The sequence below is a fragment of the Colletotrichum tamarilloi genome (genome assembly GCF_030869305.1).
Source record: "Colletotrichum tamarilloi strain Tom-12 chromosome Unknown Scaffold_1.1, whole genome shotgun sequence".
Taxonomy (NCBI): domain Eukaryota; kingdom Fungi; phylum Ascomycota; class Sordariomycetes; order Glomerellales; family Glomerellaceae; genus Colletotrichum; species Colletotrichum tamarilloi.
The window spans coordinates 67,996-1,090,330 of NW_026849384.1; the positions used below are offsets into that span (position 1 = coordinate 67,996).

The 1,022,335-nt window shown below is 53.8% G+C and overlaps 341 protein-coding genes across 341 annotated transcripts, besides 1 other annotated feature; 177 read left to right on the top strand and 164 right to left on the bottom strand.

The window, feature by feature from the left end:
• Positions 1-1,965: 1,965 nt before the first annotated feature.
• CTAM01_00023 (Arp2/3 complex) lies at positions 1,966-3,272 on the bottom strand (the record flags this gene model as incomplete). Its single annotated transcript, XM_060516077.1, has 5 exons — positions 1,966-2,048; positions 2,099-2,248; positions 2,304-2,726; positions 2,781-3,022; positions 3,082-3,272. The coding sequence occupies 5 exons, from the start codon at positions 3,270-3,272 to the stop codon at positions 1,966-1,968; spliced, it is 1,089 nt and encodes a 362-aa protein (XP_060388703.1).
• A 195-nt stretch (positions 3,273-3,467) lies between these two features.
• Positions 3,468-6,409, top strand: CTAM01_00024 (WD domain-containing protein; the record flags this gene model as incomplete). Its single annotated transcript, XM_060516078.1, has 2 exons — positions 3,468-3,484; positions 3,544-6,409. 2 exons carry the CDS (start codon positions 3,468-3,470, stop codon positions 6,407-6,409), a joined length of 2,883 nt encoding a protein of 960 aa, XP_060388704.1.
• Positions 6,410-6,746: 337 nt separating this feature from the next.
• On the bottom strand, positions 6,747-8,607 carry CTAM01_00025 (ALG8 glycosyltransferase family ALG6; the record flags this gene model as incomplete). Its single annotated transcript, XM_060516079.1, has 2 exons — positions 6,747-8,287; positions 8,352-8,607. The coding sequence occupies 2 exons, from the start codon at positions 8,605-8,607 to the stop codon at positions 6,747-6,749; spliced, it is 1,797 nt and encodes a 598-aa protein (XP_060388705.1).
• An 899-nt stretch (positions 8,608-9,506) lies between these two features.
• Positions 9,507-10,995, top strand: CTAM01_00026 (pH-response regulator protein palC; the record flags this gene model as incomplete). Its single annotated transcript, XM_060516080.1, has 2 exons — positions 9,507-10,679; positions 10,735-10,995. The coding sequence occupies 2 exons, from the start codon at positions 9,507-9,509 to the stop codon at positions 10,993-10,995; spliced, it is 1,434 nt and encodes a 477-aa protein (XP_060388706.1).
• Positions 10,996-11,936: 941 nt separating this feature from the next.
• On the top strand, positions 11,937-13,738 carry CTAM01_00027 (aldehyde dehydrogenase; the record flags this gene model as incomplete). The annotated part of the gene is made up of 2 exons (XM_060516081.1): positions 11,937-13,523; positions 13,610-13,738. The coding sequence occupies 2 exons, from the start codon at positions 11,937-11,939 to the stop codon at positions 13,736-13,738; spliced, it is 1,716 nt and encodes a 571-aa protein (XP_060388707.1).
• Positions 13,739-16,129: 2,391 nt separating this feature from the next.
• On the bottom strand, positions 16,130-17,621 carry CTAM01_00028 (uncharacterized protein; the record flags this gene model as incomplete). Its single annotated transcript, XM_060516082.1, has 4 exons — positions 16,130-16,303; positions 16,360-17,122; positions 17,181-17,361; positions 17,429-17,621. 4 exons carry the CDS (start codon positions 17,619-17,621, stop codon positions 16,130-16,132), a joined length of 1,311 nt encoding a protein of 436 aa, XP_060388708.1.
• Positions 17,622-18,407: 786 nt separating this feature from the next.
• Positions 18,408-19,509, top strand: CTAM01_00029 (RNA recognition domain-containing protein; the record flags this gene model as incomplete). Its single annotated transcript, XM_060516083.1, has 4 exons — positions 18,408-18,456; positions 18,507-18,632; positions 18,694-18,809; positions 18,856-19,509. 4 exons carry the CDS (start codon positions 18,408-18,410, stop codon positions 19,507-19,509), a joined length of 945 nt encoding a protein of 314 aa, XP_060388709.1.
• A 1,051-nt stretch (positions 19,510-20,560) lies between these two features.
• On the top strand, positions 20,561-20,992 carry CTAM01_00030 (uncharacterized protein; the record flags this gene model as incomplete). The annotated part of the gene is made up of 3 exons (XM_060516084.1): positions 20,561-20,580; positions 20,673-20,744; positions 20,854-20,992. 3 exons carry the CDS (start codon positions 20,561-20,563, stop codon positions 20,990-20,992), a joined length of 231 nt encoding a protein of 76 aa, XP_060388710.1.
• Positions 20,993-25,238: 4,246 nt separating this feature from the next.
• Positions 25,239-25,406, top strand: CTAM01_00031 (uncharacterized protein; the record flags this gene model as incomplete). Its single annotated transcript, XM_060516085.1, has 1 exon — positions 25,239-25,406. The coding sequence occupies one exon, from the start codon at positions 25,239-25,241 to the stop codon at positions 25,404-25,406; it is 168 nt and encodes a 55-aa protein (XP_060388711.1).
• Positions 25,407-26,797: 1,391 nt separating this feature from the next.
• On the top strand, positions 26,798-29,106 carry CTAM01_00032 (uncharacterized protein; the record flags this gene model as incomplete). Its single annotated transcript, XM_060516086.1, has 3 exons — positions 26,798-28,754; positions 28,809-28,947; positions 29,010-29,106. 3 exons carry the CDS (start codon positions 26,798-26,800, stop codon positions 29,104-29,106), a joined length of 2,193 nt encoding a protein of 730 aa, XP_060388712.1.
• An 858-nt stretch (positions 29,107-29,964) lies between these two features.
• CTAM01_00033 (proteasome subunit beta type-7) lies at positions 29,965-30,925 on the bottom strand (the record flags this gene model as incomplete). The annotated part of the gene is made up of 2 exons (XM_060516087.1): positions 29,965-30,651; positions 30,800-30,925. The coding sequence occupies 2 exons, from the start codon at positions 30,923-30,925 to the stop codon at positions 29,965-29,967; spliced, it is 813 nt and encodes a 270-aa protein (XP_060388713.1).
• Positions 30,926-31,817: 892 nt separating this feature from the next.
• CTAM01_00034 (uncharacterized protein) lies at positions 31,818-36,778 on the top strand (the record flags this gene model as incomplete). Its single annotated transcript, XM_060516088.1, has 3 exons — positions 31,818-31,910; positions 31,986-32,640; positions 32,694-36,778. 3 exons carry the CDS (start codon positions 31,818-31,820, stop codon positions 36,776-36,778), a joined length of 4,833 nt encoding a protein of 1,610 aa, XP_060388714.1.
• A 1,640-nt stretch (positions 36,779-38,418) lies between these two features.
• CTAM01_00035 (60S ribosomal protein L33-A) lies at positions 38,419-39,218 on the bottom strand (the record flags this gene model as incomplete). Its single annotated transcript, XM_060516089.1, has 5 exons — positions 38,419-38,516; positions 38,587-38,687; positions 38,757-38,852; positions 39,018-39,027; positions 39,194-39,218. 5 exons carry the CDS (start codon positions 39,216-39,218, stop codon positions 38,419-38,421), a joined length of 330 nt encoding a protein of 109 aa, XP_060388715.1.
• A 3,983-nt stretch (positions 39,219-43,201) lies between these two features.
• Positions 43,202-45,249, top strand: CTAM01_00036 (glucose-6-phosphate dehydrogenase; the record flags this gene model as incomplete). The annotated part of the gene is made up of 6 exons (XM_060516090.1): positions 43,202-43,326; positions 43,510-43,582; positions 43,636-43,656; positions 43,725-44,069; positions 44,137-45,076; positions 45,131-45,249. Coding segments are annotated over 6 exons (1,623 nt in total), but the record flags the coding sequence as incomplete, so codon positions are not given.
• Positions 45,250-46,853: 1,604 nt separating this feature from the next.
• On the top strand, positions 46,854-50,312 carry CTAM01_00037 (mediator complex subunit MED14; the record flags this gene model as incomplete). Its single annotated transcript, XM_060516091.1, has 3 exons — positions 46,854-47,567; positions 47,619-48,808; positions 48,860-50,312. 3 exons carry the CDS (start codon positions 46,854-46,856, stop codon positions 50,310-50,312), a joined length of 3,357 nt encoding a protein of 1,118 aa, XP_060388717.1.
• An 865-nt stretch (positions 50,313-51,177) lies between these two features.
• CTAM01_00038 (protoporphyrinogen oxidase) lies at positions 51,178-53,155 on the bottom strand (the record flags this gene model as incomplete). Its single annotated transcript, XM_060516092.1, has 3 exons — positions 51,178-51,939; positions 52,024-52,626; positions 52,703-53,155. The coding sequence occupies 3 exons, from the start codon at positions 53,153-53,155 to the stop codon at positions 51,178-51,180; spliced, it is 1,818 nt and encodes a 605-aa protein (XP_060388718.1).
• A 902-nt stretch (positions 53,156-54,057) lies between these two features.
• On the bottom strand, positions 54,058-55,612 carry CTAM01_00039 (uncharacterized protein; the record flags this gene model as incomplete). Its single annotated transcript, XM_060516093.1, has 2 exons — positions 54,058-55,183; positions 55,236-55,612. The coding sequence occupies 2 exons, from the start codon at positions 55,610-55,612 to the stop codon at positions 54,058-54,060; spliced, it is 1,503 nt and encodes a 500-aa protein (XP_060388719.1).
• A 2,954-nt stretch (positions 55,613-58,566) lies between these two features.
• On the top strand, positions 58,567-60,455 carry CTAM01_00040 (glycosyl hydrolase family 20; the record flags this gene model as incomplete). Its single annotated transcript, XM_060516094.1, has 3 exons — positions 58,567-58,713; positions 58,795-59,973; positions 60,027-60,455. 3 exons carry the CDS (start codon positions 58,567-58,569, stop codon positions 60,453-60,455), a joined length of 1,755 nt encoding a protein of 584 aa, XP_060388720.1.
• A 3,157-nt stretch (positions 60,456-63,612) lies between these two features.
• CTAM01_00041 (cytochrome P450) lies at positions 63,613-65,389 on the top strand (the record flags this gene model as incomplete). The annotated part of the gene is made up of 3 exons (XM_060516095.1): positions 63,613-63,784; positions 63,894-64,404; positions 64,465-65,389. 3 exons carry the CDS (start codon positions 63,613-63,615, stop codon positions 65,387-65,389), a joined length of 1,608 nt encoding a protein of 535 aa, XP_060388721.1.
• A 1,065-nt stretch (positions 65,390-66,454) lies between these two features.
• CTAM01_00042 (aromatic amino acid aminotransferase) lies at positions 66,455-68,733 on the bottom strand (the record flags this gene model as incomplete). Its single annotated transcript, XM_060516096.1, has 4 exons — positions 66,455-66,715; positions 66,815-67,986; positions 68,044-68,077; positions 68,140-68,733. Coding segments are annotated over 4 exons (2,061 nt in total), but the record flags the coding sequence as incomplete, so codon positions are not given.
• Positions 68,734-70,495: 1,762 nt separating this feature from the next.
• On the top strand, positions 70,496-71,677 carry CTAM01_00043 (glycosyl hydrolase family 16; the record flags this gene model as incomplete). Its single annotated transcript, XM_060516097.1, has 2 exons — positions 70,496-70,589; positions 70,662-71,677. 2 exons carry the CDS (start codon positions 70,496-70,498, stop codon positions 71,675-71,677), a joined length of 1,110 nt encoding a protein of 369 aa, XP_060388723.1.
• Positions 71,678-73,036: 1,359 nt separating this feature from the next.
• CTAM01_00044 (eukaryotic DNA topoisomerase I) lies at positions 73,037-76,089 on the bottom strand (the record flags this gene model as incomplete). Its single annotated transcript, XM_060516098.1, has 4 exons — positions 73,037-73,174; positions 73,223-75,553; positions 75,615-75,841; positions 76,041-76,089. The coding sequence occupies 4 exons, from the start codon at positions 76,087-76,089 to the stop codon at positions 73,037-73,039; spliced, it is 2,745 nt and encodes a 914-aa protein (XP_060388724.1).
• Positions 76,090-76,778: 689 nt separating this feature from the next.
• Positions 76,779-78,023, top strand: CTAM01_00045 (ATP synthase F1; the record flags this gene model as incomplete). The annotated part of the gene is made up of 4 exons (XM_060516099.1): positions 76,779-76,834; positions 77,035-77,627; positions 77,692-77,825; positions 77,895-78,023. The coding sequence occupies 4 exons, from the start codon at positions 76,779-76,781 to the stop codon at positions 78,021-78,023; spliced, it is 912 nt and encodes a 303-aa protein (XP_060388725.1).
• Positions 78,024-78,582: 559 nt separating this feature from the next.
• On the bottom strand, positions 78,583-82,034 carry CTAM01_00046 (flavin containing amine oxidoreductase; the record flags this gene model as incomplete). The annotated part of the gene is made up of 2 exons (XM_060516100.1): positions 78,583-81,625; positions 81,724-82,034. 2 exons carry the CDS (start codon positions 82,032-82,034, stop codon positions 78,583-78,585), a joined length of 3,354 nt encoding a protein of 1,117 aa, XP_060388726.1.
• Positions 82,035-82,489: 455 nt separating this feature from the next.
• CTAM01_00047 (uncharacterized protein) lies at positions 82,490-82,786 on the bottom strand (the record flags this gene model as incomplete). The annotated part of the gene is made up of 1 exon (XM_060516101.1): positions 82,490-82,786. The coding sequence occupies one exon, from the start codon at positions 82,784-82,786 to the stop codon at positions 82,490-82,492; it is 297 nt and encodes a 98-aa protein (XP_060388727.1).
• Positions 82,787-82,878: 92 nt separating this feature from the next.
• Positions 82,879-85,174, bottom strand: CTAM01_00048 (Sec1 family protein; the record flags this gene model as incomplete). Its single annotated transcript, XM_060516102.1, has 4 exons — positions 82,879-83,000; positions 83,063-84,649; positions 84,841-85,036; positions 85,097-85,174. The coding sequence occupies 4 exons, from the start codon at positions 85,172-85,174 to the stop codon at positions 82,879-82,881; spliced, it is 1,983 nt and encodes a 660-aa protein (XP_060388728.1).
• Positions 85,175-85,959: 785 nt separating this feature from the next.
• On the bottom strand, positions 85,960-86,603 carry CTAM01_00049 (ubiquitin-conjugating enzyme; the record flags this gene model as incomplete). Its single annotated transcript, XM_060516103.1, has 2 exons — positions 85,960-86,442; positions 86,556-86,603. The coding sequence occupies 2 exons, from the start codon at positions 86,601-86,603 to the stop codon at positions 85,960-85,962; spliced, it is 531 nt and encodes a 176-aa protein (XP_060388729.1).
• A 2,440-nt stretch (positions 86,604-89,043) lies between these two features.
• On the top strand, positions 89,044-90,620 carry CTAM01_00050 (uncharacterized protein; the record flags this gene model as incomplete). Its single annotated transcript, XM_060516104.1, has 5 exons — positions 89,044-89,050; positions 89,200-89,251; positions 89,308-89,515; positions 89,577-90,173; positions 90,228-90,620. The coding sequence occupies 5 exons, from the start codon at positions 89,044-89,046 to the stop codon at positions 90,618-90,620; spliced, it is 1,257 nt and encodes a 418-aa protein (XP_060388730.1).
• A 1,435-nt stretch (positions 90,621-92,055) lies between these two features.
• Positions 92,056-93,313, bottom strand: CTAM01_00051 (uncharacterized protein; the record flags this gene model as incomplete). The annotated part of the gene is made up of 2 exons (XM_060516105.1): positions 92,056-92,925; positions 92,978-93,313. The coding sequence occupies 2 exons, from the start codon at positions 93,311-93,313 to the stop codon at positions 92,056-92,058; spliced, it is 1,206 nt and encodes a 401-aa protein (XP_060388731.1).
• Positions 93,314-96,801: 3,488 nt separating this feature from the next.
• CTAM01_00052 (uncharacterized protein) lies at positions 96,802-97,332 on the top strand (the record flags this gene model as incomplete). Its single annotated transcript, XM_060516106.1, has 2 exons — positions 96,802-97,225; positions 97,271-97,332. Coding segments are annotated over 2 exons (486 nt in total), but the record flags the coding sequence as incomplete, so codon positions are not given.
• A 726-nt stretch (positions 97,333-98,058) lies between these two features.
• CTAM01_00053 (uncharacterized protein) lies at positions 98,059-98,752 on the bottom strand (the record flags this gene model as incomplete). Its single annotated transcript, XM_060516107.1, has 2 exons — positions 98,059-98,395; positions 98,706-98,752. The coding sequence occupies 2 exons, from the start codon at positions 98,750-98,752 to the stop codon at positions 98,059-98,061; spliced, it is 384 nt and encodes a 127-aa protein (XP_060388733.1).
• On the top strand, positions 98,126-98,332 carry CTAM01_00054 (uncharacterized protein; the record flags this gene model as incomplete). Its single annotated transcript, XM_060516108.1, has 1 exon — positions 98,126-98,332. The coding sequence occupies one exon, from the start codon at positions 98,126-98,128 to the stop codon at positions 98,330-98,332; it is 207 nt and encodes a 68-aa protein (XP_060388734.1).
• Positions 98,753-99,350: 598 nt separating the features above from the next.
• CTAM01_00055 (histidyl-tRNA synthetase) lies at positions 99,351-101,738 on the bottom strand (the record flags this gene model as incomplete). The annotated part of the gene is made up of 7 exons (XM_060516109.1): positions 99,351-99,821; positions 99,893-100,063; positions 100,135-100,189; positions 100,255-100,941; positions 101,005-101,162; positions 101,278-101,402; positions 101,486-101,738. The coding sequence occupies 7 exons, from the start codon at positions 101,736-101,738 to the stop codon at positions 99,351-99,353; spliced, it is 1,920 nt and encodes a 639-aa protein (XP_060388735.1).
• A 2,459-nt stretch (positions 101,739-104,197) lies between these two features.
• Positions 104,198-108,473, top strand: CTAM01_00056 (ABC transporter transmembrane region; the record flags this gene model as incomplete). The annotated part of the gene is made up of 6 exons (XM_060516110.1): positions 104,198-104,465; positions 104,520-105,178; positions 105,236-105,330; positions 105,386-106,112; positions 106,169-108,385; positions 108,447-108,473. 6 exons carry the CDS (start codon positions 104,198-104,200, stop codon positions 108,471-108,473), a joined length of 3,993 nt encoding a protein of 1,330 aa, XP_060388736.1.
• A 598-nt stretch (positions 108,474-109,071) lies between these two features.
• CTAM01_00057 (cupin) lies at positions 109,072-109,641 on the bottom strand (the record flags this gene model as incomplete). The annotated part of the gene is made up of 1 exon (XM_060516111.1): positions 109,072-109,641. One exon carries the CDS (start codon positions 109,639-109,641, stop codon positions 109,072-109,074), a length of 570 nt encoding a protein of 189 aa, XP_060388737.1.
• A 1,057-nt stretch (positions 109,642-110,698) lies between these two features.
• Positions 110,699-113,215, bottom strand: CTAM01_00058 (uncharacterized protein; the record flags this gene model as incomplete). Its single annotated transcript, XM_060516112.1, has 6 exons — positions 110,699-111,639; positions 111,739-111,939; positions 111,993-112,187; positions 112,240-112,495; positions 112,556-112,957; positions 113,060-113,215. 6 exons carry the CDS (start codon positions 113,213-113,215, stop codon positions 110,699-110,701), a joined length of 2,151 nt encoding a protein of 716 aa, XP_060388738.1.
• A 1,744-nt stretch (positions 113,216-114,959) lies between these two features.
• Positions 114,960-116,060, top strand: CTAM01_00059 (short-chain dehydrogenase; the record flags this gene model as incomplete). The annotated part of the gene is made up of 3 exons (XM_060516113.1): positions 114,960-115,550; positions 115,610-115,717; positions 115,893-116,060. The coding sequence occupies 3 exons, from the start codon at positions 114,960-114,962 to the stop codon at positions 116,058-116,060; spliced, it is 867 nt and encodes a 288-aa protein (XP_060388739.1).
• Positions 116,061-116,978: 918 nt separating this feature from the next.
• On the bottom strand, positions 116,979-119,047 carry CTAM01_00060 (uncharacterized protein; the record flags this gene model as incomplete). The annotated part of the gene is made up of 7 exons (XM_060516114.1): positions 116,979-117,193; positions 117,273-117,377; positions 117,478-118,166; positions 118,232-118,285; positions 118,344-118,704; positions 118,770-118,843; positions 118,908-119,047. 7 exons carry the CDS (start codon positions 119,045-119,047, stop codon positions 116,979-116,981), a joined length of 1,638 nt encoding a protein of 545 aa, XP_060388740.1.
• A 1,102-nt stretch (positions 119,048-120,149) lies between these two features.
• CTAM01_00061 (uncharacterized protein) lies at positions 120,150-120,362 on the top strand (the record flags this gene model as incomplete). Its single annotated transcript, XM_060516115.1, has 1 exon — positions 120,150-120,362. The coding sequence occupies one exon, from the start codon at positions 120,150-120,152 to the stop codon at positions 120,360-120,362; it is 213 nt and encodes a 70-aa protein (XP_060388741.1).
• A 3,221-nt stretch (positions 120,363-123,583) lies between these two features.
• Positions 123,584-124,096, top strand: CTAM01_00062 (uncharacterized protein; the record flags this gene model as incomplete). The annotated part of the gene is made up of 1 exon (XM_060516116.1): positions 123,584-124,096. One exon carries the CDS (start codon positions 123,584-123,586, stop codon positions 124,094-124,096), a length of 513 nt encoding a protein of 170 aa, XP_060388742.1.
• Positions 124,097-125,866: 1,770 nt separating this feature from the next.
• Positions 125,867-128,901, top strand: CTAM01_00063 (uncharacterized protein; the record flags this gene model as incomplete). The annotated part of the gene is made up of 3 exons (XM_060516117.1): positions 125,867-127,618; positions 127,678-127,802; positions 127,854-128,901. 3 exons carry the CDS (start codon positions 125,867-125,869, stop codon positions 128,899-128,901), a joined length of 2,925 nt encoding a protein of 974 aa, XP_060388743.1.
• Positions 128,902-132,698: 3,797 nt separating this feature from the next.
• Positions 132,699-133,959, top strand: CTAM01_00064 (uncharacterized protein; the record flags this gene model as incomplete). The annotated part of the gene is made up of 2 exons (XM_060516118.1): positions 132,699-132,932; positions 133,027-133,959. The coding sequence occupies 2 exons, from the start codon at positions 132,699-132,701 to the stop codon at positions 133,957-133,959; spliced, it is 1,167 nt and encodes a 388-aa protein (XP_060388744.1).
• A 2,357-nt stretch (positions 133,960-136,316) lies between these two features.
• Positions 136,317-138,299, top strand: CTAM01_00065 (FYVE zinc finger protein; the record flags this gene model as incomplete). Its single annotated transcript, XM_060516119.1, has 3 exons — positions 136,317-137,212; positions 137,262-137,652; positions 137,706-138,299. The coding sequence occupies 3 exons, from the start codon at positions 136,317-136,319 to the stop codon at positions 138,297-138,299; spliced, it is 1,881 nt and encodes a 626-aa protein (XP_060388745.1).
• Positions 138,300-141,850: 3,551 nt separating this feature from the next.
• Positions 141,851-142,813, top strand: CTAM01_00066 (rare lipoprotein A; the record flags this gene model as incomplete). The annotated part of the gene is made up of 1 exon (XM_060516120.1): positions 141,851-142,813. The coding sequence occupies one exon, from the start codon at positions 141,851-141,853 to the stop codon at positions 142,811-142,813; it is 963 nt and encodes a 320-aa protein (XP_060388746.1).
• Positions 142,814-146,270: 3,457 nt separating this feature from the next.
• On the top strand, positions 146,271-150,879 carry CTAM01_00067 (C2 domain-containing protein; the record flags this gene model as incomplete). The annotated part of the gene is made up of 3 exons (XM_060516121.1): positions 146,271-146,462; positions 146,534-149,500; positions 149,551-150,879. 3 exons carry the CDS (start codon positions 146,271-146,273, stop codon positions 150,877-150,879), a joined length of 4,488 nt encoding a protein of 1,495 aa, XP_060388747.1.
• Positions 150,880-151,669: 790 nt separating this feature from the next.
• On the top strand, positions 151,670-153,235 carry CTAM01_00068 (WD domain-containing protein; the record flags this gene model as incomplete). The annotated part of the gene is made up of 1 exon (XM_060516122.1): positions 151,670-153,235. The coding sequence occupies one exon, from the start codon at positions 151,670-151,672 to the stop codon at positions 153,233-153,235; it is 1,566 nt and encodes a 521-aa protein (XP_060388748.1).
• Positions 153,236-153,376: 141 nt separating this feature from the next.
• CTAM01_00069 (beta-eliminating lyase) lies at positions 153,377-154,674 on the bottom strand (the record flags this gene model as incomplete). The annotated part of the gene is made up of 2 exons (XM_060516123.1): positions 153,377-154,440; positions 154,599-154,674. The coding sequence occupies 2 exons, from the start codon at positions 154,672-154,674 to the stop codon at positions 153,377-153,379; spliced, it is 1,140 nt and encodes a 379-aa protein (XP_060388749.1).
• Positions 154,675-155,983: 1,309 nt separating this feature from the next.
• CTAM01_00070 (major facilitator superfamily transporter) lies at positions 155,984-158,003 on the top strand (the record flags this gene model as incomplete). The annotated part of the gene is made up of 5 exons (XM_060516124.1): positions 155,984-156,255; positions 156,317-156,338; positions 156,561-156,634; positions 156,705-157,487; positions 157,556-158,003. 5 exons carry the CDS (start codon positions 155,984-155,986, stop codon positions 158,001-158,003), a joined length of 1,599 nt encoding a protein of 532 aa, XP_060388750.1.
• Positions 158,004-160,510: 2,507 nt separating this feature from the next.
• On the top strand, positions 160,511-162,079 carry CTAM01_00071 (uncharacterized protein; the record flags this gene model as incomplete). Its single annotated transcript, XM_060516125.1, has 1 exon — positions 160,511-162,079. One exon carries the CDS (start codon positions 160,511-160,513, stop codon positions 162,077-162,079), a length of 1,569 nt encoding a protein of 522 aa, XP_060388751.1.
• Positions 162,080-168,132: 6,053 nt separating this feature from the next.
• Positions 168,133-169,958, top strand: CTAM01_00072 (uncharacterized protein; the record flags this gene model as incomplete). The annotated part of the gene is made up of 4 exons (XM_060516126.1): positions 168,133-168,386; positions 168,492-168,568; positions 168,620-169,467; positions 169,581-169,958. Coding segments are annotated over 4 exons (1,557 nt in total), but the record flags the coding sequence as incomplete, so codon positions are not given.
• Positions 169,959-171,233: 1,275 nt separating this feature from the next.
• CTAM01_00073 (ATP synthase complex subunit H) lies at positions 171,234-172,139 on the top strand (the record flags this gene model as incomplete). The annotated part of the gene is made up of 3 exons (XM_060516127.1): positions 171,234-171,260; positions 171,405-171,489; positions 171,868-172,139. The coding sequence occupies 3 exons, from the start codon at positions 171,234-171,236 to the stop codon at positions 172,137-172,139; spliced, it is 384 nt and encodes a 127-aa protein (XP_060388753.1).
• Positions 172,140-174,486: 2,347 nt separating this feature from the next.
• Positions 174,487-177,227, bottom strand: CTAM01_00074 (uncharacterized protein; the record flags this gene model as incomplete). Its single annotated transcript, XM_060516128.1, has 2 exons — positions 174,487-175,930; positions 175,984-177,227. The coding sequence occupies 2 exons, from the start codon at positions 177,225-177,227 to the stop codon at positions 174,487-174,489; spliced, it is 2,688 nt and encodes an 895-aa protein (XP_060388754.1).
• Positions 177,228-182,453: 5,226 nt separating this feature from the next.
• CTAM01_00075 (uncharacterized protein) lies at positions 182,454-182,867 on the top strand (the record flags this gene model as incomplete). The annotated part of the gene is made up of 1 exon (XM_060516129.1): positions 182,454-182,867. A coding segment is annotated over one exon (414 nt), but the record flags the coding sequence as incomplete, so codon positions are not given.
• A 3,340-nt stretch (positions 182,868-186,207) lies between these two features.
• CTAM01_00076 (uncharacterized protein) lies at positions 186,208-186,897 on the bottom strand (the record flags this gene model as incomplete). Its single annotated transcript, XM_060516130.1, has 1 exon — positions 186,208-186,897. The coding sequence occupies one exon, from the start codon at positions 186,895-186,897 to the stop codon at positions 186,208-186,210; it is 690 nt and encodes a 229-aa protein (XP_060388756.1).
• A 1,145-nt stretch (positions 186,898-188,042) lies between these two features.
• CTAM01_00077 (uncharacterized protein) lies at positions 188,043-188,499 on the bottom strand (the record flags this gene model as incomplete). Its single annotated transcript, XM_060516131.1, has 2 exons — positions 188,043-188,164; positions 188,322-188,499. 2 exons carry the CDS (start codon positions 188,497-188,499, stop codon positions 188,043-188,045), a joined length of 300 nt encoding a protein of 99 aa, XP_060388757.1.
• Positions 188,500-189,488: 989 nt separating this feature from the next.
• CTAM01_00078 (uncharacterized protein) lies at positions 189,489-190,565 on the top strand (the record flags this gene model as incomplete). Its single annotated transcript, XM_060516132.1, has 2 exons — positions 189,489-189,670; positions 189,815-190,565. The coding sequence occupies 2 exons, from the start codon at positions 189,489-189,491 to the stop codon at positions 190,563-190,565; spliced, it is 933 nt and encodes a 310-aa protein (XP_060388758.1).
• Positions 190,566-190,638: 73 nt separating this feature from the next.
• On the bottom strand, positions 190,639-192,495 carry CTAM01_00079 (iron only hydrogenase large subunit domain-containing protein; the record flags this gene model as incomplete). Its single annotated transcript, XM_060516133.1, has 1 exon — positions 190,639-192,495. One exon carries the CDS (start codon positions 192,493-192,495, stop codon positions 190,639-190,641), a length of 1,857 nt encoding a protein of 618 aa, XP_060388759.1.
• An 803-nt stretch (positions 192,496-193,298) lies between these two features.
• On the top strand, positions 193,299-194,069 carry CTAM01_00080 (uncharacterized protein; the record flags this gene model as incomplete). The annotated part of the gene is made up of 4 exons (XM_060516134.1): positions 193,299-193,304; positions 193,380-193,503; positions 193,584-193,688; positions 193,792-194,069. The coding sequence occupies 4 exons, from the start codon at positions 193,299-193,301 to the stop codon at positions 194,067-194,069; spliced, it is 513 nt and encodes a 170-aa protein (XP_060388760.1).
• An 817-nt stretch (positions 194,070-194,886) lies between these two features.
• On the bottom strand, positions 194,887-196,086 carry CTAM01_00081 (uncharacterized protein; the record flags this gene model as incomplete). Its single annotated transcript, XM_060516135.1, has 2 exons — positions 194,887-195,512; positions 195,567-196,086. The coding sequence occupies 2 exons, from the start codon at positions 196,084-196,086 to the stop codon at positions 194,887-194,889; spliced, it is 1,146 nt and encodes a 381-aa protein (XP_060388761.1).
• A 657-nt stretch (positions 196,087-196,743) lies between these two features.
• CTAM01_00082 (ran GTPase activating protein 1) lies at positions 196,744-198,064 on the top strand (the record flags this gene model as incomplete). Its single annotated transcript, XM_060516136.1, has 2 exons — positions 196,744-196,935; positions 196,994-198,064. 2 exons carry the CDS (start codon positions 196,744-196,746, stop codon positions 198,062-198,064), a joined length of 1,263 nt encoding a protein of 420 aa, XP_060388762.1.
• Positions 198,065-198,567: 503 nt separating this feature from the next.
• Positions 198,568-199,179, top strand: CTAM01_00083 (uncharacterized protein; the record flags this gene model as incomplete). The annotated part of the gene is made up of 1 exon (XM_060516137.1): positions 198,568-199,179. The coding sequence occupies one exon, from the start codon at positions 198,568-198,570 to the stop codon at positions 199,177-199,179; it is 612 nt and encodes a 203-aa protein (XP_060388763.1).
• A 1,877-nt stretch (positions 199,180-201,056) lies between these two features.
• Positions 201,057-202,830, top strand: CTAM01_00084 (chitinase 1; the record flags this gene model as incomplete). Its single annotated transcript, XM_060516138.1, has 4 exons — positions 201,057-201,493; positions 201,551-201,649; positions 201,723-201,971; positions 202,050-202,830. 4 exons carry the CDS (start codon positions 201,057-201,059, stop codon positions 202,828-202,830), a joined length of 1,566 nt encoding a protein of 521 aa, XP_060388764.1.
• A 2,745-nt stretch (positions 202,831-205,575) lies between these two features.
• Positions 205,576-206,450, top strand: CTAM01_00085 (uncharacterized protein; the record flags this gene model as incomplete). The annotated part of the gene is made up of 2 exons (XM_060516139.1): positions 205,576-205,993; positions 206,098-206,450. The coding sequence occupies 2 exons, from the start codon at positions 205,576-205,578 to the stop codon at positions 206,448-206,450; spliced, it is 771 nt and encodes a 256-aa protein (XP_060388765.1).
• Positions 206,451-206,968: 518 nt separating this feature from the next.
• Positions 206,969-209,694, top strand: CTAM01_00086 (fungal specific transcription factor domain-containing protein; the record flags this gene model as incomplete). Its single annotated transcript, XM_060516140.1, has 4 exons — positions 206,969-207,040; positions 207,300-208,265; positions 208,327-209,499; positions 209,554-209,694. The coding sequence occupies 4 exons, from the start codon at positions 206,969-206,971 to the stop codon at positions 209,692-209,694; spliced, it is 2,352 nt and encodes a 783-aa protein (XP_060388766.1).
• Positions 209,695-212,223: 2,529 nt separating this feature from the next.
• CTAM01_00087 (alpha amylase) lies at positions 212,224-214,172 on the top strand (the record flags this gene model as incomplete). Its single annotated transcript, XM_060516141.1, has 2 exons — positions 212,224-212,618; positions 212,759-214,172. Coding segments are annotated over 2 exons (1,809 nt in total), but the record flags the coding sequence as incomplete, so codon positions are not given.
• A 627-nt stretch (positions 214,173-214,799) lies between these two features.
• Positions 214,800-215,480, bottom strand: CTAM01_00088 (uncharacterized protein; the record flags this gene model as incomplete). Its single annotated transcript, XM_060516142.1, has 1 exon — positions 214,800-215,480. One exon carries the CDS (start codon positions 215,478-215,480, stop codon positions 214,800-214,802), a length of 681 nt encoding a protein of 226 aa, XP_060388768.1.
• A 2,001-nt stretch (positions 215,481-217,481) lies between these two features.
• On the top strand, positions 217,482-218,076 carry CTAM01_00089 (histone acetyltransferase subunit NuA4; the record flags this gene model as incomplete). The annotated part of the gene is made up of 2 exons (XM_060516143.1): positions 217,482-217,799; positions 217,861-218,076. The coding sequence occupies 2 exons, from the start codon at positions 217,482-217,484 to the stop codon at positions 218,074-218,076; spliced, it is 534 nt and encodes a 177-aa protein (XP_060388769.1).
• A 1,839-nt stretch (positions 218,077-219,915) lies between these two features.
• Positions 219,916-222,283, top strand: CTAM01_00090 (prolyl oligopeptidase; the record flags this gene model as incomplete). The annotated part of the gene is made up of 5 exons (XM_060516144.1): positions 219,916-220,017; positions 220,119-220,321; positions 220,379-221,742; positions 221,795-222,114; positions 222,176-222,283. 5 exons carry the CDS (start codon positions 219,916-219,918, stop codon positions 222,281-222,283), a joined length of 2,097 nt encoding a protein of 698 aa, XP_060388770.1.
• Positions 222,284-223,065: 782 nt separating this feature from the next.
• CTAM01_00091 (bromodomain associated domain-containing protein) lies at positions 223,066-224,294 on the top strand (the record flags this gene model as incomplete). Its single annotated transcript, XM_060516145.1, has 3 exons — positions 223,066-223,627; positions 223,708-223,931; positions 223,980-224,294. 3 exons carry the CDS (start codon positions 223,066-223,068, stop codon positions 224,292-224,294), a joined length of 1,101 nt encoding a protein of 366 aa, XP_060388771.1.
• Positions 224,295-225,235: 941 nt separating this feature from the next.
• CTAM01_00092 (triose-phosphate transporter) lies at positions 225,236-227,404 on the bottom strand (the record flags this gene model as incomplete). The annotated part of the gene is made up of 3 exons (XM_060516146.1): positions 225,236-226,083; positions 226,137-226,440; positions 226,517-227,404. 3 exons carry the CDS (start codon positions 227,402-227,404, stop codon positions 225,236-225,238), a joined length of 2,040 nt encoding a protein of 679 aa, XP_060388772.1.
• A 320-nt stretch (positions 227,405-227,724) lies between these two features.
• CTAM01_00093 (uncharacterized protein) lies at positions 227,725-228,304 on the bottom strand (the record flags this gene model as incomplete). Its single annotated transcript, XM_060516147.1, has 2 exons — positions 227,725-228,160; positions 228,234-228,304. 2 exons carry the CDS (start codon positions 228,302-228,304, stop codon positions 227,725-227,727), a joined length of 507 nt encoding a protein of 168 aa, XP_060388773.1.
• Positions 228,305-228,636: 332 nt separating this feature from the next.
• On the bottom strand, positions 228,637-228,885 carry CTAM01_00094 (uncharacterized protein; the record flags this gene model as incomplete). The annotated part of the gene is made up of 2 exons (XM_060516148.1): positions 228,637-228,773; positions 228,828-228,885. The coding sequence occupies 2 exons, from the start codon at positions 228,883-228,885 to the stop codon at positions 228,637-228,639; spliced, it is 195 nt and encodes a 64-aa protein (XP_060388774.1).
• Positions 228,886-231,463: 2,578 nt separating this feature from the next.
• On the top strand, positions 231,464-234,434 carry CTAM01_00095 (glycosyl hydrolase family 15; the record flags this gene model as incomplete). The annotated part of the gene is made up of 9 exons (XM_060516149.1): positions 231,464-231,533; positions 231,967-232,027; positions 232,085-232,302; positions 232,363-232,903; positions 233,012-233,379; positions 233,455-233,478; positions 233,535-233,717; positions 233,885-234,097; positions 234,166-234,434. 9 exons carry the CDS (start codon positions 231,464-231,466, stop codon positions 234,432-234,434), a joined length of 1,947 nt encoding a protein of 648 aa, XP_060388775.1.
• A 444-nt stretch (positions 234,435-234,878) lies between these two features.
• On the bottom strand, positions 234,879-236,063 carry CTAM01_00096 (RNP domain-containing protein; the record flags this gene model as incomplete). Its single annotated transcript, XM_060516150.1, has 1 exon — positions 234,879-236,063. The coding sequence occupies one exon, from the start codon at positions 236,061-236,063 to the stop codon at positions 234,879-234,881; it is 1,185 nt and encodes a 394-aa protein (XP_060388776.1).
• Positions 236,064-237,676: 1,613 nt separating this feature from the next.
• CTAM01_00097 (uncharacterized protein) lies at positions 237,677-238,199 on the top strand (the record flags this gene model as incomplete). The annotated part of the gene is made up of 2 exons (XM_060516151.1): positions 237,677-237,826; positions 237,987-238,199. 2 exons carry the CDS (start codon positions 237,677-237,679, stop codon positions 238,197-238,199), a joined length of 363 nt encoding a protein of 120 aa, XP_060388777.1.
• A 1,032-nt stretch (positions 238,200-239,231) lies between these two features.
• Positions 239,232-241,321, top strand: CTAM01_00098 (6-phosphogluconate dehydrogenase; the record flags this gene model as incomplete). The annotated part of the gene is made up of 6 exons (XM_060516152.1): positions 239,232-239,245; positions 239,628-239,669; positions 239,724-239,743; positions 239,801-240,327; positions 240,387-241,140; positions 241,200-241,321. The coding sequence occupies 6 exons, from the start codon at positions 239,232-239,234 to the stop codon at positions 241,319-241,321; spliced, it is 1,479 nt and encodes a 492-aa protein (XP_060388778.1).
• Positions 241,322-242,116: 795 nt separating this feature from the next.
• On the top strand, positions 242,117-244,424 carry CTAM01_00099 (uncharacterized protein; the record flags this gene model as incomplete). Its single annotated transcript, XM_060516153.1, has 3 exons — positions 242,117-242,155; positions 242,228-242,491; positions 242,541-244,424. 3 exons carry the CDS (start codon positions 242,117-242,119, stop codon positions 244,422-244,424), a joined length of 2,187 nt encoding a protein of 728 aa, XP_060388779.1.
• A 1,338-nt stretch (positions 244,425-245,762) lies between these two features.
• On the bottom strand, positions 245,763-246,229 carry CTAM01_00100 (uncharacterized protein; the record flags this gene model as incomplete). The annotated part of the gene is made up of 2 exons (XM_060516154.1): positions 245,763-245,799; positions 245,892-246,229. Coding segments are annotated over 2 exons (375 nt in total), but the record flags the coding sequence as incomplete, so codon positions are not given.
• Positions 246,230-246,690: 461 nt separating this feature from the next.
• CTAM01_00101 (uncharacterized protein) lies at positions 246,691-248,827 on the top strand (the record flags this gene model as incomplete). The annotated part of the gene is made up of 3 exons (XM_060516155.1): positions 246,691-246,904; positions 246,973-247,748; positions 247,805-248,827. The coding sequence occupies 3 exons, from the start codon at positions 246,691-246,693 to the stop codon at positions 248,825-248,827; spliced, it is 2,013 nt and encodes a 670-aa protein (XP_060388781.1).
• A 1,879-nt stretch (positions 248,828-250,706) lies between these two features.
• On the bottom strand, positions 250,707-251,545 carry CTAM01_00102 (glutaredoxin; the record flags this gene model as incomplete). The annotated part of the gene is made up of 2 exons (XM_060516156.1): positions 250,707-250,784; positions 250,847-251,545. The coding sequence occupies 2 exons, from the start codon at positions 251,543-251,545 to the stop codon at positions 250,707-250,709; spliced, it is 777 nt and encodes a 258-aa protein (XP_060388782.1).
• Positions 251,546-252,529: 984 nt separating this feature from the next.
• On the top strand, positions 252,530-254,971 carry CTAM01_00103 (SH3 domain-containing protein; the record flags this gene model as incomplete). The annotated part of the gene is made up of 3 exons (XM_060516157.1): positions 252,530-252,725; positions 252,809-254,788; positions 254,847-254,971. The coding sequence occupies 3 exons, from the start codon at positions 252,530-252,532 to the stop codon at positions 254,969-254,971; spliced, it is 2,301 nt and encodes a 766-aa protein (XP_060388783.1).
• Positions 254,972-255,259: 288 nt separating this feature from the next.
• CTAM01_00104 (uncharacterized protein) lies at positions 255,260-255,490 on the bottom strand (the record flags this gene model as incomplete). The annotated part of the gene is made up of 1 exon (XM_060516158.1): positions 255,260-255,490. One exon carries the CDS (start codon positions 255,488-255,490, stop codon positions 255,260-255,262), a length of 231 nt encoding a protein of 76 aa, XP_060388784.1.
• A 464-nt stretch (positions 255,491-255,954) lies between these two features.
• On the bottom strand, positions 255,955-256,512 carry CTAM01_00105 (uncharacterized protein; the record flags this gene model as incomplete). Its single annotated transcript, XM_060516159.1, has 3 exons — positions 255,955-255,982; positions 256,046-256,254; positions 256,420-256,512. The coding sequence occupies 3 exons, from the start codon at positions 256,510-256,512 to the stop codon at positions 255,955-255,957; spliced, it is 330 nt and encodes a 109-aa protein (XP_060388785.1).
• A 4,153-nt stretch (positions 256,513-260,665) lies between these two features.
• CTAM01_00106 (arrestin) lies at positions 260,666-263,053 on the bottom strand (the record flags this gene model as incomplete). Its single annotated transcript, XM_060516160.1, has 2 exons — positions 260,666-262,540; positions 262,601-263,053. 2 exons carry the CDS (start codon positions 263,051-263,053, stop codon positions 260,666-260,668), a joined length of 2,328 nt encoding a protein of 775 aa, XP_060388786.1.
• A 3,662-nt stretch (positions 263,054-266,715) lies between these two features.
• Positions 266,716-268,585, bottom strand: CTAM01_00107 (cell division control protein; the record flags this gene model as incomplete). The annotated part of the gene is made up of 2 exons (XM_060516161.1): positions 266,716-268,484; positions 268,537-268,585. 2 exons carry the CDS (start codon positions 268,583-268,585, stop codon positions 266,716-266,718), a joined length of 1,818 nt encoding a protein of 605 aa, XP_060388787.1.
• Positions 268,586-269,424: 839 nt separating this feature from the next.
• Positions 269,425-271,935, top strand: CTAM01_00108 (MOSC N-terminal beta barrel domain-containing protein; the record flags this gene model as incomplete). The annotated part of the gene is made up of 1 exon (XM_060516162.1): positions 269,425-271,935. The coding sequence occupies one exon, from the start codon at positions 269,425-269,427 to the stop codon at positions 271,933-271,935; it is 2,511 nt and encodes an 836-aa protein (XP_060388788.1).
• A 1,669-nt stretch (positions 271,936-273,604) lies between these two features.
• On the top strand, positions 273,605-274,247 carry CTAM01_00109 (uncharacterized protein; the record flags this gene model as incomplete). The annotated part of the gene is made up of 2 exons (XM_060516163.1): positions 273,605-273,658; positions 273,726-274,247. 2 exons carry the CDS (start codon positions 273,605-273,607, stop codon positions 274,245-274,247), a joined length of 576 nt encoding a protein of 191 aa, XP_060388789.1.
• Positions 274,248-274,312: 65 nt separating this feature from the next.
• On the top strand, positions 274,313-274,801 carry CTAM01_00110 (uncharacterized protein; the record flags this gene model as incomplete). Its single annotated transcript, XM_060516164.1, has 1 exon — positions 274,313-274,801. The coding sequence occupies one exon, from the start codon at positions 274,313-274,315 to the stop codon at positions 274,799-274,801; it is 489 nt and encodes a 162-aa protein (XP_060388790.1).
• A 658-nt stretch (positions 274,802-275,459) lies between these two features.
• Positions 275,460-275,781, bottom strand: CTAM01_00111 (uncharacterized protein; the record flags this gene model as incomplete). Its single annotated transcript, XM_060516165.1, has 3 exons — positions 275,460-275,493; positions 275,548-275,669; positions 275,728-275,781. The coding sequence occupies 3 exons, from the start codon at positions 275,779-275,781 to the stop codon at positions 275,460-275,462; spliced, it is 210 nt and encodes a 69-aa protein (XP_060388791.1).
• Positions 275,782-278,897: 3,116 nt separating this feature from the next.
• Positions 278,898-279,719, bottom strand: CTAM01_00112 (uncharacterized protein; the record flags this gene model as incomplete). Its single annotated transcript, XM_060516166.1, has 3 exons — positions 278,898-279,052; positions 279,107-279,388; positions 279,443-279,719. 3 exons carry the CDS (start codon positions 279,717-279,719, stop codon positions 278,898-278,900), a joined length of 714 nt encoding a protein of 237 aa, XP_060388792.1.
• Positions 279,720-282,072: 2,353 nt separating this feature from the next.
• CTAM01_00113 (uncharacterized protein) lies at positions 282,073-283,740 on the bottom strand (the record flags this gene model as incomplete). Its single annotated transcript, XM_060516167.1, has 1 exon — positions 282,073-283,740. One exon carries the CDS (start codon positions 283,738-283,740, stop codon positions 282,073-282,075), a length of 1,668 nt encoding a protein of 555 aa, XP_060388793.1.
• A 1,352-nt stretch (positions 283,741-285,092) lies between these two features.
• On the top strand, positions 285,093-286,271 carry CTAM01_00114 (uncharacterized protein; the record flags this gene model as incomplete). The annotated part of the gene is made up of 1 exon (XM_060516168.1): positions 285,093-286,271. One exon carries the CDS (start codon positions 285,093-285,095, stop codon positions 286,269-286,271), a length of 1,179 nt encoding a protein of 392 aa, XP_060388794.1.
• Positions 286,272-286,958: 687 nt separating this feature from the next.
• On the bottom strand, positions 286,959-287,668 carry CTAM01_00115 (uncharacterized protein; the record flags this gene model as incomplete). Its single annotated transcript, XM_060516169.1, has 3 exons — positions 286,959-287,429; positions 287,491-287,574; positions 287,636-287,668. The coding sequence occupies 3 exons, from the start codon at positions 287,666-287,668 to the stop codon at positions 286,959-286,961; spliced, it is 588 nt and encodes a 195-aa protein (XP_060388795.1).
• A 1,641-nt stretch (positions 287,669-289,309) lies between these two features.
• On the top strand, positions 289,310-290,012 carry CTAM01_00116 (DNA-directed RNA polymerase II subunit RPB7; the record flags this gene model as incomplete). The annotated part of the gene is made up of 4 exons (XM_060516170.1): positions 289,310-289,558; positions 289,617-289,697; positions 289,771-289,940; positions 289,997-290,012. The coding sequence occupies 4 exons, from the start codon at positions 289,310-289,312 to the stop codon at positions 290,010-290,012; spliced, it is 516 nt and encodes a 171-aa protein (XP_060388796.1).
• Positions 290,013-291,226: 1,214 nt separating this feature from the next.
• CTAM01_00117 (HpcH/HpaI aldolase/citrate lyase family protein) lies at positions 291,227-292,373 on the top strand (the record flags this gene model as incomplete). The annotated part of the gene is made up of 5 exons (XM_060516171.1): positions 291,227-291,395; positions 291,491-291,583; positions 291,641-291,666; positions 291,758-292,025; positions 292,111-292,373. The coding sequence occupies 5 exons, from the start codon at positions 291,227-291,229 to the stop codon at positions 292,371-292,373; spliced, it is 819 nt and encodes a 272-aa protein (XP_060388797.1).
• Positions 292,374-292,553: 180 nt separating this feature from the next.
• Positions 292,554-293,027, bottom strand: CTAM01_00118 (glutaredoxin-like domain-containing protein; the record flags this gene model as incomplete). Its single annotated transcript, XM_060516172.1, has 2 exons — positions 292,554-292,682; positions 292,821-293,027. The coding sequence occupies 2 exons, from the start codon at positions 293,025-293,027 to the stop codon at positions 292,554-292,556; spliced, it is 336 nt and encodes a 111-aa protein (XP_060388798.1).
• Positions 293,028-294,143: 1,116 nt separating this feature from the next.
• Positions 294,144-295,347, top strand: CTAM01_00119 (CORD and CS domain-containing protein; the record flags this gene model as incomplete). Its single annotated transcript, XM_060516173.1, has 2 exons — positions 294,144-294,249; positions 294,488-295,347. 2 exons carry the CDS (start codon positions 294,144-294,146, stop codon positions 295,345-295,347), a joined length of 966 nt encoding a protein of 321 aa, XP_060388799.1.
• A 2,928-nt stretch (positions 295,348-298,275) lies between these two features.
• Positions 298,276-299,341, bottom strand: CTAM01_00120 (uncharacterized protein; the record flags this gene model as incomplete). The annotated part of the gene is made up of 4 exons (XM_060516174.1): positions 298,276-298,537; positions 298,626-298,772; positions 298,832-299,104; positions 299,178-299,341. 4 exons carry the CDS (start codon positions 299,339-299,341, stop codon positions 298,276-298,278), a joined length of 846 nt encoding a protein of 281 aa, XP_060388800.1.
• Positions 299,342-299,829: 488 nt separating this feature from the next.
• On the bottom strand, positions 299,830-300,120 carry CTAM01_00121 (uncharacterized protein; the record flags this gene model as incomplete). The annotated part of the gene is made up of 1 exon (XM_060516175.1): positions 299,830-300,120. One exon carries the CDS (start codon positions 300,118-300,120, stop codon positions 299,830-299,832), a length of 291 nt encoding a protein of 96 aa, XP_060388801.1.
• A 258-nt stretch (positions 300,121-300,378) lies between these two features.
• CTAM01_00122 (uncharacterized protein) lies at positions 300,379-301,689 on the bottom strand (the record flags this gene model as incomplete). Its single annotated transcript, XM_060516176.1, has 1 exon — positions 300,379-301,689. The coding sequence occupies one exon, from the start codon at positions 301,687-301,689 to the stop codon at positions 300,379-300,381; it is 1,311 nt and encodes a 436-aa protein (XP_060388802.1).
• A 1,534-nt stretch (positions 301,690-303,223) lies between these two features.
• On the top strand, positions 303,224-304,665 carry CTAM01_00123 (proline-rich; the record flags this gene model as incomplete). The annotated part of the gene is made up of 2 exons (XM_060516177.1): positions 303,224-303,349; positions 303,418-304,665. 2 exons carry the CDS (start codon positions 303,224-303,226, stop codon positions 304,663-304,665), a joined length of 1,374 nt encoding a protein of 457 aa, XP_060388803.1.
• Positions 304,666-306,958: 2,293 nt separating this feature from the next.
• Positions 306,959-308,311, bottom strand: CTAM01_00124 (uncharacterized protein; the record flags this gene model as incomplete). Its single annotated transcript, XM_060516178.1, has 2 exons — positions 306,959-308,139; positions 308,206-308,311. The coding sequence occupies 2 exons, from the start codon at positions 308,309-308,311 to the stop codon at positions 306,959-306,961; spliced, it is 1,287 nt and encodes a 428-aa protein (XP_060388804.1).
• An 801-nt stretch (positions 308,312-309,112) lies between these two features.
• Positions 309,113-309,475, top strand: CTAM01_00125 (uncharacterized protein; the record flags this gene model as incomplete). Its single annotated transcript, XM_060516179.1, has 1 exon — positions 309,113-309,475. The coding sequence occupies one exon, from the start codon at positions 309,113-309,115 to the stop codon at positions 309,473-309,475; it is 363 nt and encodes a 120-aa protein (XP_060388805.1).
• A 1,150-nt stretch (positions 309,476-310,625) lies between these two features.
• Positions 310,626-312,146, bottom strand: CTAM01_00126 (RNA recognition domain-containing protein; the record flags this gene model as incomplete). The annotated part of the gene is made up of 3 exons (XM_060516180.1): positions 310,626-310,959; positions 311,013-311,617; positions 311,673-312,146. 3 exons carry the CDS (start codon positions 312,144-312,146, stop codon positions 310,626-310,628), a joined length of 1,413 nt encoding a protein of 470 aa, XP_060388806.1.
• Positions 312,147-312,717: 571 nt separating this feature from the next.
• On the top strand, positions 312,718-313,125 carry CTAM01_00127 (NADH-ubiquinone oxidoreductase 12 kDa subunit; the record flags this gene model as incomplete). The annotated part of the gene is made up of 2 exons (XM_060516181.1): positions 312,718-312,943; positions 313,046-313,125. 2 exons carry the CDS (start codon positions 312,718-312,720, stop codon positions 313,123-313,125), a joined length of 306 nt encoding a protein of 101 aa, XP_060388807.1.
• Positions 313,126-313,691: 566 nt separating this feature from the next.
• Positions 313,692-314,436, top strand: CTAM01_00128 (uncharacterized protein; the record flags this gene model as incomplete). The annotated part of the gene is made up of 2 exons (XM_060516182.1): positions 313,692-314,094; positions 314,180-314,436. The coding sequence occupies 2 exons, from the start codon at positions 313,692-313,694 to the stop codon at positions 314,434-314,436; spliced, it is 660 nt and encodes a 219-aa protein (XP_060388808.1).
• A 342-nt stretch (positions 314,437-314,778) lies between these two features.
• CTAM01_00129 (uncharacterized protein) lies at positions 314,779-316,263 on the bottom strand (the record flags this gene model as incomplete). Its single annotated transcript, XM_060516183.1, has 1 exon — positions 314,779-316,263. One exon carries the CDS (start codon positions 316,261-316,263, stop codon positions 314,779-314,781), a length of 1,485 nt encoding a protein of 494 aa, XP_060388809.1.
• Positions 316,264-317,100: 837 nt separating this feature from the next.
• Positions 317,101-318,148, bottom strand: CTAM01_00130 (uncharacterized protein; the record flags this gene model as incomplete). Its single annotated transcript, XM_060516184.1, has 3 exons — positions 317,101-317,567; positions 317,618-318,008; positions 318,071-318,148. The coding sequence occupies 3 exons, from the start codon at positions 318,146-318,148 to the stop codon at positions 317,101-317,103; spliced, it is 936 nt and encodes a 311-aa protein (XP_060388810.1).
• Positions 318,149-318,641: 493 nt separating this feature from the next.
• On the bottom strand, positions 318,642-319,751 carry CTAM01_00131 (uncharacterized protein; the record flags this gene model as incomplete). The annotated part of the gene is made up of 1 exon (XM_060516185.1): positions 318,642-319,751. One exon carries the CDS (start codon positions 319,749-319,751, stop codon positions 318,642-318,644), a length of 1,110 nt encoding a protein of 369 aa, XP_060388811.1.
• Positions 319,752-320,583: 832 nt separating this feature from the next.
• Positions 320,584-322,303, bottom strand: CTAM01_00132 (eburicol 14-alpha-demethylase; the record flags this gene model as incomplete). The annotated part of the gene is made up of 3 exons (XM_060516186.1): positions 320,584-321,720; positions 321,786-321,983; positions 322,058-322,303. The coding sequence occupies 3 exons, from the start codon at positions 322,301-322,303 to the stop codon at positions 320,584-320,586; spliced, it is 1,581 nt and encodes a 526-aa protein (XP_060388812.1).
• A 4,076-nt stretch (positions 322,304-326,379) lies between these two features.
• On the bottom strand, positions 326,380-328,233 carry CTAM01_00133 (uncharacterized protein; the record flags this gene model as incomplete). Its single annotated transcript, XM_060516187.1, has 1 exon — positions 326,380-328,233. The coding sequence occupies one exon, from the start codon at positions 328,231-328,233 to the stop codon at positions 326,380-326,382; it is 1,854 nt and encodes a 617-aa protein (XP_060388813.1).
• Positions 328,234-329,177: 944 nt separating this feature from the next.
• On the bottom strand, positions 329,178-329,633 carry CTAM01_00134 (uncharacterized protein; the record flags this gene model as incomplete). Its single annotated transcript, XM_060516188.1, has 1 exon — positions 329,178-329,633. A coding segment is annotated over one exon (456 nt), but the record flags the coding sequence as incomplete, so codon positions are not given.
• A 1,377-nt stretch (positions 329,634-331,010) lies between these two features.
• Positions 331,011-331,394, top strand: CTAM01_00135 (uncharacterized protein; the record flags this gene model as incomplete). Its single annotated transcript, XM_060516189.1, has 1 exon — positions 331,011-331,394. One exon carries the CDS (start codon positions 331,011-331,013, stop codon positions 331,392-331,394), a length of 384 nt encoding a protein of 127 aa, XP_060388815.1.
• Positions 331,395-334,641: 3,247 nt separating this feature from the next.
• CTAM01_00136 (kinesin motor domain-containing protein) lies at positions 334,642-337,542 on the bottom strand (the record flags this gene model as incomplete). The annotated part of the gene is made up of 2 exons (XM_060516190.1): positions 334,642-336,749; positions 336,804-337,542. 2 exons carry the CDS (start codon positions 337,540-337,542, stop codon positions 334,642-334,644), a joined length of 2,847 nt encoding a protein of 948 aa, XP_060388816.1.
• Positions 337,543-341,728: 4,186 nt separating this feature from the next.
• On the top strand, positions 341,729-342,040 carry CTAM01_00137 (uncharacterized protein; the record flags this gene model as incomplete). Its single annotated transcript, XM_060516191.1, has 1 exon — positions 341,729-342,040. The coding sequence occupies one exon, from the start codon at positions 341,729-341,731 to the stop codon at positions 342,038-342,040; it is 312 nt and encodes a 103-aa protein (XP_060388817.1).
• A 1,716-nt stretch (positions 342,041-343,756) lies between these two features.
• CTAM01_00138 (uncharacterized protein) lies at positions 343,757-345,004 on the bottom strand (the record flags this gene model as incomplete). The annotated part of the gene is made up of 1 exon (XM_060516192.1): positions 343,757-345,004. One exon carries the CDS (start codon positions 345,002-345,004, stop codon positions 343,757-343,759), a length of 1,248 nt encoding a protein of 415 aa, XP_060388818.1.
• Positions 345,005-349,481: 4,477 nt separating this feature from the next.
• On the bottom strand, positions 349,482-353,092 carry CTAM01_00139 (cyclic nucleotide-binding domain-containing protein; the record flags this gene model as incomplete). Its single annotated transcript, XM_060516193.1, has 5 exons — positions 349,482-350,687; positions 350,737-351,170; positions 351,222-351,768; positions 351,818-351,960; positions 352,033-353,092. 5 exons carry the CDS (start codon positions 353,090-353,092, stop codon positions 349,482-349,484), a joined length of 3,390 nt encoding a protein of 1,129 aa, XP_060388819.1.
• Positions 353,093-356,056: 2,964 nt separating this feature from the next.
• On the bottom strand, positions 356,057-358,428 carry CTAM01_00140 (uncharacterized protein; the record flags this gene model as incomplete). The annotated part of the gene is made up of 8 exons (XM_060516194.1): positions 356,057-356,150; positions 356,208-356,740; positions 356,804-356,929; positions 356,991-357,048; positions 357,407-357,632; positions 357,688-358,067; positions 358,294-358,333; positions 358,389-358,428. The coding sequence occupies 8 exons, from the start codon at positions 358,426-358,428 to the stop codon at positions 356,057-356,059; spliced, it is 1,497 nt and encodes a 498-aa protein (XP_060388820.1).
• Positions 358,429-358,912: 484 nt separating this feature from the next.
• CTAM01_00141 (uncharacterized protein) lies at positions 358,913-360,428 on the top strand (the record flags this gene model as incomplete). The annotated part of the gene is made up of 4 exons (XM_060516195.1): positions 358,913-358,969; positions 359,028-359,097; positions 359,148-359,646; positions 359,870-360,428. The coding sequence occupies 4 exons, from the start codon at positions 358,913-358,915 to the stop codon at positions 360,426-360,428; spliced, it is 1,185 nt and encodes a 394-aa protein (XP_060388821.1).
• Positions 360,429-361,112: 684 nt separating this feature from the next.
• Positions 361,113-362,351, top strand: CTAM01_00142 (splicing factor u2af-associated protein 2; the record flags this gene model as incomplete). The annotated part of the gene is made up of 1 exon (XM_060516196.1): positions 361,113-362,351. One exon carries the CDS (start codon positions 361,113-361,115, stop codon positions 362,349-362,351), a length of 1,239 nt encoding a protein of 412 aa, XP_060388822.1.
• A 669-nt stretch (positions 362,352-363,020) lies between these two features.
• On the bottom strand, positions 363,021-364,195 carry CTAM01_00143 (uncharacterized protein; the record flags this gene model as incomplete). Its single annotated transcript, XM_060516197.1, has 2 exons — positions 363,021-363,118; positions 363,364-364,195. The coding sequence occupies 2 exons, from the start codon at positions 364,193-364,195 to the stop codon at positions 363,021-363,023; spliced, it is 930 nt and encodes a 309-aa protein (XP_060388823.1).
• Positions 364,196-364,873: 678 nt separating this feature from the next.
• Positions 364,874-365,251, bottom strand: CTAM01_00144 (uncharacterized protein; the record flags this gene model as incomplete). Its single annotated transcript, XM_060516198.1, has 1 exon — positions 364,874-365,251. One exon carries the CDS (start codon positions 365,249-365,251, stop codon positions 364,874-364,876), a length of 378 nt encoding a protein of 125 aa, XP_060388824.1.
• Positions 365,252-368,239: 2,988 nt separating this feature from the next.
• CTAM01_00145 (uncharacterized protein) lies at positions 368,240-370,837 on the top strand (the record flags this gene model as incomplete). The annotated part of the gene is made up of 1 exon (XM_060516199.1): positions 368,240-370,837. The coding sequence occupies one exon, from the start codon at positions 368,240-368,242 to the stop codon at positions 370,835-370,837; it is 2,598 nt and encodes an 865-aa protein (XP_060388825.1).
• Positions 370,838-371,972: 1,135 nt separating this feature from the next.
• Positions 371,973-372,772, bottom strand: CTAM01_00146 (emp24/gp25L/p24 family/GOLD; the record flags this gene model as incomplete). Its single annotated transcript, XM_060516200.1, has 3 exons — positions 371,973-372,178; positions 372,251-372,458; positions 372,575-372,772. The coding sequence occupies 3 exons, from the start codon at positions 372,770-372,772 to the stop codon at positions 371,973-371,975; spliced, it is 612 nt and encodes a 203-aa protein (XP_060388826.1).
• Positions 372,773-374,267: 1,495 nt separating this feature from the next.
• CTAM01_00147 (ADP-ribosylation factor) lies at positions 374,268-375,085 on the top strand (the record flags this gene model as incomplete). The annotated part of the gene is made up of 4 exons (XM_060516201.1): positions 374,268-374,415; positions 374,536-374,780; positions 374,871-374,936; positions 374,993-375,085. 4 exons carry the CDS (start codon positions 374,268-374,270, stop codon positions 375,083-375,085), a joined length of 552 nt encoding a protein of 183 aa, XP_060388827.1.
• A 1,191-nt stretch (positions 375,086-376,276) lies between these two features.
• On the bottom strand, positions 376,277-378,634 carry CTAM01_00148 (ATPase; the record flags this gene model as incomplete). Its single annotated transcript, XM_060516202.1, has 1 exon — positions 376,277-378,634. The coding sequence occupies one exon, from the start codon at positions 378,632-378,634 to the stop codon at positions 376,277-376,279; it is 2,358 nt and encodes a 785-aa protein (XP_060388828.1).
• An 830-nt stretch (positions 378,635-379,464) lies between these two features.
• CTAM01_00149 (ribosomal protein L6e) lies at positions 379,465-380,563 on the top strand (the record flags this gene model as incomplete). The annotated part of the gene is made up of 3 exons (XM_060516203.1): positions 379,465-379,584; positions 379,993-380,328; positions 380,411-380,563. The coding sequence occupies 3 exons, from the start codon at positions 379,465-379,467 to the stop codon at positions 380,561-380,563; spliced, it is 609 nt and encodes a 202-aa protein (XP_060388829.1).
• A 690-nt stretch (positions 380,564-381,253) lies between these two features.
• On the bottom strand, positions 381,254-383,814 carry CTAM01_00150 (peptidase family M49; the record flags this gene model as incomplete). The annotated part of the gene is made up of 5 exons (XM_060516204.1): positions 381,254-381,522; positions 381,588-381,699; positions 381,759-381,951; positions 382,004-383,428; positions 383,516-383,814. 5 exons carry the CDS (start codon positions 383,812-383,814, stop codon positions 381,254-381,256), a joined length of 2,298 nt encoding a protein of 765 aa, XP_060388830.1.
• Positions 383,815-385,958: 2,144 nt separating this feature from the next.
• CTAM01_00151 (uncharacterized protein) lies at positions 385,959-386,159 on the bottom strand (the record flags this gene model as incomplete). The annotated part of the gene is made up of 1 exon (XM_060516205.1): positions 385,959-386,159. One exon carries the CDS (start codon positions 386,157-386,159, stop codon positions 385,959-385,961), a length of 201 nt encoding a protein of 66 aa, XP_060388831.1.
• Positions 386,160-390,289: 4,130 nt separating this feature from the next.
• On the top strand, positions 390,290-391,067 carry CTAM01_00152 (thermoresistant glucokinase family carbohydrate kinase; the record flags this gene model as incomplete). Its single annotated transcript, XM_060516206.1, has 2 exons — positions 390,290-390,565; positions 390,624-391,067. 2 exons carry the CDS (start codon positions 390,290-390,292, stop codon positions 391,065-391,067), a joined length of 720 nt encoding a protein of 239 aa, XP_060388832.1.
• Positions 391,068-392,520: 1,453 nt separating this feature from the next.
• CTAM01_00153 (2-oxoacid dehydrogenase acyltransferase) lies at positions 392,521-394,121 on the bottom strand (the record flags this gene model as incomplete). Its single annotated transcript, XM_060516207.1, has 2 exons — positions 392,521-393,887; positions 393,953-394,121. 2 exons carry the CDS (start codon positions 394,119-394,121, stop codon positions 392,521-392,523), a joined length of 1,536 nt encoding a protein of 511 aa, XP_060388833.1.
• Positions 394,122-394,681: 560 nt separating this feature from the next.
• On the top strand, positions 394,682-395,783 carry CTAM01_00154 (ATP10 protein; the record flags this gene model as incomplete). Its single annotated transcript, XM_060516208.1, has 2 exons — positions 394,682-395,034; positions 395,111-395,783. 2 exons carry the CDS (start codon positions 394,682-394,684, stop codon positions 395,781-395,783), a joined length of 1,026 nt encoding a protein of 341 aa, XP_060388834.1.
• A 280-nt stretch (positions 395,784-396,063) lies between these two features.
• On the bottom strand, positions 396,064-396,898 carry CTAM01_00155 (vesicle transport V-SNARE protein; the record flags this gene model as incomplete). The annotated part of the gene is made up of 3 exons (XM_060516209.1): positions 396,064-396,567; positions 396,657-396,770; positions 396,830-396,898. 3 exons carry the CDS (start codon positions 396,896-396,898, stop codon positions 396,064-396,066), a joined length of 687 nt encoding a protein of 228 aa, XP_060388835.1.
• Positions 396,899-397,912: 1,014 nt separating this feature from the next.
• Positions 397,913-398,440, top strand: CTAM01_00156 (ribosomal L29 protein; the record flags this gene model as incomplete). The annotated part of the gene is made up of 2 exons (XM_060516210.1): positions 397,913-398,061; positions 398,164-398,440. The coding sequence occupies 2 exons, from the start codon at positions 397,913-397,915 to the stop codon at positions 398,438-398,440; spliced, it is 426 nt and encodes a 141-aa protein (XP_060388836.1).
• A 3,281-nt stretch (positions 398,441-401,721) lies between these two features.
• Positions 401,722-401,937, top strand: CTAM01_00157 (uncharacterized protein; the record flags this gene model as incomplete). The annotated part of the gene is made up of 1 exon (XM_060516211.1): positions 401,722-401,937. One exon carries the CDS (start codon positions 401,722-401,724, stop codon positions 401,935-401,937), a length of 216 nt encoding a protein of 71 aa, XP_060388837.1.
• Positions 401,938-402,096: 159 nt separating this feature from the next.
• CTAM01_00158 (zinc-responsiveness transcriptional activator) lies at positions 402,097-404,238 on the bottom strand (the record flags this gene model as incomplete). Its single annotated transcript, XM_060516212.1, has 3 exons — positions 402,097-402,389; positions 402,441-402,587; positions 402,642-404,238. 3 exons carry the CDS (start codon positions 404,236-404,238, stop codon positions 402,097-402,099), a joined length of 2,037 nt encoding a protein of 678 aa, XP_060388838.1.
• A 2,232-nt stretch (positions 404,239-406,470) lies between these two features.
• Positions 406,471-408,374, bottom strand: CTAM01_00159 (phosphoribosylaminoimidazolecarboxamide formyltransferase/IMP cyclohydrolase; the record flags this gene model as incomplete). Its single annotated transcript, XM_060516213.1, has 3 exons — positions 406,471-406,626; positions 406,678-408,160; positions 408,229-408,374. The coding sequence occupies 3 exons, from the start codon at positions 408,372-408,374 to the stop codon at positions 406,471-406,473; spliced, it is 1,785 nt and encodes a 594-aa protein (XP_060388839.1).
• A 1,353-nt stretch (positions 408,375-409,727) lies between these two features.
• On the top strand, positions 409,728-410,185 carry CTAM01_00160 (uncharacterized protein; the record flags this gene model as incomplete). The annotated part of the gene is made up of 2 exons (XM_060516214.1): positions 409,728-409,946; positions 410,027-410,185. The coding sequence occupies 2 exons, from the start codon at positions 409,728-409,730 to the stop codon at positions 410,183-410,185; spliced, it is 378 nt and encodes a 125-aa protein (XP_060388840.1).
• Positions 410,186-410,569: 384 nt separating this feature from the next.
• CTAM01_00161 (DEAD/DEAH box helicase) lies at positions 410,570-414,322 on the bottom strand (the record flags this gene model as incomplete). The annotated part of the gene is made up of 4 exons (XM_060516215.1): positions 410,570-413,214; positions 413,290-413,725; positions 413,788-414,063; positions 414,179-414,322. The coding sequence occupies 4 exons, from the start codon at positions 414,320-414,322 to the stop codon at positions 410,570-410,572; spliced, it is 3,501 nt and encodes a 1,166-aa protein (XP_060388841.1).
• Positions 414,323-415,000: 678 nt separating this feature from the next.
• On the top strand, positions 415,001-415,948 carry CTAM01_00162 (HCNGP-like protein; the record flags this gene model as incomplete). The annotated part of the gene is made up of 3 exons (XM_060516216.1): positions 415,001-415,060; positions 415,122-415,170; positions 415,230-415,948. The coding sequence occupies 3 exons, from the start codon at positions 415,001-415,003 to the stop codon at positions 415,946-415,948; spliced, it is 828 nt and encodes a 275-aa protein (XP_060388842.1).
• Positions 415,949-417,559: 1,611 nt separating this feature from the next.
• On the bottom strand, positions 417,560-418,776 carry CTAM01_00163 (uncharacterized protein; the record flags this gene model as incomplete). Its single annotated transcript, XM_060516217.1, has 4 exons — positions 417,560-417,883; positions 417,938-418,062; positions 418,131-418,558; positions 418,619-418,776. 4 exons carry the CDS (start codon positions 418,774-418,776, stop codon positions 417,560-417,562), a joined length of 1,035 nt encoding a protein of 344 aa, XP_060388843.1.
• Positions 418,777-422,459: 3,683 nt separating this feature from the next.
• CTAM01_00164 (FMN-dependent dehydrogenase) lies at positions 422,460-424,138 on the bottom strand (the record flags this gene model as incomplete). Its single annotated transcript, XM_060516218.1, has 4 exons — positions 422,460-422,549; positions 422,621-422,694; positions 422,752-424,047; positions 424,111-424,138. 4 exons carry the CDS (start codon positions 424,136-424,138, stop codon positions 422,460-422,462), a joined length of 1,488 nt encoding a protein of 495 aa, XP_060388844.1.
• Positions 424,139-424,713: 575 nt separating this feature from the next.
• Positions 424,714-425,529, top strand: CTAM01_00165 (Fe-S protein assembly co-chaperone HscB; the record flags this gene model as incomplete). Its single annotated transcript, XM_060516219.1, has 1 exon — positions 424,714-425,529. One exon carries the CDS (start codon positions 424,714-424,716, stop codon positions 425,527-425,529), a length of 816 nt encoding a protein of 271 aa, XP_060388845.1.
• A 1,296-nt stretch (positions 425,530-426,825) lies between these two features.
• CTAM01_00166 (PCI domain-containing protein) lies at positions 426,826-428,151 on the top strand (the record flags this gene model as incomplete). Its single annotated transcript, XM_060516220.1, has 2 exons — positions 426,826-428,055; positions 428,122-428,151. The coding sequence occupies 2 exons, from the start codon at positions 426,826-426,828 to the stop codon at positions 428,149-428,151; spliced, it is 1,260 nt and encodes a 419-aa protein (XP_060388846.1).
• Positions 428,152-428,419: 268 nt separating this feature from the next.
• On the bottom strand, positions 428,420-429,472 carry CTAM01_00167 (GDSL-like Lipase/Acylhydrolase; the record flags this gene model as incomplete). The annotated part of the gene is made up of 4 exons (XM_060516221.1): positions 428,420-428,711; positions 428,821-429,009; positions 429,071-429,116; positions 429,259-429,472. The coding sequence occupies 4 exons, from the start codon at positions 429,470-429,472 to the stop codon at positions 428,420-428,422; spliced, it is 741 nt and encodes a 246-aa protein (XP_060388847.1).
• A 1,444-nt stretch (positions 429,473-430,916) lies between these two features.
• CTAM01_00168 (uncharacterized protein) lies at positions 430,917-435,649 on the bottom strand (the record flags this gene model as incomplete). The annotated part of the gene is made up of 5 exons (XM_060516222.1): positions 430,917-432,513; positions 432,568-433,305; positions 434,018-434,248; positions 434,555-434,674; positions 435,342-435,649. The coding sequence occupies 5 exons, from the start codon at positions 435,647-435,649 to the stop codon at positions 430,917-430,919; spliced, it is 2,994 nt and encodes a 997-aa protein (XP_060388848.1).
• Positions 435,650-438,104: 2,455 nt separating this feature from the next.
• On the bottom strand, positions 438,105-438,392 carry CTAM01_00169 (uncharacterized protein; the record flags this gene model as incomplete). The annotated part of the gene is made up of 1 exon (XM_060516223.1): positions 438,105-438,392. One exon carries the CDS (start codon positions 438,390-438,392, stop codon positions 438,105-438,107), a length of 288 nt encoding a protein of 95 aa, XP_060388849.1.
• Positions 438,393-438,395: 3 nt separating this feature from the next.
• CTAM01_00170 (uncharacterized protein) lies at positions 438,396-438,818 on the top strand (the record flags this gene model as incomplete). Its single annotated transcript, XM_060516224.1, has 1 exon — positions 438,396-438,818. One exon carries the CDS (start codon positions 438,396-438,398, stop codon positions 438,816-438,818), a length of 423 nt encoding a protein of 140 aa, XP_060388850.1.
• A 151-nt stretch (positions 438,819-438,969) lies between these two features.
• CTAM01_00171 (uncharacterized protein) lies at positions 438,970-439,233 on the top strand (the record flags this gene model as incomplete). Its single annotated transcript, XM_060516225.1, has 1 exon — positions 438,970-439,233. The coding sequence occupies one exon, from the start codon at positions 438,970-438,972 to the stop codon at positions 439,231-439,233; it is 264 nt and encodes an 87-aa protein (XP_060388851.1).
• A 541-nt stretch (positions 439,234-439,774) lies between these two features.
• Positions 439,775-443,323, bottom strand: CTAM01_00172 (uncharacterized protein; the record flags this gene model as incomplete). Its single annotated transcript, XM_060516226.1, has 3 exons — positions 439,775-440,396; positions 440,449-440,540; positions 440,594-443,323. The coding sequence occupies 3 exons, from the start codon at positions 443,321-443,323 to the stop codon at positions 439,775-439,777; spliced, it is 3,444 nt and encodes a 1,147-aa protein (XP_060388852.1).
• Positions 443,324-443,893: 570 nt separating this feature from the next.
• Positions 443,894-444,496, bottom strand: CTAM01_00173 (uncharacterized protein; the record flags this gene model as incomplete). The annotated part of the gene is made up of 2 exons (XM_060516227.1): positions 443,894-444,262; positions 444,320-444,496. The coding sequence occupies 2 exons, from the start codon at positions 444,494-444,496 to the stop codon at positions 443,894-443,896; spliced, it is 546 nt and encodes a 181-aa protein (XP_060388853.1).
• A 2,265-nt stretch (positions 444,497-446,761) lies between these two features.
• CTAM01_00174 (tat pathway signal sequence) lies at positions 446,762-447,941 on the bottom strand (the record flags this gene model as incomplete). The annotated part of the gene is made up of 2 exons (XM_060516228.1): positions 446,762-447,452; positions 447,538-447,941. The coding sequence occupies 2 exons, from the start codon at positions 447,939-447,941 to the stop codon at positions 446,762-446,764; spliced, it is 1,095 nt and encodes a 364-aa protein (XP_060388854.1).
• A 5,715-nt stretch (positions 447,942-453,656) lies between these two features.
• Positions 453,657-455,133, bottom strand: CTAM01_00175 (galactosyl transferase GMA12/MNN10 family protein; the record flags this gene model as incomplete). Its single annotated transcript, XM_060516229.1, has 3 exons — positions 453,657-454,320; positions 454,372-454,654; positions 454,707-455,133. The coding sequence occupies 3 exons, from the start codon at positions 455,131-455,133 to the stop codon at positions 453,657-453,659; spliced, it is 1,374 nt and encodes a 457-aa protein (XP_060388855.1).
• Positions 455,134-459,245: 4,112 nt separating this feature from the next.
• On the top strand, positions 459,246-462,332 carry CTAM01_00176 (uncharacterized protein; the record flags this gene model as incomplete). The annotated part of the gene is made up of 1 exon (XM_060516230.1): positions 459,246-462,332. The coding sequence occupies one exon, from the start codon at positions 459,246-459,248 to the stop codon at positions 462,330-462,332; it is 3,087 nt and encodes a 1,028-aa protein (XP_060388856.1).
• Positions 462,333-462,979: 647 nt separating this feature from the next.
• Positions 462,980-464,596, top strand: CTAM01_00177 (glycoprotease; the record flags this gene model as incomplete). Its single annotated transcript, XM_060516231.1, has 1 exon — positions 462,980-464,596. One exon carries the CDS (start codon positions 462,980-462,982, stop codon positions 464,594-464,596), a length of 1,617 nt encoding a protein of 538 aa, XP_060388857.1.
• A 418-nt stretch (positions 464,597-465,014) lies between these two features.
• CTAM01_00178 (proteasome component PRE2) lies at positions 465,015-465,955 on the bottom strand (the record flags this gene model as incomplete). Its single annotated transcript, XM_060516232.1, has 2 exons — positions 465,015-465,734; positions 465,815-465,955. The coding sequence occupies 2 exons, from the start codon at positions 465,953-465,955 to the stop codon at positions 465,015-465,017; spliced, it is 861 nt and encodes a 286-aa protein (XP_060388858.1).
• Positions 465,956-466,764: 809 nt separating this feature from the next.
• CTAM01_00179 (cyclin-K) lies at positions 466,765-468,215 on the top strand (the record flags this gene model as incomplete). The annotated part of the gene is made up of 2 exons (XM_060516233.1): positions 466,765-467,229; positions 467,376-468,215. 2 exons carry the CDS (start codon positions 466,765-466,767, stop codon positions 468,213-468,215), a joined length of 1,305 nt encoding a protein of 434 aa, XP_060388859.1.
• Positions 468,216-468,559: 344 nt separating this feature from the next.
• On the bottom strand, positions 468,560-469,996 carry CTAM01_00180 (dihydrouridine synthase; the record flags this gene model as incomplete). The annotated part of the gene is made up of 5 exons (XM_060516234.1): positions 468,560-469,199; positions 469,263-469,587; positions 469,649-469,751; positions 469,821-469,884; positions 469,953-469,996. 5 exons carry the CDS (start codon positions 469,994-469,996, stop codon positions 468,560-468,562), a joined length of 1,176 nt encoding a protein of 391 aa, XP_060388860.1.
• A 445-nt stretch (positions 469,997-470,441) lies between these two features.
• Positions 470,442-472,360, top strand: CTAM01_00181 (phosphoribosylaminoimidazole carboxylase; the record flags this gene model as incomplete). Its single annotated transcript, XM_060516235.1, has 3 exons — positions 470,442-471,279; positions 471,330-471,983; positions 472,038-472,360. 3 exons carry the CDS (start codon positions 470,442-470,444, stop codon positions 472,358-472,360), a joined length of 1,815 nt encoding a protein of 604 aa, XP_060388861.1.
• A 2,709-nt stretch (positions 472,361-475,069) lies between these two features.
• CTAM01_00182 (uncharacterized protein) lies at positions 475,070-475,656 on the top strand (the record flags this gene model as incomplete). Its single annotated transcript, XM_060516236.1, has 2 exons — positions 475,070-475,473; positions 475,554-475,656. The coding sequence occupies 2 exons, from the start codon at positions 475,070-475,072 to the stop codon at positions 475,654-475,656; spliced, it is 507 nt and encodes a 168-aa protein (XP_060388862.1).
• A 594-nt stretch (positions 475,657-476,250) lies between these two features.
• On the bottom strand, positions 476,251-478,386 carry CTAM01_00183 (succinate dehydrogenase; the record flags this gene model as incomplete). The annotated part of the gene is made up of 4 exons (XM_060516237.1): positions 476,251-476,470; positions 476,526-477,749; positions 477,820-478,262; positions 478,342-478,386. 4 exons carry the CDS (start codon positions 478,384-478,386, stop codon positions 476,251-476,253), a joined length of 1,932 nt encoding a protein of 643 aa, XP_060388863.1.
• A 1,468-nt stretch (positions 478,387-479,854) lies between these two features.
• On the bottom strand, positions 479,855-480,834 carry CTAM01_00184 (succinate dehydrogenase iron-sulfur subunit; the record flags this gene model as incomplete). The annotated part of the gene is made up of 3 exons (XM_060516238.1): positions 479,855-480,175; positions 480,231-480,382; positions 480,474-480,834. The coding sequence occupies 3 exons, from the start codon at positions 480,832-480,834 to the stop codon at positions 479,855-479,857; spliced, it is 834 nt and encodes a 277-aa protein (XP_060388864.1).
• An 878-nt stretch (positions 480,835-481,712) lies between these two features.
• On the top strand, positions 481,713-483,011 carry CTAM01_00185 (5-azacytidine resistance protein azr1; the record flags this gene model as incomplete). The annotated part of the gene is made up of 2 exons (XM_060516239.1): positions 481,713-481,782; positions 481,837-483,011. 2 exons carry the CDS (start codon positions 481,713-481,715, stop codon positions 483,009-483,011), a joined length of 1,245 nt encoding a protein of 414 aa, XP_060388865.1.
• Positions 483,012-484,393: 1,382 nt separating this feature from the next.
• CTAM01_00186 (uncharacterized protein) lies at positions 484,394-485,148 on the bottom strand (the record flags this gene model as incomplete). The annotated part of the gene is made up of 3 exons (XM_060516240.1): positions 484,394-484,518; positions 484,571-484,900; positions 484,956-485,148. 3 exons carry the CDS (start codon positions 485,146-485,148, stop codon positions 484,394-484,396), a joined length of 648 nt encoding a protein of 215 aa, XP_060388866.1.
• Positions 485,149-486,669: 1,521 nt separating this feature from the next.
• Positions 486,670-487,011, bottom strand: CTAM01_00187 (uncharacterized protein; the record flags this gene model as incomplete). Its single annotated transcript, XM_060516241.1, has 1 exon — positions 486,670-487,011. A coding segment is annotated over one exon (342 nt), but the record flags the coding sequence as incomplete, so codon positions are not given.
• An 891-nt stretch (positions 487,012-487,902) lies between these two features.
• CTAM01_00188 (uncharacterized protein) lies at positions 487,903-488,551 on the bottom strand (the record flags this gene model as incomplete). The annotated part of the gene is made up of 2 exons (XM_060516242.1): positions 487,903-488,184; positions 488,522-488,551. The coding sequence occupies 2 exons, from the start codon at positions 488,549-488,551 to the stop codon at positions 487,903-487,905; spliced, it is 312 nt and encodes a 103-aa protein (XP_060388868.1).
• A 1,888-nt stretch (positions 488,552-490,439) lies between these two features.
• CTAM01_00189 (uncharacterized protein) lies at positions 490,440-491,667 on the bottom strand (the record flags this gene model as incomplete). The annotated part of the gene is made up of 2 exons (XM_060516243.1): positions 490,440-491,084; positions 491,188-491,667. The coding sequence occupies 2 exons, from the start codon at positions 491,665-491,667 to the stop codon at positions 490,440-490,442; spliced, it is 1,125 nt and encodes a 374-aa protein (XP_060388869.1).
• Positions 491,668-494,260: 2,593 nt separating this feature from the next.
• CTAM01_00190 (phenylacetone monooxygenase) lies at positions 494,261-496,163 on the top strand (the record flags this gene model as incomplete). The annotated part of the gene is made up of 4 exons (XM_060516244.1): positions 494,261-494,811; positions 494,865-495,022; positions 495,075-495,704; positions 495,763-496,163. 4 exons carry the CDS (start codon positions 494,261-494,263, stop codon positions 496,161-496,163), a joined length of 1,740 nt encoding a protein of 579 aa, XP_060388870.1.
• A 2,649-nt stretch (positions 496,164-498,812) lies between these two features.
• CTAM01_00191 (uncharacterized protein) lies at positions 498,813-503,651 on the top strand (the record flags this gene model as incomplete). The annotated part of the gene is made up of 8 exons (XM_060516245.1): positions 498,813-498,891; positions 498,984-499,427; positions 499,533-499,853; positions 499,902-500,121; positions 500,193-502,354; positions 503,067-503,323; positions 503,412-503,511; positions 503,569-503,651. 8 exons carry the CDS (start codon positions 498,813-498,815, stop codon positions 503,649-503,651), a joined length of 3,666 nt encoding a protein of 1,221 aa, XP_060388871.1.
• A 221-nt stretch (positions 503,652-503,872) lies between these two features.
• Positions 503,873-506,260, bottom strand: CTAM01_00192 (helicase associated domain-containing protein; the record flags this gene model as incomplete). The annotated part of the gene is made up of 1 exon (XM_060516246.1): positions 503,873-506,260. The coding sequence occupies one exon, from the start codon at positions 506,258-506,260 to the stop codon at positions 503,873-503,875; it is 2,388 nt and encodes a 795-aa protein (XP_060388872.1).
• Positions 506,261-506,815: 555 nt separating this feature from the next.
• Positions 506,816-507,276, top strand: CTAM01_00193 (uncharacterized protein; the record flags this gene model as incomplete). Its single annotated transcript, XM_060516247.1, has 3 exons — positions 506,816-506,852; positions 506,919-507,162; positions 507,222-507,276. 3 exons carry the CDS (start codon positions 506,816-506,818, stop codon positions 507,274-507,276), a joined length of 336 nt encoding a protein of 111 aa, XP_060388873.1.
• Positions 507,277-507,355: 79 nt separating this feature from the next.
• On the bottom strand, positions 507,356-508,709 carry CTAM01_00194 (uncharacterized protein; the record flags this gene model as incomplete). Its single annotated transcript, XM_060516248.1, has 2 exons — positions 507,356-507,415; positions 507,477-508,709. 2 exons carry the CDS (start codon positions 508,707-508,709, stop codon positions 507,356-507,358), a joined length of 1,293 nt encoding a protein of 430 aa, XP_060388874.1.
• A 2,415-nt stretch (positions 508,710-511,124) lies between these two features.
• CTAM01_00195 (GTP-binding protein) lies at positions 511,125-513,740 on the top strand (the record flags this gene model as incomplete). Its single annotated transcript, XM_060516249.1, has 1 exon — positions 511,125-513,740. The coding sequence occupies one exon, from the start codon at positions 511,125-511,127 to the stop codon at positions 513,738-513,740; it is 2,616 nt and encodes an 871-aa protein (XP_060388875.1).
• A 231-nt stretch (positions 513,741-513,971) lies between these two features.
• Positions 513,972-514,402, bottom strand: CTAM01_00196 (uncharacterized protein; the record flags this gene model as incomplete). Its single annotated transcript, XM_060516250.1, has 2 exons — positions 513,972-514,262; positions 514,337-514,402. The coding sequence occupies 2 exons, from the start codon at positions 514,400-514,402 to the stop codon at positions 513,972-513,974; spliced, it is 357 nt and encodes a 118-aa protein (XP_060388876.1).
• Positions 514,403-515,375: 973 nt separating this feature from the next.
• CTAM01_00197 (uncharacterized protein) lies at positions 515,376-517,467 on the top strand (the record flags this gene model as incomplete). Its single annotated transcript, XM_060516251.1, has 5 exons — positions 515,376-515,424; positions 515,503-515,690; positions 515,755-516,227; positions 516,297-516,748; positions 516,800-517,467. 5 exons carry the CDS (start codon positions 515,376-515,378, stop codon positions 517,465-517,467), a joined length of 1,830 nt encoding a protein of 609 aa, XP_060388877.1.
• A 1,081-nt stretch (positions 517,468-518,548) lies between these two features.
• On the top strand, positions 518,549-519,520 carry CTAM01_00198 (proliferating cell nuclear antigen; the record flags this gene model as incomplete). Its single annotated transcript, XM_060516252.1, has 4 exons — positions 518,549-518,590; positions 518,653-519,082; positions 519,150-519,439; positions 519,503-519,520. 4 exons carry the CDS (start codon positions 518,549-518,551, stop codon positions 519,518-519,520), a joined length of 780 nt encoding a protein of 259 aa, XP_060388878.1.
• Positions 519,521-520,472: 952 nt separating this feature from the next.
• On the top strand, positions 520,473-522,042 carry CTAM01_00199 (pyridoxal kinase; the record flags this gene model as incomplete). The annotated part of the gene is made up of 5 exons (XM_060516253.1): positions 520,473-520,526; positions 520,591-520,601; positions 520,697-520,776; positions 520,893-521,229; positions 521,439-522,042. 5 exons carry the CDS (start codon positions 520,473-520,475, stop codon positions 522,040-522,042), a joined length of 1,086 nt encoding a protein of 361 aa, XP_060388879.1.
• A 2,129-nt stretch (positions 522,043-524,171) lies between these two features.
• On the bottom strand, positions 524,172-525,207 carry CTAM01_00200 (uncharacterized protein; the record flags this gene model as incomplete). Its single annotated transcript, XM_060516254.1, has 2 exons — positions 524,172-525,047; positions 525,100-525,207. 2 exons carry the CDS (start codon positions 525,205-525,207, stop codon positions 524,172-524,174), a joined length of 984 nt encoding a protein of 327 aa, XP_060388880.1.
• Positions 525,208-527,329: 2,122 nt separating this feature from the next.
• CTAM01_00201 (KH domain-containing protein) lies at positions 527,330-528,902 on the top strand (the record flags this gene model as incomplete). Its single annotated transcript, XM_060516255.1, has 2 exons — positions 527,330-527,845; positions 527,901-528,902. The coding sequence occupies 2 exons, from the start codon at positions 527,330-527,332 to the stop codon at positions 528,900-528,902; spliced, it is 1,518 nt and encodes a 505-aa protein (XP_060388881.1).
• A 951-nt stretch (positions 528,903-529,853) lies between these two features.
• Positions 529,854-530,687, bottom strand: CTAM01_00202 (uncharacterized protein; the record flags this gene model as incomplete). Its single annotated transcript, XM_060516256.1, has 3 exons — positions 529,854-529,880; positions 529,946-529,998; positions 530,084-530,687. The coding sequence occupies 3 exons, from the start codon at positions 530,685-530,687 to the stop codon at positions 529,854-529,856; spliced, it is 684 nt and encodes a 227-aa protein (XP_060388882.1).
• A 5,097-nt stretch (positions 530,688-535,784) lies between these two features.
• CTAM01_00203 (uncharacterized protein) lies at positions 535,785-536,638 on the top strand (the record flags this gene model as incomplete). The annotated part of the gene is made up of 2 exons (XM_060516257.1): positions 535,785-536,016; positions 536,124-536,638. 2 exons carry the CDS (start codon positions 535,785-535,787, stop codon positions 536,636-536,638), a joined length of 747 nt encoding a protein of 248 aa, XP_060388883.1.
• A 9,275-nt stretch (positions 536,639-545,913) lies between these two features.
• Positions 545,914-547,509, top strand: CTAM01_00204 (nitrite transporter; the record flags this gene model as incomplete). Its single annotated transcript, XM_060516258.1, has 2 exons — positions 545,914-546,048; positions 546,103-547,509. 2 exons carry the CDS (start codon positions 545,914-545,916, stop codon positions 547,507-547,509), a joined length of 1,542 nt encoding a protein of 513 aa, XP_060388884.1.
• A 1,619-nt stretch (positions 547,510-549,128) lies between these two features.
• Positions 549,129-554,045, top strand: CTAM01_00205 (RecQ family ATP-dependent DNA helicase; the record flags this gene model as incomplete). Its single annotated transcript, XM_060516259.1, has 3 exons — positions 549,129-549,276; positions 549,325-552,800; positions 552,858-554,045. 3 exons carry the CDS (start codon positions 549,129-549,131, stop codon positions 554,043-554,045), a joined length of 4,812 nt encoding a protein of 1,603 aa, XP_060388885.1.
• A 1,527-nt stretch (positions 554,046-555,572) lies between these two features.
• On the bottom strand, positions 555,573-558,403 carry CTAM01_00206 (uncharacterized protein; the record flags this gene model as incomplete). Its single annotated transcript, XM_060516260.1, has 2 exons — positions 555,573-555,752; positions 555,800-558,403. 2 exons carry the CDS (start codon positions 558,401-558,403, stop codon positions 555,573-555,575), a joined length of 2,784 nt encoding a protein of 927 aa, XP_060388886.1.
• A 3,504-nt stretch (positions 558,404-561,907) lies between these two features.
• CTAM01_00207 (uncharacterized protein) lies at positions 561,908-562,132 on the bottom strand (the record flags this gene model as incomplete). The annotated part of the gene is made up of 1 exon (XM_060516261.1): positions 561,908-562,132. The coding sequence occupies one exon, from the start codon at positions 562,130-562,132 to the stop codon at positions 561,908-561,910; it is 225 nt and encodes a 74-aa protein (XP_060388887.1).
• A 1,635-nt stretch (positions 562,133-563,767) lies between these two features.
• On the top strand, positions 563,768-565,360 carry CTAM01_00208 (uncharacterized protein; the record flags this gene model as incomplete). The annotated part of the gene is made up of 1 exon (XM_060516262.1): positions 563,768-565,360. One exon carries the CDS (start codon positions 563,768-563,770, stop codon positions 565,358-565,360), a length of 1,593 nt encoding a protein of 530 aa, XP_060388888.1.
• Positions 565,361-566,416: 1,056 nt separating this feature from the next.
• On the top strand, positions 566,417-567,865 carry CTAM01_00209 (26S protease subunit rpt4; the record flags this gene model as incomplete). The annotated part of the gene is made up of 4 exons (XM_060516263.1): positions 566,417-566,627; positions 566,776-567,162; positions 567,228-567,684; positions 567,745-567,865. The coding sequence occupies 4 exons, from the start codon at positions 566,417-566,419 to the stop codon at positions 567,863-567,865; spliced, it is 1,176 nt and encodes a 391-aa protein (XP_060388889.1).
• A 1,148-nt stretch (positions 567,866-569,013) lies between these two features.
• On the bottom strand, positions 569,014-569,325 carry CTAM01_00210 (uncharacterized protein; the record flags this gene model as incomplete). The annotated part of the gene is made up of 1 exon (XM_060516264.1): positions 569,014-569,325. One exon carries the CDS (start codon positions 569,323-569,325, stop codon positions 569,014-569,016), a length of 312 nt encoding a protein of 103 aa, XP_060388890.1.
• Positions 569,326-569,569: 244 nt separating this feature from the next.
• On the top strand, positions 569,570-569,941 carry CTAM01_00211 (uncharacterized protein; the record flags this gene model as incomplete). The annotated part of the gene is made up of 1 exon (XM_060516265.1): positions 569,570-569,941. One exon carries the CDS (start codon positions 569,570-569,572, stop codon positions 569,939-569,941), a length of 372 nt encoding a protein of 123 aa, XP_060388891.1.
• A 106-nt stretch (positions 569,942-570,047) lies between these two features.
• CTAM01_00212 (uncharacterized protein) lies at positions 570,048-570,452 on the bottom strand (the record flags this gene model as incomplete). Its single annotated transcript, XM_060516266.1, has 1 exon — positions 570,048-570,452. The coding sequence occupies one exon, from the start codon at positions 570,450-570,452 to the stop codon at positions 570,048-570,050; it is 405 nt and encodes a 134-aa protein (XP_060388892.1).
• A 1,010-nt stretch (positions 570,453-571,462) lies between these two features.
• Positions 571,463-571,900, bottom strand: CTAM01_00213 (uncharacterized protein; the record flags this gene model as incomplete). The annotated part of the gene is made up of 2 exons (XM_060516267.1): positions 571,463-571,747; positions 571,841-571,900. The coding sequence occupies 2 exons, from the start codon at positions 571,898-571,900 to the stop codon at positions 571,463-571,465; spliced, it is 345 nt and encodes a 114-aa protein (XP_060388893.1).
• Positions 571,901-572,777: 877 nt separating this feature from the next.
• On the top strand, positions 572,778-575,308 carry CTAM01_00214 (glucosamine-fructose-6-phosphate aminotransferase; the record flags this gene model as incomplete). Its single annotated transcript, XM_060516268.1, has 5 exons — positions 572,778-572,782; positions 572,956-573,026; positions 573,125-573,356; positions 573,457-575,030; positions 575,088-575,308. 5 exons carry the CDS (start codon positions 572,778-572,780, stop codon positions 575,306-575,308), a joined length of 2,103 nt encoding a protein of 700 aa, XP_060388894.1.
• Positions 575,309-575,828: 520 nt separating this feature from the next.
• On the bottom strand, positions 575,829-576,802 carry CTAM01_00215 (proteasome A-type and B-type; the record flags this gene model as incomplete). The annotated part of the gene is made up of 3 exons (XM_060516269.1): positions 575,829-576,442; positions 576,536-576,683; positions 576,773-576,802. 3 exons carry the CDS (start codon positions 576,800-576,802, stop codon positions 575,829-575,831), a joined length of 792 nt encoding a protein of 263 aa, XP_060388895.1.
• Positions 576,803-577,506: 704 nt separating this feature from the next.
• CTAM01_00216 (HMG box protein) lies at positions 577,507-578,527 on the top strand (the record flags this gene model as incomplete). The annotated part of the gene is made up of 2 exons (XM_060516270.1): positions 577,507-578,016; positions 578,117-578,527. 2 exons carry the CDS (start codon positions 577,507-577,509, stop codon positions 578,525-578,527), a joined length of 921 nt encoding a protein of 306 aa, XP_060388896.1.
• Positions 578,528-579,040: 513 nt separating this feature from the next.
• CTAM01_00217 (uncharacterized protein) lies at positions 579,041-580,588 on the bottom strand (the record flags this gene model as incomplete). The annotated part of the gene is made up of 2 exons (XM_060516271.1): positions 579,041-579,282; positions 579,382-580,588. 2 exons carry the CDS (start codon positions 580,586-580,588, stop codon positions 579,041-579,043), a joined length of 1,449 nt encoding a protein of 482 aa, XP_060388897.1.
• Positions 580,589-581,312: 724 nt separating this feature from the next.
• CTAM01_00218 (3-beta hydroxysteroid dehydrogenase/isomerase) lies at positions 581,313-582,564 on the top strand (the record flags this gene model as incomplete). Its single annotated transcript, XM_060516272.1, has 2 exons — positions 581,313-581,801; positions 581,923-582,564. The coding sequence occupies 2 exons, from the start codon at positions 581,313-581,315 to the stop codon at positions 582,562-582,564; spliced, it is 1,131 nt and encodes a 376-aa protein (XP_060388898.1).
• Positions 582,565-583,686: 1,122 nt separating this feature from the next.
• Positions 583,687-587,390, bottom strand: CTAM01_00219 (RhoGAP domain-containing protein; the record flags this gene model as incomplete). Its single annotated transcript, XM_060516273.1, has 4 exons — positions 583,687-584,148; positions 584,200-586,223; positions 586,282-586,978; positions 587,040-587,390. 4 exons carry the CDS (start codon positions 587,388-587,390, stop codon positions 583,687-583,689), a joined length of 3,534 nt encoding a protein of 1,177 aa, XP_060388899.1.
• A 2,017-nt stretch (positions 587,391-589,407) lies between these two features.
• CTAM01_00220 (uncharacterized protein) lies at positions 589,408-589,803 on the top strand (the record flags this gene model as incomplete). The annotated part of the gene is made up of 1 exon (XM_060516274.1): positions 589,408-589,803. One exon carries the CDS (start codon positions 589,408-589,410, stop codon positions 589,801-589,803), a length of 396 nt encoding a protein of 131 aa, XP_060388900.1.
• Positions 589,804-592,307: 2,504 nt separating this feature from the next.
• Positions 592,308-593,045, top strand: CTAM01_00221 (cytidine and deoxycytidylate deaminase zinc-binding region; the record flags this gene model as incomplete). The annotated part of the gene is made up of 5 exons (XM_060516275.1): positions 592,308-592,379; positions 592,437-592,523; positions 592,607-592,700; positions 592,765-592,936; positions 593,021-593,045. The coding sequence occupies 5 exons, from the start codon at positions 592,308-592,310 to the stop codon at positions 593,043-593,045; spliced, it is 450 nt and encodes a 149-aa protein (XP_060388901.1).
• A 385-nt stretch (positions 593,046-593,430) lies between these two features.
• Positions 593,431-598,671, bottom strand: CTAM01_00222 (BAH domain-containing protein; the record flags this gene model as incomplete). Its single annotated transcript, XM_060516276.1, has 5 exons — positions 593,431-594,851; positions 594,903-595,299; positions 595,355-597,212; positions 597,270-597,753; positions 597,876-598,671. 5 exons carry the CDS (start codon positions 598,669-598,671, stop codon positions 593,431-593,433), a joined length of 4,956 nt encoding a protein of 1,651 aa, XP_060388902.1.
• Positions 598,672-598,814: 143 nt separating this feature from the next.
• Positions 598,815-599,672, top strand: CTAM01_00223 (uncharacterized protein; the record flags this gene model as incomplete). Its single annotated transcript, XM_060516277.1, has 3 exons — positions 598,815-598,893; positions 599,245-599,398; positions 599,513-599,672. The coding sequence occupies 3 exons, from the start codon at positions 598,815-598,817 to the stop codon at positions 599,670-599,672; spliced, it is 393 nt and encodes a 130-aa protein (XP_060388903.1).
• Positions 599,021-599,524, bottom strand: CTAM01_00224 (uncharacterized protein; the record flags this gene model as incomplete). The annotated part of the gene is made up of 1 exon (XM_060516278.1): positions 599,021-599,524. The coding sequence occupies one exon, from the start codon at positions 599,522-599,524 to the stop codon at positions 599,021-599,023; it is 504 nt and encodes a 167-aa protein (XP_060388904.1).
• Positions 599,673-599,922: 250 nt separating the features above from the next.
• CTAM01_00225 (uncharacterized protein) lies at positions 599,923-600,521 on the top strand (the record flags this gene model as incomplete). Its single annotated transcript, XM_060516279.1, has 2 exons — positions 599,923-599,978; positions 600,179-600,521. 2 exons carry the CDS (start codon positions 599,923-599,925, stop codon positions 600,519-600,521), a joined length of 399 nt encoding a protein of 132 aa, XP_060388905.1.
• A 5,945-nt stretch (positions 600,522-606,466) lies between these two features.
• CTAM01_00226 (DEAD/DEAH box helicase) lies at positions 606,467-609,894 on the top strand (the record flags this gene model as incomplete). The annotated part of the gene is made up of 12 exons (XM_060516280.1): positions 606,467-606,722; positions 607,020-607,285; positions 607,337-607,519; positions 607,578-608,027; positions 608,161-608,264; positions 608,317-608,544; positions 608,599-609,042; positions 609,089-609,316; positions 609,374-609,478; positions 609,533-609,617; positions 609,668-609,773; positions 609,857-609,894. The coding sequence occupies 12 exons, from the start codon at positions 606,467-606,469 to the stop codon at positions 609,892-609,894; spliced, it is 2,493 nt and encodes an 830-aa protein (XP_060388906.1).
• A 1,181-nt stretch (positions 609,895-611,075) lies between these two features.
• CTAM01_00227 (uncharacterized protein) lies at positions 611,076-612,467 on the top strand (the record flags this gene model as incomplete). Its single annotated transcript, XM_060516281.1, has 1 exon — positions 611,076-612,467. One exon carries the CDS (start codon positions 611,076-611,078, stop codon positions 612,465-612,467), a length of 1,392 nt encoding a protein of 463 aa, XP_060388907.1.
• Positions 612,468-613,928: 1,461 nt separating this feature from the next.
• On the top strand, positions 613,929-615,767 carry CTAM01_00228 (carboxylesterase; the record flags this gene model as incomplete). The annotated part of the gene is made up of 4 exons (XM_060516282.1): positions 613,929-614,225; positions 614,313-615,389; positions 615,450-615,507; positions 615,571-615,767. The coding sequence occupies 4 exons, from the start codon at positions 613,929-613,931 to the stop codon at positions 615,765-615,767; spliced, it is 1,629 nt and encodes a 542-aa protein (XP_060388908.1).
• A 48-nt stretch (positions 615,768-615,815) lies between these two features.
• CTAM01_00229 (uncharacterized protein) lies at positions 615,816-617,275 on the bottom strand (the record flags this gene model as incomplete). Its single annotated transcript, XM_060516283.1, has 2 exons — positions 615,816-617,164; positions 617,215-617,275. The coding sequence occupies 2 exons, from the start codon at positions 617,273-617,275 to the stop codon at positions 615,816-615,818; spliced, it is 1,410 nt and encodes a 469-aa protein (XP_060388909.1).
• Positions 617,276-618,161: 886 nt separating this feature from the next.
• CTAM01_00230 (uncharacterized protein) lies at positions 618,162-620,136 on the top strand (the record flags this gene model as incomplete). The annotated part of the gene is made up of 2 exons (XM_060516284.1): positions 618,162-618,395; positions 618,631-620,136. The coding sequence occupies 2 exons, from the start codon at positions 618,162-618,164 to the stop codon at positions 620,134-620,136; spliced, it is 1,740 nt and encodes a 579-aa protein (XP_060388910.1).
• Positions 620,137-620,634: 498 nt separating this feature from the next.
• On the bottom strand, positions 620,635-621,972 carry CTAM01_00231 (uncharacterized protein; the record flags this gene model as incomplete). The annotated part of the gene is made up of 2 exons (XM_060516285.1): positions 620,635-621,100; positions 621,182-621,972. 2 exons carry the CDS (start codon positions 621,970-621,972, stop codon positions 620,635-620,637), a joined length of 1,257 nt encoding a protein of 418 aa, XP_060388911.1.
• A 1,092-nt stretch (positions 621,973-623,064) lies between these two features.
• On the bottom strand, positions 623,065-625,358 carry CTAM01_00232 (smr domain-containing protein; the record flags this gene model as incomplete). The annotated part of the gene is made up of 3 exons (XM_060516286.1): positions 623,065-623,623; positions 623,676-624,362; positions 624,418-625,358. The coding sequence occupies 3 exons, from the start codon at positions 625,356-625,358 to the stop codon at positions 623,065-623,067; spliced, it is 2,187 nt and encodes a 728-aa protein (XP_060388912.1).
• Positions 625,359-625,681: 323 nt separating this feature from the next.
• Positions 625,682-626,375, bottom strand: CTAM01_00233 (uncharacterized protein; the record flags this gene model as incomplete). The annotated part of the gene is made up of 2 exons (XM_060516287.1): positions 625,682-626,268; positions 626,312-626,375. Coding segments are annotated over 2 exons (651 nt in total), but the record flags the coding sequence as incomplete, so codon positions are not given.
• Positions 626,376-627,205: 830 nt separating this feature from the next.
• Positions 627,206-628,968, bottom strand: CTAM01_00234 (F-box domain-containing protein; the record flags this gene model as incomplete). The annotated part of the gene is made up of 2 exons (XM_060516288.1): positions 627,206-628,373; positions 628,610-628,968. 2 exons carry the CDS (start codon positions 628,966-628,968, stop codon positions 627,206-627,208), a joined length of 1,527 nt encoding a protein of 508 aa, XP_060388914.1.
• Positions 628,969-629,936: 968 nt separating this feature from the next.
• On the top strand, positions 629,937-631,485 carry CTAM01_00235 (ATP-dependent RNA helicase eIF4A; the record flags this gene model as incomplete). Its single annotated transcript, XM_060516289.1, has 5 exons — positions 629,937-629,970; positions 630,142-630,216; positions 630,294-630,362; positions 630,416-630,774; positions 630,832-631,485. The coding sequence occupies 5 exons, from the start codon at positions 629,937-629,939 to the stop codon at positions 631,483-631,485; spliced, it is 1,191 nt and encodes a 396-aa protein (XP_060388915.1).
• Positions 631,486-634,863: 3,378 nt separating this feature from the next.
• Positions 634,864-635,532, bottom strand: CTAM01_00236 (cytidine deaminase; the record flags this gene model as incomplete). Its single annotated transcript, XM_060516290.1, has 3 exons — positions 634,864-634,941; positions 635,000-635,081; positions 635,177-635,532. The coding sequence occupies 3 exons, from the start codon at positions 635,530-635,532 to the stop codon at positions 634,864-634,866; spliced, it is 516 nt and encodes a 171-aa protein (XP_060388916.1).
• A 548-nt stretch (positions 635,533-636,080) lies between these two features.
• CTAM01_00237 (uncharacterized protein) lies at positions 636,081-637,373 on the bottom strand (the record flags this gene model as incomplete). Its single annotated transcript, XM_060516291.1, has 7 exons — positions 636,081-636,120; positions 636,195-636,325; positions 636,411-636,467; positions 636,527-637,065; positions 637,127-637,150; positions 637,200-637,269; positions 637,326-637,373. The coding sequence occupies 7 exons, from the start codon at positions 637,371-637,373 to the stop codon at positions 636,081-636,083; spliced, it is 909 nt and encodes a 302-aa protein (XP_060388917.1).
• A 2,729-nt stretch (positions 637,374-640,102) lies between these two features.
• CTAM01_00238 (DnaJ domain-containing protein) lies at positions 640,103-641,533 on the top strand (the record flags this gene model as incomplete). The annotated part of the gene is made up of 4 exons (XM_060516292.1): positions 640,103-640,138; positions 640,198-640,267; positions 640,324-641,160; positions 641,214-641,533. The coding sequence occupies 4 exons, from the start codon at positions 640,103-640,105 to the stop codon at positions 641,531-641,533; spliced, it is 1,263 nt and encodes a 420-aa protein (XP_060388918.1).
• Positions 641,534-642,032: 499 nt separating this feature from the next.
• Positions 642,033-643,816, bottom strand: CTAM01_00239 (WD repeat domain-containing protein; the record flags this gene model as incomplete). Its single annotated transcript, XM_060516293.1, has 2 exons — positions 642,033-643,182; positions 643,239-643,816. 2 exons carry the CDS (start codon positions 643,814-643,816, stop codon positions 642,033-642,035), a joined length of 1,728 nt encoding a protein of 575 aa, XP_060388919.1.
• A 441-nt stretch (positions 643,817-644,257) lies between these two features.
• Positions 644,258-645,357, top strand: CTAM01_00240 (ribosomal protein L10; the record flags this gene model as incomplete). The annotated part of the gene is made up of 3 exons (XM_060516294.1): positions 644,258-644,431; positions 644,514-645,281; positions 645,331-645,357. 3 exons carry the CDS (start codon positions 644,258-644,260, stop codon positions 645,355-645,357), a joined length of 969 nt encoding a protein of 322 aa, XP_060388920.1.
• Positions 645,358-645,820: 463 nt separating this feature from the next.
• On the bottom strand, positions 645,821-648,967 carry CTAM01_00241 (MutS domain V; the record flags this gene model as incomplete). Its single annotated transcript, XM_060516295.1, has 2 exons — positions 645,821-648,412; positions 648,497-648,967. The coding sequence occupies 2 exons, from the start codon at positions 648,965-648,967 to the stop codon at positions 645,821-645,823; spliced, it is 3,063 nt and encodes a 1,020-aa protein (XP_060388921.1).
• A 3,365-nt stretch (positions 648,968-652,332) lies between these two features.
• On the top strand, positions 652,333-653,274 carry CTAM01_00242 (uncharacterized protein; the record flags this gene model as incomplete). Its single annotated transcript, XM_060516296.1, has 1 exon — positions 652,333-653,274. One exon carries the CDS (start codon positions 652,333-652,335, stop codon positions 653,272-653,274), a length of 942 nt encoding a protein of 313 aa, XP_060388922.1.
• A 1,632-nt stretch (positions 653,275-654,906) lies between these two features.
• CTAM01_00243 (glycosyl hydrolase family 38) lies at positions 654,907-658,868 on the top strand (the record flags this gene model as incomplete). The annotated part of the gene is made up of 5 exons (XM_060516297.1): positions 654,907-654,911; positions 655,234-655,614; positions 655,678-657,421; positions 657,476-658,206; positions 658,259-658,868. The coding sequence occupies 5 exons, from the start codon at positions 654,907-654,909 to the stop codon at positions 658,866-658,868; spliced, it is 3,471 nt and encodes a 1,156-aa protein (XP_060388923.1).
• Positions 658,869-659,273: 405 nt separating this feature from the next.
• On the bottom strand, positions 659,274-660,728 carry CTAM01_00244 (uncharacterized protein; the record flags this gene model as incomplete). The annotated part of the gene is made up of 3 exons (XM_060516298.1): positions 659,274-659,821; positions 659,907-660,531; positions 660,609-660,728. 3 exons carry the CDS (start codon positions 660,726-660,728, stop codon positions 659,274-659,276), a joined length of 1,293 nt encoding a protein of 430 aa, XP_060388924.1.
• A 402-nt stretch (positions 660,729-661,130) lies between these two features.
• Positions 661,131-661,763, bottom strand: CTAM01_00245 (uncharacterized protein; the record flags this gene model as incomplete). Its single annotated transcript, XM_060516299.1, has 2 exons — positions 661,131-661,326; positions 661,531-661,763. 2 exons carry the CDS (start codon positions 661,761-661,763, stop codon positions 661,131-661,133), a joined length of 429 nt encoding a protein of 142 aa, XP_060388925.1.
• Positions 661,764-662,200: 437 nt separating this feature from the next.
• On the bottom strand, positions 662,201-664,747 carry CTAM01_00246 (CAP-Gly domain-containing protein; the record flags this gene model as incomplete). The annotated part of the gene is made up of 2 exons (XM_060516300.1): positions 662,201-664,202; positions 664,257-664,747. The coding sequence occupies 2 exons, from the start codon at positions 664,745-664,747 to the stop codon at positions 662,201-662,203; spliced, it is 2,493 nt and encodes an 830-aa protein (XP_060388926.1).
• Positions 664,748-668,449: 3,702 nt separating this feature from the next.
• CTAM01_00247 (uncharacterized protein) lies at positions 668,450-669,516 on the bottom strand (the record flags this gene model as incomplete). The annotated part of the gene is made up of 2 exons (XM_060516301.1): positions 668,450-669,093; positions 669,144-669,516. The coding sequence occupies 2 exons, from the start codon at positions 669,514-669,516 to the stop codon at positions 668,450-668,452; spliced, it is 1,017 nt and encodes a 338-aa protein (XP_060388927.1).
• A 321-nt stretch (positions 669,517-669,837) lies between these two features.
• On the top strand, positions 669,838-672,635 carry CTAM01_00248 (Nop14-like family protein; the record flags this gene model as incomplete). The annotated part of the gene is made up of 2 exons (XM_060516302.1): positions 669,838-670,137; positions 670,194-672,635. 2 exons carry the CDS (start codon positions 669,838-669,840, stop codon positions 672,633-672,635), a joined length of 2,742 nt encoding a protein of 913 aa, XP_060388928.1.
• Positions 672,636-673,372: 737 nt separating this feature from the next.
• On the top strand, positions 673,373-674,455 carry CTAM01_00249 (G-patch domain-containing protein; the record flags this gene model as incomplete). The annotated part of the gene is made up of 1 exon (XM_060516303.1): positions 673,373-674,455. The coding sequence occupies one exon, from the start codon at positions 673,373-673,375 to the stop codon at positions 674,453-674,455; it is 1,083 nt and encodes a 360-aa protein (XP_060388929.1).
• A 97-nt stretch (positions 674,456-674,552) lies between these two features.
• On the bottom strand, positions 674,553-677,108 carry CTAM01_00250 (pentatricopeptide repeat domain-containing protein; the record flags this gene model as incomplete). The annotated part of the gene is made up of 1 exon (XM_060516304.1): positions 674,553-677,108. One exon carries the CDS (start codon positions 677,106-677,108, stop codon positions 674,553-674,555), a length of 2,556 nt encoding a protein of 851 aa, XP_060388930.1.
• A 328-nt stretch (positions 677,109-677,436) lies between these two features.
• Positions 677,437-678,645, top strand: CTAM01_00251 (18S rRNA biogenesis protein RCL1; the record flags this gene model as incomplete). Its single annotated transcript, XM_060516305.1, has 1 exon — positions 677,437-678,645. The coding sequence occupies one exon, from the start codon at positions 677,437-677,439 to the stop codon at positions 678,643-678,645; it is 1,209 nt and encodes a 402-aa protein (XP_060388931.1).
• A 32-nt stretch (positions 678,646-678,677) lies between these two features.
• Positions 678,678-679,768, bottom strand: CTAM01_00252 (uncharacterized protein; the record flags this gene model as incomplete). The annotated part of the gene is made up of 2 exons (XM_060516306.1): positions 678,678-679,455; positions 679,512-679,768. 2 exons carry the CDS (start codon positions 679,766-679,768, stop codon positions 678,678-678,680), a joined length of 1,035 nt encoding a protein of 344 aa, XP_060388932.1.
• Positions 679,769-680,292: 524 nt separating this feature from the next.
• CTAM01_00253 (tRNA synthetase class II core domain-containing protein) lies at positions 680,293-681,890 on the top strand (the record flags this gene model as incomplete). Its single annotated transcript, XM_060516307.1, has 2 exons — positions 680,293-680,688; positions 680,742-681,890. 2 exons carry the CDS (start codon positions 680,293-680,295, stop codon positions 681,888-681,890), a joined length of 1,545 nt encoding a protein of 514 aa, XP_060388933.1.
• Positions 681,891-683,536: 1,646 nt separating this feature from the next.
• Positions 683,537-687,257, top strand: CTAM01_00254 (carbamoyl-phosphate synthase; the record flags this gene model as incomplete). The annotated part of the gene is made up of 4 exons (XM_060516308.1): positions 683,537-683,876; positions 683,969-685,649; positions 685,701-687,078; positions 687,150-687,257. 4 exons carry the CDS (start codon positions 683,537-683,539, stop codon positions 687,255-687,257), a joined length of 3,507 nt encoding a protein of 1,168 aa, XP_060388934.1.
• Positions 687,258-688,073: 816 nt separating this feature from the next.
• CTAM01_00255 (nuclear protein localization protein 4) lies at positions 688,074-690,186 on the bottom strand (the record flags this gene model as incomplete). The annotated part of the gene is made up of 4 exons (XM_060516309.1): positions 688,074-688,340; positions 688,388-689,873; positions 689,925-690,049; positions 690,103-690,186. 4 exons carry the CDS (start codon positions 690,184-690,186, stop codon positions 688,074-688,076), a joined length of 1,962 nt encoding a protein of 653 aa, XP_060388935.1.
• Positions 690,187-691,144: 958 nt separating this feature from the next.
• Positions 691,145-692,023, top strand: CTAM01_00256 (preprotein translocase subunit Sec66; the record flags this gene model as incomplete). The annotated part of the gene is made up of 3 exons (XM_060516310.1): positions 691,145-691,250; positions 691,349-691,653; positions 691,724-692,023. 3 exons carry the CDS (start codon positions 691,145-691,147, stop codon positions 692,021-692,023), a joined length of 711 nt encoding a protein of 236 aa, XP_060388936.1.
• Positions 692,024-692,432: 409 nt separating this feature from the next.
• Positions 692,433-692,947, bottom strand: CTAM01_00257 (uncharacterized protein; the record flags this gene model as incomplete). The annotated part of the gene is made up of 2 exons (XM_060516311.1): positions 692,433-692,556; positions 692,619-692,947. The coding sequence occupies 2 exons, from the start codon at positions 692,945-692,947 to the stop codon at positions 692,433-692,435; spliced, it is 453 nt and encodes a 150-aa protein (XP_060388937.1).
• A 1,995-nt stretch (positions 692,948-694,942) lies between these two features.
• Positions 694,943-697,394, bottom strand: CTAM01_00258 (origin recognition complex subunit; the record flags this gene model as incomplete). The annotated part of the gene is made up of 7 exons (XM_060516312.1): positions 694,943-696,082; positions 696,130-696,403; positions 696,456-696,595; positions 696,651-696,879; positions 696,929-697,002; positions 697,061-697,276; positions 697,329-697,394. The coding sequence occupies 7 exons, from the start codon at positions 697,392-697,394 to the stop codon at positions 694,943-694,945; spliced, it is 2,139 nt and encodes a 712-aa protein (XP_060388938.1).
• An 807-nt stretch (positions 697,395-698,201) lies between these two features.
• Positions 698,202-700,351, bottom strand: CTAM01_00259 (PWWP domain-containing protein; the record flags this gene model as incomplete). The annotated part of the gene is made up of 6 exons (XM_060516313.1): positions 698,202-698,243; positions 698,296-698,820; positions 698,925-699,098; positions 699,150-699,501; positions 699,572-700,061; positions 700,147-700,351. 6 exons carry the CDS (start codon positions 700,349-700,351, stop codon positions 698,202-698,204), a joined length of 1,788 nt encoding a protein of 595 aa, XP_060388939.1.
• Positions 700,352-701,205: 854 nt separating this feature from the next.
• CTAM01_00260 (Sec63 Brl domain-containing protein) lies at positions 701,206-707,880 on the bottom strand (the record flags this gene model as incomplete). The annotated part of the gene is made up of 2 exons (XM_060516314.1): positions 701,206-701,737; positions 701,795-707,880. 2 exons carry the CDS (start codon positions 707,878-707,880, stop codon positions 701,206-701,208), a joined length of 6,618 nt encoding a protein of 2,205 aa, XP_060388940.1.
• Positions 707,881-708,475: 595 nt separating this feature from the next.
• Positions 708,476-710,023, top strand: CTAM01_00261 (uncharacterized protein; the record flags this gene model as incomplete). Its single annotated transcript, XM_060516315.1, has 1 exon — positions 708,476-710,023. The coding sequence occupies one exon, from the start codon at positions 708,476-708,478 to the stop codon at positions 710,021-710,023; it is 1,548 nt and encodes a 515-aa protein (XP_060388941.1).
• Positions 710,024-710,147: 124 nt separating this feature from the next.
• CTAM01_00262 (replication factor C) lies at positions 710,148-711,468 on the bottom strand (the record flags this gene model as incomplete). The annotated part of the gene is made up of 4 exons (XM_060516316.1): positions 710,148-710,318; positions 710,372-711,154; positions 711,204-711,282; positions 711,353-711,468. The coding sequence occupies 4 exons, from the start codon at positions 711,466-711,468 to the stop codon at positions 710,148-710,150; spliced, it is 1,149 nt and encodes a 382-aa protein (XP_060388942.1).
• Positions 711,469-712,988: 1,520 nt separating this feature from the next.
• CTAM01_00263 (ubiquitin-conjugating enzyme) lies at positions 712,989-714,802 on the top strand (the record flags this gene model as incomplete). The annotated part of the gene is made up of 9 exons (XM_060516317.1): positions 712,989-713,021; positions 713,102-713,135; positions 713,189-713,283; positions 713,339-713,360; positions 713,417-713,513; positions 713,573-713,584; positions 713,638-713,806; positions 713,868-714,742; positions 714,793-714,802. The coding sequence occupies 9 exons, from the start codon at positions 712,989-712,991 to the stop codon at positions 714,800-714,802; spliced, it is 1,347 nt and encodes a 448-aa protein (XP_060388943.1).
• Positions 714,803-715,339: 537 nt separating this feature from the next.
• CTAM01_00264 (uncharacterized protein) lies at positions 715,340-716,221 on the bottom strand (the record flags this gene model as incomplete). The annotated part of the gene is made up of 1 exon (XM_060516318.1): positions 715,340-716,221. The coding sequence occupies one exon, from the start codon at positions 716,219-716,221 to the stop codon at positions 715,340-715,342; it is 882 nt and encodes a 293-aa protein (XP_060388944.1).
• A 3,567-nt stretch (positions 716,222-719,788) lies between these two features.
• CTAM01_00265 (uncharacterized protein) lies at positions 719,789-721,072 on the top strand (the record flags this gene model as incomplete). The annotated part of the gene is made up of 2 exons (XM_060516319.1): positions 719,789-720,136; positions 720,224-721,072. The coding sequence occupies 2 exons, from the start codon at positions 719,789-719,791 to the stop codon at positions 721,070-721,072; spliced, it is 1,197 nt and encodes a 398-aa protein (XP_060388945.1).
• Positions 721,073-721,797: 725 nt separating this feature from the next.
• On the top strand, positions 721,798-724,215 carry CTAM01_00266 (uncharacterized protein; the record flags this gene model as incomplete). Its single annotated transcript, XM_060516320.1, has 3 exons — positions 721,798-722,209; positions 722,553-723,077; positions 723,137-724,215. The coding sequence occupies 3 exons, from the start codon at positions 721,798-721,800 to the stop codon at positions 724,213-724,215; spliced, it is 2,016 nt and encodes a 671-aa protein (XP_060388946.1).
• Positions 724,216-725,797: 1,582 nt separating this feature from the next.
• On the top strand, positions 725,798-726,340 carry CTAM01_00267 (uncharacterized protein; the record flags this gene model as incomplete). Its single annotated transcript, XM_060516321.1, has 1 exon — positions 725,798-726,340. One exon carries the CDS (start codon positions 725,798-725,800, stop codon positions 726,338-726,340), a length of 543 nt encoding a protein of 180 aa, XP_060388947.1.
• A 1,679-nt stretch (positions 726,341-728,019) lies between these two features.
• On the top strand, positions 728,020-731,410 carry CTAM01_00268 (uncharacterized protein; the record flags this gene model as incomplete). The annotated part of the gene is made up of 2 exons (XM_060516322.1): positions 728,020-731,284; positions 731,343-731,410. 2 exons carry the CDS (start codon positions 728,020-728,022, stop codon positions 731,408-731,410), a joined length of 3,333 nt encoding a protein of 1,110 aa, XP_060388948.1.
• A 2,699-nt stretch (positions 731,411-734,109) lies between these two features.
• On the top strand, positions 734,110-736,426 carry CTAM01_00269 (oxysterol-binding protein; the record flags this gene model as incomplete). The annotated part of the gene is made up of 8 exons (XM_060516323.1): positions 734,110-734,158; positions 734,480-734,563; positions 734,651-734,756; positions 734,824-734,934; positions 734,990-735,268; positions 735,321-735,570; positions 735,620-735,933; positions 735,985-736,426. 8 exons carry the CDS (start codon positions 734,110-734,112, stop codon positions 736,424-736,426), a joined length of 1,635 nt encoding a protein of 544 aa, XP_060388949.1.
• An 849-nt stretch (positions 736,427-737,275) lies between these two features.
• Positions 737,276-737,992, bottom strand: CTAM01_00270 (uncharacterized protein; the record flags this gene model as incomplete). Its single annotated transcript, XM_060516324.1, has 2 exons — positions 737,276-737,604; positions 737,692-737,992. The coding sequence occupies 2 exons, from the start codon at positions 737,990-737,992 to the stop codon at positions 737,276-737,278; spliced, it is 630 nt and encodes a 209-aa protein (XP_060388950.1).
• Positions 737,993-739,788: 1,796 nt separating this feature from the next.
• CTAM01_00271 (ELMO/CED-12 family protein) lies at positions 739,789-741,936 on the top strand (the record flags this gene model as incomplete). Its single annotated transcript, XM_060516325.1, has 1 exon — positions 739,789-741,936. The coding sequence occupies one exon, from the start codon at positions 739,789-739,791 to the stop codon at positions 741,934-741,936; it is 2,148 nt and encodes a 715-aa protein (XP_060388951.1).
• An 874-nt stretch (positions 741,937-742,810) lies between these two features.
• On the bottom strand, positions 742,811-743,728 carry CTAM01_00272 (pirin; the record flags this gene model as incomplete). Its single annotated transcript, XM_060516326.1, has 1 exon — positions 742,811-743,728. One exon carries the CDS (start codon positions 743,726-743,728, stop codon positions 742,811-742,813), a length of 918 nt encoding a protein of 305 aa, XP_060388952.1.
• Positions 743,729-744,968: 1,240 nt separating this feature from the next.
• CTAM01_00273 (uncharacterized protein) lies at positions 744,969-746,546 on the top strand (the record flags this gene model as incomplete). Its single annotated transcript, XM_060516327.1, has 1 exon — positions 744,969-746,546. The coding sequence occupies one exon, from the start codon at positions 744,969-744,971 to the stop codon at positions 746,544-746,546; it is 1,578 nt and encodes a 525-aa protein (XP_060388953.1).
• An 807-nt stretch (positions 746,547-747,353) lies between these two features.
• Positions 747,354-750,563, bottom strand: CTAM01_00274 (PX domain-containing protein; the record flags this gene model as incomplete). The annotated part of the gene is made up of 7 exons (XM_060516328.1): positions 747,354-747,998; positions 748,049-748,892; positions 748,946-749,306; positions 749,356-749,644; positions 749,709-750,017; positions 750,118-750,347; positions 750,416-750,563. The coding sequence occupies 7 exons, from the start codon at positions 750,561-750,563 to the stop codon at positions 747,354-747,356; spliced, it is 2,826 nt and encodes a 941-aa protein (XP_060388954.1).
• A 6,215-nt stretch (positions 750,564-756,778) lies between these two features.
• Positions 756,779-758,187, bottom strand: CTAM01_00275 (uncharacterized protein; the record flags this gene model as incomplete). Its single annotated transcript, XM_060516329.1, has 2 exons — positions 756,779-757,412; positions 757,484-758,187. 2 exons carry the CDS (start codon positions 758,185-758,187, stop codon positions 756,779-756,781), a joined length of 1,338 nt encoding a protein of 445 aa, XP_060388955.1.
• A 1,108-nt stretch (positions 758,188-759,295) lies between these two features.
• CTAM01_00276 (Cgr1 family protein) lies at positions 759,296-759,778 on the bottom strand (the record flags this gene model as incomplete). The annotated part of the gene is made up of 3 exons (XM_060516330.1): positions 759,296-759,436; positions 759,501-759,646; positions 759,712-759,778. 3 exons carry the CDS (start codon positions 759,776-759,778, stop codon positions 759,296-759,298), a joined length of 354 nt encoding a protein of 117 aa, XP_060388956.1.
• A 4,752-nt stretch (positions 759,779-764,530) lies between these two features.
• CTAM01_00277 (uncharacterized protein) lies at positions 764,531-764,734 on the top strand (the record flags this gene model as incomplete). Its single annotated transcript, XM_060516331.1, has 1 exon — positions 764,531-764,734. The coding sequence occupies one exon, from the start codon at positions 764,531-764,533 to the stop codon at positions 764,732-764,734; it is 204 nt and encodes a 67-aa protein (XP_060388957.1).
• Positions 764,735-767,239: 2,505 nt separating this feature from the next.
• On the top strand, positions 767,240-770,020 carry CTAM01_00278 (cell wall proline rich protein; the record flags this gene model as incomplete). Its single annotated transcript, XM_060516332.1, has 1 exon — positions 767,240-770,020. The coding sequence occupies one exon, from the start codon at positions 767,240-767,242 to the stop codon at positions 770,018-770,020; it is 2,781 nt and encodes a 926-aa protein (XP_060388958.1).
• A 1,063-nt stretch (positions 770,021-771,083) lies between these two features.
• On the top strand, positions 771,084-771,958 carry CTAM01_00279 (ubiquitin-conjugating enzyme; the record flags this gene model as incomplete). Its single annotated transcript, XM_060516333.1, has 2 exons — positions 771,084-771,537; positions 771,633-771,958. 2 exons carry the CDS (start codon positions 771,084-771,086, stop codon positions 771,956-771,958), a joined length of 780 nt encoding a protein of 259 aa, XP_060388959.1.
• Positions 771,959-772,922: 964 nt separating this feature from the next.
• Positions 772,923-774,082, bottom strand: CTAM01_00280 (uncharacterized protein; the record flags this gene model as incomplete). The annotated part of the gene is made up of 2 exons (XM_060516334.1): positions 772,923-772,943; positions 773,000-774,082. The coding sequence occupies 2 exons, from the start codon at positions 774,080-774,082 to the stop codon at positions 772,923-772,925; spliced, it is 1,104 nt and encodes a 367-aa protein (XP_060388960.1).
• Positions 774,083-775,121: 1,039 nt separating this feature from the next.
• On the top strand, positions 775,122-776,659 carry CTAM01_00281 (RNA binding protein; the record flags this gene model as incomplete). The annotated part of the gene is made up of 7 exons (XM_060516335.1): positions 775,122-775,169; positions 775,230-775,328; positions 775,533-775,564; positions 775,620-775,651; positions 775,704-775,873; positions 775,927-776,074; positions 776,133-776,659. The coding sequence occupies 7 exons, from the start codon at positions 775,122-775,124 to the stop codon at positions 776,657-776,659; spliced, it is 1,056 nt and encodes a 351-aa protein (XP_060388961.1).
• Positions 776,660-778,163: 1,504 nt separating this feature from the next.
• CTAM01_00282 (uncharacterized protein) lies at positions 778,164-778,934 on the top strand (the record flags this gene model as incomplete). Its single annotated transcript, XM_060516336.1, has 1 exon — positions 778,164-778,934. One exon carries the CDS (start codon positions 778,164-778,166, stop codon positions 778,932-778,934), a length of 771 nt encoding a protein of 256 aa, XP_060388962.1.
• A 319-nt stretch (positions 778,935-779,253) lies between these two features.
• Positions 779,254-780,391, bottom strand: CTAM01_00283 (uncharacterized protein; the record flags this gene model as incomplete). The annotated part of the gene is made up of 2 exons (XM_060516337.1): positions 779,254-780,196; positions 780,267-780,391. 2 exons carry the CDS (start codon positions 780,389-780,391, stop codon positions 779,254-779,256), a joined length of 1,068 nt encoding a protein of 355 aa, XP_060388963.1.
• Positions 780,392-780,709: 318 nt separating this feature from the next.
• CTAM01_00284 (uncharacterized protein) lies at positions 780,710-782,408 on the bottom strand (the record flags this gene model as incomplete). Its single annotated transcript, XM_060516338.1, has 3 exons — positions 780,710-781,233; positions 781,280-782,216; positions 782,295-782,408. The coding sequence occupies 3 exons, from the start codon at positions 782,406-782,408 to the stop codon at positions 780,710-780,712; spliced, it is 1,575 nt and encodes a 524-aa protein (XP_060388964.1).
• Positions 782,409-783,159: 751 nt separating this feature from the next.
• Positions 783,160-786,726, top strand: CTAM01_00285 (valyl-tRNA synthetase; the record flags this gene model as incomplete). The annotated part of the gene is made up of 5 exons (XM_060516339.1): positions 783,160-783,190; positions 783,305-783,739; positions 783,806-784,742; positions 784,794-786,262; positions 786,320-786,726. The coding sequence occupies 5 exons, from the start codon at positions 783,160-783,162 to the stop codon at positions 786,724-786,726; spliced, it is 3,279 nt and encodes a 1,092-aa protein (XP_060388965.1).
• A 431-nt stretch (positions 786,727-787,157) lies between these two features.
• CTAM01_00286 (ER membrane protein SH3) lies at positions 787,158-787,918 on the bottom strand (the record flags this gene model as incomplete). The annotated part of the gene is made up of 2 exons (XM_060516340.1): positions 787,158-787,723; positions 787,831-787,918. 2 exons carry the CDS (start codon positions 787,916-787,918, stop codon positions 787,158-787,160), a joined length of 654 nt encoding a protein of 217 aa, XP_060388966.1.
• Positions 787,919-789,575: 1,657 nt separating this feature from the next.
• On the bottom strand, positions 789,576-791,770 carry CTAM01_00287 (uncharacterized protein; the record flags this gene model as incomplete). Its single annotated transcript, XM_060516341.1, has 2 exons — positions 789,576-791,096; positions 791,171-791,770. 2 exons carry the CDS (start codon positions 791,768-791,770, stop codon positions 789,576-789,578), a joined length of 2,121 nt encoding a protein of 706 aa, XP_060388967.1.
• Positions 791,771-792,890: 1,120 nt separating this feature from the next.
• Positions 792,891-793,073, bottom strand: CTAM01_00288 (uncharacterized protein; the record flags this gene model as incomplete). The annotated part of the gene is made up of 1 exon (XM_060516342.1): positions 792,891-793,073. One exon carries the CDS (start codon positions 793,071-793,073, stop codon positions 792,891-792,893), a length of 183 nt encoding a protein of 60 aa, XP_060388968.1.
• A 2,973-nt stretch (positions 793,074-796,046) lies between these two features.
• On the top strand, positions 796,047-796,642 carry CTAM01_00289 (uncharacterized protein; the record flags this gene model as incomplete). Its single annotated transcript, XM_060516343.1, has 2 exons — positions 796,047-796,222; positions 796,306-796,642. 2 exons carry the CDS (start codon positions 796,047-796,049, stop codon positions 796,640-796,642), a joined length of 513 nt encoding a protein of 170 aa, XP_060388969.1.
• A 969-nt stretch (positions 796,643-797,611) lies between these two features.
• CTAM01_00290 (uncharacterized protein) lies at positions 797,612-797,965 on the bottom strand (the record flags this gene model as incomplete). The annotated part of the gene is made up of 1 exon (XM_060516344.1): positions 797,612-797,965. A coding segment is annotated over one exon (354 nt), but the record flags the coding sequence as incomplete, so codon positions are not given.
• Positions 797,966-798,351: 386 nt separating this feature from the next.
• CTAM01_00291 (uncharacterized protein) lies at positions 798,352-801,192 on the bottom strand (the record flags this gene model as incomplete). The annotated part of the gene is made up of 6 exons (XM_060516345.1): positions 798,352-798,442; positions 798,674-798,734; positions 798,835-798,994; positions 799,122-800,159; positions 800,270-800,501; positions 800,711-801,192. The coding sequence occupies 6 exons, from the start codon at positions 801,190-801,192 to the stop codon at positions 798,352-798,354; spliced, it is 2,064 nt and encodes a 687-aa protein (XP_060388971.1).
• Positions 801,193-802,132: 940 nt separating this feature from the next.
• On the bottom strand, positions 802,133-803,896 carry CTAM01_00292 (uncharacterized protein; the record flags this gene model as incomplete). Its single annotated transcript, XM_060516346.1, has 3 exons — positions 802,133-802,485; positions 802,890-803,322; positions 803,648-803,896. The coding sequence occupies 3 exons, from the start codon at positions 803,894-803,896 to the stop codon at positions 802,133-802,135; spliced, it is 1,035 nt and encodes a 344-aa protein (XP_060388972.1).
• A 4,593-nt stretch (positions 803,897-808,489) lies between these two features.
• Positions 808,490-808,591, top strand: CTAM01_00293 (uncharacterized protein; the record flags this gene model as incomplete). Its single annotated transcript, XM_060516347.1, has 1 exon — positions 808,490-808,591. The coding sequence occupies one exon, from the start codon at positions 808,490-808,492 to the stop codon at positions 808,589-808,591; it is 102 nt and encodes a 33-aa protein (XP_060388973.1).
• A 6,154-nt stretch (positions 808,592-814,745) lies between these two features.
• Positions 814,746-814,829: a sequence feature (Short protein (CTAM01_00294, KAK1512899.1) was converted to a misc_feature.).
• A 732-nt stretch (positions 814,830-815,561) lies between these two features.
• On the bottom strand, positions 815,562-815,759 carry CTAM01_00295 (uncharacterized protein; the record flags this gene model as incomplete). Its single annotated transcript, XM_060516348.1, has 1 exon — positions 815,562-815,759. One exon carries the CDS (start codon positions 815,757-815,759, stop codon positions 815,562-815,564), a length of 198 nt encoding a protein of 65 aa, XP_060388974.1.
• Positions 815,760-822,885: 7,126 nt separating this feature from the next.
• Positions 822,886-823,281, bottom strand: CTAM01_00296 (uncharacterized protein; the record flags this gene model as incomplete). The annotated part of the gene is made up of 1 exon (XM_060516349.1): positions 822,886-823,281. One exon carries the CDS (start codon positions 823,279-823,281, stop codon positions 822,886-822,888), a length of 396 nt encoding a protein of 131 aa, XP_060388975.1.
• A 1,215-nt stretch (positions 823,282-824,496) lies between these two features.
• Positions 824,497-826,398, top strand: CTAM01_00297 (uncharacterized protein; the record flags this gene model as incomplete). The annotated part of the gene is made up of 2 exons (XM_060516350.1): positions 824,497-825,028; positions 825,254-826,398. The coding sequence occupies 2 exons, from the start codon at positions 824,497-824,499 to the stop codon at positions 826,396-826,398; spliced, it is 1,677 nt and encodes a 558-aa protein (XP_060388976.1).
• Positions 826,399-832,388: 5,990 nt separating this feature from the next.
• CTAM01_00298 (uncharacterized protein) lies at positions 832,389-834,938 on the top strand (the record flags this gene model as incomplete). Its single annotated transcript, XM_060516351.1, has 1 exon — positions 832,389-834,938. The coding sequence occupies one exon, from the start codon at positions 832,389-832,391 to the stop codon at positions 834,936-834,938; it is 2,550 nt and encodes an 849-aa protein (XP_060388977.1).
• Positions 834,939-836,538: 1,600 nt separating this feature from the next.
• Positions 836,539-838,244, top strand: CTAM01_00299 (acyltransferase; the record flags this gene model as incomplete). The annotated part of the gene is made up of 2 exons (XM_060516352.1): positions 836,539-836,866; positions 836,938-838,244. 2 exons carry the CDS (start codon positions 836,539-836,541, stop codon positions 838,242-838,244), a joined length of 1,635 nt encoding a protein of 544 aa, XP_060388978.1.
• A 1,151-nt stretch (positions 838,245-839,395) lies between these two features.
• Positions 839,396-841,105, top strand: CTAM01_00300 (WSC domain-containing protein; the record flags this gene model as incomplete). The annotated part of the gene is made up of 2 exons (XM_060516353.1): positions 839,396-839,549; positions 839,652-841,105. 2 exons carry the CDS (start codon positions 839,396-839,398, stop codon positions 841,103-841,105), a joined length of 1,608 nt encoding a protein of 535 aa, XP_060388979.1.
• Positions 841,106-844,644: 3,539 nt separating this feature from the next.
• On the top strand, positions 844,645-846,837 carry CTAM01_00301 (FAD binding domain-containing protein; the record flags this gene model as incomplete). The annotated part of the gene is made up of 4 exons (XM_060516354.1): positions 844,645-844,928; positions 844,986-845,365; positions 845,424-846,458; positions 846,509-846,837. 4 exons carry the CDS (start codon positions 844,645-844,647, stop codon positions 846,835-846,837), a joined length of 2,028 nt encoding a protein of 675 aa, XP_060388980.1.
• A 2,535-nt stretch (positions 846,838-849,372) lies between these two features.
• CTAM01_00302 (uncharacterized protein) lies at positions 849,373-849,717 on the top strand (the record flags this gene model as incomplete). Its single annotated transcript, XM_060516355.1, has 2 exons — positions 849,373-849,591; positions 849,673-849,717. The coding sequence occupies 2 exons, from the start codon at positions 849,373-849,375 to the stop codon at positions 849,715-849,717; spliced, it is 264 nt and encodes an 87-aa protein (XP_060388981.1).
• A 635-nt stretch (positions 849,718-850,352) lies between these two features.
• Positions 850,353-852,722, bottom strand: CTAM01_00303 (peptidase family M3; the record flags this gene model as incomplete). The annotated part of the gene is made up of 1 exon (XM_060516356.1): positions 850,353-852,722. The coding sequence occupies one exon, from the start codon at positions 852,720-852,722 to the stop codon at positions 850,353-850,355; it is 2,370 nt and encodes a 789-aa protein (XP_060388982.1).
• A 409-nt stretch (positions 852,723-853,131) lies between these two features.
• Positions 853,132-853,994, top strand: CTAM01_00304 (uncharacterized protein; the record flags this gene model as incomplete). The annotated part of the gene is made up of 3 exons (XM_060516357.1): positions 853,132-853,158; positions 853,218-853,307; positions 853,365-853,994. The coding sequence occupies 3 exons, from the start codon at positions 853,132-853,134 to the stop codon at positions 853,992-853,994; spliced, it is 747 nt and encodes a 248-aa protein (XP_060388983.1).
• Positions 853,995-854,287: 293 nt separating this feature from the next.
• CTAM01_00305 (dihydrouridine synthase) lies at positions 854,288-855,615 on the bottom strand (the record flags this gene model as incomplete). The annotated part of the gene is made up of 2 exons (XM_060516358.1): positions 854,288-855,393; positions 855,447-855,615. The coding sequence occupies 2 exons, from the start codon at positions 855,613-855,615 to the stop codon at positions 854,288-854,290; spliced, it is 1,275 nt and encodes a 424-aa protein (XP_060388984.1).
• A 1,429-nt stretch (positions 855,616-857,044) lies between these two features.
• Positions 857,045-858,707, top strand: CTAM01_00306 (inorganic pyrophosphatase; the record flags this gene model as incomplete). The annotated part of the gene is made up of 5 exons (XM_060516359.1): positions 857,045-857,680; positions 857,803-857,922; positions 857,998-858,341; positions 858,401-858,484; positions 858,566-858,707. The coding sequence occupies 5 exons, from the start codon at positions 857,045-857,047 to the stop codon at positions 858,705-858,707; spliced, it is 1,326 nt and encodes a 441-aa protein (XP_060388985.1).
• A 483-nt stretch (positions 858,708-859,190) lies between these two features.
• Positions 859,191-859,580, bottom strand: CTAM01_00307 (39S ribosomal protein L53/MRP-L53; the record flags this gene model as incomplete). Its single annotated transcript, XM_060516360.1, has 2 exons — positions 859,191-859,303; positions 859,400-859,580. 2 exons carry the CDS (start codon positions 859,578-859,580, stop codon positions 859,191-859,193), a joined length of 294 nt encoding a protein of 97 aa, XP_060388986.1.
• Positions 859,581-860,119: 539 nt separating this feature from the next.
• CTAM01_00308 (uncharacterized protein) lies at positions 860,120-861,453 on the top strand (the record flags this gene model as incomplete). Its single annotated transcript, XM_060516361.1, has 2 exons — positions 860,120-860,445; positions 860,541-861,453. 2 exons carry the CDS (start codon positions 860,120-860,122, stop codon positions 861,451-861,453), a joined length of 1,239 nt encoding a protein of 412 aa, XP_060388987.1.
• A 2,588-nt stretch (positions 861,454-864,041) lies between these two features.
• Positions 864,042-864,498, top strand: CTAM01_00309 (uncharacterized protein; the record flags this gene model as incomplete). Its single annotated transcript, XM_060516362.1, has 2 exons — positions 864,042-864,265; positions 864,339-864,498. The coding sequence occupies 2 exons, from the start codon at positions 864,042-864,044 to the stop codon at positions 864,496-864,498; spliced, it is 384 nt and encodes a 127-aa protein (XP_060388988.1).
• A 358-nt stretch (positions 864,499-864,856) lies between these two features.
• Positions 864,857-865,496, top strand: CTAM01_00310 (uncharacterized protein; the record flags this gene model as incomplete). The annotated part of the gene is made up of 2 exons (XM_060516363.1): positions 864,857-865,024; positions 865,098-865,496. The coding sequence occupies 2 exons, from the start codon at positions 864,857-864,859 to the stop codon at positions 865,494-865,496; spliced, it is 567 nt and encodes a 188-aa protein (XP_060388989.1).
• Positions 865,497-865,985: 489 nt separating this feature from the next.
• On the bottom strand, positions 865,986-867,165 carry CTAM01_00311 (methylthioribulose-1-phosphate dehydratase; the record flags this gene model as incomplete). Its single annotated transcript, XM_060516364.1, has 3 exons — positions 865,986-866,079; positions 866,282-866,803; positions 867,014-867,165. 3 exons carry the CDS (start codon positions 867,163-867,165, stop codon positions 865,986-865,988), a joined length of 768 nt encoding a protein of 255 aa, XP_060388990.1.
• Positions 867,166-869,181: 2,016 nt separating this feature from the next.
• CTAM01_00312 (calreticulin family protein) lies at positions 869,182-871,234 on the top strand (the record flags this gene model as incomplete). The annotated part of the gene is made up of 4 exons (XM_060516365.1): positions 869,182-869,328; positions 869,542-869,821; positions 869,890-870,674; positions 870,734-871,234. The coding sequence occupies 4 exons, from the start codon at positions 869,182-869,184 to the stop codon at positions 871,232-871,234; spliced, it is 1,713 nt and encodes a 570-aa protein (XP_060388991.1).
• A 937-nt stretch (positions 871,235-872,171) lies between these two features.
• CTAM01_00313 (methylmalonate-semialdehyde dehydrogenase) lies at positions 872,172-873,970 on the top strand (the record flags this gene model as incomplete). The annotated part of the gene is made up of 2 exons (XM_060516366.1): positions 872,172-872,844; positions 872,916-873,970. 2 exons carry the CDS (start codon positions 872,172-872,174, stop codon positions 873,968-873,970), a joined length of 1,728 nt encoding a protein of 575 aa, XP_060388992.1.
• A 2,433-nt stretch (positions 873,971-876,403) lies between these two features.
• Positions 876,404-877,732, bottom strand: CTAM01_00314 (uncharacterized protein; the record flags this gene model as incomplete). Its single annotated transcript, XM_060516367.1, has 1 exon — positions 876,404-877,732. One exon carries the CDS (start codon positions 877,730-877,732, stop codon positions 876,404-876,406), a length of 1,329 nt encoding a protein of 442 aa, XP_060388993.1.
• A 1,994-nt stretch (positions 877,733-879,726) lies between these two features.
• Positions 879,727-880,044, top strand: CTAM01_00315 (uncharacterized protein; the record flags this gene model as incomplete). Its single annotated transcript, XM_060516368.1, has 1 exon — positions 879,727-880,044. The coding sequence occupies one exon, from the start codon at positions 879,727-879,729 to the stop codon at positions 880,042-880,044; it is 318 nt and encodes a 105-aa protein (XP_060388994.1).
• Positions 880,045-883,354: 3,310 nt separating this feature from the next.
• Positions 883,355-885,635, bottom strand: CTAM01_00316 (uncharacterized protein; the record flags this gene model as incomplete). Its single annotated transcript, XM_060516369.1, has 2 exons — positions 883,355-885,267; positions 885,461-885,635. 2 exons carry the CDS (start codon positions 885,633-885,635, stop codon positions 883,355-883,357), a joined length of 2,088 nt encoding a protein of 695 aa, XP_060388995.1.
• Positions 885,636-886,879: 1,244 nt separating this feature from the next.
• Positions 886,880-887,119, bottom strand: CTAM01_00317 (uncharacterized protein; the record flags this gene model as incomplete). The annotated part of the gene is made up of 1 exon (XM_060516370.1): positions 886,880-887,119. One exon carries the CDS (start codon positions 887,117-887,119, stop codon positions 886,880-886,882), a length of 240 nt encoding a protein of 79 aa, XP_060388996.1.
• A 773-nt stretch (positions 887,120-887,892) lies between these two features.
• On the bottom strand, positions 887,893-888,282 carry CTAM01_00318 (uncharacterized protein; the record flags this gene model as incomplete). The annotated part of the gene is made up of 1 exon (XM_060516371.1): positions 887,893-888,282. One exon carries the CDS (start codon positions 888,280-888,282, stop codon positions 887,893-887,895), a length of 390 nt encoding a protein of 129 aa, XP_060388997.1.
• A 5,776-nt stretch (positions 888,283-894,058) lies between these two features.
• CTAM01_00319 (uncharacterized protein) lies at positions 894,059-894,466 on the top strand (the record flags this gene model as incomplete). Its single annotated transcript, XM_060516372.1, has 1 exon — positions 894,059-894,466. One exon carries the CDS (start codon positions 894,059-894,061, stop codon positions 894,464-894,466), a length of 408 nt encoding a protein of 135 aa, XP_060388998.1.
• Positions 894,467-898,277: 3,811 nt separating this feature from the next.
• On the top strand, positions 898,278-901,004 carry CTAM01_00320 (PH domain-containing protein; the record flags this gene model as incomplete). Its single annotated transcript, XM_060516373.1, has 3 exons — positions 898,278-898,280; positions 898,359-898,562; positions 898,638-901,004. 3 exons carry the CDS (start codon positions 898,278-898,280, stop codon positions 901,002-901,004), a joined length of 2,574 nt encoding a protein of 857 aa, XP_060388999.1.
• Positions 901,005-901,524: 520 nt separating this feature from the next.
• CTAM01_00321 (uncharacterized protein) lies at positions 901,525-901,629 on the top strand (the record flags this gene model as incomplete). The annotated part of the gene is made up of 1 exon (XM_060516374.1): positions 901,525-901,629. One exon carries the CDS (start codon positions 901,525-901,527, stop codon positions 901,627-901,629), a length of 105 nt encoding a protein of 34 aa, XP_060389000.1.
• A 1,352-nt stretch (positions 901,630-902,981) lies between these two features.
• Positions 902,982-903,960, bottom strand: CTAM01_00322 (superoxide dismutase; the record flags this gene model as incomplete). Its single annotated transcript, XM_060516375.1, has 2 exons — positions 902,982-903,604; positions 903,738-903,960. The coding sequence occupies 2 exons, from the start codon at positions 903,958-903,960 to the stop codon at positions 902,982-902,984; spliced, it is 846 nt and encodes a 281-aa protein (XP_060389001.1).
• A 1,784-nt stretch (positions 903,961-905,744) lies between these two features.
• On the bottom strand, positions 905,745-906,947 carry CTAM01_00323 (uncharacterized protein; the record flags this gene model as incomplete). Its single annotated transcript, XM_060516376.1, has 1 exon — positions 905,745-906,947. The coding sequence occupies one exon, from the start codon at positions 906,945-906,947 to the stop codon at positions 905,745-905,747; it is 1,203 nt and encodes a 400-aa protein (XP_060389002.1).
• Positions 906,948-909,508: 2,561 nt separating this feature from the next.
• CTAM01_00324 (uncharacterized protein) lies at positions 909,509-910,644 on the top strand (the record flags this gene model as incomplete). Its single annotated transcript, XM_060516377.1, has 3 exons — positions 909,509-909,541; positions 909,644-909,696; positions 909,765-910,644. 3 exons carry the CDS (start codon positions 909,509-909,511, stop codon positions 910,642-910,644), a joined length of 966 nt encoding a protein of 321 aa, XP_060389003.1.
• A 1,463-nt stretch (positions 910,645-912,107) lies between these two features.
• On the bottom strand, positions 912,108-913,616 carry CTAM01_00325 (inosine-uridine preferring nucleoside hydrolase; the record flags this gene model as incomplete). Its single annotated transcript, XM_060516378.1, has 4 exons — positions 912,108-912,480; positions 912,578-913,234; positions 913,314-913,399; positions 913,551-913,616. The coding sequence occupies 4 exons, from the start codon at positions 913,614-913,616 to the stop codon at positions 912,108-912,110; spliced, it is 1,182 nt and encodes a 393-aa protein (XP_060389004.1).
• Positions 913,617-914,796: 1,180 nt separating this feature from the next.
• Positions 914,797-916,430, bottom strand: CTAM01_00326 (uncharacterized protein; the record flags this gene model as incomplete). Its single annotated transcript, XM_060516379.1, has 2 exons — positions 914,797-916,237; positions 916,288-916,430. The coding sequence occupies 2 exons, from the start codon at positions 916,428-916,430 to the stop codon at positions 914,797-914,799; spliced, it is 1,584 nt and encodes a 527-aa protein (XP_060389005.1).
• A 452-nt stretch (positions 916,431-916,882) lies between these two features.
• Positions 916,883-920,418, top strand: CTAM01_00327 (impB/mucB/samB family protein; the record flags this gene model as incomplete). Its single annotated transcript, XM_060516380.1, has 2 exons — positions 916,883-917,130; positions 917,187-920,418. The coding sequence occupies 2 exons, from the start codon at positions 916,883-916,885 to the stop codon at positions 920,416-920,418; spliced, it is 3,480 nt and encodes a 1,159-aa protein (XP_060389006.1).
• Positions 920,419-920,754: 336 nt separating this feature from the next.
• On the bottom strand, positions 920,755-921,382 carry CTAM01_00328 (WSC domain-containing protein; the record flags this gene model as incomplete). The annotated part of the gene is made up of 2 exons (XM_060516381.1): positions 920,755-920,968; positions 921,093-921,382. 2 exons carry the CDS (start codon positions 921,380-921,382, stop codon positions 920,755-920,757), a joined length of 504 nt encoding a protein of 167 aa, XP_060389007.1.
• Positions 921,383-922,646: 1,264 nt separating this feature from the next.
• CTAM01_00329 (uncharacterized protein) lies at positions 922,647-923,380 on the bottom strand (the record flags this gene model as incomplete). The annotated part of the gene is made up of 2 exons (XM_060516382.1): positions 922,647-922,869; positions 923,022-923,380. 2 exons carry the CDS (start codon positions 923,378-923,380, stop codon positions 922,647-922,649), a joined length of 582 nt encoding a protein of 193 aa, XP_060389008.1.
• Positions 923,381-926,001: 2,621 nt separating this feature from the next.
• On the bottom strand, positions 926,002-929,786 carry CTAM01_00330 (F-box domain-containing protein; the record flags this gene model as incomplete). Its single annotated transcript, XM_060516383.1, has 2 exons — positions 926,002-929,596; positions 929,665-929,786. 2 exons carry the CDS (start codon positions 929,784-929,786, stop codon positions 926,002-926,004), a joined length of 3,717 nt encoding a protein of 1,238 aa, XP_060389009.1.
• Positions 929,787-932,123: 2,337 nt separating this feature from the next.
• Positions 932,124-935,365, top strand: CTAM01_00331 (carboxylesterase; the record flags this gene model as incomplete). Its single annotated transcript, XM_060516384.1, has 9 exons — positions 932,124-932,180; positions 932,424-932,644; positions 932,998-933,091; positions 933,239-933,469; positions 933,547-933,723; positions 933,780-933,921; positions 934,034-934,239; positions 934,291-934,708; positions 934,764-935,365. The coding sequence occupies 9 exons, from the start codon at positions 932,124-932,126 to the stop codon at positions 935,363-935,365; spliced, it is 2,148 nt and encodes a 715-aa protein (XP_060389010.1).
• A 736-nt stretch (positions 935,366-936,101) lies between these two features.
• CTAM01_00332 (uncharacterized protein) lies at positions 936,102-936,569 on the top strand (the record flags this gene model as incomplete). The annotated part of the gene is made up of 3 exons (XM_060516385.1): positions 936,102-936,225; positions 936,311-936,447; positions 936,531-936,569. 3 exons carry the CDS (start codon positions 936,102-936,104, stop codon positions 936,567-936,569), a joined length of 300 nt encoding a protein of 99 aa, XP_060389011.1.
• Positions 936,570-936,986: 417 nt separating this feature from the next.
• On the bottom strand, positions 936,987-938,590 carry CTAM01_00333 (methyltransferase domain-containing protein; the record flags this gene model as incomplete). The annotated part of the gene is made up of 7 exons (XM_060516386.1): positions 936,987-937,431; positions 937,527-937,664; positions 937,764-937,801; positions 937,901-938,061; positions 938,182-938,223; positions 938,300-938,387; positions 938,513-938,590. The coding sequence occupies 7 exons, from the start codon at positions 938,588-938,590 to the stop codon at positions 936,987-936,989; spliced, it is 990 nt and encodes a 329-aa protein (XP_060389012.1).
• Positions 938,591-939,944: 1,354 nt separating this feature from the next.
• CTAM01_00334 (short-chain dehydrogenase) lies at positions 939,945-941,255 on the bottom strand (the record flags this gene model as incomplete). The annotated part of the gene is made up of 3 exons (XM_060516387.1): positions 939,945-940,418; positions 940,483-940,778; positions 940,862-941,255. 3 exons carry the CDS (start codon positions 941,253-941,255, stop codon positions 939,945-939,947), a joined length of 1,164 nt encoding a protein of 387 aa, XP_060389013.1.
• Positions 941,256-942,637: 1,382 nt separating this feature from the next.
• On the bottom strand, positions 942,638-943,736 carry CTAM01_00335 (uncharacterized protein; the record flags this gene model as incomplete). The annotated part of the gene is made up of 3 exons (XM_060516388.1): positions 942,638-943,003; positions 943,075-943,367; positions 943,484-943,736. Coding segments are annotated over 3 exons (912 nt in total), but the record flags the coding sequence as incomplete, so codon positions are not given.
• Positions 943,737-945,238: 1,502 nt separating this feature from the next.
• Positions 945,239-947,597, bottom strand: CTAM01_00336 (BOP1NT domain-containing protein; the record flags this gene model as incomplete). The annotated part of the gene is made up of 2 exons (XM_060516389.1): positions 945,239-946,864; positions 946,917-947,597. The coding sequence occupies 2 exons, from the start codon at positions 947,595-947,597 to the stop codon at positions 945,239-945,241; spliced, it is 2,307 nt and encodes a 768-aa protein (XP_060389015.1).
• A 2,065-nt stretch (positions 947,598-949,662) lies between these two features.
• On the top strand, positions 949,663-951,148 carry CTAM01_00337 (uncharacterized protein; the record flags this gene model as incomplete). The annotated part of the gene is made up of 2 exons (XM_060516390.1): positions 949,663-949,732; positions 949,785-951,148. The coding sequence occupies 2 exons, from the start codon at positions 949,663-949,665 to the stop codon at positions 951,146-951,148; spliced, it is 1,434 nt and encodes a 477-aa protein (XP_060389016.1).
• Positions 951,149-951,262: 114 nt separating this feature from the next.
• CTAM01_00338 (uncharacterized protein) lies at positions 951,263-951,622 on the bottom strand (the record flags this gene model as incomplete). Its single annotated transcript, XM_060516391.1, has 1 exon — positions 951,263-951,622. A coding segment is annotated over one exon (360 nt), but the record flags the coding sequence as incomplete, so codon positions are not given.
• A 486-nt stretch (positions 951,623-952,108) lies between these two features.
• Positions 952,109-955,110, top strand: CTAM01_00339 (uncharacterized protein; the record flags this gene model as incomplete). Its single annotated transcript, XM_060516392.1, has 4 exons — positions 952,109-952,129; positions 953,030-953,060; positions 953,697-954,418; positions 954,478-955,110. The coding sequence occupies 4 exons, from the start codon at positions 952,109-952,111 to the stop codon at positions 955,108-955,110; spliced, it is 1,407 nt and encodes a 468-aa protein (XP_060389018.1).
• Positions 955,111-956,168: 1,058 nt separating this feature from the next.
• Positions 956,169-958,572, top strand: CTAM01_00340 (uncharacterized protein; the record flags this gene model as incomplete). The annotated part of the gene is made up of 9 exons (XM_060516393.1): positions 956,169-956,265; positions 956,323-956,373; positions 957,050-957,198; positions 957,254-957,374; positions 957,431-957,472; positions 957,539-957,782; positions 957,838-957,975; positions 958,033-958,452; positions 958,518-958,572. Coding segments are annotated over 9 exons (1,317 nt in total), but the record flags the coding sequence as incomplete, so codon positions are not given.
• Positions 958,573-959,148: 576 nt separating this feature from the next.
• CTAM01_00341 (UMTA) lies at positions 959,149-960,717 on the top strand (the record flags this gene model as incomplete). The annotated part of the gene is made up of 9 exons (XM_060516394.1): positions 959,149-959,196; positions 959,253-959,285; positions 959,356-959,446; positions 959,500-959,541; positions 959,595-959,749; positions 959,830-959,867; positions 959,943-960,080; positions 960,144-960,563; positions 960,624-960,717. 9 exons carry the CDS (start codon positions 959,149-959,151, stop codon positions 960,715-960,717), a joined length of 1,059 nt encoding a protein of 352 aa, XP_060389020.1.
• A 789-nt stretch (positions 960,718-961,506) lies between these two features.
• On the top strand, positions 961,507-963,003 carry CTAM01_00342 (UMTA; the record flags this gene model as incomplete). The annotated part of the gene is made up of 8 exons (XM_060516395.1): positions 961,507-961,560; positions 961,620-961,737; positions 961,797-961,838; positions 961,894-962,048; positions 962,082-962,143; positions 962,215-962,352; positions 962,452-962,859; positions 962,943-963,003. The coding sequence occupies 8 exons, from the start codon at positions 961,507-961,509 to the stop codon at positions 963,001-963,003; spliced, it is 1,038 nt and encodes a 345-aa protein (XP_060389021.1).
• A 686-nt stretch (positions 963,004-963,689) lies between these two features.
• On the top strand, positions 963,690-965,393 carry CTAM01_00343 (uncharacterized protein; the record flags this gene model as incomplete). Its single annotated transcript, XM_060516396.1, has 8 exons — positions 963,690-963,740; positions 963,792-963,821; positions 963,886-963,976; positions 964,123-964,277; positions 964,350-964,387; positions 964,476-964,613; positions 964,687-965,106; positions 965,159-965,393. 8 exons carry the CDS (start codon positions 963,690-963,692, stop codon positions 965,391-965,393), a joined length of 1,158 nt encoding a protein of 385 aa, XP_060389022.1.
• Positions 965,394-966,128: 735 nt separating this feature from the next.
• On the top strand, positions 966,129-966,376 carry CTAM01_00344 (methyltransferase domain-containing protein; the record flags this gene model as incomplete). The annotated part of the gene is made up of 2 exons (XM_060516397.1): positions 966,129-966,238; positions 966,304-966,376. The coding sequence occupies 2 exons, from the start codon at positions 966,129-966,131 to the stop codon at positions 966,374-966,376; spliced, it is 183 nt and encodes a 60-aa protein (XP_060389023.1).
• A 926-nt stretch (positions 966,377-967,302) lies between these two features.
• CTAM01_00345 (uncharacterized protein) lies at positions 967,303-968,876 on the top strand (the record flags this gene model as incomplete). Its single annotated transcript, XM_060516398.1, has 9 exons — positions 967,303-967,344; positions 967,421-967,441; positions 967,526-967,616; positions 967,673-967,714; positions 967,774-967,928; positions 968,049-968,086; positions 968,152-968,289; positions 968,368-968,787; positions 968,849-968,876. 9 exons carry the CDS (start codon positions 967,303-967,305, stop codon positions 968,874-968,876), a joined length of 975 nt encoding a protein of 324 aa, XP_060389024.1.
• Positions 968,877-969,878: 1,002 nt separating this feature from the next.
• Positions 969,879-971,480, top strand: CTAM01_00346 (uncharacterized protein; the record flags this gene model as incomplete). The annotated part of the gene is made up of 9 exons (XM_060516399.1): positions 969,879-969,923; positions 969,986-970,012; positions 970,078-970,168; positions 970,225-970,266; positions 970,322-970,476; positions 970,572-970,609; positions 970,687-970,824; positions 970,901-971,320; positions 971,390-971,480. 9 exons carry the CDS (start codon positions 969,879-969,881, stop codon positions 971,478-971,480), a joined length of 1,047 nt encoding a protein of 348 aa, XP_060389025.1.
• An 822-nt stretch (positions 971,481-972,302) lies between these two features.
• On the top strand, positions 972,303-973,574 carry CTAM01_00347 (EXS family protein; the record flags this gene model as incomplete). The annotated part of the gene is made up of 2 exons (XM_060516400.1): positions 972,303-972,393; positions 972,445-973,574. 2 exons carry the CDS (start codon positions 972,303-972,305, stop codon positions 973,572-973,574), a joined length of 1,221 nt encoding a protein of 406 aa, XP_060389026.1.
• A 221-nt stretch (positions 973,575-973,795) lies between these two features.
• On the bottom strand, positions 973,796-975,415 carry CTAM01_00348 (glycolipid 2-alpha-mannosyltransferase; the record flags this gene model as incomplete). Its single annotated transcript, XM_060516401.1, has 3 exons — positions 973,796-974,104; positions 974,385-974,823; positions 974,892-975,415. 3 exons carry the CDS (start codon positions 975,413-975,415, stop codon positions 973,796-973,798), a joined length of 1,272 nt encoding a protein of 423 aa, XP_060389027.1.
• Positions 975,416-978,519: 3,104 nt separating this feature from the next.
• Positions 978,520-980,103, top strand: CTAM01_00349 (uncharacterized protein; the record flags this gene model as incomplete). The annotated part of the gene is made up of 1 exon (XM_060516402.1): positions 978,520-980,103. The coding sequence occupies one exon, from the start codon at positions 978,520-978,522 to the stop codon at positions 980,101-980,103; it is 1,584 nt and encodes a 527-aa protein (XP_060389028.1).
• Positions 980,104-981,611: 1,508 nt separating this feature from the next.
• CTAM01_00350 (NUDIX domain-containing protein) lies at positions 981,612-983,549 on the top strand (the record flags this gene model as incomplete). The annotated part of the gene is made up of 3 exons (XM_060516403.1): positions 981,612-982,043; positions 982,509-982,725; positions 982,804-983,549. 3 exons carry the CDS (start codon positions 981,612-981,614, stop codon positions 983,547-983,549), a joined length of 1,395 nt encoding a protein of 464 aa, XP_060389029.1.
• A 463-nt stretch (positions 983,550-984,012) lies between these two features.
• On the bottom strand, positions 984,013-985,233 carry CTAM01_00351 (ctr copper transporter; the record flags this gene model as incomplete). The annotated part of the gene is made up of 4 exons (XM_060516404.1): positions 984,013-984,217; positions 984,305-984,392; positions 984,730-984,913; positions 985,123-985,233. 4 exons carry the CDS (start codon positions 985,231-985,233, stop codon positions 984,013-984,015), a joined length of 588 nt encoding a protein of 195 aa, XP_060389030.1.
• A 1,848-nt stretch (positions 985,234-987,081) lies between these two features.
• CTAM01_00352 (3-hydroxyanthranilate 3,4-dioxygenase) lies at positions 987,082-987,819 on the top strand (the record flags this gene model as incomplete). Its single annotated transcript, XM_060516405.1, has 3 exons — positions 987,082-987,113; positions 987,219-987,294; positions 987,385-987,819. 3 exons carry the CDS (start codon positions 987,082-987,084, stop codon positions 987,817-987,819), a joined length of 543 nt encoding a protein of 180 aa, XP_060389031.1.
• A 310-nt stretch (positions 987,820-988,129) lies between these two features.
• Positions 988,130-989,012, bottom strand: CTAM01_00353 (fumarylacetoacetate hydrolase; the record flags this gene model as incomplete). Its single annotated transcript, XM_060516406.1, has 3 exons — positions 988,130-988,557; positions 988,626-988,837; positions 988,927-989,012. 3 exons carry the CDS (start codon positions 989,010-989,012, stop codon positions 988,130-988,132), a joined length of 726 nt encoding a protein of 241 aa, XP_060389032.1.
• A 1,488-nt stretch (positions 989,013-990,500) lies between these two features.
• Positions 990,501-991,345, top strand: CTAM01_00354 (uncharacterized protein; the record flags this gene model as incomplete). Its single annotated transcript, XM_060516407.1, has 2 exons — positions 990,501-990,557; positions 990,773-991,345. The coding sequence occupies 2 exons, from the start codon at positions 990,501-990,503 to the stop codon at positions 991,343-991,345; spliced, it is 630 nt and encodes a 209-aa protein (XP_060389033.1).
• A 3,666-nt stretch (positions 991,346-995,011) lies between these two features.
• On the top strand, positions 995,012-995,761 carry CTAM01_00355 (uncharacterized protein; the record flags this gene model as incomplete). Its single annotated transcript, XM_060516408.1, has 3 exons — positions 995,012-995,073; positions 995,191-995,325; positions 995,413-995,761. 3 exons carry the CDS (start codon positions 995,012-995,014, stop codon positions 995,759-995,761), a joined length of 546 nt encoding a protein of 181 aa, XP_060389034.1.
• Positions 995,762-999,065: 3,304 nt separating this feature from the next.
• On the top strand, positions 999,066-1,000,724 carry CTAM01_00356 (uncharacterized protein; the record flags this gene model as incomplete). The annotated part of the gene is made up of 2 exons (XM_060516409.1): positions 999,066-999,256; positions 999,308-1,000,724. The coding sequence occupies 2 exons, from the start codon at positions 999,066-999,068 to the stop codon at positions 1,000,722-1,000,724; spliced, it is 1,608 nt and encodes a 535-aa protein (XP_060389035.1).
• A 384-nt stretch (positions 1,000,725-1,001,108) lies between these two features.
• CTAM01_00357 (uncharacterized protein) lies at positions 1,001,109-1,001,258 on the top strand (the record flags this gene model as incomplete). The annotated part of the gene is made up of 1 exon (XM_060516410.1): positions 1,001,109-1,001,258. The coding sequence occupies one exon, from the start codon at positions 1,001,109-1,001,111 to the stop codon at positions 1,001,256-1,001,258; it is 150 nt and encodes a 49-aa protein (XP_060389036.1).
• Positions 1,001,259-1,003,204: 1,946 nt separating this feature from the next.
• On the top strand, positions 1,003,205-1,005,074 carry CTAM01_00358 (uncharacterized protein; the record flags this gene model as incomplete). Its single annotated transcript, XM_060516411.1, has 8 exons — positions 1,003,205-1,003,429; positions 1,003,579-1,003,669; positions 1,003,746-1,003,787; positions 1,003,951-1,004,108; positions 1,004,190-1,004,227; positions 1,004,296-1,004,433; positions 1,004,504-1,004,947; positions 1,005,041-1,005,074. 8 exons carry the CDS (start codon positions 1,003,205-1,003,207, stop codon positions 1,005,072-1,005,074), a joined length of 1,170 nt encoding a protein of 389 aa, XP_060389037.1.
• Positions 1,005,075-1,005,805: 731 nt separating this feature from the next.
• CTAM01_00359 (uncharacterized protein) lies at positions 1,005,806-1,006,444 on the bottom strand (the record flags this gene model as incomplete). Its single annotated transcript, XM_060516412.1, has 3 exons — positions 1,005,806-1,006,060; positions 1,006,124-1,006,375; positions 1,006,439-1,006,444. The coding sequence occupies 3 exons, from the start codon at positions 1,006,442-1,006,444 to the stop codon at positions 1,005,806-1,005,808; spliced, it is 513 nt and encodes a 170-aa protein (XP_060389038.1).
• A 2,743-nt stretch (positions 1,006,445-1,009,187) lies between these two features.
• CTAM01_00360 (uncharacterized protein) lies at positions 1,009,188-1,011,182 on the bottom strand (the record flags this gene model as incomplete). Its single annotated transcript, XM_060516413.1, has 2 exons — positions 1,009,188-1,010,864; positions 1,010,919-1,011,182. 2 exons carry the CDS (start codon positions 1,011,180-1,011,182, stop codon positions 1,009,188-1,009,190), a joined length of 1,941 nt encoding a protein of 646 aa, XP_060389039.1.
• Positions 1,011,183-1,011,990: 808 nt separating this feature from the next.
• CTAM01_00361 (uncharacterized protein) lies at positions 1,011,991-1,012,155 on the bottom strand (the record flags this gene model as incomplete). The annotated part of the gene is made up of 2 exons (XM_060516414.1): positions 1,011,991-1,011,993; positions 1,012,039-1,012,155. The coding sequence occupies 2 exons, from the start codon at positions 1,012,153-1,012,155 to the stop codon at positions 1,011,991-1,011,993; spliced, it is 120 nt and encodes a 39-aa protein (XP_060389040.1).
• A 794-nt stretch (positions 1,012,156-1,012,949) lies between these two features.
• On the top strand, positions 1,012,950-1,016,293 carry CTAM01_00362 (calcium-transporting P-type ATPase; the record flags this gene model as incomplete). The annotated part of the gene is made up of 4 exons (XM_060516415.1): positions 1,012,950-1,013,114; positions 1,013,173-1,014,346; positions 1,014,404-1,015,702; positions 1,015,755-1,016,293. 4 exons carry the CDS (start codon positions 1,012,950-1,012,952, stop codon positions 1,016,291-1,016,293), a joined length of 3,177 nt encoding a protein of 1,058 aa, XP_060389041.1.
• Positions 1,016,294-1,016,669: 376 nt separating this feature from the next.
• On the top strand, positions 1,016,670-1,019,185 carry CTAM01_00363 (COG4 transporter; the record flags this gene model as incomplete). Its single annotated transcript, XM_060516416.1, has 2 exons — positions 1,016,670-1,017,914; positions 1,017,968-1,019,185. 2 exons carry the CDS (start codon positions 1,016,670-1,016,672, stop codon positions 1,019,183-1,019,185), a joined length of 2,463 nt encoding a protein of 820 aa, XP_060389042.1.
• A 2,103-nt stretch (positions 1,019,186-1,021,288) lies between these two features.
• Positions 1,021,289-1,021,862, bottom strand: CTAM01_00365 (uncharacterized protein; the record flags this gene model as incomplete). Its single annotated transcript, XM_060516417.1, has 2 exons — positions 1,021,289-1,021,518; positions 1,021,688-1,021,862. The coding sequence occupies 2 exons, from the start codon at positions 1,021,860-1,021,862 to the stop codon at positions 1,021,289-1,021,291; spliced, it is 405 nt and encodes a 134-aa protein (XP_060389043.1).
• Between the last annotated feature and the right edge of the window lie 473 nt (positions 1,021,863-1,022,335).

Genomic DNA, 1,022,335 nt, shown 5'->3' on the forward strand with positions numbered 1-1,022,335 from the left:
TCGGGTATCCTCTCAGGCTCTCGCATTTGGCCGTCCACGGTATGCATGGGATACCTTGTGAGAGTTTTAAGGGGTCGGGTCCTTCCTCCTTGGGGACGCGACTCGGGGGGGGAGGCAGAGCATCTATGTACGGATACACAGCAGGTGTACAAACTCACACCAAATAAATCATCCCCTGGAGCCGCGGGAAGAGAGAAAGACTGCTGCTCTGCTCCCTCCGTAGCGTACGGATAGAGAATGACGAAAGGGGGGGATCCGGCGTCGCGGCATGGATTATCAAGCCGTCCCCTCCCTCGTCGCTTCCAGTTTGCAGTGTCGTCCGAGGTGACCGTGACGACTGGACGAGGGGGCCCGCGGCGCCCCATCTTCAAACCCAGTTGGTCTCACAGCGCATTCCTCGGTGGGGGATATCCCGGCCTGCGGCGTCCGCTCTCCAATTGATTGAACTGTCATCGCAACCTCTGCTGCATAAAGTGCATACTCATCGTTCACGATGCATCGATTGGCTCATCGGTCTTCCGTTCACTGGTACTTCGATTTTCGATTCTGAGCAAGATTTGGTAAAGGACATTTCAAAATTGGCCACGTCCATTCCTTCGAGGGAAATAATTGCCACGGCCCGATTCTGGACGGCGCAAAGCAGGGAAACGTAGGAAACCAAACTACCTAGCATAAGGAACGCAGCGGGCAGTGCTCAAAGTGGAGGACAAGTTCCAACGAACGCGAATCGCGAAAAACCAAGGCAGAAAAGGAGAGTTGAAAGCTCTCTGTCCCGGCGCGTCTGCCCGCCCACCCACTTATCGGATCCCTCTGTTGGAAAAAAAAAAACCACTTTAATTCACCATTATGCGCGGTTGTCGAAAGCCGACTACCCTGTGAATTACACAATCCAAAAAAACCTCGCCACACAAACGAAACAATCCCATTCCTTCCTTCCACGAGGAAACAGCTTTATGCGACCTGGATTACGTGCTTGAGAGGAACGATCAACGATTACTAAGAGCGATATATAGACCTATCTTATGCAGAGAGCCACACCATATACCTACCTTATGGTCCATGGATGCAAATAGGGGTACCACATGTTACATCCCCCCCTTCGTTCATCCAAACACTAGGTTCTCTATACGGATAAGCTACGCATACCTAGTTCGAATATTTCGACTTTCTCGCTGTGGCAGCATTTACACATCGGACGGCCAGCAATAAAGCCTCGAACAAACTCCAGGCATATTAAGGGCACGGCCGGCTTGCTTCATGATTGTTCACATGAACAATCCCGGTTTGGCCGTCAACAATGCATTCATGTATGACATACTGCGTACACGGATCAGCCCTGGTCTCCATTCGTATGCAAACTGCACTACACGTAGGCACTTGGAAGAGTGAGGTGGGAACCCTTCCCATCGGACACCGGTGTTAGCGTTAGAGTGGAGACGTCGATCCGGCACATCAAGCAACCGCCGCCATTAATGTTCCATGGATGCACCGCCGTCAAAACGCCGTCACCATCTCCCTTTTCCCCCTCCCCGGTGCCCCCGTCCCGGCTGCAGTTTGCGCATCATCTGCAAAAGGTTTCTCCATCTCCGTCTCATCACCCTACCACGAAAAGGCCGGTCCACGCCTTAGGGCCTCTGATTGGCCCATCAGCTTAGAATTGCTCCCGATTTCATTACTGCCAAGCTGCTTCCGGTTTTCATCAGGAGGATTCCGAGGATGAGGTATAGTCTGCAGGGCTAGTGGTCATAAAAGTCTTTTTTTCTTCTTCTACAAAGCTAACAGAAAACCCCTCGGCTTGCTATCGCTATCAGCTGTGGGCGGGAACGCGTGGTGTCGCATTTGCTTATACAGCTTCGATACGTCTCAGCTCCGGACATATCTTCAAAGGCACAGTCCAGCGAGTCCTTGTCATCGATTTGTGTGCTGCCTATTCCGGGGATGCGGTGAGAATGCATCCTTACTGGCCTACGCTCCCTGGACCTTGAAAGTGCGGCCGCTCGCCGTCTTCCGTTCTTTCTCCTCGCTATCGGGTCTTGCGCGGCGAAGAACTGCGTGGTATTAGTCAAAAAGTTCACCCCGAAATCGAACTGTATCATACCTTGGAGGAAGTCGGCGGTTCTCTTGCGCATTCTTGAGTGAATGTACGCCTTCGATGCCTTGATGTGGTAGTGGAAGTAGTCGCGGAAAGTCTGGATGTGGGAGATGCAGTCGGGCATTCTCTGTGGTGTAAGGTGTCGAGGGAAAAGAACTATCATAAGACGTCAATGGCAAAGTAATCAAGCTATGTAAGGATAAACACTCACCAAAGGTAACGTATCCGATCTCGCCGGTTCCGGTATCTCTGACACCAGGGACTCCCTGGAGCTCCAACGGAGGGTCGTTCCTGAAGAGCACCTGGGGAGCGTTCTGGATAGCTCGCCGGCGGGCGTCGACGAATTCTTGGATGAAGATCTTGCCAAAGACACGATCGGTTTCCTCGCGGAAGATGGTGCTAAAGATAACCGTAACACGGTCGTGACTGGCCTTGACGTAGATAGCTTCCTCCTCGCGGTAGTGGATAGCCATGACCTCGCCGCCCTCGCGAACACCCTGCGGGGCTTCCTCAGACGTGTACTTGGATGCCTCCTCCTTCAGCTTGTAGTGCTCCTCGTAAGCGGCCTCGAAAGGCGCGGCCATGGCGTTGCGCTTCAGCAGCGCCATCTTCATGATCAGCGCATCCTTCTCTTCTGCATTTTTCGTCAGTCCCAAGTATCACCCGGTATAATTGCAGTGTAACTGACCCTTCTCCTCCGGGAGGCTCTCCAAATCGATCAATACCGAGAAGTCGTACCCGGGTTCCGGCGGCACCACATACTGGCCATATTCCCTCTGCAGCACTTGCTCTGCCCCATACTTGACCAAGTCCTTGTAGCACCTTATTTGAATCGAAAGCTGAATCTTGGTCTTCGTCTCGGGGGTCGAGATGTGGTAGATGACGCCGTCGAAATCGGAGACGGTCTGGTCGATGTGTGCAGGAGGGGCACTGCCTTGGAAGTTAGGAAGCTAGCCGAACATGGGCTACAATGGTTCTCATCAACGTACCCAGAGAATCTCTCGGTGAGGACCGACTGAATCAGAACATTCTGATAGTCGAGGAGAAGCATCTTGTCTGCGACCAATTGTCCGTACGTCTCCTGTGATGTTGTTGCGTCGTTGGATGCTGATGATGCCTCGTGGTGGGGCCCGCCTGACGTGGAGGTCGCTGTCGGAGCTTCTGTGGCTGTGATGCTCATGCGGGACCATTGATTGCGGATATACTTCGGCACTCCCGGTCCTCTCCACTTATCTTCTGATCTTATCGATAAGGTGAGGGAAACTTTTTGAAAGATTGGAAGGTGGGAGGTTCGAGATTTTGACGATTGGTTTACTCGTCGCATTCTAAGGAGCCATTGACAAAGGGCTTTTGGGGCGCCAGGAAATCAGCAAAAATGGTCAAATCATACTTGTAAGGTTTTACAGATGTCGCGGACTTTAACAGTGTGTCTAACATTGGTTTTTCTTCAGGAAGTACGAGCATAGCAAGTCTTTCGGCGTTGTCGCATCCAACACAGCAAACCTCGCCTGGGCTCCCCAAGGCAGAGCTGGCAACGGCGCCGGCCAAGCAATCGTAGCCGCGAACGAGGATGTTTTGTGTTGGGATATAAAGAAGGGCGAACTACTTAGCAGGTGGCGAGACGAACGAAACACGGTACCCGTCACTGCGATCGTGCAGAGTAAAGTCGACACAGATATTTTCGCTGTCGGATACGAAGATGGAAGCATTCGATTATGGGATAGCAAGATCGCCACGGTGATTGTCAACTTCAACGGACACAAGTCAGCGATTACGACACTGGCATTCGACAAGTCGGGCGTGCGATTGGCCAGTGGCTCCCGCGACACGGATGTCATTATCTGGGATCTCGTGGCTGAGGTCGGCCAGTTCAAGCTGAGAGGACACAAGGATCAGATCACAGGACTGCAATTCGTCGAGCCGGAGGGACAGGTCGAAGATGAGGAGAACACGGCAATGCTGGACAGCGACCCGTCAGCGGAGGGGTACCTTCTTACCACCGGCAAGGACTCCCTGATCAAGCTCTGGGACCTGTCATCGAGGCATTGCATCGAGACACACATCGCACAGACGAACGGCGAATGCTGGGCCTTGGGACTTTCCCCCGACTACAGCGGTTGCATCACGGCCGGAAACGACGGAGAGCTGAAGGTGTGGTTCCTGGATACGACAGGACTCGCCGCTTTGAAGGGTCAGGTCGACGCTCCGCAAAATACGAAATTTCTCCATGACAGAGGGACGTTGTTCCGTCAGCATAAGGACAAGGCTATCGAGGTGATCTTTCACCCCCGCCGAGACTACTTCGCAGTCCACGGCGTAGAAAAGGCCGTGGAGGTGTGGCGCATAAGGTCGGAGGCAGAGGTCAAGAAGTCCCTGGCCCGGAAGAGGAGAAGAAGACGTGAAAAGGCCAGCAAGGAAGGAAAAGAGGAGGCCGATGCTGCGACTGAGGGTGAGGATCAGGCAGAGGATATTTCCGCCGCAGAGGCTAGCGACTTTTTCGTTCAGTACGTGATTGTCCGAACGGGCGGCAAGGTGCGATCTGTCGACTGGGCGGTCAATGGTGGAAGCAAGGAAATACACTTGTTGGCGGGGACGACAAACAACCAACTCGAGTACTACAACATACCCACAAAAGAGGGCTCCAAGTCGAAGAAGGAGGATGTGCCCGACTACACGCGGTCGCTGGCCGTGGAACTCCCCGGACACAGGACAGATATCCGCGCCGTATCGCTCAGCTCTGACGACAAGATGTTGGCGACGGCTGCCAACGGAAGTCTGAAGGTCTGGAACATCAAGACGCAGGCCTGCATCCGCACCTTTGAGTGCGGTTACGCTCTTTGCTGCGCGTTCCTGCCCGGAGACAAGGTCGTCGTCGTCGGAACAAAGACGGGAGAGCTTGAGCTCTTTGATGTCGCGTCCGCGAGCCTGCTGGACAGCGTCTCTGCGCACGAGGGTGCCATCTGGTCATTACAAGTTCACCCCGATGGCAAATCGGTGGCATCAGGGAGTGCCGACAAGTCAGCCAAGTTTTGGGACTTTAAGATTGTCCAAGAGCCGGTTCTCGGCACCACGCGCACGACACCTAAGCTGAAGCTCGTCCAGTCAAAAACACTCAAGGTGTCCGACGACATCCTCTGCGTGAGATACTCTCCCGATGCCAAGTACATCGCCGTCTCCCTCCTCGACAACACCGTCAAGGTCTTCTTCACCGACAGCCTGAAGCTCTACCTCAACCTCTACGGCCACAAGCTCCCGGTGCTGAGCATGGACATCTCGTACGACAGCAAGCTTATCGTCACCAGCTCCGCCGACAAGAACATCAGGATATGGGGCCTCGACTTTGGCGACTGCCACAAGGCCCTCTTTGGCCACCAGGACTCCATCCTGCAGGTTGCCTTCGTCCCCCACAACTCGGACGGCAACGGCCACCATTTCTTCAGCAGCTCAAAGGACCGTGTCATCAAATACTGGGACGGCGACAAGTTTGAGCAGATCCAGCGCCTCGACGGCCACCACGGCGAGGTCTGGGCCATGGCCGTCGGCCACACGGGCAACTTCCTCGTCACAGCGGGCCACGACAAGTCCATCCGCGTCTGGGACGAGACGGACGAGCAAATCTTCCTCGAAGAAGAGCGCGAAAGGGAAATCGAGGAGCTCTACGAAAAGACCCTCACCACCTCGCTCGAGCGCGACCCGGACGCCGAGGACCAGGAAGGCGAAGTCGGCGCCGCCTCCAAGCAGACCGTCGAGACCCTCATGGCCGGAGAACGCATCGCCGAGGCCCTCGAGATCGCCATCGCCGACCTCAACCTCCTCCAGGAGTGGGAGGACGCCAAGAAGACCAACCCGTCCGCGCCAGCGCCCCAGCGCAACCCCATCTTCGTCGCCCTCGGCAACATCACGGCCGAGGCCTACGTCATGAGCGTGCTGGGCCGCATCAAGGCCTCGGCCCTCCACGACGCCCTCCTCGTGCTGCCCTTCGCCTCCGTGCCCATGCTCTTCACCTTCCTCAACGTCTTTGCCCAGCGCTCCATGAACATCCCGCTGACCTGCCGCATCCTCTTCTTCATGCTCAAGACGCACCACCGCCAGATCGTCGCCAGCCGCACCATGCGCGGCATGCTCGACGGCATCCGCGCCAACCTGCGCGCCGCGCTGAAGCGCCAAAAGGACGAGATGGGCTTCAACATTGCCGCGCTCAAGGTCGTCGGCATGCAGCTCCAGGAGAAGAGCGTCAAGGACTACGTCGACGAGAACTGGGAGGATGGCGATGAGAGCCGGGCTGTCAAGAAGCGGGCGTTTGTGCAGGTTTCGTGATTCTCCAACCTCGGACGAGCATCACCATACCTGTAGCCTCAGAGAAAGATACAAAGTCAAGTCAGGACTAGGCGATTGTCGATAATCATGAGATTCCCTGTTTTCCTTCTGTTCTTCCTAGATATCGAGGTGCATCGCCAGGTGGTAGAATAGCATCGTTTTCGGCCTCTAAAAGTGTTTTTATGTACTATTCACCCCAATTTACCAAAACAAAAACCTTGCTTTTCCGATGCTCATTTGTCTTTTCTGGAATCCGTGCTTTTATTACATGAGCTCTCTTCCTCAAGAGACTCGTCCGCCTGGCATGTACAAGACCATTGCTAGTCGACCCTTCTATCTACTGGCTCTTTGCTTTGTTCTTCGCGCCTCCTCTCGTCGGCAGAATGTCACTCTGCACAATCAACTGCACCAGACACCAGAGGTAGCAAATGCTGAATCCCACCGCACCGACACCCACGTTTGCAACGACCCAGAGATCGGGCTTGTCAATGGGCGGCACCACTACTCTCTCGACCACATGCCATGCAATCATGGCAACGTAGAACGCGCCGTGGAGAAGGAATGTTGCCCACTGGCGCAGTTTGCCGTGATCCTCCTGGAAGTAGGCACTCAGAGACGTTGGCGGGAGACCAAGAAGGTATGCCCACAGCAATGTCAGGACGGCGTACGGGACGCTGAGATCTACCCGCTTAAGGAGGGGGAACATTGTCCACACGCCCAAGACGTTGGCAAATCCAACCCAAGCCCGAATGTCTCGCGACAGTCCGTGCTTACCGGCTAGAAGCATTGTCATGGGCATGAGAGGGAGTAGCGCACTCTTCTCATGTACTTGATAGCTAAAGAGAAAGAACCCCCATCCCGTAGTTGCGAAGGCCAGAGGAAGAAGTGACTTGCGCGGACGGAAGAACAGAATCAGGTTGGGCGGAATGATCGAGGCCAATGTAGCCACAAGTGCGCCTCTCTGGAGAAGCTCGGGAGGGTAGTTGCGAAGCTTGATGACGACGTTGGCGGCACACCAGAAGTTGGCGACTTTGTCTTCGAACAGACCGCGCGCAAAGGGGAAAATGCGATGAACCATCTGCACCAATTGCTCGACTACCGGGTAGTAAATAGCGTTGGTATCGAGGACGTCGGTCAGCCACGGGAATAGGGGCAAGGCAGGCGGCGGCCCCTCATAGTCAGGCCGCGCGTCGATGCCTCGATGAGCGTCGTAGAGAGTGCCCAACACAAGGGGCAGAAGCAGAAGCGCAAAAGCCGCGACGGTCACCAGGGCGATGCCGATGAAGCGGCCCGGCTTCAAGGGGAAAACGCAGCTGCCCAGGAGGAACGCGAAGACGGAGAAGGCATAGTAGAGGGCCATCTGCTTGAAGCCAAGGGCGGCGACGAAGAAGACTGCAGACCAGAGATAGCGGCCAGCCAGCATACTCGACATGCTCGCCAGGACGAGTCCAAGCATGACAGTGTTGTACTGAAAGTGAACGTGGTCGATAAGAATCGTAGCGGGCTGCATCAAGATTGCGACGAGCGCCATCCAGGCGGTCCATGTCGGCACATTGCTGTGCCTAGAAAAGCGTCGTACGAAGATGACGGCAGCGGGGATATATACGAGGTACTCGGAGACAATGACTGTGGCGCGCATGAATATCTTCAGAGTCGGGTCGTCGGATCCTCTCGAGGTGTACAGCTCGAACCAAGTAGGGTCGATGAAGGCTCCAACCTTGCCGCAGAGCCAACTATGGTATGCCGTCAGGGGCGGGTAGTCGAGACCCCACCACTGCAGGTCGTGGAAGTACCACTGCGAGACAGGAATTTGTGTTGTGATCTCCATCCAGTGTCTTTGCGCCTCGTAGTCTCCGAACATGGGTGGTCGTTGGAAACCTAAGATGAGTGGCATGGTTAGCAAGAGCTGTCAATTCTCATTGGTGTTCCAGAGCGCCTTTACCAGAGTACCCCCAGAGCCCGGCTGCCCATCTAAACAGGCCAACCACCATGAGAATCAGGGGAAGGACCTCCCATTGCGATACAGAGCCTCGAGCTGGCCAGAGAAACGAAGCCAAAGGGAAGATTGGGGCCTTGACCAGAGCCTCCTTCTTGGTGAGGTGGCTTTCCACAGTGGGTGTACTGCTGCCAGTGCCATTTCCACCGTTGGTCTTCTTGCCGCCTCTGCGCCGGGGTTTGTGGGGAGATGGACTGATCATGATGGCAGCTCAGTCGGTATCCAGTCGATTGGCAATGTGCGGCATGAGGTGCCAGAAGGGGGTGAAGAATTGCCTGGAGACGGCGAATTGGCTTTGTCAAGGTCGTGGTGGCAGTGGGAGGTTCGCTGAGGTGATGCTGAAATCCAAGGGTCCACGTCGCGTTAACGAACCCGACAGCTGGTGCTTCATTCAACCTGTAGGTCCTGTACCTAAGGTCCCCACATCCCGGCCGCTAAAGGCAGGCTCGGATCGCCAGGTACCTTCCTGCCGCTAGCCGTTCCCTTGTCCCAAACATTCCATGAAATCTTCAATGAAAGAAGTAGGGACAATCTGGGGCTAATTTGATTGATAAGGCGAAAATGTGGTTTTTCCATGCTTGCCATTGTATCTCTTTAAGAAGATTGCAACAGTGAATATATTCCAAGCATATTCTGTGCTGTTAGGTATGACATCTAGATTAGTGGCGTTTTGCCTAGGTACGCGGTACTTTACTTTTGTGATCTGGTGAAATACGACCCTGACCTTGTATGACTGAGCGCTTGAATCTCAACCTCGGGAGCCAATGACTTCCTATGTTGGATATAAAGTGACATGGCTTCAAGTTTTGCCATTTCGAAATCGAGCCTCAGCAATGGCCTGTAACAACTCAGCTTTCGGTCCTCTCCATCGCAACCGGGGAATGCTGGTCTTAAACACGTGACCGAGTCTGTGTCGACAAGTTAAGATGCGTTAGCCTCAATTGGCTGGCTACTTTAGGTAATCCGGGACATCTAACGTCACAGCGAGGTACCTGCTCTCTGGCAGCTTTCCATGTTAGTGAGTGGACGATCCTTGACTCTCATACACATTTCTCATCATACACCATCTTGACTTCGGCTGGTACCCAGCTCCTCCTGAATATGCCTTTCCCTTTTGTTCTTCCGACAACTTCGGCCTTCTCATTCTCCTCCAGTTTTAGCAGCGACACTCACCCCTCATTGCCCCTCAGTTCCAGCACATATCGCGGGGTTGTGAGAGATGCTCTCAAAAAACACAAGAGACTACCCCCATCATCGCAATCATCTCACGTTTCGACAGTCATTGGAGCTCTTAACGGCTACATCCCCTATATTATCGCCATTGATGCTGGACTAAATCCAACATCTCAGTCAGGCGACTGGATCAACCTCAACACAAAGGTACCGCCGTCCATCGAATGGCGACCAACACTTTCGGAGAATGCAGTGCCCGGCAGAGAGCGAGCGAGGGTAAAAGTGCAGTCCATAGACCACGAGATTGCCTTCACTCTCTCATCTCTGGCAAACTCATACACCTTGGTTGCTCGGGCAGCCCTTCACCCGCTGTACGTCACAACACAGGCCACATTGGATAATCAACAGCGCACAGCTTCCATTCAAACAGCGACCAAATACCTTCTGGATGCTGCATCGATATACGACTATATAGCTTCCCGGGCTGAGAGAACTCAGATCCCGCCACCCTGCAGCGATGTATCACCCTCGACTCTTCGAGCCATGTCGTCCCTGGCTCTCGCCGAGGCGACACTGTTGGCGGTTCTCAAGGACGATCCCTACCCAGCCATTGTCGCGCAAGACCGCAATAAGAACGACCGCGAGTGGATGTTCAAAGCCCCCGAGATTCCGAAAGTTCGTGCCCATTTGTTTGCACGACTCTGTCTTGCTGCTGCGGAGCACGCCGCCCAGGCCTCCTCTCTTTGCCAAGCTGCGGGGCGGGGTTCCAGCGGGATCAACGAGGGACTGCTTCGCTATCTCGAGGATCTGCGAAGAACATGTCGCGCAAAGGCTTGCCGTTTCTTTGGCATAGACTCAGAGATTAGTGGCCAAGTTGGCACGGCTATCGCGTGGCTACAAGCCGGACTCCAAGAATTAGGCGTTGAGTCTAAACATTCAGCCAAAGGTAGTGGCTTCAGCCGGTTCAAAAAGGAGTGGAGCGAGAAACGCGAGGATCGCAAGGTCGAAAAGGAGACCACGTGGGGTGCGGACGGCGGAAAGGGCGAGGAGACGAGGGTGATCGAGCTGCTTGAAGGCAAGTGGCACAAGCTCAATGACACGGTAAGCCATGTTACGTCCAAGGTCGATGACTGCGAGGCTCACAATTCATGCATAGATGAATGTCCAGATCGTGCCTCCGATTGGGCCCTTGCTGGCTCAGATGCCATCTGGCCGTGAGATACACACCCTCAAGCCGTATCAGCCGCCAGTGTTGGATCGCAGCATCTTGGAAGCCATGCGCGCGCCGCCTGAGAGGAATGACGACTACGGAGATGCCCTGAGCTCCGATGACGAAGGCAAAGGCGTATCTGGGCCACCTGGAGGATATCCTGAATCGAGACCGGATTACAGGAGCGCAAGCACGTCCTATTACTAGACGTCGTAGCAACCATCTGTTCTCTTGTTTGAGAAAGTGTTAGAAAAGAGCACCGCCGGTGGGAGACACACTCTTCAAAGTTTTCACTAAATACTACGCTTCTCTGGCTCATGCGGCTCATTTCCGTCAACCCCGGATTGTTAACTCCCGCTAGTACTCAGTTCGTGAGCGCACAGTTCTTGTCCTATCATCCGAATCCTGTCAGTTTTTCCTGAACGGTTTTCCCCTCAAGTTCTTCAGAACCGCATTACTTGTCAACCGCGTCTCTACCCGAGCTCAGATGAACTCCGTCCTTCTCTTCATCATCAGTCCGAGCCAACGTAACCAGAAACGTTCTGTGACCTGCCACTTGCCATAGATGGATTGAAAGCTGGAAATCCGGGGCGGCCCGCTTGTCTCGGTCTCAGACAAGAAAAGCAGAAGGGGGAGGGGGGGAAGGAAAGCCGCAAGCACGGAGCTTGGGCCGCTTACTCGAAGCCAGGGGTAGGTTATTATGGGAGACTTTGCAACAACACCGACATCAAGCTTCAGATGACGCCTAGGGGCAGAGCTTAAAACATGTGTATTCCCGACCTCGCAGATCTCATTCGACCTCGGATCCCTTCCCCCGAAGTCTACCACTATGCAACAGTCGGGCACCGGTGCCACGCCGTGAGGAGAGGGGAGAAATTCTCCGCCGCCTCCCGAATCACCCAGGACCTGGACGGGCGCCTGATCAGCATTGCTAATATTACCAGCAGCCCGGTAGGTGTTTGCGTCCCCTTTCCTTAGGTCCCAACTCAAATCGGTTTCTCAACACCATATTGTGTGTATATGTGTATGTGTTACCAAATCCACTCATTCCTCACCTCATAGGGCGTCCGATGCGGAGACATTCCGTTGCCCAGCCCGGTCGGGAAGACTACTCCTCCCATCGACGAAGGGTCTCATTCTCACCAACAATGATCAGCGCGGTAACATCCCCCGTCGCGAGCACCATCACGACAGCCAGCACCTCATCCTCCGGCACCTCAACGGCCAAGAGCCACAAGAACAGCCTCGTGATCCACAGCCTCACTCCCATCTCGCCGTCGTTCCCGCTCCCGTTCAGACTGACAGACGTGGACCTACTCCGCCGCGATTGCCACATCCACGGCGAATGGGTCTCCTCCCTCAGTAACAAACGATTCGCGGTCCTTGACCCGGGCACCGGTCGCGTATGGGCGACATGTCCGGATAGCACCAGAGACGACGTCAACCCCGCTGTCAAATCCGCCTACGTCGCCTTCCAGGGCTTCTCGAAGCATACCCCGGCTCATGAGCGCGCTCGCCTCCTGACCTCATGGCATCATCTTATCCTCGCTAGCCGCCTCGACCTGGCCACGATTCTGGTTCACGAAACAGGGAAGCCGTTGACCGAGGCCCTCGCCGAAGTAGACTACGGCGCTGGTCTCGTCCGCTGGTTCGCCGGCGAAGCAGACCGATTGGAGCCGCCGCCACCGCCGCCTCCACCACCGACAACAACTCCACAATTACCGTCGCCGGCCGCATCCCGCGTCTCCTCCCCCACATCCGACGATGACGGCGCCGTCCCCGCTTCGACACCCGCAACCAGCGCGTTCCCAAGAAAGCGCGGCGCGCTCCTCAAGCAGCCCATCGGCGTCGTGCTCGCCCTGGTGCCATGGAGCTTCCCTCTCGCCCTCACCCTCCGCAAAGCCGCAGCAGCTTTAGCGGCTGGCTGCACCGTCATCGTCAAACCATCCTCCGAATCCCCGCTCACGGCCCTCGCCCTCGCCTGCCTCGCCGACCGCGCGGGCTTCCCCGCCGGCGCCATCAACGTCCTGACGACGAGCCTGGGGAACACGCCCGTGGTGTCCGAGGCGTTGTGCATGCACCCGCTTGTCAAGGCGGTGAGCTTCACGGGCAGCGCGCGCGTCGGGAAGCGGGTCGCCGCCTCGTGCACGCGGAACCTGAAGCGCCTGTCGCTCGACCTGGGCGGCAACTGCCCGGCCGTCGTGTTCGACGACGCGGACCTCGGGCAGGTGGCCAAGGACCTGGTGGCGCTGAAGTGGCGGCACGCGGGGCAGGCGTGCGTCGCGCCGAACCGGTGTTACGTGCAGCGGCGGGTGTATGATGTGTTTTCCACGCTGCTGGTGGCGGAGGCGTCGAAGCTCAAGGTCGGGCACGGGATGGCCAAGGATACGACGCTGGGCCCCCTGACGACGATTCGCGGGCTGTACAAGGCGGAGGCGCTATGCAAGGACGCGACGGAAAAGGGGGCTGTCAAGCTTCTCGGCACGGGAAGGCGAGAGCCTGGTGACGGGTACTTCATGGCGCCGACTGTGCTGGGGAGTATGACGGACTCGATGCTGATGTGCCGGGAGGAAGTGTTCGCCCCCGTGCTGGGCCTGTATGTGTTCGACACGGAAGACGAGGTTGTGATGAGGGCGAACGACACCCCTGTCGGCTTGGCTGGCTACGTCTTTACGAAGAATAACGATCGTTTGTGGAGGATGTTTGATCGGCTGGATGCCGCAGTTCTAGGAATGGTAAGTTGACGCACGCTCTGTTGCTTTCCCGGCAAGATATGATCCATCACCTTCCAAGTGGGCAAGTGGCTAATTGTACTTCATAGAATACGGTCTGCTTGGTGACAGAAACTCCCGTACCTGCTTCAAATAATGGGAACGGATACACACCGGCACAAGCTACGGCCTTGGATGAGTTTCTCGTCACAAAAGGTGCTGCGATGTCTCCTTCGTAGCCTCTTATTATTTTTGAAACCAGTGTAGGATAGTGCGATCGCCTTCTCTGTTTCCTTGTTTTGACACACAAATTAGAGCTACCGGATCAAGTCGTGGAGTTGAGGTGTTGGACACGTGTGGTTTTGTTAATGAGGACATGTTCGTCAAAGCTTCTTGTGTGGTATAAACAAGTACGTGGCTCGGGTATTAAAAGAATGATTCATGACGCTGCAGCTATCTTTGCGCACTCGTGTCCATTAAGCATCTCAAACGTAGCAATTCGTTGTGTCTTTCGTGCGGTGGACTCAATCGCGAAATAGTGTGTGATGACTTTCGTGTTGCAATGAAGCTGAACGAACTTGAGGCGATAAAGAAATTATGAGGGACTTGGGGAGTAGCGTAATATGAGCTGCAAGAGCCGTACATGGCATATTGAGGCCTGTATTACAAGCCTACTCGACAGCGGTCACTTGTGTGTAGGCTCGTGTAGTACTTGTTTTACCAACTTGCATACATCATGAAATACGAAATACCACTCCAAAAGCGCGCCACGGAGTCACTATGCCTAAATCAAGATGATAATTCGAGAAAGGATTATAGCCCTAAGACGACTGTCGATTGACTAGCCATGGAGGCGGTATCTGGGTGAAGGAGAACCTGAAAGACGGCGTGTCATGGTCTAACCTACCGATTGTCTTGCGCTATGAGAACATAGCCTCGTTCATCCCCCTTTCTGCTACAACTGTCTTTACTGCTTTAACTGTCCGTAAAATGATCTGTATCTTTGATTATCTGGAGCATACGATTGGAGTTTTATACGGAGAATGAAGAAGTTCAAGAACGTCATGATGTTGGCGGTGACAAAAGCAGCATAAATTTACACCTTGTACTTCTAAAGCGAAAGATTGTACGTTCCGTGCCTAGCCCGTTTGATAGAAAGCATACAGTATTCTGGAAATGTATCGTAGCATAATCTTGATGGCCAACGTTACCATGATGGGCGGTAGGCTTTTAAGCTATTCCACGTTCAAAACCATAGGGTCTGCTTCCCGTTTTCATATCTAGATAGGAACAATGCGTAGTGGATGAACCATCATACTCAAAAGGTATCCTCCTCTCGACTTAACGGGCGGCAGTAGACCTGTAGCAAACAATTTCGGTATATCACGTGGGTGCCTACTGCCTCCTGCCGTCAACTCCACGGAACCATGAACACACGAGAACGAATCACTACATCGGGAAGCCCATATAGGTCCCGTCGATTCTAATTCCGTCACCAACGGCAGCAGGCGCCTCACAGGCCTGTGAGGTCAGGTCAAACTGCCGTTTGGCGGGATGGTTACGGGCGAGCCTCGTCGACTGGCTTAGCCTACACTAGGTTCCAGGTTCGAGTCCCAGCATGAGCACCAGAGATGTAGCCCCCGTTCGCCACCGGGGGGGTGAACTCTTTTGACTTCTCTAGCCTTTTTTTTCTTCTTCTTCTTCTTCTTCTTCTTCTTCTCTCCCCCTCTCTTCTAATACGCGGGAATACAAGAGTGTGGGGTGCGCTATATGCTGATTCACCTCGGAAAATCTCAATAACAGCAAGAAAGGGAAAGTTGCCCAGAAGACGAAGAAATTCGTAACCCAATGCTGAGAGCAGATTTACCGGGCTGTAGCTTGTGGGTTCGAATTCCACAGGCGCCTTCTTTTATCTTTCTTCCTGGTACTGTTTGATGCTCTTTTAAGCCCCCTTTTCTACTTAGTCATTCTTGCAAGCTGCCATATCTCTCTCTCAGCGTTTCTTGTGAAGCGCCTTCTTGTCCTTGCCTTTGGCGCAAAACTGGGTATGGGCCCTAGAAGTCACGATGATATGCGGCCTATATAATTTCGGAGATCGGGAACGCATGGATGGCTTATCACACAGCCCATGGTCTGAACCAGGAGAAAGCAGAACGGGGGTGCATACGTATTTGGAAGATACTCGAATCTCACAGAACATGCAACATTCCCATATCGCAAGACTCATTTTGCCAGTTGAGGTCATGTTTGATGGGCAAATGATGAATTTCAATTCTCCATGGAGTAGTCTTGCAAAGGCCCAAAGTCACGTACACACATCGTTTTGAACATACAAATCTTAGTACAAGCTGACATCGTTGCTCGAAATGGCTCAGAATTGTCCGAGAACATATTCGTATATCAAAAAGGCTACAGTGATCGGTACAAGATATATTTACAGATAGGCATGGCGAGTGAAGGAAGACTGGTGGACGCATAAACTCCAATGGCACATTTGATATTTATGTATTGATTGAAACGATGAAGCCTTCTTTACCAAGCCACCCAAACTCCACTTTTGATGCACAGCGTACGGAAATATTCCACCACATATTGACTACTTACAATACCAGGTCTTCCATCTCTTTAATCTACATATCCTTGGAGCGCATCTTCTTGAGACGCAGTCCACCCTCAAAGACACCGCGGTCAACAGCAGCGGCGACGGTGAGAGTGCCGCCAATGATGGCACAAAGGCCGGTCAAGAAACCAGTGAATGTTTTGGCGCGCTCTTCGCGGTTGATGACCTTCATAGGAGAAATATCCTGGACACGTTCGTGTGAGTGAAGGAAGTCGAGGACGCGGGTATGGAGGAACTTACGTAGGAAAAGAAGACTCCCGGGATGCCGCCACGAGAGTGGAGGCGTTCCTGGTGTCCTTCGGCAGAGTCATCGCCGCCAGCCAAGCTGCGCTTGTGGCTCGTGACGGAGTATTGGTGAGTCTCGACGCTGCCGTCACTTCCCTGGCCAAGAAGACCGAGGCCAGAGTTCTCCTCCTCGGGGTTGGATCCCTTCTGCCAGTTGAGAGCGAGGTAGGAGGTAGGCACGATCTTGACAAAGTACATGAAATTGTAGTTGGGGTCGTTGGTCTCCTGGTGGGTGTTGTCGAGAGGGTTACCGTGGTGGTTCGTCCACGCAGCGGCGCGCTTGCCCATCTTCTTGGTAACGGTGTCAGGCAGCTGGGGGCCGAAGCGCAGGGAGTGAACAGTGTGAGTGAAGTCGTGCTGGGCATCGGAGGGGGTGTCCCAGTAGTTCTTGAGGTCGTGGACGTGCATGTTTCCGTTGCTGAAACTGCGGCCAGGGGCAAGGTGGAAGTTTCCGACGACCTTGTTGACGCGCAGGTTACCCTCGATACGGCAGCCCTCCTGGCGCTGCTCCTCCAATCGCTCGGCGTAGTGCTCGCGCGTGCACTGCTCGACGTTCTCGCCCTTACCGAAAGCCCACGAAGCCTGCGCGTACGCCTCTCTGACTTCCTCGCATGTGTTGCAGCATCCGGCCTTTTGCGCGTTCGCCGGTGACGGGGCGCCATAACAGGGGCCGCAGTAGTTGGGGTCCAGGTGCTCAGCAGCCTCATCACGAGAGTGACTGGCGGAAGGTGTTAGAAAAAGCTCCTCGGCAGGAGGCGACATTTGCAGTAACTTACAGATCCAGGGCCTTGATGTCAATGACACCACCGCCCTCCTTCTGGGGACGAAGGCGAACCTTGTTAATACCGTGCTGAACGCCGTGCTGTTGCTCGCCAGAAACATCCATGACGTCCAGGGTGAGGAGCTCGCAGGGCATCTTGGGGAAAGTCATGTTGAGATGGATCTCCATGCGCTCGCCTGTTACCGGGTACACATTAGCTCCTACTGCCCGTACAGATTAGGAGAGACTGCCAGGGCTTCATACCTCTTCCCTTGTCCACGATCAACTCGGGGTGGATCTCTATCCTCCGGTAGTCAACCCATTCTCCCCAGGCCAGCCAGAAGACCACGATCAGCGACACGATAGTGACAATTCCACCAGACGTCGTGCGGATGCGTGCTTCGTCGACTGTCTTTGTGAAGGCGTCGAGCCTTGTGAATCTCGATTTTGCCGGCATGGTGAGTTCGGAGGGAGGAGTGTGTTATCAAGAGCTGTCGATCTCTATCGCGAGTTTGGGGTAGCCTCGTAAGCGTTGTGAGAAGAATCAACGGGAGTAGGCCAAAAGTCGTACTTTCGCAACAATGCGCCAAGCAGAATAACGCTAAAAGGAGTGGCGGAGAGGTAAAAGGTGATATCAGGAAGTGAGAGACCCCGCCTGAACCATGAGAAGAGAAGGTCGACGCGAGAAAGTCGAGTTGCAAGCAAGGTAGGAGGATTGGATCTCACAAAGCCTTGAGAGTTGCGCAAATCCAAAGTAAAGTAGAGGCCACCTTCACTCGTTTTCTGGCCACGCAGCCCGTCCACGGTCCAGCTCTCAATTGCGCTAAAGGTGCATCTTGTCAGGGGTCTCGCACGGGGCGGGCGGGTCCGGGTCCCTGGGTAATTGTCGGCCGTTGGCCAATGGAAGATGCCGTTAGACCACTAGAAGCAATCCAGAATCAGATGGCTCGTGCTTAAGCTGCGCGGTTCCCGTCCCCACTGTAAAATCCCAGCCTGGTAGTCAAGGCTGGAGAATGCAGTGCTTTCTGATCCAAAAGGCAACCTCCAAGAAATCATCACCGTTGCGCCGCCCTTCGACTGAATCAAATTGATACCCACGACACTTTAAATCGAGGATTCGATACCGAAAGAAGAGAACGCTGCGAATTTTTCAACGAACGCGATACCCAACGTCCCTTTGACCGCCTTGGCGAGCGCGTACTGAGCGAGTCTTGTGTGCCGACCATCGAACCTTCATACCGTGATGTCGAAGCCGCCTTCCAGAGTTGTCTTCGTGGGCAATATCCCCTATGGTAGGAACGAATTTCCCACAAGACTCTATGTATCTAACCAATTGTCCTAGGCCTTTCCGAGGAGCAGATCAGCGACATCTTCAGCAGCGCCGGCAAGGTCCTCAACTTCCGCCTAGTCTACGACCGCGAGACCGGACGGCCCAAGGGTTTCGGCTTTGCAGAATATCCAGACAATGGTATTTCTCAGGAGAACCCTACTGCTCTTAGAATCTAGACTTGACTGACTATGCGGCGCAGACTCCGCAGCATCGGCTGTCCGCAACCTGAACGACTATGAGATTATGGGAAGGAAACTTAGGGTCGACTTTTCCAACGAGGGCGGCAGTGACGACAACAATGATAGCCACGGACACGTACGTATAGAGGTACAGCCCGGCATTTGAAGTTGGAATCTGACAGTGGAAACAGGGCCGAGATGGCGTCAACCCCTCCCACGCCTCGAACGGATACAACCCTGTCGCGCCGCCGATGCAGTCGAGTACGCTGCCTCCTCTCCCAGCCGGCAAGGAGCTGCCCCCGAACGTCACAGCAACCGACGCCATCTCACGGACTCTCAACACCCTTCCCCCGTCTCAACTCCTCGATATCCTCACACAGATGAAGGCGCTGGCCTCTACCGACCCCGCCAGGGCGACGGAACTTCTCCAGCAGGCACCGCAACTGGCATACGCCGTCTTCCAGGCTCTCCTGCTCATGGGTCTGGTGTCTCCCGAGGCGATCCACTCCGTCATCGAGCCTGGCGGCGCGCCCCCGGCGCCCCCACCGCAGGCCGCGCCGATCGGTTACCCGCCACAGCCCACCCCCGGCTTCCCGCCGGTCCCCGTGATGGGAGCTAACAACACCCCGCCTGTCGCCGGCACGCCGTACGCGCCTCCCCCGCAGCAAGCTCCCTATGGCGCACCCCCGCCGGTTGCTGCACCTCTGGGTCAAGACCCCGACGCTCTCATGCGGCAGGTTATGGAACTGCCGATGGAGACGATCAACATGCTCCCCGAGGCAGAAAGACAACAGATCCTGGCGCTCCGCGCAAGCTTTGGTGGACAAAGGCGATGAGCATGGTATACTTGCCCTGGTGCATGTGCGAGCTGTGGTGTTCAGCTTACGAGCTTGACATCGCTTGGAGCAACCCAGGACTACTATTTTTGGGCAGACACGTCACTCTGATCGATGGTAAAGACTTGAGATTGAGAAGATGTGGGGTCCCCCCACGTCCACAGCTTCTATACTAACTCCGAACATCCGACCTGGCTCATGGTAACGAAACGGAACCTTGCGGATGGTTGCTTCGTGAGCAAAGAGGCTCATACGAAGCTATTCTGGGAGGAAAGCTACCCTTGGAGGGACCAGATGAGGGGCTCAATGGGGTCTTTGCCAGATAATTGCCCCTCCAACAACCACCTTAACCACTCTACTTTACTCACCCAAATCATCACAAAACGACTTTCTACCGATTATTTAGCATCTGAGCCTCGGTAGGGCCTGAAAAAACACGGGCGTGTGGGGAGGCCGGAAGGTGGCGTTGAATGATGGGTGGCGTATTTTTTGAGAGCTGCGCCTCGATTCGCAGCAGTGGCGGGGCCGAAAGGTCTTTTTTGTGTTTTCTAGCAACCAAGTTTTTCTTCTCCTAGAGTGCGGACGAGGCAGATCACGAGGAACAAAAAAAAACCAACGCGGCCAAGTCTAAATATACCACACTCTACACTCGAAAACGAGCTGAGCATCTTGTTCAGCTGAGAGGGAAACTTTGTTTACTTTCCGGTGTGCCGTTGACGCAAGCTGGTGGGGGGAAGGCGAAAGTTGACGAGACCGGCCACCTGGCCAACAATGGTTTGCTGCGGCTCATGGAAAATGCGACGTGAAGGATAGGTAGGACAATTATAGCACATCTTTGCCACGACCTTTAGCTGTAGAACAAACAAGATCACTTTTGCAAACGGTTTCAATTCATTGCTGTCCATCCGTCTTAAACGGCGTGTGGCTTTGATAATCTTTGCAAGATGAGATAAGAGATATATACCAAAAGAAATAAAAAAAATAGATACCGGGACAATGTTTTTTCTTAGGGGGGGGGGGTGGTGTATCCGATACCGACAAGCAACTCTAAATGGCAAAGAAAGATGCCCTGTAAGGCGACTGGAGAAGCTGGGTTTCAAAATGCCTACAGAAACAGGTTTCTACTGATAGGACAAGTTGACTGCACATTCGTACGGGTGTAGAATGCTGGGTGGAGCAGCACTCCGCGGCGGACAGGATTTGGCCGTGATGGGACTGAGTTTTGTCTGCAGAGAGTAAGTACTTTACTCAAGATATCTCATGCATCGCACCCGGTCTTCCTGGCCCTGGCAGAGGTATATGCCGGGGCCTAGCGAGGAGGGTTTTACATCAGACATTGGATAGCGAGTATCTTCGACTTCCCAAGTTCTCATTCGCCGCCGCCCGCCGCCACGTACATGGCTGCACTCAAGGTGAAGGGAGAAGGGGGGGGGGGGGTGATATCATGTTTCTGTGGCAGTTATCACTATGCGCGCCACAGTGAGTCGTGACCAGACGAGAGAACTTCATGCCGCCAAGGAAGAGAGACTTGCTTTGTGTACTGTGATATGGGGTGCGATTCGGTGGGATGAATCGGCAGCTGTAACCGGGGGCCCATCCTTTCAAAATCATGTGGCTTGGTAACCTTGGCCGGAATGGTGGGAGTTGGCAAGCGAAAAAAAAAAGATGGGACGAGATACGGAGTACGCTGAGACGAGATACGCTGAAGTCTGAACAATGTTGGACGGAATTGCAGTGAAGTTCTAGACCTCCCCTAAGGATTAACGACGTCCATCGCTAGAACTTTAGTTCGCCACTCCAACACCACCCGCCGCATCGCGGCCGTGTTCGATGCGGTACACGAGCCACGCGAGCAGTCAACCCTCGTATTGGAAAAAAAGAGTGTCCAATAAATGTGGTGCTCTGTGGGTGGCCCCATTCGTGCTTCTGAGTCGGGAGCGAAACAAGCCACTTGTCTCACAGAAGCTAGAAGCCCATCGGGAGAGTAACGTCGTTCCTGAATCTTTTGCACTTTGCATGCAGGGGATTGTGGAGGAGGACGGAGAAGAAGGAAAAAAAAAATGGGGGAGGAGGAAGAGGAGGAGTTCTTTTTGTCAGAGAATGTCAATGGGCAGAACATCCGAGTCCGTAGCGAATGCGCCGTAGGAGCTGTGTCTCCCTATGCATTCGTGCCACACTCTTGTGTAGGAAAAGGAGGAGAAAATTGACCTTTCAGAAAAGGAATGATTTTTTTTACTCACATGGCGGAAGCTGCAAGTTGGGGGAGTCTTCACGTTCTATCATTGGTCGCGTCCACATAAACCGTTAAAATGGGTTCATCTGAGGGCACCCCAAGTGCAACGAATGAACGAACGACAGAGGCACCGACAGAAGGGATGATGGCCGCAGGCTGAAACGACCTGACAGGTTGTTATACATACACGGTATAGTACCGTAAGTCTGATGGTTGTTGAAAGTTGTCAGTGACATTGACTTGTGAATGACGAGCATGGATACAGCCGAAACCCCGATTACTCAGGTAGAGACCGCGGCTGGCAATGATGGGACCGCGCATCTGCGTATTCTTCGCATCTTTTGCAGAGGTCGCCGTCAACTGAAGTGTGCTCGGTAATTGGTGCATCGTCACGGCTGCTTTTGGGTGTTTGTTGACGCGGCCTCCAGGATCGACGTGGGAGTGAGCCGCCGTGTAATTTCCCCAGCCGAAAGAAGGTTGAGTTTTGTAAATTTTCCGTCCTTGAATTGGCAGTCCATGTAGGTCATATGTTGGCAGAGAAATTTTCGAGGTGTAATCCTCCGTGACTCCGTACCGTCTTGGGCAGTCTTCCTTCTTGATTCTTGCCGGGGAAACAAAAAAGAAGGGTCCCGGACCATGCCCCATAGACCATAGGAAGGCTATTGGCAATTGCAGCGGCACTGCATGTTGCAACGTCGCACTAATAAGGTTGTATGTATCCATAGGAAGAAGGTCGTAATGAGCGCGGTCCCCAAATGGCACATGTCTTACCTGCTGGGAGGTACTCCGTACGGATAGGTACCAATATCGAGTACCAAAGTAGACGAGAAAGCAATTCAAAAGTTCAAAAGAAGGTTTTCCGACGATGCTTCGTACTCTGTTGGGTCATGGGATGAGCCAATGAAACGCGGGGATGACTTCCCAATCCAGGGGCATCACGCTGCAGAGAGCGGGAAGCGAAATAATTAGAGCCCCCTCGGAGTGGAGGAAAAAGGAGGGCAGGCGGCAGGCGGGACATGTGCCATGTGGGATTCGAGAGAAAATTGGGAGGGAAATAAATGATGCTGACAGGCTTGGAGCGGATATGAGAGGGGATGCTGTCGTCCGTGAGGCCATCGTCGATTCGTCATGTGCGACCTATTGGTTTCTGCTTTGATTGTTTATGTTGTTCTGGACCGTCGCTCCGTGGCATGTGGCTCCGTTTCTTGGGGGGGGGGGGGATTGCCAATTGGTTTATTTTGGCGTCCGTTCCTTTGTTGTTGATGGGGCTGCTTGCTGGGAAGTTGCTGCTCAAGCCCTTCCAGCATCCAGGTCGAACCGTCAAAGACCCAAGGGTGCGTTCCATTGGGGGTTCTCCCGTTGACGAGTGATTCGCGAGTGGACGGGACCGACGATCAAGACGACACATCGCCATGTCTAGTTGATGGAGGATGCTCCGTAGCAGCTCCGTAAATCTAGAGCTGGCGTCCGTTAGTGTAAACGGTTAGGCAGGGTAGGTGGAAAGGTACTGGACGGTGGGCCTTTAGCAGTAAGATAATCTCCATCGTGGACATGGACAGTCGTCGCACAACAACATTTTGCACAGCAACGATGCGGATAGCTGTTTGTGCATAACAGCGCCCGGCCGTCTTGGTAAGGTAGGCCGAGAAACAGCAGGGAAGAGATGTTGGAGAGGAAGAGAAGAACAGAGTTGTGTGGTGTTGCGCCAGGCGTTGATCTCTCGATGAATGGTCCAGATTTCTGGCGCAGCGTGTTCTGGCCTGGGTCTTCGCCCGTGTTAGTGCAGCGACAATGTTACTAAAGTTAGGTCTCCTGGCCATCCGCTAATGAGGAAATGGAATGGAATGACGAGAAACGCACTTCAGTCCGGGGCAGCGTGCGGATACCTCGTATGCACTATTCCCTCCCCTCTAGCTACCTAGCATAGTGCTCAGTGCGTGGGTGCCTTAGTAAAGCCCGGGCATGGGAAGAGCTCCGTCAGGTTCAGGACAGCTCAGAAGAAAGCTGAGTCGAGGATGCCGCTAGAACGGCTCTTGCTTAGATGGGCAGTGATGAGCGACACCTGAAGCCTGGAGCCTGAGGGAAGAGGCTGTTGCGCTTCCTGCGTGCCTATCTGTTAAAGTTCCTCCCATCCCGCCCGGGAATGCCTTAGGTGCTTAAAGTAGGTTGATGGCTGGGCTATTCTGGGCGATTCTTATTGCTGCAGGAACTGTACTCCGTACTCTAAACCGGGAAGAACGAGAAGGAAGCGGCAGTGGAAGCGGGAATGACCGGTGGCAGGGCTGTTACTTCCAGGCTGAAAAGCTGTTGCTTCCCATTCCAACTTCTGGCCAACAGACTCGGGAAGGTACGAACCGAATACCTTACCTGCCAACTCACACCATAGATGATACAAAAAAACCGCGATTCCATGATTATTAGGTAAGGCACCTCAGGTAACCTCTATGTTGAAGAAGGAAAGGCATTCCCTTTGGTCTTTCTTTCTCCGTTCAGTGTGGCAACTGGCGACACGAGATCATCACCTCATACCAAGGTGCGAAAAGGAAGCGCAGCTTCCGTACCGAAGATGGTTGTGTCCTTTGCCGTTATGCATGTCAAAGCAAGCCCACCTGACGTGCTCTACGATCTACACTCACCGCATCTTTCATCATGGCAACGAAGGACGTACATAAACTCATGAATTAAGGTACAGGCAGGTACAGAGACGAGAGGTACGGACAAGGCATACACTCCTGCTATGCACCTAGGCGCGGCTCCCACGTTGACCTGAAGATGACTATGCCCTAGACTCTCACGTATGTTGACGACCAAACCGAGCGCGTACCTGACTGAGCATCGAATATCAGCCATACCTAAGGTAGACTCACGTACAGTATACAGTCCCGGACTGCTGATTGCCACCGAACCTCGGGTCACAATGTCCAAGCCACCTACACAATCGGCGTGAACGTGGTCATCGACGGTCTTGCTACGGACGACGACGCATTGGCATTAATGAACAAGGTGACAGCGACAGAGAAGAACTGGAGACATCCCCGTTTCCAGTTGAAGCGCAGGGTCGCAAGAGGTCGCAGGGCCAGCCGCCACAGGGCTTGAAAGGTTGAAGGAGGGGCGTCACGGGCGGAAGTAGAGACCTTGCACCTTGCAGGGCCAGCAAGCAGGGATTAGACAGAGACGAGCGACAAGACAAGAAAAAAGGGGAAATTTGGGTCTTGCTGTTAGTGCATCGTGTTGCTATGCGATGCCATCCAATGACTGTTGTGTACCTGCACCCCAGACAACGCCATCGGCAGACGGCCAGCCATGATTTACAACTGCAGACACTAAGGGGTTTCAATAAGTGATGCTGCTGCTGCTGTACCTTACATAGGTACGAATACCTACATACCTTGATGTACCTAAGCACTGGGCTGCGTAGAAATGCATATTCTGGCTGCTTATGCGCGTGCAACTTTCACCGGTTGTTCCTGCTGTGTTTCGTGGGCGTCCGCCTGTGATGCCATCCCCTGTTGTTGCCCCTGCTTCCGTGCGGCGTGCCTCGCATGGGGGGGCCTGGCGCCGTCGTGGCTTGCGGATACATGTGGTCGTGCTAACTCATCCCTTGAACGTACCGCGGTACGTATCCCTACCCTCTACCGGTCTCGATGCCCGTGCTCCCAAGTGAGAGGCACCCACCTCAGGATTCCCATTCAGGAGCGTTCCTACCGTCTTGAGTATGGGAACGTGAGGTGTCGAATGGAAGGTGCTTTCCATCTTTACGGTACCTTACGGAGCACTGATGTCCCTGTATTAGCGTCGCGTTAGGTGCTAGACTCAACTCAGTCTGTTCCTTGCGTCCCCACGATTGGCCCAATAACACCCTGTCCCAGTTGACAAGTGGAAAGTCACCTCTGAGTCCTCTCCCCTCCCTAGGGCCCCAAAGTGCCCAAGTGCCCCCCTCTGGGAATTCAATCCAATCCAATTCAATCCAGCTGCACCATTGCACTATTGCACCACAACCAGTTCCAGCCCGGGGCGACTCAAGTGCATTGCTTCTTTCCCTCTTTCGTCTCCTCGTTCATCCTCTTTCGCTTGCCTCCCCCGGCCGTTTTGGCACCTGCTCATCACCTCCCCCTCGTATCCGATTCTGGGGGGAAACAGAGATCGCTTCCATTCTTTCTTTCCCGCTTCTCGTCTCGCTTCCTCTCGGCCTTTTCTCTTTTTCCCCCCCTTCCCTCCTAGGCTTCCCCCTCCCCTCCTCGTGTCCGTGTTCCATCATCTGTTCCTCGCGACAGATCGGGACCAATCCTTAGCACAGGCGTCGAAAGGAACCGTTTCCAGCTGCTCTCGGCCTGAGACCTCTTGCTACTTACCTTACTGAGCACCAAGCATCGGCCGGCCAGTTTGAATAAACCTCAGGTTACCTCAGGTTGTCTCTCGATACCCTCGAATCCTCTTCTTTTTCTTCCAACACTCTTTTCGTCTTTCGACCTTCCCACTTGGCTGCTGCGCCTTCTTTGTTATCCGCCAGACCGCAGTGCCTAAAACGGACGCCCGCCTCCCGCTACCTTAGTGCGTACTGCTTGGATTCTAAGAAAGAATACTCTACCGATCCTCGAACCTGTTTATCCATCTGCAACACCAACTGAAAGGAAAGGCCCCCACGACGACATCCGTTTCCAAAATATTCGACCTCAGATTCCATTTCTGCTTCTTCTTTCGCCCATCTTCGACCCGCATCGAAACTTTGTCCCGTTTTCGAGCGTCTAACCAATCCTGACCTCATTGTTCTCATGCGCGGTTGGTAGCATTCTCGGCAGCCACACCATCAGCCGGCCATCGACCTGTTATTCGACCTCTATGTGGCATCCTCCATTCTAGACTGACGCCATAACCGATCCTTCGGCTAAGACACGACCTGCACCGCCAGGATTCCAACCACCGACCACTTCTTAGGCTCGCCCGACCGTTCATTCTGTCTGTCGTCGATTTCCCCAACGCATACGAGACCTGCAAAACAGCTGCATCGCATTGCATGGGAACTTAAAGTAACACGCGATTCGAAATCGACCGACCATGTCGCCGCAACGCCCAAACTTCATCGACCTTCGGGCGCCCTCGAGCATGTCCAACGTTTCGAGACCTTTGCGATCCCCTAGACTCCACGTCGCAGGCGAGGCACCCCCGGAATTGTCACCTCTCGATGCCTTCGCTCTTCAGAGTCGCCTGTTGGCGAGACAGCTCCAAGCTGCCGCGAGCGGCGAAGGAAGGCGCATGAGCAGACTACCACCTTTGACGACTGAAAGTCCTTTGGTCGTACAGGGCCGATCAGACTACTTTCGCTCTATGTCTAATGATTCAGGATCCGACGAGATGCCACTTCCTGAGCTTCAAAACCCAGGATTGGGACTTAGAACCGAGGTAGAGGACGCCTTCCCGTCTGAGAAAGATCGACCGGTCTCGGTGCACCCTCGAATGAGCCGCATTCCGCCTACTCCCGACGAGAACGAGCCTCTCCCAACGCCCCTGCCCGACATGATGCGTGGACGAGTATTGGATTCGATGGAGGAACACCAGGATGAGACGTACTTTGGCGCAAGAAGAGAGCAGTCCCCTACGCCAATGGAACACCCCACGAACGACTCTCACTTGCAAACCTCGCCTCCACGAAAAGATCATTCACTACCTCTGCTCTCGCCAGCACGGTCACGCGAAAATTCATTAAATGGATCGCCCGGCAAGTCAAAAGGACACTCGTTTGATGGACCTGGCTTGGCTCCTCCGCGACCGAGCTTCACAGCACGATCGGCGACCTCAATGTCTTCTCCCCTCGAAAATACTAGCGACGACATGAGCAACTCTGTTCAATCGTTGCCCCCGCGCAAACTTTCAAGTTGCAGCGCTTATGCGGCGTCAAATGCGTCACCCAACCTGAACCCAGGTCCTTTCCAACGCTCACCTTCCGTGTGCTCCGACGCCTCCATGCCATTACCGCGACCATCCTTCAACTTTTCGAGGCCCATGAGCCGAGCCGGCACACCTGGTTTGGAGACCCCAACGCGTCAGGCCTCATCCGACAGCCAACCGTCATTCATGTTTGCGAATGACGACTCTGCCAATACTCCTGTTAGCATGAACAGCGAGGGCTTCCCCGACCATGTGCATGACGATGGCAAGGCCGCTCCTTCGTACATTTATTCCAAGTACTCACTTCCCCGAGGCAAGATCGTGCAGCGATCTGTTCCTCTCGACCCTCACCCGCAAGCTTCCTTTCAATGGGAGCAGCCCGTGACTGCTCCAAGCAACGTGCAAGCTATCCAACGCGGAGCACCCCCATCTCCGCCAACTCGGCCATCTAGCTCAGCAGAGCCCGATAACCTCAGCTTGGGCAAGCCTTCTTTCGAGCAAGGAAAGCGCAGTCTCGATCGCGGTGGCCCGGCCCCGCAGCCATCCCCTAATCCCAGCCGTCCATCGACCGAGAGCCGGGCTTCAGAGGAGGATTCTCGGGGTCGTGCCCTTGTTTCTCAGGCCCACGATACTGCTGCTCGTGGTCAGACTGCCATGTCAACTACCACCAGTGATTCTAACAGCACTGTCAAGGCGGCTCGCTCATTGGCATCAGGTGCCCCGACAGCTTCAGACATGTCTCCGGAGGATCACCTAGCCAAGGGTATTGAATGCCATGAGAATGGCTCAGTGAAGGAATCCACCTACCATCTTCGCCATGCAGCGAAGGGAGGCAATCCGACAGGTATGCTTCTGTATGCGCTGGCATGCAGACACGGCTGGGGTATGCGGCCCAACCAGCGGGAGGGTGTTGAGTGGCTGCGTAAAGCAGCTGAATGTGCCAGCCTTGAAATTGCTGATGACGAGGACCATGTCAAGGAAGGAAAGTTTGTGGATGCCATGGAGAGAAGAACTCGTAAGGCACAGTTCGCACTCAGCATCTATGAGTTGGGTGTGAGCCATATGAATGGATGGGGCATCGAGCAGGACAAGGCTCTTGCCCTGAGATGCTTTGAGATCGCTGGATGTAAGTTGAGATTGCGTGTTCTTGACGGATTCATGAAGCTAATGGTGTGAACAGCTTGGGGCGATGTAGATGCACTGGCCGAAGCAGGCTTTTGCTACGCTCAAGGAGTTGGCTGCAAGAAGAACCTTAAGAAGGCCGCTGGCTTTTATAGACAAGCTGAGGCCAAAGGGATGAACATGGTCGGCAACAGCTGGTATGTTTTACATATATTCCTCCAAGGGAACGGAATATTGGTATTGACAAGCGCCATCACAGGATTCACAAGTCAAAGTACAATGACGAAGACAAGCCTGCCAAGAATGCCCGCAGCAAGTCGAGGACGCGCACCATGTTCGGCATTAAGACTGGCTAGCGATGAGTCTTTTTGAAGTTCTTTTTGCGCGGAGCGTCTAGCGGCATTTCATGGATCATGACCACTTGCATCAACACATCACCTTCATACCCCGCATCTTCGGAGTTTCGGAAGACTGGCTCTGCGGAGTGCAGCTGTTTTTACTGGGCATTTAAAAACTCAGAGGCTAGGAATTGTGCCATTTTCTGTATTCAACGAGGTCTCAAAAAGTGTGACCTAAGGGAGGGGGGGGGGGAAATAAGGACGCCTCTCCCTACTTTGTTCTAACAATGTGTGCGAGGGATTTGGGTCCTGGAGAGGCTCTGGGTTTGTGACATAGGGACAAAAAAGTGATGGGTCCTTTCTGCGTGTCCAGACCTTGATCGAACATACCCTTGATTCCTATGTATATACCACTTTTGTCTTTTTTATTCTGGGAGGGAAGCAATGGCTCTCTTCATAGGGTACTTCATGGGGATTCCTTTTGTCGTACAAAATGCGTCTGCCTACTCAGTTGCGGTAGTGTAGCCAATGGATCAAATTTTTCGAAATCAAACTGTTGAGCAACCACTTTGAGTTGGCACGAACTGCTAGCAAGGGGTCGATTGGCCGTACTATGTCAAGAGGAATGGATGTTGACCAAAGTCTTGTGGAAGCATCCACAGTCAGCGGCTATCGAAGCCCCTGTTAAGTAAATTATCGATGCTGTTCCATGTCAAAATAGTGATGGGAAGTTGGCACTTTGGGGGGAAACGGTTTGCGTCAGTCTCGTCTATTGCCATCATTGTATTGGTACAGAATCTTCCCGATATGGGAGTACTTCATTTAGCACGTCTTAAGAACCCCTCCACCTCCAGTTGCCTCGTAAACATCATGCATCTAGGTATCAACCTCCATCGCTTCACCGGCCGGCACCTCCGTTACGCTCACGTAGCGGCCAATCTCGTTCTTCTTGATAATCTTCTCGTTGAGCACGGCCGTGGTGCCCTTTTGGAAGGCGTAGCTCTTGAGCTTAGCGCTACGCTCGTTGGGCTTGACGAAGCCGCGCTTAAGGGTGGTCTTGTCCTTTGTAATGATGGCGACGTCGACGTTGCTTCCGGAGCCGAGATCGTTAAAGATACCGGCCTGGATGGCGTCGCTGGCGAGCTTGACGGCCTCGTCCTGGGTCAGGGACGGCTTCCACTGGGTCTCGAAGACGGACATGGCGGCCAGGGAGCCGGAGCCCATGGTGACGTAGGGGAGCTTGTCGGTGGAACCGTGGGCGTGGACGGTGAAGAGGTGGGTTCCCGTGGGGTCGACGCCGGCGACGACGAGGTAGGCACCAATGTGGCCCTGGTACTGGAAGAGGTTCTGCTTGAGCATGGTCATGCAGGTGACGACGCGGGGCTTGCGGCCCGTGGAGAGGGCGTGGAGCTCGAGGTTGGAGGATATGATTGCCGTGGTGAACTCGGTGTCGGCGGCGGTACCGGCTCCTGCACACCAAATCTGGGGAGCGATGTAGTGCAGCTTTTCGCAGTTCTTGTCGGCGACGATGGGACCGGAAGTTGCTCTTGTATCGGCGGCAATCTAGAGTGCACCTCGCTCTGTTAGCTGCTGCGGTTGAAGGCGAGGGATGCTATCGGGGTGGGAGAAGGGGGGGGGGGGGGCAGAACCAGGCGAATCCCAAAGGTTGCCATCGTTGCTCAAAGACGTGAATCGAATGGAGGGTACTGACCACAACACCGCCGTCGAATATGCATCCTACGATGGTGGTACCTGTGCTCGTCGCCTTGGGGAGGGGGACACCTCGGGCGTGGAGGGCCGCATTGCGGTTGTAGTTTGAGAAGTCGAAGCCGGGCATCGTTGCTGCTGCCTTATCTAGAAACCCCGGTCGCTATCCTATGTATGTAAGAAACCGTCGAATTCGTTCAAGTAGTTTGTGGTCGTCAGTCGTGGCAGTCGAAGTTGGGTTCGAGGAGAAGTCGTCGAGAGATGAGGTGGGGATCGAGTGAGGTTGAAGGTGGACGCGGTAAACGGTAAGGTAGAGCTGGATGACGAGGCTAAAAGCTGCCTTCGATGGTCGTTGCCGCTGTTTGGGGGGGCCTGGGAGCTCCTGCACGCCTGCAAGGCACCCTGACATTCGACGGAGCTTGCCAGAGGCAGCAGTGATTGGATAGAGAGAGCCCCAGATCTGAGCTAAACCGAAGCTCACCGCACGTGACTCGAACATTTGGAGGGACTGGCAGGCGACCGGCCGGGGAACGGGGGGATGGGCCAAGCAAAGAACTGGGAATTTTTAGGTAGCCATTCCTCAAAAAAAGTCCCAGGCCAAAAGACGAGCAAAAGGTGCAAGATTCTTTTACGCATCTCGACTGGCGCCTGTCTCTCTGCTTTGCACCCAATTGCATCGCGTTTCCACGTGTGGGACGTCATAATACTTATTTCCTTCCAGATTTGAGGCGATTAGCCAGGCCTCATCCAGCTATTTTCCTTCTCTTTATCCCATAGCTGCCGGTTGCGACAGCAGCAAGATAGCCAAACCTCGTGGCTCAAGCAACAACACCTCCCAAGCTGAGTGCAGCGCGAAGCACCCTAACAACAGCAAGATATAGAAGAGGGGCAACAAGAAGACGAAAAAGAAAAGAAACACAAGTGGAAAACTCTTATCAACAAACGCGACCCCTCCAGCGAATGCGAAGGACCACCCTGACTTACACGTCCTCCCTCCACAAGCCGGTCACGTCGCAACAGTCATGGCTTTCAGCTTCGCGAACCAAGGAAATGCCACGGCCGGAGGAGGAGGAGGACTGACTCAAGGCCCCGAGCTGGAGGTGATCCAGACCGAGGTGAGATCTGGTCACCGACACCGTCGATGCCGCTGTCTTTTGAAAGTTCGAGGCTCACCATGTAAATCTATTCAGGCGCTTGGTTTCAAGTCGATTGCAGGCGACGCGAAGCTCCGACTCACATCCGCCTGGTCCCCGCCACCCGCCGATACCGCCTCGCTCATCAGCATCGCCTCCCGCCGAGGCCTCGTCGCCGCCGCCGGACCCGACGGTATCACCATCACCTCGACCGACTCCGTGCGCAAGGGCTTTGAGGGTGAAAAGGAAGGCGATTCCGATGTCCGCGCGTTCCAGCCGCAGGGCAAGCTGCCCATGCCTATGAGGGTGTCGCAGCTCGCCTTCAGCGCCGACGAGAACTACCTGATCCTCTCCGCCGAGAGCGGAGGCGGTCTCGCGGTATACGAAGTGGAAAGCCTGCTCCAGGGTGCCACGAAAGCTGCGTTCGAGCTTGCGACGAACGGCGAAACTTTGAGGGCGCTCTTCCCGAACCCCACGATCGAGAAGGCGGAACTGTGCGCCATTGTGACGAATAACGGCAACCTGCACATGGCGAACCTGAAGGAGAGGTCAGTCAGCAATGCTCTGAAAGCACAGGTTAGCTGCATAAGCTGGAGCACAAAAGGAAAGCAGCTGGTGGCGGGCTTGGCGGACGGGACCATTTTCCAAATGACCCCTGAGGGTGAGGCCAAGGGCGAGATCCCGCGGCCATCAAACGTGTCGAATGCTCACGGTAGGTTCTCGAGCTGACGGAACGCGCAACCATGCTGAACTAATTGACTACAGTATCGTCTCTGACTTGGCTGGAAAATCATCTTTTCCTCGCCATCCACACATCAACTTCGGAGTCCCCGCCAAATTCAGTATACCATCTCATTACAAGGAAGCTGCCATCAGATTTCACTTTCCAGAAGCTGAACGACCCCGTCGACCCGTTTGGCGCCGAAAAGCCGCCTCATCACTCAATATTGAGGCTCAAGGAATTCCCTCCCAACCTTTCAGATCTCCTCATCGTGGCATCGACCGTCTCCCCAGACATCGGCCTCCTCAGTAGGGCGAAGTCACCCCTGACTTCTGATCATCCAGTCGACACCGCCGGCGTCTTTACCACAACAGAACTGGCCGATGACTCGAAACGTGCCTCTCTGCCCATGAATGACAGCTATGAAAACACCATCCCCATCGGTGTTGCCCTTGATCTCTCAGCCAAGGACAAGGTATACAAGCCCTTGCCCGCCGATGAAGAGATTGAAGATTCTCCCGGCCCAGTGCCGGGTTTGTGGGTGCTGAACAATGAGGGTGTACTGAGTTCATGGTGGATTATCTACGAAGACTCCATCAGGCAGGGCACGACATACCCTGGCATGGCCGCGGTTGATACTTCCGCGCCCCCTGCGGGCGCATCCAGCTCGACACCAGCAGCAGCACCGGTGACGGCCCCAGCTTCGAACACATCAGCATTTGGCGCTCCTTCGAGCACCCCGGCCTTCGGTTCGGCATCCGCCTTGGGCTCAGGCCAAAAGGCCTCACCGTTCGGTTCCAGTGGATCCAAGATCCCTACATTTGGTGGCTCGTCAGCCCTGGGATCTAAGGCTTCACCATGGGGCGCTGCGACGACGTCTTCCGCCGCTCCCGCCGCTCCCGCAGCCTCTGGATCTACGTTTGGCAGCGGTAGCCCCTTTGGGGGCAGCTCAGCTACATCTGGCTCTCCTTTTGCTCAGGCCTCCGCAACAAAATCAGCGTTCGGCACTGGCGGCTCTTTCGGAAGCCCTTCCGCCACAACTCCAGCTGCAAACAAATCAGCGTTTGGCAGTGGTAGTACCTTTGGGGCCCCTTCCGCTGCTTCATCGGATGCACCCAAGTCGACGTTTGGTAGCGGAAGCGCCTTCGGGACCCCCTCTGCTACGCCATCGGCTGCACCCAAGTCAGCGTTCGGCAGTGGCAGCGCCTTTGGGACACCAGCTGCTTCCTCATCAGGTCCGGCGTTTGGCCAGCCTTCATCAGTCGGTTTTGGTCAGTCGTCGTCGCTTGGACAGAAGTCCTCTCCATGGGCGTCAGGCGGAGCATCTGGTGCGAACACGTCTGCGTCACCGGCGTTCGGCCAGCCTAGTAGCTTCGGAACATCCGAGAATAAGAGTGTGTTCGGCGGTGCATCAGCAGCCAAACCTGCACCTGCGTCTGGGGGATTCTCTAGCTTTGCTAGCTCTGGTGGCTTTGGTTCCCTTGCAAATAAGGGCAACGAGGGTGGTAGTGTTTTCTCCAGCAAGACTTCGTCAAGTCCATTCGGCTCTGGGGGTCAACTGGGCACGGCTTCTAAGGATACCGCGTTCCCTCCCCCGAGCTCGACTGGCCCAGCGACTAGCAATCCCTTCAGCCAGCCTTTCAAGTTGGGAACCACCTTCGAGGCAGATCCCTCTGCCAAGGATGATGATGAGAAGCCTTCTACCCCTGGCGGATCCTCTCTGTTTGGCAGCAACTTCGGCTCTGCACTGGGAAGCGCCGTGACGAAGACTCCTCCTAAGGAAACGACCACAGAATCGAACGAAGAAACACCGAAGCCCAAATCGGTCTTCAGCCTTGGCCAATCCACAACGCCGAAAGAGACTCCAGCGCCTTCCAAATTTGGTTTCCCACCGACTTCAACATCAGCCCCCAAAAGCGGCTTGTTTGGATTCCCTTCTCAGCCAGCGACTGGAGGTTTGTTTGGTTCTGCGAAGCCGGCAGAGAAGACACCAGAGGTCAAGACCGAGTCCAGCACTCCTCTTCCCCCTGATACGACTAGCAAAAACTCATATCCTCTTGGTGATTCCTCGTCTTCTTCGGGCACCGGAAATGTTCCTTCAGACAGTGGAAGTAAGGCTTCACCTCAAGTGGACAATGCGCCTCTGCCTCCCGATTTCCTTACTACGCCAAAGGCAACGTCAACGAAGGCAGCCAGCGCTGCTCCGCTACCGCCTGATTTCCTCAAGCCTTCAAAGCCACAGGGAAGCACTACTCCGGCCGACGAAGCTCCTCTCCCACCCGACTTCCTCACGCCCAAGCCTGGCAAGACCGCAGTGTCTGCCACGCCTTCGGCGGCGCTTCATTTGCCAGCAGACGACCAGTCCTCGCCCGAGGAGCTTGAACGGCCGAAATCTACTGCACCTGCTGCGGCTCCGGACTTCCTCAAGATGCCCAAGCAATCTTTGTCGTCGGCAACGTGGTCGTCTACCCCTCAGAACACGACACCTGCAGTAGACGATGCTCCGTTGCCGCCAGACTTCCTCACTAAGCCCAAGGAGCCTGTCTTCCCCTCCATTCCGACTGTGCCTGATAGTGAGCATGACACCGATCTTGAGGATGAGGACGACGATGACGAGTCTGAGGGCAGCGGCGTCATTGTCTCCAAGGATCAAAGCCCATCCATGACGGCGATGACCCCTACGGCGGGCATGACCCCGCAAAGCTCGTTCGGTGGTGTTAGTAGCAGCACCTACTCCGTTCCACGGACGGAGGAAGAGAGACCGCGGGCATCGTTGTTTGGTGACCTGAGCCGCAATGCTCCCATGTTCCCCCGACCGTCCCAAACCAGCCCTCGCTCTCCCAGCCCAGTCCGTGGTGCTGTGCCAGGCCGCATCATGCGCCAGGAGTCTGCTCGTTCGGTTAGTGCCCCGGGCATGGCATCTCAGATTCTTGCAGCCCAGAAAAAGCAGCCTTCGCAGATGGGGTCATCCATTGTCGGGAACAAATCCAACGATGATCACTTCATTGCTCAACAAAGACTTGCGCGCCAAAGGCGGCAGGCCGAAGAGACCAGGGCGCTGGAGGACGAAGAGGATGATGAGATTCAGAAGATTCTTGCTTCCAAGATCGAGCCCACACTAAAGCTTGATGACTTCATCGCCCACTCAAACGTTGTGCCGTCAGCCAAGGAGACCATCCCGGCCCAGGTGGAGGCAGTGTATCGCGACATTAACTCGATGATCGACACCCTTGGTCTGAATGCTCGCTCTCTTGCCAGCTTTCTCATGGGGCACGACATCGGATTCAAGGCCGGGGGTCGACGCAAGCAAGATCTCGAGAACCCAGACAGTTGGGTTCTCTGCGAGATTGATGAGCTCGGAGAAGTCATTGACAGATCTTTGGCTCAGGACCTCGAGGATGGTCGTGTTCACGACGTTGAAGAGAAGCTTGAGGCGTGCAACGAGCTCGCCCGCGAAATGTCTCGCCTCCGATCAAAGCAAGATGATCTTAAGAAGATCATTATGGTGAAGACGGACCCCGACCAAGCCGACATCAGCCGCTCTCTGCCTCTGAGTACCGAGCAGGCAAGTCAGCAGAACGAGCTGCGTCGCGAATACACAAACTTCACCAAGCTCCTCGCCGAAGCCGAGGAGGCCTTGACGATCCTGAAGACCAGAATCGCCGCCGCAAACAGCGCATCTGGAAAGGGCACCTCCAACATGCCTACCGTCGAGGCCGTCATGCGGACCATTGGCAAGATGACCAGCATGGTGGAGAAGCGATCCGGCGATATCGACGTCCTCGAGAACCAGATGCGCAAGCTCCGCTTCTCGTCGGTCAACAGCCGCGAGGGCTCTCCAATGGTCACGCCCCAGAGGAACAGCCGTTCCATCCTCTTCTCGCCCGAGCGATCTGCAATGATGGCGTCGCCCGGAACCCTGCGTAACTCCATGGTGTCCTCCGTGGCCTCGTACGGCGGCCGCGGCGGCACGGGCACGCCTCCGCGCAAGAAGCTGAGCGGGTTCAGCGGGGAGGAGAAGTCGGAGTTGATGGCGAAGCGGGCCAAGCGCCAGGCTGTGCTGAACAAGCTCAAGGCCAATGTCGAGAGGGCGGGCGTGAGCGCGTGGGCGATGGAGGATATTGAATGATGGATTCTGTGGTAAAGGGTGCTGAGGCTGGTGAGTCTTTGTTGGCCCCCATTCCACGGGGTTTAGGAGTTTCGGAATGCAACACGGGGCATATGGAATAGTGAAGCGGAGATAGTGTATGGCATAATGTACAAAAATCAAACATTCATACTAGAGCTGTGTTGAAGATTGTGACTTGCATGAGTTGGTTTTTGGGCTGGAAGGCATCACCTTTATATGACGTGACCCGTCGGTTCATGCCCACTGTCACCTTGGGCCAGTTTCTTAAACGAACCTTCTTTTCTCTCTCGTCTTTCTAAGGTCGATGTCGAGTTCTTTTTGGAAAGTCCCATCGTTATGATGTCGTGTCGTACCTAAGGTAGACATGAATGGTGGATAAGCCGCTTGCGCATGCGTGTCGACTTGTCTCATGATGTTCAGCTTCCACGTTCTCGTGTATCCACCTAGGTCTTTTCCGTTTTACGTTTCTCCCCTGCAATCCAATGTCAATCTAAATATGTGCAACGCACGGGCGAGTCTCCGTTGCGTTGAATCGGAGTGAGTTTGAACCAATCTGGCGACAAAGTGCAAGCCAGGCGGAGATCTTCGGAAGATCACCTCCCCTCGGTCGGAGGCCCCCGGTTCGTGGTACCGAAGCGGTAAATCTGCCGAAGATGGACGGAAGATATCCCGGCTGCGGGATATCGGGACGGGGTGGGAGCGGCCCCCATGGATCCGCTTCGTGTCAGTGAAATGCCCTTGACGTCACTTCTTAAAAGTGTCCTTTGAGAACTTTGGGACCATAGGGTTGCTGGCGCAAGTGGAAACCTCCTTGACACTTTGCGATATTGTCCTCATAAAGTGAAAGGTTCCTGGGATGCTCGATGGAAACCTGAGATGCTTTGAATACCTAACCTGGATGATGGACGGGATATCAAAGTCAGGGAACATGGCAGTAGATTAGGGCAGCCTTTCTTTCCCCGGATTTCCACGAATCGCACAGTCCACATGAATAGATTGAGCAGGGTAGATTGGGCGTATTAGCATCGTTCCAAATATGTATTGTGAGTATGTCACTGATTCTCATTGAGGTACATCACCCAAGGACACATTGGCAAAGTTTGGACATGGAGGCTTTGGGACTGCTTTCGCAGCAAGACATTTGGACTAGGACTGGGGACAAGCCGCGGGCAGCTTATGAAGAGGGAGTCGAATGGAAGTTGTGCAAAAACCATTGAATACCGTCGCTGAGCCATGTCTTTTGAAAACACCTGACATTAATGCCGCCCGATCTACCGTTCGTCGTTATCGCGTTTGTGTAGCCGGCCAGCAACATCAAGTTGTTGATTTTTTTTTCATTTCCCCGTCCTCGAGCCCCCGACAATAATGGCTACTCTTCGCGACCCGTACACAAACGTCTCTTCCATTCTTTTGTCGAATCACGCAGAATCATATTCCCATGTCTCGATGAAAAAAATAGGGTGGGGGAGGGTTCTCGGCGGGTTGTGCGTTTCGCCCTTCATGCGTGGTTGTTTGACGAGTTTGATTTGATGCCTTTTTTTAGCAAGCAAGGCACTATGCTCTTGCCCTTGCCTGGACCGATGCAACCAATTCAGAATCCATCCTCAAATACCAACTCCGTCCGATGATGAGTCCGTTTTTTAAATCGACGAGGGGTAGAGCATCACGCGAACGGATGCGCCGAAAGAGCGGGTGGGGAGGGGGTTGGAGAACTTGGCGCGGACGACGCCAGAGTTGCCTGTTTCCTAGTATTAGCTGAGGGCTCGGTTTCGCGGGGGAAGTGTTCGATCGGAGGAGGCTGTATTTACCGTGAGGGCGGGTGACCTTGCCCCAGATGACGCGGATCTTGGAACCGCGGATCTCCTTCTGGGCCTTGTAGACGTAGGCGATCTTCTTGCCGAGGTAGAAGCTGCTCTCATATTAGCCACCGCTCGTGTCGGGCGTTGTGAGGGGGGAAGGCGTGGATTGGGTGACATACTTGGCGGCGTTGGTGTCGTCAACTCCCTCGATCTTGATCAGACTCGTCTTGGAGTGGGTGACGTGACGGCTACGCTGGTAGCTGAGGTGACGTCCCCTGAAACGCATGTTAGTTTCGATTCTTTCGGTTTGAAGTACATTTCGTCGCGCAAAGTTTCGGGTCGCTGAGGCATCGTTTGTCCAGGTGATGGGCGCAGTCGTATAGATCCACGAGTTGCGTCGTCGGTTCCGATGGGTAGAAAATCGATTGGGTGCAACTTACTTGACGTATACTGCAGAGAATCATGTCAGTTGAAGTTCCATAATATGTAAACACCATAATGTGATATCTTCAGAGTGCTCGATGATTGACCATATTCACAGGGTTCAAGGCAATGCGCGGCTCTGTTCGACATTGCAAACTTTTGCAGCAGGGGGATTGGACATCGAATTACTCACATCTGTGACCGGCTTCCGAAGGCATTTTGGCGGTGGTTAGTATGTCGACGCTCCAACCAAAGGGACTCGAGAAAGGAAGGCAGAGGATTGTCGATGGACTAATACTCCGGGCGCTCGTCGTGGGTTGGCGATTTCGGTATGTTCGCTACGGGGGCCGATAGCCAATTTCGAATTTCGTCGGCGCACAATTAGGGCTGCGGAGGCACGTGAGATGACTAAGGTGAGGTGCAGACTCCACCCCACCTCAATTCAATCCATGATTCGAGATAAGATAAGGTAAGCCATTTATTGTGGCTGGGATCAACAGGTGAGGCGCAGTCAGCCTTCCATCCTTCCACGTTCCGTCCGGGCGTTTCCAAATTTACCATTTCATGGATTTGTGTTTCTCGGCCAACTCGGTGTCAATCCCGCCCAGCTGCCGACCCGGGACCAAGTCTGGCCTGGACGCGTCTTTGCCGCTATTCAGCCCACACCGACTTGCCTCGCACCTTCATTCGCCCGAAGCCTTGCAGCCGCGGCGGATAAGATTTTGTCGTTGCGGGAGAAAATCCGTCAATGACAAATGCAATGATGCACCGCAACGTCCATTTATGTGTGAGCCTCACCGGAGCTCCTCAGCCCAGCACTGGTTACATACAGCAGGCAGTTGCCGGGGGTGGGGGTTGCCGAAGTGAAGGTCGGCCGTAATTGGTGACCTATACCAACTTTCAACTTTCGATAGAGAATGGCAAACTCGGAAACAGATGTGCGGCTCGACCGGAGTTCCAGAATACTTCAGGCCATCCGTTGGAGCTTGGACGGCCGAAACCGCGGAGTTGTGAGACAGTTGCAGGGCGGCCTTTCCTAGCAGTCCGACGTCCCAAGTATAAACCACACCCAGGTCCCAAAATCTCGCGGGATTCCCTGAACTGGATCGGCGTCTCTTTGGTATACACAAGAAGAAGAGGAAGGGGGGGGAAAGGGGAGAGACAAAGTCTGATGGTCATGCAGGAAATGTCTCAAACATCTTCCACTATTGAGGTGTCAACCGAACCACGGATAATCCCACGCAACCTACCAGGAATTTCGGACCTTTGGAGTTAGAACCGACGAAGACCGAATCGTGGGGGCCCAACCCAAGAGCGACTCCGGAGATGCTTCCAAATGCCCTGGCGGCGGCCGTGGTAATAAATGTCCGGCACAGGTTGAGCCGCCAGCTTCAACGATTGGAACGCCTCAAAGGGTGGGCTTGCGGCAATTTCTGGCCGCCAAACTCTGCCGATTGCCCAGCAGGTCTGCAGTAGAGCTTCATGCCACAGTTGCATTGGCCGGACCGGCAGCGGAATGGAGTTGTGGCAGCTGGCATGGAGACTTCTTGGAAGACCCCGCGGTGACAACATCGGAGCGATGAGAAGGGAAGGGAAGAGAAGGAAACGCACCATAGGCATATCCGCCTGCCCTGCAGCAGCGACAGATATGACTCTCCAATGCAACTGGGCCCGACACGGCGACGATACAGGCCAGAGTGTGACAGGTCTGTCGTTACCTGACGGAGCACCGTTTCACACAGGCTGGCGGCCCACGCTTTCCACAGCTTTCCTGAATTCCGCCCTCGCTTCTCAGCTACCCAGACCGACCTCATAAGCAGCAAAGTCCGATCGGGAGCCTCGGCGGTGTCCGGCGTTTGGAAGAGAGGGACTGGGAGTACCGCCGCATCAGCTGGGGCCGGAGATGGAGCCCAAGCCAAAATCCAAATGTTCAGCCATCAATGCTGGGCAGTCTTGCTGATGTTGGACCCTTTTTTGGGGGCCCTAGTTATCTGAGGTCATACCTATGTGTGGATGCTATGTTGACATGGTGACTGAGTTGGGGTGGTTTATTGTACGTATACCAGGTACCCGAGCAAGTGGGTGACAAAATCGATTTCCTGCTATTCATCTTGATGAATACCCCTTTCACTACTCATATCATTACTACTATCCTTTTGTATTAAAGTTCTTCTTATATACGTAGAGGAATATACTTTGTTCTAAAGATATTGATCTCAGTGATAATAGCGGTGGAACTGCTTGTCGTATGTGTCGAGCGGAAATCGATATTGTCACCTACTTGCCAAGGGCCGCGAATCCTGCACGTCTGCGCGGTGCATTGAAGCAAAGTGTGCGCTGGTGGGCTGAAGTTGCAGCGGCAGGGCTCTGAATCTTTTTTTAATGTTTTCCCATTTTCCTCTGATGTTTTATGTTTCTGGAGCTCCGGTGCGCTCTGACAGGCGTTGGTCCAGCATTTCTGCTGCAGCTTGCATACGGAGGCACCTTAGCTCCTCTTCAGTCGAGGTACCCGATCTGCTCGAGAATCTTTTCATTTCTTTTCTTCGGGCAGGGGTCTGGCATGTACAGTACCTGCTGTTCTCACTCGCCCCTGGGTCTTTAGGATTCAAAGAATGGTGTCCCGAACCGGCGGAATAGAATAGCGACGCTTGCATGGATGTTGCACGATGATTGCTCTACAGAACCTATGTAACCAAGACAGGGCAGTCGCTTACTCTGAAATCAGATGCGGCAGAGAGAAAGACACTCGCCAGTCCACTTCCAAGTTAGTGGGAGGGATTGGCTTTGTGCTGGGAACCCAATTGCCCACCGTCTAGTCTTTGATGCCGTCAGCGCGCCGGACCAAACCAAGGTGGTATGGGCGTGAATGACTCTGTGCACACTGGAGCTATGCCAGGAAGCTATGACTAGGTATTCGTACATACCGCAAGGTTGAGCCGAGTCGAGTCGAGGGATCTACGGATGCTTGGGATGGTCGCTGCTCAGTCACCACTCATCAGTGATCAGTGATCAGTGCTGATGGGCCGGGGAGCTTAAGACCGATAAATACGTATGAATCTCCGGGAGCGCTCAACATTTTGTCGACAAGACCGAGGAGGTGCCCCTCCTTTCTTCCCCTCCATTGACATCAACCCTGTTCAAGTCCCGCGCCCAAAGTCGACGAGGAGCAGACAGAATAACCCGGTGACATTGAACGAGGGGGGCCGGAGGAGCCCTTGCCTCTCGCAAAAAAGCACCGAAAACCTGTAGAATAATCCACGAGAGCCCGCTCGCTCACTAATCCTCGCTCTCCGTCTCCGTGCGTTCTCAGCTCCTTGCCGTGTCTCTGTCTCTCTCTCTCCACACAGCTTGTTCCTCCGTCCAAGTTCAACTCCACGTCCTTGACGGTCCGGCGAGAGCGGGCGGGCGCTTTTCAGGCTTGGGCTGTCTAAAATCACAAAGACAACCTGTGCCAACCTCTGTCTCACCAGTGTGCTTCCATTGTATAGGTATCCATATGCCTACCTTACCGGGTAGGTACCGCTCAGTAATGCCGCCGAAATCGACTTGATCTATCAATTATCCACTTGCCCATCGAGGGAAGCCTACCCACCTTCACCAGAGTGATTCGCTCTCAAGCGCAAAAGGGCGAGCCGCGGTGCGGTTGCGGGACTCGACTTCAACAAGTATCAAAGTACAGTACATGGCACGCTACGGCGGCACCAAGAAGTGGGCTGCAACTGTGAGTAAGCTCCCCCTGGCTCCCGTACTGCTTTGACAAACCCCGTCGGGATGCACTAAACGCGGTATGTTGACCTGATCTCAGGCTAAGTATCTTTTTGGCTTTTTGCCGTCTTGTCTGGCCCGGTCTTTGTACGGTACTCGCTCCCCTGAGACTCTAAACTCCCCCCCCAAAGTCCCCCTCTTTTTCCTCCAGCGCCTTCGCGCCGCACCACGCTGCCATGCCCTGCCTGGCGTACCACCACGGTACGGATACCGCATAGGTACCCATACCTTATCCCAATTCACCCCATCCACACATGCGTCGGGTCCGTTCTGTCGTACCCATTCACCCCTCTACACCCCTACCTCAGAGGTGAGGTACATCTGTGCTTCGTCATTACTAAATACCCCAATCCATCCGTCCCGGATTCCGCCCAGCATCTCTTTCCAAAACCTTCCCAGCTCGCTCTTCTGCCCTTCTGCTTGCTAACTTTGGTTTCCTGCTGTAGAGGCTTTTCTTTCCCCCTTCTTCTCTACATCTCTCATCCAAAGAAACATTCATAGTCGAGCCAGCTTCATCACTGACATCACACACACCATGGCCGATCACACCTCCGCCGCAGCGTATGTCACCCCGCCTTCCTACCCCACCAACATTCCCTTCCGCTGTGCTTTGCGATTCCGGAGGTTCACTCACCATCGCTGTCCGACCTGAAATCCGGCAATTTGGGTTGTGCTAGAATGGCAATGGCCTCGTTCTAGTTTATCGGTGTGCGAGTTTGGCTGACAATGGCGTTAATTACACAGTTCTATGGAGCTCAAGGAGAACACTGTCATCGTTGTTCTCGGTGCTTCCGGAGATTTGGCAAAGAAGAAGACTGTACGCGAATGACAGCCTCCTCATGGCCGGAAAATCTGCTGACATTTCTATAGTACCCTGCTCTGTTCGGTCTGGTACGAACTTCACGACCGCATTGACATGCCTCTCCCACGGATATGGCGAGCTAACCCGGCGCAAATAGTACCGAAACCAGTTCCTCCCCAAGGACATTAAGATTGTCGGATATGCGCGGACAAAGATGGACCACGATGACTACATCCGCCGCATCAGATCCTACATGAAGACACCCACAAAGGAGATTGAGCAGCAGCTCAACGACTTCTGCAACCTCTGCACCTACGTCTCTGGCCAGTACGACAAGGACGAGTCATTCCAGAACCTGACCCGGCACCTCGAGGAGCTCGAGCAGGGCAAGCCTGAGACTCACCGTCTCTTCTACATGGCACTTCCCCCCAGTGTCTTCACCATTGTCTCCCAGCATCTCAAGAGATGCTGCTACCCCACCAAGGGAATTGCGCGCGTTGTCGTACGTGCCGCCCACGTTGAATCTTAGCCCGTTGCTTATGGGGATGCTGACATGATGACGTCTGCAGATTGAGAAGCCCTTTGGTAAGGATCTTGCCAGCTCCCGGGAGCTTCAAAAGTCCCTCGAGCCCGACTGGAAGGAGGATGAGCTCTACCGCATTGACCACTACCTCGGCAAGGAGATGGTCAAGAACATCCTTATCCTTCGCTTTGGTAACTCCTTCTTCGGCTCCACCTGGAACAGGCAGAACATCGACAACGTCCAGATTACCTTCAAGGAGCCCTTTGGCACCGAAGGCCGTGGCGGTTACTTTGACGAGTTCGGTATCATTCGCGATGTTCAGCAGAATCACTTGCTTCAGGTCCTCACCCTGCTCGCCATGGAGCGCCCCATTTCCTTCGCCTCGGAGGACATTCGTGACGAGAAGGTGCGCGTTCTCCGCGCCATGCCCGCCATCGAGCCCAAGAACGTCATCATCGGACAATACGGCAAGTCATTGGACGGCAGCAAGCCATCGTACAAGGAAGACGATACTGTCCCCAAGGACTCGAGGTGTCCCACTTTCTGCGCCCTTGTCGCATACATCAAGAACGAGCGCTGGGATGGCGTTCCGTTCATCATGAAGGCCGGCAAGGCCCTCAACGAACAAAAGACTGAGATCCGTATCCAGTTCAAGGACGTTACCTCGGGTATCTTTAAGGACATTCCCCGCAACGAGCTTGTCATGCGCATTCAGCCCAACGAGAGTGTCTACGTGAAGATGAACTCCAAGCTGCCCGGTCTCAGCATGCAGACTGTCGTCACCGAGCTTGACTTGACCTATCGCCGCCGCTTCTCTGACCTCAAGATCCCCGAGGCTTATGAGTCATTGATTTTGGACTGCCTGAAGGGCGACCACTCCAACTTTGTCCGTGACGACGAGCTGGACGCCAGCTGGAGAATCTTCACCCCTCTGCTACACTACCTGGACGACAACAAGGAGATCATCCCCATGGAATACCCCTATGGTTAGTCTTCGAAGTGTGTACGCTCTGTAGCCAGCTCTTTCTAACCATTTCCAGGATCTCGTGGCCCCGCTGTCCTTGACGACTTCACCTCCTCCTATGGCTACAAGTTCAGTGATGCGGCTGGATACCAGTGGCCTACTACCTCTGCTCAGGCTGCCCCGAACAAGTTGTGAGTAAAACTAAGTGCGCGCCTTAGCGTAGCTATCATACATAGAAGAATTGATTCTAAAGGATGTCTACGAGCAGTTGAGCAAACCCCTCCACCCCCACTACACCAACTACAAAAAACCACACTTTCGGCCAATGCACCCGCGATATCCCACTGCGCAGCCTATGGCATTCGCAACGTATCATAACCATCGAAGGGAGGGCATAGATTTCAAATGAAGACGACATAAATAAGGGAAGCCAGGAGGAAAGCCCACGGGTGAACACTGGTAGGACGATGGACATCTCTTCGCTTTGCTTGGCCGGTTCAGAGAGGATAGAAAATCAATGAGATTCACGTTTCTAATGATCAAAACTGTCTGTTCCTTACACTTGCTATGATTGACGAACTCTCGTTCCAAGAACGGTTCGTATCCGAAAGGTATACCAAGACACGACTGTCCTCGACAGAGCCGGGGTGATGAGGGTACTCACTTAATAAGGTACCTAGAGCAACGAGTCAGTCACTGTTGAAAGCGTAGGTATTCATAGGAACGTCATTGTGGGAAATCTTGAACACATGCAATCAAATTTTGATGCAAGGAGCCAGCCCAGAATGCAGTTTACAGCAATGTTCGATCTCTAGGCTTGTAACTCAAGAAAGGTACACGGATTTGGTCCTGAAAGGTACAAAATGACAATCGTGACTTTACAGCTGGAAACGATATATGAAGGGTACATGCCAGGATTAAGTGACTAGCTAGGTGAGGTACCGAAGTATTTCGAGGAGCTCCTACCTCAAACAAAGGTACGATAAGATAAGGTTAATCTGCTAAATACGGTTAAGGTGGTTTGCGGCTTGGAGTTGCGCGGTGGACCCCATGGCTGTCCTATTGGCGGAGATCACATGACACCCCGACCCGGATGAACAGCAGGGACAGTCGACTGCTGGCGCCTGCCCGTAGGCGTGGCTGTCCGAGAAAAATGCTGAAGGCTCGGGTTGCACCGTGACCGATCTAGTTCCCGCCCTGCTTGTATGCCTGGCTGCACGCTCTCACCATCGCATCACCACTTGCCCAATTACCTAGCAGTCAACAAACTGAACGTTTTTGCGCGGCCCGACTTCCACGACCCTTCGGAGACTCCGTATGCACCGAATACCTCGACTTGCGAATTACTCTCCACGGAAATCAACGATACAATTCCGACAACGATCTCGCGTCCTCCCCCCCATCGACGATCGACGCTAGGTCGATTCCTCCGATTGACCACGACCTCATCGCGTTTCAACGACACCACACTTGCGCCTATTACCTACGAAACCTCGGCGACTGAACTTCTACTACGTGTATCGCGTCCCTCTTTGAAACTTCGGTTTCTTAGTTGATGCGATTGCGCTGTCCTGCTGGCTTGCGCATCCGGCGCCGATGACTGAATCCCGTCTGACAGCCACCTCGGACCGGGACCAGCATTTCATTATCCTCCCTTGCTTATCTGGCACAGCTTCACTCAGCATCAGTATTCCATAATCTATCGAACAGGCAAGAATCAAGTTCATATTTTGGGGGGCCGGTCGTGACGCAGGCAACGAGGCAGGAAGGGCCCTCCCCCGATGCCTGGAATCGTCAACATGGAGAATGGGGGTTTGAACGGCACACATCCGAACCATGACAGAAACCTGAAGGTCAACGGCGCCAATGGTGGAACGATGGAAGGACAGCCGAATAAGGGCAAGGCGCCCGCCGACACCCCTGGGGCCGGTAACGTGGCGAATGGCCTTTCCGGCGGAAACTCTCAAAACGACTCCCAAGGAAAGCAACAATCGCAGATGTCGACCGGGTTGACATTACAGCAAAAACCGAGGATGAACGACCTACCCGAGGAGATTGTGCACATCACCCAGGGGTACATTCCACTATCGACGATTGTCGCGCGACTGGCGCAACACACCCACGAAGAGCTACAGAAGACCGTCATCGAAATGGGTTCCATCAAGTGGGCACCTCCTGCAGTGAACGGGAATACACCCCATGGCAGCGATGCACCTGACGATATGTCAGAAGGAAATAAGAGAAAGAAGATGCTCATGATCAAGTTTGCACAAGACGCACATTCCAAATGGGTCAAGGCCCTCGTCATTACGGACTGGAGCAAGAACGCGGAGGCTGTTAGCAAGCTTATCGACATCAAGGCACACATTGACTCGAAACGTATGCTATATGACTACTCCCAGGACTTGCTGATTGACCTGAAGCGTTCGCTGGACAACGCCCGACTTCCCAACCCTGACTTGAAGACGGCTCTGCAAGTCCTAACGACTGGTGAAGCATCATGGATTCCAGAGGTAGGTTATCCGGATCTTGTCGAGGCGGAGATGGGAGCTAATCTGTCGTAGCCTGGATATATACCACCACCGCCATTGACAGCAGAAGAACAGCTGAAATGGATCGATGATCTTAACACGATGCTGTCTCTTCGCCTGAATCTGGAAGACTACGACAAAATACCACATCAGTTCAAGAATTACAGTATTCAGTCTGGTAGAGTCACTTTCGTAGTGAAGGGCGAGTTTGAAGTGGATTTGACAATCGCCGATGAGGACTTTACCCAACAATTCTGGTTCATTGACTTCCGATTCGCCTTTTCGCCATCGTCAAGCAAGCTCTCTGACGCGCTGGTGTCATTCCTCGAAGCACACGTTAACGAAATCCTCGGAAAGGAAGGTCTCGAAGGATGCTACCGATTCCTGCACGAGTTTGTGCTCACGCACAAGATCAGCGAGCTCAGGAGACAGGCCATCGAGCTGAGTCGAAGCACATGGACTGGCACGTTGATGGTGGAACCTCTCAACAGAGCCTTAGCCCTACAATACTGGACCACTCGATACGGAGCCAACGGACCAAAGAGCTGGGTCATGATTGCAGTGAACAGTGCCAAGAAGACGAATGGGCAGACTGATTCGAAGCACTCCAGTCGATTAGTTGCACGCTGGTACCGGGACAACAAGGAAGTCAAGGATGTGTTCCTGCCATTTGATGTGGACAACTTGTGTGCCGAAGACCTGCTCAAGACAGCAGTGGCCAGACACGTTGAGCACATTCTGTCATCCATCCACACCAAGCTTCTATCATATCCTCGGTTCGTCAACAGGGAGTCCTCGATGACTTTGACAGTCTCTCAAATGGAGCCGATGGAATCATCCTTGAGCATGCAACTGGGCCCTCGGGATAACGTTACACTCCTTATACAACCCATCACTGGATTCGCCGCGATTAAGCCTCACGCGAAATATACACTACAAGGAGAAACCCGCCTCAACTACGGCGGCAAAGACCCCGCAGAGGACGGAGTTACCTGCCTGGAGAACATCAGATGGGGCTATTTCATTGAAGAGTGCAGCCGCAGAGGACGAAGTGTGGGCTGGAAGACTTGCAAGAGTCCCCTTGGTGGCGAAGACATCAAGCAAATCATTCGGACTCGTGAGGCATTCCAGACTATTTTCATGCAGCGCCAGAGCCTAGATCAAAGCTGGTTCGTTATGGTGTCCTTGAGCCTGAGTGGCGACGAATGGTGGCTGCTTGATATGTAAGTTTACACTCCTGAGAGGCACTGGATCAGCGATACTAACGATGATAGTGACCGCAACACGCCAACACGTCCACTCAAGTTTCATACCAAACTACAACTCACTCGAGGGCAACCAGATCTGGATGATGCCTTCTGGTCTCACCTGACACTCTTTGTGACTGGCATCGTTCAACAGGCTACTGACTTGGAACACTTGCATAAGGGCAAGATCCAATACTTGATGAAGGAGTCTACTAATTACGCACTGCCACAACAAGTACGGCTTCCGTCTCTGGTCATCAAGCTGTCCCAGATCTTGGGGTCATCAGAATCAGGCGCACAGGATGGCCCCAAAGACACCTCGAGGCAATTGGGCAAACAGGACTCATCTTGGGCGCAGGATCAGGTCGAAGTGAAGTTCAAGGGACTTCAAACTCGGCCTACAGCCGCCCAGGGCCAAGATGGCAATGCTCCCTCGGCTGTGGAGGTGCTTGAGAACGCCGAACTCAACACTATTGTTGACGCCATTGTCCGGGTCAAAGACAAGACTAAATTTGCACTGCTCAAGGGCCGTATCGACCGCAACGTCTCCTTCAGTCCCAAGAAGGGCGAATTCATATTCCGCATACGCTACTTGGTTGGGCAACCTATTTTAGAGACTTTGACAACCCATGTCAAGTCTATTGATCGCCTTGTAGGCTTCCTCGAGGCCATGAGCAAAGCAAGGGGTTCTGTTAAGTGCGAAAGAGTCAGCCTTCAGCAGGTCGTCTTCACGTACGGCGATATCACAATGCCAGGCGAGAGCGATCAGACTCAGAAGCCAAAACACTGGAGGGTATCCCTCGACTTGGCTAAGAGTCAGATTAGAATGTCCCTGGAGAAGGGGAACCCGCACGCGAGAGTTCTTGACCTACTCACGACGTTGGTGAATACCCAGGACGGACTCAGGGTCTTGATCTTTTATATGCCGGTACTCCTCCCAGTTCTGAGGACCCTCGAGAGTATCGAATCGAAATGGGAACCCCTCGAAACAACCAACCAAGGTCGCGTCGAGATCTTCACCAGGTCCATCGACTGGATTGCTCTTCGTTATACTCTGCCTAGTCCGACAGGCGAGCCTCGGGTTTTGGTACTTGAGATACGAAGCAGGATGCGGCGCAACGAGATGTGGTGGAATTTCACTCGTGCAACACAGGGCGTGGTCGCCCCTGACGAGGAGTTCAACAAGATCCTGAAGGGAGTTTGGGAATCTCACGGCAATGGCTGGAGAGGTCTTAGGACGAGCGCAGCCTCGCGGCCTGGCCCAAGCACCATGGAGTTGCTCACGAAGCTCGACGACCTGGTGCGAGCATACGCTGTGACTGGTGATGTTAGCAGCGCACCATCAACCGAGGGCCAACCGACACAAACCAGTCAATCAACTTCAATCAATCAGTCTTTTGGAACGCAGCCAACGAGCGTGAGCCAAGGGAGCAATAGGAACGGTGGAGGAAGTAAGCAAGCGCCCTTGGTCCTCGATTGAGTGCCTGCAGGCAAGAGACACGGAATTAGATGCAGGGAGGGGAGCATCAGCGTAGCCACGTGGGCAGAGAGACTGCCCAACAGCGTTGCATAGACCTTGGCCCAGAAGAGGCGTGGTTTGGATGCGACGGTGTATTTGTTTTCTTCTTCGATTCTTCGATTCATCATTAGTATTTAGTGACGACGTGATACCAACGGGACGGGGTATACGATACTTGGAAGCCAAGGCGGTTGTGAAGCACGCGCGCAGAGGAGCGGTGCCTGTAAAAGAAAGCCCGGGCCGGTTTGGCCCAGGGACCGGTAGATGGTTCCCCCCCAAAAGATACCTCGAAAACATTCGTAAAGTCAATCGTGTCTGTCCGTCCTTTACTGCGTAGCGTAAGCCTTCGGTGGTGATGTATTTTTATACAAAGGTAACCCCCTCCTTTCTATGTACGGAAAGAAAGGGTAAGCTTTTCTACGTACCTACGTGCCTGCAGTAAACAAAAGAGTAATCTACTCTCCTTCTACCATTGGTAACCCCCTTTATCATGATATTTGAAGTTTATCATGAAAAGACAACACAGAGAGTGCAAAGGTTTCAAAAAACAGATTGATTTCGACAATGACAATGATAAACAGTGATGCAAAACAAGAGCTCGAGACATGATTGGCAGCAGGTTCTCATGTCATACAATTGTTACTATGACTATCTTTGGAAAACAATCATGAAACAGCAAAGTCGACGATGCTTCTTAGTCTACATTTATGATAATATCTCAAATCTTAGATAGTACAAGAACCCAGACTGATGATACAAGTGGATAGACAACTCTTCAACACATGGCCAAACACCTCCAGCCCACGTCTTCTTCTTGCCTCCTTTTTTAGCGGATATAATTCCTCCACCCAATCTTATCGTCGATATCACGCCCAAGGTTACGTAGGTGCCACCGAGGCGACGAAAATATTTCAGTGTTGCCCTCGAACTGCCCGAGACCCGTGTCGCCGACGTGCTCCTGCGCAGACTGGGCAATGTGTACGGCGACGTCGTAGCCCGCGCGCAGGGCGCCCATGACGCCGATGCCCGTGTAGGAGCTGCCCGCGACGGTGAGCTGGCCCTGGAAGGCGTCGCGCAGCTCGTAGCTCGCGTGCGCCATGCGCTTGTAGTGGCCGACGTGGTGCTGCGGGATGCAGTCTTTCGCGAGGTTTGCCATAGCGAATGCGGGAGTGGACTGGGGGATGCCGAGGTGGCGTTCGACGACGGCTTTAGCCATCTCGATGCCTTCGGCTTCGGTGGGGAGGGCGTCGTCAGGGAGGCCGTCAAAGTAGTGGCCGCCCATGAGGACGAAGAATTTGGTGCCTTCGGGCTCGTCGGGGGCGCGGGGCACGACGTCCGAGTCGAAGAAGACGCCGAGGAGGCCTTCGAGGTTGGAGTCTGTTGCGCGGGGGACGAGGTAGCCGACGCCTGGGTGGGCGGCGTTGAGGTTCGGCTGCGGGTACCAGAGATTCACAGCCATGATGGAGACGTTGGGGGAGTTTGCGAGGGAGGGGAGGGCGTCTCCCGTCGCGGCGTGGAGGGCTTTGCTGGTGGTGGTGGAGATGACCTTGTCATATGGTGTTGGGGATGTCGAGCTTGGTGATGAGAGCTATAGGGGGGGTAGATTGCATGTTAGCTTGTGGTGTTGGTCGGAAGGGGGTTTCCCAAGAAAAAGAAGAAATGTTCAGCTCACCATGACCTTCTTGCCCTTGTTATCGTACTCCAGGCTGGTGACGGGTTCGCCCATCTTGAACGTAACATTCTTCCTCCTCCTCAGGTGCTCCGCAATAGTATTCGGCAGACTGCTCATGCCCTTCTCGAAGAAGACGAGCTGATCCTTCTGCGCCGACGTCAGGTACTGCCGGAGCTCCTGATCTTGGCCCAACGTAGCCATTATGCCAACCTCGCTCCGGGGATACGATACAAAGTCGTCCTCCTTATACGGTCTGTCGAAGAAGCGGTGCCAAGGCCCGGGCATGAAACTGCGCATGCTCAGCTTATCGGCGTTGCCGCCCCAGATGCCGTGGATCATGGCCGACGCGAGGTTGTTCGTCAGCTCGGAGCGTCCCGTGTAGGTGGCGATGAAGTCGGCGACGGACATGTCGGCCGGCTTAACCTCCTCGCGGGCCTTTTGGCGGCGCCACATGAGGTTCAGGAAGCCCGGGATGATGCCCTTGAAGGCGGCTTCGCGGAAGACGTTGCGCGGGTGCATCTCGACGAGGTGGTCCGGGTAGTAGATGTACCGGGGCGGGGACTTGATCCCTAGGTATTCGCCTTGCATTTGGAGGTCTCTGATCTGTTTGTTTCAAAAGGGGAAGCTTCTGTTAGCGAAGAAGGGGTATGATAGGTCTTCGCGACGAGAGACTACGAACCATGTCGAAGAGCACGAGATCATCGAACTTCCATGTATCCTTGCCCATACCGCGCAGCGTCCTCGGCCCGCGCTCGAAGCGCACATTATTCTTCTTTCCATTGACTTCGACCTCGAGCTCCTGCGTGTTGATCCAACCGCCCACCCGGTCCCCCGCCTCGTATATGGTGATGTTGGACGTCTCGGGGAGTAGCTTTGCCAGGTAGTGCGCGGTCGTGAGGCCGGCAATGCCGCTACCGACAACGGCGATGTCGGTGGGGACCTGGATGTTCTTTGTAAAAATTGGTTCTGCCTCTTTCTGGCTTCGTCGCCGTTCTTGTCTCGCGACCACCGTGGTTGTCGAGAAGGGTCGTCGCGCCGGCACGATGGCGGCGGCGGCGGCGGCGCTTCTGCCGCAGCCGCCGAGGGCTGCACTGCAGAAGCGCTGGGAGTGGTAGGACCTCAGTAGAGCCATGAATGCATCGTCAGCTCTTCTAAGCACCATGTGGTAAGGTCCAATGATCCGAAAAAGAGGTGAAAGGAGAAGAAAAAGGAAGAGAGTGGTAATCCGAGGTTGATCGTTGGTAAAGATGTTGGTGCTGCAAAGTGGCGTCACGAAATGGACTGGGGTCTTGCAGCAAACAATTCCGTACCTGGAGCTAGGGGTCCTTGGAGCTTGCGGCCCCACCACCTCGAACCAACATCAACTGCCAACATGGGCAGCTTTGACGTCTTGAAGGCCAATTGCTTTCCCAGGATAGTCAAAATCAATACTAATGCAGACTAGAATTAAAATGAGAACCTTTGTATGCTGTTGCCACAGACTATTATCCTAAACGTTTATAGTCTAGGTAGTTGGCTTCCCGGACAGTCAGATAATGATTGACACACAAGATATCGAGGAACAAAGACCAGAGAACATAGAGTGTGGCTACTAAAGAGGACAGCATGTTCTGCCTCTAACACTATCAGGGACCGCAATTTATGAGGCCCTCTGATTCGCTTTATTTCAGCTTGCCCAAAGCCCAGTCTATACTTGAATAAGAGAATAATTGCACCCGCAAAACGCCCAAAGTGCCATATCGCTTTCGGCATACATCATCGTCCAATTATCATACAAGAAGTCGCCGCTCCCATTCTACCATCGAGGCCTCTTCTTGGAAGCCTCCTAATGATCCCAAAACTGAACTAGTTCACAGTGATCCTCCTAAGGGTATACCAGGTCTGATGCGAGACGCCAATCCGAGCCAACTGCTCTCCTCCAATCCACCGCCCCCCGTCTAGTCAGCCTCATTGCTGGAGACAACGCTTCTTGCATGGCGTTAACTCTCTGCTGAGAGTTCGCGTTCCTGAGGGTTTACGTTCTCGTATGAGCGCCTAGCTGATCACTTCCTGCGCATTGCTCTGCTCTTGGTTCACAGCGTTCTCTGAATCGGGGAGAATCACTTCTGCTTGTGCGTTTGTGTCGACAAACTGACGTTCGCTTACGTGGTCGTCGACACCCTCGGCAGTCCACACCTTGTCCTTGAAGACGCCCTGCTGTCCTTCCTCGTGGGTGTACATGCAGTGAGGGTTTTTGCAAGGGTTGAATCTACACTTGACCTTAACATGTGTAAACTTGCAACCCGTAGTCGTACACCCAGCACCGTTACGGCACAGCGGCATCTCGGGATGCTTGAAGGGGCATCTCGGATTCGTGCAGTTGGGGAAGAATTTGCAGTCTTGCTCGCTCTGATGCGCCAGTCTGGCTGCTGGAGATGGGTGCCGTCCGACGCACTTGCGGTTCTTGCATGCGGCACCGAAAGTGCATACATCGTTAATGTCGACTGTGGTGCCTGGCGGTGCCGCGGGTGACTGATGCGCAAACTTGCACTCGCCGTTAGTGCAACGGAGGTTGTACTTGCAGACAGTCTCGTCGGGGTTGGGCGGTTCGCGCTTCGATTGTGACATGTCGACATCGTCTCCCTCTCCGCCTTCCGTCATCGCTGAATCTTGCTTGTCTCTGGATTGATGTTGTCGGAAACCGCCGCGAGAATTTTGAGTGCGATCGAACAAAGACTTGCCGCCACGGCGTCCACCTCGTCCACCACTTTGGTTCATAAGCTGCTGCTGGAGTTGTGACATCATCTGCGCCTGTTGCTCCATCATTGCCATGAGGTCCATTTGTGACGGCTGTCCTTGCGGCGGGGGCATGCCCCAGCCTTGGGCCATGGGGTTCATTCCCGGGGGGGCACCATGTTGACCGTTCATTCCTGCCATCGCGTTGAGGCCAGCTTGAATATTCACTCCACGGTTGTTCATGGGTCGTCCGCCGCGTCCCATACCGCCTCTGGGGCCTGTAGGTGGGCCTCGGGCATGGGAGTTGATTCTGTCGTTTCCGCGAACGCGGTGAAGAACCGAATCGCCAGACCTGTCCATAGCCTTGGTCATGTGGCCCAGCATTCGCTTATCGCGACCACCTCGGGGGTTGGGACCATTTCGCATGGATCGCGGGCCAGTCGGGCTACAGCGGGTTAGTAGGGTACGGGCTGCGGGGGTAAATTAGGGAGACAAACGCGTTCAATTCATTGCCATCACCTGCACCCATGTCGGTGTCAAAGTCTCCATTTCCTTGAGACATGCCAGTCATAGCATCGGTAACGGAAGGTTGGGTGCCGTTGAGTTGTGCGTCGGTCTGCTCAACCTGTTGAAAGAGCCATGCGGCGAATTGCTGGGCGCCCGCATCTTCGGGACCCAGACCAAGGAGATCAGCCGAGAGTTCGGTGGCAATCTGCTCCTGCGTGCGGCCGTTGACGAGCATGAGAATGATGTATTCGACGAGCGCGGCATCATCGTCGGAGCCTGATGCCCAGCCGGCCTCGATCAATTTGGGCTGGATGGCGGCGCTCAAAGCATCCGCCAGCGGGGTATTGAGGACGACCTGGACCGTCATATTGATTGGCGCCGATATGGCGAATATCGCGTGAAGCTTCGAGTGCAAATGCGACGAGTCGTGGTGCGTTCAGTTTTTTGAAGTTGAGCTGCAGGACCAGACGCGTTGCCGTCGGGAAAGAAAAGTCGGCGTCGAATACGGCACCGGAGACTTTAGTTGACGTGTTAGAATGCGCGCGGTAGTGGAAATCGCTTGCGCCGGGGTATATGGGGAGCAGGCGATGATTCCGGCAGAGGAGAGTTGGTGATGCACAAGAGAGCAACAAAAGAATGTTGTGTATGGTGGAGGAAGTGAATCGAGGTAGGTGAGGCAAGAGAGCCAAAGAACGTTCCTGAGATGACGGAGAATTCAGAGCTGGGCCCACAACAAAGCCTTTGATTGGAGGAGATGTAGTCTAGTCACGTGATGGTCTGCGCAAAGAAAGGCGGTGCAAAGCCAACGTCCGGAGGTTCTTCACTGCAGAAGGTTCAGGCGAATTCCAAGTGTGGCTTGCCCTGACTAATTCAGGCACGCGATGCGCCTGATTATTCAGCGTAACGGCTGCACAGCCACCGGCTCTCTAGCCTCATTTCCCCAGGAACCACCCGACCTGTGTGGTTCCGCTCCTTCCAGGCAGGTTGAACATACATCACGGTGTCCATTCCACCTCTAGATTATTCCAGCTTCGCCCGCCCGCGATACCTCTATACTGAATAAAACTGCTTCATTCTGTCACCAAGGCCTGTGTCGTAGCGGGGAATGCCGGCGCATCTGAACGAAATGCCCGCACACATAGGTCCCGGGTTCGAGTCCCGTCTTCTTCTAGTAAAAATCCTTGCATCGTTACACCTGAGGCTGGTAAGAGTCTCCTCGGATCTTTCGTAGGCTCCCTGTTACAGGGGCCGAGCTTTTTGCATCTACGGATGCCTTGAACTATGGCGCCTTACACCGCCATTGCTTCCAGGCAGGACATAACACCAGTCACTACCAAAGATATTGGTTAATATCTCACTGGCAGGCCAGAGTCTGTCTCAAAGCCCCCACGCTATATGGGTGGCAGCTGAAACAGGGTGACGACAAAGGAAAGAGCTCTCTACTTTCCCTCTCTATGTATGAGAGTTGTGATGAGACTGCGGCGACCAGAATCTTAATCTTAGTGTCGAAGATTCATAGATGTTTTCCAGATCTCTCACTGTCGAGGTCCGAAATGCAGTACGATGCCCTTGTATGTTCTTGCGGCATGTGTCGGGTCTTGTAAAAGATAAGAATCTTACATAAGGTAGGTAGGTAGGTAGGTATGGTTGCAGATGGGACCGCCGTTGGTGTGTGCAAGCTGTGGGTACCGACCCAGCACCCTCCACTCTTGGCTTTTTGCCTTGGCTTGCAATGTGCGTCTGGTGACCAGCTATGGTTTCTCACTTTTTTTCAGACTTCTCTCGCTGAACATTGACTGCAACACGCGTATCCAAAGTTTGGTCTGCCGCATTTCGAAAGCCATCGAAATGCTTCTCTTACTGTTGCCGACTGAGCGAGACCGAAAGAAAGGCTTTACGAGAGAATACTCTAATTACGTTTCTTGTTTCCTTGTCGATGGAGACAATGCCGCCCTTGGATCGGAGGTTTCTGTGTGCTTGATTGGTCGGTAATTAAAGTTGTTTGGCCGTAGGTGCCGTTCCCCGCCCCCTGCTGCCATGACGGTTGGCTCCCCTGGCCTGGTTTAGGTCCTTGGCTTGGGGGAGGGGGCTTCTGCCGCGCCTCCCCTTGACTTCCTCCAGCTCCTCCTTCCCCCTCCTGTCATCCTTGTTTTCGTTGCTCATGACAGGCGGTGTTGATGATCCTAATGCCCGCTCTTACCTTCAGGAGTCCCTGCGTTGACGCTACTTTGACCTTTGACCAGATGATACTAGCAGTCAATCTGTCTTGTTCCTGTCAATCTCGAGACTTCATGAGCATTTGTCACCTGTATCCTTATTGAGCTTGGTTTATCTACCACCTTTGTCGCTTCTCACGCGCTCTCCCGCTCTTAGCTGCGCTTGACACTAGTTTTATTATGAGAGCATAAACCAACATATCGACCATCCCAACGCCATCGTCTCCTGCAGAACCAGCATCTTGTTTCTTCGGTTCTTCTTCGCGCCTCCCGGCTTCATCAGCTCCTTTAATCACCCGGCGTTGGATTGGCGTCAAAGCACAGCCGCTGCCTCTTCTCATCCGCCCTGCGCCTCTACTCCCATGAAGGCATACCCCTTGTTCATCGCCACCAACAAACGAATCATAGCCTACTATTTTCCCTAGATTATCAGGAACCGAATACTGGGGGGATCAACATATTGGATCGTACCATTGCCCCAGCCCGGTCTGGCACGTCGCATCCAACGTACGGGGTACATTTACCTTATAAGGCCAGTTCGTCGGTCTACCCAATTTCGAGAAGCTTTGATTTTGTTCATTCCTTTTTCTCAACCGCATGAGATCGACCAGGCCTGAGGATTTCTCCCTCCCCCCATCAGCCAGCCCCTCCGTCGTCAGCAGTAGCGTGGGTCGTCAAGCGTACAGTGAGCTTGGCTCCGTCAACCTCAAAGCTTGACGTAACGTAACGTTGCTCTGTGCACCACACTGTCAATTGGTTGCTTGGTTCCCAACCACCAACCAGACTTGGCTGCGCGGTATCCGTGAAAGAAAAGGCAGGAGAGTCGACGGGCAACTACTTCTGCGCTCTCGTGTGTCTTTCTTCTGCAGCTGAAAGTGGCACGGGACGAATCTTTCGGTTCGTTTGGTGGCTAGGAGGATATCATACTCTCTACCTTATCTCGGAGAATTGTGGTTCGCAGGAACAGTGCAAAGACACACCACAAAGACCACCGCGCGTCACCCTAGCTTGTTCATATAACCAGCCTCGACCCTTCCGTTGGTTTGAACGGCATACTTCTTCTTTTTCCTAATTCTTCTCATTACGGGGTCCCCAAATCGTCAACATGTTACCCTCTCTCTTACTCGTATCCCTGTCCCTCGCCGTGGGCCAGGTCAGTGCCGGTATCTGGCCGGCCCCGAAGAAGCTTTCCACTGGCAAGAGTGTTCTGTTCATAAGCCAAACACTGGAAATCACGTATAATGGAGGATCTGTACGCTGGCGCCCTTCTTCTGCTTCCACTTCCACTTCCCATGATGAGACACAGAATACTGAGAATTTCTTTAATGTGCAGCTGCCCTACACTTATGGCTACAACCCGGCTTCGGGCTCGACGTTTAACAGCAAAGACATTGTGCAAGGCGGTGTGTCGCGCGCCATGGCTGCCATTTTCCAGCAAAACTTCGTGCCCTGGAAGTTCCACCCGAAGAACAGTGACTTTGAGCCAGATGTGTACGCGGCGGACAAGAAGGCAGTCAAGTCGCTGCAGATTACACAGACTGGAGAGGATAAGCCCAGCACGTTTAAGCCTGTCGCTGGTGACGTCGATGAATCATACGCGCTCAACATCACAGAGGATGGCTCAGCGACGCTTACGGCCAAGTCCTCCACCGGCATCTTGAGAGGTCTTGAGACGTTTGTGCAGCTCTTCCACCAGCACACATCCGGCACCTCCTGGTATACCACGTTGGCGCCCGTTTCGATTGAGGATTCGCCAGAGTACTCCCACCGCGGAATCATGATCGATACGGCGCGTAACTTTTTCCCCGTTCAGGATGTTCTGAGGGTCATTGACGCCATGTCTTGGAATAAGCTCAACCGGCTCCACATCCACATCACGGACTCGCAATCATGGCCGCTTGACATTCCTGCGATGCCCGATCTAGCCGCCAAAGGTGCTTACCGCAAAGGGTTGTCGTATTCGCCCGAGGATTTGGCAAAGATCCAGGAATACGCAGTTCACCGCGGAATTGAGCCGGTGATAGAAATCGACATGCCGGGACACATTGGATCCGTTTCTTTTGCCTACCCGGAGCTGATTGTGGCTTACAACGAGAAGCCGTACACGTGGTGGTGCGTAGAGCCACCATGTGGCGCCTTCAAGATGAACGATACCCGAGTCGACGAGTTCCTGGACAAACTCTTTGACGATCTCCTGCCGAGGGTCGGTCCTTACACGGCATACTTCCACACTGGTGGCGATGAGCTGAACAAGAACGACTCAATGCTAGACGAGGGTATCCGGTCCAACTCGAGTGAGGTCCTGCAACCGCTTCTGCAAAAGTTCATGGACAAGAACCACGCCAGAATCCGCAAGCACGGGCTCATCCCGTTGGTCTGGGAAGAGATGCCGCTCGAGTGGAACATCACGCTCGGCGACGACGTCGTGATCCAGTCTTGGTTGGGAGGCGATTCCGTAAAGAAACTGACCAGCAAGGGCCATAAGGTCATTGACAGCAACTATAATTACTGGGTAGGTGTTGTTGACGTCCATACTAAAGAGTTCACCTTGCTAACGTATACCAGTACTCCGACTGCGGCAGAGGCCACTGGATGAATTTCGACAACGGAGCCGCCTTTGAGGCCTTCTTCCCCTTCAATGACTGGTGCTCGCCGGCAAAGGGGTGGCGCCTCATGTACTCGCACGACCCGCGGGCCAACCTGACCGAGACGGAAGCCAAGCTGGTCCTTGGCGGTGAGGTGGCGGCGTGGAGCGAGTCCATTGACCCCGTCAGTATCGACGGGATCCTGTGGCCGCGGGCCAGCGCGGCGGGCGAGGTATTGTGGTCGGGCCGACGGGACGCTTCGGGCCAGAACCGGAGCCAGTACGACGCGGCGCCGAGGCTGGCTGAGTTCCGGGAGAGGATGGTGGCGCGTGGTGTGAGGTCGGAGCCGGTGCAGATGCCGTTTTGCACGCAGGGGGATGCGGGTGAGTGTGGGTATCCCATGGTGTAAGAGCTGTGTTGGGGGTTCCACGCTCTCTGTTATATTCCGCGTGATGCGGTTTCCCGGGGAGATTGCAGCGAGTCCCTTGGCCGGATCAGTTGAACATACCTTTTCTTGTACATGTATTAGAGACAGGGGTTCGTCTCGTTAATCAACACTCTTACAACGGATGATGGATTTCCTATTCAGGGTGTCAAATGACAACGCTTCGCATCATTCGACACAGATCATCAAGCCCCGGGGGGTCGGGTCGACACATTCAGCGTCCGTTGCCCGGCGCCGTTGGGCTAAAAAGTTCATCCGAATGTCCTTTCCGTGGCGGAGGGAGGGGAGGGGAGAACGGGACTTTTTTGGCAGCCGCCGCCGTCGCTCTTCGAGGTTGGTTGTGCCCAAGATAGTTCCCGCTGCGCCCTCCGCATGAACGGCTCGTTTGTGGAAAGCGGGGGAGAAATCGGGGTGATCTACATGTCCAAACCTCGGCGAATCTGGTGTGACGCGCTTCCAGAAGGAGGGCGGATTCTGGGGTAAGGTTTCATTTGCTCGTGATTGCGATGGGCTTCCCGTGGTATCATGGTGCGGATGAGAGCTGAGCGTTTGGCCGTATTCTGGCCGTCTTTAGAGGTCGAGAACTCTGTAATTGATAACTTGCATCTATGTACGAGATATGATTTCACTTCTAGACGTTCCTACTGGATTACTTGCACACGCCTACTTAGATGAAAGCTTTTCTCTGGCAAGGACTGAACGCTGGATTGGGATGCTCGCTCTCAGTCTCTTTTCTCTTTCACGCCATCCCGCTCGTTTCCAAAGTCACAAGGACGATAACGATCCCGACGTCACCCTCCGCTTCGGCAGTGAGAGGGCGCTGGGAGTCGCGCTAAGGTAAGGTAGGCATGAGCCTGGCAGGATCCAATTGGGCTACTCTTTTTTTTTTCCCTCCTCCACTTGAAAAAGAGTTGCAGGGGTGTAAGCTGTAAGTCGCGGGGTGGAGAAGCTGTGGTCAAGAGTCGTGTGGGCACCTGCAGGTTGCGACAGCAGAAATTCCCTTTCTGGGTATTCAGATCGTGATCGGTGGGGTCTTGCACTGTGCTTGCTCCGGTTTGAGTCTCTACACAGTAGTCTCCAACGCGGAATGACTGGGAGCAAGTGAGGTTCTCAAGTTTCTCAACAAAAGGTATGGGTGAAAGGATTACAATCGAGAGTGGCAGGGGTATCGTCCGACTGTCAGTTGACGGAAGAGTCGAACAGCTTGACTATCTTGTTCTCTTGGAGAATGGAAATTGCTGCAATCATTCGCGACAAGACAAGATAAACATTTCGTGAACGACGAGATAGTTATGCTCCTCTAGTACAATGCACTGTACGTAATCCACTCAATTGCCTGATTCCATCACCCTCTCAAACAAAAGATCCAAAATCCTTCTCGTCGGAGAAAAGAGGTTCGTGACCTCGGCATCAGGTAGGCATGTCCCCAGCAACTATGCCGCAACCTTCTCGCAGCTCTCAAGTACACAGCATCTCACGATTGGTCAGACAGCGCACCTCTTTCCCTAAAACGGGAGATCTCTGGGGGATGATATTTGATGAAGTAGAGCCAGCGCAACAGCGGCGTGCACGCGAAGTTTTTTTGATCTTGCTGTGCTGTGCTGCCATGCATGCTGCGCCGTACATGTGCAGGTAGGTGATTTCACAACCAACAGGGGAGGTTTCTTAGCTTCACCAAGCAGCGGATCCCCGCGGCTCTCGAAACCACACCTCCCATCATCGACCTTCTCCAGGGATCATTGAGCCCCGGGTAGTCGTCCATCTCTTTTCCTCGTCCAGTCTCCGCGTGGCGGGTACGGTTCCATGCACAAAAAGGGTTCGGGTACCGGTTCAGCGAGCTTCCGTTGCACGACAGCCAACAGGCTGCTTCTCGATTCGTACTGAGAGTGAACTCGGGAAGCTTTACATAGGATACAGCTGGACCACGTATACTAGTCCATAAGATACTCTCAATAGACGCTCACCTTGTGATACGCTGTAAGAAATTTTAGAAGAGACCAATGCAAAAGAAGCGTGAAGCGTGACACGGGACTCTGCACTAAGCCAACTCAGGCCTACGCCAGTTCACTCGCCATGTGGCTTTTACGCCGCCGCTAGCACACAAGGGCAAGTGTTTCGGCCGCGGTGGATGGTCCACGGAGAGAACATCGATGTCCATGGTGTAATGAATTTTTGTAGGGATGTGAGAACTTGGGATGGTCCTCTTTACCGAGGAGGGAGAGAGGGGGGCGGGGAAAGCCCACCTCAATGTACACTGACCAACCATTCGTCTTTGGTTTGATTCTCTCTGGCCGTCCGCGGGCTGCTGCCATCGATGGATCATGGATTGTGACGGATGGAGGATGGATGATGGATCATCACATTGGGGGTTCTTGGCATTTTGTGTCTTTGATTCTCTCCTCACATTCCTCGTCCCCTCGTCCTTCGACCCCGTCCCCCTCACCCATTGTCTCCAACACTGGCTAGTCTCAAGCAGACCCCTAGCACTGCACTCCGAGGACCCCGTACCGAAGCTCTAGAGAAAGAGAGATGGTACGGATAGACGGATTTGGGGGGGAACAAGCTAGGAACGGTAGACCAAGTGGGGATCAGCCCATCGTAGTAGCTAAGGGTCAATGAGGTGTACTTTCACTTCGTACTATGTTACTGCTTTCATACATCCTTTTCAGCTAATTCGATACATACTTAATACTTGTAGTCTCAGCTTTCCACCCTCCAACATCAGACCTACCCACATCAGATGGTTATGCCTTCGTTGCCCAGACTTGGTCTTCTTTTTGTCTACAACTGGAGCGGGTTTTCGATTCATCCCGTTCCTCCGTACATAAGCTATCGGGTTTTGCGTCACCGGTCTCGACGAGCTCCTGGAATATAGTCACTGCGCCGTCCTCTGTCGACTCTCTCTCTCCACCTTTTTCCTGCGTTACGACATTTGACGACTGCACGTCAACTCCCACTCGAGCAGTACCGGAAAATCAACCCATCTTCGCCAAGTTAAAGAGACGTTACTCGAATTTGTCTCGCCCGTAGGCGATCCTGCATCTCAGATTCCAGACTCGGACTTCCACCCTCCTTACCACCGAATCTCGCTAGACGACACGTCCACAGGAATCCACTCACCATGGGTCTAGTAGACCATGCCCTCGAGTACCTTACCCTCAAAGTCATCTTGGTCTTTGGCGCAATAGCTTGGGGTTTATGGGTAGCCGTCAAGCGCTTCGATGAGACCATACGGCTGCGCCGTCTGGCACCCGGCACTCGTGGCCAGTCCCTCAATGCCCGTTTCCCCGGTGGTGAGTTCTTCATGCTATCCGCGATGTAACTTACACATTCGGTGGTCAATGTACTTGAAAAACCCTTTCATCAATGGTTCTGGTTACTCACATTCCCCTTCCCCATTAGGCATCGACTTCATCTTCAAGGCCGTCCGCGGGACAATGACACACAAGAACGTCGAGTTCTGGAAGGACATGCTCTCCAAAGTCAAGGGCTGGACCGGCGAGAAGAGGATTCTCGGCCTGCGCATCGTCTTCACCGCCGACCCGGAGAACATCAAAGCCATCCTCGCAACCCAGTTCTCCGACTACGGCAAGGGCGAGCCCTTCCATCAGGAATGGAAGGAGTTCCTTGGCGACAGCATCTTCACCACCGACGGTGACCAATGGCACGCCAGCCGGCAGCTCATCCGACCTCAATTCATCAAGGACCGCGTCAGTGACTTGCACTGCTTTGAGTCGCATATCCAGACCTTGTTCAAGGCTATTGCCAATGGCGGTGCCTTGGATGGAGAGGATCAGGTCGTCAATATGGATGCCGTTGACGGCAAGGTCATGGACGTCTCGGACCTCTTCTTCCGATACACCTTGGACGTGGCCACCGACTTCCTCCTGGGCCAGGATGTAAAGTCTCTCTCGTGAGTGCCACACCAACAAACCTATACAGCACCACAGACTAATACGGGACCCTCCAACAGGACCGTCAAGCAAGAGTTTGCCGAAGCCTTCAACGAAGTCCAGCGCGTCCAAAACATCCTCGCCCGCGCCGCCAAACTGAAACCCTTCATCCCCCTCTTCTCCTTCCGCGCCGGCCTCAACGTAATGAACGACTTTGTCAACAAGTTCATCGAGCGCGCCCTCCGCCTGAGCCCCGAGGAACTCGCCTCCAAGACGAAATCTGACCAAGGGTACACCTTCCTCCATGAGCTCGCCAGCTTCACCCGAGATCGCAAAGTCCTCCGCGACCAGCTCGTCGCCGTCCTCCTGGCCGGCCGCGACACCACCGCCGCCTCCCTTTCCTGGACTCTATACGAGCTGGGCCGCCACCCGGAAGTCGTCCGCAAGCTCCGCGCCGAGATCATCGAGCAGGTCGGTCTCGACCGTGAACCCACGTACGCCGACCTCAAGAACATGAAGTACCTCCAAAACGTCATGAACGAGGTTCTCCGCCTCTACCCCGTCGTCCCCTTCAACGTCCGCCTAGCCCTCAAGGACACGACCCTCCCCGTCGGCGGCGGGCCCGACGGCACCTTACCGCTCGCCGTGTGCAAGGACACGCCGATCGGGTACTCCACGCTCCTGATGCAGCGCCGTGAGGACCTGTACCCGCCCGTGTCCGAGACGTTTGCGCACCCGGAGACCTTCTCGCCCGAGCGGTGGTACCACTGGCAGCCCAAGCCGTGGACGTATATCCCCTTCAACGGCGGTCCCCGGATTTGCATCGGGCAGCAGTTTGCGCTGACGGAGATGAGTTATACGCTGTGCCGGCTATTTCAGAGGTTTGAGAGGGTGGAGAGTTATATGGATGCCGTTGACGGCGGGAAGCCGACGCTCAAGGCGGAGATTGTGCTGCAACCTGGGGATGGCGTAAAGGTTGCTTTTTGGAGGGCGAAGCAGGGGTGAATGTGAAGGATTTTGACGCTGCTGAGAGAGGGAGAGAGTGAGGGAGATACAGCTCGTTTTGCGACGAATATTGGAAAGATATTTGAGATTAGGTGGATGACTGATGATTATGACGAACAATCTCAACACAATACTCTTCCTCTGTACGAGGTATTTATTAAGACAGCGCCAGACGTCTTCGAAGCGCACTGTAAACCAACTAACTGGTGTGGGAGGTTAGGATAAGCAAACCTCTCTTGTGTAACGGACAAGCCCCATACACAACGACAAGCCATAACCCGACCTTTGTCTCCCCCAGATACTGGGGTTACCCTGGAGGATGCTGCTAAAGCAGGCGCCTACTTCAAATTAGGAGTAGAGTACGGAGTAAGCAAGAGCGGGTACTCGCGTTGGCAAGCAGGGCTATTTGATAGGTCTGAAGTGAGAGGCGGCCAAGTTGAGAGCGGATTGTGGCTGCTGATTTGCATGGGCGGCCATTGTCTTGGTTTGGCAACTTTGGGTTGCAGTGTTTCTTGGAAGCTAGCCTGACGGGAGTCGTGTCAGAGGCTATCTAGTGATTGAAGAGGCTTGCGAGACGGGTTTGGAATCCGATAGCGCCGAAGATCTCTTGGTACGATTTGGATCCGTACTTTAATATATATCTAAGGAACCGTGTGCTCTGCATGGGGACATTCCTTGCAACTGGACCGTCACGTTGTGTGCACATTGCGAAAGATGAATACTACTCCGTTGTGATGTTCGTTATTTGAAAAAAAAGATAAAAAAAATACCCAATCATGAGTCTGAGCCCTGTCATCTCTCATAAGAGAGTATAACTACCTCTTGTTCTAAGCCCCCTAGTGTGATAGGAAACAGATGACTCGTAGCCCCTGAGCCCACGCTCCAATGTGATGATGATGATGATAATGCTAACCAACCTATAACCCCCCAGACAAACTCATGTTGAAAGCATAGCCAAAATGATGCAGAAGATGATGTGAAGATTCAGAAGCGTGGAAAAAAACAAGAAACAAAGCAATACCACGGGAAACGTGGAAGCCAAAGGCCTGCAAACAGTTTCGTTCTTCACGCAACGCGGAAACTCTCTTTGATGGCAGCTCCCAGCCTCTGAATCGCCTTATCCATATCCTGCTCGCTGGCCGAGGCGAACGTGGCGCGGAAGAAGAGATCCTTGAGCGGGGTGTCCTGCTCGGTGCGGAACCACGAGCCGCGGGCGCAGAGGACGCCCTTTTCGATGCACGAGTTGAAGATTTCCTCCTCGATCTCGAGGAGGGGGCGGCTGGCGTCGCTGTCTGGGTGGGCGGTGTGGTCTATTTTGAGCCATAGCTGGATACGAGTAAGAAGTTGATTAGTCTCGGAGCGAGTATCGTCACATGGGGGAGGTGTATGTGTCTGGGAGAAGGAGGACGACGTAAAGAAACTCACAAACATGCCAGCCGCAGGGGGCGTCCAGCTCACGATATCACGGGGAAGATGCCTCTCGCACGCGGCGAGCAGCCAGTCGCGGCGCTGCGTGTACTCCATGCGCAGGTTCATCAGCCACTGGAGGTATCCCTCGTGGCCCCAGGTCTCGTCGAGCAGCTTCCACACGGCGATCTGCGAGAACCCCGAGGGCCCCTGGTTCGCGACCTCGGCGTGGCGGACAAAGCGCTCAATCACCTGCGCCGAGGCCGTCACCCAGCCCAGGCGGGAACCGGGCACGAGGACCTTGGAGAAGGAGTCCATCCGGAGCACGCGGCCGTCCGTGTCCATGCTTAGCAGGGAGGGGATCAGCGTGCCGAGGAACTCGTCGACGGAGGACGGGGGCGGGGCTGCCGGCGCAGAGGCGTCGGATCCGGCGTAGGGCTGCATCTGCAGGAAATAGTACGGCTCATCTTCGATGATGTAGAGGTCGTGCTTCTGCGCCACAGCGTAGATGGCGCGCCGCCGGGCCGCAGACTGCGTCGCACCCGTGGGATTCTGGCCCGAGGGGACGGTATACAGCAGATGCGGCTTCCTGTGCCCGCCCCGCGCCGCCGGGTCCCAGGCAGAGAGCATCTCGTCCATGGCGTCCGGCAACAGGCCCTCGGCGTCGACGGGGACGCCGACGGCCTTTACGCCGAGCGGGGCAATGGTCTCGAGCGCGGTGGAGAAGCTGTACTCCTCCGTCAGGACGGCGTCTTTGCGGTCTTTATCGCAGAACATGCGCAGCGTCTGCTCGAGGGCGGCGGTGCTGCCGACGGTCTGGCAGCATTGCCAGTCGGCGTAGGGAGGGTTGTAGACGAGCTCGGTGTGTTCTGTGACGAAGCGCATCATTTGGGCGGAGCCGGTGGACTGGGTGTAGTTTAGGGCGATGGAGAGGTCGTATTCCGCGCGGCCTTCGGGGTCGTCACGGACGTCGTATTTGCCCACGGTGATGTCTTGGCCGTGGGTGCCGATGGTGTCGGCTTCGGAGAAGTGCGGGGCCGTGGGGACGCGGACGGAGAGGGAGGCGAAGGGGAAGTAGGCGCTCGAGGGGAGGCCGCCGCCGAGGGAGATGAGGCCCGGTTTCTTGAGGTGGCGGGCGGCTTGTTTGAGGGAGCAGGGGTGGCGGGAGAGGGACTCTTTGGAAAGGTGATCTTGAAGGTGTGTCAGTGAGATGTTCAGGAGTGAGAGGATATGTGAATGAAGCTTACGGTCCCATCGCCTTGATTTGGGTTTCCCAATGGCCTGTGATGAGAGGTCAGTATAACGTCACTTGGAATCTGAATGCCGTAAAAGAGGAAGCATACGGGAGCCTTGAACATATCGCTGTCTGAGGCGGCGGCCACACCCGCAATCAGCTTGCCGGCCTTGGCCCTGCGTTCCCGGACGCCATCGAACGGCGACGGCTGCTGTCTCTTCTCAAAGGTTGCTTTCCTCTCCACGGGGACGGCGTCTGCCACGGACCTGTCACTCGACTTTGAGTGAAACGGGCGCTGAGAGGCGACGGGCTCCCATGTCACCGGGGCGCGTTCCCGGCTCCGGCGCCGGAGATCTGTAAGTCGAGATGGGGTGCGTGGAGGGGCAGCAGCTGCTGATAAGGGCTCAGAGGAGGCCCGGCAGACGGAGCCATTGAGGCCACGGCGAGCGGCTCTCGAGTACATGCTTGCGGGGAACGAGTTGAGTTGCAAGATGTTTGAAGAAGAGATGTGTTTACTGTGAGATTTCAAGAGGTGTTGTGAATAATGTTGAAAGTTGTCGGTTATCTCAGCCCGAGTCCAGGGAGCTTTCGAGATAACAAAGGGCGTAAGGCGTATCTGACACTCTACACGCGGGCGCGGGTGCACCAGGTGGTGGGGCAGCCCGCAGCTACCCGCAGCTACCCATGACTCCCCCGCATTGTGCTACTGTTTGCCCGTAATTTTTAGGTAATTAGGGGTTCTCTGACCGCTGCGGGCGCTGTGAGCGTTTCCTTCTTAGTGCTGGTAGAAGACCAGTTTGGGACTCTAGTTGCAAATGTGCTAGATTGCGGGGAGGGAAGGGGGGAATCACCGGCCTGTTGAGGATGGATTGCGTGACGCCGGTTGCGGAGAGAGAGGGCGGATCCAGTCCGGCTCCGGGTGGATACCCGAGACTGGAGCCTGTCCGGGGGTACTTGGCCGTCGGCCGGTTGGCGGGACCATCGAGAACCGGGTGTCAGTTCACACATAGCAGTGGGTCAAACGAGATAAGAATCATAACGGACACAGTATCTGTCCGGGATGAACGGCATTCGAGACTGATCCATGTGCTTCTTTACCAAGAGCACAGATGCCTGGCCTTTCAACGAGTCCAACACGCCAGCGCACGGAAATCCCAGATAGCACAACGGCTTCCATGCGTCACGGGCATGTCGCTGTAAGTGTCAGTCACCGCTAGCTGCCTGCGCCCCCAGTCCGAGACACCTGTCCGCCAGACGTTCGGATGCGCAATCGTCACGAACCCGGATGTGAGAGCCGGCGCCCGTGGACATCGAAGCCCGAAGAAGGCCCCCTACCGACTCGTAGGTATCCCACACTCATGCGAGGCCTCGCGTCCCGCATCCCGAGCCCCCGTCTTGCGTACTTTGTACCTGAATATCATCGTCAGAGACTTACTCCCCATTCAGCTACCTTGACTTCTACTAATCCTTGGAGGTTGCTGCGGAAGAGGGGTCTCACGAGATTCTGGCACCGAGTCAACGGGTCCTGAGTCCTGACGCCAAGGGTCTGGCGGAGCCCCAGCCACCCGTCGTTCACCAGCCACGCCATTTTCGACGCTATCCACCAACCAATCAGAACCTTTGAATCCATCCCAACCTCCCCTCGTCTCAACTTTCTTTCCAGGACAGCCAATCCGAGTTGGACGGACAACGAACAGGGAACACCACGTAGCGGCACCGCGGAACAACGGCCACTGATTGCCTTTCGTCCAGTGCAAGAAAAACATGGAAAACATCTCGATGTTGATGTCCCTTCATTTCCACCCATCAACCATCCCCCCACACCCTCTTGGTAGGTAGTAAGGTACTAGGCAAGGTAGACCGTAGGCGGCGCATGGGGTGATGAATTCTCTTGGACTATTTTCCAAGGCCCAAGGCCCGAAAAAACTGTTTGGAACCCCAGAGGACAAGAGGGAAAAAGGGCCCTGCGCGGCCCGATGACGCTACTGCAGCTGCCAGTGGCTGGGCACATGGAAAATGATTGGGAACATGCAGACAGCTCAGATCATATAACACCAATCTGCCGCTGCCATTCTATCACGGCCCGCCCGTGTGATGTACAATCTTCCTTGTTCTTGCTGCTGTCAGTTCTCCCTACCTACAGTACCTCACGCTTACTCCTGTCCACCCACCCCCTCGTGTTGCCCAAGTGCGACGTGCCACGGACTTACACGGATCCTTGTCTGCATCTTCTTTCCCTGTGACGTCGCCAGCTCCCAACCGGCCTTGGCTTTAGGTCGCAGCGGGCTTTTTTTCTTTTTCCACGGCGGTTCGACTTGGAGATTCTCTTCAAGTGGGAGGAGACTTGAGTTAAACCTCTCTTCCTCTCTTTCACCGACGATTTCACCCTCGACCTCCCGAGTCTGTAACACCCTTACCCTCCACTGGTTCTCTGCGGTGGAACCCTCACACATCCAAATCACGCAATGCTCTTCTCAAGGAGACTATTCGCCGGCCTGACGGCGTTGGCAACAACAGCTTCAGCTCAGACGTATTCATCGTGTAACCCCCTCCAACAAAGTAAGTCTTAGTTACCGTCACACGATGCCACCAACAAGCAACATAAGGTACTAACCTATCCCCGCTCTCTAGCAACATGTCCCGCCGACACAGCTCTCGGCATGGCCATCCACGTCGACTTCACCCAGGGCGCCGTCAACTCCTTCGCCGCATCAGGTAACCCATCCTACGGCTCCGACGGCGTGACCTTCAGCGTCGCCGCCTCGGGCCAGGCGCCGCAACTCATGTCCCTCTTCTACATCATGTTCGGCCGCGTCGAAATCACCCTGAAAGCCGCCACCGGCGCCGGCATCGTCAGCTCCCTCGTCCTGCAGTCCGACACCCTCGACGAGATCGACATGGAGTGGCTCGGCGCCGACCCGACAGAGGTGCAGTCAAACTACTTTGGTAAAGGCGACGTGACGACCTACAACCGCGGCCAGTTCCACCAGACCAGCAAGAACAATCAGGAGAATTTCATGAAGTACACCATCGACTGGACCTCGGAGCGCATCGTCTTCTCCGTCGACGGCACCGTCGTCCGCACCTTGAAGGAATCCGAGGCCGATACAAACCAGTACCCGCAGTCGCCCATGCAGGTCAAATTCGGCTCCTGGTCCGGCGGCGACCCGGCCAACGCCGCCGGCACGATCGACTGGGCCCGCGGACCGACGGACTTCTCCAAGGGGCCCTTCCACATGGTCGTCAAGGACGTTTCGATTACGGACTACTCGACGGGTAAAGAGTACAAGTACACCGACACCACGGGCAACTGGGGCTCCATCCAGGCCGTCGACGGCCAGGTCAACGGGAACCTGGGGAAGGCGAGCCAGGTCACCTACACCGCCAGCGCGGCCGCTGAGACGGGTTCCCCCGCGCCCACGGTGCCCCGCGGCGGTATCGGCGCCGACGAGTCGGCTTCCGCTACGCAGACGGGTTGGCCTTGGGTCGCGAGCGCGAGACCTACGGGCGGTTCTGTGCCGGACGGATGGCGCATGACGTCCGAAGGCAAGATTATTCCCGACGGCGCGGGCAGCTCGGTGCGTCCTTCGTGTCTGGTCTTGGTGGTGTCGTTTGCTGTCGGTATTTTCGCTTTGATGGGGCGGTAGAAGAAGATGTCATGATACGCTCTCCCCCTCCGCCTGGAGAGGTGTTTTTTTTTTCCGGAATTTTTTAACATGATGTAATGGATATATGTGGTGGAAGAACATTTGCTGGTTTCTGGAGGCACGATATTAGAAGAACGGACGGCTCACATTGAAAAGAAGCCTATGCATTGGACGGCGTTTGGGGAGCATCAAGGGACGGGAAACCATGCGAATTGGATTTGAAACGTATAAGACGCATTACTTTTGTAAATAGAATAGACGCAGCAATGTCCTGCGTGAAGAATCACCCGAAACGAATGGATCGGAAAGCAGTTTATCCAACCGAGTTGATCCCTTTGGATTGTGATTTCTCGTCGTCGCTTCGAGGAGCGGGCAGCCCGGACGGAGGAACCAGAGTGGGTCTGAGACGGCTAGGCAACTAGGATGACTTTACAGTACAATCAAGATATGAGGCGTTGTGGCAGAGTGGTCTAATGCGCAAGACTAGAAATCTTGTTCCTTCGGGAGCGTCTGTTCGAATCAGGCCAACGTCGATGTCTTTTGCTTTTTGGGCTATTTTCCCATAGCCTTCTACAAATCTCAATCGATGGCACTCATTGTTCATTTTGCACTTTATTTTATTGACTCATTTAGATTTGGTGTGGCGTAGAAGCCGTTCTTGTTCTGTAAATGCCGTTCAACTAAGTGACATGGAGGTACAGGTTTACAAGCCTCAGTTCCCTCAGACATTGAACCACCAGCCCGCCACACCATCAACATTCTGCAGCCACCTCGAAAATCTACTCCGCTTCGTGTTCTCGGCCTTTGGTTGGGTTTGGCATAGCAAAAAAGTCGTGCCATGTCCCCGTAAGCAATAAAGACATGCTGCGTATTGTCGAACCCCAATCTTTGGGCAACGACTTGTTGAAGCCTGACATCACATCTATGCGACACTCTGAGTTGCTGAATTCGCTGTTGTTTTGATTAACTAAGCTAGTCTAGTCTGCCGTGGCCTATTTGTGGCTCTATAGCAAAAAGGCGTAACCGGCGGACGATGGCCCCCAGGTCACCGTTCTCTACAAAAGCCCCGTTTTATCTCTTTAAGCAACACCCCCTCTCTTCGCTGTATGCATTGGCACTTCCTCGCGCCCTCAACCACAGCTGATATATACCTTTTTCTCCTTGCCGTCCTGAGTGACTTTCTCCAGATACCGAGTTGGGCCATCGCGTAGAGTGGTCCCTAACTGGCAGGACGTCCCAGGCCCGGGGTAAAATGCTGAAATAGAAATGCTTTTGGTACAAACAAACAAATACAGTAAAAGTGACGAGATACGATGGGGTTGGTTCAGCAAAGCAACTGAAGTTCTGGAAAGAACGCGATCAGAACTCCCAGTCATCATCCTCAACAGACTTGATGGCCCAGCTGAACTTTTCGCGCAGCGTCTTGGAGAAGAACTTCTCAATAGGAACGTCAAACTTCTTGGCAAAGACAACCGTAAGGCGCGGATCAATGTAGTTCTGAAATATGTTAGCTTTGAAATCATTTCAGCCAAGCGAATAACTTACGATCTTAGAGGTGCTCAAGGCAACCTCCTTGTTGCCATCACGATCAGCAGCCTGAAGTTCCAAAGTCTTGACTCTGTCATCAATCTTCTTGGCCTGCTCAACAAGCTTCTCAACCGTAGGGCCTCGGCCTTCCGGCTCGACCTTCTTGGACTTGTTCTCTTTCTTGAACTTGGCGGCGAGCTCGTCCGCAGCCTTAAGGCGCTCCTTACGCTCCTTATCGGGGAACGGCTTCTCGCCATCGGCCAGGCGTTTCTCGTTATCCTTTTGGAATTTCTTCTCAATCTTGGTGCGCTGCTCTTCCACCAAGAACTTTTGGTGCTCGAGGATCCACTCATCGGTCAACTCTTCGGGGCGAGCAAAGTATTCGGCACCCTTCTTCTTCTTCACCTTGTTGTCGATCTGAAGCATCATTTGCTTCAGGCGCCATTGCTGATACCGGAGGCCCTTGATGCGGTCGCCGAGTTTCTCCATTTGTGCCTCGTGGGCAGCACCGACAGTGCGCTTGTGGTTGCAAAGAATGGCTACCTCACGGTTGCAGTCGTTGTACAGCTTCACCTTCTCCGCAATCGTCAGGTTCTTGTGATCGACAAGCTTCTGAAGGAGAGTGGACATGGTGAAGGACGCGTTGTAAGTACGGAACACCTTTGCTGTCAGGCCCGGCATGTAGTTCTTGAGATGGTTGTTCAGCTGCGTAGTGGTCAGGCGGTCGAAAATGTCGTCACCGTCAGTCTTGGGCGACTTCTTGAAGAGCTTCAAGTTCTTGAAGACCTGCTTCTCAACAGTGACCTCATCGTAGAATCGAATACTGTCCTTTCCGAGGAAGTCGAAGATGACGGTATTGGGCTCGCGCAGGGTGATATGCTCATACTTGAGGGAGCAGCAGCCGACGGTCTCCGCTTCGTTCTCAGAGTCCTTCTCGTTGCCAGCTCTGAGAGCAAACTTGTCAATCAGGTAGACGGCCGTGGCTCTTTGTCGGTCCGCCATGACCTCGCTCTTGAGATCCTTCGTGTAATCCCTTCGAATCTTGTCGATGTGCTTCTTGAGTTCTCTTGCCTTTTCAAACTTCTTCATGTCGCTCTGACCCTTGATTGCACTGGCAGCGCCAAGCATCACGTACTTGTATGCACCGTTGATGTTCTCCTGCCACATAGCCAGCCAAGTAGCCTTGTTGTCGTGAACAACCGCCTTCCACTTGTGACCCTTGGGCGGTGTCGGAACCTTGGCGTCCTTGCCAATGTTGATGGTGATTTGCTCAGGATACACTCGCTTCTTGAGCTTTCCAGTCTTTGGGTGCTCGCCACGGCCGCGGAATAGACTTGGAGGTTCAACGCGGAAGTTGCCAACCTTTTCCTTGCGGCCATCCCACTTGCAGTACATGAAGGGAGCTTCCGTCTCATCCTTCTCAGCCTTGATTGCCTTCTTCTCTGCAGCTGTCCGATTCTTTCTGATGGCGCTCTGTTGCTCGTAGTAATTGAAGATGGGCTCGAAGTCCATCTTCATGAAGTCCTTGATGTCGACCTTGTTGCCTTGCTTGTCGGTTGCTTGGCCTGACTCCTTGAGAACGGCCTTGAAATCGTCGAAGAAGTTCTTCTGGAAGACGGGATTGTCGACATTGTGCTTAGAGTTAAGCATCGCTCCGAAGAAACCGGCAACTTCTTCGGCCTCGACGGGGAGGTTGACCGGCTTGCCATCGTAGAGCAGTCTGACGTTCTTGGGGAGGGGCTGGTATTCGGGTGGGAACATGACGCCGTTGTGCTCCAAGGTCTTCCACTTGACGCTGTCATCCTCCTTCTTAGGGGCGTTCCACCATTCGTACTCTTCCTCCTCCTCGTCTTCAGGAGCCTCGCTTTCCGCCTTGGCCTTTGCTCCCTTCTTGGCTGGTGCTGCGGCAGCCTTGCCCTTTGCTGCCGTGGCCTTGGCCGGGGTGGCCTTCTTCGCTGCAGCCTTTCTTGCGATAGGCATATCGGAGTCGGATTCGGATTTAACCCCATTTGACTTTCTGGCGCCGTTCGATTGGCGCTTCTTTGCTCCTGACCTGGCCAAAGGCACATCGTCGTCGGAGGACTCTTCCTTTTTCGCCTTCTTCGGGGTTGCCTTCTTTGCCTTGGCCTCGCTGGCACGAATGTTGCGAGCCTCCTTGGCGGCTGCCTTCTCAATGTCCGCCTTCTTTTGCGCGAGCCTGGCGCCCAATGGCTGATCATCATCGGAGGATTCGTCGGGCAAGGCTGTCTCCCGGTAGGAAGGAGGCAGGTTCTTGCCCCTCTTCGAAGTGAGAGGTTCGTCGTCCGAATCCGTTTCTGGTGCCTTGACCTTGGTCTTTTGTCGCTTGGCCTAGAGTCGCTGTCAGCCTCGGACTCCGCCACCGTCTGTCTGCCTGCCATGTGTAACCTACCAAAGGAGCATCGTCGTCGCTATCTTCGGTTTCGTCCTTGTAATTGACCTTGGGCAATGATGAACGAGACTTGCGCTTGCCGTTCGTCGATGGGCCATCGACGTCCATCGCATCGTCATCCTCTACGGGTCCATTGCGGATAGAGAGACCGGGCGGGGCCGCTCGTGCCTTGGAGGCGGTTCTGTCCATGGCGATGTCGTCGGCTTTCGATATCCTCGATGCAGAAACTGTCGGTGATCAGGTTAGAAAGCTGTTAAGTTTTCATTTGGTTTCGTAGGCAAAGCCGGGATGCAGGAAGTACGCGACGAGTCAGGTGGGTTCGCTGGGGCGAGAGGAGGGAAAAAGTGACACGTCCGGCGTAAAGTGGCAGGCGCGAAGGGTAAAGCGTCCGAAAGCGCAAAAGTTTATGTTTCTTAGCGTACTTACTATGTCCGTTCGACCTCGCAAGAGGTGCGTCGTCGTCTGAGGAACTCATGGTGGGAAAAGGTCTCGGTTCGCGACGTTTACGGACGGTTAAGTAAGAACTGAATCGCAAAGTCCAAAACCGGGGCTTGGTGGAGCAGAAAAAGTTGTTGTAGAAGCCGATCCGCGCGGAAGAATCGCGTAGATATAGAGGCAAAAGCCGGATGGTTGGAAAGGCCGCCACTTGATGAGTTGAAAGACGTAGGGAATGGCACCCACGTCTCTTCGAATCGAAAGGGAAGACGAGGATTTTTTTTTCGAGGGATCGAGGGAACGAAAAAAGAAGGCCGGGGGTGGGAAAGGCGTCGAAGACCTTCTAGCTACGAGCGAAACTTAATGGGGCTGCCCCTAGGAGTCTAACTGTCTAGGTAAGCCCGGGTAGGTAGGCACAGGTAAGCGGGTGGCAGGTGCTGCCAGGACACAGGAAGGCCCGAACCAATCCAAAGCCTGCGCCACAGTTTCACAGCACACGTGACCTTCCTGAGCCACCCGGCTGCCGGTCAAACTCAGTTAGCCGGGAAAACGAGGTGGATGGAGTCGGGTGCGAAGACTGCTAGCCGGGGAGGAAAATAACCTCGAACCTACCAATCTCGCTATCCCGAAGCACCGTCCGACAGCCTCAATTGATCTCGAAAGCGGTCGTGGTCAATTGCTCCCCACAAACGGCAGAGGCTCGATCTCCCTAATATCTCAAACTTCACAATGCTTTCCCGGGCGGCGAGACCAGCTCTGCGAGCTGCGGCTGCGGCTCCCTCGCGGTAAGTCGGAATCCACACCTTCCTGAGCTCGGAAAATCGGAGGAAAGGGACAACACGTCAGACCAGTGCCGACGGTCGGCCATCGACGATGAAAAAGGACGGGAATCGAGGGACATGCTGGGAACGATACCAATTGAACACACGAGCGAGAGGAGAAATGAGATAAGAGAGCTGTCATGCTGATTGTGCGGCGTTTCCAGAGTTACGGCCAGCGCGCCCACCAACGCTGCCAACTTCGCGACCCTCCGTGAAATCGAAGGCCGCCTCAAGTCCATTCGCAACATCGAGAAGATCACCAAGACGATGAAGATTGTCGCCTCGACCAAGCTCAACCGCGCCCAGAAGGCCATGTCCGACTCTCGCGTCTACGGCGCCACCTCCAACGAGGTCTTCGACTCCGCCGAGACCAAGCCCCTCGAGGGCGAGGGCAAGAGAGAGCTCATCATCATCTGCTCCTCCGACAAGGGTCTCTGCGGTGGTATTCACTCTGGTCTCTCCCGTACCATCCGTCGCGAGTTCGCCGAGAAGAACGCCACCGCCGACCTCGTCATCCTCGGCGAGAAGTGCAAGGCCCAGCTTCAGCGCACCAACGCCAAGGACATCCGTCTCTCCTTCGCCGGCGTCGGCAAGGACGTCCCCACCTTTGCTGATGCCTCTGCCATCGCCGACCAGATCGTTCAGCTCGCTGGCGACTACTCCTCCATCAAGATCCTCCACAACAAGTTCATCAACGCCACCAGCTACGAGCCTGTCACTATTGAGGCATTTTCCGAGGAGGCCATCACCCAGTCTCGTAAGCTTGCCCCGACATGAATCAGATATATGCTGGACGAATTGAACTGACATTGCATTCAAAGCCAACTTCTCCGCCTTCGAGGTCGATGAGGAGCTCATCCCCAACCTCCGCGAGTACGCTCTTGCCAACTCCATCTACTGGGCTCTGGCTGAGGGTCACGCCTGCGAGATCTCTGCCCGTAGAAACGCCATGGACGTACGTTACCACCCTCCTTGACATAAACTCTTGTCCAAGATAGTACTTTGAACTGACATGCCATGACAGAACGCCTCCAAGAACGCTGGTGAGATGATCCAGAAGTACCAGATTCTCTTCAACCGTACCCGTCAAGCCGTCATTACCGGAGAGTTGGTTGAGATTATCACTGGTGCCACTGCCTCCGAGGACATGTAAAGCGGGTTTTTTGGCCAAAAAAGCGCGCGCATCAGATAGAGATGATTATTGCCTCTCTTCCCTTTGTATCAAGCTACCAAGGGCGGCTAGTTTAGCCCTCAGTGTACCAAATCCTCGCGAATACATCCTGATCTAGAATATGGATCGGTTATTTTCATCTATCTTAAACCCGAGTCTGAGAAATCTGTGCCGTTTGATAAGCGCGTTGCCATTTATTGTTTTGCACACTCTTTAACGAGGGTGCCTTTATGTACGGGAGCAACAGTAATTACTGTGCAGAACGTTTAAAAAGGCAGGTCTACTACAACCTTTTCAAGGTTCCAATGAGAGCAAATATGACATGTACGGAGGGGGGGGGGGGGTATGCAGAACTCCTCGACACCGTGAACGAGAAACAAAAATAGACTCCCACCACCACAGACGAGCCCCCCGAATGCACCCTTCCTTGCCCTCCATGCAAATCCGTTTATAAAACAACAGCCAACGGCCTAAACCCTCACTTAATAGAAAACGAATACCTCATCATACCACCCGCGCCTCGTCAGGTAAAACAACCCCGTCAAAACTCCATCTCGCTGCCGTCACTTTCGGCGTAGCTGACATGCTTCGTCCTGCGGTACTTTTGCGCATTAATCTCCCTTTGCCGCGCCGTAGCAGCACTGTAACTATTCCCACCGCCGCTACCGCTCCCTCCTCCTCCTCCGTTCTGCTGGAGCGGCACGTACGGGTGCTCCCGGTGATACGCGCTCATGGTCTCGACGTACTCTTTATCCCACCGCGCCGACGTCTCCTCGTACTGCTTTACGGCCTCGGCGTACGCCGTCTTCTGCGCGGCGGCCTCGTCCTCGAATGGCTTCTTCTCCTCTACCGAGGCGGCCCGCCACATCTTGGACGTCATGACGCGCACCTCGTTCGGCGCCGTCTTCTTCTTGTTGCCGTTGCCGCTGCTGGCCGCCGCCGCGCGCTCCTCCTCGCACCGCGTGCGCGCGACCTCGAAGAAGGCCCGGCTGTAGAGGAGGTAGGCGTTGGCGGCTACCTTGGCCGGGCGTGCGGGTCGCTCGCCGATTTTGGCTTTGGTGTGTTCCCAGGCGGAGAGCTCGTAGGCTTCCAGGCGGATTTGTTCTGGGTCCTTGGGTCCCTCCATTTCTTTACGCTTGTTGGACACGTTGTTTCCTTTCCTTCGGACAAGGGGTGTCGGGACCTCTATCGGGCCGAGCATCGACTCGAGAACCTCTGACGCGGCGCGGAGTCCTGAGAGGTAGGCTCCGTGGACGGTAGCCGGGTGGGTGCCGATTGTGTGTTCTCCAGCGAAAAAGAGGTTGCCGATTGGGCGCGACATGGCGTCGTAGTCGTCCGGGTGCATCTCCGGTCCGGCCGAGGAGTAGCTTCCTCTCGCGAACCTGTCCGACGCCCAGCGGGTGACTACGGACTCGGCGGGGTACGGCACGCCGGGGCCGAAGACGCTGCGTAGGACCTCTGTCGCCTCGGCGATGAGGTCCTCGTTACTGCTGTGCTCCGTATCAAACCCGGCATCACCGGCCATCAGGGCCACGAGGCACGGTATGCCGGTGGTCTGCGTGACGTTGAACCACTGGAATAAGCGGCCTCGTGAAGAGCCGTAGTCGCTTTGGTTTAGGCTGTGGCGGTTCGGAGCGTCTCGAAGAACGCCAAAGATGTGCCTTTGCGTATCCCAGAATGGTTGATCATAAACGAGTACAAGCTTGTTGAGCACTCCGTACCCTATACGAGTGACTGCTTCCGTCTTCCACTCGGGCAATGGCGGGTCGAACGCGACGTTGCCGTGTTTCAAGACTCCTAGGGGTATCGTCGAGACGACGTAGTCTGCGTCGATGGACGTCCCGTCCTCACACTCAATCGAGGCAAGCCCGTTACTCTGTGGCTGGTACGTGATCTTCTTGACCGCGGATTTCGGGCGGACGTCGAGAGGAGTGGGACAGTGCATGAGGCCTCTGGGAACGCTTTGGTAGCCACCGACGATCATGGTGTGCTTGCCTTCCCACTCATTGCCAGCGTCAATGTCCCAGCCTCCAAGACTGAGATTATGAAGATTTGTAGCGTTACTGTATTCCAGATTCGCAACGTGCCAGTTGATGAGACGGTGATCTTGGGCAGTCAGGTCGACAATGTTGCGGTATTGAAGGACGGCTTCGTCCATGACCGAACCGAGCGTGGCCGCTGGCAGAGTAACAGCCTCGTTCAGATCGATATTGGCGTCGTTTGCCAAACCGGTCTTCAACGTCCACCCCATTGCCTGGGCTTTCTCGGTTGCCTTGAGTACACCTGGTGTGCCAGGCTGAGTGTGGACGCGGCCAGTGAGCTTATCTGACGAGACCGGCACCAGGTTTACTCGTTCGGGGACATTTTGTTGCGAAACGGGCGGTGCATGTGGGAGAGCCGCCACCGCTTCCTCAGCTTGGTGAATTGTCCTGTGGCCGTCACTCACGGCGTCTCGCGCCTCGTCGATCAAGTCTCGATTGCCCTCGATAAGCTTGGCGGGCTGTGACTTGAACTTGTACTCGCTGACGCGATCTAAGCAGTCATTGTAGAGCCTCTCTACGAGCTGGTCCCTTGCAAAATCCACCGGCTTGCCATTGGAATCGTAAATTGTCGTTTCCGATCTCAGGGCACGGTATGGGAGGCACAATTGCGCACGCACGAGAACGTTCATCGGGTTGCCGCGTTCGAAGCCAGTGATGATCATGCCGCCCATTTCGGCGGTGAACCGTTCCCCGTCAAAATCGGGCAGTGGTATTGTCGGTTTTGTTTTGAACTCCCTCGAGTAGACCCTTCCACCCACTCGCCCACGCCCTTCCAGTACGACAATTTCAGGCACTGGTTCTCCGAGCGCCCGGAAACGATCCTCATACTGCCGTATTAAGCCGTCCAAATGTCTGGCGCAGCCCAAGCCGGACATACCAGCACCGATGATCACAATCCTTTTCTTGTTAAGCGGGACTTCTGCCTCTACGTCTTCTTCTTCTTGTCGATCGTTCGTCGCTGGAAACTCTACACAGCCAAAGTTGATATACCCGCGTCGTAACAGCCAATCGTAACATATACTTGCGACGTCAACCCATCTGGCACCAGCGCAACCAACCGCTTCGTTCCTTGTCACTGCAACACGTGGGTTATTGTACCAGAGCCGGAGGATGCCGTTCCTGATATTCAGATACGTGGTGACTTGAACATGGCTGATGTGTTGTCGCAGCATCTGATATTCTTCCTGGTGCAGGGCATACGGGTTTAGTCTCGATGACTCGGCTGCTTCTATGCATTGCCTTGCATATTCATAGCTTGATAAATTCGAGGGTATGGACGACTTCGGCTTCACGTTGAAGGTCTGTCGCAATGCCTCGCGTACCGGAGGGGTCTCTGCTGACGGTATAGACTCTTCCGTATGCCCGTCCAATTCAACAGGGGTCGTTGCCTTACTAGACACCGACGGCGGGACCGATGAAAGCTCAGACTGGTCGTGATCAGACAAATTGGTCATCGGCGACTCGAAAGATTCGTGAGGGGTATCGTGTGACTGGATGCGGAGGGTCTCTAACGGAGCAGCCGCGTCCTCGGGCATTGGTGAACTGATCGATGGTCAGCTAAACTCGATCTCGAGCCTCCCAGCATTCATCTGATGAAGCCAGGATACCATCGTGAAAAGATGCCGTAGTGTATCACCTACTCAGGGTCCGATAATGTGCCGGAAGGATGTTCCGCCTCATCCAGGCTTGAGTCATCCAGGTCCATGTCCATGTCTTCTGTCCACACGACGATTTCCGGGGCAATTTCTGAAATTGCTTCTGATGAGATTCGACTTGACGGCGTTGGTGTCGTCGATTCTGATAAGTGTGAAGTCGATATCCGACTCAGCATCGCACTGGCCCTCGAAGGCGTGAAGTCTGATATATGTGAGGCCCGATCCGGAAAATCCATCAATGATCCCTTCCCAAACCCCGGTTCCTGCTTAACCCGAGATCTCGGACTTGATCTCATATTTCAGTCGTCGACACGGATTGAACTCGAGTATGAAAGATGGATATATATGTTGGCGCAGGCGGATGGTCGGTGATGATGAAATCTGCTCAGTCTGAGTCCCGACCAGGGTGTTATATGGCGGGTCTAGTCCCGAGTCGATAACATGTTACGATATCTCAGGTAGACCCGGATAGTCTCGCTGTATAAGCCTGGTCAGCTGATTTAAGTTCTCAGGCTCACAGGACTTGATATAAGACGAAGCAATTGCAATGTACTTACCTTTTGACTGCGGAGACGCCACTTGCCCCAGCTACAGGGCACTGTCCCGTGTTCGGTGCTTGATTGAGCCGTCCCGATGCAGGTCAAGTCGCGGTATACCGAAAAGGCACTGGGTGAGTTGCAAACAACTCAGTCTATTGTTTGAGACAAGTATGTTGAGAAATCAAAAGTAACCCGGTCATAAAAGGAAGTCGTCAGGTACATGACCCGTTGAAATCGCTAAGTTCGGCATTGGACATGAGGAGCTCAAGCGTTCGAGACAAAAAAGGTGGGTCACGTGATGGGCCTTTGCTCCCGTCAGTCGCAAGCCACCCGACCTGACACAGTGCTATATGGGCTGACTGCAGGCCCGAGCCAAAACCGGCAACACCACTGAAGTTCAGGAAGGCACTGACTCGAGGGGCCAGACTGCCGGCTAGCAACACCCAATATTCACGACGAGCAATGATGATTGCTTCTAGTTGGGAAACACTTCTCCACGAGAAGCTCATTATCTGTATGTTGGTCGTATCTTCAAATGCCGAATACGGCATTCCTGTCTCTCAGCTCTACCAGTCTTCCACCACAAACCCTGCGCCCTTTCTCATGCAGTTGGGCTCACCGGCTTGACGTTATCTCTTGCAAACGAATCCTTCTCAATTGCCGCATCCATCATTCGGTCTCCGCTAATGATCGATGTTGTGCAGATGACGATGTTTCTCCGAGCTACGAATGATACAGATTAGTTTGGCAATGCTTCACGAGATAAGTTCAATATGGGTAAATACCTTCTTCCTGCTTTGCAATGAACCGCAAAGCAGCGATTTCGGTGAATGTTATACCTCCGACGAACACCACAAATACCGTTTGCTTCTCTGTGCCTCCCGAAAGCAACGCTCGAGCTTTGACGGCCTTCTCCTCACCCTTTTGCAGCTCGTAGAATGTCTGCCCGCGGACGTGCTTTACGGCCTCGTCGAAGCCGTGCCAGCCCTGAGCCGCGGACGCTCCTGTCGCACCACTTGCGCCATTGCCTCTGGTGACTTTGAGCAGATACTGCTTTTGCAGCACACATTGTACAAGACGGATCGACAGTGGCGCATACCCGCTGTATACATAGGCGATGTCGTTTGGATCGTCTTCCTGAACTTCATCGACGATGAGACGCAGAAGTTTGCGGAGATACGTGTAGTTCGTCTTTGTCCCTGTTGTGTTGCCACCAGAGCCAGTCATCGGGATCATTTCTGCCAATGGAGAAGAGCGCGACAAGAATAATTGAAGCTTCTCGAGGTTATTAAGCGTGAGGATGTGCTGATAGCCGTAGCCCTCGAGGATAAGTCGTCGGAACTGGTCGAATTCCTTCGGTTTGATGCCGCCTGATATGCATGAGTAAATGCAAAGCAGCCTCAGCACTTCTGGTAACGGTGTGTCGCGAGCGATTAATTCCTCGATGGCTTCGAATTGTGAGGAAGGGTCCGCGCCAGCAGCTAGATTCTGCTGAGCTTCCAAGAGACCTTTGAACTGGTCTGTCCGTGTGTACTTCATGACCTCCTCTGCTAGACCTGTATGTATGCGCAGGCTTTGCTGCTCCGCTTGATATCCGGGCAGCTTACTGACAAAGTCCTTGAGCTCAGCGATGGATTTGTGGCTGTTTCGTCCTTCGTAGTCCTTTTGCAAATTCTGAAGTCGCCGAGCGACTTTATTCAGCAAGCTACCGACAATGGCGAAATTTGTGTCGCGAAGTTGTTCGTATAATTTATCAGAGGAATCCAGCTGGATTTTGCGTTTCCTGGCTTGCGCGCTTGTCGCTGAGGATTGAGAAGGGGCACCGACAACTGTCGTATCAACTTCAGCTTGGTTGTTCTGGATGCCGAATACTTCGTCGATGAGTCCCTCGTAGGTCAGTTGAGTTAACAGAGGAGTGACAAAATCCACTTCGCGGTCGATTATTATAACGCTTTCGGTGAGTGTGCTTGGTGCCAAGCCACCTCGATTCGTCTCGTTCGCATCCTCGCCCGCAAGTATCTCTTGTCGCATTCGTGCTAGGAGCTCCGCAACTCGTTTTGCGTTGTCGCCTTTGCCGATGATTCGGGGAAACAAGCCGTGATTCTGTTGGATCTCCATCAATGCCTTGGCGAGCAGGAATGACGGAGTGACATCTTTCGAGAGATACAGGTCGCGGAAAGACTCATCCAACTCGAGGGAGAGAAGATCCTTCTCAAGCGGGAAGAAGTATAAAGGCAGTTCAGAGATGTTCACGTCGCCCAATACGCCGGCCTCCTCGAGCAACTTGTCGGAGACGAGTGTTCGTCGAGGCACCCAGAAGATGTGGAATTCATGGCCTGTTTGGCTCTCTCGCTGTAAGCGACGGATCTGCTCTGAGAGGTTGTTAGCATGAAGTGCCGCTCACCCAGTAGCATGGAGATCGGCTGCAAGAAGCCTCGCCACCAAGCACTGTCTTTCTCGGCAGACCACGGATGATGATCGCACGAGTAAGCCTAAGAAGCTTCGTAGAAATCCGATTGGAAGTGAAAGAGAATGTGAGATCCGGATAGTGAAGGGTGCTGACCTGCTATGGCTGACGCATGGCGAGCGCACTCGCCGCGGGCTATGAAGATGACATTTCGCTGGCTGGTGTCGGCGTTCTTGTTCTCGAGGAAGAAGAACTTGTCTACGCCGTATTCCTGGAGAGTAGCGACCTTGACGATGGTACTGATCGGGCCCGCTAAGCTGCGCTCAAGAATGAGGTTCTTCTTCCCCCGGACCTGGAAACGCCGAGGTTAGCTCACGAAGAACAGGCAGCCGGGGCGAAATGCCTTACTTACAGCCTCGAGCAGGTAGAGGAGGTCCTTGCGCGCTTTGTCCTTTATCTGGTCCGTATTGAAGCCAGCTCGAGGAGCCATTTTCAGTTCTCCATGCAACTGGCACCGGGTGTTGTTTCGTGGAGCGCAGATTGACCGCTGCTGGGCGAGGTGACGTGGTCGGGGTAAGGTGAGGTAGGTAGATGGAACGGTGACGGAGAGCTGTGGTCGCAAAGCACCTGGAGCTATCGGGTTGAAAGATTAGATTGGCTACCTCAGTACGGGAATCTTGCACAGAGAGCATTTGCGTCAGCGGGGCCAGGCCACCAGGGTGATTTAGGTGCTACGCTACCTCACAGTGCAGGTGCTCTTTCGGGGAATTCCATGCCGGATCAGTGGGGGCCAGTCACTGTGTCCGGCCCGCTATCCAATCCGCCAGGTCGATGAATGTCTCAACCTGGAAATGTTTCCAGAAACAATGCTTCGCGATCGTTGGTCGCGACGGTTTATTCTGCAGACTTGCAGCATGAAAGCTCTAGAATATGATCTACTTGCTAACATGATGCGCAGTCGAGGTCACCTAGGATGTATACCTTACATGGCCAAAAAAAAGCATGGTCCGCTGATCCTACCAAACATCAACATGGGTGTCAATACCGTCCTCTACGGATGCGATCCCGCTCGTGACACAATTTTCCCGGCTGATCTCTTCGAGATATCGCTCCACGAAAGCTGACGAGGGCCAAAATCGCCTTAGTCACCTCATCTTCTCCCCCTCAGCCGAGCACCAGCTCCTGAACACTCCGCTTGTCCTGGGGTCCCCTTCTGTATGCCGAAATCCGATACAACGCCATACCCAACCCTGCCGCGCAAATGTCTTGTGTTGTTCAAACGGTGTTATCGTGATAGTAGAAGTCAATATCTCTAGGGCGCAAGCGATTGCTCCGAACGAACTCGTCATCTCCCGCCGGCCGCTCGTTCTTTTCGTTGCCTGTTAACATGCTCTGTATACTCATGCAGACGCTCTCGACGTTCTGTACGGGACTCCAGCCTTGGCTGCCGAGCAAATCGAGACAGATGATGCCATTGGAGTAGATATGAGGGTGCATGGGAATCGGTCGCTCGGTGGTCTTGACGAAGGTGACCTCTGGGGGTTCTATAGACCAGATTATGTTACTTGGGGAGGTACTGAGGAGCTGGTATGCGCTGAGAGGCATACCTATGGGATATTGTTGGGAGAACTTGAATTTCAGCCTGTAAACCTGGTCTTTATACAGCGGGTTGTCGTCCAAGACTTTGATGTCCATGATCCATTCTTCGAAGTTGTCGGCCGAGATGAGCTCGATACCGGGAGGCAGGCCAGAGTTGAGCTGTGAGAGTTAGGAAGATTCCTGAGGCGAGCGCGCGCAATGCGACAAGGTGCAAATGGATCGATCGCGGGACGGACAGGTTGAGGTAGCGAGCTGGGCGTGAGGTTACGAACCTTGGACAACTCTTTGGCCAGCCGCTTGGAAGCAAAGCTGGAAGCCATTTTGAAGGGCGATCGAATGGGCTGGAGGAGGATGAAGCCCAGGCGAAAGTGGCTCGACGAAGGAAAAGGGAGAAGTTGAGCGAAGGAGAAGTTGTCAGTCGGCGGCTCGAGAAGCAGCCCAGGCAAGGCAGGCGGGTTGCGGCTCGCTGCTTGCTGAGGGGCTTGTTGGTCGCTTGGAGGGGCTGCCCAGAGAGGAGGACCCCACGAATTGGTGGTTCCTGCCGAGAACAGCAGCCAAAAGTGTCCAGGAATGTGGGAAGCAGCCGATGCGGGAGCCAAATCCCAGGGTCTAAACCTGGGGGTATTAAAGAAAGCCGGATGCAAATCAAAAAGGACGGCAAAGCAAACACGCGCCCAACAATGAGAGTGAACGAGCCAAGTGTGCAGCAACGTCAGTTGTTTGGTCGGTTTAACAATGTTGAGACACGCGGGCGTGTTGGAGACGGTCCACGAGTTACATGCGTGGACGGTGGACGGTGGCACTTAGCTCTTTACGTAGCACGTAGCACTCAGGTGCTCTATAGGTTGTTTACTGTATGAAGTACCTGTGTACTGCGTACACAGATTAAAGTACTGTACTGGAAAGCTGGAACACCTTACCTAAGGCTTTCAAGGTCCAAATGACGCCGCGGGGGAGGATTGGCGGCGGCTCAATGCATCTTGAACCGATGCGAATGCGCGTGCTGTAACCCAGTCGCAGGCCCGGTGGATCCACTTTTCTCAATGCCAGTGACAGCCCAAAAGCATTGCATCTTTGAAGAGCAAGAGCAAGAGCGGCCAGGGACAGCCTACCTACAGGTACCTTGCCTTAGGTACATATTCGTTGTGTAAGGCAGTCCCGTTATCAATAGCCTCTCATAACTGGGCACCTATACTGAATTCTTTGCCATCAATCTTCTTAGCCCTCAAGAATAGGTAGGTATATGTATCAACATCAAGACAGCAAGGCGCTGCAATGATAGATGAGCATGCACTTCCGTCTAGACGTAGTCATATGTCACGCGCCATTTCTGAGGATATTGCGGTAGAGTCTGCCAAATATATGTGCTTCTGGAATGTCACACATGTCTCTACCTTAGCCAGCAAACTGCTTTCTGTCTGAATCATTTCCCTGCTTGAGGGCCGACGTTCAACCACGCCAGACTCAAACACCCAAATTGTCATTGATGACGTCTGCTGGCGAAAACACTTCATGGGCCAGGCTAGGAGGATACATGCAGAGTATAGATCAGGCTTTGCTGAGCAACACTGCAACTCTGATCTATGGATGTCTAAATATTGACAGGAGGGAGCCATCGACACTGCAGCTGTCGACTAATCGGATACCATACCCAGCATGCCTCGTCCACTTAAGATCGAAGATATGGGATCATCTACCTCTGAAGATGCGGTTGCAAGCAGGTCGAATCGGAGGTTAAGCCTTACGACCCAGCAAACCCAATGAATTGGAGCCTGGAAGTAAGAGTCAATGCCTGTCATAGGCGCACGAGGGTGACAGGGCAGCCAGCAGATAGGTGCAAGGTGGAAAGAGTGGCCTCCTCAGCCACACTTCGGCGGCTCCCTCATCCTCCGATGTGTGCCTCCATTGCCTCCATTGCCTCCACAGCTCCAGTCGTTTTGATCGTTCAGGATACGGCGGTCCACTCCAAGACGCCCAGGACCCTTGTCCATCATCGTTAGTGCTCGTGGATGCCGTCGCTCATCCACGGCCATGTCCGTGCTCTCCCTCTTCTTCTGCGGCCTGCCCCTCATTTCTCTGCGGCTGAGCATCCTTTTCAATTCTTACCAGCCCACAAGGCTCACTCCAGCCTGCCATGACCCCTGAATCTTGTTCCCGGTGATGCCACAACCGCCTTTTTCGTTTTTCTGTGCACATGCTGGAGCTGTACAGCCTGAAGGTTAGGTTAGGTTGCCTCCAGGAGGTATGCTGTGTAGTGACTTTACCTTGGTACCTTTACCTGCCCCCTACAGATAGGCTTTACAGATAGACGCAGCACATGAATATATGTATTCAAGAGCCATTCACCCCCAGACCCGGGGACAAGAAGTACCTATTCTCATTCTACCAACAGTTGCAAGGTGCTTGATCCCAAGAGTACCTCTTACGCTCTTACTTCCCGCTTTACCCCACCTCCCCCTCAACCCAAGCACCAAGAGCTACCAGCACCCCGACGACCCCCCTCCCGAATCCCGTCCAGTCTACCTGGGAAGTCTCCATCAGCAACCGCTGCTTCTCTGTCCTGTCCAGGGTCGAGCCTTCTTTCTGCTCGATTTTTCTACTCCAGACCTACGCCAGCCTCAAGCTCTCCCTCATAAACGTCGTCTGCACTCCCACCGCTGACGCCCGCCTCTTCTCGGTCCCATCATCCCCAAGGCTGTGTCTGTCCGATCATTCCACACACACACAACTCTCGCTGCGACCGATAACCCCGCCTCAAAAATGAGTTGTAAGTTTTTGGATCGAACTGCTCTTCTGTGATCTTGCCAGGTCGTTGTCCTGCTCTGCCGTGATTGCGAACATGCTACCTCGCGCAACACTTCTCCAGTCCTACTGCTCCCAATCCACAATCAATGCTGACCGCACGCTCGCCCACAGTCTCCAATATGCTCAGCAGGCTCCAGGGCCAACCCGAGAGCTACGATAAGAAGTACGAACAATTCCAGACCAATATCTAGATACCATATCCTGACGTCCTCTCTACAGGGCTAAATATCGCTTCGGTCGCACTCTCGGAGCTGGAACTTACGGTATCGTCCGTGAGGCTGACGGTCCTACTGGCAAGTGCGCCGTCAAGATTATTCTCAAGAAGAATGTGAAGGGCAACGAGAGAATGGTCTACGACGAGCTGGACATGCTCCAGCGTCTGAAGCACCCTCACATTGTCAAGTTCGTTGACTGGTTTGAGTCGCGTGTGAGCAACCCTCCGCTGCGAAGCCATGCCCGGACTGTCAAAACTGACAACTATCTTATAGGACAAGTACTACATCGTCACTGAACTAGCTACTGGCGGAGAGCTGTTCGATCGTATTTGCGAGCAGGGCAAGTTCACGGAGAAGGATGCTTCGCAAACCATCAAGCAGGTCCTCGAAGCCGTCAACTACTTGCACCAGAACAACGTCGTACACAGAGGCAAGTTTTGCCATTATAACTTGGGTGCCCATTTCTTTCTAACTAGTAGATCAGACTTGAAGCCCGAGAACCTCCTGTACCTTACCAGAGATATGGAGTCCGATCTCGTCTTGGCCGATTTCGGTATCGCCAAGATGCTCGACCGCAAAGACGAAGTCCTCACAACAATGGCCGGTTCCTTCGGCTACGCAGCCCCTGAGGTCATGTTGAAGAAGGGCCATGGTAAGCCGGTAGACATGTGGTCCATGGGTGTCATCACATACACTCTGCTTTGCGGTTACTCTCCTTTCCGCTCGGAGAACCTCCAGGATCTTATCGATGAGTGCAGTAATGCTCAGGTCGTCTTCCACGAGCGTTACTGGAAGGATGTCAGCGATGATGCAAAGGACTTCATTTTGCATCTTCTGCAACCAGAGCCCGTCAAGCGCTGGTCGAGTGAAGTATGTACCAGCCCTGCACCAATGTCGACAAATAAGCACTGACAATGACAACAGGAAGCTCTCCACCACCCGTGGCTCAGCGGAGAGAATGCCACCGACCACAACTTGCTGCCCGAGATCAAGGCCTACATGGCCAAGGCCCGTCTTCGCCGCGGTATCGAGATGGTCAAGCTTGCCAACAGAATCGAGACGCTCAAGGCACAAGAAGAGGATACAGAGGACTCAGACTTCCCAGCCGACGCTATCAGCGCCGCAGACCAGTCCAAGCACGTTGGCGCACACGAAGTTGCCACTGGCGAGAAGCGCAGCCTTTCCAAGACGATCAAGGGCGCCATCTTCCGTGAGGTCGTCCTTGCCAAGGTCCGCGAGATGAAGCAGCAGCAGGACACACTCAAGGTGAAGGAGGATGCGGAGAAGGAGCACAGAAGACGCAGCTTTCAGGGATGAGAAGTGACGCACGTCTCTGTATGGCGACCTGGGCGAGTCAGTCAGGACTCAGGAAGATGATACCACACGGGTTGGATGATACAACGGGCCACTGGTCGCGGCTCAGCAGCGGCTTTGAAGTTTTTTTAAGTTCTTACTGCTTTTCGTTGAGCACTCATTTCGTTTCAAGCCGAAGATACATGGCTAGATGAGCGCTATATGTTTGTTGCTTTGCCTGGGCGGGCGAGGGGGGACAGAAAAGCCGGGGACAGATATGACTTTGAGCAACACCCATCACTTCTTCCAGATTCGGATCTCTTCTTACGCATTACTACTTGACCTTTGGTGAATCTTGCATCCGTGGCATACAATATTTGAATGCTTTATGAAATGGCCATTCTTAGTCTCGAGCAATGAAAGTCTCGGTCACCAGCCTCTGGATTTGAGACTAGACTTTGGTAGAAGCAACGTATTCATGCTCTGCTACTTAAATGCATACACACAGGAAGTTCATCCCCTTCAACACAGTCTCCGTCATCAGCACAGCAGACGCCTTCCTAGGTCGGTTGGTCAGGTCAAATTGGGCTGGATGGGTGGGAGTGGTTCAAGGTCAACGACAATCAAATCACTGCCTATAGACTACTCGACGATAGGCCTTCTTCCCCAAGTTCCCCGAGTTTGATTTCCTAGAATGGGCACGGAGAGATGTAGTCCTACCCAATGGTAAATTCTTTATTGAGGGCAAGCAAGGCCCTTTCGATGCTAGTAGCCGTTCGAGGTAGTAAATATACCTATCGACTTGACCACACAGTCAGACATGGCCATCATCAGGCTCGTGTACGTGTATCCTGCCCCTGACTGCATCTACCTCTCCTTACCCTCTTGGTCTTCAGGTTTTGTCTTTCATACGCAACTCTCGGAGGGGACGCAAACCCTGACACAGGGAGAGGGAGAGAGAGCGTTAGTAATCAGTCACGGCACATGAAAGACTTTGAACGAGGTACTATGATGTTTATCAAGATGGAACTTTGCTATTTGGCATTGCTGCTACTTGAAGTCGGGGAGAAGGGGGTGAGTCCAAGATAGACTTCTCCGCTGTTCCTTCCACCCCTGTGCTCTCTACTAATACTACTACTAATACTACTAATTGTATTGTTTTGGGTTCGTAACGAGTCGTTGTTGTGCTTGTACAAGGTATATCGAGAGAAGTCCGAAAAGACAGAGACCACCAATTAAGTGCGCCGTCCTGCCCTGAGATGCTGCCGAACGGGGGGTGAGAAATCCCCCTAGATGCTTTTTGTTTCGCCGTGAAATAAATGGACGAGATTGCTTCAAATCATGGTACAGTAGAAGAAAGAGAGACCGGAGGTCGGTGGTATCATTGTAAACTGGAAACGGGTGGGGAAAAGTGCAAGATACGAGGAAAACGAGGGTTCGATCATCTGGAGGTGACGGTTCATTCCAACTCGGCGAGAACGCTCTCGCGAAGCGCCTCGTAACGGCCGATATCGAAGCGACGTCTTTGCCAGTTGTTCTGGCGCAGACGCTCAATACGGGCCTTGATGTCAAGATTACGCAGTTCATCGCTGAGCTCCGGGGTCGCTGCCCTGGCGGGGAGAGAGTGGCGTCCCGTATCGCTTTGCCGGGGTGCCGCGAGCTGCTCCTCGACGTTGGAAATGTGGACTGCGATCTGCGATCGTAGGCTGGAGAGCAAGCCGCAGTAGCGGTGGATGGAGCGCTCTTGAAGGAAGTCGAAGGCATCGCAGTCCTCGTTCAGGGGCTCGGGCGTTGTTGGCTTCGCAACCTCTTCCGCGGGCTCATCGGCAGGCTCGGGCTCCTCTTGGAGAACCGGGAGGTAGCGCGGGGGTTCGGGCTGTGGTGGGGCACAGAGAAAGTCGTCAAAGCCGAGAGTGGGAGAGTCGGGGCGGATGAACGGCTCTTCAGGAACGTCACAGAAGGTGACGCGCTTCTTTGGTGGCGGTTGGGTCGCGGAGAGCTTGTTCATGGCGTCCTCGACGGAGCACACGGACGGCGTGGGTGACGAGAAAGCGGTTGAGTTGGTCCACGTCCGCGAGGATGCATGGGACGAAGTAGAGCTCGAAGGCGAATGCATACTTGAGGTCGCCGCTGAGGATGGGCGTGAGGAGCGAGCCATGGTCTCATCCGCCGCCTTGCTCAGTTCCGAGGCTCGGGTGTAATGTTCACGAGCTTGTTGGAGAAGCCGTGTCCGATACGGCGAGGCGCATTGCAAAGGCCGGGAGAGCATGTCAAAAGAGCTGGCGGCGTAGAAGTGAAGATAGATGAGATAAGCCGGCTCAACGTTTGCCTATTGACTCGGTCAGTACAATCCCAAGCTACTTCAGATGAATGCGACTTACAGATTCCTTAATATTGTCTAGGATCTCACAACAACGCAAAGAGCATGGTCGGTACTTGCGGTTGATATACTGACGCTTGACCTCAGAGACAGCCTTGCTCCATTCAGCAGATGTATAAGGCAGAACGGGAAGCGGTGCCGGCTGCGATGCAGACCGCTTGTGCACTCGAGCCTTAGGAGGTCCAACTGAACTGGTGGCCATGGTTGGTGACGTTGCCACAGGCTGTGGTGTTGCGATGGGGGCGCTGGGCGACGGTGCTCTGTTGATAGGAAAAATAACGCTGCCACGGGAGCCGGCGGCAGCGGGCTTAAGGAGGAGAGGTATTAAACCGCCCATTGCGATAGATTTAGAGTGCTTGCGCGCGTGAAGAGAGTTCGCGATACTAGGTTGGCTGAGTGATGGACGACGGCTAACTCAGCTCGCCACCTTTTCGTCCGATATGAGACCAATGGCTGGATGAAATCAGGGCCAAAGTCTACTCGTGAAGTCGATAGTGCGGGTTGAAGTCCAAGAGCCAATGGCAAGCCGGCGCGTTGTTGGACCAAGCAATAGTGTTCGTTGGTGACACTTATGACTTACGCTCAAGTCGAAGTATCAAGGCAGATGCAGAGTTGGCTCAGAAAAGACGAGAGCGACAAGTGAGGGCTGAAGAGGCCAGACGTGTCCGATAAAGCACGAGGCAACGATTCGGGTGTAAGTGGGTTACCCCGAAATGCGTAACAGGCGTTGTACCGGGACTCGGGAACAGTCTCAAGTCGTCTGAACTTTCGTGCAGGTCGCGTGCAGGTCGATGGTTGACCTTAGCACCCAGAATGATCTTCGTCCAGGGTTTGTGTCAGAAGCTGCGGCAGGAATGTTGGGCTTTTCAGACGTCTAGATGTTCCCACGGCGCGGGATTTGCGTGCGGGTGAACCTTTGGGTTTGCAAGGTTATTAGGACGAACTGGGAAACAATGACGTGCCCAGGTAACAGTCGTCGAGATGGTGTAGATCAAGGTCGTAGTACGGATACGTAGTACAGGAAATGGTTCGATTTTTTCCCCGTGATCTGTCGAAAACGGGGAAGCAAGCTGTCTGAGGCTGGAGTTGAGATGAGCTGAAGGTCGAAGAGACAGGAACAGCGAAGCGCCGATCGAGTTGGAGACCAATAGTAAGGATTTGTATGTGGTAGCCAAGTGGTGAGGGTGGCGGCTGAATAGTCAAGACCGAGACAAGGTACACAAGGTGAGACCAGCGTAGGTATCTGAATTAATGACGAAGTGGCCACTGAAGGAGAGGTGGGAAAGCTCAAGTAGAAAAGACGGCTTGAGGAAACTGTCAGTTGAGGCTGATGGTACAGAGTATGGACCAAGGCAGTGAGTGAATGGGTGGGCAGCCGATACGATGCGAGAAACACAACAAGAAACGACGGAAGAGGCTGGGGATCGATCACAGGAAAGATTCCTCGAAAATCAAAACCAGAGACCCTTTGGGCCTGGGGGGATGGGCCGTGTTCAAGTACCTCATGGAGTCATGGATTGCATCCAGGGGAGGTGATTTCGGGACCCCTCAAGCACTCGAATTGGGGATCCGTACGGATACCGTCCACACGTCTGGCAGAGCAGAGCTCGAGCACTTTTCGAGTTTGGTTTGGGTCCTGGGCAGGGTGTTTGCGCATCGACGTTGGACTAGGGAGAAAGGGGGAACAAGCTTCAGGCGTGAGTGGCCTGCGCAATGAGATTTTCTCGTCTCCTTCGAGGACCTGCATATCGAGCTCCATCTCGCTGTGGTGTGTTCCCCTGGCACCGGCGTGGATTTTCCTGTCGACCCTTGCCTCTAACCCTGCTCGTCGTTGGTGCTGCCCATGGTGTTGAACCCCACCCCAATGCAAGTCTCTTGCGTACAAATGTAACTCTGCCCATAGTAGTTTGCGTACCTGGCTACGCGTTGTGCTGCGCAGCCGTGTGCTTTGGGCGAGATTTCAGCAAATCATAAATGGTTCTCTCGGCCCTCGCGTGGATACGCTATGAGCTGCGAGGCGTTGCTTGGTGCGTGGGATGGCTTGAGATGGCTTGGGTTACTCGGGTAGAGTTGTGAGAAACTCGCCCTGTGCAATCTGCAAGGTGCGAATAGTTCCCACCTCGCAGCAGCGCCCTAGTCCGTTAGCCCGTGGACTGGACACGCTAAGTATCCGTATGAGCCTACGAGAGAAAAGATTCAAGACGAAGACGGGGCGGTCGAAGCCATCGAAGTTTGTGGGACTTGTGCGTATGAAGCAGAAGTGCCCGTACCTGAGGCTATTAATTGCATCCCGAGAGCGCCGTAGCGTGTTCTACACGCGATAAGTAATTAGATGCGATTATGAAGCAGGGATGGGCTTCTGTCAGTGTCAGGTCTGGAATTGCGATGGGGGGAGACGGGCGATGCGCGGTCCCGTTGTGGATTGCACGGGATGGACGGAGATGATTCGCACGCCGGTCAACTATTAGATGTCATTTGCGAAGGGAGGTGATGCTGATTAAGACTCTAGACTCCGAGTCACGGCTCACGACACATTGGAGAAACGCCGTCTGTGTCTCGTCAGCAAGGAAGAGAGTTCAAACTTGACGTTGGGACCTCCGGTTCGTTGCTACTCAAGTGTCGAAGGGAAGATTCTTGCACATAGCGCGGCTTCTTGACGACGGGCCAGCTGTTGGTGGAGCATGATGCAAGACGGTTGGAAGACACACGAAACCCTTGCTTGAAAGGGACAAGAAAGAGAAAAAGAAAAAGAAAGCAACCCGAGGAGAGTCGGTAGAAAAGCTCGCAAAGCCTTTCTCTTTTCGTAGCGTATCGGGTATCCGTAGACTTGAAGCAGAAAACCAACGGCCGTCAAAGTCGAATCCACCGTGGGATAACTCAATCAACCAACGGTTTAATTAGGCCGTGGACCTTCCAGACCTTCCAAATGTATTTGATTTCCAGTTCCCCGGTTGGCCGTCGATTCCGCCGTGTTTGCCGCTGGAGTCTTGCTGGGATTGGTTTGAGGCTTTGAGGGGTGACGAGATGAAGAGAGGGGAGCCTCATTGCCCTCACCCTGGGATCTGGGAATCGGGGTTTGGGAACTTGTGCGGCATGCCTCCTTCCATTGGAAAGTGGGAGTCGAGACGTACCTGCACAGCCAGGGACTTCCCGTCGTGCCTGCCTTCCTTTCCTGGGCGTGGTGGACTGGTGACTGGGCGACCTGCTGCCCTGCACCGGAAGCCACGAACCGACAACCGAACAGCGGGTCTTTCCCTCCCAAACCTGTCCGTACGAATACGTACCTAGTGTTGCAAGTCTCAAAGAGGGCAAGAGGCTCCTAAGATGCTCCACGGAAGGCACCATCCCCTGCAGCAGATCTCCATCGTCGTTCCCTTCCTTGGGTTGCTGTCATTTTCCACGCTTCTTTCGCCCCCTGCCTTCCCTGTCGCCAACCTCGTAACCTCCTCTCGCCTCTACGGCTTTTCATTGCACCTTATTGAACATCATGTCCACAAGCAACGCGATGTTTTGGCCCGCCCTGTTCTCAGGAACTCCTCTTCTTGTCCAGGTTCATGACAAGTGACAGCATCACACCCACTTCCACGTTCATAACGCGCAGGTGTGACCCTGCAACACTCTCCATGCCACCATGGGGCCTTCGACTTTCGAACCGTTCCTTGGGAACTGTGGTCCAAGAACCTAGCTAGCCTACGATCTCCCTCTCCTACTCCTTGTGCACTTGGGCCTCCTTCACCTATTCGGGGCCGGCACTCGAGTAATGCAGAAAAGCATGCAATATGACACGCCAGCGAATGAATCTCCGCCGACATGTAGCAATATGCCCCCTTGGGGCCCTGCCGCGGTCCGCCAGCAGCACCGCCCGTCGGTCCCAATAACGTGGTAACCTCAATATGCGGTGCTCCGTACGGATATCCACGTCGGGCACATGTGCCAGCGCCATGGTCCCTTTCTCTACTTCATCATGGAGTGTCTTTCAGTGGGCAGAATATTCCAATGAGTAGTCAAGCTGCCGGGTTGCCATCACTGCTTCTTGTTCTTACGGTGGCCTTGATGCCCGTCCAGACCACAAGAACGGTGAACGAAAGGAATACAAGTGGCAGAAAACTTCTTCCACCGCCACCGGGACTTGGAGGGAAAAGCAAACACGAAGTGCCAACGCAGAGGAAGTGGACGATGCGGATGAGGAAAAGCAATACAATGGGTCAAACTTGCCGCATCAACCCACCCCAAGCCCTTACGCATGAAAGTAAAAAGGATACAAAATCGACAGAAACTATCCCCGGGTGTCTTGGCGCCTATAATCTCGTGTCGCCCTCCTCGACAAATCCGACGCGGTGCATACGATCCAGATAGTTCGTGCTCGTCCTCGTAGTTGCGATTTCAGGGGCGAGCCAGACGCCAGCGAACGACGGTCGTTGTGCCTAGGAGCGAACTTGATCCCAAGGACGAGGCCTCAGCGCTGGCTCAAGGCTCACGGACTCGGAACCATCAAAAATTGGGACTGAAACGAAACATCTCCATCTCCCCCGCTCGCCTATGAGGTCCCCCCAATTCCTCTTCCCATCACCACCACGTTGTGGACATCCGCACAGATCTCCAAGGACTCCAGACGGCATGCACCTCCAATCCCTTATCACGGTTGCAACCGTGGTGCTGCTGCACAATGGACGTCCGTGCCTACACATTTCCGGTTCTCACCGCAAAATCAAACAGTAGTCCGATTCGTCCTTCCAAGTTTGAAGACTTGTCGAAGACGGGTTTTGTGTAGGTGTCGTTCGTTTGAAGCTGAATGCAATGCAACAAGCTTTGAGCATGACATAGGTGAGTAAGTCTCGTCGGGTAATACTGACAAGTGCGACACTCGCCACATGTTTGTTGTGATTAATACCCTAACAAGAACGACAACTCGTGGGATGACTATGGAACATAGGAACAGCCATGCACAACGGACAAGCACGAATTTCTTCCAAAGAAGCAAAATACCTTAAAAAAATTCAGACGAACGTTGTGCTGCACCTAGGCCCGGTCCCTCCTGCAGTAGCGGACGGAAACCACACCACAAGTGCCAGTTGCCAACCGTCAATCGACCGATTCGTGCAGCTTTCGATCCATTCTTCCGTTTGCAACAAATACGCTCAACTTCTCAATGTCGGCGTTCCGCAAAGCTTTTGCCGGGTTCCTCTCTGACCCTGTCACCTCTGGACAGGCTCTGGTCAGAGGCCCTGTCAACTTTGACTCGAGCCCTGCTCGCCCTATCACGATGTCGGCGGGGTTGTGCGCCTTGGATTCCTTGAAACCCCCACCCGACTGCTTATCGTCGAGTCCAGGCTCCAGGTCCAGCGCTGAGGGGTAAAGGAACCTGCGCGCGGGTCGGCTTGAAGAGCAGGGAGACGGAAAGAGAAAGAAAACGGGACGTCTGCTTGGGTGTGATTACGCCTCATTTGAGCGCGAGCAACTGCGAATGGCTTCAGTCTGTCGCGAGCGGTTTCTCTCCATACCCTACCGACCCCGGATCTTCTCTGTCTCTCTCTTGCGTCGCGATGGATACACTAGCCTTGGACAGTACAGAGATCCGGGGTTGTCTGCCACCTGTCGATGATCGACGGAGCTATAAGGAGAGATGTGCTCTACGACATCAGGCCATCTGAACCCTCGAGCTCTCGAGCTGATCAGACAGCGTACGAATAGCTGGGTACACTAAATCTAGCCGACCCAAGTTCACGTACGAAGTACAAGTCCCTGTGCGCACTGAGTTTAGCACTAGATCCTCCATGGTGCGACGGAACCAAGCTTTTTCTTGCGTGCGGCCGGGTGCCTGACAATCCCGCCGTTGCAACCCGCTAGGGGGCGTTCTGTTTTGAGCTTCCTTTGTGAAGTAACATGGTGGGAAAGAAGGTCATTGCTCTGACTACCTACTTGTGCTACTTACACTACTCCGTACTCGTCGTTTCTCTCTCCCCCTCCTCCCCCACGTGGTGGTTTGAGAAATGATCCACGCCAACCTGTAACGATAAACTCGACGGGGAAGGGGGGTTTCTAAATTCTGACCGTGTCGATCTGGCTTGCTTCTATGCGCTACCTGATATAGGTGCGATCGCGGGATCTCACTATGTAGGTCGAATCGCTGGCCACAGACAAATTATATCTTATGGTTTAGATAGTTTGACTTGTAAGACTGCTCGGCCGTATTGCACGAGCATTATAGCTAAGAGTCGACAAGAAGATCACAATTCGGACTCGGAGTGGTAGATAGATACCTGAAGGGAATGAATGCAAATCATCGCCGACTAGGTAGTTGGACGGCCGTTTCTATTTGCGAGTGCTTTTTTGTGCTTCTGCTTCTAAAAATCTTGACCCCACCTCACCGTGATCTATGCGCTCGGTGCTGCAGGCTTGCTCTCCTCTGTAGCTTCCGTTGTCACCGCCGCCTCCGCGGGCTTCTCCCCTTCCGAGACAGCAGCGACAGGCGCCTCGGCAGCAGCACCAGCAGCAGGCGTCTCGACGACCGTCTCTTCCTTGGCCTTCTCCGTGGTGGACGTGGTGGACTTGATGTCCTCGCCCTTCATACCGCCAACGACGCGCAGGCCCTCGGCCCGTGTAGCAAGGTTGTCGAGCTCGCGCTTCCGCGACAGGCGCTTCTGCACCTCGGGCACGAGCGACGCCATGTCGACGAGCTCGCCGTCCTTTTGGGGGTGGCCCTCGGGCAGGCCCAGCTCCTTGATGCGGACGACGCCCTTTTGAACCTCGTCGTCGCCGAGGATGATGGCGAAGGGGGTTGCGTTGGACTCGGCTGCCTTGAACTGCGGCGGCAGCTTGGGCTTGACCTTGTAGAGGAACTCGGCCTAGAGGGAATGAGTGTCAGCGATGTGCCTTCTTTGTGATCGACTGGGAGTTCTTGTAAGTTGGGTCTTACCTTGACGCCGGCGTCCCACAGCTTCGAGCACACCTCGAGTCTCTCCTTGATCAGACCGGCCTTGGAACCCAAGGACATGACAAAGACGTCAACCGTACTTTGCGGCGCCTCGCTCTCGGCCTGCATCCGGGCCTTGGTAATGCTAAAGATTCTCTCGATACCAAAGGAGACCTAAACTGCCTGTCAGTATCCCACGCGATCTCTTGTTTGACTCCTGCGCTCTGACGAGGGGGATCACTTACACCAACGCACGGAATTTGCGTCTTGCCGGAGAACATGCCCACGAGGTTGTCATAGCTGCCATCGTTTGTTAGCGGCCTGAGAACTGTGACCTAGAACAATCTAGTTTTCTTTCTCCTTACCGTCCTCCGGCTGCGACACTGCCGACACCGACGCTGGGGTCGTCGGAGCGGTCGTCGTCGTCCTTGCCCTTGCTCTTCTTCTTGGGCTTCGCCGTCTTGCCGTCTGCGTCGGGGGTAACGGCCGGTGCGGAACCTTCCGTCACGACCTCGTAGATGAGGCCAGTGTAGTAGTCCAGGCCACGGGCGAGGGAGAGGTCAAACGACACTCTGTCGAGGGCGCCAAAGGCCTCTAGGTAGGTGAAGAGAAGCTCGAGGTCGGCCATGCCGGCCTTCATCGAGGCGTTGGCGGCGAGCTTGTCGTCGCGCTGCAGTTTCCGGAGCAGATCCTGCTTGCCCTTCTGAACAACCCACTCGCCAATCCTGTCGGCCACCTCGCCGTCCAAGCCCTTCTCCTCGGTCATCTCCTTGCGCACGTCGGCCCAGGGGAGCTTGTCGAGCTTGTCGACGGCCGATGATATCGTCCGGATCTTGTCCTCGGGGACGCCGCAGACCTCAAAGATACCGTCGAGGATCTTGCGGTGGTTGAGCTTGATGGTGTAGTTTCCGTTCCAACCCAGGCCCTCAAAGACCTCGACGACGATCTTGATGATCTCGGCATCGGGGATCATGGAGTCGTAGGTTCCGGCGATGTCGAAATCGCACTGGTAGAACTCGCGCATGCGGCCCTTGTTCATGGCAGGCTGGTCACTATGAAGAGTATGTCAGCCAGCTGTCGACTGTATTATAGGAAAATGATGTCGTAGATCGTACCGACGGTAGACCTTTGAGATGTGGTAGCGCTTGACGCTCTGAATGTCCTTGTTCATGGCGAGCCATCTCGCAAAGGGAACGGTCAAGTCGTATCGCAGGGAAGTGATCTCACCACCCTGATCGGCTAGGTCGTAGATGAGCTTCGAGTCTTCGCCATACTATAGAAAAGAGTGCTGGTCAGCATCCTGCATCTTGTTGTTGAGTCGAGAGCCCCAAGTGGATCGCGGGGTTCTCGCAGGTGGGGGGAGGGGTAAACACGGAAATATGTCGTACTTTGCCTGACAGAATCTCCTTCAACTCGAAAACGGGGGTATCAAGCTCCATGCCACCGTGCTTCTGGAAGACACCCTTCAGCTGCGAGAAGATCTTCTCGCGGATGAGCATGTCCTTGCCGAACCCTTTGAAGCAAACATTGTGTTAGTCCGCAGCGCATTCCGTCGTACGATGCCGTCTTGGGTCGCAAGAGTAAATATTGACTGACAATCCTTGGTGCCCTTTGGGGTCTTGAGCTCAAACTTTGATTTCGGCGCCATGTTGGGCAGTTGCTGTTCGTGGCTATCGCTTTGGTTACGAGACGACGACAAAGACTTGGACGTGGAAAACGCGCGGCTGCTACTGCTGGGCCTGATGCGGGTTCTAGGCAAAAGAGGGGATGTAATTGGGCTTGGAGAAAGAAAAGTCAGTCGGTAGGCCGGTCGGGCGGACCTCGAGAAAATCTTCACCTGGATCTGCATTCACCTGGCTTCCGAGATCTCGGGCGCTTGTTGCGCGGAGGGGGTACCGACTTCAAAAGGGACAAAAAAAGCGGCGCCGGGTAAACTTGGTTGGGTAGGTGACTCAATCGCAAGTTTTGGAGGGGCCGTATGTACTTGCGACGGGTTTTGGGGGAGGGACGGGGTTTGTGAGGTCGAAAAATGGCTGCAAGGCTGTGACTCGACGGGGATGCACCCCCTTTGCGCCATCCAATGACGTACCGCGTGGGAGGTGACAGATCCCTGCTCGGCGAGGCTGGCTGGACTGGTGCCGCTATGTCATCGAGAGCAACAAATCGACCTTTCCTATGGTACGCGCCGCGTGATAGATACCAAATTTTAATAGAAAGACCCATGAATTATTTCGACGATCTGAATCTAGTCGACTCTGCGCTACTCCACGATTTACGTTGCAATAATCCGAAGTTACACCGTTCGCTGTCAGAAAGATCAAGGTAATGCATATCTTAACAGTATAGGTATTTGGCAGGTATCTATCGCAACAGACATGCTGATCCAACTTGGTAGTCTTGTTGGTTTTTGTAGCACGGCCATAATCACCATCAAGTTGCAACTTCAGCACTTTTGACGGCTGGCCATTGAGTGAAATTTGGCCATGGGTGTGCAACCCAGTTAGGGCAATAAAATGATGACGAGAATCAGTTCTTCTAACATACTTGAATGACGTAGGGATTAAAGCTAGATGTAACAGTCGACAAGCCTCAATATTGCAAGTTTCAAGTCTATCTTGAATCTTAAGCAGTTAGTCCTGTCCACGTGATCGAAACAGAAAGCTAGATAGTCTTCCGGACCAATATTTTCTCGTCACTTCGGTTTTGCGGAGAAGTGCCGCGGAAGCACAATTTAGCTGTTGTCGGGTTCCTACATAGAGTCCGAATCCGATGATGACCCATTTCGCAGTGACATGACAAGGGACTGGCCAGATTGTCACTGAGCAGCCCCCTACCTACAAGTGAGAGAAAGCTTCAGCGGACTGTAGTACCAGCGCAGTCCCATGAAATTTGGCGAAAACCCAATGTCCCGACAGTCGGAGTTTGGTTTCTGGCAGGCAGCAGCAGGCAGAAACTCCGCAAAGGTATGAAGATGAAGAATATGTGTAGGAAGTGTCTGGGATGACGAAAGGTTGTGGCGTAAGCAAAGCGCTACCTGTTCAATTAATCAATCTACTGGAAGTTACCGCAAACGAATTATCTGTCGATAGTAAGCTACCATATTGATAATGCCCCTGTTGTCAGCCACGCTGAAGTAGAAAAAATGAAATGCGAATGGCCAAGTTTCGATGGCATGGTGATGTGTGAAGATGCACGGCCCGTAAATATCGTAAAACAGTTGCCCGGCGCTAAAAAGTGGGACGACATTGACAAACGATGAGAACAACGCCCAGCGCCGTAAACAAGGTACGCTAACCCCCTTTTGGCCCTTTACGACGCGGACTCTCATTGGCTGCGGACTGGCTTGATTGCAAGACACACTTGGATACGCTTATTGCTGTAGGTTTGATCTTCGCAATCAGAACGGCCTCGTTGGTTGATAGGTACCCAGCAAGAATTGATCCGCGTATTCGGTATCTCAGCGGTCCGTTAGAAACGGGAGCCGGGAGGTTTGTTTTTTGTGACCCAAATGCCAAAATGCCAGCCGACATCGTCCTAAGTTCATCCAATGTTCAACATGGTCACAGTACCACGAAGTCTTCTGACCCTTCTGTCGTGGTGTCCACCCGTTTTGATTTGTAGCAAGAGAGCAAGCCTTGGCTCCGTCACCTGAACATGTCAGAAAATGCAAGCAGCCAGGCTGCCTAGACACTTCCATTTCCCCCAAACAGGACCTCACAAACAGGTACCTCAATTAGACTCGTAGGATGTTGGTGGTAGGGCAGACGATGGCTCGTGCTCCAGCTCCCACCATTCCTAAGCGGGATGATTATCCATCCGAAGTGGGCCTATGCTGACCCACCTACCGTCCGTTGAACTTGGAGTCCCCCACCCCTACGTACCGTAATACTAGGAGTCGGGTCAAGGTTGCTTTGAGGGCGCTGCTGCACGTCTCGTAAAAGTCCACGCCTGGATAGAAGGCCATTTTTTACGACAAGATGTAATAGACTAGGAATCCGCTTCTTTTTGGGGTTCGACGTTAAGTCGTCCCCTCTTGAGGCTTCCATCACTCCCTTTTGGCTACGTGTATTCTCTCTCGAGTACAGATGTATAAACACGTTTAGGACCAACCCGGTCTGCTCGACTCCTACCCTTTCCTCTTCATGTTCATGAGACACGAAAAACATTTTGGTTGGGTTTTTTACATCTTCTTTCCCATTGCCGAGCCGAACCATCATTGGATGCAGGCTTCTTTCATTATTTCATCTCTCCGACGACCGACTAACTATGTCTTCTTGAGTCCGATTCTCGAAAGACAAACGCTTCAGCATGCATAACATCGAGACGGGTACGGTGCCGTCAGACGCCCTGCCTCCAGTGGCAACAGGCGTCCTCGACGACAAAAAGGATGCGGTACATTCAACTTCAAGCAAGGACGATGCGCCTACTCCCGAAACCAAGATCAAGCCCGAACGGGAACCTACTTTCAAGGACTACCTGCGCGTGTTCACGTACGCCACGAAATGGGACATTTTCGCCTACTTTGCGGCTGGCATCGCCTCCATCGCCGCCGGTACCACATTGCCATTGATGAACAGTAAGGAAATACAACCTTGTTCGTAATGACTGACCATCTGACTTACATGCGCAGTCATCTTCGGCCAACTCGTCAACCAGTTCAACGGGTTCACTTCAGGAGACGGCTCAGTATCTCCAGACGATTTCAAGAGGATTGCCGACAAACAAGCCCTCTACCTCTTCATCCTCTTTCTGGCTCGCTTCGCCCTCAACTATGTCAACAAGTTCGCGTTTAGGATGATTGGCATTCGGCTGTCTTCTGCAATTCGTTTGCACTATCTCCAACGCCTTTTCGGCCAGACTATCCACGTACTCGATTCGATGCCAGCTGGAGCCGCTGCCGGCACCATCACATCGACCGCGAATACGCTCCAGATTGGTATTTCGGAAAAGCTCGGCGTCTTCCTCGAGTTCAATGGCACAATTTGGACTGCCATCATTGTGGCTTTCACTTACAATTGGTCCTTGACGCTTGTGACGGCGTCGGTGATTCTCTTCATCCTCCTGGTCTTGGGTGTTCTGTTGCCTTTTATCATCAAGGGCCACAGTCAAGTGACCCGGGCGGAAGGCAAAGCTTCTGCTGTTGCTAGCGAGGCGTTCTCAAGCATTCGTATGGTTGCTGCCTGTGGCGCTGAAGAACGCATCGCTGCTCGGTATGCTCGCTGGGTCAACGTTGCTCGTCAGAAGGGCCAAGCTACGGCGCCTTTGATGGCTCTCCAGTTCGGCATGATTGTAAGCTCACACTCTCTTCCTTGGTCTGGAATGGCAATTTGTTCTAATCCACCGTAGTTCTTCGCTCTCTTCGGTACTTTCGGACTTGCATTCTGGTACGGCACACACTCATGGGTTGACGGGAGAGTTGACAATGTCGGCGAAGTCATCATGTAAGAAACGCTGAGCCATAAGGACCCTTGAATCACGACCTAACCTACGAGATAGTGTCCTCATGTCAGTCATGCTTACTGTCATGTCCCTCGAGCGTATCAGCACTCCTTTGCTCGCCATCAGCAAGGCAATGGTCGCGGCATGCGAATTCTTGACTGTTATTGACGCTCCTCGTCCAAAGACAGGGGAGCTGAAGGAGCCTGAAGTATCCGCCAACCAGAACATCGAATTTAAGGGAGTCACCTTTGCGTATCCCAGCCGGCCCCACGTCAAAGTTCTTGACGATCTGGACCTGACTATCGAGGCGGGCAAGGTCACGGCTATTGTTGGCCCCTCGGGATCCGGCAAGAGCACAATTGTAGGCCTGATTGAAAGATGGTATACCCTGCAAGACCAGTACATCATCGCCAAGACGATCGAGAAGGACAAGGTGAAGGAAGCCCAGAAGAAAAAGAAGAAGAAAAGCAAGAAGAACGGAGCGGATGACTCTGACGATGAGGAAAAGCCAGAGCCCGAGGAAACCGGACCCTCCGTAGAGCTTAAAGGCTCCGTTTCTACTTCTGGCCATGCCCTCGACGACATCGATCTCAAATGGTGGCGATCACAAATTGGTCTTGTTCAACAAGAGCCTTTCCTTTTCAACGATACGATTTTCAAGAATGTTGCCTACGGATTGATTGGCTCACAGTGGGAAGACGAATCCGAGGATAAGAAGAGAGCTCTTGTCAAGGAAGCTTGCCAAGAATCATTCGCCGACGAATTCATCGATCGCCTGCCGGACGTAAGTACATCGCCTTGCCTTGCTTCTGCGAATGCGTACTAATCGTGAGCCTCTAGGGTTATGACACTTTTGTCGGCGACAGTGGCGCAAAGCTTTCTGGCGGACAGCGTCAGCGCATTGCCATTGCCCGAAGCATTGTCAGAAAGCCAAAGATCGTGATCCTGGACGAAGCCACCAGCGCCATTGATGTCCGCGGCGAGAGAATCGTTCAAGCTGCTCTCGACAAGGTCTCCCAGAACCGCACGACAATCACTATTGCCCATCGACTTTCTACCATCAAGAAGGCCGATCGAATTATTGTTCTGAAGAAGGGCAAGGTTGTTGAACGAGGCACCCACGAGAGCCTCCTGGAGGATGATGAGGGTGTTTACTACGGGCTGGTCCATGCCCAGCAACTATCCCTCGGAGACCAAACGGAAGCCAGCGATGACGATAACCCGAAGGAGGAAGACCTCGGCGAGTATCTTGGTCGAGAGAAGAGCGCTGTAATGTCCGAGGCCAGTGGTACACGCCAAAAGTCCGAGGCTGTGAATCGCAACCTTTTTCAAAGTTTCGGTCGGTTGCTGTACGAGCAGCGGAGCCGTTGGTATCTCTGCATCCTCACCGTCGTCTTCGCGGCATGTGCTGCGGCTGGAACCCCATTGCAGGCATACCTCTTTGCCAAAGTCATCGTAGTATTCAACCCCCTGAACTCACCCGACAAGATCCGAAGCGACAGCAACTTCTGGTCTCTCATGTGGGCGATGCTTGCTATCGGTATTGGTCTGTCGTACTTTTTCATGGGATTTGTGGCAACACATCTGGCGGCTATTATCTGCGCAGTCTACAGGCAGCAGTATTTCGAGGCTATTCTATTCCAGAAGACCTCATTCTACGATGAAGAAGAGAACGCTCACGGCAGTCTTACAGCTCGTGTGGCTGGAGATCCTAAGCAGTTGGAGGAGCTCCTGGGTCTCAATATGGCCATGGTCTACACGGCAATCTTCAACGTCATTGGTGCCATCTCTATTGCGTTTGCTTTCGGTTGGAAACTGGCACTGGTCGCTCTCTGCGTCACGATGCCTATTGGTCTCATATCGGGATACCTCCGCTTCAAGTACGAGATCGAGTTCGACAAGATGAACGCCGCAGTCTTTGCCGAGAGCTCCAAATTCGCCGCCGAGTCCATTGGGGCTTTCAGAACAGTCTCGGCCTTAACACTAGAGGACATGACTTGCTTACGGTATGAGAACCTGCTCAAGGGCCACGTCAGCCATGCCTTCAAGAAAGCTCGGTGGACGAGTGCAGTATTTGGTTTCTCAGACTCGGTTTCCATGGCTTGTCAGGCTCTCATCTTCTGGTACGGTAGTCGACTCCTGGCGTCCGGAGAGTACCAAGCTCAGGGTTTCTTCGTCTGCTTCATGGCCGTGATCCAAGGCGCGGAAGCCGCCGGACAGGGTCTCAGCTTCGGTCCCAATGCAGCCCAGGTCACGGGCGCCTCGAACCGCATCATCAACATGCGCGAGTCCCGGAACCAGGACCTCATCCCCGCGACTGAGACGATCCCCGACACGGAGGGCGGTGTCCAGATCGAGCTGCGCGACGTGCACTTCAAGTACCCGACCCGCGACGTCTCCGTCTTCAAGGGCCTCAACCTGACCATTGAAAAGGGCCAGTTTGCCGCCCTCGTAGGCGCCTCCGGCTGCGGCAAGACGAGCATCGTCTCCCTCATGGAGCGCTTCTACGACGTGCAAAAGGGCGCCATTCTCTGCAACGGTAAAAACATCAACGACATCAACGTCTACGAGTACCGCAAGCAGCTCTCCCTGGTCGCCCAGGAGGCCACGCTCTTCCAGGGCACCCTCCGGGAGAACATCCTCTTGGGAGTTGAGGATGGCACCGTGACGGACGAGCAGCTGCATCAGGTCTGCCGCGACGCCTCGATCCACGAATTCATCGCGTCTCTGCCCGAGGGGTACAATACCGACATCGGCAGCAAGGGCGTCTCCCTGTCGGGTGGACAGAAGCAGCGCGTGGCGATTGCGCGCGCCCTCATCAGGAACCCCAATATTCTTCTGCTCGACGAGGCGACGAGTTCCCTCGACTCCGAGTCGGAGAAGCTGGTCCAGGCCGCCTTTGAGAGGGCAGGAAAGGGGCGGACCATGGTTGTCGTCGCGCATCGTCTCGCGACGGTGCAAAATGCCGACGTCATTTTTGTTCTGGGTGAAGGCAAGTTGTTGGAGAAGGGCAGCCATAATGAACTGTTGAAGAAGAAGGGTGTGTATTGGCACATGGTAAGTTCCACCACTCCCAAGCAACAGAGAGACAGAAGATTTACTGACTTATTTTGCGTAGTGTCACAGCCAAGCACTCGATAGATAGATCGTTGGTGGATATATGGCTCCTCGATGTGCAGAATGGAGGAGTATGAGTGTTACATGATAGGTAGAATAGCTTTAAAAGCTAGAAGGATGGAGTTTTTCTCTTCTTTGCAGAGCATGATGTACATTACTAGAGAACTACACTCCAAGATCCGTAATACATGGAACCCAACATGCGTTGTCTTCCCACCTGACGGCATCAGCACATGCTCGGTGTCATCTCCCTAATAGATGACTATCATGAATATTGTAGGTGTGATCCGGTGGTGCCTGATGCTTTACAGGATGAGACAGACTCTGATATTTCCTCATTGACGGAGCGGCATCTGTCTGCAATCAAACATTCTCTAGGACCATCAATGATTATAGGAAATGCCAAATGGTGTGATGATTCGGGTGGCTTTTCAGGAGCTAACCACGCCTTGGTGAGTTAGTCTCAGGACCTCCTTTCTATTCGGAGCCCTAAGCTCTCCATGATGTCCAACGGCACGATGAGCCTGCTATACTGCAAAGAATACCTTGTATCAAAATGCCTCTTTATTCACAGACGCAGTAGAGCGTCTCGATGCAAAATCCCCAAGGCCCTCAAACTCTCTCTCTCACTTGGAAGAAGAAGGCTTCACATCCCCCATGCCAACCCCATAATCCTCCTTCAACACCTCCCCGCCAACCTCAAGCGGCTCCGCCTCCTGCAGCACATACAACATCCGCCCCCACTCCGTCTCGCTCACGTTCTTCCACGCGTGCATCGTGCCCCTCTGCACGCTCACGTCCCCCCTCCGCATCCTCCTCGTCTCGCCCGAGTCCAGCACCAGGTCGATCTCGCCCTCGAGCACCACCCCGTAATCGAGGCTGACGGTCCGGTGCATGGGGCTCAGCGACCCGGGCGCCATGTCGACGATGCGCACGACGCTGCCGCCGGGGATCACGATGCCGGGCGGGTCCGACAGGCGCCGGGCGTAGGCGGTCACGTCTGCGTTCTGGGCGAGGGGGACGGGGGTCTGTTCTGTGGTGTAGCCGAGGTAGAACTTGGCGCCGCCGCCGACGGTCTGTTGCGGGATTTCGGGGGCGATGGTGGTGTTGAAGATTGCTTTGCCCGTGGAGGGGTCGTGGTCTGTTATGAAGCGGTGGGGGCGGCGGAGGTCGGTGGGTGAGGTGTGGGAGGCCATTGTTGCGTGATGTGTGTGTGTGTGTGTGTGTGTGTGTGTGTGTCTGTGTGTGCAGTTGTTTGTCTTGTTCAGTGTGGTTTTGTACGAGGTTGATGATGGATGGGAGGTCGCGGTGTCTAGCTGTTTATGTGTGATGTAGGTGCAGTTACTACGTTTGTTGAAAGACGTCAAAAGTATAAATAGTCCATGCCGAAGTCGAGGGGAGAGCTGTGTGACGAAAGAAAGTTGAGACGAGCAAGCTTTCAAGGAGAAGGATGGGCGGTCTTCTACTCCCCTCGAAATAAAAGCAACCCATTGAGCTTACAAATGAACAGCTGCAAAGTAGACTTCTGTAACATCCCGTTGATCATTCCCTTTCCCCGCGCCATCCCACCCCCTCTCCCCCTCCTCGACCACCATGTTTGAAAGTAGTTGCCGTGTCGGCATTCCGGCGTCGTACGGGCTTTGAGCTTTGCCAGCTTCTCGCACCCATCTGCCATGCCGGAGCGAGTGGGCGGAAAGTGGAGGTGGGGCCGGGACGTCGAGAGGAGGTGGGTTGTGCGGGGACGGGTGTGGGAGGAGCTACGGCGGGCGCTATGAAACTGTAATCTCTTCACAAGTGTTGGTTTTGTACGGCTATGCATCTGAGGTAGAAACAAGGCCACCAGAAAGCTGGGGTAGAAGGTTTGTTCTCTGCACATGATCTTGAAGGTTCCTATGCATCGTTGATCTGAGATCTTGGGTTCGGGCTCACGGACGACTGTAAGAGCCGGGTATATTTGGGGAGGGGGCTGAGGGAAGATGAGGTGGAATAATTCAACTTCACAAGGTTGATAGGAAGAAGGATACTGTATAATCTTTTGAAAGCGGGATTGCAGAAAGATGCGCATGGTCAGCGTCTTCATCTTGGACATGTCCAAATATGTTATGGGTTTTGGTTATCAAAGTACAATGTTGGGTATTCACCAGGCCCAAAGCCTGGATGCCACTACGAGAAAAAAGTATACACAATGCCTCCATCATGAGATCTGATGATATGACAATCTCTTCCCCTTGCTCCTAGACTTCCGAAACTGCCCTACTCTATCCTCCGAGCCGCAGAAACATTCGGCACGCCCGTCCCCTCAACGACTTTGGCACCCACAACCTCATAGATGGGCATCTCAGCCAGGAACTTGGCAACGTGATGCAGCGTCGGCAGCTTCTCCCAATCATGACCATCCATCTTGACCGAGACGTCCGCCGCAGACGCCCTAGACACGGCGTGCACCGTGGCGGGGACGTCCTTGGCCTCCTCCTCGTGCGGCACCACGCACGCGTACTCGGCGTCGGCCTTGCCCGGCTGCCCGACCGAGGGGATATACCGGTACGTCAGGATCCCGTAGTCCGCCTCGCCGCCGATGGTGCCGTGCTCCGTCTCGGGCTCGTCGCGGCGCAGGTTCTTGAGCGAGATGTCGGCAAAGGTGGCGCCCCGCCACGAGGCACGGACGCGCGCTGCCGTGGCGTGGTGCTCGAGGTCAATGTCGCAGAACAGCTTCGGCATGCCGAGCTCCTCGCGGCCCGATACGATGGGATCCGTCAGGGACTCGAACAAGACAGACAGGTGGGTGCCGCTGATGGCGGTGCTGTCGCGCTTGACGTACTCGATGCCGTGGATGTACAGACCCAGATGGTTGTAGCCGCCGCCGCCGAGCCAGGACATGTTGTTGAGCTGGGTGACGGAGAGCGAGGCGGCGCAGACGGTGCCCGGTTCCTTGAAGCGGAACGAGTCCGTGGGGAGGATGGTCTCGAGTAGCGTGCGCGACGTGAGGAACTTGATTGACATTGTCTTGAAGGTGCGCTCGAGCTCGGACGGCTGCCGGCGGCCGAAGAAGTCTTGTCGGGGACCCGGGAAGGGACCGAAGCCGATGGGCATGCGCCAGTACATGTCCTGCTTCTTGGACCAGAGGTACTTGTTGAAGATCTTTGTCGCGTGGTCGTGCTCGTCGTGGCCAAAGTTGTAGTTTGTGTAGTTCATCACTGTTTTTCGTCGTGTTAGTTGATTTGCCAGCGGGTGTATGTGTGTGTGTGTGTGTGTGTGAGAGAGAGAGAGAGGGGGGGGGGGGGGCTTTCACGAACTTTTGATGGCGGGTGGTTGGCCTGGTATTCTATCCTTGCCGGCTTGACGAGAGAACTCTTGGATCTTGTGCGCGCGCTCCATGCGGATCTTTTCGTACAGACGTAAACGCTCAGGGACTTCGTCGGGCGATGTGCCCTTGGGTAGAACGACTGCTAACGCTGCTCCGTCTTCCATAGCCTGGCCTGCGCCTTGCCCCTGATCTACGGCTCTGTTAGTATCTTGAGGTGGATCGTCTCGGTAAGACGAGACTTACGAGGTGTAAAAGGGTGCGCGGCGTCACCCAAAAGGGCGAGCTTGCCATTCACCCACGTCGGCATAGCCTCCATATCCAACAACTGCCATACGTTGACTTCATCGGGATTAACCTTCTTTATCAGCTGCAACACAGCAGGATCAAAGTCCTTGTAAACCTTGAGTAGTTGTTCGATGGAGCCCTTCTTGTTCCATTCTAATGCTTCATCAGTCTTGTTGCTGTACGATGGGGGGTGAAAGAGACTTACCGTCGCTTGCGTTTGCCTGAGACTCGGTATCCGGGTGAATGCAAACAAAGTTGAGGAGCTGGTTATTGTTGCACGGGTAAATCACAATACGCCTGTCCGTACCAAACCAAATTCCCAGTGAGTTCTCCCTGTCGACCAAAGGCGCAGTGACGGGGTCCTCGAGGGCGGCGGCGCGGGGGATGAGGAAGCGGAACGCCGCCTTGCCGGAGCGGAACAGCTTGTAGTCGGTGCCGGTCACAAATCTCCTGACCTTGGACTATTTGGAGAATGTCAGTATCGCCAGCTGTACTACACCTCTGCTCCTTCGTTGACGTACGTAAATACCATCGGCACCAAGAATGACATCTGCCTGAACAGTCGTCCCGTCTTCAAGCGACAACTCGCCCTTCTCGGGATCCGCGCCGACAACCTTGGACGCGACATGAAGCTTGGCAGGCGTGGTGACCCCTCCGTCCTCAGCCGTGGCGACGTTGCGGATCTCGTTGTGGAGGTAGGCGCGGTGGACGAGCTGCCAAGGGTGCTGCCATTGACCCTGGGACTTTGTAATGTCGACGTCGAAGCCGCCTTGGTTGTTCAGGTCCCTCTCCTTGAAGTGGTGTGAAGGGTTGGCGCCGAACGTCTCGGCGTAGATGCCCCATCTCCGCAGGAGACCGTTGGAGTTAGGGGCCAGATGTACGGCGGCACCGGTCTCGTTGGCGAGTCTCGACTGTTCGTAAAGCTACGGTTGAAAGCGTGAGTACGATGGGCAGCACGAATGGGGCAATGGGGCGAGTGTGATGAGGCTACGGGTTTGGGGGGGGGGGGGGAGGGGGCATCTTACGTCAACTTGGTGACCTTGCCGGCGTAGTGCGATGGCTGTGCTTAAACCACCAATGCCGGCGCCTACAATGGCAATCTTGAGAGGCCGGGGATATTCGTGGACCATGGGACTCGAGTACACGCCATTAGGGCGCTGAGCCTCTCCGTTGACCAACATGGTGCCAAACTGGACGTGTGTGCAGAAGGGAAAAGAGGGTGCGTTGTTCTGTGGTCAGATTGTGAAACAAAGACCTTTACTTGACTCTCGCAGTTGTTTGTGGACGAGGAATTGTTTAAGGGGAATGTCAGAGCTGCGAGTAATGTGGATGGGAAAGTGAGAGACCGAAGCGCCGAGATGTGAAGAAAAAAGGGCCGCAACCATGCGTTATGAGAAAAAAAGAGACGAGATATAACCGATGTTTGACGGGGGAACGAATAAGACCGTACGACTTACACTCCCCGTCATCTCAAACGCTTCCCGCCCCGGACTTCGACGCTACGCCACCGCGTCGATCGTTCGGTCTGCTGGGCTTCGACAGCTCGGCCCCTCCCTCCCTTGTCTCCATTGCAACCACCATCGAAGCTGCCAACGCAACCCCGGACTTTTTGCAATCGCCGAGCTCTCACAGGGCAAGAATTGGTGGGAACTAGTGTAGGCCATCATGCCCCCTTCCTCATCAGAACGAAAGCCATACCGAAAAAGGTGACCACTGGCTGGGCAGATTGCTCCTCCCCATCATTCTCCCCCGCATTTTCTGCCGACGGGCGGAAGGCCGGAACCATGGCGGGGGAGGGGACGTGTTATACGCGGGACGTCGTTTAGCCTCATCATCCATACTATGCGATCACCTAGTAACCCTGTTCCTCACAGCTTTGTCCATCTGTCATGAGAGAAGCAGAAAACAATCGTCCCGAACAAACTCTTTTGAAAGTACTTGAGACGAATCGAACAGCTGAGCTTATGCACAAAGGTCTCAGCGGTAAGCCTCCTTCGAGTAGTCCCCCCTCCGCCCATTCACGGGAACTTGCAAGGGGAATGTGACAACGGTCGTTATTCAAAGGTTGTAATAAACATTTTCAGCGTCGAACTGGAAACCGAATGGTTTGTCGTACAGACAGACTTTCTCGGTAAGGATGTGTCGGGGAGTGTTTCCGGTCAAGGAGGGGGGGGGGGGGAGCGAGCAAAAGATCGGCTCAGGTGGGGGCGGGTCCGTTGGCTTTCTTCTTGCCGCTGCTGCTGCTACTGTGACTTGTAGTTTACCACAACTTCCTACACCAATATGTCTATATTGGGGGGATACATCCAAGCGACATTGAATCAAAGTCATAGCATATGTGCCTCTGTAACTGATGCATCTGCCGCATATAGTACCGGGTATTTGTGTGTTCCAGGTCCAGTGCCAAATATGATCCAATTCCTACCTGTCCATCGCACTCTGTAGCTGCTCATGTTACGAATACGGCAAAACATAGGATGAGTTGAACTCAACTCATTGGGAATATCAATCTGACCAAAACTCTTCCAGGCCTCACCTTGTTCTACTTCATCCCATCGGATCTAGTCCACGGTAAACGGAACAATAAGATCAAAAACCTACTGCTCGCGCGAACCCACATGGAACCCTCGGCACCCGCGTAAGGCACTCTGCCGCAATCATTACCCCGCCCTTTTCTTCGGCTCCTTGGTGCGCATGCCGGCCCCAATCTGGTCCCGACCTTACCCCGCCCCGACACCGGAATTCCGATACAAAGCTCCGGAGTTCCTTTCCAACGCAAAGGTCATCGGGACCGAGCAAGGCCGCGCTCACTGGCACACTCACACCGCACTCATCACCCCTTACTTTTGCCGATCGAGAAAACATCCAACAGGAACAAGGAGGGAAAAGAAAGGAAAAAGGAATACCGGAACACTCTCAGAAACCATGTCTCCAATTCCAACCGCCCTCATCACAGCAGGCAGCGCAGGCCTCGGCGCCGCGACAGCCAAACTCTTCGCCCGCAACGGCTACAGCGTCGTCATAAACTACGCGAACAACAGCGACCGCGCGGATGCCCTGGTCAAGGAACTCGAGTCCCTCTCGTCCACCTCCCCTTCTTCCACGGAAGGAGGCCAAAGGCAGCACTTCCACGCCATCAAAGCAGACCTCTCCTCCCGCGCCGAAACCTCCGCCCTCGTCAAGAGCGCGGCCGACGCCCTCGGCGGCCGCCTCGACGTCCTCTTCTCCAACGGCGGCTGGACGAGGCTCCGCAACATCGCGGACCTCGACGACAACGTCGACGAGGACGACTGGGACCGCTGCTTCAACATGAATGTGAAGTCGCACCTGTTCCTCATGCACGCCGCGCGGCCGTACCTCGACGAGGCGGAGGGCGCGTTCGTCACGACGGCGTCGCTGGCCGGTGTCAAAGTCAGCGGGAGTTCACTGGTAAAACATTCTTTCTTTGCAATCTCATTTCTCTCCATCTTTCTCCTGGTCCTCGCCATCTCTGCTGCCCAATATCGAATGGGCGCAGTAAGCAAGCAAGGCAAGGCAAGGCAGATTCTCTAACACGATATGCAAAAACAACATAGGCCTACGCCGTGACGAAAGCAGCCCAGATCCACCTCGTAAAAGGCCTCGCCTTAGCAGCGGGCCCGAGAATAAGAGTAAACAGCGTCTCTCCGGGCCTCATGTTGACGGTATGTTACACAATTCGCCCCCTTCCCCTTCCCTTTCCCTCTCACTTCCCCATCACCCTATCCTCATACCTACCCCCCCTCCCCTTAGTCTGTGTATCCATATCACAGCAAGACACATCCGTGAAAAGACAGAAACAGACATGCTCACTGCATACCCACCGTTCCGCGTGTATAGGAATGGGGCCTACAGTTCCCGCAAGAGAAACAACAGGCCGCCCGGGACAGGACGCCGCTCAAGCGCCTCGCCACGGTCGACGACGTGGCCGACCAGGTGCTGTGCTTCGCCAGGAGCAGGAGCGTCACCGGCGCTAACGCCGTCATTGACGGGGGGCTCAGTATTTGAGTGAGAGAGAGCGAGCGAGCGGGAAGGGGGGTTTACGGAGTACGGTCCACGAATATCTGGACGGAGTATGGATTCCTCTTTAAGAGAAGACGAGGTCACGAGGGAGAGAAACAGAGGTCACAGAGAGAGAAAGCCTGAGAGAGAGTCTGGGACAGAGCCTGGCACATACGGATACATGGGTACTAATAGCCCACACCCCGTCGCCCGTGAAAGCCAGCCAAGCAACAACTAGGGATGATGATAAAGTTTTACTCATCATTGACTCAGGGTCCAAAAGGGCAGAAAGAAAAAAAAATAAAACGGTCACCACCTTTGGCTAGGCAGCCAGATTAGTTGAAGCGAGCCACTGAGGACCACTGAGCAAGTTATTTTCAAGGAAAACACAAGAAAGTATGATCAAAATTCTGTATGAAATGGCCTGTTCAAGGGGTCCAGGAACGGGGCTGTTGCGAGCTGCTCAGAGCTGAGATTGGGCGAGAGAGATGTCGTTAAACCTGTCCGCGGCCTTGCTTGGCCCCCCCCACCCCGCTTGCCTGGGCGGCGCTGGTGTCGGGAATGAGGGACCCAGCTCCTCCCACATCCCGAAGAGCCAAGGTGGGCTGGGCACGCCCTGGGCTTGCGTATTGGCGCAACGAATGGGGGGAGGCCAAAGCAAGACCAGGAGGAATTACGGATAGAAAAAAAAAAGAACGAAGGAGGAACCTTAAAGCTTGTAAAAGGCGCTTGCCCTTCCTCTTATTTTTGCTGTGCTCTTCTTTTCCCGTCATAATATGAAAACTCAATTCTTATAAGTACCGAAACGCCTTGCTATACGTGTGCTGCCGTGAAGGTATCGGTGTGGGATGGGTACAAGAAAACTACAACTTCGTCCGGTCTCTTCTCTTTCTCTCTCTCCTCCTCTCTCCATCGTCTCTTTTCTTATTCCCCTACCTCCCTGTCTTCGTTCCAATGGATATACCGGATGATCGGCCACTTCCACGACTCGTGTCGTATCGCCTTGCCCCAGACGAATAACGGCACCCACAGGACCAAGACGGCAGATGCGATGCCCGCCATGGCCCCAAAGGCATTGTCGTACCCTGCCTTTTCGACCCAGGTATTGGTGTAGAAGGACAACAAGAAGCCGAAGAGTGCTGCAGCAAAACAAGGACCAGAGTCAGCTTTACATGCCGGACAAAAAGAAGGGATGCCAAGAGTCGGACGCCCACTTACACTTGAAGCCCATGACGGCCAAGGTGATTTCGCCGGCGACGGGCCGGTAGGCATCAATCACGTACACGAGACAGATGTTCGTTCCTTGGGAGATGGAGAAGGTAACTGTAGATGGGATGATCAGAAACACCGTCGTTTCGACAAAAGAGCATGGAGGGGTGGGACGGGTAGGAGAGGAGAGGAGAGAGGGGGGAAGGCAACGTACGAAGTCCAAGGCCGATGGTGGGACAGATCCAGTGCAGCTGGCTATCGATGCCGACGCCGTAGAGAACGAGAGCCAACGGAGTCGTAACCATACTGATGGCCATGCCAGGCAGTCGCATCTCCGGATCCCGCATCCCGCCGTTTCGTCTGGTAAACCAATCCGCAATCATGTCGCCAAGATGCCCGCCCGCCGGGATACCGAGCAACGCACCGAGGATGCCGGCAATGAAGCAGAGGCCAATCTGCCACGAATCGAATCCGTACGCCGTGTAGAAGGCGGAACCAGCATTGGAAGACACAGCGACGAGGAAACCGACCGTCACGGCCTGCACCAGCGCCGCCCAGAGGACCGGCGGCAAGAGTATCAGGCCCAGGGGTCGCAGCGCGAGCTTCAGGAGGCTCTCCTGCGTCAGCGTCTTGTTGAAGATTTTCAGCGAAGAAAGGTATGATTGCTTTGAGCGTCTTGTCGTCGTCGTCGAAGCTCCTAGCGGACGAGCGGGCAGCTCGCCTTCGGACCTCACCGACCCGGGTTTGCTCCCGTCTATCGAACCCAGGCGGTTCCAAGCACTCGCTTCGTCTCTCTCGTATGCGGTCTCGGGGAAGGTGAAGAATGCCAGTAGGAGCACAACGCCGACCAAAGCGGCAGAAACTTGGTAGATGACTCTCCAGTTATGGTTGATGGTGATTAGACTGCCAGAACACACGACGGTTAGAAATTTTCCGGCAGGCTCTGGGACGCTTTCCCCATCACTTACCCTGAAATGACCACACCAAAGCCGACGCCCGCAGAAAGGAACGCGGTATAGAGTCTGTATCACTAACGTTAGCGAGCTGCCAGCCTGCTTCTCTGCCAGAACAAGCACTCACGCCATGATGGTTCCTCTTTCGTGCAGAAAGAAAACGTCAGCGATGGAGATGGGCGCGATCGTCTCCGCGGCTCCAGCGCCAAATCCCATCAGGATCCGGCCGGCCAAGAAGCCGCCGTACGAGTGATCAAAAATGAGCCATATTGTGCATGCAAAGTAGATGGAGTAGCTCGCAACGTAGACTGGCCGTCGGCCAAACTTGTTGGCGAGCGGAACCCAGAAGAAGTTGCCCACCCCCTGGAGCAGGGCGGTTGTCGTGAAGAAGTAAGCAGTTCTGGCGATCGCGAGACTGAGAACATCAGTATCGGTGGCGGCTGCCGGGAAGAACTCCAAGGCTGTATCTAGCAACGCGATCGAGGGTCCTGCAACGACGTCCGTTAGCCGGTCGTCTTCTAGAGTACTCTGGAGACGATGGATTCGAGCATACCCGCTGCCAGAAAATTACACATCATCATGGCGAAGCATATCAACCCCGCCATGTAGTACTTGTACCATTGTGGCCTAAGCGAGTCAGCTGAAAATCCCTGGCTTCTTTGACGATCTAGGTCGCCAGTCCAGTACCTACCAGTTTAAGGGGTCGTTTGGATCTGCTGATGGCGTCGGGATCAATATGATCTCGTTGGTCTCTGGATGCCTTAAACGAACGTTTCCCAACGTCCTCGCCCGCGTTGTTTCCTCCGCTACATGTCTTGTGTTGCTATCCATTACTGGATTTGTGTCGAGAGCCCCCCGTGTTCTGACGATTCTGACGATGCAGTTTGTCTGCCCTCGGCTCGGGATCTCTGGAAGGTTATGGGGCCCTTTCTCCAGAGGGAGTCTTCTAGAGAAGTCACGGCGCACTGTTTGCAAGCCGGGTGAACGGAGTCGTCCGGAATTCCGTTCCAAGAAGTTGGGGAGTAGTGAGAAGCGGCTACTCCCCCTGCTTGAAAAAGACGAGCCCGATCGATGAAACGGTCGAGTCCAGGCGTATCTGCCGCGTCGATCGTTCAACGTGGTTGCATCAAAAGGGAGGTATAGGCGGGCGCGGACGTGGTTCACTGCTACTACTACCTAGCACTTTGCAGAGAGAAGAGAGACGGCAAAAGGTTTAAGCTTTACTGTCTCGGTAGCCCGTCGTTGATTGGATTCTGTGGGGAAACATGGGGCTTCTTTTTCAACAATGTCAAACACAGATGATTCGTTGGTATGATCTCTGAGAAGATGAAAAAGAAGAGATAACCAGTAGAGAGTCGCCGCAGACGAGGAACAAAGAACAATAGCGGGGGAACAGCAAGTCGCGAACGAGTTTGAAGGGTGACTGATGCAAAGTCTGAACCTGGCGTCGCAGCTCTCTCGAGAACGACAACAGCTACCTTTCGGTAGTCTGTGTGTACGGATACACTCACTACCTAGTACCTGGTGATACCTTGGAGAGGCCGACGCGTGGAGTCGCAGTGATGGATGGTGCGTGAGGGCCGCCAGGAACACTGGATGGCACATCCCAAGAGCCAAAGGACGGACGGGGATAGGCGACGGGCCTAAGCAGGAGATTATCAGGCCCCAACCCTGCTCACCGAATTTGAGCACTAGGGTAAATGAGGACAGACTTGGCACGCAGAGGAATGGGAACAGACAAGGATTTAGCCGCAGCGGCCACTGTCTTATCCGCGACTAAGGGGTATTCGATTTCAAGGGGCCAAGTTCCACCAACAAGCCTTTTGCCAAGCCTTTGGACATGGGCGACCGAAACATGACCAGAGGAAAACCAATTGGTGGGTTCTAGCAGGAACGCTAGTGAAGGAGCCAACGAGGGAGTAAAAAGGGACAGATGACAGATGCGACAACCTCCGAGATGAGACGTACGCAAGTGTCCGTCTTTGCATACTTTGTTCACACGGAGTCTGACGGAGAAGAGAGAAGAGACGGAGGCAAGGTGACAGGCAAGCAAGCAAGCAAGCAGGGAAGACCTCGAAAGTCGAGACATGTTCGTCCTGCGCGCTTGCGAACAGACGTCAGACACCAAAAGTGTGCTGGTGCTTGATGATGATGATGATGAAGATGCTGATCATCTTAACTGGGAATCATGGACTACATGGAAGTTTACAATGCAGTCCAGCCGAGTTCCGCCCCGCCCAAACCCGCCACCATCGCACGCGTAAGATCAGTTGTAAAAGGTTTCCCGTCCTTGAACAGGTCCAAGCCTTGCTGGAAAGAGCCTCAAAGAGAGGAGAAGAGTTTGTGCCGCATGAACTAAGCATAGGACCCAAAGTGCCGTTTTCGGCCATCAGCTCCGGGTTATGATCCACGGTGTGCCAGTCTTACGTGGTGAGAAAGTGTGGCTGGTGCTTAATATGGGGTTGAAAAAGTAAAAAAGAGGTAGTACACTAGTCGGCTAGTGTGCCAGAGCCGGCGGAGAGACCCTGGCATGCCGCATGTCTCGTCTAGGAGACGCGCAACGCGCTCCCCACGCAATATCTGTGAAGGGATATGTTGCCGTGGACACTAGACAACCGTCAGTAAACACTCCATAGTAATGCTTCTCGACCGTGGAGGCCGGGCAAAAGAAAAGCCTCTAGAGGCCGCTCATGTGGTCCTTGACGGATCCCGCCAGCCTCGCTTGCGGGCAGTGCACTGCATATGCATCTACGACGCTCGGAGAGTGCCGTTCCTGGAATGTGTCAACGACATGCAGAGCCGTTATCTCTTCGTTCGTGGGCCGAGGTCGACAAGGCAGGCTTGGATGATGTTAGAGTCCCAGATTCCAGAGATGTCGGATGTGAGGGCCGAGGCGGGTAGGCGAGGGTTGACCAGTTGAGCGGTATACAACGATGGATCTCAGAGGAGTGGACTTGCATGCGCCAGTCGCTCCGTGATGCCTCATTCTTCTCTTCCTCCACACGGTTTTTGTGTATGGCCAGGCGATGGACCAATTTCATGGGCTCGTACTATGGTGATTAGTGTAAGGAGTGTTTCAACATGACGTTTCTCCCATCTGACTTACAACAAATAGAGTAAGGGCATGGGCATCGTCGGTTGAAGTTTACCATGTTTCCATCTTTGGGCCCTGGTCGTTGGCGCCGGCGGGTTAAAAGTTGAAACAACGTGAACTCGTCATGGCCCTATAGGTGATGGAGCCATGCGAATAAAGACGCGTTTGCTTTTGTTCAGCTTGCCCCAGATGCCCCGTCAGGTAAGGCAGAATTCAAGCTTCATGCCACGGGTCCATCGACGGTCAAGATATTAGGGTTGCCGGGATATGTTTGACGAGGCTTAAAGGGAGGGGAGGGGCAGGCAGGCTTTCGTCATCCTGCGACTGGCAGACCGCAGAAGCAGCAAACACACCAGACACGGCGGGCTGTCATCTGAAGTTGTGAGTGTCTGGAGTAGTGCGCGCCAATGAGTGGACGAGTTGATGATAGTCGAGACCAAGAGCAGAAGAAGAAGTGTGGTCAAATTCCGCCCGCAGTGTTGGCGCAAGTGGAGGAGACGACGTGGAATCAGAGATGCAGCAATCAGATGCAGGGTGAGGGAGGATGGTGTGGGGCCTCTCCGCCGACAGGAGTACGTACCTACTTTACAATCTTGCCTACGGTAGGTAGAGACGTAGGTAGTATGTGCGGCGCAATGTACCTGAGGAAGGCACCTTCTAAGCGTGCGCTAGTGAGTGTACGTACTCAAGCCACCAGAATGGAGATGGTGTACTTAACCTTGCTAAGGTCTAGCTAGCGCAGACAAGTACCGCGGCGCTAAAGACCCTAAGGTGGTGTACAAACGAACAGGAAGGCAGGGTACCTTGGACTTGTGTCTAGTGTCACGACCCAAGATGATTTTGAGCGACGTGCTTTTGGATGAGGAATTGCGTGGTGCGTAATTGCTATGGTGAAGGGTTCCATTATCAAAATTACTGGGGGAGATCTATCAATAGAGGATGAGTGAGCTCTCCACCCCTGAGCGGGTCTCCATCGGGGAGAACCATGGCACCAAGCCTTTTCGGGACAACCGAACAGGCTCAGGGATGGCACGGATATTAGGGCCTACGTAACGCTCCTGTTCAATCCCGTGCCGATGTTTTCTACGCAGCACTTGCACACATCTGCAGCTGTGCAGCGCAGCGCAGCACCTCACTGCAGAGTGCACCTACCTAAGGTGCCTACCTACCCTCTCCATCAGATGAATCAGACAAGACGGAAGGCAGGACAGTCAGTGGCTTCCTTCCATCCCTTCTATTGTGCATCACATTCTCATAAGGTACCTACCTTCCATATTGCAATGGTCCAATCAACATCTTTGAGTATCTAATCTTCTGATAATGTCTAGAGTCTACATGCCATCTGCATCCCGTCTGCATCTTCTGTTTTCATCAACCGCCCGAATCCCACCTGAGGCACGGAGTACTCAACATGTCTCTTCCCTCCACTTGGCACCGGACTCTGGACTCTGGACGACTGACGAGCACCACCCTGTCACCTGTGCCTCTCTGAACTCCGCGTCTGGAGTCCCTTGGAAGTCTGGTTACTGGTCACTGATGTTTTCTCATGGGGAACTGCTGGGGCCGCTACGGGGATCCCTGGGCCGCCGAGTCCCCGATGTCTACTTTGTGTGCTACAGTTTCCGCCCATCGCGTGCACAACATTTTCAACTTTTCAAGTATCCCAGTACCTCAACTACCTAGGACACCAGCAAGGACAAAAAGGTATCTGTACCTTATCTGCGGATACTAGGTAACCGCAGTCGCAGCACCGTCTTGCGCCAGCTCCTGCGCCTGGCAAGTCATTATCCATCCCATCACGCTGCACCGAGCTGCATAGATGCAGGGCTTTGCTTCTCCGTCCACGGCGAGCGGAGAGGAAGTTTCCGCCGCTCGATTCCTCACTCCACTCGTCAATTTGCTTTTCCTGGTCAAGACGCATCCTCATGGAGACTTGCGATCTCATCCTGTGCGGCGGTGAATCCGGTCCATCCCGTCAAGTCAGTTGTCACTGTGAATAGGCAGGAAGACCACCGCAGTTTTGTCTGGCCAAGCCGGCTAGGCATTTCGTCACGTTCGTCGCGAGTCATAATGAACGGGGTCAATTGACTTTTTGTCCAGTGTTTGAGCCGACCCGATCGGCAGCGCAAATCGATGACTCGCCCCTACCAAGATCTTGGACATCGATTGCCTTTGAGCAAAAAAAAAAAAAAAAAAAAAAAAGGGACAGCCGGAGTGCTCCGAACAAGGCCGCCCACGAGGTCCAGAGATGGATAAAGAGGCCACGACTGGAAATGGCAATGCAGCATACGGATATCATGCCTTCTGCCCGTCTCAAACCAATTCGCATCGGGACTTTGGTCAACGGGGGTCGTGGCCAGCATTGGCAACATGTCCATCATCTGTTTCGAGCGACTGCAAGGATGTCCGATTACTTCCATATGAATGGCTCCATCTGCTTACCTACGTTATCCACTAGACGGGCTGAATTTGTCGGCTCGGGATCTTTCTCTGGAGAGACGCGTGCGCGTGCGGGATATGACATGCTGGCCCACAATTATATACATACCTACACCAAGAAGCCTCGCCCTCTTCAACAGCGGAGGATTGTGAAGCATCGGTTAGCATCGTCTGATGATGTTGCCCGCTATTCTCAGCCTCAGACTGCTTCAAAATGGGGTTTGGCCGGTGTGTGTATCCGTATATGTGTGTCCTGGATACTCCAAGGTTATCCATCCGACCTCTTGCGATGCCATCTGCCGGCTGATGTTGTCGTCGATGCCAGAGACCAAGACAGAACTGAATAGGACAGGGGGAGCTTCTTCGGATCTTTTAAGGCATGGTCACAACACTTGGTGAACACGCACACGCACATAGCGGTAGTCATACAACGGCCCGGATACTACAACAGTCTAGTCGAGGCCAGGCCGGACTCTTGTTTTACAGCAGCTACACCTCTGAATCTCTGAATGATCATTGGCAGCATCAGCTCAAGACACCTTCTTACTCGGTAGCTAGCACCTACCGTCTTCGCGGAAAAGCCGCGACGTCGTCGTCTCAGTGCTCGGCCGTCAATGGACCCTTGCGCGTCGCCTCGGCCGGGATCTAGGTCTGGGTCTCATTCTCCAGTCGCCCTGCATAACTCCAGACCTGGTCGTTCCACCAAATGCAACCAACGCCCGAGTTTTGGGTTTCGAAGCTCTGGCAGCTCGAGCCTTTCCCCTTTGAGGTCCAGCGCCGGCCAGAGGATGACGAGGCCACCCCCGATCGCTGTCTTTGGTTCCTCTAGGGCAGCCCTCGCATTCGACGTGTTTGGCCCGTCAAGCCAATATACTCATCACCAGCGGCCGACGTACTACAATGTGGCGTTGAAATAATACCACGAATAGTACCGTGATTGAACTGACGCGGCACCTTACCACGTCCACCAGGTCCATGAGGTCTCCAGGTTGGCCTTCTTTTTTCGTCCCGCTTGCGAACCGCAGCCGGTACGAAGTTACGAACGGAGTACACCGTACCGTACGGAGTACCTACCTTACCCTCTTGCATAGCGCCGCCCCCAACATCCACGGCCACAGCTTCCCATCCGCGTCTGCGTGCTCAATGCGCCTCACAGACGCTCCAGCAACTGGGCTTTTACGGATACAACCAGGCTTATTTCGACGGACAAGTACCTCACCTTACCTACCTTACGAGTACGTACCTTGTCTTTTTTAGAGGAGTCGTCCCGCTCACAGCCTGAGTGAGCAGCAGCTGCTTCCATGTCCCACAGTTCACAGTCCACCATCCACCAGGCTATTCTTTCCCCTTGCCCCAAGGTCCAACCCAACCTTGTCTCCATTACCTCACATGAAGGTACCTCTACCGCTATCCATACGCCTACCTGTACCTTACATGACCTTGCTTTTACTTTACCTTGACTTGGGCCTTGGCTTGGCTACGATTAACTACCACTACCTTACTTGTGCTTGTTCTACTACTACTACGGCTTCTCCCCGAGCTCAACTCCAGTCTCAACTTACCTCGAGTCAAATCAAAGACTCTCGGCAACAAGACAAGTCAGGTTTAAGCTAAAGCCCTCAACGTTCCCAAGAAAAGACGACACAAGTTCTTGTCCCGCAGTTTTCTGGTCTTGGCTGCAGCCGCACGCTTTTCGCTCTAACTTAGGTTATTATTTGGCTTGCACCCACACCGGCCACCAGCACCAGCACCTGCACCAGCACCAGCACACTCGAAGCACAGCACCAAAGCTCTCAACCTACCACCTACCTTAAGCAAGCTTCTGCACCTGATCCGCCGCCCTTGGCTCATATTTCCTTTTTGTCTCCCTCTCCCGACAACCTCCCACATCGGATCTATCCTTCCTGAGGCCAGGTTTGCAAAACTTTTTTGCCTTCACAACATTCTTTTCCCCCCCTACCTTCCGTCCAGCTTGCCGACACAGCCGTCGCGCGCTGCCGTTAGCAGCCAACCATCTTCTTCCGACCGCTTACGGTTTACCACCGCTCCGTCCGGCGCCTTTGGCCTTTTCACGGCCGATTTGCCGGACCCGCCCCGACCTTCACTAACACAGCATCATGATGGACGGTGGTCACCACAACATGATGCCAACCCGGGGCGTTGGTACCGATGACCAGCGGGTTTCTGCTTCCAACAGTAACACCAACCCCCTCGCCTCCGGTCCTTCTCCGAATGCCACAATAGTCGTCTCGGCAGCACCTTCATACAACCCTAATGGTCCCTCGCAATCCGTCTCTCCTTCACCCGTGCCAACAGCTCAATCTCCCTATCCCACATCAACCCCGGGCGGCACCCAGAGCCACGCTGCTACCGCCAGTCTGTACCAGTGTGCTCACTGCCAACGGCGGTATTCTCGACCTGAGCACCTCGCCCGTCACATTCAGACCCATACTCTTGGGAAGCGATTCGCGTGTCAGATATGCGGCAAAGCCTTTGCGCGCCAAGATCTCCTCAAGCGGCATGTCACCAATCACGAGAACGACAATGACCCCAACAAAAAGAGACGTCGCACCGATACCTCACCCGGTGCCGGTCGTGTCTCTCACGCCTGCAGACCTTGTGCCACGGCTCGTGTCAAGTGCGAGGAGCAAAAGCCATGCACCCGTTGCCGGAATCGCAACCTAAACTGCGAGTACTCATCTACCGAAGCCGGCTCAGCTGCGGCCATGCATCTGCTTCATCTCTCGGGAAACCCGCACCAGACAACATCAACGCCCGGATCTCTTGCCACATCTCCCTCACAATCTGCCTATGATAGCAGCCCCTCAACAGCGTACCAACAGAACCCTCAACATGCAATGCTGCCGCCCAGAGACGACAGTGGCCAGCTGGGACCTGCTCACACCATCAAGTCGGAATCAGGCCGCATACCAACGACAGAAAATGCCATGCAACAAGTCAACGCCTCCGGCATGCCTGTTAACTACGAGATCGGCAACCAGCAAGGTGTCGACATGACCTTGCCTTTCTCAGACTTTCTCCAAAATGTCATCTACACAGGAGAGATGGAAGCGTCGCGCATGGCCGAGGCACAGGGTCTAGCTGTCCTGGACTTTTGCGACAACTCGAATCTCGAACTGAACGAAGTGGACTTTGGCCTTCTGGATCATTGGAACATGGACGGCATGGGAAATACCGGATCCAACCAAAGCTTCACGCCTCGGACCGACGACTCTGTCGATTTGGTCCAAATGCGCCAAACGCTTGTCAAGGTCTGGACAGAATCACCGTGGCAATGGGCGCCCAACAAGCTCGACTCGGGCTATTTGGAGCACCCAAACTTCTCCGTACCATCCGACGACACAAGCAGCGCTGTTTTCACCGAAAGCCGGAAGAAGCACGCGAGGATTGTCAGGGACAAACTGGACCAGTCGGGCCGGGATCAGATTTTGGCAATCGTCTTGTCAACCTGCAAGAACGACAACATCATGAGCCGCGTCGCATCCTCTTTTCCGTCCCTTGAGGTGATGGACAGCCTTATCCACATCTACCTGGCGCAACATTTCTGCCAGACGTCACAATGGATTCACCACGGCTCGTTCTCCATGAACGCCCAGTGGCCAGAATGGCTAGCTGTGGCAGCTTCAGCTGGGGCTACCCTCACTCCGGTGCAAACCTTGCGCAAGTTTGGGTTTGCTCTTCAGGAAGCGGTCCGAGTTACCATCCCGGCAAGGTTCGAGGATGCCAACACCACGATCAAAAATCTCGGCCTTGTGCAGACTCTGATCCTGGGCCAAGACATTGGTCTGTGGAGCGGGAACCGACGCAAGATGGAGATCGCCGAATGTCATCTCATGATTCCTATTACGGTAAGTAGCTATTTTCAGCTGTCCGTCTCCCACAGCCTGGTTGCTAATGCTTTGCATAGATGATGAGATATCGCGGCAAATTCCAGCGAGCATCGTACCCCATGGTCGAGGTCAATATGTCGGACGAAGGCGAAGTTTTGGAGAAAAAATGGAGGGCCTGGTGCGAGCGTGAGTCGTGGAAGAGGTAAGCTTATAGACCCAAAGGTCCGGGATATCCTTGTGCTAACGCATTTAGACTACTTTTCCACTGCTTCGTGCGAGACGCTCAGACCTCCATGACAACACTCACCAACCCCTCCATGTCGTACTCGGAACTTACCCTGCCCCTCCCTGAAGCAAAGGAGCTGTGGTTTGCAAAGACGGCGGCCGAATGGAAGATGCACTATCTCGAACGAACGAACGGACAGAGCAAACGACCACCTTCAATCGGTGATCTCTTCCGGGACATCAGTTTGTTGGCGACGAACCGCCAGCGACTAGATCTGCAATTTGCAATCTCGATATACCTGCATGGCTACTGGGCGCTCATTCTTGAGTATCTCCAGCTGTGTTCCGTCTTGCGCACCCGGACTTGGCTGAACAACTCTGGAGGGAAGTCTGAGGAGGTACTACGTTCCAGACATGCGGAGCTTTGCAAAGACCTGCAGGGCTTCTTGCTGGTCACTTCCGACTGGCACGAGATGCTTTCGACGCAGGAGAGTCTGGTGCTCCATCTTCTCATGATGAACCTGCACCTCTCCCTCAACGATTTACAGCTCTTCTCTGGCAAGGAAGGCGAGGACCAGGCGCGCCGGGTATTCGGTGACCTGCGCGAGTGGTCGCAGAGCGCCGAGGCGCGCCAGTCGCTCTGGCACGCAGGCCAGATCCTGCGTCAGGCCAAGATGTTCCCCCAGGGCCATCTCAAAGACTTTTACGCCATCGCCGTCCACCATGCGGCTCTGGCGTGCTGGACCTACGGGGTGGTCGCCAAGACGAGCGGCACGGGGAAGACGCCGGTGCAAGGGTTCGACCAGGAAAAGGTGTTTCTGGACGGCACCGAGTCGAACCTGGTGCACCGATTCATAGGCTTCAACCAGGGGCGGCCGGTGATCCTAGGACCCATGAGTAGGGCCGGCGCCACCGAGGCGTCGCTCGACGATCCCAAGGCGTGCATGGAAGTGGCCCAGGAAGTGCTCCGGGCCAACTTTCGCGAGTCGGCGGATCTTCACCCGCCCATTGTCGAGAATTTGTGCCTGCTGATCAAGCAGCTAGGCCACGCTGCTTGGGCAGTCGGCATGTCATGATGATTTGTTGTTGTTGTTATTCATTACGAGCCATATTTTGATATTTACTTTTACTTTGTTTGTTTTGTACTTCACGAAGAGGCGTCTAGAGGTAAAATGGCGGTCGGTTGTATACCCATGTATCAAAAAAGTTACCTGTCTGCGGCTTCTTTCCAAAGAAGGTGTCTTGCGCTTAAAGCCAAGGTTCTTGGAACCACATCAATCTATATTGCCTACAATACCAAAGATGTCTAGCCTTGCGCTAGCTGAATTACAATTATCGTCCCTTCTCATTTATGGTGTATTCGGTTGCTATCCGAACTAGAACATGGGCAATTAAGCTCACCACTTAGAGCTCAACTTTGGACGGCTAACGCAGGCCCCCCTACTGCGTAGAACAGACGGACGTTCCCTTCCCGACACGGTGGCCTTGAAACTCCTCTTCCCCCCATCGGACTGGCCCCACCATGTTGAAGTTCAGCATGGATCAATGCTGCATCCAGTCTGCAGAAAGACGGATGTCATATTCAATGTCTAGTGTTCAGTGTTCGAGGCCAGCAAGTTCAGCCACGAACTTGCAATCAATGAAGATTGGATGTATTCAAGCATCAACGGCTCGGACACCTCCGTTTGGGGGCCAAGTCACGGTACTGCGGCATCGCGGCAAGATACAGGAGAGCGTAGGGGGGACACATCCATCATTTCGGAAATACCGACCCAGAAATTGGCGTTAAGCAAAAATGCAAATGTCTTGCACTGCCCCCTTTTTTCCCGCCCTATAGGGCTCTTTCTTGGGGAGATGTATTATTATGCCTCGCGGGGCATCCGTACGGAGTACAGAAGACTCCAGAGTAAGGGTGAGGTTGTGTAAGGTATGTTTAAGTCAATCACTCGCAGGGAATGGTTGGCCGGCTTGCCTGCCGGCACGAGAGCGCTTCCGTAGCACGGAGTAGAATATAAAGCAACGCAGGGGAAACCTTTTGCTTTGGTCCTTTTACGGATACATAGTAAACCGACTTTGTCCGTGCCTTTTTTTTTTTTTTTTCCAACTATTCTGGCCCGTACGGAGTACTGCGTAAGGTAATATGTACCTAGATCCCGGTCCCGGTTCAGCCCATATGCCGCGAGTCATAAGATACCGGGATACGGATCCTTTGGGTTCCCTAATCTGTGAAGGGCTTGTGATGTATGCCACTCCTAAGGTAAGTATAATCAATGAGGCAAGTTTTCCCGCGGGACAAAGTGGATAAGACGTTCTACTGCGTACCTTAGATGAGTGTGACGCGGGAAGATGGGGGGGGGGGGGGGTTCGGGGATATCCCAACCTCCATCGGCTCAGACATGAATAAAATTCGGAGAAAAGATTGAAAAGCGCGGAATTGTAGCGAAGATGTCGCGGCTAATGTGCGCGCTTGCTTGAGTCGTTGATTGGTACTGGTCAGTAGTAAGTAGTCAGTCACTTTTGCTGTGTCGCAATTGAGTTTTTTCCCGGTAAAAGTTGACGTTTTGTGATGTTGTATTTCGTACCTCGCCTTACGCTCTGTCTATTCTTTTTTTTTTTTTTTAACCGTGCTTGGCAGGCATTTCCATGAGAGAATGCGAAACCGAACCGGAGGGAAAGCATTCATTGGCTATTGTCATGATTTACATCCCTCCTCCCGTGCTTGTATTTCGGTATGTGTAGAAGAAGGGAATTTCTTACCGAATGCATATTTTCCTGTCTCCCTGCCCAGGCCCCCAGGGAGTCGGGAGAAGGGAAGGGAATGAAGAACCATGGTTGAGACTCGCCTGTTATGAACAGTGAGATCATAGCAAACAGGACACCCATTGCTGGGTCTTGCTTGGTTCGATACCCGACCCGAACGTCATGGGGGCTGGGTGATCATACGAATGGTACGGAGTACCCCGTAAGCAAACCAAAGATGCATGAGGTACGGATACTGCGCGCGCGCGCACGCACATTTGAATATCCGCACGTACCTGGGGCAAAACAAAATCTCAAAAGCTCAGAGCTCTCGACCTAGCTCATACCGTTTCTCCCACCCCCCCTGGCCGAACGACTGGGGCGAGCATAGACGGATGGGGTTTCTTCACTCCTTATCGAGTTCGAGAACGGGTTTGTAATTGCGGGATGCCGGAATTGTCTGATGCTGAGAATAGGGCTTGTGCGTGAAGAGTTTGCTGTTTTTTAATATTGGGGCTGAGCCGAGTGTTCTGTTCATTTCTTGAGACGAGGCTGTTCGTATAACTAAATAACAGAGAGAGATAGAGAGAGTGTGTGTGTTTGCGTGGGTGGGTGGTGTTGGTGAAGTAAATGTAGCGAGAGTGGCATCGGCTTAAGAATCTTAAACCTTTGATCACCCGCGCATTCGGATAGTATACACGCTTTAGATGAATGCTACTGCAAATGTACCTAAATCGATGGGTTTTGGGTTCCTCCTTGGCAATCTTTATTTTTGGAGGGGGTTGCATTCGCCAAGGGTTTGGACGGTACAGCTGTTTCGGAGCATTCACGTCGAGTAAAGTGTGTCGTAGAATACCAGAATACCTTATGTATAAGCCCCTTGTGGATGGGACTGCTTGGCTTGTGACTTGATGATACTCTACGTGATACGGCCCGACCTTCGGGTTCGGTTTGCACAGTTGACCTTGCCACACGACATCAAAAGTGCGGCTTACTTTGCTTAGTCGACATTGACGAGCTGAGTGACAAAACCTATGGCACTGGAGAAGTTGACACGTCTTTGAAAATAGAAATTACTTATATGGTAGTGGAAAATGTATCTCGTGCAATTGCTGGCGATAGCTTGGTCTTCTGCTGGTCAAAAAAAGAACAAAGAAAAAAATAAAAAATCAGTTGGTGAGGAGAAAATCCGAGAGTGCTGCGAAGCTTGATATTGGTTGAAGTTCCGAGAGATAAGGTGGCTGATCTCTGAGAAGCTTCAAAATTCAAAGATCGTGCTATACTCACCATGAGTTGCCTACAGACTATATTGTCCATCGTTATCGTCGGAATATCTAGTGGTTTTTACACATCCCGAGCCGAGCCGCCTACAGTGCTGCCGAAAATCATATTTAACAGTCATGCACTGCACAACAAGTACTGAGTCTTCAGACTCAGTAAGATCATGCCGAACACAATGCATCAGAAAGTCGAAGCCCACAAATTCAAGTAGGAAGCTGAGAGTTGGGTAATTCGGTTGGTGTTCTGATACGTACGCGGCCAATTCGGGGCGGGATCTCTCTCTCTGCATCTACGGAGTACCGAACAGATCCCGTGCCGACCGTTACCTGCCAGCCGGGAGCGACGTCCCCATTTTTGACAGGACCACGTGGGGCCAGCGATAGGGATCCGGCCGCTGCGGAGTACTCCTCGTGGGGCCATCTCAGAGTGTCAGGGGGACCCTCCCCGGGCCGATCTAGGTAGTTTGTTGATTCGTGAAGGAAAGGGGGAAAAAAAATGACGCCGATCCTTCCACCAAACGCGCGACTCCTGCCGTACAGCACCGGGGCACCGAACACCGACGACAAGTCCTCGGCTCAGCCTCACCCACGTCATCTTACCGTTTTTGAGGTTCACAAAGGCTGTTCCTCAAGCGTTCTTCGCTTGTACAATCGTTTCTATTTTTTGAATAATACTCTGAGAGATCGGCCAACAACACTCATCCAAGGTTCTCTGATTGAGGATCTGTCTAGAGTTCCTTGTGCACCAGGCTCCCCACTCGTTTGCGATCCGTAGCATCCGGTATTTACCTACGTCACGCATCACGAAAGCCCAAACTCCTGTGTTTGTCGCTCCCGAGCCACCTACCCGCACGATGGAATCCTTATTCAGCGCCTCCATCGAGCCAAAAACGGCGGCGATCGTAGCTACGACCGTCGTTGCGACACTTTCCTTCTTATCTCTTGCGCGACTCGGTCTCTACCCAAACTGGGGGACCGCAATCCCTAACCCTCTTAAGACCAAGATTCCCACACTCACAAGCGATGAGGTCAGGAAGCTTCCCTACCACCCAGACTACTTTCCCGGCGCCCGGGATGTGGACACGCCTGTAAGATACCACCCCTTCGCCACCAGCTCACCATCTTTCCAAGATGCGCTCCCTAGTACCTTGCTAGGTGATTGACTAACATACACCCTCTCAGTACGGCTCCATCCGCGTCTACGAATGGGGCTCAACCACCGGGCCAAAAGTAATTCTCATCCACGGCATCAGCACCTCCTGCATGACCCTCGGCCCCATCGCCCACGCCCTCGCCGCCCGCGGCTGCCGCGTCATGCTCTTCGACCTCTTTGGCCGCGGCTTCTCCGACGGCGTCGGCGACCTGCCCCACGACACACGCCTGTACACCACGCAGGTCCTCCTCGCCCTCGCCTCCTCCCCGCTCGCCTGGTCCGGCACCGACGCCGTCCGCGTCGTGGGCTATTCCCTGGGCGGCGCCGTCGCCGCCTCGTTTGCGGCGTCGTTCCCGCATATGGTGGAGAGTCTCGTCCTGCTCGCGCCCGCGGGGCTCATTCGCGCAGAGAACTTTGGCGTGCTGGCGCAGGTTACGTTCCAGTCTGGTCTCGTGCCTGAGCGTATTCTTGCAGCTGTTACGAGGAAGAGGTTGCAGAAGCCGTTGGCGAGTAAGCGATCTAATGCTGTCGGGGACGAGGAAGATCCGGTTGAGAAGGTCGTCGACGTCGCGGCCGCGGAGGTGTCTGGCCCCCACGGTGGCAGCGCAGAGGATCAGAAGGTTGAGCGAAAAGTGCGGGAGTACGTCCCCTGGATGGTCGCGCACCACGAGGGTTTCGTCAAGGCGTTCATGTCGTGCGTGCGATGGGCGCCGCTTACGGGCCAGCACGAGACGTGGCGGGTTCTAGGTCAGAGGAAGAAGGGGACCACGGCGGTGTTTATTGGAAAGACGGACGAGGTTATTGATGTTGACCACTATGCCAAGGATGGGTTGCCGTTGTTAGGCGGCGAGGAAAATGTGACGTGGAAGGTCCTTCCTGGGGGTCACGACTTTGTCATGACCAAGACGGAGTATATTTTGCGCGAGTTGGATGCATTCTGGGGTTTGAAGGTGCAGTCGTGAAGATGGGTTTTGGGGGAAGGGGGGAATGTGAACATGACGGCTAGGGAGCCATAGACGAAGATGGGTGCGGACAGATCATGAGACGTGTTACTGATAGACTCCTAGAAACGATACCATTGTTTGCTTCCATTCCTGGGTGACACTGTCTAGTAGCAACGTCCATCTTCAATCTTTGACTTCCAATACATGCTGAATTGGTGATTTTGTGTAAACATGGACAGTACAAGGATAACGCATTACTTGTCTGCAAGTGTCTCCATCCATTGGCTGACTGGTAGCATGGTGAAGTCTATGAGATGGTTCTATTAAGCTTGTTGGTATCCTTCCGCATGGAATCATGTAGAGAAGCCAAACTGGCTTAACTTCAGCAGCTAGGTTGAGAAGAACATGTAATGAGACGTACACATGTTTGGATATTGACTGGAATCTGCCGCGGGTATATCCATTCTGCCCATCTAGATATGCTATAGACTTTCCACCTCACAGTGTGTCAGTAGACGGGTGTGGGATCTGTACTGTTTCGATGATTGATGTAGAAAAGTATCGCGCTTGTGGGTACACCCTGAACATCACCCGCAGCTGCACAATATGAGATGGGCACATCTCTGTCTCCTCGATGCTTTGAAATTTTGAGTTCGCATCGTTGCCCTGTTGGTATAAGTAGAAAATCTACTCAAGTTGGGAACTTCCCACGAAGCCAGGATGTTCATCGTTCAAGTGACAGGACATATACACCCTGTTAGTATAAGTGTATTGATAAGAAGAAATAACACAAAAGCTCAGCACAGAATTCGGGCCGCTTGAACCAATCCTGTGCTTATGAAAAATCCGTTCTTTTCCATCCATATTCAACCACTCAGCTACGTGGCTCCGGGGAGTACTATTGACCCTTGAGGATTTCTCGTTCCTTCCAACCAATGACCTACCTATATACCACCTAGCCTAGAGAATACATAGAGAAAATCAACGAAAAAGCTTGGTCGTTGGTTCGAACCCTATCCCTACGAAAAACCAGCGTCCCAGTTTCTTCATCACCCGTTTAGCCACCAGGCTACGTGGCCCCAGCAAGTTTGCACTGTACCGGGGAGACACTTCTTCCTCCGAGTTTGTGTCCTATATACCCTCTAACCCATCTGTGTCGTGGCTCTCAATGGTTCCAATCAGTAATACGCCCCGAAATGGTCTTTCCGCTGCCTCCTTACCTTGGGTAGGCAGCCACGGAGCTTCAATGAAACCTCAGATACCCCGTCGCCTCTCCTTCCATCCGGTCGATCGTTGGCAGATTGATACCCATTTCATTCTGTAATTTGCTCCCAAACTAAGAAATGTTGTAGCCGCTAACCTGAACGCCTTTGAAATATCATATGGATGTTGCTCATCCTGCAGTAAGATAGAGCACGGGTTCGACATAAGGAATACGATAAGTGTAGACTTCTGTCGATAAGCCAAACCCAACGCCATGAGCTGGCACGATCAATCGTTCGCTTAAAACAGTCATTCTCACACCACTGCCCATACTTGATTACGAACACAATCTAGACGTGAATATTGGGTTAGAAAAACAAGCTTGGTATCACTAGCTTTGCGCTATCAACGGTTTCTGCAAGCAGGCGCATAAGCTCTAGGAGGCCCGCGATATTGAGAATACGCGCTCTTGTCTCAAAAGTCTTCAACCTCGGATGACGTTCTGTCATGTCCAAGATATAAGATACAACGGCATCAAAAGTGTATGAAGTGGTAAAAAGTATTGCGCTACTGAAGATGGAACGCAACGGTTGAATGTTGATGGAGTTGGGAATTAGCTAAGCTGGGAGACCCCAGCCACGGTGGCGATCCCTGCTCGCCTGGAATGGCAACAATGGGTCGTTCCCCGCGCCACATATCAGAGCTGGCGCCAATCGCGCGATAAGACGGGGAAAATGGTCTAGGCCGCGATAAGCCTCCAACCGTGGACCTCCCTACCAGGGTGGCTCCAAGAGGTGCATGTGCTCATGCTCGTGTGCCTCGACTTGCCCCTCCAAATATTCCTGTTCCATCCATCACCTAGGAGGTTCCTGCATATTCTGCATAGTAATCGCCTCGCCGACGACAAAAACCGAGGCGCAAATGCACCCGACCGCCGTTGGTTAACTGAGTTCAAGTAACATTCGACCCCACCATCTCGGATATTGACTCTTGTTTCGTCATGCTGACTTATCACTGGCCAACAGCCTGACTGTCGTTTGTCCACGACTCGCTCGCGACAGTGACTGATTGATGCGGAACGTATAACGACTAGCTTCATCTCGAGACAAAAGAACAACCACCGCGACCGTACACACCGATAGAGTCGCCGGAGACGATGCAAACGATCTAAGATGGCGAGCTCAGATGGTGGAGCTGCTCCAGCTTCCCTCGACGATCATCACCGCCTGCTCGACGATGCAGGAGAATCAATATCGGGCAGCTCCCACATCGGGAGTGATGCTTCAGACGACTCTTCCGAACGGGGGCAATGTCGCTGGCGGACGTCTCGCTACCACGATATGGAATGCTCTCGCTTCTTCGACTGTCCTACCCATGTAGTCGAGAGGCATCTCTCTGATGACGAGGCCGACGACAGTGAGGCTGAGGAGGAGCCCGCAGTGCAGCATCAGACGGGCGACGATAGGGCTGAAAGTTCATCAAGCGCGAGGCTACTTACCGTCGATTCTCCTGTGCCTGAAGAAACTCCAGAGCCGACCCCAGCACCAAGCTTTGCGCCCGGGCCCGAGGAGACGAATACGGGGCAACCAAGAGAACCAGTAGATTCAGCACAGGCAACCTCAGCACGGGATACTGAAGGGCCTGATGAGTCTCAGGATCCCGAGGAAGCCGCACCTGCACCACCAACACCTTTAAGCTCTCGACTTTCAGAGACTTCTCAACCTCTCCCACCGACTGCAACGCCTGCAACGCCGACCGGAGAGTTCGTCCCACCGGAAAGATCATCGAGCCTGGTTACATCGCAAGCGGCAAACACATCGTCACACGATTCACCCCTACGCCCAGCTCTGATATCCAGCCGATCTCACGAAACCCCGCCTCCGCCGCCACCCAGACGGGCGAGTTCTTCGACTGCTATTCAGCCTCCTTTGCGCGGTCAACAAGGATTTGGAGAGAGAAGTGGTCCTCCCGAGTTTGTCGTCCCACGTTGGCAACCGGACGCAGAGGTTGTTCTTTGTCCGATTTGCAACGTACAATTTAGCATATTCGTCAGGAAACATCATTGCAGGTATGTAGAAGTTGAGGGGCTGTGTGACGTAGTTGCTAACAAATTGCAGGAAATGTGGAAGAGTCGTCTGTAACGCCTGTTCGCCTCACAGAATCACCATTCCTTACCAGTACATTGTTCAAGCGCCAGGACAACCGCGATTGGCCGCCCAGAGATACCCGTCTTCCCTCATCAGTGGTGAGGGAGGATATGCAGATTTCAGCAGCCTTGGTGGAGGAGAGCGCGTTCGTCTATGCAACCCATGCGTCCCAGACCCAAACACCACACCGCCGCAGCAGCCACTTGGCTCGCCTTCTCAATTGTCTCCTCGAGGATCGCATTATAGATCGCAAAGCAGCATCAGCACAATGTCCAGCAACGCGCCCGCTCCCTCGCGGTTCTCCGGCTACTTCACGTCGAGCCCCTCCCCGGAGACCTATGCCAGGTCTAGAAGCATTACGGTAAGAGTTGATCCAGGTCCACATTCCATTCATACGCATGCTAACTGGTGCAGCACTCCGGCTCCGGCGGGCCCTCGAGCTCTCGCGGACATTACCAGTCCACTGGAAGTCGGATCATGGCAGGGACTCCGCCGACGTACTACCCGTCCTCATCTTCCGGCTACCCAGGCTCATCCCGCTATCGATCCATGCTGGATGTTGGTCCATCGTCGTCCTCGTCGGCGCACTATAATCGTTCGCTGCCGCCGCCGCCGCCCCAAATAGCCGAGGAAGACGAATGCCCGGTCTGCCATCGCGAACTGCCATCTCGCACCCTCCCCAACTTTGAGCAGCTGCGAGAGACTCACATTAACACCTGCATCACTTCACACAGCGCTTACGGCGGTACACCGACGGGAGAGACCCCTCCAGTCGGAACGCCACCACCCTTGGCGGTTCGCCGGACTGGTATGTTCCCTTATGTTGCCACAGAAAAGGACTGTGTGGACTCGGCCGAGTGCACCATCTGCCTAGAGGAATTCGAGGTGGGCGTTCCCATGGCGCGTCTGGAGTGCCTCTGCCGTTTCCATCGATCCTGTATCTCAGCTTGGTTCATCAACCATCCTGGACGGTGCCCAGTCCACCAGCATGATAGTTTTGGCTATTGATACCTCGTGTTGTCGGTTCGTTACTTCTCCTCTCGCAGGCTCTGATCTTCCGGCGTTTCGGTTTGCATAGGAGCCGTTCAGTTTAACCAAGTCTTTCCTTTTAACGATGCTTGCTTTCTCTCGTTTTGTTTTGACGACCAGAATCCCATCTCACCATTGTCCGCCGCAACAACGCTATGGGAACAGATAACATGAGTTGAGGCCGGGAAGCGGTCGTCGTCGTCAGCGGATGTGAGTATTTAGAATGGTCGGGGCTGATTTGCTTTCGTTTTTGTGGACTGGATGGCCTCACGGTGCCTTGCTATATTTTTTTTCATACATACATGTAAGCCAGTGTGCCAGGGTATAATACTTTTGCCAGTAAATACTTCTGAAGCGAAACGGAGGACGGAGAGGAGGGGAGGCGGCGTGTCGTTGCGCAGAGTCTCACTCTCTCACTCCCCTCGATCGAGATACCAGCCACTCAGATTAGATAGATATGTTAGGTTTACTTGTAATAATGAGATGCCATGCTCACTCATGGAGATTTGGCCCGCCTAGGTACATCCAATTTTCGAGTTTCTCTCCAACTCGTGTCGCCCGCATTATTCAAAGGAGGGCATTGATTCTGTCACCCGAGTGCTCGCCCTGTCTTAGTTATTGGACCCAAGTACCTATACACGGCTGTTTGTACGTTCACGCCTAGATGGTTGACGGAGAAATCTGCCGCTCATATCAAGTTTCTCTCGATGCCTCTACTACGCCGCTATCGTTCCCTTGAGTGTTTCCTTTGCTGTTTCCCTTATCAGTACGATAGCTACTTTTCTTACTTCACGGAGTATACCGTCTATATAATGTACTTGAAGTATCGTAGTACAATGGGAGTAAGGACAGTAGTGATGGCGAAAACAGCGATAGGAGAAAGGACTATCGTATTGACCGGCATATCGACTTCGTCACCCACTTTGTCGCCCTTCCATTCAAAACTCAGTGCCTTCCTGTGGTCGTTTCACTCTAATAGAGGAGTCGTAGTTTTCGTGGGGATTCAAGGGGACAAACACAAGGCGCGTTTATATGTTGTAAGACACTCTTCTAAGGTAACGGCAACCCACTTGTATCACTACCACCGTGGGACCGTCATAGGTCCGTCCGGCAGGCAAGCGGACGGAGTCTGGATACCTGCCTACTCCAAGGGTAAGCGACGTACGTCACTTGTCTCGGTAACGGCGTCTTTGTGGCCTCGTTTCGACGTGGTACGTTTCGACCGTTCTTCCTAGTGTAGCTCGACGTCAAACCACGTTTTGAGCAGAGTGATCTTCGTCTGCCGGCCCCTCCCCTCCGTAACCCCCTCCCCCTTCCGCCTCCTTCCCGTCAAGAGCCAAGACACGGGAAGGCCACTGCGATAGGTAGGTAACCTCGCGGCTCACGCCATTGATGTTCTAAGACCATAGTCTAGAGGAAAAGTTTGGATATTCTTCGTGTTTAGGATCCGGATGAGGATCCGTACATCATAGGCAGTGCTGGATAGGTAGGGTAGGTAGCTGGTCAAGACGCGGGAACATTCCATCTCTAGGACGAGGGTGTTCGAAAAAGGGGGAGCCTCGAGGAGGGGGGAAGGAGAGGATCTAGAACATGCCAGGGCAGCACGATCGTCCAAAAAACAAGATCCCTGCTGCGAGTCTCCGGGGGGTTTCCACTGGGCATATCCATGCTCCACAGCCTCCACCCTGGCCGACTGGCCCGACCTTGCCGAGGAGGAGACGGAGGAAGAGAAGTAGTTGATACTGTGTATGCTAGATCCTTAAGCCTCTCTTTGAGGATAGAACCGAGCAGCATCTCTTTGAGAAAACGAAGATTATGAATCAGCCTGGACAAAGGTGATGGAGAGAGAGGGGGGGGGGGGGAGATAGGAAAGTCTGTAAGTTTAGGGACCAGCAAGGACCAACCAGGTCTATCAATGATGAATCAATTACACACGTCGCCGACCTGCATTCACCCACCGGAATCCCGATAATGAGCTTATTTCTTTTCTCCAATCTGTCGAGTGAAATTTTCTGCTCAGTCTCCGAGTTTCTCATTTGCTTTAAACTCGCCGACTGGTAAATTGCTGCCCCAGCTTTTTTTTTTTTTGTTCTAGTTGTGTACTCCGTACGGATTACCTAACGGTCAAAAGTCCCGAGTAGGAAAAACCACTCACCTGCGTTCTTAATTTCTCGCGGCGAGGGGTAGTCGCTGCTTACGGGCAATCATATGCGCGCAGTACGGATACACCTCACGCAAGTTGGTATCCGTAGGATGGCAGTGTAAAACCGTGTCAGAGGCATAAAACCCTAGAAATGACAGAAATGACTCTGCGTCACTGGACAGTGCAGCAAAACTGGGATGATTAGATGAACGCGACCAACACTATCCGTACCAGAAACCTACTTTGTAAGGATATACAATGTTTCATGAAACTCAGCTGCCCGTAACCTACGACCCCACCCCTCCTTATACGTTCATCGAATTATTGTCAAGATGCGGGAAGGAAAAGGAAAGAAAAAGGAGGGGCCGGGTAGGTTGTTTGGGTTAGATGGTGATTCGGGGAGGGAGGCTATATCATGAGCGGTATTATGGCACGCCATATGCTTGAAGTTGAGCATGTCTAACGTCAGTTCAAGCCCATTCTTGACACATTCTTGACAGAAGGGGAATCGGGGTGCAGCTTTCAGCCCTAGCCTGGTGTCACCGAGCCCCTCTGATCGTCCATATCCCTCGAGGGAAAGTCGAGACTGTCATCGAGTTGGGGCTCTTGGCGTTAATCCGTTTCGTCTTGATGCTGTTTTCACAGCATTGTTTCGCGCGCAAGAACGCCGCCGGCTGGCTCTGGCCCTCGTGGTCCGGTCCCTCAGCGCGGGTTCCCACCCCCGCTGGATATCCTGGTTTCAACCCCCCGTCAATTTTAGATGACGATGGAGCCACGCTCTCGCCACGAAGCAGCGCGCATGCCTGCCCACGGCACCATGGCGCCGGGAGCATAGAGGAGTGGTTCCTCTTTTTGCGTTCTGGACTGCATTGTTTGGTCCGCACGTCCGCCCTGAGGAGCGAGGATGAACCCCCATGAGGCAGGTTGGTAAGGTAGGACCGTAGGATGGACGGCGGCGGCGGCACAGTAGGAGGAAAACTCTCTCGCGCGCGTTGTTTTTTCCTTCCCGTTGGTGGCGCTTGTCCTTCTTCCGTCCCTCTGCAGGATCGAGTAAGATTAAATCAAAATAATACCGGTGTTATGGTTGCCTGCCCTCCTGCTCTAGGCTCTTCCCTCAAAAGGATTGCCATATCCTGCCATGTAGGTGTGAAGTCTTTCCTTGACCCTTTCTCTCTCTATCCACGCTGGTCTGGAACTCTTGCTGCACCCCTTTGAGGTCCGACATTCCTTCACTTGTTGATATTGCCGACTGCTATTCTGTCATTATCCAAAGAAAAGACACCGAGCTTGTCTCTGTCCGAATTGAATCTGCATCCGATCAGTAGTTCCTCCTTGGCTAGGAACCTTACCGTAACACATCGTTATCACGTCCATCGTCTTCGACACAATGAAGCAATCCATTCTCTTGTTGGCCGCCTCGGCGGCTCACATGGCCTTCGCCAAGCCCGTCAAGTCCTGCTCAGCCAAGCCGCGTAGCACCACCGTCCTCACCTTCTACGTCACCCCGACCTACGGAGGCCCGACCATGACCCCCATCCCGACGGCGCCGGTCGTGCAACCTACTCCCGTCGAACCTCCCGTCGAGAGCTCCGTCGAAAGCTCCGCCCCCGTCGAGACTCCCGTTCAGATGCCATCGGTCATCGCAACGACCGCATCGGCCTCGGCTACCGTGGTGGAGCAGGCTGCCCCATCGTCGAGCAGCAGCAGTGCCAGCACCCCGGCCTCATCCTCGACGCCGATCGGCAGTGGTGGAACCAAGCAGGGCAAGTCGACCTTTTACGGCGGTAACACCTCTGGCGGCATGTGCTCCTTCTCGACCTATACCATCCCCTCCGGCCTCTACGGCACTGCCTTCTCCGGCCAGGCTTGGGATTCTGCCGCTCACTGCGGTGCTTGCGTCAAGGTCACTGGACCCAATGGCAACAGCATCACAGCCATGGTTGTAGACCAGTGCCCCGAGTGCGACGAGGGCCACCTCGATCTGTTCCAGGATGCCTTCACGCAGCTCGGAACCGTCTCCGAGGGCATCATTTCGACTTCGTACGAGTTTGTTGAGTGCGGTATCACTTCGCCGATCAAGCTCCACAACAAGACTGGCACTTCTGCCAACTGGTTCTCCATGCAAGTGCTGAACCACAACGAGCCCGTGGCGAAGCTCGAAGTCAGCACGGATGGCGGAAGCACTTGGCAGGCGACCAACCGCCAGCCGTACAACTTTTTCGAGAACTCGAGCGGTTTCGGAACCGAGACGGTCGACGTTCGCGTCACGAGCGAGTCGGGAAAGACTATCACTGTCAACAGCGTCAGCGTCGCCGCCGATTCCGAAAAGGAGGCGTCATCCAACTTCTAAGTCGTGAGCATGATAGTCTCATGAGCTCGGACATTGGAAGTATGGCTGTCGTCTGAGGACGAGCGCGGTTCGGAGATTTTTGTTTCCCTGGCCTGGGCGTCTGTTGCTCTGGATTGTCGTCTGCATATGAGCCTATTGTGGCACCGTGTGCTTTGCATGCTGCAGGGACAGAATGCATCGATCGCGATCAGCCTTGGTCGATAGCCCTTCATTGTTTGAGCGAACTCTTCATTTCTCTTTTCTCTTCAATGCTCGCACTGGGCCTTTCTTTCTTTCATGTGAAGACGACTTGGGGTTAGACAGCATGGTTTGGGACCGGAAAATGGCTCGGGGCTAGCCTAGAACTTCCCACTTATGAATTGGTTTTTTGAGCAAGCTCAAAGCGCCTAGTTGGTTTGCGTAGCATTTACGTGGACAGTGTAGCAATAGTTCTCTTCAGATGATCTCAATCTTGCCGTCGACGAACGGCATCTTTCCTCAGTGCAGGATCGGAAACTCGATGCGTGCGAGTGTATACGTCTGCGTGGTGTCTGGTAGAAGGAAGCCTTGGCTCGTGGGTGCATGATTCGTTTCGCGCATGTACGCGTGGATAAAGTCGTGCTGTTGTTAGCGTTCGGCCTTGGGTGATGACCGCGATGTGCAAGTCTAAGTTCAACGATGCCGGCATGTTAGATTACCGGTAGAGATCGCCAGGAACCGAGCCTGTCTTGGAAATAGCTGAGACCAATCAACAATGCTTGCAGAGCGGGTTAGCTCGATCAACACGCAGTACAGATCTCCTTTCCTCCTAGTCTCTGCTGTTCTGAATCTCTGACTCTCGCGTTATCGGCAATCGTAGTCCGTAGTCCGTAGAGTTTCTAATCCACAAGTCAGGAAATGAAGGATGCCTCAAAAGTGAAAACGCGTTCTTTCGAGGTGAGGCTAGCGGCTGGTACCTGCCAAGACGGCGGCGAAACTGTCTTAGTCTTAAATTCCCTAGGCAGGAACATGGCGCGATGAATGGACAGATGCTGCTGGTGCACGTTGCGACAAGCTCTGTGTTACTCAACGGCGAGGCTGTACGCCATGGCTAACTTGGTTGAGCTTGCGCAGCTCGCATTTGACTGGTTTCCAACTCCCCTTTCTTTGTAGGAATCGCTGGGAAATGAATTGTACCACGGCATGTTTCGCATCGTTGTAGCGGCAAAAGACACTGGCCATGGAGAGGTGAAATGAGCATTCGTCAGATCGTGGGCAGCAATACCTAGTTGGCGACGGGCCACCGAGTTTAGTGTATCCATAGGTGTGATTGTGGCCTGTCAGTCATGAGCCTGTCATCGGTTCGCCATGGTCCGATCGATGAAGGATTGCCGGCAAGGATCGGGTAGCTGGGATGGACGTGATTCGACCGTTGTTTGGTAGCTTGACCGTTGGTCAGGGTGCCCAAGTTTGACCGTTGGCGGAGCTCTGCTGTGCCAGGACCTCGGCCCCCATCCAGCCACGAACTTCCCTGACAATCCTGACGACTGAGTGCAGAGGGGAGTGTCGAGACTGGAGGGGTAGTCGTGAGGAATGTTGGGGTGTACGATTGATTCAAGGTGATAAGCTCGGAATTTGTAGGGTATCAAGATAGGTAGCGAGTCGTCGACGGCATCGAGCCGCTGAAGCATGGATGTACCAGCAGTGCGTCGACTGGTGACGATCGATGACTTGCTTCTGCCGGTGCGGGTCAAGGAGCGTGTAGGGAGTCTGATCGGATAGACTTGGCGGAATTCAATGTCGCAAAGGTGCTGGAGTTGAGACGACATAGCGGATAACGCAACACCTTATAGACGACTGAATTTATCAGCATACGATGCAGCAGAGAGGAATGTAAGCGCGGACGAATGGTGTCGCATCTTGTATCTTAAAACCAAAGTGTGTGAGGTGACAGAGAAACAGGTATTACCCGCACGCTGTATCCGTAGGTATTCTGTATGTCTGCAGTAGTGTGTGTATTCGTAGTGGAGGTGGACGAACTGGAGGAATGAGCTTTCGGTCTCGGCGACCCTGACCAAGCTGGATGTTCGGCTCTTCCCCAAGCCTGCCCTGCCCTGCCCAGCGCCATGCAGCTAGGCAAGGTACGTAGTAAACCGCCCCCGCTTCCCTCTGGTGCTTCCATTCCAAGTGCAACCTTTCCGGGAAGGCACCCAACCTGGCACTTTCCCAGCTCGCCAGTCCCCAAGCAAGCTGAGAACCCCTGTCTTGAAGCTCCAGTAGCCAATCCCGCTGGTTTGGCTCGACAGGGATCGCTGCCCTGAGGTGCTGTAGGCAGCTCCCCCGCCCGCCTTCAGCAACCAGTCACAGCCCAATGCAGCATTTCCCCCAGCTGAAATCTGCTGAGGTAATGGCGAGTATTACGTCGTTATCCGCTTTCTCTCTCCCTCCTGCACCGCGGACACCAGGAAGCTGGTTGACAGCTTGCAAAGTACCCGAAGAGAGGCGTCATTGCGATTGCTTCACTCCGTACTGCCCGAGAAGTCATCCAAAAGATACCTTACCTTAGGTATCCAAAGAAAATAAGGGAGGTGTGGTTACTCGAAATCTTGGTCTTAGCCAAGCATTCGAGGTACCCTTATGGTTTAGCATCGCACCTTGCCTGACGGTTAAAACCCCCCACCCCCTGCTCTGCTCGTCTCGCTTTTCTGGTGCCATGAACCGGTTGAAGCTGCAGTCGTAATCTTGTAATGTCCCAGTCGCACTTGCACTTGCACTCACTTTCTTGCATTAAGGTAGGTTCCAGTTGGTCAAAAAACTTGTACATGGCACTTGTACACTCTGCACCACCTTCCATTGACGCCCACCCCATCGATCGGCCTGTTGTTCCGCCCGGGCAGTCTCTCCAAGTTCCAACCGTCTCCAAACGCACCAAGTACTTCGTACCGGCTACCCAATCCATGCCACGGCGTAGCCGCTAGCGAACCTGACGTATCTGTGCCAAATTCCCAATCCAACCTTCACCTTTCTGATTCTCCATCCACTTCATCACTGCCACCTTTGCCTTGCCCTCCCTCCACCTTGACTTCGTGGCTTCCCGCCTTCTGTCTTTCTTCTACCGAATCTTGTTCTACTTCGTGCCGCCCTCCACAATTTCTTCACTAAGCTATCTTAGTATTCCAACTACTGGCCGACCAGCCACAGTCCGGCCACTCTCCATTCACTCCCTCCTTTTTCCCTGTCGCCGATCTACTTCTCTCTTCTCGTCTCTTTTTAGTCCGAGACCCTCCCTGAGACCCTCCTCGCGTCCCTTCTCCAATTTCGTTACTTGTTCACTCTCTCCCCTCCAAACTCCAATTCCAACGAGGCCACCGGTCTACCTCGTCCATTGCAAGAGCTACAATTGCATGCGTCGGTACAGCATCGCAAGCTGAGCGCCTGGCTAATTGACTCGGTCATCCCACACTAAGCTGCTCCGCGCGGCGCCCGAGAGCTTGACAAGATGGCTTCCGCACTCGAGAAGAACGAGCTCAAGGTTCAGGGTGTCGTCGAGGCTGCCCAGGATCCCGAATCCAACGTTTCCGCAGACGATGCTCAGAAGAAGATTGTCGAAGAGTCCAAGAAGGCTGGTATCACCGCCTTCACCTTCGACCCCGATGCGAGCCCTGAAGAGAAGCGCCGCCAAGCTGCAGCTGTGAGTTGCGCAACCGAGTTCCCCACTTCACCATTGAATTGAGCCGAACTGACACGTCTCTTGTTTGCCAGGCCGTTCCCGCAGGCTTCCATTCCCAGCGAACCAAGGGTATTTCAGTCGTAACCGATGTGGCTGATTCGAGTGCTCCCGTCACCGATCTTCCACCCCCGACCAAAGAAGGCGTCATCGAATTGCCCAAGGACAAGGACGGAAACACGATCAAGACCCACGATCCCCAAAGCCATGACGAAGAACCATACACGAGAACTGGTTGGGCCCCGAGGTTCGGCTGGCCCGCTGACGACCTCCATGATGCGGCAAGTCTCCTAGATCACTCGACCTGGCTCGAAAGTAACATCCCGGATAAATTCTACGGAGACTGGTACCACAATGCCGCCATCATTGCCTTTGCCTGTATCTCTTCATGGCTCGTCGCTGTTTTGGGCGGAGGCCTTGGCTGGGTCTTCATTCTCATGGCTGTCTGCTCGACTTACTACCGGACTTCCATTCGCCGAGTCAGGCGCAACTTTCGAGATGACATCAACAGAGAACTTTCGCTGAAGAAACTTGAGACTGAAACCGAATCGCTCGAGTGGATCAATTCCTTTATGCTCAAGTTCTGGCCTATCTATCAACCCGTTCTGGCACAAACCATCATCAACTCTGTTGACCAGGTTCTCAGTGGCGCTACTCCCGCCTTCCTGGACAGCTTGAAGCTCAAGACGTTCACTCTCGGCTCAAAGCCTCCGCGAATGGAGCACGTAAAGACGTATCCCAAAGCTGGAGATGACACCGTCATCATGGATTGGAAATTTAGCTTCACCCCCAATGACACGGCGGATATGACCTCCAAGCAAGTCAAAAACAAGATCAACCCAAAGGTTGTTCTTGAGATTCGAGTTGGAAAGGCCATGATTAGCAAAGGCCTGGACGTGATCGTTGAGGACATGTCCTTTTCTGGCATCATGCAACTCAAGATCAAGCTACAAATCCCTTTCCCTCACATTGAAAAGGTGGAGATGTGCTTTCTGGAAAAGCCCACGATTGATTACGTCTGCAAACCTCTCGGTGGTGAGACTTTCGGATTCGACATCAACTTCATTCCTGGACTCGAGTCTTTCATCCTCGAGCAGATCCACGGCAACCTGGCTCCCATGATGTACTCTCCCAACGTATTCCCCATTGAAGTAGCCAAGATGCTGGCTGGAACCCCGGTTGACCAGGCTATCGGCGTGGTTGCTGTTACTCTCCATGGCGCTCAGGGCCTCAAGAACCCGGACAACTTCTCTGGTTCGCCCGATCCGTATGCCGCCTTGACCTTGAATCGCCGCCAGCAGCTTGCCCGCACAAAGCACGTCAAGGACACCGGAAACCCGCGCTGGAACGAGACTCACTACATCATCATCACTTCTTTCAATGACTCTCTGGATATCCAAGTATTCGACTACAATGACTTCAGAAAACACAAGGAACTGGGCGTGGCATCGTTTGCTCTCGATCAGGTCGAGGAACTGGCTGTTCACGAGAATGAAGTCCTTGAAGTCATTGCAGACGGCAAGGCTCGAGGTCAGCTCTCCTGCGATATCCGATTCTTCCCAGTCATGGAGCCCAAGAAGTTGGAAGACGGCAGCTTGGAGCCTCCGCCGGACTCCAACACGGGTATTCTCAGATTCACAGTGGAGCAGGCTAAGGATTTGGATGGCACCAAGAGTCTTGTCGGTCTTCTCAACCCTTATGCTACTCTGCATCTCAACGGCCGAGACGTCCACTCTACAAAGAAGCTAAAGAGGACCAATAACCCGATCTGGGATAATGGCTCGAAGGAGATGTTGATTACTGACAAGAAGAACGCTAAACTTGGAGTCACGATCAAAGACGACCGCGATCTTACTGGCGACCAGGTCATCGGCAAGTACCAGATCAAACTCGAGGACATGCTGGAGTGCATGGGCAAGAGCCAGGAGTGGTTCCATCTCTCTGGCGTCGCGACCGGTCGCGTGAAGATGATGGCTCAATGGAAGCCGGTTGCTCTTTCTGGTGTAGTCGGTGGAACGGGAGGTTACGTCACCCCGGTTGGTGTTATGCGTTTCCACTTCAAGAACGCAAAGGACCTTCGCAACTTCGAGACTCTCGGCAAATCCGACCCCTACGTGCGCGTTCTTCTCTCCGGAATTGAGAAGGCTCGCACAGTTACCCATAAGAACACTCTTGATCCCGACTTTGACGAGGTTCTCTACGTTCCAGTCCACTCGGCTCGCGAGCGTCTTACGCTCGAAGTCATGGACTCTGAGAAGATGGGCAAGGATCGCAGTCTTGGTTTGATTGAAGTATTCGCTGGCGACTATATCTCGCAAGCTGAGAACGGCGAGTACAACGTTCACGATCAGAAGAAGATGTTCCAGGGTGGTCTGCAGCTTCATGGCAAGGGCATCGCAAAGGGTGTTCTGACCTACACGGTATCCTTTTTCCCTTGTCTCAATGTTGCCGACCCCGAAGACGAGGAGGAAGAGGCTGAGGCGGCTGCGGCTGCGAAGGCGATCGAGGATGCTCCGCGATCGTCAGAGGCCGGTAAATTCAGCAGCTCCATGGAGAAGAAGACCGAAGAGAAGAAGGACGGAGCCGAGTTGGAAATCAGTCCGCCAAAGACACCAGTCACTCCTGTCTCACCTACTATGCCCAGGAAATCCAAGGATGAGAGCGGCCCGCCTAAGATTCGGCTGTCCCCTCAGGAGCTTCTGAAGTATGAGTCTGGTCTCTTGATCTTCAAGCTCATGGAAGCGGAGATGCCTGAGCACAACACACACTTGGAGGTCTGGGTCGACGACATGGCCTTCCCTTCGTATACCTCGTCTGCCGCCAAGCACAAGAAGCACGCATTTGATGAAATTGGCGATTGTTTCATCCGAGAGCTCGACTTCTCTCGTCTTACACTCAAGGTCCGTGAGAAGGGCGACAAGGTAGAGGGCAGCGACAAGGACAAGGACCACACCATCGCCAAGCTGCAGGGAAACACTTTGGACACGCTGAAGCAGTGCCTGGTGAGTTTTTTCATCTCCTGGAAACATGACAAATTGCTAACCAGTTTTAGAACAACCCCACGACTCTCAAGTTGAAAGACAAGGAAAACCGGCCCAGCAGCGTCAAGGTCAGCCTCAAGTATATTCCCGTCAAGATGCAGCTGGATCCGAGCGAAAGTATCAACAACATGGGTACACTCCGCGTCGATGTTTTGGATGCCCAAGACCTACCGTCAGCCGACTCAAATGGCAAGAGCGATCCTTACTGCAAGTTTGAGCTCAATGGCGAGGATGTGTACAAGACCAAGGTTCAGAAGAAGACGCTGCACCCTGCCTGGAACGAATTCTTTGAGGTTCCCGTCCCATCGAGAACGGCTGCCAAGTTCAAGGTCACTGTGTGGGACTACGATTTCGCCGACAAGCCCGACTTCCTTGGAGCTGCCGACATCAACCTTGAGCAGCTGGATCCCTTTAGACCTAGTGAGAGTCGACTGATTCTGGATGGAAAGTCGGGCACAGTCAGATTGAGGATGCTTTTCCGGCCCTCGTATGTCACTCGCACTCGCCAGGGCACCTCTACCTTTTCCGGAACATTCGCGGCGCCTGGGAGAATCGTCACTGGCATTGCTGGAGCACCCATCAAAGTTGGCAGCACCGTTGGTCACGGCGTGGGCAAAGGTGCCTCGTTCCTCAAGCGTGGTTTGTTTTCCAGAAAGGAGGATGACGCAGATGGTGCGTCGTCTAGTTTCAACGACATCCCGACCATTGTCGAGAATGGAGGCAGCCCTCCTGGACCGACACCTGGCCTTGGACTCAAGCGAGCAACAGGATTCTCCACATCGGATGGTAGTGAATCTCCCGATACGCGACCGGGCACCTCCAATGGCTCTACACTAGGAGGTCACGCGCGTAAACAGAGCAACGGGGCTGCTTCTGTTCACAGCTTGAACCCAGGTTCCCCTGGCTCAGGAAGCGCCTCTTTCACCGTCGTGTCTGCTACGGGATTCCCTCCCTCAACCGACTTGTACATCACCATCAACCAGTTGACGCCCAAGCCCAAGGCAATTGGCAAGACCAAGCACCATAAGGACGCCACTGGTTTCTTCCGATTCAACGAGACTTTCAAGACCACATGCACACCCGATACCCAATTCAAGATCGAGGCCAAGGGCGAGCACACCCTCAGGAGCGATGACGACCTGGGCGAAGCCCTTTACTTCGTCGATGAAACCGGAACTGGAGCCGAGAAGGAGATCAAGGTTGGAAGCGGAACGGTCATTATGAAGAGTACCTTCGTCGCATCAGCCAGCACCTTGGACCCTGACAGCCCCAAGTCGATTGTTCGCCGCAGCTTCATGAGCAAGCGTGAGAGTCGCAGCAGAGAGGGAACACCGAGCTAATTGATTTGGTTCCAGCTCGTGTGTCGAACCTCGTTTCTGGACCGTAACTGTTTTTTTCATACGTCCTTTTCCTTTGATAACAAAAAGCTTTTTGAACTCTTTCAGATACCTTGGATGTTGCCCAACAAGCTGGCGATTACCATCCACTAATGAGTCTTTCCATTTTTTCTTCTCATTTTATTTTGTACTGGAGGGCGTAGTCGGAGGCTTTGGGGAGACGGTCGGATAGGGCGTGGACGGGTGGTAGAGAGAGCAGGGCAAACAGGTCCATAGCTTCTTGTACCTGAGTTAAGATGCAATTCAAGCTATCCAATTTCACTGAGCCAGCTTCATACGCTTTTATGCTACATCAGCCTCAAAGCCTTGCACCGTGTCTTAACGCTCGAATTTAGGTCAAACATCAGGAATCTCTTTTCATCATCTTTCGCCTTGTTTGTAATGTAGGGACTCAGCCAGCCAACCTGGAACGTTTCCTTTAGAGACTCGGACAGCGGGCAGCGGGACGGCGAAAAGAGCCACCGTAGCCGAGAAATTTTCAGTGGACCCCGAGTGCATTGTGGCTGGCGCGCGCACCTTTAGCTCACTACTTGCTTGCACGTACTGTTGTAAGCTCTACGAAATCCCAAATACCAAACAATTATTTCCTTCACTAGGCATCCATTGGAGCTCAATCGGCCCCCCCCCCCCCCTTAGCTACAGAACCCTCGAATGACGCCTTCGAATTACCCTCTTCACGCGACTTTGCAATAACTCTGACTTTCCCGGGCCGAAAGCCCTCCCGCTGCCCAAGATGATGCACCCTTCACGACAAGCCTACGTCGAGGAGGCAATGGACGAGGATCGAGGTATCGCGCTGGAGGACGTCCCCGTCGACCACGACTACGAGATTCCCTCCGCATTTGCCGGCGCCGCGCCTGAGAAGACGTCGGCCGTCCTGGCGCAGATGGAGAGGAAGAAGCTGGCGGCGAGTATCGCGGTGCCCACAGACGACAACCGGGTGCGCACAAGGCTCAGAGAGATGGGCGAGCCGATCACGCTCTTTGGCGAGGGCAAGCCCGAACGCAGAGACCGCCTCCGGAACCTGCTGGTTACCCAGCTGCTGGCCAACCAGCAGGAGATGGATGGCATCGAGAACGGCGACATCACAATGGAGGACGCCGAGGATGAGGACGAGGACGAGCAGGACGAGGAGTTTTACACACCCGGCGGCCAGGCCCTGCTGCAGGCACGCATCGATATCGCAAAGTACTCCCTGCCGAGGGCGCGGCGGCGGGTGCAGTTTCAAAAGGCCGAGTCTACGATCCCGTTGCGTACACACGTCAAGTTCCGGAAACAGATCAAGGAGAAGCTGGATGGCTTCGAGCTCCAGGGCAGTCAGACGGCCGGCGAGAGACACGTCAGCATGACGAGATTATCGCCAAACGGAGAGCTCGTTGCCGTGGGGAACTGGGGCGGAGCGCTCAAGCTCATTGAGATCCCGAGCATGGAGGCCAAGATGAATCTCCGAGGACACACACAAAAGATTAGCGGTATCTCATGGTACCCGGGGTCCACGCTACCCGAGGCCAACGTGTCACCCGATACCGTGAACCTCGCTTCCGGCGGAGCTGAGGGCTTGGTCCACCTGTGGTCTCTGAACAAAGATACCCCCCTTTCGACCCTGACGGGCCACGGCGGCAGGGTATCTCGCGTCGAGTTCCACCCTTCCGGCCGATATCTGGCATCGGCCTCAGACGACACGACGTGGAGGCTCTGGGACGTGGAAACGACGGCGGAGCTACTGCTGCAAGAGGGCCATTCCAGGGGCGTCTACGCCGTCAGCTTCAACGCCGACGGCTCCCTCCTGGCCAGCGCGGGCCTGGACAGCATCGGCCGCATCTGGGATCTGCGGTCCGGCAGGACGGTCATGATTCTCGACGAGCACATCCAGCCCATCTACGCGCTCGACTGGGGTTCCGACGGCCACAGGGTGCTGTCGGGTTCGGCCGACGGCTGGGTAAAGTGCTGGGATGTGCGCAAGGTGCAGCGGACGGCGAACCTCGGCGCGCACGCCAAGGCCGTCTCGGACGTGCGGTGGTTTCGGGGCCTGGACGACCCGATCGACGGCCACCCGCCCGGCCCTGACGAAAAGGGCGCGCAGCAGCCCAAGAAGGCGGGCACGTTTTTCGTCTCTGGCGGGTTCGACGCAAAGATTAAAATCTTCTCGGCCGACAACTGGGGGTTGGTGCAGACGCTCAGCGGGCACTCCGGGCCGGTTGCCAGTGTCGATGTTAGCAGGGACGGCAAGTGGATTGTCAGCGGTGGCCACGACCGGACGGTCAAGCTCTGGGGCCGGAATGATGGCGAGGGAGTGTAAGGAAGATGATTTGGTTTTGGAGACGGACGGAGACACCGACTCCTGTAGAACAATAAGATACCCCCTTCCAAGTTCAGTCAACTCGCCAACTCCCATCGAACCAGATTTTGAAGCATCGCCTCAAAGTTCATGAAAGACCATCTATAACCTCGCCTTGGGCGATCCACCAACCCCATCAGACGCCCCCCGAACCCTCCCAAGAACCTCATCCATCACATCCCCCAACGCCCTCATCGCGCTCTCCCCAACCTGGTGATGCAACACGACCCTCTTCCCATCCAACTTGATCCCCCTCCGCCTCCCAGCCTCATTCCACCGCTCCAAACCCACACCGCAACCCCGGAGATCCAACCAGACCATATTCGTCTCAACAGGCTTTAGCAGTACTCCGCCCCGGGAAACCCACATCCTCCCAACCTCAGCCGCCATCGCCCGGCTCCTCCCCAGCACGCCCCGAGAGTCTCGGTTACCCAGGCCGAAATTCTCTAGAACGGCCTGCCGCGCCGCGGCGGCGAGGACGCCGGCCTGCCTCATCCCGCCGCCTATACTCTTGCGTATCCTCCGCAGACGCTTGATCAGCTCCGACGAACCCAGCACCATGGCGCCCATCGGCGCGGCGAGGTTCTTGCTGAAATCGAGGGTTAGAACGTCGCAGCACCGTCCGAATTCTTCTAGAGTGCCCGCGCCCGCGGACACGGCTTCCCAGAGCCGTGCGCCGTCCACGTGTACGCCGATCCCCCTCTCCCTAGTCCACTCTCTGATCCTCTGCAGCTCTGCGAGCGGCACGACGACGCCGGAGGACGTGTTCTCGATGCTCACCACCCGCGTGGGGCATTTATGTACGTCGTCCGTCACGACGGCATGTGTCTCGATGTCTTCTAGGGTCAAGTACAACCCGTTGCGCGGGCGGATGCCCTGGATCATGGCGCCCGAGAGGTGTGCTACGCCGCCGGCTTCCCAGTGGATTATGTGCGCGGAAGCGTCGGCGAGGACGGCATGGGGTGGTTGGGTTAGGAGGGTGCGGAGGGCGAGCTGGTTTGCCATTGTGCCGGTGAGGACGAAGGCTGCGGCGGCGTGGCCGCAGGTTCTCGCGAGCGAGGTTTCGAAGGCGGTGGTTGTGGTGTCTTCTGCGTAGACGTCGTCGGAGAGGGTTGTTTGGGATATTGCGGTTAGCATTGTTAAGGAGGGGGTTGTTATTACGTCGCCTGGAGGGGGAGGTTAGTGGACTTTCTCTCTATCTCTCTCTCGCGCGCGAGAGAGATCAGTATTCGGATGATCGGGAATAGAATGAAGACAAGGATGAGGGTTTTGCATGGGCTGGCGTAGAAAGGAGGACTGAGAGGGAAAGGGGGGTTCGACTCACTCCTGAAGTCGAACGCGGCGCCGGTTTCTTGGGGCGAACCCCAGAGGATAGGGGTGTTCTCGTCGTCGGGCATCATAGTGAGGAATTCCAGCAGATCTTTAGATGCCGAAGGCCGGTGTATAAATTGCTAGTCTTGATGAAATCACGGCGAGTTCCTAGAGCATTTCCTGTATGAAAACTATCAAGCCCGAAGCAAAGCCGTGGTGGAACCAGGAATCAGGCAACACGGGCAGTTTGGCAGTTGCTTGCAAGTGCGTCCGGCAAGCGCTGTCCAGGTCTTGCAGGGACTATGTTAATAAGAACGCCCCTCAAAGGCAAGACGATCTCATCTCAGCCGGATTGGAGATGTTATCACGAGACACCTACGTTGAGATCTCTTGCCGCCTTACAATCTGAGCCGAGGAAAGGAACATCACCACCCCATCCGAACTCATTGTGGCGTTTCTAGAAGGATTCGGGTTGAGGCTATCGAGCACACAATCCTCTGTCAGCCGCGCGCGCGGGAGGGGCATCCAGACGGGAAACGGCATGGCGTATGTATGTATGTATGTAAGTGAGAGATGTCATGCAGTCAGCTCAGGGCCCATCGCAATCACGTCGCCCCAGGTCTGTCAAATCAGCGATATAACCATCCTCAAGAGGAAACGAGAGAAGGCTAGTGAACATTCTAGGTCAGCTAAACAGGTCGATTCTAGAAGGTATGCTCGATATGCCTCGGGCTCGGCTCCAGCCCCAAGTAGATCATCGAGGTTCAATGCCGTGATGTGTATCAGTGATTGGACCGTTGACGCGACGTCGGCCTCCAAGTGCTTACGGCAGATGTAACCCGTCTAGGATCTCACATGCAGCAAATAGTCTGCTTCCCCTTTTGATCCTTTAATCACCATGGCTTTCATTTTGGTGATTTGTAGCAGCATTCACGATCTCCAAACGGGCTTCTTGGATTTCTTGGAAAGGGAACTTGGAGGCTGAGCCTTTTTTTGCTCGCTTGCTTTCGCCTCTTCGGAGTTAGCTGGGCATTTGTTGGCATTGTAGGATTTGTATTGAACATGTATATGACTAAGAATATGAGAAGGAGGAGGATATGTTCTCTTGGCCTAACGTGTGTGTCTGTTGAACAGAAAAGACCGATGCCTTGTCTTCGATCAGCGGTGTGGGATATAAGCCGGTAGCCGGAAGCATAACGCAGACCCAAAAGAAAGGGGGAGAAATACAGACGATGGTACTCTGGTGGCGTTTATTCTACGATTCTCCTCTTCAACCCTCTTCCTTTCCTCTTGTCCCTTTCCTATACCCACCCACCTAGACTATGCTCACCTCTCATCTATAACGTCCATCCCCTCGTCCCCTTTCCCCCTCCCACCTTACGCCGGACGCCCCCAACCATGGTCCTACAGAGCCACGACGCCCAGGAGCCGACCGGGTTTCCCGATGTCAAAGCCCTTGCCGCCGTTGCCGTCTCCTCCTGCGCCGTCGTCGAGGACACGAAGGCGAGTACCTATACGGATGAGAACGCCGTCCTAGCAAGGTACGGGCTCGAGAGGCGCGCCGACGGCTTCGTCAACTGGCAGCGTGACTGTGCTACGCACCCGCGGAACTGGACTACCAGACGGAAGGCGTTTGATACCACAGTCATCATTCTGTTTGAGCTGTACACGTGAGAGAGAGCCTTTCTTCTTCTTTTTGTATATGTTTTCCGTAGCTGACAGGTTGAAAAGTACAATTATAAGTACAACTGGAGTACGTGATCACACCACCTTACCTTGTCTTATATTGCCTACTCCCCATCTCTCTCGAACCGTACCGAGATAATCCGTATCGCGGCAGGAACCGAGCAGCGTGGGGGTGTTCGTTGCTACACCAAAGTTCCCTATACCTACCTTACACAACAATGTCAACCTACCCATCAAATACAGAACCAAAGACAGAATGATATGCTAACAAGGCTCTGCCCCTACACAGGCCGTCGCCGCAACCGAGGCGGCTCCAGACTATGGTCTCAGTCGTCAGGTATCCCTGGTGGGCTTCACCCTAATGTAAGCTTCTCTCTCTCCCCCTCCTTCCCAGTTCTCCTAGAAAAGAACTCCTGACGGACAACAATAATAGGTACCAGCTAGGCCAAGCAATAGGCGGCTTCCTCATCCCCCCCTTTTCCGAGCTCTTTGGCCGCCGCCTCCCCTACCTCATCTCCTGCGCCGCTTTCTGCCTCGCGAGCCTCCTCACTGGCCTAGTCCGCGATCCCGCAGCCGTCTACGCAGGGCGTTTCGCGGCGGGGCTCGCCTCGGCCGTGCCGTCCGTCGTCATCGCCGGCAGCGTGGAGGACATGTTCAACACGAAGCAACGGGTCTGGATCATTGTCCTCTGGAACGCGGGGACAACGGTCGGCTTGTGCTTCGGCCCCGTCTACGCCGCGTATATTTCGCAAGCGCTCGGGTGGCGGTGGATCTTCCACAGCGCGGCCGTCGTGACGGCGGTGCTGTTCCTGGCCATGTTTGGGATCAGGGAGAGCCGGCCTAGTATCCTGCTGGGGGCCATTATCAAAAAGATCCAGAGGGAGAGGACCACGATGCGAGAACTGTCGTGGCATAACCCGGACGATGCGCGCGACTGGCGGGCCCTGGTCCGGATCAGCGTTCTTCGACCGGGCAAGATCTTGCTCACGGAGCCGTTGGTCGTTATGGTGGCGCTCATATCGGCGTCGTCGTGGGGCATGATTTACCTTTTTACCGAGTCGCTCACCGTGGTCTACGTCTCGCTCGGGTTCACCAAGACGCAGGCGTCGTTACCGTTCCTGGCCATCGCCGTCGGCGTCGTCTTCACGTTCCTCCCTCGTCTGTGGGATATGAAGGTCGTCCGAGACCGCCAACGAAAGCAGATTCCCATCCAGCCGTGAGTTTACTCATGTATCCTTACCATACGTTCATCGAGATCTCTCAATGCTAACCTCCCTTGACCAGAGAGGACAAAATCATCGGCTTCGCGTTCGCCGCCCCGGCACTCGCCATCGGGCTGGCGTGGTTCGCGTGGACGGTCCCACCCCTGGTGCCGGGCGTCCACTGGGCGGTGCCCACGGCGTCGCTCGTGCTCGTGGGCTTCGCGGTCAATGAGACGGCGCACACTTTGAGCGGCTACCTAGCGGACTCGTACCTGCTCTACTCGGCGTCGGCGTTCTCGGGTCTCGCGCTCGTGCGGGCTGTCGCGTCGGGGTTGATGCCGCTGGTGGCGCACGAGATGTACGCCGGGCTGAACGCGAACTACGCGGGCACGATACTGGCAGGGCTGGCGGCCGCGTTCTGCGTGACGCCGTGGGTGTTTTTCCGGTTCAGCAAGAGGTTGAGGCAGAGGAGCCCGTTTGCGCGGTTTAGTCTGGAGACGCATTACCTGACCAACGTAGAAGATAATTAGTAGATCAAGGGTGATTTCCAAAAGCCATGCAGAGAAGTGAATCGTCGTTTTGATGTCTGGCAAAATTACAGTTTGGGCTTAGTCAATCGGCGTTGACGTGACCATCGAGGAGGGAAGATCGTCGTCGGCCGAGTTTCGACAGGGTTGGGTGCGGTGGATGGCGTACCTTATTCGGTGGGAACCAGTGGGGAAGGCGTTCGTGGGTGCTGCGACGAACATGTGTTTGCGGTGTTTTGATTGATTCCAGAAAATGAGGTTGATCATAGAGCCCACGAACTATACGATTCCTGACAGGAAATCATTAGTGCCAATAACCAGTCGCCTAACGTTCAAGTGACGCCTGGATATCTTCTGGGTGTCCGGAATAAGGTATCTATGCTCAGCTAACCATTGTCAACTCAAAGTGAGACAGAATGCTCGGGCCAGCGTAGCATGCATTCTACATAACCCGGTAAAGCCACAGGAGGCTCGATCTTGTCCGAGACATGCCACAGAGATGAGAGAATAGACTAATTTCCTCCCCTGGTCAATCCTCTGACGTGGGCTCTTTGTTCCAGACGGGAGCTCCATGCCAGTTGGCATTCCTGAGATGCATTTCCTGCGGATGTTCAAATGTTGTTGTGTTCCCTTTTCCCTTTCAAGTTTTCGTGTTCTCCCTTGGGACCCTTGGGAGAGATTCTGGTCTGGGCTCTTGGGTTGCGCAAAGACCAACTGACGGATTGAGAGAGTGTGTGAGTGAGAGTGAGACCGTGAGACGGGGCCGGCGCATAAAAATAGCAAATTTGAGGAATATTAGCGAAGAGGCGGCGTTACTATGTGCGTGTTTGACGAGGTAGCGAAAGAGGCCGGTGTCAGACCACTTTGCGAGGTTACTAAGGCAGGTAGGTACCTTGGGTCCGTACTTTGTATCTTTGGGCTCTGCCGCCCTCCACATTTGGTGACATTTGGTGGACGTCATAAGGCAATCAATCAATCAATCACGCATCCTTGGCCCTGGAGTTGCTTCTCTCTTTAATCTCGTGGTTTGGAGACGAATGAAGTCGGGACTGAGAGGAATCACTTTACTGCCTCCGTCGATAGTCGGACATAAGCCAGCAACTCCTTGACTGCAAGAGCATGTGAAATTGGGGAAAGAAAAGAAGTCCAAGTTCGATTGTTGGTGGAATTCCGACTGCGACTGGGAAGAAGGATGAATATCCGGATGGTACCTTCCCACTCCGCTGACACCGCCGACCAGATTCGGTAATACATTGCAGAATGCCACGCTGATCCCCGCTGCTAACCGGCGACGATACGGAAAGGGAAGGCTTCGAAAGGGACGCCAGACATGTCTTTCAGCCCAGTGTTGTATATCTGTCCGGCATGACGCTGCATCAAATACAGTGGCCAGGGCAGGCAAAGGAGATACCTTACCCGCAGCCGACCTAACAAATTGGGAATGCCGTGACAATCCAGTGCCAAGGAAATGGGGACAGGCCACTGAAGGAGAGTCAGAACATGCAAAGGGAAAAAATCAAAAGACCCAGGCAATTTGGGCTGAGTTGGAACGAGGCAAGCAATGTCCATCGGGTTACAGGCTTACAGCCCCTGCGCCTGCCCAATGATAGCACCCGAAAAGGCCCCAGCGCGGGTGCCCAAATTTTTGGCTTCCGCTTTGCCAATCCCACACCAGTGGACCAGTGTACCTGTGGATCCACACTTCCCCCTCGCACCTCCCCCTCCAAAGTGCGGTGCTTTTGGTCACTTTCGGTCATTTTGGTGTGGTTTTGGGTGGGTAGGAAGTGGGAAGTGGAAAGGTGGGAGGGAAAAAAAGTGTCCGCTGCCCACAGCCATGTGAATGAAAAGTCACTCAGGTCGCTGGCTGACATGGCCTGGCCCTCTGGTTGGTCCGCTCACCTTGGGTCCGCCACTGTCTTACTACGGTACTTGTCATTTGTACCTACCACTTATACCTACCTTACGCCGAAACCCCCTGTACCCAGCCTGTGGGTGGCCTGTCCCGAGCGAAGGAGGAACGGCTTGGGCGGGCTGAATTTTCTTGAATTTGTTAAACCTTGGAGCCGGCCTGTTTCCATTTGATCCTTTCTCCTTTCCCTTTCTTCAACAACACCATTTTGGTGAATGCAACCACTCCTCCCTCTGAAAATGCCTTGTTGACTGACCGACTACTCAAGAAACCCCATCAAACACCAATGCCTAGTAAAAACGACACTTACGACATCACTTCTTGCTCATTCTTCCGCCGCCAGATGCGCCGAAACCCGAGCCACCAAAACCTTGAGAGAAACTACGAATCTGACCCGCGCGACGACCCCGAGCGACGACGAGGCACGATCTCCGTGCTTCACTCTTATCCATAACCCTCCTACCAAAGTGACGGCCACTACTGGTATAGGGCGCGACCGGGACACCGACGCGCGCCCCTCGTTCACGAGCAACCCATACTTTTACACGGAGCGGCCACCTTAAAGTCTTTCCCGTAAATTACCACCACCACCAACCCAGCCATGATTGCCAAGGCGACGCCCGCACTGAACACGGTGCGCGGCTTTCAAAATACCCCCGTCACCTCCGGCGATGAGGATTCCGACTACGGTGTTTGCGCTACCCCGCCTCTCTCCGCGAAGCGCTCCGGCCGCGCTGCCCTCATCGACGATGTCGTCAGCGCCAACTGTAGCCCCAACATGCGCGGGGCCTCCTCCCCTGCTGTCTCGGGCATCGCCAAGCTGCGCTTGCAGATGGAGCCTCTCAGCCTCGACAACTCTTCCCGAACGAGCACCTTGACCCTCAACGGCAGCAACGGCCATGGTGGCCTTTCCAAGGGGCTGGGAATCAGCAGTGCTGTCATGAGTCGCTGCGGGAGCCAGGACGGCAGTCAGAGTGAGGCTGGCAGCGAGCGTTCTGAGACCGGGTCTACGAGCTATGAGGTCAACCTGGAGCATGACTACGTCGACGAGAGCGTACGAGAGCGAAACGGCCACATTGTGCCCATCGAGGGCAGCAAGGATGTTCAGCGTAAGATGACGGCCGACGACTTTGATCCCCTTCGGTGCCTAGGAAAGGGAACCTACGGTACCGTGCTTCTCGTCAAGCAGCGCAACACCGGCCGGCTTTACGCTCAGAAGCAGTTCAAGAAGGCTTCCCTTACTGTGCACAAGAAGCTCATCGAACAGACTAAGACGGAGCGTCAGATCCTTGAATCGGTTAACCGACACCCCTTTGTTGTCAAGCTCTACTACGCCTTCCAGGACCATGAGAAGCTGTATCTGATTCTCGAGTACGGCCAGGGTGGAGAGCTGTTCACTCACCTGAGCACCGAAAAGATGTTTGCCGAGCCCGTTGCTGCCTTTTACATGGCGGAGATGCTTCTCGCCATCTCGCACCTGCATAGCACCCTAGGTGTCGTGTACCGTGACTTGAAGCCCGAAAACTGCTTGCTGGACGCTGAGGGCCACCTGTTGCTCACTGATTTCGGCCTTTCCAAAGTCGCGGTCGATACCTCAGAGGACCACTGCAACTCGATGCTTGGAACTGTCGAGTACATGGCCCCCGAGGTCATCCAGGGACAGAAGTACGGAAAGGCGGTCGACTGGTGGTCTTTCGGCGCGCTGAGCTACGACTTGATGACTGGCAACCCGCCCTTCCGCGGCGGCAACCATGCCAAGATTCAGCAGAACATTGTCAAGCAGAAGCTCGTCATGCCGTACTTCCTGAGCCCCGACGCCAAGGATCTCCTGACGCGCTTGCTCAAGAAGGATCCCAAGAAGCGTCTGGGAGCCAACATGCCCAAGGACCTGCAAATCATGAAGGGCCACCGCTTCTTCAGAAAGATTGACTGGAAGAAGCTCGAGGCCAGAGAGGTCGAGCCGCCCATCCAGCCCATGATCACCGACCCCGAGCTCGCCGAGAACTTTGCGCCCGAGTTCACCGATTTGTCCCTGAGCCCCGTCATCACGGCCAAGGACCCATGGAGCGCCATGTCGGCCAAGGAGGATGACCCCTTTGGCGGCTTCAGCTTTGTTGCGTCGAGCAGCATGTTGGAGAGCCACGCGTTTCGATTCACCACTGAAGTCTAGATTGTATTGTTCGTACACATCATCAGCAGTGATAGACGAAAGAGTATAGAGAGATTTGGGAGTGTTAGGCGAATGGCATTGGAAAAAGTGTGGAAGCCTTATTATGAATTGGCACGGCCACTGGAGACGCGCAGTACGGAGTTATTGAAGAGAAGCAAAGTCCGTTTATCCTTGGGCACTGAAAGTGTCTAGACCTTCACTGCCTCGTTCGATCTATGAGCAACGGAACAGTGAAGCATCGAGATTCGTTCTGTTGTTGGTTTTTTGTTCTGGCGCACATCGCTAGTCCGTAGTTATAGTTTCCCCCTTATTCGGTAGTCATTGGGCGAAGCATCGTCACGATAATACATACGAGTTTTTTCTTGGTTGACTTTTTTGTCGTGCCCCTGCTTCTCTCCTCCCCTGCTTCAATTACTCTCGGCGACAGGCGCATATCGCGCCAAGCTTCAGTTTGCTTTGCAATTCAGTGGCGGGGATTTGGTCCTGGCACTTTTCTTGTACTCCGTAGTCAACCGCGCGCGCGTGCGAGCGAGCGCTTGCTTGGCAAATTCACGGATCTCAAAGGGGGGGGGGGGAGGTGTGCGTTCTCCTTCAAGCCTGGTCTGGGTCCCAGAGCCTTGGGACCTTCTTGGCGGTAATCTGAACGTTCGGGAAACCGAAAAAAGCCATGACTAGCTGCCAAGATTTCCAAGACCAAGACGCCGGGGGGATTTCGTAAACAGTGAAGACAGGGAATGTCAGTCGGGATATTGACTAAAAGGTAGAAGAAAGTCTGTTCATCCTTTCCCTACGGGACACAAAAACACCAAGAAAAGACACCGAGAAAGGTAAAAAAGATGGGATTACGCCAGGCTCGCTGGTGATGTCCTCTATCTTGCTTTCAAGCTAGAAGCTAGTCTGTGGCAGAGGCCGATCGTGGTATATTGTAAATCAGTGATATGGGGTATTAGCTTGTAGCGTTCACTGCATCCCGATTCCGAAGTCATCATATGTTAGGTCGCGTTACCTTGCTTACCTTGCCCCGGGCGGGTTTTCCCTTGAACGTCGAGAGGTTTCGGTACACGGCAGGTTTTCATCCTCCAGGATCGATTTGCGCAGATAATAAGTAACAAACAACGAAAACCCGAATGCTCCGGCGTCCAAAATGCTGCTCCGCGTGGAGGGAGGGGTGCATATGGTGATTCCCAGGACATCGGATTGCTGGCCTTGAGAATCTGGAGCATGTTGTCGATGCATTTTGGGGCATTTTTCTGACTACCGGGCTGCATAATGAAGGATCTCATTACTTTGGCATCAAATAAGTGTGCGAATTGTTTCATGAGCCAGGGGGCCGAGGGCCATGTTCTGAGCGATGCTGATGATTTCAATATCGGATGGTTGCAATGTCGTCGATGCTGGAAGTCTCTCTTTGCAATGTTTTTTGCCAATCGTCCCTTTCTTGCTTGTCGCGCGACGACCGAGGAAAGGTCAACAGAGTATAGCGCAAACCAGATCCATGGTTACACTTGTTGGCAATCCGTTTGAACCTGGCGGACAAAAAATATTACCAAGGCAGGGCAGTATTGACCACGTTGGGTTTGTGGAAGAACAGGGCGAGACTAGATAGAACTTGGCGTCATTTGCGCAAAACTCGTACCCGCTTCACTCCTGACTGACAGCAGTCAACGGGAGATGTTTTGCGCCCAACGAAGCTTGGACCCAGCTTGCAGTAACCTGGGGTCCTGGGCAGAGTGGCCGCTGCTGGTGAATCTAGCTGGAATCTGGCGGTGACAAGCATTCATGATCGAGCTTTGAAAGCTACGCGGTTGAAAGGGTATGAAAATAGTAAATGAGCGGTCGAAAGAGCCGGCGCATTGAGCGGAACTATCGGACCCCGGGGCGCCATATCGAACAGAGTCTAAATCCGAATACAGACTGAGGTAACCGGGGGATTGGAACCCGTGATGTTACATTGTCCTGAGAAGTTTTGACCCAACGCAGAAATAAGGTAGTCGGCTAGCCTGCTCGTGGGCCATTGGAGTCGAAATTGCTTTTGACGTTTGCTCAGCCTCCACAAGCTCTGCCCTAAACACTAGGCTAGACAGCATGTCGTGGGATTATGAGTAAATCGTGGCCGTGGTGGTTGCGGAGGTGGAGGTCTCCGGAACAACTCATATACGGCGCGGGATGATAGTTGCACCATCGCCTAAGCTCAGCGTTGCAGTGGACCTTTCCCCGACTCGCGGGCGGCCCATTTAGTGCAATTGCTGTGTAAGACTGTTGGTCAACCTGGGAAACGGGAGCAAAAACCTCCCATCGGCAAGGTGAAGCCCCGCACTCGGCCCCACACCGGTAACGGCTGCCGTATTGGGTCATCGAGATCGTCGCGAGGAGCCCATAGTATTCGATGTGTTCACTGTGAGCTCAGGTTGATATGATACGGAGTAGCAAAATAGAGATCATCGGGGATTTGAGTTTCGCTGGCGGCGTCGCGACAGGCTGGGATTGATTTTACAGCATGGCGAAGCTGGCCGCCGTTGCTCTTGGAAAAAACCTTGCAAGTCGTAACGAGTTGCCTTCATGGTTTCGCGGTCTTGTCACATCATCATCTGACACTATCCAGTACTGGGCGCATCAACCATGCCGTTATTGTATCGAACGCTATTCGAACTCCAGCGACCAGGAAGCTCCTGGGCCATTCTTTTTTGCGAAGGTCTACGTCCAGTTGATATTGGGAGTACACTGGCAGTGTTTTGCGAGGGTGTAAACGCAGTTGATGGGTGTAAGTCCGACTCTGTGATGCTTAGATTCCCGCCAAGTCAAGCCTATGGGCCCCCTCACTGGCTATTGCAGATCGATCCCGTGAATATACTAGATGTGACGAGTGCTGTCAAGCAGAAGCCATTGGGATGCTTTTGGCTTGGCGATGTGGTTGAAGCGTGGGGTAGATCCCTGAGCCACACCAAGTGACGCAACTTTGAAGCTGCTTTCGGTTTCTACACTGGCAACGCCCATGTACGATTCAATGTTTTCTTGAATTTGTGCACCTTGGTGTTTTGTGTGCTGTCTGTGACCTGCTGAGAAATACTCGGCCATCACTGGCCGTAGACGGAATTCGGGCTTGCAGCTTTGACACAAACAGGCCTGCAAGTCAGCCGGTATCCGTATCTCAACTTGTCCGTGTTGCAGATGTTGAAGGGCTGCGCCGCATCCGAATGACACGACTTCCAACCGTCCAAAGTAGACAACAGTCATCTTGGGAATGCAGATTTCGGATTGAAAGGCATCGTTACCTAAGCCAAGGAACAGCAGGAACCGGCAATTGCCTGCTCAACGTCGGACGAAAAGACGGAACTGTATTGCTGTGAGCTCATACCTTGCAGTAGCAAAGTTTCATCTTCTGGACATGGCGTCGAGAGCGGGCGGATCGCAAGGCTCAAGATCAAATCCTTCCGAGTTTGGCAAGGAGCTTGGTAGCTTCAGCTATCCTAGTAGCGTTTAGCATGGTCTAGACTGATGATATCGACCACTGTCGGCGATCTGCTATCCTTCCGGCCCGTCTCTCAGCACTCTGTCCGCTTTCTTCAATGGGCAAGAATGGAACAAAACATGGAAGCATTGCGCGTCCTGCGTCGGTGCTGATCTTTCTTATGCCACTGGTGCCGTCTTAGTGACAAGATTTGGCAAATCGGGACGGGTGTGCGGATGCTTAGCTGGACGGTTTGATCGCCTTTGCTTCCCTAAATCTGGTGTGCAGGCTTCACCAGTCCGTGAGCCTTTCTTGCACCCACATGGTTCAGTAGAGACCGACTTACACGTGTTTGGACATCGGAAGGGTCGCATTCCTCGGGCAGCGGAAGATGGGCCTTGACCGACGATAGGATCTCGAAGCATTCCAAGAGTGAGGCCTCGCGGGAACGAAAATAGGATTGTCCATCCTTTCGGTGACAGTGAAGGCATCGGGCTGAGACGCAAGAGCAGGGGGATGTTGGGAAATGCCGAAAGCTGCGGCTGCCGTCAGATAAGCCCCTTCCTTGGCAACAACGTACATCGTCAGCAAGCCTGCTGAAAATACTTGGCGAGAATGCTATAGGCGCATGTTGTGAGTCGTGAGAGTGATCAGCTATGATGCTGGGAGATTGTAGATGAGCACAGATCTCGAATCGCCGTACCTCAGTGGTGCCGACTGAGCACAGGTCTCGCTGCGTGTTCTAGGCACTTTCCCTTTCGATACACCGGATATTCTAAGCAGGTGGGCGTCATGAGAATGGAAGCAAAGCTCTGGATTGATCCTGCCGTGAGTGAAAGGTACTTGGGAGTGGAAGTCTGTGAACACACTACGTATCTACCTGGGTACCTGAAAACACATGAGATGCTGAGGTGCCTTATCAGCGTACAACTGTGAGGTACGTACACAACATTTCAGCCAACATGTAGGTGCATCTCGGGCTGTCTCTACGGTCTACCAAGTGCATCATGCGCTTTCCAACAGCCGTCACAGTATTGGACAAGGCGCATGGTGACGATGGATGCAACCCGAAGGCGCGGCTTGGTGCGCTTACCCTAGCGATCGGTGCTCCGTTCCACATCTTTTGTCTTTCCTCTGGTTCAATTCGCCCTCCATGGTCCAAGCCAAGAAAAACAACATGACATGCTTGCGTATGCTTTTCTCACGCTCCAATGTCCGATAGTTCTGCCCTCTACTGTGTAATACGGACAATCCCAAGAAACACTGTTTCTGACCAAGGCTTATGGCAGCAGACACCTCAATCACCCGCGCGGCATCTTTTTGCCTCCGGGAGGCTGAGCCCGCCAAGCACATCCATTGGTCTGTTCACCTTGACCTTTGCTCTTTTTCCAACTTCCCAGCATGGTCGTTGCCTTTTCAGCAAACTACGCACGCGCATATGCAGGGTATCGAGAGCCATCAACGACAGGCGTTTCGTTTGCAGTTTCTCTTCGCCTGCCAGGGCTACAGGTACTCCCCTACCCTCTTCTCTCATCTTGTTAGAGTTCGTGCCGGACAACTGGCTGCCCACGGCCCCAAGAAGGACCAGCAGAAACACCCTGCCAACCCACTAGTCCCATCTGCGTAGAACTCTGGTGCTTCCCGCCAGGATGGCCCCGGCCCGGACCCTTCGACGGCCATGCTCTAGATGGCATCTGATTGTTCACACAAATTTGCGACTCCCTCACTGGGCGAGCAAGCGGAACTTTCTCTGGCATACTCGTCACTGACTACCTTGTAGATGTCAACTATTCATGCCACTTTGTCACAGCAGGTTCGGTCAAGGACTCAATGGGAACCAGATGCTCTCTTCCAGCAGCCCCCGGACGGACAAGGACTTCCCCTTCGGTATTACAGGGGTTGGGCTAATCTCTTTGCCCAATCATATTCATTCCAATTGTGTCTGACACCCTAAAGAGAGTAGACCGCATCCAAGACACGCTGCAAGGAGTCAAATTTACGACCTGGGGAGCCTGTGCCTGATTAGTCCTTCTTCCCATTTCTTAGGCTTTACTGGCCCGGGGAACGTGTTGAACCGACCGGGTCCGTCGACGTGGGCCCAACTCTCAGTTTCCCCCCATGGCTGGCCATTTGTCTCTACGACGCGAAGCTACCAAGCTACTAGATGTACTATCAAGCCGACAGCAGCTCCTCATCTGCGTGGCTGTGTTAGCCAAGATGTGCCGCCAGACACATGCTGATCTCTAGCCTTCTCTAGAGCGCCTTCAACAAAAATCACCGATGATACCTGGTAGCAGAGTGTTCCGATACAGCCTGCAGCCGGCCAACTTATGCGTCGGTTACAAGTGCCCCAGGGGTCATCCCCTGCGTGGCTGGACCTGTCAGAGAAAGTCGACTCTCACTGCCCGCACTCCCCCAAGCCGAGAGCAAGCAATGAGTGGGTGGGCGTGAAGGATGGAAAGGCATGGGCCAGGGCCTGACTCTCGGAACAGACTCGAGAAGTAAAAACGGGATGACTTTGTGCTAGTGTATGAAGATGTCGCCAAGATCTCATAGAAAACGACGTGGGGAAAGAAGAGCAAATGCCAATAGACGCAAATCATAGCAAAACGGTTGGCAAAGGGAGCAAAGCCACGGTGAAAGCTCCGGCCCCTCTCTGTTCGCCGCTTTGAACCTGGCATCCGCACTGCACATCTCCGCCATCAACTACCACGGAGCTGGACTGCCGTCGCGCGCGTCACATCTTCATAAGAACCCCCGGAGCTCCCACCCTTCTACACTCGATCCAGACTCCAACTGCCGTGTCACTCCAACATTCAGTCCGGAGCCTCCCTGCATATCACAACACACACCAAATATGTGCGTCACATCCTGGCCCCCACTCCATCCCGCTGTCTTTGATTTAAGGTCCTCTGAGGCCTCCATGATAGCTTTCATATAGATGTGAACTAACACAACCAATAGTAACAACCACGATATACGCGCCTTACTAGCGAACACGATGAAGGCCTTCACAACTTCCTCTATCGCTGCCGCGCTCTGTATGTCTTGAGCCATCCCTCCCAGACCACCGATACTAACACTTTCGACAGATGCGGCGACAGCCTCCGCCGACGCTATTCAGGCTTGCCCGAATACTGATGTCTGCTTCCGCGTTGCTGTCCCGGCGGCTTCGTCCAGCTCCGGCAGCGGCAACATGTACTTTCAGATGTCTGCTCCGACCAGCTACCAGTGGATTTCCCTTGGCACGGGTTCGTCCATGTCCAACGCCAATATGTTCCTGATGTACGCCGACGGAAACGGCAACGTTACTATCAGCCCTCGCACTGCGCGCGGCCACAACATGCCTACCCTCTCGTCAAGCACCACCCTCGAGCTTCTCAGCGGCTCCGGTATCGTGAACGGTAACATGGTCGCCAACGTCCGCTGCACCAACTGCGCGTCCTGGAGCAGTGGTTCTATGTCCCTGAACTCGGCTTCCAGCTCCTGGGTCGCTGCCTGGAAGTCGGGCAGCGCCCTCAACTCTGCCAGCACCAGTCAGAGCATCCAGCAGCACGACGAGCACACCAACTTCAACCTCGACCTGACCCAGGCGACAGTCCAGACCGACAGCAACCCCTTCACGACTACCTCGGGAAACAGTGGCAATGGAAGCGGCAGCGGAAGCGGCAGCGGCAGCGGCAGTGGCAGCGGGAATGGCGGCTCCACCAGCGGCGGCGGTGGTGTTGTATTTAATGGAGGCGGTGGTGTCTCGTCCAAGGTCCTCCTCGCCCACGGGATCATAATGACGATCGTATTCGTTGCCCTTTACCCCATCGGAGCCATCCTCATGCCCTTGATAGGCAAGTGGATGGCTCACGCTGCTTGGCAGTCGGTTGCCTTCTTGCTCATGTGGGCCGGCTTCGGCACTGGCTACGCTTATGCTCGCGACAACGGTTATGTGAGTTGCTTTTTTTCATTTTTTTCGTGAACCGGGAGACTGTACTCCCTCGGGTCGTTTCCAAGACCCTCCACAACCCAGACATCCAGGATCGCAGTGCTGATACCGCGTAGCTCTTTGCGCAAACCCATACCCTCCTGGGTACCGTAGTTGTTGCCCTCTTGGCCGTGCAGCCGTTCCTCGGATACGCCCACCACGCCTACTACAAGAAGTTCCAGACCCGCGGTTTTATCAGCCACGTCCACATCTGGTTCGGCAGAATTGTGATGATTCTCGGCATCATCAACGGTGGTCTCGGTCTCGAGCTCGCTAGCTCATCTCGGGCCTATGTCATTGCGTACTCCGTGGTTGCTGCTATTCTCGGCGTTGCGTGGATTGGATCCGCCGTTTGGGGCGAGATGCGCAAGTCCAAGCGCAACACCGTCAAGCGCGAGCAGAGCCACGAGTCTCCGGATTCCCAGCAACGCATCCCCTACCGCCAAAAGAAATAAGCGCTCGGCCTAGCTTGGTTCCGGGGTTTGTTATGGACGACGGCAAGAATACAGAGGAAAAGACCATATGGGATACAGAGATTAGCCTCTAATTTGTTTTGTGTAATCGTTATACCACAGGTGGCAGTGTGCCGACCTTTCCACGTCTACGAAAGATCTGGGCCGTAGTATGAAGACACGGCAACTCGGGTAGAGCACGGAGTTTGTGGCGTTGTTGGTGATGGGTTTCTTGAATGATAGCTTATGCAATAATGGTCACTTGATCTAAGCCATTGGTGTTCGCGTGTGTGACTGATAGCCTTGCAGGATTTGAACACGAGCCCTCGACTCATTGTACGCATCGTTGTGTCCTTCCCTTCTAATTTAACACGGGTAGTATAGCAGGGTGAGCAACGACGAGGAAATTATAAATATGCCGGAAAGTAAGAGAGAGAAAGACATCTTTCCATCAACACACTTCTGCAATATCTTGTCGCTTGTCTCTAGAACAAAAGCAACTGGATCAATCGAGACAGATATTTAGCAAGGTAAATGAGTGACTGGCGACCTGGCTCGACTTCGAGCTCAGCGTACAACAGCAAAAACACTCTTGATAGTGACGAAAATGACGGAGTATGAGAGACATGGATGTATGAGGTCATGCACCAAAAAGTCGATTGGTCGCAACTGGGAGAGAGCTAGCCCGGATCGCCAGAGGAGCTTAGGCCAAGCTTGGTCCGAACAAAGTGTGGCAGTTTGAACTCTCTTGGTGCGTACTGGTAGGTGTGCCCGGCGTTAAGTGCCAGCCTATGATGTCGGCGGTGATGGTTTGGTGGAGGGGGGAAGTTGACGAAACCGTTCCTTCTTGGCTGTCAATTACTCCCAATGACCACATCTCGCCCAGCTAGCAGTCACCTTCCAGACGAGATCTGTACCAGAAAGAAGATGGGCAGCGTACGGTAAAGTGTCATCGGTCGTTTCCTCACGTGATATCAGTCCACCCGCCTCCGCTTGTTGTTTCCCCGACCCGCTGCAGCAATGCGTGAGAGGTGGAAGGACGTGGGAAAGTGGGGAAAGGCAGCAAAAGACAGGCGGACAAGTTCTACGCCTGAGACCTGAGGCATCCAAATCACAGCGGTCGGCTGGGAATCATTGCGTCCAACCAGAACTGAACCGGCTCACTCCAGCTTTTTACTGTCCCATCCCGTACAAAACCCTCAACCACCCGTCGTCCGCCTCCCTCCCCCCATCCCCCCCGGTGTCCCCAATTGAGCCAGCCACCACCCACATATCAAGATGCTCGTCCAATTGTCCAGAGCCACTGTACGTTTCTCCTCTCTCTTCCCGTTGTCGTGATGATGATGTTGTTGCTGTTGTCTTGTCGCTGTTGGCGTCGGCCTCCGTTCGGACGCGCGGACCGTCCGTCGGAAATCAAGGAAAAAAACTGACGACTTTTTGCCCAAACAGCGCGCCGCTTCGGCTGTCTCTCGGCTGGCGAGGCCCAGCGCCGTCCAGATGAGGGGATTCATCGCTCCCACCGTCTCCCGCAGAGGTTCGTCAATAGTTCTCCCGTCTTCGATTTCAATTGGTCTTCGATTTCAATTGCCCCCTAGGAGGAAGAGCGAGGTTGCGTTCGATGCGAAAGCGTTGGCCATTTCGGGTTGCCGGTGCGGCTAAAGGGAGGCCAAGCTCCGAAGCTGGGGAGTGCGCCTGGCTGTCGGATAACGATACCGGTCACGCAAACCACTTGAACATACTCGTCGTCCATTACATTCGCATCGACCATCCTACGCCGGTTAATGGCCTTCTATCTCTCCGATTCGCCCATCGCTCGCTCCTCCTTCCCTCTTCCTTCCGTGCCGTCGCTGTCGTCATCGCCCAAAAACTCTTGCTCCGAACCCGTTTCACTAACCTGCAATCCCCGATACAGCCGACTTCGTCCAGGAGCTCTACCTCAAGGAGCTCAAGGCCTACAAGCCCACCCCCATCAAGGAGTCCGACTCCCAGGGCCAAGTCCAGACCTTCTCCATCCCCGCCACCCCCAAGTCCCCCGAGGAGGCCGACCTTGCCGCCAGCCTGAAGGAGTACGAGAGCATGGCCGTCGAGGTCGAGGGCCAGGACGCCACTGCTGCCGCCAACGGCGAGCCCGTCAAGCACGACTGGCTCATGATTGAGGAGGACGAGGAGGAGCCTCACCACTAGAGCGCTTCGGCGACGTGCAAAACCGTTATTGGAAAAGAAAACAAAAAAGTTTCAAAACGAACCACACCGTCCCGGATTCCCCCGCCGAAAAGATAAAAATCGTCATCAATCCTCAAGTGATGGGAGGGAAAAGTGCTTTTCCAACCTTGGCTTCTGGGTTTGTAACCTTTGCCGCTTGCTCCGAACCGACCAAAAGGAGTGGGAAACGTGTTTTTGTGATTGAGAGGAAAGGAGAGGAGGAGAAAGAGAGAGAGAGAGGAACCCTAGAAACGAGGGGAAAGGTGTGCTGGGAGGTGGTAATCCCGTGTATATTGTCCAACTAAACCTCGCTGGCTAGGAATGCTATTCGCATGCGCTTCGACGTCCTCGGTCGCTCTTGTGTGTATATGGCTCATGCCAATCATATGTGTGATGTTACCTGGACGTCCTCGACCAACAACCACCATATTCCGGCAGCTCCCATGCCAAACGGATTCAAATGACTCTCTTGCTTTCCAAAATGGACCGCATACCTGACTTTGAGTCTTGGGTGAAGACATTGTGGGGAACCCGGAATCTCCCGAACAGAGCCAAAACCACCACCACCACCACACAGAACCGTCGTCAGGCGGAGAGCCCTTTATCAAAAGACCTCTGATACCCGGGAAATAGTAATTTCTCAACACACAACTCGCACACAACTCGACGGAACCCCCGCCGATTGCTTCCACCAAGATTCCTTGGACGAAAGGAAAAGAGTCATCTACCTTGTGCTACGGGGTCTTGTTTTCAATGCACACCGGGGTGGGTTCGCGTAGTTCCTGGGACAACAAAACGATGAATGATCCACAGCGATTATGCTGGCTACCATTTCCAGAGGTGGAGAGGGGGTGATGGGATGGTTTACTGTCTGCTACCTAACCTTGCTTGCCTTTCTCGCCCACTTTGCCTTCCTTTCCTTAACCTTCGTGAGTCTTCTTGATGGCTATCCTTATCCTTTGTCACTACTCTCCCTCTCTTGATTGTCTTTACCTACCAAATTCCACACTCTTCGAGGGAAATACATACTGTCAGTATGGTAGCTACAGACTTGGCATCTTACACCTCGGAGAATGCATCCCTCCGTTGTCTACGTATATAAAGCTACAAGGTTGACAGTTGGTAGCACAACCTTCCGGGCATACGACCAGCCCCATCTGTGGATTCGAGTACCATACAGAAACTCATTTTCCTCTACTCCCACACCTGCAGGCCGCATCGGCAGCGAGTCACATCGAGGAGGGGGAAGCTTCTGCGGCATCAGCATGACTGTTCTATTCGCTGGAAAGGTATAGCAGAGACACAAGAACAAAGGTAGTGGTGATAGAAAGAGTGACCCTTACTTGTGTGTCAATCAGGGACGTTGTTATATGATCTATTGGTAGTTTTGGGCGTCACTACAACACAATCACGTTGGAAGGATACGTCAAGAGAACCTAGCGTCCTTTATGGTTTTTTGTCAAATGTAGCTGAAGCTAATTAAGCAGTATTACAGACGGTTTTGTGTAGAGCTGATCGCTTTCCTCTCTCACTTTCTTTCCGTTGACGGCCCCTCCTTTCTTCATCGGTACCATCCACCACTCGATATACCGCATGGCGCTTGATGACCGATACAAGGGTTTGTTTGTTGGATATCTAGGCATCCTTCGAACCCCCCCCCCCCCTGATTCAGTCTTCAAGCCCATGGACCATAAGATTGCCCCAAACGCTGAACGTCTGTCGCAAAATTGCAGTATATCCTATAGGCAAGACTAGTTTCCCCTCCATTCCTTTCGTACCACTCCATTCGTGAAAAACACATCCTCCCAAAATGCAGCGATGCCTGTGTATCAGCCTCATATCTGATGTGCGGATGTTCCCTATGGCAACGACTCGTGGGAATGTAGAACAACCACATCTTCCGAAAAAGGCATCAAGGTCACCAGCATCAGCATCAGCGAGCGGTATGCAGAGCCTTTTCGTCAAGGCCTATCGTCGTTGTTGTAGTTATTGTTTGTATCGTGTAAGTAAAAGCTCTTCGATTAGCATGAAAAGCAGCAGTCTGAGGGGCCGATCAGGAATCCGAATGTTCATCGCTTCAGCCCAAAAACGCCATGTACCGATTACACCCCCCGGGCCCAATGATCACATGCAAGGTTTGACCGCCCTTATGCACTGAAATCCATGAATGTTCGTTTTTTTTGACTTCGTAATGATGATGACCGTGTTTTGCTTCTGCAAGAGAGAAAAGGCTGTGTGTGATGGAACTTTTCTTTGTCCTCAAAATAGAACCCAAAAACAAATGACCCAGAAGTACCTTTGGGAAAAAAAACCAGAATGCATGAAGTCATTAAACGTCAAAGTGACCACCACCAATCATCTGCTCTTCGTTGGTGGTTGTGCGCACAATGCCGCTCATGCGATTGCCTCTCTGGTTCATGTCCTCCAGGTCATCCCAGTCATCGTCCTGGTGGTGAGAATCACGCATCTCTTCGTCATCATAGCGGCCCTTATCTCTCATGTGATCATCGAGAGCGCTCTCGTCCACAAACGTGAAGCCCTGGAAGTTGGCCTGCACAGAGGGCGAAAGGGGCGTCGATGTAGCGAATCCCTTGGACAAAGCAGCGGCCCGTTCATTAAGTGAGCCATTGTTATCAAGCGCGTTGGTGAACTCGGGGTCGAAGTACGACACGTCTGTGGCAGAGGTCAACTTGGGCTTGAAGGGAGGTGTGATGAGCTTCTTTGCCAGAATGTCCCAGTCAATGTCGGCAAAGAATGGGTGGCGCTTCAACTCCTCCGCATCGTCCGTCGCACCAAGTCTGTGCTTGGGGTTTCTGTTGAGCAAGCCCTTCACGAAGTTGCGACCCTCCTGTGACAAGGTGTCCCGAGGAAATCTGACCTTGCCAAAGGCGATGTTCTTGTACATCTGTTGGGTGTCCTCCGCATAGAAGGGACTCCAACCGCAGCACATCTCGAAGACTAGAACTCCCAGCGACCAGAAATCCACCATCTTGGTGTATCCCGACTCGTCGAGGAGAACTTCGGGAGCGAGGTACTCGGTTGTGCCACAGAATGTGTTTGTGGTATCGTTCTTTGTCAAATTGGCCTTTGACAGGCCAAAATCACAAAGGGCAATGTGACCATTTGCGTCGAGCAGAATGTTCTCTGGCTTCAGGTCACGATAAACGATATCGTTGTTGTGGAGGTGCTGGATGGCCAAGATGAGTTCTGCGATATAGAACTTGGCTCTGCGCTCATCGAACCGTCCTTCTTTCTGGAGATGCCAGAATAGCTCACCGCCAGACATGTAATCAGTGACCAGGTAGAGGTCTGATGGCGTCTGGAAGGAGAACTTGAGGCCCACGATGAAGGGCGAGTCGGACATGGCTGTCCGAACCAGGATGTTGCGCTCACCAACGGTATGGGCGACCTCCTTCTTCTGAACAATGACCTTCTTGGACAGAACCTTCATGGCGTAAATGCGTTCGGTATCCTTCTTCCGGACCTGGTAAACTTGTCCAAAGGTACCCTTGCCGATCAACTTAAGAATCTGGAAGTCTTCAGGACCAAAGTGCTTTCTCTCCGTTCGCTGGTAAACGGCTTCCACGTAAATCTCTCCTGTAGGGGCATTCTCCGCCATCGTGTCGGCGTGTCCCTTAAGCTGGAACCAGCCACGTACTGGGTTGCTGGAGTCCCTGTTGGCCTGGAAATCGACTTGACCCAAAAACTCCTCTCCCTTGTCGGTGTGGTCATAGACGGAAATATCAACCAGCATGTTCGAATCAACAACATCACTGCCGGAAAGTCAGCCAATAACCCAAGTACATCAATCAGTGTGCCCACTTACAATTCTGCCTCGGCGTCCCACTTTGGACTGGTGAAGGATCGGCGGGACCGGTTGCGGAATGTGTTATAATCGGAAATGCTGGTGTTACTGCTCTGGCGGCTGCGCATAGGAATAGACATGACCGGGCGGCCTGAGTCGCTTCCTTGTCTTTGAATCGGGATGCCTCCAAAGGAGGGGGCCGGGAGGTTCACGTCATCCTCCTCTTCGACGGAGCGCGGGCCTCCTGAGATGAGCTCGCTTCTCTGAAAAACCGCTACGACGTAAGGGTCCTTGGCACGTCGCAAGCCCTTGGCCTCAACGATCTTGATCGTGAGTTTGCCGCGAGCAGCGGGAACTTGAGCGCCGGTGGTACCGCGGCGGATGGGTGTCTGAACGCCGCTAGGAGGGACCGTCTCGTTGCTGCTTCTCTTGGAGGTTGACCTCTCCTCAGCCTGAGAGGGCTGCGCCGTTGAAAGCGCCCTTGTAGGAGTTGGTGGACCGCTCTTGAATCCCGCAAACTGTGTTAGCTTCTTGAGCTGATCAACTGACGAAGAGCTGTGAAGGGAAGCGGCTTTCTGCGCTGAACCAACGTGGAAAGTAATGGGGGATGTTGGTGTGATGGGCTTGTGGAGACTGGGGTTTGATATGTGATAAGCATGCACAACTGAAGTTGTGACGATGCTTGAAGGTTGGGACATGAGGGTGAGGCTGTGGCATTTTTGCGGGTAATCTGTGACGCCTCTTTGGAGCTTCGGTCGCGCAGATGAGGATGCCGCGGACCGTGATTCTCCATATCGCAACGACAGACTTCTTTTCAAAAGTCCCGCCGACGACCGTCTGGATATCGGCGGTGTCGGGTACTGATGTGTCTGAACCAGTGCCATGGATGAAGGGTGTGGTGATGATGGCCGCTCTTCGGGGTGGGGGAGTGATGGGGATGTTGGTTCAGGATCGCCACCGGGCACAGCATCCACTGAGCTGACCTGAGAAGCCTTCCCGTCCGTCTCGACTTGTTTCGTTGAGGGACCAGGAAGCGGTTGTCCTCGATTGCGATCCGACGCGACAGGGGCAGATACAGAATTGTGAGAAGAATCTGTACGAACCTGGCCGAAGTAGCTCATAATGCCCGGCAGGCGTTTGTCATGGAGGTCGGGTTGAGGGGTCGCCACCCCGGAGCGGGGCGTATCAAAGCCGATCTGATCCGCGCCATCTTCGTCAGGTGCGGCCGCGGGAGTCCTGCTGGGGTGGTTAACAGTGAGATTCATCTTTAATTGTGGCGGATAATGCGCGGAGGAGGGAAAATCGTGGGTTGGACAACAGAAACAGAGGGATGACACGCTGAGCAACACAGCGAAAAGCGGAGGCAAAATTTAGAGTGAAGAGCTAGCTCATGACGGCTGCCAAGACCATAACCACACTTGGGTACTTGTGGTGAGGACGAGTAATTGAGGCGAGGCGGAGTAGGGAGGAGTTCTGCCTTGTGTGCGTCCCTCCGTGTGTGCCTCTGGCGGAAAAGAACGGGTAAATTTTTCTCTCTCTTCTCTTCGTCCTCTATTGGGCTTGGGGGTGGAAGCAAGGATGCCGTCGCAATAGCTAGCCGGGTAGGTAGGTATCGCAGTTCGGGGGGGGGGGGGGGATGATGCAAAGGGCCAAAAGGGAAGAGCCGTCAAATAGAAAACATGAGTAAAGTGGACTTTTTTGTTCCGAAGACGCCCCGTCTTCATAGGTCCTCGAACACTAGTCAAGGCCTTGGATCGGAGGTTTTTAGTAAATGCAATGGCGGGGCAAGGACACTGGGCGGGCGGAGGGGAAAGAGGAAGAGGGGAAACCATTCAGACGACGCGAGGTGCAGGGAGAGCTTCAATGCTGACTTGACTAGAGCAAGAATGACTGGTTATTCCTACTTTGGTCGTTGGACCATTGTTGGACGAGTCAGGCTTCTCAACTTTGATAAGCCTCTTGCAGCATTGGCTCTTGGACTGGCTCTGGCGTCCTGGCCATGGCGGCCCCCGCGTCCCTACACCTCTATTTGCCATCTTCTAGTTCTTGTCACCGCATTGGCGACCGAACGAAGGGTTCGGGTAAGGTAGGTAGGTGAACATGGGTAGAGGAAGGGATGGGACGAGGGGTACGCGGTGATTTGCATGTGCAAGCGAGTGCTGGATGGGGGGGTGTAACAGGGCTTTGGACTGATGCGTCGTATATCGCCCTCACTCACGACATGGTCCACGGAGCAAATGTCAGCTTCAGGTATGCCTGCCACCGGCGCCTACACGAAGCGAACGTGTGCCGCCGGGGAATGGGGGGGGGGGGGGGGGGGCCATGGCGCTGTGGCGTGTGTCGATGGCACCCCCTGGCACCCGCGGGGGGGGCGGGGGGGAGGCGTGCGGTGGGGGGGGGGGGGGGGGGGGGGGGCGGGGGGGGGGGGGGGGGGGGGGGGGGGGGGGGGGGGGGGGGGGGGGCAGTCAAGTGAGCAAGCTCTTAGACCACGGTAGGATAGAGCGAGAATGGGAATGGGCTCAGTTGTTTGCAGCCTCGGACACTCGTCCGGGATCGTCTGGGGTCCCTCAGCGGTAGGCTGAAAGGGCCGTTGACGGCATCGGCCTCTGGCACTAGCCAAATGAGGAACGTCCTGACAGAAACCCATCGGGTGCAGGAAGTGAACAGGCGACAGGAAAGGCCCCTCGTTCGCCAGCCACCCCTCCATCGCCACGCTTTTGGGTAGTATGTGTCTATGTCCGACGATGACATGCCGCATGGAATGGGCAACCTTCAAGAAGAGAGGCTCCTTCCAGGGTCCAATGCGCGCCGCGGGGAAGATCGGGGGCACATATGGGAACAACAAGGTAATGTGACGGGGTGGTGACAGGTAATGAAAAGCGTCGATGACATATGAGGAGATGCCTAGGGTCTCGAACACCCACCAAGCCTAGCTAGCGAATGACGGAGACAGGAAACGGTACTTTCCATGGTTACGCAACTCCAGCTTTGAAGAAGCAACCAGGCGAGAGGCAGGCAGGCCGGGGTAAAGTCCCATGTGTAAAGGGAAATAAAGGACGGATAACAAGCGAATTGGAAAGGCGTCACAACGCAAGCCGAACAGAGTGAGCGAGCAACCAAGCAAGCAAGCTAGCGCCACAGCTTCGACCGAGCACGCGGTGAAGCAGTTCAACCAACTGGCCGGTGCAGGATTCAAGGGGTATGGAGACAACATGAAATGGGTGCAAAAAGGGGTCCGAATAGGAGCAAAGGGTAGTGGGCAAAGAGGATGCAAAGGGTGTAGAGCACGGCAGAGAGGCACAACGAAAAATTGCACATACCTAGAAGTCGAGCCTGACATCATCATGGCCTGTGTCGCTCGCTTCAACAGGTCGAAGCCGCCTGTGTTTGTGTTTGCATGTGCACCCTCGGAGCCGGACATGGTTGCTGGCTGGCGTCTTTGTGTGACGGACGGTGAAGGTGAAGGCCTAGTCGAGGCAGAGGCCTGAATCCTTGGTTGACGTCAAAACAGGCCCGTGATATGACCGCGATGCCGAGGGATTGGTGGGCGCGAGAGACGAGCGGCAGATGGGGGTGAGGTCTCGCGCAGGTGTGTGCGTGCGAGAGAGAGAGTGTGTGTGTGTGTGAGTGAGTGAGAATGCGGTGTGAGAGTTGTGAGTTTGGTTCGTGAGAGGAAGCGGCGGCGAGTAGGATGCGGCTGGCGTTGCGGTTGCGGTTTCGGTTGCGGGTGATGTGATTTTTCGGAGGTGAAATTGGAGACTTGGATTTTTTTTTTCTCTCTCGCTCTCTCTCGCTGGAGGGGGTTGAGAAGTTGGGAGAGTGTGAAAGTGGGATGGAGAGTGAGAGAGAGCCGGACCACGCTATGAGATCGGGTTGCCTTCAGGTTGTGTGCGTGGGAGTGGAGGCGGCAGGGTGGAGGCGGTAGGGAGGGGGGGCGGACAGGAGCCACGAGAGGGGAAGGCGTGACTGGGTCCAGTTGAGACTCGAGGTTTGTTGCTTCCTGCCTTTTTTGCCGTCCTTCGTTTTTGTAGGTACCTTTCCAGGTTGGTGTCCACTGTCAGGTACACAACGCCGACTGGCCAACTGTGGAGGCGAATAGAGGCACGCCGTGCAAGCTGAACTGAGTTGCGTCCTTCCAGTCAGTCACCGGTGGAGGGGAAAAGGAAAGGTTCAATACCAGGCCGGATGGGACTCAGGAGGACAGAGCGGCTGCGAGCAGTGAGGTGTCTCCCGTTGGGTACGGATCACTGGTCGGTACCTTACTCTTGTAAGGTAAGGTTGGTGTAGGTAGGTACCTTGGGTGCTTGGGTATCGTGAGGTGTGAAAGTGGGTCAACAGTGACAGCGTAAGGGTAGCAGCCCAGCCAGTGTCGAATGGACTGAGGTTATCCAAGCTAAGGCCCGATTGGAAGCCAGGGAGTCCGTGATGCTGGCGATGACAGCATCCAGTGAAAGCCAGAGGCTGGCCAGAGGGGCGGATCGTGAAGTGGCACCCGTACTGTGGTAGAATGTATGTACTGTAGTTCTCAACTCTGGAGGATACTACTCCGTCGAGGATTCCGGTTCGTGAGGGGAGAAAACGACCCGATTCTGGGAACCTGGAAAAATTGGGTTCGAGCCTTCAAGGGTGGAGACGGACGAGTCGAAATGAGGTCAAGCGTTGGAGAGTTGACCTTTGAGGTGAGGTGAGGTGGGAAGTTGGCCAGTGAGGCGCACCGAGTATTTCGTGGGGTAAATAATAAAGCTGACCTGAGTGAGTACCCAAGGTAGTCGTCGGATCGGTGAGATGAGGTGAGGTGAGGTAAAGAGGATGTGAGCATAAGCATGAGCGTGGGAGTCGGAACTCTGCGAATGGCAGGTTACAGGCGAGGAAGAGGAGGAGGTGAGGCGGAGTGAGGTAAGAGGCGTGGGAGGAAAGCGGCGACCCAGGCCCAAGAACCAAAGCCTGCTCTTTGTCTTTGAAAGTGGGGTCTTTGTGTGGAAGGAAGGTGCCTGTCACAGAGGCTGCGTCCTACCTTACTCGGTACTCGATGGATAAGGTAGCCAGCCACCTGGATACCTATGATTCCCAATGGTGACGAGAGTTGTTATATGGGAAAGCCCTGCCCTTTCTACCTTGAGTAGGTAGAGTTCAAGCAAAGAGGCCGGGAACACCGATCCATCTCTCACATGTACGGTCGACGATGTCAGGGAGAATAGTCACAATCTATGGTGCCGGTGGAAGGTGCGATGCAGGTGCAAGGCAAAGGTACGGTATTAGCCCGCCGGCCAAAAGATAACCCCACATACAGTCAGAAGGGTAGGTATCTATCTTAATCAACGGTAGCATCTACATGCTTTTACAATTACCTACCTGACTGACTAGATGTGGGAGAAAGCTGGTGAAGAGAGTAAGTGAGGCAGAACCAAGACACCAAGACAATCAGATACCGCCACCATGTATGTGTGTGCGTGTGTGTGTGCTCACGTACATTAGTAGGTATGGAGAAAAAGTTCAAGAGACAGACTCCAAAGTACGGCCACTCCGTACAGAGCTCGGAATGCCGTTTTGGGGAGTTTGAGACTGTCCAAAGTGTTCTGGATTGCCTCCACAGCATTCCACAAATCAACGGCCAATCCGCCTGTGCTTACCGCGCTCTGTGCGTCCAATTTGCGCCCCGGGAATAATCAGAATGCGACTGGCTGGATGACTGCATCTAGAGGTATCTGGTATTTGCCCTGGTGAGACTGCCCTGGTACATGCTCACATACTGTCGACGGAAGATATCTCGCGCTGCATCTCATCGACATGTATATGTTACAACTTACAGCCCCGAAGTCGATGCAGGCGCAGGTGCAGGTGCAGAGCAGATGCAGCAGGTGCACCTCCCAACTCGCATGTACCTCTTGCCTTTTGCATCCGCTTCCACTCGCACCTGTACCTACTCTTTCACGGATTCCCTTTTTGGATTCGCTTCTCCTTCTACCTCACCTTATTGTACGTACTCGACTGCAGTAGTCATCTTCGCCTGTTTTTCGGTGCCCTCCGCCAGAAGCAACCATGAGACACGCTTTGTATCTTCCTCAGTTGACCTTGAGGTAGAACCTCAAGGTGTCTGATTCATCTTCATCCTCAAAAGCTGACTTGGTAAGTCATTCCAGAAAGAAACGCCATGCCTTCCAAGTTATACTTAGGGTGCCATCGCGCCACACTTCGGCTAGGCTTGCTCCATTACAGGGGAGCATTGTTCCAGACGACCTTCTAGAACAGACCCAAGATCCAGAGAGGAATGACCAGCGCCTCTCGCGCCTTGAACCAACTGCCAACCGGAGTAGACTTACCAGTCGTGCCAGGCTATCTAGATACCAGTATTAAACATCATCTCCGAGCTGAGCGACACAGGTCATTGAGAGGAAAGCGCCGCATTACTACGCTAAAGACTTTGGCCATGGATCTCTTGGGCGGGACCTAGCGCAGACCTGTGGGGGGCTTCGCCGGCTTCCCTCCGAGACCGCCGACCCAAGGGATCCTCCTCGGGAAACCAAAACGTCGACCCGCCGGCGGGCCATCCTCCTCCATTCGACAAGGGCAACCCGCGCAGCGAACCGCCGGGGTGGGTGCGCTGGTGGGTGGGCTTGACGGACGATGCGATTGACAAGGTGGATGAGTCAATCAAGTCTCGACGAACCAACTCCACATCGCCTCTTCCAGCGAAGCATTGGCTGCAACAGAACACCATGCCAAAGTACGGATACCTAAACTATCTCGTGGTCTCGCCCTCTCTACGGATACTTGTCCCCATCCACGCGACTGGAATGTACAGCTACCAACACGGACAAATGACCCCCAAACACCACACCAACGACCTGGTTTTCTTATCACTTATCGATTCACCTCCCACGGCGATACCTGCACCTCAGTTGTGATCCATTAATTACCTCGCCGAGCCAAGAAGGGGGCTCTGCTTCGGCCTGCCCACAGCCACTCAGCAGCTTCCATCGCCTTTGACGCTCCTCCATCTGCAACAACTCGAATACATGCACTAGCGGAATAAGACATGACCCAGACCTGGATTATCTCTCGGGACAATCGCAGCTTCAGCCTTCATGATTTCCGCCACTGTCTTCAGGCTTCCATATTGTCAGCTTTTGACGCTATACCACAATACAGGGCATAGAACCCCCGGTCCATTGCTCAACTTCGCCTTCACAGCTCCCACATCTCTCGCTAAAACTGAAATTTCTACCGTCCACTGTGGGGTGGTATTTGGCACAAGATAACCTTCGTGGCAATGCGGCGGTCAGATAGCCTATTGACCGATGAGTTGCCAGTGACTCCTGTGTAAGCGCTGACCGGCATGCCAGTGTAGGCCATTGCTTCTCTTAGTGTGCTGATGGGCTCAGCTTCATCAATGATGAACCAAGACAGTTTCTCTCGATGGGGAACGTTCATGGCATAGCAGACAAGGGGCAAGACTTACAGTACTCCAATGGGGAGCCCCGTTTGCAAGCTATGCCGACTTGCCTAAAGACAGGACATCATCAGCTGTTGCGGTATTCGAGGTAACCAAGCGCATACAATCGTCATAATGGCGAATACTTTCTACTTTGCTCTTCCCTCCTGACATCCACACTAAGCTAGTCAGTCAATCATTCACCTGATGTATCCGTCTTACCACACCGACATGTCTTCAACTATCGGTCAATTCCAAGCGTACTCCTAGGCCTTGTCTTGGAGGGACCGGCTTCGTGGCGACGACTCGCAATTCCGCTTAGCCTGGCAGCCTGGCAGGGCATAACGTGGTCCTCTATACCTGTCAACCAAGAACAATGTATCGGTACCGGAGCACCGCTCACTGCAACCATGCGCTGACGTCGCGGGATGTCCTCTGAATCCTGCTTCACATCCCAAGTGACTATTATGCGGGATTCCTGCGCCACAATTTAGTTGGCAGCACCTCAGTATCATGTCGAGACTTTAACCCCGACATTCCCCCACGCTTGGTACAAGATGATGGACGTCTAACGACAACCGTCAATCTTCCCCGCCGTTCAACTCCGGTGGAGAAGCCGTCCCGCCGCTACATTACACAAACCGGTCGACTCCACTACGTCAATTGCCTCTTTTTCGTCCTCCTTGACGTGGGCGTCCAACTTTGCACCCGTCTGATCCGACGTTGCCCAGCGTTCGAGACATGGCGGGTTTACGGCTTTTGGTCAACGAGTCATTAGGCTCGCTTCGCTTCATTGCCACGCCATGCAACCGCTACAAGACCAACCTCATGTCTTGCATCGCTGCCACGGTGTTCCCTAACCGCTATACAAGAACCGGCGGCAACACGAGCATGCTTGACCGAAAAAAAGTAGCGCATGCCTGAGCATTTGATGGGAAGCTGGCTAATAAGGTAACGGTTCCCCGGCACAGAATGTTACGTCTGATAGCCATCTACGGAGAAAAAGTCGACATGTTCCCAACAAGAATTGCTCAACCTATGTAGGAGTCACAAGTACATTGGCCAGTGCCAGGCACGACCGACGAACATGTCTGATCTCCTCTCCGTGCTACTGTACACCCAAACTCACCTTCAAGTCTCTTCTACCGCGCGACCGCGCGTCTTTCACCAACGTTTCGCAACCACACAACGTCCTGAGCGATACCTACCTAGACTCGTCCGAAGAGACACTCGACCCGACCCGCCGGATCTGCACCTCGCCCATCCCGGTTTGTCAACCCAGCACAGTAAAAGGTTTCGTCCAAGCTGTGGCCCGAGTTGCTCATTGACTGACATTCCCCCCTCATCTCGGAACCCACATGCCGATGAACCTACGTGCTTCTTTGTACGACCCTTCGTGCATGAGAACACTCTTCGACTTTGCGAGACTCGCCATTCGGCATCAGCTTGCAATGGTCTACGTTCTTGGCAAGTCAAGCAAGATTTCGTCGGCTTCGAACAGATCTACGATGCTTTTTTTGTTCTACAGGTTAGGTGAACTTAGGTTTGACGGACCCTCTCGTGCCGTTGGGGGGGGAGCTTCATGCGTAAAGATGCAAGCTCGACGTTAATGCTCTCCGTGTTCTGCCGATGAGGGGTCGATGCCTTTTTTCCGGATTGCCATGTGCCAAAGCCGGACGATCTAGATCAATCTGAGAGTGAGACTAGGAGTGAGAGTGAGAGAAGGAGAAAACGAGAGCCGAGTACAAGGTTTGGATCGATACAGTTTCGATGTGTCCCACCTTTCTTCCAATGGGAATACCGATATGCTCTGGGCGGTCAACGGCGGCTCCAGGCTGGGACGAGCCGCAAGCCTGCCGCTTCTGAGCCGCTTTCTTGGCATCTGGTCGATTGTGATGGACTCCAGTGAGAAGACTCGGCACAATCGATTTCTCTGGTTGCTCTACTACCACCACAGTAGGTTCAGCAGTTACATCCAGTCACATCAAGTCATGCATCATTCGAGCATGGCACACCACTCTGCTTAACAGGTATCCTCATATACATCATCGAGATGCCAGATCGTACATTTAACTCAAGGTCACTCTTGTGTGGTGGTTTTTTTTCCGGCTCTACAGGCGCAAAAGATCGACCTTGACGGGATGAGGCTTTCAAGGGAAATCACACGATACGGTACAAGGCCACTCTCATAAAACGGGGCTTCAGAAACTAACAGTTTCGCATTCTCATTATCTTCGTAATTGCCTGAGCATCTATCATCTATGATGTACCCTCTCGCAATCTCGCGAGAGAATTTCTAATCGTGCCCCAGTCTCTTTTCTGTTCATATTCCCAACAGATATACCGCTGACCTGGCAATTATCGGTATAGGAGTTAGAGAAGAAACCTCTCTGAACGAAGGGACAGCTTCTCTCCCCCCCCCCCCCTCTCCCCCCATGAGAAATCTCCAGGATTCTCTTCGTGTGGGATCCTGTTCTGTAGTCCCGTCTAATGCCGTAACGCCTTTGGGTATACCGTATGCTTCCGATAAACAAGACATTGTTCCTCGTGCCCCTTTTTCTTCTCCCGTATCTAACATAATGCAACGGTGGAGAAGGGGTATCTCTCTAAACGAACGCTCGATCTGATGCTCGGATCAAAGTTCGTAAGTCGTAAGTGGGAACTCTTTTGTTCCCGGTGGGCAGTATACATCGGTGCCCATATGTTCGATGCTCTTCTCTGCTCTCTTTCTCTCTCTCTCTATTCCTCTGCGCGCCGTTGGCTGTGCATGTGTGTATGTATATTTCACATACTCACTCACCACCACGATTCGGTCACAACACATCCTGGGTAATAGGCCTCATCTGCTTCTCCTTCCAACTCGCAAGCGGGACTTTCACCCAGACGCCGTTACTCGCTTTCATCCACGTGAGATTCCGCGTCGAGATGAGGATCCTCGGCTTCAGCTTGGGGTCGGCGTTCGCCGCCGCCGCCGCAGAGAAGGCGGAGAAGGGGGATACGCGGGCCGCGTGGAGTGCGACTTGTTGGTTGAGCCAGTGGTCGACGCGGGCGGCGGTGGCGTAGAGGGATGCGAATCTCGAGGGGTAGGTTCTGACTGGTGCCGTTGCTGGCGCCTCTGGGGTGGGCGTCTCTGAGACTGTTGACTCTGTCGACTCCGTGTCTGTTGTCGATAGGCTTCCTGCTGCGGCTGGGTATACCGGGATCCTGGGCTCAGGAGACTGACGGGAGCCCGCGACGTCTTGGTGGCGGTGGAGTTTCCGGCGGCGGCTGGCGGCGGAGGCTGGAGATGAGGACGACGAGGCCTTGAGCTTGAGCTTGATTGCCTTTGGCTTGGTGTCGGGGTTCGGAGTGGTTGTGCCTGTTGTCGTGGGCGGGGTGAGGATGGGCTTGGAGGGCAAGAGTCTGATTTTGGTGATGGGCTTGAGGTTGGAGGCGTTGGTGTTTGGTGTGAGGATGTTGGCGCCGGCGCCGGCACCGGTGGATGGGGTTTGGGGGTTGGCCATTGTGAAGTCTTGTTGTTGAGATGTTTGATGTAGTGTAAGTGCTCCCTTTGGCCTGGATTGGCCCCTTCGATATGGTGAAGTTGGTTCGTTGGACTTTGAGACCGAGGCGGAAGTTTATACTGTTTATGCCCGGTTGGAAATCGCAAGGCGATTAAAGCGGGAGGAGAGTAAGTTGAGATTGAGGAAGGATTTTTGCCTTGAGTCTTGATCAAGTCGAGTTGGAAACGATGTTGATATCGAGGCCCAAGTCGTTTTTCAAGTCTTCGTCGTTGTTACAATATGTTTGCGTTTCTTCTTCAGATCCGCAAGGTGTATGAAGGATGTAGAAAGAACCAGAGAAAGATGCTAACAATAGTAGGGCCCGAGTACGCCTTTATAGATCGTTCAAAGGACGAAAAGGGCGGTTTCTCGAATATGAGCGGTGGCCGAAGAGGTGAGTGAACGAAACAACGGAGATGGCTATTTGCCTGATTAGGGAAATTACACGGCCAAAATGGGACTTTTCAGATGAAGAAGTTGAGGGGAGCTTTTATTCACTGCCTTGCCCGGTCTGACCTTGCTGGGCTGGGCTGAGCCATCTCCGTCACAATTTTGAGGGCGAGGCGAGGCAAGGCGAGGAAATAAGGTCGGGTGGGTGGTTGGTGGTTGAGAGTGAATGACCGACCTGCCTGGTCCGCGTGACTACCTCACCCTACCAACCTATCTCCGTATACACCTCAAGACTCGAAAAGCCCCACAAGGCTCCAGCAGTCACTCGGCCTCTCTGTGATTCAGACAATTACCATGCCTTGTCTTTTCCTAGGTTTTTCCAAGGTTCGTGGTTTTCATGGGTTTTGACAACGGAGAAAGATCAAGTTGAATGAAACGGCTCCTTTCACGCAAAAACAATGTGTTGAAACTCCCCTCTATTTCGGGCATCAAACAAGCTAGACAAAGAGTTGATGTAGACAACATACTCTCATACACACAATAAAGAGGTTGAAATCCTTCAATACCTCTCTTGTTCTTTCGTTCTTTCCCACCTCAATTGCAGATTTTGAGCATGGATCAACGAATATCTTGAGCCCCTCCCCTTCACTCCCCTTAAACCAACTGACCAACCTGATAAAATAGATCAAATGGCGACCTAGGCGAAATTTGACTCTTTAATTTCTTGCCTTGTACTCGGCGATAATCTTGTCGATGCGTCGCTCAGCCTCCGGCGTCGTCTTTGGGTTATTTCGGGGATCGGAGCCGCTTCTTGGAAGTAACGGGTCCGGGAAATGCTCTGTTTTTTGGAAGCATTTTTGTAAGCTTAGCCCTTTCATCTCTTTCTCTTGACTTGCTTCAACCATGTCGTTAAGGTGGGTGCCATCAAATCACCTCACAACCCGGGGGGGGGGGGGGGCGGAAGTTTGGAATTGAAGCGAACGAGGTTCACTTACTGGGGTCGAATCTCTGGTCGAGAAGTTTCGCCTTGAAAGACTCGTACTCTTCTCTGAACTTCTTATTGTTCCAGCTGGGTGCGGCCGCTACCGCCGCCGAAGAAGCTTTGGGGTCGTCTCGGATGCTTCCTCCAGCCTCGGAGCTGGGGGTCTGAAGCTTTGCGCCACCTGCTGCCATTGTATTTGCTGCTGAATAATTTTTCTTCAATGTTGTGTAAACGCGGGTTGCTGAAAAGTGATGAGCTGTTTGCCCATGTATATCCTGGGGTTGGGTGTTTGTACCACCGCTCAGCTGTAGCTCGTGAACTCACCTTGAATCCCGACTGGGCAGTAGGAGGATGTGCCAAGAACCGGCGGAGGGGGTTTCAGGAGATTATTGAACAAAGGCCTCGAGAGTTAGGAAGGAAGTATTGAAATGTGGGACCTTTTGCTCAATCCTGTTGAAGAAGCTAAAGTTGAGGTTATTCCGTCGCAGCTCTGCCTAAGCACCGCAGTGAGTGATAGAGTGGTAAGTCACGTATGAGGTGAGATGGACATCGCTCGCCTGCCTCCAGCTGTCACCCGGGCCCAGCCAACCCCACCATTCCAAGGGTGTTTCCAAGATCCGATGCGCCTGCTGACCCCTGGGTGCCCCTCCACACAAGTCCGGAGAGGATACTTATGTAGTACACAGTTTTTCGCCCAGATAGAGGCGAAAGTCAAAGTAAACATCATGTCCATGGCTCAGCTGAGGGGAGCTAAAAAAAAAAAAAAAGCCGTAGCCGCCTCGGACGCCTCTGACCAAGGCACAACCGACAAGGGGTCCGTTAACCTCACTCATCTCATCCCACCTTTTTTCCCCCTTCTACCTTTAACATCATTGTGAGCATCGACTTCACCACCCTTTGGACAACCTGCCATTTTTGGTTCTTGTGTGTTCACCTTTATCCTATCCACCCATCCAATGCTCCCACATTAGCCCGAGATCACCGCTCGCCTCGTCACGGTCACAGCACACCTCTCTCCTCCCTTTCAGGTCTCAGCTTCCTCAACCGATCGATCGCCCACCACCTTTCTGCAGGCAGGCCTCGACACCCTAGTGAAGCTTCACCCACCCCCACCATCACGGTCACGTTATCACAAACTTGGGTCGCTTCAGGAAACACCACCCGACAAGAAGCTGAAAAGATGGTCAAGAAGGGCGGCGCATCTCTCGTCCCTGACGCCTGGGAGGATGATGACTGGGAGTCCGCAGCCGACAAGCTTGACGCCCAACCCACAGAGGTGCAGCCTGAACCACAGGTACCGATGACCAAGGCAGAGCGGCTCGCCCAGCATGCCGAGCAGAATCGAAAGCTTTGGGAATCAGCGTATGTCTTTTTACCCGGAGTTTTTCATGTGCCCAAACTTTGGCCTTTTCTTTTACCTATTCCTTGTACTGCCAATGGCAATAATTGTCAATAGGGAAAAAAAAGAAGAGGCAAGCAGCTAACACAAAGTTCGACCTTCACTAGTGACTCCCCCACGCCCACACCAATGACCTTCCTCGAAGCCCAACCCTCAGTCCCCCTCGCCACGGGCTTCAAACCCCAGGTCAAAGTCCTGAGCCGAAAACCCGCGCCCCGAACAATCGCCCGGCGCGACCCCGTCACCGGCCTCCTCTCCCACCTCTCCCTCGCCGACGATGATGCCGACGATCAGCACGCCGAGAAGAAGCCGCAGCTCACGCCCGAGGAAATTCGCGCTAAGCAGCAGCGCGAGCTCGAGGAGAAGCAGCGGCGGTACGAGGAGGCGCGCGCAAAGATCTTTGGCGAGTCGAATCCTTCCTCTGGCGCTTCGAGCCCGAGTGGGACAGTCACGCCACCTAGAGGGGGAGGAGGAGGTACTGAGAACGAAAGAGGTGGAGGGCGCGGCCGTGGACGAGGACGGGGTCGTGGCGGCGGCGGCGGTGGTGGATACCGAGGGAACTCGAATCGACAAGACGACCTACGACGACCTGGTAGCAGTCGATCCGACGCCGTTCGCGCCGAGAGCGGTCGTGAGCTCTACGACCCCGGATACGCACCCCGAGGCGGCTTCGGGATGCAGAAGCGTGGGGGCGGCGACAGCCCAAACACGTACAACACGTACAACCCGCATTCTGGACGTTCAACCCCGAGAGACGTCGAGGACCAGCCCAAGCAGGCCATTCGAGCTCCACGCGGACCGGATGGGACTGGAAGAGGTGGATTCGGCTTCGCCAAGCGAGGCACAAAGGAAGGATGAAATTATTGCTATGCTAATTTGACTCTTCCTTTCCTTCACAGAGAGAGAAAGAAGAAACAAGCAAAAAAAAAGACTACCAGCCTCCACCAATCTTTCCCGCCAGCTGAACGACGCGCTCCGTGTCGCTGGCCTTGTCCTTGCCCACGTCGCTGACCACCTCGCGATACGTGGTGAGGGCCAGTCTACCCAAGTCTATGCCAGTGCAATCCGCCCAATGCGCCAGGGTATCTCGAATGTAAGAAGGCGAAATTCCGTCAACAACGTCGTCTGCTACTTGCAGACCGTCACCGTTTTGAGTAATACCATTGCTCTCCTCGCCGTCAGAGTCCTCTGCTGAAAAGTAGGCCTCGTCGACCTCGGCCAGGAAATCCTTCTGCTCCAGAGGGCCCGGCTTGCTCTCGTAACCCTTGCGCTCCACGACGATCGGGTCGTCCACCTTGATCTGCCCACCGCCGTTGGTGCAGCCGCCGGGGCAGGCCATGACCTCGACGTAGGCGTACTCGAGCCCGGCAGACTTCCCTGTAGGTCTCCTAGCGGCGCCAAACGCCTTGCCGCCGGGCATACGGGACGGCCGCGCCGGCTTCAGCTTGCGGACCAGGTTCTGGATATTGCGGAAGCCGTAGTACCGCGCAGCCTTGAAGATGGGGTCGCCCGTGGCGGAAGCGACGACGAACTCGACGACGTCGGCGTTGCGGCCGCGGATGACTTGGATCTGGGAGTTGGGGTGCTTGGAGGCCACGGTCTGGAGTGTGAAGTAGAGGTTGCCGCCGGAGGAGCCAGCGGCCACAGAAGAGCGGTGGGCTCCACGGGCCGGGAAGAGGAACTTTTCCAACCTCGCGTCCGGGAACGGCGTACGTTGGAGAACACCGGCGGGTGGCTTAGCCCGCGGTAGATTAAAGAAATTGAAACCCCTTGACTCGGCCAGCATGAGGACCTCCTTGCTCGTGATAACGCAATCCACGTCGCGGACCCCTCTACCGGGCTTCCCGTCCCCGTCGGGACCCCACACCGAATCCGTCAGCTCCTCGCGACTAGCCTCGAGCTTCTTGTCAAAGCACGGCATGACGGCCAGATGCCAGATCCTGCTGGGCGGGATCCCTAGCTTCTTGCTCAGCGTCGTCTTGAGGAGGGTGCCCATGAGCGCCTGGGGCGACTTCACGCGCGACAGGTGCGGGAGGACGTAGGGATGCGTCTTTTCGGCGTAGCACACCCACCCAGGACACGAGGATGTGAGAATCGGCTTGGTCGCGGGGGTCGACGGTGATGGGGACGACGAAGCGCCAGCTGCTGCTGCTGCTGCTGCTGCTGCTGCTGGGCTACTGCCACCGCCCAGGACCTCATCCGCCCCGAGAACAAGACACGCCTCGCGCGCAACGTTGGTATCCAACACCCACGTGAACCCGTTCCCATGCTTTCCCCCGCTGGCAAGACCTTGCTCGCCGCCGAAGAGCGCGTCCAGCATATACCCCGCCTGCCTCTCCGTCGTGCCATCCCCCGCAGCAGCAGCTAGGCTCGCCCTCGTCTGCGGCGAGACGCTCGCCACGAAGAGCATCCTGCTCTCGTCCTCGAGCCCCTGGACGCGGAACTCGCCCGTGGTCGGGTCCGGGCCGACGATGCGGAGGGACGGGCCGAAGTCGAGGGTGTTGAGGACTTCGGTGTGGGATTGCATGCTCACGAGGACGGCTTCGGCGGAGGTGACGCAGCCCGAGCAGGCGAGGCAGTCCGTGAGGGAGATTTCGGCGGGGGGCGCGTTGCTCGCTGCGGCGTTGGTGTTGGAGCCTGGTTGGCCGTCGAGGATGACTTCGTGTTCGAGGGAGGCGTCGAGGGGGGGTTGCGGGGGCGCGGAGGGGAGGGTTTCGATTGGTTTTATGCAGGCTACGCCTGGACTTATGAAGTCGTTCAGGTCGTCTGCGGAGAGGATTGCGCTCATATTGGAGGATTTTCTGGTCGTGGTGTCGTGAGGCGTAGAGGAGGTGAGGGAGGGAGGAAGAGTGGGAAGGGAAAGGAGGGGAGGCGGGATGTCGAAGATGGCGGGGCAATGCGCGGATGCGATGCGATAGAGAAGTTGGCGATAAGAAGTGTGAGTCGCAACGCAGCGGGGTGTGAGAGAGACGCGAGAACACAAGCCGTTCGTCCAAGTATGAGTATGAAAACGATGGGAGAGAGCCTATCTTGTTTGTGGACGACCTGTGGTTCCTCCTTGTATTCCGCGAGGCCGGAGATGCGCAAACCGAGTGGTGGATGGGAATTAATCGTTGATTGCAAATCCATCCCCCACCACTGGGTTTTTTTTTCGCAGAGTCAACACTGCTGACAGTGCAGGGGCGCCTAGGCTTTGCGAAATCGGCATCCACTCAGTGGCGGGATGGGAAAAGTGGACAGGGACCTGGGCGCCCCTCGCGGCATCGGCCCCTGAGGACCTGACAGGATTACAGGGGGCATTGCAGCTGGCCGACGCAGGCCGTCAAGTGGTAATCGGGACTATGGAAGCCATGGCGGGCAAGGGACGCGGTGCCGGGGGCCCGTCCAATGACGTCGGTTCGTCGTAGCTCTCTCTTCCCTGAGCTCAACTTTGAAGTCACCTCATTCCACGCGAGGCAACGCTCTACGAAGCTTCATTAATACAGCAACGCAAGCTCTTACAGCAGTAATCCGTAGCCTTCAACTCTTCAATTCCACCTAGATCACTCGTCGTACAAAAAGGAACTCGAAAACTGCTCACCGTATCACCCAATGGACGTAAGCCGTCTTCCATCCACCATGCTCGTCTCATAGAAATCCTCGCTGACATACAGCCCTACCACGAACCAATAGGCGATATCAACCTTCAGCTTCGGAAACCTGGGCTGGCTCGCGACCCAGGCCGTCCCGCTCATCATATGGCCGCGCTTCATCACCAACCTCCTCCGCCCCGATGACTACCAGTACGCCGCAGGCTGTAAGTCTCTCCGTCGCCCCCATCCCACCCACCTCGTGTGAGTCCCCAAGAGTTGACTGACTGACCAACATAACCTCCAGCTCTAGAAGACTACTTCGCCCGTTCCCTAGGCTTCGCCCTCCTGACCCTAGGCCTCCTCGTCGTGACCCTCTCAGGAGCAGTGCCACTCGCATCAGAGGACCTAAGTACGATTCCCGTCATCCCCCCTCCGTCCCCTTGATGCCCGAACACCAAATCTCTTAGTCTATTCCTAGTTCACACAACTAACCTCCCAAACAGCACCCGCAGGAACAGTCTCCCCCTACGCAAACGCAGCTCTCATTCTCTCCTCCATCCACCACGCCTCAGCCGGCTTCTACTGCTACAGCAGATGGCTCCGAACGGGGCAGACGGCCTTTGCCCTCGGCTGCCTCGGCAGCGCCATCTTCGCCGTCTCGGGGCTATGGTGCCTCATGTTCGCCGGGGACAAGTCGCGACGCAGCAAGAAGCACGGCTACGATAAGGACACAAGCTCGTTCCCCTTTAAGAATACCGAGTCGTATAGATCCAAGAAGAAGGGTTTGTAAAGGGGAAACGGAAAAGCAAAAAGAGAGAGAGAAAGATTGTAGCTGTTGTAGATCGAGAGGATTGGCAGCCATCTGAATGCTGGTGAACACAGAATGGCGGCAAATTAGCAATAATGCTTTCCCTTGATAATGTTCAATGGGCCTTGACTGTCATCTTGTGGTTAAGGTAATACAAGAAAAAAGTCATCCTTAATACTTTGCGCTGCCAAAAAATACCTTTGTGAGATGGCATGTTCGGAGTCTTATGCAAGGTTAAACAGGCAAAGAAATGACAATGAGAAAAGCAGTCATAAGCTGCTTCTTTAAGTGCAAATTGAAACACACTCCCTAGTGTACATATACTCCATGCGCCTATTTCCCTGGCCGCCTTCCTCATGACTCCCGTCATGCACCAAAAGACGTCAAGTTGTGCTGTCCATACTCTCTGCTTCTTCTTGGGATGCTTTAGTAGGTATCATTTTACGTCCTCTTGCCAGACGCCCGCCTCCGTTTCCTGCTTCCCTTGATCTCATGACGGCCTTGACGAGGGTGCGCAGCGTTCTGCTTCTTCTTCCGTATCTGTTGTTTTTGGCAAGTCGGAGTTGTATCGTTTCCTGTAAATTCCTCGGCGCCTCGACCGCTTCGAACGCACGCACACCGGTACCGTCCTTCCAGTGCGTTGTGATATGGTGATAAAAAAGCATAAACCAGCCGCAAAAGATGCACAGAACTGGGGAGTCACCCATTCCCTAGGGGACTCCTTGATATTGCCGCCGGCCTAGGTCAATCTGTCCAACTAGAACTGGACGCCTGGGTTCCAGGATACCAAGCGCTGACCCTAACTAGCTGCCGCTACTTCAGTGGATTTAGCTCCATTCACCAGAGTCTCTTCGGCCTTGGAGGCTTCCTGGGAGTCTGCGCCTTCTCCGTTGGTGACTGTCTGGTTACCTTCTTGGCTCTCCAGCACGCCCGAAAGCTGGACATCTGCTGCGCCAGAAAGGACTGCCTGCCTGCGTTCATGCCAGTCGACCTCACTCTTGACAACCTGGGAGAAGAGAACCTCCTTCTCGCGCCACAGGTCCTTGTACTGCTTCTCCCAGTACTTGACCTCTTCCGTCAGCTTGACCGACTCCTCTTGCGCCCACTTGACTTGGAATCTACAGAGCTTGTATAGCCTCTCAAGGGGGATCTTGAGCTCTTCAGGAGTGAAGCCTTGATCTTCAGTCAAGGGAGTAAACAGGTCGGCAGAGAGCTCGTCGTCGTCAGCTCCGTCATCGATGGCATCATCGTGTCCCGCAGCGTGTGATTGAGGAGTCTTGATGATGATTTTGAGCTTTCCCTTTCCCGTGGGGCCCGCTTGCATAGACTTGGGGACAGGATCGGAGGGACGCAAGGCCTCTGTCTCGTGGACGGTCCGCATGTGCTTTGCGAGAGCATCTGATCTCGTAAATGATCTATCGCATTCTGTCTTCAAGTTAGCCGGTATGCCCCAAGGCTCTGCAAAGGATGGTCACAAACCTGGTAGATAACAGTAGAAAGGCTTCTCCCTGGTATGGCTTCGCATGTGGGCTTTCAATGCGTAACCGCTAGCATGCCCCATGCTCTTTCTACTGCATCCGGTCCATTCGCACGTGTATTTCTTCTGCCGGCTTTCGATGTGATCGCTGTGAATATGCTCCACCAACTTGTCCATGTTGCCAAAATCACCCGCGTCGCAGCCTTCCCAGGCACAGGAAGTTACCTGCTCCTGGAAGTCTTCCTCGTCTAGTTTGGCGTTGATGGGAGAGCTGGGAATGTCGCCAGACGTGTCCGAAGACACGTCCGACATGCCCTCCAAGGGATCCGGCTCGGGTACGGCTTCTGGTTCGGGTTCCGCGACCACCGCGGGAGACGTTGTCGAGGCTGCGCCTAACTTCTGGCGCTTCGAGGGACGCAGGAGCGACTCATCCTCATAATCGTGGACCTCCTCCTCCTCGGAGGTATCGTTGTGGTCCGAGGTGAGGGGTGAGTCGGGCGGTGTTGAGTCTCCACGAGCCATGTTGGGCCGTTGAATGATGGAAACCTAGCACTTTGAAAGAGGCAGCGATGAAAGGCTGTGGATTGTTCGGTGATCAAGCGTAATAATTATCGCTGCGAGAGGAGAAGAGATCGGAGATCAATATAATGAGAAACAAGCTATGCGCTGCTATAGTGTATGGGATGATGAATTAATTGGGAGTAGCCAGCGGGATGCAGGTCAATCGCTAGAAAAATCACATCGGCCTCGTTCCTGACAACTTTAATGATGTTTGCGCCTGGGCTCAATCCTCAGGGTGTCGCGACGAGCAGCGCGGCTCACGGAGCTCATCTTGTGGGTCCACTTACCAAACCAACTCTGCCAGGTGTCAGGGGTACCCTCAGAGGGCAGCCAGTGGGAGCCAGCTGTCAGCGTAAATGACGGCAATCGCCTCCTAGCCAGTCGGTGCCTGGCACCCTGTGACCACAACCAGGCACACGGAGGCAAGCCGCACACAGGCACCCACCCGGGCTCACCCCCTGCAACTGTGACTCGGGGGGTCTTGTGGAAAACAAAATAAAGTGACTTTGTTTAACCCCTCCCCCACCATAAACATCCCCGACATACACTCATTTTGCGCCTTCGCTGCCACCTTGCTCTCAGCCTTTTCAACACTCCTTGCTTATCAACAAATCTATCATGGCGACCACGCGCAAGGTGTTCTCTCTTGAGGGAAAGGGTCTCAAGCTCGATACTGGCGCCGACCTCGAGCCCCACATCGCCGACTTGCGCTCGACCGACGTCGAAGAGGTCAGGTTCCTGGGAAACACCCTGGGAGTCGGTGCTTGCAAGCTCCTTGGTGAGGTCCTGTCCACCAAGAAGAACCTCCAGGTAGGCGAACAAGAGTTTCCAGCACACGTAGAACCATCCACTGACCAAAAGTGACTAGTCCGCCGACCTCTCCGACATCTTTACCGGCCGTCTCCTGAGCGAAATCCCTGAGGCCCTCTCCTCCCTCCTCACTTCTATTCTCAACCTCCCTAAGCTCACGACGATCAACCTGAACGACAATGCTTTCGGTATCAACACCCAGGCCCCGGTCGTTGCTTTCCTGGCTGCCCACGTGCCCCTCCAGCACCTTTACCTGAACAACAACGGCCTCGGCCCCCACGCTGGTATTCTGGTGGCTGATGCGCTCTCTGAGTTGCACGCCAAGAAGGAGGCAGCGAGAAAGGAGGGCAAGGAGGTCCCGTACCTCGAGACTGTCATTTGCGGTCGCAACCGTCTGGAGAACGGCAGCATGCAGGCCTGGGCCAAGGCCTACAGCCTTCACAACAAGATCAAGGAGATCAGGATGATCCAGAATGGTATTCGCCAGGAGGGAATCAGCCACCTTATTAGTGAGGGCTTGAAGACTGCGACCGAACTGCGCATCCTCGATCTCCAGGACAACACCTTCACCATTAACGGTGCCAAGGCCCTTGCCGGTGTCCTTCCCAACTTGACAAACCTGCAGGAGCTGGGTCTCAACGATGCCTACCTCACGCCCAAGGGTACCAAGGTTGTCGCCAAGTCTCTTGCTAAGGGCAAGCAGGACAAGTTGGAGACACTTCGCCTGGCTTTCAACGACATCACCCCCAAGGCACTGGAGAGCATCGCCGGCGTTGTTACCGAGTCTCTGCCTGCCTTGAAGAAGGTTGAGCTCAACGGCAACAAGGTTGAGGAGGAGGACCCCTCCATCATCGCCATCCGCGAGTTCCTCGAGGAGCGCAAGGAGAAGATTGGTGGCGATGTCGTTGATGAGGACGCTTGGGGACTTGACTGCCTGAGCGACCTCGAGGGAGAGGACTCTGACGAGGAGGAGGAGGAGGAATCCGAGGAGGAAGAGGAGCTGGATGCCGAGAAGGAAGCCGAGATCCTTACCAAGGAGGCTGAGGAGGCCCAGGAGGAGCCCACCGTCCAGCTCAAGGACAAGGAGGTGGACGATTTGGCCAAGAAGCTGGCCAAGACGGAGATTTAAGAGATGTATGGAAGCATTTTCTTTGGTTTACAGGTTTAGATGATGGAACGCAAGAGGAATGACCCCCCATTATACAGGAGTGAGGAGACAGAGACGATACCCCCCAAAATTACACTTCATCCCAAACAGTCTTGACCGTGGTTATTACATGCAGATTGTCATCTGACCGGCGGGAGTCCGATGCAAAAATATCTACGTCATTCTCCTGGGCATTTAGGCTTGTCGCAGTACGGGTGGTGTGCCCGAGGTAGCACCAATCCCGACCGTCACTCCACGGTCACCCCACGAAGCCGGCATCCACGGCGATGCCAGATCACAAGATCAACGAAATGGAATCGCGTGAGCTTGAAGGGTAGTATATAGTATGCGAAAGACTGTCCCTTTAGATTGATAGTTGCAACTACGAAATGATTTCACGAATAACTCGGGTAACAAATATACCTTGACGAACAAATACACTGCACAGAAAGAATTCACCCCCTACCCATCTGAAGCCAGCAATCATGGACTCCCTCTTCAAAACCACAGACTCGGTCATTGAGATCCTATGGGACGTCGCGCTCGCCTTCTTCATCGTTCGCATCGCATTATCGTACTTCTTCTTCACCTTTACCGCAACAACGCTGCTCTCATGGACCGTCTATACATACCGCCAATACTTACGACTGCCCCTCGTTTCCGATCAGCAGCAGCGGTATCTCACAACCTCACAAAGCGACCCTTTCGTCTCGGCGGTGATGCTTCTACAGATCGTGGTAGGCCTCGTCGTTGCGCGGTACGTGGTGGCGGTCTACGACGTGCCGCGCGTGGCGTGGTTCCGGCTTGCGATCGGAGGTCTGGCGGCGGCGTTCCTGGCCGGCGCGGAGGGGCTACTAGGGTTGATTATATCTGTGTATTTACACAAAGGAGGGGAGGACGGAAGGGATCTATGGGTTTGGGAGAGTGGGAATGGATGGGCGTTGGTCGCGACAATGTTTGGCGGGTTGGTTGCCTTTGCGGCGATGCCTGCAGTGTTGATGTGGCTCGAGAGGGCCGAGATGGCTCCGGCTCCTGCTGGAAGGGCTGAGGGGAGGGAGAAGATGGGGACGCAGGGGCTTGGTGGCAAGGGAGTTTGAGGATGGTGAATTTCAAGCCAGGGAGTCAAAAGTCGGAGAAGCCCTGGCTATGAGGAATATCGAAACCGGGATGCCGGCGTTGCAATGGATTTGTGTTCATGTCAAGAAAAGGGAGTCTTATTGTCTAACGTTTGGGAAAGCGAGACATGGCTGGATAAGAATCATCAGGGGAAAAGGGTTTTTGTTGGAGTCTTTGGTGGCCCTGCGTGTAAGTTTGAGTCTTGAGTCTTGAAGATATTCACCATGAGGGCATTGTGGTTGGTTCGTCTGGGGTTGGAGTTGAAATTACGATGTATTCCAAGTTTATTGCCTTTGCTTCAGCCTTGAGGTCGTCGTCACTGAGACTGTAGGACTAGACTATTGGATACTTAATTCTTTTGGATCGAGCAAGGATGAAATGAAGAAGGGCCTCCGAGAACCGGTAGAAAGTCAGGTATGTCAGCCGAGACATTGTTCTCAGAGGCGGCGCAGCGTTTGTGGGCTGTCAGCCATGTATTGGCGTGTAAGCCAGGGCGGGTCAAATTTTTAATCTCTGGAATGTTACGGCCGGCCTTCCTACTTAAGCTATCCTCCGGGAAGGTTTTACGCCCTCGTGGCGTTTGGCCTGCCCTTGGAACCTGCTTGCTTGGATTTCTGGAGAGCTACAATGGTGCTCTGGAAAATCTCCAAAACATGAATGAAAAATCATCAGGATACAGTCGCAACGGAACCGGTAGAAGGAAAAAGCATTCGATTCTGGGACCCTACGAGGTTGAGGTGGGATCGGATGGCAGCTGTCAGCGGGCAAGGTATATCGGGCGCTCCCGCTGTGGTGTCGCTGGAAAAGTGGCAGGGTTTCCATTCTTCAGCGTGGCCACCTCCCCGGGAAAAGCGGGGGCATATCCGGAACCCCTAGGCTACGGATACATCTGCCGTCTGCACCTGTCCGACTACCACCGTACCATATTCTCTACCCAACCTTGCATACTCACTCATCTTTTCTAGCAGCACTTGAACAGCCTCCGATCTGCCAGTGCCAGAGACACCTTTTCATATTCAAAGGCATCACAAGTGACTAGCGCTTATCAACAGGCTCACACGAAAGGATTCTGTCCAATGCTTGGGATATGATCTATTGGACTGGGCAAATATCTCTGAAACTCCAATCAAGCGCTTCTGTTGGCAGTTGTGTTCAGTTTTGAAGTCTCATCGAAGCATCATTAACACGATCAGAGTTGATTTGGGAAGAAAGAAACCTTGCTCCAGTCACATTATCTCCTGTCCTGTCTCCAGCCAGATAAGTGAACCAGAGTTGGTAAACGTTGATGGGCGTCTTTCCGGGAAACGTGTGCCGGAAGTCTCATATTCCCTTTGCCTTTTTTCTTTTCCAGCCCATGTTGCAGATGTTCCCTGGCTGGGGCCCTGTGGCCCTGGAGGAGATCCAGAACTTCGGGGTGGAGGTTTCTCATTCCTACACGTGGTAGTCGACTGCGATGTCAAGGGGGGCTGCTCACAAAGCCACTCCACCACCACCACCACCTTCTCCTCCTCCCATTCCAATGCCTCCAATACTGCTTTCTAGCATCACTTGGAAAGGTCTTGGAGGTTGGTGAAACTCGCACCACCAGACTCTACTCATTCCTCGTCATGAAGCATCCACGCAATACCCCTCCATCGTCGGGAACCACTCCCCCACTCTCTCTGGATAGTCAACGTGGAAGTCTTGAGAAGGGGAAAGGGAGGCTCAGATATCACGACCATAACCCAGAAACAATAAGAAGAGCCGTCCATCTTCGCACCAACCCGTCCAGACCTTGCTCCTCCCTTTTCCCCTGTCGATCAAGCAAGGTAAATCCAGCCTTCTCCATTCACAGAAAGCTGAAGCAGTCTCGCCCACCATGGTCGGATCATCCCTCCTCCTACCTCTCCTCGCCGTCCTGGCCTCCATAGCCGGCGCGGTACCAGTAAATGAGCGCCGCTCCGTCCGCCCGACGTGCGGAAAGCCGGGCACGGTGGTGTCCACCACCCAAGTCACGATACCCACCTCTCAAGCGGCGACAGCAGCACCCACGAGTCCGCCCGCGGTGTCTCTTCCTTCACCCATCACCGTCTCCTCCTCCTTTGTCACTTCTCGTCTCGCCTCGTCGACTTCGGCGGGGGTACCTGGCGTTTCCTCGTCGTCGGTGAGAACGTCGGCGGCGGCCTCCTCAGCTTCTGCTGCGCCGTCTTCTCCATCAAGTGTGCGAGTGTCCAGTACGGGCACCGCCTCTCCGCCTGCCGCCGGCACAGGAACCCCGGCATCGGGATACAGGAATGTCTTGTACTTCACAAATTGGTACGTTAAATGAAAACCCCGGACCCCAGATGTCCTCCGTGTTAACTTCTGCTTCAGGGGCGTCTATGGGGCGAACTACCAGCCAGCAGACATTCCAGCAGACAAGGTGACGCACTTACTCTACTCCTTTGCGGATATCCAAACAGACGGCACGGTGTAAGTTGATCCCAAAATACAAAGGTAGAAAGTTTGCAAGAAGTAGGGAAGAGGCTGACGAAAAGAAATTCAGAGTCTCGTCAGACCCCTATTCAGACACGCAACGCCAGTACTCTGGCGACGACAACCAAGCAGGTAACGCCTACGGCTGCGTCAAGCAGCTCTACGCCCTCAAGAAGCAGAACCGCCAGCTCAAGCTCGTCCTCTCCATCGGCGGCTGGACCTGGTCCAGCAAGTTCCCCGCCGTGGCCGCCTCGGACACGGCTCGTAAGCAGTTTGCTTCCTCTGCCATCAAGCTCATGATTGACTGGGGATTCGATGGGTAAGAAGAACCACATACACGCAGAGACTCACATACACTTGTGCATGCCTTGCGCTAACAAGACCCCCCATTTCGCAGTCTCGATATTGACTGGGAATACCCAGCCAGCGACACGGAAGCCACAAACTTCGTCGCCCTCCTCAAGGAAGTTCGCTCTCAGCTCGACGCCTACGCCGCGGCCAACGCACCGGGCTATCATTTCGCCCTCACAATTGCCTGCCCCGCGGGTCCCTCGCACTACAAGCAGATGAACCTCCGCGGCATGGACCCCTACGTCGACGCCTGGCACCTCATGGCCTACGACTACGCCGGCTCCTGGGACACCACGACGGGCCACCAGGCCAATCTCTACCAGAACCCGTCCAACCCGACGGCGACAAAGTTCGACACCCAGACCGCGCTGGCGTACTACCTCTCCCAGGGCATCGCCTCCAACAAGGTCGTCCTCGGCCTGCCGCTGTACGGCCGCTCCTTTGAGAACACGGCCAACGGCGTCGGCTTGCCGTACTCGGGCGTCGGGACGGGCTCCATCGAGCCGGGCGTGTGGCACTACAAGGTCCTTCCCAAGGCCGGCGCCGTCGAGGTGTACGACTCGACGGCGGGTGCACTGTACAGCTACGACAGTTCCACAAAGGAGCTCATCAGCTACGACAACCCGGCGAGCGCGGGCGTCAAGGCCCAGTATCTACTCGACAATAAGCTCGGCGGCGCCGTCTTCTGGGAAGCCGCTGGTGACCGCAAGGGCGAGGGCAGCCTGGTGGGTGTGTTGGCGAGCAAGATGGGCAAGCTTGATTCGAACCAGAACTTGTTGAGCTACCCCAACAGTCAGTATGCCAACATTAAGAGCAACCTAGCGTGAAAGGGGGGCTTTGGCTGGCGCAAGTTATTTGTGCTTTCTTTCAATTTTGTTTTTGGGCAGGTCATTAGAGGCGTTGGTATGCGCTATGCTGCATTTCTTGACGGGATATGACTTGTAATGAAGTCTTGGGACACGGGCTTTTAGCGATGCATATGAGATACGGCCGAATGAAGCCAATGAATTAGACGGCAGCATTCAAGTTTCGCCGAGTTACCAGAGAGTACTTTGCTTGTAATGATTGGTCCAACAGTCAGTGGACTATTCTGTATTGGAGACTGGCCAAAGTCACCGTCGAGTAGCCACAGCATTCACGTAGAAACCAACCTACCTCTAGATCAGTTCAGCTCCCTCAAGAACATGGGCGACAGCTGGGTTGCTGAAACTAGTCAAGAACTTAGTGGGACTTTTGTGATGCAGCTCAACGGGCGCACAAAAGAAGAAACAACAGCGGAAGTATGCCGAACGGTCGAGCACTACGGAACGGGAGAGTATTGTCATCGGACCCGAACGCTCTATCCACAACTGCCGACAGCCCTGGCTCAAGGCTCCAGTGCAAAGGTCGAGTGGACTACCAACGCCGTACGTTTTACGACGACTGCATGGCGATCGCCCGCGAGGAGCTTCCAGGGGCTTGGCTCAGCGCTTCGGCAGGAGCCGAGGACTGTATGAGTTTAGTGCTGACGGGAGGGGGCGAATAATCGGTGATTTGGGACTCGACCGGGTCGCTGTAAAGGGGTTAGTTGGGCCCCAAGGACCGCCCACTGGCTCGATCCAATGGCCTAGACTTTGTTCTTGGTTCTCCATTCGAGCCTTGTAGGGTGCGGTGGGAGTTTGAATAGACTTCTGTGCTCAGTTAGATTGTCGAACCGAATTACTGGCCTTGTCGTCCAACCAATTGTCAAGGTCTTGGTCCAACGTGAGGTTCCCAAAGGAAAGGCTCGTCCCACCGAGCAAAGGCTCCAAGTGGAAGCGACCCCTCACCGATGGAGGCCGGGGAGGCTGCCGAGGCTGGCCGATAGATGGGCCGTTAATCCCAGAACAGTCTGTGGGAAACTGCCGACCTGGAGATGGGATGACGATGTTGATGGGTGGCCGTCGTCACGATGGAACTCGACTTCAGATGGTTTTGCGTTCTTCGGCGATGAGTCGCTGACAAATCGAGGAAGAGAGGGTAAATTGGATGTCGGAATACGACTGGTACTCGGCGATAGAGTCTCAGGTTCTCCTAATGGTAACGGTCCATGGAGTGATTATAGGTTGGGCACATGTGCCGTTTCGTCGACTAGATGAGTCACACGGCCAGCGACCGAGAAAAGGCGCACAAGAGTAGCAATGGCACCCTTGTCGGCGTATGAAGAGGGGGAATTGGCGGTTGCGGAGGCAGCGGAGCACCCGAGAAGATCGGCAGAGGAGTTGGTTATCATGTTTAGGCTACCGTGTATTCGTATGTGCTTGAATGCCTGTGTAACTGGTGCAGGTCAGACTAGCTGCTGGGCATAAGCATTCGACATGAAGTTGAGGTTGTCTGGTTTATTGGTGTTGGTCGAACACCCAGAGCAGCAGCCAATATTGGATCGGAGCGATAAGCCTGGGGAATTGGGGGGACTTGAGGTTGACGTCAAATGGAAAGGATTCCTATTGGAGGGTTACATTGCTATACGGGCTATTCATCAAGTGGGGTGTTCTTTCTTTGACTCCAAGCCTCCAAGCCACCCCGCTTTCGTCATCAGCTCAGCTGGCGGACCGTGAGCCATGTATCCGTACCTTACCTTTCCGTGCCTGTATTTTTCTCCGCCAGTTCCAGCTCTTGATTGAGCGCAATATTGCAATATTTTGGCCCAGGCTTGCTTCATCTTTTGTGCGCGGGGTGATGGAGACAATGATGTTGCTTAGTGACTGTCCATCTCTTCATGACTCGAACCTTTTGCAGATAACCTACCTACAGTAAGGTCAGTACTGCGTAAGTACCTAATGTCTTGTCCCATATCTCTTGCGTGTAAGCCGTTTATACGCAACAAGAATAAGACCGATGATGATCCGGCCGACGTCCAGGTCACTGGGCCGTGGTAAGCCGGTTAGAAACATCGTGCATGACCTTGCACTATTCCGCATACCCCATAAGCTTTCGCAGAATGACTCTTGCGCTGTACTGAATCTCTAACATGGCAACGTCAACCAAGGTTTCCAGACCAAGGACTGGATGGTCGTCGCTGACAGCGGTCCACTCTTAATTCCGTTAAGTCCGTCGCAGGTCCAGAATGCGGTTTTGAGCCGCTAGCACTCAAAGTTATTCAGGGTTCCATCCCAGCCAAGAAGTTGCTGGAGACTTCCGACACCAAGCTTGGGGACTGGGTTTATCTTTTACATTGGTGCTGAAGTGCGCTTCGGGTTCCCTATCTGCTTATGGAGTATCGTACCCATATGCAGGCATACAATGCAGCTCGGATAGAAGCATGTAAGAGACATGTTCCTAACGTCTTTAGACCTAGAACGTGTGGGCAGCAGGGAGGGGTATGAACGCTACCCGAATTATCCATCGCCCAATCTTTTGGGGTGAGCGTGTATCCGAATAAACTATGAGATATGCGAGTGTCGGCAACCCACCACTACTCGAGAGTTCAGGACTCGCCAGGTGTGCTATGCCACCCTTGTCTGCGTTGCATCTTAGCGCCATCTGGACAGGGTTAGCTGTGAGTAGGCATCAATACACGCGTATGTAAGCCGTCCTGATCAGCAGAACCTCCAATGCGGCTACATTGCGGGACGAGAGGAGGGGAGCAGGTAGGAAGTGGAAGGAAAGAGGAGGGAGACGAAGGAACATTGAGGTGGTGGCGGGTCTCTCTCAGGTCTTCCCCTTCACCCCCTTACGTACCTATCCACCCCTGCCTGTCGTTCGCTGATCATGCTGATGGCGGCCTGCGGGTGCTGTTCATGATTTTGTCGAATCTTTCGACTGCGATAGTATCCGTAGCAATCTCAACTCTTCCCCTCCATCCTCTCTCTTGCCTGACCTTTGCTCACCCACCCCGCAAGTCGCGCAGCTGCTGCAGACGTTACACGACAATCTCTCGACTTGGACTTTTCTCAATTCGTGGCTTGGTCATTATTCCATTTTCTTCCTTCGCGCAGAGTCTAGTACAGGGCAAAAGTACCCCCAAAAGTGGTGAGTCTTGACTTGCTTGGGCAGTCAGGTTGTGTGGTCGCGGGCCACTCGAATCCTTCCTTTGCCCCAACCCGAACCACCAAAAGCTGACGCCGCCGCCAAAGACGCGATCGCAACCTTCCGACACCTCGCCTTTCTTTCGCCATCTTTTCGTTGCGCTGACTTGCGCTACCGCTTTCCGACACTTGCCACAAACACCTGCGGCATATCGAGCCTACCCTTGCATTGCGCCCGCATCCTAACTTTGGTGCCTCGACACCGACCCTATCTTGAGACCCCTGCGCATTGCGGAACCTCCCACCGACTACCATCTCCAATTGCTCCTTACCTTGTATCCGTACACGGGTCGACCGATCCGACCTACGATTGCCGTTGCCTGTCAGAACCTGTGGCAAGATTGCGCTTTTACTGTGGCGCCTTATCACACTGCGACATCGTCAGCAGCCTCGACGTCTAGCTGCCTTGCGCCCTTCGCTCTCTGCGAAGTAACGAGCTTCCCAAGCAGTCACTGACCTTTGAGGCGAAACCACGGTCATTGGTCTTATTCCAAGACTTCGGACTGTGACCAACGAAATTCGAGTAGCGCATCTTTGAAGGCCGGACGGTCACATTACTTGCGCTTCATACACTTGGCCGGGCCTTGCTGAAGTACTCGGCCACTACACCAACCTGCCGAGACCGCTCCTCCAGGGTTAGGCTGCCGACGGTCTGGCCGTTGTCAACGTTTCAGTGGCTAAATTTGTACACTCGTCCTGAGTGTCTGACAGCCAGCTTGTCGAGCCCTTTACTCTTGCCTCGCCGTATAAGGGATCTTTGTCGGCCAGTGCCATCACTGGTTCCGAAGCGAAGAGTATACACCTGCGTGTGTTGTGCTAGATAGGACATCGAGTCCGGAGCACGTTTTCATATCCGTGGAAGCCATCGCCAGAGGTCTTTTACGACGCATCTACCTGTTCCACGGATTCCATTGCCATCATGACTCCCACACCACCATCCACGACGCCCTCCTCGGGATCAGGTCGGTCACCCGAGGAGCAGTTTCGAGTCGTGAGGAAGAGGAATAGGGTACCTCTCAGCTGCTATCCGTGTCGGACTAGGAAGTGAGTGCCAGATAAATGCCCCATATCGACTCAACTCGCTAACTTGCTTCACAGATTGTGAGAAAAGATTCACGGCCCGTCACACCAACGCAAACTGACCGATTTGTAGGAAATGTGACAGAGGTCACCCGTGCAGTAATTGTGTAAAGCGTGAGGGTGGTGATGCGTCCTCATGTTCATACGCTACTCCTGCTACTCGTAAAAAGAACCAAAGTCAAGGCTCTTCGAGCCCCGATGACATGCAGAACCGTATTGACCGTTTAGAAGGCCTAGTTTTGTCTTTGATGCACGGAGGTGCTACTATTGACCCTTCTACCGCAGCAGCAGCGGCCGCCGTGACAGGCGCCTCGACAACCAAGTCGAATACTGACAGCACACCTACCTCGGCCAAAATCGATCCCGACGACGAGACACAAATGCGAGATGACGATGAAGACAGTGATCCTGATGGCGAGCTAGCGACATCTTTAGGCGTATTGAAGGTCGACTCAGATAAGGGCAAGTCAATGTACATTGGCCAGGAGCATTGGCATACGATATTGGCGGACATATCCGAAGTCAAGACATATTTTGCGAATCACAAGAAGGATTTGGAAAAGAGCTATGAAAAGGTCATGATGTCGAAACCGGCCAGCGCCAGAGAAGGACCTACGTTTTTGCTTGGAGCCGCGCCAGCTACCGAGATCGAACTGCGAGCGGAATTACCACCCAAATCGGCCGTCCTTGCGCTCTGTTCCAGATACTTCAACTCGATGGACAATGCGGTAAACATTATTCACGCGCCGACTTTCCAGCAACAACTTCGAGCCCACTGGCAAGATCCCTCAAAAACGCCCATCATGTGGCTTGGATTGCTCTATTCTATTTTGTGTCTCGCCATGCTGAGCTACCACAAGGTAGGGGACGAACCGCCGGAGTGGAAAGGGCGGACGCTGGACCTGGCCTCCGAATATCGACTACGCACCGTCCAGTGCCTCATTGCGGCTGATTACACCAAGCCGGTGGAATACACCGTGGAGACGATGCTTCTCTATGTGTTTGGAGAATACTCTTCGAGATGGGATGCTGATCTGGGGCTGTGGCTGATCGTGTCCTTGCTCACAAGAGTTGCCTTCAGGATGGGGTACCACCGCGACGCAAAGTGGTTCCCGACGATTACACCGTTTCAAGCAGTGAGTTGTAGTGCTCCAGATATATATCCCTGGGCAAGTCAGTGTTAACATGGTATTCTAGGAAATGAGGCGGCGTACGTGGGCACTGGTGAGGATGGCCGATGTGGTGTTCTCACACCAAGTTTCGCTGCCATCCATGATCTATGGTCATGATTGTGACACTCAGTTGCCGAACAACATCTTTGACGAGGAATTCGGTCCCAACACCAAAGTTTTGCCTCCTTCACGGCCGAAGACGGAACCCACCCCTATTGCGTACATGATTGCCAAATCCAAGCTATGCAACGAGATGGGTGACATTTTGCAGGCCACCAATCGTGTGGGCAGGCAACTACCGTACGACGAAATTCTGCGGTTCGATGCCCGGCTTCGAGAGATCAACGACGAGATCCCGCCTCATCTCAAGGTTGCAGCCTTGGAGGGTTCGCACGACCCAGTCACTTTGATCATCGCGAGGTTCAACATCAACGTGCTCTACCTCAAGATCCTCTGTCTGTTGCACAAGAAGTACGTGCCGCGAGCTCGTACAAATCCACGATATGCCTACTCGCGCAGAAGTGCAGTAGAAGCGGCTCTAGAGACGTTGCGGCATTTGGTTACCCTCGACAGAGAATCACAGCCTAGTGGCAGACTTCGATCTTTGAGGTGGTTCGTGAACTCGATAGCAACCAAGGACTTCCTTCTGCCTGCCATGCTGGTTGCGCTTGACCTCCACCACGACCGAGTTGCGGAAACGAGCGATGACCGCAGGGCGTCAGAGTCGGCCATGTTCTGGACCCCAGAGCAGCGGATGGAGATGCTGAGCAACTTGGAGCGGACCAAGGAGATCTGGCAAGGGCTTGCAGACGGGTCGATGGAAGCCTTCAAGGCATCCAAAGTCTTGGACATTATTCTGGAGAAGATCAAGGGCCCCAATCCTGAAGCCGAGGTCTTCAAGAACGAAAGCTTCCCGGGTTTTGAGACAAACCCGGAAATGCAATCGGACCACAATGCGGCAATGACTCTGGGTATGCTCTCTGGTGGCATGACGCCAAACACGGCAGCCGCGCTCGAAAGCAGTATGCAAAGTACGAACTCGTTTAGCGGCATGGACTTTGGAGTGTCGTTGCCCATGACGGGCCCAGGCATGACGCCAAACTTCCAGGGCGACATTGGCATGAACAACGCGGGGTCTCCGTTCTCGATGTTTACAAACTTCGAGTCTGGCGGAGATTTCCCCGCCAACTTCGACTGGGTATGTTGCGATTCCGCCAATGGCATAATGACATGGTGACTGACAATGGGCTAGAACGCATTTGAGACGTACACGCAGAACGCGAACTGGGCAGCTGATACAGGGTTTGGGCAGATCTATCCAGGTCAATCCTCGCCAGAAACAGACGGCAACGGGATGCCGTTTGGCAACGCCAATGGCGGCATGGCAGGCTAAGGATGCGTTAAAGGCCCGAAGCGCGGGGAGAGCAGTGCAATGGATGAGGGAGGTAATGTGACGATGAGATCAATGACAGAATCAGGAAGGCCTGAGCGATTGGTTCGTTCAGGTGGACAAAATGGGGAACTAGGCATACTCACCTCCGCGTTAGGCTCGGCGTGGTAGGATAGAAAGACGAATCCAGATTTTTAGGACATTTGGAAAATACAATACCCTGCTCCCTTTTTTTACACGTGCTTCTTCTTCTACCTCTACCAAGTTACACGTGCCAGAGAGATGGGAGTGGTAAATCGTGGAAACTCCGCCTTGAGGTGACATTGGATGAACCGCGAGTGTGGTGGTTGGCCACATGGACGGGATGACAGGTCCCAAAGCGGGCGTGGGGAGGTGGCCGTCCGGCGTGGCATTCGGCGCCCATGCCGGCGGTATGCACAGGATTCGGTCCGTCCCTGACACCATGTGCGACGGCTGAGGTGGGCGGGCGGAGGTTTGGCGGAGGTGATGGTAGTGTTTGGTGGTGAGTGAGCGAGTGATGTTCTGCAGATGCCAGCAGCAACTCTCTTTCTTCCTAGGTTAGGTTTTCCCCGCGCCGTGTGCCTTGCGTCAGGCCCAAAACGTCAAAGTGAAATGTGAATCCTGTGCCTGCAGCGTGGTGAGGAGGGAACAATGCGGGGAGAGGGGATCTTGGCTTGCGCGTATTGGTGGGGGTATAGGCAGGAACAGGAACAGGAAGTTGGGAACACTCGCGCGGCGTTAGGAACATGGCATGCCGCATGCCGCACCACGACCACGACCACGACCACGACCACGGGATCTTTGAGTCGTTGGTTGATGGTTCCCTCCCCTTCAAGCACCCGTGGACGCGGCGATGCGCGAGCACTGTCCACTTGACGTTGCCGAGTCATGTCGCCGGGCAGGTAATCTGTCCAATGCGTCCAGTACCTATTACTTTTTTATCTGTAATTAATAAAAAGCATGGACGAGTGATGGCTCGCTTTCTGATAGCTCTTGTTAGTTGCCGGTACGCGCCGACGAAAGCGAGGTACGAATATTAGTGAACAATAGCGCACAGTAGGTACGAGAATACATCAAAGAGAGAGAGAGAGAGCAAAGTAAAGTTTGCTGTTTGGTATCAAGATCAGCAACAGCATCACTTATTCGGTCTTGGCAACGGCCCCCTAAGCTTTTCAAGTTTCCATCTCATTTCTCGGCCATTGCTTAACTTTTTTTTTTCTTCTCTCAACCACTCAAGGCAACCTCAACTCCGCCTTTTCTCCTGTTTCCCATCTCGGACCTCTGAACCCCCTCTCCCACCCTTCGCTTAAAGCCTTCACGACCACAACGAGCATAAAGAACAAGATCCTGGTGGTAGTCGTTGACTTGACCTTTTCGGACCTTGGCAACACCGATACATCACTTCGCCAGTCTCCAGGAAAGTCCCAACTACCCCGTTAGGTAGCGGCATCCCGGAGCGGTGAGTGATGGGATAACCCCGCTGATAGGGCCGATCGTGTCTACCTACCCCAGTTAATACGACCCCCCCTTTCACAGCCGCCTTCTTGAAGAAAAATCGAAAGAAGGAGGTGGGGGGGCGGGCGTCCGCTCAAGAAGTTCTCCACGGGACCTTGCCCTGTTGACCTTCTCCCGTCCCCGGCCCCGGGTCTGGGAAACTGCAACAACGAGAAAGGCAGAGGGAAGGGGAACTCGTATTCTTTCTCTTTCTTTTTCCTTTAGTTCAAAAGTCGAGTTGGTTCCTGGCTCCTGGCAAGTTTTTCTTCTTAGGCGAGGAACTAGGACTCGACTTCAATCTCCTCAAAGGCTCCCACCATCCATCTCTTCATAGTCCACCAACGATTATTCGATCATCATTATCCGACCTTTCTCAACATCGACTGCCTGGCAGCGAAAGAGTCAGAAACCGAGGTAATCACTATCGTTTCGGATAGAAGACAGCCTGATTGGCTTACCCTACATCGCGCCCCGGCCCCTGAGGACCCCGAGAAAGAGCCAGACGTCGCCTGCTCCGCTGACTACGGCTTCGGGGGTAAGTCACCTTACTCAATCTCCGCTGTAGCTCATCTCTTATAATCTGTTAAGCTTTCGCAAAGCCGGCCCAGCGCCCCGGTTTCCTTCAACCCTCCCAACGGGCGGCTGAACCGCAAGTCTCGCCTACGCTATCTCAAAGCATCGCACTCTTGCCGCCGCGCCCTACTCCGTATTCCGCCGCCTTATTCGGCTCTGGGGGGATCCCCTGCTCCAGATCCTGCGAGAAAAGGCTTGAGAGCGCAGACCGGGCATGGGGCCAACCGTCTAATCTTGTCAAAAAAAAAAAGTTCAGACTGAAGGTCCGCCAAGAAGTCTATCCGATTACTCGTTGCTGTTCTAAGCCCATTTTGGGTTTAAGGTTGAAGGGGAGAAAACGAACATATAAGTTACGACTTGGACGCCTTTCACGAAGTTTTACGCTTTCTTTTCGCTGTTTAGACTTGTTCTGTACACTCTTTTTTTGTTTGTTGTTTCGTCACTTTTCTTTACTTTCTTTTCCTGTTTAGTCTCTTTTCTTTCTTTCTTCGAATATCGGTCACTCTCACTCTCACTCTCGAAAACCTGAAAGCCTGCGGAACGATGAAGGCTCCCACGACTTGGTCGATCCTGGCGGCCGCCGCCGCTCTGCACCAAGGCGCCGTCTCGGCACTGAGCGCGGCGGAATGGCGGTCCCAGACGATATACCAGGTCATGACGGACCGATTCGCGCGGACGGACGGGTCGACGACGGCGAGGTGTGAAATGTCGGATCAGACGTACTGTGGTGGTTCGTGGTTGGGCATTGCGCAGCAGTTGGATTACATTCAGGGTCTCGGTGCGACGGCTATCTGGATTTCGCCCTTTGTGAAGAATGTCCAGGGCAAATCCCGTGACGGGTGAGTTGGTCCCTTTCCTTTTAAGTTGTCATGAGATGAGGCACAGGAAGTGGTGCTCTCATGAGACATGATGAACAGCTCAAAAGAGAGAACTTAGTCCAACTCGGGAAAATAGAAATCACTTGCTAACATAACATCAGCGAATCGTACCATGGCTACTGGGCGCAGGACATCTGGGAGGTTAACCCACGCTTCGGCACCGCTGAGGATCTCATCTTCCTCGCCAATGCCATCCACGCCCGTGGTATGTACCTCATGGCCGACGTTGTCACGAACCACATGGCTTGGCTCGGTCCCGGCAATACGGTTGACTACTCCATCTACCGCCCCTTTTCCAACGCCTCGGCCTACCACACGCCGCCTTGCGTCATCGACTATTCCAACCAGGACTCGGTCGAGAGATGCTGGCAGGGTACCGACGCCGCTTCGTTGCCGGATCTTCGCACTGAGGACCCACGCGTGCGCCAGGTTTTCAACGCCTGGATCAAGCGCGAGGTCAGCCGCTTCGGCTTCGATGGCCTGCGACTCGACAGCGCAAAGCACGTCGAGCCGTCCTTCTGGCCAGCGTTCGAGGCCTCGGCCGGTGTCGCCGCCTTTGGTGAGGTCTTCCACGGCGACCCAGTCTACGTAGCCCCTTACCAGGACGTCATGAGCGGTGTTATGAACTACCCCGTGTACTACTGGCTTACCCAGGCCTTCCAGTCGACCACAGGCAGCATCTGGAACCTTTCCAATGGAATCAAGACGCTCATCACAACGGCGCGTGACCTGACGCTGTACGGGGGCTTCCTCGAGAACCACGACCAGCCTCGCTTCCTGAACCACACCTCGGACCGCACTCTCCTCAAGAACGCGCTGACCTTCAGTCTCCTTATGGACGGCATTCCCATCATCTATCAGGGTCTGGAGCAGGGGTTCAGCGGTGGTGAGACACCGTACAATCGCGAAGCGCTGTGGCAGACGGGGTTCAACACGCAGTCGGAGCTCTATCTCTGGATCTCCAAGTTCGTGTCCCTGCGCTCGACGCTGGCGGCGCTGGATGGCGGGTACCTCTTTTACAAGTCCCAGCCCATCCACACGGACGACCACACCATTGCCATGCGCAAGGGCTTCGACGACGGGCAGGTTGTGAGCGTCTACTCCAACGTCGGCACCAACCGCACCTACAGCGTGTCTCTGGCCCAGGAAGACACGGGTTTTCGGCCGTGCAAGCTGATCCTCGAGGTCGTTCAATGCCGACCCTACGTGACGGATGCGACAGGCGTGCTGAAGGCGACGAGCGGGAGCGGGGAGCCGCTCGTGTTTGTTCCGGCAGACAAGGTCATGGGGACGGGTATCTGCGCAGGTGGCATAGGCAAGCGTCCTCCTCCTCCCCCTCCCCCTCGTCGTCACAAGCCTTCTCCTCCACCTCCACCTCCCTCTGGGACATCCACCGCAACTGCTGCCCGCTTCTCTACCACGCGCCTCGCTGTTGAGAGTACCGATTATAACTTAGATTCTATAGGACGTTTTAATAACATCACTTTGTCGCCTTGCTTGACATCCCAGCTTTGATACGTGTTCCGAAAATTCGAAACTAAAAGAAACAGCAGACTTTACATGCGAAAAAAAAAAAAAAGCTCAAGACGAAAACAACAAAATCAAACTCCCGACCAAACAGCAACAAGTCTTCTTTCACAACGCTCATTCGACAGCTTACTTTCCTAGATATTAGTGTGTAGTTTTTTTGTTTATTCCTTTCCGACCTCTCACCCACCTTGGGCGACGGACTTGTATATCGGTAGGCAAGCGACTGGGCGAGAAGCCTAGGGGGGATTATTCACTTCTCTGCTCTAATGGTTGGCAATCCAGGACAGCCTGAGGACACACACTCGAGGCACCCTTATACCCGCAAGACCACCTTTAGGCGTACATAGTTTGTGTGTCGTTTCTTTGCGACCCCGAACATAACTTTACAGCAATGAACATATGGGTGTTCTACACTTGTAGAAGCCACGGTTTTTCAATCTCACACTTCGTTATCGTGGTGGAATGGGTACTGAGACTGGTGATATATTCGTGATTCGTATCCCTATCCGATGCTGCCAGGTAAATTGAAATGGTATATACAAGAAGTTGAAGAAGGTTGAAGATGAAGAAGAAACGATACAGAGTCCAGCTCCGGAGTATCGATCTCGTGATTTATGCCAGCCCGAAAGCCCCCTTGGCCCTAGCCCAGTACGCGACACGGTCCTCGGTGCCCGAGGTACCGATGCAGTCCATGTAGAGGGTGAACCCCTTCACCGTGCCGGCCGCGAGGTTCTCCCTGACGTCGGCGTCGCACTGCGTCGTGAGGAACCAGGCGGCGGAGCCCCAGGTGTAGTCATCCGGCATCACGAGCTCGAGGATCTGGTTCTTCTTGTCGTCCGTCAAGCTGTTTCCGTCCGTGACGCCGCCCGCGATTTCCGTTGCCTTGTCTTTCAGTTCCGGGATCGAGAGGGCGTACATGAGGTTATACCCCGCCATCTGGAGGTTACGGGTTCCCTGCCCCGGGCGGCCTGGTTCGGGGAAGTGGTTGCGGTTGTAGCGGAAGTCGCCTGTCTCAAAGGCCATTAGGGAGAGGAGGGCTGCCATTTCGCCTTTTGTTGTGACGTTGTATTTCTGGAAGGCTTGGGGCAGGTAGGACGCCACGTGGGATGCTGTTGCGCATTCGTCTGCGAAGGTGGTTACGCCGTCGCAGGAGGTTGATTTGGGGGCTGTTGTGGCGATGATGGATGTTGCGTTTAGGGGGGCGTCTTCGTTTGCGCGGTGGGTTAGGAGGATTGGTTTGGCGAGGGTGGAGGGGAGGAGGAGGGTGAGGGGGAGGAGGGTTGTGAGGATCATTTTGGAGGTTGTTGTTGGTGTTGTTGTGGTGTTGGTTTGAGGTGAGTTGTAAGTGGTGTAAGAGGTGGATGGGTGATCTTGTGTAAGGTCAAGAGGAGAAAGCGTTGGATGGCGATGATGCTGATCGTGAACCGTGATATAGGAAGCCAAAGGTTACACTGGTTATGAGAGAAAGGCTTTTCAAACGAAACAAAGACCCCGAGTACAGAGTACCAGAGCCGCAGCAGGCGAGGGAACGATTGTAAGGTGGCAGAGTGAGTGACACAGTCAGATCAGAAAAAGAAGCGAAGGACTGACGAGAGACAGAGAGAAGATGAGAAAGCAGACGCAAGGAAGAGCGAGGTGTTTGTCTTTTTTTGGGAACCCCCCCCGGGAAAGGAACCAAAGGATCAAATGAACCGGGCTGGGATCTGTGGGTTTTGAACAGTCCCGCCCCTGGGCACAGCATCTTTTGACGCGGGTTCACTAGAGCCCTGGAGGTGAGGTGGTCATGCGCGCGTGCCGTGTGGAAAGACTTCTGCTTAGTCGAAAATGCAGGAACGAGAGCCAGTGCCTTGCTCCGTTCGGAGTTCCCTTGAGGAGTTCCATTCCCTTGGTGGAGGTCTAGTGTAGAAGAGAGGTGATCTTCCCGTCGCCCTCCGCGCGTTTGCGCCAGTAAGATTTGCGGTTTTGCTCTCCACACGGGATGACCCTGTTCAGAATCATTGCCGCTGTCCGCATATTCGGCAGAAAGACGTCTAAAGAAGTAAAGTTCTTTTGGACAAGTTTGTGAGGGGGTTCCCAGGATAGGGGGTAAAGAAGGGATGGGATTGGGAGGGTTCTAGCTAGGTGCAGCGTGCTCGTTAGCCAGAGATCTTCGGCGAGGCCTCTGCGAGGTGGTCGTGGTGAAACGAAACAGGGGCCAAGCCTACCCCCGTCGACATGTCAAAAGGATGCAGCTGCGCCGTAGTGATTGGCTGAGGGGCTGCGGCTGATGGTGCGGAGCTTCGTGATGTTGCCTCCCTCCCCCCCGGCTCGGGGGGAATTTGGAGGGGTAATTGGGTGATGCCGTTGCTGCCGAACGGGCGGCAGACAGAAATGCTTGAAGGAGGCTGGCTGGCTGGTGTGTGTGTTTTTCCCTTTCCCATCACCTGTTGTGTAAGTCTTGTGGAGTTTGGCGAACAACATGGACTGGCGAAAGCAAGTTGCCGCAGCAGCTTGCACGCATTTCGAAACCCACATACACATAACACGGCAGACTTTTCGCTTCTTGGGCGGCAAAGACTTGCTGTCATCCTGCCTTTCGTAGCAAGAGTCAGGGGCAGTCCCAGAACGACGCTCGTGTACTCTGCACTGTTGCAGATAGACTGGCGCGAGAGATGATGATCCGTCTTGGTTCATGCGCCTCGGACGGCCAGCCTTACTAAGGACTGGGGTGTGTCACTGTAGTACTATGTATACTACCTGTACTGGCGGCCTTGAAATGTACTCGGGAATCAACGTTAATTTTGGCAGAGAGCATGACAAAGACCTGGTGGAGTCTTTGTCCGTGTTCAAGATGCTTTGATTGCGAAAGGAAACGCACATAACGTCAACAGGGAATTGTTTGAGCTCTGGCGAACATGGGCGCTGAGTGAGATGTTGAAGCGAAGGATTTCGAGTGCGATGAACTGCCCTGTTCAAAGCCCCTTCCTTGTCAACTGCAGCCACAATGCTCTGCCCTTGGCTGCTTGACTAAGCAATTCCCCGGTCTCCACCCAGCCCGAAGCGAATCGACCAATGAGAATGTGTGCCTGGCCTAGTGACCATCAGCGCCAAAGTGGTCGGCTCCTCAGCCCATTGAAGCTCCGCGACCGCGACAAATCAATCATACAATCCTCCCCTCGTCGCGACCAAATTCAGCTTCGACTCGACCGCGCCGCATCGAGTCAACCCACACAATCCGACAACTCACGCGCGCCCGCGCGCAAATAACAACCACACACACGCACACGCACACGCACCTCTGCCGAACAAAAAGCCATGGGCGAGAACCAAGCGAATGCCGCCAACGCGGCGCAAGGGCCGGCTCCGACAATGCAAATGTACAGAGAGGAACAAGTCCGCCTGCGCCAGATGCTGGACAAGAGGGCAGTGATCGCCAGGAAACTCGCCGCCATCGAGGCCGACATTGAGCAAAAGGAGACGGCCTACCTCGACAGCACGCCAAACGGTAACATCATTGCCGGCTTCGACAACTACATCAAGGGCTCCGGCGCGGCCGCCCAGCGGCGCAAGGCCGGTGCCACGGAGCAGAACCGCGTCTTTTCACGGAGTTCGGTGTCGTATCGCCCTGGCAGTGTACGTCTCTCCATCAACCGATAACACTCTGGACACAGCCGCTGACACAAAAAACTCGTAGGAAGCCACGACGCCCGGCTCGACCCCCGCTTCGCATGCGCCGACTCCCTTGTCGACGTCCTTCAAGGACGGCGGCGGTTCGAACCACGCGACGCCGACCTCCGCGACGGCATCGAAATCCGGCAAGAAGAATAAGAAGCAGAACGAAGAAGACAGCGATCACGACTCGCAAGCGCCGAACAAGAAGCGCATCAACTTTGGCGCCGGACGCAAGTGAGAAAGTCTCTGTACGCCAGGCTCCATCACATATGTTGGATGAATCGGCAAAGAATGATGTTACGAAAATTTTCTTTCGGATTATGGCAATTTCATTTCGCGTATTGCTGAGGCGACTTCTTTCTGCTTCGCAGCGGTTGCAATCTTCGTAGGCTCCCAAGGACGTCTTACGATTGCGACGTGGGGACCGAGAAAGCTGTTTGCCCAGCATCGCTTACTTTCAGACGTATGTGTATATAGTTCATGCCCAGGCGACGAGTGTAGAAAGCTTGGCCTAGGAGGCAAAAACGTTGGTGGGAGTTGAGGAGTTCCGGAACCACGATACCCTAAAGGGCTTTTTCCAACAGGAAATCTCATCCCAATCACAAAGTGTTGGGCAATACATTGTGGCCCATTGGCTCTTTTTTCATCCAATCCGTCTGTCCTAGTAACACATCAGAGATGAGAGGCGATTTGACCAGAAGTGTGTATGTTTGGCCGAGGCTAAGGTCTGTTGCGGGCACTTTTGCACCGAGACGTTGCAAAAGTTCGTCTCCACCCGGTACTTTTGCGCCGTTGGACCCTTAATACTACGACGGAAGGAGAATCTACTCATATCTTCGTATTTAGGCATTGAGACCACCTGCCAACTTGAGAGCATCTCTCTGCCCAATTTATTTCAAAACACTCTATTTGGATCAGTAAATTACTGTGCGGGAACAGCTTCGGTCTTGATTATTGCCCTCCTATAGGGTCCTTTGGAAGCGAGCTGCCCTCCGTGCTCGTAGAATCTTGGGTTCGAGAAGAATCAAAAAGGAGGATAGACACTTAAAAGGGTGGACTATGGGGTGAAAGGACAATCTACATGGAGGAGAAAGATACCTACCTACCTAATACTAAAACTCAACCTATATTGGGTACATTGAACAAAGTAGAGAGCCACCCTACTCAGATGTTCTCAATTCCCAGGCCTGCAAGCTTCTCATATTTCCAGCGATATCTCGAACGATGGTCGGTTTCCCCAGGCAGCTACCTACGCACACTTTTATCTCAACTATTTTCGACCTTCTCACCCACCGCCCGCCGCCGCCGCCTCAATACATCAATGGGAAAGAAATTTGTTCATTGTTATCACCAAGGCCCATGGCGTGGCGGAGAATGACCTCGTTTGTATGGCCCCGCTCCCATGGGTCACGAGTTCGAGTCTGGTGAGAAATTGCTAGCATCGATACAATTGAGGAATAGTACGTAAAGAGTGAGCCTGGTGATTTTTGTAGGCCCCCCTCACGGGGGCTGAGCTTTTGTACTTTTTTGAGATATTTATTGCCTAGAGTTTGATTGTGTGTCGTTATTATGGCGATTCATGATCGGAGGAAAAGGGCAAGATGCAGGTGGTTCCCTTGCCGGTGCCTTTGCATGATGTAGAATCTGTCGTCTGACGAAGCTTTCTCTGAAGAGTAGCTACCGGGTTGCCTTCTCCCCGGACAGCTCTAAGCAAGTTAGCATACCAACCGCTTCGGAGCCGACGGGCGGCGGCAGCGGGCCAAGCTGCAACGAGGGGCCAGAGTCTGTGCAGCGCCTGCGCAGGGACTGAGAACCTTGTCGGCCCCAGTGTCTCTAACAGCCGTTGCTAGCCTGTCCACAGCTAGTGCGGGGCTCTTCAACCGAGCTTCCATGCCAGTGGAGGTCGGATAGTCGATCCCCCGTCGTCATGTCGCAATTGACAATGCATGTTGACCGACATACATGTATACGACACCTTCCCCAAGCCTTGTGTGTGTGTCCTCTGTCACTACTTTCCCTTTGAAACGTAACTGATTCCATGAACCACCTGTACAGCGTGGTCCTCTAGCTCCTCATGATGACGATTCAAGCCTCCAAGTTTACCCCAGAGGTTCTGCTCTCTGCCCCGCGCAGGTCCCCAGGCATTCCTAACCCATCTGGCACGAAAGTGCTCTATACTGTGAGTTGGCAGTAAACTGGAGGAGTCCCAGACGTCGCAACATTGCTATAGGATTTCGTGCTTCTCAATTGAAGTGGTGAGCGCAGACTAACGTAGCTCAGGTCTCGACCTACTCGTTCGAAAGCCACAGCAAGACCTCCCAAACGCGTGTTCTTGACGTTGAGAGTGGTCATTCAAGCCTCCTTTACGAGGAAGCATCCTACAGTGACGTGACATGGATTTCGGACGAGGAGGTCCTGATACTGCGAAGCGGTGACAAGGGGGCTACGACCCTTCTGCTGGGAGATGTTACGAAGCCGTCTACGTAGGTCGTCTCTGTCACCAGGCATGCTAAACCCTTCGTTGACGTCAGCCATTACAGAGTTACCGAGATCCGCCACTTTGAGGGCAGCTTGTCAAGCCTGAAAGCCAAGCGACTATCCGACGATGAAGTCGCCATTGCCGTCGCCGTCTTGACAACCCCGGAGGGTGCCATGTACAACCCGGTAGCCGAGAAGAAGCAGTTGACGACCGGCAAGGTGTACTCGAGCCTGTTTGTAAGACACTGGGATGCCTGGGTGTCTGAAAACCAGAACTCCATCTGGTATGGTCTTCTGAAGAAGAACGACAAGTCGTACAAGTTCGAGGGTCAGGGTTTGACCAATGCCCTCGAGGTCTCGCGGCTGGTGTCTCCGGTCCCCCCTTTTGGTGGCAGCGGCGATTTTGATATCGGAAAGCACGGCATCGTCTTTGTCGCGCGCGACCCCAATATCTCCTCGGCCATTTACACAAAAACAGACCTCTACTTCCTGCCTTTGAAGTCCTTTGCCGAGGACAAGCCGGGATTGCCTCAAATTGTCAAGACTAGCAAGCTCCGTGGTTACTCGGCGGCACCCGTCTTCTCCAGGGACGGCAAGAAGGTCGCCTTTACCCGGATGAAGAGCGATCAGTACGAGACTGACAAGCCAAGGCTGCTGCTCGTTCCCGACGTCTTCGACCTGGCAAGCGTACAAGAGTTCTACCAGACAGACGACGGCGCCGGCGGCTGGGACGCGCGGCCCGAATGGATCACCTGGAGCAAGGACGATTCGGAGCTGTACGTATCGGCGGAAGAGCACGGGCGTGCTAAGCTCTGGAAGCTGCCGGCGACTCCGCACGAGGCGAAAGACCTTCCCGCAGCAATCTACGAGGAGGGTTCTGTTGTCGAGGCGAAGCTATTGGGAGATGATGGAGAGAAGCTCTTCATCAGCACGTCATCTAGGGTCGAGAACTCGGCTTACTCCGTTCTGGATCCCGTCAGTCAAAAGACCGATCTCGTATCCTCGAGCTCCAAGCACGGAAAGTCGTTCGGTCTGTCCAAGTCTCAGTGTGACGAGTTCTGGTACAAGGGAGCCGAGGGATACGACGTTCACGCCCTCGTGGTGAAGCCGTCCAACTTTGACGAGAACAAAAAGTACCCGCTCGCGTTCCTCATTCACGGAGGCCCTCAGGCCGCGTGGATGGATAGCTGGAGCACGCGATGGAACCCTGCCATCTTTGCGGAGCAGGGTTATATCGCAGTCATGCCCAACCCGACGGGAAGCACCGGCTACGGACAGCAGCACACCGACAATATTCAGAATGAGTGGGGTGGTCGCCCGTACGTGGACTTGGTGAAGTGTTTCGACCACATCGAGAAGAATATTTCGTACATTGATTGTGGCAACGCTGTTGCTTTAGGTGCTTCGTACGGAGGATACATGATCAGTGAGTTAGGACAGCAGTGTATCACGTAGCGATAGATGCTAATCCCTCGCAGACTGGATTCAGGGTCATGAGCTCGGAAGAAAGTTCAAGGCATTGGTCTGCCACGACGGTGTATTTTCAACACTGAACCAGTGGTCTACCGAGGAACTCTTCTTCCCTCTGCATGACTTTGGCGATCCTCTTTGGGAGGACCGAGAGGGCTACGAGAAGTGGGATCCCGCCCATCATCTCGACCAGTGGTCGACGCCACAACTGGTCATCCACAACGAGCTAGACTACAGACTTCCCATTTCTGAGGGCCTCGCCATGTTCAATGTTCTGCAGGCGCGCGGCGTGCCTAGCAAGTTGTTGATGTTCCCCGACGAGAACCATGTAAGTGCTTAGCTCCAGACGATATTTGGTGGATACTTTGATTACTGACGTGTGTGAACAGTGGGTTCTGAAGCCTGAAAACTCTCTTGTCTGGCACAGAGAGGTTTTGGGATGGATCAACAAGTACACAGGCCTCGACAAGTCTGAGGATGTGGCTATTAGGCAGTAATATGGAGTAGTAGGCCTGAGAAGGGATGGTGAGAGTATCAATATGTTGTAAATCGTGGGTCGTGGCGGTACTCAAAAAGTTGAAATGCCATTCCTGATTGAAAATGATGAAGAGGACTCGTCTACCTTGTGTCGCTGAGGCAAGGCATCCAAGCATAAGGGACTAGAGGAGTGCTGTGCAAATGTGAAGATGCCTGCCTTACATTGAAGTTGTTCGAGAGCATTCGTGATAAGGTAGTAAGTGCCCCGAGGGCAAGTACAAGGTAGGTACAGTATCCACACTGTCGGGGGAGCTCTCCCCAACGGTTCCCCATCCTGCAGTAGCTCCCACCTCACCTCCTTCCGATACCTTTAGGTTCTGTTCACTGCTGGTCCGAGCTCCTTCCATTTCACCAAGGCTGAAATTTCGCGAACTTGCACCTTCTTCACCCATCCTTCAACTAAAGAACGACTTGCACATAGGGATTGACGTGACCAACGGATTTCTTCTAGCCTATATATCCATCCAGTGACGACTTGCGACCCGAGAATTACGCGTCACAACATCATGCGAAGCTTCCTGAACCTACCTCAGAACCGAAGGTGACCGACGAAATCGCAAAACCCACGAACGAGCCCAGTCACAGCAAACCCGCGATTTCCTCTCGAGCCGCTTACTACCCTTGATCTTGGCCCCGACAAAATCTTTGAGCTCTACGATACTCCCGAGGGCGGAAAGAAACAATAAGCTTAATTCAAATTTGAAAATACCCAAATACACGAAAGGACAAACGAAAAAGCACAATGACACCCCCACCAGTCCTCTTCCACGCCCTCCTCCGCCCCGCGGTCCTCCAGATCCTGCGCGCGACAGGATATCACGCCGCACGACCCGTGGTTCTCGATGCCGTCACAGAGCTCGCGGCGCGCTACATGTTCGCTCTCTGCCAGGCGACAGCGCGGCACGCGGGCGACAACGACCCGCAGGGCGACGCTGGCCCGGGCATGGTGGACGTACGCATGGCGCTGCAGGAGCTGGGTGCCGTGCCCCCGGACGATGTGCTCGCTGAGGGGAGAGGCGCGATACTGGGCGAGATTCTAGACTCGCTGGACGAGGAAGGAAGGAGCGAGGCGGGCGCAGAGCTCGCGGCGGCTGCTGCTGCTGCAGCTGTGCCGGACGGCGAGGGAGACTTGACAATGGCGACGCCGACGGCGGTAACTGAGAGGGGACGCGAGAGAGAGAAGATCGTTGAGGATACGAGAGGCGTGGACGAGTTCATCAAGTGGTTCTCCGGACCGCGGAACAAGGCCATTCGCGAGGCGGCGGTTGGTGATGGGGAGCTGGAGTTGGGCGACTACTTGAACGGTTCGTTGCCTCGACCTCCCTCAATGCACGGGACGGAGAGGAAAGAGAGACTTGCGACAAAAGCTAACGTGATGAGATAGTCCTGAAGAAAAAGCACAGCAAGACGGGCGAAGACTCCAAGTACCACGGCACGATCATCGGCAAGGGCAACGACGTGGGCGAGGTCCAGGTCGAGGGCGGCGACCTCCCGAGCATCCACACCTGGCGGTCCAAGATGCAGGGCCCGCCACCGGGCAGCGCACCGTCGGCGACCTCGCCGCGGATCAAGGAGGAGTCGAGACCGCCGAGCTCTGGGCTGAGCTCCGTAGGCGACAGGCTGGGCGACGACCGCGACAGCATGGACTTGTCATAGGGGGCAAACATGCGGAGACGGGATCGCACCGGCAGCACGGCCAGCCAGGCGAGCGTTGTCAGCGTTGCCAGCGTCAGCACGAGTAAGACCGAGGGTCGCGAGGGTTGCGCGGTCCGCCCGAGAGGGGGCCGGGGCCGAGGCGGCTCGATGGCGGGCAGAGGCAGGGGCAACAAGACTAGCGGTGGCAGAGTCACCAAGAACAAGACGACGACGACCACGGCTAAGGCTAAGCCCAGGAGCAGGTCCAGCACGAAGACGAAGCAGAAGCAAAAGAAGAAGGACAATGACAAGGAGGACGGTGATTTCACGGCATAGCGCGGCGTTTTTAACAAGGGGAGGGGAAGGCATCATTACTGATTTTTCGGGTCTGGCACTTGAGCGAGAGAGACAACTCCTCCCCTGAACCAAACCAAAAAGTTTATTCGTCACTTTGGAGGCGGGAACGGCAAGCATGGATCGATATGCATGAATATGGGAAGTCATGGGCTTTCATGAATACGGGAAGGAGTGTGTTCCCCCTCCTTTCTTAGGAGGAAATGAAAGTGAAGGAGGGAACGGGAACTCGGATGAGGATAGCATTTATCATACAGACTTCTCCAGCCGAGGACAAGCAGCTGAGGAATGAGGTCTGGCTTATTTTGGGCAAAGCATTGTATAGAGGCCCTTATCTCCAGGCCGATACTTTTTCTGCTTCACCTTAGGCTCGTTACCACATTGAAGTTTGAGTTTCTATCGAAGTGTACACCCTTCATCTGCGTGATGTTACGCCAGTTTGACGAGGTCACGTGTGCCCAAGATGCTCGCTATCTGCAAAAGAATGCCATGGTGTCAAAATATGGTTGGTGTGCTTCTGATTCTCTCTGTGTCTATCCTCTCGATAGGGGCTTTGCACTACTATGATGATAGTCTTTTATCATCTCTCGCCAATTGGTATATCCACCTCTTCTTCCCTTCAGGGGGGGGTTCTCTCTCTCTCCCCCTCCTTATATCCTCACGGGGGATAAACAAAACCCAACAACAGTTATGTACCATCTTCTTTACCAATTTCGTCCTGGGTGGGGTGCCCCCCTTTCCCGGAAAATGTTTCGCTTTGAAAATAAAACTCCTATGCCTGCCCTTATGTCTTGCCAAAAATCGGCGAGATATGCTGTATGCCTCTTCCCAAAAAAAATATACAGTTTGGGGCTCTTTCTCTTTCTTCCCTTCTCTTTCACCTGGATATATAAAAAACGAGAAACGAAACGAGACACGACTGTCTAGTTGTCGCGGTGGGCTTGGGCCGTCCTCGACTCGTGCGCGGTGTGTCCCGGGTTTGGCAGAATATCGCCGTCGGCAGTGACGAGGTTGTCCTCGTAATCGGTGCTGTTCCTCAGCAGACCCGCCTCCTCGCCGCTGCCGTCGTCGTTATCGCTTCCGCTCGAGGAGGCGCCCGAGGCGTGCGCAACCTCCATGTGGCCACGCTGAACCTCTTTCTGTGCGTCCTCGCGCATCTGAGTGATCTTGATGTAGTTGTACGCGACGATGGCGCCCATGGTGGTGATGAGACCGACAAAGTTGACGGGCGTGAGGCGGTCGTTGAAGACGATGGCGGCGGCGGAAATTGTCACGACCTCCTTGAAGATACCGGCGATGGAAAGCGTCACGACGGAGGTACGCTGCAGCAGAGCGAATTCCGAAGCTGTCATGAGGAAGGCGATACATCCGGGGAAAAGCAGGAACAGCGGCGTCGTAATGGCGCCCCATTCAGCGACGAGGACTTTCAGGCCCTCGATGAGGGCGGGGAATCCCTCGACGGGGATGGCGATAATGATCAACGTCAGGAACATGACGGGCGCCAGGAAGAAGATGCTGGAGAAGGGATTCGACGTTGCCGGGTTGCGCAGGAGCAGGATTTGCGTCAGGCCCCATCTAAAACCAGAGAAGAAGGCCGCAGAGATGACGAGGATGAACCCGCTGACCTTGAACTCGACTTCTCCCGACACCATCAGAACGACACCCGCAGTCATTGTCGCAATGATAGCCACGAGGCGCCACGTGGGCTTCTCGAGTCTGAACAAGAAGGCGAAGATCAAAACGAACGCTAGGGAAGACGATTTACACATGGCTAAAGAGGGTTTAGTTTTTTGCGGTGAGCGTCGGGCGGCGCATATTACTTACTGTAGAATGTCAGGGTGATAAACTTGAGCGAGGTGTTACCGAGTCCAATATCGAGACCCGTTGCAGCACCACACGGCCCAATGCGCGTCAGATAGAACATCTTGGTCATCAGAGGTCTGTCGGGCTCGGATTCGTGCCTCGAGCGGCCCAAATCCGAATTGCGCACTCCATTGGACGGGCGCAGGGAGGGTATTAAGAATAGCACTAATGATGCGAGGCCGAATTGTACCAACATATGGCAGGCCGTCGTGAAAAGAGGGAAAGCAAAGTTGAGGCGGTTCTCATCAAACATCCACTTGTTATACTGTGGGCCTCTTGTGTCAGCTTGTGATTCTGCGGGCCGTAACGACAAAGAGCAGCGTATGGGCAAATGGGCTTACCAGTGAAATGCTGAGAGAAAAGAAGTACCACAGCAAGATCAGGGCGACGTTGACGGCGGATTTCCTAAAGACGTTTTGATCTGCTTCCTTCTTCTCCTCGGCCGAGATTTCGCCGCGGACGAAGCGCTGATCTAACCGCGTGTTGTTCCTCTTCTTTTGCTTCTTCCTCCTCTTATCTTTCTTAGTCAAACCCGTCTCCTCGTCATCATGGAGATCCTCGTCGGAAAAGCTGTCGTCGTCGATATTCTTGGATGCCGATGGTGTTGCTCCGAGATCCTCCTCCGATATCTTTGGCTCTTCCAACATGTTCCCCTGATTCCTTGACGGGACTCTTTGGTGGTTACTAGCGCCGGCACTTTGCATGAGCGAGCTGCGGCGCCGGCGGTGGCCGGTTCCTTTCAATGGCTCCATTTCGATCTCGTCGTCGTCGGCGGCGACAGTAGGAGAACGTTCTCGAGCGGCGGTGTTGAGGGAGGAAGAAGAAGGGCCCTGGCGCAACGATGCGTGGGCAGTATGAGCGGGAAGGACGTCTCGTGGCCGTGGACCATCCGGGTTCGAGGGTGTGTTATCCGTGGTGGTCGCGTGTCCAGGCGAGGGTGCGGTGGGTGGTGGGAGAAGCAGAGGTGACGGGCTCAGGAGGCGACGGTTGGTGGTATCAGTAGTGTGGTGGTGGTCGTGTGAGGAGGAGGATGAGGAGGGGAGGGCGTCGTCGTGGTCAATGGGGTCGGGGGAGGATGACACGGCACTGGCAGCAGCCGAGACGGAAACAGAGGCAGATTGAGATTGAAGTTGAGAATGAGAATGAGATTGGCTAGGGTCGGGAGGCAGCAGGACATGCACAAGTGAAGAGGAAGCCGAGTCGGAGGGCGAGGAGGAGGATTGGGGCATGATTTAATCTGGGAATCCACAGCGGGATTCACAAGCACAACCTAAGCTGCCGGGGCTGGTAGGCTGGGTGTATGCGTACGGTGTGTATTACCGGGTCAGATCCAGTTTACCGGCCGTCGTCTTCTCTGGGCGCCGCAATACCTTCGCAGTAAAAGGCAAGGTAGATCGGCCTAGGTCGATGGGGTCGGGACGAGGGAACTGGGCGCAGTTGATTTGCTGTCGGGGTCTGGGCTTGTGGTGCTTTGGTGCAATGTTTGGTGCATTTGGAAGCACATTTGGAGTTAGGCTGTCGAGAGGACAGACTGCGTGTGAGAAAGGTCCTAATCCTGGTTCACGGCCACGGCGGTGCGGTGCGGATCATTTCTCCAGTCACAGGTGTCGCGCGGGCGCCCACACGCGGACGAGGTGGGTACGTACCAGACACGCTGAGTCTCTGAAAATGGTCCACTGCTAGGGAGAAGGAGAGGGACGGGGCAGGCGGGCTGGGAGGGGAAAAAGGGGACCGGGGACTGCGGTGAGGTGGGGACAGGCCCAACCCACCTAGCAGGTGTGGCAGGGGGAACCTCTGGAAGTTGCTGCAGGTACGTACCGCTGCCCACTGCCCGTCTGGCCCTGCAGCCCCCTGCCCATGATCTCGGTGGCTTATGCTTACCGCCAATTACCGCTACCGCACCCGCCTTCCACTCAACTTCTCTAAGGTACGCATTACACAGTAGTATTCGCATGTACAGTCTGAACTTCTCCTGAGGACAGGTGCTTCAATCTCTGCAAAATGTCTCTGCTTCCTGCTCCCAAGATGAAATGTGGAGATGGCCTTGGCACGCCTCACGGTGGAGACGTCTCGTGGGCTTCTGCTGCAGCACTGGCACAACTGCACTTCGCTTCCAGGCTTTCTCCCATGGGCGGTCAGGGTCGTCATCAGGGATGACCTTTCCTTATGCTCCCTGTGACATGCCAGCTCAGAAGGACGCTCACCAAGGCACGCGAGGAGAAGGAGGCGACTTCTGGGTGGGAATCCACATGCAGAGCGGCCTGGCGAGAACAACTGTCAACAAACAGTGCATCCCACCGCGGGCTGGACGAGGATCAATGGGCCTGGAAGAACTGAACGGAAGGAAGAATTGGGTCTGCCTGCAATAGCACCCGCTACTATGAGAGATTTCTCTCTCACGACTTCACCACGGTCACCACCCGGGACGAATGAGGTAGTAACAATACGCGTGTTTTTTGAGTCACCATGCTTCTTCGTTCGTGGTCCCCGTCTTCAGCTGGACAACGTTCCTTTGTCTTTTTATGCTTTCCAGCGGCCCGTCACTAGTGTGTCCTTCTACTAAAGTATCTGAGATTACCTCGAGGTACGCGAAGTTAGCTGCAATGTGTTAGCCCCTTTATCCGTAGTGATCCCCCCATCAACCTCACCTACACAGTGGTCCGTAACTACTGGTAGTAGGTGAGGTCACAGACCGAGTAGTGTTAAGCATGGAAGCAATAGCATAACGCGAAAGTGGCCCAGATCGCCAGTAACTGAGGGTCGTCCGAAGATGTGATGCTTCAAGTTTCACGGGCGGTAAATGGACCCGTTCGTCCTACTAAAATGCTATCCGACACACACAAACCCAACACCTCCGAAAATGCAACCTCCCATTTAAGCTTGGCCCAGCCGTCTCTCACATCCAGAGTCACAGGATCTCTCATCCACTTGTTGGGGGCCCTGTCCGACGCAACCTTACCGCAACCCCCTCTCCCCTCAGTCCCTCCTCTCCTCTCCTCCGCCCCTCACCGCGGTTCCGTAGTCAAGCTGCAGGGAGGTCATTCATCGTGGGCAGTAGCATAAGTCTCTCGGTTATGTTGCTAGCCATGTGCTTAGGTATCACGGTCGTCGGTAGAGCTCTTACAGTCTAACTACCTACCTACCTAGCTACAGGAGTCTAGCGGTCGGGACTATTCCAACTTTGCGACGAAGGTGCTCGGGTGACCAACTGCTCACAGCGATCCAACCCACCTTTGAGAGAGAGAGAGTCTCACAATGATCTCAGTCTCACACACCAGCCCGTGGTTTTCTCAACCCAATTGAAGTCGCAACTCCCTCTCCCGCCCAGCCAGCTTTCACCATGTTCCGGACCCGGATCCTCGGGCTGCACAGCAACCCTCTGCCGAGCAAAAGAAAAGAAAAAGCCCGCCCAGCATCCGATTTGTTTGAATCATGTTCTTAGCCACCCCATCCCTCTCGGTCTCGAGGTTGCTGATTAAGTGATCAACCTCCATCCTGAACAACAGTCGCATTGTTTTCGTTTCCGAGTCCCGTTTCTTTCTGAGACCTTTGCCTTGCAGATACAATGGATACAGCAAACAACATGCTTGTTGCCTCGGTCCGCATCCGTTCGCAGGGAGGCTGTTGTTTTCCCCAGCTCTCCCGTCGCCCTATCCTCTTGACGCATGGACCTAATATCCGCACGGTTGAATCCATCCCAAAAGGGGCATCGAACCTCACAGACGGCGGGCATGAGAGAATCCGAGTCCGATGGGTACTCTAGAATCGGAACTATCGACTGACAGATACAACAATGTCGGTAAACCACCGCGCCAACCTCCCACACAAGTCTCATTTTTTTCTATCCTTCCTCTCTCCCCGCAGACGCGGAGAAGAAAGGAATAAGACGGCGTCACAAGCTACCACAGGTCCCACAAACCGTGAAGCTTCCTTGGCCCCTTAGCTTTCGAGGCCGTTGAAATGTCTTGTCTTACCCAGCCAACCAGCCCCGACGTGCTGTTTTGTGCGCGAGAAATCAAACCCGGCGCCAAAAGGATTGAAAAGAAATACCTACAAAAACCCAAGGCGGTTAAGTGAGACACCTTACCCGCCTCGTTCAGCCTTCCTGATTACCTACGCGTACCTACCAGCCGCTGTCCGTCGCCGTTGAATTTCCTTTTTCTTTCCCTTTTCCCGTTCCCCAACGCGTGAGTGTCTCACCCTTTCGTGTAGGATGCTGGATGGGAGATCCTGAGTGAACGAGCTAGACGTTCCAAGGGAGAGAAATAGGTCCAGACCCTTTTCCCCATGATGTCAGCCACCGTCATTCAACACCGTACTCTGTAGATCGTCCCCCGCATACGATGTTCAAGGTCCTTGCGATCGATCTCTCTGTTCAGGTGAGCGGTGGGTTCTTGGGCAGAATAGCTTCGGAAAATCTCCACCATAATCCGTATTCCTTTTCCATGAGAGTTTCTACATAGTACATAGTATTGGGTTCTATTTGATTTTCGTCACATTGTCTAAGCTCCAACAGGGTAGCTTTCGCGCGTGTTGTGCCTGGGGCCTGGGCCTGGGGTTTTGCCGATCTGGCAGCTCAACTTCATTTAGGTATCCATATGAGCTGAGCTGACTGAGCTGAGCTCCCAAAGTGGATTCTCACTAGCGGCGCGATGCGATATTGAACAGCGTCATCAGACTTTCGGGTGCTTGACATCACGCACTTTGGGTCCAAGTCACGCCCCCCTCTCTCAGAAGCTGTCTGCCTTGGGATAAACAATACAGCTTTTCATCCGAAGTACAGCCTTTCACCTGAGAGCTCCTATAGCTAGTGCTCATTTGAATTTGGTAGTAGGCAATCACGCAGCGGGAGCGAGCGGCGCATCCGTTTCTGTTTATGCTGCAGCACGTCGGCTGCAGGTCGAGAGAACCTGAGCGCTAGGTGTTAGTCGGCGTTAATCATCGAGAGACGACACCATGACAAAAGCGTCCGCTGACATGTGTTTTGTTGGTTTCTCCCCGCAGCCACAGTCGGGTAGCCGCAGATCGTGGCTTCCGCTCTACCCGTTCTCTCTGTGTAATCGCCGGGGTTTAACCCCCCCATTGCTTAGACCTTAATCTTGACTTCATAGCTTACGTTCAGTTGGTTTCATGGCTGTTCGGCAGTAACTATAGGCTGGATATCCCCTGTTGTTTTCTCATATCTATCATATTCATCTCACTGAAAGAGGTCTCATATGAGCACATATAATATTTGACCATATTTGATATCTCCAACTAGCTTCTCCGACGATCCGGGAAACGACATCATGGCTCAACAGTGCTCGACGAGGCATGTCGCCGGCAGCCGCGCCGGGTACCTGCCGATCGAGGACTATGGTATGATTGGCAACATGCATACATGCGCGCTTGTGGGGACGAACGGTTCAGTTGACTTTATGTGCTGGTATGAGATTGCCTTTCTTCCTCATTTTGTCTTTATGCTACTTACACGTTCCCCTCGGGCCGACGTTACATTCGGCCGAGTGATGAACTTCCCAATGCTCTCTTCATCTCTTCCCATAGCAGCCGATGAGATGAATAACGGCATAAGATGCTACAAGAGGATCATCTCAATGTACCAAGATCTTGAGATCAAAATATCTTGAGACCAAAGCGGTTGAAAGGCCTATCTATCATCCGGCCCTCATGAGCTCAAATTCCCCAGTGGATGAGATACTACCACTTACATCTCGCCCATGAACCCTGACATCTGACGCACCATTGCCCAGGCCGGACTTCGATTCTCCCAGTATTTTTTGTCGGTTACTAGACCAGGAAAAGGGAGGCTTCTTCAGCATCTGTCCTCCTCCGTCCAAGCTGTGCACAACCAAGTGAGCAAATCCAACTACTTTCCCCCGTCGTGATACCCCTGACCAGTTTCCAAAAAGACAACAATATCTCCCATCCTCCAATATCTTGCAAACTAGATACATCCACGATGACGGCGTCGTCGACGTTGTGGACTTTTTCCCTCGACCCAAGACTGCCACGGTCATATCGAAGAGCACCCGCCAAGGCGCATTCCGTGAAACGACCAAGATCCAGGAGGAGCTGAAGAAATGGCTCGTCCGTCGAGTCGAGTGTATCCGCGGCCGTCTCCAGCTCGGTGGGTAGCCACTGTTCGATACTCACAAAGGTTCAGTTCATGCTAAGCTGACATTCCCAGATATTGAGATTTTCCCGGCCTTCCAATACGCCAGCGAGTCCCACGTCACCACCATCATCGAGCCGACTCACACGGCAAACAGCCCAAGCAAAGCCGTCACCTTCCACAGCGAGCACTACAAGATGCAGCTCGACGTCACCATCGACGACGTCGTCCCCGAGTCCGAGGCGGACGCATCGGCACCGGCGGCGGCGGCACCGGCGCCCTCCATCACTTTCAGAAAGGAGAAGCGCGACGGTATGCTGGGCGAGGGCGTCGTCGCGCACCTGGAAATCACAGAGGGCCAGGCCGTCTCGTTCGTCCTGCGGAACGACAAGCCGGACCACGTCACGGAGAACGTCACGACGGCGGTGCTCGACGGGCAGCAGCACGACACGCAGTCGTTTTGGTACAACTGGATCTCCAAGAGCAAGTACAAGGGCCGGTGGCGCGAGGTCGTCAACCGGAGCCTGATGCTGCTCAAGATGCTGACGTACGAGCCCACCGGCGCCATCGTGGCCGCGCCGACGTTTTCTATCCCCGAGGATATCGGTGGTGTTCGGTAAGGCATTTCACATAATCCCATTGTGCTTGTTTCTTCCCTCTTCTTCCCCTTCTTCCCCTTCTTCCCCTTCAGCTCCACTAGAGAAAGCTCACTGGTTCACGACAGGAACTGGGACTACCGCTTCTGCTGGGTCCGCGACTCGAGCTTCACAATCTACATCCTCCTCCGCCTCGGCTTCTCCGCCGAGGCAGACGCCTACATGGACTTCATCAGCGAGCGTTTCGTCAAGTCGCGCGGCCCCAGCGGCGAGCTGCCCATCATGTTCACCATCCGCGGCGAGACCGAGATCCCCGAGATGGAGCTAGACCACCTCGAGGGCTATCGCGGCAGCAAGCCCGTGCGGATCGGCAACGGCGCGGCGTTCCATCAGCAGTTTGACATCTACGGCGAGCTCATGGATGGTATCTATCTGTATAACAAGTACGGGAAGCCCATCAGCTGGGATCAGTGGTGTTCTGTGAGGGAGATGCTGGGTATGTGTTGTCTCTTTGGACGTTGATGATGTTCTTCTTTCCTCTGCTGAACACTGGAGCTGACTTGCTGCATAGACTTTGTCCTTACTTTGACAGATCGTAAGTTGTCAACTTCTTTCCTATGGAATAAGGACATGAGTATTGATGTTGACTAGAACCTGACATGTCCATCTGGGAGGTACGCAATAAGAAGCAAAACTTCACCTACTCAAAAGTCATGCTCTGGGTCGCCTTCGACCGCGGCCTCCGGCTTGCAGACAAACGCAACTTCCCCTGTCCCAATCGTAGCAAATGGCTCGAAGCCCGCGATAACCTGATGGAGGAGATAATGGAAAAGGGTACGTTTCCCTTATCCTTTGGCGCTAATCTACCCAACCTTTCACAACTCTCTATCCCTCCATTATTCCTTGGCGTATACACATGCACACATGCCAAACATGACGCGGAAGAGCCGACTGAGAGTAGAGACGACAAACTGACAACCGCCGCACCGGCGGTATAACAGGCTACAACAAGGAGATGAAGTGCTTCGTTCAGAGCTACGAGAACAACACCATGCTCGACTCCTCCATCCTCATCGCCCCGCTCGTCTTCTTCATCGCCCCCAACGACCCGCGCTTCCTAAACACAATGGACCGCATCCTCATGCCCCCCGAAAAGGGCGGCCTCACCAGCACAGGTCTCGTCTCCCGTTACGATACCGAGTTATCAGACGATGGTACGCCCCCCAAGTTTCCCCCGTCTCTCGTGCGATGCGATACCTAACCTATATCGCTTGCTCCCCAGGCGTCGGCGGAAGAGAAGGCGCCTTTAGCATGTGCACCTTTTGGCTCGTCGAAGCGATGACGCGCGCCTCCGTCTACGAGCCAAAATACCTCGTCCGCGCCGTCAACCTCTTTGAGAACATGCTGAGCTTCTCCAACCACCTCTCCATGTTCTCGGAAGAGATTGCCCGCAGCGGCGAGCAGCTCGGCAACACGCCCCAGGCTTTCAGTCACTTGGCCCTCATCAGTGCGGCTTTTAATCAGGATCGTGTTACCGGGTTCCAGCGATGATATTCGGTCTGGGGTTTTTGGAGTGACTTACCGAGTTGGATGGAGTGTGGGAAGGATGAATCTGAGCTTGGATGAAGGTCATTTCATCTTGAGTACCTCTGTTGTGCTACCACCTGTTACACAATCAGCCGCGTAAAAGGAGGATGGATCGAGATAAGGGGCCCTTGGGGGATTTATTGGGAATTCTCTGATGGTAATGTCTGACTTCCCACCTTCTTCACCACGTCAAGAGATGTAGCAATCAGTAGCATAACACGGTACATCGGAGAGGGCCCCGCCAGGAGATGCAGTTCATCACATCACACAGTTGGTACATTCATTGCAAAGTCTGACCGAGAAAGTACTTCTATTTTATGTAATTCTTTGATTATGATGGGTATGGGTGACCTCCAACTCCAGAACGCCAGTCTAGCCGAATGAGCTATTTCTGAAACCAAGAAAAAATCATCCAAGCAATTTGAGGCCGTTCTTGGTCTTCTGTCCAGGCTTGATGACACCGTGACTATGCACAGGGCCGAGGTGGGGTTCATACCCGGTACCATCTGCATTCTTGTTTCCTCCGCCACCACCGTTGCCGGAGTGCTTCTTGTTCTTGTTATTGCGGTTGTTGCGGTGGTCCTTGCCCTTGACGTTGGTGATCTTGATCTCCGTGTTCGCCTTGCGCACCGTGACGGGGTGGCTCTGGATGTACTTGCCATTCATCTCCTTGGCGGCCTGGAAAAAGTCGTCGGCGTCGCTGAAGGAGACGAAACCGTACCCCTTGGACTTGGCGGTGCGCTTGTCGCGGATCACGCGCGCCTTCTGTACCGACTGCCATCGCGAAAAGGCCTTGAGGAGGGATTCGTCTGTGACTTCGCCCGCGAGGTTACCGACAAACAGGCGCAGGTGACTCGGGTCCCACTCGGCGAGGGTGTCGTCGGTCCACTTCTTGCCGCCACCCTCGCGGACGACGGTCTTCTTGCGCTCGGGGGGCTGGTTCGCTGCTGCTGCCGCTGCGGCCGCGGCTGCGGGGTCGATGATGGGAGGGGTTGCGACGTTGCTGCCTGTTCCAGGGAAGCCCCCACGACCGCTGGGGACGACCGGGTCTTTACCGCTGGCGTCCTTAGTGCCGTTCGAGCTGTATGCGCTCTGCCACTGTGCTATCTGCATCGCCATGTCCGGGTCGTAGTCGGACGCCGAAGCGGCGGATGCGCCGCCGGCAGGGGCGCCGGTGCCGGGAATCGGGAACGGGTTGCGAATCTGCGGCGCTGCGCCGTAGGTCGAAGGCGGCGCATTGTAGCTCGAGGCCTGGCCGTAACGAGAGCCGGCGCCGGGTTGTGTGTATGAATCGTAAGAGGGCACCGGTGCTCCATAGCGGCCGGCCCCGCCTACCGAGGGCGACGGCGACGGTTGTTGCGAGTACGATGCGTAGGGTGAGCCATAATGGGCGGCGGGCGCGCTGGCATAGGTCGGTGCACTCGAGTAGGAGGTAGGCGCGGATGAGGCTGCAGCTCCGTAGGCGGGTTTGAAGGCGGGCTTGAAGCCTCCGGACGACTTGCTCGGAGGGGGCCTCGCGGGCAGGGAGGGATGAGAAGGTGGATTGCCGGTAGAGGGGCCGCTTGAGATACCTGGAGGGGGCGGGTAGGCCATGATGAATGAACTGCGGGTATGATACGGTTTTTTTGTGCAAGCAAGGCGCGTGTGGCTTTGCTTGAGCTTTTTTGTGGTAACGTACCTCTGAGCCTGGGATGTTCCTGCTCAAAGAAGTCAAATCTCCTTTGCTGTTTGCTATAGCCGACGGTGGGCGTGCTGTTGTCGGGGCTGTCGCAAATGCAGAGATGGGTTTTGCTGGTGATGTATTCGGAGAAATTGTGACGATGTCGTCTCAGCCTCGGCGATGGTGTGTTGCCAATGTGGCTGGTGGCTGAGTTTGATCTGTCACGTGCCGTCTGTGGCTTGTTCGTGAAAGAAGCTCGGACAGGGAAGTGTCCATTGCTTGGCACTGCTCTTCAACCTTCCAGGTGGGTGGACTACACCAACTGCCGCTCATTGCATCCCGCGCACCTAAATCAATGCTTCTCGAATCCCGAGGTTCACAATGCAGCCCATGCCGCCGATTAAACGCCCAGAGAAGTCTAAACTCGGAAAACAGGAATCCCAGTTCCGTCTTGAGCCATTTGATTATTTGGCACCGGCCGTGCTGGTCAGACTCACGTTCCGTCGGCTGGGATTATCACCATCCCATTTAACCATGCTGTTCCTGCATCAGCTGCATTTTATCCGTCGGACATCTTCAGACGGACATAACGGATAATCAGTAGTGCAGCTATCGGTGTTTGCTGACTGACATCATGGCCTCCGTCGCCCTCCGACACGACGCTGCGTTTTCCCTCGGTCAGGGCCATGCCAATCAGTAATGCGCGTGGATTCTAAGCGGAGCATTAGCGGAGTTCTCAACCGACGACTCCGGGTCGTGCGACCGATCCAAGGCCCGAAGGCGGCGGTAACCCCCACTGAGGTTGCCCCTCGTTTTCCCTTTGTGAGAGCCATATTTCTCGATTTGTGAGCAGCGAGGGACGGATTCACCGTCGGCGGTTGCGCTGCGGCTACGCTGCCTCCATCCACACCTTGAGGTACCTTGGGAGATGGAGGTGCGATATTTTCTGTCCCTTCTGCTGAGGGCGTGGGTCTCAACGAACCCAATAGATTGAGGCTGCTTCGGCCAAGCAGTCCAACTGGAGGAATTGGAGGGGTTCATTACGGCCAGCTTCGGTTTGGTTGGGGCCGACTTCCTCTGCACACCATTGGAAGCGCATCGTGATTTGTCGCGTATATCGAGCAAGGCCCGCTATCCGCTGTCCAGGGATAGGAAACGCGAGACGCATGCGCATCGGCCGCTGCCTTTTTCCCATCGAATGCCTAACTATAATCGCAATCGTTTTTGGTGGTTGGTAGTGGTGGTGGTAAGGCTGCGTCTTTCACGGCGTTCTCTCCGACTGAAGGCGGAGTGCCGAGCGCGCGCTCATGGATGAATAGCGACAACGCGACGTCCCAGTATCTCTCTGCACTGCAGGCCTCCTCCAGGGTTTGGACGTTCTCGAAGCTTTGCTGGAACGGCCCGGCAGCATGGGGGTCTCTTCTATGCTGAAGAAACGGAATTTCCTCCAATGCAGTCCGGAGCGAGAGACAGATGCTGCACGTGCAGGGCGGCTCTCAACTCAAAGTCGAGGGCCGTTTGGGGCATGGCCATAGGCAAGACAACGATGGACCAGACAAATCACATTCCCTGTGGTTCCTCACCCCCTACCACCCAAGACGGTCCAGGAGCATACGAAGCGAGCGAGCGAGTACCGGAGCTCCGTTGGGAGGGCAATAATATTATATGCCGCCAGCAGACAGGCCGCAACGCCGCAGTGCGTCGCGCAAGATTAGCATTGGTGATTAGGCAGAGCCCCCGCGGCCTGTTAGACCGAGCGCAGAGTGTTCCTCCGCGGCCGTGGGTTGCGAAACGTCAGGGTCTGACGCATCGAGTTTGAATACCGGAGTCGCAAATCCCTCCCCTGGAACACGCAGAGTGTGAGACATGCTCACGGCGGCCAATGGGAACGGGTGCCTATCGCCGAATCGGACCACAACAGGACGGATCCAGAAGCGCCTTTTTGCACGACGGGCTTCGTCAGGCTGGCGCGCTGCTTGACTAAAACACCACCGGCGTGGAGCAGGCATGATGGTCGTTGCTGGGCCGCCCTCCGCCGTGCGGGCCGGTTCTCTTGCACAATGCGGTAACCGTGGTACATCGGAGTCGCAGTGGAGAGAAGGTCGGGTACATTTCATGCTCTCTGAGAGCATAAGTATACCCGGTTGGCGTAGGTGGTGTTTGGTGTCAATCTGCTTTGCCAGACACAGCCAAACGAGTGAAAAAGGCTTCTGGCTTATTTGCTCAACAACAAGAATGGCGGATGGCAGAGAAACGCGGGAAAGGCGAGGTGACAGAAGAGAGCATCGTCATAAGTGCCCCTCCTTGACAGGCCGTCCAATTGGAGCTGGCTGGAGGAGGGTCTGGTCCTCTCAATGGAGCTCCACGTCCTGAGCGGTGATGTATGTGTCCCTCTTCTTTTCTGTATGCGTGTACATACTCCGTAATCCGTACGGAAGTGCTGGAAGTGAAAGTGGGATTGGATTGCCAAAGCATGGAAAATACAAGCAGCGCAAGGCAGAGTAAGGTACCTACATTCTGCGCATGTACCTCTTTGTCCATGAGTAAGCTCGTCCCGCCAACAGGAAAAAGCCAATCATCTCGAGTTAGTCCAGGAGAGTCCAGGAGGGGCGACCACTGGCCAGCCAAGTCAAAGCAGCAAAGCAGCCCTGTCGATGGTCGAACAAGCCGTCTAGTCCCGCTTTTCTGCCCAGTCTTTGAGAGATATCCCACCCCCAAAGAAAGAATGGGAAGCGATGGAAGAGAGAGAAAAAGTTGTATCCGTACCGCAGGAGGTAGAAGGCCAAGCTGAGAAAGCACCGGGAGGTACTTGTCGACTTCCATTGGGAACTTGGGGGAGTGGGAGTGTGCACATCTGCGCTTGTCATGGGTGGCCCCTGCACTAAGACAAACCACCCCCCCTCCCCTCCTACCCCTCCGTCGACCCTCCCCCTACAAACTTCGTCCGGGTTGACGAAAGCTCCAGCTTCTCGTCTCCTTCTTGACACATTCCCTAGAGATAAATAACTCGACGCTCCCGCATATCATCAAAGATTCGCGCGTTTGAACCTCTCCTCCATCAAACAACACCCCCCACCTAAACCACCGACACATCATTCATCATGTCTGGACCTGTGTAAGTAATACCTCGCTCTGCCTTCTAAACCCCTCTCCGCTCTCAAGCCAAAAGAAAAATTACCCCACCACCCCGCTCCCGACCTCCGATGCCTCACGACAATGACCATGGCTGCGAATTTCCCGCATGTCGACGTCCGTCGTGATGGCTTCGGTGCCGGTGCGGCCTCGGGAGGTGCCAATGCACATGTAACATTGGCCTCAAGTCATCGCCCTCTCCTTTCTCGACGCAATAACATACTCATGCTCGTAATGCAGCGCTCGTCTTGCCAACCTTGTGGCAGGCGTTGTGCCTGCTCCGAGGTCCCGCTCCGCTCTCCTTCTCCTCACACCTGAATAAGCAACGTCCGGCTAGTGAATACTCAAGCTGACCATCGTCACAGCGCTGATATGGGCCTCATCGGCCTGGCCGTTATGGGTCAAAAGTAAGTTCTACCAGATTTCCATATGTAAGAATTGAATCACTAACTCTCTCATAGCATTATCCTCAACGCCGCCGGTAATTCCGACAATCACATCCCATACCCATATTCAGGTGGCTAATATCCTTTTCTAGACCACGGTTTCACCGTTGCCGCCTTCAACCGTACCGTCTCCAAGGTCGACCGATTCTTGGCCAACGAGGCCAAGGGCAAGTCCATCGTGGGCGCTCACTCTCTGGAGGAGTTCGTTTCAAAACTTAAGAGCCCCAAGCGAGTCATGCTTCTCGTCCAGGCCGGTAAGGCCGTCGATGACTACATTGACACCCTCATCCCCCTCCTTGAGAAGGGTGACATCATCATCGACGGTGGTAACTCTCACTTCCCCGACTCCAACCGCCGCACCAAGTACTGCGCTTCCAAGGGCATCCGCTTCGTCGGCTCCGGTGTCTCTGGTGGTGAGGAGGGTGCCCGCTACGGTCCCTCCATGATGCCCGGTGGTAACGAGGAGGCCTGGCCCCACATCAAGGACCTTTTCCAGAGCATCTCCGCTAAGAGCGACAACGAGCCCTGCTGCGACTGGGTCGGTGATGAGGGTGCCGGTCACTACGTCAAGATGGTCCACAACGGTATTGAGTACGGTGACATGCAGCTTATCTGCGAGGTATGCAACCCCACCCGAGCTCCTCGTAGCTATATGCTGGTAGCTAACACCACATCCAGGCCTACGATATCCTGAAGCGCGGTCTCGGCCTCTCCTGCAAGGAGATTGGTGATGTCTTTGCCAAGTGGAACAAGGGCGTCTTGGACTCTTTCCTGATTGAGATCACCCGTGACATTCTCTACTACAACGATGACGATGGAACTCCCCTCGTCGAGAAGATCCTCGACCAGGCTGGTCAGAAGGGTACCGGCAAGTGGACCGCTATCAACGCCCTTGACCTCGGTATGCCCGTCACCCTCATCGCCGAGGCTGTCCTTGCCCGCTGCCTGTCCTCCATCAAGGAGGAGCGTGTTAAGGCTTCCAGCAAGCTTCAGTACGTTGGCCGCACCAACAAGTTCGAGGGCAACAAGGAGCAGTTCATCGACGACCTCGAGCAGGCTCTGTACGCCTCCAAGATCGTCTCCTACGCTCAGGGTTTCCAATTGATGAACGAGGCCGCCAAGGAGTACGGCTGGAAGCTTAACAAGCCCTCCATCGCCCTCATGTGGCGTGGTGGCTGCATTATCCGCTCCGTCTTCCTCAAGGACATCACCAACGCTTTCCGCAGCAACCCCGACCTCGAGAACCTTCTCTTCGACGACTTCTTCAACAAGGCCATCCACACTGCTCAGCCCGGCTGGAGAGACGTCGTCGCCAAGGCCGCCCTCCTTGGTATCCCGACCCCGGCCTTCTCCACCGCTCTGTCTTGGTTCGACGGTTACCGCACCAAGGATCTCCCCGCCAACCTCCTCCAGGCTCAGCGCGACTACTTCGGTAAGCTTCTTGATACCACGAAGTCCTTTGACATTTTGCTAATCATACTGTTTCTGCAGGTGCTCACACCTTCCTCGTCAAGCCCGAGTCAGCTAACGACAAGTACCCCGCTGGCCAGTACCACCACGTCAACTGGACCGGCCGCGGAGGTAACGTCTCTGCTTCTACATACAACGCTTAATGGTTTTCTGGATAGGTTAAATAGAGGGCTCACTATAAGAACTGGTATAAGGATGCCAGGAGAATGAAATGAAATGATTACACGTAATTGAAACAAAAAGTTCCACCACTTTCTCATTCCGAACCCTTCCAACGTGCGCCATGCCGAATTTCATGAGGTGAAGCTGTTGAGCAGAAGCTTGTCTTAGCTATGACCATAGGCGGACGACTATCTAGAAAAAAGTTAAAACACACACATTCACACAGTGTGTCATGATGCAAGTCTCTCAAGTAAGCATGTGTGGCAACGTGTTGTACCTTGACTATACTCTACATCCTTCCACATAACTTTTCTTCTAGAAAGATCTTGCGATGCGAAAGGAATTTGACGAAAACTTGACCACTCCTTTACCGGCGAAGAACCGGCTAAGGTCGGGACTAACAGTGAACACGGAGCTGCTTGCACAGTGTGTTCGGAGGCTGGATTCACGGTACCCGAGGAATTGTACCCACATGCACGGTCCTTAACCAGTACCTCTACGATTGGCCAACTGTCTACAAGGGTCACTCGTGGTGCCGCAGCCTCGTCGCGACAAATTTGGGGACCGCGAACCAAGCTGCAAGTCAATCAATCCATCAACCAACAGTAGCTTCCCCAATTGTCGCGCCATCTCAATCCTTCCCACTTCTTTGTCGACTGCCCTCCTCACAGACAATCACGGCCTGAGGAGACAATCACTTGTTCTGCGCGACAAAAGCTGTGCATCAGCATCCTCCCCAACCCTATCGCATCGTAAATCCCACGTCGCGATCCACCATGGCGCAAGACCCAAGTGACGGTATCGATCAGGAGCTGGTAGGTCACCGCAGCCAGCATCATATTTGGTATCAAAGAAAAGAATTCAACTCATCGCTAACCATCTTCTAGCTGAGCCATGCTCATCTCATCTCCGCCAACCACTATGCCGACCAGGCACGCGTTGACCTGAACCAAGTAACGAAGTGGTTAATGGCGGCGCCCCAAGTCGCGAAAGACAAAGCTCCCTTCTTCTGGACCTACCTCGATCGACCCCGCGACGGCCAGGTCTATCTTACATGGCAACCTCTCAAGAGGCTCGGAACCAACTTCGCTAGCGACGGCATGATCTGTGGACCCGAGCAGTACCATAGACAAGACGTTGGAAATGGATTGGTAGGCATCCTGTCGCGTTATTGAAGGAACAATCTGACTTTATCATCAGTCTCTCGAAATCCACTTCGTCAAGTCGGCATTCATTCCTGGCGAACAGGTCGCCATGCACGCTCGTCGCAGATTCCGCCTCGTACCCTCGCAGACCGGAGTAATGAACGCGCCCCAGCCAGACATCAGTCTTTGGATCGTTCACTACGGCCCTTCCGACCCCTCCGACCGCGTCCCTGTCAACCTGATCCCCGTGTCACAAGAGACCCAGCACATCATGGGGACTCGCAATCACCTTCAGAAGTGTGGTCAGATTGCACGAAAGGACTTCATGCTTTCGGATCGCGCGAGCTGGCCCTCGATCCAGTTCCCGCGTAATGGCGGACGGCCTCAGATGTACAACCCGCCGGCGCAGTCGCGGCGCGTACCGCAGCAGATGGCCTATCCCCCGGCGGGTCCCCAGGGACGTCGTGGCCGCCAACAAGCACAGGCTCAGGCGCAAGCCCAGCAGCAACAACAAGCCTTGGCTCACGCCGAGGCTCTCCATGACGACGAAGAACTCGAGAAGGATCTCTTTGACCATCTTACCCCTAGAGACATTTCCTTCGCACGGTACCAACAAAACCATGAGTGGATGGAGGAGATTGTGTCTTCGCCCTACGGCCTCAGTCAGATTGCGCCCCCTGATCTCGGATTAGGCCTCAAGGGAGAGCTGGCACCTTTGACTGATGGCATCTTCTCAGCGCAGAGCGCAAACGCACTCACTGAGCCGCCCCAGAAGCCTTACATTGGACGGCTAGAGCCTGGCCTGGCTGATGAGTTCAGAAAACGGGTCCAGGAGCACCTCGATGCCACCAAGGCTGAGATGGAGAAGATGAAGGCGGAGCATGCAAAGAACCTGGCAAGCCTCAAGGCGAGCTCGGTATTCGTTGATGCGGAGAAGGATGTGAAAAAGTCCGTTCAGGAGCGTGGACCGGAGCCGTGGCGTCTGGAGGGTTACTCTGCCGATGCGGATGATAACTCCGGCCCGTGGTCACAGAAGCACAACAAGAAGGTGGACGAGATTGTGGCTCAGGTTGAGGCCAACCTGGGCCGGCACATTGAGGTCCTCCACAATGTGCACCGCATACAAGATGGCGGTTTCCAGGAACCCGCCCCTGAACCTGTTAAGGAGCCTTCACCAGTCCCGCCGCCGGCGAGCTCACCTCCCGCCCCGGCAGCTGGTGTAGATGCGAATGCCTCGGGATCACGGCGGCCGTCTCAGGCTGGTTCTAACCACAGTGGCGTGATGGTAGGCGATTCGGATATTGATATGGGAGGCACGGCAGCAGGACTACTCGACGAGATGCACACTGGGTTCTCTGCCAACTCGACTCCTCTGAACAACTTCCCTACACCGCAAACACACATGTCCGCGTTGAACTCAAACGCAGGTACGCCAGCCAACGCAAATGTGCAGTCGCCCGCACCGGTCCCTCCTACTATTCAGGAGGAGACCGAGGCGCAGACTTCCACTGGCGCTCCTGCTGCCACGGGTGAGGATGTCACAATGGGCAACACAGAGTCCTCCAAAGATGCCTCTGTCACCGCGCCTGATCAAGGAACCGGCAGCGGTGAATGGGTCGTCGTGCCTAAGGGAGGCGCAACGCCCGACCCCTCAGCCGGAGCCGCCGCCACCACCGCCACTGCAACTGAGGGCGACGCTGCCAAGCCTGCTGTCAAGCCCCCATCTGCTGCCGGAACGCCAGCAGATACTCAGACGCCCGGCGGCTTCAGCTCGCTGGGTGACCTGGACTCGGCCGGTGACGCCATGGCTGGCTACGGCGGGTCTATGGGCGATGGTCTGGATATGAACATGGAGATGGAGGACTCTGCGTTTGGCGATGCCTTCCACGGTGTGTCGAACACCAACACACCTGGGAACCAGTCTGAGGGCGGGGCTTAGGGGCCTATCGACCCGCATTTCGATTGGGATACCAAGTATTAGTGAGAGACTGGTGACTCGAAATGAGGGCAGTGTATGTTTAATGCGGCAAGGTGGCTCAGTCAGGCTGGTTGGGACCACTTTTTAGTCTTGTTTTTGAATTGGAGACGACAGGGCCTAAGGCATGTATGGTATTACAATCCACACGGATGGTTAAAGAATGGAATGAATTCAGTCTAGTTCAGGCTTCATGCTCTATCCGCACTTGCTACGATGATGTGTGGTCAAGGGTTACTACGTGTGAGCCCAGTGCCGTAAGGTGTTACATGTGAGGCGTGTAGTGAACAGGCCGCAGGAGAGAGCATTGGGTAAATATTAAGTAAATTGCGAGGTCTATTGACTTCGTCACGTAATGAATTGTATGATTTTTCCACACGAAAAACCCCAGCGGCGTTGGATATCCACATGGTTCAAGATCTACAATACCGAACTAGAAATTTACTTCAACGAGCATTGCCACTACCAAGATCACTGCAACCCGGCATTGAGTGATGGGCTGAATGGCGAGAATGAATACACATTGCTGAAGGCTTTGAGAGTATCCTTAAGGAGCTGGGATATATGCTTGCGGAAACAACAGGGCGCTATCATCCCAAGGTAGGAGATAATGGGTTGGGCTCAATGGTGTGACCAGACTCTTGACCGTGTACTGGTATTGCAGGTGAAGGGCCAATGACCAAGACCTCATGCCTTTTGCTCTTGGAATCCACAGGCTGAACAGCGTCAAACACGGAGAAAGAATGGTGATACATGGCGGTTCATCCCACAGCGAGCCCGGATTACGTTGACAGGGGCCGTGACCAGTGCGCTCCTGTTAGGGAGTAAGCGGGGAGAGAAGGCAAGGCCGCTAACACGGCCCCACCGTCTCCGCGTCGCACCGGGCGGGAGGTTTTAGGTTTGATCGGCGCTAGGTACAGACGTCTCAGCCGCAGGCTTTACACGAAGCCCCCCCCCCCCCCCTTCCCATGTCATCCCGACTTTTTCAACCTCCCTCTTCCCTCGAAAGGTCGAATGAATTGGCCCTTGTTTTTTCCCGGCTGCTCATCACTAATGGGAGATTGGACGAAAAACACGCAACGAGGTGCTTTGCTGCCCATGGCTTGGGTTTACTGGCTCGATATGGGGCATAGTAGGGAGGTGTTGTCTGAAGTTTTGCTGGGCTTGCCCCCTGTAACCTTCCCCTTCCTTCACACGAGCTTAACTGTCCATCGTTAAGACGAAAGCTTTCTCAGGAGCTATGAAGAAAATCGACGAGCTTGATTTACATTGTGTTGATTGTCGAACTACGGGGTCTACGCTTTAATCTCTGCGTAATGCGCCACACTCTAGCAAGCGACTAGTGGAAAAACAAAAGAGAGATGCCCAGCTGGAAATCGGCAGAAAGATGAAGCAAAGCCCAGGATCGCGAAACCACCCTTGGCCACTTACGAGATCCTCTCCCGCCGTCCCGCCATCGCCGCCCCTCCTTCCACCACACTTTTACCGCCGAGGTCCTTACCAAGTGGCTGAGTGTCGCTCTCGCAAATGTTTCTTGTGCCATCTGGGCAGCCATTGTAGTTCTTGGCCAAAGTCCACTTCATCGAATGGGACCAGGGGGTTTTCAACTTTGTGGTCCCGCCCTCTCCCCCGTCGTCGTACCGAGTCTCGGCCGATGAGACGTGGACCATGGTCGAAAACCCCCCTTGCCCAGCCTTTTTCTCCTTAAGCTTAGGATGACGTTCTGGGGAAATGGTGCGGTTTGTCCACGAGGCCCCCTGTCCAAGGAGTTATTGGACTTACACGCGCCGCTGCGAGAGAGAGAAAGATCCATCCCATCGAAACTCTTCCCGGGAGGTGAGGATCTCGAAGTGGCTCCCCCTTCTTTTGCTTCCCCTTCTCTACTGCTTCTTACACTTGATCTTCGTTTCTCCATTCACTTCTTGTTGCGCTGTTTTCGAGTTGCGTTTCTTCGATTCTGTCTGCTAACTGTTGTTCACTTTTTCTTTGAACGCCCTTCTTTTTTTTCAAACCTATCCTGCAGGTCAGCTTCACTTCAAGCATTCCGTTCGTTTTACACACGCCCGCCCCTTCGACTTTTTTCGATACCCGAGCCCAAGTTGGCCGACTTTTTTCTCTCTAATCCAAAAAAAATTACGATTCTCAATACGTGGTTGCTTATCTTGGGTGGAACTCGGCACGATCTTTATACTCGACGCAAAACATACTGAGGAAACAACAAGGAAATAAGATGCGGTTTACCACGTCATTGAGGCTTTGGGTTTGCGCGGTTGCTGTGTCGGTATGCAATGCGCAGATATCGAAGCCGAGAGCCGGGGATGTGTTGATGCCGAACCAGCAATTTGAGGTTGAGTGGCAGACGGCGGGCTTACAGGCCCCCATCAACGTTGACCTGGTTCCCAGTGGCAAGACGGACTTGTCACTCATTGCGGAGAAGATTGCAGGTGAATTTATCCAAGCCAATTTGAACATCAAGTGGAATCTTGATCTGTTAACCAAAAATGTCATGCAGTGCAAGTCGACAACGTCGGCCGTCTGAACTGGAACCCCAGCGCCTCCATCACAGCCTTTGAGAGCTTCGCCATCGTCATTACGGATTCTGCTCAGGCCGTCGTCGTCTCCGAACCGTTCAAGATCACCCAGCTCACGCAGCAGCCCGTCGTCCAGACGATTCTCGGGGCGGACCCGGCGCAGGTGGAGATCCTCACTGCGGCTGCTGGGCCCCCCAAGGTTGTGTACTCTGGCGCGTTGCCCGCTGAGGCTATCCCCGCCGGCGTCGCTGAAGCGGAAGCTGCCCCCACGGAGCCCGCTCTCGTCCAGCCTGAGGAGTCTAGGAATACTATCTCGAACGGCACTGCGCCTGGAGCCTCTCCTTCTAGACAGAGAACCGGCAAATCCAAGAAGCAGCCCGCGACCCCCAACGAGGATGCCGTACCTCGCAACTCTTCCAAACCGCTCACGAGCATCGCCGAGAAGAACCAGACACCTACGCCGATATATTCGACCATCCAGTCCGCCCCCTCCGCGCCCGCGTCGTTCCCGACATTATCAGCGACCAAGAACCAGACAGGAGTCCCAGGACGTGGCGCTGAGGTCACGCCCACGCCGATATACTCCACAATCCCGGACTCGGGCCCGGCATTCCCAAGTCTCTCGGTCACCAAGAACCAGACGGCGCCCGCGAACGCCGAGGTCACTCCTACCCCTATCTACTCCACGTTGCCCGATACACTCTCGAAGTTCCCGACCCTCGCGCCCACGAACAACCAAACAGCTCCGAGCGCCGAGGTGAGTTCCCCCTGGCTTCTCTCCCCTAGTCTAGCAAACACTAACAGCAGATCCAGCAGCCGGCCAAGAGCAAAGCGCCCGCCGCCACTCAACCAGCAATAGAAGTCCCAGCAAACCGCACCAGCATCACGCCGGAAGCGCCAACCACGCCCTCCCTACCGATCGTAACTCTCCCAGTTCCTAAGAACAGCACCATCCCCGCCTCGTCCCCGGCCACAAGCGCGCCTCCCGTCCTCCCGAGCGCCGCGAACCCAGCATCAAACAGCAGCGCCACCCCTACAGGCCTGCCCGCTCTCCCCGTCACCGAGCCCGCCGCCGTGGCTCCCGTGCCCATCGCTGCCCCGTCGGCGCCTTCGAGCCCGCCGAGCGACGGTACAGGCACGGCTGTGACGAAGCCTGAGCCCCAGACTTCTGACCCGGCGGCGGCGGCGCCGTCTGCCGCCAGTTCGAGCGGCGCGTTGCCTTACAAGGGGACTCTGCCTGCGGACGGCGGCGCGGTCAAATCCGACGTCCCTGCGTCGACTACCGGTGGCCCTACCGATACGGCTAGCGGGGTTTCGGTGACGCCTGTGCCTAGTACCACAGCTGGCGGCGGCAAGGAAAGCGGAAAGGGGGGCGACAAGAGCGGAGACGAAAGCGGTGGTTCCGGCAGTGGTTCAGGAAAGGGGTCAGGCCAAGACTCCGACACCGAATCCGATAGTGAGTCCGGCTCCGGCTCCGGCTCCGGCAGCGGTAGCAGCAGTATCAGTGGCAGCAACACGGGAGTCAGGCAACCCAGCACGTCCGTCTCTTCCACGGCAGCCATCGTGCCTACGCCCCAACCGCAACTTGGCGTCGGCATCGGCGCCACGCCCGTCGTCCAGATCGGACCCAGCATAACGTTGCCGTCGTCCCTCTGGACGTCCATGATCCTCGAGACGGCGGCCGGTTTCGCGGCGCCGAGTGGCGGGTCCTTTGCGGTGGCGACGTCTCCTGCTTTGCTTACGGTTCCTAATGCGGGGTGTAGGACGACGCAGGGGGGCGGGTATGTTGCTGCTGTTTTGGGTGCTGTGACTGCGCTTTTGGTTGTTGTTATGTAGGAGATGAGGGGACAGCGATTATAGGAATCGGGGACGGGGCGAGGGGGGTGGGTTTGGGTGTTGACTAGTGTGTGAACTCATTTTTATCGCACCTTCAATGATGGTACTATCAGGGAGGGAGGATATGAGGTTACATGTAGACAAAATGAGTAAACTGAGTTTCGAGATATCTCATTTTGGACTTTAAACGATGTAGCTTTTGACGATTTCAGGAGTTAAGTGTAGAGTTCAGCCAGTGTGGTCCGATCCTCCTCGAGTTGAGCTCACGGTCATGCCAAAACCATTTAGTTTAGAAGAATATATATTCATTCTGTTGCTTGTGTAAGACATCACTAGATATGTTCAAGGTGCTGGATGACCGCACAATGATGAAGCAAAATCATTTCTCTAATGGGACGGAAAGGGGCCAGGTCAGCAGTCTGATTGGGTAACATGTCACCGCCACCTCACCTTTCATTCACGCAGTGCTGGAGAAATAAAGATTCTACGGCGTGCTCTCCAGACGATTTTGGTGGTGACCGTGCTCTGGGTGAATCGTCAATATCTCTTCTCTGAGAAGATTGCACAAGTAGACGTTCATGGCTTATAGCTTGATGCTTGACCCTCGTGTGAGCACGCCGCTGTATACCTTTCCTTTCCACTCGGGAGGAATAAATCAAAAGTATATAAACTACATGAACCAAAAAGAGTTCACCCCCCCGGTGTTGAACTGGGGGCTACATCTCTTGGTGCTCATGCTGGGATTCGAACTGGGGCACTCGTATACGCTAAGCCTGTCGTCGAGTAGGCTGGTTGGCGTAGATAATTGATGTTGACCATTGACCACTCCACCACCCAGCCAGTTTGACCTGACCCATCGACCTAGACGAGCGCCTCCTGGCTGGTGACAGGAATGGATTTGAGGGAGGGTATAAAGGCTTCCTCACCTGTATTCCATCTGATTTCGAGGTAAACAAGGTAGGCGAGGAAGGACCGCTGCGGAAATCTACTGGAGATGAATCATCCACGGCCATCAAGGTGCCTAGTCTCATATGATACCGTTGCCCAGCACGGGTATGAAGATAAGGTAGAGTGCAATGCTGCAATGGCTCTTTCTTGAGCGTATCTATGGGAGCAATGGGAGTCTGATACGTTGACGACCATACCACCACCGTGATTGAGCCCTACCTCAATATTTGGCTAGGAAGTAAGACAGTGCTTTTCATCACAATTGACTCGTTCTGTAGTGTATCATGTTCTGGGTGAGGAGTGGCGCCCCGCTGATCATTCTCTCTGATAATCGAACCTCAAATAAGAATAAACAAGGTCCCAACACAGGAATAATGAAGCGCTGTATTCAAGGGGTGCATCACACAGAGTTGTGCCGTCTACCTTGAATGATTTCATTGTCATTGACGATAGCGTAAGACGAACGAGCCCTAACTAAGGTACCTGAAAGTATCCGCTCCGTTTGAGATCGCCTCCGTATCTCATGTTCTCATGCCTTGAAATGCGTCAACTTTTGTGTGCCGGGCCTGTGTCTTGCAAACGATGATTACTCTGGCCATGCCGAATCTCTGAGCCCGGAATCGCACTATCTTGAATCAAAGATATCTTTCAATCAGTTTCCCAAGTGTCTCTTCCCAGTCATATTTCTCAGATCGGGGACAACCTTGAAGACCTTTAAACGATGGCTGACTGACTGGCGAATGACTTGATCACACCAAGGGCTACATCGTCGCCCGATCTAAAAGCCAGATACGATTTGGAATTCGAGTGGCCAGGCGAGGATGTAAATCAAATGTGAATGGGTATGTAAAGACTACGAGAATCGTCACGTCTTACACGGTGAGGACCGGGCAGGCGTGAATATGCAGGATGTTGTTGATGACTAGGCGGATTACGCAGCGGCCTCAGCACTGGCCTTGATGCTGTAAGGGCCGAAGAATTCGGGGTCGTTGGAGAGTTCTTCCTTGACCTAGGGAAGGGATAACGTTAGTAATTGTGAGTCAGCAACGGCGCTGAGACTTTTCCACTTACGATATCAAGACCACCAACCAGCTCACCATCAACCCAGAGCTGAGGGTAGGTCGGCCACTCGGCATACTCCTTCAGGCCCTGTCGTACCTCATCATCTGCCAAGATGTTGAAGAAGCCGTACTTGACCGAGTGCTCTCTCAAGATGGCAACAAGCTGTCTTGAGAAGCCGCACTGAGGCGAGCTGGGGGTGCCCTTCATGAAGAGCATGACTGGCGCCGCCTTGACAAGGTCCGCCAGGCGCTTGAACAACTCCTCCTTGGCCTTGGCCGGGTCGACGGGCTCGTCGACTTGCATCGCGCTGGGACCATTCTCGACGCCCTGGTTGCCGTTTACCGTGGCAGCGGCGCCGGCGGGCTTCTTTGCGTGTGTCTCGATCGCGTTGCGGACCTTGACAGCGCTGCTGCCGCTGACGGTCTCGAGGACTTGACCGTTGCGCAGGAGAACGAGGAAGGGGACGGCGGTGACGTTGTATGTCTCGCTAATGTCGCTGAGCTCTTCGGCGTTTATGGAAACCCAGGATGTCTGCGGGGGGCTGGTGACGGGGTATTCGGAGGCAAGGGTCGAGAGGACGGTAGCCATCTGGGCGCATGGGGCGGCCCATGGCGCATGGAAGGAGATGATGTGGAGGGTGGAAGGCGGGGTGGAGGCAATGTGCTTCTCCCAGTCGGCAAGACTGGTGATCTCCGTGATCGTCGACATTGTGCTTTTTTGGCGAATCGCGAATTCTTGGGATGGTCGGTTGTTGAAGGTGATGCGTTAAGGGTCTATTCGGGGTCAATCGGATAGAAGAGGCCGCAAGAGGGAATCGCGTGGAGTCGTAGAGTCTTGTGGAACGCACTCGAGAGGAAGGACGGGCTTGGTCGGACGTTGAATCGCGGAATGACAAGTCCAACGGCTGATAAACCACGGGTCTCCGATACGTCGGGTGGAGGGGTATTATTTGGAGGGGCAAGTCGTGATTTTTCGGGGTGGCTGCGATAGTATCGGGTATAGCGATCTCCGCGGGCAGGAGATGGGGTTGCTGCATGGGTTGATGACTGTAGGGGAGAAAGTCTCGAGTTGCGTCATCTGTCGCGATATTTACGTGGCATAATTACATATGTGAAGAATCCCACTCGGCGGGGACCACACGGGGGCATGCCCAAGCTGCCCCACTAGAGCAGCGCAGAGGCCCGAAGCGGAGAGCGAAAGCGGCAGGCACCTTCGGAGCACAGTGTGTCCTGTACTACTTCGTACGCCGCCTTCTCTGGCCCGCCCTGTTCCTCCCCTCCCCCCCGTCCCCCTCCCAGGCTCCTAGTTACTGCCAGTCAGTCACTTTAGGTAGCTGCCCAGCCTGCCCCGCCTCGACACCTGGCCAGCGCTGAACAACGCTGAGCTGCGTAACCGACCGTCCGCGTATTGGATGCTGGCGGGACCGTGCTTCACCTCCAAGTTCTAGTTCCACCTGTGCTGCGCCTCTCCAACTCTCGGCTGTCCACGACTTTCTGCAATAGAAGAGAGGGCTGGTTTGCTACGTCAGCTTCTTGCCCGTCAGACATAGGCGACTCTCCGACGGAGACCTTTACGATTAAACATCTTCCACCCTACTATTATACCTCTTTCCCCCCTCACCAATCCCCCTCATCTACTGACGACTCAACGATCGACGACCACTGCTAGTCGAGCTTACTGCCCAAACTCGCAATGGCGTCACTCAATCTGTCCATCAACGGACCCTCGATCAAGAGCAGCTACCAGGGAGTCATCAACGGCCCGCCCCCAAACTCGAGCTCCCCGACATACGCTCAATGGGCCTTGTTCTCAGTTCAGGCTCCTTTGGCCAATGCTTTCCAAGACAGCGGCAACAAGGAGAGTGTGCTGAAGGTCCAGAGCACTGGTGGTAAGTTCCCCCGCTCTTTCGCCCGAGCTCCCGACCTCGCTCGGGGGAAGACAATGCGCTGACATGTGTCCTTTCCCACGTAGATGGCGAGCTCTCGGAGCTCATCGAAGACTTCAACGAGGGCCGCATCCAGTTCGCTTTTGTCAAGGTCAAGGATCCCAACTCTGGCCTTCCCAAGCACGCCCTAATTGCTTGGTGCGGAGGCGGTGTCCCCGAGAGGACCAAGGGCTACTTCACCACCCATACCGCCGCCGTTTCCAAGATCCTCCACGGCTACCACGTCCAGATCACCGCTCGTTCAGACAGCGACCTCGAGCCAGAGAGCGTCATGCGCAAGATTGCCGATGCCTCCGGTGCCAAGTACTCAGCAGGCGGTTCCACGTCTTCCGCTGCCCCACCTCCGGTTGCCTCTAAGCCCGTCTTCACACCCACCACATCATCAAGCGGCGTCAACCCCATCGTCGCCGCGCGAAACCGCAAGCCCGCAGGTGTCGACGAGGATGGCTGGGGAGACGATGCGCCTCAGGTGACTCGGTCCCAGCTGGAGAAGGTCGAATCTGCGTACAAGCCCACCAAGGTCAACATGGCAGAGCTCACGAAGCAACGGCAAGAACCCTCCGGCTTCAACGGAAACGGCTCCCAAGACAGGCCTGATGTCGTGAAGGGCGCATACCAACCCGTTGGAAAGGTGGACATTGCTGCGATTCGCGCCGCAGCGAAAAACCAGCAGGACGACAGGCCTGCCCCGGTCAAGGGTGCGTACGAACCCATCGGCAAGGTCGACATCGCAGCTATTCGCGCCAAGGCACAGAAGCCCTCAGAGGCTGCGGCACAGGAGCCCGAGGAAGACGAGCGGCCTAAGTCGCTGGCCGAGCGAAGTGCCGCATTCAACCAGTCAGAACGCTTGACGTCACTGCCGAAGCCCAAGGTCGCCAACAAGTTTGGCGGTGCGGCAGCTTTCACCGGCACCAAGGCCCCCGCGCCCGGTGGTCTTGGATTCGGCGCAACCTCCGCTCCCGCGCCTCCACCAGTGGGTGCCGCAAGCCGCACATTTGCCGACCAAGGTGGCAAGACGCCAGCTCAGCTCTGGGCCGAGAAGAAGGGAAAGCAGGGCGGATCCGTATCCAACGTTGTCTCGCCTCCAGTCACTTCTCCGATTGGCGTTCAATCGACCGGCGAGTGGAAGAGCGGCTACTCTGGCAAGTCTTGGGGACCCGTCAAGATGCCCGAGTACGGCAAGGGCTCCATCAGCCAGGAGAACACTGGCGAGGATGCCCAGCGAAGTATCGAGACGCCCGCTTCTCCTAGTGGCGGCATTGGTGCCCTCAAGGAGCGCTTCACCGGCGGAGCCCCGCCTATTCCCCGCGAGTCGCAGCCTCAGCAGCAGCAGCAGCCCCAGCAGCAAGAATACGATGAGCCGTCTCCTCCTCCCCCACCTAGCGGTTCCCGGCCTCCCCCGGCCGGTGGGTTCGCTCTACCCGGTCTGCCTTCTAGGCCATCCCCTGAAGAGGAAGAGGAGGAGGAGGAGCCCCAGTCTCCCATCAGAGTTGCGCAGCCCGTATCTCGCGGACCCCAGGTCGAGATGGAGGCGCCCGAGGAGAGGGAACCTCCCCGCCCTATCCCTACTCAGCAAGAGCTGCCCAGGGAGGAGGACCTTTCAGAAGACAACGATGCCGGCCGTGGCGCTGCCGCAGCTGTTGCAGAGCAATCGTTTGGTCAGGAGCAGGTAGCGGCGGGCCAAGCGGACACCGGCGGCAAACGCGCTGTGATTCAATACGACTACGAGAAGGCGGAAGACAATGAGCTTGAGCTTCGCGAGGGCGAATATGTCACAAACATCGAGATGGTGGACGAGGACTGGTGGATGGGAACTAACTCCCGCGGCGAGAGCGGCTTGTTCCCCAGCAACTACGTCGAGCTTGTCGAGGATGAGCCTGAACCGGCGCCGGCGGCACGAAGCGCCCCTCCTCCCGCACCGGCTCAAGCGGAGCCAGAACCGGCAGCTGCCGCTGGCGGCCGAACAGCCACCGCGCAATTCGACTACGAGGCTGCTGAGGATAATGGTAAGAAAAGCGCATCCCCTATTCTTTTGATTTATCAATGCTGACTCTTAGTCTGTAGAACTTTCGTTCCCCGAGAATGCAACGATCAAGGACCTCGAGTTCCCTGATGAGGATTGGTGGTTCGGTTCCTACGGTGGCAAGCAGGGTCTCTTCCCTGCCAACTATGTCCAGCTGGACAACTAGGGATGAATTCATTGGTAGCGGTTTAGAAAAAGTCTCCATGACGGCCAGCGACGAATCACGCCCTGGGCCTCCCAACCAAGAACAGTCTTGAGTTGTGAGGCGCTTAGCTGCGTTTGAGAGGAATAAAAACATCGGTGTTATTGTCCTAACTTTGATTGACGAGAAGCTTGCAGCATTCTGTGATTTCGCCATAACTGTTCAACGCTCAGTAAATATAGATATATGATATGGGCACACAAGCCCATGGACGATAATGGCGACTGAACGTTGGTGCTTTAGTCCATATCTTCATCTCACGTCACGTTGACCACAAGTTTCAATACTCATATTAGTGAGGTATACGTGTTGATTTGCCACAAAAAAAATAAAAATAAAGACTACTACAGAAAGGAAGTCATTACGGCGCATAAAAAATGCGCCCACCGACAAATAATTCATCCAGATTTGACAGGTAGATGGAGAGAACAGCGCCATGAACGCCCGTGGGGAGAAAGTAATCAACGAGGTCGCTGAACCCATCGTGAACCCCGTCCCTCCCAAAGTTTTCCGCTTTCCTCCAATCGATTCGTCCCTATAACCATCCCAACTTCATTTCGTCGTCTCAGGTTTCGTGTTCTTTTGCGAGTTTGCTTTGCGCCAGTCGAGGCCGATTGAGCCGTGCGAGAGGCCGCGTGAGATAGAGCCGTCGATTTCCATCAATTTTCCTTCCTCTTGCCTGTCGTCGTCGTTTGGGAAATTTGTTGGGAGCCAATTACAGTTTTTTCTTCGACGTTAGGTATTCGCCGTGATCCCGTCGGGTTCCCCACTTTCTTTGAACGGAAACCACAGACCGTACTTTTGACACACCGAGGATGTCAGGTTTTTTGCTGAATCCCGCAAGTAAATTGAAAGAGAGAAGAAAAAAACATCATCTCTCGCTCTGGCTCTCATTTTGTTGAGATGAGCTAAAGTGGGTGAGTGAAGGAGATTTTTTCTCAATTCATTTAGCAAACGTCGAAGCAGCACTCGCAACTGGGATATCGTTAGTCACCGTATATGATAATGGATTGAGATAAGGACAGAGAGAAAACTCACCATTCTGCGCAGCATTCGCACGTCTCGTCAATGACGCAGCAACAGCACAGGGCGGCGAGACAGGCCGTCAAGCAGTTTCCGCCGCCCTGCTTCTTCTGCCGGGGCGCCTGCATGGGAGGCTGTTGCTGGTACTGCATGGGCGGCGGGCCGCCTTGGGGGTAGTAGCCGCCCTGCTGCTGCTGGTAGCCTCCTTGAGGGGGACCGTAGGCCTGAAGATGTTAGTGATTGTAGTTCGCATGTCAAATTCATGATTGTGAGTAAGGTAGAGAGAGGCCCGGCGCATGTAATCAAGCTGAGGCATTGGAATGCGCCAACGGAGAAGAATTGTCTGGGCGTGAGGAATGGGGGAGGACAAGACGAGGGTGAGTGCTTACAGCTTGGGGGTGCTGAGGGTAACCGCCTTGAGGAGGGCCATAGTTTTGGTTGTTGTAGTTGCCACCCTGGTTGTAGTAGTCGTTGCTGGCCATCTTGTGTACGTGTGTACTTGTTGTTGATTGCTTGAGATGTATGTGAAACAATGAAGCTATTCAGAGAGCCGAATGATGGGGAGGATCTGATGGGAAAGACAGAGAGAGGCGAACTGGTGGATAAGAGTGAGTGTGTGAGATGAAAGAATTCCGAGACGGCAGCGGTAGAAGAAGAGCGGAAACATGTGTCGATAAAAAGGGCTGTATGGAGTAAGGCACGGTAATAAGGCAGTGAAAGAGAGAAGTGGCCCAGTGACAGGTTCGAGGACATCCCTGCTCTGCATCGAAAGTGACGGGCTGGGCGATGGTGCTTGGTGGCTCCCCCTCCTCTCCACCCCCCGTCCCACCTCAGTCACAGTGGAGGTGTAAGGTAGGTACGACGCATCAGCCCAGTACTTTTCAGTCTAAGCATTTTAGTTCCCATAGGCACGTATAGGCACGTAGTGTAGTGTAGCCTGTAGGTATTCCGTCGTCGGATGGGTACTTTGGTACCCTTACCCAGCTGCCACTGCCAGCCAGTATGCAGAGTGAAGTGCCCTGCGTGGTGTATTCACCTAGGGACCTACACAATTTCTTTTTTGCTGTGCTGAGGTCAGTCGGAGAGAGCGATGAGCTGCGGGGCCGAGGAATCGAAGCTTTTTTTTTTCTTCCCCAATCCCAAGACAGTGCCCCCCCGAGACAGCTGCGCATGCCGTAAAGTAGGTAGCACTCCACTGGGACCGAATGAGCGAAAGAACCCCGACTTATCACCACGGACACGTTTTCAGGCGGGGCGGGGAGCCACGAAATACAATCGGCCAAGGCCCGATGAGCGCGATAGATTGAGGTACCCGCGAGTAATCCCGAACCCAACTAACCACTAGGCTACCGGGGCCCCCGTGTCCAATAATGGGAACTTTGCAGTGCTTGCATAGCACTCTTCCACAGTACCTAAAGACTCGGTTTAGACCCGGCATGGCTGAAGGTGATGACTGTTCCTTGCAGACCTGACCCAAAGCGCAGCGCAGCAGGGCCACAGCCGACACCGCCAGCGCCCCAGCCACAACTTGGGGAAAGGTGGATACCGCCTGATTGGCCGGATGCGTGTCCCTGGTGGCGGCATGGTGATGCGTCCTCTCTCCCGCCTCTTTCTGTCTCTTTTTTTTTTTCTTTTTTTTTTTTTTCGCCATTGATGATGCTGCAAGTCTTTGAACGCCGAGTTTGTTCCCAGGACCACATTCTGTTTGGAGGGAGCAGCTCGTGGGCGATTACCTTACCTTACTGCGCCTTACAACCTTACCCATCTAAAAGCGCTCCGTCCCAATTTCCATCCATAGCTTTTCGCCATGGGCGCGGTGCATAGATGGACCGTCACTCGGTATATGCCGCAGCATTGAACGCCATGATGACAGATTCAATTCACCCTCAACGATATTCGGATTCCGAGGTTCGCGTTCGTTGCGTACTAACACGAATGAGGCACCCTTGGTTCGGGCCAGAGTGAGTCTAGGTAGGTCGTTGGGTGGTTAGCTGCCGCCAAAGTGGCTAGGACGGAGCTGGGCTCGTCTTCGCGCTTGACTTTCGCTGCTCCCACCTGCGATATGCATCTCCGTGGGCGCTTGCGTCGCATGGGAGGAAAGGGAAGAGGTGACGACGGCCTGGGAAAGGAGAGTCTTGCAACTTCCAAGGTCGGTCGCACACGACATGTAGTCATGCGACTGAGGCCACGTCCCCTGGCGAGACATTTCCAGCGTATTGTCTACGTCGCTCGTCCCGGCTGACCTGACCTTCTCACGCGGACCGGAGAGACACTTCTTCTTACTACTGTAGACTACCGGTAGTTATACTCAAATACATAACAAGACAGCCCAATATGAACAATACCCACACAAGCACTGCAAGCTGGCGAGCCAGAAGCACCATGATGACACCCCAAATCCAAAACGTCAGGTGTCACTGTTTGAGGTTCTCTTCACATTTGATAGGGAACCTCCTAAGAAACCTCCACTTTGGTCAAAGGCATCGAGATGCCAGATGGATCCGGTACCCGCATGAACGTGCCGAACGAACCCCACCAGCAAACATTGGCGCGATTTGGGTGCCCTTCAATTTCCACACTTGCGCAGCAGACCCAACCGAACGAAGAGAGAACAACGCACTGCAGCTAAGCCTCTTTTCTTGCCGCTGCGTCTGCTGTGTTCGTACCTATCCTATGCCGCACAGCAGAATGGAAACCACGCACGAGACTCAGCCACCGAAGCATTCAGTGATCCCATCGTACTGCGGTAGAGAACCATGCCGAGCATCCGCCGTTTCTCTTCTGATTGGCCGGAACTAAACCTCCCAGATCTCTAACGCTCACGAACGGGTATCACAGACGCACACCAATCAATCAATCACATGAGCTGCCAGATCTTACCTTTGGGCTAAGTGATCTCTACCTAGGTTCACACGCTTTTGGCTGCCACAGCGCCCGCCTATCAGGAACGATGCTAGTAGAACTTTGGGCTCTAGTACTACCTGCCTTACTATGCGCAGGTATTCGACTAGGTACGGAGTACCAACGACAGAAACGATCTGACAATTAATGCCAAGCAAAGGGGTCCAGCCGCCCGGGCGCGGCCCCCTTCGAAGGAACGGTACCGTACCGTTCCTACCGTTCGAACCGCCAAGCTTTGCGGCGACGGCTGTCTCGACGTGTTGGCGTCTCAAACTCTCTCCAGTGCCACGCCCCATTCCCGCTCCTTGGCTGGTCTTGGTTCCCTTTGGAAACGCTCTCATGCGGCCTGCCGCCGACTACAACTCGACTTTCTGGCATTTTTTTTTCTTTTTCTCTCGTCGGGTTTGGCCTTGGATAATTAGCCTACTTGTCAATAGCGTCATACCAGACGTCAAACCATATCTGGATGCCTACGTAACGCATATTTAGGTCACAAATCTCTAAGCAGATGGTTTAGTTTGATTGCCTAGCGCAAGGTAAGAGCAGCAGTAACAACAGTCGACATGTTTGATCTCCAGAAATCTGCTCGCGCCGGCCTCGGGGGGCCGAAATGGTCAATACCCGCCCAACCCTCAACCTTCAGCGTGACATTTTCTTTTTGCCCAGAAACTCCGAAAAAGAAAGGGAATGCCGGAAAATCCGTCAATGGCGGGAACGCGGCGGAACGACAACCTGTAACAAGAACAGAAAAAAAAAAAAGAGAGGAAGAGGACAAGACAAGGGCAGCAGCGTTTGATCGCCCAAATCAAGCCTTCGGCAAGCACTGTTTCTTCGTCGCAGCGGTGGATCACCCGTTCCCCCGTTCCCCCTTCCCGTGTTCCATGTAGCAGTTTCCAACAAGCAAAACAGGCGTAGGCAGCAAAAAGAAGGGGGGGGGGGGGAGCTATTGTACCTTACCATTACTCACCAGACCGTCTAGTTCACCCCCCCCCCCCCCCCCCCCCCCCGCCCCCCCGTCGCGGGCGCCCCTGCGTGCCCCCCCCCCCCCCCCCCCCCCCCCCCCCCCCCCCCCCCCCCCCACCCCCCCCCCCCCCCCCCCCCCACGAACCCGGAATCCATAGGTCTGTCGGTGCTCTCTGGTTATCCCCTTCACTCCGTCCACCACACCCAACCCGGGACCCAATCATTCCCGTCGAGTTCGCAACTACGACTTGAAAGGAACTTGGACAAACTTGAGACGGTTCGCAGCCAAGAGGTTGGGGGCTGGAAGCAGCCGCCCAGGCTGTGGTGCTGTGGTGGTGCCAAACACTCGGGACCAAATTTGATAATCTATGCAAACAACATCGTGCCAAGATGGGTGGCTGCCGAGTGCATCGCATGTCAAATCGGCTCGCCGCGCGCCAAATCTGCATATGCCATGCGGCTGGGGCGGGACAAGCTACGTTCGCCAAGACTTGGTCCGTCATTTTTCAATATGTACCATTACGTATCTATAAAGATGTAGATGTTCCTCTGGTGCACAATAGTCCCCGCAACGAAATTTGAAATATATGTCATATTGCTTGCTGTATTTTTCGCTCTCAAAATTTCGTTTCACACGTTCGTGTCTCTATAGTTACTTTGTAGATGACGCACTTCGCAAATGCTCACAACAACCACACTTATTATACACTATTCACCCATTGTTCTTTCATGCCTCGTGCTCCAACCCCAGTCCCCCCTCCCATTGTATCATCATCGCTCATACCTCGGCAGCTGTTCTGAGCCTGCTGCGTGTTGTTGGTGGCTGGATTGTCCAGTGCTTGCTTCTGTGCTGTAACTGTACTGCTGGCCGTAGTCGTCTTCATCCGCTAATACCGGCGCCGACGGCTCGGCGACGTCTGCTGGCGGTGCTGACGCCGATGCACTGGGCCCCGCATCGTAGTCGTCTGGGAATTCCGGTGGCGCGCTGGCTTCGACCAACAGCCGTTGCCGTTCGAGCTCCTGTTTGTCTTCTGTCCGCGCTTCTTGGTGTGTAGAAATGTCATCCAGCGTTGGCGCGGATGGCTCTTCCTCCACTCCATTTGCTCCACGATAATGCGATTGCGGTACGGGCTGGGGCTCATCCTCGGCGTCGTAGATATTCGGCTCCGGTGCTGATGCCCCTGACGGGCCTGCTTCTGACATCTGGGGCGGTCGACTCGGTAAAAGTCTCTCCTCTTGACGACGTGCCCGCTCTTTCTCCGTCATCCTCCCCTCGTCCGGAACTTGTGGGGGAGGTACGTAAGCTGGTGCTTGCATCTCCTCGGGAGGACTCGTGGGGTGTATCGTGATGGTGGGCTGCCGGCTGAGAGGAGCTGGCATCTCAGGAGGCTGCGGCCAGTAGCTCTCACCGTCGTCTGCGTGTATGTCGTCGGTCGGCCAGGGGCTAGAAACCTCTTCCCTGCTGAGCGACCCTTCTCGCATTTGGTATGTCCGCAACGTATTACTCCGCCCACGCAACCTTGAGCTATCCGTAGAACCTAGAATAACCTCAAAAACGACAGAGATGACCCCTTTTTCGCGTCGTAACCGGTCCGTATCTAACACATTTCCTCCCCACGAGTTGAGCGCCGCGTTGTTGCCATCGTTGGCCCCTGACCCGGGCGCGAACTGAGCCACCCTAGACTGGCCTCCACCTTGGAGTTGGCTCGCGAGCCTGCCACCCAAATCAACCAAGACCTCCACTTGGTACTTGAAGCTGACCATATCCCCGGGCACGCCTTTGATGGTCGGGAAGACATCTTCGGGCACCTTGAGCGATGCTGTCACCGTCGTTTCCAATGTAACCGGATCGATAATGAGCGGGGCAACGGACTGAGACAGGTCCTTTCGGAAGACGCTCAGTGACGAAGTCGAGGTTAGTGACAAGCCGCCCAAACCGGTCCGTGACCGCGGGTAGTAGTCTTCTTTCGCCAGCTTGCGGGTCTCTTCTTTCGACATAATGTCTGCAAACATAGAGGCTGGCGGTGCCGTGTCAACCCTGCCTTGCCGGTACATGGTGACAATAACACCATGCATGCTCTTTATCCGTTTGATATGCTGCACCGAGACCTTAACTGACACTGTGTCACCTGGCAATGCGCCGCCCTTCAGCATCTCAATCGTTGCCGTGATCGTCTTTTCGTCGACAGCTTGCATTTTGGAGTTTGTCAGCGAGCTACTGGCCAGCTGAGGCTCAGCTCTTGCTAGACTGATGCCCGTGCTTGAGCTGACGGTACTGTCACCACTGACTTCGCTCTGTATATCCGTATGCGTTGGGCTTCGGGGGTATTCGAGCGGATCGTGAGGGTGATCTTCTGTTGGCGCTGGTGACTCTACCGCACGCTCGGCATCGTGTTGATCGACATCTGACCCTTGCTCCGTAGTTTCCACTGTGGCCGGATTCTTTTCATTGCCAGCGGTCCGCTTTCGTCTTGATTTCTTGGAGATGGGTTCGAGATAGATGGTTCGAGGGCGCGGCGGCGCGAGGGATCCAATGTCTATTTGCTCAACCAACTGGATTTTTCGATCGCAGGACGATGTCGGAGATATCGAGGTCGGACGCGTCAGAGTTGCTGTTATCATGTAGGAAATCGTGCCTCGTTCAAACTAAACGCACGCGCGTTAGCAAGTATCCCTTGTCGTGTCAGTCGCGGAATCCGGACGTACATCAATGCTACTAGGTAAGCCCTTTTCGGGGAACACTAAATCAAACTTGAATTCGTATTTTCCGGCCTCCAACCTGCCCTCACCACTGAGCACCTGCTCGTCCTGAAAGAGCGATGCATAGCCGTTGCCATGGTACTGCGCCGAGGAGCGTCCGGACAAGGCGGGTTTCGCGACGGGGGGCTCGCTGACGGCTGGCCCCTTGTGCACGCGAACGTAGCCATGCAGGGCAACAGTAAGATGGGTTATGCGGATGGGCTTGACCACGGTCAGGACTACAGCGCCATAGACATGGTCGCCAGCCGAGTACTGGCGGTGGGGGTCGTCGGGGCGGACGTGGAAGTCGGCGAGGTTACGCGAACGCGATCGGCTGGGTAGAGCGAAACGAGAGAAGAATGAGCGAGCGGAGGAGGTTGTTTCTTCGACGGAGCCGTTGGAATGCGAATATGCGCCCATGTATGCAACGACTTGTGGGCCGGGCCTTTGGCGGTGTCGTGAAGTTGTGGGAGTCGTCGGTGGTGGTGGTGATGGTCGTGGCGGGTGGTGACGAGAACGGTGATGTCGGCGACGGTGGAGGAGTTGGCTGAGCGGAGAGGGTGGAAAGGCTCAGGCTCAGGCTTAGGTTCAGGCTCGGGGTGGAGATGGGGAAGGGGGCGCAGCAAAGGCGACTTGAGTTGCAGCCTCGACGTCGACATGCAATGAGGGGATTCGCACAGCGACGCCTTGGTGGCTTACAGCTTTTGGCGGGGGGGTTAGTCGAGACTCGACGGTATTGTTGGACGTCCCAGTGGGTTTGTCTTGGCTCGAGGACGGGAAAACGGTAGGTCGGGCGGGCGGGTTCAGGACCGACTCCACGAGGTCTCGGTGTGTCGGGACGGTCAAGGGACCTGTGCTCTGGTCGTCTGGAGCACCTCAGTGTAGAGAGGACTGCGTAGGGAGTACGGAGTACGGAGTATGGGCCTTGGGGGTGGTTTAGGCGGGCGTGGGCGTGGCGGGCTGGCGGGCTGGTTGGGAGGGGGAATTGATTTGATGATGGAATAGCTAGCAGGCAAGCTGGGATCTGAGAGATGCTGGCAGCGGATGTTCTTGGTTGCATATGCCAAGAGCGAAGAGGGAGCCTTGCCAAGAAAGCTTCGCTTTTTCTGGAAATCTCGAGGGTTCACAGTCTCAGATTGCCCGTGGGTGCCGGGGGTTCAGGAGAAAAACAACCTGAGGCATGAGAAACTTGGGGCGACGGGGTCGGGGCCACGTAGTGTGTATTACTGTACAGATGGTACGCCGGATGTAGATTGCGCGGACGCGGACTTTGATTTCCCAAACAGCCAGACGCTGGATGGACAGTAGTACTGTGGTACTGCGGTAGGCTGCGACGAGCAATCGGGAGAGACGCCGGCCAAACTAGTAGGCGAAGGGGAGGGGAAGAATAAGTGGACGGACGGACTTTTGGTGTTGGAGGCAGCCTGTCCTGTTGACTTTTAGAGAGAGAGAGAGAGAGAGAGTATCCGTAAGTATCAGATTCGTACTGAACTATTGGAACGGAGTGCGAAGTATCGGAAGTAGGTACTTTGTCTGGAAAAGAGAGAAAGAGACAGGATCCATCGGCCGACATTAACACCCGAACAAGTGACACCCCGATCCTATAAAGCGGAAGGGCGGCAAGGAAAGGACGGGGTGGGGATGGTCTGGGAGGACCACTCGTTTTGGGCAGCAGCAGGAAAAGAACTGGCTGGATTGGACTGTGGGCTGTCTTGATCTCCATTCGGTGAATGAACAGGCCAGGGAAGCAGCCTCAACTTCTTAACCAGGGTTGGTAGGGAATGGAAGCGGATGGAGACGAGAGAGAGAGTCAGGATGCTGCGGGCTGCGGCATCTCACGGTACGGCGGTACGGAGGTACGGGAGTACATCCCCCGGCGCTCCTGCCCATGTCCGCTCAGTGCCCTGGCCAGAAAGTCCCTTCCTTTCTAAGTTCCCTCTTCGCTTCCCGTCTGCTGCTCAGCTCAGCTCAGATTGGAAAGTGCCCTCTTCACTCCTTGTCGTTCACACCCTCCATGTCTACATACCTACTAGGTAAGGTACGGGGTGATTTACAAAATACCAATTATGCCCTTGAACGCGCTTGGTGTTGGTAGCTGCCCAGTACCGTGTAACGTGTTGCCGCTCGCCTCATCACTGGGAAGCTACTGCCTGACTAAGGATTCAGAAATCGAGACTCCCGTCGGAAACACGCACTTGCCAACGCGGCCCCAAAAGTCGAGGCACGGGAATGTGGGGAGTTCTGGGACACCAGAGTCGCATACAACACGCGGCTTGGCCGAACATTTCATCTTCAATCAGCTATCTGCCCGTGCCTGGTTCCAACTTCCGAGACGATAATGATTGGGAGCCGGGGGGGGGGGGGGAGGTAATCATGAAAGGAAAGAGGCAGAAAGAGAGAGAGAGCAGCAGAGACAACCTCCAAGACACGCCACTCTAGCTGGCGCCGCCCGAGACGCCTTTCCCCCCCGCCTCCGTCTCCGTCCCGAGTCTTGCCATTCGACAATTCGAAATCTCTCGATATGCCCAGTGCCCTTGTTGTTGTTGCTCCTGCTATGTCTGGGCTGGCGCCTTATCCGAACCCTGTCTCCCGTGCCTGAGGTGATCCAATCTTGTTGGCCCTCTTGCAGCATCGCTTGCCCGTTTCTGCGAGTCGGCGACCACACTGTCCACCCACAACACACACACCTCTAGCAGATCCAACCTGTAGGCTGCCCGAAGGGTGGTATCCGTCATAACTCATTGCTTTTAGGATGCCGACAGCCGACGGGAGACCCTTTCCTTCGAACACACTGAGGGATTGACAACCAATGTCTGCCTGCCTCTATCTGCCTTATTACACGAGACCCCGACCAATCAGTCAACCAATGGCTTACTTCCATTCGGCCAGAGGCCGTGTAGTGTTTAACAGACAAGCATACGGATGGTATACGTGAAGCATGTCGTCCCAGTCCACTCAGGATTCAGGAACAAGAAATGTAAAAATAGCGGAACTGTAAGGCAAGACGTACGGATAACATCCCATACCTTTGATCCCCCATTCACCCAATTCCACCCCCCGTTTTGCCAAAAATTGCTGTATACAGATACGCCTTCGAGACAAACTATGCCTCCTCTTCCCACTTCCTCGGACCTCAAGCATAGTCTCAAAGAGGAGAGGGGAGAGGAAACAACACAGAAACCCGCTAGCTTACCTCAGACTGAGAAGTAAAAGAACACAAACTGTGATTCGGCCGGCACCATCCTCTGTGCTTCTCGACCTTCCCCCTGGGACCTAGGTACCCTCGTCGATATTGACATCGGCAAAATAGACGCAGGCCAAGACCAACGGCCCAAGATAAGCCTTGAGGTACTGCTGCGTTGAGTGAGATCAGGGCCTCCTCCGCTATAGTCAAGTCGTAGACCCAGGCAGAATTCACCTTTCTTGGCGGTTACACCGTTTCTTTGAAGGCTGCGGATCTCCGCCCGATCTAGGACTCCGACGTGGAACCTTTCTTGGCTGGCGGGAAAGAAACAGTTCAGAGTTGACTTGTCAGCAGCAACATAGCACTCATAGGCAAATAAACGCCGGCACCTTTGGTCAACATCAGTGGAGCGCTGGGCACTGGGAGCACGGCCTTCCGTCTGACCCTTCGGCCGCAGCTCCTCATCCTCGTTTCGCCTCATCGTCACTCACTTCACATTTGGGCGTGCGCCGGACATACATAGTAAGCGACTCGGGTGATATTTGCCTGCTTCGACAAGCCTTGTTTCGTTTTAACCGTCTGGTATCATGCTATTAATGTCTCGTCTCTCTATTTCTTTCGCACCCCATCGATGCTCTCTGTTCGAGCATATACCATGTTGATGCCCTGGGCTCAGCCTCATGATCCTCAGTCCCTTATTTCCCCAAACTCTCAAGTGACGTTTCGATCAAAATCCAGACAACCTATTCTTTTGACATCCATTGCCCTGCCGACCGTGTCCATCGACCCGCAACAAATCCCCAAAAACGCCACGTGCCATGCCTTTCCGGACTCCGATGCCATGCAAAATGCACAATGAACCCAAGTACTTCTACACTTTTATGCTATGCTGTAGTGATCAATCCAATGCTTCGCCGCTGAGAATGCTCGACAAAATACCCGCTCCGACACCCTCGGCAATGTTCTCCATTTCCTTCTCGCCAACGCAGCTGGCCACTCGCTTGTCCTCTCCGGTGGGAAGCGCCGCCTTGCGGCCTCTCTTGCTGGGTATCTGTGTCATCACAAGTCCACCTGTCTTTCCATCAACAGGGTTGACCAAACCCAGTGTCTCCAAACTTCCGATGACCTCTCGAAACTCTGAGCTTGACAGCGGGTGCAAAACTGAGTCTCTAGTGCAAAGGATAGAATACGTCTCGTACAGAGTTTTGACTGTGGGTGCCATCGTTTGTGACTTGGTGGGGGTAGACGGGCCAGTGGTCATCCTCAGCGCTCGGTTGCGTTTCTCGAGGGCCACCAATGAGCAGAGCGCCGCCTTCTGTTGAAGGTTGAGTGCTTTCAGCCTCTGATTGGTTCCGTTGCTGAAGGCCGCCTGCGTAACTTGATTCAAATGCTTGAGGAGCACACGGGGTGCACTCTCGGCTGTCAGCGCCTTAAGGGATGTTGCAGCGACGTGTGAGACGCTCCTCGAGGACCCGCTGGAGCCGGCCATATTCGCATTTTCGCCGAGAGGCTTCCGGGACGGTGTCATCTGCAGAACCTTTTCTCTTGCTTCGTTCTCGTGTTGCCGTCTGGTCTCTGACTCAACCACGTCCAGTGCTCTTCGGCAGATTTCGAAAGCCTTGCGCAAATCCCCAGTCTGACTCGAAACCTTGCGCGAGCAAAGCTCAATCGCCGCAGGATGGAAAAAGGGAAGCGTCTTGTCGCTGCTGTCGGCCGGCAACAACGTCATCAGACGGGTGCTGATGATACTCTTGATTTGCGCGGCTGAGTATGGGTGGAAGGGAAGAAGATCCGGCTTGAGGTTCTTGGATTTCAGACGCGGCAGAAAGCGGTCGGTGAGGTCGAGGGCGTTCGCAATTCCAATAAGCACCAGTCGCGAAGGCTGCTGCAGAGACCATTCAAACAACCGGTACAGGCTTTCCAAACCCATCGTCAGGATATGGTCGATTTCATCCAAGACGAGCAAGTAGACAGGTGAGCCCTTCTTCTTCGTCAAAAAAATATTTTGCAATTCCTCCATCGCCAATGCTTCCGGCAGATCGCTTTCGTGTCCAAGAAGCTCTAACAAGGTATTGTAGAGGTCCTTTGATGACTTAACACTCATGCAATTGACATATGCTTGACGCACAGCGGTCGATTCTGTGGACTTATCCGTAATCTCCTTAACCATTGCGCTTTTCCCGGTTCCAGGGGGGCCGCTGACATAGAGACATCCATTGGGGGTTGTGGAGGAGCAGCGTTGAACGAATTCCGTCAGTTGCTCTCGTTCTTTCTCGCGTCCGACAAGCTCGCCTGGGTCGGCACCCCGAGCAAAGAGCTGCCGGGCAGAATGGTAGATGGTTTGGAGAGAGCCGGGAGTCAGGGGAGATTGGGGCGTCAGCCTCTGGAAAAGCTTGCCGGCAGACTTGACAACCTGGCGAGGGGTCGAGGGAGAGTTCGCGAAGACATCACGGTGTCTTGGGGTCTGGGGCGTGATTGGGATCGACTTCAAGAAGTTTTGGGAAGGGGAACGTCGGAGCTTCTTCGCAGCCGGCTCAACGTAGGTGTCGTCGAGATCGTTGTCGACATTTGGCGTGGTGGCAGTTACTTCGGGATCCGCGTTTTCGTCGTTCTCTGAAGCAGCTCGGGTTTGCCGTCTGGTACGCTTGGCAGGAAGGTCGACCAAATCTGGGCTGTATGTGAGAAAGTGCGTTTGGCTTATAGGGGTGATAGGGCCTACCTTGATCCTGGACGGACCTCGTCCGCTTGCCGAGTGAGGCACGAGACATTGTTGCTGGGGATTATGATTATGGTGAAGAGGCAATCGTGACTGACAACTCCAAAGTAGACAACGCAGGAAAGCTTGTTCGAGGTACCAACAAAAGTGAAGTAGGAAGTATCGAGGTGTGGGAAGTCGAAAGCTGTAAGTGGAACCGCAGAGTCTTAATTAAAGTGGTAGGCGCGCGCCAGCACGATGACCGGGGAACGACGCGATGCCAGGGTCGCGGAACGCGCTTTCTCGCGATTCAATTAAACACGGCTCGGTAGAGTACCTTGGTCCGTGCATACGCGACCCAGAAAGATGGGGTCTTGTCTTCGTGCCTCCCCTCCCCTACTTCCAGGCTCGTGCGCAGCGGTACCTTACATAATGCAATTGGGACACGGTTGGTTTCACAGTGTCGGCTCATATCGCCTACGACCGCACTGTCTACCCCTGTTTCCCCATGACGGCCACAGACGGCTTGTGGCAATCGACGACCGGCCTATTGAGGCAGCGGAGGTGCCCGGCATTCTAGCATGAACGGCGGACAAAGCCGCCATCCCACGATACCTGTCTTGGCTCATGGCAATCTTCCTTTTCCTCGCAGATGTGTTTTGATTCTCTCCCACAATGACACACAGACAATCTCTGAATTCATATACACATTCACTCGGATATGCATGGGCTTGGACGGGCATTTCGTCTCACCTAATCCGGCGCATTTATTAGACAGAGGGGTCACTAGGTCACTAACGTTCCCAACGTTGCTGTTTACCTACTTCCATATCCCTCCCTAACAACCCTGACTACCAACTCATATTTGGCCTTTTACGACCTGTGGTGTTCGTGGAAACACTTTTCACCGTCATGGTTGACGCGGATATGAGAAGCTACAACTCCCGAGTGGATGAGTTCAGGGATAGGGAGTTCCCCATGATCAAAGGTTCATTGGTTCATCAACTACAATTATTCTATCTCAACTTATTGACCAACAACACAGACTCCATATATCTCGACCATGCCGGAACAACGCTATATGCCAAGTCTCTGGTTGACAGATTCTCTGCAGAATTGACATCAAACTTGTTGGGCAACCCCCACTCCGCTTCGCCTTCTTCTCAGTATAGCACCTCTCGCATTGAAGATATTCGCCTCAGACTTCTCCGTTTTTTCAACGCTGACCCTGAGGAATTTGACTTGGTCTTCGTTTCCAACACCACAGCTGGGATCAAACTTGTTTCCGACGCCTTCCGAGCCTCACCAGAGGGCTTTTCTTACGTATACCACCAAGCTTGCCACACAAGTATAATAGGGGTTCGCGAAGAGGCGCGTGAGAGCAGATGCGTTGCGGATGACGATGTGAGACGTTGGATTGATGGGAAATCTCCTCTGGATGATTCGGAAGCATCAGACTCGCCCACGCTATTTTCATATTCAGCTCAATCTCATATGGATGGGCGACGTTACCCGTTAACGTGGCCATCTCTACTGCGAGAGTCGCCTGCCGTCTCGCACCGGCAATTTTTTACGCTATTGGACGCAGCCTCACTAGTGGCCACTTCTCCTCTAGGTCTCAGTAACTCGGAGACGGCACCCGATTTTACGGTTTTGAGTCTTTACAAAATCTTTGGCTTTCCAGACCTTGGCGCTTTGATTGTTAGAAGGCAGGCCGAGCCGATTTTCAACCAAAGGCGCTATTTCGGGGGTGGCACCGTCGATATGGTTGTCTGCGGAAAAGAAAGATGGCATGCTCCAAAATCGACGTTCCTTCATGAGAGGCTAGAGGACGGCACTCTTCCATTTCATAACATCATAGGACTTGATGCTGCTCTAGATGTTCACGCAGAGCTCTTCGGAAGCATGAGTAGCGTAGCATCGCACACAGCATTCCTTAGAAACCGACTACACGATGGACTTGCCAGCCTCAAACATGGAAATGGGCTGCCCGTCTGCACTATCTACTCAGAACGACGCAGCGAGGTTAATGGCTCAGTAGGAAGCGGGCCACTCGTCTCGTTCAACATTCGCGACGCTGCCGGAGCCTGGATCAGTCTATACGAGCTTGAAAAATTAGCCACGTTGAAGAACTTACATATTCGAACCGGCGGGGTCTGCAGTCCTGGAGGTATCGCTTCAGCACTCGGCCTGAGCCCATGGGAGATGAGGAAGAATTTCTCCGCTGGGTTTCGCTGCGGCACTGACCAAGATGTCATCGCTGGAAAGCCGACTGGCGTTATTCGAGCAAGTCTTGGTGCGATGAGCACTATTTCCGACGTTGACTTCCTGATCGACTTTATTGATGAATTCTATCGAGAAGAAGTGTCAGTTGATGACTGTCGCGCCGAAAACCAGACTTCATCGATAGGGTTCCAGGTCCAGGGCATCAGCGTCTACCCGATCAAGAGCTGTGGCGCCTTTTCTGTTCCGCTTGGTATGGACTGGGAAGTCATGCCCGAAGGTCTGGCTTGGGATAGAGAGTGGTGTCTTGTCCACCAAGGGTCAGGACAGGCACTAAGCCAGAAGAGGTATCCCAAGATGGCCCTCATCAAACCCACTCTTGACTTCGACGGTGGCGCGCTGCGTGTAGCGTACAGAGGGAGAAAGTTCTCTCACCTACCCGACGAGATCTCAGTTCCTCTATCTGCGGATCCCACTTACTTCGAAACAAACGGCGGCCCTCGTGAGAGGTCCTCAAGAGTATGCGGCGACAAGATTACGACGCAAGTGTATGCCTCCGATCATGTCAACGGCTTCTTCAGTGATATTCTCGGTGTGCCATGCGCATTGGCACGATTTCCAGCGGGAGGACAGGGACCAAGTATGCGTCACTCAAAAGCCAAGGTGCAGAAACATCAGCACCCTCAAGTTTGGGTGCCAAAGGGGAGTTTCGGGGCATCTCCAGAGTTGCCTTCTCCGCCGGATTCGGACTCTGAACAATCACCAGCAAAGATTCTACTTTCCAATGAGAGCCCAATACTCCTGATCAATACATCGAGTTTGCGCGCCCTCAACGACGAAATCCAGGCAACTGGCGGGGAACCAGTTCCCTCCGAAGCATTCCGAGGCAATATCTTGGTCGGGCCAACTCAAGACCCTGACCATCTCCCATGGGCAGAGGATGGATGGACAAAACTCACGATTGGTGGTGAGGATTTCACTATGCTGGGATCCTGCCGCAGATGCCAGATGGTATGCGTCGACCAGGAGAGCGGCGAAAGACACCAGGAACCTTTCGTGACGCTGAGCAAGGTCAGAAGGTTCGACGGCAAAGTGTACTTTGGCACTCATATGAGCCATGATTCCACTAAGGCACTGCTCGGAGAAGGAACGCGCCGTCCAGTGATACGAGTCGGCGACATGGTCAGTGTAGGAGCATGATGTAAGGTACTTCAGAAAGGCTTGGCTGGCATCGGTCAAGATGAATGTCAGTATATGTTCTCAATGAAATACAGACCCCACAGCGGTTGCTCCGTTCAAATAAGCTATAGTTGCCCTCGCACCTTTGCTGTGAAGTTCACTGTTCCAAGGTGATAAGCCTCGGTGGTTGCTCCCATAAGAAAGAAAAGGACCTGTTGTAACCAATTAGATCCACCTGCTGGAATGGAATTCCACTTTCTTGGTTCTATGGAAGTCAGGGCTGGTTTCTCGTACTCAAAACTCGTCAGGTATCAGGTAGTGCCAGCGAAGAAAGCCAGCAATTAATGATTGAAATGAGCATTTAGCTAGGTACTTAACCTACTAATAGTACTTAAGCTTTACTATGTACCGATATGTAAGGTAGGTACAGTGCGCGCTTTCCTTACTAAAAGTGACTTAGGTGAGGCCTTGCCTTAACAGCGCCCGTGCACCTATCCTTTCCCGGAAAATGTCGCGTCCTGCAGCTGCAGCTTCGAGTCTATCACGTCTGCTTCCCGAGAAAGTAGGCTGTCTCGTTCCTTCGATTTTTATTCTTACCGTGAAAACATTTTTCAACCCTTTTTGGTCAATAATCGCTACTTTTTCAGCATCTTGCAGCAGCTGAGGGAAGCGCGCCAGCTTCCTAGCTTCCCCCGGTTGATTTACCACCACTGACGCGCGACAGGTCGGGAGCCCTGGCCCATGAAGGTAGTTTCCACCACCCCCTCCACACATCCCTACAAATACCCACCTCTAGCCCTCCTCTTCCTCTTCGGCCTTCTCCTAACTTCACATCCTCCACCACGACTTCTCGACGCCGTCAAGCCCCAGAGGCAATCAACAATCTCCCCGCACCATGGATGGTTGAGCAAATTTCCCGTGTTGTGCCTCTGAGCCAACAGCTTTCTTTTTTCTACCACCCTTTCACGATATTTGCTATCATTTGCAAGCTCGTTGATCCTGCTCCCTCCGCCCGGAAGACTTTCTGTCCCGACAGGTTAGTCTGCGACGGCATGCTCCAACGATGACGACCAGACTGCTGCCTCTCGTGGCCAGTCGCAACATAAGGTGCTGCGGTAATCTTGAGTCGTTGCTCAAGGTACGCAGTCGCAGCCTTGTTCTGCTTGTTGGGCTTTGCCTAACGGCAACTGTCCCAGCTTCCAGACATGCTGTCGGCCGACAGAGCAAGTGAGCTCATATGAGCTGCACTTTCTCTACCATCACGAATATATCACCGTTACTGTGCTTTGCGCACTGATCAGGGGCCTTGGAGGCGCACGCGGTGTTAGGCTGGAGTTTAGCCTAAGACATCCGTTCGGCTTCGCTGGCCTTTTCTTCGTCACTTTGTCCTGGGCAGGACGTAAAAAGGCCTTGGGGTTGTATCATGGCAACGAATGGACGACATAGAGAGGCAAATACAGCCCGTGTATTGAGGTTACGTTTATGATACTCGTGATGGAGTCACATGTGGTATGTCCCGAAAACCTTGTATAGCTCTAGCAAGACAGCTCCCCGACTAACCCACTTTAGCAACGATCTCTAGACTTGCGACGTTCCCAAGGCTGGGCAACCAAGACGTACGACACCATCTCCTTTCTTCAGCAATTAGACTTCGACATACTCTACCTAATTCTGATGACCCGCCACGATAATGACATGTTTGTCTGAGACTTTGGCATTCTTGGTTCTTTTCTTTTGCCAAACGGTATAGATAGTAAGTACTTTGCACTGTACTTGTCCTGCCTTGATCATACCGCTAACCTGAGCTACAGGACATTGGATCGAAAAAGGACGGAGCCCTGATCATGATTTGTCCTGGGCAGGACTTTAAAAGGCCCCGATTCTCTACGTTGAGGATCGGCACGGATGGGTTTGCAGCTGCAGTTCGGGAATTATGTCTGTCTCCCTCTGCGAATAGGAAAGGTTATCCTGGCAACCCAATTACGCCATTTGGCGCACGAAAATGTCCAGATTACGCTCAGATCCACGGATCACCGGATCATGAGCGTTGGACAGGTGGGCGGCTCCGGCCCCCGCCCCTGAAGATGGCCGATTTGGCCCCGGTCTCCGGACCGGCTTCCAGGCCCGCCGAAGGCAACCTGGTTGAAACGACGATCGAGATCGACAGCAATGTCAGTATTTCTTGTCACAATCGCCCTCTGGGCATATACTGTGTTAAAATTCGCATTATGCGGAACTATCGAGATGTAGCACGTACTCGCGTACTGTGTTTGGTGCTCTTCAGCTGCGAAGCTCAAGAGCCCGACCCACCGTTGCAGCTTGTGGGCGACTGATGGAAAAGATTGAGCAACACAACCGCTGTCGGAATCCTGACAGACGGGGGTACGCAGGCTGTTATATGTTTAAACAGACTGCCTATCCAGTGCCTACAGACGGGGTCCTTTCTGAAGGAGATAAGCGCGATAGTAAGAGCGACATGCCGAGATCGTCACATCAACTCTCACGATTTCTCGCGGCAGAGGCTACTTTGCTCCGGAGCCAGCATCTCGGACTAGGCCGAGGAGGATCTACCCCACGATACACGCCACCACCCATTTGGGTGCCGATACGTGGGGACAACGTTTGTATTGGGGGCCCGAAAGGGCTCATGAGTTTGGGCTGGTCGCGTCTCTCTGATGTGGTCACATCTGTGGTCATGGAGAAAAGCTCGCGTCTCGATCAACAGTTTTGGGGTTCTACGGTGGGACCACGCGACAAGGGGAAGCAACAGGTGGGGTATTCTGGCTTCAAGCCATGGGAATGCAAGCCTGGCACTTGTTCCCGACTTTCGAGGTTGGTTAAAACTTTGACGACATTGGGGGACAGCGGGTGGAGGATTACTGTTTAGAGTGGGATGACTTTTGATTCCCTAGGATATAGTTCTGGCAGTCGTAATTCAGATCCGACATTTGTCCCCAACCACGTTCCCACTTGACTTTCCTTTTTGTGTTTTGCAACATGTTGACGGCAATGAACCACATGCCAGCTTTGATGTGTCGTGGTGTTCCTAGCGTCGACGGATACTGCGGCAATGAACGAACTGAGTTAGGGTTGAAAACTTTTAGTTACTGGAGTACGTGGTCAAAAAATGTAGATCGATTATTTCTTCTGGAAGAAACACACCGCTGATCGAAATGTAAAAACCCATCATATTGACACGTGGAGTAGAAACAAGTTGATCATCTACGAGCTTATTGACGAAGGGCTGTGTACATATTGTATAATCCAGTCTTCATTAGATGGTTGAAACTCACCGCCATGTTCAAGATCTGCCACAATGCACGCGTGGGAGGGTAATGTGTCAGTCACGATTATCATGTAGGGTATTCAGGCCCAATCAGTAGAGATTAGAATTCCATATTCTGTACGGCAAACTGTGACGGGCTAATATGCGCCGTGTAACTTTACAAAAGGGAGTACCTCAAAGGGATTCTCGTCTGTCCCAAAACGCCAAACCCACTCAATCTTACAAACTCCCTTATCGCCATACTCTCGTCACAAAGATCCTATTTCGGGGGGCTAGCAGGGCCACGAGTCCAGCTACAAAGGCGCATTAGTATGGGGTATATAATATAAGCATTGGGATCAACCTACTTATGCCACATTTGCCCGATGAATCCCGGCGCCGGCTTTGAATCTGTCATTGATTGTCTACGGGCTGCGTTGCCGTCGTGGCGCTTTTGGTCCATGAGACCTTGGAAGAGGGTTCCAGAGCTCTGAGGTTTACACGTGTGAGCAGCGTGACATGTGCAGCTGAATTTAAGGGGTTCTTACACGTCTGCGGCCGGTAGGGGAGACGGGGATATCAACGTTCTTGCTTGAGTCCATGATGACGGTTGATGTTGATGTGTGTGTGACTTGGTATCTAATCGAAAATGGGTTGTGGTTGTAGTTGTCAAGGCGTTTGTAGCAGTGTTGCAAACAATGATCGCGAGGATTTGAGGGGAAGAAGAGGAGGTATATAAGCAATCCGGCGTCACAGCTGGGTCGAAGCACCCACCACCTAGCTCGAGCTTCGACTTGCCATAGGGCATACGTTCAAGGTAGGTAGCTCGAACAAGGGCCCATGGTGATCCTGTACCACCCACACCCTGAGAATGACTTCACCAATGAGACCACCGCCCACTCCCCTGACACAAGGGATGCGGGAAAGCTTGTCGATGGGCCGGTCAGAACGATGACGGTGTTTACTCGTCTGTCACCATCACACGCTAAAAAGACTAACGCTACTTGGCTACGTGGGGAGCTACCATGCTAGTGTAAGGGGACTTGGGAACGGGGAACCCGCTCGAGGGAAAGGGTGCATCGTCGAATACCAGTGTAAGTAGTCTGCTGGTGTGCTATGGCTTTGTCAAGCACCGCTTCTGGCTGAGTTGGAGGACTGGTCACGAGGTATTGAAAGTAGGTACACTGACATGGATTGGATGAATGGTAGCTGTTAGTGTTAGACGTCACGGCAGAAGGTCGAGCGCTGGTGCTCTCCTCCCTCCATCATTTCTGCTGTGGTCTGCCGTCTTCTATCCAACGGGAAGTGCGTAATAGTCGATGGACAAGCAAGACATAGACCCCTAACTGCCCCTCGCTCTCGTTACCCCGCGCAGGTACATGGTCTGATCACACTGAGCCTGGCACGATTGATAGCTTGCGATGCGATGCCATGGCTCCCAGCTGGAGACAAGATGCTGGATTAGTCTGACATCAAGAGCCAGTCAGATGTCGTCGATCCTGAGAAAATGGCACGGTCTATCCTCTTTGAGCATTGAGTTTCCCGCTTCCCGAAGCATCTTGGAATTAGCAAGGGAGACCCCATGGTCGGAACGGATGACAATCGAGTGCCAGGCTTCGCTATGAAACCCATAGAAACATCTGAAGGGGGGGCTCGCTTCTTCTCTGCGGTGGGTATTGCTACGCTTGCTACGCTATGCATGACTGCGGCATTCTCCATGCAAGCCCTCGCGAATCATGAGCTCGACACGTGATGTTATGCCCAAACCGGTACGAGATCTACGTCCTGGTGCACATGTCATAGTAGCTCTGACGAAATGATTGCAGTGGATAGGTAAGCAGCCATACAGACAAGAGAGAAATGGGCAGAAAGGGATCATCGCCATTGGACATTCAAGCTGCGCCCAGTCTGGTGTGCTGCTTCTCTGCCACAACGATCATGTAGGTAGGTACGACATTGGGGACGTATGTACGGATCATCGTTCGTTGGCTCACGCTCCCGCCCACTCTCTCCACCGCGGAAGGCAACGATCGGCGGGGGAGGTGAGTAAAAGTGTGGGGAAGCCCGCCAAACGGCAACTCTGCCGGCGCGCCGCCCAGCAGCAGCCATCATGCGTCTAGACCGATGCAGCCTGCCATCCTGCGTCAGGGTCCTGCTGTTCTCATCGGGGCCCTCGTTTCGGAGGCACTCAACAACACGCGCAGCCAGCCGTTCTTGTGATACCTATCACCGTGGGTTGGGCTGGACTTGTGGTAGCTAAGAATGTCCACGCTTTTTGAACAGCTTTGTTCACCACCGACGTTGCAAACCGCATTCGGACAAGGTAGGATCCGGAAGACTCTTCCGCCGTCTCATTCTAGGAGACCAACCTGACCAGACAATCAGCAGACAGATGGATCGAGAAAGTCGTTCGAGTCAAGAACAGGAAGCCTCGATCACCGCGTCTCAATGGATGATGCCAGAGGATCCGCCGCGTCCCGCTGTTCTAGATTTCAGATAGAGCAGAGATTGACCCGATAGACGCGGCGGCGTGGGGTTCGCGTCAGGCATCGTCTGGTCATCTTTTGGCCCCGATTCTTGGGATTTCTTGGAAACGGCTAGGCCGTCAGGACCTTGCAGACTCGAGGCTTGCAGGAACCGGGAGAGCCAGAGGGCTGGAGCAGAAGCAACAGCGACAATGCCGTACCCTTGCCCGGCGTGTCACCCTGCTCCTCTGAAAGCAAACGCCCGCCGCTGGCTGTGCGAGTGAGTGGCTTGACGTCAGGGAGCTCAAAGGTAAAAAACGAAGCTAGATGATGGTCAAAGCTGAAAGATGGCGAATTCGGTTTATCGATCGCAGAGGAGGCTTCGATGGATGATGTAGGTGTGTGGGGAAGGGGAGACGGAGAGATCGGGTACCCACTACCTGGCATTGGCTCCCTTGCAGCCCCTCAATATGCGCTTATCTCAGATAGCCCGGTAGGGTGGCTGGCTATTCGATTATCGAAGAGTATGCATCCATTGCAACGACCAACGACGGTTCATCTCAACTTCTGCCCATCCATCCCTTCGTTCGCAAATCATTGCCATATGCAAACCAACCTGCGTTGATCAGCGAATTACATGGCTTTGGTACTCGATGGAAAAGACACAACTCGAAGGCAATATTGCCCAATTCAACATGCCTCTTCTTCGTGTACTGGACACAACGTCGGTTTGAGCTGATCTGCTAGGCATAATCGTACCGAATAATCAGCTGTTATCGATTCTTGCGCGGCTGGTCGGTACTATCCACTCATAAAGAGTATCACTGTGAGAGACGATAAGTTTTAAGGATCGACAGTTTTTATTGTGTTGTCCTGGGGGACATGTAGAAGAGAAGCTAGGTTGGTAAAAAATGATTAAAGACAAGAGATTAAGCAAGGCGAAAAGGAGCCGCTAGGACTCGCCAGATGCCCGCAACAAAGTTCAAAGTCCCCGGTTGATGTTGAATGATCACCGCTAAATCCCTCGCGTTCCAGTCCTTTCCTCTCAAAGTCTTCGGAAACTTTTTGGTATCATGCAGACCGCATGCTGGAAGTTGTGGGTGGAGTGATTGTGGAAAAAGTGCTTTGCGAGAAGCCCGGTCGACAAGCCGACGGGGCGTTGTCAATTATGCCGAAACTCGTCATGGGTGTGCAGTTCCGTGGCTGCAGAATACCTGCCCGAATGAGTTACCGGCCTGCGACGATTCTCGAATTTAAGCACGGCCACCGAGGAGGCCGCCGCCGAGGCCACCGAGAAGACCACCGAGGAGGGGTCCGAGAAGGCCGGTGATGAGGCTGAGGACGCCGCCAAGGCCGCCGAGGCCGGAGGTAAGACCGCCGAGGTCGGGGAGACCGCCAGCGGGAACGCCTAATTTGAAGAATCAGTAACTGTTCGAAGGTGAATGGCATAGACAGTACTCACCAGGAAGGGAAGGAAGACCGGTGCCAGAGACGAGAGGGGCAATCTGGGCCTGGATGGTGGCAATGATGGCCTGGATCTGCTGGAGCTGGGCCAAGCTGAGGCCGGCGGGGAGGCCGGAGCCAATGGCCGTGGCGTTGGCGACCTGGGCCTGAAGGGCACCGATCAAAGCGGTGAGCTGCTCGGCGCTGACAGCACCGGTGGGGATGGCGGGAACGGAGACACCGGGGATGGTGGGGATGGCAGGAAGGCCGGGAATCGCACCGGCACCGGGAACACCCTGGCCTTTTGGATTTTTCAGTTGAAACGGTTCGATCTACGAGCTCTTAATTCACTTACGGATGTTGCCAACAACGCTGAGGACACTGGCCAAGAGGCCGGTGAGGATGGCAACAACGTTGCTCGGGCTGATGGGGAGGTTAGAGAGACCAGGAAGACCCAGACCCGCCAGGGCGCCCAAGCCGGGAAGGGTGGCAAGGTCGATGCCACCAAGCTGGCGAGCCTCGAGCTCGACATTGCGCTTGGCGATGGCGTTGGTGTTGTCAACGTTGGCAATGGCAACGGGGTTGGCGGCGGCGAAGGCCAGGAGGGTGGTGAGGACGACAGCGGACTTCATTTTGATGGTTGGGGTTTCCGAAGAAAAGGGGGATTGGTTTGAAGAAGAAGTGATAGTGAGTGATCCAAAGACTTGAGAGTTGAGAGAGTTGAAGCGGCTGACTATCCTGTAGTGAAGGCGCGGTGTGATGATGAGAGAAGAGATATTACGATTTGGACGGCGGACGACGAGGCCTTTTATAATGAAATTAGGCTATCGACGAACTGAGGGATCATGGTGAGCTGTCTCTACATTGTCGTCGTCGGCGTTGTCGTCGATGAGCAGTCAGTCTGCCTTCCGTCTTCGTCGGCTTTGCCCTCGACTGGCCCACATCAGTGCCAAGGTCGCAAGAATCCTCAACGTGTGGTTCACGTTGATCCCCTGCTGAGCGTGACAGTTTCGTGAAGTTCCCGGCTACATTTCCCGCAGAGGCCCATCACAGAGGTTTCGCTTCGGAACCTGACACCGAGCCAACCATGAAGAGGGACCCTTGGGCGGGCACGAAAGGCCAGGCTCCTTGGCTCCTAGGGCCAAGGCGGTCTAGGGAGGGCGGGAAGTCTGAGGCCAAGCGCCTTTGACAGCTTCCTCCCGTCAAAGTCGACCAATCGCTGACCGTCGCTCCAGCCTGCGCGCTACTAGATCCGTCCTGTCATGTCTCTGATGGATAACTCAAACGTGAGACATATCCACCGGTGGGAGGATCGTGGCATCTTTCCTCCTTGCTTCCTCATTGGTGCCTTTCATCTGCGAACAGCTTGCGGGAATGAGTCCCACGGGGGTTCACAATTTCCGCCCAGACCCGATCTCCGTCACGGAAAGGCGCGAATCCCCATATCCACCCATATCCTCCGATGAGACACGAAAAGAATATCTCGGCCGAAGGCCTAGTGACGTTTGCGGGGGGGAGTTGTCGTGATCAGAGTCAGCTCATTCTTCGCCCGCCGTTGCTCCCGCCGCCGATCACCGGTAGGAACACATACCACACTACCTCTCGGATGATATGATGTTACGGCGTGGCTCTTCAATATCCGGCAGCGTCGAAGGAAAGTTGCCCCCTCCCGAAACGATCCACAGGAGATGATCAATGGAGCCCGCTTGCCAGGATATCCTCTCAAAAAGATGGCTTTCGAGCCTCTTACTGCAATTGTCTCTCCGCCTGGCCTTTGCTGCAACTTCTGCTTTCGTCGACAGGATACATAGATGGATGCAATCGTAATGCTTGTCGGAGAAATTCTTACGTAGGAGGTTGTGAGGTGAGAAAAACAATAAGTCTATTTTGTCTCAGCCTCCCAAAGCCTCTTAGCCTCAACTTGCCTCCTTTCCCGCTCTCCCTAACGGGAGCTTGCATTCCCGCCCAACCCCGTTTTAGCCGCCTAGACATAAGCGCCTAGAGCCGAAGTAAACTTGAGAACTGACAGCTTGTCTAGGGCAAGATTTTGAAAAGGTCTCACCAACAAGTCTGTCGAATCACGCTCCAGGCTTCCGCCATCTGACATGCTCAAGAATTCATCCTTGGCAAGAGGCGGTCGCGGGCCGACACGACACATTTCTCACTCTGACCAAGTCAAGTTGTGAATAATAACTCCTTCCGCCTCTCACGCCATAGCTCGCCATCTTAGATGCGAGACATTGAGGACCGTCATGGGCCGCAATAGGTAGTCGTGGGGCTGTGTCGGTTGGCTTGACTTGCCTGAGGTATTTCTCCAGCATATGTCGAATTCGCTCTTTGGAGGAGGGCTCCGCCTATGTTGGCACCAAGCCATAAACAGCCCGGATAATAAAATGAGGGACATGAAGTACGGGTCGGACATCTAGGAGGCTGAATCAACCATCCGTATCGGTCTATTGCAAGCCACGTCAGAATTCTGCCAAGATTTTGAGACGAATGGCTGTTCCTCACTTTTCTTTCACTCCAAATTCAACATTCAACACCTCTTTGCGTGAAGAAGGGATATTCTGAGAGGAATGAAGGCTGAACACGCACGTCATCTTAGCACGTCACTGACAAAGGGAGTTTACCACAATCTGAGGACATTCAAAAAGAAGAGACATCTTGCTAATACGTAGGTGGAGGTGGTAATCTCAACCTAACTTACCGCCAGGAAACATGTCTGGCTTGACAGCTGTAACGTCACCCCGGTTGCTGTCACACGGCTGTCAACTTGGAGACAACTAAAAGGAGGTCACCAAGCGGATGTTGCATATCCATATTCATCTATCCCTGCCGCAATAACCGACAAATAATGTCTTTCGCCCTCCTTCACAGTGACCATTATCCAAATTAAGCAAAGGCTACTACTCTAGACAGATGGCACTTTGGCGGCCGCCCGCTCGTGAAGCACGCAGTATGATAGTGAATGTAGCAAGCAAAGACTCAGCTTCTTCCCTCCAAGGTAGCGAGTGTCTCCTGCCGAGCCTCCCATACCGATATTTTCTCCTCTTCATGCAGCAAGCTGCCGGGTCTCCTTTCAGACCGCCGATCCTCGTTGCCGGCATCCGGGCTGGAAGGGCCCAGAGACATTCCGACGACCTGGCCTGGGGAGCCTTTGACGGGGTTCGTGGGAGAGCGATTGCGAGCGGGGACTGTAGCAAATACAAGCTTCTTCCGACTGCCATCTCCGGGAATCCTTCGCCTGCGGGCCATCCCTCCCTCTTCGTGGCGCCGCTGCTCCTGGTCACGCCGGTCTTGGCTGCGTCCCGCATTGCCCAGTCGCGAACCCGCCTTCTCCTTCTCCTCCTCCACCTCCTCGCCAATTTCAATCCTCCGACGCTGCCCGAGCTTGGGATGTTTCTCCCGTAATTCCTCGTGTTGCCTCCGCACGTGGGTCCGTTTCTTGTCGCTGTCGCACAGCCTGCGATGAGCGCGGCCATGTGCCTCGTGGTCGTTGTGCGCTACGCGGTGCTGGTCCGTCTCCTCTCGTGCGAAAGGCGGCCCAGCCCCTTCTGAATCTGATGCTCCCGGATGACAAGAGACTCGAGAAATATTCCCTCGGTGTCCGGGATGCGGTCCCACAACTACCGAGACGTCTGGTCGAGGATGGCGTTGGACCAAGTGAAGCCCAGTGAGCACTTGCTCGTCATTCCGGGACGAGGACATCTCATTCCTTGTTGTGATTGTTGAGCAAGAGCGGGGGCTCAACTTGTCGAGCGTACTATTGGTTCGTGAACGACTGGAGAGATCATCTCGATCTGGAGGGGGAGAATGCCGAGCCTTACGTGACTCCCCAGTGTGTCTTGCCGCAGTCACAAACATCTCATCCCTGGCGTCTTCTCTACAAACCTTCGGCTGCTTCTGAGAACCCTTCGCGGTAGTGGGAAACATTGCGAATCTGGCATCATCTACGAGACGCATCAGAGCTTCCATCTCCTCAGCCAAAGGTCTCACCTCGTTGGAATCAGATCTCCTCAGGGAACAAGTCTCGCGATTCAACCTGCACCCAGTCATTGATCTCCTATAGATGGCATGTCGAACAATATCTCGGCGTGCGTCACAACCCGTCTCGGTGTGACCAGTGTGATGAGATGATTCAGGCGTTCCGCTTTCTCGTACGATCTTGGGCAGCCGGCGAAGGTTCGAAGGGGTCTTTGGCAGGAACCACAGGGCCACATGACCTCTTCTCGGCGTATAGCCAAAGAAGATGTGTGACGACGCGGTGATCCCTTCTCGCAGGGACTGAAGTATTTGCAGGGTGCCATCGATCTTCTGATAGATGACGATCCTCGTTCTTTCGTCGATCCACGCGTCCGTATATCTCCCTGCCTTCTGCCACCATACAGGCGCATGAACGTGACTGCTTCGCCGCGCTGTATCTGTTGACTTGTTCTCCCATACTCTCTTCCATTCATCACCCCATATAGTCAGCTGTTCATGAAGATCCTCGACAGCCCATTTTGCGCCGTTGGGCAACTTATTGGAGATCGCGAAGCGTCGAGGACCTGACGTGGACGCTCTTGGAAGCTGAATTTCCCCTCTCATTCTGTCGTAAGTCACCAGGTCTAGAATCCGGGAATCATGTGCATCGAGTAGCGAATGAGCTTCCATTGTGTGTTGTTGCCCGGGTTGATTACAGGCAAAGTTGTGATAGTGGCTGGATATTTGGCTGGATATTCCGTCATAGACGGGATCTGAATGGCTCTGCTCCATCTATGCTGCTGTTGGAGTTTGCATTGGCCGTGGTGTACCAGCTTCTTGAGAACTATTGCAGTTGCCACTCGATGAGACATGCTGGCATACGAAATGAGGATATATGCAGCTAGGTTCGATCAAGCGGCTGTGAAGAAATTGGGTGTCCTGAGCTAGAAATACATTTGAATCTGCCTGGGAGGCTGGTATCAAGATGGACTATCATAGGATGAGAAGACAGGGGAAAGGGTGACCAGGGATTTCCGTAGGATTTTCGAGAAAGGGCTTAACAGTCTGGAACTTTCTTGGTGTAATCAAAAAAGACAACTGTGTGCCTAACCATGTGAACTATGAAACTATAGAAAGAACGTCGAAAGGACGCGACTGAGAGAACTAAGCTACTGCATTAGGCCTTCTGTTTTCTTGATGATTGGTCTTCTTCACAACTAGGAAAAGGTCTCTTGATCAATGGAAGCGAATATTTAAGGCAGGCTATGTTCAGAACAAAGAACTTTTGTTACACCTAGTCTTGACTACTTAAAGAGGTTCGGTTACATAATCTTAAGAAGTCATTATGTTCAATACCCGACAAGCATGTAAGCATGTAATGTAGTAGTAATGGCGCTTCTTCGTTTCCAAAGTCAGCTGCACGTATTGTGATAAAGGTGGTAAGCTGAATATTTGCCTCGAGCTTGAGACGGGAAGCAAGACTCCGAAGTACCATAATTGTTTGTCGAGGTCGAGTTGAGTCGCTCGATACCTTGGTAGTAGGCAAAGTTGATATGCAAATGACTCACTTGATCAAGTTATGAAGGAAAGTCGCAGTCGTATGTAAGACTGCCTATCATAGTCTTCACTTATTACAGCAAGTTCGAATTGTGAATAGATACAGGTGTTCAAAGTCTCTTGTGTGTATTGTGTCAAAAGGCTTGGATTCTCTTGTTCGAGGCCACGGAAACAAAGGGATTATGCCAAACAACGGCTGTGTGCATTGTCGTGAATGAAGAGAGTTGCAACAAATCTCATGCTTACCCTTTGTCGATGATCTTTGATCGCGAGTAAAGACTATATTGTGACAGAGTTATATAGAAGTATCCTGAACGAGAGAGAAGTCAGAGCCGGAGAAGACAAACCAAAGCAACCAAAATCACTTATATCACAACAATTGACATAACCGAAGACTTTCCCGGAGTAGGTGGACACACTTGAGTCTCCAAAGCCAGCATCACGTTCGCCATCGAAGGCAACTTCATCCAATAGGAGTAGCAGCAATGTGCTTCGCCAAAACGATTTACACATGCCAGCACCAAGAACGAAAACGCGTAACCTGCCGCAAGACATGGCGCCATCGAGCGGGCTGGTGCTTCCGCCCAGTCCTCTCCTTCTTCTTCGGCGACGCCCCCGAAGAGCCCTGCAGCGAGCTCCGCGCCAACGACACCGTCTGGCCCAACGTCACCTGCCCAGAGTGCCGCACTGCCGAGGAGACCGGGATCGCCACCAAGGGCATGGTCACTAGTACGACCACGACGAACAAGTACCGCGAGAAGCTCACGCCAGCGGCGCTGGCGGCCTCACGGCGGCGTAAGGAGGAACAGGATAAGAAGGAGGAAAAGATGCGGACAAACTACTGGTCGATCCAGGAGGACTACCAAGAGGGGTTGAGGAAGCGGGAGATGGAAGAAGCTGCTCGACTTCAGGGCGGTGATGCTTCTCTTGTTGAGGGGAGCGAGAATTATGCTGATAGGCCTCTCCCCGCTCTTCCTACCTTTCCTGCTGCTTCGGTTGGTGACACTCGCGGGGATCCGGGATACCAGGACCCACGACTCCGTTCCAAGAATATGTTCCCTCCGCCACCGCCTCCGCCTCCTCCATCGACGCCCGGGAATAAGAAGACTACTAAGAAGAAGCGCAGGAGAATGGAACCGAGACGTCTGCCCACTGTAACCAGTACTGGTAGCCCGATCAGCAAATCATCTCGACGCTCACAAGAGCAAAAGCGACGATGCTCAGAAGACAAATGGAGACAACACCCACAAGAGAAAAAGAGACGGCGGGTGGAAGAGCAAACAAGACAGAACTCAGACGAGCTAACGAGCCAAAGTTCAGAAGAGGGCCCATATGAACGACCGACAAAGGAGAACCGCTACGGCAGAGACACGGCCTCGGGTAGACAGGCCGCCGACGAGGCTATCCGGATCATGAAGGAAGCCGATGGGCCATCACCGGCAAGGCAGTCTATCGCCGTGAGAAGAGGCAGGGAGATGAAGCAACTGGCCAACAGCTATCGAGAGGAGCGGGCCGCTCCGTGGCCCGAGGAGCCGAGTATTCAACGACGTCCCACGCCCCCGCCGTCGCCGGGGCCGGAGAAGGCGGCAAAGAAGAGTGGCAAGCGCAAGGGCGGTTGGAACCCGTTTGGTAACAAGGATCGCCGAGACGATGTGACCCATTAGGGGAGAGGCACCCGCCGCGAGGTTGTTTCTGACGCTCGTTCCGACGTTCAGTCCTTTGTGTGTTGTGACGCGCGCAAGATAGAGAGAGGGAGAGATCACCATTCTTAGGTATACCTTATGATGCAAAGAGACGAGGTAGAGGGGGAAGGATGAAGGAGATTTGGTGAGTGAATGCTTCATGTTTGTTGAACTATGTATGTGTTTTGAGGGGTTTCCTTGTTTAATTGACATGGACAAATAGAGGCTTCTTTCCCTTCCCAAAAATAAGAAGAACACGATAACCGAAAGCAAGCAACGCGCAAAAGGGGTCCGAATAGGAAACTCCTTTCCGACCATAAAGTATTGTAACTCGGCCGGCAACAGATCCAACGATTGACAATCTGTATACGCGTAAGCTCAAATTGGTATATGATGAAAGTACTCCGCCTATGAAGTGATGGCTCCTGCCCGAATGCTTCCACGCCGTGGGGCCTTAATCCTTCAATATCTCTTCTGTCCGCCCGTGGCCTCCCTGTGATGGCTTCTCAGCCTTCTTAAATTTGCTCATCTCTGTCAGTGTTAGTTAGGTAGGCGGAGTAGTAAGCACTTGGCCAGCGCTTGTAGTCTTTCCGATAGGTGTGTGAGTTTGGTTGAATTTACATCGCAAGACCGGGTAAGTATTTTGTCATCGGCTGGTCTGCAAAGACTTCATTGGGCCTTTCCGTTCTTGGCGTCGCCGTTCGCCTTGGAGGCTCTGAACTTGACAATCTCCTTCTCGACGGCCTTGTCAACGCGGCCCTTGAGCTCCTGACGGTACCCAAGCTTGAACAGGAACTCAAGCCAAACAAAGAGAGGGGCCAGGAAGACAGCCTGAACCAGGTTGTCCAACAGCGCCGGTGCGCGCCCCTCGAAGGCGCCGTGCCCGATAAACTGGAAGATCCAGCAGGCGATGTGGATGCCGATGGCGGCTTGGTTGGTCAAGGTAGGGTTCTCAACCCTGAAGTGGTTGCCAGCGGCAGTGGCGGCCAAGCAAATGACGGCCAGGAGCGTGCCGGCAACAGGTTCGAGAAGAACATACAGACCACCCCAAGTCAGGGCTGCCAGTGTCCCCAAGTTAAGATCTAGATTAGGGACGGTGAGCCAGCTAGGGAGTGGAATGAGAGTTCCTGTGTTGGTGGCCTGGGGAAGTCTGTATGAGCTCAGATGAAAAGACTCGAGTTACATCTCATTGACTGCTTACAAGGCAAAATCCGGAAAACAAGATGATGGGCACACATGCCATGTGGATGCCGATGTTGACGGTATTATGGTGGTATGCACCATACTGTGAGCTCATTAGCAACCATGCTAACGACGTACTCTGGAAAGTCGGACAGTTCACGAACAAAGGTCAGGTGTTTTTCCAAGTCTAAAGACATGATGGCGGTGAATTAAATGAGATGGTGCTGAGACCTGAGCCAAGGGCGATGTGGTGGACTGAGAGCCGAGGTTTGTTGCAGGATAGATGCACCAAGACGAGGCTGGCTGCAGGGTCGAGGCTCAGCCGCGGGCGGATCGGCAACAGCTGGAGCGTGAGCGGGCCGGACGGATTGGTTGCGATGCACTTTGGAACGGCCGTATCGATACCAAAAATTAGATTAGTCGCGGATGCACTACGGGCGACTTGGGAGAGAGTTGGTGATGTTGGCGTCGTTGCGAATGATGGAACTTGAGGGAATGCCGTCGTGTTCCGGACAGGGTTGCAATGGTGTTCATATGTGTCCCACCCAAGCACGTCGAGTTACTTTGCCTTCCGCCGAACCTTTGCGGTGCAAGTACCCGTGGGGCCGCTGGGAGCGCGTTTTTGCTCTTCGGTTCGGGGAGTTCGTAGGGATTCCACTGGATTTCCAGCAGTCCTGGAAGCGACAAGGTCCACAATGGCGGCTTCTGACTGGAAATTTGGGGGGAATGAGTCCACTAAAAATCTCTAAACGTGCATGCACCAAACATACGACTGATTCCCTCCGCCCAATCTAACGTCGTGCATTTGTCGTGTGAGCGCGTCGGAGGCTGGGGAGGCTCTTAACCGACTCTTCTGATTGAGCTTGAAGGGCATCCGGATGTCAAAACATGAAGCTGGCCAATTTTACAGTCCTCGTTGGATAAACAGACTGACTCCATGCGTGATCTGTGCCGCAAGCCCAAATTATGACGCCAGCTCCAACTCATTAGGGCTGGGCTCTCACATCCGCGGCCCAAATGGCGCCACTTGTCGCATCCTGCTGGCATCTGACAGTGCACTCTCCAGCATCGCAATCCACGAATGGGATTTGTCGCTCATTTAATCACTATTCAAGTCGCGCCTAAAGTACCTGCCTTCCAAGGTTCCCGTCCTGAACATCGCGCTTACCCCGGTTTCGGAGCGACGACCTTTCCGCCACGGGCCTTCCGCGCTAGCGCAGTGCTTTAGCGCAAGCGCGGTAGAACGAAGTGAAAGGTGTGGCTTGAGCTCCTGCCAATCCCACTTTTCCTGCCTGGGGCATGTGTAGGTGTGGCTGCCCGCAGGCCAAAAAATTCAGGAGCCACTTCTTGCCGTAACAAGGCCATCTCAGCCTCGTCAGGTTCATCTCAGGACAACCTCTCCGTTCACTACCCGTCGAGTCACAACGCTGGCGGCGCATCTCCTTCAGCGCACCACAGAGGAGATATTCGTCAAAATCCCGATTCCTCGCGCTTCTCCTTTATTCCGTCCTCGTGTATTTTCTTTCTCGGAGGCGTGTCGCGCGTTGCAACCCTCTAGCTTCAGCTTGTTCGCGACTTCTGACCCTACTCACCGGTCTGCATTTGGAAGCCGCGCATCGATTGTTTCACCCCACGCTTCCAGTCGTGTCACTCGATCGCGGATCGATTGAGACCACGTCAACACGGGCACTAGAATTATTCGCATATAATACGAAGAGCTTGGGTTAATAACGCGCCGACGCGTTGTTGGAGGCAGGATACGGCCAACATCGCTGACGACGACACGACGACGATCCGCTTCTCGCCTCCGAGCATTCTGCGCCTTGAAAGCCGTCACGATGTTCTTCCTCTACAACATGGAGCGCAGGGTCACCCTGCACCCCTCCTACTTCGGCCGGAACATGCACGAGCTGGTGACGAGCAAGTTGCTGAAGGACGTGGAAGGCACCTGCGCAGGAAGTTACTACATCATTTCCATCATGGATACCTTCGATATTTCCGAGGGTCGCATTCTCCCAGGCAGTGGCCTGGCCGAGTTCACGGTGGGATACCGAGCCGTGGTTTGGCGACCCTTCAAGGGCGAGACGGTAATTGCTATAAATCTGCCTGGCTTTGTCGGGGAAGCGGCTTCTGACATGAACCCAGGTTGATGCTGTGGTCTACTCAGTCAATCACCAGGGCTTTTTCGCCCAGGCGGGGCCTCTGCGGTTATTCGTGTCGGCACATGTAGGTTCTCGCTTCCGCGCTGGCCAGGCAGTACCTTTTCGTCGATAGCTAACCGCTGCTATTTCTTTATCAGCTGATCCCGTCCGAGATCAAATGGGATCCCAATGCGACACCGCCGCAGTTCACCAACAATGAAGATACCATCATTGAACCAGGAACCCACGTGCGTGTCAAGGTAATTGGTACGCGCACAGAAGTCGGTGAGATGTGGGCGATTGGCAGCATTAAGGAGGACTATCTCGGGTATGTCAATAACTGCGAAGCCTTGATTGGGTCTAACTCACATATCCTCGCAAAAGCTGCCTCCAGGACTAAACGTCACCCACGATGGGGAAGAGTAAGGAGACGGGCCACGAACGACCACGCCCAACGCGACCTATACAGGCTTTGGTCGGCGAGAGGTGGGTATTCGACACTCTACGCGAGTGGATCCTTGGCCGTTTATGGCAACAAGTGTTGCTACCGCGCAGAGCAACCCTTTTGGACGAGGCCCGGACGAAAATATCGAGAGAGTCGTCTTTGGGCCACAAACGAGACATCGCTACGCTGACCAATCTGCATCCGGGAAGTCAAACATAGAGAAAAGTTTGGAGAGAGAGAAAAGAGGGCATACGCATGCCTACATCGTACATGGCTGGCGCATTTTTTGCGATCCGCAGCGTCAGATCTGGGTTCCTGAAAGTTGTACAATAAGCTGTTGCTTTCCCACATTCAACGAAATAAAAAGAGCAAAGCTACGAGCAAACACAATGTCGCTCGGGTAGGCTTCTGGAGCGGCCATCCTTTGACGGCGAAGAGTTGAAGTCCCGAAAGTCTATATTGTGACCAGATTTGTGTTCTTTGTGAAGTTTCGAAGGTCTCAAGCTTGGACTAATTGCACGCACTTATCTAGGTAGGTACCTACCTTTCTGTATATACCTTTGGTGACATCAGGTAGCAAGCACCTGACGGGAGCTTGCTGTGGTGAGGTCGCGGGAGCCGGGAATTCGGCTAGCCCCGCCCAAACATACCTCTTCCCCCACGTTTCCTCCCTGGGTAAGGTAGCTCTGATAGACTAATAACCCCCAATAACATCCGACAATTACCCCGCCGCATGAATATCTCCGTCCCGTGGGTCTTTTTCACCCATGGTACGGATACTGTGGTGGGAATGGACCGAGTTCCTGTCCTAGAAACCCGCTTTACCTCCCCCGGCCCGCCTCTATCTGTTATCCGCGTGCATGCGTAGAATGGGGCGCCATGGCCGGCTTTCCCTCCGAAGAAATCAGTAAAGCACCCCCGCACTAGACAGACAGACAGACCCCTACGCGTATCTGACATAAGGCGCGGGTGACACATTGGGTTGGAGGGGTTGGTTCACATCATGAGCCGATTCCGGTGCTTGACCATGTAGTAAACCTATCAGAAAGGAAAGAAACAAAAGATTTGTATCTTACGTCGCACAGGAACTGTTGCCACTTGCAAATCATATAGACACCATCATTATAATTCGTCAATTTGCCACTTCACATTCGTGTATACAAACTACAATGTCGGCGATGCAAGCGGCCAACAAGCTCCGGACGGCCTTCACCAAGGGCGCCGGCCCCAGTTTCGGGTTGTGGCAGATGATTCCCGGCGCCAACGTCTCCCGGGTGCTTGCCCGGAGTCCCGGCGTGGATTGGGTCTTGGTCGATTGCGAGCATGGGAACATTGACGGTGAGCTTGATTGAGTTATCAGAGCAGTGTTGATGCTGAACGCTGAATGAGAGGATCAAGATGAGAAGCTGACTTGTTGGTGTCCTACTTCCCAGATGGCGCCATGCACGATGCCGTCCCTGCCATTGCGGCGGCTGGTGTATCTCCCATTGTGAGGTTGCCGGACATGCAGAGCTGGATGGTGAAGCGTAAGGGCATTACCCCTTCCTCATGACTGGGGCAAATCAGACTAACCACATATTCAGGTGCTTTGGATTGCGGTGCTCACGGGGTAAGCAGACAAGCCTCATGTGAACAGAGAGAATGTTTCATTTACATGAGGTGTTCGCAAACAGAAGAAGCTTGGCTGACGTTTGAAAAAGATCCTCGTTCCGCTGCTCCGAACCGCCCAGGAGGCAAAGGACCTGGTGCAGTCGGCCAAGTTCCCGCCGTGGGGACGACGTGGGTTCGGGTCGCCTCTCGCCATGGAACGCTTCAGCCCGGCGCCCAGCATGACGGAGTACCTGCAGCAGGCCAACGACAGCCTGCTGACGATTGTGCAGATTGAGACCAGGGAGGCTCTCGAGTCCATTGACGAGATCGCGGCGGTGGAGGGTATTGACGCGCTCTTCATTGGCCCCTTTGACCTTGGTCAGTTTATGCCATCCCTTGAGCCATGCACTTTGGGCCGCTTGTTCACTTGAAGTTGGACGATCTTGGCTGACCGGCATCACAGGAAACAACATTGGCCACCCAGTGATTAACGGCGTCATCGAAAAGGAGCTGAGCGATGCTATTGAGCGCATCCTCGAGGCGACGCACAAGGCGGGTAAGAAGGCCGGCATCTTCTGCACGAGCGGCGAACAGTCCAAGTTCTTCGCGGATAAGGGGTTCGACATGATTAGCGTGGCGACGGATTACACGGCATTGCAGTACACAGTCTCGGAGTCATTGAGCATAGCCAGGGGAGGGGCGAAGCCGGCCAAGGGTGGATCGTAATGAGCGATATCGTAGGAGATGCCTAGAGATTCTCGAGAGTAGAAGGGTATCGAATATGGTAGAGGAGTAGGCTGTGCTGCTTGGTTGGTCGAACTCTTGGCTCGCCTGCTGGCTACCTCCTATGAGCCAAGCAACGCTGCGGCCGCTCTGGATGAGTAAGAAAGACGATCTTCACAGAGTTTACTTTTCTCCCTCTACTTGATCCATCTTGGCTTCGATCTGATCTGGGTCGAATCGATGCATGAGCTTGACAGCTTTGCCCACGAGTTTGACATCCTCCTCAGGGGCCTCGGCTTTGCTAATGTGGATCTGGGGTAAAGGGGCGCACGTCAACGGATTAGAAAGGTTAAAGGCTCACTTTTGCAGGAAACTTTTGCGAAGGTGGATGTGCATCATCGGATGGCCTCCTTTTCATCCCACGCGGCAAGGAAAGAAGGATGAACTTACCACGGGCACGTCGAAATCGTAAAGGTCCCTCCACTTCTTGTTCTCTGGCTTCGTGATGACGACCTCCGTGTAAGCAAAAGGCCGGCGATCCCAAACGTTGGAGAGTGCCGATTTGGCCCGCACGCACAAGCCGCACTCATCGCGGGAGAAGAGGGTGATCCGACATGGTTGGACCTTTTGAAATAAGCGTCGTGTTGGCGCAAACATTTTTATGATTGCTGCAGATCAAATTGCAAGTCTGCTGTGGACGTCTCGCGATTAACTCGAAATCTGACGTTTATCCCACCGTAGTGTGTGGGCACAACATACTCTTGAACCGAGAAAAAGAAGGAGGCTCGAAGGCTGTGAAACAGCCTCGTTCTCGGTCAGCTGGGAAAGGAAGACGAGGGGAGGAGAGAAAGGATAGGAATGTCAAATATGACGACTGGTACCAGGGATCAGGGTAGGTTGATGTTGGAGTTGAGTTGGAGGGGCGTACAATGTTTGTGGTTGTATTTGAGATATGTCTGTGAGATTCAAAGTGAGATGATGTGACCTGCCAATGTCTGCCAGTTGCGAAGGTGTGGAGAGAAACGCCCGTTGGTTATCGTTTCGAAATAGTCCGATTGATTGAATGGTTGGATCCGCCACGAAGAAAGCAAAATTGCTGCTCGTCCCAGTCCGTCTTGTGATGATGATGAAATGGGCAAAAAAAGGCAAAAGTGTGGGCTGAAGATGTCTGGTCTTTTTTGGGTCGTAAGTTTGAAGTTTCCGACTGAACTTCCACCCCGGCCGAGTTGCAACTCTGAACCTGCAAGGACAAGGCCGGATGTAACCTGTCATTGTCTTCGGTCAATTCTTGCCGAATGTGGTCGCATTACGGACGTCTTCTTCAGGAAGGCGGTCAGGACTTTGAAGCACCCTTCGTTATCCATCTCCGGCGAATCAGCAGGAAGATTTGGCGGAGCTTGTGCCCAACATGCATAATTTTGAGCCGCTAAATCGCAGTGACGACGACCCCTGGGAAATTCTGGAATCCTGGAGAACATAGCAACCCCTCCATCGACGACAACCACCCCTCACTCATCACTTCCACTTACGGGGGCCCTTTTCGACAATTTACATCCTGCCAGACCCGCCGCCTCTTTCATCCACACCAATTCTCAAACGTCACCCGTCGTCAATCTTGAATCTTGTTCATCCTTAACAATTTCTTTCCCCTTCCTTCCACTCCAATTCCTTGGAGCATCACTGTGTGTCCAGCAAACTTCGATTGCATCTCACCTCAGCACGCGAAAACGGTAGCGAAAGCCAAGCAGCATAAGCTCATCCTGCCAGCCCATCATGGCAGAAAAGTGCGTCCACCAGGGCTGCGGCAAGCTCTACTCTGATGCTGAGGAGCCATGTGTCTACCACCCCGGTCCTCCCGTCTTCCATGAAGGCCAGAAAGGTACTCACTCCTAGCCCCCCAATCACCATACAAACTCTACACAAGTGCTACGCCATGCTCAATGGAGAACGCGTCCTTCCCGTTCTTGTCCCGTGCGGATGTCATGGGATTCCCCTTCGTTCGTCCAATTGCACCTCTCCCATCCCCTTGCCACGAGCCCCGTTCAACCGCAATCAATCGCATTGGAAACATTTCACACGAGACACCGCGGCTAACCTCATTCACCGCTACCAAACAGGCTGGAAGTGCTGCAAACCCCGTGTCCTCACCTTTGAGGAGTTTATGGCCATCCCCCCCTGCACAACCGGCAAGCACTCCACAACCGACCTCCCCCCAAAGATCGAGCAGAAGCCCCAAGCGGACCCCGCGGACGCGCCTTCTCTCCTCGATAAGCTCGCATCGGCAGCGGAACCGGCACGCAAGCCCCTCTCTCAAGCCACAGCCGCTCCCTCCCCTCCGCCTCCACCCCCGGAGTCCGAGTCCGACGACGCTTCCCTCGAGATTCCCGACGGGACCACCTGCCGTCGTAAAGCCTGTTCGGCCACCTACCGCAAGGCCTCATCGCGCGATGGCGAATCCTGCGTCCACCACCCCGGTGTCCCCATCTTCCACGAGGGCTCCAAGGGCTACAGCTGCTGCAAGCGCCGTGTTCTCGAGTTTGACCAGTTTATGAAGATCGAAGGTTGCAAGACCAAGGGCCGTCACCTGTTCATCGGAAGCGGCAAGAAGAAGAACGCTGCGGCAGCTGGCGGCGAGGAGAAGCTCGACACAGTCCGCACCGACTTCTACCAGACCCCTTCTACTGTCATCGCCTCCTTCTTCCTCAAGAAGATCGTCAAGGATTCGGCCAAGATCGAGTTCAAGTCGCAATCCATCGCACTTGACCTGCCCACCTCAGACTCGCCGCCCAAGCGCTACACCACCGAGGTACCTCTGTTTGCGCCAATCGATACGGAAAAGTCCACCTTCAAGGTGCTTGGCACAAAACTTGAGGTGAACCTTGCCAAGGCCGGCGGTGAGTCGTGGCCTGTCCTGCGCAGTGATGACCGTCTCACTGGTGAGATATTACAAATCGGCAAGGCGGGGCGCTTGCAATAGTTCAAGACACCACCACAGGTACGGACTTACACTCTCGCGCACTCGCGTTCCCCGGGAGAGCATTCATGCGGGCTATCGGAGTTAGATGGTTACAAACCCCAGGAGAAACGTCAGCTAAAAGGGATGTTGAGATGACGCGAGAGAGAAGCGAATGAGGAAACACGTGTGTGAGACACGGGCGACCTCTAGACGCACAGAAGGGGAAAGAAAAGAAGAGAAAGAAAGATACACCAGATACCTCTAGATGGGTATGTGAGACATTCATGTCCCACCCAAGGATGCGGTAGCTACTGTAATCCAAGAAAAAACCGTAAAACAAGAAGAAAAAGTTCAAGACATGCTCCTTGGCCCTGACCCCCTACTACTCGTAACTTCGAGGTTCCTTTGGCTCTTCTGTTTTTGATGACGCCTCTGACTCTGCTGGAATGCGTGCTATCTATCTGCCATCTGCCTAGCCAGCCCCATTACCGTGCGGCGTGCTCAAAGGTCATGCTCTGAGAGGCCCGGAGGAGGACAAGGCCTTAGGCCTCGGAGGGGGGATCGACTCGAGCCGTGATCTGGTATGTGCCACGGCATGTGACCAAGGGTCTTGGCAGACAAAACGTGATACGCGGCCCCCTCCTCTGTTGACTCGGTGAAGATCCGTGTGAAGTGGTAAAATGAGTAGCAAGCTTCTTCTCTCTTCCAAAAGATCAGCCTCGCAAGAGAGCGGCCTCCAACTCTAACCAAACCACCCCCTGAGAGCACGAGCACAAGCACGAGCACGGATCGTTCTGTCCGTCCGTTCAACCCCAAGACAGAATACAGAAAGAAAAAAAATCAGAAACGTTCTCGCCGTGTGTCACCTTGGGCCTTCTTTCCTGCTTGATTACCATGGTAGACTCGCGCTTCAGGATTTGTTCTAAGAATACTCGGCCTAGAAACCCGTGCGCTTTCCTCTGTGCTCTTGCGACATGGCCGCCCGCGGCGTCAAGTTCACCACTGAACCAAAAGATTGTCCCCCCCTTTTTTTTTTGTTGAGATGACGGAAGGTGATGATCCGTGGACATATCTCGATGTTCTGTTAGCAGGCCGTGAACATGTCTTGGCATTCGAACCGCTGTCCATTGCGTCTTTTGGCGGTCAGATTTCCTTTCCTTCTTCCTTTCTTCTTCTTCGATGAAAAAAAAAAGGGTCCCACGTTGTCTAGCTATGGTTGCACTGCCGCCTTCGTTGTACTTGCCTAGAGGCTAGAGGCTAGAAGACTAGAATGTGCCGCGAAATGCTGTCTTGCCAAGCAGTCGGAAACGCTGCTAACGACTCTGGTTGCGCGCGCGCATGGGGGGTTGGTTCACCAACAATCACCAGAGACATCACTTTACTTAGTCTGGAAGATAAAGTTGGCGATCATCATGACGGGTCCTTCAAGTGCCGGTGGACGGTGTGCACCTTACTACTTAGTGGCTGGTGCCAAAGCTTGCCTTGTCACGCTTGTAGTGTACGGATAGTTGTCCGTGTGTGGGATTTGACAATTTGTGTAATGCTCAATTGGCTTATCTGATTTCCGCAATCTACCTAGTACTCTAGCCAAGGCCAAGCTAGCTAGCTTCAACCGCCCCTTACGGAGAGTTTTCTCAACAGCTTTTTTCTTGTGAAAGCAAACCCGAAAGCCAAGATAATAGGGGACGTGAGTACCCCCCTCCGGCAAACCACAAGTGTGTGTGTGTGTGTGCATGTGAGAGAACAACACACACCAAGGCAGTTCCCGGAGTCCCGATGCAGCTCTACCCGCAAACTAATACCGACGCTAGTGACAACACCCCTGGCACGACTGACATATCAGATAATCAGTCAGAACGAAAGGAAAGCCAGGGGGTGGGGAATTTTCAATGACTGAAAAAAAAAATGGAGAAAATAAAAAGTCTTGGCTTGTTGCGGCCTGATGCAATTGTAAAGAAAAACAGATTGATAAACCTTTTCCAACTCCGAGCCTAGCTGCCCATACAGCCAAACTTGCCAGGGATGATGGACGCAGGCACACGAAGCACGGATAGTGGTGCGCGCAGCACACACCGTCCGTATCTAGTGTCGAGTCAACCACCCCCCATAAACTGCATCACCCAAAACGCCAAGCCGGTGATGTGGATACAATAGGCATGAAAACATGTAGATTGGGAATCTGTGAGAAAAAAGAGGAAGAATAGGCAGGGAGGGCAAATCGAGTGCCGCCGCCGCCACATGAAGGTGGGAATTGTTGGAAATCGCAGAACGCATGCTTGGTAAAGAAAAAAAACGGAGTCCTCAACGAAGCGGAGTCCGTCACCCCCGCTGGACCGGCGTCCGTTGATGGAAACGCCCTTCCACTGCCGCGTCAGGATCGGCTTCGTGCTCCGCTTGGCTATTGCCACAAACTGGTCCGTTGTGGTAATACGGCCAAGACGGTGAAGTCGGCGCCCGCCCGGTAGTCAGGTGACAGTGGCTTTGCTCTCTAGCGCGGGAAGGGAGGACGTGTGCCAATGTGCCCGCCGGAGCTAGCAATAGACTCTACAGTCGTAGCTCTAGACCAGCCGCCGTGCCGCTCCCTATGTGGCAGGGATCACCCTGATAAGAGGCCGAAAAGGGATAAAGCCAAAATGGATAGGACGCAGGCCAGTGGAGAATAAGGCTTCAGAAGGGCTGTGCCATGACTGTGGGCGGTAACGGGCGTTGTTGGTCATAGTCGTCCAGATGTGTGTATGCGTGGTGTAAGCTGGAGAGTGTGGTGTAAGAGTGGTTATGGCGACCCGTTCTGCAGGGACGCAGCTCGTTTGTGCCTGGTGTTATGACGTGGGGTGTAGCCGTAGGCGGCTGATCTGACGGGATCTAGACTTTTGTTTTTGACTTCGCCGCACCAATGCAAGGGTGGAGCCTGCCCGCTGCGGGATGCAACGGAACCGGCGCCCCTCGCCCTCAACCCGTGCTCTTAGTTGCCGGGTTAGGAGAAGGCGCTCTCTCGTCCGTGCCATTGTAAATCAGCTGGAAGCCATCGCGGCGGCAGATAACAATGGGCTTGTCGTTGGAGCAGCGCCCGATGATTTCGCTGTTGTTCGGCAAGTTGTAAGGCACGGCGTCTTTGAAATGGATGATTGGGCCGCCGTCCATCGTGAGCCCGATAATTTCAGCTCCTTGAATGCCATCATCCTCATCAGAAGACTCGGCTTGAATAGTGTTCCTGTATCTCGTGTTAGCGCACATGTTTTCATCTTGGCGGGGGGAGGTTGGGTAGCAACTAATTTCCCGGGGTGGAAAGGTGCACGTACACTTGGCTCATGGGGAGCGTTCCGGCGTCGCTCATCTTCCTCTTTCTCGCTGACGCCTTCTTGACTCTTCGGACCATGCATGTGTGGAAGTAGTGGAACAAACCCGCGATGACCAAGACGGGTGTGCCGAGAGCAAGAGCCCATGGACTATAATGATACGTTAGCGAAAACATGAGGCTTGCAAGTATGGCAGGGAGGCTACACACGGGTTCTTGCGTTGTCTCAGCTGGTGGACAAGGGCCAGAATGACTCCGCATACTGCAATGAGAGATCCGACCTGAATCATGGTGAAAGTCGACCAGTACAGCGACATGAGGTCCTCGCCGTCGCAGAACTGCAATGCCATCAAGGTGAAGACCTCCATAATGACCGTCGCTAATGAGACGCAAACGCATCCCAGGTTGAACCAGATGCAATGCTTGATGGCTTTTTTCCTTTTTGCGTCCGTCTCGGGGAGTTCGCTCACAGCGTCCAATGTCCTGAACAGTTGGTCAGTGAGACTGTTTGAGGAAAGATGACCGTGAGACGCAACGGTTTTGCGGGGGAACTCACCGTGTGTAATTCCATGCTGCCAGGAATAGGATGAACAGATTGAAAACGAACAAAAGCCAGTACATGACATCGAACTGCCATCTATCCAAGTGAGATGCGAATCTGGCATAGTGCTCACACCGCACCGGGTCGAAAGGTGTAAAGTCTTCTTCGTTGGCCGACATCGTGACTGTTGTGTGCGTGTTGATCTGGTTGTTGGGTTGTAGAAGATGCTTTCACGTCTTCTTTTGAAAATCGTCTGGTGCTCCGGATGACAGAGCGTTGATGATATTGGCACTTGACAGATGGTGATGCAAGAGGCTCTGCTTCTTTATAGGTAAAGAGGCTCGTTTTGTAAAGTCACCGATCTGCAGGGTTATGATGAGTCGGTGCGGACTTGTCCAGGCTTGCGTGTGCGAACAGGGAGGCGCTTTCAGTCAGGCTCTGATGGCGGGCAGGGGTTGCCGTGGTGCTAAGTCTGCCGAGGGGCACCCCGGTGTGTTCGTGCAGTGTGCGGACTATGAGGCGAGGGGTGTATACTGAGATAATCTGTACGGTGGAGGTATAGACCAAAGCTCCTATGGCTTGTCAAGCAGAAATGTGAGATTAGCTCAGATTGAGATGGCAGAATGGCTCGTCACTGCCCAGGGGACTACTGCAGTTCTGCAGTCACCTAGAGGCCGTTCGCTCCACTCGGCCTTAGACCAATGTGTGGATCCAAGGCCAAGTTCAAACTCATCTTGTCACCAATGATGCACCGATGCTGAGTCGAGAGAGGAGGGAGGCCAGGAATAGTGCTTGAAACAAGACGATAGTGACAGCGTCGTCGACATGGCTGGTGGTGATCCGCATGTGGATGGCGATGCTGTCTGGGCGATGTCTGGGCAGTCTCTTGGCAAGATGCGCGGGATAGGACGTAGATTGCCGATCTGTAGGCGGGCCCTTGGTGACGGCGCATGTGCATTTGGATTGGTCGGCCGCCGCATTATTCTCCGGACTAGGGGGGGCTTAGCAACGACGTCCAGACTTTGCAACTCTGTTGCACAGATATTCCATGGTTCCCTAAGCTCCAACGACGAGCTTCCCTTGTCCAACAATCCATTTCTTTCCCCCCATTACCCCGTCCCATGCCCGCTCCGACGCCGTCAGTGGGAGGCCACCCCGCGTGCCCGCAGTGTCCGCACGTCTCATCAACGAACCCTCAACTCGAACATGTGGTTCCTCAACTCATTCCCTCCATCAGCTCAACTCTGTCAAGCATCATTCCCTTCAGACCAAGATACTCCTTTAGCGAGTCCCACTCAATACCGCCCTCCTCACCGTGTCGCCATTTCTCTCTGTAACCCCAGGCGCATGCGATGTCATCCATGCCCGCCCTCTCTTCTTCACGCAGCCAGCGCTGGTGCAACGGAATACCGGGCGCCCAAGTGACTCGTCGCATATGATCATTGACAGTGGTTTTGGCAACCATCCCAATCGTCGCTGTGAACCCCAGATAAGCCAGGATGGCGGCGAAGGCGAATTTTGTGGCTGTCACGGGCTCCATTGTGTTCTGGAATGCCGAGAGATTGGAGGCAAGAGTGTAGACTCCAAAGGGGGCCGCTGCCACGGCCGAGACGGGCAGAAGCGCCTTCCGCAGAAGCTTTTGGCGGTAGAATGCTTGTGTTGCGTAGCAGGCCTCAACGATGCCAATCGCAGCGTCCAAATTCTTGGCGTCGATGGCGGCCCCCAGAGCTGTTTCGGCCACACTTGCTTCGATTGCCTTGTCTGCCCTATTTGGGTTCTGCTGAACATAGGAGATTGCACCCTCGACCGCCTTTGGTTTGGGCTTTGACGCATACAATTCGAAAACATGGGGAAGTGTCTCGGGCCTGCCAAGCCTAGCTTGGATGTTTACGTATAAGTCCAAGACCTGGGGACCAATGGAAACGGTGGGGTGGGCGATAATTTCGTATGCTGACTCGGAGATTGTGTCGACTGTATCCTTGACAGAAACTGACGGGATCGACGCGCTACCAGATTTAGCTGCAGTCAAGTTCGAGTCCAAGGATAACAGATTGGAAGCGGTCGATGCTGTGAGTGTCGAGGCCGGACGATTCTCCGACCTGGATAGATAGGGTTGAATCGCATTTGCGGCGCCTTGGCACGTTTTCAAGACTGCAGTGACGAGCTGTGTGGTGGGAATTCCGTCTGTAGAGAGGAAGTGCTTTCTGCTCTGCTGAACCACGGCCGCCAGCTTGCTCAGATCAGGGAGTTCCTTGGACGACGGATTGGCCGTTGCAGGCCTCTCGTGACCATTCTTTTGCAAAGCCGAAGCAGGTACCGTGCTCGCCAGGCGACTTTTCTCAAAACCCCGTCTCAATGTGGTATTCTCGTAGAGCTGGGCAGATCGAAGAGGGACGATCGAAGGCACGTTTGGCTTGGCGGTATGTTGGAGTCGAGTCTGTTGACCGGCGCGTGATAGGCCCACGCATGATTGACAAACGAAGCGAGGCTGGCGAGCCGCTGGCCGGATGAAGGCGGTCCGCATCATCTTCGTAGCGGGGAGGATAGTGCGCGAGGTCGGGTCGAGGAGGAGGAGGATGACGAGCGTACGCGTCTTCGGTGAGTGAGGATTGGACGATCTGAAGCACACAACGAGCGAGCGGGCGTGAAGTCGTAGACTGGCCTCTCTGGGCTGCAGCAGTAGAGCGAACAGCGAAGCAATCGGGATAGATAGTCCGTTTCGTAGCGAGGCAAGCCAAGAGAATCAAGCAAAAGGGGGCCGTCGGGCGGGTGAGGCAGAAACCGTGGGGGACAAGCAGCCGGGAGAGGCCGTCTTGGGGCTTGGTACTGGTTGAGGAGAGAAGGCCGACAAAGAATCCCGGGTGATGTGAGGCACTGGTACCGTGGGACGGTGGGATGAAGCAAAATTGGAGGACGGGAAAGGACTCTCGGAGCTCTGGACGCGACGGAGGTTCCGGGGAAAGCTGGGAGCTCATGCAAAATTTCCACCTTGAGCCCCATACCCCCCAATAGCACGTCGTCTAATTACCCGCACCTGCCCCCCTAGCCTTACAGGCGATCATTCACGCGGCAGGGAGGCTCTCGCAGCTCGGGACAGCGCGCCGCGCCAATGAGATTAGCAGTTGCCCCTCCTAGGCGGGGTCGCTTTGGGGCAAGTACAGGAGAGTACAGCGCCCAGCCAATACTTGGAGGTGCACTGAAGAAACGTGGCCGGCAGCAGCCACAGCCGTCCACTGGCGTTGCATGCCGAGTATTCTGAGAGCCTACGCGCACCTCTTTGGCGCGAACTGTTACACTGCCACTTTACTCGCACCGTCTGCTGCGTGTTTCTCAACACCATTTCTTCCAAGACGTTAAAGCTGTAGATCTTTAATGTAGCTCTGCATTAGATACAGTTAACATCTTTGGCAATGAGTTGGGCTCTTGGGCCTATTCCGGTTTGTTCCGCAAGTTGTCTTGGCTTGCGAGAGTGCTCATACCCTGGATCACTATTCTTCCCATACGCCACATCGCATGCTTACGTACTGCCCAGCCACAGGTACGTGGAGAGACATTTGAGGCTGATGGGCCAGAAGATACTTAGGCTGCTATAGCATCTGCCCGCTAGTTGGAAGTACCTCAGATCAGGCAGGCGCCTCAGCCCACTTTGACCGTAACGGTTGCACTGCCAGCGCCTAACAGCGCAGCGCCTTTGAGCGAACGACCAAGATACTGCCCGAAGATGACGAAACACCACGCGGCTGAAAAGCGACCCCAGAGTACCATCATCCCATCGACCCTTGAGGACACGCTGATCGAACCCCTCGAGAGCCTCAACCTCCTCCTGCTATTGAAACAGCACCCTGTCGCTCCATTCTACTGTATCTGAACGACATCTCTCGCTCATTCTCGCCATTGAACCCAACCTAGCAAGCTTGGCTTGCATGAGCCTCCGTCCAATTCCGGCCGACGACCTAACCACCATCAACCACCTCTCCATCGACGAGAGTTAACCACAACAACCATCATTTACTCGATATTGAAAGCGCAAACACATAAAAGACATAGCAACAAACTGCATCATGCCCCCTCCACCTCCGCCGCCGCCGCCGATGCCTGCGATGGGCGGCCCTCCTCCGCCTCCCCCGCCGCCAGGAGGTCCTCCTGGAGCTGGCAATCTACCTTCGAGACCACCACCAGGAGGCAGAGTACGTCTTTGGAGCTCACAAGTGGACTTGAACGCTTTGTCACAGCATCATACTGATACGGGTCACAGGGCGCTCTACTCTCCGACATCACGAAAGGCAGGGCTCTCAAGAAAGCCGTTACGAACGATAGATCTGCGCCGGTAGTTGGGGGTTCGTCTGGTGGCGTTTCCTCCGGAGGACCGCCTCTAGGAGGTGCGCCTCCGGTCCCAGGCTTTGGTGGTGCCCCTAAACCTCCCGGTGGCCTCGCTCCTCCGGTGCCCGGAAATCGAGCTAGAAGCAATAGCGACCAGAGCGGGCGAGAAAGCGCGCCTGCACCGCCCACACAGGCAGCACCACAATTAGGGGGACTCTTTGCGGGAGGCATGCCGAAGCTGCGGAAGACTCGTGGCGCCGTTGATACCGGTGCTTCTATGGACTCGTCATATCTGTCGGATCCCGAGAGCAATGTGCGGTCGTCCTCTGCGCCGAAGCCACCCACATTCGGAGCACCAAAACCTCCTGGCGGTGCGGCGCCGGCCCCGCCGGGAAGGCCGCCTTTACCTCCTCCCAACGCCGCACCGGCCCTACCACCATCCATTGCCAACTTGCGCAAGACGCCCAGCGATCTACCTCGGCCAGGCTCTTCAGCATCGATGAAAGGACCTCCGCCTCCTATAGGCAAGAAGCCGCCGCCACTGCCAGCATCCCGGAAGCCCTCGACTACGCCCAGCCACCCGCCTCCATTACCTGGATCGCCAGCTCCAGGAGCACCCCCTCCACCACCTCCATCGTCTGCTCCAGCACTTCCGTCCGCACCCCCCTCGGCGCCGCCACCACCCCCTGCTGCTGCTGCTCCCAGAGCTCCAGCGCCATCGCCTCCGTCGAGGTCCCCAGCACCTCCACCTCCTCCACCGGCCTCAAACGGACCTTCGCCGCTGGCAATGCAAGCCGCTTTACGAGCAGCCGGCCAGGCATCTCCAAGTGCTGCTCCACCGCCTCCCCCATCGGCGGCCCCCTCGCCCCCCGCCTCTGCACCTCCTCCACCAGCAGCACCCCCTACGAGGGCCCGTGCTGGTTCTGGTCTACGATCTTCTATGCTAGATCCAAGCGCCTTCACGCTTGCTCCCAATGGTGCAAAGAGTCCAAGTCCTACTCGAACGAACACGATGAGCAGTCTCAATGTCGGCGGTGGTGGTCAACGATACATCGTACAAGATCCTCGATGGAAGTTCCAGGATGATGCCATGTTGCCAAAGCCAAGGGACTTTGTAGGCGGTCCCCGACGATACAGAGCCGGGAGAGGTAGCAGTGTTCCTCTTGATCTCAGCGCCCTATAAGGGGGTCGGACTAGATACGGATTATTCCGTAGCCTGATCAGCGTCAAGTTCTATCAAAGTTTGGGTCTAGAGTGGCGACCAGCCTCGGGCAATCTACATGAATCAAACAATCTGCACTGCTATGATTCTTGGTGGAAACGCACCCCTTGTTGCTGCATGGAAGTCATCCGGCTGAGATTTCTCGCAGAAGACGGAGAGGGTTCAATTTCGACGCCTTTTGCCGGTGGGCTATTGTTAGTCGCCAAATTGAGGATATTCTGGAGGATTCGGACTCCGCAAAATCTTATACAACTGATCAAGCATTCGCAACACATCCTGAAGGCGTCGTCGTATCGGCACTTCTTGGCCCCGTTACCTTGGCGAAACGATCGACTGAGACGAATCTAGATCTCTCGGCCGTACTCGTCTTGGGAAATCTCTTGGTTTTCTTGGTATTCTTGGTACCAAGAACCATGGTTGCTTGTCGAATGCTTACACTCAACGTCCTCTTCTTCGGATGGAACGGGGGGTTTCTACAGATTCTCTTACAGGGTCGTCAGGGACTTTGAGGGGCAGACGGGCTTGGCATGCAAGCAAGCACTCGCAGCGATGTGGAGAGTGAAGAAGAGCAAAGGATCACGTCATTCAAGAGAGCCATCACGCTAGCGAGATGCTCGGTCTTTCTGTTAGACATTGGTAGAAATCAGATTACTTACAAGATCCGGCTAGATTCTAAACCTGATCGTTGCTGGTATATTGATCACCAACCGCTCCATCTTGAACATATGGGCAGAACAAGTACTGGAGTGGATCCGTCGTTGTGTATTAGTCACGTCCGTCCATCTTCGAGGCAGCCCTCATCTACCTCAATCCCTGAATGCCAGTCGCCTCCGTATAGGCCCGATGGGAAGAACATTCAACCCAGCACGATCACGATCACGATCCTACCTTTCACAAATTGATAATGATAACCCCTCATGTCGTCCAGTTGAACCTGGCATGCTTCACCAACGGGGCACGTGAATCGAAGCAACTCGGTTCAACTTTCCGACTCGGGTAGTAGTAGACCCCATCGCGTCTTCAACGCTTCAGACGAAGGAGTTCACCTAGTTACACAAAACGCAACACAGCCTCGTCGACGCAACTGGTATTCAGTAATCAGATCTTTCGTTCTGCCCTTGAACTTTTTTTGACAAACTCGTGACAAGATTCTAAAAAAGTTGAGACGAGAATCTCTCTCTCTCGCCCGGGCCCGCGTAAAATTGACCGGTTGAGCCAAGTCTCAGCATCTGTAACCGAAACTTGCTTCGGCGCGAACCTCCAAAAAAAGACTTGACGTTGAAGAGAGAAGAGAGAAGAGAAAGACTATCCGTAGAAACCCCAGAAGACACCCCTCCCAAAGGGGTCAAGTTACGAACAAGGCTCAGGCTTCAAAACGTCCCAAAACAGGCATCATACGAACTCCTCGGGGTCCGGGGGAAAACTCACTGCCCAGTCAAGACTACATCTTATCACATGCACAACATACGTAAAGCGGCGTCCCCGGGAGACGAAGGAATCTTCATGTGAACCGTGCCCCGTTGATTGATTAAAGCTACCTCCTGTAGGGCGTGTGTTTCGGAGAGGAGAGAGGAGAGAAAAAACACCCCGTTGCTATCCCGCAATCGAGGGTTTCAAATACGTCCGCCGGCCGATTGCTTGCAGAAAAACGAAGAAAAAATCACTTTAACCCATGGGTTTGATAGCCCCGCGTCGAGGTTACGATCGATAACCTCACACCTTTGAACAACTCCCCGCCCTGATGCTTCGAGCAAATCAAAAAAAGGAACTTGTACGCGATAACCCCCCCCCCCCCCCTGAACTGGACCTAGACAAGAGAAAAAAGCTTTCACGCCATGCCGGCCCAGATCCTTGGCTGGTCTCCTCCACTTCCACTCCTACACCCCAGATCATAGATCGTTGATCATTTCAGATGAAGATTCAAAAAAGATTGATAATGTCCCCGCACCACACAAGCCACTCCGGTTTGAACCCCCGTTTTCGTTTGCCAGGCATATTCCGCGTTTCCTTCCCCCGTTTGGGAAGAAGAGGTATCCATGAAAAGATGAGAAAAACTTGCAGTCGTCTATATTCGTCAATGTCCGCGCTCATACCCGTTCGTGACGAAAAGAGAAGAAAGCCGACAAGAGGTGTATGAAGAAATAGGTCCGGAAGCCCAAAAGATCCAGTACCCCGGATCCGCCTGTACGTAAATAGCATCCGACGCTTCATGATTCAGACGACATGTTCGACGATCGACGCAGATTCAAAAATCTCAGGCGACGACGCTTCGACCAACCCCCGCACCCCACCTCAGGCGACGAAGCCCGCCGCCGGACGATCGAATAACTTCCCGTCCGCACGAAGATGAGTCCGCAACTGCCGAGGCGTTGACACCTACTCCTGCTGATAGTGCTTCCTGACGTCCTACTTCACGGCCGATCACATATCCCGCACCAAATCCTACCACAGACACCAACACTACCACGCCAGCACTGACAACCCATGTCAACAACGTCGGGCTGATGAGGGCATCCTCGCTGGCCGCGACCTTCTTCTTCTTTGTCGCACGGGACGAGCGTGTCTGTGAGGAAGAGGTTCGCTTGTGCTTATCGACACCGTCGCTCTTGGGTGATGAGGGGGCAGAAGACGCCGCCGTCCGTGACGGACGGGCAGCGGGAGACTTGGCAGGAGAGGCGGTCTGAGGTTGGGTAGGTCTTTCAGCCATGAGCTCAGATTCGGGCATCAGCCGTAACTCAACAGGTTGAGAGCTAGGTCCGACTCCGGCATGCGCGGGTGGAGCGCCCTGTCGCTCGGTAGTATCCTTATACTTGGGCAGACCACGGGCGGCAGCGGCGCACGACAGCAGAGTCGTGAGGGAAGCACGGAGAGCCGCGTCATTATCGGCTTGATATGCGGGGGACATGAAGTTTGGCGGGCCCCGGCTGACTCTAGTTTGAGATCGTTGGGATAGTGCGGGCCTTACACCGCTGTGCGGATGCTGGTGGATCGCCGAGCTGGCCGAGTGTCTCCTATCCAAGCCCGAGGGCGGATGAGAGAATGCGTTTGGCTGAGGTCTGAAGACCGGATCATCGGAAACGCGACCCAGGGCGGTAGCAATCTCGTCGCTATCGTCAGAGTCCTCCGAATCCTCCTGCGCCGATGGTTGCTGTTGGAACGACGCTCGCACCGGAGGCCGAACGTTCTCGGTCGAGCTCGTCAGACATCGGTCCTCCTCGCTTTCACTCTCCTCGTACTCCTCCTGGCTACTTGTACCAGCATGGATAGCCGTCTGGTCGACATGAAAAGATCGTGGCACAGGTTGGTTTTGGTGATGTAAGCGACGTCGGCGGGCGGCCATGGACCCACCGACTCGGAGACCGGTGGTGACGATCTCGTCGCCGATGGAAGAAAGAGAAGATGAAGAAGGCTGCGACGAGACCTCTACCCACGAATCTAAAAAGAGGAATGTCAGCATTCTGTCAATCTGACCAGCCGAGTGGCTGTCTTCTAGTGACTGACCGTCATTCCGTCTGCGAGGGCCCGCGGCGGGCTGTGATCCGTTCGCCGACATTCTGTTGTTCTGGAAGTTGTGTCCTGCGCGGTCGTCGCGCTGCTGTCCATCCATTTTGAGGTTTATATTTTTTGACGCCGTTGAATTTCGAAAAAAAAAGTAGCCAGAGATATAGAGAAAGGTCGGTTCGTAATCGTCAGACGTCGTTGTCGTCGTGGTCGTTGAGGGAGGTGGTTGGACGTATGTGGGGGGGAGTACTTCCTCCGTCCCAAACCCCGCGTTTTGGAGATAAGATACGCTCGTGAGATCTCCGTAGCAAGGGGTCCGAGTTGTCTGTTCGCTCGACGTTGAAAGTGGTTTGAAAAACGCGCTGGTTCACGACGGAAAAGGAGTTGAAGTAAGAAGGGGGAAACAAAAAAGTAGGTAAGAAAGGAAGGGTTGCAGCAGACCGCTTCGACTATAGCCGGCTCACCAGGCACGCAGGGTCGGTGAGATGGTGTTGAGGCCCGGCTGGTGGATGGCTGGCTGGGCCTTTGTGCAGCACGTAGAGGTCGGGGAACCTGGAAGGAGGGGAGGGGCCTCTCTGTCTCTGTGTCCACCTTGAGCGTGCAATACGGCAGGTGGGATAACGGACGCTAGTAGATAATCTGGAATGTCACTGGATGTACATCTGCAGCAGTCATTCGCGTGGCAGATACCTGGTCCTCCGAGCCGGCGCTTGGAGGTTCCGGCCACCGTACCGTGTCAGGTGGCATGGCCTCCGCCTTATCAGATGGGCGTTGGCCGGCTGCAAACAGCGCGATAAGCACAGTACGACATTTCTCTGATCAAGGGAACGTCCTTGATATGGATGACGCTATCGTTACGGTCAGGGGGGAGGAGAGACAGCCATACACTGTTGCGTACTCCGTACGAATGGACGCATCCACGTCCACGTCCCGCCTCAGAACATCCCACTTTGGCACTTACACACCGTCCGGGCCGCTAAGTGCAGGCGCTGCAGGGGGTCAGGTGGGGTCGAGATTCACGGCGTTTTGCAGCGGGAAGCGCGAGCTGCGCCCACCACGAGTCCCTCGACCACTTAACACCGTGACACCGACACCGGCTCTCCAAGTTTCGGTCGCATATTGCGTGGTCTACCTCTGTACGGCAACATGGGAAATGCGGAGAGGATTGCCGTCCGGCGCTGCTAGTGGTCTGCCGACGCCGCGACATGCATTCCACGACAAGGACGATCCCAAGACACGCCGTGATTCTCGTCTTATTATCGTACCCTAAGTCATGCCAGATTCCACTGACGTGCTGTCGTAGGTAGCACTGGACTGCCGCCCTACTCCTTGTCCTTCCCTTCGCACCACCGTTTTCCCAACAGAATAGCCTCCGTTTGGCGCCTTGGAGAAAGGCCACCTAACTTAGTCAAACGGCTGAGCAGGTTTTACAACCATCTGCTGGCGAACGGGTGTTCTCCCGTGACGTTTGTTAGCTGAGAAGGGCAGGAGTGACCAAAGGACGGGTGTTCTAGTGGGATGGAACATTTTAGAGGAAGACACAGCTTTGCCCGTCATCACGGGGCTGAATACGCACCTCGTGCCGCCCAATGACGCAGAGTCGCACATTTTAAGCTGGCCACGAGGCTACCGTTGTATAGGACCGAAATCGGGCAGTTCGCCCCCCCTCCCCCCAAATGAGACATGGAACCACGTTCCCGTCTTAGAACACGGCCGCGATCTGAGATAAGGTCGCAGACGACATCAAACATCACGTGTTAGGTAAATATGCATAGATGAAAGAGGATAAATGTGTATTCATCGAGAAAGGTATCAAAACTTTTATTACAATTGGAGCCGTTCCTTAACGCCGAATCCACCTGGCAATATATGCCTTTTTTGAAATGACATTCACGGGGAGAAGTATACTTACTCCACATCCTGCATCGCATTGCATGGTATCGTTCCAAGTTCAAGAGTAACCGAAAGGGAAGAAAAACGCCTGACTAGCCACATCAACAGCCGAAGCCGTTGAAAGCAACCCCCAGAGCCCACAGAAGCCGTCGTCATCTAGAATCATCGAGTCCCCTCCGTCGAGGTCTGCTAAGCTGGCAGACATCGGGAAGGATCTTCCCCAGTTTCATGATAATAAGCCGTCTGCCCACTGTGAAGATGTTGCAGTGCAACGAATGCCCTCTTGGTCAACCCACAATAGCGTACAGATCCCGCACCGTCTTCTTCCATAGAAAGAGACTTGCCACAAGCCTACGGTCCAAATGAAAAGCCCTCAGGTCCATCTTGTCTCCCAAGAGACTGCTCTCAAAGCCCACAATCCCAAAAAAGGGAAGAAACTTGTGTCGAACCGACAGCCCACAGTAGCCCACAGGAATGCCCGCGAAGTGCCCTCTGATCAATCATCAATGTGCGGCATGCATCACCGTTTAGAAGGTGACCTTGGAGCCCTTGAAGTCGCCGAAACCGCCACGGTTGGTGGAGGAGAAACCACCACGGCCGCCACGGCCACCACGTCCACCGCGGTCACCACCGCCACGGCCTCCGAAGCCGCCGCGTCCACGGCCGCCACCACGGCCGCCACCGAATCCACCGCGGCCGCCACCCTCACGCTGGGGCTTCTGGCCGGCGTAGTCCAGGCGGACAGCGCGAGCACCGCGGCCCTCACCAAGGTAACCACCGTTCAGCTGAGTAAAGGCAGTCTTGGCGTCCTCGACAGAGCCGAAGGAGACGTATCCGAATCCCTTGAGGTTACCCGACTCACTACAAAGGCGTTAACATTGATCAAGTTGGTACAAGTTGTGGAATATACTCACGGGTCAGTGGGCAGACGGACGCTGGTGACCTCAGCAGCCTCAGTGAAGAAAGCGCGGACGGAATCCTGATCAATGTCGAAGGGAAGGTTGCCGACGAAGAGGGTGTCGCTCTCGGGAGAGACCTGGTCGCCGTGCTTCTGGGCGCGGTCGAAAGCGCGGGCGGCGGGGTTACCCTCGCCCTGGGGCTTCTGGCCGGAGAAGTCGATGTTCATGGCACGGCCAGAGAGCTCACGGCCCTGAGCGGCCTCGAGGGCAGCGGCAGCAGCCTCGGGGGTAGAGAAGTCGACGTAACCGAAACCACGGCTGCGGCCAGTGTTCTTGTCGGTGACAACGCGAGCGCCGGTGAGATCAGCGAACTCCTCGAAGGCGGCGTACAGGGAGTTATCATCGACAGCCCAAGCAAGGGAGCCGACGAAGAGGGTAGAGCTCTTGTCAGAGACGTCGGTGCGTGCCTTCTTGCCCGGGATGACGGGGTCATCAAGGGCCTTGCGCTTCTTGGAGGGCTCTTCAGCCTTGGCCTCAGTCTCGGATGCTTCCTTAGAGTCGGAGGTCTCCTCCTCATCAGAGTCAGAAGAGTCGGAATCGGAGTCGGAAGAGTCGGAGCTCTGTGAATGGATTGTTAGAAAGTGTTATGGTCCTCAAGACGATGGTTAAACTCACGGCCTCAGCCTTCTTCTCGGCCTTCTCCTCCTCAGACTCGGAGTCGGAGTCCGACTCGCTGTCAGAAGACTCGGCCTTCTTGGCGGCACCGTTGGTCTTGGGAGCAGCCTCAGCCTCAGACTCGGAGGAGTCAGAGTCAGAGTCGGAAGAGTCAGAAGACTCGGCCTTCTTGGCGGCAGCAGCCTTGGGGGCAGCCTTCTTGACGGGCTTCTCCTCCTCAGACTCGGAGGAAGAGTCGTCACTAGAAGCCTCAGCCTCAGACTCAGAAGAGTCGGAAGACTCGCTCTCGGAAGACTCTGACTCGGGCTCAACGACCTTCTTGGACTTCTTGGAAGCCTTCTTCTCGACCTCCTTGGCAATGGCCTTGGACTTGGCCTTGGGGCTCTCAGAGGCCTTGGTGACGCCAGCGCCCTTCACCTTGGTGAGAGGGTCGGTGGCCTTGGTGGCCTTGGTGGATGACTTGGTCTTGCCCATTGTGATGATTTTGAAAGGGTAAACGGAAGGGGTATCAAAAACAAGAGATTGATATTTGGAAATAGGCAAGAGAAAGACTTTTTCCAGAGAGGTTGCACAAGAGAAAAGTTGATAGAAGCTTGGGGGTGGGAGCTTGACTTTTAAGGCCAGGGTCTCGGTGGTTGGGGCGAAGGGTCTCGCGACAGAGATTTTTTTTTTGCGATTTGCCAACTTTTCAGCGGGGCTTCTCCCTCGACGCGCGGGCGGTGTGCGAGGGGCTGCAAGATAGCGGGTCCATCTAGGTACGTACCGAAAAGCCGCAGCCGAGTCGCTCTGGGGGAAAGCAGGAACGACGGCCGTGGTCCGTGAGCAACGGGGGCGCGACTGAGCCTGCGAATTAAGGCCGCCGGAATCTGGCTGACCTCTCTAGCTGCCAGGTTCCTCCACTCCCGACAGCCAACGGTCCCGAAGTCGACCATTGCGAATTCACGAAGCTTGACCACACTCCGTCCGCGACCTGCGACCTCCTGGCTCAATTCGAACTTCATTCCTTCCTCGAGAAGACGACTTTTGAATACACAACTCAGTCATAATGCCGACCCCCGAGTCCGCGATGTTCCTGGCACAAAAGCCCAAGGTGCCCCCAACTTTCGACGGCGTCGACTACGACGACACCAAGGCATTCAAGCAGGCACAGGACGCCATCATCCGTGAACAATGGGTCGGCGCTATGATGCTGCGCCTTGTTGGCGAGGAATTGGGCAAGTGCTACAAGAAGGAGGGCGTGAACCACCTGGAGAACTGCGGTCACCTCAGAGGTTAGTAGGCCTTTGCGAGAGACGGAGGGGAGAGCTCGATTTGCAGTCCACCAGCGGGTGTATCTTGGCCAGGTGAAGAAAAGACGCTGATCAGTGATACAGAAAAGTACCTGCAATTGTTGAAGGAGAAGAAGGTTAAGGGCACACTGTTCGAGCAGCAGAACTACATCAGCAAGCAATAGATATGCTGTACGATGGGACGGAGTAGAAGGGACTGTTGTGAAGCAGGAAGCGGCGCTCTCGAAGACGACCTCTCTCAGGATTTAGAAATGAGGAACGCAAAGACGAGGCTGTGACGGTATCACGTCAACGAGCCGGAGCGTGATGGGCGATATCCCTCACGATATGTACAAATGAATCAAACAGGGCTTTTGAGGTTATGCATCTATCCGTGTCCCAGCTTCTGGTCACCCAATGGCTCTCGATTCAGCCAGCTTTGAGAAAATTCCCGCTGGCTTCTATCAGATAATTCAAATTATTATCTTGTGTTCATCAATTGACTTCAATGACGGGTTGTAAGTGAGGGTGAAGGGCCGGTGAAGCGTAGTGCCCAGAGCCTCCCATGCCAAGTGCGCAACAGGCGCGTTCCGCCCGCCCCAGAATTTTTCCACCCCCGAGCTCCAAGCTCACGCATCCTGCAACACCACCAAAAGTTCAAGGTGATCCTCGTCGACGAACAACCCACAAAGATATCCAGCACCGGTGACGCAAATCGGCCGCGCTCGGCAACCCCCCAGATACAGAAGCCATGATTTGCAGAACGTGCATGCGCCGCGGCGCCTCGGCCTTACCCCGTCTCCAGGCCCCTCGCGCCTCGTCCCTCCTCATCAGACCCTTCTCCCTCTCCGCGCCCTCAAGAAACGCAGTAGAAGCGCCTGCTGCAGGAGCTGCTGCTCCTGCTACTCCTGCCGCCACCAACGCCAAGGACGCACCCCCGAAGCTCTCCTCGTCCACCGCCGACATCCCCGAGGCCGCGGCGCCCATCTCCTCCTGCCCGCCCGGTACCGTCCTCAACGGCCTCAACTACTTCAAGAACAAGACGGACCCCGTCGCTCTCCCCGATGAGGCGTACCCCGACTGGCTGTGGACGGTCCTCGAGTCCAAGAGCGAGGCTGTAGAGTCTACGGATGACCTCGCCGCCGAGATGTTTTGTACGTTTCCCTTTTCCCACCCAATTTGCCCTGGCTCAAGAAAAAAACCATGTTGAGTACAACATCTAACATACAAAACGCACAGCCAAGTCCAAGAAGCAGCGCAAGGCCGCCGCCAAGAAGCAAAAGGCTCTCGAGGCCAAGGTTCTTGCCTCAGGCGACCTCGAGGCCCTCGCACCAAAGGTCCCGCTGCCCCAACAGTCCATCAACTTGCCCGGAGAGAAGGGTGGCGACGTCGAGCACAACCTCGAGGCAGCGACCAAGAGAGACGAGCTGCGCAAGGCGATGCGCAAGGACCGCAAGGCCAAGATCAAGGAGTCCAACTACCTCAAGTCCATGTAAGCGGGGGGTCGTGGTGGCACCGCTGTGGTGGCTTGTTGCATCTTGTATGGTTGCTACGTATGTGGCAGGAAGGGGTCGGGATTGTGTATCATAGAGAGCTCTCAAGAAGGGGGCTCCTGTACAATATCTACGGTCGTCATGACCGGCTTGTTATATCATCACCGAAATATCAACTGGACGAGTAAGAAGAACGATGTTCTTAGAGCACTGCGGGCTCTGGTTTCCAATATTAAAAGCTTGTGGGCATGATAACTATACATGGCCGTAGATAAAATTGCTTTGAAGTGGATATTCTTGCCCTTCCGTTTGCAATCTTATGTGGGCGCTCAGGGCGCTTCTGCCTTAATCGTCGTCCTCCTCTTCTTCGTTGATAGACGTTTGCTTGAGCGCCAATTCTGCCCTCAGCTGCTTCAACCTGTCCTCCACACGCTTCCGCAGAATCTTGTTTTGTTGGAGAGCCTTCTCCTGCTCCTTTTTTGCAATCTCTGCCTTGAGATTCACGATATCTTCTCTGACGGCCTTGATTTCGTCCTGAGGCGGCTTGTCCTCGTCGTCATCATCGTCATCGTCGTCGTCGTCGTCATCTTCGTCCTCTTCACTAGCGACGGACTCATCCCCATCACGTGCGTTGGCTGCCGGTGTGCCGGCGTTCATAGTCATCGGCGTGGCCCCCTCAACTTGTGTTGCTGGTGTGCCAACCTCAGTCGTGGCCTGGTTCAACTCCTCTTCGAAAGCAGCCTCGAGCTCTGCCTCCAAATCGTGGTCATCGTCGTCAAATAGTTCGCCGTTGGCATAGCCCTCAGAGGGGAAGTAGCCGCTGTCATCGGCCTCGCCATCGGCGTCCTGTTCGTCGTCGGAGTACTCGTCGCCAGACTGCATCTTTCTGTCGTCGATGAACTCATATTTGGAGGACATAGCGGCCGCATCGGCCTGCAAGAGTTTCTTAACCTCGTTCTCCTTCAATTCGATCTCAGAGCGACTGATGATTTTTGCGAATCTTTGATTCGTTGCGTCGTGCATCGGTGGCGTCAGTCCGTGAGGCCACTTGAAGCCTGGCTGAATCATCGCAGGTAATGGTGCCTTCTTTGCCTCTTCGTCACTCTTTACAGGCTGGAAGACCAGCAGCATATGGCAGATGTCGGCTGACTTCATGAGCGTCTTCCGGTCCCAGGACTTCATTCCTTCCGTGATTGTCGGTAGCTCAACCATGACCGCTGCGTACGGTTGGTTTTTGACGACAACGACCGCGCGCCGGCTTTCGTCGTCGAAAAACTTCATCATTATATCCGCGCCACCATCTTTTCGAGTGAGGCCCACCTTGCCTTCTTCGACGCACTTCCTGACGTATTCGCAATGCTCTCCTGGCATCATGCGCAAAATGAACTGCTCCTCGATTGTAGGGTCCTTCTCTTGGTCGCTGGCTTCCGAGTCGTAGCCATCACCAGGGGGATGTACTGGTGGTTTGCCTTTCGACTTGACAACGATGTGACCCGATCTAGGTGTCGATACGTTCGGCGTCTTGAGAAGCTTGATCTTTTTCGAAGACGGTTGGTTTGCGCCGTCGTCATCTTCGTCTTGTTCCCTCTTCTTCGACTCGATGAGCTTGCTCGTGGGCTTCGATTGACGCCCAGCTTTTGTCTTGATCGGTGTTGGTGCTGCCGGCCCAGCCGGCGTTGGCGGTTGTGATGATTTGAGTTTAATCTTCATCCCAGAAGGTGTCGAAGCTGTAGGTGTCGCGCCGTTCTGTTCGCTGAATGATGTCTGTCGCGAATTCACGCTGAGCTTCAGCTTCGGCCGTGGCGGCGGCGGCGCACTGATGTCTGGCATCTTTCAAGGTCGCTCGTCGAAAGTATTACGGGTGTTCGCAGTAAGGTATTTCTGTTTGTCGCATCCAGGGGGTATAGTCAGAGTTAAGAGAAGGATTTCGTTTGTGTAGATCGGAAAGGCAGGCGCGCCTCGATCTTCGCGGGGAGGTTAAGTGGAGCGCATACGGGATCCCTTTCTGATTGAAGGCGCGGGAAACAATGTTCAAGAACTCGTTGAATCAAGTGCGCCGGAGTTGTCGCCTTGGAGAAACTCTTGGCAGATCCGTACGCAATAGAATTCTTGGGTAGAGATTCGAAGGTGCGTGCATCAAGACCAGAGGCGCAAAGTTAGAAGCGGAAGTTGAGATCCATGGGTAATAAGGTACCTTAGGTCCTAGCTGACCACGGTACTTACGCAGTAGAAAGGTACCCGCACCCTGGAAAGTAGCTAACTTTGAGCAAGACCAGCCTTGCAGGTCGCGTGTGGTGAGTGGAAGCTTTAGCGTGACAAACGCTGGCGGCATGGTGCACAGACCCGACTGTTCCTTCAGGCAATGGAACCAACCGCATTCACTTCAATCACCTTACTGGAGACGTTGCGGTCGAACGGATACTCAGATCCATCTTGGTACGGAGTCACAGACTACGTAAGGTAGTTGGTTGAAAGCAAGTCTTTTTCAGTATCTAACTAGGATAACTCTGGATATGAGCTCTGTTGCCACGCTACCTGTTAAGTTCCATCATCGCTATTTTCTCACCAAACATTGCGTCCTCTTCTACTTGCCTTCTATTAGCCGACAACCATTCTATCAATGTGCTTCACCCAAAGATCGAATGTTCTGCGCTTTGAGCCTGCGTCTCACTCCAAATCATCTCGTAGCTTTGGGTCATCAACAACCTGACTGATGGCTTCCCATTGGAGCTCATTCCCTATGGCAATGAATCGGGATCCTTTACGGGTCTTGAGTTTCCGAACTGAGCCAGAAAACTGCTTCAAGAGGTTATCCTGCACAGAATTGGAAATTCCTTCGTCTTCAATGCCCTGAATAAAATCGTTGATGAATTTCCTCAAATCGTTGCCCCTCCTGCGAGGCGCTCGGTAGTACTCATCCATTTTGCCTTGCTTGTATCTCTGGAAGATCTCGAATTGCGTTGGGAGGCGTTTAGGAGCATTGGACTTTGCCGGTTTGGACTTGGGGGCTCTAGACTTGGATTGTTCGGGGGCCAATTTAACGCGTCTCTTCGGTTGCTGTTGAGGCTTGGGCGGCGCTGAGATAGGCTCCTCACTGTCGACAGCTCGAGGCCTCTTTCTGGCAACAGCCCGAACTAACACATGTCAGCTTCGTACTCTGTGTTTTGGGATTTGGATTTCCTACAGTTATCTGGGTCATCCTGCGTCGCCTGCAAGGACTGCTCAGCGACGAGTTGTGCAACCTTGCGGTCCAAAGCCGCCCTCTCTTCATCGCCCTGGAAGAGCCTATTTGCAAAAGCTCTAAGCTCTTCCTCCTGCTCTCGGATCTTTCCCTCTGCTGCTGCATAGTGATTGTTCAGTTCGGCTCCCAGATCATCCAGTCGCTTGGGCATGGGCTGCAGCTCCTGCAGCCTCGTCTCGCTGTTTTTGTTCGTCTCGTCGCTCTTCTCCTGGCGACGAGAAATGTCATCAAGAGCACGACGCATGGTCATGAGCTCTTGATAGATGACAATGTGGCTCATGCCAAAGGCCATCTGGGTTGCGGGAATGGTATTAGTTGCAGCGGCACCATTGTTCTGCATGTACCGTGACGTATTAGAACCAACGGCATCACACAAAGAGCTCTACTGTTGCTTACAGACGGTCCGGCAGGGGCAGCTGCGTGTTCGAGGTTCGACGCTGTAGCTGACCGTTTCTTCGACGTTGCTGGCGGCATTGTGATGGTTGTGGCTTCTCCTGGTTTATGTAAGAGAATAGGAAGGCACCGAGAGGAATGACGTGATAGAAGAACACACACAGAAGTGGTTGACCAGGACAGAAGAGAGGAACGTCGAGCCGGTTGATGATATACAGAATGAGGGCTGAAGAACCGCCTGCGTCTTGTTTGGCGATGTGTGGAAAGGGGTTGAAAAGAAAGGAGGGCTTCGATTGCTCCCACAGAAGTCGGGGATGGCAGGTCAGGTGTCTGGTTCCAGGGTTTGCATGGCGTCGGAGGAAGTCAGGGCAGGTGCGAGAAGGTTCCTACCATTCCCAGATGTTCGTTGTGGGAAGGAGCCCAAGCCAGTCATTCATGCACCTGCTCTTCCTTGGGGGAGCTGAATCTAGAAGGGGCTCGAGGCATTCAGTGGCTTTTAACGATCATGTGTATTAGCTTAAACTCCTACTGCAACTTAGGTATCGCGTACTGGAAACTTGCAAAAGGCCTCCTCTCATGCGTGTACCTGGCCATTTGTCCCCGATCCTCCTCCATTCGTACTTCCTGCCGCTGGCTCTTTCCCATTCCTCGAAGACACGCCTTGCCTCGAAGTGCGACCACCCTGCATCGAAGACTCGGCATCCTCCAAAGTCATAGACAGCTTGCGGTTCGGGATCTCACTCCCTCCACCGTTCCCCTTGACGGCAGTCCACTTCCCTACGCTCGTTCCCTTCTCCCGCTCCTCAGCAATCCAGCCTAGAAACAGCGCAACGTCCTTAGCCACCACGCCAATGACGGCCTTTGCCTGAATCCACGCAGGCAGCACCCCCTTCGCGTCCGACGCTGTAGCCATAATCCATTCAATCGCCCCCGTCGGCAGCTTTCGAACCCTCTCGACGCTCACGTACGCGCCCACAACCACACCCTTCTCCTTGACGAGCTTCCCGTGCTCCGACGCAGCTAGGTCCGAGACGGGTATCGACACCACGACGAACTCGTCCACCGCACCCTTGGCCCTGGCCGAGATAATGAGCACGGGGAACACGCGGTTCTTGAGCGGCATCCCGAGCTTGTGCTTGATCTCCGACACCCCAACCTTGAAATTCTCCCACGACAACCCGCCCTCGTCAACGACGATACCGCTGCAATCCCACGCGAGCGCCTCCCGCGCCTCCATCACGTTGGGCGTAAACGCCTTCTCGGCCTCGACGTGGTCGTCCTTGAAACACTTGACAAACTCCTCCCACGCCGCCGTCCCCTTGCCCGGCCGATCTTTGTGGATGCTCCGCCGGCACGCCCACGTCTCGCTCGCGACCGAGCTGCTGTTGGGTAGCTGGTTCCTCGCCGCCTCCTTCTCCAGCTCCGCCGCGGGCACGATGCGCTCGTACAGCTCCACGGGCGCCGTCGACTCGGGAAACGTCTTTGTGCCCTTGGCCTTCCACTCATTGGGGCGCGCCGTGCCGTCCTTGGGCGCCACGGCGTCGATGAACGGAACGGCTTCTTGGAGCACGGCGATGAGAAACGGCGCCAAGTCCGCCGTCGTGGCGCTCGGCGCCGGGAGCTGCTCCGTCCGGAGGCCCCATAGGCGGACCAGGGGTCCCAGGTTTTCGTCCTCAGTGTTCATTCCGGCAAGGTCCGGGGGTTTGTTGTACGCCTAAGCTTCTGACTTTATGAGACTGTAGATCCTGGTTGTCATACGAGTAATGCGTGCTTCCGTCGCAAAGAGCTCAAGGTCCCCCTAATCCTGTCGCAATCGCAAATTCCCGACGGGGTTCTTATATGAGACGGGTAGATCGGAACGTAGTCTGTGGGTTAAGTAGATGTTGGCTACGCGACGTCAGTGAGCAAAACTCAAAACCCCACGTTTGGTACGCGGCTGTTCGTCTGGCGATTGCGCGAGGTGATTTGACAGTGACGATGTCAAAGAATAAAGCTCAAGCTCAAGCTCAAGCTCCAGCTTTGGGATGAGTGTGAGGGGAGGAGAGGGATGCGAGGGGGAAGGGCGGAAGGGGATAGCTATACCTAGCTGTCTGAGACGTCCTTGCCAGGTTCGCCGCACTGACCTTGAAACAAAACCAGGCCGATCAGCCGGACCACTCAGCGACGCACTCGATTGTCGTTATCACCACTCAGTCATGTCAGGACCCCGCAAGCTACCAATGCTGGTCTACCATGCTCCAAGTGCATAATTATTCTCCGAAATCTTCTTCACTGAAAAAAAGATCCATGGCCTGCACTGGTTGGTTGATGGCCGGTTGGATGGATAGTCGTGATGTCATAACGGTCTTTTGTATTAATATTATTCGGTGGTGACCGTCTAGTCTGCCACCTTCTGGCGCCGTAGCGCTGTCATGTCTAAGTCTCTTTTATCCCTCTTTACCATGTGATATATAGTCATAATGGCTTGCAATGTACAGTCCTCAACCCAGGATCCCTCCTTTAAAAATACTCATCATCTAGGGGTTGCGCTTCTCCCAGTAGATGTTGGCGGGCTCCAATGGCCGTGAGAAAAGGGAGGCGTAGTCGGTGCCGTTGATCTTATTGCTGCCATCGGCGTTGCGGAACTTGAATTCTCTGACAATCATGGCGGTAATGGTCTGCAGCTGCAGGTTGGCAAAGTGCTCACCGATGCAGCGGTGACGACCAGCACCGAAGGGGAGGTAAGGCGATCCGGCACCCTTGCTGACCAAGCCGTAACCGTAATCGATCTTCTCATCATCGGCATCTTCGGGGCGTCCGAGTCTGGGGGCGATAGGAGAGTCGGCGTCCCAGCGGTGGGGGTTCCATTCCTCGGGCTCGGGGAAGTAGACGGGGTCGGAGCCGGAGACACCAGGAGCAGCGAGGAGGGTGTGACTGGTAGGAATGACGTACTTGGTACCGGGAACGGGCATGGGAGATGTGACGGCGCGCATGATGGAGTGGATGGGGGCGTGCAGGCGAAGAGTCTCCTTGATGATGGCCTGGTTAAGGGGCAGCTTGGCGAGGTCTTCGTAGGTCAGGGGAGGAAGGTCGGCGCCGAGAACACGGACCTGCTCCTCGTAGAGCTCCTCCATAATCTGAGGGTACTGGGCGAGACGAAGCATGATCCAAGAGCTGGTGGAGGAGGAAGAGTGCTGGCCGGCCATGAGGAGGGCAATCATCATGTTGGCGATCTCGTGGTCGGGGACCTTGGTGCCGTTCTTGTAGGTAGAGTTCATCAGATGGGTCATGATATCGAGTCCGTCGGTGCGGCCTTGCTCGCGGCGCTGCTTGATTTCATCCATGTAGATCTGAGCAACGGTGCGCTGGGCGTGATCACGCTTCTTGTTCCAGGGGAGAGGGGCCCAGTGCAGCACAAAGTTGATAGAGGTGAAGCCCATGTCGAGGTCGTGGTAGAGAGAGGCGAGGGACTCGTCAAACTTGTTGCGGATCTCGGCGCCCTGAAGAGCGTGGGAGGCGGTGAAAATGGTGATCTCGGCCAGCTTGGGGGGCAGATTGACGACGCCAGACTTGCCCTTGAAGTCAGGGCTGCGCTTGAAATAGTTGGTAACCTCGTCGGCAATGATGGGGGTGTAGGAGCGGAAGGCCTCAGTGGTGAGGGCAATCTTCATGAACTGGAGGGGCGCGTAGCCAGTCAGCATACAACTTTGCGCAAACAGAGTTTGAACTGTCCGCATACCTTCTTCTGCTCCATGAGCTTGGCGTTGGGGCAGTCGTAGACAACATCGCGTCCAAAAACGGGAGTGGTCAAAACAGTGTAGATATCCTCAGCATTCACATCCTTGAGCTTGCCGTTGAGGATGAAATCATTGCCCTGAGTTCCGAGAGCGACCGTGGTCTTCTTGCCGAGGAGAACGAAAGTGAAAACATCGCCAAACTATGGGAGCAGCGTGCGTTAGTAAGAGACCACACGAGGTAGGTGAGAGTTAGTTTCGGTGGTGGTGCGCATACCTTTTCGCGGTTGGCCTTGAAGAAAGCTGGGGGGTCCATGCCATAGATGACGGTGCTGCCGATGAAGGGGAACCAGTGGAAGACCATGGGAGGCTCATTCTTGTTCTTGAAGAGGATCTGGTTTGCGACGTTGAGGATGACAGAGACGACCACGACAGCAGCGAAGACGATTGCGACTTGCGACGCAGTTCCCAAAGTCTGGAACTGCTGGGACACCGGTCCCGCGACTTCTTGGAGGAGACCCATACTGGGCAGATGAGGGTCTGAGGACAGAGGATGCGTCAATCGAAATGATCTGGCGCGGTTGTCGAGGTTGCCTGTGTTTTCGAGAGCAGTGACCGCACGCACAAGTCGAATATCAGTGGCACGAAGAAAGTGGAAGGCATCGAGAAGGGGGGTCCAGCAGTGGTTTTAAATTATCCATTAATGAGATTAGATACCTGCCGCGTTTTGTTGGGTTCCACATTTTCTTTGCGTAACCAAGGAGCACCACTACCTTACGTCTGTGTGCGCCTACCTTACCTCACCTTACCTGGCCAGCCAGCAGCTAGGCCAATGTACCTAAGTATCCGTTGCATAGCGGCCATGGCTAAGGTAGGCGGTCAAGCATTTCGCATGTCAAAAATTGTCGTGGAGCCAAGAAGCTGTGACATCTGGCCACCCGAATCGATTTTGAGGCGTCTGTCACAGGGTTCTAAGCGCATTATGGCAGAGAAAGCCGCGCCGCAACCTCTTCTTCCTTTTGTTTTCTGCCATTTGTTTCCCATGTTCGCTTCCATGAGATGCTAGGTGCCCCCCCCCCAGTGGCCCCCTTTCCACTCGGAAGCACCTGTGCGTCCCTGTTGGTCCATGTTGGACGTTGCGCCAGAAAATCGGGAACAGGGGAGGGACCAATCGGTGGCACCAGCAGCTCATCCAATGACGGGCCGTTCGTATTCGTATCTGGAGACCCTCCCTGGCTATTCGAGCAATGGGAGATGGGAATGATTCGATGTGTGCTCCAATTCCCCAGACTCTGGAAACCACCTTTGAACGCGATCAAGCCATTTCAAAATTGCCTCGCTGGTGTCGTCAGTTTTGTCATTGCATGCTGCTGTTATTGACTTCTTACCTCTTTACCATCTTCAGGGGTTCTGGGCTGGATCCTCTTCTTTGCTTCTCATTTGTTTCCAACCCACCTCAGCCCAGCCCATCCGTGCCATCCATCCCACTTTGCTTGACGAAAATCTGCGAATCCTTCCGAGGCAGGTACCAGAGAAGCAGAGAAAAACGGTCTGGCCACTCACATGTGCTCAATTGACAACCCTGGCAACCCGAATAAGAACTCGAGCGGCTCATGCCGTCCACCTCTCCAATGTCCACTATCATTGCCTGCGCCTCCTAACGCGTACTTGTTTCTCATACAGTCTTCAGCTACACAAGGGAAATGACAAGCAGCATATGTCTGGAAGCTCAAGGTCTTATCTGCGAGGAAGCTCATGTAATCTCAAACGTAAGTATGGACGTAGATGAGGGGCTGCTATTTACCCCTCCATGAGTCCATTCCTCCTCTCATTCTGAATTCACTGAGCTAGGAGTCTAGTCTCTTGAGCCACGGGCAGTACAGGCGTATTGGCATCATCTGACTAATGCATCACAACGGTCTGAGCAAGACATCCTTGCACAACAGGTTTCGACGACTAAGTGAAAGCCACATCCGTTCGAAATCACTGTAGAACCTCACTATACTCATTGTTGCATCCTTACAGATGGGAATTTCATTATCGTTGCCACATGTCTGCAAGCGGTGCCACTTTGCCAATCGTCCTATGAAGCATAGATCTTCCTAGATAGCAATAGCCAGACGAACATACGATCTCTGCGATCGAGCTCTGCTTGACACTTGTTGCGGGGTCATGGGCAACCAGCAAGTGGCAGTCTACCTGCTGCGAGGGACGAGGAGGGTGCCGTTAACAACGATCACTTTCAACTGATCATGATAGATAAGTAGAAAGAAGCATTGCCGAAGTATCCTTGAACTCTTGCCAGCTGATGACTTGCTGAGTGGTGACGCATTGTGCAAGTCGTCGCGCCAAATTGATCGAGTATGTTCATGTTGCTCGCAACAACTCCGGCGCCGACTCTTATGAATGGGCTCACCTTTGACTGTTGGCATAATCAAAGATCAAAGATGCTAGACTCGTCTTATTAATCTTGTCAAGTTGAAGACTCATCGCAGCGACGGACTCTACAACCGGGTCAATGTTTCAAACGCAAGTAACGGAAGGGAAATTTGGACGCATGTGCCGGCGGCATTCATTCGATGGTGTTTCTTCAGGAGTGAATCACCTTCGGAAAGACCAGTATCGACCCCGTTGCGACGCGACACAATAACAAGCTCACCCATAAGCTGAATATAAGCGAAGAACATTCATGCTATACCCCTCCGTTACGAAGATACGATACAATCGGTATATAACGAGAAACCGCCGACGGCCTTATCGTTACGCGAAACTCGGCCCAAGACGGGAAAGGGCTGACAGATTCTCATACATAGGGTGGGGGCTGGGGCTGGGCTCCGGCCTTGGGCGAGGCGGACAGGTTGCCCGCTCGGAGCACTAGAGTAGAGTTCATGTCAGCAACATGAAAACAGAGTAAATTAAAGGGTATTAATGCAGAATGAAGAAACGTACAGGTAACCGCCTTAGTGACATGTGCGAGGGCGATAAGCGGAGGGCAAACTCGGTCCTAGTGCTATAAGAGGATCTATTTGGCTGGCTGGACGCATTCCTCTCGGCCAGAAGATGGAGTCATGTCTGTCGAGCTCTTTTACTGAAGCACAACAGTGTTATCCGAACCTGATTCTGGTGCTCATGGCTGCTGCTGTCGTGCAAGACATTCCTTCAGCACTTCGTGTCGATCATCACCAGCTATACTAAGCATATTCCATGGAGAATACATCACCAAACTTGACGGCGACTTCTGTACCGTTCACTACATCTGTCGCCTACATGATATTTTGATAACCTCGCGAAGCCAGATAACCGCCCGCCCATAACTCATGGCGAATTGCTCAGCAACTTGTCAGCAAGCTGCCATCCGACAGATTTCCCTGTGTCTGGGACGAGTATTACACGGCACCGTGTCTCCTATTTAAACCGTCATCGCAGGCCACATTTCTTGACCCTTGCGATTTATCAGGCCCATATCAAGGAAGTCTTGTGCTTGCATGATTGGTATTGGAGGGCAGGGTATGCGAAAATGCCAGCTCGCTTGTGGTTGAACGCGTTCGGCCGCATAGTCCCGGATGCCCGTTGAGTCACGACCGTCGCCCATCGTGGGAAACACTCGTCACCAGAGTGCCTTTTCCTGTTGCCTGACGATACCCGGGTAGTCATTCTTGAGTTGTAAAAAGCTGTAGTAGCGTTTGCCAGCGACGGACGACGCACCCAGAAGCGACTTGCAAAAGCCCACATGGTCCGTCGCATGCTTCTTACAGAGTTCCTAGAAAAAGCAGGAATGGCAAGGATATGACGCATGTCATGCCCTGTCCTCGACCCTCCTGCCTCAATACACGAGAAAGACTACAGCATAGACAATAGCGATCTCTTGTCACAGACAAGATAGTAAAATGCTCACAAAGCCTGTCTGGACAGCATGTTGCAAAGTTGACACATGACGGTGCCAAATGTTACTATGCTTGTTCATGGGACCAGTCTTACCTACAGTTACAAGGTCAGGAGATTACCGCTTTGTCAAGATATTGGTCTGAAAGGGCACGAGTACTGTATGGCGGATGGTGTTTATCACATACCTCATAGCAACATAACCAAGTTTTCTTGGTAGCATAAGTACTCATCAAGACATGATCAAATCACACGGAGAACAAGCTAAAGTTTAGAGAGATGTCTTGCTTAAGACATTGATTCTTGCTATCTAGCGTCTAGACTATAAAGTCTGCGCTCCTTGTTTGATGTTTGTCTGGTTGTTTTTTTGTGTAATATAATTAGTTGATGCAGTAACGACTGTCGGCCATGGCAATCCGCCAGCCCTGAATGCATGCAGTTGGTTATGATATAAACAAATCAAACTGCAGAGGTATCTCTTTTGTGTAAAAACCCAGAAAGGAAGAATCCACGCCAGAAATGAAAAAGAGGAAAACAGAAAGAAAAAAACAAGCAAGGTACTTTTTGCCTTTGTTTGCTTTGGACGCCGTAAACACCGGAAACCATGCTATGATGAAAAAAAGTTGAATGCTTTCCTCATGGCCCGAAATATACAAGCCATGCATGCCCTTCTTTTATTGTTTCTGTAGAAATGTAGGCGGCAGTCATCGGGGTAGCTCAGAAGGACATACCAGTCCATCCATAAGGCCCGTCGACGTTGACCCAATTGTGTGCCTCCATGGCGGACTCCCAGCCCATCATGACGGCAAGCAGGCGGCAACCCATGGCGCTGACGGTGCAGACTATCGCATCGCTGGCGTTGGCGAGCACAGCAAGGTCCATCATATACGCGCGACCAATGTAGCCGCGTAGTCGAAGAGTCTCGGCCGAGGGAGCCAGCTGCATGTTCTTCGCCGTTGCAGCGTTGGACGCGCTCATTGAGGAGAGCCCAAGATTCCAGAACATGGCCGCAAAGAAGCCACCCTCCCATCCAAAAGACTCGTCCTCGAAACGGTGCATGACGTGCTTGTCCGTGGCGGGCTTGTGGGTCTCCTGCTTGGAGGCAAGACGGATCTGCTCCTGGGCACGCATCGAGCCCTTGAAGTCCTCGGAGTCGTACACGGTCGGGTCATCGGATGCCATGACAATCAGCGACTGCTTCTTGGCAAGTTTGTCGTCTGCACCATCTCTACCGGTGTTGTTGTAGTTGGCATCAATAATCTCCTGGGCGCGGTTGGCGATGATCTCCATCGGGATGTATGTGCCGCGGTATTTGTATTCCAACGGGTGACAATCCCCATGCCGAATATGCACACCAACTACAAGACCGTCGTTGGGGTTGGCGTCTCCTGTGAGAGACTTGGTCTTGACCTCCTTGACCCTGTTGATGACATACTGAGTGTCATCCTTGTTGAGATCAAATAGTGCCCGGTAGCCGTCGTGCGCGAGATCGAATAGTTCGCGAAGACCTTCCTCGTCCTGTGCACGGAAATCGGCATAGGGTTTGCTCAAAGAACCAGCCCAAAGAGACTTGGCCGTTTCTGAGGTGACCACCAAGTGGCGAGCTCGGGGAGGGCAGGGAATCATCTCATGACGTGGTGGTGGGCGGCAGTTGGGAATGGGAGGCGGTTGGAAGATGTCGGTGTATTTGCCATACGCCCACCGGGAGTCGTCGATGAAGAAGGCTCGGCCCTGCCTCTGTGCAAGCCCGTAAAAGGTCCAAAGCTGCATGATAGAGTGTCCGATTCCGGCGTCTTCAGTCTCCAATACGAAAGTCATTGACCTCTGGCAAACAGGCTTCTCAACCAGAGAGTCCTTATTCTCTCCAACGAGGTCTCCGTCTCGGCCCTGACCCTTGCTCGGCCACTGGCTAGTGGCAAACTCCGGGAGGAGACCTGATTCCTGGGCTTCCGTGACATCGATAAAATATGGATCGGCCGGAGCATCGTTGCTCAAGAGGTTCTGGTCGGTGACCTGAGAACGGTGTCGCATGTCCCTCACACGGGCAGCCACCTCACGACACTTGCTACACATGTCTCCATATTCCTTCACTGACAATGGGAAGTCGTAACTCGGGGGGATCGAGACAGTCCATTTCGATTTGCCACTCTTGTCGGTGATGACGATAGGAGTTGGGAAGTCTGGCAAATCATCCTGCCCTACCATCTCAAAGTCATCGTTTTTGCCAAGATGAGGCAAGTTGAGCTTCGGCACGCCGAAGATGCTCCGGAAAGGGAAGGTCGCAAAATAGAGGAAAAGCGCTCCGAATGCAAACCAAAACGTGAATCGAAATACGCGACTGGGCCGCGGGTGGATGGGTGATTTTCGGGGAGGTGGGATGAGGGCCGGTAAGCTTGGGGACGGCGGCGGCGACGAGAAGAGCAGGTGATTGAAGCTGAAGCGGGACGAGGTGGCGGACAGCGGAATCTTCTCGTAGTTGGTGTTACCCGTATGTGAGGCAGACCGTCGCAAGTTCATCCGCGGGTCAGAAATCGACAGCTTGGATTTGCTGAGATCCAGAGGAGCTGGCATGTTTGCTCGCATTATAAGCAACGGGGTAGTAGAAAAATTGTTGGTATCCAAAAGAAGTAGAATTCGTAGAGTCGTCGTTGTTGGGGGTCGTGTCCACTAATAAGAAGCGGTCCCAATGGGTATCTTGTAAGAGGGTTCGAGCTTGGAGCTTTCAGAATCGAAAATAGACTGATGATGGTCTTAGTAAAGGAGTGTCGGATGGCTTCGAGCCTAGTTGGTCATTGGCAAGAGGATCTCCTTCCTTCTAGGAGGCGTTCATGATAGTAACTGTTCCAGCAACGGTCGCACAGGATCGGAGGTCGACGTGGGCAGGCGGCAATGCGGTGGCCAGCGTGGTGGAAGACGAGCAATGCAGCGTGCGTTCTGTGTACAGGACGAGACCGAGGCCGGGGGCGCGATCGGGTCAGGTCTGAAGGAAGAAGAAAAGTATGGTGAAGAAACCGGGGGAGGCGGGGATAGAAGTAAGGTCGTGGGCAGACAGTGAGGGACGGAGCAAGGTGAGGCAGACTCGGCCAACTTCTTCTTTTCGGGCCAAGACTCCAGGCAAGGTACGAACACTCAGTACGGATACTCCGTGGCCTCCAGGGTAGCAGCTGCAGGAGGAGGAGCTTAAAGGTATCCAGCGGCTACGCAGAAAGTGGCCGACCCTTGTCCGAAATCAAGCAGAGAACGCAGTGAAAAAAGAGCCAAGGGGACCCAAAGGGGACAACCGAAAAGGATGAAAAGTGCGATCAACTGCGTGAAGTAAATGACTGATGGTGGGTCTTGGCGGCGATCATCAGAGACCAGGGTTCGGTTGGAGTAGGAGCTTCAAGCAGTGGTGGACTCAAGAGGCTGGTATTGCCCCGTATGTTCGGCCGGACGTTGCGTATGGAGCGGGAGAAACTGGATCAGGCTGCAGCCATTGCTGTAAGGGAAAATCGGGAGGGTAGAGAGACGACTACTTAATAGACTGGGTTGGACGCCGGCTTGCCGACCGAAACAGTCTTGTATGTCATGTAATGCTGCTGGGTGCGTCGTGGACCGGTTGTCTCGTCCGCGGTCTGTGGTATATTGTTTGCAACAATGTGCCCCGTCTTTGCCTGTGTTCGGCCCTGGCGTTCCCCTCTAGGCTTTGGCTCTGGCTTCCCGGCTTTTGGACAAACTCTATCCGATGCCAGTTCGAGTGACAGCGAGAGGATGAGGGAGTATGGTACTGCGCGGTAATTGGGCAGAAGCGAAGGATGAAGATGGGACGATGAGTTGTTCGTCCGGGCCTTTGACTTGATACCCGGTCCAGCAGCGCCGAGAAGGGGGAAGAACCCAGAGGCGAAAGTTGAGAAGGGGGGTGCGGCGTGCCGAGCAAAAAGATGGGCCGAAGGATGGGCAGATGGGGAAGGGCGGGAAGATTGGGGGGACAAGAGGTGTCAGAGCTCCTAGGAGTCTAGGAGGTGTCGTGTGGTGTGCGAGTGAAGCGCAATTGCAGCGTCAATGTCCGTGGGATGAGGTGTCAGCTGTTGCTGTCAATGCCTTGACCTCTTGCTTTTCTGTGATGGTGTTGGTGCCGTGATGGTGCCTCGTCTAATAGAAACTCGGGTGTGGCAACGGGCCTTGCGTTTGCAACAAAGGACAAAGACTATGTTTCTCACGCTTTCTTTCTACCTGATTTCGATTAAGACTTGAGAGGGAAAGGAAAAAGTCTGGGGCGCCCGTTGTCAAAAATAAATCCAATCCAGCGGTCTTTCGCATTCAGCCTGATCGGCCTGCTTTGGTCTCTGCCCTTTTTTTTTTTTTTGGCTCAATTGGAACGGCGGGGGTAGGGTGGACCAACAAAATGCGTCAAACCCTGTGTGCTTGACAAAAGGTATGACGATTGGCAATGGTCAATAGCTGAGCATCCCAGAAAACCCAACTGCGAAACCATGAACCGAAGCAGCCGCGTGGCGGTGCGAGGTTCCATGGTGGAGGGAGCAGCATTTACAGGCTACAGGCTCCAGCAGTAAGAGCAGTGAGAGCAACAGTAGTAGCAGATCGTCCGAGGCTGGGCGGGACGGAGTTTCTGATTCTTGCAGCATCATGATCGTCCCCCGAATAGAAACTCATTTCAGGGTTTCCCCTCGAGCCCCTCATCTTCAGCTGGCCCTTTCACGTCGTGTCATTGCTCCAATGCTGCTCTCACTATTGCCAGGGAGCCAGAAGAAGCAAGAAGCGAGGGAGATCCCACGGGATCGTCATACCCAAGGCGATCCCGCAGCAGTGACCACACGGTCGAACCCAGGCAGATGCCAAAGAGCCCCAACAACCGTCGACACGTCCCTACATTGTGACGGGCGGATGGACGGTTGGCGTTGTATTTCGCATGGGGGGTTTCGCGAAAGTCGGAACCTCGCGGCGAAAGTTGCAACACCATGAAAAGTGGGCAGTAGCTTTTTCAAGGCCAACCTTGACAGACGGAGCCCAACGGTGAGCCCCAAACCAACCTAGCCGTACTCTGTAAAAGAAGTGGAAAATTCGCCTCCAAGAAGACACCGAGGTCAGAAGGGGGAGCAGCGCGCATTGCATCTGCGACACTGGTTGACTGGTTTGCGGGACCGGTCGAGTACGCGCTGAGTAAGTTCCCAAAAAGGAAGCCGATGGTTCAAGGGTAACCCGCCGCGCAAGTATTTTCCTGGTATTGTGCATATGCCATCCACACAAGGTACCTAGGTGCTAACTTGGTGCTTGCTACCTCTTTAGAAGTCAGGAAGTGTGTGTGGTGTTGGGCGGAGGAACCTCACCGTTCAGTCGCAGCTTCCCAAATGCTTCTCCCCCCACCTCATGTGGTCGCCGGTCACGATTTTAGCACGTTTCAGAACCTCCGGGGTGATGAAGCAGCCAGTCAGAGCCCGCATTCTTGTGTCCCTGAGCCGCAGGGGTCCTCGGATGAGATCCGCCCCTCTCTATCCCAACAGGCCAATGAGAAGACGTATTTAGTGCCTCCCGCAACGTCTTCTACTCCTTTCGGCGCTCTTACTCTCATCTCTGGCCTCCCATTGGGCATCTTGGTTACCGCACCTCCATCGCACCTCCATCTCGTTCCTCCCGGACCTTCTCCCGAAGACGGTCATCACTTCCTTTCTCTAAAATCTGAAAGCGCGTTCCTCCTCCTCTCGGCTGTCAGTGTCACGAGTGTCAACTCATGATCAAGCGCCGTTCCAGTTCGCTCATTCCCAAAAAGGTCATAAGACGGTCCTTCGGAATATTTGTGATGGGGATTGTGGGACCGCTTTGTGACTCCTTTTCCTACCATCTCTTCACCCTCAATCTATGACTTGTGCGAATTCTTCTCATCCCGTCCCCTTGGCTTCCCTCTCGCAAGTCCGTATCCCCAACGCGCTTCCGCATTTTCATCTGCACGTTACAAGGGTACAGAACCGCCGTAATAGGCTCGGACTCGTCGTAAAAAATATGTCACGATTCGAGGCACACACGCACACACATCCGCATTCCCAAATCCAGAAGGCCGCACGTGGACATCAAAGATGGGGAACTCACACCCCTGTCGCGACCCCTTTCTGGATCCCCCAATTTTGGGTCAATTCCGAGCAAGGAAAAACAGAGGGAAAAGGGCACTGCACAAACTGGGTTACTGAGCGTTGACATACTGAGTATATACCAGGCCGTTGGAAAGAGAAAATCTGCTCTACTTCATTTTTCCCCCTCCCCGCGCGCGCGGGATCCGCCGTCCTGGACTCCTACCTTGCTCGCTGTCACGCTGAGCACTTTTTAAAGTGGCATCTTAGCTCGGCTTTCCCGCCCGCGCCGTTGAAACCTTGAAGTATGACCCAATTACGAGGAAATCAGCGAAGCAAAAGGTAAAATACACGGCAAGCTGCAAAACAAGGCGTCACCATCACAATTACTATCGTCAGACGGGGGAAATGGTACAATGTCGTACCACCTACTGTGTAGTCTCTCACAAAGGCAGAAGGGAGCAAACAACTTCTTCAACTAGCCAAACACAGCATCTCTGTGCTCAGTCACAGACTCACAGGATCGTCCAAGCACCAACCAATGGATCAGCAATTATACCCACCAACCGAGACAGACAGACGGCAGCTGAGAGACACGGCTCCACGAAAGAGTCAGGGAGAGTCAGAGAAATGAGGCCAACGACTGGTCGGTGATCATTGATTGACAAGAGACAGAGAGTCATGAGTGACAATCTAGGTTTCGTCCTTTTTGTCTGCAGATCGCCATACTTCGTGCTGCGCAAGGTAGGTATTCGGTACTCGGGACCGGGGGATGCAAGTCCCCATTTGCGTCATATCAAAACAAATTTTGATATTGCGATCCATCATCATCAATCACGCAGGGCAGCAAAACCGCGCCCATGCCCGTGCCCGGCAGGCAACCAGGGAATCAACAGATATCGCGAACCCACTCCCGACTGTTCCCTGTTCAACTGGGAAAGAAAGGCTCCATCGCAAGGCGCACGCGTCAATGACAAGTCATTGTCTCTTCTCAGATTTTACGCCAACAAACACCAAACGACCCATCACAAGATTGATGATGGAGAAGCCTAAAGTCCCATGGGAAACCTAGATAGACAAGAGAGAAGACAGAAAAATAACGAAACCGAAAGAGGCATGATCCAGGTTTACAAGGCTTCCAAGGCTTCATCCGAGTCAAACCCCATCACCGGAAACTCAAATCAGCTCGCTCCCTCACAGCAAGTCTCGAACCCGTGTCCCTGCCCCATTCAGCCTCCTTCCACATGGGCAAACAAACAACTCTCTGCTCAGCAGCCCGTTTTCCAAATCTCACCAAAACTACTCCGTACAATCAGTCATCAACACCATCAATCCAAATCACATCCCAACGCTCCGCGCGCCCGTGCTCGCTCCCGACCGTGCACCCGCCACTTCCGTCCATCGGGTCTCGTCTCTGCCGCCACGCCGCGATCTCTCCGTATTCAAACCCCTAAGACACACGGGAGGAACTTCAAACCACCACCACCACCAACAACAACGTTTAATGCTCTTTGAGATTTTGCTCTCTCCTTTTTCCCGCTTGCCATCACAAGCGTCCCCCTCCCTTCTCCTTTCCCGATCCAGCCATCTAGCCTCTCGCCCAAAACCGCAAGATTCCCATGTGCAAAATCAGCGAGGAAAGCAGAACTAAAAATAAGCTCCTCAAAGTTTCGCGCGCCCGCCCGACCCAAGCTCACGCACCCCTCCCCTCCTTCTCCTTCGATCCGCCTCGTCAGACCGTCATCTTGGGAAGAACCTGCATCCCGTAAACTCTGTTTGCTCCCCCAAGAAAGCACTCTGAAAATGATGGTCGGGAATCGCCGAGATTGCACCTTTGTGATGGCCATGTGATGATCTGATGTCTTTGTGATGGTCTGTGATAGTTTTCCTACGTTACCGTTGAGATTCTCGAGTGCTCATTTTGCATGAGATGAGAAACTCACGCTAGGGTTGAACTAAGACGCCTTGATCTGACATCGCGACTAACATGCGGCCCCCCCTTCGATATGGCGTTGAGAAGGGTCGCCCCGTCTGCCATCCCCCCCTTCCCCCGCCCCCTCTCTCAACGGTCGTCCTCCGCCTATCCTATTCTGCAATCTTAGATTCACCAAGTCCCGGCTAGCACTCCGTCTCGTGAGGCGACCTGCGTTGCCATCAAACAGAACTGGTGGTCACAATGGGTGGCAAACAGAATGCAGCAATCCGCGAGGTGAAGACGTGACACATTGTGACGGGTCCTTGCGATTGGCACACCGTTTCCCCAAGTCAATTATATATGCGCGTTGTAGGTCCAACGGGCATGTAAACCAAACGTACCGAAACAATCATCTCCGCTGTTTGGCTTCGATCACGGCCACAGTCACGGGTACGAGCACGGGTACGGGAAGGATGGTGGCATTTGATGGATCGTGGTATTCTCTTCTTCTGGATGTCGTAACCGCTCATCCGTTATTAGCTAGCTGACCAGGCCTGCTTTCTGATGTACGTGAGCCATCATAATCATCCATCAATCCAATATTAAACTGCCACAGGCAGGCCTCGTCGCTTTTCCCAATCCTTCTCTGAAACTTCCGCCAATATCAATATCCTGAGCCTGCCTAATGCACTGGGACCACACCTGGTCGTGCAGTGCCTGAAATCTCTGCCGACTCCTCCTTCGTGGGCGTATCAGTACGCTAATAAAACAAACCGACAGTCTCAGCTAACGTCGAAAGAGGGTGACTTGAACCGCCGTTCTTCCAACCAGCGACTACGGCGAAGTAAAGTGTAGGGTATAAGAAGAAAAAAAAACAAAACCAGATCGTTGTCGACCTTTCCCGAACGCCTTTCTGGCCTCGTGAGGCACCCTCGCGAAGTCCAACCATTCCCACACCAGATATAAACGTTGAAACTCACACTCCCGACAGAAAAGACCGTCTCACATGCCCATCACCGAGACCTTGTTGGTTTCATCAAATGATGCTGCCTTCCTGAGGGGTTCGAGATCCGCAGGCAACTCTGGATGCACCTCAAGTTTACGATCGCTGACGACGCGAATGCTTCCCCGTGCTCCCTTCACGAGATGGCCCGTCTCGACGCGGTCCTGGATCATCTCATCCAGGATCTTGCTCATTTCATCGACACTCTTGGTACGGTTGCGAGGAGTGTTATGGGCGGCGGATGGTGCTGGTGGCGGGTTCACCGTCGGTGGTGGGCTGTGTTCGTAAAGGGCCGATGTCCTGCCATCGGTGTGGCCCTCTGCCGTGTCTCGAGAACGCGCTGCAGACCGAAGCGCACCCAACATGCGATCCTTGTCGTCCAGCCTAGCCCGAAGCTCTGCGATCTCGGCGTCCTTCTCCCGCAGAAGCGTTGACACACTATGGTCTTCTCCGACCATGATGCCCTTATTCGGGGCGGAGAAGCCAACTGAAGTCCTCGAAGAACTGGCTCTTCGTGCCTGCATAAGCCGTTTCTCCAGCGTCTGGATGTATCTTGTCTTGTCCGCTAGGTCGGCTTGCAAGGCGCGGTTCTGAGCTGATAGGGAGGCGCTTCCGTCACCATATTCGCCAATGCTGTCGTCGTCTGTTACAAGCCCTCCTTCGCCACTAGATTGGCGTTGTCCTCCACTCGATCGACCGCTAGAACGACGGCCTATGGTCGATGACGCCGATGTCATTGATGCTGTCCTTTCGAGAAGTGGTCTGCCGCCATTAGAAGTGGCCAATGATGATCTTGCTGATGCCATTGAGGACCGAGGATGGATGCCAAGAGCGCTGTAAGAGCCGCTGACGTTGACACCAATTGATTTGGAACTCAAGATCAGACGGTTGAGGTGATCGATCCGTTCTTGAAGCGCTGTGCGAGCCAGCTGCATTTCGAGCATTTGCTCTTCATGCCGATGCTCAGCCTCAAGTTCACGGGCCTTCTCCTCCAAGACGTCTCGCTCTCTTTCTTCCTCGGCATACTTTGCATTCTTTTCCTTGGCTTGTGTGTCGAGCTGTTGCCGTAACTCAAGGATCTCCATGCGATACCGCTCCAAGAGAACTCTCGCACCGCCATCACCACCGCTTCCGAGAGCCTCTTCCGCCTTCTTGGCATGACTGACAATATTATTCTTTGCTCTGGATGCGAATTTGAGGGTGTTGATCGTCTCTGATGTGTGGGAGTTCGAGGACGCAGCGCTGCCAGCCGCGCCAATCTGAATAGTGCAAAGAATGCTCACCAGCGATCCGCCTGACAACGCGCCTTGCAAAAGCCTGGTCAGCTTGCTGTCGCGATAAGGCAGATGCTTCCCGTCCTTGTCGGCCGCCTTTCCATCCTTGTCCTTGTGCTCCGAGAGTTTGGAGATGACAGTGCCCAAAGTGAGCAAACTCTTGTTGATGTGCGAGCCTTCGGTTCTTCGCTCTTTGGACTCGGCAGCCTTTTCGGATCCAGCGAGATCGATCAAGCTCAATGTTGACACTCGCACGCCACCGGGTAGCATTCCTGACCTTTTGCTGTCGCCACCTCCAGGGTTCCCTGGTATCCGCTCTCGGCTCTCCACCACGATTTGTACGACTGCATGACTTCGGGAGCTCCTCGCATTAAACTGGGTGCTTGCAGTTCTACGCGCTTGGTCTCCACGCGCAATTACCCTAAGAAGTTGGGTAGGACTCTGGACAATCTCCTCTTTCAAGGGACTAGCGTAAACACCGCGCTTGCTGTCTTCGCGTAACTTGATCTCTTCCTGCCCACCAGCGGGTGCGCCGGGCCCAGTTGACATACTCAGCAAGTCGTGAATCTTTTCGTTGTAGATTTCCAAATAACTGACACGAAGCAGGAATTCGCGGGATGGTGTCTCTCTGATGTAGGAAAAGATATCTGTAATGGCGAGCGGGATCACACCAGGCGAAGAGGCGGTTCCTTGCATCGAAAACGTCTTTCCGGTACCAGTCATACCGTAGGCGAAAACCGTTCCATGATAGCCTTCCATCACACGGCGGACTAGACGCTTTGCTAGGCAGTCGTATACTCGGCTGTTGTCGTCGTGTGTTGTAAAGACATTATCTGACGTCTTGGGTTAGAAGAATTTGCGTAGTTCTGCGGAGCAATAAGCCTCACCATAAAAGTAGTCTCCGCCTTCCTTTCCTCTGTACGCAACAAGAGACTTGCGTCCATCAACCATCCACTCGCCCTCGGCTTTGGTATTCTCGTTTCCGCTCGCATCTGGTCGCACTCTCACACTGACAATCACATTACCCTTGCCGTCTAGTTTGGAACCTCTCTTATCACTGCTGCCGTCAGATGAGGTTTTTGCCGCCATTCCATCGATAGGGTCATCATACGTCGTCGCGGAAGTTGAATACGAGTCCTGGGCAGAAGAGCTCCGGCTTTGGGGCGGTGAAGAAATGCTGATAAGGCCATCGGACATACGCACACTTGCGCTTGATATTGACTTGCCCTCGGCACTGTTGTTCAACAGACTTGGCGCGCCGTTGCTTTGCGAATACGTAGACGCTACGGAGCCCTTTGACTTGCGTGTAGAGTTCCGTGAGGAGTCAGCACCAAGTGGACTCGGGGGGAGGCTACTGATGCGATTGTCGCCTCGGGGCGGCTGGGGGAATGAGTTGATGCTCACTGTCTTACGCAACGTCCGCACAGAAGAATTACTCATGGCAGAGGCTGTACGTGGTTGCGGAAGGGCTGAGGTGGGTGCGGGAGTTGTGGGAGGCAGAAAGCCTGCGGAGGGAGCTCTGAGGCCACTCTTCGAGTTCGGTGTTGACGGTGCCCTGGAAGCTGTCGTGGGAATGCCCCCCGTACTTTTCCTCGTTTTCGGTACAGGTAGAGCGGGCAGTGCCATGGTTGGCGGGCCATTTGACGGCCGGGCCGGCCGTGGGAGAGTCGCCATATCGTTGAATAATTGAAGGGAAGGAGCCGTGATCCGTACGCAACTACGAAGTCCCGAGTTGGGCAAGCAACCTTCTAGATTGTCGAGAGCAGTCGAGAAATTGGCCGGTCCATGAACTCGGAGGGTGGAAGAGGGTGGGTGATCGTCGGGATGTTGATTACGTCGATAAAGGGACGTCTTCCGCGTGGGTTGTATTCGTCCGAAAACCACGAGTGTGAACGGGGACCTGGCCTGCGAATATGCCTGTATCCCAGTACTCTGGACCAATTCGAGAACAGGGACGTATGAAACGTTATTATGCGTTGAGGGTGTCCAGAGTGAGGTGGGAAGTTTTCATCGGATTGGGGGCTCGACTGTCAGGAGGGTTGTCAGTGCACCTGGACCATGACAATTAAGGCAGCGGGCACGGGACTTGGGCATGACTTGCAGATGCGCCGGCATAAGGGCGATCCCAAGGGGCGGAGCGGATAAGACCAGGGAGGAAGAACCAAAGGGAAAAAAAACTTACCAAAATATGATTCAGTGGACAACGCTTGTGTTGTCGTGTTTGGTGGTGGGCCGAGATGGGGTTGGTGAGAAGAGAGAAAGGCAGCGTCGAGCGATTTGAAGGGGGAATCCTGGGATTGAGGTGGCTTCGTATTTCTCGTAGAGTGTTCCTTGCGGTTCAAACCGGGACCCTGTCGGCTCTGTTGGAAGCAAGTGTGGAGGGAAAACAAAGGTCTGACTGTAGTGGATTTTTTGTCGTCGAGCTGTATTCCTTGCGCTAGCGGGCGGCGGGCGGCGTACGGCTTGGGGTTTCTTTTTCGTGGGCTGTCTGCAGAGCACGGTGCCTCTGGTGTCTCGCGCAGCTAAAGTCGCAGGACTGGGATGGCGACGGGTACTCAGATTGGGCGGCAGGTCGGGGAAAGGCAAAAAATTGAGGTGGACGCGGGAGGAAGGGAAGGGGTTGGTTTCGTCGAGTGGAAATGTTTCGACAGCAGAGCTGGGCGCGGGATTTGCGAACGCGGATTCGCTGTAGCTTCGGAGCGTCTGAGCTTCACAAAGGAGAAGTAGGAAACAAGTCCACAGAGTTTGGGTGACGAAGTGCGGAAAGATATTCGACCGGGGCCGCGGTAAGGTAGAGTTGGGACGGAATTGCGTCAAGTCTGAGAGCTGGCGGATGCGATGAGCTCTGTGATGCCGATGGGGTTGCGATGGTTTGTGGAAAGGAGAGATCCGAGTCTCGAGCGCTGGGCTTGTTTGCGTCTCTTGGTCTTGGCGGAGTAATCCGTAGGTTAAGGTAAAGAAGAGGAGGCGGCGGCGGCGGGGGAATCGTACAAGGCAAAGAGTCAGGTTAATTGAGGCGTGCCGTGGGCAAGGTAAAGGAGACGCAAAGCGTAAAAGCGCACAGCGAGACGAGATGAGTAAGGAGTGTTTGGTCGAGAAAATGGAGAAGGCGTGAGTGAATGTGGTGATGAAAAGTGCGTTTCGGTGCGATTAGTGCAGTGGGCGGCAATGTAAGCGGGAAATGGCCGCTATGTGCAACGACGTGGGCGGCGCGAGGAAGGTGAAGGAGTGGCTGAAGGTACTAGGCAGATCCGTCGGATAAGTTGGGAGCGATCTGAATGTGGACGGACGTGGTCGTGAAAGTAGACGTAGTGTAAACGTGGGCGGCAGGCAGGAGGGGGAGAACTTTGGAAGTGAAAGAGGTCGAGAGTCGAGGCGTTCCAGACCAGTGGGATCGTTTCCTCGAAAAGGTCTGTTCCGTGTTAGGCGCGTCCTCGATGCGAAGGATGTCCAATGTTGGACGTTCCTTCCTCTCTTTCTTTCGCTTTTCTCTTTTGCTATTATTGCGAGTGGGAAAGAACCTGGACAAAAGAGAGAGCACCTTCCTCCTCCTCTTCTCCTCTCCGTCTGCTCCTCCTCTCTTCGTTGGTCCTACTTGCCCGGGGCAAAGTAGCGGACAAGTGACAGGGTGCAGGAGTGTAAAAAATAGTGGGCCCTTGTACGTACCGTTAAACCATTCTTTGCTTTTTCTGGACGGGAGCTTGTGAGGAATCCACAAAAAGTTGTGCTTGGATATGCCGACAACGGGAAGTATTGCGCAATAGGAATAGAGGGATAAGCTGCCAAACCCAGTGACAAAGTGACGATCCTCGATATCAGCGTCAACTAAGATTGCGGGACGTGATATCTGCAAATCGTAGAGGAAAGAGATAGTCGTCGTCTCTGAGTCAATCGAGAAAGAGCTTGTTCCCCAGAACTAGGTAGGTATTCTAAAGTACCTTGGCTGAATGTGAAGGGGGAAAAGGAAGGAGAAGACAGGATACAACCGGGGTCACGGGTGAGATGGGCAAATACGTATCCATGTACGAAATACTCGTGCCAAATACCAATAAACACAGAAAGGGGAGGAGGGAGGGAGACGAAAGAGAGATGTTGCCTCCCCTGGTCTTCTGCGACCTTGCCCCCGTTTATCGCTTGTATTTCTCGTGTCTGTGTCATTCCCTGCCTTCGTCTCGATTCTTCCCATTTTCACTTCCATTTTCTTTTCACCCCTCCAGCTGGCCGGTCAGGGCTGAGGAGGGCGTGCAACACGGTTGTGATTTCCCGTCCCCGCCATTCACACATCGATTAGCACGTGCAACTCTCTCTCCGGCCACGATGGACTTTCAAGAACAAAAGCACTATTTCTCTCTCCTCTCTCGACTCCGTCACGAATTGCTTCCCCATCGGCAACTAGTCAGGTACTAGAGACAACGTCCAAGAAATACACCACTCATCACAACGCCCGCAGCCCAACCCAGGAAGTTTTCCCTCGCTAGTCTGATCATCGTCAAATTGGTACCCAGACTTGGAGATTCTACCCGTCACATCCCCAGCAAGGACCATCGCTCAACTCAGGAACAGCAAGGGGGGAATCCCTTTCCAGCTTAGTCCCAGAAAATACACGGTGCCGCCACGAGCTACCAGCATCAGAGGTACTCGGCACATTAGGACGCCCCTTTAATCGCGAGAGACTGCGCGAGCACTTGGACCATGAGCATTGCTTCCCACTGCACAAGCACAAGTGTCTCGAGACACGGCGCTACTATATCCCTCCCTCATGGTCCTTGGATGATAAGCCACGCCGCTCTGTGGCCTGACTCCTGGCCACTACTTGGTCCCTAGGTCTCGGGATACTTCCAAGACCCCTGCTGTCAAATCCCAAACTAGCTTGCATCTGCGAGAGAGAGAAAGAGAGAGAGCTTGTGGGATGATGGATCGTCTACCTCGCTGGGACCGACGGCACTTGATCCACGACAAGACGCGGATGCACATGCGCGAGCTCCGTACCACCGTCGCACGCATATGCGCGTGCTTTCCAACCCTCAAGCAAGCAGAGTAGCAAGCGTCCGCCATCAGCATCCAGAGCACAAGGTGCGCATGTAACGAATTGTGGTGATATTGCGCAGCCTCACCTGTCCATCCCACGCCGAGACATGGTGCTGCCACATGTCTGCCTCTTTGTCTCTCGCAAATTTGTGCAGAGTATGTGTTCTGGGTAGCACAGGGTACCAGGTATAGCTACGGATACGCGTCACTCCACTCCTACCGCCCAAAGAAGCCTACTTTGTACGGATTTCCCACGAGCGCCAACAGCTCGGGTTCCCATGATCCATCTCCATGAATCTTCCTCAGACCCGCTCATCACCCTCGGTGCTTTCTCGATCTGTCCCCGAATCCACAGAATCCTCGACAACGTTGACTCGATCAACAATTGGACAGAGCGCGGCAAATGGACTGACTGGGGGCAAACACTTTAAAGTGCCAACCGTTGTTGCAATCAAACAACGTCTACGAATTGCCAGAGACCCCCATATGGACGGACCACGCTGTAATTTCCGGATGCCATCACATCACTACCTCTTCCAGCCAACGAGCTGCCATCTATGGCGTCCCCGTGCGCAAATCTTCTACTAGGCACGCCGAACTAAGACCTCGATAACAGCCATCATATGCTACACTTTCTGCACGACTGCAGGAGCCGTCTCCGGGAAGCTTCCTAGCACGACCCAGAGTTGGAGAAGACGCTGTTGGCGTAAAAGTCTGTGTGACGACAAGCACCTTAGCTGCACTGCTGCAGCCTCGTCCATTCCCCGCCGAACCTCATTCGCCAATGAAGCATAACGCGACCATGGCCCTGGTCTGGCAATCTCACAGAGCCTGGGCCTGTCGCACGAATCCTACGAAGCCCCCCCCCCCCCCTCCCCTTCGAACTGGTCAGATTGGCACCATTGGACATTGTGTCTTGGGGTCTGGGGCTCAGGCCATCAATCTATCTGTTGTTCGAGCAGAAAACGTTCAGAGAATGACGGGCGGGATGGTAGAACCCCCGGCACCGGGTCACTCTCGGCGAGCCGTCGTGCCGGACGTTCATGTATCACTGCCAGACCTCATCCCGTACTTCACTGTTCCCGTCATCCGATGAACCTAGCGTTCTGCCGCGTTGCTCCGTCTCCGCATTCCCACGTCGCAGGATGGTTGCGCAAGTGCCTCACCATGCTTAGCACTTCGATCCTCTGTCCACATCAAAACGGTACCTGTACTGACGAGCTTGGAACTTCGAGTCCCGTTCAAAATCGAGCGTTCCACGAGCTCAGATAGAAGCACAGGCGATGGATGGCCCAAGCTCAATTTACCTCACTGGGACTGAAGTCGGTATCCGTTCCCCAATACTGCACCTCAAAATTGCTTTTTCTACGTTTGGTTAATGCACGCAGGCAAGCTGCAACGTCTTGCGCCCCCAAAAAGGATGTTGGAGTTTCTAATACTTTTTCCTGGTGGGCTAAGAGCCTAGTCTACGGGGCAACGGGGCTGTCGATCTTGGATCATGTTCCTTCCGACGATCTCTGCTGAGTGTTTGCGAGCTTCTGACAAAACAAACGCTCTTTTGATTAATGAGCTCTATATTATCTATACACTGACTAGTCCAGGTGTCTTGACTCTTGCACGGCTGCCATAACATCCGAGATATCTTGGCTGATTGGGTGAATTTGGATTAGCTTTCTATGCTCTCCCACCCAACCTCGGATGGCGGGCTGAAGTATGGCAAGCATTTCAATTTGACAGCTGTGAGCCAACGTCTTCTTCGCTCGGACAATACTATACTCTGGAACACTAGCTGCAGATGGACATACACTATCGTACCTCTCTCCACATAGCCTTTGTGTAAGTTTCGAAAACCTCAAATACAACCCGAAATTTCTGGCGACTCAGCCAATGCAGTGTGTTGTTTGGTCTTCCATGTGGAGGCAAAACGAATGGTGTGTGTCGCTTTTTGCTACCAACTACACCTTTAGGTCCCAAGCCTTTCAACTTTTGACAGCAGCACGCAAATCGATGCAAAGAACGGATGAGAGGCGGTTGACATTCATGCTCTGGCTTTCACAGGTCCGTTCATGACTCAAGAGCCTATACCTAACGAAGTCACATTTAAAAACCGGCAGTTCTCGTCTAAACGTTGGTCCAGTTGCACGATGCTCCGCGACTGGGCGAAGCATGGAAGATCAAACCCCAGGCCCTAGGATTTACCTAGGTGAACCTGGAGCCGCATCACCCTCCGCCTCGCCTTCAAGTGCGACCCTTCACCCTCTACAACAATTTTCGTGCTTGGCAGATATCGACAGGGAGCCGGGGTTCTGGGGAAACTTCACTAATCAACAGGCTTGTTCCCCTTTCAAGCTGGCCGCGCAACCTTCACGGGTTTGCCGTCTATCTAGCGGTTCAATGATGTATTTCGAGAGTAGGGAAGTAATTTTCTTCTCAAATTACGGAAAGAAACGCTTTTAGCAGATAACAACAGCAACTGACTCAATCGGGGTGTGTTATGCGTACTATGCTACAGTAGCTCTATCTCTATGATTTTTCTCTCATCGAAGAATGTTCCCGAGAAACGACCCTCGGACGAACATGCCAGGAGGCGGCCATGGCATCCCAGTCAAGTTGACGTGATGGGGGGCTAAGCGACACGGCAGCTTGTCAAGAGGCAGGTTTCATCGACGCGGATGTTCCCAACATTGTGTCTCTGGTCGCTAGCGACTGGTCGAAGAACATTTGGGATTTCCACGGTATCAAGCTTAAAACCTTTCCCCCGCTGCAGCAGACGACGTACACGGACTCCGGGGTCTCACCCACGATCACTGTATCACAGGAGGCGGACTCCCCTACCTACGCTCCGTGTCTCAAAGACTTCCACGACACCGGCGCCCATGGCTTCCTCCAACACCCAGTTGAACTCCAAACCGTAAAACTCCTTCCATCGTTTGGTCCTCCCCGGCAGCACGCCGGCGAATTCTCCCCTGGCCCTCCTTGCGAGGCGTGCCTCGTCACGGGCTACGCCACCCTCCCACCGCTCCTGGAGCATAGACACGGGCATCTCCCTAAATTGAGACTTGGACAGGAGATGGGCCAGGTGCTCCACAGCGGCGGCGGTCAGTTTTAGGAACGACCCGTTACCGGGCACCGCGATAGTGAATTCGGCCCCCGAATAGGATGACGCGTCGGCGGCGGCGCCGCGGGATAGACGCGGCGCCCCTCCCCCACCACCCGCGGCGTGTATTCCTCCTTGTCCGCCCACGGCGTCGAAGCTTCCGGATGCTGCGCGGGAGACTGCTTGGATGCTCATCAAGCTACCGCGGTCTTCGGGCCGCAAGTGTAAGTTCATCAATGGTGTATTTACGTGCTGCGGATGCATGCTGGATGTAAGAAACCCGGCCCGCACCAGGGCATCGGCCTGTATATGGCCGCCGCAAGCCAGTCGCGGCATCGTCTGCGCCAGCGGGTTCTCTCTCAGGAACTTGACATAGGCGGACCTCGCGTCGTCGTCCAGCTCCGCCGATTTTGCAATCATGTCCTCCAGCTCAGACGTCTGGATCAGCGCCTCGCCCAGGCCGCCGCGGCGTTGCACGTAGATCTTGCGCAGCGCTCCGCCGCGCTGCAACTCTGCGACCTCGCGCTCCACCGCCGTGGGCGAGGCGAGGAGGGCGTGTAAGTGCGATGTTGTCACTATGCCCGGCATAGCTCTGCGGTAATTGAGCACCTCGGCGATGCGCGTGGAGTTCATGCCGGCCGCCTCCATGGGGACGGGGCCGAACATGCGGCTGCGGGTGTACTTTATGGCCTGGACGACGTCGCGCAGCGACATGTCCGTCGCCAGCGCCGCGACGAGCCCTGCGTCGTCGAGCCTGTCGTGGAAGAAGTCTTCGTTGTAGTCGCCGTCATCATCTTGGACGTCTGATGGGGTAGCTGTATTCCTCTTGGCGCTGCTGCCCCTGCCGCCGGCAGACTTGCGGGGGCTACTCGTCCCGCTATTCTTCCGCGGCGAAGCTGATGTTTTCGGCTTTGGTTTTGGCTTCTTTACTCGGCCGCCGCTTAATATTGACCGCAAGCTCATGTTCTATTACTTTTTCTTTTTTTTTTATTCTCCTTCTTCTCTAGGCGTGTTCCCTAGCGTAATTCGGAAAATGACAACGTCGCAAGAAAATGAGAGAAGAGGTAAATAAGGTTGAGGATTCGTACGGATGGCCTGGGGTGTGTAGTGTGAACGTGGGATTTCCGGTACGTCAAAGTCCGGGCGGCTCCACTCGTGCTTTTATGCCCTGTTGACGGATTGACGCACGTACGCCGCCGCGCCCTTCCGGGTGTAGAATTCGGGTGCAGGACCCTTTTTTCGTCCCTCCTTCCTTTGGTTGGTATTAGTGGTGGCGAATCCAACGACTCGGTGCCGCGTCCTAGTTTCTGCGTGAGATTTCCCTTCGTTCAGAGGACAAAGTATTATTAATCAGCAGTCACGGTACAAGTAAGTAGTCGCAACTCGGGCCCTCGCCAAGAAAGCTGTCAACTTACGTGATGAGAAAAGAGACAACGAGGCTGACCGGTCCGTGGCCTTTTGATTTTTCTGCCTGAAGTCTGTCTTATTCTGCCCAGAATAGGGGGTGAGAGTATGTCAAGTTCCGGTCCGTCTGTTCTTCTTTCGGCTTCCTTGGCTATGGTTCGGCTATGTTGGCGAAGGACCGAAGAGGTATCGGAGAAGAAGAAGATGACAGGTGAAATGCTTCTACTTCTCTCGCATTGTTACACAAAGCTTAGATTCTTGGAGAGAATCAGTTCTGGAACAGAGGGTTGGGACGAAAGGACGTCCACGTTAGTTCTAGCACAGTAATAGAGATACCTCGCCAACCCTAAGAGCATCGATCTTGGGACGAACATCAAACCCGAAGCTTGGCAATCTTTACTGAAATTCGTATCCTACACTGTGCTTATGGGTTGGAAATTGTAACAATTATTCTCTGCAAAAACGCGCCGACGCTCTTTACTTCATCATGCTGAAAATGAGACTTTTTTCCAGGGCAGCGTTGAGCTGGTTGACGGCCGAAATTTGAACGTTGTCTTCAATGGAAGGTTGCTGGTGAGTTGCGGCCGCAACTTTCCTTGTGAGTATCATCAGTCCGGTCAGTGTTGCAACTCGGCTACGTGAGCACATAAGACTGCAAAGAGAGTCTCGCCGTTGCGCTGTTACGCCGGGCCGAACATGCCGCTCCTCTGCGTTCGACACGAAGGATGGCCGAGGGCCATTGTCCTTTTCGCTTCTCTTTTCGTCCCCCTTTTTTGGTTTCCTCCACCTATCCTAGTTGAGGTAGCACCGTCATTTGATAATGTGTTATCGTGGTGAATGCTATATCGTCGGAATCCGGCCCCCAGGTTGCACGCATTAATTTCCCAGAATTCAGGCAGAACCAGACTTCGGCACGGCATTGATGTTGGACGGCGGTGACATCGGGATGTAACGCAATGAGTTTGCCTAAAAGGGGGAGGAGTCTAGGAGGTTCATCTGAACTCTTTTCTGCAAAAAAGAGCTACGGTGAATGTTTAAAATGGCGGCAATGATGTTGGTCTCCTCGACGACGAGGGATCTTTGCGTTGCAATGAATTATAAGGGTCCCGTATCCGTCCCGAACCTACAACAAAGGGGGGCCTTGATACGTTTCTGCGACCCGGTGCCGAATGTTGCGTGAGACTACCGCCAGAGCTGCTGCACATTCTGCTGCGCTCAAGTATCTCTCCATACCGTGCCCAATATCCTAGAGCTACGTATCGGGTAACAAACGAGTCCTACGTCGACAGAACTGTTACGCTCCTATCGAATACGATTCTTCAACCGCCCTTTGCCGTTCAAGACATGGATGGAACTGGGCTCTAGCAAGTCGGGCGCCCACTCTCCGTAGCGTTCAAAGCCAGAATGGACGGCCTGCCTTCGCATCCGAAACTGCCGACGTTGGAGTCTCCTATTATCAACATTTGGTCTCCGTTCAGTGTCGCAGAAATCAGTTACCAGGTCTCCTACTGAGTGTGCTGCATCGCCCGCCTCCGCCTCCGCCTCTGAGAGTCGTGATGCTTCAATCCTCATGTGGTCCTCTTATCGACGACGGCGACGACTGCTGCTGATTGCTGATTCATCGTATAGCAGTATTTGGCTTCTTTGGCTGTCCTGTGTGGTTCAGACTACCAAAAGTCAAATATTCTGTTCCATTGAGAGTTCCACTGTCGAACATATCCTTCGAGTATTAAAGCGTCGGTCGTACTCATTGCAAGAAAGGCGGCATGCTACCCTCTTCTCTTTAACATTCTGCCCAATTCCGTTCAACGATGATAGAGTTCTGGGGATATGACAAAGAGGTCGTAACACGGTTGCAGAGGCAGAAGCCCGCCTTAGATCTCGATTCTCCTGACCTACCTCGGTTATGGCTTCACCAAGAAACCTGCCACTCTTCTCGATAAGTATGAAAGTCGAGGTCAATGGCTCGTTGATATCATTCTCGAGCATTAGGAATCGTACATAGCTCCGAGCCGCCCCTCTAGCGTTTACGTGTCACCTCACGAGGTCGTCGGGGCTCGACTAAAGGCTTTGACTCTGTAGAGGTATCACAACCAAGCTCTCAGACAGCCTCGCTTCCCAATGCGAGAAAAGCCACGGCACTGTCAGTCAGACCGTAGCATATTTCTCCAATATGGCTCTCACTGTGGCTGAGAATAGAGCCCGGTTGCTTAACCATGCCGCAGCCCGAGTACCTATATCGCGGGCATCTGCGTTTTGTGTAGTCATCAAACTCGAGGCTCGCATGAAACTCATAAGCCGCGACCATGCCGTCTATACCGGGAGCTCTTGTTTCTTGCGAAAGCGTCGCAACTTGTGGAGAGTAATTTCACCGCGGGGATGACTGATATGCTTCTTCAAAGTCTTCAACATATGTTCATCTGAATATTTGGAAGTCTGCGCGAGGTGATACTGGCACAAAATCACTGTTCTCGGTGTCGATTTTACTTAGTGGCGAGCAATCTTTAATCGTTGCTTGTAGAAAGACATTGGCTTACTCTCACGCCACGTCCCGTTGTGTTCACGATGCCTGTGGTCTTCTCATGCCGTTGGTATGGCTCCCGAGCTCCTCGCCATCCAGTATCGTAGAATGCCAAAGCATGGTTGGACATTTCCGCTGCTCTTCACTGGTCCTGGATATTCTAGTTAGGAGGCTTCAGAGACAAATCCCTCAAGGGTACTCCCCTGGCGGTTTAGGGATCGGAGTAATAAAGTCAACCTCGACATGCCAGAAAACGAGAGATACGCGTGTAATTCCTGACTGCACAAAAGATATCACGTATTCTTTATACTGGCCAAGAGTGAGTTCATCTCCATGACCCATCGAGCACTGGTCGCTCCCCGTTCCAAGCTCCCAAGAGCTCCCGCCAAGTTTCTACGGGAATCTCGAATTGAAATCCAGGATACGCAGCATAGCTAGGCGACGCTAGCAAACGTCCTTTACCTAGCTCTTGTAGAATACCAGATGATACGTCCAAGGAAACGACGAAACAGGTCTCTTAACTCGAGATTTACAGGTATCTTCGTCCCGCGTCTGCCTGATATGAGAAGAAGACTCCGACTCACTCCTATGAAAGCGCACCAAGCTCTAGCTTGCGGTTCCGCGAATCCCACTCCAGACAGGATATAGAAAACAAATAATACGAAAGACAGCAAGAGCCGTACGATTGCCCATCCCCAAGTCCAGCCTGCCATCAAGGTCACGGACTCGGGCATGTCATAGAACCAGCTAGACGTCAGACGCAACATAACAATACAAAACCTCACACGAGCCTAGAAGCCGTCCCTTGATGAGACCAACCCAGAAGAATACGGGGAACGCGGGCCAAAACAGCCCAGCGTCAACATCACCACAGCTACCAGAATTTCATAGCGAGCGATGCTCCCAACAATAGAGAATGAAAATAAAGAGAGCACACGACACCAAAACATATGTCCCCCCGAGACAAAAACAAACCAACGTTTGGGCGGAAATCAAAGGGTCTCAGACACCCCGGCAAAACCAACCAAGACATTGTCTCTTCCTGACTCGACTCTTTCTCCATCTGCTTCTTATCAATTTGTCACTGCTCACTCAACAGTCCAAAGGACAACACCAAGAACGAGAGAGCAGACTCAAAGTTACAAGACAAGCGATCCTCTTGTTGATGTTAAATTTTTTTTTTTTTTTTTTTTTGCTTCTTCTGTAAGCACAGAGGGAGGAGTATTTCGCACTCTGTGATGCCTGATGTCTAGGTAAGTAGGTAGGTAGGTACTCCAACAAGGGAGTAAAAGCTATAAACAACAAGAAGTATGTAAAATAGCACAACCTTCGCTAACGGGAAGTCCAAAATCAATGTACCGGGAAAAGTAAAGACACCCCAAACCCTTTTACACAGCCTTCTCTACTTTTTTAGTATCCTGACAACTCCAATGACATAAAGAAAAAGAAATAGGTAAAGTATCTCGATAAATCGCGTTCGGTGATCGCGTGAGAGATACTTCGTCCGTAAGGTGCCTAGCCGGCAGTGGTTAAGATGTACGAAGTGATGGAGGACATCCGCTCACTCGTCAACTTCAACGAAACCCTCAACAACTCCTGCGCAACATCCGGCTGATCTTTCTGCAGCCGTTGCCATCCCTCCTTGTCCATCCGCCAGGCGACGCAGTCCCTATCAACCGTCACCGTGGCCGTCCGGTCCGTCTCCGAGAAGAAGGGCAGCTCGCCGCACGTCGTGCCTGCTACAATGCTCTCTGTAAGCTTGCCTTGCGGCATGTCGTAATCGGCGCGTAGGATGCCCTTCTCCACGAGGTAGAAGCCCTTGGCGGGCTCGCCTCTCGTGAACAGGACTGTGCCGGCCTGGTATTCCATCCGTGAGAAGTACCCAACGGCCCGGAACCAGAAGTCCTCGTTCCTCTCGCTCAAGCCCTGGAAGATCTGCAACATCAACCGCAGAGGCTCCTTAAAGCTCTGCCACCTCTTCGTGCCCGAGGACTCTGTGTTCGCCAGCGCGTTTCTGGCAGCTTCGTGCAAATGGTTGCGTCTCGGTGAGTTGATGACCAAATCGAACGATCCCCGGTCTGGCTTCGAAGGGACGTCGAGATTCGCTGTTGGTGCGTGACGAGAGCCGTTGTGAAGCGCCTCCTGGCTTGTGTAAAGAGTCTTGAGCAATTCGTTCTCGCAGCTCTCCAGAGCCGAGTTGAGGTCGGGAAGCAATGTAACTTCGATGCTTTCATTGTCCTCATTACCCAGTCCCATGGCCCGCAAATTGCGGCCAACTTCACTTTCCGCGTCCTTCCCACTCAACACCATGACGATGCCCTTATTGTCGAGCAGCCTGCTGATAGTATTGAAAGCTTCACCGGCGGAGTAATCAAGACCTGTGACGTGGTACAGGTCGAGAACGAGATACTTGATGGGCCTCTCTGCAAAGGCACTGTCGTCGATGAGAGCCCGGATCTTTTCTTCTACACTGACGACGGTGCCGAAAAAGAGGAAGCCAGTGAGCTTTACAATGTAGATTTGTCGACGCACTTCCTGCAAGTAGTGATGCTGCGAGGGGTTTCTGCGTACGGTTGAGCCAACGATTTCGCCTGTATAACTTGCTCTTACAGCAGAAACTCTCGAAGTCTGAATGATTAGTGACGCAAAGGCGAGGATAATGCCCACACCGATGCCAATGACGAAATCATAGATGCCCATTACTAGGACAATTACAATCACCTGATCAGGGAGTTAGCAAAGACTAGTAAAAGACAGACAACAAACATACCGTCAGATACTCGGCCAGTTTCAGCTTCTTCCTTGGAAGCCACACGGCTTCGAGAAGAAGCTCAAAGCCAAGGTCAAAGATAAGAGTGCCGACCATCATGATGGGGATAAAGCCAATGATCTTCGGGCCAATCACCATGACACCAAAGGTCAAGGCTGCTAGCATGACGCCAGCAAGCCGGCTGTCTCCGCCAGACCGCATGAAAAACACGGTGTTGGCGTAGACAAGATAGTTTTGAATACTACCGCATAGGCCAGAGATAAAGTTGGAGTAGCCGTGCAACTTCAGCTCACGGTCGAGGTCAGCATTGTCCTCACCAGTCTGCAGGGCCAGGGCCGGAACATTGATGGGAACGTGGAGGATGCCGAAAAAGGTGAGTGCCAGCATGGCTGGAATGCACTCCAAGACGGCATCCCACTCGACTAGGTTGAATTCTAGAGTTATACGTTAGCAATAGCTAGATACGTGAGGCATGGTTCGCTTACTGTACAACGTATAGAAGTACCACCAAGGCTCATCGGCCGGCGGTCCTTCAAAAATCCAGCCATGATCTCGGAGAGTATCGGGCTCTAGCGCATCCAGAGAGAACACAAAGAAATAAAAGACAATCGGGATGGTGATGATGTACAGCGGCAAGAAATACTTGGAAGCACCTCTTGTCTGACTGTAGAAAAGAACAATGGCCAACAAGAGGGGTATCAGCCAGAGAAGTACTGTGTCGGACTGGAAGAGTTTGTGGAGGGTGTCCATGTCGTATTCCAGACTGCCATCCATTCGGGCAGAAACTTCGAATCCCGTGGCAACCAGGAACCAGCCGACACCTCCAATGCAGCCGATCAAGATATGCCTGGGGATGAAGCCAACCATGTAGCCGAAGTTGAACTTGCCCATGAGATAGAACACCGCACCAGTCATCATAGAACTGATAGCATACGTGACAATCGTCGTTGCGATTACAGCGTCTGGTTGATCCTCGCCAACATGGTCCGTAATTGTTTGGGCCATATTATGGAAAAAGGGTACGACCTCGATCTGCGGGAGAGTGAGCGAGGGCCCTATTGCATGATCTGGAAGAACTCACCAATTCGGAGCCGACGCCTCCCTTGAAAATACTACCAGTTGAAAAGGTCAATTGAGAAACAATGGTGCTAACATAGAAAATGGAGATGCCCGCCGAGCCCAGCCCGGCAAAGATGGGCTTGCCGAGGGGGAAGAGAATCATGCCTAGTCAGTCCAGTTAGAATAAATGCCGTGGATTTGTGTACCAATTTCTTTTTTAAATAGAGATGGGCATACCGTAAGATAACGCATCGAGAACATTGAGCAGCAATCCAACAATGACAGCCGGCAAGCAAGATACCGGGGCCACCACGGCATTTTGCCATAACGCTTGGCGGTCCCATGCTTTGGGACTCGTCGCAATCTGGTAACCATGAACGATGCGCTCTTCGACGTTCACGGTGAGGTCCTTCAGACCTCCTAACCACCGCTTCTTAGGTCGCTGTTTCTGCCCTTCCACGTCGACTTCGGTGCTAGCTCCGCTCGTGTTGTAGCTCTCGAGACTATCAGACGATAACCTGGGAATCAGGGGAGTACGCTCAGTAGGCTGTCTGACAACGATCCTCGCCGGTTGCTGCTCCTCTCGTTCCTGTCTCTCCGCAGAGAGCGCTCGCTTCGGTTCGGGGCTCGATGGTTCCAATGGCTCGGAATGGGGTTCTGGTGACGGGTCTCGGTGCGACTGAGGAGGTGACTTCTTGAGTAAGTTCGTCAAGATTGAGGGGCCATCCTCTGGTATTTCATCCTCGTTTCCATCCGGCGACGGAGGCTCCGATACCTCTTGTATCGTCTCGGAGCTAGTTGCATGCGTAAGTTCGTCATCGTCCTCCTCCTCGTTGTCCGAAATAGCAGTTTCTCGTGCGAGAGCTGACGACTGGGCGCGTTGGCGCGACAGGAAAGCCGGGCTCTGACCCGTCTTCTTGTCGGACAGCAGATACGAGGCGAGTTCAGCCGTATCTTCGCGCACGCTGCGGGCGAACTGGGCGCTGTCGACGGGGGCTACGGATAGCATGTTAGCTGGTTGCGTGTCCTGTATGACGTATGCGCCGACAACGGGATGCTTGCCTAGGTGGTCTCTCACGTTGCCGTGAATGAAGGAACGGATCGGCTCTCGGTGACTCGAGCTCACGGAAGAGGATAGTAAAGTTCTCGAATCGGGAGCATTCTGCGAGTTCCGGCCGGGACTGAGGAGCGGATTTTCCGGGTTGATCTCTGCACTGTTCCTCTGAGATCTCTGGGAGCTCAAGGAAGCGGCTCTTCTCCTCCATGGAGAGAAACCGGCAAAGTTGGGAGAAGACATGGCCAAGGTAGCTAGCTAGCTGGGTGACTGAGTATGCGAACAGTTGGTGTTTGGGCGCCGAGGATCACCGTTGCACCTCTTAAAGGCGCCAATTGTCAGGATGCCAGGCCGGTGGTGCGGCTGTTCTTGCAGGTTTTACGTCGTGGAAAACATGAGAAGCTGAGCTGGGGTGTGCGCGCGCGAGAGAGAAATGTGTGGTGGGTTTCGGCGCAGATAAGAGATGGGAAAGTGTAGCACTCCGTAGGAGATAGCAGACAGACGGGGCCAGATCTACGGGAAGAGCCAGGATGGCCCGTGTAAGTCGTCCTGGTTTCTGGGTCGTGAGCGGAAAGGCTCCAAAGGCTAACAAAGCCAAAGAAGGGTTGGATGGAGAAAGATGGAAGAAGAGCACGAACCTGGAAACAGGCTGGAAACAGGAACAACCAAGTGGGTGGACGGGCTGGTTTAGAGCAGACGGGACGGAGATGGAAAGCGTGGAGACCGTGGAGAGCGTGAGAGCCACCTGAGAGGTAAGTTGAGGGTAAGACGTGAGGGAAGTAGTGGAAGTGTACCAGAGAATTGGACGAGGTTCAAGAGGTTGTCGTCAACATGGCAAGGCATGGCGCGCGCAACGCAACAGCATGCAGAACGACGCAGCACGCAGCAGGTAGCACGCAGAATTAGACGAACGACAAACCTTGATCCAAGTCAAATTTGCATTTTGCATGTGGCCCCTCGCCCCTCAGTAGCGTGCCTCCTACGGCATGCTACCACTTTTACTGCATGGGAGGCACGCAAGTGCTGGGTCCAAGTCGCCCAACTCGCTCAAGCTTGCCAAGTTGCCTCTGTACCTACCTTACCTCAGGAGGTACTTCACTTGAGGTACCTACCGGCTAGGCTGTTACTGAGATGCTTGTCCCTCTCTTTACGGCTAGCCAGCGCAAATCCTCGTGGTATCTTGGTGCGGGCATTCCGTAGCCCATCGCAGTTCGGGTTGCCGTAACCACCGCACTCTGTATCGTATGTGTTCATGAACCATGAAGACCTACGCAGTGTGTATTGTGTGCATCCATTTCGCTGACTGCCCGCGGATGGGTGCCGATGGCGCTCGACTCTCCAGTTGCACTACGTAACGCCCGCGAACAATCCCTGCACCTACAGCACCGCGACCCCTCCAGTGAGCCACTTACAGCCGCTGCAAGGCGAATAGAATGGCGAAATGGGTACCGAGTGCTCTGTACCTCAGAAAGTATTCCGTCCGGCACAATGAATGGTTGGACTGGAAGCACGGCAGACCAACTGGGTAGCTCACCCTCTCCAAAGTCGGCTCCCCCACTTCGGATCCAAGGATTTTTTCCCCCCTTCCTCTGGGCTTCGGCGGCCGGGGCCACACTCTGCACACCCTCACTTCTTTCTCCCTCCATCGTGGATCGTGGTGCGGTACCTACCTGTGCCTGTATATCCGTACCTACCCTCCGCTCTCCATGACTTCCCAACAACAATCCAAGCATCAGGCTCTGGGCCGGGGGCTATCCAGTGGGCCGTGGGCCGCAGGCAGCATACGGAGGGGAACGAAGGCCAAACGCCCGCACCGTCGAGCGGGTGTCTCCGTCTGGTGTATCAAGATTCATGAGTGACCATATCCTAGCCAAAGCTCACGTCTGAAAGAGCCAATGCAATGCATCTTCAAACTCTGCTTCCTTCACAAGTCTCGCGTGGGGTAATACGGCGTGTCAATTGGAGAATTTGGCGTCAATTGCTCGTCATCGTCTCCCTTCAATGGCTCGACATGTTCTGCAACGCTGCAAGATGTACTAATAAGCTAAGGTCACAATCAGCAGACTAACACCTTTGGCCGTCTCCTACTTCGGCCTACATCGGCCCTCCCTTGCTCAGTTGCTGAGGTATACTGTGGGTGTACCTAGCTACCTCATGTCCGGGACTACAGGTCGACAGTCGACCAACAGCGACTATGATGCGGCGCATGATGCAATGCAGCGCACAAGGCCATGCCTGTGCTGTGCAACTGAGCTGTTTTGTCCACAACCGACTGGCTACTCTTATTGCGGCTCCGGCTCGTTAGATGACGGCCCTGCTTTGAATTCGCTTCAAGAGATGTCCAAGGTCGTAGACATGTCTGAGGTTTCAATGCAGCCCGATCTTCCAAAGTCGCTATCGCTTTTCGTTCTTCTCATCCGCCGCCGATATCGCGACATCTGATGTTCATTCCCCGCGCGCCACCACAACTGGTCCAAGCTGCCGCACACTGGCTTATTATCGAGGTGGCCCAAGAAGTTGAGGTGCACGTTTGCCTGCCACATGCGAGACATATTCCCCAATTCTCCCCTCATTGCTGACAGCCCAAAAGCAAGGAGCCCGTTACAGACTCAGTCAGCCCAGCAACCCTAGGTATGCCGCATGCCATCTTGGCCCCGGATTCCGTTACTTGAACCTTCGTCAGACCCTTTTTGCGGGCCTCATTGTGTTGTTGCTATGCGAGCCACTAGATTTGGCCCCGAGTCGGCCGCATCGGAAGCCGTCCGCGATGATGCAGATCTTGGCCCCCATGTTGCTCAGGACCAGGCTTCATGTTGGCAATAACGTTACTTTGATCCATGGAAAGAAGTCGCCTGCACCGCTTGGTCTCTTCTCGCGAGCCCGATCGCTCACAGCCCCTTAAATCTGCATGTGTGCACCCCGCGTACCCCGCGAAGTGCCAGCAGAATATTGCTCACATGTCGAGATGCTCGCATCATCTTGACGCATCGCACCAGGTCATTTTGCCGGCAATGGTGCACCGCCTTGCTTTGGACGAGAATTTCGAATCTTATCATCCGTGCAAGGGTCTGGTCAAGGCAGCCGTGCTTCCGTACCACTTGAGCTCCACAGATCTCCAAGAATGGTAGAAATGAAGACACATTCCTCTTAGTATCGTTATCTTGAGACTCCGAGGTCAACCAGCCAGGTCGAGGTCGTTCATGAGCATCAGCTGAGTTTCTGGAGATAACCCTGTGCTATGAGCCGCTCCACGTCGCCCTGTCTGACGTAAAATTGACTGTTCTTGGTCAAGTTGATGGCGCTGGATCCCCGGCGTCAGACGCAATCCTTATCTGCGGTTCAAGAGGTTCGAACTCACCCGTATTCGGTCTGGATCTCTCCTGCATCCTTCAAGACTCTCACGTCAATGAAGAGGTCTCGCGGCGGCTCCAAGCTACCCGTCAAGTCGATGTCCGTCCATTGCCCTTTGTAGGCAGCCAACAGATCGCCGTACTGCCTCACATACTCCTCCTCTTGCGGGCTAAGGCTGCTCGTAGGACCGTCGGCATTGCCATTAGGGCCCCCCGTTGATGATCCCGCATTGCCTCGTACTTGTTGCCCGGCCAGGTCAAGCACATCGACTCCCTTCCATGCCAGCTCCTCCAATTTATCTGTCCGAGTTCGGTGGTATGCGAGAACGCATCGCTTATTCCTTCGCATGGAAAGATAATTGACAAGGACTGTGCAGGCTGTCGCTTGGTTGGCGGCTGGGTCGAAAGAGCCCTGGAAAGGTTCAAGAACCTCCGTCACATCTTTTTCTAGGTCTCGTACTTCGCGCGTAACGGCGCGTACTATCTCGGCTTGGTACGCTGGCAAATGCGAAAGGTTTTGGGTTCGTTTAGCATGTTGCACCTGGCAGACGCGTTAGCTCTTTGCAACTACGTGACGAAAGGCTGTCTTTGGGCCTGGTCGTACCAACTTGTTGCCCAAATCGCCGTACATCTTGACAAAAAGTATTTCAGCCTGGGCAAGCGAATGTGAGCTGGTTATGTTGCTGCGGCTGGCGCGTCTCGTGTCGACGTTCGCGTTGTAAGCTTGAAGCTGGCGGGTACGCAGGCACGGTTCACAAGCTACTCGAGTCGCGTTGCATTGGCTTGCTTACCCTCCCGGGAGGGCCCTCGATGGAAGCGAAGAATTGCCCCTCACTTAGCGCCGCCCCACTTTGATACACAATTCACCTCTGTAAGATTTTGACTGGGCGAGAGCAAAGAGTCATAAAGGTCGAGAGGTGCCAATTCGACCCCTCAATCAGGATCAAGGAATCGAGACACAGAGAAACTAGGGATTGGAACAGAGGTATTGTCTTCTTCAAAAGGTTTTCATAACCTCATTTGTATTCATAAAAGGCCTTGAGCCCGCACTCTTTGTGCGACAAAGGACGCTGCCTTTGTTGGTGCCAGAAACTGTTGCGTTTCCTGAGCCATAACCTTTCTTGTGAGGATTCTATGGATTTTTTTTCATGTCTCCACCATCATGCCTCGTGAAATCATCCCTCCCGTTCATCATAAAGCCCCTTACAGCTTCTGCATAGCAGCAATGTCCACGGACTGGACGTAGTCCTCAAGCTCGGCAATCTCCTCCTCGAGATCAGACAAGCTGATCTTCTCATCCTCGACAACGAGGTTGATCTGGAGCTTCTTGATACCGAAACCAACGGGAACAAGCTTGGAGGCACCCCAAACGAGACCGTCGTGCTCGATGGCGCGGACACCAGCCTCGAGGGCAGCCATGTCAGTCTCGTCATCTGCAATTTAGTCAGCGTCATATCCTTGATTTACAGTTCAAGGAGAAATCCTTACCCCAAGGCTTGACATCCATAGTGACGACAGACTTGGCAGCGAGCTTGGGCTTGTTGTCCTTCTTCTTCTTGTACTCAGCAAGGCGCTCCTCACGAATGCGGGCAGCCTCAGCGTCCTCCTCCTCGTCGTCAGAGCCGAACAGGTCGACGTCATCCTCATCCTCCTCGGCGGCGGGGGCCTTGGCGGGGTTCACGGGGAGCTCAGTGGCCTCAGGGCCGTAGACGGAGTAGGACTTGGAGGCATCACCGGGGAGGGTGGCGAAGTCGCTCTCGTAGGAGGCGATGTGCTTGTACCATCTGGCGGCGTGGGGGTACTTCTCGGCATCAGGAGCGGACTGAAGAGCCTTGAAGGTGGCAACGTCGGCCTGGGAAGGGGTAGAGCTGTGCCGATTGTTAGCGGCAATGTCTTGCCCAAGTTTGCTTTTGCGAGATAAAAGTGAATGGGTAAGGCGGGGGTCAGAGTTGCACGAAGTGCTGGTTTTGTCGTCAAATAGCAGGTCTTGAGGCTGCCTCCGAAACACGGACCAATTTTCCTCATCATGTAATGCCAAAAGGGAGTCGAGAGAGGAGAACTCGGGAGCGGTGAATAGGGGGGTTGCAAACTTACCCGACGATGTAGGAGCGGGTGGTGAGCCAGCTGTTCAGCACTGACACGATTGTCAGCCCGTGAAAGAAAGAAGAATCATCGCTGCAGAAACTTACTGGCAGCACCAGCATCAGTGAGAAGGTCGGCGAAGCCCATTTTTGCGTTTTGAAGAGTGTGTAGAGGGAAGGGAAAGGGGTATCTGTGGAAGAAGCAGAAGAAGGAGGATGTGTTGAGGTGCAGGTAGAAATAAGTAAGTGAAGGTGGGGTTGGGAAGGACCAGGTCGAAAATTTTGAGATTGCGGTGCTCTTCACTCAGGCTCTGAGCGGCACGGACCCCACCATCTTGGTTGCCCAGCGCCAGACCCCTCTTCGGAGTAAGGACGGGCCGGGAGAGCAGAGCCCCTGCGGTGGATCCAACGACGGGTGGGATGAGGTACCTGATGGATCCGACGCCGCCAACCCACCTCAGGCGGTAGGCAGGGAGCTCCTACGCAATTGCGGTCGATAGCTCCAAACGGAACAAGCTCGACCTTACGCCAATCGCCCTTCTCCAAATCACCATACAAACGACTACCAAAACCGGACTTCACGACAACAACCCGCTGTTCCTCATCACCCAAATCCAAATCGAAGACACGCCATGTCGTCGTCGGTTCTGCCGATAATCACCTTTAAGGCTGGTATCTGCGAGGCAGACGTCAGTAGTGCAGTTCCACAATCATTGCCAGACCCTGGTTCGCTGACATCTATCATAGACCTCCAGCAAGCCTTACAAGATCAAGCCGCAGGCGACACCTGGCTACATCTACCTCTACTCCGAAGATGGTTCGTATATTCGCTACCGATATCTCTTGCAGATGCCTAATAAGTCACAGACTTGATTCACTTCTGCTGGCGAGAGCGCACCGCCACCATGGAGAACCCCGATCTCGACCTCGTCATGGTGCCCATGGACGGTGAATTCGTCGCTCACGCTGCAGCCGATCAACCCTCAGCAAAGACAAACGGTCGCGTCTTTGTCCTCAAATTCGGTTCTTCCTCCCAGAGACACTTCTTCTGGCTCCAGTCCAAGCCTCAGTCGCGCAACGGAGACCCCAGCTGGTTCAGCCCGCGCGACAAGAAGATTGGTGAAATCGTCAATGCGCTTCTCCAGGGCGAGGAGGTCAACGTGAGCCGTGAGCTGGCGCAAGTTCGCAACACCGACGACAGGCGGGACGATGACGATGACGAAACGATGGAGGATGCTGAGGGTCAGGGTGACCGGCACGAACAGTCCCAGGGAGGCAGCGGTGGTGCTGGTGCTGGCGCTACAGGAGGCGATATCAGAGAAGAAGGCGAGAATGCCAGAGAAGGTGGAGGTGATGGAGCACGAGCGTAGGTTACTTCCTCATGCATGGCTCTGGCGGTTGGAGCCTAGGGTCGTTAGAGTTACACGGGCTACATGGGCACTGGCGAGGAAAAAGACGGCCCGTCTTATGGCGTCACCTGTACTTTTAGAGCCTTTCAAAAGACAAGAGGGTTCGGAGTTTCGGCTTTTCAGCGCAGTGCCCATGGCTTGACTCTTCCATTATATGCTCATGTGCTAATCGCTTCATAGTGCTGCTGGTGGCTCCAACACTGTCGCGGATGCTGCCGTTCGGAACTTCCTGGCATCATTACAAGGCAACGCCAATTTGAGTGGATCACAGCAAAGCGGGCAGCAGCAACACGCAGACAAGCCTTTCCCGTACCTAAGCCATCTTCTTCCGAACGAGATCACCATTCCAATGCTTCGATCGGCATCGGAGGAGTTTATCGACAGCCTTTTGAGCTTTCTGCCACCCGCAATCGTCGTGCTTGCCACGGAGGCGGATGACCTGGGTGACTCTGAGCCCACGGCAGACGCTGCTGCTGCTGCCACAGCCACGTTGAGCCTCGCAGAGAAGAAGAGCCTGCTGGAGAGAGTGCTCAGAAGTCCCCAGTTCCATCAGGCACTTGGAAGCTTGACCATGGCGCTGCGTGATGGCGGTCTTCCCACAATTGCGGAGGCTCTTAGCGTTAAGGTGCCCAATGGCGGTTATATGAGGGGTGGTGCTATGCCCCTGGGCGGTGGCGAAGCGGTAGAGGCCTTTGTCGAGGGCGTCAAATCAACCGTCAAGGAGAAGAAGCAGGGTTAGATGTGGCTTGGATGTTGAGATGATAGAAATCGAAACAATAGACTGCCTGATATTCAGACCCTCGTCTGGCATCTAGCGATGATGATGATGATGTATCTGGTGAAGACCCTCGGACCTGTCTGCAGATTGAGTGCGAGAAGTCCCAGGAGAAACTGAACATAGCAACACATTGTAGGTGCCTTGGGACTAGGCATTGTATGCGTCGGACATGTTGAAGGTAAGGAAGTCGACACACGCCCCAGCAACTGATTAACACAAATGAGGTTCTACAAAGACAGACAGCACATTCGACATGTCTGTTCGAAGCCGCCAAATGCTGATTTTACCTCGCTTCCAGTATCGAGAGCATTTTCCATAAGTACATTTATCCGTATAAAATATTTGTTATTTAGCAGGTAATTCATTCCGATTACACCTACTCCCGACGTATGGGAGAACATGGAACCTGGAAAATCGTGTTGTTGGGTACGTACCCAAGGTTGAGGACCCCACGTTGACCCCAGTCCCTGCACCGTTGGCCCACTAACGTCACTGGAGAATGCGATCGGAATTCGTGCCTAGATTCAAGCCAAAAGGTGCATTCCAATTTCAGACACTTTGAACATCACACCAAACCTTCACAGCGTTCAAAAGTTTTTACCTCGAGGGATTCTTGCCCTGAAGCCCTCAGCAACCCTTCTCACGATGGCTGATCAGTTGAAGGACCCTCTACCGACGTTCGTCGAGGACTTTGGCAGCGACGAGCGCATCTCCTTCTCCAAGCTTGACAACAAGTACCTGGCCGTCCTCGACGACGGCACCGAGCTCGAGTTCGACCCGGCGACATCCACGTGGGCCGAGGCCGCGGACGAACCCATAGAACCACTCGACGACGAAGACGAGACCGCGGCGCAACTGGCAGACCTGTCGAGAGCCGGCGCCGGCCCGAGTTACAGCAATGGAGGCAGCAATAACCCAAGGAAACGGAAGGACTCGCCCACGTCAGGAGATGCGGGCGGCAACGGCAGCAGCAGCGGCGGCGGTGACGGTAATGGCGGTAACGACAACGGCAACGGCAGGGCGCGGCCAGCAAAGAAGGCGAAGCCAGCGCGCGCACCGCCGCCGCCGCGCCAGAACACAGCCGTCTACGTCACGGGTCTACCCGCCGATGCGACTGTGGACGAGGTCCACGACCTCTTCTCCCGAAAAGCCGGCGTGATTGCCGAGGAGATTGACAGCGGCCGGCCGCGCATTAAGATGTACACGGACGAGGCCGGCAACTTCAAGGGCGACGCGCTCGTCGTCTTCTTCAAGCCGCAGAGCGTCGAGATGGCCATTATGCTGCTGGACGACACCGAGTTCCGCTTCGAGCCGGGTCCGGCAGGGGCAACGCCCAGGATGAAGGTCCAGGCTGCCGACTCGAGTTATAAGAAGACAAAGTACGACGAGGACACCAATGGCGCGGAAGGGGGGGATAAGAAAGGGGGAGACGCTGCTGCCGCCCGGCCACAGCGGAGCACGAACAACGGGGACAAGCAAAAGATTATCCGCAAGACGCAGAAGATGGCCGCGAAGCTGGCGGACTGGAGCGATGACGACGTGGCGGCGGCACCCGTAGAAAGCACCTCGAAGCGCAACCGGACGGTGATCCTGCGGCACATGTTCACGCTGGCGGAGCTGGAGGAGGACCCGGCGGCGCTGGTGGAGATCAAGGAGGACATTCGCGACGAGTGCGGGAAACTGGGGAGGGTTACCAACGTGGTGCTCTACGACGAGGAGCCGGACGGCGTGGTAGCGGTCAAGTTCTCGGATACGCAGGCCGCGCAGGCGTGTATCCAGCTCATGCACGGGCGGGCGTTTGACGGGCGGATCGTGGAGGCGAGTATAGCGAAGCCGAGGGAGAAGTTCAAGATGTCCAGGGGACAGGTCAGCGATAGCGACTAGGTACTCTGTGGATTTCGTCTTATCTTGTTTGGGACGGTTGGTTTCCGGATTGGAAGGCTTGTATATATAGAATTGTATTACTGCAGACCGCAAGGACGCATGGTGCGGAAAGAAGAGCCTTCAATGGCAGAATACCATATCAATTTTGGGCAGCTTCAAACGTTTCGTTCAGACCTCCAGACCGCGTTTGCCTTGCTTTTTGAACGGCCAAAACGCAATGCAAGGAGGGTTATCAACTGAGACGGCTCATACGTCGATGAGGGGGGAGAGAAGCGAAGCATTAGACTTTTGCCAGTATTTTGGCTAACAACAAAGGAAGGAGTAAGAGATGTAGAGTGAGGGCATTTTCAGGATCCTTGTCTCGATAGCTCTCCCACACCTGCAATCCCTGTATTCGAGGTTCTCCTCATTATTGAACAGATACATTTATCGCCCGTGAAGAAGACGAAGATGTCAATGAGTCAAATTGTTTTGTGTTTCATCTACTTGTTTCTGTTCTATCAAGACTCCTCCAACTCCAGGCCAAATTTCAACTTCATGCCAATTGCCAAACGGAAAAAATCAACAACCCCTGATTTTTTATTGCTGTAAACTGTTTGTGTGTGCGTGTATGTGTGTCTTGATAAGCGCTTTCAAAGCGAGTAGCGTAAGACTGCTCGAGGAAGAGTCTCAAGCGGCCCTCTCGGCTTGGATGTCTGTTCGCTCGGAAACGACGTACCATATAGCCGCCTCAATGATCTTGCACACGATTCTCAACTCGTGGTCATCTGTAAGATACAGTCAGCATTGGTGAAAAACGGTATGGGCCAGACCTGATTTCTTCTCTCCTCCTCTCCCTTTCCCGCGACGATGTATAAATTCTTGTTCGCCTTCGTTGTTGGCTCTCTGCTGGAACCAGAAAAAAGAGTGAACTGTGTGACATCTAGCCGTCACCCGCCGCCGCCTTGGAGAGCAAGGCAGCGTTTTCTTTCCAAAATCCAAAAAATCATCATGTGTGTGTGAAGAAACGTACCTCGCGGAGCATATACCATGACGAACTCTTCCGGCACGGGCATCCTCACCAACGTCCCCTTCCACGCCAACGGATGCCGCTGGCCCCAGCCCTTGGCCAGCACCTCTCGGATGTCTTCGGGATGGAGGTTCATGTGCAAGCTGTGGTCCGAGTCGTGGACGTGGCAAACCTCCCCGTTGCACGTAACGTTGACGGGGTGCCGCGCAAACAGTGCCAGGCCGTGCTTCTCGAGACAGGACCTCGCGGTACCGAATGTTCCCGGGTTCGCGGCCGCGAGCTTCTGCAACGTCTTGCGGAGGGCGTGGTAGTGCGGCACCGTGCCATGCTGATCCAGCTGCCTCTGCGGCGCGATGCCGGCGACCTGGGGTCGGGGACCGGGACGATATGGTAGTCGGGTGAGGTCTCCATCCTGGCGGAGGATGCCTCGCTTCGGGAGGATGTTTGGCCTCGCCTCGGGCGCCGTAAAGGGGTCTCGGAGTGCCCAGAGCCGCAGCCAGGCTATTCGAACGTAGCCCTGGAACGTGGCCGGTGTGCCGCCCGGTCCGAGGCCGAGGAAGTTGTGGTAGTCGTTCCGCACGAGCAGCAGGATGGGGATGATGACAAGAAGGGTCTCGGCGATCCTGGGTTCGAAGAAGTGGATGATGAGAGCCAGAGTCATAGACAATGTGAAGATGGCGGGGCCATTGAGAGTGACAGAAATGGCTTCCTGCTTGAGGACGCAGCTCACGGAGGCCTGATCGAGTTCTAGGCCCACGCCGCAGGCATTGGGGGAGGCAATTGGCTCTTCATGGAGGAGAGTTGAGGCCGACGAGGTAGTGATAGCGACGGACATGGCTGGCTTTTCTTGTTCTTACGAGATGTTGAGACGCATGGGCACTAATATGCACAGCCGCCAGGCTCAAGAGGATGGGATGAGGTGAATTCGAGCGGCGGATTTACAACGATGTGGATGAGATGGAGCACGATATAAGTAGGTGAAGCAGCAAGAAGAAGAAGAAGAAAGGAAAAAGATAGGCGAGGAAAAGTGAACGCAAAGTAAGGGTATGTGGTCGACCGGACCTGACACACGAACGAGTGACCACGAGGTTCGACTAGCCACCGGGGGGTCTTGTCGCAAGTCAGACTACCTTATGCGGGGTCGTGGGAGCTGGGCGTCGAGGTGACTGTTGATCAAGTGACGGTGTTTGACAAAAGCGTCAAATCTGAGTGGCCAGTTTTAGGTGAAGGGAAGTCTGAACCACAAGCCGCATATAGCCTTTGGCCTGCAACTCTTCACACTAGGCTCGTGCGAGGTAGAGATAGGCAAAGTTCCCGCCTCGGCGACCAAGCTAGGGCAAAGCCAGTACCGCGTACCGTGGCCCTGTATGCATCAGGCCTCCTGTCCACCGACTTTCTGAGGCAAGCAAGAAGCCGTTGTAATGCAGCCCTCAGTCAACGCAGGACCCTTGCCGAGGCGAGATTACTCCGCACGCTGGAGCGGTGCACTTGTCGACCGCGTTTTTGAGCCTGATCAACTACTCGAAGTGAACGGAGTATTCGTAGAAGTTGTCGGGCGTTCAACGGTAGCCGTCCCACGCCTCGGTGTTGAGTTGAGGTTGCAAGGTTCCACCGCCAGTTCGGGGACAATGTTACCCAGGCCGCCGGTGCCGGAGGGCTTCCTGGGGCCTCCGGGACGGTGAGAGGTCAGGAGGATGTGCTTGAGTTTGAAAGGAGCCGCCGGAGCACTTTGGGGCCAACGGATGCTTGTCTCCACCTTGAGGGGCGCACTTGTACAACTCGACGGCGGCGGGTCAGCCGATTCCCTTCCGAATTTGTCTTCATTGGCTGGCTGCAGAGTGACGACTCTCGTAAAGTTCCTCAAAGGACGATGTGTTGCTTTGCTCGACATCTGATGTTGTTTGATCCTCAGCTCGTATTCTCAGGTGTTGGCGGTGCACTGCCCCTTGGACTATTGACAGGTTTTCAAACGCAAGAAGCTTTCAATTTCAGCAGCGAGTGCCTAATCAGAATCCTCTGAATTGCACACAGTTGGGCAATAACAACAGTACAAGAGTCTCGCTGAAGAACTCCAGACCGGAATTGCGTTTTGCAGTCATGGTGACCACGTCTCTGGACAAGTAGGCCGTGCGACTGTGACTAGAGTTTGCGCATGCCCAAAAGCATCGAACTGCCCTCTCTCTCTTCTTGTCTCGAGCATTGAGCGACCGAGGAAGTGATTGGGAGTGAGAAAACGGCACAGTACATGAACCGGCATGAATCTATTAGGAATGTGGCTTGCCGTTGTCGTGAAGTTTGCTGAGACCAGGAGACTATTCTTGTCGGCTGCGGGCCGTGTTGGGTAAGACGGGACGCGTCAAGGTCTTGCCATCGGAAAGCGCCAATCTATCTAAGCGATGCGGCGCCTTTTGGAAGCGATTAGATACGCCGTTATGCGGAGCTTGGGAGTTGGGTTGGACTAAGTGGGTGAATGTATAATACCTACCACCTCGCAGCCACGAGTTCAGGAGGTAGCGTTGATCAGGGATGAACATAAGGTATGGATAGGGGGTTGCATTGGGAGGGCGACTTTTTCTCTGTACCTACGGAGAACACAGCGAGCGTACCACTGTACGTTGTTAGTGCTACAACGCAACCACAGTACGGGGATGCACCGTAACAACTTCCGCCCTCAGCCACATGCATGACAAGATGAAAACTGGGTATGCAAATCGATATTCGCCTGCTAAATCTCGGCGTGTTCTAAATTTGTTCTCCTGGAATCTGCAAAGTCGGCGAGACACGATTGACGGATTGGCGGATCGGTATGGCATCTCATTGCGATAATCTCCTTTGTCGCACTGGCACACTGCGTCGGTGCTTTCTTTGGGTAATGTTTGAAATGAGATGATGAGTCGCGGTCCGTAGGGATAGGCGTTCTTCGTTGGTGGTCTTGCTCGAAATTCTAATCCATCCTCCCTCACCAAACAGCTTGGCAGCATGACGTCGATTTTTTTGGAGATACAATAGGAGACACTGCGGGGTGCATGGATGGATATTCATGCTCGAGATTGAAGCTGGCTGAAGAAATGCCTCCCTCGAGTCGGACCGGTAGTTGTAGGTACACTCACGGATTAATGGAGAGACCATGTCTCATGGGACAGCCAAGAGCGTTGGAGCAGGACTCAGGGCTCAGGAGAGGCTGAGACGAAACAGAGCAGCGCGTCCGAACTTGTTGCAGCTTCATCCAGTCTCATTGTGCAGGTCAGATGAGAGTTGCGACAAGACAGGAAACGATTCCATATGTGGCGCGGGTTGTGATTGATTCATTCATCGGCTGCAGTTGCAAATTGCAGACAATCCCTCCTGTGGGCTGAAGCGGAGTGCGAATTGCGATTGGGGGCCGGCGAGTGATCCCTACCTGGCCACCCAGTCAGTTGCAAGTTGGAAACCCAGTAAAGTAAGCAGCGTCGGTGTCAGTTATCTTCTTTCATCGTGATGCCATGGACCAAGAGACCAAAGACGGTCAAAGCTCGAAAGAGGAGTGTCCAGACAGTGTCAGGATCCTTCATTTTGGAATTCGAGCGTCTTGGATTTGCTGGATTGCAGGAGGACGGGAAGTGGAACGCACCTTCAACTCAAGGAGCCGAACCGTAGCGGGCAACCAGTCCCGGAGTTGGTTTAAATGGTTGTCAGGGAGACCCCAGTCAAGCTTTTAGCGAGGAAGTCGAGACCAAGGCGACAACCCTTGCCGTGCTCCTGCAAGTTCTGGGCGACCCGCATTGGCGCGCACCTAGAATCCAGTCGTAGCCGGCGGGCCTAGGAAGAAAAAGCAGGAGAGGGCAGGCGTGCATCTTGCATTTTGTTCGTCGCTGCTTTGGGCCAAGGTCCCGGTGCGGCGCTGCGGCCCTTGAACCTTTCTTGGTCAACATCCAATAGGCAAGAGAAAAAAAAGCCTGGCACCGACAGGACGGGGGGAAGGGGCAAGGCTGCAAGCTGGAGGGGAGTGGAGTGTTCGTAATTCTGCCAAATGTCACCGCCTACACACCCCCGTTGCTCAGAGCAACATGTAGTTGGCCAGTCATCGTCTGGGACCCCCACCAATTCCCCAATCAGATCCATTCTTTTTAGTGGCGATGGCGTGGGACGCGGATAGGGGGGCCCAGGAAAGAACCAGCTCCACACCCTCACCCTCCTTCCCGGTCCAACAAAGACAATGAACTCCCCCCGTCTCTTCAAATGGAAGGCTCAAAGCAAGGACGACACACACCATTTCACAGTGTGCATCCCACCCAAAATACGTAGTTACTTGGACTGCCGAACCACACTGGTCAACCTTAGCAGCAACGAAATACGTACCTCTCCCAGGTTGTCTTTCGCTGTTTTGCTCCTGCCTTTTTTCCTCATGTTGTCCCGCCGTCGCTGGGTCGCTCATATCCAACATTGATAGATCCATATTACTCGAGGTGGACTCTGTTGGCCCAAACTAACCTCCGTCGTTCGTTCCCCTGCTGCGCTTCATTTCCATATGATGCCCTAGCACCGTGCCCCCGAACCTCATCTCCATCTTTTTGGCTTGCGACCTCTACTTTATTCTGTCCAAAGCATTCATTTCCCATCTTCACCCAATACTACCGACTTCGCCTTTGCTGTATACTATACTCTACGACACCTTTTACCGGAAACCTCACAGGTCTTTCTGTAGTATTACGCGAATCGTTTACGCCCAGGCGAGTGTCAGGAGAGCCGCCACGCCCGTCCACCGGGCCTCTACCACAGCACTTGGAGGTGTTCACGGGTTTCTCGTGGTAAGCAACCACCGACTGACACCGCTATTGTCGTCTCTGTCTGCCCCAGAAACTAACTCTGGGAACCTCAAGACTCCAACCCAGCACCAAGAATGGGTGTTTTTTCAAACCCATTGCGGTCTCGCGAGAACCGCACGGGCAGATTACCAAAATACGAGCAGCTCAGTCCTCTGCGCACCAAGGAGCGCCTCTCAAACGATGACGACGACTATTACTCGTCCGACGACGAATCGGAAGACTACTCGACATCCTCCTCGCCGAGTGCGAAGAGCTCACGGCAGACTTCAGGATCGCTCTCGAGCGCAGCCATGATGCTCCCGAAGCGGGCTCTCGCGACAGCCCGCCGCCCGCGTACCCACCTTTACCGCTTCCCAAACCGAATCATCCGATACTTATGCTTAGGACTGCTTACGTTCATGGTGGTCATGATCATGTCTCTGGTACGCGCAAGTCACGTTGAGAACAAGATGATCATCGAGGGCAAGGTAGAGAAGAAGCCAGACCCTCCGCCGGTATGGGAGTCCTTTGGCTTCATTCAAAGATACTACGGAGGTGTTCGATCTATAGTCGCCCCTTCCAAGTACATTCCCTCGTACCCCCGCTCCTCAGACGAACTTCCCTTGGACCAGCTCGACATCAACACCACCGTCACCACAACGAGTGAGGATGGCAAGGACGATGCCGTCAGACGCGCTGTGCCCAAGAGCAAGGAGTTCATCGACCACCCTGGCTCCATTTTCGTGACAAAGCCTGAGAAGATGAACGAATGCTTCATCGACAAGGACAACAAAGTTCGCGTCCCGCCTATTCGTTACCTGGAAGGCCGCCCTCAAGGTTTCCCCCAGCACGTCGAAGGTTCTTACGATCTACTCAACTTGCCTGAAGATATCTGCTACGAACGATTCGGACGCTACGCGCCCTATGGTTTTGGGTACTCCGTTCCTGCTGGAGGTCTCGGAATTGGCGAGCACGGCGAAAAGGAAGGTTCCGATGCTGTGTGGGAGAAGACCCCTCAGGTGGACTGGCGGCAAGTCGATTGGGCAGACGCTCAGCGCCGGTGCTACCAGTCAAACAACGAGAGATTCAAGCCGATGCCCCCCAAGACCCCCGCCGCACGTGGTTTCTTCGTCGACGAGCCTGCTCAAAATGCCACCTTGGTGACGCGCGATCCTCTCGACAACTTGGAGCCCGGCGCCAAAGCCACCCAGTCAGATACGAAAGCCGACCAGGAGCAAAAGCCCAAGGAAAAGATGTCCCGTACAGCTGTAGTAATCCGTGTTTGGGACGAGTACAACTGGCGCGAGGAGGATATTATGAACGTTCGCTCGGTCATTTCTGAATTGGCACTGGCTTCAGGCGGACGCTACGATGTCCATCTCCTCGTTCAGATCAAGAACGACGCAGCACACCCCGTCTGGGCCGATCACGAGGTTTATGAACGCCGTATCAAGGAGCGCATTCCCGAGGAGTTCAGAGGCCTGGTCACGCTGTGGACAGAGACGCAGATGTTGTCTCTGTACCAGGGCATCTTCGATCTCTACACTCGTGGACCTGACTTGCCAGTTCACGGAGTTTACCGTGGCCTTACTATGGCTATGCAATACTTCGGCTACCAGCACCCTGAGTACGACTTTTACTGGTCCTGGGAGATGGACATCCGCTACACTGGCCACTACTATGATCTCTTCTCCAAGATGGAGAACTGGGGCAAGGAGCAACCGCGAAAGGGAATGTGGGAGCGCAACTCTCGATTTTACATCCCTAGCGTCCACGGTTCCTGGGAGGACTTCAGACAGATGGCCCGTGTGCAGTCTGAGATGGGAACAGATGGCGCTGATAACGTGTGGAAGAACATTCCTGGCGCGAAGCCTAAGGAGAACCAAGATCCCACCAAGATTACTAGAGGCGAGAAGACCATCTGGGGACCCGAGCGCCCTACCAATGAGGATGACTGGTTCGAGATCGAGAACGACCCTAAGCCGCCTACCACGTACGAGAAGGACAAGTACACTTGGGGTGTCGGCGAAGAAGCCGACTACATTGCCTTTAACCCCATCTTCGATCCTGAGGGAACCACTTGGTTGCTATCAGAGGACATTACTGGATACAACAAGAACAACCGGGACGAGCCTATGCCGCCTAGACGAGCACACATCATCACGGCTTCGCGCATGTCCCGCCGCTTGCTCATGACGATGCACCGCGAGACTGCTTTCAAGAAGCACTTTGCCTTCCCGGAAATGTGGCCTGTTACCGTCGCTTTCCAGCACGGCTACAAGGCAGTATTTGCGCCTCATCCCATGTATGTCGACAGAGAATGGCCCACGGAATATTTGGCCCAGGTTCTCAACGGCGGCAAGAACGGAGCTAGCGGTGGTGCTCGCACTGCAGTGTTTGGTCAGCGTGAGCACAACCTCCGTGGTCTCAGCTGGTTCTACAACTCGGGCTTTGCTCCGAATCTGTACCGTCGCTGGCTCGGCCTCAAAGTCAACAATGATGGTGGCGAGGAGTTCGAGAAGACGGAAGATCTGAGCAAGGATGGGTCCAGTGTTGGCCAGATGCGTGGTGGTGAGGGCCGTATGTGCCTGCCTCCAATGCTCATACATCCTGTCAAGGGAGTTGATATTCCCGTGGAGAAGATACCCGAAGAGACAACGGAGAGCGTTCCTGAGTCTGATCCGAACGCATGAACATGAGGAGGCGACTCTGGAGGTGTATGAAGCATGACCTATTTGCGTTGCACTTGGTGTTGTTTTGCTCTTATTTCAAGGGCTACATTTGGGACATACAGATGGTACGGCGTCTTGGGGTTAGCTTTGTTGGATTCTATAACGCATACTTTTGAGGCTTACGAGATGGACTCGTGGCTATTGTAGGAAAAGGCATTAATGCGTTGCCGTATACATGATGTATGATGTACATAATGACTGTCAGGTTAGAGGGAGTCATGATGGCCAAATAGGATGGCTAGCAAAAATCTTGCATCACAATTCGATTCAGTAAAATGACCACTTGTTCTTTTGTGAAGTTGTTGCCTTGTGAAGTTTTCCCCAGGCAGCCGGTCAGTCACCGTCCCATCTCGTCGCTTTGAACTGATTTGTGGCAGCGCAGCAAATGGTACCTTGCGTCATCCATAGGTGAGACAGTTATTGCAACGGTATGTTAGCTTCTGGACACGGTGGTGAATTCGAGCTCGTTTATGGCAGCCTGCCTCGTGGCGCAATCTTAGAGGAGGTCGTCCAAGTACATTCTCATAGAGGAAACCCGGACTGTGAGTTCGTGAGTCACAAGGACTACACAAGTGCCATCACAGCTGTGCCTAATGAATCCGTGGATGGGGTATTTAGACGGCTTCCGGTGGCATTGGTGTCATGGATGGAAACCTCCTGTAATCCCACATGGCACGCACGAACAATGCTGGCCGGTTCCGGCTGCCTGTGTGGATGTTGTAACACAAATATTTCCTCTCGAGTAACGAGCTTGTCTGCCAATTGTTGTTATGTAGATGCTTAGACAATGCCAATGGTGCTCCAAGGCTGAGAATAAAGACTCTGTGAGGAGTCTTGTGGTCAAAGACGCTCAAAGGTTCGCCGGTATTGCACTCCATATCAAAATAGCCAATCCTTGCTTCATGTTCAGAACCATTCGTGTCATTCATGTGATCTATGATACACTATACATCTCAATCTCATCTCCAGGAGTGTTGTTGGCATTCGGGTCTCGAAGAGCATCCTGCCAAGATCCCATCCCTTTTTTGTGCGCCTTCGACCTGTCATCCCCAGCACGGGTATCCGGAAAACGAAAAATGACGACGCCTTTTTATTCTTAAACTACCCTCTTGACCTCAAAGAATCTGCGAAGCCACCACACCTGGAAGACGGACTCTCCAACGACGAGACCAATGACGAACAGGTTCCACCACTTGACTCTGCTGTTGGTGCTCTCGGCGGTATTACGGTGAGTGCGCTCGCGAAGGACAATGTAGGACTGTTCATCCTTGACCTGGGCGAGAAGCTCGGAAAGGTGACGGACTATAACGAGGAAGTGTTAGAGAAGCCTAGAAACCCCACTGATAAAACCCATTGCGCTGGCGTGCTCCTTACCTTCAACTTCGAGGGGGTCGGCAGGGACATCGGTTTCGCTAACGTAGACAATGCCGTGGACGTTGAAGGAGACCTCCTTGCTGTGGGCGCCCCAGTGCTCGTTTCCGAAGCAGTAGGTGTACTTGCCGTCGTGCTTCGCGTCGAAGGAGAAGTCGCCGTTGGAGACACTCTTGTCAAAGGTCTCGTACTGGCCTTGGGGGTTCGTGATCTATGGGCGTAGGGAGTCAATCGTTAGTCTTGTTGCCTTTGCCATGATGCAATTGCGCGCAAAGGACGCGATTCGAAAGGGGGTGGTGGTGGGGTAGGTTGGAGCTGGATTCGTACCCAGAAGTCAATGTCTAGGTTGCCGGCGCTGCCAAACTCGCGGTCGCCGACCTGGAAGGTGACGGTCATCTTGTCATCGCGGTGCAGCGACTCGTGGAAGCACTCGCGGCCGTGGGCGGGCAGCTGGATGTTGTGGGCCAAGGCCGAGTGGACGAAGCCAGCTGCGAGGAGCAGCTTGGCGACTGAAGGGAAGAACATGGCGGGAGCTTCCAATCTTTCTTTCCTCAGGGTGGTGTAAGAGCTCTCTGTCGTGGCCGATACGAAAAGACGTCAGACTCAAGCTGGTCGGCAGGCACAGCAGAGTCGAGCTGTTCTGGAGTCGAATGGTAGAGGTCAGGGCCGGAGGCAAAAAGGAGCGACGTTGGCTTGTGTCCAGGCTGTTCTCCAGATCGGTTCCTGGAGGTGATCCCTGTTCCTTGAGTCTGGACACTTTGGCGACGTCTGGTTGGACTTGAGGCTGAGCCAAAAGAAGTCTAGCTCGGGGGGCCAGACGTAATGGACCGATGCTTTTCCGACTTTGTTTCTCACGGTACATTGAAGCCGACCCCTGCACGTGATGCGGGTACTTTGTGCTTCAGAAGGGCCCTTTAGCGGTTGACAACGCTAGAAGGGAGCCAACAGGGAGCTTCGAGTGGCCTGCCTTAACCTATCTTATGGTCTGTGCCCAGCTCGACTTGGGGCCCTCAGCACGCAACCTGAGGTACCTTACCTTACCTTATGGAACATGACAGCGTGGGCAGTTTTAGGAATCCCAAGGGCAAGTATTGCCAGACAGTAGCTTGCTAGGGAAGGTACCTCAGCGGGCCACAGGGTGGCGTCCGTTTGTAGCGGTGGTCGAGTAGAAGTGGGGACACAGAGTTTGAAAAACATGGCCTTTCTGAAAATCACCACCAACCTCGTTGAGCCGAAGATTATCTTAGCAAAGCCCACCCCCTCTGCTCGCCTCTATTCCACCCACCTAAACTAATCCTCTTGACACTTGGACTGTCTCCCCCCCTTCACCGACAATCACACCCACGACCAAAAAAAACCACCACCACTCGTCTCCAGTCTCCCGTCGCAGAGGGACTTCGTGAAGAAGTAAGTCACTAGTATTCTCGTCATCACCTGTTTTTGTTTCGACTCCGTCCCTTTCTTTCCAGCCTCTGTGTCATCTTCAGTCGGGTCTTCGTCCCCCTCAGTCCCCTTTCCCACCCCCTCGGCCAAAGTTGCTCTTGCGCGCGTGCCTGCATCGGTCTGGACACGACACCTCAGGATACAGTAGAAAGGCAGAGCAGCCCACCACACGCCCCCCAACCCAATCCAATATCCCTATCCCTCCCTCCCTCCACGTCGCCTGTCCACATCCACTTCTTCTATCCCGCTATCTCCTCTCCTCTATTTGCGAATTGCGGCAGCCTGGTTCTCACCTTCAACCTTGACCAGTTCATCATCGCATCATCTTGCCTTCGCTCAGCGCCCAGGCAGACTTTGGTCAGTGACCCGATCCTGCCCGCCTCCGTTACGATCTGTCCTTTCCGACTGTGCTCTCTTCGTTGCTTTATATCCCGCCCGCATCTTCTCTCGACGTCACTGCCATTTAATCTAAATTCATCAATTGCGCGCTTGCTTACACTGTCGCTCCTCAACAGATTACTTCTTCCTACCCAACGCAACCGACACTTAGACGTTCATCACAGCCCGAACCGCAACCATGGGTCTCGCATTTTCCAAGATCTTCGACAAGCTTTGGGGAAAGAAGGAGATGAGAATTCTGATGGTCGGTCTTGACGCCGCCGGAAAGACTACGATTCTCTACAAGCTCAAGCTCGGTGAAATCGTCACGACCATTCCTACCATTGGTACGCACCACCCCTTACCACCCTATTCTGCCTCTTCTCATCATCGAATCTCGCGCCCCCGCTGTCGATAGGTCAATGCATCGAGGAGGCGAATGGCGTGCTAACATTCCGCCCTTTCAGGTTTCAACGTCGAGACCGTCGAGTACAAGAACATCCAGTTCACCGTGTGGGATGTCGGTGGTCAGGACAAGATTCGTCCTCTGTGGAGACATTACTTCCAGAACACCCAGGGTATCATCTTCGTCGTCGACAGCAACGATCGCGACCGTATCGTCGAGGCCCGTGAGGAGCTCCAGCGCATGCTCAACGAGGACGAGCTGCGGGATGCCATTCTCCTGGTCTTCGCCAACAAGCAGGATTTGCCCGTATGTTACCCCGCCACCCCCTCCCCCCTACTTCGGCGCTCCTTGAGGCTTCATCAACTCAAAGCATGCGACTGACCTTTTCTTCTACAGAACGCCATGAACGCCGCCGAGATCACAGACAAGCTTGGCCTTCACTCCCTGAGACAACGCGCCTGGGTATGTTTTCCCTCGAGCATGACGAACTACGACTCTCATACTAATCCCCCCAATAGTACATCCAGTCCACTTGCGCTACCTCCGGTGATGGTCTCTACGAGGGTCTCGAGTGGCTTGCCACCACCCTGCGCAAGGCGGGTCACCAGTAAATGCCGCGAAGAGAAGCCGAACGGACTACCTCTCTTCTGCTACTCTTTCACGTCATCCCTCTGGTACGGTTGTAATTCGCAAAGCTACCGGTCACAAGGCAATCGAATAGTCCATAACTCATTTTCTCGCATTTCCTCGTCCTTCCATCCCCTCCTCCCCATGGTGGTCCCTGACATCACGTGAGCCACACTCCATTGGCATTCTCGACGCAGCAAGCACACACATTCTGGTCTCAAAAGGACAAGTTTCGTTTTGGAAGAAAGGGGGCGTCTTGGGTTGGGAAATCTGTACAGTCCTCACGCAGCAACTCTATACGCTTCTCCGTCCAAATGTGACGGAGAAGCCTACTCATGAACACCCTGGCTTTCTCGCCTCCGCACAATTCCATGAAGACGGTGTTTTCTGCTCTTTTGATGGTCTGGTTTGCCCACCATTCTCGGTAGGGGAAGGGATGAGACCTGGGCTTAACGATTTTCTTCATGACTGGTCAGTCCCCCTATGAGGGGTGGTTCGCCCTGCTTTCCTCCAGTTTGTCGTCTTTGTTGTTAGGTATGGAGGGGGTTCAGGTAGTTCTAGCCTTGAGAGTTGGGACAGAATCGTTATAGACTTGTCTTCCTTTTTTTCTCACAAAGTTTCATGGTGCCACGGGATATGCGATAACGTTCTTTTTTTTTTGGTGCTGCCGCCGTCCCAGCCCCTCCATTCCTTGAAAGGCCCCTTTGTGGGAAATGTCTCGCGGCATCCTCAGCCTAGAATTCTAGCCCCCCTCTTAAAGCGTACGCTTCAACGCCGTCTTACCGCAGAGCCCCTTTGTGGAATGCTGTCTTGGACGCGTGGGTGTGGGTACTCGACGTCACAGGGATGGGATGTAGGCAGATGCGACTCAAGAGGACAAATGGCTACTCGTGAAAGGTAGGTTATAAGTGCACAGGCTCACTAGATGAGTAGGATCGAGAACGAATATTGTCCGTGGGTTATGGGGTGGAATATGTGAGTAGAATGCACGTGTAATAAATACGGTCTATCTGTGATTTTACAGTCTTATGCGGCGTTACAGCAATGCTACAATGGTAGTTGACAAACACTTTCGAGAGAGGGGAATCCAGCCTTTTCCTTACATGTACTCCGTGCGCCTAAACAATGACTCAAAACAAAGTAGTGGTACATGTCGTAATTAGATGATCCCCTTTTCACGCCTTTGACTGAGCCACAACTTTCAGGCCCGAATTATCCTCATTGATACTGACAACCGCCGTCTCACCGGAGCGCAACTCGCCGCGGATGATCTTGTCCGCAAGCCCATTGCCAATTTCGTTGGTGATGAGGCGGTTGAGCGGTCTTGCGCCGAACTTGGGGTCGTAGCCGCGCTCCGCGAGCCAATCTCGCACCTCGCTGCCAACGTCGAGTATGATGCGCTTGTCGTCGAGTCGCTGCTGCAGCTCCCGTAGGCGGATGTCGACAATATCCCGAAGTGCGGCGAGGGCGAGGCGCTTGAAGACGATGAAGGAATCGATGCGGTTGAGAAACTCTGGCGGGTAGTTCGCGGCCACGACGTCCATAACAGCCTTGCGGATGGAAGGGTCGATCTCGCCGTCAGCCGTCTCCTTGTACGGGTGGATGGGGTCCGCGCCGACGAGTATGTTTGCGCCGAGGTTGGATGTAAGCACGATGATGGTGTTGCGGAAGTCGACCTTGTGCCCCTGGGCGTCGGTGAGGTAGCCCTCGTCGAGGACTTGAAGGAGGAGGGCAGAGATGTCGCGGTGGGCCTTTTCGAACTCGTCGAAAAGGAGGACGGCGTAAGGCTTGCGGCGAACGGCCTCGGTGAGCTGGCCGGCATCTTCGTAGCCCACGTAGCCGGAGGGCGCTCCGATGAGGCGCGAGATGGTGTGCTTCTCCTGGAATTCGCTCATGTCGAACCGGACAACCGCCGACTCGGTAGAGAAGAGGAAGCCCGCGAGCTTCTTGCAGAGCTCCGTCTTTCCGACACCAGTCGGTCCCAGGAAGAAGAAGGACGCCAGCGGCCTATTCTCGCCACTGAGACCGGCACGCTGGAGGCGCACGGCGTTGGAGACGGCCTTGATTGCCTCGTCCTGGCCGCGGACAGCCTCACGCAGGGAATCTTCCATGTGCACGAGCTTCTCAATGTGGCCAGAGGTAAGCTTGGAAATTGGAATGCCCGTCACCTTTGAAACGACCGCTGCGATGTCATCCGCAGTGACGGCATCGTGAATAAGGCTGCCGTCTGACTTTTCGCTATCTTTGGGAATCTTTTGCTCAAGGGCGGGGATGACGCTGTATCTCAACTCAGACGCGCGGCCGAAGTTTCCTTCTCTCTGTGCCTGGTCCAGCTCGATTCTGGCCTTGTCGAGCTCCTCCTGAGTCTTCTTGACGGCCTCGATCTCGCCACGTTCAGCCTCCCAGCGCTTGGTAAGCTCAGCGATGTCGTCTTCGTACTTCTTCAGGTCCGTCTGCAGCTTGTCGCGACGCTCTTGACTGGCCACGTCCTTTTCCTTGCGCAAGCTTTCGAGTTCAATCTGAATGGTCATGATCTTCTGGTCGAGGGCCATGATGTCTTCAGGTTTCGATTCATGCTCGAGCTTGAGATGACTGGCAGCCTCGTCCATCAGGTCGATTGCCTTGTCGGGCAAGAATCGGTCGGTGATATAGCGGTTAGAGTAGGTAGCGGCTGCCACCAGGGCACCATCGGTAATGCGGACACCGTGGTGGACTTCGTACTTGTCTTTGATACCGCGCAGGATGCTAACTGTGTCCTGGACGGTGGGTTCGTTGACAATAATAGGCTGGAATCTCCGGGCAAGGGCAACGTCCTTTTCGATAAGGCGGTACTCCTCCAATGTAGTTGCACCGCAGCACTGAAGTTCACCACGCGCAAGTGCTGGCTTCAGCAGGTTGCTCGCATCGATCGATCCTTCGGCCTTGCCGAGGCCGAGCAATGTGTGCAGTTCATCGATGAAGAGGATGACTTCGCCCTCTGCCTGCTGGACCTCGGTCAAGACCTTTTTCAGTCTCTCTTCAAAGTCTCCCCTGAACTTTGCGCCCGCAATCAGCGAGCCTAGGTCCAGGGCGATAACACGCTTATTCTTGATGCTCTCCGGGACGTCGCCACGCACAATTCTCAGTGCAAGGCCTTCGAGGATGGCTGTCTTGCCGGTGCCGGCTTTGCCAATGACGACAGGATTATTTTTTGTCCGCCGTGATAGAATCTGAATAGTTCGTTGGATTTCAGCGTCGCGTCCAATGACAGGGTCGAGCTTTCCCTCCTTGGCTTTCGCCGTCAGGTCGATTCCGAATTGCTCGAGTGCCGGTTTCTCTGGCTCGCCACCCATGTTCATGCGGTGTGTACCGCCTGGAGGATGAGGTCTTCCATTTGCATAAGTCCTTATGGCTATCGTTGGTAGAAGCCTGCTACTGCTTCTGAGTGCAGCAGATTCGTTGATGATGGCTCTTGAGATTAGTCGTGTAGGTCTGGGTGACGATGACCCGACGATACGCCGGGCGGATGAGATGAGTTGTCTTCTGGCTTGCATTGTGACTACTGGTCAATGCCAGGTGTTACAAAAGTCGTTCCGATATGACAATTGTACAACAAGCTAAAGAGAGACAAGTACACGGCTTCAAATATCCTTTGAGCAACCCCCTAGTGTTGTCAAGTCACGAAGTCGGAAGATTTCACAAGTACATTCTCGCACTTTCGCTGAGGTCTAGCATGTTCCGAAGCTTTATCTTATCAGCACGTGGCCCATGCGCATGACGAAATGCGAATACCGCCAACGCTCTTTGCCCATCATAGGTAGGCAGTGTTCTGACTACTCAGTAGAACTACATTCATGGGACAGAGGCTGTGTTTGACGGGGTCAAGAAAATACCTGAATGAGAGCTCTTGAATACTGATATTTTTTCGGGTAATCAACAGCTCACCCACCACCTAGGGATTAGCAAGAGAGGGAGTTACGTGCTGCTTCTTCGAGGTTGTTGACGTCCAGTGACATCCGACTCCGGCCCTGAGCTGGGAAGCAGACCGATCAGTGGGCCCTGGGGGTCTGGCCCCGGAAAATCGGGCGCACAATCTCCCGTTGGAAATTGTCGGTATGGGAAGGGGCCCTGGCTTACCGCCCGCGTCTACAGAGAGTGCAGAGGTTTCTGCCGCATGCACTCTGCCTAATCCGGACTAGCGGAGGGCTTGCCTTCCACACCCGCCGCCCACACTCGCTAGACATTTTCTGAGAAATCGATTTCCCGCCGACCCGACCCCAACAACCAAAGCCTCTCGAACGAGATCAACCACTTCCTTCTTTTTCGTTCACGATCCCCATTCTCCGCTAACCACAACAGCCCTCCACGAGGACCGAGAGCAACCATGTCGGCGAAGACGGAATCCACGACCAAGAAGTTCGGCTCGTCGACTCGGGTCGTCCCCGCCCCCTCCCAGAAGGCGCAGAAGTGGTACAACGCCGACGATGAGCCCGAGGCCAAGAAGGTGAGTTTACTACATCTGCGTGCTGGCGCTGCTTGGAATTCTGCGCATGTGCGATGGAAGGAGGGAAATGTCATTTCGAGAGCGGTCACGAGTTTGGGCTTGGGATGTAATTGGGAGGACACGACAAAGCGAGCGCAACAATTTTTTTCGAATTACGACGCAAAACTTCAAGAGTCCCAAGTCGGGACAGCCAAGAGATTGCAGGAGGGAGACAACATATCAATACGGGCACAACAACCAATCGCAAAATCGACCAACGCACACAATGAATTGGAGGCATGGAGGAAGAAGACGCTCGTGATCTGCGGAATGACATGGCCCCCTTTATCACAAATGTCGAATTGCAAGCAACACGCACAAAAAATCTTGAAAACTGGCGACGGCGATACTGACGACGATTGTCACTAGGTCCGCAAGGCCGTCCGCCCCTGGGCTCCCCGCCAGACCCTCCAGCCCGGTACCATCCTGATCCTCCTCGCCGGCCGCTTCCGCGGCAAGCGCGTCGTTCTCCTGAAGACCCTCGACCAGGGTGTCCTTCTCGTTACCGGCCCCTTCAAGATCAACGGCGTTCCCCTCCGCCGCGTCAACTCCCGCTACGTCATCGCCACATCCTACAAGGTCGACGTCTCCGGCGTTGAGTCCAAGAAGATTGAGGAGATCTCCGCACCCAAGTACTTCACCGCCGACAAGGCCAAGAAGCAGGTTGGCGAGGACGCTTTCTTCAAGCAGGGAGAGAAGCCTGAGGTACGATTACATCTTCTGGGACACCCAGATCCAGGTTGAATACAATGGGAACGGGAGACTGACAGTACATGTGTTTCTACAGAAGAAGGAGATCAACAGCAGCCGTGCCGCCGACCAGAAGGCCGTCGACAAGGCCCTGCTCGCCAGCATCAAGAAGGTCGACATGCTCGCCTCTTACCTGGCGAGTTCCTTCAGCCTGCGCAAGGGCGACAAGCCCCACGAGATGACCTGGTAAACAGTTTTTTTCCTACACCAAAAAAGCTGTTGAGAGGGAGGTTTCGTTTGGCGTGTGGGCTTTTCGGGGGTTTGCTCTCTTCGTCGCTGGTTGTTTCAAAAATCAAGGCTTCCGGATGATGTGGACATAGAGACTCCGTGGAAAAGGAAGGGGACAAAGTCAATTGGGATCAAAAAAAGAAGAACCACACATTTTTTTTACGCCCAGTTCGCAACGGTTTGAGGAATGTTGTTGTAGACGACGAAGAACTTATGGCTACACGGGCTGGGCTGGTTTTGCCAATTGCATTTGGAAGTCGACGGCATCGGTCACATTTGGCGTCTGTAATGAGGTTCTTCACAAATCCAACACACAAAGAAGATAACGCATCCGGTCCAACGACGACGTGCCTCCCCCTTTACGAGGGAATGACAATATTTGACATGAACCATACACTGCACTTCCTCGACTCGTGATGACTAAAGTGGATGATGTCAAGATTTGATGTAAGGAGCCTGACGAAAATCTCGGAAACGTTCAAACAGCATCCACTGGGTTTCACTTTATGCGAATGGTATACGAAACTTTGAATGTTCTGGCCCCTTTTAGGAGCATGGTATTACAAGGTTTATTATGGTTGATGCAGGGTCCCCTTTCATTCTCTTCACAGCCAGCCTCTCACAGTTTGGCCGTCTCGGACTTTGGGCTTAGTCACAAGTCACGATCGACCCAGCTCTGGATGATACCTGCCGGAGACGCCTCGTAGTGCTTGATGCTGACCTTGCCGGTGGCCTCGTCGAGGTAGGTGTTGGCCTGGACGAAGACCTTGCGGGGCTGCTTGTTGGCCAGGACGACGTTTCTGGCCTTTGTGCCCCAGAAGTCCATGTCCACGTTGGTCATCTCCTTGTAGAAGGCGGTGCCATTCTCGACATCAGCGGTGGCCTTATACACGTGAAGCTTCTGAAGATACTTTCCAACGGCTGCAAATTGTCAGTCAGCATTGATGTGCCCTAAAGTGCGCGTCACGAGATTGGGAACAACATACCCTCACGACCAGTGGTCAGAATCTTTGAACGGTCAAGCTTGATCTCCAAGTCGGACAGATCATCCTTCTTGTACTCCAGCTTGCAGAAGTCGTCGCCAGCCTGGAGAAAGCACTACAGAGAGTGATAAGTCAGCATTTGGGCATTCATAAGCGTACGTCATTGTCACCAACCTGCAGGATAGAGAAGCGAGCCTGCGAGTGCGCTTGGCCCCACTTTTGGCTCTTGGGATCCCACATCTCCAGGGAAACAAGACCGGCGCGGGCCATCTGGAGGTACGCAGCATACAGGACGTTGCCAGCCTCGTTGTTGATGTCGGTGCTTCCGTCGCCGAAGCCGAAGATCTTAAGAACGGGGAACTCGCATCTATGCCCAGATTAGCCAGGTATTTCTACACAGCCGGTTGCAGGATACATACCCAAGGTACATAGCGACGAGCTCAGCGCGGCACTCCTCGTATGAAGCAGCAAGACTGCCGAATACGGATCCCCATGTCTGTCCGGGCTTGTACCATGTGGTCACGGGCTTGTCAGTCAAGGGGCTGACGGGAGGGTTCTTCTCGTCAAAGTTGTAGGTTCCGGGAGAGGTCTCCTGAAGAAGCTTGCCGCAGCCGTGGCCAGTCAACTCGTGAAGGCCAACCTGCACCTCAAAAGCAGGGTCCCTGTACTTGTGGTACAACTCCAAGTCGGCTTCGGAGATGAAAGGGATCTTCTCATTGGGAGCCTTGGCGCTCAGAACGTTGCCGAGAGAAACGTTCTTGAAGCCCTCAGTCTGCCTAATGTCATCGTAGTTGGGGATGTTAATTCCAGCAGGAATTCCAGATCCGGCAAAGGTCAGAACCTCGAGTGATGTGAAGTCGGGCGACAAGAACTTGTCCTTCTCGAAATCCTTGCTCCACGGGAGGAGGGGAATCAGTTCGGGCGCAGCGGAGACGAGAGCGCCAAAGGCGCGGGTACGCTCCAGGTTGACCACAGATGCAAAGCCTTCCCACTCGCCGCGAATACCGGCGGGATCTCTGTAGGTCTCGATGAAACCAATGTTTGACTCAACCATAGGGCCCTTGTCTCTGATCCAGAATCTCTGGCTGTCCTTGAATGCGAGGAGGGAGCCACTTGAGAAAGACTTCGCGTATGCCTCGTGCATCTTTGCTTGGTTCTCGTTGTCGCTATTCTCCTGCGCCTTTGTGATATACTCGGAAATAGCCTTCATCTCAGCGGCATAGTCGCCGTATACCAGCTTGATCGTCTTGCCTTTGAGAAGACCATCCTCCACCTGGAACTCAGTCTCCTTGCCAATGTCACCGCCTTCAGCGGGAACGCTCGTGACAGCCGAGGCAATGAGAATTTCGAAAGTGCCCTCCTTGGTCTTGCGGAGACGGTTGTTCTCGGGGAGAAGGCCCTTCTTCTCCATCCAGGCGGACACGGCTTCGATCTCCTCCTGGGTAATGTGAGGCGAATCGGGGTAGTAGGTAGTCATGTGACCCTTGTCAGGGAATCCAAGGTGCATCAGCGCCTGTTTGTCAGAGCTGAAGATGGCACCGTTGGTCGCCTTGTAGAAGCGCTCAGCCTCAGGAGAAGTAGCAGCAAGGGCCGCGAAAGTCTTCTCATCGGCTCTAGGGATGAACTTGGCATCGCCGAAGCTCTTGTAGTTGCCATTGTTGCCCAAGAATTGGGCAGCATACTCCAGGAAGTGGGTCAGTTGGCTCTCATCGACACCAGCCTTCTTGGCAAGGCTATTCCAGTCACCACCACTGCTCTTGTGTAAGGCAATGATGAAGTCGTAGATGGGCTCTGACTCTGGAGAAAGTTGTCTGAGCACAATACGGGTTCCCGCAAACGAGGCTCTAACATGTCCTTTAGCTTCCGCTCCCCCATAAAAGCTTGGCATAGCTAACACCAAGGATGACATGGCATCATAACGGGGTTCTTACTTGCTGATGAAATGCGCATAGCGCTTCTGCTTGTCGGTGAGGGGTTCAAAGTGCTTCTCAATCTCTAAACGGACGACGCTCGGCGGCGCGTCAGCCAGGTAGTGCTTGAGCTCCTGAGCGTTCATTGTGGAAAATCTCTGCCGGCAGGGTTTCGCAAGCAAGGGGAAGTGATTTCTAGGTCTCAAAGTCTTGGGAGAAGTGTGAAATAAAGAAGAAGTAGCTCGCAAAGATGTCAGCCTTTGGAGGGCGGAAATGGATGAAACCCGCATGAGGAGTCGAGATGGTGCCGCACTGGTCATTGGTCACTGATGAGGCAGGTGCAGTGGATGAGCAGACGACAACTGTGTTCAGGCGCCGCCAGCAGCGGGGAAGAGCCACACAAGCCGCAGACGGAGGTTCGTTATTTGAACAGGGAAGCGGCTCTCTATGCACAGGCCAGGAGCTTCTCTATCGTGGCGCTCCGTGGCTTGACTTTCTTTTGACTGTGACGATTGGCCATTATGTTGGAAGCCACTTCTGCTGGCCACGAGACCTGTGGAAATAATTCCCCAGTCTGTAAATAATCTCGTATGCCATGGGGAACATATTCACCTCCCCAAACAGGCTTGGAGGCAGGCGACGACGTTGGAGCTTCAGCCACAATGAGGGGCAATACTGGTACTTTTGTTAACGAAACAACTGATTTATTTACAAAACTACAACCAATAGAGAAGGAGGGGCAAGCGATGGGAACATTAGAAACATTCCTCCAGTGTATTCCACTATACCTGGACACTTGATTTGCTGTGATTTCAGTTCGAGTCTTTGATATCACACAGGTCTGGGATCTCGCCTGCTCGTACCTAGTAGAGAGCCCGGTTGACCGCGGTTAGTGTTGGCTCATAAAATGTGAGTGCCATCCACATGGGGCTTCGCAAGGAGCGAACCACCAACTCGAGGTCAACTTCAACACCAACACTATCGGTTGGATGGTTGAAAGGACAGACTTGTACTTTCTGAGAGACACTGAAACGTCTGGCATTGAGACACAAGAATCCAAGAGATATAAGCGCATGATATGAGCCGTTTGCTTGCTTGACAGCTTTACCCCTTTTGCCCGCATTTCACAGTTCTGGTGCTTTTAAGAACGCACTAATACTTAAGAGTAACGTCCATAAAAGCAGCAGGCTAAACCTGTCATGAGAGACACGACCATTGATTGCTGAGTAGAATGGCTCTCTCAATAGTCCGAGTGAATAACTTATACTAAAATAAGCTGGAAGAACGGACTTTTAAGTTGTTGTGAAAGCATTCTACTTGGCGACAGACCACCGACACCCCAGTTCATCGCTGGCGAAGCGATGCCGACTCTTCCCGTACACCGTTCTGCTCACCGAGAGGATCTAGCTTACAGTCTGCACCTGAGTCTAAGATCTGCAGATCGTGCCTGTCAATTGCAGTCTGTCGTTCTATGCATACTTCAAGAGCCAATGGATACCTTCACGTGAGCTACCTACTCGTGCATGAGCAGGCAGACAGCATTGGCAAGCTGCAATGCGCACGTCTTGGTGGTTGCTTGCGCTTCGTTCAAAACCTGGTTCTCGCTATCATATCTGACATTCATCATCATGTTTTCGCGTCGCCACTGACATCCTATATTATTCCCAGTCAAGCCGTGCAGACGAGACGCCTGAGGGTGTAGCATGAGCGGCTTTGAGAGGGCATAATCAAGTGAACGCGCCACCAAGTCACTTGATATATATCCCTCAACCACGACGGAGCAAGGAATGTCGACGGCCGGACGGTATGCTGCAGGAAGCGCAATATAAAGTCGTTGTCGCATAGGCTGGTAGACAAGTTGGGCGAGTTCCCCTTGTCTAGAACGTAGCATTCGGCCAACTAAGCCACCAATGTCAAAGTTGCAACGCAGCGTCAGCATAGCGACATTTGACGTGTCCTAGAGCTTGCGGCCGAGAAGCTCCTCATAGGTACCGGTACATCAGGTACCTAATGTAGGCTTTCGTGGAGGTTTGAACAAGTCTTTAGAGCGATACTGACAGACACACAGGCAGCATCTTGATCAGGCGGTGCAACCAGCCGTCCAAAATCGGTTCACGTTTCTCTCGAAATTCGCAAGGATGTCGCTCACGTTGCGGCTGTTGTGCGACGGATGTGTGGATCCACAGAAAGGAAGAAGTGTGTCGACTCGGCCGGGAAGAGGAGCCGACTGGTGCTGCATGCCACTTCGAGTTGCGCCGAGTTCTCGACCGGGGAAGTGAAGAGAGATCCCGGGGATTCCGAGTGTTCGGACCATTTACCTTGGCGTCTCGGAGCGAGCAGTGCTGCAGGTCAGTTTAAGCGCCCTTGAAACCAACGACGGTGACATGGATGCTCAGACCGAGGGCGGTCACCGGGGAACATCCCCCGCGCCGCCGTGGCTTGGACAAGCAGTATTATTCGAGTTTCACTCTTCTTCTCGCAGTTGCTTCAGTACCAACGAGAGTATCCGTGTCTGTGTCTGCGGTGTGTGGAATCCGGAATGTTGGGCGCATTGCATGTAGCCTTCGTCCAGGCCCTCATCGGGAGCGATCTGCCTGGACTGCAATGTCTTGCATGGGCCTCTATCGTGCGTGCCGATGATGACAGGACCGGTGAGCGCGCTCATTGCCAGTTTGCCTCACAGGTTGGTAAGGAATAGAGGAGTTGTCGCAGCCTTCCATAGAGTGGATATGACCGGAGCCCGATGACAATACTGCTGTGATGGCAAGTAACAATGAGATGACCGTTAGAAGAGGACGAAGCTAGGCAATGGTTGCATTACACCAGTGATTCATTTTCTCGATTGACACAGGTACGGATGAATGTGATGTTCAACTTGATAATCGAACCACGGTTACTTTCTCACTGTGTTCAGAGACCCCAAACCACTGTAAGAATCGCCGAGATCTTCTCATCCCTTGTCAAAGAAACATGGCGTTGTGGGGTTTGACTTTGAGCAAAGTGTCACGAAACTTGCAATCGATTCCCCCGCAATAGATGAGATGGGCGGGGGCCATACGGATGCCGCCCGTTCATTGAGCATATGTATATGATGGCAACGGCGTGAGCCTATTTGGTGCAACGTCCACATCACTGCGGAGTATGCTTTCTTGTCAGAGTTGAGGTCAAAAGCCGAGCCGATAGTCGATGGAGACAAGCGTTCCCGATGCATCTATCGCAGTCGCGACGCAATTTTAATAGACTGCATGCTCCACCGAGATATCAGTCACCTGGCTCATGTTGAGAGCGGTGAGAGGCCGATGTGCCGATGAGCGCGGTACTGATTGGTATCGGTACTTGTGGACAAAAATACGCACGTATTTACGTAGTGTGGTCCGTATGTCGAGACATTAAGAAGGAAAAAGAATTTTTGGAAAGGGCCCATCCTTGTCCGCTCGCGTGTCGCATCCTCTGACCGTTGGGTTGGGTTCAGTGTTGGGGAAGCTGGCGGGGAGTGCTTGGAGCGGTGGTCGATCCACTTTGGGCTTGGAGAAGGCGGTCGAAGAGTGGTGAGAAATTTGGAGACTTGGAGGAGCGAAAAAGAAAGCGGGCAAAATAGGATGAGACAGCAACGACAAGACGAGCACACGAGCTGACTGCTGGCAATGCACCACGGCTGGTTGCAGCAAGACCAGGACCAGGGCCTAGCGGAGTCTTGCGGAGGGAATTGGAGCCTCTGAAGTCTGAACAGCGTGACAGCGTGGGCTGTGTGGGAAGAAAGAGTGGACGCAGACAGAGGCAGAGGGCCGATGGTGGAGGAAGAGAGGAGCGCGAAAAAAGAGTCGCAGGATGATAGGACGCAATCCGAATGGCTGGAAAGTAGTCAGTGCGATGAAGGGAGGGGGAACTGTTTTCAGACTCCAAACCGAAAACCACATTTTCCCAAGTTCAATGGGTGGGCCAAGGACTCGAGCCGCCATGTGGTGACAATGGTGCCGGCTCGTTATGAGCCCCGCCCGGAACTCCAGCCGAGCCGAAACTTGAAAGAGCACCTCAGACGCCAGAGTCAGAGCATGCAGACTGCACCTCATGACCCATAGTCCATGGTTGATGACGGGACCTTAGGGCGACGGGGGCAGAGTGGACTGGGCTGGCACGGCTGGGAAGTTAAGATGCAGGTGCATCGGTACGGACCAAGGAGAATGTACGTAGTACTGCCGTCTCGCAAGTTTATATGAATGGACGAGGGAGCTAGCCCCGGTGGCCACTTTCCTCGGATCGCAAAGTGTCAGCCGGCTCTCCCCCGCTTGGCTGTCTTCTATTATTCGTTGGAAAGGTAGGTAGGTACGGGGAGTACGGAGTAGATACCTCCAAGGTATTGACATCGTCCTCGTGCATTCGGAAAGAGAATGGAATGGAAGGCAGCAGCCATAGAGCGGGAGCAATCGTACCAAGTATCCGTAACTACCTCTTTCCCCACGACAGAGTACAGACACAGACACTGCATACCTAGAAGGCTGGTATGATGTAATCCTTGCTTCTCGGTGCTTGCCCGAGAGCCAAACGCACTTTATTGCACTTTCCCCCGTCCATCACCAGTTCCGGACGGGGACCAGGTCTGTTAGCCAGGCTGGTCGAGCGAGAAACGGACAAGTCACTGCACTTGTTCCACAGGAACAACACGGAGTTACAAGCAAGCATGCAGGTCATTAATGATTAAGGTATTTGGCTACTAGATGAAAGGTGTTCCGAGCTACCGATCCCAATTACCGTAGGTAGGTGTGCGGATTTTCTCAACATGACCTAAGGTACTCCGTACTGTGCAGGTGTTTTACCTTACTCACCGAACCGACCCCCACTGACCAAATAGGGCCTTCCGACTTCAGAAGCAGAGAAGGATGTGAAGTATCTTCAGTTGCGTTTACTTGAGCAAAAGGTCACCTCATATTCACCTCAGGTCAAAGCTTGCTGTTTGCTGCCCGTCATCGGATACTTTCCCCCCACCGAGGCTGGAAATTTGGTCGAGGGCCTAATAAGTTTTTTCCCCTTTCTTTCTATTTTCCGTCTTTTTTTGCGTGTCGAGTGACCTCGCTCGATTCCCTGGCCCCTGCCCGATTCAGGTAATTATTCCCTAGTGCCATGTTCTAGAAAAAGTGTGTCCCCCCACGCTGCTTCCTCCACAGTCCACACCTCGCCAATGGCACCCCCTCGTCCACCCTGCCCGACCGCGCTCATCACTTTCCCCCTTCTCTGCCCCCCGCCATTCAGGTCTCTCGAACCCTTTTCATCCTCAGCATCGTCATCTCCTCTGTCTCTGACCAACTGGAGTCTTCCATCTTCCTTGACCGAGCCCCGTCCTCCGCCCTCCCCGGGACCCGCGACACAAGTCCTGTCATCGCCGCCGGCTTTGCCTTTTCCCAGCACTACGTACACCTACTGCGTAATGCCACACCCTGCTCTGTGCCAATGTGCTAACACTCAGCACAATTGTTTTAGGTATCGGCGTTTGCCCTGGACAATCACTTTTCCTGGTACGCCTGACACTCTCATCCTGGTCTCGTTGAGATGCCGTATGCACACGACGCAGCGTACCGCATCGCACCGCACCCCGCACCGCAGACTGGTACACCACCTTGGGGGAGTGGTACGAATACACTAGAAACACACAGGGGATTCGATTCGCGAACCGAATACAGACACGAAATACCTTTATTCGGCTCTCTATGGTTGCCGTTGTTGGTCTCCCTCACCCTTCCGCCATCACGGTACAGACATAGGATGTTCCGAAGGCCATCAGACTTATTCTGGCTACAGTACATGACAGCCTAGTGGACAATCTTGGAGGGCCGGCCTGAGCACGTCTACCACCTTACCTAGTTGCCGTACCGCAGCTACCAAAGATGATCCCAATAGTCGATTGCGCGCCATTGCTAGGTGCTCAGTCTCAAAACCTAGACACCTGAATGCAGTTACCCGTCGCAACATCTCAAGCTCCAACAGCCGGATATTGTAACTTAACAACGGATTCGTTTCGTCCAACGATTTGCCCTCCATCAGGCGCAACTCTGATCTTGTTCCATTCATCCCACGTCTGCCCCAGATGCGACCTCCTTGGCATTTGGATCCCGCGGAGAAAAAGTACAAGGCGAACGTATCCGTACATGGAGACAGCAGTCAAGGACATCAGACGCAAGCACACAGTCATCTCTGAGCGCACCCCCACGGATATGGGCTTGACCACCCTCCCCCAGTGCTTTGTGGAGTAACGGATTTCTCCCCGCTGGGGTATGCAACACCTTGATTGGCCACCATGACGACTAGGGGACGCCGCTCTTTGGGATCCGGGTCAGTGACACCCCCCTGGTCCCTCTCTACCCCTGGCCCGAGAGAAGTCCGCTGAAGTCCAGGTACTGGAACCTGCTGTGCGCTCCCCCCAGGGCGTTTTAGTTGCCGTCAGGGCACCCCTTGAGTCCCGGTTGGAATTTTTTACCTCATCGATCCCCCAGACCCAGAGAAGTCTCGTCCGTGACACTTATAAGACAGGAACGCCCTACACTTACACTCCGATCGCCGTTTCCTTGACTTGTCTCTGATCTTTTTGTCACCCTCACAAAAATAAACTTACATATAATACTACACGTCATCTGTTGAATTCTTCAATATCCCATAACTATCTCCTAGATCGTGTCAAAGACCTGAGCTGCTACCTACACGTCTCAACCTATCTCCTCCAGACAACGCAACAGCGCCATAAACCCGCTCCCCTCGAAACAGTCTATCCGTGACCCGTTCCTCTTCACGATATCTCACAAAACAATGCTTTCCTACGACTCCCCGATGCCTGTCAGTGGACAAACTCCCAAGTCTCCTTCGGGACTTACCAACGGCGTACAACAAGCCGTTGCCTCCAAGACCCAGCCTAGAGTTCCTGGGGTTCCGACTACGGCAAACAATGGCGCACACGTAAACGGATCTCTCGACACCAAGTATCACCACATCTGGCTAGTTACTGGTCCCGCTGGCTGTGGCAAGACGACTGTCGCCGAGTACCTCGCTCAAGCTCTGAAGCTGCCCTACATTGAGGGTGACAGTGTAAGTGGTGCTTTCTGGCCTCGTATTTCGGAATTCTGTCTGACTCGCGCCTGAAAAGTTCCACCCTCAAGCAAATATCGAAAAGATGGCCAATGGCATTCCTCTTACCGACGCCGACCGTTGGGACTGGCTTGTTGCCCTGCGCGAAGAGTCCCGCCACCAGCTGGCTGCAGGCTCCGACGGAGTCGTTCTCACTTGCTCGGCTCTGAAGCGCAAGTACAGAGACGTGATCCGCGTTGCTGGATACTACGATCGCTCGATCCTCATTCACTTCATCTACCTGTCGGCCTCCGAAAGCGTTCTGGTCCAGCGTGTGACGGCTCGCAGCGCTGCCACCAACCACTACATGGGCGCCAACATGGTCCGCAGCCAGTTCCAGTCTCTCGAGGCCCCCATGGCCGATGAGACCGATGTCATCAGCCTCGACGTCAGCCGCTCCCTTGAGGAAGTCAAGCGCGACGCCTTGGCCAACGTCAAGGCCGCAATGGAAGAGGAGGCATGAGTTGTATACCGGCTATAGAAGGCGCACTGTCATTGGTTCTTTTTTTTTTTTGGCAGCTTCTTTTTTGGCAAATTATCCTACGGGATATTGGAGTTCCGGGCATAGAAGTGAGCGTTTACTTTTGGGTATTCATGGCGTCAGCATTGGGATCTGGTTCACAAAACTGCTGGCTTTGACAAGTCAGCCTGCATGCAATGTACGGAGATGAAGGGGTGTCACGAGGATCTGCGCCACGAATGGCATCCTTTGCGCAACCCAATCAGCGGGATGGAATCATGCAACAGGGAGGGAGGAGGGACAACACATGGCAACCTGATATATCAAGGCCAGACAGGTTTAATGGGCTGGCCATGGAGGCGACAACGGCGACGTTGAGCCGGTTTGGCGCTTGTTTCCTCACTCCATGCAGGGGTTCGCAAAACAGAGAATTCTCAATGGTCAGGCTTTGGCCGGGTAGATTGTTGCGTTTTCTGTCACTTGCAACTTCTCTTAGTTCAGTATTATACAATATTATAACTGACGAAATATGACTACTACTACTACCATCTTACTACATCTTCCCTCTCAACGTGCCCAATCTGCCCCTCCTTCCTTCCTCCCCCTTCTGTGGTGTACTCATGTGCAAACCCTTGTTACTGCTTGAAGTGGTGGGCAACCTGCCGGATCGAGGCACTTGCATTGCTACGGAGCATAATCGTTCACGTTTGCCGTTCAGGGATTCTTTAGCATTGGCTGGCGTCGACTCGGTGAGGATGTGGAGAGGCGTTTGTCCGTCGTCACTGGGCCGTCACATATGTCCCTGCCTACAAGTACACCGAGGAGAGGGGGGTCGGCCTCGGGGGCATGTTGGCTCTGTGGGGCAGCCTGGAGCGCTTGGTTGATGTAAGGTATCAATATCACGGCCTTCAACGCGCAAACGCATACGGTCGTACGTACTTGGGTACACTGCCTTATTTGGTGCTGGGTTGCACACGATACAGTTAAATGCTTGTCAGACGTGCGTCGGGCAGCAGCCCAATCTTGTAGATTTGATGATGATCCTCGTTTTCGTTTGAACTCTTGGATTTGAATTTTTCCCGCAAGCTATTTTTGCCCCTTGATGGTGCTTGCAGAGTAGGTAGGTAGTTGGTTACACCCACCACTGTAGAACCCCTGCTCGCCCTCGCCTCACATCTACAAATCATTAGACGTCTAATTGTCAAGAGTCTTGTAAGTCATCCAGCCCTCCGCCCGCCGACCCACACCTTCATGGAATCCTCGGCCTCTGGCTCCGCATCACGCGGCGGCCGAACGGCGTCATCCATAAGGCGCCTTACTGAGGGTTACCTTTTCCTCTCTCACCATCTCTCTTGGGGTGGTGGGTGGCCCCGGAGTCATAAGGTAGATACAACACACACGCGCGCTTACTCCCTTTCCCCCAAAATTCCTTCCAGAACAAGTTTTGCAACGCTTCTCACCTCAGATGCATGACCATGACGTCGGGCTCCTCCACAACCCGCCGCACCACCTCCGCGGCCCGGGCCATGGTCGCGCCGTCCACCACGCGGTGGTCAGCGCTCCAGCTGAAGTTGGTAACGTGCTTTCTCACCACCCTGTCCGAGTCCTCTCCCTCGAACGCCGGCACGGCGCGCATGCGGCCGATGCCGAGGATCGCGACCTCCTTGTCGACGATGACGGGCGAGAGGTAGGTGCCGCCAATGTTGCCAATGTTGGAGACGGTGATGGTCCCGCCCTTGAGGTCCGCCGGCGCGAGCTTGCCCGCGAAGGCCGCCTTTTGCAGGCGCGTCAGCTCCGAGGCGATGGAGAGGATATTGAGGGAGCCGACGTCGCGGATCACGGGCACTAGGAGGCCGGCGGGAGTGTCCATTGCTACACCAATGTTGTGTTGGCTGCGCATGACGAGGGACGGCTTTGACGACGGCGAGGAGGAAGGGTCGAGATCGACGCGCGCGTTCAGGATGGGGTATTGGTAGAGCGCCATGGAGACGGCCTTGATGATGAAGGGGAGGTAAGAGAGCTTCGCGACGCCGGCCTCGCCGCCGCCCACCTCGGGGGACGTCGCGAGGACGCGGTTGAGGCGGGTGCGCAGCTGGACGAGGCTGGAGAAGTCGATCTCGTCGGCGTAGAGGAAGTGGGGGATTGCGAGGGAGCGGGTCATGGACTTGAACATTTGCTGTTGGGTGTTCGTGAGCGGGACCCGGGTTTCGAGTTGTGCGGCGCCGGAAGGCGGGGCCGCGGCGGCCGGGGATGGAGTCGTTGCCACAGCGGGCCTGTCACCGGCGTCGCGGCGTTTGACAAAGTTCTGTACGTCCTCTTTCAGAACCCTCCCGTCTCTTCCCGTGCCGTTAATCTCGGCAATGTCTACGTCCAGGCTCTTGGTCAGATGCCGCACCGCCGGTGTAGCAAGCGAGGCATGGCTACCCTTTGGCCGTGGGGCATCCTCAGTACTGGCCGCATCCTGAGATGCCACCCCCGATTCTTGTCTGCTTTGGTCCTGTGTCTTGTCTTTCTGTTGTGACTTGGGCTGTACAGGAGGTTCCGGCGTCTTTTGTGAGGGCTTCTCCTGTGCCGCTTCCGTCGGGGCTGTCAGCGCATCCAGGTCCTCCTTCTTAGCCCCGCCTTGTATGTCAATGTCGACAAAAGGCTTGCCGACCTTGGCCATGTCACCGGCATCGTAGTGCAACTTCTGTACAACGCCTGAGAATCGGCTGGTGATCTCCACAGACGCCTTGTCGCTCTGGACCTCACACAGAGGGGAGAATTCTTCGACTCGGGCGCCGGGCTCGACGAACCATTGTATGATTTCGCACTCCACGATGCCTGTGTAAATCGGGACTGTTAGACATGTGTCTGTGAAACAAGAGGTAGAACTGGGTACTTCTAACCTTCGCCAATATCTGCCAGCAAGACAGGCTTCACAACCCGCAGATGCCGTGTGCCGTGGAAATGTCTGGAGGGGTAGACGCCGGCAGCTCTTGCCGCGGCCAGGCGAGCCATGCTCTTGGAGACGTGCCATTGCGTCCGGACGGCGCGCGATCCTCTTTGAAGAAACATTTTGGTTTATTTTTTGAAAAGTTAAAAGGATAAGAAACCAATTCCCAACTTCAAATTTTTATTCTTTCTAAAAGAGAGATGAAAAAAAGGGAAGGCACTCCCCAAGGAATGTGCGAACGCACTTGCAGGAGGATTGAACCGCTCGGCGACGGCATTGTCCTTTCCCCCAAACACTCGGCTATTCACGGTGTTCGGCCAGTGAAGGTCGATTGAGTCCCCCATGACACAATGTGAAATGCCCCTCGGGGAAGCTGCAGGGTGGCCCGAGACCCGCTGCGTCGGTTCAGTGCGCTTGGCTCTTTCCCCCTCGTCTCCGCATTGAAGCGTCGCTAATCCACTCTGTTATCGCTCGCGGCTCAAGGGCCTTGGGCTTTTGTCAAATTGTGGCTGGAGACCTTGTGGCGCCAGCTTCGTGCGACAGGGAAGCCGGAGTGATGTGGCGCGAATTTTTTGATGTTCAACAAGGCATGGATGGACCAGACCTCGACAGAAATTGAAAGTCGAAGCCAACTACACCAAAACAACCAGGCGCAATGGTTGCAATCACACCGTTACGGACAATGGCCCTGTCCATGGGGGCGTCTAGAAGGACGATGGTCTCTTGCACAGTCTGCGCTTGGCGACGGCACCTGAGCACCTCCCGACCTTACCTGGCCGACAAGCTCCCGACCCCGGCGCCCAGCGCCGCCCCCGTAGAGGCTCCGAAGCCCGACCTTCCCGGATCTGCCATTCATGCCCCGAGAGCATACGGCAAGAAGATCACCAACTTTACGCCGCAGCCTCTACCGCGCCCTATCGGCATGCCGCACCCGCCTCATCCAGAGGACAACTCTGGCGTGGATAGGAGGTCGCTGAAAGAACGGAGGGATGACTTTGTCGACTACGACAAGCATCTCGTGCGTCGTAAAGAGCTGTGAGTTCCCCAGTGATAATGCCTCAAAGAAATACTCAAGACCGTATGGCTGATTGGTATGTCCTTCCTTGTGTAGTAAGGAAAAGATGGCGCGCCCCTACTTCCGCGACTGGCGCAACATGCAGTTCCACGAGGGCAAATCCTTCATCGCGCCCCCTCTACCCTTCAAGGCCGACATGTCCCTCTTCTTCCCCAACTTCGTTGGCGACACCCTTGCAAAGAACGCAAATAACCCCCGCGACACGACGCGGACGCTGCTCGGCAAGGTCTCCGTCGTCGCCGTTTACAGCAGCCAGTGGGCCGACGACCAGGCAAAGACCTTCATCTCCCCCGAGGCCAATCCGGAGCTGCATGAGCTCCTGGCCAAGACGCCCGGAAAGACGCAGGTCCTTCAGCTCAACATTGAGGACAACAAGTTCAAGGCGTGGATCGTAAAGATGTTCATGGGCAACCTGCGCAAACAAATCCCCGAGCACAATTGGGGAAAGTACTTCTTGGTACCCCGCGGCATCACAAACGAGATTAGCGAGTCTATTGGATACCTCAACAGCAAAGTAGGCTATGTTTATCTGGTGGACAACCTGTGTAGGATAAGATGGGCTGCCAGTGGCCCTAGTCACCCCGATGAGAGGGAGAGCTTGGTGAAGGGCATGAAGCTAGTCCTCCACGAGTGGAATAAGAACGAAAAGGCAGCACTTGAGGCTGCCCAGGTCAAGGACGCAGCGAAGGGAAAGAAGGAAGTATCCTGATAAAGAGGACGAAAACTTTTCCTCAGGTGGCTCAGAAAAGCCAACCTTGTATAGCAGTCAGGCTCGTGTAACCTGGCTTTGGCTTACAGATATTCGTGTTCTTATAGTGTACAATATGCACCAAAGATACCCCCTATCCGATAAAAAAAAAGTTCAAAAACGATCCCAATAACGCCTCCGCATTTCCCTTATGCCAATAATTCCCTAGTCGTAACGGCTTTGTTGAACACATAACAAACACACGAGGAACGTCATTTCAGCCATGCCGGGCCTCCGCTTATTACAAGAACCACCAGAACATCAGGAAGCAAAACGCAATGAATGCGCCCATTATGATGCCGTCCCGGCGCTTCTTAGCTGAGATACGGCTAATTAGACTGTTCAACCCCGGTACCTGGCTGGCAGCCATGGTGATACGACGGTTGATGCTGGCGAGTGTCTCGCGCTGAATATTGAAGCTGTCCTGGACAGCGTATGCCTGGGACAAGACGCTATCGGCCATGTTGTGACTATTATCGATGCGGCTGCGCTCAGCAAGCATGTACTCGGCCTCGGCGTTTTCGGGGTTATTGGCACGGTATTCGTCGATGTCGGAGCGAACGTTCGTAAGAAGGTGGGCGCGATCGCGAGCCTCGGAAATGGTTTTGCGCAGACGCACGAGATCGCGCTTATGCTCGGCGAGCTTCTCACGAAGGAGAGCCAGGTTGTTCTGTTTCAGAGCGGATGAGGTGAGAGCAGCTTCTGAATCGAGGAGGCGGGATAATTGTGAAATGACATTCTCGCGCTGATGGTTTGGCGGCCATGTTAGTACGGACGTTCAAGGCAGCGAAGGGGGTGAGAGCCGAGATCTGTCGAACGAGGGCTTGAGCGTACTTTTTCGAGGAGATCTTGGAGCTTCGCTTCTGTGGTCCTTTCTTCTTCTGTGGGCTTTGCCGGGATGTCGGATACCGTCGAGAACTGAGAGTAGGTGTGGAATAGCGTCTCTGTCTGTGGAGGCCGGATGTCAGGGAAGCCTGGATGACGTTCTGAGCGGAGGAATATCGTACCTGTGTTTCTAGACTTCTTGCCTGTTGCCGCAGCTGGGCCCAGCCGGTGTTTCCTGTAGCTGCAGCCATAGCGCCTCGATGCTAATTGTGTATGGCTTGGTGGTTGCTGTACGTTGGTAGACCTTTGATGTCGAGATGTTGTCTTTCGATGGACTCTGGCATGTCCGCGTGTCTGGGACTGTCGGCAGGGACCAGACGCAGCAGGGGAGGAGCTCGGCGTCACATGGACCGTGCACATCGAATGATTATGTAAGTGCCGAAAGTGTTGCACGAGAACTGCAGGTGCGGGTAGAGTCGCATTAAAAGCTGGAGCATCAAGGATTTGCTCATGATGTGCTAGAACGCCATGAAAAAACTCGTGTGTAGAAGGTATTGTTACTCGGGCATTCTGTTTGCCTCATTAAATACTTGTTGGCAAAAAGTCTTCTGACGAGGGACAAATGGCATGAAACGGGAATTAGGCCTATGATATCTTTATGCCCAAAGGCAAAAGGGCTAATTGATCAACTTCGAAACATTTGTGCAATATCGCCAGCTTCCCTAGATGTTTCCAAAGATTCGAGACACAGTGTTGCAACTACATGTCGATGCCATTGACATCTCGCTCAGCCGAGCTGCTTTGGCTCGAGAATGGTCAGCCCAGGTGACAGACTGTGGCTAGAGTCGCTGTGGCGCAGTTCACGACCAGCGACTTCGAAACCCCAAGGCCCACATGCACCCAATCACAGCAGGCCCCGCGCCGGGTCCCGAATTTTTGCGCACAAACTAGGGCAACAGCTTTTTGCCAAACTTTCAAATTTACGATCGATCACCTCAGCCTCTCTCACGACGTGTCGATACTAACCCAGATATCCAGCGCCACCCCCCATATCAGTCAAGATGGTGAGTGAACCCCTTTTGCTCTCCCTGATGGAATTCGCGATCCTCGAATAGCCCGACGCAACTTTCCCGCCGAATCCTCGACACCCCGCGCCCGAATTAGCCCCTTCCCGACGAAAAAAGCGAACACCAGAGGCGGCAGGAGCTGCTTGCAAGGAGCCACATAGGAGAAAAGAGAACCCGTTTCGCTGACGAGAATTCATCATGTCCCAGTCGTCCGGAAAGGTCAAGGCCGTCGCCCTTTGGAGCAAGAACAAGGATGATTTGACCAAGCAACTTGGTGAGCTCAAGACCGAGCTCGGTCAGCTCCGCATCCAGAAGATCGCCTCTTCCGGCAGCAAGCTGAACAAGATGTGCGTTTGATCCCCCTGTCCTGATCCGAGTTGATTGGAGGAATCGTCGATCGAAAAATGAGAAACCAAGAGGACTGACCGGTGAAAATTTCCGCTCTACAGCCACGACATCCGCAAGTCGATCGCTCGCGTCCTTACCGTCATCAACTCCAAGCAACGCGCCCAGCTCCGCCTGTTCTACAAGAACAAGAAGTACGCTCCCCTCGACCTCCGCGCGAAGCAGACCCGTGCCATCCGCCGGAGATTGTCCGAGAAGGAGGCCAGCGCTGTCACCGACAAGGCCAAGAAGCGCACCACCCACTTCCCCCAGCGCAAGTTCGCCGTCAAGGTCAGTAGAGTCGGAATATCTGCCATTCGAATGGAGGCCAGGGAGCCATGAGAGGAGCGATTGACAAAGGCCGCATCATGAGGGAACGATCTTCGACACTCTGTTGAGCGCTACTTCTCATGTTCCCTGGCCGAGATCACGAATGGCATCCTTAGGAAACATTGAAACTGACTTCTTCATACAGTCTGCTTAAATTTAGACCGACCGCTGCTGGGTTAGATCTGGGGATGAGGAACAATGAAAATGGTCACGGAGGCGTAACACGTTTTTGGCACACGGGGATCCCGAATTACTCGATGATGCATTGCATGGTCACGGAGGGAAATTAAGGGTTTATTTGCACTTTTATCATTTCTCCCCCCAGTGCTGCAAAACACGAAATGGATTTCTCTCAAGACGGGTCAAAACATTGGTCAAGCGAAAAACGAAAAAGGATGGGCTTCACAAGAATCCCCCTCTCTTGTTCTTTCCCACCCCTCCTTTCTTGCGTGGTGGGAGGGAGAGGATTCCCTCGGGCGTGTGTGGTGTGAGGTAGCATAGCGCTGCCAAAATGATGGGGCCCAAAGATGTCCCGACTTCAAAAGTTTGCTCTTTTTTTCTTCTTCAAATGTGATGGAGTCCCTATACATTGATATATGACGTTGTGTGACGATTACCATTGCTTAAGGGAAGTAAGCAGACACAGGCCAGACGATTTCCATGCTCAAGCTTGTAGTCACCTCTCATTCGTCCATGTCTACTGTCTATGGCCTATATCTATTTTTGATGTCGACGCCTTAGACTTGATTTCAAGTTGTGTTTCTGCCCTCCCCCATTTAACTGCTTGATATCTGGAGACATGTCTACCTTACGAGATTGGCGTCTCTATCGCGGAATTTCGATATGGTAGGTAGATGACAAGCGCCAATCCGAGAGCCTCCGCCACACTTCATCGCCCTCGAGACTGGCCTCTGAAGCTCACGGTTTCATTCGCAAACTACAGCAAAGAACACCAAGGCACATTGCCTCATGGAACCATGGTTCTGTTCAGAAGATAACACTTCCACGCGATGATATGACATTAGTCGGTGATGAGTGGTCATGCCGTCCCCGTCACCACAGGCACACCTCTACTTCCTTTTCGCCGAAGGCGATATCGTCTAGAGTCTTCTTAGTGGCAACTACTACTAGAACAATTTTATTCAGCGCAGCACGCTTTTCCTTAGTAGACCAGATCAAAGCCAGGCAAACGCTGCACCAGCTCCTGTAGTTTCCTGCAGCTTACCCCATTTTCTCTTCCCAGACCTTCATCTCCCTGTGAAACCCTGTGTGGACAATAAGAAGAATCGACCTCGGGATGGGGCAAGTTGCGTGGGAGGGGGCATCCCGCCAACACAAGTACGACCATCTTCTCGTGCCTAGAAAAAGGAAGTAGCAACATGATATCCCGAGGCTTGGCTCCATACAACGTGCAATGCCATGAAATAAGATACTTAATGCCGTGGTGAGGAACAACGGAGGCACGTTTCGAGGGCCGTCTCAAGTTCTTGTCAAATGTGTATAGACTCTGCAAAGTCTTTACTTGTCTTAACGTTGAATTAAGACGACAAGGATACTGAAGTGGAATCGCTCACAATGATTGGTTTACGGGTATTGGACGCCGTCTTCTGGCGATGTCATTGAGGCTTCATCCAACGCTCTACCCTCGATGCCTTCCTATGGGTGGAACGAGTCTGGACACCAGGACACAGCACTCGGTCATGGAAAAAGCGAAGTTCACAATATTGTCAGTGAAGCGAGGTCAGCCCATGGAATACTTTCATTGCTATCTCATCCATTTCAGCCTAGTAAGGGACAGGCTTCAACTTCACGTTCTGTTACGAGTCTCTCCACCCATAGATAACAACTCTCGTCGGCAAGGCACATCAAGTCCAAAGACAGCCTGAGCTCAAAGGATTCTTCACTATCGGCACGAACACGACAGACAGACAAAATAGGTCTGCCTTGCCATTCCATGGCGGTTTTTGGTTAACATCAGCATCCACCTCACTTGAGACCCGCTGAACCGCCACCAAACTTGTCGAGCATCACGAACAACGCCCGCAGCCAAGTTCAGGGCATCATTTCCAAGAACAAGATCCTCCCCAAACCAACGCAAGACTTTCTCCTCAATGCGGCAAATTTCATCATCATGTGATGCCTCCCCTTTCGTGAAGCCACAATACAGAATCTCGCCGAAGCATCGCCAGGAGGCAGGAGGGGAGAAAAAGGGGGAAAGGGGCACGAGGGGTAGGGTGCAGAAGGGTAAATCTACCAACTTCACGCCCCCCCACCCCCCAAGGTACACCATGTCCCTCATCCGAGAGTTCATCGCGTCGGGTATGTCCCTCTACGACCAAAGCGATTCCCCTCTCCACCTGACAGAACGCCTCCAAACTTACATTCACCGTACTACCTCTCTCTCGGAAGATACCGTTCACGAGAGAAAACCTTGTTCGCTCTGATTCGTGAGGAAGGCCGCAGAACGTTTTATTCGTGGTTCGCCAGATATGAATTTTGTCGTCAAAGTCTCCCGTCAAAGTCTCCTACTCCTTGGCTGCCTCGCCAGGATGGCGAATAAAGGCGAAAAGTGGGACATAAGCTCGCACATAGTCACCTTCTGTACCGATGAATGAAGACTTCGTTTGTAATCTGATCATCACCATGCCACATGACAATCCTATCACCTCCACTGTCATATCTAGTGCCGTGTAATACTTGGTCACAAGCTGAAGCGATGACGAGACTGGCAAACTATAGACACCACATAGAAAGACTCTCACCATCTCCAGCTCGTATTCATCAACGCCTCAGGAGCACGGAACCAGGACCAAAACCTACGAAAGAAAAGGCAAGAACACTGCTCTGTTGCCTTGCGCGGCAATCGTAGTAATGTCATTCATATGTTAGTAACGCTGCACAAGCCTTCTCCCCCTCCCTAGCTCATACGTGCCCCCGAGCAGAAGGTTGACAACATGGCCGGGTCGCTGCCCACTCACCTACTCTGGTCGCAAACCCGGTTTCTGGGGTTGTGATGGCCTGTGATGGCCTACAGGGTGCGTAAGTCCTACCGAGACAGAACATAGATAGCCATCACCGGAATCTCAATGACCCGTCCTTCCCTGAGTTCCATGGCAGGACCGGAAAACCATTTTACCTGTGGAATATGTGCTCCCGAAAGGATCATCTACGGATTGATACAGATCTGTCGTTCAATGATAATATTGGTCTCTGGGCCGAGTGCGGGCATAACCAAGTCCACTAATTTGGAAACAGAAAGATACAACTCGAAAGCCATGGAGAACACCCTCAACATGTTTCGTCAATTAAGCGTCATCCATACGGTATTACTGCTAGTACTGTATTGCTACAATACTAATTCTATCCTCATTGCTGACCGTACCTACCGTGAATTCGTCATGAAAAACAGAATGTTTTCCCAAGCCCACCAAAGTCAGAATAAGTCCAAGTCCCTTGAACTTTTCGCCGCCGCCTTGAACACCGAAGTCTGTTATGCCGTCCTGACCTGATCCATTTCTCCATGTAAACGCCAGTCCGGTATCTTGGAGCCTATAAGGGTATTTCATGAGACGTCGACAAAGAAAAAAGCCATCCGTAGTGTGAGAATGCCCCCCCCCCCCCTGAACCACAAAAACCACCAGCGAAGCGATCAACCTTGTCCACGTTGATCACTTACTGTTTCTTCGATCTGCTGTCTTTGTAACTCGACCGCCCTGTGTCTTCTTGATAGACGGAGTAGAATTATCAGCCTTAAGCGCATCCGCGACCTTACGGTGAATCTTCTCATGTCTGCGTTTCTGGTCCAGTCTATGAAAGTCCTTGTCACAGAAATCACACTTGAAAGCACCCTTCACGTTATGCGTCTTTCTGTGTTTCGACAAATTGGACGATTCGCCAAACGCCTTGCCGCAAACCTCGCACTTGAGTGGCTTTTCGCCTGTGTGGGTTCGCTGGTGCATTGCTAGAATATAGTTAGAAATTATTTGGACCCAAGGATATTGGTTTCACTTACTCAATGCACTCTGCTGCTTGAACGATGCTTTGCAATCGGGAAACTTGCAGGTCCAGGGCTTTTCTCCAGTATGAATCCTCATGTGCTGCGCAAGAGACTGCTTGGCAGACAACGGGGTATCGCATATAGTGCACCTGACCGGTTTGACTAGGCGCATTATCAGCATACTTGGTCATTGAAGATGATGAGGTCGTGACTTACAGCCGGTGTGTGTCTGCAGGTGACGTTCAAGCTTGCTCTTTTGCGTGAAATGCCCTTCACGCGCACATCCCTCCCAGCAGCATTTGTATCCTGCATCTGTCTTTCCAAGGTTGACGATGTGTCTCTCCTTGCAATGCATCTGCAGAGCGTCATCGTTCGAGTAGCTCATACCGCAAATCTGACCGGCGATTACCCATTGGCAAATGAACACTTCAGCCCCGGGCTTATCAGGGCTGGGCTGGGTTTGTGCAGTGGCCGGAGACGGTCGTGGGGACGAAGACGCCTGGAGCCCTGATAGAGGAGATGTGCTGGGCTCCTTACCTTGGGCAGCATGGGCCGGGTCAGGAAGACCTCCTGGAAGGTAATCAGACTGACGATTCGGCGCCATCAGGTTTGGGTAAGAGTGTTGCGATGCATGGGAATAGTTGGTATGCTCTCCTTCTGGCGCAATAACATGTTGTTCTTGGAAATGGCTAGCCCAATCCTCGACGCCGTTGAGCTCAGCGCCGCAAGGTACAAACCCTGAGCTTGGGTCGGGAATGCAAAAGGAGAAATCAAGTTCACCTTGATGAGCATGCGCTTGGTGAGGAAGCGGGCACCTGGTCGGCAAATTCCGGTTCTCTGTCATACAAGGCCGTATACAGGTTGTCTGAGCGTGTGCATGATCGTTAAGGTGCAAGCCAAGTGCCATCCATCCTATGGGCTCAGGCATGCTAGGATCCTGAAAGTCGATTACAGACTCGAGGGCAGTGTGAAAGAGGTCGGGATTACTCTGAAAAGAGTTGCCTATATTCATTGAATGAGCCATCGACATGGTCATCCCGCCGGCGTGGAAATGACTTGGAGTTGCTGCTTGGATTCCTCCATTTTGATAGGAGCTTTGGGTTGCGTAATATTGAGCAGACATCGACGGCATCGAAGACATCGACGGAGGTAGCATGCCATCCTGGCTGAAAGCGTCCCCAATAGACGCCAGCACATCGGCAGCAGCTTTGTCCTTATCAGAGATGATGTCGTTGGCTGGACACTCGGCGTCTGTACAAAGCGCAGCAGCTTCGTCGCAGTCGTCATCGTCGCAAGCTTGAGCGCACTCTGCATCGGTGCAAACATCGCCAGCTTCACTAGCGCCACACTCGCTAACACATCGATTGCAGTCCAAGCTGCTGCAAGCCGCGGAGGTACTATCATCCTCGAGCTGAGGGCTCGAGTTGGGGGTCGAGACGCCAAAGCCTATGGCCCCCGTTGGTGACATGATGGCATTCGAGCCGAAGCCCAAGGGCATTTGGCCTCTGGGATCGAAGTAGTTGGGTAGTGTAGGCATCGTGGATAGGCTGTGGTGTCTTCGGGCATGCATCGGCATGGTGTTCAGGGTGAGAGGGTGGTTGTGGTTGGGTACAGGGTGGTGTTGGTTGTTGCTATCCGGGCCTCTGCAGGCAATATGGTCGAAGTTCAAATCCATACAGGACTCATCGTGCGATACTGGCAAAGTGACGCCACCGGTGAAATGGTCGTTAAGATGTTCCACGTCCAACGGGTCGAGAAAGAAGCCGGAGCCGTGGCCACCGAAGGACGGTAAGCCGTCGTGCTGGCCGTCCATAACTCTGATATGACGATGTTAAGGATCTCTGAATCTTCCATGCGGCTCGGGAGAAGTTCCACGGAGACTGTCGATCGACCGGCAGCTTGGGCCACTGGAGGTCGGGGGGTTCTTGGAGAAGGTGGGAAGAAAAGAGCCGCAAAACTGAGACCCTGGGGACGGAGAATTCCTCCAGGTGTCAGAGTCGGGGAGGGTAGATGTAGTAGTAACGGAATAACGTTGTGGAGGAAGGTCCAGTAATGAATGCCCTGACGAAACAGAACCAAGACTTGGGTAGAAGGGTAATATGAAAGTGGGATGAAAGCTTCAAGGTTGGTACGAAGCGAGGCGAGGCGAGGCGTGACCAGGCGAGTCAAACCGTTGACAAGGCTTGAGGGGCAAGAAGTCGAGAATTGAAGAATTGGATTGGACTGGGCACCACTGGTTCCTCTTCTCAGGACTCCCAGGGACCAAGGGCAACCCGCAACGGTAAGAAGTTCCTACCCACGTTGTGGGAAGGCGGTGTTGCAGGCGCGCGATGAGCAGGTGCGGTGCGGCGTGAGAACCTTGATGGCCTCTGGCGCGAAAATGCGGCCTCTCTGGCTGGTGACGGAGGGGCTAACCTGCCAGCGTAACACCAGAACCCCTGTCATTGCTGTCAATCACCTTGCCAAATATGCGCTTCATGATTTAATAGGACGTACCTGTCGGTATAATTGAGGAGCGATGGTTGTTGCGCCGGGCTTTTTCTTCCCTTTTTTTCTTGTTCGCGATATTGCACTGCAAAATTCACTCAGTCTCTTGAGAATGAGTATTTGCCGTGTCTGTTCCTCACTTCCAACCGCCCCAAGGTGCCGACTGCCGCTGCCTTATTATACTCGTCAAGGTCGACTGGAGAAGAAGCCCCAAAAACCTTAAAGCCGTAGGAAAAACGAGAGGGCCGCCGAGATGAGGCCCTTTCTCCGGTCCTCATGCCCTCGCCCATGTGTCTCTCGAGAGAACTGGCGGGCCCGACTCCAAAGAGACTTCGTCACTTGGCTCTGAGAGGCTGACCACAGGGGTGTGGGTGCCACCGGGGGGGTTTCTGTAATCACTGGCCCGTGGTTGGTACCTGCCCCACCATGTGCCCTTTCTCAGCACATGAGCAGCTCCCTATTGGTTCGGACTGGCTTGCCAGGGTCTGCGTATGTAAGCAGTGTTCAATATCAGATTGCGTGCGTGCCTGTTTATTTGCACTGGAAGACAATATCTCTGAGAATAATACGCAGTAATACCTAAGGTACACAGTAGGTGACGCTGTTGGTCAGTGCGCTAGGGACCGTCCTTTATCAACCGCGAGGGGGGCGTTCAAGAGGCAGCAGACCAACTGACGGGTAAGCAAGAGACAAGGCAACATCCGTCAATAGTTCATCCGACTCTAGAACAATGGCAAGCCACTGGGCTGTCAGACACACGGAACAATGACGCGCAATAAAGTTCCGAGGACGACGCCATTGCATGTTTTCACTTCATAAAATCTCCACGATGCCGCCTCAACACCAAAATTGACTTCTCGAAATGCCCCAAGTGGCGTCCGGGTATGGTAGCCAGCCTTTAGGAGCGGTAGATGTCAGCCACACGTGAGGGGAACGCCATTATAGAGCTGCATGTCTTCGTATGCACATCTTCGTATTACCTTGCGAATAGACTTCCGTCTAGAGTCGCCTTGCCATTGATTGCCATACCATGTTTGCGTCGACGAGCTTGCTTTAGATCCCGCGTCGGGAGCTATTGCGAGATCGGCAGTTCACGCATTTGAAAGTAGATATCATCTGCTTCGTAGTCAAAGAGGAAAACTCTAAATCATACGCCCGATGCCGCAGGTTCTGCATAGCACGTGAACACAAATTTCTCGTCTCATAATGGCTTTTATTTCCATGCAGCCACCGATTTCAGGCTCCGCTAAACTAAACTCCTTCAAAGTCCATCCCATTGTACTCCGGATATATGTTGAATATCACAGTCATCTGACAAAAGCGGCCCAACGTTTTTTGTAATCTGTGCTTAGCAAATGGTATCTGCCACCTCACATGGCCAGCCGACATGCCGCCTAACGTGCCGCTCGCATGCTGCTCGCATCTAGTTACGAAGGCTGTTGGGTTGCCAGCTATCATCATCATTTGAAACTTTTATTCCCCCTTTCAGGACCAAAATCCGTCCATTCTCATGCCCAAGTTGAATCCCGCAACACCGATTTGGTATAATAACAGACGCTTAATGATGGAAGAGGCGGACATTCTGCTCAACAAACGTAATGCCAAGCTTCTCCGCAGTCTCGAAGACAGCGCCGTCATTCTGGCTGCCTCCGGGAGCTGCAATGTACTTGACTCCGGATCGAGATGCGCGGAAGACGTTGTCGACGAAGGGGAACTGTTTCTTGTCAGAAGGTTTTCACTCGAAGCAGGCACAAACTTTACTCACGAAAGCATCACTTGACACAGCGACATTGGTCAGCTTGCCAAGCCACTCTTCTCTCTCCGCATCAGTAAATGCGGGCGGAACCTCCTCGAAGACAGCCTCGAACATCTCGCGCTCCGCACCGGACTTGGGGAGCTCGCCGCTGACCAACAGATCGATGGCGTTGCTCTTGTCGGGGCGCTTGGTGCCCTTCTTCCACTTGATGCCCAGAACACGGGGGTGGAAACGAAGCCACCAGTTGTCTGCCTTGTCGCCAGCGAGGCGCGTGCAGTGGATTCTGGACTGCTGACCAGCGCCAAGACCAATGACCTGTCCGTTGTAGGCGTAGCAGACAGAGTTACTCTGAGTGTACTTCAGGGCAATGGTGGCCACGGTCAAATCTCGGAGGGCGGACTCGGAGAGGGGCCCAGACTCCTTGGGAGTGATGATTCTGTTGAACGACTTGGGCGCAATCTCGATATCGTTGCGGCCCTGCTGCAGAGTGACTCCGTAGACGGTCCGGGTCTCGGTCTTGGCAGGGACGTAGTCGGGGTCGATCTGGAGGACGAGGTACTTGCCGCCCTTCTTCTTCTTCAGAAGCGCAAGGGCAGCATCCTCGAAGCCAGGGGCAATGACACCGTCAGAAACCTCCTTGGAGATGATGCTGGCAGTGGGGAGATCGACAATGTCACTCAAGGCAATCACGTCACCGAAGCTGCTCATGCGGTCGGCACCGCGAGCACGGGCGTAGGCCTGGGCAAGAGGAGAGGAGTCGATGCCCTCAATATCGTTGACGAAGTAAACCTTCTTCTCGTCGTCGGTAAGGGGAGTGCCAATGGCAGCACCGGCAGGGGAGACGTGCTTGAAGCTGGCAGCGGCGGGCTTACCCAGAGCCTGCTTAAGCTCCTTGACGAGGGGCCAGCTGTTGAGGGCGTCAAGAAGGTTGATGTAGCCGGGCGAGCCCCCGAGAACCTTATAGGGGAGCTCTCCACCACTGACGAAGGCAGCAGCAGGCTTCTGGTGGGGGTTGGCGCCGTATCTCAAAGCGGAGAACTGCTTGCCATCGGCGGCGTATTGCTTGCGGAAGAAGTCGGAAATGGCAGCATCGTAGTCGGCAGTGTGCTCGAAGGCCTTGAGAGCGTAGCGGTTACGGCTTGCCTCGGTGATCTCGCCAGCCTGGAGCTCCTTGAGGAACTCGGCGTAGTCGTTGGGGTCACTGAGAATGGTAACACGGCTGTGGTTCTTGGCGGCAGCTCTGATAAGAGTGACGCCACCAATATCGATCTCCTCGACAGCCTCGGGGACAGTGACATTGACCTTGGCAACAGTATCCTTGAAGGGGTACAGGTTGCAAATGACATAGTCGACCTTGTTGATGTTCTGGTCGGCCAAGTCCTTCTCATCGGACTCGAGGTTTCTTGCGAGTATTCCGGCGTGGACGGCGGGGTGCAGAGTCTTGACACGGCCGGCCAACATCTCGGGGGCCTTGGTAATGGCAGAGACGTCCCTATCAGAAAAAAGCCCATGAGCTTCGGGTTGCACGCGTGAAAGTTTCGGCAAGGACTTGCAACTTACTCAACGGGGAAGCCAGACTCCCGGATCATCTTGGCCGTACCGCCGGAGGCGAGAATGCGGACATTCTGCTGGTTCAGGCCCTTGGCCAGGTCCAGCAGACCAGTCTTATCGTAGACGGAAACGATGGCAATCTTCTGACCCGACATCTTTGCTTAAGTGCTCTCGCAACGACAAGTTCTTGGGGAAGGAAGAATTGTTGTTTAGAGGATAGAGCAAGAAGAGGAAGAGAAGAGGGAGGAAGCAGGAAGGATCAAGGGAAACAAAAATTTGCCTTGCGCGATGATGCCTGTGGGTAGGAGGATAGGTTGCGCAAAATCGGCTTCCGATCAAGGAGGGGGAGGGGCAGGAAGCTACGAAACTTTTTCTTGTTGGCTACGTGATGGGTACGGCGTGATCTCATACGCGTAGGGCGGCAGGCAAAGTATTCTCTAGGTAGTTTTGCCCCACGTAGCATCGGCATCGCATCCGCTGGAGGCACGAAAAGGAAGGGGAAACGCTACGTTATGCGACGGCAGCAATGACCTCAACTCCAACCATCTAGCGGCTCGAGTGGGACATTGGATGGCCCAGGACTTTCACTCGCTCAGATATCGTATTATTGTTTTCTACCAAGCACTCACCCATCTTCCCTTCCTCAGGTCACAGGTGAAGAAACATTATGATGGAGGAGAAGCAAACTGTTTCATTGTATGTTGCTCATCCCCCACCTACTGATTCAAGCTCATCAAACCTTGTGGGAAAAAAAGAATTGGAGTTTCGGCCATTGGCCCGTCAACTTTTTTTTGGAGCATCCGCCTCTCTTTTGAGCCAATGAGCCCCGCCCCCGCCGTAGTCTCAAAATGAGCACAACGGCAAGGGAGGGAAGGTAGGCAGTGTACGACCTGAATGACTGTCACTGTGGTGCACTGGACCCCGGCAAGGGTCCATGACTGCTGATGCGCCTTAACCCCAACACCGCTAGCGTGCCCCTCGTACCGGGTGGCACAGAGCACTGTGGCAGGGCAATGGAATGGGCGGGAGGCCGTTGTGAACCAGTGAACGTCCCGTCGCAAACCTGGGCGGTCTTGGCCTCATATCGATAGACGAGGTTACCTGACGCGGCCACGCTGATTCTCCGGCTTAAAACCAACAGCCTACCTTTGACACTGCCTTACTTCCTTCCTCGTGACCTTTTTACTTCAAAATAGCTTCGCAACCCGCAAAGCCATCTATCGTAGCTACGAATTTCCAAAACACCGACCCGAGCGTAGAAGCGCATTGCGACAAAAACTGACCGCATCACCTCCGAACCGCACCTTCCCGGGACCCTGCTCGAACACCTTACGTACATCCGGCCCCGAACACCTCCGTCCCCCGACCTCACCCCGTTCTCCCCCGAACGACTCGCGCCGAAACGACCTCGCCACTCCGCGCGCGCACCACCACCACCTCAGCGATCCTATAACCTTAGATACCATATCGCAATCGCAAACTATCCGAACTCTCCTACAGAAACCGTAATGGGCTCTGTCTGCGGCAAGGAGAAGGGGGACAACTTCGACTCCCCGGGTCGCCCGCTTGGCACCGCTCCCCCGCCCCAGCCCAAGACCGCGCCGATTCCTGCCAGAGTCGGCGGTCCGCCACGGACACTGGGCGGTGGTAGCGGTGGCGGCACATCGGGACAACAATCGTCTGCCGATGCCGCAGAAGCGCGGCGCAAAGCCGCGGAGGCAGCCGAGGTGAGATTCACCTGCCATCTCCCTCCCTCTTCTCACAATACTGCGCGAATAAACCTACTAATACTTATGTCCCTCAACAGGCCCGAGCGAAAGCCGCAAATAAGTCCACCGGGAAGCTCTCCTCGCAACTGAACGCCCAGAAGAAGCAGACTCAGAGCGATTTGCTCAAGGACGCGAGCACCCAGCAGCTGAGACAGCGTGATGCCGATGCCGCTGCGGAGGCTAGGACGTACAATTAAAGCCAAGATACGTAGTAAAGGGGGAAATAGAGAGAAGCGGGGTTAGCGACTTTTCTTGATGAATTAGATAATGGATTTGGATGGACAATGTTCGTTGATAATACCTCTTCGTTTTGGTATTTGAAGCTTGGTTTGGAGTTCATACATTGCTGGCGTCTAGGGTGATCTAAGTCATTAGTTACTAGATTTCTTCATTTCGCTTTCTCAAACTGCGCTTCACTCTGGTGCTATTGATCTCCGCGGCGACTGCTCTGATTATTATCCTAAAAAAATCAAGTGCACATCAACAACGAACATCAGCACCAGCGTTATCATTGACTCCTCTGCGCCCCTGCCCTATTGCTACCATGGCATTATCTGACATACTACAAGAACCCGCGCAATTTACACGACATTATAACGTCCAGAAGCGGGAGCACGGCTGTCGGCCGTAGCCGCCGCAACAGTTCCCTCACTGAGAAGTCGGGTAAGCTCGGTCATAGCAGCGCCAACCACAACCTCCGTGTCACCCTCAACGAGAATGTACAGCTTCGGGTCCGCTCCGGCCGGGACTTCCTTGCCAGCAGGATAGAAGGTTCCCTTTGTCGTGATCGACACACCAGTTGCCTCCAAAATCTTGGCCACGTTCGTTCTGTTTGTGACCGCCCATCTGGCCTTCTGCGGGAAGTCGTTGATCTCGAGGGTGGCGTGGTACGCACCGGCGTCGGGGCCCTTGTTGTCGATGGGCTGTCCTGACCGAAGCTGCCCGGCCTTACCGAGTCGCTCGTTGATGTTCCTAATGGCTGCGCTGACCATGTCGAGAGGCTGTCCCGGCTTGCCTCCGGCGCCGCCGGCAGCCGGTGTATCCTTGCCCTTGGCCTCTTCAGGCTTGTTGGCGGCACGGGACACAACGGCTGATACCTTGGACTGAATGTCGATGACAGCAGACTTGCCCTTGTCCTCGGCCTTCTCCTCCTTCACGTCATCTTCTTCGCCCTCGGCCTTGTGAGTCTTGCGCTCACGAAGACGAGCAGCTTCACGCTCAGCATCGAGTCTGTCCAGACCCTTTCCACCAAAGCCAGAGTTATCCTTGGCTTTGCCTGCCTTGACCTTTTCTATCCATGCTTTACGCATCTCTTCCAGGCGCTTAGGGACAGGAACACCGCTTTGCTCCAGAGCCTTTGCGATGCCAGGGGCGCAATTCTCCTGGTCTTCAGAAATGTAAGTCACTGCGGTTCCAGTGTTACCTGCTCTTCCCGTTCGTCCGGATCTGTGCACCATGTCCTCGTGGTGAGAGGGTGGGTCATAGTTCACAACCAACTTGAGCTGCTTGACGTCCAGACCTCGAGCTGCAACGGACGTTGCGACCAGGATTGGCACGATACCGTTCTTGAAATCGGAAATTGTAGAATCACGATCGACCTGGTCTTTACCACCATGAATCGACATGCAGGGGTATCCCTTGGTCATGAGTTCCTTAAGAAGATCGTCGGCCTTCTCCTGACGTTCGACGAAGATTAGAGTACGGGCGTCCTCATCCTTTTCGTAAAGCTCACCAAGCAGGCCTAGTAGATGGTAGAACTTTTCAGTCTCGGGAATAACCTCAACAATCTGCGTAATGTTTGCGGGCACGATACTGCGGCCTCCTACGGTAATCTCAACTGGAGACTTGAGTACCTTCTTGGCCAAGGAATCAATGCTGCGAGGCATGGTTGCGGAGAACATGATGGTTTGCCGGTCAGGGCGGATATTGGCGAAGATTTTCATGACTTGTGGCTCGAAACCCATGTCGAACATGCGATCAGCCTCGTCGAGGACAGCGTATGTGACGCGACGCACATTCGTAACACGGCCCTGGTTGGCAGCCAACAGGTCAATCATGCGGCCGGGAGTGCACACGACGATTTCGGCACCGCGCTTGAGCTCGGCGATTTGATCTCTAATGGGAGCTCCACCATAGGCACAGACAGCCCGCAAACCCATTGCCTTCAGAAAGGGTTTACAATCGCGATGAATCTGGACTGCCAGCTCGCGAGTCGGTGTCATAATGAGACCAATGGGACCGTCGGTGTCCCTGATGGGCGGCTGATCCATAATGTGACGGAACATAGGAAGGAGGAAGGCCATTGTTTTACCTGATCCAGTCCTGGCAACGGCGACAACATCACGCCCCGACATGAGAATGGGCAGAGATTGCATCTGAATCGGCGTCGGCTTTTCATAGCCAAGGCCGGCGATGACGTCCAATGTCCGCTCATTGAGACCGCACTGGGCCCACTTCTGTACCGGCTTAGGGACGTTTTTGCCCGAGACTTTGATGCCGTCAAGCTCCGCGCGCAGTTCGGTGACCTCTTCTTCGCTGAGAGCGGCAAGCTCCGCTGGTTCGACCCAGAAATCCTTACGAATAGGTAGTAAGTCTATCTTGCTGTAGTCCACCGTGGGAATATCTTTCTTCTTGCGTTTCGCAGCCATGGCGAGAGCTGCATTGGCGTTGGGGCCATCGTCTGCTTTGAAAGCGTATTCATCGTCACTGAAGTACGCCTCAGGCTCCTGGACCTTCTTCGTGGATGTACTTGCCTTGGGACCCGGCGCGGCTTTTGTATCCGACAGATCGGCCATGAAAGCGTCCAACGGATCAACATCGTCCTCTTCGGCTTCCACGACCTCCATCTTGTCGGCGACTGGAGGCTCTTCAACTGGCTCAGCAGTTTGCGTTGGCGCAACATCTTGCATGTCGATATCTTGCTTGGACTCTCCTTGCGCCTCCTGCAGCTCTCTCTCGCGTCGTTCGTGCGCAGCACGGGCAATTGCAGCAGCTTCTTCTTCCGTTTCGGCAAAGTTGCCACCGTCCGACTCATCGTCTTCATCTTGATCAGCGTAGGGGGTGTCATCAGCCTCGAGGGGAAGTGCGGGTAGCTTTGTGAGTTTCCTCTTCGTCCCTTCCTCCTCATCGAGATCGAGCTTGCGCTTGTTTGCGAGCTTCTCACTGTCGGCAGTCGCTTTGCTGAAACCAAAAGCGCTCAGGTTTCGGTTGGCGGGAAGTGCTGAGGCTATTATGCTGTTAGTATGTGTCCCTCTCATGACTGCCCCTTGCGAATCTGCATAGGAAGGGGGTGGTAGCTTACCCTTCGTGATTGGTGCAACAGGTGCCGTGGGCTTCTCGGGCCGGCCTTCCAGCGCGCCCAGCACACTATTCGTGCCGGTGTTCTTGTGAGACGCTGCCGATTTCTTCGCAATGGCCTTGGGGTCAAACTTGCCCGCGAAAGGCACAGCTGGTGATGCGTTTCCAGAAGTATTGAGCGTTGGCGCTGGGGATGCCGCCGGGGACGCGACTACGGGAGATGCGACGGCAGGCGAGGCGACAGATGGCGAAGCGGGAGCCGGGGACGCCACGGACTTTTTGTCCATCTCCGCGAGGAGATTCCTAGTCTGACTTGGATTAACCTCATTCTCTTTATTGGCCTTGTTCTCTCTGCTCTTCTTCCAGGCCTCGAGCCTGGCGAGTCGTTCGGCCTTTTTGTCAGCTTCAGTCTGGGCTGGGGCGGGCTTGGGCTTAGCAGCCTGTGATATTGAGTTAGCGATCCATGATGGAAAGGGCATGGTGATCGGTCTCACCTCATTACCAGGGGTACTGGTTTTCTCTGGAGGCGCTGCGCCGCGTGGGCGGCTATCATCGCGCTTGCTACGCGGACGGGAGTCAGCAGTTCCCTCTCGCCTCGCGCGAGCTCGATCCCTGGAGTCGTCTCGCCTTGGACGATGGTCCCTGTCGCTATCACGATGCCGCCTTCTGTCGAGAGATCGGTCTCTGTCGGCGAATCGATCGCGAGACCTCCTCCGATTGTCTCTGTGGCGGTCGTTGTCTCGTCGGCCTCCGCGATACAAGTCGTCGTCTCGTCGGTCTATGGAGCGATCTCTCCGGCGGTGAGAGTCGCGATCGCGCTCGCGATCTCGGTATCGTCGCTGTTGGTACCTGTCAGAGTCGTCCCATTCTCGTTCTCTGCGGTGTCTTCTCACATCGCCAGGGCTCCTGGACCGCGAGCGACGACGGTAGTCTCTGCCTCCATCATCACGGCGGTCCCTCCTGTCATCGTCTTTGCGGCGTCTCGCGTATTGGCTTCCTGCAGGCGATGGTGAGCGCGAGTCCCTGGTCCGAGCCATGTTGTAGGTCTCGAGCTACTTTTTCGACAGGGTCTTCACTCGTGTATTTGTTTCTTTGCCACTGTTTATTCTGAGAGTTCGGAACCTGATGGGCAAGTACCGCTGTACGGGGCCGCTCTTCCAATGAACTAGGTCTGTTGGCAAGCGAATGACGGATCTGGCATGAGGGGCGGAAAAGTTGCGACGTGACGATTATCAGATTAAAGTTGATGCGCCAGGAAACGAGGCCAACTCCACCGAGCTTTATCCGCGATAATGCACGGACCACTTCCCAGCCACATCGCAGGTGTGGCTGGTTGCAGAGGGAAGGCACCTCATTCTCACTTAAAACTCTTTTGGCGATGGTTAGTGAAAGAGTTCTTGACTCACTATGTTCAATACCTATGCCGGTTCAGTCATTTAAAATTTACAATAGGGGATTCGACGAATTTGAATATTACAGGTGATATTAGCAATTAGAAAGGCTGCCTTAGGTGATACCTCACCACCTTAAGGCTCGTGCATTCCCCAGATTTTGTCGCCTGTCGCGTGGGGCGTTGAAGCACACCGAGCTTCTCACCTGTCCCCAATTATCTTGTCCCTCCATCGAACTCATTCACTTCTCAACCTACGTCAATCTAACCTAAAAGGACATCTGTCTTAGACCTTCTTTGACATAAAGATCCCCGAGTCGATACAATGGGTGGTCTGGTGGCGTACGCCAGCAGTGACGAAGACGATGAGGTCGAAGATGTAAAGGTGCGCTCACAAAGATGCTCCTCTTCTCACTCAGAAAGCCAGTCACTTACACAATGTCTAGACTGAGATTGCAGAGAAATCCACATCTCCCAAGAATAACACAGGCTCAAGTAATACCTCGCCAACTAGTTCAGGCCTTCTCACAACCTCGTACTAATGAGCCTCTCAGATAATGACAAGCCACCATCAACATCACCTGCTGCTGCTCCTCCTCCTCCTACCGCCGCCGCCGCACCTCAACCACCAATAGAGCCTCAACCATCCACAGAAGCCATGACAATAGGCCCAGTCCAACAACACTCCGTCCCACTGGGCCCCTCCCTCCCCCCAATGGACACTCAACTACCAAATCTCCCCTCAGGAGAAGATCCGTCCCAACCCCCAGCCTCGCCATACACCGCCTCCCGCGCCCTCCTCCGCGATCTCACCCTGCCCCCCGTGCCCAACTTCGACATACCTCCCTCGCCGCCGGGCTCTCCACCCCCCACCCTCAGCGCCAAATTCACCCAGTTTCTCGACCTCAAGAAGAAGGGCGTCCACTTCAATGCCAAACTCGCCCAGTCCGCCGCCCTCCGCAACCCGAGCCTGACGGACAAGCTCATGTCCTTCGTCGACCTCGACGGCCGCGCGGGCTACGCCACCACGCTACCGCCCGCGCTCGGCTGGGACCCGACGTCGGAGGATCTCTTGCCGGAGTGGGCGGGCAGGACGGCGCTGCGACAGAGCCAGGATAAAGTGCGCGGCGCGGGGGCGAGGAAGGGAGGCGGGCCCGTCGAGTTCGTGCCGGCTGCCGCAGCAGGTGCCGAGTCTGCTGCTTCGCCTGCGACTGGGATTGAGCAAGGGGGTCTCGTCTCGCGTGGAGGAAAGAGGAAGGCGGGTGCGCTGTGAAGAGCAGCAAGCTGGGCCTGGTTGGTGATTCCGTTTGGCAAGGCATCCGGGCTGTTTGGTCACTGACGTCTGTCAGCTGCCTCAGCTTCGGCTTCAGCTGTTCATTTGCTACGGTTATCTTGCTTGACAGGCGTTTGAGGGATTCAGCAACTCGGCAAGCTGACTGCTGGGGTACCCATCAGTCACCAACATCGATCCTTCTTCCTCACACTTCTGTGACAGGGGCTACTCTACGGGAACTTGTCAGACATCGCGCAGATGGGTCCAAAGCGTCCTGCTCTTTTCATTTCCCGCTCAAGGTTGACCTGCTCGGGGAGTTTCCAGGTTATCGATGCAGCTATCAGACGTCTTGTGTCATTCATTGGGGGCTAATCCTCCACATCTCTGCCATCGCCAAGCGAACTATTTCTGTGTTAATTCCATCCTTGATCCTCTAATTGCAACCCATTCTCGAGTCGCCCGAAATCTCCTTCTCGATTGGCAGCCGCAGACCTCGGTGTCTCCATGACGCTCGCCGTCGATCTCCTCGGCATCACTTTATTCAATCATGGCAATGAGGGGAATAAGAATGTGCTGGCATGCCTAGCCGCAAACAAACACACATACGCATACAATGTACACTAGTGCCGTGAAAAAAGAATATCATTATAACTCGAGGGGGGTTACATGGTCCGCATTGCCGCACAGTGGGGTCTAGAATGGAGACAGAGTTTCGTAACGGCGTCTCAGGTGCTGGGGGGTTGATTGTGTAGCCTCGTTTCTCCTTCTCTGGCCTTGGGAGCCGAGGCGCGCGTCAACGTTGGTTGCGGATCTTCAGCACGTGGGATTGACGACGGTTATCGGATCTCTGATGCGGCTTCCCCGCGCCCGACAGCAACTTGAGGCGGGGTATCACACCGCAAGAGGTAGCAAGAGATCTAGAGGAAATATCACATAGCCCCAAAGCCCTCTTAAATCTTCGCGATTGATGCCCCTACTTCGGAATGACGACTGCCCTGGCGGAAACGTTGTGCGCTCGTGCGCTCAAAGAGGGTGTGCTCTGAAAACCGTCATTTGTCGTCAGATGGTCGAGTTCTGGGACACGGACCGAGAGAGAAGGAAAAAGGGGTATCGATGGGATTTCTCTTTACTTGGGACGACAGGTTGTGTGTGGTAGATGCGTCACTTTTTCTATTCCGTCAGAGTTGAGGCTGGAAGTCGTAGGGACGAGAGGGAATGACGTCGAATCTTAAAAACAGAGTGCAAGTTTGCGACACTGTCAGTTGAAGGTTATCGTGACATCGTATGTGATCTTACTGTAAGTCGCGCTGTGATCAGCCCGGGCAGTAGAGTCAGGTAACAAGGTATCATATTCCAGCTATGTTACGGCTCTACGCCGTCATAGGTATCTAGGGTCGCTAGATTATCACCACCGCAAAGGTGTTCGATCCATCGCTCTCAACGCTGCCCCCGAGTCGCAAGAGCTTTCCAAGCAACATAATAAAATTCATTAATACTTTCATATTCGTGCAGAACTGTCAACCTTGCCACCCACACTCGTTTCTCAACGCGCAAATAGTGTGCCCCCTTTTCGTTCAGTCCGTGGCAGACTTAACAAAGTCGCTTGAGAATCTAGCTAGCGCAGGTGAACGTGATGTTCAGAGACCTCTTCAACGATTCGCCAATGTTGATATCCGTAACAACCTCGCCAGAGGAGAGAGCATCGGAAAAGTAGGACAGCCTCTGGCCATTGCTGGTAACGTTCTTGCCGCGGAGGCTGAAGGGAATGATACCGTTCTCGCAGGCGGGCTTTTTCTGCATGGCGGCAAGGACGGGGGCTTGAGAAATATTGGCACGCATGGTGACGTTGTTGATGCCTGGGTGGAGTAGGAGATTGTCGAGGTAGACGGTGCCAATGTCCTGGCCGTCCAAAAGGTTGACAAAGGAGGCGTTGCCCTGAGAACCTTGATGTTAGTATTGGTTTTTTTGAGAGAAGTTGCATAAACGTACAATTTCCAATGTGAGAACAGAAGGGTTGGGGATCGAGACGTGACCCTTGAAGTTGTCACCCTGAGCGTCCGATGTGAGAGAGATGGTGTTATCCGTAACATTAAGGCCCTTGAAGCCGTTCAGACCTAGGTTTCGTTAGCAACGTGTATCATGGACGCAACCTGGAGATTAGTGCAGTGGCGGCGGAACTTACCCTTCAAGGTCATTGTGTTCTTGAAAGTAACCCCGTAACGCCTGGCAATGCCATTGACCTTGATATGAGTGTCGCCCTTGACCGTAACTCTGACAGACTCATTGTTTTGAAGCCAGGTATTAAAGGTGGTGAAGGCGGGCATGTCGTTGATTTCGATGGGCTGGCTAATGTTGACGGTCTGTAGCTTAACTGATTTGGTCTCGGGGAACGTGAGGTTCACGAAGGCAACTTCTCCTGGAAGGTCCGTCAGGAACATTTTGCCGTCGAAACCCTCGATCGTGGCCTTGACTGAGCCGTCTGATCTCAGCGTCGAGTTGATAGCCATGTTGTATGAAGTGGGTGTTGTCTGGGAGACGATGATGCTATCAACTGTGAGCTCGGCATCATCGAGCTTCTTTTGTGCAATCTTTGGTACGGCAACAAAGATGCTGAGTTCGCGTTAGAACACTTGGCATTTGGACCGCCTTGGGGAGGATGTTGACACTTACATGAGAAGAACGACGAGAAGGATTCCTGCGACGCTACCGATCAAATAGAGCCACCAGAACCTTGCACAATGTCTCATACATGTCTTCCTCTTGCCACCGCCGTATGCAGCACCACCACCGACGGCATTCTCGGAGTGAGAGATATCGTGTTTACTCATGTTGTCCGAACTGCTTCGTTATGCGCGTTATATCGTGCGATAAAGCTGTAGGGTTATCCTTCACTTCCGTGAGTTCCCGATGTATGTGGGAGTGTGCGTGTGTACGTATTCGAGTGAACGATAGGAGGAAACTGTCTGTCAAACCTCGATGTCGATGACAGCTCAACAGTTTTTGTCTGGTATGTCAGAGAACGAAGTAATCGAGTGGGACCGAGGGTGTTTAAGTACAGAGATCGAGAGAGATGCTTTCTGGGGTAAAAGCTGGGGATGCCAGGGAATGATAGGCACCCTATGCATCACACGGCAGCGATAGCTCGAGATCTCCATGTCCACATCAGGTATGTAACCCTTCCCCTTCCTTACAGACCCATCGACTAACCCAGCTCGACTCGGTAGGGTAGGCATGGTAGTGTAGGTTGGGATGTGCTGCGGACCTGCGGTACCTGGGGCGTGGAGCAGGCATCGTGTGTAAGTGCAAGCAAGGTCGCAGCATGTGGTCCGTTAAGCGTGGGTGTGTATGGGCCGAAAGTGCCTATCCAACGGATACATGGCTAGAGTGCGTAACGAGAGAGAACGGATCGGCCAGTCAGATGGCAGGCGTGGCAGGCTGTCCACAGACCAACACAGAAGAATATGCCAGGTCAAATCTTTGACGTCCGAATCTGCGATGGAGGGGAGGTCGAATTACAAGGGCAGACCGGGGCAGCGTTGCCAGATTGGGTGGCATGCCGAGCTACAAGGTCGACACCATCTTCCTACCTAAGCGGATGCCCCGCATTGTGTGTCGAGGAAGAGGTAGGGGGACCCCTTGCCCGCTAACACCAGAGTTACAATCCCGCTGGGCCACCAGAGTGCGGTCCCTCGGCATCTCGTGAACAAGATTGAGCATATGAAAGTGATGTTGGGTGGATGTGTGTGACTGGGTGTTTACACAGGTCCCCCTTCTGCGTTACCACGGCGCAATATACCGACCTGCGTGGCTTGCCCGCCCATGCTGCAGGGGTGTTGATGAGATTTACCCTGTAGTGTACAAGTGAAGGGGCGACGGATACGAAGTGAGCCGTAGACACGGTCCAGCCGTTGCGAGGAAAGCCGGATCATGTTGGGAGGCAATTGACGATGGACTGGCTGAGATTTGATAGCCTCGAATGAAATGGTGAATACCTAGCCAAGAACGCAGCGGTCCTCTACGCCGCGGTGCTCTCGATGAGACAACCGTCAAGCTGGAGGCGAGTAAACCAGTGGACGTTGTCAACTCCAAGGATTCAAGAGTGCGGACGCCGCCCACTAGGAGGCACTCCGGCGGGCTTCTAGCGTTGGAGAGGGTATCCCCGGCTACCCAATCAAAGTATCATGACCTTGAGGCTGGTGGCGTTCCTTCTCTCGTTTTGTGCCACTGGTGAACCTCTTGGGGGTATCCGTATCGTACTGCGTGATACGAAGGGCCAATGGAGGTTCTCAAATTGTACGGTTTGTCAGGTTGACTTTGATGGAAATCTCACCGAGTCTTGGCTTCATCTTGCACGAAAACGACAGAATTGGTAGCGCGGCGAAGTCGACAATCACATGGTCACGAAGTGTCAGAATTTTCACGGGGGAGCTGAGAAAAGAGAGAGAGAGGGAGAAAGAAAGGAACCGGAGGCAGTGCGGCGCGGAAAGGAGCTGCAGCTGTAAACGGCCAAAATGGGCAGATGATGGGCCAGGATTGGTCGAGCCAGACGTGCCAGAATGAATTGGCTCGGAGATTTGACGCAGAAGGCCAATGATTGACATTTGGAGATACGGAAGGACCTTTGCCTCGCCCTCTTTCCCTTGTGCCCTCGTGAGCTACCTTGTCGTGCAGCCGTGCTTGCCTTAGGTGCCCAATGTTCCCACTACCTACCTTAGGAAAGGCAAGAAGAGGTCGACGTCCCGCTCTCGCCTTGCCCGCGCGCCTCCATTCGCCCCAGCATCCCCCAGAGTCTGGGCATTTTTCGGGTAGGAGCGGGGACGGGGACTTACACTAGTAGAATCTTAGCTACCTGGGGAGCCACTCAGAAAGCGCCCGTTACTGAGGGGGAACTTGGAGAGCCCCCGCCTTCCTTACGGAGTACACAAATTGGTGGAGTCGGGCACTTCAGAAGTTCAGAGCTTAGGTACCTAGGTTGGGAGCCACTGTGGGGCGTCCTTCCTAAACGACTTTTTATCCACCGGAATCATACACCATCACCTTGGAAGTCACTATCAACAGGTACGGACCTCGCGGACCCGAAGGAAGCTCAACATTAGGTTGGATGTCCACGTTGCTTCCGTGTTAAATACTCTCTGCTGTCATTACAAATGGCCTCATGAAGAGCTGCAATTGAACACAACCCTTACCTTATCTCACTTCTTCTCGACAGTTAAACAATCAACCCGTCATATCGGCCTAAAGTACCTACCTATCTGTACGGATCAGCAGTACCGTTTTTTGAGTTGTTTTGCCTTTCCCCAACGTAACATTCGGCCGATTGAGTCAGCCAAGCTCATTTTTGGGCAAGAAGCTTATGCCAGCCTGATAGTACATACTCCGTGCATCATCAGGACACCAGGGTCATGACGAACAGAGACGACAACATCCCATGCGGCCGTACCTTTGTATTCTAGGCGCCGAAATGCATGGAAAGGAAAGACAATTGCCTTTCTGCCCATCACCTCATTGATACCCCGCGGGGACCCCAATGGCTCGTCATGGATGAAACTTTGCCTATCGTAATTGTGGCTGGATCCCCCGATCCGACCAAGACTATTTTTCCCACAAACACACAGACTTGTCACCGGCAGCTAAGGAAGAGAGGTGAGAGACAACAATCCCTGTTACACCGTGACCGGCCTTAGCGGGGAAATTGAAGCTTCAAAGTTTATGGTTTATAGTGTAATAAAAAGTCCTCACGCGACGAGACACACTACCACGCACATCGCGCTACCTTCCCAACCACCCTACACCGGGCCGCCGTCTTTTCTTCACCACGGTCCCTGGCCTATCAGACACGATGTCGACGTAAGTCGTCTCGAGTCGCTCCGCTCCGCCTGACGTTTCTGACCGAGAAAGCTGCGGCACATCACTGCCTACCCACCAACACGGTATACTCTCAACTGGGATTCTGCCTCTCGGGACTCGGGACGACGAATGAGAGAAACTTCGTCGGATCGAGAAATCCCCCCAAAAATGGAAGGGGGTTCCATTACAGTCTTCCAAGGGTTTCGTTTCAGGACATCTCAGACCAGCCAGTGACAGGATGACAATGATGACACTGGCTGACATCCGGAGCCTAAAATTCGTAAGAAATTCAGAACCCTCAGCTTGCTTCTATACTATACTGAAGATGTATGACTCTACAAAGACGACTCAAACTGAGCAAGACTGTAGAACCGTAATGCTGTGGCGTAACTGATGTCGGATATACATTCCGCGATAGCTACCTTGACCGCTCCTATCCCGTCAGCATCTCATCCCAACGCCCTAAGAGATCCAGGCATATCCTGCTACGAGCATGAGGCATATCCCATCCTTCGTAGTAAGGACTTCATGCAAACGCTCGGCTTCGTGACCAAATGATGCCATTTACCCCACGTTGGCCCAACAATTTTTACCGTTTTACAAACACAACGTCAGATCAGCTTGCTTCGGCTGTTTCCCTGTCGTGGGGAACTTCCACACTACCTCAGAGCTTCGACTTCACCCACAGGCTAACTCTATTCTCGATGCCAGACTCGCCGTCGTAGATATCTCTCTCCACTGCGCGGGTGTTGATCTGCGGCACTCGTTAGCATCCGACGTCTCACAATAGTCTTGAATCTTGGCCATTTTGGTGTTGCCGCTTACAAATTTAGGTCCTAGGTCGCTGATGCTCTTTGCTCCAAGCAGCCTCATGCATGTCTCCATCTCGGCTTTCAGGACTGGGCGAAAGGTTAGCGATTCGTTCACAATGACACGGCTCCCACATCAAGACTTACTTTCGTATGTCCGCTCGACACCCGCTTGGCCTCCGGCTCCAAGACCAAACAGAGCAGCGCGACCAATGCCTACAGCCTTGGCGCCCAGGCACAGAGCCTTGACAATATCGGTACCGCGCTTGATGCCGCCGTCGACCCAGACCTCGATCTTGTCAAAGACCTCGGGGCAGTACTTGCGGATCTCCAGAAGCGTGTGAACGGCGGGAGGTGCCGTATCGAGAGCACGACCGCCGTGATTGGAGAGAATAATGGCCTTCACCTGCGGTGCGTACTGAGCCGCCAGGTAAGCATCCTCGTGCGTCTGCAATCCCTTCAGCACGATGGGCAGGTCGGTGTGCTGGGCCAGCCACGGCAACGTTGTCTTCCACTCTAGGTCTGCTGCTGTGCCGAAGAACAGCTGCTGTCCGACACCTCCACCGCCTGGCCGCTTCGCCTCTTCGGTCTTCGAGTTTGACTCGGACTCGACTTCGAAAGATCCCTCGAATTGCTGCTTCTCGTCGAGCTCACGCTTGCCAGGCCACGGTGCATCCAACGTCAAGGTGATGTACTTGTAGCGGTCCTTCATAGCGTTGATGCGCTTCAGCATGGCCTCACTCTTGGCCCTGTCATTCTGCACGTAAAGCTGCCATCCAAAGACCTGGCCTTCAGGGGAACCCTCAATGATCTGCTCCGGGGTCATGGACGCGTTATTCGAAACGCATTGCATCGCATTGAACTTGGCCGCTGCCCTCGCAATGCCTCGCTCACCGTCGGGGTGGGCAAGTCTTGCCATGGCTGCTGGCGCCACGAACAACGGAAGTCCTACGTGGTTGCCGAGCAGGGTTGTGGAGGTGTCAACTTTCGTACAGTCGACGAAGACGCGAGGCCGCAGCAGGATCTGCCTGTACACATGACCGTTGTTGCTCTTGGTCCAAAGGTCGTCAGAGGCTGAGAAGTAGTAGGCCCACGCCTTCTTGGGGATAATCTTTGTGGCAGCCTCCTCAATCTCGTCGAGGTTGAGCAGCGTCTCGAGCCTGGGCGGGCCCTCCCTGGGTTTTTCGGATTCCGCCTTCGCGGCTTGAGGTTGTAGCAGCGCTAGCGACTCGGGGTCTACGGTGCCTAGACAGTTTTCGGGCTTGAGGTTCTCCTCGAGGATACCCGGCGGGTGTATAGGGTCGTACTCTTCTGTCGCATCTTTGCCGGAAAGCTTGACAATGATCTTGGAGCCGCCGGGATGTGAAGGGAGGAATTCGGTCACATCGTACACTTTGCCGTAGAGCACCACCCAACAACTGTCGGATGTGTTGTGCTTGGCCACTGTGAGAATTGTATCAGCATTGACTCGAAAGCATCGCAGCAAAGGAAGCACGGCAGACGGACCTTCTTCAGCAGTGAATATCTTGGACATTTTGTTAGCAATTCGGAGCTCTACTAGTAGTACAGCCTAAGGGAAACATGAAGAAGAATCTCAACAACTGGCAGAGCGGGAACATCATCGTAATAAGTCGCCAACCATTCGGCGGGAATTACCCCGTACGTCTGGCGTCGGAGACCAGGCCCGTGGGGGGCTTGATCTGGGGTTGGGGGCAGTAGAGGAGCCACCCAGTCGTCGAATCACAGGGCACTTTTTGGTCAAGCGTTCTGTGGAGAGGCTTTGGAGTTGCTGGAGCAGTGGACCGGGAGAGCACTGGGCTTTGCAAGCGGGGCTCACCCCAGTGGAGAGAACACACCCCGAATATGCCCCGACTTCGGACTTAGATGTCGGGGCGGCTCTCGGCGCTAGACGCTTCGCTTCGCTTTGGCGCGGCAATGATTTTACGGGGACGTCATCCAAATCCGCCCCCCCAGAAAGTAATACGTAAATTTCGTCGAGCAACACTTCAGTGACGACTCTCACGATCGCATAGAACCAGCTACTTGAGCTACGACCTCGAGTTGTATACACCAGAATCAAAGCTCAATTGCGATACGTTCACAAGCAACATGCGCACATCAATCCAGACCGGCGTACGAGACGTATCTCGCCTATGCGTGAAATGCCAGCAACAAGCGATAGTGGCCCGGCCATCCGGCGCAGTAGCCATGGCCATCGCCAGCAGTTCGTTATTCACAATACATGCACGATGGGCTTCTGAAGTTTCATCCACGATCCCCAGCCAGAAGCGGTGGATGTCCGGGAGCGTCCCGCTGACACGGCCGGCGACGGCGACACCAGACAGCGAACCAACCGCCGCCGCCTCAAGCACGCCCGACAGCACCATCCCCAAGACGCACTACGATTTCTTCCCCATCACCCTCCCCGACGGCCCGCCGCCCAAGGGCCACTTTCCCATCGACCAGCGCGCCCTCCGCCGCGAGTTTCTCCGGCTGCAGGCCAAGGCCCACCCGGACATGCACCCGGCGGAGCTGAAGACGCGCGCGGAGGCGACGTCGGCGCGCATCAACGAGGCGTACAAGACGCTGTCGAACCCGCTCCTGCGCGCGCAGTACCTCCTCTCGCTCCGCGGCGTCGACGTGGCCAACGACGAGACGCTCAAGGTCGAGGACCCGGAGCTGCTGATGGTGGTGCTCGAGGCGCGTGAGGAGATTGAGGAGGCGACGGCCGAGAGCGAGCTCAAGGGCCAGAGGGAGGCTAATGATGGGAGGATACGCGCGAGCGAGGAGGTGCTCGAAACGGCGTTCCGGCACGACGATATCGAGACGGCCAAGAGGGAGGCGGTGAATCTCCGGTACTGGGTTAATATCCAGGAAAGCCTGAATAATTGGGAAGCCGGGAAGCCGATTGTTCTGCAGCACTAGCTGGAGAAGCAATGGGTTTTCTCAGACAAATTCAATAAGATGGTGGGCACTTCTATATAAAATAGGAAGGAAGAGAAAATAACGAAGAGGAGAGAGAGAGAGAAAAAAGCGTACATCTGTGATGAGAAGGGCTCGCTCGTCATCATCAGCCGATGATGGGCCGATATTGTACAATACCTGGGTGTTCATAAATTTTAATAATTGCATAACTCTGCTCAACCCCCACCCATCCCTGTTCGCGAATTTGACTGGACAAAATCGACGGAAAAGGTATTAAGTCACGTTTGGCAAAAATTCCCGACTACCCAAAAACTCCGACCTGCAAAAAAATGTTCCGCCTCCAAAGTCAAGGTATCTAAAATAGCACGTTAACTTCATGAAACCAAATCTCCTAAATTCCGATGGTTCACCGAATTCAGAGGCTGTAATTTATCTGCTTATTGGGGCAATTTTCATTGGTAGAGTTTGTGGTGTCGTACATTACAGAGGTTTCCGGAGAGAACGCCGCTGTATTGGACAATTGCAGCAGGCTCGGTGTGAAAAGACTGTTTACTGCGTTGAAATATGGGCAAAGGATATACGTGCTTTGCGTTCAATGAACGACTTTCTTGTGTTCGTAATGTGTGAAATGTGCTGGCCAGTCAAGTTCCCTGCATCGTAAAAGGTCAAAGAGGAATACTCAACTGCCTTTTGACTCATGTTGCCCATTAGACCGTCTCTAACTAATTCCCTATATAGATGAACCAGCAATGAACCATTGCAAGTAGGATTCTTTGCAAGGCCAAGGCACAGAAAAAGAACTTGGAGAATGCCTCATCTACAGCACAATAGGCAGATAGCGGGAGTCTCCAAATCGTACTTCGCGGGCAGTCATGAGTGTGATGATAGCCTCAATTTGTGCTGTTTCAGACCAATCGTCTTCATTATTTGACTCCCATCTCATCTATACTCCACATCGCATGATAGGTATGAATGGCATGGAGAAGTTATGGTGCCCTTTGAAGCATATCGAATCGAGTGCTCCGGAACCTTGGCCCGTGGGCCCCTGCACCGGGGCACCCCTCCAACGGCCCCTCAAAGCTCTTACCCCACCATGCCTGCCTAACTCTATCAATGACAACCATCCAAGAGCTCACCTCAGCTCCTACAGCTCCACGGCTTCACGATCAACAACCAACGTTGAGAAGCACAAGCTCAGATACCCACCCGCCTCCCACCGCATCACTCCCAAGATCATATTTCACGCCAACAGATCACGCACAGCTTGACAGACACACATCAGCACACATCGAAACCATGGCGCCCTCGCAAAAGGTCGCCGAGCGGCTCGCCCAAGCCGATTCGGTACCCGGGGACAAGGCCCCGGCCTACGAGTCCATCATCGCCGACATCAAGACCCTCTCGTCCCCTCCGACAGCCGCGTCCGACCTCAACGCCGTCCTTGACGCAATCTTCGCCGCCTCCCTCGGCATCGTCTCCACCCGCACCCTGCTTGCCTCCTTCGTCGCCGCCCTCCGCGGCCTCCAAAACGACGACCTCTGGATCGCCGTCGGCAACCACACCCTCGCCCAGCTCGCCACCCAGCCCTCCTCCTTCCTCGACCAGGCCGCCGCCGTCCGCGAGCTCGTCGCCGAGGCCCACGAGAGCGCCGAAGACTTCCTCGACGCCGCCAACGTCCTCGCCGAGATCCCCCTCGACGGCTCCCAGCGCAAAGTCACAAACGACGACAAGGCCCGCGTCTGGGTCCGCATCGCCCGCAATTACCTCGAGGTCGACGACACCACCGCCGCCGAGACGTACGTCAACAAGCTCAAGAACATCATGCACACCGTCCAGGACCGCGACCTCGACCTCCACTTCAAGCTCTCCATGGCACGCATCCTCGACTCGCAGCGCGACTTCCTCGGCGCCAGCGGCCGCTACCACGAGATCAGCGTCAGCCCCGCCATCGCAGAGGAGGAGCGCCTGCACACCCTCGGCATGGCCGTCAAGTGCGCCATCCTCGCCCCCGCCGGTCCCATGCGGAGCCGCGCCCTCGGCCGGCTATACAAGGACGAGCGCTCTGCGGGACTCGACGAGCACGGCATGCTGGAGAAGATGTTCTTCGACCGCCTGCTCGCCCCGGAGGAAGTGGACAAGTTCGCTCAGGGCCTGCAGCCGCACCAGCTCGCCACCACGGCCGACGGATCCACCGTACTGGCAAAGGCCGTCGTCGAGCACAACCTGCTCGGCGCATCGAGGCTGTACCGCAATATTGGCTTCGAGGCGCTCGGCTCCCTGCTCGGCCTGGACGCCGAAAAGGCCGAGGAGACGACGGCGCGCATGATTGAGCAGGGCCGATTGCTTGGCCGGATCGACCAGCTCGACGAGGTGATTTGGTTCGAGGGCGGCGAGGCGTCTGGGAAGAAGGGCAGCGGGCGCGCCGAGGTCGTCGTTGGCAAGGAGATGCGGAGGTGGGATGCGAATGTGCAGAGCGTAGCCGAGGAGGTTGAGAACGTGACCAATGCTCTGCAAAAACAGTTTCCCGTGAGTTTATTCCCTACCTTGCGGTTTTGCAAATCTTCGATGAACCATTTACTAACAGTTCCATAGGAATTCGTGGAAGCCAACTTGGTGATTTGAGATGGACTACTACTATCAAACTGAACTTTACACACACTCACACACATTACCGGCGTTGTAAAAAAGGGTTAAACACTGGCGTTTTAGGGATTCATGCGATCAACAGAGGCCGCACTGCATATCACAAATGAAGAGAAGAAGCACGTCAGCATGGAGCAGTCACGTAGCCCGACTTACGTAGTAGACAGGAGCTAGACTGAATAAGAGAGGACGGCGAATGAACCATGGGTTTAGAGGCAATATTCGCATTGAAAGTAAAAAAAGGTATCTAGTTCAAGTCTCTCATCCGCACGACCACATAACCCTCGCTGAGCGAGTGTGGATCGCCGTCCTCCTCGTCAAAGGAGATTTGCTCCTCGGCGTTGCGCCGCGCCCTACGCGCTCTCTTGGACTGAGGATTCCGCTCCAGCTCTATTACGTCGCGAAGGGCTTCAGCAATGTGCGTGCCCATCCAGTCGTAGCCCGCTGGTGTCAGGTGCAGGCCGTCGTCCCAGTATCTTTTGCACTCCCGATCGGTGAGGGCGTGGAATGGGATCCTCGGATTAAGATCGAAGGCGTGGCTGGGTGTTTGGCGATTAGTACGTTTGCTGTGTAATTCTCTCCTGTACACGGAAAGACACAATGGGGAAAATGCAACGAGAGAGAATACGTGTAAAGGACAAGACATACTAATTTGGTGATTGATGGGTGAGGATAGCGTTGTTGAGCTGTCGCCGGCGGGCATCCAGCTTTTCACTCTTGGTTGCACATTCGGGGACTGTCAAGGCAAGAACCTTGCTACCCTTGGCAATGGCGGAGTCGTATACTCCCCGGAGTGAGTCAAATATCCTATCTGGCGGCACGTTAAATGCAAGGTCGCTGGTGCATCTCGTTAGTATGAGGCGGCTTTCCGGGAAATCTACGTATATGTTGAACGTACTTTGTGCCTCCCAGTATGATTGCCCAGTCGTATTGTGCTTGGCTCACTAGAACATAAAATTAGCAAGTATTTCATCTCCCGCAAGCCGGGCAGATGAGATGAAATGAGAGGAGGGGTGAGGAAGTCGTGATAGAACATTGCAGCGACGTAATAACACTGAATGATAATGGAAAGGCAAAAGTACGAACTCTCGCTGTCAAAACGCTGCGCAAAGGCTCCCTGCGAAACGACATCCCCAGGCATGCCGTTGTCCGTCGCCACGATTTGCGTGTCGGACAGGTACACTGCGAGCAGCTTTGTGAGGGCGATGGAGTAGGGGTGGTAGACGGCCCCGTAGGACGAGTATCCGGCCGTCAGCGAGTCGCCGAAGCAAAAGATGCGGAGGGTCTTGTCCTTTGACATTTTGAAATCTCCGGCTCCCTTGTCTTTATCACAAGTCTTGGTGGTCCTCGTCTACTGAGGTTTATCGTATTGTCGGTTGCTGTGTCGGTTTGGTCGGATTCTGCCTAGGTACCTGCGCAAGTTCGCCCCGCCGTTCACGGTAGACTTGTAAACTGCCGTCGGCCTTTTCCCAATCTCTTTCTCGGCCTCCAGGTCCTGATATATTGACCTCAGTTCACTTGAGATCCGGATATTGGTATTTTGACCAGAGTGAAGCTCGCTAAACACCGGGAAAGTGAGGCGAGATGTTGAGCGTAGAACCACAAGCCCCCGGGAAGCGGTCACCGAGAAGCATGGGGTGTGTGTTCAACCGTCAAAGTCGCAGAGCAAAGATCAAGCGTCGCCCGAGAAGATAGTTGATACGTTCAAAAAAAGGCAAGTGTTCGCGCAGATATTGATCCGTTCAGTACTGAGATGAATGGCTGGTTCGTGTAGAGTGTTGTCTAAATGATGTACAGGCATTAAATTGTCATCTAAGGTTAAGCAGGCTGACGGAATGGCATGAAGTTGGACAGAGGTCAGGTGGGGTGGACGGGCGGCGGATGGGCGGGCAGGCAGCTTACCGATTGTAGGGGGAGACACGCCGATAGGCAGGCAGTCACACCTTACCTAAGGTGGTACTTAACGGGGCAGAGAGTGTGAACTGGTGGTGGGGGCGGGGTTGGTGGCTGCTGCAACCGGGCAGGCTCCCCTTGGACGTTTTAATCGGCGCTTGGGTCCTCAACTCCAGCGTGCTGACTTTCGTATGGAAGGCAGCGAAACCCAAGGAAACTTAGCTTTGAGCAGTCAGCAACCACGACTGGACCTCACCTCGCCCCACGTAAGGCAGGGTAAATCGAGACAAGAGTGCTCAGGCAACAGCGACACGGTGGTTTTTCTAATGGGGCAGTGCAAAAACGCTTCGCCTTCTGCGTTGAGGTGTGTTTCGTCCCCGAGTGAATGGAAACTACCGTCTCGATACGTGCCTTTGCGTCTCTTTGGACTGAGCGGGTTTGGCTCCGTAGTGGCCAAAACACATGGTCCTTCTCATGCCTTGTCTCAGAAACCATTTTCTTTGGAAAAATTGACAGCTCAGTAAACCGACCTTGTTCAATGTGGATTTCGACCGTGTGTAGATATTGAATTGTGTGTGGTATTACACTACAAGCTTGAAAGTTTCCATTTCTATGTACATCCTCCTCTTTCTTCCACTTGCCCATCGTAACCGTTTAGTTATGAATACCGTTATAAACATTATATACGTTAAATGTGTATCTTTCCCTGCTGTTTCGTTTGGTATCTTGGAGGCATCTTGACCCGATTCCCCCGTGCCCTTGCGACAATTTGGATATCATGAAATTGGCCGTTTCATCAAAGACGTTCAAGGAAATAAAATGTGACGCTCATCGTGAGGCTGATTCGCACTTCACGCGAGCTCCGGTTGTTGCCAGCGGCCTCTCTCAGTGTGCCACCACCTCTCCCGATCCTTCTTGTCTGAGACGGTCGAAGACGCGTTCCACCGTCCCTGGCAGCCTTCTCGCCCAACGGCGATCTCCTCGCCGTTGTCAGCTGTCAGATCCGCAAGCTCGACCAGTCCGCCGCGCTCGTCCTTGGCGCCCGGGTCAGGACGCAGGTTATACGTGATGCGGCTCTCTACCGTACCGATGAAGGCCGCCAGTCCATACTTCTCCAGCACCGTGCCGTCCTCATCGATGACGTTCAAGAAGAACCTCGGCAGCGCTGCACGCGCGGCTTCGAGACGAGCCTGCGCCGCGAGCCGGGCTACGTGGAGGTTGGTGCATTCGCGAGGGGCGTCGCTCATGACGGGGGACGCCGGGGCTGTAGGCGAGCGGGACGGCTTCGTCGGCGAGACGGGGCTGTGGGTCGTGCTGGGGGTGGGGAATGAGGAGCTCCGGGCGGGTCCGTTGGGACCGCGGAACCGATCGCTGGCGCTGTCTGTCCTCTCCTGCGGCCGGCAGAGGGCTTGAAAGATGCCTTCGGGATCGTTGGGGCTGCGGAGACTGCGTAGGGAGGGGAACCCGTCGGCGGCGATGCTGCGGGCGAGGATAGAGTCGGCGGCATTGGCATGGGTCGTGTTGCTCGTGATGTCCCAGTGAAGCTTACGGAGGGACGAGGAGGCAAGGTATGGCATGAGCCAAATGAATGTGTCCTCCGGGAGCATGGGCGCCAAGGTCTGGACGAGGGTAAAAGACTCGAGGTGAGTAAAGTTGGAAAAGATGCGGGCCAAGGCGGGCAGGGAATCGAGGTTCGTGTGGCGTAGAGTCAGTTTCTGGATCGCCTGGCTCGTTGGGAGGGTAGCCAAAGCAGAAATGCCGCTGCTGGTGACACCCGGTACGTGGGTGAGTGAAAGTGTACGCAAGGGAGGGAGTGAGAGCAGGGTGCTGTCATTAAAGGCGGTTACCGGCATCCATGATAGGTAAAGGTGCTGCAGATACGTTAGGTGCATCAGTGCTGAGCTGATGAGGTTATCCGGAGTAAGGGTAGCGCCGGGGAGGCAGTGAATCGACAAAGTCGTGAGGTGGGCCCAGTCGACGTGGAAATCGAGAAATGCTGCACTCTGGTGTGGTTGCAGGTCACCGGGTGTGACGGAAGCATCGTAGGTTGCCTGGGTCATCGCGGCGACATTACTACCCGAGCTCGACTTGAATCGGTGTTGTCGCTGAAAGGGCGAGGGCTCGACGATCCAATCCATGTGCTTGAGGCGCTTGCGCGACGAGAGCGCATGCAAGAGCTTGCTGTACGAGTGGTTATAATGGGGGTGAAGGCCGATGAGGCGCTCAAAATTAGGACATGCCATGATCAGCGCGGCAACCTGATCGTGATAGTCCTCCAGCAAGACCCCGGTAGGGGGGCTTGGAACCTTGAGAGTGTGAACGAGTCCGGCGAGATACGAGTTCGCTCTCAGCGTCCGTCTAAGGAGCATCATGCGCGAGCCGAACGTGACTTTATGCCGCTTCTTTTGAGATGCTAAATCGGCTCCTACGAGTTGAATATCTTCATACCTGAGAAACGCTGTTAGCCAAATAGCGAGGTCGTGGCGAAGGTGTGAGTCTCACAATGCCACTCGCGCAAACTTGCACCATTTCCTCGCCGTGAGAGTAACCGAGCAGACATCCCTCATCCAACATGTCGCGCAGCTATCCGTAGGCTTTTCGAGATGCAGCTTTTTGAGCTCGCCCAGGATCAACTCCAAAACCTCTCCGGGCAGCTTCGCAAAGATTTCCCCAGGCTTCGCCTTTTTTCTAAAGACTGTCGTCTGACTGGGCCTCGAGTACATGTAGTCGGGCCTCCACATAGTGGGACTCGAATCGATGCTTGTCCTGTGGCTGCCGTATGAAGAGCTTCTGGATCGTGTCTCAAAGCTTTCTCTCGGGCTGTTGATACTCGTAACGGTGATGGTTGATGCCTGAGAGAGCTTCCTTGGCCTGTTGAGAGCCGTGGTGGGTAGTGATTCGCAAATGAGCTTCGAATCTAAAGGGGCCGTCTGCAAGGCGTATGGCACCCGGGCGATGCGCGGACTTGAGCGCGCGGGCTCTGTTGTAGCCATCGTGGCCATTGTAGACTGTTGCTGTTCACCCTTATGGTGGTACAATTCTGGAGCGCCGAAGTACGCCGGAGCAGGTCCGTGACTGGCGGTCATGAGCGGAGACGACGGGACAGAAACGGAGGCGGCGATAGCTGGACGCGGAGCGAAACGACCAGGGACTCTCAGACGGTTACCATCATGGAGGATGTAATTGGAAGCAGCAGGTGCAGCAGAAGCTCGCCTCTTGTGTTGAAGAGGTCTCGGGTTGCTATGGAGAAGAGACAGGTCGTGTTAGTACGAAGGTACTTCAGGGATCATCCAGCAAACGGAATTCGGCAGCGGGCAAAGTTCCAAGCCAAGAATGGAACAGGTAGTCGGGAAACAAGCAAATCCCAGAAACAAAAGAGCGAAAGGCGCCAACGTGACGTGACGGGGGGTTTCTGTCAAGTTTAATACGAAAGACTTGGAGGAAAGAGAAGGAAAAAAAAGAGAGAAGGAAATTAGAACCTGGAGCCAAAAAAGGACACGCAAAGAACGGCACCGGCACACACCAAGGAGGCTACCGCTGGGCAATCTGCAAGTGCACCCTGGATTCGACAGAGGCTTGCGCGGGCAGAGAGGTGCGTGGGCTGTGCCCGGACCGGCGCTCGCTCTGATGATCCTATCCAGATGGAGTCTGATGAGTGGTCGCCCATCCTATTGTCTAGGGGGGGTGAGGGAGCGATTTGGGGGTCGTCCTTCCTCAAAGACCCCCTTGACCCTTGGCCCTTGTTGGCCCGCCTCGAAGGGGAAACACTCATCAGCCGTATCTCGAGCTACCGAGGACTTAGAACTAGGAGCGCCCCAAGGCTGCGATGTTGGGCGGCGACTACGGATAACGCAGTGCAGATACGCAGTGACGAGCTAGCCGAGTCGCGCAACCCAGCAACGTGGGCGCGATGACAAGAACTCCCTACTTTAGCACTTGCGCTAGGGCTTACACTACGTGCGGCGCGAAGAGGGACAGAAAGAGGCAGAGAAGCAAAACTTGTCTCGTGGCGTTGCCGCTTGGCGGGTAGCAGCGCAATTCTGCCTTGCTTTGCAACTGGCAGAGACGCGCGCCACTGTTCCTGGTGGAAATTAGGACAAGCTCCTGGCGGTCTCTAGGCACTCCGTTCTGCCGGGCCCCGTTGCGATGGCTCCCGCAGATGGCAAGCCGTACGCCGTCCATCCTGAAGAGTTACACTGAAGCCTCCAAAACTGCGTTTGAGAATCCGCGAAACAAGGGGAGGGGAGGTGAATCTTGATAACGACGCAAGGATGAAAGCACCATCATTCGATCATGGGATCCGCAACGCTCAACTGAAGCTGGAGACGAGATGCAGGGGTCATGGCAGGGGAAAACGTGGAAGAGGAAAGTCGTGGGTACAGAGTAATCCGAGCTCCCATTTCGTGCGTCGATGCATTTCCCATCTCAGAAGTGACAAGTAACTCTGTCTCCGCCCCGCCCAGCCTGGGCAGGAGGATCTCGTGGGGACTTAATCTTGAGGACAAACCAACCGGAAGAACTTGACGGCATCGTAGGAAGTGACTTGTTCAGTCGGGCTGGAATCTCCTGCAGTAGGCCGTAGGCCGAGTGCCTATCCGTATCTGCCGGTCTTGCCAGAAGCGTGCCCGCGGTGTCAAGAGCTATAGACACTAGAGGAAAGATCTCGGATTTCCACGTCTGGAGGACGCTTCCTAAAGCAGCCTCCGTTGGGTTCGGATCCACTTGGAAAGAAAGGCTCGGGATCGATAATAAATGAGGCGTGGGGCTGCCCCCATTCAGCACTTTCGTCGATCGAACGACGCGACTCCCACTCGCGAGCCGTGGGCCGAGGCGTCATCGATGTGCTTCATGTGGGCAGAAGCAGAACAGTTCCGAAGAGGAAGAAACAGCCAAAGAATATGGCCAGGGTGATGTAGAAATGGGAAAATGGGATGAACCAAACCGAGCAACCACATCCCAGCGCCATCGCCATCTCATGTCGAGCCGTGCAGGAACGAAATCCCAGACGCAGCAGGTGACGGATCGCGTGAATGAGGAAAAAATAAATTTGCAGCAGTGAATACGAGGCCAAGCGGAACGATGCAAAGTAAAGTGGTTAAACAGAAAAAAAGGCGCGCGACAAGAAGCAGTAGAACAAACAGGCCAGCGAATCAACGACGCAGTAGAGGAGCCAGTACGTGGAACCAGTGGTGTACATAGAACGATGGGGAAAATGCAGTCGTCGATAGTGTTGAAAACTGAAAGATGGGGCCAACCACTAGAAAAGAGAGACTTACGGAGCTTCTGATTTGCTGCTATTTTTGACATCCAGGAAAACGTGTGCGTAGACGCCATGTCGAATTTCGTTGGCACGTTTATCGTCCAGCGCTGACAGCGATTGCCTTGCACCCACTGGCCCAAGGCCACTGCCAGAGACTGCCCGGGCCGCCCGGTAGTCTTTCTGTTCGATAGCGTAGCTGTGGTGCCCGTAGTTGAGTCCGTAGTCGGGATCGAACCGCCGGTTGCCTTTGTAGGAAGTCGTGATCGCTTGGCCCGCAGGCGGGATCTCGTAGTACTGACGTCCGCTGATCATTGTGCCGTCCATGATCCGAGGTTCGTGACGGTCGCTTGCCGATATATCTAGTCGACTGATGTTCTTCTCCTTATTCTCTGTCGTCTCGTTCGTCTCTTTCGGACCGTTCCACGTGCCGTCCAAACCTCGATGAGTTCCGTCGTGTTGCTGCTGCTGATGCTGATGCTGCTGCTCTTACCGACTCTTTGCGCTCTCTTCCTCTCAGCCGCAGTCCTACCACCAAAGTTGGGCTGAACGACGAGGCCACACCTTTTATTTCAACGGACAAAAGGGGGTTGCAACCTTGGCCTTCATGAGGTCGTTGTGCCGTAATTTTAATATACCGGACGTGGGGATAGCTTGGCCAGTTGCCGTTGTTGCGAGGGTGGGTTTTTAATTCAGTAGCTGACCCGCTTCAGCCAACCCAAGAGCATCATCAAGAGTAGGATGCTGTTGCGAACTTGCGATGATGGATGAGCCGGAAAGGGGAGACGAGGGGGAGTAAAGACCGAACAATAAGAGCCAACAACTATAACCTGTCAATACCAAGAAAACGAGGGTGGAAAGGGGAAAGATGAGAAGACGAGGGAAGCAAGAGGGCGAGGGCTTTCCAGATTGCAGCCTTCATGCATATGGGTGCATTATATTTGAACTCAAGAACCCCATCTCACGCTCGAAATATCCCATCAAATCGCGGTCTGCGGCCTGGGATCTGGACCTCGTGGTCCCAAGACAAAAAGTCAGAGCCCTGCTCGGCGCTCACGCACTCCCGGTCCTTCCACTCCCAAAAGCCCTTACTAGAGCTGCGCAAAGCAACGCAATATGGCGGCAACATTCTGCACTGCAGCGGCTGGGAGGTGCCTTAGTCGCATGAATGATTGGAATGTGGGTAATCTAACCCCTCTATCCCCCTCGTCTAGCTTGTCTCGCGCCTCCAGCTCCAGGCAATCGACGATGGGTCGCAGCGACTCGCAGCTGCCAGGCACTCGACTCAATACGATGGAAGCACCCACATTTCTGGCGTGGATTACTTGTACCCGCTGCCTGGGAAAAACAAGGTTAACAGCCCGACAGGGTTGGTGATGTTCTGGAGCTCTCACTCAAGCTCCAGGCCATTCCCTGAGTGGCGGAGCGGGAGACCGGCCACGACGACTACCAAAGGCGACGAATGAGCGGCCCGGAGGAAGCCAAGGCATATGGCATCTTGCCCTGGCTCTGTTTCGCGGGGTTGCGACGAACCGTGCCGACATCCAGTAATATCCGTATCATCATGTGCGATGCTGATGCTGCACAGCCAGTCCATTCAGAGTTGCGCACATCTCACTGCCCAAAACACACTGGCTGATAACTCGTCGACTCAGAGGGAGGAAGACAGGGACAGGCCACCGAGGCAGGGTGAACGAGCCTGGCGTCCGCCTCGGGCAAATAGATCCTGTATGCGTAGCTCTTGATCCTCCCTCTGAACCACCTCGTCTCATCATTCTGACCTCGTTTCGTCCGGACCATCACATCAGTTCGGTCAGTGGCGTGTCGGCGGGAGGCTGGGCTGGGGCCAACTAGCAGTCCCGTTTCGCCCTGCAGCGCAGACCAGATGGAAAGTCGATGAGGGAGGGGTGTTTGATGCAGCTAGCCATGACGGGACTCTTCTGCCCACGCAAGTTTTCTTTGGCACAGACGGGGCTGGAACCTGCAAGCTGCAGCCGTTCAGATAGACAACGGCCTTTGTGTACCTTGGCCGCAGCACTGATCCAGGAACAGGAACAGAAAACCAGGAAGTTGAAGTGGGACAAAACTCACTTATCCTGGAAATCCCATCTCCAAGGCCGACACACCGAAAGCGCAATACCTAGTCAAGGGGCTCCATTTTCCCAGCATCCAGCTCTGCCAGGCTCCAGCTTTTGCTTGCACCAACACCAGAACCCTGTGATACTGTGAACCCCCAGGCGCCATAGCGCGTGCTGAGGTCGCATCAAAGTCGCCTCGTCAATCTGGGCTGGACGTCTTACGCGCATCCCGTTGCCGCTTCCGCGTCTGCATTCCCGTGCCGTGTGGCCTGCGACGACTGGCCTGCTTCATAGCTGGGTAGGTATCGATCGTCACATCCCGCTTCGATAGCTTGTGTGGTTCGTGGATACAGTGACTATAGTGCCTAAGTGTTCTTATTGTTCACGGATATCCATATAACCTTCTATTGCATTCCTTGAGCCTCGAGGACATCTTGCTGTATTCGCAGAGGCCGTGGAGCGATGCAAAAGAACGCGAGAATGGATAGTCCCGAGAGATCGGAGCAAGGTAACTCGTTCGGGTAAGCTCGTTGCCGTGGTGAGAATCGGTTTCAACGGGCGTCCCTGCTGCTTTCTGTCTTAGTTTGAGGTGGGCTTTTAGCGGCTAACCTCAGACGAACCACCCAACCTCTGGAATTTGGGGAGGAAACAGGGGGCGAAGGAGTTGAAAGGAGCATTCATCGTTGGTTCGTTATCGACAATGATCATTGTAGGGAGGTGAAAATCGTGAAACGAGTCAAGTCGCCTGCGTCAAGCTGTTCAGAGGTCTCCACGATTGCGCGGCGGTTTGTCGAAACTGATGCAAGTTCGAGGCTCTCTTGGTAGATGTGCATCGTTGGTTCAACTGAAGCGGACAGGATGGGCAGAGAAACGCCTCCCTCTGTTTCTTCCTCGGCCTGAGCCTTGCTTGCCTTACCTAGCTTGTCGTTCTTGCCTTCCGTTGCCATGCTCGGGTAAAGGTTGACAGTTTCACGGAACTTGGAAGGCGTCATGTCATGTCATGCCATGGTTTGTTTTTTTTTCCCTTCCTTCCCTTCCTTTCTTCTTTCTGTGCTCGACGGGCAGGCACGGAGTGGAGTGACAAAATCGTTTCGAACATGGGGGTTTGTCTGGGTCCCTTCCTTCCCCAAATCCCCAGCGTCTCTGTCATCCAAAAGTGCAGGTATCATCCCCAGCCTCTTCTTTCCTTCCATATTGCATCCTGTGGATCGCACCTTACCTTACTCCGTATGTACATACAAAATGGATCCACGATCTCCATCGAAACCTTCTTGCCGAGACCTCCGCATTGCATCATCGTTTCGTGCCCGTTGTCATCCGTCCTAACGGTTCCTTTGTTGGGCTTACGTATCCGCAAGATCCAAGCCACGGAGTTACCGGTTTTGTTTTCCAAGAAACAAGAAGGACATGACATGTGAATAGCCAACATACGGCATCCCACAGCCGCCTGGGCGAAAGGGGGGGAAAACTCCAAGCGATGCAATCTCTTGTGCCGGTCCTTTCTTTTGTTTATCATACGTTGGCCGTTGAACCTCATATTACACACGTCCCCTCATCCGTGACTTAGCCATGCCTCGAGTGTCTGTTCACTCGTCTGTTCTCATCCTCCGTGCACCACACGAAAAACGTCTGAACCCAGTCCCAAAACCCACGAGGTTATCTCGCTTGGCCTTTCCCAGTCCCTCGGTCGAAGCGGCCGCGCTACAGAGTCTTGCCGTGGACCGGGTTCCGCTGTCAGCTAGAGAGGGTAGTACAAACACAAAACAGCCGACGCAACTTTTGCACGAAGCGTCTCCGTTCAAGGTGAGTAGAGGCTCAAGAGAGAGCAAATAGCTAATGCATTTCCCCGTTGGTCCCCGTCCCGGGCCGGCCTCGGACTTCGGCACCTGTCTGCACTATCACTATGAATAGGTCCTTTCAGAGGGGCCGCCGCCTCTCGGACTGAAGAAGTTCGCTTGGCAACAACACCGGCAACAACACCGGCAACAACATAATGTTACGCCGAGAAACAAAAACAGTGCGTCGTGATGTTGTTAGAAATACCTCGCGTTCCTCCGGCAACAGCGTTTACTGCACTTGATGTTGAACTCGGTTCTCATGCGAACCGATGAGGAATAACTCTGACCAAGGTATCACTAACAAAAGGTTAATTGCGCAAAGTAAGAGAATCTTTGAACAGTGATAGTAGAAACGATTCTTATTGCTGCTGCATCCATGTGCAGCTTAGTTGGTATCTCGAGAGCGCTATACAAACATAATCCAACAAACCTCACCCGTCGTAGAAAGCAGCCACCTAAAAGTACCGCACGAGATCCGGGCCACACGCTTAAATTTCAATCGCCATGCTGAGTTCACCCTGAACTCTAGAAAAGTGCTATGAAAATCGCACTTTTGGCGGGGACTGTTCATCGCTCATTTCCTTGTCCTCTGCAGAGAAGCGCAGGCGGCGCACAGGTCTGGCGGGTTCCCCTCCCAAGTCTCCGTTGCCTTCAGGCTTGGAACTACGCGAGCGCTTAAGACCGCCCATGTTTGTACCATTTGCCAGCTCATCCTTGACCACCGTCGACTTCATCTCCGTGCCATTTGCCAGAGTATCCTCTTCCGAAGACTGACCGCCAGCAAAACTGCTGCCAAAGATTGGCTGAGGGCGCTTCAGCGGAATGGCCTGCGCCAAGTAATCTTTCTGGTCCTTTGGAAGAGGTATAATGCCGACGTTCAAGATCCAGTTGTAGATGGGTTGATCGTCTATGATGGACTTGCACTTCCAATGCTCAAACTGCGACATGGTCTTCTTGCGCTCCATGATGACTTCTTCGATGCTGTCCCGGAGGACGAGCGTCTCGACCGTCACGGGTTTCTGCTGACTGATGCGCCGGGCTCTGCCAATGGCTTGGGCTTGGATCTGGGGGTTCAGAACGGGGTTGATAAAGTAGATTCGCGAGGCAGCCCTCATGTCGAGACCAATAGCGGCCTGCGACAAGTCCATGAGAATGACCCTGGATATTTTCTTAGCATACGCAAAAAAACGAGAGTCCACTGAAAACGAACCTGATCGTAGGGTTGTTATTGAAAGTGTCCACGTACTCCATCTTCCGGGCATACGTGAGCTTGCTGGCATAAATCAGGTGACGCACGTGAATCTGGATCACAATGTTAATTCGGAATCACCTGTCGTCGAAATGCTCAAACTCACTACTTCAAGAAGACCCGCCAGATACCATGCCACATTCTCATTCTCGTAGAAGATGATCATCTTCTCTTTTTCTTGGTGCTCGACCACAGCGTCGATAAGGTATGAGAGCTTTGCTGACACGGTGGAAACCAGCATCGCCTTCTTCAGATCGTCTGGAAGTTGCTCCAGCTCGGGCACGGGCTCAGCGGGCTTCGAGGCAGTAGACTTCAGGTGCCGAGGAACCCGTTCACCTCCCAGTCTCGTATTGCCAGCGAGAACCCCTGGAGACTTTGACGGCCGGTGGTCAACCGCGACACCCTGTGCCCCGGACATGATCTGATCGGCTTGCTCTTTACGACCCTCAAATTCCAGTTGACCGTTGAGTAGACTATTCAGCTTCGTGGGCTTACCCATGGCAGAGGCGATCAGCTTCTGCGCGGTAAGTACCATGCCAGCATCGGTACAAGTAGGATTAGCGTCTCGATCGTCGAGGGACCAGGCAGAGCCCACGCCATTGGGGAGAAAGTCGCGGATGAAGATGGGGACCTCGTTATACTTGTTGCTGAAGTCTTTGAGTTGGTTTTCGATGGCAACGTGGGCAACTTCAACGGCCTGTTTCAGAAGAGCTTCGTCTTTCTCGCTGATGAGAACCTTTTTCTCTTGGAGGAAAGTCTCTGCAGTTTCGAGTGCCTTGAGTATATCGTCCTTAGCGAAGAAGACACCACCGAAGAAACTGGATTGCTTCAAGTTGTGAACCAACTGGAGCAGGGCCTTGCGTTGACGAGCGTGGAAGAAGTAATCCATGTCGACTCTTTGAGACTGGACGGCGTTGAAGATGATCATCATCGAGAAGATGTTAAGCGACAACTTGTCTTGGTATGAACCTTCCAATACAATAACGTTCTCGTTGACTGATGGAAGCAGGGTGTTAAGCTCCGACAGTCGATGCCTGACGATGAGAGAGTTCAGTGTAGCGCGCAGCACCCCCATGCGGCCGGTCGACCGGGAGCTATGCTTCGGCTGCATCACGTACACTGCCCAATCTGCCGTCGTATCTCCTGTTTCGTGTACGCTATTGGACCAAGGTCGAGCATTGAGGTACAGCGATGATATCGCGCCAATCTTCTCCAAGTCTCCCTTTTCCGCCTCGGCGAGGGCTGCCGCCTTGTCGGTATTATTTTTGTCGTCGGGATGGGTATCGTTGAAGTGTTGGTCGTCTACACCGAATAAGCCAGTGGCTGGCGTACCGGTCACAATCCAGCGAGCAGAGATGTGAAGTGCGTCAATAGCTAGGAGGACATTGCTCTTGTTGTTTATCTTCGCGTAGCCTATCTTGTGCCCTTCGTCGACTATACAGCGCTTAAAGTGGACTTCTGCCAGTGGACACCCCATCATCATAGTTTCTCTCCATACCCTATCGAGCCGTGACTGGGTAATGAGGACGAGGTCATATGCTGCGAGGACTTGAGAGTTGGGAATTTCCTCCTTCTGGCTAGTCAACTTCAGGACCTTAAGACCCGCCGGGTTTCCTGGGTGGACGGTGTGCTTTTCGATTTCCTGGATCCATTGTTGAACAAGGTTGTTGGGGACGATCACTATGGATGCATGAGTGTGTCGGACTTTCTTTGCCGGGTTACCAACAGAATTTTCATGCCGCCGAAGGCGCTTGGGAGGCTCCTCGGGGACGTGGTAGCGGCTGGGGTTGCGGCGGATTGCTGCTATGCACTTGTCGTACTCCAGCTCTTGGTTCGCATCATAGACGTTGAAGAAGATCTTCCAAGGAGCTCCTTTGATGTTGGCATTCGAGGCTGCCATATCAGCGAGTGATCCAATCTTCCTCCTTACGCGCACGTCGCTCCCTTGGTAAATATCGGGGGTGCGGGTCGACAAATGTCGAGTCGCCAAGATGACGGCCAGACAGATCAGGGTCTTGCCTGCGCCCATCTGCTCGGCCAATATACCGCCTCTGACACCATCGTAGAACCTTGGTTCCTTGACGAGGGCTCCGGAGCTAGTATCGTAGTAGTAGGCTACACCATTTTGGTCGATTCCTTTGGCAATTCTTGGATCCAGGAACTGGCCAGGTTCACTTTCGCGCTGAATCATGACCGCAGCTGAGCGACGCTGGTAGTCGTAAAGCTTCGACGTATCATTCATACCAGGCAGGTTGCCTTCGAGTACGTTGTAAATGGCATCTTGTTCAAATGGGTTGGTGACAACATGGGGCGCCGGGTCCGGGGAAGGAATGCTGTTGAACATCTGGAGCAACGAGGTTGAGTCATGAGAGTCTTCTTCATCTCTGAAGACATGTTCGAGTGTGGTTGGAGTCGAAGTGAGCTGGCCAGACCAGGCCTCTTGAGAAAAGTCGAGTTGGGCAATGAGAGCTCTGCGTGATCTTCTTAGCCTAGTGCGGTCTCGGTCGATGGCCTTATTGTCGACGTCGTCAGGCAAGGCATAAATTCTTGCGGTTCCGCGTTCTCCATCCTCCGCGCGAACGAGAAGATGAACTCGGATCCACTTCTCAACCACGAGGTTCTTGTAGTTCTTGAAAGCCGCAGACAAGAGGAAGGTATCCTCTACATGATCGAATGGCTTGGGGGCTCTGACGCCTTTGGCAGGTTTCGTCGGCGCAATGATGCCCCATCTTCCGAATCTCTTCTCCAACAGCTTCCACTCTTCAGCTGTAAGCTCAGTGTTTTCCCGCGTGATGACAAGGCTTCCTAATGGAATGAAACTCGATGGTGACGCCATCAAGCGTGATAACAGGCCACCGTAGTGCGTCCAGTTGATCAAGAAGCAAAATAGTACTTATCATTCATAAAAAGCCGCGTAAGTCTTGCTCCTGAATGAGTATAGATGGGAATTTGGATTTTGCAAGTGACAGGTTGATGAGATTGGATGGTTGCTGATGTTTCAGTGTAAGAGGAAGGTGAGAGTAGGTGAGTGAGGCGAGGTAAGTTTGGAGACGCATTGGAGCCTAGGTACAGTGCAAACAACCGCCGGACACAGTTTGTGTGTGCTTTCCGCCCTGCGGAATGAACAGTGCGACTTCGCGAGCAGATGTTAAAGAAGGTATAGCTTTGTAATTCACCCAACTCAATAATTGGTTCTCATTTTCACGTCTCTCTCAGCATCATCTGAATTATTTAGTCAACGAATTAAATCAGAAATTTGGCTCCCCAGCGCGCAAACTCCCATCGCCCATGTTTCGTGTCCCATGTCCTTCAACCCCAATCATGACCAAGACGAGGATAACGCCAAACGACTCTCAAGTTGCTCTCTAACACCAACCATGCCTATCATGGCAAGCAGTTCACAACTCTAGTTTTTCTTGCCCTTGGGCGCGGAGGTGGCGCTGAACGAGACGCTCTGGCTGGTCTTACCCTTGGAGGCCGTGTCGGTCTTGACGTTGTTGTCGAGCTTCTTCTGCTCGGCGTCGATCTTGGCCTGGTTACTGGCGCCCTGTGCTTGCTGCACCTGGAGAGCGAGAACCTCGAGCTGGAGCTTGAGGACCTTGTTCTTGATCTTGCCGACCTTCAGGGCATCGGCATCGGTTCCGGACGCCTTGGCAATGGCGTCGTTGAAACCGCCGGCGTCGGTCTCGGCACCCTCTGCGGCGACGCGGGCCGCCTGGAGAATGGCCAAGTCATCCTTGCTGACTCCAGCAAGGTCAGCCTTGATCTGAGCAACCTAATGGAGCGGTCAGCGTCGTCGTCTCGCGAGTGGAAGCGTGTGATGGTAGCTTACGGGGAACTTCTGGGCAACCTCAGCAAGAGCGTTACCAGCGGTGCCGTCAGAGACTTGGAACTGAGAGTAGTCCTGAACGGACAGAAGCTTGGCCTGGCGCTTTTCAGCTCCCTCGATGGGGGCGGAGAGACCAGTAGCGGCCAGGGTGAAGAGAACGGCGATCTTGGAGAAGTACATGTTGTTCGAAGGTTGTCGAAAGGCGTGGGTAGTTTGGTACTAGTAATATTTACAGTTATAAAGATATTGTCCGGCAAAGAATGAATGAAACAGCGCTGCTGTGATGAATGAGAGGAAGGTTGATTATGGAGTTTGATGTATTGCTGATAATAAGAGGAGCAAAAGAAGGAGGCAGTAGATGGTCGGGGCAGCGGGAGGATCTTATACCAAAACTCCCTATAGTACCACAGTCTATTCATGTTCGTCTCCTCCATCCTAACCACACGCAAGGCTGTGCCCGTGGGCCCCGCGGCCTCCCTCTGACCTCTTCGTGGCTCGACGGGCGACTCTTTTTTCGTCCGTCTGACAGGCACCTCATCTCACATCCGTCACAAAACAACCCCATAGATGCCATGCTCCTGAGTCGTCCGAACCAGCATCACAAGCCCGTGATGGCTCATGGGCGTCTCATCCGAGCCTGGCTGCAACATAAGGGTTGGGCGGTTGCATCAACAAGACCAGCCAAAGCCAGGTTCGACCCCTGATGGACTCCATCGAGGAGACAAGCTTCTTTGCCAAGTAGCGGATCGACGAGCAACGTCGATTGTTCTCTCGGCGAGCCACGATCCAATCATATGCCGCCGTTACATCCTTGTAACCTATAACCTGCGCAATTTCTGCCAATTCGAACCGTCGGCTACCGAACAGGCTCTTCCATCTTCTCGTGTGTGTGTGTGTGTTGGAAGTTTTGGCCTTGTGGCTGTTGCGAGTTTGAAGTCTGTCGAAGATCATGGTGGATCTGCCTCATACCCATGGCAGCTAAGCCCAATCGGGCCATCGCTACCTGCCCGTCTGGACAATGTGGGGCGGCTGCCACCGGTAGGCTCATGGGAACGGGTGGGATGGAACGACCAGATGGTGCAAACTGCAAGGTACGGCCACTTTTCCGTCACTCTCTTGAGTCTCTATTCCCACTTCTTTAACATCTTAAAACTTCCCCCGTCAACATTCTGCCCAGAAGCGATCCCGGAGTCGTTCCCGTCTTGGCCATTTGGCGCCCCATGAGCCTCATTGCTTCGCCATTAGTACTCCTGGCCCATATTACTTTCTTCGGATGACCAGATCCGCGAAAGAGGCAACACATGGGATGCCATCACTCGCTCGCAGCCTACCTTACACAGTAGGTAAGAGCCACATGACGAGAAGTCTCCAGTCTCCAGTAGAGGTTGCGTCCGACTCAAGCTTCGAGATCCTCCGTGCCACCTGACATCTTTGAACACTACCCCTTTCCTCGGCTGCAGTAGCCTCCAAAAAATAGGTCGAAGCAGTCGCAGTCACCCATATTGACGGAATCCTGTGAGCGTGTTTCGAGCCTTGGCCCTACCTAGTATTGGGCTCTGCCATTTCATGCAACCCCCGCCTCAGGAGATCGGACGTTGACCCTCCCGATGAAATCTAATAATTTCGGCACCACCTGCCGAAAGCCTTGCTCCCTTGCAGACACCAACAGAAATGGCCGTCTCTTGTTAGCCGTCGACCTTTTACAAAGTTAGACGACATCTCATATCGGGACGTCAAGTGAACCTTGTCCCGGATGGCGGGCGGCACTATATGCGAACGACTGAGTCGAGAGCCCCCTCCCCTTTTTTACGGCCGTCAGATCTCTAACGACCGCGTTTGGATCGACGACGTTGAAAAGTCTTTTTTTCTTTTCAACCTTTTTACTTGACTTGTCATTGAATCGTTTCTAGACATGACTCAGCCTCAACATTACGGTGCTTGAGCCTGGGGTTCAATTGCATCATGGATAGAGCGCTTCTTGGCGAAACAAGCGCTGTTTTCCCGCTCAGTGCAGAACTCAATCGACGACCAGGGCAGCTGTCATGTTCCAGAAAGAGGGAGAAAGAGTTTAACAGTTCAACAAGTCTGATTCGGGGGTATCTACTGATGATACCCACGTGTGAAAAACGAAAGCTAGGTATATACGTGTACCAAGGAGCCATCTCCTCCCTCTAACGCCATGTCTTCCCATCATGCCTCGAAAAAGAAAAGAAAAAGGTTTCAAAAGGGGTAATCTATCCAGTAGATGAAGAAGAAGTGAAAACAGTGTGTCGTAAATGTCGTCAAAAAGGACCATGACAGAAACCAGCCTCCAAACGCCTTTGTACTTGCGTCCACCACCTGAGTCTAGACCTGTATAACGTTCACTCCAAATGAGTCAAATGAGTTTTGCCACCCCCATTCTGCATCTCGTGTCTCTTTGCTCTTGTAAAAGAGTAGCTCAGTTTAGTAACCAGTTGCTCCAGGAATGGCCGAGACGCCAGGGATCGGTGCTGAAGGCAGCGCCGTCGGAATGCCAGCAGCAGCCGCGCTGGGAGCAACCGAAGCAGCGGCAGCCGACGCGCCGCCGTCAGCCTGGTAAACCTTGACCGAGTTGATGAGCCAAAACGCCTCGGTGAAGGCCTGCGGGTTAGCCGCGACGTAGTCGGAGCACTGGGGCGCGAGCGCCGTGCACTCGGCGTTCTGCTCCCATACTTTGCCGGCCCAGTCGCCGCACAGGGCCGTGTTGAAGACGAGGTTCTGCTGCTTAAAGTGCGAGGAGATGTCGCACCCGGAACCGCCGTTGAACTTGGCCAGGGGCTGGCCCCAGGAGGAAGGAACCGGGTTGCCCGAGCTGACGTCGCCGGGGATGGCGCTGCGCGGGAAGAACCAGACCGAAATGGCCTGGGAGTTGAAGTCGACGGCGTAGACGCCGCCGCCGATGGCGTTGAAGCCGTCGCCGTAGTTTTGGTTGCTCGAGGTGGACTGGCCGCAGCCCGTAGAGGCGCTGCCGGCGTTGCAGTCCTTTTCCTTGAGGGTTGTGGAGGAGATTGTGCCGTCGTTGGTGATGCTGCAACCGGGTCCCGTGTGGAGGGTCACGGCGTTGGACTCTTGCGTGTTGACTCCCTCAATGATGTCAATCTCACCCGAGTTGGGCCTGTAAATTATGTCAGTAGGTCATTTCATATCGTCACCACGGCTCATGGAGTACTCATGCAGCACTCATACAAAGGCAAACTTACCAGTTGGGGCCAAACATCCAAAAGGCGGGCCAGACACCGCAACTGCTAGTAGGCATGTGCTGGATATCAGCGACGAACAAGCCCGTGTCAAATGCCTTGTTCGACGTGACCCTCACCGACTGGCGTCCCTGGCCCTTGGTCTTCGAGTCGACACCGAGGTAGATGCCGCCTCGGGCGTAGCCCGCGAGGCCGCTGGTGTTGGCCGTCACGGCGCTCGTGTAGATCTGCGAGCCCTTGGTCGGGTCTGGCTGGTCGAAAAAGCTAAACTCGTTGAAGAAGTTTGAGCTGTCGTAGTTGTCGTGCAGGACGTACTTCTGCTGCTGTGCCTGGGCCGGCCCGGTGTGGCAGCAGAGGAGGAGGGCGGCGGCGCCCACCAGTACCGTCTTGATGCTCTGAGAAGGCATGGCTGAGGATATTCTCTCGAGATCGAGATCCTTCTTGTCTGATGAAAAGGGAAGAAAGGAGGGGTTTGAGACCTTTTTGAGAAATGCTCCTCTTCGGGGTTCTATTTGGCTTGTATCCTTTCGGTTTAACTCTGCCGGGCTGGAAGAGGTAGGTAGTCGAGTGCTGGGATGAGGGTCGATGAGAGCCACAAAAGGAGGATAAGATGTCTGAAGAATATGAATCAAAAAAGGGATCAGGGAGAGTCAAAGGGTCATCTAAAAGATGAATGAAGTGAAGTAGGAAGAAAATGAATGTCGTCGTATGTTCTGGAGTGAGCCGGTCACTGTAGGTGGTTGGTAGGAGAGAAGTTTCTCGTGTGTGTGTGGTGTGTTGCGTCGTCCAAGTCTGGGCAAGACTTCAAGAAAGGGAGAAAAGAGGGGTGGCCCAAGGCCTCTGAGGAATCTGAACCGTTTTTTTCTTTCCAATAGTCCAAAGGAGTGGAAACCCAAGGGCAGAGAGACACACACGATGCGGCTGGGAGCTCTTGGTAGTGGGGTGTTGAGGAGAGAGGATCTCGGCGGCCTCAGCTTCAAAGGGTGGGCAAGAAAGAAAACTCCCGAGAGACTCGTGTCGACTCGGTGATGGTGAGCAATGACGCACAGCGTGGTTGGTTTGCTTGCTCTGGACCCTGATTTTGCTCAAAAGATCTGACTGACGCGGTGAGTGAGACCGGTGGACTTGTGTCGTTGCGCTTGGCAAGAAAGGTGACCAGATGAGGCAAGGTGAATGGGACCAAAAAAGAGTCAGAGGGTTGTAAGAAGGAGTGAAACCTCTGGTGATGACGATAACTTCAGCCGGAAAAGGATTGAAACGGCTGTTGCCTGCCTCCTGGGTGGCTGATGAGAGAGAATGAGAGAAGAGAATGAGTGCCTCGAGGGGGCTGTAAGAAGAGAAGAGAAGACGAAGAAAAGACGTCTGAAGGAGGCTGAACAGAGTCCTTGAGTGTTTAAGCACGACACATCACGGACTCATGAGCCTCAACCACATTGGGGAATGCAGCCAGCTAAATACGGCTCGAGGTTTCCTGTGGTGTAGACTGGTGGTGTGGGGAGGGCGACAAGGTGAGCAAGCACCCCGGCCACCGGACAACATTTGGGGATCATGAAAGGTGACCTATCTGATCTCTCCATCTCTCGTCTGTTCTACCGAGTTCTAGGTACCCGAGGCCAGGCCACGTACACGCCGCACAAAGGGCATGGGTGGTTTTGGGAACCATGGTGAGACTTTTTTTTCCTTCCTGGCCTCCCATCTCTTTCTGAGTCTATATGCCATCTCGGCCCAACTCCCGGGGGTCCTTGCCCCACGTCTCCATGTATGTGGTTGCGTTGCGCCGAGTGTGTGCTCGAGGGTTCACTTTCCAACGAACGACAGGTCCTTGTTTCAATATGTTTACCCGCCAAGGCTTGACAGAATTACCAGGGGAACCCCCGGGGGAGATCCATAAAGCGAAGACGGGATGATAGGGGAGGGTCCAGCCCGTTTCGTTCTTTTCCCGTGCCGAAGAAGCCATATGTGTGGTGGGTGCTGTACATTGAGCATGCGAGTCGCCTGCTCTGCCGAGGCGAGATCCAAGTCGAAGGTGGCAGTCAGCGCGAGCAGGGTGAGTTTGTGCGTGCTTTTTGAAAGAAGAAACTGGGGACCGGGGGATCATCATGTAGATTCAACGGGTAGGGGCAAAAAGAGGGTGATCGTCAATGGGTACTTTGCCTTCACGTTAGTACCCTATAGGCTATAGCACGAGTATGGGGGGCTTGCGTGGTTCCAAGATGGGACGGGAGAGTAAAAAGGAAACAACTTAGGGGGAAGAGGAAGTTACTCAGGGGAGAAGGGCCAGCCAACGAACGGTCGAGAGCAAGGGAGGACGAAAGACAGACAGGACCGCAAATGGGAAGACGTTTGAAGGTCGGGTTGGATGTCAAAGATTCTAGACGTGGAGTCGGGCGTTAGGTTGTGGTGGGTGGGCGGTTGTGAAGGTGTGGTGTTGGTCGTCTCTGAAACTTGGGCCCCCCATGCCAGGGGCGGGCGGACGGACGTCCAATCGTCTCGCTCCCGCGCCGGCGGGGCCCGTCAGTCTGGAGCACGCGGCACCCACTCGCCTTAGCGGCGGCGGCTCTCTTTCCCAGTCTTTTCTTCCTCAGTGGCTCTGAAGACCTCTGCTACCGTGGTACATCACCGTGCTCCCCCTGCTTCTGTGGGTGCTCTAGCTCTGATCCATGTATCTTTCTTTCCCAGACTGGGGCAAAGATAAGGTACCAGATGAACGCTGCTGCAGAGGCGACGGCAGTCAAGGCTCAAGTGAACTTAGGTATTGCGCTGAGTCGCTGACAGACTGACAGAGTAAGCGAGAGTCGCCCGCAGCTGTCTATCACTCCCTCAGACTAATGCAACCTTTTCCCCCTGACAAGAAAGGAGAGGGCGCTAGAGACCTGACTTCGTCGGCCCCTGCATCGGCTCTGTCGCTCGTGGGTTGGTGGGGTTCGACGTTCCCTCGAGGGGCTTGGGAGGTTGAAACATTTGCAGAACACATTGGCATACCCAGAAGACGGGACTCGCAAGAGGGAGGCAGATGGAGGGGCACGCCGCACGAGGGGGACAGTCTGACAAGACTGTAGACGGGCCGAATTGAAACATTTGCCCAACCGCACTCACACATCATGATACATCACACACACTCTCACTCACCTCACTCACCTTGGCTACTCACCCACTCACCTCACTCACTTTGCCACGCACTCACGTAGCATTGCGCACAAGCATATTTCCCCCGATTCTATTCAAACCAAACAACTCTCTCTCGTCACACGGACTCAATCCAATCCATGAGACTCAGCCTCGGACTCGACTCAACTTTCATGAGTTTCGTGCAAACCGTAGTCCTACAGATCCTACTCTCATCGCATCAGCCTCACTCAGGAATGTTCGAGCCTCGAGCCGCCTAGAACAACAGGGCACGCGTGGTGGCGCCAAGATCCACATTATGAGACATTTAGACCGACTGATTCTTTCTTGTCCTTTTTTATCTTTTAATAGTCTTCAGGTTTTTTTTTTGCTTCTTCGAGGTGTCAACCATCGTAGTACCTAGATATCCCTCGGCACCCTTGCCCACGAGTCGCCAGGGCTCATATTAGCCGCTGACGAAACCGCCTGCATCGCATCCTCACAGCACATTGGGAAAAGCGCAAAAAGAGAAGAGTTCATGCTTCTCAAACACACTTACACACATATAGTACGTACACATATACGCACGCATGTGGTACTGTTCTACGAATACTACTCAATCCTTTTTTGCCGATACCCGTTTTCTCCTCATGAACCCCCTCTTCGTCCTTCAAGGGCTTTTGTCTACTCCTTTTCGGGGGGAACCATCTGCGTGCGATCTTACTATAGTTGGGACGAAACACGCGCTTCGTTGAAGATCGACCCCTTCCCCGTTCCCCATTCACCCCTTGTGCCGTGCGCCCGCGGCAAAGCGGCCATGCAGAGAAGATGGCACGGTGGATGGGAAACAAATCTTTCGCCATTGCAAAAAGGTGGATATCCATCCCCATTGACATCCCTCATCTGCTCAACGCGCCACTCTGTCTCACAAGTAAACGTCGCATTCTCTCTCACAGCCATGGGATTTGGGACCGCAATGTTGGGATAAGTACGAAGCTACAGACGCATTTTCCATGCAAGCAACGCGATCAGTGTCGGGATAGGGAAAAATGAATGATTGCTGAGGCCAAAAAAAAAAAAAAAATATCCCAAAGCTCCAGGGTACCAGTACCCCTTCGAGGGCCCTCCCTCCACATTCCCAGGGGTTCTAGAAGCAGGGGACGCGACGATCGCCCCGAAGAAAACAAGCTGTCGCCATCCCGAACAGCCGGCGCGGGCAGATCAATATATTCGGAACTCGCAAAGTCCACATCTCCCCGTCCCCAGAAGCCCTGGACGGAGCCCCTGTGGTCGTAAGTGCCGAGCCCTGACTGCTGCCGCCATCTGCTTGAATCAAGACGAAAAGGACGGCGCGATTGCGGGTAACCCAATGAGTTGGCAAAGGAGTCAGTCAGTCATGGAGACGGATTGATACGTGTCAATCCTCAGAGTCACCATTTGCGCTTTGGTTTCTTTTTTGATCGTTGCTTCATGCTCCTGGTTCTTCGAGTGGGCTATCTCAAAGCACGTACCGAAGCAGCAATTCTTCCGCAGAAAAAACAATGCAACAAAAAAAAAATTGATACTCAGACCGCCGCCACTTAAGGTAAGGTACCTGATAAGAGGCGAAAGGGAACCTTCCATCCTTTGTAGACTGGTCACGTCCCGGCGGCAAAGAGTCGCTCCCGGAGTGGAACCGGGGCACCCGCATCACCGCCGCGCCACCCGTTAGCCGCCCCCCGACACGCCTCGACAAAGTCTCAGTGCCGAAGGAAACGTCGCTGGCGAGCCACTTTGCAGCTGCCACAATGCTTATTATCTCTTCTTGAGTCCAAATCGACATGTACCTGTTCCCACAACTTGAAAGTCCCGGTGTTGTTCACAACGCATGTTGGAAATGGCGCAAGCGCTCCGCTTCATAACTAGCTGTGGAATCAAGTTGTCGTGTTCTTGTTTGCCATCTTGCTAATACGGTGGTCAGGGTCCGGTGGCAACGATCCATGCTCGCGATGGCCCAGCAAAAGTGTGTTCCTTTCACAGCTTGACTTCCTCCCCAACTGTCAATCGTCCCCTCACTCGATTTTGAAGCGAGCTTCTTCCTTACACACACGCTAGGATTTGGCAAAAGAAGATTGCGAACAAAGTACTCGTTGCCGGCCAGTACTTTGAGAGAGGCGGAATATCTGCTCCCTCTTAACTAATCCTGGCCGTTAATCCCCATCCTCGTGCAAGGAACAGCCTGCCATCGCCACCTAGCCCATCCCCGGTACCTCTCCTCAGGGGCGGCATTGATAAGCTTGTTTGTTTTCAATGCTCCCCCTCGATAAGGCTACCATTGTGTCCGGCACCAATGTCAGACCATATCGGTAATAAATCTCCAAGCCCAAGGAAGCATTCATCACAACAGTCGATCGTCATGCAAGAAAGTCACCATCGGCTATGTGATAGGTAGAAGAGACACGTACAAGTGGTAAGGTAGACAAGGCATAGATTCATCACGCCACCTATGTGCAAGCCACCTGTCACGGAGCTTCCTAAGGAGCTGGCGGAGGCTCTTCATGCCAGAAATTCTTTCAGGCGGCTCTGCTCCTCATATACTTCCACGCATATTCTGCAAGTACCATGGCGTACACGTCTAATGTAACACGAACAAAAGATTCAGGGCCCGGAAAACAAGAACAGCACCCCAAATTTTTATACATCTCAACATGAGAGAAAAGTCTCCTCCGAATACTCCTAACCGCCTTCAACAATGAACGCCCTTCGTTTTCGAAATGTTATCCCTTGGTCCGTGAAACCGCTGCTGTGAACGGGTTCTGCTTCTTGTTTTTTTTCATACCGCTCATGAGGGGTGTAGACGTCAGGTTCCCCAAGCTCCCGGGCTTCGCATGCGTATATGTGTAGTATGCAAGATAGGTAATTCCCATTGATAAACAGGACGTTGGAAGTGAAACACGGTTGACCAGCCGTTATTAGATGGCCCAACGGTGATGCGCAAAGACGTATCAGGGCCGTGTCTTGGTGAATCGTCAGCCGTCTCAGAGCTTGACCTTTTGGCCGGTGATCTTCTCCCAGATGACAGCAATGAGATCCTCCTTGAAACGTTCCCACGGATTGCGGTTCAGATAATAGCTGAGCTCGCGGTAGTTGTACATCTCACCCCAGCAATCGCGACCCCATTCGCAGCCGGCCATGTTGACGAGGAAGTCTCGGTCCTTCTGGTCGTAGTGGATACGAGTGTCGTTCCCGTTCTCGGAGCAAGCGCCTGGCGGAAAAGCGTTGATCATGCGCTGAGGGAGGAAGGCCGTGTGTTTGCGGATCCAGGGCTGCGTTTTGTAGAGCTGCTCCAGAGCGTCCTGCTCCTTGTGTTCCCATTCCATGTGCTTCTGCTCGTAGGCGACGGGATCCCACCACACATCCAGCATGCGATCAGCCCAATTGCCTCTCTTTACGAAGAAGGAGCCGAGGTTGAAACCAGAGCAGTCCTGGGAGAGGATCAGGTTGACCGATTCAGCCTTTCCATCGCCAATCGGGCTTCGGGACTCCTCGTCCAGGTAAGGATCGGTGAAAGGATGGCTAATGTTCAGAGGGTTGTACTCGTTGATGTCGCGGTAGACGTGTTTGCTTATGTCGTTGAAGATATGGTTCTGTAAGGGATAAGATAGTTCCATGACGTAGGTGTTCAAGTCGAGCCACCAAACCCTGAACCCATTGTTAGTTCAATCACGCTGAGAATTGAGCGCTGCGACATACCATTCAGCCTTTGGATACTTGCGGAAGGCGGAGCGCACAAAGTCGACCTTCTCCCAGCTCTCGCGCCATTCGTGTGCGTATCGCTTCTTGGTGCTCATGTCTACGATCTCAAGATCATATCCCCATCGGTTGGCGTACTTCTTCTTGTTCCGTACACTGTCTCGCTCAATAGCCCATTCACGGGCCCCTTTCCACTCCATGACACCTCCTCCGATATTGGCGGCCAAGATAATGACATACTTTTGGCCTCCACCAAAGTGTCTTCGCCAGTGGTAGACGAGAGCTGCGAGATGGTTAGCGAGGAAAGGAGACTCGAGTCGAGAGGAGGAACGTACGAGTGTTGTAGAAGATGGTCATCGCGAGGGTGAAGAGGAGCAGGATCAGCAGGCGCAGCTTCATCTTCCTGCCCATGCGCGCGAAAATGTTCCGTATCCTTCCCACGAGGGGAACCTTCTGTGCCGCCCATGATCCTCGCCCCAGTTTGTCCTTTTCCTTCTCGACATATGGACTCTGGTTGTTGAACCGCGGTAGGCTGCTTGATATCCGGCGCATGTGTCGTGTGAAGAAGCCTTGGTTCTGGGTAGAAAAGGACGGGTAACCGTTCATACCAACGGTCCTCATCTTGCTCTCCCAAGGGGTAGAAGCGCCGTTGGATGCTGAGAAGCCTCTACTCGGACTCGATCGACCGCTGGTGTTGATGGTCAGGCCAGGGCTGGCCCAACCGCCTCCAGGTATAGGCGAGGGACTGCGCGAGAGCGACATTGCGGTGTTGGGGGTGCCTGCAGCGATAAAAGAACACGAGCTGTCAGCAAGCGGGTCCCGTCATTCGATTGTCCAACCCGTATTCACATCGGTGGCATGTCGGTATACGGGGGGTTGGAAGACGTAGACGTGTGCGAATAGGTGTACCACGGGCCGGACTGGGAGTTGAGGAAAAGGACGGGAGGATGATGCAGGACAAGACGTACCTGGAATTGGCGCAAGACCAGGCTGCTGGCCGTGGACTCCCAGGAATTGGGGAGAGCCACGGTCGCCTGGGCCGTCAACGTTGACTGCAAGACCGCCAGATGCAGAGGAGCGGCGTCGATGATGTGAACGTGCTGGCCTGCGATCGCTGAAGGACGAAGAGGCGGCGAATTGCTGTGATTGATCCAGGATGAAAGATTATCGAGGGTTGTGACCAGATGGCACTTTACGAGCCGTCTGGTTACAACGCGATAGCCAAGAAGAAGTATTCGCTAAAGGTGTTGGGGAAGGGGGTCGATGTATCCGAAAAAGGGGGTCCCCTCTCTCTCTTCGGAATAGGCAGAATGGCTTCTGGTGGTTCGTGGAATTCAGGGTGAGGCTGTACAGGTAACCCAGCCAGGGGAAGGTGTTTTGCTGCGTGGGCAGGGCAGGTCGATACAGGACCTGGTTGGTAAGGTAGAAGCTCGGAGGATTATGGACGGCAGACAGCCAGAGCCTAGGTGTTAGGAATTGGTGGCTCGGTTCGGTGGTGCTTCTCCCGTAGTAGTGTCGATGCGACGGGGACAGGTGTACGGAGTAGACAGACAGATAGAAAAGTGTTAGGGAGGAGGGCGAAGTGGAGGAGAGTCGTCTTCCGGCTGGGTCACTTTTTTTTTTCGCGAGGGTGTTCCTTCGCGGCGCTGGTGGCTGCAGCAGGAAAGAGAGACCGGGAATTGACCGCCTGCTGCCACTGGCGTGGGGTGGAAAGGGAGGGGAAGAGCACGCGGAGACAGGATTACCACAGTACGTGAAGGTACCTAGGTAGGGGGCAGGGATGATTGCTGACGGATGACAACTGAGCCAAATGAAGCAGAAGCTGTGGAGGCCGACAATGGAATTCCGAATCTCACAGGCAAATATGAGTAAGATATTGGCAGAGGGGAATGTTTGATTCGTAAGATTCAAGAAAGGGCCGTTTCCCTTTTGTGCGACTATTTGTTGATTTCCTCCTTTGATCGTCTCGTATCTGCAAAGGGAATGGGCTGGGCTCAAGCTGGGCAATAATACCTGAAGGGAGGCCGTCCATCCCGGTTGGCCATCGTCCAGTCCATCCCACCGTCAGTCTCTCTTCTAAAAAAGGGCACTTAATTTTGTATTGCTAACCCCTTCTCGCCCGTAGTCCAGTATAGATGCAGAAATCTGGTGCGTCTAATCTTTTTTCAGATGGAACGTCTTTGCTGGGTGCCAGGATGCCAAGGTTTCAGGGCTTCTAGCGGTCCGCTGACATTAAATCACGGGCCCTGCATTGACTCGGGTAGCTTGCACACGGCGACAACGTTCATGCCGCAGCAGTGAGACAGGTCAAGTGTACTTTGAGACTGGTTGTTTAAAGTAATAGGCTCGAAGCCTCCTCAAACTCTCTCCTCTCAATAACCCCGGATTAGCAGCAATTGACATATCAATCGTCTGAATATCGTGATAAGAACGATGTCATAATCATGGATGTTATCTGCCCAAAAAAAGAAAGAAGAAAAGAAAAGAAAAGTTTATGAATAAATCATCCTGAATTGAGTTCACCTGATACATGTACAGATTGAGCCAAGGGAGGAAAAGAATACAATCTAGGGCATTCACGAACCTGTCGCAATCGTCAGGGATACCAAATAGCTTGCTGAGGTAAGGAGGTAACAAAAAACGCTTTCTAGCCAAGACATGAACTTTAACGCATTTCAATGCGGCCCTTGAATACCTTACACAGACAGATCTCGCATGTGCTGAAATGAGATGCTAGTGGATGTCGAGTGACGCTGCTCAGCATGGCATCAAGTGGTGTACCTACCTGTCATTCAGCCCTTGAGGCGCGTCTTGCTAATTGGCAAGAATTGCACGATGTTACATCTAGTGGTTTCCGCCCCGGAACCAGACTTTCGAGCGACAAACTGCGGTATAACAATTCTAGACCACATGATGCTTGCCATGTTTGATCCTCCCGATTGGAGATTGCGTTCAAGATCGAGTGGAGCTGTCTCTCGTCTTCCGCCTCAAGTCCAGACCAGTTTTTAAATTAACAGCGGTGTTTCGGTGACGCCAGCATTACAGCAAAGATGCCAACTCCACAGCCAGCGTCTTGTACGAATACTCCTGCCGAAACAACCGCGCCAAAGTTCATTCATATACTGGCGTTGCACGCCGATGACGAAAACTGTATGAATCATACATAATCCCAAGATGTTAATGCTCCTCTTTCGCCCTGCTCTTTGGAACGGCAAGGTTTTCGATTCAGAAAGCCCGAGCCCTCCCTCGTCCATTGCGAGGCAGCTAGCCGCACAGCCACTCACCCAATCAATGCTCATCGTCCACCTGCTCAGGACCTGAGACCGGATTTGTATGGCCCTGTAATTCCATCCCACAGCCATGACAACAACCAAATCCCAAAGCTATGGTAAATGAGGGGTGACGGCTGGCGTGCAGACACGTAACTTGTAAGATAGGATGACGGGCTGGAAGGAAAACCTGTACCTCTGCCCACCAATGGCATACGTCGTGGCATCGGGAAGACGTTCCAGCCGGCGAGGCGTGATACCCGAGTTCTTGACTCGATCGCTTCCGATGCCGATGCTTTACTGCATTCCGACGCGTTGCTGGCTCGTGGAGGACTCGACAACACCTTGAGTGCTTTGGCAGGTGTGGCATATTTTGCTATGACGTCCTGTATGAGCATTCCAATTTGACAAGATCGGAATGTAGCGCGTATAGTGCGAGACTCACATTCGACACACAACGAAAAACGGGCTAGCTGAAACGTTTCGACATGGCTAGCCAGCCAGTCACTGACTTGTTCTCAACTTTGAGATATCAGCTAGAAAGTGAGCAATTCAGCTTTGGAGTTGACAAAACCCGGCCCGGGCAGCGGCATACAATTGTCTCGGGTCTCCACTTCTTCGGCAAGGTTAGGTGCGGAAGATGATCCTTTAACGGCGGCAGGCGTACGGACTCGGTGAAAGGTGAATCTAATACCTACACTTGTATCTGGCGGGAAATCTATTAATAAGACCAGAGTGGCGTAGGTATGAGTCTTCAGCCACACCTTGTTCAAGCCACCCACACCTACCACAACTTCCCCAAACTCACTCACTCAAACCACACACAGTCATTTGGCTCATCGTGGTTCACTGAATGATATGATTCGGCTACGCGAGATGAGCCAACACTCTGTTCATGGATGTCCTGCATGCCGCTACATCCCGCAGAGCCGTCCTGCCCTCCATGTAACCGCGGCCAAATGAATGGCCAGCGTTGCGGTTGCCTGTGCAGGCCCGAGAGCTGGCCAGCGGCACCACGGCCAATCAGAAGCTCGAGATGTCCAACTGGGCGCCTACCTCATACTGCGAACTGCATCGTCCAGCCAAACATCGCGAGGCCTGGCCGTGACCCATGAACTCAAAGCCGCCGCGTGGTGATTCGGCCCTAGTCATATAATGAAGCTACCTGCTCCTGCCGCGCCATTGCCCTCCTGCTTGTTTCGTGTTTTCAGACGTAGTTGAACGAATCTCGGTGGGTGGCTATCCGTTTTCCCTTTTGTTGTTCATTGTGCGCCTATTCACGACTCACAGCCGAGTATTCCATGTGGGAGAGTTCGTTGTCAATCATTGTAGCACTTTCTTTGGACCTGCCGCTCTTTCCCTCTTTGCTTCCTTCCCCAAAATATCCACCAGCATCTCTCTCAAAGCCACGCCTTTGTTCCAGCTTGACACCACCTCGACCAGAGAAGCCTTTCAGTGATTCGTTCATTCATTCTCATTCAGAATTTTCTTGAGAGGCTCGAAACCTTTGCATCCTCATCGAATCAGTTTATCACTTCGGAGTCGATCTACGCGCATTGTCCCTCCAAAGTTGTGTTCTGAAGTCTCGGAACTTCCTACATCAACATGTCCTCCAACGGGCCCACCGTGCCTCAACGGCAGCCATACGATCACCGGCATGATAACGAGAGGGAAGACTGGGAGGAGTGGGAAGATGAAGATGTGGTCACCCCAATCATGGACGATGACCAAGAGCTCATCATGGACAAGACGGCCGCTCCCAGTCCCCTGAGACCAAACAAACCGGTTTCGACGAGATATTCACAGCCACGGTATTCAGTCCAGAAGCTGAGGCGTCTCAAGTCCCGCCAACGGCAAAAGGCGCAGAACGCCAAAGCAGGGATCAAGGTGGTTACAGACATGGCAACGTTGCGACAGCAGCAACAGGCTCAACCGACCCGGATTCCTGATCTCCAGCAGCCCAAGTTTGTCGATGCAGCAGCACTGAGGGCCCTTGAGGGGTCACCTAACTCCGCGTCAGTCGGCAATTGGAACTGGCTGAAGATGAAGAAGTCGGACCCAAACGCAAAGTCTCCTCAAAGCGCTGGCCGCAGCCCCCTGGAGCAGGACCTATCCCCAAACGACCGCCCGATTGTCATTGGCATCGCGTTGCCGTCAGAGATGGCCGACAGAGAAATCAGCCCCCAAACAGCCATCATTGAGACACCGCATGATCTGCCGCCGAAATATACCAATAAGCCTACCACGACGGGTAAAGCAGACACTGTCACTCCATTGACTCCCTCACAACAGAGATCTGTGTGGAGCCCAGACACACCAGATACCACCTCCCCTTTCCAGTCACCGCACCGCACTTCCAGCATTTATTCTCAAGCAACTGGTCTTGGTGTTGGTATTGGTGTTGCTCACGACGCTCCTCCTGTTCCTGCAGTGCCTTCTACCTACAAGCAACAGGAAAGAGTAGTCAGCGTGGTCCTCAAGAATAGGGATGATGAGGACGATGATGGAGGCAGCCCATGCACCTTGTTTGAGGAGGATGGGACGGCCTCGAACCGGCCAAAGCCAACAAAGGTCAAGGAGGCATCAAAGAGCCCAGACAGCGCGGCAACGCAGACTCGTGGTTGGTGGGATCATATCACGACACCCTTTCTAGAGAGGAAGAGCCCTATTGTCCCACCCCAGAAGAGTGAATCACAGCCTGTCAAATCATCAGCGCCTGAGGACTGGTGGAGTGAAAAGGGCGCCAGGGTCTTGGTCTCGGAAACAAAAGCCTTGCAGCCTACGGTATTCAAGCCACAAGAAGTTCAACAAGTTATTGTTCAGCGACCAGGCCTTCCAGCATCTCCAAGGCCATCACCACGCAATATAGAGGCGCCGATAGTCAGAGTTCCTACTCCGAGAAGGACCCCATCACCACTCATGGACAGACGGGATCCTTCACCCGCGTCGTCTTCTCGATCAGCTACTCCACGACTTCAGCCCCGGTCAGAGAAAACTCAGCTTGCCGAACCCAGCCCAGCTCCTTCAGAGCAGCCGCCCCCATACTCTCCTCCTCCTCAGCAGAAGGCCGTGCGGTACCGAGCTGTCTTCCCTGCGGGCCACCCTTTGCAGGCACTTTATCCCCCGTCTCCGGGACCAATCTCGCCAGCCATCAACGGAACAATGAGTTCCCAAGGCGGCATCAACATGACCGACATACCCTTGACACCAGCGCCAAGAGGCAACAGCCCTGCTCCTGGGCAGCAAGGCCGCCTTCCAGAACGATTCGCTGGCACGTTTGTGCCGCCGGAACACTTCCTTGCAGCAGAAGGGAACGGTCATCGCGTTGAACGACAGCGTCGTCGCCACGAAAAGGAAGAAATTGCAGCTCGCAAAGCTGGAGGCTTCTGGAAAGGCCGTGGGTGCATTCCGGCGAATGGATGCTATGGTCGCAGCGGTCGTGAAGGTCGAAAGAGAAGACGTGTTTGCCTTGGCATATGCGGAGCTAGTCTTTTCCTCAGCATTCTCATCATCGTTCTTTGCGTTACCCTCATCCCGCGAAACCACGCCTCTGCACCAGTTGACAGCATCTTTCTCAACCTCACAAACTTCCCTCCGATGCCAACTGGGGTTCTCTCAGTTGTTGGCCCGGACAACACCGCCGCAGTCACCGGCTGCAGTAGCCCTTCGACTGTTTGGAGCTGCGCACTTCCCAAGGAAGAACAGGAATCTGTGGCCCCCAACCGTCCCAACCAGCCGACTTTCACCATGCAGATCCAATGGGATAACAACACGCGCAATCTCTGGAATGTGCCAAATGGTGAACCCCCTCGGCCCGGATCTACCTCTGGGAAGCGCCATTTGAACCTTGGCGGCATCGTAGCTAGGGCAAGGGCACTCATCAAAAGACAGAACCCAGTTTTCACACCCAACCCAGCCCCTCCTTCCTTTGAGGAAATGTACTTCCTCGGAAACACAACCGATGGCATTGTCTCCAGCGAGAAAGCTGGCGAACCGACTCCATTCTATCTCAGCATCCTCAAGTCCGCCAGTGAAACAGTTGGCCCCAACGCTCTGGGCAAGCGTCAGAGTTCGGGAAACTCTACTGATGACTTTGGCATCAGACTACCGGCTCCAGATCTCGAGGCAGATGGCACTGGAGCCCCCGCACAGCTCTTCCCTCATGCTGTCCAGCAGCCCTTACGGCTTTATGATCGCGGCCTCCCGACTGAGCACTACGGTTTCTACACCTACTTCAAGCGCACCATCTACCTCAAGTCCGTCACTACCCTCAACGGGACTGAGGACGAGAGCAATGTGCCGCTCGACAAAGACGGCGGATCCCGCAGGAGCGAGGCCAAGTTCCTTGTGACGTGGTCTCAGACGCGTTTCCTCGTCCAGATCTGGACCCGCTCGGCGAACACCACGCAGCTCCTCACCACCCCCGGCACCATGCCTTACCCCGTCACGATCAAGACGGACACCCACGGCGGAGAGTCGGGCGAGAAGTTCGTGTGGCACTGGCCCGTGAATGATCGCCAGGGCATCGATACGAGTACACCGAAGCTTCTCCCTAATGATATCGGCTTTGGTGGAACGACTGTGAACCCTCGAAAGGATAAGAATGCTTCTTTTGGCGGTTTCGATGGTGGTACCGGCGGCTGCCGCTGCGAGTGGGTCAATTTTATTGCCAGGAGGGATAGTGGTAACTAAAGATGAGGAAAACTTTACAGACATTCATGATAGTTGAACGTCGGCAAGGATATAAGGGCCGACTTGTATATGAACTCGAACAGGATCTTGGAGTTGGAAACAGGGATGACATCAGCATTATTAGCATTACTACGATTGCATGGTTGGTAAACAGGAGGAAAAGGATTTCAAAAATGCATGGCAGCTAGAATCTGCACAAAATCTTAATCAATGAACTCTTCAAGATGCTTTAATCGCAAGCATAAGTACATGTGTAAGTAGATTCGCTAAAGAAGATGGAGTTTTCGTGCGCGATACGTCCCTAGTCTTCCACGGCAAGGGGCGGCCTTCACTAACTTCAGCCACAGCACCGGCGGAAAAGAAGGAGAAAATTTCATTGGGATTCTCTTGATTCCGTAGTAGTTGAATGCCATCTGATGGCTCAGCGCTCTAGTAGAACAAAGAAGATTATCTAACCGGCTGGGGAATACACCAGGCGTTGCAACTTGGTTCGGGAAGCGTGTAAGTCGGTGAGTCCTCGGTGAAGACAACCGATAAGATTACATGTGATAAGATAAGAGCTTCCCGAACTTCTCATCGTCGCATTGTAGCCTTCCATCCTCTCGCGAAGCACTTCCCGACACCCACATCCACACCATGCTCCCTTAATGCGCTGCCCTTCCCTCACGATTTTCCAAAGATGGCGCGCTCCGTCTCTTCACCTCCATCGAACCATCAACGGTAACGCAGCAATAGCCCCGGCAGCGCATGTGCGGCCGACACCCTTTCGACAGCAAAACCAGCTCCAGCGCCAGCACCAGTACCGAACTCTCCTAACCCTCGCAATCGAAACATCGTGCGACGATACCTGCGTCGCCCTCCTCTCCAAAGACCCCGGTCCCCTGGGTCGCGCGACCCTCCACTTTCACCGCAAAATCACATCCGACAGCACGGCCTACGGCGGCGTCTACCCGCCCGTCGCCCTACGCTCCCACGACGCATCGCTCGCGCCACTCGTCGCCGAAGCCCTCTCCTCTCTGCCCCCAGCTGCCTCCGAGGAAGAAGCTCGGAATCACGATGACAGCAAGTTGATACGAGAAGGAGGGAAAGGGGGAGGTCGCTTTCTCGCAGGAGAGCTAGGGCTATCAAGCAACAACACGCTCACAGTCGCCGGCACTCTGCGCCAGAAACCCGACTTCGTGACGGTGACCCGCGGCCCCGGTATGTCCGCGAACCTCGCATCCGGGCTCTCCACGGCGAAAGGCCTCGCGACAGCGTGGCAGGTGCCCCTCCTGGCCGTGAACCACATGCAAGCCCACGCCCTGACCCCTCGCCTCGTCTCCGCGCTCGCCCGCCATGATCCGACGACATCTACAGCGTCCTCATCCACCACCGCCTCCTCCTCTCCAACAGTCGATGTCACCGCTACTATAAAACCAGAATACCCCTTCCTCACCCTTCTAGTCTCCGGCGGCCACACCCAGCTCGTCCACTCCCGCTCCCTCACATCTCACCGCATCCTCGCCTCCTCCTCCAACATCGCCGTCGGCGACGCCCTCGACAAGGCAGCGCGCCACATCCTCCCGCCGGACATGCTAGCATCCCACGGAGACGTCATGTACGGCGCCCTCCTCGAACGCTTCGCCTTTCCCGACTCCTTTGTCCCCTCCTCTCTATCATCATCAGATCCCAAAAGCCAGCACGGTCACGACTACGAATACACCCCTCCCCTCCGCCGCGTCGACGAAATCGCGCCGTACACCGCTCCCCCACCCTACTCCTGGACCCTCCACCCTCCCCTCTCCGCCTCCCGCGCCTTATCCTACGAGTTCAATGGCCTAGGCAGCGAGGTCCGCAAAATCGCCACCTCAAAAGGCGGCTCCATGTCTCTCGACGAACGACGGATCCTCGCCCGCGCCACCATGCGCCTCCTATTCGAGCACCTGGCGACTCGCATCTACCTCGCTCTTGCCGCCGAGCCGGAATTGAAAGATGCACTGAAAACACTCGTCGTAAGCGGCGGTGTCGCAAGCAACCGCTTCCTCATGCACGTGCTACGGAAGATGCTCGACGTCCGCGGATTCGAGCATGTGGAGATCACGGCGCCCCCGCCAGCGTTGTGTACGGACAATGCGGCCATGATTGCATGGACCGGCATGGAAATGTACGAAGCTGGCTGGGACAGTTCACTTTCCGTACATCCTGAGCGCAAGTGGTCGATTGACCCGTCCAGCGAAGAGGGTGGCATCCTGGGTGTCCCTGGATGGAGAAGAAGAGAACATTAAAACCTTATGATACCCCTTTTTTGGTTATAGAATCACATGTAATAACAATGTAGAAGAAGCGTGAGAATGAACTTGTATCATAATCTAGTGTACAAGTTACACAACACCTGCACTCTCCCTTGAGAGTATAGATGTCTAATGGACAACCTGACAAGCCATGCTCGATTCCGCGACTGCGCTCGGTTTGCCTATCACAACCGTTCTATTCATTCCTGTGCGAGGTAGTAAAATCTTCTTGTCTCCTTGCACGTCATAGTGATAGGTGGGATATATCGCTCTGTCCCGGCAAAAGCGACACTGGAGCGAGATTCGGTCTCGGGCTTCCGCCTGGAGACTGGCTGAAAGCGGGATTCTGGAAGGAACCCCACGACACGTATGACTTCAGCGGCACCAAATCACTGTCCTTCTCCACCGACATCTAGTCCAAGTCGGCAGTGACGTTGGTGAACTCGCCCTTCTCCAGCTTCGTCTTCCAGAAAATGGGATTCGTGTCATTGAAGCCATGCTTAACCCAGCCCTCCTCCTTGACGTGGTAGAGGTTGATGAAACCACCAGAGTAGGCGTCACGGTGCGTAGCGGCAAGAATACTTCGGCTACCGAGGTCAAGAGCTTCCTGGTCGGTCAAGTCGTAGCGGTACTCAGCGTCCAAAACACCGTAGGCAAAAGTCTGACCACTGCCGACACAGAAGAGGTTGCCAGGCAGACGAGTGCCGTCTGAATCGACGTAGTACAGCGCGGGGCCCTCCTCCTTCGTAACGCCGGCACACATGGTGCCCATGCTGAGGCCCATGCCCTTGTATGAGTAGACGAGGTTGGCGAGAATCTTGGACGCCGCGGCGACGGAAATGCGGCGCTTGTGGCGGAGTTCGTGCAGGCGGCACTGCATGCCCAACCATGCAAGCCAGTACTGACAGTCAGCGGCACCGCCGGCCATGGTGCCCAGGAGCACTGAGTTGATCTCAATGACCTTCTTGACTGTTTGCGAGGCAATCCAGTTTCCGGCAGTCGCACGGGAATCGGTGGCGACGATAATGCCGCCTTGAAACCGGAAGGCGAGGGTCGTTGTGCCGTGGGCAATCTTGATGGGGCAGTCGGGGTTGGCTCGGTCGTCTGTTGCTGCGCGGAGCCAGGAGGAGGGCTGCATTGAGGGGTTCCCCATGTCAGTCTGATGGTGCATCTCAGGTTCAAACGGAAACCCAGTCAAGAGGTTGAACTCACATGTGCGACCGGGGGCATAGCAAACTTCAATGACAGCGGCGGCGCTCCACCCAGGAGCTCAAGGTCCTCCTGCTCATCGTCTCTGAAGGTGTTGTGTTGCTCGAACGCCGGGCGGCTGTACTTGGCCACAAGGCTGTCCATCTCGGCGGTCAGCGGGCGGGGGAAATTGTCGAATTAACCGGTCGATAAGGGGTGGTGAGAGTAAAGAATTATTTCTGAGCGGGCTTTCGTTGATGTTCGTGGAAGTGTTGGGCTTGGTGATGATTGGAATGGGGAATGGGGTTCTTTGACGTTGACTTGGGGAGTAGCTCAGGCAGCTCCATGCTCGCGTCACGGCCAGCTTCAGCAAGGGAAAGTGCGTACCAAGCTGATTGATGCCTTGTTGCCTGATTCGGAATGGGCAACTGCTGCTGCAGGTACGGAGACACCTCAGCATCAAGGTCCGTGTGCACCTCAGGCTTACATAAGGACCTACCTCCAAGTGCGATAGCTTCCAGCGCAGGCCATGGACCGTAACGTACCTTAGGTAGTAAAAGTATTTTCGATGCTTCCTGTCCTCGAATTCATAGGCACTCTACACAACCATGATGAATTTCTCGACATTTCTCCCCTCTTAAGGATCCCTTAAGGGTCAAAATTCGGGGATGGCTAAATCGAGTAGCTCCCCATTTACCTGACCTGAACACCTATCTATCTTCCCATCCGATGTACCTATCCACCTGCTAGGTAGCCAGAACACGCAGGGGTCTAAAGTGATCACGTGGATCTGTTGATAAGATAACGCGACTCAAACAGGGTCGAAAATCCACCTCAGCTAAACCAAGGAAAGCGATTCCGCCATCATCCAACACTACCACTTGCGACGGCGAGCGCCATTTCACCCATGATCAGTCTCTCACATCAACTTTTACCAATCGCCGACTTGAAGGTATCACAATAATTTCGCGGCGATGGCTAGTATCGATCGCTATCGGCCCTCCAGAGAGGCCTACCAGCCTCCCACGCTCCCCCCGGGTCCGCCTCGACCAGACCGGCAATCCAGATCTCCCGGGCGTCGTCTTGATGTGCCACCTGCAGTTCCATCTCCCCCGACACACTCATCGCGGACCTCGCCGCCGCGCCCTCATTCTCAGCGAGACACGCGCTCACCCCAGCGGTCAAGGGCGCAAACACCAGGACCTCCGCCCAATCAGTGGTACTTCACCCCCGACGAGACCCTGAGCACACCGAGTATTCTAGATGGCATTTCACCGGCAGAGGAGCGCCTACGACGCGCGAAGGGTGTCAACTTCATATATCAGGCCGGAGTTCTTCTCGACTTGCCCCAAATCACCCTTTGGGTTGCAGGCGTCTTCTTCCACCGGTTCTATATGCGATACAGTATGGTTGAAGAGAAGAACGGCATCCACCACTACGTGAGACATATCTCTGCTCAATCCCCAGTCTAAATGCGTTCGTGTTGGTGTCTTATAAGTGTCAGGCACATTCCGCACTTCCCAGATCCAAACGAGGGACCCAAAAGGCTCAAGCTGAACCAATGCTGACGGAATCGGTTGAACAGAACATTGCAGCCACTGCGCTCTTTCTCGCGAACAAGACAGAAGAAAACTGTCGGAAGACAAAGGAAATCATCATCACAGTGGCGAAGGTCGCCCAAAAGAACCCCAAGCTAATGATAGATGAGATGAGCAAGGAGTACTGGCGGTGGAGAGACAGCATTCTCATGTACGAGGAGTTGATGCTGGAATACCTCACATTCGACCTCATGGTGGAGAACCCTTACCAGCGTCTATTCGAGCTTCTCGGTCAACTCGAAATAGTTCACAACAAACATCTGAGGCAGTCAGCTTGGGCGTTCTGCAGCGACGCCTGCCTTACCTCCATCCCTCTACTGCTCGAAGCACGCGACGTTGCCATCAGTGCCATCTTCTTTGCCAGTATACACACACAGCAGAAGATCGAAGATGTCAACGGCGAACCGTGGTGGAGGGCACTGAAAGGAAACGAAGACAAGTGTGCCAAGGCCATCGACATTGTCCGACAGTTCTACACTGAGAACCCGCTCCGTAAACAGAACCCGTCACTGCCATCACCAGCTTTTGACCTGGCCAATACTAGACAGCCAAGGGATCCGATGAGCCAGGACGCTCTCTCCTCTACAGCAGGCACGCCTTTTGAGCTGGATAGAGGAACGCAGAGCCCAAGAGCTAGGGCTAATGGTCGCGATGACGTCACTAATACTGAGTCCGGCTCGCAGGCCACGCTTAAGGAGCCAGAGAGAGCGAATGGCAATAACCCGGCGTCCCCAGGAAAGAGGAAGGAGCTTGACTCGGATTCCGAGGGCAGAGAACAGAAGCGGGCACGACTGTCCGATGAAGATGAAGGGGAGGTCTTGGACTAGGAGCTCTAGCCTGTAACATTGTAATAATTCCACGGACCATGGGCGTTGGAGGTCCATCGCATTTTACGGCGGGTATTCGGACAAAGGGTCGACAGGCGCAAGATGACGCTTATGTACCATAGTGGTCACTCACTAAAGGCGGCTTCAAGCGCAAGCATCTTGGTATGCGCGAGAGTCACAGCACGCTTTCACAGAGACACGGCGTTCCAAAGGTGGTATTTTGGCAGAGGTCATGGCGCAAGCGATGCTTTGCAAAGGTAGGAAATACCTTAGCAGTGATTACAATTCATAGCGAATTCATCATAAAGTCAAAAAACATTGCTGCAGATTGAGAGGGTAGTAGTTTATGGTATATGAATTGTTGAGCTACGTCTCGGCTCTCGATGAAGTCCTTCCGTCCTGCCTGTCTTGCGATTGATCGCATCATCCAAGAAATCTATCACGTCCACCATATTTTCGAGAGCAAGTAATGCTGCCCTCTCCTGTCGATTCAGCAAAGCACGCTTATCCGGCCCCATACCTGGTCCGCACATCTCGTGAAGGTGATGCTGAACGAGCTTCACTGGCATCGGGGCACGAATGACGTGGCGCATGAAGCATTCGACAGCCTCCCACGGACAAGACTCGAACCCAGCGTAAAGAGCAGGGTTTGCGAGGATACCCCGCGCAGACATGAGACCTGCCAACTTGGTGCCACTGGGGGTGAAGTCCGTATAGCCATCATGGCCGTTGATCAGTGTCGGTTCCAAAGGTTCTTCTGGTGCTTTGGATACCGTCGACAGGGGTAGCGTGGCCATGGAGAAGACATCGCCGGATAGAAGGATTGGGAGCGTGTCACCGTATTTCTCGAGGAGAATGCCAAGAGATTCGGTGTTAATAGGGGTGGTGGATGCTGTATGACGGGTACGGGGATGGATCGTCAGGAAGTCGATATTACGGTTCAGGGGGTTGCCAATGACAGTGTCGATGAAGTCCATCGTCTTCCTAGTCAGTGAAGCATGTGAGTAAGCGGAGGACGGTTCCCGAGAGGAGGTAAGGTGCACTCACCTCAAGTCCTTGTGCACACGGATCTTGACGCTGACGCTCCTCCCCTTTGGACTGTCGATATCCCGCTCCTTGCCAACGTGCCAACCGTCACTAGCCAAGCGTTGACGAGTCTCAATGACCATATCTCGTACGAGTTCACGCTGCTCCATAAGAGCGGCACCAAGAGTCTCTGCGCAAGCCCATGACTGTGGGCACCCGCAGTTGAGATCGACACCGTTGACAAAAGGGGCGGCAAGAGATGATGAGCGGGCGAGCTCGAGAGGGCTGTTTGCGCCAAATTGAACTATTGTGGGAGGCTGAACTCCACGGGTGGATATTGTGAGATCTTTGGAGAAGAGTCAGACCGTGGGAAGATACCGGAGTGAGGCGCAGGGGAGTCAACGAACCACTGTCCCGGGCAAAGTTATTGCGGTTGAACTCTTTCGACAGGATCATGGGTGTCCAGCAGAGATCGGTAGCATATTCATGAACGGTTTGACGGAAAGCGAGCTATGCGGTGATGAGTCAATGGCCTCCTTGACTGAAATACCAGATTTGAATCACCTTGCTATACCTCACCATAGGGGCTGAGACGTTCAGAAATCTATCTTGACTCTTGGCAGCATCGAATATTTTCAGGGGACTGCGTAAAGTCACATGTTGTCAGTCCCCTTGACTCATGGTGAACAAGAAGTGGAACTCAAAACCTACTGTGTTCTATCTGAAAGAGTTCCATTATAGAGGTCGGCCGCCATGGTGACAATCTGGACACCCACAAGAGTGAGTGGTATAATGCCCGAGTTGAGATGAGAGTGTGATTGAGTCGGATTAGGACGCACTCACAACGTCGAAGGCGCCTGTAGCGAAGAATTACAGAGGTTCTTAGTGGAGCAGGGGGGCCCTGTGGCATCAAACCTAGATGGGCGATCCTCACCTGTGCTGTCATAGTGGGGGTGGGGCTCTCTTGCGACGATAACGGCGGGGTGATTTTTCACCGCCTGCCCAATGGGGCAGAAACCTGTAAACTTCCTGCGTCAAAACTTTGCTCTACCCCAGCCAAGTGCTTGCATTTATGAGTCGTTTCTTCCCTCGGGAAACACTCTCTCCACCCTTCTTTTGATCTGGGCTATTGTTTCGCTCTAACTTGCTTCTCCTCACCTTCGCACTCGCGCTATCATCGTCGCAAAGTCGATCCTCACAATGGTCAAGAAGCCCGTCATCGGCCTCCTTGGAGGTGGCCAGTTGGGCCGAATGTTGTGCGAGGCCGCGGGGCCCCTCGGCATCGATATCGCGATCCTGGACGAGGCCAATTGTCCTGCGAAGCAAGCTAACCAAAACAGCCGGCACGTCACCGGTTCCTTCAAGGACCCGGCCAAGATCAGAGAATTGGCTGCCATGTGTGACGTCCTCACTGTCGAGATCGAGCACGTTAACACTGAGGTACTCGAGGAGATTGCGACCCGCGGTGTTATCACTGCTCCAGGCACCGTCAAGAAAGTACCCTGTCACCCCCATTGGCAGACTCTGCGTCTGATCCAGGACAAGTACTTGCAAAAAGAGCACTTCGCCAAGGGTGGTCTCCCCATTGCCCCTCAGATGGCCATTGAATCCGGCCCTGCTATGCCTGAGAGCCTCACGGCCGCTTACAGGGCATTCCAATTCCCATTCATGCTGAAGGCGAGAAAGGGTTCCTATGACGGCCGTGGTAACTTCAAGGTTAGGGGCCCGGAGGACTATGAGGAGGCTATTCGGACGATGGGCAAGCTCTCACTCTACGCTGAGAAGTGGGTACCTTTCGAGATGGAGCTCGCCGTCATGGTTGTGCGAACTGAGGATGAGGACGGCGAGTTGAGAAAGGTTCACACTTACCCGGCTGTCGAAACTATCCACGAGGAGAGTATCTGCACCAAGGTGTACTACCCACCCCGCCAAGTCAGTGCGGATGTATGTGAGAAGGCACGCCAGGTGGCTGGGGATGTTATCAAGACGGTGAAGGGCAGAGGTGTCTTCGCTGTTGAGATGTTCTTGCTCAAGGACGGTCAGTTAGCAGAGACTACAAGACTTGAGGATCAACTAACTTGATGATAGGCACAATCACCGTCAACGAGGTTGCTCCTCGTCCCCACAACTCGGGCCACTGGACTATTGAGGGTGTGCCCTACATGTCGCAGTACAAGGCGCAGCTCCATTCCATCTTGGACATGCTCCCGCGATCTATCAAGTTGCAGCCTCGCGTCTCCGGCGCTCTGATGCTCAACATTCTCGGCGGTGCGCGTGAAGACTCCCACGAAGAGTTGGTCGACCTGACCACATCCTTATACGATGACAACATGGATGTTTTCCTCCACCTCTATGGCAAATCGTCCAAGCCTGGCCGCAAGATTGGACACATCACCGTGACGACTCACTCTGCCAACTCCAGCTTGGAGAGGCTAGCAGCGCCTCTGATTAACGAGGTGAACTACATGCGCGAAGCGCGACTTGATGCTGCCTCAGACCAACTCCGTCTGCAAGAGTCTCCTGCCAAGAAGACCAGCTCCCGCAACGCCGATAAGCCCTTGGTTGTTGTCACCATGGGTTCTGACTCAGACCTCAAGGTCTTGAAGGGTGCCTTCGAGATTCTTGAGCATTTCGAGGTTCCTTATGACCTTGACATCACTTCTGCTCACCGTACGCCCCATCGTATGGTTGAACTTGGAAAGACCGCCGCGCAGCGTGGCATCAAGGTCTTGATCGCAGCTGGTAAGTTTACATACGTCGATCGGCCCTTTGGAGATATTACTAACATCACCAAAGCCGGCGGTGCTGCCCATCTCCCAGGCATGCTGGCATCCGAGACAACTGTGCCGGTGATTGGCGTGCCCGTCAAGGCCACTCATCTTGACGGTCACGACAGCTTGCTGAGCATCGTGCAAATGCCCCGCGGTTGCCCCGTGGCAACGGTCGGTATTAACAACTCCACCAATGCTGCCCTCCTCGCTGTCAAGATCCTCGGGTCGTCTAGCCTCGAGTACCAGCAAAAGATGGCTCAGTATATGAGCAACATGTCCCGGGAAGTTGAGCACAAGGCTTCCGAGCTGCAGAGTAAAGGCTGGAAGGCGTACCTCGAGAACCAATAAGGGACAATGAAGAGATTTTATTAGCATGTGTGGAACTTCTTTCCACGTTTGGGCAGCATTGATTGATACCAGCAAAGGCGTACATAGGAAAGTTAGTAAATAACAAATAAGGGGCGGTCGCTATAAGGTCCTTAATGCTTGATTTCCGGGATGACGCTTCACTGCCATACTGCCACCTTGGCTGGTGTGAGAAAAGGTTGTTTCGTCAAACGATTTCCAGGGAGATGCATGAGGACTTGCGGTTGAGACATGGCCCAACGTTGGGAAGGCGGCGTGGGTTTCCGCTTGAAACAGGACCCGGGGTAACTGTGAGCCTACACCTTGAACCCTGAGAGAATCGCCTGCCGATTGTTCCGGAGTGCAAATGACTTCTTACTTTGTAGACACCAGTATTTTGTCTTTCAGGTCTGATGTTGATGATTGGCATGACTGGCGGGGCATCTATCACTTTCTTTGCGGGAGCTAGATATCGGAAGGAATGGTCAGAAACACTAGGATACACTTCTTTCCACTCGGGGGTACGGTTTCAGTCTCAAAATCGATGATCTTATCGATGATCGCCGGGTCGCCCAAAAACAGACTGTTGGGATCAAACCCACCTCATGCTACGGATATTCACCTCGATTCCTCTACTTGACTTTGAGCCACTGACATTTATTTTCCAATAATAGAACTTGCTGAAGACGGCCTCGTTCATGTGACTCGCAGTCGGTTGTCATGCCCCAGCACGCCTGGTACATGCAATACGAGAAGGAGCTGTCTCAATCAAACGTGGTGGTCACTGACCGTCTGACTGCTATCAATGAAGGAACCTCTAAGCACATCAGAGCACTGAGTATGTGGCAAGGACAAAAGGGCAAAATCGAGGTAAGTATGATATACGACAGGAGCCTGCCATGGCTTATGTCTCAGTGCGACGGGTGTGATGTCTCCCCGCGTTCCGACCAACGTATGTCCTTGACTTGGACAACGTGAGGGGAAGACAAGTGGCCAAGCTGGACAGGAAGAAGGGGTCGATAGACTTCTTGGCCAATACCTCTTTACATCAAAGGAAGAAGTGATCAGCCGCATGCTCGGTGCTATTCATAGCTTTTGCACGTTGCGAAGCTTACTACGTAGTGCCCGCTTCTCGATCCCGGGATGGACATTCCTCGCAAAATACGAGATGACATCCCTTCGAACAACTATCTAACCTATCGCCTGATTGATGTCATCAATTTTGACTACCAAGCGGTGAGCGAAATCGCTCACAGCATGTTACAGCAAGCTGCCTGGAACATACCTGCGGTGACATTCCTCCAAACGGCGGAAGGGGTTTGTGGCCTCTCAAACCATGTTTGTTGGTTCCACACTCCTGAGAGCATCGCACACACTTGACAGCTTGGGTATTACGTGGGTATCTAAGGTGAACCTATCGAGGATTCTGGTAAATGACTTCGGAAAATGTCCCGGCCGAGCTAATGCCTGCTCTATTACTACTCGCTTAGGGTCCTGCTCGCCACATGGCGCATCTCGCAGCAGACGGCCTGATGCATCGCCCTGATCTTTTTGATCCGAAGGACCGGATGCGACTTGGGAAGTGAGTTAGAGATCACCGGTCCAAATCTATCCGCGGAGACCGTTCGCTGACAAGGTGGTCCAGATCGACGCCGTCCTGAGACAAGCGCCTTGGCAGGAATATGATAATCTGGGGCCTCGACAGGTACTGCCTTGACGTCGGCTCGCACCGGTAACTTCTCTTGATAATTAGGCACTGTAGAGCTATCGAGAGTTTCTGCAGATTGATCTAGACGACATCGAGAACATCACCACTATTTCTATGTGTAAGTCTACTTATGAAGGCCCAAGCTTGTTTATTGTGGGAGAAGACTTCATTCTTCACCAAGGACATGATCGATAAGAATGTATACCTACCACAGCCCGCAGAAAACCGTTTTCTGTCCGATTCCGTCGCTCGCACATCTTTCTCAAGCTGAAGGGTATCACGAACAAAGGTCGTGTGTCTGTATAACCTTATGGGACCCCGCAATCCTGTCCATTCATCCCTTTGATCCTCGGGAGCGAAAACCTGCTAACCTTCTTGCGGCACTGTGGATGGAATTTGAGCTGTTCGAAAACAGCCTGAAGAGTAAGACATCGAGTTCACCGTCGATCCTAGATCACCAGACAGCCGTCCATTATGGACTACACCTTGCGGCTTGGTCCTGCGGCGCGCACTATGCCGCCAATTCTGAACCGGATGCGCTCATCATCCCATTCATCGCAGCCCTGGGATGATCTGCACTCGGGTCTAGCATATCTCTTCCTCTCTTGGCAATCACACCAAGCAGGCCGAGGTCACCACCAATTCGAGGCTATCGTGGAATGAACTACCAAACTGGGGCTGCGCCTGCTGAGGCTGGGCAGGGCGAACCAAGCTCGTCTGCGGCCGAGAGAATCACAAACCTACATGTGCTAGTGCCCGTCTTCCCGTCTAAGTAGCTACCCTTATGACGGAGATCGGAGAGTTCGCCGACCCGTACAACCTCGAGGCAAACTTGGGAACATATATAGCAACCTTGATGTCCAGCTTCAGAGACTTTGCTACAGTGCAACTTACATCACCCACTTGACAACTGCCCCTCTGTATCTCAAGCTACACCACACCGCAACCGCAGAGATTTCGATCATCTTCATCACCAAAGGTCACCACGCAACCAAATAGTCAACATGCTCTCCAACAACATCTTCACAATACTAGCCATCGTCGGCCTATCAGCCGCCCAGATCCAAGTCCCGCCCTCCAACGCCGCCGACTGCCCGCGAACCATGTGTCTCGACGGCATCAACCCAGAATGCGGAATCCGATGGGGCGGCTGCTACGACATGTGCCAGCCGCAGATGAAGCCCACCATGCCGCCTTGCAAATACACGCTGAGCAAGTCGACAATCTCGAAGACATTCAAGCCCTCCTTCACTAGGCCAACCCGGCCCAGCCTGCCGCCCACGCGCAGCCCGACAATCACTCGGGCACCGCCCAGCTTGACTACTTTACCTACGACGGCGGTCGACAACTGCAGCACGCGTAGCGTGTGTGTTGATTACATTAACGAGTGCGGACAGTGGTATGGCGGGTAAGTTTGCTTCTTCGCTTCTAATGCCTCACATATTAGTACAGCGTATCATGTTTGCTGACTTTGCCGTAAAAATGTAGGTGCCACGCCGACTGCAAGCCCTGGCCGTCGTACTCCAAGCCTTTGTGCACACCCACGTCCAGCTTGAGTGTTGACCCGTCCACGTTACCAACCGATTACTGAGGGCGCTCGCCGACGCCACAAAGTTCATGAATGGGATGAAAGAATTAGGAAGCGATTGAGACAAACGTTTGATGATCCTGTATAATGAATAGATGATATCCTTCATACATTACATATTAGCAACCTGGTTTCAGCAAGGGTACTTCAGTTTCTTACGCGATGATACAGTCGCTGGAGCCACGACATCGACGACATCCCTAAACTTGTACTCAGTTTCTCTGTGCCTCACAATTAATCGATAACTCAATCAACTTCGATAGAGCGCCAAGGACACAGAGAATAGGCTGCCCGAGTGTAGTCTTTGAACAAAATGAATTTCTCCTCCTACTTTACACGTTTTTAACTCCAGAGCCAAAGCCCAAAAGCCTGCGGTGTATGCACCAGCCCTAATAGCCTGATTCCAAAGGGTCCAGGTAGCGATATCCCCCACGCGGCTCACCCACGATCATTAACTAAATTGTTGTCGTGGTATTACGATTGCCTTTGATATTGCCTTCCGCCACTCTCTGGCCCTCCCATCGTCTTCGTCTTCCTTTCCCCTCGCATACCCGAATTTCCTACCAACACCCGACACCGGTTCTAATCATAACAGGTTTAGTACACACGCTTGAAGGGAGGAACAGCCTTGCACTCGTTCTCGTCCAGAGTGTTGGCAATAACGCCACGGTAGCCGAGGTCGACCTTGCCGTGGGGGTTCTTTTGGAAAGAGAGGGTGTGCTTCATCCAGTTGACGTCGTCACGGTCCGGGAAGTCCTCGCGGGCGTGGGCACCACGAGACTCCTTGCGAGCGGCGGCGGAAGTGGCAGTTTGGGAACTATTCGTCGTTAGTTAACGTCCCCATGAAAGGAGCAGTATTGAAGGGAACTTACGCGCAGGTCAACAGGTTGCGGAGCTCAAGGGTCTCAACCAAGTCAGAGTTCCAGATCATGCTCTTGTCCTTGATGGAAACGTCGGGGAACTGAGCGTCAATCTCCGTCATCTTGCGGACACCCTCGTCCAGAGACTCCTGTGTTCTGAAAACGCTGACCTCAGTCTGCATAGCCTTCTGCATAGACAGACGAACGTCGGAGGTGGTTCTGCTACCCTCGCGCGTGCGAACGTCATCCAGAGTCTCAATGGCCTCAGCACCAGCATCAGCAGCCAGAGGCTTGTGCTTGGTACCAGGAGTAAACTTGTCACGGATGGTGTGGGAAACGGCACGGCCGAAGACGACCAAGTCGAGGAGAGAGTTGGCACCCAGACGGTTGGCACCGTGGACAGAGACACAGGCGGCCTCACCGCAGGCGAACAGACCAGGGACGACCTTGTCGTTACCAGACTCGTCAACAGTGATGACCTCACCGGTGTACTTGGTAGGAATACCACCCATGTTGTAGTGGACGGTGGGCAGAACAGGAATAGGCTGGGTGCGAACGTCGACACCAGCGAAAATGCCGGCGGTCTCGGAGATACCGGGCAGACGCTCGTGAAGAACCTCAGCGGGAAGATGGCTGAGCTGGAGGAAAATGTGATCCTTCTCCTCGCCAACACCACGTCCCTCGCGGATCTCCATGGTCATGGACCGGGAGACGACGTCACGGGAAGCAAGATCCTTAGCGGTGGGGGCGTAACGCTCCATGAAGCGCTCACCCTCGGAGTTCAGAAGGTAACCACCCTCACCGCGGGCTCCCTCAGTGATCAAGCAGCCAGCGCCGTAGATACCAGTGGGATGGAACTGAACGAACTCCAAGTCCTGGTTAGGCAGACCAGCACGAGCAACCATGGCCATACCGTCACCAGTGCAGGTGTGGGCAGATGTGCAAGAGAAGTAGGCACGTCCGTATCCGCCGGTGGCCAAGACGGTGTGGTTAGCAAGGAAACGGTGCAAAGTGCCGTCCTCCTGGTTGTAGGCGACGACACCGCGGCACTCTCCATCCTGCATAATCAGATCGAGAGCGAAGAATTCGATGAAGTAGTTGGTGTTGTGACGGAGAGACTGTCCGTAAAGAGTGTGGAGAAGAGCGTGACCAGTACGATCCTCAGCAGCGCAGCATCTGTAAGCCTGTCCACCCTTGCCGAACTTCTGAGACTGACCACCGAATGCACGCTGGTAACTGTGAAGCGAGATATGTTAGCATCTGTCTGTATCCAAGGTGTTTCTGGGCCTTCTTTTCTTCGACTCACATCTTGCCATCCTCAGTTCTTGAGAAGGGGCATCCGTAATTCTCAAGCTCCACGATGGAGGCAGGCGCCTCACGGGTCATGTAGTGAATAGCATCCTGGTCACCGAGCCAATCTGAACCCTTGACGGTATCGTACATGTGCCATCTCCAGTCGTCCTCATGCATGTTTCCGAGGGCGGCGTTGATGCCACCCTGAGCGGCGACAGTGTGACTTCTGGTAGGGAAAAGCTTTGAGATACAGGCAGTGTTGAAGCCAGCCTCTGCGAGGCCGAAGGCAGCACGAAGACCAGCACCACCGGCACCGACAACAATGGCGTCGTACTCATGGTCGACGACGGGGTACTTGCTGGAAAGGTAGGGTGAAGCCTCCTTTGCGCGGAGGTGCTGGTTCGCGTAAATCCGCGCGGCGGATCTGGTCGTGGAGAATGCGCGCGCCTGCGAGAACTGAGATTGCCAAGTATTAGTTCTACTGTTCAAGCCGAGGCCGTATTTAAACGCAGGACGGATCAAAGGAGCGACGTACAGCAGGCTTAGCAGCAAACCTCCTCAACGCCATTGATGAGGCCATGATTGATGTGTACACTATCTTGCAGTATCAGTATGCGTTTCGGTCGCGGCTGTATGTTCTATCTAGAATTGCGGGAGGCGAAGGGGGCGAGGTGATGATGGCCGAAGATGTTGGGTTGAAAGCCGCTCGTGTGTAACCGGGTGGATGGATAGATCGGTACTGACCGTTATCGGAAGACGGAAGAGAGGAGAGGTCAAGCCTAGAATTGCAAAGTTAACAAATTGGTAACAGAGGTACCTGGAATTTGAGATACTCACCGTCGAATTGAACTGGTCTCCAAAACGAGGTGCGGTCTCTGAGTGATGAATAGACCTCCAACCAGTGTATGGAGAAAAGTACGGAACAAACCACGGCAAACCTCGCACACGTCTTCTGCAATAAGTCAGCTCGGCACCTCGGGTAATCACACTGTTGGTGATTGGTTGAGATAGCTATGGCTAGTGGACTCACGCCACAACCACAGTCAAGCCACAGTTGGTTTCCGGGGCAGAGTTCACATGTAAAGTCCCGTCAAATTCCGAGATCGATTCCGGGGTATCATCAGTGCGACCGGATGAAAGCTTAGCCTTCGTTGATCAGCCGCCCGAAACTCGAGGTTCTATTCTTAACAGACAGGCAATGACCAAAAGTCAATGTCTCTGGTTGCGATCAATTGTTGACTCTATATTTTGCCATTTCCCCTCTCCCTCTGATTGACAGTTTGATGACTTGTTAGTTTGCACGTCGAATTGTGTACACTACGGGTGCTCTTTGCCCGTTCCCGAGCGGCATTGCCGAGGTGCGGGTGGAACTGGGTCTCTTTGTCGATGGGGAGGAGAAAATCCATGACTTCACGACGAGAATCGCCCATCGTCAGCAGTTCTACTTTGCCACACTTTCAAACAATGCAGAGCCTCGGTAGACAACCACACAACTGAAAGGAGAACGTGACTCTCAACCGACAATTGAAACGCCAACCAATTAGACTTTTAATGTCTTCAACACACAGTAATGCGACTTGATCAGGCGCAACGATCTGCGCGGTTGCTGCAGGACCAATTGACCCACAATAACTCTTGCGCTGCAGAAGTGAAGTGTTGAAAATAGTAATTTAGGGTTACTCTAGGTATCTGGTATGGTGAAGCCAACCCGTCGCAAACAGTTCGCCCGTGGCGACTCACTAGTATCGCGCCCTCTGCGTCCTCTTCAATCGGCTCGTTCCTTCACGTGCCGTGCCAGTCTCGGGCCTAGCTAAGCCTTGCCTCCCATCTCATCGCTCAGGCACTTTCAGACACAGGGCCAAACTCCTATGAGTTACTGCGGGCTAACGAAAACAAAAGAAAGCCTGAATTCAAAGTCCCCTTTTAGTGTGTCCAAGGAGTTCAAACTCCAGCCATGCTCATAAAGTACACACTACCTAGTATACAGCCAATATCGCGCCGCCCAAGATTATGACTCCAAACGTAGACCCCACAGCTTCTCTAGCTTCTTAGAAAGCCATCTGCTTCTTGATCTCGGCAATAGCCTTGCCGGGGTTCAGGCCCTTGGGGCAGGCACGTGTGCAGTTAAGAATCGTGTGGCAACGGTACAAGCTCATGGAGTTGTCGAGTGCAGCCTTACGCTCGGCCTTCTTCTGATCGCGAGAGTCGGCGAGCCAGCGGTAGGACTGGAGGAGGATGGCGGGTCCAAGGTACTCCTCAGAGTTCCACCAGTAAGACGGGCACGAGGTTGAGCAGCAGGCGCAAAGAATGCACTCGTACAGACCGCTCAACTTCTTTCGGTCGGCGACGCTCTGGCGGTATTCCTTGCCCTATGGAAGAGGTTAGCTGGGATCATTCGAGATGCTGCAGTCTGAATCAACGTACATCAGGGGCAGGAGTGTCTCTCTGGAGGTAGGGCTTGATTGAGCGGTATTGCTTGTAGAACTGGGTCAAGTCCGGCACCAAGTCCTTGACGACGTAGGTGTGAGGCAAAGGGTAGACCTTGACGTCTGAAGCGTTCTCTGAAGGGATACGGCCTTTCGTTGTTGTTAGCATTGAATCGCCGTGAGTTCTTTCAGCAGCTTGCAAAGCCAGGTGGCTACAAGGGTGCTTCAGGAGTCAACGTACAAAGGCAAGCGAGCGTGTTCTGGCCGTTAATGTTCATGGCGCAGCTACCGCAAATACCCTCTCTGCAACTTCTGCGGAAGGTAAGGGTAGGGTCCAGCTCGTTCTTGATCCGAATCAATGCATCCAGCATCATGGGTCCGGTCTTGTTCAGGTCCAGCGTGTACTCCTGCATCTTGGGCTTCTCGGTCGGCGTGTCGGGGTTCCAGCGGTAGATGGTGAACTTCTTCATCTTGGGCTCCTTTGTCGCAGGCACTTGATCGCTAGGGGTAGCCAGGCCACGGCGAGGAATAGTGACGGCAGGGCGGAAAGCAGCCTTGGTGGCCGAGCCCAAGACGCGGGTGGAAGAGCGGAGAGATGCCATTATGGCGGTTGGTTTTCGTATGCAACTGGACAGAAAATGGAGATGAATGAATTGATTGTTGACACACCGAGTTGAAGATGAGCGATTCCAACGAATTGGCGGGGCGCGGTGTGGGAAAGCTGCGATTCACCGTAGTATTATCCTTGGTGGCGGTTCAGAGTGTAGTGGTAGACATCATGGAAGTTTGCTTCAATCCCTCGGTTATTGTGTCGAAGCGGCCGGAGCAAAAAGGTGGGACCCTTGACCAATCATTGCTGAGTGATTTTAAACCACATTTCAATTGCCGCTTTTGGCCTCAATCCCGAGCTCTTACCTTGTGTTTCCGGATAAATGCTCAGCAAACCGACTCGAAGGTCCAAAAACCCTGCTTTTAAAGGCATCTTCATTGTTGTGTGAGTAATATACCGATGTTGAAATCTCCAGACTACCTTACTTCGCTGCACATTTTGACAGTCATATCTGTACATCCGGAATCCCGGCTCGTGATAACTTAAAGCAGCGTGCACCTCCTTCCCCCGGTTTTCGTGTGGAATAAACCGGCATCTGGGACCGGGAGCAGCTGAAAGCTGACTCAGCGGGAATACCCCGGGTAGATAGCAGCCCTGGGGAATCTGGGGTTGGGGCCTTTTTCTTATGACATCAAGTGGACGTTGCATTCCCTTTCAGACGCGACTACCTATCACAAGTCGTCTATCCATTTGACGTTACGAAAGTGCTCGTGTCGAAGAAGCGTCTCGAGCTACGAGAATATCTTGGGTCCGCAATTTAGCTATGTGATTCCAGTCACATTTCTAACGAGCAATTGATACGGTTAATATGCGGACTGCGGAAGCACCGCATCTCCAAGAAACACTCTACATCGCAGCACATTGGAAGCAATGGCCGCAACGGTGACAGTATTGCGCCAGCCTCTGGTCCTCCTCCCTGCCACAAGGCCATTATCACAAGGTACGCTTCTGCTTTGCATCGAATTCTAAAATCCTCTTACTAATTATACTTTAGCATCCGTTAGCTTCTCAAAGTATCTCGCCCGACAACGGTCGACCCCTCCGACGAACATCTCATCGCGATACTTCTCAACAGCCAGAAGCATGAAGTCCGACTCGGCTGCAAAGCTATCCTACCACGTTGCTGCGTCTTTTACCGCGAAAGACCATCCCTACGACCCATCAACACACGTCTTTCACTTCAATCCCTACAACCGTATCCAGCAGAACCGTAGCAAACGCTCCAGACCAGACAGCGGACACGATGCCTTTTTCGTCAGTCGAGTCGGCGACTCTGGCGCAGTAGCCCTTGGTGTGGCTGATGGCGTCGGCGGCTGGGTAGATTCTGGTGTTGACCCGGCGGATTTCTCACACGGTTTCTGCGATTACATGGCTTCGACAGCCTACGGACACGGTTCAATCAAAGACGACTCGACCACAAAGGGCACGGGTGACAAGGAGCCGCTAAGAGCGCAAGATCTGATGCAAAAGGGATACCAGGCGATCAATGAGGACAGCACCGTCATTGCTGGTGGCAGTACAGCGTGTGTTGCTGTAGCATCCTCAGACGGCAACCTCGACATTGCCAACCTAGGCGACTCTGGCTTCATCCAGCTTCGATTGAACGCCGTACACACCTACTCTGAACCCCAAACGCATGCCTTCAACACGCCTTATCAGCTCTCTATCGTGCCTCCCAGCGTAGCCGCTCGGATGGCAGCTTTTGGTGGCCAGAACCTATGCGACTTTCCCAAAGACGCCGACGTCACTCGCCATGACCTCCGTCACGGCGATATCATCGTTTTCGCAACTGACGGTGTATGGGACAACCTGTTTAACCAGGACATCCTCCGTATTGTTAGCAATGTCATGACAACGACAGGCGCATGGCTCATGACGAAGAATGGGGTCCGCGTCGTCGACAATCTCAAGCCCTTTACAAAACCCGCTGAAGACGCCTCAGAGCGACCTTCCGCAAAGTTTCTTACCTTGCAGAGCGTGCTCGCGGCGGAAATCACGTCCGCCGCCAAGTCGGCGAGTCTAAACCGCAACGTTGACGGCCCCTTTGCCAAGGGAGTGCAGAAGTACTACCCGCAGGAGAACTGGCACGGCGGCAAGATCGACGATATTTGCGTTCTCGTCCTCATCGCGTCGGATGACTCCAAGGCCGCGGCCAAGAGTCGCCTTTAAGGCTGTCTTGTATCATTACCAACACTATTTGCGGTATCTGAAGCTCATTGCTGCTTTTTCCAGTTGCTCAGAACCCCCCCCCCCCCCATAGAAGCCCCCAAAGGAGCGCCACCGCTGCATTTGTCCGTTGTATCGTAAATCTTCGACCGTCGCCAATTTCTCATTCGGTGACGCAGCAATGTTGTACAAAGGATCCTGAGCAATATCTTATTTTCTCCCATACACGCAATGAAGAGACGTCGAGAAGTCAGCAGTCAGTCAGTTATAGCAGTATCAAAAAATACCACCCAAAATCGATGTCTGACCGTTTCATCGTACTCTACCTTAAAACCAATTTGTACTCGCCTCATTCCTTTGCATGTTTCTCTGCTTGGACTTATGCTTCTCCACCGATTAACCTACACGTTTTAGCTCATGCGATCGGCAGGAACGGTCGAACGAGAAGTCCAATCGTCTTCCCTTTCCCCCCTTGTTTTCTCTTCTCCTTTGTCCTTGCTATGAAGCGGGGCGAGGCGCTGGGAACTTGCCGATCGCAGCTGTGGCTCTGCCTAGGCGGGTTTCTTGTTGCTTTTCTACGGATAGAGTATCTTCCAATGGACGGAGCCCCCTTTTTTTTTTGAACTCCACGTCAGCTCTGGAGTATGCACCCCTTTCTCCTGTTTTTCTCCACGTGGGGTTGGTCTGCTGTATGAACCACTGATCTGGGTCGAAGAAGATACAGGATGAAACAGCTTTATTCTCTGGGGAAACCCAATGGACTGTGCTTAAAAAAACGTACCTTACCTTACATTGTGGATGAAGGGTAGAAAAGACGACGAGTTTGGTGTGGACGGGCCCAGATCGATATTTTGTTGTTTGTCTTTGACAGTGTGACGATAACTCGTAGTACGAATGCATAATGTTACATGCCCCTCATGCCAGAGGCAGAGCACGTCCGCTTCCGAGTGGGATAGGCGCAGGTCGAGTGACACCACTTTGAGGTGCAGACGGAAATGTCACCTCACCGAGGACAAACGGTCATGCGATGCATGCAGCCTGAAGTGGTAATGTCCAGACGCGGGGTTGAGATGACCCAGGTCTCGCTATAGATTACAATCATAGGGAGCAGAAATAAAGATGTAGAAAGGCAACAGTGGATTGAGTTGCTAATTGATTGTTTATAGGCCCAAAGATTTCCGATAGGCCCCGACTAACACACAATGTTTACTTCATCATCCCCTGTCCTTCGAGAGCTTTTTGCAACTCGACCCGCTTGCTTCATCTGAAATGCAACTCCTGGTCCTGTTCGTTCTTGGATCGCATTACTGTATTATAAACCTTGGTTCGCATCATATACCAGTCATTGGGCTGAGACAGCCCGAACATCCTCTCTAGCCACCAGCTTACTGGAAGTAGAGCATGGCAGCGACGGTAAGGCCGATCAGGGCAATGGGAGAGCCCATGCGGACAGCGTCACTGCCGGGAACGGTGGTGGGAGAGCTGGTGGAAGAGGTGGAAGCGCTGGTGCCTATTCAACGGGTTAGTCAGGGTTCTTATGCCTCAAGTAGATGGCGACGTACGGGTGCTGGCGCGGGTGCTGGTAGAGACAGTGGAGGCAGCAGTGGAGTTAGCAGCAGAAGAGGCCGAGCTGCTCGCAGCGGAGGCGGAGGAAGCAGAGGCGGAGGAGGTGATGGTGGAAGCAGCGACAGTGGTGGTGACGGTGGCGGAAGCAGAGGCGGAGGCGGAGGCAGAAGCCGAGGAGACAGAAGCGGAAGCAGTGACGGAAGTGGTCAGGGTGAACTGCTCAGAGTAGTTGGGAGTGCCAGTAGAGTCAGAGATCTCAATGGCGTACTGGTCGGTGGGGAGAGTGGAGGAAGGAGTCCAGGAGAAGGAGGTACCACTCTGGCCAGCTGAGATAGAAGTCAGTATCAGATGGCATCTCACCAGGGCTCGGGATGTACTTACTGGCGATGGTGGAGACGGTCTTGAGGTCGGTGCTGGGGCCGTTCTTCAGGGTGAGAGTAACGGGGCCAGAAGCATCAGACCAGGTGATCTCGAAAGCCTGACCAGCCTGGACGTTGAAGTTGGTGTTGGTAAGCTGAACAGCCTGGGCCATGGCAGCGAAGCCGGCGACGAGGACGGAGGTGAAGCTCTTCATTGTGACGGATTGGGTTGCTTTTCGAAAATTAAGTGATGAACGAGTGTAGGAGTATTAGGTATCGGACTACTGTAATTTAGCAAAAAAGGTCAACAACGAATGTCGGGAATAGGCTCGTGAGGAAACAAAAGGGAGAGAGGCAGGCAACGATGTGAGGGGGGGACAGCTGGGTAGAAAAAGGCTTCCTCGTCTCGCGCAGGCGCGAAATTAGGCGAAGTCGAATCAGGGGTAGAGCATGGAAGGGGGGGCGTGTGCGGGTTCGGCGGAGAGGCAGGCAGGCATGCGACTTACATCAATACCTAGACGGGGCTTTTCCTATAATTACTCGCACGCGTTACTGTTGCTGGGGGTGTGCGGATGGATGGGTGGCTTTTGGGACAAAGTAGCACCAGAAGATCAGCAATTTGAATTCTGGGAGTGGTGTGGTTGTGATTCTTGGTTTTCTTCTTGTGTGCAGAGTGTTGGAGCCTTGGAGGAACTTATTTGTAGTGTGGACCGGGCAAGTTTGTTTGGATTGAGATGGTGATGGAATGGATGAAGAGTCAGGTGGGAAAAGATGGGCGCACTTGAGCTTAAGAGGAGGCAGGAGGTATCGAGGTTGAAACAGACAGGCGCGCGATCGAGCCTTCCTCTTTGCTATCTTCCAAAGTAGGTCCTCATGGCGACATCATAACAAGCACCCAACGCAGCAACAGCCGGGGACGAACAGCAACCGCGCGCACCTTGAGGCTTCTCGAGGGCGCCGCGGACGGCATCACGGCTCCCACTGGGTGCGCGGACTTACATACCTACCTTACCTTAGAGTAGGTACCTGACCTTACTTGTAAGGTAGAGTACCACAGGTAGGTACCTTACCTTGGTCCTCACACTGGTGTGGTAAGCGTTTTAAGGGTGGTATGGTACGGAGTACCTTAGCAGCTGAGGAAGTCGCAGGCTATTCGTCGCAAACAAGAAAAGGAAGCGACGACGACGAGCGGGGGGCGGGTACCTTCCCACCTCTTCCAGCAGCCCTGGCAACAGGAGTGGCACTAACTCCCAGATTGGACTAACGTGGAAAACTCTTGGAGGGTACCCCTGTCGCAGAGAGGAACCTGGCAAACCCCAGGAGAAGCGCTAACAAAGACCAAGCTTCAGTTTCTTGTCCTTTGGTTGTTTTTGGTACTGGCTGATGTCCGGCCTGACTTCTTTCTGCTTCTCCCAGTGGCCTCCTCTTCTGCCGTAAAATGCCACGACTGCGTGCAGCAGCTTCAGCTTACTAGTGTTGGTGTTCCAGGTTAGCTGCAAGTTTTACCTTTGCTCAATTCACCATACATCCGCACGCCGTCGTCCGGTACTTTATATTCGACCTAAGGCAGGTCAGGTACCTAGCTAGCAACTCTAAGACGACCGTATGGTCTTCTTACACGGTACCTAAAGTAGATTTCCTCCAAGCTTACTCCAAGGCGATGTACGATTTCTCAACTACGTGCAACCACTGGGCAGACCCCCGATGCAGCCGTCAACTCCCCTGGTACTCCTAGCTTATGTCCCCGGAGTCGCCCAAGGCTCCTTATTGGGCCCTCTTGGCTGGGGCGATGGAAGGATCACGACCATCTCGGGCAACAGCAGGGAAGGGAAGTTGGAAGAGGTCTGGGCCTCGACGGTTCTCGCCTGAGAGTCTGGGACTCTGTCCTGGGACCCAGGGCAGTCGCTGGCGTCAATTTGAACAATGCGCCCAGCAATGGCACAATCTTCCACATGCCATGCCATCTCGCTTCCCTGCTTTCCAGCCCACAGCAGGTGACACCACGTTGGAGCCCGCTTGAACGGCCCAAGGCGCGAAGAGACCCCAAAAACCCCTCGGCCGGTCACTGACTCTCTCACTATACTAGAGGATTGCCGCAGTACATGTAGACGCTACCCTGCCCTCGAATTCCGCACTATCTAACCTCAGCCCTTTTCTTACCTATCTTTTCCTCTATTCTACCCTCTCCCTCGTTAAGGAATTACTAAAATTATAGTTTTAATAACTTATTAATAAACTAATATTACTGTTTAAAAATAAATAACTTATTTTTATATGTAAATACTAAGAGTTTTATTATTATAAAAATAATAATAAATATATTAAAATATTCAAAAAAGCTTTTTAATAAATTTTTAATACTATTTAAAATAATTATTTTTAAATTATAATAAAAAATTAAAATATTATATTAATATAGCCTTATTTATTTTATTAATATTAATAATACTTTTTTTAATATAAAATATATTAATAATATTTTATAATTATATTATTATATTTTATAAATTATACTTAATATTAATAAGGATTTTAATATTATTTACTAAGTTTTTTATTAAGGTTATTATTATAAAATTAGTTTAGTTATTAATATTTTAATAAGTATTTTAACTTAGTATATTTAGAAGCTCTTATAGCTCTTAAAAAGAAGTTTTTAAAGGACTTATAATTAGACTTTTTATTTATTATAAATAAAGCTATTATAATTAAAGTTATAATAATTAAAACTATAATAATTAAAGCTATAGCACTAATTACAAACCTCGATAATAAATAATTAATAATATAATTATTTTTTTTATAACGAGTTTAAAAAAGTATTTTAATTTAAGTACTAAGTAAGTATTATATCATTTTATTAAAACTATATTCTTATATTTATAACTTAGAAAGAATTAACTTTCTTTGATAATAAGGTACTTAGACTCTCTTACTATCGGATGGGTACATACGCAGTACAGGTCACACTACCCTTCATTGTACGTTCCGACAAGCGGTGGGTACATTCGTTCTGGTCCGGTAATGGGGAAAGGTTCCTGTCGATCTGGGTCTCTGGAGGCGCAGCAAGGGAGAGTGGTACGCAGTAGACGTCTCCATCTCGCACATTTCCAACGGCCGCCCTCCTCCGAAGCCCCTTCTTCGCATTGGAGTGATTCGCAGCGGACAACCATGGCGAGGGCCCTTTTCGCCCCCCATGGGAATGTGCGAATGCTTCTGCTGCTGCTGCTGCCGCTGACGCCCGGCTCAGCCTGCAATTGCGTGCGCAACCAACAGCATCCATCCCTCCACCCTCCCTTCCAGCTCGTGTTCCATTTCTCCACGGCAAAACTTTACTTTCCGCGGACCAGTCACGAGCCGCCTGCGATCCCATCATCGATCCGAGTAGGCAATGACAGCTCAAGGCTTCCCCACCACACTATTGGAGGTGACGACGCCTATGGATGCTTGATGCTCGTGAAGGTGGCCTTTACGAGTGGTATATCCGTCGAGAAAACCTATGCAGAATGCTCTGCGCTTGTACATTTGGAAGACTCGAAAATAGCATCGGCACTTACACACCTAGCCTTGATGTATTGGGACACTTACGTCGTCAATCGTCCGAGATCTGTGCTTCATCTGCAGAGTAACATGCCTGTACGTTCCGTTCCACGCCTTGTTGTGTTCGGGTGGGAGCACTGACGCGCGAGACAACAGATGAGCTGCGTTGACATACTCAAGCGTGTCAAGTTCCTTTTCCTTTGGTCCACCAAGACACTACTCTGGAAATCAAGCAATACTGGTGTCCGTCCCGTTTCGCAAGGACAGTCAGACGCACATCAATCTGGAATGGGACAGTCCTCTAATACCGACCAGGACAGCCTACTGTGTAGAAGAAGTCATGGCAGGCTACGGATCGCCTGATGAGGATCTACCGAGGGCCTCTGGGGAAAAGATTTCACTCGCGCCTTCACCCGCTTGATCCGTGCCGCAAGTTGCCATCCCGCCCCATCGGTCCAAAGTGCAAAGTCTCACGGAGGAGCCAGGAGCATGCACATATTGCGTATATTACCGTCCCATTTGTCGACGCGCCTCGCTGAGTCGCTGCATCCCATCAAATCATCGCGCCAAAGCGGCAATCTCGCTCTCTTTCGGGTGACCGGGGAGCCTCCTCCAGAACGATGAATAAGATGCAACGACGTCAGGCTCGCCGCTCGCCTATGCCAATGGCGTTTTCAGTTCCCAGTTCCCACTGAGTCCAATTTCCAATGCACACCCCGTTGGGTCCCGTTGTGGAGACCGACATTGGCCAAATCTCCCCAGCGTACGCTACTTCACGGCTTGCACGGTACCTGCATTCTGCGCAATGGTCCTTGCTTCTGGCCTCCAATCGACGGACTCGGACACTAACAGCTCTCGCCTGACGGCCCTGGCTCAGGACTCTCATTGAAACCCTGTCCATGCGTATGCGCCCTTCAGAGAGGCTCCACGCCCGACGACGGGAAGCCTGCAGCATCGACAGGGCATCGCCTGGTTCTGGCTATGTCGTCCGAACCCGTCAGCAAGTTTGCCAATTCCAAGTTGTCTATTTATCACGAAATGCAGCTCCCACAGAGCCATCGGCCCAAACCATCGGATACGGCAGCTCGCTGGATCCGGCAGCCTCTCAACCTCCGTTAGGAATACATGCAGGGGTCGCACCCTCGCTCTCTCCGTGATAGGCTTGGCTCTCTCCATGCTTTGCATATTATCCACCCAAGCCACTTACTCCGTACTTGGATCTCGCAGTAGGTAGGTAGCTCAATCCTCAACCAGCCGTGCGATGACACTTCATGGCCATGCCATGCTTGGTTCTTGGCTGAAATGGAACAAGCCTGCTCGTTCAGGGGGCGTTTCACTCTGATACTCGACTGGAATGGAAGGGCACCAGAACCACGGAGTTTTCCTCGGCTTGACTCAGATGACGTAAGTAGAACTTTCTGACGGCGATGGTGGGAATGCCGGCCTAGCAGCCATCAGTTCAGTTCAATACAATCATGCCGTTTCAGCTCATAGCTCGGTCAAAACATCAAATTCAGACTGGGGCGATGGATGTTCTGCAGCGCCACAGCCGCGTGCGTCAATCAATAGACGCGATACGTCTCGTTCGCTGAAAACGCTCACCAAGCCGTCAGTCTCGTAACTTGACCGAAGGAACAGTCTTCCATGAGAATTCACAGGCCCTTGAATGTTGAAAACCATGCCGCGAGCTGGATCGTCATAGTGTCTTGTGTTCCAAAAGGCTCACAAACCCACATCCATGTGACTGGTTGTTATCTTACATCACCGCAAAGCCTCCTTTGCCTCAGCAGAAGACAACACTCGCGAACTCATGGCCATTGACCGATATGTATGCATATATGCTGTTGCGCCGGTCTATCAGTCGACACCATAGACCGGGATGAATGGCATGAATGGCCGTGGCGGTGGCAAACTCAGAAGAGAGGCCTCCTCTCCATGTGGTATGTAGTTTTGACTGGCATGTTGTCTATTCACGAGGCGAGCCCAGAGTGCATCGAACGACACCTCGCCGAACACCCTCAGCCTCCTCCCTGACTTGAGTTACCGTTGCTCCTCTTCCCCTAGCCTTATCCACAAAATCATCGAGTGAACCTCCAACGCCAAAGTAAAGCCGCTTCGCCCCAACCAGCGCCTGCGACTGGCAGTTGCTACGTTGGCTCTGTTCTCTATTGAGGATGGCAAGGACCATCTCGTTGAAAGCATCAAGTGCGAAGGGCGAGTAGATGGTTTCCGCTCCAATAAGAAGGGTATCGAAACTGCTGGACCCGTCCAGCTTGGACTGAGACTCATAGAGAAGATCAACAAGCTCCTCTGACCAGCCACCAGAAATGAAATTGAGAGAGATTTGGGAAGACGTCAGGAACTCCTTGAATTGCTGCAAGACCTCTGATGTGAGTTCGAGCTCGTCTCCCATCGCGAAGGCCTCCTCCAGGGCGGGGTTCTGGTCCCTGCGTTCCAGAGCCCAGGCGAGGATAAAGTTGGGCAACGTGACCAGTTGCAAGACTGTCGGGTTGTAGTCGGCCAGGGTCAGCAAAAGTGGCGATCTCGGCGCTGGATTCCTCATGGTCCATTGCAAAAGAGCGAGCGATGGAAGCCCTGTGCCGCATCCAAGCTGCGGATAGGTCGGTTAGCTTTCGGTTCGCCACTTGAGCCAGCAGGACATGAAAAATAAAAATAAGAATAAGAACGCGCGTCAGGTGTTCAGATGCTCGTACCTCGATCACTCGGAGAGGCCGTTGCTTGAGCAGGTCCAAGTATTGGCCACTGGCGAGAACCTTGACGAGGTCCACGCTGCTCTCCCAGCTCTTGAAACCGCCCTCGTAGACGCCCGTCTTGACATCGTGGCTGCCGAGGCCTTCGGCATCGGCACCGTCACCGGCGGCCTCATCCTCGGCCATGAGCTGCACTCGCACGTCCCAGAGCTCGCGACGAGGGATCTTGATGAGGCTACCGTCGTCCAGGGTGACGTCCAGGGTCCCGAAGGCGACCTTTGAGGGCAGCCTGGAGAGCATGTCCTGCAGGTCGTGGGCGGTGGGCGGCAGCTGGGGTTTGCCGGGCACCGGAAAGGCGCTGGCTGTTGCAGCGGACTGCGGGGTCTCGGGCTCCGGGGCGGGCGCGGAGGCCTCGGCGGCCGGGACGGGAACGGAGTCGTCCTCTATGTCATCGCCGCCGAATCCGAAGGAGAATGATGCCATATTTCTCTTCGAGGGTGGGAGACGCCGCGTGGATTTGCAGGGTTTTTGTACGTACCTTTCTGCAAAAGATGAGTGAGTTGAGTACGCACGAAAGAGACTATGAAAATGTGGGGGCGCGGGTTCACTCACAGAGTCACACACACAAACACAAAACGAAACGCAGTCTCTTATTGGAACCTCACCGAGGCAAGCTACCTTATCGGGTGTGTTTGTCGAATCGGAAAACCAACGACAACAGAGCTCTTACGCCACTCGAATGACTTGGTGGCTTGCAGATGTGAGAAGTCTTCTGAGGCAGTGAGTCGATTAAGCTTGAATCAAGTTTGCGATGCTGGTGCCTGTCAGTAGCATGAGTTGGTATAGTCAGGAAGTCAACTGCTTAGATTGGACTCACAACGCACAAGGTTGGGTTCAAGCCGTCGCCACCAGCAAATCTCGGCCTTAGCAAAACGTCTTCCTGTTGCTCGCATATCCAAGGCACCCAGAGAGTTGCCAGCTACAAATTGGCCGAGTCGACCACCAAGCCAATCGTCATCGGTGGCCAAGACTGGGGATGCTTGCTTTTTGTTTGCCAGAAGTTCTTCCCTATCGGCGCTTTATCATTCGAAGACTCTTCTAATTCTGCACCAACGCCGCCCGCCGCATGTTTGGGCACTTGCTTGGTCGCAAAGAGACCAATAACCAGCAACTTCTCAGAGAGGCTCATGCAGTGCGGCGACTAGGGAGGAGGCATCACAATTGGGCGATTGTCTCATATCTATGTACCTGTACAGAGCCACGGAGCCTCCCCTTCGGCCTTCGGATCTCGTGCTTACCAGCCCAACACCCATGCCCTGCTGGCTTCTGCGAAGGCGAGGGCGAGGGCGAGTGTGGAAAGCTGCAACTTTAATAGGCTGAGCGGCGTTCGGGAAAATGATCCGCAGCTGAGCCTATTCCTCCCACGTCTCTGACCGCATCTCTCGCGCATGCTCTGCTCTACCCTCAGCGCTTGCTCTTCACGTAAGGTAGATTTGAAAATGGAAAAAAAAAAAAAAAAAAAAAAAAAGACGCAAGCTGAAGAGCCAGCGGCCGTTCATGGCACATGACGAACCTGCAAGCCGTGGCCGCAGTGGTTCATGGGCTCAGCTGCAGATGCCTGCCAGACAGACACGCATCTCTGCATCCTAAAGGCCCGGAGGATCTGGTGCATCTCGAGCTTTGTGCTCCTTCAAATGAGATCTCGTGTCTCAGTGGTCAGCAAACGCGCGAGGATGCCGCCCCCTCCCGTCATCCCACCATCTCTACCATGCGGCGCCGAACATGCTCACGGCCGATCGACAATGGACCCGGCACTCGCGATTCCCTCTCTCGGCGATCCACTCTAATCAGGGCATCACACATCCCCTTTCTTCGGTTCTTCGTCAGCTAAGATGTCGTCAAGGAAATAATGAAGCTGATAGAACGGTCGGCAGCCAAAGCATCCCCAATTTCAGGACCGCATTGTCTTTTGCCTCCAGGAAACGGCCGGGGTCAGACCCCTACAATGGCATCTTCTCCATCCGTAGATACGCCCCGGTTTGCGCTCCATATCGCCCCCCGTCCGCGGCACTCACCACGATCCCGCTCCGGCTCCAAGCCTCCATCCTCCAGTGCGGCAAGAGTCGTGATTCGCCACTCACCGTACTTAGATCCATGCCATGAACACCCCTCAGCCCGGTTCTCTCCTCCTCCCGCCGTGGTTGGATGGTTTACGACCTGGTCCAGCCCAGGACCCTTTTCTTGCTAATCGGACCTTGCTTGACCGCAACGAGCTAGCAGACGTGCAGACAACCCATTTTGTTCAATTCTTCTGCCCATGGACCAGCCTTGTTCCAAAGTCATTTGGATACGTGCAGCCACACCATGTGCCGTTGCACCAGCCAAGATTGATAAACTGCCCGTCGTAAATCAACCAACAATGAGGCCCGGTGCAGACCCCTCCTAGGCTCCTACGACAGAATCCCCAATTGAGAGGACCCATGCCCATTGGCGCCTCTCTGTCCGTAGAGTCCACCGTTTTGTTTCATGTGAGCTGTCTCCTTTTCATCGTCAAAGTCTATGTAGGTATGCCTCTTGACAAGAAAGCTGTGCTGCGTCAGCTCGTAGTTTCCACACTAAGGTGGTGCGCTTTTTGGTGTTAGTCGCGGAGGCATGGTAGATTTCACCTCGGACTATGCTGCCTGTCACTGACAAGGACAACGTCTTTTGGATCCCGCTCCAGCGGATTCACTCGTTGCTTCTTCCTCTCTGGCGCTTTCCGGTTTGTCTCATCCCATTCTACCATGGTAAAGGCTCCTTTGCAATTATTGGCTAGTCTCCGTGACAGGCCGCCGCGCGCTACACTTGCCAAAAGTCCACAGTCACCCGCCCGCATCCTCTCTTTAACCCGTATCTCCACCAAGCGAGCAGGAGAAAGGCGCTTGTTCGGAAAGAGATTCCTTGCAGCCACTCGCTGGCGCCTTCCTCGGGACTCAACACCCCTTGGCAACTTCAACTCAGATATAAACCGGTCTCTTCTTCCTCTCTATTCTCTGCCTAGGTAGCTCTACAGGCACGCAAACCAGCAATTTTCACAATGACACGGCAACTCCCTCAACTATCTCGTCATGTCGACGCCCAGGGTAGCGGATCCAGTCAACCTATTCGCACCAATACCACCTACACTGTGAAGGAAGCGCCGTTCGGGACTCCGCAACCCATTCGCATTGTCGGGATCGGCGCCGGTGCAAGCGGCATCAACCTGATACGCACCCTGAGAAACACCCTCGGTCCCTCGACGTACGAGCTTGTGGTCTATGAGAAGAACGAGAATGTCGGGGGTACCTGGTTCGAGAACCGGTACCCCGGGTGCAAGTGCGACGTGCCTAGCCACAACTACCAGTTCAGCTGGAGACCGAATCCGGCCTGGTCGAGCTTTTTTGCCCCCGCGGCAGAGATTGAGGAGTACCTTTGCCAAATATGTGACGACGAGAAGCTGCGGCCTTTTATCAAGACTTCGCATCAGATCATCGGGGCGGCTTGGTCGGAGTCCAAGGCCGTGTGGGAGTTGCAGATTAAGAACTTGGGGACTGGCACCGTCTTTGAAGATTATGCCAACTATTTCATTGACGCAAGTGGTATCTTGAAGTACGTACATTTCCATTGGAGTTGTGTATTATATCAATGTCTGACTTGCCTAGTAAATGGAGATTCCCGGACGTGGAAGACATCGCGCTTTTCGAGGGGACCTTAATTCACAGCGCAAACTGGCCTAAGAACTTTGACTATACAAACAAGACGGTAGCAGTCATTGGGAATGGTGCGTCCGGCGTTCAGATCATCCCAGCAATGAGACCACGTGAGTATATACCATCTCTATCATGGCGACGCAGCCAGCTCATAGCAAGCAGATGTGAAGAAGCTACACCACATCATCCGGACACCCACCTTGATCATCCCTCCTCGAGTTGCCACAATGAAGATGGGGCCTTCAGCAGCTCTCCTCGATCAAATTGAGATGGACGAGAACGAGCGATTCTCAGCGGCGACGATTGAAAAGTTCAAAAATGACCCGGCCTTCTACAACAAATTTACAAAGACTCTCGAGATGGACTCCAACATCAAGTTCGCCATCTCTCTCATTGCGGGAAGTCCTCAACAGGCTTGGGCGCTGGGAAAGACTAAGGAATTCATGACGGCGATGCTCAAGGGAAATGAGAAGCTCTGCAAGCAGCTGATACCCGACTTTCCCCTCGGGTGTAAGCGACTCACTCCCGCCCCTGGATATCTCGAATCGTTCCACGATCCCCGGGTCTCCCTTCACACCGACGCCATCAAGAGGTTTGTGCCGCAAGGCATAGAACTGGCCACTGGGGAGATCCTCGAAGTTGACGTTGTCGTCTGTGCCACTGGCTTCGACTCATCGTTTCTCCCCTCGTTCCCGTTAGTCGGTCGACACGGCAACTTGCAGGACGTCTGGTCCGAGCAAACTCCTAAAGCATACATGTCCCTTGCTGTTGCAGGTCTGCCAAACTTCTTCAGTAAGTCGGGATTCCCTTGCGCTTACCGCTTCGAAGCTAACCATCCTGATTGCTGTAGAATTCCTGGGGCCCAATGCGCCTGTTGTGCAGGGTGATGTCTTTACGCTTAGCGAGCACATTGCCACTTACATCGCCAATACTATCCTCAAATGCCAGACAGAAGGCGTGCGGACTATCGCCCCGTCTGAGGCGGCCGTGGAGGACTATTTTGAGCACATCTCAGCCATTATGCCTCGCACAGTCTTTGCGGGCGGGTGCAGATCTTGGTATAAGCAAGGCGAGGTCAACGGCCCTGTGACAGGTCTGTATCCCGGGAGCCGTATGCACTTCATCCGCTTGCTTGAGCAATTTAGGGGCGAGGACTGGGAGTACACGTATGAGAATGCCAAGCAGAACCGATTCGCATACTTGGGCAATGGGTTCACGGCGATGCTCAAGGCTGGAGCGCCGCCTTCCTGAATATGGCGTTGGGGGCCGCGGGGACCAACATTGCCTTGTACATAGACAGGGATAGACGGCTGGATCTTGTGCTCAGTGGCATCACTTTCTGGGTGGTTTGCAGGCGTTGATTTCTGGGAAGGGTCTAGTTCTAGGCATGACTGATGATGAATTCGATTTGGGAGCTTGACGATTGAAGCGAGTCTAATACCAGAATGGCGTGCGACACACTACACAGACAGGAGTCACGCGTTAACTTTATGACACCGATATTGCTTTTCCCTGTTGACCCAACCTTGTTGCCTGGGCCTCGAGTCGTCAAGTGAGAGCCCTGTTTTTTTCCCTCCTTAAGTCGAAGGAGCCGCGGCCTGCGGGAGCCTTCCAATGTCTCGGATGCTGAGCCACTGAGTGGTTGTGTCCAGGCGACTTGGCGCGGTGCACCCGAGTGTTGGTTACGTTGCTGGGTGGCCCCGTGAACCAACTTACCAGTTTTCCCCTGGTCCAGCTGTGTGATGCCTGGTCATGCGGAGTTTCTGCGGGAGATGCGAGGGCTCGACCGGATAATTGGTAATGGCGCTGTTTTGGGTCGTTGGGAGGAACTCTTGATTGCGCTGGTGTTGTCTTAATGTGAGATATGGCTTGTACCGGCCCAAATAGGTAATATGAATGCCTGTTGGTTCCAGGGCATGTAACTTGAAGGTTGAGTTGAAATTGCTTAGACGAAGCAGTTGATACTTGGCTTGATGGAAATGGAACGTGGTCTCCACCTCAAAGAACGAGTATCATCGAGAGGGTGGTAATACTAGTCCATGAGCCTCCAGTGGCTTGCCTTGCAACTGGAAATTTATCTGGCTGGAGATAATGGAATGATGCACGTAGAATGAAGGCAAGTGATTCAAGACTATTGCTGAACGAGTTACGCTCTGATACGGCATTATACTTGAGCCGAGTAACTAGTATGGCTTCGAGTGAATTTGATGTTTTGATATCGACTATTGACAACTCCGTCATCTCGAAGCCTTGCGGCTGAGATGCTGGGGAGTAGAGTCTTTGGCTTTGGAGAAAGAGTATCATCAAAAGGGCGATAGTCTATTTTGCAACAGAGACATCTATCCATTATGTCAGTGTTATACCGAAGGAAGTTGATGGAGACTGGATCTCAGACTCTGAAGGCGTATATATGCAGCTCTTCAACCGGTTTCTTCGAGGCATGCTCACATTTTCCTCCTCCTGAAGGGTAATTTAAGGACTGCATCCTCACCCGTCGGGGTTCCTGGACAAAATTTAGTGTAGACGCGCGAGTTGTCTAGTGTGAGTTGAAATCGAGGAATAGTCTCGGCTGGTATTATCGGTTCCGCCAGACTTAGTGGCATGAGTGACTTTGTGGACTCTAGTGTCCTTCTTTCATGGAAACTGGACTCCATTAAATCTCGACTGGTTGACTATAGCCTCCGAACCTATCCCTCAATGACGAATATCGACATTAAGACAAAATCGGCGAAACGGTGAGCCGAAGAGCAACCAGCTTAGCCTTTTACATAGTCCAAACCTCCCAGTTCATGTACAGTACTTTTACAAGGCTTTCTCGACTACCTGGATAGTAAAGTTTCAGCCGGATTGGTGGTTCTGCATGAGAAATGGTAGGTTGGTACTTAAGTTTGTTGGTTCAAGTCGATCATCATAGCGCCACCCCGTTTAGTGGCCCGACCCGCTCCATAAGGCCGGCGCTTAGAATCATGCACCAACCAATTCCGAGTCTCATCTTTCTCTTGTCTTCTGACTCCTACAGATATCTGATTACATATCTTTCACCCCATTTCTCGATTTTGTGGCGCTTCTCACGAATGCCTTCTCAATGAGATTGTCAAGCAGCATCAACACTTGCTTCCTGGATCTCGTTCGTAGTCCATCTCGTTCTGCCTTCGGTCACGTATGTTGGGAACATGCTGCGCCCCTCCGTTTCAACCAGGGTCTGCAGGAGGGCAGACTGACAATTGCTGCGCGAATGTAACAGTCGCTATGAAGCCTGCCAACTGAGGCGCACATTTGACCACTCCATCGGGTTGCCACAGTTTCTCAGGTTTGCTGCGTCTGGTTACAACTTTACCTAGACAAGTTAACTGCAGTAGGGGTCAGCCGATGAAATATGCATGTCGGAAAGTTGGTGTTGGCAGCCAGGATGAGAGTTCGCAGGCCTATTGGTGTGTATGCGGCGCGTGTCTGCTCCATATCCTGGCGAGTGCTAGGCGCTTAGCATGCATAGTGCATCGGGGCGGATTCCAAAGAAGGCCCCTCTCGTGGGCTTGATCTTCGGGCAAGTATCTGCACTGCCCAGATGTTGGTTGGGCGGATTCATTGAAGAAGTGCCACTGTCCCTCACCTTGGTTCCCTGTTGAATGCGCAAGTTTTGCATTTGCCTGGCTCGAAAGCCGGGAATCGCTATCCTTATGAACCTATTCACAATTTCTTATATGGACTTCGTTGTTTCACTCTTGATCGTACACTGCTTGGGTTTTTGTTCTAGATCGTCGCAAGATGAGCCAAGATGAGCCAATCTATCTTTTGTCGTTGGGTATGTTGCTCCTTGGCCATTTGGGAGGCCTTATCTAACACAAGGCAGACGGTGGAGGCATCAGAGGGATATCAGAACTCGTCATACTACACGAGATTATGAAGCGGCTACAGAAGGTGGCAGGACTCAGAGAATTACCCAAGCCTCAGGACTATTTCCATTTGATGGGTGGCACAAGTACTGGGGGGTTAGTTGGTCTTTCCAATACACCGTGTTGCAAAGTTCCGCTAACAGCAGATCGTTGGAGAGACTAATTGCCATCATGTTAGGTCGCATGGGTATGTCGACTGAGGAAGCCATCAACGCATACGAAAGTTTTGCAAAGGACGTTTTTCGAAAGAAGAACCGCAGGCGGTGGTGGAACAGAACTTATAAAGAGGAAACACTCGTCAAGATCATACAAGGCAATGTAACCAAGAAGAAGCTCGCAAAGACCACGATGCTCGACGACACGAGGGAAAGGGGGCTCGCTTTTGTCTGCGCAGCCACATATGACGCCTACGAAGCCTACCTCTTCCGAACGTACAAAGGGAGCAGCAACTGCGCTCACAATGTGGAAATTTGGGAGGCGGCAAGGGCAACATCAGCGGCACCGACATTTTTCCACCCAATCTCCATCGAAGTCGAGGCGGAGAGGGACCAGTACGTCGACGGTGCCGTGACCTGCAACAACCCGGCTCGCCTTGTGTTGAGTGAAGCCGAGTCCTACTTCGGTCCGAGGAGGACGTTGGGCTTTCTTCTCAGCTTGGGCACCGGACTGAAAGTCTCCGATAAAAAAGTCAATGTAGTCCCTCGAGGGTAGCTTGTAGATCGTCCAGTCGTGGCCAGGCAAGGCAGCGGCGCACTCTTCTCAAGAGGCACGATAAAGATTCTCAAGCATGCCAAAGCATCGCTGACTGATTCCGAGCCTGAGCACCAAGCCCTAGAGCAACGGTTCCAGAAAACACACTACGCATATTGGCGGTTGAATTTGGACCGGGGTGCTGCAGATATCAAGCTGAATGAATATAAGAAAATGGGGTTGTTGCGGGCGGCAACGGAGAGGTACTTACAGGACATTGAAGTCTCTACCAACATCGACAAGATCGTCAGCATGTTGCACAAGAAGGAGGGCGTCGACCTATCTCTTGATGCCGCATGTAAGTATCCTCACCAAGCTACTCTGCTAAGTGACTGACTCGCAGTAGGTCATGCAGTTTCTGACGCAGCCTCGAAGCAAGCCCTTCAGCAAGAGGTTCAGATCAACAGTATTGCAAGCCCGCAATTCACTGGCAGATTAGACATACTCAACAAGATGGAACGACACTTTTACGAACGCCCTTCCGGATCGTCGCCTAGAAGACACCTCCGAATTTGGGGTATGGGTGGAATTGGGAAGACGCAAATTGCCCTCAAATTTAGAGACTTGTATGGGTCAAGGTAGGTGGCACGACGTTCATCTCAACCCATAGTTTTCTTACTAAGTCCGCGTATTTCAGATTTGATCGGGTGTTTTGGATTAACGCCGCCACGAAAGATTCTATCTTTGAGAGCTTCAGATTGTTAACAGCTGAGATTTTCGACGAAGAAGCTGGCAAGCCTAACATCAAGAGAGTCCAGAATTGGTTGGCGCAAAATCAAACTGAAGAGTGGCTTCTTGTCTTCGACAACAACGACACAATCGACGTGAGCAATTATCTCCCTCCGGGAAACACTGGGAATATCCTTTTCACCAGCAGACGGAAAGACATGTCACCTATCCTGGACGCCAACCAAACAATCCCTGTCGACATCATGGATGCAGAAGATGCAGTCACACTATTCCTCCGCGCGTCGCAAAGGCAACAGGCAAAGTCAGAAGATGATGATGACGAGAAGTACGGGAAGGCAATCGTTCACGAGCTTGGATATCTCCCCTTGGCCATCGATCAGGCCGGTTCTTTCGTTTATATTCAAGAGTGCTCATTCAAAGACTACCTCAACAACTTCCAGAGACGCCGAAAAGACATACTAGGGGACCCGCCTCTGTACCCAGGAGTGTTCGAGCACAACCCAGCTGTCTACGGTACATTCGAGCTTTCCTATGATGCATTGAAAATGCAGTCAGTGGGAAAAGGTCGGAAGGGCCAGGCTGCTCTGAATGCTCTTCGCATCCTCAACATCTTCTGCTTCTACCACAATGAGAACATAACGACGTATATCCTCAGTAGAGCAGCCACCAATAAACAGATGGAGACGACTTTCATAAGCGGTGAAGAGGGAAGCATCGCGCCGCTTCCATTGCTCGACCTCACAGAAGAAGGTGACTGGGATTCGACAAATTTCAATGACGGGATTGCGATGTTGAGGAGTTACTCTTTGATCAAGAACTCTCTCCTGTACGATGAGTCGTACTCTATGCATGTTTTGGTGCACTCTTGGGCTAGAGACCGAATGAAGCCAGAAATGCTGGTCTTCCAACGTAGAGCAGCCCGCGAGATACTCTTCTTTTCCGTCGGGAGAAACAATCGCCTCATCGAAGAGCTCTTTGCCAGCCAGGTGCTGACACATATGCAGGCATGTCTCGACCAAGGAGGCTCGGAGGATATCGAATGGATGAGACGAACGGAGCAAGAAGGCAAATTCGCCCAAACACTTGCGTACCTGGGACTTTGGGACAAGGCCACCGCAGTCCTGGAGCAGATCGTTGCCGACAGGCAAGAAAAATTGGATTGCAAGGACTGGGCAAACATAGCGGCATTGTGGGATCTGGCTAAAGTGTATCGCCACTCTAGCAGGCTACGAGAGTCCGACAGAATTTTCGGCTTGATCTTAAAACTGCTTCCGGAATGCCCTGACAAAACCAAAGTCATCAGGCACAATTTAAACATCCAATTCGACTGGCTAGAGTTGCTTATTGTTCAAGCAGGATACTTGCAAGCCAAGATGTTGCTAGAAACCATTATGAAAATAGCAAAGCCACAGGGGTGGACATCTAAATGGTACCACCGCGGCTTGGCATCATTAGCAACTATCCTACGAATGGAAGGCGATACGGAGACGGCTGTCGCCCTGGAGATGGAAGTTTACGAACACTGCATCCACGACGACAAAATCGAACCGGGTCACCGCAACATGATGACCTCAATGAACAATCTTGCAGCATTGCATTCGGAATGGGGGATGCATGAGGAAGCGCACCAACTCTGGTGTCATTTTCTGAGCAATGAAGAACGCCTCAGAGGCAAAGAGAACCCAATCACCCTGCAGTCGAAGCGAAACGTCGCCACGGGCTGTGCAAATTTGAACCGTCTTAAGGAGGCCGAGGAAATCTTACGCGAGGTTCTAGAGGTCAGCGAAAGGGTTCTTTGGAGGACGCATCTTGATACGCTGGCAACAATGGATCAGCTGGCGGGCGTTTTGGCCCGGCGCGGTGAGACGGAGGAGGCCACTCGGCTTTGGGAGGAATGCCTCGAAAGTTGGGTGGGTAATCTTGACAAGCACCATCCTCTTATAATGAGGACGACGAAAGTGTTAAAGAGATTAAAGGATGATGGTGCTGTTCTCGGGCTGGAGGACTTTCAGGCTGGTGGAATCATGCGTCCAAGTGGATGGAGATTTTATTCTGTCAAGTTGGAGTTGGAATTCGACACGCCTGTACTCAAGGAGATTGCCGCCAAAAGTTTGCTTCTCTGGCGAGAGAGGGTTGCACGAAACCAAGGGCGTAGACTTTAATCGATAAATTCCGAGGCGGGGTGCTACATTGGTAGTGGCGTCTCTGTGAGAATCGTCTGTAAAATACTTTCGTCAAATTGAGGGAAATATCCCACAATATGATCCAACGAAGGTGCGCGATCATCCAAGGCGATTTGTGTATCACGACCTTGATTCAGACTGCCGCATAGCAGGTTAAGTCGGTGCCCATTTTGCGTCTTGCTGCGCCTCTGTGCCACTTAACGGGCAGAAGGTAATGATACAGCATAACTAATGACATTCCAAGAGAAGAAAGGTCACTCTTTGGATAACAATCGCTTTTCAAATCATAAAATTGAGATCTCGCTGTTATGGAATAGCCCCTTCTTCAACAGCCTCACAAGGCACAGTCAGTGCGAGTGTACGCAGAGACCCGCAGGGAGGCATACACATGCAAGATGCAGTTGTCTACTGTACAGTGTACAATGCTCTATCGGGCACTGTATGGATCATCTCAGTGACATTGCAGGGGAAAATGGCGATTCACATGACGAAATCCCTAAACACTACTCACTATTATCTCGAACAACTAGCATCGCGGTGACCATTTACCATTGGCCCGAAGGCTCATGATCGCACTCGAGATCTAGTGTCTTAAATTTGATCGACTTCGCGCTTTCCTATTCACTCAATTGTCGCAGCCTCCGACCCGAAACTTCATCACCGCCAACACGGCATTATGCGATCTGCTTCAATCCTGAGGATGGCCTCGGCCTCCGTCTCAAAGGGCAATGGCCTGAGGCCAACGCCGATGGCCCTCTTGCCCCCTATTCCGCTTTACCGTCGTCTTCTGCGCGCACACCGCAAGCATCTTCCTTCCGAGATGCGGGTGCTGGGTGATGAGTACATCAAGGCCGAGTTTCGTGCTCATCGCACAGTAGATAACCCGGCGCACCTGGTATGTCCTCTGCTTTGGTGATGGCATGATTAGGGGAATCATTCTTTACCCGAGAGAACTTACTAATAATTCCTTCGAAACGTGCTAGATCGGTTTCTTGACCGAATGGCAATTATACGCGCAAAAGATTGAGGGCAACTCGTGGGTTGGCGAGAAGATTGACCCCGTTAAGGTTGCCAAGATGAGTGGTGAGTTCCCCTTCATTGGTAACTGTCACAATGGCTGACGAGTCGTTTCCCTGTCAGACGAACAAATCGGCCAGCTTTATGAGCTGATGCAGGCGATCAAAGAACGGCGTGAGTCAGGAGAGGGCGAGGATCAATCATGATATCATTGCCTCAATGAAGTACCATCCAAGTCAATAATGCGACGTCCGCGACTTGTGCGCGTTTGTATTAACAACTATGTAAATCTAAACGTCGAAGAGAGAAAATGCTTGATCGGTGCGGAGTCTCTACAACGTATGGCAGGCTGCCCCTTGTGTGTAATTATAGACAAGAACCAAGAAGTCAGGCCTTGCGCATCGTCATCGTCGTCTTTCAGTGTCCCTCAGTGTCCCTCAAACGCCTCGACAATCCAGTCGGCTTGAACGATGCTTACTTTCTTAGCATAGTTTTTCTGCGTGAAGACATGCTCAAGGAACATGATAGCCTCTTTCTTCTGTCCGTGTAGCACACTGGACGGGTGAATGGCAACAACGTGCTTGCCTTGTGACGTGACGTAGCTCGCATCCGGCGCCAGTATAGCTGTCTTGGACACGAAGCCACGAAGGAAGCACTTAAGCAAAGCTTCGGCCTGCTCCGGAGCCAGAGGAGTAAAGGGCTGGGGGTCTGGCGGCGGAGCCTCTGTAAGAAGGCCTTCTTTGAGACAGAGGCTGCGTAGTTGTCTGCGGATGTTGAGCGCTGTCTTCATGTTGCGAATATTGACCTTTCTCTGCTTGCACCACTGTATGCGATCGGCGTTCTCGGCGGCGTATTGTTGCATTGTGGTAAGATATGTTAGGATATCGCCTTCCCGGCGGTAGAGCTCCTTGCGAAGTTCTTCAATTTCTTCGCGTTGTTCTTCCGACTGCAGCTGATGGAAGATGTCGTCGCCAGACGTGATGCAGGAGATGACGTCTATCGTCTCTAGGACGCAGTCGAATTCTGGCTTGGCGGAGGCAAGCAAGACCGCACCAAACGCCGCAGAGATGGGAAATCCGGCCATCTTGCGGCCGGCCTCAGTGATTGTGCCGTCGTCTGCCAAAGCACCTAGTCCATGAAGGCTGATTAGTGCTCGTTCGATGGCTTCCACATCCGGGGTGTCCATAAGGGGAAACCCGAGAATGTCATCAATGCCTCGTGCTTTCATCGTCAAGACAGCTCCCAGAACATCGATCCTCAGGATCTCTGGCAAGTCTGTTTCCTCGAGTGTGCTGAATGTGCCTTCAGTGTATAGCCTGAAGCACTTGCCAGGGCCTTCACGACCAGCACGGCCTGTTCGCTGGATGGCGGAAGATCTGGAGATAGGTTTTGCTAGTAATGATTCCATGCCGAGGCGAGCGCGGAATTGCTTGACCTTGGCCTTGCCGCCGTCCACCACGTAACGTACACCAGGTACAGTCACGGACGTCTCAGCAATATTCGTAGCCAGCACGATTTTCCTCGTGAAACCTCCCTTAACAGGCTGGAAAGCTGCATGTTGTCCTTCCATTGAAAGCTGACCATACAAGGGTAGAACCTTGATTTTGGGAACATTGGAGGCCAGCGTTGCGGCGTATTCCTCGAGCAGTGACTGAGCGGATTCGATTTCCTCCTGTCCGGTCAGAAAAGCAAGAATATCGCCAGGGAGCGGCTCTTCCAAATGGATTTTGAAAATCGTTTTCAACAGGGATTCCTGGATATCCGGCACTGGTTGGGGAGTATGTATCGTCTTGACCGGGTACTGCCGGCCCTGGATCTTCAGTACTCCCACAGAGTTGCTTGTCTTGTTGATCAAGTCGTCACCGCCGCTTTTTTCTTCGGGACTGTTCGTAGAGAAGAAACTTTGAATCCGCTCAATATCCGCTGTGGCACTCATGACAACAACCTTCAGTGGTATGCCGCCACGGCCCTTCCTGCTACTAAGCAGGATTTGCTTAAGGAATCCGGACACCAGATCCACGTCAACACTTCTCTCGTGGATTTCGTCAACGATAACGGCGCTGTATTGTTTCAAATCTGGATCTCTCAGAAGCTCCTGAAGAAGCATACCTTCGGTGAGGAACTTGATCTTCGTGCCCTTGGGGACCTGGTGATCAAAACGCACTGAGTATCCAACTAGTCCGTCACGGCTCTCACCGAGAGGCGTCCCAGCCTCGCGAGAAACTCGATGCGCTAAAGTCGTGGCGGCGACTCGACGTGGTTGTGTGACTGCGATCATGCCACCGACACTGACTTCTCTTGTCCCTGCGATACTGACAATTTGTCTCCTACACCACGGCTCCCTGACCAAGAACTGAGGTATTTGAGTACTTTTTCCGGAACCAGTTTCACCAACGAGAAGGAGTACATCATTTTGGCGTACGCGAGTTTGTATCTCCTCTCGGTGTGCCCAGATGGGTAACTTTTGCCTGATCTTCAACAAGGCAGGGTCTTCTCTCCATCTTGGGCCTCTTTTGTCAAATTTTGACCTGTCTCGATCCTGGGATGTTTTCGACGAATGCTTGATGAAGGTCGGAGCTGTTTGGTGCGAAATTTTTGAATCTTTGACTAATGCGTCCGACGTGGCATCATTTTCTGTATCCTGAACAGACCGCAGCTCTTCCGTTGGACGTGGCTGAACTTCTGCTTCTTTTTTCTTTGCTGGGGGGTTGAGATATCCCTCGAGAGAGATTACTTTGTTGCCAACCTTGATCGTATTTTTGCCATTAAGCTTCCGCTTTTTGGGGGCGTGTTCAGCGTCCAGTACAGAGGACATGTTGAGGTTGCTAACAGAGTTTGCGATGTGATGTGTAGTCAGCGGATAAGTGAGAAATTGACGGGAGGAAAGAGGAAGAAATTTATGGGGAGACCGCTGGGTTTGGGTTCGCACCAGGTGAGTTTCTGTTTGAGTATCTACCCCAGATTTACACAGGGCACCTGGGATATGCACAGAGGTAGGTACCTGACCGTCTCATCGCAATGGCCGCAACGTCTCCTCCAGAGCCTCTTCTTGAATAGGATAGTTGAAATGAGAAAATTGATAGAAATCTGTTAAATACATAAGTGATGGTAGCCTGTAGTTGATTCTCAACTTGCGAAATTAATACTCCCACCAGGTCTCCAAATTGTGACTGACTTTGCCCGTGTGCATCATGTTGGTCAGACGCCCAGCCTCGAAAATACTGTGTTCCAATTGCAAATTGCGTCACTTTGTTCGCTCTCAAGCGTTTCCCCTCACCCGTACCGATACAAGTCGTTTGGTTGCTCGCGCCTTTTCATATAGTGAGGCTTGACGACATTCTCTTGTCGACATACGATCTTCAGTCAAACAATGACGGACCGCTACAAGCTTATTTACACCGTGCCAGGTTCGCTCTGCTTGATATTATCGAACAGAAACCAAAGCATGCTAACTTCCTCTGGCATTCCAACAGCTTCCCACTTGGTCGCTACCAAAGACGCCATCTTCGAAACGGGTGCCGGTGTCTATGACCAGGGCAAGTATGTTCAAGTGGCCTTCGAACTTACCGGCCAAGGCCAATTCAGGCCCGTAGCGGCAGCTGGGGCAGACCCTCACACAGGCGCAGTGGACCAACTTGAGCGAGTCTTGGAATACCGAGTGGAAATCCTATGCTCTGACAGAAATGTTGCCAAAGCCGCTGTGGCAGCTCTCAAAAGGTATCAAGTTTAAACTTCAAAGTTCTTCTTGCTTTCGATTGACAATATGCTCTCTGTAGCGCACACCCTTACGAAACCCCGGCCTATGAAGTTTACAAGCTGGAGAACATTTGATTACCGACCAAGCTCTTCTTTCATGTTCTTTGTGGACATTTTCACGAATGGATATTTGGTGGAATCGGCTCCCGACCATCTACTTGATGCGGTTCAGACGCTCTCTGTTCATTCTGACTCCGTCGTCGACGGCATCGCTCTGAAGGATAGGATTTTAGCATCAACACAAAACATGAATAGGGTTTAGTGATAAGACTTACCTTTTTGGCAATATTGTTGATGAGAACATTCTGTACATCGACCTCATTCCCTAAAGCGCGGGCTGCCAGGTTAAGACGCGCAGCCGAACCGGAAATAGCGGTGATATTGTCATCAATCGCCCTCTCTTTCTCTTCTTCTTCCTCGTCTTCACTATCGAGTAAAGTGAAATTCTTCTTGGTTTGTCCCTCTGACTCCCTTTGAGGACGACCAGACAGCGACATTTCCCTGAAGGTATCTTCCATTCGCTGGTTGGACTTGAAAGCCTCGTGTCTGGTTGCCTCGCGAACCTCACGCTCCTGGCGGTGTCGGTCGAGAATCGCCGCATCTCGTTCTGCCGCACGCGACTTGGATGTGAATGGGTTGGCGATGTGAACTGCAAACATGCTTCCATTGGCCTTTTTAAGATCCTTGGCGCCCTCTTCCGCCTTCTTGTTGTGGTTTGCCGCTATGTCCATGTTCCTTTCCGTGTTATGCAGACGCTCGCCTTGAGCAGCAAGCCGGGCAAGTGTCGCATTGGCTATGTCTTCAGTAGCGCTCGCGTTTTGACGCATTCTTTGGGTGGCCTGAAGAGACTCATTTCTGATATCCTTGATTTGTGACTTGGTAGCTCGGTATTCCTCCTCCTCTTGCTCTTCGGCTGTGAGCTCACGGGGAGCTCCGTATCCGCCGTATCCCCCATCAGCGCCAGACGGAGTCGTCGATTGGCCGTAGCCTCCATCCTGCGGCTTGTTCTGCTGGTATCTGTCTTGAGCTCCGCTGAAGAGCTCGTCGCGCACAGCATCGGTGCTGTCACTGTTGGTCCGGCCCAAACCGCCGTAGCCTCCGGGTCCGCGAGCCCCGCCATTGGCACCTGATCGCTGATTCGCGCCGTAGGCGTTCTGGTTGTTGTCGTAGCGATTCGCACCGTATCCTCCTGCGGCCCCGTACTTTTCATTCCCGTACCCACCGGCAGGCTGTGGCGGGGCACCGTAGCCAGCACCGGCCCTCGGGCCGCCAGGAAGACCGCCGGGAGCACCGCCATTGATGGGCACACCGGCTCGTGCTCGTTGATAGGGCGTCATGCCGGCGTACTTATTCGCGTCCTGGGCGTAGGGATCGCCGCCAGCCGGAGCTTGTGCGTAGGGATTGTCGTTGCCGGGAGCAGGAGACTTGCTCTTTCGGCCGAAGAGGGCGGAGCGATTGGCATCGTCGCCTTCGTCGCCGCCTTTCTTGCCGAAGCCGAACTTCTTCATGATGAGGAGCGATAAGGTGGAAAACTTAGGTTTTGTCGAGGTATGGTGAATGTGGTTGTACAATTGGATTTTTCTAGAAGGAAGCAAAACACAACGTGCCGCTGAAGGTTTGTCTAAGGAAACAGAACGTAAGGTAAAGGAAATGTATAAAAATAAGGAGAAGTTAGGTTGTGGAGGGACAGCACGGTAGATGGCTAGATGCAGGAGGTACGAGCAAGGGACGGGCAGCACCAGCGGGCCCAGCGGGGACCCAGCGGGGTTGGACAAGGGGCGTCCAGTAGCAGCTTAATGTGGCAAAATCGGGCCCGTCTTGGGTGTGTTTCGAAGGCGAACGGAAGTGCCCCCCTCAGGCTTCAGGGTCTAAGCCATAAAACATTCGTCAGGCTTCTAATGGTTTGGACCTGACTTGGGGAATTGGGCTTGGGCCAGCGACGACCCGAAGCGCAACGAATCAAGTATGTAAACTGCCTGGGTCAGGCCTGGGTTCAGTGTTGCGGGCTGCGGCAATGGAGAAGACATTATCCTGCTCAAGTCATCGTGGCCGTTCCAGATGACAGGGAATGAGTTGGCCACCCAGGTACTCCGTACCGACATATGAGTTGGGGTACGGATCTCCGTACACGCTCCGTTGACAATCATATTATGGCGCAAGGAGCGGGCTATACAATGGTGGTGGTCATCATCAGCCTATAGCAGCTCTTCGTGCTCGACTCAGCCTTGAGTCTAGCGCTGGAATCATCGCTTTTCCTTGATCGCTCTTCAGCTTACTGCGTAATCCGGATGTGTTGTCTTAGTGCCCCAACCAGACTCGGTATCAGACGGCATTGGGCTGAATACCTAAGCCGGTCGCATCTGCGTATACCTACCTACCTTACCTAGATAGTGTATCCGTGCTCTGTGGTCTTCCCACAATTTCCCATACGCATCTTATCTAAGCACATAGCAAAATGTGCAGTAGCGTTATTGCTTATGCTCTGTGAAGATGGCGTTATGCGCTGATTACCTACTCTTTCTAGTGAGCAAGGAGATCAAATGAGGACTGATCTCCGAAGCAAATGAGTCCAGCCTCGCCTGGGAGAATGGTTCTGCGGAGTACTTCGACAGTGTCTGTGCCTAGAGGCCAAGCGAATGCAGCCTTGCAAGACCCTAGGTGCATGTGAAAGCGGCAAGACACGTTGGCTCTTCTACCATGTTCCGATAGACTTGTAGATTCGTAGTTGGTGCAAATGTTTGCTTGCAGGCAGTGGTTGTTTTCATGCTGTACCGGATCCTCGGGTATTACAGAACCAAGGTACGGAAGGGGGGAACAAAGATAACCTGACTGCTATTATTAGGTAGGGAGACTTATTGGGCCACCTACACAGGTACCTTATTTAAATACGTACAAACCTGACCGGAGTCCAAAGATTCAACGTATGGCGATTAATTAAGTCATCTTAGGAACAGTACCTACAGAAAGAGGATTGCCCACTTGGTATTCAAAATTCAACGTCAACCATGTATATGAAGTCTCTTCAATGGCAAGACTGGCTTTGTCATAGCTAGCCAAGCCCAAGACCAACAATGTAGGAGCTGAACAGATCTCAACAAGCGCAGGTGGAAGAGTTGATGAGCACGTTGGCATGAGTGAGTCTACTTCAGGTACTCGCAGCGTAGACAAGTTCCGAGGTCTTTGGTCAGAGTCGTCGCTATGGATACTTTGATGCAATTCAACGCTGTGGAGTGTGGACTCATGGAGTCATTCACCGCCGGCCGGTAACCTAAGGTAGGTAGTGTACGGATAGTAGGTGGCTGCTACATGGTGCCCCATGGTCGCTGGATAAGCTGGTGGTGGAATACCCGGACTTTCCCCGCCCGGGGACCTCATAGTCGAGCCACTCAGAGAGGTGCTAAGGCAGTGTCCCATCTTGCCATCTTACCCAGCAAGGTATCTTAGTCACTTTGAACTTGACTTCCGGCCAACTGCGTCACACCTCGCCTGAGACTTCTCACCGTCCTTCGAGTCATTGCTTCGGCCAGACTGCAGCGTCAAAACTTATCCGTAACCTCTCTCTGTCCAAAGCCTCCAATCTTTGAATGCACTTGCAAACTTCCACACCACAAATATCAGACCCAGCTGCGCATAGAAAACGATCGCCATGGCCTTCAACTAGGAATCCGATTGAGATTCCTCTCCGTCACTCCAAAGTCAGCAACAGCGCCTTGAGCACGTCGCAGATATTACCTCTCAGCTCAGTTATCAAAATGATACCGCGCATAGCGTTCCGTTCCTCTGCCCTTTTTACTGCAATAGCTCTTCAAAATCGGCGTTGACATTCCTCACGAGTTTGTTTCTACTCGATATCACGCGCTTGAGAAACTGCCACAAATTCGCCACCACACTCCCTATCCTATTGCCACCCTTGTACTTGAACCATGGCTTCCGGCTCAATATTCACTTTCGATACGGATCCTCAAAGGGTCGCATCCCCATGGCTGGCTCCCGAAGACTCTGGGAGGAGGTCCAACTCTGATCATGGACAAATCCAGCCGGGGCACCTCTCAGACTACGGTGTCACCAAGCTGGAAGCAGAGCCGCAAGAAGGTCCCACTGAATACAAGCTTCACCTCTTATTGCGGCCAAGACGGACATACACCGCTATGAGCACCATATCTTCCACCCAGAACTCCAGAATTCCCGCCAGCCGCTCAAAGATTGCAACTGCTGCCCTGTCGGCCTCTAGTCAGAGCCGACAGGTCCGCCTACAACAACTGACTACGCAATTGCTTTGGAGGCTCCAGCAATCATGTGCCTACCATGCTCTGAATCCCAAGGACCTCATCATACCAAAATTACCCGATGATACGGACGACTTGAGCCAGGCGATGACTCCGCAGAAACCTCTCCCAGGCTTGGAAGAATCTCGTGGAGCATTGTATGAGATTGGCGTTGCTGATGACGGGACTTTAGTAGGGCTTACCAAAGACGAAATGGACGAGAGCATCACGACACTCAAGGTCATGGCAGCCACGCTGGGCTGCCGCGTCGAAATCCTACGCCACGTAATTGTTGGCGAGTGCGAGTGGCTAGAGACGTCCGAGTTGGTGGATAGTGTGGCCACTCAACCTGCCCAAATTGCCCGACAGGCAAGACTCTGGGTTGTAGAGGCTCTCGTGACTCCCGACTACTCAATGAAGAACGGGCACCCAGATGGCTCGGCAGAGGGGCGTCGCGAAGTGAAAGAATCGCCAAGGGCTACCGAGTCTGTTGTGCAACCAAGCAGAGGGCGCTCTACCACGGATCAGCTAAGGATAACGCTCACTGGACCAACGACGTCCGGGAAATCTACTTTGCTGGGTACTTTGTCCACGGGCACTGTCGACAACGGACGAGGAAAAAGCCGGATCAGTCTCTTCAAACATCGGCACGAGGTCGCATCTGGGCTTACTAGCTCTGTAGCACAGGAGCTTATCGGCTACAAGGACCGTGCCATATTCAATTACTCGCAAGATCACGTTGAGTCGTGGATTGATATACACGACAGTGCTGAGAATGGTCGCTTGGTTTTCGTTTCCGATTCCGCCGGCCATCCCCGTTACCGCCGGACCATTCTCCGCGGTTTGTTCGGCTGGGCTCCACAGTGGACTATTCTCTGTCTGGCGGCAGACGATACTGACGCGAGTTCGACAAAAGACGGAGCGAGTTCTACCGCCAATGACGTCCTTGGAGTCGCAGGGGCTGGCGTGGATCTTGCCAAAGCTCATCTCGAGTTATGCCTAAAATTGAAGACTCCTCTGGCTATCGTCATCACAAAAATGGACCTTGCAACCAAAGCTAGTCTGCATCGAATTCTTGGACAGCTCTTGACACACATCAAAGCAGTCGGCAGAGTCCCTAAGATCCTCCAACCAGGTCAAGGCAGTGTTCAGGAATGGACAGCTGTTCCTTCAGCAGATCTCGACAAGGTGAAGGCTGTCACCACAGAGATGGATCGGGATGGAGACCTCCTTAAATTTGTTCCAATAATACTTACCAGTGCTGTCAGCGGTGCTGGTATTGGGATGACACATGCCCTCTTGGAGAGCCTCCCCCTGCCACCAGTCCCTACTGCCAACGACTACGTCGGGATGGCATTAAATCCCGAACAGCCGTCGTGCTTGTTCCACATTGACGACACTTTTAGCCTTCCGGCGTCCTACGCTTCTCTTGCTGAGAATCCCGATCAGAATGACATGGGAACGGTTGTATCCGGATACCTACGTTTTGGCCAGCTTTCGGTCGGAGACAGCATCATTATTGGACCATTTCCTTCCGGCGAGGACGACTTCAAAGGCATGACACCGGAGGACCGGGCCTCTCCTGGCAATTATGGGCTGTCAATATCTCACCCATCGTCGGCAGAACTTGCCAAGATTGCAATTCGCAATACAGTGGCAGCCTCCACAATCCAAGGAGAATGGCACAAAGCCAAAATTGTCAGCATACGTAATTTGCGGCTCCCCGTGAACACACTTGAAGCTGGTCAAGTCGGCACCATTGGGATCGTCCTGGAAATGCCCCAAGAGAAATCGGCTGAAGCGGCTTTCGAGACACCGTTGGCAGCTCCTCGAATCCGGAAAGGCATGGTCCTGGCCATTCCATCCAAACATATGGCGGACACAGGCATGTCCCTCCAAGCAGCTAGTGGACTTACGGTGTCATTCAGAGATCCCAACACTGCATCGCTGGCGTATGGGTCTCTTGTTAATGTATACGTCGGTAGTGTTCGGGCGGCGGCCCGAGTCAAGGGTGTTTCCAAACTTGCCTCAAGGAATGGCTCGAACAAAGCCAAGCCCGAAGAGACTGAAGATATCTTCGACATGAACGAACATGACGAAACAGCCCCTACATATGATCTTGAGTTCTCGGGCGGCGTTCAGGTTACATTGGAGCTGCTAACCAGTCGAGAATGGGTCGAAATGGGCTCTCAAATCCTTGTGCTCGAGGGAGGCCGCAATGATAGATCTGGTCTAGAGGGCTTCGTGGGAACTGTCGTCGAGATTGTGGACTGACTTTGTTCTTAAGTTTTGCGTTTGCGTTTTGCATGGGAATTTTGTTTTGATCAGATTTTATAGCGGCGTTGTTGAGCATGCTGCCACATCCTTCACTTATATCGTTATACCAGCGTTGTCATGTTCATTTTCAGATTATGGTTCTGCCATGATGTATACCTGCGACTAGACCCATATGCTGGTTCCCCAACGCCCGACGCCAGAAATGCCCCCTTAACTATCCTTATTTTGTTATGCCCTCACCAAACCATAGAACAACGTCCAGGTGAGAATGAAACCAGAAAGACCTCCAAGCAGCCCACTCGTCCAGAAGTCGAACGGCCCCTTAAAGTAGCGGCTCGTGCTGAGGAATGGAAGACCTGCTGATGTCGATTCGGGAGCGATGCGCAAAACGTAGAACAAGGCGGCGGTGATGAAGGAGAAGACGAGGTAGAAGAGGAAGCCGCTGTACGATTCGAGACCGAGGATGCCGGCCGCGACACCAAAGAGGGATGCTGAAAGACTCTGCAAGTTTGATAGGGTCTGTAGAGGGCGCGATATGGTTAGCGACAAAGATTACGTCGGCCATTGAGGTCAGTTCCAGGGACCTATCCCACCTTGGTGTTGTGCATCACGGATTCCTGCACAATGGGGGAGATTTGGTAGTCGCGTTCCGACGGCATCGTTGCGGTATTGCTGGTATTGGGTGCACGTATATCAGGTCGCCGGAGAGCTCGTGTATTATCAGGGGGCAACGGGAGATCTCAGGTCTCGCGGTCGTATCTTTTTCGTCGGCGAAGCACTTCGTGTTTGGAGGGTCTACCTTAGGTGGTGGTGTCTGTTCTGTTCATTGAGCTCTTCCGTCACAAAGCGGGCCACGGATTAGGTAATGCTAGCTTCCAGTCGAATAAGGTATGGTCCGTTGGGGTTTTGGCAGGTCACTGGCTCACTATGATTCCTTACCTAATCCTGCGAAGGAAAAGTTGGAGATCGGTTGGCGGCGTGATAATTTTCCAGCGCAGCTATGTACCTACCTGCCCATCCAATCTTGCGTTAGTGTCCCCAGATCGGTGGGTGGAGAGTCATGTCGGTCTCGGCTCCGCCCCGTGTCGTCCCATCCAATGTACCAAAATTAAAAATATGCAAATAATAATCCCCAGGTACGCAATACGTGATGCACAAGCCACATTCTCGGTGCGCAAAACCTCACCGCGACACCGTTAGAACGCTCCGTTAGCTGGGGCAGATCATATGCAACCACCCCACCGAGGTTCCGACTTTGTACCCCTAGCACCTTTAATCGGTTACAGGGGTCCAGTTTCCTTCCCCATTCGCGAGCGGGCTGGTCACTCTCGGGTCGGCGCTTTGAGCGAACTCTCCCTTCCCCCCTGGTGAGCCCTCCGCAATCACAATACGTATCCGTACTCCGTACATACAATCCGTATATATCCCCCGAAGCACCGTCTGCCTACTAGAGAGCAGCGTTTGCTCATGTTTTGCCTTTCCCTTGAGTCTTTTAAATATTAGTCGACCAAAACACCTCACCACCCCTCAAACCGTTCACGATCCCACTACGCAGCGGCCAACGCGACGACTTGGGGCGACAGATGGCCGTGCTGCTTGCAGGTGCCTCCTCGATACTTGCCAGGTCGCTAGATGGAGCCTGTTGTGTTTGACCAGTCGCCGCTCGCAGAGTATCTTCGTGGTGAGTGCAACTTCCTCATAGGCGAACACCCGTCATGCCATTGAGCTCGCCCACTGATAATCTGCGCGCATGCTGTAGACGAAGGCGAAGAGGAGCAGGCAGGATGGGCGCACGACGATCCGACCTACGATGTGTCGCCTCCTTCGAGCCCTGAGTTCGCGCCGACAGGTCGGCCGATGGTTAGGTCGAGATTCCGCAATAATCCCCTCAGAGTCGACATACCTACCAAAGCGGCCTCCGACAAGTCTTACAGACTCAGCTATTCGGTGCGCTTTGCAAATCCCCTATCTGTTGGCACATGGGGAAATTACTGATGTGTGTCCTTTCCAGACCGCGGTAGCATCCAGGATTGACCGAGCCGACAACTCCAAATTCCTCGAGCAATTTCGCTATACTATTATCGCATCCCAGCTATTGAGTGGGCACTCCATATTATCCCAGAACCATGCATCATCCCGGTCCGCCAATATGGCCATTGACGGAAACCCGGCCGACAAGTTGCTGGACTCAACGAGCGCGGTCGTCGTCGTTCTAGGGGCATTGGCTCTCGTCGTCTCGATCAACTGGCTTGCAGGAACAGGGCCATTGAACAAACGGCGCACTTTCGTCATTCTGTTGGTTTTTGTGATCGCTGCAGGGATCGCCCATGTGTTTATGCGTAGACAATGGCTGAGGTACAGACGGCTCCAAGCACTGTCAGAGGTCACTGCATTTGTTTCAAACTCTCAGGAATTCGACAGCGCGACTGGCGCAGCGATTGCTCTGGTGCAAGAGGTGGAACTTGTTTCCAGAGGTTACCGTCTGTAAGTTCAATTTCTCCTCTGGCCCAGTAGCTGGCGAGAAAGTCCGTGATGCGCTGACACAAACTTTAGGAGTGCGCCTCTTCCGCCCATCAGCCGCATAGAGGATCGCTCACAGACTCGCAAGTGCGTGCGGCTCCGCAGGGCTCTGAGGGCGTGCTTCGCGGATGTCATTCCCGCATACGATCAGACCGTGGCGGTAGTGAAGGGGTTCTCGGAACAACTCGACCTCGAGAAGTACTACGACATTTACGATATCAGCGATTTCGACATGTCCGATGCCCAGCAAGGCTTCAAGGAGGATGAGCTTGAGGACACCGAGTCTTTGAGGACGCTCAAGATCCTCGCCGCACGGTTTCACACCATCCGGAAGATGTTCTTGTGTGCATTGTTGGCCCTGGACGCGAGCGGTGAGAGCGACGACCTCTTGAAATGGACTACCACAGTAGAAGCGGTGCGCACTCTCAATACGGTCACCCAGAGGGCATTCGACAACCTGAAAAGACTTCTGAGCGATGAGGAGTGTAAGTGATCTTTTCATCTCACTATAAGGCGTGTTGACTAACGTTCGCAAGCATTCCCACCACCGCCAACTCCAAAGATGCCATTAACACCTGGTCGTGAGAGATGGAGATCACAATTACGGAAACTGAACTCTTTGTCCAGCGGTATTCGCGGTTTACAGGCTAAATTGACGCTGTTAAGGGAGGAGTCTGACAGAAGCCTCAATGAGTCTGACGACATTTCCGAGCTCGGATCCAACCTCATGTCACAGTATGAGTCCATAGGGGCTGACCTGAAGATACTGATGCAGGCCTGGGAGGAAGGCAAAGCGGCACTCGCTCTGGGTATCGACCGGAACGAAAAGCGACTTTGTTCCATGAGCACACTGCTGTCTCCGACCAGCTCTCTCAGTGGGCTCACGACAGTTGATGAAGGAGGCGGAGCAGCCGAAGCCCTCAAAGCTTTGAACGGAGAGTCCCCCTCAAGCTTAGACTTTAGCAGCACAGGAGAGCCCGACACGGAGGAGATATTTGAGGCGGTCGCTAAGCCGTTCCGGCCCCGCAGCTTATTGACGAGAGACGAGCGCATCGTCAAGATGAGAGAAGACCGGGAGAAACGAGAGATCGCCAAAGAAAAGGCGGATGCCAACAGAGGCATGCTCAAGGAACTTGAGATGGTCATCAACCTCCGGCCCCGCCCACGAACCGGGACGAATCCATCACGCATTGTTTCGATGTGATGAGGACATGACAATTGATGACGGACATGGCGTTCTGGTGCAACGATTCAGCTAATCACAGTCATTTGAATCTTCGTTTTCCTTTTCTGTTCTTGGTTTCTGATACATAATCTCTGCAAACACATTCGCACTCAGGATGCATATAGAAGGGGATTTCAGGGAATCCGGATGGGAGGTATCGATCGCTTCCAGTTGACCCATTTGTATTGTATAATGGCACTCATGCCCAGCATGACATCTGGTGCAGGCTCAGAGATCGGGCCAGATAATCTCTGGAGACTACTTTAAGTACTACAAGCAAAAAAAGTTAGTATCTACTAGGGAACTAAAAGCGAGAGAAATCAATAGCCCTATGGTTTGATCTGTACTTTGTTTTGTTTACATCTTCACCAGCCACACAGGGTTGCAACAACTCCAGTGTTTTGTGCCGTTTTCATTGCTTATATCCAACGGTTGCCATCCGGAGCTTGAACAAAGAAGCCCGGTCGTCAGGGAGAAGAAAGGGGGAGCCACAATTCAGGGGCTTGGAGCATCAACGTACACCCCTGGCGAAGTGGAGAGAGCTCGGTGAGCCCGGGCCAGCTGCTATCTCAGGAGGGCAAAATGCGCCTGGCAGGCTGCTCGCTTGTCCTTCCAAGGATACGTAGGTGAACGGTGCACGAGCCATCCGTCAGCGATCAAAGACGGAGCGGACGCTGGCTGGCGTGCCTGTGAGTGAGTGTTTCTGCCCCCCCGCGCGTTGTTGGCGTTGAGCCCTATTAAACGCTTGACGCGTCGTTCCCTCGCCAGCCCACTACGACGCGCGACCGTGTTTGCCCATTAAAGTGCTTTCCGCGACAAGACCTTCCACCCTTCATCAACCCCTCAACCACAGACTTGACGATCTCAACTTTTACAACAGCTCATCATCATCTCTGTGCCTTCCCTTCCGCTTCCTTGATACCCGAAGATACCCCTCTGCTCCTTTTCTTTTCACAAACATATAATCAGCCAGTACGTCAAACCATCCACACTATTTTCTTCTTCTTCCACAATTCTCCCAGTTTCCGATCCAAATGCATGACGCTGACATTTCGCAGAGATGTTGGAAGCCAGACTCGACCAGGCCGATATCCTGAAGAAGGTAATTCTTTCCTATACTGTTTTGATAGCCATAACGGCTGATTCTGAGACTAACCTGCCCAGGTTGTCGATGCCATCAAGGACCTCGTTCAGGACTGCAACTTCGACTGCAATGACTCCGGCATCATGCTCCAGGCCATGGACAACTCCCATGTTGCTTTGGTTTCCATGGCTCTCAAGGCCGAGGCTTTTTCTCCCTTCCGCTGCGACCGCAACATTGCGCTCGGCGTCAACCTTGGCTCCTTGACCAAGGTCCTCCGCGCCGCCCAAGGCGACGACATCCTGACGCTCAAGGCTGAGGATGCCCCCGACAGTCTGAACATCCTCTTCGAGAGCTCAGCCAACGACCGTATCAGCGAGTACGACCTCAAGTTGATGGACATTGACCAGGAGCACCTGGGTATTCCCGAGACGGACTACGCCTCCACTATCACCATGCCAAGCAGCGAGTTCAGACGCATCTGCGCGGACTTGATCGCAATGAGCGAGTCGGGTAGGCAGCGCTGTCCCTTCTAAACACTTTTTTGAAAATACAAATTCTAACTTGCTGCCGCGTACAGTTACGATCGACGCGAGCAAGGACGGTGTCAAATTCGCTGCCAGCGGTGACATTGGCAATGGATCAGTCACCCTGCGAAGCCACACCAACGTGGACAAGCCCGAAAACAACGTCGACATTGAGCTTTCTGAGCCCGTCTCCCTGACCTTCTCTCTCAAGTACCTCGTCAACTTCTGCAAGGCCGCCGCAATTTCCAAGCAAGTCAAGATCTGCCTCTCGAACGAGGTACCGCTGCTTGTCGAGTACGCTCTGGCGGGCTCCAGCTACCTGCGCTTCTACCTGGCGCCGAAGGTAAGTCTAGTCTCTTGCATGACACTCAACACCATCAAGACAAAAAGCTAACGTGCATCCTAGATTGGTGACGAGGAGTAAATCGGCGATTAACGACGGAATGAAGTTGATATTGCTGGCGTTGTACGGGATCATGGACGGGGCAAAGGGCCTGTCCTTTTTCACTCTGGATTGAGTTTTGCATGTTCTAGAGAAGATACGCAATACGTTGGTGAAGGAAGAGCAAAAAGCACTTTTTGGGACCACGAAAGATAATGAAATAACTGTTTCCGCCTACCTTACATATAAGACCATGGGTCCATGACTTTGATACCTAGTGTGCTCGCCATTCATCGAGTCCAGTCCTTTACTGGATTCTCACAATTGAAAGAGTGCGCCAGCTGAGAGCAGCTGCAATGAGGCGAGCTAGCTGCCTTGCCGTCAGAGCTTTCCAATCTCGGGCTAGTGCGGGGTTCTTCGATGCGCCCTTTGGTTTTTTTGGCGGGGTCGATTTTTTCCCTGGAAATGTCACATCGGGCTGGGCGGTCATCGGCCGTCGCAACGTCAGAGTCAGAGCAAGAGCCACTGCCAGAGCGGGAATTGCGAAGCTAACCAAGTGGAAGAACCTGGAACCGCATTACACCCGTTTGGATCCTTTCTAATCTCACTTAGTCACTCCCATCTATTACCTTTCTCTCTTGTCTTCACACGAGACCAAGAGATATCTCCGGAATAGATAGACATCCGGGTAATTGCGCCGATACAGGACCTCTCACTTTGCCCAGATTTTTGTTTCACAACGCATCGAGTTTGTTTGTCTTATTTCCGCACCATTCTTCAACGCAACACTCCTTCTCATTGTCCAGCAACTGTAATCGTTCCGCGCATCGGCATCTTTCCCGATAAAGCATCCCGCCGATAACCGACTTTTGAGATCTGAGAAACTACATACACACGCCTTCAGTAAAACATACCTACAATATACCATAACCACGCATTTTGAGCAAACAATAAAGTGTTGTTCTTGAGACGTCACAAGTCTCGCAACAGGATCATGACGGTGGAACTCCCGATCCCCGATACACGCGTCCTGGCCGTCGCCAGTCATGTAAGGCTTTTTCTCTGAGCTCTCACAACCTCGACCGAGATGTGTGACTGACGGTCCGATACAGGTTGTGTCCGGGTGAGTTTGTGTCGCGCCCTTTCACATACGCCCCATGTGCGCTAGGCGTTTCGATAGGCAGAGTGTTGGACCGCGGGTCTGACAGCCTCTCGCAGAAATGTAGGAAACAAAATCGCCGTCTTCACACTGCAGTCCCTTGGCTGCGATGTCGCGGCTCTCAACACCGTCCAATTCAGTATGGCCTCCTCCTTCCACCCTCTCCTCCCTCTCTCCATGACTGACTTCCCTTCCCTTCCTCCCCGCCATCATAGGTATTACTTTGCTAACACACACTCTCTCAAAAAACGATAGGCAATCACACAGGCTACAGACAATGGAAGGGGACAAGGGTGTCCGCCCAGGAGATCCGGGACCTCTTTGAGGGGCTCAAGCAGTCGTACCTAGACGACTTTGACATGATGCTCTCGGGCTACATCCCCGGCGCCGAGGCCGTCGTGGCCGTCGGCGATATCGCAAAGGAGCTCAAGCGGAAGCAGGCCGCCGCGGGGACGCCGGGCGGCTTCTTCTGGGTCCTGGACCCCGTCATGGGCGACAACGGGAAGCTGTACGTCGCCGAGGAGGTCGTGCCCGCGTATCAGAGCCTCGTCGAGCACGCCGACTTGATTCTCCCCAACCAATTTGAGGCCGAGTATGTTTTCTATCCTCTCTTTGTCTCCTTTCCCCCCTCCCCTTCTTGTGTAAATGGTCAGATATCCACAGCACCTCGGCGTCTATTTCATCCCCCCCCCCCCCCCGGTGAAAGAACCCTCATATGAAGAAGGAAACGTCAAACCCCTCTTTCACACGCACAACAGAGACCACAAGACAAAAAAGACTGACGAACGGGAAAACACCAAGGCTCCTCTCGGGCGTCAAAATTACCGACATGCAGACGCTCCAAACCGCCATCCGCGCCCTGCACACAAAGTACCGCATCCCCCACGTCGTAATCACCTCCGTCTCCCTCGCCTCGCCCGACCACCCGCCCTCCCACCTCTCCGTCGTCGGCTCCAGCATGTCGCCCTCCACCGGCGAGCCGCGCCTCTTCAAGATTGTCTTCCCCGCCATCGACGCCTACTTCTCCGGCACGGGCGACATGTTTGCCGCCCTCATGACGGTGCGCATGCGCGAGGCCGTCATCGCCGCCAGCGCCAACAGCGAGGAACAGCAGCAGCTCAAGGACCGCGAATCCTGGCTCAGCGGCGACGAGGTCGACGCGCTGGACCTGCCCCTCGCCAAGGCGGCGGAGATGGTGCTGGCGAGCATGCACGAGGTCCTCACGCAGACGGCGCGCGGGATGCAGGAGGTCGTCGCGGCCGCTGGCGGGGACGCCTTGGCGGAGACGGAGGAAGGGAGGACGAAGCTTCACCTGCTCAAGAGCAAGAGCGCCGAGCTGAAGCTCGTGAGAAACCTTGCGAGCTTGCGGGAGCCGACTGTGGAGTTGAGAGCGAGAAGGTTGTAGAGGGTGCTCCCCTTGGACGATAGGGGTCAGAGAGTCAGGGGTTTGGAGGGGACGGGGTGGGGGGGGGGGGGGGGGGGGGTGGGAAATTTTGGGGGGGGGGGGGGGGGTGGGGGGGGGGGGGGGGGGGGGGGGGGGGGGGGGGGGCCGGGGGGGGGGGGGGGGGGGGGGGGGGGGGGGGGGGGGGGGGGGGGGGGGGGGGGGGGGGGGGGGCGTGGTTCGAAATCTTTACGACGGGGAAGAGAGAGAGAAAGACCTATAGAGGCGTGTTTGGTTTTGGAAAGGCGCTTTTGTGTGGTGTTCCTTTGCTGGTTCATAGATTTGAAAGTAAGCGTGCTTGGGTAGATAAATGTCACCTGCATGTAGAGACGGCCTGTGGATCAGGACTAGAAAAAGGCACATCGTGGTGGTCGTAGCATTTGTCATTATTCGTCCCATTTCCAGTTCTATAAGAAATCCATAACTTTTGTATCGTTCCCATGGTGATGTGATCGCATCGGTTGGTTCATCCCCGTGAGCTCAATGTCTTGTAAGCCATAGCGCGAGGCCTCCCTATCGAACCTACCAAACGCTACCGTATCTACTGCGCAAGAGAAACGCCGGTGCTGCCGAACCCGCCAGCGCCGCGCACGCTCTCCTCGAGCTCGGCGACCTCAACGACCTCGGGAGTGAAGATGCGCTCGATGATGAGCTGGGCGATGCGGTCGCCCTCAGCGACCTCAAAATCGGTGTCGGCGTGGTTGAAGAGGAGGACCTTGACCTGGCCGCGGTAGTCGGCGTCGATGACGCCGGCGCCGGTGTCGATGAAGTTCTTGGAGGCGAGGCCAGAGCGGGGAGCAACGCGGCCGTCTATAGTGTACGAGAAAGTGTGGTCAGTACATCGCCATAACTACAAGTGCCAAGAAGGGGGAAGCTCTTGAGGAGCTAGCTGTCAACAGGAGAGGTCTCAACACATACAGGTGCCAGCGGGGACAGAGATGGCAATGTCGGTATCGACCATGGCCTTGCCGCGGGCCGGGATGGTGGTGACCTTTGCTGCGTAGAGGTCGTAGCCGGCGGCGAACAAGCTGCCGCGGGTCGGCAGGCGAGCCTTGTCGGAGAGCTTCTTGATCTGAAGAGGTGGGCAGGGCTCCATGGCGGCGGGGACGGGGGCGTCGTTGGAGGAGGTCTTGACTCGCTTGGCGGGAGGATCGGACTGCTGCTGTTGTGCGGCGACGGGTTCAGAAGAGGTCATTTTGGGTTGAGAGAAACGTTAGGGGATGTAAAGACTACAGAGTAGAGTTTACCTTTTCGCCGTTTGAATTCTGGGCTAGAGCAAAGTGGGGAGTCGAATGCTGAGCGAGAGTCTACTCCTTTGAATCAACAAGCTAGGTGCCTGCTCTGCTGGAGTTTTCCACTGCTGGGTTGTCAGTGGGCACTCTCCCACCGTCTGCACTCTGGCGGTGTCGCGCGAGACGCGTCAGGACGCGGCAGAGCAATTGACCAATCAGAACCAGAGATGCCAATTGCCCATTTACATATCAAGTACTCCGTACTATGAAGAGGTCGTCATCCGACTTAAGGTAGCATGCAAGGGCATAAGCTACCTCATGGCATGGCAGAGTTCATTCATCTTGCGACGATCTCTCTCAGGAGAATCAGATAGCCTCAGAGTTGCCTTGTGAACCCCTCCTGAAAGAAAGGCTCGAAATCTCAAAAGTCTGTCGATTCTCCATACTGATTTCTTGCATTGACGAGGGCGGAAGGAGATGCTTCAGACGCATGCTTCGTACGCCAAGGTGCCAACCTGGACACCAACTTTTTTTTTTTGTCCGTTTTACCCAGACCCGGAGGCAAGTGTAGAGTTAATCGCATACACTGTGACGCACTATCGAAAACGAGCGCGCACTGTGAACATCGGAGCCTCATTTGTACACTGCAATGGCCCTAGTGAGCCTATGAGAACTGCGTGCCCTGAGTCAAGAGACTCAACGCTTAACAACAGGAGCTTTTCTCTGACATTGCAAGGCCCAGGGTAGACATGCTATCGTGAAAATTTCATTTGATTGCCTGGTTGGCCATCTCCACACGGGGGATCTGCGCCGACTGCGTCGCAGTCACGCTCGCACGGATGTGCGGCAGATCAAGCCCTGCTAGTCGTCCAGCTCTCTTCCAAAATCAATGAGCTTGAGCCTAGTCGCGTCCCTAGGATGGAACTGCGCGACCTTGGACCTGACGAGGAATCGCGCCGCTGCTGTTTCCTTTGAGAGCTTAACGTACGCCGCAGTGCTATCGCCAGCTGCTTCAGCATGTTGATTCAGAAGCTGTTCTGTAAGATCGCGCATCTCGCGACCAGCAGCCGCTGCCTCGTCCGTATTGCCTTTTCCGCGGCCGGCATCCCCTTGGGATAAACCCCAAACTTCCTCGAGGCGTCGTTGTCGTTTATCCTCGTCCACATTGGATTTGACTTTGACAGGTCGGCCCTGGGCGTTGAAACCAGCACCGAGTTGATCCGAATCAATTTCCATCATGTCGCCCACGACAGGTCCGCCGAGGTCTTCCGCAGCTAGTTGACCTCCCAGGTGACCGTCAATGAAGTTTCTCAAAGCTTTGAGTAGCTTGGTTGTCTCCTTGTCGTAACGCTTCTTCTTTTGCCTCAGTTCGTCCAGTCTTTTCTTGGCTGCCTGTTCGGGCGTCAAATCCATCCTAGATTCGGCCTCGTCTTTGAGAAACAGAACTCGCTTCTCCAAACTCTGCTGGAGGGTTTTCTGGTCAGACAAATTCGCCTGCTCAACTTCGAGCCTGCGTTTGGTCTGATCGAAAGTGGCTCCTTGACTCGTCAGATAGTCTTGGGACTCAACAACGGTCTGACGAGTCGTTCGCAGGGCAAGTAGCGCGGGTAGAACGGATTCCGAGAAAGGTACGAAGGGAGGCGTGCTGGCAACTTGCTCGAAAGCGCCTCTCATGACTTCATAAGGTTCTTTTCCTGGTCCAGGAACATTCTGGCTTGAGTTGGCATTTCGTTGAAGCTGTTCACGTATTAACTTATAGAACTCAACGAGCATAAATTAGGATGCATACTGCGGCAAGCTCTTCCCGGTGTTGCTCAATCTTCTCTTGGAGTTCTCGCAAGCTCTGATCCAGGCTCAAGGTGTACCTATCGCTGACGGGACGGGGTGTTTCGTCCATGTTGTGCTGAAAGCGGTCGCTCAAAGTGAGAGGCTGCTGTGTGTTGTTGTATGTCCCTGATACAGGCCAAACAATCCGGTATTTTGGCGACACGGTGCAAATATCAGATAGAATGGCGCACGCGACCTCGAGAGGGTTTCCCGGAGGAAACGAAACACTTCAAGCAACGGTAGCACGCGCAGGTCTTCAATCCGTCCTAAGCTCACGGCCCGTCGGAGCAATGGGCACGTCCAATGGTGTCGAGCGTCTGATTCGATCCTTGTCAGAATAATTAAGGCGACTTCGGGCGCTAGATCGTCTCTGCTTGTTTCATACGAGGTGTCACTGTGTGTCGGGTGCTATCAAGATTTCCGGGGGCGCAGACAGTCCGCGACTTGCACAGATGATGGCTCTGTCTTGGCTGTCAAGCAGTCTGGCGCGCTGTCAATCGCGATTCCTGACTCGGTGGACTGGATTAAAGAAGGAATTGTTTTAGTCGTCGGTAGGGCTGTGGCTGCTCATAACGATGACACTGGCAGCGACGAGGAAACTTGTTGAAAAGCAATCGATGCCTATCTCTCTCACATTGGCGAGACGTGTCGTGACGTTGTGCCGGTTCGCTTTGTGTACTCTGTAATACCCCGTACGGAGTATGGTGTGCAGGAGGTGTGTTGGTGCCGATGGGAGCATCCCCTTGCATTGGAAACAATGCAGAGCACCGCGTTGGAGGCAGGGTCGGTCGCAAGGCGCAAGGCGCAGCTTCCATTTCCCTCCCGCACCTTTTTCCTTTGGTCAATTAGTCTGCGGGAGATGTGCGGAGGAAATGCACACGAAATAGCAAACACTGTGCGGTTCGCTGCATGGATCTGCCCAATGAAACATCCAATCCCCAGCATAGGCACGTAGGTGGGAAGGCACACAGGTATCCGTACGGCATAAGAGTACCAGAAGGACCAGCTGGTTGCGCACCTCACGCTGCGGAAGGTACGTTAGGCACCTCCGGAGCGGGGGCCACCTTCTCCCCCATGTTGCTTAATCTGCCGGAAAGGTATCGTCTCTCACTGTGTGGATACCTCTTTTTTTCTGGTGTAGAGTGGAGACTTGTCGAGGCCAGGCCGCAAATGAGGCAAAGGCACTGGCTGCGTCAATGTGGAGGCCGTGCATCGAATTCAGACACTGTACAGGCCCTTGCCCCCAGGCGGGCACCGATGGGCTCCTGGCATTGGCGCCGCGCTGGCACTTGCGCTGCTTGTTCTGAGGAGAAAGCGTGAGAATATCTTGCCTTCCCATCCCGTTTCTCAAACCTCTTCGAGACATCCGGAGCCCCCTTCCAACCCATCTGTTTGCCCTGCACGGTTTTCTCTTCCCATCTCTTTTAATCACCGACTCGCCTCTTCGTCTCTCTCCTCGTTTGTCGAAAGCTTTCGGTGGGTTGTGTTTTTCCAACGGCGCAGCGCATCGGTCCCCCACAGTTTCGCTTCCCTCTCACGTGTCGCTTCCAAAAGCTCTCCAGGTCCGACTACTCTGGCTTGACGGTCGGCGCGTTGCCATCATCGTTTCGTTGCTTAACAGCTCGACAAGCTTCAAGGAGACAAGGAACCTCACGCAAGGAAACATCAAAGCTCTGCTTGCAGACTTGACACCACGTCGCGATACATCGCAGCTTGGACTGTTCGGAAGAAAGGTTTGAGCTTCTGCATCCGAATCGCCTCCCAGATACAACCTTTGTCAATCATCAGCTCCTTCCCTCCCACCTTCTCTACCTCTTTTCCATCATCCACCTTCTTCCTGCCCGTCCGCTGCCTCATCGCCCAGCCTCGCCTTCCCTCCGCTTGACCTGAGTATCTTTGCGATTCTCACGATTTCGGAAGTCACCTCGAACCTGATAGGATAGGAGTCATCCTGAACCCACATCCCGATCTTTCAACTTCACGATCTCTGTCTACCCTACGACCTTTATCCTGCACGATCAAAGCCACTTCACCGAAGAGACATTCTCTGAACCCGATCCCGACTACGCCACTACACCAGCCCGTTTTCCTTTGAAAACCGTTGTGGTGTAGATAGTCGAATACAAACAAGCTCTTCTTGAACATACACGGAATTGCGAAAACTTGTGTGAGACATTAACAACTAGCCCATCATGTCCGCGTCGCCCACCCAACCCGCCAACTCGGCCAAGCGCCCCCTCGAGGAGACCTCGTCCCCTTCGCGTAGCAACGACCAGCCCGACGCGAAGCGCCCAGCCTTGGACAAAATACTGAAGAGTGATGAGGAGGTTGAGATGGCGCAGCCACTCGACGCAACTACCATCCCATCCACGGACGTGAACGGTGCCGACAAGACCAACGGCGCTGATACAAAGTCTGAGGCTGGCGACGAAGGCGCCGAAGGTTCCGAGACGAAGCCTATCCAGAGCTCCGTTGCCGGCTCCGTTCCCGCGACCTCCACGCCCTCGGCAAGTCACGATGAGAGAGATTGGATTCACATTCGCGCTGTCATTTCCAGCCCGGAAGCTGCCACCGTCATTGGAAAGGGTGGAGAAAATGTGTCAAACATTCGCAAGATGTCGGGTGCCAAGTGCACCGTTAGCGATTACCAAAAGGGGGCCGTTGAGCGCATCTTAACCGTTAGCGGCGTTGTCGATGCTGCTGCAAAGGTTTGTAACTGAATCGCTCTTGCCCAGAGGGGTCGTAGCTAACCCAGTCGAATAGGCCTTCGGTCTCATCATTCGGACTCTCAACAATGAGCCTCTTGCCGAGCCATCCAGTGCCCAGTCAAAGACGTACCCTCTGCGCCTGCTCATCCCTCACATCTTGATCGGTTCCATCATCGGAAAGGGCGGCGCTCGTATCCGCGAGATCCAGGAGGCTTCCGGTGCAAGGCTTAACGCGTCCGACTCCTGCCTGCCTCTGTCGACCGAGCGCTCGCTGGTGGTTATGGGTGTTGCTGACGCGGTTCACATCGCTACGTACTACGTCGGCAGCACCCTGCTAGAGCAGCTGAATGACCGGTTCGGTGGACCTGCTGCCTCCGCATATGCGACAAGGAGTGGTGGCCCCGCTGGCGTTGTCCCTGGCGGCATGCAAGTTGTCCCATACAGCCCGCAGCCAACCACTGGCAACTACGGTAACCGCGATAACTACAACCGCAGACACGACGCTCGCGCCCAACATCACGGCCTGCCAGCTGCTCCGTACGGCGCGCAGCCCTACCCTCACCAGGCAGCCCAGCCCAACCCGGCCATGCCCATTCACTACGGTGCGGCGCAGGCTGGCGGCTATGGCGCCGCTGCTCCTATGCAACCCCACGCAGGTGCTGCCATGCCTCAACCTCACGGCGCTCACCCAGCTCAGCCCGTTCACGGAGGAGCCATGCCAGGCGCGCCTTTGACCCAGCAGATCTATATCCCTAATGATATGGTTGGAGCCATCATCGGAAAGGGCGGGCAAAAGATCAACGAAATACGCCAGATCAGCGGTAGTGTGATTAAGATCAACGAGCCGCAAGACAACAGCAACGAACGCCTGGTCACAATCACGGGCACAGAGGAGTGCAACAGGATGGCGCTTTACATGCTCTACTCTCGTCTTGGTAAGCAGATTGAGGCCAAGGTCAGCAGGGTCGAGCAAAGTGCTAACAAGTACAACAGAATCGGAAAAACACCGGATCTAGCGTTGACGACGTTCATGACTTTACTGACTATCAAATTTTAGTTCGGCAAACCAAAATTTCGGGCGGAATGGCACAGTTTCTTTTCTTTCGCGAAACATCATCGCCGTGTTTGGGGGATATCGGATTGGTCTCTAGCGACATCTACGCCGTGAGACCCCGGCTACATCTGGAAAGGGGGACTGGTCTCGATCAGCTTCGGCAGATCAAAGGTGCTTTTAGAGGAGGTACTACTTTTAATAGTGCACTACTCTCTTTTACTTCATCCATTCTCCAGCACATCTTGACTTCCTGCCCACTCTCATCACTATCACCGTCGCGCGCCCCATCGGTCGCCGCCTTGTTCGGCCCTGCTTGTCGTCCTATCACCCTCACTCACACAGCCCTGACGGTTATGACAGCCTTGACCCCTAGAATATCGTGACCCGTTCCCCAACATCGTCCTGATCAACTCTACCACATACATTCGTGCACTCTGCCCTACTACATTCTCTCTACCTGCCGTATGACACGCGCGCATATCTCGTCTGGTTGAGGAGCAGATCAATTCTTTTCCTTGCCCGCGCCTTGGCGCAGGAGACGAGGTCACCGTGGACACTGATAGTTTGGCCTCGTGAGAATGAGATTGCTAATCGATTCCCAATAGGCATCGGACGAAGGCGGCAGTGACGAAGTTTGTTGGCTGGGGCTGAGACGCATCCACAACTCGGAATTCATGAGATGGACGTAGGAGACGGTAAGTGTTGACATTCAATTTGCACGTGCTGATGACGCGCAGCAATCCTGCCTCGGATCAGAAGTAAGCCGCACAAGTTTGCACACAGGATATCGTGTTGATAGACGGTGGTTGGGGCACAAAAGTATATTACACATCTCGTCTCATCGTAATCCCATCATAAAGGTACAGTACGTAATCGTAGTCATCCCATCCTCGTAGCTTTCTTCTTCCAAGGAACAAACTTTCACATGGAACTAGCATTCAGTATATTCGGTCGTCAGATTTGCTTCAGATTTACGTGATACTGTTCATCGTCAGTCGGTGATGCAGGCAAGTAAAAAGATATCGATGGCCTCGACAACAACATACCATGGAAATGTCCTTGCGGCCTGATCTCAGCAAGTGAATGTTATCGGATATGGCTGTAAACAAACTCAGTCAGCTTTCTTGCTAGAGCCTACGTGGGACAACCCCCCTCAGCAGGGGGTTAATGTTGACCAAACTTACGTCCAGCCTTGGCTTTGGCGTCGAGGTGAGCCTGCTTACTATCCCATCCCAACAAGAGCGTCACAGCAGGGCCCTTCTCCCCGTCCCCGCCTCCGGAGGTGGCGTCCACGGCAAGGGGCGTCGAGATCTCGCCGTACGCGTGCCCGTGATACCCGGCGACGCTCGCCCGCCCCTCCACCAACGCTTTGGCAAACACGGCCGTCTGGCCCGCGAAGTCGGGTTCTACGCCGTACGCTACAAAGACCTCTGTGCACGGCGCGCGGAGGACAACGGACGGCGGGTCCTGGTTCGCGGAGAGAAGGGGGACCTTGTAGAAGACGGGCGAGGAGGCGGCGACGACGGCTTTGAGGGAGGCGAACCAGGGCATGTAGGCCTCGGACGAGGCAAAGGCGGAGAAGGCGTCCGGGGAGGCCCACTCGATGACCAGGACTGTTTTGGATGGGTCCTCGAGCTGGGTGCCCGTGTAGAGGGCGTTTACGCCGGGGACGGATTTGAGGGTCGAGGTTACGTCGGACCAGGCTGCGGGCGGTTGGGAGGGGGGCGAGGTGTTGTGGTTTTTGAAGGTGAAGGTTATGAATTCTGTAACTGGGGCGGAGGAGGCCATTGTTTGTGATCCGGTTGACTTTGGAGAATGTAGAATGGTTGGGATGATTGATGGAGGTGGAAGAGGGGTGAGGTGCGTGAGATAGTTGTGTGAGATAGGTATCAGGTCCTCGAAGACACTTCGGATATGTAAGTGTTTCCCCGGGGTTGGGTTGGACTTTATATCTTGGACAGTTATGATGCTATTCACGACTTTGGGTTTCCTGCAATCAACAAGTGATTGACTTCGTCATGTAGTACGAGCACCTTCTACAAGGTTCTACGTTCGAGGCGGGACGTTGCACTTCCATCCGGACGCATCGGGATGTATCGGTCACGTGGTGTGGTGCGGTTCTACTCCGCACCGCAGGGCGAAGCTTCTGGTGACACAAGTCTCTAGGTTTGCGAATGTCGCAAGCCACATTGCGGCATGTCTTCTGCCGGTTCCTCAAGCCCGGTAGGTGTGCATGTTCTCTACCATGGGGTTAATACCTAGGAGCCGGGAAAGACAGGCCCACGGGCTTTGATCGGATTGCTGAAGAAAAAGAGCGGGAGTTGAAATGACGGACGGGACAGCCATACATCGGGCTCCGCACCAGTAGAGGCCGGCCGGATCCACTCCCGCTCGCTCCAGTTCCACGGAACCTCCGCCCAGCGACGGCGGCGATGAAGTTCGGGCGCGTGGCCAACCTAGATGATCCTGAGCGGCACTTGCTCCCATGTGCATTCTTCGTGCAGATGATGACATCAAAACATGCGAATGGAAAAAAACACCCCAAATCTGATCATAGCTTGACGCTAGTAATAGCGCACCTTCTTGTGGGCAGGGCATTCCAACGGTTGAGACCCGGCTCAGAAGTTGTCTGGCCTTGAAACCACGAAAGGGTGAGGCACAGGAATGCCACCATTCCGACGATTGCTTCTCCTCATCGGCAGTGGGCTGGCTGGCTTGCGCTTTCCTCACATGGGGGTGGGAGAAAGTGCCGTGCTTGCCCAGGCGCGCCCAGGTTTGCCGAATGCCCTCTTTCGGGCATCGCAAGTTGACTTAGGGCTGAGGTGAAATCAATAAAAGGCTTTTTGGTGTGGCTTTTGATGTCGCAACCAGTTTCTTAACCTGCAGGAAGCTTACAAGGTTGACTCGTGTTGACCACGATGCTACACCCTTCCTCACCGTCACTCGGTAGTCACTGAATGACAAGCAACGTTGTGCGAGAGCCCCAGCATCGTGGCACCACTACACGCATGCGAAGCTTGCTCGCTAGCACCGCCTGCATTGTCGCGGGAAAAGAACGACAGGCAGTCCTTGACCACACTAACTGGAATGCAAAAAGGCGGTCTTGTGACACCAGATCTCGCAGTGAGCGCTATCGCTGTGCCACTTGACTGCACGTAGCCGAAAAACCAGTGGTCCGTCCTCGGCCGTATTCGAGCTGCTAGGCACGCTGACTGCATCGTAGAGTTGCAGAGAAAAAGCAACCTCGTCAACGGCTGTCGAGCGTGCTACAAGAACCACAACCTAGCATGCGTTTTCAAGGTCTGGGTGTCTTTGAAAATGGCCTCAGTTAGATATGTGCGAGCTCACCTATGCAGAGACTATTTCTGTCGCTGTCGGATTTGCTGCCATTGGCCCATGACGTCGCTTGAATGTAGTGGCAGGTCAAGGGGCTTCTCAGCTTCAGATGTCCTGCCAGTCAATGCCTCCATGACTTGGGTTCCACGGTTTGCGACTCGTTGTGGATGGGTCTTGCTTGCTGGGTCGTTAGCTAATTGACTATGGGTAATAGAGTTTGGTGTTGAAACTCTGACAAGGGACGCAAGCGATGGGGACCTTGCTGACGGCCGACCCGATGCGTCGGACGAGTCGTTCCTTGGGTCCAAAATTGGGTTGTGGCAGTGGTGAATGCAGAACATCGGATTATGCAGAGACGGGGCGGAAGACTGCAAGCTGGAAGTCATTGCGAGGGCTGAGGTTCGTAATTGAGCCATCATATGAGATGTCTTCGAAGAGATGGTGTTTTCGCAAAGCTACGAGATAGCCGAGTTCAACTTCACAGCGCCCATCGGCTTCTGTCCGAGGTCCAGATTGGAGCAGCTGGTTTAATGTGGAGGCCGTTGGGTTAACCATTGCGCGAAGCTGAGGCCCAGTCCGCCCCTCCGTGCTGCATTCAAGCTGCCCCAGGTCCACGATGTCCTCACATTCCGCAAACAAGGGTGTGAGTCGTCATCGGCGTGGAAATGGATATATCTCCAGACTCCAAGTGGCAGGGGTTGAAAAGCAATTGCCAGCGGGGAGACTGTCTGGTGTTCCGTGATTGCGACATCTCACATCCAGAGTTGGATGCTTCGTCAAGTAATTGATTTGGTTGGATCCGCTTCATCTGTGATGTGAATTAACTCGCAAGGCCAATTCAAGGTGGCAACGGATTTCCAGCTGCAAAATGGATCAATCGGACACATTACTGATTCGAATTTTCTCGCTGGATTGTGAGCGTGTATGCTCTCGCTTGGCAGCTAGTGTCGCTCCTTCGTGTGGTTCTGGAAGGGCCGAGGACACAAAAGATCTTTTTGTGCATGATGTATCGTCACTTCGGGCCCTCGGGGGGGGGATCTCCAACGTCTCTTCCCCTGGTTGACCACTGGAGTATGAAGCACAGACTAGAGGATGCGGCATGGCAAATTTAAGTGGCCGCTTTGACGCCAGGCCGATGGTAGTCCGCCACCTAGCACTGCGGTGAAAAGGAGACGGATGAGAGACGGACTGGTGCCAGGTGGATGGCATAGGTGTCAGCGAAAGCTGAGGGATGGAGAGTTGGCGGCAGCGGCTGGTGCCAAGTCAGGCGGTCCCATGAACCGTTTCCTCGTTCCTTGCAGTGGCCGTGTCTGCTCCTGTCGGTACGTACCAACGAAGAGATGTGACTGAGCAATCAGTAGTGTCTATTTCGAGATCCCCGTTAAGGTAATTAATTAGCTTAAACGCTCTCTCGTTAGTAGATGGAACACGCTGTAGCAGACCGTCGCATCATCTGAGCCATGTGTGGGCTCATCGGGAGCGAGACACCACCAACAATGACCGCTGGAAATTGGATAATAATGAGTATTCATGTCAGCGTAGCAGGTTTGTTGACCACACCCGTACGGATAGATGGCCGGGGAAATTCCCTCGAGGGGCGAGACCGCCAGAGCATAGAGGTATGTGGGTAAAGCTAACTAACTACCTTGTGAGGGTCGATTTAGCGGTTGGAACTGCTGGCCGCAACCCCGTCTTGGTTCCTGACTTCTTCCAGTTGTCTCCAGGCTTTGGTTGGAGGTCAAGTCAACAATGCTGCTCCGCCTCGAAGCGTCTCTTCCTCGATGTACCTTGGCTAGCACGCCATGCCCGAAACTTGGCTCTTGTTGGCGGCCTAGGCTAGGCTGGCCTCGTGCGTGAAGTGGTACTCGAGGCTTGATGTTTGTTTCCAAGTTTCCAGAGCTTACACCGTGCTTCGTACACTAGGTTCCGCCCTATCCCGGCTGTTGGGAAACGTAGCCATTCCGTTTCGAGGCCTCGCGTGAGATGGGTGAGTATCCGTAACATGGGGGGCATTTCGAAATGGATGCGAGCAAGAGTTGCAAGACGAAGCGAATTCGAAGTTGCCGAAAGCTTTGGTTGCCTTGGAGGTGGTACTGTTGCCTTGAGGCGAACCACTGCACTAAAAAAAAAAAAAAAAAAAAAGGTGTCCGCCTGCAAATGGGAGCAGCTTCGGAAGCAAGTGGGTTGCGGGAGATCTCGACGTCTCGTCACCCCCTGGAATGGGACGAGTGGGTTACCTGGGAGCCTGCGAGGTGCTGCGCTGGCCGCTTCATTGGGTGAAATCGCGGTCCACTGAGCAGGAAGCGGAAATCGCGTTGGCTCAGCCCTGTTCGGTTGTGATCTGTTCCTTGCACTGAGTGGGAAAGTTACTTTGCAATTGGGAGAGTATCCGCGCCGCATTGTGGCACCCAGTGGCACTCTTCTTGCAGAAGATGCCAATAGTGTAATGCCGTCAGGCTGCAGCTCCACGAATTGTCGGTGGGAACCTTTACTGCGTAGAAATCTACGTACGCGCTTCAATTCACGCCGCGGTCAAATAAATGGAGCGTTACCTGACCTTGGGTTAGAAATGGAAAGAACTGAGGTCGGCTGGTTGGGCGGTCCTTCGAGTCCTCAGGTGCAGGTACGTACCTGTCTTACATGAGAATGGAGGAAGTTGCAGTCGGGAAGGAGGTGCCTGCCTCTAGGCCCTAGGTACCTGCGCCAGGGAAATTCAATGGCCCACACCCCCTGGCTTAGATGATTCCACCCAATCAGAACGGGGTAATCTCGTCTTTAATTTCCACACCCATGTCTGCGCTGTCGGCGGCGCAGTTGACAATTGCGACGATGGCATGCACAACTTCACCAGACGGCGGGAACATTGCGCCCAACTTTGCTGGGCTTCCCCCTTCTGTGCCTTACTTCGTCACAGCCTGTGCCTGTGCCTCTCCAGGTTTTCGCTCCCTCCCAATGTGATGCCCATGAGGCCATCGTGTGTACCTTGCCTAATTGGGTCAGGATGTCCCCGACTCACCCCTCTTTCTGTCTACACCCGTAGAACCTGGTATTTTCGCTGAATGTCAATGTCAATGGGACCCCCCAGACCATGGAAGAGAGGAGGAAGGAAGCCATGGGCCATTGCCTTGCACCCCCTTGCCGCGCGCCCGGAGCACTCACGGTTCACCTCACCACCCTCACCCTCGGGGTGCAGTACTAGCAGGGGTCATGCTCACCTCACCTCCTCTTCTTTTCCTATCCCTCCTGTCGTCGTCTGCTCTTTCCTTCTCTTTCCTCTTTCCCTCCTTACCCTCAACCCAAGTCCCAGTCACTTTACCCCGTGCCGTTGTGCGTCTCATCATCTGGCTTCAGCCTGACACTCTTTTAAATATAGTCATTCATTAACCCGTCGCAAAGACACCTCACTCTCCCTTTTTCCAAAACCAACCTTCTCACTTTCTAACTTCCAGTCGCTCGTTCCTGGACCTTTTAAGTCTTTTTTATTTTAGACCTAACTTCTAATCAACACCTCTCCAACACTCAAGCGACCTTGTCGACTCAATCATCAAAATGCAGTTCAAGATCTCCGCCGCTGCCTTCCTGGCCTTCGCTGCCTCCGCCCTGGCCCAGAACGCCAACTTCGACCCCGTCACGAAGCCCACTCCCAACGAGAAGATCAACGCCGGTACCTCCTACACCATCGAGTGGACTGCCCCCGATGCCTTCAAGGACGTCACCGTCTCCATCAGCCTGATCGGTGGTGCTACCCAGAACACCCAGATTCCTCTTCAGGACATTGCCTGTAAGTATACAAGTCACCTGGCTGTCTGGGACGTGATGGAGATATCTACCATCCTCCCGGTAGCCAATTCGCGATGAGATCAGGAAGGAGAACTAACACGCTCTCAGCCGGCATCCCCAACTCTGCTGGAAAGTACACCTGGACCATCCCCAGCACTCTCGGCAAGGACGCCTTCTACGGCCTGGTCGTCAAGTCTGAGTCCAACCCCACCGTCGACTTCCAGTACTCCAACCCCTTCCACATCATTGCTGGCGAGGGCTCTGCCTCCGGCACCACCACCGTTGTCTCCTCCTCGCCCACCGCTACCGTCACCCTGTCCGCTGCCAGCGTTTCGGTCACTCCTACCGCCTCTGCTTCTGCCTCGGCTTCCGCCTCTGTCACCAAGTCTGAGAGCGTCATCGTAAACTCCACCGCCGCTCTTTCCACCACCGCTGTCCCGACCCCCGCTACCCTGAGCGCTCCTGCCTCCACCATCACCAGCGTCACCCGCCCTGCTACTAACAGCACTGGCACCGCTACCCGCTCTGCTATTGCCACCGTTACTGGTGTTGCTGCTGGTGCCCAGGCTACTGCTGGTGTCTTCGCTGTGCTCGGTGGTCTCGCCGTTGCTGCCCTTCTCTAAGCAACCTCCGTTGCAGCATCTACTCGGATTCACTACATCTGTTAAAACTGCATTGAGCTTGGTTTTGGGTTTCAACGTGCATATTTGGTCATGAATGGATAAAAAGACGGGTGACACGGCTTCAAGGCTAATGAACTCGGGCATTCCGTATCACTACTGCCTTGAGGAATGGGTTCCTCCGCACATGGCGTTTTCCTGTGTTTTCGATACCAGTGTCCCCGTGGACGTGGGTGATCACGAGGGACGGGTTGATACCTTTCTAGCTGATAATGTGAGAGAGAACGATTAAGTCTGTTTCTAAAGAAAAAGAAAACAATTTTTTACAATGCTTTGAGTCTTCTTGCCAACGGTTCAACTGAATTCTGTGACATGTCGATCACATTGGGGTAATGCTGAGATGCCGATCAGATAACCTTGCAGCTGCCATGGGACGGCCGCAGCTTGTCTGACGTGAACAGGTGGGATTTTCAGGCACAACTGCGCTCCCTACCACGCCTAGGTCCCAGCATACTGTCTCGGCGGGCTGACTTCTTGTGTTGACCACAGGTGGCAAGGGTCTGCAACCACAACAGCGATCCTGCAGCTTGGTACCGACAATTCTACACCGTGAAGCTAGGTAACAGTTTCCTGTTGTGTTGTTATTCATTCTTGAAATGACCCCTTCCGATTCAATTTCAGCAATGACGTCTTTGTTCGTTCTTCCACGATGCCTATTGTTCAGGCAATTTACAAAGGCCGCCGATCAAAAACCCACAAAGCAAGCCTCCGGCCGTCAACGGCTACGATTTCCCGGGCCCGGTCGGACTCGGGTTCAGGAAGGTGGCGGTCGGGGTCTGGCTCTAGCGGCCAACGACAAACGAACGCCAAATTTTCAAAGCCCCCTCTGTTGCTTCCCCACAGCAATCTTCAATAATCTTCAATAACAACATGAGAACAGCGGCCAGCTCGCGCCAAGACAGGGTTTTGTGTGTGTGTTGTTTTTTCCTTCCCTACACAGGGAGTACGGAGTAGTTCGAGAATCAGAATAAGAAACCTGACACGAACTGGCTCATGACTCGGCCGGTTTAGATTGCAACTCCAGTTTTTCTGGAGACGGTTGGAAACTCTGTAAGAAGTCCGGCGGTCCGGGATCAGACTTGTTGAAACCTTTCCAGGAGTACTCCGTTTGCTGCGTGCGAGGTATCCGTATGCAGCAGTTCTTGCTTTTTTCCTTCTTCTTTTCTCCTTGGGCGCTTTCGGTGCCGCCCGAACTCGCCATTCTATGATTCTTCAATCTATCCTGACGGCCCTTGTTTCGGATTTTGTCACTACCCCCTCAGATACCGGTACGGCAGCATCTCTGCTCTCTTGGGAGCGGCCACTCCGGCGGTTCCGGATTTACCTGCAGCTATGGTAAAGACTGGTTGAGAGTCCCTAATCACCAGGTATTCTCGATAATAAACTGCAGTCAGAAGACAAAAGAGCTCGGATTCATCACGGGTATCCAATACGACTACGGAAAAAGCGGCGCTGATGTGGGAATTTACCCTCAATATAAAGGAAATCAAAAGAGTGCGACTGCATCTGCGTCTGCGTGTGCAATGTATTATACTTTCGGCTTCCTCATCTCGGGAGGAACGTTGTGGGAGTATGCGTGGCCTTCCGGCGCGGCAGTACCGACTACCGCAACCCCCTCCCACGGTGACATCGTTGCCCAGGCTAAACGGTTCTTTCACGCACGCCAGCAATACCGTCTCACTTTGCTGAATGGCGGGGAAACCATTTATTTCTCCCAGTTCCTTGGAGGGTTTGACCTTGTTTGAAAGCTGCGAGTGCGGTATTGCGGTCGTATATTGAAGAACTGGTTAATGCCCGTTGAGTCGGTCGTATCAGCTGACACTCCGTCCAGCTGAGAGTCAGGCAGAGGGAAACATTCTCCCTGGATATCCGGGTCCGGGGCGCTGAGTGTATGGGCAGTGGGTAGGCGCGCGTCTGCCCCTTGAGCACGCGAGAAACGCACTCCCCGTCCGTTCCAATCATGTCTGCCACGGTCCTGAACCCGTCCTGCTTGCGTGACACACATTCTTTGACGGTGCGTGTCCAGGGGGGCCTAGGGGAATCATCTCAAACTTGACTAGAACTCGGCCGTGGTTTGTGGCGAGAGCTAGATTCTTGCGAAATTCTTGCAATGGGAAGGGTTCACTTAGATCTGCTAAAGCCCACGGATCATGTCTGGGTCGTGCTGATGGAGTACTTCCGTGGATGGTATGAACTCCTTGAAACGAAGCATGAGCATAGCATCACTTTGTTCGTTCCACTGCCATGCTTGTGCTGGGAGACGCGGCTGCGCGTACGAAGGAGGGTGTGCTCTTGATGGGTGGATGTTTAGGAAGTTCATTCATCTTGAGAGTATCTTTCTCAATCCATTCGCAAAATCGCGATTACATATGCCAGGCTGAAGGTCTAACTTACATGCTAAACTTGTTCGTGCTGGAGCGTTCTTATAGTAGTGTCTTCGGCAACTCTCAACGTGTTTTCAAAGGTCGGCCTAGAATATCTGACCAGGTTGCTACAAGTATCTGCTTGAAACTCGAATTCATGCCCATGTGTCTCGTCGTCGTCGGTCTTCTCAGAGTGTATACTAACACATCATCAACGGGAAGATACTCATATCCTCCAGGCAGTCAAGGGCGACCCTGTTCAGTATTGGCGCTTGGTACAGAGACTTATAGGATTGTACAAGCCCCCGTTCGTCTGTGCCGAAACACAAGCAGAACTCGGTTCCAAGCTCTTATATAGCTAAGTCCCTAAGGTCGTGTACGCTATCAGTATCACTTGCGAGGTCTGGCAACTCCGCCATCTCCCTCCTTTCCCAATAATTACCAGGGCGCGAAATCTTAATACCAACGATGGTAGTGCACTGAGGCTGAGAGAGTACTGAGTGTCGACTTGCCTGATTCAACTTGATACATACGGAGCCACTCCTGGTGAATCTGCTGTGATGAGATCGGACCTTCTAGTCATAAGTTCACACCCTCTGTATGCAGAATATATAGAGCGTTTGTGAGTCTATCTCATATGTATTCAACGATGTTGCTTTCAATTTCAAGAAGCAGACAATCTCATCGGCTTCAGCATGTGAAACCCGGTACCGAGCAAACTACCGCGACGAAGTGAACAAGAAGCCATCTATCACTTCTGACTTCACAGGAGCGCCAAGTTGTATTTTCGTACTGAATCATAGCGTTCGGAAGTGTCACAAAAGCACGAAGCAAAGCTACTTGCCTTCCATAAGCCCAGCCTCCGGAACGAGTGGGTCCTAAATCTTCAAGGAGTGCTCACGTTCTACGACTATTATCAGCTCATCGTGAAACGAAACCCGATCAGCTTTCCAACGGACCGAGATAAGCTACCGGTGGGTGGTCTTTCAATTCTGAAGTCACTGATGTACAGATAGCAAGTGCCGACCACGCGCAAGAAAAGTAACTTGAACACAAGTCAACGTTCCCGTTTTGGTACACCATATCAACCCAGGCATCACTCTACGAAACCACAGATGCCTTCAAATCCATCATGACGCCGAAACATGGAGGATTTTACCAGAACACAAGAAAGTCACTAAATAAACACGGCGAATGATTTATGTGCAGGTGAGAGGATGCCAGTGTCATCAACGGGGACCCACCGAATAAGCTCATATTTCAACTCACACATCCCAGCCCGTGATGGAGATCTGCCCAAAGCCCTAAACGCACACATACAACGGTGGTGAGTCGAGCCGGGCTGCTTTGCTGAAAGGAAAACTTACTGCATATATCAATCCAAGAGATTCTCAAGTAATGTCAAAAGTAGAAGGCGAAAGCAAAATCGAAAACGAAAAAAAGAAGTGTTTGTGTCAATCGCTGACGGGAATTGAGCCCGACGTGGCTGGTTGTTGTTAGTGATGTGGTCCTTGATGTTTTTCCAGTGATGGATGAAGCTTACGGGTCGAACCCACAACCTTGAGATTAAGAGTCTCACGCTCTACCGATTGAGCTAGCCGGGCGGATGGAATCCTGCCTGATGGTTGGTGACGGGTCGAGGGCCGTGGACGGTTATGGCTGGAGGGCAAAGGGGGGGGAGGGCTCCATAGTCTTGAGCGGGCCCCTCGTAGCAGTTTGGAGGATATATACATGGAATGGTGTAGTCCCTTGGTATCAAGTGCTTTGAGGTACATGACTTCTTGAGTAGTTCCAATGCTGAACATGATGGCCAACTTATTGGAGCTTGTAGGTAGCAAGGTGAGACGGAGGTTGGCCCCCTGTAGACATATAGGCAGATATACTGAGATGTCTAGTCGTACGTATTAAGTATCTCACATATGGTCATGAGGTAAGACCTTATCCGTGCAAGCAACGGCGTTGGCGTGGCTGTGAAACTATCCCTGATCAATATGCCAGGTGTCTAAACATGTCGGACAGGTTTAAATGCTTCTTACATGTCTTAGCTTCGTACAATTCAGTGTAGCCATGACCATCTCTTGTCTCAAGTCTGCCACATGCAGGACTTGCGGGAGATATTCATGTGAGGCGAAGGAAGTGCGGCCGGCAAGCACTGGTCAGTGCCATTCAGATGGTAACAACCATCAGACACAAATTTTGAGCACAGGCACATTCCGTCTTCTATGTGAACGATTCCATAGTACGAGGGAGAGCACCTGATTCAATAAGCTAAGAGGCGGCGGCCAATGTCTCTAAGTACCAGTCATAAAGACCTTCCTCGAGACTGGAGTCTCCAGACCTGTGTATCGTGTGCCTCGCGAGGTGTGTCTCTTTCAACGGGATGACTAGGAATGGGATTTGCTTCGCTACTACGCGTAAGGGCCTTCGAGCGTGGCATGGGAACAGCCTTAGTATCAACATGGGCATTCAGCCTCTGCAAAGGTTGAGATTCTCAATTAGCGTAGGCTTGCCAAAGTGGTGTAAATGGAAGAGACCTACTATCATGCCCAGAGAGCACGTTGAATTCGCTAGCCTGTCTCATGATTCACTGCATATCCAACTTCTGTAAAGCAGGTTCGAAATCGAGAAACTGGAAAAACTTCCTGCAGATCTAGACGCACCAGTTGAACTCGGCATTGGTAGTGCTACTGGGCGAAGGGTGTGGTCTCGTGTCTGATGGCCTGGCGATCTCAGAGATGACGTTGAAGGGTGACCATTACGTGTTGCTGCAGCGTTCATCTGTAGAACAAGAACGAGTATCGGATGGTGATTCACCGCGCGAACGCCGAGACAAAAGCCTCGCGCAGGCTGGTTTGATATCATTGGATGTCCTTAGCCGTTGTTGTCTCGGACGTAAGAAGTAAAGCGGCGCAGTTTGGACAGCATCAGAAACACTGAATAGATCGCATCGTACGTTTTGTTCGCTGATGGCAACCTCTGGCCAAGATTTGGGGGGGACCTAAATATTGTCGTACAGGTTAGCACGGAGATTCCGGTTCGAAGACATCGGATGAAATCTGTTCTCGTCGAACTGTGAGTCCTGTGAGTGGTCGCTTTGCTACGAGGCATCTTTCCCATGATTCTGCTAACCGGGTCAGATGTGCATGTCAGCGAGAATACCAGGTCACACAATTACGAGAAATCCTGGCCGTACCATGTGGCATGCTATTGAGCTAATTGGTACTTGGTCTGGGGCACCCTTTCTCAGTAACTGCCCGAAATTGCAAATACATCATGAACGTGGCGAATACATGATTGGGCTCGAAACGCTCGGCTGGACACAAATCGTTCGCTCTCGACGACGAGACTGCTTGTGGGACAAGGTACATAGCCGCTTTAAGGTGGCATATGTACGGACAAGGTGCCATTTACTTTGTGCCCCGACTGAAGGCTTAGATGTGATAGCGATCTGATTTCAGAGCCTGTCCTCAACACCAATCAGTCCAAGTGACTCCGCTCCTGGAAGAGATAAACAACACCTACCTCGCCCAGATGATACGTAAGGCCATACATAAGTAGGCTAATCGGATTTTCAAATCAATATTGGACGCAATGGTGTCTCCATAAGTAAAGATATGGGTGTGGACGTTAGCCGGAGATACAAATTTCGATCCACTTGCTCAGACGAGGAAGGCAGTTTTGTGCCCACTGCCGGCCAGCTCGTGGAGCTCCGGGCAACTAAGACTTGCTTCTTAGACCCCACGTCCTCTGGCGTTATGCTCTTGAGCATGACAAGTCGGAAACTTCAACAGCGTCGTCACGATGGCGCCAGATAGGGAGTTCTGGACCCGGCTAAGTTCACGAATGCCAGTGGAATTACTCGCTCTCAATGCTGTGATCGGAACTTGTCGTGCTTGGCTGAAGGGAAGGGTGTCCTCACCAGGCCGGGGATCCAAAGGAGGCCAGCTTGAAGCAGGGTTTAGGCGAAAGGCGAAAACACTCAGACACAGGTCCCTGCCGCCGCTCACAATGGAAAGAAAAGCATAAAGTTAGGTGTCCAGTGCGGCCCGCTTGGCCAGGAAATAGCAGCCATTGTGAAATGTTGAAGCATTAGGCTCCCTCCGTCTCAACTTCAGATAACAAAAGGTCGTCGTTAGTCTGATAAGAGAGCACCCGACGAAATGCTTTTGCTCAGCACTACATATGTGTCACGTTTCCTGCGCCCTGAATGTGCTACGTATGCTGAGCGCCTGCTCCCAGGTTGTACCTGTGATGCAGTCGAGTACAAGCAAACGCCTGTATGGTCAAGAAATCTTCGGACAGGTTTTATCCATTACTCTCATCTCAAGTCAAGGAAGAGAACTGGATATGTCCATGCAGCCGCAGCTTAAGCGCATGGGTCTCTGAATGCACTGAGGGCTGGCGACTGGATGTTGGTTGTGCCGTTATCTTGGATTGGACAACTCCGCGGAGGTTGACTTACACGTGTGGAAATGGCAAAGGGGGTCCGCATTGCCGCGTTGAGTGGAGGCTGAAAGAGCCGTTCAAAACGCCCGCAACCCACGGCCGCTGTGCCGGATCCATACACAACAGATGCGGTAGCGCCAGTTTGTACGATGCTTCTAATGTTGACATTTGAGCCACAAGCTCCAAATTGATAGACATGGATTTTGAGGTCGGAATCGAGTAGTAAAGTCCAGACCTTCGCCACGCCGGGTGTGGATGGCAGGGAATGGAAGCCGGCAAACCGGGGGTATGCACGTCGCGACGGGAGACGGGAAGACTGAAGACCTGAACCAGACAAATGGGACTGACGTGGGGGTTTGAATGGCTGACATAATCCATCGGAACCCTTTGTTAGTGGATCTTCTGTGCGGCTAGTTAGGGCCTTCCATTTTTTGTCCGGCCTTCGTTGTCTCTTTATCTTATCTCAACTCAACCTCCCTCTCCGAATGCAGCGTAGCAACCTAAATCTCCCTAGTCATCCTCAATTTTCATCAGCTCTTGGGCAGCTGGACCCCAACATGCTTCTCCCGTCATACCTGGGGAGCATCACGGCCAACGAAACGTGGGGAAAGAGAGTGTCAGGGAGAGCCGGCGGAGGATACCACAACCTTGCCCCAGTTACGGGTCCCCGGACTACACCACCCCGTTTATTTCTGGCCAGTCTTTAAGGGACAGCAAGCGGCACGCGGTCCATGATCAGGATCAACGTTGTGCCAATTCCTCTGCGACGTCAAATAATGACAAAGTATGACATTATTGTTCCACGACGTTGGCCTCGCTTTGTGATGACTGCCAGCTAGCGCAGACGGCACCATCACCAAGGAAGACACGGCCGTCGGGTGCCAATTGGACGGGCCTAGTCCATATCAAAGACCAGTGCCAGGTCCTTACCTAGTCTAGTTTTTTCTAGGGAGCCAAGCCAGTGCTTGAAGTTAAATCGTCGCCGGCCAGGACTCCATCAACTTTCACCTTTACAAAACGTTGCTCACCTGATATTCTGTGCCCTTCAGTCGCCAACAACGCAGGAGAGCATTATTACAGACCTCAAAGTCGGTTGGTTCCAAATCATCGTTACAAACTTGACGCACATGCCATCCATGGTCGAATGAGCCCCGCGGAGATCGACGCCAACGATTAAGCATTCGCCAGTCAGATACCAGAGTCAGTTCCTTATCTCTTGGATGCCAGGGGTGGGGCCTGGGCTCGACCGTCACAACCGCATCTTGAGCGCCTTCTGTGAACCTACCAAAGATAAGCAATAAGCTCAGAAGCCTCCGTTTCGTCGTATTGTTCCCCCTTCCCTTTGCCCCCTTGTCCAATCATTCCCCTTCTAAAGCACTTTACTGAGTATCTTAGATAGGCAAGGACTGTCGAGATAAGGCATATGAACCTAGCGTCAGAGGCCACCCGCTTTGGCTCATCATATCACTGCGCTTCACTGTCTATTGCACTGAAGGTTGCGACAGCGCAGTTTTAGGCCTCTTGCTATATTCAGGCCGCTTCTCAGTTGACGGAGAAGAAATTTCTAGCTGATTCATTAGGCCCAGGAAAGAAGTACGCCGTCGTTGGCGTTCGTCTCAGCATTCCTCTCGGCTCCGGAAGAGATTCGCCCGTGTCTCGTCAAGATCGTGGCTGTCTCTCGCTCACTTCATGTTGGATCCTCAAACAATAATTCGCAGTTCATAGCTGTCACTTGTTAGAGCTTCTCCTTGGCTTCCGGCTACCATGACCTAGGAGCCACGTTGGGTCGAGGATTAGAGACACAACGTGCAGTATCGGCACTCTCATTCAAGACATCGCCCTAGTGCCTCGGCCTACCTACGCTACAGGAAAGATTGTGTCATCTCCGTCTTTCTCCCGTCGACGTATTCTTATCTGAGAGATCGACCAGCCAGCCTGCTGCCCAGTATCAAGTCTACCACGCAGTTGGTGTGGTCCGGTCCCTTTACGCCTCTTGGCCGCCTTCCATCCCGTCAGCACGTCTCCGTCACCTTCGCATTTGTCCCCCCCCTTCATCCTTGTATCCCCGCGGCAGGGCAGGGGATTTCTTGCGGGAGAATCAATCCGGTTTAGCGTCTTGCTGTCCCGGAGATGCATCAACCGTCTTCGATCTTCAAGAAGCATATGTCTATCTGTTGCAAGCATTCATATAAGAGTGTTCCTTGAGCCTTCCCAGTAGCCATAATCGTAGATCTCACCATCCAGACAATCGACAACATCAGCAACCAGGTTCTTTTAACAAGCCTCGAGCTTCGGAATCCTTTTCTACGTGGGTCATCACTGGCGACTAACACGAACCCACGACGTTTACCTACGCCTTAAACCACACGACACCGAAAACTACGAGGAAACAGCGCAATCATCATCACGATGCAGCTCTCCGTTCTCTGGAGGGCACCTGAGGTGAACCCTATCAATCGCAAAGCGCGCAGTATCCCTGTATTCAACATTTTCAATGTCTACGCACGAGCTTTCCACTTTTCGTGGCTCGGTTTTATGATTGCCGTGCGTATAAGTCTTGGTGGTCTCTTCCGTGCATGTGGACTGACATGGCGATAGTTTTGGGCCTGGTACACGTTTCCGCCTCTTTTGACAGTCACAATCAAGAAGGACCTCAACCTTACTACGGCACAAGTCGCAAACTCCAACATTGTTTCTTTGGTCGCAACACTCTTCATGCGGCTCATCGCTGGACCCGCCTGTGATCGCTTCGGTTCGCGTATCGTCTTTGGCTCGCTGCTTCTCATCGGCACTATTCCCATTGGCCTTGCACCGCTGGTCAAGGACGCCACAGGCTTATACATCTCCCGCTTCTTCATCGGTGTTCTCGGTGCTACTTTCGTTCCTTGCCAGGTGTGGTGCACTGGGTTCTTCGATAAGAATGTTGTTGGAACCGCTAATGCCCTGGCCGGAGGCTGGGGTAACGCTGGTGGTGGAATTACCTACTTCGTCATGCCCGCAGTTTACGACTCTTTTGTTCACGCACGCGGCTACTCCCCTGGTCAAGCTTGGCGGTTGACCTTCATCGTACCCGTCATCTGCCTGTTCTGCTGTGGTATGGGTCTTCTTCTCCTGTGCGAGGACACACCGACGGGCAAGTGGGCAGATCGCCACCTTCATGCCCAAGAGAACCTCCACTCTCACGGCGTTGATGCCGCTGTGCGATCCGACGTTGTCGATGTTCCTGGCGGTATCACTGACCGCAACAACACGGGCTCCATGGCATCCGATGAGGAGAAGAACAGCACTCACGGCAAGAACGGTGTCGTTTCCGACCATGAGGCCACCCTCTCTCGCACGGAGATGATTGAGACGGCTCAAGCTGATACTGTCGTCAACCCGTCCTTCAAGGAGGCCATGCAGGTCGTCTTGTCTCCTCAAACCATCTTCCACGTAGCCACCTACGGCTGCTCCTTTGGCGGCGAGCTCGCAATCAACGCCATCCTCTCTTCTTACTACCTGAAGAACTTTCCTTCCCTGGGCCAGACTGGTGCTAGCAACTGGGCTGCCATGTTTGGCTTCCTCAACGTCGTCACCCGCCCCGCTGGCGGAGTCGTGTCTGATCTGCTTTACCGCTATGGTGGACAGAACCTCTGGCTTAAGAAGGGCTGGATCACGACTTGCGGCGTTCTCACCGGCGCTCTGCTCATTCTCATCGGTCAACTCAACCCTCACAACGAATCAACCATGTTTGGTCTTGTCTTCCTGATGGCTGTCTTCCACGAGGCAGGCAACGGAGCCAACTTTGGTCTCATCCCGCACGTTCACAGCTATGCCAACGGTATCGTGTCTGGTGTCACCGGTGCCGGCGGAAACTTTGGCGGTGTGATTTTCGCCATCATCTTCCGCTTCATGGACCAGGGAACGAACTATGCAAAGGGCTTTTGGGTTATTGGCTGCATTCACATTGCTGTCAACCTGTTGGTTTCTTGGATTCACCCGCTTCCCAAGGCTCAGCGCCACTGAGCGCAAGGACGTTCACGAACATTAATGACTTTTGGTTACGATTGGTTTCTTGTCTCATAGCTCGCTTGTTTTGAATAGGGTCTGAGCCCGGTAGACTGGCTTTTGGGGGTCTGTCTGGAGTATGGAACGGACAAAAATGATATCCACTGTTGGCATTCTTAGTAAATAATTCGATTTTGCGCAATCTTAGCTCCGTCTACAACGTATACAACCACTTCTGGACCCTTTTCGTCGTGACTTTGTACGGATGGCTTAGCTGATGTGGTTCGACTGCACCGAACAGAACAGTGATGGAGTGTCAGAAACTGTACCTCAACCGGGAACCAGTGAGTGAGAGCCCAAGTAGGAAGTTTACTGACGCTTAAAACATGCGTGCATATGAGGAAAGAGGCGTACGTACCTCACAAACAGACTTGTCTGATGACCCACGTCGAACTTGCGGCATCGTGGATCTCAAAGGAACAGGTAGCTTCCCGGAGTGCCGCCAACACTCTAAGTAAGCACCTCCCCACTCTCCTGTTCTTCCTTTCCGCCTCCACATCATCAGGTCCCGGCTTCCCGTCCTTCTATTCACTCCCCCCACTGAGGGTCTGAAAGATAGGAGGGACATTGCTCCGTCCGAGGAAGCCACCTCGCTACTCAGGTACGTCATGCATAGGAATCGATTGCACAAGCGCCGTAGAGATTGCGTGTAAATTATGCTACTATTCTCTCTCTTTTGCCAACAACATTGCGGGAGAAAACTCTTGGTATCATGACCGGAGGTCTCTGTGCAGCAATGGCATCTGAGATTGGGATTTTGGCAGGACGGAGAACATTTCAGTTACCCACTGCATACGGGGTATCCTTCAAAAAGACATTCCAAATCACAAGTTAGCCAGTAATAAACGGATCTTCGTCTTGCCAACCATCTACGTTGCAAAGTTTTGTGAGCGCTTGCCAGTGAACGCCATTCCCAGCCTAATCGTGGCGTGGATTTGAAGGCAAGACAATCATAACTAACATGCTGATCATCATGCGAACAGCGTCGGGATGATGAGCAAGTGTGATTGGCTGCATGAGAAATGTCGTCGACAGGTAGGCCCACCTCGTACTCGAGCGCCTGATCACGTGAAGACGAGATGCCCCGTGGGCAACTGACTAAGCCAAGACGCGACGACACGCTAGCTAAAGTGGGTGGGGGAGCAAACGCGGTACGCACTTTCAGCGTGATGGGCCGGGTGTAAACACCAACGACGAATCTTGCAACGACCATCAAAGAGCCTCAACTGTGCCCAGAAACGTCTCCCAATGACGTTCGGAACACCCCAGGTATACTACCTGCAGTCGGATAAATGACTCGAAACAACCTTGGGGACCATCTCTCCTGGCTGCTAAGCAACGTCGCGCTATCTAAACCCACCGATCTCGCCTTTCCACCAGCCCACGACCCCTCCGGTGCCGACTCTTCACAATCCCAGAGCCGCTTTGGTAGCTCAAGCTCCCAACAAGAGCTTCCGACTCGACCAAATCCCCAGTCAATACCTGGCAGGACGTATGCAGGATCTGCACTTCATGTCCTGGACGCGGTGGAACAGCCACGGGACTCTAGGGTGGCAACAACGGGAAACTCCGCGTCCATGGCGAGATTGACATCTTCCACAAGGCCTAGAAAGCCCTCGTTGGCGGTGAAACAGCAGCAACCGCCACAGCAGCTGTTGACGCCCTCCTCGACGACGAGTGGTGGCAGATTCCAGCAAGCTTACACAGCTAAGCTTCGGCAAGAAGGTGAATACACACTATCCATCTGAAAGTACACTGACTGACCGACTGTAGATGCAGAGAACGAGCGGAACCGGGCTGCTCCATTATCTTCGCAAGAAGGAAGACACAAGCCGGCGCCGGCACCCACGCCGGACTTCCTCGATGACGACGATGACGAAATTCTCGACCTGACTGGCAATGATACCGTTTTGTCATCAGACTCAGTGGGATTTGATGATGGGGTTACCATATGGAACGAGGCGCATGCGTCAAGACCGGAGCCGCTGAGTAAACGAGGGCAGAAGCGGAAGAGCACTGAGATGAGCAAAGCGGGTGACTTGGAGTCGGATTCGGACGAGTTCCCAGACATCTACAAGACGTTGGGAACACCTGCGCCAAAGGGTAGTTGTTCGGTTAAGGGACCGAGGACGATTCCCTCCAGTATTCGTCGAGCAACTACCGACAAAGGGGTCATTGAAGAGCGTACTATTACACAAACAATCAGTCGGACCCAGCGTACCTACAGAATGTCTGAAGAGCCTGCTGGCAACGGCACACCGCGACGATTACCTATGGCTTCGGGAGGTCAGCAGGTGCTTGGTCGGACACCAAGCAAGGCTTTACGGATATCGTCAAGTCCAGAGTCGAACTCCAGAGTCGGGTCACTAGATCTCCAAGCACAGAAGCAACGCAGCAAACCCCGGGTAATACAAGATACGGATGACGAGTTCGATGACGGGGATCTTGATGAAGAGCTTCTTGCTACACCAAGCCGCCATACAGGCTCAACGATGCCGTTTACGAATCCTAGGTCAAGGCCAGCATCGATTCCTCTCGATGACACCATGCTATCTGATGGGCTTGTTGCTCCTGATACCCCCTCCATACCTACCTCATCGGTGCTGCGACCGGAAAGCCACGAGGCTCCAGCCGAGACGAGCTATGCACCCTTGCCATCTCGAGATCAACCGACGAATTCCACGTCCCAGCAAAGCACCTCTTCACAGACGCAAAAGTCTGCTGTGCTTAAGTTCATTCTAAACAACAGAGACTCCCTCAAGGCCAGGGAGAAGATGATTCAAGACCAGCGCGATCAGAACCTGAAGGACTATGCCAGGGTCTTACGAGAAGGCACTAAAGAAGATCGTGCCCAACTTAAGATTGCAAAGGAATTGTTGCTGAAACAACAGGCTGGGCTGGAGGAAGTTTCTGAGCTGCTTAATGCACATGCGGCACTTGAAGATGAGAGAGAGTCTCTCGCAATGCAGATTGCCGATGCATACAGCGAAGGTCGCGATACTGAAGAGGAAGAGAACCGCTTAGATGAAATCGCCGACAAAGTCAAAGATTTGGAGCAGTCCATCGATGAACTTCTCCCTGGTGTCGGCATAGTGGACGAAACCTTCATCGAAGAATACCGCAGATCCAAGTCCGTGGTCATGAGCACGCAGCCTGGCCACAAAATGTCTTCTAGGGCATCCAGGGATATACCAGGACTCACGGAAATGGATAGTCAAGTCATTCACCAGACACAGTTCCCCGGGTCGTCAAGGCTTACTGACCCAAGAGATCACTCGCCGCCGCCGTTTCCCCGGAGTCGACCGGCAGCTCCAAGGAGTGCGAAACCTGTTGCACCAAGTGCCAAGTCCCGTCGACGCGATGAGTTCGAAGATGAATTCTTCGATGATATTGAAGACGATTACGGCGCATTCATTCCTCCCCCGCCACCTGTGTCTAGGCCAACGCCAAATCGAAAGAGTCCTCCCAAGAAAGCGGGTCATCGTGCTCAAGACATGTCCAGCGACTACGGCGATGATGCAGACGCGGACATGCTTGCACTGGCTCACGACTTCGAGCTTCGGCAGTCTTCGTCTGCCGAAACAACGAGAGGCCGCAGTGCACTGACTTCGACATCGGGCAATGCTGTTCAGCCTTTGAAGGCAGTCGAACCACTGAAGAAGAGAGAGCCTTCGAAAGCGAAGTTGTCAATGCCACCAGAACTGATGAAACACCCCTGGTCAGCAGACGTGAGGAAGGCTTTGAAAGACAGATTCAGGATGAGAGGGTTTCGCTCTAATCAGCTTGAGGCTATCAACGCCACACTCGGAGGTGAAGATGCTTTCGTGCTGATGCCAACCGGCGGCGGTAAATCCCTTTGCTACCAACTTCCAGCTATTGTTACTAGCGGCAAGACGAGGGGAATTACGATTGTCGTCTCCCCTCTGCTTAGTCTTATGCAAGATCAGGTGGATCACATGTCAGCTGTCAATATTCAAGCTGTTTCGCTCAATGGCGAGACGAGTTCCCAGAAGCGAAGTCAGATTTTCTCTTCGTTCAAAGAGAGGAGTCCGGAACTTTACATCCAGCTGCTCTACGTCACGCCGGAGATGCTGAATAACAGTGACAACTTCATGAGGGCCCTAACCAGTCTTTACTCCAACAAGCGGCTCGCACGAATCGTAATTGACGAGGCACATTGTGTCAGTCAATGGGGTCACGACTTTCGACCAGACTACAAGGCACTAGGCAAACTTCGCAACCGCTTTCCTACTGTTCCCATTATTGCACTTACGGCCACAGCGACTCAGAACGTCATTGTCGACATCAAGCATAACCTAGGCATGGACAGCTGCCAGGTCTTCAGTCAGAGCTTCAATCGCCCAAATCTCACGTATGAGGTTCGGCGGAAAGAGAAGGAACTGATCCACAAGATCGCTGATTTGATTATGTCCAAGTACGACGGACAATGTGGAATCGTCTATACTTTGTCGAGGAAAACTGCAGAGCAAGTCGCCGAGAAGCTGCGTTCTCAGTATGGCGTCAAAGCAAGTCACTACCACGCGCAGATGACTCCTGAGGACAGGATCAGAGTACAGAGGGAATGGCAAGCGGATAGGATCCATGTCGTTGTAGCGACAATTGCGTTCGGCATGGGCATTGATAAGCCTGACGTCCGTTTCGTCATTCACCATTCGATCCCCAAGAGCTTGGAAGGCTACTACCAAGAAACAGGGCGCGCTGGGAGAGACGGTAATCCTTCGGACTGCATTCTATTTTTCGGTTATCAGGATGTAGCCACACTGAAGAAGATGATTTCGCAGGGCGAAGGAAGCGAGGCACAAAAAGAACGGCAACGAATGATGCTCAATCGAGTCACTGCGTTCTGCGACAACCGGGAAGACTGTCGCCGCGTTGAGATTCTTCGCTACTTTGGCGAACAGTTCAACTCTGACGAGTGCGAGAAGACCTGCGACAACTGTCGAGCAGGCGCTGTCTTTGAGCAGCAAGACTTCTCTGAACTTGCCGTTGGAGCTATACAGACCATCCAACTTCACGAGCGCCTGACTATAAACCAGTGCAGTGAAATCTTGATGGGAAAGAAGTACCAAAAGACAATTGATCCGCATCCTGACGATCCTCATGGCATCGCAAAGGGGATGAAGAAGCATGAACTCGAACGCATCATCGATAGACTTACAGCTGAGGAGGCCCTAGAGGAGGAGAATGTGGTGAACAAGAGGGCCGGTATCGCGATCCAGTATCTCATCGTAAGTTGCTCTACTGCTTATATCTGGCTCTATTCAATAAATCTAACACGTTCGTAGCCTGGTCGCAACGCCCACTTGTTTCTCAATGGCCGACGCAAACTATTGTTATCGGTCCAGGTTTCTGATAGGAATAGGGAACCATTGGCACCAAAACCCAAAAAGCGGACCCAAAAGAGCAAGAAGAACGAAGAGCAGGACCTGGACGAAGAACCGCCGAGGAGACGCCTGCCGCCTTCGACCAACGTGTCTTCGCCAGCGCAAGCTCGAAGAACGCAAGACAAGAGGTCAAAGGGCAAGTCCCTTGCGACCGTCATCGATTCTGACGAGGAAGACGAGGTGCTAAGGCAAGAGATGGCAGAGGAAAGTCTTTCGCTACACGCAAACGGCTACATCAAGGATGGCTTTGTCATGTCCGACAATGAATCTGACGATGGATTCGAGCCACTGCCCCCACCTCGAAAACGTGGGAATGCCTCCAAGCCGGTTGGGCCCCGTATCGAGGAGGACATACGCCTAGGGGCACTTGACGAACTGCACCAAGACGTCGTCCACAATTTTGTCCAGGAGGCTAAGCAGCTCGAGGAGTCTCTGCGGAATGCGCAAGGGCTCCGAAAACCTCTGTTTTCCGAGAAGAGTTTCCAAGAAATGGCTATCCGGTGGACAGAGACTCTCCCTCAAATGCGACAAATTTCAGGGATCGAGCCAGGAAAGGTGGATAAGTTTGGGAGCAAATTCGTGCCCCTGATAAAGCGTTTTCACAGCAACTACAAGGCAATGCTCAGCTTTGCGGACGAAGACGAAGACATGGAAGCCGAAGAGCAGAGCATCGTCGATTTGATTAGCTCCGACGAAGACGAGAACATGGATGATGAGGAAGAGGAAGAGGAATCTTCGAAGTATTTCAGTAGTGGACCGCCTCCCCTCGCGCCTTCTGTCCAGGAATGGAACCAGCGAATGAAGGAACTAGATACGGCGCCTCCGAGCCGAGCCTCATCGTCAACTTCGACAAGGGGGCGTGGTGGTGCTCGAGGCGGTCGGAGATCAGGGGGTCGCAAGGGCTCCAGCTCATGGGCAAGCAAAAAACAAGGAGGCGGCGTTACCAAGAAAAAGGCTTCTGGCGGGACAAACAGAAGAAGCAGCGGCGGGGCATCAGCTTCGAGAAACAGCGCCGTGACCAGCTACTTCTCCAAGGGAAAAAGAGGTGGTGGCGGTGGCGGCAGCGGTATCGGGCTGATGCCACACTGAGAAGCCGGTGAGAAGGGCTAGCATATGATATATGTGTTGGTATGGAACTAGACATACCTAAAGGGATACAACGGACGAGAGGAACATCAAACATGACTGGGGTCAGGAACACAAGACACATGCTCCACTTTATTCGAGAAGCAAACATTCATGAGGCAGGGGGGAAACGGTCGTGACAAGTTGGGGGAGAAGAAGTTTTATACCTTTCATGTCTCAGGGCGGCGATGGAGCAAGCGATTCCGTACGATGATGATTTTAGGGGCAGGCGTCGCCCGGTCTACAAGCATTCTCTCAGGCGCAGCATAGGCACATTTTGGCATTTTAATGTTGACCATGAATGATTAAGACATGTATTCCTCTGCCGTACTCAAGATGCTCCCCGATGTCCACAACCTTTATGGCAGATGATTCTCTTGCTTTATGACATGACCAGACTAGCGCTAGGTTTCACTCAGTCCCAATTCGACCATATCGTATGAGAGTAACTTTGGGACTCGAAAATACGAATTATCAATTTGCGTCTTTTCGCGCAGCTAGCTATCTAAACCCTTCCTCTACGCGTCTCCTGCCCTCCGGCCCATCCCACCATTCCCGTGAGATACCAGTGTCATGAGGGGTATAAAGTCCGTTCGCGAGGTCCGATCCATTCATTGCAATACAAGTGGTGTCTTTTGTTTTGTTTGTTTTTGAGGGTATAGCCTCGGGTTCATCGGAGCGCGACTTGGGGTTTCCGTGCAGTGCATCGTGACGGTGATGGCTCACGATCATATTGGACCTTCCCACATTCGTCCGAAATCAGACTCCATGTTTCCCCTCCTGGTATAATACTAAAAAGACCGTCAGGCAGGTATCCTCCTGCCCAAGATTGAAAACTCAAACGCCCCTCGACGGATCCCAATCCGACGCCTCGCCATAAAGCAAATAAAGTAGGATCAATCAGTGGCACTGCCGTGAAAGAGGGTATTCGAATATGTACAAACTTCAATATCGTGGTGTGATGCCAATCCGGCCGAGGCAAAGCAAGTCGAAAACGACTCAAAGCCTTGTCCTCCGTTTCTGCCATTGGTGCTTCGTCAAGTCCGCCAGCGGGGTTTGCCTGTCACCTCAGCTACCGCCTCGTTTTGCTGCGTAATTGTTGCCAACGGAGAACTAAAAACCCTCCTTTGCCTGGATAAAAGAGACTCCTAGCCCCTCCATCGAGGCTTCTGGCTAGAGGTGCTTTTAGACAGCTCTGGAAGAGTCTTGCGTGTAGTATTCCGCGACACTGATCGGGTTGGAGGGGTCTCCATGCCACCTGTCGTACTGCTTGCTTTGAGTTGTGGCAATTGGCTAGTTCGACGCGTCGATGCCAACGAGCTTGCAGGACGGCTTGGTACGGCTCTGTCGGCAAATGAGTGAAGCTTGGGTGGTTGAAGAGAGGCACGTCGGCTGGACTGAGACTCCAGACCGGACGTAGAGACAGATGAAGATAAACGCGGCTTAGAGAGTGTCTGCTGAGAATACGGGCCAGGTGAGGCCAGACGCTCCCTAAAAGACAACTTCGACGGGGCCCTCTTCGTAGGTGTGTCCTCGGGCATGGGCGACGCGGATGACTCTCGGGTCAGGGGGCTCCGAAGGGTTGGCAACCTCGTACCGCCGGGCGATGAAGATCGCGGGGTCAAAGAGGATGATGGACGGGGGGCTGGCGATGTCTTCTTGGCGTAGGGGCTAGGGCAGGTGAGGGTCAAGGGTTTGAAGTTGTGACCGATACCAACATCAGTAGTGTTGGTCGAACCATTCCACCTGGGCCGATTAGGCTGCGTGGAAGCAGGTCTGGGGATATTGCCCGCAGATGGAGTGCCAAGCCTCGAAGTCATGTTGGACAATCGAGGTACCAAGGGCTTGCGAGGCATTTGAGAGGAAGGTGTTGGCAACGACGACTGTCTTCTTCCCGATGGCTGCGGCAAGTGACTGTTGGTGCTCACAGAACGGTTCTTGACCATCTTGTTTCTGGGAGTGACTGGCTCTAATCCGAGACTCGACATAATTACCGAGGAAGGAGGGGAGCTGCCGGGAGTATCGCGGCCACTACCAATCGTGGAGCGATCATTTGACAGCATGCTGGAGATAGAATCCCTCAACTGCTGGCCTCTGGTATCCACGTGAACTTCGTCCACAACCACGTCCATCTCTCTCATCTCATCCTTGATCGATTCCCATTTCGCCTGCATCTCGGCATGCAAACGTAGAATTTCGCCATTGACAGTTAAGCGGTCCTTAACACCCTTGTCGATGATGGCCAAAACTCGCTCGATAGCTGGGCCATAATGCGTCTTCTTAGCGTCGTAACTCTCGATCTTTTTGATCATTGTCGGTGGGTTGCTCAGATGCATACCGGTGTCGACAGCTTCCCTTAGCTTGATCATCGATCTCTCAACTGATTCGATCATCTTTTGGGCCTGTCGTCCTGCTCCGCGAAAGACAATGACCCAGCGATCCTCACCCAGCTCCTTACGCAGTGATTCGGCATCCTTTTCCAGCTTTTTGTAACTGCCATCGAGACCTGTGCGTCGCATGTCCAATTCCTCACAAGCAGTTGGGAAAGATTTCTCGGCTCGGGCAGCGAACACCGCGAGCCGCATGGGGAGGAAGTCTAGCGATGCGCGCAAGGGTTGCATCCGCGCGAATAGGGCTAGAAGACTAGAATCATCTTGTGACAAAGTGGGTGTAGGGGTTCCTGGAGACGTTGATCCAGGACTGAGCGGAAGACCAGGTAGGCTGAAGCGGTTTTGCGCTTGCATCCTGGCGACGGGAGGAGGAGTATCCTCAACAATATTCTCGAGGTCTCCAATGTCGACGCCGTCGCCGCCTGCGGCAGCCATCAAAGACTTGTGGCGTCTTTCTTCCATCTCGAAGACCAGACGGCTCAGTTCGTCCATTTCGCTTTGGATGTCTCCCAGAACACTGTTCCACAGTTCCTCCCACTCCATCGCGATTTCGACTTGTCCTTTGACGGTATTGAGTGCTGCTTTGATGTTGGCCCATTCCTCGATGATGGACTCCATTTGGGAGACGGCGCGATGGAGATCTTCGGGCGGAACGTCGGCAATGTCTTCGCGGCCTTGCAGTTCTTCGATAGCACCGACGTACACTTTAATCAATTTCTCGAAGCGATGTATGGCGTTCTCGACCTCTTCGTATCCTTCGCGACCTCCCGCCGCGGCCCACTCAACGTCATCATCGCTATCCAGACCGCCAATAACCTCTGATGCCTTATAGATCCAACTTCTAATTTGCTCCGCAGCGTTGATCAAAGCTTTCGATGCGACCTGTGCTGTCGGGATGGCAGACACCTTGCTGGACAAGGACTCTGCATCAGGAAGCTGGAGTGATGTAAGTTGAGCTAGTTGATTGGCGAAAGATGCGCGGGAAAGCGTGTAGATGGAACCGGGTCGCTGATGACCGGGAGTAAAGTATGACGCAAGATCAGGCGTAAACTCGACCGCTGGCACCGGCGGTGTATCTTTCGGAGGTGGAGGTGGTGGTTGATCGGAGGCGGGAAGGGCTCCATTGCGTTCGAGATGCTCTCGTCTAGTCTCAAGTTGTACCTTGGTACCGTTCCCATTGGTGTGGTCAGGCAGACGGTATTTATGTGTCTCCATGTCCAAGGGCGCCGTTGTTATGATCTCGGGTAGGACAAGAGACGCGCCCGGGGCAACGTCTGGCGAGGATGACAATATCCAAGTGTTGGGGTCTTCTCTCGAAGCAGTAGAAGATGCAGTCTGTGGTCTCGGGTCGTCGGACGATGTAAAGCCCTTCCAAGGGCGACCGCGTCGATTGATCTTCGATTCGACGGAACTCGCCTTATGGTTCTCGTCTATCAAGCGAATCTGGTCTTCAGGCAGGCGCCCAACTTGGTCTTGTTGAAGTGGTTGGTCTGTTGACTTCTTGTGCGAGGTAAAGCCGAGCGCTTTCAATCGGGCGGCGAGATTGGGTGAGGGTTTGCGAGTTTGTTTTGCCTTATTCGTTGTAGGGGAGCCTGCTGGTGTGGTGTTTGTGGATTTTGAAGTTACTGTGTTATCATTTGTCGGTCGTGAGGACGGTTTGTTTTCGGTGGTGTCGATGATGTTGTTGTTTACAACCTGGGGCTGCGGGTTTAGCTGGAAAAGTTGCGGGCTGGAGACGTCAGAGAAGCCAAGGGTCAAGTGGTCTGCTGTAGTAGTGGCTTCCTGGGCCTGCGCCTGGTCCTCCGCGTGCAGCAGGCGCTGTGGTTGGTGGCTGGAACACGAGTCTCCAGAGGGGACAACGGCAGAAGCAGTTGTATTTGTGTTGTTGCAGCTGGCCTCTGCCTCTGCAACCGATCCTTCCGTGGCTGACATTTGTTCTTAGTGTTTTGTGGGCAAACCTTCAATTGACGTGACAGCCCTTTCGCGGTTTTCCGTCCTTGATTCTAACGCAGGCCCCGCGCGCCTCTGTAGAGACAATCACCTCTTGCAGTTAATTCTGCTGCAGTACGGTACGTGGCCAGTCGGAGACGGATGACAATGAGAGTACGACTGAGCTGGCTCGTGGATAGGCTGGGTCTAGCAGACTGATCCTCGCCGGGTTCAGTTGGGTCATCTGCGGGTTGTCGAATGAGGAGGATCGATGAGCGGCGCTGGAATGCTGGGATTGCTGGATGCCTGGGCGAGCTCGTCAAGCGCACTGTTGTCAGTGCCTTAGTCGGTGGGGTACGCCGCAGCATTCAGCGACCAGGGAGTCTGGGGGAGCCGGCGAACGGGAATATAATCGTTATTGGAGGCAAAAGACATACGCCGCAGTATTAGGTATGGGAGTGCAGACGCCGGTCGGTACTGGTGTGGTTCTTTGTTGGGCGTCCACGCGATTGGGCTGGGATGCAGAGGCAATTCGTCCAACAAAGCGCCAAAGATTTGAATGGATTGCCTAGCGCGGCATCGGAAAGGTAAGGGTGAGAGGTACGTATGGGATATGGACTCTCGCAAGACCTCGGGAGTTTGGAGACCAGCAGGATGTCAATTCAGTCTCTGGCTTAATTGGCGTTCGTTCTTTGCTCGGATCGGTCGCATGCGATTATGCTGGGTTGGTCCTTGCTCCGGCGCAAGTAGGAGGAGGACTAATGTAGGCGAGGAATCTCCAAGAGCGATCGAGGAGGGACGAAGCGATGAATTCAAAGGCGTCGTGTCTTGCAGTAAGGCGTCCGGGTCGACTGGGTGAATGAGGCAGAAGGGACAAAAGGAATGGAAGAAGCAGAAGAAGAAGAAGACGAGAAGGGATTGGGCAGCAGGAATGCTAGAAACAGTGTGTGAGGGAGCGACGACGAAAGTCAAAAACGTTCTCCGGAGTATTACCTCTGGCGGAGTGTTCGTATTAGTCAAGATGAGGTGGAATAAGGTATGGAAAGAAAGCACTGGCCAGAAAGAAGGAAAGAAGGGAAGAAGGGAAAAAGGAAGGAAGGGAAGGGAAACGAGTGCCTTCCGAGAATGAACTCGAATCGGGGGGGGGGGGGGGTTGGAGGGGAACGATTTAGGAATTCGGGAAGGAAGGCGATGAGGACCTGGGCGATTTGCACAAGACGCGGCGGGCTCGTTTTCTTATCCCTTCATCAACGGCGTCCCGTAAATTATGATACTTTATTGATTTGCACGAAGCTGCGCAAGCTACATCAAGCTAGCCTCTACCTTATTCTGGAGCTGAGCCTTTCCCTCATCTCTCTAACCTTACCTCGACTCCGTGACCCATCGTCAATGTTACACGGAGAACTCAATAGAGCATGGAGCCACAGACCGATTGTGACAAGACGAGACTTGACTCAAGCATGAGCTACAACGCCCATCTGCGGCCTCCTTCTACCAGTACGACACATCACAGCAAGCTGTCTCACAGACGTAACATGCAGCCGTTGAATACATATATCTTTGTGCGTCGCCATCGTCAACACTTGACGACTAACACCGTCTGTTCCTCGACCACAGTTACATCGGCCCAAGCTTACTTATCTGCCCAGTCGTTCTCGACGCTCGCTCCTTGGCCCCCGGACGATGAAACATCCTTCGACTCCTTGCACATGTCCTTGTTGATTTCCTACGAAAAGTTTCGCCATGTTCAACAATCATCGTCTTTGACACAAAAGACGCCCGCATCTATTGAAGCATTCGTCGAGACATGTTTTCCCTTTGTACGGCAGCAAGGTGGTGGCATTAGCCTTTACTACCACAAGACAACCTCGGACATAGCTGTTCATCATGTCGTTTTATGCTCAGACAACGAATGAACGTCTCAAAAGATGGGTTTAAGGTACTCGTCTCTAGATTGCCGCCACCAAACGCACAATTTCGAACAAATTGTCAACAGAGTAGCGATTGCTCAACCGTCAACGTATCGACCCGCGACCATGCCCCATGTCGCTCACGAACCAAGAGTTCATTGCTCTTAGGGTCTAACATTAGTGCCCTTGCAATCCCCGAGTGGACCACCACGTTGCTCGAGACAGCTCTTATTAGAGAGCCTTGACCATATTTCCGCAAGTTACGACGTTGCAGTGGTATCACCACTTGTGGCAGCTGATGTCCTCTCCTCTCCGCCGACCCTGACCGCAGTGGCAGACCTCGTTCCCCGTTCTGGACTGGTCACCCGCTAGCTGGCCGGGAGTCCTGGCTCTTCGGAAGCCCGTGGAAGATTGGATGAGCCGGGGGGACCCTGTGTCGTGGGCCAGCGGATCGGTAGCCGTGGGCCGTAGGGCCTCGACGCTTCGCGCACAGTTCCAGAGACCCGGACATGTCCTTCTTGCTTCTCGGCTTGGGCAAGGGCTGTTGCATCAACCACGGTTGACTGATCGGTATTTCATATGCACACGTTGCGTTTCAAGAACCAGCAGCACGAGCCGTTCGGCGCCTGATGTTTCTCACATGTGCCAGTCCAACAGGCATAGCCGTTGATACGCTGATACTACGTCAGGTAACAGAATCTAACAGAATCTAACAAAGACTCACACATTTCGGGACAAGTGTTGTCGGATTGAGCCGCGACACCAACGGCTAGTGCTGCATAGCATGCTGCATATTAAGACGTCGGGCTTATGCAAGGTACTGGCAGTTCTATTAACGGAAATAGGTTGGATGAATGTCTCTCGTCCAATTTCCTGAGAAACTTGGATGCACGTCATACCCAATTCTGCCTGCACAGATTTTGTGCTCCTCATTTATACACGCATTGGTACAGATCACGGATGAGGTTGAGCACAACGCCATTGATTATATTGAGAGGGGAGTCGTGAGTGGAGAGGTTAGCCCCTCAAGCTGACATAGAGTTGTCTGACGCGATGGCTTGCATATTACTTGCATTACCGGAATCACCAGGGGGCCAGAATGGAAAATGACAGAGATGTGGAAATGGAGAGTTTTGCACTCAGCATACCTAACATACCATGCTTGAGAGCACAGAAGCAGAAGAACAAGGGTGAGGGCAAGACACAGGCAGGCACTACTTCACCTAAGACTTTTCAATGCAGCATATATCTTTCATATTCCGAGGCCGCAGCGAACTTGCAGAATGTCTCTTCGGAACCTATCGATCCACTTGCTCGGAGAATCAAGATGTTGAGACACTGACAAAAGGTCGGCCAGCAGACGAATAGAGCTTCTGCGGGACAGGGTCAAGCATGGGGCAATGGTCTAGAGTCTGGCGGGAATGACCGGGCCGCGACACGGATAGGGCAAGAAGCAGAAATGTATGGCCCTTGGCGCCATGTGGCTGAGGTTGCGCGATAATTAACAGCCATGCTTAGTCCTGTTTCTCTCGCAACTTGTCTTTCTGCGCTCCTTGGAGTGCACCCATCATTTTCCTGCATTCTGGGTGGGAAACCCTCAGTATATTTGCCGACCAACCAGCGAGGAAGTTGATAGCGATGCGGGAGGGAGCCCGTGTTTGGGATTGACGAAGAAAGAGGGGGGTTTGTTGGTCTGGTTCATCTCGATATCGGGAAACACGGAGGCTTTTGGCGGAATGAGATTATCCACTTGTGCTTTGTTGGCCGGACGAGCTGCTGCCAGCTGGACATTATTTATGACTTGTGCCCCTGAAATTGTCATCACCACGGGAATCCGACTTGCAACAAGGTAGAGGGATGGGATAATGAGCTCAACGACAGCTTGGGATGCAGGAGGGCTGATGTTTCTCATGCCTAGGGTAGCTTTATCATATAGTTAGGATAAAGGTTGAGCTCGTTCTGGGCATCTTTACGCAGCTTGGCCATTTGCGCGTTGCTGAGTCGATGTTTATGAGTTCCCTTTGAGAATGTCTGGCTGAGATTCAGCGGTCATTTACTTCGCACTTAGCGCATCCTGACGAGTTTGTGGCGGAATAAGTAGTCGGCGATCCCCTCTGCCCTAGTGTATGTACCTTAGTGAGGAACACATGAAGTTGGAGAAGCTGCTGATATGCCAATCGTTCTTTCGGGTACCTACGCTAGCTACCCACCTTCAGGTCCAGTTGTGGAAACCAACTTGTTCCGTTATTCTTTATAGTAGGCCATACGGTCGTACCTGTCCGAGGTGCTGTGTTTCTTTCTGAACTCGAGAAGAGCCAACCAGCCGTTTTGTAATATCTCTCCGAATTCCGAAAAGAAAAAAAGGCAATCACACACAATCGAAGATAACGGCTTCCGTTTCACACGTTCCATCGTATCCCTCCAGCTCCAGCCTCCAGGCTCACACTTGAAGCAGCAAGCTCCAAGGTCCCGCGTCCCGCATCCTACGTCCCACCTTCCCCTCTCCTTTCCTTTGCACGCAGCAGGCACCCTCGACGCACCCCACCTTCGGAGAAGACGCGACGTTCAATCTAAACCGTCCCTTCCTGGCAAGTCGCGAGCCACTCGATTGGACCCCCAATTTGCCCGCTGGAGACTTTCCCTCGTCAGAGATTCGCCCTCGGCCTTTCCACACATCTCCACTGACGCAACCGGGACGAGGATCTTGGTGCCAGAGACCGCCAGGCGACCACACACTCCCGTCACACACCGCACCGGACTCTTTCTTTCACCTAGGTACCTTGCCAGTGCCTTACGCTGTGGCCAAGCTCAACACAGACCCCTGACACCGGAGAGTCGCGTCTTGTCACAGCACGCAGTCACGCAGGCACACCTTACCCTCGACCGTTCCTAGCCCACGACGAGCCTTGAAGAGACGAGACTTAGCTTTCTTTTGCCCTACCGTTGCCAACCTACCCTGCCTAGCCAGTGTTTACCGTCCGGGGTTATTAGTCCAAGAAACTTTCTCCGTCCGCTTCGTTCATTCTGGGGACCGTCCGTCTAATCACCACTCGCTCGCTTCATTCTTTTTTGGCTTTCACCTGACCAAATAATTCGCCGTACGTCCCTCGAACCACCAGCACACGTTTCTTCGCGAGCGTCAACCGTCTTGCTTGCCGACCCTCTGGACGCTGCTGTGCACCCAGTTTCCTTTACACGACCGTTTTATTTGCAAATAGACCTCTCCGACCTGTACATACCTTGAATCGTTGCCACATTGGTCATCGCACCCCCTCACATTGCCTATCGCATAGCTTTGAGACCACTGCCGATACCTAGCTGAGACGAGACGTCGACATCATCTGCTCGACCGCTACCGCACCCTCCACAATATCACGTACCCGCCCAAGAGCTTACACATAATCCAACCAGGCTCTCGAGCTTCAGAGCATTCGACTTTCTCAGCATAACCGAAATAATGGCCACGGCAAACGAAGAGACGCCGTCGTTCCGATGCGACTCCCCATCATCAGATGCATCTCCAACCCCAGCTATTGGCGCTTGCCCCGAGCTTTCTCGCTGCGTCTCGACTGCTTCTTCCGTCTCCCACGGATCCGCCACCGAGGGCAACTCTCGCGAATCTCTGGGAAGCTTCCGAGGCAGCACCTACTCCAGACAGTCCTCTGGAAACTACAGCCGCCGCTCCGATATCAGCTTCGCATCGTCTCGACAGTCCACTTGCAGCAGCGTGGAAGTTGGCCGCTCTTCTAGTCGCCGTCGAGGCTTTGTTCGACCGCAGGGCACCGACTTCGCTGCGAGTGCTCGTCACAGAGAAAGCGTACTCAGCCTGGGAAGCATCGCCCACCTACAGTATTATTTTGCGCGGACCGGTCTTCTCGACGGCAAGGGTGCTCAGCTAGCAAGAAAGAACAAAGCCAAAGGAGGACTGGATCTCTCCTCTGTCAGCAGCTCCAGCTCGAACTCGCCAGGAATTGTTGATTCGGGGGGGAACAGCCCAGAACTAGGCTCTCAACCTTTTGGCGCAGGACCCATGGTGGAATCGCCTACCGATGACCACTACTACTCTGACGATTTCGAAGAGGACCCGGATGTTCTGCCTCCGACCGCGAGCACTTACATTCACAGAAACAAGCCGGTGCCGAAGCCTCCTACGATCGAAGAACTCAAGGCGGACTTGACAGGATCTCTCGAGAAGGCGGCTCAGGCCTTGAGACACGCAAAAAAGCATAGGGATAGCAGCCCTGTGCCGGAACTGCCGGAGATTCCTACAAGAGGACAAAGCGAGCCCCCCAAGAAAACGTCAACAGGCTGGCACGAGGTTCAGGGCATGCACATTCTTGATGTCATGACACTGGCCATTCGAGCTGCCAGGAACTATTACACAGCGCATGAAGTCCCCGAGCGACTGGACGCCATCAAATCTGAAAAGGAAATCCGCACAGAACTGCTCTCTGTCATGGAGACCTTGAAGCAGATGGCAACTCGACAATGGTCAGGCGGAATGAAAGACGAGGAGCTGCGCATCCTCGAATCGTGGATTTCCGGACTTTTCAGCATGTTGAAGATTGAAGAGGAGATGATTGAGGCAGAAAAGGCGGAGCGAAGCTCTTGGACATGGCTGCAGGGTGACTGGGCTGGCAAAGAAGTGGAAAGAGAATTAGCTTTCATGGCTTCTCTCGTCCCTCAGGCCGACCCGCTACCAGACTACACGCCTGCAGCTCACGCAAGCGAGTGTCCGACGCCTTATCTCATCAGTTTGCAGAATGGCATTCACCTAATTGAACTGCACAATGCGGCGGTGAAGAGGTCAAAACGGCGATTCGGCTTGATTACTACATTCCATACCGACACAGACAAGCCGTATCGGTCTGCAGACAATATCAGATACTGGGCCAAAGCAGCAGAGCTGCGCTGGGAAGTGCTACTCAAGGTGGACGCCTTGGGTATTGTTTACAATAATTCTCCCGAAGTCTGGGTTAACTTTGAGAAGGCCATCATGGATTGGAGCCGAAAGGTCCGCGAGGAGATCACTTCTGAACTTTTGGGCTAAGCATTTGCTTGTCCTAGGCTGCTGTCGTTATGATTTACGCACCCAAATACCCGTCTTTTCTGGAGTTCTGTGGTGGAATTTGGTTTTCATTTGTTGCGTTTACCCCCTAGGAGGCTTCGGATCTATGCACTACACACGCACTCGACGGTTTGCATGTTATCTCGCAATACCATCTAGATTACGGAGATTTCAGGAGATTGAAGTGTGGAAAATTGATGGTCCATCAATGGACGCGAGATAGGAAATTCGGGCGTTGGACAGTTGTTTCCTACCATTCTTAGTACATAACTTTACTGGAGGCTTGTCCCTCCCAATTGATATTGATCTACGACCACTGCGCTTTTGAACCTGCCTCGATTTCTGAATGCTTGAGATTTCGGTACCCGATTTGCTGGATGTATAACATATTTTGCGGTTCTCCTGACGAGAGGGAGGATTGAGTAGTCATTAATGTGCTTTTCACTCGGGAAAGCTATTCAAATTGAAGCTCCCGTATTAATGTTGCCCACCTGAACTCATTCCATCTCTCATAGTCCAGCATTGATAGAGATTTGAGGCCGCGTTCAAAAGAGGGCCGATTCATCAGACCATCGAAGCCACAGTGATAGGCTACTGATGAAGTGAGCTTCGCAAATACTTCTCATCAATGCACAGCACTTCAAGCTGAAGCCGTCATGTTCCTTGACGATGGCAGGAGCTGAGAATTGACCGGGAGCTGGTATTTCCCGGAGCCGAGACTACAACCAATCAGAGCAAAGTGGCAGAGCTTCGGTGGCCACAGGGATAGGGCGCTAGTCGGAGCTGAGCCGTGCTTGCCTTTGAGGTAGAAGGCTGCAGTGGGACGTACGTCGACACCACAACCTCCGAAAACAACGATCTGATTACCACACGAGCTACCTCACCCACTCCCATCCACCAACCGACCCAACCTTCGAAACTCGAAACCCGAACGCGATCACCCACCGCCACAGCACCACCTTCCGAACCGCAGTCATTCCATTTCCTCGACGAGATCAAGGCAGTAGCCCTTTCGTCTTCAACTTCCCACAATCAGAGATGTCTTCCGACGAGGAACGCCAGAAGGCTCTCGACTCGTACCGGGCCAAGCTGCTCGAATCCCGGGAGTGGGAAGCTAAGCTCAAGTCCCTGCGGCTCGAGATCAAGGATTTGCAGCGGGAGTTTGACAGAACCGAAGACAACATTAAGGCGTTGCAGAGTGTCGGTCAGATTATCGGCGAGGTCCTTAAGCAGCTCGATGACGAAAGATGTAAGTGAAGGCATCCCCATCCCGCTTTCCGCCTCCGATGGACACCGTCCCCGCCCCACCACCACTACCTACCACGATTGCCGCCAAGAAAGAGACGCGAATGATTAGGACTCAACTTTTGCTAATCAACGTTCCCATTCACGAATAGTCATCGTCAAGGCTTCCTCCGGTCCCAGATATGTCGTCGGATGCAGATCAAAGGTTGACAAGGTTAAGCTCAAGCAAGGCACGCGCGTGGCACTCGATATGACGACACTCACGATCATGCGTATGCTTCCCCGAGAAGTCGACCCCCTCGTCTACAACATGTCACTGGAAGACCCCGGTCAAGTCAGCTTCGCTGGTATCGGTGGACTGAACGACCAGATTCGCGAGCTCCGCGAGGTCATTGAGCTGCCGCTCAAGAACCCCGAGCTCTTCCTGCGTGTGGGCATCAAGCCGCCCAAGGGTGTTTTGCTTTACGGACCTCCTGGTACGGGAAAGACGTTGCTTGCACGTGCCGTGGCAAGCAGTCTCGAGACCAACTTTCTCAAGGGTAGGTCTACTCCGTGGGGAGTGGTGGAAGACGGTAGAAGGAAGTGTGCTAATGAGGTCAAACAGTTGTTTCCTCAGCAATTGTCGACAAGTACATCGGAGAGTCTGCCCGCCTGATTCGCGAGATGTTCGGCTACGCCAAGGAGCACGAGCCCTGCATTATCTTCATGGACGAGATCGACGCCATTGGTGGACGCAGATTCTCTGAGGGAACCAGTGCGGATCGTGAGATCCAGAGAACGTTGATGGAGTTGCTCAACCAGCTGGACGGTTTCGACTACCTCGGAAAGACCAAAATCATCATGGCCACGAACAGACCTGATACCCTCGATCCCGCGCTGCTTCGTGCTGGACGTCTCGACCGCAAGATTGAGATTGCCCTGCCGAACGAGGTCGGCCGTTTGGAGATTCTCAAGATCCATGCCCAGGGCGTGGTGACGGAGGGTGAGATTGACTTCGAGAGCGTGGTGAAGATGAGCGATGGTCTTAATGGTGCGGATTTGAGAAACGTCGTGACAGAAGCGTAAGTGACTGCACATTTTGACAGCACCCGTAATACCCGAAGCTAACTAGTAATGCCTAGTGGTCTGTTTGCCATCAAGGATTACCGCGACGCAATCAACCAGGACGACTTCAACAAGGCAGTACGTAAGGTCGCCGAGTCGAAGAAGCTGGAGGGCAAGCTCGAGTACCAGAAGTTGTAAGGTCAGAGAGGAGGCGACATGATGATTCACGGGATGAGGCGCGGAAGAGCAAAGGAAAGACATCGAAAGGGGCGGCTGGATCGAGCATCGTCGGTTCTCAGCCGTTTAGAGGGTCTTTTAATGTGTTAAACAGTGTACAATACCCGAGTCCAGGTTTGGGGTTGTTTGCCATGGGATCATAGAGACGTACGGTGTGGAATAGAAGCAGCTACGGGATCCCAAAGATGAAACAAGCGCATGCACAAGCAGTAATGTCCATCGTTGACGGCGACGTTGTACGGAGGTATATTAGCCCGTATGATCAGCTTGCATTCCATGACCGCGCAACAGGACCTATACGAAGCGCTTTGGCGTTTGTATCAAGAAATATCATGAAGAATGCATGGCCATGGTGAGTTTTCTTATCTCTGCGCCCTTCGAATGTTCCCTGGTAGGTAGGTAGGTAGGTATTTTTTGGGGGGCCCGAGTCTAGGGTAGCCCGTAGCTGTGAGGCTCCATTTTTGAAGCTATTGATAATTGCACAGCCTCGACTGAGCTGGGGGGCTGGGTACGGGGTGTGGTCCGGCGCGGCGGCGCCACGTGCCAGAGTGCCATCTTATTGAACTGCTCAACAAACAATAGTGTGTCTGTACTCGAGAGCGCTACTCGCTGGCAGAAGGCCTCCGTTTACTCATCCACCTCGGCGCACGGCGAGGATGCCGTGTTAGGCCAGTCACCAATGTCGAGTTCGACACGGGCCTTCATATCTACAGCAGGCCCCCGAGTAAGCGTAGGGCTGGGGAGAAAGGAACGAGGGGTGTACCCTTTGTGGTCCAAGCCACAGATAGCTCAGGGGGTGTATTTAGGTACTGCTCATCGACATGGCTTGGTGTAAGCGAAGCTACAGCGGGTTGTGCTTCTTAGTCGAGTCTTACATGATCTTTCTGTTCCTTCGCTAACAGCTTACACTGCAGGCAGACGACGGAAGCACATGCTTACAATCCTGTCTGACGAGAAGAAAACGGGTGGGGAATGAGGTCGCACATTGTAAGCCCGGGAGGATCGAAGGTCTGGTCCTGAATTTGTGATTCGACGAATCCGCCATGCCGTGCAAAGGAGGCTGTTGAAGCTGCTGCAAGCGGATGGCGGGGCTCTAGCTGAGACCACCTCTATGTGCTGGGTGATCTCGCACGGCAACGAATAGAGACAAAGGTTAGCCACATGTTTTCGATGGGAAGATTGCCGTAAGACTGGAGATGAGCGACTGCAACCGTGGCATGCTCTGCAGGCGGCGTCTCGAGTACCCCGGCGGCCGTCTGATATGAACGCATCCACGCATGAGGTGTTGGACTTTGTTTGAATCTGGCTTGGTGGGTACGGCGTTCGCTTTTCTTCGGATTGAGCAACACTGAAGCCATGGCGAGGTACCTCATACAGTTGTGCGATGCATGGTTTCTGTGTGGGCCGTACCGGTCTTCCATTCGGCCTATTTGCTGATTCCAGGGACCGTGGAACGTGGATTATGCGTAGCACGAAATCGATATCAGAAAGATCTGGATAGCGCGCAACGAGCGGCTGTATGATACTAAACAGGCGCGCTCGACGTGTCCGGGCTTGGCTCAAAACTTCAGGGTTTGCCTCGGCTGGGTGGACTCGCGACCGATTCGAGAAGATCTGGGTCAAGCTGGGGCGGCGAGATGGGCGGTGGCATGGAAAAGTTGCCAGATGGTGATTTGCAGGAGAGGCCGGTCTAGCAGGGTTCTCTCCTCGGTGCGAGATGTTATTTTTGGCGACTGGTATACGGAGTGGACGACAAGCCGCCCCTTTTGTGGCCCGTTCTCACGATGGCAATTGAGGCTGTACCTCTTCTTAGTGCGTTGTCTTCTCTTCTGTTTTTTTCCCCTTCTCGTCCGCTTCTTTTCGTACCTGGAGGCCCCACTCCCTCCCTCCCCTGTGCAGCCCCTCCATGCTTCATGGGTGCAACCAGCAACGGAGCCAAGCAGCAAGAGTTGGACACCAGGGGACCCGAGCTTGGGAATTCTTGTCGCTTGGTGTCACATTGGCGACGATCCCCGCTGGATTCTTTCTAGCGCTTGACAACCAAGGGGTGTCCGCACCCAGATGATTGGGGACTGGGGCACGTCGGAGCCAGGTAATACGAAAAGAAGGGGTAAAAAAAGCGATGATGTCGGTGATGGAATCCTCAAAAAAACGTTGGAGGGTGGGACAGGGCATGACGAACGTAAGTAGCCGTCGCACCGATGCCCGATAATAGGGGACGTCTTTGACGCAACACCAAGAAATAATCAAACCGACAGATCGGATGGACGGAGCGTATCGCAGACGTTAGACAACTAAGGTAGCAAGTTGTCATGTTTGATCTCTTGTGTACCTGACCATTAGTACACACTACGTGCAGTTGTTGATTTGCTTGGTAGAATTGTGATTCCCAATTAATGACGAGATGTTGTTGGGATAAGGCGGTTACTGAATCAGATCTTGGTGTTGGCGGGTTCGGGGGCACATGGGATGAGCACTTCAGGAGGCGCGTGCTCGGATAGGTACGAAGTACTCCGTACACCGTACCTGCCATGCCATGCGTGTGCATGTATTGTGGGAGAGTGGGGGAGCTCGGGTCAAGTTAAGTTCCCGTAGCTACTTCGTACATAGTAGTCCATAGGAAAGACGCGCTGGTAAAGGTACGGGCTGTGGCAGAGAAAGAGGTGTGTTGAAATTCGATGGATGGCAAGGCGGGTGAGGCGTTACAACAGAAGTTGATGGCAGCAGCTTTCCTAACTCGGTGCCTGCTTGGTGCCTGCTTGGTGCGGGCTTCATCACAAGCTGACCATTTCGGAAGGCTTTAGCGTTACAAATGCAGCTTGCGGAAATCGTGCCTTTCTAGCGGCTGGATTGGAATGGAAGCGGCGAGAGCAGCATCGGAGTCAGATGGATGCCAAATCGTGCTCAATCAAGTGTTGGTTGGCTGATTATCTGCAGAATTCCTCAAGCGAGAAAGGTGAATGCGCATAGCACATATGGTATTATCCAGGACTCCGTACTTGCAAGTAAGTGCTATGGAGATATTACTGTGAACCATTTGGCCAACAGCATTGGTCGTACTGTATCCGTAACAGCAGTTGAAATGAAGAAGCAAGTCTTTTCTAAAGCCCACGATGTTATCGCGGTACGTACCGAGGGCGATCTTTGGAGCTAGTGTAGCAGCCGAATGGCTCAGCCAGGGAATGGCGCCACAGTCCACGAAAGGAGGGGGGGGGGGGGCTTGAGGAGGACGGGAGGAGGAGGAACCCAAGAGGAACCCACTGGGAGAGCCTGGAGGAGGTGAGGGATGGGAGCGGTGGGTGGCATTCCTGCACTGCGCCTGCGGCCGCGTCCAGGTACCGTACGGATAGTCTGAAATAGTGTCTCTCTCTGGATGAAATGAAAGCAAGAGGTGGGATGGCACAGAAAACGACGGACCAGTCAATGATGCAGCACAGACAACATGTCAGACATTGGGCTGTAGGTATTCTTCCTTGTCTGCAGTCTGCTCAGGCACACAAGAAACAACGGATTTCGCCGGGATGGGGCTAGAAATGTTCTTCAAGATGTGTGGTTAAGTCAAGGTTCCAAGGAATATCGCGATGTGTGTTGCTGCAGGCAAGTGGTGCCAGAAGCTGCAGCTCCTTTGCTGTTGCCGGTGAGGTGGGGGCCCTTCCAGTCTCCAGAAACCTGCTGCCCCTCACTCGCTGCATTCGCGGCTCTTCCACTGGCTGAGCACGTCTGTCTTTCCCAACTCTGACCGGGTCGCCCCAGACATCGAACTGCAAAGAAGTGCGGGTTACGGATACCGGTACGGATAGGTCTATGTCTGTCTCTCTGCAGTCTACGGAGTACACAGAGTAGGTAGGTATTTTTGCTCCGTCGAAATCTAGATCCATTCTCCATTCCGTTGCCCTAGCGCCTGTCTGCTCCGAGTCCTGACATATGCCATCCCAGCTGCAAAAGTGTCAGACACCTCCGACTCGGTGACTCGAGAACTGCCTTACCCATCATCATTTGTAAACCGACCCAGCAAAGAGTCTACTGGACTTTCCTGGAGGCACTCGAATCAATGACTTAGACATGATATCCAGCAAGCGAAAATGACAACGAGACGCTGCTTCCTGCCAACTTCTACAGCTAAAAAAGAAAACGGGCAAGACAACTAGCTCAATAAACAAACATGACCGTCTCTCAAAGCATCTGGCCTCATTCACTGCTCTCAGAGACTGAAGTCTTCTGCTGATGTATCAGGTGAATTGTAGGTATCCGTACACACTATCCGAACTTGCCTGCTTGCTATCCTCTGATGAAGGCATTGCCTACCAAACAGCAAGTAAACAGTCAGTACACTCAAAACAACACTTCAGCAAATCATTGCGCGCTTGTTTCTTACAGCCTTGTTTCCTTCCCTGGCTTTCTCTGGGCAATAGCAAGACATCATCGTCCATAACAAGAACGAATACCACCACATAGTGTACCTGGCCCTGCCCACTCACCCCCATCCTTCCGTCATCTTTGGTCCTCACCCTCACCCTCAACCCGTGCCGCGCCGCGCCCTCTCGGTCATCCTCAATACGAGCACGCCCCTGCCACACCCCGCCCACCGCCCCCCTCCACGCCTCTAGGCGCTACTGCGTATTCTCTCCACGTACACAATACACTCTCCCCTCCCATTGCTCTCCAGCCAGTTGAACCAGCTGCACATAAAGCTGCTCAGCTCCCGCCTCCTGCATCTTGCTCTACCCTACTCATTCTCTCTTGATCCAACTATTCATCTCTCTCGCTCTTCTTGATACCCTTCGCTGCCGCCTCTACCACCCGAGTCTCCGCCTCTTTTTGTTAATTGGTCTTTTACGTTTCTTGTCAGGGTCTTCGATTGCGTTGAATCAACATGTGGTATGTCCCCCCAATTCCGCTCCCCGCTCTCCTGAAAGCTTGCCGGCATCCTCCCCTTCCCCTCCATCCAGCTTCTGCCAGCTGAAAAAAGGGGTCGGAGCGCCGACAGCCACAAAGGCAATTGGCAGCACAGTAAGCAGGCAGTAAGCTGACGTGCACCCCTCTCCCAATAGTGGCATTTTCGGCTACGTCAACTACCTGGTGGAGAAGGACCGCAAGTTCATCCTCGACACTTTGGTGAACGGTGAGTACACCGCCTCCTCCTGAATACTTCCAATTGGAGCCACATAGCTCCACCTTATCTCGAGAGCTGTTTTGCTAACGGGCCTCTGCTTCCAACAGGTCTCTCCCGTCTCGAGTACCGTGGATACGACTCGGCCGGTCTTGCTGTCGACGGTGACAAGAAGAATGAGGTCTTCGCCTTCAAGGAGGTTGGCAAGGTCGCCAAGCTCAAGGAGCTCATCGCCGAGTCCAAGGTCGACGAGACCAAGTACTTCGACTCACATGCCGGTATCGCCCACACTCGCTGGGCTACCCACGGCCCCCCGTCTCGTCTGAACTGCCACCCCCACAGGTACGTTTGCACACCCGCAAAAACAACAGCAAACTTTCCCCTTTGAATGCTTCCCTGTCATCAAAATCTCAAGTAGCTGACATGACTTCCCATCTCCTAGATCTGACCCTACCTGGGAGTTCACCGTCGTCCATAATGGTATCATCACCAACTACAAGGAGCTTAAGACCCTCTTGAGCGCCAAGGGCTTCAAGTTCGAGACCGAAACCGACACCGAATGCATTGCTAAGCTCGCCAAGTACCTGTACGACCAGCACCCCGATATTGGCTTCACCGATCTCGCCAAGGCTGTCATCAACGAGCTCGAGGGCGCCTACGGACTTTTGATCAAGTCCGTTCACTACCCCCATGAGGTCATCGCTGCCCGCAAGGGTTCTCCTCTTGTCATTGGTGTCAAGACACAGAAGCGCATGAAGGTCGACTTCGTCGATGTCGAGTACTCCGAGGAGGGTGCCCTCTCTGCCGAGGCTGCCTCTCAGAACGTTGCCCTCAAGAAGCAGCAGGACAACTTCTTGAACCCCAACACTCTGCTGGGTGCCCCCGACAAGTCGCTTCTGCACCGCTCGCAGTCGCGCGCTTTCATGACCGACGACGGCATGCCCATGCCCACCGAGTTCTTCCTCTCGTCTGACCCGTCTGCCATTGTCGAGCACACCAAGAAGGTCATGTACCTTGAGGACGATGACATCGCTCACATTCACGAGGGCTCGCTGAACATTCACCGTCTTAAGAAGGCGGACGGCAGCTCCAATGTGCGCACCATCCAGACCCTGGAGCTTGAGCTTCAGGAGATTATGAAGGGCAAGTTCGATCACTTCATGCAAAAGGAAATTTTCGAGCAGCCCGAGTCCGTCGTCAACACCATGAGAGGTCGTCTCGATGCCGCCAACAAGACTGTCACCCTTGGTGGTCTCCGCTCCTACATTTCTACCATCCGCCGCTGCCGCAGAATTATCTTCATTGCATGCGGTACCAGTTATCACTCATGCATGGCTGTTCGCGGCGTGTTCGAAGAGCTGGCCGAGATCCCCATCGCCGTTGAGCTGGCTTCCGATTTCCTCGACAGACAGGCGCCCGTCTTCCGTGACGACACCTGCGTCTTCGTCTCCCAGTCTGGTGAGACTGCCGACTCTCTCATGGCTCTCCGCTACTGCTTGGAGCGCGGTGCCCTGACCGTCGGTATCGTCAACGTCGTTGGTTCCTCCATCTCCCTGCTCACCCACTGCGGTGTCCACGTCAACGCCGGTCCCGAAATCGGTGTTGCCTCCACCAAGGCCTACACCTCCCAGTTCATTGCCATGATCATGTTCGCCCTCTCCCTTAGTGAGGACCGCGCATCCAAGCAGAAGCGTCGCGAGGAGATCATGGAGGGTCTCGCCAAGATCCCTGAGCAGATCAAGGATATCCTTACCCAGGACCAGTCCATTAAGGAGCTCTGCTCCAAGACTTTCCAGAACCAGAAGTCCCTTCTGCTCCTCGGTCGTGGTGCCCAGTTCTCTACCGCCCTTGAGGGTGCCCTGAAGATCAAGGAAATTTCCTACCTTCACTGCGAGGCTGTCATGTCCGGTGAGCTGAAGCACGGTGTTCTTGCTCTCGTTGACGAGAACTTGCCAATCATCATGATCCTCACCCGTGATGATCTCTTCAAGAAGTCGCTCAACGCCTACCAGCAAGGTAAGTCTAGAATATCAGCCAACGTTAAGCTTGGTAATTTGCTAACAAATTGGATAGTCATTGCTCGCAGCGGAAAGCCCATTGTCATCTGCAACCCTGGTGACGAGGAGTTTAAGACCAGCGAGGCTGAGAAGATTGAGATCCCCAAGACGGTCGATGCCCTCCAGGGTATCCTCAACGTCGTTCCTCTGCAGCTGATTGCTTACTGGCTGGCTGTCATGGAGGGACTCAACGTCGATTTCCCTCGTAACCTGGCCAAGTCTGTCACTGTCGAGTAAACTGCTCACATAGCCTGAGTGAAGTTTGGTTTATTGTCGGGTGATTCGCCCCCTTGGAGTTGGGTTGCCAAAAGGGAGGATAAGCCCTTGATGCTTTTGATGTCACAGCGGGCCACAAAAAGGCGATGGCAACTTCGGAGCCCTCTGATGTATTACTGGGTATTGTGAAAATGAGGGAATGGTCCAGCATGGTAGATTTGGGCCGGTCAAGATAAAGGAGCGTATCTTTTTGAGGTTAAATGCCGTAGTCAGGCAACCTGAAGCAATGAAGAACATTATTGTCTATTTCATTTGGTGTTACACATGCTTGCTCGCACACGCCTGATTTCATCGTGATGTCGATAGGCCCTGGGTTGCAGGGCTCGTGCTTCTCTTCTACTACTTGCGTCTCATGAGTATTCCCACCCACGGAACTGCCAGAGCTTATGCCGAATACCCAGTCATTGTCATGTCATTTCCACCCATTCTCTCACTGCCTGTCTCTCTATGTCCCAAAGATCCTTGTGTCCGTGCCTTCCCCTTAGTTCACCTGCGTACCGTAGCCGCGGATCCGTTCCGCAAACTTCCAGCTCTGCTTCTCAAGCTTCTCACTCTCCTTCAAGTCGACTCCATCCTTGGTTACTACAGCAATCGAGTAGGAATCCGAGCTGCGAGCGTCACGGTAGAAGAGAACCTTCATACACTCCTTAATCACGTCGACGGCCTGCTCCTTGGAGAGCTTAGCGGCGGTCTCCTCATCGGGGGCGTAGCGACGCATGATGGGTTGGGCGAGGGCTGAGCCGAAACCCGTCGCCAAGGAGGGAGAGGTGAAGGTGGTGCCGAGCAGGTCGGCGGCGGCGAGGAAGGGCTTGTTGTTGTCGTCGAGGCCGGCGACGAGGAGGTGGTTCCAGAGGGGGTCGAAGTCGGAGCGGCGCTTGTAGAGGAGCTTGGAGAGGTACTTGTGAAGGTTCGCGGCATTGAGCCGGGCGGGGGCGTCGTTGGCCAGGTCGTAGGACTCCTCAATGTCGAGGCTTGAGAGATGGCGGTCGAGGTATTGCATGTCGGAGACGTCGCCGCCGAAGCCCACGACTGTGGAGTTGGCGAAGGTGCGGAGACGCTTGACATCGGTGAAACGGGCGAGGGAGCCGTAGGATGCTACATGATAGAAGAATTGTCAGCTTTCATTATTGGGACAGTATGATGACAGCACAAGACGGCATTGAAGGGCGAGCAAAGACAAAGACGTACCCAGGTTGTCGGCGGCGATGACGACACCTTCGCTGAACTTGATGGCAATGACTGATGTACCCGTGACGATGGGGGCCTGTGTCGCTTGGTTGGGACCATTGGTGTTCATGTACGAGCCATCGTAGGCTCCGTAGACGTCGTCTCTAGGCTATGATGAGGGGTTCCGGCTTGTTAGTCTACAATGCGAGGCTGAGATTCCCGGGAAGGAGGGGAGGGGGGAGACTGGGGATTGCGTACACGGCCCCAAGCTTGCGGTCTGTGATCCATGGTGGCTGGATTTTGTGTAGTTTGGAGATCAAGATGATGAAAAGGTGGTTGGAAAGGAGGATAGGCTTCGTCGTTGTTGCAAGTTCGTGGGTAGGTTTGGTGATGGTTCGGTATGTGAAGTTGATTGAAGCTTGTCCGGGGTGAGCTTCGCGTCCCGTGGGTGCCTCTGCAGGCCGCCTGGCTGGCTGGCTGGCTGACTGGCTGACAGGCCAGTTGCTCCTGCTGCTGCTCCCGCCGCCGCTAGAGCTACTGCGTCAAGGCTCTGGTGCCTGACAAACGGGGCTGCAAGTTTGGGGGTGGGCTTACCAGAAATGGTCAGCTTGGAGCTGTTGTGGTGGGTGATTGGAGGTGGCGTACTCGGTACTCTGTTTTGCATCCTTTTATGAGAATATTTTGGTACTCGGTACATCAGAGCTCCAGGGGTGGATGGTCAGACAAACAAGGAGGTCGACCAAGTTCAGTCGCATTGCTCACAGTCCCTCGTCATTCCGTCAATACCACGGACGGCAATTGTGGTGTCGAAAACACACCCCCGACTCCCCCGACTCCCACGATTGGCCTGATCCTAGCCTCAATACCGCTCGCATTCGACTCGCCCTATCCAGCCCCTTCCGGATTGCCCTATCGCAATCGACCACCACTACTAAACATCTCCCGGCTCGCTCCAAAACACCAAACACCAGCCCACCCACAAGATCGCAACAATGTTGACAGCAATCGGCCGCGCCGCCGCTCAGCGCGTGCTCCTCCGCACCGCCCCGCTGGCAGTACCGCGAACTCAGCTTGTCGTCGTGCGCGCAGCGTCTTGCCGCGGCTTCTCAACCTCGCAATGGGCGCGCATGCCTGCCACCAAGGCGGCGACAACCACTAAGACCAAGACGAAGACCACGGCCGCCAAGAAGAAGCCTGCCACCAAGGCCAAGAAGCCCGCTGCTAAGAAGCCCAAGGCGAAGAAGAAGGTCGCCGTTAAGAAGGCTGTGCCCAAGAAGAAGGTCAAGAAGGTGGTGCTCACGCCCGAGCAACAGAAGAGGCTCAGGGTGCGGGAGTTGAAGACGGCAGCGCTGCTGGAGGAGCCCAAGAAGCTCCCAACGAACACATTCCGGGTGTACGCTGAGCAACAATTTGCTACGGAGCCCACCTCGGACTTGAAGTTGACCGACCGGGTCAAGAGCATTGCCGAGTCTTACAAGAACCTGTCCTCATACGAAGTCCAGGTAAGGCCTGACCCTCTGTCTTGTTCCTTCTGCTGTGAATCTCCAACAGAAGCCCCTCGATCCATATCAAACAAGAGACTGACAAACCTGGAATACATAGCGTCTCGAAGAGACTGCCGAAGCCAACAAGCTGACCAACAACGCGGCCTACAAGTCGTGGGTTGAGTCGCTCCAGCCCACGGTTGTGGCCGAGGCCAACCGCGCCCGCGCGAGGCTCCGCAACCTTACCGGCAAGCAGGTCCCGCGGGCCATCCGCGACGACCGCCTCCCCAAGAGGCCGCACAACGCCTACGCGCTCTTCGTCAAGGCGCGGTTTGGCAGCGGCGACTACTCCAACCACACCGGCAAGGCGAGTGAGAACATGCAAGCCATTGGCAACGAGTGGAAGCAGATGTCACCGCCCGAGAAGCTCGCATATGAGGAGCTCGCCAAGGCTGACTTTGACCGTTGGGAGCGCGAGTCGCTGGAAGTCTTGGGCCATGTCGTCAAGCGTAGCCCTTCTCCCGAGTAAGAAAAATTTTACCCAGTTCAGGTCACGAATCTGAGCGGTAGCCCCTTTCTTTCTCTCCTCGAGGATTCCCCTTGAGGAATAAATTCCACCCCGCGGCGTCAAGTGTCAAAAAAGTAGGATATGCCTGAGCGAGTTCAGCAGTGCGATGAATCGTGTACGAGGAGGAGCAAGCCGGGAAGAGGAGGGTATGCTTATTGGTTTTCCTTGTTCTGTACAGAGTAGGAATTGCAAGAAGGATCGGTTGATGTTTCTTAGCTGTATTTCAGATACCAAATGCCAAAGAGAGGTTTCGCGACTAGAACGAAATGTTCAATTTGCTCCCTATATACCATTTTGAAGGTGCGCCCATTGTTTATTTCTATGCTAATCAGGTTGTTTGCCCCGTATCCAAACTTGTCAAGCAGTAGCGCCCTGTCGAACCCCTTACCTTATGCAAACGCCTCGCTTAGCCAAGGAAAACAAGAAGGAAGGAAAACGAAATGAGAACAGCCCGGCGCGTCGTCTCCCATCCTACTACATTCCGTCGTCGGGATCGTCCTCCACGCTCTCCCCAGAGTCGGAGTTTTCGTGGCCATTGGTGATGACAATAACCTCACCCGCACCGTCCAGCCACCTCGCCGCATCCTTCTTCAGCGCCCTCTCGCTCGCCAGGTATAAGGCCAGATAGATGTGACCGACGATGTGGCCCCAGCAGTACACGCGTATACAGGACCAGTCCTCTGCGCGTTTACACCAGACGCCCCATCCCGCGAACCCTTCGAGGATCTAATCCGTCAAAAAGTGCCAGGCTCGCTCGCGGAGACTCGGTCGCCAGCCGGTCCAGTCCAAGTGCCAGTGGCCTCGCTCAAATGGACGCAGTTCCCTCGTCTGTTCAATCGGGGCAAAGCGCTTCGATATCTTGAGTTGGCGGGCCAGCTCCTTCAGCTTGGGCGTCAGGAGATCATCTGGCGTCAGCTCGCTGGTGCCGACGGGGGGGCCAACGGGGTGGATCTCAAGACGTGCGAGGTAGCTCAAGTGCCTCTCATTAGGAGGCCGTTGAGGTCTGAAAAGATCGCTGGGCCCAGGGCCTACATCTGAGGAGCTTCTCGTGATGACAGACCTCGATTCCGAAATGGGCGCTGACCGTTTGTGCCGTTTCGATGGAAGTAGGGGCTCGGAGCCGGCTCGGTTTGGCGATGACGGTATTGTTCTCTTCCGAGACGGTTGGCAAGGCGTGTCCTGTATTATCTGCTCAATAGGGGAGCTGACTAAAGGCGGCCGCTTCAGAGCAGGGAACGGCGTATTGAGGATTATAGCATCTGCGGGAATAGTAGAGGCCGCTGGAACTGGGGTGGCATTGCTCTCAATTGCCAGGGAGTTGCTCGACGTTACGAGAATAACCTGACCATCGTCCTCATCTTCATTACAGTCTTCCTCTATGACTGGCGTAGCCGTTGCGACTGCTTCTGGAACTTGTTGCTGGCTTGCCTCTGAGGACAATTGCTGAGATTCCCCATCGAGTTGGCTATCGAACTGCCCTGCCAGATGTTCAAAGAGCCGGCTCGGGGATGAGAACTCAGCGAGTGTGATGTCATATGACGGCTGAGAATCACCGACGACACTGGGAGGAGCTACCCAGCTAGCCTGCGTTGGCTGTGAATCAGCCACAGGTTGAGACGAAGGTGGTAAGTCTCTAGATGCAAGTGGCTGACCGAGACCCGGTGAATTTCTGTTATCCAAGACACTCCTAAAGGACAGTTGCTGTGATTCGAAAGATCCAAAAGTTGTGGGGTATTGAGGTGGCGGTGGTGGTATATGTGGTGGTGATGAGGTTGCCGGTTGCGTTGTTTCGCTATCGAGGTTCGGCACATCTGACCAAGCAGGCAACGCTGGTGGCTCGGCCTCTGAGCTGGGGATAGCTTCGACATCTTCCTCTTCTGAAGGTTTGCTGAAAATATTGGTCTGTCTCGTTGGTGCAAAATCGAGATATGCCTGTGCCAGGGCTCGGTAGCGCACATCATCGATGTTTCTGCACGGCGCTGTGACGTGCACTAGGATCTCAACGTTGTCATGTGCCTCCATGACAACCTCACTGGGAAACTGGAGAGTACATTCATCTCCAAGAGCAAGCGCCAAGATGCATAATAATGGAAGGTGCTCTCGTAAGGTCCAAAAAAGATGAAGCAGGTTACGAAGATGATAGGTGACGGTAGCTTTGACCCAAAGAGGTGAGAATGAGAATAAAGCAATTCCGTCTGTCACTCTTCGCCTAAGAATATGTCAGACTCAAAGTGAAAGTGAAGTCTTAAGAGACGCGCCTGCATAGCAGTCTCGAAAGTCAGTGCTCTTCGAGGTGGGGCACCTTGCTGTATTCCCCCTGCACCTCATGTCATGTTGAATGCGGAAGAGACACGCATCTCACTGGCCCCACCACAACAGCGTCGTAGAGGTTGGATGTTCTGCGAGGTATTCTCTGGCATGTTCTCCATACGGGTAGCCTAAATGCAATTAGCGCCACTCAGAAAGTTCAAAAGTAGTTATACTAACCCTGGGGGAGTAGTGTTGCCTAGCTATTGTGTACTAGGTACTCAAGCTGTACTTCGAAATTGGATCAAATAAATTGAAGCTTGGCCTCTCTGGTGCTGTGCCATTACCCCAGAAATCCTCAGTTCAGGGGACCAGAGACAACAGACCACGCCAATTAATTCTCCTTTCCCAGAGCCTCCTCCAACTCCTCCACCTCAGCCCGTGATAACACCCTAACGACCACCCTCTCTCCCATCCAAAAACCAGCAGCGCCGCGAACATGTCTGCAAAGCCCACCACGCCCCCCAACCTGGGCAAGGTCCTCGTCGTCGGCGGCAACGGCTTCCTCGGCCACCACGTGGTCAACCAACTCCTGGCCGGTGACCGCTGGGCCGTCGCATCCGTCGACGTTGTAGATCTTCGCTGCGCCAACAACCGCAACCCCAAAGCCAACTACCACGAGGCGGACATCACCGACGTAGACAAGATCAAGTCCCTCTTCGAGAACGTTAAACCCGACGTCGTCGTCCACACCGCCTCCCCCGCGCCCCAGGGCGATAGCGCCATCGCAAAGGATCTCTTCCGCAAGGTCAACGTCGACGGCACCGCTTCCATCATCGCCGCCTGCCAGGCCGCCTCCGTAAAGGCTCTCGTCTACACGTCCTCCGCGAGTATCATTAGCGACAATGCCACCGACCTTATCAATGCCGACGAGCGTTGGCCCGTCATCCGCGGCGAACTGCAGACGGAGTATTACTCCGAGACCAAGGTGCGCACGCCAGCCTACGAATTCCCACGCTCCATTGCTCTTATAATGCGATGGCCAATCTCCTGCTCTTCTCCTTCAAGTGTTGTTGCGTTACCAATGACTGACATGTGACCATCCGTAGGCCGCCGCAGAAGAATTGGTCCTCGAGGCAAACCGCCAAGACCCCTACCCCCTCCTCACATCCGCCATCCGCCCCGCGGGCATCTTCGGCGAGGGCGACACCATGGTGACGCACCAAATGGTCAAGATCTACCGCGAGGGCAAGACGGGCGTGCAGCTCGGCGACAACGACAACCTCTTCGACTTCACCTACGTTGGCAACGTCGCCCACGCTCACCTCCTCGCCGCCCGCCTCCTCCTCGCGACCGCCGCCTCCTCCATCACGCCCCTCGACCACGAAAAGGTCGACGGCGAGGCCTTCCTCGTCACAAACGACAGCCCCATCTACTTTTGGGATTTCGCCCGCGCCATCTGGCGCGCCGCCGGCTCCGACAAGGGCACCGACCACGCCTGGAAGATCTCCCGCGAGTTCGGCATCGCGCTGGGCTTCTGCTCCGAAATCTTCTTCGCCATCATCGGCAAGCCGCCCATCTTCAACCGCCAGCGCTGCATCTACAGCTGCATGACGCGCTACTACAACATCAGCAAGGCCAAGCGCCTCCTCGGGTACCGACCCATTGTCGGCCTTGACGACGGCATCAAGAGGGGCGTGCAGTGGTTCCTCGACCAGGAGAAGGCTGGCAAGGTGAGCGTCAAGGCATGAAGGACGCTGTTACAAAGGCGATGATGGTTATGATGAAGGGCGGTGGTGTTTTAGGGATATGAGACCTTCATGTTCAAAAAAAAGTTTTCAGAGATTTTTCATCGTATATATACATAAACAACCCCTCAATGCCAGAGGGAACTAATAAACGGCCAATAAGCGGCCACATCATGAGCAAGAGCAACATATCTCAGGCCGTATTCTTTGCCTTTCTATGCGTGTAAGCAGGCGTTGCGAATAAGCTGTGAAACATGATTGTAGGACACGCGAGCAGCAACATGTTTGCACACATATTCCGAGGCAATAGTTGGAGAAAACCTGCAGGTAATGCTTGGCCTGTCCTATTCGCGTTGGCGGAACTACCTAGGTGGCCCTTTTACTCCATCCATAGCTACACGGAGGAGCGTCTTTCAAAGGCGAACAATGGACGAGGTTTCCCCATTCCTCCCGACCCCTTTCTCGAGATGCGCGCAAACGTGGCGCATTATTCGGCCTCCTCCCTTCCCCCTGGTTCCAGATCATCTCACAAATGTAATCCGATATCTCCCTCTTTCAACAAAAGAAGCGAAGCTATACTATGTCTCTCGCGCAAGCCAAGAAGAAACGAGGCCAGCTGTCCAGCTCGAGACATATCAATCAAACCAGACCGGTATCACCCATCGACAAGTCAATGGGCATAGGGCCTTTACTCCAAACAAGCCAGGGTCAAACCAAGACCACCAGTCCTCTTTCCCCCCCTTTCCAGTAGACGACGGGATCGTAATTTGTGCGAAGGAACACCAGCAGACCGTTAGGATGCCTCATTCCATATCGATCCGATGCTTCACTCTCGGAGAAGCCAAGAAGCAGAGGGTTTGACAAAGTGTTGGAAGAGAACTTTGAAAAGAAATAAAAAAATCATTCATGCCGCCTTGTCGTGAGTTGAGTAGCCGAAAAAAAGAAAAGTCTTTTGTTCTTTTGATGAAAAACGGTTGGGAACGCCGCCAACAATGCATGGATATGTGACTCTCCGAAACCCCAAATCGCAGTCCCAATAGAATGCGTAGCAAGTGATGTGAGCCTCGTAGGAAATCACTCTTCGATATGTGTGTAGTTTTGCTGTTGCGGTTTGGTTTGGTTGGATTATGTGTTTCCACCTACGCCAACACCGCTGTTCTGTCTTCCCCAAACCCCACCCGACTGGCGCCATTCTCTCTTTTGAGCTTCCGAAGGGCCTTCGGTGTCTGAATGCTCATACTGGCTTCCACCATAGGGTGAAGGGTGGCCATTTTCTTCATGTGGCCGCCATCTTTGGGGTGGTGTACCAGGATTGGGTTGGTTGAAAGGAGGAATGGGCATGGGCGGTTCCTGCACAGTGCGGACGCTACTCTCTTGTTGTTGCCACAGAGCGGGGTCAGTCTCAACCCTTCGGGGAGGGGGGCGGGATGAGTTATCTGGTCTGTTAAAGACCTCATTAACTTCGCCCAACCCTGGTCTTTGACCCATGCGGTCCTGGTAACGCTTAAGGATGTCCTTTGTAGTGAGATCGGCAGTGTTGCCAAACACGAATGGATCGTTGACCATTTCCATAAGCTCGTCGGGAACCTACAACTAATTAGTATTGCGAAATGTCTGATGACGGGACAGCAATCTTACCAGGCACATTTCTTCGATAGACGTGATCATATCGTTCACGGCGACAATGGCGAACATGGGGTCGCTGTCCAGTGCAGGCGCTTTGTTGCTGTTGTAAAGAATGTTCGGTGCAATAACGGTTGCCAGATTCTTGATGTCCATCCTAGATCCGGCTTCCTCATCCACTTGATGGAAGGATCCAGCCCACTTCAAAAAGCAGAACAGAATCTCCAAGCAGTCTCGGTGAGCCTTGGGCAAGAGACAGCAGATGAGGTGCAGATACGACTTGCGCTTTGCATCGTCCTGGATCTTGGCGACAGAAATCCAGAGCTTCTGGAGCTTGAAAGTCAAGAGTGGATCGGGCAGCTCACGCAAATAGCGCTTCAACAAAGCGGCAACCTGTACAACAGGCTGGTCCATGAAGCTAATGCTGTCGCAGCCTTCCCGGTCGATTCTTTCGCAGAGCTCAGACAGCTTCTTGATGTTGCCATTCTTTCGGAAAACACCCTCAACGGAAAGATCCATTTTTCTCATGGATGAGATGAGGTCGTCAATAATTGCAGGAATCTTGAGTGTTCCGGGGCCTACACCGTCTGTTGACTCAGCGCCATCCTTGTCAATGATGACGTCCAGGGGTACTCCGAAAATGCCCTTCTTCTTGACATTCTTCGGCCGGTCGTTCTTGAAGGCCTTGCCCAAGTTTTTCCAGAACGTGGGCTGCTTTCTCGACTCGATAAAGCTCAATAACTCTTCCAGAGGGAATTCGTTCTCAACGGCAGGCGCCAGAGTCAAGACTGCCAGGTGGCGCACGATAAAGTACTCCAATCCCGAGAGCTCCGAAAAGTACTTCCGTCCCAGACGCTGAGGCATCGCATCGCCCATGCGCAACTCAGCCTCTCTACCTGCCGACTGCGATCTTTGATGTCCCATGGGGTCGGTAGCGGGGGACCGGAAGAGTTCCTGGCGGTTGGGCTTATATTGTTGCTCTTTGACTTGTTCAGCAGCAACGATTCGCGGGATATCATCCAGCGTCAGAGCGTCTTGGTGGTTGAACATTTTGTCCGTTGTGCCTTCGTCGTTTGGGCCTCTTCGTTCCTCGAGAATATGGAGGTCCCCATCAGCGCGGCCTAAGTCCTCGCCCGCGGATCCTGGGCGAACGCTACGTCCCTCAGGCCCGTCCATGATGCGCGACGTTCTAGCCTTGCGAAAGCTTGAAGACAAATGCTTGTCGAGACGAGTACTTCTCAATCGGCGAACATCATTCAGCGTGTTCTCGTAGGAAGACTCGCGATTGTGCTCCCGTTGATCTCCAGCGTACGACTTCGAGCGGTTGTCTGAGTTTAGGTAGGGTGCTTCTCCGGGAGCCAAAGTTCGGGCACCCTCGCCTGGACCATAACCATCCGAGTTCTGGTCATCGTTTTGCCGAGGCAAAGCGCCATTGCTTCGCAGGATGTCCAACAACCGCGCGAGCGCCACCTTCAACAAGAAAACGTACTGCTGGAGCTTGGTGACATGCTCAAAAGGCGGCATATCATCACCGTTGGCGCCGATGCAGTTGTTGCAGTAGATCTTCTTGTCAAAGGCATTGTAGCGAGCATCTTCCAGCTTGCGACCGATATCTCTTGTGCAACGTGAGCAGCTGACGCAGGCAATGTGCCATCGCCGGTCGGAGTTCTTTGCGCACTCGTCTTCGACAGACTTATTGCAGAGTGCACAGTGATCAGAATCCTTTGCCGAAAGGCGCGAGTTGCCCGTAATAGCCTGTAGGGTGTTGTCGTCGGGCTTTACGCTGTCCAGTTCGCTCAGGTCATCCAGGAATTGATAAATGCCGTCGGAGCTCTTAGACTCCTTCTCAAGGCGTAACGCTCCCTGCAGACAGATTCGAATGAGAAGCTTGAGATAGTGAGCAAGACCTGTGACTAGGGACAATAACTCCTGAGTGACGCCAAGCTTGCGGGCTCCCGTGTCCTGGGTCTTGGACAGCAGCGAGAAGAAAGATACTATCTTTTTGCACAGAAGCTTGGCCTCACGACCGTACGACAATCCTATTTCTGGGCTGTTAGCGAAGAACGTGATCTGAGAGTATGGCTATTCAAAGCTCACCCTTGAGCTTCAGTTGATCCATGGAGTAGTCCAGGCGATCAGCAGACTGGAACAAGATCTCAACATGCCAGATGAACTTCTTGGCGACCAGCACACCGTCGACATAGGCGCCGTTGCTCACGTGGAGGAGCATATCGGAGATGCATGCTGCGGACGACTCCTCGAAAGTTGACAGGACGCTCCAAATACGGTAGACCTTCTCCTCCATGCGCTCTTCCTCCTCTCTAATGATGTCGCGAGTCGCGGGGTCGTCGGTCTCCTGAGGTAATTCGGAGGGGTCACTCGGCTGCGTAAGTCGCACGTTCCAAAACTTGTGGATCATGTAACACTCGGGATGCCAGTGCTGGTTCTGGCCGTTCCTGTAAATTTCCACAAACTGCTTGAGGATTGCAGTCTGGCAGCCATTGCATCTTTGCGCAAACTGCGTAGAGTAGTGGTAGTGACAATACACGTTGCCATCGTGCTCGTAGTAGCTGTCCTGCGCGCCAAAGACCGTGGGACACAGGGAGCATGTGAAATGGTCGACGTGATACTTTCGGTCGAGAGCGGTGATGTAGGAGCCTCGAAGGGCGCCGCCGCACTGGAAACAAAGCAAACCCAGCCGGCGGAAGTAGTCTGTCTCGCACAGAGGATACTGTCCTTCACCACCTTCGTCATCGACGGGGAAGAACTTGGAGGCTACAATCTGGCCGCAATCCTGGTAATAAAATCCGGGTTAGAACAATCAGGGAAGAACAGGGGATATTCTGAAGACGTACACGACACTTGAAGCAATCCAAGTGAAAGGTTCCGTCCAGTGCGCGAACGAATTGGCCGGTGAGAGGCTCTCCACACTTCTTGCAGGTCCTCTGTTGACCGCTGGCTGACCGCCCACCTCCTCTTCCTTTGGATCTACTGCGTTCACCGCTCCGCCTTGAGTCGCCCTCTCGACCAGGTGTTCTGGGACCGGGTGAACGTGAGGGCTGTTGTGAGCGGTAATTTCTTTCGGGAGTTCTCCTTCCTCCGTTCTGCCAGACTCCATCACCGGGATAACCAGGTTCCATAGGGGTGGCGGCGGGGTGGGCTTGCAAGCGGTCGTCCGGCGCCCCATGATCGTAATCCGACGCCATGGTGCAGTAATGTTTGCGTCGTCTTGTCTGCGCGTGGTGTGTTCGATTGCGACTCTTCACTGGTAGGGCGGGATGGATTGAAAAGCGGCCCGTCAGCCTTGAGTGTCGGAGGTGGAAGTTGCCAGGAAATTATCGGTCGGCATCAGCTGGGCTGCGAAAATGCCGGGGGGTGGTCGTGGTGGAATGGGTAGGTAGGTATGTACTGGGGTCGAGAATTGAAGAAAAGGGTCGTCGTCGCACGGCGGCGGTATCGTGCTGGGCGATAGTAAATAATTCGGGTAACGGCCGTCAGGTATTCGCGAGACTGGCGGGAGACGGGTAGCCACGTCGCAGGCGCTGGCCTGAAGGGGATGGTGGTGGTGAAAGTAGTGGTAGTCGGGGTTGGGATTGGGATTGGGAGTCGGTCGAGTACGAATAGTCGGGGGTCAGGGTGAGAGTGAGGGCGTGGGTGAGAAGAGGGTCGGGGAGAATGGGTCGGGGTCGTCGAGGTTAGGTTGTTGGCTTGTGGTAGTGGAGCAGCCCAGCAGCGACAGGGCGACGTTTGGAGCAGGAGCTGAAATGCTGCCAGCGACCGACCGAACACTTTCGTCTCTCGTCTCGTCTCGTCCGAAGAAAGGAAGGCGGAAATGAGATTGAGAAGGAAAAAAAAACCACACAAGGGCGGACCACAGTAGTAATGCAAGGCTATGTGATGCGGGAGGGGGAAAATAGGTAAAACCTAGAAACGTCCTGTCCTGGGCGTCGTATACGTAGTGGTAGTGGTCGCAGTCCAAAGTCCAGCACCAACACCGGCTGGAGAAAAGGAAAAAAGGGGCCGGGTCGAGGATGATCAAAGGAGTGTGGGCGAAGGCGCGGTGGTGGTTTTGTTGTGAGGCGTTCGTTGCTGGCCGTAGGGAGATTTAGTGTGGGCTTGATCGGCTGCACCCAAAAAGATGGGCGAATCCCAGGGCCGGGCTGTACTGTGGGTGCAGATGTGGGTGATGTGAAGGTAAATAAATGGGCAAGAGAACCCAAACCCTCTGTCTTTTTTTCTTATTCTTTTGCGTTTTGTTTGTCCGTACCTTAAGCCTTGAGCACGCAGAAAAGGTACCTCGGGAGGAAGAAAGTAAGGCAAGGTATGTATGGGAAGATGAGGTACCTACGTAGGTACGTAGGTAAAAGGTGCGGATATGAGTCGCCAAAAGTGAGGTAAGTGGTGTGCACTGTTGCCGCGCCTGCTTCTTGTGTGGTGTGGTTTGTGCGGGTGGAAGGTAAGTACCTAAGGCAGTGGAGGGCAGCGAGCGGTAAGGCGAGCAAGACAGAGCGGAGTGAGAGCTGGGCGGGCAAGGAATGGGAGAGCCGAGAGAGGGCGAGAGAGTGAGACTGGGTCAGGTTTCTTACCTAACCTTGGGTATTACCTTCAGGCAGGTACCCAAAGTGCATGGGAGGTTCCTTACGTTACGAAAAGCCAGCACCCAGGCACGCAGGAAGTCAGGCACGCCACACTACGGAAAGTGTAAGGTACCTTCCCGTCCCTTCCTCCTTCGGATACCCAAATTACTCCTCACTGCCGTAAGGCGCTAACACTGGGGATCATCATCTCTATGCACTGTTTGGGTTCTTCAGAGACGCTGGCTTGTGGCGTCCCAGAGGATGACTTCTTTTTTTATTTTGCCCATCTCCTTCCTTCAAGCCTCCCCAGTCTGTCTGCAACGAGGTCGAAAGATACGACGGCTTACCTACGCAGTACGTGATGTACAGATTAAGATACCCCCGGCCAATGAGAACGAAGGTGACAACATGTTTGGCCTTCAAGTCATCGGCGTTGGCCTTTGCTGCCCATACCTATTTGTAGGTACCTTATTGAGCCTGCACCTGCATGGTGGCACTTCCGCCCTCTCCCACCTTCCCAGCCCAATTAAGACGGTGAGTCCTCTGTCGTCTGTACCGTGGATGAATACCTGTCAGGCAATCTCTAACGAGGGGAAGTTATCCAAGTAAAACAGCCAGCAGGACCTGGCAGCAGAAGCCGTCTGCCATGCAATGCCTTGCCAGGGGGGCTTTCATTGGGCGCCCCCCCTCTTCTCCCAGCGGAGAACGGGACAAGTCTGTCTCGTCCTCACTGGACATGGAAAGGGAACCCGTGATGATGATGGGGATCCAATGCTATTTACAGTGGAATTGCAATGCTCCTGCCAGGACGAGCGTGTGGATACCATACCTTTGCCCCCATTGGCGCTTCAGCCGAGGAATCAAGTTGACGTCGGTGCACGGTCCACCGCAAAGATGCCCGCGCAGCGGAGAAGTAGGAGGGGCTTCACAGCATTTTTGGGCGCTTGGCCGAGCAGGAACGAGGTCAGGAGCAGACAATCTGACCCGGGACGCGAGACGTTGCCTTCCTGTCGAAACCTTACCCCCAAAGTTTCTTACATAAGACACCAAGGCACCTTTTTACAGTACAAAACCTTGATTTTCAAGTCCGATGATGGCCGTCAACCAATTCCTCAATAAGAGAAAGTCACAATATCAATTAAGCCAGGTTGCCTTTAAGAAAGCTGTGGTAAACATCGCAAGGGGGAAAAAGCATCCGATCACCTGCAACATCACGTGGATCTGGCTGATCTTCGGCCATCTCCCTCCTTGGGATGATCTCGAAACGGGGCTCCACCAAAATTTGGATATACGAGTTTACTTTAGATAAACGCCGATGCAAGCTTCGGGAAAGATTGATCTAAAGTAACATTGCCGTCGTATGTAATCTGCTGATCCCAACGGGCCTGCTCCACCCATCTAACGACTCATCGTGAGCCTCGGGACGAGACTAGGGACCTCACTCGGTCTCGGAACTTGTTCACCGGCTTCTTCTCACAAGCGTGCTGGTCTTTTTCAACCCCCTTTTCCTTATTCAACCACAGTCAGATTACTTCTGACTGCTACATCAGTCTCTTATGCATCTTGCGCTATCCGAAAATATGTTTGCATCTTCAGCCACGTCCTTGCCTCTCATCTTGCCCCGCGTCGTATTCAGAGAAGACAATTTATGTGATGCCTAGCCAGCCACCTGTAGCTGCAAAATATGCTTGGCCCAGACTGTGGTCTTGCTTACCCGTTGCTTTGCGTCGTCCGATAGTTCGACCGGTGCTACGGTCCGAACAGCTATTAACAAGCTACAGCGACCTATGCGCCGTACAAACGTCTGGTTTTCGGTCATTAGGTGAATAGGTTGGCTCGAGTGATATCGTGGTCTGTGTGGATGAGAATCTACGACTCAGCTTCCCAGCGTGACAGAGGAACATGGGTTGAGCTGACATGGTGATGCAGCTAGGTATCACTTTCGCTTAACTTCATCTGCTGGATGTACCATCTGAGCTTTTTTAGGTAACACTACCTATGACTATAGTCTATCTCGGGCTCTTCCAGAAATGTTATGCCTTGTTCTCTTATGAGCTAAGTGCTCGATCCAGCATCGTTCCATAAGATACGACTCCAGGAGTCCCGGTGCCAAGTATTCTGATGTATTCATTGAACATCTGCGCTATCTATGCCCTTCTGACGGTTTTCAGAGTGGCATTCTTTGCCACAGTCATATCAAACTCTTTACGTTAGAGTATGAGCTTGATCTGCCCCATTATTGCCTAGTTCCGCATTTCCTTGTGGACAGACCTGGCGGTTTGCTGTCAAATGTGTCAAGGCACGACTCACTCAAGAGGTACGCTACCCCTAGAATGAGACCGTCGCAAATGCCTTCTATGGTCATCATGTTCGGGAGGCTCGTAGTTGAGGGACCAATCGTGGCCATTTTCAATCTCTTTAACATGACGAGCTGATTCTATTCATGTTGCTGCAACCTGCTCCCTAGGATGGATGATCTTGAAAAGGCGAGATGACCAGAGTTGAAATGGCCTCATCGGCCGAGTGGGTTTCCGCAAGGAAGTGAGAACTAATTTCACCCCTTCTCACCACCCTAATTGTACAGTGAGTCTATCATCTAACATGACTGATTTGACGTAGTCGGTCATTCGGCGTGAGTTTGACACATTTCGTTCGGTGAGAGACGTCCTAAGCCGAAGGCAAAAGGCTCCAACTACTTCCAACCCGATATCTCTTGAAGCATTTTGTGAATATTCCAGCGCACACAGGATAAGTGAGAGAGAGAAAGAGGCTGATATCCACCATCGAAGCTTTCGGGTACCGTGTTGACCATGCAGCGAACTCAACGTGGCATAGTCTCGTAAACACACCATCCTCGCCCCTGGAAACAGAGCGCTTGTCCCGGAGATACAGAGAGTGAAGACAGACGAGGTAGACCCAACTTGAATATGTTTAGTTACGGAACCACACTAACTCAAAGTCCCACATCAATGCTTTTCGATCAACCGACTATATAATTGCTAATTGACGCGTTTATTACTCGCACGCGTAGACATCTTGCCGACTGGTTATCCCGCGCTGAAGCTACGACCGCACACACGTCCGACTTCACCCCCGCGTTGCAACAACTCATCAACACAACGAGCCCAAGTCCTCTCCAACGCTCTCAAGTAAATTCCCCCCATCTCACAGTTTCGAAGGCCTTGATGCCCATCAATCTGGTGATTTTCGTAACCCATCATCACCAAGTGGAGTACACCGATAAGGACCCTCCCAAATCAAACCATCTCATACGCCACCCCTATCTTCGCCACCAAAGTCTCTATCGTACTCAAAAGCACACTCAGCAACACGGCTTTAGCGTCCTTTGTACTATACACTATTTTTCTGCTTTGCTGAGCAAGAGTTGCGGCATACTCTCATCCTGATCAATCCCAACTCAGACGTGAGACCCTTTCCCTTCCAATACCAAACAACCCCAAAGTAACCCCGCCCCCACTTCGTTCGCCTCCGTCCATCCACCTCTCAACTGACAACCTTGCCACCCAGTTTCCCAACGGCAGCAATATGAACGACACAGAAGGTCTCGCGATCGCAATCGAGGAAGCCAAGACCGGCGCCTCAGAGGGCGGCGTCCCGGTACGTTAAAACTCATCACCACCCGGGGAAAACGTACGACCCCTAACCCGACCCCAGATCGGAGCCGCCCTCGTCTCCGCAGACGGCAAGCTCCTCGGCCGCGGCCACAACCGCCGCGTCCAGATGGGCTCGGCTATTCACCATGTAAGTCAAACAAGTCTTCCGATGAAACCCCCCTCCCCCCAATCACAAATCGTATCAAAAACTCAAACGGCTCTGGACACTAGGGCGAAACCGACGCCCTCTTCAACTCAGGACGTCTGCCCGGAAAGGCATACAAGGGCAGCACAATGTACACGACTCTTTCCCCCTGCGACATGTGTGAGTCTCCCTCCCCTCTCTTCCCCTCTGAATGCTGAACCCGGTTCTCAACCTCTTCCACCAGGCACCGGAGCCTGTCTGCTCTATGGCATCTCTCGCGTCGTCATCGGCGAGAACAAGACCTTCCTCGGCGGCGAGGAGTACCTCAAGCAGCGCGGCGTGGAAGTCATCGTCGTCGATAGCGCAGAATGCAAGGCTCTCATGGACAAGTTTATTGCTGAAAAGCCTGAAGTCTGGTAAGGAAGATGCCCGTCCCCTGCCAACCGGACGGCACATCTTGCCATTAAAGCACCTCGAGAGAAAAATACTGACCAAGCCAGGAACGAGGATATTGGGGAGGAATGAAGTAAATAGCCAAAGGTGGACAACGTATGTATAGGTAGTGAGCGTTTGACAACGTATCACGCATTATGTTGGCTACCAGAGCCTTGAGCTACAGCTTTACTCGAGAACTTGCTTTATTCAACACTAGGACATCTAGCAACCGCCCTTGGCACAAGGAACCCATCCCGTTCCGCCAGCCTCCCCGGTGCAGCCGGTTGCTATCACAAGACAACGTGTCTGTACCTTGACACAAGTTTTTCTTTCGCGCTTGAACGAAATGCATAATCTACACTAGCGGGGCGGGAGTTTCCGCTCTCCGGCCCTGGACTTCAACCATTCCTTATACCTCATACCATCTTCCAAAACTCCCCAAAGTCGCAAAATGAAAGAAACATGCCGTAGTCTCTCAAGAGAGCAAGTTGCGTAGAGAAGGACTAGTGCTCGCTCCCGCGGGTCGAGGCGGCTCGTTGGAAGGGCGCATGCCGGGTGTCCTCAGCGGACCTCCGGCATCATGAGCTGGGGGACTTCCGTATGGTGAACGCTGCGGTAGAAGTCCCTGAGCGAACGCATCGGGGCCTCTAGGTTGAGGCCCGCCATTTGGTAGGCCGTGAGGTGATCCGTGAGGAGGTTGCCGATAAGGATGCACATAGGGCGGTGCGTGTGGGCCATGGGATCCATGAGACATGGGCCCCGCCATCAGCGGCGAAGGCGGCATTCCGTGATGCACAGGCTGGCCGATATGTCCATTGGGACCGGATGGTGGTGTAGGGGCCATCGACATTGGAATCATTGGCGGAGGACGTAGGTTAGCCAACGGCTGGAAAATAGGACGCTGTGGTGGCGATCCATGACGTGGAGGTGGGCGACTGTTCCACTCGTATCTTGGTGCCGGAGGAGGGCCATAGGGACCCGGAGCTTGGTGAGGAGCTGGAGCCGGGTTTGGCGGCGGTGGTGCGGCAGCAGCCTGAACTGGCGGCGGCACGGGCACAGGCACAGGCGCTGGATGCGGAGCTGCAGGCTGGGAGGCAGACGGCTGTGGAGGAGGTGCCGGAGCAACCCAGGCATATGAAGAGAGGCTTCGAGCTCTGGCCTCTGCGCCGGTCGTTGGTGGGCTCCTCAAGGGCGGAGGAGGTGCTGCGAGAGCGTGATGTGCGGGGACAACCGGTAAAGGTGGAGGTGGTACCAACCTCGCAGCAGCCTCGATGACTGGAGATGGTTCTTTGGGTGCATGGGGAACCGGCTTCCTCTTCAATTTGCGGCACTTGTGACACTGGAACTTTCTCTGCTCGACAAACTTCTGAGCCTCTGAGCCAAGGCTTCCGTAGTGACCATTGGTGAGTTCCCGCTCATCGGAGTTTTCAATGGGCCACCACTTGAGAGCGACGTCGATGCCACAGGTAATGCATATCTTCTCTCCTGCTTGGTGAGTGCTCGGGGTTTCGCTGTTCACACTCTGAGAAACAACGTTGGAAGGTGCAGTGGTGGTTGATGCTCGCCGAGTGCTTGGCGTCACAGGAACACCTCCCATCTTCGCAGCATTCGTCATCAGGTTGGCCTTTCTGACTGTGCCAGTCAAGGTGAGATCTGCCTGCTTGTAGCTCTGCACATAGTACTGTAGAGCAGTGAGGCCATCCTCGTCAACAATGTCGTGCATCTGATGAATAACGCTCTTTGTTGGAACGTGCTCCTTGCACCACACTGTGGCGGACATGACACCAGTTTCGCCATTAATGGTGACGAGATTGAACTGGTCACGGCGAGACCCCTTTACAGGGGTGATGTCAAAGCCGAGGAGATAACCCTTTTGGCGAGCGCATTCAACATGAACTGGGAATAGCGATTAGTAGGCATCCAAGAAGTTGAATGAGCAGTACTTACGAGGGTCTCGGCAGTAATGGCAAGTAATGCAAGCACCACCTTTGTGGTTGCAGGCCAAGCAAACCTCATCGTACCTGGCACGAGGGATAGAAGGAATGCCCTCAGATGGACTCAATGCCTTAGCATTGCCAAACTTGACCTCAGGTGTCCAAACAGCACAGGTGACATGGACCCAGTTGTTGTCTGCGGTCCGTTTCAAAGGCTCCCTGGGGTTGACTGGGCGATTGGCATCCTCCTGCTTTTTCTTGTAGTAGTCGGCAGCCTTTTGTGCCTGCTCTCGTTCCACTCTCTCGCGCTCCTTTTCCTTCTCTGATTTCTTCTTGGAAGTAGAGATCTTAGGCTGCTCAACGAAGTCATGCTCAGTATGCTCAATCGGGCACAAGACACACTTGTATTGCTATCCAGAAGTCAGCATATGAAACGAGATTAGTCAAGGGCGGTAAACCACTTACGATCGAAACCTGTGGGCTCTTGTCATTGGCGCACATATCGCAGGTCCACTTGCCAGGGTGCCTGTTGTCGACAACTCCATAACAGTTGCGGTGGACTGTCAGTCTGCATTCCTTACACGACAGATGCTGATCTCCCAAGGGCTCCAACTGGTTGCAAATTGCGCAAGGCATAGTCTTGGGCTTCGGGATTTCTGGAACTGGTGGAGGCGCTGGTTTCTCTTTCTCGACCGCCTTTTCCTTCTTCTTCGGTGGAGCGGCAGCAGGAGCTGAGTCTGAGGCGAGCGACTCTGAGTCTCTCTCTGGGGCTGATCCCTTGAGCTTCTTCCGCGGAGGTTCGCTCGAAGGTGCCGCTGAAACTGCCACAACCGGCTCTGGAGCGATGGCCGGCGGAGGGGTGTTCCAGTAAGTATGCATTTCCTTAGCTGCCTCAAGCTCTTTGAGGAGTTCCTCGTCCTGTCTTTTCTTCCAGGCTCGACCACCTGCTTGAGCGATCTTTTTGGCGACCTCATCCATTTCTTCCCATTGAATGCCGTAGCGCCGCCAGAGCTCCGCGCACCTGCGACAAAGAGCATTGATGTACTGGCCTTTGTCCTTGGTGGAATTCTTGCCCTCGCTGACAGGTGTTCCCGATGCATTGGGAGCTCGCCTCCATTGCCTGGAATATTTGGTGTGGCAGAACTTGCACACGAAACTCTTCTTCTTGCTTGCCGCCTTCTCGCAATCGAATGCAGAGTCGTCTGCATCATCGGCGATATCGTCCTGCAACTTGCTTGCAGCAACCTCTGCCTTCTTGGCTTCCTTCTTGCTTTTTCTGTTCTGGAAATTTCCCCAGATCTGTTTGCCTTGCGGGGTCTTCTTCCAGTTGTAGTAATATCGTACAATCTCTCCAGGCGAAAGAGTCTTGACGTGTCGCTTGACGAGATAAAGCTCGGATCCGTACTTGCTGACACCTTCCTCGAACCTCTTCTGTTCCGTGGCCGTCAGATCGGGTTCCTTGAAAGTCGCCTTGTTCACTTCCGAGAGCGCCTTCAGTGCGCGATCTTCATCAAAGTCACTGCTGTAGTACTTTGCCACAGCAATATCGTGGAAGTTGGTCGAGTTTTTTGCCAGACCAAACTTGGCCGTCAACTCTTCCGCCTTTTTCATGTACCGGTCGAGCTTGGCTTCCCACCCAGTATTCTTCTCCGTTGCTGGGGGAGGCAACCAGATGCGTGTAGCTGTGGCGTTCGGGTCGTCAGGGTCGTCGTCTTCTCCTCTCGCCACATAACCCGCAGGTTCATCTTGAACCCACTTAGGACGCTTCTCACGTCGAATCTTCTCAGCCTCCAGAGCGGCAAGCGCTTCTTTCGATAGCCCGGGCCCTTTCTTCCCTGTCCTCTTGAACTCCAGAGGCTTTTGATACTGTACAGGCTGGCCGGGCCAAGGAAGCACGGGCGCTTGATGTTTGGGACCTATGCGAGTGCTAGCGCGGGGGTAAATTCGGTCATCGTAATCGAGGGCATCTTCGGGCCTGCAATGCATTCCAAGGTAGCGCCAAGGCCACAGGCTGGCTTGGTAGATTTGCTCTGCAGTGCCCGTACGATGGGCGTCGTCGTCCTCAGCAGGACTCGTCCGTTCGGTGTCGATTTGCATCTCATCATCATCGTCGTCGTACAAGTCCTCATCATCTGCATCGCCTGCATTTTCCTTGAGACTGTTCGGGTTGGGAGTATGCCGAGCCTCCAATTTCCGTTCCTGCGCACGACTACAAGCAGCGCAGGACCAAGCGAAGCCTCTGGAGGGTTTCTTGAGCAGGGGCGGCCTGACACAGTTCATGTGGTATGTCTTCTTACACACAGCACAGTCGACCGAGTCATTGCTGTAATGCTGTTAGTGACCCCAACTCTCCATGAGACTGCTGCGTGGGCGGACTAACCTTGCACAGTAGCCGCTGCATCGCTTGCAGGACTTCACCGCACTAGTGAACTCTTTTCCGCGGCCCTGCTCCACAATAACGAATTTCCAGCGTTCGTCTAGCACTTTCTTCACCCTCTCAGGCACGTTCACAATTGTCGACGTAGGGATCAGATCGTAATTTTTCTGGATGTAGCGGTCGTACAATTTTTCGTACCAGAAATTGTCCGAAATTTTTCGGTATTCGTCCATGTTGGGAATTTCCGCCTTGTGCAGGATGTGGCACTTACCACGCAAGGCTGTCAAAGGACTGATATCGGAATGCATCGTCGCAAACACTAGTCGGGTGTCATTGACCTTCTTGCCGATATCCTTGGGTCGGTAGAACCAATTGATGCGAAGTGCATCCACCGGCTTTTTGCTGTTATTCTGCATGTGGAGAAACTCCATGATGCGACCCAGGTAATATGGCTCGCCCGGAGGCTCACACACGAGATAGACATTGTCTGTGAATCTAGATCAGCGAACAATCCTCTCCAGGAAGAAGGAGGGAAAAAAATTAAGACGAGGCGTAAGGATGATGAGTGAGGGTACGTGAAGGTGCGTGTGTGGTTTGTTGCTGTCTTACCATTGGGTGCTAGTACGGTACCGTCATCCGCCACCAACTTTCCATCTCTGGGGACTGCACCGGAGTTCTCGAAACTGAGCATGTTCGTCTCTGCGTAAGAGCTAGCGTAAGGACCCGACGCCGTTTTTCGTGATGCCCCTGTGCTGGCGCCAGACGACGAGGCCGTCGCAGAAGCATGAGCCTGAGAAGTCGCAGCTGCGGCGTGTAAAGCAGCCTTGCGCTTTTTTGAGGGTTGCGTCGAGTTTGTCGAAGCCGGTGTTTGCGTGGTCGGGGTGGAATTTGCTGGCTGCACGTCCTTTGCTCCGTTCTGAGGGACGGTCGACTTTGTGTCGTCAGATGGCAGGGCCTTGCGGGTTGAGCCGTTGGGTCGCGCGTTCTCCTGGATGGACGCGGCCGACACATTACTGTGACGCGCCGATTTCTTGGACTCTTGATCCTTCTTCTCTGGGGCGTAATCATACATGTCGACATCGAGATCCTTGTCCTCGGCGTAGTTTGGGCGCGATGAGCCAGTGCGGTTTCGTGACCGCGTCCCATAAGGGTTTGCGGCTTCAAAGGCGGCAGCGTCCTTTGAAGACTGGTCCAAGCCCATGGCAGATGACTTGGTCGTGGGTTGAGCGTTGCGAAGGGCGGCGTCCAGCTCAGTCTGATGTAATTTCTGGGCGGCAGATGTTGATTTGGATGTCGACGCGCCCGAAGTGGCAGGCTGCGTGGAATCCGAGGCGTCTTGTGCAGACGGTGTGGCGCTGGCAGATTGGTCGTCAGAACTGCTGGCGGTTTGGTTTTTCTGTGCCATGATGGCGGTGGCTAGCTGCGCGTTGGCGGGAGGTGAGATGAATTATGTCGGGGCCCTTCCCGCGGGTGACGAGATGCAAGAGGGCCGACAGGGTGAAGTTCGTCTGCAAGGCGGCGGAGGCTCCGATCCATAGGCTGAGCCAGATGGGACCCGACGTCGACTTATCCGGTGAGGCAGGCGGCCGTGAGCCAGACGCAACCCATGAGATGGAGATGGATATGTGTGAGTGACCGTGTCGAGGTGTGGAAGAACGGTATATGTAAAAGGCTTGGAGCTCTATGGACCAGAAAAGAAAGTCGCGGGGGGAAGGCGCGTGGAGGTAGTGACGCGGGTGAGTGTGGAATTTGGATTATGAATGTGGGAGAAGTAGAGATGTGCGTCTGGGTTTGAGCGTGGTGGGCGGTGGTGATGGGTGAGGTGAGGTGAAGTGAAGTGAGTGAGGTGTGGTGGTGTAGATGAATGAGGATGTGAGTGTGAGAGACGAGACGATGGAAAAGCAAAGGGCGAGTGAGAAGCTGGGACCCCAGTAGGTAGGAAACCGACGAGGAAGGTTCGACGGATCCGCGCGACCAGGGAGAATGGAAGCAATGGAGCCAGCTGGAGAGCCGAAATCGAGCGTGTTTGTGAAGGTGGTCAAGATGGGCCAGGGAGGAAGTGATGTGGAAAGGAAGGAAGGAGACGGGAAGAAGAAGATGGGTCCAGGTCCAGACAAGCGGAAGGCAAAATGGTAAGAAACGTCGAAGAAGGTCGACCGACCCCGTACCTGCCTTTTGTTCTGAGGTGTGTAGGTGTACGGTGTACCTTTCATAGCAGCGCCGGCATGGCACCAAGTCCCGTCCAGGTCCAGGTCCATGTCCATGTCCAGGACCAGCAACCACAGCAGAGTAAAGCAAAGCAAAGCAAAGCAAAAGCACCACGCACCGACGAACCTGCACCTGATCCGTCTTTACCTCATCCACTTGCCTACCGATAGATTGGCCTACCTGCTCTTCCCACCTTAACCTGGCTTTGCGACTTGCCTTGTCTTGCCTCATCCATAAATCTGGGCTGCCGCTACGGAGACCGACTGCTACGATGGATGGCTCCCACTGCCGCAACGCAATGAAGTCGGGTGGGTATGTAGCTCTCCCCAGCTAATCTATGGGAAGGTACTCACACACACGGGGCAAGGGCCCAGGGACTTTGATGGGACAAGTAGTATTAATATGGGAGAATGGGGGGAGGGAGGGAGAGTGCGTGTGTGCGCGCCATATGGAAATCTGGAAATGTACGGATACGTACCTGCGTACCGACAGACCAATGCTAAGGTAAGCTAAAGTACCTAATGCCTCTCCAGTCCCGTCTGGGCCAGCAGGGCGGCAGCGGGAGCAGGAAAGAAGCAACAGCAGCAACAGAAGCAGGAGAGAGAGAAAGCAGCAGCGGCAGGCCCCCCTCGCTCTCTTTTTTTTTTTCTCTCTTGCGGATGGATGGGGCTGCGTGGGAGGTGAGAAGTATCGATCTGCTGCAGGTCGGGGAATGCTACTCGTGGCTACACACAAAGTACGCGCAACTTTGGGTATCGATACGTCTCCACGACCTGCATGATACAGATGGATCCACTCTGTACCTCTGTACCCGCTCCCGCAGTCATCACTCTCGCACCAAAGACCGGGCAAGGGCCCGGCGACCTCACACCTCACCACAGGCTTGCCAACGCCGCAGAATCCAACCGCACGCCCCCCCGTCCATCTCACCACCCGTTGCCTTCTATCAGATCGTCACCGTACTTTTGCTGCGGTTTTTGCTCTTCGTTCAGTTTCTTCAATCGATTCCAAGGGTCTAGCCCCGAACTCAGTCAAAGCAAGTCATAGTTTTACTCATTCGCGTCCGCAGAGGTGCGCGCGAGTGTATGTGCGTGACGGAGGGAGGGAAAAGAGACGACAGATTCCATTGATTGAGTGCGGCACCTTCAAGGTAAGGTTGTCAAGGAAATATCCCACAAGAGGAGAAAGAGACACAGAAACAGATGGGGAGTGGGAAAGAAAGCGAAAGTGTGAGTGGACGATGCCCAAGACCTGCATGAGGCGACGTCTGTCCCTCCGCACGCGCGCCCTCTGTCTCTGTCTCTGTCTCTCTCTCTCTCTCTTTCTCGCGCGCGCTCTCTCTCTCTCTCTTCCTATGGTCTCCGTCGTCTCCTGTCCCTGTCTAACTACACTAGCAAAATAGCCATGTCTCTGTCTCTTCGTGTCCCGCTCACTCGCTCGCTCGCTTGATAGCTAAGGTATTGACGTACCTTGGCTGGTACCCGTTCTCCGTGCATACGCTACCCTGCCTTCATCGGACATCAGATACCTTGCCCCGACCACATCTCTTGCTATCCGACTTGCCGAATCAATTCTGGATAAAATACTTCTCGCACCTTGTACCATCAAATCGCGCCAGCAACTTGGCCTCATCGGATGCGAGCTATCAGTCTCTTCAATTTGCTTCGCTCGTGATCAAGTCGAGTTAACGACGTTGACGTTCAGAGAGCCTGCCGGCCGGGGCTAGCTGGCTCGTTGGGTCTGGGTATGGGTCGGGGTTCTACGCACACAGTACTTGGCATGGAAGTACGAGTACTTTGGCAGACACGCAGCGCAGCGCGGCACGAGGCGACTGCCTGGGCATTTCATGGCAAGGTGCGAGAAAGTCACTTTTGGCTGTCTTTTTTCACCACACAATTGTTACCTAGCAGGACCATGTCCATCCTGTCTGTCCCTCCATCTCGCCATCTGTTTTGGCACTTTCCCTGCAGTTTTGACATCGCCCGCCTTTCCTAGCCGACTAGTTCTCCTTCCTGCTTTCCTCCTTCACTTTCATTCCCAATCGCGCCTGCCTTTGAATCTGGTCAAGGTATCGACAGTCTTTCCTCTTCAACTCTTATGTCACATCACTCAATTTACATCTCAAACGTTGTCCGGCATCATCCAGTCAAATCTTGATCAGCATCTTGATCGTCTTGACCTGAAGAGCCACCGCGATATCTTTCCTGCTCCTCATCCGGTGACAAAGAGCACAGCAAAGGAATGCAGGTGCGAAGGCCCTCATAGGGACTGACAACATTGACTATCGCAGTCGCCGCGCCTCCTCTGCCTCAATTGTTGCTTGCTGATTGAAGGCTGCTGCTTATGTTCAACAGGCTAACGACTCGCCTACTTCGTCCTTCGATGCCCTTCCTAGGTTCGTTGCACCCCCGGCTTGTCCAACCCTGTGGAAACGAAGGGCTCCCTACCACGTAGGGATGTGCCCACGAGATGTCGTCCATACCCCCGTCATCATCCATGTGTGTCGGTTCCATTTCCATCCCACCTCCTGGGATACTCGGTGGCTCTTGGCCGCCCACCCCAATATCAAATCAACAGCACCTCCTGCTCTCGCCGTCTAGCGCCTGGGTTTTCCCTCTCTTTCGCCTTTCCTCAATCAAATAGGCGCCTTTTCAACCGAGCCTGTTTCTGCTTTCCTAGCCAACTAATTATGTCTGTATTCGCATATTGCTCCAGGCTGGCCGATCGACGCCCTACATTAGATGGCTGTCTTCTCCACAAAATGGTGGCCGCATGAGGTGGTCACTTCTGGCTCAACTTGACCTGCACACCAACCGGATGGGACGGTGCCTCATTAATGACACCCAACTTCATACGTATGCTGTCTTCCCTTGGTACTCTTTTTCTTACCCCCCATTGTCCAATTTTCTTCCCCTTTCCAATCAGTCATAGCATGACTTCGGACAACAGACCGACCGTATTGATCCGCCATTCCCTACTACGATTTTCGCACTGAGCTTGGTTATGTTCATCAAAGCCCTGTCAAACTTATATGCACGACATGGGGGTAACAAATTCCGGAGGTTATCACGGCAACGCTTCCAATGTCCCCCGCTGTCGGTATTGAGCACCCTTCCTTTGCCACCCTCACCCCTTTCCTTAATCTGAACCTCACCTCTCGGCGGATTATCCCATCGTGTGCCAGTTCGCCTGGCATGCAATCTGGGTTTTTGTCAATTACCAGCCCCAGCACTGATTGTAAACCCAGCCAAGTCGAGACACAGCTGATGCTTCTGATGGATGCAATTCCACATCGTCAATATCTTCCTAATAATCACTATTCTGCAGAATCAAACGACATGGATTTTTGCACGTGAGCTGTGCGGATACGGCACGTTGTTGGCGGCAGATCAGCCTTGGGCCTCGACCATGTTTGCATCGGTCTTTAGCTTCTTGGGAAACCTACACTCTGAGTTACCGTCTGACACTGTAACGTTCTCATATGAAATGGCGGGTCGCCCAAGCCATGCAACCAAGTTTCCCGTCTGAGAATCAATGAGAGGTAAAGAGCGACAGTTTCAATCAGCAGAGCGAGAGCTGCATCGACAGAGCAGTCAGATGCCGACCGTTGCCCGCCCAGCTTCCGAGGCAAGGCGCGCGCACCACCACACAGAGCACTTGAGGACTACAGATGAGATCGAGGCACACTGGGTCCCGCTCCCGCATTCCCGGGACTTGTTCTTAGGCGAGTGCAATATCCTATTGACGTTTCTGGCGACCGTCCGGTTTGAAGACACATCAGCGCAAACAATACTACGATGTGTTTCAAAGTTCAAACCACAAGCCAGCTCGACCCATTCCCTCCTGGCACGGAGACTCAGCGCGTTGAGGTTTAAGGCGTCGTGGAGAGACAGGTAAGGTACGTAGTACATGGTCATGTATCCCAACGGATACGTACCGACTTGGACGTCGGAGTGGAGCCGCAAGGGACCGCTGGCAGACGACTAAGAGGTACGTATCTTTCCTCCACCATTCCAGGAGTTGCGGCACTACCTTACCTAAGACAATTCGAACGTACCTTATCCCAACGATGATGGGAGACCTGGAGGAACCTTTCTCTCTCGTTCTCTCACCTCCAAGACACTTGTTTTGAAGGTTTTACACAATCGGTGTCAGGACCTTCACATCAGTTTTATTTGAAGAGGGAAACAAAAGGGCACTACTTGCTTTTGTCTCTAGCAGAGATACTGCGGAGTGAAGTTGGTGCTTTCACAGCTTGGGCCACGACCGCGCCGCAAGCCATCGGCGGCAGCGACCGCATCGCGCGAAACAAACGGGGGGCCAGCCTCGGCGAGCGCGACTAATGAGGTGAGGAGTTCTCCGTGGTGTGCAATCGACAACGGGTGTGTACACCCACAAGGCGTACAAGCAGCTGCTTCCAATCTAAGCCTGGATTGTGCAGCCCTGGAGCCGAACGACGAATGGGCCACGTCTTTCTTCTTATGAGCCAAAAATCCATTTACCCTCTTTGTCGCCATCGAATGCTCTCTCTCTCCCTGGCGATGGGGATATACTGCCATTCCATTTGCTGGGTTTCTCAGCAATGTCCACGATATCGAATCCCACCCTTAGCTACGTGTGGCTACCTTGGTCGAAAATACAAGCAGTTCGTTCACGAGTCAATCGAGCGCCTACATTTCAGCATCGCGCGCAGCTTTCCACGATTGCTCTCAAGGGGACATACAAGATGAAAGGGATTGAAACGACCAAAATCGTGATGGCTGCCCGGAGTGCTTCTGTCGACTGGATATTATTTGGACGCAATGGCTTTCGCGATCGGTGGTGAAGCCCACTAGCGGCAGACGGGGGACGTCAGAAAAACCAGATAAGATTGACCGCATTTGTCGGTTGGTCCGGCACGCCGCACAAGAGAGGGAAAAAAGGAAGGGCACCACATGCCACATGTTGCCAGGGGCCGATCGCTGACCAGCAACAAGCGCATTCCCGGCCATTTCCAATCACTCCTAATCTACCGGCTTCCAAGTTATGCGCTGCCTTGAACCCCGACTCGTTTCATCGAATGGAACCCAAGGTCAATACTGCGTATGCAACTTAGGCAGTGGGAGAGCGCGACATTTTTATCGTGAAGATCCGACTTTCACTTAAATGTCAGCGGTAACGCACCAAGGCACACGAGGCAATCGCTCACCCGGTCGGACCAATGACCATATGCCCTGCGCCGAGTCATCGAAGCCCCGACTGGAATTGACAATATTGGACCTCGAACCTGGCTGGGCCTGTGCCGGAGTTAGTCCCTACGCAGCATATGTCTGCCCTCGAATCTGGTGCTCCGAGCGTGACATGCACAAGGTATGTTCCAGCTGATGTACTGCTACTGGCTCTACAGGTGCAACTGGCTGCATCGATGTGGGAAAAGGTATAAGATGAAGGCCAAGACGTGGGATAGGCTTGACCGAGGTGACAATTTTCGATGCAGTCATTGAGCTGCCAGTACATAGAGTCAGGCTTTAGCTCGCTGTATCCATCAGGTTGACGAATAGCCTCACTCTACGTCGGCGACAGTGTTGGTCATCGAAGGAGGGGAGCCGTTCTGGCTGACCATCTTCGTCATTGGGAGATGGGGTCGTGATCACTGGTGGTGGCAGGCCATGACGGAGCGTTAAGGAATATGTGGGGCCAACTTGAGGATCCCTGTATTGTGACAGGGTCTTGCTCCTCACCAAAGCTAGGCATTGGGGACCCGATACTTTCCATTCCCTTACCTTACCTTACTGTGTATAATCCTTACCGTATGGTTCCAATGCTCCAATACCACTTGCTCTGGAACCTGGATCATCCTTCGCCCAAACGAATTTGTTCTGCGGTGTAGTTTGGGTTCCTGATGGCTGCTGCTGGCCACCTGTCCGGTGCCTCTTACAAAGGAACCGGACCCCCTTGCCCCCAACGCGCCCTGAGAGGCTGACCTGTCCCGCCCTGCCCTTTGTCTTTTCGACTGCGGGTTCTTGTCTTCCATTGCCAATGGTCGTTAAACGGAGACTACCTACCTAGACTTCTTCCCTCCGCACCCCCGATCTCATCCCGTCCAGTCTCTTACAGCTCAGACAAGCGCCCCCCCCCCCCCCCCCCCCCCCCCCCCCCCCCCCCCCCCCCCCCCCCCCCCCCCCCACCCCCCCCCCCCCCCCCCACCCCCCCCCCCCCCGCCCCCTCCCCCCCCACACCCCCCCCCCCCCCCACCCCCCCCCCACCCCCCCCCCCCCCCCCCGGGGCCAAGCGAACTTGGTCTCCCCTCAAAATCTAATCATCACTTGGGGCAGCCCGTAGCCCCCATCGGCTCAAGGTTATCTAGTCCAGTCCCTGACTGCCTACCTTAGTCGGCCCCGATTCCAACAGATTTCTGCAACAGCGATGGAAGGTCAGTGCCACGTCTGGTCTATGGAGTAAGGTAGGTAGTCAGCCACGCAGGTCACCAGTGGTACTCCACCAGACTGGGTGTGAGAAGTGTGGCTCGGCCTCAAGTGGGGGCGGTCTGACCGGTGCGTCTATGTAGAGTACGTATTTGCGACCCCGTCGACCGGCCGATTCCAGAAGCTCGACTTTCACCTGGTTAAATTTCGGGCGGCACATGAGGTAATACCTGCCACACCGGCCGTCTTCCGTCACGGTGCTGATGCTGAGGTAACCAAACCACATCCTCCAACACATGATTTCGCGTGGCCGAGCAGAAGCGGGTCATCCCTGCTGCTGCCTTCCACACGTTCTGCAGGACGCGCTTTCCCCAATTTTCAGCAACAAGCGTTGCATCACCAACAGGAAGTAGCTGCCTGCCGATGCAGTCCCATGCACAACAACATTCAAGTCTGATGCTGGGACCCGTTCCATTTCACTTCTCTGCTCGTCCTTTTGCTGCCTTGGCTTTTGCATCTAACTGCAAATTTGGATTTGCCCTGTTTCAATGGACTGCATTTTGACGTTTGGTGACATCTTGCTTCACAATGGCCACTAATAACAGCATCTGGCACAAAACATCCGTCGAGGTTGCCGAGGAGCAAGGCCGGAGATATCACGCCGTGACAACCACAATTGCTGGGCAGAAACGACCTCGTGCTGAGTCTGCCCATCCCACTGCGCCGAAACCAACAATCTTGCCCAGTCACACCTCGCTAGTGCAGAGAGCATCAAGTTTACCACCTGGGCCCCCGAAGCTTGTCGCGAGCCCGATCATCTCATTGAGCCCGGCGGCTACTCAAGGTCCATCTGAATACACACAGCGAAGAGAGCTCCAGCCCACGCCTTCGTCGTCTTCGGATCCCTTACTCGCTCTTGCCCATCCGTATTATGGACTTCCACGTTCCTTGGTCCGGAACTTCTACAGCCTGGGTATCAAAATAATGTATCCATGGCAAAAAGCATGCCTTCGCGGACCGGGGCTTCTCGCTGGCGAAAGAAACCTCGTTTATAGTGCTCCGACCGGAGGTGGAAAGTCTCTCGTGGCTGACGGCAAGTTCGTCCATCATTCTAGCTGACACAGGACTGACGAGACGACAGTTTTGATGCTGAAGAGGGTGCTCGAGGAAAAGAACGCCAAGGTCCTTTTGGTTCTACCCTATGTCGCCCTTGTACAGGAAAAGGTCCGTTGGCTTCGAAACATCGTCCAGGGCGTAATGAAACCAAAAGATGAGATTGACGACGAAAAACGCATCTGGAGGCAGCGAGCAGACGAAGACACGATCAGGGTCATTGGGTTCTTTGGGGGAAGCAAGATTAAGCCAACTTGGTCCGACTTTGACATTGGCGTGTGTACCATAGAGAAGGTGGGAAGCATACGGCCTACGCCTTGGATTCAGCTAACTTTGACCCGACAGGCCAACGCACTTGTCAATACGGCGATAGATGATTGCACCATTAAAAATTTAAAGTCAGTTGTCCTTGACGAACTTCACATGATCGACGATGACCATCGCGGGTATCTGATGGAATTAATGGGCACAAAGTTGCTCACCCTGCCTCAACCGGTGCAAATCATCGGCATGAGCGCTACCATGTCTGTGGGTGCGATCTTGCTGCAGATTTTCAGCCACGGCATATTCTGACACGACATCTTAGAACATCAGTCTCTTGGCTACGTGGCTGGGAGCTCATTCGTATGAAACGCGCTATCGTCCAGTGCCGATTGAAGAACATCTCGTTTACGAGGGCAACATATACCCAGCGACAACGACAAGCGAGCTGCTGAAGACGGCCAAGAACCTTAATACAGCCACTCAAAAGACGGGATCAAGAGCCACAAGACGCATAGAACCTTCCGGTCACAAGGAATTCCAAGATCCCGTACTCAACGCTGTTGTTTCACTTGCTAGCGAGACTGCTAAGGCTGGCTACGGAGCCTTGGTCTTCGCCAGCAGTCGTTACGGCTGTGAAGCAGACGCCCGTTGGATTGCCAAAGTCATGCCTGCTCTAGACGAGCTCGAATCTGGTCTAGTTGAGAAGAGGACTGAACTCATGGCCGAGTTGCGTAGTCTCGGAACAGGTATCGATCCTGTTCTGGAAGAGACGGTACCCATGGGCGTTGCATTTCACCGTCAGTCCAACCACGAAACTTTGACAAGCTTAAGAACTAACATAATCATATTCAGATGTCAGTTTACATTAGATGCCGTGTCATCGAATCAGTAGCTAAATGTTGCAGGCGGGTCTTACCACGGAAGAACGAGACATCATCGCCAATGCATACGATGCTGGGACACTCAAAGTGTGTGTAGCAACATGTAGCTTAGCAGCTGGCATAAACTTGTAAGTCCAGTGGTGTGGCACAATCGTGTGTTGATTTGCTGACAGCTTTGAGGCCGGCACGACGAGTAATTCTTCACAATGCTCGTATGGGAAGAGATTTTGTAGGGCCATCGATGCTCAGACAGATGCGTGGACGGGCCGGTCGCAAGGGAAAGGACGAAGTCGGAGAAACCTACCTGTGCTGCCGAAAGGACGATCTTGAGCAGGTTGTCGACTTGATGCACGCTGAGATACCGCAAATCACAAGCGGGTTGATGACGGACAGAAAGCGAATACAAAGGTCAGAGACTCGGCATAAACGCGCAGTAGTATCCATCGTGCTAACAGTACTCAGAGCACTTTTGGAAGTCATTGCCATACGGTTAGCAACAAGCCGAGATGCGCTGGACGAGTACATAACAAAGACTTTGCTAAGCCACTCTGGGCCTCTGGAGTCCCTCCAAGACTGCGTCGAGGTCAGCCTCAGAAATCTGACGAACATGGGCTTTGTGTCCGTAGACGACTGCGAGAACTACCAACCGACAAAACTTGGGAGGGCCATTGTGGCTTCTGCATTGGATCCTGAAGATGGTGTCTTTATCCACAAGGAACTGGAAAGGGCGCTTCAAGCATTTGTTATGGACGGAGAGATGCATATCCTTTACACTTTCACACCCGTCCAGGACTCTGGCATCAACATCAACTGGCAAGTCTTCAGGAACGAGATGGACAATATGGATGAAAGTGGACATAGGGTTCTCGGTTTCCTTGGGCTTAAGCGTGCTGTAATCAACCGGCTGTAGGTACCCCTCGCGCCCTTTTTTGATGTCGCTAACCGTGATCAGAGCGCAGGGTAGTGCACTCAAAGAAACGACTGCTGAGGAGAAAGAAGTAGTTCGTGTACACCGTCGGTTTTACATGGCCTTTCAATTACGAGACCTGTGTAACGAGATGCCCATCCACGTTGTGGCGCGAAAGTACGATGTGCCGCGAGGTGCCGTTCAAACCCTATCCCAAACTTGCAATGGGTTTGCGGCTGGAATGATCAAATTCTGCGAATACATGGATTGGGGGTAAGTCGAACTACTCGCCACACGGGTAGTAGATCAATCGCTAATCGCATCGGCCAGCGTTATGTCTGCTGCATTAGATCACTTTTCGGACCGTTTAAGAGCTGGGGCAAAAGCCGACTTGCTGGCCTTGGCAAAGATCACTTTTGTGAAGAGTCGGACAGCGTAAGTTGCGCGACCGGGGAATGCGTCGGAATATCGTCTAACTTTGTGGAACAGAAGAGTCTTTTGGGAGAACGGTTTTCGCAGCATTGCGGCCATCGCAAATGCTGATCCCAACGAGCTCCTACCAATTCTGATGCAGGTAAGCAGGCGACGGAACTCTTGATTGATAACAACCTCATTGTTTGACAGGCTCAACCAAGTAAATTGCGCATCAAGGAGCAGGAAAGTATCAAATACGAAGGAAAACTCATGGCCAAGGCCAGGGTCATCTCGGATTCGGCCAACCGACTGTGGCGTAAGTCAAACCGAGAGACATATCGGCGCCGTTGGTGGACTGTAAGTCGGGCTAGCACAGCAGCTGACTATACTTGCGTACAGGTATTCAAATGCAACAGGAAGTCTATGAGGAAGAATGACCAACATGTCGGAGGTTGTTGGCAACGGTTGGAGCGGCCTACAGCACGCTCTTTACTTGCAGCTTGGTAGCACCGCGGCCGTTACGAAGCTGGTACATCGTACCCGGGCATTTGGCTATGGTGCTCATAGGCTCTTTTTACTACCTCCCGCAATAGATGCGCATGCATGCCGTCGCACATCCGCCAATAATTGGTGACGAAGATGCCTAACCTGCATTGCATCGGATGGTGGCCCCTCCCACCGCATTCGCAGGGCCGGATATTAACGCGAAGTGCGTGTGATAGAGGGCCGCTCCCACCGCTACTCTGGGTCCCCGTGGCTTCTCAGTGGTCTGACTAGCCGCGATTTTGGAACAAAGCCGTAGACCGACAGCAACCAACACGAAAAAAAGGTGCAACGGTGTAAGACAACCAAACGCAACTCAGGTTCATCACATGGCACCCGCAGTACGGTGCTGCATTTGCCTGCGTCCCGTTCCGGAGGTGCGCATAGGTCCAGACAGGCACCCACACCAAGACTGACCTGGGTCCTAGACACCCACGGCGACGGATTGCATAGGAAGCAGACCGAGGTGGGTGGCATTCCTGGGAATGTTCGCTAGAGAAATAGAGCCACAACCGATCGACCTAGGAATGGCAAACCCAGCGCAAATCCCGGGTGGCACCTGACATGCAATCGATTCTTCTATGCGACAACACAACCGTTCATGCGCGAGTTACACAGCAGGGGAGACGGGAAAAGCAAAGAATCTGACTCTGTCCCGAAAGGGTTTTGTCCGGCGGACCTCTAGTGGCCGAGGTGCGCCTCGCCATAGGTAGTTGGCGGTCGCGCCCAGAAGGCTCGCGACCAACAAAGGTCTGACAGCCACCGCCCACCGAGCTACCCACCCTCATCCGTCTTGTTCGACATTTGCATATAGCTGTGGGTGTGGCTGCCTGACCTCGGTCTGGTACAAGTCTAAGCTATATGAAGCGGTTGTTCCTTGTCTCCGAAATGCGCTCTCATGTTCCTCTCTCTCCTTCTTGTTTTTGTTTTCTCGTGGTTCTTCGACTCGACTTGTTCATTTTCTCTTCTGGTCACCTGTTACAGCTCATCAGAAAACAAGATCGTGAGGTCCGGCCTCGCAACAGTTCCTACAGAGTCGAACTGATTCAACCTCGTACACTGACTGCATTGCGAAATGTCCACTCAGAGCCATGCCCATAGTGCTGGCGGGAGCAGTGCTGATGCAGATGATGCCGTTCGAACGCTGGGCGATGTTATGAGAGCACGACCGACCGGGTTCCCGGACGTCGTTGTCATCGATCAGACACATGAAGAGAACGAACGGAAAGATGATCCTAGCCCTAGCGAAGATTTGTGGCTCAGTTCAGCAGACGGTCGATACAGTTCGACCATCGTCCCCTTGCGAGTTGGACGAGCGCCGAATCAAGAGATTTTCCATGTACACAGAAATATCTTGCTAGCGACGGAATATTTCCGAAAAGCCCTTTGCGGAGATTTCAGAGAAGCTGAGGCCCAATCCATGGACTTTCCAGAAGAAGATCCGGCCATTTTCCACTTTCTCGTCGCCTTCCTCTACCAAAGAAGCTTTATTCCTATCAAGCCAGCAGCGTCAGCACTGGCTGGCGAGGCATCAGAACGAGGGAAAGCACAAGACTCTGGCTACCGAAGCGAATCGGAGTCGGAGGTGTCATCGTCGGAGGCCAGTGAGGCCAGTGCCAGAAGTCGAATCCGGGCGCAGAGGCGGCAACGGCGGCGGGAGCGGCAATGGGACCGCATGAACCGGAAACAGCCAGGCACACACCGCCCAGATTGCAGATGTCCGCGCTGCACCACAACCATCGGCCCGCCATGCTGGAACTGTGGCGTTGGTCGCGCAAGGCCGATTCCGGGCCACCTTCCGCCGCACATCATCAACCCCATGCCACCAGTGCGGCCCCTAGGTTTACAGCCACACAGCCGACGCCGTAGCCGACAGCAAGTCATCACACCGCCAGAGTCAACGCCCTCGGTCGGTTTGCCAGTCTCTACCAACGACGAGTATGCGGATGGCGACCGTATACGAGGCCAAGACATGCGGACTTTTCTGCTCACATACGAGCTAAGTCTAGAGGTATACATTGTTGCCAATAAATTCCTCATGGATGACTTCAAAACTGCGATCCAGCGTCACTGCATCGACATGCTCGAATCCGCCGGACCTGATGCAGCGCAGTCGATTGTGTTGCAACTTTGTTCGAAGCTCTACGCCGGCGTCCCTGAATCTGACCCATTATTGAGGATGATCTTTGCGCGCGTTGGCTTCTTACAGCCTCTGCTCTGGCAACGAGCGCCGCAGTTCACGTCGGAATTTCTGATTGGGCATCCAGAAGTTGCGGCTCTTATGCTCCGAGAGACAGCCATTCGAAGAGAGGAGGATCTAGGCAGTAGGGCGCTACCGTCCATGGAACGGGCGACGCACCCTCACGTCATGCCTATGTGGCCGGTTGCGCCGCCTATGCATCCTCATATGCGGCCTCCGCCGCCTCCGCCGCCGCATCATTGGCATCCAGGACCGTTTGGTGTTTAAGTGTTCAGGAAAAGGCACGGCTTTCTCTCGATGGAGTCTGCCCTATAGGGATTGTCTGCCATGGTTGTCTTGTTCAACAAAGAGGAGAATATGGAGACGGCGGCACATGAAGGCAAGAAATCGTCGTCGACATGACTAGGTAGTAGGCGGTTGTATCTGTATGTTGTTGGGAAAAAGGAGGAAAGCGAAGACGTTGCTTGCTACATGGGTGGTCGAGTGGTCAAGGCGAAAGAAACTCTGTTCGATGGAGCCCCATGTTCGGGAGCCTTTGTCCCACGGCGACGGGTCCCTCATTGTGGAAAGAGATATTACCCCGTCATTTGGATGGAAAGCGAGGGAAGAAATTACTGAAATAAAACAAAGGCGCATCCCGTTTATCCGATCGAACCAAAATCCATGCAGGTCTTTGGCCCATGTGACCCTTTTTTTTCTTGCCAGCAGCCCGGCTCGGCGCGCTGCGCTGCGTTGCGCCGGGGCCGTGGCGGCAGGGTAAAAGCGGTCGGTCAATTTTGGAATGAATAGGTAGTGGAAGGTTAGTGAGGTAGGGTTTGTTGCATCGCGATATTAGGACAGACTCTAGCCGTCGCATCCACGCGGGCCCGCGAGTGTCAAGCGAGTCGGCAGAAGCGAAGGGTAAGAGAGTCATTGATGCCATTGGATCCATCACAAGTAGAAAGAGAAAAAAGTAAATGGTTGCGGCGGAGAAATTGCATGGTCGAATCTGCCATCCATACGAATACTTTCGGGGCATGATTGAGCAGAAATACCGAGCGGCGCGAGCCCACCACCCCCGAACGAACCCCAACCCCCCGTCACCCCCAGCTTTGCTGATTCTGGGGGAGTCGGGGACACTGGTTCACAGGCTGTTCAGCGCTGCTCGAAGCTCCGCAGCTCCGGGGAAGCCAGTGAAAAACAGCTTTATCAAGAGGGGAAACCTTGTCCGCCCAAGATCCCCACCATCGGCGCTAGCTACCCCACACACGGAACCAGGCACAAGGAAAGCAACAATGACAGCTTCTACATTCTTCCTGCTTCTTGGGGGTTGTTCGCGATGCTTTCGTCCGGAACAGGCCCCGAATTGGTCCTCTGTTCCCGGACGGCGGATGTACTACGTATGGTGGAAATGCAAACTAGTGTAGATTGGGCAGACAGGCTTGGATTAGATTATTACCTACATCCATTGGTTGACCCCCTCCTCCTCCTCCTCCTTAGGCTCCCCTGGGGGGCGGCCATCGGTTGCAACGGGGGGCGAACTGTCTCTACATAGGTATAATAATCGTCTTCCAGCCACCAGCGCCAGCTAAAGCCCATCCAGTTCGTTTCCGGCGTTCTTGCTGAAGCCTCGTGAGAGTCGAGTCGAGTCCGCCGCTGCTCATCGAAGTTACCCTCCTCCCTCTTTGAACACCGCCACCCCACGCCGAAAGGAGGATCTTCCACCCTCCCCGACGATCGTGTACCGCAATGGCGCCCATCTCAGGAACCGTAGCGACGGTGATCACGGCGTTGACGGCGGCCTTTAGGACCTCCGGCCCCGCTCTGCAGGCGCAGGCGGAGCAGAATCACCTCCTGGCCGAGCTCGACTACGGCAACTTCCAGGGCGCCTACTCGGACCAGTATAACATCTCGTACTGGCAGAAGATTCCCTACGCGGCGCCTCCCGTGGGTGAGAACCGGTTCCGGGGGCCGCAGCCCCCCGCGGCGGTGGAGGGTGTCGTGTATGACTCTAGCCAGCCGTTTGATATGTGCCCTCAACGGACGGTATGTTCTCAATCTTGTGGTTTCGTGGGTGTTGAGTCATTGAAAGAAGAAGATGTTGTGCTGACTGGATCCTGGGCGCATTCGTAGGTCAACGGCTCCGAAGATTGTCTGTACCTCGGCCTCTACTCCCGCCCCTGGACGCAAGACCAACCCCTGAAGCCCGTCGTCGTCACCTTTTACGGCGGCGGCTTCATCCAGGGCTCGGCCTACTTCAGCATCCCGCCCTCGGCCTACCCGATCCTCAACGTCTCAAGCTCGTCCGACATGATGTTCATCTACCCAAACTACCGCACAAACGCCTTTGGCCTCCTCCCCGGGAAGCAGATCGCCGCGGACCCAAAGTCGGATCTGAACCCGGGCCTGCTGGACCAGGAGGCCGTACTCAAGTGGACGAAAAAGTACGTCAAGCAGTTCGGCGGTGACCCGGACGACGTGACCATCTGGGGCCAGTCTGCGGGCGGCGGCAGCGTGCTGGCGCAGGCCATCGGCCGCGGGGGGCAGCAGCAGCTCTTCCGCAAGGCCATGGCCAGCAGCCCGTTCTGGCCAAAGACGTACGCCTACGACAGCCCCGAGGCACAGGCTCTCTACGACGAGCTCGCCTCCCGTACGGGATGCGCCGGCGCCGAGGATAGCCTGGCCTGCCTGAAGAAGGCGGACGTGCAGACGATTCGGGACGCCAGCCTCGCCATCTCGAGCTCGCATGTCACGAACACGTCGTCCTTCACGTGGTCACCTGTCATTGACGGCGAGTTCCTCAGGGAGCCGCTCTCTGAGGCCGCCGCGGCGGGGCGGGTGAACATGGACCTGGCGTTCGCGATGCACAACACGCACGAGGGCGAGAATTTCCTGCCCGGCGGGCTCCAGAGCGCGACGGACGTCGGGTCTCCGCCGTTCAACTCGAGCGAGGCCTCGTTTGACAAGTGGCTGAGGGGGTTCCTCCCTGGCTTTGGCGACTGCGAGATTGAGGGCGTCAAGAGGCTGTATCCTGCGGCTGGCACGACGGAGACGATTTCGTATAACACGACGTATGTGCGGGCCGGACTCATTTACCGGGACGTCGTTCTGTCGTGTCCGGCGTTTTGGTTTTCGGGCGCAGCGCCGAAGGGGGGTTGGTTGGGCGAATACTCACTCAACCCGTCCAAACATGCTAGCGATACCGTCTGGGTGAGTTTTGGTGCCTCTTCAGGAAAGCATCTAGTCGGTGGGTTGCTAACGGATATGCAGTGGAATCAGGTCAATGCCGTGCAAAAGACGGACCCAGCACGCTACCAGGGCTATGCCGGTGAGTACACAAGATTGCATGTTGCCTACGGTAAAATACCATCACTAACACTTACTGTTGCAGGGGCGTTTGCGTCTTTCTTCCAAACGGGTGACCCGAATGCGCTCAAACTGTCGGCATCAACGGAAGCTGGTGTGCCGCCCCTCAAGGACAGCAAGGAATGGGTCGTCAACCCTGAGGGGTTCGCGACTACTGACCTGGGGCAACTAGAGAAGAGATGTGGATTCTGGAAAAGGACGGCTGCGAAGATACCCATTTGAGGCGATTCTAGATATGTACATGCGTGAAGTGATGAATAGAGGTACAAACTAGTCGATTGGGTTGTCACGAAGCTTGAAAAGCTCCCTCATCACCTCTTCCGTCTTGGCGCGCAGCGCGGAGTGATATAGCTGGTTCGTCTCGTACACCTTGGCCTTGACGAGCGCGGCCGTGTCCTTGGCGAACTCGTAGTCGACGTACATGTCGTCGATGTAGCCGGCGGCGTACACAGGCACCGTGTTCTCGCGCAGCTTCTCTTGGTCATACAACTCCGGCCACTGGTCAAATTTGGCTAGGATCTCGGCAGCTTCGCGCAATTCAATCAGCTCCGGGTACGTCTCAAAGTGTAGGGGAAAGATCATCTCGCCCGAGAAGTAGAGAGGCGGGGCTGTGAACTCGGAGATAGCGGGTTCCTTCGCCAACCAGGAGAACTTCTCCAAGGACTTGCCGACTCTGTAGGCTGCCCAGTTGGAGACAGAACCCGGTCCATCAGTGTAGATGGCCTCGTGCAAAATAGCATAGATGATGTTGCTGTCAAAGGACGTTGCCGTCTCAACGTCCGTCAGGGACGCGCGCGTGAAGAAGCCGAACTGGTCCAAGTCCGTCTTCAGCTTGAGGATGGTCGAATGCACCGAGTCGAGTCCACCATGAGCACCAAAGGCAAGGCCAAGAGTGAGCAGTCTTGGAATGGTGAGGTATCCGCCGCCAGGGAGGTTGACCTGCTTCTTTTCCTGTATGAAACGAGCCACCTGATGGACGGCTTCGATGTCTTCGGGATACTTTTGGTAGTAGGCTTGGTTTCTCTCCTGGACTTTCTTGAAGGTTGCCTCGTACACCTGCTCGGGCGACTTGCCGACAGGTGCGAGACCGCCAGTGAGGAAGACTTCCCGAAGGCCTTGAGGGAACCTCGAAAGGTAGGTGAGAGACACAAAACCGCCAAACGATTGACCGAAGAGGGACCACTTTTTCTTTTCTTCCGGGAAGTCTTCAGTAAGATAGGCTCTAACGGCTTCGAGGTCATTGACGATGTTGTCTTGGCGAAGTAGTTTGAGATGATCGGCTTGCTTCTGAGCATTGCCCTCGAGGGCTAAGGTAGCAGCGGAGACGGGAGAGCTAAGTCCAACTCCTCGATAGTCCAAGAACAGGACCTGGTATCCTCGATCCAAGGCAGTGCGAGTGATGGGACTGTCCTGAGGCTCTGGGTTACCAAACCCTGGCCCGCCTTGCAGAAACACCATCCATGGTTTCTGCTCTGCCTGCTTTTTCTCACTTTCTGTCGGAGGGACTATTGGCCTCTCGTGCTTAGTGACACTTCTGCCAAACAATTGAAGAACGCCCGAAGCTTGATTGCTGTAGTCCTTTGGAACCTCGAAGAAGAGTTCAGACACGAGGAATTGACCTGTCGTTTGATCAGTGCTGATCTTTAGACGATCCTACATGGAGAATTACCTGGGATGACATGCGACCTCTTGCTGAGAAGTTTCGCCGCACTAATTACTTTAGAAGCCATGTTGAGCCGGTGGTGGTAAAGTGAAGGCTTGGTGACGGCACAGGAAAGCGGGAAAACCGCAGAGAAAACAGCTTAAACAAGAACACTAGACTTGATGCTGGCAACTACGCAAGCATGAGGACCTTGAGAACCCCGCCTAGATGGCGGTGCAAGATAAAGTGCCGTGAGATGTCGCACCTTCTCAGTTGGGCAACCGGGTCAGTCACAGTGTGACACTGTGAGCATCGCATTTCAGGAACAGCACCTTCAGGGAAAGCATTCGATCACTGAACTCCTCAGGTTTTCCACTTTCAGGAATTAGAATTCGCTCTCAATTTGGAAGCAATTATGTGCCAAGGTATATGTCGATAAGCTTTTAATGACTTCTTACAGAAGTCACGGGGATATGCATATGCAACTGATTATATATTCTCGAAGTTGGCTAGAAAGAAGAGATGTTAACTGCTCATTAGAGCATAAGGTGCTGGCGTCCTGAACAATTTCGAGCATAGGGACCGACATGGACTGGTAATACGTGAGGTTTGAGAGAGAGAGAACAGAAGACCTGTATACGATCGCACGATGCAATTACACAAAACTGGAATTACGATAAAATACGCGCGTAGAAAGAAGCAAGCATGCTGGCGACATTGCGGGCCATCCGTTGCTAGGCAGGAATTTCTTTCAACTCCCATTCCTTGCCTCACTTTCACTTTCTTAGAGGTAGCAATGTTCTAGATTCATTACATAAGCTCAGCTCCGATTCCGGGTGACAATCCACCAATGACATCAACCCCCGCGTACGATCCGAAGGTGCTCGGCTCGGCAAAACCTGGGTCGGACTCCACGCGCGCCGTCTCTCTAGCGAACCTACCAAGTCCCAACTTGGGGAAGCGCCTGGTGCACGATGGGCTGCCAAAGGAAAGTCTCCCCATCCACCCAAACATCGAATACCTTCTCTTCCCGCCACTTCATGCCCCATTCCACATGTTCCGAGCGCGAAGCCACCAACAGTGGGATGAATTACATACATCTAACTACGACGCTTGTTGAATCCTTCAACGCTCTTGCCGATGAGGTCCAGATCCTGACCGACAGGAAGACGATCCTGGAGCACAAGCTCAGATTCGCCCACGAGCAGGTGAGTTGAAACGAAACGCGCAGGGGTTTGTCAGCAGAGCCACTGCTTTGCGACACTCTCCTCACCACCTCCAACATGATGAACAACCTTAGCTCTAGATCAAGAGCTCCTTACACAAGGGGCGAAGACTGATTCCTTTTACCATTTTCTGACTTGCAATTTTGCAACTCCCCCATCGCTTTCGCCTCCAGGCCAGCTTCGGTGGTAAACCTTGCTAATCGGCCGACCTTCGCAGTACCAGTATTTGGCCGACAAACATGCCCCTGCTGCCCCCGAAATCTCCGAAGTATTGGCAAAGTTACAGCTGCCGCCAGAACTCGCGAATCCATCGCTAGAAGACGCCAACCCCGTACCGCTACCGAAGCGCAACAAGCTGGATACCCGGAATCAGATTGCTCTCATCATCCGAGACGGTCGGCGCGTTGCCCAGCAGCTTACGTCAATCGGCGAAACGAGTAAGACGAGCGACTCTAGCAGAGAGACTTCTTCTCGTGAGGCACAGACCGGAACCTCCATGTCTACCGTGCTTGAGCAAGACTTCACGATCGAGGGGAAGAAGGGGCCTTTGGAATGTCCTTTCTCTTCTCAGAAGGCGGACAGCGCAGGCGAGGGCGATGGTGAAGCGCAAAACGCTGAGAAGGGCTCCCAGGACCCTACTCCGCACCACTCTGCGGACCCCATCTGTGCCGCCATGTTCGAGGAGTCAACATCTCAACCGGCTCCCGGCGCTGCCGATTCCCCGGCCAAATGTCCGATTCGCTACCTAGACCAACACTCACCGGAAGAGATTGCACACTACGTCGAGACACACAAGCACGAGTTGCCTCGCAGTCACGAGGTCTGTGTGAGAAGATACCAAAAGAATGAAGTGCAAATCAAGAAGCTGGACGCAAAATACGGCAATCTAGTGAACATGATTCAGGGGCTTAGTGCGCTACATCAGCCAATGTTGCCAGAGTCACAGCAGGAGCAGGAAGAAATCGAACGGGCCTCGAATGAGAGGGTTCACAATTGGGCAAAGGCTGTCACAGACACGACGGTAGAAGATGCCGAGCAGTCTCAGCCGGAGCCCGAAGATGCAGATGAGGCCCGACAGAGCCACTTCGACCGAACGCTAAAAGAGGTTCGAGTAGGCGAGTCTCCTAGCCGTCCATGGGGTATTTCGGTCCCAATCTACGAGCCTCACGGTATGGGCGACGAAGAGCGTCCTCTTTCGCCTCCTCCAGCACCCGTCTTTATGCCATCTGGTTCTGAAGGCGAAGAAACACCAGCGCCAAAGACAAAGACTGGCAAATGCCCCTTCGATCATACGAAGATGGCAGCGATGGCAGCCGCTCGTGAAGAGGCCCAGCCTGTGTCTCCTACACCAGCTCCAAAGCTCATGTCAAACGAGATAGGCGAAGATGTATCGCCGCCAAAGCCTGCAGGGAAATGCCCTTTCGATCACGCTCAACTTGCTGCTATGGGCTTCGCGTCGCCTCCGCCAAATACTGGCGATCAAACCTTTGTCCACCCTGAACCGGATCCTCAACCTATCGAACTACCATCGACGCCTGTGAAGCCGCAGCCGTCTTACAGCGCACCCCCTCAACAACCGACATTCATCAACCCACCTCTCGACGCGAACAAGCAGTACACGCCGAACGGCGTGCCACAGATGGTCTTCACGGGTCCAGTGTTCATCGGCTATCCCATTGAGCAGGCGATCCAGTTTATGCAACACTTCCAGGGGAGGCAATAGTATTCTGAGCTCATGACACATTCTAATCTTTGTTTCTCTCCATTTTCCGTTTTGCACATACGACTTTCTATTTTCGGGAAAGGGCGGCGTTTGTCTGTTTTAAGCGAAGGCGTTGGGATGTGACCTTTAATCCAGAGCTAGTTTTCCTCGTCCACCTTCGTGGATTTTCCTTATTCCAGCTACACCCCGCGGTGTACTGCACGAGCTTGATGTACGGATTGATGAGGCAGAAAGGGAGGGTATGGTATGAGTGGACGCAGGAGGAAAAGCAGACAGAACTCGTCCGTATGATACCACACAAGACCCGAAATGAGACATTGATATCACGAGAATACTCCGTACTATTGCTGCCCGATTGGTGCTTCCCCGTACGCTATCCTGAGCATCATTTGTCCTGAAACATTTCAGTCATGTTTAATGTCTAGAAGCAGTGTCTAGTGCCACATCAGCTCTAAGTCTACAGTGCCGTTGCTGTCCGTTTAGAAACAAAAAAACGCCTTAATCCGAATCCTTGAACCCGCCCCCCTTTCCGTTGTGCTCATCATCAAACGGATTTACGGGACCCTCCCGTCCGAGTTTCTGCCCGCCGCCTTCATTTTCATCGTCGTCGTCATCATGATACCCGCCCTCCTCATCAGCCTCACGCGTCCACAGCGAAATATCGTCATCGTCCATGAGCGCCGCCACATCCTCTGGGTCCACGAGGCCGGCCTCAATATCCGAATAATCGGGTGCGTCCTGGCCGGGCACCAGACCGCCCTCCGTCTCGGCCTGCTCCAGGGCCAGCTCGGCAGCGCGGGCCATGGTGCGTTGGTAAATGAGCCAGCCGACGACTAGGCCGACGAGGCCACCGAGGATCATGGAGATGTAGTTGATGGCTTTGCCGCCGGCCGTCATCTCGTCTCCCTTTTCGGCAATGAGGGCGAGGCGGCTGCCGATGAAGACGTGGACGAGAAGCTTTGGACTATTCGGGATCCTCTGTTAGTTGTGCTAGAACTTGGGGAAGTGAGGCGAGGACACAATTAGGTGTCCCTACTGTGCTCACCTGGCAAGGGCCGTTGAGACGGCGAACATCCAAGGCTTGATGGAAGGGATCGTGGACAGGAACCCGTTGGACAAGCTATACGGCAGCGGACAGAAGCGCACCGCCGTCAACATGCCGATCCCGTCCTTCCTCAGCACCTGGCCTAGCGCGATGAACCGGTGATCCTGCCCGACGAGCTTATGCACGTAACCGCTGAAGATGCCCCTGCTCGTGTAGAAAGCCGTCAAGCTTCCCGCGACCGTGGCCGTCGCGACGATGGGGTATCCCAGTGGAAACCCGTAGACGAAGCCTGAGACCGAGATAGCGGTGCTGTAGCCTATCATGGGCGGGAAGGCCGTCATGAAGGTGAAGGCCCAAATGATGAGCCAGCCGAACGGCAGCGCGCGCCATTTCTGGGACACGGGCGCCAGCCACTTGAAGATTGCGTGCGAGTAGATGAGGAACAGAAGACCCAGGACGTTGACGACGAGGAGGAACGCGGCGACGGCCACGCGCTGGACGGGGCTGAGGCCGAGGTACATGCTCCAGAGGCGGTTGCCGGCCTTGACGGCGGAGCGCACCGCGCGGTTCACGCCCGATAGCGCCGTGGTGCGCCTGGAGCCGGATTGGCCCCCGCGGCCGAAGCGTGCCGCGGACATGCGGCGGGTGGTTGTCGTTCTCGAGGAGGACGAGTTACCGCCGATGTTGCGGATCCATGGCGGGCGAACGTCGGCGTGGGCTTCGGAGGGAGAGGACGGGGGATTCGGCGAGAGGGAAAGCGCCCTCGCTGCTGATTCGTAGTCGGCCGGCATCGTGGGTAGTCGATCGGGGATCGGAGGAGGCAAAGACAACTGGAAGCGTGGTGGCTTTTTGGGGCCCGGAGGCTCCGGATACAGGAAGCTATTCGCGGGGCTTCGACCAGTGGATTGCACGCTCGTTTACCGTAATTTCGTTTCTTTCGCAGTTAGAATTATAACTGGTTCACTCAAAAGTTTCCGAGGCCATTTCGACAAAATGGGATAATCTTTGAGGGAAGTACAGAAATGGAACACAGAGAATAGTGATGAGGGAGGAGAATGCGTCGCAATGTTGAAGGAGCTGACCTCACTCACCCACCGCGATGAGGTAAGCTGCCTAACCAGAGTGCCCCAAGCCACACCTAGAGACATGCGTTACGGAAGGTCCGCGGTTAACTTCCATGGATCGCCGGGCCCGTCAATGCGGGCGGGCTGCTACCTTGCCAAAAATAACCGGGGTTCTCCAGGGTCGTTGGAAATGCCCTAGTACGACGTACCTTATTTTAGTTGCCCCAGAATGTACGGTTACACGTATAGAAGGGCCGTGGTAGGAAACCAAAATACGTGAACTTGCGCAGAAAAGAAACTCAGAGTTGGAACACCAAGGCTTGCTACCGTTCCTGATGACGACGTTTACAGAGCATTACCTAAAGAGCCCGTTTCATGGGAAAACGCAATGAGAATGTCTCATGTTTCCTGCGGACGGTTTCAATTGCATGGCATACAGGGGGTTCGATGCATAAGGCACTCGCACGTCCCAAAATGGCAGCCGCTGTGCATCCCGTCCACGTCGGTCTGCCTGCCGACTGACCGGCCCAGTGTCCGGCGCTCTCCAACCTCGGTGGGGGCTCCACTCGAGCTGGAAAGCTCAAAGTGCTTCTTCCCTGCATGAACTCAACCTACCGTAAGGTACGGATACCCGCCCGATCTTACCTAGACGCGGCTCTACTTCCACCGTCGTCATCAGCAATAATGCATCACTTTACGCGCTAGGGCCTTGAGATAATTCTGATAGAGGAGTTCGCTTCCTGGAGCGTCTTGTTGACATTTTCTACTTGCGGTTCTTTCTACTTTATTGTCTTTTCATCACTTCTAGGTAGCCGGTTGTTATCGCCGTCCACTAGGCCCCTTCGGAGGATCCCTAACAAGCATCCTGACTTTGCCGTCCCCAATTTCCACACCCTGACTCAAGATATCAACCTCCTCTTTACTGTCGTCTGCACTCGACGTTCCTTCACGCGCCAACGACTTGTCGTAGCTTCGAGCATCAATGCCCAAGATGCCACCCATATTGTTGCGATCTCCAGGGACGGAGAATTCGCGGTAGGCGTACCTCCACTCGTTCAAGAAGTTACGAATCGCCTTGCCGACCTTGTCCTTGCCGTTCTTACTGTGATGACCAGTACCGGTAATGGCGTAAATCGGTCGAGTCTCCTTGCCGTTCTCCATTAGAACCCGCTCAAGGTATTCCACGGCTTCCTCAGGGTGAAGTCCATGCAGGTCTACATATATCTCGGAACTGTTCGCAATGCCTCTGTTGCGTTCCTCATAGAGCTCGCGCGCTGCTTCTCGATGTGCCTTCCGCATCAAGTCATTCTCGCTCTGGCCTCGCAGACTCAGAGCTTTGGCAGCCCTAGCATCGTTCCGGTTCCATGCTTGAGCAGCGCTAGTTTAGTGGTTAGTCTGGCGAAGTATCTTTCAGAAATTGCTGCTCTTACCTCTGGAGGAACTTATTCCTGAGACCGCCGTGCTTAATAGCTTCTTGTCGAGCTTTGAGGTAGGCCTTGTTGGCTCTTTCGCCGGTTTCTAACCACGGAATGTGTTTCGGATTCTGGATCGCCTGTGCTGCCGCGCTGTTTTCCCCGTTCCGGATATTGGTTGAGCTCCCATTTCGTCCAATCTTTTTAATATCTTGGCGGAGCAAAGCCGGCCCTGGAGACGGCGACATCTTGACGATTTCAGCAAGGGAGTTTGGTGCGTAATTTTCCTTATGATTGTGGCCGTGTCCACCCCTTTTCCCGTGGTGTTTCTTGCCTTGCTTCGCTGCAGCAGAGCCTAGAGTAGGGAATGCGTCTGCATCGTCCAGCGACGGAGCCACAAGTTCCCTCGCTTGCTGGTGTCGGCTTCCTGGGCGAGATCTAGACCGAGGGCTGTCGCTCGCGTAGAACGGCTTCAGGCCGGGTGGGGGCGTAAGCCCGATTGTAACACCTGGGCTTCCGCTATAACTGCCAATGTGATCAGGCGTGCCGGGTGGAAGTGCTGGGAACAAGTTCAGATCGGACAAGTTGGCCTGCCTTGTTGGCGGAGTACTGGCCCCGTCCAGCGCCAGCTTGTTCATTAGATGTGCTGGGTCATGGGAGAATATGCAAGTTTCGCCAGCTAGACAATTGCCCATTACCCAGTATCTTGGTAGTCATGTTAGCTGAAGTTGTACTTAAAGCTGGAGTAGGATATACTTACTTGCACAAATGATTGCTCAAGTCATGACTGAATCTGCAATCTGCCCTTAAACATTGTCCCGTGGACATGTAGAATTTGCAGATAACGCCCGACCTTTGTCCAGCTGGGGTACTGGGCCGTCCTTCTGCAGCAAGCGCCTTTCCTATCAGAGACACCTTATTGTCGTCAGGCTGCGAGCTGCTATATCCGTTCTCTTGCGCCTGACTTTCCATGATTGATGCAATCGTTGCGCTTAGGTCGTAGCCATGGAGGGCAAGAGCTGCTTCAATCTCCTCATCAGTTCGCGTCCGGCCGAGAATTGAACGCAGCATGTCATATGGAGACATGTCAGCTTGCTGTGACGACATGGAGGAAAACTCGGGCGCAGCAGCATTCAGGCCACTTGAGGTTCCGACAGATGATGTAACGCTGATAGCATCATCGGCGACAAGCCACTCCACGTTTTCCGTCTGATAGTCGCCAAAAGTTTCATGAGAAGGTGATTTGTCGTTGGCGAACTCGTATGCGTTCAAGTTCGGGCTATTGGGTATGGCGGGTGTCGCAAATGCAAGTCTCGGAGAGGGCCTCGGAGAGGAGAAGGGAGAGGCCGCAGACGATTTCGTTCTCGTGAAAGATGGAGTAAAGGAAGGAACAAAGCCTGGAGGGGCCAAAGGACTGACCCCAAGTCTGGGCGAGCCAGACAGAGGAGTGGCATTGCCGCGCCATGATGCAGGTGATGGTCGCCGCAAGATAGTCTGGCGGATAGGAGGAGGGGAGGCCGCCAGTCCACCTCCATCACGGTATCGCCATAGGACATCCAGGATCGCATTATCTAGTGAGGAGCCATTCAGAGTCGTCTGGTTTCGCAGGAGATCTTCTAGCTTGTCCGTCTTGTCTTCATCCTCGAGGGTGACATCCTGGAGAATCGGTAGGCAGATCTCGTAATGCTCGTCGGAAACCATGTTTGCGCGGTTGGAGGCCAAGACGCGGGCCTGGGTATAGCAGATAGAGGCAGCAAAGGTGCGTCAAAAGTAATGTATTGCGTGCGTATGTAACGGTTAGAGCCGAGACCGTAACGGCGCGTCTATAGATGGTATTCGGTCTTGGGTTGAAGCGGAGCAACTACTACGTAAGGCTGACGGCGGGAATGCAAAAGCAGCGGTTGTAGCGGCGTCAGGCAGGGTTTAGGTAGGAGTTGACGTCGGATGTCAGCCTTCGCGGATGGCCGTGGGGGGTTGTGTTTGAGGGTAGACGAGTTCTGTCCGCCAGCGCAAAGTCAGAACTACTAGAAGCAGGACGCGCTGAAGTCTCGTGTGTACTTGAAAGAGTAATCGAAGAAAAGCGAGCGAGTTGGCGATGGGAGCGAAGTTGGTGGGCGGGATTCGATGGTTCCGTCACATGGTTTCGGAGCCAGGGGCAGAGGGGGGATCGTCTCGAGCTTGCTGTTGAATGAAGCGGTCGGTATTACGGGCATAAAGTACGCGAAAGAAAAGAGGCTTCCCCTTTTAGGTGGGCTTGGGTTGCTCGCAAACTGAGCCTTTGTTGCCAGCCGTTGAAAGGCTAATGTAGAAGCGAGACACGACGGGAGGAAAATGGGAGATTTGGAGATGGTGGTTTGGATGGCGGAAATGCAGCCAGGTGCACGTCGTCGTTCCCCTTCAGCTGAGGACGGGGCCACTTGAGGGCGGCAGAGGTAAGGTGAGTTGCGGTCGGGTACTGGTGCGTGCGTGCTTCCTGCGCTGCTGCTGCACCGCTCCTGTGGATGCAAGGAAACAGGTTGAGGCAAGGTGAGAGAGAGTCTAGAAAGGTAGGTAGGAAGGGATGATGCACACCACCCACCAGCTGGCCAACAGCTCTTTGGGGGTCGGGGAACTGGGACCCGGTGTCAGTGGACTCACGCTTAGCGGGCACGTACCGGAAAGGAGCCAATCTCGAGGCACGCTAGGATAGGTAACCGGGACGTACCCCCAAGAAGCACACCTCCCAATTGCCCACCCAGTGATCCACTGATGGGAGTCCTCAGGGACGACCACAACGGGGTGGGGAAAATGATGTACGTACCTTGCCTGGTACCTCGCCTTACCTCAAGTTCGGTAGACACCCTCCTATCCTGGGCAGTGACATTTTCATCTAAACTGTTCGAATTCAAGAATGCCCAGGGTTCTGACTTCAGCGACAGCTTGAAGCGGGTTATGGCGTGAGACCCGACATCTGAAGTATGAAGCTATCTATACCTGCACCCTGGAAAGAAATCCAACATCTCGGTATGCTATATGTTGTGGGTTCTTCTTGCTTTTGAGGAATTACTCGAATACGTTTTAGACTGGAAAGGGAATATGGTAATGCTGTCTTTCCAATGTTAGATGCTAAGCGGCGAGGTACTCGGTAGCGGAACAAGATTGGAAGACAGATTCTCGTTTATTCGGTGCTTTCATTGAAGCCGATCCTCTGTTCAGCTCTGCCCTTGCTGACCACAATACGCCCTTTGTACTATTCTGACTCCAGTCGCTCCGTCTTAGTGAGTGAGCTGACTTTGATGACACCGAGCAAGGTTCAACCAAGGAGCCATTTTTGTACTCTATTTCCAAATCCCATTCGGCTGAGGGATACCTACGAGGTGTGTCGGACAAAGCTGCGGCCAGGAGATGGAGATACAAGGGTGGCTCTGCTCCGTCCACGATAAATCAGCCATGTCTTTGAAAACAATGAGTGATGTACTCGAAAGACAAACACGACGAAGGGTCTCTGCCTCCCAGTATCGGACAAATCCTTGCTCTAGTACGCCGTATTGCCATGTGCAATAGGCAGCTTAAGGGATTTCTTCATCATCCAGGTCATCCCCGAATCCGAAGCTGAAGCCACCTCCGTTGGCCTCTGCCTGGCTTCCGCCTACTGCTTCCTCCCACTTCCTCTTTTTTTGGATGCTCTTCTTCTCCAGAATCCGAAGGGCCTGTTCTAATAAATCTGGCTGTTCCTGGCGGAGTCGCTCAATGAACAATACGTATGGATCAGCTACCTCTTGCTTGAAGCCAGAAACCTGATCTGGCTTGTCCCTTAAGAATGATATGACTTCGGAGAGCTGGTTCTTCGGCACGAAGTTCTGGGTCAAGGCGATTCCGCTTTCCAAATTGACCACTAAATGCCACCATCCACTAGGCACGTGTAGGATTTCCCCCTCTTGGCAGATACCCTCGACGCAGTCGGGTGACCGACGTGCTTCAGCATGAAACTCGAGAAGCCATTCTGCGATGCTCAAGGGGCTGGTAACCTCGCTGCTGTCCTCCGAGACAATCACTCCGGGGACCATAGCCGCGGGTGGAAACATGATCCAATATTTCGCACCTTGGATCACCGCGTTCCATGCACTTGTCCCGTTGGGGTCCTTATGAAAAGTTGATCCGCTCCGTTCAGGCCCGATGATGAGCCAGCGATGGGCAGGCCGTTCCTTTCCCAGAAGCTCGAATAAATCCGGACCAAAGCACTCCGGCTTCCAATAAGCTGCCCCCTCCTCTTGGCCAATCGTAATCTTCATCTTTTCGGCAAATTTCTTGTCGAATAGATAAAGAGGGCTCTCGTCATCGTTGTTGTTCATGTACTCGTTATATGTCGAAAAGGGCCAGTCAACAGCCTCTGCGCGGAACTCTACATCGTGGTAGCGTTTCGATATGGTATCAATAGTCCATCCGTGGCAAACGGGCCACTTCTGGATGTAGTTGGTGAGAACGAAAGGGGTATCGGTCCAGTTTTCAGAAAACTCCTCATAGGTCAGGGTTTCCATGCGCTGAATCGTGTTGCGAGTTGGTATCCTTGAGGTGAACTGCTTCAAATCTACATGGCTGCAGACAAAGGGTCTGTGTAGAACGTCGGAGAAGACATCACTGCAATCAATGACTGCTTGTTGCTCAGACGAGAGTTTCAGCTGGGTAGCCCTCCAGGATCCTTGCCATTTGCCCTCAAATCTTCCTGAGCTGTGAGATCTAAGATTGCGTTAGTAAAGTCAATGAATTACTAGTCAAGATACGTGATCACGGTAACGTTCTCTGATCCTTCTAGGGTAAGAGTCACCAGGAATGCCCAGTCGAGTACAGCTCTTATTTTGATTGAGTAAAACCACCGGGGTGCGGATGACTCTGTAAGTCGCAGCGCTTGCCACTAGACACCAATAACACCCGATCTCATGATTTCCCTCTACTCAACAAAGTGGCTGACTTACTGAAGGAATAGCGTCTTCCACAAATCATCCGATCGGCAGAATGCGTAGAGGAACCTGGAAGTGTAGCCTAGCTTTCGAAGACGATTCTCATCGAGATACTCCAAAAGGAGCATAAGAGCCTCATCGGGCAAAATTTTCAGATATCCGATGTGTTTCCGAGCGTTCGGACGGTCCGAGAGATACTGGTTGCCCAGCGGTTTCACTCCCAAAGGATGAGTTGGAATTGACTCAGTCGACGTGACTGCATTTTCAAGGGCCTTTGAGTCATAGTCGTCGAGGCTGGTGTTGTCAGCATGGCTGTTGGTCCGGCCATTGGATACAGTGCCATGGTGTGGCACAGATGAGGTATCGTTCGCCATGTAAGGTGGTAGGTAGGCGAGTGACTAGGATCCTTGGGTCATTGGAAGGACATTGACATGTGTATGTGCTGCTTTTGGCTAAAGGGAGGAAAAAAAACAGTGGCGGGGATAACGTTGGAGAAACCAGACATGCAAAAAGGTTGAAGAATCTACCTGACAGTCTAAAGTCAAAGAAGAAGGGTGTGAAAATGAGACGAGAAAATAGCTGTACAAGGAATCATGTCACTGGGCGTAGCGGCATCGCAGGTGCAGGTGGTACGAGCTAGGTGTGGCAGCAGTGCGTGGCGGACACATGCTTCGATAAACATGTTCTGTGACTCAATTAATGCATGAAGATTGTCTAGAAGAAAATCTGGTAGGCATTCCGCCACGATGCACCCTCGAGGGGGACGGGATGGGCGACAGAGCAAAGAAAACCTAGCAGGCAAGTGCGGCTGCTGTGCCTTGTATCGTTCCTGCTATCTCCGGCCTTGCCAGCGCTGTGTCCCGCTGTCAGCAGTCTCTCATAGCTGCACTGCTAGTGGTCGCTCATTCACTAAGGAAGGCACGGCGGGTGTGCCCTAATCACCCATCCTGCCTGTTCCGTTTAGCGCCACCTCGCTTACCGCATAAATCGAGGGGCCGCCCGCCGCCAGGAAATTTTTTACGTGGTCAAGAATTCCTGCAGCTGCTGATAAAAACTTCGTCTCCCACCCCGAACAATCAACGTGCACCATCACCCCACGAACAACCAAACCAAACGCACCCTTTTTTCCTAGATTCAGTTCTACTCTTGCGTTTCGCCAAGAGTATCGGATCTAGTTGAGACTTTAATTCTTAGACTTCGATTCGTCGACATATTTCGCAAAACTCTCCAACGAGACGTTTGCGATTTTCCAACCCCTCGCCAAACCCCACCTTCACGACGATATTTCTAGATCCCAAGCTGTGCTTGTGATCTAGATTTTTTCCACAACACAACCGCAATCATGGCTGACAAGGGTCTTGAGGATGTGCCTGAGGGTAAGTCTTGCGACAACATATGAGAGAACGTGGGCGCGGCTGTGGAAGGCTTCGTATTTCGATACTGAGGACGTCTACGAGTCGCCGACCGACCGCCTCCCCCTCCCTCTACCCAGCGCCTAGCGCATTATTTTTTAAGACGACAAGTCGCTAACAAATATCTCCTGCCAGGCCAGATCGAGTCGAACTACGATGAGACCGTCGACTCCTTCGATGACATGAACCTGAAGTCGGAGCTCCTTCGTGGTATGTCTTCCCGCGCTCAAAATTTTCGGGCGGAAATGCCCTCACTGTGGACTATGTTGCTGACTTTGCCTCACCAGGTGTCTACGCCTACGGTTTCGAGCGTCCCTCCGCCATCCAGCAGCGTGCCATCATGCCCGTCATCAAGGGTATGTTAAATACCTAATTGTTTTGCGAACTCCATTGCTCACGCTTTGCCCAGGCCACGATGTCATTGCTCAGGCTCAGTCCGGTACTGGCAAGACCGCCACCTTCTCCATCTCTGTCCTCCAGAAGATCGACACCAACGTCAAGGCTTGCCAGGCCCTCATCCTTGCTCCCACCCGTGAGCTTGCCCAGCAGATCCAGAAGGTCGTTGTCGCCATCGGCGACTTCATGAACATTGAGTGCCACGCCTGCATCGGTGGTACCAGCGTCCGTGACGACATGAAGGCTCTCCAGGACGGCCCCCAGGTCGTTGTCGGTACCCCTGGCCGCGTCCACGACATGATTCAGCGCCGCTTCCTCAAGACCGACTCCATGAAGATGTTCGTTCTTGACGAGGCCGACGAGATGCTTTCTGTAAGCTATAAAAAAGACAGCAATTTTTCTTGATTACGTGCTAATATAATCTCTCAGCGCGGTTTCACCGAGCAGATCTACGACATCTTCCAGCTTCTTCCCCAGAGCACCCAGGTCGTCCTTCTGTCCGCCACCATGCCCCAGGACGTCCTTGAGGTCACCACCAAGTTCATGCGCGACCCCGTCCGCATTCTCGTCAAGAAGGACGAGCTTACCCTTGAGGGTATCAAGCAGTTCTACATTGCCGTTGAGAAGGAGGAGTGGAAGCTCGACACCCTCTCCGACTTGTACGAGACCGTCACCATCACCCAGGCCGTCATCTTCTGCAACACCCGCAGAAAGGTCGACTGGCTCACCGACAAGCTCACTGCCCGTGACTTCACTGTCTCCGCCATGCACGGTGACATGGACCAGGCTCAGCGTGACCTGATTATGAAGGAGTTCCGTTCCGGATCTTCCCGTGTCCTGATCGCCACTGACCTTCTGGCCCGTGGTATCGATGTCCAGCAGGTTTCCCTGGTCATCAACTACGACCTTCCCGCCAACCGCGAGAACTACATCCACCGCATCGGTCGTGGTGGTCGTTTCGGACGTAAGGGTGTTGCCATCAACTTCGTTACCGCCGAGGACGTCCGCATGATGAGAGAGATTGAGCAGTTCTACAGCACCCAGATTGAGGAGATGCCCATGAACGTTGCCGACCTCATCTAAGTAACGAATTCACGGATACACGCATACTTTCTCTTTGGAACGGAACAGGCCCTGTTGTCTGCCGAGATCGATCACGCACCGGATCTGGCACTGACGCTCGAGGGTGGATTTTACTCGAGATTCATCAGGACTTGTTTGTTGATAGATCGCGGAAGGCTACCTGGCGAGTCACAGGGCGTGGCCAGCTGACCATCTTCTTGGTTGACTGCTGGACGCGCCCCGACTCATGGGTGGAATTGAAAACTGGCTTGCATGCGGAACGGCTTACGAGTCTTTTGGCACCTTAATACCACGAAGGTGCGGCGGACTGGTACCTAAAAGAATCATTGGCAAGGGTTCTAGTTTTTGATTTTCGGTTTCCTAGTCTCTCTGTACGTAGGGGCCACGTCACGATGAATCTTCTCTTAAAAATACTCTCTGTGTCTCTCTTGTTCAAAGTGATTGTGTCTGAGCATACGTCGTAGCAGAACGTTACGGCGAAATACCCCAAACTCCCCTCTTGACACTCTGATCGCAAGGCAGTATACCACCAGGGTGCCAACGAAGGAAGCGGGGGCGAGTATGCACGAGGCTGGATACTTGGGAATGGCAGGGCGACTTGCTGCCACGACATGGAGCATCGCCCTCGGATGTTCCACCATACAGGCTTGCCAGTGGCTGGAGTCCTTTCAGACACTAACTAACACGCAGTGCGTTCAGTGAATGGGGCCGTTGAGCAAGGCCTAGCTGGGTCCTGTTGTCAAGGCACTTGGAAGCAACCGCCGCCCATCAAACGAGGTTGGGCTGCGCCACGTGGGCGGGCCGTAATTTCGATGTCTCTCTGGTCGCATCCCAGCTTGTGTAAAGGTTCTCAACGTTCGTGGCTCGACATAGCCCAGTCGGAGCCTGAGCGTGCAGTTGTGGGGCTCATGGACGATGCGACAACATTTTCTTCTTCAGGTTCCCTTAGACCGAATTTTGTGCTGCAGTAACACAGTTTGAAAATTCTACCAAAAAAATCACGATCAATCGCCTCACGTTATATCGAACCAGTGAAGAAAAAAAGCTCAAAAAAATTGGTAGCTTCTCTTTGATTGAGCGTGTCATCCTTAGTGCAGGGGCCATGCTACTGTCAGGGAGGTTAGTAACTGTTGCACGATTCGAACCCGGGGCTTTCAGAATAAACTTACATCTTCTCTGTATCGTTTCAAATTGACCAAATGCCCGAAGGCGAAAGCAAGAGCAGATTTGGCCCCCTATAGAGGGCGTAGGTTCCGCACCAGTAGGTCCGTGCTCAGCGCCTGAGGCAGAAGCCATTCTTAGGCTTCATCCTCAGGCCAGAGCTCAACAACCCCTCCTCCCCCTTCACCTCAGCGAGAGAACCTGAATGTCAGTGCTGCCAAAATTTTGGTGGGGGATTTGCTGCGTTTGCGGGACATCGGTCTTTACCCCGCCAAACACACCAAGACCCCGTCACCACCAAAGTCATTCTCGTCGAGACTCAGTGTCGCTTACCACAAACTAAGAAGATCAATATCTTTTCATATTACCCTTCAGACTTGGTGATACACTCGACATGGCGAACATGATATTTTTTTCGTTGAACAACCCGGAGACACCGGTGCAGTGCACCGGCGCGCAGACGACAATTTTTTGTGGCCCGGCCGATGAGGGTTTCGAGTTGTGTGCGGGATAGACCTTGGTTGAGGGGGAGAAAAGTTTCATGCCCGGGGGATATTTTTTTTTTCATCCGCCGCGGCTGACTTACAGCAGAATCTCCCTCCCCTCCCCTCCTTGCCCTGGCCCTTCCGGCCTTTCCCTTCCTCCCTTTCTCCTCCGTCCTGTCAAAGGACCGTCTGAGGTGTCGGGGAGGGGACCACCCCTGGGAACCACCCTCCCCTTTCTGTTTCGTTTCGTTTTGGGCAGTTCGTTAGGGTTGCAAGGAAGCGGGATTGAAACCTGCATTGAAACTATTGAGTGTATGCAACTAAACGAATGACCAGGCCCTTGCCAAGGGGGCGTGAGATGGGGAAACTGCCCCTGTCCATTTATACGGGGCTGCTTTGGCAGTACATCTCCGGGTTGTGCAATTGGCACCTTCAAATCAGCAATCATGTTTGGACAAGTTCTGACGATGCTTTCTTTCGGCCTTGATTAAGATGTGCGTTGCTAGAAGCGCGATCTCCTCAAGTTGCATACCTGAGGAGTCTCATTGCGAAGGCGGTAAGAGTAGGCGCTGCCAACCACATGGCGGTAGATCATGTACAGAGCATAGTTCTTTGAAGGTCTTGAAAGGTGATTCAAGCATCTCGCCCGTTGAAAGAAGCAGACTCTTGTTGCCATACACTTGGCAGATACATGGCGAAGGCTGCTATTTATCGGTGCCAAAAAGAAAGAAAAAGAGCTACTGTAAAATGAAAGTCTGTTCAAGGAGAGCACATCATCCGCCGTAAACTGCTAGGTAGAGACGCTATTCATATCCGTGGGGTTCCAAAGTGGTGCAATGCCGGATCTATTGACAGGACATGTCTGCTATGAATATTTGGGCCAGAGTGTTCGCAGTCATCGTTGGCTTGCACCCGTCGTAAAGTCTTGTTGAATCCGCAAGACGCCCGGACATTGCTTGATATTTGCTAGATGTTGCGCAGTATGCAATGCACAATACCGCCGAACATTGGTCAACATGCAGTCAATGTCTTCAAATGATCCAATAGTAGGAGACCAAACTGACAGAAGATTTTCCCACTCACGCCTGTGATACTCAAGGGGTATCCTGCCGGCTCCTCTCCTTATTCCGGATATCTAACTCCCAAGCTACTCGCTCGTGATGCCTGGCTCCCAGATACTCAACGGACGAGTCCATATAATAACTCGAAACACCAAGCACTTGGTAATGAGACCCATCTTTCAACACCCAAAAGCCAAGAACTAATTTCCCAGCGTGGGTTAGGCAAATCGTATTTCGGAACTTTTGCTTGGGGGAATATGTGTCCTAAATTCACGACAAGCTATAGGCACATGTTGAGTGACATATCTGTTTGTAGATTGGATGACTGAAGACCGTAGCCATCGGTCCTAAACTATTGCAATATCCTACTCAAGACATGTATGGGTTCGAATTTCAATCGACTGCCCATCTGCATCAAGTCGATTGACTCGGGCAGCTCACTCCTCATCACCCTGGCCAAGCATGCTTTCCCTTTCCTTACCCAATCTCAACGCCAAATCACCCCATACCAGCTTGCGCCAATGATCTGATCCCCATCAGTACCACGAGGGGTCGTGTGGACGTTTCGTCCCTACAGCAAAAAGCTCTTTCCACACACTTATCGCTGATGAGCGCATGAGCTCGTAGGTTCTCACCTACTTGTATAGCACGACGACGGGCCGTTCAACGGCCTATTTTCCGCCGGCCCGGGCCCTCTCCAGAACGTCTGGTGGTGGGAGGTACTCAGGGCCAAACGACAGCGGGAGAAGCTATTCACGATGATCAGCCCAAGAGTTTGGCTCAATGACTTGGGTTTTGTGAACTTACGGCTTCCAGTCTCATGACTGCATACTTTCCGTCCTTGTTGAACATGAGGATGGGCGTTTCCAGGTCCACGAACTCACGGATGCTAACAAAAGAAATGTCAGTCAAGGGTCGCCTTGATGGCTCATGATATGTATCCGAAGGCTGCGGGACTAGGGTATCTTCAAGAGGTTGACCTACAACTGCCGGCACATGCCACACGGGCTACACGGAGCCTCAATATCGGTGGCTACGGCGACAGCTTTGAAACCCCGGATGCCCTCTGTGATGGCCTTGCCAAAGGCTACTCGTTCGGCACACGTGCCAACCGGATAAGAGGCATTCTCAACGTTTGCTCCAGATGTGTACTGTCCATCTTTAGACAATAGTGTGGCTCCTACGCGGAACTGACTGTAAGGGCAGTACGCCGTCGCCTTTGCTGCCGTTGCCTTTTGGTGAAGCTCAGTCACCTCGGCTGGAGTAAGTCCGTACTTTTTGGCTGTCTCGGCCGTCTGAGACTCATTGGCGATATCGAAAACCTCTGGTGTGAAGCCCATATTGATCTTAAGTGAGAGCAAAGATATGTGTGGGAAAGGGAGTGATATAATGAGGTTGAGAGATGAGGAAGCGGACGTGATGTATGAGACGAATCTATGATCCTATGTGTGTAGTTTGGATGATGGGTCCACCACGGGCTGCTGCTATTAGTTTGTTCTCGGCGGTCTCTACGGTGGGAACGCCCTCTGTGAGAGCTACTGGCATGCTCCCTTTATGGGGGGTCCGGGTGCCAAAAGCGCCCCCCGGCCGTCTCCGAATTCCGTTTGCGTCTCCTCAAAGTAATCTTTTTGCTATCAGTTTTGGAACCGAAAACCCGCACTTGCCATGAATCCTCCCGTCCTCTCCCAACCGTCGCAGACGTCCGTTTCCGCCTTCAAACTTCCTGCCTAGTTGGGTTGCTTACACTCATGACATTAGACCCCCGGATTGGACGGACATCCCCCCCCACCCCATATGACCATGGCTTAGCATGTACGCCTCGCCGTTCTGCAACCACTGGACAACCCCGCAGTCTATCCTTAGCTGATTACCTACCTTCAACGCCAACTTACGCCTTGCCGAGGGGTATCGTAAGCGGGTTCATGGCACTAGGTAATCGATATCCGTGAGCTAATCCCTTGGTAATGGGGTCACGAGATGTGCCTTGACGGGATACACTTACGAAGAGCCGCCGTCGACCACCAAGTTTGCTCCCGTGATATAGGAGCTGAAGCCCGAAGCTAGGAATCCGGCTACTCGAGCTACTTCTTGAGGGCTACCTGGTCGCTCGAGGCCCACGCTTGCTTCCGATGCCTTTGGATGAGGAGTGTCAGTTTATAGATCCATCGGGCCTAACCTTCTCTTCTTCGCCCTTGTTTTTGTGGGGTTTTCGACTTACTTCCTTTCCTTGCAAGACCGCAGGCGGGAACTGGGAGTTCATTCCCTTCATATCGACCTTGTGGCAACACTGATCAGTACCGTTCTGCTCAGCTTGGGGAAGCAGAGCACTCTCACCCCGTTCAAATCTAGGCCAACGTCGATCTGGCCCGGAGAAATGCAGTTGATCCTCACCCCCGAACCTTTGAGCACAGCAACGCCGGCTTTCACGACACCAAGCGCGGCGTGGGCCGCCATCGTGTAGCACGGCCCCCAGCACCCGCCATACGTCGATGCCACGCTGCTGATGACGATGATGCTGCCGTACTTTTGGCTCTTTGGCGCCGCGTTCGGGTACGATTGCTTCTCCGTCAGTTTGGCCATGGCGGGAGGCGCATACTTGAGCGCGAAGAAGGGCGCCATGGAATGTGCCTCGAAACACCGCTGGAGGTCGGCCGGTGTCGTTTCGTTGATGGACGGGGGCCCGAGCAGGCCTGCGGATGACACCCAAATGTCGAGGCGCCCAAAGGCATTGAGAAGCTCGTCAATGAGAACCAGAGTCTCTTCTTCTTTGGCAACGTTGAATGGATAGGGAATAATCTTGGTGTTGGGGTGCTCTTGGTGCACCTTGGTGACGAGAGGCTTGAACGTCTCATCACTGGCCGTCTTGTCGCATGCTGGACCGTGTCATTCATTTTCTGTCCTCGGTTTCGTTCAAGATTTTGGTTGTCATCTTACCATATATAGAAGCGGCCCCATGAGCTGTCTATGTATCAGTGACGCCTTTTCGAGGTAGCGAACAAACTCCTACCTGCCAGCTCCTCGATGATAGCCCGTCCAACAGGCTGAGCAGCTCCTGTGACAACGCAGACGAAGCCATACTGGCCACGATACTTAGTACACCATGCATGAACTTCTAATGGTAGCAATGACGTACAAGCTTGCCATCGGCGCGGTAGGGACTGAAGTCAACAGTCGTATCCATCTTCGCAATTTATGAGATGATGTGCTAACTAAAGTGAACCGTAATTACATATACGTGAGAAGAACAGAACCTAACAGAGTCTCCTCTCAGATAAAACAAGGGAGGCCGAGCTGAAATATTCAGATTCGATACAAAAAGTCAGGAGCAGAAGAAGTAACCTCAAGTTGTGCCACACTCGAGGCTAGACTCTGAGCGGCTCAACCTTGCATGCCCAAACGGGCCAATGCCGTCACCAACACGCGAACTGAGATGATGCTTCTCCGAGGGGATTGGCAGCCTTTGCAGCTACCAGACTGTGGAGGCGAAACTTCCTCCAACCAGTGCAAGATTTATGCTGTTTTTTGGTCAGAGATAAGGTATTGCAAAATCAATCTAAAAACCATCGGCTCAGGTGTTGTTCCACTCGCTGACTTGAGAAGTCAGTCTTTGTACATGCCGTAAGAACATGGCTCAACTCAATCTGCGAAACCAGTTAACGGTGGGTTTCGTTGCTTTGGGGCCGGCATTGGCTCTAGCTTTCAGCCCGCGCGGGGTGTCCATTGAGATCCGCGCCTACTACCGATATCAGTGACATTCAAATCATTTTTGTCTGATTGGAGGATTCTGGTCGTAGGCCCGGACGACGGAGATGCTCATATCTCCCCCACCAGCTTCTAGTAATAATTTGATCGCATACCTACCTTACAGATCGGCCTATCATATGCATTTTGACGGTTGCTGGTTATTGTATGAGCTGATCATCATAACGTCCTGCAGTGCTGTTGACCCTAATGCAATTGTTGATCATACTTTGGCAGCCTTTGAAGCCTAGAGTAGTCAAGCATTTAGAAGGTGAACAATACGTCGAGGAATCGCGCGAACTTTCTTTCATTCAATGTGACCCACTGCAGGGGAAGCAAGCCGGTGTAACTCTTGAAATTGGTTTGCCCTGTTGGCAGCGACGGTTCTGGAATACCTTGGCCAAGTATCGAAACCCGTGAGGCTAAGACGCCAGCTTCTGCTGGTGTCTATGCCAGCTGATTTCCATCGATGAGAAGTGGAGGAAGTTATACTGTGGTAAGAGAACCGAGTATCGGTATGCCCAAGAGTGCTGGTTATCTTTCTTAGAGATACTGAGCTTATTCAGGGCCGAGTTTCAAAGGAGCAAGAAGTGTACCGTTCCTAGGACGACACTGTCCGAGCACGACCAGAGGTGCATTAGGTACCAAAGGTCCGAAATCACGGACATCTGCAGGACGAGGAGGATGACCTGAACACACCCGCAACCGGGTCAACGTTCTGTAAGGCCGGGAACCTCAACAAATATTTTACGGCCCATATGAGACGATGCGACACAATAGAGTGCGACTACGCATGACTTAAAGATGAGCGTAGTCTGATGCCATCGGCCGAAGTCGTGGGGGTTTTTTGCCAGTATTAGGTATGAGGTTTACAGTTAATATTGTGTTGCCACACGTTCAACGAACTGTTGAAACATGAATACTTACAACCAGGCATATTTGTTTGATGAGCAATTAGTAGGGTGAGTGCCGGCCTCGGAACGCTGATGTGACAGTACGACAAGGAGGTTGTCTCGCACTCAGCTAGAGACTGGTGTAAGCGAGCATGTCTGTTTGCTGGAGGCTGAGCTATCCACCGAGCAGGCAGTCGCCCACGGTGACTGATACTCCTATGGAGACTGGTCCGCCGTTCCTGCGCAGTGCAGAATGACGATGACGGATGAGAAATCCACCTCTACCTTTTGCCCCGCTTAGCTAAGATTCCCGTCGGGTGGTGGGGACCAGATTGTCGGAAATTGTTAACGGGCTACTTCTGCGATACGTCGGATGCGTGGGATAAGAATAGGCTCCGAGGCTGGTTGGGGAAGGGAAATCAGGCTGAGAGACGGCGCAGATTGTTATCAGAGACCCCTGGAAGGCGGACAAAGAGTTATTTCTGGGGCGATCAGGGTCCTGCTGGTCCTCCAGGTAGGAGTCGAAGGACCGTCAAAGACCCCTCGGACCAGGTACCTATGGATGGAGAGGACGGAGAGGCTGCAGGTATTGCATCATCAGCACCGCCACAGTGGCTGGAAAGAATTCCATGTTCTTCCATCGATTTCAATTTGGGGCCATTTGGGCGCGGGACATGCGCAAGGCGACCCGCCTTTGCAGCCTGCTTCTCCCTTTATTGTGAAAAATCCAGTGTCCCAGTGTCCCGTCACTAGCGCACTTCGGTCCATTCAGCCAAGGTACATTTCCACCGTACTCCTCCCCGCCAGGAACCTCACCCATCAATAACTTCCTCGCCAGCCCGGCTACAGATCTCCTCTCAATTTTTTCCTACTTTCCCCCGCAACTATCTCCCTCTTTCTAGTTTTACATCAGATACCCAGTTGCGCAATCGCCATTCTCGGCTTCTTTCAGAAAGTGAGTACCTCTCGGTGTTTCCTGCAGCGCAAAGCGAATCGGAGTTATGTTTTTACCCGCCAAACTAAATCCGCTTTACCTCTTTCTCCTGCTGAGACGGCTCTACCCCTAAGCCGCCAAAAAACGATGGTTTTCTCTGCTTCGACCCTGTCTTGTTCGCACCACAAAAGCGGGAATGCGCAAGACGACACTGCAAACCTGGCGAACCATTTTCGATTCATTCAGCTGACTTTTGGTCACCTAGGCCCCCTCCATAGATTCCTATTCAGAACTCCGGTTATCGTCAAGCCTTAGATAAGGATTACTGTACCAACCAGCACGATGGTCAAAGAAACGAAGCTCTACGAAACCCTCGGCGTACGTTGAACACGGAAGTGCCTCCACAGAGCTGGGACAGATCATTAACATTGAAACAGGTTGCGCCGACGGCGACCGAACAGGAGCTGAAGAAGGCGTACAAGACAAATGCCCTGAAGTACCACCCTGGTAAGCACCAATAAACCCGCCGCATCCTCACGGGCCGGCTGACAAGACCTCCACAGACAAGAACGCCCACAACCCCGATGCTGAGGAGAAGTTCAAGGAGATTTCCCACGCCTACGAAATTCTTTCCGATTCCCAGAAGCGTACTGTCTACGACCAATATGGCGAGGCTGGTCTCGAAGGCGGTGCCGGCGGTGGTGGCGGCATGGCTGCTGAGGATCTGTTTGCTCAGTTCTTCGGTTCCGGTGGCGGCTTCGGCGGCGGCCTTGGAGGTATGTTCGGTGGCGGCGGCATGCCTAACCGCGGACCCCCCAAGGCTCGCACGATTCACCACACTCACAAGGTCTCCCTCGAGGATGTCTACCGCGGAAAGATCTCTAAACTGGCTCTCCAGCGGTCCGTCATCTGCTCCAAGTGCGAGGGCCGTGGCGGCAAGGAGGGTGCTGTCAAGCGCTGCGCTGGCTGTGATGGTCACGGCATGAAGACCATGATGAGACAAATGGGTCCTATGATCCAGCGTTTCCAGACCGTCTGCCCTGACTGTAACGGAGAGGGCGAGACGATCAAGGACAAGGATCGCTGCAAGCAGTGCAACGGAAAGAAGACCATTGTCGATCGCAAGGTTCTCCACGTCCACGTCGACCGTGGTGTCAGGAGTGGCACCAAGGTTGAGTTCCGTGGTGAGGGTGACCAGGCCCCTGGCATCCAGGCTGGTGACGTTGTTTTCGAGATCGAGCAGAAGCCCCACAACCGCTTCACTCGCAAGGAGGACGACCTTCTGTACCAGTGTGAGATTGAGCTGGTGACTGCGCTGGCCGGTGGAACTATCTACATTGAGCACCTCGACGACAGGTGGCTCAGCATCGAGATCCTTCCTGGTGAAGCCATTGCACCTGGTATGTCAAATTCCGTGCTGCCTTTCATGTTCGTATTTACTAACACATCACAGACGCTGTCAAGATGGTTCGCGGCCAGGGTATGCCTTCTCCTAGACACCACGACTTCGGCAACCTTTACATCCAGTTCAACGTCAAGTTTCCTGAGAAGGGCTGGACAGAGGACCCCGCGGCCTTCGAGGCTCTCCAGAAGTTGCTGCCCGCCCCTTCGCTGCAAACCGTTCCTCCCCCTGAGGCTATGACTGAGCCCGCCGACCTCGAGGATCTCGACAACTCTTCCCAGGCTAGAGTCTTCGGAGGTGCTGGCGGTATGGACGAGGACGACGAGGACGGCCACCCCGGTGCCGAGCGCGTGCAGTGCGCTTCTCAGTAAATGACTTCATGTTCCGATGGTATTGGTATTACGAGCATCTCTGGCGTGGTGGGGGGAAGGGGGCGTGGGCGAGATTCCTTTTCACAAACCCGTTCGACAGAACGAAATTGCATATTTTCTCCAGTCACGAATGGACGGACACGGTTGCATGAAAACGGTGAAGGGGCTCGCCGTTGGGAGACCGTTCTCAGATGGTGGAAATCAACCAGCCACGACGTCTCGCCTAGACGCCCGTGTCGGGTTCGTCGAGAATGGAGGCTGGATTCAAGTGGACCAGCACACAGTAACAGGGAAATCTGGTCCAGCGCGTGCTTATTCTCAAAACATCACTTGGCTTCTTTTGCTCGACGGACATTCGAGACTTGGTAGGAAGGCGTTCACGGTCATAGAGAGGATAATTCGCTGAATCGAATTGATGATAAACGTGCCTGATTTGCTTTTGCCCGCCTGATGTATGCAGCCCTCGCAACGTAAATTTTGACATAAGTTCTTCCCATGTCTATTCTTTTGACACAGGCTCGCCTTCAGCCTGCGCTTGCTCCTCGCCTTCTCCCTCCTCGCCATGCTCATCATCGCCTCGCTTGCGCAAGTCCTCGGTATTGTAAAGCAATTTCTTCACCTGCTCGTGAGACATATCGAACTCAGCCTCACTCACGCTAGCGTCCTGGATTCCAAGATCCTGGGACGAGAAGGCGGCGCCGGTCCATCTAAAAGAGACGATACCGTTGGGTGCGGCGTCGTTCTCTGACGGGTCAATGGTCACCAATATGCTCGTCATTGAGTTCTCGGTAGCAATAGGTGCTACGTGAAGCGGGTTTCCAGGGAGCGAGATGGTCTGTACGTGTGAAAGGGTGTTGTCTTCCGCCAAACGAAGGACGAGGATGGCAGATACGCTGATTATCGACTTAGCTATCATGGATTTGGTGTTAGAGATAAGAGTGACGAACCTTTCGCATACTACCAGGACGACAGGCACCTGTAAGCCATTCTCCGTGACATTGGCCGAAAGCAGCTGGGCGACAGCGACCTTTGTAGTCTCCTTGTCGATTTGCTGAACTTGCCCCAGAATATCGAATTTAGAAAGGACCTTGCCGTTCTCCCAGTCCCAGGCGAACAGCTCGCTGTCTCCGCCTCCCGAGACCAAGACATCCTGACTCGGCAGCGTAAGCGCACTGATGAAGTTGGCGTGACCGAGGCAGAAGCCCTCGATGACATGGGCGTGCGGCATGAAGCGCGAGACACGGATGTGCTCGTCGCGGTCGGCCGTGATGATGTACCGGCGGGACCCCTTTGACGCAAGCGTCAGCGCAGTGAGCATGGAGACGTGGCCGATCTGGAGCGTGTGCTCGAACGCCGGCTGTTCCTTTGTGACGTCGCGCTTCGACTTTTGCTGCTCGCGCAGCTGGCTCTGGAGAGCGCGGAGGTTGCTCTTGGAGTGCACTGTGAAGGAGTTGGCTTCCGGCGTGAATGGTTTGGCAACCGCGGGGGCCGTTTCGGAGGCAGCCTCGGGCTGAGCCGCGGCGTCGGAGGATTGCGATGCTTCCGAGGGGATTAGCGGCAGAGAGTAGACGTCTCCGAATTTGTCTGCGCTCAAGATGGTTTCGCTGTCTGGGCAGATGAGGACCGAACAGGGACGTTTAGGCATTTGTCTTTCGAGTTATGTGTTAAGGCTAATGTACATGACGGTGTAAGTCGGACAACGTACCTCTGGCTCAACTCCTTCAAGTTTCCCTTGCCGTCGTGCTCAAAGACCCAAAGAGACTTGTCATGACCCGAGATGGCCAATAGGTGACTTCCGTTGCTGGTGGTCGTCATGATAGTGATGACAGGGTAGTCCGGGACTCTCGCAAAAGCTGTGCCGCGGTTGTTTTGCTGGCCATCCCGGTTGTTGCGCCTCATGTTCTTGGTACCCTTTCTCCTATCTCTTTTCTGCTCTTCGGCCTTCTGAGGTTCGCTGTCGACAACCATGGCATCGGTATCCTTGACTTCTTCCTGGGCCTCTTCCGCCTTCCCCTCCTCGCCGCTATCGACTCTCTGACGTTTGGCGGGCGGTCCATCCTCCTCGTTGGCTGGAGTTGCAGGCGTGGGAACACCAGAGCTCACTTCAATCTCAACTTTCGCCGCAGCAGCTGACGCAGCAGCAGCAGCAGCCTTTTCGACGTCGGGATGCTTCCATGTTGAGATGTGAGCGCCGTCTTCCAGGCTGAAAGAGTGAATCTTTCCACCCCTGGCAGCAAAGATCACATTACCCGCAGGCTCGAGGCAGTTGTAGGGAACCTTCATCGTGAAAATGCGACTTATTCAAAGTTGTCCTCGCTCAATTGGCATGAGTTGAAGTTGCGCCTGCAAGGGACGTAGAACTTTCACTTCAGACTCATTGCATCTGAGCACATGCCCCACCACCAGATCTCTGTGAGGAAAAAGAGCGGTACAAGCTAACATGTATCTTTTTTCTCCAAAGCTTGGGCCATCAATCTGCCTGCAGGCTGCCCCGCGCTTGTCCTCCTTTGGGACTAGACCCACTCGGTTGCCCTGATGGGGGCAGCGGCGCCCAGCCGCAACACACACCGAAATTTCGTTTGGTGAAGCAAAAAGCGCAAATTCTGGGGACAGCCTTCTTTTTGCCTTTTACAACATCAACTTTTGATACCCAAATTCCCATCACCAACCAATACCCAAAATTTCTTTTGCCCTTAAACAACCTGCCTTCGTAAATAAGAAGATATGGGGGGCAAAACTGCGAACAAGGCCGGCTACTTCGACAAGCTCAAGGGCTTGCTCGAGGAGTACAAGTCCATCTTCATCGTCACCGTCGACAATGTCAGCTCTCAGCAGATGCACGAGATCAGACAGTCCCTCCGTGGTGAGGGTGTCGTCCTGATGGGAAAGAACACCATGGTACGTTTTTCGCGACGCGGAGCTCAATCGCGCATCGCCGACCTTGGAAGAACGCGTTTGCTAACCTAAGTTTGAAATCTAGGTTCGCCGTGCCCTCAAGACCTTCATCCCCGACTCCCCCGAGTACGAGCGTCTCCTTCCCTTCGTCAAGGGTAACGTCGGTTTCGTCTTCACCAACGGCGAGCTCAAGGACATCCGTGACAAGATTCTCGCCAACAAGGTCGCCGCCCCTGCCCGTGCCGGTGCTCTCGCTCCCGCCGATGTCTGGGTTCCCGCTGGCAACACCGGTATGGAGCCCGGTAAGACCTCTTTCTTCCAGGCTCTCGGTGTCCCCACCAAGATTGCCCGTGGTACCATTGAAATTGTGTCGGACCTGAAGCTCGTCGAGGCCAACACCAAGGTCGGCCCCTCCGAGGCCACCCTCCTCAACATGCTGAACATCTCCCCCTTCACCTACGGCATGGGTATCGCCCAGGTCTACGACCAGGGCAACTGCTTCCCCGCTGATGTCCTCGACATCTCCGAGGACCAGCTCCTCAAGACCTTCGCCGGCGCTGTCACTGCCATCGCCGCCGTCTCCCTGGCCATCAACTTCCCCACCCTTCCCTCCGTCATCCACTCTTTCTTCAACGGATACAAGAAGGTTCTCGCTGTCGCCATCGAGACCGACATCTCCTGGCCCGAGATCGAGGAGCTCAAGGACCGTATCGCCAACCCCGACGCCTACGCCGCTGCCGCTCCCGCTGCCGGTGCCGCTTCCGGCGGCGCTGCCGAGACCAAGGCCGAGGAGAAGGAGGAGGAGAAGGAGGAGGAGTCCGATGAGGATGGCGGCTTCGGCGGTCTCTTGTATGTTCACCCAACCCTTCTGCGCGGTTTGCCATTGCTAACATCCTTTCTAGCGACTAAATTTGACGGGAAATCGGTGATGTTACGGCTACTATCTGGGCTACGAATGGGTTTACGAAGATACGTGGATCTTGATCGCTGTATAGATGGGTTGCCGGTCAATCAAGCACATCGCATTTGACGGCAAAAACAATTCGCTCTTGACTCTTGGTGATGTGACTATGCTCGTAAGCATTCACTTCTCCGTCCCTCGAAGGTTAGTACTTGCTTATTTCTTCTTTCTATAACCTCCCCCTCGCTTCCTATGATTATTTAAATGTTCAAGAGCTTTTTAACCCTGATCTACTTGATGTCACACACAATTTCCGTATGAGAGAGCAACTTCAATCGTTATCTTTACTTTTCAGCCTCAGTTCCACGTGGGTATCATGGCTAACATACAAAAGTGTACAGGTTTTGACAACACAAAGCCTTATCGTACAGTGACTTTTCTCCACCGTTCCCCATGCCGCCAAACGTGATGACCACCACGCCTTACTTAGCCTAGATTTTTTCAATACCAAGAACCTTTTTCGCAATGCATACAGCCGCTTCAGGCAGATTGGCCAATTTTGCAACCTTGAGTGCGTGACTCTGCCTGTTGATGCCCTTGACCAGCTTATGAATGTAGACGAACCCGCCGTCCTCATCCTCGTCCACATCCGTACAATACATCTCCACCCGTACCCGTTCACTCACACCCTCACCCTCGCCACCGCCCAACCCATCCCGCACCGCCAAGTCAGCAACACGGTGGAAGTGCGTGGCGAACAGCGTCCGACACTGGTTGACGGTCACCAGATGATGCAGACAGGCGTACGCGACCGCTGTGCCGTCCTCGGGCGTCGTGCCGCGGCCAATTTCGTCCATGATGACAAAGGACCGCGGCGTCGCATTACGCAAAATGTGCGCCGTCTCCATCATCTCCACCATGAAGGTGCTCTGGTCCCGGTAGAGGTTGTCCGCGGACCCGACGCGGCTGAAGAGGGCGTCGACGACGCCTATCTCGGCGTAATCGGCCGGCACGTAGCAGCCCACCTGCGCGAGGATCGTGATGAGGGCGTTTTGGCGGAGAAAGGTGCTTTTGCCTGCCATGTTGGGCCCCGTGATGAGCCAGAGCTTCGCCCCTTGGGAGCCGGAGCCGGAGCCGCCACCTACTAGGCAATCGTTGCGGATAAAGGTGCGCCCTTGCTCGTGGAGTCCGCCCTCGACGGTGGGATGCCGACCGCCGATGATGGTGTGGCCGGTGGAGTTATTGACAATGGGCCGGGTGAGGCCCTGCTCGATGGCGAGCTTGGCAAAGGAGGTGGCGATGTCGAGCTCGTCGAGGACGGCGGCGTTGCGACGCAGCTTGACGAGGTTGAGCACGACAGCGGCGCGGAGGGCGTGGAAGACGCGCTGCTCCTCGGTGCGGATGCTGTGCCGGGCGTGCTCGAGCTGGTGGCCGAGCTGCGTCCACTCCGGGTCGTGGAAGGAGCTCGTCGACTTGCTGGAACTCAGGGCCCTGATGCTGGTGGAGGCGCGGGCGGCGTCCTTGCCCCTGATATGGCAGAAGTGGCCGAGGGCCGGGGACCAGCGAAGGGTCAGGGAAGCGGCGCCGTGGCGGTCTCGGAGCGTCTCCGTGAGGGATTCCTTCTCAGCGTGGAGGGCTGCTAGGTCGGCGTGTAGCCGGCGTAGGACGGCGCTGGCTTCGGGTTTCATTATCCACGTCTCGTTGTCGTCGGCGTAGGCCTCCCGGACCGAGGTGGGGCGCTTCTTCTTCGCGGCGGCGGCGGCGGAGGCTCCCTTGGGGAGAGCAGCTGCATCATCTTCTGTGCCTTCGTTACTGACGATTTCCTGGGCGAGGGCCATCATCTGCCCTGCCTCGCTAGCCTCGATCTCATGCTGGTGGACGATGCCCTCCTCGTCGATGGCATCCTTGATACGGCGCGCGAGACTCAGGGGCCCCTTGAGGTTCAGGCGGGCCGTCATGTGCGCGAGGCACGTTGTCTCGTCGGCTGCTTCCGCCAACAGCTGATGTATACTGTTGGTGGCATGGATCGTGTTCGCCAGGGCCACCAGGTCGTCCGGGTCGCCTCTGCCGAGAGCGAACTTCTGCACGAGTCGCTGGGAGTCGTGGCTGCGGCGGAGCAGCAGGACCACGCCGTCGCGCAGGTCCGGCTCCTCGATGAAGCGGGCGACCAGGTCCTGCCTGAGCTTGATGGTGTCGAGCGACGTGGACGGCGCGCTGAGCCAGTCGTTGAGGAGCCGGGCGCCGCTCTTGGTAGCCGTCCGTCTGATGGCGTGGAGGAGGCTGCCGCGAAAGTTGCCGTCCCGGATCGTCTGTTTAATCTCGAGTGAGCGCACGCTGTTCTTGTCGATGCTCATGATTTGCATGTTCTCGTGTCGCGTCGGCGGCTGCAGCTTCATGCTCAGCCCTAGCAGCCTCTCCTTGACGTAATGCAGCAGGAGGCTGCCGGCCGTGACCTCGCGTTCGGTGAAGGCATCGCGCGTGGCCTGAGGGATTTCGCTCTCCAGCATAAAGGTCCAATCAGAAAGACGCCTGATGTCGCCGAGGGGACTGTACGTGACCAGATGACGGTCCTCTGCGAGAATGGGTAACAGGCCATGGTCTGTCTGGGCCTGGATCTCGCTGTCAAGCACGACTTCTTTGGGGCATATCCTCGACAAGATCGAAGATAGAGCCGACAGATCGGTGGCCTGCGTGTAGAACTGGCCGGTGGACAGGTCTAGCCAGGCGAGGCCCAGGGGTAGCGGTGGTGGTGCGGCAGAGTCACCAGTTGCCGGAGTCAGGCTCCGGTCAGCGGCTGAATGGGACGAGTCTGGGGTTCCTGTCTCGTCTACCCCTCCCCCGGACTGGGCTGTCGTCGCATGGATAGCCAGCACGTAGTTATTGGCATAGGGATCCATGAAGTTCTCATCAATCAAGGTTCCTGGCGTGATGACACGAGCAACTCTCCGATCATGCAACAGGCCACCGGACTTGACCTTCTCGGACGCATTATTGGGAAACTCCTCAGCAATGGCGACATAGCGATTCAGATCCTGGACCAGCATCTTGAGGAACCGATCCAGCTGAAAGAAGGGAAAGCCGGCCTAGTAACCATCACATATCAGAACCAAAGAACACGAGACTAACAACGCACGTTTTTCTGGTACACGAGAGGAGAACTAATTTACCATGGAAACCGGACCAGCACTCGTCTTTTTCTGAGCAACCTTGAGGTTCAAGAGGGGGCCGAACTCCTCGGCGTGCTCAAAGTACAGCTCATAGAAACCGCCGACTCGCGTCAAGAGCACGCAGTTGTCGAATTTTTGCATGTTGCGGCGCGCTTGCAGCACCACGGTTGGATAGGTCGGGCCCTCATCTTGCACGGGACGGGGATCCAGCGGCAAAACGCCCTGGGGTAGATCATCCAGCTTCACTTTGGACTTTGTCTTCTTGCCCCTGGCAAAGACGGACAAGTGCCAGCTCCTCCCGCCCGGCAGTCCAGAAACTCCAACTTCTCGGCCGAAGCTGGAGCCGCGAGTCACTCCATTGCAGCGGCGCAGGCGGAGGTGAGGTGCGGAGACAGAACAAGATCGGGCAGTATTCAGTAACGGGGTAACCAGATCATGACAGGCGAGTGTGGTGAGTGGTCGGGGTAACATGTGAGCATATCATGAATGTGAGCTGTTTGGACGCGACGTCGATCCAAGTTTTTTCCTTTGGCCTTGTTGGTTGGTTGGGTTGGTCAGTGTAGGTACATGCGCAAGGGAGCTTAGGAATGTAGTATGGTGTTGTGACGGCAAGCGGAGGTTACAGTCGAATGATGAGATAATGATTCGGGTAAAAGATAGATGGAAACCGGGGTTGAAATGGGCTGAATGGAAATCATGCGAGCGGCAGCGCGGACGTGAATTATCGCGAGATTTTTCGGGACGGTAGCTTGAATCCGCCCCAATCGATTGGCTCCCATTGGGAAGATTCTTTGTAGACGGGCCTGGCAGGCCGGTCGCTGTGAACTGCTGTGTGGGGCACATGGTCCAGGTGTCCGGGTTTGTGGTTCGCACCGCGTTGAGGTGCCTTAAGTTGAGGTAAGGTAGCATGGCATACGTACAGACCGGGGTGGAAATGGCATGACATGTTCCTGAAGGCTATCGGCGATAAACGGGTAGTTAAACGAGGCCCTCTGTGTCGTCGGAGATGTGACGGCGGGGGGCCTGCTTACACCAACACAATTACACAATAGACGGGAGGCAATCGGACTGCGGGCAATAATGAATGCCTGCGGATACCTTGGGATCTGGATAAAGCCAGTCTATTGCAGTGGTAACGTAATCATTGCGGCAGCTTCGCCAGCCGGATGCAGGACCAAACAAGAATGGAGTTGCCAAGCGGAGAAGAAACGGGGTTAATGGAGAAGGGGATAATATCGGAATTAGGGGTCCTGTACCCGCAGAAGTAAGGTCTTGTTTGGCCCATCGAGGCAGATAGAGTCGGTCTTGTAAGCAAGATTTGCGGCGAAAGGGAGGGATGTGTCAAGATCGCAGTTGCTGTGAGCGCGAAAAAGCCAAGAAAGGACAGCATCAATGACGATCAAAGATTGCGTTTGCTGTAGGGTGTTGCATTTGGGTAGGCACGTTGGTTCTTTTTTACGGGTACCTGCCTGGTGTGCATCATCGCCTTACGAGACTCTGTTTCGTCTAGCGTCATTCTGTTGGAGAGGTCGTACGTAGCAGGGACAAGCGTGGAGGCCCGTTGGAGTTGAAAGGGCCACAATTACAACAACCTGTTGGCCAAGATAGGGAGTTTCAATGGATCATGGTGTGTGGGTAACAGTGCGCTCCTGTAATGGATGACTGTATTTCTTTCCAGTAAACTCGTCTCGAGGGTGAAGATCTCAAGCCCCGGGTTGTTTTGGATGAAAGGTTCGGGTATTCTTGGGCCAGAGTTGCGGAACGATCCGGCATCTTGGTTGCCTCGTTGCAGCAAGGAGGTGAGCGAAAGAACCAGAATTTCGGGCACAAAAACACAGTGTCTGACATGCCAACAGCGCCTAGACAACCACTGAGAGGAAGCGAACTCTCTGTTGGTGGTGAGGCTGGTGCTATAGTGCATAGCTCTGCGGGCGATGGTCGAATGATAACACCGTCATGTTGAGATTGACAGGGCGGGGGTCGCATCATACGTAGCGGTCATGGCCATATCGTGGCTCACCGGCCATTGGGATCAACGAACAGCTGGATCCATCACCTTGTCCATTTCGGGTCTTTTGGGTCTTTAGGGGGAACTTAACCTATGAGCCTGAGACTGCTTGCAGGAAGGCGGATGAGGGTGGGCTGGAGACAATCAAAGATGGGCAGACGGGCAAAGGTTGCCGCCGCCCCAGAACACCCAATCTCCATTGTGCGGCAGCACCCTGCGTTTCTTGCCCTTTCCAGGGTAGCTTTGCTCGTGGTGCCTTCCTAGCTTGACAACTACCTGTATGTAATGTGTGCTGGCGGTGTCTGGGCCTGGACACATGGCAGCGGCGGCATGGGAATGTCCGGTTAAGATGGAAAGACATGGGCTGTTGTGTTTTGACATTGACGATGGATGGAGAAAAGAATCCGCATGCCAGGACCCGATCCGCAGCGCGCGGGGCTGCAAACGGGGGTTTGGTAAGGGGGAGAAAGCCAATGTGAACAAAAGATGGAGTTCAAAAGCGAAAGTTGCGTTGATGTTGTGCGAGTGTGGCTACTGAGACGGCATGTGTGGTGATGGGGTGGCTTGGTCTGGCAGCGGCTGCTGGAGGCTATCTGGAGAAGACATCGTCGGACGTGCACGCATGTGGACGCAAGGCAGACGATGGGACAGTGCAACATGGGATTGTGGGGAAATGGATGGTTCGGATCGTAGCATGCCACACTCATACCAGGCGACTGGATGATGCTTGGATGAGAGTCCACCCACTTCACCCAGGCTGGCTATCGAGGTGAGGTGTAATGAGGTTAGGTTGGGCCCGGAGAGTTGCGACGACGTGTAAGCACAATAATGCCACCCACTGCTTACCTCACCTGCGCCGGATACATCGCTTTTTGACAGAAAGGAAAGTACAGTCTGACCGCCATTACCTCCCTTTACCTTAGGCACCTTGGTAAGCAGGTACCTTACTTTACAGGAAGGTAATGCGCTTGACCGGTAAATGGCTGTAAGGAAAGCACAATCCCCTAATCCCTATGTCCGCTTGATGGATGGAAAGTGCGACGGAAGGAAGAAGGAGCACCTTCGAGAGAGAAAGACAAGAGGACCCACCCGTGGCTCACGGGATGGCCGTTATAAGCGGAGTTGCAACAAGTCGGTGAAAGTACCTGGGACGCCCGCCCTACAGCATCGAGGTACGTGGGGTACGTACCGGGCCTGGCCCCAAAAGTACGGCGCGGTTGCCATTCGGTATCGGCCGATTTCGACTCCTTCTCAGCCCATTCTCGCTCACTCTCCAAATTTATCATCAGACCCTTGGCCCAAACATGGCAACATGCGCCGTCATGTCGCCCTTTGCATTTGAAATATCGCCTTGTAGGTATATATCTCTTTTTCAGTGCCCCCCGTTTCCAATCAGTCACCCCTCATTTCCTACCGAACACTTGGTTTGATACGTCTACCTCGCCTGTCTATCTGTCTTCAGCGGATCCCATCCATCCCACACCCTTATCCGTCTCATCTGCTGCCAACACAACTACTACTACCACCACCACCGCCCACCACAACCACTACTATTACTCCCGCCGCTCCCAACATCCACGACTCCTTCCTGGTCCTCGATCCTCCCGGACTCATCTCCCTCTGTTATCTATCACTACCGAATACCTTATCCTACGACTTGTCTAGTATTTCAGATATTATACACCATTTACGAACGTGTCTTCGATCGACAACAGACCGAACTCGCTTACACGCCCCGGTGCACTTACAACTTGAACCTCAATAACACCAAACCAACTGCACCACGTTCCACGATAGAGCAACGCTGCTCACATCACATCCACCCTTTATGGCGGCGCATCTACCTACAATCAACTTCAACCCTTTAGCTCCCGTCACACCTCCGCCCGAGCATCTCTCCTTCCGGAAACCTGCACTTCCCCTGTCTGCTCAACTGAAACGCAAGGCCGCCGAGGCCAACATCACCAATGATCATGTCACAATGAAGAAGGAGCAACCCCCATTAAACAACCCGTCCATGGCCCCTCCAAAGCCGACGTCGATTCCTAGTGCGAATGCAGACCCGAACCAGCCGCCCATGGATCCCCGATATGTCGCCATGGTTTCGCGTATCGCTGCCTATTACCAGCAACGTTGCCAGGCTATCTCCAACGCGCAGCAGCAAAGATGCCAGGCTTGGGCCAACATGCACAGGCAAAAGTGTCAAGAGATGATGCAGGCAGCCATGCTGGTGGTGGCGTGGTACATCCGCGACCGGATTCAGCGGAGACGCCGGAGGCAAAAGAAGCAGTTCCGCACCGGCTTGAGGGCGCAGAGCACCCGGTCCCGCGTTACAAAGGGCGAAGGAGTACGGCGCTGGGTCATGAATGTGCCCGAGGGCATGTCATCACCGCACATCCCGGGGCTTGATGACCTCGCTGACCAAGAGGAAGCCCACTTCTCCATGGACAAGGAGGTCCCACCGGACAAAGACACCAAGCTATTTGAGATGGCCGACAACATGATTAGGAGTCAGTACCGCAAGGTGGAAGTGCCCATCCTCGGCGTGCTAGGCTTCGAGGAGGACGAAAGCGAGAGTGAGAGCGAGGCCGATGACGACTTTGACCAGCTCATGGAGGATGAGCTCGAAGATGGGGAAGTTGAAGAATACGACGATGAAGATTTGGATCTAGACGATGAGGAGGACGAAGAGGATGGATCCGAACTCGTTCACCGCGGTACAGGCACTGGCACCGGAAGTCGGGGCAAGGACTCTGGCTTGTCATCTTGAAGTTGGTGTTTGGGGACTTCAGGTTTGCTTCTTTCTCGGCTTTTTGGCTTTTTTAATGTGTGGCGTTGAACGGCGGGCATGGACAACGATGTGACGATTGGATTAGTTACTCTGGGCGATCTACATACCTTGCTATTTTGGCCACTTTGCACATAGTATCTATATATCCTGGACCGCGCCTGTAGGAAACAAAGACGAATATTCTTACAACACATTGAAATCATCCCATTCTACAAGTTTCAGCTGATGAGTGATCATCTCAAGCCTTGAAAAGCTGATGGATCTCTGCCTCTGAACTTGCAAAGTGATAGAAGTAGATGGGGGAAACCTTAAATCGGGGGATCGTATGTTGGCGGGCACCGATTTTTTAAATCTCGTGGAACAATCGAACCATCGCTTTTCGCTTACGAACAGCAAGCCATGCCCTCCAACCAACCGGGGTTGGGCTTGTCTTTATTGGCGCCACTTCCGTCGGTTGACATTTTCCGGTGCTGTTCTCTTGCACATGGGAAGTGGAGGGGGTCTCCTATGAAAGAGTGTGCCCTCGGGCTCTTAACTGGTGATCTGGTCATCGCGATCAAGCTGCCGCCGGTTCCCCATTTGACTGACAAGCGATATGCGCACTCATCTGCACGTCTCCCACTCCCTACAGGTTGCCCCGGATATCCACCTCGTTCTACCCTTACATGCAAGCGAAGGCGTACAGAACTGACACCTGCTCTGCCCGATGTCTCCCAATGATGTGACCTCTTCTTGTCGTTGTATTGGTGTAACTGTATTTGCGTCTCAAGCTCACAAGACCATTTTTTGTCGAATCGTGGTGCGTGATATTGCGTTTGATGGCTGGGCAACTGTTCACGAGATCCAATTCGAAGTTGTGAATATTTATGACCAAGTACCCTGACTGTATGATATGACTTTCCCTCTCTCACCATTTCTATCCATCTGATCCGTTGTATGGACATTGAAGTCGAAAGCGCGCATGGGAAACAATGCAACGTGGTCGAGATAGTGAACGAGTAATCCGGGTAGGGAGGTGCTTCTAACCAAAATACAATATTTAGCCACAGGGTAGTTCGTTGCGGAGCCCCCTTCATGTGTAACCTAGGTTTCTGAGAAGCGCTACGTACTCGCCCACTTCAGGCGCAGCAGGAGCATTTTGGACCGCGATACCTGTATGACCATGGATGAACCAAGGTAAGTTGCAAGTGCGCCAGTGGAAAGCAACCGTACTTGCGTGTGGGTGCATACCGGCTGGGGTTAAGTACACTCGGTCGAAAGCAATGAAAGTATGACTTACACCGACGAAGGCACATCCTGGCTGTCTCCAAATTCTATCGTCAACATCACACTCACTGCAAGGTGGCATTCGACACATCACAATAACAAGCTGTGCTCTGCATCATTTCTTGTTTCCTTTCTACGAGGGCACTTGTTCCTTTTTGGTGGCCATCCGTATCCTCATTGTACTCGTCTACCTCATCTCCATCCGTGGCGCTTCTTGCTCCGGCCATCTCAGCCCGGGCGGATATCGAATCACAATCCTAACATCGGTCTTGTCGACAATCCTCTATACCGTCACCTTCCCCTCTCAGCCGCTGGGCGCTGTATTCGTATCACCACATCGACAAGATGAGGTATGTGAGGTGCTCTCAATGGTGGACGATCCACCGAGCATATTCCGCCCGGTGTTCCGAGCTACTTAGCTTCTCCAAGGGGGATCGCATGATGGCTGCGTCACCTCCATCACACGCCCATCCTTTGCCCAACCTCCCCGCACTTGTCGCTGCACCGAGCTGTCCCCGCACGCTCCTACTGGCTGTGTTTCAGTATCTGTCTATCTGTACTGCAGGGGTACTCCCGTGCTCTACCTTAGCTCCCCCCTCAAGAGCTTCGAGTCCGTCTCTGCTTTCAGACAATCCCGAGGTCAAAGCTAACAAGAACACCCTCCTTTCGTAGCCATAACAACTCCAAAACCCTTAATCAACACCTCAACGACACCTTTCGAGCTTCCCAGTCTTCAGAAGAACAAGGCGCCGGCCCACCTTTAACTGCTTCGCGATCCGATCATCACCACTTATCGGTGCCCCATCGTGTACGCCGATTGAACAATCGATCAGCTCCACCTGGTACCGTCGAGCAATTGAAGCAGTCCGAAGACAGGCTACTCGACAGCTTCGCTGGACAGACCACCATGGGCGGCGGAAAAGAACTCAAGAGCAAGAGCTCTTACCCAGCTCTCGCGTCTCGACCTGTCGGACAATGGATCTCAAAGCTCTACAAGGATAGGATTAACCAATTCTACTCTACCGGGCAATGGGAGAAGCACAATCTCCTGGCGTGCGTAACCCCCCACAATGCCCCGTAGTAAAGCTGGGGAACGTCCCGCTAACTGCGCTATAGCATGATGACGGAGGGCACCGCATCGGGCGAACCTCATGTTAAACTGTCCGTCTGGGACGCTCCCGAAACCACTCGACCAACGTTCAAGGACGCTGTTTCGCACGAGTTCAAAAAGACCGAGGTGGGCGCCTGGTTTGGCCCATCATGGTCGACACATTGGTTCAAGGTTGTCTTGACCGTTCCGAAAGAACTTCGTGACAAGGACCTGCTTGAACTTCACTGGGATGCCAATAATGAAGGCCTCATCTGGACCGAGGATGGCAAGCCGCTGCAGGGTCTTACTGGGGGTGGCGAGCGGGTAGAATGGATCCTGCCCAAGGAGTTTAGGGACGGCAAGGAACACATCATCTACATCGAGATGGCCTGCAACGGCATGTTTGGAAACGCTCCCGGTGGAGACTCAATCCAGCCTCCAGACCCAAACAAGTACTTCCAACTGGGACGGGCTGACATAGTTGCTGTCAACCCCGAAGCACGAGCACTTTACTTTGATATCTGGATCATTGGCGATGCTGCACGGGAGTTTCCTCAGGACTCGTGGGAGCAGCACAGAGCTCTCAAGGTTGCCACCGATGTCATTGACGCCTTTGAGCTCGGCAACAAGGAATCGATCGTAAAGTGTCGAAAGATTGCTCAGGAGTACCTTGGTTCGAATGTCGACTCGCACAAGGTCTACAGCGATGACAAAGAGCCTCAAGTCTACGGCATTGGCCATTGTCATATCGATAGTTGTTGGCTCTGGCCTTGGGCTGAGACCAAGCGCAAAGTCGTCAGGTCTTGGTCTAACCAGTGCGATTTGATGGATCGATATCCAGAGCTGAACTTTGCTTGTTCGCAAGCCCAGCAATACAAATGGTTGAAGGAGTTGTACCCCTACGCCTTTGATCGTGTCAAGACGAAGGTCAAGGAGGGCCGATTCCATCCTATCGGAGGCAGCTGGGTCGAGCACGACACCAACATGCCCAGTGGAGAGTCTCTTGTGCGACAATTCCTGTACGGACAGAGATTTTTTGAGAGCAACTTTGGCGAGCGTTGCCAGACCTTCTGGCTTCCCGACACCTTTGGATACGCTGCTCAGCTTCCACAGCTGTGCCGACTTGCTGGCATGAATCGCTTCCTCACCCAGAAGCTCAGCTGGAACAACATCAACAACTTCCCACACACCACCTTCAACTGGGTTGCTCTTGATGGTAGCCAAGTAATCTGCCACATGCCACCATCAGAGACCTATACTGCCGAAGCACACTTTGGCGACGTGAAGCGCAGTGTCAGCCAGCACAAGTCGATGGACCAGGACCACACCTCCTTGCTTGTATTCGGAAAGGGCGATGGTGGCGGCGGCCCTACTTGGCAGCATCTCGAAAAGCTCCGCCGGTGTCGCGGTATCTCCGATCAGATTGGCATGCTGCCTAGAGTGCAGATGGGCAACAGCGTCGATGACTTCTTCGACAAGCTGCAGCCGAAAGCCACAGAGTTTGTCACCTGGTACGGCGAGCTCTATTTCGAGCTTCATCGTGGTACATACACCACGCAGGCGAACAACAAGCTCAACAATCGCAAGTCGGAGGTCCTGCTCAGGGAAGTTGAACTGCTTGCCACCATTGCGACGCTTAGTGATACCAGCAAGAGCTACAAGTATCCCAAGAAGGAAATTGACGATATGTGGGAGGCTGTCCTGCTCTGTCAATTCCACGATTGTCTTCCGGGTAGCTCCATCGAGATGTGTTACGATGATTCAGACGAGGTAGGTCTCGACACAGCGGATTTCACCTGAACTATTGCTGACTAGATTGGCTAGCTCTATGACATGGTATTCAAGACGGGCAAGAAGATTCTTGAAGATATCCACAGTGTCTTTGGAGCGTCCGCCGCCACCACCGGCCGTCTTAGTGAGACGGTTGCCCTGAATACTCTCCCTTGGCACCGCAAGGAGGTTGTCGAAATATCCGAGACCGAAGCGGGTGTTGCCTGCGGCGAGGGCCAGTTGTTGACCATTCGTCCCTTCAAGATTTCTGAAGAAGAACCAGCTGTTACGATTGAAGAAGTTAGCAGCGGCGTCTTTGTGTTACAAAACGACCAGCTCAAGGTCAAGGTCGAGAATGGCACCATTACATCCCTCTACGACCGCAATGCCGATCGCGAGGTGATCGCAAAGGGAGGCAAGGCCAATCAGTATGTCATTTTTGATGACAAGCCTCTCTACTGGCAAGCTTGGGATGTCGAGGTGTACCATCTCGACACTCGAAAGGAGCTCCCGAGTGGCACAACGTCAATTACTGAGCATAAGGCCCATCGCGTCAGCTTGACTACTCAGATCAAGATCAGCGAAGAAAGTTCGATCAAGTCCACTATTTCTCTCTCCGCCGCCCTCAAGGGGCAACAGTCATGGGTTGAGTGCAGTGCTGAAGTTGACTGGCACGAGACTATGAAGTTCCTCAAGGTCGAATTCCCCGTGGATGTCAGAAATACCGAGGCCTCTTACGAAACAGCGTATGGTCTTGTGAAGCGACCTACTCACTACAACACTAGGTATGCTTTTTCCAATATGTCATGACAGAGCTGTTGCTAATGAATTGTACAGCTGGGACATGGCCAAGTTCGAGGTCTGCTGCCACCGTTTCGCCGATCTCTCTGAGCACAACTACGGTGTTTCTATCCTTAACGATAGCAAGTATGGTTTCGCCACTGTCGGTAACCTGCAGCGCCTCTCTCTTCTTCGGTCTCCCAAGGCTCCTGATGCTCACGCTGACATGGGAACGCACCAAATTCGCTGGGCGATCTTCCCTCACGAAGGAACACTGAGCTCCTCCACTGTACGGGCAGCCTACGCCTTCAACAGCCCTCTGAAGCTACTCTCTGCGCCCAGCGCCGTGCAGGCATCTCTCAACAAGAGCCCTGTGAAGCTCACTGGGGATGGCTCCCTAATCCTCGATACCGTCAAGCGTGGCGAGGACGACGAGGATGTAACGCGTGGCGAGCTCCCCAAGCGCAAGGGCCGCAACGTTATTCTTCGCGTTTACGACAGTCTCGGCGGCCAAAGCAAGGGTGTCATTGAGACGACTTGGGACGTCAAGCGCGTTTTCAAGTGCAACCTTTTGGAGGACGACATTGAGGAAATCAAGATTGACGGTGGAAAGTTCTCGATTACTCTGCGACCCTTCGAGATCGCAACATACCGCCTCGAGTTGTAGGACGAAGATTTGAGCGACTGCGGTCTCGATCACGAGTGTCCCTCGGATGAGGATGAGTATGACGAGGTGAACGAACAGCTCGCCTCCACCTTGAGCGAGATCTTGGACCACGAATATGTACACTTGGGCTAGGAGGCGCTGCGATGGATAATGAAGGCTTTTAGTAGGCGCCTGGGACGTGAATACCTGTACTTCAGAAAACTCTTGAAAAAAAAACCCCCAAAAAACCCCAGAATATCTCTCTAGCTCCTTTGCCTACATACGCCCTCCCTAGAACGCCGTGGTGACATGAAGCCCATCGAATCTTCCTTGGGAATAGTAGAAAGATGAAACATCGTTATACAATACATCACTCTTTGCGCAAGCCTCTTGGTTTCGTTCGTCCTTTGAGTCCGTCTACCTCATTCACAGCGACCCCTCTTGAGGCAGGTCTTCAATGACGCTCTCCACCAGGTCAATGAGCTCGTCAATGTCTGGCCTCTCAGTAGGCTCGACATTGAGACATTTCCTCACGACATCGCGAATGGGCTCGCTGATCTTGACTTCTCCGGCTCCCGCACCGGCGTCCGCCGTGGCGGCCGCTTTGCCCTTCATGCCGCCGCTGGTTCCCGTGCGCTTGATGCCCTCGTCGGGGAAGCGCCAGTCGCCGCCGAGGACGCACATGCTGAGGGAGCCGCCCGTCTCGTCGGAGCGGGCCTCAAAGGGGGACTTGCCGACGAGGCAGGCGTAGAGGGTGCAGCCCATGGACCAGATGTCGACTTTTGTGTCGATGACGGTCCCCGTGCGGACGTCGAAGAGTTCGGGGGCGCGGTAGGGCATCGTGCTGTGCTCGGCGGCCGTGTCCTGGACGGCGATGGCGAGGGAGTGGGACGTTATCGGGATCGGGGAGGGGGCGATGGAGCCCAGGTCCATTAGGATTGGGTTTGAGCCCGAGTCGTCAATCATGATGTTGCCTGTTTTTTGGTCGCAACGTTAGTCTTGGGCGTCTGTCTTTCTGAAGAGCAAACGAGGGCGATTAGGGATTAGGGAGCAACGAACCTGGCTTAATATCCCGATGCGCGTACGACTTTACGTCCCCGGACCCGGGCGTCTCGCCCTCCATCAGCGGCCTCTGCTGCTCGTTCTCGTCCTCTTCGTCTGCGCCCGCGGCGGCCGCCATACTGGAGACGCGCTTCCCGCCCTTGTTCTTCTTCCCGCTCTTCTTGCGCTTCGGCCCGGCGCCCTGATCGTCTTCGTCGCCGTTGCCCATCTCCATCCTCTCCATTGCGGCGGGCTGTGACGAGGATTGCCCGCCACCGCCGGTGTAGTGATGCATCTCCCTGAGCGCCTTGCACACCCCGAGAAACAAGAGCATGAGCCTGCGCTCGGGGAAGGCAGTGTGGTTTACGAGGTTGGCGTTGATGAGGTCCTGGAGGTTGCCGCGGCGGTAGTAGGGGAGGAGGACGTAGACCGTCTTGGAGCCGGGCTCGCCGCCGCGCTCGGTGGCGATGGCGTGGTCGACACCGTGGATGATACCCGGGCTGCGGGCGAAGAGGCGGTAGGCGTCGACCTCCTTCATGGCCTGGGCGACCGACTCTGCGCCAAAGGGGCATCGGATCTTTTTGAGGGCGAATTCTTCGGCGGTTTGGGTGTCTTGGACGAGGTAGACGTAGGAGAAGCCGCCCTGTGTGTTTTCGCAATGATTAGTACATGTTCCAATTCGTCAAGCGTGGAAAAGAGGAGAGCGCGAAGGAAGCTTACCTCGCCCAGCAGGCGGAGGATCTTGAAGCTCCGACTGTTGATCTTGAGTGTCGGCGAGCCGGGGAAGCAGTTGAGGCAGTTGCCAAAGGAGTAGAGCACGTCGAGGAATATTTGCGCCATCTTGAAGGGCGGATGTGTATTGATTGCGTAAAGACGACTTGGGGGGTTCAACCCGGTACGATACGGTAGTCTAGGGGATTGTCGTCGAGTTCGCGTATGGTAGACGTTGAAGCGCTGGTGTTGCAGACCAAAGAGATTCCGTAGTCGTCCGTTCTTGGTCGGCGTATTGGTGATCAGACACGTTGAGAAGAGAAAGCGTATTCTCTACCCGGAATTGGAGGTCCGTGACGAATGAGGTCGGGAGAAAAGTGTCGTTAAGCAAGTCTCGCGATTGAACTACGCAGACAACAATTGAAATGACAAAAAAAGGGCCCAACGGGGTCGAATGCTGTAAGATCGTGGGATATTGCGTTGGCGCGCGATTGAAGAAACAAGAATCAGGACAGCTAATAGCTTGCCCGCTTACTTGCTGCTATGCTGTGTGCTGTGCCACTGCTTGCTTGCTTTCCCCCCGGTAACCAAAGTGGGCAGGAAGCTGACGGGTTGACGGGGACGCTGACGCAGGTCCGTAGTGCTGCGGTACGGTCCACGTCCCAGTAATGCGCTTCCTAGGATCCGCTTTCGGGGAACGCGGGACTCGGGAGGGCCGTTGTAGAGTCTGCAATCGAGTATATAGATGTTCTAGTGTATAGTCGCCGGGAAAGAATGCGATTACTCTGTGCTTGCCGCAAGCAATTGTTAAGGACGAGATCACTTTTCTCAATGGGAAATTAAAGGGAAAAAATACGACGAAAACTTTGACATGATCTGAGGCGACTTCTTCAAGGGGATAGACACATCAGACCAACAACGGAGTATGTACCTCACCAGACGTGCCTGGCACCCAATACCCAGCTCTGGGCTGCGCCCTGCTGAGGATTTGAGGTACGAATCCCCCGTCGTGCGCAAAGGCCGTGAAACGTCACCAGGGACCCTCTGAGGTGGAGAAACGTGGAAGGGCACACACTGGAGAGTGACATTGAACACCAGAGGCCCCCGGCCGGCAGCGACGGGAAGACCCTTGTCGTCTGAATGCAGCCCGTCCTCTAGGAACATTTGATGATATTGACTTCTCGACCGAAGAGCTTCACAGCCCACGAGAATCTCCCGTCGATTGAGGGGTGTCTGCAATGGATTCATTATTCATGTTTTGAAGGTCTACTACTATTAGTATTATAGAAACCTCTCGGGGTGAACTGAATGTCAACAAAGCAAGCCAATGACCTCATGTCACCATCCCCTGCTGTCGGTTGACTTCAACATGCGAAACCAACTCCGCGAAACACAATTCTCATCGAGCTGTGGTATCATCGCTACAAATGCTGTCACGAACGAAAAACTTCCATCGCTCTAGCCGCCCTTGAATCCTACACAAAATGGGATATACCGCACTCTGACATTGAAAGACCGGCCAAGACAAGCACACCAGAGTGGCCAGGCCCTTCTTTTCAATCCAAAACAACGCTTGCTGTCGAGATTCAAGGTCCATCCGCCTAGAATGCATCTTCGAATGGACAATCGACGCTTTCGTGTCCATCTCTCTCACATAGGGCACACCACTTGGAGACGTCGACAATTCCGCTCTCCTTTCCAGCCACAGGGCCGGAATCCATCGGGTTTGGGAAGATCTTGACGGTCGGCGGAGGAGCAAGCGGCTTAGACTTGATTGGCGATAGAGGAGCCGGTTTGTCTTCGGCGGGGATGGGCTTCAGTTCCTCCTTGATGGCCTTGCCGGCATCGCCGTTGGTCTTGCCACCCTCGTTGCCAAACATATTGGTGCAAGTAAGGATATCGTGTCCGCCAGTCTCGCAAATTTCGCACCAAAGAGTACTATTATCCGTGACTGATGAGTAGGCGTCACTTTCGGGCATCGTGTCCAGTGTACGAACACGCTTGTGCGTCGTCGTGGGAGACTGGGGCTCGCTGTTGCGCATCAAGATGACGGTATCTCGAGAATCGCGTAATGAAGAACGCTGCGCACCGCCGTTGGCCAGAGGTCCGGTGAGCTGAGTCGTGACGCTTCCCCTACGAAGTCTCTCCACTTCCCGCTCGAGCTCCTCCTCGCGACGGCTCTTGTCTTTCACGACATCATTGAGCTCTGCCAGCTCGAGCTCCAGCCTTTCACGAGCCACTGCGTTCTCGCGTACGGAGGGGTCCTCAGCTTTGTCGGCCCCAGGAACAGAATCGCGACTGAGAGAGTGGATGATCGCCTTAAGACCCCGAATCTCATCTTCCTTCTGCTCCAATTCCTTGGAAATGGAGCCACGGTCTCCGTTGCTTGGACCTGTGGTGCCGTTCATTCCGGCTGATGCCTTTTCGCGCTCCCTGCGCAGCTCAGTTCGTGTACGCTCGACTTCACCACGGAGGAATTCGACCTCCCCTCTTGCTTCCGCTTCACCGCGTCGTGCGTCCTCGAGACCCTCTTCGAGCTCTTGAACCAACTCCTCAAGCTGCTTCAACTGACGAGCAACCGAATCTACGTCATCCGTCCGCGATTCGAGCTCACGCATTTCCATCATCAACTCATCAATGCGCTTTTCGTATACTCGTTCGGTTTCGGAACTAGCCATTTCGAGGGTGTCGATGGTGCTTCGGAAGTCAGCTCGGTGTGCGTCGAACTCGGCAGTGAGCATCGCAATCTTCTCATTCTTTTCTCTGACCAATGCGCGAAGTTGCATCGAGTCCTTATCGTCGAGACTGTTGCGCTTGGGTGCTGACAGATCCGAACTCTCCATAAGAGTCTGAAGCTCGGTCAAACTGCTCTCCATCTCTGCCAACGTAGATGCTTGATCCCTCAACTGCCTTTCACGGTCGTCCAGTTGTGCTCTAAGCCGGTCAACCTCGTCATCGTTCTGAGCTCGTGACGCGGCCCTTGAGCCGGCTCCAGCCCGCGACGGTACTCTGAACTTGGAGCTGTAGGAAGATACCGAATTGGTGCTCCCATTGGTCTGTGTTCGCTGCAGAGTGGCTGGTGGCTGGGGCATCGGCTCTTCGTCAAACATTGACGTTTGGCCAAGGGCAGAGGCACTGCGCGGACCAACACTTGGCTTCCTATCCAATCGTGAACCTTTGCTCGGGTCTCCAGCCGTTCCACGAACGCTCTGCGCGAAGCGATTCGGGGCAGGAGAGCTGTATTTGGAAGGCACCTTTCCGGGTGTCGCCAGTGATGGTCTCGGTCCTGGGGTCATCTGTAATTTTCGTACAGGCGACTCCGGGCGTACAGAGGGCCTGCTCATCGACTTCTTCAGTTGAGGACTGACTGATCGGCCGGGGGCAATGCCAGGGCCAACAGATTTGCTGAATAGCGGCACTGACGGCGTCGGAGGTGTGTTCGTGGAGTTCTGCGTGCCGACCTTGAGACCGCCCATGGTGCTGGCAGTGGGAGTGTGAGGAAACGAGCTGGAAGACGAGCCAGGAGGAGAGTCTCGTCTCACGGCTTTGTTGAGAGGGAGAAAGATGCCTGCGCCAGGAAGAGTCGTAGTAAAGTAGGAAACACTAGATGCAGTCAGGCGCGAATGTTATTGACAAACTGGTTGGGCGCAAACTTACCCTTCCACTTCGCCCGAGTTCTTGCCCCGCTGAGAGAACTCGGGATGCAGCTCGACACCAGCAAAAGTGCCCTTCTTTCCATCCACCGAACCAATAAAACGGACAGTGCCTAACATGTTGCCCGGGACTTCAACGACATCGCCGAGAACGAAATCGGTCCCGGCCCTACCGGGCGTGGCGGGTGGCATTTTGCGATCGGGCGACTCGGCTAGCACGCTGTTGTAGGCATAGGACTCGCTTACATCGGGGATGGAGGCGAGAGACTTGGGAGTAAGAGCAGCCAAGGAGGATTTGCGCGGAAGCGATTGATGGGAGGGCGTAAGTCGCGAATGTGTGTTGTAGAGGGAATTAAGACTGGGAGAGGAAGCGGTTGTGGAGGAGGCGAAGTTGCTAGTGAAGCTGGTAGCTTTGCGAAGAGTTCGCGGCGGGTGGGCAAGACTTCTATGGGTCGGCGCGTATGCGGCGGTCGCTGTTGTTGTGGTGACGGACATGATGAACAGTCAGGTCGGGTCGATTTGGGTGTTTAAGGCCAGAGGGGTCCAGAAGATTATTGGGCGCGGGTGCTCGCGTACAGGGTGCCGGCCAGTAATGCGACCGCTAGATTGCGCACCGGATGGCAGCTTTACTGGCCTTGGCTCACTACTAGGCGGCGCAGGTAAGACCAGGTTCCAGGTTGTGGTGGTGGTGTTGATTCCCGAACGCCCCACTCGTCGCCCGCAAGGTAAGGTATCTTGGGGCCAACGTCAACTAAGGTTGCTTGCCTTAGTCGCAATTGCAGCTGAGTAGCGAATGAGAGGCGCGAGGCAGGCCGTGTTGGGCGATAGAACGGGAGGGTTAATTCGTAAATATCTGACAGCCTTGGGTGGGAAAGGCAAGCGCAAAGACGTGGCGGACAGGACAAATTTCGGTCGATTGGGCGGTAGGCGGTAAACTGGCAGATAGACAGGCGGACGCTATACCGAAAGAGCGCTAAGAGCTAAAGAACCGGGAGGTGTGATCGTCTCGGGGCCTTGGGCGTGTCTTTGACGTGGAGAATGATTTGTCTCTAACAGTCGTTGCGAGTTCGTCTTTCAATGAGCCTGACAGATCATCTGACAGCTCCGAACAGCTTGACCAGCGCCGACTGATACCAAGGGTTCCGTATGAGTCGCAGGGAGAGCGAAAGAGAGAGAGAGAGGCCCGGGCAAAGATACCAGGGCAGTCGGCAACGACGGCAACGATGAGAAGATGGAGGACAAAAGAAGCCCGACGCAAGCAAAAGAGTTAAAGTGGTCGCCAGACGAGGGGCTTTTTGTGACGCTCTGAGCCTCCTTTCCCCTTGTGAGCCCTTGTGAGAGAGCACGGCCGTCCTGACTCCTTGGGATGGGGTCTCAGACGTTGACCACTTTTTGGTTCAGCTCTTTGGGTAAGGATCCGTAGACCAGCGAGATGCAGGGGTGATGGATGTCAAGGGGAGCGGGAAATGGGTTGGTGATCCGTCAGTTGGAGTAGCGTTACCCTTGCGATGGGATCAGGTACCGTGACGGAGGTGTATGTGGTCGTTGGAAGGTGGTATTCTCGGGCGAATACTCAATACTCTGTCTGTAATTGAAGTGAGGACTGAAGTGAGGACTGAAGTGAGGACTGAAGTGAGGACTGAAGTGAGGACTGAAGTGAGGACTGAAGAGAGGTAGGAGTCGCAAATTCGCAAATGAGGTGGGATGGCGGGATGGTGGGATGCAAAGAATGACAAGAGCAAGACACATACGCCGTGGCACACGGGCTGAGAAGAAAGAGGCGAGACAGACGGAAGACTGGAAGACGAATGATTGGGAAGGAGAGAGCTATATCTGGGTTGGGACGAGACAAAACGAGCAAGACTCAACTGTGTCTGCGTCTGCGTTGGTCTTCTTGGTTTTGGTCTCGTCAGGTCGGGCACATTCCACAGCTGTCTCTTTGTATCGCGGAGCAACAGCTCAGCTGCTTGTTTACGCGGATCCCGATTCAGTCCTTCACTGGACTGGACAGGCAGCTTCGTCTACCTTACCTTACCAGGTCTTGAAGCTTCATGAGGTGACGAGGTACCTAAAGGTAGGGGATCGAGTAGATGCCCGCCTGCAATTGGGCCATCAGCCTGCATCGCTCCTTCATCTTCCCCATCACACATCGTAGCGCGGCCGCAGATCTCACAAAAAAAGACCCTGGAACGTCGAGAAGGCACAAAAGGAGGCTCGTCAGTGGCCCCAGCTGCTCCCCATTCCCCTCGCGGTTGCCATGACGCTGTCGTAGCTTTGCGTCGTCCGAACCGGTGGCTGCTTAACGCTGCATGCAGACAGCGGAGGTGTATGTACAAGTAGACGCCCAGCCCAGTCCAGCAGGGGCAGTTTGACCGCCTACATGCACCTCAACGTGTTCGACGTCTGAAGAGTATCCGTACAGAACCTGTCTCTTCCTCACGCCGCCGTTGCTCGTTGCCATGCAGCGGGTGGTTCACCAGCAGAGCTGCTCACACCATGGGTGGGAAAATCTGCCTCCTCTCATCTTGATGGTGTGCTTCATCAAAATTTCTGCAGTCGCACATGGGCCCTATCATCTCTGGAGAGCAATTACTATCCAATGTATCAATGCAACTTACACTGTGACTGGCGTAGCATCAGAGCAGTTATTGCGAGCAACCACTCACAGTCCAATATCGCCAGGCAATCTTAAGTTTGGCTCGATGCACCAGTTCGTTCCGTCTGCGCCTCCCAAATTTAGACAGACACCGGTCGAATTCTGATGGATTTGGAGGGTCACATAATTACCACAACAAATGTTACCTCATCAGTACCCCCTCACCCCGGCAGCCCGCCCATGAAAACCTACTGTGTATTCATCCTCAACGGTCGAACCGACTCCAAGAAAGCCAGGGAATGAGTCGTGTCGTAGTACCGAGCATTGCGGCATTGCTACTCTGGACTGTCCTCGGCTCTCAAAAGAGAAAGAGGCTCCTCCAGGTTATCCGTTGAAAGAAGATGGATCCTCCCTGCAGCCCGTCACGCGGCTGCATGATGCGAATCAGCACCAGTTAGGAAAGGACAGCGTCGCATCAGATCCGCCAAACGGCGCTGCTGACTACAGAATAGGCACAGAGTACTCCGTACGGAGCACAAGAAGTTGAGAGAGCCCGCATTCCGGCTCGTCGCCGTGCTGCTCGTATCAAACCCCTGCATCAAGCTCAAGTAAACAATACTGATCCGAGTCAGAACGGCGCAAGTCATGTTCAGCTTGTTCGTAACCCAATGCATATTCCCATTCGATATTATCCATCTGAGAGCACTCCACGGATAATCAATCCACATGCTTTCAAGACCCGATGAACCGGATGAGCCGTACTAGGACCGCCTGGTCGGTCGAGAAATGGGTACCCGACAACTTACAGTACAAGCCGAAGATGAAAGACGGGTCCCGGGGTCTAGTGTCAAAGCTTCTGGGAACAAGCCTCCGAATCGGGTGCGGATAGCTGGGCTTGACCAGTGTCACAGGGTGCCACCGGTTCAGTGCGTTTACGCGCTAATTTCTTGAAGCTCGACGCCGGAGCCTGGCAGTTCCCCAGCGCCCAAGGGCATCCATCATCGGATGAAAATTACCTGGGTTCGCGAATCTATCACCCTGACCCCTTAGGCCATCGTGCACGGCAGACGGTGGGGTTAAAACGGCATTTCACGTACTAACCTGAGAAGCAATTCGATCCTCTTCTTTGTATCTCGTCATAACTCTATCGCTGGTGTTATGCTGCTAAGCTTGCTGCACCCATGCAGGCTTGTTGCTCGCGGAAGAAGCCCCGCCCCTTTATTTCTCTGGTCGAGTCTCCCACCTCCCGAGTCAATTAGACGCGAATGCTGTACTCCAGGCTCCGTACGGAGTACATATGCCGCGTCTTGACGCGTGCCTTTAGTCCAACTCATGTCATACGACATGAGGCTACCCTACCCCTACTCAATATCGATGGCTTAGAAGTGTCCCTGGCTATCCATCCTCTCGCTGGTCTGTGCTGAGTAGGAGTTCCTCCACAGGGAATCTGACGGCACGTCGCCTGTCACTCATTGCGATGTTGATGCTGTCTCCGAATCCATACTTGAGCGTACATTGTGTGTCCCTGTCGGGCACTTTCGCGATCCCGCCCGTACTGCTGGGACTTTTCTTTGCTTTTCTGCTGGAACCATGCTTGGTGTTTAGCTTGGCGAATCGTGGCTTCTCTCGATTATGTCCTCCCTTCCTATCGGTCTGGTACCGTCGTTGAACACCATTGCCTCACGGTGCTGCCGCCTAAGACGCTGTTCTTCGGCCGAGTGCTCTCGTGTCCGAGGGACTTGCTCGACTGCTTGCAGCGCTTCCGCATCGTCATCAACGTCTGCATTGCACAATGTGGACTGCAAGGCAATGGTGAATCCGGCCAAGTTGGTGTCCGGGTTGAGGTCGAAACTCGTCTTGGCGGCGAGGTTGCAGGCGAGGATCGCCTTTGCGCCTTGGGTAGTGTGTGCGATCCTCGTGACAATGTCGACGATGCGGTTATTCTTGTGCTCCATGTAGTATATGAAGTTTTCTTGCCTTTCGGCTTCGGTGTCTCCCCAATGTTGTTTGGCCAACCACTTTTCCACGAACTTGGCCTTGACCAACATGTCGGCACCGTACTTGGTGATGAGCTCGAGTACGAACATGAGGCAGAACCTCTCAGCCATATCGCGAAGGTAGTATTCGTCCCAGTATTTGTCGTCGAGTTTCGTTTGCTCCGTGTCGTCGAGACTTAGTTCAAGGGATCTGACGAGGGCAGAGTACGCTCTCCATGTGTGCAACTTCGACAGGCCCTCTGCGAAGTCTAAAAGTCAGTCAGCTCGTCCGTCTTGTAAGAAAGGTTCCCTTGCCTACCATTAGTCTGCCCAGTAAGCGTTGCCAGGGCACGAAGGTTCTTCATACGAGTATCGTAGTCCGGTCGCGTGATGCCGTAGAGGAGCTGTCGCACCGTACCGCTGTCGTTTACAGCACGGTCGCAAAGTATTTTGATGGCAACATCTCGAATGGAGAAGTTGGGGTGGCATAGCAGCTTGTCGAGAGTATCAAGGCCAAGCGCGTCTTCGGTTTCTTGTGTAATGTACTGCGTCTTTGGCGGAGTGACTTTTACTTCGTTGTCGTCGCGAATGTACGTCAGCATCTGGGTCATCATAGTGACCAGGCCAAACGTAGCGGCCCCAATGCCAACAAGGATGATGCGCTCATCGCGGATAAATGACGTGAGAGTCATCTTTTTTGATGCTGAAAAACGGCCCTATGAAGCATGGTCGCCTATCGATACATAAGCATTGAGCTTTCGCGTGTGGGAAACTCTCAAGGCACACAGCTGTACGGAGTATGTAGCTTGTAACGATGGATGCTCGGAGCTCAAGCCAAAGCATCCATGGGTTCTGCCTTGCGCCACCGCCCAGTCAATCCCCACCATCCCGATAAGATAAGTCAACCGTCCCGCTCAAAAAATTTGGGCAAGTGCGAGGACCGATTTGCTTTTTGATGGAGTTTGCTCGTACCTCAGCGACAACAACGCCGAGTATCATTTACGCCCGACAAAATGGCCGGCTCGCAACTCAAGCGGCTCAAAGCCTCCCTGAGGGAGCAGGGAATCACTGGTCCTCAGAAGTCTAAGAAGCAGAAACGCCAATTCGCGCAGGACGAAAAGGCCAAGACTGACAAGCGTCTACAAAGAGGTGCTGCGCTGGGACAAATCAGAGAACAATTCAACCCCTTTGACCTGAAGCACAACCCACGAGGACCCAAATTCGATGTTACAACCAACAGGCCTCAGACTGGAGCTGCAGCGAGAGGAGTCAATGGCCGTCCTACCGAGGCCAAGTCTCTGGGCGAGCAGAGGGTAAGACTACACTACCGCTCCTATGCAGCACTTTGCGATGCTAATAAATCTGATAGCGCCGAGAGACACTTCTCGTCGAGATGCAGAAGCGCAACAAAGTCGGCGGTATTCTTGATCGTCGATTCGGTGAAAACGACCCCTCCTTGGCCGAGGAAGACAAAATGCTCGAACGTTTCGCCCGCGAAAAGCAGAGGTCACACAAGAAGACATCGCTATTCGATCTCGAGGAAGCCGAACCACTGGGCGAATTGACACACATGGGTCAGGCTCTCAACTTTGAGCACCATCCGGATATGGCCGACGATTTCGACGAGGACGACCTTGGCTCAGACGACGACAGCGACTCCTCCCTTTCCGCGAAGAAAAAGCTCAAGCGCCTGCGCGAAGCTGGTTTCGGTGAAGACGAAGAGGGAGCGGTTGACGAGCCGGACAGGAAAAAGTCCAAGAAGGAGGTCATGGAAGAAGTCATTGCGAAATCGAAGATGCATAAGTACGAGCGACAGATTGCCAAGGACGAGGATGAGGACCTGCGAATGCAATTGGACAAGGAGCTGCCAAACCTCCACGCTCTCCTCATGGCTCATGGAAAATCGGATGCGCAGAATAAGGATGAGGGTGGCAAGTTGATTGCTGGAGTTGACAAGGCAACTTTCGATAAGGAATTCGATTTGCGCCTGAAGAAGCTCGTTCAGGACCGCCGTGCAGCCCCAACAGAGCGCACAAAGACCGACGAGGAGTTGGTAGAGGAGGAATCCAAGAGGCTGAAGGAGCTCGAAGAGAAGCGCTTAAAGAGAATGAACGGCGAAGCTGTCTCTTCCGACGAAGAAAGCGAGGAGGATGAAGAGATGGAGGACCAACCTGCCGAAGATCCTGCTTTCCAGTGGCTTCCTGAGGAGGAGGAAGAGGATTTCGGTCTCGGAAAGGGCATCAAGGCCAAGACCCGCCCGACGGCGACAGAGCTCGGCTTTGACGATGAAGACGACTTCCTCATTGAGGACGATTTGATTGCTAGCGGTTCGGACCTGGAGCCTATCGAGAGCGAAGAGGAAGAATCGGAGGAAGAGGAGGAATATCAAGGCGACGATTCCGAAGACGACGAATTCACCAAAGGTCTGCTCAACGAGGAGGAAGCGAAGAGCTCTGTGTTTGCAAACCCTGGTGGACAAGGAGGCGCGGAACTCGACAGCTCTGAGCTGCCTTACACTTTCCCATGTCCGCAGAGCTACGATGAACTCTCGGCGCTGGCACAGAAGTACCCTAGCGATAAGCTGCCTACCATCGTGCAGCGTATCCGAGCTTTGTACCATCCGAAGCTGAACAGCGCGAACAAGGAGAAGCTCGGCAAGTTTGCTCAGGCGCTTGTGGACATGATCGGTCACGGCCCACGGACCAACAGCAGCCCATCTTTCCAAGTGCTGGAGAGTTTGGTACGACACATCCACTCCCTCGCTAAGATGTTCCCCGTCGACATTGCCAACCAGTACCGTTCCCATCTTGAGGAGATCAGCCAACAACGCCCTCTCGCAGTGCATGTTGGCGACCTGACACTACTGACTGCTATCGGATCGACTTTCCCTACATCAGATCACTTCCACCAGGTCGCAACTCCTGCTATGCTTACCATCGGGCGCTATCTCGGTGGTAAGATCCCTCAAACACTCAGCGACTATGCCACTGGTATTTACCTTTCGACCTTGGCAGTCCAGTATCAGCAGTTCTCGAAGCGCTACGTTCCAGAGGTCATGAGTTTCTCTCTCAACACCCTGTGTGCTTTGGCTCCCTCAGCAATCTCGAAGCTTTCTGGCAACTTCCCTCTTCATGAGCCTGCAGCGGATATTCGCGTCGCAAACGCGCGGAAGACGGAGCTCCGACAGCTCTCGCCGGCTGACTGTGCCAAGTTAGAGGTGAGCGGTGCGGAAGCTGAATCCAAGAAAATTGCCCTGTTGAGCACAACTCTTCAGCTTTTGGGTGCTGCTGCAGACACCTGGACTGGAAAGCCTGCTTTCAATGAGACGTTCCAGCCAGCACTTGACATTGTGGCTCACCTGAGCAGCAAGTCAAGCCGCTCGAAGTTCCCTGAGGCTCTTGGTGGACACCTCGCCAAGTCCAAGCTCAAGATGGAGCGCATGCTCAAGATTGCCCAGCTCTCAAAACGGCCGCTTGAGCTGCACCACCACCGCCCGCTTGCCATCAAGACATTCATCCCCAAGTTCGAGGACTCGTACGACCCAAACAAGCACTACGACCCGGATCGCGAGCGTGCGGAGATGGCCAAGTTGAAGAAGGAGCACAAGAAGGAGCGCAAGGGTGCCATGAGAGAACTGAGAAAGGATGCCCAGTTCATGGCCCGCGAGAACCTGCGTGCGAAGAAGGCCAAGGACGAGGCGTACGAGAAGAAGTACAAGAGGCTCGTGGCGGAGATCCAGAACGAGGAGGGCAGGGAGGCGAATGCGTACGAGAGGGAGAAGGACGGCAGAAAGAGGGCCAGGAACCGGTAGACGGTTTGCGCTTCGGTCTTTTGTGTTACGGTATGAAAAAGTTGACGGGTGCTTTTCGGCATAGTTTATTCCCTTTTTTTGTATTCAATACCAGTAGAGGTGGAGGGGTGGAGAGCTCAGTCGTGGCTTCATATACATGATTAGGCAAAGGGCCATTAATCAAAATTCCACACCCAAACGAACCAGTCGGCAGACGGAGTGCCATTATAAAGCCCGGAGACACCAGCGTTCATGGTTCTGTTATACGGATGTGTGAGGTGATTCGAAGTCGTCCATATGAAGTGCATTTGTACAGTGTGACTAACTAAATTTCCACCATCCATTGACTGCTTGGCCTGCCAGCTGACGTCGGTCCCACTCCAAGGTACCCCAGAACATGCATCAACAAGCTCTTTCGACATCCCTCAACTTCAACATTGCGATGAAGGCGAACTGCCACCATTATCACAGATGTTCGTCTAAGAGGCCGCCCCGGTATAACGACTCAAGATCTCTCCAGCTGTTCACAAGCCGTGAATTCCCCAGCTCATAAGATCTGGATTCGACGTACCAACACTGCGCCTCATAACACTGAAGAACCACCTACCAAGTCCACGCTTACACGGCTTCACTCACACCATTAAACAAACCCAATACCCAAGAACGCGAAAGCCTTACGTTCAAAAATCAACCCCACACCTATACAAAACTTTCAGGTGGACAGGCCCTAGGGCAAACCCGCCACCATCCAGCAAGCCATGGCAGCCTCCGACGATGAAGACGACTACATGAACATGACCTTTGACGAACCAGCCGCCTCCACCAAAGCAAAATCCCAACCAGAAACCTCATTGCAGCGCCGCCAGCGCCTCAAACGCGAAGGCGAGATCCGCGGCCGGCCCAAGTCCAAGGAGGAGCTCGCGGCCGAGGAGGAAGCGGCGCGCGAAAAGGCGCTCTCGCGGTCCCTCCTCGAGACCGCGGCCGCCAAGAAGAGCAAGGGGCTCGCGATGATGGCCAAGATGGGCTTCAAGGCGGGCAGTGCGCTGGGTGCAGGTGCCGGGGCGACAGGCGGCTCTGGTGCTGGCAACGATGCCAGGACGGAGCCGATTGCCGTCGAGGTCAAGGCGGACCGGGGCGGTATCGGGATGGAGAGCGAGAGGAAGCGCAAGTTGAGGGAGGCGGCGGAGAGGATCGAGGAGGAGGTGAGGGAGGGGAAGAGGGTAAGGGTCGATCCGTTGGAGTATCGGGACCGGGTGAGGATGGAGAGGGAGGCGGCGAGGGTGCAGGCGCAGGTGTTTGCGGCGCAGCGGGTTTCGGAGAGGATGGCGGAGGAGAAGGAGGGCGAGGAGGTGGCCGAGCCGCTGGTTGTCGAAGGGGCAGCGGAGGACGGCACCAGTCATCACGACGAGGGAGACGGCAAGAAGGATAAGACAACGACGAAAAAGACGCGAGCGGCCGGCGCGGCGTCGAGACCGCTCAAGTCGATCAACGTCCTTTGGAGGGGTCTCGCCCGCCACCGCGAGGAAAAGGAGCGGGACCGCAGGATGAGGTATGATCTGGAGCAGAGCCTGTCGCGGCTGCCGACGTACGAGGACGACGATGAGGACGCCGACGACCGCACGGCGCTGGGCAAGAAGCAGGTTGTCTACGTCACCACGGAGGACCTGGACGAGGAGGATCCCGAGCTTGACGAGTTCAACGAGCTGGAAGACGCTGAGAAGCTGCGGCGGCTGGTGGAGTATCTGAGGAGGGAGCATCGGTACTGTTTCTGGTGCAAGTACACGTATCCGGACGATGAGTTGGAGGGGTGTCCTGGTGTTACGGAAGAGGATCACGACTAAGTGGGAATGGAATTTTGCTTGCATGGTATCATAGTATTGAGTGTCATTATAGTGTACAATATCTACATCTTGATGTTACAGAGAGGACTTATGGCGTCTAGCCCCTGCCTTTGCGTGCCAATATATCGTACACGCCCATCTCCTTGGCCACCATCGACACCTGGCCCTTGGCCAGCTCACCAGCTTCTTGCATGTACGCCGTCTGCAAGTAAGACGAGTACTCCTCGCCACGCTGCTTGAGCGACATCTCGTCAAGAGTCAGAGTTCCTCCAATGGACTTCTGTCGGGTTTCGACGTGCGAGTCAATCTTGCGCTTAATGAGGCGAAGCTTCTGTCGCGCCTGCGTTGTCTCCCAGGCAAGACTTGTAGTCTCCATCATCATCTCGAGGGCCAACACCTCGGGCGGAGTGAAGTCGAAGACAGCCTTAAAAGCCTGGAGGGCAACGACGATGCCGATTTTGTCCTTTAGTCGGCGGAATGTGTGGAGGATCTTCCTCGCAATTTGCCCGTCGAGACCGTCTGGTTTGAACACAGACGCGAAGCGAACCATTTCTGCAAAAGTCTCGCGTGTAATTCTGGTTTCGTTGACAAGCTCATCGCCTGCAATACTGTGCAGACGATTGGCACCAAGCATCTTCCACAATGCCATGAACGTGTAGGGATCAGGTTTGACCTGACGGTCATACACGAGAATCTGGTACAGCTGGCGTGCCTCAGAGATGTTGCCGTTCTGTGAGTGTGACTCCAGCAACTGGTTCATCATGAAGGCGTCCGGGCTGATTTCTGCTTCTCTGAAAGCGTCCCATAACTTCGCTAAGTCGGCATGAAGACTTCGAAGGCGATAATTCTCCGCAAGTAGGGAAAACGTTTCGAGCGTGGCCTTGGGCATGGCAGCTGTATGAGATTTCACAGACACTTCGACTGTACGAACCGGCCCTTCCATGGTTGAAAGTCGACGACGATTCTCGACAAACTCCACGCGAGCATCGATCATTTGCCATGCCAACTTGTCCGCCTTCTCCAAATTATCGGCGCCACCTGACCTTTGCCAGGCACCAATAAGCCCATTCACCTGAATGCTGGCCGCTTCGATGCCCTTAAACCGCATGAATTCGAAGACGCTATGCGCTCCATCGAGGTCTCCAGCACCGATAAGTCGTTTCAGCCATTTTCCGAAGAAGAATTTGTTGCCGATTTGAGAAGGCAATCGGTCTCGTCCACTCAGCTCGACCGTACTAGAGCTCATCATATCGACGAAGGCTTGCAAAGCGTATTCCGTTTGTCCAGTCGTTAGGAAGAAAGAGATCACCTGGTCGTAGTCCTCGAGCCCCATTGAAGAGCCAAGAAGGTCCCTCATTCGACGGTATGCGTCCCAGGCCTTTATCCTTGGCTCCGCGTTCGGATTTGTTGCACAACTCCTAATGTACGGCAACAGAATGCGTGGATCGAGTTGGCGCTCGAGCAGCTTGTTCACCGCGCGTTCTCCCTGCACAAGATCACCTTGTTGGCAGAACATGCGCACTCCAAGCTCCCAAAACTCCTTGAAGGTATCTGCGCCACTGTCGCCGAGGGTGGACATACATCGCTTCCAGTTATCGATGGCCTTGGCCTCCCATCCGTCCACAAACATGGCTTCGACTGTGACAAGCTGTTGCGAAGGGCTCAAAGCAACCTTCGCCTCGCTCATATCTCTTGCTAGCAGCGAAAGATATGTGAGACGGCTTGGGTTTTTCGCATCGTCTAGCGACAGAATGTCCCACAGAAGGTTCCAAACGCCTTGAGGAACATGCGCCCAAGCCTTGGCTAGAGATTGCCTCGCCGCGCCGTACGTCTTCCACACCGTCTGGGCAGTCTTTGCCGTAACATCCTCACCTCGTCGCATCTCTTTAGTCGTTCGGGAGAGGAGCGTGTTTAATCGTACTATCCGTTTTCGCTGGTTGAAGCTCCACACTTTCTCGGGGATCTGCGGAATTGGGGGTTGCTTCTTTCGTTGTGAGGGGTCCACGCGAGCAGTCGCCTGTATGACGCCCAGTGTTGCCGCGTGGTTCTTGTAATCGAATTGGCTGACATCGAATCCTCTTGCCTCGAATTGGCTTTCTAAGTCTTTGATGTATGCGTTCAAGCTTTCCAATGTGTCTTCGGGGTTCCTGGCATTCCCGAGCTTGTCTTCGAAATCTTTCGCAATCGAGTCGACATCGTTGATTCCCAAAGCACCCAAGCCGCCCTCATTCTGAAAACGAGAGAGCGTGCGCCGCATATCAGCCGCAAAAGTCTGGTTCAGCTCCTTCTTCAGATCGTCTACGCCACCCATAGATTCTCTGAAAGCATCCTCGTCCCCCAGCCGCTCAATCTGGCCGGATTCACCCTTCTCGAAGAACTTTATAATAGGCTCGTCGGTTCTTTTTTGCATCAGTTCCTTGAGAAGGTCGGCGGCTGCTCTGCTCGGATCGGCATCGTTTTGGGTGGAGGGCGTCGGAGCAGATTTGCGCTGTGCGTTCTGAGCACCTCGAGGCTTGACTCCTAGTTGAGCAATACGGGAGCTATGTCGAATCGCCCATGGCGGCGGGGCAGAAGAGCCCAAAGTTGACTGGCATGACTGGCAAATGAATGTGTTTCGACATGCTATGTCACGAAAAAAAGTTCTATGAGACATAAGGAGAGGCGAAGGTGGTCAACATAAAGATAAAGGAGAAAGCGAAGAAAATGGGCGCTTCAAGCAGAGAGGAAGCTCATGGCACGTAGAGAAACGGGTCAGATTTTTTGATGGACCCTGAACCTAGGTGCACCTGCATCTGCGCGTCGCGAATCATTAAGAGCTTATCTTATCAGAGACATCTGGATTCCCTTTACCGCCTACCACTTGTAACAGATTCAGCGGTCATATCCCGGCAGAAAAAGATAATTTTCTAGATCCCACCTTCGTCTACTCTTTTTTTTTCTGGCCGCGGATATCACCAGCACCCAAACGACCCACGGCAAAAATGGCGTCCGCTCCCGAGTACCTGCGGTTCACAGGACATAGGTCCTTTGCGCAGCGACTAATCATATCAACTCTGACTGGTCGGCCAGTTCACATCTCTAAGATTCGCAGCTCGTCGCCGACACACCCCGGTCTTGCGCCCCACGAGATTTCATTCCTCCGACTACTGGAAGCCGTCACCAATGGTAGCTCTATGCAAATTTCGTACACCGGTACGACCATCACGTACCACCCCGGTCTGATCACTGGAACGATGGCTGGCTTTGGCGCATCCGACGGCGACGTCATCGAGCACAACCTCCCCGCAAACAACAACCGCGGCGTCACCTACTTCCTCCTCCCAATCTGCCTCCTCGCGCCATTCTCGAAGGCGCACGTCAACATCCGATTCACTGGCCCGGGTGTCATCACATCTGCGACTGAGACCGGCGATATCTCTGTCGACTCCTTCCGCACAGCCATCCTACCACTCTTTGGGCTCTTCGGTATCCCGCCTGCGCGAATTGAGCTGAGAGTGCTGTCGCGATCCTGCCCTGGAAAGAATGGTAGAGGTGGCGGTGGTGTCGTTGAGCTCCGGTTCGCAAGCCAGGTCCGACTTCCGAAAACGTTGCACCTAAACCGCAATCCCGGCAAGATAAGGAGGATACGAGGAGTCGCATACTGTACGGGAGTCTCAGCGTCCAACAACAGCAGAATGATTCACTCGGCAAGAGAGGTCCTGAATGCTCTCGTTTCAGACATTCATATCGCAGCGCAGTACGATACAGCACCTCTTATCACGGCGGCCGACAAGTCAAAGACACGAACGGGCATTGGCTTCGGTCTCAGTTTGGTGGCTGAGTCGAGCTCTGTAGGTGTTCTCTACTCGGCAGATGTAGTAGCGCCACCTGTGGGCGGCGTAGTGCCTGAAGATATTGGCAAAAATTGTGCCTATCAACTGCTGGAAACCATTGCGCAAGGTGGATGTGTCAGCAAAGCATCAGCCAGCACCGTCATGACGTTGATGGCTATGGGATCTGAAGACGTAGGAAGATTGAGGATAGGAAGAGATGTCATCGGAACAGAAGAGATGGTTGGGCTCGCCAGGGACTTGCGGACATTCGGCGCGAGTAGTTGGGGTTTAAGGGACGTTGAAGACGACGAGTCGAACGATATACTTGTTTCGGTCAAGGGAAGCGGTGTTGGTAATGTTGGTCGCAAAATTGCTTAAGATACCAGAATGCGATCATGATACCATCTAGACTACCTCTGATTCCTCTGGTTGCGTTCTAGCTGTGGTATCCTCCTCATTGCGGACAGTCTCGTCAATGTCGCGGTATAACCCAGGGTTTGAAGCGAGTGCCCTGCCGCTCCCCAGTAATCAGTGGTAGCGTGTCTAATAGTGTGCGATATGTGGAACTCCCCCAAATCGCCGTTTCCTGAACTGAAGACATCGAATAAATGCATCCCACTGGCTGCATTCGAGGACGAGCGTCGTCTTGAGGATCTCCTTCGTGAAGGTTCCTGGGCATGTTCAGCTTCGCCGTTAGGCCTCAGAGACTGGAGCTCCACACTGTCTGCGCCTTCCATGTCCAGTCCAGGTGCATCTCTCAAAACGCCCCGCTCTTCGGCGTCGTGATCTTGGGTTGAAAGGCCGATCGTCTCTTCTAGTGCCGGGGGCAGGCGGAAAAGCAATGGCCTTACAATAGGCCGTAGCTTCTCTCGCTCGGCATGGACAGCCAGCATGAGACATTGCACAGCCAGTATTATACAGTCGAGAGCTAGAAAAGCAAGCCTCGAGGTTGGTGGTTTCTGCCCGATGAAGTCGACGATGACGCCGCCGTGAAGATAGCCACGCGCAGCTTCGCCAGCTACAGGTAGGGATGCAAATATATGTAGCAAGATACATAGCAAGTTCGGGACAAACACTGATATGACTTGTGACCGGGCTGCCGCCATAGTCAATGGGTAGTCGTCAGGCTTGGGTGTAAGCCAGTGGTGTTGTCCATAGACGCGAACTGCAAAGCGGAAGATGGAGCACCTGAATAATAGTCAGAACATGAGATGACGAAGCATAAGAAGGAGAGAGTGGCATACTCCATGTAGTATAATGTGCATAGCTCTGCGTATACTATGGAGTCGAGATTCCGCAGTAATTGGGTCAAGAAGTCGAACTTCTTTGCCAGGCCGGGATTGATCTTTCGATGTTTCCGCCGTCGCCTTCTTGTAGAACCTCTAGCTTCTGCATCATCGGCGCGGTTCAAAGGCTCTGGATCCCCTCTGCCATCCTCCTGGTCGTTCCCGAAAGGGATTGATCGGCCTGGCAGGGTCTCTGGCGCGGCATCATCGACCATAGCTCGTTGGCCTCATTGGTGTCGGCGGGGATTCCTGCAGCGTGGCGACAAGTGCGACGCTTCACATACTCCAGCAGATTGGCAAATGACGGCTAGGGAAAGTGGAGTTGGCTGTCAAGATAAAAGCACGAATGAAGGTATTCCCGACCGTTGGGACCGTGATGCGAACAGATGTGGATAAAAGCCGACCGAAGCCAGCTGCAGGGATACCAAGTGTGACGCCACAGCTTGAGGAATGGAAGGCAGGCACGCAGGCAAGCTGTCCAGGACTCGGCGCGGTAAGCTCAGGAGCTAGATCCACTGGCGTGGGCACCTGCTGATATCGGAACAGGAGAATCTTTGATACGAATACCCCTCCATCCATCCCGCGCAAGGGTCCACACTCCCCTCCGATTCGACATTCGCAGCGGCCAAATTTCTGCCAGGAGTTCCCGCCTAATTTACAAGTGCCCCTCTGACTCAACGAGCCGAACATCGACATCTTGACGTGCAAGCCACCTATCCAGACAACAACGCACGAAATCATGGCGACGGCAAGCAACGGTCCTTCTGGGGACCTTACATCCCAGATCCTTTTGGCTTTGTCTCAGAAGGATCCCATCCTGTCTGCCGAGCACTTCCCAGAGTTCCACTTCACGGACGTCAAGGCCGCACTGGACCGCCTCGCTAGTCGTTCCATGGTCACATACGAGTCAATTGACCGGGAGGAAGCCGTCCTTGAGGCCGAGGGCAAGCAAATTGCTGAGCACGGCAGCCACGAAGCTCGTGTCTTTGAGGCGGTCCGGAAAGCCTTGGAGGGGTTGACGGTTCAAGAGCTTGAGGCTGCTGTGGGAGACAAGAATGTGACGAAGGTCGGCCAAGGCAAGGCCTTCAAGGAGAAGTGGATCAAGAAGGGTGGCGACGGCAAGCTCATTGCGACTGTAAGTTTGTCTGCCCCAAATGTCACCACTACATGCTAATACCGTGTGCGCAGGCCGACACGATTCAAGATGTTACTCAGGCTCAGCTTAAGCAGATCCTGGAGACAAAGACCCACGAGCCCAAGATCATCACCGACTTGAAGAAGCGCAAACTCATCAAGACCCAGAAGGTCATCGCATACAAGATCCAGAAGGGACCTGAGTTCGCATTGGAAATCAAGAAGGAGGAGACGGACTTGACGGCTGACATGATTGCGTCTGGCTCATGGAAGACTGCCAACTTCAAGCCGTACAACTTCAAGGCTCTTGGATCCGACCAGAACTCTGGCGCGCTTCACCCCCTCAACAAGGTCCGCCACGAGTTCCGTCAAATCTTCTTCGAGATGGGCTTTGAGGAGATGCCGACCGACAAATTCGTCGAGTCTGGATTCTGGAACTTCGATGCCCTTTTCGTGCCCCAACAACATCCCGCGAGAGATCTCCAGGACACTTTCTACATCTCGGATCCCAAGGTTGCAGACAAGCCTGGTCCCGAGTCGGAAGACGACAAGAAGGATTACAAGACGTACTGGGACAACGTCAAGGAGGTCCACCAGGATGGCAAGTTTGGCTCAATCGGCTACCGTTACCCCTGGGCTGCGGACGAGGCTCAGAGGCTTGTTCTCCGCACGCACACGACGGCCATCTCCACCGCAGTACTTCATCAGTTGGCTTCCAGAAAGGGACCGGACGGCAGACCTCCTCCGGCCCGTTACTTCTCCATCGACAGAGTCTTCCGTAACGAGAGTGTCGACGCTACGCATCTGGCTGAGTTCCACCAGGTCGAGGGTGTCATTGCGGATTACGGACTTACACTGGGAGGCTTGATGGAGTTCATGGAGATCTTCTTCAACAAGATGGGTATTACAGACATCAAGTTCAAGCCGGCGTACAACCCGTACACGGAGCCGAGTATGGAGATTTTCAGCTTCCACAAGGGCTTGAACAAGCTCGTCGAAATCGGTAACAGCGGTATGTTCAGACCGGAAATGCTCGAGGCAATGGGTCTGCCCAAGGATTTGAGAGTATACGGTTGGGGTTTGAGCCTGGAGAGACCGACTATGATCAAGTACGGCATCTCCAACATTCGTAAGCTGTTGGGACACAAGGTGGATTTGAACTTCATTGAGAGAAACCCAGCAGTAAGACTTGACAAAAACTAGAGGATTCGGCATGGGAAAGTAGAAAAAGGGACACGACTTACATGAGATGAGCTTGGGCTGGCATATGTTGGCGAATGGAATACCAATCACGTTTTGAAAGGTCGTACTGTCAAGCTGTCAACCATGAGGTTACCAGGGTGTCAGGACTCAGGTCTGTCCCATCGACGATGGTGAGATTCAGCTGCCCCACGGCTACCCTTCCGCAGGTGGACGATTTAAATGAGCTGTCAACGTCTGGCAAGGGTCGGCAGGTGATCCTCATGATAGATTTTGACATCCCATATCGGTGTCATTGGTGTCATCGGCGCCAGGACCGATTCGGCCGCCTCCGAGTCGTTCAGCGGCATTTGCTCGGACTGTAGTTGAGGCATTGGCCAATGGTTGAGATGAAAAATTGACGACTCCCCGGCACTGAGTGCTAAAGGCGGGGCAAATGCCAGATGTAGCGGGGTTGGTTAGGCCAAACGTCAGATCGCATCCCAAACGGTAAGAAGCTCGGGCCCTCATTCAGGACGAAAAGGTGCGTGCAATTCGACTCTGGCACAGGGTGTAAGACTCACTGAGCACCGTCGCGCCTCAGTGAGAGTAGACGACAGACGGGATGCCACCCGGCAGACGGGCAGGAGCGAACGAGCGAGCGAGCGAGCGCCGTGAGTCACTCCCCCAGGACTCCAATGTCGAGTAGTCCTTGCCAGATTGACTGGAGCAGCTGCAGCACGCCCGGGGAATATTTGCAAGTCCCCATGGGTCTCCAGCCGTCTCAATTGAGTCAATCATTAAGGTACACTCCCGATATGTACTGTACATGTAGCATTATTTCCATCCCGAAAGAGTTTGTTTCCGTGACTCAACAGTGCATGTTGTCCAAGCTGCCAGCAATGTCTGGGCACCTTGAGCTCAGGGCTACCTACCTCCGCAGACACGCAGGAAAGAATGGAAGGCAAGGTATGCACAAAGCTCGAGTCGACTGAGGCGAACCAGTGGGCGAACCACCAGCTTCAAATACTCTCTCGCTTTAAGACAAACCAAAAGCCAGGGAACGGCTCGGGGCATCTGACGGTTACAGACGAGAATGCGTTGCTGAGAGTTTTGACAACGCTGTAAAACCTTGTTCAGTACCTGCACTGTCAGAAATTTTCGCCAAATCCCAAGCCTCGCTCATTAGAGGTGAGGGCGGGAGACACTAGGGTGGTCCCTCAGCGAGAGAGAGATGGATGTGCGAGGGTGTGTACAGTCACTGCGGTGACGCAGAAAGTTGCGATAACGGCGCCCAAGTGGTCCCTGGCGCAGTAGACGGGGCAGCAGACGGGGCCTTGAGGGAAGAGACGGATGTGATACCACCCCAGTTAGCGTCCTGAGCCATTGTTGGGCCCCCCCGATCGGCCAATTCAACAACCGCTGAGAGAAAAATTTCCTTATCTTATCACAGTTCGGACCGCCTTTTGTCGCTGAAGACGAAGACCGCTGCGACCATCTTCCCTCCCCACAACTCTAACAAAGCTCACGGAAGAGTCACAAACCTTCCCTCCCCGGCGGCCATAATACCTCTTCTCTCTTGGTCCAAAAACCATTCAATTGGCTCTGACCTCGAGTATTCTCTCTCTTCCCCAAGGTCTTTGTCGAATTGATCCCTTGAATCCTTCACAATGCCGTCGGCCATGTCAAGTTCTTTGGCAGGTCGAGCTCCGGCTGTCCTCCGACATGGTCGCCGAGTCCCTACGGCTCTGACCGGCCGCAACTTCACCCTCGCCGCCTCCAACGGCCTGGCCAGAGCCCAACTCCAGAACAGCAGTGCTAAGCTGCTTCAAAAGCGTCTCTTTACCGCGAGCGCACTTCGTCCCAGTGCCGCGCAATCTGCGCCGAATCCCAAGGCTTATCTTGAGAGCGGTGTGATCAAGCCCTCAGCGGGCGTCGATGTCAAGAAGGTGCTCGTCATTGGCAGTGGTGGTCTCGCCATTGGCCAGGCCGGAGAGTTTGACTACTCAGGTTCGTTTGCTTGCCAAACTCGCGCTCAACAAGTGTAGAGAATGAGTCACAGACACCAAGGAGCTTTCTGGCTAACACGACTCTTCATAAAGGATCACAAGCTCTGAAGGCTCTGAAGGAGGCCGGCGTCAAGTCTGTCCTCATTAACCCGAACATTGCCACCATCCAGACCAACCACTCGCTCGCCGATGAGGTCTACTACCTCCCCGTCACACCGGAGTACGTGACGTATGTCATCGAGAAGGAGAAGCCCGATGGCATCTTCCTGTCTTTCGGTGGCCAGACCGCCCTGAACTTGGGTGTTCAGATGCAGCGCCTGGGTCTCTTTGAGAAGTACGGAGTCAAGGTTCTCGGAACCAGCGTCAAGACCCTCGAGACCAGTGAGGATCGTGACCTTTTCGCCAAGGCCCTCGGCGAGATCGACATCCCTATCGCCAAGTCCATCGCCGTTGGCACTATCGAGGAGGCTCTCGACGCTGCCGAGAAGGTCGGATACCCCATTATTGTTCGTGCCGCCTACGCACTTGGTGGCTTGGGCTCTGGCTTCGCAAACAACGAGGAGGAGCTTCGCAACATGGCTGCCCGCTCCCTTACTCTTTCCCCCCAGATCCTGGTTGAGAAGTCTCTGAAGGGCTGGAAGGAAGTCGAGTACGAAGTTGTCCGTGACGCAAACAACAACTGCATCACTGTTTGCAACATGGAGAACTTCGACCCCTTGGGAATCCACACTGGAGACAGTATTGTCGTTGCTCCTAGTCAGACTCTGAGCGATGAGGAGTACCACATGCTGCGATCTGCCGCCATCAAGATTGTCCGTCATCTTGGCGTCGTCGGAGAGTGCAACGTTCAATACGCGCTCCAGCCCGACGGCCTTGACTACCGTGTCATTGAGGTTAACGCCCGTCTTTCTCGCTCTTCTGCTTTGGCCTCCAAGGCCACCGGATACCCTCTTGCGTACACTGCTGCCAAGATCGGCCTGGGCCACAGCCTCCCTGAGCTCCCCAATGCGGTCACCAAGACCACTACTGCCAACTTTGAGCCTTCCCTTGACTACATCGTCACCAAAATTCCCCGCTGGGATCTTTCCAAGTTCCAGCACGTCAAGCGCGACATTGGCAGTGCCATGAAGTCTGTCGGTGAGGTTATGGCTATCGGCAGAACCTTCGAAGAGTCTTTCCAGAAGGCCATCCGTCAGGTCGACCCCAAGTTTGTCGGCTTCCAGGGTGACAAGTTCGAGGACTTGGACTTCGAGCTGCAGAACCCCACTGACCGCCGCTGGCTCGCTGTTGGCCAGGCCATGCTCCACGAGAACTACTCAGTAGAGAAGGTTCACGACCTGACCAAGATTGACAAGTGGTTCTTGTACAAGTTGCAGAACCTTGTCGACTGCCAGCACGAGCTCGAGGCGGCTGGTGGTTTGGAGAACCTCAAGAAGGACCAGCTCACCAAGGCCAAGAAGCTCGGTTTCTCTGATCGCCAGATTGCCCTTGCCACTGGAAGCACTGAGGACCAGGCTCGCGCTGCTCGTCTTGCCTTCGGCATTCGCCCGTGGGTCAAGAAGATTGATACCCTCGCTGCTGAGTTCCCCGCCGACACCAACTACCTGTACACCACCTACAACGCCTCCTCCCACGACGTCACCTTTGAGGACAAGGGTACTATCGTTCTTGGTAGCGGTGTCTACCGTATCGGTAGCTCCGTCGAGTTCGATTGGTGCGCTGTGAGCGCTACCCAGGCTCTGCGCCAGATGGGCCACAAGACCGTGATGATCAAGTAAGTCTCAAAGATTCAACTACGAAATGCCAAGTGCTAACAAGCAATCAGCTTCAACCCTGAGACCTACAGCACGGATTTCGATACTGCTGACAAGCTTTACTTCGAGGAGCTGAGCTACGAGCGTGTGATGGATATCTACGAGCTTGAGAGCGCTTCGGGCGTCGTGGTCTCTGTCGGTGGCCAGCTGCCCCAGAACATCGCCCTCCGTCTGCAGGAGACTGGCGGAGCCAAGGTTCTCGGCACTGACCCCAAGGACATCGACAAGGCCGAGGACAGACAGAAGTTCTCTGAGATTCTCGACAGCATCGGAATCGATCAGCCCGCTTGGAAGGAGCTTACCTCCGTCGAGGAGGCCGAGACCTTCGCTGACCAGGTCGGCTACCCTGTCCTCGTCCGTCCCTCATACGTCCTGTCTGGTGCTGCCATGACTGTCATTCGCAGTCAGGAGGACCTGAAGGAGAAGCTTGAGGCTGCGGCCAATGTCTCCCCCGACCACCCCGTCGTCATCAGCAAGTTCATTGAGGGCGCTGAGGAGATCGACGTCGATGGTGTTGCCTCTGAGGGCAAGCTGATCCTCCACGCCGTCTCTGAGCACGTTGAGCAGGCTGGTGTCCACTCTGGAGATGCTACCCTTGTCCTCCCCCCCGCGAACCTTGACCAGACCACCATGGACCGTGTTAAGGACATCGCTGAGCGTGTCGCCAAGGCGTGGCGCATCACCGGTCCCTTCAACATGCAGATCATCAAGGCCGATAACCCCGAGGGCGGCGAGCCTCTGCTGAAGGTCATTGAGTGCAACCTCCGTGCCTCCCGTTCATTCCCCTTCGTCAGCAAGGTCTTGGGCACCAACTTCATTGATGCCGCCACCAAGGCTCTTGTCGGCCAGGACGTCCCCAAGCCCGTCGACCTCATGGCCGTCAAGCGCGACTACCTCGCCACCAAGGTACCTCAGTTCTCCTGGACCCGTCTCGCCGGTGCCGACCCCTTCCTCGGCGTCGAAATGGCCTCTACCGGTGAGATTGCTTGCTTCGGCAAGGATCTCGTCGAGGCCTACTGGACCTCCCTGCAGTCGACCATGAACTTCCGCATGCCCGAGCCCGGTGAAGGTCTCCTCTTCGGCGGTGAGCTCAACAAGGACTGGCTCCCCACCGTCGTCAACTACCTTGCCCCCATGGGCTACAAGCTATTCGCCGCCGACGACGAGGTCAAGCAGTTCATCGAGTCCAGCGCCAAGGGCAAGGTCTCTGTCGAGGTTATTGAGTTCCCCAAGGAGGACAAGCGCGCCCTCCGCGAGGTCTTCCAGAAGTACGACATCCGCGGTGTCTTCAACCTGGCCCAGGCCCGTGGCAAGACCGTCATGGACGTCGACTACGTCATGCGTCGCAACGCCGTCGACTTTGGCGTCCCTCTGTTCATGGAGCCCAAGGTAAGTTCCCCGGATCACCATGACAAAAAGTCAACTTGATGTGAATGAATTTGCTAACAAACAATCAACAGACTGCCATGCTCTTTGCTCAGTGCATGAGCGAGAAGCTCCCCCGCAAGGAGGGAATCCCCTCCGAAGTCCGCCCGTGGTCCAACTTCCTCGGCGGCAAGCCTTTGTAAATACCACCAACTTTATTCGTATCTTTTTTCAAAAATTTGGAGTTTTAGGTTAGCCGGAAATGTTCTCGTTTCTACGAACAGAAAAAAGAAAGACCTCGAAATCGGCGAAGGGCGATGGTGATATCGGCAAAGGGGGTGGATTAAAAAAATAAGGAACTTTGTTTTTATTTTACCCCTTTTTCTTCTAGTTGAAAAAGAAAAGAACTTGTTTAAAACAACATCTCTTCCCCTGCTCCGCTCCTGTATGTGACTTCATGCTCTTGCTCTATTCCCGTCTTGAAATTGTTTCTGGATAACGACTATGGCAACAAGACTGACTATACGATGGCCTTTCACATCATCAAGAACTTGGAGACGTCGTGATGAGGGGTACTGCTATGCTTTCAGGAATGGCCACCTTCGGATCGGAATGTTGTGACGTATCAAGCACAGCAGACGCTGAGGTGAAATGACTTGAACTTGAAGATCGTGAACAGTGGATTAGAAGACGAGACCGCTTCATTCGGGTTTCTTATTTGAACCCAGGCCCCCCTTTAATCCGGAGAAACTGTTGACTAAGGTACAGGTGCCTTTGATCGCTTCCACTTGCCCAAGGACCATTTGTGCCTCCCACGCCATCACATGATTCCCTGATCCCCAAACACCAAGCCTGTCACCTTTGGCCAATCGCATAAGCATGCATTCCCGATCCTTTCCCATCTAGAGTTCTCGAGAGTTCTGAGAGAGCCTTTTCCCAGGGTCCGCATCATCGCTTGATGACACCCAGTTGCGTAGAATATACGGATTCACAGAGCACATCTCACGAAATTGCTCTGCTTACCGAGGTGGGCGACGCTCGTTCAGCCTGAAGGCAGCAAATCGTTTAGCAAGGGGTTCTTCTGTGGTACTGAACTGGCGCCCAAATGGATCATGCAATTCACTGGAAGCGGGATGGCCCTCGGACTGCCGTGGGCGCTTGGGGATTCGCTCACCGGTCGATTGCAGGATCGCCTGCAAAGTCCTCCAGCCCTCGGTAGATCGCAGCTGGTAATTGTCAGCCAGGTCGTGTTGCGATGCAACTCGGCATAACAGCGACTCCTCGTCCTAGAATATGTAAGTAACAAACTTCCAAATGAGCGTGACCAACACACCTTGGAAAGAATGCCCATCTGGCGAATAAAGGTGAGTAAGTGGAAGTTGGACATTTCCAAGCCACCTTCGGCGGGTTTCTGACCGCCTGAGAACTTGAGGATCCTAGCGGCCGCAGAGTGTTCTTGACTTTCGCCCATGTACTCGCGGTTCTCGATGGGGAAACCCAATTGGGTGAAAGTAGGCTTGGACTCATCCGGGAATCCGTGTGTCAAGGTCACGAAGAGATACTCTACGGGGAACGATGGCTTTGCGTTCTCCTGTACATTGGCACCGTACTCATTGATCCGACGGTAGAAAACTTCGGGGATGTATCTTGTCCGGCTTGTGGATCCGTCGTCTTCCTCTTCTTCTTGAACCAGCATCACGTTGGGGTCAGCTGAGGGTTCGATAATATCGGCGCGGACCATCTCCACAGCATCGTTAGAAGCCTGGTATGATGAAATCGAGATTTCTCCTGACTCGTTGCCCGAAACAATGCAAGTGACGAAGTTGGATCCAAATTTGCCGCTGTCGCTCCACTTGGTGGGCTTTGGGTGTTGAGCCTGTAAACGTGAGATGAAGCAGATTTCCTGCGAAGCCAGGAAGTACGAATCAGCGTGTCTCTTGCAAAAGACTGATCCGTCGCCTGCTCCAGCGTCCAGAAGGTCAGTAAAAATGACGCCGACCTGCTGCAGCCCACAGAGCCTTGCGACCTCATCAACATCCTTCTGGTTCTCCCACGTATTCAACGACACTCCGTCCACTTCATCGATTTGGGGCGGCTCATAGATGGCCTCGACGACGGCCTTTATGCCGAGAGGTACAACCTCATACTCTGTGTACCGGCCGTACAAGATGCCCAATCTTTGACCTCCTGTCTTTCTCCAAGCGTCGATGAACGTGTCGATAATAGCAGGTGACGAAAATTCCACATGGTCAACCATGCGGAATGGCTGCGGCTGCAAGGTGATGGCGCTCGGCTGGCACTTGGTGCAGATACCTTCAGGCCACTGAGGATGGCCCGAAGGACAGTCGCGCTTGACTCTGAAGTATGGCTCGACAAGGGGTGGGATATAAGAGCTTCCAAGCTCAGGCTTGTTCGTGGCGGAGTTGATTTTCCGCAAATGCGAGTGGAACGACAGATACTTGATCTTCTTCTCGTCCAGGTACTTCGCGTTGAACGGATCCAGAGGCATGCAGTAGTCACACATGCCCTTCGGTCCGTGCCGGCACATCTTGTGGTCGCGGCCTCTCGGAATCTTCCCATCCTTCTTGTCTAACCGATCGTCTAGTGGATGCTGCCTGACAACATCCCAGGGATTCTTGATTTTCTCGGACGGCGACGTCACGGGCGGGGGATCGATCGGCAGGTTTTCAGTCGGCAGAATGGGCTTGCCGTTGAGTCGGTTTGAAGATGCCAAAGGGTGGCTTGCTTCGGTGCCGTTCGCATCACCGTTGGCTTGACCATCTTTGAGCTTGTAGTTTATGAAGATGAGATCGCCATGTCTGCGAAGAAGTTAGTATTGTACTCAGGCTAGAGGCTAGACGCTGGCTTACTTCAGTCCGATCTGTCCAACCTTGAAGGAGGCGATCTCGACCAAGTTCTTAGCATCGCCACCTGTAGGTGCATTTGAAAGGGTTATGGAGTTCGGGTCGACGGTCTCTGGAAGATTCGGAATCAACTGGAAGGGTCAGTCGGACCTCGCACAGCTTGTAGAACAGATGACCCTCATACCAGACTGCCCAGGTGTCCAAATGTGTCGTTGGCGTCTATATTCAGACGACTTGTGCCGTCGGGCCCTCGGAGTCTGAGGAGCATCTTGGATGGCGAAAATCGAAGCTCTGGAAGGTGTGATCAATGTCGAAAAAAGGTCGGGGGGTATAAGGATTAAATAAGAAAATCTATAGAATTGATTTCAGAGTAGAGCGCCCATGCCCTTGCATATGTCGTTTCAAAGCTGGTGCGTGAAAAAGAGACGTTGTAGCAGGGTGAAGGAGTGGAAAGAAGGCTCGAGTTTGTGGCAGCTTTTGCTTTCGCTGTTGCTTAGTGGGATGAGATGGGTTCATGAGAGCTCCAGTGCGTACCACTTGGCCAACCTAAAGGTGAATCGCCGCAGCTTGCAACAGCGTCATCAAAGGTGGTGCCTTATTGTGGGACCGGCAAAACGACGGAGGGGAGGGGGATGCACGTTCCTTCAGCGGCCCCTGGCATAGCTTATTCACCACCCAAGCAGGGGCAGTTGGGAACGGCCTTACAGGCTTACACAGTACTAGGATGGCTTTCGAGGCAAGGTGCGACCGGACCAGCAGCCACACTTGCCCTGCTCAAGGACCAAAGGTCTCTTTGTACCCTTGTACCTGATCCAGGAAGCTGCCGCTTTACCAGCTGCATTCATCAAGCACCCAAAGAACCATGGAAAAAGAAAGATGTACTTTTATTATGGAAGATTCGAAAGTTGAGTATGTCTTTGAATCGTTGTATTGTCAGTTTGCCAGTCGATTTTAGTCTTCCTGTGAATTACTCGGGCCAGAAAATCCAAGGTGCAAGGGCTCAGATATAGGGCGGAGTAAAGCAGCGGGACGGCCTTTGACTTTACAGTGGGCAGCCAAAAAAGTGTCCAATGCGACGGGCAAGCTGTCCTGTCACTTTGGTACAGTACTGGACACGCTTCATCAACACCAACGACAAATCGCCTGCAACCGCAAATTCCTTGTCCTTCGTTCATCCTCTTTACTTTCCCACCACGATCCTTACGAGCGCACAATAAACCGCAGCCATGTTCGATGTCGACTGGATGAGCCTTGTGCTCCCTTTCGCCTACCTCACGGTTCTCGGCGGCGTCTTCATGACCTTTTCCACGATTTACAGAAAGCGCAAAGCCAGTAAGTCCTACCGTCCTCTTTCGCGCAAGAGCAGCCCGCGATGCCGACGATATCCTCAAAAAACAAGAATACTGACCAAGGCTCTTTCATTGTTACAGCTCAGAGCGCCAACCTTGCTCCTTGGTTCGGTCCCCATCTGCAGCGCAACATTTACCTGTCGCTGCTGCACCTCGAATCTCCGGAAGAGGGCGCCGAGAAGTCCCCCAAGATCCCCTCCACCGTCATCAAAGCCGCCCTCCTCCGCCGCGCTGTTGAGGATATCCACCGTCTGGTCCAGATTCGTTCCGCCAAGCAGGCCTGCAGCACGTTGCTGCAGCGGGGAAGCGTCGGTGATGATCTGTGGCAGCGCTTCCAGCGTGCAGAGAAGGAGATGGAGGATGAACTGCGCGACGTCGTGATGGAGGTCGGTATACCTACTCCAGAGCCCGGGGCTCTGTTCAAATTAGGAGATTGCCTACTAACGTAATACCCAGGCCAATGCCCTTGCCCCCAACTGGGGCCAGTCCATCTTCCAGTCCGCCAACGAGATTGCCGCCAACACCATTGTGCGCAACCGCCTCGAGGAAGTCCAGAACACCGTCGAGCAGGAGAAGGCGTGGTGGGAGAAGCGCAGATCGACTATCCAGACCGAGTTTATGAAGGAGCTCGACGAGTCCGAGAAGAGCTCGACCGCCCCTCCCAGTGTTGATGGCGACGCCGTTCTCGTTGACTCTACCGCCTCTACCGCCTCTACCACCAGCACACCCTCCAAGAAGAAGAAGGGCAAGAAATAAGCAATACGGCCATCATCTCTACTATACCACAAATTCACCTCCATCCACACATCATACGTCCCGTCCACATATCAATAAGCGCTCAGGCGCTCCGCACCGTCCACATTGTCATTAGATACCTCATCCCCCCGGTGTATGGAAAAAGAGCATTCAACGGCTTCACGGTTTTTAGGCGTTAAGGGTCATAGTCGGCACGTTTTGCATCATGAATTGATTGAAAGTCTCTAAAATGCTTGGTTGACCCCTCTTTTCCCCAGACCTGAGTCCATAGATGGTCTAATTCTATGTGGAAAGCTATGCCACCAACGCCTTGAAATGTGTTGTGATATCAACGCAATGCCATGCAAGAAAGCAAGAAAACCAAAGGGCAAACCCAAACTATCAATGACAACCTTCGTGGTCTCGAAAATCATGAGTACCACGGCATCTTCCTTCTCAAAGCCTCTTCGTCCTCGGCTAATCTCGCCTGCCGCGCCTCCTCCATGATTTGCTCCTCGGTCTTGATACGTATCCGAATGGGAGTCTCACAGCCTCTGTTGCGCAATATACGTCAGTTGCAAATCCAGACTCAAAGTGCTATAACGTTTCAACGTACCTAAGACCGATAAACTTGCCAATCTTCCTGCGCTTCTCCTCGACGGTGAGGCCCGACTGCCAGGTGATGGGGCAGGGGTACTGCCCAGACCAAGGCGAGGGACTGCGCTGGTGGTAAAAGCGCGCAAGGTCGTCGAGCTGGTCCTCGGTGAGCAGCCAAAAGTTGAGCAGCGTCGCGGGGAAGGCCGGGTGGACGGCGCCCGTCGACATTTGGACCAGAGGGGCCAGGGGGAGGCGCATCTGGCGCATCTTCTCCTGGAAAGCCGCGTTGCGGGCCGCTCGCCGGTTGCCGATGCCGCCGCTGGTGGTGTGGTGGTGTCTGGTTGCCATCTTTTTCTTCTGTTTTCTTTTTTTCCTCCTCGAGTTCTATGGTTCCTCTCTTGCGTTCTCAGCTCCCCTTTTATCCTCCTGTCAAACTCTTCCGAAGTATGCGGTTCGTCTCCAGGGATTGGGGTGTCTTAAGTTCGGTAGCTCTGTGTATGCTTTCGAAAGAGTATTATGAATATCAAGGTACCGGCAGCACGGTTCGATGGCAACGATCAGAGAGAAAATTGATTTTGTAGTAGTGATTCAAGTGATGAGATGAGTTTTCAGCAAAAAGTAGAGTGATGAATAAAGAGTTTTGAGAGATATAAAATGAAGATCTCCGTGAGAACAGACTGTGGCGTCTTGCAGCTTTGATGCTGTCCTCTCCCCGTCTTATTTTTGGTTCCTTTGAATAGAATAGAAGAGGAGGCTCTGTGCTTTAGATCTATGCCTGCACAGACGGGAGAGGGAATTAGAAAGTAATACGTGTTTGTGTGAAAAAAACGTTGTTGACTTCTATAGATTCTCGAGATAGGAAACTTGCGGTAATGGAATCTGAAAGAGATCGATGTTGAAGCATCTATACACACTTGAGGATGCGGAAGACCGCCTCTCTTGTATGTTCGTGAGCAAACCGAACCCAAAGGGACGGGGCCCGGCCACTAGCCGATTGAACCCTCCCATCACACCGTTCCCCCTTTTTCCTCGATATGGCTTTCTTTGATCCGGAACAGCAACCCTGATCAGAGACAAAAACAACAAGAACAGAACCCCCCTCCCCCAAAGGAGGAAAGATGATGGATCAATGGGGCAATGGGGGGGCCCACCACAAGCAGCTGGAACAGTGAAAAAAAGACGGGAAAGAAACCGTCACAACAGAAATCCAGACCACACTTCCTCGCACGCATTACTCCACCAGAGCGACCCGACCGACTGGGACCCGAAGTCAAACGAGGAGGAGGGGGGCTGCGGCAGGGCGACTAATACGTCAGGCGAGACACGACTGCTTTGTCCGTTGACGGCCAGAGTTTGCCATCCTGGGTAAGGTCAGGCGAGGTTGTAAGCGGCGTTTACTTTCTCCTGAGAGGGCTTGGGAAGAACAAGCCCCCCTACCCAGACTGCCGGTTCTCTCTCGCTTTCTCCCTCTCTCTCTCTCGCTTTCTATTCGGACTTACAAGTCCAGGTGGTTTTGGTGTGCCGACTCTCTTTATCTGCTCGATACGCCTAAAATCCAGTATGAGACATGGCGGAGGGCGGGGAGGAAGAGGGTCGGGTGAGTGACAGCTCGACAGGGGGTGGAGGAGCGAGACACAGCGACGGAAAGGATACAAGGTGGTGGGCTCGCGCTTCTCGTTGCGTATGAAATGTCTGAGAAATTCCAGTCCGGCCGGCCTAGAAACGAGTCGCGTGCCGGCCGCAACAAGAAGCCAGCTCCGCCCGCCCCGAATATGGAGGTTCCGAGACAAGATCCGCCCATTCCACTCCGTTTTCCCTCCTCGCCATGCTTCCTCTACCCTCCTACACATTGACTTACCCTCAATTACAATTCTTACTCTTAGCACAGTCCCTCGCCCGGCCAAAGACCGGTAAATCGGACAGCCGTGCTTTCAGCGGTTTGCGGACGGAGCTTGGATTTGTGAAGGGGGGCTGAGCAATCGGTTCCGTGGTGTCCCGGACGACTACTAGACAAAGAAGTCAACGTACAATAGCCTTGTCCAAGGTTTAGACAGACACAAACACGAAAACACTGTGCTCGACCCTAAAAAAACCATGTCAATGACAAATTTCCTTCAAAGAAACACCCGTCCCCCCCTCCAAAATAGCCTTACAACCCGTCTTTTTGATCATTCGAAGAGTGGTCTGTAGAGGTAAAGCATCAATTTTGCCTGCTGATACTGAACAAAAAAATAACATCACCAAACGCCGAATTATCTCTCCTGGACTACGCGTCTGATGTGCAACCTCACGCCACGGCCTCGTTTCACAGTCCCAGGCCGTCGTCGACAAGCCTTTCAGCTCCTAAAGCCACTTGAGCTTGGCAATGTGGTCCGTCTTCTTCCTGCTCATCTTGACAAAGCCGAGTGCTTTTAGCTCCGCCAGGCCCCGGTAAAAGGACACCAGTGCCCCCCGCTCATCGGCGTTCCCTTCGCTCTCCGTATCGCCGGCAACCATGGCGTAGAAGGCGGCCCATAGATCTGCGACGTTGATGAGGTTACCCGTCTCCAAAAACAAATGGTAGAGCAGCGACGTGACGGGCATCGTCGTGGAGATGCCTTCGTCGGTGCTGCAGCACGAACACGCGAGGTAGTCTTGCGGTCGCTTCAGGCTCCGCTCAAAGACATCCTGGGGCCGAGGTACGAAAACGTCGCGGTACGGTGTCTTGGAATCGTATAGCCATGTCTCGTGCAGGAAAATCTCTGCGGCCGGTTCGCAGTGTATGACGTCTTGGAATACTTCCGCGACACGGTCCACGATTTTAGTAAAAGCTTTATCGTCTTCGGAAAGGGCTGCCGAATCGTGGCTGAGCTGCACCTTTTGTGCAACAACGGTGGTGCGAAGGACCCGGCTGTGGCCACTGTAGGCGCTCCGCAAAGTGCTGCCGTCCTCTTGCGCCCTGCCGAGAAGCCCCTTTGAGTCGCGGAGAAGGCTTTCTACAAGAGAAGGGAGGTCCCCGGCCTCGGACTCCCATCCGGTGAGACACAGCTGGGCATCTCCGCTGGCCACGGCGTCCTGAACACGTTGCAGCATCGAGACAAAGTCATCCGGTTGCATCCGCTTGATGCTTTCAACAATGTCCCAGCCATCGGACGAAGGGGAAATTCCCTCGGCCACCGCCTTCATGTACATTGAGGAAAAGTCGTCTTGAACGACACCCGTTGCCTGGATGAGCTTGAGCGAGCGGAGAAGGCGGGTGACCCATTCCCGTTTTTTCTCTGGAATGTCGAAAACCTTTTCGCGCAACAGGTCATCATCCTCCAACAAAGACTTCGCTAATCTCAGATCCTTCGCTTCAACGGCCTTTTCAACCTCGCGCCGAAATGAAGGAAGCGACCGGATTGACTCGAGATGTACGTCCTGGACAAGTTCGCTGTTCATTTCATCGTCCTCCACAGCAAAGACGCTCAACGGATTTGCATAAAAGTGACACATATATGCGTACTATAAATGTCAGCCCGGCCGCTACAGCATTCATTTGGAAGCCTTACCTTAATTGATGCGATAAAAGACTGAATGCTGGCGACCTGGTCTTGCTGTCTTTCCACGAAACTGTGCAACAAATTCTCTCCCAAAGTCAGAGCAGCATCCGATCCCGCAATAGTCGGCTTGAAGATCTGTTCCAAAATCGCGCTTGTTTGGACGACATCGAACTGAGCACCGTAAAGATGTTGGCACGCGGATTTGAGTAATCGCGCTTGCAACAATTCTACTGATGTTGCGATGCCAAATAAAAGTGTGAATGGGATCTTGGGCCTCCATGAGCTAGTTTCAAAACGTTAGTATGCTTCAGAAGTCTGCTGTGATAGCAACTTACTTGAAGAGGATGATCAGATCGGAGAGAAGAGCGCTGTCAAATCCTTCGCTATCCTGGAAAGAGACAAAAATGTGATCACATTTCTGCGCCGTTGAGAATGCGTACAGACCCTCGAGGTCGTAGTTGAGATACTTCCGGCCCTGATGTTTGTGAGCTTAATATTGCATTCTTCAAGCTGAAGGAAAGTAAACCCACATCTTGTCCGGATGCAATTTCGACATCATCGTCATCCAGAGATCCCCGAGACGTGGCATCCTCAATGATCTTCTTGAGAGCAGCCTTCAAATTGGACGCTTCCGATGACTTGAGCCTGACAAACTTGCTTCGCGTATTCCCCTCAAGCGTTTCGGATAACTGTTCGAACAGCAGGTCTTGAGATGAGATGTTTGGGCCGGTGATGATAAAAGCAGTCGGGATTTTGCTCCTGTGGTGCCGTCAGTCGTGCAAGTCAACCCCACGCCGTTCTCACTCACTGTGAACCAGACTGGTCACGAATGAAAGCAGTCACTTGATCTAGAGTGGCCGAGTTGGCATCACGCAGTTTTTCCTACCAGATTTCGTGCTCAGCGTAAGATTCTAGTAATTGGGCATAATGCTCTACCTACCTGGGCTTTGGACTCAAGATGGTCCCAGCTCGTTTGGAATTGCTTCTCGCGGAGCGCTACGCACTCGGGAAGCTCTTCGCCGTTCAATAAAGGCACAAATGAGGACGAGGTTGCGATATTCGCCTTTTCGACGACAGCCTTGTTGGACAAACGGCGACGTTTGGCGGGTCGATCCACTCCAGCTTCCTCACCAGGAGGCCGGAAGATGAAGGCGGCCTGTAGACGGAGATCAGCATCAATTACACATGTGAGAAGCAGAACCACTGACCTGGTGATCTTCCTGCCTAAATTGGGGTTCTTGGTCATCTTCAACACTCATTTTGTGGGTTGACATAGGCGGTTGGCGGTGAGAAGATATGTCGTTGAAATGGAGGTCGCGCTTTTCTGACTGGCACGCGTCGCCAACATCTTCAAAGCACGGACTTACACAGTGTCGCAGACGTGGAGCACTGCACTTTACCCCTTAGCAACGCTGGTGTGCACAGTGTGTAGAGGCTTGGGATACCTTTATCCCCGTGGTGACAATATCACGGACATAGCACATTTAGATGCCTAGGAATTGGCAGATAAGTGCGTCGGGACGCAAGCACGTCTTTCAAGGCGTTTTCCATATAAATGACATTAAATCAATCCTCCAAGGCCGTGTTGAACTAGTGACTACCAGTCTCCTCGCCCTCCTAACATCGCAAACCCTTGACCTGAGGCGAGCTTCATTCTACCTCAAAAACTTTAGGCCATTGCCATCCTACACCTGCCTCATCATAACCCAAACAAGCGGTCGCCGCAGGCAATGCGAGCATCCGTGGATGCCAAGACTGTCCTTTCTGAGCTGGATTCCTCTCCCTTGGGGGCGCCTTCACCCCTTTGTACAATGAACCCGCTTCACTGGACGAAGACGATGCATGCCGTCTGAGATCAGCACTACCGCAGTTGCTTGTCGTCTAACGATTCCCAGCTGCACCGCTTAGAAACACGGGAACAAGTAATTTTACACCGAAACCAAGTTGAGATCGCTTTGCGATTCGAGAGAAACCGTATACGCCAGGAAACGCAAGAGCCCAGGCTCAAATGGCCCGAGACGCCCACAGTCGGCTGGGCCTTGTCTTCACTTTCAAGATTTTTGGGAACGTGAACGGGTTCCCTAAGACTTAACCTCATCCGTTTCCGGGGCCGCAGATGCCTCCTACGAATTTGGTTAGCTCATCTCAGCATGTTCATGAGACACTGTTACTCACCTTCTCACTGGGCTCTTCAGCGGGCTTCTCGGCCTTTTCGGGCTTTTCTTCTGCCTTTTCAGGCTCCTCGGACTTCTTCGCACTTGCCTCCTTTTCGGTCTGCTTCTCAGAATCCTCGGACTTTTCAGCTTCCTTGCTTTCCTCTTTAGCACCGTTAGGAGTGGCAGAAGTCTCCTTCTTCTCCTCAGTCTTTCCGGAGGTGCCATTGACACCATTGGTGGGAGCCGGAGTTGCGGACGCAGCAGCGGCATCACCACCACTGAGAATCTTGGTCCACTTGTCAAGGAGCGTCTGCGAACGACTCTTGAAGTTGAATTCCTCCTCTTTGGGGATGGAATCAAGCTTGAGAATAGCCTTGAGGACCTTGTTGATCTTGGTCGCCCGAATGATCGAGACCTCAAGATCTGGGAAGCTCTCAAGCTTAGTAATGTAGTCTGACATCATCTTCATCTCTTCCTCCTTCGGCTCTTGGTCTCTGGTAAGCAAGCCCTTCTGAAGTTTGTGGCGCAAGAAGAGAACCTCCTTCTGTAGTCCGTGTTAGCATCTAGGCTGGGAGCCGTGTCATGATCTTAACTTGCCTCCTTGCGTTGGTGCTTCTCTTCAGCGGTGAGCTCAGGCTCCTTAGGAACTTCCTTCTCCGCCTTCTTCTCAGCACCCTCCTTCTTGGCTGATTTGGACTTCGCAGGCTTAGCGGCTGACTCTTTAGCCGACTTTGGTGTAGCTGTCCCGTTTGTCGTCTTAGGAGTGGAGGATGTGTTCAGCTTGATCTTAGGCTTCTTGGCAGAATCAGTCCGTGCCGGGGTCTGTAGGAAGTAAGCTTTAGGACGAATCCTATTACGTCTCCAGTAACTTACGCTAATGGCTTCTTCGTCCGCCTTTCTCTTCTTGGACTTGGTCTTCTCCTTAGGTTCGGGGACCTCCTCCTCCTCGTCCGCAGCATCAGCCATGTCGACATCATCGTCCGAAATGACCGCAGGAGTCTTCTTCTTGTTCTTCTTTGCGGCCTCTCTGGCATCCTTGGCGGCCTGCTTCTGAGCTACTTCATCTTGGTATTTCTGAAGCTCGTCCTTGTAGTAATCAAGGGGGTGTTGCTCGATGGCGAGCTCGAAGGCATCGCGCAACTCGACCTTCTTGACTTTGTCGGTGAGGAGTTCGGTCGCCTTTTCGGAGTTCAGCTCTTGGAGAGCAGAGTTTGGTACCCAACCGCTGGACAATCACGAGTTAGCATCGAACGTCTTGTGGTCGGGTTGGGAGCTTGTATCATCAATTGACTTACAATTCGTTCGTCCGGAGGTACATGACGGGGAATGTGCGGTCATTTTGACGCTTGCCACCATCAGCAAAGTCTTCGCGATACGTGCCGTCGGCACGCTTCGCGGTGACGGGACGGCTCTTGAGCAGGGTCTCGGGGAGCATTTCCTCGTCGCAGACAATGACGGGCCATTGAGGGTATCCCTTGAGCTTGACGAGGAAGTGATCGCCGGGTTGCGCATTGGTGTTGAAGAACTTCGCCTTCGATGCCTTCTTGCTAAGCTTTTTGCCCTTGTGTTCCGGAATACCGGACGATCTCCGACGCGACTTGGACTTATCAGCTGTCGCATCAGCGGCGTCAGCGTCAGCAGCAGGCGCTTGCTCAGCATCATTGGCAACGGCATCAGATGTCTCTTTCGCCTCAGCTCCATCTGTCACGTCCTTCATCTCGACGTCCTCGTCCTTGGATTGTTCGTCTGTCTTGCCGGATGATTCCGCGTCTTTGGTCTCAGCTGCTGTCAAGCAATGCGTCAGCAAGATGGTCAATTGAGTATGCAAGTGCTGATATCAAGGTTAAGTGGCGACGGAGAAGGGACTTACAATCCTTGTTTTTGGAGTCGTCCTTCTGCGCATCCTCGGTGGTCTCCTTGGCAGCTGCCTCAGACTCAGATGGTTTCGCGTCGCTGGCAGCAGTCGCGGGCGCCTCAGAAGCTTCAGCAGCAGGCGAGGTTCCTTCAACCTTCTTCTCCACCTCCTCAGTCGCGGCAGGCGCGGATTGACCGCTGGTGGTCGGCTCGTCAGACATGGTCGGTGATGTGACGATAGCTTGGAAGCTGGGTTGCAAGGGTATGGATGGGGTAAATAGGCAAGTCGCGACGCCAAAGACTAATGGCGATGGGTCAAAGGAAGAAACACGCGTCGTGATACGCGCGATTCGTGATTTTTTGTTGTCGCGACGATGGTAGAAGATAATCTGGCTGCAGGAAGGATGATGGGCGCGATTGGGAGCTCCCCGTGTTGTGGTAGCAGAAAAAGGCAATGGCCTGGAAAAAGATGAACGCAGAAACTCTTGGAGTTGGACGCGGATGACGGCGGAGACACGTGACTAGCGCTGATCCACCAAGGGACGAGTTAAATCGCGGAGTCTCAGTTGCGCGACGCCTGTGAGAGGGAACGTGGACGTGGCCCGGTCAATGCCCAGCCCACCGAACGTTCGCTGCCTCGACTCAGCCACGCTTCCTTCACTTCAATATCACTTTGACCCCTGTCGAACGCCTCCGGCAGAGATACACCGCGATCAGGTTACATTGCCTCTTGTGGTTTATTGAAGAAAAAGAAATCAAGATGCGTCGTTGACTTTAGTTGCGCCTTTCCCACTTGAGATAGGTTATCAATCACCGTTGTTCAGCGTTCCCATGCCACCTTGGCCGCTGAGGCACCACCGCAACTGCTGTCGCACCGCACACTGTCTGCGCAACCGGTCTTCAGGCCATTCAACCCTGTCGAAAGAGGACAAGAGCCGCCTGTAGATGGTTTCTGATAAGGGCGAAGAACTGAATGTGACCAAGTCTGTCTATTACCCTCAACTCCTCTCTCGATCGATATAGTACACATTGCGATATTGTACGGACGAGATGGTTCTGCCATCTGCCGAGCCGTCTATTCCTCGTCCTCTTCCTCATCGCTGTCGTCCACGTCCATACCCTCCGCAGCCGTGATGGAAAATTCGCGCTCTTGATCCACTCCGACGTAACTGTCGCTCATTAGGAACAGCTTAAGGTCGTGCTTACCAGCTGTTGGCACCGTAAACTCCACCTTCACCTTCAGCTCCCGTCCGATCGTGACACGCTTAATGGCAAGCAAGTTCTTCGTCGTCTGCTCCCCTACAACAAGCCACCAGTTCTCCAACTTCTTGGCTGGGTAGAACGGTGCGTGCACAGTCGGGTCAAACTCCTCATCCTCCTCCACTTGTCGTTGGATCTGCACACTAAGGTACGCAGGCTCGTTGGCTCTGATATCGTCCTCATCCAAGACACTGTGTTCAAGCTCAATGTCGGGGTATTTGTCATTGGTGAAGGCGGCAGCCTCACCCAACTGCTTCTGCGAGAGACCAAGACGCTTGACCAATTTGGCGTAATCCGGGTTCTCTTCGGGGTTCATGGCTTCCATGAAATCGAAGATATCCTTGACACTGTGAGAAAATTCGACGTTAGTTTTGCAAATCAGCACTGCATAAATTGGTACATACCCAAATTCGTTTGCCACCTTCACAACCTCAGGTGTAAAGTGAGGAATCTGCTTCAAGGGGCTATCGCGATCCCACATCGCCTGCACAACCATCTGCGACATTTCCATGGCGTTCATGGCGTTGATGTGGCCATCAGATGAGAGAATATCAACCGTTGCACTCAGAAGACTGAGAACCTTGGAAATGATGACTTCTTGGTCCTTGGCCAAATCAATCGGCAGCTGCATTCGCGAGAAATGCGCCTGCAGGAGGACAAAGGCCTTGAAATGGGCCGAATCATACACAGGCTCTGCCATCTTGACAGGAATACGGTCGTAGATCCTGCGGAGAATGCCCTCCTCGTGCCTCCTGATCTGGATAGCTTCGAATTCAGTAGCCGATGTGATAATTTCCAAAACGCCCTTGAGTTTGGTCTTGGCGCTCAGAGACAAGAGGAACGTCTGCATAGTGATGTAGGAGATGTTGTAGTATGCTGCAATCATGGCCGCGTTCTGCGGCGCAACGGAGCCATCGTCCTCGTCAAGCTCAATGATCTTGGAGTCGCTCAGCTCTTGCAGGGTGGTCTGGATGAGATCCGACATGTAGTCGCTGAGACCATCCTGCGTAGTGCTGGTCAAGCTGTAGAAGCTGGGGTTGGCCAGGAGACGCCTGTAGAAGTAGGTGAACGTCGTCCAGTTGATGGCATCATCACCAGACTCGATCATCTTCGTGCTGATCTCGGTGACAAAGGCATCGTGAAGGTAGTTGTGGAGATGTGACTCGACAGGGAGAGCCTCATTCAAAAACTTCTTGTAGAATTCTCTCTTGGCTGACGGAAGCATAAGAACGCCCCGGCCTCTGCCGTCCTTGGAAGGTCGGAGTGCCTTGCCGAACATGTGCAAGACTTCGCTTAGGGAGTAATCGACATAGCGATGCTCGCGACCCTCGAAATATTGCGTGCCCATGACGATGACGAGGTGGGCAGTGCTGTTGAGCTCCCAGCAAACGTCACGAGAAGCAACAAGCACCTGAATAGCTCCATGCTCGTACAGGTGCTTGACGATACGCTTGTCGCTCTGACTCAAAGCCTCGTGGTAGTATCCCACGCCGTGAGAAAGAGACTCGGCGAGTGCTTCTTCGGAAATGCGATCAAGAAGAGGGCGCATCTGCTCCACCTCAGCGTGCAGGAAACGGTCTTCGTCATCATCCATGAAGGCGGCTGTCAGCAGATCACGCGTGGTCGCTCGTGTTTGCTTCCGACTCGGAACAAACACAATAGCGGGTTTGTCAGCGGACATCTGCGTGATGGCCAAGTAAGTCGGCTTCGCCATAGACAGCATCAGTGAAGGGAAGTGAGGGTTGGTGTAAGATTGGATGTGAAGTTCGAGGGGTACAGGGCGGACGTGCGGGCTGAAGTTGTAGATATCGTGCTTCTTCGCGTCGATCCACTCGCCGAGGTCGCGGGCGTTGGCAAGGGAAACACCAAGCGCGATAATTCTCATTGGAAGCTCAGTCTGGGTTCGGATGTAGTGCATTCGCGAAATGATGATTTCGTAGACATATCCCATGTTGTTTCCGAGCAGATGAACCTCATCTGCAATGAAAAGCTCGACAGTGGAAACGTTCTTCCTGCGCTTCCACTGGCGGGACAATACATCCCATTGGATGGGAGTCGCAAGAATCAGGTCGCTACGCTCCAGAATCTTCAAGTCGGTAGTGGTTTCTCCCGTGAGCTTCTCGATAGTCTTTCCACCCCGGAGACCGCCAAGCCTCTTCTGCCAGTCATCAAGGCGTGAGTCGATCAGCTCCTGGAAGGGTGCGATGTAGACTACACGTCCAGCGTCTGCCTTAGACCAGTGTCGCAGTAGAGAAAACTCTGCGCATACCGTCTTGCCACTTCCCGTCGGCGCACCCACGAACACATTCTGATCGGTGTTGTACAGCGAGTTGAAAGTTTGCGTCTGGATGCGGTTGAAGTGGTCCCAGTCAGGGTACAATTTGGCATACTCTTTGGCCTTCAGCGCCGCAACAGGCAAAGGCTGAAGCTCAAGGAGCTCAGTGTGGGGAGGAAACCTCTCGGGAAGAATCAGCTTGTGGAATGATACTGGCAATCTTGTTTCGGAATGCATCCAGCGATCAGACACAACTGAGATGAAGTAGTTCGGGGGCATTGGCTCTGTGATCGGCACGGTGAAGTCGACAATGTGCTCGTTCGACTCAGACTCGGCGTACTCCTTGCGCAGCAAGAATTGGTCACTGAAGAGAATATCCTCTCCATCACAATCCTCGACGAAGATCCAGAAACTTTCCGCTGGGCCGTGGATTTCGACATCCCACTCAAAGTTGGGAGCGATACTCAACTCGACTCGAAGCATGGATCTCGTAAGTGGCTGAACTTGAGCCTGAACCTCCACTCTGGGGAACTTGGCAACCAAGCCACAGACAGTTCTGCCGGCCTTGGGCATGCCAAGCAATTCTCCCATTCGAGGAGGGTCGAGGTCGAAGTAGTTGCTCCAAGACACTTCGATTCTCTCCGACTTCTGCACAATGTCTCTAGGGCAGTTGGGGAACTGACGAAGTGGTGACATGGTTGGCCACATGCGCTTCTCTGCCATCTTGCAAAGATCCAAGGCGGTCTTGGCCACAGACGCCCATCCCTTCTTCATGGTAATTTCGAAGATGGCGCGGAGAATACGACCAGCGGATTGAGTGACGTAGACCATATCAGCCATAAGGGCTAGACCGTCCAACTTAAGTCGTGAGATGTAGGCTTGCAGCAACACGTTAATCTTCGCGTGAGGCTCCTCGATGCTCTCCTTAACTGGGATCGGAACTCTGCCCAACAACTTGGCAAGCTCAAGCTTTTCATCCTGACGCACGGGGATGTACTTGAACTCTGCACTCAGAGAGAATACTCTGAACAGCTCAATGGTTGTGATTGAGGGTTGGATCAGGTTGTTGTAAGTCTCCATAGAGCCATGTGTGATGTAGTAGTGGGAAGCGATGCGCCCTAACTCCGTTGACTGGAGCTTGCCGGTCTTCTCATCGTATTTGATAAGATTTGACTTCCTTAGTACTGAAGCAGCAGAATGAATCAAATCAACTCGTTTTTGTTCCAAAGCCTCATCATCTTCGTATTCCGCGCCAACTTGGTAGAGGCCGGGCGAACGTAGCATACGAACGAACAAGTAGGTGTAGCCAAGCCATTCGACACCCTCGTCTCTACTGCGGACGTTGCCGAGCACAATCTCGGCGTTCAAGTTGTCTACGAGCTTACTGACGAATTGACTCTCGATTGGTAGTTGTTGATTGAGGAGCGACAAGTAGTACTGGATCTCGTTCTGGGTTGTGATGATGATGCCCTCGCCATAGGTATCGTATTGTGGACGCCCGGCACGTCCAAGCATCTGCAGGACGTCTTGGGGGCTGAGCTCAACCCAGCTACCTTTCTCTGGAGAGTATACTGAAGTGCCTTTGATAATGACGGTATGCGCTGGCAGGTTGACACCCCAAGCAAGGGTCGCGGTACAGACAAGGACTTGAATAGCGCCACGGGCGAAGAGGTCCTCAACATCTGTACGATCGATGCGGTTCATACCAGCATGATGAATACCGAAACCGTAAGGAAGGATATCCTTGAGGTCCTTGTCGGTGGCTTGGCTGGCCGCTTCGTTGAGCACCTCGCGACTTCCTGCATCGTGACGAAGAATCTGATTGATAGTGTCCATCTCTAGAGCCTTATCACGAATGTAGCGCGCAGTCTTGGCAGTCTCCTTTCGTGAGTGGACGAATATGAGCATCTGGTTTCCCTTCGCTCCTACATGCTCAATGACCTTGTTGTATGTGACATCGTTCATGGTCTTCAGCTGCTTGATGGCCTTGCGATCCGTGACTCCAATGAATTCTTGGCGCAAGGGGCAAGGACGGAAACTGCCATCAAAGTGGAAGAGACCAGTGCTGATATCCACACGCAAGAAGCTAGCAACATCCTTGTAGTTTGGCAGTGTCGCAGACAAACCAACCAAACGGACGGGCTCGCCAGTCTGCTCAGTCTTCCTGATAGTTCTGCTGACGATGCTCTCCAGAACAGGACCACGGTCGTCGTGGAGCAAGTGGATCTCGTCGATGATAACCAAGCGCACTAGGTTTGTGTAAGAGAGATCGGTAGCCTTTCTCGTGATGACGTCCCACTTCTCAGGAGTAGTGACAATGATCTGGGTCTCGGCGATTTGAGCCTTGGTAAGCTGACGGTCACCAGTCAACTCAGAGACCTTGACACCATACGGTTCAAGTCGCTTTCCAAAGTTGCCAACTTGTTCCTGTACCAACGCCTTCAAGGGCGCAATGTACACGATTTTGAAGTTATCCAGCTCGATGTCGCCAGTCTCAGGATTGCGGTTCTTGCCGATTTCTCGAAGAATTGTAAGCATTGCCACATTTGTCTTTCCACTACCAGTGGGTGCACAAATCAGCATGTTGCCATCGTCGCCAAAGGCTGTTGGGTAGCACTTCGACTGGATCTTGTTGAGGGATTTGGTGGTACCGAAGGGCAGGCGAGACCATTCTGGCATTTCGGTTATGGGAACGAGTGTGTCGCTGGCATCACTGCGCTTCTTGGGAGGGGGCACGTGGATTTCTTCGTATCCCTTGAAAGTTCGTTTTGTTGAGCCCTCCGGCAACCTGACCTTGGGGTTGCTCATGAGATGATTGCCCTGGTCGAAGACCAAGTTCTCCAGGTTGATGAGCTTGCGCGGTTGCAAACCACCCACCAATCCCTGGGGGCGCTCGTCTTCTGCGGGGGGAGCATTTGTGAGTGATGATGGGGCATCAAGGTCCATCTTGATTTCCATCTTCCGTCCTTTTTGGTCGTCGCCCTTCTTTCCAAATTTCTCATTAAGAATCCACTGCAGACCTTCGGAAGCCATTTCGCGCTCCACCACAGCTCGCTCTTCATCCGTCTCAGCCCTTGAATGACGAGTGAGCCAAACCACCTTCTCCCTGTTCTCAATAAGGAGTTGGACTAATTCGTGATGCTCGTAGTCGAAAAGCTCCATGAGGTCGTTCTCGATCTCTCTGAGTGACTTGTCCTCTCCGCCCTGCTCATCAGGTTCGCCGGAAAGAATGCGCAAAGCGTCGGTCGTCTTGTCGTGCTGTTCGTGGGAATCCGCATAGAGCTTTCCGATCTGTCGCTGCAGCCAAAATGCATCGATGTCTCGAGCAGAGACACTCTTTGCCTGCTTTGATTCCTGTGTTTGCTTCCGAGGGGCTGAATCGATGACCATGGCGTCGTCTTCCATGTCCATCGCATCGTTTGCGTCGGCGGCGGGTTCGTCCTCATCCTCGTCCGCTTCCTCGTCCTCGGAGGACTCTTCCCTGACTTCATTCACAATGCCTCCTTCCTCATCATCGGAATCTTCGAAAACGACTGCGACACCCTGTCTTTCGTCTAATTCGGCTCCGTCGGCGTCTTCTGCATTGTCGTCCATATCCTCGTCCTCGTCTTGCGCGTCGTAGTCTGTGACTTTCTTTCCGAGATTTACGAGCTCGTTGAATTCCTTCGCGCTCATTGAGACACCCAAAAGATCGTCAATTTCCCTCTTTTTCTCTGTGTCTTTCAAGTCGTCGTCCTTCAGGAACTCCAAAGTCACGTCGGCGGCGCTGATCACGGCAGTTTGGGGGACATCGCCAAGATTGTCAGAAACGATCTTCAGTATCAATTCGAACGTCGCCCGTGTTGCCGGTGTGCGCGGGCGGTATCGGATGCCCTCGACGAACAGGTCTCCAGTTCCCAGGACACCAGCACCTCTCGGCTGTGCCTTTTCGCCCTTCTTCTTCTTCTGCTCGCGAGCTAGCACGTCCTCACCCTCCTGTAAGCTACCGCGTTCCACGCCGGTAAGGCCAGTCGACTTCTTTTGTTTCGGTGCGATTTCGCGAGCGACGCGAGCTCCCATGTCGCGAATGCTCAGCTTTCCAGCGAGAGACTCGGGATCGCCCGTGGCCTCATCGTTTCGCCTTGAAACAAAACGACGGTCCGCCTGGAGGACCAGGTTGGACATGGCCGAGTACTTATACTGGGATACATCGCGGTGTTGGTCTTGGTTCGACATTGTGGCGATGAATTGGAGGGTATCGTATTGTCTCGATTGCGCTCGATGATCGAATTGGTGCAGGAGCTTGTCGAGCGACAGCAGCGAGCGGCTCGCGCCGTGTCTTTATTCCGTTTATAACGCCGTGTTGACCTTGAAATTGATGATTCGTCAAATATTACAGTATCGTTTTGGTATGTTCCCGAAGTTCAAGTGACTCAATGAGAACAGTATCGCGATGTGGCTAAGGTGGGTGGAGGCGTGTAATAGATGTCTCGACGCCTGTCGCGCGAAACAAATTTCATCTGCTGGTTGCAATGGCAAAACCCGGGAGATGGCGCTAGGCGGCAAACGCGCTAGTAGCACTCCAGCTCAGGCAGATAGCTGCACGTGACGTCGTGGCGTCGACCTGTCACTGCATCGACACAGGGTGGAGTAGCGATACCCAAGAAATCCACACCACCCCTGAACCACCGAGCTGTGTAAATCACGGTACCAGCATCCATCAACATTTACACGTGAAGCAGGATTGAGGCCAAATTTTGATGTGGCGGAAACATCCTACCTTGGCACGACTGGAACATTCTCTATGGCATAAACTGAGGCTTTCTGCGACATGGATCCAGTTCCCAAATCCATTCAAAAGGTTCAGGCATCACTTGAACCTTACGTCAAACCACGGGAGCAGGTAGCGTACATCCGGCGCGCCTTGGCCCTCCATCTTCAGGCCTGCCGTCAACCAGGGCCCATTCAGGAGCCATTATCTCTCGTTGATGCTTCTTGCAGAGTGAGGCCAACAAGTGAGGTCAGAGGCTTACAGAAGGAATACCTCAAAGCCTTGAATGCGAACCTCAAGGCTCGCAATGAGTACGAGATCACGCGGGATGCAGCGGTAACGGCAGCCCCATCCCGGCCCAAGGCTGCCGACCCTGGGGATCAGATTGAGCAACATGTGGCCCTTGTCAAACTACGCCAGAAGCAACAGCGACTGTTGACGATTCAAAAGTACTTGGACCTTTTGGGACGCCAGCCCGCAGCATCACCAGACTTTCTCGACCTGGAAGATATTTTCAGAAAGTCAATGTCCTTGCCAGAAGTTCCAAAAGAGGTTGTGAACGGCTTTTCTGTTAGCGCCAGTGCAACGAAGACAAACCTAGGAGGTCTAGCTGATCAGCTCGAAAAAGTCGTGCTGAGAGCCAAGCTTCTGCTTCAGCGTGAAGAGCAACTCCTTAACGGTGTTCGACAAAACACAGCATCACTGGCAGGCCAAGTTAGCGACGAGGCCAAGGCGCATGCTCTGGATGCTACTCGAGCTGAATTGATCAACTGGATTGAGACGGAGCTCAGTAAGGCCTCGGGAGAAGCAGACGACCAGGCAAATGGATACAACGGCCATACCGAACAAGCCACTATCGACGAGCATCTGGGCGATATCAAGAGCAAATACAGCAAATATGTAGCTTCGAGGAAAGCGCTGCTCAACATCGTCTCAGAGCAGACGCAATCAGTCCTGAAGCCTGGCGGTGACGTCTCATCTTCAAACGGCCGAAGCCAGCCCATCCCCCCAGCACCCACTATGCACCTTCTCTTACCTTACCTCGAGAAGCTTCTCTCGCTTTCTCGAGAACAGAAGGGGATGATCACACAGAAATCGCACATCCACAATGTTCTAGCTAAGCAGGCGAGGGAAACTCGACAGGCGCTGGATCATCTCGCTGAAGAAAGTCAGCTTCTTCCGGGACATCCTATGCCTGGGGCGGGCAGACCCAAGTCAGGATTCGGAGAGGACTTCTCCACAGCCATGGCTGAGAAGCCAGTGCCTTCAGACCGAGTCAAGCCCTGGGTGTTCGCAGCAGACTCGGCCAAGATTGCGACGTTGGAGACTGTTGCGGAGAAGATTGAGGAGGGCCAGGTCGCACTGGAAGGCTCTACAACGGCGCTTCAGGAAATTGACAAGCTCCTAGGTCACGAGCCGAAACAGGCCGAGATGGAGGCGGGAGACACGACGGAGGAAGACATATGGTTGACGCAAGGGTCAGAACATAAGACGGGGACGAGGCAGCACATCAGACACCAGAGTAAGGGGTCCACGATTACGCATGACGATATTTGGTCTGTCATTGATGGGAAGCTCGGTCTCATCGGTCATGAAGATCATATTTGATTTTCTGTGCAGTTGTTACATACCCCTCATAGATGGATTTTGTTTGCCATTATCAACGCCTCTAATTTGCCAACCCGGACGCCGCTTAGTGTTGACCAAGCCCATGACCCAATATGAGTACTGATCAGTTGACACGACCGCTCATAACCCCCGATATCCTCAAGGCCAAATCGAGGATAGACAAGTGCTCATCCGCGCCATCCACAAGTCTTTTGTCGACCTCGGAAAAGATGAGAACAATCTTGTTCTTCTGTACATCTGGGATAGTCTCGTCAAATACGAGTGCTTGGTAGAGCTGGAAAACTGTTAGCAACGCGACGAGCAGTCAAATATTGGGGGGTAGCTCACCTGAGTAACAACCTGCCCAGCACTCCAGCCATCTGCCACCATATCCTCGACCACCTCGGCCACCCCTGCGTACGTGTCTGCAGCGCCTTGCGGGCGGATGGCAGAGACTAATGTGTCGATGGTCTTGTCCGGAATGACACCAGCGATATCTTCAATAATCTTCACCGTGACGGGCTTTTTGTCGACGTCCATAGCATCACCCCCGGCGGCGTCTTTCTCGCCCGCGCCCACTAGTCGCGCAGCACTCTGCAGGAATGTGATAGCCTTTCTCAGATCGCCCTCACTGCACTTGATGAGGGCGTCGACTGCGCCTTCCTCCAGCTGTACGCCCTCGCTTTCTGAGATATCCTCCAGTCTCTTCTTCGTGTTGGTCTGGTCTAAGCTCTTGAAGCGAAACTTGCTGCAACGACTTGCAAGAGGGTCGATGATTCGCGTGACGTAATTGCAAATCAGGCAGAACCGCGTGATTTTGCTGTATGTCTCCATGGTGCGGCGCAAGGCACTCTGTGCGTCTTGGGTCATGGAGTCGGCCTCGTCCAAGATGATAATCTTGAATGGCGGGCAAGGGTATCTCTTCTTGTATTCATTCGTCGGGTTCGTCAATTGCATGCGAGCAAAGTCCTTCACCTTCTCTCGGACGATGGAGATTCCACGCTCGTCGGAAGCGTTGAGCTCGAGCACGCGTGACTTGATCATCTCGGGACCGTAGAGTTCTTTGGCCAAAGCTAACACTGTAGAGGTTTTTCCTGTGCCTGGGGGGCCGTAGAATAACATGTGCGGCAACTGCGTCTCGGGGTTAGCAATGCCTCAATGCATCAGGGAGCAGTCGTACGTTGGAGGCTTGCAGCGTCCTCTGCAAAACCGTGACGGTGTGGTCTTGTGCTGTGACATCGCTGAGAGTCTTGGGACGGCTGTCGGTAAAACGTCAGTATGGCGAATGAGAACGCGTACGACTTCTAGCAAGTTCGTGGGAAGACAAACTATTTCTCAACCCATGGCTGTGCTCGTGGCGGTTGCGCAGATTTCTCTGGCTTCTGGGTCGATGTGCCGTTTGCCGCGGCGGCCTTCCTGGCCTTGAGGTCGAAAAAGCTCGCCATGTGTAATTGATCGTTATCTCAATTGGAGGTTTAACGTTGCAGGTCGTGATATCTTGTCCTGTTCTATCAATCGTAGCTCTTCTCTGCACCTCAGGTGTGTGGCGGTAGTGACGATCGTAGAAAATCAATTAAACTGTCAGACGCGCTGCCCAGTCGATTTGACGCGTATTGGAGCTTTCTTGACCGACAGGGGTGTAAACCCACCGCGTCGACGGAACCCCGCGACCGTCCCACTTTCGAGGTACCCTCGGAACCTTACATGAGATACGTACCGAAAGCTCTCCAGTCCGGGATAGGTACTCAGTGCAATGTTGAAACTGTCTTACACTTGTCAATAAAGCGACCATAACATCACTTCTTTCACAGTGCTCTACTTCTGTTCATTGTGAGTTTGTCTTTAGTTCATTTCATAAAACGGCTCACTTTGTTCAATCAAAGAAAAATCGCCCATTGGCTGAGAATGTGAACAGTACGAAGGTTCAGATGGGCAAATGGGCGTAAAGGGTTCCTATACGAGAAGCAAGCTGGTCATCGCGTTCTCGTTTTCTCAAGCATGATTGTACGGTGGAAGGGGTATACTACTAATTCCTTAGAAACTGCTTGGGCCACACGTAAGATAATGATATCATAAGGGGGGAAGGAAGCACTATCCGATATGGAACCCGATGGCATCCGATGTAAGATTTCGAGTAAGACCTTACCCAGATGACTAGGACTCAGACCTGGTCAGAGGCGACCTTTGAACGGTTAGGAGCGGTAAGGGATCGTTTTGACAAGTATAGTGAACACCGCCTAAAGCAAGTGCCACACCTCAGCTACTGTCATCGATACTTCTCCAGGTAAAGCAGGCTCTGTTTAGTAGAGGTGATTGTGTGACATCAAGTATTACATTCAGCCACATCTCATTCAAGGCTGAGGTAAGAAGATATCCTATGGGCATTTCTCCATTTTGTTGCTCCGTCGCATTTCTCAAATTTCGCGTCAATGAAAGCACCGCTTTACGCTGTGGGGCTTGAAAGGAGTTCTTAGTTGTGAAGTTCAAAGAGGCCTCTTCACCATACAATAACGCTGCGATTCACCTGCATCAACGCACCCTAAAATTACCCCTCCTGCCCCGCCAAACTGCCAGTTTAGGCACTTGGTGCAGCTGCCTCGTCCCAGTGTCCCATCAACTGGGGTGAGCCCTTACCGCCCAGAACTTGTACTTCTACCAGCCCGAGCAGCATTAAGGTAGCCTGTGGTAGTGCCTATCCACCTCCCTACCCTGGTTTTCGACCACCAACCAAGCAACCGACAACCAACAGAACCCACCTCAAGTTGCATCTGCCCGGTCGCAGAGAGCGCTTTACTGACCAGACATCTACCATTCTCCCAGGCTCTCAGGCCGCACTCACATCTTCGATTCTCCATCAACTACCTACCCCACGTCAAGGAGAATCTACGATCACTGCCTACAACCAAGCTTCTGCCAAAGCACGCTCACTGACTGTCAAGGGGCAGTGCCTGACCCAACTGGCATCATGGCGGATCAATCCATCATTCGGATTACCAAGGTACCTTAGCTGCCCCGCCCCTCACCAGAGCGATGAAGGAGGGGCAAGAATGGCAAGGCTGACATTTGATCGCACAACAGGAACTGGGCGACATCCAGCGAACCTCGGATCTTTGTACGAGCCTCCCCGCGAACACAGTCGAGCCCACATGCTGACCTCCTTGCCAGCTATAGCTGTTGCTTGTCGTGATGTCGATGTTCGCAATGTTAAGGCCTTGATCATCGGACCTCACGACACTCCGTACGAGTTTGGGTTCTTTGAGGTACCGATTTGATGTGAAAGTGCCCGATTTGCTCGCAGTACTAACGGGAAAGTAGTTTGCGATCAGATTCAACAAGGGTATACTTCTACTATAATGTGGCAATTATGGGTGGGTTGGACTGACGCAAATGTAGATTACCCTAGGAAGTCGCCCAATGTCAACGGTATTACAACGAACGGAGGTCGATGCCGATTCAACCCCAACATCTACTCGTCTGGCAAGGTTTGCTTGTAGGTTTACCTCCCGCAATGGAGTATTCAGTAGCAAAGAGCACTAACGTGTGTTGCAGGTCCATCCTCGGGTATAGCCAGGCGCATGGGATTTGCCAAGGGACTTTTGACTAACAGGACCTAGCACATGGCGTGGAGAGCGTGGAGAGGAATGGTCTGCGGCACAGGGCCTCGAATCTATCCTCATTTCAATCCAGAGCTTAATGTCCGGAAACCCTTACGAGAACGAACCTGGATTCGAGGAGGCCAACGAAGCATCGGATAAGAAGAACCAGAAGGACTACGTCCAGAAGGTGAATTGACTCGCTGGTGTGTGGGGATGATGAGAGACAATATAACTAATCATTGCTCTAGATACATCACGAAACACTTCGAGTCGCCGTCATCCAGCGTATGGAGGAATACCTTGGTCTCACACCCGACGGCAACGCTATTGCCCAACAGTCTGCGGCGGACGGAGATCAACTGGATATCGACAACGATGATATCGACGATACGAACGTTCCTTTCGAGCCTTTTAAGGATTTATGTAAGCGCCGGTTCCTATGGTACTACGACAATTACCTCCTTGCTGTGCAGAAGGCAAAGACCGAGGTCAAGGACCACCAGGCGTTTGTTCGCATGCCGTTTGAAGGTGCTAGCAACACCATGGATGGCAAGTTCAACTACACAGAATTGGAAAGACGTCTGCGGAATGTCAAGGCCGCGCTTGACAATGAGCTCGTCAAGTGGGCGAAGGATGGCGAGGTTGCGATCGAAAAGGAAATGACACTTTCCGTCAACTTGCGCCACCAGTATGAACAAGTGGTGCAGGCATTCAAACGTCAAGACATTCCTCACGACGTCCAGTTGGAGGACAACAATCCTTTCGTTTGGATCATCACCTATTTCGGGCGTCCAATGACGAACCTCGACGGTGGCCTATTCCGCTTCAAAATCCACTTCAGTACTAAGTTCCCCGAGGAGCAACCTCGAGTCAAGTTTCACACACGCATTTTCCACCATCGCATTGCAGAAGACGGAACAGTGTGCTATTTCCCGAACTCACTTAGGAAGGAGGACGTTCGAACTCACATCGAGGCTGTTTTTACGGCACTGGAAGAAGAAGATCCGGCTTACGACCCTCGAACTTTGGTACACCCTGAGGCGCACACCCTCTACTGGGGAGGTGCCGAGGCGCGGAAGAACTACAACAGGCGGCTTCGTAGATCTGTGCAGCAGAGCATGGAGTAAGTCGCTCTCGGAATCTTGCCCTACGTTTCTAAGCTAAACTTTTCAGTGACTTTTGATATTGGTTCTCATGACCACCTTTAGGCTAAGGCACATCACCACGGGTGCGCGGGTGTTCACCACGCGACCAACGCGGTACCAAAGGTGGACATTTTTCCGGTTATCGGTTTCCCCGGTCATGACGGGGATGGTAGTGAAAATTGATCTTGGCTTGTCCAAGTTCAAGTTGCTTTCAGAGGGCTGGACGGCGTTAACGGCATAGGAATCATGCATATTCAGGAACGGGCTTGGGATTGTCCCGCTAGACTCCAGTAGATACCTCGGATAACGACGCGACGAAAGTAGCTACGTTCGAAAGTTGATATCGTTGTTTTTCTTCTTCTTTTTCTTCTTCAGACTCGAAATGAAAATATGGCCCTGGCTTAACACATCAAAACGCCTTCCTTTCCATGCACCCTATTCATGCTTAACGCCTCGTAATCTCATGACCTCAGTAGAAAAGCATCAATCATACATCCATTCCCGGGATGTTTGTTCCGGCAACCTTGCCTCAACCGGCTTTTCTCAAATCTTTCGGACGGAAGAAACGTCATGTCTCATCGCTTGCTTCCCCTTGCCTTCTTCTCGATCCTGTCCTTCCCAGGTGTGTAAGGGGCCGCGACGCCGATGAAGGGTCTCTGGTTACCTCCGGGCTCCCCTTTGAACTCGTATGTCCCGCTGGGTCCTAACGTTGCCGGAGCGCCTTGGCTTGGTCTGGCCAGCTGGTCCGCATGAATCTTGTCGAGAGACTCGCCGACGACGGCATATTGTGACCAGTTGATGGGCGGACAGCGCACCACGTTCTGGGGCTTAGGAAGTGACTCCCACGGCTGTGGCGGTTCCTTCGCCTTGCCTTGCGCGGCACTCCCATCTGCTTTGCCCTCTGTCTCGTCGTCTGAGTCCGAATCAGACTCAGCAAACAGCTTGTCGCCTTGCGTGTGCACTTTGCCTGCGCCGAGGTCGGCGAGGAAAGCTGACGGGTTTTCTACGGCGGCGTTCTTTGCGGCGTTGAGCCCTTGGATATCGGCGGCGGCCTTTCTCGATTGCATCTGGAGGATGGAGATGGCTGACTTGAGGGCGAGGACATCGGGGTTGGAATCAAAGTCGATGGGTTCGGGACGCGGAGGGGGGATGGCGGTAGCGGCGGACGGCTGGGAAGAGTGGGTGAGGACAGGGCGGTCGGCAGCGAAAGGGGCGGGAGGGTCCGGCAGACGGGCCGGGGGTAGGGTCGGGGTTATGGGGCTGATGGGGGGCCGGGCGGGGGATGAGGAGCGAGAGGATCGCGGAGGGGTCTGCTGCGCATGTGGTGGGTTTGTTCCGCCTGCCGAAGAGGTTGTGGCAGCAGTCGGACCAGCAGCCGCAGACGTAGATGGCGCGGGTGCCGGCGCACTCGATGTGCGCGGTGAGATCGCGTCTGTTTGTATCATGAGTCCGGGCATAGTTGGGAGAAGGCTTGCGGCTCGCTCTCGGGAGCAGCGGTGCTTCTTGGTTTGTTTTCTTGTGGTCGGCGCCTGGGTGTGTGAGCGGGAGAATAGAAGGTTGAAAGTTGGAATGTGTTTCGTCTCGTGGTGGGGTTGGGAAGGAGGGGGAACGGGAGTGCAATCGGAGCTGAATGTGCACCGTGCGTTTGGCGCGCCGCGCGTGCAGATGGCTCGGGAAGTTTGTCAGCTTCGGATACTAGCGCCGTGCAGGGAAGGCTGCATTCAGCTTAAGTCAGGTTCTCAAGCAGGTGCCTGTGGGCTTGTGTGCCCGTGAGAGGCTTCTAGAGAGGAACTGCGTTGTGATATGATACTTTCGACGATGAGGGCGCAGGGCGGGCTGCGTAAGCCAACGGACGTAGGAGTTGGGTGAACTCAAAGTGCGTGCGCCAAGCGACGGTTTCTGTTTGTTGACTTTGCTGGTGTTGTTGTTGATGTTGTTGGAAGTATTGTCCTACCTACTCGTGTGGCCCGCCCGATTCATTCAACGGATTCCAAAGTCAAAGGTTGGATGCAAGACAGGGAAATGGAAACAGCGCTCCGAGGTTGACGTTCAAATGCAGGTTCGCCACTGGCTAGCTCGATTGGAGCAGGGCGCCTGCAGAAGATTGTCAAGATCGGAATCACGTCGCCGACGGGAGGCAGGCAGTGCACGGTCTACCGGTACCTTACTACCTTACCTACCTAGGCACTCTAAGTACCTTGTTATCAAAGAAAGTTAATTCTTTTTAAATTATAAATATAAAAATATAGTTTTAATAAAATAATATAATACCTACTTAGTACTTAAATTAAAATACTTTTTTAAGTTTATTATAAAAAATAATAATTATATTATTAATTACTTATTATTAAAGTTCGTAACTAATATTATAGTTTTAATTATAATAGCTTTATTTATAATAAATAAAAAGTCTAATTATAAATCCTTTAAAACCCTTTTTTTAAAAACTATAAAAGCCTCTAAGTTAAATTAAAATACTTATTAAAATATTAATAACTAAATTAACTTTATAATAACGATTTTAATATTAAACTTAATAAATAATATTAAAATCCTTATTAATATTAAGTATAATTTATAAAATATAATAATATAATTATAGAATATTATTAATATATTTTATATTAAAAAAAGTATTATTAATATTAATAAAATAGATAGGGCTATATTAATATTATACTTTAGTTTTTTTTTATAATTAAAAATAATTACTTTAAATAATATTAAAAATTTATTAAAAAGCTCTTTTAAATACTTAAATATATTTATTATTATTTTTATAATAATAAAACTCTTAATATTTATATATAAAAAAAGTTATTTATTTCTAAATAATAATATTAGTTTATTAATAAGTTATTAAAATTATAATTTTAATAATTCTTTAATAAGAAAGAGGGTAAAATAGAAGAAAGGATAAGTAAAAAAAGGGTTAAAGTTAAATAGTACGGAATCCGAGGGCAGGGTAGCGTCTATATGTACTACGGCAATCCTCTAGTAATATAAAACGATGGAGTTAAACAGTATACCTAGGCACACGGTATCCGTATGTACATCTTAGAAAGAGCGTGCACGTGCCAGGTGCTCCATTCATTTTCGTCAGGGTCTGAAGTGTAGAGGTGGACTGATTGGCTGTCCTCCCGAGACTTCTGTTCAGCCGCTATTGTGAGGGGAGTCGCCGATGCAGAAATCGACGATGAACCTCTTTCCGGAGAGAAACTCCATGGGCATTGAGTTCACGTCCAACAAAAGAGCGTATTCTCGAATCTCGATCATCTGGCAATGACGTCGAAAGTACTGGTGCGGCTCAGGTCTAGCAGTTCAGCTATCCAGCCAGAGCTTCTGAGAATCCGTCCAACGTTGTTCTACCGTACGTCCGTATTCCCGCACAGCCCATGGTAGATTTCCGAGCTTGCCTAGATTCGTGAGAAGCTCGACGGCCTCTAGAAGATGTGATGTTTTACCTTACGCAGGAGAGGGCACATCTGGTGCACCGGAACGAGGAACGGAATCCGCGGGCGGCAAGTTGAATCTGTGATACATCAGATTGTGGCTGCAGCAAGAAAACTTGCTTCTTCCATTTTACAGCCCACGCTATCGAAATCTCGATATGACCCAGCACCACAACTCCGAATAAGGAAAACTTGTCGCAAAAGACCCGCCAATATCTAGCTTGAACTCGGTCTGTCTTCAATATTGAATCTAATCGGCGAAGATTTTGTTTCATTTCTTTCTGGCGATTATCAGTGCATTCTTCTTCCTTCAAAACATCCAACTACCGCACAAACGGGCCCCCTCAACCTGCTGGCCAGTAGACAAAGGATGCTGCGCCCCAATACGGGAAGCCTAAAGTGTGTGAGATGCATCTTGGTCCCTGTACCATACCGCTGGGTTAGCCGTGCTTTCAAGCTGAGAGCACCACATTCCCCATCTCAGACGGTCAACAAAGGACGAAACGACACGCCGTCGAAGGGCTAGCAGTTGGTTTTGCTGGGCCAGTCTTGCGTTTTGGTTCCTGAGACACTACGAGACACCTAACCAAGGGATGACTAGGTCGACGGTCGACCGAGGAGTCCGACGGTGGAAGTCCCATTCCTTGCATGGACCCAGCCCTCGAACAACTTCAGGCAAGGGCTCTGCTCATAGTTCAACGATGCTGCAGTAGTAGAGCGGCCGGGGAAGACGTCACTCATCTTGTGAGGGTGCCGTAACAATGAATACTAAACGTCGTTTCTTATGGATTACCGCACAGTCTTTGCCAACGTTGGCGTTAGCGTATGATTAGTGACATGTGGCGTCCAGTCGTATTGCAGGGCTGGCATATCGACAGGGTCGGGTAGATGGTGTCCGTGATGCCTCGCTCTTTCTGCCCTCAACATGGCAGGAGCTAATGGGCACGAGGTGCTGAACGCCGGGGTGGCATGCGGGACAAGGCATGGCATCCACCAAAAGAAAGCATGGAAGGTGCAGGCCAAGCCAATCCGCCTGCTCTTTCCTGAAGAAAAACATGGGAAGGCGTGGAAGGTAATCAACACGAGCGGGGCAAGAGCACAAGAGCGAGCATGCATGGCTTCTGAGACCTTTCCGTCCCATGCTCTTGTTTCCATTCCGCTTCTTTTGGGCCGGCGTCAAATTACACGTTACTGCCACGAGGTCCTTTTCTCTCTCTCTGTTGATCTTTTCTATTTCTACTCCTCGCCCGCCAGTTCTTCTTTCTCTCCTCTCTGACACGGCCTCAACTTCACTGAACATACAAATTTCTCAACACTCAGTTCCAAAACACCCAACTTCTTCGCCCTCGAATACTTGTTATCAAACTCTACCATTCTTTTTCGCCTTCTCCGCACATATATATATCCTCCAAGCCACCTTCACCTTCGCCCTATACGGAAATTGTGTGACACTGTCCGTCCTCACCTACCAAAGAATACTGTCTGGCGTCTCTTCTGCAAATCTCGGGGAATTCGGGCGTGTTTTTCGAATGTTTGAATAGCAGTTTTACTAGTCTATTCTCTCACCGAACAATGCGGCTCTTCCATCGACATCGAAACAAGCAGAAGAACCCGCCTCAACCTATCCAAGAAGACCTGCTTTCACCCTTCGACTCACCAGCACCTTCGCCTCCCATTCGGAATTTCTCATACCCAACCGCGGCCTTACGACCACCGTCGGGACCCTCCATCTCTTCATCCGCACAGCTGGGTATTCACCTACCTCCTGCCGGTTTTGGAGAAGCACGAACATCCACAACTAGTGGCCTCATCGAGCCCCCGTTCTACTGGGCGTCATCGTACAGACCCATACGGGAGGAAGAAATCGAACCCTCGACAGATTCGCAGTCTTTCATTTCCGATACTGGTCCAGAGGCATTTGTCTACGGCTAGGGGCCGATTCCAGAGAAGAAGAAGAAGAAACGGCGAAGTCTCCTCGGAATCTCAACACCACTGAGAACCAAAAAGATCATTGAATCCGAAGGACTGCCTCGAATCGATAGAAGTGCGCCGCAGAATCCTGACCGAGATTCTCTCACTGGATCTCGAACTACTCATCCATCAGCTCAGGCTGTCTTTGAAAGCTCACCTAAGAAGGCGTCTCCTCAGAAGCGCGCTTTTGTTCTTGGTCACAAGTTCGCCAAGTCAGTCGATCTTGCATCCACCCACCTACGCCCGCCGAGCCCACTTCGCCCGGCATCTAGCTCAGGAATAGCAACAATCGACACGCGAACTGCCCCTCATAGGATAGGACTAGCGATAGACGAAGAAGATAACCATCCAGGAACTTTGCTCGATCTCTCAGACGACGAGATGGGTCTCAGACGCAGAATCTCGGAGATGGACTTGAGGATGTCCCCTCCGAAACGCATGTTCTCCGACCATTCTCAGACATCAGAGTACAGCGCTTCTACAGTTAGTGTCAGTGGAAGCCCTACAAAGAAGAGACGAAGTGGTAAGACCAAACCCAAAGACGGCAAGCATCATTGGGTGAGCCAGCTCAAAGACTGGTTCAGTACTGGCGAGCCGTCCTCTCAAGACTGGAAACAGCTCAAGAAACAAGAGTACCACAAACATGGGATCGCGATGAATAACCCAGATGCCAGCGCAAAGCTGCACGCTCCTATTGGAGCAATTCCCGAAGAGGCCATCAAGCCTTCCAGCGGGCCTGATCCCGAGACGATTGCCAAGAAGAAGTTTGCCAATCGAAAGCAGGTTCGCCAAGCATATGGCGGTTGCGAGAGAATCTCCGGCTCTGTTTCATCTGAGTCTTCGGCGGGTAGCAGGGAGGTCAACCCTATTGCCCCATGGGCATAGGCGTGATACTCAACAGGCTGAAATTGGGGAAGGGGCATGCCTTTATTTGTGACAAGGCAGACGCGGGAGTATGTGGATTGATGAACGAGACAACGACTGAAAGATGATGACGATTTGCTTGAATCGCGTTTGCATTATACCCGCTTCTAGACGCCACGGCAATGAGCCTGTCACAGAAGCTGCGGTGGAATTTTCAAACTTTGTTGGCCGTTTGTGCGCCACAGGATGGAGGGCCTGAAACGACTGTCTATAAGAGCACCATAGTCTGATGAAAGCGGAAGATTTCCCACTATGCTCCTTGAGTGCCAAATTCACATGCCAACGTAATGTTCCCAATGGTTGACGGCTGGTGACGGTCACAGAGGATGTTGAAGGTACATGCGTACTTGACATTGACGATGAATAGTTCCTATTTGGAGATCTGGAGCAATCATGGGCCAGGAAATTGGGGCAGGCACAAAATGTATCGCAATATCGGTCCCCAATCGCGGCATAACTCCACACACTTGCCGGAAGTCATGTAGGGCACACTGGGGCGGGACAATTGAGAGATTTAGTCACGATGGGATTCACCAGTGGTGTGGAGGAGGCCTAGCCGTCAAGATTGCGTGAGTGACAGCTCCATCGCATGCGGTTGGTTGGTTGGTCAAGTCGAACACCGAGACACCACTTGATGCTCGTGTTAGCTCAGGTATGGAGCTGAAAACTGTCATTGGCACTCGCAGATGCAGATGCATTTGCAGGACAGCAAAGAGCAGCTGGCTGGGTCACCACCACCAACGTTGAATTCCCTGTTTCTTTCCATGCTGCCCAAAGTGAGGCGCGAGCATCTGCTTCTCGCCAACTCGCTCCCGTGTTGGCTACCACCGCTTCGTCAATCCCCCACGCTAGGCCGGAGCTTAGCTCCGAGTCGGGTGTGGAGATTTCGGACGGGCAGTGTGCTGAAGCAGTCACCAGTGGCCAGCTCCCCCGACTGGACTGCTGGAAAATGGGGCCTCCCAATCGGCGATCCTCACGGCGCCAGCGCCGTGGTTATTTTCCCCACCTTTCCGCATTCGGTGACAGCGCTGTGTGTCGCGTTCCCCCAATTGCAGAGGATGACGTACATGACCAGGAAGCTCTGGCCTCTGCCCTCTGGTGAGTGGTGGTTGCAGCATTGATTCGATGAAGCTCTGGGCCCCCCCTGCCGTCATTGAGACGTCTGTGAGCGGGATGTAAGTAGGTATTAGTGCCTAGTCCACGGTCGTTCGTCTTAGCTGCTTCAGTCTACCGCCATTTACTTGGACGTGTGTCCCCCAGTTCCCAGCTTTCTCCCTCTTTCTCTCCCTCGTATTCTTCCTTTTTTGCATCGGTTTTCTGTACTTTTCGGTCAAGGTTGCATTTACGAAAGATACCCTGCCGCATATCACTTGTGCCACTTGGTGCGAACATCCCCCCCGTTGTCCAGGCCTTCGACGATAGCTACGACACAAAACGCCAGCCATGTCTTCGCTTTGGGGTTCGAGGAACAAGAAGGACGACGATCAGGAGGTCCGTGATGGACCTGGTCCTCCGGAAGAGAGAGGTTCGAATGAGTACGCGGCACGGGAACCCGATGAACACACTCGGCTCCTACCGAACCGGCTCGACAGCGACAACCGCCAGTATTTGACGCCCGATGACCCGGCGGTGTCTCCTTACAACCTGTGGACGGTGCGATTGCTGCGATGGGTGACTGTTCTCTTCACGGCACTCACTTTCACGTGGTGGACTCTGACTTTGGTTTCCTCCTTCGTTACGCCGCCTGGGATGCACACCCGCGGTTCCGGATTTTACGCCTTCAGCTATTCGAGTGTAGCACTGTTCACGCTTCTGTTTACTCTCGTGTTCTTTGCGGCTCCGTCCAAGGCTGTCCGGGTTCTGGCCATCTTTATGGCTCTCATGCTACTTGTCAACATGATCCTCATTGTTGCGGTGCAGAAGAACCGTTACGAAGAGGCTGGAGTGGGAGTTGCGAGTGTTGTCTGTAAGTTGAGAGTTTGGCATCTGATGTGACCGGTCCTTTGCTGACAAGGCCACCCTCAGGGGCATTCGTCGTGAGCTTGTGGGCACTCGCCTGTGACCGAACTGTGAAATGGGGCAAAGCTGAAGAGGAGGAGAGGCTGACTGGCCGCGTTGAGACGAGGCGCACAGTCTGGGAATGGACCGAGGTGCTCATCTCAACGGTGGCCTATGTCGTCCTGTCTCTGATCATCATTCTTATCACTGCCACTCTGATTCTACGATCTCTTGATGCCGGGTTTGGCCCGCCGGGCGAGCAGTACTGGGTCGATGGCGACCAATACCGCATTCACGTCTACTGCGATGGGAACGGCACTGATGCCGCGGGCAACAAGCTACCTACTGTTTTCTTCGAGGGAGGTGACTTGCCAGTCGAGAATGGACTGTGGCAGTTTGCGCAAAACGCTTTGAAGAACGACTCCATCTCAAGATACTGCTTCGCCGACCGTCCGGGCTACGGATGGAGCGATACCGCCCCCAGCCCTCTGTCAGCAGGCATGGCAACTGACGCCCTTAGCGAGGCTCTCGCACGAGCTGGTGAGAAGGGCCCTTGGATCCTTGCCAGCGCTGGAATTGGTTCCGTTTACTCTCAAATCTTCTCCTCTCGACACGGCAGAGAAGTAAACGGCCTTCTTCTGATCGATCCGCTTCACGAAGACCTTCTTCACCGGGTTTCGGACCCCGGTAGAGGCTTCTCCTACTGGCTTCGTGGCGTCTTCTCCCCTCTCGGAATCGAACGTCTGCCAGGCGCCATCTTCCGTGGACGCACTAGCGCAGACCGCGTCTGGGGTCGTTCAGCCAGACAGAGTGGAAAGTACCTGTTCTCAAAGTTGCAGGAGAGTCTCGTGGCTGATTCACTCACCAAGCGCGAGGTGATTAGTAGTAAGGCCATCCAGTACCCGAATACCCCACTGGTGGTCATCAGCTCCGGCGTCAACATTCGCAAGGACAGCGAATGGGAGGACAAGCAGAGAGATTTCAGCCATCTGACGAGAAACCTGAAGCATTGGGATACGGTCGACGACGCGCCTCACAACGTGTGGGAGACGTTGGATGGACGTCAGAAGATTGAGAAGAGACTCCGGCAAATGGTCCATGCGTGAACCTATTGATAACGGCGTGGCGGGCCTTGGCATCTAGTTTGTTGGATCGGGGCGAGTTTGAACGTTGTACCCGTACGGAGTAACACAGACACGGTCGGGTGGCCATCCCTGAGTTGGGTTTAATTGCGGTGCGAGCGACAGCTAGGAAATGAAATGATGAAAGCGATTTGATTTTCGACATACTTTGTGTGTTGTGGAGTTGATGGTAATTGTCTGCGTCGTGTCCGTGAAAAGAGAAGCAAAATGACTCGTAGGTATCTTTGCTAAGGTGAAGAAGTTTCGGCTCTGCGTCGTATTAGCGGCTCGATAGGCGGCTTGCATGACTTGCGAGGTTTCCGAAATGCTTTAGCGGGATGCCTTTCATCGACCAAGTTGCTCGTTCCTCATCGATTTGTCTCGGAGAGATGTCTCATGAAGGAGGAGAAGAGAACTTCTGCTGCATCGGACAGAATTGTGTAGAGAAAAGGGCAAGCGGCGTCAATGCCACGTGCTGTATGCAACGGACAAGGCAGTTAAGTTTTCTGGTTGAAGAGATTTGTTATCCACACCTCTTGTCTTGGACGGGATCTTGCATGTGGTGTTTGCTTGTTTTTGTTGCGGGAAGCTTTTCTTTTTGGCTGGTCGCAGGGAACAGCTCCGGCTGGACAGTCCGGGTGTTGCTCACGCGACATGTGGCCTCTCTGAGAGTGCCTTCCTAAGTTCTCGGAGGAAATCTACAAGACACAAGGTCAAAACTTTCCTCGGCCTTGTTTCTACTTATTGCCACTGCTGCTATGATTGCTTCACATTTCTCATGTCTTTCTCACTGAACACGATTTAGACAGCGCATGGCAACTATGATAGCAACAATGACTTTGAGAATGCGGCTCCTTGTCTGTTGACCGGCCCAGACATCTTATTTTGTCACCCACATGCTTACCGCAGTGTAAGGTACCTTTTGAGATGGGATGGCCAAGTTGCGGCTCGCCAAGGACGCTGCTGCTCAAGTAGGCTAAGGTTCGGACAGCTTGATAGATTCGTCCCATGTCTGAAACTTAAGGGCTGCACATCATCATGTAAGTAGCGTCTGAACTCTGAACCTTGAATTGTCCGATGTGTATGCAAATCCGTGAAATCAAGGGGTACATGAGACTGCGTATTGCATTGCATTTGATCTGTGACCTACACGTGCGATTTGCTAGGCGCGACCACGACTCCATAGACGACCGGCGACCGACCTTACAAAGTTGCTTCTACCCAGTACCTCTTACTGCAGTATTAGCAGCTGAAGAATTGATGCCAGCGGGCCAGCCCGTGTTGGGCTGGAGCGAGGTGGTGGTCAGGAATTAAAACGGATACGAAGTGAATTATTTTATGGAAACAGGTCGTATGCAGACTATGAACACGAGGGAGAATTTACGAGCCCACTCAACCTTGAAAGGAAACAGTTATCTACGGATAGTAAGCGGCCAATTCACTCGGTTCGCTAACAGGTAGAACTGTCAACGGGCGAGTACGACAAGTTCGTGTTGAGAACCGCTCAAGGCCGAAGAGCCCCTCCCCAGACCCCCCAGACCTCCCTCTTATTTTAAAACGCGACCCAATGACGGCAATGCCTGCGCTCTCGCGTCTCCGCCCTTCACCCATCCTCACCACTCAGCAGCTTTATTCTCGCCCAGCAAAGAGGACCCCGAGAGTGAGACCAAGAAGCCCCCTCCAATGCTCCCCCAGGGCCCCAAGACCCGACTCAGTCGTCCAGCAGGAGCCCCCAACTGCAACGACACAACGGGTCCCTCCCACCTGGTGCACCCTGGGCCTCGGAGCTGGAGAATGGGACCCCAAAAATAGTGTGGAATTTGCCTTCGGCCGGCGCCTAAGTATTAGTGCGGTATACCTACTGCGTAGGCCACCCGTACCCAGGAACGGTAGGGACAAGGTCCCTAGAGAGGTTCCGTGCTCTTGGGGCTTGGGATTCCAATCCTCCCCGGACACTCAACCCGGAATGGCCGCCCTACAGCCCAGCGAGGGAGTCAAGCTTCGCCATGGAGGAAAGGACGTGCTCGTGCTGCGACGTGCCTCTGGTGTCATGCTGTGCGTGCGGCGTGATAATGGCCATGTACGATGTCCCACGATGGAGATGGCGTGAGGTGCACTGAGGTTGACAGACACCTGTTCACTTATGTCTCGTTTGCGTTGCCGAATGGGTAGGGCAGCCTTCCCGATCAAAGTGCCCGTCCATCAAGTTGATAAGACCCATGTCTGAACACCTCGACAATCGCCTTGCTGCCTTTGTTTTTCTTTCCCTCCCTCATGCAGGTAAAATGAGCCGTAAGCCAAAGTTCCTATAGTCGGAAGAGAATCAGTACCGCAATCAGAATCAGTGGAGAAAGAACAGATACCATCCGACTCCTCTTGGGGATTTGCAAACGATGCGGTTGCCATCCACTCGAGATTGGTGCTGATACTGGGGCAACCTGAGCTGACAGCCGGGTACGTACTTGAACCATCTGGTGTGCCCGCCCTGCTGTACCTCCATTAACGCCCCTCCACTGTCCGGTACAGAAGAAGGTACCTGTTCTGTCTCGCTTGTGACGTGCAACCACGTCGACCCGGCCTGGTTGGGCGGGGATCGGAAAGGGGGGTTGAGTTTGTTGTAGCGTCAATGACGGCCCCTGGCCACTTAAAGGGCGGACTGGAGTCTTCAAGGGTCCACGCATGAGGGGGGAAGTAGCGTAAAGTTCCTAGGCAAGGAACTTGGAGACAGACGCGCTGTACGCACCGTGGTAAGGTACTTCGAGGTATTAGCGAGGAGTCGGTCCAAGACAACTTGGAAATCTCACCTCACCACCTCACGTATCCGCACTTCACGGGCGCCTGCCCATATTCAACTCCCCCATGCCTTTTATTGCATCTTTTGCAACTTCCATGCTCGAGGACGCTGGAACCTCCTTCCTCGACGTGGTGCATGTGGCCGTCTGTCGCCTGGAATCCGCATGGTAATGATTAGTGAGGAAGCCAAGACCCAGGTCCAGTATCCGTACCTACCTTACCTTCCCTGTGTCGTCGTCAAGCTCCGCACCCGCAGACCCGCGCGTCGACTGCACTGCTCTGCACCTTACCTGCGTGCCTGCCTACCTTACCTTACCTTGCCGCTCCGCACCTTCCAATACAATACCACTGCGTACCTACCTGCGATCTCTCCGAAACTGAAACCCCTTGCTTCTCTTGAATAAACCCAACGTCGAAATCTCACCCCATTTGGGCTGAAGCCACCGACCGCCTTTCTTTCACAGTCACGGTCGCATTTGCAGTGACGCCAGCAGCAAGCACCACCAACTTACCTGCTGCAAGGCAAACAATCCCGATTCGTCTGGCCTCGTTGTGCCAAACCCAGACCTTCTCCAACCTTGAATTGTCACTGCTCTCGCTGCAACTACCTTGCTTCGCACCCGCCGGGCTGACAGACGACTACCTACCGCCAAACCTTGGGTAGGCCACTTCGCACAATTATCACGGGTGCCGCGTCCTTCTCTCAAATCGACTTGCCAACTTTCAAAAATACAAGAATCGCACTTTCCGCTCACGAGTGATTGCAGGCATTTTTAGCAGCTTCGACTGTAGTCTGCTCTGTAATTCTTCGAGGTATTTCAATTTCTGGTCTGGCTGCTGATACCCATCCCTCCTTCCTCCTCCAACTACATCCCACCGGAGGGGCAGCTCACGCCTCCTACCTTGCTTGACTTTGCTGACGCTGCCTACTCTGCGCAGGATCCCACCTACTCCTATGGTTTCGATATTACCGCGCGTCGATAACGATTTCAAACAATGGAGAACGAGCCGCCTTCCGCGACCTCGAGGCGGGGTCGTCTAATGGGGAAGCTCTTTGCCCTCAAAGAGAAAGATCGCAAGCCCACGGCCGAAGAAACGGGCAATAATATCAATGATTTCCTCAACGGCCCCTCTGATACCCTGCAGGTCAACCATGCCTCGCCTTCCACCGCCATCCCCCAGCTTTCGAAGCTCGATATCTCCTCCGCTACTCGCTATCCACAAGCCTTGTCTGTTGCTAGTCACTCACAGCAAAGCCTGAACCCCCCGAACCAGTACTCCGCCCGCAGCCCTGGCCTAAGCCCGGGCATCCCACCTCGGAGCCCGCGGCGTAGCAACCGAAAGGGCTTGACCGTTCGTTTTGTGGACCAGAAACCCGACATCATTGGCGAAGGTGGTGATGAGTCGGAGATCCCAGCCATTGAGGTATCGAGGCGCAAGAAGCAGCGACCTCCTCCGTCCCCACGACGTACACCCGTGGCTGCTGTTCACGACTCCCCGCCGAGAGCGCCCTCAGCGCCGAAAGAGGACTCAGACTTCATGCCTGGCCGCCTGCGACGAACACAGACAGGCTTCTCCTCTGTCAGCAACGAGCCCATCGAGCCCAAAGAACCCCCTCCAGCTTATAGAGAGGTGGCACCAGGTAACGCAGTTTCGGCGCCATTCCTAGACACCCCGACCATCGCGAAGAACGAGAATCGAAAGTCCTTCATCGAGCACCAGCAGGCGGAGATGCGACAAGCAGAGGGCAAGGCATTTGCAGAGGCCGCACGTCAAGCTGAGCGGGAGGAGCATGGAGGCCAAACGCCTCTCGTACCGCAGATAAACGAGTCCCCAACCAGATCTCCAGTGCCACCTAGCAAGGTGCCTCTCCAGCCGAGATCCCCAGATGACTACAGAAAGCCTCCCGAGCAAAGCCCCTCATCCATATATTCCAGCAGCACCGAATTCAGCCAGCAGCAGAACACAGCTGCCAACTTCTCTCGGCAGCCTTCTGTCAATTCACAGTACCACATGGCGCCCCCATCTGCAACAGTTGCCTCGAGACAGGCATCCTTCAACTTGCATGATGCAGTCCTTGCAGTTGGTGATGACGCTCTGAACACATTCGTCACTCGCACTCGCCACTTTAATGAACTATTCAGGCTGCATGCCGAGACAATCAAGCCCATTTCGGCCTGTTCACCGCTAGAGCTATCACGTGCTGCACTGTGGTGGCTCATCAAAGGACGCACTGCTTTAGAGGTTGCAATTCGTGCACGACCTGGTAGTCCTCAAGACCAGATGCAGAACGAGAATGATCGCCAGCAGGCATATGCCAACCTTGCCAAAGGCTACTGGTTGGTGGAGGAAGCCATACCTGAGGTGCAGGAGAACAAGCGCCTTGCGCCCGATGCAGGCATTACTGAGATTCGCTCAACGTTGGTCGGCGCTCTCAAGAAGCTTGCCGTCTCAATGAAAAGAAACGGGTTCCTTCCGCCTGAAGAGGCGTTCTTGCCTCAGACCATCGACAAGTCTATCTGGGTTGAATATCCCCGACTGAGCGTTGACATGATTGCCTTGCTCACTGCCGATTCATCTGCAGCCATGACGGGTGTTGTTCGCACCCCCTCTGCTTTCGAAATTCTGGAGACTCTGCCCCCTAACGATACTGCTGAGAACTTCACATTCGGCAGAGTGAGCACGGACGTGTTCTTGATGGAACAAGGCATGGATTCTCAGAGATTCTACTTCCCTTGCCTCCTGACCATGGTCCGACCTAACAAACAGCACAACTTGGTCTTTGTTATCGCTAGTCAACACGGTGAAGTCAACTTACGAATCCAAGGAAATAAGAACTCGGGCCCGACCTGGGACGATGTCCGCTGGCGCAATTCAACCCACTCACTCGAGATCAAACTGCCCAGAGGCTTCATGATCGTCGTTCAGTGCTCACAGCAGGACTACCGAATGCTGTGGAATATGTACGATTTCGGTGCCCAGGTGCAGTCGACACTGTACGCTCGATCCGACGAGCACTGCGTTTTCCGTTCTACCCTTCGGTCATTCCAGTACTTCGACTCAAATCCCAATTCCCGGGCGTTTCCCAAGGAAGCCGTGGCAAATTGCGATGTGGCTCTGTTTGAGAAGATTCATAAGGAGCATGCTGCTGCAGGTCCACGCGCTTACCATAGGGGGTACAGAATCGTCGTGGTGACAGGCCCTCGCACGAGAACGCTGAGCGGTGTCAACCACACCTACACGCCACAGATGCCAATCCCCTTCAGTTTCCTTAGGTCGGACGGAGGTGATGCTGCCTTGATGCTCAAGTACGACAATGTCAACCCGGATCCGAACAAGCGCATAAAGGTGAGCATGGTGCTCTCGTTCGCTGATGAGGGGGAGCGGGCCCAGCTTAACAGCCTCATTTCCGGTACTTCTGTGCAAAAAGATGAGACGATCTACGCAGATGTGCCCCTTATCGGATTCTCCATGTCGACATCGTTGCAGGATAGCAAGTATCTTCCAGGCGTCAGCCAGATCCCCTGGACATCCCTTCGAGTCATCAACGAAGATGCCGACGACGAATATCCTCGGACAGTTCTAGCCGACAGATTACGAGTCATCGTTGAATCCAAGCAGGGTTTACTCACCGACCGAGTGAACCTGCAACCCGGCGAATTGCGAGTGAGGCTCGAGGTTCAAGAGACCAAGTCTCTCGTGGTGATGCGCCAGCCACAGTTCGACATGACTGCAAACGTAGCAGACGGAACTGTTGGCAAGGAGATCCCCAAGGCTATGACCGAAATGCTCCAAATGCTGCAGACGACCCAAACAATTCGCACTTACAGCTTCCCGACGCAGAAAGATCTCCATGCCTTCCAGGCTGCATTGACTGGATTCCGAGTCGTCTTCGACGGCCTCGCCGCTACCTTTGCAATTTCTCGACGAAGAATGGTGGTTCCGATCCACAAGAAATGGGAGGCGGGATTGACTCGAGTCCAAGTGGTGCAACAAGGCACAATCATGCAACTCCTCGCGTTCTTCCCAGACTTTCACCACGGCCAGTGTATGAACTTCGTTTTGAAAGGCACGGATGTATACGAGACGTTTTCGAGGAGCAGTAAAGCTGGTATCAAGTTTGTTGACGCCAAGTTCCCCATGCCACGCATGCCCAACGGCAGCGACGGACCGTCAGACGACATGGGATTCATTTGTCTGGACCTGCCGGACTTGCCGGGTGAGCACGACGACATCACGCTCCTCTTCGAAAACGAAGCGGGTAAGTTTTCCTAGACCCATTGCCGAATGGACTCGGGCTCATGCTAACTCCCGAACAGAACGCGACCGGCTGACGCAGTGTCTACCGGCCACCGTCAAGGGTTCCAGGTCACTGAGAGGCCGATAGACGAAGCCCACTCGAATTGACAAGTAAGGAGCTGTGAGAAAAGCGAAGAATTATCCAAAGCATTGTTGTGGTTGGAAGCAAGACCTGGACATTCGGAAAAAACAAGATACCCATCAATCTGTTCATCACATTGCTTTGCGAACAACGAATAGCGAGAAAGGAGAGATGGATTAAGCACGGGGACGGAAAAGGGCAGAATCCGCAGCCTGAAGATGGCGGGTGGATTTGGCACTGGTTTATACCGAGATGACAAGTGCCTAGGCACTCGGATGATGTGGCAGGTCTGGCCGGAAGACCCGGGACAGCCGCCATGGTTTGCGAGGCTAGGCATCGTTGGGAGCCTCTCCAGAGCGGCCTACTTTTTTTTGTGTGGTTTTAAGCAGCAACACGACCGGATCATCAGGGTTTGGTCACTGTTTGGCTGCCTGTCAGGATATCATGGTGGTTGTAGAGCAAAGGGCAGGCATCAAAGCATGCGCCTACGAGCAGCGTGCCTTTCCTTAGGTAGAAAGGACAGCAGCTTGACAATGATACGCGTATTAAGTGACATACGACGTGTATCCGACACATACGATGGTGCCGAAAAACGCGAGTGACATGGGCTATGGTACCCGTGCGGGCCATTCGTCAATAAGCTGTGTATGGAAACAGAGCTGTCCATTCAGTGGTCCACCAGACTGGAACGTCGTGGACCTCTTGGTCGAAGGGCGTGGGACTTTGAGGGTATGAGGTCTTGGTCTGCAACTCGGAGTGGTTAATATTGCTTGGAAGTAGCAGCACTGCCACAATTGACCTGCATAATGGGGGTGAGATGCCTGGGCACGCCAATCACCTGGGTAAGGTAGGTGACTTGGTCTTGTTGAGATCTTGTTCGGCGTTCTCCTCTCCATCTTCAACTGGGATGCTTCCCTTAGGTACCTAACATATGCACGTATAGACAATTGCTAGCTCGTTGTAGAGCATTTCATTTGGGTAGATACATATGATTTGGTCGAAAGCTTTCAAGTATAAAATAGACGCGAGATGGGCCAGGTCCTCAAGATGAGATACCTTTCCGTATAAGTCTCAATAATTAGTACCCTGCAGCAGGGCGCACCGTGTAGTGGGCGAGGGATTCAAGCATTTTGAACAGAAGGGGGAGTCGCTCACTGCATGATTGGCTTATGAAGAGAAGCTGGCGGGCATGTGATTAGGTGCAGGGTAGCACAGCATTTGATGGTATTGAACATGGGATGGGACGGAACAAAGGAGTGGAGGGGGGGAAGCTGGGGTGACAGACACTCCCGTGCGAACAGATACGGATGCGCGGGTTGGCATCTCGATGGCTCGCTCGCTCCTCCCCGCCCGTTGTCACTTGTGGGAAATATTGCGGAAGTGCAGATGAACACCCCAGTGTTTTGAGTGACTCTTCATAAGGTGATTCGGGTTTGTCGGGCTACTTTAGGCTTCTTCTTGGGTACCATTGCACTGGACTTTAGAGATGATGACAGCTAGGTTGGGGAAAGCACGGCGAGGTAGGCAGCTAAGGTAGCGGTGCACGGAGCTAATGGAACATGATGGCATTGGAGAAATGGACAAAAAAAAAGTTTTCCAATGAATGGCGCGACGTCATCACCCCTCCTCCTCCGCCGTCCTCCGTTGTGGGGTCCCCTCCGTACATCAGCGACGTAAGGACTGCATGGGAGCCCAGCCCAGGCCACTGGCGACTGGATTGGTGCTGACCATCACAGGTAGCTAAGAGCTGCTAAGGTAGGCGTGGAGGTAGCTTCCGTCTACGACCTTGCCCAAAGTTGCCTCGTTTTGACACCAATCTGCTCTCGCCATTGACAATTGCTAAGGAATCTACCAGGCAATCGTCATCTTGTGCCACCAAACTACATTGTACACGGTCTTGTGCTCCTTCCTTACGACTTCAGACATGGGAACTCATCTTTGACCTCAGTCTCTTCTCAAATTCCGGCCGTTCCTTGGTTAACCAACAACCTGGAACAGTTACCTACCTTCATCGACCTTCATCTGACATCCGCCTCACCCTTTCCGCTTCGCCCGGTCTCCCAGTGGGCGCCCAGTTACCTTTTTTTCCATCCATTTTGTTCTCTACAGCTCTGGTTTACGTTCCAGCTCAGGTTGTCAGGGCCGGCAACGCCCAATCGAAAACAGCAAGCGAGTGAGACATCGATAGGTCATCTTTCCTCCCGCCAGTGCCCTTCGCCAAGCGGGCCTCTTTTTCTCTCTCCAACTCTTCGCCTCTCTAAACTCAACATCATTAAACCCGACTTCTTTCTTTCCCACTTTTGCATCCGACTGATACGTCCCCAACCTTTATCCTCCCGACGCTTCCTTCGCCAGCAAACCCTTGCCCCGGAGAAACTCAAACCATCTTCGGCTTTATCGACCAACAACTACTTTTAGTACGACAGGTTCCCACAAAGTCCACTGTTCAACTGCTGCCACTCTTCACTGCCGTCCCCTCGCTCTCGCTCGACTACGTACCGGGCTGCGAGGCCCCATCCTTTACTTGCCGACTCTACCCCTACTTGCAGCTTCAAGCAACCAGCAGACGCCTTTTAGGGGAGCACTGCCCCTCATTCCAGCAAGAAGGCACATCCCGGGCACCGCGCCGATAAGACCGATAGCGGTCTGAAAGACAACTGAGGGGCATCGCTGCACCCACCGCCCACCAAGAGCCAGTCGCAGTCATGGGTTTGGTCCATGTGCCAGGAAGACGCTCCAGAGCCTCCAGCCTCAGTGAGTCTTACCAGCCCTAGCGTCACTGCCTGGTCCGTTGTCTGGATAATACCAGTCGTCCCCTCCTCGTCGCGCCTGTTGTGGACTTCATACAGCGGCAAACTCGCGCGCCTTCTAACACCCTTTTCCCTTTACATACCCTTACGGCCCGTTGCCCGTTTCCCTATACCCTGCTTGTTTCCCTAGTCGCGTACCTTGGCTCTGGCGTCTTCCGGGAGCCGAAAAGCCTCCACTCCCACTCTCCAAACCTCTGTCGTGCGCAAATCGAAGAAAAAAAGTTGCCTCCAACCATGCTGACCTCTTGGCTTTCCAACCCACCAGCTAGCAATCGCTCGAGCATCGACGAGGCCAGAGGCGCTGCTGAAGATGACGACACGACTGTGGTCGAGGCCGACCAGGGCAACGGTGAGTGAAGCCTCTGCAAGAAACGTTGCGCCCGCATTTGCCTGCTCGCGGGGTGCTTCACGCGCACTCGGCTAACATGGAGTCCAGTGCTCGGCCACATCATCTCCCAGCTTCGTCCGGGAGCTGACTTGAGTCGCGTTGTTTTGCCAACCTTCATTCTTGAGCCCCGTAGTATGCTCGAGAGGATTACAAAGTCAGTAGTCTCCGAAAAAGATGCGGGTTATGAGACCTCCTTCGCTGACTATGTGCGTTTGTCGTAGCTTCATGTGCCACCCCGAAATGCTCCTCCCTATACCCGAGATCGACGACCCTGTACTACGATTCGTCTCCGTTGTCAAGTTCTACCTCAGTGGATGGCATATTAAACCACCGTCGGTTATTCCGAGCTACCCGTATAAGCCGTATACATTGCTGACCTGTACCCAGAGGAGTGAAGAAACCCCTGAACCCGATCCTCGGCGAGGTTTTCTCCTGCTACTGGGATCTGCCCGATAACACCAGGGCATACTACATCTCCGAGCAAACATCGCATCACCCTCCCAAGTCTAGCTACTTCTACATGGTCCCCGAGCACAACATCCGTGTTGATGGCACACTCAAGCCCAGGAGCAAGTTCCTCGGAAACTCGGCGGCGAGCTTGATGGAGGGCACAGCGGTCTTGTCGTTCCTGAATAGGGGCAAGGTCAAGACAAAGGGCGAACGATAGTATGTTGGTCAGGAAGCCGCTCGTGACATGATACGCTGACCTTGAGACCAGTATCTTGACACAGCCAAACATGTACGCTCGAGGCATTCTCTTTGGAAAGATGAAGTATGAGCTTGGAGACCACAGCTTTGTCCGGTGCCCAGAGCTCGATTTGGTCGCCGACATTGAGTTCAAGGTGAAGGGCTGGGTCAGCGGTACCTATAATGCGATTGGTGGCTCAATCAAGCATGAGAGCACAGGCGAGGTCCTTTACGAGCTCTCGGGCTTTTGGAACGATGAGATGTTTGTCAAGGATGTCAAGGTAGGTTCAGGATGATGCTGCAGTTTTGACACGTTGCTGACAGCCTCAGACCGGTCATAAGGAGATGTTCTTCAACGCTAGACGGTCGAAGCCCAGCAGTCCCCTGGTGCGGCCAATCGAAGAGCAGGATGAGCGCGAATCTCAGAAGCTTTGGGCACCGACAGCTCAGGCCGTAAAGGATCGCAACCATGAGCTTGCGACGGACGAGAAGACCAAGGTTGAGGACAGACAACGCGAGGAACGCGAGACAAGAGCTCGCGAAGGCGTTGAATGGAAGCCTAGGCTTTTCAGAGCTGTTCAGGGCGGCCCGGGTGGTCCTGAAGAGGGCGAGGAGGAGCTGGAGTGGATCATCAATGCTCACATGTGAGTACATCTAACTCTCACATCGGATCAAGAAATACTGACACAAAATAGTGACCACACGAACCCAGAGAAGCAGACTGAGCAAATTTTGGCCATATACCCTATTCTTCCGGGCCAGAAGCCTTCTACGACAAACGCCATTCCTCCCCACAAGCCCTCTGCGACAGCAGAGGCCCCAGCCCCGGCCCCGGCCTCCGCTCCGATCGCCCAGCAACATGTTGGAGGCAATGACTTGATCGATTTCGGCGACGCGCCAGCTACCACTCCGGCAGCCCCAACAGCAACTGCGCCTGCTGTTCAGCCACCAAGCGGTATTCCTCCGGCAGCTCAGGAGGCGCGGAGTGGATCCAAGGACATCGAAGGGATGCTCAACAGCACCGGAACGCAAGCAAAAGAGGGACCATTGATGGACTTCACAGACATGAAGAAGAGCGTACCGCCGCTGAAGAGAGCCGATGAGAGTAACGACAGCTTCCATGATGCTTTGGAGTAGATCAGAGCCAAGCTATTCTAGGACGCACGTCCGTCCCTCTGGTTTTTGTTTTCCCCTCCCACCCCATCTGGCGAACCCCTTTTTTGCCAAACATCACATTAATTCACCATGGGAGGCGGATCTCTGGCTAGAGGGGATGGAGGAAAGGGAGGCTGGTCGGGGGGTAACAAACTATAAAGCTTTTGCATTGGCGAACACCCGGGGAAGGGGTTTGGTAGAAAAGGGATACCTCTGTAGATATGTATAGCATTGCTTACTGCTCAGTAATAACGGCACTCAACTGCGGAGAAGTTGTTTGGACATGATTCACTACCAATATCCGAGGCAAGGGTTGATGATGATGATGCAGGGGTCGTAGTTGCTCTTCGATTTGGAGGCACTACTTAATCTCACATGTTTTGTTACATGGTGCTCTGCCCTTTCAAGAGTTTCTCCCATAGTACCCCAGCCCATCCCGGAAACGCCATAAACGCCGCTCTCACCCTCTTTTTTATTTGGTCTTCCAATCCACCCCTTTGAGACAGGTACGGGGGATGGGTATCAAATTCTCAATTTCTGGGGGTTTCGCCTTGCACTCTTCGTCTTCCTCTTCCTCCTTCTGCTGATTAGACCTGTCGTGACATGATACGACATGCCAATGCCCGGCGGCCCGGCTTCCGGCAACCTCCAAACAGCCTGGTTTGTTTTGCTCAGCCGAGCTTCAATGCCAGAGTTTGATCATCGTCCGCATCCTTTGTCGTTTGGAACCGTCGCGCTCTGTTCCGCCTCATACGACAACGATACGCTTCAAACAAACAGCTTTCAATCGTTGTGTTCCCCTGAACCGAATTACCATCCCTTTCTTGCTCTTTAGTACCGACGGCGCGTGGGTTCGGGGGTAGGCGAGCGAGACGGGCTCCTCTCGTCGCGGCCGCGGTCCTTGAGCCACTTCTTGGTGCTGAGGGTGAGGTCGCGGTCGAGGTCCTCGGAGGGGTTCTTGCGGTGGATGAAGTTGCAGAAGCCGCCGCGGACGCAGCCCTCGCCCGAGTTGAGGCGGCAGCAGGCCTCGCGGAAGTCGGTGACGGGGGAGAGCTCGCAGTATATGGGGCGGGCGGCGTACCACCGCGAGTTGAGGTCGTCGCAGGCCTTTTGGGCAGAGTCTTCGTATTTGAAGCGGGCGTAGACGTTTCCTATGAGGTCTGTGTGTCTTTGGTTAGTATACGATCATCTTCTTAAGACCACTAGAGAATGGGTGAGAGGGAAGGAAGAAGAGGACGACGACGCACGGTCATTGTTATTGTCGCACACCACGAGCTCCTCGAGCTCGCCGTACTTGCAGAGCTCGCACCAGATATCCTCGTAAAAGGCGTCAAAGTGGTTCTGCAGCTGGGACGGGTTCATGCGGTTCTTTGGGTCGTAGGCCGGGTTCTGGTAGAGGTTGGGCATGAGGATGGTCTGCGAGTAGCTGGGCTTGACGTGTTTTCTCGAGCAGCGGTCGCCGTGGCGGCAAGCGCCGATCTTGAAGTAGAAGGAGCAGTTGACCTTGTCGAGCTCCGTGCCGAAGATGGAGGCGAGGAAGTTGGCCATGGTTGCGGTTTAAGACTGTCGTCGCGCTGTGGGTTTCGAGTGTGCTTGTATCTGATATGTAACTCCCGCGTGGTGAAGTGATGGACGATGGTTCTAGATGCTTGATTGCTCGTTGGGAGGGAGAAATTCGATTGTCTCGTTTGGCGGCCGCGTTTTTTGATGGAGCTGCGGAAACGGGCTTGCTTGCGGCGCGACAAATGCGACGGGCCAGAGGTTGGAATTTCTAGCAGCCTCGCGCGCCACGACGATTAGTAATGTTGAGGCTGGAGCTCGGCCTGTGGCTAGAAACGTGTGGCTCGAGCAGTGGTGGGTTCTAGGCAGTTCTTGCTTATGGAACCCCGCTGATTGTGTTCAGGGACTGGAATAAACAGAGTACGTACCGGCGTTGCCAGCCGATGGTCTGGAACGTTTTGGGCGAATTGTGTGGTTTCTCGTTGTTTTACGATAGAATCCAAACATTCCCAGGTCAGCCTTACAACGGCTTTTTCTCATTCCAGGTCCAGACAATGATCCTCGGTTCTGGCACAATTCAATGTTCCCCTCATCTAAACAGGCCATAGAGGCTTGATACCAATCAAAACGCCTTGCTCGACCTCATTGCAATGCTGGCTTCGATAAGTTGCTTCTTGAGCTCCTCATCTGAAACACTGGGTTCTCCTCAACCCAATGATATCGGACTACTAGTTGAAAGATGCCAACAGAGGGATCATCATTTTGGTCTAATGCTATGGACCGGCTTTCAGATTCGTTTGTGCGTCTGCTAGACTAAATGATGTTCTGCCCACCGTAACTAAAGGTTCACTCATCCGATGACGATGACTTGTCGACAGAAGTCAAAATTCCGAGGTGTACAGTCTAACCTCAGGTCACGAGACCACACTTAGATGGAAAATCAACAAACCCGCGCGTCGCTGAACAATCTCAATAAGGTTCCTTCCGAGAGATGATGAAAATATTCACGGTCTCCGGTGGGAAGACATGGTGAAACCAGTCGTTGGACGCGCTATCTCACTTGCCGACCAGTCGCCGCAGTCCCGCCGTTCCAGTCACTCTCGGACTTGAAGCCAAGCAAAAACCCCCCCAAAATCCACTAAAACATCCCCGAGAAGAGAGGTGGAGCAAAGAAGACCAAGCCGTGCAGCACCATTGGTGCAACACCGGCTGACTGTGGTGAAAGTGAACCCCAAAACGGCCCCAAATCAATTGGAGGCTTGCTGGGATCCTCCCCGTTGTCGCTGCATCTGTGCTTTCCCACCTCCTGCAGGACATGCGCAAACTTCCCGCCCGTGCGCATCTAACGCGGACCAAAGTCAACACAACTGGTCTGTTGCTTCGACAGCCCTCGACGCACACTCTTCTCTCCCGTCCCGTCTCCTTCTCTCCCCTTTTTTAGTGTACGAATAATTACACCACCCTCACAATCCTTCCTTGACCCTTCTGTGTACACTATTTCCCCCTTGTCGACGGAGCATCCTAAAATTCTTTTTTTATACCCACGATCGACGCCATTCCCTCCGTCCACATTTGCGAGGGATCTACAGAGAAGCTTCTGCCCGTGTTCCATCTTGCTTGACACGGACCCTCTTCCGCCAATCCTCGAGATCTTCCGTCCGATACCCTTTGCCTTATATAACCCGACCCGAGCGCTTTCTCTCTCTCACAGCCGTGGGCCATGACTACGACGGACGCGACTCTGTACTCCAACTGCTGACGACCTTCTGTTCGACAATCGGTCACAGCACCGACGCTCTTCCTTCCCGCTCCGAACCTGTACATACCTTCTCGACGCCGCTACCATGGATCAGGCCGATATTCCCGCGCTTCTGTCGCGCCTCGCGAGCGACGAGGACGCCGCCAGGAAAATGGCCGTCTTCAAGCTGCAGTCTTCTATAAACGACCCTGCCTTTGCCGACGTTTTCATATCCTCGGGAGGCCTGGTCATTCTACGACGCCTGATTATGAGTGCGGGAGGAAACACGTTGGCGTACTCGTTGCAGAGTTTGACGCGCCTACTGGAAGTAGACATGGGCTGGGAGATATTTGAGGGATCGTCGTCAGGGGATCTCGTGGAGCGTATTGTCGAATTGATCGTTACGAACCCTCTTGTCAACATTTTGCGCGGTGCTATGTCGATCCTGGTCGCCCTCGTCGGCCACACACAGTCTTCTCGCCCGACGACCCCTCGCACGCCGGGATCTTTTGGTTTCAGAGCCCTGAAGCCCGCCGTCGCAGTCTACCCGCAGTTCTTTGAGCTCGTTATCGCCCAGCTCCAGTCCGCCGACCACGCGCTGTGCGCCAATGCCCTCATGCTCATCAATGCCATGATCCGCGACGCTGTATCCAGCGACACCAACATCACGAAGGCGAACAACCCTGCGATGGAAGAGTGGTCAAAATTCATCAAGCGCTTGCAGGATCTCGGTCTTATCAAGGCAGTGTACAACCTGATGCAGAGCTCGTCACTACAGGATCTTGCGCATCCTCTGCTTGAGTTCCAGTCCTTGACTAAGGTTCTCCTGAGAAAGTGGCGGGAGGTGAGGGTTGACCTCGAGCGGCCCGAGCACAGGCGGGGACTGAAGGGACTTCACCTTGCCAGCAACCCAGAGAAGCAAGTCAATGGCATTCACCGGTTGGACGAGGTCAATGAGCTTGGGAAGAAGGGAAGCCGGCGTCACAACCCTGAGAAATGGAGGAGACTGGGCTTCGAAACCGAGAGTCCTACACAGGAGTTTGAGGTCCCTGGTTTCTTGGGCATGATGGACCTGACAGACTACGTGCGCAAGAACGAGGACAGCTTCCAGAAGATGCTTCTGGAACAATCCACAAAAGCAAGGAACGAAAGGTGCCCGGTCGCTAGGGCAAGTCTCGCGGTAACGATGATCCTATACGACCATTTCGAGGTGGAGAAGTCGGACGTTGAGGACATTAAGGGTTACCAAGGCTTGGACGGTATTAAAAACAACGAAAAGCTATTCCGTCCGCTCCTCCTCCAGTGGTCGCGACTCCACACGGCCGGCCTGCAAGCTTTCTTCCGCGTATGGAAGTCCACCGCTGCGGAGCACCTGGATTTCGAAAAGGTGGCAGAGCTGGTCCGAATTCTCATCGAGCAAGTTGTCGGCCAGGCAAGCCGGACCAAGGACGTGTTGGAGGTCGAGGAGGAGCTGCTTGAGTACGACTGCACCAGACTACGAGAGCTTCAAATGGAGCTTTTGGAACTGTCGTTTGAGGATCAGTGGGGTCAGCATTTGTATCAAGTCCGTGAGGAGTTGAGGCAAGAGGCACTTCAGTTTGTGAAGGAGCAGCGGATCCGATGTCTGCTCCAGGGATCTTGGTTCTCCAAGCCGCTACCGCGGCGAGACACCAACCCTAGAGACGAGAACCTCAAGCGCCGTTTGTATACGCCGCGCCCTTGGCGGTTCGCTAAGCTCTCACACAATCGCCGGTACCTACACTACGCCGACTTCGAGGCACAAACAGCACAGGATCCGGGCCTTGACATTTTGACGGAAAAGGTCGATCTCAGTACCATCAGCTCAGTCGTGTCCAATGTGTCAGCCTCCAATGAGGAAAGCCGCAGCGCGACTAGTAGTTCGACGCTCAAGAACAACGTGACAGTCAAATCGACAACCAAGATCACCATCTTCAGCTACGCCAATCCCGCGGAAGCTGCCAACGGCGGCGATGCCAAGGAGCAGGCTATCCTGACTCTCAACCCGGTCTCGCACAGCCTGGCGTCGGAGTGGCTTGACGGTCTGTTGATGCTGCTCAACCAAGCCCCCATCACAGCCGAGACGAACAAGCTTGTGAACCTCGTGAGCGACTTTGGGCTCAAGATTAGGCTTCTCAATGTGAGAATCGAGGCTGCGTATACCGGGCCGCCACCAGGCGCCGGAGTGATACCTAGCAGGGACGGCCTCGACGAAGACTACTTCTACGACGTGTGAGAGATTTCGTATGACCGGGACGGTGAGGGCTCAGGTCATGGAATGGAGAGCGGTCCGAAATCGCTGTTTTTTCCCTTTGTGATGCTGGTTTTTTCTTTGGTGGCTTACATATACCCGCGTTTTCCTCTTGCTCTATACCGGCCAGAGATGTAACGAAATGGAGCCAAGACAGGGAAAAAAAACTCTTGATCAGTTGTTCTCTCTGGCTTGGCCGCCTACAATGAAGCATAGCGAGCGGTCCAGTGGCGTCGTTAGGTAATCATGGGAAGGAAAGGCTTGGATTTGGCAGGCGACGATTTTTCTTACAGTGGCGAGAATGCTACTATATATGGTGGACAGGTCTTTGGTGGGTTTGTTTAGCTGTGCTGGCAGGGCTTCTTTTCTTGTTCTCTCTCTTCATGTATGCTCATGCCTCTCGAGAGCTAGGTCTTGAAGACTTGCTCGAGTATATTCCAGACGTCAATACTACAACTCATGAACATATTCTCGTTGGGACAGGTGAAGGGAAGACCAAGTGTTTGAGTGCGCGTGATGTCTTCGGCTGCTGGGTTTTCACGATTCGTTGGACTTACACGCTTCTCCTGGCTTGAGATTGCGCACTGTTCCTTTTCAGCAATGTTGTAAGTCGGTACGATATTGTCAGATGGTCGTGCTAGTGGTGGTTCTCTTGCCCACGGTTCCGCGCGACTATAGGTTGAGATGGAAGTCCCAATTACCCGATCTTCTCTGGTGCCGACTTTCTCTACAACGTGAATTCCTTGTGCCATTGCTTTATAACTCCGCAAGGCAAGGAGTGATCAGGGAGCGAGCTCAACAGGCAAGTTCAAACCAGTTCTGTATTATCTCAAAGCTTGTGACCCGTACTCCTATCCATCTACGACCTCGCCAGCCTTTTGGAGGACCGGCTTTCCCACCCCGCCGCCCTCTCGAACCCATTCTTGTGGAAATAAAAGTCCTCGAGCGCTTGCCGGGCCTCTTGGCTGCTGGTCACCACAAACGGACCATGCTGCACGACAGGCTGGTCCAGGGGTTCACCCGCAATTAGAAGAATCCGCGCGCCAACAGTCGCCGTGTCCGGAACTCGCATCTGCACCGCGTCGCCCTCCAACCCAAACACGACAGCTTGGAACTGCTGTGCCTCCATCCGGTCGTCCTCGGTGGAGGAGCTGATCTGCGCAGATCCTTCGACGACGTACGCCATCGCGTTCCAGCCCTTGGGGACTTGCTGGGCTATCTCGCCGCCCGGTTGGATTTGAATGTCTAGGTACCATATCGGCGTATATGTTAGGTCCCTCACGCTATCGACACCTCCAGATACGCCCGAGATGACTTTCACAGTAACCCTCCCGTCGTCTAGTTTCGCGAGCGGGATCTCCGCAGCCTTGAGATCACGGTACCGCGGCTCGCACATCTTCAAGTGTCGCGGCAAATCCACCCACAACTGTAATCCCGCTCCACTACTCCCGTCCTCGGACGGGATCGGCTGCTCGGAGTGCATGATCCCCCTGCCGGCCGTCATGAACTGCAGGTCGCCGGCGTGCAAGATCCCCTTGTGGCCCGCAAAGTCCTCGTGCTCGACGGATCCCTTGAGGATGTAGGAGACGGTCTCCTGGCCCCGGTGGGGGTGGTCGGGGAAGCCTTCGCCGGTGGCGCCGTCCAGGTGGTCGAGCATGAGGAAGGGCGAAAAAGCGCGGAGGTGGTTGCTTCCGATGGAACGGCGGACGCGAGCGCCTGCGCCTTCGGGTTGCTCGGGGGCGGTGAAGATTGTGTGGACTGTTCGGAGGGTTGACATGATGTAAGAGTTGACTGTTGTTGGATTTTCGTCCGGGCTTCGGTGTTGTAGGTGTTGAAGTTCTATCAGAAAAGGGGAAGGTTTTCAAAACACACGGCTGTAGTGTCAGTCGATGGAATGAATCATTCATGGAATCGTTCAGCTTGATTCTTGTCCGAAAGGCGAATGATGCTTGTATGCGAGCTTCTCACGATCATGGCCAAAGTCGTGTAAGTGCCCTTCTAAGCCAGTGTCAATACAGTAGCACTTAGCTTATAAATACTATCCACCTCACCTAACGCTTACGAATGCTTACAATATGCTTTTCCAATGCCATATTTCTTCATTAGAGGAGCGGATCAAGCAGCTATGAAGGAGCTTTGTCGCATATGATAAAAGAGTCTACAAGACGGACGAATTTGGACAGCGGACATTTGAAGATTGCCGGAGGTGGTCCCGCGCGGGATCTCCAGGCTAATGTGCAATAGTGGAGCACGGCGGCAAGATCACTATCTAGGAACTGGGGTTAGAGGATCCCAGCCGCGCGGGACGGTTCTTAAAGAACTCCTCATCCGTGGGCTAGCAGTGAGTACAGATATAAGTGCGTGCTATTTTTTTTTAATTCCTGATCATCTTGGGTAGTGCTGTGAGTCTTTCTCAATAACAAGTTTGAGGTTGGCTGGTTGTTAGAGGGTTAGGGGCCTTGACTTCGGGCGTTTGGCTGGCGGCGCGCAGTCAATGTAGTCAAGGTTAATATCGCTGCATCTGATTCGAAATGCTAAATCACCAGAGGTGTCACCAGACTCAAGTTCCTAGACCTATCTTGCCGACAGGGATTTCAGAGTATTCGTAGGGCTGGGGAAGCTTCTATCCTATCCACCACCCCCGGCGGCCCCAGACAATGGCCCCCAATATCCACCCCTGCTCTGTTGGCTTCCCAGCCCCTCAATATCGGAGCTTCAGCCGCGGGGCAGTTTCCCAAACCAAACCTCAACCCCCCTCGAGATATACGAAATATCGATTACCTGCAACTCGAGACTCCGAACGCTTCAGCCGTTGTGAGCTGGAAAACCATACACAACAACACCACACCTGGATTCGACTTTGAAAGTTTTTAATCAGGATCAGAGACAAAGTAAACAAAAAAAGGGTTCAATGTCCAAAGTATGACATCACCCTCCCGCACCTACCGCCCTTGAAACCAAAGCTTCCCCGACAACCGCGGACCAACGTTCTTTCTCCCCCCCTCCGGACAACGCACATGGTCCGCCGCCTCCCGTGGACGCATCCACACCTTAAAGTCGGCCACGCCGTCGAGAGCAAAACTCAACCAAAATCCAGGAAGCGGGCTACGTCTACGGCCATCGCTACCGCTACCACCCCCATCGTCGATACAGGAACCCGCGATATCAGCAGTTACTTCACAGCTACGAGGAAAATGAGCTACCGGACCCCGCGCCGCGGCGGCGGCCGACGGCTAATGTATAATAGCGGCGGCGGCAGCAGCAGAACGACGACCCCCTATACACCCAATCGCGGCGGCGGCAGGACATATTCCCCCTCGCCCCCTCCTTCGCAAAAGAAGCGTCTCGACGGGCTCTTCCTCGAAGGAAACTGGTACTGCAACTGCCAGCCGCGAAACACGGCCAAATTCCTACAAGTCAGCAAGAACACGGCCAACAAGGGTCGGTGGTTCTACACGTGCGAGAAGCGGCGCGGCGGCTGCAACTTCTTTCTATGGGCCGAGGACGCGGAGAACAGGGCCGAGGGGTCGACCATGACGTTGCCGCCCATGCCGCAGGATGGTGCTGCTGCTGCTGCTGCTGCAACGCCTCGTCGGGCGACTGGCCAGACTCCAGGTGGTTTCACGCCGGGTACGGCTTCCACTATCAAACCCTCTGCGATGAGAGCGGCGGCGGCGGCTTCTTCAACGGCAACGATGGAACCGCCGTCGTCGCCTACGGCGCAGAGAAGCGCCGCCAAGCAAAAGTTCATGGATACCTACTTCAACAACAGACCTGTCCAGGTACCCGCGGAAGAAGAGCCAAACGATCTCATGGTCACGGACGAAGAAGCCGAGCTCCACGCGACACCCGCGCAGAGAAAGAGGAAGAGAGTCCTCTTCGACTTTGACTCTGACGACGACGACGGAGAAGAAGCACAGGGGCAGGGGCGAGGAGGAGCCGGGACCGACGACTACGGTCTTGACGACGACGTCTCCTCGGACGAGGAGAGGGCCATGACCGAGGCCATGGAACGCAGCGCCAAGAAGCTTCGCATCGAGGATGGTGGTGTTGGTGGTGGTGGCGGCGGTGCGCCTTCCACGCCCGCTGCGCAGCGTACGGTGCATGGCGGTGCGCTGCCTACGCCGCAGACAGTCAGCCGAACCCTCTTCCCCGACGCGAAACGCCGCAAGGTCGGCGAGGACGTCGTCGGGGAGATCTCCCCAGGCAATGTCTCCTTTTCGACCAGCACCTCGTCAGCGACACTCGGACGCTCAACAGCAGGAGCGGGAACTATGCCCCCTTCCTCCTCGCCGCCAACCTCGACCCCACAAGAAGAGCAGCTCGATCCAACAGAGGAAGTCATGGCCCTGCTCCACCAGGGTCAAAACGGCGTGGACGTCGCCGCCGTCAGAGCCGTGCTGGGCCGGTTCGCGATGAAGGCCAAGGGGCTGGCGCGGGGCCGGGACACGGTGCGGACGGCGCTCAAGGCCAAGGACGAGAAGATTGCGGAGTTGCAGGAACGGGTTGCGAATCTGGAGGCGCGGGCGAGGACGCAGAGAGAGCAGATTGCGGATTTCAAGGCTGGCATGATGGATTTGTATTCGAAGCATTGAGGGTGTCTCTCCGCTTCTCTCGGACAACGTCCTTTCTTGCTTTGGAGTGTGTTTGGTGTTTCGTTATTGTCTGGATTAAGGCGGTCTAGGAGGGAAGGAAGAGAGGCTTCGGATGGAGACTCGGGTATGGAGAGCTATCTACCCCGTGAGGTGGGCTAGTGGTCCATTCTCCCAAGGTTGGACGAAGATGGGTTATGATGGAGTCTGGAATTGAGGATACCCCCCGCTCGCACGCCCTTCTGTTATGGTTTACTGGTAGTAAGTAGATAGCAACTATGGAGAAGATGATTTCTCATTCTCAGTCCACCTTCTTTCCGTTTGAAAACCCCTTTTCTGTGATGAGGGTGTACTCCCATCGAGATTGGCACCGTCACATGAATCGGCTTTCGGTCGTTATAGAACATACTATAGTCCTCCTTGTTGGAGTACATGGTTTCCCTCGAGAATGCTAGCTAAATGAAGTTATATGTGCTGACGTTATTGCTCCCGCATATGCTGAAGTACCATCAACTCTAGTCTCGCCTCTCCCAAGTATCGAACGAATCGCAGAGAAAGAAACGCAGAGTTCTGGCAAACCTTGGGAAAATCGAAGAATGATGTCACAAAACTCAATGAAATGTAGAAATCTCGTCAACTGATTCAAAGTAATTCAGGTATTGTAGACGCGAAAAACCATTAAACGCCAGGGTTTATGCGGCTTGATGCCCTCAAATGTGCCAAACCCATGAAACCTGTCCCAGCCGACCCAACCACCCATGTATGTGAACCCAAGTTACGAGCCAGGGGATATCATGCTTTCTCAAAAGCTTACTGAGCAAGAACCTCGCGCAACATGACAAGGAAGTTATCCTTGAGCTTGTGAACCTCGGACACGGGCGGCTTGGCCGGCTCGCCGGCGCTCCGACGGAGTCTATCGCGTCTCTTGGCCCGGCGGCGGCGCTCGGCCTCGATAGGGTCGAGCTCATCCTCCTCCTCCGCCTCGTCTTCCTCATCCCCGTCCTCGTCGTCATACGCCATGTCCTCCAAGTCCATCTGGTCGAGGCCAAAGTCGGAAGAAGAGAAACCAGTGGGTACCAAATCGGGACCTCCGTTTCCTTCGGCCGCCATCTTTTGTCTCGTCTTGTCGTGATGCCACTTCTTCCTGGCTTCTTGCCATGCAATGAGTTGGTTAACCTCATCGATGACCTTGGCCTTATCGATGGCACCGGAGCTAACACCTCCCTCGAAGAGCGCATTGACATTCAAGGTGCCGTTTTTGGGACCCTTCCTCAAGAACTCCAAAATGTCCTCAATCCAGCCCATCAGCTGGTCAAACAAACCGTTGTCGTGTGTGTGGACCTCGTGCACAAACTTGTAGAAGTTGTGCTCATGTCTCTGGCAGAGATCAATGAAGGCCTGGACGGTCTGGTTCGGGTCCGCCGATGCGTCCTGCTCTTGGCATTTCTCAACAACCTACATTGCATGTTAGTGCTGTTACAGTAGTTTTTCACGAGACTGCCTACCTGAATCATGTCGTCAATGAACACAGCAAAGTCCGTGACACTGCTGTAAACGTTTGCCGACTTGTAGACCCGAACAAGGGGTTCGTAGAAGATGCTGAAGAGATCTCTGAAAAGCTGAAGTGTGACCGGCTGCTCCACCAACTGCAACATCATGGCCTTGTCATGCTGTCTTGTGCAAAGCTTCAGGTACTGCTTGAGGTACGAGAACAGCTGAGCACCCTGCTTCAACTCCTCGTCAATGTTCTCAACAGCGTTGTTGAAAGCGACGTAGGCGTTGTAGAGTCGGCCAATCTGTTCCGAGGTGAGACCAGGCTCAAGGTAATCCGAGCGGAGGATCACGACAATCAAGTCAATGTCTTCAGCAGTCGCTTCTTCCCTAATTGCGAGTTTGATGTGCTCCTCGGCTTCGGTATACATCTTCAGCTTGCCAGTAAAGGCCGCATCGCCGATCTTAGCGCCGAGCGTGTCGATAGACTTTTGAAAGCTCTTGATGCCGTCATTGAGGGTCAATGAGAAGATGCGCTGAAGAAGAGATCGGGTGCCGAAAGGTTGCGCCAGGAACACGTCCAAGACACCGGACATGACAGCAGCCGGGTTCGCAATTCTGATAACGTTCTTGATGACGGTGTAAGGAATGAGCGAGTGGATCCTCTTGGCTTGGGCGAAAAGCTCGGGAGAATTGTCTTCTGCAAGGAACAGGTGGTAAATCGTAGCTGCGACCTCTATCCGGAGCCACTCGGCGAACTTCCGGTACTGAATGCTCAGATCCTGGATGGTCTCCTTCTCCTTGATCTCTTTGAACAGTGACGTAAGACCGTTGCGCTCGACAATCTCTTGACGGAATCTAAACGCTGTTAGTACTTGGTAGTGGGGAGTACAGAGTGCAGGATTACGCACTCCTCCATGTAGATGTCGAGCTCGGCAGCGCGTTTCCTTGCCACCTCGTAAAACTTCTTTTGCTCTTCCACACGCATCGCATCGACTGCCTTTCTCCGTTCAATATCGTCGATATCGGCATCCGTCGGCGTGATCTGGTCCCTGGTGAGGAATTCCTCCATAGCCTTTGTTTGCGCAATCTGGGGGTTCGAGAGCAGTGTGCGAACGAAAGCTCTGAGAGAGACACGCTGGCTTTCACGCCACAGCGTCACTTGTTCGTTCTTCTTTCCTCCGAGGAATGGCAGGGGGCTCTTGGGCCTGCTGTCTGTTGACACTCGAGGCGAGTTGCGACCTGAAGTAGTAGAGCTAGCACGTTTGTGTCCTACACTGATTAGCATCCACAGCACCGTACGGGGATGAGAAATTCTCACCTAGCACCGACAACTTGGAGTGGGTGTCCTTTTCGTGGGGAGTAAGACCAGTCATCATGGTCGAAACAGATGACACCGAGGAGGCCGAAGAATCCGGACTTCCACCTCCCGTCAGAGAAGAGAACAGACCCGTAGTCGTCGTATCCGACTTGTTCTTCTTCGGCAGAGTGGGCAGAACCTTGCCCGGCAATTCGAGGCGTAGTCTCTTATGTAACCTGGCGAAATCGCTATATCTTCTACCGATGAAGAACTCGAGCTCGCCCTTTCGGTGAATGCGCATAATGAACTCCTGAAATCGACGTTAGCTTCTGCATTGCTCGCCCAGCAATGACAACTCGGGAGAGCCAGCTTACGGCATGCTTGTGAGATCTAATAGTCTTCCTCTCCGACGTGATTCGAACGGCAGCGATGTTCACATCCCAGCCATTGATGTAGTTGCCTTCCGGCAAGGCATGCATGACGCCCGTGTCGATGGCATTGCTGTCGACGACCTCGATCTCGGAAAAGCGTATCCTCTCCTCAAAGCCGGACGAAGTCTTGCAACCAGACACCATCATCAGCTCAACGAGCTTTTGACATTTGATAGCCAGCTTGCGCCGCTTGGTCTCTTCGAGTCTGTCTTCGGAGGATGAAATATTCTTCGTCGCAAAAGATTCTAGGAACTGTAGTTGGGGGTGGTGGAACGAGTCAGCGGAGCTAGTCCGGAGGAAGTGAGGGCGGTTTGTAATGGCGCGGGGGGAGCCTCTTGTCTTTTGCACTTACCACTTGGAGCTTGTCTTGCCAAAACTCCTTCTCTCTGGCCTTGTCGAGGAAAGGGAAATCGCGAACATGGTGTACAAAGATGTAGCGGAGGATGGGGAGCTCCGAGTCGAGGGGGGATACCTCTCCAACGTCGGATTTGAAGGGGGCGCCAAATCGCTTGAGAGCCGTGGGGGAGTTGAGCTCCGAGATTTCGTACTTGACTTGCTCAGAAACGAGCTCGCGCTTGAGGTCTGGCGGGGTGGAATGTTAGCACCTTCTCCTCTTTCTTGAATCATGTCAAAAATGACGGGCGGCTTACAATGCTCTTGCTTTCCTGTCAGGGACTGGCCCGGCGGGGGAATAGACATGTTGCTCTTGGAACGAAGGGGAAGCTCCCTGGTGACCGGGGCTTGAGCTGGGTCTACAGCAGCGCCATTCTGCGGTTGTTCTTGGGATGTCGAAGCCATCAGCGTCGTTTCTGTTTTTTTTTCGAGTTGTTTGAACCGTTCTCGGGGGCTGGCAAAGGTCTCTTAGAATGCCCTCGTTTTTCTTCGGTGCCAAGATCGTGGGAGAGAGGAGAGAAAGGTGGTTGCGGATTTGCGGAAGGAAGAAAGGGTCGAGAGAAGGTGGACAAGCTGACTGGCGTCAGAGCAACAGCTGGGGACCCGCGACGTAATAATCAATTTACGGACGGTACAGCGGTACTGGGGGGTGACTGGGTACTTGGGGGCTGGGCACGAGCCGGGTCTCAATAGTGTGTAGTGCGCGCGGCAGATCCCAATGGTTAGGTTGTGGTCGCAGGGCGGGCAGGGAGCGGGCCCAGATCGCAGTGGGGGCGCAGGCGGCGGTAGGCTGTAGGGTCGCTGTACGTAACGCGCGTATGGCGGGGTAGTTACAGGCGCTGCCCACTATGGTGCTGCGGTGAAGTGCACCTAGCTCTGGCAGCAACAGTGAATGAGGTGAGGTGGAGGGAGGAGGTACTTGGTTTGGTAGTGCGAAGGTACCTTGGCCAAAAGTCAGTGCTGTCAGGTGCTCGTCGCGGGGCCCTGTAGGTTGGGTTCAAGCAAGTGGGGGGGAGCCCGGCCGGAGCCTTATTTTAGTCCCGGTTCCCAAACCGCCTAACCTTTTTCCTCACTCGTTACCCTCGCCGTCTTTGGTGTCTATCATCAATCGCAAGGAACCCAGAGCCCTCCTTTTCTTGGTGTTGCCTCAGATGCTCCCCCTCCCGGATGTTGAGAGCTAGCTAGCTCCTACTAACAACTAGAAGCTGGGTGGCATCAAGATAACCTATGACGGGAGCTCGGCAGGTTACGTAGCGCCCAAGAGGTTGGATGAGACGAGACAGAATGAGCTTAGAGCTCGGTGAAGCTAAGCAAAAGATGTGATTGGGCGTTGGAAGGGGGAGCGCGTAGGTGTGTGCTGTGCGTCAGGTCAGCTGTGCGAGAGGCGAAGAGGGCTGGGCTGGATGGACGGATGGGAGGTGAGGGGGAGGGGATAGATCGGGATGTTTTTTTCATTTCTTTCTCACGTCGCGAGTCGCCTCGAGAAAAAGGCTCAAGCCCGGCCGGGACGGACGTTGGATATCCTTAGCACGGAGAGACGGCACGCAAGCGTCGTTTGGCGGGGTGAGAAAACACAGCAAAACTTGACAAAAGCAGATAAAACGAGGCAGGGGTCGTTTCTAAAAAAGCAAGGAACATCTTCCGTAACACGCGGAAGTACCCCAAAAAAAACCAACAGTCCCCAATTCTCTCTTCCAGTACACTGAGTGCAATACTTGTACGTCCAACTTTGGTGTAAACTCTGTGTGAACAGACAGACAGACAGTCAGTCAGTCAGACAGACTCCAAAGTTCAGGGTCCTCCTGTTGCGGCTTGCGGGTGCCTGACAGCGATGCGAAGCGAAGTTTGGAGACGCGAGAATAGTTGGAGGTGCGAATAAGAACCAACGAAGAAGAGAAGAAGCTCACAGACAGGGCAGGGATCCGTTCCATGTTGCTGTCACTGCGCAACACCTCGCACCTCAACTTGAGGTGGACGAAGAAGCCAAGCCTTTCCGCTCCCGCATGCCTCTTTAGTCACCGCTGGCGCTGGGTGGAAGTCGGGGATGGATAGGGAACTGCCCGGCCCCGCCCACCTGACTACTAATGTGTGTACTTTGCATGTAGGTTGCCCGTAATCCCCGACGGTATTCTTCGTTGACGCTGACGATGACTTGCTGCTGCGCCTGACTGTGTGCCGTCGAATTGTTCCCAATTGTTTCTCTCTCCAAGGGCTCAAACAGCCCAGCCACACCGCAGGAGGCCAAGCCCCCCAACCGCAATACCTTATAACCTCAAAGACTCACGACTCGAGCGTCGAGACACACCCGAATGGCGCCGAGAATCGTGGCGGTGACTATGACCTATCTCCCCATGTTGTCGAAAATTGGCCATGGGATGCATGACGTCGTGGGGCAGCACACCTGCATGCTGTGCAAGCACCTTCTCAACTTCTCATCCACCCCAGCGATGCGGAGCCGAGTGCCGAGACCAGACGCAAGAGACACCACACAATACTAGTAGAGATGCTAGACACGGACGCAACGCCCACTGAGCTTCTTCACCGGGCTGCCCAGCTGCTGTTTCCTCGACACGCCTCACACACTTCAGCCACAACCGCTTCTTCAACTTCCCTGGTTGACCACACCTCAACTCTGGGCAACACGACGCGTCGAGTCTTGGCCGTGCTTCGCTTGCCATTTCCTTGTTCAAACCGTTTTCACGATTCACAGAGCCAATGCACCGGACCCGCAAAGCAAGCAAGCAATAACTACAGAGTATAGTCATCAGGTTGCAGAAGGCGACTGGGCATGACTTGCAGAAGTTGCACATCGTAGCACATCATTCGTTGAAACGAATCGAACAAGTCATGAGCAAAAAAAGACTCCCTTGGTTGACCCCACCAAAAAAAAAAAAAAAAAACATTGTGTTGTCAACTCACAACTCAGTCATCAGCCGCGAAGCTGTGCAAAAGAGCCAAGGCCGTAGACGCGCAATCATTGTCGCCATCAGCTCTTCCTTGGGTGCTTGGCTCCGGACGAGACCGAATCGCCTTATGGGGCAATCGACGTCTAGCGCCGCCCACTTCCTTACTGACGTATCCGCTCTCAGAAGCACACCTCATTCTTTCGTGAGATTCTACGGCCCTTTTTTGGATGACTTTGTTCCCATCTATCCCCGCCGTATCCACTCTCGCAAAGACATCACAAAACAATTGCTTTTCCCATTGATCAACAAACATTCCAAGGCTGATTTCAGGCTCAGAGTCTCCAGAACGTGGTTCGGTTCGCCAAAACATGGGGGGAGTTAGTTGTGTTTCCCAATCTGTTCCCCCAACCGCGCCAAACTCTTTTGGCGCCGTAATACGACGGAAGCATGGAATTCATTAGACGGGCTTCTGGAACCCGCGGCCTGCGGACACCCGCCCGGACGATCTACCTTTAGTGCGACGTTCAAAAAGTAAGGTAAGTAAGGTAGTGCCAAATGTCCAAAATCAGCCTGCGTGTTATACGCTGTCGCGCTCCGAGGAAATCGGAACGGCTAGAACAGCCCAGATAGGGAAGTATCAAGAGAGAGACAGAGGCAGGAATGACCCCGATCCCACACGCACCACCCAATCCTTGCGCCTACCCGGCTACGGTGCCGGGAGCCCAGGAGTTGAAGGACGCTGTAGGTAAGACGCACGGGGTGTGGGTCACCGCGCCCCCGTCGGGATTCGGAGCCGGCGCCCATTCGGTGATCGTCCAGGGCCCTAAACAACATGCATAATATCTCATTTAAGGAAGCACCTCGGCATGCCCGATTGCGTACCTGGTACGGAGTACTCGTAGGGCTGCCCGCGGACGGGATGTCACATCGCTTCGGGACATCGCCGGCTCTGCTGTCTTTTCGCAACTACCGACCTGGTTCACGGCAGGATTGTTTTCCCACGATTTGATAATTTGTATGACTGGTGACTGTTTTGCAAATTTGTGAGCTCTGTAGACTTTTTGTCGAACGCGTTTTCCATTTCCAGAGATGAAAGGGGGGGGGAAATCATGAGTTTGATGACGACAATAGAGACTGTTTCCGATTGTCGTAAGAGGTCTCATGTCGTACTCGCTTGGAGCATCAGGGCACGCGGGTGGTACAGTGTAGCCAAGAGCTCGCCGATACGTATGAAGAAAGGTCAGGCCGATCGAGGGCCAGATGCGAGCAGAAGGGTGACACCAAGGGATGTTCGAGTTGGACGTAGGTCACTGGTTTAGCGAGAAACCCGGTACATCGTCGCCGAACTCCACCGCATACCATCTTAAGCAGCCTATGTGGAGATTTCTCGGGATAGAATGCGGTCGAGCTCTCGTTGTGAAACTGTGAGCATACGATACTGGCTAAAGTATTTATCAGGGGCAAATCCCTAAGCTACATCGTCAATATTCTTGCAAGTGATGGATTGACGTAAACTCTGACCATGTGTCCGATTAAACGTTAGCCTGTCACACAATTTCAGAAGACGAGTTGCTTTATCGATCGTGGGGAAATGATCACGTATCAAAAGCTGCTCCTCAGTCGGCTGTGTGTCTCATTCGATATTGATTGCTTCATATCTGCCAGAGAGCTGTTGGGGACAATCTATTCTAAGAGTGTATCCGTCTGTTATTATCAATAGAAAGCTGCCTCGAGTATTATCTCAAGCCCGTATGGAAGCTGATATAGAACTAATGTGGTAAGACATCAAGTCAAAAAATCATTGGAGTGAAAAGAAAAAGAACAAAAAGCGGTGCAAGCTAGAACCGAACTCAGACCTCACAAAAACAAAAACATCGGGGGTCGACTCCCTTTGTGTGTTCTTGCAAGTGATCAGTCGCAACTACTGCGCCAGGAGGCTCCCCATCCGATGGTGACAGGTGAAGCAAATAATTTTGCTAAAAGCTACCCATAGTCAGTGACTGTATGGCTCCTTCCCAACAAGGTCGTTGTCCCTCTTCACCGCCTTGTATTTCCTCCGAATGGTTACCCCTTTTTTGTCAAGTCTGGGAGTCACAAACGTGTGGTCTTCCCGGGAACCTCATTCCGATCACGTCCAAGAACTTACAGACGTTGAGTCCTACTTTGCTAATTCACCTACCCACTACGATCTCTGACTGCCGCATACTCTTTATCCCTACATCATTATAGCACTTGGTTCACATCATACTATAGCAGCTTGAAGCTACAGAAAAGGCGTTGCCGAAGTTGGATCCTAGGCAAATCATTATCAAAGCCATCGCAATCTCTCACCATAATATACAGGGGCAGTATACATATCCAGTATTAGGTAGAGTTAAAAACCAATGATTGAGCTTCAAAAAGGATCTACCAAGGCTGGTCTATCGCATGTCCATGAAAACAAGGGGAAGCCTGCCTCAATCAGGAAACAGAATGGACTAGTCTGAGTACAGGGCATCAGCCCCCCATGTCAAACAAAGAGCTATGCCCTTCGATTCTGCTTCATGAGGGGATTCTCTTCGTCTTCGATACCGGTCTCGACTACATCGTATAACGCCACCCCAGACAACTCGGTGATAGCTAGATATACAAGTTTTGTGCTAGAGAAGGTGGCTAAAGGCGGAAGTCCGCTATGAGCGCTCTTCGCTCCTGCCTTTTCGGTATTCCATTGCCTCGATGGCAGGATACCGTTCCCTCACGTCGGAGTTCCTTGGAACACAAATGGAAAACTAACGAGCCATCATTGGGAACTAGGATGGTTCGATAAGTGTGGGCAGTATCCAGCACTGCGCGGAACCAACTGCGCGTGTTCCATTGCCATACCCATGGCCATGACAAAAGAGGATGGTGTAATACGAGGAGGCAAATCAACCCTATATTCTACGCGGTGCTTCCTACCTGTCAAGGCATAGAACCCTATTCAGTAGTCTAGCTAAGACCGAGAAGAGATATTCAGAATCAGAATGCACCGCGAGCAAATATCTACACCGAGATTGCAAACAAAAGAGGCAAGACCATAGGCCCAATGGCTCTCTCGTCATGTTTCATCGCTACGCGTCTAATCTCATTCTACGTGATAATCTCATGCCGACAAGCTCGGATGACTTCCAAAGTGGGGGCAAGTGCCAGTACACTACGATACATAGAGCAAAGAGTCCCAAGCAAGATAGAAACCTAGTAATATACAGAGTCCGGCCGATTTCCTAGAATACGCCTGAATGCAAGGCCCTTGGACAATACGACAAGGCTTGATGCCGACTGAGCATTATCGCCGTATCGTACCTGAGGATGCCACACGAGGTTGAGAAGAAGGTGTGGGTTGTAGACATCTGCGACTGTTGCCATGATGAAGCTTGAGGTATAAACCCCCTGGTAAAGCCTCTGTATACCACGAAGATCGCGGGTGTGGGTAGTCAGACCCACGTGAAGCTCTCTCGATGAAAGTGGTGAGCAGAAGCTTTGGCAATGAAATAGAGGCAAGTTATGTAGAACTGCGAACTGAATGGCTTTGAGAGTCGAAACGAGTCACAATCTTGCAAACGAAAAAGAAGCTATATTGTAATCAACCAATCTAATATTGCCTCTGTTGTGTGGGTATCATATTAATATGCAGTAACCGCAATGCCAAATCCCTTTTCAAACACAGTATATCACAAGTCGATCCTTCGAAGCTCCTCAAAGCTCGTCAAACACCCTCAACCGATCCTCTTCCTCCTCCCGCCCCCGTCTATCCTCCCACAAAGGCGACAACTTGGGCGCCCGCTCAGCCCCATCCACGCTCCGATTCGCCCCCCTCTCAAGCCCCTTCAACGCCCTCCCAGCAGCGCCCTCGGGATCCGCCGGCCCGCCGAGGTACTGCGCGCCCACAAACAGCAGAATCAGCACCGCAAACACCACCGACGTGACGATCCACACGGCCCGCAGCCTCTTGCGCGTCTTCTCCTGCCACTCCCGGTCCGCCCTCTCCCACCCCTCGATCCGCCGCCTTACGAGGTCGACGCGACCACTCAAGCCCTCGATCCTCGTCCGCCCGGACTCGATGCGGCCCTGGAGCGTCTTGATGCGCGACTCCTGCTCGCCGAACTGCCCGAAAGTGTCGAGCTGGCCCGCCACGTCCCGCGCCATCTCGTCGGCCTCAGAGACGAACTCGCCCGTCATCTGCCGCGAGGCCTCCGTCAGCTCGCGGATCGCCGAGATTGTGTTTTGCAGCATGCTCTTCTTTTCGAGGACCGAGTAGTACGTCTCGTCTAGTCGTCGGGTTGTCGCTGTTGAGAATCCGCTTAGCTCGACGAGCGAGTTCTTCAAGCCGCTATACGTAGAAACACCGACATGTCAGTCCCAAGCTTCTTCAAAGAAAGACCATCACGGAAGAGAACGTACGCAACCCTATTCGCCGTCCGACCTTTCTCCTCCACCAGTGCAGCCTCATTATTCACCTTCCTCAGCTTCCTCGAAGGCGGCGTAACAGCAGCCGGGTTCTCTCCACCCCCAATCATCGGCCCAACAAGCGCGCTCGTCCTCCGACTTGAGTCCGGACTCCTGCTAGGCGTCACATACTCCGACCTCGTCATGTCGAACGAGCTTCGCCCACCCAATCCACCAGCACCAGCAGCGCCGGGCGCTCTCTCATCCAAGAGCAGAAGCCTGTCCCTATCTTTCCGGCTCTGCGCGTTCAGGTGCAGCGCGTGCTGCGTTGGGTGGTGGTGGTGACTGTGCCGGTGCCGATGCATTCTCAGCGGCGGCGAGAACTCGGTGATGGAGCGCGTGATCTGGTGCCGCGGTCGTCGCGCGGGGAGTAGGGCGGCAGCGGCGGCGGTGGCCGTCGAGGTTGTGGCAGCAGTGGTAGGAGGGGCAGCAGCAGCAGCAGCAGCAGCAGCAGTGACGGGCGCCGAGATCGGGACCGAAGCTATCTTATCGTTGTTTCTGCTCTTGCTCTTGCTTCTGCTGTGGCTGTGGTGTACGGATAGGTGCTGTTGTTGACCGTGGTTTTGGGAAAAGTTGGCGATAGCGGCTGCCGTCATCAACGTCGAGGCCGATGCCGACGGCAGCTCAAAGCCGTGAGCACTGTCGCCGTTGGCAGACATGGTTTCACCCTGTGCTTTTTCGTCCTTTTCCCACCACCCCCTTTCAAAGAAACTGGACGATAGAGAGAGGCGCTCCAGCTGCGGCTCCGCCGCGCTCAAGCAAAGCCGCACACGCCAGCGAGTACCTATGCTTGTTGCCCAGTGCCGCCTGCTGAAAGAGCGCTGAAAAAACAAGACCCTCCCCGAGCCAGACGATTTCTTTGGTTGGGACGGCCTATCCGTAGTTTAGACTTTTTTGACCTATGCCTGGAACGGTCAATGCTTTGGGCTTTTGGGGGGCAAAAGAGATGCGCTGGGTTTGTGTGTGTGGCTGTTTCCTTACAGAAGGGAGGTCGCAGTGTGGAAGATCGGGAAAAAAGGTGGAGGTGGAGTGTGCACGGAGATTCCCAGAATCCCCAGTGAAAGCTGGTCGTTTGGTGCTGCCTTTCTGCACACCTCTCTGTGTATGGGCCAATGACGCACTTTCACATGCGCCTCTCGGGGTCCTTCCCCGTTGTCATGAAACGTCGTCTGAACGAAACCACCGGCACTTTCCTTGGTGGACTTGCAAACTGCTGGTCCAGAACCCCCCTTCCCAAAAATGAGGATCAAGTCATACGCTTATTGTTTCTATGTAACTATGAATCGCGGCCCACGTTTGGCTGGGCTTCCATTGCCGCCATCTGGCCCTTTGATCCGATTTCACCGAGCGAAAAAAGCTCGGATGAGTAGCCTCATTGGGCTTTCTTCGTAGTACACATCGTAGATCATCGCAGATGGGATCAGCAGTTCCATCCCTCCTCTGTTCCGTCCCGCCGGCTCCGGATCCGCCTCCCTGTCGCCTGTTGCCCGCTCTGTGGGTTTGCTCCTTGTTGTAGCCTTGGTATCTCCACGGGGGTATCGCTTGACGATATAGCGTTCGGCCTCGCATAGCCCCGTGTGTGTCGAGTCGTTTGTCGACTGAGCTGTGCAAAATACGGGCGCGTTAGGCCCGACTCTTTTCCTCCACCACCGGAGTCTGTTTCGGAATTTGTCACGGGGGGAACGGCGCTACTCCTGACTTTTGTCGGCGCCGAGATTCGATCGTAGTGCCCTTTCCAATAGCAACTCTGCCCGTGTGCAGTCAAGCTCATGAATTGATGAGCTTGTTTCGCTTCTCCTTCCTTTTGAGTCTTTCTACACGCTTCTTGTGCATCTTCTCAGCCATCTTCTCGTATCGCTCCTTCTCTTCCTTGGCGGCTCTTCTGTCCTTGATAGCCTGGACTTTTTGCTGTAATTGTTGTCAGCCGAGTAGCCTGAGAGAGGAAAACAAGCATAGGGAAGCATCATCATACCTTGCGCTCTGCCTCCTTCTCGTCTTTCATCTCCTTCTCCTTGGCCTTCATGGCCGCCATTGCGACGCGCTCCTTGGCGCGCTTCTCGTAGGAAGTCAGGCCTGACGTCGGCCTAAATGCCTTCTTCGTCTCGTGCCATTGCTTGCCTAAAGGGAGAAAAAGTTAGCTTCAAGCTGTCGGATGAGCCCAAGAATGGGGCAGATGAAAGTACCATTCTTTCGCATGCCAAGCGGCTTGTCGACAGCGGCAGTAGCAGCTTGGGGCTCCGCAGCAGACATGATGACAGGTGTTGAAGAATTGCAGACTTCAAAGGCTGAGGAACGTTAATTTACGTAGTCGAGATTTCAATGTGCAGCGGGCGGCATTCAAGGTCCCTCACGCCGAACAGAAAATTTCTTGCAAAGCGAGGGAATGCGGTGGGCGGGGCGCAAGGCTCTGCCGTTCAACCAGTTAAGATGCACGCTGTCACTTGTGGCGGTGCGAGTACCCAGAAAATAAGCTACCGTGCATGTGGCTGAGGAAAGGGTGCCAAGATGCTTCTCAGGGTCCTTGCTCCGCTCAGAAGCCAGATGTACATGATAATGGCGCCGCTTCGTGACAGAAGCAACATTGATACGACCCTCGAGGTTGGGAGTAGTGGGAAACCAAGAAAGAAACCGACAAGGAGTACGATCTCCATGACTTAGATGACGATGCTCAACTGGTTTCGCGATATACTTTGGATCTATTGCCTAAAGCTGACTCGCTACGTTGTTGTGCTTGCGAGAAGCCTGCCAAACGAGTCTCGTCATCAATAACCCGATGTACCTATCCGCCGTTTGAAATGACGTCCGAAGCCTGAGTCCTTTTTTTTTCTCTTGTGTTATTCTCTTTGCGCCGCCGTCTAACGGCTGTGGCTCATGGCTGGGCCTGGCTTTGAGACATCATATCGATTGGTGCCTCAAGGAAAACGAACTTCGGCCGGGAGCTCGCATGAAGGACTGGTGTGTAGTGTCGGCAGAGATGAATGGCGTTGAGATTTGGTTCTTGTCAAGGGAACAACAACAAACCAATCAAACTGCGGTTGAGATGTACCGCCTCTAGGCAGGCAAGCTCATGTCCGACGAAGTGGCGGCGCACGAGGCTGCCGAAATGACACTGAAAAGACATTCCTCCTTTCCCCAGCTGCCAACTTGGCCAAGACTATCAGATTCTGGAGTCGGCATCCCTGCCGCCCGAATTAATCGAACGCGTGCCTTGTCACGTCAAACTTGGATATCCCAGATATTAAACCCTAGGTTCCCGATGTTTAGAGCCTCTAGTGATCCTTAAAGATGATGTCTTTACTGGTCGGCGCAGGGATACCGGAGCAAATATTGACGGGGAATTAGGTAAAGACAGCTGGCACAAAAAATTTGAACAACGGCGGCACCTAAAATTTGTGATGACTTGGCCACCACTTCATTTCATTACCGAGGGCGTGGGGTCATGCTGAAAGCAGCTGCTGGTCAATCTTGCAGGCGAGATTAGTTTGGGTCACCCGCAATTCAACCGGACCCGGCTTGTTCAGAATTGCCGCCAGCAAACGTTGAAAGGGTCGACAGAGGGCCACCAGCTGGCAGAAGCGTAGGGGACAGTTGGGTGAGGTATTCTTAGAACAGTTGGCAGATCGGATCGGATATGAAATGATGCAAGTCAGTATGGTTTGGGCCGGAGCCGCGCTTGCAAAAAAAAATTGGTGGGAGTTCGGGGGAAAGAAACATTTGACAAGGGAAGAGTACGAAATGGGAATTGATGGGGACTGAACATCCCAGTCGGGGTGGAGATGGCTGTCAGCCAAGGAGGCAAAGCACCATCACGAGGATGATTTTTGTTCCCTGCTGGGAGATGAGTGTTTGAAAGGAGGAACTGTTCCTGATTTGCTTATGGAGGATTCTGCCCGTGGCAGGATTGAATACGACCATCAGTCTCGGCATGTCATCGACCCAGGGTTTCAACATGGTGGCAATAGATATCCGTACGGATACACAGCAGAGATGTAACTGATGCGTTATTCCTCACCGCGTTGTATTTAGTATCGAACGAAGAACCATTGTCAAAATCCCTCTCGTCGATATCAAACCGAAGTGCCTCATTCTGTGTTCGATTGGTGCGTGGCGTCATGCAGGTCCGTCTGTGCACTATGCAACTTGAATTCGCGTAGTGGGTTCGAATGCAACATGGCGATTGACAGGCCAGATTGGTTGGAGCGATGCAAGAGGCGCGAAGGTTATCATCTGTTGCTTCTGCAGGTGTATCTGCAACTCTCAGGGTGAGTGAGCAGCAGCCGCATGAGGGCGGCTTGGGAAAAGCATCGGGCCTTGGTAGGCCAGCAACGGGTAGAAGCCGCCTGTTTGTTGATGCTCGTCGCGATGGGCGACTCGGAAACGTTTGAAGGGTAAAGAGTTGATGGCCAGGCCACTAAGCAAAGCTAGTCGTTTGGGGATAGCTTCGCCTCTTTGTCATACTTTGATGCCATGGGTTGAACCGTGACGGCGCCGTCGCACGAAGAACCTGTTAATTTTTCAACGGGCTGGCGGACGTTGATCAGAGCTAGGTAAGACCAGGCTTGGAAGAAATTCGGCGGGCCCAGTCGTTCGATCAAGAGAGCTCCTGGTCCGGCTCCGACGCCCGAGTTTGCGACTGAGTCAAGATGAGGCTCCCGACCGTAGCAACGAAAATGAAAACAGACTTTAGAGTTAAGCCGCGTGATACTCTCTTTGTTCCGCTGTAAGCAATTGCAAGCCTCAGATAAACCATCCCTCGGGCGGTTTATCATAGTTTGTGGCTTCCTCAAACGTTGAAGGCGCCGCCGAAGCTGTGCAATGATGGCTCGACGCGCACTACCCGCACAAAGCCCTGGAATCCATTGCTGCCGTTGTGAACGTAAACGAGCGCTCCGTGCATACGAACTGGCCTGCCATGCCTGCCAGTGACAGAAGAAGACATAGCCCTGTGTGGGGTTGTATGGTTGTGTTGCCTTTGATGCTCCATCAGCTCCGACTGTGACATGCCCCCCCACTACTACCTAGGCGGCCAAGTGGGTTGAGGAAACGGGGGCGTCAAATACGGGAACATGGGAGAAATAAGGTAATGATCCCATCTCATCCCATCCCATCCGGAAAGCGTGTGGTGGTTGCCAATGATAGGACATGAAATGTTTCCTCTAGCATCATGTCGCCATTGCTGTCCCGGTACGACGATTTGACAGATGCTGTGCGCCAATTGCTGAAAAGACGGACGGCATCAGTCGAATGTCCGCATACCATCCCGATATGCGAAAAGTGAACAACTGAAGAGGCAACTATTGACAATGGCATTCGTCTCCCTCGGAACGCCTCTCCAATTCGCGTGGATTTGTCCTCCGTACCCTATTCACAATAGTGAGGTATTCGTAGACACTCGTAGCTGTGGTTCCAGTGGATCCAGAGATTTCCCTTTCCAGACTAAGGAAAAAGCAAGCAGATCTGCCAGGTGCTATCGGTCATCTGGCCGATTGAAATAAAATGGAGATGGGAGGGGTCTTTGAGGCTTGGAGGGGGGAGCCATCGTCTCCTCTGGGCCTGGGGGTACGCGGGCGTTTCTGAAGCCCAGCAATAAAGAGTGGATAAAGAGTGACGAAGGGACCTTGGCACATATGTTTTACACCCCTGGCCATCTCTCGTTCTCAGGACCGTAAGCCAGTCAGAGGCCGCCGTTGAACCTGGACGTGGAGGAGAAATTCGGCTCCAGTGCCGCCTCAGCGCCCGTGTTACCATCGAAGAAGTCCATTTCGGGACGGTGCACTGAGCCCACACACATCGCTTGACCGCTTTGGCTCTGGCGTTGGCCGTGGACGAGGTAGAACCCGAGGCGTCGGCCCATTTTCGAGATGCGGCGTGGCTGTCGATTCGAATCGAGTTGAAGCCCCCCGCGCAATATTCGTACATAGGTACGGCCGCCGATGTCTTTGATTGGGGTTGAAACCAGGCCGGGTCGCTCGGGTCGAGGAAAAGAAGCAAAGAAGGTGTTCAGTATACGGGACTGAATCTAGGTTAGAAGACGAAGCGAAAGTGTAATCCCCGATGAGGTGGTGCTTGGGCGGGAGCTGGGTGTATGAACCTTGGGAAGTGGTAGGTGTCGAGCAAAACATGATATGACATGACTTGAAGTGACTTGGCCTAACTTTCTGGTGCCTCATCGTCCCGTCTCTTCTCTCGAGGCTTTAGTTGTGTCTTGTGGTGGCTTTCTCGCAGAATTGCCGCAAGGGGCGGATGGCAGCGATGGAGATGGAGGGGGCGTGGTCGAATGGAGCCAACGCCGTTGCTGTACCTGCAGAGACGGTTGTCTGCCATCGCTACTCTGGTGCTGTTAGTCGGGCACGGCGTTGCGATGATTCGTCTCGTTTGCATTTGCCATGTGCTGGCCATCCGGTCGTCCATCATAGCACCGGTCTGGATTTGCTCCCATCGGCACCTTCTCTTGTCATCCCCCCAAACCCGGAGGTGCCGTGGTTGTGGTTGAGCTGATGATGTGCGCTGCTGCTAAGGTATACTAACGTAGCTGACGGCTGAACTTAATCGCTCGCCGAGCCCTACTTGGCTCAGTCTTTGCTGGTAAGTTATCCGTCAGAGAAAGTCAACATCTGGTGGTTTCTCTCTTTGCGAAAAGGGAAGTTTCTCGCTCTGAGTCTTGCTCTGACCGTGCATTTCGTGGGCCACTTGCGGGATGCGACGGGGAAGCGCTCCTGGGGAGTTCCTTCCGCCTGTGTGAAAAGATACGTATCGCTACCTCCCCGCATGGAAGGTCTTACCTGCCGTGCCGTGCCTGCGTGGTGTGCGTGTGTGTGCTTGAGTGCTTGGGGTGGACTTGGGTAAGAGGAGAAAGAAAAAGGTACGCATACTCCGTTATACCAGGGTAGGAAATCAAGTTCAGTCTCAGTGGTGGTGGCCAACAGAAAATTCACTATTGCACCGCAATCAAGTACCTGAACACAACGGCCCAAGGGTACCGTGGTCTCCGTCCCTTACACAATGCACGACACAGAGCGCACTGAACTCTCAGCGCCTCTATTCCCTGCCTTCAGTCCACTTCCGTTCATAGGTTCTCTCTTGACTTATAGCAAGCCGACTCATTGCAGGCCCAGATCCACTGTTCCAGTCTCAGAACTATCGTCAAACCATTTCGATAAAAGTCAGATTCCCTTTGCCCAGTCCATGATCTTACCTTACCAGTAGAAGGGTCATGAAAGAGGTAGGTACCAAATACACGCATGAGAGACAAAGGAAAGCAATAGCGAACGTGTGTTTGAGGCCACACGAAGCGGTGAAGACGTTGCGTTGCCATTGACGGCTGAGGTGCAGCTTCGCGGGTCCTCTAGGCTCTACTACGCTCTGTCTAGTCCTCTCGTGCCAGCTTCTGCCTGGCAACCTCGTCAAGTCAACCAAGCCAAACAAGCCAACAACCTACTGGGCCGCCGCTAAGGCCAGGAAGCAGAGGAAGATGGGCCTGGGCTGTGGCCGCCTAACGACGGCCGAGTCTTAGTGCGAACTGGTACGGGTGTTAGAGCTCGCTAGCAAGGAGGAGGGGAGGAAAAGGTGTGGCAGCCAACATCTCACCGTCAACTCACCTCAGCGACGATTACTCGGTACTAGTACGGCCACTCACCACACTTCGCACAACTACGGGAAGCAGGTTCCATGATACGCTAGAGAATCCAGTCTGTGCCCTCCTCGACGACCTGGACCTGGGCCGCCTGGTCAGGTTGCTCAGGAACTGAGCGGCTTTGAGTGAGGTGGGCGGTTTGCTAGAGGCAGGCTGGTCGGCGCACCCAACTCAGTGCAGAATTGGCTGCAAGGCAAAACACCAACCTGTCAGGGCCCGTCTAGTTGCGGCAACGTGTGTGCGTGAATGCAGTGCTTCATGCAGAATGCAGGGCAGCACAGCGATACTGCTGCACGTTACGTTGGTTACAGACACAACCAAGACAGGTCCGGAAGACGGAGGATGTCAATGTCATCTGGAAGCGTCGAAGTGAGTAGGGAACCAGGGGCTTCATTGATGGGGATATGAATCTTCCAGCTAGGTACTCCTGATGAACTACTGATACATTTGGAACTGTAGAGCATGCATGGTCTTGTTCTGTGTGTAAAGGTATACATACGGCGCGTTGTGCCTCAACTAAGTAAGTAGGCAAAAAAACCGAATGTGGGCGCATACGAGTTTCAACAACTGTCCCAAACAGTGAATAAAGAGTACTCGATAATTTTTGTTCAGCTCTAACCGCCTTACATACACACCTTTGCTTCGACGCGACTCTCTGGATTCATGTCTTTCATGAACAACAGATACCTAACACTTACCTTGTAGTGCTTGCCTATACATAATATGCTCTGTTTACCAAGAGTCCAACCCACCTCCTAAGGACTGGTCCATGTCTCGCTGGGTTCAAAGCTGAGTGAGGTGTGCTCTGTCAAATCCTGCGACGAGAGGTGCCTCTTTGCTGTCTGCCTGCCCCGTTCCGTATGCGTGAATAGGAGAGATACCTTGCTTTGCATAGTAAATCCGGTGCGGATATTCGTACTTTGTCTTTGAGGCACTCTGAGTGATGAAATGCGAGTGCGCTACGGCTGCTGCCCCATCAACCTGAACAGCCCCTGGTCGTCCCTGCCTTGCTTGTCCGGGCCCTGACTGTGACTTCCAGGTTGGAATCACAATCGCACGCCCCCTGGTCGTAGTTGTTCCTGCTACTACTACTTCTCCCTCTTTTTCCCCTGGACTTCCTTCCTCCTCTGCAGACTGGCCCCCCCTCTCCCCGAGCCAGTCCAAACCCAACTGAGGTTTTCCTCCCACACACCCTCTTCATCCCTGTCTTCTCACCCCCCCTTTTCTCCCATCGCCAACACACCCCGACCGCTGGACCCGACTCGTCGCTTCTTCGCTGTTGTGTGTATGTGTGCGTGTGTGTGTGTGTGTGTGTCTGTCCCCAATTCTAATCCTAAATCCACCCATCCATCCCATCCTCTCTTTAGTCTTCCGCGTCGCAACCCCCCTCTTCTTCCCATCAACTCTCTTCCCCCCAAAACCCTTCGAGGCCGTCGTCGTTTCTTGACTTCTGTCTCGTGGTTCAATTCTAGTTGTAGATCTTGCAGATTTGCTTCTGGTCTTGTGCCGTCCGCTCCTTAACAACACCTTCAATTTTCATCTTCGATAAATAGCATTTGTCTTACCTGGTCGACCGCTTCTGTCACGTACGCAATCGTGAACGCCAATTTCGCCCAATTCCCATCGTCAGCGCGCCATATTCGACTTGTTCCGAAAGGTGTTTATTCGCCCATCGATTCTTCCAATTCTCTTTCGCGATATCAAAAACGAAAAGAAGAACCAACTCGCTAAATCTGCCACCTTGCAGAATTAATTACCAAACCCGCCATCACTTCGCAAAACGCCCCCTGACGCGTCGTCCTCTGTCGAGCACCCAAACGATCCTCCATTCTCAACCAACGACGACCATTTTGCATTTGCGCCCTCTTTATGTCCCTCTTTTAGTTGCTGATCAAACCTGTAGCCGCAGAGCGGCTCAGTAAAGCATGGCAACCACTGTCGGACCTGAGAGTATGATGATAGCCACAAGTACACAGGTTTTGGACGAGCCCTCGATGCAAGCGATTTCTCTTCCAGTAATGCTGGATAATTCTACTTCCTCAACATCATCATTCTCCGGACCACACTCTCCACGAACGATGCCTCCACTACCAAACCCACCATTCGTCTTCCCGGCAAGGCCCTCTTCGGCCTCTGCACCGTCATCCTTCTCGAGAGCAACTGGGCGACGTCCGCTGTCCGCCATCGAAATCCAAGACCGATCGACCTTCAACATGAACTCAGAAGCAGCAGATCGGCCGTCAAGATCACCCGCGCTTCCCAACTTTACCTTCAATCCCGGCGCTTCGTTGTCTCCAGATACATCCCTCTTGCTTAGCCCGCCTCTATCCCCTCCGCCTGTGTCCCCGAGACTAGCGGCATCACCTGCAAGACCAACTGGAGTTGGACACAGGAGAGGAGGGAGCGAGTTTGTAGGAGGAAGCATCCGTTCTGGAGATTCCATCACCGTAACTGGCACAAGCCCAACGAGATCCGAGAGTGGTTTTGCGTCCCCAAACTGCCAATTGCCCCCGAAGCCTCCGGGCGGTCGTGGCCACAAACACAGACGCTCTGCTGCGCTCTCAAGCCATGACCTATCTCTCATTGTTCAGCCTTCAGCGTCCGGTAACCTCAGGGGCAACAGTGCTCCTACAAGCCCGGCTGAATTTGATCGGCGTTTAGACCATCACAATGCGGGTCTGGTCGAGAAGACTCTGAAGGGTGTTGAATCCGAACCAGTCCTCAGAGTGCCCAGAGAACTTACCAGGCCAGTCACTGCAGATTCGGGTTCATCAAGTGGCAGGGCTTCTCCCGCAGCCAGGCCAGTCACGCGTGCTCGTGTTGGGTTCTCTGATACCCTCGAGTTCATCCCACGCCCGCTATCAATGGTGTCAAGCGATACTTCTAGCACAGTTACAGCTCGACCCGGAGGGCATTCGGTATCTGGAAGCATTTCGTCCATCATTTCCATCCCAACGACAACTACACATGTGGAGACCGAGCCTATTATTCCTCTGGTACTTACACCTTCTCGCCAGAACAACGAGTCCAGGCCTAGCACTGCTGGGGCGGTTTTGGAACGATCCCAGAGCATCCAATCAGTCGGGGCATCGCCAAGGAGGAGAAACTCCATCCCTACCCTAATCAACGTGCCTGAAGCAGGCTCTGTCGGCCCCCCGATGCCTAGTCCAACCAAGACTCCCAAGAGGTGGTCATTCTTCGGATTGGACCCTTTCAACGCAACTGCGTCACCACTCCGCACGAGGCCCGTGAGCTCGAGTTCTTCAGATTCTGGATCCAAGCCAACCAGCTCATCTTCCTCATCAACCTCAGAGCCTAACTCGGAATCGGTTGGCTTCTCAGAATTTTCGGACCACGCCGGCCAGAGAGCAGACGGCAAGAAGTCCAAGAAGAAGAAGAAGGTCAAGAACTGGGCCGGATCAATTCTAGCACGAAAGAGTAAACCGCGGAACAAGAAGTGCAAAGACCTGGATCTCACGGGCGATTCTGCCCGCCAGTTCGAGACAATCGAGCAGAAGGATGAACCCCTCACACTCTTGATGGAACCGGAAGTGAACGTCGAACCGGTCACACCTACACTCATGGTGACGGATACATCCAGCCAACCTCAGAGCTTACAAGAATGGAAGCCGCGCTCTGCCTCGGCCCAAGACGACACATCTTTCCCCATGATTGATCTGGATGCTGCGCTGGGTCCTTTCAACACGCCTCTTGCGAATAACCCTGAATGGGACGCCGCCCAAAAAGCCGCAGCCTCCACCAAGCGCCAGCTGCACAGCGCACAGGGTATGAAAGGCTTCAGCGGGCCAGGAATGCACTACCACCGTCGCGCTGAAAGCGCCCCTGAGATGGTACCATTCGATGTGGGCCGATTTGGCATACATCGTTTTGGCAGCAGCTCGACAATGGCCGACGTATTCGAGGAGGACGAAGAAGACGACGAGCACCCTGGCAAGTGCGCATCACTGTACACGAGCAGTCGTGCCAACAGAGGCGATTTCAACGACAGTGCGGAATCCTCTGGCGACGAGGCGACACCGCCCGCTGTCAACAAAGTCCAGCAGCCCATTCTCGACGATATTTCTACCAGCGGCCCTGATGGCAGCATCAGCCGTGATCAGGTCACTGGTACGGACGCACCGAAAGTAGAAGCCAAGATGAGCGCGGAGACAGCGCCCATTCCCCTGCAAGAGGACGTCATTGTTGAAGAGCCCTTTGCCCAGATCCCCGAGTTCCGTACCGGTTCCATCTTCAACGAAAAAGCAGAGTCTACTGGTTCCGCAACCCCGTCTCCGCGCAGAATTCTCGCCAGCAAGGACTTGGCCCCTGTCGACGTTAGTCCCCTCCACCTGCCGACTGCTTCGCACGTTCCCGTCAGCCCCTATTCAATGAGCCACGCCTCATCCTTCCCATCACCCCGTTCGCCCATGTCATACGACGCTCAGCGGATTTCTACGGCACCATCTTCAGTCAATGAGGAGAACAACTTCCAATCTCTACTTCTCGGGGAGCCGGGCCCAGAAGTCAGGCTTTCCGTAGATATACCGTCATTGACCTCTAGTCACTCGACCATGACAAGGGACAGCTCCTTTGCCACCAGCTCTCAATTGAGACAGGAGCCCATACGACCCGACCAACAGCGGCCGGTCTCAGTATCTTCAGCAGCATTCGGGCGGCGGCGATCCAGCCTTGCCAGTCTGAGTAGACTTATCAGCAGTTCTCATGGGGAGCGAAGCAAGCTATCAATGGAGGTCTCATACGATGGCGAGGGTGACAAGAAGCACAAGTCCAGCAAATCGAAACGACTCAGCCGGATGATGCGATTCTGGAAGCCCAGCAAAGAGGAGGCCGCATCCTAGACTTAATAGGAGACGCACACCAACGAGTCAGGGTGACTGGCTACGATATAGCCAGCTTTCACCGCAAACAACAAATGTGACTTCATGACGCATGTATATGGAATTATTGTACAACTCTTTACACTTTCTCTTCGACCAGATCCTTCTGGCGGAACAATGTCTTTCTTCGCTAGGACGGGATTTGCGTCTGCAACTACATTGCCGACGCAGCCCGGCTAGGGAAAGAAAAGCAACACCGGGTCGTCACCAAAGCTTCACGCAACGCGCAGAGATGGAAACCCCGACGACTCGGCTTTTTTGGGACACGGATTCGGCGTTCTTTGTGATGATAGCATGAGCAGCAAGTTGCATGAGCATAGCAGGTTCGCGGCCATATGTCTTGGTGACAACTGTGGGGGCCGGAAACATGTGGTTCAATGGTTTTGTTTCCGCTCTCTGGACATATCGGGGATGAAATGCGAATTTAGGAAGGCGAAAACTTGGCGAGGCACACAAGTCGAGGCACTTTTGCAGTGTCTCTCATAGTTCTTTGGCCGGCCGGCTGTTTCAGCCCTCTAGACGATGGAAGATGGCACAAATCGCGACGTAGACAAATATTAATGAACATATTTCTGAGAGTCACTCTGAATCTTTCCACTTGACCACTTGCCAATGATAATGAGTTTGAGCATTTGCATTGTGAAGACTTCAGTGACACTGGCCGGGATGGCACGAGACGGAACAAAATGGAACGCAAACGGCGTACGGACGATGCGGATGATGTTGGTCAGATGCCGGACTGAACCCGGAGTCGAGAGCCGGTGTGGGAAACCTCGGCTGAACCCACAGGACCCACCTAGGTATCCTGTCGCGTCACAAGGTACGTCTCATTGGCACCCTGGGGAAGCTGGAGAGCGTGGCTCGGCTACTGCTAAGGTAAGGTAACTAAGTTAAACCCAGCCCATCGGCTTGGGGATTGCCCCAAAGCTTTCCCCCCAATCCAAAAAGATTATCAACAGCTATTCATATAGCTAGCTTGCTCCGAGAATCTACTCGAACACTGTCGTGAACCACATCAACTCATATGCGATTACGTACCAATTGGCTGTCTTCCCTCCCTTACTTGCGACCCATAAGCTCCAGGAGCCTATCAGTCGAACCACAGGTCCTCCCCCCTCCGTCCGTCCATCCGTCCGTCCATCCATCGCGCGCACAGCCCGGATTGCAAGCAGGAGACAGGAATCCCAACTTGTCGAAGATGTCGTGGCGCATTCAGAACCTGCCCGATTCCCAGACCAATCCCTCGGGCGCGGCGCCAGGAGGCGGAGGAGAACGAGACCGTGGCAGCAAGAAGTCAAAGTCAAAGTCCACGTCGGACGGGCGCGGCGCGATCAAGAGGCTCATAAAGGAGCTCGACGTGTGGCGGTCGGAGAAGAAGGAGGAGAGGGGCATCGAGAGGTTGGGCCCCGTCGACGATGAGGATCTGTTGACGTGGGAGGCTGTTGTCAACGGGCGGGGGATCGGGAACGGGTATGATGGTAGGTCTTCTCTCTCTTCTTCTTCTTCCCTTGCACAATCACCCCCCCTCTTTCCATCTTGGGGACCATAGCTAATACTTAATCCAACGACACAGAGGGCCGCTGGCTCCTACACATCCAGATCCCGACAGACTACCCCATCCGCCCGCCGACGATACGCTTCGCGACGCCTGTGGTCCACGCCAACATTGCGCTGCAGACGGGCGAGATCTGCCTCGACCTGCTCAAGGACGCCTGGACGCCCGCCTACAGCGTCCTCGAGAGCGTGCGCGCCGTGCGCACGCTGCTCGCCTACCCGGAGACGGACTCGCCGCTCAACGTCGACGTCGCGGCGCTGCTGCGCGGCGGGGACGTGCTGGGCACGCGCGCGCTCGTTGAGTTTTGGTGCCGCGATGACGAGGGGCGGTATGATGGGCCGTAGAGGGGTCGTAGAGGACCGTAGATGGAGGGCCGTTAGGAATTGGGGAGGCGAGGGGAGGTTGATTTGCGGGGTGAAGGCTGTCGCTGTCATCGTAGCTTGGAGGCGGCATAGTCTGACTTGGGAGAACGTTACCCTGCCTAGCTGGCTGGTAGACTGATGCGGTCCAGTCTTCTAAAGGGAGAGAATTTGGGTTGGATTTCAGCAGTGGCTTATGTTTTTGGATAAAGATAACTTGACAAGATCACATACATAAAATGTACATGGAACGGGATGGGCTGGGAAGGGAAAGGACGGAAGGCTCGTTTGGTAGGGAGTACCCAGAGGGCTATCATCATCACTCAATGACAGATTGTATAATTGCAGCGAGAAGCTCACTTTGAGATACAATATCATTTGTTCTATCACACTAGAGCCCTTGAAAACATGGAATAGGTGCTCTCTCTAATGCCGCCGATATCTTGCTCAACCCACGATTCGTCACCGCACCCCCCTCTCGATTCCTCGCGGCGCGTCGTTGTTTTTCATCTTACACCCTCGAGAAGCCAATGGTCAGAAGTGAAGCCTTCTCCCACCCCCTTTAACCAGCTAATCCCTCCGATATTCCACCAGACTCCCAGATTTGTTTATGTAGTTTGCTGTGTGAAATGTACTGCAGAGAACGCCCGTTGCCCAACCCCCCGGCCGCCATTTCCCATCCGAAGAAAGTGGAACGCAATTATGTTTTGGCAAGATACGAAAGAAAGGGGGTAATCTGCACATAGGGGTAAAGGAGCATATGAGGTTTCTTTCCAATGAGGTCTGTTCCGCGCGTAAAATTCGTAATACCGCCACCGATGCTGTTGGCGACTAAGAGGTGGGTGGGGGATGTTTCAACTTTCTGTTTTCCATTGAACACCTCTAGATGAAAGGCGTGATGTACTCGTCATTTTGTTTCCCAGATCACATCCATCGTGATGCCTTGCCCTTACTCATTGTAGTGATAAACCTGAAGTAGTGTGAGCGGTTGTGTAGATCAATGACATCTTGACGAGGTCTACTTACTCTGTAATTCGGGAGTCCGAACGGTTGCCAGCCTAGGCGCTTCGCCATCTTGGCGAAACCTTCAGTCTCAATGAGGTGATAGAAGGAGAAGGGTGGGAACATGGCCCCGTCGCGGTGGACATCTGCCTTGACAAGCAAGGCAGTACCGCCGACGCCGTCCAAGGGGATCTCCACCGACTTATCCTTCTCATCAGTGCCCAAGTACGCCATCAGCGCGCGGTATGTCGGCATGTCCTTGTATCCCTCGAGCAGGATGTCGTCGGGGCCCATTGTCTCGGCCATCTTTTGCGCAATCTCGCTGTCCTGCCAGCTGTTGAAGTCGTAGGGCCGCTCCTCCATCTTCTTGGTCTCCGTGTTCATGTAGCGCTGGAAGCAATTGGGGACGATGACGGGCTTGTCGTGCGCCGCCAGGTCCTGGATCAGGGTCGGCGGGGTCTCGACAATGTCGGCGTCGAGCCAGAGCACCCACGACGTCTGGGGGCCCAGGGTCGTGAAGAGCAGCGAGTTGCGGGCTTTTGACATGACGGCGCGCCTGGCCTTTTGGTTCTCCATCTTGTGCCGCTCGCCCTCGTCCTGGGATGCGATGGCCGGCTCAAAGTCCTGGCGCATGATAACGATGCTCTTGAAGCGGTTCTTCTCTGAGCCCTGGGTCTTTGTGATTTGCTCTTGTAGCTCCGCGGTCGCTGCGTTTCCTTCCTTGGTCTTGGGAAGGATGAAGCCGAGGGAGATGAGGTCGTGAGGGTAGTTGAGGTTCAAGAGGTTATCCCAGTATTCCTGGTAGAACCGCGCCATCGGCGTCAGGATGAGGACGGATTCGCGGTTGCCGATGGGGTCGGTCGTGATGGTGACATTGTTGAGGTTGTAGCGGACGACGGGCGGCGGTCTCGTGTCGCCCTTGGCCTTCTTTCGGTATGGGGCGGTAGGAGGTGATAGATGGTGGGAGGCGGTACCGGCTGGCTCTGCCTTTGTTGACTTGGAAGGTCCGATGAGGAAGACGACGATAAAGATGCAGAGGACGGCGCCGAGGACGAGGGTTACCGGGTTCGCCTTCTTCAAGCGAACTGTCCCCATGGGACGGGCCATGGCAGGCAATCTGACGAGTAGGGGGACTATGCGGAAATCATAAAGGTTGTCGAGGGATCAGAGGTGGTTGTTCGATGGTTTTTTGGCTTGGCTTGGCTTTCGCGAAGCTGCAAGCGAGCTTTGGTTATCGCGGGTATTGGGTCCTAAGAAGAACAGGTACGGTTTTCTTTCCTTTGTCGCAGGGAATCGGGGGTGCCATGCAATAGATATGAAAGATGACACTGAGCGCTCCTTCCCGTGTGTCTCTCGCCGAGGGAGTGAAGAAATTGGCCAGATACGAGATTCCTACTTCTGGCGGGCTGGTCGACTCAAGGGAGGCGCATCGGGAGGACAGCTCTACAGTAAAGTTACACTTCAGACGACAAAAGGGGCTTAGCTTCATCTCCCTCGAGGACTAATTCCGGGCCGAGAGATCCTCCTGCCTCACATCAGGGGACGCAGGGCGCTGACGGCACGGATGATACAGGCGAGACAAGCGAGACAGCGCCTGTAAAGCTTGCGACCAGCAGCGCTATTTGGTGCTTGTACTGGCGGGTTCACTCCACTGACTGAGTGGATAACGGTGGGCGGATGGGAAGCCACTGGGAGTCTGAGGTGGGTCAAATGGAGTGGATTACTCGGACCCCTGAGACCTGTAGTGGGGAGCCCGCCAGGCGTCAAAACATGGGGAGCTATTTCCAGATTTCCTGTTCTACATACATACATACATCTCGAAGCCAATTGGTGCTAACCTATTCAAGCAAAGTTCCAGCAGAGTCGAGGGGCTTCAGCCACGTACCCACTTTGTCCCTAGCGCAGCGTGCGCCACACTTCTTTGGCGGTCGGATGCTCCATTCAATCCGCGGTCAGCCGTGCCTGCCTTTACCAGCTGCGTCTACTGCACTCGGTCACTTGAGTCGCGATCAGCATTGTTGTCCCTTTTACATCCTGCAGCAAAGTTCACCTCCCACGGTACCGAGGTGATTTTTTTGACCACCCAATTCGACATCTTGGGTTGCATAGATTCTTTTCTGAACATACTTCCACCCAACAAATCATCATGGCGGACAAGCTGGACCGCAGCCTTGACGAGATCCTTGGCGAGAAGGTAAGGAAACCCGCAGCCTTGTACGATATGCGACCTCGGATCTGACCAAAATAATTGCAGAAGAGCGACGGCCCTCGCAACAACCGTGGAAACGGTAGAGGCGCCCCCCGAAGACGCGAACGCGAACGCCAGGAATATCCTCGCGACGGCGTTAGAAAGGTACGATGCCGCATACACAACCCGTCACCTGGTAGATCTCCAGGCTGATTGTCCAGGTTGAATGACCCTCCTCCCTCCTCATCCCGGTCGACCACGACTACCGCGCAGCTTTCGGTTCCATGCCGACCGTCTTGTTGAAGGCCGGGAGCGGTACCTGTCGATTGCAATGGCACAGCTAACAGGTGTCGCCGTCCTGCGATACAGTCCTTCCGTGACGAGCCTAGAAACCTCGATAGGTATTTCCACGCAGAATGAACTCCCAAGGTGGCAGTGAGCTAATCCTGCGAATAGTGAATGGGTTCACGATCGATTCGAAGAGCACGGTACGACCGAATATCCTATACCACACCTACAACATGAGCTAAAGCGGAGCAGACAATCGCCGTGCGCCGGCCCCTCGACGGAGACGCGACGAGCCTGAGCAAAGGCAAGTTTTGTGCCGTAATCCATCCGAGCATACGCTGATTGGATGTCACAGAGATTCGAGCAGCTCGAAAATCCGCGTCGAGAACATCCACTACGAGTTGACTCCTGACGACTTGGAAGTATGCTCCCCTAAAGGTGTCGAATACCGTGGCCCGGACTAAAGCTTGTGCAGGAATTGTTTAACAGAATCGGCCCTGTCGCGAAGTTGGATCTCAAGTATGATCGCGCTGGTCGCTCGGAGGGCGTTGCCTTCGTCACGATGGAGTCCCGCGAGGATGCTTTGGACGCGATCAAGCAGTTTGACGGTGCTAATGCTAACGGTAAGTGCCTTTTTTTCGAGTCAATTTGTCAGTGGCAGTTCAAAGACTAACATCTCAGGCCAACCCATCAAACTGTCAATCATTGGCGGTGGAGCCGGCGGTCGATCTCGCAACCCCTTTGACTCGGCGGTGATGCCGGGCCGTCCACTTGCAGAGCGAATCTCTGCTCCCGGCGGTCGCTCGAGATCCATGTCCCCTGGACGAAGATACGATGTCGACGAGGCTGCTGAGAGAGGCATTGACAGATACGTCCCCGGAAGCCGTGGAAACCGTTCGCGAAGCCCTATGCCCCGCCGGCGCGGAAACGGTGGCGGTGGTGGCGGACGCAGACCTGGAGCTCGCAGAGAAGGCGGTAGAGATGGTGGCAGAGACGGTGGTAGAGATGGCGGCAGAGACCAAGAAGGTGGAAGAGGTGGCCGCTCGGGTAGAGACGGTCGTACTCGGAAGACACAGGAGGAACTGGATGCCGAGATGGCTGACTACTTTGGCGGAGGCAACTCCGGAGAGGCTGCGCCTCAGCCGAACGGTGGCGCTGCCGCTGCCGCGGTCCCCGCCGCGAACGATGATATCGATATGATCGAGTAAACACTGGTCCAGCTCAGTCTGACCTTAGTTTATGCTGCACGGAATGTCTCGGGCCAGTCCTCAGACCAAGTTACGAGAGAGGAGAAGCCTGGTTGAGACACGTGGAAAGCCAGTTGTCAGAAAACCCCCCATTGTGCGCCTTCACCAATAGCATCGTGGACCATTAACTATAGAAGTCAACAATAACACCATCAGCTTGTCGATGAACCTGATCTGAATCCGGATTACAGTTCGCGCATGGTCCAAAATCAGGGACTCGAGTGAACCAGGGCACCAATCAAGGATTTTGGAATCTTGGACCCTTTTCTTCGGCATTGCCTCCGTGGCTTCTGTGTCCACTTGCCCGAGTGGTCCGCCGAAGATTTCCTGAAATATTCCTGCCGATGTTACTCGGTAGGTTTGCAGATCCCCGTTTTCGCCGCTTTGGGCCCCCTGGAGACTGGAGCAACTCAACAAGGACGAGTTATCGATGGTAGCGGCTGTTCCTGGGTACCTCGGTGTGCTAGGGCCTGGTTGTCCAACCAGGCTCACCTTCACCTATGCGGCAAAGAGCAGGGCATGTCTCGGTATGGGTGAGACTGGCTTGACTGGATGTCCGTACATAAACTGCAGTGCCCGTAAATCGCAGTCGTCAAAACAAGGGACATGCCTATCTGGGGAGGTCCACGAGTGAGCCGCCGCGGCGCCGCCCCCTAAAAAATCAAGTTTGCGATCGTCGGGGACCCTCCATGCATGTGAAGAGTGTGACATATAACTTGGCAACGGTCCTCCAAAAACCAAGAAAAATCACCCATGTCGCCCCAGGTCCCCCGCCAAGTGCACGTCCCGGCCTGCAACGTCAGGGTGCATGCACCTCGCCCGCGCCCGCGTTTGCACGTCGCAGGAAGAAGCTCTGGCACTAAGGTAAATGCCCACTCCAACTCCCCGGCCCCCAGTCTGCGCCTCTCACCTTCCCGTCTCCCCCAAGTCTCCCACCACAACACTCCAGCTCTCTCCCGGCGTCTACCTTGCCTCACTCTTCCCACCGTCACCTCAAACCTTGGAAATCGTTGCAACCGGAATGGAGAGTCGACGGTGAACCGTGAACACGGACACGACCACACTTTATTCAAACGGAGACACCGATTGCTACCATCGACCTGGCGACTCTAAACGGACCGACGATAGGGCAAGCGCAACAATATGACGGCTGCTAGTGATAGTACAGACTTATATCACCTCTCCCGAGCACGAAGGCCCGTCTTGCGCCCTTCGCTGTACGACTGAATCGTGAGAATAACGATCGACACATAAAGAGGCAAACCACCTGCAGAGCGCGACACGAGGGTTTGTTTCAACCCTCGAATCTCCAACATCTTAACTTTTGACATCAGCGGAACATACGCAACCACCATCGTCGTGTTCAGTATATACACAGTTAATCCAAACAACTCTTGATCAACTTACACTCCGTCATCATCCATCAACCGGTTCTACTGGGCAGACTCTTCATCACTTACACGGGATGGAATCAGCCCAGCACACGGAGGGCCCGTCGCCAGCTTCACACAACAATAACACTATACTTACACCAAATAACTCCCAGCAACAATCACGGCCCCGGCCCAAATCTCAACCACCCAAGCAGCGGAGGAGACCGTCGCGGCCACAGGGATCAGACTTGAGTAGGAGACCTGCGTCGGACGGCTCTGACCGCGACAGGGAGACCGATGACGCTGGGGAAGGCGCTGCCAACCCAAAGCCTAATCAGTCAGGCTCGGGACAGTCGGCGTCGAGGCCTGCCAGAAGACGCCCAGCTGCCCCTCGGCCTGCGCCAGCACCATCGACAGCGATGCCTTCGGAAGATGAGCAACTAGTCGACCCGGTACCACTCCGGTCAGGCCATTTAAACCGACGGGCCGCACCTAGAAGAGTGCCGCGCCTCGGCGAGAACAGCGCGTCTGCGCTGGCATCTGACACGGACACCACGAGTAGCTCATCGTCATCATCATCATCAGCGTTCCCACCGATCCGGCGGCCTCCGGCGTGTCGTCGGCGACCGTCGGATATGAATCTCTCCCTGAGAGCTCCGATAACTGAGATGCCCGAGGATGGTGGCGAGCTCCCTCCTGGCGGTCCCGACTTCTCTACACCGCGACCTCAACGCGAGAAGAACCCGCGAGAAATCTTACACGAAGGCGAGCGAGGCTTTATTGTTGACCTCAGACTCAACCTGGACGTCGAGGTGCACATCAAGGCGAAGCTCTCTGGTGACCTGACGCTGTCAGTGTTATAATATCTGTTATTGGAATAAGGACAACGAATTTTGTGACGAAGGTGCGATGATGTTATATAGTGTAAGAGTATCCTGGCCGGCGCATAATGGATCATGGTGTAATAGTACTGGGGATAGGAGGCGCTAGGAGGTTTGGGCAGGCAGCATATGGTTCATGGTACGAATGGCGTCGAGAGCGATCTTTGGAAAACTTCAAACAAACGAGTGCAGCGTTGACATGTAACTGAGACAATGTTTAAGTCTTCAAAGCTACTTTTGACCCTTTGCCTGAAATCTACATTTCGTCCAAGTTGTACTTATGGGGAGAGTGAATCAGTCTTCAGTCCGTCTTCTTCTTCTTTCTCTCAAACCCCTCCGTCAAAGCAGCAGCAACGTCCTCCACCGTCGTGCCCCTCTTCCTCTTGCCAATCTTCTCCCCGCCCAGCGGCGAATCCTCCGCCACGGACTTATACACGCCCGCCGCGCCGACAAACAACTCGGGCCCGAACCCGCCCTCCTCGGCGTGCGTCTTGGCGATCTCCTCCATCTCGCGGACCCAGCGGTACGCTTTGGGCGGCATCGTCACGACGCCCTTTTCCGCGGACTGCAGGTGCGAGGGGAGGCGGGCGGCGAGCTCGTCGCGCAGGTGGGGGAGCACGCCCATCCTGTGGGCCGAGGTGAAGGCCTGGGTGGCGATGGCGGTGAAGCCCTTTGAGAGGGAGGCGAAGCACATTTTCAGGCCCGAGGCGGCGCCGATGGAGTCGGAGATGTGGTTGCCGCCTAGGGTTGCGCTTAGACGGGCGCCGAAGGATGCATTTGCGTCGTCTGGGGAGGAACCTGGGAGGGAGAGGTCGGATAGCTTGTCGGGGCCGGACATGGGCATGCCCGGGACGTACCACGCATCCGGGTCGTTGTCGTCGTCGCCGGTACCGGGCGGTGGGGCCGAGGCAGAGACGTTTGTGCCGGCGTTGGGGGCGGATTTGGGCCTGGGCGGGGCGCCGATGATGCAGGCGTCGACGAAGCGTGCGGGGGTGCGGGCGCGGGCGAAGGAGGCGGCGATGGATTTGCAGGTGGAGGGGGCGACGGCGTTCATGTCGATGAAGTAGAGGGGTGTCTCGCGCGACGATGCAGTGCCGGCGAGGGCGTCGATGATGCGCTCCGCGGTGGCTTCTGCGTCGCGCGGGGGCACGACGGAGAGGATTACGGCGCACTGGGATGCTAGGGCTTCGTCTGTGTCTAGGAGCTCTACTTTTGCGTCGCGGGCTCGTTGGAGGGTGTCCTCGCTGTAGCAATGTTAGTTCCAAGGTGATATCGAATGTTTACTTCATACAGGTGGAGAGTGTTTGAATTTACCTGCGGCCTTTGCAGTTCGTTGCGACTTGAAAGCCTTTGGCAATGAGGAGCTTGGCGATGCCGACGCCCATGTCGCCGATGGAGATGACTCCGATCTTTGAGGGCGTCACGTTGGTTGCGGCCATGATCGAGGAAGCGGGACGTTGAGGATTATGTCGTCTAAATTATCTGTCTAAATGCTTGAGTTACCTCCCGTTGATAAAGAATGAGATGTATGGAAGAGAAAGAGTATGCATATCCACCTGCGGCGATCTGAGCTGCAAGTTACAGAATTGCGTCAGTTCTTTTTCGTCAAAACCCTCCCGATTACCTACACCACGACACCGGATGACCGGCTCAAGCTTTGCAGCGACGACGAGAGAAAATACGTATCAGAGCTCATTCCCTAAAAAAACAATTACAGTAGTTTTCCCCCCTAGTCTTACATCCATAGATTTTACATCTTAGCTTGAGGCTCCCAAGCCTTTCTCCGTGTGCAGGCTAAGCCTTCTGAACTTGGAACGTTTTTGGTCAGGGAGTCCTAAATGTCCGATCCACGCTCCGGGCACGTCCAGCTTCGTCTCACGGACGAGAGGATGCAGCGACCTGCACTCAAGGAAGAGCCCGTGGGTTGTCACCGCTCCAAACTGGTGCCGGATTTGTTTCCAGTCTCGCGAAGCGGGAACTGGCGATGCCTCTAACCGCGCGTCATCCGTCACTCCAAAGGAGTCGGTGAACTGAGATTCGCCTTCCGCTGCCGTATTCGCTTTGGCGGCGGTGAAGGGCGGAGCGACAAAGTATTGAATGTACGAGCCCGGAGCGATGACGCCTTGTTCGGCGTCGCCGCCACCGTCGTTCCGGTTCTCAAAGGAACGGATGAAGCTGTCAAGATCCTCTTCCTCAGAGGAAGCGGAATACTTGACTTCGGGATCGAGCGAAAGGAGGCCTGCCTTCTTCCCCCAGCCGCCGCCGCCGCTCTCTTCATTCTCTGGTTAGATGAGCTTACTCATTGTTGGGCTGGGTGTTCAACTTACGAATCTTGTAGACCCTGGCACCCCTATTGATGAGCCATTTCATATATTCCTTCGTATTCAGGACCATGGACCACTCGTCTCCAGCGTTCCGTACCTTTGACGCTGTCTCGGACAAACGGTTCAAGAACTCAATGGTTCCCGCTTGGTCATCGCCAGGGGGACAAACAACTCCCCATACACCTACGGGGCCCGGAGGGAACTCATGGCCCTCTGCCGTCCGCCTATCGAAGAGCGCTTGGACAGCCGTCTCGAGCTCCGCAGAAGCAGGCGTCTCTTTACCATCTACGTCGACCTGCCTGATGATGTTGCCCAGGCCCGATACGATCTTCCGCGGAGCCGTGATGGGGACCAGGGGTGCCTGAATCGAGTTGGTGTGATCGCTCCCTCTGGTGTAGATGTTGACTTCCTGAGCCCGTCGCTCTTCGCGCTCGACCAGATCCAAACCCCCCTTCAGGTTGACTTTCCAGCGGCTAGCGATGAGAGTCGACTGAAGGCCATTCTGAAAGATCGTGTTCGCCAAGGGAAGTGTGCATACGTAACTGCCAGGCTTCGACCCGTAGGAAAACGTAATGGCAGCGTTCAGCTTGTCGTTGCTACGAGGAGCAGACTGCATGTTAGGGCTCTTCCCCTGCCACAGCCTCGGCATGATCATATCCTTTGGCCCGTAGTAGAATGAGAATCCGTGTGGGATGTCACCGAATGCACGAAGGGGGTGAAGCCCATCGACTGCACCGGTAAGAGCGTTGAATTCGCGACCCACATCGCCGGATGATTTCGAATCCCCAAAGGGTCGCAGCAATGCGGCCATAAACTTTTCATCTAGCAGCCACGACGCATATGGCCGGGAAGCAAGTACTACAACCGCGCCGTCATCTTTCTCGAGGCCTGCTTTCTGTAAAGACCTGACAGTCTTGGTCACTCTCTGAACGAGGGTACCCTATTCACGCGGTCAGTATTAATGAGATATGAGATCTCGATGCAAGGAAGATCTCTTTTTTTTCCCCGGCAGGCTCACCTGCCAGCTCTCTTCATTCCCGTGGACAGAAAAGCATGCAGTTTTATATCCTCGTCTAGCCAATGAATGTCTAGCACACTGAGCGAACCGGGGGATGGCTCTCTGGATATACATCGCGTCACGATTACCACGTCCAGGCTGGGCCGAGGTCTCGGAACGCTTCTTTTTCGTCCGCAACTGGATTGTTAATCACAGACGCATATGCTGATGAGATTCCTCCCTTTCCTTACAAACCCATTGAATCGAATTGAGGTCTTGTGTGAGTCAGGTTTCCGCAACTGCTCCAGCTTTGGAAGGTAGAAAGTGAATGAATGTATGATGAATTATCCAACGACCTTGATTGGTGTGGCTGGAGCTTGAGCTTCCCAGGTTCAATGCGGCGGCAGGAAAATGCACCAGGGGCAGAAGCGGCGTGCGACTCATCCCAATGGAACTTTGGTACCTTATCGGCTCTGAGGAACGGATACTCGTTATCGATAAGGCAAGTCATCGATAAACCCCCCTTGCTTGTGGCTGGTAAATCGGACTTGAGCACCTCAGGTTCCCTGCGCCTGTGGCTCGCACCCGAATTTTAGCTGCATGACCCCTCCAAGGCCCTCCTCCTCGAACACCCAATCCTGTGACTCAAATCCGCGAAGTGCTGCAATCAGACCGCCGAGTCATAGTTGCTTGCCCCTCCTCGGAGACCTTTGGAGATTTTTTTGTATTTTACCATCAGTCGAAGCCCACCTCCCCGGGCTTCTTCGCAACCATATCCACCACGTCCAACTCAATATTTCTTCGAGCACTCCGCGTGCGCCCTCCATCACTCAGTCTACGTCCACGTCCTCCCCGTCTTCGACCTTTCCTACAGACACGTGCCACCATGGCCACCGACAGCGGACGCGGAAACCCCAGTGCGCAAGCCCCTCCTCCCCCATCCCACACCCCACATTCTCACGATGCCTCCCGGCCCAATTGCCATTGTGACGCTTTCAGACATTGAGCTGACCCATGTGTCTCCTTCCCAGTCGGCGCTACTGAGGGCCTCAAGGAGGAGGTTCCTCCTGCCGTCTCAAACGAAACCAAGGCCCAGGTTGCCTCGACGTCCGCCACCCATGCCGCCGGTCAGGATGCTGGTGCGACCGCTGGCGCACCTCCCAAGGTGAAGACCGAGAAGGAATTGGAGAAGGAGCGCAAGAAGGCCGAAAAGGACGCCAAATTCAAGGCGAAGTTGGCCGAGAAGGCCGCAAAGGCCGCCGCAGCCCCCGCTGCATCCAAGAACAAGGAGAAGAAGGCCAAGGCCGAGAAGAAGGAGGAAGAGGCTATCCCTGAATACGTTGAAGATACCCCCAAGGGAGAGAAGAAGCGCCTCAAGCCCCTCGAGGACCCCCACTTCAAGGCGTATCACCCAGAAGCTGTCGAGAGTGCCTGGTATGACTGGTGGGAGAAGGAAGGCTTCTTCAGTACGTGATACCGGTCGCACCCCTTTCTTGTGGGAGGTCTTGCGTGAGCTAATACAACCTCAACAGAGCCCGAATTCACTGCCGAGGGCAAGGTTAAGCCCGCGGGCAAGTTCGTCATCGCTCACCCTCCTCCTAACGTCACCGGTGCCCTGCATTTGGGCCACGCCCTTGGCGACTCCCTTCAAGATATCATGATTCGATGGAACCGCATGTTGGGCAAGACGACGCTCTGGATCCCCGGTTGCGATCACGCCGGTATCTCGACACAGAGCGTTGTCGAGAACATGCTCTGGAGGAGAGAAGGAAAGACCCGTCACGACCTCGGCCGTGAGGACTTTGTCGACAAGGTCTGGGCCTGGAAGGGCGAATACCACGACAAGATCAACGCTGCTCTCCGAAAGATGGGAGGAAGTTTCGACTGGAGCCGTGAGGCCTTCACCATGGACGCGAACCTGTCCGCCGCCGTTGCCGAGACCTTTGTCAGACTTTTCGAGGAGGGTACCATCTACCGCGCCAACAGACTTGTCAACTGGTCTTCCAGGCTCACCACCGCCCTTTCCAACCTCGAGGTTATCAACAAGGAGCTGACTGGAAGGACATTGTTGGAGGTCCCCGGCTACGAGAAGAAGATTGAGTTTGGTGTTTTGATTCATTTCAAGTACCAGATTGAGGGTACCGATGAGTATCTTGAGGTTGCCACCACCCGTATTGAGACCATGCTGGGCGATTCAGGTATCGCTGTTCACCCGGATGATCCTAGATATACGCACCTGGTTGGAAAGAAGGCTATCCACCCCATCATCCCGGGTCGTCTGATGCCCATCGTTGCGGATACCTATGTCGACAAGGAGTTCGGTACCGGTGCCGTCAAGCTTACCCCGGCCCACGACCCCAACGATTTCAACCTGGGCCAGAAGCATGGCCTCGAGTTCATCAACATTCTTACTGATGATGGAAACATCAACGAGAATGGTGGCAAGTACCAGGGTCAGAAGAGATTCGAGTAAGTGACTGCGCAGATCTCGCATACCCTCATGCAAACTAACCTCTTTAGCGTGCGTTATGCCATCCAGGAGGAGCTCAAGCAGCTCGGTCTCTACGTCGACAAGAAGGACAACGCCATGACTATTCCCCTTTGCGAGCGCTCCAAGGACGTCATTGAGCCTCTGCTGAAGCCCCAGTGGTACATGAGCATGCGCAGCATGGCCGACGATGCCGTTGCCGCTGTCAAGGACGGCAGAATCAAGATCAAGCCCGAGTCCTCCGAGCGCAGCTTCTACGCCTGGATGGCCAACATCAACGACTGGTGTATCTCCCGTCAGCTTTGGTGGGGTCACCGTTGCCCTGTGTACCTGGCCAAGGTTGAGGGCGAGAAGTCCGATTCCCTGGACAACAAGCGGTGGTTCGCTGGCAAGACTCGCGAGGAGGCCGAGGCCAAGGCCAAGGCTGCCCTTCCCGGCAAGAACTTCACTCTTGAGCAAGATGAGGACGTGCTCGATACCTGGTTCTCTTCTGGTCTGTGGCCCTTCTCAACCCTGGGCTGGCCCAACAAGACCCAAGACCTGCAGGAGTTGTACCCTACCTCTGTCCTCGAGACTGGTTGGGATATTCTGTTCTTCTGGATTGCCAGAATGGTCATGCTGGGTATCAAGCTTACTGGCCAGGTTCCTTTCACTGAGGTGTACTGCCACAGCCTCGTCCGTGACTCCGAGGGCCGCAAGATGAGCAAGTCTCTGGGTAACGTCATTGACCCCCTGGACGCCATCGCTGGTATCAAGCTCGAGGACCTCCACGCCAAGCTTCGCACCGGTAACCTCCACCCCAGCGAAGTTGCCAAGGCCGAGAAGTACCAGAAGCAGGCCTTCCCTGATGGTCTGCCTCGCAACGGTGCTGACAGTCTTCGCTTCACCATGGCTGCGCTCACATCGACGAGCGGTGATGTCAACTTTGACGTCAAGGTCATGACCGGTTGGAGAAAGTTCTGCAACAAGATCTGGCAAGCGTCCAAGTATGTCCTGGGTAACCTGCCCGCGGACTTTGTTCCCGCCAAGGAGGCTACCGTTGGTGTTACTCTTGCGGAGAAGTGGATCCTTCACAAGCTCAACAACGCCGCCAAGGAGATCAACACCGCTCTGGCGGCGAGAGATTTCCAGCAGGCCACTGGTATCGTGTACCAGTACATTCTCAACTTCCTTTGCGATGTCTACATTGAGAACAGCAAGTCCATCATCAGGGATGGCACCCCCGAGGAGGCCGCCAGCGCCGTCCAGACCCTGTACACCGCGTTGGAGGGTGCGCTGACCATGATCCACCCCTTCACACCCTTCCTCACGGAGGAGTTGTGGCAGCGTCTGCCTCGCCGCCCTGAGGACAAGACCAGGTCTATCATGCTTGCCAGCTACCCCGTCTACGACGCCAAGTTTGATGACCCCAAGTCCGAGGCCGCGTACGAGCTTGTCCTGGGATGCTCGCGTGGTGCGAGATCCCTCATGAGTGAGTACGCTCAGAAGGAGGAGAGCAAGAGTAAGTCACATGTGCCGATGTTGCGATGTAGGTCCCACCCACTGACACAATCATCAGTTATTATCCAGTCTCACGATGCCACCTCGCACCAGACCATCAACGACCAAGTGGCCTCCATCAAAACCCTTAGCGGCAAGGGCGTCACGGGCATCGACATCATTACCTCCGACGCCGCCCGTCCCGCCGGCTGCGTCGCGTTCCCCGTCGCCTCCTCCGCCTCTGTGTACCTTCACGTCAAGGGCCGCGTCGACCTCGACGCCGAGGTTGAGAAGGCCAAGAAGAGGCTCGACAAGGCGCGCGCCAATATTGACAAGCAGCATAAGGTCCTCAACGACCCCATCTACAAGGAGAAGGTCGCCGAGGCCGTCCAGAAGCTGGACAAGCAGAAGCTCGTCGACCTCGAGTCTGAGGCCAGGAGTTTCGAGGACACGATTAAGCAGTTTGAGCAGCTCAAGCTCGAGTAAGGGCTTGTGTGTGAGTGGGATAAGGAGTAAAAAAAAGGTAGACGCATTTATCTGTGGTAGAGATGCGATAGGACTGCTAGTTGAGGGGGCAGGATTTCTTTGCTTGTCGTTGTTACCTTATCGAGAGGTTAGGGTTTAAATAGAGCCCGAATGTCAAAATTCAAAAAGAATGGCGTTGAGACATGATATATTTTGAATGAGGCATAATGTGCCTTTGCCCATTGATGGTGCGCCTCATACAGTGATCCTTATTTCCGATGCGAATAGCAAATGTCACCTAGAACCACCCTAAAAGCCATCAAAGTCGATGTGAAGGGCAAACCAATCATGATATTTCGCAACCCCTCACTTTACCTAAGACCTCCCAAGGACCTAGATCCATCCTCGCAATACCCGCCTGCGTGAGCACCCAGAAAGAAGAGTTCAGCTTTTTACTGCTTCTTCTTACTCGCAGACCCCTTGGCCCCCTTCTCCTCCTTCTCCAGCTTCGCAAAGTCCTCGCGGTCCTTGCGCTCAGCATACCACTGCCCAGCCTGCAACACCAGCACACCAACCAACACGAGCGCCAAAATGGTATTGCTCGCCGCCAGCACCTTTAAACTATCCTCCTTGCCCAGAATAATCTCCCCCGTGACGGGGCCGTCTTTCACTTCTCCGGTAAAGTTGGGGTCATCCCAGATGCCCGCGCTGACGGACCGGAGGCCCTTGACGATGTTGGTAATGTAGACGCCGACGCCGATGAGGTAGAGGACGAGGGATGCGCCGTCAAAGAGGACGTTTGCTTCCGAGGGGCGGAAGAGCTTGATGAAGAAGCCGAGGAAGCCGGTGAAGACGATGATGTTGAGGAGGCGGCCGATCAGGGGAGGCGATTGGTGCATGAATTTGAGGTGGGTTTCGAGGTGGGCGAAGAAGGTTTCTGGGACGGGGGCCGAGGTCCAGAGGAGGGGGAAGTCGTAGGGGAAGGAGGCGAAGAGGATGCCTAGGAAGAAACAGGTTGCTGTTTGGTGAGTTGTTAGTTTTCTCGGTTGAGTTCGTGATCAAGGAGTTCTCGCTCTCGATGCGCGAGTTGCTGATGGGGGAGGGGGGAAAGGAGAGGGGACGTACGCCCGATGATCATGAACGTCGCAAAGGAGGTTGAGCCGCGGTAGTTGCGGGATTGCGTGGTCTTTGACCAATCGACCCAGCCGGACATGTTGGGCGGTTTCTCGTTCTGCTATCCGGCTTTGTGGTTGCGGTAGAGAGCGATGATGCGCGCGAGCTTGCTGTCGCGACGAAAGAATTCGCTTTATAAAGCGCAAAGGTCTCGACTCGTCAAAGATATCCGCTGACCTTCTCGATCGAGGTCAGAAAGCCGATACGTTCAATTGCAATTGATAGCTATCAATCGCGCAACACGAACAACGAGGGGTTGGGTGAACGGAGTTACGTGTGTAGTTGAAGTAATCAAGAGGGGCAAGAAACCGCGGGCGGAGGAGAGAGAGAGAGAGAGAGAGAGAGGTTGGGTGGTATGTGCGTTTGTTTGTTCGCAGAAAAATGCCCCCCCCAATTCCTTGTATCCGTATCCGTGGTTCGCATTTTTGTGCAAAGAGCTTAGCCCACTGATAACGGCCTCCGTCTAGGTAGAGTTGTGCTTACGTAGGTGCCCACTCAAATCATCACTCCTTGGGTCCTCCCATACACCCAGTTGGCGGAGAAGCTACCTACGTTATCCACAAATCCTCTATCCGTATCATTCAATCTTAATCTTTTGCGGAGTTGGCTAGACCTATGGATGGAGCGACTCATGAGTGGATTGAGCTAGGATTGCCTAGCATCTAGTTTTCTAGAAAGCCTGAGGAATTTCAATTCGAACATTATTCAAATAGCGTCGATTACGGCTGGCCGACTGGCCTGGCTTTTCTGGAGCCGTGGAAAGCTTTCCACCTGCGAAGTGCGGCTTTCGTCGGGCGGGGGCGGAGCGGAGCGATATGGCTACTGATCACGCTGTCACTGACAAACGCCATCACCAAGTGCGGGCGAGCTGACACCATGTTGACGAGCTGAGCCACTAATCACGCTGCTAGGCTTCCCGAATCCGCGTTACACTCACCTAGCCTGACGGTAAGGATGGGGGCCCTGGAGATGTTCTCGAAACATTCTGGCCTCTCTTCCCCGAGATGACAATCCGGAGATTACGACTGGGTAACCTTGTCATACGGGCCCGTTGTTTGTTTGTCTTGCTCTGTTCGTCTGAATTGTGCATCACTCGGAGTACACCACACGTCTGGTGCATCTTGTATCTAAAGCAGCGGAGCACTTTGGGTCTTGTCATGATTGGAACTAATCCGTGTCCAACTGAGGGCACACATCTGCATGTTATACACGCACACAACCTGCAGAACCAAGTTGTGGCTACCTGACCGGTCGCCTCTTCCACTTCTTGCGGGCATTATCGTCCTGAAATTCGATTGCACCAGTAGAAGGCTCTCTAGCCTTTCCCTCTTTCCTCTCACCGAGATATCCGCACGCTTGGATAAAACAAAAAGAAAACAGAAATCCTCATCAATGGAATGTATCCCACAAAGAGTGTTCCAACCAGATCGTCAAGAACGGGATTGGGTAGTCGTATGTACGGGTAGAAAAAGTAAGAAATTAAAATAAAAAATGTTTCGCTACCATGACAATGCTGAGCCCGTCAGAAGCTGCGGGCAGGGATCAGTGCCGAATCGCAAAGACAGGAGACGCCTTCAACTCAACGGCTGCCGAGAACAGAATCGTCATCGTCGCCTCGTGAGTGGGAGAACATCTCCCGGGGTATAATGACAAACCTGAAATGGAAAACAATGCAAAACAGTGCCGCAAATCAAATATCAAATCCGCACTCCTGTCGACGACGGCTTCTTACCCAGCGTCATTTGGCTCAGCGACAATGTCCTGGCTGCCTTCTTTCGCTGGGGGTCTTCGTCCTCGTCGCGCAACTCTTCCCCGAACGCGCCGTAGCCGTGATGCTGCTCTTCCCTTGGCGTCGCGAAAACCTCCGAGTACGAGTCCTCGTCTCCGGGGCCGGTCCCAACGCCAGAATCTTCAGCCAAAAATTGCCGATTCCTGGAGGCGGTTTCCTCCTCCTCATCGGATGAATCCTGGTCAAAGGCAGACACGCTGCCAAACGACTTGGCAGTTGGGGGAGGCTCCATTGCCAGAGACATGCGGCCGTGACCGCTGGGCCCAGAGATCATATTCAGGCGTCTCGTCAACTTCTTGACCTGAGACTCTAGGGCCTGTCGAGAGGCTCTCTCCGTCTCCAGCAGCGCGAGAAGCATCGTGTAGTGATCTGCTGTGAAGGTCTCTTGCGCCCTGTTCGGCTCGACACGAGATAGTGCTGGTAAGCTCGTCACGCCACGGATGGTGGAATTCGAGGTTGGCCTATTCATGGATGCAGGGAGTTGAAGAGAGCCCACATACGTGGGAGTCTCGCCGAAGGAGGTGTGAGACTCCTTTGAGTGTGCAGAGCTGCTGTACCGGGAGACTGGGGCTTGCTGGCGCGAGAGTTGCTGCAGTGCCGGATTGACTGCGGTGCTTGTCGTCTGAGAAGATGGATTCGAACCCGGAACCGATGGCGCGAGACGTTGCGGCTGGCTCATGTGGATCTGGAATCCAGGAACAGAGTTGCACAGATGCGTCACCACGTCCTCCACACGGTGCATCCTCTCCTCCAGCGTCTCTATGCGCGTCTCGATGCTGGCCGCCTGCGTGATCTTCATGCCAGCCATGACATTCATGTGCGTCAAGTTCCCAAACGAGAATGGTTGAGGTGGTGTGTGCACCTGTCCCTGCTCGATTGGGGATTCGGGCATGCTCATGGGAGGGGCCATGCCCGTGAACTGGTTTTCATGGTCTGGAATATTGGATGACGCCGGCGATGCGATGAAGGCTGGGTCATAGCTCTCTCTCCAATATCGGATTTCGTCGCTTCTGCGCCGAACTTCGGATCGTCCTTCTGGATTCTGCATTCCACTGAGACTCCTGGATCGGCGCTTTTGGCTAACATCACTAGTGATGGCTCGCCCAATTTCTTCGGGGTCATCGTCATCTGTGAAAAGGCGGCTCCCGCGGACGTGGGTGCTTGCAGGACGAGGCGAGAGGCCTGCAAGTTCTCCCTCGCGACTCCTGAAAGGAGCCGAGTAGATCTGACTTGTCGTGGCTGTGGCCGCCCTCTTGTGGCCTTGATACAGAGATGGGTCGACGTTGATTGAATTGCGCGCACTCTCAATGGCGGTAATGTCTTGGGGCCCTATGGAGTGAGACCGTAATGCTCTGTCGTACTCCGTGATCGGCAAGGACGCCGATCGCTTTGGTTCGGCTTCCTTGACTCGGCTTAACCCGGAAGTGTCCTGTTGGTCCCCCCGTCAGTCTCCAAGTTCAGAAAGAATGCTATGGTACGGGAGCAGCCGGTGCCGAAACTTACGCTCTTGTGTTGGTTCGAGGCGTTGTACGTCGATACGCGCTGCGAATCGGTCGAGCCCTGAGAGCCCGTCTTCTTTTTGCGACCAAAAAGCTTCCCCAACGCGCCGCGCAATGTTGACTTTTTGCGCTGTGGACGATCCTTGCTCGCGCCCGTCTGTTCAGATGATGCACTCACGGCGGAATATCGCAAGTTGCTGGATGCGTTTGTTCTTCTTTGTGATTGGGGCGTGTTGGCCTGTGTCGCGTGTGTCGCCGATGTTGGTGATGATGCTGAACCGGAGCCAGAACCGGCGGAACCCGTTGGTGCAATCACCGAGTCTGCTCTCGGGGCCTGTGAAACTTCGGGCTGAGGCTGAGGGACCGAGACAATCGACCCGGCCCTTTGTTCGGCCTGCGGCGGATGCATCATTTGTTCCTTCATGTCGCCCTCGGTCAGAGGCGTAGCAATCCCGGTACCCGGGTTGCGCATTGGGAATTCGTCGTCGACTGGGCTAGGGATAGGAATCGGGCCTGATATTTTGCCCCGAATGGACTGGCCCGTTAAAGATCGAGGTACTGCGCCAGGAGCGGCGGGTGGGTTGGCCGACTTGAAGAGGCCCATGGCAGTGCCAGCAATTGGTGATTACTTCGTGCGTGGCTCTAGGCTAGAGCGAGTGTGAAGGAGGCCAGAGGACGAAGAGCGTTGTATTTGATAGCTGACCCCTGTTATGCCATGAAGTGTGGTGAGGTCCGAAGAGAGATGACGGAGAAGGGTATAGATATTGTTGGTGAGACCCAAGAGGATTGCCAACGGGATGCGTCCGGTGCCGTGCCGTGACGATTTGTTTAGTTCCAATGCCAATGTCAATGCCCGGTTCGCCAGTCCAGGCTGGGTGGGATTCTTGATCGGACGCCCCAGATGTCTAGGCCAGGTGGTGATCTATGCTGGAACCTGATTCATGGTGCATATAGACAGCAATGCGGCTTGTCGTCTAGGCCTGTCGGAATCGGAGAGGCGGGAGAGGCGGCGAAATGCGCCCTCTACAGCCGCGGTGACGCTGAGTATCCGTACGAGAGGAGAGGAGGAAGTCGAGTGGTCAATCAAGGCACGAGAACTGAGGCGAACAAAAGGAGAGAAACCCACGAGGGGACCGAGGATTGGGGTAGTAGTTAAGCAACTAAGAAGGGGGGACCCTAGCAGCGCATGCGTCATGTATCAAAGGAGCACCCGGGCAGGTCTGCGACAGGCTGACGAGGCGGGCCGGAGGAGCAATGTTGATTAGAACGGGCGGTAGCGTATAGCGCGCCGCTTAGCCTGAGAGGTAAAGCGTGGAAGAAGAATGGTTGGTGAAGGGTATGAATTAGACGACAAGAGAGGAATGCGTGATGAATAGTGGTAGAGGCGTAAGGAACGTGAGAGCAAAGTAGTGGTACCTGAAGTAGATCAGGGAGCAAGGAATATGGTACGGCAGGTATTCGTACTTGAATAATAAGCCGATAGGCAAGTAATAGGTAATAGTAGATGTGTTGTAAGACTGGTCGGGGAAGAAGCGAAGAGATGCGGTTGGTTCAGAAGATGCTTCTTTATTCCTTGTTCCGCGTGTCTACAACGGCAAAAAGCACAACACGGCAGAGGGCAGGAGGAAAAAGAAACAAACAAGGACAGAAAGGGCGGGAGAAAAGGGAAAGCAATGGCATGTATCTGTATCGGTTGTTCTTGCGCACGATGTGTACAATGTACTTTACGAGGCACACCAGACTTTACAACGAACCAGCAAGGGTTCCTGAAGGGGAGGGACTCGAGGAGATGGAAAGACAAGGGCGGGAGGCTCTCTGATGGGGACCATGTATCCGTACACTACGGAAGACCAGAGAGGCAGATGCAGAACAGACGCAGATGCTAGCGCGATGAAACAAGTATGCATGCACGACCAGGAGGATACGGACCATTGGAACGCCGTCAATGGTGCGTATTGGCCCGCGTCTAGGATACAGTGATGGGGCAAGTTGCAAGCCGCAAGCCGCAAGATTCGAGAAGAAGGACAGGCCAGCCGTTGGTTTTCTGCGTCTACGGCACGGACAGCCACCGTCCACGCAGACGCGTTTTCCAAATCTGGACTGAATGGTCATGGCATATTATGGTACATAATTTGCACATCATGTCTTGCCCTCGAACTTGTCAGGGTTGAGTCGAGAGAAGAGAGAGCGAACAGAGACTCAAATTGCTCAGCAGAGTAACGGGATGGGGCAGCAGGAAAGGTCCGAGGTCAACGACAAGCTTGAAGCCGCAATGGAAGCCGATGCATCCCATTCCACGACGGTTTCCATTTCATTTCGTCAGGGTGCCCTCCCTGGTGGTGCCCCCGGCGCCCCTCGTGGCCTTCGCCGTCGCCGTTCGCTCGCCGCCCCCTGCTCCATGTCGTTCTTGGCTTCCCTGGCTCGGGGGATAGCCCTTGTTTGAGGCCAGTGCTTGGGGCGCCCAGAGCAGTGGGGAAGGAGAAAGGACGTGGGACCCCCCTTGGCTGGAAGAGCATGTTGGAGTTTTTGGACTCTTGGATGAGCCATTGGATGAGCCATTGGACATTTGGGGGTCGTGGACTTGAGTCTCGGAGGACTGGAAGTGGTGGTCGTCGCGCTAGAGGCGCAGACGGTGACACCTCGACCAACTGAACTCGGCGTCTTTGCCCATCCAAGGCAAGCCACCTTTTTGTTGTGCAGGTCGGAGCAGGCCATTTGCCAGGGGACACAGAGCCGGGACTAGACGTGAGCTGCAAGAGTTGCGTGTGGTGTCTGTTGTTGTGGTAGGTCTGTGTGGTTGAGAATGAGTCGGGATTGGACGAGGAACGTGGGTGGACGTTGACTTTGACCAATTGTCACGTTTGAGATATCGTGTGTCGTCCATACGCAGGAGGAGGGCGTCTTGGGCGTCGTAGGCGTGTATGAGCGACGTGAGGGATGAGTGGAATGTGGGAGAACGAGGGGCGTAGACAGTGACCTAGGTCTTGGGCACATTGTACCGGTATTCGATACTCGCCATTCAGGCAAGCAACAAGCCAGCGACGTCGGCTCTTCTATCCATCAACAAACAATGTTCCAGGCGTCGATCAAGGGAACGGGTGGTGAGCGGGGGGCGGGCATGTTGAAGCGGAATCATCGTGAGAAGTGGCACGAAAATGGCCAATATCGGGGCTCGTTACACCGACTGAATAAGGTATGGTATGTGGGCAGTGTATTGGCAAAAGCAAGTACTCCGTTGTGCCCATACAAAGCGATGAAAAGAGGCCTGGGTATCAATCGTTGGATTCTCTCATCTCGTCAGTGGCAGTTCCAGTTCCAGGACCACACTTTTCCCACGGATATGCAATGTCTCAGCCTCAACGCAAAACAGTTTACCCTCCCGAATGCCTAAAAGGTCATTGTGATCCACGCGACCTGCTTGTTAAACGACCGTGACCACCCCCACATGCGCGACTCACCTGCACTGACAGCTGTGAGATGAGGAGTCGACGGATGGTACGAAGTTTTTGTAGATGTCTAGGGTACCAGGTACGGATACCATGCCTGAGAAGTACCTCTGGTGGGGACTACTCTAGAAAGCTCCTCCTGCCTGCGTGACTGCCGCCATCTGTGGTCCTGACATGATATCTGCAGGCGGCACTGAGTAAGAACTTTCCGTGGGTAACTACTTCGTAAGGGTTCGAGAAGAAGAGTAACGGCCTGGGTGGAAAGAGTATGGAGTCTGTGGAAAGGCAATTCCCGGCCCTGCCGGCTCCATTTCACCCGGATTGCTGGTCCGACTTCTCCTCCGAGGAGCTGCCGCATTTGGCGTCTTGTTTCAGTCTTTGCTTCCTTTTCTTTTCTTTTCTACATCAATATGGGCCTAACAAGGGAACTCGCTCCCGCTGCCCGTCCCGCCGTGGCTCATTCCATGAATCCATGTTGAGGTCACAGGTCGGAGGTCACTTTTGTGTCTTGTGGTCCGTGTGTGTCAACCTCACCTCGCATCGCCAGATACGAGACTACCAGTACCTACCTTCATCCTCGTTTGGTCCTCGGGTTGCAACAAGCCTGCACATACCGATAACAAGAGCCAAAGACAGTCATCGAGAGTCGGTGTGTGATTGATGATGCCGCCTACGGCTCCATACTACTACTCTACACACGGATACTGCCACCCGCTACGACTCTAGATTCGCATCACTCGACCCGGTTCTTGGCCTTGTCGCTACCAAACCCCGACTCTATCCGTGCTGATCGGGTGAAGACATCGACCAGCGACGGGCCTCGTCTCTCAAGTCCACGCTCTTGTATGATGAATCCTAGTCGTTCTTCGAGTTGACGGACGAGTCGTGGACGAGGTCAAAGCCATGCTGCTCGAGGGTGCTGGTAATTCTTACCAACAATCCACACTGCGTCTAACCTCTTAGTCTGTCGGCCATCGGCCAACACCATCGGAAATCGACCAAGCCTAGCTAGCATCTTCACCCGACATGGCGTCCCAGATCCCGCCATCCAAGACCTCTATCGCCAACTAGTCGTCCAATATCATGACTCCGCGCTAGGGTATCAGCGAACGCCTGCCTTACCCCAATAGGAAGTGAGCGAAGGCCCCGGCAAACGGAATGCTGGAATTTCGAGCGTCCTGCCATCAAGAATCAACGGCACTAACTCGTCTCGTCCGCCTGGCCGTTTGCACTATCTCATTTGCGGTTGGATGCCTCTGTCACTCTGACTGGCGCCGCCGCCGTCAGACCTGACAGCCATTCACACTAGATTCTAGCTGGTTGAATCCCGATTGCTCAACGACTCTTCATCTTTTGTGGTAGCGCTGGCTTCAGCTCCTCAGAAGCAACGCTGCACTTGCAGAGATGTGATTGCTAGCCTCTCGGACGAATCCAATGTGCCACCGAGCCGCAGGTTACGACGGAGTTTTCCTCACTTGGATCGCTGCAACCACATGCCACGTCCTCCTGCATGCACCTGCCACCTGCCTGCATTACCTATTCTTGGTTCACGCCAGCGGCAACCTCTGGATGCTGCGGCACAACTACCTCACTCAATACTCCAATACTGCGTAGGAATCAAGAAGTTTCCATCACAACTCACTTTGAGCCCCTTCGTGTAGGAGCGAAACCCTTTCTTAGCCGTGTCTTCCAGCCCCCCCTTCGACGACGTGCAGCATCTTCGTGCCCAAAAGACAGGCCAGTATCCATACAACTGCATTTGGGACAGCCCCACAACGCAGGATTCAGAGGAGGCTAAACCACCACATGGCTTGCAAGCCTTTTGCCCGTCGAGCAGGACCCCCGCTGTCCCCTATTGTCTGCCTAGATCAAGACCATTCCACTTCTGGGCGAAGCTCGATGACAGTCCTACGGCTCGTATCAATGTGGACAGCTTCTCCGCAACGCAAAATGGTGGCTTCTTTGGCCTGCTCACCCTGACTCGTGGGTGGTTTTCAGCGACGGCTAAAGGCACCGCGAACCCGCCGTGATGCTTTTCCCTTGAGGTTCTGGTTTAAAACACCTTGCCAGAGTCGCACAGAACAAAGCGTCGGAAGAATTATTGGCCAGTCAGCTATTTTCGGTGCCTATATGCGATCACGATATAGCTTCGTCCAGGAAGGCGGCGGCTCCCTCGTGGACAACCAACATCATGCAATGCATATTGCAGTTACGTGGGCGATACAGGTAGCAAAGCCATGCCAAACACCCACACGGAGTGCTCGTGCCTAGTCAATCACGTCAATGTAGCCCCCCTAGTCCAACCTCGATCCAACACCTGAGAAGCTATCCCGCTCCAGCAACGGTTTGATCGTCTTGCACAGTGGACCTTGGCGGAGCATCATATAGCGAGACAACCGACTTATGATCGCCCGTCAACCCAGAGCACGAGCGGCCGGCATCTATAGGAGCCGAGTATAACAAATGGCACACGGCTGAAGCTGCTGGCAAAGCACATTACTCGCCGGCGCTCTCTCAGCCATCGGAACACACATCCAATTGGTGGTTTGCCCCGGAATTAGCCATGTCTCATAGACATGGAGATGAACCATTATTCTGGAAGCGAGTTGATGTGCCGACCGAATGTGAGTGATCTGGGCTGTGCAATGCCCTAGCTCACACTATACATCCGGATGTCTAAGCTTCCCAAACTTGGCTGCGCAGTCGGGATGGTACAATCTGAATATTACAGATGTGATAGCCAACAAGATATATTCGCTGCGCGGAGTCAAGGCAGAGTGCACAACGCAGCGAGAGTCAACGCAACCAGATATACAGAGTACAAGATAGGCGACAGGCTTTTTCACTTTGGTTTTGTCTTGACAACAGACATGGCTTCAACCCAACACAGGAGAGAGAGCCCTGGTCAGATTACAGATGATATCTTGTGCCAAGAAGGATCAAGACTGGTGCGAGCAACCCAATATCAGCCGCAGTCTCAGGTCTGCTTTCAAAATACTTCATCCGTACGAATAGTCCGCAGACTCCGTACATAACCCCGAAGGCACCGCGAATTCCAGCGCACAATCTCGTCGAGACCGAGAGGGCAACGTCCCAGTCAAGCATCCCCCTCCTCCTCGGTAGGAGAATATGGCGGGTCTGGCCACGCGAACAAGGATGGCACAGGTCGCCAGACGTGAAAAGTAACCTGAAACATACATGGATGCCACTTTCTTCGTCTGATCAGTGACGGCTGACATCTGTGCCCCCGTCCCTCCACTCCAAAGGACCCAAAATCTTTCTCTCCCGTCTTCTTTCGTCCGCTGCCCAGGACCGCGAACACGACACGACAAGTCGCGACCCAAGTCGTCTATGCCCTAGCGCCCATCAACTTGCGTCAACGGACGCACCCTCCCCCAATGAACCCCTGGTGGGCCGCGAGCATGGTTGACGGCCGATTCAAAATTCTACGATACGCCGCGCCAAAAGTCAGACAATGCAGCCTTTTCCTGTTTTGGCATCGTTGGGAAACCAGCACATCCCGTCGCATAAGGATTCATCCCAGCTACCCCTCCACGGCGGACCACCACATCGACAAAGCCGGTTCGTCGGTATTCCAGATCGTCTGTTCTTTCTTGCCACGAGTCCTCTCGTCGCATAAAGGTCGACATTGGAGAGGGGCGGACCTTGCATGGAAGATGGTCCGTCGGTAACGCCGCCAGCCCACGATCTCCCCAACCGTCCCAAATTTGGGGACCTTTCAGGACCCTTGAAGTGACGATAAATCCGGGTAACGTAGATCAGCGTTCTCTTCGAGGAAATCCATCCACCGTTTGAGAAAGTTGCTGCCTCTGATCATGGCACAACTCAAGTTAGCACAAAAAGAAAAGAAAAAAAAGAAGAAGAAACAGGCCCGAGATGTTGGACGTTTGACGCGGCTCAGCAGATGTCTCGGGATAAGCCTGCCACCATCTGTGCAGACTGCAGAGGTACTCTGCGCCGCACGCCCCAAATTCAACTAGGGAAGGGGAAGGTTTGGGGAAGAAGGGGGAAAAGAAAGCAATTTTCTCAAACCGACTCACCTCTTGACTGTCTCTGAATCTCCGATCACCGTCAGCGAGCGTTTGGGTCTCGTCATCGCCACTAAGAACGCATTAACATTCATGCGCTAACGGTCGGCCGCATACTGGGATCTTCCCAGCCTGGCCGCGGCCGGCGGGATCATCTCTCGTTTGAAGCTTACCGTTCAGTCGGCGCTTCTCGCCCAGGAACCCTACTTCTCCTACGGAGTTGCTCCGTACAAGGCTGACAATGACGGCCTCTTTTTCACGGCCCTGGAAGCCGTCAACGCTGCCCAGCTCGATGCCAGGGAACCGTTCTTTTAGGGGCGCTAAAATGGCGAGCTGCGTTCGGTTCATCCGATGTCAGCTTTCATGCCTTGCGGCTCTTCGCGACGGACCCAAGATTTCCAAACAGAAGATCCATAATCAAAGGGAGGGAAGGGGGGTTCGTTGGTTTGACCAGGCTTACCTGAGCGTTGTAAGGGGTCACGACGGCGATGTCCTCTGGCTTCACTCCCGCGTCGACCAGCTTCTGGACGTGTTGCCGGACCAAGGCCCCTTCCATCTCGTTGCTCTTGCTCTCCCCGTGCAAGCTGAACTTTGCCTTCTTGACGGCGTCCTTGTCGTCGTCCTCGCTCCTCTCGGGGTAGTCGCCCCCTTGCGTATCGATGAAGACGACCGGCTCGTTGGTGTCTTCCGTGTCCTCGACCTCGTACGGCAGGTCTCTGAGCAAGCGCTCCTTGACCGCCTCCGCGGCGATGAGCTTTCCTTCGTAAAGCTCGTCCGACGGGAACCTCATGATGTTCTCGTGCATGCGGTACTGTGTGGTGAGCATACGCTTGATGGATGACCCGTGTAGGGCGAGAAGCCTATCAAACAGGGTCGTCTCCAGCGTCATGCCCTTGATATGCTTCTTCTCCGCGTCTTCTATGGGGGCCGCTGACTTTGCTGCCGCCGGCGGCTTCACATTGGAATTGAGCGACTTGATTGTCGGCGGCAGCTGCAGATGATCGCCGGCACAAACGGCCTTCTTGGCCGACAGTAAAGGCACCCAGCACTGCGCCTCAAGCGCCTGGCTAGCCTCGTCAATGATGACGACGTCGAACTGCTGGTCCCGGAGCTGGTATCCGCCCGCGCCGTGCAGCGTCGCCAGGACGACTTTGCTCTCGCGAATCAAGTTTGCGACGCAGCCGCGCTCGCGCTCGCGGAATTCCTTGCGGAGCTCCTTGAGGTCGGCGTAGATTTGGCGCTTCTCGCGGCCGTTGCGCGTTTTTTTGATAGAGGCCTGTTTTGCGTCCATTTCGGCGCGGACGTCCTTGACGATGGCGCCGGCCTCGGAGGTCTGGGTGAGGACGTCGAGGGAGTGGGCGAGGACGCTGGGGAGGAGGCGGGCCGGGTGGCCGAGGCGGAGGATGGGGATCTTGTGCGGGGCGAGGCGCTCTACGATGTTGTCGACGGAGATGTTGGAGGGGCCGCAGACGAGGATGCGGAGATTGAGCTTGATGAGCTGGAGGATTAGTTCGATTAGGGTGTGTGTTTTGCCCGTCTTTTTCCTCCTTTTTCGTCAGCCATGGCGTTTCTTTCATCGGGTCGGTTAGGGGGTCAAGTAAGACTCACGCCTGGCGGGCCGTGGATGAGGGCAACTTCGCGGGACGCGAGGGCGAACCGGATGGCGTCCTTTTGGGAGTCGTTGAGAGACGGGTCGATCCATTGGATCTTTGCGAGCTCCGGGTCGGATGCTAGGTCCGGGGGCACTGGTGACGGGCTCGAGAGGCCGAAGAGGACGCGCATGAAGGCCGTGTATTCCGATTCCGTCATCTTTTCGATCTTGCCCATGGTTTGGCTCATCCTGTAGGCGCTTGTTAGTCCTGTCTGCTCCTCCGCTAGGTGCTGCAGCATTGTGATACTGCCACAAGTCGTCAATCACGGAGAGCCCAGCCTGCTTCCGTGAAGTCTCGCACCAAGTGACGCAGCTGACAGACTCCATCTCTGTCAAGCATTTGATCCTTGACCGACAGACGACTGAAAAGGAAATGAATCAAGAACAGAAGATCTCACCTCCGGTACGTGACATCATCAGCAACCTTGACAATCCAAACCCTCCCCGTAAACTCCCTCTCCTCCCCCTTCCCCTCATCAACAGCAACACCAACAAGCTCCCTCCTAACCCTCGTAACCACCCCCCTCGCCCCTTTACTCTCGAGCTCCTTCACCTCCTTCTTCTTGGCGTTTCCCGCAGGCTGCTCCGAGATGAGCACAATGTCCCCCGGACGGAGGCCATGCTCGGTTAGTTCACCGGAAGAAGAAGCAACGGCGGGATCGGAGGATAATTCGAGGACGGTGCGGCCGCCTAGACCTGTGCGGCGGGCGGTGACGACGAGGTTGGGCAGGGCGAGGCCTGCGCGCTGGAGGGCCGTGGGGGAGTGCGAGGAGACGAGGGCGGACGATTCCGAGACTTCTGCGGCGAGTTCGGCTTCGAGGAGGGTGAGTTGGGTTGTTGCGAAGGAGGGGGGGGAGAGGGGTTCTGTTGAGGGGGACATGTTTGTATTTTGGGGAGGGGGTCTTTTCTGTTCCCTTTATTGACGTGGTCCCAATGCTTCTTTTTTTTTCCCCCTTTCCTGGCGCCTCTTTCTGAGTCAGGTTGTCTTGTTGGCGGGATGAGTTCTCGTGACCTCATGTGCGCGCAAGTAAATGGGTGGTGATATTGAGATTGTGGGACAGTGAGGTGAGGGAGCTGCGGTTGAGATGAAAGAGTGTGTGTCGTTGTCTGCGCCTGTTGTAAGTGGTTCTGTGCGGGTTCCCCACAATGTGAGGTGCAGCTGGCTCAGCTTTTTTGACGTCATCTGATAGGTTGGGGTTTTAGAGGGGTGAAAGCTCTCGACGCTCAGCTCTTAGCTTTCAGGTAAGGAGATGAGATGAGATGAGGTACCCGAACGGGCCGGATACCTGCGTCTTGTGATGTGTCTCTTATGCAATTGCCCTTTGTGGGTTTCGCGTCGGACAGAGGTTGGCATGGTAGATTACATACAAAACAAATATGCATGATGCCGGTTGAGAAAGGGTTGCTCAAATGGCGAATTCGTCTTCAAGTGAACGTGCTCACTGAGCCGCCCAATTTTGCAAGGATTAAATTGGGCTTACTTAAACATTAACGTTGTCGATTTCCGCAGCCATTACAGTATCGCATTCAAGGGTACTCTGTCTCCTAGCTTTCAAGGCGGATTTCTCACGTCACCGTAGAAATTTGCTGGTTGTGCTACAGTGTCCTCGGTTGTGTATTATCAGGGTATTATATACTCATTGCTGCGTCATATCAGAAGTAAATAGACATAATGTAGATAACGCATCTTTCAACCAACTCAAATCCCAAGTGTCACCTCAATGCAGAACGCTCTCATTCCAAACATATGCAGCCAGACTTAGGCACCAAACATATGAACTCCCCGTATAAAGACCAAAACCTGTCACACGATGGACAAATCACCGCTCCCTGCTCGTAGGACTCACAACCACAACCACAACCAAGCTCACAGCCATCAGCGCAAACGCCACCATGGACACGATGATAATGGTCCCGCGGCTCGCGGGGAACTTGCCCTTCATCACCCACTGCTGCGCGCGGAAGTAACGCTGGTAGCCCAAAAACAAAATGAGGATGCTGATGCCCAGGAACGTCGCGCCGAGCGGCTTGCCCAGCTGGCGGAGGGTGTGACTGTTCGGGTCGTCGGTCCCCGGCGTCGAGAGGGACGAGTTGAGGCGGAAGAGCTGCGTTACGGCGATGCCTATGGAGGCGAAGGCGAGAGATGTGCGGAGCCATGCGAGGAATGTTCGTTCTGTTTTTTGGTGAGAAGAGTTAGTTAGTCCCGGTTAGCTGGAGCTGTATAAGGCTGTCATGATTCTTCATAGGTGAAAGTGCCAAAGGAATTCGCAAAAAAGAGTAGCTCATAGCGTGGAGTCGAACTCAAGGGGTCGAGGTCCGTCTCGAAAGACATGTGGAAATCCCTAGTCCCCAGCTGAGTGTTCCACTGAGCTAAAGCGCCCGGGGGAGTTGGCCCCCGTTTGCCTGGGAGATGGAGGAGGATGGGTTAATCATGAAGGGATACGCTGTGGCCATTGGCAGCCGTAGAGAAGCGTTGAACCGTGATGGGTTGGAGAGGCGGCTGAACCGTCTAGGTTGAGGGGGAAGCTGACCCGGATGGGCTGAGCTGTCGTGACAAAGTGCGAGCGCAACACGTACCGAGCGCCAGGTGATCGCGAGCCACGCTGCCCTTGTTCTCCAGCTCAATGCTCTGGAAGCTGGACAGCAGGATCGTGTACCAGGGTTCCTTCCTCTGCGCTTCTCTCTCCCGCTCCTCCCGCGCGACCACGGCATCGTAGTCTTCGTCCTCCCCTTCCTCTTCGGCCTGCGCTGGCAGGGAGTTCCTCGTCGACTGGACCGACTTGCGCGGCCGCATGCCGGTCAGCTCCGGGGTCGTCGCTGTAGTGGTTACGGCGGACGGTTGCGGCGCCGAGTTCATGCTCTGGTAATTGCGGTCCGGGCCGCGGGAGATGATGCCGACGTTCTCATTGTGAGAGCCATCCGCGCGGGAGTAGTGCCGCGGGGGGCTGGCGGGAGCGGAGCGGGTGGTTGAGAGTCCGCCGCCCATGGCTTGTGCGCGGCCTCGTGCGTTCTGTTTTGGGGCGAGAGAGTGAGGTGTAAGTAGGAAATGTGTATGATGGCGGACGGGGAGAATGATCCGGAATTAGGAAGGAGGACAGAACATGGGATGGGCAGAAAGGAAACGGAGAAGCGAGGTCAATGTTGGATTAACTAGGGTTCAAAGAAATGCCGTGGATTGGCGGCCAGAAGGGTCGGTGCCAAGCGATAGCGAAATGTACATGCTCGTAGACGACACACGTTTAAACACACGCAGAGAGGGTTCCACAGTCCCAGGTCCTCGGTTGGCGATGGGGTAGGATGCAGAAGCGAAAGGAGCTACAGGTAGAAGAACGTACCTCTAATATCTCGTTGATGCGCTCGTTGGTGCTCTGCCTCCGAGAGAGCGAGCGCGCGGACGCTGGCGAGCGTCCGTCGTAGGAGGAGGAGCGCCTACTTAACCCTCTCGGCGAGGCGGTCGCAGAGGACTGGGATTGTGGTGGATGAGCATCGGACGACGGTGGTGGTGGTGGAGGAGGTGCAGGAGGAAAAGCAGTAGCCGGTGCCGCTGCCGGCATCGATGCGGCTTCTTCCTTGGCGGAGGCCATCACGTCCGAGACATGGGCAGTTGACGTCGAGTGCCTTCAGACCGAAGAGATAGAGAGGCACACTGGTAAAAACGCGGTTTGAAGATGGCGTCCCTCACGCCAGAACAAGGGTCTGGTGACGTGATCAAGAGGCGGAGAGACGTTTTGAAAGGCGAAAATGGCGAAAAATGGCACTAAAATGTTTCTTGCCCAGAACTCGGCTCTTGGGGAAAGCTCTCCTCCCCGTTGAGCTTAGGTATGGAGAAGGTTGGGTGGGCGATCGCGCAGGGCGGCTGATGGAGGTGCGTTAGTGCCGTTTTCCTCATGCAATGCCGCCGTTCGCTAGCGCAATTTCTCGGCCGGCGGCGGAGGATGCGGTAATGGGGACCGACCTGGGAAGCCTTGCCAGTGGAGGACTGAAAGGATGGTAGTTGAGAGGAGTAGGTGTGCAGTAAGGTGATAGAGAAAAGAAGTAGCGTAAGAATAAAGTTTCAGCAAGATGAGGCTGGCAAGTGCAGTTCCTTTGCTGTAAAGAAATGAGACGAGACGAGTCGAGTTTCTGTCTCCTTCACGTGTATAGGTGAAAAAGGGACCCCATGACATAGCTTGGGCCCCTCTGGAGCTTTATCTGATTTGATCCATTGGGGAATTTGGGATGGAGGGTTTTACCGTTCACTGGTTGGTCGCCGACCATCCCAAGATCTAGGCCGTCTCTAGAATTCTGGGGGGAGCCGCTTGACCCCGCCGATGCCGATGGCACGGGGCCTGGTCCTACCCGTCGCCAATCGGACCGGCTGTCGGGGCGGCTGGACGGATACGGGTCACCTTCGGCCCACGGTCGACGTCTGACAACCTCACTTCTATCCTTTGCAGTAGTAAACACACTTTAGTTATACGTCTATCTTGATGTGTTAAGGAACCCTGATGATTGCCAGGCCTTGGGGTGTCTAAGGCGCCGTCCAGCCTTTCAGTACATTCGCTCGCGGCCTAGGACTAGCACGATGTCACCCAGCCTACCACAGCGGAGATGGAATGCTACTGTACGACTTTGGACTTCCGCAGTCTTTCTCGGCTAATTTAACTGGTGATTATTTGAGGTGATATTTGAACGACTGTCTTGCCGTAGAAAGGGTTACTCTCGTGGAAAATACAGACATTTGCCGGAAGTAGACAATCTCACAAGATGATTCTCGAGTACCCTTGGTGATCACTAGTGTGCAGAATCCACGTCGGGCGGAAATAATAGACTGACGACCAAAATGATCGCTTCGATTCACCAACAACTCTTTCTCGAGGATTAATAAACATGTGAAAGGCTGCTTTTTCGTTGCCTCTCGCCGATTGAATCTCCAGACGTCAGGACTGGCGATGATCGGAGCAGCCCCAAGTCTCGTCGTTGCCATTCCCCCACAACTACGAGGATCGCTACAAGACGATCTTACAGACTGGTTTAGAATGTTTTCAGAAGCCCACAAAGTGACTCCAAGATGGAAGGAGCATCTCTCATTCATTGCCTCCGCCGCCGTAGTATTCAGTCAATAATAACCATGAGAGGGAGGGAGATCTGGAGATATATGCCCTTGTTTAGTCTGTGAATGTGTATGTTGGGGACTGGGTATTCGCTCGCTGGAAAAAAAACCATGGCCTCTCGGACAGAATCACCAGGAGTCATACTCTGCAGAGTCCACGAAGTGTCCCAACAAATTCTGCGTCCTGACGTCTACCTGCTCTCGGTCTTACTCGCCCGGCCGCCTACAAACTTAACATCAACACTATCTGGAACGTCCCAGGCCACTATAAAATGACAATGCCGATTCTGTAGGCTTAAAGGGTTCCAGGGCAATGTCACTGTTGGAGCGATGCCCTCTATGGCGTGTCTTAAGACCGAGCGATCGTCTATTATCTGTAGATGCGCGTATAGCGACGAAGAACAGGATTGTATAATTCACTTTAACCAGACGCCCTTGTTCTCCTTCCCCCACGTTGCGAAAATATTCCTTTTGGTATGTCTCTGTACCGACTTTGGAAAGTAACCGACGGTATCTCGAGGCGAAGAAAGTACACTTAGCATTAGAGCCTATCTGGCTCATTGCGATGATCGCAGACGGTCTTGATCCCTTGGCTCTGGACTTCAATCCGTGGAACTTGGGCATAATGAGAGCCCGCCGCCCTAGGTAGTGCGGGCTGTGGTTCCGCAGAAGAGACCCCCATGATGAAGAGTTTGAGACGTTTATATACGCAGCAAATGAAAGTCTGAGAAACTCGATCCTTCTAGACTGGAGACCACAGAGTCATCAAGCTGGATCCCTGTCACAAGGAAGGGTCCCCCCATGTGTCTGTTTTGCTTTTCTTTGGATTGCCCGAGTCTATCGAGATCAGGAATTTCGTCCCTTGTACGCTCAAGACCTTTTATTTCGTAGTAGCTCTTCTTATTCTAAGACGGTTACTCTAGACACAGCGCAATTTCATGCCATCTCACATATGCTGTGGCCTTGACAATCTGTTGATGTCCACGTCTTGGATGGCACATCGTAAATTACAAAGGTCTCCTTCTTCTCTGTCTCGTTTCTTTATACAGCTGACCGCAGGCAGGAAGTACATTCGTCACGCGGTATTGAGACAGTGTTGCATACCGGTGGATACACATGACTGATGACTTCATCAAGCATTTTATCTGTAAGATGATTGATCTCAGATGAAGAGACTTCGTAATGCGACTACGGTGATGCTCATTCATTTCCAGAGACAGTCACGGGGTAAGCCGCGGTAAGTAAGAAGCCATCTACAATAGCATACAAGATAGCTCAAACGCATAGCACAAACAGGTCTTATGTGACTGGATTGCTAGACGGAGTTGCTTGTAGCCAGAGTCGAGATCAGTATTGCAAACGATCAGAGGTCGAGATCGCCTCTATCAACGACGATATCTCCATGATTTTTCCAGCCATACACCATACGAGTAATGATTACGTGACGTAACATTCGGTATCAAAACAGACGCTACGACTTGAAAACGCGGCCAGTTGCCTGTACGAAGGTGCTATAAGCTCGAATACGTGTAAAGGCTCATTAGAACTCCAAGAGCCAACGTTACGGAGGGTGGTGTCCAGGACGAATAACATGTACCCCTGGAGATCTCTCGAAGCATCGCTTCGTTCTCACCAGAGTAAAGACGTTTCTTAGATGAAATGCTTGTTGATTATGGAGGACTATCTGATTATTTTTGCTGTGAATGTTTCTACTGTAATGGCAGACTCTTTTGACATTATATCGATACATATCCGACTACTTACGCAGGACTCAGACCCCTACAGCCTCAAATCCCAATTGAGACGGGGATCACCCAGACATAGCTGCCTCAAGTACCTGACACTCTTCTTGATGGACCCAATTGTGTCGAAAAGGAACACAAAGACCCGCAGCAAGATCACTTTATCTGGCAAGACACTACGGGAGATGGCATCTAGGGGTCATTTACGGTTGGATAAGGTCACAGGAGGACGAGGGATCTCTTGGCGGCCTAGGGAAGCTTGTAAAACTCAAGTCCTTTCAATGGCAAGGTATGGCTACGCTCAATCTCATAGGGAAGCACATGAATACTGAAAAGGACATGATGGCTCGGACCAACATGTCATCATTTCCTCACACAACTCGTCCCGGTACAACAACCATACGAAGTGTAAACATTCTAAGTTGCTGTCTCCCTGTAGAGCCCTCTACACTGGAAATGATTCTTACTTCACCCATTAAACTCATCATATCGTCAATAGAGTGTATCAAGTCACCTTTCACAACAGAGGAATAACGAGGCGAGCATGAAAACGACACCCAGCAGCGAACCACGATTCAGTAAAACATTTCTCAAGTAGGTAAAGAGAGGTATAGGCTAAAAACTCCCACCCGCACATCTAGAGGAAGGGGAAAAGCCGGCAATATCCCACCAACACAAGGTAGTCAACCGGTGTTCTTCCCTCAGTGCCTAAGCCCAGAGGTTAATATCAATAGTAAAAAAAAATGAAGCCTCTGGCGTACGTAGGCACATCGACCGTACATGATCAGAGGAGAGCCACCCTTTTCTGCTTCTCCCAATCCTCTTACTGGAAGGGATGGTTATGGCACGCTTACATTCAGACACATCGCAAGACACAAGGAATCCTACGCATAGAACCCTTTACATCTGTCTGGCATGTCGCTAACACCTCAAAGCCCATAGAGCAAGAGCACGGTGACGGTTCGCAGAGACAATAGCCATCAGAGCCATCACTACCACTAGGATCTACATGTTCCCGATCAAGTAATACACTTATGGATGACCTACAATCAACGAAAGCCCCCTTTCCCCAAAGAGCAACGCCCCGATTGTCTCCGAGGCCACACGGCCACACAGCCACCAGGAAGGAGCAAACCCAACATCTCGAGATACCAACAGCCCCTGACCTCTGCATGTAGACCATTCCCTCAGCCCACCTGAACTCACATTGAATATACGAGCCGAGTGAGAGCCCAAAACATCCGATTAACCTCAGAAACGAGATACGGCTTCATCGAGTCTGTGCCCAACACCGTGGCGATACACACGCCAGCCTAACGCCACAGCTATCTCCAACAAGACCGATGACCCGACGACGACGACGACGACATCGCCCACAATCGCGAAAATCTCGCCGCGTCCTCGTCGCGCAGAACGCGTCCGATCAAGAAAACACGGTAACGTAACCAGCCTTCCACCGGTCCTGCTACGCCATCTCGGGATAGTCCTCTCACGCCGGTCCCCTCGACGATCACCAAACGACACACACATACATCTTAGCCCAACTCGTCCAGGAACGGGCTTACATACACCCACCCACATAATCACGACACCCTCAAAGAAAAAGACAAGAGATAACCCCACAAGCCGCCTGAAACCACGCGGCGCCCTTTTTTGGGAGACGAGTACCTACCTAGTGAGCCGGAAAAGCCCAACATGATGTTCTGTCGCCGTAGTCCCCCGTCGGCCGCGCCCCCCTCTCAACGGCTTCTTTGTCCTCCGGCGCGCCGGCGTCTTTCAGCCCAAGGGGGATCTAAAGTCCCCGCTTACCTATCAGAGAGAAAGAAAAAAACGGAATTCGTGGTGGTGTGCTGGAAATGGCCCGCCCCGAGCCTCTTGTGTGAGACACGAAAAAAAGGTGAGGCGGCCTAAAAACCTAGTTCATGGTCCCCGAACGTTAGTCCGGTGAGTTTTGCAGAGATAGGGCGACAGCATACAGAAGAGGTCTCTCTTTCTCTCTGTGTGTGTTCCATCGTTGGGGTCGTAAGGGTCTCGGAGCTACGAGTCAGCCCATTCAAACGCCACCGCCGATAGAGAGCGAGGGAAAAAAAGGGCGCCACTCTGGCCTAGATTGATAGACCACAACCAGGAACCCGTTGCTGCCACGAGGTTGCTTAGGAAGAAGAAGAAGACGAAGAAGCGACCTGAGCAAACACACACGCCCCCGGGAGTCTCTCCCCGCGAACCCGCTTCTCGCCGCCGTTCCGGTGGTCAGACGGACTAGAGCCAACCCAACCCAGACTGAATCAGGACGGGCCCTCGACACCATCCAGGACGCATCGCCGGCCAGTCACTTGACACAGCGCCGCCTCTCCGGGGAAACGCACCTCACGCATCCCCTCGACGACGCGGGACCGCGGAGCGAGCGGTCCACGGCATCCCAAATTCCCTAGATCTTGGCTGGACTCGTCTCCTTCTCTCGCCCGTACCAAATCGCCGCCGGGCAATATAGCGTAGGCGTCAGCATCAGGGCTCGAGCCATAAGCCAACAGGAACTTGACGAGCCAACCGAGCCACCGAGCCAAACGTCAAAAAATCCAATACCTCTTAGACCGGCGAACAGACACAGTGGTACCTCTCTCTCGATCCGCAGGTCCTCCCCTCCATGATCCATCCATCACCACCAACCCCCCTCGAGGATCCCCTGGCTTGTCAGTGTCGTCCCAAGAGCTTTCGGCATGTGACACGGACGCTTCATCGAGTCAAGCAGCGCAGCCGCAGCGTCGCCCGGCGTGGACCGCGCGGATCCCCCCCAGCGCTCCGCCTGCCCAGCTCATTTTTGCCTGCCGCGCCGTACAGTTCCTGATAGAGAGAAGGTCAAAGCATCTGCGAGACATTTCTTAGCGAGAAAAGCAACGACAATTGATTGATTGATAACGAAAAAATTCTCTTACCACGTAGACAAACTTTCTGCCGTCCGCCTGAAAGCTACAGAGGGCCAAACCGGAATGTGCGGGGTTCGTTGATTGCTCGAGTGGGCGGGGGACGCAGGAAGCGCAGCCGCTGTCTGACTAGGTATGGGAGCATCATTTTTTCCTTGGGCGGCAGAGGACCGACAAGAAGCAATGCCTGCTGCATCTAGGCCACTGCCGACAGCAATAGTGGATGCTCATAGCCTCGCAGTAGTTCCCATGCTACGTAACCGTACGGATGGATAGCGTTTGCTTTCCAAGTGTCAAAGGTGACTCTCGTACGTCTTGCTGCGATCCACGTCCCCTCCGAGCCACCTCGGACACATCGAAGGACACACCTTTCCTGAGTCTTCGGTAAAAGGGAAGACTTTCCCCAGGCACAAACGGGTGAAGATCGACAGAATTATTCGGCAGACGTGACGACCCCGAATTTCGATATTCAGCGGTGAGAACCAGTTCAAGCATAGGTCGTCACTGGTGGTGTCTTTCGTTTCTCTCTGTGTCCCAGTGCCCCTCTTCAATCCTCTACACAGTATTCCGCGAGCCGGGGGCTTTCTGGTAGTGTTGCAACGCAAGGTCCTCTTCCGCATGAAGATGGCGCCCCCGCCCGAGTTGGACAGAGCCCCATTCGGATCTTCAACTAGAGACCGAAGATCGTAATTTTGACCCAGAAAGATGCCATCACAGGCAAGCCGCTAGCAGCCCAATTACCCTGATCTTAAGTCGGGCACAGAAAGCCATCAACGTGGTCAGGTTCAGGGTCCATTGGAGGGCCAGAGGCGTATCTCAAGATAGAATTTCGGGGAATATGTCATGAGTGAGTGAGTGAACGCTTCATCATGGCCGGGTCTCGAGCGAGACTGGTGGATGATTTTCACGCAGCCGCGACCCCCGAGGGTATTAGACCCAGTGATGGAGAGTTCTAGTGCCGCACAGGTCTCGATACTTTGTCAAGAGTACCTAGCCCTGCTTCGCGACATCATGTCTCCCGGCGCCCTGATCATCACGAACTTGTGGCGACGACACACATCGTGTGGAGAGAGAGAGACTTGACTAGAGAGACTGCTGCGTCAAGCGTTGGGTTGCGTCGACGTAGGTCTTCGCGCGATGTCTCATTGACCACTTGTAGCCAACTTTTGATGTAGTAAAATCGGGACAAGAAATTGAAAGCGGCCTTGTGCGCCGTGTGCCTGAGCGAGCCCTTTGCCTGCATCAAGCTGCAAAATGCAACCCACCACTCCGCCCAAGCCCGCCCTAATCCCCGGAAAGAAGACACCGGTGTACCCGGAGGCCCGGAGAGACAGCCGGTTTGCTGGAAAGCAATGGGTTTCTTGGTGGCGGACGAAGGCTGGAACCCACCCACCCCTCCACCGCATCTCTGCTTCAGGAACACGCCGTTCGTTTTCTCGGGTGCAAGTTGCAGCATAGGCTGAGTGAGTGTTGCCATATGCATGCTCGCCTTACTTTGCACAGATAGGTATTCAACCACCTGCATTTGCGACCATGCGGACGTCTTTGTCCACGCAGTAAGGCTGCCCATCAGTCACCACACATCGATGTAATGCAGGTCCGAGAAGTTGAAACCCACGCACTCCTTCGCCATTCATCACTCGGCATGATGCAGGTGAAGTTTCCCTCCAACTTTGCCTCTCCCCAGGCTACCATCTAGACAGCGTGTTTCAGGGCTGCCAAAGACCTCGAAAGTTGGGCACTGCAGGCTCGCAAGACTTGAGACTCGAGAAAACCAATAAGTTTCCGAGTCCGAGGTAGACGGGATGCCAAGTTTTTCTCGTGTCTGTTGCCTCTAGTCGTTTTGGTGGTGGGGTTGTAGCTTGTTTTCTGTGGTCCATAAGCTGGCATGCCTCAGCTCTCATCGTATTCGAATTCCAATATGCCAAAGTCTGGTGAAAACCCTGACTTTTGACAATATTCGCGCATGCTGTGTCGGAAACGGCTGTTTGCCCCCGATCACCCATCCGGCAAACATTGATATCTTGGAAGCGCCTCGGCTTCTTACTGGCTCCCGACATTGAAGATTTCCAAGTTTCTGGTGCAGCATATGACATTGACCGCTCACCTGAGGCTACAAACTGCAGCTGTCTCTCGCCACGTGAAAGTCGTTGTATTGCGAGCTAGCTCCCGTCAAGCCACCACCCGCATCTCGCTCTCTCATTCAGGTGGACAAAGCATTCAGCATACGTTGCCGGCCGCCGTCTCACACCCGCGCATCGACTCGTGCCATGGTTTTTCTTTACCTGGCGGTATGATGCTCTCGGTCTACTGACCGTGGAGCTGTCACTAGTTTAGTTAGGTATCCCAATGTGCCTGCCGTTGGCCGAGGCCACTTCCACGTTTTCGTTGTGTTGATAGATGCATCGGCTTCCTGTCCGTTTCCAGCTTTGAGATGGCTGTGCAGTGTGCGGTACAGTACTTCGTGCGGACACTGAGAGACCGCACCGATGACAAAAGCTGAGGTTGGGTTCCGGGACGCTCAATCTCCCATTCCCCACGCTAATCACTTCTAGAAGGTTGAGTAACGTCGGTAGTTAGAGACAAGGAAATGAGTTTATCTCCCGTTCGTGGACCCCACGGAAGGTGGACGCCTTTCTGGTGCAGATATTGGAGCCTATCGCGCTTGGCTGTGAACCACTGACGAACCATCGGCGGGACAAGCGGGAGGCCTGTTAGGACCCTGGCCTGGTCGTCTTCCACGTTGCTATCTTGGAAATCGTGAATGGGTCGTGCCGATGGCGAGCTCCGGGCTTGTCAATTTCGTGGGCACCAAAATACTATTCATTCGAGCAACGTGACACCAGGGACTCCACCGCACCGAGCTGCAATCAATTAACAATGTCGTGTACTATTTGACCGGGCAAAGGCGGGTGGCTTCTGGAGAATCCTCTGCCGAGGTCGAAATGCTGTTTTGAAGACGGTTCGATCGACATAGTCATCAATGGGGATGGGCCGATTAGTGACAGACGTTTATGTATACTGAGATACCTCGTGGCTCTTGGTGATGAATGTTCGAAACGCCTCACAAGTTCCAACGACTGGCTGGCGTCGAGAAACCACGGCTAGACTACCGTATTCTGTCGGTGACCAATATAGATCGGCCGGATGATATGGCCGGTTGTCATCACCTCGGGCAGTCTGATACGTGGTGACGAAGCTATGCCTTCTAGAACAATGGAAGGATGCAACATGAGAAACGGCTCCATCGTGACCTGGGGCCTCTGCTTCATGCTGGTACCCCTTCCATCTGTCTTCCGTTTCCATTGTTTCCAATGGCACAAGGCGCTGCGTCATGATAACCATGGTGCCCTAAACAGGCAAGTCCCTCATACCCAAGGCTATGCGGGATGCTTCGTGATGGGGACTCAGGCGTCGGAGTATGTGGGCCCTGAAACCTTCTCGAAGGTCTTGGAGCCTGGAGGCCTATGGGCTAACGACCGCGGGAATGCCCATTGGTCACTCCGGAGGAACCCCTTGTATTGACCGGTGCGACGGGGTACCCCTGACGAGACGAGTTGGAGTGCCCCGTCGGGAAGCCTCAGGATGACAGCTCCCATTATTAACCGATTTCTCAGAACTACTGCAAAGTACTCCGTATGTGGGCTTCGTTCAGCCGGGAGAGGACAATGAGTCCGGTCTGTAACGCCACGTATCCACGCGTGCCACGGCAGAAGAGAAGAGAGTGTCCGTAATAAGGGAAAACTTGTCGGCTATCCAGTGCTCCGGCTGCTCTAGCCAAGTCAGTTTGTTCTTGATTCAGCCCAATGAATAATTCATCCACTCGACCTTCCCTGTCGAAATGGCAAATATTAAGTGAGTTCAGTGTAGTTGTTAGACCACACGAACAATAGTGAGGCACCCCACGGGCTTGACTTGGCCGAGAACGTTCCTGATTGTCAATGGTTGCTTATTGCCGTTAGCTGGCAGACTGATAAGAAGTGCCTTGCCTGACAGTGACGCTAGGGATTCACTTGATCCCGGAGGATCTTCCACGCCAAGTGAAGCCCCTGCCCAGTCCGTGACCGGACTGCTAGCCTCAGCAGTTATCTCTAGACAATACTGGTTGGCGATAGCGATAGCGGTGAATATGCTCATCGACTTCTTGGGGTAGTCGGGTCAGGACAGTCAGGCTAAACGGCGGCCCCAGGCTCCAAAGCATCTCGGGCCCGTTGGAGGTCCCTTTGGCGATCTTCCAGACTCATGCCCGGTTGCGGCGAGGACCCTTGTGGCCGAGCAAGAGACAGATGGACAGATGGTGTGGCCCGCCGCTTGGCTTAAATTTGAAGCAGGCCTTTGCTAGATTTGCCAGAAATCCGGGGCAACTAGACCGGAACAAGGCCCGTTTTTGGGCCTGGTCGCCGTTGGGGGTCTCGGTGCCACTGGCTGGGCCGGGACCCCACGGCTTCCTACCCGGGCCGCCCAAAGTACCATGTCCACCAGCCAGGCACCCAAGTCGTTGGAGGTGAATTGGAGTGTTGGAGAAGGGAACTTCCTAGAGAGAAAAGAAGGGCCCGCGGGTACAATTGGGAACTTCATGAGCATCAAACGACGGATCGCCGGGGTCTCCTCGATCAACCAGCGAATAGATCTGCTGAACTTCCGTCCTTGGACATCGAAATTGCGCCATCCGTGGCTTTTAATGGCTCTCGGTGGGGAGCTTTAGGGAAGCGGCGGTCGGAGAGTTCCAGCGGATGACAATGGTCGGCTGCTGATCTACCATGGACCGTTAGCTGATATTCTAGTGTGGATTGTTGTTCAGTGGACATCTAAAGTGTGAACATGTCTGGCTCACATCACACAACGCAAGAGACCAGGCGTTGACCAACACGACCACCGTGTTGGGACATCTTCGTAAAACGGGGTCAATGGAGGAAAATTTTGCAGTCGGAAGTATATTCCTACATGGTGAATCCACACGTTAGGTCGGGTTGTTGGAAGACCCGGGCTGTTTTGGGCTTAATGTGTTCCGGTGTATTGGATCGTGTCAGTGTTTGCTCATGTCTGATCCAGCAGCCAGGAACGGCCCAACCACCCTGACGGTGGCGAAAGGATTCTGAGCCAGGCACTTGGCTCCTCCCCGTGGCCTCCGCTGAGATAGCACCTGGTCTACCATCCATGAGCCCCGGCCATTTGACAAGCCTAGGCTACTTTGCTGGCCTAATCCAGAAAAGGTCGGCAGGCATATGGTTGAGCCCTGGTGCCATCAACTTCAGTAGGACTCGAGTCCAGAAAGGTTATTAGCAGGCAATCGTTCTCCATGCCATCCCATGTCGGTCGCAGAAGCCGGGCTCCTATTCGACTGCTAAACCCACAATTCGAAAAGCCACTTTTCTTCGTAGGGCTTTAGAACGGTCCCAAGCGTTATGCTGCCGGTTCCCCGTAGTCTGGGATGCTGCAGCCAGACCCCACTACCACCCATGGTTCGACCGAGAACACCTTGTTCTCGAAGTTATTACGAGGGATTTCGGGCCTTCGATGCTGGTCTTCGAGACCTTCTTCTCAGCAAGCCAGCAAACCCCAAGGAATTGGGCAGTGGGTGGGATGACCGTCGGAAACTACTCGAGAGCGTCTTGACGTTGTTCGCATTCTCGACGATAAAAATACTGGCATTTTCGGGCTGCTGAGTCGCTGATGCCAAGAGCATACCCATTCGCTATTTTGAAATCATTGTAGAGGGATTTGACAAGATCCAACCTGGAGAGCCTGAGTAATGGGATTAGTTGCTTTGGTGAGGGGGAGAGGAAGCTTGGAAAGTTGTGGGATGCCGCGATGCCCAGCATACTGTACCTGCATGCAAGGGTGCAACGGTTCGTCTGTTCCTGCATATGTATGGAAAGAGAAATGTACTTCATACCTTGGCACCTTCGGGGCACTGAGTGGCCTGTAGCATCTCGAAGCTTGCAATATGCAAGGTACGGATACGCTGAGCTGTGAGGACGGAGTACACTACGTGGTACCGTTTCTTCCGAAGTACCGTCCGGCGAATCATGGGTGCGCGCAGCAAGACCGGGGCTGATAAACACCATTTGTATGGAAGCCCTGACGTGGTTGCGTGGTCGCATGAACGGAGGCAAATTGGTGATTGGATAATCGCCAGGGTTTTGACCGGACATGGAACCCTGGCACAAGCTCACCGGAACTTTCCCAGCTGTGAGAACCACGCGTGCGACGGTCAAATACCTATTGCAGATGATCTGCGTGTGCGAGACCGATCATGATAAGATGCCCAAATAGGGACACAGCGCCGGTGGTGCATACAAGTTATGCAACATAGTGTCTAGCATAGCCCGCTTCGACACCGATGTGCACCGGAAGATATGCTGATAATGTATGCTGTCTCCGCTGCGAGAGAGACCTGGACTCTATGCATGGCTGCATGGGTAGAGACCTGGACCACACAGAGCGATAATGACAAGATGATAAGGCCAGAAACGAGTCGAGTCGGTTGTCAATGGTGCAAGCCGCGGGATCGAGCCGGTTTGTGCCCGCTTTGTGCTGCGGCGCAGCTGTTTGACCCATTGTGCGTGCATCGTCCATCCATCGCTCTGTGGCAGCTGGATGGATCATGGAGCAAACAACAGAACCACAGAACTAATGCACCATTGGTGCCGGAGGTGCTCTGGTGCAATTTTATGCAGAGAGCTAACGTCTCAGCTAGAAGACTAGTGGGAAGAAGGCCGTACCATAGTCGAGACTTGTAGTTGCCTGAAGCTGAAAAGGTAATGGCGATGACGATGGAAAGGTCTCTCTTCCTGCAAAGTCTTTCGTGTTCACGGCTGAGTCGGTTGTCTGGAGATGGAACCCGCCTTTGCGGGTCTAGCCGACAGCATTGTGGAAACCAGACTCTCGTTACGCGACTTGAGCTGCCGACTGAAGTCATCGCCGTCGCCCTTCCTATGGCCAATGGGATATTGTCCATGTCCAACATGGCTAGCGGAGGAGTCGACAGAGCTGCCACATTTCATCTTGGGACAGCTCTGGCGTCAGCGAAATCAATCTGCTTCCAACCCGGCCGCCCAATGCGAAAAGGTAGAAAGCAACGGAGAGGATAAGTCGAGCCGTTAAAACGTGCGGGATTGGCGGCGAACAAAGAGATGCGGATACCTTTGAGACAGACGGTTGGATGGAGACATGTGAAAGTAAACAGTTTGAGTTGGTTGGACCGTTGCAAACGACGCTCTGCTCTGTGCCACATTATAGCTAGGACTTGAAGCGGCGCAGCTCCCCGAGTGACTGGTCATTTCTCAAGAGCCAGAAGGCTTGATTGAAGAGGCTGTTGTTGGAAGCAGCACAGAGAGCAGAATCTGTTTGCTTGCTGTTGGAGGCTTTAGACCAATGGCTAACGGCAAATCGACATTCGATACACTCTGGTGGATCGGGAAGCTAGATGAGTTTGCGGTTGGTGCTAGTTGCTGTTGGTCCGCAAAGTCGAAAACCAACCAGCATACCATCACTGCACAACCTAGCTTTCGCATAGGCTGAATTGTACCGATGCAAACTGCGTTCCCGTCGGTTGCCTCTGACATCCCAGATTGCGAGGCCCGGGCGGATGGATCTGTGATCTGGACGAGACGAGACGGCCGTGGAGTTGACACATGCACCTTGTCCCCAGAGGTGTAGGATAGAGTGTGGCATATCCGTAGTATCGCAGCGTTCAGGGATCGAATCCTGACAGGAGTGCTTGGAGGCTGGAACTAGTGCGCCGCAGACTTCCACGAGCCTGGCCAAGCCCGAGTCCCTCTCAAAGCGCTGTCCCTGCGAGCATCAAGTTCAAGGTGATTTAGTGTATACTGCCGATACGTAAGATCTGACAGGCTGAACCTGGCGTACCGGCACCAAGGTAACGTTCATACGAAGTATCGTGGCGTTGTCTCTCCCTGGCTTGCAAGTGAGGTGGACGTCAAGGATGATATCTATCGATAAGGCAAGAATTGGTGCAACATGAGTCCGAACAGCAGTGACAGGTCGCGGGGGAATTCTTGGTCATCGGTTTAGGGTGCCAGGGTGTATACCGTCCGACCATCTATCCGTACCCGAGTATCGTGAGGGTGTGGTGAGGGTGAAGCGGGGTGGTGCAAGGGGAGGACGAGGGCGAATGAGGGGTAAAGGCGCTGGTCGTGCTTCGCGTGCGCAGACAGGCTGCATATCGCGGTGTTCCTTGCATCTGCGTTTCCTGTAAGGTACAGCAATCATTTTTCTTTTCTGTGGAAAAAAAATTTCTGGTCAACATTTCGGTGGTGGTGGAGGTGGTCAGAGTTGGGGCACGCCGCACACGTACCACAAAGCTGTGTGGGCATTCAAGCAGGCAAGGTACGCAATTAAGAAACATAGTAGAATGCCTTATTCAGAAACGAGTGCGTACGTAAGGCGGGCTCCATGCGTCTAATGCGAGACGAGTTCGTTCGATGTCATGGTGGATGGTGGCATTGGTGGACGAAGGACGGCGTATAGTGGGACTGGGTAAAGTAAGTTGTTACTGAGCAGTGAGGTTGGGTGGTTGGCCATCAGAATCTAGACGTTGTTGCGTTTCTTGTCGAGGGCCTATCGCAGGCACCAAGTTGCAAGATGACCGCTGAGGTAAGGACTTGCCTGGCTGATGGTATCATCACCCGCATCGACTGTGGGTACGGGAGTCTCGGCCCATGAAAACGAAGGGAAATTCCTGACTGGTGTTGACGCAGCTTTCAGAATGAGAATCGATTGTGTGAGTTATGACACAGTTGTCACTTACCTTAGGTCTTGGAAGTAGGTAGCTGCTGCATGAGGTAGGTGGGAGAATGGGGACTCGGGAGCGCCTTCTCACAGCCGAATATTTGCTTTTTCCCGCATCATGGATCCAGTGCAGACGGGACTGACCAACGGGGCACCGGGACTCCCGTTTCCCAATTCCCAACGGCAGCAACTTTCCTTGCTCCCCCTGCCGCCTTGCCAAAGAAAACTCGATGGAAACTTGGGAAGAGATAGAAGGGAAGTGGGCAGGAAGGAATTTGGCACTTGGCTTTCGAGAGTCTTCGGGTTCCATGGCATGCAAGTTGGCTCCATCTCAACTGTGCCTTCTCCAGGTTGGCCGCAGCTGGCAACTGCATCTGCATCTGCATCTGCACCTAAGGTACGAAGTAATCCTGCTCCTGCTCCTCTTCCTGCATCTGCAGGTACATCCTTGGTCTGGTGCTTCCTTTTCCAACCATGCGGGGTGTGAGGCCTTCCAGGTTAGGTTGCCTGTGACATTCAGGTTGGTGTTTGAACGGACGGTGACATCGAGTCCTCCTTCCTTTCCTTCCCATCCCATCCCATCCCATTAGATCAAGTAGTCACGTGGCGTATTGCCTGAGTCTGAGCACTCGTACCTGCCTCGAATTGACAACTCGGTACCTCAGGTGTAGTACCTCACCCGCCTTACCTCTGTCGAAAGATAGGTGGAAAGAGAGAGCATCACCGTTTTTTCCACTTCATCTGAACAGACCAACCCGCCCGCCCTGTGCCTTAGCCCGCAGCCATTACTTTCATGGATTTAAACATTGCCCTACCGAACCCATCTCAGCTCCGGATCCATGGGTGCTGCGTACTTACGTGCCCGTGGTTCCGTGGTGCCTCAATAGTCCATGCCTTACACACACCTTACTTGACGGCATGCACGCCGAGCACTGCCTCAACTAGACTGCCTGCTGCATGGACCTCCTCGCCGCGACGTGGTGGCGACAATCTTGTCGCTCTTCTCAATCATACTTTCCATCCTCCCAGGGTCGGATTGCCAACTCGGACCTGAAAGATCGGATGTCACTTTGTCGCCCACCGTCCGTGCAAAACTCGACAGCATCATGAATCAACTGGCTTCGTTGGTTGCTTCACCATCAATATCGGCTCCCTGCCCTGTCCCGTCATGATCATCAGCCGCGGGCCGCGGGCCACTTGAGAGGCTTGCTTAGTCCCAGCCATCGCAACCTCGAACGGCCTGTCTTAACTGTCCACTCTTCAGCATTCAAGCATATCGAGGCAACCTAGAGTAGTACAGTCTGAAGAGGCTCCCGCCAATCCGTCAACAATGCCAGGGGTGTCAGGGTTGATGCTTGGCCGTCACCAAGCTGCTGGACCAACCGGGACGGCCAGTCCAGAATTGGTATGTTAGATCTGTCGAGACAACTCAACTCGGCTTTGGCGGGGTCGTGGTCGGGTGACGCAGTCAGCAATCCAACGCCCCCCGCGCCGGCTCGACTCAGCAGACAGACGCGTGAAAGAATGGAGAACAAGTCGAAACCAGAAACAACGCCCGTCAACATATCCGCCAGACTAAGACTCACGAGTGATATGGATCCGTGAGAGTCCAGGCGCGCGAGAAACTCTTGCTAGTGGCGGCTGCGTCATCGCTAGCCAACGCGATGCCGCAAAGCCACTACCAAATCCTCAAAGCGCGACGCGGGGTCATTGACTGGTGATAGCAAACGTGTGACGGACGCCCAAATCGACCACTGATATGCCAAGCGGCACTCAACGGACGTCTAGTGGTGGATGGCACCTCACGGCAGAGCTCATCGTTAGACTCGTTGCTCTAGAATTTTTGCAAGGGGGTCGCCAAAGATGCGCCTGCTCAGCGTTCTGAATGGCCCGGCCATGTCTCCATCACACATCCTTTGTGCGTTTCGTGTTCCTGCACAACTACGGTACCCACCAGATGAGAGGCTTGCATAGCTGGCCCCGAGAGGGCTCACTGGCGCGCTGGCCAGCTGAATACGACGCCCGTATGCATCGACATTATTCGAGCACACTCACATGTTCGCCGCTTCCAAGAAATCGAGTTGTGCTACGAACCGGGAGGGGGGGCACTCGTTGTTGGCCCCCCTCGCATGCCGTTGGCTTTGGTTCCCACTCGAGGAATCCAAGGGCTTATCCGTACAGAACTTCAGAAGAAGACGGTGGCCTCCGAAAGAGGAGACGCGGCGCACAACGGGGATTAGTGGGTGTGCGGCCTCCGCCAGGGCCATTTTCACAATCAATCCAATACTCGGACGAATTAACATTTTGATAGCTGTGGGCTTTTATTCTTAGAAAGCCGGGACCACGAATATACTCCAATAACGCAGCAATTATGTGCCTGACGACATCGGATGGATGAGCCACACACGGCTTTCCCAGAGCTGCGGTTGCAATACTACCGCTCAAGCCCACTGTCTCCTCAGTTCAATGACAATTGACAGGCTCTGTTCGTTTCTGCGGCTCTGGCATGAATGATAGACGGCGATCCGCTGGCTATCCTAGCTGTCTATGTCAATGCTGCTCGGGCAGCCCAGCAATTGCCGCGATGCTCCGCGTTTCGAGCATCTCGGAGCAGTCATAGTCGCCTGTCTGGGGATTTTAGACAAGCACAGCTCTGCTCAGCCGCTCTGAAGCATGAAAATGGATTACGAATGCTCCCACGAACCGCGAAACTTGCTGGGGCATTGGCAGAGCCACCGTGATCAAGGAGACGAACGGCAGTTGGCGTTTTGCCCGCAAAAGAAACAAGCTGGTATTTTCCCCTGGTTGCCGCTCACGCTGGTTTCCCTCACCATCACCATTGCCGCTGTTGTGACTACAGCTACCAGACGCAACTTCTCGAGTGATCAACAGTAAGCGGCGCATCGCCGTCGAGTGTTCACTGGACTGGTACCTTGCATGCGCGCGTCGACCATGCTTCGCTGCGAGTGTGCTAGCACAATGAGCGATACGACTGGCGTGTAGCATGAGTGTGTCTGCATGTGTGACTGTGGACAGAGAGTTCATCCAGCGAATGATGGTGCCTAAGAGTGTGGTCGGACGCGCGCCAGACTGGGCTGAGATGGCCAGTACCAATCGAGGAAGCCATTTGTGCTAGTTGTGTGGACGGCGATGTGTCTATCGACAGGCGCTATCCATTTGTGCCTCGAATTGCCGTCCTATGAATGAGTACATGGTCCTCGGGTTTATGCAGCTCCGCTGGGTTACCTCGACGTACGGATACTCTTTGCCCAGTGCCCACTGGCGAACGAGGTACCTCGAACCTGTCTCATCTTGCATACTCTGTTGGTGGCAGGCCGATTAAAACTACCTTAAGCGTTCTCTTTCCTGGTGGTGTTGCATGGTGCCTGTCTACGTTCAATGACTGAGAAGCCGCTGTGGCTTGGTTGGCTGTACTTCGGCCTGCTCGGTACTCCGTACTGCAACCAGGTTCTTGCCTTTCCGTATTCAAGGCATAACGGACTATGGACCGGGCATTTAATCACGAACAAACGGCTGATGGCACTCTCAAGGACGGCGGCATACAATAGTCATGTATAGTGCTTGCTCTGTGCTCAGGTCCAGATGCTCCCCCGACGCCCGTTCAGGGCCGCCGTCAACGCCATCTGCCAGCGTTGGTTTGGTTGCTGTAGCCGTCTGAGAGCAACGTGACGGCTGGTTGGGGCTTTTTCTCTCTACTCCGGCTTGCAAGTGAGAATTGCTCGAGGAAGACGTCAGCCACAATTCCGGCCTTGGGCTGAACGAGTTGGGGTTGATATTGCCTGCAGAACGCATGGCTATTTTTCATCTGAAAGACTGGGTTTACAAGAGCCTTGACGGCATCGAGGCCGGCGTGTTCCTGCAAGATGTCGTATGTGGGCGTCTGTTGGCACCCAGCAAACTACCTACAGTACGGATACGCAGCCAGCCAGCCAGCCAGCCAGCCAGAGGGTCCTCGTCGTCGGGTACTTCAAACAGGCCGGCAGCAAAATAGAGCAAAAGACTACCCGAACACAAACAAGAACAGGGAAGCTGTCAAGTTCCCTTCAGAGTGCGGTCGGTACATCCGGGTGATGCTTGATGGCCCGTCTCGTCTCGTCTCGTCTCGTCCGTTTCGTCGCTTTCTGGGCAGGAGACGGAGTGAAGAACACAGAACACAGAACGGAGAAGGGGAGCTCGTGGCTTGTCTGAACGGTGTGTCCATACGAACATCCATCTTGTACCGTACCTGCATTTTGCTCATCCAGAATTAGAATTGACCTGCTGGCTGCGCCATCCTCTCGTCCCAGCCCACCCACACACAGCATGCCACCCACAAAACGACACAACTCATCATCCGGTGCGGTAGGGCCAAAGCACCGTGGCACCCAGAAGCCCACCAGCACAACTGCACCACCCACCTGATGTCCGCTTGGCCCCAGAGCCAGACATGCAGAGGGCATACAGACAGACAGGACCCACCCATGACACCGTCTCGTTCGCCTGGTGTTCCTGTTCCTGGTCCGTCGCCGCCGTCGCTCATCCATCCACACATATTCCCAAATCCACCCACTATCCAACGACTGTGGCGGTCCACTCACACTTCTAACCTCTCCCCCCTCCCCCCCTTCCGAGTCTACGCGCTAGGAACGGAAGCCCATCCCAGCGACCGAGAGCTACGTACCGACAGAGGAGGGATTCCGGTACGTATCTCCACACACCCTAGCCGGGTCGTCTACGTACTCGGATCCACAAGATACGTACTCATTTACCCCTGGCCCCGGTCGACTTGTGTGGGTGAGACATGCCTGCGTGGAGAGGGAAGACGAGTGAGAGAGAGAGGAGACGAGGGGACGGGGGTTCGAGGACGAGGGTCTGTCGACTCGAAGGCGCGCTAGGGCCTGGGATGGTCTGGTCGGGTCTGCCACTTGGCTTGGTACTCAGTGTCCTGTACCATCGGCCTATCGACGACTTTTATCTTGCGCCAGTCGGTTGATCTTGGTCTCTTTCTACTTATCCCCCTTCACCACCCACGTTCATTTCACTCTCGCTATTTCATGATCGACACTCCGTTCGGCTACAGTGCGCTGTGATCTTTTCTTCTTATGACCTCTCGGTTCTTCCTTCTTTTGAGACTCGACATTTGGGAAACACTTCGACCTGCTCGAACCATCCCGTCCTTCCTTTAAACACAACTACAACTCAGTATCCATCAACCGTCTTCGAGCACATAATACACCAAGCCAGCTCAACTCTATCATACCTTTTCGATCTTCCAACGACATCTTCCGAGAACAGAAGACAGACAGAGAAACGCTCCAGACGAGTTCCATGTACAACTAAGACAACCCACACTTTCACTCATCGAGTCATCAACACCCTGACGGTCATTGCCTACCAACGACCCGTCGTCCTATCCTTCACACAGAAGAAACCGAAACCCACCGTCATTAGGCCAACTGCCCATCACCCAGTTCGAAAGAACTTGGATTAAGGATACAACATCGACTACGCTACACCACGCATCCTACGATTAATCAGTAAAGACGGACTCAAACACCCCGCCGACTAACATCCACAGCTCAACACGACAACCTTGTCTGGTGCGTCCCGCATGAGCAATAAGAGAACAACGGATGGAAGAAGTTAGGAACTGATCATCAAGCAGACGCATCACAATGGACGCCACCATGATGACGGCTCAGGCAATGGGACAAGCTCCCTTCCTCTACTACCGCCCCGAACAGAAGCTCGACACCTCAAGGCACCGTGGTCACTTCTCGCAGCAGCCCACCATGTCCCAGCACATGCCCATGTACCCCATGGTCCCAACTCTGCCTTCAACGCCCATCTACTCGCGCCCTAACTCGTCCTGCTCGCAGCCCATGGGCCCTACGCTGTACAGCAACGGACCCGCGAACATGACGCCGATGGCATCTCCTCAACCCATGAGCCACAAGCCCGCCATCATGCTCGAGACGGAGATTTGCGACGATAGCCTCTACTTCCCGTCAACACCGCCGCTGTCGACCTGCGGCAGTGCCATCAGCAGCCCCAATGCCAGCTACGATCTTCTCCAGACACCGATGAACCCCATGTTCTCCGGTTTGGAGGGTATTGACGGCCTGGAGGGCTTCAAGGAGACGCTGGAAGTGCCTGAGAACCACGCTGTCGACTGGAGCAGCTGCGGGTCACCCCCGATGACACCTGGTAAGTTGCAATCATACTGCGTTTAATTTTCCCTCTTCGTTGTGCACCGAATTTTATGCTCTCGACCTGCAATTCCATACACTTTTGCGCTGCATGGGCCTCGGCGGATTTTTTGACCCCATTCCCAACGGCCTGGGTGGTGGTGGTTGCCGGAAAGCAAGTTTGGCGGGGCACTTCGTGGGATTTACTGAGGGACGTTTTTCGGAGGCTAACTCAATTTGGCAGTCTACCTCCAAAACCAAGCAGCTCAGGTCCCCTCGCTTAACACCAACACTAGCGACCTCCTGTCCACCGCATCTTGCCCTTCACTTTCTCCCTCTCCCTCACCGTACGCCAGGTCTGTCGCGTCTGAACAGGATCTTGACTTTTGCGATCCTCGCAATCTCACTGTCGCTGCTGCACCCAACACCTCCAACCCGACTCTGGCGCCCGAGTTCCCCGCTTTCACCCTCGGTGATGAGCTCAGGAGTGAAGTTTCTGCCAAGACCCCTACCTCAGCCCCTTCTCAACCGACCTTTGACTTCAACCCTGCTTTCCCTCACGGCCTTCCCGCCTTTGAGGACCTGAGTGATTTGGAGTCTGAGGACGACTTCGTCAACGGTCTTGTCAACCTCGGCGACGCTCACTCTGCTGAGGTCCGTCGTCCCCGTGCCTGCACCGGCTCCAGCGTCGTCTCTCTCGGCCACGCCAGCTTCATCGGCGAGGAGTTCAACTTTGACGAGGCGGATTTCTCTGCGCCGGCCTGCCTTCCCAGCCCCTCCTCTTCCTGCTCCGACAACGACTGCCACCAGGTCAAGCGTCGCAAGGTAGTCAAGAAGGACGCGAGCGAGTCGGCGCCCAGCATGAACACAGCTTCTGGAGCTTCCCAGGCTGCTAGCAGCGAGCAGCGTTCCAACAGCCAGGCTCCCGCTTCCGAGGCCAACAGCTCTTCCGACTCTGAGTCCAACTCGGCGCCTCTCCCGGCTCCCGTCAACCGCCGCGGCCGCAAGCAGTCCCTCACCGAGGACCCCTCCAAGACCTTTGTCTGCGAGCTCTGCAACCGCCGCTTCCGCCGCCAGGAGCACCTGAAGCGTCACTACCGCTCCCTCCACACCGGGGAGAAGCCTTTTGAGTGCCACGAGTGCGGCAAGAAGTTCTCCCGCAGTGACAACCTGTCTCAGCACGCTAGAACCCACGGCAGCGGCGCCATTGTCATGGAGCTCGACGACTCAGCCGTTCACTCCTATGACCACAGCATGATGGGCCACCCAGAAGACTATCACACTCTTGGCAAGGTCCTCTTCCAGGTTGCCTCTGAGATTCCCGGAAGCGCCAGCGAGCTCTCCTCGGAAGATGAGAACAGCAAGAAGAAGCGCAAGCGCTCTGACTAAACAGTCCGAGCGACTTGTTTTTTTCGCATTCAATTTCAGCATCGACAGCGACTAACCGTCGCTCTCGATCATGCCCGACACGACTTTGATGACGACAACTTCTTTTTTGATATTTTTTCCTTCTCAGGCCAGCCCCGCTATGTTTTACGCGGATAGGTCACTAGGGTCACACAGGGTGCCATTCCACAGGAGGACCATCATGAACCACCAGAAGATGATCCGCCTTGGGAAGGGCCACATGCGAAAAGTGCAAGCGGGTTTGGGCATTTTCTCACCAACGCATTATCTTCCACTGTATCAGTATTTGCGACGCCAGACTCGCCGACTCCCCCACAGGTCTCGGAACATGGTCAGCGTCGAAGGGATGCGTTGTTTCAAGGGCAGCATTGATGATCACCAAAAGTTCAAGAACGCAAGGGCAAAGGCAAGAGCAATCCGGAACCAGGACAACGGCGTGTAACGGCGGACTTTGTTTCAAACAGACTCACAGCAGCAGCATGATTGTTTATTCGTTTGGATTTTTTTTCGGAGACAGAGGAAGAGGGAAGACACAGAGACACAACCCAAGACTCAACATCCATCCAATTTTTTTGGCAGCGGCCAAAGCGTACTTTTCTCTACGCTCGTTGTAATCTCTCCAGCATGTTCGGAGGCCGGCAGCCAGCATCGCATTTGGAACATGGGAACATTTCTTCTTGTGCGCGGCGACCCGACGCTCGGATACCTCTCTCTCGGGAAGGTTCACCGTCTGCGGGTTCGTCGCCTTCATGTGTTTACTTTTTTCACCATCGAGTTGGGATTCTTCTCGTTTGAGCTCTTATCTTGTTGGTCGCGGATCCAATTCAGTGTGAGAGAGAGGAAGCGGAGGCGGAAGCAGAGGAGAAGGGGGTGCTTGGAGTGCAGGTCACCTCATCATCGGACAAACAGAAGATGGATTTTCATTTCTTTTCGCCGCAAAAACAACTTTGTAAACCTGTACACACACAAACACATTTCTGAACACAAAAAAAAGAGAACACTTTACGCGCTGCCAAAAACTTTTCCCTACTTAGCCCGCATCTTTCCTGTGATCAATGCCTCCTCTCCCTAAGTGCCTTTCGCGTCCCGCGTTGTGTGATCTGACTCGGGGGCTGAACAATGTTCTAGTTCATCGATCGATGGGGGCTTGACTTTTACATTCCTTCGACATGGGCTCAGCTTTTTCCTACCTTAGACAAGACATCAACCGGTGTTCCAGCCCGGAAAAGAATACCGTCGTCATGCGTTTGTATTCGCCAATCGGATGTTTTATGGTTTCTTTTTTCTGAATCTCTGAGGTCTTTTCCCGATTCCCATTCTTCTTCCCAAGTCTTTTCTTAGGCATTGTCTTGTCTCGCCAGCGGGATGTAACTCAGCTTAGTAGCTAACACAACACCCCCCCCCCCCTTCCCGACGTGCCTGACTTACACACCTGCCTTAGCGCCGCAGCGTTTATGACTGATCGAGGAAAAAAAGTCCACCTGGCTGTGTGGCACCAGGTACCCGAAACGATTCCAGTGCGCCGCCCCCTTCAACGGCGGACGGCATTTGAAGTGACGTTTTTTGGTTTCTTCTTCTCTTTGTTGGGTCACGCCGCCACGGGTGTTGGTCTCACTATCTTTTTTTCCTTTGGGAACTTGGGAACCTGCCTAGCACGCCTAGGCTCTAAGAGTGAGTAAGGCGTGCGTTGGGGTTTTTTTGAGTCATCACACTTGTCAGCCTGCCGCGGAACTGACTGGGTAGACTGTACGCATAGGTAGGTCGCGCGTCTTTCTTTGTTTGTCCGACAGGCCGGGCTCCGCTCCCCATTCCCCATTTTCGGTCGCGGACTGAGGTCCGGCTGTAACGGTCTCATTTTCCCACTTTTCATTTTTATTCTCTTCGCCAAGTTCTCTCCCACACTATTTGCCATTCTCTGGGTGGACATTTGACATGGGCGATTCCCGGCGGGTTCGGTAAGACCGTCCGCATGTCGTTTCGCTAGTCAGGACTCTGAAGGCTATGTTTAAACGATACTCCGTGATATGGTCTGTAGCTCTACTATCCGAGTCGGAGAGGAACTATGGAGGGTGCGATAGACGTGATGAACAAGTCACATTACAGGTGTAAGTGCCGAGGTAGGTAAGTGAAAAAAGCCTAGCCGAGTACACACAGCATGCCTCACCACAATCGTACCATTGACGGCAGATATATTTCGGATTACGAAGTTTTGCTCTATTTCTATAGGTCTGTCACATTCACTCACTTTCTTCTTTGCATGGCGGGGTGATGTGATGTGGTGTCGGACGGTAAGGTGGGTTGGTCCTTTTTAGAACCGAGGCAATTCTATCCGGCGGGAGGATGATCGAAACTTCTTCTTTATTCTGGTTCGATGGAACGGCACCAAGGAAAAGCTATCGGTGGTTGAACAATTTGATTTTACCGTGCCACTGACTACTGTGTAAGAGAGGCGCGAGTCGTAGGAGAGGCACGTCAGCCTGTTCTGTCAGCAATGATGCATTGCATGGTCGTATACACACTACACACTCACGAGTCACAGTGACGAGCTGCCAAAGACTGCTGTCAGGCTTGCCCTGCACCGATACGAGAGGATTGGGGGCCGGGCGGCGGGAGTGGGATAATGCTATTGGACTTTTCGTTCGGTTTTTTTTTTTGGTTCGACGCGGATATTGCTTGCCCAACATCGAGTCAAATCCTGGACCAACCACTACCACCACCGTTACACAATGGATCAATACAAACCATTTACTACTCCGTACAAGCTTTCCCCCCGGCTTTGCCCTGCCTATCGACGGATGCCTATCCGTAATATGTACCTGCTTTGCTCGCCTGCCCGGGTGCCCGGCTCGTTGGAAAGCGTAAAGTTCACCTGTTGGTTCAGTTGACTTTTTGGTATTAATATCGAGGGTCATGTCTTTTGGGGGCCATGCAACGTGGCTCGTGTACCTGACTAACGATGCGGGAAGAGCAGAAAGTCAATCTTGCGCTTTACCGCAGACTGGTAGCCAAGCCACCCACTAGCTCCGTTTTCGCCGCATCCTTCAGGAAGTTTAGGAAGTTCAGGCCCTGTCTGTGGTTCGAATCGATGAAATTCGATATTGGATCTTCCTGCTAGGTGCCTTGGCTCTCGCAAGGTGCACGGAGCAGTTTGAGCAAACTTCACATTTACATGGGATGGGGGGGGGGGGGGCACGGATGTGAAATAGCAAATCCGTGTTGGTGGTGACTATTGGCTCTTGTTCATCTTACTGGTCCCCCCCCGCGCGATGGAACAGTAAATTAAAAAAGACGGCAAAGCGACGGTTTAGTTTGGAGCGAGATGTGACGAGAGTTGCAGGACTGGTGATTGCTTCTTCTCACCGCTTCATAAGGGATGGGGTCTGAGCTCGAGCAATCCCTCCCAGATGGGCTCGTCTCCTCATCTCATTCTCATCCTCTGAACTACGGCGATTCTGGGTGAAAATTCTGATACCGTCCAAGATCCATATTGCGCTGGTCAAGGCTTCAAGCTCTGTCAGGTTTACCTGATGGACTGGCGGGGGCAAGTGGATGTGATTAGGCTGGCAAGAAGTTGCACTTGAGATTGATTGACCGGGCTTAATCAACAGGGTCTTGCGGATAGTCGTCGCGTCTCGGACAATTATCTCTTCTCTTGCCACGAAAGTTTGACGGGTAGGTTTTGCTTGATGGGGGATGGTGCTTGAACCGTGCTCGTAGGCTAGCAGTGAACTATTCGTATCTCTTCTGCTGATGTGATTATGACACAGAAGGGCCCTCTGATGGACATGATGGCGATGGTGATCACGGACTCTTGGTGGAATTCAACGTGGACAGGTGACTTCACAACAAAAGTCCTAACTCGTCTTTGACAGTTCCCCCGTGGTGGATGATACCTCAACGAAATGAAAGCTGGCCCATCACCGTTCATCCAAGGGCTGGACTCTTTTGGCGCAAGCAACTTGATAGGTAGCCATGCTGCCGTGGGGACAAGGCGGGCATTCCGGGTAATCCAACGTCGTTGTGCCGGTAGCCCCAGTTTCAATGTACATGTTCCATTGGAACCCGCAAACCCGTCCCATTGCCTCTTTCCCCCCTCACTCTCAATCTTTTTTTTCTTTTGGTCTTAAGCGAGTTCGCTCGCGAGTCGAGATTTTCTAGAATTCCACATGGAAGTTCAGGGACGAGGGTGCCGGCGGTGTAAGGTTGACTGGAGGGGCCTTGGAGGGTATCAGCCCATGAGGCATGAAGCGAACTCCAGTGACAACTCCAGCGCAATCTTGGGGCGGCCCGCCCGAGCGAGGGTTATCTTCAGAGGGGCACCTCTCGACTCGCACGAGGTGGAGGGGGGAACTCGGGAGACTGGAGACTGAGTGTGAGCCTGAGGGGAGAATGAGACTCTACGGATGTGGAGAGAGATCAAGAGAGAGGTCGAAGGGGGATACCTCAGGCACAGGCATAGAACGGCAGTCCCGCTAATCTACAAGGCCCGTCGCCGCCCGCGACCCCAAAGCCCCTCTCCTTCAAGGCTTCAAGGAATCAAAGCCAGACCAGGTCCCCTAACACTAACAGGACCGGCGGAGTTTGACAAAGCTGAAGGGATTCCCTCATCCTGGGAACCGAGGCGTTCGAGACGGCCGGGCCCCCGGGAGGACGGCCAGGTTTTGGAATTTCCCTCCAGGCCACCCCCGAAAAAGACCCCACCCGTTGTCCACCAGTCCCGAGTCCCCAGCGGCGCGGAACTGACCGGGGCCCCCGACTAACGAATATCAAATTACCACCTTTGTTTACCATGTCCCAACCACCCATGCGCCGAACGTAACCCAGACCAGAGACAGCCCAGGGCTAGCGAAGGGTATGAGAATGGATATGCTCCAGTCAGTCGTCGTAACGGCTTTTTATCATGCAACAGTCGTGTTTGTAATGTGGTACTGTACCGTATGTTGCCCCCTCCCCTTCCCCCCAAGGGCCCCCGGGACAGCATCCACTGATGGGCAAAGAAGGAGTCGAGGCCGGCCAGTCGGATCTCGATGGAAGGAAATCGCTGCAAGGAACGACTGGATGGCAGGGTCTCCATAGCTTCTATTGCATCCAGCTGCCGTGCCGTTTTGGCGGGTACGGAGTACCTCACCTCACTTCACCTTGTCAAGCTTGTCTTGCCTTCTGTAAGGTATCTTATGCGTACGGATGCCGTTACCAGGGAATGATTCGATAAGAGCCGGGGAGCATCTTGACGGCTGACCACTACCCACATCATCAATCCATGCAATAGAAGGAATTGCGACTTCCATTCCTCACGTAGGATGGGGGCATTATACTAGCGGAGAAGCTGCAATTGCTGTGAGGTTGTGAATAATGCAGGTACAATAGATTATTCTTGACCTTTTCGTTGTAAGTTAACCGTTTCCTCCTGCTTTCCGTATTGGGCTCCATTTCGAACTTACGGTCAGTGGGCCCGTCTTTTTTTCTTTCTTTTTTTTCTGTGAACGTTCCCCTCCTTCCCCTCCATGGTCAGAAATCCAAACGTCGTACCGGGTTCCTCACTGACTCCGTCTTGTACCACGTCAAAGGCTCAAACCACTTCAACACTCATCAACCTCCATCCGCAGTCCCGGCCTCGCGACGCCGCGACGTCCCGAAGACGGAGCTCCTAGTCATTCAAGGGTCCCCTTGAGGTCTAGACGAATCTGTCAGTCCCCATCCCGCCATACCTCCGTGGTGCGCGGAGACCCAGACAAGCCCATCAATCTCGGACCATTGACTCTGTGCACAAAGGCTTTCCACACTTTTCGCCCGGACGCATACGCCAACGCGAGGGCCTGCACATAAATTACACGCTGCACAGCACGGATCACGGGCACAAGGCACACACATATCCGTAGAGACACACGGACAGACGTACTCACCCGAGTCCCCCCAGTCCTACCGTCCGCCTGCATAACGTCGGACGCCAGGCTGAAGTCTGCCTGCCTGCCATGTCATCCGAACAGCTCAATGTCATCGCCCTGGTCTCGGGCGGCAAGGACAGTTTCTTCTCCGCCTTGCACTGTCAGAGGAACGGGCACCGACTCGTGGCACTCGCTAATCTCTTCCCCTCCGCCTCCGTCAGCGCCGGCTCCGACGCCACGCGCTCGGCCCCAGCAACCATCATTTACAAGCCCACGAGGGATCACGTAAAGGATGTTCAGCTGTCAGATCAGTCTACGGGAAAGGAAGAGAAGGTCGTGGAGGAGGAGGCTGGTAAAGGGGCCGACGATGAAGCCGACCTGAATAGTTTCATGTACCAGACCGTCGGCCACCAGGTCATACCCCTATACGCAGACGCCACCGGCTTGCCGCTCTATCGCCAGCCCATCTACGGCGGTGCCAAGTATGAGGGCAGAGACTACGACTCCCATGCCGTGCCGTCAGGTGGTGCTGACGGCGACGGTGGCGGCGAAGCGGGCCCAGAAGTCGACGCGGATGAGACGGAAAGCATGGTGCCCCTCCTCCGTACCGTCATGGCGAACCACCCAGAGGCCAACGCTCTCTGTGCGGGAGCCATCCTGTCCACGTACCAGCGGACGCGCGTGGAATCCGTCGCGCTGCGCCTGGGCCTCACGCCGCTGGCGTACCTGTGGAAGTATCCCGTGCTGCCCCCGGTGGTTCCGGGCGCCGTCGAGGACGCCCAGCTGCTCCACGACATGGCGGCCGCCGGTCTCGACGCGAGGATCATCAAGGTCGCGAGCGCGGGGCTTGATGACGATTTCTTGTGGGAGAAGGTGAGCAGCATCACGGGCGCGTCACGCGTGAAGCGTGCTCTCGGACGCTTTGGTACCGCCGAGGGCGCCGTCATTGGCGAGGGGGGCGAGTTCGAGACGCTCGTGTTGGACGGCCCGCCCGGGCTGTTCACAAAGGCCATCGAGGTGCCGGAGTCCGGCAGGCGGACCGTGAGGGAGGGCGGCGGGACGTCGTGGTTGAGCTTTCAGGGGGCGAGTGTCCGAGAAAAGCAAACCCTTGACGCGGGCACGGGAGAAAGCTGCTCTCCGCCCCGGGTTCCCAATGCCTTGGATCCCCGGTTTCAGTCTATCCTAGAGTCATTGCCCGCGGCTCGGGATAGCCAGGTGTTAATAACGGACTCATCATCATCCGTTGATGGCTTCACGCAAAGTAATGGCAAAACACCGGTTCTGCCGAGAACTCCTTCGGACGATATCCACTGGTCCTTTGGTGCTCAAGCGGTATCGGGCCAGGGCTCCTCTGTCGAGCAGCAGACTGAGGAGATAGTACAGCAGATTCAGAAGCTTCTTGCTGACCACACTCCGCCGCTGCCGACTACGGCCATCACCAATACCATCATCGTCTTGCAGTCCATGTCGGATTTTCCAGCCATCAACAAGATCTACAGTAAACTCTTCCAGCACCCTAATCCTCCGTCCAGAGTAACGATTTCTTGTGGCGAACTACAGGCCGGAAGTGCCATCAACGTTCATCTGACAATAAAGCCTGCGCTGGAGCCTCGTGAACGGAATGGACTTCATGTGCAGTCGAGATCGTACTGGGCGCCAGCCAACATCGGCCCCTATAGCCAGGCTATCGATGTACCCCTGAGGAGCGGCGGTCAAGATACGGCACACGACGGTATCAGAGCAGTAACGATTGCGGGCCAAATTCCGCTCGTCCCGGCCAGCATGATCTTGCCCACGGAAAAGGAGGGCAACCTGGAGATGCAAATCACTCTATCTCTGCAGCACCTCTGGCGCATCGCCACCGAGATGAAAGTGCAGCTCTGGACCAGCGCGGTAGCATATTTCCCGCGCACACCAGAGGAGGCAGACATGAGACGGCAAGGCCAACTTGCCGCGGCCGCGTGGAAGGCCGTTCACAAGCGCGACGAAGACGAGGACGGAGACGGAGACGGAAGCGGCGGACCTGATCTGTGGGATCGCAAGTTTAACCCGGCGTATATGTCTCTCGGCGAGGATGCCGCGGCGGCGCAGAAGCTCCCGGATTGGTCGGCTATTGTGACGGCTGACGGAGACGATGGAGAGGCCGAAGGCCCCGTTCCGCCTTTCTTCTCCGTCGAGGTCGAGGAGCTGCCTCGCCAGGCCGGCGTTGAGTGGCACGCCCACCTCGGCCTTGCAAAGGTGCCCTCGTCGTCTGTCGAGTTCCGGTCCGCGGACCTGGCGCCTTCGGCTGATGTTCCTTTCAACAGACGTGCTTGCCACGTCGTTGTGTCAGGGACGTTGGTGCATTCTACCATCGCGTGGCTTGCTGTCAGTGGTCCTGCTACACGTGCGCCAAAGTCCTTTGATGAGGTGGAAGAGTGGATGAGGAGGGCGTATCGGGAGTCTGTTGGAGATGCTGGTGAAGGAGGAGATCAACCGTATTTGGTGTATCTCAATGTGCCAAAGTGTGCGGTTTCTGCTGCGGCTCCGGCCGGATCTTCTGGAGGAGAGAAAGGGCAGGCAACGGCGTTTGTTAAAGCCAGGTCGATTTGGGGGGTTGATGGAGAGAAAGTTCTCGCTCTTGGGCTTTGGAAGTAAAAACAATGGGTGGCTTTCCATGAAGAAAATAGACAAAAGGTTCAATTTGCAAGGGAATTGGAATATATTACTGCTTCTGTGACTATCTCTTCATGACATTCCATTCGGCGCTCTTCCGGGGGGTTGGCCTTTGAAGTACCGAGGCCCCTATCTCCATTCCTCAATGAGTTGGCTATTCACTCTACAGCCGGGAACATGATTAATGAAGTCTCAGAATTGAGATCGAGCTTATGGAAGGAATGGGCCATCGGAGGCGTTGCGCAAGGATGAGATATACGATTGGGTGGCAGTCTACTTAATCGGTCTCTTGGTTCGCTCATATGGAATACACTACCAAAGAGCAATTACGCACAGGCGCAATCTCCCCCCCAGAGCGCACGTTAAGTTCAGAAAATATCGTAAGTACAACCGAGTGGAGAGACAGTTCGCCGCGGTGGCATCTCCTGACATGGAGGGAAGCAGACGTGATATGAGGACCAGACGGACGGTCAGAATGAATCGCAAACACCCTTTTCATAAATCATCGATTCGAATGCGTCATTCGTCCACCGGCTTCTAGTGTGCGACTCGGGGCGAACTGACAAACAAAATAGCATCGTGATATCTTGGTGAAATCCACGCTGATTATGTGTTATGTTTGTAAGTCTGGTGTGTTTGAAGTTGACATCGAGGTGGGCAGCATTGGCGAGGGCGGGGTGGAATGCTGCGCGCCCTTCATTAAACGCTAACTGATCGCAAAGTTCAACAAGGTAACTTGGCCGAGCGGTCTAAGGCGCCAGACTCAAGCTTACTAAGCTTCATTCGTTCAACGGATGAGTATTCTGGTCTCGCAAGAGGCGTGAGTTCGAATCTCACAGTTATCATTTTTGCATTTCTAGACCATTGACATGAATGCCTTTTACCAATTACCATCACAAAGAGTTGGTTTTGTGTAACATGAGGCAATGAATGCGACGGGGAGTAAGTGGACGTGGAATGCTTGTGTTCGTCGAGGTCCAAGCCGCGCACGACGAAATAAGTCAACATTGCAGGAAGGAGATACGCTGATGTATGTCTTCTTCTCATGCACAAGTAAGTAGTCGTCAGCCGCGCCATTCTATGTTGACGACATACATCGGAATAGATGCAAACGGAGCTTACGCCGCCTCTCGGGTGACACCAAAGCCAAGCCAATATCCGAGACGTCTGCACATAATTCCCGGCACGAGGAGCGAGTTTCTTGGCCGAATTGTCTCACTTCCCACGCCGTGGCTTTCGATCCTATCCGCAATGCGTCCTCACGAACGACCTCATTGACGTCGGATTCGCCCTAGACAGCGACGATCTTGGCGGAACCCGCTAGCCTTGCCCGGCTGATCGTTTTCAGATCGATATTCAGAAAACAACGTTGAGGGCTTGGGAACGGGGAAGAGATGGCGGCACGATGAATCACCGGCCTTTCGGTATGGTTTAATACGTGGTGCCGGTCCGCTCATGCTTGTGCGGCATGCTGCTATCGGTTTTCCGCTCCCCTTTCTCTCTCTCTTCTCCTGTCGATCCACGAGGAGAACAATCCCGCGGAGGCTTCACATTCTTGGCAGGACTGAGGACGACATAAGCCATGCCTGGAAATATTGGGACTGACGCCATGGCATCGCAGGCTGAGTGTCACTTGAGGCACTTGCCAAACTCATACGACGGCGAGGGGATCGGCCCATTGGACCTCGACACCCCGAGCAAGGAGGCCTATGAAGCAGAGGAGGAGATCCCGCTGGTGGATCACGACGACGACTTTGGTGTCGTTGTTCCTCGGACACATCCTCGAGCACGGCAGCTGCCTGTGTGGCTCCGATACCCCAGAAACATCTTCCGTGCCTTGATTCCAAGCTTCCTCAAGGCCTCAGATCCGAATGCCGTCCAGAAGCCGCTTCATCCTACAGCATGGCTCGGTAAGTTCTACTTCAATTGGCCTTCCAGTCTCAAAGGACAAGAGCTAACAAGAAACCCGCCCCAACCGCAGATGGTCTCCGGGGTGTAGCCGCCTTCTTCGTCGTCTGCCACCACTGGTCCCTCGTCACAGCCAACATGAACATTCATCGCGGCTTCATGAGCGACGACGACCCCATGTTCATCCAGCTGCCCATCATACGCCTCGTCATCTCCGGCTTCTGGTCCGTCTGCGTCTTCTTCGTCATCTCCGGGTTCGCGCTGAGCTACAAGCCCCTGAAGCTCCTCGGCCAGCACAAGACGGCCGAGTTCGCGACCGCGGCCGCCTCGTCGGCCTTTCGGCGGCACATTCGCCTGTTTCTGCCACCCGCGATGACGACGTTTGTGATTGCGTGGATTTCGTATTTCGGATGGTTCGAGATCCCCACGTCGGGCGTAGCCGTGCCGGCGCTGCGGCCGCCACGGTTCGATCGTGCTTACGACCAGCTGTGGGACTGGGCGATGAACCTCATCGGGCTGTCGGATCCGTTCGGGAGGAACTTGCGGAGGGGAGAGGGGTACCCGTACGAGCCTACGCTCTGGACGATCCCGATTGAATTTGATTGTTCTCTGGTCATCTTCCTCGCTCACGTCGCCTTTTCGAGGTTACGCACCCGGGTTAGGCTCGGCATGAACCTCTTCCTCGTGGCGTACACCCTCTACTTCAACTACTGGCAGTACTTCCTCTTCCTCGCAGGGCTCCTCTGCGCCAACCTGCACTTCTACTGGCAGCCTGCCATAGCCAATAACACCCTGCCGTACGTGGCAGCAGCAGCAACCCCGGGACCACATGGCCGCTTCGCCCGGCTGAGCTTCTCCCTCACATCGTCACCAACCTACAGCGTAACCAAAAAGATGCTCGGCACCCTCTCCTTCCTCGGCGCGCTCTGGCTCCTCTCGTACCCAAAGGGCACCGGCACGGCGGGCCTCTCGCCGGGGTACAAGACGCTCGTCGCCATCACGCCGGAGCGCTACGGCGAGGGCGAGTACCTCTGGATCCCGCTCGCGTCCGCTTGGCTCGTCTTGTCGGTCGACCGGTCGCCGTTCCTGCAGCCGCTCTTCACGAACCGGTTGATCCAGTACTTTGGCCGCATCTCATACGCGCTGTACCTCGTCCACGGGTCGCTGCTGTGGCTGTACGGGTGGCACCTCGTGCGCTTCTTCACGGGGCTGACGGGGGCGGAGACGAGCGGGCAGTTTACGTTTGGGGTGCTGTTGGCGACGTGTTTCTTTATGCCTGGCGTGGTGTGCGTGGCTGATTTTGCGCAGAGGTATTTGGATGCCAATGCTGTCAAGTTTGCGGCTTGGTTTGAGGGGAAGCTGATTGACAAGAGGAGGTAGAGATGGGTGCTTTAGTACTTGTATTGAAATGCTGTTACACTACCTTCTCTGGATCAGGGGGCCTGTGACGAGCGGGATATAATGATGAGAGTTGTTGTAGTCTTGCGTGGGTAATATGGCAAAGTTGCGTCGTATCATGAATGACAACAGATAATCCGGTATAAGACATCTGACTTGAGACGGGAATCATTCTTCCTCGAACGCAAGATTGACATCATCATGCCGTTGAGGAGAAATGAACACCTACCTTTAACACCAATCACTTTCCCGTCAAAGAAGGAAGAAGGAGAGATGAATATTGTCCGAACAGATTTTAAACCATAAAGCTAAGCCGGATCACCTGTTTAGGTTGGTTCCTCAAATCCCTCGAGTCGCCGCCGAGTCCCCTTCTCCCCCCACAACGGCAGCGGGGACTTTAATATTACAGACCGCCCCCCTGGTCGATCAGATAACTTTTTTTACATCTGATAATCCAGCTTTGTCGGCCATTCCGTGCGGGTCTACGAAGTACGTTAGCCTCCCACGCTCGCATCCCGCTCGGGTTTCCTGATTTTCAAGGGAATTCCCTTCCTCTTGGTCTGGGGCAGGATTGCCTCCATTTCATGAATGATGTGAACTAGGACTGACTCGGCCGAGTCTAGAGAACTAGTTTATAGTTATTTGACGTTTATCCACACCTTTTCAGCTGCGAGGGTTTTTTTTTCTCGAACCTGCAGCTATGAAGCAGCAGCACCTTCACACTGCAGAGGTTTTGTTGCCGCCAACAAGAACCCACGAGTTTCGGGCAGAGATGCTCCATCGGGCCAGGGACCCGATGCAAGCCAGATCCGTTTTCCTTTGACGTCTTGGCGATACTGGAGCTCTCGCTCTCTTTAGAAAAAAGTTCCTCGAGTGGGAAAAAAACAAAAAGACCAATTGACCCTCTTCCACGTAATGGAGTCAATAAAAACCCCCCGGGGCAAAATGAAGTGCCAAAAAGGGTCGGGTCCAATGCGATGATGGGGATTTATAAACCCAGCACCAAATCTTCGCGCGTGCGACGTGGGTTTATTTCCTGGGATGTCTGCCAGCGTTCTCTCTCGTTTTGATTTATTTTCCCCTTCATTTGATCAGACGCTCGTTGGGGGTATAATTTGAGACCAGCTCTGACAATGAGAAGGGACGGACTTGTCGTCGCCGTCATCAGCGGCATCGCCGCGTTGTCGCACAGCGTGGGAGCCGCATATGCCTGGCCTTCCAAGTACGACGAGATTGAGGATATCCTCTCATTACAGACGGGATACCGCAGCAGGGGTTTCGTCGAAGGTTCGTGATCTACGCCTCCAGTCCCGCCTCTCTCGTCCGCCCCCTCCTTCGCTCCCCTTCCCTCAGCGTTCCATCTGGTTAACACACACGGATGACTTCCAGGCGTGACCCCTTGCTCCTTTGGCGGCAACATCGCCGGCCGCCAGTTCGCCGCCGAGTGGATCCGCACCGCCTTCCACGACGTAGCCACCACCGACGCCGCCGCGGGGACAGGCGGCCTAGACGGCTCCATCTGGTTCGAGGTCGGCCGCGCCGAGAACGGCGGCGCGGCCTTCAACAACACCTTCAACTTCTTCAGCAACCTCTACTCGATCCGCGCCTCCGCCGCCGACCTGCTCGCCATGAGCGTCGTCGTCGCCAACGCGGGCTGCGGTGGCGCAAAGATGCCCTTCCGCGCGGGGCGTGTCGACGCCAGCACCGCCGGGCCCGCGGGCGTACCGGAGCCGCAGACGCCGCTCGACACGACGCTGGCGACGTTTGCGAAAGCCGGCTTCAGCCAGAGCGAGATGATTTCGCTCGTGGCGTGCGGGCATACCCTCGGCGGCGTGCACAGCCGGAATAACCCGCACATCACAGGCCTGGACCCGAGCCCGGACACGGTGACCAAGTTTGATAGCACGTTTGACGACTTTGATAACCGGATCGCGACCGAGTACGTGCGGGGCAACACGTCGAACCCGTTGGTCGTCGGGCACAACGAGACGCTCAACTCGGACAAGCACATCTTCTCGTCGGACGGGAACAAGACGATCAGGGACCTGGGTTGTACCAAGAACGGGTTCAGGACGGCGTGCGCCGACGTCTTTACGCGCATGATTGATACCGTGCCCGCGACGGTGCAGTTGACGGAGCCCGTGGAACCCGTCGATATCAAGCCCTACGTCACGCTGGCGCTGAGCGGCAACGGGAGCCTTGCGTTCAGCGGCTGGGTGCGCGTGAGGACGACGCAAGGGACGGGTCGGGACACTGGCGATTTGGCCGTCCATCTGAGCTTCGCAGATCGAGGGGGCGAGGGTTCCGTTGTTGTCCCCGCGACGCTCGACGAAGGCGGCGCCACGCATGGGCTCTGGGGCGAGACGTTCGCCTGGTACCAGTTCGAGACGGCCATCAGCGCAGCGAGCGGTATAAGCAGCTTTCTTGTCCACCTGACGACGCCCTCGAGCAACGCCACATCCGTGTACAAGAACGACGGCAGCGGGTTCCCGCTAGACGACGCGCTGCTCTACCAAGCAGCCTCCTCTTGCGTCAACCGGACGAGCGTGAACAACGAGCGCACATTCACCGTCACGGCCGCGGTGTTGAAGGAGCGCGCGGGAGATGCCGTGACGATGGACGTTGTGCGTCTCGTGCGGCGTTCCGAGGCGATCCACAGGAGGCTCGACGTCGAGAGCGTCGAGCTCGCGGCGACGGGCAAGGATGATAGCGGGTATGCGCTCTTCCAAGCCCAGGTGCAGCTTGCGACGAGCGGCTGGAGCACCAGCTTCGATCTTGTTTTGGGAGGGGAAAAGGAAGTTCGGGTTGACTTTCTGAAGACGCAAGCTTGTCCGCGTGTATGATGTTTAGGTGACTCTGATCACCGCGTCTGTGATTCTATAATTATAATTCATTGAGGAGATACCGCACCGCAGCTCAAAGCGATGGGTGAACAAGTGCTGGGTGATGTTAGAGTGTACCAAGATCAACACTATTTGGCATCATTACGCCCGTCGCGGCAGTTTGGAACTCTGAAACTATCCAGGATCTTGTCCCAAGGCTTCTGCTCAAACTGTGTCATTCCATATCACCAACTTCTGCCTTTAAGGACGTATATCGTCCTCAAGGAAGTCATATGGAAGGAAGAAGGACAATATACCAAGCGAACGCGAGACTGAGGCTACTGAGCATATGTTGCCAGGATATTGCAAGAATGCGTGCGACGGCATTCCTCAGCAGTATCAGAGAGAATACCATGTGAAAGTTATCACAAATAGGGAAGAGGTTAGGTGATGTCCGAGCACTGTGAAGAAAGATACTATCACTCCGAAGCAAAACCGTATGACCAGCATCATCATATGGTATGATCATTTAGGGGCACCTTTCTACTACGCATCTCAAGAGTAGAACGAAGGCTTCTTCATTTGCCGTAGCTCGAGCGAAGAGCACTTGTCTAGCTCGAACACATGTGCCAAGTCGCACGATATGCTTGTGTTTGATTCTCGCATTCCCCAGAAGTCACTTGCCGCGGGGAGAGTGGGAGCTGTGACGCAGGGGAAGACTCCCTGGTGCCTTTTGCCGATTGTCCACGCGCAAACCGCATGATGAGACGGCAAAACTTGCCGTTCTCACAGCCAACCAGAATGTTCACACTGAGACGTAGGGGACGTTGTTATCAATCGAGCCATAGCGTTGGGATAGCTGCACCGATAGGCGAGCTGTCTCTCATGTTTGATCCGGATATGTTGGAAGCAGACGCATTCAATCCGTGACTAGGGGTTAAGCAATCGACGGTCGGCTCCGGTCTGCAGGCAGGCCTTGTACGCGGGGCCTCGCCGATCAGAAGGAGGGGAGCCAGGTCAAGCAGGGTAAAGAGGCAATGGAACTAGCCAGTCTAGTCAAAAAGCCCTCAACGTGCCGTCTTAGTCCCGAGGAACCAAAGACGGTGCTAGTGACTAAGACTTTCCAGAAAGAAACCTGGGGACGACCAAGTTGGCGGTACCCTCGGGGTCTGCTGTTCATGGCATTGGCGAGTGGGGTCAGATCGGAAAATCTGGAGAGCAGCCGCGTGGTGTTGTGTTAAGGCCGGCCGGGTTGGTCGATAGTTGGGCGAGAAAAAGCTATGAGGATGAGGCACGTTGGATACGGCAGTTGATAGAGCAGATGGTATAGGCCGGAGCCACGCCATACCATGCCATTGCCATACGAGAGCGTAGCTGTGCCGCGCATGTTATGCAAAGGAAAGTCATCGTAGACATGAAGTCTCGTAGGATTCTGCCATGGTGTTGTGAAGACTACTGCAGCGGTGTGGGAGGGAAATGGGCCCTAGGGTTCTGCTTAGAACTTGTTGGAAGGAACATGGAAAGTAGGGGGTCTCTGGAAGTTGCAGAAAGCCGGTGTCAGAAGTTGAAAAAAGAAACGAATAGGGCTCCGTCAGGGACAGTGACAGTGACATGTCGGATGCTGGCTGCGCTGCTACACTAGGCTGTGTGTATGATGTATCCGTTCGCACCTCGCCATGTCAGAGATGAGCATTGGCGTAACATGGGGAAGGGGCCGACGGGAGTAGAAGATAATGCCATGCCCGGCATCGGGGGTTTCCACGTTTCCAACCTCCGTGCTTGGTACCCGCTAGCGGAGCTAATCCCGGACGAGGATGGTCCAACGTTGACATTGGAATGTTTCCGCAGTCTGCTAGTGGTGCAGTGATAATACCTTAGGATGGGTAGATATGAGAGTCAGGGTGACAGATGTCGGCGTCTGCAAAGTCTGGAGTAATTGGCTCGTGATGGTGTCGTTCATGTATGTACTCTATACAGCGCAGCTTAAGGTATCCAAAGGTTGCAACTCTATCGAGAGAACCCACCTGGGCGCCGAGAGGACAAGCTGCCAAGGTGCATAGGCGGACCTTAGCGGAGGGGTCGAGACTGGAATCCGACTGAAGACTCCATCGAAAGATATGGGACGGTACTCCTTAGGCCGGATGAGGTTGAATGATTTGTGAGCAGCGACGTATCCATATCCATATCTTGCATGGCAGTAGTCATAGTGTAGAAGGAGAGGGTCTGAGTTGGATTGGGTGGGAGCTTGAGGTGGGAAGAGAAGTGAAGTGAAAGTGAACTACTGCGTACCTATGAAGTGGTGATGCTAAAAACGCTGGGCAGGTGTTGCTGGAAACGAGGCTAAAGTCAAAAAGTGGCCTCATAAACGGTCGCGGCTTGCCCCCGCCATGGCGTGAACGCAGTCATCCGTCAGCCTTCAGAGGTCCAACCCGTGGATTCTGGAAGGTGTGAAGCAGGCACGCCAGGCCTAGGTAGTGGTATTCGTAGGTAGAGGAAGGAGCACTGAACGCACCTGCCACGTTCTGGAGCACACCGAAACGGGACTAGCGCCCAACCAGCTGGACCCTGCTGTCCCTTCCGGAGGGGGGTCGGCCAATGGGAAGAGGCTGAAAGTATGGCAGGCATGGGTAAATAATCCGTGGTGGTCTGATTCTCACTCGATTCCTGCCGCTCTCCAAAAGCTCATCATGCCACTTTCTGAAATCGTTTGAAGCATCCGCGAAGCAATCTCCAATTCTGTCGAACCACCCAGCTATCAGTCTGCAGGCCCCTCCCCTCTTTTTTTTTTTTCTCTTCCCACTCTCTCGGTCTTGTAGGGACTCGTCGGTTGTTTTTTCCTCTCTTCCCTTCTTTCCCTTCTCTGATTTTCTCACCGTCTTGTCTGCCCTCTCTGCGCTCTCTCACCCCGTTCCCCGTGTGTGCTTGTCCCGCCTGCTGCTGCAGCCCTGGTCCAGCAACATCCGTCATTGGTCTTGCTGCTAGTTCGCTGCAACTTGCAAACCCACCTCACCACACACCCACTATTCTGGTCCTTGGTCTCTAATCCGCCCTGGTCTGGCTGCATATTCAGCGACCCTGCCGTATCTCATATTATTATTATATCTCGAATACCACCTCCTGGGACCCAACAATTTTCCCTTACGTCGCACACAAGACAAAGACCCCTCGGACGAAGAGACACCACACTAAACCTCTTGACGGCTGGAGCCCGTACGAAAATATCCCGTTTCCCTCTTCGCTTCGCTTCGCTTCGAGCTCCACGCCTACTTCAGTCTGCGCCTTTGAGCGCCAGTGTGGTGTATCTCAAGCCCGCGCATTACATCCTTGACCCCACGTTCGAAAGTCTTCAACCGCAAGCCGTGCGAGCGCGGCAAGCCAGCCTGAACACCTACACCTACCTCTCCAATAGTCTTCGTTCGACCTCGTTGGCGATTGGTCCTCTGCCATAGCTAGCTAGCTAGTCACTTACTTTGCAAACCACCCAGTATCACATACCGACGACCAATTACCTCGATTCGGTAGTCCTGTGAGACTGTGACATCACAACACGCCTCTCGACTATGGCACCTGGTGTACTTAACTCGGACGGCTCAATGGAGGACCAAAACGGACAGACTGCCCCGACGAACGGGCTGGCCGGCACCGCCGCTGGCCGTCTCCATGCTATCGATCCCACTGTAGACACACTCACCCTCCTGCGCAGCTTGCCTGAGCCTCCTATAGAGGCCCAGGTGTGCGTGGTTGGTGCTGGCCCCGCTGGTTTGATGCTGGCTGCCAATCTCGGGCGCTTTGGAATTAAGGTCGAGCTTATTGACGACAGAGCTGACCAGACGCCTGTTGGAAGGTAGACAATCCATACACACATACCTACCATGCCTCTGTAAGCTAATACCCGAGATAGAGCAGACGGACTGCAGCCCAAGACGATCGAGACTTTCCGTCAAATGCGCCTCGCCGACCCTCTGCTCCTCCGCGGTGTTCGTGTCTACGACATTTCCTTCTGGCGAAGCACTGCCGACGAGCCGCTGCACAGACTGGGCCGCGAGGTACACTACCCTCCCGTCATTGACGTCCTCGATCCCTACATTTTGCTCGTTCACCAGGGTATGGTTGAAGGCCTCTTCATCGATGACTTGAAGAAGCGCGGGGTCGAGGTACGGAGGAATACCGCATTCGAGTCCTACAGCGTTCCGGAAAACAAGGCGGGGCCCCTACAGGTTAACTGTCGCACAAACGTAACCCAAGACCGGCGGACAATCCTGACACAGTACTTGGTTGGATGTGAGTGAACTACTACAAAACCGCTGCGCTGGGAAAGACATATACTGACCCGAAAAAGGTGACGGTGCCCACTCCAAAGTACGAAAGAGCATTCCTGATGCACGGGCTATTGGCCTTTCGCAACCAGCAATCTGGGGTGTTCTCGATGGCGAACTTATCACCGATTTCCCAGACATTTGGTCCAAGACGCTAGTGTACTCTCAGGAATACGGCTCTATTCTGATTATCCCGAGAGAGAGGAATATGACCCGTTTCTACATTGAGCTGAAGGCGAACCCCAAGGCCGACAAGCGAGAGCTTGGCCAGGAATTCGTCATGGCTCGAGCGAAGAAGATCATGGCGCCTTTCGAGGTCGACTGGAAGTATATCGAGTGGTTCGGACGTTACCAGATTGGTCAGAGAGTGGCCAGCCGGTTCACCGACCCCCATCTGAGGGCGTTCCTCGCTGGTGATGCCAGTCACACGCACTCCCCCAAGTCTGCTCAGGGCATGAACACCTCTATGCATGACTCGTGGAACATTGCGTGGAAGCTCAACCTGAGCATTCGAGGACTCGCGAAGCAATGCCTGCTCGAGAGTTACGAAGAAGAGCGGAGAAAGATCGCTGTTGACCTGGTCAACTTCGACTACGAGCACGCCAATCAGATTGCGGGAGGTGACGCGGTAGCACTGTCAGAAAACTTCAAGACGAATGTCCGTTTCATTTCTGGCATCGGCGCTGAGTACTCTGAGAGCCCCCTGAACAGGCCCGACTCTCAAGGCCTCATCATGGGAGATGCCAGACCTGGCTGCTTGCTTCCCCCGGCCAAGGTCACTAGATACATCGACTCAAATCCTGTGGATATTCAGCTCGACATCCCGATGCTCGGACAGTTCCGCATCTACCTTTTGATGTGGGATATCCAGGCGTCGAGCCCTTTCCTGGAGACTTTCTGCCAATCCATCGCCTCGGCCAACTCTTTCATCAGCAAGCTCTCAGCCTCGGCTAGTGCTTCTTACGCTGCGCAGCCCAGACTGCCATCGTCTGAAGACATCTACTACCGGCCCGAGAGATACACGGCCGTCAGCCATCTCTTCACATTTGCCTTGATTAGTGAGTCTTGTTCACCAGCAATTCAGTTTAATTACTAACACTAGCCATAGCTACAATGCCTAAAGATGATGTGGAGATTTCGGACCTGCCTGCCCTGCTGCAGGATAGCCGCTGGACCTTCTACCTGGACGACATTCCAGAACAGGACACGCGTGGCCAGCTTTGCACGAACAAGTGGCTTGGTAGCCTCGGTCCCGGTGAGGTTTCCATTGTCAACGTACGACCTGACGGCTATGTGGGTTCCGTTGGCCGATGGGATTCCAGCATGGACGACGCCGGCGAGGAGGCTGCCCGCTGGCTAGACGAATACTACGGCGGCTTCCTCCAATTGCCTGGCGGCGCATCGCCTACCCCTACCGCAACCCCCATGGCAGTTTAGACACAGATTCCCTTAATTTTGAGTCCGATTCAGGGACATTCTTACTCGGGCATATTTGTATCATACAAATCCCACTTCACACGACAAACGCGAACACATAATCCACAGCCTGAAAGACACCAGGCATGTAAGGAAAGACGCAGACATGAAATCATCACTTTCTCTCTTCCAACTTATCCGGCAGGTGTTGGGGAGTGTGGCGGCGCGGTACGGTTGTTATCACGGCATTTTCAGGAGCTAAAGGGGATAGTCGCTAAGTACGCTCTGTTGCAAAGCAGGGGTACTTGGATCTCAATTTTGTTTTTTTCCACCATAGCTGAGCTTTTTAGGGATGAGATTTACCACATGAGGCAGACACATGTCAATAGATGCAATATTTCATTACAGATCCCCTGCTTTAGGTTAACTCCCCCGGTTAAATTAAGCTCCACGAGCCCACGTATGCTGTGAGCTAGGGCAATGATCGTGAGAACATGACACCACGTTTGGGAGGGTTCATGCGAGCTGTCATCTTCTATTTCCCCATGTACCCACCCTGGCAGCTCTCTCTCGTCCCTTTTCAAGTCCCAAACCTAGGCAGTAAGCATCCGGGATCTTGTTCCCTCCGAAGGAACCGGTCGGTCTGCCGCTGCCCTGCTCGGAGTCTGCATGCGCTAGAAGGGAGGAGTGAGTAGCTTGTACGGCACAGGTCTAGGGAGGGATGGGGACCGTCACCGCTCAGCGGCATGCCGTTGGTCATCAATGAGGGTGCTGCGAAGTTCCGGGACGTGAGCATGATTCGATTCCGATAGGGCTGGCGTGAGGTTATCGTCTGATGTGATGGGGATCTAGACCTCCCACGCCATGCCATACGCCCAAGCTGTGATGTACCTGGATATTGTGCGCTAGAGGGAGTTCGCTTCATAAACGTCTTCCTACCTTGTTCCGCATGTCGTCTGCTGGCTGGTAGGCATCGGGTTGGGGTTTCTCCCGCTGCTTAGATGCCTGCTTGTACGACCTCGTTCTCCGTTGGTGTCTTGTGGTTTTGCCCTATTTGGTCTGTTTCGTTTCTTCGGGGTCGTGGAGGTAGACGTTTGTTGTGGAGGACTTTTGAGGTGATATGCTGGGGATGGACTGACGGGGGTCAGCGCAGCTGTCCGGCTGGGTAAGTTTGCTATGCCGACGACGTCCGTGGTCCGGGTGACTCCACTGTGGTGAGTCGGCTCCGGTGGGATGATGACCGGAGCCCTCGTCACGACCGGCTTTTCGGAGGGCTGTTGGCCGTTGGCCTTCGGAGGAGGCCCGGGAGTTTAAGGACCTGCGGGGTTTGGGGTTTCCGACGTCACCTTATTGAGTGAGGTGCGCAGCATGTGCTTCTGCTCTTTGACTTGGAGGTATTGGGTAGCTTGTAGGTCACCTCATTGGCCTGCGGAAAAATCCAGGATTCCTTTCTCAGGCCTCGCTAGAGATTTAGTGGCGGAGCAGTGGGAGAGCTAGCCCTCTGTTTATTTTCTCTGCTACGCCTGGGCACAGAGATGATTTCCCTGAATACAACGATGATAAAGATTCTGAAGTTGATCATTTACTTGCCAATTGCGAGGATGCGATTGTATGTTGGTTCTCCAGTAGATATAACGTAACACTTCTACTCTGATACATGGGCTCTAGTTTATGAGTAGCCCTCAGCAGAACCAACTACTAAGCTAAACCAGGAGTGGACGTTGAGGTACACATTGGCATTAAAGAACAGCTGATGTACAGGGGAAATGGGCTGGAAGGTTTCGACGCTTTTTTCTGAAGATTGCCCAATGGCCCGTGTTAGATGAGCAGCAGCCCCTCGGTGACGCCGTCCACAGTGAAATGTGCGACCTATTTATAAACCACTGCTGGAGCTCTTGAGACTCTACAACGATCCAATATCATCATGTGAAAAGGTACGAAAGGGGGAAAATCAAATGAGGATGATGGTAAAGGGGTCTGTCTATTGTTGGCGTAGGGCGGTTGAGTCTCAAAGTTGTCTCTAGCTTTGACTAAACTATATTTGACTTTTTGGGGGTCCTAAAGAAATAACCCAATACCCAAAATAACGAGACGATTCACAGCCTTGAAAGATCGACTGGTGCCCCAAACTCTCACCACGGCCAATTGGCCGTTTAGCTGTACAGGGGTTTTTACGAGAACCATAAAGTAGAAGAACTCTTGGCGAGGACACAGAGAAATGAGATTGTAGACATTGCAATGATTTGTAGAGTCAGAAGGTTACGGCGTGTAATCTGACTAGGCTCAACTCAAAAGCCAACTCAAAGGCTAGAGTATCGTTTACGGGAATTTGCTCCTTTTTACGCACCTACCGTACCTACTTGTACCAACCACGTAACAATCGAGGTTATCATGTATAAATTGGGCCATGATCGCAGCAAATCAAACTACTTTACCCCAGCTCCATACACCAACTCGTTCAAAGCATCACCCAATCCTCTCACCCTGCCCCTACCCGTGTAACTACACACAGCAGACTCACTTGCAACTTCACCAGACGGCACCACATCGCCCACCATGCAATTCTCCGTCTTCACCATCCTCCCCCTCCTCCTCTCCTCCGCCGCCGCGGCAGCCCTAGACACCGCAGAAGTCCGAGAAGCCCGCTCTCTCGACCATTCCTCCTCGCCTAACAATGTCGGCGGTGGTTTGCTGCCCAGAAGAGTCGAGTGCGACTGCTGCAGAGCGAAGGGGTCCGGATATTGCTGGTACAAGGAAGCGAATGGAGATAAATACGTGAGTTTCTCTCGTGGTTATTGACTTTTGTTTTAGTTCATTTGCTGGAAACCACGCACCGCTAATCGATGGGTGTTGTAGTGTTCTGCTTGTATTGTTGATGTTTGCCAGAAGAGGTGTCTGTGATAGGTTCTGTTCATGATGCGGGTTCATGAAGGGGGGTGGGGGCGGGTGTCGTGAGAATGGTGTTGGAGACATGGGAATATTAGACGAATAGCCATGCCGATATCTACTAGATATAATAACAGTCAAAAAGAGTTCACCCCCCAGTGCTGAATTGGGGGCTACATCCCTTGGTGCTCATACTGGTATTCGAACTCGGGAACTCGTGAGCCTGTCGTCGAGTAGGCTGTGGGCGTAATTTGATTGTTGGCCTTGAACCACTCTACCACCCAGCCAGTTTGTCCTGACCCCCCCGACCTAGAGGGGCGCCTGCTGTTGCTGGTGGCGAGAATGGACTTGAGGGGGGGTATATAGGCTTCTTCCTGTGTGTATTCTCTGTGTATTCGGGGGTGGGAAAATTCATCAGATGAAGGCTTGGTAAGGCAGGGACGGTCGGCGCTGTTTATATCTTTCCACGTAAGCAGAGCTGGCTGTCAGGTACGAGCCTCTAGGGACAGAATGAGTGTTATCACGGCGTTGATACAAGATGAGCGTATCAGTGCGATCTAGTCATTGATACATGTCTACTCTTATACAACTCTAGTCTCGTACGATGCGGACCTTCTTACATATATAATACACTGGCTGGTATACGTCCCTCACGCATGGTCATCCTTGATGCCCCAGCTACCCACCAAAGCCATGGCCTTGTCATCGCCCTTGGCAAGACGGTCGTCCTGCAAGGTATCCGCCAGACACTGCCACGGGTCCCGGCTGCCTCCCCACTTTAAGAGGTTCTCCTTGAGTCGCTCGCCGTTCTCCCGGCTGAGCGCCTTGCCGTCGGCGCCGGCGGAGAAGACGACGCGCCAGACCCGCTCGGCGAGGACGCGGTCAAAGACGTAGCTGTAGTAGGTGCTGCCGTACCCGTGCAGGTGGCCGAAGAAGCCCTGCCAACACGTGCCGGCGGGGTCGGCGCCGCCCTGGGAGAACTGCTCCTGGAGGCCGTGGTAGACGCGCGTGGAGTTAAAGGACGGACCGGCGACCTCGGGGCTGTGGTACGACTGGTCGAGCAGGGAGAGGAGGATCTGATTCTCCGTGTCGATGCCCTCGAAGCGCTTCGCCAGGCGGATCCGCTCGGCGACCATCTGGTACGGCAGGGGCTCGTCCGTCTTCCAGTGACGGGCGAAGAGTCCTAGCACGGATGGGTCTGCGGCGAAGTGCTCCATCAGCGTGGATGGGAGCTCGGCAAAGTCGGTGGCACATCTCGTGCCGGACACGTTCTGAAGCTTGGTGCGAGCGAGGATGGAGTGGATGGCGTGGCCCATTTCGTGGAACAAGGTCTCGACCTGGTAGTACGACAGGAGCGCCGGGGCGGAGCTCTTCGCATCGTGCTTGGGGAAATCGCAGACCAAGGCAATGGTGGGCAGCTGCATCAGGACGCCATCCTGCTGCAAGCTCTCCATACCGTCGTTTGCGGCTTGCTCAGGTCTCTCAAACTTGGGCATATCGGAGGTGGCGTTGTGGATGTCTTCCGCAGCCTCTTCGACTTCGTACGGGGCGATGGCTCGGGAACAGCGCACTGTGAAGTGAGCAGGGTTGGGCGACTTGTCCTCTCTGTAGAACAGGTCGCAGTACAGGACAGCAATGAGATCGCCCGTATCCGTCACAACATCCAGGCGTCGCACATCCTCGTGCCAAGTCTCGCCGGGCTGCGACTCCTTTGGTCTGAACTGAATACCGTAGAGACGAGTGAACAATCTCGACATGCCCTGCATGACGGTGCCGATGGAGAAAAAGGACGGGAGGTGATCGGGATGACGGACTGGCAGACTCATCTCGGACCGCACGCCGTCCATTAGGAAATCCTTGTCCCACGGATGGACTTGAGTAGCAGTGCTGTCTAGTCGGTTCTGCTTCAACTTCAGGAGGTCCGACATTTCCTCGCGAACAATAGGGGTATTGTACTTTTGCAGCGCGTGAAGAAACTGCATCACAGCGCCGGGAGACTTTGCCATCATTCTGTCTTTCAGGGAAAGGTGGGCGTAGCTCGAGAACCCCGCCAGGTCCGCCAGCTCAGAACGAAGCTTGAGCATCGTCTCGAGCAGACCGACTGTCTGCTTCGAAGCGGTACGCATGGCGGTGTACACCTCCTTCCGCGTCCCCTCGTCCTTGACGCTCCGGAGCGCGGCCTGAGCTTCAGGGCCGGTGGTGGGGAGGCGCAACTTGCCCCTCATTGTGAGCGCTCGAGCGATCCCGGGGTATAAGCCGTAGAAGCTCGATGAGGGAAGCACAACTTCCCGCTTCGCAGGCTGCATGTCTGAGACGAACATGGATCCAACCTCACTTATCTGCTGCGAGAGGTCCACGAAGCGGTCCCGCTCCTGCTGCGGCAAGTCGACAGCCGACTTGGTGAAATCCAGCTTCAGAATCTCTGCGACCGTCCTCTCCTCCTCTGACCATGCCGCGACCACTTCGGGCTGCTCCATAGCCTTGACCAATTGGTCACTCAGTCCGGTCATGGTGTTCAGCTGGTTCATATACTGATAGACCAGCGACCAGGCTCCGGCTGCTGCTTGCTGGAATCTGGGGTCTGGGTGTGTCATTCTGACAAAGTCGGATAGATCGAGTACTCGGCAGAGAAGGTCGCTAAGACGGTCAAGGTCCTTGACGACGGCCTGGTATTCGGACACACTCGACGCATGGAGGACTCGGTGGACAATCTTCTGCGCCTTGTCCAAGCTCTTGCGGGCAAATACGTAGAAGCCATTCGGGCTAGTGAGATATCGATTCTTGAAGAGGCCAACACTGGGGCCGGCCGCCTTGAAGGCCTTGGACACTCGGTCGGGGGAGTCGAAGAGTTCGCGCAGGATCGCATCGTCGGTATTCCTTCCCGGAAGTGAGTGGTCGGCCGTGATGCTCGAGTGAGCGGCGCCGGACACTGCGGCTATCCACCGGCGCTGTTGGCCTCGGGAGGCTTGCCGAACGCATTGGGTGCAGACCCAGAGGCCGCGGGTTGAAGATTTGATCATTATGAAGAATCCGTCGATGGCGCGACCATAACTACGAGTCGAGACGAAAATTCTAGTAAAACATGTAGCAAGAAAAAAGGAGGGTGGTTGTAAATGCGACCAAGAGCCGTGACCATGGGAATGCTTCTGGATAGGGAGAATTAATGGGAATGAGATAAACCAATCGATAGGCCGTAGCCGGGATGGTATCCGGACTGACGGCGGGAGTAATTTTTTGTGCAAGGGTGTGCAGTGCTGCCAGTCATCTCAGGCCAGTGCATAATCGAATTCCCGAGCTCCGGAAATAGCCGCACCAGCGTCCAGTGGGCCTGGTGTTAGGTGCTTGCAAGCACAAGCATCATTCCGTGACATCCAAATAATTCTCGCGAGACCAAGACCCAATTCCCTCAATCGACCAATTGAGCGGACCATGGCTGCTAGAGTGTTGCTACAACGGGTAATTTTCTCTTGCCAATCAACTAGTAATCGAAGTAACGACTAATATGAGATCTATAGCGCGCCGCGCCGTTAGCAGCGACGGTTATGCTGGGAGGATTCGCCCTGGCACCCCGAACTGCCTACGCTGAAGCTCCCGAGAGCAGCCACGTACGTCCGCAGTCGACTCGCAGCACATAGATAGTAGCATAGCTGACAATTATGCAGTCCAAGAAGCCCATCTACGACGACCTGGAGCTCCCTGCGACGAGTGGCACTCTCCCTCCTCCGATCCCCAAGGCCGAGCAGCCTCCCCAGGCCGAAGAACCCAAGTCGCGAGGACCTACCCCTACCGACCGTCTCGCTGTCCAGATCGGCAAGGCGCGCCTCGCCCTGTACCAGTACGCCGTAGGTGCCGAGGATGCCGTCAACCGGACGATGGACAAGGCCTTCAATCTCGAGCAGTCCTTCACGAGCACGATTGCATCCCTCGCCCCGCCCCGCGAGAGCGGCGAGAAGCTGATGCCCGGCGCCATTTACGTCCTAGTCGCCGCCATGGCCGGCAGCATCGTCACCCGCAACCGCAGCATCATCCTGCGCGCCACGGCGCCCCTGGCCTTTGGTATCACTGCCGGCTGGACCGTCCTTCCCATCACCATGGGCAACGTCTCCAACCTCACCTGGAAGTACGAGCAGCGTTTCCCCGTTATTGCGCAGGGTCACCTCAAGCTTCGCGAGAGCATCGAGAACAGCTGGAGGATGGCGAGGCTCCACAGCGAGATTGGTGTACGATATGTTGATGAGAAGGTCACGGATGCCCGGGAAACCGTCGAGGACTGGGTGAAGAAGGGCAAATAAAGGAAGCGTGGAACTGTACCATAGAAGCGAACAGAGTCGCTACCATCGGTTCCTTTTGTAATTGACATATTTCATCAGCTCGATGCTTGTCTTCAGAGCGTAGCAAATCATGGTGAGTGGGCATTATCCAATATTATGTGTATAAAAGTCGTATTTGGGTTCTATATCCCTCAATTCCATTAACCTGGCCTGTCAATGAAGGACCCAGGATGCCGCTATGCTTTTTTTTACCGATGGCCCCAAACTCCTATCTATGTAAATGAACCCGGTTGAGAAGTCCTATGTGATGTACCTCAAGTTTGTAAGGTAGCAGGAGCCGGCTGCGTTGGCTGTGTTTCCTTGGGCGCGCCGACACCCCTTTGAGACTTGTTTCGAGGGGCCTGCGCAGCCCGGCTCTCGACCATCTTGCCGCCGGCCGCCATGGCGGTTGAATTAGGCTTCTTTCCACCCTTGCCAGGCCCCTTTTCCGGGTCGACGCCTTTGTTCAGATCAGTCTGCTGAGCAAGCTCGATGAGATCCTCGAGCCCGAGTGCGCGGCAAATTTGGGTATAGCTCTTGCACTGATTCATCTTTTGATATGTCGCGCTCTTGCCCGGGACAATCTGACAGAGCAGGTATTTCGTGTTGCCGTACTTGTTGTCGACCTCGAGCGCGTACTTGACGTATGTTGCCGCCACTTCCTCCCAGGACGCCAGGCCTCCGTCTGCTTCCGTCCTGAAGCAGCTCGAGTTCGCCTCAGCTGCAGTGGCAATCATCGCGCCATCGACTCCAAACTCCTTGATCAGGTCGACTGCTTGGTCTCGGCTCTCGACGTCGCCGTTCATGATGCAAGCAACGCCCGCCTCGTGGCATACTTCCGCGACCATACGAAGCTGCTCGCGGATGGCACGCTCTCTAGGACGCATAGGTGTCGTGCGGCAGTGGATCGTGAGGCCAGTGATGCCCGTGGCGCAAAGCTTGCGCACAAGGGCTTCGGTCTGTTCGGGTGTGTCCAAGAGGCGAATCTTGACACTGATGCCAATCTCGAATTCTGGCATAATGTTCGCAACCAGAGCCTCCAAGATTGCGACAAGCTTGTCCGGAGTCTTTAGAAGAGCCGCGCCCATTCCACCGCTAATGCTGAACGGCTTCGGGCAACCTGCGTTCACGTCGATGCCGGCGACATCACCCGCCACGAGCCTAGCCGCCTGTACTGCCAAGTCTGGGTCTGCCGTCCCAATCTGGAAGATGAGCTTTCCAGCCTCCTTCTCCGGGTGTGTGCTGAAGATCATCGCCTCGGGCATGTGCTTTGGAGGGTTCTTGTGGCCGAACGAGGGGATCTTGGTGAAGTCTATCGTGTTGGTAACTGGGTTCACTGTGCGCGTCGTGCCGATCATGGCTTTGTCGACTGTCTCAGGGCCTGTTGAACCTGTCAGTGCGATTCCTTCAATGTTCCCCATACTTGCGACTTACCCCAGACCAAGTCTGCGCCATAGTGTAAGGCCAAGAGGCGAGAGGGAAGTTCGCCAGAGCGGACCATGGGCGCAAGAACAAGCTTGCCCCTGTAGTCCACACCCCGGCGAGGAATCGGGACTTTCTTGATTTCTGAACCCATTGTCTTGAGCAGCGTGCGAAGGGACATGGCCAGAGGGGAAAGTCAAGCTACATGGTCTTGTACAAAAGAAATGGGAATGGTCGGCGCAATCCGATGGTTGACTCCTTCGGCGATGCCCTGACGGGCTAGAGTGCATTACGGAGAAAAGTGTCACGGTATCTTATCGATAAGCAAGTATCGGGGTGTGGCGTTCGAGTGAACAAGCAATGAGGATCACCAATCGAGGAAACTACCGACCAAAAGTTTTTGAGATGCCACGAATTCCATCTTTCTACCGAAAATCTGCCATCAAATGTCCCTGATCACTATGTAATCTGATTGTGGGTCATTGGCTGTTTTATGTGCGTCTGCTTGAGTTACTTGAGAAAGGTACTTGACTGCTGGCAGTTCTCTTGACTATTCAGCTTGGCGTCGCTTAGCCGAATTGGATGCGAGTTGGGCACTGCTTTTGTAAGGTATGTCGTGCCGCCCGCGACTTGAAATCGTTGCATCCAGTAAGTCATTTTGATAACTCGATATTTGGATACTGGATTAGAGAAGTTTTTTTGCTTTGGGGGTTTCCCCAAATACCAGTGCAGTAGTGTTCTACCGAAGTTCTCATTATAATTTGTTGCTGGGGTTTTTGACCGTCTCACTTACAAAACCGAGGCAACAACCTTCCCACTTAATCATGGACAAATTCCCTCTTACAGCTAAGCCTTTTAAAGATTGTGTTCTAGAAGAAAACTCAACCAATATCAGCTATATGAGCACAAATTGGTGCACTCTGGTAGGAAGACACTCGAGCCTTTTGTATGGGTAGCGCACACATAAGACATAGGCACCTTGGGAGGCTGACATCACAATTCACTCGAATAGGCACTGCTTGAGAGCCTTGACCATGTCATGTACCTGAACAATTAATGGCATCTCCTTCGGTTGAGACTTAAGAGACATCTAGTAGAGACCTCGACCCTATGGAGGGGTAACTGAGGGGCAAAGTTGCAGGGGTACATCAGCAAGCTCCAGCCACGGTGAGGCTAGTGAAGAATTTTCTGAAGGCTGCGTTGCGTTGTCGGCAGGTTGCTGTCGCGACAGAAACAGACTGAACGATTCTCCCGGTTTCTTCCTTGCCCCGTCCTGACCAGAAGCAATTGCCTTTTGCCTAGCCTCTGCAGCCCCGATAGCCGCGAGTACCTCAAAGACCCATCCAGCATCCATCCTGTTCGAACGACAGCAATCCAGCCACGGCTACAACTCTTAGCGTCTTGCGCAACACTCACCCTCTTTTTGCCATTGAACCTCGGATGAGACCGAAATAGTCTTACCGCAATTGCTGAAGAGTCCTCTGTTGTGTGATATAACTCTAAACGCCACACGCCGAATTCCCCTTTGATCACCCTTTCTTCTACTCTCCTTTGACCGATTTCCCTCCGGCCCGGCCCCAAGGTCACTTTGTATACTACACTACCTACACATGCCGCTGCTACGAGGCATTAAGCTGCAGCTCCCGTCCCTTCGCAAGACAACTGTCAGCTCTGTCAGCTCATTCACCCCCGTATCCGCACTGCCTCTGCCTTCCACCGCCTGTACTGGTACTGGCCGCCGCGCACTCAGTTTTCGCGTGCCTTCCGCCCGACCCAGCCCCGTTTCCACACTCACTCGTCGACTCCCGACACAGGCCCCGTCCCGGGCCAATCACTCTGCAACCCTGGCGGCACACACCAAGCTAACGTCCGGGTCTCCTACCCCTCCCCCTCCATCCCTCCTTGCATCATCCGCCAACGGCACCCCTCCTCGCCCGTCACAAACTGCTGGTGCCCCCGGTATTAAATCCAAAATTCCCTCCCAACGCACCGCGCAGATTGCCCGTCACTTCTCTACCATCTCAAAGGACTCTGACCCAAGTTTCCATCACCAATCGCCCGCAATGGCTTCCCCTTACTCCCTCCGCAAGGTTGGTGCTCCCAACACCCTCGAGCACCGTGTCTACATCGAGAAGGATGGCGTCCCCGTCTCCCCCTTCCACGACATTCCTCTGTACGCCAACCAGGAGCAGACCATCCTGAACATGGTTGTTGAGATCCCCCGCTGGACCAACGCCAAGCTCGAGGTAAGCATTCGTGTCCCCTTCTCTGTTGTGCCGTGATCGCTATTGTTGCTCTGCCATGAGCATTGTGACACGAACTCGAACGAAAACGGGCATGTGACGCTGACCGACAATTCCACCCGCAGATCTCCAAGGAGGAGCTCCTCAACCCCATCAAGCAGGACATCAAGAAGGGCAAGCTTCGCTACGTCCGCAACTGCTTCCCCCACAAGGGCTACCTCTGGAACTACGGTGCCTTCCCCCAGGTACGAAAGAAAAAAGGCCCCTGAAAAGATAACAGCTTGTGGTCGAGAAAAACAATATCTAACGCTGTGCTCCAGACCTGGGAGGACCCCAACGCCATCCACCCCGAGACCAAGGCCAAGGGTGACAACGACCCGCTCGATGTCTGCGAGATCGGTGAGCTTGTCGGCTACACCGGCCAGGTCAAGCAGGTCAAGGTCCTCGGTGTCATGGCCCTGCTCGACGAGGAGGAGACCGACTGGAAGGTCATCGTTATCGACGTGAACGACCCGCTCGCCCCCAAGCTCAACGACGTCGAGGACGTCGAGCGCCACCTGCCCGGCCTTCTCCGTGCCACCAACGAGTGGTTCCGCATCTACAAGATCCCCGACGGAAAGCCCGAGAACCAGTTCGCCTTCACCGGCGAGTGCAAGAACAAGAGGTTCGTCTTGAACAATTGATATACTTACCTATTATCCTTAAGCTAACCAAATGCCACAGCTACGCCATGGACGTCGTCCGTGAGTGCGCCGAGGCTTGGGAGAGACTCATCACCGGCAAGACCCAGGCCGGCAGCGTCTCCACGTAAGTTTTTTATCACGCAATACCTTGGCACAGCAAGCCACGTTTTGTCTGAATACCCTTTACTGACAATCGTGTCTTTAGCGGCAACACCACCGTCCAGCAGTCCCCCGCTCTCATCAGCGCCGGCCAGCTTCCCCCTCTGCCCGCTCACGAGGAGCTCCCCGCCGCCAAGATCGACGCCTCCATCGACAAGTGGTTCTTCATCAGCGGTGCCTCCGCATAAGGGATTCCTCCTCCCTCTTGTGTTTTCTTGAATTGGTAGTACCGGCGGATTGCTTTAGCCAGACGAAAGCTCAGACTATATTCTTTGCGTCACTTTGTTAGTAGATGTAGTCGAAAACGGAGTCAGAGCTCGAGGGCCCGAAAGGCGTCAACTAGAATACCAAAAAAGTTAAAGTACCGTAAAATCTGTGCCATTGGAGCTGCTGTTTATGACCCAAGTCATGAGCTTCTTGTGATGTCCATATTTTTCTATTCATAGGAGTCGTTTTAGTCCCCTGAAGCACTTTTATACAACAGCAGTTTGACAGCATCTGCCTCACTCGTCTAGTCTGTCTCCTACACACTGAGCCGCCTGACGTAGCCAATCGAGAGAGCCCTGAGGGATATCTATCGTTCCCAATTCCAACATGAAACGCCGGGTTATCGTTAAAAAGAACAAGATGCTATAATAGTACACGGATTCTTCCCTCTCTGGCCTTTACGTCTAGTCGGTCAAGTCGGCAGCCTTTTGCAGACCGCGAGAGTGTCTGTCCACCTCCTCAATCATGTTCTTGACGCCCATCTTTTCGCAGTCAATTGTAATCTCCTTGCCGTCCTCTATACACACGCGATTCATTAGCCAAGATCCATGCTTTCATCCTGGTGGGTTGAGATAGGAAATAGGCAGGTGCAGACGGCAAAGGGGGAACGTACTGAACTTGACATAAAGCGAAGCGGGCTCCGTCGACGTCCGGGGCAGGAGGATAGTCTTGATCGTCGTGCCCGTAGAGCGCGCCGTGGGCGGGATGTTGGACATGAAGAGGCGCGCGGACTTGGCTGCGGGCGAGAAGGGGTTGAACTTTGTCGTGATCTCGGTCATGAATTTGGTAATCATCTTGGCGGTTCAATTGTATCTCGCAGGAGGTGTAGGTATGGCAGATTGTGAAGTGTTTGAGTGGTATCGTATCGTTCAAAGCGGACTTGAGGGCGAGGTCGGACGAGAGGGGGGATTGGTGATGGTGTAGTCAAGCGGGAGGTGGTTCAACTTTCGATTAGGTACTTCACAATGCGCTTCGAAGCCAAAAATTTGGGTCGCGTGGCTCGTGTCGGGACTCGGGAGGACGGGGGGAGGAGCTTGGACGCCGCCGCGTGTGGCTTGCCGCATCCCCCGGTGGCCGGAGACCATGTGGCGCAGAAATTTGCATATTGGTATAACGGGGGGCAATATCCCTCTGTACCACACATTTCGTCACCGCGAAAGGCCAGCTTTACGCCCCTACCTTGCATCATCGCACCTTGACTTATAACACTCCCCCCCGCTGCCCGAGAGCATTCCCACCCGACTTTTGCAAAAGACGAGTAAATGCGCACGCAGCGAACTAAACGAGCCAGATCACAAAGTCGAAAAAGGGAAAAGAGAAAGTAAAAGAAGCCATGTCCTTCGAAGGTCTGCAGGAGCGCCTGACGGCCCTGCAAGAGACCACGACCCAGCTCAAAGACCTCATCGACAGGCTTCAGAACCTCAAATTCCAGCCGGGATCGGTCCCGCTCGGCAGCGGCGCAGCAGCAGACGAGGAGAACAGCGCCAGCGCGGAGCTGAGCTCGGAAATCAGCCAGATCCTCCGGGAAGAGGAGGACGAGCTGGAGCTTCTCGGGGAGGAGGTGGAAGATCTCAGGGACGGCAGGCCGGGGAGCGAGGTGGAGCACACAAAGACCCGTCTCAAGGATGGCGTGGAGAGGTTGAAGCAGGAGATCAAGAGGTGAGGATCCCCCTAGCTCTACCCTCGGTTGACAGTAATTGCAGGGGATTTCGAACGGGAGATCGAAGGTCACTAACACGCAATGTCACACATAGTTCACGAATCACTTTCCGCAAGGCACAACTCGCAGCTCGGCGCAACCTCTCCCAGGCCCAGCGCCTCGAGCGCGAACTCCTCATCCAATCCTACTCGCAGCCCGTCTCCGAAGCGTCCTCGCCGTCCCTCAGCGCGCAACAGAAGCCCGACGTCGTCCGCCACCGACAGGTCCACCAAACACACAACAACACGAGCTCCCTGACAGAAGAGGACAAGCAGACCGTCGGCGCCAGCGGCAACGTCACCAGCGCACTGCGGCGCACGCACGACCTCATCGCGGCGGAGCTGGCCCGCAGCGAGTTCGCGCACCAGACGCTGACCGAGTCCTCGGCGGCGCTGGCGCAGCTCGACGACTCGTACGGCTCGCTCGACACGATGCTGGCGAGCTCCAAGGACCTGCTGGGCACACTGCTCCGCTCGAACAAGAGTGATACGTGGTACCTCCAGACGGCGCTCTACATGCTCATGGCGACGGGCGCGTGGCTTCTGTTCCGGAGGTTACTGTACGGGCCCATGTGGTGGCTCGTTTGGCTGCCGTTGCGCCTGGTGTATAACCTCACTGTCGGCGGCGGCGGAGCGGTGGTCAAGTACGCCGGTTCCGGAAGCCCCTCCGAGGCCGTGGTGGTCAACGAGGGCAAGATTGATGTCGAGGGTGTGCCGGATGAGTCGCTGCCTACCATTGAGGTCGGACGGGAGCCGCAGCGATCGGCGGTCGGTGGAGATCCCGAATCGCTGGTCGAGAAGGTGGGTAAGATTGTGGAGGAGATGCCGGCAGAGATCGGCGAGGAGACGGCTGTGGACGAAGGCGAGCCGCTAGAGGGTGAGGCCGTCATTGACCAGGTGCCTGGTGATGAGCTGAAGCAAGGGGCGCAAGAAGCGCAAGAAGAGATTAGGCAGCGAGACGAGCTCTAAGTCAAGTAGTCAGGCGACCAAATGTCGAGAGGCTGCTCTTACGAAACGCCTAAGCGGTTTCGGTAAAAGAAGAAATATCATCACATGGACAATGATTTTGATCTACGGCACTCGTACGTTTGACCCAGCTTGCGACTAAGTAGCTGTATTGCTGCGAGACCTACGTCTAGCGGTGCCCCGTTGCAAGTTTCGAGAAGCGCCCAAGGCGCCGTTCCTTTGTTCATCATGTATGTGGCATTCCATCGTAACGGCCAGGCCGCGATGAGGAATTTAACAATTATGATTTTCGCATACTGGCGCATCTCGAAACCTTACCCCGGCTCCAAAAATCGTCCCAAGAAGCACCCTTTAGAGCTTACTTCGAGAAGCGCCGTTCTAACTTCTAGAAAGGAGAAGTGACATGGAAAGCCGGGCGAGTAAGCAGCCAATAACATGCTGCTATCGTGAGGCAGGGATGTGTCTCTTCTCTGCCACGTTCCCCAGTGCATTGAACTTGGGCGCCAGGGAGGAGTATAGAAAGGGCCGGAGCGGTCTAGTGTTCGGACGGGGGAGGACGGCATGACGTTGTGAAATTTCCGTTCTCTGGGATTGAGCAACAGGGAGCACAGTCGGACATGCCGTGGGATTTGGTTTGGTGAGACCCATTACCATAGAATATTGCCATCGAAAATACGTATGCCGATGTTGTAGTAGTTATTCGAGGGTCCAGATATACGAGACAGCCCGTGGCAGGCTGCACACGACCCAAGACAACTAAAGGTGTAACGATGTCTTATTTGTTGCCAAATTCTCCGGCTTGATGCTGCAAACGGGAATCAGAAGAACTGAAATGGTGCATCGCCACAGGCGGAGGCTTGACGGCGCATCCTCTGGGCGGGCCATAACCCGTAACGCAAGTCCAACGGCTCCACGGCACGGCATTGGTGTGTTGGGAGGTGTCGTGTGGCACTGTCTGTGGGATGCAGATCAAAGATCGTTCATTGAGCGATGTGGTTGCTGGGCATCTCGTATTCATGCAGAATCCGCTTCATACGAAATCCAATGAGGCGAAATGTATTTCTGGGTTTGTTGGTCCTATTCTCGATCTCACTGCAGCTGGCAACGACACTTGTAACTCTAGGAATGCATTGTGTGTGTGTCCCCCATCAGCCCTCACACGCCCGTGTAAGTGGTTGGCCTGACGGGTAACGGCATATGACGATGATCGGCTGTCGGTCGGGAATAGAGTAGACCCAAATGAATCCGGACGAACATGAGCTCGTTTAGACGGATATCCATCCCGTCCTGTAAAGAGCCGTCACTAGGAGGTGCTTCGAAACGAATCTAGGTCACAGGGGGGGAGTATTCTCAGTGGACTGATGGATCGTCATGACCCGTCACCGGTGTCGCTCCTAGGCCGATGGATGGGCAAAGTACCAAATGCTGTTGACTATTCACCATTTCACCGCAGTTGGCCGTCCCACCGTCGAGAAGAAAACTTGGCGGCAGGTTGAGACTCGCTCAAGTTCTGTGGTTCTGTCTCATCTAGTGCTCATCTTGGGTCCTTGGAATGGCCGTTCAGGTGCTAGTCGGCAGCGCATCTCAGCTTTCTCAGGTACCCGATGGAGCGCTTGCACAGTGGTATAGAGTGTGGCGCTCCAGCGCTTTGTCCGGTCGACAGGTCGACAGCGCTGGTCGTCTGGCCCCTGAGACAAGGGCATGTGCCCTCGGCCAATGGCACGGTGCCATTTGCCAGGAAACCCTGCATTACTCGAGGAGACGCGCCAGGGTCGTGTCACGCTGGTCGTTGAGCATTCGTCCGTGAAAATCGTCTGTTGTTTTATTTTCTTCTGCTTATGTTTCCTCTGTGCTTGTCTGTCAACATCGTCTGAACGGGTTTCTTCTCTAATACCACGCAGGCACAGGTAAGCCTCTGCAGCTATATTGCCGTGGTTGCATCGATAGCGTGCTGTATGGGTACAGGGCTCAAATTGAGGCGTCAATGCCTCGAAGACCAAATTCAATGTGTCAAATGAGACCTTGTACCCGCGTGGTGGTGGTGGACGGAGGCTAAAGTCGTGGCGAGGTTCGATCGAGGGCCTCGACAAAACGCAGAGGGGAATACGAACAGACCACCAGACCAACGGCCCTCCACACTGATGTAATACCTCACTGGCCTTGGACCCGGCAAGTCCTGATGGATGGAGACATTGCAAGGGACGAGACAGGTGACAATTGGCTCGCCGTTGCAAACAATGTGAGGAGATTCGAAGAGGCCCTGGCAATCCTGGCAGAGGGAGAGGGCAAAAAGTCAAAGTGCAATTTTAAAATTGGGATTAAACAGTTGGTCCGGGCCCACTTTGGCAGGCATGGTTGGTCTGCAAGACTGCAAGTGCTGCACCTCGTTTTTTCTGGGCCGGGAGTATTTTCTCGCTCTTGCTTTCGCTTTCGACGCGGACGGGAGGGAAGAAGGAAGTGGGTTCTCTCCTCCATGCCTCCTTCCTAGTGTATCCGTAAGTTCCTGCCTTACTTTGAAAAGGCTCAAAGTGCCTAACCTTAAGGCTATGTGCGGTACGTACCTGCCTTAGGTCACGTCCTGACCTCAGTCCATGGCGCAGGTCCCAATCTTTCCCCAGACGCGGCGCGATCCAATTCGATCGTCAACCTCCATCCAACCTTGCTTTGGGCTCCCCTTTTTTCGCTTGTGTTTGGCTTTTGAGTCCTTCCGCCCACATCAACAACAAGGGACGGGGGCAACCGGCTATGAGTCGAGTCACAAGTCACAAGCTCAACCCGAAGGAGAATCAGGTCTTGTTGGCCGGCTTGGCTTCTAGTACGTGGTGCTGCTCCGTACCTAGTACTTACTTACTTTGCTCTCTTGGTCGTCGTCGCCTGCTAATACCTAGTGTACGCAGTAAAACTTTCCAGGTCCTCGTTGAGCCCACACCCTGTCTACCCACCCCAGAATCCGCCCTTGCAAGTTGCGTGCAGACACAAGCGTGTTCCCGGCCCATCGACACACGGAGAACATCGATGGGCCACACAACTTTGCAGCTGAAGAGGTGAAGGGGGTGGGTGGGCAGCGCAGGGAAGAGACCACACTACGGAGTACCAAGGCTAATCATAGCATGGCACCTGGGGGCGCGCCTTGGCTTGTCACCCCGAGCGGGAAAAGGTCGACATTGGATCCAGAGATGGATTTTCGCTCGGAACACTGCACACTATTAAACCCACCTCCAGTCCATCCACTCTGTTCCTGGTCTCCCTTCCTTTCCTCCCTCTCTCTCTGGCCTCTGCCATACACTCGTTGCTCGATCACCTGTTTCAAAACGCCTACATTCGCTGTTCTTGTTCGGATATCAACAACTTACACCATTCTTAATACACCTTTGTAACAGCACAAAACCAACTACTACCAGTCAAGATGCGTTTCACCTCCATCGTCGTCACCGGCGCCTTCGCCGTCCTGGCCGCCGCCCAGTCTACCACTACCACCTCCGCTTCCGCTGCCTCCTCCGCCCAGGCTGTCATCGAGAAGTGCCTGTCTGGCTGCCCCGCCACCGACGTCAACTGCCAGGCCAAGTGTATCTCTGTACGTTTTGAGACCCAAAAATGGCGTCAAGCTGAAGGATTTTCAACAAAAGACTAACACATGGTGCTCACAGGTCCCCAACCCCAACGAGGACCAGGTCAACAAGACTACCGCCTGCGTCGCCAAGTGTGATCAGGGTGACGGGAGTGCTGCCGCCACGGATCGCTACGCTGCTTGTACGCAGAAATGCATCACTGAGAACTACTTCAGCAGCGGTGCTACCCCCGCTGCCACCGCTGGATCTGGATCCGGCTCTGGCTCAAGCGGTAGCGCGACAGCTGCCACTGCTACCGGTTCCGCCGCCACCGGCTCTGCCTCTGGCACTGCCACTCGCGCCTCCGGCTCATCTGCTGCCTCTGGCACCGGGGCTGCTTCCAGCTCATCTTCCACCGCCAACGCTGCTGCCCCCGCTCTGGTCGGCTCTGCTTCATTCGGTGTCGTTGGTCTTATTGGCGCCGCTCTCCTGATCTAAATACCCTTGCCATTCGGAGGATGAACATGAAAAGGAGGATGACAGGAAGAGTGGGACGAATGTATGGATTCACGGAGAGGGGTATATACCATTTGGGAGACGATTGCTATATATGTGGTCAATGATTTAATAGGCAGATTAAAGGATATGTGTTAATGTTACTAGCGGACACCAACGTCTGCCAAACGTCAATATCACAATGTCTTCCTCGTAGTTCGTGCGTGCTTGAAGGTGTTCGTGTTTTTGTGTGACATGCGGTCCATGTACTGAGTTGAACGCATATTCCAAGTGATAAGCGGATCTGAGGCGTTGCTCCTTGCAAGATTATCTTGGTTCGGTGCGCGATGCGATTTGCTTCTTGACGGGTGGCGGTTTGGTTTCAGACGTAAGTCATCCGTAAGTGACCCCTATCACGTTGTTCACTGCAGGGACGTCACAAGACCCTCGTCATTAGATCGATTTCTTCGACTTCTACTTCGTAATCTTCTTTCAGGATCGGGTAGGAACAGTCACTGGAATGTCGCTGATCCAGGGAATGCCCAACTGTTTCATCTCAACGGCCAATTGGAAGAGATAGTCCAAGCTACGTAACGGTCCTCGTTAGCATATTTCCACGCTCGCTCTGTGCGAGACAAACAATCGGTATGGGAGAAAATCAGGAACAAGGGATGAGGGAAGAGGAGGAATGTTTCCAAGATGGAAGAGCAGGATTCCGTCCCGATTTTCTGCAACGAGGAGAGAGACATGATAATCTCATTCTCACAGAGGAAGAGACTCAAACTCACCTCTCACACTGCGTCTTGGCCTTGTGGACGTTGTCGCCCCAAACATAGACGCCGTGCCTCCGCACCAGCACGGCGTATGTGTCAGGGTACTTATCCATGGCCTCCTCGAGGAACTCTGTCAGGTCCTCCTCGTGGGCCGTGTTCTCGATAACGGGGATGCGGAGGGTGTCGTGGTACCCGAGATTGCCTTGTTTCTGGAACCCCTTTCCGAAGCCCTTGATCTGTTCGATGTTGTTGATCTCGAACAGCCTGTCGTTGCCGCCGGCGCGGCCTTGACCCTCGAGGATGAGGGTGACGAGGACGGCCCAGTGGGAGTGCGTGTGGATGCAGCAGCCGGCGCCGCGGCGGGTGAAGGCGGCGAGGAAGAGAGGAGTGCACTGGGAAGGCTTGTAGGAGGGCGGGGAGCGGAGGTAAACGCGGTTTTTGAGGGATGCTTCTTGGGCGGCGAGAGAGAGGACGTAGATGTCCTGAGGCTTCATGAGTTCTTTTTGGACGCCTGAGGGGGCGAGGTAGACGAGGTCGCTGGGAGGGTGTAAGTGAGAGTCATGATTTATGTGTTTTAGGTAGGTTTGTGTGTATGTGCACCAAGTGAGGTGAAGTTTGTGAGCAATGGGGTATGATGCGATGTTTGGCTTCTTGGTGTATGAAATGAGGAAGCAAGTTGTGATTATCGAATGAGATATGGACAAATATATCCCATTTACAAGTAGGGCTTGAGATGTATAGACTTACTCATCTCGAATGGAGCAGCCACCACCGGTACCAGTAACCCAGCCTAATGTCCAGAACTTTGCGCAAAGCGAAGGGATGAGATTCGCGGGGTGTTCCGGGTCGTTTGAGGTGACGAGCAGGTCGGGGTTCTCAATCTCAGTTGTGGACGCCATGGTGGACTGGCTTCTAAGGTGAGTTTCGCGGGGTAATCTGGGTAGCGAACGGGAGGTTCTCGAGTTGTGAGACTCTGTTATGCTCGATTTGGCTCGGGCTAAAACTCGTAGATGGCAGTGAAAAGAACGGAGATCCTAGTTTCGAGGTACAAAATTGTTTCTCGGGTATCCAGGAAAATCCGAGCTCACGGTTGCGATATATTTACTCAGTAAAACCGAGTTCTCCCAGTCACAAGAGTCGGGAAATTTTCTCACCAGCCACACGAGCTCATCTGAGGCTGAGTGAGGCGAGAGGAGAGTTGAGCCAGTGGCAGTTGTCGCCTTCCCCACATGGCGAGCACGCAAAGGCACGGAACGCTCCTCCTCCACTACAAAGAGTTGCGACTTAGGAGACAGTGACAGAGGCTCTTGCGACTGGTCAATCCTCGCCATCTCGCAGCTCTCTCAACTCGGGTCCATCGGCAGCCCCAACTACAAATGGGCACCGGGTCATAGCTGGTAAATGCGACGGCGGGATTGACAAAGTCTCATAGCACGGGTTCAGGCATTGGAAAAGGGGACGGGTACCAGCAAGTGGTGCTAGAAGAGATGATGAGACAGACTGGTGAAGAATCGGCAGCTAGTCCGGTCGCTGGTTGAGGCTGATTAGGCGTCCTGCAGGTGATGCGACAAAAAAGAGGACACCTAGCCTTTTTTCGACGACGGTCGAACGCCCATGTTTCTATTTATCCCGTCGAGTGGGGAGCGCCCACCTTGACGCCCTTATTCAGGAGGAAGCTTTCGTGAGATATTAGGACAAATTAGAAGCCTGACTCCTGTCATATTAAATCCACAAACACGCCTGCCCGAAACGGATATCTTTTCGATCAATCGAGCCGGTGAACCCCAGCCGGGATCGTGTCGTGCGAGTGTCAATCAGGCGCTGGCTTAAATCGAGGCATATCTGTGCATTTTCGCAGTCTTGTCTGCTCAATGCGCACCCATATTACTACCCTGGTCGACTGTGTGTGATATTAGTAAAGCAGTGAATGGCAATGGCAGGTCCAACGGCGCGGCACTGATACAGTCCATCTCGAGACATTTCGGGATCAGCCGACAACCTCAGATACTAGCCTCGATTGAATCGCAATACATCGCGGAGTGCATGCTTCTGAGAGCGATACACCAGTCGCTCTTCATCTTCCGCCAACTGGTGTAAAAAAGAGAGATTGGCAACCCAGCCAAGGGCGGAAGAGCTCAGTCCATCAACCAGGATCAGCAATCGAGACTTTGGAAGCTCGTCGAAGCACCATGAATATCCCCTCCTTCCCTTCACTGTTAGAACCAGTGGATCCCGTTCCGTCGCCAAGGGCCCCCGCACTTTCCTCACCTCACCGAGCCACAGTCCGCAGCCCGCATGTCATTGTCAGCAGAAGCAGCCCACTGAAAAAGGTACCGCAGCGGCTTTGCATTGGCTACACCGGGCTGCGGTGGGCAGCGGCGTGCTACCCCGACGACCCCTGAAGCTAGGTAGCGGATTGCATGCTACGGCAACTGCTCTCGCTGCTGGTACCCCCGAAAATTCTCCAATTTTCTGTCAATTTGATTGGCTCAGAACCTCTGCCTTGCCGAACCTTACCCCGACGGGCCACACCTTAGTGAGCTCTCCCCTACCTGGCCTTTTTTTCGGGTGCTCTCTGCTTTTGGTCGCTGAGGTTATGCTGGGGACCTTTTACCGCAAAAAAAGGACACGTTGAGCACAACCCGCTTGCGCGTGCCTGCCTCACAGACTGATAAATCCGTCGTCTTCCTCGCCCCATTCCTCCTTCCGAAACTCTTTTCCCTCTCCTTGGGAATTTCCTCCTCGAAAATACCAATCCTCTCCATCCACTGCGACCGGGAGCCCTTTCTACCCTCTTTGTCATTCAATTGACAATCTTTCCTTTACAACCCAACAGCTTTAACGCTACTTACCTCCCCCCCTCATCTACCTGAACCCGACTGAAGCCGAGACACCGATACCACATCTCGCCCAACATGAAGTTCAACGCTGCCGCGTTGTCCGCCGCGGCAATGTTCGCTGGCGTCTACGCCGACGATGCTCAGAAGGTCCTCAGTGAGGATAAGACCTCCACTGCTGCTGAGTCCTCTACCTCGGTCACTCCCCAGTTGTCCACCTTCACGGTAAGCTCTCCCCTTCTCCTCGCCAATGGCTTTCTTTGTTGTTCCGAGTGAAGCTTCCTCCCCCTCACTGTTCATTCGCTGCAATCTGATGCTTGACGCATGAGCTCAATGCATAATGGGAACGGGCTGGAATCATTCTTTGGAGCTTCTCCGCGCCTGCGCAATAGGCAACGAAATAAGCGATTATCTGACAATGGTTTTTTTATTCTACAGCCTACTACCCTGAAGGCTCCTTTCTTGGAGCAGTTCACCGACGACTGGGAGAGCCGCTGGAGCCCTTCTCACGCCAAGAAGGACTCCAAGGATGACGAGGAATGGGCCTACGTTGGCGAGTGGTCCGTCGAGGAGCCTACCGTCTACAAGGGCATGGAGGGTGACAAGGGTCTTGTTGTCAAGAACCCCGCCGCTCACCACGCCATCTCGGCCAAGTTCCCTAAGAAGATTGACAACAAGGGCAAGACCCTCGTTGTTCAGTACGAAGTCAAGCTTCAGAGTAAGTTCCGCATCACTTCGCTCAAACTACATCCTCACAACAGAGTGCTAACAATCGTTCCCTCTCAGACGGTCTTGAGTGCGGTGGTGCTTACCTCAAGCTTCTCCGTGAGAACAAGGCTCTTCACTCTGAGGAGTTCTCGAACGCCACTCCCTATGTGATCATGTTCGGTCCCGATAAGTGCGGCCACACCAACAAGGTTCACTTCATCTTCAACCACAAGAACCCCAAGACTGGTGACTACGAGGAGAAGCACCTTACCTCTCCCCCCACCGCTCGCATTGTCAAGACCACCGAGCTCTACACTCTCATTGTCCACCCCAACAACACTTTCATCATCCAGCAGAACGGCGAGCAGGTCAAGACCGGCTCCCTTCTTGAGGACTTCTCCCCCTCTGTCAACCCTGAGAAGGAGATTGACGACGCCAAGGACACCAAGCCTGAGGACTGGGTCGATGAGGCCCGCATCGCCGACCCCGAGGCCAAGAAGCCCGAGGACTGGGATGAGGACGCCCCCTACGAGATTGTCGATGAGGAGGCCACTAAGCCCGAGGACTGGCTCGAGGATGAGGCTCAGACCATCCCTGACCCTGAGGCCCAGAAGCCCGAGGACTGGGACGATGAGGAGGATGGTGACTGGGTCGCCCCTACTGTTCCCAACCCCAAGTGCACTGAGGCTTCTGGATGTGGCCCCTGGACCAAGCCCTTGAAGAAGAACCCTGATTACAAGGGCAAGTGGACCGCGCCGTACATTGACAACCCCGCCTACAAGGGCGTCTGGGCTCCTCGCAAGATTAAGAACCCCGACTACTTCGAGGACAAGACCCCCGCTAACTTTGAGCCCATGGGCGCTGTAAGTATCCCCGATAACGTACCGGTATGTCTTTCGCCTGCTAACAAACGAATCAACAGATTGGCTTCGAGATCTGGACCATGCAGAACGACATCCTCTTCGACAACATCTACATTGGCCACTCCGTTGAGGATGCTGCCAAGCTTGCCGAGGAGACCTTCAAGGAGAAGCACCCCATTGAGCAGCTCGCTGAGCTCGCCGACAAGCCCAAGGAAGCCGAGAAGCCCAAGTCCCCCAACGACCTCAAGTTCCTTGACGACCCCGTTCACTTCATCAAGGAGAAGCTTGACCTCTTCATCACCATTGCCCAGAAGGACCCCATCCAGGCCGTCAAGTTCGTTCCCGAGGTTGCTGGCGGTATCGGGGCTCTTCTCGTCACTCTGATTGCCATCATTGTCGGCATTGCCAGCTCTGGTGGTGCTCCCCCCGCTGCCCAGAAGGCCGCGGCTGATGTCAAGGACAAGGCGAAGGAGGTCAAGGACAAGGCCACCAAGGCTGTTGCCTCTGGCGCCGACGTCGCGAAGGACGCTACCAAGCGCAACACCCGCAGCTCGTCTTAGATGAGAACGATTGTTGCGATTGAATTGTGAATTAGTTTGCTTTCTCTTTGATATCGTCGCCGGGAGAAGGCCAGAGGCCTAAAAGTATCGTGCTTCAACGTAAGCACAAGGGCGGTATCAGGAACCGAAGAGAATCATGGATGCTGCTTTTTTCAGTTTAACTCCCTCATTCTATGCCTGTTTTTGGTCATCGAGGGACAGACAGAGAGCATGGCGTAGGTGTATTCTAGCTACCAAAAAACAAGGGATTGATTACAACATTACGTTCCGATTTCAGATGTGATGTGAAATGACATGTTAAAAGCGAAATGTAATTGTGTTCCAGGTCCATCCCGTCATCTCAAGATAAGGTCATCAGCTCCGCGGTCAAATGTGGCCCCCGGTCTCCCGCTATGAAGGTCTCAGATCCACCAGCCGCTTCTCCGCCGCATAAGGTACGCAGTAGGGTGATACGCTGTTTACGCCGTTTACGCCGGCGAAGAGCGCCCACCTGACGCTTGTAGCACCAAAAAGCACGGTTCCCTCTCGGCATAAGGCGGCATTGGGGCCGGCTTCGGCTGGGAGGAGCCAACTGGGAGCTTGGGGGAAACTGGGCAGGGATTCTGGAATCAGTAGGAGCCATGGCAGCGTTATCTTACCCCACCCCAACCTTTCCCCACACTCTGGGAGCTCGCCGAGTTCCCTGGGACTTTATAAGGGACTACGATGTCGCTCAACTCCGGTGCCCGCGTCTCTTGTGAAAGAAGTGGCTGGCAATTGGCTTGAGACGAACGATCCCAAGACGACGGAGCGGACAGTTTGTTGTTCTTGCAGTGTGTAGCACTATCTGTCTCTAGTTTACCCAATCGTTGGCTGTCGTCAGAGACCTCTCCTATACCCTTCTTCCTCTTCCTCCTTCTCCTCTCCCCTCTTCTTCCTTTTCCCTCTTTCTTTCACCATGCGTCGAGCATTCACTCGAAGCATTACTACCGGTGCTGGCCGAACCTCTAGAGCATCTCTCACCCGCTCGTCACTCCTCTTCTCAAAGCCTACCATCATGGCCTCCTCCGGCTCACCCACCTCCGCCGTCGCGGCGAGGAGGATACACGCCACGGCGAAGCACCTCAACGCCGCCCTGGACTCGACGGCCGAGTCCTACCCCAACACCCACGAGAAGATTGCCAAGCCAGAAGACACCCCCTTCTTCTTGGACAACAAGTTCATGACCTCGGCCGCGACCGACTTCATCGACCTCCACGACCCGGCCACCAACAACCTCGTCACCCGCGTGCCGCAGATGACCACCGAGGAGCTGCAGTCCGCTGTGGACTCGGCCGAGAAGGCCTTCCCCAAGTGGCGTGCCATGAGCGTCCTCGCCCGCCAGCAGATCATGTTCAAGTTCGTCGCCCTCATCCGCGAGAACTGGGACCGTCTGGCGGCGAGCATCACCCTCGAGCAGGGCAAGACGTTTGCCGACGCCAGGGGCGATGTTCTTCGTGGTCTGCAAGTTGCTGAGGCCGCCTGCGGTGCGCCTGAGCTCTTGAAGGGCGAGGTGTTGGAGGTGGCCAAGGACATGGAGACGAGAAGCTATCGTGAGCCATTGGGTGTTGTGTCTGCCATCTGCCCTTTCAGTAAGTGAACCCGACATGGTTTCTTTGGTGAAGCATCAAATAAAGTGAGAGGCGAAGCTAACAAGGTTTAGACTTCCCCGCCATGATTCCCCTTTGGTGCATCCCCATCGCGACCGTCACCGGCAACACCCTCATCCTGAAGCCCTCGGAGCGCGACCCCGGCGCGGCCATGATCCTCGCTGAGCTCGTCCAAAAGGCCGGCTTCCCCGAGGGCGTCGTTAACGTCGTCCACGGCGCCCACAAGACGGTGGACTTCATCCTCGAGGACCCCGTCATCAAGGCAGTCAGCTTCGTCGGAGGCAACAAGGCCGGCGAGTACATCTTCAACAAGGGCTCCGCCCACGGCAAGCGCGTCCAGGCCAACCTCGGCGCCAAGAACCACGCCGCCGTCCTGCCGGACTGCAACAAGAACCACTTCCTCAACAGCGTCGTCGGCGCAGCCTTTGGCGCCGCCGGCCAGCGCTGCATGGCCCTCAGTACCCTCGTCCTCGTCGGCGAGACAAAGGAGTGGCTCCCCGAGCTGGCCGAGCTGGCCAAGAAGCTCAAGGTTGACGGCGGCTTCGAGGCCGGTGCCGACCTCGGCCCCGTCATCTCCCCGCAGAGCAAGCAGCGCATCGAGAGCCTGATCCAGAGTGCCGAGGACGAGGGCGCCACCATCCTCCTCGACGGCCGCGGCTACAAGCCCGCAAAGTACCCCAACGGCAACTGGGTCGCGCCCACCATCATCACCAACGTGACGCCAGAGATGAAGTGCTACACGGAGGAGATCTTTGGCCCCGTCCTCGTCTGCCTCAACGTCGACACGCTTGACGAGGCCGTCGCGCTCATCAACAAGAACGAGTATGGTAACGGCACCGCCATCTTCACCCGCTCCGGCGCCACCGCCGAGGCCTTCCGCCGCAATATTGAGGCCGGCCAGGTCGGTATCAACGTGCCCATCCCCGTTCCTCTGCCCATGTTCTCCTTCACCGGCAACAAGAAGAGTGTTGCCGCGGGCGGCGCCAACACGTTTTACGGACGTCCCGGTATTTCCTTCTTGACGCAGCAGAAGACGGTCACGTCTTTCTGGGCGTCTGCCGATGCGATTTCGCAAAAGGCTGATGTCTCGATGCCTACACACTCATAAGTTCTGTGTGTTGAGGTGAGGAAGGGAGTGGTGGGTATGGTGCGTATGTAGGTACCTCGAGCCAGGCAGCGTAAAGTGGGTTGTGAAGGGAGATGTTGCTTGAGCACGTACCGGGATGATTGCTATTGTTTTGTGATGGTTGAAACGTCGGCATGGCAAAAAATCATGAGAACTGCAGAGACAGTTCGAGAATAATAGCCACACCAAAAAAAGAAAAAGAATTAAACAAAATTTCAAACAAATACCATGGTTCGCATCCATATGTATGTCATGATCCTCGGCGAGACTAGAATATGTCGAGGCCGCCCTGTCAAGTGTTTCCCGCCTTGTAGTGCCTCACTTAGAAAACCTCGGTCAACATATCATGAGAGCGATTCCCTACTCTTGCCATATGCCAATATACCTTCACCTGCTGAGACCCCTTCTCACTGGTTTTGAAACATGGCGGCACCTCCTCAAACCCATATGTCGTGATCTATTCCCACCACTACAAACAAATTACGACCAAGAACAAGCCTCGTTCATCATGTTCCGCGAACCAAACTCTAGAATGTTTCACTTCCAATGTTCTTTAGCAACTCGTCACTTTTTCCTGGTGTATACTGTCACTGGAGACAATACCATGTGAACGAAAAGCCCGTGCTCTTTGACTTGGGATTTTCGTAAAGGACGTTGAGGGTTTTATGATATCACAATGAGGCGTCTAGTGGTGTCACACAACGGAGTTAAGAAGAGGTAAGCTGGATAGACCGGAACAGAGTAGGTCTGCGTCTTTGTGAGTTTTCTTGGCTAAGCACTTGGATAGAAGTTATTCCTGATGGGTCCAGGTCATGAGCGTTTCTACCGGGACATCCCTTTGGAAGTGATCAATGCGTCGACTTGTTACAGCTTCTCCATGCGAAAGAAGAGCATAGCACGCCGGGATATGGCACAGCCTTGTGAACCTGCACTAGGGTCTCGAAATCTGACAGGGCGCTAGCTGCGTGAAGGAGAAGGTACAAAAAAACCATGGTAACATATTGGTCTTTTTTAAATCGTCTGTTATGGTCGTGGTCGACTGCGACGTGTACCATCGCGGTTATATGTGGTTCCCTTGAGCAGGGCTCATCACGTTCCAAGAGTCTGGCCGTTTGTTCACCTTTGTAACCAGTCTCCTCCCATAAGACCACCTTTCACTCACCCTCATAGTACACAGCCTCATGGTGAAAGAGAAAAAACAACATCAAACCTCTCACCAGAACCCTTTCATCCCAACTCACCCCCCAAGGCCACAAGCCGTACCTCATACCTCTCACACCGCTCACCTGATACCCTTGATCACAATTTCTGTTTGCCTCTCGAATCCCAGGGGACGCCCTGGGCCGCTGTATTCGATTGGTTAAACACCTGATAGGAAATACCCCTAGTGGAGGGGGGGGGAGGGGGGGTGAGGTTTTCATAGGATTGCAGATCCTCCATCGATTGCCGGCATCGCGGGTTCAACCCCGGGTGTCAGACATCCCGGCGGTGCGACTATGTCCGAACTTTTAGGCGTTTTTTTTTCTACGGTAATGTTCTTTTTATTGATTCCTTTCGGTTCTATTGCTTTTGGTGGGCTTGAAGTGAGGTTGGGGATGTGTTTCGAGATGTGTATCTTTGGTGTCGGTAGTGGCGTTTCGATCGTAGTTTGTTGTTCTTGTCGAGGAAGGAAGGTATGGTGCGGACTTTACTGAGTGTGAATCGATGTCTGGTTATCGTATGAAACTTGCACTCGGCCGTTATGGCAGGCCATTTCACAGAACTTCTACCTCGCTTTCGGTTGTTAAATGTCGGACATGGAATGCCCAAATGACTGTCGTTCACGGCCGACCTCTTGTTATACTCTTTCGAGACCATCACCAGAACCATATACAGCCAATATTTAAATACCTCTTACTTAACATGAACCATGCCTCCCATTGTCTAATTTCTCAAGGAAACTCTCGTCACGGGTGAGCCCTTATCATGGATATCCGTGCAAACAAGATATGTATTTATATATCTTCTGCCTATTCGAGCGTCACCTAGGCTTCAAACTAATCAACCTATATAACTGAACCTACACCAACAACGAAAGACAAGTAAAGCGACCGTGGGTATATAATCCTGACCAGGATAACAAAGGAAAGAAAAAAACATGAAACGCCCCTTTTGCCACTGCCGCGAGGTACAATCTGCCCAAGTCTTCTAAGCGTCAAGCGAATGTCTGCCAGGCCTATAATCTTCTCCAAATCTCCGTCTTCATGTCCAGCATGTTAAATGTTTCTCTAAAGAATATGAGAAGAAATACGAGAAACAAGGGAAGAAGAAGCGAAGGAGCAAATATGCCGACATTACAAAAACTTCAATATCATCAAGAAAGACACACTCAACATCCCCCCCCCCCCCCTTCACTCCCCTTGAGACAAAAAGAAATCATCGACCAGGCTGCGACGGCATCTGCGGCGTGTACGGCACATACGGCTTCCCCCTCCGCACGTCACCGAGCTCCGCCTCCTCCATCATATCCGTAAACGTTGTGTTCCTCTTCACCCCAGGCCGCCCGCCCACTGTTCGCGGGTCCGCGAACACGCTGATGCTCTCGCTGCTCGGCTCGCGCTGGAGGTGTAATTGGTTGTTGCTGCTGTTGTTGTTGATGTACCCCGGCTTCGGCGGCGCGAGCGGGTTCGGCACGTTGGGCGGCTGGAGGCGCCTGGACCCGGAGTTGGGACGCATACCCCTGATGGGAGCGACGGCTCCGGTGCCTGCTCCCCTCCCGGGCGGCGTCCGCGGGGCGGAGTCGCTGCGCGCGAGCCCGATCGGGTGGTGCGCCAGCGTCGTCGCCGTCGAGGAGAGGCGGTTGTGGCCCTTGTTGGGGGTAGACCCCGCCGGCGAGGTGACGAAGCCGGAGTCGCTTCGCGAGCGGGAGTGCGTCGTGGACGGGGTCTTTAGGATAAAGTCCGTCCTCACGGTGGCGTTGTCCGTGATGGGGATGGGCTCCGAGATGATGTTGCCAAAGGACGAGGTGGACGTCGACGGGCGAGGACCACCGCTGCCGCCGCGTTTCTTCTCGCTGAGTGGAGGCGGGCCGCGGCGACGGCGGCGGGCGCAGAAGAGGAGAAGAGCGACGCCGAGGCCTACGCCTACGAGGAGGCCACAGAGAGAGCCGATGACGATGGCGGTGGGGAAGGTGCCGTTCTTGTTGTCGCTGTCGCCGTTGTCGTTGTTATTGTTGTTATCGTTGTCACCCGCGGGCGTCGTGCTGGCGGCGATGGTCGTCGGGATCACGCTCGGAACGGTGGTGGCTGTCGACGTCGGCTTTGGAACCGGGGTGGAGGCTTCCTCCGGCGCCTTGGTCTGGTCCGAGTCTTTCGTGCACTGCGACAGGCTATTGCAGCTGTATCCAAAGGGGCAGCAGCTGTCGCCGCAGGTTGCGAGTGTGCCGTTGAGGACGGTGGTCTTGATGGAGGCATCGGGGTGTGCCACGGGATCTTGGAGGTTGATGTTACATGTGATGGGCGAGATTCTGTTGCAGCTCTCCCCTTCGGGACAGCAGAGGACGGTGGTGTTCCCGGCTAGAGTGATGCATTTCTTGCCCGTACCACAGCAAAAGTTTCCTGGGAGGCCGTTGCCGCAGGAGGTGAAGCCCGAGGCGGCGCAAGTGTTGTCTTGTCGCCCAAAGACGGAGGGGATGGAGGCGGCATGAGCAGAGGCGATGAGGATGGAGAGCACCGCGACTCGTGTGCATTTTCGTAATCTCGACATGTTCCGAGTTTGAGGGTAATGTATTGTGTTTATGATGGTGTAATAGTTGGGTCTCTTTCAGCCGGGACGTTGCTTGATGGTGTTGCAGGGCCAGCGGTGAAGTCTGAGCTTTTACCGCAGAGTCAGAGGCTCGTATCAACAGTTGTGTAAGTCGGGAGTCAGGTGGCGGCTTGTGTCAATGGTTCATGACCACAGAAGGAGAGTAACGAGGCCCCGAGACCCTTGCGGGGAGGAGAAACGGGACACAAAGGCGTAGAAGTAAGTCGTGGGCTGAAGAAGTTTCGAGCTGAAAGAGACAAGCAGGTACAATGGGATTGTCGCTATTCACAGATGAAAGGGTGTAAGACAAGGAGTGGCTACTATGTTGTTCATCAGGTGGCAAGAGGCCTCACAAAAGGAACCCAAGAAGCAGTTTGATCGAGCAAAAGATGACTTCAGGAAGAAAGATGCAACAATGACGAGAATGAAAAGGTGAGCAAAGAGAAGAATCGGGCGATGACCCGAAGAATGAGATGACGATGTCGCTCCCACCCGATACTGAGCCAAAAGTCATCCAAGCCCAATCTTTTTTGGTCTGGCTCGATATCGCGGCAGGGCGGCATGGGGGCCAGTTCTTCGGACCCCTACGACTGCCACTCGGCGGAGGACTCCCGCAGCAAGAGTGTAAGAAAAGAAGAAAAAAGTAGAAGACTCTTTCAGGTTTGGCTAACGAACTTGCTGCGCGGCTCCGAAACGAACGAGCTTTCGCCTGTGCCTAAAGAAACAATGCCACCCGATCGACCTCGCCTAAGAAGGCCGGCTGGTCGGTGGCCAACCAAGTAGCCCCCGAGTGGCATCGCGGCGACTCACGAGGGTCTACGAAGGGGGACTCCTGCTTTGCAGAGATTACCTTGGGCTCTGCAAGCGCGACTGGATCGCAGCGGGCGTGAAAAATCGGTGGAGCGATGGTGTTGCGAACTCTGGACGTCTCCAGTGTCACCATGTCGACGCGGAAGACAATAGCCCCTGAGCTTTTCCCATCATGAGAGAGTATGATAGGGCATCAGCGGCCAAAATTCAGACCTCAGGGCCCGCTGCCCCCAAAAAGGCTTGAAAACCATTGGCGGATATCAATAATCAGCAAATGAGTAGCGGCGACAGCAGATAGATGGCAACGTTGGGCGGCAGAGAGTCTCGCCGTGAGGCAGTGCTGGTCTGGGTAGTCGCTGGGCCGGCGACAACGAGAGGCTGTCGTCGGAGTATGTCTCCTTGGTAGTGGGGACTTTCTATTCCCCTTGGTGGTTGAAGGGTTGAAGGAGAATGAGAGGTTGTGAGCGGTTGGCGAGTCGCCCAGTCAAAGAATAGAATTTCCTAAAGGAGTCATCCAAAGTGCCAGAATGTAGCCGCGCAGCCGAAACGCGCGCCTATGATTCGTTCCTGGCGATTGCGGCCCCGACTTTAGGGATGGCCCCTGCGTCAGAGGTGTCCGGGGTGGCGGACGCTGAGAAGTGGAGACAAACGGGACCGCTGGGCCGCTCCATTGCTCTGTTAGCGTCCGTCCTTCCCTTTCAAGGCCCCATTCTCTTTTCAGCAAAGATCCAGGTACTTTCGTACTCTTTTGGGTCGTCCGCCTTTAACCGCTTTATCCCATCCATGACACTGTTCAGTATCTTAGGTACTAAGCAACTAGGGTAACCAACACGAAGGAAGGCTCGTGGTGCGTAGGGATTGAGACTCAACCCTTGACCTCACTAAAGGAAAACAAGGGTTCAAGACATGGTACCTAAGGGTATGGACATTGACCGAGGAAATTTAGCCTCCAAATCACAACGACAACCTTTAATGGCCCGCCACTGGGGCCGTCCAAGCCACACGTGACGTACGCCATCCGTTCCAGCCACTGCAGCCACTGAAGCCACCGAAGCCGCTATTCCCGTACCTTGGTTCTACCTCATAGGCTTATACGCCCGCCGCTCTGCTGGCCATGCATCGGCTCCCTCACGTTCCCTCAGAAGATGGGTCACAGGACCGCCTCGCGAAAGCCTCACCTTTTGACCGATCGGCAGCCGGCAGACGACGAGCCTCCAGTCAAGAGCCGTGCCTCCCATCTCGCAATGGAGGAGACCGGGGACCATCACCACGTCCACGGGCCAAAATCGGCCTTGGCCTACACTGTCCGTACAGCACCAGGCAGCATCACCATCGTCGTTGTCCTTCTCGCTTCAGCTCACCAAGGGGGGAGGGGTGTATCTGGGAACACTTTGATCTTCTCAACTTCCATACATGATACCATCGTCAGAACCCCCGTCAACCTTCGCCGTCGCCGTCGGTGAGCATGTAAGTCGTGTCGGCCACAAATCCCAGGGTTCGCCAAAAAAGCCCATGAAGATCCACCGCAACGGCGGTCCCCATCTCGACCCGATGCCCCCTCATCCACTCCCTATCAAATGATCTACGAGCAGCAAAAATGCCTTGCCATGATTGCCATGTTTCTGCCCATTCGCCAACATCGCACTTGTACGGATACACCACCCCCCCCCCCCTCATCCACGTGACGATACTGGATTCGCTCAGAACCTCTCTCGAAGAATTCCACGCACGTCCGATCCCGTGGTCTCATCCGCTGCAGGGCCCCCGGCAAATGAAAAGACAGAGAGATAGAGAGGAATGAGGGAACGACTTTTCCAAGCTTCAAGGTTTTCAGCCCCATGCAAGGGAGAAAGGGCAAATCGCAAACCACAGACACCATCGTCACGTGGATACTTGATTGAATTTCCCTGTTTTCGTACTACGCTAATTAATACTGGTACCAATCTTGTGCACCCCTCCCCTCCCCTCCCCCAAAGACGATATCGGCGCCGAGAATTAACCAACCCCCAAGGGGACCACTCCATTTTCGCCAATTCACAGTGATTCACAACACATATGCGGAAATATGTGTGCGTACACCGTATCTCGAGCGTGTTCAGTGACTCAACAACGGCGGTGAACGGTCCCCCGAAATCGTGGGGAACGGGTACGGGTTCGGGCTATGCAAGTGGTTAGCGCTCAAGCTTGGGTGAATCTCGCTTTCCGTCATCTGAGACCTATCTCTCTTCCCTGTCTCTTTTTTCCTTTCCTTGCTTAGATGTAAGTCCCCGCACAAACCCAAAAACTCCCCCTCTCCCTGTCGTCAACACCTTAGATGGATGACAGAGGGGTGTGTAATCTAAACAATTGAGACTCGGATATCAAAGCCCGTATGAATAGGATCTCGAGACCACAGTTAACTCGATACTGTGGTCCTCAAAACACCCCAGCTGTATTGTTTTACAGACGCACACCCACCACCATTGCACAGTAAGGTAGCGAACATGAATACACACAAAGGAATGATGCCATGGACCTCCAGATGACTTGACTTTATTCTATCCCACAACGATGGGTTTCTTGCAGAACCAGCAAAACTCGGTATCCACATTCCCAATACCCCAGGCCCCATAGTCTCCAATCAACCCTTCTTTCAATACTCATCATATCGTCAGCACTCTGAACAAACGACCCTGTTCACCACTGGCGTCGGACCTCCAATCCATGAAACATTGCACACTCAACCATCTCGGATCTTTCTCTTACCTCACCCCTCCCTCCCTCCTCTTTCGTGATCACCCTGAACCTAAGTACCTCGGTGTCGGGGAGGGAAAAAACGGGATTACCCAATTCGTGATCCCGGCCAAAGACAAGCCACACAGACCGAGGATGGACGTCAGGTGAGCTCACCTTGAACCGCACACCTCGCAGGGCACTCCCCAGCTAAGGTACCTGGTAAAACACCCCGCCGCACACCGGGCCAAAGCTCACCGAGCCAAGCCAACCTTCACCGCTACCTTACCGGCAAACCATCTCTTCACCTCCACAACACCGACACCACCAGACTTCAAAGGGACATGGATACACAAACCCAGGGTACCACCAGCTCGCGCGACCTCTTTACCCCTCCAAACCTCCCACCATACCTCTACCCCCTTCCCCCATCTCATAACCACCGGACCCCCTCCGGCATCGCAAGAACAACCTCCATTGACGAAGAAGAGAAAGGACCGAAAAAGAGATGGCGCTACCGCGTCGGTACACTCAAGCGAGGTAAGGTGAACTATAGTGCGTGTGAACAGTAATATAGCCCACTATGAGAAGAACAAGCTCTCCGTCCATTTCATTGGGAAAATTCTTTGGACCTGCGCTACCTCATGACCACCCACAGAGCCAATTACCTACCCACGCCATGTCCATCGCATCCAAACAATCCGCATCCTCCCGCGACATGCTTCAATTGGCTTCCGAACAAGACACTGTACTGCAAGGTGCCTTAGGTACCTCACCTTGAGCAAACACACGTTACAGTGACCCTTTGTACCACCCTCGATCGGCAGCTTGCATCTTCACCTCCCACCGTTCCCCTCCTCTACTCCCGAGTTGCCAAAGGAAAAACGCCCCATCGCTGTTCTCTTTCTCCTTGTCTCTCATGTTCAATTCGTCCAGTAATCGATTCCTCTCGTCCGTCACTCCCGTCTCACGCACCCTCCCCTCCATCGTTCCATTTGCGCGTAAGCTTCGGCCCAAGTGCTTCCAAGGGGGGAAGGTGGTGGTGTTCGCCACACCCGTGCAAGTACGCAGTAAGCCGGAGAACTTTCCTACCTTAACTTACTGTGTACTCTTTCAAGATTCGACCCCCCCACCCTGGCATAGACCGGCCCAGACAAATCTCGGACTCGGCCGGTGGGCACCACTGGTGAGGGAATTCTTCACAGCTTTCAAAGCCCAGTAAAGGGGGGGAAAAGGCATGATTCGAAAGTAGTGCTTTTGAAATTGTTGGGTATAATGTTTTGGTATTACATGATTCCTATAATCCTGCTCGATTCTGCCAACTGCTCCGTAGAGAGCCGAAAGGCTACCATATGAGTACCATGTGAAGAAGTCAACTGGGAAGCTAGCCCATCGCAGCTCCCAGAGCCCTTCTCTTTGATCCATCCGATCCAGTCCAGATGCACCGAACTGCTAGTCCCAAAGTCCCAAACATAAACTCCGATGAAGCCCGTTTCCCGTGCTCATGCTATGGTATACCCAAGAGAAGAAAGAAAAACCAAGATATCAGACGAAAGTGTGTTCTGTCTGAATAAATGAAGAATAGTCGTTCGTCGCATCTCATGTTTCCATTGCATGTTCCAGGGCCTCACCCAGGCAGTCCCTTTCCCATCATCCCTCGTCATCATCCATCATCCTGGCAGCCAGACCCAGCTGCCCCGTGCACCCTCACCCGTGAAAGTGTCCAGTCAGCAGAAAAGGTAGAAAAGTGTGATCCAAGTGTCTTCGCTCTCATCGTTCATATCCGCTCCGTGTGCCTTGCGGCGTGTCCTTCTAGTAAACCCAAAGCAACCTTTGATTAGGTTGGTGTAAATGTAGAAAAATGTGGTATCAAAATGGGGAAGATCAGAAGAGAAGATTCTAAAGTGTCCAGCAGTGCAAGACAGGCTGCCAAGCAGCCCTGGTTGCGCGAAAGGGAATAAGCGATTGCCTGAATCACCTTTGCGGAGGCGGTATACATACCATGCAGATGGAAGGCGAGCCTTCTGCACACATTTATACAACCCGGAACCAGCCAGGATGCTAGATGAGCAAGAAGTCCCAGCCCTTCATCTGCATGACATCCCTCCAGTGGATGTATGCTACCGCCTCAGCTCCTTGCGTGGAACCAGGGCTGCCGGCGCAGCTGTCACTGCTCTTGATGTTGCCTGTCTGCATCCAGACTTCATTGAGGAGCGAGGCGACGCGGCCGAAGGAGCCGCAGTCAGAGACATCGCCAAGCTGGGCAACGCGGTCCTCAAAGAGAGCGCGGAAAGAGCTGCCAGGCAAGCTGACAGAGCCGCCCACGAGGTAGACCCAGACGAGACTGCGGTCAAAGCCTCCAGGTCCCGAGGGGATAAGCTGGAGAACGTTGGCAAGCTTCTCAACCAAGCCGACACAGGAAGCCTGCGCGGGATTGAAGCCGGGTACCAAGCTGCAAAGATAGATGCGAGCGGCAAGGCGGAATGCGGCTGTCATGTTCTTGGAAAGCTGCTTAGGGGAAAGGCTTCCGTTGTTATTATAAGGCATCTTGGGACCCGGCTCGCCAATCTCGGTGAGGTTGATCTGGTCGCCAAGAGCGTGGACGTGCTGGCAAAGAGTAATGTCGTCCATGCCGCTTCCCTTGAGAGCCTCGAGGCAGGCGATCTCAGAAATGAGGTACATGACACGGTCATCGCATCCCATGAGCTCGCGAAGACCCAGGCTAGGGTTGTTTGACAGGTGCTTCTCGCGGTAGGTGTGGGCAAAGGTAGGAGCTTGTCCCTGCATGGTGGCGCCAAGAATGTCAATCCAAGAGGTCAAGGTCATGTTGAAGGGAGTTTGGGTTATCTGCTCATGGGGATCCGAAACCAGGCGGGGTAGGTCAAGCTTCTGGACCAAGCTGATGGCAGCTTGGAAGTGCTGGTGCCAGGGGATGTCGGGCAGTGCGTCGTCGAAGCGACCGACGACACACTGGAAGAAGATGAGACCCAAAGCAGCCTCGAGAATCTCCTGGTGGTTCTCGTCCTTGTTCAAAGCGTCGCAAAGAGACGAGATGGTGGCATACCGATGGCGCATGATGTCCTGGTCAATCTCCTCTCCGGGAACGTTCATGGTCGCCTTGTAGTGCTGGGCGGCGATGCTAAGACAGCAGTGCAGGTAACCCTTGTTGCTCTGCAGAGCCGGCAAGATCAGATCGGAACCGACTGAGCCGTGTTGGTTGGAGTCGAGAATGGGAAAGATGGTGGGCAGGACGAATTGGATAAAGTGGTCCAGCAGGCGCTGATCGTTCTCGTCAAGCTCAACTGCGACCTGGCGGTTGGACATGGCCGGGCCATGAGAGAAGTCGAAGAAGTTGACGTTGAGGGCCTCCTCGCTAAGGGACTCCTTGCGCTCAGAGTAGATCTGCTCGGTCCACTCGCCGTCGAGGGGCACGGAGGAAGGCAGGATGGTTCCCGGGGGTGGGGGAGTGTGGTAGGTGCTGAAAGTGGAAATGGTCGACTCCCTTAGAGTGGGCACATCGTTCATGTAGACCTGGCGCTCAGTCTTGACATCAATCTCGTAAGGCGAGGGGAAGCCACTGAACATGAAGTCGGGGTGCATCTGGGGGTTGTAGGCAGCATAATCGGCACCGACAGTTGGCGGGCTGTTGAAGTTGAAAGCCTGGGAGAAGTGCGAGTCAATGGAGGCGGAGCGAGTGCGGTCCAGAGGGTCGGAAAAGGTGGCAGAGGTGGGCAAAGAGTGCGACAGGCCGGGAGGAGAGCCGACGGAAGTCTGGATTGTGTGCGACGCCTTCTCTGAGAGCTTCTTGCGCTTGATAATCATCTTGATGTCGTCCTTGTGCTTGCGGCGGGCGTCGTTGTTGCTCCACCACATTGGGCGCTTGTATTCGCATGTCAAACCAAGATGTTTGCAAGCGGAGCACATTGGCGAGCCCTCGTCGCACTTCTTGCGGCGCAGTCTGCAGGTGTAGCATCCTGTAGAAAATTCAATTAGTCTTAAGTGCTTAGATGAGGTTTGACCATCGTAGAGGACACAATTTGAGGTGAGTAAGGAGAGTCGCTCCCGTGTAAGTGGGATTTGGATGTGGGTGTAAGTCAAGCATGGCTAATACCATGCCAAATGGGATGGGATTTGGGGAAAAGAAGGGGATTCTTGGGATGAACGTACCTGTCCTTGAACGGCGGTGCATTTGTGACTTTGCCTTGGAGCTGGCATTGTTGTTGTTGGTGGTGTTGGCTTTGCAGGCCGACTTGGCCTTCGCAGAAGATGCGACGGCCATGTTGACTGCAGCTGTTGATCTCATGAAGTCCTCTCGAATGTGGTTGGGGGGTAGAGATGCCATTTGTACCCTTCTTCTGTTCGCGATGGAGGTACCTGCGTGTGAATGACAAGCCGAGCAGCGAAGACAGAGCTAGAGCTGGCTGGCTGGGGCGGAGGAGAGAGAGAGGAGGGAGGGAGGGGTGTGGTGAAGGGTGTGTGAATGTGTGGTGGACCGGGGGTGATCAGGGACCAGGGTCGACAAGTGGAGGGGCGTGGCAGGAACCGTTACACTGTGTAGAGACGGAAGCGACCGACACTGTGCTCTGGACCGGGGAAAGAACGACCAGGGGTCCTGGGGGGTGTGAGAGTGCGAGTGCGCGCGTTGTGGCCTTCTCCTCTTTTCTTCTGATTTGTGTGTGCTGTGTGTGTTTGTGTGCTGGGTGAAGCAGTCTTCGTTCCTCTGTGCTCTCTCGCTTCTCTTTCTTTCCTGGTAGCCAAGAGTGAAAAAAAAAGGCGGGGACAACCTGGGATCGATGTTGGAGAGGGGGGAGAACTCGACGAGGGGGATTCGATGGTCAGGAATCGTCTGTTCGCTCGCCCGCTGTCAACGCAATTTGAGATGAGAGACCGGTTTGTTTGTCGAATGGTTTGTCGAGTTTCCAGAAACCCGAGGTTCCAAATCGTATCAGATTATTGAATTATTTCTTTCTTCCTTGTCGTTCAAAATGCAACAGCAAATTTGATCTCGTTTCGTAAACTGTAAGCAATGGGCGCGCTGCAAATTGTAAAATTGCAAATATGTCGAGAGTGATCGACTGTGGGTTTTTTGGTTTCGGTGGTGTCGAATGAGTGACTGGTCGTTTAGCAAGTCCGGCTTGCCTTGAACTGGATTATCGGGTGGTATTCGAGTGGTTGGGGTTTTCCGAAGATTGTGGACGGAGGGTATCAAAAAACAATTGTATGAATGAGAGAGAAAAAACCTTGAACAAACACTTGGATCACTTTTCCTTCTTCTTCTTCTTCTTCTGCTTGACTTCTACAGATCAACAACGAGAGGAGGCCAGAATCCAACTGTTCGTGATGGATGGTCCAAAGTCTTATATTGTGGCCGCCTTCATCATGACCGTCCTCTTGTTGCGCCAACCAACGGGCCTTTGAGTGGTCTGCCTGGTGTTCACTACGTAGCCAACATCAATATTGTTCTAAATTTGGATACACCTATGTATGTGTGTCTCCATCGTCCCCCCGAGCCGTGAGTGTGTGTGTGCCTGCTCTGCATTCCAGACTAACGTAGGCTAGGGCACAAGGCAGGCCGGCTGGCCGCCTTCACATCGAGTGCGTGAGACTTTGACCTGCGCTTACAGGCTCCAATGAGAATGGGCCGCCAAAGGCGGTCGCACTCACTGTTGGACCCCACCTGAGAATAGAATAGGAATGGACACTTCCGCGTCGAGAGGGGGGGCAGCTTCGAGATGGACGACATGGGTGCGAGCAGCTGTCGAGCGAGTGAACGGGCAACGCATGCATATCGTGGCTTGCCATGGCTGGCTCTGGATGGCAGGCCATGGGGACCAAGGTGCCAAGCACACCTTCGACCACCTGGTCACCACGCTACGCAGAGACATGCAGAACCACATGGGGCCCGCCTCCTGTTTGCCCAACCCGACTTGCCAACCTGCTATCGAGTTGTGCTCCATCCGGCCATATGCCTCTCCGGCTGTCCGCCGTCGATGCCGCGTCCACTCTGTCGTCCCGGGCCCTGACCGGTGCAGATGCTGATCTTCAATATCGACTGGAAGGGGAAACTTGATGCTGCGAGTAGCAGTTCGCCCGGATGCGAGTTCACCCCGCGGGAGTCCGTTGCGCAGCCGGAGCTGCAGAAACACATAATAGTATCCGTATGGATTATCTGTATGGTCTTGATCTATCTTGTATACGTTGCACCGGCTCCGACATCAAGTACTATCGATAGATGGTCCCCCTCGGCCGCCAAGCAGGCCGTCGATGGCACGATTTGAGGAGAGGATTTCGGGGGCCGACGGATGACCAAGCACTGAGCAGAGCTACAGTTAGCCAGGCTCCTCCCTGCAAATGACATTTGGTCGTGGATCATTTCTCCCACTAACAAGCTCTGTCCTAGGATCGCACGTACTTGCATGAAGCTTGCCAACCACCAACACAGTTCGCTGAGCTTGTGGGACCCATCATCGAAATACTACCGTAGGTATTCGTAGAGCCAGAAGCGAAAGCCGGGCAAGAACCTACGGGTTTGCATGGGTATGGGGCCCTGTCAGCCTTTTTTGGTGAGGTTAGCCCTGTGTCTGACAAACGCGGTGGATTCATCCGATCATCCCATGTGAGGAGCCTCGCTTCATGGTTGCATGATGGATGTCCATGAGCGGAACATGACTAGTCAACCGCTGGAGCCCCCGTTGAATGGCATCAAATATGGCAATCAGCCTGATCGTTTTCTGGGAATGATCTTCATTGCTGTTGGTTCTCCAAAGACCCATGCTGGGTGAAAGTTCAAGCCCCGTCGAATTAGGTCCCGTAGTGTTTGCTACTTTGGCAACAGGTTGCCGACTCTGGCGAGAGCGATGTTGGATCTCATCTTGCCTCGTGTTCTTCTTTGAGACTTGGACTCGACCGAACAAGACAGGGCCTTCTAAAGAGCATCCACAAATGAGAAGGCCGAGAAAGGCGGTCAGCTCCCGGATTGGATGGTCCATACGGCCACTCAATGTCGGTCGAATGTGGCTGCCGGAGTTGATACGGTGGAACTAGGACTTTCTGTCGTGCATGGCGAGAAGTTCAGGGGTGCTTTGCTGTATCCTGTAGCCTGTCAGCAGGTGGGTTTGTGCTTGGTGTAATTGGATTATCCGTAGATAATCAAGAGAGTGAAAATACCTCGGATCGTGGGGAGGATAGGCGAGTGAGGCGAGTATCCATCTCCAAAGATGAGCGAGTGGGTTTTGATGGAGAGTGGAAGATGTCGAGGCCGGTACTTGGCCATCGATACCCAACTACAGCCGAAAGTGGTGGCAGGTGCAGCAAGCAAGGGGGTATCATGGCACCGCGGGAGATGTCGTGCAAGGTGCTCCGCTCCGCCAAAGCCGTCAGGATTTCTTTACTTCTTGCCTGCTGTACTCCGAAGTCGTTGCGAATAACGGCTGCAGAAAGGCACAGGGACAAGGTTGCGGCTGGCTACTCGTCCTCCCGATGGTAGGTAGGTAGGTACTACTCCGTTGAGGTATTTGCTTTGCGTTTCTTTTTCCCTCTCCAGTCTCCAGCACCTGCCACCTCTTTGCTTGGACAGCCTGACAGAGGTACGGAGTACGTCGTTAGCGTCATTGTCGGTGCAGTCGAGGTTCCTTTGTCAAGAGGGCTGGCGCAGACGTTGATTCGGCGGCGAGGTGTGACGACTTGTCGTCTCGTGCAGGGCTTCGGGACCAACCGTTCATTAGCGCTTGTGATGTTGCAGGGATTTAAGCTCTTGTGAAAGGACCGCTACGGCCCCGGATTGGCTATTGTTTGCTGCAAGCGAGAAGATCGTGCAGGAATATTGGTCAGGGACTCCCCAGCTAGTCCTCCGGGTGGGGGCAGAGCTTTGGCCAATACGTAGTACGCGGCAGGAGCGCGGCAAGTGACAGGGCACCTTCTCGCGGGGTTCGCATGCTAAGGCACCTTAGCTCCATGTTTCCTGCCCCTCTTGTCTCTTGCTCTTGCCCTCGCAGGGAAGCAGAGGCGCTGCAGCGGAAGGCACGCATGGCACGTTCCTCAGATGCTTGTCCACCATCTGCCAGCCAAAATCTGGCTTTTGTGCTTTCCTCACGAATTTCGGCCAATCACGGTGACGTATCTTCATCTCTTTCCCCTCCTATTCCTGCTCTCCGCTTCCTTCCGTGCCGTGCAAGTGCTGCCGAACGACAACCTCAGGTACCTTCCTTGCCGTATGCATCTGGCAGGCACGCCGCCCGCCGCACGGCAAGTTTGCTGTCTGGAGGAGGCACGTCGGGCAAGGTCCGCCGATGATGGTGATCTCCCGTCAACAGGACGCTCTTGCCTGGTGAGCTAAGGTACGGACTACCTATGTACTTGGCTACGTTGCCCTAAGGTACGGCATCGGAGTACCGCCCTCACCACCTTCCGAGACGGAATACTCGGATCATCTTCACTTCCCTGTACCTTCCATTGCTTGCTTAAGCAGTACGGATAGGTACCGTTCATCTGACCATCTGGCCATCCGTCACCCTCGGAACAAACCTCATCCATGATCCCATCTGGGCCTATTTCTGGCGGCCTAATTAGCCGCCCAGCTCATGATGCGTGATCGAATTAACCCTCTTTGCGTCACACTATTTGCCCTTTTGCAACTCTGACATGTGGGCTAATTTGAGCACACCTCTCCATGCGTCATCCAGCTCGTCACATCGTCTAGCCGCTGCAGCTGTTTACTGTCACCCGCAGAATTCAGTCACGCCAACTAACAACCGTCGTCTGCTTCTATTTTTATTTTACCCCCATTCTGAGAGGATTATCCCTCTTATCCGGGAGTTTAACCTGCCAGGTCACGATATCACCCCATATCGATAGTCTGCCAACTTTTAGATCATGCGGGCTAATTATGGCGACAGCTTCCCACCCAACTGGCACCATCGCCCAAAGGACCTAATTAGCTCCAACGACACTACCTACCGCCATTACATCCGAACTCCGTCAACTTTAGTTCACGCCAATACACTCGACGGAGCGTTGGTTTGCCATTAATCCGGGGTCTACGGAGTACACTGCAAACCTACCCGTCAGTAACGAACGGTCTTGCATCGGCGGCTCGAACCAACAGCTCGCCGCCTCGAGGCAGCACCCGGCCTGTACAGCATCCGTGCCGTACCTACCTTGACTAGGTTTCTGCGCACGCGGTCATCAGCCAACAGCCCAGGGTCTTTTTTCTTTTCCTTCGCAACATGATGCCTGCCTTTCTGCCCGCTGACAATCACAATCATCGCAAAATGTTCACGATCGTCGCCCATCGCGTCTCTCGAGTCTCAGGGGGCCCATGGCTCGCGGAGTGCGCAACAATTATCTGCCCGTCCCGCAGTACGGATACACTACGTCCCGCCTTCGCCGCAGTAGAGCCCGCCGTTCGTCAGCGTCCGTCCCGCGGAAGACGCAAGTTTATCCGGTCAGACGCCACATGTGCCTCGCTGGCCGGGTTGCCGTTCTGTCAGACTGTCAGTGCCCAACTGATTGATATCGGTGCTCGCTATCACAACCTCATCTACATTCGACTCTTCCATTCGCATTGTCAGCTCGTGCGGCACATATAACAACACTATTCGGCATAAATATTTATTCTCTCGCAGCCAAATATGGCATGATTCAACGATCGGCGTGGCCAAGACACTGTTTTTGTGCCTCACCCTCGGGCCCTCATTACCCCTTGTACATGACGGATACTACACTGCGGATATGGTGGCATTGAACCATTCGATTGAGTTGAGGCGATCGTCGACTTCGGTTGCAAGGTCAACAGCCTCGTTCGTACCTGCTTTCAGCCAGAAAGAGGCGACAGAAGGACGCCCCTGTCACGGTGCAATCTCCTTTTCTCCAGATCACACATATCTGAGTACCTTGTTATCGAAGAAAGTTAATTCTTTCTGAGTCACAAGTACAAGAATACAGTTTTAATAAAACAGTGTAGTGCCCACCCAGCACTTGAATTGAGATGCTTTTTCAAGCTTGCCATGAGAGAAAGATGACTGTACTGCTGACTGCCTGCCATCGAGGTCCGCAAGTGGCGCTGTGGCTTCAATCGCTGTGGCTTCAACCGTGATGGCTTCGCCCGTGATGGGCGAAAAGTCTGGTTATGAGTCCCTTGAAAGCCTCTCATCAAGAGCTATAAGAGCCTCCGAGTTGAGTTGAAATGCTTGCCAAGATACCAGATCACACATATCGTTTCCCTCCACTACCTATGTCGGCTTTCATCTTCTGGAGTCGTCAATGGCAGCGAGCAAAACCCCGCGCCGTTGATTGGCGGACAGACTTTGAGGCGTTGAGGTGTGCCCATCATCCCCAATCACTGTCCTGTTGTGGCTAGATTAATGTGATGTGATGTGAACAGCATCTTTGAACCTTGAGGGTCGAGATATCGGATTGCAGGGAATGCGGCCGCTAGATTTTGCGGAGAACAAAAACCACGCCTGGGCATCCCAGTCTTCCCGCTCTTCCGCTAACAGCTCGCGAACGGCGCAACATCGCGTCGCTTCTGGACCCCAGCCACGCGCGGCACATCGACACAGATCCTAGTCGCAACCTACGGCCTCTAGTCTGTCTCTGGGCTTATTGTTTGCCTTTGGCGAAAATATTACGTCCGTAAACATGGAGAAGAAGACGCGCGAACTAAGAAAGATCGCGGCATTATTCAAAGCGGCAGACAAACCTTTGTGGTCGACTACCTAGCAAATCTCACAAGGCCAGGAACACCCTGGCCGACATTCTCAGCTTTGAGCTCCGTACCGTACGGGAGCACTGTACCAGATCCATGCTCTCCCGCCCTCCCGCTGAATCTGTGGATCTAAGCTTCCAGGTCCAACCCCCAACGCCGCGATTCACTCAAATACTGTGTTGTATTGCGGCACAGAATCACAAATACAGCGCATACTGCATTGCAATTTGGAAGAGAACATGGCCCCCGTGAGGTCAGATTTCGGACCCCAAGGCACAATAGGAAAGTTTGCATGATTTTCAACGTCGCATGTCTAGACATTACGGGATGGCATGCAGCTGACAACCTTTCTCTTCAACAATCGACAATTCAAATAACACCGAAGATTTAGCATTCTAGGCCCTAACATCGGATGCATTTCAACCAACAATGAATTACGAATTTGATGTTGCATTGAGGATACGAATGACAAAGGAAACCTTGAAGAGCCATCTTACGGACAATGCCTCCCATTGTCTGGATAAATTGACTGCTTGCGATACGACTCGTGGCAGATGGATGCCAAGCACATTGCAGATGATAAGCCACGCCCTCTGTATCGGCTCGCCTCGCCCTGTCAACTACGAGATGGCAGCCATTTTCGACATGCCACTAGTGGAGCGCCAGTTGCGGACCGAAATCACGATGACCTGCATCCGTCTCGCTCAGGCCATCCGCGCCGCATCGCCATGCGATCTGACGAAGAGATTTCTAGGGGCTTGCAAACGGTCACAATGCAACGAGTTCTGGTTCTGAGACTCGTCAACACCATCACAATCGCCTTTCCAGCATCGAAATCCACTGGTTGACATGAGCGGGAGAGTCATCCATCCACAACAGTAGTGCGAGGCTCGCATTAGTTCGCCATCATGTGAGAGCGCGTGAAAACGTGTTCCAGCCAACTCATTGGAGGACATGAGTTGCGCACTGGAGACATGTCTGGAGAACGTCGTTTCTCACGAACACACACAAGGTAAAAACACCCTCGAGAATACGCCGATTCATTCGAGGATGGCCTCCCCCAAACCACACCATCGTCCGCCATACTATAGCCATCAACCCCTGCTGGGCTCAATTGCGGGCTGAGGGGTGTGTACAAGGTGCACTGTGCCCCAGCCCACGTTAGGGTTAGCCATATTCGATGATCCTCCTCCAGGATCAGAAATTGAATGCGGACGCCCTGCCCAATTGCCTTGGAACATGGCCTGGTCTTGCACTGAATCTCGAATGGCCATCGGGTAGAGTCGGCCGCGGAGCATAATTATCGACAGTCAATTCTCCATTGCTGGGATCTCCTTCCGCCATTCGCATTTCGGCCTCTTACTGGTCGCTGTTTAACCTCAATCACCGCCAGGTGTTTCTCTGTGCGACCCGGCTCCGGTCGGACAAGCTCTCTATGGATTGCCGTTGAAGGGACTGAGACAACAGCGCAAGGAAAGATTCTTGATCTGGCCGAGACACTGAGGCATTGTTGAACACATGTTCTCCCTGTCTCGCGGAAATGATCGGATGAGGTCATCCAAGGGCATGCCAGACGACGTGAAGAGTCGGTGAAGAAGGCAAGACTGCATATGATTCACAAATTCTTGTCCCGTCGGATACCGCCACGGCTTTTTTATGTCTCGGAGACGCATCGAACACCACCTGGAATGAACATGGAAGATGGGGATGCAGTAGCGGGAGCGTGCTTTATGCTTCCCTGCAGAGCGTCACACTGCTAAGGCAAGTACGGGGTCGACCTTCACAAGTTCACAGCACTTTTAGGCTATCTTATGAGTCAGCGGAAATTCTCTGCGCTGGCCTCTTGTCGTTCCTCGAAGCGCATTATTGCTCCCTTACATGTGGAGATGTGTGGTGCTTCACCGACACCGACACACAGAAGTTGATGTTGCGCAACTGGTTGATTGCCGGCCGGGAGAGGGGTTGGAATTTCTGGGACCGGAATCGGCTGCCACCATGGTAGCAATGGCAACTCACCAATGCTTTGACTTTTCCAATGTCATTATCTGCGCCCCAATCAGATGTGCTTTTTGGACGCTTCGATTAGCAGAGTCAGATCCTGTATCCGGAGAGAGAGAGAGCAGAGTGGTGGTGTCAGCTTCCCAAATTCTGCAAGGTCCGATACTGCAGCTCTATCAGATATCACCGCATCCCAATCCGCCAACCTACAAGAGTGTGGCAGCAACCATATTTCGGACATGGCATGTATCGCATATTTGTCTCAACGGCTCTGCGGGGTAGAAAGCTGGCCACCAAGGTCTTGTCGTACCACCATCTCCAGACCGTCCATCGTCGTCTACCTATCAAGAGCACATTCTGCCAGCCCCCTTTGTCCCTCTTGGGATAGGTATGGCTCGCTGGATGGAGACTCTCATCCAGCAAACAAGGCCAAGAGTTCCCATTCCACGGCATCAAGCTATGGAAGCTAGCGACGGGTGCATACATACGAATGCAAAAGCCCAAGAGACCTGCTGCTGCTGCATCAACCATGTCCTCTCGTCACACTTTTGACCGCCATCTGCAGGGCTTGTGAGTATGAAGTCATACGTGGATATGTGACTGAGGATTCATTGACTGTTGAGAGATTTCTTTGCCTCTATCAAATTTGTCTGGCAGCAACGGTGAGCCAGTTGCGCAGGTCATGTGCCACAGCTACAGCTTTTGCCTGGTCACGTTGTTCGCTATTGACACGGAGCGATTGGGCGGTAAGTAAGTATCCAGAGGCGCGCATGATTTGCGAGCTGAGGGCAAGGCGAGACTAATGATAAGCGATCCACGGACTGCGCCGACAGTGACACGCAAGGTGGAGGATGAGGAGCGCAACGGGCCAACTGGGCGAAGAAAGGTCATCTTTGGGCGTGGCAGGACCCATTAAGATCCGAAGCGTCCCATGTCAGTCCAGTCACCCAAGAGGACCAATTCCAAGACGAAATCTCGCCTCATATTGGGACCTTTCGTAAAAGAGGCTTCTCGCAAGGCCATTGGCCTCGTCGAAAACCCCCGGACGGAATGGTAGTCTCGGTTTGATGGGGATTTCTCCGATGGAGGCCCGATGGGCATACTGAGTGGCTGAGAAGACCAGTGAGGGGAAGTCAGTTGATCGTGAGGGTGGGGTCCTGGCCCTGGACCGTGGACATTTGAGAGTCGAGACTCGTCGGGATCGGAGGTGTGCGGTGGGCTGTAGGTAGCCGAGGGTGCAACATGAAGGAGGCAGAAATGGGGAGAGGGGGTGTAGATGTGGCTGTAATTCTCCCCTTTCTTTCTTTTTGGGCCTCTCTCTACTGCGTATGGTTGACGGACGGTCAAGTAAGGTGGCCGGTCACGGTGTAGCACTGATTTGCTCGTCCCGCCATACGGGAAAACGAACTGCTGGGCAAGAAAAGCCGCACGATGCAGGACTTCTACGGGCCATTGCATTCCTTGGGAAAGTTTCCCAGCCAGAAGGATTCGGGTGGCCGTTGAGAGGACGGCCATGACGGGATTGGGCAGGGCGCTCACATGGCTTGTCTCGTCTTGTCTTGATCCACATGCCTTGACCAGACTAAAGGTGCGAAGTGTCAAAGACATAGCTAAGACTACGCCTGTGTGGTGCTGGGCTTGATCCTGGGGGGAAAAAGAGACTTGATAAGATTGGAATGTGATGACAGCTAAGGTCCGATAAGTGATGGGTGGTGGGCCGTGGGCGGTGATAGTGACACAAGTCCGCGAACAGCAGGCGGTGGGCGGCGCATTTTGGGGGTTCTCTGCAAAGGCCGCGAAAGGCGAGAAGAGGGTGCCAAGCAGGCATGGGAACTCAGGCATGGATAGCTAAGGTAAAGCTGTACAAGTACTACGTAAGCTGGTTGTATCGGTAATGGTATGTAAGCTGGGCACTAGCGAACCACGAGCGGACGGGCGGGCGGGTTGAGGAAAGCGTGCAGTGTGCAGTGCAGCGCAGTGCAGTGCAGCTTTTTTCTTTGCTTTTTTTATTGCTGTGGCATGCGGCTTCAAGCTTGTGTGGTGCGAGGTCATCAGGAAACAAGAAGAGAAATGGACGGGGAGAGAGAGAGGTGTGTGTGCCGGGGAAGCTGCTCGTCCTTGCCCCTGGTCCTTGTCAGTGGTATCCTTGCAGGTGATGGACAGGGCACGATGGGAATTTTAGCTCGAATGGTGTGGGGGCTATGGGCCAGAAGAGTCGAGTTCGAGGAAGTACGGAGTGTATGTACCAAGAGGCAAGAGCCCATGTTGCGGGCGGTGGACTGAGCGAGGGTTGAACGAGGGTGCGCAATCGGGTGTTGTGGAGTTGTGGATGACTGCCCAAAAAAGGTGTGAAAAGGAAAAGCATTGAAGGTAAGGTGAGGTGAGGTGAGAGACGTATCCGTTCGGATACAGCAGAGAGAGGAAGAGAAAGAGGATGGCAAGGTCTCATCCCGGCGGATGTGTGCCACACCCCCATTCCCCTCTTTCCCTTCTGTCTCCTGCCTTTCCCTTTTTTTTTGTGCTTCACGCCGTTGACGGCCGGCGACCGGGGGGTGGTCGTCGACATGCCCCACTTATTCAGACGACAAGCGAACAGCGAGTGGCCGCCAGATTGAGAAAGACGGGCGCTTAAACGCCGCCGTAGCGGCAAGCCGGGGGCAAGGATGTATGTACGTATTCCCGTAGATAACTTCACGGTATCCCGATTTTCCAACCAATGGCGTGTTAGCGTTCCCTAAAATAACATCCCACGACATTTTGTTTCTTTGGATTTATGGCCAATGGGAAGCTCCAGCGCCTGCCTCTTGCTCTTGCCCAAAGTCCAGGTCCGTCGGCTGGGCGCTATGCACGAGCTTCTTTTCCCGTCCCCGGCCAATCAGGTTTACACTTTTCCCGACCTTTGCGCCGTCCTAGACCCTCTTTCTCCCGTTCCTCGCTTCAACCTCTGTCTCCTCTCTCTGTTCGAAGTTCGAACCACCCCCCTTCCATTCACGCATCCTCACAGAGCAGAGACAGGTCCATTGCTGAGTACTGACTACTACGCTTCCCCACGCCTGTACGAGCACAGCTTCCGCCCACTGCTGCTGCTGTGCTGCCCTGTGCCTGGCCAGTTGCCTGTGTTGGGATATGGGGGGGGGGGGGGGGACGAACGGAGTACATGCCGCGTCCTGCGTGGTGCTTCGCTGCAAGTGCAAAGTGCTTGCTGCCGGTTGTGCACCTCTATCCACATGGATGGCTGCCCGGCTACACACCCCCTTTGGCCGGGGAACCACCAGCCCTTGAAGCGTTCCCTCTCTCTCTCACTCACTCTCTGTCTCTCCTCACATCTTCACCCAACAACTAATCGACGCCGGTATCGTCGCCTAGGACCACCGCCGTTGTTCAGGGTTCAATGAATGGTCGATTCATGGGCTGGGCCTTTGCCCGCTCGGCCACACACACACGCACGTAGGTACACGCAAGCGCACTCTTCTATCTGCCTCTGTCGTCTCTCCAACCCAGAACCTAGCACACAGAACCTAGATACCTAACCTGCCCACACACCACCCGGGCTATTATTATACACTCGACTGGTCTGTTCAGAGTGCCACCATCGGCGCCGTGTGCAAGTGCCACAGGTCGAATCACACCAGAGCCAGCATGCATATTGGGGAACGAGGGCATGCCATGGGTAGGTGATGGGATACCTGTGCGTGCTTCTGCTGCTGCTGCGTATGTGCTGTGATCCGACTCTCTCTCAACCACCATGCTTCCACCTCCTCCTCCTCCTCCTCCTCCTTCTCAACGGTCAACCACCCCCCCAGTCTCACATCCCTACACTGCTCCGCCGTGCATGGACACACTAGACATACATAACTCGCGGTAGGCGCCCGCCTTGTACCGGCTCCCCTCCTTCTTCTCTTTTGCGACCCGTTACATACCAAACGAGCATATTCGGCTCTGCTGGACCTCATATCTCTTTTTCCTTTAGGCATCTCCTTTTCGCTGGTCTTGTTTGCTGGCCCCGAGGCGTATTCAACCTCCCCATAGCTTGCACTGCGTGCCGCTATCCCCAAGTATCTACAGGCTTCATAGAGCAGAGTACTGCCGGCAACGGCTTCCCCCCTCGATTCCCAGCTGTACGGGAAAAAGCAAAGAAGAAAAGGGTACCAAAATTGCCACGGAGGAGGCTGTCCTGCGCTGTAGACTGCAAGTCAGATATAGCCAGTCCACGCCCTCTTGAACATTCCTCCACCCCACTTTCCGTATCTGGGAATAACCACTTACACACATACACACAAAATGGTGAGTTGAGGAATGACAGTCAAAACGGGGGTTTTGCGACGCGGTGTGTGGCTTTTGAGGCTGACTTTGCGCCGCTAGAACTACACACAAGAATATGAAAGAGGCGAGCGTCGCCTGCGCCATGAGATGCGCGAAAAGGCGCCCATGCGCGACACATTCTTTGGCATCAAAGCCGAGCCGCAAAGGCCAACGTCGGTGGCGACCGAGTTCATGGACATGGAATGGGACGACGACGTGCTCAGCGAGTTTGAAGACAACTCTCCTCGGATCAGTGTCAACTCTGTAAGTGATTTTGTTGGAAGCGGCAGTGGCCCCGTCTCCAAGAGGGCTATAGCTAACGTGTGTGGGCGCAAAAAGTCTGGCGGCCAGCCAAGTATCACGACACTCTCATCCTACGATGAGGTGCAGACGCCAAGATCGAGTCAAGGGCGGATGATGTATGCGACAGAGATGATGGAGTCACCAAACAAGAACATTGAGGGTCCTTCCGGCCCGCACCTGTTCCGTGCTTCCACCGCCAGCTACTTTGACGAGGCCATCCTGACGCTGTCCCCGGTGACACCCAAGACGGCGCGACCTTTCGATGAGCCATTCCGACACATCAGACCGCAGCAGCCGCCGATGCCCCCATCCAGACACCAGAGCGGTCCCTTTCAGTTCACGTACGAAGAGTTTGAGTCGAGGGAGCTCGTCTCATGGACGCCAGAGATGGTTGCGCAGTCGATGCTCAATGCTGGCATTGAGCTCTCGGTCGCCGGCCGCTTCGTGGAGAACGATATCAACGGGCCCATCCTAATTACGTTGAAGTTCGAGGATCTCAAGGAGTTGGACATTCCGTCATTCGGCATGAGGACGCGCGTTTGGAACCAGATTCAGGTCTTGCGCGACAGCAGACCTAGCTCGCCACGCGCCCCGACGCCGATCCAAGACGAGCCGAGCCGAGAAGTCAAAAAGGAGACTCGCGAGGTCCGGGCGGCGGAAAGGCAGCAGACGGACGACTGCGGGATGAAGAGGAGCAAGAGCAGCAGAAGGCGGCCCAAGAAGCCGTCGCACGACGATATCATCACGCCCATGGAATCCGTGTCCATCGTCGGCATCGAGCAGGTCGTCCCCAAACCGCACCAGTGCCCCAAGGGCGAGAACTGCTCAAAGTGGAGGAAGCAGCAGCGCCTCATCGAGGCCTTCAAGAAGGAGCACCCCTTTGTCGACCTCGACACGGAACAGGTCGTCATCACCGGAAACCCAGGCAATCCGCACACTGCCAGGGCCCTCGATCCTACGCAAATCCTCAGGCCTGTCTCGGACGCCGTCCCGTCCGTGGTGGCTTCCTCTGACGTGCTGGGCCCCGGCAACGCCACGCCTCTGCAGTATCTGCAAGAGGCTGCCCTCCGCAACGTCATCTCGAGGGACCCCCAGGACAATGTGCGCCAGTTCCTCGACTTCCAGAAGCACGAGGATACCACGGTGCCGCCGACACCCCCCTTCGAGATGGGCTTCCCTGCCATGAAGGCCCAGCCTGAACGCCTCCGTCACCTGCCGAAGCTCTCCATCCCGGGTAAGCAGGCTCCTCGCGCCAGCCCTCTCCGCGCCTCGACAGTCCCTCCTCCGTCAGCCCACCCGGAGCCGCTCTCGACACCCCCGTACCACCAGCAGCAGCAGCCGCAAGGCTTCGTCCCCTACCACATGGACCGGGCCGAGGCCATGTCTCCGGACCTGCAGAGCCCCATCAACAACCCCTACCGCTTCGGGACTCCCTTCTCCGAGATGGATGTCCCCGTCACTGCCGTGCCCATGGACCGCATCGCCCGCGACGTCTCCCAGTCCGTTCCTCCTGAGATGAACTACCGTCCCGGCGTCTCCAAGCAGCAGCAGCCGCCCCTTTCCCGCACCCAATCCCGCTCCTCTGCCCGCCGCCCCTCGTTCCCCGTCCTTCCCGCCTTGAACGAAAACACCGCGACCCCCATCGCCCGCACATCACCCAGACACACTTCCCCGCGCACATCCGTCCGCCCTCAACCCCTCCAGCAACAGCAGCCTCTCCAAGCCCCTCCCCGTGTGAACTACCCCTGGTCCCCCATCGAGCGCACAACCCCCTTTGAGCAAGCTATCCCGCCCATTACCCACCTCGCGCCCTCCCTCCCCGTCAAACAAGCCGCCTCCGCCGCTCAGCAGGACGGCGTGACCTTCCAGGGCCCCATGAAGAAGCGCAAGACAAAGATGCTCCGCCACGAGTGGAACGACACCTTCTGCACCCTCAAGGGCACTCGTCTCGCCGTCCACAAGGACGCAAAGACGGTCGACCGCACGCTCGAGTACGTCGACGTCGACGACTACGCCATCGCGTGCTCCAGCCTCGCGTCGCAGAGCAAGCTCTCCGCCGCCTTCAAGGCCGTCCACTTCAGCTCCTCGTCGTCACACAGCCGCGAGAAGAGCGACCCCGTTGCGGCGTTTAGCTTCCAGCTCATCCCGCAGGACAAGGACAAGGAGTCCGCGGGCGCCAAGCTGCGGAAGCGCGGGAGCGCGCTGCACGGCTTCGGGCACGGGCACTCCTCGAGCTCCGGGTCGATCCCCGCCGAGGGCGCCAACGGCACGGGCAAGACGCATCATTTTGCCGTCAAGAGCCGCGATGACCGTATCGATTGGATGCGGGAGTTGATGCTCGCCAAGGCGCTGAAGCAGAAGGGTGATGGGTTCGAGGTCAGTGTTAACGGCAACATGATCTAGACCTCCCTGTCGAAACGATCCTTTCTCAAAAGCCAAGAAAAGCACCGAATATCCGATAATGACTTGCGTTTCGTGTTTAACGTCTGTTTTTCACTGTTTTTCATCTTCACTTCAAGCAAAGCAAGCCAGCAAGCGAGCAACATTTGCCTCGGGGACTTTATTCCTATTATGAAAGGTCGTCATTGGTACACTCTTTTGCCATATTTTGGATTTCTTCTTTGAGAGGTCGAGCTTCTCGGGCACTATGAGAAGCTTGAACCATCTCCCTCGTCTCCTTTTTCCATTTCATCTCCTCTCTTGCATAAGTCATCTGGAAAGCGGCATTTGTTACATCCTTGAAATCAGATTCTCCCTCCCCCCTCTACCTGACGCCGGGTATATGACTCCTTTTTTTCCTCTATTTATTACAACAGGGGGGGAGGGAAAGGATAGGAAACCCGGGGATTTTGATCTGGACAACTCTGTTGAGGTTCCTTACTGAACATAATTATTCTATTTCTCGCTGTCTCTTATTTCTCTGATGAAAACCGAAAAGAAAAACAAAATACCAAAAAGAAAACAACACGTACGGAATGGAAACGGAATGAAATGGAACGAAAAGACACTCCTTTGCCCTTTTTTCTAAACATATTACTTACTACTGGGAGGGATTACCATGATACCTAAGTTAACTTTTTTGTTATAGCTATTTGAGAGAGTTTGGTTGCAAAATGAAAAATAGGGGGGGACCTGAACAGGAGCCGAGCCGCTGTTGTGGGCGACGCTCCGGGATCTCGGTTATGAAAATGAATACCATTTGCTCTTTCTTCTCGTGACTTTTGAAGCTGTGAAGACTTCCCTTGTGATGTGATGTATCAGAGATTGAACTTTGGTCTTTGCTCAAGAGAGAGTCTTGGCCTGGCGCGAAATGCAGTCAGGGGAAACAGAGTTGAGAGGAAGAGGGGGGGGGGGGGAACGAGACGATGAAGAGTCTTTGCTGAGTTGAGCGATTCGAATAGAATCCATCTATCAAAGCCTTTTTTTTTCCAAGTTGAAGAAAAGATGAAAGGCAAGGGCAATGGAAGGTTTACTTGTGGGTGAGCTAATTCGACCCGGTGAAGCTCATGGGGATTCTCTGCAGTTTCCGTCTGACATAGTGGCCGGGCCCTTTTCTGGAACTCTGCATAAAGAACGGAGCATTGCGGTCCTGTTTCGTTGCTTCGCTTGCGGCATCAATGTATGCGTAGAGAGGCGTGGAGGTAACTTTACCTTGCCCCTGGGATCGGTTTCAAGATACCAACAGGGGAAAGCTTTTTTTTTGCATCACCTCTAGCCGGGCGCGGTTAGACGAGGCGCATTATCTCGAAGGTCCAGTTGAGGACCATCAAAAATTCCTTCCTAGGTCTTTTCTTCCCCTTTCCCTTGCTGTCACTGAATGAATCAAGGGCAGCTTAGGGTAGGAGAAGGTATGGTCTTGCCAGCAGCTATATGGAGAGGCCGAGGGGGATGAGCCCGGTGGTACGACCAAGAGTCGTACTCAATCTATAGAGCACATCTAAACAGTTTGTTCGGTTCAGAGTGATGGCACGATCTTAATTGCCAGGGGGGGGGGGGGAGTCTTTAAAGTAGTACAGGAATAGTACATGTTACTCTGCAACCACCCATCTTCTCTATATGTGCAGCGGTTTCTATTCTTACAGTTTCGTCTTGCCTTTTTTGATAATTCCTACATGTAGTCCGCCAGTCCGTCGCCCGCCCCCGACTACTATCCACACAAGATCTTGCAGGACTATAGGGGGGATATCTCCCGTGTCGATGGACGGGTCTCTCCTCACTTCTCCCCCTTTCGCCCCAACTCTCTTCAAAAAGCTTGGCTAAGCTCCACTATAGCGGCTTTTAGGTCGCATAGTAGTCGCGCCACAGCCATCATTCCACCAGCTCTCGCAGCTCCCACAAGTCCGGCGATCACTTCTCACCCCCGCCTCCTCCTTTCTTAGTTTACCGCATGAACTGTGGCCGGGAAGGAATGTCCGCCGCGAGGTTGACGGCCTCCCAGTCAATCACCTCCCACCACGCCTCAGCAAACGCCTTCTTGCCGCCGCGGCCGCCGACGCCGAGCCCGTAGTCGCGGATCCACGTGTGCTCCCACGTGTTGAGGCACAGAAGCGGCACGGCGTCGAGCGCGCCGGGCGGCTTCGTTCCCGGCCTCTGGGCGGCGGCGCTGCGCTGGAAGTACTTGTTGGCGGAGCCGCCCAGGCCGACGGTGTTCATGTCGGTGCTCTGGAGGCGCCAGTGGGCGCCCGGGTAGGGGGAGCCCGCGAGGTAGGTGGTGAGGATGCGGTAGTCTTGGTGGCCTGCCTTGACGAGCCAGACGAAGCCGGGACCGAACATGGAGGAGGCGGTGAGGATCATTTCGCGGCGGAGGGTGTCGATGGAGGAGAAGGAGTGGGAGAGCTCGGCGGCGAGGGACTCGGGCATGGGTTTCGGGTTCGGGGTGATGTTCTTGAAGAAGAAGTGGGTGTTGTGCGCCATGGAGGCGTTGTTGAAGACGGGGGCTTGGGAGGGGTCCTGGGCCGAGGCGAGGAGGATTTGCTTGACGTCGCGCTGTTCGAGGTCGGTGCCTGTGTTGCTGTGGTTTAGTATATCTCTGGTTGCTTTGTGTGTCACATTGAATGTGATTGGAACGATTCGAGATTATCATGCGACGGGAGCTAGGATCGCCAAGTTAGGAGAAGGAGAACAGCGTAGACTGACCTGCAATCAAGGCATTGAGCTTGTCAAGGACAAGCGTCATGTACTGGTTCCACGCCATATCGTAGCCGTCGGCCGACAGCAGACCCGGCACGCCGTCCTTGAAGTCGTGGGAGAGCTGGGGGACGTAGTGTATCGAGCGCTGCTGGAGAGGTCTGGCCGGTGCTGCTCTGGCGGCGGCGGCGATGCTCGCGCCGATGCGCGGTAACCTTAATCGTGAGAACATTATTGTGGTATGTGTATGTCGGATTTCCTCAACCACTGGTGGATCTTGGGGAGGACGGTCGTTTGGAGGGGCGTGGTAGGGAAGTTGAACCGTGTCGCCGACGAAAGGGAAAGCTGTAGGCCGGGAGCTTCGACGATGGTGAACTTTTTTTGGGACGGCTGTTCCCGCGTGTCCAATTGGCGCGTTTGTTTGTGGCCTTATGATTGAGGCGCGAAGATGTTCCGATGTTTTGTGGGGTCTTTTCGGGGGTGGGTCTATGAGCCGGGAGGCACTTGGTGATGGCTTCAACTTACAAGATGCAACTTCCAACTTGCACGGCATGACAACTAATGAGGAGCATCTTCCGAAGAGTTAGGGAATAAAGACAACCCTGTGTTGGATTTTCTTGTGACTTGATCCACTGGAAGAATCAGCGACCGGCCACTGCTCAAGCTCCTCCCGGATGGTTCGGTTCTAAGCCGCGAATGCACCAACATCGACTACAAACCCAATCTTCAATCAACGTTGCCACTCGTCATCCCGCCAATCCTTCCACAATCGTAGGCTATCATTGTCACGACCAACGTTTGAACAGGCACACCAACGTAACCGCCAATTTCAAAGCTTACGGCATGGGCTCGGTTCCAGCCCACGGCGACTGAGTAACCGCCCGCGCGCCCGCTCGTCTTACACACACCACCACCAAAGACTGACTGGGCGCTTACACAGTACTGAGAACCACCCATGAGCAAACAAGGTCGCTGATCCTCCTTCCGCGCTCTCTGTCAAGGGCTCGCTACACACTCACATGTATCTTCTCTCGTCAAGCGTCATCGGACAACACTTCTCACTCCACTGGCGAATGCTCCCAACGGGCCGAGATCCAAAATCAGCAAATCACCTGATCCGCTCCTAGCAACAAGAGAAATCAATGCCGACAATCTTCTTCAAACAGTGCATCTTCAACTTAAGTGCTGTAATTAAATATAGCCTACATCGGAGTCTCCCCCATTCGTTCGTCGCGAGGAATGTCAGAGATCAGACGATCGAGACTACCTATACCTAGTAGGGGCGATACGGTTGGACAGCCGTCGGCTCATTTCGAACCCCCCCCCCCCCCCCCCCCCCCCCCCCGTTCTCGGCGTGGAGGATAGGCGCAAGAAGAAGACGATCGGAGACTCCCAGACCCTGGTGGGGGGGTAGGGGTGGGACCCCGCGCGGGCCTTTTCCACCCCCCCCCCCCCCCCCCTCCCATCTCAGACCGCGGCATGCTGGAAGGTTCACAACAGTTGGGACCGGCCAAATAGACGACTACCTCGATGCGACTACTTTGACTTCTTCAACTTATGGACCTATGGCTTTGCGATCAACTTAGAGGCGCTCATTCTTGTTCTTGTTCACGCTCCTTCTTCCTCAAGTTTTTATTCGGTCAACAGGCCTAACGTTGGCACTTTGTTGGACAACATCTTCTTCCCCGACGTGTACTCAACTATCATCAGCGCCGGGGTTCGCTCATCAGACTACGGGAATTGTTGAGCGTTTCTTTGCTATATGCCAACACGTTTCCCGATGGTCGCTGCTTCTTCGTTATAACTTGTACTTCTTTTCACTGATACAGGTTTTTTTTACAAGATATATGTTTTAATTCTTAGTATTCAAAGGTATGGCCATGGATAAACGCCCCGTTACATGCAGCCCAACACAACCCTATGCCGAATGACAGCCTGATCCCGCGGAAATCCCCACGGAGCATCACCGAGGAGGAGAAACGTCATATACAAGAAAAGTCCGCCAGCCTCGTGGCTTCAAACCTCGTCGTCTTCAATCATGCCAAGGACATCCAATTCCGTCTTCACCAACCGCTCAAACTCTTCCCTGTCGATACCGGACGAACGAGCCAGCAGGAAGAGACTGCGAATGCTCCTCGACACGTGCTGCTTCACGCCAAACTCGTTCTGGTCCTGCTTGCCCACGCTCTCCTCGAGCTTCTCGACTAAGCGGCTCCCGTTGCTGCTAGCGCTCGAAGCCGGGCGCGGATGAAGGAGCACAGCAGCCCTGTCTTCGTCAATTTGACTATGAATCGAGGGCGACCGCGGGGGTTCAGCCAGTGTCCAGGAGCCGTTTGTCTCGTTCAGACCCTGATCCGAGTTATGCTGGCCTACAACAGCGCCGAGTCCTAGAGGAGGGGCCGTTTCGAAACCCTCAACCTCTTCGTCGGGATCGTGAGCGTCCATTGCCGGTTGTACTGAATCATATTGTGCATAGTACGCATCCTCTGCCGAGTCGGTGCGGAACTGGCCCAGCTGCGACGCCTGTGGTACGTGCGGCGCGGGGGAACGCTTGACGGCGGCGGGGGACTCATTTGCTGGCGTGCGGGCAGGAGTTGCGTCGTATCTGTCCCAGTAGCCATCGTCCTCATCGTCATCCGCCTCGGCAGCGTCATTGTACGCTGAGCTGGCTGGTGCCCTTGACGTCGTCGTCGCCTTTGACTTTTCGTCTGCATAGGCCTTTTCGGCCTCGGCGATGGTCGAATAGCCGCCAAAAGTTCCAAAGGGTGCCGCCTTGTCGGTGACGCTAACCTCGCCGATCCTCCAGCCGTCGCCGCCGCCATCCTTGTCGCCGACGCAGTAGATGAGTTGGAAGGTCAACTCAAGCTCCTCGAGAGCAACAAAGGCCTGCAGGGTCTCGAGATCGAGCCGCCTGTACCTCGTCTTCGCGTCGTATTCCCAGTCTACCTCGACCTCGCCAGATACCGGGTGAGGCTCTAGCCTGCCGCTCTGAACAATCTCTGCCAGGCGCGCCGCCTTGTCGGTGTCATATGCGAGGAGACGGAGCCATGGCTCGGTGCTGGCCTCTGAAAGAAGTTGGACTCTTTGCCTCAGGATAGGGCTGAGAAGAGGCAAGACGCCGATGGCGGGCTGTTTAGAAATGCTTGCTGGCACGAGAGCAGGCAGTAATGGAGCCAACAGGCCGCCGATGTTGGGCATTGGTGTGGTAGTTGAAGCCATGTTTGTGGTCGTGATACAGATAAGGGTATGCTTTCAGAGATATCGCTCCCTCGCGGCCACTCCTTGCCGGGCGGGGAATGTAAGATATTTGAGGAGGCGAGATGCCACTGGTTGAGTCTGAGCGACTGTGGTGGTTGGTTGTGTGTATGTGTTGGCGGCGGCACTCGTGACAGTAGGTATCACATGCGGCAGCGCTACTGGGTATCCTGGTGTTCAGTTCAGCCTGCCTTGGAAATCTCTGCCTTTGTAGTTGGGTCTGGGTAAAGTGGTAAGTAAGTAAGTGTTGTAAGATATGAGGTATGAGAGTATACACGGTAAAGAGAGGGGATCGCAGAAAAGAAAAGGAGGAAAAGTCGCGACTATTATGAGAAGCAGGTGTGAGAGGCGAGGCGAGACGACAAAGTCTAAGGTAAGGAAGGTATGGTCTCCGTCGAGTTACGCAGAGTCGGCGGCCCCACGCTCGATGGCTCCGTGGTTCCCCCCTCTCCCGTCCCAGATCCCAAGGAAGCCAAGGGCCAACAGGTCCAGATCCACCTGGAAAAGGCTGGTGTCGACCTTCCCGGGTGACGGATACTGCGTAAGGTGGTGAGTTCGGTCGGGGGGCTGACCCCACAGTTGAGGGGAGGCAAGGGCGGGCAAGTCGCCAAGGCAGGCGGTTCTGGCCAATGCGGAGGCACATTCAAGCAGGTCAAAGGCAGTTGCGACTCCGCCCTGAGCAGTCGTTTCGGACGGAGGGAAGTTGACCACTGACGGTCGACCCAATGCGACATGACTACTTCCCTGCGTGGTACCTCTCTCCGAACTTTCCTCCACTGGCTACTTGCCCAGGTGTCCTTGACAAAAGGCGAGCTGACCAATGACACGCTGCTGAGGTCTCTTGCACGTGTCAAGACTCTTCATTGCTCATGGTACCAAAGGTGCCAATTTGCAGACAATGGGATTTCCGGCTCCAACTTCCGTATGTCCTTGCCTTCTCATCCACGTCTCGTCTCATTTCGGCGTGGCTTGTTTGGGGCTGCTACCTAGTCTCACGGTTGTTTTTTTTTCTGACGCTGTGTTCCGTCTTTCGTTGCCGGCCCTGTCTCTGTTTCTCTCTCTTCCCAAAATATCCGTACGTGTTGGAAAAATACCCGGTATCGGTACCTTATTCTCTTCTCGCGGCTTTCCCGGCGTCTCGTAACAGGAGTTGCCGAGCATTGACGAGACAAAGACATTTGTCAGGACTGCTTTCCCACATGGCATTCACTCAGTGACCGCATTGCCATGTCTTTTCTAGACTTCTTCCTCATTTACCTATGTCATCGCTATCACTGAGGCGTACCTAACATAGTGACCCGTGCAGCACAGGCCCCTGACTGAGGCGCTCTTCCTGTAATTTCTTCTTCCTCTGCTCTACCTTATCGTGTCCTCTGTAATCATCAAAGTTTTATCAATGTAGGTCACGAGGGTTCACCTACCATCGTCACAAGACAGCGAGTCTGAGAACTCGAGATATGTCACCACATTCCTTCTCCCGCAGGCAAGTCTCGCAGCGAGTCCCGTGAGATAGCCAAGCCCCCCTCTCGTCTCTTCTTTTCTTCTTCACTTTTTTTTTTCCGATCGTAAGTATGCCATGTTGAAATTGAACTTGCATTTGCATATTGCATCTGTCCGTGGTCTTCCATCGCCGCTCGCTCTCTAAGAATCTCTCCCGCTATGTTTCCCTCCGCACGGGTGAAGGGGACCAGACCCTGCGTGGCTGTGCTGGCACGGCTGGCTAATCTGCTTTTGGTGACTTTTCATCCATCTAGCAAAGGCTCAATGCGAGGAAGATGCCCCTGTTGCAGCCTGCAGCTTGCAGTCACGCCCACAGTGGAGCCAGGCCGCAGTAAACATCCCCCGAGCTGCAGTGGCCAAGTGGGAGAATCGAGAAGGTCCCGTCCTTGACAGCCCGCTATCGTCGAAATTGCGTCACACTGCTTGGGGTCTCCTAGCATTTCGGGGTCGGTTCCATCCAGGCAAGGTAAGGAAGCTGGGGGTGTTTGCGCGCGATAAGGCCAAGCAAACTTACCTGCTCGGACCTTAACTAACACTAGTACTCAGAGCTACTCATCTTACGTACAAACGAAAAAAATTCCACACGCGACGAATATCAACGGAAATTCCAGAATAACAGCGACATCTAGCGAACAGACGTTAGAAGATTGTTCGTTTCTTCACAATCCCAAAAGAAAATCGCCGATTCTCAAACACGCTCACCATCAATTGAGACCCCTCAGCCTCATTGCGGAAGCCTCAATTCCTGCTGTTTTAGCTTCCCGTCATCGCCACAGAGCGAAACGAATCACGACGGACACCTCGCCGTGCCATCTCGGATCGCGCCACTTGGACGGACACCCACAGACGACACCAACCATCTGACCTTGGTAAACCTCGCACACCCGGGCCCGAAGCCCACTTGTCCATCGCCGAAGGTCAGAGGCAAGCGAGCAGCCGCCTGTCCGCTCTGCTTCTCTCTGTCATCCATTCCTGCTGCATCTTAGAGTTTCTGCGCCAGGTCCCACGAGGACACTACCGGATGCATGTCGCCCAGCGGCGAACGCCTCAAGGATGAGGTAAGGCTAGACCTAGACCTTTCCACGCCTGATGTGACGGTCTCTCCGACCTGTCAACGACCTCAAGTCACGTCACGATGCTGACACACTGTTCGCGCCCAGGGCTCCCGTCTGCAGGTTGTAACGGCCGGCGCCACCGCCGGCCTGTTTGCTCGGTAAGACAAAACCCAACGGTTGAGGCTTAGTGATTCACGCTGACCATTGCCCCCTTTTGTCGCGATAGCTTTGTCATTGCCCCCCTCGATGTCGTCAAGATCCGCCTGCAGCTGCAGACGCACTCGCTCTCCGACCCTCTGTCGATCCGATCAGCCAGGGGCGGGCCCGTGTACAAGGGCACCCTGAACACCATGAGGCACATCATCGCCAACGAGGGCATCACTGGCTTATGGAAGGGAAACGTCCCCGCCGAGATGATGTATGTGTGCTACTCGGCCGTTCAGTTCACGACGTACCGCACCACGGCGCAGTTCCTCAAGACCGCGTTTGAAAACCGCCTACCGAACGCCGCTGAATCCTTCATCGCCGGAGCCGCCGCCGGCGCGGCCGCCACGACAGCCACATACCCCCTCGATCTCCTACGAACCCGATTCGCGGCGCAGGGCAACGACCGGGTGTACACGAGCCTCCGGCGCGCGGTGGCGGATATCTATCGGGACGAGGGCCCGCGCGGCTTCTTCCGCGGCCTCGGACCCGGCGTGGCGCAGATCGTCCCGTACATGGGCATCTTCTTTGCTCTGTACGAGGGCCTGCGGCTGCCGCTGGGCGATCTGCACCTGCCTTGGGGCGGCGGCGACGCCACGGCCGGCGTCGTGGCCAGCGTGCTGTCCAAGACGGCCGTCTTCCCGCTCGACCTGGTGCGGAAGCGCATTCAGGTCCAGGGGCCGACGAGGGCGCGGTACGTGCATAAGAACATCCCCGAATACCCCGGTGCGGTGCGCGCCATGCGCATCATTTTCGCGAAAGAGGGTGTTCGCGGGCTGTACCGGGGTCTCATGGTGAGTCTTATCAAGGCTGCGCCTGGGAGCGCGATCACGGTTTGGACATATGAGAGGGTTTTGAGGGTGTTGCAGAGACTTGATGGTTCTGATGACCAGCGGTTTTGAGTCTTTCTACACGGATAAGAAGGAGAGAAAATGAGACACTAAAAGTTGCGCGTGGGCCTAAAAAAGCATGATACCCCTTTTTAGAGAACGGGAATGGGATAGAGAGTTTCCTTGTACAACAATCTGAAGGTTATAGATACGTCCTTCACATATAGATAAGACGTAATACACAAAGGCACATTTGGTGCGTCAGGAGACAACTTTAGCCGCCAGATGGCTGTCATTCATTTCTGTGACGAGTACACACACCTGACTACGGGACTAACACATAGATCTTGCAGGAACCCTCAACGGCGTGGAACCTTTGCTTTGCTACCTGTAGGCGGGGGATTTAAACACGACAATCACAATGAGATGAGGAAGAATGGAGTTCCGAACGAGAGATTAGTTGCTTGATGGTGTTCATTCTTTGATCAAGGCCGGTGGCGAAAGCGCCTGGTGGCTCAGCGTCCTCGAAGGGCTGTGGTTCCCATTAGATGACACCCCCATCCACGGAATTGTCCATCTTCGTATAGTTCGAAGCGGCATGACACCACTGGTTGCCGATTCCCATTGCGTTGTATCGGAATACTCTCCAGCCTCCGACGGGAAACGGAGAGAGACGTGTGACTTATTGGGGCTAGTACGTGGTGAGGTGAGACTAATCAAGGCCGATGAATCCCATCTCTTTACCGTAGCTAGGGTACGTCTGGAAGCCATTGTGCGCATCGCACGAGGGCTTGAATTGGGTGTGGTTGATGTGTTCCACGTTCGGCAGAACTGACTACCTTGAATATGGAATAGACGACGGCTGCCCCGGGGAGGGGCCGACGAGACGTCGGATCTCTCATTATGCAGGGTATTTTTGCCATTGAATCGCTATCTAAGTTATGTCCAGAAGAAAACGGGTAAGCGACGTTGGCAGGTAGATTTAGGATATCTCAATGGCTGTTATGGAATGGAGTCCAAATTCAGGGTCCCTAACTCTTATCTTCATTATAACAGATACGCGATGCATTTGATTCCCGTTTTTTACTTCCAAAAGAGCTGGTCAACTATGAAGTCTCTTAGGGAATCGATGGTCTTATGGATCTTACGATTCATACGTTAATGAATGAATCTCATGCAATAGCATAGCGTGCTGCCTCAGAGACATTGTTCATCACTTTATGTGCTTCGTGATTAGACTCACTGATTGGACTCGACTAAAAAAATGAGTCTACAAGTGGACTCGAACTGAAGACCTTCAAAAAGAAGAAGCCACCAGGGTCAATTTTCTTTGGGTTGAGGTCGGGAGTGGGCAGTCCCAACTATTAGGCCAAAGAGATCTCCTCATCCGATGGTGGCAGAGGAAGCAAATTACCGACCTAAGGACCATAGGCGGTCACTGAGTGTATGAATACTCACGTCTATTGATATCAAAATATGTATATTCGTCCCACCCACCATGATCAACAACATACACCGATTTTCTCATTACCTCATTACTTCTCCAACGTCCCATTCTCCTTCAACCCAACAACCTCACCCGCATTGACCTTATCCGCCCTCTCCGTGCACTCCTCAATCACCCGCCAGAACATGGGGATATCCAACCCGCGCGGTATCCTCACGCCCTCGCTCCCCGGCGGCAGGGCTTTCGCGACGGTCCGCCCCAGCTGCGACTTGCCCGTCTTGGCCTCTTCCAGGTCGCCCTCCGTGATGACGGTGAGCTCGAAGCGCTCGTGGTACTTTACGCAGTTGCCATTTTTGGCGTCGTAGTCGTGAAAGGGGATCTCGTGCCGCGTGCCCGTCAGCACGGCGGCTACGGCGAGGGGGTCGTGGAGCGGGGGGCCGGCTGTGATGCCGAAGACGTCGCTTTTCGCCATCTGTGTTAGTATCACCTGCGATATTCGTGATGAGGCAGTGGGAGGGAGGGGACGAGTGTAAGTGAATTCTGTGTGTATACACATACCTATACGTCTTGGCGAAGAACATGAGGAGCTCAACCAGCATCTGCCTCAGCGTCGTCTTCCCCTTGCCCGTCTTCTCCCCACCGTGTGTACCATACAGAAGCGCGTCCCGCACCTCCTCGGTAGCAAGAACCTGATGCGACAAATCCAACGGCACAAGCGTCGTCTTGGCCGCGAGCGCCTTATTATGAAACACGGCAGCGGCGGCCTCGGGGTCAATGATGATGTTGAACTCAGCCCACGGCGTCCAGTTACCCACACGGGGGACACCGTCCACGACACCGAGTACAATGTCGGTGAAGCCGTCGCCGATGGCGCCGCCCATGATGCTCAGGCCCTTGAGGTGCGCGACCAGGTCCGGGTACTTTGCGAAGAGCTCTGCGACGTTGGTGAGGGAGCCTGTCGCGACGAGCCAGGCCGTTCCGGCGGGCTGAGCGGAGAGGGCGGCGGCCATGGCGTCGATGGCGGGTACGGAGCGGTCTGCGTCTTTGGAGGGTTGGGGGAGGAGGTCGGTGCCGTCTAGGCCGGATTCGCCGTGGATGTCGGTGGCGGCCTGCATTGGCGGGCGGGACATTGGCTTTGCGGCGCCGACGTGGACGGGGATGTCATTGTGTTTGCCGATTGCTGTGAGGATTGAGGTGGCGTTGTTTGTGGTTTTTCTGAGATCGTAGTTAGTATTGTGATTGAGTGATCATGAGATGTATAAGAGATGCGGGATGCAGGATGAAGTTTACTCACTCGAGGGGGGCGTTTCCGAAGACGGTTGAGAGGCCTAGCAGCTTTATTGTTGGGTGGTAGGCTGCTAAGAGGATGGCAAAGGTGTCCTGTGGAACTAATTAGTACCGGCTTGACGGTGTTCAGTGATGATTTGTTGCAGTATGTCTGACTTGTCACCGACACCTGAGTGAGGCAGCGTAACATCACAGGGACAGGATGAGTGACACATCACGAAGCTTAGGACAGACAACAACTCACATCATGGCCGGGATCACAATCCAGCCAGACCGGCACCGGTGTTTCGGGCAAATCGAGGTCAACCATGATGGCTCAGGGTAAATGGTTGTTGAGGATGACAGGTATGTGTGTGTGTGTGATTTGTGTCTTATCACAAGAGGCAGTGAAACGGCACAAGATTATGATGAAAATGATGCTCTGTACGGATACGTGGGTTTTTGGTGTTCCCTCGGCAAGGTGAGCAGACCACGGATGTTGTCGCCGGTGCCGTGGGGTTGCGCTTTTAGTTTACAAGCCCGTGTCTGGTGTCCACTTTCGGTGGATAAGACCAAACCAAACGAGCACGGGGTGGTGGAATGGAGTAGAACACTGCGCAAAAGGTAAGGTATTCTGGGGCTCCAAGGATGGGGGCGGGGAGCCGGCCGGTCTACAGCGGGTCTGCGGACTGCGGAATTGCTGGTGACGAGTCGAGAGGAAGCAGGAGGTCAATTTTAGGTAATGACTTGGATTTTGGACTTTTCCACACAACGTTTGGCCAATCCCATCAGGACTATGATGTCTGCTCTGTTTCGGCTTCTTCATCTAGGTAATCCCAGTGGTCGGGAGTCATGGGACAAGGGAAGCTTTGCGGTTCCATGGTTCTTGGATGAATCCTGCGCAAAATAAAGTCCACCGGGTTTTTCTTACCTCACGAGCTCACTTCACAGGACGAAATTAGTCTTGGGGCGGCGGGCAGGCAAGCACCGTGGGCGGAGTCGGGCGGTCTCTGATAAGTGAGGCGGTGCCCTCCGAGCGCCGCTGCAATTCGACCTGCGCCCGTTTCGGAAGGTCCAGCAGACACACAAACACAAACACACCCGAGAAAACAACCTCCCGTGCTTGCCGGGCCGCTGGAATTCTGGGAAGCTAGAGCCTAGCTGAGTCACCCTGAATCTTGACTGTCTCGACGTCCTGCTGTGTATTTGAGCTCAGGGATTTGTGCTTTGAGGATGATTCGTAGTGAGAAACCGCCTAACATATCTGTAGCGATAGTCTTCCGACGGTCCAGGGGTTTAAAAGTCCATGTAGAAATCAACATTCTCACACGCTGGGCGGTAAAACAGGACGATTTATGTGGTCGACGCGCTCTAATTTGGGCGCGTGAAGGGTATCATTTTGATTTAGTAAAAACGATGGCTGTATGCGTTTGTGCAGGATATTTCAAGAAACAAGCCAGCAGACTTCAAGCAACAGCTCTAGTACAAGCTGTTAGACAGCTTGAGTTGACTTATTTGCCCGCTGCCTTTCGCTGCTCCATTACTCTCAGCACATCAGCGGCGTTGTTCGCGTCGCCCTTCCTCTTCTTGGGGCCTCTCTTCCTCTTGCTCTTGCCGCCTTGACCGTCGTCATCGTCTCCCTCGTTGCCCCATTCCGAGAGCTTCACCGGCGTATCGTCAAAGTCTGCCTCGTCTTCAAACCTACTGGTGCCGAAGCCCATGTCCATATCTTCGGCATCTCGGTCGACACTCTGCAGCATCCTCTTGTGGCGCTCCCGACGAGCCTTGGCTTCCTCGTCGTCGTCCTCCGCTTCTCCCTCCGGATCTTTGTTTGCCGCCTTGAGCTGCGCAGCTCTCTTGAAAGCAGCCTGTATCGCCGGATCAGACATGGAGGGTCCTTGCAGAGTCTGCGAAGATATAAGGTCTGTCTTGGAGTCCTTGAAGTAGTTGCGCGCTTGTGCTGGCCGCGGCGGTGGCGGCATCGCCATTGTGTCGGCGCTGCTCTCGTTCTTGGTCTTCTTTTCGTCCTTGACCTCTCCCTCGCTATCCTCATCAGAGCTGTCATCCATGCCAGCTAGTGGGTCATAATCGTCTCCTGCATCGGCAAAGATGTCGTCGTTGTCGTCTTCTTCAGCTTCTTGCTGTTGCTTTTGGTAAAATTCGGGTACCTCCATACCCAGCGGCTTCGCATCCTTGTCCGGGATAAACTCTTTGCGCATCTCCTCTTCGACTCCTGGCTGCAACTTGCGGACCTTCCTCTTCTCGTGGCCATCTTCGTCTATAATGATCAAGACTTCACGGCCTTTGCTATCCCGTTCGATGCGGCTTCCGGCCTGTTGCTTAGCACCAATCTTCTTAAACTTGCTGTTCAAGGCAGCCTCTTGCTGAGCCTTGGCAGCCTCTCTCGCAGCCTTCATTTCGGCCAGGATCTGGTCGCGAGTTCTCTTTTTCCCAGGTGCGAGAGCTACAGGCGCAAGTTGGCCCTTCTTCTTCACCTTTTCCTTTTCGACAGCCTGCACCTCTGTTGACTCCAGCTCGTCGAACGCATCGTCAACTTCCTCTTCCGGGGGTGCTTCGGCTTCTTCTTCGTTGCCTTTCTTGTCCCCGTAAACATCTTCGCCCTTTCGTATTCTTTCCAGAAGCTTGAAGTCCAGTCCCTTGATCAGATGCGTACTCGAAAGGTCTCCTCCCGCGATGTGGCTGCTAAGCTTCTCAAACGTCGCTTGGTCAATCTCCTCGTTCTTCAGGGCTTCCTCTAGCGCCTTTATCCTTTTAGCGCGGTCATCTTCCTCGTCGTCGGTTCGGTCTCGTGCTCGGTCGACATAGCCCTCTGCGAGTCTAGATCCCTTCGGGGCTGATGTGCGAAATTTCTTCTGGGGCTGCCCTGCCTGGTTCCTCTCGGCAAGTTGTCGCGCAAATTCATTTCGGCTATGACCAACTCCAACGGAGCGTCTGGTACACGTAATCAGCCGATGGATCACAAAGTGAAGAAGACAACATACGGAGTCATGGGAATGCTAGATCGCTGTCGGGATCCCAGCGCGCCGCCGCCTGGGGTTGCGGCGCCTTTGGTTGAAGCATTGCTCGGCGACGCAGCCTTGCCAGAGTCAGCACCCAAAAGCTTTCGAAATTGTTGATTATTCATGATCGCTCTTTGTCGCAGAATTGGTGACAGAGAGGTGAGCGGCCGCAAGCTGGGCTAGTTTATCAGGCGTCGTCGGCGGAAGCTGTCAGTGCTTCCTGAGCAGTTGAAGAACTTTGATTAGTCATGCAGATCTTTGGACGTGCGGGCTGCAGAGCGCGACGGACCCACCCACTTAACGCGCTTGCAGGCATTCACCTCGGCCGGGGCTCCGTCACTCACCAACCTTGAACTGTCACCACGCCCTTCTGTTGATTTACGCTTCATCAAGAGAAACGAATGAACGTCAGACTCACTCACAACTTCCAAAGATGGTGCTTTACAGTCAGCTAGCTGTATGGACGGGTTGATTTGCAAGAAAAATCGTCGAGACGCAAGTCAAAAGTCGTCCGCCGCCATCACTACCAACACTCATACAGCCGTGAGTCTGCGCATTACCCGAGACAACCGATAGAATGGGTAGTCGCCTTGAGAAGAACTCCTCGCAGGTGAGGAAGCGGATTGAGAACCATGAGTTCACCGATGAGACTGGCGAAGAGTATGAGCAAAGCGCTTTCGGCGGCTTTGGCGACTACTTTCGTCGGAAAAAGATCAAGCTTCAAAACTTGGACGCCGACATGCGCGCCGCCTCAAGTGACAAGCCTCAAATATTCAAAGGCGTCGTTGCGCATGTTATGGGCTATACGCAACCGCCGCTTCATATGTGAGTCACTATCTATATCTCTGCCACGTGAAGACTATCGCTAATCAACGCTCCAGCTTACACCGCGAGCTTGTTCAACATGGCGCAGGCTTTTTGCAGTACCTGGATTCGAAGACCATGGCAACGCACATAATAGCGTCCTCTGTTCCGCCTAAGAAGTCCGTGGATTACAGCAGGTATAGACTGGTCAAACCAGCCTGGGTGACGGACTCAATTCAGGCTGGGAAACTCCTACCCTGGTCGGATTATCGGATAAACAACCACGATGGACCGCGACAGAAGGTCTTCAAGATTGACGAATCTAATAAGCTCAGTCAATCGACACCACAAGTGAAGAGAGGCTACAGGGACCAGACTGATGCTAGCTTCTACACAAGCCAGTTCAAGGGGTCTACTGCAAGTCCCGCGACGCCCTCTTTGAGCCGTTTCGCTGAACGGTCCGAGTCTCCGCTCGCTCAACACCATGGTCGAAACTCGTATAGTCCAGCCGTCTCGCAGACTATGAAGAAGCCGCCGATGAAGTCCAAGGATGACGTGGAGGAATACGATGACATGGAGATTGACGAGCTTATGGTTGGCATAGTCCCAGAGGAGGACAAAGCAGTTGAAGTGGAAGAGGTTGAAGCGAAAACCGCACCACAGCCAACAATTGACGAAGACGGCACCCGAGGAGGAACCGATGAAGTCAAGCAGGAACCGAAGACATCAAACAATATGACATCTGAGGAACATAATGCCATACTTCTCTCGGATCCCAAGATCTGGAAATCATCAACGGCGAACCCCGATTTCTTGAAGCAGTTTTACTCGGAAAGTCGTCTTCACCATCTTTCGACCTGGAAAGCTGAGCTGAAGTCGAAGATGCAGAATCTCGCCAAGGAAAAAGGGCCATCTCTCAAGTCGGTGCGGAGGAGGCCAGGGTCACGGCGGTACGTTATCCACGTCGATTTTGACAGCTTCTTCTGCGCTGTTTCCCTCAAGAAGAACCCACAATACGTCGACAAACCAACTGTAGTTGCTCACAGCAGCGGCACGGCCTCGGAGATTGCAAGCTGTAACTACGTTGCGCGCAAATTTGGAGTCAAGAATGGCATGTGGATGAAGCGAGCACTTGAGCTGTGCCCGGATATCAAGGTCTTGCCATACGATTTCCCCGCGTATGAAGAAGCCAGTCGACTGTTCTACGAGTCTATTCTCGATATTGGAGGAGTTGTCCAGAGTGTCAGCATCGACGAGGCCCTCGTTGACATCACGTCAATCATTCTGTCCTCTGCCGGATCCGATGGCGCAGGGGTTGACGAAGGCAATATCTGGAGAGAACAGGAAAAGGCTGAGGAGATTGCTCTCACCCTGCGTAACAAAATCAAAGACGCGACTGGCTGTGCCGTATCAGTTGGAATTGGGGCCAATATTTTGTTAGCGAAGGTCGCGCTACGAAGAGCGAAACCAGCCGGGCAATTCCAGATAAAGCCGGAGCAGGCGTTAGAAGTCATTGGTGAACTTGAGGTGAAGGACCTGCCTGGGGTCGCCTACAGTCTTAGTGGAAAGCTCGAGGAGATCGGTGTCAAGTTTGTCAAAGATATCAGACAGGTATCTAAGGAGCGGCTATCTTCTTCGCTTGGACCAAAGACGGGAGAGAAACTTTGGGAGTATGCTCGCGGCATTGACAAGACCGAGGTGGGCGAACAAACACCTCGAAAGTCCGTCTCGGCAGAGGTCAACTGGGGCATTCGCTTCATCAATCAACAGGAAGCCGAAGAGTTTATACTCAATCTGTGCAAAGAGCTGGAGAGACGCCTGCTCAGTGAAGAGGTCAAGGGCAAGCAGTTCACAATGAAGATTATGCGACGAGCTCAAGACGCACCCCGAGATCCACCAAAACACCTAGGGCATGGAAAATGCGATTCATTCAGCAAGAGCGTTCTGTTTGGAGTCGCAACTCACAACGCCGAAACCATTGCCAAGGAAGCTGTCTCGATTCTTCGATCCTACAAGTTTACCCCGGGTGACCTTCGAGGTCTTGGTGTCCAGTTGACAAAACTGGAGCCTCTCAAGTCTAGCAATACTGGGCTCGAAAGCAGTCAACGACGGTTGGCATTTCCAAATTTTGGTGGCCAACCGTCGGCAAAGAAGGCTCAAGTAGAATCGATTGAGGATTCAAAGAGTCCTCAGAAGACAAGGGATGCCCAAACTCGGGGCGATGTGTCTGTAGATCCCATTGCAGATGACCCGTTAACACCCAGAAAGCCCAAAGTGCATCCTGCTTTGGCTCTAGCATGGGCTGGTGAAAGGGACGAAAAGGCCCACACTCCTCTCAACATCATGGGCACTCAATTCATCCTTCCCTCCCAAGTCGACCCTGCGGTGTTGGCTGAGCTGCCAGGCGACATACGAGCTAAGCTTCTGAGGGGCCAAAGACCAAAGCCGGAGTCTAGACAGGCATCTCCTCAAGTGAAATCGCGGAGTAATAGTCCGGCGGTTCAGGATGAGATGATCCCATCTCAAGTTGACCCGGAGGTCTTCAACGCTTTGCCGGATGACATGAAAGCTGAGGTCCTGGCGCAGTATGGACGCAAACCGGTGCAACAAACCCGTTTGCCGCAATCACCACGCAAGGACCGACTTATCCAGGGGAAAAAGCCAATCACGCCGACAAAGCGAGGCAAAAACTTGTTCAACGTCAGGGAGAGGCAGCAGGATGCAGCTGCCAATCGCCAGCAGACGAACTTCTTGGCGAACAAAGGCCCTGCGAATGCCGCCCAGGAAGAAGACCCAGAAGAGCTGGATCAAGCATTCCTCGCAGAGCTCCCAGAGGACGTCCGGAAGGAGATCATCGAAGACCACCGCAAGAAGCGGCTGGCCAAACGATCTGGTCTCCTGTTCAACGCCCCCAGAAGGCAACAGAATGGTGAGTCGAGCGACGCTGCGCCCGCTGGACAGACTAAGTTGCATTTCCCTGCGCCGCCCCCCAAGATGAACTTCATGGGTTCCGCCGTGAAGTCCATCCAGGAGATCAAAGACATGCTCGAGGCCTGGCACGACGGGACGCGGTACGATGGGCCGCATCAAGACGATGTCAAGGTCTTTGAGAAGTATCTCGTCAGGGTCGTCTCGGAGGAGCGAGACATGCAAAAGTCCTCGAAGCTGGTGCGGTGGCTCGACTGGCTGGTGGAGGACGACGGCAGCGAGGGACGGGGTAAGCAGGGGTGGAGGAAGACGGTCGTGGATATCAAAGCGGCTGTCCAGAGGGCTGTTGAGCAAAGAGGCTTGGGTCCCGTGAGATTGTAAGGCTATCGTATACGTCACGAAGTTATGATAGGATACCATTGATTGCGTTTGCAGTTTGGCATCGATTTACCTTATGCAGCGTTTCTGAGGCGGCAATTGAAAAAAGCATCGTGATGTCTGACTTTTGACCTCACATGTGAGATGCACGTTGAGATTTACGCTGCGAGAGTGAGACAAAATCATCAATTCAGAGATTCTATAGGCCAGATGCACACATAACAGGGGGTATCCTCCAAAGAAACAATAAAACGCTGCTGTCGTGTAACCATTCTTTCGTCCTTCGAAGAGGCTCTCTCCCATGACCACCAAGACACCTCATCACTAGACCATCACATTTTACAGCAATACGTACGTCGCCAAGCCGCCCACGACAATCGCGGCCCACGACGCGGCTGCTGGCGACGATCGCAAGCCGGCGCTGACCATGTACACGCTCAACTTGAGCGCACCGCCGCAGACCATGCCCTGGTTTCCGTCGCAGGGCAGGTTGCACTGGCTATCGTCGAGCTTGACCGCCAGGCCTGAGATTCTCTGGGCGCACCAGCATTCGCTACGCACATTTGAGCTCGTCAGTCTTGTTTCTCGTCTTACACACACAGCGGGCATGGCCTTATCGGAGAGGTTTGAAGGAAAGAAGGGAGGGGGAGAGAAGCGAGAAGAGTGAGAACACGTACCGGGAATACTCGACGCCGGCGTAGGTGTACTGCTTATCGGCGCCGGTGCTGCAGAAGCTGAGGCATAGCGGCACCGTCATATTGCCCTCCATGACCTTGGATGCGCCGCCCGAGAGAGCGCGCTCGTGGGCCGTGTTGGGGAGGTCGTTTGTCTCGTTGTAGCAGCCTTGGTACTTGTACTTGTCGGAGCCCGTGTAGATTGAGAGCTGGGCCGCCGTGAGGGGCGCGAGGATGGCGAGAACGGCGAGGAGGAGGAGGAGGAGACGGGAGAGAAGGGAGTTGCGGGCCATTGTTGTCGTTTTGGGGTGTTTCTTGGAAATAAGGCTGTAGTTGGATGCGATTGTAGTCGGGGGACCTCGTTTCTGTCCTTCTCTTGCTATCTATTGAGTCTTTCTTGGTGAAGCTGTGGGAACTTCGGCAGTGGCGGGATCGTCGAGTATTGTTTCTTTGCGCGCTGAGTAGAAGACGGTTATCGACGCTTATCTGGAACCAAACAATGGCACACCGGATATCATAAATCGTAAGGGGAGATTGGGACACGGGTATGGCATATTCTCATGCTAAGGTCATCTCTTGGTCGGTTCTCCTTCAAGTCGTCCAAACACAAAACACCGAAATGAGCGAATGAGTGAAGCAAAAGAGCGCAGAGGCAAGACGAATGAGAGAAAAAAAGATAAGCAGGCTAAATCACCTTTATTCCGTCCGGGCGGCGCGAAACCCCTTCAAGGAGATTTGCACACCATCACTGCGCCGCGATGAGGCTGGAAGCCATTGGTGGTTTGGGTTTAGTGCCCAGACGCTACCGCACCCTTTCGATAAACCTCACAAACGGGAAAATCTCACATTCAGGTCCCTCAGGAACGGTCCAATTGGTTCTTAGCGTCCGGGAGCCCGCTAGAGGTCTCGCGTGGTTTGCATAGGCTCAAAAACGCACATTTCAGGGGAGGGCCCTTGTTCGCACTTCGGGAGAATAGTGAGTTGTCTCCACTACAGCTGAAGTTTGGGGCGTGTTCTAGACCAGATTGAGACGGGCGAGAACGATCTCTTTGGGTGGGAGTTGGGTGTGGTCCGTGGGCGAGCCCGGCGCCGGGGTTTGATGATGAGGGCGAAGATCTCAGCTGTTTCCACTACCAAGAATGTGAAGCATACATTTTCTCTCGTGAGGCTTTGGCATTTTCTTGTAATGTAGTCACTTGATGAACTCAAACGGCATGCCATTATGTTGTAAATTACTATCATTATTGTGAATGTCTCGTTTCGCATCCCATCTCATTCTCATGGTTTGTACCAAGAGACGAATTACCACTATCCATGATCTGTTCTAATTAGACCGAGGGGCGCACCGGGCGGCAGATGTTTTCCAACGTCAACATATTAGCTGCCAATCTGCATTTCACTCTCTTTTCGGTCTCTTCTTCCCACAAACACGCATATGGGTGGCCTTAACAGCTGGCCGCTGGCTTCTGATTCCACCATGATAACGACTTACTGCAGTCTTTCAGAATGACCGTGTCCGGCTTTGACAGAGGTCCTCTGGTAAGCGATTGATATGGATCACCTCCGATGATCCTTGTCCTCTTCTTTCTCGAAGATACAATAGACAGCTGAGCTGCCTTGGACTTGGCCATCGCGTTCCGTGCTGGTGTGTTCTGAGAGTACGAGAACCCACAGCATCGGACCGGCTGTGTTGCAGCATTGCTTGCTGTCTGACAGAAGCTCATCCAGTTCAGCGACGCCAGTCTCGGCGAATTTTGTGTATACCCTCAGCTCGTAATCGCTCAGATACGTTTGCGCGTTGCCTTCGTCTTCAATCATCTATTATCACTTCAACCCATCAGAGTCGTAATCACAATGCGTCACTTTGACCAGCGGTAGTTAGCACAGGTACGCACACTACCCCTAACCCGGGGCCTCCAGGAAGCAACTTACAAAGCGCTAATTTCCAAGTCTCCGAATATCCTCGCCTTGAGGGTAACCTCAATATCAAGATTCAACCCCAAGTGTACCGCAAACCCTCGGCTCTCGGACCCGGCATGCTTGTGCTGCTGTTGCCGGACGGGTCTTGTCTTCCGGGACCTTCGCCGTCCCCGGCCGAGATTTTGACTAATCTGTCTCATCGGAAACTCTCTTTCGGATTCGGTTTCCGACAAAGACATGTCCGTCGACGGCCCCGCTAATACGGCCGCGGGCGGCGGGGCGGGAAGCTCGTAGTCTATCATCGGCTTATCATCGTCTGGAATTCGTGTCGGGTCCTTATTGTTGGAGTTGTCCTCATCATCTCCGCCCATGTCGATGAATGATGTTTGTTCGACTGGTAGGGAGTTGTCAAATGGCATCGGGCACCATATGAATCTATCGTCGGCGAGAGGCTCTACGGAGCCGTACATTTCTTTCGGCAGCCATACTGTCAAGCTGTCGCGTTTTGCCATCTCTTCTACTTTTCTCTCTCTGTTCCTTTCTATAGCGAGTGTAGTATAAGCGAGTGAAGTGTAAGTACGTAAAAAGAACAGCGAGAGTAAAGAAGTGAGAGACTGTCAAGAATTTGGCCAAAAGGATAGATGCATTTCTATCCAGAAATTGGGAAAACAGTCATCTAAGTACGTCTCCGGCCCCGACAGACCAACTCTTTCATCATATCCCCCAACATCAACCACCATCAGCAACGAGCCAGCACCTCACAAAATCTTGGCACACAGCACCGAGCAGGATTCGAAAAGCCTGGCCGGCCCTCTCACCAGTGACCACTTGGACCAGGTATCACTGCACCGCTCAATGAAATCATGTATGGGCCCGGGTGGTATTCGCTTCCCAGGGTAGTCAAGAATGCCGCGGGTGCGCCCCCCGGAGTTCTGGCCAAGAATCGACCGAGATCTGCAAGAAAGCCGATCGCTAGAAGGTGTGGAACCCGAACCGCCCCCAACGGTGCAAGAAAACCCGGATTTTTGGCATTCCATTTCGAAGGGGTCCTCTGCTTGCCTGGCACCACGAGCAAATAAGCACGCCGCTGATGACATCCTAACACCACGTCGCTGTCGGTTCGACCCGTTTTATTCTTCCATCTGCTTGGGTATCACTACCACTACCGGCAACGGAGTAGACCATTAACTCCCGAGTGCTAATTTTGGAAACGGCTCAGGGGTCTTAACCGTCGTCGCTCAGATCGGAGGCTGAACTACATTGACCACCTACTTTGCTGATCAACGGTCCTCCTCGCCCAATGTAAAACCCTTCTGCCAGGTTGGTCAGAACCTTTCGTCTTCCCAGTCATGGAGGCCAGCCCCCGTGGAGTACATAGGCAAAGCCAATTTTTAATGCACCTCACTTTTTGGTACACTACGTGAAGCCAGCCGTCGCGTTGAGATCTACTATATGATCGACCCCTGCAGCACATAGAGGAAGCTCACTACACCTTTCCCAACCAGTGGCTTCATGGATGTCATGAGTAGTCATGAGATGCTCCCCCACGCGAACTTCAAGCATCATGACAAGGTTCCCAGGCTCTACTGATGGAGCCATTACGGGACGTCCGTTACATCCTCGACAAAGACAACAGCAACTCATGTTGTCTTTCACCTATTCACACATCTATGCACACAAACCCTTCAATCAAGGATCAAAAAATCCCCATTGAAGTTCAAAGTCGCTTGAGCAAACCAAAGCCTCTCCAAGTTTCACACGATCCTGGCAGTGGGGGACTGCTCGTATCGGATCGCATCTCTTATTTATCTTCCACACATCCATGTGCAGGACTTTTTTTAAAAAAAAAAGGTCCAAACAGTAATCCTTTAGTGCAAAGCGAGCTCAAACACCCAAAACCCCATTCTCAGTAGGCTGCTAGTAGGGAAAGCCATCATGAATGCGCGGGTACTCTTCCCTTACTGATACTCCTTACTCCATCGCCACAATGCATCACTCATCGCCTTGCCGTTAAACCCAGGAAGCGGCCCCTGATCCCAACTCTACTACCCCTTATTCTTAGCTGTTCTGCGTTCTGCTCGTGTTCGTCAACGAATCTCACGACTTGGGATTCTGAGAAACACTATATGTCCAAGTCATGATTCTCCGACTTGATGTTCCTTAGAAAGTTGCGGGAATGAATTACTGCTGAGCAGAAGAGAAACAAGTTGTTTAGAGAATGCCCTTTTATAGGCGACCACCCAGGGTTGCCAGTTCAAAGTCCGCCCTTCCGACCAGGACGGTCTATGACGGGCGGAATGTCGGAGCATCGTTCAATTTCCTTTCTTTTAATATACCAACTATCTATCGCCTGCCGAATGCATACCATACCCATGGCTCGCTCCTTCTTAAAATGATTTCTACAGCCAAGGCGGTCCTGGCGAGCTCAACAATATTACAGCCGTCCATCTATTTGTACCTCGCTCCCCAGTGCAGTTTTCGAGGGACCCTTAGATGCAAAAACTTTCGCAGAATGAAGTAGGCATCGTGGCGGGCCAGCAATCAGGGCATCGCACAACGAACTTTCTTAAGATCTCCATGAGCGTCCTCAAAGCGGATGGACACGTGGAAGGCAAAATGACCTCAAAAAACTTGAATATGTAGTATAATGCATGTGTGCGTAAAGAAATTGGTATCATAGATCGACGCACCAACCTCACATCGATCTCAAGCGAGTGAGGAGCTACAAGTTTCCTATCTTTCTTTATAGCAGAGTCAACAAGACAATAGCATGCCTTGGAAGCCATAATAATACCGCTTTTCCCTCCCGTATCTGAATCGTCAATGCAATGGGTACGGCCCAGTGGCTTCCACTCTATCTTTCAAACGTATTCATCCATGCCCCAACTCCGGTGCTATACTTCCAATCATGAAGATTCAAACATGCAAAAAGCCTTGGAGCAATTGTCGCCGCATCACAATACCTCCAATGAGCCAACATTCAATAGTGTTCTCACATCACAACACACTTCTTATCCTTCTCTGATTTACCATGAGTGGCATTCCTACTAGACGTGGAAACTTCCGTCCACGCAGTAGAGCTCGCGACCTCTTGATCAACCTGCTTCTTCTTTTTCTTCTTCTTTTGGGAACCATTCCAACCGCGCCGTTTCGCGTCCTTGATGTTCTTAGCTGCACTCCGCTCAGCACGACTGGGTCTTCTGTTGACCGAAGAATGCGACTGCCGGCCCGCAGACGACGACGGCGCCTGTAGCCATGCCGGCATCAGACTTCTGCTGCCAGAAGCTTCAGGCCGGTTTGTGGAGTTTGTGCTGTATATCGTTTCGAGACGTTCCACAGTCGGTCGTACCGGGCCCGATTGGGTTGGGCGTGGATGACGCGGAATCGGGGCCAGTAGAGGCATCTCGGTTCTCCGGTTCGATTGCTGACGAGTAGGCGCATCGAATGCGCCAGTGACGCCGCTAGGTGTGCTGATGATCAAGGGTTGGTCTTCGAACTGTGATTCGGCAACTTGAGTCTGGTTCTGAGCTTGTCCCTGGGCTTCTGAAGCAGGCTGCGAGACAGGCTGTGGGACAGATGCCCGACGAGATCCAGGCCGGCGGCTTCCCACTGGTACGCGCTGGACTGAACTGAAGTTTCCAGAAAACCGTCTAGATGGAGGCAGCTGCTCATGGCCCCGCAGACTGGCCAATTGATCTGCCATGGGGAATGGTGGCAGTGAAGACCCGGCAATGTCGTCGAGTCTTGCGTCAGTCGCAGGAGCGGAGTAGGGGTGGCTGTTTAAGGGACCGCCATCTGGACGAATGTGAGATCCATCACCTAGCTGCGCAGATCTAGGCCAAGTTGACGCATTGGAAAGGCGTCTGACTAACGGCAAGTCAGTAGTAGATGCTGATTGTGGCTGTCGCAGCCCCGCAGTATTTGCAGAGGAACCTGATGGAATCTCCAAACCCAGCGAGGGAGGCGCCTGAACCTGCTGAGCGACCGGGGATACGACTGATTGCTCGGGAGAAACTGCCTCAGAATCTTGGTGTGTCCCAGAGCTTGATGGTCGAGCCTCTGAAACTTGGCTGACCATCCGCTGGTCGTCAGGAGAGATGGCATGAGTTTCGCTCTGTCTTCTCGCCGCCATCTGTGGGGAGTCTGGTGGCGAGACGTCATAGATATCATCGTCAAGATCAACATGGGCCGAAGGGCTGTGCGTCGGACGAACTGCCGAATCTGCAGTGCGCGGCCGGCTCATGAGCGTCGAGTCACTAGCTATACGCAGATGATAGCTGGCATTAGCCGGGGGGCTGTTGACCGGCTCTTGATAGCTTAGAGGGCGGCCTGATGATTGAGATAGAGCAGGTCGCGTCGGGAGAGCCCACGCCGATGCGCCAATGGCAGGCGCGGCTGTTTGGGTCCTCGCTGGCTGACTCGGTATCTGCACATCGCCAGGTGTAATGACAGCGTTCCGTAGGAAAGAGGGCAAGTCACCGGGGTCGTCCTTTTGGTAGGGAGGCGGCGGTGGAACCCAGTTGTCGGCGTCGCTCTCGTGAGGATGCTCACGTCGGCCGTCAGCTCGCCGATACTCTACCGGTCCAGCGGCCGGCGGTTGCGGGTGGCGGCTTCGGTTCATAGCAGCAGCAGTGGCAGCGCGACGGAGAGTGTTGGTGGAGCGGGGCCCGTCATGCGAGTAAGGGGCTTCGACTGCCTCCTCTGCCTCTTCTTCTCCAATCATCGAGGCGGTCTCGCCTGCCCCAGGTGCCGAAGGTGAGGTTGGCTCTTGCACATTGATACGCGGGGCTGCTCCAATTCGCCTCGGAACGAGAGGGTCGTCCTCGACGTTATCGTTGTCGGCTTGTCGTTCTTCTCGGGGTTGTGGCATGGGCGGCATCGGTGGCATCGACGGCATAGACGGCAAAGGGTTGCTCCGGGCTGCAGCGCTCGTAGCTGCACGCATCAAGGCACCGCGATCTCCCCGTTTCTGAGCCACAGTCCTGCGACGTACAATAGCCACTTCGGTATCGATATCTCTTTGCTCCTCTTCGAGCACCTCAGGCTCCTTGGTGCCCACTTCAATCTCAATCTCCGTTCTAACACCATCTTCGATATTGTAGTCAAAGTCTAGAAGGGTAACTCTGCCACCGTCAATGAAGTCGATGTCGTCCTCCTCAATGATGGATTTTCCAGGGGAGATGCCCCGGGCTGCGATGACGAGGCGCTCCTGTGCCGATGTCTGACCAAAGCCCGCAACCCACTTCACCGTGCTGACACCGTCGAGTTCGGCAATCTTTGCACCCCAGATGAAAGTGTTCCGGAGCTTATCACACAACATTTGCCATTGGGGGATCCTTGGGTTCTCTTGCGCCCGGGACGATGACGAACGCGAGGGAGGACCACTATTTCTTCTTGCTTGTCCAGCCAAGGCTGACAATCCATCAACCCCTGAAGAGTTGAATTCGGGTACAGCGTCGAGGTCTTCAGGGACACCATAGAGCCAGACATCTTTTCCTTGGAACCCAGCACTGACAAGATCCCCATGGAAAGTCGCTGCGGGAAGAGTGCAAGGCGTGAGCTTAGCCTGAGATCCTGGGTCAGGTTTCGGACCCGTGAAATATGTTGTTCCGTTTCTCAGATCTTCGATGCGTACAGCCCTGAACGTCTCAAAACTACGATCGTAAGTAAAGGTCCAGCTCGCCTCTTCTTGGGCAGAGTCCTGCAGCAGCACAGCATGACTGCAGTCACGACTGGTGTTAGGGAATAGAATAGACGTAGTCCAAAGCGCGCTGATGCTATCGTCGGCCATTTGGTTGCCCGGGTCATAATACGGGGCTGTGAGGATGACTGTGGTAGGTGGTGATGAGTGGATCGTGGTTCCAAGGATTTGAGTGCCGTCGAACGAGAAGGACAAGGAATCGACTCCGTCGCATTTGACAGCGCGTCTATCTGTAGGTAACGCGCCAGGGTTGACTAGGGATACTTCGATACCCCCTTCGTACGCAGCAGCTAGGACAGACCCGCAGGGTGAGAGGGCGATAGTGCGCGGAGCATGATCCAAGATCAGAGATTGGGTGCGGCGCGGTGGTGACTGCTCCAGATCATAGAGGTCGACCTGCATTTCAGAAGATAACACGGCTAGCATCGAGCCGTCGTCCTTGATACAGGTCGACACGGGACGGCGCAAGATCTTGAACTCCCTCTTGACATCGATATCCTTCCCCCGCACATCGAGAACGTAAATTCGAGATGAGTTATAGGCTAGAATGTGGTGACCGCGGGGCGACGGACTAAATTGCATTCCCTCGCCGCCGGGGCATGACGAGGAGCTGATGGAGTTGGATATCAACTTTATAACGGTTTCGCGGGGTCGCAGGTATGCTTCGAAAAGGTTGCGTTTGACTTCTCTGGCGAATAGTCGCCTTAGGCGCGGAAGATCTTCATCTTTGACATCGGTATCGCGAAGCTGAGGATGACTCGAGGCATAGGATTCGCATTTGAAGAGGTGGAGGGCATAGAGCTGGGCCTGTTGGGCGACTGATCGCCATTTCGAGTTGAGGAGGACGAGAGACGCAAAGGAGTCGGGGTCGGTGAGCTGCAATATCCTATGGCCAATGTCAGTAAACTTGTAAGAGAAGAGAGATTGAGAGAGATAGCAGGGACACAGCCATACTGTTGGATAATCTCGTCCGGGAGGCGATCAAAAGCGGAATCCGGAGCCAGGATGGGGGGTTTGTCAATGGACGACCGTGATGCCACTTCCCCATGTCCTCCAGCGTCAGTGCTGGTGTCCATGATGGGCCAAGGGCAGCCCGGTTGCTTGGTTGCTTGCGGCGAAGTTGCTGTCGCTGCGAGGCTAAGAGAGCGAAGGGCGGGAGGAAGTTGACATGATGAATCGTCTGGAGGTTTGGAAAAGGGCCGTTGTTGAGACGAAGTAGGAAGGCAGCGCAGTGCGGTGCAGGAGAAGCAGCAGTAGACGCAGAAGCAGAAGCGAAGCGTTAGAGGCAAACGCAAAGACAACAAGTGCAGGAAGCACAACAGTGTGAGCTGAGTGTGGGATCACAGACTTTGTCTCTATTGGGCCCTTGGTCTTTAGGCTGGGACTTGGGAATTGGGGACTGAGGGACATGGACATGCGGCTGCGCGTGCGAACGCAAGCAACATGTGGCGGAGCGACGCTACTGGACCACCTGAAGTTAGCCCATTATCTTTGCATCAGTGGGTGGATGGTGTGAGTGGTGAGTTGCGTGAGGGCATCCTCCAAAACAACCAGGTGCATTTCTGTCTGCCTGCTGCTGGGCTCATTCTGCCCCCCATCCCCCCCTGTTCCTAACGTACTTTACCCACTGATTTGGCGCTAATCATCGGCGTTGGCACCTTATCGGAAGGTACCCGACCAACCCGAGCTGACCTTGCCTAGATCTTCCGTTCTATGGGGCCCTTGGAGTTTCTTTCCGCAGGCAAACATATTTCAGACAGACCAGGGACCCCCCTTTCTATCAATAAGGCGTGACGACCTGCACGTTCTCAAGTCCATTCTGTTAAGACTTGGGACTCGGGAGTGCTCAAAAGAACTTTGAATAGTAATGGTCAAAGGTCATGAAGGTGAATGATCCCTTTCTCTGATTCTGCGACACGCTTCGAGGTTCACAACACTACCCATATACCCATAGCACTACATCAAAGGCAACCAACATGCATCCCATTGCAACCACAGCTGCACCCTCTTACCCGCTGGATCTGTCATTGACATCTGGGCGATTGGAACCTGTCTTCCTACCTATGGGAAGGTGGAGATAGAGGCCTTGCTTCAGAGACACAAGGCTTCGCCAGGTCACTTGGGAGCTGACAACACGAGGCTGAGTCTTGAAACAATGCAACAGCAGCAGACTCTCTACCACTTCGTTGGGCTTACTCTCTCTAAGCTTATGTTGGCTTCTCCTTGCCTCATCACCATGTGGCTATCGTGAGTCTCTGGTGTCTACTTCAGACACAACATCAAACCGGTGGCGCCTGGCTATCCGCTAAGAACCAACAGAGAATGGCAGACTCGTTCTCTGACTGGTGTAGCTTTGACGCTGTTGGGGAAGACATTGAAACAGGGATGCGGAACCTCAGCGGCAACCTGCGAATCGCGATATGCAGGGAGAGAGCTTACTATCAACTGTGTCAAGTTGAGCTCCGAAGGCATTAATCAAGTGTCTCTGATGAGCAGCCACCAGTCTCATCTCGACATAACTCTACAAGTGTGAAAGATGGGCCTTTTCACATCTCAGCTAGAAAGGTGGAATGCCCCCGCCAACTACCTTAGCCCAACCGCCCGACACAACTCTCTTCCAACAGTCCACCTCCAACACGCAGAAAGCCCAGCGACTCGCCGAAGTTGCAGAATTTCCGAATGCGGATGCGCATGATATATCGTCGTGGGTGCTTCAAGCCTTCAAGCCCTTCACAGCGGCCAACCACAGCGAGACGCCAAACACCCTCCGGGCGAAGGGTGATGCTATTTTTGGATTTCGTGGTTGAACACCACATGCTGAGTGGGTGCCTCCACGGCTAAACCCGCCATTCAGAGACCTTCGTCAAAAGGAGACAGCGGACGCCATGTGTAAGACAGACAGCCTGATGCCATCTTATATTGCTCGAAGCAGTGTAGCAGATTCGTCTTACCAACGGTATCACGAGACAAGTCAGCTGGCTTCACTTTCTCACTTTACCTTTTCGAGGTGCCGGCTTACCTAACCCGGACACGACTCGGCACCGAGTCGGAATACGACAAGAATGGACACCCGGGAGTTGAGAATGTCTCGCCAGCGCTATTTCTGGACCTTGCGAGGTTTTTCCATGGGCCATGAGTCCATGACTGCTGGAGACCTTCCCCAGTATTTCTTGCTTCATCTAAGCAACGGTCCCTTGAAAGATGCCCATATTTACCCCGACTGAATGCTACAGAATAAGGAGCAGTGACGCCAAAAAGCAGGGAGCGATAAGAGCTCTGTGACAGCGGATAAGGATCAACAAGAAATTCTCGAGTCTTGATCCTTGGCACACAGAGGGGAACACGGCCAGTACTCGCGCAAGGATAGAAGCTCGTCGACGGGCTACGAGAACGCGGGAAGCCTCATCTATCAGATGAAGCGCCAAGCCGGCAGCACCCTGCGCAGAGGGAGGAACCGTAGTCCCCTACGCGTGCGTGGCCGTGTTCGTGCCAGGAGCTCTCTGTTACCGGTGCTGTTTGAGCCTGGAAAACTTCATCATGATTCCCTTTTCAGGATGAACTAAGTGGCCGTGAACTACTTGGACAAGTCGGCAACTGATCAGAAGATAGCAACGGGGTATTTTTGCGGCAGTTTTGCTCCGATACGATCAAACAGATGACGATGCCCATGTCTCTCCCTCGGTGAACCACTGCCGTCCTGTTACCGAAAACAGCGAAACCCCAGCTCTCCGGCGGCCTGCTGTTGGACTGTTGGACAACGCTCCAGTGTTTCCAGTGGTCCCCTGGAGACTGGCGGGGGGTTCGCCGGGTCTCTTTACAAGGACTTTCTGGCTTCCAGAACCTTCCTGGCCAGCTTCACCTGCGTGCCCTGCGTCAAGCCGGCCAACAGAGAACACAGGCCCTGGCGACGTCACTGCAGATGGGCCACTTGGCAGTGCGCTGACATAGCCCGTGCCCCCTATCAAGTTTGCAGCGCGCAGCCAGCATGGGGGCCCTGGCGTGGAATTGTAGATGGGAGATGGCAGTTGTGTAGTGCGTGAGGTGGGCAGTATCACCCCAGAAAACCCGCATTTCCCACCTCCCGGATCCCTTCTTCACTGAGGTGAGAGGAGTTGGGGTACCTGGCCGTAGCAGTTGGGTAGGCCAAGCCAAAGTGAACAAAGACACGCTCGGCGCCGCCAAGGTTCGACACATTCCATATTGTCGTTCTCAGCGATATCAATCGTCATTCCGAAAAGTGGCCCACCCCTTTCTCTTTGGAACCGATCAACACCCGTACATCTACAGCCTCTTCTCGTCCGAGACTGTCCGCAGGTCCATCTACGATCCCCTCAAGACTCATCTTCGGCGTCTTACCCGCGCCATCTCACTGCTGCAGAGAGTCTGTGAGACTGGCACGGATCCCTCCTCGGAAACGACATGCAGCAGCCGCTAGTTTAGCCTCATTCTCTCGCATTCACTCACTTGCAGTCTCGCTCCTCCTGCTGCTTTCCCCCGCTCGGCTTTGGGCTCTTGTCTCCCGAAGCAGAGCAGACGGCTTCCCACGGTGGCTCTCACGTGGGATCGCGCAGCGCCGCCGCAGCCCGCGGGACCATATGACCTCGAAACATGTTCACCCCTCCTTCGACCCGTCATGGAGACGAGGAAGTTCAACTGGCGGAGATACTCTGCGCCAGTTGCCATCGCCAGCATGATCCTAGCGGCCCTCTCCGTCGTCCTCTACTTCAACATTCGTGAATATCTCGCTGTTCGAGATGGGGTCCGATTTGATGTCTCTACTTTTCCCCAAAATTCCCTGGCGGTACGTCGCACAAGAGTACTGACGCTGCGTGACAGGCCAACTTGCCGAGGGTCACCGTCGATCTCGGCTACGCGAGGTATTCTGGGAATTCGCTCCCGAGCGGCGTGAACCAGTTTCTGGGAATGCGGTATGCGGCGCCTCCGATAGGAAATTTGAGATGGAGAGCACCTCAAGATCCTGAGCCGAAAGAGGGCACGACAGATGCCATCGATGTAAGGCACCGGGCCGTGTCGTTGGATCGAGTGCCACCTCGCTGACAGAACCTCAGTTTGGGCCCATTTGTCTCGGGACGGATGTGACTTATCCTACTTCAGGCCAAGACGAGGACTGCTTATACGCCAACGTCTGGTCGCCAACAAACACGACGGCTGACTCGAAGCTTCCTGTATGGTTATTCATTCAAGGTGGTGGTAAGGTCCCCTCCACTCATACGACATTGCTCCATTTAGAGATGAGAGTCGACTCGTGTTCATGCTCTTGTGTGTCATTCTCTTCTTAAGCTCTGATCTGACACTGCTTAAGGTTACACGTCAAATGCCAATCCCAATTGGAACGGCTCCCAAGTTGTAGATGTCTCGGGCAAAAACGTTGTCTTTGTAAATTTCAACTACAGAGTCGGACTTTGGGGATTCCTGGCGAGTGACCGGGTTCGAAAAGACGGCGAGCTGAACGTGGGACTTTTGGACCAGCGATTGATGATGAAATGGGTTCAGACTCATATATCAAAGGTAAATTCTCATGTTTCATGCCATTTTCATTCGTACTCACACGCACTGCAGTTTGGCGGTGACCCAAGCCATGTAGTCATCCACGGCCTCTCAGCCGGAGCAGGCTCGGTCGCCCTCCACCTCGCAGCTTACGGCGGACGCGACGACAAGCTCTTCATAGGCGCCATGTCCGAGTCGGTCTTCTTCCCCGCGCAGCCTCGTGTTCCGGAGCTTGAGTACCAGTTCAATCAGACGCTGGCTAAGGTAGGCTGCACAGATGACAAGGACCAGATGGGCTGTCTGCGCGGTAAAGACATCAAAGCGATCCAGGACGCCAATATCGCATCGCCATTTCCGGGGAGGGCGGCAAACCCGCACTTTTACTGGACTCCATGTATAGATGGCGATATTCTACAAGATTATCCGTACCGGCTCTATGACAAAGGTTCATTCATCAAAGTCCCCGTCCTCTTTGGGACAGGAAGTAACGGTTAGTCCCGTCATCCAACTGCAATCATGACCGAGGTACTCACATACTCCTTCAGAGGGATCCGTTTTCGCCGCCAACGTCGCAACCCAAGACGAATTCGTCTCCTTCATGACAGACAACTACCCCAAACTCACAAAGAACGAAACCGACCCGATGCTGCAAAAGTATCCCTTGTTGTCGCCACTACCGAACCACAACGTCTGGTTCCCGTCCACCAGCCAAGCCTACGGCGAGACGACCTTCATCTGCCCCGCCAACACCATCATGAACGCCTACGCAACCGCCAACCGCTCCGGGACGAGCTGGTCCTACCGCTTCAACGTCCAGGACAACGACAACACGGCCTCCGGCCTCGGCGTCCCGCACGTGTTTGAGGCGCCCGCCATCTTTGGCATCGACGCGTGTCCGACGCCCGACAGTTTCCGGACGTATAACAAACCCATTGTCTCGCTGATGATGAAGTACGTCATCTCGTTTGTGCGCGATCTCAACCCCAATACGTATAAGCTCGCGGGTGCGCCGGACTGGGGCGATTGGGGACGGAATCAGTCGCGGTACGTGTTTGAGTTGAATAAGAACCGGATGGAGAACGTCGATGATGGGCAGAGGGATCGGTGTAACTTTTGGAAGGGGATCGTGGAGGTCATGGAGCAGTGAGGGAGGGCCTTTTTCTCAGATATTAGAGCACCGCGGACCATGGATAATGAGGCGTTTGCATCTGGTGGGTTGGTTTCTTGTTTTTCTTGTGCATACGAGTAGATGGCGTATCGGGTTGATACCAGCATTGGATGATACACATAATGTGTCTATTTCAGATTTCTTTCTACTGCATAATTGCAAAATTGTTTTTAAACACGTGTCTTTTTCTCCAAGGACTATTGATTTTCTTCACCACATAATAGCTTCTTATTGCAATATAATGGACCTTAGTGAGAGAGTATATCAATGCCACTAGAGTCGTTTGACACGATAATGGACGCAGTAGAAAACCACCAGGGAACGACATCCCAAATGGGTAAAGTCAAGGGAAGCTGTGCCGCAGATTCGGGCACAGAACGGGGCCAACCTGCATGTGCTTACGCTCAGCAAAAACACCGCCAGTAAACGAGGCCTGAACTGGACAGTTGCGTCACGGACATGGCAAGGTGCCGCTTTCTCTCATGTGACTGATGTCGTCGACCTCAACGCAGCGGCGCGGCGCAAGGCAGCAGCCTCAACATTCGAAACGAGTCCGTACATTGTCGTGGGCTTTTCATCCCCCTTCCCGCCGCCCGCAGAAGGAAGCGAATCTTGTGAGATCATAGAGTCGGTTTTTATGTTCGACTCTACGCAAGCTTCTCCGTCTCATTTGTAGGATTCAGTTTCGCGCTAAAAGACTGATAACCAGAAAAAGATGCCGTTGAAGGACCCCCAAGCTGTGGTGGCACAGAAGGACGAGGAAAAGTCGGAGCGTGAAGAGAAGGCTGTCTATGATGATACGGACTGGGAGCACGTGGGTGCATCTATCGATGAAAAAGGTACGTCTACGTGTCCAATGTTCTCAAATCAGCTGGGAGAAGCATTCCGAGTCTGGGAAAAGTCTATGAGTTGACGGCGCAGTAGAAACGGCTGAAGAGGAGTGTACCGAAGACAAGGAAGTCAGCCAGCCGGGTCAGGTAGCCTCCGAGAAACCGGAGCGCCGGTGGCAGGGACGTCGAAGACAGGAGGATGAGGCAAAAGGGAATGTTGTTTCTGAGCTTGTGAGTTTCTGTTTCTTCTCACATTGCGAGATGACGTGTTAATGCTAACCATGTATGTTATCCATGGCAGCTTTCTTTTCTAGCTGGACTGTTTTTATGGGCCGTTTGATGGAGTGTCCTAGAGTGAGATACGTATATACGAATTCGAGCTCTGAGCATGAGAAATCTTTCGACGTATTTCGATTAAAATCGCCAGCTTGCAATAGAGAAGCACATCATCATCCTAATGTGTGACTACTGAACTTATTGCCTGCTTTCTCCTCAAACACCAAAGCAGCACTTCAACTCCTAGCAACGATAGGGAGCCGGCATTCTAAAGAGGGAAGTATGGTTTTCGCCTCGCAAAGCTCCATGGACGACCTATTAATAATAATCTCTCCTTCTATCATATGGAAACAACTCCCCTTTATCAGGTTTCCGTCCAATAATGCAATATCTATAGACAGAATTAGTCCGTCTATCCAAACAACTCAACAAGAGCACAGCACGCAGAGGCAAAGGGGGAGAAAGGAAGGGGGGGGGGGGGGGGCAGGATCTACTCACGCCGGCATGTACGCATGAATATCCCTATCCCTCAAATCATTCCTCACATCCACCAAAAATACATTAACAGCCTCGGGCGTCCACTTGAAAGCGCGCGTAAACGCCGCCATAGTAAAGGCCTCCATGCCCGTCGTCCCGTTCTCGAGCTGGATCCGGCCGAGCTGCTTGTGTTTCGCGCTCTTGGGCCACTCGTTGAGCGGCCACTTGAAGGTCGTGACGGACACGTCGACGAAGCCCGCAGCGGTGAGCCCCGTGGTCGGATCGCCGGTGGCGAGGGCGCGCGGGTCGATGTACGGCCTGCCGAGCTTCTGGGAGGCGGCGGCGAGAAGGCGGGACCAGTGCGAGAGGGCGTGGTGGGGGGTTAGGGTGCCATCGTCTGAGGTTACGTGGACGTCTAGTTCTTGGAGTTCTATCCAGCCGCCTGGTTCGAGGTTACTGGGTCTGTATTAGTCTCTGTCCAGGAGGGCGTGGTAAGGGGGAGCGTAGTTTTTGCATGTTTCTTCTTGAATGTCGAGCAATGGAGGGGTACTTCTTACTCGTAACATCTACGGAGGTAGAGGTCCCAGTCGTTGATGGCGCCCGTCATGACGCGGCTGTGGATGTAGTTGAAAGGTCGTGACCAGGTCCATTCCTCTTCGAGGTCGTCAATCTCGAATTTGAGATTGGGAGGTACACTTGAACTCCATGGTTAGAAACACCCGAGAATCGTGGCTGAAGGAAGTGCAGGAGAGCGAGAAAGTTCCGGTAGCGAAGGACGTCGATTCAATACATACTAGTCACAAAGGGGCGGCGAGAGATCGATGCCAATGACCTGCAAAAGAGAAGACTTTATGTTAGACGGAGAGTACAGAAGGTGACGGATTACCCCTTACCCTCCCGTGCGGGGTGGGGGGACATGAGACTTTCTTACCTCCGCCTCTGGATGGTCATCCGCAAAGTTGACGGCCCAGATACCGCTGCCGGTACCGACATCGAGCACCCTGCCGCACGCAGTCTCGTTGTCCATCCTGCACGGCGGGGCGACGCCGCAGGTGAAGTCGAGGGATATGAGCCATAGCTCGTTTTCCAACTCTAAGGCCGTGGAACATCCGTCCGGGTTAGCTTAATCAAACAGAAAGCAGTTTGTGATTCGGGTACTCCAGTATGGGTGTCGAGATACACCATGCAAATACAGAGAAGGAGAGAGCGAACCTAATCTTTCCATCTCCCGCTCATCGTTGGGCTTGGTGTATTCTAGTATATCATGTCAGGGCCTCACGTCCATGCGAAGGTCATCTCCAGGTTAGAGTCTTGTTATGGTGGAACTCACTGCCATCTTTATACCGGTGATACGTCCTCCCATTCTCCACGCGGTAGTTGAGAATGGATTCCCGGAGACTTGTACTCGATGAAACGATCTGGATACGAAAACACACTTATTGAGTTGAAGGTCTTCTTCTTACCCTTTCCAATGACACAAGGTAAAGGCAATCGGAAGGTGTGAAGGTAAGGGAAAGAGAAGGGACGGACTCAAAGCTCTTACACTTTGGATATCTGACCGATCGTCATCTATTACTCCATCGCCCAACTCCCGCACGTCAGCAGGGTTGTTGTCGATCATGTTGTGTAGCCCGAACTAGAATAAAGGGGGGAATGGGTATGGGTATGGGGGACGGTCCCGAGAACCCGGATCTTGTCAAAATATCCGTATCCGTGGATCAGCTTTGAGAACTAGAAGAAACGAACGAGAAGAAGAGACCGGGCCCGAGCTGACGGGGGAAAGTGTGAAAGAGCAGAATTAAAAAGGAAGAAAAAGACGGGGGTGGTTGTTGGAAGTGTTGGACTGTTGGTGGTGGATGTCGTTGGCAGTCGTCTTATTCTGGCAACGCCGGATCTGGTGACCAGGGGAGGGATTTAGACGAACTGTGCCGTCGGGTGGCATGTTCGCCATCGTTGGTTCTCCTTTTTTTCTCCTTCTCTTATCTTCTGTCTTAATCGAATTCGCAAGGTCAGTCGATTTGTGGGAACCTTCGAATTGACGAAGTTTGGATAGGCAAAGGGGTTCGGGAGATAATTTGGATGTGTTTTACTCCGTACCCCGAATAGACATGTAGGCGAGTCATCTTGCTTGTCGTTCGCTTGTTTTGACTTACGCTACTACCGGTTTTCCATTGAAAAGACCAGGTCGGTCTAGACTCTACTCTATCCGTAGACCTCTGCGAGGAAATATGAACTTGCAAATTCACGTGTTGCAGGGTGTACGAATATCTTATCACATCTCAACTTTTTGATGTCCTGGGAAGAGAAGCAAACGCCGGGGAATCCGTCATTTTAGACGACGGGACTTGGCCCTACCCTGGTTCGGACTTTGCTGAGTCTCTTCAACGAGTCAAACGAGAACCTGGAATATGGGTGCGCAAGTGCATGAGGATCTGCTCTACGCGAAAACGATAAGGCGAGCCGGACGCGATGAAGGATGAGTTGAATTCCGTAGATTCAAGATGAGAATAGAATTTGGAAGGGCCTTTGACGAAAGCGACAGCCTTCTATTGAGATAAGAATAGCGACTCAACGCCTCGACACAATTCGCAATTGAGCTCATAGGGGACTTACCTTGGACAGCGACGATAGAGGAGCTCCGATGCTCATTAGTTTACTTGAGAATTTTGAATCACTCTCTGCACACATTGGCATAGTTGGGATGAAGACCTGAAGTATCAAATAGCGTACGGAGTAGATGACCTTGTTCACGTAATCGCGTACGCGTAGTGACAGCACTTGACGCCTTGCTGTGGCTCTCATGTGTTTGCAGGGACAGGGCACCCAGGATGACTGACCACTGGAAATTAATCAACTCCCGATCCGAGAGTGACTTGACTTCACCTCAGATATTTCGTACGCAGTACAAACACAGACTCCCAGAGCCTTCACCACAGCATTCTCCCCGCGCTCTCTCTCCAACCTTACCTCTATCTTCATTCAATCCCATTCGGCTCGGGAATAGGCTCCGGAACCAAAACGGTGCTCTCCTCTGGCCTCTCCTGCTCCGCCTGCTTCTCCCTCTTCTCGTAGAACCCCTCAACGTCCTTGACCACCTGCCGGCCCGAAAAGTTCTTCATCAGCTTCTGCGCCTCGCCCCGAATGCGGTGCTGGTACCAGTACGGGAACGCCCGCAGCGCCGTCAGCACGTTGCCGTACGCGGGCAAGACGACGTGGCCGCTCTGGCCTGTGAGCACCTGTCTGACCACGGCGTCGGCGACGGTCTCGGGCTCCAGCGCCGGGATGATAAACTCCACGCCCTGCTCGTAGCCGGTGAACAATGGAGTCTTTGTGAAGCCCTGGTTGACAAGTACCGTGCGCACCCGCGGGGCGTTGTACCGGGTGGTGAGCTCTGCCGTGATGCCCTCGTGGAACGCCATGGCGGCGGCTTTGGACGCGCCGTAGTCGACCTGGTGAGAGTTAGTCATCTTTGTTGTATTGACAAGTCAGATTAGCGCCGAGAGTTCATCCTACCATGTTGGGGACGCAGAGGTAGCTTGCGTACGATGCAACCGTCACAATCATGCCGTGGTTCATCTTTGCCATGTGCGGGAGGAATTCCTTGGTCGTCCAGTAGTGCGCAAGCGTGTTGACGTCGAAGGTAAAGCGGATATCCCGTTCCGTCGAGTCGAGGACCGTCTTTCCACGCGCTACGCCGGCATTGTTGATCAGCACCGTCGGGTGGCCGACCTTTGCACGAATATCGTTGGCTACGGCTCCGAGTTTCTCAGTCGAAGTGATGTCGCACTTGAAATAGTGCACGTTGGAAGCTGTCGGCGGGTGTTAGACGATGAACCCTACAGAAAACGGGCATCACCACAGATTTCTCCACTGAGAGGAAGGGATCACTCACCAGCAGTGAAAGTCAAGTCCTGGATATCCAACACAACGACAGTAGCACCGTGCTCGGCCAACAACCGCGCAACATGCCCACCAATCCCACCAGCACCGCCCGTGACGAGGACAATCTCCCTGCGCCAGTCGTACCGGTCGTCGACCCAGTTGTTCAGGGCGCGCCGCGAGAGCCAGCTGCTCGCCCAGCGTGTGACGGCGCAGTACGCCAGGAACTTGATGCGCGAAAAGGCCGTGGGGTGGAGGATGGCAAGGTCGCCGCCCTTTTTGGTGTAGCGGGCGAGGAGTAGGAGCGGGAGGAGTACGGACGGGTTCAGGGCAGTCCTGGCAATGAGGCGGAAGATGGGGTCGGCTGTGAGGCCCTCGCGCGGGAGGAAGCCCTGGTGTAGAGGCATCGTCGGGCTTGTGTTTTGTTACTGCGGTTCGCGATGGGGCGTGGAAGTCTGTCTTTACAGGCTGGCGATGTGTCACAGGGGATCAGGCTTCCGTTTCTCGAAAACGTTGATGAATCAAACGACAGACTGAGAGGTAGTTCTGAGGTGGGCTTTTGCTAACACCGGTGAGTTGAGTGAGTATTCGTCAACCAACAGCCCTGAGTTGCGATGCAATGAAGCTTGAATTAGAGCTTGGGTTGTATCTGATTTCCAAGACAGGAGGGATTGTCAAAAGAAAGACAATCTCAACATGACACCACCGCACAATTAGTATGCGAACCCTCCGTACTTAGAGGGTGTTTCAATGACGAGGGGGGTTTCAACAGTCATAAGTAAGAAAAAGGTGGCCAGGGTTAACCGTCGCGCACCGGGTGACAGAGGCAGAATAGCTCCCAGCCCGACTTGATGCTTGGCGGGAGCGAGGTGGGAAAGGAAGCTACGACCATCCAAGTCCCCGTCCGCCTTCCCCGTCCCATCATTGCTTGCCGCACTTCAGTCGTACAACCACACCATGTGCAGGCGTTCTTTTCCAGATTGGAGATGCAACGCGCAGCCGAGGTCTAGTGCGGCCAGAAAGTGCGGGGAATCCGGGGGGCCGTAGTGGAAACATGAGTTGCGAGCTTGCGATCGACATTTCCTCGTGCCATAACTCCCAAGTGCCTACTAAGGAAAAGGCTGAGCCGAATGGTAAACCGTAGGTGTGCACTACAAGCGCGGGTGGTTGGCCACATGCAAGTTGTAAGTGTAACGGCTCGTCGCCTGGCCTGGCGTGCGTATTGCCTTTTCCAGAAAGCAGTTCGTCGCGCATGCGGCATGGGGCCACCGGATGGCTAGGACGCTCACCTCCGGGTACTCACCGACCCGGTGGGAGTGGGGATTCACCAAGGTCCCGGGAATGAGTTTCCTACTGCGTAATAGACCCGGTGCTAGCGATCGGCTGGTGTTTGCTTAACTATCTTTGGTTTCTGCATTGAGTTCTACGACACGAGAAGACTTTTGTGTATCCGTACTTTCGTTGGAGAGAATTAACCTTATCTTCAATTGGCTTCCCTCCATCATCGTATTTCACCTCTGCCAACTTCTAGAAGATATCAAATGGTCGGCCGTTTGAGATATCTGTGCGCAAAAATAAGGTGCTAAGGTTATATATACAACCCATCGGTATCGGTTTCGGCACCATCCGACGGCCGACGGACAAGAACTATGATTCCCGTCGGGGGGGATTCGATTAAGAAATATGTACTAATACAGCTTCCGCGTCTGGGGGTATCATGAATGGGCACAAATGTAACCAGCCAGCTCGTCCGCAACGAAACTGGCAAAAAGCCTCCCTCTTCCTCCGATCAGACTACCAGCGCAGCGCCGATGCTCACCAAACTCAACCAATACGCTCCATCCCTCCACCTCAAGCTCGCCCCCGCACCGAGACCGTCACCGGGCGTCGCCTCAGGCTTCGTCCCGCCGAGTCCGTCGTCGCTGCCGCTTCCTGATTTCACTTCAATCGTGGTGGAGTCGCCCGGCGCGAAGAGCACGCCGATCGAGTTGGCGGCCGTGGCGTTGAGTTGCTCGGGGGTGAGGAGCGGGTTGTTGAGGGCGTCGCATGAGGGCCGGCCGTCTTTTTGCTCGATGCTGTTCGTGACTGAGATGGGCACGTCAAAGATTGTGTAGTGATCTTCACCATTGAGGCGGAAGTTTTGGCGGATGGAGATCTGGGGGGGGATTGGTGTTAGTCCTAGCTGTATCGGAATTACATGAAGATCAGGTGAAATGCCAGACTTACATTGTATGCGCCGCGATCGCTGGAGCTGGAGCTGGGCTGACCATTGCCGACGAGACAATCCGGCCATATCCAGTTTACGTGCTTCACCGTGCTGCCGGGCTCCTGTGTCATAATCTCCCCCAAACTGGCATTGTTGGCGGTCGCCGTGCCGTTCGAGATAGTAAAGTTGCGGCCAGTAGTGTAGCTTGACAAAAACATGGTCACATTGAAGATCTTGGTCGGACTATCCGAGGCATACGGCGGCAGCGGCATCTTGCCGTTCGTCGAGACGTCAATCGCAACATGGAGGTTATCTGTAGTTGAACCGGTATTAGTATTGACCATTTGTGGCCCGATGAAAGTCAAAATTCATGTTGTTTGCGAGACTTCGTCTGAAGTTTTAGGAAAGGTGTCTGGCAAGTTTACTAACCTCCGCCCAACGGGGTCCCCGGCTGAGGCGCGTCCAAGATGACCAGCCCAGGCGTGAAGATCTGGCCATTAGCAATGGTGAAGTTCTGGGCCGTCCCGGAGGCCGCGAACAGGGCCAGCACCGCGGCCGCGGCGTACGACGTCGAGGAGACCATGACGATGGGACAGAACTGAATGTGACGCTGCGGAAAGGAAGATCGCGAAAGATTTGGAAAATAGAGCCGGTGACTAAGAAACAAGAGGGACAGAAAAAGATTAGCAACGTCGTTGCGCCTACGCGGGGCAGGCAGTTTATTTAATTAATTCAGAGTCCCACGCGCCTGAAGCATTCAACAGAGCGGGAACAGGGTTTCCTGGATCTCTCTTACAAAAGGTACGGGAAAAAGTGGAAACGGGCGGCCCTTGAAAATTCGAGAGAGAAGAAAAGGATGATTTCGTTCGATGCGGGATGATGGATCGGGTGCTCACGAGGGAAATGAGCATATGGGCCATACACACCTGGAGTAGATTGCCAGGGATGAAGTGGGCGAACAGAGATGAGAGAAGACGGGCGAGACAGAAAAGGTAAACTGTCCAAAATCCCAAAAGAATGGGACGTCAACCGTTCTTGAAGCAGGAAGGGTGAGGGGGCGAAAAAGTCTTGAAGGCTTCATACTACGGATACAAGCTACGTCGTTATGCAAAAGGCATCTCAGGGCCTAAACCGCCTCCTCTCGGTTCGATGACAGCGGCGATCCGACGCAAGAGACGGCAGAGAAACCTTGGCCCTTTGTAAGCCTTGCAGGTTCTGGGCCACTATCATTCATGCCGTGTTTGTATCCCTACACAGAAGAGTGCGTGCCTCTTCCCGGAAGTCGAGAACCGGGGCCAGGTGTTCCACCGCTTTACAATAACCTTACCACTCTACCACTATTATCCCACCTAGCACCGTGGCACCATACGATACGCGATCTCCAGCTAACCCTTCGGCTATGGCGTCTGTGCATGACGTGGGTTCGGATTCGCCAGGGGATTGGAACAGAGAGGAGCTAGAGGAGGAGTGAGAATTATGAGAAGAGTGAGGGTCAATAACGGCTGGGGATTAAGATGACCGACTTGCCCCCCCGCGGGTGTGACGCCCTCTTGATGCATGGCAGGTTTCAGATTGAAGGAGCGGGAAGAGTTGGATAAGAGGAACCTGAAAAGAGCACTGTAATTCTGCCAATTTGCGGACAACCCGTTCCCCATCGCATATTCCGCCAAGAGCCCTTCTTCATCAACAAGAGAGCGAGCGGCCCCAACGTCGAAGGAGAAAGGGACATGAACTTCCGTCAATGAGAAATGAGACGGCGAGGACGCACGAGCCAACGCCTAATTAAACTTGCAGCCAAACACCCTGCGCTGGCGCCGTGGGGTTTTCGGCCCCTTCGGTCCCTTCGGCATCGTCTTCCGTCGCGAAGTGACTGAATTCCATCTTGCATTTTGTAAGGGTCTCTTCATGATACGAGTATTATGGGGTTCGTCTCGTTGAAGATATCACAATTTTTGAGAAAATGGTTTGTACAAATTCGACATCCATTAATAACACCATCCTGCGTTGTAGGTAAATCGGGGCCGAATTATCTAACATGAACAAAATTTTGGAGAAAAAAAAAGCAAACTTGTCTAGTTTTGTTGAAGGATCCTTCTTTTGGTTCTTTTTGGTTCTTCCCAACGCCTCGCTGTCTTTTTGTGAAAACTTACAAGTATCCTCTCCAACCACGGATGAACTCACTCATCAGGTCCAGAGGATACAGGTGCCGTCAGCGCCGGCACTCACACACCAGGGCTCCGTAGGATGCCAGTCCACGTCCAGGACACCGAGCTTGTTGACAATCTTATGGCCCTTGAGCATCTTCACCGGCACAATGGTCGGGTTCTCCATGAGATCGGTCACGACCTTGCCGTGGAAGATTTGCAGCGTGCCGTCGTCACTGGCGTCAGCGAACAGGGGGAAGCTGCGGTGGTACTTGACGGCGCGGATGGCCTCCGAGTGGAAGCGCATCGTCTTGTACGGGCGGTTGGAGAGGTCGAGATCGTGCCACAGGAGACGTCTGTCGTAGGATCCCACCACGATGTTGTCACCACCAGAATGCACATCAAAGGACGAGATCCAGCGGGCGCCGGGTTGGATGACCTTGACGAGCTCCTGTCTTTGAAGGTCGTAGCAGCGGATCATGCGCTGGGTCGCAACGAAGAAGAGAGGCCGCGAGGGGTGGAACTGCGCCGTCTGGGCGAGACCGGGCAGCTTGCGGAAGGGAACCTGAGTCAGATGCTTCGAGAGGGTGTGAATAGCAACTGCGCTACGCTGGCCGTTGGGGGAGACGGTGCTGAGGAAGTCTCCGCGTCTGTGCCAGTTGATCACCTTGATGACGGACCTGACGGTGGCCTTGAGCAGAACCCCGGCAGCCTCCAGCTTGGAGCCAGGTCTGGCCCACTTGCCCGGGTGTTCCTTGGTGACGGCAGCTGCGGGCTGAGGGTTCTGTGTGGCGTAACCGAAACCAGCGTCGATAATGTCACGGCTGGCCTTGTCGATGCCGTCCGCACCGCGGGGAGGAACCGCAAAGAAGAGATCTTCACCAGCAGCAGCGGCCAGGATGAAGGTCTCCTTGTTGGGACGCCAGCGGACAGCGTTCACAGCCTCATCAAGACTAAGCTTGGCCATCCACTCCTGACGACCGGTACGGAGATGCCACAAGCGCACAGTACCATCGTCACCGCCGCTTGCAAGCCACTCGCCGTCGGGGCTGATGGCCGAAGACCGCACGCGACCTTCGTGGCCGCGGAACACAGTCTGGCAGGATGTGGGGAAAGGCCTGAGCTCCTCGGGACGGGGCAGCTTGGGAAGAAGCGACGCGGGATCGATGTTGAGCCTGTTCTTGCGCACGCGAGGAGCGAGGTAAAGATCCAGACAGCGCTCAAAGCGCTCCTTGACGAACTCGCCGTAGGCGGGGACCTTGCGCAACGAATCAAACTTGGCGGGCATGTACTCCTTCTCTCTGTCCTCAGGATCGGCCTTCTCCCACTCTTCCCTCTCGGCTTCTGTCGGAAGGTACTCGGGGGGAGGGTTGTAACTGAGGTCGTAGCCCGGAGGCGGAAGCTTGGGTGCAGGGATGTCCATGACGTGCGGCGGGCGCTCCTCCTCGTTCGCCCAGACGTCGTAGTAGACTTCTTCCTTCTCAGCTTCCTCCTTCTCCTTCTCTTCCGCCGACTTGTACGGCAAGATGTGTCCGTCCTTGATGGCCTTGACGAGCTTGGCAATGCGCTTCGCCTCGTGCTTGGAGGGGACGAAACGGCGTTTCGGTTCGGGCGCCGCGCTAAGGGGCATCTTCTCCTCGTGTGCTGTGAACCAGTGGACCATTTCCTGGGTAACGTTAGTCTCGAAGGCATGTCGCACATAGTCTGTGGATACTCACAGGGTAGGGATCGTAGCCTTCTTCGGGAACCTCGTTCATTTGTACGCGGCGCAAAAGCTCCAGCTCATCCTGGCTCAGGTTGAGGGGCTTGCCGGTCTGGGGATCCGTCAAGCCAGTCCAGCCCTTGGGGAGCTCAATGGTCTCGAGCAGGGCATCCAATGCCTCGCCGGCGGCCGGGCGCATAATCTTCTTGCCATTGATGTCGTATCCGATGTGAGGGTAAGAGTCGTAGAAAGAGAGAGGGATGTTGCCGATTGTGTTGACGGGCTCCTGAGCGTCACTGTCGTCGGAGTCGTACTCAGCGTTGATCTCGTCGTACTCGTAGCGCTCTTCGCCGTTGGCGCCAGTAACGACCCGGTAGTTGGGCTTGTCGTCGTCATTGTCGACAGCGCCAGCGTCCTTGCCCAAGTTTGTTGACTTGAGTTTCGAGGCAATGTCTTCGTCATCGGCATCGGAGGGAATTTCGTCGCTCAGAATGTCCTCTTCGTCTTCCTCGTCCTCTGACTCCTCGCCGTTCAGGCCGTTGTCTTCGCCTTCAGACTCAGAAGTTTCTTCGTAGTCGGAATCATCTTCGCTCCCGGACAAGACACCTTCCAACGTTGCGCCAAACTCGTCGTCAACAGGGGCAGGTACATCCGCCTGCGGATCCTTCCGCTTGCCTAACGCTTGTCGTGCACCCATTGTGGTGGTGGAAAAAATTGTCAGCCAAAAGAGGTTGTCAAGGGCTATTTTTGGAGCTTTCGGTTCGCGATGCAAGCGCAGGCGGTTTGGGCGGACGCCTTCTGGGAATTTTTTTTTTTCTGCCGTCGGTCGGTGCTAGTGTTTCCCAGACCGCCTAGCGGGGTCGACCGAGACGCGAGACGGAAGAGTGGAGGGATCGCTCCGGTTCGTCCCCAACTGCGACTCCAAAATCTGCCCCGAAATCTGCCCTACAACAACACCGCTAATTCCACCCACGCACATCCCGTTGGAACACAACGATGCAAGGAGACCAACTCTAGTATCTTACTGGTTGTTTCAACGTTTCGATTCGAACGCCGCAGGCCTTCAACTACCGCACATGCAGAGAGTTTCGAGAAGAATGCATATTTACCCGCCGGGAGAATGGCACATGCGCCACAGTGGCTGTCAGCCCATCCTGAAGTTCTGAACGCCTCTACCATACTCGAATACCTAGCGCCATTCCGGCTATTACTTTAGGTTGGAAGGGCTGTCCCTATGCAGCAGTGCACGGGTTGCCCTACAGGGCGTCCTTCAGCTATTGTCTTGCTAAGCGCACGCAACCTTCCAGCGCTCAAGACACTACAACGTAACATTGGACTCATTGGCAGCGGGTACGAGATGGTTTCTTGGCACAATTAGACGCCTACTGCGCGCTGAAGCAGGCGCAGCGACGCCGAGTGTCTCCTTACACACGTTGATGGATCGTGGACGCAACGGAGAGATCTCACCATTCCCAATGGAGGACTTATGTGTGAGTATTCTCATGTTCCATCGTCAGCCCGCCCGACCATGCCAGTGATGGGTAAGACGCTTCGGGCTGCTCCGAAACGGCTTCAAGGGAGAGAATTCTCGTGATGCCGGTGCCCTGTCCGCATCCATGGTACTGATACTAAGGCACTTACGCCGATGACTCAAATCTTTACGAAATACGCACTCTTAACCAATGACAGTGCCGCCGAACGGCACCTCAGGGTAGTTCAAACACCGGGGGATCTCATCCTGCAAACACACGAGAAAGGCGTTGAAGTCCAATTCTTTCGCATGCCAATCTGAGGAGAGCATATCTCATAGTGTCTTTCTGTCAAGTCGAGGAAGGCTTTCATTCACCATAAGTGTCTTGGCGTGAGCAGGATAGGGAACCTTGAGAGGTGGCTCAGCCTTGATTCTGTTCGAGCGATAGGTCGTCTCGGTTGTTGCTAGAGAGGTACCACTGATATGAACTCGGAGAAGTGAAGACAGCTTCAACGGTGAACCAAGCTATATATCTAGCAAAAGTACTTATGGCTGAACTTTGGCTTCCGTCATATGCAAGGTTGGCATGGTGCTGACGCCGCTCCGAATCCTTCAAAGAAAGGACTTTGGAGTGACTGGTGACGAGGCCGGCCAAGCAGTGTTTTGCTGTGTACCTACCTTACTTTTACTGGGCGGATGTACCTTGCCCTACGAATGGATCCCGTACAGCAACCACCCCCGACTGCGTTGGTCTTAGGGGGCGGGCTGGAGCTAACGCGGGTAAGCTGTGCTGCGTGGCTTGCTCCTCACCTACAACAATTACGCCGTGGGCCGGGAGAGCTTTGCCCTTTTGCTTCCCAACCGCATCTCGTGTGTCTCACCCCGTCTTTCTCATCCCGATCTCTGAACCACACGCACAAATACCTACGTCTGCATTTCTAACGTGGCCGTCGGTGTCACCATCTGCATGCTTTCATCTCGTGCATACCGCAGCCTTGAGCAACAAGAAAAACACTCCGGGATTCAGCTGGAGAGCAAGCCACGAGCTAAGGCAGCCAGGGCTTCATCGTCGTGCCTCTGGGCTTGTCACTACCTTGCCATTCAGAGTCATCGGCCCTATTAGCACATCAACTTTTACGAACTCTCCGTCACCTACATATAACCCTCCCGAAAGCCGCACTCCCAGCACTCTGGGAAGTTCTGAGTAATCAGAACAATTCAACCATCGGTATTGTCAGGCAACCACGACAACGCCTCTCTAGTCCCCTATCACATTTGTCCATATCAAATCATGCCTCAGAGTAGTAGCCCGTCCAAGTCGGCGGCCGGTGTCGTGAAGCATCGCGCGTGTGATGAGTGTCGTAAGTGAGGGTCTCAAGCCCAAATTGAATAGATGCTAACAACCCATACAAGGTTCACGAAAGCTGGCTTGCACCAAGGAACCTGAAGGTTGCTCGAGATGTCGGCGGGAGGGCCTTAGGTGTGTCTACTCGGCCCAGAAGCAGATGGGCCGGCCAAGGAAGCGTAGACACGTCGAGGAGGCTGAAGGACAATCCTCCCCCGACAAGCCCGAGAACCAAGACCAGCAGATGCAGATGCCACTCATGACGCAACCGACATTAGACACCGACTTCTCGGCCTTCTTCACCCAAGACTACTCTAGCATGAACTACCTTGACCTCCTCTCCCCCTTGGAAGGCTTGCCGCCTTCGACGCTGCCGCCCGAGCTGTCGAGCTTGACCATGGCATACACCGAGCCGCGGTTCCCTAATGGAGACTTCCAGTTTGGGGTTGCGGGTGTTGACCTGTTAGGTGGCATCAACTTTGACGAAAGTGACTCTGCTGACGAGGATTTACCTCAAGATATCAATAAAAGCCTTACAGAACTGCTCTCGGCGCAAGTGCCCGAGACGGTTCCTAGTCTCTCCCCTCCTACGGCATCAGAGACATCATCTCACACGGCTGCCGCAAGCACACCGGAATCATCCACATCTGGCAACACCAAAAATGAGGATGGAACTGGCAAAGAGGTGGACGGGGCACCGAAAGCATACAACAACACCACTTGCTCCTGTCTATCCCAAATCTTCCTCTCCCTGGACGCCTTATCGAGACTGCCAAACGATGTCAAGATTGCAATGGGCATAGCTAGGTCCGCCGCTCGTGTGGCCCACGACGTCATCCGCTGCCCTTCCTGCAGTCTTACAGACATAACAAAGCCGCCTCCAATGCAGGCATTCCAAAACATGATGATGCTGGGCGCCATCCTCCCGTCCACAGCCAACGCCTACGCCAAGATTCTCGAGCTCATCGACAACGAAGCCTCCCAGGCCAAGAAAGAGAAGAGGAATATCACGTTCCGTTTCGCCGAGTACGGCGGGCTGTGGGGCGAGCTTAGTAGACGGGAGAACGACTGCGGCGCGATAGAGACGTTTGACAACCGAGAGATGGACCCCGACAGCTGGAGGCTATCCGTCAGAGGCTTGCTGAAAGTCGACATCTACGGACACGATTTTCAGAGATCAGATGGGGCGGGATCTACGGTACCCTACCATCACCTTGGTCTGAAGGACGTCATCAAGCAGATGGAGGATCGGTCGAATAACCGGCATGACAAGCTCGATGAGATGGTCGCGGCCGGGCTACCCCATCCGATGCTGCATACGGATCAGCACCTGATGGTTCCGCAGGGCAAGGATGATAGCAAGGAGAATCGGCACTGCCTGAAGATTATTGAGATTGCGCGTGTTGCTTTGGACAAGCTGGTGATAGCTTAAAGGTCGAGAATGGGGTGGTTTTTTTCTTTTTTTTCGATTGTTTTGTTTTTAGATTGGTTTCATGTTCACTGGGCTCACTACAGGATGAAAGGTATTATGATGGCAACATGTTGGCTACTGCGAGGTATTTTGGCGCATAGGATGCAAAAAGCGTGTTTGGAACGAGGACTTGGCAATATTAGACTCTCGCCTATCGTAATTATACCATGAAAAGAAGGACAATCTTTTGACATTCAGCGGCCAGAACATGGTCGAAAAAGTCGAAGATTGAAACATTCCACTCCATGATAACCTCACACTAGTGCCCGTACGTCCCCACTCCAACCCCGAGCCGAAGAATTGTTGCGCAGTACTTGACTTGGAAGATGCATTGTCTGAGTGGCTTTGATGCGCAATGCCGTGGTACAGCGGGAAAGCTAACAAGCAGATGAGATAATCTCGCGCCCCTAAAGCCAACGTTCCATGACAGCTTCCATGCAGATGAGATGTGAGACGGGGGCTATGTTTGCCCTGGGCAACCCCGGGCAACCAGTTTCTCGGGACGAGTTTGGATGTCTGGGCAAAGCCAAATTTGTGGGAAGAGAATCGCCTGGCCCGTCAGCGGCGGCTTTATGATTTGGGAGCACGAGACATTGCGAGGTTGTGGCTGGAGCATAGGTATAGTACAGCAGAGGAGTGGCTTTTTTGTGAGATTTTTACTTCTTTGATGGATGGTTAGTTGGCTGTAACAAAGGAACGATGTTTCTATTGATAGATGGCGATGAGTCGTGCACGAGTCCGAAATGGAGTGAGACCGAATAATAGCGGGATCCAACTAAGTTACACATCAAAGGCTTCGGTATCGCATTTTCGAACGGGTTTGGGGTTTGGGAATTTGTGGTTTGTTTCTTGACCTCGTATCGGATCCTCCTATCCCTTTTTTCTTTTGCCCTATCTTCCTTTTGGGCTTCGTTTCGCGAAATGGAGCAGATTGTCTATGGAGTAAGTACCTGACTTCCAAGAGGACCGGAGATGGTGCCGTCTTTCGATCCAATGGCTCCGGCGGGTAGGCTCGGTGGTCTGCAGAGACAGGGGAAATGGGGGAAGCATGGGGCCAAGCGCCTGTGAATCTCGTAAATCGGGGTTCTCGGCACCAGGCCGGCCTGCATTTAGGTTGATAGTGCAGGAGAGTGTCGAGGTTTGGCAGACTTGTGTCCCATTCTGTCCTGTTGTGGCTTGCCCAGGTCAACGGCCTTTTCAGGCAGGGCAGATGGTTTTTTGGGACGGATATTGGCCGCTGCAGCCACATTGATGGTTTAAGGTCTCTTGGCCTTTGCATGATACGATCCGTAGAAACAAATAGGTGGTGATGGTGGTACCTAGTTTAAGGAGGTAGGTAGGTAGGTCGGGTGGTCGATCTTAAACGGCGGTGATTTCTCCGGTCCGTCGTCCGCTCGTTGGCCGCGGCCTCCTGAGCTTACCTCACCTTACATTAGGTAGGTAGATAGGTACCTTACGCCAAAGGACAAATCTCGTGATGTCTTTCGCCGGCGGTGCCATCCAGACGGCGGTGTCCCTCCGTCCTTTTTAAAATCTCCTAATCTCGCCTCGATCCACCCGAGCCCCCAAGCTCCAAACTGTAAAACCCGTGGAAGCCAACAACATTACACACAAGCCTTGGCTGGTGGCCCCCCCTCGTGCCTGTCCTGACTCCGTCTATCCGCCCCCCTAGCCTGTAGCCTGTAGGTGCTCCGTAATACAGACGAAGTATTGCTCCAGGCGAGTTTACGGCAAGTCTGGGCCGTAGGAAAGTGACTAATGGAGGATCCCCCAAGGCGGCAAAGCCAGGTGTGTTAAGGTATGTGGGGACGCTAAGCCCAATCAGAAGTAAGCTTGTGTCAGGACCCGGCCATTGCCTTTCTCCCATTTCATTGTACGTACAGTACCTAATTACCCACCTACCTTACTCTTTGTATGTATCCGTGGTATCGTACCTTTACTCATCAATAGCTACCACCAATAGATCTGCTCATCATCATCATCATCATCATCACCATCCTGAGGTGCTCGCTCGAACAGACACAAACGCCAGACCGCTCACTGACCGTGGCTCATACCTACTTCGGTATCAGGGCGCCACGGTGCCAAGATATCAACCCTTCACCTACCGCAGTTGCCTAAGCTGAAGGCTGAAGCTCCCCCAAGTCTGTGCTGCATGTCACTTTCTTACTCCGCCTCGTGACAGCCCGCCCTTCTGGCCCATCAATCCCCGACGACGATCACCTTTTTTGCCTGTCCGCTCCTCGCTACACCTTGGCCCGCTCCTCTTCTTTCTATCTCCGTGTTTCTCTTTATTTTTTGTTTTCTTCCCTCTTCTCTTAAACATCCCTCCTCGCCCAGACTTTTCGGAGGTTTATTACTTGTGTTGCTTCTTCCTTTGGCCGCCGGTTTCCAATTTTCAAATTCCTTCCTTTTTCCTACGGTACCCCAAATCCACAACGCGGTTGCATGCGCTTGTCTCGCCTTCGCTCCTAATCCGTCAGCCAAAAACCCGTTGTTCGACCTAAAGCGATCGACCCTCCTCCCACCCCAAAAGAACGTCATCCACATACCGACGGCCGCTTTATCGCCCCCCCTTCCGACCAAACATCACCCCGTCATTCGCACGAGACCGCCCTTTTTCTCTCTGTCCCTCCCTCTGCTAGTCCCATTTCAACACACCCCGACCCGGCCAGGCCAATGGCCCCTCCGCCACCCTACCTGATAGCGACTGCCGCCCAAGATGTTCCTACTTCATTCGCCGCCTTCGTAGCAGCTACAGCAACAGCAGCAGTCGACGCAGCAGCAAACACAATGATCCCTATCGCGACCCCGACAGAAGCCCTCGACGGCGCCGTCGCGACTTTCACGAGTGCTGTCGCCGCGGCCACGGCTACCCACGCTGCAACACAGGGCGAAGAAGGTGGTAATGGCGAGTGCAGCCTGCTCGGTTCCTTTGCCCTCATTGTCCAGGCGGCCCTGGGCGGCCTTGCCTTGCTGTCGTTGGTTTTCAAGCGCTGGAGAGAGCGGCCACAACGTCCAGTCAAGATCTGGTTCTTCGACGTTTCGAAGCAGGTGTTTGGCTCGGTTCTCGTCCACATCGCCAACATCTTCATGTCAATGTTGACGTCAGGGCGCTTTTCTGTGACACTGGACCCCGCAACCACGGCCAACGCGCAGAGGTTGATGAGACGCGGCGAGGACTACACACCAAACCCGTGCTCCTTTTACCTGCTCAATCTCGCTATTGATGTAAGCAACCCACTCGCTTCCTTTCTCTCTCCGGCATCGTACTAACATGCGTCATGCAGACCACCATCGGTATCCCCATCCTCATCGTACTTCTCCGCGTTCTGACAGGCCTCGTTGCCTACACACCCTTGGGCAAGCCTGAGGAGTCGATCCGGTCCGGCAACTATGGCACACCTCCCAACGCCTGGTGGTGGTTGAAGCAGTCCTTCATTTACTTCTGCGGCCTGTTTGGCATGAAGTTCTGCGTCCTCATCATCTTCCTCCTCCTGCCCTGGATCTCGCGCGTCGGCGACTGGGCCTTGCGGTGGACCGAGGGCAACGAGCAGCTGCAAATCTTCTTCGTCATGATGTTCTTCCCGCTCGTTATGAACGCCATGCAGTACTACATCATCGACTCCTTCATCAAGCAGCCGCAGCACGAACACGAGCGACTTCCAGAGGATGACCCCGATTGGAGCTCGAGACACGCAGGTGTCAGCCCGTACGACGACGCCGACTCGGCAAGCGAGGAGGGTGCGAATTCGGACGATGGAGCGAGCTTGAAGCTGAAGAAGGCGAAACATGCGGATGATGCCGAATACGACCCGGACACGGACGGCGACGCGCCGACGGTCATTGGTAGCAGCTCTAGCCGGACAAATCACCAGAGAAGGGATAAGGATATCTCGGCGGAGCTGTTCCCAAAGGAGTGACGTGAGCTTTTGTTTCTGTTTGGTTTAAGCTAGGAGTTGGAGCTAGATACATGTATAATCGGACCAGGTCTAGATGGCCTCCATAGGGCTGTAACAATACGGGTGTTTGGTTTAAGCGCATCATCCCTTGTCAGTCCTCATGAATCATATTCAGATCTTTGACTTCCTGAAGACCGCCATATTTCTTGATGAGAACTCTCATGACATCATGTATTCACCAACGTCGACTATTGGACTACTTATTCCGGCTTCATCATTGAGCATATCCCCGGAGAACGCACTATTGTAACCGTACCTGCAAAACCTCTACGGGGCAGGACAGCTGCTCACTGGAAATGCCTCAAGTTGGTTGACTCCGCGGGGATCGGGCCGGAGCCGGGTGCTGATCCGCGGTTCCGTCTGCAAGGCAGATCCACTTCCCGGACGGCACGCTGAGGGGCGGGGGGCTTCCGTCTAATATACTCGCCCACATCAAGATCAACTGATACGTAAGAGTGAAAAGGGTTGTCTGCAGTCCACGTACTTTATTTGTGTATGTGAATAGCAATGTCCAGGATTCCACACCGGTTACGGGGACTGCAGGAAACGTGAGCTCAACCTCTTTACCTGCCCAGTCCGGGGTTGATGAAGAAGTTGCGGTTTCATCGGCTCCACGTAGAGGCGTCGTGGACTCTCGTGAAAGGAGACAACTTCGCCGTTGGCTTGCATGTCTTGTTATATTGGTTCGTGTTCACCAAGGTGAGGGGAGAAATCGAGTCCCCGTGCCCCGGTGCCTGGACACATAATGTGGCCTATTCCTCGTTCTTCGGGCGACTTTTATCGAATAAGGCTGGTTTGCAACGAGCAGAAGTGACTCCAAACCCAACTCTCCAGTCTCCGATGCTTGAAGAAACATGGCGGAGATTGGGGTACTGCGTCCTTCAAAACTTCGTGTGCACCTCCTGGTGATAGTGGACTGACAAGTATTGTGTAATTAGATTTTAGACAATGGCCAGGCAGAAGTCGAAGTAAACCATTTAGATTCTCCTTTGTGAGTGGTTTGGCATGTGCTAACTACCTCTGAGAGTATTGCCTCGTCTGGCACAAGCGTTTCCGATTCGATTCTAGACTACCGCTTCGAGAATGGTCGAACCTATCATCGGTATAAAGATGGGAGTGAGTTCACAATCTGACCTGGAGTTCTAATTCTTTATTTGTGCGGGAATCTGATAGAAATGCAAGAGTACAATATCCCCAACGACGAGAGGGAAATGGATAGACTAGGTGAGAGTTGTCACATTACTGTTGTCCTAGGATTTAGAATCTAATCGCGTTCCGATAGATCTACAGCACCACATCTGCCTCATGACGCTAGTAGGCAGACTCGGTCTTGCGCCCCCTTGCCAAGCAGGCGCTGAGGTTGGAAGAGTCCTTCATCTCGGTACGGGAACTGGTATCTGGGCTATCGAATTTGGCGATGACCATCCGGAGGCCGAAGTCAGTTCCGTCTATCGACGTACAGTGTTTCTTTGGACGTATACTGACATTTGGTCCGCCTCAGGTTCTTGGTGTTGATCTGTCCTCGACACGTATTGTACCTTACGACTAGTAACCTGTGTGCTGTCATCTTGTTCGCAGAAACTAAAGAAGAGGTCGAGGTTCATGTTGGCTGTGCCGGTCGCATTCAGGGAAAGGGATGGACAGTCAGTCACATATCGAGTCAGTCACCGCGGAAGCAAGTGTGAGGACCATGCAGAACAAGGACATCGCTTTTGATACCCCTGCCTTGAGGACTTCACTTTCCATTCGGCGGCAGCTCTTTCGGGTCCACCCAGAATGCTGCCAAGGGTCAACTTCGCCGGTGGCATGCGTTGTGTGCGCATTTCTCTCGTTGGTTTGATTCGAGTCTGATTGAGGGGTTGTTAGCGATGGCATGTTGCTTTTCCACAAAATTGACCAGATTCCTCTCTTCCTCGGTTCCCATGCCTCTGCTCAAATTGTCGACTCTTGCCCATCGTCCATAAACTACAGCACGTCATTCTCGCCCAACCAACACTTGTAATCATGGCTGAAGTCGATCACGAGATCCAAATTATTGCGGATGAACAGGTATGTTTGTGACCATGTGACGGGTGCCATTCTCTCGAGCTTATAGCAGTCGTAGGCTCTGGAAGAAAATCGAGCAGATATTGAAAGCATTGCTTCCTCGAGCACCAGCCTCAATGGCTCAATCTTGGACTATCGATTCGAAAATGGGCGAACGTACCATCGCTACAAAGACGGAAGTGAGCAACACGCTCCATGTCTCTTGTAAAGCCGTGCTGACTCTATCGGTAACAAGAATATGTGATTCCCAACGATGAGCAAGAGAATGATAGAATGGGTATGTCACCTCTACAGAGTCCTTGAGATATCTCACGCATGTGGCTTACTTGTCTGACACTGCTAGATATGCAACATCACATATGCCTCATAACCCTCGGTGGTCGGCTCGGACTAGCACCTCCATGCCAGCCTGGTGTCAAGGTTGACAGAGTATTGGATGTTGGTACGGGCACGGGAATCTGGGCTATTCAGTTTGGCGACGATCATCCCGAAGCCGAGGCAAGCTCAAAAGTGACGAAATTTGAATGCGTGTTGACTGTGAACAGGTTCTCGGCGTTGATTTATCTGCTACGCAGCCAGACATGTAGGTTTCTGAATTCGTGAAGCTATCGGGAGAGAGGACTAAGAGGCCGGGTCTCCCAGCGTAGCTACGAATGTCAAGTTCGAAATCGACGACATTGACGAGGAGTGGACGTACACCACCCAGTTCGACTACATTCACAGTCGCTTCATGTCGTCAAGCATCGCAGACTGGAAGGCTTATCTCACTAAATGTTTCAAGTAAGCGCGACGTTTACTCCCGACCTTTGCTCAATAGCTGTCTCTAATGAGTGTAAGTCACATCCAACCTGGCGGTTATCTAGAGTTGCAGGAGCCAGAGATGGAGTTCCAGTCCGATGACGGCACATTTCCTGCCGACTGCCCCTTGGCCAAGTACGGCAACCTCCTCAAGGAGGCCGCGGCCATCTTTGGGCGAGAGTACGTCTCGGTGTCTTCCTTGAAAACACTGATGGTCGATGTGGGCTTCAAGGACGTGACGCTGAGCCGGTACAAGTGGCCCATCAATACCTGGCCCAAAGATCCTTCGTTCAAGGAACTGGGCGCATGGGGCTTTGAGAATAGCAACGCCGGTCTCGAGGCTATCTCTATTGCGCCTCTGACGCGCGCCCACAAGTGGACTAGGGAGGAGGTGAATGTCTTTTTGGCTGAAGTCCGGAAGGACCTGGCTAACAAGAACTACCATACTTATGTCCCAATGTAAGCCATCTCTGTTCTATGGTTACCAGTCGAACACGCTTTGCATGCTGACTTGCGCAACTAAGGTATTTTGTTGTTGGACGGAAGCCAGACTCGAAGGAAGAGTGCTTAGAGAACTGAACAGATATTCTGAGAACTATGTCACCTTAGTGCAGAGCGTGGTCAAGAAGCGGGAACGACAACCTCTTTTTCTATTCGGAATCTTAATCTCTTCTCTCAAGACCAAAAAAATAGCCCCCAATCTTTGCCCGTTCTTCAAAAACATAAACCGAATCAATCCTGTGGCTGAAGCCGGGGTGACTCGGACCTTCGCCTCGGCTCCGGACAGATTCAGAAGGTCGGGCGTTGCATCCAACAGCTCTACCATGGGTTTGGGCGCCTCGATACCAAGCAACGAACGACGGTCCCCTCTCCGTCCCACAATTCCCTTCTAAATGGAGACAGCTTGGCCGCTGTGCTTGCATTATGCAATGCACATTTCGTTCTGTTGGCCCTGCTCAGAAACATGGGCCGGAAAGAGGGGGTTACAATCGAATGTTTTGGTCGCAACAAATAGTCAAGCCTGTGCCTCCCCCGCTGTCCGAATGCCTTTTGCTTCTCGTTAAGATTCCCGGTCTTACGTTACCCATATCATTGTTCGAAGAGAAACGTTGAAGTTGGACATTTTGTTCATAGCGCGAACGAGCACCTGCGAGCATGGCTTCCATCGTGAATAACGAGGTCCAGCTTGTTGCTGAAGACCATGTATGTGTAATTGTAACTTTGGAAACTAAGTATATGACAACTAATGCAAAGTTTAGGTTGACGTGACCGACAGCGAGGCTGATCTCGAGGTAAGGACAACACCAATCTCTCGGTATTCTCACTACTCAGATCTTCTTACTCATGCTGCTCTTTTGACAGAGTATTCAATCAGAGACGACGAGCATCAAGGCATCTATGCTCGAGTGGCGCCAAGAAAATGGTCGAACTTATCATAAGTACAAGGATGGCAGTAGGTAAAACAGGCGCTCTCCCACTGCATCCAGCGGTTGACCAGCTCGATAGAATACCTCGTTCCCAATGATGAGACAGAGCTCGATAGACTCGGTAAGGCAGACTATCACCGGCTAGTGATTTATCCCACTGACAGGGCATATCAGATATGCAGCATGAGATCTTTTATCTCACATGGGATGGAAAGCTCGGCATAACCCCTCCATGTGAGCCTGGCGCGAAAGTTGGTCGTGTTCTCGATCTCGGCACGGGTACTGGTTTGTGGGCAATCGATTTTGCGGATCTGCATCCTGAAGCCGAAGTTAGTCTTCAATCCTTGTGACGCCGCTCACTCCTTAGACACCATGATCGAGAAGTGGCTAACAATCACCTGTCCTTTAGGTTCTGGGCATGGACCTTTCTCCTGTCCAGCCGTCAGAGTATGTCGTTCCCTCATGAAAGACTGATCAAGCCATGAGAAGACACCCGGAAGACTGATCATTCATCTCTCACAGCGTTCCGCCTAACGTGAGATTCGAAATTGATGATATCGAGGAGGAGTGGCTTTATTCACAGCCATTCGACTACATTCACAGTCGAATCATCACGGGAGGCATCAGCGACTGGAAGAAGATGATCAAGAAGGCCTACGAGTAAGTCTTATCACTAAAGTACAACTCCACGAAGGATATCTGACAGCGTTTCCAAACATAAAGCCACCTCACACCTGGCGGATGGTACGAGATCCAGGAGTCAGACATGTCCCCAGCCGCCGACGATGGAACACTGCCCCCCGAGAAGGCATTGTCTAGATTCGGCGCCCTGATCCGCGAAGCTTACGTGGAGATGGGTGTGCCCCTGGTCCATGTTCCTGATCTGAAGGACGTCCTCGCAGAGGTCGGGTTCGAAGACGTGGAGCTGACCGTCTTCAAGTGGCCTACGAATCCTTGGGCCAAGGACCCCAAGTACAAGAAGATCGGGGAGTGGAATTACCACAACTTTGGTGGCGCAGTTGAGACTGTCTCCTTGGCGCCGTTGACTCGGGTGCACGGCTGGACCAAGGAGGAGGTCCTGGTGTTCGCCGCCGAGGTGCGGAAAGACCTTCGGGACCCGAAGGTTCACTCCTACTTTCCCATGTAAGTCCAAATGTATTTTCGTGCTCATCCGTGCTGAAATTCTTTCTGACAACGTTGTAGCTACACGCTTGTTGGTAGGAAGCCATCGGAGGCGGCGACTAAGCCGGCGGCTACTGAGACCACTCCAGCTGAGGTCTCAACTTCATCACAGTGATTCACAAGGCCTTCACAAGGCCTTATCATGCTGGTTGATCGCTTAATCAAGACGGATTGCCAGATTTCAGCTCAGATATCGGCCTCTCTGGGAAGATGACATGACATGGCTCTGAACTTCGAAGATGTCTTATATGATACAACGGTAGTTGTGACTGGCCTATCAGAAAGTGTGGCACCGACAACACTGATTTGGAGCCTTCGAATAGTTGTTTAATAAACTCAGTCGATTTCCCCCCAGTCATGCTGGGTGCCCCATTGCCTATTGACTCTAAGCTTGTTGATACTGAGTGGTAGGAAATCATATTGACTTATCGCTGTTGAATATTGACCTAGGATGGCCGACAAGAGGATGAGATCTATCGCTACATTTCAGAGCAAACGTGTGTTTGTTGTCTGTTTTGAGAACCCTCTAGTCGTTTGGTGCGGCTAAGAAACAGACACTAGCCTGGCGGGTGTTAAGCCCGCCTCCCGCGGCGGGGGATGCCTTCTCCTATCCCCTGCCGCATCTCCAGTTTTTTCGGTCTGCAAACAGGCAACGTCGCCGCTCGCCTGCATCATGCGCCCTGCACCTCGCTGTTGTGAATGGTGGCCGGGTGACAGGCCGCGGTTGGGTCGACAAAGAGGGGTCGATTCATCTGCCCACCTTCAAAAACTTCGAGTCGTCGTCTCCCTCGTTTAATCCTGAAAGTCTTGTCGCTTAACAGTTCTTCAGCAAGAAGTTATCCCAGGGTCTTGGCTTACATCTGAACCCACTCAGCAACGCGTCCGAGTACGACATATTGCTACCATGGCTGCTGCACCCGAGGAGCATCCCGAGGAATTCCTCGTCGCTGATGACGAAGTAAGCATCATCGGGAAGCGACGGGGCACACTCAGCCTTATAGCTAACCATCACTTCAGATCTCTGACAGCGAGGTGGATCTCGAAAGTCTTCGCTCAGAAACCACAAGTGTGAAAAGCTCAATCCTCGAGTATCGGATAGAGAATGGCAGGTCGTATCATAAGTACAAGGACGGCAGTGAGAGAGACTTCTCCGACTCTTGTTCATCCGAGGGTGATTCTGATAAGCTATTTTAGAATATGCCTTTCCCAACGACGACCAAGAGAATGAGAGACTCGGTAAGGCGCCTTGGGGGCCTGTTTTCACATACTCTTAAGCTAACACTGAGGACAGACATGCAGAGCGAGATCTGTAATCTCACCTTCCATGGCAAGATGGGATTTGCGCCGCCCGCGGAGGAGGGGGCCAATGTTGGGCGCATTCTGGATCTTGGCACAGGAACTGGTCTATGGGCCATAGACTATGGTGATCAACACCCCGAAACAGAGGTGAGTTTTGCTGATGATCTATGTTTGACAAAGTTGCCTGATCAAGTCGGGGAGCAGGTGTTAGGCGTTGATCTCTCGCCAATTCAGCCAAGAGAGTAAGTTGTCCCTCCTCTGGAGACCGCATCAAACCTAAAGTCAAGCCTCTTGCTGATGTTGGAGATGTTAGCGTCCCGCCGAACGTCCACTTTGAGGTCGACGATGTTGAAGAGGACTGGCTCTACTCGAGGCCTTTTGATTACATTCACATCCGCTTCTTGAATGGTTCGATTGCCGATTGGAAAAAGCTGGTCACTAAGGCCTACGAGTGAGTCTGACATGATCAATGTCACAGCATTCAACCCTCGGGGCCCTCCAAATCGGAGGGCATCAAAAGCCAGTCGACTGACGTTCTCTTCAATCATAGCAATCTTGTTCCTGGTGGCTACTTCGAGATTCAGGAAAACGATTTCGTTTTCACTTCTGATGATGAAACTCTGGCACCCAAGGCACCTCTCGCTGAGTTCGGCAGATTGGTTCGGGAAGCCGCCGCAAAGTTCGGGCGTGCCTTCGTTCCCTGCCCCGAATTGAAAGATATCTTGACCGAGGTCGGCTTTGAAGACGTCGTTCTCGACAAGTTCATATGGCCCTCTAACCCCTGGCCCAAAGACCCTTATCATAAGACGATTGGGCAGTGGAATTATCACAATTTTGTGGACGCTGCAGAGGCTCTGGCTCTGGCCCCTCTGACGCGCGCACACGACTGGACTAAAGAAGAAGTTCAGATATTCCTCATTGACGTCCGGAAGGATATGAGAAACCCTAAAGTACACTCGTACATGCCGATGTAAGTTCTGAAGCGCTGCCATGGCTGTAAGGCTAGACATCACTTCTTTCGCTAATAATATTTCAATACAGCTACACTATTGTTGGCAGAAAGCCTTTGAAGAAGGATGCCCCTGCTGCACCTCAAGCTTAGAACATATTGGTATGGCCAAGAATTGAAGGAGATCAAGGTACCTAGGACGACCGTCGACGACGAGCGGGTAGAACTGAGTCGACTGGGCGGGGTGGGCGCCCCAACAATGCATATCGATACTAAATTTCTGATATCAACACCATTGTCCGATGAGAATTCCGCACTTGGCCAAGCTCCTTTCTTACTGAGACTGGACATAGTGACCGAGCCATCGAAATCTCGTGAACATGGATGAGGGTTTGACGCACCGCGGACACGGGACGGCTTCCGACAGTGGATAATCCAGATTTTGCGGTTGCAGGGGTTGACTGACTGAAGTGGCAAGTGGTCAGATCGCAGGATGCTGTTGGAAGTCGTCTTCACATGCCCATGTCGTATCTTTGTCTCTTCATTCGACCGTAGTTTCCTCTGCCCCGCAATTGTCTGCAATGGGGAAACTGCACCGTCGAGATGCATATGCATGTTTGCTCGTTGGTTCCTTCGCCAAACCCCAGCTCAGAAGAGGGGTGACGAACTGAGATGGCCTGTTTCTGTCACAAAAACAATGGTGGCCCCTTTGCAGTTCCCCTCATAACCCTGTCCTAGGGTTCCTCATTGCTATTACATTCCTGCGATTTGGCGTAGTTTTTTGGTTGCATCTGTATTCAAACAGCGAACAGCAAGGTCGGGAACTCCCATTACGCAAGATGGCCCAGCAGAACAACACCACCAACGTTGAGATCGTCGCAGACGACCAGGTAATCCTATCACAACATCTTAAACTATGATGGTTTTCTAAATGTGTTTAGCATGACGATGCCCAGTCAGATATTGGAAGCGTAAGTTCGGGCTCTAATCTCATTCTTCATCGCATCGTTGTTCTTGCTTACATCCTTGTCTCAGAGCATCGCTTCATCAAGCACTAGTCTTCGTGCCTCAATTTTGGACTACCGCGTCGAGAACGGTAGAACATACCACCGATATAAGGATGGCAGTATGTTCTCTGTTGTCAACTGTTGAAAACCGCTCACTAACTTCGACTGAGAATACACGATTCCCAACGATGAAAGGGAAATGGAAAGGCTAGGTAGAATCCACTTGCTCATGTACTATACAGACCTTCACTAATATTTGCCATAGACATGCAGGATGAGCTTTGGGCCATCTCAATGGACTTCGCATCAGGAATGGCCCCGCCCGGGCAGTTGGATGCTGAAGCTGGACGAGTCCTCGACGTCGGCACCGGCAGTGGCATCTGGGCAATCAACTACGCAGATGACCACCCCGATGCTGAGGTACCAAGATTCCCGTAACCTTGAAAACAGTTGTTGTCGAACATACTTGACTGACCTTTCTTTTCCCATTAGGTCCTTGGTATTGACCTCTCTCCAACCCTCCCTGACTAGTATGCGTCTCCTTCATCCCCATCTTAGGCGTCGCTCGTAGAACTCAGGACTTTGTGCAAAAAATCGGCTAAAATAGATTTCTTTCAGCGTACCACCAAATGTCAGATTTGAGGTTGATGACGTCGAAGAGGAATGGACATATTCGAGGCCTTTCGATTACATCCATAGCCGTGTTATGACAGGCAGCATCAGTGACTGGGATTTGTATCTTCGCAGATGCTACGAGTAAGTCTATTCATCCTTCTACGTTGCTATCTGCATATATTTACCGCATAAGCTGATTCATGTGTCAATAAAGCAACCTCGTGCCTGGTGGTTGGGTCGAATTGCAGGAGATTGCTGTATACTGCGACTCTGATGACGGGACGCTGACCCCAGACCACGCGATTTCCAAATGGAGCAAGCTGCTGCAAGAGGCAACGATCAAGCTTGGACGTCCTTACATTGATCCCGAAGGCCTTCCAGAGAAGGTGAAGGCTGCAGGATTCGTTGACGTTGCTATCACTGCATTCAAATGGCCACTCAACGACTGGGCCAAAGACCCCAAGTATAAGCAACTTGGCAGACTCCAGCTAGAAAATGGTCTAGCTGGCATTGAGGGTTTCACCATGGCAGCGTTTACCAGAGCCTTCGAGTGGACTGCTGAAGAGGTTAACGTGTTCCTCATTGATGTGCGAAAGGATGTCAACAACCGGCAAATTCACGGTTACCTTCCAACGTAGGTCACATTGATTTCTATGCCATCAGGTTCATTCTGACTCTCGATTTAGCTACTCCATCATTGGACGCAGGCCAGGAAAGGAGGTCACACCGGCTCCTCCGGCTCCGGCCTCCCCTGAGGCTACCGAAACTCCGGCTCCCATCGAAACTTCTGCTCCCACTGAGGCTCCTGCTCCTACTGAGGCTCCTGCTCCTACTGAGGCTCCTGCTTCCACTGAGACTCCTGCTTCGCCTGGAGTGTCTACCTCTACCCGGGCCCAGGCCCCAGCCCCGACTTCGACTTGACGAGGTGATGTGAAAGAATGGTTGTCGAGCTAGGTTGAGACGGGATCTAGCAGCTCTAGTTCGTTTAATGCAGGTTTGGTTGGGGCATTGTATTCAAAAGACAATGGGAACAAGGCACAATCCCGAATCTCTCAGCAAAAGTACAGACATGCACTTGAGATGATCGGTTGTGGTCATGGATTTAACCATGCTCCGATGAAAACTCATGCTCGAAAGAGAATGGGGGACAGATAAAAGATACTTGAACTATGTGCTTCGTCATGATGACCTTGTGTACGCACACCTCCTCATTCAATATAGTTTACGCTGCAAATTCAGGCTGACTGCTGTTCTTCTCGAAATAGTTTGGTGGACGCCAGGCTCTGTTACATTTGAGCGCTCATCTTGACAAATGCGGTAATGTTGAACTCCTATGAAATGAAAAGGGAATGTTCTTCTTGGGGCTTGCCAGAGATGACAGAATGATGGGAGTGACTGAGGTCAGAAGTGGACAAACGTCAACATCCATTGACTGAAAGACACTCTATCCCTCTTAGATCTGGTGACCTCCAACTCTGTCGCGTGTTCTTCAGATCCACAGCTGTCTACGGCGCAGGAGCTACGCCATCAGTGCGCATACAACGACAAATGCGGGCTTTGTCGACGTTTCTATCACAACGTACAAATGACCTCTCAACGATTGGCCCAAGGATGAGAAGTACAAGCAGATTGGAAGACTGCATTACGAGATTCACTATGGCCGCTTTGTCGCGCGCTCTTGACTGGAGCTTTGAGGAGGTAACCGTCTTCCTCATGGAAGTACGAAACGAAGTCAAGAACAGGATGATTCATGGATACACCCGAACGTAAGTTTTCTGGCCAATTGCAATTCAAGATGTCGAGCGGATTCACGTATTAACACTTTCATCAGTTACTGCATCATCGGGCGCAAACCGGAGAAGGGGGGCACGAGGACGATGTATCAGAAACCTTGGGCCTTATGAGCCCAAATATGCCATGTAATTCAGTCAGGAAGTCGAGAAGTCAAATATAAACCTCGAGGCTTCCGAGATGTGAAATTCGATTGTGTGGTTGTACGAAGGTTGCATTTAACCTCAGTCTAATGGTTCTTAGTGTCAGTCCTTCCTAGCGCGGCTCGAGAGCGTCGCATGGGTTGGGGAACTTGCAGTCCGTCAGTATTACGCTTCCGAACGACGACACCATCAACCCTGCAGATCTGTACATTCGAGAAACTTCAGAGGAGAAAACTTAATGCAGTGGAATTTGGTCACATTTTAAGCATGCCCCAACGAAAATTCTCGGCAGAGGCAGTGACCTTGGACGGTCTCTTAAGGGCTGTATCGGGTAATCTTTCTCGAGATGGCATTCTCTAGAAGCCCAACCCTGATGCGTTCAGTATGCAACATGGAAACTGCTTGGCGTATGTGGTACGCCTAACTTGATACGGAGTAGATAACGGCATGTTAGTGCCGGAATTCGCCCAAAAGCCGCCCAAGAGCCTTCGAGAGCAAGGATGAGTGGACTGGGACCTGGACAGTTGGAGTGACAGGCATTGCTATCCACTCAGTAAAAGATATTGTTCTCCCCCATGTCCAAAGCTCGATCTCGTCACCTGGTGACCTTCCAACGCGGCTGCGTGTTTTGCAGCTCCACAGATGTCTGCGCCGCAGGAGTAACGCGCATATGCATGTTTGCTCGTTGGAATCACTGGCGACCAAGAGGGGTCCGCCAAGTACAAATTGGCATGGTCGGGATTGGACTTCACACAAAAGGGTTGCAAGACCCGCGTTCCACCCCCGCTGCTGTTAATCTTTCCAATATTCTTAGCATAACATGTTAATAATACTTGAATTCAAGATTCGGAGAGAGAACTACAGCGGTATCAGAAGAATCAGTATCCACGGTCGCCATGGCTCATGACAATAATGTTACCGATCTTGATGTGGACGATGTAAGGGAAAAATTGTTTTCGATTCGACGACATATCTCTTGTCAGATGTGATGTGGACTAATTGATGCGGGAACAGGAAGGTATAGCAGATATGCATGTAAGCTCAAGCCTGCGTCACAGGGGGTATTACACTGAACTGGAGGGCAACCAATGACTAACCGTCCATTCCCTCATTCTATAGAGCATTGTTCCATCGACTATCAGTCTTCGCAAGTCACTTCTTGAATATCGTATTGAGAATGGTAGGACGTACCATCGATACAAAGATGGCAGTATGTTTTCCATGCTTCAGCGCCTGTTTCAAAGACTCTCTCACACCCGCCTACAGAATACAACCTACCAAATGACGACAAAGAACTAGATAGACTTGGTAGATTCTTCCATATGATCCCATCTCTTTGTGAGCTGTTTTGCTCACACTTTCATTAGATCTACAGCACCACTTATGGCTTCTTGCTTTGGACGACAGACTTGGCATGGCTCCACCCTGTATGGAGGGCGCACAAGTTGGTCGAGTGCTTGATGTCGGGACTGGGTCCGGCATCTGGGTCCTCGACTTTGGCGATGAGCACCCTGAGTCTGAGGTAAGACCACCAGTTAGCTTCATCATATCAGGAGCTATTCCGCTATCATACGAGGCGAAAAAGCTATTGATGTATCCTAGGTTCTTTCAATGAGCAAAGTTTGACTGAGTCTGTTTATAGGTGTATGGTATTGACCTATCGCCCACCCTCCCCATATAGTGAGTTGGCTCTGGTGAAGGCATGATTTTCGAGATACACATCCTGACAAGTCACATGGTCACAGTGTGCCCCCGAATGTCAAGTTTGAAGTCGACGATGCTGAGGAAGAATGGACTTGGTCGCGGCCCTTTTCCTACATTCACAGCCGAGTAATGACCTCCAGTATTGGCGACTGGAGGCTGTATCTGCGCCGTTGTTTCGAGTAAGTGTCTCCCTCTCTTCGTCTCCATCCTTTCTGGTTTCTCACTGGAAATTTGCATACTAACCCGGAAAAATGCAGTCATCTTGAATCAGGGGGATGGATCGAGCTACAGGAGTTTGATCTCTTTCCGCGATCAGACGATGGAACTCTCAAGCCAGAGCATCCCTTGATTAGGTGGTGCAGTCTCCTCCTCGAGGCATCAGAGAAATTCGGTCGCCCCTACGTCAGTATACCGCCGTTGAAGGACCTCCTCATGGAGGTTGGCTTCGTGGACGTGTCATTGAGTCTGTGCAAATGGCCTACCAATACCTGGCCGAAAGAGCCCAAATATAAAGAAATTGGTACCTGGCACGGAGAGAACGTCTCCGACGGCCTCGAGGGTTTCACTATGGCGGCTTTGACGCGTGCACTGGATTGGACGCCCGACGAAGTTGAGGAACTACTCGTCGAGGTACGGGGCAATATCAAGGATAGGAGCATCCATGCATGGTGGCCAGCGTAGGTTCCCCCAATAGTGAGGAATGCGGCCTGAGGAAACTGTTGTGCTGATATATCATAGATATTGCATCGTCGGACGCAAGCCATAGCAAGGCCCTTTCACTCTGGGGCCTTTGCGATTCCTCAGCCTCCGGCTCAGGCTTCATCCTAATCGATGTACACGAGGAACAGGCGTGTGGCTGAGAGTAAGAACGGATGTGGATTTTTGGGAATCAGATGAGGTTTTCCATTTCAAGTGACCTGAAGGCGGACAGGGCCATCAAAAGCCCTGAGAGCTGGGTGGATGTAAGATTCGTTTCCAACCAAGATTGCCGCCAGCCCATTCTCATCCGCCCAAGTTGAATTTCCAAGTCGGGACTTTTGCGTTGTGTTTTCCTATATGTCGAACGATAAAGCAAGCTGCGCAAGCTAGGAATTAATGAAAACGCTGGAGATAGAGCTTTGTACGTAGAGGAAATAAATTGGCTTCAATGATATCATGTCGAGTTGAGCGATGTGACGCCCACCTACAGTGCCAAATGGACTAGTGAGATGTTCCTAAAGTTAGTGGCGGGGAACGGTCCGTCCCGTGGATAGCCCAAAATTGTCCACGAAACCAATGTTTGAATCACTCAAGTTTATTGCCTTTGTTTTATCAGGGACGGCTGTTCTCAAAACCTCACATTGGCACCGCAATTCGATGACTTATTGCATCAAAATAGACAAGCACTTTCGTTGCCCACCTGAGAGGTAACGTTAGCAGCCATAAGAATGACTTATCCTCGCTATACCGTTACAGTCTAGGCGACTTACCATACCCCCTGTTGCATTCCCCTCTCAGTCACAATCTACCATACCTTTCTCGTACCCACAGTTACAATGGCAGTGATTGTGAGTGGAGGCGCCCATGGTTGTTGGTTCGTTGTCTGCACAGCCAAGAAGAGGGGTGGGTTCAGTTGGTAGTGCCGCGGTCAACCACAAAAACAGCTACCGCCCCGAGCCACTCTTGGCTTTGTTGTCCCTTTCCCATCCTCTACTTCCGTCGGTACGGCGCAGTCCTTCACCTGTAGCAAGGATTCCCGAATCGTCAAAGACAATTTGTGACTGTGAACATGTCGCAAGACAACCAGCCCGTTGAGATAGTGGCGGATCAGGAGGTAAGATGGTACCTGCAAAACATTATATTGCATCGGACGACTGATCAAAATATCGAGATTAGAGTGACGCTCAGTCGGCAGACGGAAGTGTATGTCTTGTGTTGGGAGGGAGCTGTCCTTGGGTCATCGTACCTTGCTTATGTCTCATGCATAGAGCTTTGCTTCTTCAAGCACCAGCCTTCGCGAGTCGATCCTCGAGTACAGAATCGAGAACGGCAGAACGTACCACCAGTACAAGGATGGAGGTAACTTGAAATTCCATCGTATAATTCATCGTACAGCACCTCTAACATCAAAACAGCTTACCTCTTTCCCAACGATGATAGGGAGCTAGAAAGACTGGGTAATGATGGGCCGTGAGATCTTCATCCTTGTTCTTCTATTAACCATATAGCTAGACCTGGTCCATTCTATGTGGCTTCTGGTGACCGATAATCAGCTCGGTATTGCTCCGCCATGCCAAGAGGGTTCCAAGGTCGGCAGAGTGCTCGACATAGGCACGGGCAGTGGAATTTGGGCCCTCGATTTCGGAGATGAGCACCCTGAGTCCGAGGTAAGTCTTCTCCTTCATTCTAGCTCAGTTTTCAAATTTGCTATCGGTGCTCTGTCTTCTGAACCAGAGTGAAAACTGAATAAGGCATTTCATAGGTCCTCGCTATCGATCTCTCCCCTACAATGCCTACTTAGTAAGTCTCTACACCACCTCAACAGCCAGGATCATCACAAGTTAGTCGCGCAAAGACGGGCTGACCTTCCATCGCAGCGTTCCGCCCAACGTCAAGTTCGAGGTCAACGATGCTGAAGACCCCTGGACGTACTCACGGCCATTTGAATACATCCACAGCAGAGTTATTACTCAAGGCATCAGAGACTGGAAGAAGTATCTGAAGAACTGCTACAAGTAAGCATACCATCCCGGATCATCGTATTCGAAGACCAAATCGGCATGTAGATAAACTAACATGAAGCACTTAAAGCAATCTCGAACCAGGCGGATGGATTGAAGTGCAGGAGATCGACCTGTACCCAACCTCCGACGATGGAACCCTCAGACCCGATTCTGCTCTTCAAAAATGGGCTGACTTGCTCAAGGAGGGCTCAGAAAAGCTGGGACGCCCCTTTCCCGACATTCCTTCGCTGAAAGGACTCATGGTTGAAGCTGGCTTCGTCGATGTTCAGATGACTAGGACCAAGTGGCCGATCAATCCTTGGCCAAAGGACCCTAAGTGGAAGGAAATTGGCATCTGGAACTGCGAAAATTTGCTTTCGGGTCTCGAGGGTTTCTCCATGGCTGCATTGACCCGAGGTCACGACTGGTCCCGCGACGAGGTGAACGTCTTCCTCATGGGAGTGCGGAAAGACATCAAGGATCGAAACGTCCATGGCTACTGGCCGATGTAAGTGTGCTTCTCTTACTTTCTCAGGGTTCCGTTTTGTTCCGAAATATTGCTGACAGCACCTCCTAGATACTTCCTCACTGGACGCAGACCGGAAAAGGAGGACACCGCGCCTCCAGCACAAGTTTCAGCTGAAGCAGCGACCTCCACGGAAGCATAGTTCACCCTTCAGAGTGAAGTGTTGCTATATATGCTTCAGTTCAGAAGCGAAGCTGATGAAGTCTCTCTCATCGACGCCTGAGACGACCTCAGAAATAGAACCGTCTTTTTGTCGAGCACGTATTGAAACAAGCTGAGATAAAGAAAGGGCGGATTGTGAGGATGTTCCCTGGGACTTGTGTAAGGGGTCTCGTTTCTCAGACTTACTGCACTTCATGTAGAGTCCGAAAGTAGGGTGAAAAGCAAAGTTCCATGTCTGTGTAATAGCAATAATGGGTCTTTTCAACACAGCTGTTCCGAGACGCTCTCCCCGTGAGGTGGGTTGGACGTGTTGTATTAGGTAGTCGAGATCGATTCTCTCTCAGCTTTGACCGCTGATTTTAGAGAGAAAAACAGTACATTCACCACGAATATACAATTTCATGTGCTAATGTGTCGTAGGGTAGCAAGACGGCTTAAACTAGTTTGTGTTACTTTGAAATTTGATTGCATCTCGACATTGTTACCTAAAAATTACCCAGACGTCATTGGAGCCCCAGCTGTAGTACGTAAGATCCCTTCACTGGTCCCCTTGTGCACAGGCCACGAGATTGATAACGATAAGGCTTTCAGGACATTTTACCTCCTGAACTGCACGGGACAAACTATCCTCTACTCCAAAGTCGACCTCGAGGCCTTGGAATACTCGTCTTGAGCGACCCAGACATTAATCATTGTGAACCTTCTTTGTTTTCTTGTCACTCTTTTGCAATCAATTCTGGCTCTGTAGAGTCCGCCTCTCTTTTCCCCTACTCGATGCCTCTTTCCCCCTCTACCAATAGCCATGGACGGTGATCCGAAGGTTGAGTCGCAGCTCGACTCGTTCAGCTTGACCTTTCCCCTACCCTATCGCATAGGGTTCATTATTGTTCTCGGTAGGTCGCGACTGCGTACGGAATTGAACTAAAACGCTGACTATGGAATAGCTGTCTGGGGCTGGGGTGTCAACCTCCACTACCTGCACAAAGTCAAGATCGATGTGCCCTCCCTGATTCGATATCCCTCGCGATCCTCTCCGACACAACCGGCGCATCACCTATCGACTTACCGTCTTGCGACCGTGCTTTCGACGGTCTTCCTGCTTTCGATTTCAACTTTCTGGATCTTTTCCCGTCGAACCCCCGCGCTCGTAATCGAATATGACTGGTTGCCGATGACCTACCTGGTCGCCCTCGCGGCCCTCTTCTTCGTCCCAATCCGCAATTTTTCGCAGGGCGGGCGATCGCGATTTCTCGCTACGCTGCGACGCGTAAGCATCGGAGGAATAGCAGAAGCAAAGGACGGCAAATTCGGAGATATTCTGCTCGCCGATGTATTGACGAGCTATTCCAAGATCCTGGGAGACCTTTACGTGGTGCTTTGCATGTTCTTCACGCCATCAGGGTCTTCAACTGCGCGACCGGACCGAAATTGTGGCGGAACAGTGATAGTGCCGCTCATTATGGCAGTGCCGTTCGCGATACGATTCAGGCAGTGCATCATCGAGTACTTCCGAGTCCGAAGAGCGCCTTACAAGGAGTCAGTCGGTTGGGGCGGACAGCATCTGGCCAACGCCACCAAATACGCCACGGCTTTCCCCGTTATCATCTTCAGCGCACTGCAGCGGAGCGTTCCGGCTGATCAGCCAGCGCCTGGATTGAACAGAGCATGGCTGGTGGCAGTGCTGGTCAACTCCCTTTACTCGTGGTATTGGGATGTTGCCAAGGATTGGGACCTGACACTATTCTCGTCGGCGCGCGAGCGCAACAATCCGGAGCACCCGTTCGGGCTTCGCCGGCGGCTTGTTTTCCAGCAGCCTGTCATCTACTATGGTGTGATCGGGATGGACTTGATGCTGCGGTGTACCTGGTCGCTCAAGTTGAACGCACACTTGGACAAGTTTACCGACTTCGAGAGTTCCATCTTCTTATTGCAGTCACTCGAGGTATTCAGACGATGGGTATGGATTTTCTTCCGGATTGAAACAGAGTGGCTGCGGAACAACACGTCGGGACTTGCGGTGGACGACATCTTGCTTGGGGACTACCAAGGCAAGTATGACTCTGATGAAGATTAGGAGCTACGCCAGCTTCCTTGATGAGATAGACCTTGTAATGTACGTGTGTGACTATAGGTGCCTGGAGTTATTGGTCTAGACGGAAGCGGATCTGAATAAGATCTTGACCTGGGCTTAGATTTCTGTATCAACGAATCCTTCTTCTCTGTATTCTAACAAAACATGGGTATACTTCTGTGTGTCTCCTCCAGTGCGCGTCTATCCAACCACTCCAACTCACGTCACAATGTCCAAGAAAACCAAGGTCGCTGCGCAGTGTTCGGCTCCTTCAACTTATTTAGGCAGTACCCGTTATGGTTCCTCCTTACCTTGCCGTCGCACTCACATCGACATCCGATTCCTCCATCAATTGGTGTTGAGTATGACGACGCATTCCCAAGCGTCTGAGACCCAGGCAATTGCCCGTCTGGCGCATTAGCCGGGCATTGAAACAGTTCGTCGTGCCTGTATCCGAAATCCTCAAAATGATGCACTTTGTCCGCGTCGAGAAGCATGCCGACGGCCAGTGAGTGTACAGCGGCGTCACCCCACTAAATGCGACGCAAAATCCTGGTTAGTGATCGACTTCAGGCTGCCAAGGGTTCGGGCACAGGGGAGAGAACGTGGTTGGACGCGATGCGACTCGGCAAGTCTTGGAAGAAGGAGCATCAAAGCTCACGGTGGAGAAGGAAGGCAGAAGCTTGGCTTCCTTGTCATTCCAATTCTCCAACGACATCCCTCAACTTCTTCATCTTCGAGCCTTCTTTTCCAAGTCCGATTCTTTGCCCACCACACAATACTGACTGAAAATACCGTTGGAAATCCACTTACCCTTTCAAAATAGAAACCTCCCGTATCATCGAGCGCCTTGAAGAAAGCCTGATACTGTTTTCCGCGGAAGAAGTCGAGATCTGCTATCTCGAAGTTGCTCCAATAGTGGCAGCCGCTCCAGGCGTCGCCAGATTGATCGCGGTGCGGCAGCAGGCTCATCAGCGGCCGCAGTGGATACGGAAGCCATGACGGTTCCATCATGGCCTTCCACAATGCCGAAGACGCCAGATCGAACGCCTCCTTGAACTCGGCCGTGTGTCGAAAGAGTGACGGCACCGTGTCCCATTCTTCCCATAAGGAGATTGTAAAGCCGTATACCTTCTTCCGCCGAGCCATCTCCACGAACGGATCGTAGGTAATCGAGCAGAGGAAATCGACATCGGGTTCCAGTCTCCAGTACCATTTGTACTTTCGCAGAGCTTCGAGCTGGTAGAAACTCCTGCAGGTTTTAAAGTCAGTACGTGCCCCCAAGAAGCTTAAGCTGGACGTTGGGGAATTGTCACTGACCCTGAATAGAAACGACACATATGGTGGTAACCTTCCTGGCCTGCATGCATAGTGCCCCGCGCCCCTTGCTCAACGATACTGCTCTTCGCGGCTGTTTGGTTGACCCACGCGGGATATGTCCAGTCTTCCTGCGGAATCACTTCAAATGTCGCCCCTCCGCTCGCTGTACTGTTCAACACCTCGATAAAACGGTCGTCGAATGGCTCGTTGTTGAGGAAGACGATTGGGTAGTGGAACCATCGGTTGAAGTGCTTCTCAAGCGAGGCAACCGTATGGTTGGCTTCCTTAAGCTCCGAGTTCTTCGCCAACATCACCAAAACTCCATTCTCACGTTTGCCTGTCACATCTGGTTCGCGACAAGACGTGTAGAATGGCTGATCTTGCTCGATGGTTGGCCGTGGCGCATTGAAGGTTCTGCAATGAAGTACAGACTCCATCACACCGAACGCGAGAAGCAGCCAAAGCCAGCTGGGGAGTCGGAAACGCGACGGCCGTCGCCGTGGGCTCACATATCGGCGGATCATCGCAATGGGGGGCACGGCTACATGAGCCTATTTTCACAAACGCACCACGAGAAAGACAGACAAATGTAAGAGGAATGCAGAAAGAATGTTTTGAGATGGAGCTCAGTAGTTTTTACTCCCAGCGAGTAGTTTGAGTAGCTGGGCTGAAGGAATAAGACATACGACTACGCTATTGACGAAACCGCCGTGCAACACGGAATGCCAGGCTACAACTTGCTACCTCCTACAGCATTGACCTCCAACAACACATACACGTGCTAATTATTCCTTGTTCGAGCTGGATCTAAAGAAGCCGACTGATAGAGCTGACGTACGCCAGAGACACGTAAAATCAGGTCCTGGGCTCGATTTTGGGCCGGCGCCTTCTAGACTGATGGTGCTGTGAAGGGAGAGCAGCTTGGGGGACAACCCCTTGACTAGCTCTGCGATGGTCTGCACGCCATCGAGACACAAGATGGGACGGCATTGGCTCCCACTTGCCGGGACGGGCCAGTGCTTGACTTAGCGGCGGAATGTCAGCCCTTCGCACGAACTTGCATAAGGATCAAAGGCTTATGATGGGATCGAAAAGGAGGTCGTTCTAGCAGCATTTTGTTCCGATCCTTTTGCCATCCTTCTGACCAGAGCGGGACGGCAGGTGACTTGCAATGTCAGTCCAGGCATCAAAGTCCGACTTCCGACAATCCACCGTCTCTGGCCCCATCTGGGTATACCGTACAAATTTTCTCTGGCTCAGGAAGACCTTCTCGTCTAGGTCTCTCACAAAGCCCGCTTTGGGGAGCTCCGACCGACTAGCTAGGGATGGACCGATGTGGGTTAGGCTTGAGCACTTGGGAAATGCCCATCCAACTTCGTCTTTGCACAATTGGGACGAATTATGCTCATTTTCAACACTTCATTGACCAAGACTGATTCTTAATTGGGAGCTACGGAGCACGCCCCGCTGCTTGTCTTGCCATCTAATGCGTCGTCGAAGAAAAGTTACCGGGCCACGGCCCGTCACGAAGCACGTCCAGTCAGGAAGAATCGATGCGCCACTTCTTCAAGGCACCCGCCAAGTGATCTCGCCCCGAGCCTCAAAGACCTTTTTCGTGAAAGATTTACTCTCGGAGCGTGGGAGGGCGCTTGCGCTGTCTCGTCGCAGAGTTTGACAGAGACTTACGGACTGGTTGGCGACAGCCCGCAGACGAGTTTACTCATGTGATGAAGACTCTCGAGGCCAGACACAAGACAATCATGTTTTAACGTCGGAAATGGAATAAACTCGTTGAAAAGCTTCCAAACATAGAAAAGTCTATCTCTCTTCGGTCTACGGGGTCCAGACCGGCACCAGAGATGGATTCCAAAGATAACGTCATACAGAGCAGCAGCGGCCCACCCATGGTCTGCTGAACGAGGGGTTCGCAATATCTCGTTCCGTTTGCGGTTCCATGACGCGGAAACACCTACCAAATCAGAAGTTTTGTCAGGCCATGTGCAGTTTCTTGTCCCGGATGCATTCAAGATCCAACCCCTCAAACGGTTCTTCCATGTTTCAACGGCCAAGATCTGGAGGGTTTTCCAATCCCTAAGTTATATCAGCGTGTACGGAGTGTCGAGGAGGGTTCAGTCATACTCATGGTGCTAGCCGGGATACGATTATTCAATCCCCGTGTCTCAGAAGGCCAGCGGAAGATCTCCAAGATCGCCCTCGTCCCGGGAGAAGCGGCTCATCACTAAGGAAGCCCCACGGGGTTATCTTGGCAGACCCATCTTCATTTGATTGCAAAGTCCGGCGAGGTCGGCGGGGGAGGCCGAGATTCCTCTACCCATGCCGCCGATTGAGATCACCTAGCTCGAGCCATGGTGTCGGGTCAGAGGTTTGAAGAAGGCCTGCGGGCGCAACTTGCCTATTCACCAACGTCGTCAACGCACATTTGGAAACTCGATTCTACGGCACAATGCTACTGCAGATTTGCTGGTGAAGAAGATAAGAGCGCTCAGCTTTCTGCTGTGATGCATGCCACTTACAGCCATGCGATTTACCTCCACACTAGACAGCACGGCTTGCCGGTTTCTGATATGGAGGCGCTCCTTCGGATTGAAGAGTACCGTGTTTGTCGCCCAGCACGCGGCGCAACAGTTTTCTTAACTTCTTTGTCCATCTTAATGGCTCGCGGTTATAATGACTGAGTGTCTTTTGACGGTTGATGAAGCTAGTACTACCCGAGCCTTGGAATAACAGCCAAGCATCCATGGTGGGATCCTCTAATAACACCCCAACGTTACGCACCGAGGAACCCTTGTTCTGCGCCTGTCAAAGTCGATTAAACTCATGATCCTACCGTCCCGCGTCTACTAATATGGAGCAAGTGGTTCGTCAGGTGGGAAGCCAGGGGTGGCACAGGGAGCAGGATAACCACTGCGTCAGCCCTGTGATCCAACGACTTGCAAGGACATGACCGGGGGAGTTCTTGATGCATCCCGACATCCTTTACGATGGGACAACACGAACAAACAAGCAAACTGATTTAAGCAGGTAACAGGATGGGTGTGGCCACTGATTGAGTTCATTGGATGGCGTAAAGGTGGCTCAATATTGTTGGCAAACAACGTCCAGCATGGCAATATCCGATCTGGACGGCGGGCGCCTGGGGGCTTTGTCTGCTTCAAATATAGATACAGTGATCCGGGCCCCTCGAGAACAAACTCTTTTAAAATCTGGCTCTCGCCCAAATCATTTCATGGGGAAGAGCACGTTTCTAGAGACTGCGGATTTTTTTGGACTGGAACCGAAGCGGCCTTACCTGACAGAGGCTGATAGATACTGCTTGGCCTGCACTTTGCATAGAAGCCTCCTTTGTCGACAGAGTCATTCCCTCGAAGCTAGCCATTCCCGATTCAGTCAACAAGCCCGACAAAGAACTTCGAGTTCACTTCTAGAAAATCGTCTCGCCGCATCCGATCAAAGTGTCTCGGTCATCAGCTTTGTCATTTGAACCGGTGGCTACCAGTGGCATGGGACATATTGCGCCAGAATCCCGGATTTCGTCCTAGGCGACACTTTCCTGCTTCGTTTTCCCTCTTACCACACTACATCGACGAAACCCGCCGCTTTTTTCGAGATGTCCACCATCATGGAGCCTCGAATCATTCCCAGCCAGCTTCCGCCTGGTTTGGAGATTGCAATACCGCCGGGAGGCGAGCTGCCTCCTCAGCAGCCGAGAGGCACTTACGACAAGAAACCTCTCCCGCCGCTACCTCCTCTCCGCCCAGGATTTTATCGCCAAGTTTCAGCCTTTTCTGTCATGTCGGCCATGTCAGTTACTTCAGCTATATCCATCGAAACAAAATCGACTACAAGAAATTCATCGAGGTCGCGAAGTCGTGCCAGGACGACACCATCACCGTCCCCTTCGAGATTGGAACCTACTGAGGGACCCGAGACAATCGAGAGACTGGAGAATGAGATCAGCACAATTTTGATTCAGCATAGCCCTACTCCCTTATCGCCTGTATCACCAAGATCAGAACATAGGAGTTGCTCGCCTCAGAGTCGTCGACCCGAACCAGAAATCAGAAAATTGGCTGTCCGGCGTCTCTCTACACCAATTACAAGCCCGTGTACTCTTCATCGATCATCGGCAAAGATCAAGCAAATAACTGGGCTGGATGTTGATTTTAGTGGCTTCACTCCAACGCCCCCCCGGCCACCTCGTTCACCGTTGGTCTCGGAAACGCTGATGCCAGCTACACCCGACAAGTCTAGCAGTGTTCACAGCACAGAGAAGCATAGTTCGGAGAAACCGGCATCAACTTCGGAGCCAGCCCGAACTTTGAGCTTGATCGACGACTACGATGACGACTCGGAACCTGATAGCAGTGAATGGGACTTCAGTCCCAGTTCACGGAGGAACCACCCGTCGTGGATACCTGCATCTCCGGTGCCGCCTCGGGTAGAGATATTAGACTTTGACGAAGCGAGCCCGCGACGTCGGGATTCTGAGATTGGATGCTTGAGATCGCCTGGTATGCACCACTTCGAGACGCTTCCCGCACGGCGAAATAACCATATGGAAGTCAGTTACGTGGGGGCCAAGGATCTCTACCACGCGACGGCGACATCGATTGCGAACTCGGCGAAGAAGACTGCGGGATCTTCCCGAGACAGCATGGAGTCCGGGCGGAGCTCTATTCGGCCACCAAAGAATAGGCTGAGTTTCGCGGCCAAGGTGCTTCAGTCTGGTAGAAAGCGGCCACCCACGGGCATCAACACGACCCCTCAGTCACCATCATCACTGGGCCCTGGGACGGGCTCTACCATGGGAAAGCAGTCATTGAGGTCGCTTCACCCGGATATGCACGCACACTCGATGGACGACGACCGTCTACGGGTCAAGTACTCGGACGCTCTTTCTCGCGTATTCCGATGGAGCGGCGAGCACAGGAGGGTAGTTTCGGAGGGCACGACAGCGACCGACCTGCCGCCGACGTCAGAGCCTCGCAGTACCACAGCTACGCCGGTGCCCGACTCACCTACACAAGCTGGACCCGGACTGAAGAGGATGAGTAGCCGGCGTTCAATGCAGGGCTTGGCGGCTCAGTTCAAGAGGACAGCGAACTCGATGGTTCTGACTAAGGATGAACGGCGGAGAGAAAATCTAAGGCAGAGCATCCGGGTGATACCGGAGGGTAGCACACTTGAGTAGTGCAAGCCGGGCATTATGGGACGGCGCCGGCGTGGCGTTTCGGGGTGCGGACTGCCTGCGCTGCTTAGGACGCTGGGTAAGGTACCTTAAGATGCGAACCATCTGGTTCGCGTCAAGGGAGGGAACAGCTGGCTCAGGCCAGAAGTCCTGGGATGGTGTCATGTCTCGGCGTTTGTGTGTTTAGCGTTGTTTGTTTGTCATGGAAGGAGGGTGCCTAGACTACTCACTAGTCTACCTGCCTGTCCATCGTCCTTTCTGAAAAGCGAAGAAGCGTTTGTCGTTGTTTGGGCAGTGTACGTATTACGTCTCTGCCAATCCATGAAACCTGGCAGAAGTCCAGATGAATATTTTACCTTAGATAGACATTCCTACCAAGAACAATCTATAGGGAGTGAAAGAAGATAATCTCTACTTTCTGCAATATGCAGACGAATCCGGTGGATGCAAAGCCAAAGTCTGAATGCGCCCGAAGCTGTGTGATGTGAACAGCTCCCCCACCTCTAATAAAGTAATCGATAAGTAATAGCGGAAAAGGGTCCCGCATTCCCATGTAAGACGTCAACCCGGGCCAATGACAAGTTCGGGTTATGGCAAGCTCCGCGGGACCTCCGTGTTCGCCGGGCCGCGGGCTGCCGAGCTTTAGGTGAGAGACCCGCGGCGACGTACCTGGGAGTCATAAGGTACCCGGTGACATGCTTTACCTTATGGTAACTAGGTACTTGCTTCCCATGGAAACAAGATGCCTTAGCTTGCCGACCCAATAAGAGTTGGCCATAAGTAAGCCTTTAGGGCAGAAGTGATATCTCATAATGAGATCTCAAAAGTATGGTTGATCTGACTGCTGTTGCTACTTGCTGTTGACTCATTCCGTACTTCCATACTGCCCCGGCTACTTGGCTCTTCGGGATATCTTAACTAACCCCACCCCCGCAATTCGGCTCGGCGCTTTTTCCAACAACTTTCCCCCAAGACACACGTTCGCACAAGGTGACTGTTCTGGGCCCTCGGTTTCCTCCTCCTTTCTCCAACTGCTGCCACAATACATACTCCATACACAGTCTGAAAGATCTTACCTTAGATTGCCTTGGATAAGCACACAGCAACTCCGTCATCCATCCTCCTCCAACCACATCTCACGTCCGTGACCTTCTAGGCAAGAACGCGCGCAGCCGCCCCCCTCCTCTTCCTCCTCTACCCTTGACTCCCCGCGCACGACCGCTGAACGCTTGAACGCCGCATTCTTCCTGGACCTCGCTTCCTCGTGTCGGTCATCCTTCGTCCGGACCTCTAACCGGAGCTCCCGTCCACACTCAATCACACGCACACGCTTACATACTCCTCACAACATCCTAGGGATTCTTTTTACCTTACCTTCCCCTCTTCCATCCTCATCCCATTCGATCCATAGGCGCGCAGATAGAGTTGCAAACCTGCACCTCTTGCTCCCCCTCATCCTCCTCTCCTCTTCTTCCTTCCCCCACCCCCCGTCGGATAGATAAGACCGAGAAATGAGCCAAGCGGCCGCGACGGACCCCTCGCCGGCCCCAATCTCTCCTCCGTCCTTCTCCGAAGACGCTGCAGCAACCACGGGAACCAACACCAGTAATACTGCTTCTTCAACAACAACTACTACTACTACAACGACCACCAGCACCACCGCGACGGCGTCGCCAGCCCTGCAGCATCAGCAGCAGCTAGACGAGGCCACGCCACCGACGGATCAGGAGGTCCACGAGATCAAGACCACGCTCGCCGCTGCCGCTGCCGCCAAGGATCCGGCCGCCACCACTACTGCTGCTACTAGCCAGACGAACGACAACAAGAACACCAACGACAACGGTAACCCCAACCCAGAGGGTATCCTCATCCTCGACGACCACGAAGAGGTTACGAGCTACTGGGATGCTGGAGCCATGGCTCCCCTCAACTCAGTATCTGCGGTTAGTCACTTTCTTGATTCTCTTCGCTCCGTCTGCTTCCCCATGAACTCCCCCTTTGATGTCCATGTAGATTGGAGTTGGGGTAGATGCAACCTAGATGCAGCGTTGCAGTCATGCCCGATCTCGCTCTTTTTCATGTGTTCCTCAGCCTATCACCATTCATGTATTATGCTTCCCCAAAGTGAAGCTATATTCTCACGCCCTGTTACCCCCCTCCTGCTCTATCTTGCTGCCCATCATCATGTCGCCGCATATCAAGCGCTGTATCACCCCATGAACTCATGACTTGGTGCCCTCTTGGCCCTTCCTCTCCTTCCTCTCGCGCCCGCTCCCTCGCCGCCGTCTCTTGCTCATCTTCGCTGTTCTGTCTTTCCTTTCCTTTTGTTGTATTGTATCGTTTCAGTACATGAAACACCTCTGCCGGCCATGTATCTCTGCGCAAATAGGATGCTAATGCGCTCCAAGGCGGCCATCGCCCGCCTGAGACGATATGTACCGCCCGCATTCCCTCTCTGGGACAGACTCCCAGTGAGCCGCCGAGCGGCCGTTTTGATTCTACTCTACGCCGACCGCAGAGGCGACCTGCGCGTCGTCATCACGATGCGCGCGGCCAGCCTGCGGAGCTTCTCCGGGCACGCCGCCTTCCCGGGAGGCAAGGCGGATACGCTGCAAGAAACACCGTGTAAGTCGCGATCCCAACGGGGTCCACCACCCACGCTGTCAGCAAGTGTGTGGGCTGTATAGCTGACCACCGCAATAGACGAAATCGCAAGAAGAGAAGCGTGGGAGGAAATCGGCCTGCCCATGGACGACGCCCGCATCCCGAAACCCTTCAAGATCGAACCCCTCTGCTACCTCCCCTACAACCTCGCCCGCACGGAACTCGTCGTCCGCCCCTGCGTCGCCTTCCTCCACGCCGACGAGGACCCGGACGAAGACGACCCGAGCCCGCTCGTCGAGGAGCGCATGATCCCGCGCCTGGACGCCAAAGAAGTCGCCGCCGTCTTCTCCGCGCCCTTTCAGAACTTCCTCCGGTCCAAGGATGCCGACCTCCCACCCTCGTCATCCAAGGTCCTCCCGCCGGGCCACTGGTACGACGGCAGCTGGATCCAGTGGAAAGAACACCCCTGGCGCGTACACAACTTCTACGTCCCCGTCGACGACCAGCGCGTCACGACGCCGGGGAACGCGATGGAGGTGGATCACCCGCAGAGCAACCTCGCCGAGAAGCTGGAGGAGGAGAAGGATAAGGAGGGCGGCGGGCGGTTCAAAGTGTGGGGACTGACGGCGCATATGCTCGTCGACTGCGCGCGCGTCGCGTACGGGAAAAATCCCGAGTTTGAGTGTAACGAGCACTTTGGCGACGAGGAGATTATTCTGCAGGCGGAGAGGGAGGGGAGCTTGGTGGAGAAGAAGAGGAAGAGGGATGAGACGACGACGACGACGAGTACGAGTACGACTGCGGAGGATGGGAGGGGGGAGAAGGCGGAGCCTGCGAAGATGTGACGTACGTAGGCCATTGAGATTTGATGATCCGCGGCTGTTGTGTTGTTGAGGCGGGAAAGAGAATTATGACATGAGGGTAAGTTATATGTATCGCCCGCTATCAATATGTAGAAATCACATATATAGAGTCTGCCGCTGTAGCTAGAGCAGCCGCAGCCGCCACGACGAATGAATATTTGCTTGAGCATATCATGTGTATTCCGAGTCCTGTCCCCCTTATTCAAGGGGGGTCTCTTTCTCTTGCCAGACTCACCCGTCGCCGCCTGTCTTCGGCCTGTGGGGAGTCAGAAGCTAATGCTATCCAGTACCTAAATCGACGAACGCCCGTGTGGTAAGATACGCCCCTTCCACCATCGATGTCCAAAAAAACAAAAACGAAGCTATTGTGCAAGGGGAAATGCAAAAGCATGTCTATGGTTATTGTTAGGCCACCTGGGACCTTTATGCAAATGAGGGGCGCCCATTAATGGCATGCATTGTCCTTGGTCGAGGATGTTGAGCTGCCGAATGCGGCGTATCCCACAAAGGCGCCGATAGCGACGGCGACCATGACCCAGCCATTGTATGTCATGAAAACGAGCCTGTGTCTCGTCAGTCGCTTCTTCCTTGCATCGTGCAGAATTTCCTTCTTCTCTGCAAGTTGCGCATCTTCCAAAATCGCCTCTTTCCTCCATCGAGAAAAGGCCAGTTGAATCCGAAATGGCACGCAAAACTAAAAAGGCGTAGAGCATATGAGAGAGGGAATCAAAACTCACATGAGCATAAAGGCGTAAAAGTTCTGGGCGGCGTAGAGGGCGGCCTTGACGAGGTGTGCGCTCCTGCTGGCCTCTGCCTGTTCGCGTCCTGTCCATAGGAAGGGGGTTGTCTCAGTAACGGTTCCAGCGACGCCTCGAAAGACACAAGACTTCTTAGCTCATTTGTGTTCGGTATCACGTTTGATGCAAAGGGGAGTGAGGGGATGTATGCGCTCGCCCTAGGTCCACCTCTACGTCGGTCGGGAAGAGGGGCGCTTGGTTGGGGAGCGCAGCTTTCAAGGTAATGTGTATGTGCAAGATGGGAAGTATGTGGGTGGGGGATCATGGGCGAAAGGTAATTGTTTGGTGTACAGAAGATGTGTATGATACAGGTTTATGTGTATGTACGTGCGATGGCGACTGCCGGGAGGAGAGAGGGTGCTTACTCGGGAGAGAGTCGACGCGCTTGTTCACAGAGTTCTCGTAACGGCGGGATGCGGCGCGGAGGGCTTCGTAGCCTGCGGCGAGTGCGACGACGAGGAGGAGCGAGATGACAAGGCCGCTGGTGGAGCGGACGTGCCATTGGCGGAAGACGATGCAGAGGTTCTTGGTGTCCCAGGTGAAGAGCATCTAGAAGAGAAGGCGGGTTAGCTTTGAGCTGTGCTTTCATCTTAACACTGAGCTCCGAGAGGAGCGCATCGCGGTGGAGAGGAGCTCTACGGCCGGCTCGTGGAGAGCTGAGGGGACGCCTCGAGGGGATTCCGCGATAGTTCGAAGAGGAAGCGGTAGAGAAAGCACATGGCATGCGCAGGTATGACGGGCTATGTGAAGAAACGTACGTTCATGCTGCACCGGTCGCCCATGCCGCCTCCCATTCCGTGGCCTCCCATATCGCCGTGGTCCATGGCGGAGTGGTCCATCTTTGAGTGATCCATGTGCGCGTGGTCCATATTGATCGGTACTTGGGGTGGTTATCGAGGGAAGGCTTGGTTGTCGAAAGCTCAGTGTGGAAATTTTCTAGCACGTAGATTGGGATATTGCGTGCTTCGTTCGGTACGGTTTCAAGATGGGTGATTGTTGTTGAAAAGGAGAGGTTGCGTCTGCCCAGTGCGTGGTCGGTCAGTCGGTCAGTCACCTCAGTGAGATATGCGGGACCAGGGGTATGTCGGTTCCAGAATGGATAACGGTAAGGGTACGGGTTTCGCGGGGGTGGTACCGTGGCGGTAGGGGTTCCAATGGTGTTCAGCGATCTTGTATCTGTACGGAGCGGGAGCTAGCAACGATTCGGTTGATGACTGCCGGGGACGACAAAACGGTGAAAATTGCTGAAGGATGGGAAATGATTTTATCGTTTGTTGCAAATGCAAAGTAATGTTTTACCGGAGAATATGTACAAGCTATCTATCCTGCACGTTCACGACTAAGGCTGAAGAAGGGGTGGCGGCCCGTGGCTTGGGGAGGATGAGATGGAAACTCGCTCAAATGTGCGCAGGTTTCCAGCCTCTGAGACGGGGTGTTCCCTTCTTGCGCTGCCTCTCTACTCACCAACCAGCCAACACTTTACCTTCCAGAACCTTTAGCACGCTTGCCGCTGCTGTGTCCGTGTAGGGAAGTGGTCAGTAACAGGTTGTCTGTGTACGAGCACAACAAAGAATACTTTAGCAAAAACTAAACCAAACGGCGGGGAGCTGACGTGCTGGGGCTAAGGTAAGATAGCTTGTCCTCGTGAGACTCGAGGGGGGTTGTTAGTAGAGACTTGAGGCGGGATGCTGGCTGGGAAAGGCCTGTAAGAGACCGTCGCGGCGGCTAAGGCGTTGACTCGTCCGAAATATCTATTTTTCTCTTTTCATTCTGCACATGCCCGGACTCATACTGTGTAGAATGCTGCTTAGGCAGGCAGGGGCTAGAGCACGCAGCTTTGTAGGATGGTGATGCCCTGCACTGATGCTGTGAGACTTGCTGGAGGCGGATTGTAAGATCGACAACCCGTGAGGCGGGTAAGTGGGCGCTGGACGAGACGGGTAGGGCGGGGCGGGTGGTCCCCTCCTTCCCCCATCACACTCCTCAGACGTGCTAGGCCAGGCGTCACTTGGGACTGGCCGGGTGGCTTACCAGTGACATTCTGATGTTCTCTCTCATTGGAAATCGCACCTGGGGTTACACAATGGAGTCCTCGGAGCCTGGGACGTGTTGGTATGGCGGGGTTGTTTTTAGTGAGAGGGGTCGTAGGCCATTGTCGCCGCTCGCTCTCGGTTGCTCGGAGTCTTCAGTCTATGACCATCATTACTAACTGCCTATCGACGGCTAACTGTGCCGGTGAATCACTTCCTAGAAGCTCGTAAAGGACGAACTACAGGATGTGATTCCGACCTTCAACGTTGTGTTTGTCAGCGATGAAGATGACTCGATATTCATTTCACATCTCTCTGTAACTATATGGAGGATGATCTCAATACCTTCATAGATTGTCGGTCTTTACCTTACCCGCCGCTGTGGGCGGCCCGCAACTCTCTCCAGTGGCTCCGCCGGGCCCGTCCGGAATGAGAGCTCTGGCGGCTGATAAATGCAGCCTCATCAATGAGATGTTGTAGTCATCCAAAGCCTAAATATCTCATTCGCCACGGAAGAGAAGGAGGGGATGAAATCAACTTATCTACACAATCTCATAGCCTTACCACCCGATTTCAACTTCAGCAGCCCACAACTGTTGAATCATTGACGCCAGAGTTTTGCAAAGAAGAGTTTTCATTAAAACGCGAAACAAGCTCAAGTGACTCACGACACCACAAGCAGCCATCATGCTTGGACCCCCTGTCAACCTGCCCAAGTGGTGAGTTCCAACTCATCCTATGCCACCTAGCTCTGTTTAGCATGCTATTGTGAGGCTATTCGCAACGGGGCTCAATTAATGCTAACGTCTCTCTCACGCACTCAGGCTAGAGGAAAACTCCCACCTCCTCAAACCCCCAATCAACAACTACTGCGTCTACAATGAGGACTTCACAGTCATGGTAAGCAAAACAACTCAAAACTCATCCCCTTGACCCCTCGCCCCCGCCCCCACCATCATCATCATCATCATTTCTGACGCCGAGCCTTAGATCGTCGGCGGTCCCAACGCCCGAACAGACTACCACATCAACCAGACCCCCGAATGGTTCTACCAGTACAAGGGCGCCATGATGCTCAAGGTCGTCGACGAGGGCGTCTTCAAGGACGTCATCATCCGCGAGGGCGACATGTTCCTGCTCCCCGGCAACACCCCGCACAACCCCGTCCGCTTCGCCGACACGGTCGGCGTCGTGCTCGAGCAGCGACGACCGGAAGGCTCCATCGATCGCATGCGCTGGTACTGCGAGTCTTGCCGCGAGGTCGTCCACGAGGCGGCCTTCCACTGCACCGACCTCGGGACGCAGATCAAGGCTGCTGTTGAGGCGTTCAAGGCCGACGAGGGCGCGAGGACGTGTAAGAAGTGCGGTGTTGTCGCCGAGGCGGCGCCGAAGCCTGGGTCGATTAAGGATCCTAACCTGGAGTGAAGCGGCCTGCGTTACATTTCGATGAGTGGATGAGCGGGTGAGAGAGAGGCACTTTGTTTCTGAGGTACGCGGTGTGATCTTTCAGGTTTGGGTATTTGTTGTAGGCGAAGGCGAGCAGACGGTCTATATGATTTAAAAGTACATGTGATCATGATTGATCTAGATGATCCAGGCTGAGATGTTCACACCTCGGCCCCTTTTTTATATGAGACCCAACATGACTTTTCCGTAAAACATTGCAGATAAATCGCTCAAATCCTCCCCCTACTCTAGAAAGGTCACCTCCCATAGGTCATCATCAAAGCGACACTTACGTCTCGGCAAACTCGTACGAGCTAGGAGACTCCTCAACGGCAACCTCGATCTTGGCCTCGGCCAGCTCCTTGCCGCCGACACGGAGACCGGCGCGGATCACGTCACCGGGCACGGCCGGGCCGACACCAGCGGGGGTTCCGGTCAGGACGATGTCGCCGGCCTCGAGGGTCATGACCTTGGAGATGTCGCTCAGGATGCGGGGGATCTGGAAGAGCATGAGGTTGGTGGAGCCTTCCTGCTTGACAACGTCGTTGACCTTGAGGAAGAGCTCAATGTCGTGGGGGTCGGGGATGGCGGATTTCTTGATAATGTCGCTCATGGGCAGGAAGGTGTCGAAGCCCTTGGCGATAGACCAGGGGAGACCCTTCTTCTTGGCTTCGTTTTGGTTGTTGCGTGCCGTCATGTCAATGGCGAGGGCGTAGGCTGTCTTGTGTGTCAGTGGCTGTGAGGGTAGGAAGGGGGACGATGTGCCCCAAGTGAGTGAGACGAACCCTCAATGGCGTCGATGGCGCCCTTGTGGTCATCGGCCTTGAGATCCTTGACCTGCTTGCCGAGGATGAGGGCGAGCTCGACCTCATAGTGCATGTCGACACCCTTGGGTCTCAGCACTGGGCCGGCTCCAGGGAGGAGGATGGAGGAGGTGGGCTTCAGGAAGAAGAAGGGCTGCTTAGGGCGGGTGTTGTTGAGCTCCTTGACGTGATCGCTGTGGATTGGTTGTTAGTCCTCTCTTCTGTTCCCTGTGCCTGCATCTCATGTTTGTGAGAGTCGAGGGGCAGGTGACGAATCACTCACGCATAGTTGCGGCCAATGCACATGACCTTACCGGCCCTCTTCAATGAGGCGGCGGTAGCCATTGAGCGTCTGAAAACCATGGACATCTTGACGGTTGTGATTCGCGTCTCCTCGAGTTACAGATTCTTGCAAGATTTGAGGTCTGTTGATTTATGAGAAGGCGTGAGGTTGATAACGACCTTCGGAAAGCATGCCGAAGCGATGCCGGAGCCAGTGTCGGATTCTCCGAATAACCGGGGAACGCAGGCCTGGGAGACTCGAGGATGCTTAGTCAGATTTTATACTGGTTGGAAAGTTGGGTGCGTCGGGAGACCTGCCGGCACTAAGCACGGAGGCTTGCCAATCTGGTCAAGGCGATTCGGAGGACGGATGCGTCAATCGGCGGCAACCATTGAAGCTTGCATACCTATAAGAAGGGCCTGTGCAGAAAGCAGTCCAATGCACGCGAGATCTGGCAGTCTGGAAACTGACTGGATTGGATTGAAGCTGGCCTCGATTGGACGGGATCGACTTGAAGCTTCGGGGGAGACACTTCCCGCCCAACCGGTCGGGGAGAGCAGGCGACAGATGTTCCAGCAGTCGCATGAGTGGCCAGAAGACAGCGGGGACAAGGAAGGGCCTGGGGTGCTCAATGTGGCTGAAATGGCCCAGTGTGGGGGAAGGTGCCCTGTGTCTCTCACCCCGCTTCCTTCCTTCCCTCCAGCTCGGTTTCGTGGATTTGATCATCGACTTGGACTAAAGTCAAGGTACCTACCGACCTAGGTACCTTCACCTGGGAAGACAAAGTTGAAAGTGACAGACCATTGCACCGGACCCGATGGACTGGCCAAGGAAAGTCTCAAGAAGGACACTTCTCTGCTACCATCTGCCACTTGGAACTGTTCCTTTACCTTGTCTCCGGCGGGGTAGACGTTGATGTCTTTGATCTTTCCCCATATTCCCGTACGGAGTACTCTACTGTGATATACGTATCGTCACCACATACCCCATGCTATAGGGCACACCTCGCACCTCTCATTTCGAGGTGGCATGCGTCCTACATCAAGTCACCTTCCTCACGCAGCCTGATCACTTCTGCCAGATTTGTTTATCAACATCACTACGCGGTGATTACCCTTTTCCTATTCATCATCACACCTTAGCAAAAACATACACACACACAAACACACAACCGCGCAGCCCTTAACACTAGCTCACGCACCCTCCGCTCTGTCCCTTCTCCCCCCCCTCTGACATCTCTCACAGACCCGACACAAAGAGCCTTACTGTCAGGCACTTGTGGCCAGTGGTACCTGGCCTTAAGAGTCAAAAAGTCTCCTTAGCCTTGGCCTGGAATGACGGCGTCGGTGGGTTTTACCTTATGCCCCATGCTATGATGCTCCATGTCCATTCCCTGCCCAGATCCACCCACTTTCACTCTCCTCTCGGCCAAATTCACTGCTAACTGCCTGCATCCACTTCTAGCCCGTTAAATCAACACTGCATTGTTAATTGACAGCATTCTCCATTCTACGCACTACACGACACGAGACCACCAACAACGAGAATCCGCAGACCCAATACTAAAAGTCGCCATGGAGAGCCTCCAGCTGGCGCAGATGCTTGCCGACTTGAGCAGCCTCAACGCAGCCGTTTGTTTCCCTTATTCCCTACTCTCTACAATTGTTGATTCTCGTCCCGGTCGCATTCTCTGACTCGCCCATGTAACTCCCTCTGCGATGCGATGCGCTGGGCGCTTCGGCGGCTGCAGGGGCTCATGGGAAGAAAGGAGATCCGCAATAAACTTTTCCTCAACTCACCCATCTGCCCTATCTACAGAAGTGCTGATGACCTCATTCCAACACAGGAACCCAACGCGGCAGCCGCTCTTGTCACCGCAAACAAGGCCATCCAGACAGTTGAGAAGACCAGCGCCAACCCCGCCGCCCCCGGACTGCCCAGGCGGCCCACCGATGAACTCCGCCGCGTTCACACGCACAGTTCCCAGACCTCGCGGACAGGTACAGGCACCGCTTCGCCCGCCCGCGTCGACAAGTTCGGCCGTCGCATCATGATGAGCCCGCCCGCCTTGTCGCGCTCCAACTCAGCGCAGGGCTCCATCCCAGGCACGCCCAAGAGGGACTCTGATGTACGAAGCACTACCACCAATACCTTGCAGCACCAACAACAACCACTACTTGGAACGGGACAGAGAGCTTACATGATGGGTGATGAACAGGCCGAAGATGATATGGACCGCGCGTCGACCCTGATGGCACTGTACGAGATCCGCGCGAAGCTCAAGCAGCAGGACAACAGCAGCCTCATGAAGGCCCGAGAGAAGATTGCCGACCTCGCGGCGCGGCAGCAGCAGACGACAGCGACGTCTGGCAAGAAGGAGCCCGAGAAGATCACGTCCCGGTTTACATTCCCCAAATAAGCGAGGGGTTTCTTTTCAAGTACACGCATACCTTTTTCAACATAAGCGGCGGTACGGCGTTTGGGAGTGTGGACTCGGTGTGGTTTCATTTTCGACAAAGTCCGGCATGAGGGATACTAAAAGTCACGACGAATCGGTGTTTACGGGTCACGAGCGGTTCTCAGTGGGACGCTGAGCATGTCCATTTTTGCGATTTTTGTTTTGAGACCTGCAGCGGTCACTTGGGATTTTGCCATCAGGCCACGACGCATGTTTGTTCCTCATCCTTCATCTGGCTACTGAAGGACTGGGGAAAAGGTCAGGGATCACATGGGGAAAATTTGAGGGCCAGGGCCGAGTCCGGAGGCAAATCCGGGGTTCCGTCTATTCGTCGACCGGCTGTGTTTCACAGCGCTTGTCGGAATCATGCCCTCACTCGGTGAACAGCGCTGAGGGGTCCGTATGTCCTTAGAGAGACTACACTTTTTTTTTGATGTCAAGAGCGTACCTCGAATCCCAACAAGTCTTTCCTGAAGTTTTTAGAGTGAAGATATCTAAAGACATGTGCCGTTTTACAAAAATCACTGTCGAGATGAAGTAAAAAAAACAGGCCGTTGATCGCCTAGGCCGGGTTTGTGTTGCCGGAGTGTCGCGGAAATTTTCAGGTGACGGAGCGGTTTGAGACAGTCCCAAGTGCGCGGCAAGCTGGCTGCCATACCGAGAGAGAGTTGTGCCCAGATGTTTTGGAAACAGTCTTGGCGATGAGCAGCGGAGTGCAGTCGATCGAGCCCCGGGTCGAGTTGCTCGCAAGATAATGAGACCAGGCAGTGAGGCATTCCACATGGCGAGATGGACCATTGGTCCTTTGCCGGCTGGTCTATTTTTGTTCAGAGGGATTACAGTGTATTTGTTGCCTTATTCCAAGGGAAAGTTTCAAGAGAAGGGAGGCTGCTCGTCATCTCGGACAAGTTCACGAAAATTGTCGAAGAAGCTCGAGAGAAGCTGACTGTTGTCTGCGGCGAGGTGGATCTCAGCATTAGGGTGATCCGGATGGTAAGGTCCCTTAAGGTAGTGGGGTCACCGGCGTTGGGCGGAGCGAGGTGGGGAGGGGAGAGCGGCCGCACCACCTCAGCGTCAGTAGCCAGCCAGTGCGGCAGTGCCTTCAACTCTGCTGTCCAAGTAGCTCCCGTTTCTTCCAGAACATCCGGGGTTCGCGAGTCGCGGGTGACCGGGTTCTTTAGAGTTGTGTCTGGCAGTGGCACGCGTGGGGTGACTGGTGAGCGAGGGCAGACACGCCAGCTGAAAGCAGAGGAACTGAACACAGAAGTCTGTTCTAGCTTCTCCCTGTGGTTCACGATGTACCGCAAGCTCAGGTAAGGTAGATCAGGATCGAAAGATATCGGTCTGCTGCGGTGTGAGTTCAGCTTCCCTTGCCCGGATCCACCCCCGGTATGTCGACGCGGTTGAAGCCGGCCCTTGGAAATATAAGAGAGAAGTCGCAAACGAATAGTGAAGAAACCGCAGTGCCGCGAAAAAAACTGAGGGGAGTCCAGGGCAGCGGCGACTGCAAAATGGATGACAAAATGATTGCCATGCTAAGAATGAGTAAACGAGAGAAACACAACGAGTAAATGACAAATAGGACAATGTTTTTTGTGGAAACTTGCTGGAATAAGCTCGCGAGGCGTGCACCGCCCAGTTTGCTCGGTGGGGATGGTGTTGGTTGTGGTGAACAACAACTCAACTATCAGAGGGCCGCCGTGAAGGCCGCATGCTATTGAGGCACGTTAGGCTTTTTGGTGAGCAATGATTCCAATTCTCAGCGGCGGTTCGCGGGGGAAAAGGCTATTTACTGAACCTCACCACAGGTATCTTAGTTGGAGAGGCCACGCTACCGCGGCATCGCCACAAGTGAACGAGGAACCCTTGGGAGGAGGATGCGGTTGATGGGCCCGCGGCAAAATGTACCACTGTTGGATGAGGGGAAGCGCGCAATCATTGAATGGAGACGGCCAAGCCTCGCTCGTGCCGGTGATGTCAGGCGCCGCCTTGAAGCCCCATTCTTTCTTTCTTTTTTTGCTCAGGTTCTTCTGCTTCTTGTCTTGTTCGTTTACCGAAACGGTGTGAGGCGCTTTTGCGATTCGTTCACGAAGGCTATGGTACCACGGTTATTCACCTTGTGGGCTACTGGGCGTTGGCCGGGCCTCTCTGGCTGACGAGAGGGCGAGAGGGCGAACACAGCCACAATCGATGCCGGAGCCCGGATGACTCGATAAGAACTCTTGCCGGGCGACGTGATGGGTTATTGGATAGTTTGGAACTGGGTGAACTATAGTGTATTGGGCCCTTGATGGCCTGAGGAAGAGGAGAGGATCCGCGGTGGCCAGTTGGTACCTTGCATGGGGCTTTGATGGGTTCGTGTCTTGGAGGAGGACCGTTAGCTTCTTGGTGAAGTTGGTGAGTGTCCGCGCGAGAGAGATACGTACAAGTATATGTAGATTCAGACGAAAAAGCACCTAACCCGTCCAAACAAAACATCGGAGGGAACGGAGGGAAAACTAACCGTCCGGGAGGCCCCATTCATCCGAATCACTGGAGATGCCTGGTGGTGACTCGGCGGTAGATTGTGGTCGGAGAGGACTTTCGTTGCTGAGGGCTGACAATGGAAGTACAATCATTGTACCTAATTCCAATTCCATACCACCCATGATGAGTCCATCCGTAAGGCAAGCACGGCAAGGTAAGTAAGGTAGGCCTGTTAGCCTATAGGTGCCTCATGACTGGTGACGGCGGTGAATCGTGAGTGGCCAGGCTCTGAGGAAGGTGTGGGCATCACTGGAAGCTTCGCCGGGGGACCAAGTGTGCGAAGTCTGGGCAGAGGAGGGAGGCCACGCAATGGCTTTGGGGCCAAGTGACTGCCCAGCCTCCAAGACGTCGCTTTTGTCTGGCGACGGTTTGCTTGGCTTTCTTCATCACGCCGTCGGGCGAAATATAACTTGGATCCCTCTTTCCCCCCCCTCTTCCTCGTACCCCCGTCTGATTCTTTTCTCAAGAGTCTTTTCCATCAATCAACCCTGTACTTAATCAAAAACCTAAACGTCTTGACTCTCTCTTCTGGCGCTTCGCTGCTGCCTTCCTACACTGCGGATCCGGATACATAACAGAAACCATCCAAATTCTTATTTGATTAATTCAACCTTGGATTGTCTCGCATTGCACTCTAAATAGGCCGCAATCCTCCCACCCAAACCTACCTACGCTACCTATTCTCTACGGGTACAACTCACCTTAATTTTTGTGCATTGCACTGCACTGCACCACCGAGAGCTCTAGACCGGATCTCGCCCATTCTGACAGGACGTCAAAAGCCATCACGTCATTGAACATCACTCGCCATCTTCCCTCCCCGCCAACGAAAAGCATAGCGAACGCCACGCAGAAGTGAGCTCTTGGGTTCTTCTGAAGCACGGACAAGAAATACAATAGTCGGACGAAGCTTCTCCCCGGACAGCTCCTCCTGCCGTTTACATCTCGTCTTTTCTTTATTCGTCGCACCAGAACCCTGTCCGCCAACGATAGCATAAGAAGTTCGGTATATCACTGAGAGGCCAACCTTTTCCATACCTTCAACATCGAGGGTCACGAACAAGAAACTTCCCGTTCAGCGACAACATCACAGTCATCAAGATGGCGGACGCTGTAGGCAATGTTCACATTCTGCCCTTTCCCATCGACTCACTCGACAAGAGGTAAGCCTTCTCCTTCCTTCCTCCCCTTATTGCATGCCATCCGAAATGGATCTGCGAGACCCTGCATACATCATACCCCCCGGCGATGCCCTCCGGACGCTAACGTCAATCTCGCAGACAATTCTACTGCAGCTCCGGTCAAGTCTACAGAAACGGAGCATGCTATGAACGCGGCGCATGGTACTGGTGGGGCCGCTGGGTCCTCGCCGCCGTCGTCGTCGGCATCGCACTTCTGATCCTCATCTTGTTAGGGTACTCCCCCAGTGCTATTTCCTGTCTTTCGGCACGATCCTCCATTGCATTCGTTCATCATGGCTAACCGATGTTTTTGTGATGTAGCTGCATGAACTCCCGCCGTCGCAGAAAGCGTGGTGTCCAGCCCTTCTACGGCACCGGATGGATGAGCAACAACAACAAGCACAACCAGCAGGGCACCTACGCCTACAACCAGCCGTACAACGGCCAGCAGCAAGGATACGCGGGCTACCCCCAGCAGGGCGGCGCCTACCAGAACCCGCCTCCGGCTTACGGGCCCGCTCAGCAGCAACCTCAGTACACTGGCACCACGTTCAACCCAAACGATGGATACTACGGCGGTCACAACGAGGGTATTCACCTGCAGCAGCCGCAAAACGCCTACCAGCGGGATTCTTACGCCCCGCCTGCTGGCCCGCCGCCCGGAAAGTAGATGGATGATGTCGATGAAAGATAATGGGGCTTGGGTTCCGAAGGCGTGGAAGGGTTGATGCGGAGAGACGTGAAACTTCTTTGACTGTCATGAGTACGACGACTTGCGAACACACAGATGATACCTTGATTGCGAAACAACCCGGTTAGGCGTTGGCAGGTTTTCTTTGGAAGGATTTTTACGACGATAGGGGCCAAGAGGGAAGGAAGATGGGGGCCAGCCAATATGTATGATGACGATGATATTCGGGGTTGAGCCTGGCCTGGAGAAAGAATCGAGAAAGCTCTGGACTATAATTCCATAGTAAACTTCAACATTATTGATGCTTTCATGGCCACAATCAAATTTCCGAGACTGGTAACGACCGTGAAAGATTTCTGCCCTTGACGGACCTGTCCCTCAATCTATGTCAACATACCTAGGAATGCGACATCTGCCCTGATCCACGGAGTCATTCAAAGACTGAACGATCAACGCAAGGTCGTTGGACTTGGCTATCGCACAGGTTAGGTTGCTAGCCATAGCTTCTACATCAGACGAGCCCTGCGTTGCGCTGGGCTGCAGCTGTGAATTCAATTACCCTTCTAGACGTCCAGGCGCTCTTCTTCTGGGACGTGCGTGTCGGTGCCACTGCCCGGAGCTTCTACTCTCGACGTCCCAGGATAGAGCGCCTCCTCTGACGAAGATCGACTACTTGGAGCAGCGAGAGTAAGATCTCGGGCTATCGCAAGCGGTCTCTCGAACCACGGTGGCGTCCGTTCCTGATCCTACTCGCTGTCCCATCGCTACTCTTCCACGCTTCCAGGCGTTTCGTGGGGTCCTCTAGCCAGTTAGCTCGACCCTGAGGTTCATTTCAAGGTGGTGAGATTGGGGGCCAAGAATTGTTCTCGAAGCCAGCGACGGCGGTCTTTCTGAGACAAGAAGGAGAACCCGTCTCCGAGATGCCCTGTCCACTGTCGAATCTGCAGTGTCCTGGTAAGGCCCGGTGCTCTGCCGCCGTCTCGGCCGAGTTGATGCAACTCTGCACATCACATGGGTGCTGAATGTGGCGAGTGGTTGTGGCTGAGTAGAACACTGGTGTGGCTGGAAATAACCATTGGCTTTTTACGTATTCCCGTCATAACCGAGCGCGAGGGAAGGCAGCAAGGGGTGCCCACTGTCACGGGGGTTGCGACCCAGACGCTTTGGCCAATGCCAAGTCGTAATGTGCTGTACGTATGCCTGAGGACGACAAGAGCACCATGTTTCATCATGTTGACTCTGCATGCTGCTAACTGGTGGTCCCTCGGCCCCCAGGTTGTCTCGTTTTCAATACGGAAATGCTCCGTACGGTTGGTGCAGTTGGGTGGCGGGCACGGCAGACCAGACACGCTGCAAGTCAATACTCGCTAACTGATACCTTGTGTGCTTACCTTACTTTAGTTAGCATCTTGATTTATCGGCCGGGGGAGAGGGGACTTGAGGGACGGCTCATCGGCGCAATCAAGATTGGGGTCGACGAATCCAAAATCATCTCCGAACCGACCCCTGAACGAACTTCATGAGGGAAAAAGCGGTACTTGCGCGATTACAAGGGGACTTGCCAGACAGCCGTTTTGGAGTTGAGGTGGAAGTGGACACGGGCGTTGGGTGTTGGCGTTGCAGACAGGCAGGCAGACAGAAAAGAGAATGCGAGGCCAAGCAGCAGCAGCAGCGCAGCATGGCAGCATTGCAGTGATTTGACTGAACAAGCCGCAGCAAAAAGCAAAGCAGAAGGGGGGACGGGAAGTCAGGAACCGCTTCCCCCACTCAAGTTCGTCTGAGCAGGGATCTTCAGTCCGCTAGAGTGTGGCATGGCGCTCGATCGCAATTCGAATTTCCCTCTGGAAATCTCCCTGTGCTCAGGTCGCGGCGTCCCGTCGCGCTCGCTCTCTCTTAGGTACCTTACCTCAGCTCAGTCTGTCAAACAGGGAGAATGGAAAGGTGCTGATGTTTCTACCGCTGCTCCTTGGTCCTTTCCACCACTACCAGTGACCACCTGGGCTGCCTGACTGCCACTTTTGATCGTCCCCCTCGTGGCTTTCCCGGCAAAGTAACTCTGTGTGCGTCACGTCAATCATTTCCCGTTCCTCCTTCCTTTTCCCACACCTCGTTGCAAATCCTCCTCTCGTTTTGCTGCTCTTCTGACCTTTTGGTCAAGGGAAACATATCCTCACATCTTCTTCATCTCATCTACGGCGGCCTCTTGTCACTCTTTTTCTTGACAACCTCCCGAGGTGCATATTCCTCCGACAACCCGGCAGACTGCGTCCTGTGCCGTTTCGCTCCTTTTTCGTTCCGTCTCATCTCCTTGGCCATTCCTGAGGCTGTTTGACGGTCCTCCTCGTGTCTCTCATTTTTACCTTTTTTTCGTTCGTTCTCTTCGCGAAGCAGAAGAGTAGAATTCCAGCTCAAAAGCCATTCCTTAAGCAAGCCATACGAATACCGGTACTCCGCCTCTCTCGCCGCCACTCTGGGATTTATTTATCCTCAACACGTCTCACGAAAACGACCACCCCTCAGCTACAGCCTCCCTTCTACCTGGGATAACCGTGTCTCTCGACAGCTTGGACACGAATTGCGACCCACCCCTTTTCTCGATACTCGCACCCAGCAGCGTCACCAAGCAATAAGACCAAGACACCCAATCTGTTGGCCACGGATCGCCTATTTTTCGGGGTCATCCTGTTGGACCTTGCCGTGCTTGCTGACTTGCACCGCCCAGTTTCAGTGCCATTTTGAGACGAAAGCCTCTGGGCTTTTTGCTCGTTTGTCGCTACCATTCGCTACAACGTCCCCTACCACCTGTTCACCAGCCCACCCACGCAAGGGGGCGAACGCTTTGCCCTCCCATAGGCAGTGACGATAGAAGAAGACTTGCATTCATTTACCGGCGGTACAGCGGCACTACTCATTTCAGTTCTCATCCTCTGAGGCTCTCGAGGTTCGACCTTTTTTTGGTTCACGCCTACCACTTACTTTCCTTTGCCATCTTCACTTCAAGTGAGATCGTTTTGCGCGAATCCGGCCGCCCGTTACACCTGCACGACGACGTTCTCTTGTACCACGAAGCGGCGCGCCTTATCCCCCAACGGTCCGCCGATCACCGTTCAAGCCGATTAAACGACGAAACATCGAGCCCATGAGATGATGGAGCTATAGTCCGCTTCTAATTCCGCAGATTAATCCCCCTCGACCAACCAAGCTCGACGTACCCAAATTTTGTTGGTAATTCGCCGAGAATCACGTTCTTTGTCGGAGGAAAAGCAAAACAAAATCATCCAAAATGCCTTCGATCGATGTCGCCATGGCGAGGAGTCTCCGAGGAGGAGTGTGGGGATCAGTGGTGTCGAGCATGGCCGCGGACATTCAGAGTCGCGGAATTACAGACACAGTACAGAGCGCCGGAAACTCGATCAACGATGTGAAGACGGCGTTGTCTAGTTGGGACAATTGCATGTCCGTTAATTTCTGCAAGTAGGTTTCGGTCACGACCTCACTTGAATTCCGACGTACTAACTTGCGCAGGTGGCCCGTCATTGGAATCATGATCTTCGGAGGCCTCATCATTTTCTCTATCGTATGGTGCATCATCCGGTGCGCTTGCTGCGGTCTGTCGTGCTGCTGTCAGTGTTGCTACTGCTTGAAGTGCTGTGGTAACTGCTGCGGTTGCTGCGACACCCCCAAGGGAACACCTCACAAGCACCTCGACGACAATTCGTATGGACCGAACAATCAGGGATATAAATCCCAGGCGCCCATGGCTCCCTTTTACAACAATGCCAGCACCGCGCCTGCACACCAGGCGAATTCAACAGCACCCGTGGCTTCCGGAGCCGCGGCGCCGCCTCAGTATGCTGAATTCGAAGTCAGCAAATCAGGTGCCAATCCGGCAGACGCTGATTCACTTCCCGCGATGCCCAGTTGGGAGGGTGCAGGTTCGAAGAAGGTGGCACTTGAGGAGGAGGTGGAGCTCGAACAGATGAACAAACCGGCTGTATCACCGAACCCGAACGGACAGAACATGCCTCTCATGGCACCCAACGCCATGTCCCATCCGAACAGCCCCATGCCGGGTGACAGGAGCCCTTATGGCCAAAATTCTCAGGCCGGGCCCAGCGGTTACTTCACCAACGCCAATCAGCCTGCGGGTCCCTACGAAATGGCAGGCAACGGCTACAGTGATGGAGCATACGGACAGTCAGCGTCTTCTTTCGGTGTAGACCAAGGATATGGAAATGGGGCCATGGCTGCCGGAGGCATGGCGATGCAGGGTAGAGGTACACCTCACCAAGAGTTCAACAACAATGGCTACGGGCCCCAGAGAGGTCAGACGTACCCCCGTCCTCAGCAAGATTTCGATCAGGGCTTCGGCAACAGCTACGAGCAGGGAGGCTATGGCATGGGCCGTCCTCCCCGGAACGGCCCCAGCCCGGCACCGATACCCCGAAGCTTCACAGCACCACCTCGCGATGGACCCAGTCCCGCCCCGGCTGGATATCGCCGCTCTCCTGGTCCTCAAGCCGGCGGTTACCGCGGCCCTCCACCCCCTCCCAGCGACTACCGGCGATCCCCCGCGCCTCAAAACGACTACGGCTTTGACCAGAAGAATCAGCAAGGCCAGTTCCTCAATGAGAACTACGGTCGTCCCCAGTACGGAGCAAACTCGCGTCAACCGTCTTCAGAGTCGACTCGCCCTCTTGCTCCTCAGCGCAGCTACACTGGCGACCAAAGCATGGCATCTCCGGACCTGCATGATTCTGGCGGTTTTGACTTCAGCTCTGGCTACAGTCGTCCGCAACAATACAACTATAACCGCGGCCCGAGCGGTGGCAACCAACATGTCGAGGACGAAGACGAACAGCGACCCCCGCAAAGCAGCGGCGGCACCTACCCAGGATACAAGGCGTACCAGCCGACAAAGGATGGCTGGAGTGGCGTCTGAGCGAAATGACAACAATAACGACAGAAGGCAAAGAGCATATGCACACCTGCCCAAAAGCACCAACAGCTCCCTGTACTGGGGGCGACTTCTATTTAAAGACTAATGCAGTCAGAAGTTCATTCGAGGCGGCGTTACTTTGAGTTTCTGATAAAGGTGTGCCTTGGATGGTTAATCCTTGCCTCTTACATGCAAAACTACTGGACGTTTGTTTGGAAACACCCAAAAAAGAGATGCGGTTTTTCGGGGGCCTTTTGGAGTTTCGGGCATACAAAGAGCCACTGTTTTTTCAACCCATGACCGAGGAGCAAATCGGAGCTGTATAATGACCACGGTCAAAGATTTTGTTTGATTGGATTCTCAATTGTCAGATTTTTTTTATTCTTCATGTTTACAAGGCGTCGCATTGGCGCGGCATTCTCAGATTCTCCGTTTGGCCCTTTCTTTTGCATCTTCTTCGAGTGGCAATGGCCAACCACATGGCAAGGTTCTTCTTACTTGGCGATGGACGAGCCGCAGGCTGGCGACGTACTTTGATGCCATGTCATCCAGTTTCGGATGATTTAGAGTTTGGGGCTGTGTGTGGAGGATATGACTCTGCGTGGAAGTCGCAGTGTTGAAGATGACAGGGGAGTGGGCGGCTGAGGAGACGAAGCTAGGTGTTAGGTGAATAGCGCTGATCCAGCTGGCTTGAGGTAGTTGTGCTTGGCTAGAAGCCTTTCAATCGGGCTTTTCGCTGATGGCATGGTGGATGAATACCAAAAACTTCCCGTTACAAAGATTGATGAAGTGCCATGTGATGGTCATGGAAGTGAGGTGGTCCATCCACCTGCTTGCCTCAATCTATGTGTACGCTTCATCAACGACAGCCACCAGTACTCATGAGTCCGGTAGGCGACCATGATCCAACGTATTCGATTGATCAAGCCAGCTCGGTTCAAATAGTCATTGAAGCGCTTATTCTGCGCTCAAGCGCTTGTCCACCAACCCACTGCTAAGAGAGTTGACTTTCCTTCGCTCACTAACCCGGGGGTCGGCCCGGCCTGCATACAACCCCCCGGCTCGTCTCCCTCCCCGGTCGTGTCGTTCTATAGCGCGGCCAGAGTGGAAAAGGATTAGCGGGCCCTCTGCAGAAAACGCCGCTTCTGAGTACCTTGTTATCGAAGAAAGTTAATTCTTTCTAAGTCATAAGTACAAGAATATAGTTTTAATAAAATAGTATAGTACTTACCTAGTACTTAAATTAAAATACTTTTTTAAGCTTATTATAAGAGAAAGATAACTATATTACTAATTACTTACTATCGAGGTCTATAAGTAGTACTATAGTTTTAATTACTATAGCTTTAACTATAATAGCTTCGCCTATAATAAGCGAAAAGTCTAGTTATAAGTCCCTTAAAAGCCTCTTATTAAAAACTATAAAAGTCTCCGAGTATATTAAGTTAAAATACTTACTAAGATACTAATAACTAAATTAACCCTATAATAATAACCTTAATAAAAGACCTAAAAAAAAATACTAGAATCCTTACTATCGTTAGGTACGATTTATAAAGCGTAGTAACGCGGCCGTAGAGTATTATTAATATATCCTATATTAAAAAGGGTATTATTAATATTAACGAGACGGATAGGGCTGTGTTAATATAGTACCTCGGCTTCTTCTTATAGCTCGAGGATAATTATTTTAAATAGTATTAAAAGTCTATTAAAAAGCTCTCTCAAGTACTCTAGTATATCTACTACTATTTTTATAATAATAAGATTCCTAGTACCTATATATAAGAATAAGTTACCTATTTTTAAATAGTAATACTAGCTTATTAATAAGCTATTAAAACTGCGATTCTAGTAATCCCTTAACAAGGGAGAGGGTAGAATAGAGGAAAGGATAGGAGAGAAAAGGGTTAAGGTTAAATAGTGCGGAATTCGAGGGTAGGGTAGCGTCTATATATACTGCGGCAATCCTCTAGTAATGCAAAACGATGGAGTTAAACAGTGGAAAACGCCGCTTCACATTCCCAATTTGACAGCTGCAATTTGCAGACGTGCATATGCTGTTGGTTCCTTTCCTTTACTCCAAGGTCTCCAACCGCGTCTGTCCCCCCTGCCTAGTTCGGTGTGCTCGTAAATGTTTGCCCTGGTATGTTTGCCTGGGGGGGTTAAGATGCCTGGGCCCTGGGTCGAGGAGGGGTTCGGTTCGGTTGGCCATTTTTGGGGGGCCAGACGGGCTTTTGAAGGATGCGGGTATGGGGGAAGAGGAGAGAGAGAGAGAGAGAGGAGTTGGTTGGAATTTGTGACACGATTCCTTTCGCTCTTTTTTCCTTCTTTGGTGTATTGAGTCTGGGCGCTGTTCTGTACTTTGATCGAAAGTGTTTCTGGTCCCTTGCTATTTGGAGAAAATAACGACGACGACAACTTAAGGCCCGCCGACGTTGCTTCTAAAGTTCTGCTCTGCCAGTCTTCCTTACCCCCTGCAGATGTCACACTCATCAGAGTCTGATGGAGGAGAGATCGATCAGGCCAAGCATGATCAACTGTTTCTGAGCTTGAAAGCGAAGTTGATGGCGGATTATGGGATTGATCCGGACCGTGATTTTGGTCAGCCTTCGAGGGGGCGGCAGCAGCATTCTCACGATGACGACGACGAAGAAGAGGGATGCGGTCACGCCACTTGCGAACATGGACATTCCGAGGACGTCCCTGTGAGTTTTCTGCCTCTCGTCTGTTGAGAATCTCACTCCCTTCAGCCTTTACCCCCCCGCCTACCCCTGCCTCTTGGCTCATACTTCCTTCTGCCTCTTTCTTCAAGAAATAATGAACTGATTGTGTTTCGGGGTTTCCCCTGCTGAAGGGCTTGTCGTCGTCTGGGCTGAGTCTGAGTGAATCCATACTGGAGTATCGTATGGAGAACGGGAGGACGTATCATCGGTACAAGGACGGCAGTAAGTGGGAGGCCCAAGTGGCCCGGGCTGGGTTATGGATGGTGTTGGTGTTGTTTCTGACCGGCCTTTTCTGCAGAATATACTCTTCCAAACGACCAGGCTGAGCAGGAGAGGTTAGGTGAGTCTTGTTGTTCCCTTCTACCGCCGGCATTTGGTTGGTGCTGCTGCTGCTGCAAGATACAGGCACAGCACTTCGTTTCGGCAGTTTCCTCCGACGTTCGAAGCGAAGTCCTTCGTCTCTCCCCATGTATCCAGGTCCTGACGGGAAGCTCAACTGCCAGATCTCCAGCACAACGTCTTTCTCCTTACGTTTGACAATAGGCTCGGACTCGCGCCGCCGTGCCAGAAGGGCGCCGAAGTCCCTGGCAGGGTCCTCGACGTTGGAACGGGGACGGGGATATGGGCTATTGACTTTGGCGACGAACATCCCGAAGCCGAAGTAAGTTTTTCCTGGTGTTTGACACCCTTTTCAGACAGTTGTGAGGAGTCGTTTGCTGATGAATGGTTGGCAAATAAAAAGGTCCTTGGGATCGATCTTTCGCCTAATCAACCTACTTTGTGAGTTCAGAACTACCTTAATCCTTTATTTATCTCGCTTTATAGGCTTGCTGATAGATTCAATCCAGCCTACCGCCAAACGTCGACTTTGAAGTAGACGACATTGAGGAGGAGTGGGTGTTTGACGAGCCGTTTGACTATATCCACAGCCGTCTCATGACATCCAGCATCGCAGACTGGAAGGAGTACCTGAAGAATTGTTACGAGTTGAGTTCATCCCCCTGAGCTTCCCCGGACTGTGTTGCAAACTTGGACGTTCTTACACTCTCGCAACAGCAACCTCACACCAGGAGGCTACCTCGAGCTCCAAGAAGTCGACGTAGGCCCCTCCTGCGACGACGGCACCCTCGACCCCACGACCTCGGCTCTGGCGCGGTACTGCAACCTCTTACACGAGGCCTCGGTGATGCTGGGCCGGCCGTACCAGGAGATCCCCAAGCTCGCCGGCGTGATGCGCGATCCGGAGATCGGGTTCGTGGACGTCGAGGTCCGCGTGTTCAAGTGGCCTACCAACGGGTGGCCTGCCGCGGACACGGAGGAAGGGAGGAGGTTGAAGGAGGTAGGCGTGTGGAGCGGGGAGAATATCGTTGCCGGGCTCGAAGGGTTCGCGATGGCGCCGTTTACGAGGGCGTTTGGGTGGTCCAAGGAGGATGTTGACGCGTTTTTGGTGGATGTGAAGAGGGAGATGAGGGATGAGAGTATCCATGCTTACGGACTTGTGTGAGTACTTTCCGCACGGGTACTTCGGTGTATTGCACATCGTATGAGAGGGGAGGGGGGTTTGTGATGCATATGCTAACATCTTTCGACTAGGTATTCCATTGTGGGCAGGAAGCCTCTAGGATAACGAAAATGAAGGGCCAACGAGACCAAGATCTCAAGACAAAGGAGAATGGGCCTATAATCACCTATTAGTGAGTGAACAGATAATGTCGAAATGTTTTGCGAGGCATATTTGCACCAAAGAGGTGACCTTCAATGTCTCGAAGCTGCTTGATTGTTTGAGAACGTTTCCTATGAATCAAAGAAACCACACACATAAGGCCTCCTCATGCCGGACCGCATCTCCACAGCGCATCTCTGCTCCTGCATATCGCAGATGTCTTTGCAGTATTCAGTCGTCGGTCATTCTCATAGACTTCCTCACACGACGGCGACTGCTGAAGTGGGCTGTTTCTGTCGGTCCTCAAGCTGAATACTAACCGTCAGCGATTTGATCTGCGCGCGGGCGTTCTAGGTTCCTAACTAACACCTCCGTATCAATTATTGAGCACTCGTCACGGATCCACTGTTCATTTTGTGCTTCTCCCCTCATCGTAAAGCCTCGACCAGAAGCTAAACACGTTCAGAGGCACCGTATGAGTCTTCTCCCCAAGTCAAGATGTAATTTTGATTGGTAAAGTATCATATTGCTTTCAGTTCCACAAACTCTATACTAGCAACCAGGGAAAACCGTACAGCGGATAAAAAACCCTGAAGCCAGCCCAGATTCTGGTGGATCTTTGAGGTCACTACCCTTTTTTTTTCCCCTCAAATCCACGGGTCTCCTTCTGCCTACCCCGGGCAATTCAACCATTCTTATTTGATGAGGCGGCTCTGCCACTTGTCGTTGAAACGGTACCATACGGTAGGTATCGTATGGCCGTCTCCGAGACAATAGACCTTGATCTCCTTGTTGTCAGGTGTGGCAATTGCTTCGATGCCGCCATTGGAATCCAAGGCAAAGTTTTTCTCGTTAAGGTCGCCTTTGCGCCATCCGTTTCCATCAGCAGACAAGCAAAGCTCCATCAAGCGATTCTGCGAAGAACGGTAGTAGAGGCGGATCTGGACTCTCTGTCAGCAACAAATGGCGGCTTCCGCGTGAACTTTACACTCTATCGATTACGATAATCATACCTCTTCCTTGTCATCGCGGAGAAACCTGGCCACAGCCAAGCGGGCATTGTTCTGAGCAGCAAGTGGCGCGACAGGCTGGCCGTTCACATCAGCACCCTGGATGGTGACGGTGTCTGGACCATGGTATGCCTGTTTAGCGTTCTCGTTGGGGTCCTGCGATATGTAGTAGTTGATCCTGCCAGTGGAGCTGTCAATGAAGTATAGGTGCGTGCTATTTGTGAAGGTTACGGCGGCGAGGTTGGCTGGGAAGGCCTTTCAATCCACAACGCGGTTAGAGGAGCTTCGACCTTTGGGAGACATGATGGGAAGACATACAGACATGGCCGTGGATTGAGAGGTTGGTATCGGCGAAGTCTTGATCGAAGTGTAAGTGTGTTCTGATATCCTATCCTTCGAGCTCAGAAGAAAGGGCAAAGCAGCTTCTTATATACCCGTTGCAACCTAGCCACGAAATTGTATCAAGTAAAAAGTTTCCGTCGCCATTCCCTCGCCTCCAATCTTGTCTTGATTCAGCTCGCTACTTGGAGTCACGCCAAGATCTGCGAGAAAGCTGAATACCTGTCAAGAAGGTATCAAGCTCATCGACGTCTCCTCACGAGGTCTCGACTCGACCAGTCTTGGTCTACGAAACGAGTTGTATGCTGATGCATACTAGAGGGAAGTGGCTGGCTGGAAAGAAATATCGAACAATGCGTCACACTCGACACTGAGCACACTCGCGTCGAAGACAGGTCGTCTTTGCTCACCGCAACATCATACAAGAGCCAAAGCTCCGAAGGCTTGCATGAGTGAGATGCCACTCATTTCATCATCAGATGAGTTGTCAAGTACTGATATCGAGTTTCCCGTGGCCATTGGACGCCTACTCAAGCACTCCGGCCCTTGTCTGACCTGATGCTCTATGCACTGCCAGTAGATCGATCACGGTGGATCACCGCAATCGGACCGCCGAGTGGTACACAGAAGTATCTGAGAAAGTGTTCGTCTTCGAGCCAGTCTCCAAGAAAGTTTCATCGTGGAAAGGTAGTCTGGTTCTCCATATTCGGCCATAGCATGTCTTCCTAAGGGCTGAATTCTGGCCACGACTCTTGGGTCCATTTCTCCTAGTTTGCAGCAACAGCAGCTTTTGACAAATGGAATTAATCTCTATTTGGTGCAGCTAGAGCTTCAAACACAGATCTCATTATGGTTCACTCACACCTGCAAGTAAACTGCAATTCTCCTCGATGGCCGAGAAGCGGTGAAGCAGAAAGGCGTTGCCATCTACCTAGTAATAGAAGTCAGTGTAACTTGATCGACGGTGCCAGTTAACATCACCGGGACACTGCTTTCTCGTACTTCACCGGCCTAAATCCCCTTCGGGATCATTCTAAACAGCATTTCATGCACCCATGTATTAAAAGAACTAACTATATTGACATGGTCGTGGCCGGAGCGTCTGCTTCAACTACAATGTGTCGGATTTCTAGATCTGAATGTCTCGTGTCTTAGGCCCTCATCGCGGGGTAGAGCAAGGTCATGATGTATTTTTGATATTACTTGTTGACACTTGCTGAAGTAATTACTCATGGAGAGAGGAGTGCAGGACTCTCAGCCAGCCACATCATAGTCAATAAAACGGCAAATATACGCAGATCGTTCAGGCACACTAGGTATATGGTAAAGCTACGGCTCAGAGTTCACTTCCCTGATTAGCCAATAAAGTATTGACATCGTCGATTTGTAAAATCTGGCGAAGGAGCAAGAGGACTGTTGTATCAGACAATTTGATAACACTCAGACGAGCTACAGATTAGCACATCTGTTTTATCATTTACACTATGCTCTTGACTCGCATGCCCCCCTGTGGGCAAGCTGATGAGCTCCCCCCTTGCAATGGCGTTCTCAATCACTGAAGGCGCGGTGAAGGCACAATCTGCAGTCAAGACACTTCTGTGGGATCTGCAAACATGCACCTGTTGCATCGCCCAGCCACCCACCGATTGGGTGAGCAGACTTCTTAATGTCATTCCCCCCAACGACCGTTTGCAGGGACAGTAAGACGCTGCGGTCCGTCCCCTAAAGGCTTGTGTGGCGTCAGCTGAAGCAAGACAGTTGAGAGAAATAAATCTAGGTATGATGCTCCTATACAGATCGCAGGAGGAAGAAGAGGCGAAGTTCTCAGAAATACCGGATTCCTTAGTCCATGGTAGCTGTGTGATCGGTATTGGCCCCTTCCCCCTCATACTTTTTAGAATCCCAAGGAAACACCAAATGGCTAGCCACATTCGTAGCAATCAGTGATCTGCGTGGATTGTCGGTGTTACTTATATGGCCACTGCGCCTGAAAGGATGTCGAAGTCTCCGTGACGCGGCCGGACGTCACGGAGCCGATTTTGCGGGGCGCTTGCGCCGGCCTACTCCAAAAGAACGAATATTCGGAAACAGTCGAGTAAAGTGCAGCTTAATGAAGAAACGTCGCCTCGCATGCCTCTTGCAATCGAGAGTATTTATTGGTAACATGGTAGCCTCGAGGTAAGGCAGAGCTGTTTGTGGCTGCACATAGGTTGCACAGGTCCATGATAGAGTACATACAGCAAGAATCGTCAGGAATAGCATGGCACGTTTCGGCACGTTGATCGTCACTCTAAAACATAGGTGCAGTGCATGTGACTGCTCACTCAAGATATCTAGGTGATTGAAATGTCTAGCTTCATTGACAATGGGAACAGCTAACTAGGTACTGAGGTATCCTTACAGGCCCGTCATGGCCTCAATCAAAAACAAGCTATACTAGCAGTCCAACAGAAAAAAAAGCCAGTAGAAACCGACAATAAGCCACTCCAAACGACGAAGATGCGGCTCGGGTTCCCAAATCATGCTTTTCCCACCCTCCCAGGCCGCAACAGCATCTGGTATCTCTCCAGCCTCCCAATTTACTCCAAACGCCACTTGGCAGAGTGCCATTTCCAGGACCGACCCCAAAACGTAGTCCAACAGAGAGAAAGAACGGTTACTTTACATGCCAAGCCTCCAAAAGCTATGCATTAATCGAGTGGTCTTCGCCAAAGCAAGCAGCGAACGTCTATGCCTCCACCGCAACAGCCGGGGCGCTGACTGCTGCTGGCTCGGGCTGATTGAGCTCCTCCTCCTCGGCGATCTCGCCGCCTGCTTCGCGTTCAGCCCAGGCTCCCCAGAGGCCACGCTTGGCTCGGACTTTGATAGGTGCGCCGAGTGTCTCGCCCTGCTCAACCTTGATCGCGTCCTTCGTGGCCAAGACGAGACATTCGAAAAACATCTTGGTGGCGTCAGCCTTCGTCGTTCTCCCCTCGGGAAGGAGGTCTTGGAAGACCACGGCAGTCTTCTTGCGCTTGTCGGCGTCGTGCTCGGCGTCGGGGCCAAAGATGTCTCTTAGCACGTGGACAGCGTGCTTGGTACCCATAGAAACCGGACCACTGTCCTGAGGGTGGACGGCAGGAGCTGTTGTCTCGTCAAAGTCGGGCATGGCGCTGCCTTCGCGCGAAACAGGGCGGCCGGTATTGTCGTCGTCTCCTCCAAAAGCAATGCCCTCCTCATCAGCCGGGATCTCAATAATAGTGCCATCGGCCGCTATGCTTTGGTTGCCCAAACCGGCATCTTCGACAGCAAACGCGTCATCCTCTTCGACGTTCAGGCGAGGCGACTTGGATGTGGCGCCGTTGTCACTCTCCACATCAGCGATTCCGCTGTCCCGCTTCCTCTTCAACTCGTTTGATCGGCTGACAGCCTCGAGAGAAAGCATTCCTCTCAGCTCAGGTGCCCAACCGGCACTGCGACCGTCAAGCATGATGTTGGAGACGAAGCCGCCACTCTTTTGCATCTCCATAAGAGCCAGAACGAAAGGATCTCTAGGCAAGAACGATTGAGCTCTGAGGATGTTGGCGTGGTTGGCTTGTTGGTCTTTGATGTGAGTGCTTGAAAGCATCGTCTGCTCGTCAGGCAACAGAACCTTCCTCTTCTTGGCTCGTTGAGGATGACGAATGACTGTATGCTCCTCCTCCTCATCTGGCTCATAGAGATCTGTGTGCTGGATACGGGAGTATTCCTCCTCAACTTCTCTCGCGAACTCCGGGTCGATTTCCGACAGTGGTGATTCGGAGATACGACCACGAGGCATATCCAGAGGACCGCCAGCAAGACCGGGAACAACAGATTGATCGCCGAGAGGGAATTGGAAGTCGTCATCGCCCATTTGAATGTCACCCTCCTCGTCAGCGATACGGACGGTGTCGTCACCAAAGTCAAGGTTCAGACCCAGTGAAGGCTCACGTTCGGTCTGGTCCTTGCCTCGCGGCATGATGTCGAGCTCGCTGAACATGTCGTCCTCGACTGAGCGAGCCAGAGGCGCGTCTCTTCCCATTTCGATGGTCGTATCCATGCGGGTGGGTCGCTCATCAATGTCCATGCCAAAGTCGAGTTCAAGATCGAGATCTTCCATAGGTGCAAGCTCCAGTTCGTCATCGAGGGTGTCCGCCTGGTTGAGGAATTGGCTGTTGTTGAAATCCTCTTGAAGGTTAATGTCGCGGTTGCTGACACGCCCCTTGCGACCGACTGGAGTAGCTGTGACATCGTCCATTTGCGACAAAAGCCAAGCGGCATCAGGAGGCGGCGGGAGATCCAGGTTGTCTAGTGGAGTAATCTTGTCAGGCAGCAGCAGCGCTTCGCGGTTGTTGACGTAGAGATTGGCGGCTGCCATGTCGTGATTGTCACTCGAGCGGAAGGCCTATAAAAGTCAGTAAAACGCGTCAAATATCCAAGCAAGAGGCAAGAAGCGCACCATCTTGATCTTCATTGAAGCCTCATTGCAATCCTCGAGCAGATAACGGGCTTTGCGATTGTAGATTCTGACAACACCCAGCAGCAACTGGCCACTTAAACGAAGAGCCATCGGGGCCTGGCCAGGCGTAATGATAGCCTCTACACTGTCCGGCAGGTTGGACTGCAAAATGTGCGTCTTTGAAAGCTTGCGCTCAATGTTGGCCGACAGCCAAACGCGGGCCAACGGCCCGCTCTTCTGGAGAAGCGTCTCCGAATAGAACATGGCGGCGACAACGATTCGTGACGCGAGGGTGTTGATGCAAGAGGCAAGAAGCAAGAGCTACTCCTCGTTAGGTATATAGGCAGCGACGCGCGCCGGTGTTGGAGGGGTGGTTGCGGAAGCTCTCGTAAACACGAAAACGCGTTGTTATGGGAAATCGGGTCGCGTTGGGGATGTAGCGGTCGGGGCGAAGTCTAACACGCGCGGAGTACGAGGCGCGGTGACATGAAGCAAGTCGTGAGGATCGCGAAAGGCTGAAAAGTAAGTTGCAGCGATAGCAATAGTAGCAAGAGCGCGATGTGCAGCGATGAGGGAGATGGAGGAAATGAGCAGGAGGGGGGGAGTCAAGGTGTGGTGGTCTTCTCTCTCTCGACGCCGTGCCGGTGGACGCAAATTGACGGGGCTGGGATTGGGCAGGGATTGGTCCGCGCAGAATTTGGTGGCACCAGCCACATCACGTGAGGCCGTTGCTCCGCTCTTGGATCATCAACTTGCTGACCCGGCGACCATCCCGGAAGCAGCGGGTCATAGGTATCTTTCCGTCCTGTGGCGGTGTGAAGAGTACATGGCAGGGATGCCAACTTCCCATGCCTTATCTAATCATTTTCAGGTACGAGGAGGACCGGAGCTTTACCAACAAGGAAGCTGTACAAGTAAGTCGAAGCAGGCACCATGCATGGTGAATACCACTTGAGGTGTCAAGGTACCGCGGAACATGCAGCTCGAGTTGGGTTTCTAACAGGATATCCTTTTGCCTCGTTCATCTCACCCACAACGCATCGTTCATATGCGGTAAACACCTGAGCTGCAGCTACTACTGTAAGCTGAGCTGAGGAATCTCGAGGCGAGGAGTTCCTACTGCTACAGGTCCGTTTGGAGATACACATGAGATGAAACCAAAATTGGGTAGTGTGAGCTCTCGAGATATCATTGGAGGCCCAGTGTCTCCAATTTGAATCCCCAACATGATCACCATGCTTTGGGACCTGGAGGCCCTGGCTAAATCTGGCGTGCAGCAAGTCAAATTGTCTTTCAAAGATGAATGTTGGTGTCACCTCGCGCTGCGATTTGAAAACTCTAGAAACTCACTCGGTGCAACTGACCTCGATGGTGAAAGGTCCCGTGCATTTTCTCTCCCATACAAACTTGAGCAAGGCAGGAGTAGTACGATAGGTACACTGGCATTGGCACCAAGTCGTCAAATTAGAACCGTTCGTTCCCTTATATACCTACCTATGGCGTGGATAACTTGACGTTGCAGCCATGAGACATGTAACTGATATCGTGCATGCCCATGTCTGGATTGCTTACGGCACTGGAGCAGCCATCCACGGGGATGTGCGGAGCGGCGACACTGCTCCCGAGTCCTCGTTCCAGGGCCCCCTGTACAACAGCCACGGACCCGCCGTACTAAGCGTCGCGTTGGCACGCCGCACGCCCTGTCCCTGGTACCAGATTTGGCCATGCATCTGCTATTCCAGCCGAAGGCACACGTTTTCTCATCTTTTACCACGACATCCGCTTGCCTTCACTCAGTTACCAGCTTCCACGAAACTATGTCTTCGGACCTAGCTCCCCGCAATTGATACCTTGGCGACGAAGGAACTTTAGTCCTCCCAAATCGAACGTACTCTGACTTCCGACGACATATCCTTTCGCTTGGGCGCATGCCTCCTTTTCGCTTCGTACACTGACAGATGATCGGCGCTGGGCGTTCTGCAACTATTCCAAGGCCGTGACCGAGGGATTTCTGCCTCGCCATACGCAGATATGCAGTGGCCGTGGCATAAAAGGAAGGACTCCGACGATGGCGAAGCTTTATTGCCTCTGGCGGCCAAGATGCCGAGCATCAATGGTTTGACCATGGAACCTATGGAGACGGAATCATCGCGATCTAGGCCAGGCCACATTCGAACCACATCAGCGCAATCAAGAGTAATGGGCTCCCTTAACTTCCATATCCTCGATATCTAGCTAATTTCTGTCTGCATAGAGCACCGCCGACGAGTTCTCCTCGATGAGTTCCGCAGAAGCCGCCAGCCGCCTTCAAACGTCACTTACCTACGGTCTATCGCCAACCGAAGCCTTGACTCGACTCAGCGACTACGGTCCGAACGAGATCCCTCACGAACCCCCAGAACCGCTATGGCTTCGTTTCATCAAACAATTCCAAGAGCCGCTTATTTTATTGTTGCTCGTGTCGGCCGGAGCGTCCTTGTTTTTGGGCAACATGGATGATGCAGTCAGCATCACAGTCGCCGTGACCATCGTGGTCTCGGTCGGTTTTGTGCAAGAATACCGCTCAGAGAAGTCGATAGAGGCTCTTAGTCACTTGGTTCCGGCCCATGCCCATCTGGTCCGCTCAGCTATCAGCAAGACACCCGGCAGCGCCAAAACTCCGACTTGGCCGCCACAGGGACCTATGGACGGCACAGAGTCAGTTGGATCTACCACGCCTGGGGAAGAAATGCTGGAAGCAACCTCATCAAAGGTCATGGCCTCACAGCTTGTGCCGGGAGATTTGGTCTACTTCACCACGGGCGATCGTATTCCGGCGGATATTCGGGTCACCAAGGCAGCAGATCTCACGATTGATGAGTCAAATCTCACAGGAGAAAACGAGCCTGTGCGGATCACCGCAGAGACGAAGGCGCGGAGCCTCTTATCTCCTGCATATGGTGCAGACACGCTTCAGCTTCCGAGCCCATCTGCCTTGTCCGACAATCGTGATGCAGGTGGGAGTGGCGAGAATAACATCGCCTGGATGGGCACGCTGGTGAGGTCTGGTCACGGCCAAGGCATTGTTTTTGCAACGGGCGGACAAACCAACTTCGGAACAATTGCGACTAGCGTGTCTGGAACAGAGAGTCCTCGTTCGCCTCTCCAACTCTCCATGGACGACCTAGGCTCTCAGCTCAGCAAAGCCTCGTTCGTGGTCATTGGACTCATTTCGCTAGTCGGCTGGCTTCAAGGAAAGAAGCTGTTGGAAATCTTTACTATTTCGATTTCTCTTGCTGTTGCAGCTATTCCGGAAGGTCTGCCAATTATCGTAACCGTAACCCTGGCTCTGGGCGTTCATAGAATGGCTCGCCATAACGCCATCGTACGCAGAATGCCCAAGGTAGAGACTTTGGGTTCAGTAAATGTTGTTTGTACCGACAAGACAGGTGTGTGGTAGAAGGACTAGAGGGAGATTGAACCAGCTGGTTGCTGACATGCCGCAGGTACTCTTACCATGAACCACATGACAACCGCCAAAATGTGGTACTTTGGTGCTAACGATGCCATTGATGTCGAGTCCGATGATGAAGCGACGGAAACCAAGCCCGATCCTGCTACTCTACGTATTTTACGGATTGGTAACATTGCGAACAATGGTCGCTTAGCACAGCAGTATACTGAAAACGGTGCAGCTGCAAGAGCTGTGTTATCGTCAACTCAAGGAGCTGACTTCACTTCGACTTACACGCGCTGGTGTGGCCAACCTACGGACGTTGCCATGCTCGACTTGCTTGACAGATTCAAGGAACATGACGTTCGCGAGTCTATCGGCCCGCGTCTGACGGAGACCCCCTTCAGTTCTGAGCGGAAATGGATGGGTGTTACCATTGGAACTAACGATAAGGAGTTCGCCTACATGAAAGGATCCATCGACAGAATTCTCGAAGCTTGTGACACCTATCTCACTCGGGACGGCCGAGAGATTGTCCTTGACTCTACGCGTCGTGAAGAGGCCCTGCAAGCTGCTGAGACTATGGCGTCAAAGGGCCTCCGCGTACTTGCATTCGCCAGTGGCGCAGTTTCTAGATCTAGGGGCAGAACAGCACTTGCGCCGACTAGCCGAACCAACACCCCCCAACCCGTCGACGAAACCTACAGGGGCTTGACGTTTGCTGGTCTGGTCGGCATGAGCGATCCGCCAAGGCCAGGAGTTGGCAAGTCAATTAGGAGGCTTCTGCGTGGAGGTGTCAGAGTCGTCATGATAACAGGAGATGCCGAGACGACCGCCGTGGCGATTGGCAGGCAGCTTGGCATGCCGATTGCGAAGCCAATCGAATACGCCTCTAATCAAGCTGCAGTTCGGCCAGTCCTGAGGGGAGAGGACGTTGATAATATGTCAGAAGAGGAGCTCTCCCACGCCATTCAGCACACCACCATCTTTGCTCGCACGAATCCGGACCATAAGCTCAAGATCATTCGTGCCTTCCAGGCCAGAGGTGATATTGTCGCCATGACTGGAGACGGCGTCAATGACGCACCAGCACTGAAAAGAGCGGACATCGGCATCTCGATGGGCTTACACGGGACTGATGTGGCCAAGGAGGCTGCCGATATGATTCTCACGGATGACGATTTCTCAACGATCCTTAGAGCAATCGAAGAGGGCAAGGGAATCTTCAACAACATCCAGAACTTTTTGACATTCCAGCTGAGCACAAGCGCAGCCGGTTTGTCTCTGGTACTTATCTGCACAATACTCGGATTCAAATCGCCGCTGAATGCTATGCAGATCCTTTGGATCAGTAAGTCTTTTCATTTCTAGAGAAGGTTGTGCCCAGACTAACAATATCCCAGACATCATCATGGATGGCCCACCTGCTCAGTCTCTTAGCGTAGAATCCGTTGATGCCGATGTAATGAATCGGCCTCCTCGGAAGCGGAACGATGCGGTACTCACGAGGGCTCTGCTCTACAGGGTAATGACCTCGGCATTCATCATTATGGCGGGCACGATGCTCGTATATAGACGCGAGATGCTTGCCGATGGCAAGGTTAATCGCCGCGATACAACCATGACCTTTACTTGCTTTGTATTTTTTGACATGTTCAACGCAATGGCCTGCCGATCCGAATCAAAGTCAGTTCTGCGAGGCGAGGTTGGGCTCTTCTCAAACACCTTATTCAACTGGGCAGTCTCTCTCAGCATTGCGGGCCAGTTGCTTGTCATTTACTTCCCTTGGCTCCAGGAGGTTTTCCAGACAGAGGCTTTGGGCTTATTCGATCTGTTGGGGCTTTTGATGCTTTGCAGCACGGTGTTTTGGGCGGATGAGTTTAGAAAGTACTGGAAGTATGCCAGACGGCGCATGGGGGGCGGTTACAGTCAGGCAGTGTAGACCAAGACGCGGAAGTATCACTCATGCGAAGGTACGGGGGAATCGTACCAGTCAACGGCCTTAGCATATATGTAAAACTCTGAATACGGTAAATAATTTTAACGGCCTTTTCAAAATTCAATTGCAAAATCACTACCTGCTTTCGTCCGATGCTCTGGAATAGGACAGCTGTGCAGATCAGCCCAAAGTATGTTCCTCCCTTGCGCCCACACCTTAACCTCGCTTATCGGTGAGCTAGGTTCACCGAACCTCCTACCTAGCACTTCGGGCCAGCTAACACCTTGACCTGGACCTCAACCCTCACGGCACAGACAACACCCCCCTACCTCTGCTGGCAGGCCAAGGTAGCTATGCACCCGTCAGCTAGCTCGCGCCAATGTCAACACTCACGAATGGCGTTTCCTCCCATCGCGCGGACAGCGACAATGCCGCCGACGGCGCACACAGCAGCGCTGCGGCCCGACCCAGCTGTAGCGGCACCAGCAGCATCTACGCAGCATCGAGCGTCGCCGAGGTGCATGCTGCCCTCGAAGCTCTCCACGCCCGCGAATCTACAATCACCAGCCGTCTCGACGCACTCCTAGGCTCCCAGGCCGACCTCGCCCGCGAATTAGGACGACTAGACCTGCTGCGCGCGGGGCTTGGTAGTCAGGTCATTGCTGCCCGGTCCGTTGGCAATGACATGCTCTCGACGGCCGCGGACACGGCGGGGCGGCTGAGCAATAAGGTGAAGGAGCTGGACTTGGAGAAGAGCCGGGTCGAGGATACACTCGAGGTTGTGAAGCAGGTCGTCGAGCTCAAGGCTTGTGTCCAGGGCGTCGTGGGCAGCATGGGTGTCCCGCAGGACTGGGAGGCGGCCGCGGCGTACCTTGCGCGGGCGGCGCAGGTGCCGGAAGATATCACCAAGGGCAAATTTGCGTCGTCGATTGTACCGTCCGTGGAGGTTCCCGACCCCCCGTGGGTGACGCTCGAGAACGCCAAGGAGAGTCTATGCGGGCTGTTCCTCAGGGAGTTCGAGAAGGCGACCAAGGAGGGAGACGGTGCCAAGGTGACGAGGTTCTTCAAGCTCTTCCCGCTCATTGGAAGAGGAGACGTTGGTCTGGACGTATATGGGCGGTATGTTTGCCAAGGCGTGGCCGGTACGGCGCGATCGGTATTGAAGGAGAGTCCCGGTGTCCAGGCGAGGAAAGAAGGCTTCTTCTATGCGAATGCTCTCACCAGATTGTTCGACCATATTGCACGCATTGTGGAAGGTCACGGAGGTCTTGTGGAGCTGCATTATGGCTCTGGCAAGATGGTTCGTGTCATTGAGCGTTTGCAGCAGGAGGCCGACGTACAAGGAGGCATTGTCCTCGACTCGTGGAGCGATGAGCGAGACGTGGACAGGCGGCTTAAGGACGTCAAGAGCTACCCCTTTTCTTTCTTGGTGCAGAGCTTTCTCCCTCAGCAGAGAGGTGGGACCCCGCGGGTCAACTCGCCTGCCATGGGCGCCGGCGCGAACCCGCGAGCTAGTGAGGATGAGGGCGTCAACATGAAGGAGGTTGATGGCCTTCTAAGTGAGATCGCAATCATGCTCGGCCGGTGGTCTCTATACTCCAAGTTCCTAGCAGGAAAGACTCGCGTAAGTTGATTGTCTCCCTACTACTACGAACACGTTACTAACGACTCCTTTAGGACCCATCTACACCCGACGACGCTCCCCTGTCCGTGCCGGAAGTTGTCGTCAAGTCCAACCTCAGGAAGAAGGTTTCGGACAAGCTTACATCCCCCTATAACATCATGATGACTTTCTTCTTCCGAAGATCAGTCGAAAAGGCGTTCCAACTGGACGAGTCGCCAGCGAGCAGCCTGTCTCTCAGTATGAACAAGCACATTGACACAAACCAAGCATTCATCATCTCTGCGGTTGACGACGTCATGTACGTCGTCAGTGCCGTTATCCAAAAGTCAATATCGACATCTCAAAGAGACGTCATCTCATCCGTCATTCCCACCATCGGTCGCGTCCTCGGGTCAGACTTTGTCGGCATGATTCAACGAAAGATGCGAGACGAGTCCTACCCCAAACCAATTGTGCAAGGAGGATTCCCGCCAGAAGACAGGATCATCCAGTTCATCGTCCTCATCAACAGTCTTGATACTGCCAATGAGTACCTCGGACGCATCATTACGACCAACGTCGGAAGCACAAACGACCCGCCAAAGGTAAATGGCGATGCTCATGATGCATCACTTAGAGACACATTCCCTTTCGACAAAGACGTTGCTTTCGTGGCTTCTGCTCTCAACACACTGCAAAGCTCCTTCACCACGAAGACCACCGAGCTTCTCAACGAGGGACTCCAGGTTCTTTTCAAGCAGGTCGTTCAACCACGCCTTCGGCCTGTGCTCAGCGACACCTTCCGCGACGTGGACTACTCTTTGACGGAAGAAGAGCTAGCCGAGTTTGCTCAACAAAACGACGAGGACGAGGAGGAGATGCTAGACCAGGTGTCCCGTCGCTTTGAGCACGGCTGGGACCAGCTCATGAAGCCTGTCGCGCGTCTCATGACGCCTCACACCTTTACGACGCTCCATGACCTGACGGCGCGGTACCTCTCGCGTGTGCTCGAACGCAGGGTCTGGGATGCCCGGGCAAACGCCTATGGTGTTATCCGCATGGAGCGCGACTTCTCCAGCATCGTCAGCACCGTGTCCAAGGGCAACTACGGCGTCAGAGAGCTGTTTGCGAGGGTCTCACAGATCTTGATGGTGGCCAATATGGAAGAGGAGGAATGGGAGGAGATTTCTGCTCAGCCGGATGACGGGGAGGAGGATGGTATGATTTGGGTTCTGACTGAAGAGGAGAGGCGGCGGGCGAGGCATCTTACGTCTAGGGAGCGTAGAGGATGAGTTTCCATCTCGAGGGAAAGAGAAGAGATGCACTCCTCCTTTGTCGAGAAGGAGGCTTTTGTGCAAAAGAAGTGATGGGCGGGTTTGGAATACAGAAAAGCTGATGAGAAATGACCTCCTTTTCACTCCAGCAAAGCGGCATTTCATGATCAAGATGTTTGCTTGGGGGTGGGTATCCAAGATACAAAGAATATTATCGAGACTGTTACAAGCATTTGTGCTGTTTAATGATCCCCTTGATTTAACGGTGAACAACACGGGTCAAAGACGCATCGATATATGGCCGCACCTGCCATCGAATGTGACAGCTCGGCGTTCTTTCCTAATAACTCAACATTTTTGCCTCGTCACGTAATCCTGCCTCCTTCCTAGTAGGGCGCCATCCGGCCTATACCTTCCCGCACTCGAGGCTTCCATCACGATCCATACTCTACTTTGAGCAGGAGAAATCTTCTCTCAATCATCGCTACCTTCCACCTGCCATCCTCAAGTTCCCACATCTTCCATGTCACAGCCCCCCTGACCGCACTATCAAAAAGCGAAGAGATGGTTGCGACATCGAAACTACGAGCAAATGTCTCAAGCAGTTGGTTTGCATGCCATGCGATGTCCTTGAACAAAACCCTGCCATCATCGGTCGGTTGGCGTCTATTGGTTGCGTTGACATCCATGACAGGGCTGACATGATGATGGGATTCATCAGTCTTGAGCACTTAACCTGTAGGGTTAATCGATGTCTTTTTCTTCGCGTTTCCATCCTTGAAGGGGTTAGGTTGGATCAAGAAGGCCACTCCAGCTCTGACAGCCGAGCTGATCTGGAGTATCTGCAGGATGAACATATCCACGGTCATATCGCGAAGCCTGTCCCCGAGGTGTAAGTACAGATCATCTCGACTACTTGAAGTCCATTCGAGCTGACTGAACCCCAGTAGCTCGGAACTCAATTCCCTTGGTCATATATGGCCGTCGTTTATCGAGTACGAGCGCGTGTCATTAACGGGTTCGTGAACCAGTTGTAAGAGCAAGACAAACGGCCATAGACGACAAAGACTCTAGTATATAAGATTGACTATAGCTATGCTTTTAGGTAAGGTATTGTGAAGGCAAGTATGTCAAAAATATCCGCCACTAATCCCTGGTTGATGATCTTCACTCAGGGTGAGACTGATCGTGCCGTTTCGGAGATCAGATTTCGGCGATGTGGCCTAAGAGGCAATTCAAAAGAGCTCCATCTTCGAATACCTAAGACGGTATCGTGCTGGCGGTGACTAAGAAGTGTCCTTGAGGAATACGCCTGCGAGGCAAACCCGCATCTTCGACAGATACAGATTTATCATGTACTCTGCGATCGCTCTGGTACATTGCGAGCCGTCAAATTGCCCCTGTATTCACTCCTTATAGCCAAAATTTTTACCTCCGAAGAACGAAACGTCGAACGTGTTAACAACTACACTGGTGGGAAGAACAGAAACGAGCGAGACCTCCAGACGAGCAAAACTTGTGGGAAAGAAATGAAAAGCAGGCCCAGGTATGTTGAGCCCTCATCGAGTTGATCTGTGAGCATATTCGTATCACTTCTGACTGTAGGTCGGATTCTTTCGACTCTGTCACAACATAACGTCTATGAATGAACGGGCCGGACGGGCGGCACTTACTTCGTCTAGGTGTCTCATCGCTAAATACTAGTCACATCTCCGACCCCTCATAGCTAATAGCCTGACATTGTCTTGCAGCGCGCTCGCGATAGCAGCAGAAAGCGTTGCTTGAGGTCCAACCAACGACCTTTGCAGTCTATGCAGAGAGCCGATATCATGTATAATCATGGGTCCTCCATTTCTTGTCTACAGCCTTGCTATCACCATCTCTCACGCAACATAAGAGATGGTCACGAGCTCAATTTCAACTCTCCATTCTCAGGACTAATCAAGTGAGCTTAGTCGTTGGGAGAATGCTTGGCACACTGACAGGGTCCAAGTTCCGGCGTTTCAAGGGTCACCCGCGTAGAGACGGTTCGAAACTAGCCATCGATGACGACCGCCGCTCACCTGAAGACACTGAGGGTTCGGCAGCGTGGAACCGTTTGCGGGCCGCGACAAGAATACTCTACGATTGGTGGCGGCCAACGACGGCGCGTCGTCGACTACCCCAGGATGGCCGTCGAATCACTTCAGGATCCTGAACAACTTCGAGCTCGGACCCAGGCTTCGATGCATCATCTGCTGCTCGATCGAGACGAACTATTCTGTGCGTCGGCGGAGTCTCGAAGCTGGCCACGACTTCGGACGGACCACCATCCGTCCAATTCACCCGAGTCAGAGAACCTACACTAGCATCTGGCAGATCGCAGCATGGTTCCAGAGGGCGTTTTTTGCAATAGAGACGCCGAGGGGACCGAGGAAGCAGAATGGTGGGACCCTGAGACTTTGCATTGCATCAAGTCTGGATGCATTCCATGACGCCCATTATCTGCCAAGATGGCCCGACGACGTATACCAACCATACATTTTAGACGACTTGTATTCGTAAAGAGGTGCTGAGGCAGGCGGCGGCCACATGCCTCTTCGGCAGCGGGAATGCCGGCCTGAACAAAGACCCTCGGTCTCGGAGCGGTAAGGAGCCAGTAACGGCAGACTCCAGAGACGGGCGGCGAGCGGAAAAGGCGCGTGGCTGGCGCCATGACGCCAAATACCACGCGCAGAAGGACTCGGACCTGCAAGCGACGAGTATTTTTTCTCTTTCTCGATTCTTTGAGTGGTCGCAGGAGAGTATCCACGGTTTCCACTGTGAGTGGATTGTCCCATTGGAGTGGGCAAGATGCAAGACCACGACATCGACATGGTGTTAGTAGGTGGGTTTTGGACATGGATTCTCGTCGACCCTTGACATTCTGGGGTCCTTTTTCGGGTTCTTGAATATGCGGAGCTCCTACTTATGAAATGCGGGACGCTGACTGGGCGCAGAGATCGATGCGATGTAGACCTTCCTTTTGACAGTCATGCAACAGTCACCATTGGCTGGGAGGCATAGTATTACGGGGGTCAACTCCAAGCTTTGCCATCCGGGAGAAAAAAAAATGCAATCCCTTTGGGTTTCTGAATCCTTTCGGCACATGTCTCGCGCGGACGGCTGAGTCTAGCAGCGGTCAAGAAC